The sequence below is a fragment of the Lagopus muta genome, chromosome 3, assembly GCF_023343835.1.
Source record: "Lagopus muta isolate bLagMut1 chromosome 3, bLagMut1 primary, whole genome shotgun sequence".
NCBI lineage: Eukaryota > Metazoa > Chordata > Aves > Galliformes > Phasianidae > Lagopus > Lagopus muta.
The window spans coordinates 93,350,359-94,503,791 of NC_064435.1; the positions used below are offsets into that span (position 1 = coordinate 93,350,359).

General features: G+C 39.1%; 6 protein-coding genes and 3 long non-coding RNA genes across 18 annotated transcripts; 7 read left to right on the forward strand and 2 right to left on the reverse strand.

Moving 5' to 3' along the window:
* The first annotated feature begins 37,871 nt into the window (after positions 1-37,871).
* On the forward strand, positions 37,872-40,395 carry LOC125690789 (uncharacterized). Its single transcript, XR_007375797.1, has 3 exons — positions 37,872-37,899; positions 38,762-38,862; positions 39,262-40,395. It is a non-coding gene; the product is annotated as an uncharacterized LOC125690789 (long non-coding RNA).
* Positions 40,396-63,233: 22,838 nt separating this feature from the next.
* Positions 63,234-67,945, forward strand: LOC125690790 (uncharacterized). Its single transcript, XR_007375798.1, has 3 exons — positions 63,234-63,343; positions 66,665-66,840; positions 67,517-67,945. It is a non-coding gene; the product is annotated as an uncharacterized LOC125690790 (long non-coding RNA).
* A 136,048-nt stretch (positions 67,946-203,993) lies between these two features.
* CNTNAP2 (contactin associated protein 2) lies at positions 203,994-858,838 on the forward strand. Of its 2 annotated transcripts, XM_048939492.1 has the most exons (24): positions 204,012-204,408; positions 446,297-446,407; positions 467,045-467,238; positions 516,735-516,882; positions 533,726-533,929; positions 537,409-537,593; positions 541,481-541,624; positions 546,376-546,640; positions 570,474-570,623; positions 601,343-601,514; positions 635,059-635,165; positions 650,874-650,993; positions 657,416-657,616; positions 712,296-712,452; positions 725,800-725,927; positions 759,461-759,631; positions 774,335-774,553; positions 776,972-777,208; positions 785,624-785,869; positions 787,639-787,772; positions 803,814-803,907; positions 835,410-835,640; positions 847,579-847,650; positions 849,142-858,838. In XM_048939492.1, exons 1-24 carry the CDS (start codon positions 204,315-204,317, stop codon positions 849,339-849,341), a joined length of 3,984 nt encoding a protein of 1,327 aa, XP_048795449.1. In that variant the 5' UTR covers positions 204,012-204,314; the 3' UTR covers positions 849,342-858,838. The 2 variants fall into 2 exon arrangements, with proteins under 2 accessions (XP_048795450.1, XP_048795449.1); XM_048939493.1 differs by lacking the exons at positions 835,410-835,640; positions 847,579-847,650; positions 849,142-858,838 and adding an exon at positions 804,690-805,123 and having other exon boundaries at positions 203,994-204,408.
* A 24,161-nt stretch (positions 858,839-882,999) lies between these two features.
* Positions 883,000-931,216, forward strand: CUL1 (cullin 1). Of its 3 annotated transcripts, none has more exons than XM_048939178.1 (22): positions 883,004-884,534; positions 895,432-895,727; positions 904,149-904,323; positions 905,350-905,517; positions 906,592-906,642; positions 907,640-907,730; positions 908,768-908,931; positions 911,805-911,967; positions 912,663-912,793; positions 916,174-916,281; positions 916,364-916,470; positions 917,503-917,551; positions 918,040-918,171; positions 918,713-918,830; positions 919,728-919,804; positions 920,550-920,681; positions 921,819-921,911; positions 923,131-923,178; positions 923,261-923,343; positions 924,715-924,820; positions 925,939-926,052; positions 930,596-931,216. In XM_048939178.1, exons 2-22 carry the CDS (start codon positions 895,588-895,590, stop codon positions 930,674-930,676), a joined length of 2,331 nt encoding a protein of 776 aa, XP_048795135.1. In that variant the 5' UTR covers positions 883,004-884,534; positions 895,432-895,587; the 3' UTR covers positions 930,677-931,216. The 3 variants fall into 3 exon arrangements, with proteins under 3 accessions (XP_048795138.1, XP_048795135.1, XP_048795137.1); XM_048939180.1 differs by lacking the exon at positions 883,004-884,534 and adding an exon at positions 885,044-885,067; XM_048939181.1 differs by lacking the exon at positions 921,819-921,911 and having other exon boundaries at positions 883,000-884,534.
* Positions 931,217-934,604: 3,388 nt separating this feature from the next.
* On the reverse strand, positions 934,605-979,668 carry EZH2 (enhancer of zeste 2 polycomb repressive complex 2 subunit). 4 transcript variants are annotated; one of them, XM_048938975.1, is made up of 20 exons: positions 979,516-979,668; positions 962,282-962,405; positions 961,681-961,782; positions 959,050-959,166; positions 957,706-957,826; positions 955,657-955,797; positions 954,991-955,093; positions 954,336-954,499; positions 948,407-948,498; positions 947,213-947,453; positions 946,651-946,820; positions 946,202-946,296; positions 941,041-941,081; positions 939,856-939,981; positions 938,103-938,281; positions 937,217-937,312; positions 936,643-936,724; positions 935,846-935,926; positions 935,659-935,743; positions 934,605-934,918 (listed from the first exon to the last, which is right to left on the reverse strand). In XM_048938975.1, exons 2-20 carry the CDS (start codon positions 962,396-962,398, stop codon positions 934,858-934,860), a joined length of 2,214 nt encoding a protein of 737 aa, XP_048794932.1. In that variant the 5' UTR covers positions 962,399-962,405; positions 979,516-979,668; the 3' UTR covers positions 934,605-934,857. The 4 variants fall into 4 exon arrangements, with proteins under 4 accessions (XP_048794932.1, XP_048794931.1, XP_048794930.1 ...); XM_048938974.1 differs by having other exon boundaries at positions 955,669-955,797; positions 961,654-961,782; XM_048938973.1 differs by having other exon boundaries at positions 961,654-961,782.
* A 59,505-nt stretch (positions 979,669-1,039,173) lies between these two features.
* On the reverse strand, positions 1,039,174-1,049,652 carry PDIA4 (protein disulfide isomerase family A member 4). Of its 2 annotated transcripts, none has more exons than XM_048938977.1 (10): positions 1,049,398-1,049,652; positions 1,046,055-1,046,217; positions 1,044,073-1,044,278; positions 1,043,436-1,043,574; positions 1,043,049-1,043,254; positions 1,042,274-1,042,432; positions 1,041,067-1,041,218; positions 1,040,775-1,040,934; positions 1,040,451-1,040,684; positions 1,039,174-1,039,829 (listed from the first exon to the last, which is right to left on the reverse strand). In XM_048938977.1, exons 1-10 carry the CDS (start codon positions 1,049,483-1,049,485, stop codon positions 1,039,414-1,039,416), a joined length of 1,923 nt encoding a protein of 640 aa, XP_048794934.1. In that variant the 5' UTR covers positions 1,049,486-1,049,652; the 3' UTR covers positions 1,039,174-1,039,413. The 2 variants fall into 2 exon arrangements, with proteins under 2 accessions (XP_048794934.1, XP_048794935.1); XM_048938978.1 differs by having other exon boundaries at positions 1,040,775-1,040,931; positions 1,049,398-1,049,651.
* Positions 1,049,653-1,087,802: 38,150 nt separating this feature from the next.
* On the forward strand, positions 1,087,803-1,129,967 carry RAMP3 (receptor activity modifying protein 3). Its single transcript, XM_048939412.1, has 4 exons — positions 1,087,803-1,088,031; positions 1,107,211-1,107,240; positions 1,109,362-1,109,494; positions 1,127,751-1,129,967. Exons 1-4 carry the CDS (start codon positions 1,087,980-1,087,982, stop codon positions 1,128,004-1,128,006), a joined length of 471 nt encoding a protein of 156 aa, XP_048795369.1. The 5' UTR covers positions 1,087,803-1,087,979; the 3' UTR covers positions 1,128,007-1,129,967.
* Positions 1,129,968-1,141,087: 11,120 nt separating this feature from the next.
* On the forward strand, positions 1,141,088-1,142,251 carry LOC125690998 (uncharacterized). The gene is made up of 3 exons (XR_007375869.1): positions 1,141,088-1,141,175; positions 1,141,264-1,141,395; positions 1,141,806-1,142,251. It is a non-coding gene; the product is annotated as an uncharacterized LOC125690998 (long non-coding RNA).
* Positions 1,142,252-1,146,575: 4,324 nt separating this feature from the next.
* On the forward strand, positions 1,146,576-1,152,732 carry LOC125691286 (ferroxidase HEPHL1-like). 3 transcript variants are annotated; one of them, XM_048940473.1, is made up of 6 exons: positions 1,146,578-1,146,717; positions 1,148,647-1,148,925; positions 1,149,025-1,149,114; positions 1,149,647-1,149,751; positions 1,150,820-1,151,064; positions 1,152,467-1,152,732. In XM_048940473.1, exons 3-6 carry the CDS (start codon positions 1,149,101-1,149,103, stop codon positions 1,152,730-1,152,732), a joined length of 630 nt encoding a protein of 209 aa, XP_048796430.1. In that variant the 5' UTR covers positions 1,146,578-1,146,717; positions 1,148,647-1,148,925; positions 1,149,025-1,149,100. The 3 variants fall into 3 exon arrangements, with proteins under 3 accessions (XP_048796429.1, XP_048796430.1, XP_048796431.1); XM_048940472.1 differs by having other exon boundaries at positions 1,146,576-1,146,717; positions 1,149,025-1,149,751; XM_048940474.1 differs by lacking the exon at positions 1,148,647-1,148,925 and having other exon boundaries at positions 1,148,982-1,149,114.
* The last annotated feature ends 701 nt before the right edge of the window (positions 1,152,733-1,153,433 follow it).

The window sequence follows — 1,153,433 nt, forward strand, 5'->3', positions numbered from 1 at the left end:
CCATCCATCTCTTGGATGGACGTGTGATAGTCCAAGTGGTATAGCAGGTGTTATGAAGGTTATTAACTGTTTCCTCCTGAATTCTGTGGGGTTTATTCTGCTCCCCATCTCTGTCTTCCAGCTCAGGGGGCTGAGTTCTCTGGAGAAATGCAGATAATCACTCTGTGTTTTCTTCCCAAGGCCAGATCTCCAGCAAACTTGAATTTCTTACATAAGAGCTTCCCACAGCATCCAAAAGGGCCTATTTTTCATTCTGTCTCTTTACCCTAAATTACACTTCTCCTTATCTCTCTCAGCAGGTGATACAAAGAGGCAGCATCTAGCAAAACAATATAATTCACTTGGAAAATCAATACCATGCATTCGGACTGGATGTGAAAACACATGGGATGGCATCGGGTGCTGAAGTGTAATGAATATTTTGCTGCTTCTTTGTCCCTAGATGTGTGCTACTGTATCCAGAGTGAGAGGAAGTAAGCTGCAGTAGTTTCTCATGATAATCTATTCAGTTCTCATTTCTCTCACAGGAATGAGGTGGTCTTCAAAAACTACAGAGAGAAAACATTTCCCTGCAGTCATCTGAGCACACACAGAGGTCAGGACGAATCTGTGTCTATCAGCTGATGAGTGAGAGCAAAGCTAGTGTCTGCTCACAGATAATTCATATTACTTCTGTCTTGGCTGGACTAAATTTGGGCAAAGCCCATGAGGGGGCTTTTGTGTCATCTGTGGGGATGACAGCCAAGACGATGAAAAGCAGGGCCAGCTGTGTTCACCTCTCCTGGCCACAGCTTTAAGTCATCCAAGTGAGGGAAACATTGAGTCCTGCAAAGTGCTGAGGAAGTCATGGTGAGGGGGAGTCACACTGAGGGGTTTCTGGGATGATAGGAATGGAAGGCACCCAGATGCATCAGGAGCTTTGTTGTGTTCCATAAGTGGATACAACGTGGTTATAAGTAGTTTAAAAGATACTAGTAGATAAAAGGTGATGGCTGCTATTCCATTCCATTCCATCAGTCTGAACAGAGCTGACTAAGCCTGCCCTCAACTCAGTGCTAAAGTTTTTCTGACTTGCCTGCTAATTCTAACCTTTTTCAGCTGGTGCATGCAAAGGCACTTGCAAGCTGTTAATGCTTCTTTAACTGAGAGAAAAAAGAATTCCTGGGAGACTGTGGAATAATGAAGTACTTACAACGAAGAGCATCATGTACATCTTTTGTTGTGTGCACTGGATGTTATTGCTTGTATTAGGACCTGAGGTCCAGGACAAACATACAAAATATGTGCATAGATAAATATGTTGCATCTTCTTTTATCTTAGTTGCTTAGGTTAGCTGCAGGCTGACAGATGATGAAGTTCCCGTTTAAATCTTCAGAGTAAAACACTTTGAAAGCAAACCTATTAAGGTCAATAGAATGAACTTACAATGCCCATGGTTAAGAAGAAGAGGGAGTAAGACAGTCAGTAAATTGTTCTCCAAATGGCCTGTCACCTCTAGGTCTGCAGCTGGAGGCCTGCTAATGGATCATTCTATTATCTTTAATGAGCTTATTTTTACAGTGGTATCCACATAACATTTAAAATAGCAGCCTCGGTTTTGTTGTCTGTGATTCTACATCTACCTTAAATACATTGATAAATATTTTGTGAAGTCTAAGAAATTGCAACAGCATTATACACAATGTTAACTTAAAAATACCTAAAATAAAACAAAAAAGTACAATACTTACAAATGTACAAAGTAATTTATAGAAAGTGCATTCAGAATCAAATATATTCCCCACGTTAGGGCTTTTTGTCTGTTTTTGCCTACTTCACGAGTGAACAATTAGTTATTTAGTTCAGACTTAAGATCAGTGCGTAAACATTTATTAGCATCCTGTGAGACTGTTGTTGTAATTAATTGCATTTATTCTTTGGCAAATCTTCACCTTAGAAAATCTGGTGCCTATATTATAAAACAGATCCCATGTTCAGCTGTGCTGCCCAGGAATACAGTGAAACATGGAGAGAATTCTTGCTCTTGCAGTGTCTCTGCATTTCCTTCCTCCTGTTTTAGAAATTGTGCTGGACATTTCACGATACCTGGAATTTTTGCTCGGTGCCATTTAGTCCTTCTGTAATTGCTGAGACTCACTGCATGACTTGGGAGTTTGTCCCTCCCCAGCACTGCCAAGACATGCCACTGTGAAAATATTCTATCTGTTGGGGCATTACTAAGAGCTTTCTCGCCGTGAAATCCAAATATGAGTGAGGAAAATTCAAACTGAGGTTCAATAGGCCCAGTCATGGTGTGTAATTACTCAAGATCACTAAAGTAACATTATTATTTGCAGTCCAAAATTATGATTAGCAGGTCAAGGGAGGTAATTATCCCTCTCTATTCTGCCTTTGTGGAGCCCCAGTTGGAATACTGTGTCCAAGTCTGGGGCCCGTAACACAGGAAAGATGTGGTGCTTTTGGAGTGGGTCCAGAGAAGGGCCATGAGGATGTTCAGAGGGCTGTAGCATCACTCCTACCAAGACAGACTGAGGGAGCTTGGCTTGTTCAGTGTGGAGAAGAGAATGCTCTGCGGAGATCTCAGTATGGACTTCCAATATTTAAATACAGATTACAAACATGAGGGAAATCAACTTTTACATGTATAAATAGTGATAAGACAAAGGAAAATGGTTTTAAACTAAAGGAGAGGAGATTTAGATTAGATGTATGAGAAATTTTTTACTGAGAGTGGTGAGGTGCTGGAACAAGTTACCTAGATAGATTGTGGATGCACTGTACCCGTGGGTGTTCAAGGGCAGGTTGGATGGGGCCCTGGGCAGGCTGGTCTAATGCTTGATCTAGCAGTTGGCAACCCTGCCTGAGACAGAGTGGTTGGAACTTAATGATCTTTGAGGTCCCTTCAAATTCAAGCCATTCTATGAATCTATGAATGATTCTGCTGGCTAACCCTAAGAACAGAAAAGAGACTGACAGCACAGCTGCAAAAAGGAAGAGTTGGATAAAGTTAGTAGCACAGAGTTTGAGGGAGTTTTCTCCTCCAGTATAGCTGAAATGGCAAGTGGGAACAGAAGCGGGTGGGGAAACCAAGCCTAATAGAAGTCTTTGACCACTGTAGAATGGCATATATACTACAGGATGATTAAATTCTGGTGAATTCTGGCAGTAGGTTGATGTTAACATATAGTTATGTTGTATGGAAACTGCTGAATCACAGCCTGAACCTCTGATTGATATCCTTAAGGCAAATACTGAGTCAGTCACAGGAGCACAGGTGAAGGCGATGGAGCCTGGCTGCACCTCTTCTAGACCCCATTTAAGGGCTGACTGCCACTAAGGGAGGATCTTTTTCTAGAGATTTTTCCCTTTGAAGTTTTCCTGCAAGCCCAGGACATGGGTGAGCATTTTCATTTATTTTCAATTATCCCTTTCCACTATGATGATCTTTCTAGCTATGTGATCTGTAGGTATTAGCCTAACTACTCTGTATTTTTGTTGATTATATATACGTGATAAACTAAAGTTTATCTCACCCGAAGCGCTCATGCTGCATGCTATGTACTTTGGCCTCGCTGTTACTGTGTTGTTAATTTTATGCATGATCTGCTCTGTAGAGTTGGATAAATTCACAAACGTAGCCAAGGTTTTAAAGTATTATGTGTTGACACACCATCTTCTACTCATTTATATCTGCTTAATTGATAGCTGTTATTTGCACAGTGTAATATTGTATTTAATTAATTCCTTTAGCTCAATGCTCTGAAATAGTTAAGTCTTAAAATGCATAAAATTATTTACCTGAATGCTGCAAGTGGCCAGGATTTCCTTGCTTTGTATGATTCTTTTACCATCACTTTATCTGGCTTAAACTTTTTTTTGCCTTCCTTTTGTTTTTCTCCTTACTGATTTTTCTCCCTACTGAATTCTTCTTCCCTTGTGTTGAGTTCTAACCATTTCTTCCTGTGAGCCATCCTACCCAAAACAATGGAGCAGAATAACTTCAAGCAAAGCTGATTAATATTATTTTCTGCCTAGGCAAGCAGTAGTAAAGGAAATAATCATGCAAATACCACCTACTTAAGATGCTAAGTCAATGAGATCTGTTACAGTTGACACTATACACTATGAATGGTTTATCTCTCAAAAACCTAAATTTCTTTGTGGGGAGAAATAAATTGTATACTTTGATGAAATTATTTCCCAAGGAGCTCTAAACTATGATATGAGTCCACTTCAGTATTACAGTAATAAACAGTAATACAGTTATAAAGGGTGTGGTGTTCTCCATTCTGTCTCTTTCCTCTCCTTTTTTATTATATAGTCAGACTTTTATTACAAACACATTGTTTCAGGGCATATCTGTCAGTGGAAAATGACCTTGAAAGTGCTTTAAAGAATATCTTGGTAAGATGATAAAAAAATTCTCATGTTTTCATAGACTGTAAATTATGTTTTTGTTTATGCTGTATGCATACACGATTTTATATTGTAGTAGATTCACTTCCTCCAAAAACAGAGGAATTGCTTACTTAAGAATATTTTGTGAGGAAAAAGCAGAAGGCTTTTAGGCTATTTTTAATTGGAGGTGAGTTTTACTTCCACAATGATGCTCCAGGGTTTAAGACCAAAACAGAAAAAGATCTCAGCTCTGTAAAAACTAGAGTAAAGAAGCAGTATTAGGTTATTTATTTCACTCTGACTATAGAATATATTTTACCACTGTACTACAGTGTAAAATATTTAGTTTGTTCATTAAGGCAATAAAAGCATGGCAGATGTGAAAAAGTAAGTACCATTAGTACAATAAATAACAGATATATTACCAAAGAGCAGATGACAGATGGCAAGAAGTCATTACATTCTTTGTGCCTGTAGTAATTTAGAAGCATACTGTATATGGAAATACAAGCTTTCCATCAGAGCATAATATGCTAAGTCTATAGCAAATCAAACAAAGAGAATGGTATGAAAACACTTCAGAAACCCTCTGTCCTTGCTCATGAAGAACCCTCATTTGTAGAATATACGAACAAGAAACAATCTCAGTGCTATTTCCTGGTAGCTTAAAACAGCTTCTTAGTCTACTTTGCAAGGCTAAATGAAGTAAATAGTGAGTGTATGTGAAATAATATGGAAAAGTGAGGAAGAAAGAGAATTGGGGTATCCTTAGTAATTGCTGATTTTTACAGCACTGTTTACACCCGTGCTGACAGAGAAGCAAACTTCTATCAATTCCTATCAGTTTTGTAAGAAAAGCTATGATGAAGGAAGGAAAACATAAGCTCTCATGTTCTGAGACACTTTGGACAACTCACTTTCTAAATTTCATAATACAGTGGAAAATATTTTTTAAGAATTTACAACAAGTTTTGTCACACAAGTTGCTTGTAAGTGAGGATTTTTGTGCTTCAATCAAATATGGGAGAATGGAATTTGGGTTCTACAGACAGAGGCCTAGTAAATTAAAGTTTTGACACAAAATATACAGGATGGTTAATTTAGCCTTTCCCTGTTGAAAAGGATGGTATCTAGCTTTCTCTAATTAGAGAGCAAGGCACTAAGCTTTGTGGTGAGCCAGCTTATTAGTATCAGAAAGCTCTTTAATTAACTTGAAAGAATTAAGATTTCTTTAGTACTTAAGCAGACAAGATACGTTGCAAAACTGATCTTTTTTTACTGTAATGTATTTGATGTATTTGTACAGTTCAACAGGGAAGCTGGTAGTTTTGATACTTGAAGTGCAAAGACAGCTAAACTAATTCACTAGAACATAGCACACCAAAATTACTTTTACTTTCTTACACTCAAAGTCTTATTATGGGGGAAAAAAGATAACACAATCTATGTATTGAGCCAAGAATTCATAGCTACTCTAGTTACTGTTTTAGCAGTACAGTAATCCAAAATAAATTCATCAATATCGAACAGCTCAGTTGGTAGTATAGTTGCATTGTTTTATACAGAAAGTCAGGTACTAATCCTGCTCTCTGGAATTATAGTCACTGCTTAGCTGTACCTCTTGATCCAAAGGTTGACTATTTCAGTCTTCCTTCAGCATCAAGGTGGTAGAGGGAGTTACAAGATGTTAACATCCCAAGGCCTCTGCTCTGAGAATATTAATGGAGGGATTTTCTTTGGTATTGAGTCTGTTCAGGATTCTATTATAAATTTCTCATCCCAATTTCATTCATCTCCAGAAGATCTTATTGAAAGCTACACACCAGCATCACCTAACCACAGGGCAGCTGTTGTGTACACAAGGACCAAGGAGTCTGTCTGTTCTTTTCTGTCCCAGGCACTTGCAAAGCTGAAGCTCAGCCAGGGCATCAGGCCTTGGTCAGGGAGCCAATTGCAAGCATTAACAAAACTACAGCCCGCTTAGGGCAATGCAAACCCAGATGTGTCTTGAGACTCTACTCTCAGGTTGACGCAAAGCATATAGCTTTTTACTAGTGATTGGGGAAAAAAAAAAAAAAAGTGTGCTCTGTCCTGAAATGGCTGAAACCATTTTTAATGGCTTGCAGTTTATGCCATATATTGCTAAGTAATGTACAAACCACATAGCGTGTAGGTAAGGTGGTTGTTAAAGAATGACTGTTTGGAGGTGTTTCCCAAGGTGATCCTACCACAGCTGTCATTCACATTATCTCTACAATGCAGCAGGTGTTATGCTCAGTAAGCTTGTCTCTTGTTACAACTAACTTTGATTGTTTTTAAAAAAAAAAATAAAAAAATAAAAAAAAAAGGGTCTCAATGTTTATTTTTTTTCTTTTCTGTTGGAAACACAGCTCCCTTCAGTAACCTAATCTGCAACTTATTAGAGATATGAACATAACAAATCTAAGAACTAACTTTAACAATGAACACTAGTAATAGGAATTCCACTGGACAGTAAGTTCAATGAAGTAGGAAATCAGGCTTTATTAGCTCCAAGGTTCACAAGGCTGTTTAATGTGTAGTGCCTCAGGTTGGATCAGAATTTCTCTTTCCTAAAATGGTAGCACAAACTGAAAGCCTCAGCAGGGCTCTGATGGTGGAAGGGCAGTCATAGAGATGTGATGTGTGAAATCCAAAGTTATTCAGGGGAAGATCTGGGGAGCTTATATTATGTCATCACAATACTATTTAAGCCAGTGGAAGGAACTGGAAGACTTCTCAATCTTCACAAAGAACTGTCAGAAGAAGGCATCAACAACTCTTGTACTAGCTTACCATGTAATAAATGTGATGATTATTTTGGTTAGCTAGAAAGAAACTGAACTTCCAAATGAGTCCACATTGACAAAAAACAGTGCAGTAGCTGTCAATCCAGTGGGACATAGCAAACATTCAAACTTCAGTGTGTCACTTCCAATTTCCAGCTGAGAGCACATAGACAGCATTACTTTTAGTTTTGTGTGCTTGGTGGTGAGAAGAATATTCAGCATGCCTGCAGGGCTTGTATAACGCTTACCAGAGCTTGCATAGCATCTATCAAGTGCCACTAGCACTGCAGGATCAGAAAACATTTATTTGTCTGTCCAGTGTGGAGCTTCAATACAAGTTCCAAGTATCAGACCCATTAGATAAAGTGAACAGGTTGGTTAGAAAAAAGGCAGCTAACTATAGCAATGCTGTAGGAAACCATTTCATGTGCTCAGAAAATGTTTCATTCTTTAACAACTACCTGGGAAAGGAGTTGATAGCAGGATATGATCAGTGGACAGATCTTCCATTCACAGTTGAGGAATTAGATTGTTTAGTTCATAGAGACAAAAAGGCTGCAAAGTGCTATGTGAACCCTCTAATTACAGAGAGGTCTCTCTTGTATGGGAAGATACTACTTTTTGTATTTTAAAGATATATGCATCCAGCAAGTCTGATCTCACAGCTATTTGTCTTGATTTTCCCTTTTTCCTCTCCACTCTCCATCCCATTCACTTCATTTTTGTTTTCATGGTCAGAAGCTATTCAAATATCTAAATCCATCAAAGACCATATGTTGCTCTTTACTGTGACATATAGCCAATATCCTGATTATTTTGGACATAGTCATTCATACCATTATTGCTTCTGACAAAATAAGTGATAATCACTGCTCATTTGCCTCCCACTACTGAAGCTGTGTAAATTGGATGATGGCACTGTTCAAGTGAAAAACAAATTTTGTCAGTTCCTGGTTGTTATTTGTTTACACAGTGACTTCTCATCAGAAAGTGGTAACCACATGTTGATGAAAAGTGAGCCTAAATTTGGATATTTTTTTTTAGTGTGTACATATGAATGTTCATATCGCTGCCAAGGCCTATTGGGAAGGTATTAATTCTCTAACAGTTATCTTTTAATACCTTTTATTTATAGCAAGCAGGTTTAGAACCAGATTCTATTCTCAGTGATAATTTGAAACTAGCTCAGTTTTGGCACACCTGAACTTTCAACAGTAATCAAACAGAAATTCGCACTTTAATTAAGCCTGCACTTCACAAAATGGCCTGGCTAGTGCAGTAACACTTAAGCTTCCTTGTAGGGTAGTCAGTCAGAGACCCAATTTCTTATCTGCATTGCAATAGATTGTAAAACTGGTAAATGTTTTAGACAAAATAAGTTGTTTTTTTTTTTTTTTTTAAAAAAAAAAAAAGGGGGAATCAAAAGAATCTACTGAAGGATTTTCTATAACTCAGTGAGAGGTTCTTGAAAAATGGAAGGAACCAAGTTTTAAGTCAAGAAGTCAATTCTCAGTCAAGAAGAGGGGCTTTTAATGGCCTTTTCCCATGTAATTTGAAATCCCTTCATAGCTTCTAGAGAGTAACCTTTGATTCAACAATCTGGTTAGTATAAGTAAAGAACATACATCAGTCCCACACTTTGTCCTTATTATCTTTTCCATTTGATCTCTACTCAACTTCTTCTGTCAACAAGCACCGCATCTCCCTTCTTTCCTTCAAGCAAAAGAATAAGCATATAAATACTGTTTTAAGAATAGGTTTGTCTATATATTTTCCTGGTCCATTAACATTTTTTGCCTTTCTTACAAAACAAACAAAACCCCCTGTGAAATTACTTATCTAATGCTTTCAAAACTAGATTTCCAAGGTTTTAAAACCCAGGACAATTCTGTTGGGGGAGAAGACAGGGCAAGTGACACTTAAAGGAAGATCTGCTTCCTCATGTTTCACTAATCCTGCAAATGTTGCATCTGCGCTGTTTTATGCAGCACTTAAAGCACTCACCTAAAATTATTTCAGAAATAATCACTCTTTGTGTTTAAAGTAATTGATGTGCCAGTGTCATGATCAGTATTGTGAGTCAGAATTCTCTGTTACTATCAGAATAGTGGGAGCATGAAGGCATAATGCAATTTGCCATTTGTTAGAACTGGCAAACATTCTCATCCAAATTGATTTAAACAGGTTACATCAAGCCCCTAACTGACCATCTCTCCAGTATGTATCTCTTTTTGCAGAAGTCAACAACAGAACACTAAAAATTTTGCTAGGCACCATTTGAACTTCAGCCAATCATGATTTCTCACACTTAATGAATGTTCCAGGTGGAGAAAAATCCAGGAAAATGTTGAAGCTGATAAATCACATGTGCATTATTGTGTTTAGTGCTAAAATTGGGCCATATCTGAAACAATATGCAGAGTTACTTTGCTCAGCATTAGATGCAAAGAAACAAATGAAACTAATAAAATAATCAGGTAAAAATCAGGTAAAATTTACTACATAGAATGAGTTTATATGACCTTGAGTCTCTAATCGAAGGGGATAATAAACTTGCATTTTTCTAAAGTGACGCTGGCTTTATAAGACACTTTGGGAGTCGCTTAACAGCAGTCAGAATCCTTCATGTACGTATTATCAAAGAGCTCTATTGCCTACAGCATCATGTTTCTCTGCTACTTTCTGCAACTCTCAAGCCTGTCTTGATGTGAGGAGCACTCTAATAGTTCTGCATCACCATAATTACCTAAATCCCAAGCATGCATTGATGAAGGATGTTAATTCTGTTGTAGAGAGTAAATGGAGATAGTTGCAAATGGTAAATTACAGATTACTAAATAAGCAATGCTTGAACGGTCTTTCAAATGAAGACTCTCCCATACTTCAAAAAATAATCTGTTTTTACTATTTTTATTGCTATATTAAACTAAAAAGCAATTAATGCAAAGCTACCACTTCAGGCAAAGAAAATCTGCTCTTTTGGATTTAGCTAGGTATAAACAATCAAAGCACTAGAGATCTTATCCATAGTTCTTGCGTAAAGCCACATAAAAATTGATGTCAAGTCTTACTTGTTTACTAATTTAAAAAAAATAAAAATAAAATTACAAAGCTTACTTAACGTCAAGAATTTCACAGCAGTTGCATTCTGTAAGGACTTGTCAATTTGTGATTAGTCTATAGATAACTAAGACCTTTAATTGGACTTGCCATGATATATAATGCTGTATAGATATGACCATAATTTTCATCAACATTGCTTTTTAAATCTACTTGATATTTTAAATCAGAATACTTGTCTGGCTGATCTTGGTTATAAGATGCAATCAAAAGATCTATGTTTTAATACGCTTTGAGACATTTCTCTTCCAAACTGTTCTCCACAAAATATCTCAGAAAATATATTGCAAATAAGTTCCTGTACTTTAACAATGTAGAAGGCACAGCACCACTGAACTTCACAGGCAGAAACTTCCAGCCATGCCAACAATCTCAACGCTCTCTGAATTTTGTATAGGAAAGGACATGAAGTTGCATTATGAGAGCTGTCCACCTCCTTTTTTAACTAAATAAAGGACAGGGGGAAAAGCATACACTGAATTTCTTGTCTTCTCTATTTTTGCTAATGTTATGCATCAGTGAAGAGCTTTTAAAGAAGGCTCTTTACTAGCCTTGTCTTTTAAAGAAGACAAAACATACATGCAGAGCACATTACAAGTGAGGGACACCATTACAGTGAGTAGCAGCCACACTCACTCATGTTGTCATCCTGCCTTCAGAAATAATTTTTTGTTCTTCAGAGCCTGGACAGACTTTGAGGAATCTTTGCCAAGCTACAAAAGCTGGACGATTAAAGTCTGTGTGGAAATATGAAGAAAGGAACAATTATCATAATGAGAGATAGATGTAATCTACCTAAAAGATTGCATTTTACTTCTTCGAGGGTAATTACAAAAGCTGTTGGAAAATTATCACACCTCTAAAGCCAGGCAGGGAGGTAGGATGCAGCTGAACAAACGTCAGTGTTCATTATGAAATGCAGTGGAAGATGAATTGGGGACACTGGAAGGAGCTCTGCAGGATGTAACTTTCTGTAATGCAATCTTTGTGATGTAACTGCTCAAAGATGAACAGACAGGTTGGTGGAAATGTGTAGTCATCACAGGGGCTGACTGCTGAAGAAACAATCAAGTGATACTACAGGGGCTTGTCCTGAACTTGGTTGGCATTTGGCTTTATTGTCCCCTGTTATATACTTAGGCACAGCACTAAGGAGTAGCATGGACACTTTACTTGCCAGCCATTCCTACTAATGTGAGTACCTCTTTATAACATCAGTGAATATTAACCTGCCAGTGTGCTTTTTTGGGGATCACTAAGTCATGCACAGAATCAGTAGCACTTTTGCATAACAAGAGCTATAAATAGACAGACATCTATAGCTACTGGATCACCAATATCTCAGATTGTACTGTGCCTTTCACCTGGAGATGTAAAGTCCCGCGCATACAATTAAATAAATTTTGCCATAGGTCAGCTTTAGAGTGATATTTATTTTCACAGGTGAATGCAAAATGCTTAACCAGCCTTGTTTGTTTGCCAGAGGTGTTGTAAGTCCTCACTTCAAAGAGTAGTGGTCAACTATTTTATATTTTATCCCTAAACTCATGGTGCTTGTGTCACCTCTATATTCACAGTAGTAGTAAGCAGATCTTTCCATGAATGGCAGAGTGAAATAATTTCAGAATGATTCCTGGTTTCATTTTTCATGATATGGTGGTACTAACCAGAGTTCTGACTTCTCTGCAGTTCTCTTTTTGTATTGAGACCACAATGTAACAGATCTCAGTTCTAACAAGTTAAGGCATTAAGTCCTTTTTTTGCCCTTTGTTTCTGGGAGGTGCTTACAATGTTTTGCTTATGCCTGCCTGTATTATAAATGAGGTTTTTTTTTAAAAGCCTTGGTATGGAACCTTGATTAATGTCTAGTGCTTGCAGCTTCTGGAAAGGCAGAAAACATGAGAGATTATTTCATGCTTGATACGAAGTCAAGCTTTTATGGCTTTCCAGCTAAAGGGAAAAAAGCTGCACATAAAAATTGCCAGAAGTTCACTTTAGTAGAAAAAAAAGTTGTAGGGGATTTTTGTATTGTTATTGTTGAAAAGTTGAGACTCTCAGATTTTTCATAGAAAACAACTGGGCAAATTCAATATTGATCTGGTAGATACAGTTCATGATATGCAGTGAAGAAATAAATACTATTGAAATCTCTTTTCCAACTGGAAGTGTTTCCACTGAGCTGTGTTAAATCCTTAAAAATAAGTATTAATAATAAGAGAGCAAGTGCTCTGTGGTTTCAGGCTGAACAGGGAAGGGGAAGGTGACTGGCTGAGGACTTTGAGGTATTCTTTCTCAACAATCACACAAAGGATTTAAAAAAAAAAAGCAGGGAGGATTTTAAAATGAAAGGAGGGGAGGGCAGAAGGAGAGTGTCGGGGTCTGTTTTGGTAAATAGTTACACTCTAAAACAGAGACGGGACAAAAAATGGAGAGGATGGCATTTATCTGCATGTCACTTTTCATTGGCAGTGTGATGCTAGTATGGTCCTGGCTTCAGCACTGACATGGAGGACTGGATATTCTCACAACCTGGCTATGACAATTGAACTCACCAGCTGCTTCCCCTGAACTCTCCCCTTAGTCAGTAGAAAGAAAATACTTCTCTGGAGAGCAGTGAGAAAAGGAGCCAAATTTGGTTCTGCAGAATTGGTTTCTGGAGAAGTCCCACTTCTCTCCATTGACTGTAGAGGATATTTGAATTTGGTCTTAATGATAAGCAGGGTGAGTACTTCCTTTTCTTTGCCAGCTTCCTGCTATGATTTTAAAGGCCTAGATCATACTGTGCTTCTTCACAAAATACACACAAGAGAATGTATTTTAGAGGCCAGACTTGAAATGCCTGGATGCTTTAACCTAATGGATTTACAAGACATAGGATCAAAAATTTCTATTAACCAGCAGGTAATGAACCACAAAGAGTATTTAAACAGGCTATAAAGAGAAGTAGAGGATTGCTCTTGGGGGCTGCTCTTCTATATGGAATAGAAAGTAGGGAAAAATGACACGCAACATCGTTGACAGGTAGTCAATATATGACCTGATTTTTGGAAGTAAAACTCCAGCTTTATTTGGGTTTATATAGAAGACAAATTATTTGTAGAACACAACAAAATGGTGCTTCCAAGGAAATGATGCTTCAACAAAAATGATGCCTCCGTTAACCAGTAGTCAGCCTCACATTTCTTGTCTTTTGCCCAGTTTTGTGGTATGAATAGGATTTTTATCTGGGCTGGTGTCAGTCTGGGCCAGCCAGACTGTCAATACAGTTAATATATTAATATCAATATATTAATATACATTACTATATATTTTCCTTAAACTTCCATTTAGGTTTGTGCACAGCACAAAACAGATACTACCCTGCACTCCAGACAGTACACCATATCAAGATAACTGGCATATGCACAAACTCCTTAAGAACTTGGCCACATTTTTGAATGTGGGTAGTGTTAGATCTGCCAGCTCTGTCTATGAAACAACTACAACAGCTTTCTTGTACTGTTTCCCCCACAGCCTGTCTCTCTGTTAGCTTTGGGGGAATAATCACCAGCAAATTCCATTCTAGCATTTGCTCTTTTCCTGAGGTTCACAGAAGCTGGAGAGTTGCATGTGTTTGTACTCTTTAATGCATACAGCAGGAACCATGTGCCAACCCTGAGAGGATTTGAAAGACAATGAATACAACTTGATAGCAACTGGAGCAGGAACAACCTCCAGTGAATGTATACAAACTGGGAATTTGATTTAGAGAAATTGTGCTCAGGTATGATGTGCTTGTTTCAGAATTTGGAAACTGTACAAATCACAACTTGAACAAGAAAGGAAAATACATCATTGGCCTTTCCTAAAATCCAGAGGTAGCAAGCCACTTGCTGGAAGAGCAGACTCCCCCTTTACACTTTTTTTTTAGCACACACATGACATTTATTAATATTGCAGCAGAGGAAAATACAAATGTAATAATGAGATTTCAATAATTGAGATCTATACACAGTTCATCAATTTGTTTCTACACTTGTAGAATGCTACAGCTGAGGGGGATGTACTGAAAATACAAATATTTCTAATGATTTACGTATTCCTCTCAATTGCCTGCAAGAACAAGGCAGCTACGAAATTCACTGATCCTGGTAATCCCTGAGATTGAAACTACTGCAGAATACATGACGAAACGTAGTTGACACAACAAGAAAAAATTAACCAGTGAATCTGAGTTTTGAAAACAGTGTGTAAACACTGAATTTTTAGCTCTTGATTATGCAAATGGGTTTTTATGTACCACAAAGACAGATCCATCTGAAGGAACTCATTTTCCCGTGTCTTCTGAACATCTAGTATGTATGTACATATTTTTGTTGGTTGTCCAAAATACTCAGCTATCTTTTTCTTTTATCAATTCAGTTTCTGTAGCAATATATATCAAAATGCCATATGATGTATAGTCAACCACAAAACCCTAGGTAGCAATTTTTGTATAATAGTACTTCAAAAATGGATGTGAAATGAGGCCTTCAGGTGTAGGAAAAGGGACCTTAACACTTCATGAATCTGAGTCTGATGCATACAATGGTTCTTGATGTTTTAGGGGATAGCAATGTTGGCAGCTTGAGGTACTTCTTCTGGTCTTAAATTCTCATGTTTCAAAATTTGTAATGCCGTGATGCATTCTAATGAAAGTAGACCATCAAATTTCCTGTGGTCTGGCAGCCCACTGATCTTTTCTTATTTCATTTATTGTAACAACAGTCAAGATGACAAGAGGGGGAATGAGAATCAAAACTGCACTGCTGAAGGCCTTTAATTTTGGCTGGAAAATTAGGGAAGTCGCATTGACTCAGGATGTGGGGAGAGGGCTGTGATGGCAATGTAGAGAGTGGACTTCTTTTTTTACACTTTTACCCACATTTAATTTTAAATAAATTACATTTTAAAATATAACTGCAATAAGTGCAACCATTTATACTTAGCAGTAATGACCTGTCTGATATTGGGGCCTCCATGGGGAAATCTACCCCCTGATTTTTCTTTAAGCTCTGTGCTATTTTGTGTCATCTCACAAAATCAGACCAAGCCAACTGTAGATCCAAGCACAATGTGCTTGCTGTTTGCACTCCCTCTTTACGTGGGTCCCCTTAGCAGCATGAAGCAAACCTTTCTACCTTCAGAATGAACCATATGTGAAACTTATTAAGCAGATGTTAACCAAGCATGTAGAAGACAAGAATCTCCTATGGGTTATGTGATCCAGTAGTAATATTTAAAATTTAGCAGTATGTGCTCTTTTATTAGATGGAATTTTGAAAAATGCTATCTTTACAAACCAAACTTGAAAAATTCTGGAATCAGTGGAAATTGAATGCCATCTGAGCAGAAGCAATTCTTGCCCTGTATCTGAAATTCAGCCATGTTCTCTAGGTGCTTGCCAAAATGCAGTACACAGTAAATCAGGAATATGGATTGAATGCCAAGCTGTGGTAACCACAAAACCACAATTCACTAAGTATTTTCCCTCTATTTTTTAATGATGAGTATGTGCTATAGCTTGCAAAGCTTCAAGCTTTTCCTTGAATACAGGCAGCTTTCTTGGTTTTGGGGGCTGCTATTTCCATCTTCAGTGCTGGAGCACTGCCTCAGTACTGGTTGCTGTTGGGGCTGCTGAAGAGACAACCTAGTGTTGCTAAAAGTTTTTGTAGTGCCTCTGCCCTTGCTTTGGTCTTATCAAGGTGGAACAGCTGCTGAAACCAGCAGCAGAATCCACAAATTAGAAGACTGAGTCTGATTCCGTGTTGCCAGTTCATGGAGCCACATCAGTTTGGCAAGGACTTAACCCTGTAGGAGAACAGGGTAGGATACTCTACTGGCAGGCCAGGTATATATGAAAAGGCTACAACATTTGTCATGCTCAGAGGCAAGAGAGGCTATTTCCTGGACATAAAATGTAACCACTGCCACAGGTAGGAATTTGGGCTTAGCTCTTCATTTATTTTGTAGAATAATAGAGTAATAGGTTGGAAAAGACCATTAAGATCAAGTAGCCTACCTGTTAACCCATCAGCATCATGCCCACTCAGAGCCCCATCTACCATTTTCTGGAACAACTCCAGGGATGGCGACTCCACCATTTTGCTGGACAGCCTGTTCCAATTCCTTACCACTTTCTGAGAATAAATTTTTCCTAACATCCAATCTGTTTACATTAATTTTCCATATTTCAATGACAAATAATGGAAGCAACTCCTTGAGAGTAGCCCTGCTTAGAAGGACTTAGGGGACATGGTTGATGAAAAAACACGAGCCAGCAATGTGTGCTTGCAGCCTGGAATGATGTCCTGAGTTCTATCAGAAGAAGGGTGTGTAATAGGGCATGGGAGGTGATTGTTCCATTCTATACTTTCTGAGGCCCCAGTTGGAGTACTGTGTTGAAGTCTGGGGCCCCCAGCACAGGAAGATGTGAAACTTTTGGAGAGAGCCCAGAGGAGAACCTTAAAGATGACCAGAGTGCTGGAGTACCTCTTCTATGAAAATAAGCTGAAGGAACTGGGCTTGTTCAACCTGGAAAAGAAAAGGCTGTGGAAGACATCGTAGTTGGCCTTCCAGTATTTAAAGGGAGTTTACAAACATGAGGGAAATCAACTTTTTACAAGGGTAGATACTGACAGGACAAGAGGAAATGGTTTTAAACTAAAGGAGGAGAGATTTAGTTAAATGTCTGGCAATCAATTAGATGATGGGCAAGTTTTTTTACTGAGAGAGTGGTGAGATGCTGGAATGGATTGCACAGGGATGCTGTGAATACTCTATCCCTGGATGTGTTTAAGGCCAAGTTGGATAGGGCCGTGGGCAATCTGATCTAGTACTTGACCTAGCGATTGGCAACCTTGCCTGTGGTAGGGGTTTGGAACTTGATGATCCTTGAGGTCCATTAAAACCTAAGCCATCCTATGGTTCTGTGAGAAACAGGGTAGGGAGACAAGAGTGGCTTAGGTTTTTTTTGAAGAGAGATCTGGTTATATGTTTTGAGTTTTTAAAATTATTGGTGGTTAAACTTGTGGTTCTTTTTCATTGACGATGTGAAAATTTTATGATTAAAAAATAACACTTTAAATGTGATTTTAATTAGAATTATTAAAATAAAACTTCAGAGCTCCTGTTAAAGTGAATAATTCCTGCCTCAATTTTTACTAGCATTGATGTACTTTTACTAGTATTCACATAGCCACTGTGAAGGGACAGAAAAGGCAAGGAATTCACAGCTGGAGGAGATTTCTCTAAATCTTTACTGTTAAAGTCAAAAGAAAAAAAAACAAACAAAAAAACCTCTTTAAGAACAGAAACAATATGATGAATACATCCCAAGTTCCCACTCTCCATTTTCCAGGTCACAAATTTTTGGTCTCTAACTTTTGTGTGTTGTTCTGGTAGCTGACATTTTCAGATGAGAAATACCAATACCATATGTGAGGAAGAAGGGAAGTAGGGAATGGAGATGGGGAAGGCAAAAATACAGCAGACCCCAGGAAATATGGAAGGTGAGCAGTGACAGAAGAAGAGCAAAGAATTGTGAAATGATCAAATTATTTTGATCAAAGTTACCAAGTTAGTTTGATTTCCAAACGTGAATATGCATAGGATACATGACGTGTGCATGTAAGTAGATAAAATCATATAAAATAGTCTGCCATATCCTGAGGCTGTATTAGTCATGCCTAAATATTTTCAGGGAAAGAACTTGTTCTTTAAAACACATGGTGATTAAGGACCTCTACTCTTGTTCAGCAGTATATTATATTTTTAACCATCATTGTTTGTTTTCCTAATAGTTAATATGAATCTCACTTGAGGCAGTTTAAATCCATTCTTTGTTCTATTCTGTGAGGAAAAAGAGAAGCAAGCTATGCTGCTTCTCTTTGCAGCAGCCTGCTACACATTTGAAGTTTCAATGCTAACACTTAACTGCTCCTTTCTCCAAAATTTATAACCATTGCTAATTCAGATATATTTACTAGTCTGCTGTGGTGCCCAACAGTATCTTAAATAACACACTCAAAACTGCCTACAAAACTCCACTTGAGAGCACTACAGTATCAGAATACTACAAAAATATAGAATCAAAGAATTGTGGAATGTCTTAAGTTGGAAGAGACCTTAAAGACCGGCTAGTTCCAAATCCACTGCAATTGGCAGGATGCCCAACCCAGGGTTCCATCCAACCTGGCCTGCAGGGATGGGGCACCCACAACTTTTCCAGTTCCAGTGCCTCAGCACCCTCTGAGTAAAGAATTCCTTCCTAACACCTAGCCTAAATTTCTCCTCTTTTAGTTTAAAGCCATTCCCCTTTGTCCTATCACTACTTGACCATGTAAAAAGTTGGTTCCCCTCCTGCTTATAACCTCCCTTCAAATACTGGAGAGCCTCAATGGAATTTCCCCAGAGACTTATCTTCCCCAGGATGAACAAGCTCAACTCCTTCAACCTTTCTTTACAGAAAGAAGTTCTCCAGCCCATAGATCATCTTTGTGGGCCTCCTCTGGACTTCCTCCAACAGCTCTGCATCCTTCCTATGCTGGGAGCCTCAGGAACGGTTTTAAGGGAAGTGACATTTGTGGCTGTATATAGCTGATTGCTGTAGCAAATACTGTTCTGTAGAGAGAGCTGACCTCAGTAGTTTATCTTGCTTTTGCAAGAAGTTGTTTTTAAAGCAGGTGTTCCACTTAGGTTTTGTATCATGCATTGGCCACAGTGCTACAGTGTGCAAGTGGAAAAATCCTTGCAGACCTGGGGAGAACAAAACCACAAAAAGAAGCTGTGGTGGGGAAGAGAGGAAAAGTGCACTTTGAAGCAAAGGGTGCCCTGCTGGCACTACCTACTGAATCCACCACTAGCATGTTTGTTCTTTCTCCTTTTCAGTGGTTTGTTGTCTCTCAAGGATCAGTAAGTAATGATGGAATTTGGAATTTTTGCTTGGTGCTTACAGAGGTTATCTACAGTGCATGCTAAATAAAACTCATAACCCTCTGTGCAGCTCTGAGTGCAATGTTTGCTTACCTGTGCTCTTGAGACATCCTGTCTCTCAGATCCAAACGTACCCTGAATCAACTGGTGAGCACCAGGTCCAATAATGCTTCACCTCTAGTTGGTCTGTTCAGTACCTGGACCAAGAAGTTATATCGTACTTCAGGAATCTCCTGGATTGGTTGCAACTGACCATGCTGCTTTCCCATGTGGAAATCAAATGTTGTTTCTGCATTAGAATTGGATAGTATATATTTTTTTTATTTCATGATCTCTGCTATCATAGTTCTTTTTGGGAGTCCTTCTACTTAACTTCTGGAAGATCTCTGATAGTTTACATCACATCCTCTAGATGAATCTTCCAGGAACGCACACACTGTATATAGGTGTATATCTGATATTATGTCATACACACTGCAAGAATATCGTGCACAAGAGCAAACCGGAGAACAAGTGATGGCCTGCCCCAAGAAGCGCCTGAAGAGACATCGGAAGGCCTGGCATCATCCCTCAGTGCTCTTTGTTTAACGATGATGACTTTAAAGAAAATCACCATATCAATAGGACAAGGAGAGCACCGAGACATCTTGGAAACAACAGGATGGCTGCTGACTGACACCGGGTAACAAATAAATTAACAAGTAAATAGCAAATGTAAACCTTCTGTAAGATTGTGAACCTGGAGTACCCAGCCAGTGGGGAAACAGGGGAGGGGGGGAGGCAAGGGGGAGAAAACAGGGTACAAAGGCTGTCATGTCCTTAGGCGCGCTCCTGCTTGCGGGACGCCGCCATTGCAATCGCGAATAAGTTCTGCTTTTATCAGAGATACCGTCCTGACAAAATTACTTGGATATCTCCAACATTGGGGAGTGAACTCTGTCTTAGTACGATATTTTGTATGTAGAATGACAAACATTCCTGCAGCTACAGCCTTAACAATGACCTTAATAACGACTTACTTTCATGTACAAAAACAACACTTTGGAGGAGGATGAACACAGAGTACGCTGTAAGTGTTAAATAAAGTTCAGAAATTAGAGTGCAGTCTTACAGAGAAAACCACAGGCCGTAGTTATGGGCAAAAACAGTTTCTCCTCCTTTTAGGAAGGAATTGGAAAAGATAACCAATGGCTAAGATGCTGTGCTCACGTAAGTGTTAGAGTACAAACCTTTCTCATGCATTCAACAAAGAAGCAGGCACTAAGCGTACTGTTGACTTGCTAATTGCTGCATTGCTAACAGGCCGGGAGGGGAAAGTGCTGATAGCAGCAGCTGGCCGGTGATCTGAAACAGGGACAGGGCTCCTGGCATCCTAGTAGGGAAGGGATAGGGGGGAAAAAAAAAAGAAAAAAAAAAGTAGGAAAGAGAGGTTAAAAAAAGAAAGAAGTCAAAGCCTTGACTTTTTTTTGTTTAGGTTGGCAATAGGCAGTTTTTCTTCATGAATGACATGGAAGGATCTGGTTAATGTGCCTTTTAGTTACCACTTAAAAGGAAAAGAAACAGATGTTAATGACATGAGAGTCCTGGAGAGATGTGGCAAATGAGAAGCAGTATTGATCAGGCACCCACGGTAGGAACAGCTGCTTGATGTGGCCCATGAAAGGAAATAGAAAGAAGGAAAGAAAATAAAACGAAACAGTACAAAAGAAACAACCAGACCTGAGGTAAGAGAAAGAAAAGAACAAGAGGAAAATTAAGTAGAAATCTGGAAATTAAGAAGCAAAGCCAAAGTCAGCTTTTATTGGCTGATGTTACAATCACCATTGGAACCATTAACAAAACCCACAGCACTAAGCATAACACCCTCTGCCATTTGTCAGGTTCGTGGGACATCTCTCTCCTCCTCTTCTCAGTGTTGCAGTACATACTGTAGTGTCGAGTTCCTGTTACAGTTCACATCCCTCCATCCTAGGGGAATTAGGAGCCTTGCTTCTTGCCTCCACCCACACAGGAGGCAGCATGTATGTCGTGTGTAGGAGTCTGGTTTTGAAATCCAAATTCAATTGCAAGAAATTTATGTCCTTACGGTTTCAGGCAACTGCTGCTCCCAACTAAAGTAATTGTGTCGCATAATTCATCTGAGAGTAACAGGCCCCCAAAACATTTTAGGTTCTTTGGAAAAAAATGAGAAATAATAATAACAAACAAGCAAACAAAAAACAAAAAACAAACAAACAAAAAAAAAACACAGCAAAAAAAAAACACAACCCAAATCAAAACAAAACAAAAAAATTCAACCCCCATGCTCCAAAACAAAAAAAAACAAAGAGAAACAAACAAAAAAAACCAGTCAAAATAAAAACCCAGACCTCACAATTTTTTCAGTGTCTGAAATATACAACTTGCATTGCAGTATGTCCTCCAATGACCACATCCTGTAGTGTTTGCTTGTGCAATGTGTAGTTTGCATTTATTTCTGTTATCATTAATGACAGCATAACTCAAAATTAATTTTCTCAAAGTATGTAAAATTACATGGCTATAAGGACAAAGTAGATAAAGAGACATAGGGATGAGTCTGAAAGCTTGATTTCACAGTTAGGCTAGTTTAAAACTAGCTGTGCTTTACTGTCTTCAATTCATATTCATGCACAATTCCCTCTTCAAAGAAAATCACCTCAGATACAAGCCTGTGTTTTAAGCTGTAAATAGTTCAAGTTGGGACTGTGAGATTTATACAGTTCCAGAATAACATATCTGCTGCTTTCATAAACTACCACCACAGAAATGAATCCTACAAGGAAAAAGAACTAAACAGAAAAGAAGAATTGACTACATATGGATGAGAGAGAAAATTTTTTTTAAAATTTACCAATTGCCTGTGATATCTGTGTAATGTGGAAGCTAGTGCAATATCTCTTAAGAGACTTGAGAGCTTTACAGTACTGCAGATAAGAACAGCTTCTAGTTAGAGGCTTCAGGCATTAAGGACAATTTCTCTTCAGGGCAAATAAACCTCTGACAGTGGGTGTGATGTTAAATCTTCACAGCAAAATTACAAAAAATAGTTTTTTTCAGATTAATGGAAGGATTTATTAGATGTGTAAAATGGAATTGGATTGTAAAATACAGGCCAGAGATATAGGAAGACAAAACAAAACATTTTGATTCTTCTTGAAAGTTAGCATATTGCATTATAAAATATTTGAACCGTGACTAAAACAAGATGCAACAACTGCCTAGCAACAAGTCACTATAGGAAATGGAACAGTTACTTGCCACCATGAATAACATTTTTCAAAAATTTGTTCCTCACTTGTCCAGAGCAGAGAACTCGTTTTATCAGGGCAGCAATGCTGAACATCCACCTCTCTTTTGGAGTGTGAGTGGGGATTCCACCATATGTTGTCAATAGAATGTTTCTGAGGTTGTTGCCTCAGGGAAAAATAGCACTTTCAGAAGAAAAAATCTACAAAGAGGAAAAATCTAGCATTCACTTGTTGAATGATGAGGATGAATTAAAACACCCACTCAAATGCTGTAGTTTAAAGAAAGTTCATTGAATGAGCAGTAATCATAAACAATGCAGTTGGAAGAGAATATGCTAGGTTATGAAAGAGGCTAACATATAGCAGAATCAGAAATGAACTGTCTGCTCTCCAGGGGACTAATGGCTACTGTTTTGCTTTGTTTCCACACAGACATCTGTTAAATGGATGTAATTATTCTTACACACTTCACAGTAATGCTTTGTGACTTAATTACTTGCTTGTAAAGTGACCACAGATTGTAGGGTACTTTGTCCTAGAAAGGCACATCCTATGACTGAAAATTTAACATACAGCTCTGTTCATCTCTGTTCTATCCATGTCTTGCACTTCTACAAAACACTGTATTATTATCACCACTATCTGAAAGCTGTAGCTCAAGTTTTTTCTTTCACCCACAGGCTAGATCTTCTACCCGGGGGTATTGCATCCATGCACCATGGTAGGTCAACAAGAGGTGACACTGTTGCTTTTGGCAGGAGACCCAGTTTGGAAGGGGAGCCTGTTTTAAAAAGAGGGCAGACCTGGGGAAGCATCCATTTACACTTCCAGATTTAGGGTAGGCAAAGGCTGTATTTATTCCTTCAAAAAAAAAGAAATCAACATATCCCCCATGTACCACACTTGTACTATAACACAAAAACGTGTGTGTGCATGCTGCATCTTATATATGTGTGCATGTAAACAGACAGATATATAAATGCAGAAAATTTTGACCAAGAATATAGTGAAGACAGTCATTATCATGATGTTAGATGTGGCAATGAGCAATACTTCTCATAAGCTGTAACAATGTCAGACAGTAGATTCTGCTTCTAGACTCATCTAGCAGTCTTCCACCCTAGAGCTTGGGCTAACTCCTTTACACCAGCTTCATTTAGATCATACAGAAGCCACCCTTACAGAGAAAAGTAGAAATCACTAATGAGTTACACAGAAAAAGTCTCATCCGTCCAGCTAGGGAATCCATTAAGACCTCTTCTCTTCTCTGATACTCCAGGAACATAACAGAATTCGAAATTATGCTAAAGCCAAGTTCTATGCAGGATTCAGTGCAGGCTGTCTTGCAGTAACTGAGTTGTGTGACTTCTGGTAGCACTTTCTCAGGAGCTCCCCTTGACTAAGGCAATGAAACAGCTTAAGGGGTGTGATTTCCATGGGTGGAATTGGTTAAATATGTGCCCAACAACTTATTCCATCTTACCTCAGGGGATAGCTTCCTTGGCGATCATAAAGCAGCTGAGTTGCATGTTTCTGAAACAGCAGGACAGTGTAAGAACAATAATTACACATAAATGGATTTTTCAAGTCCTTACCTTTACTGAGGATCTAATTCTCAATGCTCCAGCTGGTACCTGTAGGCTCTTTAGAGCCTAAATTCCACTTGCTAACAAAAACAATGCTTAAGTTGTAAACTTTGTATGTCTAAGGAATGATAAGATGTTAAGAGTAAACAAGTGCTCAGGAATCCTACTGATTTTAAACATACTGAGTTGTCGTGGTTTTATGATCTGTTATTGGCATTCCACATCATAACATCATGCAGGTAGTTAAAGATTTAATACTGCAGCTCTGGTCTCAGAAGAGAAGAGTCTACTACAGGTCACAGAAGACTTCAATATTATGTTTTCATTTTCTGTTTGGAGGGAAAGATAGAAAAATGCCTGGGAGTCATGAGACCAAGCTCTTTTTTTCTGCACATCTCCGAGGCATGTGCTCCCTGGCCATCTCACCTACAGCATTAGAGTAAGGCCTTTGATTTTGGACACTCTCTCTCATTTATTTGATTTATTAGCTTCAGTTCCAATTATACTGTATTATGTTGTGCTATCTCACATTCCACCACCATATTTAATAAATTAGTTTCCTTCCCTAGCTTGTTGCTGCTGTTATTTTTTTTTCCTGACTAGGCCTACTTCACTATCTTTTCCCTACCATGCACCCCTCCCTTTCCCCTTGCCCTGAGATGTGGGTCCTGGTTCTTTCTGCCCCATTAGTCACAAATGTAAGCCAAACCATGCCAGAACTGTGACATGAGTGAAAACAAAATTCAAGTGAAAGCTACTTGGTTAGCTCTTGATTAAAGTGATTTAAATGTCTAACACTGGACAATCAGATTGAGCCACAAACAGCCTCAGTCACATTAAGAGGAGCAGTCAAAATAGCAGAAGTGGAACTCCACTGTAGTGAGGGCAGGAACAAACCAATCATGTACTCATGATCCTTTGCTGGAGAAGAAGAGGCTGCTGTGGTATTGCAGGTTGGGGCTGCATCCAATGAAACACACGTGTAGTGCTTCATTGCACCATGGCTTAATCAAGGGACTTGAGTCTGTTAGTTCCAAATGAGCATGAAGTCTGAAGCCACTGCTGCAGAAGAAGCTGGTTGCTGTTTGGAAGTACATAAACAGTAGCATTACCAAGGAAGGAATCGAGGGAGTAATAACAGTGCTGTTTTATATCAGCACTGCAAGGCCAGATTTGCAGCTGATCACACCGCTCTAGTGCTGTTGGTGCCTCTCTTCTGTTAGGCTGAGATTTATTCTATACATGAGGTTGGTGCTGGTGGAAAAGTGCTAGCTGTTACCCAAAATATAACATAAATCAGAAAGGCTTTAATGAGGGCAACTACAGTGATAAAAGCCTGAGGAAATATATTTAATGCAAACAGGAGGACTGAGTGTCCAACAGGCCAATCTGATAGCATTTATGTGCCCACCCAGGATTAACTGTGGCAGCGCATTATTTTCAGTCTTAAATGTGAACACAAGAAAAGAAAAATCAAACTAGGTTTGAACACTAGAAACAGTAACATCTGTTTTCTATGGATAAGTTCCTATGTGTATTCTTTGTCAGTACGTAAGACACAATTACCTCAGTTTTCCTTACCCATCTCTTCTCAACACAAAATTTACAGGGACTTAATATTTTAAGGGGTCTACACATCTAAAAGAAAAAGAAAGAAAAAAGTAAATGAAATCAGCAAATAGTATCAAAAAAGTTAGCAGAGAAATAAAAATTAACAGAAAAACAGCCTACTGAACACAAGTTTAGCAATAGAAGTGTTTGACTACCTCATCTGGAGTACTGCGTCCAGTTCTGGGCTCCCCAGTACAAAAAAGACAGAGATCTCTTGGAAAGAGTCCAGCGGAGGGCCACGAAGATGGTGAAGGGCCTGGAGCATCTCCCCTATGAGGAAAGGCTGAGTGAACTGGGTCTGTTCAGCCTTGAGAAAAGGAGACTGAGAGGGGACCTGATCCAGGTCTATAAATATCTAAGGTGTGGGGGGCAGAATGGCGAGGCCGGACTCTTTTCAGTGGTGAGTGGAGACAGGACAAGGGGAAATGGCCAGAAACTGGAGCATAGGAAGTTCCGCACAAACATGCGCAAGAACTTCTTTACAGTGAGGTGACGGAGCACTGGAACAGGCTGCCCAGGGAGGTGGTGGAGTCTCCTTCTCTGGAGATGTTCAAGACCTGCCTGGATGCCTACCTGTGCTACCTGGTGTAGGGAACCTGCTTTGGCAGGGGGGTTGGACTCAATGATCTCTGGAGGTCCCTTCCAACCCCTACAATTCTGTGATTCTGTGATTCTGTGATTCTTCAGAAGTGAAACACTCTTGTATTATCTACCTAAAATATAGCAGGATAATAAATGGATAACAGATACTGACATCTCCTTGTGTCATCCTTGTATTGGAATGCAAACTTTAAGGGCTGCCAACCCGAAGTTACAAAACCCAGACTTTTTGACACATCTGACATTGAGTGGGAAGTCCAAAATATAAAGGCACGCTGCCTGAATTTTGAAAAAGATACTGGTGGCTTAAAACACAGAATCTTAATGATGCATCACAAGCCACATAGCAACACAGAATCACAGAATGGCCCAGGTTGGACCTCCTCCACAGCTCTGCATCCTTCCTGTGCTGGGAGCCTCAGGCTTCTAGATGAGTACTGGAGATGAGGCCTTCAAAGGACGGAGTAGAGAGGGACAATCACCTCCCTTGCCCTGGTAGCCTTGCCTTTTTTGATACAGCCTATGATACACTTGGCCTTCTGGACTGCAAGTGCACACTGCTGGCTCGTGTCCAGCCTTCATCCACCAGAGCCCTGAAGTTCCTCTCTGCAAAGCTTCTCTGAAGGAGTTCTCCCAAACTATAAACGTGTATCTTGTATTGCCCTGACCAAAGTGCAACATCCTTCACTTGTCCTTGCTGAACCTGACTGGGTTCTCATGCACCCACTTTTTGAGCCTGTCTGTGTCCCTCCAGCTGGCATCCTTCCTTCTATGGTGTCAACTGCACTTCTCCTCTTGGTATCTGTAGCAAACTTGTGGAGGGTGCACTCAATCCAACTGTTGATGTCATTGATAAAGATGTTGACGAGCACTGATCTCCAGACAGACCCCAGTGGGATGCCACTTTTGACCAGACTACACCTGGGCATAGAACTATTGACTACACTGTGGCTATGTCCATCCAGCTAATTCTTTATCCACTGAATAGTCCAGCCTTCAAATCCATATCTCTCCAATTTGGAAGTAAGGGGCACATTGCAGAACCATGTCAAAGGCCTTGCAGAAGTCCAGGTAGATGGCATCATTTGCCCTTCTTTGGTACGTCGATGCCACCTCCATCAAAGAAGGCCACCAAATTAGTCAGGAATGATCTGCCCTTGGTGAAGGTGTGGTGGCTGTCTTGGATCACCTTCTCATCTCACATCTGCCTTAACTTCTCTTCCAGGAGGAAGACTCACTGGCTTGAATTTTCCTTGGTCTTTCTTTCTCCCTTTCTTAAAAATGAGAATGATGTTTTCCAGGCACTGAGAAGTTAGTCTGATAGCCACAAGTTTTCAAATATGACAGAGATTATCTTAAGAATCACATTAGCAAGTTCCTTCAAAACCCTGGGATGTATGTTTCCTAGACCCATAGAAATTCAGCCTCATGAGGCTGTCTTGGACTAGCTCTACTCTTATAAAGAGGCGGATTTTGCTCCCCTAACTCCCACTTATAGGCTCAAGGGCATGAAAGGCATGGGAAGTATGACTGGCATTGAAGACTAAGGCAAAATACTCACTAAGTACCTCAGTCTTGTTCATGTTTCAGGAAGTCAATTTTCTCTTCTCGTTCATAAAAGGAGTACATTCTCTTTTTTCTGCCTGCTTCGACCAATGTGTCTGAAGGATCCCTTCTTGTTGTTTTTCATATTCTTCACCATGTTTAGTTCCATCTGTAACTTGGCTTTTCTGATCTAATCTCTGCACTTCTGAACAACATCCCTATATTCTTCCTAGTCCACCCATTCCTGCTTCCACTATTCATACTTCTTTCTCTCAGTTTGATCAATAGGTCCTTGCTCAACCATGCTGGTTTCTTGCCTCCTCTGCTTGGTTTGTTATGCTGGAGAACTCTTGTGCTCTCAGAAAGGTATTCTTAAAGCACTGCCATTCCTGTTCTGTTCTTTTGAAATTATCCATAAGGATAGTTTCCTAGAGGATCTCATCCAACAGTTCCTTAAAAAGCCTGATGCTTGCCCTCTTGAAGTCTGGAGTCCTGACTCTGCTTTATGAGGCCGATGTTCCTCAAGATCATTAACTCAACCATGGCATGGTCACTATAGCCCAGGCTGCCTCCAATCTTAATCTCTTCAGTGATTTCCTCTGCACTGGTGGGCACCAGGTCTGGTAGTGCTTCACACCTGGTTGGTCTGTCCAATACCTGGACCAGGAAGTTATCATCATTTCACTCCAGGAGTGTCCTGGGTTGATTGCAGCTCTCTGTATTATTTTCCTAGTGGATACTCATGATTGAAATCCTCCATCCAGTTGAGAGCCTGCAAGCATGAAGGCTCTTGTAGCTGAAGCAAGAAGGTCTTGTCACCAGCCTGTTCATGAATAATAAAAAATGAATGAATGTTCATATATATGAATGCATAATTTAGTGTTCCAGATCTTCACAAAAGCGAAGTGCAAATAGCTGTTTTCTCAGCCACTGTAATAGTTCTTTGTCCTCCTTAGAAACATGACCATAACTCATTCCATTATATGCATTACTCTATCTGTACTTTGACAACTTGGGGAGCTACTGTAGAAAAACAAAACTTTCAAGAAGTATTTTAGAAAAGCAAACAGTTTATTATACTTGGATGAAGGGTAATTACAGAATGGATTTTATTTTAATAAACACAAGCACAGCTTGGAAGAACTCTTAGTGGCTGACTACCATTTTCAAAAAAAGTTTTTGGTAACAGTGCAAGTGTTTGCCAGATGAATAAAACGTAGTACTATTGCAGAGATGCCATTGAGTAATTTCTCTGTGGTTTAGTGATGAGACTTACAAATATTTACAAGGAAGAGCTATTATTCCACAGAATTTCTCATGGCCTAATATCCACTTATCAAGCTTTTCATTAGAGACGCAAAGAAACCAGTACAAAAGATAGACTGCCATTTACCCACAGGCTTTACTTGCATGAACACAATGTTACTGGATTGTATTCAACTTCCATTTGGGAATTAGGAGGCACGGAGAAAGAGGAGAGAATCATCATTAATAAAAAAAATCATCAATAAAACATGTGTGTTTGAATGTAAGATACAATACAAAACACTAAGCATAGGGTTGTTCAATAACTTAAGATGAGTGAGTTATTTCTTTATTTATTTAAACTGAAAACTGCTGGGAAAATAATTGCATAACAGTATTCTGATTAAGTTAAGTTTAATCATGGTCATTCCTTTGTATCTGGGCAATTAGACGTTTTCTTAAATTCAGAGAAAGTCTTTGGAGATTGCAGGAATATCAGAGGGAACAAGAAACGACCAATAGTGATTTAGATGGAGACAAAAATGCAGTGACTGAAAGTTTAACAATGAAAATCACAAGCCTTGTCAAAGCAATTTTATTTTTTTCAAGTTGGACATACTGTCTTCTTTTGACAGTAGTAATATTGGCAAAAGCTGTGATATTCCAATGGTACAACAAAGCAAAGATTGAAGGAAGAAGGCAGAGATTTAGAAAAATGACTGTAAGACAGACAAAATTGCAGGCACAAAGTGCCTTTCTTTGGGTCTGAAGCGTAAGTAGCAAAGTTCAAAGTTAAATTCAAACTGAAAAAAGCTTCTTTAACTGGGCCATATCTGTCAGATTAGAGCACTGTGCCTATGGAGCAGAGAAATATAGACAAGCTTGTCTCTGTGGGACAGAGGCAGAAAGATAGTCCTTCTGGAATACAGAAGAGGCCTCAGAAATAGGTAAAACTAAGAAGTGCCAGAAAACCGGTATCACTAACATATCCACGTTCTTAATGCCTAACAGACCCCAGAGTTTTTTGTCTGTGCTCATCTTTAGGAGGTGTTTTGCATGCCATATTTTTGAGCACTTATTGTAGCAAACAATTAAAAGATTTGCAGTAAAAGAAATGCACTTCCAATCTAAGGAGAGGTTAATTTCTCCAGAAAAAGAAATAATTGTCTTCAACTCTATAATACTGTTTCCAGGTAATAACTTTTGTAGGCAAAGAAAGGACTTGCAGCAGAAAGGTGAATAACAGTGATATCAATGAAAATGCTGGCACTAGAGGCAGGTATTTGGTACCAAATTTAAGAAGTAGCTTCAGCTGCCCTAGAGAAGGTGAAGCAGCAACTTACCCAAATAGCTGTACTGTAGAACAACAAGTAGCCAAGAAAAGAACCTAGGAATAAATTACATGTCATGCATCTAAATTGCTAGGCAGTGCTGCCTCCTTTTGTGCCAGTAACAGGTTAATCTCACTCAATTCAAATGTTTGCAAGCAAACTTTTGACTGGAAGCTTTTACAAGTATCCTTTTTATAGATTACTAATCCAGTTTTTCAAGAACAGGAATCCATCAGTCAGATTTTACCCTTTCTGTCCTCTTGAAATTATAGCTGTCAATGACCATAAATTAGAAGAGTAGAGGAAACTGAAATTATTAAGTAGATAATCTCTTTCTCGTAATACTAAATGTGAATCACTATTGACACCGAGGACAGTCTACATAAAACAGGTATCATGGAAACATACCAACAAAATTTAGATAAAATTATAGTGTTTGATTAAGTATTCAAAGAGAAATGATTGAATATCTTCAAAGCTGGCACTGAGAGCTATAGGGATGATTTATCTGATAGATTTGAAACTTTTGATCAAATGAAGATTCAAAGGTTCACCAAACTCAGCTGTATTTATGGAATTACTACACTAAAGGATATATTGCTTTGGAGGTGGAGATCAATAGTAGTCTGTGAAAAGCCAAAGTTAGAACCATTTTAAGCTAAGACAAGCATTCAATATAGAGTTCATCATTGTAGATTTTATGTTGTCTGGTATAAAAAGACAGACTGACGCTTGACCTTCACCAATTCCTGTGTGAGGGAGAGAAAATATATGTTTTCAGAAAAAAAAGAAGAAAGAAAGAAAAGAAAGAAAAGATGACATAAAGCCCTAGAACTGAGGTGGGAAACAAGGCACATTAGTTAAAGGCAATTAATGGGCATTTCCAAGCAGGCTTTGACAAGGCAGCACAAAGGCTAGTGCTCATTTAGTAGTAATTTGCAAACATCCGACTGAATCAGCCTTTCTCCCAGCACCATGATCCTCTAGTCAGATAGTAAATATATGTTGCAGGTGTCATGTACTAACTAAATTACAAATCTATGTGTAAGTATAGATTTTTAATGAAATTACAGATTTAGGACTTCATCTGAGCAATGAAAAGGCTGACAAGGATTCTCAGCCACTGTCTATTTGTATGGGGTGAGACCTTAGCCTGACTTGTTCCCATCGCAGGGAAAATTTATTCATTAATTTCAGTGAGAAGAAGATTCCACCCACAGAGACTGACTTTTAATGATGGGCTCAGTCGTGTATGAAAAATTCTCCTTTAATATATCTTTAACTGTTCCCTTCTATGAAATGAGGCTGACACTGATTATTTTGCTCTCTTGTCTAATTTTAAACTATTAGCTTCTGGAAAAAGTACTGTAACTCCTACTAAAGAGAGTAAACCAGAGGACAGTTTTCAGAACACTGAAGTGATACAGGAATCTGAAATTTAGTGGGCTTCAGTGAGATTTGAAAATATAAATTAGCACTTTGGAAAAAAATTGTATACAGTGTTTGATCCACTGAATTCTCATCCTTACAAAAAAACAAACAAACAAACAAAAAAAACCCACCGTAAAGTATGGTATTACAAAAAGTAGTAAAACAAGAACTAGGTATAGAGCTGTCTGAAGCAAGCAGATAGGGAGACAAATGGCAGCACAGTCAGGGAAGGATATCATGCAAATTTCTGAACCAGCATCACCATGAACCAGTATTACCTGAAATGCTTCCATCAGAAAATGGGGAATAACTACAGTCCACTGAGAGAGAGGGGAAGGGAGAGAGAGAGAGAGAGAGAGAGAGGGTGAAAGATGGAGGGAACCAGGTGGTTTTCAGAGTGGGTAAAAAACTCAATCAGCAAGATGGAGGTGGTGGTTCATGGAAGATGCAGCACTGTTTTCTTTATTTCTTTGTTAAGAAATGCCAGGCTGCAGAGGTTCCTTGGGCAGATGCTGAGCAGTGTCACTGGCTCCTTGCTCCCTTCTTATGACAATTAATTAGAAGAATTGTAGTCCAGCCAGATTCTTGGGGGAAGGAGAACTACAGCCGGTGGGTTTGACTTGTAATATTCTGTCTGGTTTTCCTCCTTGTTATTTTGACTTTAATATCCTGCTACTTGAACAAGAGCACTTCTGTCTGATACGTGAAACAGATTCTGCTCTCCTTGAAGGATTAATCCAACCTACAAATTTATCATCCTACCCGCAGGGTTATCTTTGTTTTCACTCTGAAGGGTGCAAAATTGGCTTTCCAACTCTGGCTGGCAGAGCAGTAGAAAGAATTAATAGTGAATTGTTTCTATTTGCTTGCATTGCAGCTTTGGCAAGAGATTATGGCATCCATTGTTAGCTCTCATCCCAACATAGTGTGAGAAAGAACACCTCTTTGCAGTTCATCAAAAAATGTATGATCAAGAAACAAGTATTTCAAGAAAGGCTGAAGCATAGGGAACTTCAAAGAGATGTTTACAAATACAGTACAACACTGAGCACAGGTAGTCCAGCTTGAATGACTTCCCTTCTCAGTTATGGGTTTAATATTCTAGATTTTCAGATAAATAACAACCCTCTTCTTGGTTAACTTGGTTAACATTTCCAAAGCATTGCAAGATCTCTGGTAGTTAAATTTAAAAAGGTAAGGAAGGAAAGGCTGTCAGGAGGTTTTCAAGTAGACAAGTATTTTCACATAAAATATATTTTGGATATGCATTAAGACTAAGTGAATGGTCTTAGCTGATTTACTCCCTCAAGATAACCTAAATATATGCTTGGAAAGAGGGAAACAATGCTCCCATTTTCAAGAAAGGGAGAAAGGATGACTTGTGGAACTACAGGCTGGTGAGCCTCTCCTCTGTACCTGGGAAGATCATGGAGCAGATCCTCCTAGGTACCATGTTAGGGCACATATGAGATGACAAAATGATCTGAGACAGCCAGCATGACTTCACCAAGGGCAGATTGTGGCTGACCAATCTGGTGGCCTTCTATGATGGAGTGACTGCATCAACGGACAGGGGAAATGTGATAGATGTCATCTACCTGAACTTCTGCAAAGCCTCTGACATGATCAGAGGGCTGAAGCACCTCCCTACGGAGAAAGGTTAAGGGAACTGGGCTTGTTTAGCTTGGAGAAGAGAAGGCTCAGGGCAGACCTCATTGTGGCCTTCCAGTACTTGAAGGGAGCGTATAAACTGGAGGGGGAACGGCTGTTTGTGAGGGTGGATGGTGATAGGATAAGAGGGAATGTTTATAAACTAAGGCAGGGGAGGTTTAAGTTGGATACTAAGAGGAAGTTTTTCACCTAGAGGCTGGTGACATACTGGAACAGAATGCCCCATCCTTGGAGTCATTTAAGGTCAGGCTGGATGTGGCTCTGGGCATCCCGTTTAGTGGTTGGCAACTCTAATCACAGTAGGGGGGTTGAAACTAGTTGATCTTTAAGATGCTTTTCAATGCAGACCATTTTATGATTCTGTTATATGATTATTTAGTTTGCTATATAGTGCATAAGCCTTTTTATGCAAACTCTGATATCTGATCGTTTCAGTTGTCATATTTCAGGTCATACTGCTGAGTACATTCCTTGTTTCATATTGCCAACAGAGTGGTGGAGGAATGAGACACGCTGTCACCACGTATTTTCTAAAGCAATACAGAAGAATGGCTTCTGGAACTCAGAAGTTCTTGCTTCATCACAGAGTAGGGTTTTATTGCATTTTATACATTAACCAGCTTACTTTCTTCAAATATGTTTTATTATGTTCTAGTCTCTGAGTTGAAAATGTAAAAATAGATTTTATGCACTTTTTTTTTTTATTTTGCCAGTACTAATGGCTGTTTTAATAAGTTATATGAGAAAGTGAAAACGTTGTCTGGCACAGCTGTTTATGTAGAGAGAGAAAGAATAGTGCTTTTTGAAAAGAGAACTACATAAATGACTGTTCTTGGGAACTTTCTTTGCTGTATATGTATCTGCTTCTAGAACAGACAGTGTGAAGACTTCAGATTATTTTTATTATAAACATCATCACATCTGCTGACAGGACTTCAGGATTGATTTTCTTCTTCCTTTACTTTCACTAGCTCTTAACTCCATCATGAGATAGAGAGTAGCATTTCTGGAATAACAAACATCACTTTAAATATTGTATTCCATTACTTTCCAAAGTCATCTACATGTGGTCTGCCAGATTTTCCTCTCAGTAAATAATGTAGCTTATTAAGTTACGAGAATTCCCACTTTGACATTAGCTATTACCTTTGAGAGACTATGACTGCAATGGCTATTCTGGATTCTTAGATTCACCCAGTTATCCCAGAAGCCACAACAACTGCTCATGAGTTTGGGAAAATGAGAAGCAATGCCCACAAGAATACAACAACATAGAAGAAAATGGTCTTTATTTTGCTATTCATGATAACTGAATTATGTGCATATACCTTGCCCTATCCTTTCTGCACACTTTCTGCACATAAAAAGAAAAGTTAGAATCATCAGCAGGAAACTTGTGATGGATCTGCAGCTCTGAATTTACAGGCACTGACTTGTTTCTCAAAGGCCTGCCAACAATTGCCTAAAATAAAGAACTTGAGTAGAAGTGCTTCAAAATATTTTTACTGTTCTTACATTGCAGCAACACATTTGCCATTTGTTACCCTGTCTTATTTGTCAAGATACAATGGTTTTGTTTGCCAGCCTAACTTCCATAGTCTCTTTCAATAGGGAATGATTCACTTCAGAAGTTGGATTATTGAACAATGCAACCTTCAGATTAAGGCTTTGGGAAAGCTCTTTATAACTGTGACAGAAAGAGGCATTTTGCCTGTGTCAAGCAGCTTCTCTTGGCAAAGAAGTAAAACTTAACAGTGACAAAATTAAAAACAATAGATTGTAATTTCATCAACATATTATTCAATTTTCAACTAAATTAATAATGTTGTAATAAATTAGTTCAGTAATTGATCAGACTTTTAGCTCAAAAATCTTTTAACTTACATGAAATTGGTTTATTCTGCCAAATTATCAACAGGTCATGAACTCTGAAGGTATGTATAACTTCAGTTTAAGTATTCTGCAAGATACTTGGATCTGCTTTCAAAACAATATCCAAGTCTTCACACTAGGTAATTTCTCCATGAGATTAAGGGAATAAATAGTTGTATTTTCCACTGGTATTTATTAGCATCAATCAACCAAAAGGTTTGGTACAGAACGTGTATTTTCTGCTCATCCATGAAGAAAGAGATCATAAGCTCTGAGTTGCTTTTAGTCTGGGAGAATGGCAGAGAGCTGTCCTGAGAGCTAGATGTCCTCATCTTCCAATTCACTGTAGGGTGCCATAGTCTAAGTTAGAGATTTAAAAACCAACAAAAACAAACAAATCAGAATAGAATATAAAACCCTAAGCTCTCTCTCCATTATAATGCAACACAACACACATTTCGCAGGTGCATCCAAGCCATGTAGTAGCAGCAATTTTCAAGTAACTCCATTAGAGTTTAGAGCCCACAATGCTTTGGGCTTGCAGTACATACGTGTGACCTGTGCAGGCCGTGCTCTACATCACTGAGATCTGGAAGTAGGGCAGCAGCACGTAAAAGACAGGCATCTAATGACTACAACTTCTCTATGTTGCTCTCCTTATGGAAATAGATGGCCAAGCAGTAACATTGCATTTGATTCCACATGGTTTGTGACTCTGATGTAAATTCACATAAGTATACACATGTAAGGTGGATTGAAACCAATATAACTGAGATTCGGCCTGTTTATTAACACATGATTCATAGCACAACTAAGTGTTATATTCTGTTTGAAACTCCTTATTCTAGATAATTGAATCATGTCTGTTTACAAAATAAAAGTGGACAAGTTGTACAACAGCATCAACAGAAAACATCAGAACAAATCCAAAGCACAGAAGCATCTAAGCTTCTATGAAGAAAATGAACTCTGTCCCAGACAGAGCCATATGCTCAATACGCTCAATGTAGAAGAGAAAAGGGAAGAAAAGCAAGTTTTCTGATCAGATGTGAAAACAAAGGGGATCTATAAGGGAAAGAAAGAAAAGCAAGTAAAGAAAATCTAAAAAAGCTTCATGTACTTTTCATGAAAAGGTGGAACATGGTAGTTGGCTGCACATCCAGTGTTCTCTAATCTCTGACTATTGGATGCCTACTTATAATCTTTGCCTAGGGGCAGGGTGCACCATCGTGGTGGCCAATTTAAATATTTCTGGCCCATTAACCATGATGCCTTCTGCTCCTGAATCCTATGGTCTTAGTAACCAGGTTGGTACACTTTCTTTTGACTTCTGCTGGAATTGTTGCACTATGTCCATTAATTCCACTGGTGTGTATTGTCTAGCTGCTCTATGTAAATGTGTTTGGGCAGGGGGCCATTGATCAGGAGACAGTCCTGACAGTCTATCTTGTGTTTTCTTTGGGTTTTTTGGGGGTTATAATAGGACAGAGCTCTAGGCAATCCTTTACAAGTGGAGCCTCAAGATCTGATTTAGAATTTTTATTTCCCCGCTCAAACAGGTCCGTTTTTTCAGGAATATGGTCATTACCTATTGAAATATTGTGGACTTGGTGTACTGGAAGATGCAAAGTTTTTTTTTTTTTTCTATTAATATATTATGTTCCTGTTCTAATTTCTCAATACAATCTTTCAATAGCTGGTTTTTGCTTCCTAAAGTATTGGCTCTTCTTTCAGCTTGATTTAGAGCATTCAACAGTGGCTATAACAGTGTAGAGACAGCTAACTGCCTTTCTTTTTTAATTAGTATGCCTTTATCTAGACCTTGGAAATATTCCATTAGGCAGAATGGGGAAATACTCCCCATAACACACAGGGGACAACATTTTTCAATTATGCTTACCTACTCATAATAAGGGGAACTAAATATCCTGGAATCATTTACCTACCCAGGAATCATTTTACCTAGGGGGCTAATGTTCTCCCCCCTGACCCGTTTACAGATATTCCAAAGACAAGACATTATGCCTTTTTTAGTCTACTCGGCTTGCCTAGCTCATCAAGTTTAAGATCAGTAAGTATATAGATGTTGTAAAGTACTGGATGGTCAACAACTATACAGAGAAATTAGGCTAATAAGATAAATGGAAAGTGCTCACCAGTGTTGTAGGCTCACAAAAAACTCCACAAGGAGCAACCTCCAAAGAAAAATCCTTCCTCAGAGGCAGTCAGCTCGTAAATGGGGTCTAGGAGAGATGGAACCAGGCTCCACCCCTTCTAGTCACGTAGCTGATTCGCCTTCACCTGTGCTACCATGGCTGACTTAGTGCTCACCTCAGGTGGTCAATCAGAGGTTCAGGCTGTGATCCAATATTTCCCATACAGCTATATAAGCCAGTTCTTTACCCAATGAAGAGTGTACCTGTCTAATCCATGGATTATCAGCTTCTCTATGACAGTTCTGTGAGTAGATTACATCTACAGTCTCTTCTACATCCATTAAGTGGGCCACCTGCTCAGAGGAGGGGGTCGGGTTGATCAAGCAAGGCCTGTTTTTTACAAACCCATTCTGGATAAGCATGATTGTCTGGTTGTTCTGCACTTGCTGTGTGGTCGCATTCAAGGTGATGTGCTCCGTGACCTGAAGTCAGGCTGACAGGCCTGTACTTTCCCCAGATCCTCCTTCTAGCCCTTCCTGTGGATGATTATTGCAGTGTCAAATCTCCAGTTGCCTGGGACCTTCCTGGTTGACCTGGACCGCTTATAAAAAATGGAAAGTGGCTTGGCAATCATTTATGCCAACTCCTTCAACGCTCTTGAGTGTATTCTATCTGCTCCCATGGACTTGTGACAGTCCAGAGGGTGTAGCATGTCGTTATTTCCTCCTGAACTGTTGTCTTAGTTTCAGCTGGGATGGAATTGTTTTCTTCATAGTGTCTGGTATGATGCTATATTTTCAGTTCTAGGAGCAAAAGAGCATTGGTATCGCAAAGGTGTTTCTGCTGAACAGAATCAAGGCTGTTCTCAGCAAAGGGCTCAAGGAGCTCGGAGGGAACAGAATTAGGATAATAGATTTAAACTTGCCGAAAGGATATTCCATATTATATGACATCAAGTGGATGAAGGGGATGAGTTTCATTTTGTTCTTTTCTGCTGTTTGGGGAGCTAGCTGGGCAGTGATCAGGGGGTATTGAGCAATTGTTTATGCACCACTTGTTGTACAAATTTATATATATGTATATAACTATTATCCTTTTCATTTTCTCTGTATAAATAGAGAGTAAATAATTTTATCTCAACTCATGAGTTCTACCTTTTTCCCCAGTTATCTTCCCTGCTTCCTACTGGGATGGGGGAATGGGTGAATGACTGTGTGATGCTCACACAGTCACATAACATCTGCTAGATTAGAGCACAACAATTGTGGTAAGTTTATTCTGTTCCCCATACCTGTTTTCCAGCTCAGGGTGCTGGGTACCCTGAGGATAGCTGGTCTGACCGTTACAGACACAAGTGTAGAAAGCATTAAGAACATCAGCCTTTTCCTCATTCTTGGTGGCAATGTTCCCCACTCCGTTCAGTAAAGGGTGGAGATTTTTTTTTTTTGGCACTCCTCTTGTTATTAATATTTTTGTAAAAACATTTGTAATTATCTTTAACAATTGTGCTCAGATTAAGTTCTTGCTGGGCTTTCATCTTTCTGATTTCCCCTCTACATATCCTAGCAATATCCTTGTACTCTTCCCTACTTTCCTGCTCCTTCTTGCAAAGATGGCAACTCTCTTTTTTTTTTTTTTTTTTTTTTTTTTTTTTTTTTTTTTCCAGAGTCTCAGCAAAATCTTCCAGTTCAGCCATACTGGTCTTCTTCCCTGCTGACTCATTTTATAGCACACAGAGACAGCATGTCTCCTTCTTGAGAAGTGTCCAGCTTTCATGGACCCTTTGTCCTTCAGTACTGACTCCCAACGGATTCTCCCAACCAACATCCTAAATAATTCAAAATTTCTCCTTAAGGAATCTCTTGATTAGACTGGGATGATATTAGAAAAGCCAAAGCAAAGCTAGAATTAAAACCGGTGAGGAACATCAAAGAGAACAAGTGTTTCTACACATATATTAGTGGATTAATGGTAAACAAAGAAAAAAGGGGCCTGTTGTTCAGTGGGGCTTGTGATTTAATGAGAGTAGAAACATTTAAAGCTGAGGTACTCAAAGCTTCTTTGTACTAGTCTCCAACACGGTCTTTCAGAATTTTGTACCTAGAAACATTGTTCCAGAAAGGGAGTTACCATTAGTGGAGAGTGATCAAACTGGGAATCTCTTCTGGAAATTCTTGTTCTGCACATGATAAACTGTGATGAGTATTACATTTGAAGTCAGTCAGGGGGCTGAAGGACTTGCCTGCTGAGGAGAGTTTGAGAAACCGAGGCTTTTCTGGAAAGACTTGACATCACTCTCCTATTGCTGACATAGGGATTAAGAGATTATTAGGGATACTGGTAGAGCCAGTATCATTATAGAACTTTACTGTGAGACACTAGGAGATAATGATGCCAAATTGAAATGGGAGGGTTCAATCTGATATAAGGGGGCAAATATTGCTGTAGGATAGCTCAGCACTAAAGCAGGTTACCCAGAGAGGTTATAGGGTTTGTTGAAAGTTTCAACAAACAACTACACGAAGTCCTAAGGAAGATGGTCTGAAATATGCACTGACCATACTGTGAGTGGAATTTGGATGAAATGATCTCTCAGGGTCCCTTCCAAGCTTGATTATTTTGTGATTTTTAAGAGTTAGTCCCATATAGGCCAAATATTAGGGAATGTATACACTATCACTTAACTTACCACTTGTGTACACTGAGAACGAAGTGCAGTAATTAGACAGTTAATTAGTCTGTATAGAGCTAAAAATAAAATGAACTGATATTTAGCCCCATTAATACATAATTTGATGTTCAACAGTGCTGTTTTTAAAGCTCATAGTTTGTCAATATAAGTAATTAGATGTATGCATTTTACAATGAATATATTACATCTACATTGTGATTTTATTATACTCACACATAATGCTTTGTCTTCATATAAATATGTAAAAATTAACTCAATTTTTATTGTGTAATATTTAACCAATGCTCCTAATAATGGTATAAGAGTAATAAACTGCAAAGACAAAACAAATATTTCTCATTTTTAACTTTCCTTTCAATATTTCATTAAGCATACTAGCACTTGAATTTCGTAAGATGCCCAAGGCTTTGAGAGCTCACAGTTTCATTTTAAGCCCTTGTATGTAAAGACACTGATCTAAATTTATGGACATATCCAAACAGATCACTGCACCTCTCTTCCAAACAAACAATGAAGATAACTATGTAAGTAAGCATTAAAAAATCCTGCATACTTAAGCCAAGAAGAGAGCGTCCTCATTGTTGAGAAATGAAGGGAAAATGTGAATTGACTAACTGAATGAAAACCAAAAATATTTAGAAACAAATCGGAAGTGAACAAATATAAACACTGATGTTGAGTTTATTTAAATTACTTAAAGCCTTGCTAAAATTATAATTTGCTAACTATGACTACACCATGCTGTAAATCCAGATGGAAAGCACATTTGCAAAGTACAATGCACATTGACAAAAAATCTTTATACAAATAAATAAATAGTGGAATAGAGCATAAATCTAACCAAATTAGAATACTTGTAATTACAAATAATTTAGAGGAAGTCGTGGACTGAGAATTGTGTTCTTTATCATGTTATGTAACTAGTAGCCACAGAGACATCAGAGAAGATATCAGGCAGTGATATGATTTTAAATGGCAAGAGCACTCTGTGAAAAGACAGTATTAGACAGCAGGGAATAAGGAATGTTAAGCAAAGTACTTAAAGAAGATGCTACAAAGAAAATAAGATTAAACATTTTGTCTTGTCTTCATTTCTACTTTTGCCTTTGCATGGGTTAAGGGGATATTTATTTTTTTTTCTCACAAATCTGTCTGAGCCAGATAATTAGTCCCAGTTTGAGCCTGTGACCTTAACTTTGAAGCTGAAAGGATAGTTCAGACTTTGATATTCAGTTTGCCAGAGAGACTCAGTCCGGTGGTCAGATGAGGAAGAAGGCTTTTTCATGGAAGTTCTGTTTGTTTAGATTTTTGCAGTAGGTACAATGCATTGCTTTATATACTTCAGGGCTATTGAGAAGGACTTTTCCAAAAGAAAAAAGTGAAAAGGACTGCATTAAACAATGCCATTTTTACACAGCAACCTTGAATCATGGGGCATAATACAAATAGCATATGCAGTTTATGTATCAGCTCTTACTGCAAATCAGGCTTTAATCTAAAGAAAAGAGGAAGCTGTACATGTCTGAGTGATTGCTTTCAATATTTTAAAGAACAAATTAACTCTTGTAGTCTAATATAATTAATGCATTTTCTAGCCCCTCTGCCCCGGTCTGGCCACAGAAATCTGCACAGTCAGTTGAAGAATAGTAGAATGTACTCAGAAATACAAGAAGTTTCTTGATGGAACAAGAAATCAACAGGGTTGGGGGTTTTTTTGTTTTTGTTTTTGTTTTGCATTAATCTTCAAAACAATGAAAAAGAAATAATTTAATTAATAATATAAAGTTCACAGAAATGCTCTTATTTCATGGAAGTTTTAAAAATTATAATATTCTAAAAATATATTTAATTACACATGCAATTTCTAAACTGTAAGAATAAAAAACAAACAAACAGAAAACAGAGTGTGCAATTTTGAAAATTGCCTGGGTATCTAGGACCTTAAAGCTTGTTTTATGTGCAATAAATTTATTGTAAATTAGGATGTGAGCTCTCAGTGCACCAGCTCCCAACAAAAAGAGTTATGGCAGATGTTAAGAATGATAACTTGAAAGGTATCCCATTTCCATTTTTATTACAGTTTTACTTTAATAAAATCTTCTTTTTTGGAATGCCTTGGTACACACATGTGAAGGGAAGAAACATAATGGAAAGTATATTTTGAAAGTGGATACTGAGATTCAGAAGAAGGGGATTATGGAGAAGAGAATGAAGTGGAAGAGAAATAAATGAGCAAATGAGACAGCACAAGAGGCAGAAATTTTTGAAAGATACAGAGAATTTTAAAAGAGAAACGCTATTAATAACCAAGGAAGAATAAATGCAACAGCAAGCCCTAAAAATCAGATAAAACAATGTCTGCAAACTACTAAGCTCAAACGGATAAATCCAGGAAGTCCACCTATAATGTTGTGTATTTTTAAGGCATGTAGGCAATTTCCTACATTTTATTAATTAACAAGAGCTGATAAGCGTATACTTTTATGGAGCTCGAAATAGACCCAGAAGCCCAGATTGTATTTTCTCTGACACATGAAGGTCCTTTCACAAGGTGACCCACATGTAACATTGCAGGCCCCCTTTGGGACTTCAGTGTGTCAAATAGGGTGCAGAGCACATCCCTACTGCAGTTCTCACGAGATATTCAGCTCACCGTGGGTTAGTATCCAACTGTCCCTAATGCAAATATCTTGCTTCAACTTGAGATACTAGTGTTTTTAAATCATACCTTTTTGTGACTCTTCATGATGCTGAGAAGTTGTGATTACTTAAATTACCATCCCAACACATGAAAAAAACATAAACATCACATGCCTGAGACATTTAAATTCCCATTATCTCCTACAAGACTGACCCATTTTCTAACAATGCAAATACACTCTAGCCCACCTGCTCTACCAGCAGTGCGTATTCCCCAATTCTAATAGCACTTCTTGGATATATATTTTTTCATCTCCTCAGTGTGATACACAACCTGTTGTTTTTTCCAGTTCAGCAAAGACAGGGAACTTCTAGAAAGAGTCCAATGGATGGCCATGAAACTGATTAGGGGCCTGGAGTATCCCTTGTACAAGGAGAGGTTGAGAGACTTGGTACTGTTCATCCTGGAGAAGAGAAAATTGAAAGGTGATCTTAATGCCTATAAACACCTACAGGGTGGGAGCCAAGTGGATGGGGATGGGTTCTTTTCAGCTGAGCCCAGCAACAGGATAAGGGGCAGGGAGCACAAAAAAAAAAAAAAAATAGAATTCAGGACGTTCCACACAAACATGAGGAAAACCTTAGTTTGAGGATGACAGAGCACCGGAGCAAGTTGCTCTTCAGTCTCCCCAAGCTGTGTTTTTTTCTAGTTTTAACATTAGTTCCTTTCCACAGCATCCTTTGTCATCAAATCATCTTTCTCTATTCATGAAATGCTGCAGCTGACTTCCTCCATTATGCCTTATTGACCAAATGTCTGCAATTTTTTCAACTAAGTTGAATCCTATATGCCAACATATTTTGGCGCTCCTGGCTCATTTTTTCTGTTCCCTCATCCCACCATAGAAAGCTGACAAAGTTGTTCTTTGTCTTTACTCTCCTTTGTCTCTCTTTTCCATTTCTCTCCTGGACTTTAATTTCCCCAGAAAACGGCATTTTAACGGCTTTCTTCCCTTTCTATTACTTTGTTTTAGTTTTAAAGACATCTCATATGTGATCGTTTTCTTTGTTTTATCTGATTAATCTCTCATTCTTTTCTAGTTAATTTCCTCCCTCTTTTCCTCCCTTGCTCTGTTATACAGTGTTTTTTAATAATGCATTTTTTGTTACTCCCTACCATCTCTCATGGGGCTATGCCCATTCTCTTCCAATTTCTGTTATATAACCTGTTTCATTTTTATTAAACCCTCTTTATAATACTTACCCGTAGTTCCAGGTTAAGCTGTCTGAAATCAACCTTCTGTCTCTGCTACTCCACTGAAACAGTTTTTGGCAAGAATTTCTATCATACCATTATTTACCAGCATCTAGCACCATCAACTACATCTTATTTCTTTCCTTGTGCGTGTTTGTGATGTGTTTTCTTTTCTCATTGGCCTTTACATCAATAAGATTAATAAGTAACCGCTAGTAGAATATTTTCTTGGTAAAATGAATTAAAATCTAGCTAGGTTTCCTTGAAAAATTATCAGAGGTTATTTCTCCTTTTCCAGTTACATAATGAAATGCACTGAATTTGGTTATGCTCTTCTGAACCATGCCTCTACTGTGGCCGCAGACAGAATATTGCTTTAAAAGAAAAGAAACTGAGAATGATCTTTGCTTATACTTTTTTCTCTTAGTGAGCCAAGGGATTCATCCATAACATTTTCCCCTATATATGGATTCTCAAAGCAGGATGAAGAGGATTTTCCTATCTGTACTTCATTAAAAGAATTCTCAAATTACTTCAGTAGATAATTTTTATCTTGAAAGTATTTTCAGCTTTCCATATTAAAATCAAGTATATACACTGCAATATAAACTACAGCCTTCTGAATTAACTTGTACAACTAACTAGCACAACTTTTAAAACACAATGCAGAGATGATATGAGGGTGGATAGTGTAGGACAAGAGGGAATGGTTTTAAACTCAGACAGGGAAGGTTTTCATACAGCGGGTGAAAACGCACTGGAACAGGTTACCCAAGGAGGTTGTGGATGCCCCATTCCTGGAGGCATTCAAGGCCAGGCTGGATGTGGCTCTGGGCAGCCTGGTCTGGTGGCTGGAGACCCTGCACATAGCAGGGGATTGGAACCAGATGATCACTGTTGTCCCTTAGAACCCAGGCCATTCTATGATTCTATGTTGACTGTAATATGCACTACCGGTGACGTGAGTTGTATTAAGCGTTCAAGCAGGAACAAAATTAATTCAATTTCAAATACATAACCAAGAAAATGCAAGCCAATAAGTGCAGATTCAATCAAATATGCAGTTATTAATTTTTCTGTGAATATTCAAAGATTTAAAATGAATGCTAATTTTCATGAGCATACGCATGAGTAAGATTTTTTTGTTTTTGATAAATTATAGAGCAGATACTTATTCATTGTTCAAGTCACTTTTCAGGCCTATAAAAATCTTTTCTTTTTATTCTTTATGTTGTAGAATTCCAGATATCAATTGCGAGAAACTGAACATTCTACAGTGTAGGAAAACACAGTCTGTTGTGCAGAGTGTTTAGCCCAATGAAATTTCCATCTCTTTTACCCTGTAAGCACATGTAGAGAACATGATTAAAATTTCTGAGTTGGCAAAAACATGTTGTTACTCATTGTTTAGGATGCCACGAGTGAAATAGGAAAAAACACCTCTGCTATCATCACTGGTATAGAGCTATATTTACTGTAACTGAAATATATGTAGAAGTGTTAGACTTAAACTCATTTTAGAACTGATTCAGAAGCAACCTCACTGCAATTCCCTTCCACTTCCCCTTCCCCTTTTCCTTCCCCTTCCCTTTCCCCTTTCCCCTTTCCCCTTTCCCCTTTCCCCTTTCCCCTTTCCCCTTTCCCCTTTCCCCTTTCCCCTTTCCCCTTTCCCCTTTCCCCTTTTCTCCTTCCCCTTCCCCTTCCCCTTCCCTTTTTTTTTCACAGAATAGCTCAGATTGGAAAGGACCTCCAAGGACTGCTGTCTGAAGTAAAGACAACATCAAAGTCAGGGGATTTTGCTCATGACCCTGTCCAGTACAGCTCTGTTAAGCTCTACATCTTCAAGAAACTATTTCTAGTATTTGATCACTGTCTTTTTCAAAATTTTCCATCATAACTCATAATTCCCCTTGCTGCAATCTGTAATGAATGACACTTGTCCTGTCACTGTGCACCCCAGAGATACAACCACTACTGTATTTATATATATATATATATAGATATAGATATATATACATATATACTGTAGCAAAAAGTATTGGTTAGCTTAATTAAGGGAGAGGAGAAATATGTGAACAGTCTGCCTTCTCTCTTCTCTAGCAAACCTCTTCCAGGATTCCTCCAAATGCTTTCTCTTTTCCAGGTGTAGCAGTCCCAGTGCACTCAGTCTCTCCTGATGTACAGCATGCTTCAGCCTCTTCACCACCGTGGTGGTCTTCCACTGTTCTGACTCTGGTTTCTTCACCCCTTGTCTTGAGATTTGTTTCTGAGTGTCTACAAAAAGGGGTATGATATTAACTATGTTCAAATACTGAAGAGAGGGAAACAATTATTTCTTTCAAACCCATACCTACATTCTAGCCAATGCAGCCTCCTATATGATTAACCTTGATTGTACCAGGAACAGGCAGCTTACTCAGACTTAGCATGCTCCAGACACCGACAGAGGTACCCAAACTTGTACTGTTCTTATTCCCTCCAATTCAGGCGCAGGACTTCGCACCTGCTTTTGATGGACTTGCTGAAGTATTTGTCAAGCCAGTCCTCTAGCTTGCTAAGGTCCTTCTCTGTGGGAACTCTCCTCAAGTCTGATGAGGATATATTCTGCCCCACCACAGTCAATTATCATATAGAACACTTTTGTATTTAACATGATTACAATGCATTATAAATTTATGCAGAAATCATAACAACAGCTTTTTTTTTTCCGTATTTAAAAAAATTATTTATCATTAATCATCTTGACAAAGCTATTAAGGATGCTTTTAATATTACTGAAAATCATCATCCTAAATCATCATAAAGTTATTCCGATACAAAAAAAATCAGCTCTTCTTTGAGTTAAAATTTACAGTATGCATAGGGAATGTATCTTGGTTTGGACAAAGAGCAGTTACTTGTTGGCAGGATTTGAGAGTCTGAGACAAGCACTTGCCAGAAAAAGCATACATCTCAGAAGAGTAATTATGAAATATGAAGCTATTTGTATCAAAGCACCACTATTAGAAGACTTATGCTTACATCTCTATGAGATGCATAGTCCTCCAAATCCCTCAATCCTTAGAGCTGGGTTACAACTCCCATAAAAATTGTTGAAATATGATATAACAAACATGTTCTAAAGGGAACAAACCTTCACTGCTAAGTGCACGATAGCCTGTTCTGTGTTTCTTAAGATGCTTAAAGTGATCTTCTATCATAACTTTGTTCTACCATACACCAAAAAACACCAGAGAAAAACTGAACAAACTTGTGTTAGCTTGAGCAAACACTATCCATTTTTCATGTGGTCTGCAGATGAATTTAGGAGATATTTCTGATTTTCTTTTTTGAAAATATTAACTTATATAGGTATGACCTAGGCAAATTAAGCTTCCTTTCATAATAATTCAGTGGAATTTAACAACTGCTAGTTCAGAAATGTCATTACTTTCCAGTAAATGAGTTGCAACCAGAATTATGTCAAAATGGCTAAACTAGGGTCTATGCTGCTGTCACAGAAAGGGGAAAGAATCATGTTATTAAATGTAAATTGATTACCCCACTTAATGTGATAGCTGTGGACAAGAATTGGTATTCTCTCATTTTCTCTTGCTTCCATACTATGTCACTAGGGCGCTACCTGCTCTGAAACCACAAGTTCTCTAAAGCACTCAGTAACTGTATGGAAAAGGCAGAGAAGGAACTCCAGGGGAACATCTGTTTATATCAGTCTTGCATAGAAGGAAGGATTTTGATCAGAAGGATGGAATACGCAAGAGAACTTCAGTAGTAGAGCAAGGGTCTGCCTCAAGCCTTAGATGTGGATCTGAATTTCTCAAAACACAGAAGCATGAAGTGCTCTTTTTAAGGCATGTGGGCTGTACTCTAATTATAAATGAAGAACATCCATTCAATAAGCAATCAATAAAAAGTCTGATGAGATTTTAATTCTTTTGTAACTGTATCAGCGGACAAAGGAAGAGACACAGATGTCGTCTATCTGGACTTCAGTAAGGCCTTTGACATGGTATCCCACAACAGCCTTCTCTCCAAATTGGAAAGATACAGACTTAATGGGTGAACTCTTCAATGGATGAAGAACTGGCTGCAAGATCGAGTCCAGAGAGTTGTGGTCAATGGCTCAGCATCTGGGTGGGGATCAGTTACACTGACAGTGGAGTAGAGAGCATTTTCACCAATTTTATGGACAACACCAAGCTGTGGTGTAGTACACCAGAGGGATGGGGTATCATCCAACGTTGTACACCTGGATTGAGGCAACACCTCACTACCAATAGAAACTGTGGGAGGAAAGGATTGAGTGCAGCCCTGCTGAAAAGGACCTGAGGGTACTGGTGGATGGGAAGCTGAACATGAGCCAGAAATGTGCCCTCACAGCCCAGAAATACAACTGTATACTCGGCTGCATCAAAAGAAGCATGGCCAGCAGGCTGAGGGAGGTGATTCTGCCTCTAGTCTGCTCTGGTGAGGCTTCACCTGCAGTATTGCAACCAGATGTATAGATGTATTCTCAGTACAAGAGAGACATGGACCTGTTGGAATGTGTCCAGAGGAAGGCCACAGAAATTATCTGAGGAATGGAACACCTCTCCTATGAGGTGGGGCTCTTCAGCCTGGAGAAAAGGAGGTTCCAAGGTGATCTCATAGCAGTCTTTCAATATCTAAAGGAGTCTTACAGTGAAGAAGGGACAGGCTCTTTAGCAGGGTCTGTGGTGATAGAACAAGGGGAAATGGCTTCGAGCTAAAAGAGGGTAGTTTTACGTTAGAGATAAGGAAAAAGTCTTTCACAGTGAGGATAGTGAGGCACTGATATAGGTTGCCCAGAGATGTGGTGAACGCCCCATCCCTGGAGACTTTCAAGGTATGGGCAACCTGATCTAGCTGTGGATGCCTCTGTTCATTGCAGGGGAGGTGGACTAAATGACCTTTAAAGGTCTTTTCCCAGCCCCAAGGATTCTATGATTCCGTAATAGTTACTTTTGTTACCAGACTAAACAATCTTCATATTTCTTCCGTGTTTGAGGTGTAAGAAAACTAAACATCAAAATTGCAGGGAATGTTCAACTAGCAATGACAGACTCTTCATGTACATTCACAGTCAACAGACTATAAAAGAGAAAATTGGTACACTTGAACTGATAATAGGGAACTGATGACAAGGACGAAGATAGAAGATTTATAGTAATTTTGTTCCAAACCTTCAGAAGACAGAGAGGTAACTTTATTTTAAAGTCACAGGACATGCTCTAAAGGACTGGAAAACTGGAAACCTACAACCACTACTGAATAGAAAAAAGAAAAAAAAAGAAAAAGAAAGCCTACAAACAAATTTGGTTATATTAGTTAAGGGAGAAAGGGGACAGGTGAAGAAATGTTTTGAAGGATGTATTATGGAAGACATTGATGTGAATAATTAAATTCTAAATACCCAATGTGTAGTCATTCATAGACAGTCTTGCTTAGTCTAACGCACTTTCATTCTTCAGAGATATTACTGCTGCAGCAGGAGGAAGGGACTGGCAGGAATTTATAGTCTTTTCAAAGATAAAATGCCAATGCAGATAATTGAGTAAAGCATAGAATTATGACATATAGGTCAAAACAATAGTTTCAGGACCAAAAAATACCTCAAAAATAGGAAACAGTGTAGAGGCAATAAGTGGTGGGAAAGAAGAGAGTTTACTAGTGAGGTACCTCAGAGGTCAGGTAGCTTTTTACTAAAGCATACAAAAAATTAGTTTAGAGGAAATTTCATCTTTTCTGTGCCTGCTGCACAAAATACACAGTGGAAAACCAAAAGGTATCATTAAAAGTTGAAGGTTTGTCTGAGTTTATTAATGAAATAAAAACAGGAGATACCAAACTATCTGCATTATACATAGGTATGCAGGGATGCCATATGTTTCCAGAAAACCAGGAACACACACTAGCCAATAGCAGAGGCAGCATGCTCAGTAAACAGCAGCAAATAAAGCCCTGTGCTGATACATTCAAGGTAATTTATTACAGCTCTGATGCAAGAAAAATCTGCTGGTTTTCTCTTCAGTATGAGCAGCCATAATTTCAGGTCAAAGCCATGGTCCTCAGAGCTTAGGCTGAATTTAGAGGGAGAGAATAGACAGTGAGCTACAGATGGAATTCCCTGGGAAATGAAGTGGTGTTTACATAAGGTATACCCACAGCAATGATAGAAGTAAAATAAAGGTTGGATTACCCACCTCTCCCCAGCTTTATAATATCTTCAGAAGACTACTGATAGTTCTGTTCAGAAAACAAAACAAAACAAAAACCTCTTTACTTTCCTGTTTAAGCGAACTGAGAAACAGAAATCTTAGGAAAACAGAAAAAGTCCAGTAACCTGTTGAGGTAAAGTCTATTTCAAACTTTCTCCGTAGGCAGTATGGGACACAAGATGTGGAGAGTATGAGGAAGGAGACATTGCTGCTCTTTTGAAGTTTATAATAGAAGTTTCAGCTTTGTCAAACACTTGACATTATGTTGTTTCCTCCCTCTCCCCTCCCCTCCCCTCCCCTCCCTTCCCCTCCCCTCCCTTCCCCTCCCCTCCCCGCGATTTCACAGGCAGCTAACATTCTCCTCTGGAGGATTAAAGATTAAGTCACTCCTCTTTTAGTTTTGAAGCAACATCGGTTGCACATTCAGCTGTAACTCAAATGTAGAAGTGAATCAAGTAGCTTGCAGCCCAAAAAGCCACTCATTCATTACACTAACTTATTAGTTTAAAGAAGGAGCTTCAGGATTTCCTTAACCAGAGCACAGAAAAATCTGAAGTCCACTAAGCCTTTTTCCAAATGGAGAGCTCAGTGTGTCAGCAGCATGGATTTTGATGCTTGTACAAGGCAAGGCTTCTGACCTGCATCAGAATAAATAGAGGCAAGGAAAATGACTTCAATATATACATGAAACTGACAGATGTGTAAGCAAGTATTTTACTGCTGAAATTTGCTCTTCAGTACTAAAATGAGTGCCTTGTGATTTGCACAAGTAGGGACAATTAGAGAAGAGAGATGAAATACAGTGGTTCATTAGAGAAATATGTGTGCCATCACCAATATGTGTATCACCAATATCTGTTTGTTCCCTCACCAGTGTAGGCTTCAAAGCCAGCCCTTCTTCTAACTAGTGATACATAGGAAATATACTTACGTTCCATTTCAGAATATCTCAGTGTATATATTAAATCACTTATTCAACAAACAGACAAGACCAGTTTCTGTGGAATCTTGATCTTCATGAAATCAAGGAATTCCCTCTGTATTTGGATCTTTGTACGAGGTAGTTAAAAATATATGTTATTATTCATTCAACCTATGTCAAAATTCAGTAAATTAATGTAATCTTCTTTGCTAATAATGTTTTCTATTAAAATAAAATTATAAGCAGGTTCTATTTTCCAGTGTGACGAGTAAGATTTTTTTACATGTATATATATATATGTTTATATGTAGATATATGCATTAATGTAGCTTTGCTGAATAGCCACAAAATAGCATTTCTGATTTTCAAGCATTATGGATTCAAACTAATCTTCAAACTGATCAAAAAATGTTATGTTGCTTTATATTCAGAACTTGTTCTAACCAATTTTTAGAAGAGGATTTAAAAATAAATATTACAATTAGGCAAATTTGGAAAGGAATTATATGTCGAAGTGACAAAAACAGCAGCAGTTTCATAGCACTGTGGGATTAAACAAGGTGAATAAAAATATCATAATATTACCAATTCTGCTGTAACTTCTTATGTTAGCAACAGCTTAGTGGAGAGAAAACGTATTTTACAAATTAGACCGTAATTTGCAGGTATTGATTAGAATACTTTTCCTCTAGTCACGTTAAACTGACTTCCTCCAACAGAAGGAAAGATATTAGAATATTTTCTTTTCAGTGTTTTAAAGGCAGCTTCAAATGAGCAAGAGTGCCAATAAATGGTTGACAGTGCTGTCTTCTTCTATTGATGGACATGATTTGTAGTATATATGTGTATGAATCAAAGAATGGCAGGTGTGCTGTATACTCATTGGACAAATTAGGGTTGAGTTTGAATTATAGAGATCTGTAATGGAAACATTAAGATTGATGTGAATGAAATCTGAGTGGCAGTACATGTGTTTATATGCTCTAGAAAAAATATGACAAGAGTTAAAAGAATAGCTTGTTTTTATGAAAATATAATTCCCAAGACACTGCTCTCAGGAAGAAGCTAATTACCCCCAATCTAGAGATTTCATGGTCTTCTTTTATAGTTCTTCTTTTGTATAACTTATTTTGAATTTCACTACACAAATTTCTTAGTGTCTTTAGACTTTGTTTCAGCCAAAATCTCTATATATCATCTAGGATAAAATGACTGGAATTAGTTATAAGAATGAAATAACAAGGAGTTTTGGTTTGGAGTAGAAGTTTTTGTAAAGTATTGGATCCTGTTGAAGAATGTGTTTTTATTCTGGAGGATGTATAGGTTTATTGGAATAGCAAGGAAATATGTCAGTCTTCTGATTCTAATTCGTATGGGAATATTCTGATCCCACCTCACAAACTCAGCATACAGTGGACTCACATCTGGACACACAGAAAGGCCTTGCTGGCCTGGCTCTTCACTGGAACTATTCCCTTTAGTATATTTTATCCAGTATCATTTCTAAGCACTGAAAGATGAGTGGCAATACAGATGAGAAATAATCTGGATAGCAAAATATTCATATAAGAATATCAAAGTTATTGAAGCAGGAGTTAAAGACTCTGCAAGCTCAAAAATTCCTATGTGTTAAATGGAAATAGGCAGAGAAAGTAGTCAGTGTAAAACCACCATAATTCAAATGTAAATATGTAATAGTTTTATGATGTTTTGGTATTGGTATCCCACATCATAACACCATGTAATGCACTGGGAGTTAAAAAGTTAGCGCTCCAGTTCCAGGTACCTGGTTCTCAGAAGAGAAGAACTACATACTATGTACCCGAGAGGACTTTGTGTTGTGTTTGTTTTCCATTCAAAGGAAAAAGATAAAAAAATGGTCCACAAATCACTTTCCCTCCCCTTTTCCATTGTCTGACTCATATTTACTACCAGTTGTATCACATCAGCATTAGAGTAACGCCTTTGGTTTTTGGACACTGTCATTTTATTTGATTTATTAGCTCCAATTCTAATTATATTATAGTGTATTATAGTATGTTATCTTGCATTCTGATATCTTATTTAGTAAATTATTTTGTTTCTCCTCAGATTGCTGCTGCTGCTTTTGTTTTTTATGCCCATCTCTCTACCTTTTTTTCCCCTTTTTGCCTTTTTCCCTTTCCTGGAGTGTGGGTCCATGGGTTTCCCCTCCCTGCTAGTCATGGAACTGGGCCAAACCAGCCTGTAAACTGTTAACAAAAGAGATCTCTGTTATTTTCAGAAGTAAGTTTGTTTCTATTTATTTACCTTTCACCATCCTTTTTTTTATTACTGTCTAAATTTATTTTTATAAGATGCAACCAAATGAAGGACTCACAGGAATAGGAAGCATAGGTACAAAGCCTGCAAGTGCCAATTTTCACATGAATCCTACTTAAAAATGACTTCAGAAAACATTGCACGCTTCTCAATAGCAGTAACTATCAGTCCATGCTATATTCTAAATAGCACAAATGACATTATATGCAATTAGGTCTGCCAGAAAATTCTATGAAATTCCTCTTTATTAGACTCTCATATAGAAAGTGCAGAATCCTCACTGCAATTTGCAATGACCAATTCCTCACAGCATTAAGACCGTTTGCACTAGGAGGCTGTTAAAAACAGTCCTAGACCCAGCTAAGCTGATCAGTGCTGAAGAAAATATCCTTAAGTGGGGATGTTAAGATCTATCTGTGAACCTCCTTTACTGCAACTGTCAGGCAGCTTCTTACGCAATCTCTAGATCCTTAATCTCAATCTAAACTTAAAGAATAGCAACTGAGTTATTTATAGGGTATCATATGTGTTGCAGATAGTATCAGGTTCCTGATGGCCTGTGAGCACACATTACAGATGCCACTGCATGTATCACCAACATGCAGAGTATCTGCTTTTCTCACATTGAACTAAGGCTTCTATTTGAATGTACTTGCAGGAATAGTCTGGCTACACACAGGCATTTTTGCCTTCTGCTCCTTTGAACTTTAAAGATTAGTTTGTGCAGGAACAGAAAAAGAGGCATCAGAAAATTCACATGAAATGTGTTCAAAGCTGTGAATAGAAGTGTCAGCACAGCATAGAACTCTGTAAAAACGCTTGAACTAACTCTGAAGGACTGTCATGTCACTGCAGCTCTACTCTTACAGAGCAATACTTCCAACTTGCATTGCTTTCCAAGACTAGAAAGCTCTGTTAAAATATTCCAGGATTGTCTTCAGTCATTCTTATTTCGTACCCGTTGTACAGAAAACTAACTTCATTACTCTGGGCTTTAAAGTAAGATGCCACAATTAAATAAGGAATAAAAAAAAAGGATCAAAACTGCAAAACCTGAACATGACTAAAGCATACTGTAAGTATGTAAGTCACTCCAAAAGTAATGCCTTCAATTTATTTCCGTAGAAATTACAACAGATACAAAGAGAAAAATAGCATTATTTGATGGGGAAAATTCTCAGCTACAAAACACTTTTTCAACATAGTCACCATCATTCGCTATGCATTTTTGCCAGCAATGAACAGGAGCCTGCATGTCATGCTTTTAAAAAATCTGCATCAGCAAAAGTGATCCACTGTTTCACAGCTGCTTTGATGGTGTCATTTCTATGAAAATATTGCCCAGGCAGTCCATCAATCACTGGCCTGAACAGATGGAAGTCAGAAGGTGCCAAATCCAGATAATATGGTGCCTGTGGTAGGACAGTCCATCTAAGACTGGCAATGTGCTCCATGGTCTTCAGACTGGTATGGGGCCTAGTGATATTGTGATGCAAGAGGAAAGTTATCTTCTCTGATCTGACTCTGGAAGTTCAAGCCTAGGGCTTAGTCAGTGTTGCAGTATCATTTTCAGAGTGGATGATTTGTCTGAGTTTCAGGAAATCCTGCAGGATCAACTCTTTCCTATCCTAAAAGACAGTGAACAATGCTTTGTCTGCTGTGGGCTTCATCTTGAGATTTTTCTTCAATGAGGAAGTCATGTCACCAACCTATGGACAGTTTGGCTCTGGGTCATAGTGGTGACACATGTCTCATTACTGATAATGATGTGATTAACAAAATTGTTACCTTCAGCCTTGTATTGGTTTAATAGGTCCTGATATGCATGGTATTCTTTCTGCTCCTGTGCATCCATTTGTGGGACTGGTGTGGTGCAAACTTTGTGATATTGCAACATTGCTGCCATCATTTCCAGTGCACTGAAGCCAATACTTAGCTCTGAATATAGTTTCCTGGTCATAATTTGCTGGTTCACATGGATAAACTGGTTGAGATGCTTTTCGCATCTTTATAAATATAAAAACATAAATATTTATATAAATATAAATTATAATTTTTTTTTTCTCAGAAGTAGCACCATAGAAGTTGTCAATACTCTTGATACAAATTGATTAAGCAAGGCATTTCAGAACTGAGAATCTGTCACAACATAATATCTAGTTGTTTTTCCAATAACTATTCTTGCATACTAATTAACAATCCCTAGGTATTGTATTTGATTGGTAACATACAGCAATATAACGACTAAACTCCTTTATTTCCAATCAAATATATAAACTCTATGCATAAATATAAGCTCCCTTATCACCCTTTACTGTTTAACAAGAATTTGGTCTTAAATCTTGCTAGTTACCTGCTTTAGTTATTCAGTCTACTTTTGAAACTTGTTTTCAAAGATTTCATCTTAGATGAAATACCTAGACTCCAGAATATATAATATATACAATATTTAATTAGTGTAAGAATAAGTGTATTTCATTATAAAGCGTGTATAATGTGTGTTTTCATGAGTGCATTTCATTAGAACAAGTGTAGAGTTTTTTGCCTAGGGAGGAATAACTGCATGCACCAGTACAGGTTAGGGGGCTGACCTAATGGAAAGAACCTCTGGGTGTCCTGGTGAACAACATGTTAACCATGAGCCAGCGGTGTGCTCTAGTGGCCAAGAGGGCCAATGGTATCTTGGTTTGAATTAAAATGAAAGCAGCCAGCCGGTCAAGAGAGGCGATCCTCCCCCTTTACTCTGCCCTAGTGAGGCTTCACCTGCAGTATTGAGTCAGTTCTGGGTTCTCCAGCATAAAAAAAAGACAGGGAAATAGTCCAGCAGAGGGCCACAAAGATGATAAAGGGCCTGGAGTATTTACTGTACAAGGAAAAGCTCAGTGGCCTGGGTCTGTTCAGCCTTGGGAAAAGAAAGCTGAGAAGGGATCTGATCAATGTCTATAAATATCTAAGGTGTGGGAGGCAAAGTGATGAGGCCAGACTCTTTTCAGCAATGTGTGGAGACAGGACCAGGGGAAATGGCCACAAACTGAAGCGCAGGAAGATGTATATAAGAACTTCTTCACAGTAAGGGTGACGGAGCACTAGAACAGGCTGCCTAGGGGGGTTGTGGAGTCTCCTTCTTTGGAGATATTCAAAATCTGCCTGGACACCTACCTGTGTGACCTAGTCACAGGCAGTTGATGTAGTCTACCTAGACTTCAGCAAAGCCTTTGACATGGTCTCTCACAGTATCCTTCTGCGGAAACTGGCTGCCCATGGCTTGGACAGTTTTACCCTCCATTGGATGAGGAACTGGCTGGAGGGCCGTGCTCAACGGGTGGTGGTTAATGGAGTGAAGTCTAGCTGGAGACCTGTTACAAGTGGTGTCCCCCAGGGGTCGGTACTGGGGCCCATCCTGTTTAATATCTTCATTGATGACTTAGATGAAGGGACTGAGTGTACCCTGAGTAAGTTTGCAGATGACACCAAGTTGGGAGGTGGTGTCGATCTGCCTGAGGGCAGGGAGGCCCTGCAGAGGGATCTAGGTAAGCTGGATCGCTGGGCTGAGGTGGATGGGATGAGGTTCAACAAGGCCAAGTGTTGGGTTCTGCACTTTGGCCACAACAACCCCATGCTGAGCTACAGGCTTGGGGATGAGTGGTTGGATGACTGTGAAGAGGAAAGGGACCTGGGGGTGTTGGTTGATGCTCGGCTGAACACGAGCCGACAGTGTGCCCAGGTGGCCAAGAGGGCCAATGGCATCCTGGCCTGCATTAGAAATGGTGTGGCCAGCAGGAGCAGGGAGGTGATCATCCCCTGTACTCAGCACTGGTGAGGCCACACCTCGAGTACTGTGTTCAGTTTTGGGCCCCTCACTACAAGAAAGACATTGAGGCCCTGGAACGTGTCCAGAGAAGGGCAACAAAACTGGTGAGGGGTCTGGAGCACAAGTCTTATGAGGAGCGGCTGAGGGAGCTGGGATTGTTTAGTCTGGAGAAGAGGAGGCTCAGGGGAGACCTCATTGCACTCTACAACTTCCTGAAGGGAGGTTGTGGTGCAAAAGGGTCTGGCCTCTTCTCCCAGGCAAATAGTAGGACCTGAGGAAATGGCCAGAAGTTATACCAGAGGAGGTTTAGGTTGGATATTAGGAGAAACTTTTTCTCTCAAAGGGTGGTCAGGCACTGGAATGGCTGCCCAGGGAGGTGGTGGAGTCGCCGTCCCTGGTAGTGTTCAAGAGGCGCCTGGATGAGGAGCTACGAGAGATGGTTTAGTAGCTTGTGGTACTGATAGGAATGGGAGGGTGGTTGGACTAGATGATCTTGCAGGTCGTTTCCAACCTTGTGATTCTGTGATTCTGTAATAGTCTGGGGAGCCTGCTTTGGCAGGGAGGTTGAACCAGAGGTCCCTTCCAGCCCCTACAATTCTGTGACTCTGTGATTAGTTCTAAGTTCCACCATTGTTTTTTATCCATTTCTGCATTGGACAAGGACAAAATATCTGATTTATTTTGATGATAATAGAGTTGCTTTATTGTTTATTTGTGATGCCTGCACTCGGATTTGACTAGAGAATGGTTTTATTACAAAGCATTCTGTGTAATGTTTTCGAATACTTGGGAGGATTACAGTGAAAGTTTTAAATAGCTGATCTAGCTTTAATGAAGCACCCACAATTTGTGGATACCAGAAGGCTCAGAAATGAAAAAAGTGACTTGGGATATGGTTGTTCTGATCAGCAAAAATGTGAAAAAAGGACTAATGAGAACCAATGTCTGGAACCTGTGGTAGTCCCCACACTCCATAGAACTTTAACTCATTTTATAATTCTAACAGATGTTAGAGGTTTTATAGAAATTTTATCAGAAATATATCCTTCACATGGGAAGTTTGCAAGTTCTGCAAACTTCATGCTGAATTCATAAACTTTGCATAGACTCTTGTAGAGTTTCCTGCACATAAGCAAGGGATTATTGGAGATTTGTGGCCCAACTGTGTTGATACTGAGAATAACTGACAACTCAGAAATCTTGCTCATTGTCAAGATGAGGCTGTACAGAGGTTTATAATGTACTTATTTTCTGTAGTTTTAGAAAGTACATCCTTTTCAAAATCTGTGGTCAATTACTATATCACAAGAAAACAGGGGCCAATTTTTAATTTGTACTTTACACTAGGTTAGAAAAGTTCAGTGAATACTTATGGAAGTTACTAAGCTTGAGGCTGTAGGCTTGAAGAGTTCTCTTTTATTTTCACACTGCTGCAAATGTATAAATGAGTTTCCTGCAAGCTAATTATTTTTCTAACAATCCTCACATGGAGCTAGGTTAAGGTATTAATTTAAAAACAAGGAGAAAAAAAAAAAACCAAAACACTCATAGAAAGAATAAAAAACACAAAGGAAACAAATATGGTGTTGGAGGTTAACCCTTGTAGATGGCTAATCACCACATATAAACTTACTCACTACAGGTGAGGGATGAGAAAAAACACAAGAGCTAAAGCAAGAAAATATGAGAGTCAAGATAAAAAATAGTTAACAAAGCAAGAGAGAAATGGAAGAAAGAAAATAAAAGAGATGAAAACTCAATCACTTATCACCTCTCACAGTCAGAAAGATTTTAAGACAGTTTCCAAGCAAAAGATGGCTAAAAATCTTCTTCATCTTGCTGTAGAGCACAATATTGTATGGTATTGAACATCTTTGGTTAGTGTGGGTCATCTGTTTGTTGTATTTTCTTCTTGCCTACTTCCAGACTATTCACTGGAGAAGCAAGAAGAGAAGGCTTTGATGCTATGCCAAATACCTACACAATTGTAGAAGCTACTGGATTTCATTGGAGTATGCACCGCACCCTCTGTTAGCAATTTAGCATGATTACTACTCCGTTCAAGTGTAAAATGCCACAAGATGGCTAGGCATCCACTCAAATCCTTCCACATATGCAGCCATCTCAGAGCATGTTTCATTATCACCTCACCAATAAGTTTTATCTTACTCAGGGATGAAATCAGATTCTACAAACATGACAACAAGCCAACGGTGCTGATAGAATCAAACAGTTCACACAAGGGTGCGCAATGACTTCCAAGAGCCCGTGCAACAAAGTTGCCCACATCAATTGCAGAGGTTTCCTCTTCACAGAACAGCTCCTCTAGCACAACAAAGTTACTGTTATGTCAAAGCATATAGCTGGTGTTTGTATCAAAGTATCACTAGACAAAGGATAAGCTATGTAGCAAGAAAAATTCATAATCTACACAAGAGCCTGACAATTAGCAACTGCTTTAGCCATAGCACACAACTTTGATGATTATGGATTTATAGATCACTGAATCTTTAATGTGTTATGGTCCAAATTTACAAACTAGTGATTTTGCTAAGCAGTCTAATGCACCTTTAAGAACAAATAGATTTTTACAGGTTGCAGATTTATTATAATCCTAGGTTCATTTGTTGTTTGTTTTTTTTTTTTAAATAAATATATATATTCCAGGTGCTTTTGTGGGTATTGACACTGATGACATTGATGAACTATTCTTTAAGGAACTAAGAGAAATAGCTAGATCAACTGCCCTTGTCGTTATGGGGACAGATGTTACATGGGAACCAGAACTGTTAACCAGACATTAAGTGGAAACTCCAGAAAGCCGATACAAAGAGGTCTGGGAGATTCCTAAAATGCCTTGATCACAGCTTCTGGGACTAGATACTAAGGGAGCTGATGAAGAAAGGTGCCCTCCTAGATCTGTTGCTTATGAACAGAAAAGGTCTCATGAAATGGCACTTGGTGGCTATCTTGGCCGTGAGCAACCATGAATATGTCAAAATTAAAATCTTTGCTGATAGAAAGGAAAACTGCCACTGACACCTCAACTCTGGAAATTGGGAGAGCAGATTTTAGACTGCTCAAGAAGATAGTAAAGTCTCTTGGGAAACTATTTTTGAAGGTATTGGGTCCATCAGTACCGGTCACTTTTTACCACCTTGTAAGACCATAGGAACAGGTAATTCCAAAATGTTTGAACTCATGCAGGTGAGCAGAAGGCCACCTTAACTAGATAGGGATCTTCCATTACAGCTTAGGTGGAAAAAGAAAGTGTATAGCTACTGAAAGTGAGAGTAGTTAACATGGCATGCTCTTTGACTTTGTAGGGAGAAAATTCATGGTGATGAAAGCTCAGTTGGAATTGAAACTTATTGTAGGGGACAATAAAAAACATGCTTTTTAAAAATATGTTAACAACAGAAGAAGGATCAGATAGAATAGTAGTTCATTACTTAATGAGAATGGTTGTCTTACAAACAGAGACACAGACAAAGCATCTATTAAATGCTTTCTTTGCCTCTGTCTTCTATACTGCTGATGGGCTCTGGCACCCTAGGTGCACAGAGATGTAGGTCTGTGACCGTGGTAATAATCAATTCCCAGCCAACCCAAGCTTGTGTAGAATTTGCTTCTCCCAGACTGCTTGGAGAGCTAGCCAATGTCATTGTGAGACATCTCTCAAATCTTTAAATGATCTCGGGAACCTGGAGAGGTTCCAGTCAACTGTAAGCTGACAAACATTGTTCCAATTTTCAAGAAGGATAAGAAAGAAGACCCTGGTAATGACAGACCTATCACTCTCACTTTAGTGCATAGTAAATTTATAAAGAAAACTATGCTAAGATTTACTGAAAAACACCTGAAGGAAAATGTGGTCTCATTAATCATAGTCAACACAGGTTTGTGAGGAGAAGATCTTTTTTAACATTTTCCTTTTGTGGCAAGGTCACCCATTTATTTAACCAAGAAATGCCAGTTGATGTTACCTCTTAGGATTTTGGTAAAGATTTAATATTTTTCTCACAGTACCCTTCTAGACAAAATGTCCAGCGTACAGCTAGACAAAAACATAATGTGATGAGTGAACAATTGATTGATGAATCGGACCCAAAAGGTTATTGTAAGTTGCACTGAATCATTCTAACGCCAGTCACTAGCGGGGTTTCCCAGGACTCCATTCTAAGGCCAGTTCTCTTTAATGTTTTCAAAAATGACTTGAATGTAAGTCTAGACAGTGCTTTGAGAAAGTTTGCTGATGATACTAATTGGAAGGAGCTGTTGACTCTTGTCAATAGCAGAGAAATCTAGACAAATTAGAGAGACCAACAGTCTGAAGTTTAATAAAAGCAAGTGCTGGATTTTTTATCTGGGAAGAGTTAACCTTGGCTATACATACAGACTGGGGGATGAGACACTGGAGGGCAGCCCTGCTAAAAGAGATTTGGGGATATTGCTTGACAGCAACTTGAATATAAGTGAACAATGTGCCCAGGAAGTCAGGAAGGCCAACTGTATCCTGCGGTGCATCAGACGACACTGATATTTGTTCAAGGGAAATTATTACTTTTTATTCTTTCTGTATATACAGTGATATTTCCTAGATCAGAGATTTGTATTTATATATCATTATTTATTGTGATCATGATAAATACAAAATGGTCATTGAACAAAATTAATTTCTTTAAGGAACATTTCTAAAACTATATGAAAACTGCTTCAAGGTTTGGCTTTCAAATTATAAGCAGACTAAAATCTATAAAGTCATTGTTTACAGCAGTGACAGATTACAGTGAGAACAACAAATTCTGTGCAGATGAAATTAACCAACATGCATAATAAATCAAACTGAATGCTGCCTTATTTTGTGTTCTTTTTGAATGTTGTGTTCTTTTTGAAGTTTCCACTATGGTTTATAGAATCCCTTTTGGATATAGGCTTAAAGGATTATTGGTATTCTTATACAGATTATCTGAACTCTGCAGACAGGCCTGAGACACAAGATTAGTATCTGGAAGTGTATCTAATTTTGCCATATCTTAGGATATTGTTACCTGGGTTTTGTCCTCCCAGGTACACATTCCAAAACTATAAGGAAGCTTTTGCCATTCCACTGGGAATCATAGAATAGTTTGAGTTGGAAAGGACTCTTAAAGGCATTGTCCAGCCTGACCTTGAATATCTCCAGGGATGGGGCATCCGCCATATTTCTGGGCAACCTGTTCCAGTGCCTCATCACCTTATAGTAAAAAACTTTCTTTTATCCAATCTAAATCTCCTCTTTTTTTATTTGAAATCATTTCTCCTACCACAACAGATCCTGTTAAAAAGTTCGCCCCCTTCCTTCTTATAGTCCACCATTGAGAAAGGCTGTTATCAGATCTTCATGGAATCTTCTCTATTCTATGACAAACAGCCCAAAGTTTTCCAACTTGCCATCACAGGGGAGATGTTATTTCCCTTTTCTCATTTTTATGGCCCTTCTCCAGATGCATTCTAATAAGAACTCCTTTTAGAGCTTCAGCAAAACCTGATCAGCAACAGATGATAAGCTGTTGATAAACCGGATAAGCAACAGATATGAAGCTCTGGCAGTGGCTGAAGTCAGTGAGCAAAACTCATAGGAAGAAACTGCACAAGATGCACTTGCTAAGAGCCACAAAAAGGACAGGAATTTCAGTAGTCTCACAGAATCACAGCCTGAACCTCTGATTGATCACCTGCGGCGAGCAATGAGTCAGCTGCAAGAGCACAGGTGAAGGCAATTCATCTGCATGATCAGAAAGAACAGAGCCTGGCTCCACATCTGGAATGATTTAAGGGTGACTGCCACTAAGGAAGGATTTCTCTCTGGAGATTGTTCCTCTTGGAGTTTTTTCTGTGAGCTTACATGGGTAAGCTTTTCCATTCATTTCTGATTACCCCTTTCCAACATGATAATCTTCTTAAGCTATATGCTCTCTAAAGACTAGCCTAACTTCTCTGTATACTTGTCAATTATGCATCTGTATACTTGTTGATTTTGCACTAGACAAGCCACGGGCCAAATATACTAAAATATATAACGCCTTTTCTCTGGTATTTCTATAAATGGGTTGGGGGGAGAACATTACCACCCTAGACAAAATGGTTCTGGAACAAATCCTGGGATTTTTAAGATCTCCCTATTTTGAACTAGCAACCAACATTGAAAAATGGGGTCCCCTACGTGTTATGGGAAATATTGTATGGCAGACTATTTTCAATGGCTGAGCAAATATATACTAATTACAAAAGAATGGCAGTTAGCTGCCTCTACAGTGACATCGCCACTGTTAAATGCTTTAAACCAGGCTGAAATAAGGGCCAATACGTTAGAAAATGAAGACCAGTTGTTGAGAGTCCACATTGAAAGCTTAGAACAAGAACTTGGTATATTGACAGGAAAAAAACAACTTTGCATTTTCCAATAGGACAGGTTCATAATATTTCAATAGACAATGACCAGACTTCTGAATCAACGGAGCTGGTGGGTCAGGAAAATAAAAATTCTAAATTAGATCTTGAATCTCTACTTGTAACGGATCCCCTAGAGATCCATCCTTGATATCTGACTCACTAGAGATGGTAGGTCAAGCAGCAAATGTGCTAACTACTTATCTGCAGGAAAGAGGCCAGGCCTGTTGGTAAAATTCCTGGGGGTGGTTTGGTCAGGAAAGACCAAAGTACTACCCAGTGCTGTCATAGATAAGGTTCGGGTGTTCCCAGTCCCAACAGCACCAAGGCAGCTGCAGGAGTTTTTGGATATTTTGGGATACTGGTGCTCCTTTATACCTCATTCAGTGCCAGAGTTTCTGGGTAATTTTTACTGATCCTGAGGAAATTACTCAGAGGCAAGTTGATATTCATCAGTTTAATAGTCTTACCCTCCAGGCCCTTTACCCTCCTTTGAATGCTCTCAAATACTATTACTTAATACTCAAATACTGTCTTTACATTAAGGCTCCCAAAACTACACACAGTTATTGAGTTGACAAGGATATGCAAGCAACCTCACCTGAGTTCTCACACAACTGGGAGTCAGGCAATCTTGTGAGACAGAACCGAACAGAAGATACCATAACCCAGGCTAGTTCTCTTAGTCTCAGCAGCACACTGCCCACATTCAACCCAAATGGATGCTCTGAGCTCAAGCTGGACCTATGACAATATTGAAAACATTAAAACATGCATGTAGAAATGCACTCAAAGTGACTGTATGATAGAAACGTCACAATTGGTTCCAGGAGAATAATGCCCTGACGTGCCTTCCATGACACTATGCTAGATTACTGCATGATGAGTGTGTCTACATGGCTGCCTTTTGCATTATTGATAATTAGATTTATCCAGCAAGTGTAAAATTGATGGAATGCACAGAATAAATTGTTTCTGTGGTAGCAAAGAGGAAAACTCATTTCATATAAATATTGCAAAAAACTGTTAAAACCTCCATGAACATCTTTCATATATAAACTTTACCATGGAGTTTGAGGTATAGAGTTTCTTTTCATATGCAAGGTTTATAGCAGAGCTTCAAGTACGTATTAATATAGAAGTTATAATGTACTCTGAATTAAACTGTCAAAATCTAGGGCTTCTCATATCACTTTTGAAGGGTGTTTCTGAAAAAGAAGCATCTGTACTGGATCACCATGAAGATTTCTACTACATTGCAATAAATAAGGCAATGTATTTTGTTTTTATATATTTTTTATGAAGAAGCAAAAGTGCATTTTTTACAGTTGCCTTTCAAAAATCACTTATCTACATGGAGTACCTATAAATAATTGAAGCTAAACATTATTTATGGATACATTACTGTAATGATCAGAAAGGTCATCGCAGTGAATGGAAAATACAGGAGTGCAGTAGTGAAGGGACTAGTGAGAATGGAATGGTGTTACAAAACTCCTACCTCGTAGAAGGGTGTTCCATTCCTTGGATGATTTTTGTGGCCCTCCTATGGACACAATTACAACAGATCTATGTCTCTCTTGTACCGAGGATTCCACATCTGGACGCAGTACTGCAGGTGAGGCCAGAGCAGAGCAGGGGGGTAGGATCACCTCCCTTGACCTGATGACCACACTTCTTTTGATGCGGTCAAGAATACAATTGTATTTCCAGGCTGTGAGGGCACATTGCTGGCTCACGTCCAGCTTCCCATCCACCAATACCTCCAGGTCCTTTTCAGCAGGGCTGCACTCAATCCTTTCCTCCCACAGCTTGTGGGAGGAAATCCTTTCCTCCCCACACTCATTGGCAGTGAGGTGTTGCCTCAATCCAGGTACAAGGTCTTTGTATTTGCATTTGTATTTGTTGAACCTCATGAGGTCTCCTGGTCCCACTGCTCAAGCCCCCTCTGGATGGTGTCCTGTCCCTGTTGTGGTCAACCACACTCCCCAGCTTGGTGTCATCAGCTACTCATACCGCTGTCGATGTCACTGATGAAGATATTACAGACTATTGGTCCCAGGAGCACTGATTTTTCTGAGCATGAAGCTGTTGCATGTACATTCCAGGAAAATAAAAGGTTCACTATCCTATTTAGCTTTGCTTCCCAAGTTTATTTTTCTTCCTCTAAGTTAATTATGTTCATTTTGCTCCTTTTGTATTTTCCTTATCCTAGAGCCTCTAAGAAGAAATACAATTTTGCAGAATTCAGAAGTAATGTCTGCCCCTCACTGTGCAGCTATGAAACTGTTATTTAACTGTAAGAACTTTGGAGTACAGAAAACTGGAAAAGTCAAAGCATGAGCCTAAGAAATGGTTGTAGCTGCTTGCCTCTACTTGGGACCTCATTCAGGCTGGAAAGACATTGAAGAAACTAAGATCAATTTAAGAAATAATATGGGGAAGAGACCAGATTATAGCCTTCACATTAGATTTAGTTGCCACAGAACTTGCCAACATGCAATGCTTGATATCAGTGTCTTAGATACATGTTGGCACAGAGAAGTTCAGACAGCCACAGACACACCAGCACTGCACCTGAAGAAGTGAAGAGTAGGGAAGAAATATAGGCATGTTAGTGGAATATTCTGTCTGGGCAAACCTGGGCTGTCAAGAATTCTGACCCTGATTTTTATTTGCATCAGATTTTTTTTTTGTAGTTAAGCTGCAGGATTAGTTTTGGGATTGACTGAGGGCTTGACTGTCTCTGAAGCTCTCATCTGCTTAAATGATCTCTTCAGGTCAACATGAGGCACAGTGACAAAGGAGCAAGGAGGCTGTACTACAGCTACATCTTGTGACAGTTTTACATGGAGGAACTGAAGTCAATCTGATTGCTGACAGTGCAGATCCCAGACAGTCAGATCCCAGCGTAATAGAAACTCATTCTGTACTTTAGTATACCCAGCAGATGCAGGTAAGAAGACACTTAAAATTTTTCAACAGTTCATAAAAAGAAAAAGCACAAGGGAAGAAAAGACAGTAGTGACTTCCAGTTACGCATCTATCCCAGAGCCTCAGACTGCTTGGAGGCACCTTTTCAGGATGGCTTGAGGCACACCTTTGTAGAACTAATAAGGCTAGGAAAGTAACAAAGGTTTTTTTACAAGATATAATTCCGAGGTTCAGGGTGTCAGGAGCAATCTCATCAGATCAAGGCCCACATTTTATTGCTAAAGTGGTCCAGGAAATTAGCACATTACTGGGAATTAATTGGCAATTGCACACACCTTATAGGCCGCAGTCAAGTGGCCAGATGGAAAAGATGAATCATCTGATCAAGTTACAAATAATAAAACTCAGCCAAGAGGCTGGGATTCCATGGCTGCAGGCACTGCCTCTGGCAATTCTAGGAATTCAGACTAAACCAAGGAAGGGTTAAGCTCATATGAGATTCTTTATGGGTGACCTTATACTGTACAAAAGGGAATTACTGTGCAGGTGGGGGATGAAATGTTCAGTAAATATGTGATTAGCCTAACAAAGCAATAAAGGAAAATTGAAAGAATGGTATTGGGTACCAGAGCACAGGCCTTGGACTGACCAGTGCATGATATATTGCCTGGAGATTATCTATGTTAAATCCTTCTCAGATTCACCTTTGGAACCAAAGTGGGAAGGGCCCTATCAAGCGCTTTTGACCACTCATACAGCGGCTAAGGTGGAAGGACTGATCCCGTGGATACACCATACCTGCCTGAAGAAGATCACTCACCTAGATGAGTAACATCTGTCTGCCACAGTTAAAGAGATGCTGTGCCACGGGGATTTGCCCCAATTTGAGGCAAAGGTGCAATTGCCTGGCAGTCTGGGCACATTAAAATAATGTTGCAGGCTTGATCCGCTCTCAGTTGGAATTGCTTTTGTAAGGCTCTCCTATTCTGATGAAAAAATTGATGAGAGAGTTGAGCTTGCTGAAATAATTGAGAGGTAGCAAAGGTGACTGTGGCTTGATCAGCCTTATGTTTGCCCTCAGTTAAAGGATCAGGCAATGTAGTTTGTGATTGAATATGCATAATGAAATAAGGAAGAGTACGGTGAGAGACATAATATAAAACTCACTTGAGCTGTGCAAACAAAACAGGGTTGTTAACTTCCTTGAGAAAAGATCGTTCAATCCACTGAATGACACCTTCTGTCCTGCAGAACGATGTGCACATGTGCCAAACAATCTCTCCGTAGGGCTCGCTCAGCCTTGGCTTGATTTGCCCCACACAGTGGGCACCATTTGTAGTGTCTGATGCACAGACTCAGATGTGAATGATCCAAATCATTTATCACAAGTTCTCACATCACTTATATACCTTCACCAGTTTTCTTTTTCTAGCTTTCCCATCCACCCCTACAACTTTCCCATCCACCTTTACATGTCAACAGAGCATTCTACAAACACTCTTCAACCAGGAGCATGCAGGAGCTTATCCAGTCAGAGCCGTCAGACGTTCTTTCTTCTTCTAGAGGTGTCCTTGGTTCTCATGCTGTTTATCTTGCTCCACAGCTTCTGCTCTGAACAGTTTTTCTTGTATTCCCACAAGTATATAACTGCCAAAAATGACAAAGGTCTTTCCCAGTGACTTGTGCCATCCGTCTCGCTCTGTTGCCTTGCAAAGATTTTCAGAGTTGCCTATGGTCACTTTGCTCTGTTGGTGAGTCCATCCCCTCCTGCTGTGAGTCATCACCAAAGTTTTATTCAGAATATAAATGATCTCTGTAGGAGGACCTCTTTTTCACAGCAGCTACAAGCCTGAAAAAAAGAGAATTCATCTGCAACTGTTCTTTTCTTATAAGTAATGCAGTGCAAGTTGAGTTTTCCCCTATAAGAAATACTAGTTATCTTTTTCAGGGTGACTTTTTTATATCACTATGCATTCAATTCTGATAGACTAATCTATTAACTAAATAATATCAAAATATTCTTCAAATTCTAGGAGAAAATGCACTAATGATATAAAATAGTTACAATTCTATGAACTCACAATCCTTTTTGACAATTTACTCACAAATTTATTCAATTTACGTTTTAGGTGAATACTGGATTTTATGTCTGGATCTATGTTAGATTGAGGAAGTGAGAATATAAGCAAGGCAAGATCAGTGCAATACCATGATTGTTTTGGAAACATTTTGTATTATGATGTGACTGAAAAAGAAACACCTTCAAGCAACTAATCAACCAACCAATTAAAAGAAAAAAATCTCAATAGAACTTTGCACTCCTGATTTACCTTTTCATCATAACAAGGTTTACCAAAACCAAACAGTCCCATATTTTAAATCTATAGACAGTGACCATGATTTTCAAGTATCGCAAATTTTGGGTGCCTGTATCACAATTAGAACAATATAATAGGCCAAAAAAAAAAAAAAGGTTTTATGAAAAAATAATTCTAGATGTAAAAGTGAGGCTTTTAGATCCATTTCGTTCCATGAGCCAAGATGATCAATTGCAGGATGTAGTACTCCAGTTAGGTGGAGAAGAGTGGATTATTAGACAAAAAGGCTTTGTGATCCCAAGCATCCGTTTTACGACTAGAATAATATTTGTGATGAATAAAATCAAGGTTAAACCAATTTTGTATCTGGGCTTACTACACCCAAAGTTACATCAACTACCCAACTAATATTTTGCATTCTCTGGCTTTTCACCAAAACTTTGAATGATCCTGGCTTGATCCCATTTGAAAAATGAAATTGAAAAAAAATATCTATTTTAACTGTCAAAGAACAGAAAAAAAAGTTCACCTGCATATCTAGTTGTTTCTGGTTTTGGTGAAGAAAAACAGAAAGCACTTGAAGCCAAGGAAGAAAAAGAAAAAAAAGAAGAACAAACTCTCTTTGGATTTGGTCATGTATCCTAACAGAAAGAGCACCTGCATTATAATTCAATTATTAAAACTTAGCTGAGAGCACTTTTTTTTTCTGTTTTCATTTAAATCTTGTTTGAAATTACATTGAAAATATAGGCATAAGTTGAAACAATCAGCTGATAAATACTGAGAATATTTATTTGAAAGTCTGTCTTCTCCCATTGATGGCAGCAATAAAGTTTTCAGCAGTGTAAGAGTCTAGAAAAATATTCTGTGAAACTATGGCTAAATATGTCTATTTTTCAAACTGCGTGTTGTACAGGGGCCATAAACTGCTACAGGTGTTCATATGTAACAGAGGAACTGTGCTAAATAAAGCAAGAACAAAGCATGTAACTTAGTCTCCAACATTTTTTGTCCCACAGTACGAATCTAAGTGGTTTGAAAACATAGTTGATTTTGCTTTATACATAAATAAATCACTTGCTTTGACGTTTTGTGAATGTAGCTGGAGTCAAAATGGGATCTTATAAGACCTGCTTGCTCTTGTACTGCTTTTGAAAAAAGCTGAAACTCCAGCATAAATGGAATTTTAAAAAGACACTTTTTTTGTTTTTTTTTCCAGAGTTCTATAAAGAAGAAATAGATATTGTCACTTCCGAAATTCCCAGATAAATAGTACAGAAGGACCCAAAGAAAACAAATGAATCAAAAAAGGTTAGATTTGAGGTGGAAGCCTTCATCTGTTAATATTTATTGACAAATTCTCATTGCTGTTGCAGAGCATCTGGATGGACTTGGTACTTGTGTCACTAAGATGTGTATTATTTTTTTCCATACGCTTTCTGACCATGAATGACAAATGGCTTCTAGAAAACATTTCTTAGTGTTTGTGCTTATTTCTGCTGCTGCTTGTTTTCGGATAAAAGAAACAAAATACTCTCAGATTTTGTGTTCATTTTTATTGTTTCATTTGTCACAGACAGATTTACTATTAAAAATAAATTAAAAAAAAAGTTTATTTGTTCCAAGATGAAGAAAAAGACTTCCAAAGCATCTTAAAAGATTGCATTTTAAACATCATTTATCTAGTTTTACTGAATAGGTCTTTTCAAAGCCTATGGTACAAAGAGACATTTTAATGCAAATTTTAGAAAGCATAAAATTCTGGATACACAATTTTCTACATATTTACACATCTAACATGGCCATCACTATTTAATTAAACTGACCTTCAAAGGAACAAATTCTAGTACTGGCCAGTCTATTCTGAAATGTCTTTGACAAATTCTTGTTTTCTTACTGCTTTGATTTTTACACTCTTCACTAAAAATGATTAGTTGAAAAAATCAAGGACAATAAAAACCTTGTTCTTTCTTAGAAACCAAAATGACCCTGCCCCTTCACGATGCTCCTAAGATAACCCCAAAATCTTACAAAACATGGAAAGCTCATCAAACTTCATTGCCTAGTAATGGAGATTGCTGTTACCGCATCACGTTCTTTGCTTTCGGGAACATGAGGTTTAAAGGTTTATTGTAATCTTTACACAGTTCTAGTATCAGTGTCATCACAGCTTGAGTGCCAGTGTTCCTGTGCAGTCTGGTATTTAAGCAGACATTAAAAAGCACGAAGAGCAGTGCAAGAATTTGTCTATTTTTAAAATAGAATTCTCCAAAACCACTTTCTCATAATCTATAGATGAAGATCCCAATAAGGGATGTAATTTCCTTGCAGAAGAATTCAAGAACCACTTATATAAATAATTGCTGCTGTAATGTGGGTGAAGAACAGAAAAAAAGATCATAACATCTATACATTATGCTTTTTTTTGAGGCTATACTAGATTTTTGCAGGCAAAGAAAATACTTTAGTTCCAATCTTGGACTAGTCCTACTCCTACACCTATGACTGAACTAAATTAATTAGGGCATTTGGGGTAATTGTTACGGAAGTTGAGAGATAGAATGGTGATTGTAGGATGGGTTAGGAAGCAAAAGGAGGTGATAGACTGGGTTGATAGATGAGGAAGTTTCAAACTAGAGGCAAGCTGTTAGGAGAATATCCTGAGTTTTGGCTGTAGGACATGCTAAATTCAACTTTTCTTAATGATATTAATGTAAGAAAAAGACTTGTAACACTGCTAACAAAATATGGAGCTAAGGCAGGCCTGGAAGACACCACCAGAAACAAAAGCTGGATTATCATGTAGAGTTAATGACCTTAAGGAATGGATTGAGAAACGAAAAAAAATGTGGCAGTATTAACATTATATTTTAGCAGTAGTTTATAGTTTATAATATAACAATTAAACATTTAAACATTTAAATATAAACAAATGTTAATTATAAAGAATACTCATAATTTCTAATATAACATTATAATAGTAATTAACAAGTATTAAGCAATAATACTACACGGTGCTACCAGAGATAATCTTCTTATGTGGTAGACTAGGACAGGATATGATAGGACAGCTGGAATTTATGCAGAAGGAAGAAAATGTCCTTGCAGCTAGTCCACCTGGGAGAACAAGAGACTGCAATCTAATTGGTCATTAGAAAGACAGCTAATATTTATCAGGCAAAGTATGTCCAGAATAGAGACAGTTTATGTTTCTCCACAAAGCTCTACTAACTGTTTATTTAGAACTGAACACACAATTCTAATTGCAAAATTTCAAGAGAGACAAATTCTGAAAGAAGAGCTGCACAGCATGGCTAAGAGGATGGCTGAGGAAATGTAGTGCCTATCCTGTGGAGTGAAATAGACATGTCTGGCACAGAAATCTCACAAAATGTGTATTCAGAAAAAAATGGTTTACGTAACTGTGTTTTGAAAGTTTTGGATGCTCACTGTTTTGGTGAGCATCATTGCCTTTTTTCCTCTGATGAAATCCTTTTATACTTCTTTAAAAACCTGCCAACCCACCTCTATGATTTTGTGCAGCACAAACCAAAACACTGTCTTTCCTAGCCAGTGCTTCAATACTATTTCGATAAGATTGATCTGTAAAGCCTTATTTATGTGTTCACACAAATAAGTGCTCACAGTGAAGAATCTCATAATATAGACTGCTTATGAGTGTGTTAGAAAAATACTGAGAAATAAATATTTCATATGCTCCTTAAACAATGTTTTTCCTTCCTATTCAAATCCAAGCAATTGTCACTTTCTTTTCAAATTGCAGTCCAGTACTGTTGTGATACAAATTCTCATTAACTGATTCCTTTTACAGCAGGAATATCTTACGTCTTCATTCATTTAGTTCTTAAAGTTGAGAGAAGTGACATTTCTTTTAATGCTCATCAAAGCTTTCCTATTCCTAACATTTCTGAGTTCTGTTCAATGAAAATAGTTGTTTTCTGTTGTTAGAATCCAACCACTCTGACACTGTATAGTTAATAAAATTTAACTTCATTTTCTGCAATATTTAATCAATAATGCATCACAAAGCCAAAGCCAAAACCAAATGCTGTTTTAATTTCTCAATTTAGAAAAAGTTATATGTCTACAGGCGGAATCTGTACCAACTGGTGTTCTAATACAGCAGTATTTTTTCAAATAAATACTTCGTTCATCTCCTGTTCTATTTTCTCACCTTCGTTTCATTTCTTGTCTTTAACCTTGAAGACAAATTATACAAAATTGAGCCAAGAATTGTCTTCATAATAGCATTTATTAATTATGGATTAATGGAAATGGACGGAGAGAAGTAGAAGCCATAAAAAAAATCAAATTGAATAATCAAAAAATCAATTAAATAAATACACCTGCTTCCAAGACAACTCAACACATCATATTGCCTTCTGACAGCATGCAAAAAATTTTTCATGTCCCAGTCTTGAACTTCCTTAGTGAGTTAATGAGGAACATTGTTGAATGAGATTCTATTATACAAGCTAAAGACCTAAAATGATGTGGTTTTTAGACAGGGACTTGGGTTTACACAGGGACTGGCCCAATGTGGATTCCAGCATGATATATTCGGCCTCATTTCAAGACAGGAAATAGCATCCAACCGTTATAATGACTGGGATTGTGTTTTTTCTTATTTATTGGTATTGTTTTGTAATTTGTTGTATTGTAAATAACAACATGAGTAATGGTATGACAAAGTGGGTGACTTTCCTGAGTTACCAATGCAGTCTCAAGAATTAGAATTATTAGGCATTATCTAGGTTGTTGTGTGCTTCTTTTATTTTAGTAGTAGGTTCCACAGGGTTCCCTACCATGAGGTTCCACAGAGCAAAGGTGCATGATCTTGCACCTGGGTTGAGGCAACATCTCAGTACCAATACAAGCTGTGGGAGGAAAGGAATGAGCACCTGCTGAGACCTGCTGAAAAGGACCTAGTGGTATTAGTGGATGGGAAGCTGGACATGAGCTAGCGATGTGTGCTCACAGCCCAGAAATACAACTGTATACTCAGTTGTATCAAATGAAGCATGGCCAGCAGGTTGAGGGAGGTGATCCTGCCTCTCTTCTCTGCTCTCGTGAAGCCTCACCAGCAGTACTGCATCCAGATGTGAAGTCCTCTGTATGGGAGTAACATGGACCTGTTGGAATATGTCCAGAGGAGCGCCACAAAAATTATCCAAGGGATGGAACACCTCTCCTATGAGGACAGGCTGAAAGAGCTGAGGCTATTCTTCTCAGCCTGGAAAAGAGAAGGTCTTGAGGTGACGTAATAGTGACCTTTCAATATTTAAAGGGGAGCTACAGTAAAGGGGCAGACTCTTTAGCAGAATCTGTGGTGATAGAACAAGAGGAAATGTCTTCAAGCTTAAAGAGGGTAATTTTATGTTAATGATAAGGAAAAAGTCTTTCACAGTGAGGGTGGTGATGCACTGGAACAGGTTGCCTGGAGATGTGTTGGATGCCCTATCCCTGGAGACTTTCAAGCTGATGCTGGATCGGATCCCGGCCAACCTGATCTAGCTGTGGATGTCCCTGACCACTGCAGGAGAGTTGGAGTAGATGATCTTTAAAAGTCCCTTCCCACTGTAAGGTTTCTAAGATTCTAAGAATCTGAAGTTGGCCTAAGTACTAGATTACTTTTCCTGGACTCCTGATGCATGGGGAGTAAAGTGAGTTCTGTTAAGTGCATTAGCAGCACTCATGTTTTTATCTTGTTTGCTCCATTGCTTTATCCTACCAATCTGAAGTGCTGAACCTGTATAAATCTGTATAAATCAGATTTAGAATTTATACATGTATCTTTCCCTTTTCTCCTCATTCATCTCAACGCTTTTCTCCTTAGTACCACCATGGGACAGTGTTAACAAACTGAGGCACGAGGTGCTACAGGAATCTGAAACTTTTTGGCTCAAAACTTTTGTCAGTTTCATCCATTTGATACGTAACCTGGTTGGCAAGCTTTTGGGTTTAATGATTACCATGATTACAATGGTAAGAGAAACATATGCAGCTGGGCTACCAGGAGAAACTCTTTTTGGCTGTTGCTCCTTTTGGGAATTCGAGTTGATTTACTGGAGTTGTCTTGCAGAAGTGGATCACCATACAGTCAATATGCATACATACCAGCCCACCATCCAACAACTGTATGATGAACTGCTGATTACCCAATGGGAGGGACGTGTACTACAGACAAGATGTTGCACCTAACAAATAGAACACAAATGCTCCTGACAACTAAAGGAAGCCGTGATGAACCAAAGAGAAGTGCCCTTGACAACAAACTGCTACTACTGGCAACAAAAATGATTCTATGAAGAACATAAAAACCCAAGGAGATGCAAGATAGGATGAGTGCCCCTTCCACTGAATTGCAGCATTGCAGGTCAACAAGACATCGCTGAATGACTTGTAGCTCCCTATGGACCAACAAGTTGTCACTGGATCCATGGTGATAACTATCCCTGCTTTATAAACTGTTGTCTAGGATTTCTGTCTTTACTATCACTAACTTTCCCATCTTCCCCTCATTCCTTAGCTGCTTAGAGTTTGTAATAAATCAATTGGACAGCATTTGGCCTCATTTGCTGCCATACTCTCACTTTGGGTATACATAAATTGAACCATGTTCTCCAATAATAGGATCATGACATCAAATAATAATGAAACTCTACATGACCCTCTGTAAATTGTACTTGCACACCTGATGTCTGCAGCAGCTCCAAAACATTAGTATTACTAACAGCTATCTGAAATATTCAGTGCCATAGGCCACCAAAAAGGGATGAAACAATCAAGAAAAAAAGAAAGAAATAAATTTCCTTCCCAGACTGCACAGATTGTCTCAGGTTTTTTTGTTTTTTTTTTTGTTTTGTTTTAATGCTAACTCTATAAAATGCATGGTATTTTATTGACAAGTTACAGTAAACATTTTATCCATAGCCTGCTTACAAGCCTAATGTAACCCAAATAAAACAAAAATAAACCAAAAAAGAATATCTGTCCTTACCAGTGCCAGTTGTTGGAAATATCCAAATAATTTATCAGGACAGTATCTCTGATAAAGCAGATTTTATTCGCAATTGCAATGGCGGGCCTCCTGCAAGCAGGAGAGTAGACAGAAAACGGCATTACATCTTTCATGCACTATTACTCGATGCTGATCTCTTTTTCTCCTGGTTCCTCATAGGCTGAGTACTTCAGGTTCACAATCTTCCCAACGCTCAACTGAACATACGGATACTGGATAAACATCAATTGTTGCTAGCTAAGAATATATTACTAATTAGTTAACTTCTTACATTTTCTCATTCAACACCTGGTTGTTGTTTCTGGACATGTGCTCATCCTTGCATATAGATAAGCTTGGAACGAGGTCAGGGGGGAGTATCTTGTTGCTGCCTGTTGCATCCTGACCTACCCATAGAGCAAGGCAAGCCAGCCTTGTGCAGAGGCCGTGTCTGTTTTGATGTTTGTTAAGTCTGTTTTTCTTTTGCTGAGGGTCTCTTATCCAAACAGAATAGCCTTACTATCTTTCTATCCATAATGCTATATCTATACTATTTGGAAAATTAAAAACTATAGCAGTTTTGCAAGCAAGAATTAATCACATAATTAATCACATCATTCAGCAACCGTATTTCTAAAGTCTGTTACTAACAATATGGAATTTCTACTTTTTCACATCAGCTATTTCTAAGGTCAAGTTACAAAATACAAATACACTGTGCTCTACTTCTTCAGATCAATTCCCCATTTTCAATATCTAATGCAGAAACAACATTCCATTTCTACACAGTTCCAGTTGCTGAATGACTAAACATGAGGAATAGGCTCTGCTACAGAGATCAAGTTAAATGAAGAAAGAGAAGAACAGGTCCTTCTTAGTAGGGGAGGAAAAGTTTACAGGCATGTAGGAAGGTAATGTTAAATTTTGTTTCCAAAGAAAGAACATTTCCAGATGGTGAATGGCTCTTAACTGTAGTGAGATGCCTTGAGGAAATAAAAATGTTTTGGTTAAATTCTTTCCTGAAGAGAGTTGTTTACCCTCAGCAATTAAGAATCGGATAGACAGTTATTCCTGTAATAACTTTGGATGATTTTATAACACATGCTGATGAAGGGCTTCGATATATTGAAGTATTATAGAGGTGTTCAGTAACTGTGTTGTGGCATCACTATTATTGTAACTTCAGAATATGAGCTATAAAAGTCTTTCTATTTTAATTTTTAATTCTTGTAGCTAAATAAATTGCTTTATAATTGTGTGTGCTGAAAAACCAAAGGGAAGCTTTCTTCCTCATGTTGGAAATCACAGAATCACACAGAATCACAAAATCACCCGGGTTGGAAGGGACCCCAAGGATCATGTAGTTCCAACCCCCCTGCCTAGCAGGGCCACCAAACATACACATTCAGATCAGGTTGCCCAGGACCCCGTCCAACCTTGCCTTAAACACGTCCAAGGACGGGGCATCCACAACCTCCCTGGGCAGCCTGTTCCAGGGCCTAACCACTCTCCTAGTAAAGAACTTCCCCCTAACATTCAACCTAAATCTTCCCTCCTTCAACTTAAAACCATTTCCCCTAGTCCTGCTGTTGTCAGCCCTTTTGAAGAGTTTACTCCCCTCAAATGGTCATGCCATGACTTGTTCTCTGGTTTGCTCTCGTGCAGGATATTCTTGCAGTGTGTATGACAAAATATACATCTATACACCTATATACAGAGTGTGCGTTCCTGGGAAGGTTCGTCTAGAGGATAAGTGATGTAAACTATCAGAGATCTTCCCCAAGTTAAGTAGAAGGACTCCCAAAAAGAACTATGATAGCAGAGATCATATAATATAAAATAATATTATCCAATTCTAATGCAGAAACAACATTTGATTCCCACAATTCCCCCCTTTTTCTTTTTTATACATTGTTGATTTCTGCAATTCCCTTTTTTTTAAAGTTCACTTTTATAGACATCTCCCTCGTCTTCACTTTCTTTATCTCCCATCTCCTCTAATACCATCTTTTTATCCAAATGTAATGGCTCCATTGGTGTTTGCTTCAATAGTGCTGCCTCGATCAATCACTCTACTAGTCCCCTCACACAGGGGATAACACAGCAACCAGTGGCCATCAGGGCTCCTGCGCTATTATCAAATAAGTAAATTTGTAAAAGTAACCCCTTTCCATTTACCAAACCAGAACTCCAACCATCCAGTGACAGAAGTATCTATTCCTGATTTTTCTGCCACCTCATTGACAAGGGTGGTACCAAGCCCTTGCAATGCCTTTGTTATTATGTCGTCCAAGCTGTGTTATTGGCATGAAGGTGCAACAACGGGTACCCAGTGTTACATATACACTCTTTTATCATATCTTAGGAGATCCTATTTTCTCAGGCCCCCTACTTGTGGCATATAACTGTCCTGCAATTCTCTTTATTGCACTCTTTGTATAATTTGTAAAACTCCGTTGATTATAACAGATGTAGTTAATCCAATCTACATTCTTGCTGATCATCACCCACCAGGACAGTGACTCAAACCCTGCAACAGTTTTATTTCTTGCCTTAAAATCATCAGGGACAACAAGAAGAGAAAAGTTTAAATCCTTAGCTTGCCCACATACCAAATGATGCTGATATGCAATGATGTTTGTCACAAGAGATACATAAGCATTTACATCAAATGCTGCACTCATCAAATCAACATTTCTAACAATTACAAGAGCCCACATTTCTGTCTTTGGATTCACAATTTTAAAGCTGATTTCAGTTCTCATTGTGTTTGAGGGACCTTCTTAACTCTAGTATGATGTATCCACAATGCTTTTACTGTTGTGTGGGATGTTAGCAGCACCTGGTACAGACCTACCCAGCCTGGTTCCAGGGGCGAATCTTAAAGAGATTTATTATATACATCTTACTGAGCCATATCAAGGCCTTGGGCTCTAGTTCCTAGAACCAGTTTTTCTTATTCTCAAAGCTATTCCTGTAGACTTATCACATGCTCAGTTAGTATTTTGTTCCCTACTTGGGTAGAGATCCCCATTTGTACAACATAAGGCCTTTTGTATGGTATTTTGAAAGGACTTAACCCCTCTTTGGCTCTAGGTTTTGTACTGGTACTAAGGAGAGCCAAAGGCAACAACTGTGGTCAGGATAGTCCAGCTTCCTGTCCCAGTTTTACACCCTGTGATTTAATTAGATAGTTCATCTCTTCCCCCTGACCACTCGCCTGTGGTCTGTGTGCTGTGTGCAATTGCCAATTTATTCCCAATGCTTGCTGACCTGTTGGACAATCTCTGCAATAAAATGAGTTCCCTGGTTGAAGGGTATTGTTGCAGGACACCCAAACCTTGGAATAATCTCCTGCAAAAGCACCTTGGTTACTTCCTTGGCTGTATTGGTTCTTCAAGGGAATGCTTCTGGTCACCCTGAGAGGGTATTGGTTAGAACTAGCATATATCAAAACCCTCCTTTTTCCTGGCAGTTCAAAAAAAATCAATTTGCGATTGTTGCCTTGGAAGGTTCCCATTCCAACAAGCCCCACTTGTACCCTGTTCCTGGTGCTAGGATTGTACAGTTACTTTCTGGTGTCTGTACCCCTCATGTTCTATTATTTCCCTTAGAACCAAATCCTATAAAATACTAACGGGCACAACAATGCGTCCATCTGGGTATGCACCCATCTGTCAGCTTGCTCTCTTCCCTTCATTAATTAGATTCCTATCCTTTCTAGAGTACCTTATAGGTTCTGACTAAGGTTCAGATATTTCAAGTTTACCATCTGGAATTAAAGCCGTTCTCCAATTTCTTTTCCTTCAGCTGCCTGTTTTGCCACCTGATCCACCATCATATCCCAGTTTCCTGCACAGTGTCACTCTTCTGATGTCCTTTACAATGTATAACAGCCATGATGTTCTTTGGTAGATTTACATCATGCTGAATTTGTTTTCCTTGTGTGTAAGCAACCCTTGCTCTTTCCAGATGGAACCATGAGTGGGTACCACACCAAAAGCATATTTAGCATCTGTCCATATATTTAAGGTTCTTGTCAAGGCAATTATTTCAGCCTTCTGAGGGAAGTCCCCACAGGTAATGGTTGTGCTTCTATTACCTTGTCAGTAGCAGTTACTGCATGTCCTGCCTTACAGTTCCTTGTCTCACAAACCTGAAACTGCTTCCATCAATGAATCCAGGACTCCTCAGCGTCGTCCAACGGTTCCTCCCGTGGGTCTGACCAACCAGCACAGATAGTCTCCGTGCAGTCGCACACTGCTGGCTTGGAGGTAGCTCTGCACTGGTGTTCAGCAAGTTGCTTCCTTCTCTTTGATCAGTTGTGCTTTCTGTTGAGAAACTTGATAGCCATTTAAATCAAGAAATTCAGCAAGCTCACAGTCCATTGTACACTGCCCTTTGTGACTGTAGCATCCACGTACTGCAGTAAAGTTCCACTGTGAGATGGTGAACCCAAATCTCAGGCTCACGAGTTGACCAGTTCTCAAAAATCACTGGGCTGTTCTCACAACCCTGGGTAACACTGTGCAGGTTAACTGAATTATTATTATTATTATTTTTAATTTTTTTTTCTTCTTTCCATATTTGAGTTTTCCTATTCAAAGGCAAATAATTGTAGACTTCCTTTGGCAAAACCAGGCAGAAAAAGGTGTACTTCAAATCCAGAACGGTAAACCCCACCTGCTTATTCCTCAACTTGGTTATTAAAGATATACACCATGAGTTGTATATATTCAACTTTTCTATTAATTGCCCTCAAATCTTGTACCAAACTATGGCTCTTGCCATCCAATTTTTCATTTGCAAGATTGGGTGTTGTATTTGGATTTCTATCCAATTAGTAATCCAAAATCCAAAAAGTTATTTTTATTTCTTTTATCCTCCTACAATCTTGTATCCTCAGAGGGCATTGCTTTACCCTGGTTGGGCTGGCTACCATCTTTAACTTAATTTTCATTGGGCTGCATTTTTGGTTCTGCCAGGCATCCCTGATGCCTGCAATCCTGTGTAAACCCAATTTAGGATTTACGTAATTTCTGTCAGTACAACATTGCTTTTCCCAGTTTGTGTTAAAGCCAGACTTAAAATTTTCAGTCCATTGGTCTTGCTTGACAAGACCTTGAATTTAATCTCTACGTTCAGCTATTCTAACATGTCATGCCCAAATACTTGTTTTGGAGAACCTGGCATGTACAAGAATTTATATATTCCTACTTGTTCTCCTAGCCTGTATTTAATTGGTCCAAAAAAAAGTAAACTTCTCTTGCCAGTAGCTGCTACAACTATTACAAAAATCATCTACGCGTAATAGTTCTTGATGTAGCACAGATAAGAGGCACCCAGAGGTACCAGAAAATAAACCTCTTTACCCTGCTTCCCCAGCTGCTTTTGGTCCTGGCGGGGTGGAACTCTCCCTGAGCCCTTCCAGGCTTCCCCTTACCTCTTCTAGGTAAGGACATCTCTGTTACACCTTGCTCAACTTTGCCTTCCTCAGCTTGTTTTTCCCAAACCCTTCTCTCTTTCCAAAGTTTCATCATCACAGCCATTACTAACATTATATTTCAGTTTCACGCCCTCCTCTCCCCAGGCTTCCAGTGCTCACACTGGATATCGGGTTTCCCCAGCTCTGCAGATGCCGGCTATTCTCACTTCCAATGTCCCGTCCCATCCCCATTCACAAGCACTGCACCCTTCATATCACAGCGGGAGGCTCCGGCCCCCAGTTCTTTCTCCCATTCCAAGTTGTTCTTATAAGTCGCAGTGGGGCGAGGGGAGGGGGGGGACGGGGGGGGATGGGAGGGGTGCGGGGGATGTGATCTCGTGCCGGCCCAACTCTAATATCCCAAACTCACTGTTTTCCTTCACCTTTTTGCCATTTTTGTTTGTTTGTTTGTTTTTCCACATTCCACTATTTGTACCCTCAACTGCAATTCCACATACCATTAACAACTGCATTTCCACATACCATTAGAAGTTGCATTTCCACATAATTTCCGCATACCATTAACAATTGCATTTCCATATACCATTAACAACTACCATCAAGACAGTTTCTCCCAGTGCCTTCAAAATCCGCAAATCAAACAATACAATTCCTCAACTTCCACAAACACCCAGCACTTGGTCTCATGATTAGGATACTCAATTATAAAACTGGTCCCATTACTCCATTTACGTTCCTGGTTTCTTGTTCAATATTCCCCCTGGCTCACCAACAATGTTTCTCCAGTGAGCCAAAATACAACCCAGGGCTCTTCTCGTATCACTTTAGACACCCCTTGTTCCATAACAGCCTCGTACACGACATAACACAACACTTTCAGGACATAAACATTTAACAATCACGAAGACAGTGACAACAATCAATACAATTCATCCTCAGGATCCTTCCTCTCTCTGTTTCCCTCCACAGCCCAACCTTTCCTCTGTATTCATTTCCCACACTTGCGTAGCTGCCCACCTCCTTCTCCAATAATCAACATATCAATGATAAGCATCATTTCCATCCACGAGTACAAATTAGGCCCTAGAAATTGATCTAATTGTTCTGCTACACTTATAGGATCCTCAGATAAGGAATTCTTGAAACTCCTAACTTCTCTTCTAGTAAAAACAGCAGGCACTACCATACCCTATTTCCCTTTGACCTAAGACTGCCTTAAGAGGATAAAGTGAAGTAATAGTAAGGTTAGTATTAGAGAAAGGAAAACTCTCCAGGTCCCATTCGCATTACTCCGACTCCCTCAGCAATCGAGAGCACAGCCTCTCTCCAGGACCTGCACAGATCAGCAGCACCCACTCTCCTCCTCTGGAGAGGTCACCGCCGCTTTAGAAATTGCACTGCTTTAGAAATTGAAAAATGGGGGGGAAGTTACCTAAGGGATTCTATTTATGATCTTTCTGCTTCTCTTTCTTCTTTCCTTTGAACTTCGACTCCTCGCGAGGCAGATTTCTTTACTTCTTGCACTCATTAAACTACCTAAGCCAATTCTGTTTCAGAAAAAGGAGTCTTACTGTTTACATATAAATACAAAGTCTGATAGGCCCAATTTTCTTCAGACTCCTTTTTTGGTCAAAATAATGATTTTCCCTGTAGTGGCTCTCTACTGTATACAGTATTTAAACATCTTTTCCCTGTTCTTTTCCTAGTTTTGGGATCATTTTCCAATTTTGAAACACTTCTCCCAAGGGGCTGGTTATCTCTAGGCACCATTCCGGGGACCTTTTTCCCCTGCTCTCAGAACTCCTATTACCCATCCCTCCAGAATGCTACCGTGAACACCCCAGCTCACAGGTTACCACACTCTGGTTTCTCGGATTTTGGGCCAGTCCCTCAGCAGTACTACACTCCCATCTCTCGGATTAATAGGGGTGTACTGCTGGCACTTCAAGCGCACAGGGTGCCGCACACAGCAGGTCCTCCCGAGACTCTTCCTTCCACCAGCAGCCGCTCCGTCCGTCCCTGGCCGTTGCCCCTCGCGGCACAGCGGAGCCGCTGCTCGGCACTCAGCACTCGCTTCGCACAGACGGCGCGTCTCAGTCACACACACTCAAGAGTCTCAACAGACCCCAAGGAAAGAGTTAAATCCCCTTACCTTGGTCCGTGCACGAAGTTACCGGGTCGCCATGGCCAACACCCGTGCCTGCCTGCCCCTTGGCTTTCACAGAGCCCGTCCTTTATGTAACACTCTCGGTTTTTTATAGGCCGTCCCAAGGAGTCACCTCGCCACCCAGACAGGACCGCTGCAATCAGCGGGGTGCACCTATCCTGTGCAGGGCAGTAGGGAAACTCCCAAAGAGGCGATCATAATCCCGGGCGAGCCCCCAAATTGTTGGAAATATCCAAGTAATTTTGTCAGGACGGTATCTCTGATAAAAGCAGAATTTATTCGCGATTGCAATGGCGGGCTTCCCGCAAGCAGGAGCGCACCTATGGACACATCATGACAACCTTTAGACCCTGTTTGCTCCCCCTTGCCTCGCCCCTCCCCTGTTTCCCCACTGGCTGGGTACTCCAGGTTCACAATCTTACAGAAGGTTTACATTTGCTATTTACTTGTTAATTTATTTGTTATCTGGTGTCAGTCAGCAGCCATCCTGTTGTTTCCAAGATGTCTCTGTGCTCTCCTTGTATTGATATGGTGATTTTAAGTCATCGTTAAACAAAGAGCACTGGGGGATGATGCCAGGCCTTCCGATGTCTCTTCAGGCGCTTTCTCGGGCAGGCCATGACTTGTTCTCTGGTTTGCTCTGGTGCAGGATATTCTTGCAGTGTGTGTGACAAAATATACATATATACACCTCTATACAGTGTGCGTTCTTGGGAAGGTTTGCCTAGAGGATAAGTGATGTAAACTATCAGAGATCTTCCCCAAGTTAAATAGAAGGACTCCCAGAAAGAACTATGATAGCAGAGATCATATAATATAAAATAATATTATCCAATTCTATTGCAGAAACAACATTTGATTCCCACACTCAGAACACTCTGGGACAAAACGTTTTGAGATTTAAATAAGACTGGATAAAACTCACTCATTGTGTGAATCAGAACAACACAGACTAGTCTCAGCAATCTCTTCTGTGGTTGAAACAGTCTGCCAGTGAAGAAAAATGGATATAACATAATGTAAGAATGGTAACCACTTTATTATATTACTAGACACATATTTCTATCCAGTTTGTCCCATTCTGTAGCAGCAGATGCAAGAAGTGGCAGCACTGCTTGAAAACCATTTGCAGTACTCCCATGATTAAATGTTTGTTGATTTTGATTCACATTGCAAAATAATTTGGTGGCTTATTTAGACTAAAAGAGAGAAGATAAGGACTCTTAATTCATTCTCTGTGAGCCAATGTTTTGCACTGTTTAAGAAGTTACTTCCCTTGCTGTGAGGAATCACCTCACTGTCAGCAAGCAGAGCATGAGACTGCATAAGCTCTTTCTGTACATTGTCCTAGCACCTAACACATCTGCAAACTGCACTGCGACTTGCAGGGTCTGAGGCATGAACGTATTTCCACTTCGACTGCTGTTGAATGTTTGGAATAGGGAAGAACAAGAGTGGGGCAGGTGGGTAGATACTGTGGGACAAAGAAAGTCATTATGAACAAAAGACCTAGCAAATGAGTAAACAAGCTCAGCAGTTACTTGCCCCAGACATAAACACGAGGCGCCTGGCTCCTACATGTGACTAAGGAGTTGTTGTGCGGCTATAAAAGGTTGTAAGCATGTACAATAAATATCTTCGTTCTGCACCAACAAGGAAGCCCGTGCCTCTCTTGCCACAGTTGTTGCCCGAACAGGGACACAAAAAGCAGACTGGTCTGGAGAGTGCTGAAAGAAGCCCTATTGAGAGAGGGCTGAGAGAAGCCCTATCAAGAGAGCACTGAGAGAAGAGCAGGGCTGAGAGAAGCCTTACCAAGAGGACGTTGAGAAAAAGGCAAGACTCGGAAAAGCCATGGAGTGAGCATTGAGAGAAACGCGAGGCTTGACATAGAAGCCTATTCGGGGAGCTTTGCATCGCGCAGCCAGAAGAGCTTCTGCAGGACAGAGGTGAGCAACAAGGAACAATGGCAACAAGTACAACAAAGGTGCGGGAGGCGGTTTGCAAAATAATGAGAATGATTTTGCAAAAGCGCCACGCTAAAGTGGAAAGCTTCGATTTAAGCTCTCGTAATGTAGAAGTAGATGGGACTACGATCTATGACGTGCAAATGTGGGACAAAGCGGGAGCGAGGCTGTGGGACGCAGCTACGTGCTCTGACCCTGTGGCAAAAGACCTCTTGGGTCCCTGAAGATTGTTTTTTTTAAAAAAAAACATATGGAATTCACTGTCCCAGTAGAGCCCACCGCTCCTCCTGTGGTGGGGACTGCTGTAAACGACTGTGATGATAAGGACAATGGCCCTTTAGACCCCAGATTAATGAGTTTAGGGATGGACGGATCCTGACATGAAACGCCCCAGTCCATGTGAAGTTTGGCGAGTGATCAGCAAAGAAAGGGAGCGGGAGAGGGACTTTGATATCATTCAGACATTGCATTTGGCTCTCGCCTGCCCTGTGATTTCTGTTTTTGAACTGGGGCTCGGCTCCCCCTATACCAGTAATCGGTTGAGCTCTGTTATGAAAATATGTTATGTTACTCTCTTTGTCTTCGTTACTGCAAGACCTTGGCACAATTGGCAAATACTCAATATGGGCTTCTGGAGGAAGCTATCGGAGCTGCGGCAGAGCATGCAGACCCTGAGTCTGTGGCTCATTCACTCGGTGCTCATGGTCAGTGAGTGGGAGCAGGAGGTGTGGAAAGCTGCTGCTGAGACTTAATGCTGTGTTTGATCTCTCACTCATTCCAGCTGTTGGCGTTGTTGCTGTGTATTCTTCTGAATCTTTTAGCTGTTGCAGCAGTTGATTTTTCTTACAAGAAAGGGTATCTTTCTCTTATAAACAGATTCCTTTTTCTTTCTGTTAAAAAAAAAAAACAAAACCAAAAAACATTATGGGATACTTGTGGGAATCCAAAGATTCTCATCTTTACAAAAAGGATAAGAGATTGACTAGAAGCAGTCAAGGTGCAGCTAAATTAGAAAATACTATCTGCTATAAAATGACAAGTGTTCATATGCAGTAGACTGGCAATGTAGGAAGTTTTCTCATCTTTGGTTGTAAAATCCAACTTGACTGGATGAGTATCTTCAGGTATTTAAGAATGTAATGTGTATTTATAACTGTATATCTTACCTGCAACTGCCTGGCTTTCATAATTCTGGTTCTGAATATGTACTTTCAATGATTTAAAAAATATTAATAATAGATTTCCCTTAAAAAAAAAAAAAAAAAAAAAAAAAAAAAAAAAAGTGTTGATATGACCCCTCAGAAAAGAATAGCTAAAGCATGTTATGTTCTTAATTTTCTTAATCACTGGACAACAGAGAGCCCCCCAGTTTACAAGCACTTTGATCATAATGCTTAACTACTGCCAAGGAAAGTTATTATAAAAAATATCTGAGCTCGTGGGAAGGGGCCTATTCGTTGATAATGTGGGGTCAAGGCTATCTTGTGTTTCAACAGGAACAGGTCCAAGATGGGTATCAGCACAATGGTATGGCCATCTGTCTCATCATCTGTAACAAGATCACCGTGCTTTCATGGATTCTCAACTACAAGACAGGACACTCTTTGCTTGTAAACTGCATCACCAGGGAACCATAGGAAGTGGAATTATTGGGGTGGATTAAAATGGACTATTGTTTGTAGTTTAACTATAGTGGAAAGAGTTCAGTGTGTTAATTTTTGTTTAGCTGCTAAAAGGAAATATTTCTGAACCGTGCTTTTTTTTATTAATAGAGAAGGGGTAGATGTGGGACAGAGAAAGACATTACAAACAAAAGACCTAGCAAATGAGTAAACAAGCTCAGCAACTACTTGTACCAGACATAAATACACGCAAGGTGCCTGGCTCATACTTGTGACCAAGGGGTTGTTTCATGGGTATAAAAGGTTGTAAGCATATACAATAAACATCTTTGTTCTGCATCAGCAAGGGAGCCTGTGCCTCTCTTGCCACAGATACCCAGACACTTATTTTCTGCAACACGCAAAGAGACAACAAACAAACAAACAAACAAACAAACAAAACCACCAACCCTAATAACACAACTCCATGCTTCCTTTTTTATGGGTGGCTTTAGATCTATTATTATTATTATTATTATTACTTAGGATGAGAAAAGTTGAGAGGCCTTCCCTTGCTTGCAAGACATGATCAACCTTTCCCTAGCAGCTGCCCCTCTCAAGCAAAGGAAAACTGCTGCCTTTACACATGGTAAGTTCCAGCTCCATCATCTTAAAAGTTCCTGAAACTGACATGCAACACCACTGTGTCACATGCAGCAGAAAACCAAGGTGGCTAAATTTTAGATCCAACTTCCTAGTAATGTGCAGTGTAAGGAAAAAAAGAAAAAACCTTCCAAAACCTAAAACCTACAAGTTCTTCATCAGACAGGATGCATTCACTATTTTTGAACAACAGTCAAAATGCTGTCTGAGGAACATGAAGGGAATTTGCTACAAACAGATCCAATATCCTAGTAAATAAAAACCTGCCATTACAAAATTTGTCACTTGTTTCTTTTTTTTTTTTCTTTCCTTGCACAGATATCAGAAAACATTTGTTCTTTCTGATAAGCTTGGATTACTATGCCATGTGATTTATGTTGACTTGTCTCAATCCTTCTTTATTTCTATTCATGGTTGTTACTTTGGACTACAGCTTTACAGGGCATTTTTACATGGTCTATATTAATGGATCACCCAAGTCTGTGCATAGCACCTTGATTTGGAAAAAAAAAAGAAAGGAAAAGAAAAAGAAGACCATAATTATTTAGGAAATTAAAATGTACAGCCCTGGCATCAACAGTTGTGGTGCAACAACATGACACTAGCAAAATAGTAGAAGAGCGAGCACATTTTTCTTATAAAATTCCAAACCAAATTGTGGTTTGCAGCAAAGAATCAAACTCCTTTTTGCCTTTACAAATCTAACTCTGAAATGGATATCAAATTAAGTTACTATTTGCATTTCCAGCAAGAAATAGATGTCTTTAAGCACCTACAGATTATGTTCCACAACATTTATGTTCTCATTGTATTTTTCCTTTTCCCTTTGTAATCAAATGATTCCTTACAGCAGAGGATGCAACACCTTTGGCTGTTTCTAAATTTGTAAGTTTCCAAGCATGATGTATTCTGGAAGGGATGGTTTATTGCCCTTTTTTTCCTTATTAATAAAGGTGATTGTTTTCTGCATGAATTTTATCTGTCTGTAAAGGATAAAGCTCTGCTTTCTCATACTCTTACTTGTCTCCATGGACAAGTATGATTTGAAAATTATCTCATGTTTCTTTGCCATGTCTGTGGAAATATAAATATTCGTATGCAAGGGCATGGCAAAATCCTTTCTCGACATCAGAGCTTGCAGGTTTCTCTGTTCTCACTTCTGGCAGCACGAACATTATTATACATCGGGGCAGACAGACAGGTATCTGCCTTGATTCTGCTCACGATCAGGCCTCTGATGTTGGACTTCTGTAGGATGGAATTGCCCATGATTTCAGTGAACAAGCAAACGTGGAAACTAATCATCCTGCTGTTCAGATAACCATGTAATAAGAGAAAAGAAAAGGTTTTTCCATATGCTGATCTCGAGCTCTGAGCTGCTGTGAGGGTTATTGTTTCCAAGCTGTCTCAGGGGGCGGGATTCCCACACAACTATGCTCCAACAGGAACTTATATCTGTGCTCAGAGCAGCAGCATTTCAGTAGCTGGTGGAGACAAGTGTGTCCACTGACCAATGAGAGAGACTCGTCAGGGCAAAGATGCAAGTTTAGGTGAATGTAATCACACATTTGAAGCAGATTTCTAAGTTCTTCTCTCCTCACCTCCTCATCATAGACTTCACAAATGATTTGATCCCTACAGCAAGGAGACAATTCTAAGATCTGAAACAAAAAAATGAAGTGATAGATTTTCAGATCAGCTTTCTCATTTTCTCACAGCCATTGCTGTGTTGTCTGTAGTTTCTGAATTTTGAATGGTTTTTCTTCCCAGAGATGTGCCCAAAAATTAAAAGATAAATGCATGTCACTTTTATGTTTATTTTTTGTGATTTTTTACCCCGAGTAAATATCTCTTTGCTACCAAGCATTCTGTGATTCTGAGTATTCTGAGTATTCTGAGTAAAGTTTTGCTTCAGCCTCTCAGCTTTGGCTGCTGAAAATAAAAACTCATAGGAAACTGATTGAATGTGCAGATGCAGTAACAAAAAATGCAACTTCTTCTCCTAACAGCTTTTTATTTCTCCACAATTTTTGGATTATTTTCAACTTCTCTGTTGTGCAATATCCCTTGCATATCTACATAATTAGATGATTTCTTCCTGTAATTCCCAGGCTTCTAAGGATATTTATCTAATGCGGAACCCGACAGTATCAGCTCTGCTAGAGATGTGTGGGAACAAGTCCCTCATTCCTAAATTCATTACTTTCAGATGAAGTTTCCCCTCTCAGATTATTCTTTGCTTCTGTCAAAGCTCCATCAAGGGCACACACTGAGCCAGACTAATTTTAAACTCTTTCCAGCTGTAATGCAGAAAGATATTTCCCCAATTAAAAAAAGAACAACAACAAAAAAAAATCCCATAAAAATTACAAACATCATTACCACCATCAAACCTCTAGCTTGCCCTCCTTAATTTCCCTTAACAGGGAAAATAAAATGCTGAGAAGAGTAAGGTATTCTAAATGTAAAGTGTCCCTGATCCCAAAGCTTTTCTGCAAACTCCTCTCAGTCAGAAATGTCCGTGTGATCCTCTTCACCTTAGTCTATCAATTGCCACTCTTGAAGCAGTAACAGTGTTGAGTAAGTTTCTGGAAAGTTTTCAGAATGTCTGAAAATAATGTAGAAGTTTCATTGTCAAATTCTTGTTCTCCAAGCCTCTGAAAACTACACCTTCAACATTAATCTGTCAAGCTAAGGAAGGCTGAGTGCTAGCAGAAGGCACATCTGCTGATAAACAAATAAAGCCTTTGAACATCTGTGAGGTTAAAGGCATGTAAAGAATTTTTGCCATGAAAAGAATTTTAGCCTCATACAAAGTAATATGCTGAAGTGGTTGGAATATTATTCAAAACAAGGTGGAAGATGACCCATAGGGTCTGTCAGTTGCTGCAGATTGGTCTGCAGTGTAGCAGGGACACTTGAGGTTTGTCTGTCAGGAAGAAAGAAAAAAAAACGAAATTACTAGCAGAAAAAGCCAGGAACACAAGGAGAAAATTAAACATGCACTGGTACCACAGTGCTGAGAAGGAGACAGAAAAAAAGAGCCAGATTGGAACACTTGTACAGGAAATTGCCTCTTACTTACTTTATTTTTGTTTTTAGGAAAACAAAACTTTGCACACTTTGTCCTCAAATCAGAGGAATTACATGCAGGAGATGCTTGACTGCATAATGAGTTTCTCTTTTTAACAGAAAAAATCAGCAAGACCCTGAATATTGAGTAATCATTCATTACAACATGTCTGGGATAGATTAATGAAGAGAATACTTATTGTGCTACATTGTGTTTTCCAATTATTTTTTAAAAAAATTATAATTTTTTTTTTGTGAAAACATTGATAATGAAATGAAGATTACCGGTAATATGTCTATTTTGTGGAGTTTACAAATCCTTGGAGAGATCCATAAGACTTTCAAAACATGTGTGATTGAGAGATGAAAACAAACAAGCAGCTTGTGACCAGCTGCTGTCGAAAAACTTTCCTTTTGTGTTAAAGTAATAGGTTACTTCCTGATTCATAAGCAGAGTGACAAAGCCAGCCTTACCTGATATTTCCGTTACATATATATGTACGTTTGCATTTTAATGCAGCACTTCTTTTTACAGCGTTTCAGAAATTTCTTATGGCACTTTGTCCTGCACATCGAAAACAACAGGTCAGAAAATGTGTGAAGTTTATGTCACGTGGTTCAGAAAAGTTATCATCATCACATCCTTGCAAAAGTAAAGACAACAAATGTTAATGACATTTATCTCTGGCTTTGACCTAGAAATTTCTCAGAACATTGCAGAGACCACAGTCTGAAGGAGCATTTTGCTTTTCACTGAAACTCATTCACCTCTGTATCACCTCTATACATTGCAATGCTCCCATTATAATTATTAATGGACCATTAAATATTCCTTGGTATGTCTTGATACTGCAGAACATTTCTTCCTAAGTCAGTTCCCACTTGAGGGAAAAGATTAATCTTGCTTCTTCTTTTTTTTTTTTAAGATGTTTCAAGATTTTTAATTCTTTACACATTTCAGCATAACCTGCTTAGGGAGATGTCTCAGCCTGTGATACATGTTACTTTGTTTCTTTCATTCTACAAAATACTCAGGTGACTAACTGTGCAAGCTGTGCATCCCAATGATTACATAGCAAATGCTTTGTTATGAAGAATTTTTCTCTCAGCATACTTGAGAAATAACATTGCAATTACTCCATAATTTTTTTTTTTTTTTTTTTTTTAACATTGAATCAGTGCTCTCAGAAGGGAATGAATTAATGGTGATTTTGTCTTTTCCTACGATGTATGTATTTTAAGTTTAAGGAGATGGGCCATCTCCTAAGTCAAAGAGCCCATTTGTTTAATTTTCAGCACAGCATCTGCTGTTCAGGCTTTTCTGTCATTTTCCCTGTCATTTTTCCCCCTGCTGTAGTATTATAAAATAAGTGGAGAGTAGCTCTTTGTACTGAGGTTGATTCTGCTGCCCTTGCAGGCTTTGAAAAACACTTTTGATGGTGAGGAATTCACAGAACTCATTGAAGTCAAGTAGCAATCAACTCTGCAGTTCTAATAGTCATTTCCAAAGCTTTCAATTGGTGAAAAACATTAAATCTTGCTAACTTTCATAGGTACATGAACAAATCTTCCTGTGAGTGAGATTTTGTGTGACACACTATGGAAATATGAACATGACCTATTGGATTTACTATTTCTTAAGAATATGTACTGAACAAAAACTGAATGTGCAAAGAAAATCTAGAAGAAATCTCTTTACTTCCAATTTATGTCAATTCTTATGTGAGTCACAGATTTCCATGTTTCTTCATCTTCCTTGTTTGGCACAACCTGGATCTCCTTTACTGCTCCAGTGATTTTATTTTTCTCTTTTAAGTATGGTTGTCCCTTATTTCACTTCAGTTGTCTTTTCACAGAATATCAACTGATAATCAGCACAGATCTCTCGATCACAAAATGCTTTCACTAGGATACTGGTGTCTCATAAGAAGCTGTAGGCCATATATACTTATATATGTTTCCCTGGGAAAACAGTGCAGGATTCAGAGTTTGCTCATGATAATTTGGCTTGCTGAAGGCTCCCTGTAACCACTGTGAGTACAGTACAGTAGCTCTGACGCTGTCTTTCTGTACAGGAGATCCTGTACAGAAAGAGTACTATACTCCAACTAAAAAGGAGATATTAGCTGTGAATGAGGAGGGTGGGCTGCTTCTGAAGTAATCAGTATTGAAATGCAGCTCCATCAGCACATCTATCACTGCTAGTGATAAAGTGGATGTTTAAAGGAAGGGTTCCCTCCTCCCATCGTTGCTACTGATGCCACTTGGAGTAAATAAGTTGTATTGTAATCTGTACTGATGAGGCTACACCTTGAGTACTGTGTTCTGTCTTGGGCCCCTAACTACAAGAAAGACACTGGAGTGTGTCCAAGGAAGGGCATTCAAGTTGGTGAAGGTTCTGGAATGCAGGTCTTATGAGCTGCAACTGAGGGAACTGTGATTGCTTAGCCCATGGAAGAAGAAGCTTGGAGAAGATGTTATAGCTCTCTACAGCTACCTGAAAGAAGGTTGTAGTGAGATGGAGATCGGCCTCTTTTCCAAGATAGCTAGAGATGGAACAAGAGGTAATGGCTTTGATATGCCAGGGGATGTTCAGTCGAGTATTGGGAATGATTTATTCTCCAAAACAAAAATGAAGTATTGGAACAGTCTGTCTAGGGCAGTGGTGGAGTCACCATCCCTGGAGGTTTTCAAGAAAAGAGTAGATATGGAACACAGGGACACAATTTTGTGGTCATGACTGTGATGGGTTGATGACTGAACAAGATGACCTTAGTGGTTTTTTCCAAACCTTATAATTCTATGATGAGACAGGAACTGCTGAAACCATCTTAACTACTGCCAGAGAGAAACATCAAGGAAACTGAAGTATCAGACTAATGCTAAAAAACTGGTGTTATATATATAATATATATATATAATATATATATATATATTATATATTTTATATATATATATTTTAATATATATATATATACATGCATATATATATTTCATTTGAATTATGTCTTCTCATTCTGGAAAAATTTCCTTTCTTTAAAACTAGGAAGGATTTGTTCACAATCTAATTGGAAACGTCTTATGAACTAGCAAAAATTCAGTCAACAATCTAATTGGAAATATCTAGGCAATACATTTTCATGCTGTAACTATAAGCCAAAAATTTTCTCCTTCAGTTTTCTGTGTTGTTAATGAACTATTTTAATCTTACAGTGACTCTTACTCTTACTCATTTTATACTTCATGGGTCTATCATCTTCCTTTAGAGTCTTAGAAGATAGATGACTGCTGCAGAGTCTACCTTACAGTTCTAAGTTTTCTTATAATATGACTTGGTTGAATTTCTCAAAGCTAATAAAAAGAGTGAGGATGTGGGTTTTGGGAGTACTAACATGCTTCCTCTTCTCTTTCCAGCAGACGTTCTTTCCTAAATGGAAATAATAATGAAATAATAATGAAATAATAATGAAAACAAAATTGGCAGAATCACAAAATCACACAATGGCCCAGGTTGAAAGGGACCTCAAGGATCATGAATCTCCACCCCCCTGCCACAGACAGGGCCCCCATTTCATACTAGATCAGGGTGCACAGGGCCCCATCCAGTTTGGCCTTGAACACCTCCAGGTGTTCCTCCATAACTGTAGGAACAAAGAAAGTCATTAAATTGCTACAAGAACAGTAGTAACTTGAGCCAGATGTAAACACTCACAAGGCACCTGGCTCCTATATGTGACCTGTTGTTGCATGGATATAAACGGTTGTAAGCACCTACAATAAACTTTCTTTGTTCTGTACCAGCAAAGGAGTCCAAAGCCTCTTTTACCACACCCGCAAGGGAGCTTGGAGTCCTCTTACCACACATAATGTCCCCCACTTGTATAAGAATATTTCCAGCATTTTACAGGTTCTAATTTTCTGTTAATAAGTATATCCTCAAATACTAAAAATAGGAATATTTTAAACCAATAGTTAAAAACTTGTATCTTCATATTCCTTATGAGTCATTCATTATAGTTCAGCATTACAGTTAATCAAAATCTATGCAAGGGCATAATTCGCAGAATGCAAGTAGACTTAAATAAAGGCCAAAAGTAGCCTTAAATAAAGACTCTCTTTTTTTGTTTCTTTAAATTGAATAGAAAAAGCACAGAAATAATCACTTCAGTGAAGTTTAATTAAAGTTCACATGAAGCTAAGTGCAAATATAATCTCTGATACTAAAATTTCTGCATCTTTGCAGAGGATGGGTATCAAGTGCCTTCTTTTTTCAGGCTACTAAGTCTTTCATTAGGAATTCAATTTGGCATCCAATTTGAACTTCTGCAATTAACATTAACAAAGTGGATTTGCACCTTAGTTTTGTTGGTATAAGTGAAGTCAAATCTAAATCCTACCCTCCATATGTATCAAATGTTCTCCTTGGATGGGACCATTCTAGAAGTCTAATTATCAGTGCAACTGGGATATTTAACTTTCTTGTAAATGAGAGAGGTTTCTGAAGAGGGATAATATGTCTTGAATTCTGCTTCTGCAGTTACGTCAGAGGAGAATAATATTATTGGTGTTGGTGAAAATGAGGAGAAAGAAAGAAAATGGCTTACCATTCTGACTTACCAGGACCTGACTGTAGTTTTTAAGACTTTGAGCACAGAATTAATTAGAGCCCACCTATTCAGAGAACTACAGGAGGGAGACACATCTTCTGTGGAGATGCTGGGAATAGGCTGGGTGTGAGCCAGTCCTGGTGCTGGAGTCTATAGCAGTATGACTGTGTTGCTATCAGCAGAGCTGCTGGGACTGTCTAGTCCACAGCAAGGGCATGCCTCTGTGCAGATATTCCCTTTCTCCTCTTCAGAGGAAAGCTTGCAACTTGATCTGGCAGGTTCACCAGCTCCTTCTGAACTGCTGTTTGCAGCTGCGACTGGGAACAAGGCCAGTCTGAAGCCTTTCTGACGTCACACCAGTCAGAAAAAAAATATTGTGCAGTGTTCAGGGGCCTAGGGGCTATACAAAATCTCAACAAAGTAGGTTAAAGCCTACTTTTGAGATGTAGTACCTAATTGCAGACTATTAAAGATGGTGAAAACTGTGTGAAAGAATCTTGTTCCTATTGCTTATCAACCCAATGCACAAATCCTCTAATAGAGTTCTTATGCCCAACAAAATGAGGCTCTTGTTTCTATGGAAGATATATTTTTAATAGCAAAAGCGTTAATAATTAGCCAGTTGGCATGGAAGGCTTTACATGGAAACTACACAATGTTATGTGTGAAAGTGTTTCTAAATGGAGAGCTTTCTTTATTTACTGGAGTGTTGATTTACAGAATCAAACTCTATAACCCAAAGTTAGGTTATAAAGCAGGTATGCATTATTCAGCATTTGGCGCCAGGCTGGGTGCAAGGGGGATAGCTCCTCTAAACTTGCACCCCGTAGGACAAAAGCTTGATACAGATAGAGGCTGAACTAATACATTTGTATTTGTGTTTTTCCTCTAATTCGTATACATATTCATTACATTTCTGAGAATCCATCAGCATACAGCCCCTCCCTCGTGCACGTGTGCTGTGGGCAGTGGGGGTCTTCTTCTGGTGGTTGTGGAATGAAGGCTCATTGTCTTCAACCGAAGTAATCCGATCAGACCTGTTCCTTGTGTGATGTTCTCTTCAAGCTTACGATAGAGTTTCAAGATGTTCTTTTCTTATCTGGCCTCACATCCTGCTTACCCGCATTCCTATACAATGGTTAACCCTTATTTACTGCACATCCTGCTTGCTACATTCTTTTGTCTTGTCTTCCTTTACAGCCGGTCCTTCATCCCCTAACTTAGTGTTCAGAGCAAAAAGCTAGAGACTTTGCATTTTTTATCGCAGTTTGCATATTTACTGAAATGCTTCGGCTTTTTTTTTTTTTTTTTTTTTTTTTTTTTTCTGTTGCTTATCCTCCCTCACATCAGACAGACCTACATTCCTCTGAGACAGTTTCATCTGCTGACATCAATGCACTTACACCACAGATGAATGAGGCTGTTTTTGTCTTGTCTTGGTAATGACAGCAGCTGCTAGGCTTGACTGTGAGCTCAAGAGTCCCATCATCTGTCACCACCTTTATCTCCCCAATAAGATTTTTGTCAAAAGAATTGTGATCATGTAGACAGCAAACCTCAGCCTTCTGCTTGAATCCAGCGCAAAGGTGCAAAGCTTTGTATTTCATTTTCTTGCCACAGGTCCTACAGTTCAAGAAAAGGGAAGAAGCTGGGCAGAGAAACCAAATTTTTGATTTGGTTAGAGGAGGCAAAAGGTGGTGACTTCAGAGTAAAAATGAACACAGACCCTGGGCAGGATAAAGTATAGATTGAATAACAGTGTGCATGTGCATCTGTGCCTGTATATATGTCTAAACACACCAATGAAATAAATTGCTACAGTGTGCTTTTTTTTTTTTTTTTTTTTTTAAACTCCTTTGCAATATTTCTTTCTTCCTAATAATTCCTTCTCTCCTGTGTCATCTAGCACTGTAGGCTTTAGGCTAAGAAAAAGAGCCAAGAGGCAGCGTATTAAACATGCTGTGCATTTGCAGTGACGACACTGGATGCATGTAGAATAGTGAGGTAGTGAGGAACAGGAGAAATGCAATTTTGAATTACCACTTCTGTAGGTACATTGAGCATTCATTGCTCATTCTTTGTGCTGTATCAGGATTCTAAACACATTAAGTATATTGCTAAGGATGACACACACAACTTTCAATAAGAACTTTATCTTTGTTTCTACGTAATAATAATTTTCTCTTGCTCGGGTATAAATCAACTGAAAATATATCTGAAGGAAAATATTCTAACCTAATTTATAGGAAAATTTGGAGGTATTTTATGGGCAAAAAATTTTTTATGATAACCAGAATTTGAATCTTTAAATGCATTTATTTGTTTGAAACGATGAATGAGATGTGAGTCAAATGCTTCAAATACCATTGTTTTCCAATCAGGCCGTAAGTCTGCCACTTCTTATTGGGCGTTTACTTAGATATGATCAAACAACTAAGTTCTTGAAGTGTTTCAGTTGCACTTTTAACCCTAAGATTTAAAAAGCTATTGCTAACTGCTACAGTTGCACTGAAAGCAATGTCTCCAATTTATTTCCATGAAAACAACAGCAGATACAAAGAGCACAATAATATTATTTGACTGAGCAAATTTCCATCTACAAAACATTATTTTTCAGCATAGTCACCATCATTAACTGTGCATTTTTGCCAGTGATGAACAAAAGCCTGCATGGTAGGCTCATAAAAATCTGTACTTGTGAAGATGATCCACATTTTTACAGCTGCTATTACAGTTTCTGAAACATACCACACAGCATCACTGTGATAACATCCCCTGTTTTGACCTCCACAAATTTTCAGCAAGTTTCAATGAATGTCGATGGGTGCAATTTTTTTTTATGCGTGGAGGAATTCACTGACATGCTTTTACATCATACACAACTTCCATGTCAGACACTATTTTGTCTGCTCTGTCAATCTGTCGCATGGCAGCAAAATATAATGCAATATTGTTGGGAAGGCTCACCCCCTACTGTCATGCTTCCAAAATCCATGTCTGATGTCATGGGCCAACATAATAAAATAGGAAACATTACTTGCAGGTTTAGGTATTCAACTAATTTTGGCCTCACTCTTCACTGGCAACTACTCTTTGCACAGCCTTCAAATGGATGGTTCTGTACGTGAGGACTGGTGGAGCAATTCCCTCCCACTGTAGGCAAAGATCGGGTTCATGATCTTTGATGAATGTGAACATCCATAATTATATGGCTCTTAATGACATGCATCCCAGGGTCCCAAGGGAATTGATTGATGTAGTCATCAAGCTGCTTTGGTGGTATTTTAAAAGTCATGGTAATCAGCTGAAGTCTCCGGTGACTGGACAAGGCAACACTCCACCCATTTTTAAGAAGGCTAGAAGGGCAGATTCAGGGAAGTACTGATCTGTCAGCCTCATCTCTGTGCCAAGGAAGGTCATGAAACAGATCCTCCTGGAAGCTATTCCAAGGCAGGTAGAAGAGAGAGGTGATATGGGACAACAAGCATGGCTTCACCAAGGGCAGATCCTGCTTGACCAACCCAGTAACCTTCTATGATGATGTAACTGCATAAATGGACAAGGCAAGAGCCACTGCTGTCGTCTATGAACACTTGGCTTTGTGGCATCAGCCACTACCAATTTATTATTATTATTATTATTATTATTATTATTATTATTATTATTATTATTATTATTATTTAATACCTGAATGCCCAATGTGTTGCTGGGTTTGCAGGCATGAAATGAGTTTCCCCTCTCAAAACAGGAAGGGAGTCCTTGGAGCAAAGCTAATAAGGCTCATTAGCTGGGATTTAAACAAGGTTTGAAGTGAGAAGGAGTTACTAGTGAGATTGCTCTTGATAAGGTGTAGTGCAGCATAACTAGTATGGAGGAGTGAGGTACTAATGGGTGCCCTCAGCCTGCTATCCTGAGATGTGCTGACAATACTGCAGCACTGTTGGAATCTTACATCAATGAGCCAGAAAACACTGAGGCAACAGGAGAAGGCAACAGGGAAACTCAAGTGAACTACTTCAGAGGAATTAAGCAGTTATCCTCTAAGAAGGTAGCATGATTGTCTGTGCTACTTAAGTATCTGTGCACCAACACACGGCCTTGGAAACAGAGTGTTGGGAGCCACCACACTAGTAGAAAACCATTACATAGTTGCCATCACTGAAACATGGTAAGATGATAACTACAATTGGAGTGTACCTATAGACAGCTATGAGCTGTTCAGAAGAGATAGGCAAGGAAGGAGAAAGAGGTATTGCTCCCTACATCAAGAAAAGAAGAGAGAGTGATGAGCTGTCCCCGAAGAATGGGCAAAAGCAAGTAGAAAGCTTATGGGTGAGAGTTAGAGACTGAGGCAACAAAGGGAGCATTCTGGTTAGTGTCTTCTACAGGCTGTCTGATCAAGCAGAGCCTTTTAATAAAGCCTTCTTCCTCCAACTATAGTAGGTGTTGTGATGGCAGGCTCTCATCTCACTGAGGATTTCAACCACCCTGACACCTACTGGAAAAGTTGCACAGTGAAGCTGTAGGCAATTCAGGAGGCCCCTGGAATGCATCAACAATAACTTCCTGAGCCAAACAGTAGACAGTTCCAACAGGGAGGATGTAAAGCTGGAATTGTCATTCATCAATACAATTGAACTGATTGTTGAAATCAAGATTGGAGGCTTCCCTAGATGTATTGACCATGCAATTTGTGTCCTATATCCTCTGAGGGATATATAGGACAAACAAAAAGTAAAATTAGAATACTATATTTTAGGAAAGCCAAGTTCCAGCTCATCAGGGAGTTAGTCAACTAAAACACTGGGGAAATTGCCCTCAAGGACAAGGGAGAGGAGCAGAGCAGCAGGTCCTTAAGAAAGCTTTCCACAGGGCATGAGAGCTCTCTATCCTCAGGTATAGCAAGTCAGGAAAGGAAAACAAGAGACCAGCATGGCTGAACCAAGACCTGCTGGTCAAACTGTAGAAGAGGAAAATGTTTAGGCAGTGGAAACATGGATAGCTACCCTGGAAAGAGTACTGGGGATTTTGGTAGGCTGTGTAGGGTTGGTATCAGGAAGGCCTTTAGAAGGGGTGTAAAAAAGAACAAAAAGGGTTTCTACAGGTGTGTAAATCAGAAAAGGAAATATCCCCCATAGTGAGAAATATAGACTGATAACAACAGACAAGGAAAAGGCAGTATTTTTGACACAGTCTTTACTGACAACTACTCTTTGCACATTCCTTGAGTGGATCTCCAGTTCACAACCACCTTGGAAATTTCAACATCTGTACATCTACAGATCAAATGCCAGAGTCCTGAGGGAACTGGCAGATGTAGTTACCAAGTCTCTCTTTGATATTTGAAAAGTCATGGCAATCAGCAGAAGGTGCTGATGATTTAAAAAAAAGGCAACTTCACACCCATTTTTAAGAAGGATAGAAAGGATGACACAGGGAATTACCTACACGTCATCTCCGTACCAGGAAAGATCATAGAACATATCTTCCTGGAATTTATGCGAAGGGACATAGAATAGAGGGAGGTAGTATGGGATCCTACCAAAGGCAGATCCTGCTTGACCAATCTAGTGGCCTTCTATGATGATGTAACTGCATAAGTGGACAAGGGAAGAGCCACTGATGCTATTTATCTGGACTTCAGTAAGGCCTTTGACACAGTACACCATAACATCCTTTTTTCTAAATTGGAAACATGGATTTGATGGGTGAACTCTTTGATGGAGCTGTTTCCAAGATCATACTGAGGGTGGTGGTCAACGACTTGGTGAGATGGTGGAGATGAGTGACAAATGATGACCCTCAGAGGTCTGTATTGTGACTGCTCCTCATTAGTATCTTCATCAAGGACATTAACAGTGCATCTGAGTGGACCCTCAGTAAGGTTGTGGATGACACCAAACTATGTGGTGTGGTTGACATGTCTGAGGGACAGGATGCAGTGCAGAGAGACCTAAACAGGCTTGAGCATTGATCCTAGGAGACCTTCCTGAGGTCCCACAAATCCAATTACAAGGACTTATACCCAGGCCAAGGCAACCCCCACTATCAATACAAGATGAGGAACAAAAGGGTTGTGCACAACGCTGCTTAGAAGGACTTGGGGTACTGGTGGATGGCAAGCTGGGCATGAGCAAGCAGTGTGCCCTCACAGCCCAGAAAGCCAATTCTATCCTAGGCTTCATAAAAAACAAACAAACAAACAACAACAACAGAACAAAAAAAAACACATGGCCAGCATGTTGAGGGAGGTGACACTACCCTTCCACTCTGTTCTGGTGAGACCTCATCTGGAGTACCGCTTCCAGATGTGGAGTCCTCGGTACAGGAGAGACATGGACCTGTTAGAGTGCATCCAGAGGAGGGCTGCACAAATGGCCCAAAGGATGGAATATCTTCCCAAAGAAGACTGTCAGAGAGAGCTGAAGTTGTTCAATTTGAAGAAAAGAAGGTTCCAGGAAGACATGATAGCAGCCTTGCTGCATGTAAGGAATCATAGAATATTTAGGGTTGGAAAGTACCTTTAGGATCATCTAGTTCCAACACTCCTGCAGGGACACCTGTGTCTAGACCAGGTTGCTCAAAGTCCCATCCAGCCTGGCCTCGAATGCTTCCAAGGAGGGAGCATTCACAACCTCACTGGACAACTTATTCCAGTGTCTCACCATCCTCACAGTAAATAATTTCTTCCTAATATCTAGTCTAAATTGACACTCTTCCAGCTTAAAACCATTTCCACTTGTCCTGTTGCTACTGACGCTTCTAAAAAGTAACAGAATCACAGTATGGCCTTGGTTGGAAGGGACCTCAAGGATCATGAATCTTCAACCCTTCTGCCACAGGCAGGGCCACCAAACCTCCCCATTTAATACTAGATCAGGGTGTCCAGGCCCCCATCCAACCTGGCCTTAGCACCTCTAGGGATGGGGCATCCACAACCCTTCTGGGCAGCCTGTTTCAGAACCTCACCACTCTCATAGTAAAGAACTTCCCCCTGACATCCAAACTAAATCTTCCCTCCTTCAATTTCAAACCATTTCCCCTTGTCCTGCAGTTATCAACCCTTTCTAAGAGTTGACTCCCATCCTGTTTGTAGGCTCCCTTTAGTTACTGAAAGGTTGCAATTAGCTCATCTCACAGCCTTCTTTTCTCCAGGCTGAACAGGACCAACTCCCTCAGCCTGTTCTTGTAGGGAAGGTACTCCAGTCCCCTGATCATCTTTGTGGCCCTCCTCTGGACTCTCCAAATTTTCTGTAGGCCCCTTTCAAGTACTGGAAGGCTGTTACAAAATCTCCTCGGAGATCTTCTCCTCTCGAGGTTGTAGAATCTCAGCTCGCTCAGCCAGTCTTTGTAGGGAGTGCTATAAGAAAGAAGGGGACTGTCTTTAGCAGAGTCTGTTGTAATGGTACAAGGGGAAATGGTTTCAAACGTATAGAGGGGAGATACAGATTGGGTAAAAGAAAGAGGTTTTTTATTATCAGGGTGATGAGGCTCTGGAACAGGTTTCCCAAAGATGTGGTGGATGCTCTGTTCCCAGAGACATTTGAAGTGAGGATGGGCTAGGTTCTGAGCAACCTGATCTAGCTGTAGATGTCCCTGTTCATCACAGAGGAGCTGGATGAAATTATCTTTAAGGGTCCCTTTAAACTAAAAAAATTCAATGGTTTTGAAAAATATATTTTTCTGTTCATTATGTATTGCCTAGTATTGCCTAAATGATACAGTAATATTTGAATTGGTTCTATTCATATACTTTAGAGTTACAAAAGCTTTTCATATATATGAGGCGATGACACATGCTGTGTACTTCATCCGTGGAGGCAGCTATTAAGGAGAACAGATCTGTAGGAAAGTAGGATCCAGGAAGAAGAGCAAATAAACTTTCAGAAAATGGCAGGCATCAAGAATGATACTCATGAATAAGCAACAGGAACTGCATGGCAGAGTAGATGCTTATCCTGGATCAGCAGGCACAGAAAGCCAGCACTATGCCTACTTCATATTTCTTTAGAGAACTATAAAAAAAAACATGCTGTTTAGTCCTGTACTCCCCCCCCCAAAAATGAGTGCAAGGTGCTTGTCTTACCAGCTGCTTATAAAATATTGCTCCTATAAAGTCATGAACAGATTTAACACATGAAAAATTTGAGTGCTCTTACTGCTTTAAAGTGAGACTGCAGATCTCAAGTTCTGACTCTGATGACAGTGTAAAGCTGGTTAAAAAATAACAGCAATTCATCTTCTTTCTACCTCCCTTCTCCCTGACAAAAAAGAAAGGACAAAACTCTTAACCCCACCATTTCGTACCTTCTTCCTAATATCTTTGTGTGGCTTTCTTTTCGGAAAACTTTCTGCCCTCCTTCTATTTGTGCCACAGAAGAATTTCAAAACCCATTTTTTTTCGTGTCAGAGGTGAATGGATCTAGCCTGCAGGAACATATACCAGTACTTTGATGCTCTGAAGGTTAATGCAGAGTTTTGATGGGTGAATCTTGTGTATATCAATAAGGGAAAAGGGAAAGCAATCTCTGCTTTCATGTCACTGGCAATGGAAGACGCTCATCTGAAGGGAATAAAGTAATCTTCTGTTTTTAAAGTACATCTACATCACCCTAAAACTGCAATGATTACCCCTAACCCTATGAACATTCTACACAAGCTGCACCTGAAGGTTAAAGTCTACTCCTCTACAAAACTGTTAGCAGGAATGGGGACAATATTTGTGGGTTTTTGTTTTTTTTTTTAATGGCTCCTTTCAAAAGTAGGGATAGCATTTATATTTGAAACGTATTCTTTACACCTCATTTTTACTATGGTAAATTCTAACATTTTCAGGACAGCAAGGTCAAGCATATCTCAGCCTCTCTTTGACAATCCTAAAACTTCCAGTGTTTTGTAATGTGGCATTATGAAGTTAAACTGACATAATTTCAACAAAGGCATTTGGGTTTCAAATTTTAACAAGAGCCAATTTTCTGAACAGTAAAATGAAAAAGCTTGGTGAAGTGAAAAAGAACAACCCAGAGCATGCTGCTTTATCAGCATCTGTCATTTTCACATATCACCTGAAATTATCTAGAGGAGATCGGAAAAAAAAAAATACAGTTCAACATGCATTTGATGCACTTCATCATTCATGGTAGAGTAGGAAAGGCACGGTCCAGGACAATTTAAGGCAAATTAAAACAGTTTTGCTTGAGATTATCTGAGGATCTTCTTAGTCTACCTAGCAGCTATTTAGATGACATACAGCAAGTGAGAAAGAAAATCCTGACTTTATTTAGAAGAGCCTTATTTCCTATGGTCTTCTTCTTCAAGCACAAACAGAATTGGAATTGCACCATCAGCAACAGCAATAACTCTAAAGATAGGATGAGAAGTTTGCTGAAATTTTCACTATTAAATGGACTTTTTTTGTGTCATTAAAATAATGCCCAGAATATAAATTAATTTCAGTATTCTCCCAGTTATTTAACACTACTTGTAACAGGTAGTGACAAGAGAAGTCTGAATAAGAAGTGGTCCTTTTTTTCAACTCTTCAATTCAGAAAAGCAGTGAGTCAGCATCACAAGAAAAACGTTGCTGAAAATGCCTTCAACATTTGATTAAAAAAATTAAGGAAAAAACTTGTATTTTCTTTTAAGTATGTTCTTCCTGTCCGGCCAAAATTACAATGAGTATCTATATTCTGTCGTTCACAGTGGGATTACTCCTTGAGGAAGGTTCATGGGGCAAGGTAGCTCTAGTGTGGCTCTCCTAAGGTCTGCATAATTCTCGCCTTTGTTTTCTCTACATTTTGGTGATCCAGGTAGCCAAATATCTTTAAAGGTATTCAGTTATAAGCTCCTGAAATATTTACCATGGCATTTCTGAACAACGTCATGATATGAGGAAAGACTAGCCCTTTGAGTGAAGTTTTTCCAGGGCACATCCCAGGATTCTGAGGATCCCCATATAATTGGATTGCTTCTATTGTTGAATAATGGCCCCCCCTGGGGGATGGAGGAAATGTCCAGGAGTCCCCAGCCTGTCTGGCAGAGTATTTCAATAGTCTTAGCAAAAAAGTACTCACTACTTGAGAACAACAGTTAGCTGCCTCCATGGTGGCCTGGCCACTGCTGATGGCCTTGAACTGGCTAAACATAACTGAAGAGGCTCTCACTGATGAAAATCAACTATTATGTGATTGTGTTGAAGAACTGGAAAGGCAGGTCGCAATTTTGACAGGGAAAAAAACTAATTCCATTGTTCCCCTACAGAAGAACTGGAGTATCTCTCTAGAAATTACTGGTGGCCCTGTACAAGAGAATCCCATAAACTGCACTCTGTAAATGAAAGCACTAAGAGGTCAGATCTTGAGGCTCCACAAGAGCTAGAACTCTTTGCAATCTGACCACTTGTAACTCAAAAAATGAAAAGAACGCAGAATAGGCTAGCAGTTTTGCCCCCTGACAGTGACCCCTTGCCCAGACCGTGCTGCATGTAACAGCTCGCCCATACATGGCAGCTGAATTAATGAATCCAGGTTTAGACAAAAACCGAGAAAGAGTGGGCCAGCATGGCTGATCTGATTATATGGCACGGGGGCAGAAAGTGTTGTGGTGACTGGAAGTTTCAAAACTGGCATCCATTACTACTCTCCTGCCCTCAGGCAAAGACTATACACAACGGTTCACCAGGATGAAAAAAGTCATCCATTGATGAAATGTTTAATGGCTGCATGCCATATAACATGAACAAATAAGAGTGACATAATGTTAAATACCGGCCTGTGGTCCTCTATGGAGGACTTGCAAAACTGCATTTGAGAATTAGGCATGAAGGAGGCAATCTATGAGGAGGATTTTGAGAGCCCAGACTTGATGAAATTTTCAGTAGGAATGAGGGATCTCATCCTGCAGCAAGCTCCACCACATCAGTATTGTACTTTGGTAACCATACTGAATCCCCTGGTGACCTCAGAGGCCATAATACAACAGGCCTCCCAATTAGTGGCAGATCAAGGGAAGACGGAGTGCCTACAGGCCAGGCACAATGTTTGAATGGTGGTGGAAAAGTCAGAGTTCCATCCACCACCACAACCTAGAAGACTTGCCCCTAAGGTAATTCAATCTGGACCCATTAGGGTCCCAAGAAAGCAAATATTCAATGGCCTGATTAGAGAGGGACTTCAATTTCAAAAGATCAATGGACAGCCTAATCAGGTCTTATTAAGACTATGGAAACCACTACCAGACAGTCAGTGATTTCAACACACCCCTAAAAGGGAAGAAGTTAAACTCATAGAATGGATTCCACAAAACACATGGAATTTAGAAGACTTCATAGTCCCATCAAAAAAACATAAACTTCTCCAGGTGGTCTGGGCAGTCTCAGTCAAGCCATCAGAGGAAAAAGACTTAGGGACTGCTCATGGCATGACAGAGGAGCAAAATTCCCCAAGATCAGGGTCTCTAGAGGGGACCGGAGACCCTACATTGAAATGATGATTCCTGAAAAAATGTGCAATGTGTTACGGCACTAGTAGATACTGGGACAGAAGCATCAATCATATATGGTGACCCAATCCAGTTTTCAGTCAAAAAGGCAATGATAGGTGGATTTGGGGGGCAGATGATCCCTGTAACCCAAACGTGGTTGAAACTGGGGGTTAGGTGTCTACCACCCTGAGAATACAAGGTGTCTATCACTCCAATTCCAGAATACATTTTGGGCATAGACATCCTGTTGGGTCTGACTCTCCAAACCACTTTGGGAGTGTTTAGATTAAGGCAAAGATGTTTCAGTAACCAGGTGGTACAGGCAATTGTAAGGGGTCATGTGAAAATTGAGCCTTTTTTTTTGGCCATAACCACGCCAAATCACAAATACAAAGCAGCATAGACTCCCAGGTGGGCAAGAAGAAATTACCAAGACTGTGCAGGAGTTGGAGAGAGTAGGGATCGTTAGACCTGCACACATTAGACCAGCCCATACAACTCCCTCATATGGCCAGTCAGGAACTCAGGTGGTACATGGCAAATGACCATAGACTACAGAGAACTAAATTAAAATCACACCACCGATCTCTGTAGCCGTACCCAAAATCACTTCCCTCATGGATAAATAGAGAAATAGAAACATATCACTGCATTCTGGATCTAGCAAATGCACTTTTCAGCATTATATTTGCTAAGGAATCCCAAAACTAGTTCACATTCACATGGGAGAGCAGGCAGTGGACTTTTCAAGTCCTGCCTCGGGACACATGCATTCACCTACCTTTTGTCATAAGGTGGTGAGTGACTTGGCAAATTGAAACAAACTTCAAAATGTACCACTACATCAAGGAACTTATGTTAACTAAACGGAGGTGTTAGAGAAGACAGTAACTTCACTAACTGAGGGAAAAAGGGTGGGCTATAAATTCACACAGAGTATAAAGACCAGGGCAATCTCTTAAATTCCTGGATCTTGTCTGGTCAGGTAAGATGGGTAAGACCTTAGTCTTACCCAGTGCAATCATAGAGAAGATTCAAACGTTCCTGGTACCCATCAAACTGAAGCAGTTCCAGGTAATTCTTGGGTATATTAGGATACTGGCAATCCTGTAGCCCCACTTAGCACAACTGCTAAAACCTCTGTATCGATTGACAAAAAAAGGCTGAGTATGGGATTGGGGTAGAACAGAATAAGAAGCCTTGCAGCAAGCAAAAATAGCTGCTAAACAGGGCCAGGCACTGGGTATATTCAATCCATCTGAACTAGATGCGCATTTAGATCAAGAAAAGTTTGGCTGGGGTGTCTAGCAGCGCCAGAGTTCCATTCAAGTCCTAATTGGGTTCTGGCCACAGGTTTGGCATGGGGCAGAAAAGAGATATAGCGTGGTTGAAAAGCAGTTATGGGCTACCTATTCTGCATTGCAGGTGGTAGAACCAATAACTCAGGCTGCAGAGGTTATTGTTAAAACAATTTTGCTAATCTAGGGGTGGGTAAAAGACCTAAGCCACATTCCTTAGTTTGGGGTGGCCCAATCACAAACAGTAGCATGCTGGGTCACCTACCTTAGTCAGAGAAGCTGTCTGTCATCATCTCCACTGAAGGAAGAATTGCAAAAGATATTTGGGCTGGTAACATCACAGTGAGACACCTGAGGAAATACTGTTTACTTGCTCAGAGAAGAGTCCTGTACAGGAGGGGAAATACCTTATTCCAGAAGGTGCCTGGTACACTGATGGATCCAGCAAAGGGAATCCAAGTAGGTAGCGAGCTGTCACATACCATCCCTCAACCGAACGATATGGTTCGAAGAGGGGGATGGGCAAACTAGCCAGCGGGCTGAGCTACGAGCTGTATGGATGGTGATAACTCCAGAGCCTGGCAACAGCACACATCTGCACAGATAGCAAGGGCTCAAGCTCTGCATAGCACAGTGGGCCACTCAGGATTGGACAATCCATGCCCGACCTATCTGGGGCAAAGAAATTTGGGTGGATATATGGAACACGGTTAGGCACAGGACTGTATGAACATACCACGTCTCTGGACATCGACCCTTGCAGTTGCTGGACAGTGATGATGCTGACACACTGGCTCAAGTTAGATGGCTGGAAAATACATCAGCAGAAGACATAGCCCACTGGATGCATCAGAAACTATGCCAGGCAGGACATATGGGCAGTGGCCAAAGCATGTGGGCTGCCCATAGAGTATTGGATATCATCCAAGAACATCAGGACTGTGACACTTGCTCGCAAATGAGACCAAGACCTCTGCTGGAAACAACAGCCCATCTTAGTAGAGGGCATGACCCATTACAGTAAAGGCAGTTTGATTATATAGGTCTCCTTTCTTGATCTGAGGGGGCAAGATATGCCCTATCATATTTTGATACAATGAGTGGACTGATTCAAGCTGATCCTTGTACCAAAGAAAAACCAAATCTATGCCATTACAGCACTAATTAGGTTGATGTGATCATACAGGACTCCTCAGGTCATCAAGAGTAACCAAGGAATGCATTTCATGGACGCAACTGTGAAGAAGAGGGCCAAGACCACAGCATCAAATGGTGGTTCCACCTGCCCTCTAATCCAATGGGAGCAGGCCTAATAGATAAAATGGGATCCTGAAGGCCACTCTGAAGGCAGATTCATAGTCCTTGCAGGTGTGGACTTACAGGGGTGAAACCCTGTGGGACTTGAAGGAGAGACCAGGAGATGGCAGACCCAGTGCTTCAGGAACATTGCAGACCACTTGGGCCTCCCCACTTAGGGTACAAATTAAGGCAAGGACACCTTACTCAAGCCACAAGTTGGCACCATGAATCATCTTGTGCTCCCTTTCCTTGAGGACCTAGAGCCTCAGAAACACAAGGTAAAATGGCCTTGGAAGGTGCAAGCAGGACCAAAATGGTGTGGTTTCCTTGTATCTTGGGGGAGATTATTAGAAGCTCCAGTAATGAGTGCATTTCTAGAAAATGTAGTAGTTGATACCCCTCCTTTCATTGTAACGGGGACATTAATCATGTCCATGTGGCAAATCAGAACCCTCCTTTTGGTAATTTACATGGTGATTCAGCCACAGATATCAGGCCCAAGGGTGTGGTATTGTAGACCAGGACGTGTTCCGATACAGGCAGAGGTGTTGAATCAAAATACAGCCTCTATTTAATCGTGGAGGGCAGAGCTACCCCTCCCCCTCCTCGTACCTATTAAGCAGCTATTTTACACTCTTTGAGGTTATAAGTTCACAGGACAGCCAGCATGAGCAGCATCACTCCAGCACGCTCCGGCATCCATGAAGTAACATCGTGACATCCTGTGTCACACTGCTGAACTTTTGGGGACTGGCAAGCATGAATCAGAACTGCTACTGGTCCTTGAAGAAGATATGCCTTGAGAAAGAACATCAAGTACTGGCCCAACAGAACTGCAGAAAAGACTGCCAATAATTGCCTTTATTGTCTTAATATTCTGCATTGTGGCAGATATTGTTACATGCATGGCAATGTATTTTGAGTTCTGGAAAGCCAGCTGAAGCTTTGAAGAGTCCAAGATGGCAGAGTACTTTCAGCACTTTATTCAGGTGAAACTCATGTTCCAGCCACTCCAAATGTAGTATATTTCTTTGTGCTTGACAGCATATTTGTTATATCAGAATAGTCCCCAGGGAAATGGTGATAATACAGACATCCATGAAGAGTAAAAACTGAAATCTACCCCATCTATTTTACGAAGTCTGAATAGGCTTTGTTTTTCTATCTCATCCATACTGAATGCAGGATATTGGCTATTTACAAGCTCCGTATGAAACTTAGCAAAATTATTAAGAAATTATCATTTATACACATTGTACAAATGTTACAAGATGATAGCTTTTGACAGGCTGGCTAAACAGTGACATTCTAGGTCTCCATATTCAGTTCCTGGCATTATGTGTAATCACCTGCACCTGAAGGTTACCGGGCTATCAAGGCCCTCTTTGCACCAAGGAGAAAGCAATAGATAACTTAGTTTTACTTCTTTGGTTACCCTGAGTGTTTTCAGAAAAAAAGTGTAAGGCATAAAACATACAGCGATTACCTTCAGCTGGGATTTAGACATGCACAAATAAACAATATAGTCATATTGTTGAAGTGTAAAAATTCACAAAAAATAATCTGAAAATAAGCCCTCATTATCATTCATGGCTGTAAGCAGCCATGTTTATTATGTGTTCCATTGATAGTCTGTCACCTCCTTTTTAACTGCATGTCCTAGCAAGTATCAGTGCTTGCTATTTAGTAGCCCTTTATGTATTGCATTACTTTTACTGCTCAAACAAGACACATCTGTGATCAAAATTTGGTAATACGTGTTTTTTGCATAGCAGGAAGAGATAATTTATTGCTGACAAGAAAAAATATTTTCAGTGAGCTTGAATCATAAAAGAAAAAGAAGAAATCATAGCTTGCCTGCCTTTTTGCAAATTTTTATAAAGACTTTAATTTGCTTAATGGCATTTATTCCACTCTGATCAGTATTTTTATTTGATTATGTTTAAAAACAGTTGAATTGGGAAAACATCTGTCTTCCATGAGTTCTTTAGGAATACTTAGCAGTACAAATATTTCAGCGGCTTTCTTAATCATGCTATGCACTGTTATGGGGGACACAAAAAATTTCACAGCATTGTAATAAAGTATCTGTATTTTTTATTATCAGCAAGAGGGTCTAATCCACAGGTGTCCAACCTTTTGGCTTGCCACAGGCCACACTGAGTGAACAGGAATCATTTTTGGGCTGCATAAACAAAAATCACTCTGAAAGCAGTGCTTCTTATAGTTTCATGGATCTACAACTGATACAAAGAGCACAGTAATGCTATTTGATAGAGAAAATACTCCGCTACAAAACCCTCTTTTTCAACATATTAGCTACCATTAGTTATTCATTTTTACCACTGTTGAACAAGAGCCTGCCTGCCACTCATAAAAATCTGCACCAGTGTTCCACTGTGACTGTTGTCACTGCTGAATTTCACCACCCTCCACCTCACTGTGCTCACATCCACTGAATGGTCTCCATAAACTTTCACAGATGTCAATTAATGTCAATGGATGCCACTTTTTTTTTTTCTGCATGGGGGGATTCAATTACACACCTCTGTTTCATTTGCACTTCCACAACAGACAACATTCTGTCAGACTGCCCCTCTTTTGCTGTCTATAATATAGCAATAAAATGAAACAGAATATTGTCAGAAAGGTTCAACCTCTATTGCCATATCACCACCATATCACCTGGTGATTCATGGGCCACCATAATAAAATAAGAGGTGCTCCCTTCAGAGCAGTTGTCATAAAATGAAAAATGTAGTTCATGTTAATAAGTAGCAAAACTTATTTTAATCTTACTATTTTCTATTAAAACAAACAGATAACAACAAAAACAATTTATGGGATATTTGTCTTGTTTTTGTGAAGCCAATGTATCAGTCTGGTTCAGTTGCTGTAATTCTCAGTGAGTTTTCAAGGTGTTTGTCAGATATTTTTATGAAATTTTACTCCTGTATTTCATCCTTGCAAATAATTGTTCACAAACATTTGCCAAAAAGTGGTGACATGAATAAGGACTGATTACAAAGGGAGGAATGTTTTTCTCTGGTAAGATAGTGCATATAACAGTAAGGCAACATGGGCAGATTTTTGAGTTGAATTCTGATTCCAACTCTATACACTCCATTTGAAAATTCCCAGGTAATGTATTCATGTCTACTGAAGATGAAGTTACAAATATACTAAAAAAAATAAGAATTTTTTTTAGGCAATCTTAATACCTGTTCTCAAGTTCCTTTATCAAAATGGAAACCACAGCTGAATATTTTTACTGTTCACAGCGTGGTGTTTTGATAATGCATCAAAATGCATACCCTTATTTGCAATATCTAGATCTGGAACAACATTGTCCTCCCTGTGACCTGGTTTCAGCTCAGGCGGTGCTAATAGAGCACTGACATTTGGCTGTTGTTGAGCGATGAGTGCATTCTCAAGACAGGGTAAGGATATCTGGTGGGGCAGAACTACAGCTGCAGCAGGAGGAAGATGGTGTTGGGCAGGGGAAGGGCTACACTGTCAGTTGTGCTGGGCCACATGAGGCCCGCAGCCCATGTGTTACCATGACTTTTTAAATAGATGGAAGAGTTCAGGTAGGAGAAGACTGCAGGAGTTGAACTTATTCAAGCTGCTACTTGAGTACAGATTGTAACAGCTACCGTTGAATAAAACCAGGCTACTAAAGACTTGAAAAAGAATGCTGGCACACTCATTTTACCAAAACTTGGGCTAAATTTTGACCTGAATTCCTTTGTCACCTCAGATACCTAATTGGAATAAATTAGAACTTAAACAAGCCTAATTTGTTCTCCATTTCTCTGCTGAAATACTGATTCCTTTATGGAAATAGGCACTGTGGAAAGTAAGGATGTCTTTACGGTAAAGAAATGTATTTCAAGCTCTGCTGCAGCAATTTTTAAGCCAAGCTCCTCCTTGCACAGCATTCCTCTGGCTTAATATCATGCATGCTGTATGCTCTGGGAACTTCTCAAACGTTATGAGATAATACATAATATAAAATAATGCGAGAATATTTGCATTTCTCTTTACCTTGGTATGGCTGATCAAGCCTCAAGTATCCAGCTTCAGCAATGAAAGAACTGTCAACATACCTTTTCTGAGCTTTCCTTGTGCCTATTAGCAGTGAGACTAGAGTCACAGAAAAAACACCGTTCTTCCAAATTCGTAAATCTGGCTTAAACTGGAAGACTTATTCAGGGATTAATTCTACCTAAGTGCTAGCATAGGATCAAATACATCGGTGGCCAATATGAGGTGTTGGGCCTTATTGAAATAAGAGTAAGAGTAAATAAATAAAAAGGCTAGACTTGTCACTCTGCAAAGATTGTTATCAGTAAATAGTATGAATCCTGGTGGCTCTACTGTAATGTGCAATGTGAAAAAATGCAGTAATCAATGGCTGTGTGCTGTCAGGGAGGTGTAGACTTTTCTGTCTCTAGGTTTTGCTAAAGCTAAAATGAAATGTGAAATGCAGCCCTTTTGCTGAGCAGAATTAGTTACACAATTTTTCCAAGCCTTCAAATCAATGCTGCCTTCACATTACTTGATAAGAAGGTGAGTATGTCACCAATTGTATCACTGATACCAACAATTATTGTTTCTCATAAACAGCATCGGCCAGATGTGGACTGTAAGACTTATTTGGGACTCAGATTCAAAAAGCTTTTGACCTTCTTTTGATGCTGAAGACAGAAATTGAAGATACTGATTGCACGTCTTATAGCTTCAGCCTCTCCATATGAAGGAGATGCTTTGTGATTTCTAGAAGTATGATGCTTGAAGATGAAACATATTTTCTAACAGATTGACAAATAGGGCAGATTTTTCCATATTATATCTATTGGAATTGCAAACATTACCACTTAGAAGTGCCATAAATACCTACGTTTTTACATAATGGTATTCTTTCCAGAAATGCTTTGAAAGATCTTCACCATTAATATTTATCCTTCTTGTCTCACACAGGGAAGTTATTTTTTGATTATATATGGCATAGACAATGTCATTCTAGAAAACACTACAAAGATTGTATAATAAAAAAAGCTTAATTCTGCCATTGTACAGTATGGAGATAAAAGAAATTTTACTATTACTGTGGAGTCTGACAGGGACAATAGTGATCAAAATTGCAGACAGATGAATTTTTCTGCAAAAATTGTGCTTGAAGATAATGTCACTACTGTATTTTTGTTGTACACAAGTGATTTATGACAGAATCATATGTCATATGTTCATGCTAATTGTATAGTATTAATTTATATTAATATTTAATTGTATTAAATATAATTTGAGATAAAGTCTAAATCATACTAAATTTGTTATCTGAAAATCAGACTATCACTATAGATGATTTATTAATTTGATTATAATTTCATTAACAATTTATTTATTTTGAGACCATCAAAAGAATCTGAAGGTGCACAAGTCCATGGGACCCCGATGACATCGATCCACAAGTTGTGAGGGAAGTGGCAGATGAAGATGCCAAGCTGCTCTCCATAATATTTTTGAAAGGTCATGGAAGTCTAGTGAAGTTCCCACCAACTGGGAAAGGGGAAACATAGCCCCCATTTTCAAGAAGGGAAAAAAAAGAAGATCCAGAGAACTAGAGGCTGGTCAGTCTCACCTCTGTGCCTAGCAAGATCATAGAGCAGATCCTCCTAAAGGCTCTATTAGAGCACATGGAAAATAAAGACAAGGTGGCTGGTGGTAATCAACATGGCTTCACCAAGGATAAGTCATGCCTGACAAACCTGCTGGCCTTTTATGATGGAGTTACAGCATCAGTGGATAAAGGAAAAGTAAATGACATCATCTACCTGGACCTGTGCAAAGCACTTGACACTGTCCCACACAACATCCTGGTCATCAATTGGAAGAAAATAGATTTGATGGATGGACCACTCACTGAATAAGGAATTGACTGGATGGTCGCACTGAGAAAGTTGTGACCAATGGCTCAGTTTACAAGTGGAGATTGGCGATGAGTGGCGGTCCTCAGGGATTGGTGTTGGAACTGTGTTATTTAATATCTTTGTAGGCAACATGGACAGTGAGGTTGAGTGCAACCTCAGCAAGTTCTATAGGTGACACTGAGCTGAGTTGTGTAGTTGACATGCTAGAGGGAAGGGATGCTATCCAGAGGGACCTGGACAGGCTTTAGAGGTGGGCCCATTCCAACCTCATGAAGTTCAACAAGGTCAACATATGAAGTCCTACACCTGGGTCGGGGCAACCTCAAGCACAAATATGCCCCATCCTTGGAAACATTCAAGGTCAGGCTGAATGGGACTCTGAACAACCTGGTCCAGGCAGAGTTGTCCCTACCTGTAGCAGGCTTGTTGGAACTAGATGATACTAAAGATCCCTTCCATCCCAAATCATTCTATGATTCTGTGATTAAAGCCTCTGAATTTTAAACTGGAATTTGGAATCATCTTAAACAAGATGGTATGCTATTTGTTGAATCATTGGAGTTTTAATGTCAGTAACGTTCTTCTTGTAAACTATCTACACTATTGTGTAACTTCAGTTGCTCTGAGCAGAAGTCAGTTCAACCTGAAATTTTGATTTACTGTCAATTACCAGTAGCTTTACATAAATTAGTTTGTGAATCGTTATGCCAGTGCAAATGTCACAAAGATGAAAACCAGCAGATCATGCTTTTTGTGAAATAATTTGTGACCCTGAATCTCTCTTCCCAGAGTTGTGACCTATTTCTCTTGTCAAGGCAGAGATTGTCAGTGACATTTTTCTAGAGATAGAAGAGATTCCATGCACACTCAGTGTAAAGGGCAGTGGAAAGGATCCCTCATGTAACAGTGTAAACTTGTCAGGAAGAAAAGAAGTGGGTACTGGTAACTTAACACCTGAATTTTGAGCAATGACTTGTGTTTCCAAATTGTATTTGTGGTCCTTTCTATGCAATTTCAAGCTGTTTAAGGATGCCCTTTGTACTGTCAACATTTTCCTGTGGGAATGACTACAGGCTATGAAGCCTCATTTCAGGGTTTCTTTATAGTATTTTATTGATGCAGTGGGCTGAATTAAATTCCAGCATCCTTAAAGTAAATAGATAGAAAAAAATGTGTGGTTTGTAATGTAAAGGAAAGCAAGTACTTCTGCGATTTCCGAGATATAGCAGGTACATTTAAGCATTTTGATTTTAAACATTCAATCTTTCACTGGCTAGCTTGAAAAGAGGTTACAGAACTTATTATTTCTGTCAGTGAGTGAAGAAAAGCACTTGGGTACTGACCTAATCCAGGGAATAGGAAGGACCGTATATTATGGATCAGAAGATAAGATTCTCTTCATAGCTTTGCTATCTGCCTTTTATTTTTTCTGTCTTCACAGTGGAGATAATACTTAACTGCAGAAAGAAAATATTTTGTGATCTATAGCAGAAACCATGATGTAAGTGTAAGTATTATTTCAGTACCTTCTTTCTCCCCCCTCAAGAAAGTAAAACAGGAGAGCTATTGAAAGTAGTAAGATAGTTATTATACAGAGACTGAGTTTAGAAGTTGAAAGTATGTTAAAGCTTATTATATGTAATATGTCTCAAATACTATGCCAATAAGCTTGATTTGAAAACATAGTAGAAAATATTCTAAGCAGGATAAGGTAGCCACAAATGGAGTAGCACAGCTGCAGTTTTCTGGAATGAGCAACACTGCAATATACATAGATGTCACAATAGATGTCATAGCTGTTTGGTTGTGCAGCTTCACAGCATTCTTCACACTCTGATTACAGTGCAACAAAGGATGCTGTTACTCTCCAGACAAGACTGGGTGATACAGTGCATTTTAATGGGGGGAAGTGACAAAGTACAGTATATAAGGATTTTGGATCCTCTTACTGCTAAGTTATTAGGATGTCAACCAGTTAAATAACACTTTTTTCAGGCTTTAAAACCATCCTCTAATTTTATTTATTTATTTATATATTAAGATGCCCTATAATGCAATTAGAGAGCTCCTGGTGGCACTAATTGGATTGTAAAGCACCTTCTTCCTGTTCCAGATGAGAAGAGAGGAAAAAAGGATTACTTCATGTCCTATTTGTGCCTGCTAAGATGTTTGTTAGACACCCTACAATTAAATCATAAGAACCAAGAGGAGACTTTAAATTACATACTGTAGACCTAGATCCTTGGGTGCATATGGCAGAATTCACAAACTCAGATTACAGAAGCCTAATATTCACCTCTTGACACATTTTTATCTCCTGGAGTAGAAAAGGAAAAAAAAAAAAACAACTTTGTTTTTCTAGTACCCGGAGTTCTTCATATTATCTCTCAAAACTGTGGGCTAGATATATCCTAGGCTAAGTGCAATTTCTCACTGTACATGCAATGTTTTTTTGACACTGGCCCAGGAGGGAACCTAACTCCAGGTATAAAAAGTAAAGGTCTTATAAGTACTAACAACTCCTGGGCAATGATCTCTGAAATGGTGCAGCCCAGCAAACATAAGGAGGTGAGGACTGTGGAAGTTTTATCCCCTCTCCGGAATGTTATAAAGAAATGAGAAAATTATGGTTCTAAAAACAGAAATTGTATGAGAATAGTGTAGGCTACAGTAACCCCTACACTATCTGAGGCAGAGAAGAGTCAAGAATACAAAGAGATTTCCAGGAGATTGTTGTGCTGCACTCTCAAATATTCTGCTTACTGTAGAGCAGGTGTTGGTCTCCTCATGGGTTTACCAACGTTAAATAAGTTGCCCACAGTGTATAGTCTGGTAAAGAGGTTTTTGATCATATTTCTGACTCCTGTATTAACTAGCATCAAATCTGATACAAATGCACAGAAACGTTGCCCAGTCAAATAACATACTATACCAAAAAGTCCAAGGGTGTAGAGAGCAATGTATCATTTATTGACAAGTCAGTCTGTGAGAGGTTCAATAACTATAAATACATACATGAGTACTTTCTCCTACATTTAGAATTGATCTGGAACTTCTTCACACCTTGGGCTATTTTGAAATTTCTCTGCGTAGATTGCTCCTGATTAGAATGTAGCTTTGACTTTAGTTCATAAAGGCACTTATGACACATGCCTTTATGAATTAGAGTTCTATTGAAATCAACCATATGTAGGCTTCTAAGTGTACATGTGAACCCAGATATTTGCTTTTTTTGGATAATTCCTGAACTTCTCTGTAGAGACTTTCAACAGGTTTTTCTCCCTTCTACAATCATTCTGCCATGAAAATCTATATAGAATGAGAGTGTAGAGCCCACAGCGTTAAGAGGCAAGAATGATTCTGTGAGCTGCCTCACAGCTGTGAATCCTACTAAAATACCAAAGAAAATTACAAGCATTTAGTTTGACAGTATTCCGGTACCTCTCTTCATCAAAATTTAAATCAACATAAGCTAGTGAGCAGTAAAACATTTCATAATTCTATGCTTGAAGCACATTGTATCTGGTATGAATTGAGACATAATGCTCCAAAGTGTTGCTATGAAATTTTATCATTGTAAGAATGCCAACATTATTTAAGAAGAACACTTTGTAGCAGTTTTCAAAGCAATCAGAAGGAAAAAATAAAATCCTGATCCATTTTCATACCTTTTTTTCCTATACTACTGTTTATACAATAAAGATCTCTCTTTAGTTTCCACATTCAAGAGATTGCAAATGACCTGTGAAATAAAATGGAACAGTATGAGGCATATGGCAATAGCCATTAAATTTCCCCAGTATGCTGTAATGATAAAAACAGAAAGTACTGGGGAAACATAATCAGCAAGGTATTCAAATAGTTCCAGAGCTCTGCTAGGAGTAATTATTGCTCAACAGGGTTTTTAAATTTTTAGAAAAGCATTTATGGAAAAAGTCTTTGCCCACCATTTTTCAGCTTGTCAGTCAAAACATGTAAATGCTAGGACATTAATAAAGAAAATAGAATCTATATTTACACTTCATTTTGGATCAGCTTTAGAAGAAAAATGAATGAGTATTACTAATTAAATATTATGGAGCTGCTGACATTTTACAGAACTAACATTAGCTTGTGAAAAGGAAAGAGAAATAAGAGGCATGTTGATAATGTTAGTGTCTAAATCTCTAAAATGCTATGTGACTGTATTAGGAGTGTCTTGGTTCAGCCTGGTTCAGCCTACTTCTGAGATGGGGGTGAAGGGACCCACGCCTCAGGAAAGAGGGAAGGGCAGAAGGGAAAAAGGTGGGGAGATGGGCCTAGATGGGGAAAACAGCAGCAACGGGCTAAGGGAAAAGGCTCAACTACTAAATATAATAGTGGAATGTAGGATAATACAGTATAATACAGTATGATTGGAATTGAAGCTAATAAATAAAATGAGAGAGTTTCCAAACTGAAGTCCTTACTTTAATGCTATAGGCAAGATAGCCAGGGAGAGCAGAGAGCAAAGAGCAAAGAGGCAGTTTTGTGACTCCCAGTGAGTTTTATCTTTCCATCCGAAAAGAAAATATAAATGGAACAATAAAGTCTTCTGGGAGTTGTTCATTCTTCTCTTCTAAGACCAAGAGACAGGAAATATCTACAGAACTATAGCATTAACTTTTTAACTCCCAGTACACTACATGATGTTATGATGTGGAATGCTGATAAAAAATCATAAAATGATGACATTCCACCTATTATTCCACATCACTACCTCATGCTTAATATATCATAGAACATTATGTACAAACAAACAATAATTAACATGCTTTACATGGCCACACACACACATATATGTACATGGAATTACTGACTGTATTCTCTCAACATCAAATTCCCTCGTGGTACTGAACATCACCATTTTTCTGTGTTACCCAACAAGTGGACCCAGGTCCTCAGTAAAAACAGTTTCAGTGAGAGGTTTGCCCTTGTGTGAATCTGGGAAACCCTAAACTGCTTTTCCCAGTACACTCTTTACATATACTAATGACCTTCTCTCCCTCTCTAGGGAACTGAATAGGAGAGAACCATCTCAATTGATAAATCCTCAGGTACTGACCAACCACATCGTCACTACATGATGTTGCGATGTAGAATACCGATAAAAAATCATAAAGTCATGACAAAGAGGAAGATATGTAGTAGAAGAAAGTATCTAAGACTACTGTAACCTTTAATGCTGTATCAGACATGATGATATAAGTTTTGGCCCTAATATTCCTTACTAATGATCATAATTACCAGAAATTGTTATTTCTCACTGGAAACCAGCATCCATATCAATGATCATTAACCAGTTCTGCCTCAAACAGAAAATTTCTGTATAGGTTGTTTTGCCTAAGTGGAGAAGGCTACAGCATGATTAGGAGAGATCAAAAGAATATGTCTGCCAGGGGCAATGACACTGCACAACCTTTTGGCTTATGTCCCACTCATTCTTCCCTAGAGATATTTAGATAAACAAAGCAAAAAAAAAATTGATACAGAATAACCACTGCTTTATCTGCTTTACCTAAATAATTACTGCTTTTAGCTGCTTCAGCAACAGTTTATAGATAAATATATTCTTTGTGGTTTTTTTTTTTTCTTTTCTTTTCTTAAAGAATAATAAACCTCTGAATTGTTTGTCCTTTCCTAGAGTTGGAAGGAGTCTCTCTGGTGGATAAAGGCATGCCTTGTCACTCTATAAATTTTAGCTATTGTTTAGCTCAAGTATATTACTTTGATTTTGTATCACAGATAGAGAAGGCAAGAAACCAGTGATTGAAGGAGGCAGGTGAGATTAGAGAACAAAAATCAATAAAAGTATAAACAAAAAGAGACTTCAGACTTTCAGACTTCAATTTGGTGATTTATTACACACTTTGTATCTTTTTTGGAATTAAAGATGTTAATGTAATTCTACACAACTAACTTGGGCACACTTTGCTTTGTCTTCAGGAATATCTGGTGCAAGCACTGAATTATAAATGAGTAACACATGAATTGAAATAATATTAGTTAGGGGAAAAAAAGAGAAAAATAGAGAATAGAGGAACTTGATTACAAGAGATGAATGCAGTATCACAAAACCGATTGCATATTCACAGAACAATTCCTTACCTGCTGACGAGGGAGAGGTTTGAACTGTGGATAAAACTTGGAAAAGAACAGCATCAACCAAAACCAACCACTAAGCCAGATAAGAGAATCCACACCAGCATTTTGCTGCTTAAAATCTCCCACAGTCTGTTTGCAGAATTGTATGAATGAAAGGCAGTAGAAGAATCTACCCTTTGTCAAATCTCTGTTTTCTACTTAGCTAGGTATGGGAAAGTTTGTAAGCAGGCCTGTGCTGCTACTGAGTCTTTGCATGAGAAAACCTTAAAGCAGCAGAATGCATGCTGGGAATTCATCAATCCTGTCCTGATAGGACTTTTGAACGCTATTGGAGATATTATCTGTAGCCATGACTACTGAGATATTAACTGTGGAAAACAGCCACATGTTACAGCACTTTGGAATGGGGCAGGTCATAAGAAACGGTTTGGCCAGATGGACTGCTCTCCTGAGAAGTAAACCACAGCTTATTAAAAAAGTCATGGCAGTGTAGTAAACTTTGCAGTGACTGGTATGTGAAACATAACTTCAATTTTTTAAAAAGGAGAATAAAAGAATGACCCCAGGAATGACAGATCAGTCAGTTCCTCCTCTGTGAGTAACATGGAAACTATGCTAATGCACAGGAAAATAGAGCTATGATTGTGCTGCCAAAATGGCTTCAATAAAGGCAAATTGCGTCTGGCAAATTTGGTGGCCTTCTTTGATAGGGTTACAGCATTCCTGGTAAGGGAAGAGCAACTAACATCATCCACCTGTACTAGTGCAAATCTTTTGACATAGTCCTGCATGACATTCTTGTCTCTAAAATGGAGAGATGTGGATTGCACAAATGGACCACCTGATGCATAAAGGATTGGCTGGATAGCTGTATTTGAAGCATGTTGCTCTATGTCCAGAAGGATACCTGTGATGAGTGGTTCTTCTTTTAGGACTGTATTAGGATCAACATTATCTAAATCTTTGTCAGCCACATGGACAATGAGATCGAGTGCACCCTCAAGTAAGTTTGTGGATGACACCAACCTGTGTGGTGCGGTTGAAATGCTGAAGGGAACAAATGCCATCCATATGGACAGTGGCAGGTTTGAGATGTGGGTCCATTTGAACATAATGAAGTTCAACATGAGTAAATGCAATATTCTTCCCTGGGTCAATAATCCAGAGCTTCAAGATTTCTGCATAGCTATGTCACTAAAAATCTATGCAGCTTCTGACCTTCATGCTCTTTTACAACTCTAATAGAGAAACCTAAAAAGAGCAAAAAAGGTGATCTCATTCAAATTGGCTTTACAGATTACCTTTTGCTGAAGTTTGAATATGGATGGCGCTTCAAGAAAAACATTTTAGTCACAGAAAAGCTTGACTTTCTTTTGAAAGGAAAGTTATGTTAACGAGGTTTTTATGAAAGAAAGCAAACTTTGCCAATATATAATTAGCGATTTAATAGGATATATGGAAATTTCAGAAAGCAAAACAAAATAATGTAAGTTGAGGTTAATTCATTCCATTTTGTGTTTCAGTTAAAATAGATAAAGAAAATAACTGTCGATATTCATTGGCAGAGTTCTTGTAAAGGCTATCAAGATTGCTTGTCTTTGAACAGACCATCTCCCAACAGCAGAAAGTCTAGCATGTAGTATTACAGATCCTAGATCCAGAACTAGAATGTGCTGGAGAAGGTTATGAAACAGATAATCTCAGTAGTCATCATGGACCAGTTAAAGGTCAACCAGGGGATCAGGCCCAGTCAGCATGGGTTTATGAATGGTAGATCCTGTCCGACAAACCTGATTTCATTCTATGACAAGGTGACCCACTTAGTGGAAAGTAAGGCTGTTGTTGTGGTTTACCTGGACTCCAGTAAAGTCTTTGACACTGTCCCCCACAGAATCCTCATGGAGAAGCTGCCCATGATGTGGATAGGGGTACACTTCACTGGGTGAAACACTGGCTGGATGGCTGGGTCCAAGGCGTTATGTTCAATGGAGTTAAATCCTGTTGATGGCCAGTCACAAATGGTGTTCCCCAGGGCTCAGTTCTGGGGCCACTTCTATTTGATGAGGAGATTGAGTACATCCTCAGTAAGTTTGCAGGCAACACCAAGCTGGGAGAGTGTTGATCTGCCTGAGGGGAGAAAGGCATTACAGAGGGATCTACATTGACTGGATTGATGGGCGAAGGTTAACTTTATGAGTTTCAATAGGGCCAAGTGTCCTGCATTTTGTTCACAACAACCCCAGGCAGTCCTACAGGCTGGAAAGCAGCCGGACAGAAAGGGACCTTAGCGTACTGGTGGACAGTTGGCTGAATATGAGGCAGCAGTGTGCCCAGGTGGCCAAGAAGGCCAATGGCATCTTCACTTGGATCAGGAATGCTGTGGGGAGCGGGACCAGGGAAGTAATCCTGCCCTTGTACTCAGCACTGGTGAGGCCTCACTTCAAGTACTGTGTTCAGTTTTGGTTACCTCAATACAGAAAGGCCACTGAGATACTAGAACAGGTCCAAAGAGAGGCCACAAGGCTTGTGAAGGGCTTGGAGAATATGTCCTACAAGGAGTGACTGAAGGAATTGGGACTGTTTAGTCTGGGGATAAGGAGGCTGAATTGTTCTCTTCCAATAACTGAAAGGTGCTTACAGCGAGAACCGGGCTGGTCTCTTTTCGCTGGTGACAGGACAAGGGGAAATGGCCTCAGGGGTAAGTTTAGGTTGGATATCAGGAAAAACTTCCTTATGGAAAGGGTTGTTAAGCACTGGAATCGGCTCCCCAGGGAGGTGGTTGAGTCACCATCCCTGGATGTGTTTAAAAACCATTTGGATGTGGTGCTCAGGGATGAGATTTATTGGGTGGTTGTTAGAGTTAGGGTTATATGGTTAGGTAGTGGTTGAGCTCAATGACCTTTAAGGTCTTTTCCAGCCTGAGCAGTTCTATGATTCTATGATAAAAAGATCTTTCTAATGGAACAAAATATTTTGACTGTCTTCTACACCAGATCCAGATGACATCAGCAAACATTTTCCATGCAAAGATACAGAGTACAAGCAGACAACAATCAAACAAGACAAATAATAACAATAACAAACACCTTAAAAAAACAGTACTTTATTTCTCCTATAAAGAGTCTAAGGAATTGATTTAAAAGTGTTAGTATGCCTTTTTTTTGTGTGTGTGTGTGCTTCCAGCTACTATGACGGCATAAAGTGACACAAAGAACAACTCTAAAGACATTAAAGTTTAAGCCAAATAGTCTTTCAACTGAATTATTCTTATATTAAGATTTTTATTCTAGTTTTTCAGAGGCCAGAGTTAAGTACCAGAGAGCTTTTCTGAATCTATTCGACTTGACAACTCAATGTCATGGATTTCAGTACCTGGCAGAACTAGTTCCCAGCCTTTCAGACATTCTAAGATCTGTCACAGCCATGAGTCATCTTAAATCCTAAATCTGAAAGTCAGAGTTGGTAAGTCTGTTGACAACTGTTAAGATTATTTTCCGATCATTGCCCAGTGTGAGCTACAATAGATCACCATTTTTCTCAAGCCTTCTCTAGTTACTCATATGCTTTCCTGCATAATATCTTGAAATGATATTCTATTTTTTGGCTGAGATTTCCTTTTCCAAGGTCTTCTGGTTTTGAATATACATTGGCTTCTTACTTTATTTCCAAACCTGATATCGTATGTTTGAATAATGTACCATTATATGGCAGTTTAATCTGTCTGTTTGACTAGATGCATCAAGGTTTAATAGATAAAAAGGTGAAAAATAAACAATGAGTGTGATAAAAAAGAAGGAAAGAAATTTTACCTCCAGTGTGACAAGAATGTAACAATTATAAATAAAAGCTTTTCTTTTTTGTTATAAAGAAAAGCCGATGAATAAAATAAATCTTTCAAGCACAGAAAACAAACGAACAGTAAGGATGAAAAGAATTGAGGTAGCTTCTGGATCTATATGATGACAGATTAAAACTAAAGTTGATAGTTACCGTCTATTCATTCTTCTAGTCCTCTCCCCTCAAAAATAACCTCATGTCTTCACAGAGTTAGATAAAAGATTTTTTCCTGCTTGGGCAACTGATCTTTCACCTCTGATTGTCCTAGTAAGTTGTCACAAAGAAACATACTCATCATTGTGAAGTAAGGGGAAAAAAGCGCCTTTTCTGTAGAGTACCTTAACAAAATGAGATAGCTGCCAGTGACAAACCGACAGGGAAACTGTTCAATAAGATGAGGCTTTCAGTTCTGCTACTAGTTGAAGCTTTGCCTTTACATTTCCCATTCCTATTCATGGAAGTAAGAGTTCAATAAAGATACTAAATTCATCACAGATAAAGATAAAAAGAAAAAAAGGAAAAAAGTCTGAGAAAAGGTGAGTTGCCAGCAGAGATCTATGAATAATTTAATAGGTACCTTTCTCTTCTCATATGGGCAACTTCAAAGTGATCTTGCTTGGCAGATATATTTCAAGTGTCAGAGCAAAATGAAGTGCATCAAAATCCTGCAGAAATTTAAAGTTTAATATTCCTCAAAGATGCTTCAACAGAAACTTTATTGCTCTACAAAAGTGATTTAGAATACACTGTGCATGTATTTACTGATGGCAGTTATCTTGCAAGGAATGCATAAGTAGTAGAATCTTCATTTAGGCAGAGAATCTTTAACATCAAATTACGCATTTTCACTTAAAGTTTAGACAGTAGTTCAGCCACAGTTTAAGTTCACATAGTTGGAATTCAGGCAGTGATCCCAGAATGAATTCTATGACCTATGTTATGCAGGAAGCTGAGTGAGATGATTGTAATGATCCCTATTAGGTTAAAAATAAAAATATTTTGCCAAGATACTCTCTCTTACTATCAAAAAGAGTAAACACTGTGACCTGAGTCAAATTAAAGCATTTGTTTTAATATTATGATATTTTTCCTATTTGGTTGGAAAAAGAGAATACCCCAAATCCAAATCTTACAAAATAATCCTGTTAAGCAAGGAAGTTAGTGACGCAGTTGTGGTAAAGTAGTTGTAGCAGTATTCAGTGTGAGAACCTGCTTTTCTGCAGAATCATTCATTATATATTGTTTATTCTTCTTACGTGTTGTGAAAGGAAATTGTATCAACTTAGAAACTTCCTTCATGCAGCTGAACCATAGCAAAGAATAAGGTTATAACAGATGCATGAACACCTGGATAACTTCTTTTTAGAATTATATTATAAATGTGAGAGCTAATTTTTGTTACAGTATGAAATAATGTAGCAAGTATTATAGAACCACAGAATGAGTTGAATTGGAAGGGAATTAAAGATCATCTAGTTCCAGTCCCTTCCTGGAAGGTATCCCTACCCATAACAGATTTAATGGATAATAATGAAGAAACTAATTAAAATTGACATCTTGTAATTCTGCTATGCATTTCACCCTCCTCTTTATTTTTCATTTTGCAGCAGGAAGAAACTGTCGTAAGAAATTTTGATCTTAACAGGTAGGTGTATGTTTCTCAAAAACAGAAGAATCCACAGAACAGACTAGATTAATATAAAGAGGTTAAAACATTCATAACGAGAACTAAGTAGTAATTATTTTTTACTTATTTTTTAGAGCAAACATCATTACTGAACTTCCAATTTTTTCACACTAAAAAATGAGAATAAAGTAAAAATCAATTATGCTTCAGAAAACTGATACGCTGTGTACACAAATACAGAATTAGAGAAATAAAACTGTCCAAGTGTTGGCTGGGATAGAATTAATTTTCTTCATACTAGATGCTATCTGTTTTGGATTTTTATGAAATAGCAGCACACTTCTGTTTTAGATTTTGTTAGCAGTGCTTATAAAATTTGTTGTGCTGCTCTGCCAGAGAGGAGCTAGGGGTGTATCAGTAGCTGGAAGGGGACAGAAACAGAACAACTGATCCAAGCTGAGTAAAGGAATGTTCCAGTCTATACAATATGATGTCATGCTGAACAACAAAATTGGGTTTGGGGATCATTTTGAGTAAAGGCATTTGTTCTCCCAAGAAATAGCTCCATGTGATGAGCCGTGTTTTCCTGGAAATCTGCCAGTAAGAACTCGTGAATGAACTCCTTGTTTTGCTTTGCTTCCGTGTGCAGCTTCTGCTTTAACTATTAAAGTGCCTTTAACTCATCCTCAGACTTACATTTTTCCAATTCCCAATCTCACACCATTAAGGGTGAGCAAACATTACAGAGCTTCCTGCCAGATATAAACCATAACATCAGTCAAAAATCATAATCAGAATAAACTTTCTCAGAGAATTGGATTCTGCCAGGTTGTGCACATGTATCAAAATGCTTACACACTTTACACTTTCTTTTATATCATTTGAAATTGACAACTGTTGGTGCTGTGTCTTCACAAAGGTAATTTTCCTTAATATCTCTGTGAATTCTCAGGCATAATCAATAAACTCAGTTTTATGCCATTAATTATTTTAAAATGCTTGACACTATAAGAAAACTAGCAAGGTATTTAGTATACTCACCATAAATATTCCATTTTAGGAGATGCAGCTCATTTTACATTTTAATCAAAGTATATTTTTGCTTAGTAATAGACAGATACCATCTAAGAACTTCATAGAAAAAATGTAGAGACAAGGTAAAGTTTTTAAAAATATTGGTAGTATTTTATTACATTTCAAGATAAATAAAATTAGTAAAAGTTGCTATGTCTTAATTCTGCATTTATTTATGCAGAATGCATCTGTGGCTTGGATTATTAGGTTCAGTAGTCATATAATGAAAGATAATAATATCTTATAATAATATATAATAATATAATAATCTTCTGAATTGTAATATTATGAAGAAAAGCAAATCTCATGTAAAAAAACAAGCAACTGAAAATGAAAACAAATAATGAAAACTATTATTTTTCCAAATAATCTAACAGTGAAGTCAGAAATAATCTGATATTACTTTTGAATGAAACATATTACTGCTGAAAGTACCTGCATACAATCGAAGTACTTATTTACTGATTGCATCCATGTTTTCCAGAAATACTGGAAATCCCAGATTTTCTTTTTGAAAGTAAATGTATGTATATGTAGATGTATATGTAAATCTTGTACAATGCAGTAATAGAAAAAATGGAAGAGAAGCAGTATTTTTTCATTTCCTCCCCCCCCAACTTTCAATTTCTTTGATGTGGTCCTGATATGAACATCCAGACCAGTGGATCTTCTTTCAGTTTCCCTTTTTCTACTCCAGGTTAATATAATTACTTAATTAATTTATTATATATTTACTATATATATACTATAATTACTTAATATAATTGCACAAAATGGTTATTGCCTTATTCAATTGAAACCTAGGCTTTGCCTTCTGTTGCTGTCTTCAGAAGAACTGTCTTTAGTTGCAGTTACAAATGCTTGTCTGTGGTAATTAAAGCATTTAATTAAAACATTCTCACAAAGAAAATCATTCTGTTGATTTCTTTTGATTTAAGAAAAATCTTCTATTTCCAGAAGGAAAAAGAATAATATGCTGTACAAATATATGTAGTTGAAATATATGACATTCAGTAACTATGTCAATGCTAATATCATATTATGAAAATACTATTTTTTATGACTATGGCAATCTATCCATTTTGTTGGAAAAGAAAAACAGAACATTTAGTACCACACTGCAAGCCTTTGGACAGTGCATCTGCAGACATTCTTACTAGATACCTGGGAAACTACCAGACAGGCCAGGCATCTTGAATGAACCCACTTTCTATCTTTGTAGGCTGTCTGAAAGGTCTTTCCTGTCTTCTTCTCTCTGTCTATTTTTAATTTCAAAGCTGCCTCCAACAGAGTTTTCTGACACATGCAGACAAATCATTTCTTAGCACTAGAGTGTTACCTTATATTTCTCAATCTAATCCTGTGTTGTTTCAGTGCTCTGTGCAAGTACAACACATAGTTTACATGCGTTACTAGAAGATAATTAGATATTGCCATTGTCACTCTTGCTTTGTAATGTCTTTAGAAAGTAATACTTGATAGTTAACAACATTGTGGCAGTGGCCATCAGTTTCGTTTTGGTTTTTTTTTCCCCAGAAAGATCACTGAGAAAAGTGCAAAAATGTGTATTTGTTGTTTTATGTATTTATCTAACACAAGTAACAGCATAAGTTGCCACCAAGGTGACTACTGAAGGGAATTATAGAACCATTGACAGCACAGTTTTTGAAGTGATCATTTCCTGGACGCAATTCATTGGAGACAAACAGCTGAGTATGGATAATTTTTCAAGTAGGTGAATTTTAATTTTTGTAGATATTCTTTATTCTGTCTACAGATTTTAGGTACATGCTTTCCCCTAAGCTCTAGATCACTTACATTTTGAAGAAACAAATGTCTGTCTGATCATTTTTTTTAAAAATATATAGGCTTGATCGGAGACATATTTCACATGCTCAACTCCAATTGATTTTGAGAGTTGCTATATGCATGGAATGCAACAGAATTATGCCTTAGTCTTGCTCCTTAGAGCACAGCAGAAAATTTATGCATTGAAAAGATTATTAAAACACAGTTGTGTAAACATGACATTGTCTAATCATATTGAAATGCATCTTCCTGGAGAAACATTGTCTTTAAACTGTGCACTCTTTGCATAACCAAAACCTCTACTATACAATACTATACCAGACCATTTCAGGACTCAAAAAGCAGGTGCTAATTATCAAAATTAAAAGCCTTGGAAATTCCACTATTTTACTCTACAAGAATGATTTCTTGAGTTTGCATACCGCTTTCTTCTTTTTTTAGTTTTGTGATTAAGAATTATGGAGGAGTATTGTGTGGCATGTCGCTGTGGGAAAAATGAATGCAAGAGTCCACAAATAAACAGTGTAAAGTTAGAAAAGTTAGCAAAATATGCCACTTTCTACCATGTTTTCTTACTCTATTAAAATTTTGCTAAATAAAAAATGCATACTAAAAGAGAAATCTTTAAAAACACTTATTGTTTTTAAAGCCATTAAAATCTCACACTATTTCACTCATTCAAATCCCATGTACTTCCCTGAGAATTCTTATTTACTTTGTATCTTCAAATAAAGACCTGTGTCTTTTTTTACCAAGCGGACAGATTGTGTAAATAGTTAACAAGAACAACAGTAACAATAAAATATTCCTGCTTTTTCAAAACTCAGGGTGCTGTTACTGACTTGGAAGAGCGTACGGTTTTTAAGAAAATTTGATGACTGACGTGAAAACAGGTCTGAAATGCTTCAAGGTTTGCTAATAAAGAGCAACGTAAGTTAATAAAAATTGATAGAATTGGGCATAATCTTAATAATAACATATTAATAATTGATAATTATTATAAGATTATTAATTATTATAATATTATTAATTATTATAATAATATTATAATAATTAATAATCATAATAATTAATAACAGCTCTAATTAAAATAGGTAGTTCTACTTATTTGTAGTGGGAAAGTTTTAAATTTTTTTTCCCCCATAGAATTTATATTGGTAACATTCAGAAATCTGCTCATTTCTAACAGCTGAAATTGTTACGCCGGTCATGCATTCCCTAGCAGGTTTTGGATATCTCCAACTACTGGGGGAAGCACTCTGCATTCTTAATAATCATTGAATAGCTTGCCTATGGACTTGCTTCTCCATGTTATAGACTGGCAGTTTTGAAAAGAGATTCCTCATGGAAGGCCCATCATGATAATTATTATTCTTTTTTCCTCTAAGGAAGGTTGTCTTCTGCATAAGAAGAAAGTGAGCAAGTAAACAGACTTCACCAAAATTATCATCCAAAAAAGTATCAGAAAATACATGATGTTGTAAGGGGTGATATCAAAATCTGAAAACTCTAATTCCTTATAAAAGCAGCATACTGAAATGTTAGCAAATATTCTGAGATCTGAGGCTGAAGAGGGAGGATAAGGAACAGGGGAACAACTGCTTTGGCTTGTTCTGCTGCCAGTACTACTGGATTTTGCTGTGAGTGGGAAGGGCTTCTGTTTGTTTACAGGGTTCTCTCACCATCCTCAGGAGGAGTATAATGCCATAGCTGATACATCATCATGGATGGGTAAATTAGCCTGCCAGGATGGAAAAGGAAAAAAGGAGCTCTTTTTTTCCATAGGTGGGATGGGAAGAGGCAATGCAGACTTGGAGAGTTTGTATTTATTTTTTTTTACAGTAGGATGCACATAATCCTAATAAACAAAAGTTCTCACATGAACTTTCTTAGAGCAAACTTAAGTGTAAGTTTACAGATGCAATATTTCGTATAAATTAGTCCAACGGCATGTCATAAATGAATGAAAGTTTGTAGATTTTAGGTGAAATAGTTACCCCTCTCAATTTTGTTTATCTGAAAGGAGAAAATGTTTTGGCGTGCGGCATCCTGTAGGAATGCAAAAACAGTCTTTCAAGGGAAATGGTACCTCTTAGAGCCAAAGATACAGAGAATTACGACTTGATGAAAAACCATAATGTAATTTGAAACCATGTGATTTGTCTTACTGTGTTTTCTGCAAAATATGTAACTTAGTACATTACAGCAAAACTTAGAAAACTGTAAGTCATTCAGGACTTAAAGGAGTTATGTTTCTGATTTCTTTCTAAGCATTTCAGCAAAGTTACCTTAACACTTCTAATAGATGTGACAAATCTCTCTAGTTAATGCAGTGTATTTCCAAATGATATCATGGACAGTAAGGTTCAATCTAAAAGATATTAATTAATTTCCTATTTCTTGACAGTTTCTAGAGTATTTTTCAACTTATTTTTTCTATGTTGGCTATTTTCAGAAATACAGCAATAAAGGCACTAATTTTGCAGTTTAACTTCTCTTGAAACAGCTAATGTCTATCTACTGGCAGACCTGGTCAAGAAACAGCTCTAGTAATGTAATTTAAAACAGGGATAGCAAAACTATGCTTGTTTTGCTTCTGTATTTTGCAAATTATTACTATTCAATTTAATACTCTAAACAAATTCATATTATATCCCATTATTCAGGAAAATAACCACCTGCCTTCCCCATCTGTTGATTTTAGTTTTAAATACTTCCATTAGAAAATACTGAAACTCATTACAGTGAGTGTGCTTTCAGCACACATTCTGACACTCAGAACAAAAATAGGGGAAAGCACTGTTTAAATTAGTAAATTATTTCCAAACAAATTCTAATTTCACTATCCACTATCCACTTCTTTTTAGCTCCCATGTAGCTTTCCAACTTTTTTTGACGATGCTGCAAATACTATGTGTGGGTTTTCAAAAGTGCCTCGAGGGTTTTTATTATCTCTACAAGTTAGATTACATCATTCAAATCTGAGACATAATTTGGAGAGCTCCAGAGGCACCTTACGATAAAACTACAAAATATTCAGAACTCAAAATACAGTTTACAATACTATATCCAACACTAGATAGGAGATATATGCTTCCTTATTTTCACTGTTTTAGAAGCCATTATTAATGTATTCTCCACTCTAAGACAATATTCGACTCTTCCATTTTTATGACAGGACACACTCATTGAAACAAATATTTAAATGGTCTTGATACAAAAGGAGGCACAGCTGGGTTTTCCATACTGCAGGCTAAATCTCAGGAGGTGTGATGGGAGTTTGTTTCGAACATGATACATACCCTCACTTTAAGTACAGTTTGTACACTTCATTTGTAGACTTCTGTAGAATTTTCATTACTCTGGTTCAAGAACTTTGAGGCTTCTCAGAAAAATACTGTCACTTCCCCAGTTAACAAAGGTAGTTTTTTTACTTTGCAGGAAATTTATGAGGATAAGGATACCTGCCATTGCATAGAAAGAAGGAAATAATGCCTTGTTTCACAATTTCTCAAACACTCAGTAGAAAGGAATTTTTCAGTTTCAGTCTGATAGGAAATCAAGCTCTCTAGAATAAAAATTTGAGACTCCACAGATCAAAAAATAAATGTATGCTCATTTATTATGTCATGACCCAGGCTACCACTCACTGTGGAGAAGAAGAAATTAAATGGAAAAACCTATTAGGGCTGCATTATTCTGTGAGGAAGTCCAGAATCTTAGGGATCTCTACTTCAGGAATTGTACTTGATAACCAAGTACCCTCACAGAGGGACAGAGTCTTGTCTGTCAGTTGAGAGACTGTACCTCTAAGTAAGGAACTTTGGGAAAAACAAAGGGCTATTACTCTACCTAAAGAAAGCAGATCACCCTGCACCTGCTTTATATTTAGCCTGTATTAAAGGTATGGAAAACTTTTTTTTTGCCTACTGCTGGGAGAAATTTAAGCAGAGTTGTTCCTCCTGATAAAACCATCCCTTCTCATTTGCAGAAGCGGGAGATTAATGTCTGGCTCTGCAGAGATTTTCCCACAGGTCTCCATTCCAGTCATGAATTTTCTCCATTGTTTAACCCTATCTGTGGCAGGAGGAGCCAGCCCTTGTTCCTTTCTCTTTCTGACACTACAGAAAGTCTTGAAATAACTTTGACAATGGTTATGGCAAATAGACAGGAATCATGACAGGGGATGTTTTTAACAACTATGGAGCCTACAGGTTACAATAGATCTCTGGATGTTTTGTAGCTTCTGTATCTAAAAATGAAAACAAAGAAGCTGACAGAGATTGATACCAGTACATTGAAGCAATATTGCTTCTAGAAGCAGAATATTAAACATTGCCTGTCAAATCTTTGTGGTGCAGCTAGAACCCTTGCTGGTGAAGACTACGGAAAAGAAGTCATTGAGCACCTTAGCTTTCCATGCATCCCTTGTGACAAGGTCTGCAGTTTCCTCCCAGAGAAGGCCCACATCTTCCTTAGCTTTCCTTTTATCATTGATGTAACTGTAGAAATTCTTCTTGTTCCCCTTTAAGTCTCTGGCTAGATTTAATTCTATCTGGCTTAGCTTTCCTAACCTCATCCCTGGCTGCTTGTACAACTTGTTTGTAGTCCTCTCAGATAATCTATTCCTGCTTCTGCTCCCTATGGATTTTGTTATTGTGCTAATTGATCCAAGGAAGCCTCCTTGGCCTTCTTGCCCACCTCCCTCTTTCTTGGGATGCACTGCTTCAGAGCCTGGAGTCCTTGAGTACTTACCAGCTTTCTTGGCCCCCTCTTCCCTCCAGGGCTTTATCTTGATATCAGCCTGCCAAAGTATGTTCCTGAAGTCAAAGTCTGCCCTCCTGAAGATCAGAGTAGCAAACTTGCTGTGCACCTTCTCTGACACTCTAAGGATTTTGAACTACACCACTTCATGGTCACTGCAGCCAAGGCTGCCCTTGAGCTTCATGTTACTTCCCAGCCCCTCCTCATTGATGAGGACAAGGTTCAGCATAGCATCTTTTCTTGTGGATTCCTGTACCACTTGGAAGAGAAAGTCATCGTCAATGTATTCCAAGAAACTCTTCGATTGCTTGTGCCCAACACTGTTCTCCACCCAACAAATATCAGGATGGTTGAAGTCCCTCATGAGGACCATGTTTTTTGAATACAAAGCTGCTTTTATCTGTTCAGAGAGGGCCTCATCTACTCAGTCTTCTTGATCAGGTGGCCTGTAGCAGACCCCCACTACAATGTCTCCTTCCCCACCTTCTCAATTTCTGGCAGCCTCACTGTCACATCCTTGATGCGAGCCCCTGGCAAGTAGCAGACCTCTCTAATTAATGTATCAGGATATCAGTATGTAACAGGTGTCCCTGTACCCCTCAGAAGAGAATCACCCACCACTATCACCCATCATTTTTTCTTTGTTGCATTAGTTGTTAGTAACATGGAGCTTGTCTTGCTGCTTTAAGCAGTTCTGATGACTGTTACAGTTTGTTTTTCCTCCTCAGTCTTCAGAATCATAAAGTGATTTTGCAAAGGTAGAAGGGGAGGAAACATACTCCAACCATTTGCCATTGGTTTATCCAAACTGCATGGGAAAAGGGCATAGTGGGCTTCTGGAGAATGCACATTCCAAACTATAGCCTCATTGTTAGCTCCTGTCATCAAGTGATGTGGCAGGAGAATAACGTTTTGTGGGGCCCTGAGTAGCAACAGGCAACAAAATGTAATACTGGCAGAAAAGTACAGCCTCTACTGCCATACCAACAACATCCATTTTAAAAGTTACTAATACATATTACAATCATTAAATCAAAGGCTTTTTAAATAAAAAATTGAATAACACAGTGGAAGCTTAAGTGCAGTTATTCACTGATCTTTTTTTTCTTGTTACTTTAATAAAATACTTGCTCGCGTCAACTAGATCATCAGAATTACATTCTAAGCAAATAAAAGATTTGTTACTGTAGTTACTAGTTACTATGAACACGGAGTGAAATCTTTGTTGGCTTCAGCAGGATAAAGTTTTAACTACAGATTCCTATTAAGCTAAAAATGAAAAATTAAAAAACACTGCAATTCAGTTTTCACTGAATGTCATATGATCTTCATTTTATGCTTATTATTGTCCTGTTACAGTCATAGTACTTTTTTTCATTTAAAGTAGTCTAGTGTACTGAAAACTTTCCATCGTTATGTTTTAATACAATTTTGTTAGACTCCACAAAGCTAATCCAGATGTTGAAACACAAAGCACCTTAATTTCCTTTAATTTCAAATAAACTGCTCTTTGAGTAAAGTTTTGTACTAGTATAGTTCACCAAGGAGATTGTAATAAATAAATTCCATACTATAAATGCTGCAGCCTGTACTGTACTGTTGGAAATCAAAAAGCTCAGTGATACATGCTGTTTATGAGATGACTAGCTGTATAAGAGGAGCAATGTGAAAGTACTTGTAAATTGTGATCTACCCTCGAGTAAGCTGTTTCTTGTTTAAAGTGTTTGTTCACAAACATATTTTGCAGCAAAAGAGCTGCGTGAATGTTTTTCCTTGCAATATTCTGTTTCCCACCTTGGGATAAACTACTCAGCAGAACCATCTTATAGCCTCATAAAACAGAGCAGCAATGCTATTATCGCTTAACTGCACTTGAATTCAGGCAGAACTGCTTTGTTCAAAAAGTAGTAAACACTTTGACTATGCTGTCAAGTAAGGTCATCTAAGCTAAAGCATAAATAGTAGACACACAGGACACTTTCATGAAGTAGATTGAAGGATACAGTGACAAGAAAGGATGCAAGTAGGATGAACTGAGCTCAAGAAAGACATTTTTCAATGTTATTACTACAAATTACCCTTTTGTAGAGAGCAAGTACAAGGCCTCAGTGGCATTTTCACCTTATATGGCCCTATGTAAATTAAGCAGGATATGCGAGATAAACAGCAGCAAATTTTAGCCTTGATAAAGAAGACTTTGATTAATTTAATAACCAGCAGAAATGCAGTATTCAGTCCTGTGTACATATAGAACAAGTAGTTCCTTGAAAAATGAGTCTATTCTTAATCATTTTCTTAGCACAGTCTGTTTGCATGCTCTTTCATTTCACTGGTCTCAACTGGAATTTGAAAGCTATGTTTGAAATCTTCCCCACAGTCATGGTTAACAGTAGGAGACTTTTTGTTACATCGTGAGAGGTTGATTGTGTTTTTGCAGTGGGTATTTCCAGTATTTCTGTATGTAGCATAGGATAAGCTGTTTTTCACAAAGAAAGCTCCTGAACATAATAAAGTTGAGACCAGGACTTGCTGACCTTGGTAGAATTGGCACAGGCACTAGGTATGGTAATTATATAGGATAGTGGAGAGTCTGATACAGAACAGAATGAGTGTGCAATTTTTGAGAGTATCGTTCTCCTGTCACCATGAAAAGTACAGAACATAACTAAAAACAATGGATTGGTAACAGACATTGTATGGAAATGTAAGGCAGCAACAGTGTCCGAAGACTGAACCTGAGACGCTCAACCAATGAGTGTCAGAAGTATTACCTGTGTTGGACCCAGGGTATGTAACAGAAAGGATTTCTCTGATTAGGTGCACAGTTTTTTCCACATGGAGAAATTCAGTGACAGAGCTTTACCTCATACTTCCACATCAGGTGGCATTTTGTCAGACTGCTCCTCTGTGGCCATCTGTCATAAGGCAACAAAATGTAATGTAATACTCGCAGAAAGGTACAGTCTTTACTGCCATACCAACAACATCTACCTCTCAAGTCATAGAATCGTGGATTCATTTGAGTAGAAGGGACCACCCCTAAAGGTCATCTACTGTGGTTTTGTGATTTTCTGTTGTTGGTATTGCACATCATAACATCATGTAAAGCATGATGGGGAAAGGATAATAGAGTGTATTGGACTGTGTGGATTCAATGGTCTGGCACATCAGAACCACAGGAATATAAGGAACTGGTGGACACCAGTGCACTGTGCACTCTAATGCCCTCAAGTTATAAGGGGACAGAATCAATGCATATTTCTGGAGCGACTGGAGGCTCACAAGAATTGTCTGTGTTGGAGGCAGAAATAAGCCTCACCGGTAAAAACTGGCAGAAGCAGCATATAGTGACTGGCCCAGGAGCTCCATGCATATTCGGTATAGATTAACTCAGAAGGGGGCATTTCAAGGATCTCAAGGAGTATTCATGGGCTTTTGGAATAGCTGCTGTAGATACACACAACATTAAACAGCTGTCTGTTTTGCCTGGCCTGTCAGAAGAGCAGTTTATTCATTATTGCAATAATGGGCACACACCCCCTACTGACAAGGGAGAAACTGTACACCTAATCAGCGAAATCCATTCTGTTGTATATCCTGGGTCTGACACAGGTAATGCCTCTCCTGGCACTCATCAGTTGAGAGTCTCAGGCTCACAGTCTTCTGATGCTTACATTTCCATACAATGTCTGTTACTAACCCATTGGTTTTCGGTATGTTCTGTACTTTTCACGGTGACAGGAGGGCAAAATTTTCCAAAATAGGGCACTCGCTTTCTCTTGTATCAGACTCTCCCCTACCCTATATAATTACCATACCTCGTGCCTGCACCAATTCTACCCAGGTCAGAACTTTCTTTGTTAAAAGCAACTTATCCTACACTACATACAGAAATACTGGAAATTTCCACCGCAAAAAAAATTTCCACTGCATTTAATACATGAGGGAATTTGATGCTGGGGGAGTGCAGTCAGTAAGACCACGTATATATATGCATATGGATATGTATGTTAATTACCATTAGTTTGTATATAAATACATGTTAAGCATGATGTAGTGATGTAGAATAAGGGATGGAATGTCCTGGTTTTGTGATTTTTTTTGTCGCTGGTATTCCACATCATAACATCATGTAAAGCAGTGGGAGTTAAAGAGTTAATGTTCTGGTTCTGTGGACTGCCTTTTTTGAGCATTTTTGCTTTTCAGGGGGAAGGGGAAGATAAACATTCACCTAAGGACTTCTCACCCAGAGGAAGAAAGGTGGAGCTCCTGAAGGACACCAGCTCCTCTCCCTCCGGCTCATTCATTTGGTTCACCGTGGAGAAAAGCATGTGGTTCCCCTGCAGTCTACAAAATAAGACCTCAGCTTTGGATAGTCTCTCTCTCTAATTTTGTTTGATTTTGTTGGATTTAGCAATTTTGTTGGACTGGTGTAAATGGTTAACTCCTTTTCTTTTCTCTCCTCCCCTTTGTTTTTTTTTCCCATCTTCAGGCCTGTACCTCCCATCACAGACACAGACCTAGAGATAATTCTGTGATGTCATCTCATCCCACTACACTGCATTGAACAGGGGCACCTACAGCCAGATCATGCTGCTTAGGGCCCCATCCAGCCTCACTTGAATGTCTCCAGAGACAGAGCACCCACCACATCTGTGTGAAACCCGTTCTAGTTCCCCACCACTATTACTATAAAAGAATCTTTTCCTTTCATTCAACTTAAATCTCCCCTTTTTTAGTTTGAAATCATTTCCTCTTGTCCTTTCAGAACAAACCCTTCTAAGGATTCTGTTCCTTCTTTCATATAGCTCTCCTTCAGATACTGAAATTCTGCTATCAGGTTTCCCTGAAGTCTTCTCCAGGCTGAACAGAACTAGCTCTTTCAGCCCGTCCTCATACGAGAGGTATTCCATCCCTTCTATAATTTCTATGGCCCTTTTCTGAATGCACTCCAGCAAGTCTATGTCTCTCCTGTACTGAGATCTTCACATCTGGATGCAGTACTCCAAGTGAGGTCTTACCAATGTAGAGTAGAGGGACAATGTCACCTCTCTTGATCTGATGGCCATGCTTCTTTTAATACAGCCCAGGATAAAAATGGCTTTCCAGGCTTTGAGGACACATTGCTTGCTCAAGTCCAGCTTGCCATCCGCCATTATCTGCAAGTTTTTAAGTGATTTGGCAAGTGAATATGAATTCAGAAGAAGTACATACAGAAGGGTTAATGTCGTATCCACCGTAGATGCCGTTACCATATACTTAAGATATTGAAAAAGAATATATGTTGTGTTTGCCTTCTGTCTCTCACCTTTTTTTTTTTAATTATTATTATTATTTTTTACCTCATTCTAGGACACATTTGCGTGAGTATTATTAAGTTATAAAGTTATATTCACTAAACACTTGCAACATGTTTTTTCAGTAGTGTACTTTAACCACAATAACAATCATTATGTGTAGTATTGCTCAATACAGACATTCCCAGCTCACTGTAAGTAGAGGATCTGATGCTTCTGAAATAGGTCTCTTTTGCAGTAACTCATCCTTGTCTCAGCCGAGTGACTATCTTCCTTTCAGAGACAGAATTCTAGAATCCCAGAATGGCCTGGGTTGAAAGGATCAAGGGTCAAAGATCATCTAGTTTCAACCCCCTTGCTGTGGGCAGGGTCGCCAACCACTAGACCAGAATGCCCAGAGACACATCCAGCCTTGCATTTAATGCCTGCAGGGATGGGCCATCCATAGCCTCTCTGGGAAACCTATTCCAGTGCATCACTACCTTCTGAGTGAAAAACTTCCCCCTAATATCTAACCTAAATCTCCCCTGTCTTAGTTTAAAACCAATCCTCCTTGTCCTGTCACTATCTACCCATGTAGACAGTCATTCCCGCTCTGGTTTATGCGCTACCTTCAAGTACTGGAAGGCCACAATGAGATCTCCTTGGAGCGTTCCCTTCTCCAAGTTAAACAAGACCAGTTCATAGAATCAGATAGAATCAGATAGAATCAGATAGAATCACAAAGAATCACATAATGGCCCGGGTTGGAAGGGACCTCAAGGATCATGAATCTCCAACCCCCCTGCCACATGCAGGGCCACCTACCTCCACATTTAATTCTAGACTAGGCTGCCCAGGGCCCCATCCAACCTGGCCTTGAACACCTCTAGGGATGGGGCATCCACAACCTCTCTGGGCAGTCTGTTTCAGAACCTTACACTCTCATAGTAAAGAACTTCCCACTGACATCCAAACTCATTCTTCCCTCATTCAACTTAAATCCATTTCCCCTTGTCCTGCTGTAATCTATCCTTTCAAAGAGTTGATTCCCCTCCTGTCTGTAGGCTCCCTTTAGGTACAGAAAGGCTGCAATGAGGTCACCCCACAGCCTTCTTTACTCCAGGCTGAACAAGCCCAGCTCCCTCAGCCTGTTTTCATAGGGGAGGTGCTCCAGTCCCCTGACCATCTTCATGGCCCTCCTCTGGACCCTCTCCAACAGCTTTCTGTCTTTCTTGTACTGAGGGCTCCAAACCTGGACACAATACACCAGATGGAGCCTCACAAGAGCAGAGTAGAGGGGGACAATCACCGCCTTGTCCCTGCTGGCCACCCCTCTTCTGATGGAGCCCAGGATACCATTTGCTTTCTCATTGCTGGCTCATGTTAAGTTTTTCATTCACCAGGATCCCCAGCTCCTTCTCTGCAGGGCTGCTCTCAAGGACTGCTCCTTCCAGTCTGTATAAATGCCTGGGATTCCTCTGGCCCAAGTGCAAAACCTTGCACTTTGCTGTGTTGAACCTCATCAGGTTCACCCGGGCCTGCCCTTCAAGTCTGTTGAGGTCCCTCTGAATGGCATCCCTTCCTTTAATAGTGTCAATCACACCAGCTTGGTGTCATCAGCAAACTTGCTGAGGGTGCACTCGATTCCATCATCGATGTCATTTATAAAGATGTTACAGAGCACTGTTCCAAGAAAGACCCCTGGAGGACACCACTCATTGCCAGCCTCCACTTGGATATAGAACCATTGATCACCATCCTTCATCTGCGGCCTTTCAACCAATTCCTTATCCACTGAGTGGTCCACCCCCAAATCCACATCCCTCCAAGCAGGAGAGGGTGACAATTGTTGCCCTCTACTCTGTTCTTCTGAGGCCCCATCTGAAATACTGCTTCCAAGACTGGGGCCTCCAAGATGCAGAGCTCTTGGAACAGGTCCAGAGGAGGGCCACTAGGATGATCTAAGATGTTTTTTATTTTAACCTGTTTTGTTTTGTTTTGTTTTCTTGCTTTTTATTCCAAACTTTTAATAGGCCATCTATAAAAATATTGGTAACCTACCACTTTATCTGTTTCTCAGATCCATAACAGCACATGCTCTTCAGTGCATGCTTTATCACCACAGTTGCTCTCCTGTCGTGTTCCAATAATCTTTATAACACCCTCCATCATATTCTGGTTGGATAGTTCATGCCTTTCCATTTTGTTGCTCAGTTTTTATCAGATGAACCTAGCCACTGCCTAGCCCTGCAACATTCACATCTCTTAAACAGTAATCACAACAAGAAGGAAACAAAAAACAAAACAAAACAAAACAAAAAAACAACTGGAAAGTAGGCAACTTGTATGAAAAAAGTAAGAAATAAGGCATTACTCTTTCACACAAGGCCAAAATAAGATGGAAAACAATTTCAGTCCTCCATGATCTTCTGATACTATAGACACTAACATCTCAAAACTATAGAGATCTAAAGGTCTTTATCAACCTGTCTGAGGAATAACACAAAAAAAGAGAGCTTATTTGGGGAATTGCCAGAGCATGAAGACCAAGACCAGACAGTATTTCTCTGATTTAAGAAGAGGAATAAGCAGGATCTTTTCCTTGCAGGAGCTGATGATGTGGAACTTGGTCACAGGTTATTTCCTGTACCAAAGTCTCATAACTCTACCTGCTGATTCTAGCAGTTCAGTTATCTGTTCTTCCACAAACCACAGTGTAAGATAAAGAGATCTCTGAATGTATAGGACAAAGTAGGACTCTAAGCCATACAACACTGGGAAAACAGATAGAAAATATATGCACAATTGTATATGACCATACTAGAGGGGAAAGATATAAGGACTTAGGCTTATAAATAATATCGTTTAAAAGCTAACCTAGTGTACTATTCTCATCTTGCTGGCTAACTTGCTTGTACTTACGCAGAACTATCCAAAGTAAAGTGTACTTTTCTAGAAAGAATCAGTTTTGTTGAAGTGTGAATTGTATGTTTTAAGTAATATTTTATTAAAACTTTCCAGAGGAACATATATCTCACAATATGAAAGTGTATTTCCTTTGCATGAATAAGTTTAAATTTTTATTAAAAATCATAGTATCTCATAATATATAGTGCAATATTAATTTCAAATCTTGTGACTGAGCTTATGAATATTCCCTAAAAAACAATGCAAAATACAAAGAAAATACCACAGCTAAGTTTTAATAAAGTAGAGACTTAAGATAGCGTCACAATTTTATGATCTTTGTTACTGGTATTTCGCATCATAACATCATGTAGAGCACTGGGAGTAAAAAAGGTAATGTTCCAGTTCCATGGACTGCTGATTTTTTGGTTACCTGGTTCTCAGAAGAGGAGCTACATATCCCAGAAGTCTTTTTGTTTATGTCTTCTATTCAGATGGAAAGAAAAAGCTGCTCACAAGTCGCGGGACTGCTCTCTTTTACCGCTTGTCTCAGCAATGCATGTTCCCTAGCTGTTACACCTTCAGCTGTAAAGTAAGGTCTTTTTTTTTTTCCTTCTAATTTAATATTACTGTTTTTCCTCTTTGTTCTCTTCACTCCCAACCCCCTTAAGCCCTCTGCCCCTGTGGGCCTGCTGTCTCTCTGTCACAGACATAGATAGATCTAAAGATTACCCCGTGACAGATAGTAAAATAATTTTTTTCTTTTACAAAAGATAGCTTGAGGCAACTCTGACCACATGTCCCATGACTTATTTTACAATTCTGTTGGTCAATCCTTGATGTGTTTTCTTTCTTTTTCTACTGGATGAAATTTTTCACTGAACTTTTCAGAAGTCTCAGATCTTGATCTAGATGTATTTAGTCTTTCAGTTGTACATTTATTTGGCCTTTTGTTTAATAGTTGTTGTGGTTTTGTGATTTTTTTTGTTGTCAGTATTCTACATCAGTCTTCCACATCAGAACATCATGTGGACCAGTGGGAGTTAAAGAGTTAATGTTCTGGTCCCGTTTAGTACCTTTTTTGGGCTCTTTGAGTATTCTGATGGGAGGGGAGGGGCAGCATCCCCAGAGGACCTGGAGTGAAGGGAAAATAAGGTGAAGCTTGGGAGAACTCCAGCCTCTTCTTCTGTCCCCGTGCTCAGCCATCTCAGCTCGCCACAGAGAAAAGCACGTGCTTCCCTTGCACTACCATGGTTTGACTTGCACTTTGGGTACTCTTGTCTCTCGTTTTATTTGATTTGGTTAAATTCAGTAAATTACCATTCCTCCTCAGATCATTGCCATTGTGTTTTCACTTGGTTAAAACTGTCTGCTAGTTCTCTGCTCTTCCCCCTCTCCCATAGCAGGTGGCCCAGAGCCAGCCGGGTCGTGTGGCAAACCGCTAGTACCCCTTCCTTTATTTCATCATTTATTTTCTGTCTTTTTCCCGGGGTTGGTGCCCCCCTGTCATGGATTTGTATCTAGGGATAACTCTGTGACAATAGTTCTTCAAATGACTCTACACAGAATCCAAATGAAGTTCTCATGGAGGCCTTAGATATCTCGTATATTTGCAATTCAGTTCTTTATGTCCACTGGAATGCAGAATCTAGTTTTTCAACTACACCAACTGCTCAGAGGGATGGGAGTAACTAACACAGAAAGGTGATCTTAAAATCCACTTAATTCAGACAAAAGAAGCAGAAAGCAAATGTATAGGTCTGCTGTTATCCAGAGCATGAGCACTAAGTCTGTTTACTTTGCCATGTATATACCTCACTTCCCCCTTCAGCAAGGGGGGAACATTTCTTCAGACTACACGTCTATAAGCAAACATATAATAAACCCTGATCTTACCATTTTCTTTAAATTAAACCAGTAAAGACAGAAGAGTAGTAATGAAGAAAAGTATCTCACAGGGAGAAAGTAACTCATAGGTCACCAGGTTATAGGAGGGTGATAGTCATAGGTGACTTCCTTCTGAAAGGAACAGAGGGCCCGACCCCATCCAGAGGGAAGTGTGCTGCCTCCCTAGAGCACGGGTCAGAGATATTCTAGAAAGCTTCCTGGGCTTATTCGCCCATCTGACTACTATCCCTTATTGGTAGTTCAGGTCAGCAGTGATGATACTGCTGAGAGAAGCCTGAGGGCTATCAAAAATGACTTCAAGGGACTGGGGAGTGTACTTGATGGAGTGGGCATGCAGGTGGTTTTCTCATCTATCCCTTCAGTGGTGGGGAAGGACACTGAGAGGATCAAAAAAAGCCTCCTCATAAGTAAATGGCTTAGAGGTTGGTACAGGCACAAGAATTTTGGTCTTTTAACCATGGGGCAATTTACTCGACTCCTAGCATGATGGCTGCAGATGGAACTCACCTGTCTGCAAGAGGTAAAAGGACTAGCCCAGGAACTGGCGGGACTCATTGAAAGGTCTTTAAACTAGGACTGGACTTTAAACTGGTGTTCTGGCAATGGGGGATGCTGAGAAGGTGGAGATACTGAATGCTTATGTCTTCAGTGAAAAAGTTCTCCTTAGGGAATCCTGGACACTTGGTCTTGGAGGACAGGGGAGGTGCCTGAAGACTGGAGGATAGCCAATGTCACTCTGATCTTCAAAAAGGGCAAGAAGGATCCAGGTGATTACAGGCCAGTCAGCCTCACCTCTGTCCCTGGAAAGGTGATGGAACAGCTTGTGCTGGATGCCATCTCCAGACAACTGGGAGAAAAGGAGGTTATCAAGGAACAGTCAGCATGGGTTCACCAGGGGGAGGTCGTGCTTGATCAACCTGGTAGCCATCTATGATGTTGTCACTGGCTGGGTGGATGGGGGGAGAGCAGTGGATGTGATCTACCTTGATTTCAGCAAGGCCTTTGATACTGTCTCCCATGACATCCTTATAACAAAGCTGAGGAAGTGTGGGATAGATGAGTGGACAGTGAGGTGGGTTGAAAACTGGCTGACTGGCAGAGTGCAGAGGGTCGTCGTTGGCAGTGCAGAGTCCAGTTGGAGACCTGTAAGCAGCGGTGTTCCTCAGGGGTCGGTGCTGGGTCCGGTCTTGTTCAACATCTTCATCAGTGACCTTGATGAGGGTATAGTGGCCACCCTCAGCAAGTTTGCTGATGATGTGAAGTTGGGAGGATTGGCTGACACGCCTGAAGGCTGTGTTGCCATTCAGCAAGACTTGGACAGGCTGGAGAGCTGGGCAGTAAGAAACCAGATGAGGTTTAGCAACAGAAAGTGTAGAGTCTTACACCTAGAGAGGAATAATTGCATGCACCGGTACAGGCTGGGGGATGACCTGCTGGAGAGGAGCTCTGCAAAGAGGGACCTGGGTGTCCTGGTGGATGACAGGTCGGCCATGAGCCAGCAGTGTGCCCTTGTGGCCAAAGCCAGTGTCATTTCTCTTGTGAAGATACAGAACACCAAAAATCTGCATTTTTTTGCAGCTATCAGCAAAGAAGCACAAGGTAATATCCAGGAGTCAAAAAAAGCAGACAAGAAATGATAGTTCATGTTATAAGGTGAAAGGAATTACAGAAATCTGAAATAATCCTGACTCCCTCTACTAATTCCTCCAATCCAGATGATTTGATTTTCTTCCACTGTGTTTCCCATAGCACTCCAATCCTGTTACACACATGGATTATCAGTCATGCTGATGAGACACTTTCCCATGAAGTAGGTTTTGTCAAAGAGCACTTGCTCATCATCATGGGAAATTTTTTGGAGTGTAGTAGGAGACAACTATTTGTGTGGATGCTGTACTTGTTTACGTACCAGCAAAAGCCTAGTATGTTTTCCATGTAGAACTGATAGTTCTCACAAGACATTGAGATCTAAGGTAAGCAATAGATCACTTAATATTTCTGTTTGCACATTTTTTTTTCTCCAATAAATACCTGCACAAAAAGCTTAGGAGAATCTATAGCTCTGTTGAGACCATTGGGGTTTGTAGGAATCACTTTTTTTTTTTTTTTTTTTTTTTTTTAAATCTACAGCAACAACATATTTCTATCCGATTAATTGATATCTTTATCTAAAAGAAAGTGTGCTTACTTACCATTAAGTCCATTAAGCCTCTGCCTTCAAACATACTTTTCAAGGGGAAAAACGCTTAGCTGCTGAGGTACCTACTTTGTTCCCCATATCTACCCACTCATAGCTTACTAATAGTGATAGATGCTAAAAATGTCTCTGTGTGATATCTGAGAAGTGAAGAAAGAGAATGAATTTATCTTTAGGGAAGAAAAAAAAAAGAGGCATCATACATGAAATAAGGTATCAGGCTTGGTTCGCGTATTGCATTTTGAGACCATGGCTTTCTAATGAAGGATCCTAGCAGAGACTGCAGGAATACAAGAAAGACTACTCAGAGTAGCAGCTGTTTCATCTGCAGGAGATGGACTGGGTTCTTTCTCTGGGTCCACAGGCCTGGGATCTAGTGGGTTGTCTGACCCATCCTAGTGATTATTTAAGGTTGCACATAACAACAAATGTTCCACAGATCCTACTGAGACTGCCAAACCTTTATGTTTCTTAAAAGTCTCAAAGACAGCTCTCCATGGCCCAAGAAGACTTTGCGCTACAGTACCTGAGCAAGTACAGCATTGGTGGACAAGGGGAAGGTGACCGGTCATTTACCTGGACTTGAGCAAGGCTTTTGATGTGATCCCCTCCCACATCCTTATCTCCAAATTGGTGGGATGTGGATTTGATGGGCGGATCACACGATGGATAAGAAAATGGTTGAAAGGCCACAGACAGAGGGTGGTCATCAATGGCTCTGTGTCCAGGTGGATGCTGGTAGTGAGCAGCATCCTCCAGGGCTCTGTCTTGGGACCAGGGCTCTTTAACATCTTCATCAGTGACATTGATGATGGAATCAACTGCATCCTCAGCAAGTCTGCTGATGAAACCAAGCTGAGTGGTGTGGTTGACACAGTGGAAGGAAGGGATGCCATTCCTCAACACGCTAGAAAGGTGGGCCTGGGTGAACCTGATGAGGTTCAACACAGCAAAGTGCGGAGTTTTGCAGTTGGGCTGGAGGAATCCCAGGCATTTATACAGACTGAAAGGAGCGGTACTTGAGAGCAGCCCTGCAGAGAAGGACCTGGGGGTCTTGATAGATGATGAAAAGCTTAACATGAGCCAGCAGTGTGCCATTGCGGCTTGGAAGGCAAATGGTACCCTGGGCTCCATTCATTTTTTGTCCCCCCCTTCGTATCCTAAACTCTATAACCCACAAGCTTCCTTTCCCTTTTTGAAGTGCTACATTTAACTGTAGTACAAATGCAAATAATGTGTAGAACCAAGCAATGGTGACTATGAAGGTATTTTAAACAGATCAGCATGAGTTGCAACTTACGTAAAGGATAAGAAGATCTAGTACATAACTCTGTATCTGTAATTGATAATACAGCAAAGTCATATCAACAACTGATGGAATCGTCAATTGATTGGCATGCAAATGTGTAACAAAACCAGCATTTGTGATAAGAATGGGAGAATACACATGCCACAGGAATATTCAGAGCTGTGATAAATCCATTGTAAAACTAAAGAAAAAAATGCACTATGAAAAATGTATTAAATCAAATACAGATACCATACAGTGCAGAGGGTGTCACCATGGAAGCAGTCTCCCACATGACACTAACATCAATAACTGGTATTACAGAAAGGAGAGAACTCACCATGTTAAGCCTAAATATCACAGTGGTTTGTAAAATAATATACATAAGAGCTTAAGTTGACTGTATATAGGAGGAATGCAGAAAATTCTGTGTTGAATAAGTGTTAATAAAAAGTGTGAATGCTTTGTCTTAGACATGTTTTAGTAACTAGATTGAGAAGTGATTTGTAATCATCCTTGTTCCACTTCCACTGAATTTTCTAAGATGCAATCTATTAAATTAAAAAAAAAAATGTATTTTATAGCAAGAAGCAGCTTCTTAGGGGATCTAAGATTAAAGTGGGTTCCACTATCAATCTTGGTACACACAGTGCATAAAATAACTAATACAGGAAGAAAAATAAAAGAAAAAAGCTTTTAACCTGTAGTACATCAAATTATTCAGACTATGTACATATTAAGTGAAAGTCTAGAAATCATAATTTATGTGATTGACACTGCCTAGATCTAGACATAGGAGTAATGAAAAAACATTACTGAGAACATATGATGAGCCATCTGATGAACTAGCAAGACAATTAGATGACATTTCAGTTTTCAACAGTCTTGACCCCAGAACAGGACAGTTATGTGAGAAAGTCTCTGTGCTATGCAGATTAAAGGAAGATATTTGTGCAACCAAGGTGTTTCAAAGGTAGCATTAACCCATTTCAGGCTAATACAGTCCTTACAGGTGCTGTTCTGAGGTCTAGAAGAAATGCACACCTCAGTGCCAAGTTCTTATCTTTAGGAGAAAAGGGACTAAATCAATTTAAAAGGAAACATTTTGCTTATATTCTCTCATATGGAACCATGTAATAGTTTCAGCAGCTACCAGAAAGCTGTGCTGAACAAATTAAAGGATTAAAGGAAAAACAAATTAAGGATTAAAAATATCAAAATATCTCTTGTTAGTTGGTTATACTTCATGCAAAAGTTCTGTCAGAATTAAGAGGTTTCTGAAGACAAGCTTTCCAAGCTTTCATATGATAAACATTTTTCAGATTTCACCAAAATGAAGCAATTAATTACTGTGATAAGACACAGTATCACAAACTGATTTAACTCTTCATAGGACTGCACCCAAGCAAGGGTTACAATAAGAAGAAAAGCTTGTGGTTTTTAAATACCAGTCTCTCACATTCACAGAGATAAACCATAGGATGTGCACAACTGTTTGGATAAGAATATCATACATGTATGAAAGATCTTTCTGTCTGCTGTGACAAGCCATCACTCCCACAATAACAAAGTTTCCATAAAGAGTTCTTTGGCATTTTTTTTGTCTCCCCTCCCCCCCCCCCCCCTTTTATTTTTATTTACGCTGAAGAAAAAAAAGATAGGATTAGCTCTAGGTGTATATAATGTTCTTGCAGGCAAGGGTTGAGACAGGAAATTGGCATTGAATAACTGTGCAGTTGAAACTGTGTATAAAAGCAAAAAAAATCCTACTATTTCACTGACACTCCCAACAAATTGACCTCGACAGTGAGAGTTGTCACAACTGTGAGTCTAGACAAATCCAGACATTCAGATTTGTTAAAAATTTAGTACTTCCTTCCCACCACATCGTTTTTTGCAGGGATAATTATAAGTGGCTGTACTTAAAATTTACAGCACACATTGAGTAGATGCTCGACAGATTAGTAGTAAAGAATTTCAAGGTATTTTCTTACTTCCATATGGAATTTCTTTTTTTTAAAAAACTGATTGTGAAGACGAGATTTACATAATTTAAGGAGTTCAGATAAAATCACAGAACCTTCAGGGTTGGAAAAGACCTCCAAGGTCATCTAGTCCAAATGTGCACCTACCATCAATATTGCCTTCAGAACCACTTTCCTTAGTAGCACAGCTACATGTTTCTTGAACGCTTCCAGGGATGACTCCAGATGACTCTACCTCCTTCCTTGACAGCCTGCTCCAGTGCCTGACCACTCTTTTGGAGAAGTTTTTCCTAATATGCAGTCTGAACCTCCCCTGTCACTGTGGTCATTTCCTCTCATCCTATTGAGAGTTACCTGGGAGAGGAGGCCAGCACCTACCTCACCACAACCTCCTTTGTTGTATTGAGCTATAAGGACTCTCCTGAGCTTCATTTTCTCCAAATTAAAAAAAAAAGCCACAACAAAACTCCGTTCCCTCAGCAGCTCCTCATAAGAGAAACTTTCCTGAACTGTTAACCACTAGAATTCCTAACTCTGAAAAAGATTTTTCCAGTCTTTCTACAAAGATGACAATGTTTGCTTGGTCTGAAAAAGGAACTCTGAAGATTGCCATATGTATGTAGTGACCTACAAAAATAAAATTATCAGACTACATTGACCAGAACACAGCTTGGAGACTACTGTCAATACTCCTAAAGTAGGGCTTCAGAAGAATAATTTCAACATTATAACCAGGCAGCAATGTTGTACCAGCAAGGTACAACACAGGCCTTAACAGGACTTCTTGAATATTCGGATACTGCTATTAGCTAAGTTTTGTAGATATCACAGGAAGCTGAATCAATAAAGTTTAGAGTTGAAAAGTTTGTGCAAAGTTTTTCAATCACATAACGAATAATTAGGCTTGTATTTACTGAGAAGTAAGGCTAACGTGGCTTCAGGGCTTCCCTTCTCCTATGTAAAAATTGGAGAAGATGATGTCCTTCTCCTTGTTAAAACTCCTTAAAATAAAGCATTGGCTCAAACATCCAGGAGTGCATCTACATGCTGTTACCCACTCAAAAAACCTAATGTAACTTATGCACAAAATGCAGACAAGGCATCTGCTGCATACAGAACTTGTTGGACATATACTCTACATTTGTATACATATTTCCTTGTACACCTATTTATCAGGCAAAATAAAACATGTACTGTATTCTTTTAGAGATTGTTGTTTTAGTACTTTTACTTATTGTACTTTCTGCCTTTTTTTTTTTGTATGTAACACCAGATTAAAATTTATGTGAGTACTTACAGATCTTTCCTATTTCTGAATCTGGGAGGCTAATTCAGATTGGTGTTTAGCAAACATACATGTTAGGTGCCTATACTTATCAGTTGTTTATTAATAAATTCCCATCATGCTTGACATTGCTGCACCCAGAACACTGGAGGCTTGTAGGCTGCAGTTCATCACTTCACAGTTACAGATGTTATTCCACTTTGCCATCATGACCAAATTGATTAAGTGTTTACTCTAAAAAAACAACAAAAAAACCACAAAAAAATCAAAACACTAAGTAGCACTCAGGTATATTACCCTAAAGACACTGGAAGTTGAAGGGTTAAATGTCAAACTGTTCAGTCCTTACCTATCAAGGATTTTGAGAAGAATGACTCATACTTTAGTCTATATTGTATTGGAATAATAGATTATAACTTACCCACAAACTTACCATTTATATTTAATCTTTTGAAGCAAAACAATATCCATTGTGATCAACAAAATATGAACTTCTAAGAGAACTATTTTTTTTTAATTCTTTGTCCATTAGCTTCCAGAAATTTTCAAATACACAAATATCATCATAAATAATAATTAATATCAGAAGAATATTTATTTAGTGTATTTAGCTAACATTTTGACAGTTACCTGCTTTTTTTTTCCCCAAAACTATTTTTATGATTTTCAAGGATCAAATAACATCTATAACAATTAATTTTCCATAGATCATTTCTTCTTTTTTTCATAATTTTGCATTCCCTTACTTTCTGGCTCTGAACTTCACTTCTGCAATGCAAAGGATTCCAGCCACCACACGCACACAATCAAGACATTTTAGTGTGAATTAGATATTCAGGCATACACAACCTGTAACCCACATGCTACGTGTATCCCAACTCAACTTGCACCCCCTGCAGCTGTATCTCTCGTGGCAGCAGCTCAGGTGGGTCTGCCTTCAGTGGTAGGATACAGGCTGCGTTTCTGTCTTGAGTCAACACCTCCACTTGTGCTGGGGCATGTCCTGGCCTATGGTACAACATCCTTTGTTCTGATATCTGGGGCTGGATCAATATATCAGGTACTACAGGGGGGTGGGGGTTCTAATTTGCCATGTGGACATGTTTAATGTTCTCTTTGTGATGAAAATTGGAGTGTCAACTACTATCTATCTGGTTGACCCTATCTCGTTCGTACCATCGGGCTGCAGCAGAGAATGGCAGGGGGGCAGGGGGAGGCAGTGCAGACTCAGATGGGATGGGAAGTATTGTGGACACAGAGGAGTGGCTGTAAACCCCCCCTTGCTTGCTCCAGACACTCATGTACTTGTGAAACTCACCCATTGGTTCAGGCTGAGACCTTGAAATTCCACTACAAGAGTTAAATATGAAAACACTGGCAGTGTTCTTGAACAGAAAAATTACAAAGATTTCTTTATTTAATTTCAGTACAGCAACTGTTCTTATAGTTCAAAGGCATGATCCTTTGTCATTTGCTTGTGGGAGAACCAACTCAACAGTGAGAAGCAGATCAGATGAAGGAGAATCAATGGCAAGCACCACTGGTCCTGTAAATTCCATTTTATTAAGAGAAAGGAAAATTGGCTGTGGTAAAATAAAAACAACAAAATTTTTAAGGAAAAGAAAATTTGTAAAAATACAGATACAGATCTCTTTGATTGGAACTGGATGTCAGCGTACTGTAAACAATTATGAGACAAGTCATGCTGATTATCTCAAAATGTAAAGGGAGGTTGAATGAATATAGAATTATCCTCCATTGCTCAGTTCTAACAAGAAGTTAGAAGGGCTTTGAAAATATGGTGTGATTAAAGCCTACTTCCTGTCTCAGAATCCATACCAGTGCACCAGAAACTCCCAAGAGATACTACTGGAAGTCGCTACTCCTATCCAGCCTCCACCTGTTGACCACAACCTACAGGCTGTGACTTTTGAATCAATTCCTTATCCAGCAAATAGTTCACCCTTTGAATCCGTAACTCTCCAGTGTAGAGATAAGGTTGTGAAATGAGACCACATCAAAGGCCTTGCAAATGTTCAGATCAGACAACCCTTCACTGACTTGTTTGAACTCAATCATTTTATCACTTTATAATTACACTGTGTATTGCTACAGTTGTTGAAAAAAAGGATTACTAAGGAATATTCCAAAATATTCTAGCATTTAAAGTATGAGACTTCACCAAGCACTGCTGAAAGAATGGGGTTTGTAATTCTCTGGTTCATCCAATTTGCATGTGTAGGACAGATTTTGGTTTTGCTAAACTGCATGAGTTTAGCATGAGAATGAAGGAATGTTTTACTCCATACACGATTGTATGTTATCACAGAATCACAAAGACCTACAAGACTGTCCAGTCCAACTGTCCACCTATCACCAATAGTTCTCTCTAAAACACGTCCCTGAACACAACATCTAAATGTTCTTTGAACACCTTCAGGGTCAGTGACTCCACCACCTCTCTGAGCAGCCCATTCCAGTGCTTGACCACTATTTCAGAGAAGTAGCATTTCCTAACATTCTAACCTGAATCTCCCCTGGCACAGCTTGAAACCATTCCTTCTAGTTCTATCACCAGTTACACAAGAGAAGAGGCCGACCCCCAGCTCACTACAACCTCCATTCAGGAAGTTGTATAGAGCAATGAGGTCTCCCCTGAGCCTCCTCTTCTCCAGGCTGAACATTCCCAGCTCCTTCAGCCCCTCTTCATCAGACCTGTGCTCCAGACCCCTCACCAGCTTTGTCGCCCTTCTCTGGACATGCTCCAGGGCCTTGATGTCTTTCTTGCAATAAGGGACCTGAAACTGGACACAGCACTCAATTTAAATTTATTATTTAAATGAATTTAAAAGCATTATGAAATCATTAATAGTATGCCAGTGGAATCTCATATACAGAGAGATTTATATTTTAATGAAAGGAAGATATAAATCTAGATTCGCCTGCCTAGCTAACAATATCTGAATCTGGGAACACTAACTTCACTGTTTTTCTAAACACAGAGCCTAAATATCAATCTGTAGCTGTTGAGGTATATAGAGAGTGCTACAACACAACTAGAAGACAATAAATGCCTCAATCATGTATGAATGAAAGTCAGGGAAAGCTAATTCTTTAAGGATATTTGAGCTTTAACTAAGGTATCAGCTAAAGACAAAATGGAAAGGGAGAACAAAATTAATGCATTTTTGTTCTGTGCTGTAATGTCATACTGCTGGGGAAAAATAAACTGGACAGCAAAGTAAGAACAAGATGTAAAAAAGGAAATGAAACCTGGAAAGATGGATAGTTGTCAGGTAATTTAGGAAAAAGCAGTTACTGAATGTGAGAAAGTTAAATAGCCTGTGCTCAGGAGAAATGGGAGAGCTGAAAGAACAGCTCAGCTTTTTGCCAAGACATCAACTTATCAAAACATAGATTTATACTATGAGTCATAGTCAAAGAATCATCCAGGTTAGAAAAGACCTTCAAGATAATTGAGACCAAAAATTAACCCAACCTGCCATGTCCCACAGCTAAACCATGTCCTTCAGTAACACATTCACACATCCCTAGGGATGGGGATTCCACCACTGCTCTGGGAGCTCCTTTGTTTTATATCAAGCGTACCTGTAAAGCTCCCTTTGCAAACCCTTCCTACCTTCATACACATTAAGTCAGAGCTGAAATCTGAGCAGTACTGCAGAGGTATTCAAGGCAGGTCTAAAGTCTCAGATGGACGAAGCAGTAAGCATAGAAGACTGTAGAGAAATATGCATTGGCAAGTGAAATAATGAAACTAGAAATGGCTGATCTCCAACATACTGCTTGGGAACCCTGTATACTCTACACAGAGTGAGTGGAAGTATATATATTTATATGTGTTATTCTCCTAATCAGAATTATAGGTAGGTCTGAGGAGGTCTGAGCCCAAAGAGTACTGATGAATGGAGCTAAATACAGCTGATAACCAGTCATGAAGTGTTAATATTGAGGCCTGTCCTGCTTAATATCTTTATTGATGACTTAGATGAGGGGATAGAATGCACCCTTGGTAAGTTAGCGGATGACACCAAGTTGGGAGGAAGCATCAATCTTTGTGGAGGTAAGAATGCCCTTCAGAAGGATCTCGACTGGCTGGATCACTGGGCTGAGGCTGATGGGATGAAGTTCAGCAAGACAAGTGCTGGGTCCTGCACTTCGGCCACAACAATCCCAGACAATGCTATAGGCTTGAGGCAGTGTCTGGAAGACTAGGTAGTGGAAAAGGAACTGGGGTTGTTCCTTGACAATCAACTGAACATGAGCCACCAGTCTGCTCAGGTAACCAAGAAGGCCGATGACGTTCTGGCTTGTATCAGAAATAGTGTAGTCAGCAGGACTGGAAGAAGAGGGCAAACTCCTCCTTAACACAACTTCCCTTCAGGAAGTTATAGAGAGCAATGAGGTCTCCCCTGAGACTCTTCTTCTCCAGGCTAAACAATCCCAGCTCCCTCAGCCTTGTAAGACTCCCCATAAGACTTGTGTTCCAGATCCCTCACCAGCTTTGTCACCCTTCTTTGAACCCGCTCCAGGGCCTCAATGTCTTTCTTGTAGTGAGGGGCCCAAAACTGGACACAATACTTGAGTTGCGGCCTCACCAGTGCTGAGTACAGGGGATGATCACCTCCCTGCTCCTGCTGGCCACACCATTTCTAATGCAGGCCAGGATGCCATTGGCCCTCTTGGCCACCTGAGCACACTGTCAGCTCATGTTCAGCCGAGCATCAACCAACGCCCCCAGGTCCTTCTCTTCTTCACACTCATCCAGCCACTCATCCCCAAGCCTGTAACGCTGCATGGGGTTGTTGTGCCAAAAGTGCAGGACCCGACACTTGGCCTTGTTGAACCTCATCCCACTCACCTCAGCCCAGTGATCCAGCCTATCTAAATCCCTCTGAAGGGCCTCCCTACCCTCAGGCAGATCCACACCACCTCCCAACTTGGTGTCATCTGCAAACTTGCTGAGGGTGCACTCAATGCCCTCATCTAGGTCATCAATAAAGATTAAACAATGGGCCCCAGTACTGACCCAGGGGACACCACTTGAAACGGGGTGCTAGCTGGACTTAATTCCATTGACCACTACCTGTTGGGCATGGCCCTCAGCCAGTTCCTTACCCAAAGAAGTGTATAACTGCTCAGACCACGGGCAGCCAGTTTCCCCAGGAGAATACTGTGAGAGACTGTGTCAAAGGCTCTGCTGAAGTCTAGGTAGACTGCATCAACAGCCCTTCCCTCATCTACCAGTCTGGTCACCCAGCCGTAGAAGGAGATGAGGTTGGTCAAGCACGACCTGCCTTTCACAAACCCGTGCTGGATGGGCCTGATCCCCTGGACACTGTGCACATGCCGTGCAATCTCATCCAAGATGATTTACTCTATAACTTTCCCTGGTACCGAGGTCAGGCTGGCAGGCCTGTAGTTCCCCAGATCCTCCTTACAGCCCTTCTTGAAGATGGGAGTCAAATCAGCAAGCCTCCAATCCTCTGGGACCTCACCAGTTCTGTCACAGGATTTGTGTATTCTTGGTTCTTATCTAAATAAGCACTGAACATATTTTGGGTTTTTCTCAACTGAGGAATATAAGAACCAACAAGACCACCAAAAGATTCAGAATTTGAATTATTTTGTCTCATTCATTCTGTTTCACCACCAAAAAATCTCTGTGGTATCTAAGAAGTTGAAATACTGCTAGTAATTCTTAACTCTTATTTAAATACTTCTGGAATCAATTTAGAGTGAAAGTAAGATCAATTTTTTGACTGAAAAAAAAGTTTTTCCTGTTGATCTCTAGAAAGTGAGTAAATTTCTTGTTTGTTTGTTTGCTTGTTTTGTAACATACAGTATATTGTTCAGCAATATGTTCTTCAAAGTGCAGCTGAAACATAATTCATATTCTTCGTTTCAGCAAGTTTTCAAAAGAACGTTTTGAGTTCAAGATAAATGAGTGTTTGTACAGCAAGGTAAAGGTGATTTCATACTGCTTTCTCGTGCACATAGCTAATTTGGAAGTATGCAATATTGTTTTAGAGGCAGAATGTTCTTGTTTCACAGTATTGCATATATGCAATCCTGCATTCAAGATGGAGGAAACCTGCCTAGGTATTTTTATTACTTTAAGAACTGTAGGAAATAAACATTGTAAGTTCTGTCTCCATTCCAAATCCTGTTATTGTCGTTTGGAGAAACTGATAGATCCTAAGCCTTTTCACATGTACTGTTCTCATTAATTCTTACAATTTTGGAAAAAAATATATAGAAGCCTTGTAATGACAACATATTATCACGGCAACTGGGCTTATTAGCATCTTAGTGGATATTCTTTTTCATGTATTTTATTATTTTTTTTGCCTGAAGTATGCCAGCCATTTGGATCTCAGAGGCCATGCATTAACCTACAGCGAACATCTAAACTATCACAAACTGCTGTTCTGAATACTGATTGTTCAACAGTGTTAAGCTCAATGAGCAGATCAATGCAAAGAATAGATTACTTTGTATTATGTTTAGTTGTGTCTATATGGTATATCTAGCATTCACTGTGCACTGCTGTAACTTTCTGAAATATCTGTAACATTCCAGTTATTTACAGTGACTTTGGAGTCTTATTACATATAGTGAGTAAATATTATCATGAAAATTCCCCAAATATATCTTCTGCATTCATCTGTCATGCTTTTGCTTGCTATCAAAAAATCACATGGAATGTTTATAAAGGATGTTATGTGCTGAAGACGTATAAATTGTTTCCTTCCATGTAACAGACATGCACACTGACAATTGATTCCTGAGAAAACTATTGACAATAAAATAAGTATTTCACTGAAATAAAACCCAATGCATGTTCAAGGTTTATAGACATTCTATTAGATATAATTCCATATAAAAATGAATTCACACTGTTAAATTTTCAGATGCAGTAAAAATATAACTGAATGTTTGTGGAGATTTTAACTGGTAGCAAAATACAGGTAGAAGCCCCAAAATTACTTACTAAGCAATTCCACATTATCTTCAAATCCCTTACAATCTTTCACTCTTGTTCTTTAAAAGACAAGTAGTACATTTTTCAGTCAAATTGACTTAATTGGTTAGGTATTGTTAAACTCATACTCAGTGCATTGAAATGTTACAGTCTGCAATAACTTAGAATGCTATTTTAACTGTATATAAATGAGATTATTGTAAGAAAAAAAAAATTAGTCAAATTGTTGCTCCACCATCAGGGTTTAGGTAATAACACATGACTATTTATAATAACAATAACAATAATTTTTAAAAAATTCTACAATCTGCACTACTTCTGGGCTATGAAGGCAACCTCTGTATCCATTACAAGAATTTAGGATCAGCCTATTATTTTTATACCATGATTTATAGTACCATCATTCAAATCCTGAACAAAATGAAACTTAACTTCTTACTTTGGCCTCTACCATCTGAAGAAAATAATTTATCTTGCTCTCAGTCATGGTATATGCACTGACACCGATCACATTACTGCTGTTCTTTGCTCAGTTCATACACACAAACAGAAATAGCTTACAGTACATTTTAGACATAATGGCAGCGTAACACCAGCAGGGATTGAACTTGTGATACCTAACAAAATCATTCACTTAAATTAAAATATTTAGCTCTTTTATCCAAGACTGGAGCAGACCATACCATATGAATTATACAGTTACTATTAGTGCTGTAAAAATACTACACTGGGAATGATCTTTGCGTAGATATATTTCTATAGGACTTTGGTTTACAACCTCATTCATGCAGGAGACTAAGACACTATGCTGCTGTTAGAGAAAATAGATTTATTGTTCACAAAGAGCTACTGCTGAGGAATATTAAAGTTGCCTTTAAATCAGTAGTATTAGAGAAATGTAAATTAAAATCTTGTGGCAAAAGTTATTCCAGGTAATCATAATAAAATAAATTAGGTATCAATTCCAAATAATGTGCTCTATCTTTTCACTAGTAAAACATTTCTGATTGCTTACACTCTGGATAGAAATAAAATATTGTTCTTTAAAAAAAAACAAACAATCTTTCCAATAATGACCTAGTTCAAGGAAGAGGAAGAGGAAGAGGAAGTGGAAGAGGAAGAGGAAGAGGGAAAGGGAAAGGGAAACGGAAAGGGAAAGGGAAAGGGAAAGGGAAAGGGAAAGGGAAAGGGAAAGGGAAAGGGAAAGGGAAAGGGAAAAAGCTGGACACTGCTCTGAAATGTGGACACTCACAACTCCTTGGTGCCAGTTGGATTGCATCCTGGAGTGCTAAGGGAGTTGGTGGATGTGGTTGCCAAACCACACTCCATCATCCTTCAACAGTCCTGGCTAACTGGGAATTGACTGGCTAACCAGGTGGACTGGAGACTGGCAGATATGAAGACCATCTTCAAAAAAGGCCAGAAAGATTATTCTGGTAGCTACAGACCTATCAGTCTCACCTTGGTGCCATGGAAGGTTGTGAAACGGATAATCTTGGGAGCCACCATGGATCAATTAAGGGTCAGCCATGGGATCAGGCCCAGACAGTATGGGTCTATGAATGGAAGATCCTGTCTGAAAAACCTGACTTCATTCTATGACAGGGTGACCTGCTTAGTGGATGAAGGTAAGGCTGTTGATGTGGTCTTCAGTAAAGTCTTTGACGCTGCCCCCTGCAGCATCCTCGTGGAGAAGCTGGCTGCCCATGGTTTGGATGGGCATTTGCACTGCTGGATGAAACATTGGCTGGATGGCTGAACTCAAAGAGTTGAGGTCAGTGGAGTTAAATCCAGTTGGAGGCCAGTCACGAGCATTGTCCCCCAGGGCTCTGTTCTAGGGCCGCTTCTATTTAACATCCTTAATTAATGATCTTGATGAGGGGATGAGTGCACCTTCAGTAAGTTTGCAGACAACACCAAGTTGGTAGGGAGTGTTGTTCTGCCAGAGGGAGGAAAGGAATTTCAGAGGGACCTGAATCGATGAGCCAAGGTAAACTGTATGAGTTTCAATAGAATCAAGTGTCAGGTCTGGCATTATGGTCACAACAACCCCAGGCAACCCCAGGCCTAGAGAGGAGTGGCTGGAAAGCCGCCTGACAGAAAGGGACCTTGGTGTGCTGATGGACAGTTGGCTGAATATGAGCCAGCAGTGTGCCCAGGTAGCCAAGAGAGCCAATGGCTTGTATCAGGAATGGTGAGCATTTGAAATCTGTAAGTAAACCAGGAGATGATTAGACAAGCTGTCTGGAATTTTGAGGACAGTCAGTTACTGATAAACCATGATGACAGATAGCCAACAATGCTTTCAAAATATCAGTGTGCTTTTAGAATTGTTTTCAGGCACAATGTTTCTAAAGACCTATTCTTATGTTTCTTATCTGTCACACTGGTACTTGTAAAATGCTACTGAGATTGTGGTTTGCAGCCTTTAACACATCAGCTAACATAATTTCGTACTATATAACTAATATACATTTAATTTCTGGTTAATGCCTTTGAATTACAGTAATAGCACTGAGGACCATTACTGCTGATAGGCATAGAGGCCGGACACATGGGCAGCATGAAAGAAATATAATAGATGTATGGGCTTACTTAGCTACTGTCAAGTGCAGAGACACTACGATAAACATCAAACTTTACATGAGTACCAATCTAATTTTTTAGTCCATGTTATTGTAAATACTACAAAGTAGGTTATGTAGAAGATCTGTGCTTCAGCTTTTTCACATTTCTCTAGCTGCATGGATAATTAGACTTCATGCAGGTTGAACATTGGATGGTAGAATGATCTTGGTAGAACTTAAGTGGCCATTTGTCCCCTGAATAATGGAAATAGGCTTTTAAAACAGTTAAATGAAAGGTATGAACTCATATTTCTACATCCACTAATACAGCATGATAGACAATTTTTTTTATATTTATTTTTTTTAATTGCTGTGATACAAAATGTGCCTCAAAGTACAGTTAGTAAATCTTCAGGCAGGCTTGGAGAAATTTAATACATATATAATACATGATGCATACAAAACAACACGTCTTGTGAAGTGTTAAAACTGGACTTTAACTTCCATTCATTTTAATACTGTTCAAAGAAACATTAAAAAATAATTACAGAGTGTAAGTAAACATGAAAATGAGGGGATGACTTCAGGAATGTAAGCAAGTATTTTTCTAATTACAGCTAGATAATTCTGAAGACTTCTTCATGCTCTCTTTTTTCCTGTTATCTCAGTTCTGTTTAAGCTAGCTAAAAATCAAGTAATCATTGAATCTGAGCAAATTCTACTAATTCAAGTGAAGAGTTATACAACAACTGTTGTACCTGTTACACTGAGTAATGCATTCTTATATTTCAGAATATGGAAAGTTTCTGTGAAGAAGAAACCAAATTCAGCACTTTTATTAAGTAGCTCAAATTTTCAGCAAAGACTCAGTATAAGAACATTTGCATATACATTTACCATTCCTTCAAACAGAGAAAATTAATACGAATATTAGGAAAACGATGTTCTCAACCTCCCTTTATTTTTGTATTTGATCTTAAGAAAACTAACACTAACTCTTTCTGTTATCGTAACTCCAACTCACATATTTCACAGAGTCACAGAACTGCAGGGTCTGGAAGGAACCTCTAGAGATCATCTAGTCCAACTTCCCCACCAAAGCATGCTCCCTTGACCAGGTTGCACAGCTAGGCATCAAGGTGTGTCTTGACATTTCCAGAGAAGGAGACTCTACAGCCTCTCTGGGCAGCCTGTTCCAGTGCTCCGTTACCCTTACTGTAAAGAAGTTCTTATGCACATGTGTGTGGAACATCCTGTGCTTCAGTTTGTGGCCATCTCCCCTTGTTTTATCACCAAGCACTGTTGAAAAGAGCCTAGCCTTGTCCGTTTGCTTTCCTCACCTTAGATATTTATAGGCATTGACCAGATCCCCTCTGAGTCTTTTTTTCTCCAGGCTGAACAGCCCTAGGTTGCTCAGCCTTTTCCCATAAGAGAGGTGCTTCAGGCCTTTTATCATCTTTTTGGCCCTCTGCTGGACTCTTTCCAGGAGATCCCTGTCTTACTCACCGGTTTCACTTTATGTCTTTGCTAAAACAAGCAACCTAATAATAATAATAACAATAACAACAGCAGTAACAACAGTAATAATAATAACAATAATAAATCAACATAGCAAATGTTGCACTTACCATATATAAAGCTTGGATGCAGTTCTGCATATACTGGAAATCTCACTTGCATCTTGCCTTCACAAGATTTCCAGAATTTTAGAATAAATATGGCAGCATAAACTCAGTTGAAGAATTCAGGAGGAATTTCTGATGCTACAGTAATATTCCCACAAGACAGTCAGGATACCATCATCATTTTAATGAATATTCATATTGAACTTCCAACTCACAAAAGATGCTATCATTGTTTCTTGAAATGTGATGGGTTTTTAAATATATTATGACACTTTTTTCCTTTCAAAAGATGTACTTACAAAAAATCTGCATTATTCAGTTTTGATCAGATCCATATGAATACTATGTGCATAATTCCACTCTAAAATAGAAGTTTTCCAGTAGTATAAACATATCATTATGAAGAGTAATTAGATACAGAAAAAAAAATGCAATCAATGTTGAAGACTTATAGAAGTACAGATAAACAAGTGCTCATGATGTGTTTCAGTAGATGGTTAGAAAAAATCAGAATATCCTTCAAGTTAATGATTTAGTTCCATCTAGATTTCCTCTTCTGGGTTCAGAATATACTACTACAGTTTTTATAATTCAAACTGAGAAAAAAGTAGAATCAAGAAGGCTTCAGCAGATCAACAATCATCCTTTAAAATAATTTTGTAAACACATAAAAGCATTTTATTCAAACTTAGACACAGTTCCAAAAATTCTTTTTTTTTCATCTCTGTAATCATATATACTTGTTTATTTGCTAAAAATCTAACAGTGGATTTTTTTTTTTTTTTTTCCCAGCGAATGACATAATATTTTTGTTTCTTCTTTGGCTTTGAACTACTATTCAGAATTGTAGCCAGTGTCAGCAGCTCCTCTAACTTCAGGTCGGAGATTTCTTATTCTCTGGTCGTCACTTACAGCTGTCATTTGAAAATACTTCCCTGTCCTTCATTGAGTCCTTTTTAAGCACTTCAGGTAAGTGCAGTAAAGGAAGACAGAGTTAGTACAGCTCAACCATAAATAGTTTTTCATTCTTGTAATACACTTGGGATGAGAGAGCAGAAGATGATAGTGACCCAAGTAACAATCACTAACTAGCATTAATTTACAGAAGAAAAAAATAAAAAATAGTGATAATAATAATAAAAGAGAGAGATCAGTACAGGAGCTTAACCAGAAAGGTATCTTACGCAGACCTTGGAAGTTGGAAATCAATAAATAACAAGAAATCTAGTAAACTTGAGAGTAGGATGAGAGAGCAGAAGATGATAGTGACCCAAGTAACAATCACTAACTAGCATTAATTTACAGAAGAAAAAAATAAAAAATAGTGATAATAATAATAAAAGAGAGAGATCAGTACAGGAGCTTAACCAGAAAGGTATCTTACGCAGACCTTGGAAGTTGGAAATCAATAAATAACAAGAAATCTAGTAAACTTGAGAGTAGGAAGAGAGTTGCAAGGATGGTGGTGATACAACTGGATATCTTATATTGTGATGAAGGCTGAGCCTCGGGAAAATCTAAAATAATTCCTTCTTTTATCCATAGGACTTCAGGTTGATTCAGTGATATCAGAATGGATATAAAAGGCAGCAGGACTAAGATGCCATTGGGAACAATAAATCTTGTATGTACTGCTTTTCCAGTTCAACTTCAATTATCTTCAATTAATAGAGTGTAAGGAGAGGAGAGTCAGTTAATTCATTTTTATGTCATTAAATTCATTGTCCTGAAAAACAACTGAAAATAGTGTGTAAGCAGCCTTACCTTCATTGTGTCTTCAGATTATAGAAACCAGATTCAGTAACTAAGACAAGGAACATTTATATGACCTCTAATGCTTCTGCTTAGGTCAGTGTAGGATAGATTTGTACAGGCAGGTTCTGTCCTTCCATCTGCAATATAAAGGAGTTCATTCTTCTCTCAAACAAATTCCATTGTATGTACTTTGATGAAGCAGGTAAAATAAAATTTGTCTATTTTTTCTTCCAGCTCTGTGAGGTAGTGTGTTAAAAGGTGTTGCTTCTCCTCACAGACACTGAATCGATTACATGGATTTCTCTGTTTTGCTGCTGAGAGGTTACAGATCAGTAGCACTATGATGTTCACTGATGTCGGAGTATCAGACCCTCATTTCAGAAGACTTCTGACAACACAGCATTAGTATACAGCTCCCAGAAAGCTGAAATAACTCCGTACTCAGTGAAGTATCACACATGCTTGTCTTTCCAAGTCAAAGAAATAATGTGTGTGCATCTTACAGCTGAGCAGAAGCTTAGTTACATGTGTTTTCTTGGGACAAATCAAATTTCAATTATTTTAACATGCTTAATAGAATTGTTTCATGTATATATATGTTTCATGCATATTTCCATGTTTCCATAGAATAATCAGGCTATAATTGCTATGCCTGGAGTGTTTGCTGATTTTATCATGAAATATCTTGCATTTTACTCACGTTTTTACCTCTTACTCCTGTTAATATGCAACATCATCTAGTAACAACATTCATGTAGATAAGCGATTTCATTATGGGTTAAACAACCGTTGGATAAAAAGATATCAGACATTCCCATTACTATGTACTCCAAATACTTTGAGAATAACTGAAAATTCATGAAGAAAAAAAATGGCTGGTGGCTGAGAAAGGTTAAAGATACATGGTGCTGTATGCCCCTAATGACACTGCAAATTGAATACCAAGAAAGATACTGAGCAGGCTCCCACCTAGCATCTGCACTGTAAGCTACACAGTAAAAAGCCAATCAACATCTTCATGCCACTGTCTGGTAAGAAGAATAACCTCCAAAACAACTTCATTGAAAATCTTTTAACTTTCACTAAGATAAACCTTTTATTAAACTGTTTTGAGAGAAAGTGTGTGTGCTCATCCACTAGAAAAAGTGGCTTTTTGCATAAGGGGCTTCTCAAATAAAGCTTATGTACAGTTCGATGAATGTTTTGAAAATTTAGGCTGTTTAAAATGATTCTGATTTTGTAAGAATCAATTATTATAGAGTCGACACTTCCTGAACAATTGAACTAACATTGTACTCCTAATAAACTTAAATGTAATTTGAATCAATACACGTGTTGTATGTTTACACAATCCCAACTCAGCTTTCTGAAACATTCTTTTGACCTTTCAGATCACAAGAGTATTGCCCTGAGTGCAGGTGTCCAGTTGTGGAAAGGCCTGCCATAATGCTGATGTGTGGTATGAAACTGGGGTGCTAGACACAACTAGTTCCAGTCCACTGCTACTCACTCCTACTGCCCCACAGGACCCATTAGCCAATGAGCAGGCAGCTCAGAGGGAGTGGAGCTCAGAAGAAAGATCCCCCAAAAGAGTGGGAACACCTTGTAAGAAGGTCATGGAGAAGGTGCTACGTGCCCCCAGCAACGCTCACCCTGCAGCTCCTGAAGAGCGTATGCTGGATCGGGGAGAGGTGTGAGGAGGAAGGAAAGCGCAGAGGAGCTACTCTGCAACAGATGAAGGAGTCAGAAACGGAGGGGTGAGGAAGACCTTTCCATCATGATAATATTACAAAGCCTAACCTTTGTGCATCTATTGATTGTAGAAGCCCATAACCTGCAGTATTACCATAGTAGTATGAATGTTACAGTTTTCTGAGCAAGTAATAAAAAGGAATAAAGAAATTTCTCTTGTTTTGAGAAATATTGATTTCTCCAGCCTTTTTGAAGAAACATTAGAGAAGCTGCAATTATGTTGTAAAGTCATTCTTAATGCTTCTTATCTGCAACATCCTTTTTTTTTTTTTTTTTTTAACCTCTTTTTATAATGAATACATGGCAGAATACCTTACCCATGAGCAGATAACTCGTTTCTTAAAAGCATAACTTTTGACACTCTTGACAGCAATACCTGAAATGCAGTTTGTGAGTCTTGGAAAAGGAAGGCAGACAGAAAAAAGACACCTCTTAGTCTGGATTTGATTAACTTTACTCTGTTGCTCTCAATTTGTTGCAGAATTTAACTTCTACAATGACATACAGTACAGATCATATGAAGGCTTTGGCAGAAGTTTTTAATTGTTAAAGACTGGGATAATTTTTCTGCCTTTAAAATAATGTTCAGATCCAAGTGTATGAGAGATTTTGGCCACATGAACAGGCATGACCACTGTGGTGGAAATGCTAAGTCAGGGCTTGAAACAGTGATTGAGCACCTGGTAGTAAGGGGAGCTCAAGTGCATGCAGTGCACATGAATGACCAGCATGGGTATTGACAGGATCTTCCTCTTCCCAGACCTCATTTAAGTGTTGGCAGTGGAGGTGAAGGTATGTGGCTCATAATTTCAGGAAATTGATCAGTCTCATCCATGAAAACAATTCTGTGAAAATTCATTTATCATAAATACTGCATTTCAAAACAGTGTGCAAACAGTACAGTGGATATTATTTTTGTAGTGTTATAATACAGTTGTGTAGTCAAAAAATTAAGTTACAAAAAAAGTAGGCAAAATATCAAGAAGGAGAATTTATATATATATATATTTCAGTGTCTGCTGAAGTGAAACAGGGAATTTCTTTCAACTTCTATTGTTTTTGGATTAAGGTTCTGCAAAAAGAAGCTCGTTAGCCAAGCTGAATGTGTGATACTGATATACTGATTCAGGTAGGTGCTATAAAACTATTACAGAATTGCTGTTAATAGAACAGAGAGAAAGTCGTGATCCTGTTTTAACTTTGTTTAAGGACATGTGTACCTTGGAATCAGCTACCTATTAGTGTCTGCAAAGATGATAACATCTCTGTATGTTTATAAATAATATATAAATTAAACACTTTTTTTTTTTTTTTTTTAGAGAGAGAGAAAGTGTATGGCAACTGGAGAGAGGAAGATATTATCAGAAAAAAAACACCCAAACATTTATCTCTGATTCTAAGTATAGATATAGATCCTTAAATTTATACTTTAAGAACTGGGACCAATGATTCAAAGTGCCTAAACTCTAGAAATATTTCGGTGATCTTCGGTTGGCTCAGTGTTAACTGGCTCATACAAAAATTAAATGCAAAAAATAAATATCTTTGCTGGGTAACTTATATTACTTGAGTCTAGTATTATCATAAAATTACAGAATCTTCTGAGTTAGAAAGTCATCTAATCCAACTCCCTTGAAATGAATATGAACAAGTTGCTCAGAGCCTGGGCCAGCCTGATCTTGAATGTCTCCAAGGACAGGTGATCCATCCACCACCTCTCTGGGTGATTTCTTTCAGTGCCTCACCACCTTCATAGTAAAAAAAACCTTCTTTGTATCTAATGTGAATTTATCCTTTTATATTTTAAAACCATTTACATTTGTTCTATCGCAAAAGACCTTGCTGAAGAGTCTGTCCTCTTCCTCCTTATAGCTCTCCTTTAGATACTGAAAGGCTACTATCACATCTCCCCAGAGCCTTCTCTTTTCCAGGCTGAACAGTCCCAGCTCTTTCAGCCTGTCCTCACAGGGGAGGTATTCCATTTCTGCTCATGCTCTAACAGATCCATGCCTCTCCTGTACTCGAGAACTCCACATCAGGATGGAGTACTCCAGATGTGGTCTCACCAAGGCAGAGCAGAGGGGCAGGATCATCTACCTTGACCTGCTGACCACCATTCTTTTGGTGCAGTCCAGGACAGGAGTGGCTTTCTGGGCTGTGAGGGTACACACTGCTAGTTCATGTCCACTTGCTATTGACTAGTATCCCTATGCCCATTGTGGCAGGGCTGTTCTCTGTCCTTACATCCTTCAACTTGTACTGAGAGCAGGGGTTGGTTGCCATTACCCATGTGTAGTACCTTGCACTTGGATTTTTTGAACCTCATGAGGTTCTCCTTGTCCCACTGACAAAGGCTGTCTAAGTCTCTCTGAGTGGCATCCCATCCCTCAGTCATCTTGACCTTATCACATAGCTTGTTGTCATCCACAAACTTGATGAGAATGTACTTGATCCCACTGTCAATGTCACTGCTGAAGATATTAAAGAGCATTGGTCCCAGTACTGACCCCTGAGGAGCACCACTTGTTACTTTCTCTATCCAGACATTGAGCCAATGACCACCACTCTCAAGGTATGACTAGGCTAAACTTTGTTCATCAGTCCACCTTTCAAATCCACACATTTTGAATTTGAAAAGAAGGATATGATGGGGACTATGTCAAAGTCTCTACTGACATTAAGATAGATGACATCAAGCATTTTCCTCATCCGCTGATGTAGTTATGCCATCATGAAATCCACTAATTATCTTTTCAAAATTAGTTCTTATTTGTAACATTGAACATTATAAATTGTATTTTCTTTACATAGCAGTATCTAATAGCTTTAACCTGAAATGAGCTTGTTTCTGAAGAAACAAAAATTGGATTTGCTACTTTTGAACATTTTATATTTTTTCTTTGTCAAATCCTAACCATTTTAAATGCATAGGTTTTCTTCAGTTTTGTTTATTTTGGGAGATAATTTGATAAATTAATGCATATTTTGTAAAGCAAACAAGTGTCTGGCAGTTAGTATATAGCATGATAACAGAATTGCTCTTTGATTTGCATAGTAGTGTTCCTGTTAAAAATTCTGCTTGCCAGTCTTGAGATTAAATTCTTTTATATATAATGAGTGTGTTAAGTCAAATTATGTGAATCTGCCTAAACCACTTTCTTCTTGTATCAAGCAGTCTCAGAATTCTACAATAATCCTTCCTTCCTAAAACTTTGGAATTGTTTTTTAGACACAGTCTTTGTTTCTGTGTTTAATTGTTACAATATCAATATGTCTTATGTACTTTGATACATTCAATAAAGTGCACTATTCATAGCAAGCAAAAAAATATATTTCCAAGAATAAAAAAGAATTGTAATTTTTTTTTTTTCATTCTATATTGTTAATTATCTTCTAAAATTCAAGATTTGAAATGTAACAGTCCATGACTTTTTTCCAGGGAACAATTCTTCCAGAAATTTAGACAACAAAAGCTTATGGAGCCAAAACAATACATCTGAGATAAGGACGACAGCACTCAAAAATCTTGTTTCTGGTCAGTTCAAAAATCAGTTCAACATGATCTTCTTTGTATCTAAGTTCTGAAATGCTTTGGCTTATGACATGGTTGTTCAGCCTCTTGGCTTGCCTGGGCCATATATCTTCCCATGACAATTCCTGTTTGCTCATATAAAATATATAATAGTCCTAATGCATAGAAGTAACAAAATTTATTTTTATGTGTTTTTATAGAAACATAAAGAACATGAAGCAACAAAAGCATAAAATTAGTTTTGACCTTGTTTTGGTGAAACTAATGCATCAAGTTGATTTGATGACAGTGGTTGCTATTCCTAGTCAGTTCTCAAGGTGTTCATCAGATTTTCAATGAAGTATTACTTTTGATGAAGTATTACTTTTCCTGTGTTTGACCCTTGGTAATAATCAAGAAGTGATGACATGAATAAGACATGACTGTGAAGAGAGGGATATTTTTCTCTGGTAAGATAGGGCTTATGAAAGAACGGTAAAGAGACAGGACTGATTTTTTTCTTTGAGTTGAGTGTCTCTAGTATTCCATTTGAAAATTTTCAAGTAAAGTATTTATGTTGGTTGAAAATATATAAAATTTATAAATATATATAAAATATATAAAATATAAATATATATAAAATATATAAAAATTATGATATTTTTAGGAGTATTTAAGCCTATTTTCATATTTCTTTCTCAAAATGGAAAATGCAGCTGCTTATTTTTCACTGTTCACAGAACTGTGTTTAGCCACTGTATCAAAATGCATTAAGTTACTTGCCATAACTGGAGCTTGTTATTGCTTGAAATGCTACTATTGTCTGAGACATAACACAAATAAGATGATTTTTCATCTTGGGGATGCATGTTTATCTCAGTGAAATGAGTGGTCAAATCAAAGGGAAATGCCAAATCTGTGAATCATTTTTAATGTTCTCATTCTGGCACAAATTTTTCTTTTGATTGTAAAAAGGATCTGATTTGACATTGTAAAATCTTTTTAGTGTTATACCCCAACTTAGCCATCTTCCTTCTTCTGAAGGAAGTACAATCAGCATCCACACTTTTAAGGAACTCCTAGAATTGGCAGTGATTCAATCCCTTGAACTTTATGAAATTCTTAGCTTTGATGAAGTTTTGCATGACATTATTAATTTTTAAAGCTTTTGCACATACATTTCTTGATGTACAATGCAGTGAAATGAGTTACCAGATGTAATTGCATCATCTTCTATTAATTTTATGTCTCACTTTTTTTTTTTACCAACTGTCACTGGAGCACTGTCAGTAGATGTATCAGAAATATTGACAAGGGTTAAAGAAAATTGTTCTAATGTTGTTTTTTTTTGTTTTTTTTTCTGCTTCACATAAATCAGGAGAATTATTTGTTTTTCAATGCCACCAAAGGAGCCATTTCTTCACTGATATTGAAATTCATTATGAATGCCTCTAACAAAAATGATTAGTTGAGCCATGTATTTAACATGAGCGTTTTCACCCACAGCCAAAGCATAGGAATTGATATTAGCAGTTTAACTCTACAAATTTTTTTCAAAACTTTCATATTTCTTCAGTTCAGCTGGCTACAGTCTTGTGAAACAAACTCACAATCAGAAAATGGTTTTGATTTTTTTGCAATCAGATTTGCTGCCACATTATCAAGTTTTATTAAGGATTCTCTTGGAGTTTTAACTTGGTTCAAAATAATTTGTTAAGGTGACAGGCTATTTCTAGTTCTGCTATTTTGTTTTTACAAAGCATTTCTTGATGAGCAGCACATTTTGCAATGTGTTTCTGCCTATAATATTGTTTCAGGATATGTTTGCATCGGAGAGACAGGGTGTCTCAGGAGCAGAGGCAAGTGAACTACACAGTCAGAGCAGCACAGAGTTATGAGTTTTATTTGGCATATGCACACACAGGTATCCATTTTTGATAGCCCCAGAAGATGGCAAGTAGAAACTCCCTAAGCAAGTGCAATAGGAGCACTAGTAAGCTAAACCAGAATCTCTCTAAGTAAGCACAATATTACTTACTGACCTTGAGAGAGGGATGAAATTCTGGGAAGGAGTCTGCCTGCAGTGCTTTCAAAACATATCAGCAGGGCATTCCCTGCTTCAAAGTGCATCTTTCCTCCCTCCTCCACTGCAGCCTCCCTCCTGCTTTTACTCTCTTCACAGTCTGCAGCATTTTTTTCCACCTGCATGCTGTATCCGTGCAGCCAACACATGATACAGAGCCCAAGTGGAACACCTGCTTGCAAAACAAATCCTTGTAAAACAAGATAAGTTAGCAAGGTTTCTCCCTATTTAAAAATAAATAAGATGAAAGGAACATATATTTGCATCTACAGCCTTTAAAACTGTCAGAATACTTTGTTCCATCCCAGGATCATCCTTCTGTTGGGCCTCTAGACTCTTTCCAAATTCATATATATTCAAATTGTAATATTTGAAAGCTGACACTATTTTCTTGCAAAGCATTAAGCATGGGGCCATGCTATTTGTCTGCACTGCACTACACCCTCCCTGTGCCCCTTGGCCAGGCTGAGCTGCTCTAGGAGGCACAGGATGTGGCAGGGTGAGCAGGTGGAAGTGTGAGCTGAGCTGGGCTGTGTGTGTCCTGTGGGTTTCAGGTAGGACAAGCCTAGAATCTTAGTAGAATTGGTTTTTAGCCTTACCAAATAAAAACCAAACCAAAACAAAACAAACAAAAGAAAAAAACCAACTTGTTATATTATGTTTATGGTAGTTATAAAAAGTTAAAAGCCTTGAGATACAGAAATGCACAACATACTGTGAACAGGAAAAGAATGAGATACAGTTCAATCAGATAAGGACATTAAAATAGCAGAAATAGTGAAAGAAACCACCTCCTTCCCTACCTTCCTCTATAGAAAAATTAGACTGCTTTGAGGAAGGTACAAAACAGATAATCTTGCTCCTTACAACTTTTAGTAACAAATAGTGCAATTTGCAGTTGCCCTTTCATACTTCTCCAATTTACATGCAACCCTAGCATACTGCTGACTGTCATGCCCTGTTTTGTATGATCAGAAAAGTGTTACTATTGCCATGAGGCGACATATTACCTTTCATTAACCCTTACATTTACTAGATGATTGTGTTTTTTCTCCTTTTGTGACATCCATTCGTCACACTCTCAGTTGTAGGACTGCTAGGATTGAGATCTTACTTCTTCAGAAGTTTACAGCAACTATTTCTTCTTCCTGGTGATTATAGTGATAATGAATTTTTCAACTAAAATATAAAACTCAAGGGTGTTATAGAATAAATAGAGTAGATATGCTAAGCCATATGCTAAGTGACAACACTTTTCAGGAAGAGAGGATAAAGTTAAGGAATAAAGCAAGTCATTAATCTGAGCAAAAGTGAAAAAAAAAAAATCAGGGGAGCAGAAAAATGAATAGATAGGGCATGCACAAATCAATAGCAGGACTGTCATTAAACTCAAAAGGAGGCAAGTTTTGTTCCCTAAAGAAGGACAATTTTTGCAGTGACCCTCATTGTCCACTTTGCATCATATCTCTTTGAAATTCTAGGCCCCTTTCAGTCAAATTTGGCAGAGAGGAAAGAGTTTTTAAAATGTTTTTTTTTTTTTTTTTTTTTTTTTTTAATTGAAGATGATAATGATCCAGTTGTAGCAATAACATATTTCTATTTGAAAAGTGAGTAATAGTGGTATTCCCCAAGATCTTTTTTTCAGCGTTTTTCAGACTTCACATATAGGAACTTCCTACCAGGTCAGTGACAGGTGAACACAGCTCCAACAGATAGCTGATCTCTGTGAAGGATAAAATGCACACAAGGCATGCGATTCTGAAATTCAAAGGAGATTTCAAATGGTTGTATTTCAGTATGCTTAAATAATGTTCTACCTATTCTGCACTTACTTAGAAAAATCTAAAATCTGTTTTTCAGTAATTATCTTTTTTTCATTTAAGAAGACCTTCCAATAATTCATAAGCTTTACCTTCATTATCCCGTGTTCATTTTTATAGTTCCTCATTGCAGAAAACTGATGTGGCCCAATTTAACTAGCCATGACAACACTGAGCAGACTCATCCGTGCTAATAGACACGGCCACAAAGGGGTGCAGAGTTCAGTTGACAGCTACATCCTAGCACAATAATGGTTATCAGGATACTGTAGGAACAAAGTAGTTATCTCAGAATTGTACAAGGTATCAGCACTTTTTCCTAACTTCTAAAGCCTCCTCCTACTTCTGTTTACATTGCCTGACCTCTGTGAATTTGACAACTACTGCCAATACACACACACACAAAAGGGTAATCAGATGACTGTACTAGGCTTGTGAGATTTCTAATAATGTCTCTTACCCATTCTCCAGGGAAACCAAAGGCTTCCCTATGTGTTGAATCTGGTTTACATATCAGGCCGTCTTTTTGCCTCAGAAGGTTGTCACCTAGAGCAACAGCCCTTCTTTTTTGTCTTGATGGAGGAGCTCACAATATCAGAGACAGGTTGACTATCTAAGGTGACCCTCCAGCCTCTTTCTCTTCCTTTGATATCTCTGAAAAAATATGTAATTTATATTTGCATCAAAAGACAATTTTTCAGTTTTTGTATCATCAGTAGCACTGGGACTTAGCATTACCTTTTGGGCTTTTGATGACCTAGAGTATCAAGATATCTTTCCTTCAAGTATTTCTGATGTACAGTAAAATCAAATATTTTCCTTTTAGCTGTTTTAAAAGAGTTTGGCAGCATTGAATGTTTTTTGGTACTCAATCCAGTTCTTTGATCTTCCTCCAACATGACCTAATTCTGTTTAGAAGTTGTTGTGTTTAAGTGGAAAGAACGGACTTGTGGATAAGACAAAGCAGTACTCCCCTAGCATCTGATTCACCAACTGCTCTTGCATGCATGCAGTTTCTCCAAAGGCGATAAAGGATTACATATTTTCTATGGATATTTTCTATGAGAATTCTTTTTTTGCCTGTGAATATACAAAATCTGAACATCCATGCTGCTTGTGATTTCATGCTCCTTCTGAAAATTCTTGCTTTTTTCCAGGCAAGAAAACGTATATTTGTGTGATCCATGTTTTACTATTTTTAGATAAAGTGATGACCGTTAGTCTTCTCAGTAAGACTGACATTCACTACCTAATTTTTCCATAAGAGCGCAATCCTTATTCTTGAGATGTAGTTAATATAGCGAGGCTAGAAATGATGGAAGCCACACCGAGCTTGGTCACTACTTTAAAGGTATCATTTTAAATCATATCTATTGAAAGTGAAAATGCCTAGTCATTTTTGTAAGCTAGTTGAGCTTATTTTGATAGCATACATTTAAAGCGTTGATCTGAATGATCTTTTGTAAAATCTGGTGACATTCAGAAGGCAGACACCTTTGAAGTCTATAGAATAATATCACTTAGTTATACCAGTTATTAATCCACGTTTGCTCATGTTACTCATCCTTTTAACTGAAGATTGGGTTTCATTATATTATTGAACTTAAAGGAAATAAAATAAAATTGATTTTCAAATGGATTCTAAGATTTCATTTGTGTTTTTAATCCCTCTTTATAGGAAGACATCGTGTCAAGTTATGCAGTTTTACACAGTAGATTGAGGCCATGATCTTGGCTTTATAAACAAATACAGCAACAGTGGTAGTGAGAATCCATGATTTTATTTTCATGCAGCTTGAATGGTCTTTTCTTACTTTTATTTAATTATATCACGGAGTTGACCAGATCAATCTGTGTTCGTGACAGGGGTGACAGGCCTCTGCCCTCCCCCCCCCACCCCAGTCCCATAAAAAATGGGAAGGAAGGAAGGGAGGAAAAGAGCAGCGGCAACAATCTATGGAGGAAAACTTATTTTACTATAATATCAGAATACAAGATAACACAATATATACAATTTAATTGAAATTGAGATGAATAAATCAGACAAGGTGAGAGAGGGAGAGTTCCCGGGACCGAGTCAAACCTGAAAAGCTTGGAACGGCTAGGAAAGCACCTCCAGCACCCACTGCCAGGCAGCAAGAAAGCGCTCCCCCCACCCGGAAGGGCCAGATCCCGTGACTGCTGTCATGTGCAGGGTTTGGTACCTGGGATTGGGGCAGTGACACTTTAATATCCCCTACATTACATGATGTTTTGATGTGGAATACTGAAACCCAAAAACAAAAAAAAAAACAAAAACAAAAACATAGAACCATGACAAATTATTATTACTTATTATTATTAAATTATTATTTTTATCATTTTTATTTTTTTTTTAATTTATGCAAGTTATGAAAATAATCAACTGGTTTTCCTTGGCCAAAACAAAACACCATGAGGTTTCCATGAATGTGGCCATGACCTCTTAATTGTTTGTTACTACTAGTGGCTTCTGCTCTACTAATCAGTTTGTAGATGAACTGTTGAAGAATAATGAGGTTTTCTTAGCTGAGTGAAGTATCAGAATATCAGTGAAAAGGTGTCTGTAGTAAATATTTTTCATATTTGCATTAAAGATCATAATACAAACAGATTTCTGAGATGGACATATACTGAAGTCACTTGGAAGCAGACAGAAAAACAGAACAACCAAACTAAAACAACCAACTCACCCCTCCCAAACCCCCCTGCCCCAAAAAAAAACCCCAACAAACAAACAAAAACTAAAACAACAACTGTACAGATAGACAGACAGACAGACACACACATACACACAAACAAATAAAAAAAAAAAAAAAAAAAGAAAGAAAAAAGAAATGAAGAACAAGAAAAAAAACAGTGGAAAATATGAAAAAGACAGTGAGAGATACAGAGATGATGGGGAAGAAAACTGTCAGCAATACCTGTAGACAGTATCTTCTAGAACTAACAATGCAAAGGCAGGTATACATATGCAATAATAACACCAAGAACAAGATAATTAAACATCATTACTGTATTATAATTAATAAGTCATTCTCTTCTATGAGGCAGTTCTTTTGTTTAGTACACAATCCTGGAATGCAATGAAATAGCAAGTATCAACTAGTAACAGTGTTACACTATCTCCAGCTCTAAAATTAGACTCCTTATCTGGTTTGGACTAACGGGCTTACAGCAGGTCAGAAAAAGACTTGTGTGAATACTAAGCACAGAGAACTTTCTAAAAAGTAAGCAGCTAATCAGCAGTATTTAACCTGTAGGGAAAAAAAATTTACTGTGCTATGACTAATTATAGAAATATTTATAAGGCCCCATCCATACAGAATTCAGAGATTTACAGTACAAGGTAGTAAGAATCCCAGATGAATTTTTGTCCTTTTCTCAGAGCTGAAGTGAGAAAAGCACTGGACTGGGCTCCCCAGGGAGGTGGTTGAGTCACCATCCCTGGATGTTTTAAAATCCGTTTGGATGCGGTGCTCAGGAACATGATTTAGCAGAGGGTTGTTAGAGCAAAAGTAGTATGGTTAGGTCATGGTTGGATTCGATGATTTTTAAGGTCTTTTCCAACCTGAGTGATTCTATGAGTGTAAGTGAGAAAACGACCTGCCAGAAATCACCAAACATACATAGAAATTGTCTGTAGCTCTGTCAAGGGTTGAAGCCTAGCAAGAAACCTTTTTTAATGTCTTTGAACTATTTCTGAAAACTTTCTGAATTCTGCCTCTCCTCCATTCTTTACATAGCTACAATGTATTAGCCAGCTATAATTATCTCAAATTTCTTTTTTGTACTGTTTTTAATTGCTATAGTTTTCCAGAACACACTGTATATAAAATCTAACTTATAGTTTTTAGTATCCTCACTGTGAGGAGCCATTAGCCCTTTCCATTTTGATTGGGGAATGTAAAGCCATTTATTTGATTTATGATTATCAATTTATGATCAGATATGATACAAACTATGGAACACTTACGAAGCTTTGCTTTCTGTGCTTTGATTGTTTCTGCATTTGCCAAAACTCTCTGTCCTTATTACTCTAGTTGTTCAACTGTAAAATATCAAAAGGAACAGTTCTACTGTTCTACAGGAAAAGTTCTACTGTAGGAGTAGAAATTATCACACAAACAAAAACAAGCACACAAATTTTAAGTGCAATTTCTTGCTCAAACCAGAAAGGCCAATAGATTGGTAAAAGATTGGTAAAGAGCTTGACACTGTCAACACTTATAGAGAATGCAAGTAACAAAAAGGTTTTTTTTTTTTTTAAAAAAAAACAAAAACAGGAAAACAAAAATAAGAACAAAAAGGGAAAATGCTTAACCGATCTGGTGGCCTTCTGCAATGGAGTGATGGCATTGGTGGACAACGGGAAGGCAACTGATGTCATTTACCTGGACTTGAGCAAGGCCTTTGACACGGTCCCCCACCACATTCTCCAAATTGGAGGGATGTGGATTTCATGGGCAGGTCACCTGATGGATAAGGAATTGGTTGAAAGGACGCAGACAAAGGGTGGTGATTAATGGCTCTAGACTCAGAGGTCTGGAGCACCTCCCCTACAAAGACAGGCAGAAGAAGCTGTGCTTGTTCAGCCTGGAGAAAAAAAGGCTGCATTACAGCCTTTCAATGCCTAGAGAGAGCCTAAACAGAAGGGGAGTCAACTCTTTACAAGGGTAAATAATGACAGTACAAGGGAAAATAGATTTAAGTAGAGGGAGAGAAGATTGAGGTTGGATGTTAGGGGGAAGTTCTTTACAGAAAGAGTGGTTAGGTGCTGGAACAGCTGCCCAGAGAGGCTGTGGATGCCCTGTCCCTGGAGGTGTTCAAGGCCAGGTTGGATGGGGCCCTGAGCAGTCTGGTCTAGAACTAGATATAGAGGTTGTCAACTCTGCCTGTGGCAGGGGATTGGAGATTCGTGATCCTTGTGGTCCCTTCCAACCCGAGCCATTCTGTGATTCTATGGTTCTGTGAAAAACCTTGTGGATTACTCTGTATAATTATAGATGTTCATTTGACCCCAAACCAACAAGAAAGGTCAAGTGCCTTGCATAAGCAGAACTGTATGCGTTTACAGTATTGCTACCCTAATACTATGTCTTACATGCCACCTGGTGGACAATTTTTCTATTTTATTATCTTATAATACTCCTGGGAAATAATTGAAATGATTGCTCAGACCTGGGAGAAATGTCTCTGATTTTCTTTTTTTGGACTACATACATGAGTTCTCTCTTGTTTTAATAGCCTTAGAGAAAAAAGGTGCTATAAAGGGTTGAGAGCGTGTCAGACATTTTGATTCAGATACTGCCACAGTATCTTTGATATAGTGATGAGTTTCCTACGTAACTATAGCTGTATATGCCCACTTAATAAGTGCCAATGTTTATCCTGTCAGAACAGCTCTCATTACTACTGTGTGCAGAAATAGTGACAAACAAAGGGAGAATTTAATTTGAAAATCTGTACATTTCATTAGCAGCATATCTTTATCACCTTTTCAAAAAAACTTCTTAATAAATAAAGATTTTGGTTTTTTTCTTTTTTCTACGAGTAAAACTAATTGTGAGTCACATGCTATGATTGTTGAGATCCAGTGACAGTATTGTTATTGAAAGCCTGCCCCATCTCCAAGAACTAACCAAAGTGAGCAGTGCTACTTGAAGGTGGGCACTATGCATTACACATAGGACTGGGTAAAAATAGTCTGTTATCACTTTAATACTACTAAAGAAGAAAATGCTTTCCAGCAGTCTTGCGTTCAGAATACTCTGGGCTACAAAACAGTGGCAAGCAAAAGGAATGTCTGTGTTTTTAATATGCACAGTAAAAAGAACAGTAACATTTGAGTCTTCTTTTACTTGTATTATCAAAGAGAAAATTGACTGAGAGCAGTAGAATGTCACTAGGAATAAGCAAAATCAACATTTCACCAGAATTTACCAAAATCTGGTTTTATATGTATTTTTATTCACTTTTTTCCTGATTTGTGTCAATAAGTACTTACGTAATTACGAATGGCTAGAGCAGAATTAAGTGTGTTATAGAAGTCATCATTAGTGATCCACTCAGTTGAACTTTGCTTTTGTCAAATAAAGCAAATTTGAAGATAATGGTCATGTTTAATTTTGATATTATAATTTAGGACCAAAATAGGAAGCTTTTAATGTTCTCAGTCATTATGTACAGAGACTTGTTCACCCCTGTTCACAGATAGATAGCACGTCATTGTCTGATGAGATCTGTTGTTAGGCTATGAAAATAGATGCACTGGAAATGTTCACTGGTGTCTGAAGGATGCAATCTTTCTGGCAATTTTTTCACTTTCATTTAGGGAATCAGTAGGTTTTGATGAGTAGTAAATTAGGGGGAAATATGTATTTATTTAACACTGGAGAAAAGGAAAACTGTTGATAAGTTTCCAATTCCATTTTTAGAGCACACATAGGCTTTTAGGATAAATCCAGTCCAACTTCTCAGTTATCTCAGTTTCTTCTGTTTTTATCTTATGATGACTAAATCTTTAATCATGAGTATCTGTTGGAATAGGACACTTAATCTATTACCATTTCAATGGATATGTTTTTTGTTTTGTTTTGGTTGGTTAGTGGGCTAATATCACAGGAACAGGTGACAAGGAGAAGTGGTTTCTCCCTTGCTTCCAACACTATGTTACCTACATGGGCTAACAAATCTCTCAGAAGAAGGAAAGTTAAATCTCTTGTGGAGTTTTTTCAACTCTTCAGAAAAACAAAATTCTGGTTCCCAGAAATCTGATCCTACTGTGTGCTGATACAATTCTTCCTTTAAATAGTCACAGAAATGTAAATTGTATACCTTGACAGTTATCCAAAATGTTTATGAAAGCACGTGTTGGAATGTTGCTGAACAGGAAGCTTGCACAGTTCTCATGTGAAATACACCACTGAAACCTCATCCTTTTGAGGAAAATATTTTACACAAAAGGAAATGTTCCAGAAAGTGACAGTTTCTGATTAAAATGATTAAAGCTTGTAACTAATTAAACCAGCTTGTCTTAATTCCTAGAAGGATGAGAAGAGTTTTCTGTGCAGAAAAATTTTTCCAGAAAATTTCTGTGTTTTTCTAATGTTCCATATTTGGCCTTGTTTTTAATATGACTATAACTCAATCATAATTTCATGACAATGAAATTTCTATTATATATAAAAATATATTATATATTAATATTATATAATAAATATATTAATATTATATATTAATATATAAATCTATTTGCAATGTTGGCACATAGGCAAATAGACATAAGTCAACACCAAATACATTTTGTCTGGAAGTTTAAAAAAATTATTGACCAATAAAATATTCTTATTCTGGAATAGTCTTCCAGAAGAGGGAAAAGGAAAAGAAGTATAAAGTGAAAAATATAAGAATTTAGCACATTTTATGGTGGGATTCTTGAAATCATGAGTGTTAAAATTTGACAGATCTGTGAATCTATTCTGATTTTTATTCCACTCAACAAATATTTCTACTACACACCATTTTTTTTAGGATTTTTACATCATTCAAGCCATTTCCTTCTGTCTGTTGTGTCTCAGGAAGTGAGTAAGGTTTTTTTCAGTGCAAGTGAGAGACAGATCCATAGATTTCCTTCGTAGATTTTTGTCCAGCTCATCTGCCTTTTTGAGCACACTGTGCAATTATATTAAGAGTTTAGAGCTCAAAGACTGCTTGCTGACAGACTGGGATAGCAAACTGACTATTAGTGACTTTAGGCTCTGGATCAAATAAGTCAAGTTTAAAGTTCACAGTCTCAAGGAAAGGTCATCTCAAAATGTTATGATACATTTTACTCCCTCCAGTGTGGCTCTAAATCCCTTCACTAGAAGCCAGCATGTGAACTTGTCATGTCTTATCCTTCCAACCCTTGATATCTGCCTTTGCTCAGATAAATAAATCAGATATTTTGCCTCTGTCCAAGTAAAAAAAAAAGTGACGTCTTACCTGAAGGTTTTTCAAGATAAGGGCAACAGAAGCTTCTTCTATTGTAGACTATGAATCAAAACCTCCAGTTTCAGTAAGCCAGTTGTAGAGTCTTAGAATGGCTTAGGTTGAGAGGAACAAAAATGATTGTGTATTCTAACCCTGTAGCCATGGGCAGTGTTGTCAACCTCTGGATCAGACTGCCCCTGTTCAACCTAGCCTCCATAGATGCGGCATCTACAATATCTCTATGCAACCTGTTCTAGCACCTTACTACCCTTTGAGCAAGAAATTTCTTCCTAGTACCTAATGTAAATTTCCTCTCTTTTCGTTTAAAGCTGTTTCCTTTTGTCCTATTTCTATCAGATCATGTCAGTCAGTCCTCCTCCTGCTTGTAAGCTCCCTTCAAGCACTGGAATGCTGCAATAAGGTCTCCCCAGAGCCTCCTTCAAGATAAACAAGCCTGACTTCTTCAACCTTTTTTCATAAGAGAGGTGCTCCTGTTTCCTGAACATCTTCATGGCTTTCCTCTGAACCTGCTCCAACAGCTCTTCACCCTTCTTGTGCTGAGGGTCCCATGCTAGGACACATTACTCTAGATGGGTCCTCTCAGAGGCAGAGTAGAGAAAAATAATCATCTCCCTCTCCTTGCTGACTACCCCTCCTTTGAGGTAGCCCAGGATTATGCTGGCCTTCCAGGCTGCAAGTGCATACTCAAGTCCAGACTTTCATCCTTTGGTACCCCCAAGTTCTTCTCCATAGTGCTGTTGTCATGCGCTCTTCTCCCAGTCTGTCCTAATTCCCTTAAGCCAAATGCAACACCTTGCACTTGGCTTTGTTAAACTTCATTAGATTCTTGTGTGCCCACTTTTCAAGTATGTCCAGATCCCTCTGTATGGTGTCCCTCCCTTTTATTGTCAAATAAAACAGGTTAGTGTACTCAGTAAACTTGCTGAGGATTCATTCAATCTCATTATCTAAGTTGTTGACACAGATGTTGAATAGTACCATTACCAAGATGGATGCCAGGAGGACACCAACCATCACTGGCCTCCACCTGGACCTAGAGCCACTGACACCAACCCTCTGCCTATGACCATCCAGCCAATTCTTTATCCACCTAACAGTCCAGCCTTGAGATCAGTATCTCTCCAATTTAGAGATAAGGATGTGGTGTGGGACCATACTGAAGGCCTTGCAGAAGTCCAGGTAGATGACATCAGTTGCCCTTCCTTTGTTTACAAGTGCCATCACTGCAACAAAAAAGACCATCAGACTGGTGAGCCACAATCTGCCCTTGGTGAAGCTGTGCTGGCTGTACTGGATCACCTCCAGATCTCACATGTGCCTTAACATCACTTCCAGGAGGACCCACTCTGTGATCTTCCTAAGCACAGACATGAGGCTTACTGGTTTGTAATTCCCTGAGTCTTCCTTTTTCCATTTCTTGAATATGAGAGAGATGTTTTACTTTTTCCAATCACTGAGGACTTCACCTGACAGCTACAACTTTTCAAATATGATGGAGAGTGTCTTGACAATTGTATCAGCAAGTTCCTTCAGAAACCTGGGATGCCTGTCAGCTAGCTCCATAGACTTGTACACATTCATCATAGAATTGTAGAATGGTCTGAGTAGAAAAGGACGCCAAGGATCATCTAATGCTCCTGTCGTGGGCAAGGTCACCAACCAGCAGACCAGGCTGCCCTGAGCCACATCCACCCTGGCCTTGAATGCCTCCAGGGATGGGGCATCCACAGCCTCCTTGGGCAACCTGTTCCAGTGCATCACCACCCTCTGAGTGAAAAACTTCCTCCTAATATCCAACCTAAACCTCCCCTGCCTCAGTTTAAAACTGTTTCCCCTTGTCCTATCACTATCCCCCCATAAACAGCCATTCCCCCTCCTGTTTATACGCTCCCTTCAAGTACGGGAAGGCCACCCTTCCTGTTTTCCCTGGAGCCTTGTCTTCTCCAAGCTAAACAAGCCCAGTTTCCTCAAACTTTCTTTGCCAGAGAGATACTCTAGCCCTCTGATCAACTTAGTGGCTGTACTCTGGACCTGTTCTAAGAGCTTCATTTCTTTCCTGTGCTGGGGGCATCAGGTCTGGATGCAGCACTGCAGATGGGGCCTCACAAGAGCAGTGTAGAGGGAGAAGAGCCAAGCAGAGGGGGACATTCAATCCCATGAGATAGTCTTGGATTTGATCAGCTCTTGTACTAGGAGGGATTTTGCTCCCTGGACCCCCACTTAGAAGTTCAGGGTCACAGGAGGCATGAGAAGCCTGGCTGGAAGTGAAGACGGAGTCAAAGAACTCACTAAGTGCCTCAGCCTTCTCCACATGTGGGGAGATCAGTTTTTCCTTTTTATTTATCAGAGGGGGTTCTTTAAACATTTCAGGAACATAAAATAAATCCAAATGTTTTCTTTTGCAATTACTGATTTATCAAGAGTCAACATCTTTCTTTTTTGCATTCTCCTAGTGATGAGTATATAGACAGTATACAGTAATCAGATATGAAACTTTCTTAAAAAGTAGCTGTTCCTCTACCTTGTTTTTACTCTTTAGGAAGAGTACTTGGCTACCAGAGTCAGAATAGAGAGTGAATCTTTTTTTTTTTTTTTTTTTTTTTCCCCTAAAAAACTGTGTTTAATAAAATATATTATACTGTAGAATTATGAGTGTCTCACTCCAATTTATAGGAGGAAGATGAGGTTCTTTTAATATCTGTATACCCAACGTGAGATTAAGAAACAACGGTTCAAATGTTGGTCCAACCAGTTTATTACAAATCCTAATCAGGGGAAGGGAAGGAGGGCGATAGAAAAGACAGGAAAGAAGCAAGAGTTGCGTAAAGCGGGGATGGTCACCACCAGGATCCAGCAGCGTCCCGTTGCACGGCGTTTGAGGTCCGAGGCAGAAGCAGCGCGGGGGGAGCAGCAGCAGCGTGGCGGCGTTGGGCAGCAAGCAGGCAGCAGGAGGCGGTCATGGAGCCAACGCGGGAGGAAGCAGCAGCGCTCAGGCAGCAGCCCAGGAGAGTCCGTCAGCATGCGGGAATTCCGTAGTGAGGAATGTGATGGCAGACATCTTTTCTACTACTTCAGCATGCAGGCATCACTTCGTGAGGAATCTGTTGTCAGAAACCTATCCTCATGGTTTTCGATTCCTCTTTTATCCTCTTCCTCCTGCCTACGTGATATCCTTGGGCGCTTGAGCAAGAGACATGTGAGTACCCCCTGAGATGGCCTCACACAAAAGAGCACTTCACAGCCATTTAGCTGCAGCTCATCTCTCCTTGCCCCTGGCCTTGTCCATCTGTGTCCCCCAGACAAAGGATTTCACTACCCTTGCCCAGGACTTGTCCATCAAAGTTCTCAACCTTTCACAACCTTTGCCCAGGACTTGCCTGGACTTGAACAAGTCTGTCTGTGCCCCCAGCAAGCTTTGAGACCCTGATGTTAACAGAATAATATCTTACAGTGAGTTAAAGCCAGTGATAAACAGACTGATTTTTTTTTCTGGGACTGTATGACACAGAAGCCCTTCCAGAAGGCAGAACTTGTTCCTATATACATTTCTTATTCAGTAATCAAGACTCATGCTCAGCTGTAACTAACTAAGTAAGGAATTTGTGTGGTTTTGAGATAAACTGGGAAGAAGAGTTAGTCGGTAGTCAGTACTGTTTTCCTCAGTGCTATCAGAAAATAGTGAGATATTGGGAAAATATTATGAACCCTGAAGGATAATAAATGCAGTCTAGCTCACCATGAAGCTAGTGAGAGATTTGGTCATTGAGAATAAAAGAAAAGCACACAGATTCAAATGCTCCATCCTTTATGTAGTGAAGTGAGAAATAATGATTTTATTTTGGTATTTTATTTGGTGTAACAAAAAATGCAAATCAAGCACCTCTCACAGCCTTAAACTAGTTTGGAAATGCCATGAAAAGTACTAGCACATATCTGTAAGATTTTAATTGTTATTCTCCTCTTGCACAGGGTGGAGAGTTAGGAGTGATCGAGTGCATGTATCCAGTCACCAGAAATGAAAGTATTACTGTGCATCTGTCCTGTCACACTCAATGGATTTCATAGAATCATGGCATGGCCCAGGTTGAAAAGGGCCTCAAGGATCATCTAGTTTCAGCTCCCCTGCTACAAGCAGGGTCATCCGCCTGACTGCTCAGAGCCAAATCCGGCCTGGCCTTTAATACATCCAGGGCATCCACAACCTGCTTGGGCAACTTGTTCCAGTGGTTTCAAGGGAGGTGAATGTTTTTCTGTCTCCTGAGTTACATCTCCTGTTGTTTCTGCATTAGAATTGGATAATATTTTTTCATTTCATGGTCTCTGCTGTCATAGTTCTTTTTGGCAGTCTTTCTATTTTATTTGGGGGGGATCTCTTATAGTTTGCATCATTTATCCATTAGACGGACCTTCCTTAGCAATGCAAGCTCCGTATATAGATGCATAAATGTATATTTTATCATACACATTGCAAGAATATCCCGCACGAGATTGATCAAACCAGAGAACAAGCAATGGCATGCCCAAGGAAGAGCCTGAAGAGACATCAGGAAGGTCCGTCATTCCCCCCCCCCCCTCCCCCGCTCCCTCCGTGCACTTTGTTTAGCGAAGGCTTTAAAGAAAATCACCATATCAATACGACAAGAAGAGCACTGAGGCATCTTGGATACAGCAGGATGGCCGCTGGCTGACACCAGATAACACACCAATTAACAAATGTAAACCTTGATAAGATTGTGAACCTGGAGTACCCAGCCAATGGGGAAACAGGGAAGGGGGATAAGCAAAGGGGGAAACAAGGTACAAAAAGCTGTCATTGTGTCCTTAAGGGTACTTCTGTTTGCGGGACGCCCGCCATTGCAAAGGCGAATCAAACCTGCTTTTATCAGATACTGTCCTGACAAAATTACTTGGATATTTCCAACAATTTGGGGGCTCGTCCGGGATTATTATCGCCTCTCTGGGTGTCCCCCAACTGCCCTGCACAGGATAGGTGCACCCCGCTGATTGCAGCGGTCCTGTCTGGGTGGTGGGGTGACTCCTTGGGACGGCCGATAAGAAACCGAGAGTGTTACATAAAGGACGGGCTCTGTGAAAGCCAAGGGGCAGGCAAGCACGGGTGTTGACCCATGCAGACCGGTAACTTCGTGCACGGACCAAGGTAAGGGAATTTAATTCTTGCCTTGGTGGACGGTGTACACTCGGGTGAGTCTCGGGAGGGAGCTGTTGGTGCGCGGAACCCTGTGCACTTTACGAAGTGCCAGCAGTGCACCCCTATTAATCCGAGAATTGGAGCGAGGTACCCTTAGATAACTTCCCCCCCTTCAATTTCTAAAGCAATGTAAGCGGCAGTGATATCTCCAGAGAAGGAGAGTGGCTGCGCTGCTGATCCCACGCAGGGTCCTGGAAAGAGAATGCACTCTCGATTATTGAGGGAATTGGAGCAACGTGAATGGGACCTGGAGGGTTTTTCCTTTCTCTAACACTAACCTTACTAATACTTCACTTTGTCCACTTAGGGAAGGTCAAAGGGAAATAGGAGAGGAGTTAGGAGTTTCAAGAAGGAAATAAATTCCTTAATTGAGGATCCTGTAAGCGTAGCAGAACAAATAGATCAATTTCTAGGGCCTAATTTCTACTTACGGATGAAAATGATGTTTATCATTGATATGTTGTTTATTGGAGAAGGAGGAGGTGGGCAGCTACACAAGTGTAGGAAGGGAATACAGAAGGAGGGTTGGGCTCTGGAGGGAGGCAGAGAAAGGAAGGATCCTGAGGATAAATTGTACTGATTATTGTCACTGTCTTTGTGATTGTTAAGTGGTTATGTGAAAGCATCACTTGGCTGTTATGGAACAAGGGGTGTCTAAAATGATACCGACAAGAGCCCCAGGGTTGTATTTTGGCTCACTGGAGAAACGTTGCTGGTGATCCAGGGGGAAATATTGAATAAGAAATCTGGAACATAAATGGAGTAACGGGATCAGTTTTATAATTGAGTGCTCTAGTCATGAGACCAAGTGCTGAGTGTTTGTGGAAGTTGAAGTTCTTCATCTCTTGATTTGTGGAGTTTGAAGGGAGTAAGAGAAACTGTCTTGATGGTATGTGGAAGTTAATGTTAGTGGTACATGGAAACGTAATTGAGGGTACAAATAGTGGAACTGCAGAAAAAAAAACCAAACAAAAACAAACAAACGACCGGCAAAAAGGTTAAGGAAAAGAGTGAGTTTGGGCCGGCACGAGAACACATCCCCTGCACCACCCTCTCCCCCCTCCGCGGCTTGTAAGAGCAACTCGGACTGAAAGAAAGAGCTGGGGGCCGGAGCCTCCCGCTGTAACTGTAAAGGGTGCATTGCTTGTGAATGGGGATGGGACGGGACATCGAAAGGGAGAATAGCCGTCATCTGCCTCAGGAAACCCGATATCCCAGTGTAAGCACTGGAAACCTGGGGAGAGGGGTGAAACTGAAATATAATGTTAGTAATGCCTGTGATTATGAAAGTCTGGAGAGTGGAAAAAGGTTTGGGAAAAAAAACACAGGCTGAGGAAAGCAAAGTTGAGCAAGGTGTAATAGGGATATCCTTACTGAGAAGAGTGGTGAGGGATCTGGAACAATTGATTGTGAAACAGAGATTGAAGGGAAGTAAGAAAATTGGGAAGAACAATAGCAGCTGTTTCTATTACTGCACTAGAACAGGGCCTGAGGACCCAAAGATTCCCTCAGGGAGGAGGCAAGGGGAAGACTGGAAGGGCTCAGGGAGAGTTCCACCCCCACTGGACCAAAAGCAGCTTGGGAAGCAGGGTAAAGAGGTTTATTTTCTGATACAGGTGCCTCTTACTCTGTGCTACATCAAGAACTATTACCCGTAGATGATTTTTGTAATAGTTGTAGGAGCTACTAGCAAGAGAAGTTTACTTTTTGGGGACCAATTAAATACAGGCTAGGAGAACAAGTAGGAATATATAAGTTCTTGTACATGCCAGGTTCTCCAAAACTCTTACTCGAGCATAACATGTTAGAACAGTCGAATGCAGAGATAAAATTCAGTAGAGAAAATTAGAGCTAAATGTCAAGCAAGACCAATTAACTGAAAATTGTAAGTCTGGCTTTAACACAAACTGGGAAAAGCAAATGTTGTACGCCCAGAAGTTACATAAATCCTAAATAAGGTGTACACAGGATTGCAGGCATCAGAAATGCCTGGCACAGCCAAAAGTGCAGCCCAGTAGAAGTTAAGTTATAGATGGGAGTCAGCCCAGCCAGGGTAAATCAATACCCTTTGAGGATACAAGATTGTAGGAGGAATAAAAAAAACTTTTTGGATTACTAATTGGATAGAAATCCAAATACAACACCCCAATCTTGCCAGTGAAAAATTAGATGGCAAGAGCTATAATTTAATACAAGGTTTGAGGTCAATTAATACAAGTGTTGAAGATATACAACCCACGGTGGTAAAACCACACACTTTATTAACCAAGTTCAGGAATGAGTAGATGGCATTTACCCATTCTGGATTTGAAGTACACATCTTTCTGCCTGGTTTTGCCAAAGAAAGTCCAAAATTACTTGCCTTTGAATAGGAAAACCCTAATACAGGGAGAGAGAAAAATAAATGAATAAATAAAAATTCAGTTAATCTGGACAGTGTTACTGAGGGTTGTGAGAACAGCCCAATGATTTTTGAGAACCAGTCACCTCATGAGCCTGACTTGGGTTTCTCTGTCCCAAGGTGGAACTTTGCTGCAGTATGTGGATGCCACAGTAACAAAGGAAGACTGTGTACAATGGACTGTGAGCTTGCTGAATTTCTTGATTTAAATGGCTATCAAGTTTCTCAACAGAAAGCACAACTGATCAAAGAGAAGGAAGCAACTTGCTGAACACCAGTGCAGAGCTACCTCCAAGCCAGCAGTGTGCGACTGCACGGAGACTATCTGTGCTGGTTGGTCAGACCCACGGGAGGAACCGTTGGACGACGCTGAGGAGTCCTGGATTCATTGATGGAAGCAGTTTTAGGTTTGTGAGACAAGGAACTGTAAGGCAGGACATGCAGCAACTGCTACTGACAAGGTAAATGACACAAAACCATTACCTGTGGGGACTTCCACTCAGAAGGCTGAAATAATTGCCTTGACAAGAACCTTAAATATATGGACAGATGCTAAATGTGCTTTTGGTGTGGTACCCACTCATGGTTCCATCTGGAAAGAGCAAAGGTTGCTTACACACAAGAAAAACAAATTCAGCATGATGTAAATCTACCAAAGAACATCATGGCTGTTATACATTGTAAAGGACATCAGAAGAGCGACACTGTGCAGGAAACTGGGATATGATGGTGGATCAGGTGGCAAAATAGGCAGCTGAAGGAAAAGAAATTGGAGAACGGCTTTAATTCCAGGTGGTAAACTTCAAAAATCTGAACCTTACTCAGAACCTATAAGGCATTCTAGAGAGGATAGGAATCTAATTAATGATTTAGAAGGAAGTAGAGCAAGCTGACAGGTGGGTGCATACCCAGATGGACACATTGTTGTGCCCTTTAGTATTATATAGAATTTGGTTCTAAGGGAACATAAAATATATGGGGAGGTACAGCACCAGAAAGTAACTGTACAATTCTAGTACCAGGAACAGGTACAAGTGGGGCTTGTTGGGAAAGGGAACCTTCCAGGGCAACAATGGCAAATTAATTTTTTTCAGAACTGCCAGGTAAAAGGAGGGTTTTAGGTTATGCTAGTTCTAACCAATACTCTTTCATGTTGGCCAGAAGCATTCCCTTGCAGGACTAATAAAGCCAAAGAAATAACCAAGGTATTGTTGCAGGAAATTACTCCAAGGTTTGGGTGTCTTGCTATAATACCTTTCAACCAGGGAACCCATTTTATTGCAGAGACTGTCCAACAAGGGAGGAAGCACTGGGAATAGATTGGCAATTGCATACAGCACACAGACCACAGGCGAGTGGTCAGGTGAAAAAGATGAACTATCTAATTAAATCACAGGGTGTAAAACTGGGTCAGGAAGCTGAACTATCCTGGCCACAGTTGTTGCCTTTGGCCTTCCTTAGGACCAGAACGAAACCTAGAGCCAAAAGAGGAGTTAAGTCCTTTCAAAATACCGTACAAAAGGCCTTATGTTGTACAAACGGGGATCTCTACCCAGGTCCAAGTATGTGATAAGTCTACAGGAATAGCTTTGGGAAACAAAGAAACTGGTTCTAGGAACTAGAAACCAAGGCCTTGATGGTTTGATACATAATATTTTACCAGGAGATTATATGTATATACTGGAACTCATTCAGATTCACCCCTGGAACCAAGCTGGATAGGTCTGCTCCAGGTGCTGCTAACAACAGTAAAAATTAAAAGAACAAACATTGTGGATACATCATACTAGAGTTAAGAACATCCCTCGAACACAGTGGGAACTGAAGCCAGCTGGACCCTTAAAATTGTGAATCCAAAGACAGTAATATAGGCTCTTGCAATTGTTAGAAATGTTAATTTGATAAGTGCAGCATTAGATGTAAATGATTACGTATCTCTTGTGAAAAACATCATTGCAAAGTATACTAATATGAGTAATTGTTTGTTATCTGGGCAAGCTAAGGATTTAAACCTTTCACTTCTTGTTGTCCCTGATGATTTTAAGGTGAGAAATCGAATTGCTGCAGGGTTTGAGTCACTGTCCTGGTGGGTGATGATCAACGAGAATGTAGACCATATTAACTACACCTACTATAATCAATGAATATTTACCAATTATACAAAGAGTGCAATAAAGGGAATTGCAGAAAAATTAGATGCCACAAGTAGAATGGCCTGGGAAAATAGGATCTCCTAAGATATGACTCAAGCTTAAAAAAAAAAAGTGTATGTGTAATGCAGGGTACCCATTTTTGCATCTACACCCCAATAACACAGCTCCGGATGACATAAGTCTTACCACCCTTGCCAGTGAACTGGCAGAAAAATCAGGAATAGATACTTCTCTCACTAGATATTTCCAACAAACTCACGCTTGGAGGTAAAATTGGCTAATTTGCTAATTATGATTAATATGTGTTGTAGATAAGACAATAATAGGCAACAGCTACTACAAGGAGTGACAGAGTAAAAGAAGATGAAAAGAAAATATAGAAAATGAAGAAAAAGAGCAAACAGGCAGATATGCAGACACAGCAAAGCAAAGAGGTTCACCACTCCTCGATCCAGAAATGCCTGGATGTCAGGTGCCATTCGTTCTTTGGTAGTGGTGAGTCATCCAAGGCTGTGGTGGTCAGTTGATGACTAAGAGGACAGTACATACTTGTAGTCCAGAGTGATCTGGGATCTGTGAGTGGAACAGGCTGCCCAGGGAGGTGGTGGAGTCTCCTTCTCTGGAGATGTTCAAGACTTGCCTGGATGCCTACCTGTGCGACCTACTGTAGGGAACCTGCTTTGGCAGGGGGGTTGGACTCGATGATCTCTGGAGGTCCCTTCCAACCCCTACAATTCTGTGATTCTGTGATCAAGCCTGCTGTTTCAGAGTGACAGCTTTTGGCTTTGTGAATCTCAGTAGGAACTCTTTTATTCCTGTCTTCCAGGCCTTACAAATTTAAATTAACAGAGATAAGAGGAAGTAGGGAGATGCTAGCTTATATCTTTCTTGCCTTCACAGGATAAAATGGTTTCTTCTCCCAGCCTTCTGTAGAAAACTGGAATCACTTACTCCTAGGCCAAGTCTTCAGCCAGAAAACTTTGCCTCCCATTTGAAGGCAAACAATTCCAAAGGAAAGCTTTCAAATGTAAAACTGTCCATGAAGTGTTGATTGCCTTATGTTCATTTGAGACATTCCTTACCAGTCTCAGAGAGCATTCATGGAAAAAAAAAAATAAATTGCTCTGATTTGAAAGAGTCAGTACAACAGAAATAGGATGACTTTAGGATATCGTTAAGAAAGCAAAATGCTATATATCTTGCTCTTCAACAGTCACTCAAAGATCCAGTATGTCTTGTTCTTTTATATTTTACTTTGAGATTGATGATCTCTAAAATAAATGGAGAAGCTGGAAGATTCCACAGGGAAACATAAGCATATAGCTTAGTGTAGTATAAGTTCCAGATTTCTGAAAGGAATTGTGGAGACAAACGAATTTCCCTTTATTTCAGTTTCAGAAGGAAAATAGTAAAGTTAAACTTATCTCACAAAGTTACATCAGAGCTCTCAGAATCTCAACAAGATTTTTCTTAAAAAGACAGTGTTTTGTTTAATTAACTAATTAATTTGTTTAGATTAATTTGTTTAAAGCTATTTGTTATTAAATTTTGATAATTTGCAAGCTGTTAGCACAATGAAAAAATCTTCAAGTGCAGTTAAATGCTTTCTTTTCCATGAAGCATTTGCATTAATTTGAAGGGAACCACCATACTTCAGTGGTTTTATATTGCAGTTATTGTGAGTAGACTTCAAAAGTAATCCCACGTCTTTTATAAGAGGAAAAAAAGAGAGAAACAGAATAAAAAAATTAAACAAAAAACCAAAACAATGCAATTGCCTCCTATTTTTATTTTATGATCTGCAAAACTGTATATTGCTTACGTGTGCTGCTAAATCCAATCTTCTCCTTGATTTGATTCATGAACACGTTATTTCTTTTTGTTACTTTTTTATTGTTCTAATTGTTGTGGTTTCTTGTTAACAGCAAAAGTTTCAGCTTGCTGTTAGTTAGTGAATTTCAAATCCATACTATGCTTGCAAGAAAAAGGAACTTAAAGTATCTTGTACAGCAGTTCCACAGTTTCTAATGTATTATTCTTCTGCCTGCAGTGAGTGAACCAGCTCTGCCTGCATGTATAGTCATGAAATTGATGCACTGTGGGGAACAGCAGAATCTCTGTTCTGTGTCAGGTTTCATCTCACCCATGTTTATCTTTCCACAGCTGTGTTAGACACTTGAAGCTCTTCTCATAGTTAACGGAGAAGAAATACACCCTTTTGTGGTGCTTCACTTGTCTGATCATGGGTGAATGGATGAACTACATGAACTTAGTGACTATTTCCAGTGTTAATGATTTGACTCTATTTTGGTGTAACGTGAACCTTACCACAAGTGACATTGACAGTGCTGACCAGCGCTTTGTCAACTGTAAAGAGAGGATTATGTGACAAGTTCAAAGTTAGATGTCCATATTCAGATGGAGCCTTACCTGATTTGTTAGGGAGAAAGAAAGATGCAATTGTTTTGTTTTACCAGACATTTTTGCTGTAACTTATGGACTGCTGGCTGAGCAGCAAGGTTGATGTTACAGCAAAGTTTGAAATGAAGTCATTGTTAACTGAAGCTGAAAACTAATAAATAAGAGATAAACTTTTATCTGTGAAGAATATATTTTTTTCAATCTGAGTTGTCAAACCAACCCTGCGATTGTGTCTATAAAAGCCATAGGCGTTTATTCACATGCATCATCTGACCTGCTATCATTTCAAATAGCTGGTTTGTGAGGAGTGTGGCTGCCCTGGAACTAACAACATCTTTTATATCCATACATACCATCCTTGCATGGGTAAATATTTGTCCTGAAAGCTTCTAAGTAGGCAGTACACATGCTGGCAGAGAAGTTACCATGTGGACTGTGAGCACCTAGAAAGCAGGTTATGTTGTATGTTTTATTTACAGCCTCTCTAGAGGAGGCTTTTCAGAATTGTATCTCACATACTAAAATTCTTGTATGGAGTGGTCTTCCCTAGAGGTAGAAGTGGTGAATAAAGAATGTTCTTTCAGTCTTTCATTTGCATCTAATAATCTCCCACATTTTCAGGCATGTATGTGGGTAGAACAATGAAGGCTTACTTTATCACGAAGTTGGAAACAGAGTAGGACTCAGTGCTTTTGTCACAGCATGACTTAGAATTAGACTACATTCTTTCTGTTTCTCAAGGAGATAGCATACTTTTCTTACATACTTCTCTTTACATTTTTTTACTTTACTTCTTCTCTACATTTACCAGAAAGATTTAAGGTCTTTTAAAAGTGATAATAAAATAGCATGCTCTTTTTAATTTTGCATAGAAGCAAGTGAATAGAGCCATATGGACTACAACATATTTCAAGATGTTTGACTGAGGTACTGAACATCTGACACCATTCAAAAGTGATAGGTGATGATATTAAATACCTCTCTGCAGGCAACACTGTTCTAAGAAGTGCAGGAAGTTTTATGAGATTACAATGCATCACTTTTGAGTGATGTAAAAAAGAAAAGAGTGTACAGTCTGTAGATTATGAGTATTTTTCATACTAGTTTAATCTATTTCACCTATAGAACTATGATGTTTTATATGTTGCTATACTCTGCTAATATCTTCCCAGAGATATTATCAGACTGACTACAGCGGTACTACTCTGCACAAAGAATAAGTCAGTCAACCCTTTTACAGCATGTAACTATAACAGCATAGCATTTATATCAGTACAACAATAAAATATATTGTGGGTCTTCAGAGCACCATGCCAGAAAGTTTTCACCCTCTTCAGTTCACCAAAAGCTTACTGTCTACTTTTCAGTTTTAGGTAGTAGGAGTGTGAGTGGCTCTAATGAAAACCTCCAACTGGTGAATGGAAACATTCTTCCAGGCACCTGATACAGGAGCAACATTGTGAGCCTCAGGCACTGCTCAGAAACTCTCCAGAGCCCACTCAATTGCATTGCCTGCATATCTATGGTAAGTGACTTCTGGAAGTTATCAAAAAGCTCATCTAAGACTTTCACTTTTAAAAACCTTACCAAGCTTCTAAGTCTTTAAATAGTTGATATTCCTAAAGCCTGTTCATATTTGCCAGAACTCAGAGTCTTAGCAGAAACAGGACAAAACATGAAATACAAGAGATGAATAGAAAGTTATCTGACAGGTCAATACACAGACAGGAAAAAAAAACAAACAACTGTATTGCTCTTTTAAGTGTAACCATATTCAAGTAGTATGCAGACATATAATCAACAAATATACAGATGCTATAATTAAGAAATATACAAGAGGGTTTAGCTAAGCAGGTTATTAAACCAAAATGAATAGATAGAGAGCTTACCTTTGTTCTGGGCTTTCCAGAAAACTCAAAATAAGTAATCTCCTGAAGAGATTCTTCCTTACTGGTAGTCAGCTCTTTAATGGGTTCAAGAGAGGTGTAGCCAGGCTCCACCCCTTCCAGCAAGCAGCACAGGTGGATTGCCTTCACCTGTGCTCCCAGGGCTGACTCACTGCTCGCCTCAGGTGATCAATCAGAGGTTCAGGCCATGATTCAGCAGTTCCCATACAGCAGAAGACTCACTCATGTCTGACATCTACAGTGATTTGTACTAGGTGCATTGTAGGTGCTTAATAAAAGGCATTCCTGGAGTCATAATGTAAAATTACTGGATCTTCAGATCTAACTGTAACACAAAGTACCTAACCACAATCAATTTTATGAAAGAATTTATAGTGTGGCTCAAGAGGACTCTGGATGTTCCTAATATTATAAGACAGAGTAAATTGTAGTACACTGAAGTTCTTTTATTGTCATGTGTCTATACACTGTATGTGATAGGATATGAAGATAACTATGGTTTATTAATGTGGTAATTGGGATTGAATGATGCAGGCAGTATAACAGGGAAGCAAATATATATTTGCTCAGTATGCTTCAGTGCTTCAGTAACTTTAGTAAATTACCATGCTAACCTCATACAATCTGTTAAATATGTCTTGAGTAGATAATGAGGCTGTATCCTCAGTGCCACAATTTACTTAATGTAAAACTCTAGTTTACAGCTACAGGTTGGGAATTATTTCTATAATCTCTACTAAACAAGTTCCCAAAATATGGGCCAGAGTTCACTGTCAATTTAAAGACAGCAAGATTTTTGGAATATGCTGGGTTTTTTTCCTTGTATCCAGCTCATAATTAGAATTAAAGTATAGCTAAAAATTACATCAGTGCTTTCTTAATATTATTTTACCGTGGAATTATTTACTGCATTCACTAAATTGTGCCTATCTTGCAAAAGTCACCTGGCATCTCTTTATCCAGTCACAAATGATAGTATAAGAAGAGCTGATAGTCTTTTCTCCAGGATTTATCTTGCAGCCTATGTATTACTAAAAGAATAGGATTTCTTTTTTCTTCCCACATACTGCAGGAGGAAGTGCTCCAGATGTATTTAAATTTCTCCCTTAAAGATTACTAGAAGTATTTCCAACATAACTGTACTAGTTTTTTTCTGTTACTCTAATTCAGTGTCTATATAATATATATATATATTTTATTTAATGTATTTTCCTCTGCATCCATGAAATGCTTCCAGAAAATGTACTAAACTGAGCAAAAGACTATTTCAGTGCATAATTTTAAGTGTATATTTTAAATGTATGTTTTAGTTAAATTTCTCTAGTAAACTTCATTGGATGGTCTAATACTTCAACTCACTGCATGTCTAATGTTGATCTTGGAAAATGATTAACATCTTCAGTGTTATTTTATAGACTTAGGAAATGCATGCTCCCTATCTCTCTGTGGAGACAGGACTTCCTCAGATGTTATATATCTATAAGGGATAAAATCCCACTGTCATCTGATTTCATAACAAAACTCTCTTTGGTTTCAGTAGGACACTTTTTTGGTCCAATGTACACAAGATCCAAATAGGATGTAGAGAATATAATTTAATGTATATGTCATTTAGCAGAAATCTAAATGATGTATGAAATTATGAAGTCAAGTTGAAATATTATTGCTGTTGATAGTAGCAGTATATAACATTACTAAAAAAGAAAGCAGCTAGATAATCCACAAAAGCAAGAAAGAAATTGATAAAAAGGGAACTTTAAATATGAGTTATAACTCTGCTCTTTGTTCCAGAAAGAAAAAGAAATAGATTTTTCCAGCTGTCAGTTTTTCAATAACTTAATCTGTGTTATGAAAATTATCTAAATATACTTCAGTATAATATTTTCTGATGAATTTGCTGAAATGTTCCAAGAACCACTGCATTCAGATGGTTATTACTGACTCCATCCTGTACTTCTTACTCAAAGAAAATTGTAGGCCGCATGTGTTATGTATGTAACATACGTGATCTGACTGAGCTTCCCATTAGGCTGATTATGTGAATTCTGCCAAATAATTTCCTCAAACAATCAGTTTGTAAAAAAACGTATGCCCATGGAAGAACAGAATAACAAAATAGTCTGCATATTACAGTCAATTTCTAGAAAGTGATTCTCAAATATTATTTCCATTTTTCAGTAATAGACTTGTAGAAAGAATGCAAAATTATTTTCCAATATGAAAACCATAAAAAAATTTAGCAAATAGTGCTTAAATATGAGGATGGAAACACTTGATTCAGTTTTCTAAGACAAACTCAAAAGAAAAATAAGAAAAAGAAGATTAGAGTATAGATGAATACCATAACTTGGAGAAGACAATGATTTTGTATTGTTCAGGTGTATTTGTAAATAGATTCATCTGTTTCTTCAAAGACTCTTACACTGGAAATGACCTCAAAATAAGAGTGGTAATTAGTATAAAAGAGCTGAATTTCTGTTAGGTAACCACCACATCTTTTTACTTGTTTTGATCATAATGCAGAATATGAATGGAATCGGATAGGATAGTTTAATTGGAAGAGTCCTTAAAAGGTCATCTTATCCAACTGCCTGTCCTTTTCAAGGCTACCAAAAGTTAAAAGAATGTTATTGAAAACATTGTCTAAACGTCTCTTGAACACTGATAGGCATGTGCCAACAACAACTTCTCCTCTGATAATCATCAAAATAAATTGTTCTTGATATCCAGTCTTAACATCCCCTTGTGCAGCTTATTGTCATTCCCGCTCATCCTACCATCAATTACCAGGGAGAAGAGATCATTGGCTTCTTCAACACTTCCCCAGCTCAGGAAATCGTTGAGTCAGAATTTAGTTGTTTGCTTGTTTATTTTTCTGTATTTTAACTTTTATAAAATGCAAATTCTGTTGTATAGGACTGAGATATACTGTATGACTTTTTCACTCTGCAATATAGATTGATACTCATCAATATATTCCAAAATAAATTTATAAAGGTAGTTGTTGTCTTGAGCAAATGTTTAGACTACAGAAAATGTGGAATGAATCTGAAAACTTTTGTGCAAGACATATTTTGTCATTTCCATTTCTTTAATTTGCTTCTTCGTTTTAATTCAACTACACCAATGAAACAATGATGGACAATTAAAATATATGCATTGCAAATCATAATGCCATATTTTTAGCTTCATGAACCTGGAAGAAGCAAAAGGCTAATTTCTGCTAATGCATCCTCATCTTCATTTGCAGATATAGTAGGGAGGTTAAGAAAATTCCAAGCTTCTAGAAAACAAATATTGTTTTTAGGTCTTAGGAAATTCTCACAGTTGATTGCAGTATTCATACGCCCTCCTTCTCCCTCAGAGGAGTCCCAGTACACAAATCCAAGCTATTATTAATAAACCCATGTGGTCCCTCAGTGATAGAGCTGCCTATTTTATAGTTTTTAATTCAATAAATATTATAATTAAGTCTTGTTCGGTCATAATTTGAAAAACATTACATTTATCTTTCCTGTATGAAGACCTCATATCTGCCATCCTTGAGACTTAAACAAAAATTCCACTATGGATAATTTTTAGAGCTCTGACATGCAAGTGATCATTGGCAACTTAAAATATAAAATGGCAAAAATAAAAGCATATTAAAATGGTAATTTTTAGGAATAAATAAGCATGGCTGTTCCAAAATGAATTCAAAAGTTTCAGATTCAGTTTGGTTTACTTTCTTCTGTGGTCCCAGCTGATCACTTTATCGAATGTCATTTGATCCCCCTGAGTCTGAAATTCTTAATTATATTTTCAAGTTTTCTGACATTGTGTTTTTCTTCTTGACATTCACATACTATAAATTTAGCCCCTTAGCAGGATTAATTCCATTTAGCAGACAATTCCTGACAGCCCTAGTAAATTCAGAACGATCGATTCATTCATCAATATGTGTGTGTAATTTCCATTAAGCTTAATAAAATTTGAGTACAGATGTAGTAACTGTAAAAACTTTTAAAACTTCAGTGCCTTCCTGTTCGCCAGGAAGTGTTCAACTGTAGACTGGGATGTCTCTTGTGTGTTTGATCTAAAAAAAAAAGAAGGATTAAATTTTTGATGAAATAGCTTTGCTGAAGTCCCTCCTTCAGCAGGCCTTTTGTGTCTGTACCAGTCTTTGAGGACACTTCTATAACCTATGTTGTGCAGGGGGACAGAACATGTTCCTGTTCACAAAAATTGCAGGGAATTTGCCTGTTGCAGAACAGGTGTGCTGAATCTTGCCACTGCCCAGATCAACCTGGAGGGGAGGAGAGTCTCACAGCTTGCTTAGAAATATTCTCACATTTACTTTTTGCAAATCGAAGGTTAGGAGGAAGAATCACAGAATCACAGAATCACAGAATCACAGAATCACAGAACTGTAGGGGTTGGAAGGGACCTCCAGAGGTCATCGAGTCCAACCCCCTGCCACAGCAGGTTCCCTACACCAGGTCGCACAGGTCGGCATCCAGGCAAGTCTTGAACATCTCCGGAGAAGGAGACTCCACCACCTCCCTGGGCAGCCTGTTCCAGTGCTCCGTCACCTCACTGTAAAGAAGTTCTTGCGCACATTTGTGCAGAACTTACTGTGCTGCAGTTTCCAGCCATTTCCCCTTGTCCTGTCTCCACTCACCACTGAAAAGAGTTCGGCCTCGCCATTCTGCCCCCCACACCTTAGATATTTATAGACCTGGATCAGGTCCCCTCTCAGTCTTCTTTTCTCAAGGCTGAACAGACCCAGTTCACTCAGCCTTTCTTCATAGGAGAGGTGCTCCAGGCCCCTCACCATCTTTGTGGCCCTCTGCTGGACTCTTTCCAAGAGATCCCTGTCTGTTTTGTACTGGGGAGCCCAGAACTGGACGCAGTGCTCCAGATGAGGTCTTACCAGGGCAGAGCAGAGGGGGAGGATCACCTCCCTCGACCTGCTGGCCACGCTCTTTTTAATGCATCCCAGGATGCCATTGGCCTTCTTGGCCACAAGGGCACACTGCTGGCTCATGGCCAACCTGTCGTCCACCAGGACACCCAGGTCCCTTTCTGCAGAGCTCCTCTCCAGCAGCTCATCCCCCAGCCTGTACTGGTGCATGCAAGAATAGTTGAGAGAAGTATCTAGTATCTTCATATTTTCCCTAACAGAATTTGATAATGTTTTCGATTCAAAGGTTAATACGTTCAACTTGGAATTCTTGAATTAGGGAGAGTGAGGAGAAAAATATAAATAAAATGCATATGTACACTGGTTAACATATTTTATAGCAGTAAAAAATGCCTGAGGTATTTGTAATAATTTTTGTGTGACAGAGTCAAAGTTAATGATTTTGTAGACCCCAGCTCTGATTCCACTAAAAATAATTGCATGGAGCTTGTACAGCCCATTTCTGTTTCTACTGAATTTAAATATTTTTTGCAGTTTTTAAGAACTGATCTTATTCTGAGGTGGAGAAAAATGCAATAATCTGTGCCATTTCTTCTACTTCAAGCCACAAGGAATCTTTGCACCATTTTTCAATCTTTGACTTTTCAATCAGTCTTTTTACCACTTCCGACTTACCACTCATCAATAGACCTGCTGAATCTTCCAGTTTTATGTTAATTCTCTTATTCTTTATAACATCTTTCAAAACTGTGTTCCTTCTTAGGAATAATTTGAGAGTGGTTTTGAAACACCAAATTAACAAATGCAGAAGTGTAAAGTGTGAACAATTCAAATCAAACCAATTTTTTGTCCAGTGGAAGACTTAATTGAATGGGTGACGAGCAAATATTAAAAAAAAAAAATAATAATTTAAAAATGTTTTTTTGTGCTTGACAGATGTACATGGAAATAATAAGTATAGTTTGCAAATTGATCAGATGCTTACTCAGTGAATTTCTTAGTCATTTACTCAGGTGAATAATAAAGGCCAGTGAACACCAAAAGTATTTCAGAACCTCAGGATAAAAGTGGTTTGATGTTTTTCATGTCAGAGACAGAAGTTTTTCTTGTTTTCCATGAATATATTGTCCATTTCTGATAGTAAAATACCTCTATGAACAGAAAATACAGATGTACAAATATGGGAATTTGTAAGATACAAGGAAGGAGGATAATAGAAGAGAGGTAAAAAGTAGTTGTAAAAAGAGGTAAGTTTGAGCTAGTTCAATGGCATTAGTTAATATTTCACTCTTAGTTCCTCAAAAACTTGCCTATCCTAATGATTTCTGAACATCAGAAAGTGTCTTGACGTAAGGAATGGGAAAGAGAAGGTGAAGACTGAGGATGACAGAGAAAAGAGATAAATCTCTATGAGAATATTCATTCTTTCAAAAACAGAGCTAAAGATAAGGACACTTAGCATTCATTTTGAGCTTTTTTCATTCCATACTTGCTGCAGATGTTGCCATTACTGCTCTGAAAGCATTTAAAATACAGGTGTGTTAAAACTCCATATTGATGTGGATAAGGGAAGGGAAGATCCAAGGAGAAAATGTTACAGCATTTGGGCAGGATTACAGGGACAGTTTCCCCCAGGATAGAAACTATGTCCTATGCCTTAAATCTCTAGTCCACAGCTCTCCTGAGATATCATGTATTATGCATAGATAATTATTCAAAGTGGCCTAAAAGGTAGGCAGCGTACTCCCTCTCAAAGACTATGGTTTTGAGTGTCCTAATATCCTGAAGCATTTCTGAAAATCTCATCTTTTCAACAGTTTTAACCATCTCATCATACTCACTAAATAACTGCAGGTACTTGTTAATAGTGTGTGTATTTTTAACCAAAATAATTTGTGTTTGCTTTGGGGCACCTGTAAGGAAATTATGGCTCTCAGCTTCTCAGCTTTCTCTATATAACACCAGATAAATAATTGTTTTCATATTTCTCATTGATTGATTGTAATAATCCACTAATAGCTGCATGCCCTTATTATTCTACTGTATCTGGTGATAACTACTAGGTCAGTCTGTTTAAAGACAGTGGTGGGATGGATGTGGAGGGATGGAAAAGAGAAGTCAGTTTAGTAAAACCCCTAAACCATCAGGCTAGGATATGGCCACGTTGGCCCAGTTATGTCACGGTGAAAACCACAGTCATACTTTAATGTAGCGTGCTTCCTGGCTCGTTCTCAGAATGAGAATAAATTAAGAATGAACACATTTACATCAGAGGCTCTGCACCCCAACTCTCTGCAGTCAGGATGGTGCTCAGCCTCCAACACTAGGATTGCTCGGAGGACTCGCCTGCTCGCGCCTGCTTCGGATCCCCTAGGCTTGTGCTTAGGTAGTGCTTAGGGAGCTGCTACCACCTCAGTGCGCGAGGGAGCGGCAGCGAGGAAGGGAGCCGGAATCCGGTCGCGGCGGTGTCACCGCGCCCCGGGGCCGAGACGGGGGCCGCCCGTCTCTTTCAGCACTGCGGACAGCGTCACCGGAGCGCCGGCGGTTCCGGGCTTCCTGCTCTAAGGCACCGGCGGAAGACGGGGAGGAACCTGGAGGCCAGAGAGGCGCAGAGGAGGAGGGAGGAGCTGAAGGATGCAGAAAAAAAAGGGAGGGCAGCGCTAGGGAGAGGATTTTCCCTTCTGATCTGCTTTCGGGCTGGCGGGTGGAGGCTGCTGCGGCTGGTGGTTGCGTTTCCTCCTGATAGAAGATGGTGAATATGTGAGGAGAGGCTTTTGGCCTGCTTCGCTGCTGCGGGAGTGCCTTTCCTTCCTCTCTCTTCCTCTCCCTTTCCCTGTTCCTGCATCTGTGTGTTTGGCTCCCCGGCTGCCTGTGCATGCACATCTTGTACATATATCTGAGCAGGGATCTTCTCTCGGCAGCACAGCTCTGCACAGGAAGAAGGGCTCGGCTGCAGCAGCAGCATCAACAGCAGCATCAGCAGCGCCAGCAGCACCACCAGCTCCATAATTCTCTCTCCTTTCCCTACCTCTCCATCTCCCTTTCCCTCCTTCCCCTTCCCCCTCCCGCTCACCCTCCACCCCCCCATCTTCCCGCAGCTATTCAGAAATTCCATTTTCCCTTCTACGATATTCGTGGCTTCTCCCTCCACCCCCATCCCCTTGGTCGGAGAAGGCACACACACACACACAAACGCAGAGAAACAAGAGGAAGAAAAGTACTGCGACCTTCTCCCTCTGCTGCAAACAGTGAAAGCAAACGGAGACGGGATTTGGCTTCTACCTCAAGGTAAAGCCCTGCCTCTTTTACTTACTCACCACCTCCTCCAAGAAAGAGAAGCAAAGACAGGATCTAAAGTGGAGAAAAACAGGTATTCTACATCTGGCATTTGGAGCACAGGGAGCCAGGAAGTGAAAGATGGTTGTGGTTGCCCGCACTGGCTGCAGGGCAGCTGTCTTCCTCTGGATTTTCAGCAGCATCAGTTGCAGAGCCAGGACTTCTCTGCCTGCTCGTAAGTACTCTTCTCTAAGAAGCATTCAAAATTTCAGCTTCGCTATAAGGCAGGGGGGAATTCTCACAGTTCTGGGAGGTTGTTTACTTTGTCTCTGATGGCAAATCTTGTGTTTGATTTTCTGTGTATTTGCCTGTGTATGTGTACATCGTGGTCTGATACTGTTCTCAGTGGTCACATTAGATCTTCCTTACAGATGATATTAATGGTAGCTTGTGTGGAATGTTGGAAGACCTGCTCTTTGATACAGTCTTCATTCTGCAATGAAGTTGGAGGGGAAAAAGAATTGAATGCAATCTGTTCAAAGTTTGGGGCTGTTTTTGCTTGTTTGCTTTTGTTGTTGTTTGTTTTGTTTTGTTTGTTCAGTTGTTTTCCCACCTTCCTCAGAAAGTATGCAATTTGTATTTGGAAGTACTTCATTTCCACAGTTTTGTGAGGGAAAAGAGGAGACGTGAGCAGTTTTCATAACTAGCATTTTATGAAGGGCCAGTGAGAGAGAATTTATCTTATTTGAAGAGGAAAGAATGATGTTAAGTGGAAGAGAAGGAGCTGAGCCTGGGCCACTTTTTCTGTGAATGCAGTTTTGCTTTCCATGATAATATGAGCAGAGATATTTTAGAAGAGAGAAGAAACTGCCCTCCTAGGGAGGCAGAAGTAGAAGAAAAATGTTGCAATGTTTGCTGAAATGCTGAACTTTAGACTGGCAGGATGCAAAACATATAAACAGGATCCAACTCTGCTATCGGTATGAAAAATATCAGTGGATCCTTTGATTTCAATGCATATTAGATAAACCCTTTAGCACTGCACTGATGTGTAGTTTCCAGAAAGATATTTGCAGATAGATGTCAGTGCTTCTAGTTTTGTTTGTTTGTTTGTTTCTCTTCAAATCAGGTAAAACATTTGTCATTTGCGAAGTGTTTTTGAAATACGTACTGAAGTACTACATCTGTGTAGATTCATCAAAAATAGACAACACTCTTTGCTACCTTCACTGTTTATAGAGGAAATAAATGTACTGAAATGTTACCAGATGGATGTGTAGGGATTGTGTACGTGTGAATGTGGGCTGATTCTACTGTTCAATAAGGGGACTGTCTTAGAATGTAATGTATACTGCGTAGCTATATGGCACATACATCCATTTGCAGGATCACTTAATTTGTTTTCTTGGGGGACAGGAGGAGAAATGCAATAATTAGTAGCACTGCTACTTTCTCAATATGTTTCTATCTGTTATCGTCTGGTATATATTAAAAAAATAAAACACGATTATTGCTCCAGAATTTCCTATGCTTAAGTAATTACTTTCATGTCAACAGAAAATGTAGAGCACTGCCTGGATTGTTTCTTGGTCTGAGAGACTATGGGGGTGTTTATTTATTTATTTATTTACTTTTACCTTTACTTTAGGAAATATTTATTATCCCTAAGGTTTACTGCTTAGTCTTGACTAGCTATCTAATTTTTCTTCTGCATATTATTTCTTCACAATGTGAAGAAGGTCTGCATAATGGGATTGCACACATACACACAAAAATATGATTTATCTTGTCAAAATTCTGTTCCTGGTGACTAATTTTCTCCATACTGTTTTCCTGTAACAGGATTTTGATATTATTTATTTCTGTGTCTTTTTATATCATTCAGTAGCTAATTACTGTAGTTTAATTTGAAAATGACCTACAGGAGGTTATCTGATTATCCAACAAAAAATGTTTAACATTTCAAAGGAAGTAGCTGAGAATCTAATATTAATAGCTACATTACTGAAACAAAAATTCAATTAATAATATATATTATATATATATATATATGAAATGTTAATTAAAATGTACTTATATACTTTTCCATGCTTAAGATATTTTTGGCAGATGTCCAGAGAGTCCTTCATGTTAATTCATCTTCCAAAGCACATACAATAACCTCCTTATATAGTCCATAGCATTAATTTCTGGCTCCTGAAAGTGAAATGGAACTAGACTTTTTTAATGGAAACACAAACATACCTTGAAGTAAATGTCAATCTCAACATTTCAGAAAAGAGAATGCACATGAATGGAATTTTTTTTTTTAAAGATACAGCAATGCTAGGGAAGTGGTACTACAGTAGGAACTAATGTGCTATGTCACAGTGTTTTGGTGCACCACTTAACTGGTTATTCTGTTGCACACTTTGATATACAAACTGACTTTGTGACTTGCATGCAATTGATCATGAATGCCATTACTGTTTTCTTTTATTATTATTTTTTCCTTGATTAGACAATGCTCAAAGGTAGTTTTTTTTTATTATTATATCTTCTGTTTGTTTGTTTGTTCTTTTGTTTCCAGTTGATTTTGAACATCAAATTGATAATTCTTCTGAAAGATTTAAATATTGTGTATGATGTAACTGCTGTACAGCTTATTTCCTGTATTGCAATTTATTTTTTTTGAGTTTGTAGCAATTAACCAAAGCAAGTTCATTATTTACAGAATATATTAGAACATATATAAGATTCAAGGTGTACACTGAAATATTAATCTCTAGAAATAAGCTTACAACTCATGATTTTCTTACAGTCAATTTGTGCTGACAGAGAAAATACTGGTTTTCAGAAAGAATAGAATTTGACATAGCTTATGATAATGCATCTCAAATTTTTCTTGAATTTGCAATGTCAGTAAGTCTATAACTGTTGTTAAAATGATGTCTCTGAGTACTTTTCTCTCTTGGCTGAGAATGTGAAAATTTTGTAACCTCTGAATATAATATACTTTTTTTAAGAAAAAGTGGATGTTGGAAGTCCATTTTTAAGTACAATTGACATACAGTACAATATCACACATACTCAGATCTTTAGATTTCATCGTTATGATTTTCATGCTTCAGCAATAATTTCTGCTCTTTTGTTCTTCTTGTTTGCTTTTGGAATAATCATAGAGGAATCTCATGACTTCTGAAACAAAGGATAATGAACAGCTCAACCAGGAGAGGTCATCACAAGATAAAAAGGAGTACTGAAAATAAATTTTGTAGACTTTTACATGGCTTAAACCAGAAAGGATAAAAATAAGGCTATTAGTAGACTGACTTCCCTTCTATTCTTAAAGAACATCTCAAAGAGATTCAACACTGGATTCCCTGACTACCTATGAATTATAAAAAATATTTCTTTCACAGCTAAGGTTTTTTGTTGTTTCTTTTGTTTTCTTTTGTGTGTGTGTGTGTGTGCGCGTATGTGAGCATGTGTCTATGTTTAACATAGAACTAATCAACACAGAACAACTAAAACTTACTTACAGTTCTGATAATTCAGTGCATTTGCAGTAGGTCCCCAAATCAGCATTGAAGTTCAACCACACCTTACAATAATTGGTTTAGAAATTGAATGATGGACAAGTGTACTGAATCATTAAGATTCATGGAAAAGCAAAAATACGCATATTTTAGCTTTGAATTCGTGTCACTCAGATTTTCCTTATTTGGTAACTGCTTGGGTAATTAGGAAAAGTACTAAATATGATGTGATGTCCCTTCTGGAAGAGCAGCGTATAGACTGGAACAGTGGTTTAGAAATCCTAAAATATTTAGAATTAGTTCCATTTCATAGTATTCAAATGAATGGAGAAAGTGTGGGTAGCGGCCAAATATTTAGGTATAGTTTTTTTCTAGATAATTTTTTAGTCAGTATGTGAAATAATATGAAATCTAGTGAATTCCAGTTGAGTTTTTGTTACATCTTAATAACAGGTTTTAGTTTAGGTCCTTTTCTGTGGATATTACATCAAGGATGCCACAGACTTTAGTTTCAAATGCACGAAAACATTTTTATTTATGTTAAAGGCTTAATCATTTTTGTATCCCTGGGTCTTAAAATACAAATAAACTAAGCTTTCAGCTGAGGGCTTAAGTTTATTCTAAGACCATACAGCTTCTTAACATTAATGATGTGCTCACTTTTAGAACAATCTAGTTACAACCTTGATTACAATTTTCATGAATTATTATTTCATAGTAGTATTGATGTACTATACAATAAAGTAGACATTCAAAAGGGAAATGAGATTGTGTTTATTACTTATTAAATGACGTAGAACTGAGTTACAATGTTTAGGGTGACTTTTAAAATGAATATATTTTTACTAGAATTCTGAATGTGAATAAAATATTCACAAATATCCTCTTGTCATTTCCAAATGAGTGACAGAAGCTAGGACCAACACTGGGGTGAAAAGCCAAACTTTCAAAGAGTCCTCAGTTTACATCTGTGCAACTTGTACACAGCCTGATTGCACACATTCATCTATATGCAGAAAGTCAAATTCAAAGCTTGATCCATTCTTTGAGCACTGAATCAATTATAAATGTCATTGAAGTAATGTATTAAAAGTTGTTCCTTGCTTGGGTTCTTTTGTCTCTGCTTGTAGTCTTAATTCTTTTTTTTTTTTTTTTAACTCAGATGCATTAATATGGACCAGGATACAAAAAAGTGCTTCAGTAAGTGGTCTGGTCAGGAAGAAAGTTTGTAAGTGTAGTTAAAGACCAGGAATAGAAAACCTGTCTCTGTGAAAAATGGCTTTTTCTTATGCAGGGAGATAAATATTTTCTGATTCACTATCATATTTTTACAAAAGCAATTTTATCACATTTGAAAATTTTTACTTCACGCAGTTGTGATAATATATTCTTTACTTATTGCATATTAATCAGCTATTATAAGCTGTAGAACTACTTGGATAACTCACCTCACTATGGAGCTGTGATATGCCATAGATCTTCCTGTCAGAGTTCTTTAGTTATTATAACTAACTCCATCCTTAAATGCTACAAAGCAGCAGATGTCATATCCAATGTTGATTAATTATAACAATATTTAATGCCTTGTAAGAATCTTAATATAATGAAGAGCTATGCACAAACTATAGCTTTTTTCCTACTTTCTAATAAATATATATGTAGAAGTTGATTCATCTCAGCAACTTGACCAACAGATCATGCAAAAGATAACTGGTTAAGTCTTGAGGTGTGTCACTGCCCAGGCCTGTATTCCCTGAATGTTAAGCATGCTAAGTCTTATGAAAGTACACAGACTTGCAAGTGTATGCATGATTTCAGGCACTTCGCATAGAGAATGATGGAGAAGAAACAACAGTCTCCTCCATCAGATGAAACTAAGTAAATTTTTACTTTTGTAAATCTTCAAAATTTTAGAAAACCATACCAATACTTGTAAAGAGGTAATTTGATCAGGACACGATTTCCAGAATTTATTCTTTCCAGAATTTCATCTGTGGAACAAATAATGCAGTTTTTTATCTTCACTATTTTCTCACTGAAGTAAACAGAAACTGTGTCACAGATTTTAAGAAATGAGTGGTTATGACTTCTGTCAGCGAAAAATTCACCATTCAGTCCATAATACATTAAAAGTGTTTAAAAGATTCTTCTTTGAACAAGTATGGATTTTACTTTTATCACACTTCTTTTGTTCAGCTACTTTGTTGGCATTATGTCGGTAACTATTCTGAGGCCACCAACTAATTACAGAACACGTCGATTCTCTAAATGTGACAGGAGTTGGAAATTCTAGTAACCAGTAAACAATACTTTTGAGTCATTTTCTCAAGATTTGAATTTGTCATAGACTGGAAAGTATTCTCAAGACCATGATTGATATTTAGAAAAAACTTGTGCACATTCGTATTTTGACAGCTCTGTAATTTTACAGTTAGCTTTAAAAAGCTGAGGCCTTATCAGCTTGAGAAATTTTTTCAGTATTCATGTGCTGTTGTAGTAGCAAATATAATATTTGTTCCCTAAGCCCAAAGAATTGATAAGTCAGAGCAAAAAAGGATACTGACTTTCACTATTGTCTCCTTCTTCCCCAAAATTTGAGTGATATTTTGGGTTTACAATCCCCTGTGAAGTTTGTTCATTCAGACATTTAAGGTAGGTAATCATGCTAAGCCTGCTGAGGGACTGAAATATTTATTTAAATTTGATGTTAATATTTATTCATCAGCATTTAATTTTTGTATGTGTGTGTGTGTGTTTTAAATAAATAATAAAGTAAGATCCATTCAACATAGCTAGAATCTTTGTTACTTATTTTGCATTTATATCTCTAAAGGCCCAGGTTATGTTAAAACTTAAAATGAAAAAAGAAAAAAAAAAAAAAAAGCAGCTAAAATTGCTTTCTAGATGCCGTAGAGTATCTATACATATTTAGCCAAATTATTTTCTATGCCACAAATAAATGTGGTATATTAGGATGAACATCTATTATTTGTTTGTTTAGAATATTTGAACACTTATTTTAAAGGGAAAGTATTATTTTATTGTAGAAATATGACATCTGTCTAAATATAATATTAACATAACATTTTGTTTGATTTTGTAAAACTGCTGTGTTACTGAATATTTTGTAATCTCTGCTCACGGATATCAACTTGTATACATGTTACTTTTTACCTGTCTATAAACTTTTTTACTTCACGTCTAAAGGTGTGGCAATGTCCATTTTTTATCAATTAAATAATGATGAATCTTTGAATTGCCTTTTCTCAATAGTCTTATATACTTACACTGATATTTACTGTGGTGACAATCAAAACTTGAAATTTAGAGGGAAGAGATACAGCAAATGAGTAGCTGGACCTAAAATAAGTACACTGTAAGGGTCCAAATACTAATTTACACCACTCTAATCAAGCTTTCAAACACTTTCTGCCCTAACTGTCATTGAGATATAAAGAGGGCTTGTAAGCATTCTTTTCTTTTACCTGTATGCAGATAAAAGATCAAATATAGTTAAAAAGATGAGGAAAAATGAAAATTAAGAAAAATCAATGATTAGAAAGCAGAATTGACAATTAAAACTAATGATTTGTCTGAAAAATAACTGTTTTGGATCATGAAAATGTAGTTGCATCTTGAACAGTGGAAGTAAAATAATTTCTTTACACGGATGGATAGAGTGAGAGGGAGTAGTCCTGCCAGACAACAGCAGTTACAATGAATTAGAAGACAAATTTATTTCTTGAGAAGTTGAGTCAGAAGCATATCCTGCACAGTACAGTCTCTGCTGGCTACATGCTTCCAGAGTTCAGAAAGGTGTACACTAATATGCTTTCCTTCAGTTACACATCAAGAAATGTTATGCTACCCAACAATCTCAGTTGTATGATGAATGTCTTACCTTTCTCTTACTCAGTATGGCCAGGATGTTAGAAATGATAGGTGAGCTGCCTGTAAGCATGGGATGGTATCCAATTTTCAGTCTTCTGAAAACACATACCTTCACAAACTTTTGCTTGTGCTCGTAATCTCTTTGCCATTGATCACCTAACTTCTTTCTCATTTTATTAATCATCTTACTCTCTGTCCTTGCTCTACCCTTCTCTCCAGCAAGACAGTGACTCTACGTTCAGTAATACTTTTATTGATTCATCAACACATCAAGTAATTTGCTGAACTTGAAGCTAGGAGAGATCGTCGTAATTGATTTCTGATTAATTCATCCGTATTTGAAAGCTGGGTACACAAGTAATAATTCAATTGAAATTTCTTCACTGCTTAATTGCTCTGCCCTAAACCTGTTAAGCATGTTAAATCAGATAATCAGTGAGTGACATTAAGATATCTTTTTCTTCCCAAAAACCAGTTATATCATTATAAGGAATACTTTAATATTTATTTGTAATTATACAAACAAACAAACAAAAAATCCTTTCAAACTTTCAGCCAGTGTTGTGTATTGTACATATGGGAAGGTCTGCTTCAAAAGAATGCCATTAGAGAATCATGATCCCAAACTTGCATACTCATAGCTTAAAAGGACAACAAGAATAGCTGATCTCAGCTACAATTATGTGATTTTTTTTCTGTTTCACCTGCTTTACATGTGAAGCTTTTGCCCCATTTCATTCCACTGAATCTCTCTGAAATCTATTCTACCTTCATGATTATATTCATGGCCTCACTGAAATATGTAATGTTTCCTTACACCAGCTGACCTATGTCAAAAGCTTGAGACACATGAAAACTTAGTCATCCTTAGCTTCAAAGAGTGTGTATTTTACTGCAAGTCAGTTATAAAGATATTTAACAGTGAAGGGCTGAAAAATAGAATTCCAATGCTTTTCACTAGAAAACACTCATGTCCTTTGCTATATTTACTCTGAGACATTTTGCATGTCACATTCATAAGAATTAGCAATGTTAAACTTATGTACACTGCCATTCAAGCACCTTAAGAGTTAAAAATGCATACTCTTATAATACATGTGGGAATAGACATAGATGCTTATATACATTTGATGTCTTCTAAATTTGTCATCAGAAAAAGGAAAAAAGAAAAAAAATCCCTTCAAAATATTAAAGTGATTCAAAAAGATCTATTTTCTATAAATCAATGTTGATTTCTAATAAACTATATTTATTTCCTTTTGAATTCTTATTCATCGGGTTCTAGTAATTTCTCTAGGGTCAATGACAATTGATACAGCCTATAATTACACAATTCATTATTGATAACACATGCTTTCTTTCAGTCTTCTGAAACTACCTTTTCCAGGGTGACTGAAAATCAGCAATAGCAGTGCTCACAAGCCGTCTCTGTTACAAGTTGTCCTGCTGGTTTAAAACTGTCTGTCCTTGTTAGCTGCTATTTAACATCTTCCTCAGTTGCTATTGGAATGCAAATCAATTTGTTGTCACTCTGTGATCTGACTATGAAGTATTGTTTCTTTTCCTAACACTGTATGTTTTTTGGTGTTTTCCACAACTAACAATTTAGCCGCTTGAGTGTAGTCATATTTTGGTAGGGATATTTTTATTTCTTATTGCCTCTCTCACTTTTTACCATTTTTCTTTTTTTTTTTCTTTCAAAAAACTTGTTTTTGTTTTTGTTTTTCTCTATGATTATTGTTATGATTTCTGTGCATAGATAAATTAAGCCTGGTATCCTTTTGATTTTATTTGTTCTGTATTTCTTAGACTCTGATTTATAGAATCCAAAATCACAGAATGGTTGAGATCAGAAATGACGTCTGGAGGCCATTTGCTTCAACCTGTACTCAAGTAGGGCCACCTACAGCAGGTATCTCAGGACTGTATCCAAAAAGGTTTTGAATTATCTCTGAACACAGAGACTTCACCACCTCCCTTGACAGCCTGTTCCAGCCACCTTCAGAATAAAAAATTGTTGCCTGACAGTCAGATGGCACCTCCTGTGTTTCATTTTGAGTCCACAGCCAGACAGATTTCAGTGGGCCCATTTCTCCTGCTTGTTGAGTTCCTTTTGGATGGTGGCACAACACCCTGAAATATCAACCATACCTGTTGTTTTGTGTCATCAGCAAACTTGCTGAAAGTGCATTGTGCTCTATTATGCAGTCCATCAACAAAGATGTCAAATAAGGCTGGATCACACTCTTGGCCAGGCTCTGTAGCCAGTTTTCAGTTCATCTGTTGGACTGATGATCCAGGCCATAAGGATATTTATAACAGGATTTTATGACAGACAATTAATATTTACTGAAGTCTATGTAGTCAATATGTTCTGTTCTTATCTACCAGGCCAGTCACTTCATCATATAAATTTATCAAGTTGGTATGACTTTCCCTTGGTGAATCCATGCTGACTTCTTCTCATGACTTCCTTCTGCTCTATGCCTTGAAATGGTTTACAGCATTAGTTGTTCAGTCATCTGTCCAGTGACTGAAGTGAGGCTGACCAGCCTGTAGTTTCCTCAGTCTTCTTTCTTGCACTTCTCTGAAGACTGGTTTGACCATTTCTTTCTCCCAGCCATCAGCCAGCTCCTCTTATCTCCAAGCATATTTTTAATGATTTTGAAATTACTCTTAAAAAATCAGAAGTCTTAAATTCTGAAGAGGTCTAGCCAGTACTCATACTACTGGGTTTATATCACTATCAAAGAACAACCAAAATATATCATTAATATTTGAAACATATATGCAGAAAATATATGTATTTGAAGAAAGATCTACAAGACTAACAAGAGCCGCACTCAAGGAAACAATCAGTAGGTCATCTGTATTCAAACAAACATCTAAAAATATGTTTAAAGGAAGCTGAATCAGAAGTCCCTGAAGTCATCTAAATATTCCTGATTTCTTGATAATTATAGAGATTTTATGAAATACTTTGTTGAAATGAGGCAACTACATACATAAACACATGCTAGAATCAAAATAAGTGACTATTCAGATATTATAATTGAATAATAATGTGGGTATAGAAGTGTCTGATAGCTATACTGTTGATGATAATGACCCTATTTTATACTATAAATTTATCACTTGATTAAAATATTATATGTACATTATTAAGTGATAAAATATTTTCAAATAATTTTTTGCTATAGAATAGGAATAGTTGCATCCAATTAAAAAAAAGAAACTACTCTATTTGAAGTACACTTTCTGAAATGAGATTTTTTTTTTTCCATGTATAGCCACATATAGACAATAATGTTATCCGAGGGATCTAATATATTTTGTTGGTAGTATATAATGAAGTTGCTTTGAGGTTCCTTTTGAATAGAGAGCCGTGTCTTAAAGGAATTCAATCTAAGTTTAGCTAATTCTTGAGGCTGTCTGTGTGATTCCATCTGTGGCAGGGGAAATACCTCAGGCAGGTATTATTTAATAAGTTTTCTAAGATGTAATTAGGCAAAATGGAAATCAAAAAATGAATAAAAGGAATGCGACACGTTTCTCACCTAGCAATGAATCTGGAATGTAGTTTGATATTTATTATATTTTTAAAGACTCTATGTTAATTGAATACAGAGTATATGTTATTTCCCTGTGTTATAAAGGCAGATGTTCATGGGGGAATGCTGGTATCTTGCAAGTTCTTCCACTGAGTCTGGTCTCCTGGCTCATAATGCTACACTGCCAGACCTTCAGATCAAAGGTAATTCTGTCCATAGTGTACACTTGATAATGTTAAATTCAAGCACAGAGTCAGTCTGGCATATAGGAAACAAGATCTTCTGTCTTGGAATCTACTGATCTACTAAAGACAAAGAAAATAAACCTAAAATATATTTTCTCTAAGCAAAACATATTTGGTGACTTCGGAGTTACAAAAGAGCTACGTGAAGATGCAGCATCCTGGCAGTGGGATGGGAATGGTAATGGTAAGATTCGGGAATGGTAATGGTAAGATCTAAGGCAGTGATCCTTTACAGTTGAAAGGCATAAGGTACTCTTAAGCTCTTTCTAGGCAATCTTTCAATATTTAACCATACCAATGCATTGAACGACATTGCTTGGGACTTCACAAAGGACATATTGCAAATATTTTGAAATATTTTAGTACCTCAAGTGTATCAGTCACCTTCTATTTTAGAACTGACTTTGATCACAGTGTTACATTCTATTTATCTTGTGAAAATAAACAGATAAACATAGTTTTGCCATTTGCCACTGACACTTAAGTTCTGTACATTTCATTCTGTTTATCTTCAGTTTGTTGAGCAGGCTGAGAGTTTCACTTATATCTACCATATTTAACTGAAATTCAGATATGTAAATTATAGAAAATGGTAAGAAGAGCATGAAGGCACTGGACTGTGGTCCCTTCATGAATAGAATTTTCATGAAGCAGACCTTTTTTTTAATGAATGATAATCAAAATGGGATGGAAATGACAAGTTTTTGACAGTGCTAAGACTGTGATGAATAGACTTGTGTAGACAGTAAACCACAGTTCTTTTTAAAGTAGTTTATTTAAAAGCACAATGCATATTAGCAAAATATAAAGGCTTGCTTTTATTTCACAATGGAATATATTGACAAAGCCTGCCACTGGCCACTTTAAAATACATCCAAACAAATCAGAGTCTTAAATTATATAACTCCTTTATTCTACTCCTTTAAAAAACATCCTCAAAGGAAGCTGTTTCAGTAACCACCAACCAAACATTTGCTTTCTTGAGTGCCTCAGAGAAACTGGGTGTGGAAGGGAGATGTTAAATTATCAATTTAATCCATGAATTCCATCATCTTAGATATATAGAGAGTGGTTAACATGCCAGAAGTTGAGTATGAAGACCTTTTTTTTATTATCACCCTTGGTAACTCACTCTAACGTTCTTTCTTTTGCATGTTTTCTTTTGTTCTCGTTATCTGAATTTGGAGTTCAAGTGGGTCAGTGGCACATGGAAAGGAAAACTAATTACACCCTGTATTCTTACTAAAGAAAATACAGTTTTATTCTGCAAAGAACCTTCTGTCTATTCCAGAAGCAGACCATGGCTTATACTTTGTTGGTCAGAACAATGTTTTGGTATCACCTAGCTCCACTCATATAAGCTGTAGTTCGTCACTGTTCCACTCATAATACACTTTGTATTGTAATGCAAAAGGGATTCAGGTTTTGCCATCCTCATTCATATGTTATATACCATGACATTAGCTCCACTGCTCTGACAGGGTACTGTACTAGTCAGCAGAATTCATGATGACCAAATCGACCAGTACTTTCTACATATTCCTCCGCACTTAATCTGAGAACACAGCCCACTCATTGAGTTCATTATCAAATGATTAAAAAAAAAACAACAAAAACATTTAAAAACAAAATCTCATGTTTAGTTTTGTTGTATCAAGCACAATAAAAGTAAGAATTCCTGTTTGCCTTAAATGATTTGTTATTGGAGAAGAATCACAGAATCAAAATAGCTAGGGGTGGCAAGGACCATAAAGACCATCTAGTTTCAATTTCCCTGCTGTGGATCAGGTTGCCAACCACTAGATCAGGCCCCTCGGAGCCCCATTCAGCCTGGCTTTGAACGCTTCCAGGAATGAGGCATCTGTAATTTCTCTGGGTAACACCTTTCTGTGCCTCACCACAGAAAATAATTTCTTCCTAACATCTAATCTAAATTTCTCCTCTTTTCAATTTCATTTAAAGCCATTCCCCTTTGTCCAATTACTATAAGACTGTTTACAAAGTCAGTCTCCTTCCTGCTTATAAGCTTTCTTCAAGTACTGGAAGGCTTTTACGTCTGGATGTCTGGACGTCAATTATGTCTCTTTGGAGCCACCTCTTTCCCAAGGTTAACAAGCCCAGTACCCTCAAACTTTCTTCATAGGAGATGTGCTCCAGTCCTCTGATCATCTTTATGGCCCTCCTCTGAACATGCTCCAACAACGCCTCGTCATTCCTGTGCTGGAGCTCCAAGGCCTGGACACAGTATTCCAGATGAGGCCTCCTGAGGGCAGTGTAGAGGGAGACAATCTCCTCCCTACTGGCCAATTCTCTTTTGTTGCAGCCCAGGATACCATTGGTCTTCCAGGCTGCAAGTGCAACACTGGTGACTCATGCCCCAGTTTTCACAACCCAGGACTCCTGAGTTCTGCACAGGGCTGCTCTCAGTGAGCTCTTCTCCCAGTCTGTACACATATCTAGGATAAGTACAGAGAGATGTAGGGAAATGCCAAGTGTGCAGTGTTATGATAATCTGATGTAAACTGGGCAGTTCTTCAAGCTAACAAGAGCTCTAGGGAGACTTTTCTGCTCAAACTCCTATATTATCTATTCCAAAGCAAGCTCTTGAAGTTAAATGGAGACGTGCTCCTGTAATTTAGGTAATGCTTTTAAGATGCTACAGAGTTTTCCCATAGTCCATTATCAAGCCACAATCTTCAAAGGAGTGGATTGGAACAGTTTTTGTTGAGCACCTTGAATTTCACAAAATTTCACATTCACAAAAGCTCGGGTTGTGCAAAATAAATTAGTTACAGAATGAATGTTAAGATTATAGAAACAACTGAACAAAGTTGAAATTTATTTCATTTACATATGACTTTGAATGGAAAAAGAAGTAGGAATATATTTTATTTTTATTGTTATTTTCATAATGGGACACTTGTATCTTTTGCTAAACAAGAAAAAAAGGTCTTTCATTTGAAAAGTTTTATATTTATTTATTTTACATTTATTTTATAGGATTTCTGAATAAATATTTGAAATCCAAAATGAAAAAAAAAAAAAATCCAACTCAATTTTGTCCTTGTTTTGGGTATGTTTTTCTGTTTTGTTTGTTGCTATTTTCAAAGTGAAATATATCTCTTTCTTCTCTTCCAAAATAAAACCAGACCTTCCAGAATCTCCATTCCTGTACTGTTCTGACCGCAATTTTGTCTTTTCCCTTTTATATTCCCTATTACACAAAGTTATTCTAATTTCAAAATCTTATATTCTTGGAGGTGAACTGAACAGTCTTTCTGCATGTTGCCCTCCTCGTATCTGAAGGGGGAATTTTTCTGCTTTTTTCCAGCACGACAGATGTGGAGTTTTCCTTCAGTTTTTCTTTCTATTCTATTTCTATTATTTCTTATTCTATTTGTCGATGGGTCATTGAATAAACAGAAGATGAAACAACATCAAACATAAAAAAATCTGTGTTTTTTAAAAAAAGCTGTGCTCAGAAGAAGTCAATTAGCTATAGAATATAGATCTACTAATTGAAGCTGAGAAATAAGTAAAAATGAAATCTTATTTTCATTAGATATATCCTTAAGAAAGCTTCTTTTTTAAATGCTAAATTGCTCTTTTAATAATTTCTAAATTACAAAGGACTTCATGGTGAAAATATGCCAGTTGGAGAAAACATTTAGATGAACTTGTAGAAGTAAAATAATGCTATTAACTTTCTGTCAAACTTTTCACTCCTTTTCTGGGAATATTAGGTAGTAGTCATTGTTTCTTTAATGAGGGGCTCCTAGGGTTATGAGATATATTGTAAGAATATAAGGAATGAAAGTGGAGAGGTCACAGAGCTCCAAATCATTCCTTCACATCTGCAAGAATGTTCAGGGTTTTGTTGTTGCTGTTATTTGTTTGTTTGTTTCTGTGAACTTGCTGAAAGTTTTCATTATATAATAGAACAGTAATAGTTCAGTAATATAGTTCAGTACTTATTCTTTTTATAGAAAGGCAATATTGCTGCTGAAGCCAATGCAGAACTAGTAGGGTATGAGGCCAATAAGTAGGTTAAAGCAGCTGTTTGACTACAATAACGTAATCCTATTTACCTCAGCTTAAAATGCCATGCAATGCTGGGCAATGTGCTCTAGGTGATCCTGCTTGAAGGAGATCAGACTAGGTGATCCCAAGAGGTTCCTTCTAATCTAAACCATCCAATGATTCCATGATTCTGAGAAGAGCTGTGAACTTTAAAACATGACTAATAGATAGTATCCTGATTCTCTTCTTCCTTGTTCTCCTTTGCTCCCCATTCTGCCACTAAATCATGGAACATTTTACCTCTTCCTCTTTTAATCTGCTTGCTGTTAATGTTAATCCACCAACTAACTTCCTTTACTTCAGGTTCAAAAGGAATGTTAGACAGTAGCTGAAAACATGTCCTTGAGTAGAATAGAGGATTATGGTTGTTTTCAGTGCTTAAGAAAGTAATATCTTTTCCAGCTAGTTCTGACCTGATTACTTCTATTGCTTCAAACCAAAAGGGAAGATTAAGTTGGACTTCAGGGCTGATGGTCATATTCAATTTCTAAACATAATTATTTGTCATATCACACAAGTCCCATAGAAATGGTCTTTCCAGTCTTCACTCATTTCTTTCTGCTTCTAAAGTGCATTTACTTCAGAATTCTGTTAGTCATAGAGAATGTTTATAACTTGAATTCAAAATCTTTTGTTGCAAAACATTTGCCTTTCATGAAATACCAGCATTATTTCTATGGTAGACCATGATCAGTGATGGGAGTTGATTTGATCTTTCTTCCTAGTAGGGAAGGACATTCCTTTTGGCTTTTTATTAAATCTGGAATGTGGCAGCTTAAATGATATAGTTTCCATCACATTGTTCATTCATGACCATATTTTACTCTTAGAAAAGGCAGCAATTGTGTTTATCTTGAAAAATATTGTCAAATGAAAGACTGAAAACATTATGCATGAAAGTGATTAGGGAGCCCTTTTGCTAGATTTTTCAAGGGTGTAGATCTTGGATGTTAACTTAGAAATACTCCAAACTCCATGGGCAATGACGGCAGAGTGCATAGGGAAGGACTAGGGCAGGGGGATGCTGGGGATGCTGCTGTTCTAGGGAATCCTAGATCCCTTATAAAGGTGGCGAGACGTGTAGCCCGGCTGAAGTGCCTTTATACCAACGCACACAGCCTGAGTAACAAGCAGGAGGAACTGGAAACTGTGATGTACTCGGAAAGTTATGACCTTGTTGCTATCACAGAAACATGGTGGGATGACTCCCACAATTGGGATACTGCCATCGACAGCTATAGACTCTTTAGGAGAGATAGGCGAGGTAGGAGGGGTGGGGGAGTTGCTCTCTATGTCAGAGATTGGATAAACTGTGAGGAGCTCCCTACAAGAGGCAGTCAGGAACAGGTTGAGAGCCTGTGGTCTAGGATTAGAGATGGGACAAATATAGGTCAGCTGGTGTTAGGGGTATACTACAGACCACCAGATCAAGGGGAGGCTGTTGACGAGGCTTTCTTGCTCCAGATGCGTGAGATGTCTGGCTCACGGGCTCTTGTCCTGATGGGGGACTTCAACCATCCGGACATCTGCTGGGAAAACCACACGGCGAGCTGCAAGAGCTCCAGAAGGCTCTTGGAATCCATTGATGATAGCTTTCTGGTTCAGGTATTGGACAGACCGACCAGAGGTGAAGCGTTGCTGGACCTGCTGCTCACCAACACTGAGGAGATCATCAAAGGCGTCAAGGTTGGAGGCTGCCTGGGCTCCAGCGACCACGCCCTGGTTGAGTTTGTGATCTCAAGAATGTGGGCCTGGCGAAGAGCAGGACCAGGACACTGAACTTCAGAAGAGCAGACTTCAAGCTACTCAATGGATTGCTGGCCAAGATCCCCTGGCGCGCTGCCCTCAAAGACAAGGATGTTGAGGAGAGCTGGCTGCTCTTCAAGGATGCCCTCCTGGAAGCACAAGAGGTCTCCATTCCTCTGATTAAGAAAGTGGACAGGCGAGGTAGGAAACCGGCATGGCTCAGCAAGGACCTGCTGAGAGAACTGAGGGCGAAGAAAGGGGTGTACAAGCTCTGGAAACAAGGCTGTATCACCTGGGAAGAGTACAGGAATGCCGTCCGGACTAGCAGACGTGGGATCAGGGAAGCCAAGGCGCAGGCAGAACTGAACTTGGCAAGGGACGTGAAAAACAATAAGAAAACCTTCTACAGGTACATTGGCCAGAAGAGACAGGCCAAAACAGGCGTACCTACTTTGGTAAATTTAAAAGGAGAACTGGCTTCAACAGATGAAGAGAAAGCTGAGGTGCTGAATGAGTTCTTCACCTCGGTCTTCACTGGTGGCCAGGATTCTAGTCTTTTTCACGTCCCTGAACCCTGCATCACCAAACCTCTATGGACCAAGGATGTAAATCCCTCCCCACTGTAAGGGCAGAGCAAGTCCAAGAGTGCCTCCTTAGACTGAATGAATACAAGTCTATGGGGCCAGATGGCATGCATCCCAGGGTCCTGAAGGAGCTGGCTGAGGTGGTTGCCGAGCCGCTCTCCATCATATTTGAGAAGTCGTGGCTGTCAGGTGAGGGCCCGGATGACTGGAGGAAGGGTCACGTCACTCCCATATACAAGAAGGGGAGCAGGGAGGACCCGGGGAACTACAGGCCGGTGAGTCTCACCTCCGTGCCTGGGAAGATCATGGAACAGATCCTCCTGGACAACATGCTCGGTCACATAAAGAATGAGCATGTGATCCGAGACAGCCAGCACGGCTTCACCAAAGGAAGGTCATGCCTAACTAATCTTGTGGCCTTCTATGATGGAGTGACGGCATTGGTGGACGAAGGGAAGGCGACCGATGTCATTTACTGGGATCTGAGCAAGGCCTTTGACATGGTCCCCCACCACATCCTCATCTCCAAATTGGAGGGAAGTGGATTTGATGGGTGGACGACCCGATGGATAAGCAATTGGTTGAAAGGCCGCAGACAGAGGGTGGTGGTCAATGGCTCTATGTCCAGGTGGAGGCCGGTAACAAGTGGTGTCCCCCAAGGGTCTGTCTTGGGACCGGTGCTCTTTAACATCTTTATTAATGACATCGATGAGGGAATTGAGTGCACCCTCGGCAAGTTTGCTGACAACACCAAGCTGAGTGGCGCGGTTGATACGGTGGAAGGAAGGGATGCCATTCAGAGGGACCTCGACAGGCTGGAGGGCTGGGCTCGGGTGAACCTAATGAGGTTCAACATGGCAAAGTGCAAGGTTTTGCATTTGGGCCGGAAGAACCCCAGGCACCTGTACAGGCTGGGAGGAGTGGTCCTTGAGAGCAGCTCGGCAGAGAAGGACCTGGGGGTCCTGATGGACGAGAGACTGAACATGAGCCAGCAGGGCGCTCTGGCAGCTCGAAAGGCAAATGGGATCCTGGGCTCCATCAGGAGAGGGGTGGTCAGCAGGGACAGGGAGGTGATTGTCCCTCTCTACTCGGCTCTTGTGAGGCCCCATCTGGAGTACTGTGTCCAGGTGTGGAGCCCTCAGTACAAGAAAGACATTGAGATTTTGGAAAGGGTCCAGAGGAGGGCGACTAAGATGATCAGGGGGCTGGAGCACCTCCCCTATGAGGACAGGCTGAGGGAGTTGGGCTTGTTCAGCCTGGAGAAGAGAAGGCTGTGGGGTGACCTCATTGCAGCCTATCAATACCTGAAGGGAACCTACACCCAGGAGGGGAGTAAACTCTTCAAAAGGGCTGACAACAGCAGGACTAGGGGAAATGGATCCAAGTTGAAGGAGGGAAGATTTAGGTTGGATGTTAGGGGGAAGTTCTTTACTAGGAGAGTGGTTAGGCCCTGGAACGGGCTGCCCAGGGAGGTTGTGGATGCCCCGTCCTTGGACGTGTTTAAGGCCAGGTTGGACGGGGTCCTGGGCAACCTGATCTGAATGTGTATGTTTGGTGGCCCTGCTAGGCAGGGGGGTTGGAACTACATGATCCTTGAGGTCCCTTCCAACCCGGGTGATTCTGTGATTCTGTGATTCTGTGAAATACAGTAGATAATTCACTATACTATCTACTTCATTATTTGTAATTCTGTCTCGTAAATCAAGATCTAACCTAAAATCTCTGTGAAAACAAAATTTCAAATATAACAACTTACCTGAGAACTTGGCTTGAGATTATGTATCTGACTTTTATAGTTGTTGAGTCATGCAAAACAGGATTTTTGAGAACAGGGTATAGATAAGCCAATACTGAAATAGAGGCACAGAATTAAGTCATAAAAAAATGCAGATATATCTAGTAAAAAAAAAAGTGTACAGACTCTGTCCTCAACATCCCTTTTAATTCCTCTGACTAGAAAACCCTACAGATGAAAGTCAGCCTTGAAGTTTGGAACAGGATTCAGATTCAAGATTTAATGCAGTTAATCAGATTTTCTAATTCGGACATATCCCTGAATGTGTTTCTGAAAACCTTGCGACAGGATCAATTTGGACTTTTTTTTTCTATTATTGATTCAAACGCAGAGTCACTTCGAATTATTTTTGTAATTCAGTTCATACTTCTGTATGCTGTTGTTGTAGGAAGGCATCCAACAAAATGTTGTAAGATAACTGGTGTAAGCAACCTTAACCAAGGTTGAATTTTTAAACATACTTTTGGCAACAGTTTCAGAGAACTAAAGGTTCCCTGAACTACTGCACTTTCCTGTCTGACCACTAAATCATTAAGACTATGAATTTGCATGTTTAGGAATTTAGTGATTCCTGTGTAACTCTTCAGTATTTCAGATATATCATAAAAAACAACATTTTGGCTTTCCTTACCAATATTATCTCTGGACAGGTTGAACCTTTCAAAAGTTAGTATAAGGATTTTTGGTTCCAAAGGTTACATTCTATTCAGATAAAAGATACTGTAAGTTTTCTAGTTGGTGCTGAACAATGAATTTTGGAATACAAAAAACCTGTCAGTTTTAATTACTCAGAAAGGCTGAAAAAATTACAGGAATCTAAGCCCTGAAATGCATGTGATTTGAATAGCACATAGAAGGTAGACTTGTCAATTATGTTTAAGTTCTATCTGACTTTGTTAAATGTGACTTTCTGGCCAATATTACATAATTAAAAGAATCACAAATACAAAAAAACCAAATTTGTATCAAATGAAATTGATTGATTTGAAATTCAATGTCTAAAGTATACTGAAGACTGATAATCTAGAGTGTCATAATCTTGTACCAGAATGTTTTCAGAAATTTAAAAGCTAACTACTGTATACATTTAAATAATTTGAAAAACTAGACAGTATCTTCCAGACAAGCTGTTTATAAATTATTTACCATCTAGTATTCATGAAAATACCTGAACTTTCAAGTCTGAAAGTCATCGTAGAGCATTATGCACCTAAAATTATTTTTAATATTTATGAATTTATGTTCAGTTAAATTTCTGTCATTGATATGGAATCCAGTACTACTCAAGTTTCACAATATATTGTCTGTATCTTTGTAATATAATTAATGCTATACTTTATACAATCATAACAGATGATCTGATGATAATTAATAGCATTTCAAGCACTATTTCTAGGAGCTCAGATTTCCTGAAGCATTGAAACTTGAGAGAGGGTTGAATGGATGGTTTAGCCACAGTTTGTTCACACTGAAAAGTCAAGATTGTTTTTTAAAATCTGCAGTTAAAGTGATATTCTCAGCATTTGTTAATATATTAATAAATTTTAATTATATATATTAACAACATAAGACAATATAAAATATATTAACAAAAGTTAATTAATACTCAAAATTATTAGTATTATAGAAGATATTGCTACATTGAAAAAGTCTTGAACGTCCATGAGTTAAATATTTCTTACCATACTTAGGTTGTATAATATGGAAATTAAACAAGGAACTTGTCGTGAACATCTTTCTTGACTCAAACACATAGAATCATTCAGGTTGGATCTAAGATCATCTAGTCCAACCACCAATGAAAGTCTTTTTTGCTGACAAAATGTTACCAATTTAGAAAGAAATACATTTTATTATTTTGAATTTTGATAAATTTATCAATATATTAGGACACATCTTGATAATAATCTCACTGTCCTGTAGCTCAAATGCTGTACAGTAATGAGGAGGCAAATCTGGGCTACCATGAACGGAATAATAATCTGCAAATAAATAAAATATCACCTTAAAATTTTCATTAGTCAGTGGATGTCCATGTTGACTTCTGAGAAAGTAATTTTGAAGTCAAATAGTAAGAAAAATAATATAAGGACCAGCTTCACATTGAATGTACCTGGTGCCTTCATAGGGAGCTAGGAACTCAACATGAATAACTCAGATCATAATTAAATTATCTGTCTCATAAAATTGATGAGGACTTAAGAGATATAGCTAGTTGAATGTTGACGTTCAGAAATGCATAAAAGATACACGAATCTTCCACTCCCAATTGAAGGTCAGTGCCCACTGGATAGCTTTGCAGATTTCACTGTTAATTCATTTCAATGTCAATTCAAGGGAACTATTCATGAGAACATCACTTTGAATAATAGTAATATTAACTGAAGCCACAAAACGTTGTCCATTTCTCTTTCAAGTTCCTTGGCAGTATTCTGCCAGTAGTGGGGCATCTACCCTGAAAGAGCAGGGACTTGTTCTGTGTAAGAGCAAAGACTGACAAATTAAACACCTTCCTGCAAAGAAATAGGAATTGTTAAGCCAATTGATAAGAACTCTAAGCCAAACTTAGCACCTTTCTTCGCAAGTGAGTATAAAATAGTCTAAAATCTTTCCATGAAAGATTTGGCAGACCTGCCAACACAAATTGAAAAGGAAACTCTGAAAAAACAGGAGGAATTTTTAGATGTCATAAGTGTCAGAGTTTGTATCAAAGCTAAATAAAGGCATTGGTATATATTTATTTGGTCATAAGCTAGATGTGCACTAGGTGACAACAGTACAGGAGCTGTTAATTGTAAGGGATCTCAACAGGGATTTTGGGAAAGCAGGTCAGCTAATTTCAGCCACCTTTGGCAAGCATCCATAAAAGAGGATGTGCTAATAAGTTAGAATGACATTACAAGAAGTACTTAAAATGCTTTTGCCCAAGACAAGTAGAAGTTAATTTTCACCTGGACATCTGTTTTTAGAAAAAAAAAATACTCTCCTTTGATTAATAAGAGGAATATAGTGTTTCAGATCAGCTTTTGTACAAGAAATAAGTCAGGAAATGACTCAAATCCCCAGTTTGCATTCAACAGATTTTTCAATAAACAAGTATCAAAAACTATAACTCTATTGATATTATAGTGCTATTGATGAAATAGTACAGAAATTTAAAAGTTGCTTTCCAGATCACCAGCTTTCAATACTGTATTATCATACAAAATTTAAAAGTAATTTCTGTTAAGATTCATGTGCAGTCAAAACAGAAAATTGATCATAGCTGAATCATTCATTTTTTGTTAGTTTTCTGTTCTCCACACTACATCTTACATAAATTGCCTCTTCAGGTGAAGTGTGAAAAAAATCTGAGTAAGATCTTTTAAGTTTCCTTTCAGAATACTTTTCAGAGAAAAGAAATTGCAGTATATCCAAAGTGCACTTGGGTAGTATGTGCTATTTTCCTTTGCAGCTTAAGAGTGAGAAGTCACAGGTCCATCATCCACTGTCACAATACATTGCCTTCACATGTGATCCCAGGGCTGACTCATTGCTTGCCTCAGGTGCTCACCTGAGAGGTTCAGGCTGTGATTCAGCAGTTCCCATACAATGAGAAACAAAACGTTCGTATGCATATATAGATTTGATTAAAATATATATATATAAAGAAAAAAAAAGAGTAAAAAAACATGAAAGTAATTGGTTATTTGACCTTGCTTTGTGAAACCAGTCTCATTCAATGGATGTGGTTGCAATTCTTAGTGAGTTCTTAAAGGCATGATTATGAAGCAAGGCATGCTTTTATCTGATTAGATAAATCTTACAGAAGTATAGCAAAAAGCAATGATCAGAATTTTGAGTACCTGATTGTAGCTCTACATACTTTGTTTGAAAATTCACAGATAATCTAATTTTGTTGACTGAAAATTTAGTTGCATATATGCTGAAAAAAACAACAATTTTTTGTTAATCTTGAAAACTATTCTCGATTTCCTTATCAAAGCAGAAAACTAGACTGTTCTTAGCCATTGCATGAAAACACACAAAATTAACATTACAACACATAAAACAGGCCTCCTACAGCAGGCTACACAGGTAGGCGTTCAGGCAGGTCTTGAATATCTCCAAAGAAGTAGAATTGCTGGCCAACCTGTTCTAGTGATCTGTCACACTTACCTTGAAGAATTTCCTTTGCATATTAATGTGGAACTTCCTATGCTCCTATGTTTATGGCCATTTTCCTTTGTCCTGTCCCCACAGGGAGCTGTGGGTGAGGAAGATCACCTCTGAGTCTTCTCTTCCCAAGGCTGAACAGGTCCAGGTCACTCAGCCTTTCCTCGTAAAGAGGGACCTGGATAGGCTGGATTGATGGGCCAAGGAAAACTGCATGAGTTTCAATAGGGCCAAATGTCAGGTCCTGCATTTTGGTTGCAACAACCCCAGGCAACCCTACAGGCTTGTGGAGCCCTACAGGCTGGAAAGCTGCCTGATGGAAAGGGACCTTGATGTACTGATGGACAGTTGGGTGAATATGAGTCAGCAGTGTGCCCAGGTAGCCAAGAAGGCCAATGGCATCCTGGCTTGTATCAGGAATGGTGTGGTGAGCAGGATTAGGGAAGTCATCCTGCCCCTGTACTCAGTACTGGTGAGGCCTCACAAGTACTGTGTTCAGTTTGGGGCACCTCAGTACAGAAAGGACACTGCAGTGCTGGAGCAGGTCCAGAGAAGGGCTACAAGGCTTGTGAAGATCTTGGAGAATATTGGATCCTACTGGTTCTTGGAGAATATTGACGGTCTTGGAAAATAACACTGTTGATTAATGTCAAAATAACCTTAGTCCTACAACTAGCTAGCTGAAATAATTTCACTTCTTCAGATATACAAATTATACTTTAAATCCATAGAGAGTTTCCAATAATACAAAATGTCAACGTTTTACCTGCTTAATATGAATTTCTAATAAAACACTGGAATGGGCAATTAAAAGAAATATGATTCAGACCTATATTTATTGCAATGAAATTTTATTTTTGTTTTGTAGAATTAATCTTTTCTTATTCACTCTTATACATATAGTATTCATTTTCATATAGGGGTTCCCCTTAAGAAAATAATTTAGGAAATTGATTCAGTGCCTGTCAGAAGGCCAGCCTTTTTAAGTCTGTATGATTCACAGGAGAATTTATTCCTTTACACCACTGCCAGAATCAGTCTGATGGAATTGTCTGCTAAAGAACTTTCTGGGATGCTATTGCTGCTAAGTCAGTCCCTGAGTAGCCACCACCTGGAGCAAAACTGTTACCCCCCATGTTTAACAGTCTCAATGTAGTGGCTATTCAGTGACACGTTAGCAAACCTTTATGTGAGTTTATTGGGTTATTTAATAGTCTTTTTATCTGTTTGCACACCAAGTTCCACAGCTGAAGCTGAAGTTAGGACGTTTTTCTAAATACTCAGTAGCGCGTCTTTTCCCTGGAAAATTCTCACGAAGGAATTCTGCCAATGGATGGAGAGTCTGAGCCATCACTATTTGCAATCCTTTATTATGCTCCTCTTAACAACGTAATGTGAAGCATCTTGCACATTTGTGTATGATTTGTTGAGGAAGATGAAGAACTACATTCTTCATTAGAAATTAAATAGATGGGCATAATTACCATTTAAGAATTTATGTCATGTTGCAGTTCATTATAATTTTCAAGACAATGGTTGTATCTTGAGGAACTTTTATATCTCTATGCATCTTCCTTTCAAAACTGTTCAATGGTGCAATCTAAAAGAGCTGACTACAATGCAGATTTCAGCACAACATAGGGATATCTGAACTAGCTATAACAGAGAGAATTTAGATCCTGAAATATAGTAATTAAATACTCAATTGATACCTTTTTGATAATAAATGGGTCTATATCTTTATATCAGAAAGCAAAGTGAAGAATTAGTCTGTTCACCTTGGGACACCGTCATGGTTTCATGGCTTTTTATCGGCATTCCACACCATAACATCAAACAGTGCACTAGAGCTGAAAGAATTAATGCATGAATTCCAGTCTCTTCCTCCAGAAGTGAATGAACTAAAACTCCCAGAAGACTTCCTTTCTTCTTTTCCATTTTCCATTTGGATGGAGAGAGAAAATGAACTGGAAGTCAGGAGACTTCTCTTTTTTGCTCCCTGATTTCTTTGGTTAAAGCATTAGAGTAAGGACTTAGGTTTCAGAAACGCTTTCTCTTTTGCATTCTGTATGATTTATTATCTTCAATTTCAATCATATTGAATTGTATTGTATTATCTCACAATCAGCTACTATATTTAATAAACTGAGCTTTTGTCCCTTTGATTCGTTGTCGTTGTTTCCCTCATCCAGGCACATCTCCCTGCCTTTGCCCATCTTCTCCCCACCTTTCCTTTCCTGGAACATGGATATGTGTGTCCCTTCACTCTGTTGTCACAGAAACCTGACCAAAGAAAGATAATTCTGGTGCATTGGATGGGAAATGAAGTTTTAAAACAGAACTCTCTGAACTCTAAAACTATAGAGAGCTTTGTTACAGATCTTAGCTGTATCCTGCAGGCTTTGATTTCTGGGAGTCCTGCTAACTTTCTGGGTGCTGCACCAATTTTATTTTTTTTCTCTTCTTTCTGACATCATGCCAACTAGCAACTTCTTTAAAGGCAAAAGTTGTATATTCTGTGCTTAGAAGATTTTCTAACATTGTCTATAAAGTTGTTTACCAGACATTGTTCCTCAGAACTTTGTTTTGGGTTGTTTTTTTTTTTTTTTTTTTTGTTTGTTTATTTGCTTTGTTTTGTTTTTAAACCAGGAGACCATTGTGTGCTACAGGGCTGAAGGTATATTCGGACATTTATTGTCTCTAGGGAGTACTCTTAGGTGGTACTTGGTTGTTAATAATTCTACAGAATGTATGATGATACATGACAAACTTCTTGGGTGCTGTGCAAGTTTGTGGCACATTCAAACACTGCAGTTGCCCTGGATGTTCTTCTTTGCACTGGTATTTTTTTTTAATTTTTATTTATATAATCTGGAGAAAATCTTCCCCACTCCTAGAGCCAGAAAGTGCTGAGTGGCAAGGCGAATGGGGAGGCTTAGCAGGGGCCTTAGTGAATTGGATGCCCTTGATGTCGTAGAGTTTTACTCCTGAATAACTGCAAGTTCCTGAGACTCTAAGCAGTTATTTAAGACAGGGATGTTGCAGCTCAGGTAGATCTGAGAAGGCACAAATTATTTGGGGCCTGTCTTATTCCTGCTAAGCCCTGTGTAATACTGTTTTGTAAAAGGAATTTCTGAAACTGAACAAGACAGAATCACAGAATCACAGAATCACCCACATATGGGTGTCCAGTCTAAGATATCTTAAAAGAGATTGAGATAAAGAAAACACTGCCTTTTACATCTGAGCTACCCTTAGTGTACTTTGAGTTGGCCTTCAGAAATCAGTAGCCACTCTTGAAGACTTCAGTATCTACCAAAGTTGTTCTTTCTTCTCTTCCTCTCAATTTTTATGAAGCTGAGTTTAATTTGAGAGTAAAATTGCTAGATTAGTGTAATTTGTTCTTTCTTGCCGTATGAGATTATGTATTATGTAGGGGACTTTCTGATGACTTCAGTTTTATTAGTTTCACAGTTTGAGAGAAAAAAACTAATTACTGTAAATGCAAAAATATGTTAAGAACTTGAAATCATTGAAATCTACAGCAAGTGAAGAAAGATGGCAATTTATTTAATTTTCTTTAAAAATGAGGATGTTAAGATTCTGAAATGTAACACTGAGTGCTCAATAGTTGATGAGAATAATCATGAAGTTAACTTAATATTTATTCATTTATGAAAGTAGGAGTCCATTTCTTCTGCATATTTTTTCATATAATTCTTTAGTTCTTCATACATTTTTTATTTACAAAAGTTTAAACTTTTGACAGTGTTTGGATTAAAAAAAAACATTCAATTCCAGACACCTAAATATGTCTTTTAAAAACTGATACTGAGATTTCATTGAATTCATTTGAGTTGACATGATCAAAAGGGCAGCAAAAAACAAAGTCTTATAAATTATGATTTGAATTCTCTCTGGTAAGATCATTATAAATTATGCTGAGCTGCATCTCCTCATCATTTCTGTAGTCTATCATTTTCTGCTTTACACTTAAATACTTTATTTTTTTCCTTAGTTTTGATTTGAATCTATTTATCAGAAATATTTTTTTTCAGAGAGAATTCACAAACTAGCACTTGGAATTCTTGATTCAGATCCAATGTACAGTTAATCTGTGTGGATGTAATCAAGATATTTTATATAACTTCAATTACTCTTACTTTTCACCCTAATTTGGATTGCTATTTATACTGATGTTCTGTTAGGCTGCTTCTATGACATTTCTTTGCAATTCTATATAAAACTTATGCTTTGTTAAGCACATAAGAAAGTAAACACCCACCATTTGTTCATGACACTATTCTCTTCAAGTCATCCCTGTACTCAAATTAAAATGAAGATACTTTCAATGTTTCAAGTATCTTCTTTTGGACAGAAACAAGCTTTATTCTCTTTTCCTGAAATCTCAGCTAAACAAAAATAGTCAAACTTGCATGTGTTGGCAGGTTTATATTAAGTGTCTATCCCAGCAATGAAAGGATTGGTAACAGACAATCTGAGTATCATCTCATAAACTATCATATTACATTAAGTGCATACCAAAACATTCTAATAAAAAAAATCTCATATTATGAGATTGAAGGCCATTGTGGGGTTTGCAGATATGGAAGTTCCCTTTAGTCTGCAAAGAGAGTAAGGGCAGAAAAACCTGCATACAGTGTTCCGTCAAGTTCTCTGACACAGAATAGCACAGAACATTCCAGTTTAATTTGTCCCTTGTGTGTAGACCCTTAGGATGTAAGATATACTACTACTTTCCCAAGAGCAGTGAAATGGAGTTTTTTGACACTGAGAAATGTAACTGACAGCAAGAGATCAATAAAACATGCAGGAAAAAATATATTGTCCAACTAATTTCAGAATTTGAAAGAAGAATTTGCATGCTAAAATTGACGTGTGCATATGACCACAATCTCCAATGCATGTTTATGGATGCAATATAGATACATTAACTAGATAATTTTTAGGCCTCATAGGTCTATATAAACTTATTTACATATTTCAAGATTGTTTATATTTAATGAGGCTGTTTGCCTATATCAACTGAACTCAAGGACATATAAATGCCTAATGAAAACCAAACATCTACATCCCTTCTCATATTATGAGATTGAAAGTCATTGTGGGTTTGCAGATGTGGAAGTTCCCTTTAGTCTGCAAGGAGAGGAAGAGCAGAAATACCTGCATGCAGTGTTCTGTCAAGTTCTCCAGCCTGGTTTTTCAGCTCTGCAACACCGTTAAAGTTGGACTCAGAGAATGTGCTAGAACAAAGCCTATGATTCCCAATTGCTGTCATTAAACAGTAGCAACATTTGCCATGAAATCCACCTTGTATCTTGTTTGTTTGTTTGTTTTTAATTAGCACATAGGGTTATAACAGACTTAAGAGCATTACCCATGAAGAGGAACAAAACAGTTTTTTTTTTTCAGAACATTGGAGACAGTATTACAGCATGGAATGAACTGGTTAATGATCTACCTACCAGTATGGTGGAGTTATATTCCATTAAAAAGAAGGAGAACTTAGAGATACAAATCTATACATTGATAACTCTAGATGCCATAAAGTTGGCTGACTCGTATATTAGATTGGGACATACAGATATGAGTGGGACAACAGATACAAGTAACAAGGGAGGGGAAGTCTCCCTCCATTGAAACATGTAGAAATATGTAGAAATATGACATTCTTCATTCTGATTATCTAAACTTCATTCAGAAGCTGTATATTAGAGATCATATTTAAAAGTAGAACTTTGGATAAACCTTGGTTTTAAAATGTTAAAAGAGGAGAGAGGAAGTTTTTAAACTACAATATTTTTCTCCTGCATTATGCAATTGTGAATGATTTTCTTATGATTTTATTTCTAGATAAATACTAGTAATGAATTTCAAAGTACTTAGGTTATTCAAGATTCACATCAGAATTGTGACTGACCTTATAGTTAAAAGAAGCTACCATCGTCTTCTTTCCTAATTCAAATTAAAAGGATTAAAGCGTTCACTTCTTAGAACATTTTGGCGAGACTCTGCATGAAGAGGTCAGTGTTTCTATTTTCATAACACATATCCAAAAACAACTCTGGCAGACACTAGTTTCTTCTTAAATAGAGCTTTGCAGGAGACTACTTGGAGAAATTGTGAAAGGAGATTTAAATGCTTTGAGGAGATAGTTAAAAAAACAAAAACAAGACACTATTGTCTTCCAAATGCAAAGATCTCTGTCTGCAAAAATAAGTGCTCTCTTCAGTTATAAATAGATGTTATCACATGTTACCTAATATCTGAGCACAGGAAAATTTTTCTGTGCAGCCTGCAAGTCCATTTGAATTGATTGCTAAACTAGAAAACACACACTGGTCCATCTTTCAGCCACACATTTGATACAGGTGCAGGATTTGGTGCAGGGTATCTCTATTTTAACATCCTCATACTTGCCCTTTAAAGTAAAAACATACATATTTTTTCTTAATATTTATAGCAGAAAGAATACCTCATATTACACAGTTTGATGTATATATATTACTAGTTGGGTTGGAGCAAACATGTTTGAGCACACTCATTTTTATTGATTTATTTGTAATGAATGTATTACAGTGCATTACTTTGAAGTAGGTGTATCTCAGAGATCTACCTCAACAGTAAAGAAAAACACTGTCGATTTGAGTAGATTTCTTTTTGCTGTCATTACATAACATAAAATTTTACTTAAATGTTAACTTCATATCATCATACCTCAGCTGACTTGGATAGGTGACATTTGGCACTCAAAGTATCCGTGTCCTTCGTGTCCTTCTATTCGTGTCCTTCAGCCACATTGTCTTCTTCCCAAACTAGCCTCACTGTCACTTGAGGTTATGAAGTTTTTCCTCTATATGTATTAACTTTTTTCATAATTAGCTTTGTCTGACTGCCTAGTGTCTTGTGTTGTTTTAACTTACAGTCTCTTGTGTAAAAATTGTCACCTAAATGTATGGTATGAGATATGTTCATGGTGAAAAAGTTGAGAGAAAATCATGAGATGGTTCAAATAGTAATGATAATTCCATCATAATTGAGCAAAATTCCTTGAGAGATGCAGTTTTCTGAATATCTTAGCAGCTCAACATGACTGGCTCACTCAGTCCCATCTTTCTGTTCTTTTATCAATGGGAGCTGGAGGTGAAGGCATTGGCTCATATGGATACGCTTCTGTGTTGCTGAAAGCCTCTGTCAAGAGACTCAAAAAAAAAAAAGAAAAAAGAAAAAGAGAAGCATTCTCTAAGCTCTTTCTCACTCTTGAAGAATTCAGTGTAAACTAACTTAGGATCTTCTGCCCTCTCATCTGTCATCTGCATCTTGAAAGAAACAGAGCACATGCTAGCTCTGTACATGGAAGTAGTTACAGTGAATGCAAATAGCCTTTTCAGCATAAGTAACTGTTTTTAAAAATGACATAAAAATAAGTCTCCGTTAAAAAAAGTAAAATCTTTCACAATTACTTCAAGTTACTGCAAAAGCTGCAGTGTGAGAATAAAAGTGAGATTAAACTTGGTAGAATATACAGTCATAATCTAATCATAATCATTCCTACTGTAGATACTGTAAAGTATTTTCATTTTAAGAAGAAATCAAGCAATTTACTACTTATGTATTTTTACAGACGTATTTTAGGAAAATGGAAATGACATAAATATCCCTGAAAATATTAGTTCTAAATACAAAAAATCAACACATTTTCCTCTGTCAGTGAGCCAAGTTCCTTTGAGGAAAAACAAACAAACAAAAAACAAAAAAACACAACCATCATTTTTAAGCATAATATTGAGAGTTCTTGTGGAATATCATGTTTTATAGCCTTTTATATAAGAACTACTCTCATACAAGATGCTATCAGTGAACAAAATAACAAAAATATCTGAAACCAAATAACCACTTATTTACAACTTTACATTTTGCCTTTTACTCTGTTTTCAGAACATCAAGGAATCTGAGCTTTTATTTCTTAGAAATATACAATCTTAGATGATAAATTATACAAAAATGGCCAGTCATTTTTGCAGATTAACATAATATTTTGAATGCTTCCTATGAAAGCAAAACACAGCAAGATATATTATGAGGTTTATTTACATGCAATTTAGTTGTACTTTATAGTGTATTCTACTATAAATATGCAGATTTATTGTATTCATAAAATGTAATCTCTCTTCCAATGTACTTTTAGATCAGTTCTCTTTAGAGTAGGACTTAAACTATGTTAATGTGTAGCTAAAGTATATTTGAAAAACATACTTTAAAGCCTTTAAAATAGGGTTATCTTCACACTTTCATTAATTTTCGCATTAAGTTAACATTCAGTTTTCTACAACTAAGATCTGTATCTTTACAATGTCATACAGCTGTAAAATGACCAACATAGGTTTTCTTATCACACAAACGCTAAAACAAAAATAAGTTTCAGTCAACCTACTCAATGTTTCTTTTATTTATAATAATATAAAATAAAACTGCTAATATTTTTCGAATAGTAGTAGAACAAAACACTATGTGTCTCTGTAGAAGCCTATGTGGAAAAAAAAATCTCAGGCACGTTGTTAACTCTTGTGCTATTTGCCTTTTAGATGAAGCTGGTGAACCCTATTAGAGAATTAAAGGGCGAAGGTAGTTGTTTTTTACTGGTGAGGGAAGGGGGCAGGAAGTTGTATAGTCAGAAAAGCTGGAGGAAGTATTCTAAAAATGTGGGATAGTGTTGGCAAATAGAGTAAAATAAAGCTAAAAGCAGGGGCACAGCTGTGAGAACCCAGCAGGCAGAGAAGCAGTTGCTTATAACATCTTTATTTGTTTGAAAATTATCAGATAATTACAATGCTGTCAGTAGTCTATCTAAAATCCATTTCTTGCTTCTGGTATGCATATGGTTATAATATGTATTTTCTTCTTTGTGTAAATTGAGGAATGGTGGCCTTGAAAAGTCAGAATATTCTTAATCTCCCTGTTGCAGGTACTGATAAGTTTCGTATGGAAGTATGGGTGGGCTCATTTCTTAGAAATCATTTTACTTATCATTCATTCTAAACCTGCTGCTCAGCGTATTCTCAACAGAGGCAAAATAATATTATTTCAAGATTTTCTAAAATAACTACAGAAGGAACATATGAGCTAACTGTACCACTGTGAAAATGCATTGGAGCAAGTCAAGGTTAGATTGAATACAGCTAGCCTGAGAAGTCTTGTTTCATGTTCATATAGAGCTGGTGCTTTACATCCTACTATCACCAAAGGTACTTGATGTTCTTGTATCTTGACTTCAATTAGTTTGTAAGATTGTTAAAAAGTAGAATCTCATTGAAAATTAGGTGCTGCAATTGAATGGAATCTTTCTGTGCAGATACCTTGCAAAAATAAAACACAATTAGCAATGGCATGCAATTAATTTTGCGTGATACGCTGTTGATGAATAATGCAAGGATGATAAACATATACGAAATTCTCATTTTAGATTCTGTTCACTTAGTAAGTTAATAAGTCAGCTGTGCCAGCTAGACCACCGTATTCACCTTTGCATCTATTGTGCTTTATCACAAATTCCACTTATGGCACTAATGCTATTATGCTCTACACTTTTTCATTTTTCGTTGCCAGACTTTTAGCAGTGGTATCATCCAGAAAAAGAGTCAATTAAATAATGAAGAAAACGTTGGAATTAGTAACGGTAGAATTAATATACAGTAAATAACTTACTGGTATATCTATAATGTAGACACAATGACTTTTATGTTTTCAGTAATTTAATTATTCCCCTATGTATATTTTTTATATTTCTATTTTCTGGTGAAGTGGAAGTTGAATGGAAAAGGTGGATTATGAGGAAAAAGTGTTTTGGATTTCATTCTTGTCTTCAAGTAATATTCTCAACTCTTCCTTTTGTCATCTTAATCTCAGATGTTAGAAAGGAGGAAAAAAACCCAAAAAACTGTGTTTATTTCCAGCTTATATTAGTATTTTCACTGACATTGCCAAATATTGCTATATGAAGTTCTGTTGCTCATATTTAACTATATGCTTTTGAATTAGATAATCTATAAATGGGGAATTAACTGTCGGGAAGAGTAAATATTTTTCTAAGAGGGATAAATAATTAAGGCTTTTGATGACAGATTTTAATAAGATAAAGTTTTAGACTGTGAATAGCTCATTATAATCTTACATGGTCCAAGATTTATACTATTAGTCATTTTTTTTTTTAAATTCATCCTGCCAAAAAAAAACCCAAACTGATTTAATATTGATAGTAAGCATTCTATGTCATCAGTTATACAGCACTATAGAATCATAGAATGGTCTGGATTGAAAATGACCATAGTGCTCATCCAGTCCCAACCCCCTGCTGTGTGCAGGTCACCAACCAGCAGCCCAGGCTGCCCAGAGCCACATCCACCCTGGCCTTGAATGCCTGCAGGGATGGGGCATCCACAGCTTCCTTGGGCAACCTGTGCCAGTGCCTCACCACCCTCTGGGGGAAAAACTTCCTCCTAATATCCAACCCAAACCTCCCCTGCCTCACTTTAAAACCATTCCCCTTGTCCTGTCACCATCCACCCTCACAAACAGCTGTTCCCCCTCCTGTTTATACTTTCCCTTCAAGTACTGGAAGACTGCAATGAGGTCTCCCTGGAGCCTTCTCTTCTCCAAGCTAAACAATCCCAGTTTCCTCAATCTTTCCTCATAGCAGAGGTGTTCCAGTCCTCTGACCATCAAATAGCTGTTAATAATCCTTTATAAAGTATAGTAATAGACTAAGCGTAACTGCTCTCAGGGACTTATAAATTCTGTCACAATTATTAAAAAACTGCTGGTATGATAGGTCTTATTTGTGTATTGCTTTTACTCAGAATTAATCTGATGAAATTGTTACAAACTTTACACTGCTCTTGGAAAGCACTTGAGCCTAATTTCAAGCGTGTGAATAGTCCTAATGGTGCTCATGGAACTTAAGGGAACACAGGTAGACGTGCATCTGTGACTTTAGCTGGTAAAAGGCAAAACCATTCTCAGCTGCCCCAGAATTAGATATAAGTAGTGAATCCTATAGTGACTTAGCATGAATATTAAACAGATTTGGGGAGGGGCAGAAGTGAATGCAATTTTTCTGTGTGAGACCAACATTTAGATATTTTTCTTTTATGCATGTGACATATCATTTTCCTATTAGGAGCTAGGTATTCTTGAGTCTGGTGGGACTTCTGAAAGAAAGGACAAGCTGCTTGAAGAGATTATAAGGAAGTTGCTAAGGTATGCGGGGAGGAAGTTAAAAAGGCAAAAACCCAACTTGAACTCAGATTGGCCACTGCAGTAAAAGAGAACAAGATATGTATTTTACAAATATATTAACAGTAAGAGAAGAATCAAGGAGAATTTCCATCCTTTACCTGATGCAGCAGAGAATGTGACCACTGGGGATAAGGAGAAGGCTGAGGTCCTCAATGCATTCTTTATATCTGCCTTTAATAGTCAGATCAACTATCTTTGAGGTGCTTTATGCCCTGATCTGGAAGTCTGGGATGGTGTGCAGAACACACCCCTGGTGATTCAGGTGGAGACAGAGAGCTCCTCCTCCATCTGGACTGTCATAAGCCCATGGGACCAGATAGGCTGCACCCTAGGATGTTGAGGGAGCTGGCAGAGGTGATTGCTGACCCACTTTCTGCTACCTATCAGCACTCCTGGTTATCTGGAAAGGTCCCAGAGGATTAAAGGCTTGCTGATGTGAATCCCATCTACAAGAAGGGCTGTAAGGAAGATATGGGGAACTGCAGGCCTGTCAGCCTGACCTTGGTACCAAGGAAAGTTATGGAGCAAATCATCTTGGGTGAGATCACATGCCATGTACATGGCATCCGGGGGATCAGGCCCAGCTAGCATGAGTTCATGAAAGGCAGGCCATGCTTGACCAACCTCATTTCCTTTTATGACTCGGTGACCAGACTGGTAGATGAGGAAATGCTGCTGATGTAGTCTACCTTCAGCAAAGCCTTTGATTCTGTCTCCCATGATATTCTCCTGGGGACTCAGCACTGTTGAAGCCACACCTTGATTACTGGGCCCCTCACTACAGGAAAGACATTGAGGCCCTGGAATGTGTCCAGAGAAGGGCAATGAAACTGGTACCAACTCAGTTGGTATCTGTGTTTTATTCAAAGTATTTCTTTGAGATGTTTAACTGCAGTACCAGGAAGAAGTAGAAAATGGACCATATCTGGTAAGTCCAACCCATCAACCTCTTGCAGTACTGCAGGGCTTGTGCAGGCAGAGCTCATTCTGCAGCCTGCTCAGTATCCCACACAGTCGTGGCAGCAGCACTTCCTTGCTGAGTGTCCCATTCTAGTGCCTGACCAATCTTTTGGAGGATGAATTTTTCCTAATATCCAACCTGAACCTCCATTGGGAAGGTAATGCATCAGAACAGGCTGCCAAGCAAAGTGGTGGACTCGCCTTCGTCCTGGGAGGTTTTCAAGAGAAGGGTAGATGTGGCATTTATGGATAGGGTCTAATGGTCATGGTGATGATGGTCAATAGTTGGACTAGATGATCCTTAGTGGCCTTTTCCAACCTTAAAGATTTTAAGTTTCTATGAAGGGTTACACAGCACTTCTATTGTTTTTGTTTAACGGTTTCTAATTATTCCACAAAATGTTACTTGACATCTTTCACAGCAACTGATTTAAAGCTTGAGCCCATATTCAAACTTGTTTATTGGCAATACGTAATAACTCCCTCATTTAAATAGAACATTTTATTTTATTATGCTGTAGTGATAAGCTGTAACTTACTGAGTGCTTACTTAATTGCTATTAATTGCCCATCTGTGTCAAGAAGTAGAGCAGAACATGGAACAAGAAGGGTTCAAATGTAAGTGTAGATTTTTGTTTAGTTTTCTTTTTTTAAAGGCAACTTGTAAACAACACATCAATACTGCCTGCGATGAATGTAATTTATCTATAGTATCTGGATCACTAACCAACTCATGAAACTATACAACTGGAAACTTGAGTGGCTTGTAAGAACTAGAGCAACTTTTAGCACTAGATTTCAATTCATTTGATTTACAAGTTCTTTCGTAAATTATGTGGCAAGAGTTAATCACAACTTAGTACAATACTCTGATAAATATCACTTATTTTCCTAAGTATTATTACTCTTTTAGGAGGTGATTTTTGGGAAACTATTTTAGTACTTCTGTTTCTACATGATTCCTCATGAGGAGGGTGGAGGGGCATGAGCAGATCTCTCTGACGATAGTGACACAACCCAAGAGAATGGCGTGGAGCTGTGTCAGGAGAGTCAAACTGGGAGTTAGGAGAAGGTTTTTCACCATAGAATGGTGGGGCACTGCAATAAGCTTCCGAGGGTCAGGGCACCGAGACTTCTGGAGTTCAAGAAGCATTTGGACAATGCTCTCAGGCATAGTCTTGTGTAGAGCCAGGAGTTGGCCTTAATAATTCGTGTGAATCCCTCCCAGTTCAGGGTATTCTATGATTCCATGATTTTCATTATTGAATAACATGAAGAATCCGCATCTCCAGTCAGTCTTCTCATTTGAATAAGCTCTATAAAATTGGAATAGAATAAAAACTGTGCTGTGCAGCCAGCTGCAGTAATGTTGGAAGTTTTTTTTAGTTTGTCTAAGGAAGTGCTGTTTTTTATTGATTGTCAAAGCAGTTAAGTTCAAGATTCCTGCAGTTGCAGCTTTCCCAGAAAAGAATAAGACTTCACTAAGCAAAAGTGCCTCCAGGCCTCCCTTATGGAGGATGAAGTTTAATCCACTGGCATGCTCATAGAAGGAGGAAAGCTATCTATGACATTACTGTACATAGGAGAATGATTTTGGATAACTTCTGGTTTGTTTGTTTGTTTGTTTGTTTGTTTTACTTTGTTTCAAATATGGCTTTTTCTGTGTGGCCTTGGAGAATGCACGTTTAGCTTGCTCCTTCATCCCAGCCCTTGAATAATGCTTGAATAATGCTTCATTGCATTGTTTCATAGGATATGGAGGGCAGAAAAGGAGAGAAAGAAGGATGGTAAGCCAAGCTGACTGCAAATGAATAACAACAATTAAACCAATATATTTCTGGAGCCATCTGCTTAGCTCTAACACATCTATGATTAAGTTGGCTTCTAGTGATATCGAACTTTATTTTAACATCATACTCTATGTAACACAGAGAAGTTTATTCTGTAAAAGGCCTCATAAATATTTTCTTCTGCCTGATAAAAGTTGGGAGTGTCACGTAGCATATCTCTGCTCACCAAGAGTTAACTTGAGGGATATACTATCTCATGAAATTATAATACACACTGGATTCTGTTCTAGTAATGTTTCATTCTTTGCCAAAGAAGGGTGGTCTTATGTTTCTCACATTGAAAAATCATTTCTTAATCTTAAATTCCTCTGATAAAATGAGCATTCAGAATGAATATAAATGGTTTGTCAGAAAGCATGAATACCCTTATTGGTTTGGGAATAATAAATCTTATGGGCTCTTATCTTGCTTTAATACAACACAATGTATGTTAAATTCTTGCTATGGAAAAGTTCAGTGACATAGAAAGAAAGCTTCAGATTTTTTCAGTGAAATCATTCTTGCAGATTTATTAACATTTTACAATGACTTTCAACTTTCAAAACAAATGTCTCCCTGCATTCTTGTACTGTCTTGCACTGTGGTTCTGTTGCATGGTGGAGGGGGTGTGGCTCAAAGAACAGGTAATCATGAGTCTCCACCACCTCTTTTTAAAAAATGGGTCTGCTCCTAAAGCTAGCACAACACATGAAATGCATGCAATTCTGCATGGTTATGGGATGAATCATAGAATCATAGAATTGCTTAGGTTGGAAAAGACCTCAAAGATCAAGTCCAACCACAACCTAACCATACTACCCTAACTCTAACAACCCTCCGCTAAATCATGTCTCTGAGCACCACATCCAAACAGTTTCTAAACGCATGTAGGCATGGTGACTCAACCACATCCCTGGGAAACCTATTTCAGTGCTTAACCATTATTTCTGTAAAGAAGTGTTTCCTGATATACAACCGAATCCTCCCACAGCACAACTTGAGGCCATTTCCACTCAACCAGTCACCTGTCACCAGTGAAAAGAGACCAACCCCACTCTCGCTGCAATCACCTTTCTGGTATTTGAAGAGAGCAATAAGGTCTCCTCTCAGCCTACTCTTCCCCAGACTAAACAGCTCCAGTTCCTTCAGTCTCTCCACATAGGGCGTATTCTCCAAGATCTTCACAAGCCTCATTGCCCTTCTTTGGACCTGCTCCAGCACCCCCATATCCTTTCTGTATAGAGGTGCCCTAAACTGAACACAGTACTCAAGGTGAGGCCTCACCAGTGCTGAGTACAAGGACAGGATGACTTCCCTAGACATGCTCACCACACCATTCCTGATACAAGCCAGGATGTCATTGGCCTTCTTGGCTACCTGGGCCACTGGTGGCTCACATTCACCCAACTGTCCATCAGTACATCAAGGTCCCTTTCCATCAGGCAGCTTTCCAGCCTGTAGGGCTCCACAAGCCTGTAGGGTTGCCAGGGGTTGTTGCAACCAAAATGCAGGACCCGACATTTGGCCCTATTGAAACTCATACAGTTTACCTTGGCCCATCAATCCCATCTATTTAGGTCCCTCTGTAATGGCTTTCTCCCCTCTGGCAGATCAGCACTCCCTCCCAACTTGGTGTTGTCTGCAAACTTACTGAGGATGCACTCAATCCTCTCCTCAAGATTGTTAATAAAGATGTTAAATAGAAGCGGCCCCTGTACCGAGCCCTGGGAGGCACCGCTCGTGACCAGCCACTAACTGCATTTAACTCCTTTGACTACAACTCTTTGGGCCCAGCCATCCAACCAGTGTTTTATTCAGCAGAAAATGCACCCATCCAAACCATGGGCAGCCAGCTTCACCATGAGGATGTTGTGGGGGACAGCGCCAAAGACTTTACTGAAGTCCAGGTAGATCATGCTGACAGCCTTACCTTCATCCAATGAAGGGGTCACCTTGTCACAGAACAAAATCAGGTTTGTCAAACAGGTCTCTACCATTCATAAACCCATGCTGACTGGACCTGACCCGATCCCCTGATTGACCTTTACTTGATCCATAATGGCTCCCGAGATTATCTATTCCATCACCTTCCCTTGAATCGAGTTGAGAACGATTGGTGTGTAGCTTCCTGGATTATTTTTCTGGCCCTTTTTGAAGATGGTCATCACCATTTGCCAGTTTTCTGTCCACCCAGACATTCCCAGTTACCCAGGACTGTTGAAGGCTGACAGAGAGTGGCTTGGCAAGTACATTCGCCAACTCCCTCAGCACTGTAGGGCGCAATCCATCTGGGCCCATGAACATGTGAATTTCCAGCAGGGCAGCAAGGCTTACTGACGTAATCCACCAAAAAGTATTGAGTAATAATTAAGAATGTTTTAAGATCCTTTTGAAATTAAGCCCAATATATTGCTAGTAAAATGTTATCTGTAGATTTTCTACAAAATTGTATTTGGTTTCTACAACATTTTACAGTAATTTCCTTTTCTTTTTTTAAGATACATTAAATGGTCAGATGAATTATGTAAATTAATACATTTTTCACCCTGTAGGACTCTAAAAGCCATTCAAATGGAGACCTCAGAAAAATTATAGTGTATCAGTACTGTCTGCTTTAGGCCTTTTATGTAGAATCAGTGGTCCTCCAATACTAGTTACACAAAGTTATTTTCAGCAAGAGAACTCTGGTGGTTCAAGAGATGCAGTCATCTAAAAATAAATCAGTCTTTTCCAAAGTGCCCATAGCAGCACATCATAATCAAAGTTGATTGCATTCACACTCTACTTGAAATAGATGTATGAAAAGGACGTACATCAAATCATAGACACATCAAATCACAGTAAACATCTGGCAGATATCTATTTGACATTTCACACTAGTAGTATAAGTGTTCCTGAGGTATGAAATTCACTATACTAGGCTCTACCATTCTTTATTGCAGAGCCATCTCAGTTAGGGCACATGATCATGTTCATTGAATTCTTTTAACATAACAGAAATTTTTCAGCCTTAGTTCATCATAAAATTTTTGCCCCAATCTACTTTATGTAGAATGTTTTCCTTCATAACAAGATATTGGTATAACTTAGTATCTTTCAAATTTTATGTAGCTTCCTGACTGGAATGATGTATTTTCCTGTTGCTCAACTTCATAGACTGAGAAACAGCTCAAACTCAGTTTTTTCTGTCTATACATATGCACAGTATATGACTAGAACTTTTCTGTGTGGGTTTTTCTCTTTTTCTTTAATCTTTTGTGAAAAAATATGTATGACTTTCTGCAAGCAACTAGTAAGATCTGATTTTTTAACTTTTTCTGTATCAGTATTTCCTCCATTAGGTCTGTTGTCTTCTATCTCACATTTGTTATGCATATTGGCTTACCTGAAAAATCTCAGTCTTGTTTCACATCTTGTTATGATTCAGTTTTTCATCAACTTTTCTTTGTAATATTTCTTTGCAATACTTCAGGTTTTCCACAATTTGAACCATATCATGTCTGCTTAACTGCCAGCAGTGTGGCTCCTCCATGTCGTAGAGTGAACTCTTCTGATATGCTTAGCTTTACATAGCAGACAGTTGGGGAAATCTTGAAGATATTCAAATTCTATCAGAAAGCCTATTAATGTTTTCACTATTATTTGCAGGATCTGAGGCACAGACTCAGATATGAATGACCAAATCATTTATTTAATCAATTATTTAATTAATCAATATTTATTACAGTTTTTAACATCCCTTATATACATTCATTAGGTTTCTCTTTTAACTTTCCCACCCACTTTTACACATCATCAAAACATTCCACAAGCGCTCCGTGCATGCAGGCGCTTACCCGATCAGTCAGGAATCATTCCTAGCCACTTGCTCTTCCTCCAATCAGGGTTGTTATCATGCCACCATCATGCAGCCCACTTGACTCGCTTTTCCCTTCTTCTGGAGATGTCCTTGGTTCTCAGCCTTGCTTTCTCATACCATCTATTTGCTCTGCAGTTTCTGCTCTGAATAGTCTCTCTTGTGTTCCCAAAATCCTCTCTTTTTTGTTTATTAGCAAACTATTAACATACTACAAAATAACATTAATCATATTAATAACATATCATGCCTTGTACACTGCATCCTGACTACCTGAATTAGAACTTTCTCCTTCATTTTGTAACAGTATTGCTGGATGCATTAGGTTATCATGACTCGATCAAGGCTTCCACTGATAACATAAGAAGAACATAAGAAGAGACAAGGCAAACATAACATAATGACAAGAAATACTGTTGAACCCAGTAAGAAAAGAACAAACACATGTTTGGCCCATGGCCCAAGTTCCTGCAACTTAGAAAAGAATTCCTGAGAGTCTCATTTTGTATGTACCAGTAACTGAGTAGAGAGAATCTTGAACTTTTGTATACTCTGATATACTGATTTTGAATAATCACTATAATTCATACAACACATGCTCTTAAAATCCTCATAACCATGCCCTTGGGTTAGTAGTAGAAAATCAGCTGCATGATTTTATAAAGTTGCATATAGGATAGGATCAATATCTGTGGGAAAGCCTCCCAGAGCATCACTCGTGGTATTGCTTTCCTTAGCCAGCTAACATCCTAACTTGGTGAGTGTGGCTAAAGTTTGAGTGGTGCTGTTTCAGGATATGTTTTGATCTGAGGGACAGGATGTCTCAGGAGCAAGCAGACTATGCACTCAGAGCAGCACAGAGGCTTATGAGTTTTAGCCAACACACACACACACACAGGCATCCATTTTAGATAATCCCATAAGCGGGAAGCAGAAACTCCCTAAGCTGGTACATTATTACTTAGTGACTCCTGAGAGACAGCAAACCATCAGAAAGGAGAGAGAAGGAACATGCTGGCAGTGAATGCGATAAGTAGTGCCAGCAGCGCATTGCCTGCTACAAGGTGCACACTTCTTCTCACACCCATCACAGACTCTGTCCTGTTTTTATTCTTCTCAGGGTCTGCAGGGTTTTTCCATTTGCACACTGCATCTGCATGGCCAGTGCGTGATACAGAGCCCAAGTGGAACATCTGCTTGCAAAACAAGTATTTGCAAAAACGAGATAGAATACCAAGGTCAGCTCTCTCTAAGAAACAAAATGTTTGTAACTAGAGCCAAAAATATCAGTTCCCTTTAAACTATCAGGAAAGTAGTATTTCCTGAAATCCAGCCTGAATCTCACCTGGGGCAACTTATTCCATTCCCCCTAGTCCTATCCCTACTTATGCAAGAGAAGAGGCTACCCCCAGCTCACTTCAACCTCCCTTCAGATTGTTATAGAGAGCAATAAAGTCTTCCCTGAGCCTCCTCTTTTCCAGACTGAATAATCTGAATAATCTTTTCCAGACTGAATAATCCCAGCTCCTTCAGCCACTCCTCATAAGACCTGTGCTCCAGACCCCTCACTAACTTAGTTGCCCTTCTCTGGACATGCTCCAGGGCCTTGATGTCTTTCTTGGAGTGAAGGGCCCAAAGTTGAACACAGTACTCCAGGTACAGCCTCACCAGTGCTGAATACAGAGGGAAAATTACTTCCTTACTCCTGCTGGCAATACTATTCCTGATACAAGCCACGATGCCATTGGCCTTCTTGGCCACTTGGGCACACTGTTGGCTTATGTTCAGCTGAGCATTGACTAGTACCCCAGGTCCATTTCCTCTATGCAGCCTTCCACCCTCTCTGCCCCAAGCCTGCAGTGTTGCCTGGGGTTGTTGTGGCCAAAGTGCAGGACCTGGCACCTGATCTTGTTGAATCTCATCCTATTGGCTTTAGTTCAGTGTTCCAGCCTATCCAGATCCCTCTGTAGGGCAGTGCTACCCCCAGGCAGATTGACACTTCCTGCCAACTTGGTGTCAACTGCAAACTTACTGAGGGTGCACTAAGTGCCCTCATCCAAGTCATCAATAAAGAAATTTAAGAGGACAGACACCAGCATTGGCCTTGGGGAATAGTACTTGTGACCAATCACCAGCTGGATTTAACTCCATTCACCACCACTCTCTGGTCCAGGCCCTCCAGCCAGCTTCTTAGCTAGCAAAGAGTGTACCTGTCCATGGGCTGCCAGCTACTCCAGTAGAATATGTGGGAGACAGTGTCAAAGACTTTGCTGAAGTCTAGATAGACTGCATCAATAACCTTTTCCTCATCCACTAGGGAGATCACTAGGCTTGCCCTTCCTGAACTAGGCTAGGCCTGATCCCCCAGTTGGCATACCAATGGTTTTGTCATACCATTACCAGTGCTGTTATTGTGATGCCATACAGTGGGTAATCCAGTCATTTTTTGCCACTCACTATGGCACGCATAAGTTATCTGCAGTACAACAAATTGAAAAAAAATACCAGTGAGTAAAAAACACAATTTCAGTAATTATGAGGGCTGGATGTTTTCTTTGCCTTGAGATGAGGCAGAATGTATTGCACTGGAACCCACCTAGTCGCTGTGTAAACACAAGCATATACATGACCCCAAACTATCAATGATACAGGATCTTTCCAATGCCCTGTGGCCATATTCCAAACATTAGTCATTGGCCGTTCCGTGAGCATTAGGGAGGCCCAAAAATGAGTCTACTCAAGTTGTATCTATATGATCGTGTTAAAAAATTCAGCACAAGCAAAGCTTTACATAATCTTCCTTGTGGTGTGCCTCCAGTATTCTCCCTTTTTTATTTATTAAGAGTACATTTCAATGTTTGATGAGCACATTCAATGATAGCTTGTCCAGTGGGAGAATGAGGAATGCCATAGCATGTGTAACCCTCCATTCTTGGAGGAAAATTTGAGTGGGTCTTACAAATATATGCAGGTACATTATCTGTTTTTATATTGTGTGGGATCCCTATAGCAGCATAAGCAGATAATCAGTGTTTGCAGGCATTGTGACTGCGTTCACCCATATGTGCTGTGGCAAACGTGTAAGAAGAATAAGTATGTATTTTCACATGCACGTATTTTAAACGGCCAAATTCGCAAACATGAGTGGCATCTGTTTGCCAGTGTTGAAGAGGTGCTGTGCCATGGGGATTTGTCCCTATCTGAAACAAAGGGGCAATTTCTGACAGTCTTGGGATGTAAGCTTAATGTTATGGGCTTGATCCACTTTCATTTAGAAATGGTTTTGTAAGGCTCTTCTATTCAGATGGAAAAATTGATGGGAGAGTTGAGCTTATTGAAACAATTGAGGGGTAGCAAAGGCTTAATCAGCCTTACGGTTGCCCTCAGTTAAAGGACCAGGCAATGTAGTGCGTGATTGAATATGCACAATAAAATAAGGAAGAGTATGGTGAGAGACATAATGCAAAACTCGCTTGAGCTGAGCAAACAAAATAGTGTTGTTTCTCAATCCTTCCTTCAGTCTGCTGAATGATACCTGCAACATACAAGAGTCAATTGTTATATTAAGCTTTTGTTCTGCAAAAATTTGAAAAGCTCCAGCTACCACAGGAAGTTCTACAACTTGAGGTGACCCATCAATAATATGCACATCTGACTGCCATCGTGTAGCAGCCGCACACCAGAGAATCACCGTTTGATATGTCTTGGCAGAGCCATCTGTAAATACAGTATCAGCATTAGGTATTCAATAGGGCCAAGTGTTGGGTCCTGCATTTTGGTCACAACAACCCCAGGCAATCCTACAGGCTTGGGGAATTGTGACTGAAAAGCTGCCTGATGGAAAGGGACCTTGGTGCACTGATGGACAGTTGGGTGAATATGAGCCAGCAGCGTGCCCTGGTGGCCAAGAAGGCCAATGGCATCCTGGCTTGTATCAGGAATGGTGTGGTGGGCAGGATTAGGGAAGTCATCCTGTCCCTGTACTCAGCATTGGTGAGACCTCACCTCAAGTACTGTGTTCAGTTTGGGGCACCTCAGTACAGAAAGGACGTGGAGGTACTGGAGCAGGTCCAGAGAAGGGAAAGAAGGCTTGTGAAGGGCTTGGAAAATCAGCCCTATGTGGAGAGGCTGAGGGAGCTGGAGCTGTTTAGTCTGGGGAAGAGGCAAATGAGGGGAGACCTTGTTGCTCTCTTCCAGTACCTGAAAGGTGCTTACAGTGAGAGTGGGGTAGGTCTCTTCTCACTGGTGTCAGGTGACAAGAAATGGCCTCAAGTTGTGCCAAGGTAAGTTTAGGTTGGGCGTTAGGAAACACTTCTTTACAGAAAGGGTGGTTAAACACTGGAATAGGGTCCCAAGGGAGGTGGTTGAGTCACCGTCCCTGGATGTGTTTAAGAGCCGTTTGGATGTGGTGCTCGGAGATATGATTCAGCAGAGGGTTGTTAGAGTTGGGGTACTATGGTCAGACCACGGTTGGACTTCATCCTTGAGGTCCCTTCCAACCTGAGTAATTTTGTGATTGTATGATTCTATGATTGGAACATGTGAAAGTAAAACATCTGTAGTACTGGAAGGCCTTTAGAAGGTCTCTTCAGAGTCTTCTCCAAGCTGAAGAACCCCAGATCTATCAGCTTGTCCTTGTAAAGGAGGTTCTCCAACCTCTGGACAAGTTCCAGCAACTCCATGTCCTTCTTGTGCTGGGGATCCAGATGCTGCTTTTATTTTGCCTATTGATACCCAGAGATTGAAGAAAGTATGACATTTTTTCAGGGTAGGCTTTTTGAAGGTACATGATTTAAAATTGGCCTTGTTTCATTAAGTTTCTGTCATCACTGTTAAACATGTGATCCTCTACATGTTGGAATGAAGAATGATAAAAGGATGATACCAGAAAAAGAAATAAACAGAGGGAAATAGACATATGGAGCTTACTTTTAATTCTAATATTGTGTTGATAACATTTCTTAAGGACTACATGAATATTAAGCATATCTCTGCCTTTCTGGATTAACATATTTAATATTAGACATTGCTTGAGAATTTCTTTTCTGTTGAAAATTCCTCAAAGAATGTTCTTGAATAGACAAAATGTATCAAGATTACAGAATACAACCTCTCAGTAAATTCCAGCATTGAACTTAAATATTTATTCACTGAAGTGTGAAAAATATCTTTTGTTGAAAAATTAAATTTGGCTTGATTTCCAGAGGACTGTTTGTTCTGTCACAGTAGAACAAAGTGACATACTGTAAGAGAGTACTGGTGAAAAAATTTCAAACAAGCTAGCAATTTTTTCTATGACTGGAAACATGATAGATTTTGCTTTTCATAGTTAAATATTGTATATTTTTTAAAAGGAAAATTATACTTACTGAAAAAATTTATTAATGCTTTCTTTCACTGAACCAAAAAAAGTTCAAAAGCTCTATTGTATTTAATGAGCAACAAAGAATTTAGGGACTATTATTAGTATACAAGACTGGATTGAGAAACAAGATTTTAGAAATGAATGTGAAATAGAAATAGATGTGAGATGAAAAGCTGTACCCAGTCCCACACAAAATACAGACTTAATCTTCTCTCATCCTGTGTGACAGCACTGACCAGTACAATAAATATCAAGTTATACAGAAGAAAGGAAGGCCCAAATTTCCGTCTGAAAAACACTTTTTTTGTGTGTGTGGGGGGTGTTGTTATTTTTTAATTGCCAATGTAGTTAAATACTTAAATAGTTTTCACTTCTACAAGGAACTGAAAACTTGTGAGATTTGTCAGTGAATAGAGTTATTTGTCTTCAAGCATTGTTATTGGAAACAATAGCATGACACATTTTTTTCCATCAGAAATGACTATTAGAACTTGCAGCCCATCCTTGTGATGCTACAGGATGTTTGACCACAATGTTATAATGTATAAAATAGTATTATTAAAGATTAATTATGACATTGTTCATTGTCTGTAAAAGTATTACATCTTATTGCATTAGTGATAGTTGTATTACAGATCTTCAGTCATTGACATAATTTTATATTGTTCATGCATTTGGAGCTTTTTAGGCTAAATTTGGGAGTGGCTTTTACTCTCCAGCTTGATTCTGGTGCAATTGCTATAGGAAGTACAAAAACTTTTATATTGGCAGAGAGTAGCTGTGGCACAGAATCATAGCTACTCTGTGATTTATGATGGCATTGCAGCATAGTAATAGATGAAGTAAATTGAAGTTATTTAATATTGCCTACAGGAGAAACATATAGCCATATGGACCTCAGTATGGATTTCTTCAAACTTATGGATGAGACAAACTAAATTAAGTTTTCTTTTCAGTAAGTTACTGCATGCAATGTGATCATCCTAAACATGGAGACTAAATATTCCGTTTTCTGGACAATGTGTCATTGCACTGCTTTATGAATAAAAGCCTTGATTTGCTGAAGCTGAGAATTACATGCTTAATTTTCTAACAAACCAGTTTGCAAGGAGGAATTGTAAAGAAGTTCAGTGTTTACTAGTTTTGTATGAATTCATCCATGCTGCTCCATTAATAAAATAATTTTATTTAGCGGTAAATCACATAAGCTGCAGAAACAGAAACTGATATTTTGGTAAGAAATCCGAAATATAACAAAACAAAAAACTCCCAAAACAACGACAATAACAAAACTTCTTGGAGACTAGCAATTTATCCTATATGTTTATAATATTAATTTTTTTTGTTTGTTTGTTTGTTTTTTACAAAAGAAAAATTACATTCTTATTTCTTTTTTTTTTTCCCTCCATGTGCTTGGAACTCTCTCTTCGAAATAATCAACTGGAAAATGGAAAGAACACATTTCAAGTGTGGTATTAAAGAATCCTTGACTGACAGCAAACATCTTAAAAAGCTGCCTGCAATTTTCCTGGAATTATAGAAATAAACAGTAATTAATAGATCACAAGTATTTTTTAACATTTTTTTCTGAAGTTATGTTTAGTGTACACAAGAAGTTCGAAATACTGCAAAAATACTACCAGTGACAAGGAATCCTAGCAATTAAGATGACCAAATTTGGCACAGGGACTCAGTGAAGAAATCACACCATTCAGCATTTGGATGTTAGCCTAACCTAGTTACTCGTACAGTTGTAAAATTTTTGTTCCTTGAAGATGAAGGCTAAATAATTTCCTGTTTTGAGAGAAATAACTAACTTCCAGATAATGTTCATATTCACTACTTACACTTCAGATACATTCAGAAGCTTCTTGCTAGAGTCTAAGTCAAATTTCTCAGGTCATTGGAAAGATGACCTCCATTCTTTCTGATGGTAAAAAGATTGTTTTGACTACTAATGAAATACATCTACTACACACACCTTCACTGTATAAGGAAGTTAAATGATAAACAGAACTTCTGATTATTTACATACTTGGATTGATAAATGCAGTATGTCATCTTTATGCACTTTGCACATATTCTTTGTTTCTCACTACAAAGAATTTAGAGGCCTTAAATTTTCTGAACTAGAAACGACATCCATTCATGTGCAAATTGGCACCAATAAAGAGAAATAGCTAAAGAAATATTAATTGGAAAGGAAAACCTCAGATCTCTACTGCTAGTGGTGACAAGAGCATTCCTACTTCCGAAGGAATAACCTATGTTATATTTCCTGATTGTGTTCTCAGTTTAAACCTCAACAAAACAAAATTAATTTAGGGATCAACTGTCTGAAAAAAAGAATAATGCTTTATGTATTAGCAATGGATGGGAAGACTCTGCTGATAACATCTTTCAAAGTAGTTGACAGGTACTATGGGGCATTAAATCTTTCCAATTCTAGTTATTGAATGAGGGTGCTGAGCAAAGAAGCTGGGCAGAAAGCATATTTTCTCCCCTGTATCAAAGCTATGAAGCTATACAAAGGCGTATGGAAAAGAGAGAAGTGTTACGGGACAATCAGAATGGCTTCACTGAGGGCAGGTCCTGCCTGACCAACACTGGCTGGATGAGGCTGTGAGCAACCTGATTTGGCTGTAAATGTCCCTGTTTGTTGCAAGGGAGTTGGATTAAATGATCTTTAAGGGTCCCTTCCAGTTAAAAAATTCTATTATTCTATGAAGCTTAGATTACTTAATACTTCAAAAATTGCTGAGAATTTGAAACATTTTTATGAAATACTGACTTCCAATTTTGAAAAAAAAAAAATTACTTGATTTTTAGATAGATTAGAGAACAGAAAAGATGTATTATTTTTACAGAATTTGAGTAGACTTTCATTCTTATATTTTCTGAGAAGTTATGGAATCATAAAATTATTTGTATAGAAAGGGTCAAGGGTCATCTAATTCAGCTCCTCCACAACGAACTAGAATATCTACGCTCAGAATAACCTGACCTTGAATGTTTCCAGGAATGGGAGACTACCATCAAACTGATTTTCTGACTCCTACTGTATTCAACACTCGTACTCTAAAAAAAAATAAATTGCTTTTCGTGTTCTTTCCACATTTTACAGCAAGAAAACAAATGCTGTTTTTCAATATATCAGAAAAGCTGTACTTTGACCATCTCTCATTTTCAAAAGTATTAAGAGAATATAGTATTTAATGTTAGTATTGCAAAATATTAAACTCTGAAATAAACCAATATAAATGCACAATTGAGGAACAATCATATAGCAAAACAGAAAATAGCTCAGTATATTGATCAATTGAAAGCTGATTGGATTCAGAGAATTTAGGATCTGTAAAGACAGAACATTCATAAGGCTGAAATAGTGAAATAAAATACAGAAATGCATTTAAAATTTTGTAAAACTAAAAATATGAAGTGCATTGCTTTTATTTCCAATATATCTTGGATAACAAAAGAAAATAAATTACTCCATTTAAAATTACCTAGAAAGATTCTTTATGTGGATGAACTTCTTTGGTTATAGAGAAAGTCCTGTGAAGAATATCATCTTCAGAAAACAAGAAAGGAAGAAACTGAGATAGATATCACAACCCTCAATAAAATACAGACACATAGAAGAGCCTTGATTTGTGGATAGATAAGGGACTGTTTGGTCTTCATACTGTTCTTTAATGATGCAAACAAAAAAAAAATGCAACTTATTTCTGTGTTAGATATGACAGTCTTAGTACAAGAATGAAACATAGTCATTAATTCAGTGGAAAATCTTATGATTTCAGCGGATTGAGAATATTACTCAGGATGTATTTTCCCCAGAGTGTGATAATTTTCAAGAAAGTAAAGTGCGTCCCTATAGAAAATAATAATATTTTATTTTAGTAAATTCTTTGAAACCACAGAATCAGGAGAACAATATATTCACAAGGGATGTTAACTAGGGTGTTATAAAAATACAAGAAAATGAGCTTCATTATGCTGTACTAAAAGTGTCAAAGTGCTGTATAGGAAAAAATAACAGAATTAGATACAGCAGTGGATAATAGTATATATGAGTAGTAATGGACTAATATGTGAAGAAAACTAAAGTTCAGTGATTTAGAAGAACACAGTGATTCAAACTGAGTGAAAAACTCAGTGATTCAAACATTACTGCTATCTTGGCTATACAGTGAAAGATGAGCAGAGAAATAGTAATCATAGATGAATTAAAAACACTTTGAGTTGAGGTTTTTCTGCCTGGAGAAGAAACCCCTTTCTGCAGGAAAGGTAGGGAAGGATGTTTTAGAAGGGCATATAACAACAGGATGAGGGAAATGGCTTTAAACTGGAAGACAGTACATTTATTAGATACATTAGGAAGAGATTCCTTACTGTGAGGGTGGCGAGACACTGGAACAGATTGCCCAGCAGGGTTGTAGATGCCCCCTCCCTGGAAGTTTTCAAAACCAGGTTGGATGGGACTTCGAGAAACCTGGTCTACTGAGAAGTGCCCCTGTTCATAGCAGGGGGGTTGGAACTAGATAATATTAAATGTCTCTTCCAACCAAAATGATTTTCTATGATTTGTCTATCTGTTCAAAGAAGAATTTGTTCTTTAAAATGTGTACTTAATAACATTTGTTTTTAATCATGATTAGCTCAATAGACACTAAACCCGACCCTGGGAATTGTTGCTTGCATCTTCTGCTTTCACAGTACAATAAATGCACATGGGCCTGTGTTATCTTCTGTTTTTTGCAAAGCTAGAGATCACAGAAACAACTTTAGCATATGTATATTTTCCTGGAATGAGAGAATGCGAGTTATGGAGAATGGCAAGGAAAAATGTTTTAGATCTTTTATCTCATGCAGTTATTATAGCCTTGCTAATTTCTCTTTTATTTGATGGGAAAAGGGTGAGAGAAGAACAGGTGCAAATTAACTGCTCTCCAGTTAATTTTAATGCTCTTATCACAGTCTGCCTTTTATTACATACTAACAGGAAGCCATATACGACATGTTTCATATATGTGCCATATATTATCTAAGCTAGGTCTCAGTTATCAGTGTGCCGGTGTAGTTAAAACTGGAATGGAAAAGAGGGAGGAACTGAATGTAATATGCACAAACACAAAATAAATAAATAAATAAATAAAACCACCACAACTTACTTACTTTCAGCTGTTTCTAGACTATTTTGTAATTGTTCAGTAATCTCATAGGAGTGATGGCTCTGGACTGTAAGATTTTAATCACTTGACCAATATGGTCTTTGTGTTCACTGTCTCCACCTGTCTAATTAGCCTCAAATTAAAAGCAACGCAAAAGCAATAGTGACAGTTTTCCTTGGAGAAAGGCTTTCCTTTTTGCATTCTCCCATTCAGTTTAGTTTCTTCTTTTGTAAAAAGCAGTTAGCTTTCACTATTACTTGCACTCACCTGAACCAAGGGCATAAGAACTCCCAGCCACTGATGGAATGCATCTGCAAAAAACTCCAGAATCACAGGATTGTAGGCTTGGGATTAATTCTCCTTTGTCCAAAGACATGTGCCTGTCTTGACCAACAAAATAAAACAATAACACAAAATATGGATATAAGATATAGACTCACACAACTCCAACTGCTGCAAATGCTGTGTATTACCGAACTACAATTTGAATTCTTTTAAAACAACCCACACTATTGTATCCACAAGGTATGCCTTTGTCATATCAATTTTATTCTTACTAGTAAACTTACAATAGGTGGTGTTCATTTTTGTTTTCTCTTCCATGAAAGTCAGAAAGGAGTGATAAAATTGTTAATGTTTCTAATATTATTGTTAGCCACATGCACTTTAAGAAGAAAAAACTCACCTCTCTTGTCTTTAAGTCAGTAACAAGTTTAAGGTACAATTATACTGATCTCTTAAAATTACTCCATGTTTAATGCAACTGTATAAGAGCTGGACCTTTCTAGTACTTTAGAGCTTTAGGTTTTCAGAATTCATGTACAATTCCTTAGTTATGCTGGCTGATATCTGGATGCCTTCTTTAACTTTGCTTCTCTCCATTTTGCTAACACATCAAACAACTGCCCTACTCCCTCCAAGAAAAAAAGAGAGAAGTAGTTAAAATTATACATAATGTGTATATGTATATTCAGGAGATTATTTTCTTTCATTGAAAGTCTGAAAAATACAATTACAAAGGAAACTAAAAGGGATGACATTACAAATGAGACAATTGGAGCCCTCTAAGAAATTATTCCTAAAAGAAGCGTGATGCTACAATTGGGAAGTAAATGCATTTCAGAACACTTATTTTATATTTGCCCATTTAAACATAGACCAAGGTAACAGAACAGCACATTTTACACCCACAGTAATTGGTTAGTTGTGAAAATACCACAGCAGTGAAAGTAAGAGTTCATTGTAGAATGAAACAGCTTAACAGTCTGATTCTTTGAGAGACAGTCTGTAAACAGCACGTTCACTGATGGTAGATTTATACTTGAAATCAACAAGTTTCAAAGAGATTGTGTGGTACCATTATTAGTTGAATTAATTGCTGTCATCTTGGCTTTCTTTCATGTGTGATAGCCAGGACTACAAATAAGAAAAGTAATTTGAACATACCTTAATTTTCAGAATCTATATGGGAAGTTAATGCAAGTTACTGGTGTTACTCTCATGTTACTCTTAATGTCCTTTTGAGTGACGTTTATGATTAATTTGGAGGTCCAGATAATAAATAAAACATTGTGAAGAGTCTATTTTTAAATTTAAACATGTTATGTCATATACATTTCGTAGTAGACAGAACATAGTTCTGTGCTACTGTTAACTGGGGGAAAGAATCCTAGTGTTACTTCTGTTTTTCTTTTGTTCAGTTCTTATGGTTGGTTTTTTTTTTTTCTTTTTTTTTTCTTTTTTTTTTTTCCTCCAGCTAATTATTCATGAGTTGGGGTGCTGGATATTTTTGGATGCATAAGTTTTTTTTCTCGTTTCCTTTATGTGATCTATCTGATTATCTATTTGTGTAATATACCTGAGTAACTAGCAGAAACTGATGGTTTCTTAGTAGTATTGCAAAAATTTATGTGAGAATTTATAACCTTAGAAAGCACTAACAGTCCCAAGGATCCTAAACAGGTTTCTGTTGTAAACAATATTGTAAAAGGTACACATTCACTTCATTTTTCCAGGAGATGAGAGTAGTCCATTTGGTTTTACAGTATTTTTTACTTATACAGTCTTTCAGTCGGATCATCTATTACCTGCACCTTCTCAGAAGCATTTCTACTAAGGAGTTTGAGGCAAAGTGTCTCATCACTCTATTCTAGTGAAGATTTGTGCTTGGTATTCACTTGAGCATGTAGCTATACAAAATACAACGTAAATGCCTTTTTATTTATTTATTTTTTCTATTTCCACCCATGCATATCTGCAATTAAACAAGTATGCAGGAAGCTTAATACCAATTGTACCAAAATAGGTAGGAGGAAATGGTGAAAACATAGCATGTGTATGCAGGACACAACCACTATGTACACACAACGCTAAAACATTTTAATTTCATAATATTTAATAAGTTTTGGTGTTAGTTACTAATGCTTGTATCTGCTGCCTATATTGAAAAGTAATTTGGAAGTTTGATTTAGAATAGTCATCTTCTGAACTGATTTAGGATGTTCAGACTGTAGTTGATGAAAGGCAATATTCAGTTTCCAAATTGTGCTGTTGTTGAGATATTACTCGTTTAATGCTTTCTTTACTAATAACACATCTTAAGATCTAACAGATAAATTCTTTGACTATCTCTACCCGTCCCTGGTTATTTAAATTAAGGATTCCATAATCTTCTTAGTGTTTGAAAGTAGACAAAACTACTCATATTAGCATCCCACTCTACGAAGGTTGTTAGGTTATTAAGATATTCTCTTAAATTGTTACAAATGTCTTAGGTCTTTTTTAAGTCTTCAAGACTTAAAAAATAAAAGGAAATATCTTCTGAATACTACTAGGTTTTATTTACAATTTCTTGAGGAATTAACTATGGCTTTTATAAACAAACAGAAAATCACGAAGACTCTCTTTTCTGTGATTCAAATCCCCTGAGTCATGTATACCGTCTGCATTAGCGTAGCTGAATGTTTCACACTATTGATTATCCTCATTTTCCCGTGTCACAGTTTGGTTGATGTTATCAAGAGCAATGAGGGGCCCTCTGGCATCTTTTACCTTCTCTCTCCCTTTTCAAGAAGATAAAAAATGGAGATGGCCCTATTAAGATAAGGAAAGAGAACTAATTTGCTACAAATGGTAAAGGAATGTAAGGTAATGATATAAAATGGGAATTACAGGGAAAAAAAAAACACAAATGGGAGAGAAAGTATTTCTCCATTAACCATGCCTCTATCTGTGCCTCCCAGAAAGAAAGAGCTCTCTCTCACCACTTGTAAATCACATGAGATGTACTGGAAACTTCTGAAAACTGTAGTCCACATTTTCTCAGCCTGTCTTCCCTAGGAAAGTCAGAACCCATGTGAGAATAGCTGAGACTGCAAAGAGCTAGGACTCAGGAAATGCAAATCCCTGGCAACTGTGTTCCAGTACTAAACAGCTTTCCACATGATGGAATACTGATAAAACCAGGACATCTCAACACTTTTTTCCAGCAGAAAGAGTTTTTGAGGAACGTTACACAGAAATGCCATGGAGAGACTATCAAGCTTGCTTAGTTACTGGAAATATTAATCTCAGTCTTTAAAGAGAATGGGTGGATGTCTAGACTAAGGGGGTTTTATCACCCTTGTTTTTTTACCCTATCTTAGAGTCTAAATCTTTCCAGAAGCCTTGTGTTAGATCACATAGCAATTTTCAGACAAATAAAATTGATCAGACATATGGCATTCAGGGTACTCATTGTCTTCTATTTGATAGTTTGACTAAAATCTTTGTAAAATACATTGTCTGGTTGGCAGTTGTTGTCACTGTAATTAACACAGTGTAATTAACACAGTAGGATCCTTACTGGCATTTGCAGTTATTATTAAAAGTAGTAAAGCAACATGGGGTTATCTAGATCTATCTGTGTCCATGGCAGGGGGACATCAGGCCCACAGGCCCACCAGCCCAAAAAGGGGAGGGGAGGGAGTGTGTTTATGGACTTTTTTGACCTGGTTCTGTGACTAATGGGATAGGGGACCCACAGATCCACACCCTGGGAAAGGAGAAAGGGAAAGGGGGAAGGGTAGAGAGATGAGCCTAAAAACAGAACAACGGCAACGACCTGAGGAGGAAAGTTAATTTACTAAATATGATATTGGAATGCAAGATAGCACAATATAATACAATATATAACTGGAATTGAGGCTAGTAAATCAAATAAAATGAGAGAGAGAGTGTCCAAAACTGAAGGCATTACTGTGAACTGAAGGCAAAATGGCTGGGGAGCACACCCATACACTTCCAGGCAGTAAGAGAGAGAGTCCCGTGACTTGCCAGCACCTTTATCACAGAATCACAGAACTGTAGGGGTTGGAAGGGACCTCCAGAGATCATCGAGTCCAACCCCCCTGCCAAAGCAGGTTCCCTACAGTAGGTCGCACAGGTAGGCATCCAGGCAGGTCTTGAACATCTCCAGAGAAGGAGACTCCACCACCTCCCTGGGCAGCCTGTTCCAGTGCTCCGTCACTTCACCTAAAGAAGTTCTTGTGCACATTTGTGCGGAACTTCCTATGCTGCAGTTTCCAGCCGTTTCCCCTTGTCCTGTCTCCACTCACCATTGAAAAGAGTCCGGCCTCGCCATTCTGCCCCCCACACCTTAGATATTTATAGACCTGGATCAGGTCCCCTCTCAGTCTTCTTTTCTCAAGGCTGAACAGACCCAGTTCACTCAGCCTTTCTTCTTTATCTTCCCCTTTGAATGCAAAGTCCTCTGGGGTATGTAGTTCTCTTCTGAGAGCCAGGTATTTGGAAAATCTGTGGTTCACAGAAGTGGGGCATTAACTCTTCAATTTCCAGTGCTTTACATGGTGTTATGACGTGGAATACCAATAACAAAAATCATAAAACCATGACAGCAGCAAACAAAAATCTGAACTAGCATTTGTGAGGCTTACATATTAAGCACAATCTTTGCAGTTCCTTCTTGAAAGTATTTGTGTAATATTATGAAATCCGAAAGCTGCATCTTGCAGTACGTAATGAGGTTATTTGGCAGTTAACAGATTTGAGCTCATGCTCTTCCATATTGCACTACTGTCTTCAAGTGCAAATGATGGCTTCAGTCACGCACTTTTCTCAGCTATAAATTTTCATATTTCTTCCAGGTGATACTGGCAGGTAGGACTGCTCAGTATGTGTTAGAGTGTGCATAAAATTGATGCGAAATGTAAATAATTCCAATTAACAATTTACTAATGCTTTAAAAGATGGATTCTGCAGTTTCCTATTATTATATGAGTTCCAGTAAAATAAATAAATAAATAAATAAATAAATAAATAAATGAAAATTAGAAATTAGAAATTAAAAATGAGTTAACCCTTCAAGTTAAAATGTGACTTTAGATTATCCCAACTGTGTCTGTATGTTTATATGTGTATTCATACTATATTTAATATCACTTTCACAAAAGCAGTGTAAAGCACATTCAAACAGGTGAAATTCTATGGAGGTTTTATTAAAATCTTGACATTCCAAAGCTTTTTTTTGTCTTGATTTAGACTGAAAATTTCTAAATCAAAATATTATGAATTCTAAGTGTGATATAATGGCTAAGATTAACAGATTTATTGTGTCCAATTCTGTGAAGTGCTGGTAAATTACTGTAAAAAACTTTATATTCAAATTTTCTTCTTTCTTTGAGGAATGTAAATGCTTTTGGACCTCATTCTGGAATGTCAGCAGTACTAAAAGGATGATGTTCTTTGTGGCAGAGGTCAGCATAAATCTCTAGAACTTAATTAAGCTGACTGATTTCTATGTGGAGTTTGAGCTTTCTGCTGGCCCTCTACTCTGGGTAAATTTTATCTGAAAATATGCAACCAAACAAATCATTCTGAGATCACTGGAGTGATTTTCTACTGCAGAGAAGAATGGGAGTGAAGGCTGGTCATTTTTTCTTCTTAAAAAAATAGCAACATTATCAGCATTAGCATTTCCAAATCTTGTCTGTTACCTTTTTCAGAAAGCGATAGAAATGTTTTATCCTTTTACAATTTTTTAACAGAGGTCTGCATGCTATTAGAATGGGATTTCACAGGGATTTAGGAAATTATTAGGCTGTCAATTGTTTCCAAGAGAAATATTGAGTATAGCCACACAATAGCATACCCAGGAAAGGCAAATGATAGTGCAAGGAAGGCAAAGGAATAGACTTGACATGACTGAGGGTAGTGTTTATCTATTTCAGGTATCATTCTCATCTGAGTAGTCCTGATTAAGTGGAAAGCTTGTATTTCCACTTTTGGCTATTTCTTTAGATGGATTAAAGGCCAAAATTTGATTTCTTTAGATATATGCCTGTCTCTCTATGCTAGAATTTCCAGAGCAATCCACAATATAATTAGCAGAACAGGTTAATGCCTTTGAGGGTAAAGGGGAAGAGGAATTTGAATTAATCTGAGCAGATCAGTATCTATCCTTAAAACAGAAGTGCATGCATTGTAATATATTTTTTCCTGTGTATTAGTAAACAGAAATGAGTTTAAATTAAGGCAAGGAACAAATGCTCATCTAAAATTTTAAGTTAAAAGTAAAGTACATAAATAAAGTACAAGATCATCATTTCAGTACTCAGACATCAAAAAAAGTCAGGATGAGAAACTTTCTTCAGAAGAGTATGATTTTTTTTCTAGCTGAATTTTTTGAAAGAGAAAACAGAATTATAATGATAATGAATGCTTAATCTAATGAGCTGAAACAGCATGCCTTAAGAAACAGTTGGGTTACATGTTTCAGTAGTCAGTGTAATTAGTCTACAGAGTCAATAAAACCAACCCTCACTAGCTTTTTTTTTTTTTTTTTTAATGCAGTTAGTGTACTAACAAAGGCATTTTACCTCTGGTCCATTTCTGACAATCTGAAAAGAAGATCTTAAAGAGAATTAATTCCAGAGAACATGTGGCAGTTATTTTTTGTTGTTTCCTACAGAAAAGTTTTCTACTTGTGAATCTTTCTTTTTTTTTTTTTGACATCATAGGTTTTTTTTTTTTTTTGTTTTGATTTTGTTTTAAACATGTTCAATATTCATTTTCCTACAAATACATATACATATATAAATATATATGAAAGAAATAACAGCTTATTTGAAAGAAGAATTAAAATTCTTGTTTTCAGATAATGGAAGTTACTAATAACAAATTTTAAAAAGATAATTGCAATCTACATCTTAAGTAATCTATTTTATGCACTGAAAAGAGCAAGCTAGCAGTTTTCATTGTTTACCTTACTTCAAAATCTAACAGCAAAAGAATATTTCAGAGATGTAAACACAGGAGCTAGACATTAAAATGCACTGGCAGTTTGGGAAAGAATCCTTCCCTAATACATAATTTCTAATGGTGGTATGGGAGATAAAAAATACATGGATCTTTGATCTGACCTTGTCTAGATGTTATATGTGGATGAAGCTGTGTTTCTGAATCAGAATATACATTGCTAGTTCTTTTTTTCCTTGTAAAATCTTATGAATAACTGTAATCCTTTCTGTCGTACATCAGCTCAATTTTTTTTTCCATAATGTATATTCCATATGCGTATTTATTCTTTCAAAAATCTTTTCATTCATTTTTTTTTCTTTTTTGAAGATGATCTCTTAAAATTGATAATTTTTAAGGTTAATGGTCTTTATTCATTAAAAAAATAATAATAAAAGCTTTAAATTATTTTTCACATTAGTTGGCAGGAGACCAGAAGATACTATGCTGTCTTCTTAGTCTTTAGAAACCATTCTTGATTATAATATAAAGTGCTTCTTTTAATGTGTTATTAGCTTCATTATATTCATTAACTTTTCAATGCCTAAGTGTATTATAGATCAACATGAGCACTACAAGGTCTGTAATTTATTACACATCATTACTTAAAACAATATTTTATTAAAATTACATAACTATCTACTTCAAAAGAAAAAATATTCTTTTGTAACTCTATGAACATTTTCTTAAACAACATGTACTTGAGCAACATTCTATATCCACAAACACATATTTGAAAATATGCATGTTTGCAAAATAAGTTTCTTTTGTCTTTTTTTTTTTTTTGAAGTCACTAAGTAGGTCTACAAAATAGCTGTGAAACAATCAAACAAAAAAAACTGCTGAACAATTTTCTTTCTTTAAGAGTAGTTAGGGCACTAAAGAAAGCTTTAAAAATAGTACCCTTAATTATGTGGCCAGATTACCAAGTGTGACAGCTTTTTGTGTATTAGAACTCTTTTATTTCTTAATAGGTGTTTCTTTACTGCAACACAGAATCATAGAATCATAGAATGGCTTGCATTGGTGTCATGGTTTCATGATTTTTGGTTATCGGTATTCCGCATCATAACATCATGTAGTGCACTGGGAGTTAAAGAGCTAATGTTCCAGTTCCAGGCACCAGTCTGAAAGAGAAGAAGAACTACATATCCTGGAAGACTTTGCATTCAGAGAGGAGATATAACCCCTGGCAAGGTCATGAGATCTTTTCTTTTCCATCTCTCCTCCCTGCTGCTTGTCCCAACTGCACGCATCGCCTCAGCCCTAGTGTAAGGCCTACAGCTATCAGATACTCTCTCATTATATTTGATTTATTAGCTTCAATTCTAATTATTATGTATATCTATTATAGTGTGTTATCTTGCACTCCAATACCATATTTAGTAAATTAGTTTGTTTCTAGTCAGGTCGTTCCAGCTGTTTTTAATTATTCGGGGTCCTGGTTTCCCTTTTTCAGAGGTGCGGATTTGTGGATCACTCTGCCCCGCTAGTCATGGAAATGGGCCAAACCAGCCTGAAAACTGTGGACCTCAAGGATCATTAAGTTTCAACTCTCCTGCCACAGACAAGGCTGCCAGGTGCAAGATCAAATTCTAGATCAGATTGGCCAAGGCCCCACCAATCTGGCCTTGAACATCTCCAGGGACAGGGCATCCACAGCTTCTCTGGGCAACTTGTTCCAGCACCCAACTACTCTTTCAGTAAAAAAATCTTTCCCCAGACATGAAATGTAGATTTCCCTTCTTTTGTTTAAAATGATTCCCCCTTGTGCTATCACTACTTACCCTTATATAAAGTTTGTTTTCCTCATGTTTATAAATCTCTTTTTAATATTGGAAGGCCACAGTGAGATCTTCCTGCAGCCTCCTCTTTTCCAGGCTGAACAAGATTATTTCCTCCAGCCTGTCTTCACAGAAGAAGTGCTCCAGCCCTTCGGTCATCTTTATGGCCCTCCTCTGGACCCTCCCCACATCTTTCCTTTGTTAGGGCCCCAGACTTGGATGTAGTACTCCAGCTGGGGCCTCAGGAAAGCAGAATGGAGGGGAACAATCACCACCTTGTCCCTGCTGGCTACCTCTCTCCTGACAGAGTGCAGGATACCATTGACCTTCTGAGCTGCAAGCACGCACTGCTGGCTCATGTTGTTTTTCATCAACCAGAACCCCTAAATCCTTCTCAGCAGGGCTACTCTGAAAAAGTTCTTCTCCTAGTTTGTATGCATAACTGGATTACTTCAACTCAAGTGCAACGTTTTGAATGTTGTTTTGTTGAACCTCACCAGGATCACAAGGGCCAACCTATAAAGTTCACTGTGGATGGTATTCCTTCCTTCTGCTGTATCAACTGCATTGCTCAGCTTGGTGTCATCATCGAACTTTTTCAGGCTGCGCTCAATCGTATCATCTACGCCATTGATAAAGATGTTCAATGGAGTTAAATGCAGTTAGTGGCTGGTCACGAGCGGTGCCTTCCAGGGCTCGGTACAGGGGCCGCTTCTATTTAACATCTTTATTAACAATCTTGAGGAGAGGATTGAGTGCATCCTCAGTAAGTTTGCAGACAACACCAAGTTGGGAGGGAGTGCTGATCTGCCAGAGGGGAGAAAGCCATTACAGAGGAACCTAAATAGATGGGATTGATGGGCCAAGGTAAACTGTATGAGTTTCAGTAGGGCCAAATGTCGGGTCCTGCATTTTGGTCACAACAACCCCAGGCAACCCTACAGGCTTGTGGAGCCCTACAGGCTGGAAAGCTGCCTGATGGAAAGGGACCTTGATGTACTGATGGACAGTTGGGTGAATGTGAGCCACCAGTGGCCCAGGTAGCCAAGAAGGCCAATGACATCCTGGCTTGTATCAGGAATGGTGTGGTGAGCATGTCTAGGGAAGTCATCCTGTCCTTGTACTCAGCACTGGTGAGGCCTCACCTTGAGTACTGTGTTCAGTTTGGGGCACCTCAATACAGAAAGGATATGGGGGTGCTGGAGCAGGTCCAAAGAAGGGCAATGAGGCTTGTGAAGATCTTGGAGAATATGCTCTATGTGGAGAGACTGAAGGAACTGGAGCTGTTTAGTCTGGGGAAGAGTAGGCTGAGAGGAGACCTTATTGCTCTCTTCAAATACCAGAAAGGTGATTGCAGCGAGAGTGGGGTTGGTCTCTTCTCACTGGTGACAGGTGACTGGTTGAATGGAAATGGCCTCAAGTTGTGTCAGGGTAAGCTTAGGTTGGATATCAGGAAAATCTTCTTTACAGAAAGGGTTGCTAAGTACTGGAATAGGCTCCCCGAGGATGTGTTTGAGTCACCTTTCCTGAATGTGCTTAAAAACTGTTTGGATGCAGTGCTCAGAGACATGATTTAGCAGAGAGTTGTTAGGGTAGTATGGTTAGGTTGTGGTTGGACTTGATGATCTTGACAGTTTTTTCCAACCTGAGTGATTCTATGATTCTATGATTCTATGTTAAAGAGTACCAGACAAAAGATGAATCTGTGTGGGACATTGCTTGTTATGAGCCTCCAGCTGGACATAGAGCCTTGAACCACAACCCTCTGGCTTTGTTATACCAATCAGTTTCTTATCTTCCAAATATTCACCCTTGTAATCCATTTCGCTCAAATTTAAAGGTAAGGAGAACCATGTGAAAGGCCTTGCAAGAGTCCAGGTAGGTGACATCAGTTGCTTCCCCAGTTCAGTTCCCACCAGTTACCATTACAGAATAGAACAAGGAGCAAAGACAGCATGGGATAAAAGTTGTACTGAAGTACTTCAGAAGGTTTTGAAGGAAAAAGAGGATTTCCTATTTCTTCATTTTGCTTACATTGTCACTGGATTCTTCTACATCTTGCTCTCATTTTTCCTGTTTTTTGTCCTGTGTCATCTGTGTGTGTTACTATCTGAAAGAAAAAGATGGCCAAAAGAATGACCGGTATACGGCTCTGGCAGCATCTATAATTTAAAGTACTTGGAGTGCGAAGAACCATTTCCCTGGAAATGTTTAGTAGAGACCAAGATTGAAGATTCAGATTGGCTCTGTAGAGTGGATTGCACAGCTAATCTGAACTTCGTTCTTCTCACAGATTTTTGTTGGGATGTTATTTTTCTCATGTGAAGTACAGATGGGTTTTTCTTCCTCACCTTTCTCAGTAGGGCAGCTAAATGTTTAGTGAATAGAGACATGGACAGAATTCCTTCTTGCATACCAGTGATATCCAAGTCCATATCTCCACCTTCTTCTAACAGCAAAGTTAAACTCATGTATTTTGGAAAGCAGTGGGTCTGTATTATACAATGTTGTTAACACTATCCTCTGTGAGAAGTCTTGACCTTGTGGTTTTTAATGGCAAAACAGGTCAGCACTAATCAGTCAGCATGTACAATATCTTGCATGAAAATAGAATATTTAAAATTAGCATTCAGCTACTCAGCCACTTTCTTCCTATATTTTCCCTAACATGAAATAAAATAAATAAATTAATAAATTAATTTTTCATACTGACATATAATGACAGCTACACAGAAGCTATTATTTGTTTTGATAATATTCTAATATCTTATTAGACTAAATTTGTCTTCGCATAAGTATGTTAGCATAACTTTAATTATTTCTTTCTCTACTACTCAACAGGCAGCAAGTGGAAGATGCATCACTAAATATTTACAGAAAATATATTTCATTCTTCTTGGAAAAAGCAGGGATAGTGTTCAGGCAGTTTTCTTCTCCCTGTTCTTCATCAGTATTTTCTATTGTGAATTCTAATATGGCTGTCATCACAGCAGTTAGCAGGATGGTTCCAGGACTCTCAACAATGTAACTTTTATCATGCTAGATAGTAATATTGATTCCCTGTGCACCAGAGAAAAATACTGTATTTTACTTAAGCAAGACTTTTGTGCATTAACATCTTTGTTCCCAGAGGGAAGGGTCATGGAGCAAATCGCTTTGAATGTGATCACATGGTGTGTGACAACCAGGGGATCAGGCTTAGCTAGCACTGATCTGTGAAAGGCAAGTCCTGCTTGATCAACCTGATCTTCTCTGACTAGGTGACCCACCTAATGAATGAGGGAAAGTCTATGGACTTTAGTAAAGCCTTTGATTCTGCCTCCCACAGTAGAATGTATAAGCTGGCAGCCTATGGCTTGGATGGGTATGCTCTTTGCAGGGAAAAAAATGCCTGGACAGCTGGACCAGAGAGCAATGTTGAATGGAGTTAAATCTACCTGTCAACTGGTCCCAAGTGGTGCTTCTTAGGGGCAGTATTTGGGCCAGCCCTGTTTAACACTTTTATTGATGACCTTTAAGAGTTAATTGAGTGCACTTCCACTAAGTTTGCAGTTGACACCAAATTGTTGATCTGCCTGAGGGATGGAAGGACCTATAGAGGCGTCTGGACAGGCTGGATCAGTGGGTTGAGACCATCTGGATGAGCTTTAACAAGATTAAGTGCTGGGTCGTAAACTCTGTCCTAAACAACCTGATACGTGGTTGCAGGCTAGGGGCAGAATGGCTGGAAAGTTGTGTGGAAAAAAAAGAATCTGGGGATGTTAGTTGACAGAGAGCTCTTCTCCCAGGTAATCAGTGATAGGATGAGATGGAGTGGCTTTAAGTTATGCCAGAGAAGGCTCAGGTTGGGTATTACAAAAAATGAAAGCATGGTTAAATATTGGAATACGCTGTCAGGGGAAGTGATGCAATCACTGTCCCCAGAGGTGTTCAAGAAAAGAGATGTGGTACTAAAGGACATGGTTTAGTGGTTGTGGTGCTGTTGGCTTGACAGTTGGACTAGATGATCTTAGAGGGCTTTTCCAAGCTTAATGATTCTATGATTCTATGATGCTGAGACTGATACTGCAAGATCTTTTATCGTATTAAATCCAGTTGGCCTTGTTGACAGCATGTATGTATACAGTCATGTTATGTAGAGCATTCTCTTAGCATCATGTTTTCTTGACTGACTGTAGACATTTAAATAAGAAAAGCTGTGTGTAAATCCAGAGTTATTTTATAACGGAAGGTGTGAAATAGTCAAAACCTGATGATACCTCAATGACTAGGGAGACAATTCTACTAACTCAAAAAAGTGTGTAATATTATAAACAACAAATTATTTTTGCTATTAGTGCAATAAGCCATTAGTTTAGGATTTTTTACATTTTTCTTCATGGTCACTCTTCATTTAGATCCTCTAGAGAAGTCAAGTGATGAATGAACCTTCTGCTTGTTCTTGCACAATATGAATTGATAGAAAATTTTTTCAAACTGTTCTCAAGCCACCTAAAAATATCCATTAAAAAAAAAAAATGCAGTGTGCCTTCCAGTGCTTTTCTTTTTATTACTAATGGATAGCATTCAGTGTCTAAGAAACAATTCATAGTGTTTTGCATGTTCCCTTGACAGAACACATCTGATACAGGAATTTTTACAGAATCATATACTTACAAATCAAATTTTTGAAGCAGGGGCTGAATCTATACAAATAAAAATGATCAAGAATGAAATAGCAATGTTATTTGACCACACTCCATCTCACTGAACTGCCTAAGTCCAGAAAATAATCAGATAAATTTTTAACTTGCCAGCTGCAAAATTTATTCCTTTTTTTTTTTTTTCTTTTTCCCCCTTTGGAGAATTTACTACCACATGGTCTATTCTGGAGAGTGATGTAGAATCCAGAGGGAAATTTAAAACAGCATATGACATTTAATACATGAGCATGCATACAATAAAATGAAATACAGTATGCCAAATTCAAAGCACTTAATGTGATTTAGCTGCATATGACTGAGAATTTTTATTAGCCTTGAAGTCTCAAATGATGTACCCTCAGAGTATCTGCAGTTCAGTATGAATAAGGTGTTCTTGATTTTGCTTCAAAAAATCTTTCAATCCTGTTTTGTATTTGACAAATTGAGAATGAAATATTAAAATATTAGCTCTGTGTAGATATTTATTTATCTGCTAAAATTCAAAAGGATGATATCTGTTGCAAATTAGTTATCTCTGTTGTTGCAACATCTACCCATTAGAAAATGGTATAAGATGAATATAAGATGAATATTAGAATATGGTATAAGATGCTGGATAAACTAACAGTTGGCAAATAATAATTACTTGACATCTTCATTTTAGGATGAGTTTGTTGATAAGCTAATTGTAGAAAAGTATGGACCTTCTCATAAACTTCTTGAGCCATCTCTGCAGATTTAATATGTAACTTATTTGTATGCACAGTGGAAGTGCCTGGTTTTGTGAAGTGTAACTAGATTACATAAACATTTTTTTAACATACATTTAACTCTTAAGCAAAAAAGGAACACTGCTCTGAATGTAATGTCTTCATTTTTGTTATGGTGGCCCACAAGTTCAGTTAGTTGTATGGCAATGGAGATGAATTTTCCTGCCAACTTTCTGTTTAATTTTGTTGTTATGTGACAGATAGCAGTGGAGAGGCAGTCTGACAAAATGGTGTCTGACATGGAAGTACACATGAAACAAAGATATGTAATTGAATTCCTTCATGCAGAACAAATTGCACTTATGGACATTGCTTGACACTCGCTGAATGTCTACAGAGACCAAAGTGTGGAGGCTGTGAATTCCCTCTCCCTGGAAACATTCAAGGAAGGCTGGACGGGGCTTTGAGCAGCCTTGTGTAGATGGGTGTGTTCCTGACTATAGCAGAGGGGTTGGAACTACATGGCCTTAAGGGTCCCTTCCAACCCAAACCATTCTATGATTCTGTGATTCTCAGTGCATTGAGGCAGTAGGTGATACATTTCAGCAGTGGCAAAAGCAGTGTGAAAAACAAGCTGTGTTCTGGAAGGCCATGCAGACATTTATGAGCATAGCATACAGGCTCTCGTTCACTGCTGGCAAAAATGCATAGATAATGGTGGTGGCTATGTTTAAAAGTAATGTTTGTTAGCTGACAACTTGGTCTATGAAATAGTGTTCTTCTGTTCTTTGTATCTGTTATAGTCTCCATGGAAACAGATTGGATGAGTTACTTCCAGAGCAACCTGCATGATTAGAATAACACTACTTGTGGAAGTGGGAGCAAATATTTTTCCAGAGTCATAATAATGAGAATTATCTTGCTGTAAGTCCTTCCTTATAATATCTTTGTAATAATTTACTTATATGGTAAACTAAAACTTCAACTAAGAGAAGAAGAAAAAAAAAGCACCACAAAACACTCATATCTGTACATTATTTATAGTCCACCTAACATTTCAGCTATTCACATAGGTATATGATATTACTTACCAATTAGAACAGAAATAACTACTATGATCCTTCAACTTACTTGCCATTACTTGGCATTATTAACCAAACAATGAGGAGAGTGTAAGCAGACTTTGATACTAATGGTCAGTATTTATGCTTTCATGAACATTGACACCTACATGTCTCATGTCAGTTGTGGCATGGACAAGTCATTTCCCAGTTTGTTAGCTAGAGGTGAATGTCCATTTCCTTAGTTCTGAGTGAGCCTGTTGTAATCAATGATATAGTTGCATGTTTTTTGTGTTTTTTTTTTTTTTTTTTCTTATCTGCTCCATGCATCTCCCCCTGGAGAATCTTCCAAAACTTTGTAAGTCTTTTCTGTACTTGAAATTCTATTTTATTTTTTTTTCCTACAAGGTTACAAGATAAACTTCTTGGGCTTGTTTGTTTGTTGGTTTTTGTTGGATTTTTTTTTTTTTTTTTTTCACGGTATGATTATGTTATCTTAGTTAAAAAACTACTAGCAAAGATTTCATTTGTGTGTTCTACAAATCAGTGGTTGGTGGTACAGGATAAAATCCTAGAGAATTTTCAGGAAATGTTCTTTATTATGAATGAAGTAAAGCTTGGTGTTGCTCTTTTAAGTTCATAATAAAATAGCATTATTAAAGAAAAAAATAAAGCTATCTGCAAAACCAAATCATTTTATAATCTACTGTTATTATTATTAGTGGCTATACCAGCTACTTTTTATGTTGATTAAAAAAAAATGTCAAAATATAGATGGAATTGGATAACCTTTTGTTTTAACAAACTCTTTTACCCATGAATCCCCAAGAGTACAAAAGAATGATCTTTAAATAGAAATCTATATTTCTGGAAAGTAAACCAAAGGAAGAGATGGTGAGGAAGAATAATATCAGTGATTTTACTTGATGTGTATAATGTGAATAATATTTATTTATTTCCTGAAGGACAATTTGGCAATGTGAATGCAACTCAGGAAATAAAGTTAAGGAACACAAATATTAGCTATTGACTGAAACTGAAAAAAAAACAAGAAAAGTTAACTCACCACAAATCACTATTCCTGGTACAAGATTACAAAAAATTACAAGAAAATTACAACAGATATTTAGTTTGGAGAGATGCTTAAACAGTGATGGCTCTTAAGTTATGTGCCATTCTTTCCCTCAAGAAACTTCCTTCACTTGCTGTTTAGATCATTGTGATTTTCTTTAGCAGACTTGCTTTGTCACACAAGGAGTTGAGCAATTCTCAGTATCTCCTTGTGAGAGCTCTTATCAAGTGAATCTAAAAAAAAAATCCCTGAATGTTTGGACTTTTTTACTCCCAAAGAAAGCTGTCATGATGAAATATGATGGACATATTTGTATATTCTGTGAATGAATTTGAGGATTTTCCGTAAGTGTCACATGTTATTTCATCCGAGAAGATATTCATCTAAAAAGCAGTGATGAAGTGATCTTGTGCAAGAGATTTCAGCTAAAATGTAGGTACTACAGGCATCAGACTCCAGAGTCAGCAGAGTTTAAGGCAGGAACATAAACTGTACTTAAGCAAGAAAAATCCTTACAGTGTATGAAAGGTTTACATTTTATTGACAATGAAGTGCAAATGGGTTGGAGAATGTGTCAATACAGTACCAGAGCCTTCCCCCTTAAAAAAGAAATGTGGATCTTGATGTGCTTTTTATGCCTTTTAAATAAAATAGTGAAAAATTCTAGAAATTGCATGAAGTTTTATTTCAGCTGATTTTAAATCACAGTGCCATTGTAGTGTCCATTATAGAAAAGAAGCAGGTCCAGACTGATTTGAGAAGAGTACTGTGCTTTACCTTCTCTTCTCAGAAAACATAGAAAGTGAATGTTAACACTATAACTAAACTTTTTTTTTTAACACTTTTGTTATAAATTCTTTCAAAAGCCCATGAAGATTAAGTAACAAATAAATTTATAAGAAAAAAGCCTAAGTGTCTTGGAATTGTTTTTTTTTTTTTTTTAATATAGTCAAACTTTAACATATCGCTTATTTAACTAAGCAAATCAATTTAGCACGTGGGTTATGGGATGTCTCTTGTAGTTCTTTGTCTCCTTACCATGAAAAGCATGAATGGATCACACTGTTACTATAGCCAAAAAATATCAAATAAGACCTTATGAATCTGTCTCATTAATCTGAAACTTCTGCATATGCATTCACTTTGCTTGCAGAAATTTTTAATCAAAAATAAGAAAGACTGCTGATAACTTGTTTTTCATTGAAAAAAGACGTAATTCCAAATGAAATGTATTTCCTGTGTTAGTGATGATGGACAGATTAACCACTTTATATCTTTCTAAATGTAAACGTGACTGTGGCATAAAAGTACATAAGAACATCTGGAAATGCATGAATTTATATACCAGTCTACATGTTTGTAAGGAAGGCAAATATCAAGCAGGCTGAAGAAAACAAGGATCTTAGTGAAGAATGGATTCCCTTTATCTTTTGATATTTCTGAATTCAAGCATGCTGAATCATTTTTGTGTAAACTACGCTTGAAATAGGTAAAAGAGAACATATGTTGTCATGAAAGAATATGTATGAAACAGTTGGTAAGTAGATTCCTATGGATGTATGAAGTAATGGAAGAGAAAAAAAAAAATAGAGTGGTTCAGAGCTGGCTAAGGGATTTCTGCTTTGTTCATGTTTATTGATTTATTTCTCTGACATGGTTCTGCATTGGTATAAATCAGGTAGGGTTAATATAAAAAGAAGAGTAAAATGGAATTGTTATTTTCATTTGTATACACTAGTGTGGATACTTTCAAATTCAACAAAGCAGAATTTGAGCGTAGACCATTGCGTGATAAGTGCATGAAATACGGAAATGAAATTCATATTAAATTAGAAGTATATTCCCCAATTACACTGATGAAATTGAGAAATTAACACATTGATTTATATGCTCTATATTGAAAGACATTCCTCCTGAGCCAACAGTACAGTATCCAAAAGCAATTATGAGTAAGTTTTCTTACTGAAAATAAGTTGTATGTTATTTAAAAAAATTTTTACAGTGTAAAAAAAATAAAATATTTAAAGTTCTGTGCCAAAAAAACATTGTGCTTCAAAAACAGGCTGAACTCTGGGCTAATTTAACAAAGCTGTCTTGTTTTCCCACATAAATTGCAGATAGTAACTTTTCCCAATATATCATTCAAGTTTTTTGAAATGAATTGAGCAAATCATTTATAATTTTTCAGACTTAAATGAAATATGTCCTTGAAGTTCTGGGTCTAATTATTTACACTTGAAATGGTTATTTTTTTTCCCTGCCAAAAAGATGAATGAATAGAAAAAATGAAATAAAAGGGACTGTATGTGTTGGTCATGGTTCTTTTTGTCTGCAAAGTTTTCAATGATCATTAAAATGAACAAACAAACAAAAAACAACCAAAAAGCATATATATATTATACCAATAGCAAAATAAAAGCAAAAGCAAAAACAGTCATAATACAGAGATTTCTTCAATAACTAAGACCTTCTAGGATAGGAGAATGAATTTCATAATATTTTTGGAAAGAATGTTTTCTTTCCTCCAAGTCTGCCATTATATTTTAACTGACATTCACTTATGCTACTTCAGAATCACAGAATCACAGAATCACCCGGGTTGGAAGGGACCCCAAGGATCATGTAGTTCCAACCCCCCTGCCTAGCAGGGCCACCAAACATACACATTCAGATCAGGTTGCCCAGGACCCCGTCCAACCTGGCCTTAAACACGTCCAAGGACGGGGCATCCACAACCTCCCTGGGCAGCCCGTTCCAGGGCCTAACCACTCTCCTAGTAAAGAACTTCCCCCTAACATCCAACCTAAATCTTCCCTCCTTCAACTTGGATCCATTTCCCCTAGTCCTGCTGTTGTCAGCCCTTTTGAAGAGTTTACTCCCCTCCTGGGTGTAGGTTCCCTTCAGGTATTGATAGGCTGCAATGAGGTCACCCCGCAGATTTCTCTTCTCCAGGCTGAACAAGCCAAACTCCCTCAGCCTGTCCTGATAGGGGAGGTGCTCCAGCCCCCTGATCATCTTAGTCGCCCTCTACTTGTCTTTCTAAATTTTTTGTTTCATTAAGACAAATAACAGAATCACACAGAATCACAGAATCACAGAATTGTAGGGGTTGGAAGGGACCTCCAGAGATCATCGAGTCCAACCCCCCTGCCAAAGCAGGTTCCCTACAGTAGGTTGCACAGGTAGGCATCCAGGCAGGTCTTGAACATCTCCAGAGAAGGAGACTCCACCACCTCCCTGGGCAGCCTGTTCCAGTGCTCCGTCACCCTCACTGTAAAGAAGTTCTTGCGCATGTTTGTGCGGAACTTCCTATGCTGCAGTTTCCAGCCGTCTCCCCTTGTCCTGTCTCCACTCACCACTGAAAAGAGTCCGGCCTCGCCATTCTGCCCCCCACACCTTAGATATTTATAGACCTGGATCAGGTCCCCTCTCGGTCTCCTTTTCTCAAGGCTGAACAGACCCAGTTCACTCAGCCTTTCCTCATAGGGGAGATGCTCCAGGCCCTTCACCATCTTCGTGGCCCTCTGCCACGACATAACAACAAAGATGATTATTGAATGACCTGAAGAATGAGTTTTAGATGAATATTTCAGGAATAATATCTTTCTGAATTCTTGATTTCAATAGATTATTGTGAGAAAATAATAAAAATGTAAAAAACTTACAATGATAATAATAATGCAATATAATAAAACTAAAATATCCCCATGCAAATGTCAAAATAGTTGTTTCAGATTAAAAAATTATTAAGATTATATCTCTGAATATACCTCTGGTTGTATCTCTGGCTTCTTTAGAATGCCACTTAGGAGACCCAAACTGCAGTATGAATGACCAAGAAAATGAGGTTTCAATAATGTGTGGAATAAAGAAATAAATGAGGGGCTTTTTTGTTTGTTTGTTTATTTGTTTTTGTGATTGTTTTCTGTAGCTTTGAACAGCAGAAAAATGTAGGTATCACCAAGGTAAATGCTTCTGTACAGATAATTTTCTCATATTTTCCCTAATTCTTTAAATAACATTACATACCATGTTTTAAATTGGAGAATCACACTTGAGAGCCCTTTCTTGGTAGGAGCTTAATTAAGTTGGTGCAATAATTGGAGAGTGCTCCTACAACATTGTACTTCAAAGGGGATTAGCTTGTGGTTGCACTGTACTGTTTTACTACACGTTTCTAGCTTCTAGACTTCATTAAAAGATGCTGAAATCCAATTAAATCCAGCCTTTCACAAATTACCTAAGCACACAGTTGTAACAGCTCCCACAAATATATGACTTAATTGCATATAGGAGAATATGGGGCATCAACAGTAGTTTTTCAATTATATTAATTTGTAATGTATTAATTGAGCGAGCCAAACAGTGGATCACAACAGGCTGAAATTAGTCTGTACTGTTTGCATTTCTTTATGGGATGTTTTGAAGACTCTGAGAGTAACATGACATAAAAACATGTATAAATAATAAAAGAATCCCAAATTGACTTTTTTTTTTCTAATACTTTTTAATGTACTTTTTGCTGGACAATGCTAACCAACAGTTAATTCTAAAATCCAAGTTCTTGTGTGTGTGTAGCTCTGATCATTCTTTGTCAGCATCATGTTTTCCTCCTCAAGAGAAGAAGCAGGGAAACAAGGACTGACTGTTTCACGCATGCATATTCATCTGGAATAGCTCAATAGATACATTTTATCTGGAAATCTGAAACTGGAGTGAACATGTAGGAAAATCAAAATCAGGTCTACCATCCCCATTAGAGAGAAAAGCTAGAAACTAATGTTGCATGATCAACTAATTCGTGTTATTCTATATTTAGTTCAGCTTTTCCATACCTTTGAAAATAAGTGTCCTTTGCAAAACAGGACAGAAGATTACACTGCTGCCATGTCCTTAGCCTTAGACTTGTACATTTATTTGGGATGTAAAAAAGTATGGATTATAAAATCTACACTTGCCTGCTTTAGGAACACGCTCAAAACTCTGCTCCATTTTGTCTTAAGAGACGAATGAGTCATCTACAGGAAATTCACGCATGGAAAAATATTCTGCTGAAGTTGCATTTTTAATTTGCATGTATATTACTTCAAGGAAGAATAAAATTTTTCTCTCAATTTTTGTGATTGAAATTTTAAGTATGCAAAATAAATCTTTCATTTCTTTCTTCCCTCTTTCTTTTCCCCTAAAGAACTCTGATACATAAGCATTTTAAAAAGATGTAAGTTCATTTTCTGCTACAGGTTACCAGTGTAAGTCATCTTTGGAAAGATATGCACAATAGCATTTTATAAATATTGACTCAGACTGAAACCAAAATGTTGTGGAGTTTTAAATTTCTTTGTTTGGCAAAACTTTTTGCTCAACTGGTTATGAGTTTACTAGTAACTTTATCTGTCCAAATTTGTACAGTTTGAAAAGTGAAAATAAAAACAAATAAAAACCTCTATCTGCTCTGAGCAAAAAAAATTCATTAAAAATAGCTCAGTAAATCACAGGCCATTCCACAGGAAAACAAACAAACAAACAAAATGCTAATAAAGATAGTACCTAAGGATTACTGACTAAAACTGATACAGTAATTCTCAACAGCAAAATAAAATAGCTTAAAATCTTTGCTACCTGGAATGTCTAGATCATTCTTAACTATTAGAAAGTGCATATAGAATTTCCTTTTCTGTAATCACAGTTTGTAGGCAGAGATATTCCTCCTGATGAGAAATGCAGCATGGCATTTGTCTTCTAAATTAGATTGTCTCTTATTTTTATTGAGCCAGCAATCCAACTAGATATATTTTACTTAAGCTCTAGTAAAGTATCAGTAATTAAAACTGATGCAGTGATATCCTTGTGGCCAGAGGCTGAAGAGTCTGACATCCCAGAATTTGGCTTAATAGTGATTATCTGATTTTTATGTAAACACCTGCAGCTGAGAGTTCTACAGTATTACCTACATTCACTGGCAAGATATTCTGGACAGCAGTATTACTCCAGATTTAGTTCAACAGTAAATTATAGTCAGTTAAACAGTAGCTATTAGTACCTCACAAGTTTACCTAGTATTAGTGGGGAAAGTAAGTGATGTCTGTGCTTTTTTGGTTGCTTTGGCTTTTGGCAAATTCATTTTCCTTCCAATTTACTTATAAGAAATAAAAGATAAAAACAAACCTCTTCCCCAGATTACTTGGCTTTGACTTCTGGACCAGATTATTAATAAGGAAATCTATTTTGTTGGGAAATCTATTTTGAGGGGAAGAAAGGATCAAGGTTATTTATGGTCCTGAAGATTAGTAGACTAATATATCTAAACTTACATGTCTCTTATCTTCAAACTGCACAAAGTATTTTTTAATTTTCAAATGGTTTTGTAAGCATGCATAAACTGAACGTTGTTCAAAAAATTATGAAAGAAATAATTATTTCAAGATCACTTGAATCTTATAGTCTTGAAAGGTCCAGCGATCCAATTATTGGAGATGTTTCAACATATACATACAGGGAGGAAGAATCAGGCAGCAAGCAAGGCCAAATCCTGTCCAGTGTTTTATTACAAATTCTAAGCAAATAAGGAACGTGGGGAAGATGGGGAAGTTAGCAATAGTAAGCAGAGAAATCCCAGTGAATGGTTTACAAAATAGGGGTAGTCACCACCGGGGATCCAGCTACGTCTCATTGGTCAGTGGGGAGGCAGCAGGGAGTTAGTCAGTGATGTCTTGTTGAGCTGCATGGCTGTAGTTCACTGGGGGGGAGAGGGAAGTTGTACCTGTTCTTCCTCAGAACTCTTCAGATTTTTATTCTTTCCATAGTGTTCTCTTGGTTGACAGGGACTGCAGCTGGTTGTCACGAGCATTTATGTATTGTTTGTCAGGGGAAATGGAAGTTGCCAAAAGTACTTCTGTTTTGTCCGTTAGGGGCAGCAGCACATCCATAGTACATACCCCTTGAATTGGGAAATTAGCCATTGATCACATGATTGTCACATGGTGGCCTGCTAGGTGTGCACACCGACTGCATGGTGGTCCTCTCCTTCAAGACAACCCCCATAAGTCGGCTTGAATGCTCAAAAGAAGCAACAGCTAAAAAGGTTTTTCCTGGTCTTTCAGACGTGTATGTTTCTCTTTACTATTGTGCTCATGGTAACCATTAATCACAAAAGATTGTTGAGCAGGTTATGTCTTGGATGGGTGCTGCTGAAAAGTTTTAAGCCAAAAATTGTCCCAGCTTCGTACATGCAGTATCAAGAATTAACATTCTACTTTTTCTCTTTTACAGTAGGGATCAGGTTATGAAAAATCATAAAAATTTTGTCTGCATTCCTTTTGACTTTTCATCACCAATGAATTATTCATTTTCCATGAGATCTTGTATATGTTACCTAGATAGATCCCACTCTGATATACAAAGAGTGTGAACAGAAAAAAAAAAAGAAAAAGAAAAAAAATGTTGGGAAACTGTTGCGAACCTTGATGTAATTTTTTTAACCAATCAATCAAAACAACACTCACCTTCAGAAACTATTTTATGTGAAACCATTTTACCACAGTAGAAAAAGAAAAAATGCTGATTTTAGCTACTCTCTCTGCTTCCATACTGTGAGTCTTTTGTGCATCACATTGTGTGGCAGCGTATGAATGCTCTCAGTATCTGTGTGCAGTTGCAGGGAAAGAGCCCAGGGTCTAGATGATGAGGTATGAGAGTTGAGAACAAGCCCTGGAACAGCTCACTGATAGATGGACATTAACACATGCAGATGTGCATCTACTGAAGGCACAATTAGGACACTTATAGAATATGTACTTAGGTTTGTACTTGCTACAATTTTCTGAGCCTATGGGATTTAAAAACATCTTGCAGAAGCTGTTTGTAGGGCATTTATCTATTGCTTCAGTTCAGGCAAAGCCATCTGATAACCACAGATATGCTCAGCCTGCCACAGTAAATCGTATCATGTATAGCAAAAAAACTGACTAGTAAGTGAAAGCATTCATAGGATTCCTAGTGGGAAAAGATGTCTGCAGTAATAAAGATAGGCCTCAAAATTAAAAAAAAAAGAAAAGATAGCTGTGAATTTTGAAAAAAATAGAAGTCTTTTGATTTCTTGTAGAGGTATAGAATAAATATTACAAGCTGAAGAAGCTTATTCTTTGTTACACTGATCCTAATCCTTCCAAATTTAGACTTGGAATGGAATCAAGGTGTTGACTGAGCAAGTGTGTGCTTTTGTTTATTAAAGACAAGACAGCAAGAGAGGAAGGAGAGAAGAAAAGGGGGGAGAGAGAAAAGAAAAGGCAGAGAGAGAAAAGTAAGTCACCCTGTGGTTCCTGTGATGTCCTAAGGATCCATCCTCCTTCTTCTAGGGTGGTTGCGGATGTGGTGGGTGTGTGCAACTGGTTGTGGGGCTGGAAATGCCTTTTATGCCATATGATGGCCTCTTTCGATTGGAGTGGGAGTTGTTGCCAGGCAGAGATCATCCAGTATCATTACTGTCCATATGTCATAGCAATATGCTATAACATAGCATATCCCCTACTTGAGAGTAGGGGAGAGACAAGACTACTTTAAGCAAGACAGCTAACTCTTGGCTTCTCCATTGGGTTTGGCACAAGTGTTTATTCTGCAATTTTCAAGAGTGTTATGGTACAGGTTTGTTAGTTTGTTTGTTTTTTGTTGGTTTTTTTTTTTTCCTGCAGCCTTCACAAGATTGGCACAGTTTTGTTTTGCTAGTCACAAGTGACCAACAAGTCTATCTCTTAATCAATCAGAAAGAGAGCAAGAATTCACGGTGTTACAGTTCTATATAGTGCTGTCACACTCTGAGGCAGAAAGAAATGCCACTTTACTACCATATTCCACCATGTCTCAGACTTTCCTTGACTTTGTCCCCAACGTCGACACAGTCACTGGTGTCATCCACAGTGGTGATGCATACTTATTATACAGAATGAGCAAAGAAATAAGAGACAAGCCTATTTATCATACACTTCACTAGGCCAGTGCCTAGTATTAGGAAGATAAATCCACTCACTACTGTTATACGGATTTGTACCAAACAAGCTCCCCACCCTGTCAGTCTCAGTGACCAGCTGGGAAGCCAGCTATCATCATCTTGTTTGAATCCATTCATCAATGATTTAAGGTCTTAATTCTCCCTTCTAGTAGCTGGAATTTTCCAGAGATTTTGAAACATTTCCCCTTGAAATCCTCACATCCATGATGATGGCATAGCAGCAAATAATCAATTGTGTCATGATTCTACAGTATGGCAGCATGGACTCATTCTAATTTTTGGGTTGCAACTTGCAAAGTAGTGTTAACTGTTTTGGCAGGCACACAGGCCAAAGTGTTTAGCTGGTTGTGGTTATGGACAGTCATTACAGGTACAACTACTAGTGAGTCTATGTATTGCATGTTAGTGTTACTGAAGTTATGCTGAGATGCAGTGCAATTTACTACTTCAAAACATTCCTCTGCTGAAGTAATATTTGGCAGTCTAGAAGTGAAAATTGCTGGGGTTATCTGTCTATCCTTCTGTCTCTTTACAACTTCTCTCTCTCCCTCTTTTTTCTTTTTTTTTCTTTTTCTTTTTCTTTTTCTTTTTCTTTTTCTTTTTCTTTTTCTTTCTCTTTCTCTTTTTCTTTTTCTTTTTCTTTCTCTTTTTCTTTTTCTTTTTCTTTTTCTTTTTCTTTTTCTTTTTCTTTTTCTTTTTCTTTTTCTTTTTCTTTTTCTTTTTCTTTTTCTTTTTCTTTTTCTTTTTCTTTTTCTTTTTCCCTTTCTTTTTCCTTTTCTTTTTCCCTTTCTTTTTCCCTTTCTTTTTCCCTTTCTTTTTCTTTTTCGTATTGTCACTCACACCAGATGTATTCAGCTAAAAGTTTAAGATAATTTGATCTGCTTAAGTAATTAGGTGACCACATTATCCAAAGTAGAACTAATTATCTGCCAAAATGCAGTGTATCATTAACAATGATAAGTAGCCACCTGTCTTCGCTGTGTATAACTGGCTGGATGTGTATCACAGGAAACACCACCATCAACACGCTGATGGGAACTAGTTCAGAGCACAAGTACTGCCATTACCCATGTTGTTTAATCACCAGCATGGTCATAGGCAGTTTGGGTTAAGGCTGTCTAGTATTCCCAACAAGCTGATTGATTGCCATCAAAGTATGAGGGTGATGTGTGAAAGAGTAGTTCCTGGCCAATTTTCTTTGACAGTGTAAGCATGATCCAAACTCATTGTTAAGAGAAGGAGAAATACCCCTCCTACATACTAATGTTGATATTTTGAGTTACCTTTCAGTGCAAGAGAAGCAAATATTGTAAGAGCAAAAACATAGGCCCAACGATAAGAATGATGACAGAGTGAACTTGCAGGTGATACTGACATCTCAAGAGACCTAATAGTGGGCTTTCAGTATCTAAAGGGAGGCTATAAGAAAGAAGGAGACAGACTACTTAGCCGTGTGATTTGTGATAGAAAAAGGGGAAATGGTTTCAAACTGAAAGAGGGGAGATTTAGACTGAATATAACAAAAAAGGTTTTTGCAGTAAGTTTGGTGAAGCACTGGAACAGGTTACCCAGAGATGTGGTTGATGCCTTGCCCCTGGAATAATCTAGATTAGGCTGGACTGGGCTCTGAGCAACCTGATCTAGCTGCAGATGTCCCTGTTCATTGCAGGGACGTTGGATTAGTTGATCTTTAAAGATCCCTTACAGCTCAAACAATTTTATGATTCTATTATTCTATGGTTGTAAAAATACATCAGAGAATAGTTGAGCTCTCTTTTGAGGAAAAAAAAAAAAGAAAAAAAGGAAGAAGAAGAAGTGCTATTTGAAACTAAAAGAGAGAATGGATCAAGAGCAATCACTGCAGTGAGACTGCTCAACAGCATGAAAAGTAATACTTTAGCCTAACAATATTAGATTAAAGTACATTTATTCTTTTAAGAAACTCTTAAGTACAGATAAAATTGGAAGAACTTTGGGATCTGAATGGTCTAATAAGCCTCTGGAGAATTTCATATTTCCTAGAGACTAATTCTTTTCCTCTGCATTGTGGGCATATTGTATTCCTAGTCCAGTTAAAAAAGTTTAAAAACTAAAATTAATTAGTAGTATCTATAAACTATTTAACTAAAAATTTTATAGAGTGAATAAAACAATAGAGATCCATGCCTATGAAAGATCCCAACTTACATACACCTTGGGCAGATAATGAGGTTTTAAAAATTTAAATCTAAGTAAAAGTTGTAAAATATACTATGATATCTCACTTTTACATTTTTCATAAGAATATAAATTTTTCACTTACTGGTGCAAATACAAAGTAACACTACAATCTATCTGCCATCTTAAACAAGAAAGAATGAATTAACACTTAGATGTTACTGAGTATAAAGGATGCTCTGAAAGTGAATCCTCCTTTTTTATTATGTTGTTCTAAGACATCAGCGGTGGATGTTGGTGGTATGGAAGTAGAGGCTGAACCATCCAGCCAATATTCAATTTAATTTTGATGCCATGTGACACATGGCAGCAGAGGGGCAATTTGACAAAATGGCATCTAGCATAGAAGTGCATAACAAGCAAAGGTGTATAATTGAATTCCTCCATGCAGAAAAAATTGCACCCACCGACATTTATTGACACTTACTGAATGTTCATGGAGACTGAAGAACAGATGTTAGCTCAGTGAGGCATAAGGTGGTGAGTTTCAAGAGTGACAGCAGCAATAGCATGTTACCTCCGCTGGTGCAAATATTTACAAAGGCAGCATGCTTGTTCATCACTGGCAAAGATAATGGTGGTGACTATGTTGTAAAATAGTATTTTGTAGATGTGACCTTGCTCTTTCAAATAGTGTTATTTCTCTTTGTGCATGTTGTATTTTCCATTTGAATAAATAGGAAGCAATACTTTTGAAGCATCCTATATTATCATATAATCATATAAGCATAGAGTAATGGAATGTCCTGAGTTGGAAGGCACCTCGAAGATTATATCATTCCAATCCTCTTGCCATGGCAGAACCCCCAGTGAATATTGGGGCTACAACAGAACTAAGCATGCCTATGTTCACTTGCCATACCAGACTAAACTTTGAGGATGAGGATCCTAAGGTCTTCCTTGGAATAGAATAGAATCATAGAATCACTCAGGTTGGAAAAGACTGTCAAGATCATCAAGTCCAACCACAACCTAACCATACTACCCTAACAACTCTCTGCTAAATCATGTCTCTGAGCACTGCATCCAAACAGTTTTTAAGCACATTCAGGAAAGGTGACTCAAACACATCCTCGGGGAGCCTATTCCAGTACTTAGCAACCCTTTCTGTAAAGAAGATTTTCCTGATATCCAACCTAAGCTTACCCTGACACAACTTGAGGCCATTTCCATTCAACCAGTCACCTGTCACCAGTGAGAAGAGACCAACCCCACTCTCGCTGCAATCACCTTTCAGGTACTGGAAGAGAGCAATAAGGTCTCCTCTCAGCCTACACTTCCCCAGACTAGACAGCTCCAGTTCCTTCAGTCTCTCCACATAGAGCATATTCTCCAAGATCTTCACAAGCCTCATTGCCCTTCTTTGGACCTGCTCCAGCACCCCCATATCCTTTCTGTATAGAGGTGCCCCAAACTGAACACAGTACTCAAGGTGAGGCCTCACCAGTGCTGAGTACAAGGACAGGATGACTTCCCTAGACATGCTCACCACACCATTCCTGATACAAGCCAGAATGCCATTGGCCTTCTTGGCTACCTGGGCCACTGGTGGCTCACATTCACCCAACTGTCCATCAGTACATCAAGGTCCCTTTCTGTCAGGCAGCTTTCCAGACACTCCTCCACAAGCCTGTAGGATTGCCTGGGGTTGTTGTGACCAAAATGCAGGACCCGACATTTGGCCTACTGAAACTCATACAGTTTACCTTGGCCCATCAATCCCATCTATTTAGGTCCCTCTGTAATGCCTTTCTCCCCTCTGGCAGATCAGCACTCCCTCCCAACTTGGTGTTGTCTGCAAACTTACTGAGGGTGCACTCAGTTCCTTCATGAAGATCATTAATAAAGATGTTAAATAGAAACAGCCCCTGTACCGAGCCCTGGGGGACACCACTCATGACTGGCCACCAACTGGATTTAACTCCACTGACCCCAACTCTTTGGCAGCAGTCATCCAACCAGTGTTTCACCCAGCGGAGCTTATGCCCATCCAAACTGTGGGCTGCCAGCTTCTCCAGGAGGATGTTGTGGGCTTTACTGAAATCCAGGTAGATCACATCGACAACCTTACCTTCATCCACTAAGCGGGTCACTTTGTCATAGAATGAAATCAGGTTTGTCAAACGGGATTTACCATACATAAACCTGTGCTGACTGGGTCTGATCCTCTGGCTGACCTTAATTGGTCCATGATGCTCCCAAGTTTATCCATTCCATGACATTTCCTGGCACTGAAGTAAACCGATAGGTCTGGAGCTACCAGGATCATCTTTCCACCCCTTTTTGAAGATGGGCATCACATTTGCCAGTCATCTTGATACTTTGATTCTTGCATTGAACTGAACTGATTTGGCTGCTAGTAAAAGAGCATTTTAGTGGGACTATTAGATCAAGTTTTGAATCTCAAACAGCTTCTAAATAATCAAGACTGTGAACCTGTGAAGACTGTGAACATGACAGTGTTCTCTATAAAATGAGATGTTGATATTGCTGCTTACTGTCTGGGAGGGAGCACAAATGGTTTAGACCTTCTGGGAAGAAATCTCTGATTCACTGCAAGGTATATTTGAATTGATGACTGCCGTTCATTTTCTGTGATGAAGATCTCAGTAGATGATACTGAAGATAGAGGACTCTTTCCAAGCCAGATTGGAATATTTTATGAAAACTAGTAATTGTACTGAATGCACTAAGTATAATTACTTTGGAGAGTTTTGATTGCTTCTTAAAAATTGTAGAAAAAAGATAATTGTCCAGAAACTCTTTCATTATTTTTGTAAAATATGCTGTTTCTGTAGAATAGAACTTCCACCTGATTTCCAAATTGTGACCTTAGGAACATCCATGAAATTCATTCACATGAAACACAGAACATTGAAAATCCATAGAACAGACTTATTTCTCCAGGGACAAACTCTAAATAACGACCTTGTTTTCAAACTTAATCATAAGAAGACACTATCTGATGTGAGAATGCTTCTCAGAATTCAAAGCTTCTATGCCAACTAAATTTTGCTGTAGTCTCCTTGAGTTATGATGATAAAAGTTTGAGGGTGATGCAACTTTTTTTTTATATTTCTGAGCTTCTGAGCACTACTTAACGTAGTGTTTAGGAGCAGATTCACAACAATGTAAAAAAAGTGAAGCCAAACAAAATTGAAGGCTTTTCAATGGCCCTGTTAATTCAAGGCTAAGAAAGGAGGAGAAGTTGCAAGTTAGAACTGCTGTGTTAGGCCATGAGTCAAAACCGCAGATGCCTGAGCACAATGAATCACTTACTCACTTGCTGGAACTTGAATTATTCATGTTTCTTCTTCCTAATGAATTTCTGTGTGCAAAAAAAAATTGCGTCTCCAAAAGTGCAAATTAAGGTGCAGTGGCTTTAGCTGACTCTTGTAAAACAAGAGCTTTATTTTCAGGTACCTGGAGAAGTGCAAAAGGCAGACTTTTTTTCCTCATGGAGAAAACCTAACCCTCATGTGAACATTAATGAAAGTTAATACTGAGCACCATATATGAAGCTTTAAAAATGAATGTTCTGGGCATTATGCGAAATAACAAATATGTCTGTAGGCATGAGGAAAGTTAATTTGCATACTCAGGTGTTATAAGCAACCACAGCTGTTTGAGATATTTAATATATTACCAGCAGATAGCAGGTCTATATAAATTTGTTCTTTGTTCTCTGAAACAGCTGCCAGACTAATGCACTTTTTGCCTTCCAATATTTGAAAGGAGCGTATAAAACAGGAGGGGGAATGACTGTTTACAAGGGTGGATAGTGATAGGACAAGAGGAAATGGTTTTAAACTGAGACGGGAGGTTCAGGTTAGATATTAGAAGGAGGTTTTTCATGCAGAGGGTGGTGAAGCACTGGAACAGTTTGCCCAGGCAGGTTGTGGATGCTCCATCCCTGGAAGCATTCAAAGTGAGCCTGGATGTGTCTCTGTGCAGGCTGGTCTAGTGGCTGGTGACCCTGCACATAGCAGGGAGGTTGAAACTAGATGATTGTTACAGTCCTTTTCAATCCAGGCCATTCTATGATTCTATGATTCTGTGATTCTATGACTCTATGATTTTGGGGGGTGTTCATCCTAGGTTTAATCTCACAATAACTCAAGATGAAAATAGATCAAAATACTAAAATGCTATAATTTTCTTTAAGTTATGATTTGGTGAAATACATATCTGTAAGAGATCATCTAAGACATGGACGATAGCACTTTTTACTCAAGTCTGCGGGGAAATTTGTTTTTTCAACCAAGAATAAATTAAAGAGGAATGTCACAGAAATGGTGTGGATAGAGAATATAATTTATGACAGCATAAGAATTTAGTTAAACTATCTCTTCCTCTTTACATCTCCATCAATGTTAATTTACACATTCCTTTTACAACCATGGTTTCTTCTTTCTCGTTAAAATTCATGTTTTCAATAATTGTGGTCTTTCACAAAGTAGATATTTATTTTCTGTCTTTGGGATTTTGTGCCTAACTCCTATTTTTGACCAGTTCATGATAAGCTACTGAATTTGTCTCAGAGATTTTAATGGAAATTATTTCTCTCCACATATCCCTTGCTTAATCCCTCTTATCCCTTGATCTCCAAGAATGCTGAAAATGTGATTGTAATTTTGAGAGAACATCCTCAGACTTCTAAGATTTAAAGACGGGGAAAAAAGTGCTTCCCTTGGGAAATCTTGATTACATTTGTGTAAAGTACGTAAAGTACAGTAATTTAGATACAGGAAAGAAACTGAAAAACAATCAAGAGGGATGCAACAAATACATATAGAAGCATTAGAATGATGTCTGATCTTTTTATGGTTTTTACCAAATCTTTGTCTTCGAAGTAAGCAGAAGTGTGTGTAAATTGATCAAGGTCAGTGAAAGTTAGAATATGTCTTCTTATTTAGTTGTTGTTCTTCAAAGTTTTTGTTATCCCTTTTTTTTTTATTTTTTAAGCAACAGAAAAATGAATTTTTTGAAAGTTAAGAACTGATTGTTTTTCTGTTTTTTTTTTTCTTCATCAAAGCTCACTTGAAAATAACTCTGCTGATGTTAACCAAAGTTTAAAAATGATTTGATAGGATGTAATATTTACTATTTATTTTATATTAAAATCAGACTTATTAACATCAGAGTATTAATGCATAGTGCATTGTTCATTTGAAAGGCATACATGCAGCAGCTTAAAAATTTGAAATATACTGATGAGAAAAAGATATTCAAACATGGTCTATATATGCAAAATCTTAACATCTTTTAGTTTCTTCCCCAGCTCAAGGAAAAACACATCCAGAAAAAGTTTCTGTTTCTCTATTTTGCATTCATGATTTATCCCATAATAAATATATGGGTTTTTTTTTTTTGTATTTACATGCCATAAGATATATAAAGACTTGTGGAAATGTGTGATAACACACACCACACTTTGAAAGCATATGGGTTCACCTTCTTTCTGACATCACTCACAAAGCATATGCTATCTCTCAATAACAGTTGCCTAGTTGTCTCTCAAAGTTAAACATAATTGAACAAGCAGCAGCATATCACATGTGAGAGCCCCCTAGGATTCTGCCAGTGCTTTTTCAACAGTAGTCACTAGTGGTGAGGAAGCCCTCTATTGACTTAATAAAATGCTATAAAAACTAAATACTAAAAAAAAAAAAAAAAAAAAAAACTATATTAAAAGAATTATTCATGAATTAAATATCATTTTAAATTCAAATATATAATGTTTAATATTATTACTGAAACCAATGAAATCTGTAAAAGATGAAGCTAAGGTGAGGAATTAGTTTTTAACATGCTCTGTATGCAGGTAGAGTAGAGCTTACAGAAATGTGACATTACTATCTTCTGGGATAACAGAGAATTCCCAGTGCAGCAGGAAGATGTCTCCAGACTGCAGATGCAATTCTACTTTCTGTGAGGCTTCTGCCATACAGATATATTCTTTGCAGCAAGCCTGCAAACCCATTTCGGAGTTTTCCGTTCTTCTACTGAGTATCACCATAGGGAGGATAACTATAAGGATAACATTTTTTTATAGGTAGAAATATTGAAAGAACAGCGAAGAAAATGTAATGGATGAGGCTAGGTAGGTGTGAGGTAGGTTCAGGCAGTAGGCACTTTATTGCTCAGAGGGATGGACTAATTACATAGTTGGGGTCTCTATTAAAACCCTCTGTGTTATGAAAATTCGTAATGATTTTTCTTAAACACGTAGTGTTTATTCATACATGCTTCTTAAGCAACTGGGGAAATCTTTGAGCCTCCTCCCTCTCCTCAGAATAAGAGAACAGAAATTGAGAAGTTCATTTTCTGCTCCAGAAATGAAAAGCAACAGGTAGCATATTGATTTTATAAAGAAATTTCATATTTACAATTATTAAACATAATTAAAAATACACAAAAAAGAAAGCCAATACCTCTACAAGGTTGTATTAATTTAACAGCAAAACTCAGAGTAGAAATCCTCTAGTTTCAGATTACATTGTATTCAAACAAAAAACTTGATGTAAAAATTCATGCTTCCACTCACACTGGATAATTACAGTTCCCAAACAGAGCTGGAGTAACACAACAAATACGCTTTTTAATACTTACTGACATACACACAGAAAAATTACACTGAGTTATATTGAGTCTTACATAATGGAGCCACTTCTGAAACCTAAGTGCAACTGTTCAGTCTTAATCTTGTGGGGTTAATCTGGCTAGAATTCCTAACCAAGAATTCAGTTTCAAATTCCATATAGGATATGAAAGAAATAAAAAAATATAATGTTTTTTTTTTTAACTATCAGTTTCACAATTCTTGTAGTATAAAAAAGATGTCATTAATTCTCATAACCCTTTTGAAGTTCAGACTAAATTATTTTCATAGCTTATGCACAAACGGGGTTGTAAGCTTTAGTGGAATTCTTTTCTTCAGGTTAAAATAAATCCAAATTTTATTTTGTGCTACAAACCTGAGACCTGGGTTGTGTGCTTATATAGCAATGCGTTGCACTACATCACCAACTGCAGAAGGATTTCTGGTGCAGGCAGAACTAACAGGGTATATGACTTGTAGAAGATCCAGGTGGTTTGGGACAAGCAGCTGGAGATAAGATACCTGAGAAGGTAATAGGGCAACTGATTTCCCAAATTCAGTCTTAACAAAGATTGTTACATAAGCAGAATTACTTAAAACATGATGGCTACTTAGTCTTGTCCTTACTAAAATGTATATTCTTAGATTCTTATAAAGTGTTGAACTGTCACAAAGATTTTATGATTTATGAATGAGTGTATACCTTTTCAAATCAAGCTACTATTAATATAAACAGTCTTTAGACTTTAAATTTAGTAATTAAAAATCTACTTCCAGCTGTTTTTTATGCTAGATGACAATAATACATGGCAATTATTTGCCTGTTTCTTGTTAAATAACATCAAGACTGCATATAATTATTTAATATCATTGCTTTTTTTATTTCAGTTCAGTGCATATCTGAATAAATTTTTGTAAAACCAGGTTTTCATCTATACAGTATGAGAGTTATCCACATGTTAAACCCAAGGCAAATGTTCAAACCGAAATGTCAAGCATCAATTTTCAAAATGTAATTTTAAATATGGAAACAAAACTGTGTTCATAATAAAAAGCAAATTATATGAGCAGCGGTTGCAAGGCAGCCTGTTGTCTGTGAAATAGCTACTAGATCTATCACATATTTTTGAAGTATTACTATCATCTATAGATATATATAGATATCAGTAGTGCTTACTTTTCAGTCATATCAGTCATCTTAGCAACTGGGGTTGTTTGCCATGCTGTTACTTCTTTTCTAAGGGACTGTTGTGTAAATCTTGTTTTCCCAAGTATAACTACTACAGGCATTGAAATCATGCTGCTTAAAGGTATTCCCCAGAGACTAGCTCACCTTCAATATCTGAAGAATCAATGCATTTAGGCCAATCTGAAGGCTTTCCAGGATGATGAATTTTCTTGCCTAGACCACCTGAAAATGGAAGGAAGAATAATCTTACATAAGAACTTGCAAGCATAAAGTCTGCATCAGATTAAACGATCAGTATATAATTTAGTAATGAATCCCTTTTATAATGATAGCCTCCTTTACATAAGCCTTCAAGCGATAAGGAAAACAAATGAGCCTCTCAAATGAGCGTAATGTCCCTCAAAGAGAAGATTTTGAGTATAACTTGGGACGTTATACTTCTTTGCTCAGAGATGCTTGAATATCCTTTGGTCAGCCAGCTCTGAGATGGAAAGATATAGAGGCCTCATTAGCATTTATTTGATTCCTATTTTTATTTGTCCTACTGGAAATGGGGACTAATTGAGATGGACTGGTTAAAAGCTTAGAAAGCCTGTCATCTTTCTGCTTTTTACTTGAGAGAAAAAACTATGTCACAATGTTTCTCCTGTTTCTTGTGATGAGAGACCTATTGGATGGCTGAAGTTGCAAGTGGAAAAGGCAGGAGTGTGAGAGTTTGCAAGGGGAAGGATCTTCTTCCAAAGGCTTCTCACTGTTGCCTAGCTGAAAGGTGACTCAAGTTTCCCAACTTTTTTCTTGATCTGCCTTCCTCAACAGATTAAGCATTTGGCTAAGCATCTTGACTCCATCAGTTTCTTTGATTTCCGGATCTCTTTACTTATTTGTCATGTGCTAACAACATGTGGTGAACTTGAGGATCAAACAAGGTCTCTCTGGGTCTCTCTCTGGGATCCTGGTTTTATGGATTTGAAGACAAGTAATTGTGCTTGGATGGAGGATTGTAAAAAAATCATGTTTGTGGCTTAAGAAATAATTAGTCTGATCTAACATGTAGAAGTCTATCAGACATGCTTCTATAAGGAGCAGAATCTATGAAGTAGTAGACAATAGATTATTCTCAGAAGATAAATGCAGAATTTTAGAATAATAGAAAAATAAGTGTTGGTAGTGACCTTTGAAGGCCGAGTAGTCCAACCTCCCACTTGTCATAGGAATAAATTCAAAGTTAGAGTAGGTTGCCTGATTTGCTTGTCCAACTGAGGCTTGAAAATTGCGAAGGATGGAGTTTCTACTACATCTCTAATAAAATTATTTCAGTGTTGCACATTTGTCATTATTACTATTTCTTCTTATTTCCAAGGAGAATTGCCCTGCTATATCATGTGATTGCTATTTCTAATCCTCATATTGTATACCACTGAGAAAAATCTGTTTCTTTCTTCTCTGTAGCCACTCTTTAGGTAGCTAAGGCCACACTTACATTTCTTCCAGTCTTTTCTGTGCTGAAAGCAAGTCATTTTAAAGAACTTGAGGCATTATGATCCTGGTATTCATAGCAGTTGCACTTTTAACTCTGGGGTAGCAGGAATACAGAATATACTGAATAGTTTGAATAAGGACATACAACATCAAGACTGCCACCACATTCCCATGTTCAAGCAGCATTTAAAAATATTGAGTTTATTTAAATAAGATTCAACAAGGAGCTTTTCAAGTGTTCCTCATCAAAGTCAATATAGCACAGTTGAATAACAAAGGTTTTTTCCTGTGATTTTAAAATCCTTTAGAATGCAGAGAGAGACCTTGAAATTGAGACCTATTTTCTTGGCCATCACTGTCTTCTGGTTATTCAGCTTGTTCTTTCCTATTGACAGATATTTGTGTTACATAAAAATGCTTTGCATTAAAAAAAAATGCTCTGCATAAAAATGCTTTGGCTTGTGAAAAATATGTCAAATTGTTTAATGGAGTAAGAACTGTTCTGTCATTTTATAAATGCCATCATTATGCCATATTCTTCCAGTTACACAGTGGATCACAACAAAGAACAAAATCTATTTAACTGCTAATGCTTAGCATAAATAATATATTTTTCTTTTCCCTGATGTACTGTAAAGTTTAATGATAGCCCCTCGTATGTTATGTTTTGTGTAGAAAGTGTAATTCTTTTCTTTGTTGTGACACTAATGTATCAGTTCCTTTGGTCACTCAGTAGACTAGTAATCACTTGATTGGATCTCCCAAAAATACACAAGAAGACCAAATTTGGGGAACTCAATAAAAAATTTAATTGGCTGCAAGTTGTAGAGCTAATCAAGAGAAAGTGAAAGAGAGATTCCTGTATACAAGAGATTTAAGTACGGAAAATATCAGGTTTTAATTCCAAAATTATCCTGTCATTGTTTCCTTTTCATTTTAAACTCATGATTTGTAATATTTAAGTTTTGCATCTAAATCTGATTTTTAGTTATGTATCTACGTACTAAAGAACAAAGACAGAGTTAGCTTTTAATTTTAGTTATATTGAAATGTAATGATCAGTTCGTGCAATGGGCAGAGAAAAATAGTGATTAGAGTACTGCATATTTTATACTCCATTAATTTCTATTCCTACATAAAACTGAATGAATGCACTGCAGAGTCCAGGGATCCAAAGCACTGTATAAACAAATAAACATCTGAGAAGAAAAACTGGACTCCAGGCTGAAAAAAATATAAATTCCCACTCTGTGCCATGAAAAAAAACCCCACATGTTTTCTCATGCCACATGTTTGTTTGTTTGTTATTGTAGATTATTTGTCAGTCTCACTCATGGAACTGTCCCATGTAATATATTGCTGGTACCTCCCAGTTGTCCTGACAGGTCCTTAGAATTTTGAAGCCAGCAAACATATTTCTGAAAAGCACTGTGGTTCCTGCAACTGATTTGCATAATAGTGAAATTACAATAAGCATCCCAATATGTATTCCATATCTTAAAGTGTTCTTCATTTTTCCCTTTTTTTGCAAATAGGATCAATAAATATCCCGGTAAAGTAAATCTCCCTCATTATTCATTTGTCTCAGATCAACACTTTCAGTAGAAGGTTGATTGAGTATATTTATTGAAGCAAAACACATGGCCATATGCTTTACTTTGACTAGAGGTGAATAACTTGACTTCCCTATTAAAAAAAAAAAAAAAAAAAGTGTATTAATTAATTAACTTCCTTTAATAAACATTTGGAAAACAGTGCTTGTGCATCTGAGCTTGTTAATATAAGGAAAATTATATGTAGAGCAGTAACAGCAAATTATTTCAAAGGATGATCAAAATAACATGTTGACTACATAATTTCTTTAATACTGGCTATGAAGTTGTTCTTCAGTCAGCTACACTATAATGTCCTTAACCAAATATTCTCAGTATGGATGCTGGCAAAATGTAGCCAGGAAGGAGTTAGCCACATGAACACTACAACTCTTAGGGAAGAAACTACAGTTAGTTGACAAGAGAAAGAAGCAGTAAGAATCAAATATGCACTACCATTAACACTGTGATTGTCTTGATGTTTTGAGCAATTTACTGGTCCCACCACTGAAAGCATAACAAAAGTAGCAAATGCAGGAAACTCCTAATAATTTGTTCTTTAAAAAAAGAGGACTAGAAAAAGAATTAAAAACTCATCGATACATCAACAGCAAATCAGAATACATAACAGGATTCTCAAATCAGCATAAAAATGTGTCAAATAATCACGTAAGCTCAGTGACTGACAAGTAGAAGTCATAAGACTTTGGATGAAGCTGCTTTCTCTGTGAAGAAAATAAAAAGAGAAGCAGGAAATCCTGACTGTATCTATATAAACAGAAAGGAGAGAATATTTCAGTACAGAATGGTTCACAGCGTCTTTTTACTTCTTCAAATAAAACTAGTACAATTCACCATTGAATAATAAATTAAACTCTAGGCAAGATTATCTATGTAGCCATCTCATTACAAGGAATAAAATATATAAAAGAAAACAACAGAAATACTCAGAATCAGAAAAAAAACAAACAGTAAGGAACAAGTTTTCTGCTTGGAAAACCACAAGGGTGCTGATGTGAATGGGCTTTAGTGGACCTCTGTACACAATCTGTATATAAATGGAAGGTCAAAAATGCTTCTTAGATGCTACAGTATTAGAACTAATGGGCTGGCAAGGGTGTAAATGTGTGGAGGTTTTGTATAAATGTGGACCTAGTAGATGTAAGGTAATAATGGTTCACTGGATAGCCATAAAATACCCAGTTTCTTGTTGTTTATCACTTTGTTGCTATCTTCTGTGAAATAAACTTTGCATCTATATTTCCATAATGATTCTGGCCTCTGTAATATTCTAGGTTTTATTCACTTCATACAAAACTTTGTTCTCCCAGGTTTTTAGGTTCTTTTTTAGAAAAAGAATTCAAACCTGTACTTTTATATTTCTACCTTAGGTGAAAACTATAATGCGAAAGGAATTACTTTCTAAAAAAAAAAACAGTGCATACTTCCAAGAGCTAGGTTTCTCAATTTCTTCTTTAGACATACTTACTAAAAGATACCAGATCTGACAATCTCCTTGCCTACAAAGTTTTATATTATGTAAAAAATGTATGTATGTGGGCTATGGAGGCAAAATTCACCACTGTAGTTGCACATTACCTAAGATATGTACACAGAGCAGTTAGAAAATTTTCTTAGCAGCTTACTTTCATCATAGAATCACAGAAATACAGAATGATTTGGGTTGGAATGGACCTTAAAGATCATTTACTCCTCTGCCATGGATCTGTCAATAGATAAATCTGCCCAAAATCACATCCACCTTAACTTCTAACACTTCCAAAAATTGGGCATCCACAACTTCTCCAGGCAACATATCCCAGTGTCTCACCACCTCTGAGTCAAGAATTTCTTCTTAATATCTAATCTAAATGCATACTCTTTCAGTTTAAAACATCACCCATTGTTCTATCCCTATACTCACGTATTTAGAGTCCTTGTTTTTCTTCTTTTTTTTTTTTTAGGCCTCCTTATCATACTGGAAGGCTGCTGTAATACCTCTCCAGAACTTTTTTTTTCTCTAGTTTAAACACCTTAAGTTCTCTCCTCAGGAGAGGTGTTGCAGTCCTCTGATCATCCTCATGGCTCTCCCCTGGCCCCAAACTCCATGTCTTCCTTATGATGGGAACCCCAGAGATGAATGAAATAATTTGGGCTCACAAGAGCAAAGGGGTGGAATCACCTCCCTCCTTCTCTACACAGTCTCTCTTAATCAATTCATGACCAAGAGTGTACTGATATTTGGGATTGCCTCGGCCCATATACACAACTTTGCATCTGTCCCTGTTGAACTACATGGCATTCACGTAGTATCCCTTAGAACAGCATTCATCACTGATCTCCAGTTAGACATAAAATCATTGACCACAATATTTCAAATTTAAATTTTTTATCTACCCTCTGGTCCATCTAACAAATACATGTATCTCTTATTAGAGAGAACAGTGCTGTGTGGGGCAGTATGAAATGCGCAGCTCAAAGTAAATGATGTCCATTATCCACCCGGTTATTTTAATGCTGTTGTGGAAGGGCACCAAGTTTGTCAGGTATGATTTGTCCTTAATAAAGCTGTGTTGGCTGTCACACATCACCTCTGTTTTCCATGTATCTTAGTGTAGTTTTGAGTTCTGTGATCTTCTGGGCACAGATTCACTGGCCTGTAACTCCCCAGGTTATCCCTGTTTCCCTTTTTAAAATGAGGGTAATGTTACCTCTTTTGCAGTCAATAATCATGTTTCATTACAAGGGACTTTGAAAACTGTAAGCAATATGGAGTCTATACACTATAGTGAAAAGGTTTTTTTAATCAAGGAAAAGTAAAGAGTAATGAGAGCTACCAGCAAGTATGTTTTGGGGTTAAAGGATTATTCTGTTCAACTTTTACTGTGGATAGTTATTTATGATAGTTATGAGTTAATTGCAATTTTCAAGAATAGAATTTTTTTAGTACATATAACAATCAGCAGTGGTGACTTGATGTTGGGATAAGGACTGTGAGAATTCTCAGTTTTGGTTTTGGTCAGAGCTGGCATATTTACAGTCTACTTTTAATGCAATTCAGATGAGAATGTGTGCTATAGTAATCCAATCAGTTAAAAAAAACAAGTTTGTAAATGTAATCTAGAATTGTAAATTTCCAAATCTCTGAGAGGAAGAACTAAACCCTGAACTGCCTGGGTTCCTCACCTTTATTACAATTCTGTATCTCTCCCTCACACAACCTTTATTTTGTTTTGTTTATTGTGAGAGAATATGTGGAAAAAAAAATAATGTCAAAACATAAATATATGATGGAATACAGTATCAAATACAGGTTAATTGCAAAAGAGTTCTTTACTCTTTTTTGTATTACTCTGTTTTGTATCAGCGCTGCTTCTTTATTTTCTTGCATGTATCTTTACACTGTTGGCAAAAAGAATCAGTCACTCAAAAAGGATGACCTCTCAGATATATTATATTCAAACAAGATTTAGATGACTTGTTTTCCTTTCTCCACCTCAATCCTTCATTTCCATATTTTAGAGTCAGAGAAAGCATAGAAATATGTTCCAATAGATTATAATTAGATCAAGGTATCACTTCCTGTGGTAGAGCTTATTCCTTGTACTGTCTGGATTCAATTTGACAAGCACTGATCTACAGACACTGCTAAAATGATTGATGTGGCCATTTCAAAGCAATTAGAGATTCCGCTTCTCTTCACTGTGTCAAAATGGTACTTTCAAAAAATTGTGTTAAGTTCAAAATGTTCACAGTTATTTCTATGTTCTTATTGTTCCGAACATATGCAAATTTGAAAACAGAATAAAAGGCATGGGAGCGCATTCCTATTCTTGATGAAATGCCTGTTAATCTCTTAAATGTTACTGATCTTCTCTCTCAAGGGAGACTCCTAACAAACTGTCACCTACAGTTTTTCTTCCTTCTGGACTATGAGTCATTCCAGCTCTGCCATGCTGTACACTTTCCCCCCTTTTGGAAATACATGCACTGTTAGTTTTACTGCAAAGTAATTTATTCTGCCTAGAAAACCTCCAAGTTCTACTTTTGAAATAGCTTTGAAATATGTTCAATTTCAGAGTCTTACAGTTTATGAGTGCTTCCTGGCTGCAATCTGATACATGCAATTTTATGGTAGCACTCATTTCTTCATCATGGATTCATTATATAGTATGTGCACAACTTATTGTTAATGGCGTGGAAATATGTTTTCGCAACTTCCTCTTTTAAGTACATCTGCTTCTAAATTATTTTTCCAAAAGCATCTGTTAGGCCTCCTGTAAGTCACTCTCTATTAAATCCCACTTTAATTTAGACTACAGATTATGCAGTGAATAGAAATAATTCATATTGCTCAGTTTTTCCTTATCCTTTTCCAACTTTTGGGTGAGGAAAAACTCATGGTTGTCAGTTATATTACACAATTTAAATTGCAGCCAGGGAAAGATAATATGCAAATAGAGTAATTAAATTACATTGTAAGTAGACAACAAAGTATATTGAAATTTGGTAATAGATTGGCAAAGAATTGAAAGAAAGAGTATACTTCAACTGATGATAAAACAGCTTCTTTCTCTTTCAGCTGTGATTTTCTAGTGTGGTGGCAGACAGAGAAGCAGTATCTGCAGTACTATACCTTCAATTTCATCCCATTAAATGAAGCTCCATTCAAGGATCTTCAGAATATATTTCTCTTCATGCTACATCTTATCTCTTGCAGAAGATTTTTTATTGAAATCCTCCCAATCTCAAGATAGTTCTATATTTTCCCCCCTAACTGCTATATCCTTATTCCTTCTCTAAGAGGAAGGCTGACCTTAATTGCAAGTTTATTTGTTACATCATTTGGAGATGTAAACATCTCTTTCTTCAGCTGGATATCATTTCTCATATTTCCATGGTTGTGACCTTCTCATTTCACTAAAGGGTGAATTCCTCTGACGATTCACTGAACATTTGTGGGGGTACATCTTATTCTGGATGATTGATATGGGACAACCAGCATGACTTCAGCAAGGGCAAATCCTGCTGCACCAACCTGGTTGCCTTTTATGATGGTGTGCCACTCCACAAATGGACAAGTGAAGAGCCACTGATATTATCTATCTCGACTTCAGTAAGGCCTTTGACATGTTACCCTACTACATCCTTTCTCCAAATTGAAATGATAAGGATTTGATGGGTGGACTGTTCAGTGGACAAAGAACTGGCTGCAAAACTGAGTCCAGAAAGTGGTAACCAATGGCTCAGTGTCTGGATGCGAATTGTTGATGAGTTGTGTTTCCCAGGGCTCACTACTGGGGCCGATAGTCTTTAATATCTTCATCATTGACATCAACAGTGGAATCAGGTGAACCTCAACAAATATTCTGAAGACACCATCTGTGGGATGTTTTAGACACAGCAGAGGATGCCATTCAGGGGGAAACAGACAGGCTTGAGCAGTGGGCCCAGGTGTACATCATTAAGTTCAACAAATCTAAGTGCAAGGTCTTGCACCTTGGTTGAGGCAACCCCTGTTACCAATACAAACTGGGGGATGAAAGGATTGAGTGCAGCCTGCTGAAGAAAACCTGGGGGCACTGGTGAATAGGAAGCTGAATATTAGCCAGTATATTCAGCTGTGGCCTCACATCTCAGAAAGCCAATCATATCCCAGGCTTTATCAAAGGAAGTGTAGTCAACAGGTTGCGGGAGGTGATCTTGCCCCTCTGTTCTGTGCTGGTGAGGCCTCACCTGGAGTACTGCGTCCAGATGTGGAGTGTGTCCAGAGAAGGGTTGCAGAAATGGAATGGAAAACTTCTCCTACAAGAACAGGCTTAGAGAGCTGAGGCTCTTCAGCCTGGGAAAGAAAAGGATATGTGATGCCCTCATAGCGGCCTTTTGGTATCTAAAGGGGGGTATCTACAGGAAAGAAGGGGACAGACTCTTTAGGAGGGTCTGTGGTGACAGAATAAGGGGAAATGGCTTCATGCTCAGTGAGGATAGCTTTGGTTAGATATAAGGAAAAAACCTTTTACAGTGAGGGCAGTGAGGCACTGGAGCAGGTTGGCCATTGCTGTAGTTGATGCCCCATCCCTTGAGACTTTCAAGGTGAGGCAACCTGATCTAATCATGGTGTCCCTGTTCATTGCATGGGAGTTGGACAAGTTGGCCCTCAGTTGTTCCTTCCAACACTAAGGATCATATGATTATATGATTCTATGATCTAGTAAGTTGCATATCATTTAGCACATTAAAGTACTTCTACATATAGCCTCTAAATGGGTGGAACCTATTGGAGGTACTTGATCTCAATAGGAATGAGGGTTTTTGAAATGATGTATTCTATAAATTTGAAAAGTCAGGAGCTGAAGTACACCTCAGTCATACTGCTTTGTCTGTATTTAGTACTGATAACAATTAAGAACTGTACATTTGATTGACTGAAATTTGGAGTAAAATTTGATGTAAATGAAAAACAGGCAGGCTAACATCTATTTTACTAAATTGATCTTATATCACAGTATCATGTTTTATATTTTTACTTCATCATTCATTGTGAAAGTAGTTTGTGTTTCCTTACGTTGTGCAGATCTCTTGATAGAAATGAATTGAGGTAGTGGAATTTATGCTCTATTTTGAATTTTTCAGTGTTACATGAAATTATGATATTATTATTCTTTGATTTAAATGTTATTCTCAAGTTAAACTGCAATCTTGATAATACAGGAATATTAACTGTGTTTTGGAGGAAGCCACAAAGAAATTCCAAGTTAATCTATCTATCTTTTCTTATGTATTTTTTTTTTAATATTGATAGATAATACTTTGTCAGAATTTTTTTTATTGAAATTAATTTTTATTATATGAGCATTACTTTAAGACTTTATCCGGTCAAAGTGTTTAAGAGTTAAAATTTACCCCAGAAATGATAGTAACAGGTGGAACTTCTGTGTATGAGAAAATATCTTCAGTTTCAGTAAATCAGCATAACTACACTGCTTCTAGCAAAATTAAGCTAACTCTCACTAGCAGCAGGTATGGCAGGTTATGCAAATTTTCTTCTAATTTCAGTCTCTTTGTTATTATTTCCCCCCCAAATATTTCACTCTACCTCATCATTTATCCTTTGGTTTTGGTTCTCTTCCCTTTCTCCCTACCCAAATACAAGTTATCAGCTTCCCCAGTTCTGTCTCCTTTTTTCTACTTACCACTAAGCCAACTATATTCTTGTCTCTCCTGTGTACAGCTGCATTTGTGAGGAGTCTCTATCACAACACCTCATTTTCTTCCTTCAAATACCTTTCTCACATTTGCTTTCTGCTCTAGAACTTTGCAGTGTCAAAGCTGTTCTGCACTACTATGCTAACATATTTTGCCGTTCAGTTTTACATTGTTTGCTGTCTGTCTCTTGCTGAGTTCACAGTGAGTAGGGTCTTGAAGTAGAAAAGGTGTAACTATTTTTTTTGTTTTCAGTTTACAAAGCAAGTAGGATACTAGAGCTCTTGGATTCTAGGCCATATGTGCGATATAAATTAACTCATATTCTACTGGGTGTGTTCAGTGTTTCCTTATATATTCTTCTCTATCAATAAATTCATAACTTTTATGTCAGAACTGTAGAAAATGTTCATACACGGATGTCTGAATTTTCCCCAAGACTAGGTTAAGAAGAGAAGAGGAAAGGAAAAGTAACCAAAATAGAAATTTGTACAGATATATTCCTAGTTTCCTAGTATATATATAATATACATAATATATATAATATATATATATATTCCTAGTAATTCCTAGAATTACATTCTGCTTCACTTTTGTTTAGCACTTCTGCATTAATGCAGAAGGCCAGAGAGCATAATGCTTTCTTTTGCATTTTTTGCTTCTAATGTCAATAGCACAAATGTTTATTTTTATGTTGTAACTCGTTGCTTTTTTTTGTCCCCCCTGTATACATACCTCTGTACAGATCAGATCTGAGACAAGTAACACTGATTTCACTCCATATTATTTCTTTCTTCCTATGCTGCTGCGTTTCTTTAACTTATTCATTTCAACATTTTGTTCTCAAGACTCTGCTGATTTCAAAAGATTCATGATTCAGTCTATGCTAGCTGAATCTTTGCATGGATAAATATGATTTGTTTGTTATTTTAAAATCCATTCATAGAGAAATTGTTTGATTTTACCAAGGATTTCTGTAGCATCAGATTTATTTTATTTTTTTTTAATTCCAAAACATTTTATTCAGAAAATGATTGCAACTCTCAGTTATTTTAAGCCATTGGAAATTTAAATGTCAGAAAAATATGATTATTTCATGTCGTTAACCTCTTCCTTCTAGTAAAATATCCATTCATATTGTTTTCAGAGAAAGAATACATAAGCAGAAAACTGAAAAGTTGATGAAAGTGCAGTTTCTTGTTGGTACAGTATAAATATTCTACAAAGCAAATAGAAAACCCACAGCTTTTCAATTTCTTCCTTTTGAAGTTTACATTTTTAAATTATTTTTTATTAGAACTTTAAATTATTAATGTTTATCTAGATTTTTAAAGCTTTGTCAAAAGTCCTTGCAATATAATGCAATTAAGTTTCAATTAATTAGGCAATTATAAATGAATGAGATTTTTTTCCATGTGAACAATGCACTCAGATAAACTGGTTTGTGGAACTAATGTGATAAAAGGAAAGCAGCTGAAGGATTGTCATATTTATTATTCAAATTTAGAAAATCCTTTGAGTTTGGAACTTTTAACATTCTATTTTCAGATATTTTTTTAACATGGAAAAATAGATAATATGTAAATTATTGCCCCTTTATTTTCTTTAAGTCGATTATTCACATAAAATCATCACTACAATACATTTGTATGTATAATTCAAATTTATTTGTGGAAAAAAAAAGTTCTTTATGCATTTCAAATATTTTAATTAAACTAATGACACTGGTGTTTATGAAACAAGAAGTAAATACTTTTATTTGTTTTACTAGTGATTACCAATGAATGATAATTTTCTACTTTGGGACAGTTTTAAAGGTTTCTAAAATTCTTTTAAAGATTTTAATATTTAGAGTAGAACAATACTTTTCTAACATTTAAGTCACAGCACATTAAGCCACATAAGTTAACATTAAGTCACAGCAACAAATAATTGAATTCTTTTTACTCTTCGTAATATCGTATGTATTAGAGATGAATATGTATCTAGAACATGCAACCTAAATTAAGTGACAGATTGTATAGACTAGATGCTTTATCTTTTTCTTTATTTTGTTTTGTTGTAAGAGGTGTGTGTTTGTATGAAAATATTCTAGTCATTGAACTATTTCATTCCAAGAATGGTATATTCTGGAAAGAAATAATGATAATTCATATTAGTATTTGATAGAAGATATTATGGAACCAGGTTTTAATAATGAAGCTTTAAATGTTTTCCTGGTAGACATATAATTTTTAGAATTGCACAGATTCTTATTTTTGTACCATCTTGCTGTTCATACTACTTTTGTGACTTCAGTAGAATTACTGCTCATCGTGCTACATGCAAAATGAAGACCGCTTATATTTGACCACACATTTGAATATTTTTGTAACACTTCACTTGTAGTTATTTTTCTTCAAGAATCCAGCCCAACTGAAAACAAGTTACACATTGTCTAACTTACGGGTTAGATCCTTTTTTTGTGAAAATCTTATGCATGACTGAACTGGATTCTAAGTGGATCACGAGTTACTCATTTTGTTTTCTGATTTCTTGTTATCTGATTTCAACTCATTTTGATTTAACAAGGAATATATTTAAAATATTTAAATATTTACTTTTAATCTACTCTTTTAAGTGGAGCTAGAGTAGTCCAGCTCCTTGTCTCACTGCTGCCAATAATTTTGGGATCTGTTGATCTGTTTACACTTAATTTGAAAATTCAAAGAGAAATAGATCTCTGTGAGTTTTATTACGATCCCTGGCAAGGAAACCCATAGTTGAAAATATATCTCCCACAGAAAGGAAGACAGAGAAGTCATACGGTTGCTGATTTACAGCAGCAGTTAGAAGACCAGGATTTTTATAGATCTGCCTCATGGCAGAGTTTTTATTCTCAGATCCAGAGAAGGGCTGAATATTTCATGAGAAAAGCTGGGTTCAGTCAGCACCTTTGCGTGGAAAACACAAATTAAGAAGTAAAGGTAACAAATCAATAAAACATTAGTCCTATCTTCTCCATTTCAGTTCAACTAAAAGGTAACATATAGACTTGATCTAACATAAATATATACATACACACGAAAGGAGAAGAATGTATTCTTTATTTCACACTATTTATGAAGTGGAATGAAAAACATTTCTATGGAAATTATATTTTGGGGAAAAGGAGAGACAAATGAATATTTTTCGTCAAAATTAAGATATATATTAAAGCTTCAAAACTTTTGAGTCTGAAAGCATGTTTCAAAAATAACAAAAATGAAAATTAATAACATTTTTTCAACAAATATGGCACAATGATTAATCTTATGTAAACTAATTTTTATCTTTAAATCATAACTTTAGCAGCATTTTCCAACATACCACTTCTTGATGAATCGTTTTTCCTTAGAAAATGCATTAATTCACAAAGCTTCTGAGAAAGACTTTTGTCTTTTGTCTTCTTAAGGAAGAAAACACAAAGGAAAATAAAGAATCTATGCAGGAATATTGATATTTTACTTTTGATTATTTAATTGACTAATTTGAATGCACTCTGCATTCTTCATGACAAAATACATTCTTTTTCTTACTCCAGATTATAAAATTTTAATTTCCTAAATATTTTCATTGATTTAATTTTTATTTTCTTATTGGCAAATCATTGAGCAGTGCATTCCATCCATTTCATAATTCAGTTTTGGATGGGTCTGTGGCAAGATTTGTTTCCTCTTTTCAGCTGCAGAATTGATCTTGCAATCCAAAATGCATCTTAATGGTTATCTAAAATGCAGTTTGTTTATTTTTATATTTTTAAATGCTATTGTAATTGTATTGTAAGTTTTTCAAGGATAGGAAATACATTCTACCAAAAAAATTTGGACTTGATGAGTGGTCTGATGTTTTATCTGCCTTGCTAAGAGTAGATATGGGCAATATTTTTTCCCTTTATATATACTATTATTTGTGGGCTTATGAGATATATTTTTGGTTTCCAAGGAGTTTATGAATGGAATTTTGTAAATCTACTTTGAGAAATTCTTTCTTTGGAAAGAAATGTCTAGCAGTATGCCATCCTGTCAACCGAATGAACTTTATTTCATTTATTCTGCAAAGTAAACAAAGCTCAGACATCTTCAGTGTCAGCAAATTTATCTCTGCAATACTTCATGCATTTTTTTTTAAATTAACAGCTGCTGATGTTTTCACAGAAAGTAATAAAGGACACTTGGAAACAAAGTAATCATTTCATATATAGTATAAATAAAGTGAACGATGAAATAATTGCCCTGTAAATGCTAGTGACTTTGGAATATTTTTTGTTTATTTGTTTTGAAAACTGTTTAGATAGAGTTATTGGAGTAACTTTAAATATCTTACTCAAACTTCCAGTTGATTGGTACAAATAAAAAAAAAAAGAAAAAGATATATATATATATTTAATAGTACTTAAAATATTTGGTCACAGATAGAAGCTGAAAACTCCAGTAAGTGTGTCAAGGGTATTGTTTAAATGAGGCTTGCAATAACCATTTTAATTTTATAAACCTTGTACTTATGTGAAGCGATTGAATATTTTGAATCCTTACAATTCTGTCTTCTTGCAAGCCAGGAAATATGAACTGGAAGGTCTTATAGTAGTTTAAAATTTCTTGCTCATGTTATTATGGAAATCTGTTTTTAGCAGTGATATATTTTGGAGTAAGAAGAGAGGTAAAGAGGAAAAATATTTCATGATATTTTAACTTCATGTGATGTAATTTTTAAAAGGATTTAGATCAAAGGATTTAAGTCCAGAGATTTAATTATTTACACTGGATGAGTAGATATGTTAGCAGCATATAATGGTATAAAACCAATTTGGACTGGTTTATATAATGTCATCTTTTATATACAGTTCTAACAGCAGCAAAATGACCTTTGGTCATTACCATACTGCATTAGGATTAAAATCTATTTATTTAAAGACTAATACCAGTAAGTTCATTCAAAAATTCATGTTTTTTTTTTTTAGTTTAAAATTTGATTCATGACACAAAATCTCTGATATACTGCACATGCTCTTTAGCAGCATCTACATCAGCAAAATGTCTCTTTCACTAGTGGCAAAATCTGGAAGGAAAAAAAAGAAGTATGAACTAAAACACTCCTGCTTACTATAAGAGTTATAACGGATGGACTGAAAACATATCTGAAGTTCAGATGATGGGTGTCAGATAATATTCCTGCAACTTGCTATTTTCCTTCTGCAATTCTGAGTTTTCCTCAGGAAAACTGAATTTTGCCGATCACCATGAGCCAAGTGAGGGCAACAGGTGTTATTTATGTGCACTTATACATGGCCACTAACATTATTATCAGTAAATTGTAGAAATATGCTTGTGAAGGCAGGAATATTCAGTAGATAAACAGTTGGATCATCACAGACAGAGGGCTGTGATCTATGGTTCTATGTCCAAGTAGAGGATGGTCAAGAATGGCATCCCCACAGTCTATCTTGGAACCGCTGCACTTCCACATCTTTATCAACAGCAGATAGTGGGACTGAGTACACCCTCAGTAAGTTTACTGATGTCAGTAAGCTGAGCGGTGCAAATGGCATAATAGAAGGAAGGGATGCCATCCAGGATAGGTTTAAAAAGTGGGTCCATAAGAATTGAATATGGTTCAACAAGGCCAAGTTAAGGTGCTGCACTTGGGTTGGGGAAATCCCAGATTTGTGTAAAGGCTGGGAAAAGAGCTTATGGACATGAACATGTGTGTGCCTGCAGCCCAGAAGGCCATCTGTGTCTTGGGCTGCATTAAAAGAGGGATGGCCAGCAGGGTGAGGGAAGTGATTGCCATCCTCTATTCTGCCCTAGCAAGATCTCATCTGGAGTACTGTGTCCTTGGGTCTTGGGGACCACAGCACAAGAAGTATGTGGAGCTCTTGAAGTGGGTCTAGAGGAGAACCATGAAGATAATCAGATGGTTGGAGTATGTTTCCTTTGAAGAGAGGTTGAGGGAACTGGGCTTTAGCTTGGAGAGAAGACTTAAGGAGACCCCATTGTGACCTTCCAGTACTTGAAGGGAACTTATAACCAGGAGGAAGAGTGACTCTTTTCATTGTCTAGAAGTTACAGGAGAAGGGAGAATGATTTTAATCTAAATGAGGGGAAATTTAGATTAGATATTTGAAAGAATTTTTTTACTCAGTTGTTGGGCACTGGAACAGGTAAAACCCAAATTGATGGATGCCCTATTCTTGGAGACATTGAAGACCAGTTCAGATGGGGCCCAGTGCAACCAATGTATTGAGTAGCAAACCCAGCCATGGCAAGGGGGTTGGAACTAAATGGTCTTTAATGTCCCTTCCAACCTGGGTCATTCTATGATTATGGTTCTATGAAAATGGCAGAAATGGCAGATGTTATTTTGTCCAGAAGGTAAAGTGTTGTCTTTTTTTTTTTTTTTTTTTTTTTTTAATGCTTGTGTTTCTGGAATGGAGGTGATCTGGTGTCAGGGGAGGTCTACCCCATCTACCAGGCTACTGCCATCACAGGGAGGTAACAAGGTTGAGGGTGTCAACAGCCAAGCTGCAGGTGACTTTCATTGGGCTTTCTGAGATACACACAGTCATGTAGATACTTTGAAATGAGTCTGGAAGCAGCTCAGCCTGATGAATACTTGTTGAGGCTACAGGAGGAAAGTCCCACTTAGTTGCTACGTAAAACGTTTAGGAGATCGAAACTCTAGTCTTATTTGTGCAAAATTTGTCTTTCAGTTGCACTGTGGAACTCATTGTTCAGGAAAGCCTAGGAAGACACTTATTTGGGGCTCTGGAAAATTTAAGGTCATGTTCAGCTGCATTTAAGAGTCTGGCCTCCAGCAGCAGCATCCCCTCAGAGCATTCCCTTCAAAGTTCCCTCTGCAAGGTCTCTAGAAACCCTTGTTCAACCTGAGCCCCTCACAGAGCTCTGCAAAGTGTCATGGGCAGGAAATACCTTTTATTGGGGCAGAGATGTTAGCCTGGCTCCTGCTCCCTGATGTGTTGAGACTGAGAAGAAAAACCTCACTATTAATGAGAGTTTACCTCCTTTCTTCATCATTACTGAAATATTAGCTCAGTAGCAACCATCACTACCCTCCTAACATAGGAGTCTTCTTCAAAGAATTGGAAGAGAAAGGCCTTTGTAAGCATTATATTTTTTAAGGGGGGCAGCTGAGGCCTGAGGCTGGTTGCAGGGTGTGACACATGGAATTCAGAAACATTGTTAGAGCAAAGATAAATATTTAAATTATGCTCAATTTACAGCTGTAATTGATATCTAATTGCATTTTGCACAAACTCTAGACGTTTTTCAATAAAGTTGGTGAGGTTTAGTATATATCCATGTCATAGCAGCTGAATATGCCTTCAAGGAAAATGCAGACAGTGGAGAGCACACACTGGACCAGATTTTCTGGCAGAAGCAGTGTGGAAACACACACTGGAGAAGCTTGTTCCTGAAAGACTGCATCCCATGGAAAAGACCCACACTGGAGCAATTTGTGAAGGACAGTGTCCTTTGGGAGAGTCTCCATGATGAAGAAGGGGAAAAGGGGGAGGAGGAAGGAGACGACTGTGAATAGCAAAGACAATTATAGCACATCCCTTCACCAAACTAAGAGGAATATGAAGTAAAATTGAGACTGAGAAGAAGGGAGATGGTGTTTTTGTTTCTCACTGTCCTATCTGTTACTAATTTGCAACTAATTCATTTTCCATAGGTCAAGGCAGTTTTGCCCATGACCTTTTATCTTATTTACTCCCTTTGCTCTCGTGGGGAGGGAGAATGAAACACTGGTTTAATAAGCCCATGGCACTGAGAAAAGTTCAAACCAGTGTAATGGGATATGTAGATCAGGGTCAAAAATGTGTTTTACTCTGATAAATTTTTCATTAGAATTTTAATCAAAGGTTAAAACAATGAAAATATGATATGAATATATAACAAAATTAATGAACATATTTGAACAATCTCAACTAATTTCTGAAAAATAAATGGCTTGAAAACACTTACTGAAAATAATGAAGAGCAATTTTTTTTCCACTGAGGTCAGAACTGTTCTTTGTTAGGTGCTAAAGAAAAGCATTTTTATGTAGATTCATCAACTTCTTTTTAACGTTGCTTTTATGACTGTAATTATCCTCACTTTCTCTGATCTTTCAGCTGAGAAAAAGAAAGAGTGTATCTTCTTTTCAAGCCCTTCACTAATTTACTGTAATCATTCTGTAAACAGTAGCAAGATCCCATTGGGATATTGTGCCTAAGAGATACAAAGTGGTGCTGAACCTCATTGGCAATAATAATTAGGTTGACCAATTTTCAAAAACTAAACAAGAGAAACCTTAATCTTTCTTTTATTCAAGATTTTGCTTAATTCACTTTGGTACTGTTGTGACTGTGTGGTAGGATTCCTAGAAGGGACATGCAGAATATCCCTTTTTATTCTTTTTTCCTCCCTACCTTTAAGGACCCTTAAGGACAAGACCATTAGTGGATTTCTAGAGGTTATAGCTTGATTTTTTTGTTCTTTTTCTTTGTGCACAGTCTTTTACATACTACTTAGCCCACCAGATAAGAGAAGGACAGAAAAGATGTCTAGCAAGAAAGAATAAAGCGCAAAATGGAAAATAAACAGAAGAGAATATTTTGAAACACAACCCACTGTACATGAAGTATATCTGGATTGATTACTTACGTATTACAAACAAATGCAGAAAGCTTCTGTTAAAAGGAAGAAACAAACCCAACCCCAATAAAATTAACAGTCATAGAATCATGGAATCATTGAATGGTTTGGGTTGGAGGTGACTTGAAAGATCATCTAGTTCCAACCCCCCTGCTATGGACAGGGACACTTCCCACTAGACCAGGATGCTCAAAGCCCCATCCAGCCTGGCCTTGAATGCTTCCAGTGCTTCCAGGGAGGAGGAATCCACAACCTTGCTGGGCAATCTATTCCAATATCTCACCACCCCCAGGAAGGAAGAATTTCTTCCTAATATCCAGTCTAAACTCCTCCATTTTAAAACCATTTCCCCTTGTCCTGTCACTACATGCCCTTATAAGTAGTTCTTCTCCAGCTTCCCTGCAGACCCCCATCAGGTGCTGGAAAGCCTTTAGAAGGTTTTCCTTGGAGCCTTCTCTTCTCTAGGCTGAAAAGCCTCAGCTTTCTCAGCTCCTCCTCCTAGGGGAGGTGCTCCAAGCCTCTGATAATCTTCATGGCCCTCTACTGGACCTACTTGCTCCAAAACCTTGAAGTCATTTAAGCAGGAGAGCACTGGTCCCTAGAACTAGACAGAATACTCCAGGTGGAGGTGTCACAAGAGCAGAATCATTTCTCTCAATGTGCTGGTCACAATTCTCTTGATGCAAAGATTGACCTTCTGGGCTACAAGCACACACTGCCTGCTCTTGTTTAATCTTTCATCAACTCATACTCCCAGATCCTTCTCCTCAGGACTGCTCTCAAGCCATTCTCTGCTCAACCTGTATCTGTTCTTGGGATTGCCCCAACACAGGTACAGGACCTTGCACTTGGCCTTGCTGAAATTTGTGAAGATGGCATGGGCCCACTTCTCAACCCTGTCCAGGTCCCTCTGGATTGCATCCCTTCCCTCTAGCATGTCAACTGCACTGCACCACTCAGCTTGGTGTCTGAAAACTTGCTAAGGATGCACTTGATCTTACTGTCCATGTTACCTATAAAGACATTAAATAACACCAGTTCCAGCACCAATCCGTGAGGAATGCCACTCATCACAGATCTCCATTTGTACTTTGAATCATTAACCTCAACCCTCTGAGTGTGGCCATCCATCCAATTCCTGATAAGAAAGTGACCCATCCATAAAATCTACTTCTCTCCTATTTGGTGACAAGGATATCATGCAGGATAGTATCAAACACTAGGCACAAGTCCAGGTAGATGACATCAGTTGCTCTTCCATTATCCACTGATGTCATAACTCCATTGTAAAAGGCCAGCAAGTTTGTCAGGTATGACTTGCCCTTGGTGAAACGGTGTTGGTTACCACTAATCACCTTATCTTTCTTTTCCTTGTGCCTTAGTAGGGCACAAAGGCTTAAGAGGATCTGCTCCATAGTCTTGCCAGGCATAGAGGTGAGACACGCTTCCTCTATAGTAAGATCCAGGAGGCAACTTCTATACTTGCAAAAACATTAGTAGCGGACTGACTTTGGCTGGATACCAGACATGCATGAGGCCACACTCTCATTTTCTCTAACTCCAGGCTGAGCTCAGCCAGGAGCATCTCATCTTGGCTCCCTTCCACCTCACAGCTCTCTCTACCCTAGCACAGGATCACCAGGATCTGCCATTGGGCACCATGCAACATGCTTCTCACTTAATCATAAGGCAACTAAAACACAAAGAGCCTTTTGGCAAGCTGTAGGTTTTATCCACAAATCATCATTTCCTTTCTTTTTTAATTTAATTTGTGTAGGATTTTATCATACACACTGGGATAATAGATGCTGTTACAATCATACTGTATATTTCTTCTGCTCCATGCTAGACCTGAGACCAGAAACCAATGGGGGTCTGAACAGAACTTTGCCACAGGCCCCAATCGAAGCCATGTTGAGTAACATGAACGTCCAACTCGGCTGGGAGGGTAGGATCAAATATAGTCAATGCCTGGGCTTGTTTAACTGCAAGTTTTTCTTGTTGGAAAGCATCCTGTTCGGTTTTCCCCCAGTCCCATAGCTGCCCCTTTTTTGTGAGTCTGTATAGTGGCCTTAGCAGCTGTGCTAGGTGAGGTATAAAGGAATGCCAATAACCCAATATACCTAGAAACTCTTGCAGCTGCTTTGATGTTGTAAGGATAGGGAACACCTGAACCTTATCTATGACAGCACTGGGTAGCACTTTGGTCTTTCCTGACCAAACCACCCCCAGGAATTTTACGGACAGGCCTGGACCTTGCACCTTTTGGGGATTTATAGCCCATCCCCTCTGTTGTAAATAGGCAGTTAATGAATCTGCCGCCTGTCCTACTGCCTCCAGTGAGTCGAATGTCAACAGGAGATCATCAATATAATGATATAGGTTAACATCATCAGGTTTTCTCCAATCAGCCAGGTCACGTGCCACTAGATTGTGACAATACGTTGGTGAATGCACGTACCCCTGTGGCAGGACCTGAAAGGTCCACTGCCTGCCTCCCCGCGTAAACGCAAACTGATCTTGCGATTCCTCAGCAATTGGGATACTGAAGAATGCATTTGCTAGATCTAGGACACAATGATAGGTTTTTATCTCCCTACTCAATGTGTCCATTAGGGAGGCAATATTGGGTACGGCTGCATGAATAGGCGGCGTGACCTTATTTAATTCTCTGTAATCTACTGTCATCCTCCATGTGCCATCCGACTTTCGCACCGGCCATATGGGGGAGTTATATGGGCTGTGTGCAGGTCTTATAATGCCCACTTTTTCTAAACAAAGAAAGAAAGAAAGAAAGAAAGAAAGAAAGAAAGAAAGAAAGAAACAAACAAAAAAAACCCCTGAACTACAAAGTTGAAGGTCAGATTTTTATTAAAATGTCCACATGACCACGGCTTCTGAATTTTTTATTTTTATTTTTTAAATCATACTGGTTTTAATAACATAGGAAGCACAATTCCTTCCCTTATCCTCAAGTTGCTGTGGTGGCTGCTTTTCTCTGCCCATCCCAACTTCAGCTCTGTGGGCTTAGATCTCCCTGGTAATCAGCTGCAACTAATTAGGTAAAAAGTGAGGAAAATGGGAGGCAGCAATTGGAAAAAGGTACAATGTGATGAAAAAATTGGGATTTTGAGATACGAGATAATTCTCGAGTGTACTGGATGGGTTTCTAAATGTGTATGTTAGCATGACATGAAGCACAATCTTGCTAGTTATGTGTATGCTTCAAGACTGAAGCATCTCAAAAAATTTCCCATTTAAAAATAACCTGGCAGTATATGTCAGAATATATAGTCAAGTTAAAATCTTTCTGACAAAGGCACCCTTTAGCAGGGATACTCTTCCTTTAACAAATAGAAAGCATACTTGTAAAATTAACATTATCCAAATGAAGTGATTAAATATAAGACTGGATACTGTTTATCAGATATGACTGATACGTGCATTAAACGTCATGAACTTTAAAAGCGTCTGTAGCTTTGGCTACAAACCTGAGAGTAAAATAGCAATATCCAAGCAGACTGCAATTGCTAATATTTCCTCCCCCTAGTCCTCCAACTTCCAGTATAGAGGCTCAATCAGTATTTTAGAATAAGCATTTCATATTTGACTTAATATAAAAAGATCTAAAATCATCTGCTTTTTCACTTGTCATTTCTCTAACATTCAAATTTAAGCGCAAATGGAAGCATAAACACGCTTCTTTCAAGAGCTGCTTTTGCTGGTAAGGCACTTAACATGCAAATCTGTAGCATAAATTTAGCTCACAAATGACATTGCACAAAGATTGCTATTACATCTTCTGTAACCAGACAGAATGTGGAAAAGATTAGTTGTTTCCAAAAATAACCATAATTCAAGAGGAAACTGGCTCAAGTTATTACAGCTTGATCACCGAAGCTCATACCTTAAACTGGTGCATACCATTGCTAACTACCATGGGCATAATCTTTATTGCTTTGGAATCAGAAATGACAGAAGATGGATTGCAGCCTTTTAAGAAATGTGCGTGTCTCAACCCGATTATTGGAGATGTTTTGGCATATATGTATACCTGGAGAAAGTTTCAGGCAACAAACAAGGTCAAATGCTATCCAATGATTTATTACAAATTCTATGCAACTACAGAATGCAGGAAAGGTGAGGAAGTGAGTGATAGTAAGGAGAGAAATCCTAGAACATTGTTTACAAAGCAGGGATAGTCACCATCAGGAATCCAGCTATCTTGTTAATACTGTGCTTTTAACTCAGTAGTTTACTATTTTAGTCTACCAGTATGCTTAAAAGTAATGCACTTCATAAATTAAAAAAAAAAAAAAAAAAAAATCTTTGGAAAATAGTTTCCAAGTAGAAGGTGATTTCACAGGGAGTTTTTTGTGTGTGTGTTTTCTTGCTTAAACTTCTGAAGTTGCTTGAACTTGTGAAGTGAATATATACTTTTTTCAGATACCATGATTTTTCTCCTGAAGTGATTGATTTGTTAGGAGTTGATTTAAAAAACAAAAACAAAAACAAAACAGTATGCTATGCTTACCACAGTCCTGCTAAGGTTTTATACAGTTCTTGTAATAGCAGAGGGACCAGTGCAATGGAAGAACATTACAAAAGAAAGAAGTAACTCACCCATCTCCACTGATCTACACTTGCAGTAGAAACTTCACAGAGGAGGGATGTCTGACAAGAGATCCTTCCACAATGGCAGTCAGCCATCTCTTTAACGAGGTCTAAGAGAGGTGGAGACAAGCTCCATCCCTTCTGGTCACACAGTTGAATTGCCTTTACTTGTGTTCCCAGAGCTGACCATTCTTGTCTTCAGGTACTCAGTCAGTTCTTTGGGCCATGATTCAACAATTCTGGCCATGATTCAACAATTCCCATACAGTTCTGTATGTAATGAATTTTACATTTTTATTTCGTGTGATTCTTTGATATATTGGACTTCAATAGCAGTAGATGAAGTACATTGCCAGGGAAATTTCTGTGTCTTCACGTATAGCTAGCCTGCATGCCATATACTCACTTCTAATGCCTATTTCATTTCTTGTTGGCTGTAGAATTTTCTCCAAAGATACTATCACTTATGTAGCTCCAATGTTTGGTAACGTGTTAACATTTTTTATGTTCTTAAGAGCTCTTCAGATGAAATTTCCTGCAGTTGTTCTGTAACAACTCTTCCTTCATTCGTTTCAATTCCCTTCATGAATATAAGGAGTGAATAAAACCGTATTTTTGTTTTGTTTTGTTTTGTTTTTTAGCATGGTTGCTTTGATTGTAATCTCTTCTTAATGTTTCAAGTCTGAAATTGATTATATAGAATTAGGAAATTATGCATTGCTGAGAACCAAGAAGTACATGAATGGGACAAAAAAATTATTTTAAGAATAATGGCATTTCACATAGATATTTGTTGGCTGACCTGCAGGAAAAAAAATAAAAAAGAAGAAGAAAAACAAACATAAATGTGGAAATGGATGCAAGATTGGGGTGTGAGGATTTCTGTTTGCTTTGAAGAAATCAAATCTAAAATGAAATATGGAAATTATTTGAAATAAAATCTGTTGGGAATATCATTTATTTAATTACTATGTAATAGAATAGGAGTTCACTGAAAGTGAAGAGGACCACAAGTTCTAAGTCAGTTTGGCCTTTTGTCCTAACCTTTCTGTTCTCCATCTCAAATGCTAATACAAAGTGTCATTCAAAATTCTGAGCATGTAAAATAAGGTTCTTTTTTTCAGTGACTTATCTGGGCCTTTTTCGTGGTTTCTTTAGCCAGGCATATAGGCTAAGAAAGAGCTCTCTATTTTGTATTCTGTGTATTGCCTGATATCTGAGACATTAAGTGAATCAAGAGAAAAGGAATAGGATGTGTTAAGCAATTTCTCTGCCATCCAGACCAAATCTGAAAAGCAATTTTCAGACACTTTTTCTTGTCTGGTGTTGAAAAAAAATTGCCAGACTTTATATCAACATTATTCCACAGAAGCAAAAGGAAAGTTATCTGTACACCGTTTATCTTGCTTTCTCAAATACTTTGCATTTGTTTATATCAGGAATTTGGGAAATGCCCAAGACAATGCAGCTGTCAATTGGTCAAGCTGAATTAGAATATACTGTATTACACTGATACTCAAAGATCTTGGATATTATTTAATGTTTTTATTATCAAAATCTAAAAGCAAAATGATATATTTTTTTTCCTCTCTGTAACTCTGTAGTGTGATGAAAAGCACAGAAATAAGAGTTGGGTGGCAAAGTCCTACGCTGCAGCAAGATAAGATCAAGTGCAGCAACCATGGACATTGAAACAAAGAAAAAAAAAATGCTTACTCATGGAAGACCTCACATAGACAGGGATCTCCAGTAAGATATCCTTGCCTCTTCAGCCGACCGTTAAATGAGTTCTGGGAGGAGGTTGATCTACCCCTTCTGGTCAGTCAGGTGCACTGCATGCACTTGAACTCCTCTGGGTTAACCCTGCCTTCCCAGCAGGTTCTCAATTACTGTTTCAAGTCACAACTTAGCATTTCTTTGACACTATCTTGTTTTATACCCAAGTTTCATGTATCCTTACTTTAATACAGAAGTAAAGAGAAAGACAAAGTGATGTATAACCAAGACTTTCAGATAACAAGATTTAACACAAAGCACCTCTGTTTTTTGGTTAGCGAGAAGAATTTCATAGAATCACAGAATCAGAACCATTTGTGTTGGAAGGGACCATCAGAAGTTGTCTAGCTCAGCTTCCCTGCATTGAACAGGGACATCTACAGCAAAATCTGGTTGCTCAGAGCCATATCTAGCCTGATCCCAAATATCTCCAAGGATGAGGAATCCACTGCTGGGATTCAAGAAAGACTATTCCTAATCTCAGATGCTGAAGTTTAGAGAGCTATTTAAATATTTTACTGTTAAGTTAAATGTATCATTGCAAGAAAAAGAATTGAGTGAAAGAACTCTCAATCCTATGACCAAACTCAGAAATTTTGAGTGGGGAAAAGATGTCAAGTGAGACTGAGATGGACACAGGTCAAAAAGGGACTCTTGCATCAACACAGATTTAGAGACAAGATCGTTATAATTGCTTGTATGCACATAGCACTGTAGTGCAGACATGCAATGAAAGCATAACTTCTCAGCTGTGATTGTTCAGTGAAGTTTGCTTTAAAATGAATCTAGCATTTCAAAACTGAGAAATGCTAATAGAAGTAATAATCTACATCACAGCTGAGTGGAGTGGGGGAAGATAAAGACAAGTAATAGAGGATAATGTAGTAATGCTGCTATGTAAATGTGATTATTGCATATATTTGTGTAAAATCTCTGTTTCCATTTCAGTAGGAAAAAGGAGATAGCTGTGTTTTTATGTTCACCACATCAACATGTTTTACATCGATGGAGTGAAATTCAGAGTATACGTGATGACAGAGAAGTTGCTTTCTTTTGCATTAGTAATAGTAAACCTGACAAGCACTTTAGAGTGCTCTGCTATGGCTGCGTCTGGCACGACAAGCATTATCTACCTATAGTTTTATCAATGAACCTGACCCAAATAGTTTTGAAAACATTGGCAAGATTTGTCTGCAGAAGATGCAAGGAAATTCAAGATATAAGCAGGGGAAGACCACAAAGGAGAGAATTTGTATGGCTTACTGATGAGCGTTAAACCATATTTATACTGATTTAGGGCCAGGATTACAACTCGAAAATATTTTTAAATAACTGAAGTAACATTTATTTATTTATTTACTTATTTATTTACTTATTTATAAGTACTAAACAGCAAAGATGAAAGAGACCAGAGTGAGGTATGCAAACTTCCCAAGTTCACAGTAGGATTCATTGCATCTTCTTGTGGTCCCACTCCCCATCTATACAACTCACCCATACTTAGAACAGCAGCATAAAGGAATCCCTTCATTGGTTTCTGTAGCTTCAGTGAACTTCCTTGCTCTGGTGCAAGCCTGCCTGAATGTGAGCTATATACTTCAGTGTTAGCTTCTCAAGAAAGAGAAACTTCCTATGGTTAACTTTGGGTGCTATAGTCTAATCAATGATAATACAGCAGGCAGCCAACCATATCCTGGGCTTCATGAAAAGAAACGTGCAAAAGAAGCATGCAAGAAAGGTGATCCTTGAGGAAGGTGATCCTGCCCCTCTACTCTGTGCCGGTGAGACCTTGTCTGGAGCACTGCATCCAGATGTGGAGTTCTCAGTATGGAAGAGACACGGACCCGTTAGCATACATCCAGAGGAGGATCACAGAAATGATTCAAAGAACGGAACGCGTCCTCTGTGAGGACAAGCTGAAAGAATTAGGGCTCTTCGGCCTGGAGAAGAGAAGGCTCTGGGAAGACCTTCCAGTATTTAAGGGGAGCAACAAGAAAGAAGGGGTCAGACCCTTTGGCAGGATCCGTTATGATAGAAAAAGGGGAAATGATTTCAAACTAAAAGTGGGAAGATTTGGTTAGATAAAAGAAAAAGATTTTTTACAGTAAGAGTAGTGAGGCAGTGTTACAATTTGCCCAGGCATATGGTGGATGCCCATTCTTGCAGACATTCAATGTCAGGCTGGATGAAGCTCCGAGCAACCCGATTTTGCTGTAGATGTCGCTGCTCATTGTTGTAGTGGGTGGTCAGAGCTTGTCTTGTCCAGTTGATGGGACTAATAATGACAGGACAAACTTAGAAAGCAGTGGAGCCTGCTCTTTCAGAGTGTCAGCTTCTGGCTTGAGGATTGTAACAGGAACTCCTTTGTTCCCATCTTTCATGCCCCGCCAACTTCAGACGATAAAGAGGGAAGCAGGGAAATGCCAGCATGTATTTTGTCCTCCCAGGATACAGTAGTATCATCTCCTAATGTACTGTATCAAGATGGTTTCATTTGCTCCCAGGCAGAGTATTCAACCAAAAAGCATTCCTGAGCGCTCCTGTTCAAAGGCAAACAATTCCAAAGAGATGCTTTCAAATGTAAAACTATTCTTAAAGTGATGTTGATTGCCTCATGTTGATTTGAGACACTAATTACTAGTCTCAGACAAGTACTATCCCCTAACACCACAATCTGTGAGTGACGTGGAAAAAAAGAAATCAGTCCTGCTTCACAACTCACTAGACCTTAATCTTTTCTCTTTCTGATTACACAAGGAAAAATCTGTCAATTTCTTCACAGGAGTTTTAATTATTTTGATGTAGAGGAGAAAAATAGTTTTTAACAGTAAATGGAGGTGTTTTTTCAAAGATATTCTACACTGTTTCTTATTAAGCCAAAAACAAGGTTGTTGTAGATTAATTCGTAGAGATATGAATCAAAATTTTCTGCCCACATTTTTCCTTCTTGTTATCCTTGATAAATTTATACTGATGAAATCAGGGAACATAAAGTGTTTTAAAAGAAACTGTACATTATCTGGTAACATAGTTCCTTTTTCTTCCTTCCTCATAAATAATTTAAAAGTGTTGTTGTTGTTATCTGACTGAAAAACACAAGGCAAAAAGTCTATCAATGCAGTTTTGTTACAGAACTTCAAACATTTGAAAATCATTGCAATTACTGGAAAGTATTTGTCATTTTTAATAACACCATTATTAACATGTGTAACAGACGACATGTATTTATGATTTTAATTATTCCATAATATATAATAATATATATTGTACATATAGCACAATAATATGTATTCCAGTAGCAGTTGTTTACATTACAGAATGACTCCAAGTATTCATGTCATGGTTTTGGATGTTGTCATAGTCTGAGATGATGGCATGGAGACTCTGTCAGCTTTACTTAATCCTGTAAGTGTCTAACATAAGTGCAATTACAAAAAGAATTGGTATGTTGCCCATTCAATAATGCTTTTCTTTTTTGTGCTCCTCTGCATTTTAGTTTGCTGCCATTATTAAGATTTTTTTTTTCCTGGTGTACTTTGCTTTTATCTGTGAATATTACATCATTAGATAGTTCTAGGAGGAAACAAACTTGTTTAGTAGCAAAGTTCATTTGGACTTGCAGACATTAGGGAATGAGAATTCTTCAGTGACTGACTTAAACTTTTAACATCTTTACAACAGTAGTTAAGTGTCATCAATTATTTTACTTATTTGTGTTTGCAATTAATGGGATGGGCTCTTGCCTTTTAAAATTAGTACCTATTTTAATTTCAAATCATGTTTCAATGATTTTCAACGCAAGCAAGAGACCTGGAAATATAATTCTTCCATCTGCAATAATTTCCATGGCAATTTTCTCGCCACAGTGTTTAGTTTTTACTTTGCATAATGGAATCCCTGTTTCAGCTTTGAAGAAAACTAGCCAAAATGTTTTGAAAAATTAATTAAAATGTTTCTAATAGCCATTAAGGGACAATGCATGAAAGTAGAGTACCTTAATAAAAATACATGCTTATAAAAAACAGAGGAAAGATGTAAACAAAAAACATAAACAGGCAACTATAAAAATTATCAGCCCATAACTTCTTGCAGCTGCATCTATCAATGCATTCTTCTTGATAAGCAAAGGATGCATGGGGATGGATAAGACATCTAACTCCTTTTCTTGTATAAATAAAGCTTGCATACTTTTCCCCTCTATAAGATCATGGTATCAGAGAGTTGCACTTAATTACAATACTATGTAAAGGTTCAGGTTACACAAAACTGTGTAAAGATGAAAGATGCACCAGATAAAGCAACCCTTTTTCAAGATCTTTGAATTTGAGTCCTTTTAAGGAGTACATTTGAGATTTTTTTTACCCAGTTAGTGTAGACGTGTCTATTGGCTTGGGTTGGAAGAGACTTCAAGGTTCATGAAGCTCCAACCCCCCTGCCACAGGCAGGGCCACCAACCTCCCCGTTTAATACTAGACCAGGCTGCCCAGGGCTCCATCCAGCCTGGCCTTGGACACCTCCAGGGATGGACCTCCAGCCTCTCTGGGCAGTTGTTCCAGCACCTCACCACTCTCATAGAGCTTCCCCCGACATCCAACCAAAATCTTCCCTCCCTTAACTTCAAACCATTTCCCCTTCTCCTGCTGTTATCAACCCTTTCCAAGAGTTGATTCCCCTCCTGTCTGTAGGCTCCCTTTAGGTACAGAAAGGCTGCAATGAGGTCATCCTGCAGCCTTCTCTTCTCCAGGCTGAACAAGCCCAGCTCCCTCAGCCTGTCTTCATACGGGAGGTGCTCCAGTCCCCTGATCATCTTTGTGGCTCTCCTCTGGACCCTCTCCAACAGCTGTCTTTCTTGTACTGGGGGCTCCAGACCTGGATGCAGTATTCCAGATGGGGCCTCACAAGAGCAGAGTAGAGGGGGACAATCACCTCCCTGTCCCTGCTGCCCCCCCCCCTTTTTCTGATGGAGCCCAGGATTTGCTTTCCAAGCTGCAGAAGTACACTGCTGGCTCATGTTAAGTCTTCCATCCATTAGGACCCCCAGGTCCTTTTCTGCAGGGCTGCTCTCAAGTATTGCACCTCCCACTCTGCATACATATCCAGGATTTCTCTGACCCAAGTGCAAAACCTTGCACTTTGCTGTGTTGAACCTCATTAGGTTCATGCAGGCCCACCTTTCAAGCCTGCTGAGGTCCCTCTGAATGGCATCCCTTCCTTCCATTGTGTCAACTGCACTACTAAGCATGCTGTCATCAGCAAACTTGCTGAGGGTGCTCTGTATTCAATCATCTATATCACTGATGAGGAAGTTAAAGAGCACAGTTCCCAAGACGGTTGGAGTTGCTCTTGAAAATTCAGAGATGACAATTAGAATGGAAAGCAGAATATGAGTGTGGTGGAGGTTCAGTTGGGAAGAAGTATTCATTCTTGCAAACGCTTAGAGTCCAATTAAAAACAAGTAAAAAAATGAAAAAAAAACCCCAAAGCCACTAATATATTTGTATATCCTTGAAGATTTTACAGTTTTGTACAGTGGGGATATCAGAATAAAATTAGCTAATTTGATATATTCCAACTGGAAGTGGGAGATAGGGTATCAGACTAAAATTACCTTTAGGCATGAGGTTTTTTGTTCTGTAAAAATAAGACAACTTGACACTTCTAATCTAATAATTAGAATTTATCAGTGCCTGCAAACTTGGAGGTTGTATGTTTAGAGATACATGTATTTTGAAAATGGTTAATGAATAATAATGAATTGTTTCATTTTTATTCTAAGCCTTCAATATCTCTTGAAAAAATAAGATATTGAAAAATACAGAATTGAAACTGAAATTCAGTAGCAGGTTCTACGTAGTCTAATAAATTACATGAACACTATGCCAGTTCACAGTCTTTATTGCATTTGCTTAAAAACTTCTAAAATTCTGTTATAACAGGGTTCACTGGTAAAATTAGAACTACAAAATTGATTCTCTGCAGCTGAAATAGTATGGCTACCTTCCAGAGGGACCTGTTTTCTTCAGTCTGAAAAAAATCCTCAACAACTGTATGAAGAAAACTTCAGCAGTTACATCACAGCACGAATTGGATACTTACTGCAGGATGAGTGATTCTCTGTAGTGACAGAAGGTGCCTAAAATAAAATTCAGTCTGCCAAACTAAATCAGAGGTGATGTAGTTACACGTATAGATACCCATTAGTGACTGACTGTGCTGCAAAAACACTGCAGAATCAACTCTAACAATAACATATGCTGTCTGTTGTGATTATATTCAGTTGTCAAGCCTTGTGCTTTGAGTGATCACAAAGAGCATGTCTTGTTCAACATAACCCTTGGAAATAATTGTTTTTTGCTGCTCTATGATTTTTACCACCTTCTGAAAATCGTAAGAACTTCCCAAGAACAGGCTTCCTTATAAATCTGAAAAAAAAATAGAGAAGTGGGCTACAAAAATATGTATGTGCTTGAATTTTTGCATAAAAACCACACATTTTCAGACCCATGCTTAAGATCTGTCTGCTTTATTTCACATTACTTCCGTTAGGTTAGCTACAGACTCTAAAAACTAGTTCTTTCTAGGAAATGCTACTTGAAACAGATAGAAATGTGATAGTTTGTTTCATCTCAACTTATGTATTGCAAAAATTAACTATATAAATAGGCTGCATAGTAAAAGTGAAACACAAAAATTGTAAATTCCAAGATAAAGGAAGAAACTTTGATGTATACATGTGTATAATCAGTGAATATACGGATGCTATAATTATGAAATAAACAAGAGAGCTTGGCTAAGCAGGTTATTATACCAAAAAGAGAATAGATAGAGTGCTCACCCTTATCCTAGGCTTACTGTAAAACTCCAAAGGAGGCATCTCCAGAAAAAGATCCTTCCCCACTCGTAGTCAGCTGCTCTCATTTGAGAGCAGCTCTGTGGAGAATGACTTGGGGATCCTGGTGGACAAGAAGCTGTATGTGAGCCAGCAGTGTGTGCTTGCAGCCCGAAAGGACAACTGTGTTCTGGGCTGCATTAAAAAAGCGGTGGCCAGCAGGGACAGGGAGGTGATTGTCCCCCTCTACTCAGATCTTATGAGGCCCCATCTGGAATACTGCGTCCAGTCCTGGAGTCCCCAGTACAAGAGAGCTGTTGGAGAGGGTCCAGAGAAGGGCCACAAAGATGATCAGGGGACTGGAGCATCTCCCCTGCGAGGACAAGCTGAGGGAGCTGGGCTTGTTCAGTCTGGAGAAAAGAAGGCGGTGGAGTGACCTCACTGCAGCCTTTCTGTACCTAAAGGGAACCTACCAACAGGAGGGGAATCAACTCTTGGAAAGGGTTGATAACAGCAGGAGAAGGGGAAATGGTTTGAAGTTGAGGGAGGGGAGATTGAGGTTGGATGTCGGGGAGGTTCTTTACAGAGGGAGTGGTGAGGTGCTGGAACAGCTGCCCAGAGAAGTTGTGGATGCCCTGTCCTTGGAGGTGTTCAAGGCCAGGTTGGATGGGGCCCTGGGCAGCCTTGTCTAGTATTAAATGTGGAGGTTGGTGGCCCTGCATGTGGCAGGGGGGTTGGTGACTCATGAACCTTGAGGTCCCTTCCAACCCTGGCCATTCTGTGATTCTGTGAGCTCTTGGATCAGGTCTAGAGGAGGGCCACTAAGATGGTCAAAAGGCTGGAGCACCTCTCCTGTGAGGAAAGCTTGAGGGAACTGGGATTGTTTCGCTTGGAGATAGCTCCAGGGAGACCTCGTTGCAGCCTTCCTGTACTTGAAGGGAGCTTATAAGCATGAGGGGAAACGGCTGTTTACAGGGGTGGATAGTGATAGGACAAGGGGTAATGGTTTTAAACTGAGATGGGTAGGTTTATTTTAGATATTAGGAGGAAGTTTTTCACATAGAGGGTGGTGACACACTGGAACAGATTACCCAAGGAGGCTGTGGATGCTCCATCCCTGGAAGCATTCGAGGCCAGGCTGTATGTGACTCTGGGCAGCCTGGTCTGGTGGTTATACATAGCAGTGGAGTTGAAATTAGGTGATCATTGTGATCCTTTTCAACCCAGGCCATTCTATGATTCTATGACTTCATTTCCGCCTTCCAATATTTAAAGGGAGTGTATAAATGAGTGGGAAATCAACTTTTTAGAAGAGTAGATAGTGATAATACAAGGGGGAATTGTTTTAATGAAAGGAGGGAGATTTAGATTTGATATCAGAGGGAAGTATTTTACTTGGAGGAGGTTGGTAAGGTGCTGGAACAGGTTGCCCAGAGATGTTGTGGACATCTGATCCCTGGAGGTGTTTAAGGCTAGGTGCCATGAGGCCCTAGGAAATTCTATCTAGTGCTTGATCTCGCAGCTGGCAGCTCTGCCTGTGGCAGGAGAGTTGGAACTTGATGATCTTTCAGGTCCCTTCCAACCTAAGCTATTCTATGATTGTATGATTCTATGTTCCTAATTTTGATTTCCTAATAAAAGTCAGCACGTGATTATTACACATGATTATTATGTTGAACAAAACATTCAGTAGCAAAGATGAAGGTAAAGTAAGTTCTTTAACTATCTTTAAACTGTTGACTCCTGAAATTGAGGAAGAGGGAAGGCTGCATAGTACCCAACTTGTTTGTTCTTCTTTATATTTCACCTTCAGTTAGCTGTCGAAGACTAGGTATTTACTGGCTCTTTGGTCCCACTGGGAACAGTTCTTCCAAATGAAAAGCCATCACTTCCAAATTGTACAGTAGAAATTAAATTTTATGTAACTGAATTTAGTAGAAATATGTTTGTGAGGTCTTCCAGAGAAATCTGAAAGCATAGGCTTCGTTAAGTATTTTGAATACCTAATGTGGGTCTTTTGTAATGTAGGCTAGGGATAACTTAATTTCACTTGTTATGTGAACTGCAAATCTTGTGTAGGAAAAGCAAGCAAGTACACTACTAATGTGCATAATCATGTTTAATATATTGCACATGGTGTCTGAGGTTCTTTAGGTTATAATGAATCTTAAAATGAAATTATCCTATGTAAAAGCTCTACTGCATTTCAGTTTAGATAGCCTACAGAACTTTCAGTTCTTTTCCCTGACCTTTTGTTTCCTCTGAAGACTGTACATACTGCCAGGTCTGTTTTATGTCTGAGTATTGAATTCAAATAAACTCTAAAGCTCTTGTGTTTAATGGGAACTTAATTTGTATAGTAGATATCTTGGCAACTTTCATTGAAATGAAGCTTCAGGCAGGAATCTTGGTGTGAATTTCATCGTGCTCTGAAGCCTCTGTGCCAGGGAATATCTACAGTCAGAAACCATAGTTAATAAAGACTCGCTGCTTTTTAGAGGGGCTTCAGTTAGTTCTGTTCTGGATTTTTCAAGAAATCTGAGAGAAGCATCAAGTCTACAGTGTTTGAGAGAAGGAATTCTGTCTTGAGACTATTACTGTGCAATCACTGCCTTGAAATGAAAGGTAGCATTTTAGAAATATCAAGCATCTAATCTTTGCAGGCACTGTCAAATAACAGAATTAATCCAATAACACTGAGCTTCTTAACAAGAGAAGATGTAATAGATCTCTCTAGTTGAATTTTACATGTAATGATTTTACATGTAAATCCTTTCCTGAAGACAGATTTGCTTTTAGGAATGCAGTGTGAAGTAATCAGGTTGCCTAAATCTGATGGTTATTCTACCTCATGTCTGAAAGCTTCAGTGATGAAAGAGAAATTCATGATCTTTTTGTAGTTGAGTTTAAATAATTCATTTGCTTGCTTATTAATCAGAGCATACTGATAAAGAGAAGTGTCTATTGGAGTGAAGACTTTATAGTTGATGATAGTAAATGTAGCTAGAAAACATCCATTACTGAGCTCTTTTTTCTTTTTTTTTTAATCTTTCCTGTTAGATGTTACTGTTGGTGTTGTAGATATTTTGTTACTATATATTTTTTCAAAATAGTGATTTCTTATTGCTTGATTTTTTTTACTGTGCAAACGAATTAAGACATAAAATATTTCCACAGAAAGTAGTGCAATACAGGATAAATATATTTAAATCAAAATATGTATTCTTCTCTGTTTAATGATATCTTTTTGTTTTTGTCCTTCTCAATAAAGGTTTTCCTTTTTTTTTTTTATGTTAGGAGATCAAACATCTCTCCAAAAAGAAGTATTTGAAGGACTAGCACTGTAGAGATGTGTTAACTATTGTAGTCGCTGATGTGCTGAACCACCAGCAAGAAAAGGTGCTAGGATTATAATTTCATAAGCATAAAATATACTCAATGAAGCGTCATCACAATTTCGATTTTAATACTACCATAAGAAATTTCCTCCTATTTGATTACGGTTGTGGCACTTCAAAGCTGAATTATTTTAGTCAGAACGTGGGTGAAAATGGTGATAGAGTTTAATAGCTTCTTAGCCCTGAGGAAAATATAGTGGGAGAGTGATAATGAAAATGTTATGTCTGATTTGTTTGAAAGTGACACTGTGATTGGTAGTGGCACTGTGACTGGTTGCTTTGCTAGATGAGGTGTTAAAGGTGGCAGATCTTTGTCTGTTATGTACAATTTATATTTTAGATACTGTTTACTATTACGTGAACAGAATACTTTCACATTGAGCAGATGAGTTTGGTAAGTTAGACAAAAATGAAGAATGGTTGGTTTCCTGCATCATGATATGTAGACTACTCTTGTTTCAGGTGTTTGAACTAAACCATGGGAGAAAGTCTTGAACTAGAAACGTGAAACTAGAAAGCTGCACACCACTGAATATGTTCTTAAGCTTTTTATAGACTTGAATGCACAGCTGGTAAATTAGGAGGTGCGTGAATAGCTCTGAAATGCTTAAAGACTTAAAAATTAAACTCTTTTTCAAGGAAATTCATATCACACAGAGGGTTTTTTAAACTCTCTGTTTTTCCATAATGTTAGTATGAGAAAAATAGTTTTTATAAAAAATATTTTAAAATCTATTTTTTCTGGTAAAAAATGTTAGAACAGCACAAAGACACCTTATCAAAATGCTTGCATGTAGGTGAATTTGATGATTGAAAACCTTTTAGATGTTGATGTCAGTCATCCTCAAAGGGAAATAAAACCAATTAGACTGTGCCAGTCACTCACCAGTTTTTATCTCACATAATATAAATATGAAATGTGAATAAATTATACAGCCTTTGCCACAAATGAAAGGCTGTATAACTGAATAAAACTTCTGAAATATATAGAAAATTTGACTGGGAAAGCAATTTTGGAAGGCTATCAAAAGGAACTGTTGAAAATTGCAGCCAGTGCTTGGGCATTTGGTTCTACATAACAGCACTATACTGCATGGAAAAGTGAAACAAGCTTTTATCCTGATTGTAATTGTCTGTGTTCAGAATCTGCTGACTCCAATCAATAGATCAGACAAAGGGGCACAGCATGTATGGCTTACTCATTGGTCAGCACACGAAATTTACCTGAATAACAGAAACCCATGGCAGAAACATACAACTGCTGTTGATAGTTTAGCAGTGATGTGCATCCTGATCAAATAATACATTTTACTATCATGAGGATGCTGCAATGTGACACTCAGCATTTTTGTACAGCTAGTAATCATTTCTGTTCAGTATGCTTTATTGGTGCTACTCATGGCTGATGTACAAATCTATGGTGCTGTCTCAGTCAAGCTAACTAGAAAATGTAATTTATCTTAATGTATTTGCACAAGAATTGTTACCTCTAAAACATGGTAGTCCAACTTCCTGGCTTTCCTGGGCCACACAGAGCAAGCAGGAATTGCCACTGTTACAGTTTTATGATTTCTATTGTCGGTGCTCCACACTATGACATCATGTAGTGCACTGGGAGTTAAAGAGTTAATGCTCCAGTTCCATGGATTGTCAATAGTTCCATGGTACCTTCCACAGAAGAGAAGAAGAAATACTTCTCCCAGAAGACTTCACTGTTCCATTTTCCGTTCAGAGGAAAAGATAAAACTGTTGGAAGTCATGAGACTGGCCTTCTTTTTCTGTTGTTCATGTCTATGATGCGCGTTCCCTAGCTGTTTTGTTTTCAGCATTAGAATAAGGAGTGTTTTTGAACATTCTCATTTTATTTGATCAATTAGGTTAATTTCAATTATACTGTATTGTGTTAGTTCACATTCTGCCTCATAGTAAATAAGTTTTCTCCCTGTTTTCTCTGCTGTTTTGTTTTCAGGCCCATCTCAGAGCATGGGTCTGTGGGTCCCCCTGCCCCATTTAATCACAAAACCAGGCCAAGCAGGGCCAGGACTGTGACAGGGCTGCAAATAAAATGTATAATAAACTTTATAAAAGTAACATGATTTATTTTCTATGCATTTCTATTAAAACAAAAAAAACACGAAGCAACAAAAGCATAAAACTAGTGGGATGTTTGACCTTGTTTTTGTGATACTAATGCAATCAGGCCAGTTCAATGGCAGTGGGTGATGTGCCCAGTGAGTTCTCAAGGCATTCATCAGAGACTTTTGAAGAAATATTACTTTTCCTGTACTTCATTCTTGGCAAAAATTGTTCACAAACATAAGCGCTGACAAAAAGTGATGACATTTGGGAAGGAAGATATAGGGAACTACAGACCTGTTATACTGACCTCAGTGCCAGGGAAGGTAATGGAGCAAATCAACTTGAGCATGCAGAGGACAACCAGGGGATCAGGTCTACCCAGCAAGGGTTCATGAAAGGCAGGTCCTGCTTGACCAACCTGGTCTCATTCTATGGTCTACTAAGACTTCAGAAAAGCCTTCAGTACTGTCTCCCACAGTATTCTCCTGGAGAATCTGGCAGCCTGTGGTTTAGACAGAGGCACTCTTTGCTGGGTAAAGAATAGGCTGGATGGCTGGGCCAAGGGGGTGGCGGAGTTAAACCCAGCTGGCAAATGGTTGTGAGTGATGTTCCCCAGGGGTCAGTATTGGGGCCTGTCCTGTTCAATGTCTTTATTGATGACCTTGATGAGGGGACTTAATGCACCCTCAGTTAGTTTGTAGTTGACACCAAGTGACAGGAAGTGTCCATCTATCTTGAGGAAGAAAGGCCTTGCAAAGAGATCTGAACTGGCTGGGAAGCTGGGCTGAAGCCAATGGGATGAAGTTCATCAGGACAAAGTACTGGGTGTGTACAGTAACCCCAGGCGGTACAGTAACCCCAGGCAGTGCTGCAGGCGTGGGGAGGAGTGGATGGACAGTGGAGGAAATGAATCTGGGGTCATTGGTTGATGCTCAGCTGAATGTGAGCCAGCAATGTGCCCAGGTGGCCAAGAAGGCAAAAGCAACCTGGCTTGTATGAGCAAATGTGTTACCAGAAGGAGCAGGGAAGTGGTCATCATTCTGTACTCAGCTCTGTTGAGGCCACACCTTGAGTACTATGTTCAGTTTTTGGGCCTTCACTATATAAAAGACATTGAGGCCCTGGAGTGTAATAAGAGAAGAACAGCTGAGGGAGCTGGGATTGTTTAGCCTGGAGAGGAAGGGAGTGACCTTATCATTCCTTACAGCGACCTGAAGGGATCTTGAGGTGAGATGGGGGTTGGCCTCTTCTTCCATGTAACTAGCAATAGGACTGGAGAAAATGGCCTCAAATTGCACCAGTAGAGATTCAGGTTGGATGTCAGCAAATAACTCTTTCTCTCAGAGAGTGGTGAAATGCTGGACTAAGCTGCCTAGGGGGGTGGTGGAGTCACCATCCTTGGAGGTGTTCAAGAAATGTTTGAATGTTTTATTGAGGGATATGTTTCAGTGGGAAATATTGGTGATAGATAAATACAATGAACTGGATGATCCTGTAAGTCTTTTCCAACAATGGTAATTCTGTGAATCTATTTTCAAAGCTTTTGTACATAAATTTTCTTGATATCTGATGCAGTTATATTTCACCAAATGTGAGGTACTAGTGGTAACTGCTGCTTCTACTAATTTTATAAGTCCCTATTTTTTTTTTTAACCTTCCATCACTGGGACACCATCAGTAGCTATATGAGATATGTTGACAAAGTTTTAAGAAAAAATGTTTTAATGTATTTTATTACTGCTTCATGTAAATCAAGAGATTTAATTGTTTCTTTTGATGTTGGTAAGGAAGCCGTTTCTTCAATGACGTTATATTCATTGTGAATACCTGTAATAAAAATGGTAAGTTGAGCAGTATCTGTAACATCAGTATTTTTATCTATTGTCAAAGCACAAAATTTGAAACTAGCAGCTTTACTCTCCAATTTTATTTTTTTTTAATAGATTTTCCTGTTTCTTTACTTCACCTGACTATCGTCTGCTGAGGCAGACTGATTTTAGTAATATTTTTAAAATTCTTTTAAATCAGGACCTGTAATATCTGTCATGCTTCCTGTACATGATAAGCTCACTATCAGGAAACAGTTTTGATTTTTTTTTTTTTTTTTTTTTTTTTTTTTTTGCATTCAGATTTGCTACCATGTTACTAGCTTTCATAACAGTTCATTTGAATTTTAACGTTATTAAAATATTTTATTGAAGAGACAGGCTTCTTTCAGTTCTGCTGCTTTGTCTTTATGAAGTATTTCTTAATATGCATCAGATTTTGCAGCATATTATGTCTTTTCAAATTTTAATCTATGAAAACTGACACAATTTCCTTGCAAATTTAGCATAGTACTGTATTATTTGTCAACAGTGCCTTGCACCTTTCCTGTGATCTGGGGCCAGGCAGGGCTGCTCAATGAGGCAGAGCTGCTACTGTGATGATGTAGCAGCAGGGGATGAAGCCCATGGTGAGAGCTGAACTGGGCCACATATGGCCTATAGGTTGAACATGCCTGATCTAAAGTATACTAATCCTGGGTTAGACTGAAAAAACTTGATCTGTCTTTTGATTTTAGCTATATTTTAAGTTCCTAGTGCTATAGAATTTTTTATAACCTTTCTGAAGTCTTAAATTATGCTATTTTTTTAAATCTATCTATAGTTGTTATTCAGAAGTTCAAATCGTCCCATTAACATCAAGAAGATTACATTCAGTGTAGCATGGGATGATGGGATAACAATATAAAAATTTTTTTCTAAGAGATTAGTTCAAATGTTTTCATTGAGTGTGTTAACAATAAATGACTGTTGTCAGTTGTTTGAAAAGAAATAAGTAAAGATATTAAAATCAAGCAAATTGTCTATATTTCTGAAGCAGTAAGTCCTGAGAGTCTCTTTGATCATACTTACCTGAAATTAATTAAGGTAAATATTAGCTACTTATTTAGAGAACAGACTTTTATATTTATAAGTAAAACTTGTGATACAAAGGAATAGTTAGTGAAGCATTTACTGAAAGGGGAAAGAATACTTTGTAAATAATTTTTTAAACTCTTTTTCAAGATAAAGTTCATGCATATTTTCACTGAAGTTACATAACAGGTATGGGATAATACGTTTCTAAAATTAAACACGCATAGTTACGCGATTGTACTTTGCAAAAAGTCAAGCTAAAACATATCTCTGTGGCAACCAAAAAATAATGACTAATCCCTATTCTAAGTAATATGCTCTTTTTCTCGGTAAAATATTTTGCTGCAGAAAAATTGAATTAAATCAATGAAGAAGTGTTTTTACAGTATAGATGCTTTTAAGTTCTTTGGCTTCATGCTAACCAGGACTTTTACTACCAACTTCTCCTGATCATCCTGGGCTTCATTTGTGTGGCACTGAACCAATACCATTGAAACCAGTCTTTCCATGGTGTAGTATTCAGTTACTGTCTTTCCCACCACTTTCACTGTAAGGCAAATATGCATACCTCTGGTATAGATATTTCAGTATTATGATTTAAACATGGCTTTATTATTTTTTTCCTTATCTCTATGGTTAGTTGGAAAACAGAGAAGGATTATAGGTAGGGTATATTAATGATTAAACCTTCAATTTGCAACGTATATAAAACTGAGATATTGTTTAAGAATTGAATACATTTCAAAATCTACTGTTTGAGGCTGTGATATATAAAGATATAATTTGTCATTTAATAAAGGTACTCTTTAGACACTGTTATAGAGAATCATGTTAAAAACAGTTGTTTATATGAACAGATGGATATACTATTCAGGAAAGGTTTTATCTATTAAGTCATTGTTGTGCTCAGCAGTGAAAGTAATGAATATATTATGAAATTTAAAAAGTAATAGAATTCCTTTGAAGACAATGTGAAATATAATTACAGCTGTCAAGTTAAAGCATGAATAAAACTGGTGACTTTGGAAATCCATCAGTAATCAATTTTCTTTTTAATGTTTAAAGGGTTATACTAATATCCAGATGATTTCTTTTTTGCTTCTACAAATAAATAAAAATAACTTCAATGATATATTTTACTTGTTTTAAAATGAAAATATTAAGAATTAATTTGTTCAGCAACATAAAAGAGTTTAATTTGACAGTTTATTTTTTTCAAGTTACAGTTACTGAGAAAGTTAAAAAGATCTTTTGAAAATAAATGAAAAAAGAATACAGTACTTAGTGGGAGATTTTAATTTGGGATATTCCTTTCCTCCCACTGAATAGTGTTCACTATGCTCCTTTTAGAGAATTTTCCGGCTCAAAAGATTCAGCCTGTTGAAATCATACAAGTAAGGTGGTAATGGATAGCCAGCTCTATTTGTGACTGCCATTCTATACTCTATTCAACTCTATTGGAATTAGTATAGGAGAACTTCTACTGAAATGCTCATGTTTGCTCATTTTTCCCCAAAGCTATGATTTTCACATCTGTGGGAGGTCCTGCTGGTATTGTTTCAGGTTAAAGGAAGACACAGCAAGCAGACAGTGTTATCTATTACTTCCGTAATGCATACCTGTTTTTCTCTAATCAACTAAAGAGTCCTTATTTGTAGTGAGAAATGGGGAAAGTGAGAAAGTGAAAGTCTTTGGGTTTATTTTGCTTAACTATTGCTAGCTTCTGAAAAGAGTGGATGCTTCCTCTCTGTGGTGGTTTGGGTTAGGAAATTCATTTTGACCAAGATTCTGCTTTGTTAAGTCTGTTGATTCATACTTTTTTTTTTTTTTTTTTTTTTTTTTTTTTATTTGCCACATGAGATTTGCATTGTGTGTTAATACGTCCTGTGTCATTCTTTTTTTCTAGGAAAAATTCAGATACTCAAAATATTTGTAGTAGGATCACATCAAAGAAAGCAATTCTTTATAAGCCTGATGTAAGGAACATGAAAGTATGCTGTTTTAAGCCTTCATTTTACCAAACACAGAAAACAAAGAGCTCACATAATTTATTTGTAAAGGGAAATGCATGGGGTTGTGAAAGTAATGCCTACTATTTTATTATGGCGACTGCCTCGCTCCAATTATAGGAGAGAGAGGAGGTTCTTTTTGATACATGTATATCCAGCGGCAAGATCAAGACACAACATGTCAAATGTTTGCCCGACCAGTTTATTACACATCCTGGTAGGGATCTATTTGGGGAGACAGGGGTGATAGAAAAAGATAGGAAATAAAAGCAGGGAATCTTTGTAGAAAGCAAGAGAGAGAGAGTCACCACCAAGGCTCCTAGTTTTTCTGTTGATTTCAGAAACTTGTCCAGTCACCCGGAGGGATTCTTTCCTACGAGGCTTTTTTCTCCATCTAAGGTTTCTTGTCTTTGGGAGTTCTTCTCCAAAGTCCTTAGTTTAGTGGGGACATTTTATCCCCCACTTTTCAGTATCTTCCCTTTTTCTTCTTCTTTTCTCTGTTAGTGTGACACACCTGGCCCAACAGATAAGCCAGTGGGGAGTGGTGCCTTGGTTGCCATGCACAAGCACTATTGCCTTTTGCAGTGGTCAACTCCTTCAAGTCGCACCCCTGAAAAACACTGCTTGTCCCAGTTCTGCTTATCTTTACAATCATGAGCAGAAGTATTGTGGCACGGTGACAGTAACCATGATCCCCCGTTTCCCCCTAGATAATTTGTAGTTATCATTTAGAGTCTTATTAGCAAAAAGGCCTCACAAAGCAAGCTTTGAGCCAGAAAACAAAAAAAGAGGTGTTCACAAAACCATCTTTCTCAGTGGCCAACACCAGAGCAAGATGCTGTTGGTATGGCACTATATGTTGAATGTTCTCATCAATATTCCATTAAATTTTTTTGCAACATGTGGCAGCAGAGGGCCATAGTCAGACAGAATGGCATCTGACATGGAAGTGTAAATAATGCAAAGATGTGCAATTGAATTCCTCCATGCAAAAATAAATTGTACCCACTGACATCCATTAAAGCTTGCTGAGTGCTTATGGTGATCAGAAAGTGTGTGTTAGCACAGTGAGGTGGTGGCTGTTATGCTTCAGCAATGGTGATGGCAACAGTGGTCCTTTGCTGGCGTAGATTTTTACAAGCACGTCTGGAAGACTCGTTTATTTCTGGCAAAAAACGCACTGTTAGTGGTGATGACAACGTTGAAAAATACTGTTTTCTATCTACACGTGTGACCTACATACGGATCTGTTTCCTCATTGTTTTGAGAGTGGAGTAGAAGTTTTAACTGAAACCTTCTGTTCTTCTGTTGTTTGTGAGATGTGAAGACACTGATTGTGTGACTGAATACTCTGTTAAAAATAAAATAGTGTTAGTTAATATGCCATTAAAGGGTGTTGGTGTTGTGAAAATGAGTACTAAATCAAAGAGAAAGCCACTAGTATAATGTTGTTGGCAGTGAAACTTGACATTGCTTGCCCTTTCTGCAGCTGCATAGAGTCAGTGTCAATTACACATACTCATTCACTCTCATTGTAGAGTGCTTACCCTCTTGAAAGCTCTCTTGAAAGGTGACATTGAGGATGGAGAGTAGGAAAAAGACAAGAAATTGATTGTTTTTCTCTAAGCTAAGTTTAATGCTGAGAATGTGTATTCAAAATGACAGTGGGGGAAAATATGTACTTGCAATTCTAGCTGTAAGTTTCCTGACTGGTGCATGTCATCGCTTAGGGCTGGTAGCTGTCATTGTCTTCAAGTATCGTATTTATTGTATTATCTGGAACTAACTAATTTGGATTTCAAATTTTGACCTTAGTTCACACCAGTCTTACTTCACTGATTTTCTTCTCCACAGGAGTAGATAATAGGTGGCCTACAGCTTCCTCGCAAGGGAAGTGAAGAGGCAGGCTCTGTTCTCTCTCTGGTGACAGTGATAGACCCCCAAGGGAATGGCATGAAGCTGTGTCAGGCAAGGGTAAAGTCCAATGATAGGAAGTTATTTTCACCAGAGGGTGGCTGAGCTTCTCCCCAGTCCTGGTTGGAAACAGGAGTTGATCTCAGTGACCCTTGTGAACCCCTTCCAACTTGGTGTATAACCAAGCTGTTATAATCACAATATAATTGTGTATAATCAATAGATATCAAGATGTTATAATCGCAATATAATCAAGAGAGTAAGGCAAAGCAGACAACGATAACAAAAGGAGAATAAGTGGAAGAGCTTACCCTTCGGTTGAGCTCACCAGAAGACACCAAAAGAAGGGATCTCCAGAAGAGATCCTTCCCCTCCTAATAGGGGAAGGATCTTAAATAGGTTTATAGCCAGGCTCCACCCCTTCTGGCAGCACAGGTGAATTGCCTTCACCTGTGCTCCTCTGGCTGACTCATGGCTCACCTCAGGTGATTAATCAGAGGTTCAGGCCGTGACTCAGCAGTTCCCATACACTTGGGATATTCTATGATTCTGTGGAAGTGAAATGCCAAGTCCTACATCTTTGGAGGAATAATCCCATGCACCTGTACATGCTAGAGGATGACCGTCTGTAAGGAAGTTTGCAGGAGGCCCTGGGTGGACAAGCACCTGAGCAGCAGCGAGCCCCTTTTGTTACTACATGGGTGATAAAACTCTGGAAAGGATTTCCTAGGGTTGTTACGGGATCTGCATCCTTGGACATCTTCAAGACCTGACTAAGCTCTGTGGAACCTGCTCCACCTCATTCTGCTTTGGGCAGAAGCACTGGAACTTGCCAGAGGAAAGGTATTCTGTTATTCTTTGATTCAGTGAATATACATGATCTGGCACCTAAGAGCAAGGTCTGGGTAAAATCGAGCAAAAGGTGCTAGCTGAATCAGTAAGAATATTTGCTTTTTCCTCCATTGAAAAGTGATGAATTAACCACAGATGATTTTTAGAATTATATCAAGAGGATATTTGGGAGGAAGATCAAAAATGTGAAGTCCACTATTGAAGGCTCTTATTCCAATTAGATCAGTGCTTGTACAAAATCAGGAGGATTTGTTTTACAGTTTAAAACACTCTGCACTGACTGGCATCTTCTAACTCAACTATTAAGAGTGCTCACTAGACACTCCAATCTTTACATGACAGGAAGTTACTCTTCTAAATAAGATGGATTTTTTTTATTACAATTACTTTCAATTTCGAGCGGTATAATTTGTCAACATATGATCTCATATTTCATGATTTTGAGATCTGCCTAATTCTAATTTTTCCACTTTAAAGGACAAAAGATAAAGGTCCATGAAAATGAGTGGCCACAAAACAATGACGTGACAGATTTCAATATCTCTAAGTAATTAGTTAAGTTACGCTTGTCTCTTTCATTAAAAGCACTATTAGACAGACAGATGCAAAAGATGATTGTGGTAAATGATCTTTCAGGTAATTCTTGATAATGATAAATACGGTTGTCATTTCAATTGACCACTGTTCATCTTTTCTTAAATATCCATCCATCTATGTGAGCTGACTAGTCAATAAATTGTGTGTGGAAATCATTAGGATAATTTGAAGAAAAGAATTTCCACGATTTAACTAGCTGCAGAATGTTTTCTTTGTTTCAGTGTGGTGAGATTTTTTCATACGCTCCTGAGGAAAAAGGAAAACCTGAAGTACAGATTTTTTTTTCCTCCTTTGTTTCTTTGTGTATTTCTTCTTTTTTCAGGCTTCTTTGGGAAATAAAGTGTACAATCAATGTACTAAGCAGAAAGCTGTAAATGTGTGTAAAGGCCTATACACTGCCTGCAGTCTCTGCTCATGCTTGCCTTTCATTTTAGTGAAAAAAGTGAACTGAAAGATTGGCAGGGCCACTGATAATAATCATAGCATAAGACTGAATTATACACACCTTCCTTTCTGTAAATGCATACGTTTTGCCAAGATAAAGCCTGCAGTACTTGGGTTATTCTTCAGATCCTTTTTTTTTTTGTCATATTAATTTTACCCTGAACATAAGCCATAATTGGAAATGTTGGAGAGAAAAAAATCTGTGAATTATGGATTTTGTTTTCAAGAAAATATTTTGAAGAAATGTTGGATAGTCACTTGGCTTCTTTTCACTGTTTCTATTATATCAGAAGAGTAAACAGATGCAAAGAACACAGAGTGCAATGCTATGGCTTTTACTGAATGCCACCATTCAGTAAAATGGTGTAATACACCAATACTGGAGAGGTAGGATGGTAGTATGGCAAAATTCCCGGTCTGAGAGCAAATTCACTGAAAAGCATCCACTAAGTTTAATGTGTACAACGCTTATGTAGTGCTAATGGCATTACCATAATGGTGATTCATTTGCTGCCTGGTTGTGCAACTGAAGGAGAAGACAGAAACATTAAGAAGCATCTAAGAATGTGGAAGGGAGACCAACTTGTACAGTCGTTCCTTGAAATAGAATTATAGAATCACCAAGTTTGGAAAAGACTGGAAGATCATCCAACTGTTCACGTATCACCAAAATTTCTCATTTAAAGCATGTCCCTCAGTACATCATCCAAACATTTCTTGGATACCTCCAGGGACAGAGATTCCACCTCCTCCCTGGGCAGCCCATTCTAGCTCCTGACCAGTCTTTCAGAGAAAAAGCTTTTCCTAATGTGCTACCTGAATCTCCCCTGGTGTAACTTGAGGTCATTCCTTCTAGTCCTATCACATCAAGAGAGTCTTCTGGGGGACCCCCTGTTCTCTTGCAGAGAAGGGCACCTGAGATACAAGGTAAAATGGAGATATATTCCTGTTTGAGGTGGCAGGAGACACCTGTACCAGTCTATCTCACCTTCCCAGGTGCCCTTATATATCAGGTAGGAGGCTCTGGAACATGAAGAACAGGTAAGAAAAGAAATGGAAGAAATCCCATCCAGAGGGCTGTCTAGGATGAGGCAGTCACCCCACACACCAATGCAGCCTCTGTCAAGGAATATAGAAGGGTGATTGTCATATGAATTTCTCTTCTGAGAGGAGCTAATGGCCAGATAAGCTGATCAGACCCTATTCACAGGGAAGTGTACTGTCTCAACGGAACCCATGCCAGGGACATTACTAGAATGATTCCTAGTCTGGTTATTGTCTGCTCCAAGTATTCCAGGTAGGCAGCGATGAGGTTGTGAGGAGAAGCCTGAGGGCTGACTTTGGGGCATTAGAGCAGTAAGTTTATTGAGTGGGAGCTTGATGGTGTTTTCTCCTGCCTGTTCAGAAGCCGGCAAAGATATTGAGAGAAGCAGGAGACCCACCTGATCAAAACGTGGTTAAATGGAAGGAATTTTTGTTTTTGATCATGGGAGAGTTTATTTGGCATCAGGCCACCTAGAGGCAGATGAGATTCACCTAAATCAAAGGAGGAAGAGGATTCCAGACCAGGAGTTGTCTGGGCTCATTGACAGGGCTTTAAGATAGATTAGAGAAGGGAGGAAAGTGATAGTGAGATCTAAAATATCTATATCATCCCTGCACATGAGATACCGTGGGCTGATGTAGATAATTTAGAGGGGCAAGATGCTAGAAGGGGCCCCTAATCTGCTGCACTCTTGAAATCTTATAGTGATAAAAGCAACAGGAAGATTAAAGGTAAATACTTCATAGGAATTAAGGAATTCTCCTCCAATAAGATAAGACCAACTGCCCAGTTGAAGTGCCTCTACACCAATACACTCAGCTTGGAAAACAAACATGAGGAGCTGGAAGCCACCATGCTACTGGAAAACCATGATATAGTTAAAATAATAATAGGAGAATAATGTGAGGAGCTGTCCCTGAAAAATGACCATGAGCAAATTGAAAGCCTACGAGTTATATTTAGAGACTGGGGCAACAAAGGGAGCCTTATGATTGGTATCTACTACAGACTGCACGATCAAGTGGAGCCAAGTGATGAAGCCTTCTTCCCTCACTTACAGGTGTAATGAATACAGATTCTCATCCTCCTGGAGGGACTTCAACAACCCTGACGTCTGCTGGAAAAATAGCACAGTGAGCTAGAGGCAATCCAGAAGGCTCTTGGAACTTGTCAGAGATAACCTGGCTCAGGAAGCCAGGTAACAGCCCTACCAGAGAGATACAATACCAGACTCATCACTCACCAGAACTAGTGAACTGATTGGTGACATGAGTATTGGAGGCTGCCTGGCCTGTAGTGACCATGTGTAGCAACAGGACAGATCAGTACAAAGGGAAAGGTGTTACAACAAAGCTGTGACGACAAAAGGACTAGCACAATAGAGGGGTGCTATAAAGAAAGGGAAGAAGACTGCTCACCTGAATCAGAAGATTCCAGGTTCACAGGGAAAGCTTCACAAAGGAACAATCTCCCGGAAAAGGTCTTTCTTCAGTTGCAGTCAGCCTTTAAATGAGGTATAGCAGAGGTGGAGCCAGGATCCACTCCTTCCAGTCGCACAGGTGAATTTCCTGCACCTGTGTTCCCAGGGCTGAGTGGGTCCTTTCCCCAGGTGCTCACTCAGTGGTTCAGGATGTGACTCAACAGTTCTCATACACCATCCTATGGTGAAGCTTATACTCCCGTGGGATATCAGATGGGAAAAGACTAAAATCAGGAGACTCTACTTCTAAAATCCAATTTCCAATTTTTCAGGGAGTTATTCAACAAAATCCCCAGAGAATCTGTCCTCAAGGACAACAGAGTGGTGCAGAGCTGGCAGATCTTTTAAGGAATCTTTCTTTAGGGCATAAGGGCACTCCATTCCCTGGTGTAGGAAGTCAGGAAAGGAAGGCGAGAGACCAATGTGACTGAGCTGGAATCTGTTGGTAAAAGTGAAGAGCAAGAAAAAAATGAACAGGCATTGGAAGCAGGAACAGGTAACCTGGGAGGACTACATGGATGCTGCTAGACTGTGTAGGGTTGGGGTCAGGAAGGCCAAGGCTCAAATGGAACTAGACTGGCAAGAGGTACAAAGAAGTATAAGAAAGGCTTCTGTAGGTACATCAACTAGAAAAGGGAAGTCGAGGAGAGTGTATCCTCCCTGGTGAGTAATACAGGCAGGCCAGTAACAACAGACAAGGAGATGGATGAGGTACTCAACAACTTTTTTGCATCAGTCTTCATTAGTGACTGTTCTTCACCTAGCCCTTGAGAGGAGGGATTGTAAACTGGAAACTAGGGGAGCAACATCTCTCTCAGTGTAAGCGAAGAACAGATTTGCAACCACCTGGGGGATTTAAACTTCTATTAGTCTATGGATTCCAATGAGATACATCCCAGAGTCCTGAGGAATGTAGTTGCCAAGGCACTCTTGATGTTTTCTGAAAAATCCAGGCAGTCAGGTGAAGTCCCTGGTGACTGGAGAAAAGGCCCATTTCAAAAATTGGACCCATTTCAAAGAAGCGTAAAAAGGATGACCAAGGAAAAACACAGTCTGTCAGTCTCACCTCTGTGCTAGGGAAATCATGGAGCATATCATCCTGGAAGCTATGCTAAGGCACATGGAAGGCAGGGTGATATTGGATAAGCATCATGACTTCAAGAAAAGGTCCTGCCTGACTAACCTAATAGCTTTTTATAATGGTGTAACTGTGTCAGTGGACAAAGGAAAGAGACATTCATGTCATCTATCTGGACTTCAGTAAAGCGTTTAGCACAGTTTCCAATAACTTACTTCTCTTCAAATTGAAAATATATGGATTTGACAGGTGGACTATTCGATGAAGAAAGAACTGCTTGCAAGATTGTACCTAGAGAGTGGTGCACGATAGCTCAAAGTCCAGATAGAGATCAGTGACAAGTGGTGTCCCTCCAGTACTTGGAACTGTGCTCTCAAATATTGTCATCAATTACATCAGTGTAGGATCAAGTGCACCTTCAGCAAGTTTGCATATGATTCCAGGGTATGTAATACAGTCAACACACCTGAGGGACAGGATGCCATCCAGCAGGTCCTAGAAAAGCTCAAGTAGGGGGCCCAGGTGAATTTCATGAGGTTCAACAGATCCAATTGCAAGTTGTTGCACCTCAATTACTGTAACACCCACTAACAATACAAGCCAGGGGATGAAAAGACAGAGCACAGTCCTGGGGGTACTGGTGGATGGTAAACTGGACATAAGCAAACAATGTGCCCTTGCAGCTCAGAAAGCCAACCATATTTTGGGCTTCATCAAAAGAAGTGTAGTCAACAGGTTAAGGGAGGTGATCCTGCCCCTCTACTCTGTGCTGGTGTGACCTCAGCTGGAGAACTGGGTCTAGAAACAGAGTCCTCAGTACAGGAGAGATGTGGACCTGTGAGAGTGCATCTGCAGAAGCATCACAGAAATGATCCAAGGAATAGAGCATCTCCCCTATGAAAACAGGATGAAAGACTCAGGACTCTGTGGGAATACAAGAAAGAGTATTCAGAGCACTAGTTGTGGAGCAAGATGAACAGCATGAGAGCGATACTGAGAACAAAGGACATCTCAAGAACAAGAGTATAAAAGCAAAAAGTAAAAGCAAGTATAATAAGCTGCTTGATGGCTGCATGATAATTATTCTGATTGGAGGAAGAGATTGTCACTAGGAACGACTCATGGTTATGATTGGACAAGTGCCTATATGCACAGTTTGGGAGTGTTTGTGGAATGTTTTATTGATGTGTAAACGTGGGTGGGGAAATTATAAGAGAAAAATTGTGAATGCATATAAGTGGTGTTAGAACCTGTAATAAACAATTTGGATCATTCACAAACAGAATCACAGAATGACCAGGGTTGGAAGGGACCTCAAGGTTCATGAATCGCCAACCCCCCTTCCACATGCAGGGCCACCAACCTCCACATTTAATTCTAGACAAGGCTGCCCAGGGCCCCATCCAACCTGGCCTTGAACACCTCTAGAGATGGACGAGGCATCCACAACCTCTCTGGGCAGCTGTTCCAGCACCTCACCACTCTCTCTGTAAAGAACTTCCCCCTGACATCCAACCTCAATCTCCCCTCCCTCAACTTCAAACCATTTCCCCTTCTCCTGCTGTTTCAACCCTTTTCAAGAGTTGACTCCCCTCCTGTTTGTAGGCTCCCTTTAGGTACTGAAAGGCTGCAATGAGATCACCCCGCAGCCTTGTTTTCTCCAGACTGAACAAGCCCAGCTCCCCCAACTTATCTTCACAGGAGACGTGCTCCAGTCTCCTGATCATCTTTATGGCCCTTCTCTGGACTTTCTTCAACAGTTCCCTGTTTTTTGTACTGGGGGGCTCCACACTTGGATGCAGTATTCCAGACAGGGCCTCACAAGAGCAGAGTAGAGGGGGACAATCACCTACCTGTCCCTGCTGGCCACCCCTCTTCTGATGGAGCCCAAGATACCGTTTGCCTTCCAAGCCACAAGAGCACACTGCTAGCTCATGTTCCGTTTTTCGTCTATCAAGACCCCCAGGTCCTTCTCCACAGGGCTGCTCTCAAGCACTGCTCCTTCCAGACTGTATGGATGCCTGGGATTCCTCCAGCTCAGGTGCAAAACTCTGCACTTTGCTGTGTTGAACTTCATCTGCTTCACATCTGAGTCCATGCCTCATTGTCGCAGGGCTCCTCAGCCTGGATGAGGGAAAACTCCAGAGAGACTTTTCACAGCGTTTCACTATCTAAAGGAGAGTTGTAGAAAAGAAGGGGACAGACACTTTAGCAGGGTGTGTTGTAATGGGACAAGAAGAAATGGTTTCTAACTAGAAGAGTGGATATTTACATTAGATATAAGAAGTTCTTTAGTATAAGGGTGATGAAACACTGGAATAGTTTGCCCAGAGATGTGGTGGATGATCCATTCTTGGAGACATTCAAGATCAGCCTGGATGAGGATCTGAGCAATCCGATTTTGTTGTAGATGTCCCTGATCACTGTAGGGGAGTTGAGCTAGATAATGAAGGGAATGATCCCTTTCAACTCAAATGGTTCTTTTACACTATGATTCCATAATATCTTTCCTCTACCTTCTATCTTCTGGAAGTAAGTTGCTCAAAAAAAGTCTCTAGTAAATATATCACTGGACATGTTCTACACAGTGTGTCTACAACTTGTAGCATGATTTAATCTTTTTGCATGACAATCAAGACTTCACTAATTCTTTTACCCTTCGGAATTCATCCATGTATAATACTAGGCTTTACTCACTTTTTTTTTCTTTTCAGTTAAACCCAGTTGTGTAATGATGATAAAGTGATTGCAGCCCTCTCATTTCAAGCTGTATTAAAGACTCTTGCACAATACACTGTTGTTGATTTACTATCAGAATATGTTTATACCTATTTGAGTGCATTCTGAAATTTTTGACTTTTCTTGGTTTCATGCTTTGACACCAAATAAAAGATATTTCTTCTGATGAAAATGCCCTCAGGGTTCAGTAATTTTCTGGGTTCTATTCTTCCAAAATGTACTGCCTTCCTTTTTTTTTTTAATTTATTGTTGGCTTTACTATTGATAGATGTTTTGCTTTATCTAATTTGTTTAAGCAGGTAAATACAAGATTTTTGAATAGCATATTTCATTTAACAAAGCATCCTAATTAACACATTCTCCATTTACATGCTCCAGTAATCCTTTAATTCAGACTCCCTTCACAAACTGTGTTATTACAGGTAGGCAGAACTGTCATAAATTAGAAATTTCAGAAATTTTTAAAGAGGACTTTCTCTTCAAATTTGAAAGGAGCCAGTATTCTAAATGTCTGTTGTATGCTTATAAATTTTATCAAATCTCTTAGGTAGTTGTAATTAAATAAAGTCTTTAGAGTTTAGAGAAAGAATAAATAGCAAGTTGATGAAACTAATTTTTATAAAGTAAGCACTAGGATATTTGCCATTAACATATATTCATGATCAACTTAAGATCACTTAGATGATCTTAAATAATTATTAAAGCAAAGATGATGATAAAGCAAACTAGCTGATTAAATACAGAAGGGACAGAAAGCTGATTTTAGGGATAGAAAGGTGTCGTTTGGAATTGTAAGTCCAGAGCAGATGTAGTAGGAAACTGTGCGTGGTTAGAGAAGATAAACAAAAGAGAGCTAGACTACTTTAATGAAGAACAGGTAGAGAAGAGCAGGCAGTTTGGGACTAAAGCTAGTGATAAACATTTTGAGACTGAAGTTTGAGATCTTGGACAGGTATTGATCAGCCAGCTGGAAAAGTAGATAGGCGATGAAGAGCAGACTGCTGAGGATGCTTGATGGTAAAATAAGAAAAGAATGATTTAGAAATAGGAAGAGCAGGGTGGAATTGTGGTGAGCACATAGAAAAGTTGTGTTCACTATACTTCACTTACCTTCTGATCTATAAATGGAACAACAAATTTCAGACTTGGTATCCCTCTGCTGTCAGAATTCCATCATAAGCATTCTTTGATTCTGTGTTCCCTGTGTTATATTTTCAGTAGATACACTCGCTTTGAGGATGGAAAATTTTATAGCGGAGTTCAATACACGCTTTTGTCCAATTTTTTATTTGTCAAAAGAAAAGCATTCCCAGTCACTGTGTGTTTCAGTGACTGGCTGCATCACAGTACTAGATGTGTTTGTATGGGCTTTTTTTGTGGTGTTTTTTTTTTTTTTTTTTTTTAGTAAAGCTGTCATTTTGATGAAAATTCCTGCAAACTTAAGATGTGTGGTCATTTTTAAATAGTTATCTTTGTTATTGAAGATAGTTATTATATTAATAATCATGTTTTCATTTTGTTCTCAACTGTCCAAAGGAACTCTTCTACAAATTTGAACAACTGTCATTCTATGCAAGATTAAGAGGGGGCCGATATCATAGGATATAAGTCTTCTTTGAAAGTCATTAGGCAGTGAATGGGATGGGGGTTTTTTACTAGACCTACTGTCCCAAGACTTCTGTTCTTGCCTTTATTTTTGTTTGTAACACCAGGAAGTTAACGGTACTTCTCATAAGCGGCTGATAAATATTTTTCTCATTTTTCAGAGTAACAACCTGATATTTCTGTGGAAATATTGTGCAGAAAAGCTGAACAGTAATTACATAAGCCAATGGGAATGCTAGTTTGAATGGATAAAGTACCATACCATAATTACATTCTAAAAAACCTTTTGTTGGAGTTGTCAAGTTTCATCCCCAATTTTTTTTTCTTTAGTTGCCTGTGTCTCAGTCGACCTTTAAAAAATGGGACGATATCATATTTCATTTTACTGCCATTTTAAAGTTCTATGAAGCACCTCTTTTTTCCGAAAAGTGCCATAGAAAACTAAAAACAAATGAAGAAACGTAATAGGTTCACTATAGGTTTTAGCAGTTTGCAGCAAATGTTGACCTTCCGATCATTAATAAAATGTCATTTATTACATGTACTGAATGGACAAGGTTCTTAGGCAGGAAAAAAAAGACAGTTATTTAGGAAAGGCATTATATTTATACACACGGGAAGTGATTGTGTAGAATTTTTTACTTCTTACAACTTTGCATATAGAATTATAAGATCATGTTCTTTTAGCTTTGTAAATCTTTGTTTGTATTCATGAAGTTCTTATATGTATATTGGTAAACAACTGTAAAAGCAAATAATGGCTTAGATGTGAGTGAATCATGGCCAAAGTGATGGAAAAATTATCATTATCTGTGATCTTTTCCTCTATCTTTTCACTCATCTATCATGAATGAAATCATCTATGAATATGAACATTACTAGCTTGAATGCCAGCTAAAAATTTGAAAACTTTGCTACTATATTAGAATCATAAATTCCTTTTGGTTGGAAGGGACAGTTAAAGGTCATCTAGTTCAACTCCCCTGCAATAAACATGGACGTTTACAGCAGGATCAGGTTGCCCAGAGCCTGGTCCAGCATGGCCTTGAAAGTCTCCAAAGACTTGGGGTTATTTGGATCCACCATTTCTCTGTGCAACTTGTTCCAGTGCCTCAACACCCTCACTGTAAAAGACTTTTCCCTCATATCTTGCTATCTCCTAAAACCTTTTTAAGCTTGAAACTATTTCCCTTTGTGCTATCACAACAGGCTGTGCTACAGAGTCTGTCCCCTTCCTTCTCATAGTTCTCCTTTAGATAGTGAAAGGCCACCATCAGGTCACTTTGGAACCTTCTCTTCTCCAGGCTGAACAGCCCCAGCTCTTTCAGCCTGCTCTCGTAGGAGAGGTGTTCCATCATGTTTACCATTATTCTTCTAGTGAAACTTCAGGTACTGGCTCTTGTTATGTGGCACTCAGGTTGTAGCCATACTTTGAACTAAATCTCTGTGTATGATCATGGTGTCTATTCCTAATGCTACTCATTACTGCCTTCCTTAGAGATATGCTCAAGTGGAAGAGAGGTCTTCAAAAGTGCTCCTGTCAAAAAGACAGAAATGACAGTGCTAGCTTTGTAACTGTTACACTGCTTTTTTTCAGTGAGACATGTTACACTTACCATTACTGTAACAGTGGTAAGAATTATCTTGCTGGACGCTCAGATTGCTGTGATTGTCTATCAGTGATATGTCTGGCATATTATGATTACAAATCAGTTGCCTCCAACAGATTTCTTTTTCCAGCAAGTATGTTCAATTTTTTTTTTTTTTTTTAATATTGATATACAAAAGGAAATTAAAATATTGAAGTGAGCAGATGAGAAAAAGCTAATGAGAATTCTTCTCTTAGTTATTGACATTGGTGCATAATGTCCCTCTTGTGTGTTTCACAGATCTTGTGAAACAAGATCACAATGTGATGCTCAGCTGCCTGTCAGATTAATTCCCAACAATATTACTACTATTCTTTCTAATACTGAGGGAGAATCTGTTGAGCTGCTAAATAAATTGAAATAAAAAACCTCATGCATTTCTATCATATATGCTACAAAAACTGATGCTGAAAACAATTAAAAATTGAAAGTAAACATTTTCTGCTTGTTCAGAATAGTATTTGTTACCTGGTAAGTTTCCTATCTATCTGCAGAAAGTAAATTTAGCTTGGATCACTTCAGTTTAATCTACCAGGAAAGCAGTTTCATCAGTGTTGGTAGAACTGTGGCTTCTAAGAGAACTTTATCTGTGAAAATTGAAATACGTTATAAAAATATGTTTTCTGATACTTGGTATTGGCATTTTTCATTAGCAAAATACTGAGCAACAAAGTCATATTTTTCTTTATTTTACATAGTAGTCCTGTTATCACATTCAGTACTGACTGTGGGACTGCAGAGGTATAAGAGAAAGAAATTTCTGCCTTTCTAGGTGCTTTTGTCCCTGTTAGGGTTATTTTATATCTCCAATTTTTGTTACTTTTTAGTGATTGAAACATGCATTTGCTTATGAATATGAATACTTTCTGGGAAATACTTCCATCACTGGTGTTTTCATAGATAGCCTTATATTGTGCATAGGAGCATTTTGCCAGTTTTTCCTAGGCATCCAAAAGGATTGTGGTATTTTTTTTATGGTTCTTGGAGGTGGTGATTGATTAGACTTTGTGTATTCAGAAGCCAAATCTAAAATCATTTGCCACTCTTGAATGAGGAAATATAGAATCCCCGGTGCGCCTTCCCAGAGGGTTGATCTCCCATGGCCCCAGCCAGGATGAACACACTAGAGCACAGCTATCCTCTGGAATGCCAAGAGAAGCAAAAAGAAAAAATGCAAGAGTGAAGCTCACGTCTGAGTTTTACAAGTACTTGATCATGTGTGATAAAAGCTGTACTACTGTTCTTAAGGGTACCATTCATCTCCTCTTTATCATCCAGAAATAGTTGGAAGGGTAGAAGAGAAGAACAGTTCAGCAATCCATCCAGTACCTCCCAGTCAATACAGTAGTTTCTCTTGCCTCACGGCAAATTAGGAACAAATAAAAATGGACAAAAAATAGTTTCACGTAATTACCAAAAGGCTATTTTTGTCAGATAATTATTGCACTCACGCTCTTTGACTGACTGCAGATTGACTGACATAAGATGATGTACTGGAAGTCTGTGTGCTACATAGTACCAGAAATCCATTTCATTAGTCATTTATGCTGTAATGGTTTGGAGGATATGATTTCACACAGAATCACAGAATCACAAGGTTGGAAATGACCTGCAAAATCACCTAGTCCAACCACCCTCCCATTCCTATCAGTACCACAAGCTACTAAATCATATCTCGTAGCTCCTCATCCAGACGCCTCTTGAACACTACCAGGGATGGCGACTCCACCACCTCCCTGGGCAGCCATTCCAGTGCCTGACCACCCTTTGAGAGAAAAAGTTTCTCCTAATGTCCAACCTAAACCTCCTCTGGTACAACTTCTGGCCATTTCCCCAGCTCCTACTATTAGCCTGGGAGAAGAGGCCAGACCCTTTTGCACCACAACCTCCCTTCAGGAAGTTGTAGAGTGCAATGAGGTCTCTCCTGAGCCTCCTCTTCTCCAGACTGAACAATCCCAGCTCCCTCAGCCGCTCCTCATAAGACTTGTGCTCCAGACCCCTCACCAGTTTTGTTGCCCTTCTCTGGACACGTTCCAGGGCCTTTTCTTGTAGTGAGGGGCCCAAAACTGAACACAGTGCTCGAGGTGCGGCCTCACCAGTGCTGAGTAGAGGGGGATAATCACCTCCCTGCTCCTGCTGGCCACACTACTTCTAATGCAGGCCAGGATGCCGTTGGCCCTCTTGGCCACCTGGGCACACTGTCGGCTCATGTTCAGCCGAGCATCAACGAACACCCCCAAGTCCCTTTCCTCTTCACAGTCATCCAACCACTCATCCCCAAGCCTGTAGCACTGCATGGGGTTGTTGTGCCCAAAGTGCAGGACCCGACACTTGACCTTGTTAAACCTCATCCCATTCACCTCGGCCCAGCGATCCAGCTTATCTAGATCCCTCTACAGGGCCTCCCTGCCCTCAGGCAAATCCACACCACCTCCCAAATTGGTGTCATCTGCAAACTTACTCAGGGTACACTCAATCCCTTCATCTAAGTCATCAATGAAGATATTAAACAGGATGGGCCCCAGTACCGACCCCTGGGGGACACCACTTGTAACAGGTCTCCAGCTAGACTTCACTCCATTGACCACCACCCGTTGAGCACGGCCCTCCAGCCAGTTCCTTATCCAATGGAGGGTAAAACTGTCCAAGCCATGGGCAGCCAGTTTCCACAGAAGGATACTATGAGAGACCATGTCAAAGGCTTTGCTGAAGTCTAGGTAGACTACAACAACAACAGCCTTTCCGTCATCTACCAAGTCTGGTCACCCAGTCGTAGAAAGAGATGAGGTTGGTCAAACACGACCTGCCTTTCATGAACCCATGCTGGCTAGGCCTGATCCCATGGTTTTTCTCTTGCCACTGATATATTTGTAAAAGGATTTCTTATTCTGCTTTACTGCAGTGGCCAATCTAAGTTCAAGATGGCTTTCGCCTTCCGGACTTCCTCCCTGCATACCTTAGCAACTTCCTTGTAATCTCCCCTAGTAGCCTGTCCCTTCTTCCAGAGGACATAGACTTTCTTTTTCTTCCTGAGTCTTGACAGTAATTCCCGGCTCATCCACATCAGTCTTCTCCCCAAAATCTCTTAGTAGAATATCTAGACGTAGAAAGCTGAGACTGTGTTGTCTGTGCCCAAATCTTAGATTTTATTTAGAGGACTAGAAGATAACTGGGAAATAGGCAAATAGTTCTAGAAAATCAGGGTCTGTACACTGTAAGTCAACCTTACTTTGACCTTGCTTGTTTGAAGTACTTGCAAGAAGGATCTGTCCCTGAGGTACCACCAATTACACAGAACATACACAGGTCCTAAAGAGAACCTGAAAATCCTGCAATGTGAAGAAATGAAAAAGTGTACAAGACTTGGCCCTGAGTCATGTTTTCCCAGGCCACATATGGTCAAGAACATGAAACAGAAGGTGATATATCTGTTCCCATTGTACTTAAGTCTAAAAATATTATAACAGAATTGAAAAGCTATTCAGAAATCCTAAGCATTGATTTTTTTTTCCTTTGGTTTTTCAGCATGCTGACAATCTATTTGCTATTTGATAGATAGGAATGTTTCATAGAAGGTTATTCTACCCCCTCTCCAAGCTGATTCTTCTGTTCCTTGATTGTGTCAGATTTACATCTGTTTCTTTAGCAAGATAGTATAAAAAATGTCTTTGAAGTCATTTACAACATAACATCAATTTCAGAACACTGAGCAGAATGCAAAACGTATTATTTTGAATAAACAACTCAACAACCCTGTCTGGATTCACCATATTCTTTTTTCATTTCCTTTTGGACGATCTCTGACTTTGAATTATTCTGTTCTTGGCCTAAGTATAAGCTTGCATACTAAGAGCTTTGATTGGGTTAGATGAATAGCCCTGTGTGTTGGCATTTTCCCTCCATTTTATTACATAGAGCAGAAGAAAAAAGTTCAAGGAGATTCATAACTGAGTAATTTACCACATTTTTGCATGAAAATTTAGCTCTTCTGAAATGCAACTCAAGCAGATAGAAGCAAATGTGAACAGAAAACATGAGAACAAAAGGTGATCTCTTTTGCAGCTGTTCAGTAGTTAAGCTCAAATGACAAACAAACCTGAAGTGTACTCTAAAACAGAACTGTGAAGAAAATCTGCATATTAGCCATCTTTGTATAACAGTCCTAAATTTGTTGTTTGACCACTGGAAACTGTTTTCTTTTTCTTTCTGTTAACATTGTAATACTAAGGATTACATGGTACTAAGAACCACAGGTGCATGAAACCACCTAGTGACCTAAGGAAGTGCTTCTTATCGAACTTCATGCTCTTTTTACTGTTACAAATTTCTTCCACACCTCAAATCATTATTGAACTTGCATATGAAAATATGAATTTTGCTTATGGAGGAGTGTGATGATGGAGGAAAGTACTTCAAACATAGGTTAGAAAGACATTTCTTTTGGATATTTATCTTCTGTGAGTGATTTCTAATTGCATGTGGCATGACTTCAAAGGAATACTTGGAAACTTGATTTCCAAATATCTATGTGGAACAGAGAGTGACAGGTTTTCTTAAATCTGCAAAATTATTTTATATAAGTGCTTATTTATTGGTGGGTCGTTGTTTCCACCTTGAGATGCAGATGCTCATCTTTCATGTTTGAAAATGTTCATCTCATAAGAACAATTTTGAATCTAAAAGTCATTTGGAGGGTTAGTTGTTTGCTAAGTGAAGCACCAACTACAAGTACTAGAGGATGATAAATCTATGAGATTCTGCCAGTTCCGTAGAAATGTATGCAGATCTGAAATATATTTCACTTTTTTTTTTTTTTTTTTTTAAAGTTTATTTTAACTCCCACCCCCAAGAAAAAAAAAAAACAGCTAGGCTATCTCAATTTCTTTGTTCAGAAGATGTGGATATAGATTCCAGTTCAAGGTAATTTATCAACTAGGTTTATGACAGATGGTTCACACTCAGTTCTTCTTGCTTCATACTGAAGTATTGGGTACTAAAAATGCATTTAGGCTACTGTTTTCTAAAATGAAAATTGGTCTGTCAAATTATAAAGTAGAATTATCTGTTTATATAGCAAGAATTTTTAGTTTTTTAGTTTTAATCTTTTTAGTATTTTCAGACCTCCTTTCAAACACATCAACCAAGAATATAAATCAATCTTAACTTCTGCAGTAAAGTACACTGAATGCTGGTTTGGACACCTATTCTTCAGAATTTGTATCTAATAATTCTTCTTCTGAGTGGCAAAGTTTTGACGGCATTTGTTTAAGTGCACTTATATTCTCACTACTTCTATGAGAGTTATTTGAAAAGAACACAGATCTGCTGAAGTCTTCAGAATTTCTTTCTCATGTATTCTTATTCAGTAGAGTTCTCTTCACTGCAAAATATTTTATAACCCATGGTGTTCTCCCTGGTCTCATTCTACTTTATTTACAGTACCATTCTACTTACTTACTTTTTCTGCATTAGCAAAAAGCTTTGTCCAACAGGAGTAGATTTGTATAGCAAAGCAGTAGAATCTCAGGCTACAATATTTAGTTACAGTCTGGGAGTTGTACTTTGAGCTTGCTCTGGTCTAATCCTGATGAGCAATATCAGATGAATAGAATTAATTGGATGTATTCAGGGACTACATCTTCCAGTTTTGCTTAATTTAAGAGGCATCACATAGGCATTCCCTGAGAAGGTTCACAGACTTACTCTGGTAACTCTCAGAAAGCTGCTGAAGAGTACAGATATTTCTGTTTTAAAATTTTAACACATTTTTATAATGTTGCTTTGCAATTTATCAAGATTTAGAATCAGTTTGACTCTGTGTTTTATGTGGTTTACTATTTCTATGTCAGTTTTACCACCAGTTTATTGAGTTGGAATTAATAAAGGTTGAGAATACATCTAAAGCACATTTTGTAGCAAACTACTTGAATTACTGCTCAGTTAATTTTGTGGTCCAATATAGGATTTTACTGCATCAGCTATGTCGCATCTAGTGATTATAAATTCAGTCATTTTGGAAGAGTTTTCTGAGGAAAATCATGATAGTAGTCTGCAGTAAATGTACTTAATATTTCCTAGTTAATGCAAACCCATAACTTCTATGTTCAGCTGGTCAATTACTCATTTACCACTTACTACTGTCATGGTTTCCTTCCTTCCTTCCTTCCTTCCTTCCTTCCTTCCTTCCTTCCTTCCTTCCTTCCTTCCTTCCTTCCTTCCTTCCATTTGTTTGTAGGAGGCGTTTCTAGGAGGTGTATTTTTTGCAAATGCTCAGATCTATTAACATCACATAAGTGATAATAAATCCAATATGTAACACACATGGGCTTCTTTTCTAGCTTTTCCCTTCTGCTACCTTTACATAATTTTTTTCGGTGCTAACTGCTGTTTTTAAACTGATAATAGGGGTTGGAAATACCCAGTGATAACTTTAATCACATGTTTCATGCTCTTCTGCAGCTCTGTCAAATGCAAACTATGTTTTATCTGAGATAGGACTGTTAAATCAGATTGACATGAACAAAGTCAAGCTGAGAAATTTGATCAGCTGAATTTCTTTGAATGTGTTAGAAAATTCAAGCACAGGTTGCATATCATGTAATTGTAACTAGATAAATGATCTCTATATTTCTCCAGGGGTGGAATGATGAGTTTATCAGGTCTTCCTTAGCAAATTAGTAATGATTTTTTTATGGTTACTTTCGGTTAGTATCAATTTACCTTATGTGATTTTCCTTACTGATTTCCCTCTATTTGTCTCCCCATTCTTCAGCAGAGCACACTACTAAGTTTACTTTGTAGCTCTAACCAGTTTACCATGGACTTATTTAAAAACTGTTATTACGTACATCATTTTTGAAACAGCAGTAGTGAGATTTGATGATTAAGAATATTAATTAATTCTTCTCCCTGAAAAGATTTTGTAGTACTCAAATCCTATACATAAATTGTGATTTGGAGCAATAATGTTTCACATAATGATATGGCCTAGTAAGCCAACAAAAATTGAGAATCAATCACTACTCAGAATATTGCAGATATATAAGGGACTCTCAAACAACACTCCTACAACCTCTTACATTTATTTGTCAGTTTGCATCAAGAAATTAGTTGTGCTGCCCTCCTACTCTCCTTTGGAAATGTTCCCTGAGAGTCTTACATTACTGTTCATTTAAAAATGTCTTCTGGTTCTCAGCTTCAGTTTGCTTGTGCCCACCTCATAACCTTTGGTTCTTATTTCAGTATTTGTCTACTACTTTCCCTTCTTAAAGGATTCTCTATGTACTTCTAAAGAACAACAACACTTCTTTTGTGGGGAGGACAAAGTGAAGCAGTTTTATTCCCTTTTTCTTTTTTTTTTAATGATACTGGCAGGTTGTTTCTTTGCCCATCCTTGGAGATTGCCTTCACATTTATTTTGGAGCGAGTTTTGTTTTTCTTTTCTTATTTCATGTGGATAATAGGAATAAGATGATGTTTTGGATGAAGTCTCTTCCATGCAAAGTTTGCTAAAATTAGGCTTTAATGTCTGTCCATTTATAGTAAAACTCTTTTCCTGCTGTATCTTAAAATTTTCTTTCCCTTCTCCACAGTTGCATCATGCCAGTAAATAATAGTCAACCTGAAATAATAAATACAGTCAGGTATTGTTATCATTTTTAGCTGATGTACTCTCATTATATATCATGGATTCATGTTAATAGTCCCTTGGCCTTGTTCTTTTATGCCTCATTTCATTTAAATTATAAATCTCAGAGGAGGTAATTTTTCCTGGGTAATATTTGACACCTCTATGATACAGGCAACCCCCATCCCAACCTACCTCAGTTCCCCAGGTGCCCCTTTGTAGTAGGTTTGAAGCCCTGAAACTGGAGGGAGAAGTGGGTGAAGATGAGGTGGGAGGACTGTCTCCAAGCATGTCTAAAGTGAGGCAGTCAGCTTCTTGCTTGAAGACTGCCTCCTCCAGAAAACAAAAGAGGGTGATAGTCATAGGTGACTCCCTTTTGAGATGAACAGAGGGTCCAATATGTCAGCCTGACCGTACAGGTAGGGAGGTGTGCTGCCTCCTCAGGCCGCAGGTCAGGGATATCTCTAAAAAACTTCCCAGCCTGATCCACCCCTCTAATTACTATTCTTTATTAATAGTTCAGGCTGGCAGTGATGAGGTCACTGACAGAAGTCTGAAGACTATAAGAAATGATTTTAAAGAACTGGGGAGGTTAGTTGATGAAGCAGGCATACAAGTAGTATTTGCCTGTATTCCTACAGTGTCAGGGAAGGACACCAAGATGACCAGAAAACCCATCTTATAAACACATGGCTGAGAGACTGGTGCAAACACAAGAATTTGGGGTTCTTTGATCATGGGGCAGTCTACTTGGCACCTGGCCTGAGGTTTGCCAACGGATATCACCTTTCTCAAAGAGGGAAATGGATCCTTGCCCAGGAGCTGGCAGGACTTGTAGAGAGGACTTTAAACTAGATATGAAGGGGGAAAGGGATAAAACCAGTCCACTAGTGGTGAGCCTGGGGGAGCGGTAATGGGATTAGGGGTGAGAAGAGGGGCTTAGCTGAAGTGCACCTACACCAATGCATGCAGCATGGGCAACAAACAAGTAGAGTTGGAAGCCATTGTGCAGCAGGCCAGCTTTGACCTAGTTGCCACTACGGAAACATGGTGGGACTGCTCCCACAACTAAAGTGCTGCAATAGATGGCTACAAACTCTTCAGAAGGAATAGGCAAGGAAGGAAGGGTGGTGGTGTGGCTCTCTATGTTAAAGAGTGCTTTGATGTTACTGAGTTACTGTGGATGGAGATGATAAGGTTGAATGCCTATGGGTAAAGATCAAGGAAGGGCTGACAAGGCAGACATCCTGGTAGGCATCTGTTATAGACCACCAAACCAGGATGAAGAGACAGATGAGGTGTTTGAGAGCAGCTGGTGGAAGCTGCACGATTGCCAGCCCTTGTCCTCATGGGGGACTTCAACTTCCCCGACACATGCTGGGAATATAACATAGTGCAGAAGAAGAAGCCTAGGAGGTTTATGGAGTGTACGGAGGATAACTTCCTAATGCAGCTGGTGGGAGAGTTTACGAGAGGAGCTGCCCTGCTTGACCTGCTGTTCACAAACAGAGAAGGTCTGGTGGGAGATGTGGTCGGGGGCAGTCGTGGACAGAGTGACCATGAAATGGTAGAGTTGTTGATTCTCAGTGGAGGCAGGAGGGGGAGCAGCAAAACTGCTACTTGGACTTCCGGAGGGCGGACTTTGAATTGTTCAGGAGACTAGTAGAGGGAGTTCCCTGGGATTGAGTCTTAGAGAGTAAAGGGGTCCAAGATGTCTGGTTGCTCTTCAAGAAGGAAGTCTTAAAGGCACAGGAGCAGGCTCTCCCCTGAGCAGCAAAATGAGCTGGCGGGGAAGAAGTCTGGCATGGATGAATAGGGAGCTATTCTTGCGGCTCCAGGAGTAATAGAAAATCTACCTCCTATGGAAGAAGGGACGGACAACTCAGAAAGAACACAAAGAAGTTGTTAGGATGTGCAGAGAGAAAATCAGGAAGGGAAAAGCCCAACTTGAACTCAACCTGGCCACTGGGGTAAAGAGGAACAAGAAACTCTTTTACAAATACATCAACAATAAGAGGACCAAGGAGAATCTCCATTTTTTAATGGATGAGGCTGGGAATGTGACCAGTGAGGATAAGGAAAAGGCAGAGATTCTGAATACCTTCTTTACATCTGTCTTTGAAGGTCAGACCAGTTATCCTCAGGGTACTCCACTCTCTGACCTGGTAGTCTTGTCTGGGGAGCAGAATAAACCCCCCACGATTCAGGATGAAACAGTCAGAGACCTACTACTCCAACTGGACTGCCACAAGTCCACGGGGCCGGATGAAATTGCTCCTTGTTGACTGGTGAGGTCCCTGAAGGCTGGAGGCTTGCCAGTGTGACTCCCATCTACAAGAAGTGTCATAAGGAGGATCTGGGGAACTACAGGCCTGTTAGCCTGACCTCAGTGCCAGGGAAGGTTATGGAGCAGATTGTCTTGAGGGAGATCACATGGTATGTGCAGGACAACCAGGGGATCAGGCCTACCAGCATGGGTTCACAAGGGGCAGGTTCTGCTTGACCAACCTGATCTCTTTCTATGATCAGTGACCCATCTGGTGGATGAGGGAAAGGCTGTTGATGTGGTCTACCTAGACTTCAGCAAAGCCTTTGACACTGTCTCCCACAGTATTCTCCTGCAGAAGCTGGCAGCCCGAGGCTTGGATGGGTACACTCTTGGCTGGGTGAGGAGCTGGCTGGAGGGCCGGGCTCAGAGAGTGGTGGTGAATGGAGCTAAATCCAGCTGGTGACCGGTCATGAGTGGTGTTCCCCAGGGGTCGGTGCTGGGGCCTGTCCTCTTCAATATCTTGATTGATGACCTGGATGAGGGCATCGAGTGCACACTCAGTAAATTTGCAGATGACACCAAATTGGCTGGAAGTGTGGATCTGCCTGGGGGTAGCGAGGCCCTACAGAGGGATCTGGACAGGCTGGAGAGCTGGGCTGAAGCCAATGGGATGAGGTTCAACAAGACCAAATGCCAAGTCCTGCAGTTTGGCCACAACAGCCCCAGGCAATACCACAGGCTTGGGGTAGAGTGGCTGGAAGACTGTGTTAGAGGAACTGGACCTTGGGGTATTGACTGATGCTCAGCTGAACATGAGCTGACAGTGTGCCCAGGTGGCCAAGAAGGCCAAAGGCATCGTGGCTTGTAGTGCTAAAGTGTTGTCAGCAGGAGCAGGGCAGTGATTGTTCCCCTGTACTCAGCACTGGTGAGGCTGCACCTTGAGTGCTGTGTCCAGTTTTGGGCCCCTCACTGCAAGAAAGATGTTGAGGCCCCAGAGCAGGTTCAAAAAATGGCAACAAAGCTGTGAGGGGTCTGGAACACAGGCCTGATGAGGTGCGGCTGACGGAGCTGGGAATGTTCAGCCTGGAGAAGAGGAAGCACAGTGGAGACCTCATTGCTCTCTATGACTATCTGAAGGGAGGTTGCAGTGAGCTGGAGGTCAGCCTCTTCTTATGTAACTGGTGCTAGAACTAGAGGGAATGGCTTCAAGCTGCACCAGGGGAGATTTAGGCTGGATGTTAGGAAATACTACTTCTCTGAAAGAGTGGTCAGGCACTGGAATGGGCTGCTCAGAAAGGTGGTGGAGTCACCAAACCTGGAGGTGTTCAAGGAATGTTTGGACATTGTGTTGAGGGACATGGTTTGCTATGACTTAAACATCATCTAAATTTAATTCCACACTTCTTCATCTCTGAAATTGCACTAGAATTTGCATGGGTATTTGTTTAGAGACTCGGGATTTATAGACACAAAGATGGGAAAGTATTCCAAACTTGTAAGTCATCACAGATTACTTGATCATAAGTGAATCCTCAGGAGATCAGTGTAACTAAAATGCAAGACTTTTTCACAGATTCCAAGTGGTGGAAAAAGAATGCTTGCTTTGACATAGTAAAAGTTCTACCTGAAAGCCTACTGAGGTAATTGCCACTGCATCTTTTAACGTATTAAACTTCAGGTCAACCAAAATCAACCCCAAAATGGTAGAAGGATAGGATGGTATTCAGACTTTTTTATTCACTTATTGTCTGTGTAACAAAACTATACACACATACAGAGGATAAACCAGCTATACATTAAAGTTTTTTACATATCCAAAATGAATGTAAATTGAAATGTTACATTCTCGATTCTAGAAAGATGTAAACTAACTTTTAATAGTGAACAAAACAGTCATAGCAAAAAAACAGTTTTAACTGTTCTGATCTTTATCATGCATTTTCTGTTAATAGTAGGTAAGTGAAAGTGGCTCTTTTACTGGAGTCCTGAACTTCATATATTTTACAGTTTGCATGTGAAAATTCAATAAACATAAACATGAAATCTAATTTAAAGGTAGTAATTAATATATACAAGTTACTATTTACCTTAACGTGCTAAAAAGGATAAAATATTTGTAATTATTTATATAGCATATATAGTACTGTTATCAACCATTTATCAACCACGTTTCAGATTTTAATGTGCATGTCATCCTAAAGATGCACATTATGCATCATGATAACCAATGTATCATGACTTCAGTAGAAGGTATAAGATGTTAAACTACAGTCTTCCCTTAGGCAAGAATATTTGAAATGCCACAGAGAGAATTGGAGAAGTTTTGACCCTTATTATACAATTTGCAATCACCCTTTATTTGCACGTTCCTTGAAATTTTTGTGGTCCATATTGTTGAGTCTACCTTATTTTCCTGTTGAAGATCTGTGAGAAATAGCTCATGAATAAGCAGAAAGAGAATTTTGATCTAGTTAATGCTGTACATGTAAGTGGTTTGGGACTTTTACCATGTTCTTTTTAGTAGAGTCCAGTCTGAAACATTTAGAAGTAGCTCTTATTTCTCATCTCTAGATATGAATATTAGATCTGTGGTAGAGAACATCTCACCACACTTTCATTTGTGGGGAGTAAGAAGATTTAAGACACTTAAAAACCTACGTCACTCTGAAAGTAATGTAGCCCACTTATTTCCATGGAAACCACAAAAACTACAAACACAGTTTAATAGAGCAAATTCTCAGCAACTCTACACTATTTTTGCACATAGTCACCACCATTAGCTATGCATTTTCACCAGCACTGACCAAAAGACTGCATGTCACACTCATAAAAATATGCATGGTCATCTGGAACATGGCTTGTTTTCCATATCACTGTCTCCAATGTTAAACTACCTCACTGTGCTAACATCCACTCGTTTCCATACACATTCAGCAAGAGTATATGAATGTCAATAGGTGTAGTTTTTTTCTTCATGGAAGAATTTAATTACAGAACTTTGCTTCACACATGCTTTCCCTTCAGGCACCAACATGTCAGACTGCCATTTGTCACAAGGGAACTAAATGTAGCAGAATACTGAGAGAAAGGTTAGGCATCTACTGTCATAACAACGTCTCTGACATTTTGGGGCAACATAATAAAATGGCATTACTTTTGGAGTAGACCTCATATTAAAAAATGGACACTGTGAGAAGATGCCATCCAGAGGGATTGTGGTAAACTCGAAAGGTGGGTCTTTGTGAACTTAATGAGGTTCAACAAAGCAAAGCACAAGGAGTAATTCCATATACATATACAGACTGGGAGAAGAGATCCTCGAGAATAGCCCTGCTGAGAAGGACTTAGGAGTTCTGGCTGATGAAAAATGGAACATGAGCCAGAACCAAGCACTTGCAGCTCAGAAAGCCAGTGGTAGTCATCAGGAGAGGGGTTGCCAGTGGGGCAAAGGAGGTGATTATCCCCCTCTACTCTGCCCTCATGAGGCCCCAGCTGGAGTACTGCATCCAAGTTTGGGGCAAATAAAGTTTGGGGGGAAATACTTGGAACTTTTGGAGAGTGGCCACAAAGATGATCCAATGGCTGAAGCACCTATCCTGTGAAGATACACTGAAGGAACTAGGCTTGTTCAGCCTGAAGAAGAGGAGGCTATGGGGAGACTTCATTTCAGCCTTCCAATATTTAAAGTATAAATGTGAGGGAAATCAACTTTTTACAAAAGTAGATAGTGATAGGACAAGAGAGAATCATTTTAATGATAGGAGGGAAGATTAAGATTTGATGTCAGGTGAAAGTATTTTACTTGGAGAATGGTAAGGTGCTGGAACAGGTTACCCAGAGATGTTGTGGACATCTGATCCCTGGAGGTGTTTAAGAGTGGGTTGGAGGAGGCCCTGGCAGCTCTGCCTGTGGCAGGAGAGTTGGAACTTGATGATCCTTCAGGTCCCTTCCAATCCAAGCTATTCTATAATTCTGTGATTAAATATATCCAACACCTGAATTGAGACATTTCTTATTTTCTGGTGCTCCCTTGATAATGAAACATCATGTTAATTGAAGTATTCATTACGAAGGCTTAGATTCTCTCATTATGGAGGGAAATAACTAAATACAAAAGGCATTAGTGGTTTAGGAATAAGGGATATTTATAAGAGATATTTTCCTCCTCGGCATATAACACTTCTACACAAATTATTCTTGAATTCTCTCCAGCTGCATTCTGAAAGTCGAGCCTGAGAATCTGAACGGTTTCCCATTCCCAAATCACACTGTCAAAAAAGAGCAAAGTAATGAGTGCTTTGCTGCATCTTTCTCTTCACACATCTTAACTGTTCATTTTTAAATCAGAATTCTTCTGCTGGGGTTACTATTGACAGAGAGCACCAAGAAATTTAAAAAGCAGAAATAACTGCCACTGCTCTGGTTTGATACTCTGACTCAAACCTCATCACTTCCTTTTGCTTTTTCTCTCACACAGGCAGCAAAATCCTATTAGATCAGATTTAGTGAGTGGCAGAAGAGGTTCATAATTCTCAGCTTCATTCCCTTTTGCATCTTAAACAACATTTGGAAGCATACAATAAATTTTAATCTTTTCAAGAAAAGATGCTAATCTGAAGCTGACTTTTGGCTCAGTATTGGTTTCCTGAGACTTTGATATAGCTCGTGATTCATGGTGACTGAGCATGGATTGAGATGGAAGCTTGCAACTTACACTCCAGCTGTCCTTGACTAATGACAAGTAGACAGGAATTTATAGTTCATTGAAGTTCAGTACCATAAAATTTAACTAAGTAATTCATTAAGGTTTCCCCTTTTGCACGTGACTCCTCTTCACTGACCACCAGGCTTGTTGGAAAACAGGTGAATGTCCAGCAAGGTCTTAACCTCTCCAAGTATGCTTCTGTTATCCGTTTTTCCATCCCACATTCCTAATAAATACTTTGATTTCACACTTCCAAGCACTGCAAAGAAACTTAGCAATTTGATGTATAAACAACACTGGCATTTCAGTGTACGAGCACCGTAACTTTAATTTCAGTCCAAAGAGAACCAGTGTTAGAATGCTTGTTTAATTTTCATGAATAAATTAGTAAAAGCAAATTATGTTCACTACGTATTTCACATTGAATATTTAAGTATTTATTAAGTATTTAGATGAGGAAATTCTAAGAGTATAAACTTTTCTGACTTAGGCTGTAAAAATTCTTTTGTCATTTACAGGGATTTAGGAAAATCTACATATTTAAATTTTTATATTTGAGCCTTCAACTGTGTGTTCATTTGTTGCACAACACATATCAAGTAAGATTCTGTTGTCAGAGACATTGATGTAAGTCAACAATATTTTTATTATGGATACTAAAATTACTTCAGTTTCTTTTTTTCTTTTTTTTTTCTCAATGAGGTCAGAAATTTTGACACTGATTTGTAGTGATTGCAGATTTGAATAAAGTGAATAGCTTTCAGAATAAGTCTGGGAAGAAGTTGTCATCAAAACCAGCAATTCTGTGAATGTTGTTAAGATGCATGATTGACATCCCTATAATTTTGTTTGTTCTCATCTGCATTTCCTTAGAGCATAGCTGTTCAAGATGAAATGACTTGCTGTTCACAGTTCTCTTGGACTCAGTTTTCACTCATGAAATTTGAGGGGCTTGAAGACAAGAATCTAGACTCTGTTTAAGTCACTATATAAATTTATAATAATGAATATTGCTTATGAATTCAAACTTCTGTTTCCATGGAAAAAACATTTTTGCTTCTTTCAATAAACTACATTTTTGAGAGATTTTTAATGAAGGAGCAGGGCACTTCAAAATTCTCTTTCTTTTACTTTATTTTTTTTCTCTCTCATTTGCCATTCCTAATTTTCCTACTGAAAAAGGAAGAAAGAAGGTGAGGTAGGCACAAATTGTAGAAAAAAAATAAATAAAAAAATTAAAAAAAATCGTGGATCTTGGCTCTCACATATCTTCATGCTTCTACAGTGAGTTTATCAATTCACTGCAAAATCTGAGACTGTAAGATACACAATTCCTGAAGTGGCTACTGATGGACTATGTTCAAATCTTATGGCAAAAGAACATCTGAGATGCATGTTAAGTTCATTCATAGTTAACTAGTAGAATAGTCAGACTTTATAAAAATCACTATTTAACTTGCTGTACCTCAAACGGGGAAAAGACTCATGTAAGTTCTTCAATGGTTTGAGGAAATACAGTGAAAGAGGAAAAGATTGCCTTTCATTATCTTAAGTTACATGAACTAACCAGTTCAGGTGAAGCTGAACTCCAAGGTGCAGTGTCTGATGCATGGACTCAGATGTGAATGAAACGAATTGTTTATTATGAGTTCTCACATCATTTATATACCTTCACAAGTTTTCTTTTTCCAGCCTTCCCATCCACCCCTACAACTTTCCTATCCACCTTTACATGTCAGCAGTGCATTCTACAAACACTCTTCAACCATTCATGCAGGCACTTATCCAATCAGAGACATGAGCTCTTTCTTCTTCTAGTTCTTGGTTCTCATGCTGTTTATCTTGCTCCACAGCTGATGCCCTGTAGAGTCCTTGTATTCACACACCGAGGCACGCTCTGTTTTTAACCAGTGGCATTCCCACCCTGCCAGGAAGTAGACTCCGCATTTCCCGTGAGCAGTCTTGTGACAAGATGCAGTCTACAAAGTATAGAGCCTCTTGAGACAGACACTCTGATTCAAGCCTCATCACATCCTTTTGCTTTTTCTTTCTCATGTCTGCCTGCAGCATTGGAGTCATAAAAGCATATAGAAGAATATGTAAAGATCTAGCTGAAATTTTAAAATACGTTGTATGATAAATTTTTTTGGGTATGACATTTTTTAACCGCCTTCCTCTCTCCAGTTCCTTTTCAATTCTCTTCTTTCATGCTTCAGTGATGAAGCATTTCCTTAGCCTTTTTTTCCAGACTAAGCAGCCCCTAGTCCCTCAGTCATTTCTTATGATCCTTATTTTCTAGTCTCTTCAACCAGCTTCATTCTTGTCTGCACATGCTTGAGAACCTCAATGTCCTTCCTGCAGCTAGGGGCCCCAAACTGGATACAGTATTCAAGATGCAACCTCACCAGCTCTATGGACAAGAGGATAATCACTTTCCTTGTTCAGCTGGCCACATTATTTCTGATTCAGATCAAGGTACTTTTCTTCTTCTTGACCACCTGGGCACACTACTGGCTTGTGTTCAGTTGGCAGACAATGAGCACTCTCAGATCTTTTTCTGTTTCATATCTTGTTCTGTCTGACAACTTTCCAGATGCTTTCCCTCAAGCCCGTATGGCTGCATGGGGTTGTTGTCAATAGTTGGACCTGGCATTTAGTCTTATTATTATTGGACTCTGCCCACCAATGCAGCCTACCTTGATCCCTCTGCAGCGCCCTTTTACCCTTAGGCAGATCAACAGTCCCACCTATCCTTGTGCCTGAAAACTTATCAAGGGGGCACTTGATGCCCTCATTCTCTGATAAAAGTGTTAAACAAAGCTGGCCTTAGTACTGAACCGTGGGAAATGCCAGTGGTAAACAGCCATCAGAAAGATTGAACTCTATCCACTGTGACACTTAGTACTTGGCCACCCAGGCAATGCTTCACTGACTGAACTGTACACTGAACTGTCTAAGCCACAAGCAGCCATTTTCTCCAGGAAAATGTGGGAAACAGTGTAAAATTCTTAACTAAAATCATGGTAGACAACATCCACTGCCTTTCCCTCATCTACCAAGGAAGTAGTCTTGTCAAGAAAGGAAATCAGGTTAGCCTGACAGGCTTTCACATACTCAAATAAAGGTAGCAGTGTATGAGACTCTCAGGACACTGGATGAATACTAAGTGTATATTCAGCAGTTGAGTGAGTTCCTATCTAAGTAAAGTCTGTGAGGACCTTCAAAGTACCACTTGGTTTTCAATTTATTTATCAAGTATCTAGGAGCTAACCTTCACTTTTTTTGTTCAATTATAAATCCTTGGAAGATAATTTGTATGGTAATTTTTGTGAAAGAAGTATCCTGGGAGATAAATGAATATCATTTCACAAATGTGAAAAACTTATTCTACCCTCTTAATTTTTTAACAGATTTGTTTGTTTGTTTGTTTTATGACCACCGGTGTACAATGCATCTCAAGGTCAATGGATATATTTTCATTCTGACTCCTAGAAAATACACAATTATATTAATATGGAAGTGATTGCAGTAAAGAATATTTAAAATGATTAGTATATCTAGAAAAAAACAAACACCTCAGAATTAATATTTCTAGCAGACGACTGATTTTCTTTCAATCTTGAAGGATATTCATGAATTTTAAGTTTCTGCCATGGTCTACTGTGTTCACAGAATCATAGAATGGTTTGAGTTTGGAAGGGACTTTTAAGATCATCTAGTTCCAAGCCAAGGCAGGGACATCTCCCACTGGATCACGTAATCACGGAATCAGATATTTGCAGGGATTGGAAGGGACTTCAAGAGATCATCGAGTCTAACCCTGTTGCTAACACAGGCAGGTATCCAGATGCATCTTGAATATCACCGTTGATGGAGACTCCGCAATCTCTCTGGGCAAAGTGCCTGTTCCAGTGCTCCGTCAATCTTGCTGTAAAGATGTTCTCTCACATGTTTATAGGGAACATCCTGTGCTATTAATTCTTGTCCTATTGCTACACATCACCAAGAAGAGCTGGGCCTCCAACCTCTCTTTAGTTATTTATAAACATTAATCACAATCCCCTTCTTGTCTTCACTTCCCTAGGCTGAGCAGACCAAGGTTATTCAGCCTTTCCTTGTAGGGGAGATACCTCAGGACCTTTATCATCATTTTGGTCCTCTGCTGGACTCTTTCTAGGCGATCCTTGTCTTTTTTTGCTCAAAACCCCATCCAGCCTGGCCTTAAATGCTTCCAGGGAGGGAGCATTCCACAACCTCACTGGACAACCTGTTTCAATGTCTCACTACCCTCACAGTAAATTATTTCTTCCTAATATCTAGTCTAAATATATACTCTTCCAATTTAAAATCATTTCCCCTTGTCCTGTCACTACATGCTTTCATAAAAAGGTCCTTCCTAATTTTCCTGTAGGCCATTTTCAGGTACTGGAAGACTGCTATAAGGTCCCTCCAGAACTTTCTCTTCTCCAGGATGAAAAGCTCCAACACTCTCAGCTTCCTAGGGGAGGTGCCCTAGGGGGAGGCCCTCTGATCATCTTCATGGCCCTTCTCTGGACCGGCTCCAACAGCTCATTGTCCTACTTGTGTTGAGGCCCTTAGAACTGAACACAAATTGATGCAATCTCCTGGGTTCTCACAAGAGCAGAGTAGAGGAGAATCACCTCCCTTGACCTGCAGGTCACACTTCTCTTGATGCAACTCAGGATATACTTGGCTTTCTGAGCTGCAAGTGCACATTGCTGACTCATGCTGAGTCTTTCATCAATGGATATCCAAAAATTCTTCTCCTCGGAGCCACTCTCAGCTATTCTCCAGACAGCATGTATTTGTGCTTGGGATAGCCCCAACCCAGATGCAGGGCCTTGAGCTTGGCCTTGTGGAACTTCCTGAGGTTTGCATGGGCCCACCCCCACTCAAGCCTGTACAGGTCCCTCTGGATGGCACCCCTTCCCTCTAACATGTTAACTGCACCACTCAACTTGGTGTCATCTGCAAACTCGCTGAGGGTGCATTGGATCCCACTGTCCATGCCACCTTCAAAGATGATAAATAACACATTCCATCACTGATCCCTGAGGAATGCTCCTCATCATCGGTCTCTACTTGGATATTGATCCATTGACCTCAACTCTCTGACTGTGACCATCCACTCAATTATTTATTCAGTGAATTGTCCATCCATCAAATCTATTTTTCTCCATTTTGATGATCAGGCTGTCATAGAACCATGGAATGGCTTGGGTTGGAAGGGACCCCAAGGATCATCAAGCTCCAGTCCCCCTGTGTCAGGTAGGGCCACCAACCTCCATGTTTAATACTACTCCAGGCTGCCCAAGGCCCCATCCAACCTGGCCTTGAACACCTCCAGGGACGGGGCATCCACAGCCTCTCTGGGCAGCTGTTCCAGCACCTCACCACTCTCTTTCTAAAGAACTTCCCCCAGCATCCAACCTAATTCTTCCCTCCCTTAACTTAAGACCATTTCCCCTTGTCCTGCTATTATTTACCCTTTCAAAGAGTTGACTCCCCTTCTGTTTATACGGTCCCTTTAGGTACTGGAATGCTGTAATGAGGTCACCCCGCAGCCTTCTCTTCTCCAGGTGAACACACCCATCTCCCTCATGTCATGTGGGACAGTGTAAAACGCTTTGCACAGTTCCAGATAGATGATGTCAGTTGCTCTTGCTTTATCCACTGATGCTGTAACTCCATCATAAAAGTTTGTCTGGCACTACTTGCCCTTCATGAAGCTATATTGGTTACGACCAGTCACCTCATTTTTTTTTTCATGGGCCACAGTAGTGCCTTCAGGAGGATCTGCTCCATGATCTTGCCAAGTACATAGATGAGGCTGACTGGACTATAGTTCCCCCGATCTTTTTTCCCCTCTTGAAAATGTGAGTTATGTTTCCCCTTTTCTCATCCATGGAAACTTCACCAGTCTGCCATGACCTTTCAAATATGACAGTGGCTTGGCAATATAATCCACCAGTTCTCTCAGAAGCTATGGATGGATCTCATCAGGTCCTATGGACTTGTGCACCTTCAGATTCTTTAGATATTCTCAAACTTGATCTTCACTTAGAGCAGGCAGTTCTTCCTTCTTCCAGTTCTTATCTTTGCCAATGAAAACTGAAGCAAATAATTCATTGAGCACTTCAGATTTCTCTATCTAATGAGAGCATTGCTCATTAGATCACCATCATCATCTGGCATTGAGCATAATTGTCTTGCTATCTTCTGTTCTTTGGCTGAACTGCCAGTGGTCAAGATCTAGCTTTGAATCTATTTACCACTAGTTTATTTCTGACTCAAGGAGATTAAGTTTCTTCTTGTTTATAACATTACATTTTCATTCATGAGCAAGTAACTGTGGCAGCAGATACGTTTCCACTACAAATTTCATCTCCAGGTTTCATTAATCATATTACATATCCAATTAAGCTTTGTTTATCAATCTGTTTCAGTGTTGTTCTTAAGGATATCAGCAAATGTGTTTTATGATTATGTGCTCAAATATTAGAATTTAACGATTTGTAAATAGAGGGTTTTTAAATTAGAAATCTGCCTTCCTCTATTATTTTAGAAGCTAAAATCTAATTTACATCTTCACGTTAAGGAAAATTCATAAAATGGACAGCACTAAAGCATTGAAATACATTTTTAATTAAAGGAAGAAAGCTGATAACCAAGGACGACTTAGAAACATATAACCTAGTAGCAAAGGTACTGCACATGATCATATAGTTTCTTTATGGTAGAGGACAAAATAGAATGATGTAAAAAATTAAATGAAACTTAACTTAAAATGGTGAAGTTTCAATTTGCCATATCGTAGAACCATAGAACCATAGAATCATAGAACGGCCAGGTTGAAAGGGATCTTAAAAATCATCTAGTTCCAACTCTCTGGCCATGGACAGGGTTAGCACCCACTAGATCATGCTGCCCAGGGCCCATCCTACTTGGCCTTGAATACCTCCAGGGATGTAGCATCCACAGCTTCTCTGGGAAATCTATTTTTGCGCCTCACCAAGCTCTGGGTAAAAAATGTCCTCCTAACATTTAATCTAAATTTCCTCTTTTTTAGTTTAAAGCCATTTTCTCTTGTCCTATCACTATTTGCTCATGTAAAAAATTGGTCTTCCTCCTCATTATAATCTCCCTTAAGTACTGGAAGGCTGCAGTGAAGTATTCCTGAAGTCTTCTTCATATGAAGTGTCCCATGGCAGAAATATCCCCAGTAATATCCCAGAGCTGAGTAATTTTCTGTTTCAGCTTAAAAAAAAAAAACAGTTCTAGACAGAACAGAGTAACAGGATTGATTGAAGATGTGAGCAAAGCAGACAATTGCCTGCAATGGCATATTGATGAAATTGGCCCTTATGGAGATTCTCATGACAAAATTTTCATGTCTGAACTCTGCTTTCCTCTGCAGAAAGAGCACTACGCAGTAGTTGTACTACTTGGCACAGAAGCTTTCTCCAGTTCATGAACCTGGGTAGATTCCCAGGGCTTATCTGAGCAGGATCTACATCCTTATCTATGCAAAAATTAACTAAATGTACAGGACCAGGTGGAGACACAGGTATTATCTGTCAGTCTGCCTATGGAACCAGGATGTTGTATGATGACATCACGTTTTCCAGTACACTCCTACTCATAAGTCTAGACAATATCTGAAGCATCTTTTCCAAATTACTGGTATCCTTGAAGGCAAACAAGTGTTAGAAACAATCTCCTTGATTATCTGCCCAAGTAAGAGGTAGCCCTTACCCCTGACTGTATATCTTGCTCTGGGTAGCCTGCTTTCACTTCTCCCACAGTTGTTTTGAGGAAGGTGTACAGCAACCTGTCATAGAAGGGAGAATGGGAGCACCAAAGACTTGCTCTTCAGTTCTGCCTTGCATTCCCTTCACCAGGACAGCAGTTCAACACTGCCTTATGATCAGGACTGTGATGAGGACATGAAGAGTGCTCTGTAGCAAACTGTATTTGTAGAGTCATATGCAGTTATGTAGGCAGTATTTGTCTATTTGAGCCATTGGGGTCCCATTGTGCCATTCTGCACTCCATAGGGAGAAATGGGGCCCTCAGGCATTGTTTATTTAGGTGATATTTGTTTCTGTTAGTCCAAGGTGCAGAGAGAGAGAGTGTGCTGAGGGAGCACACAGCCACAAGTTCAGTGAAAGCTGAGGAACTTAGAAAGGTTGAACCAGTCCAGAGATTAAATTCACGTATCCTAGGAATCTGGCACAGGAGAGACATAGAAGACATCTTGACAAGTGAGTATGGCTTAAGGTGGATTTTGCAAATTGACATACATCAGTTGTTTTAGGGCTGTAAGCCGTAAGCTGACTCTTTAAATGGGTGAACTTTCTCTGCTATGACTTAATTGCCAGGAATGCTATTGTATTTATTATTTTAGCATAGCCAATGGATTGCGCAGTAAATACTTTCATGTTTGACTCATAAATCTGTGGACACTGTTCATCTTAATTTTCTTGACTACTAATGACTTTCCTGATATATTTCTACTTTTCATCAGCTTAGTTATGTTTAGCTTCCCATTGATACCCCGTGCAGAAAGGACTCACAAGCACCAACACCTTCAGAACAGTCACTTCTATGAAAATGGAATTCATTCAGACATACTGTTTGTCCTCTTGCTTATGACATGTGGACATGCTGAAGATAACTCACTCAGCTCTTGCTAAGCACTTTGATGACTCAAGGAAACTTTCAATTTTGCCACTTACATATTACACAAAATATGTCTACAACTACATGTAGATAAAATTCCATCTCATTTTTAGCTGTGTTTTGTTGCCAAAGAAGTGAGAAACCATCTAAATGTAAACAGGAAAGTGGAATACACAATCTGCTAGAATAGGTCTTGATTAATTAGTCAACTGTTTTGAGTTTTTGTTGTTTTTGATGTGATCTGGGAGCACTAGAAATGACATTACTGTGTGCTTCCATTCTCAGGGCGTGGAGGAGGGAAATTAGCAAGACTGTTACATAAAATTCTACTTAGGCTTTTTGAATAAATGAAATCTTTTTCCTCCTCCCTCCCTTCCTCCCTTCCTCCCTTCCTCCCTTCCTCCCTTCCTCCCTTCCTCCCTCCCTCCCTCCCTCCCTCCCTCCCTCCCTCCCTCCCTCCCTCCCTCCCTCCCTCCCTTCCTTCCTTCCTTCCTTCCTTCCTTCCTTCCTTCCTTCCTTCCTTCCTTCCTTCCTTCCTTCCTTCCTTCCTTCCTTCCTTCCTTCCTTCCTTCCTTCCTTCCTTCCTTCCTTCCTTCCTTCCTTCCTTCCTTCCTTCCTTCCTTCCTTCCTTCCTTTCTTTTTTTGCACTGAAATACAGACAGAAAAATTCAGTCATTAGTGGTATTATTTGCAAGGATGATCAGAAGATACACATCCCACAGTGGTACAGATCTTAAACTATAATAAAAAATAACATATATTATATCCTTCATTAATATTTCAGTATTGAGGGAGTAAAGAGAGCAATTCATCTCAGTGCAAGTTAGAATACTATTTAGTAAGATATCCTGTGAGACAAAGTTAATGCTAATAGTGGTTTTTTTATTCACAATAGAATAGTATTAACATCAGTAACTCACTCTTTCTGTTAAAAGTGGAACTTCTGTTTTACAGTATCCACAACAGTAAGGTTAAGCTGAAAAAAAAAACAAACCATGGGCTATAAACAGAGACAAGCTTAAAAATAATGAAAAAATATATGTTTTTCTGAACTGAAATCTTGTTAGAATGACTACTCTTGTAGATGAGAATGAAGGTGCTGAAAGCTATAAAGCTATTCAAACAGAATAATTCAACTCTATTTTCTCTCCATTTCATTAAGTTCATATTTCCATTTTTTTATACTCTCTGTGAATTTGAGACTCAGCTATTTATGATTCAAATTTGTTGAGTTTTTTTTTTTTCTTTTTGTCTTGATTCTTACAACAATACATTTAACCTAATTCTATTTCTCATGTTTTAAGGCATAAATGAGCTTTGTACAGGGATTCTTGAAGTTATATTGAGCAAAGCCTATATCCAAGAAAATGAATTCAATAAATTTTTCCAAGTATATAAAAGAATAGTTCACAAAATCAAAGAAACAGAACAATTAAGGGAAAGGATCCATCTGGTCCAACTCCTGCTTAAGCAGGGACATCCAGAGAGGGTTGCCTTGGCAGCTTTTGAAGATCTCTAAGGAGGAGACTCCACAACATCTCTGAGTAATTTACGCCAGTGCTCCATCACCTGTACAGTAAATAAGTTCTTCTTGATGTTTAGACAGAACCTCTTGTGTTCTAGTTTGTTCTCACTGCCTTTTGTCTTGTATCTGGGTACCACTGGAAAGGGACTCCATCTTCATTGCACTTTCCTTTCAGGTGTTCATATGCATTGATAAGATTCCTCTGAACCTCTTCTCTGAACTGAGCTGTACCAATTCTCCCAGTCTCTCCTCACAAAAGAGGTGCTCCTGTCCTTTGATCATCTTGGTAACCCTCCACTGGACATCTTTCATTGGTACGGCAGAGTCCAGGACACAGTAATCCATGTGTATTCTCATCAATGCTGAGTAGAGTGGAAGTCTCTCAGCCTCCTGGCAATACTTTGCCTAATATAGCCAAGCCATTAGTCTTCTTATGAGCAAAGGCACACTGTTGGCTCATGTTCTACTTGCCCATCAGGACTCCCAGATGCTTTTCTGCACAGCTGCTATCCAACTAAGTGGGACCCAGCACGTCCTGAAGTTGTTCCTTCTCAGATGCAAGGCTTTGACTTCCCCTTGTAAAACTGCATGACTTTCTTATCAGCCTGTAGTCTGTGGAAGTCCCTGTGGATGGCAGATCTGGTGAGTCAGCCACTACCCCCCAATTTCAGATCATCTGCAAATTTTCTGAGGATGCATTCTTCCCCATTGTCCTCTGTACATATTCAACTCTCACTGAACTTTCTCTTGAGTTTATAAAGAAACTGCTTGTAGCCAACATGTACACCTTTGAATGTAATTATTTAGCAGAAATTATTTGTGCAGTGTTTCATGCAACTCTGTCTACAAAGGATTGATCTGATCTGCTTGGTAGCTTTTCACCCAAAATGGAAAGTATTTGCAGCTGCACAGATGAAATGTGCAGATTTAAAATACTTTGGAATCTTATTTCTATGCTTATCTGAGAATTTTGGTTTGCTTGCATGAGTATTCTAGTTCTGAACTATAGCTAAAATTCTGTCTTCATTATCAATAAACGTAGTGGAATATGTTTGCACAAAGATTTCTATGGATATCAATCAAGTTGATCACCTAAGCATGGTCTACAAAGTCTAATGTAGAGAAATATATTTTTGTTAGTAATAGTTCCATACTTGGTGATGAAACAGTCAACTGTTAAATAATTTAGAATATTCAAAATTCCTTCTGTTTTGATAATAGGCGCTGGTTCTTTTTATGCATTCAGATATGCAACTGTCCTGTGGAAATATCACACATGAAAATTGTATGTACATGTAAATACTCATGAACAGTTTATTTTTGAATAAACTCCTATTTTTTAATAAATTCCTTATGCTCTCTAGAAAATCTGAAGAGGGTTAGGAAATGTGCAAGGCTTTCTGTTGTAGGAAGACTATCCAACACTTTTGTATGCTCACAGAGTTTTGAGAAGTTCAACTTCAGCTCAGCGAAGATGGAACCAAAGTTTCCCAAAAAATCTAATAATGGCTGTAAGATCAATGTTTGATTGAAACAAACACCAGTGATAATCATGGCCTGCAAGATTTATTCAGGGAATAAAGTATAACATTTTCACAAGGAGAAGGCAGCATTACAATGAAAAGAGATGGTTGCCATGTTTTACTTAGCCTTTCCTGAGGCTCCATGAGAAAAAGAAAATCTACCTCCTGTGGAAGAAGGGAAGGGAAACTCAAGGAGACTACAAAGAATTTGTTAGGATATGCAGAGAGAAAATTCGAAAGGGAAAAGACCAGCTTGAACTCAACCCAGCCACTGTAGTAAAAGAGAACAAAAAATTTTTCCAAATGTACAACAAGCAATGTTTTGTACTCTGCCATCATTTAAAGCTGTTGGGCATCTAGCAACAATGAGAGATAGCATACAATAGGGCAATAGGGCAATAGCATACAAATGAATCTCTATATACTATATAGAGTATATTGTATTACTTGAATAGGTCCACAGTTATATTTGAATCTTCCAGGAATCCATTACAAAACAAAAGCAATATATTCAGAATTCATATTCTAAATTAAAGAATCATAGCAAAGGATGTAATGAGAAATACTTTTCTGGATGGAAGAGGAAAGTTTGTAGGTAGTGATTTCCAATGACAGTATATTGCTTTGAATACCACCAAATTAATAATCAATTAAGACATTGAGATTTTGGAAAGGGTCCAGAGGAGGGCGACTAAGATGATCAGGGGGCTGGAGCACCTCCCCTATGAGGACAGGCTGAGGGAGTTGGGCTTGTTCAGCCTGGAGAAGAGAAGGCTGCGGGGTGACCTCATTGCAGCCTATCAATACCTGAAGGGAACCTACACCCAGGAGGGGAGTAAACTCTTCAAAAGGGCTGACAACAGCAGGACTAGGGGAAATGGATCCAAGTTGAAGGAGGGAAGATTTAGGTTGGATGTTAGGGGGAAGTTCTTTACTAGGAGAGTGGTTAGGCCCTGGAACGGGCTGCCCAGGGAGGTTGTGGATGCCCCGTCCTTGGACGTGTTTAAGGCCAGGTTGGACGGGGTCCTGGGCAACCTGATCTGAATGTGTATGTTTGGTGGCCCTGCTAGTCAGGGGGGTTGGAACTACATGATCCTTGGGGTCCCTTCCAACCCGGGTGATTCTGTGATTCTGTGATTCTGTGAATTGCATCAGTAGTTTTCAGTAAATGAATACTCTCCTTGTAGTTTTAACATTGCAACTTTACATTACAACTATGTAACCTCGATTATAAAAATAAGATTTATTTTTGAAGCAGAACAATAAAAATAAATCTGAAATCACTTTGAGGGCACAGATAGATCTTCTTATGAAGGAAAACAGTTCAGTTTGGTCAGTGGAGCAGACCTAAGTAGGGAAATGGAGACAGATCAAAAAAGGCACATTTCTCACATCTACACAACAGATTGGTGAGTAACAGTCACAGTTGTGCAGTGCTCTGTCCATTAGACTATGCAAAATACTCCCAGTTCCTGAATTGACAATGAACAGTTTAATTTAAAACTGACATATGCACTCAATGTGCTGCACAGCTGAAAAGTAGAATTGAAACAGTAACAGGACAGTGGATACATTTTTATGAAGCTATATTTTCATCTACAGATTTTGCAGCCCCAGTGGTGTGTTTGCAGCCCCAGATTCAGTGGTGTGACGTTTCTGCATATCAAAAAGCAGATGGTTAAGTGAAACTTCTCCTTGATGGTCATTTGCTATGTTAAAAGAATAAATTTTTATTTCTCCCATGGTTTATAATAAATGCCTTCCTCTTCACATTCTCCCTCTCAATTTCCCATGTAATTATTTTGGTAGTCTAACAAAACATCTTGGTTCTACAGTTTATTCCAGTACAAATTTGGCTTGTGTTTTCATCTGCTGTTGACAATTAGCAGCCTTGGATTGAAAGGTAAATTGATTATCCTGTAGGTCTCTTACTAGCCTCCACTGAATCCAGATAAATGAAAGGAGTCAACAGTAGGACTGTGCTTGATAGACTGTTATGGTAAAGCTCCAAAAAAATGTCTCAAAGGTATTTCTTGAAAGAAGTCCAAATAGTTTTGTTTGCTTGCTTTTGATTTCTCCTTCAAAAAATTTTTTATCTGAAATGCAGCTAAAACAATGACAAGTATAGTTTAGTTCACAGTTGATGTACGTAATAGATAGTAAGATTTCTGTATTTGTGGAAATAGAAATTGATTGCTGAAATCAAAACTGAGTGGGTTTCTTTCTTTGTTTGTTTGTTCGCTTGGGTTTTTTTGTTTTGTTTTGTTTTGTTTGTTTTTTGGCTAGTGTAAGATCACCAGAACTATAAGATAGTTATTGCAAATTCTTATGCAATGCAGCAAACTTCATAAATGATGTGAGACAAAGTTACAGGCTCGTTTGAAACTGATTTGTAGGTTGTAGTGGGGAGACTGATGGAGTATAGTATTCAGCTATTTTTTTCTTACTATTCTTGCCATTGTTTTGATAAACATGGAGGGAATGAATGTGCATCATGTACACAGATCAAAATTTGTGCAGTAAGAACCTGCCATCTCTGCAAGTCAGTTTTCTAACCAGAAGTGTTTTAAATGAATCATTTCTAGCAATTGTTATTTGAAACAATACAAGTTCAAAAATTTCATTTTTCTGAAGTTCAAAATGATCTAAATGAATACAGACTTTCTAGTATGAAAGATTTCAAGAAGGTTTCATTGCTGAAATTAGGTTAGGTGTTGAGTCATCTTAGTTAAAAGTATTTAAAACTCTTGCAGAATTTATTCTGAAGACAAGAGTTTAGAATGAGGAAAAACTATCTCTTAAAGGCTTACAATTAATCTTCCAATTCTTCACCTTTCTGCCCAACAGTTGCTCCTTTAGATTCCTTTAGATTACATTATTAAATAATAAACCAGTGCATTCTGTGTTCTTATGCAGTAACAGTCCTACTTTCACTGTTTTGCTATCTTTTCTTTTAGTTTTGTGGATGTTTTGAGGTCTTTTTTTCAGGATGTCCTTGATGTCTGTTTTCAGTCAAAGATATTAATTATTGGACATTTTTCTTTTTTTCTTCATTAAATTCCTGCAGCTCCTTGACATTTTAGCCAGTTCTTTCTTAACTGCTAGGTGCAAAAAATGAAGCAAGTACTATACCAAAAAATCAATAAATATCTCTTAGCAGAAATATTTTTTGAGATATTTTGAAGCATTGGAGAAATTAATATAGGATTATAATATTGGAGAAATTAAGCATTTCTACTACTGCTGTTTTTATTTTAAAAATGTGTAATATTCTCATGTCTATATATATATAAAGGTTATGGCAAAAAAATATATCGAATTATGATGGGAAAGAAATTTTTTTCCATCAGATTAATACCGTATTTGTTCTTAAAAATTGTAATGAAATAAATAGAAAAAAAATAAATAGGAGAGGCTTTTTTAGCCCCATTCACTTGCAACACATATTTCAGCTGATTATGTTAAAAATCTTACATTTTTAGATGCATAAACTATTTATTTAAATTATTCTGTTGTTACAAGACATTAAATTTGTAGTTTTCCACGTATACGAGGTATTCATAGAATCAGAGAATATACTGACAGGGAAAGGAATCCACAGTAATCAAGTCCAACTCCAGGCTTGTCTCACTCCAATTTTTTGGAGGGAGAAGGGGTTCTTTGATATATGCATACCCAGCATGAGATTAAGAAAAAATGGTTCAAACATTGGTCTGACCAGTTTATTACAAATCTTAATCAGGGAGAGGGGGAAGGGGAGGCCGGAGACTATTACAAATTAGGATGATGGGTGTATGGGAACTACTGAGTCACAGCCTGAACCTCTGATTGATCACCCGAGGCGAGCCATGAGTCAGCCAGAGGAGCACAGGTGAAGGCAATTCACCTGTGCTGCCAGAAGGGATGGAGCCAGGCTGCACCCCTCCTAGACCTATTTAAGAGCTGACTACCAGTGGGGAAGGATCTCATCTGGAGATTCCTCCTTCTGGTGTTTTGTGGTGAGCTCAACTAAGGGTAAGCCTTCCATTTATTCTCTTTTGTTATCATAATGTACTTTGCCTAACTCTTGATTATTTTGTGATTGTTAATATCTTAATATCCATTCGTTATACAATGGGGAAGGGAAGGCAGGGGATAGAAAAGATAGGAAAGAAGCAAGAATTGCATAAAGCGGGGATGGTGACCACCAGGATCCAGCAGCGTCCCGTTGCACGCTGTCCCAAAGTTCCCAGGCAAAAGCACAGGGGGGAGCAGCAGCAGCAGCATGGCCAGCCTTCAGCAGCAAGCAATTACCGGGAAGAAGCAGCAGGGTAAGTCCAGGAGGAAGCAGCAGGTCTCAGGTAGCAGGCTCAGGAGGGAGTCCGTCAGCATGCAGGGATCAGTTTGTGAGGCTTCTGATATCAGATACCTTTTTGTTCTTCAGCATACAGGTCTCAGGTCATGAAGGATCTGTTGTCAGAAACCTATTCTCATGGTTGTTGATCCCTCTTTTATCCTTTTTTTTCCTGCCTACTTGACACCCCTGGGTGCATGGGTGTCATGTCAGTACCCCCTGAGATGTCTATCTCCTTCGAAGTAAGTCCACACAAAGACTGTTCCCTGGCTATTAAGCTGTGGCTCATCCCTTTCTCATGGTCCCTGACCTTGTCCATCTGTGTCCCTCGGATGAAGGATTTCACAACCCCTGTCCAGGATTTGTCTACCTAAGTTCTCCAGACAAAGGATTTCTCAACCTTTGGCCAGGGCTTGCTTGGACTTGTTCCTCAGCAAGTTTTGAGGCAATGGCATAAAAGAATAATCTCTTACAGGGTTGTGCAAGATTATCTAAAACATAGGCATTATGTCTAAGAACATTGTCGATATGCTTCTTGTTCTTCAGCAGTCTTGGAGAATTCTGAGGAGAATTCCCATCCTTTTACTGAATGTGGAGGGGAATGTGACCACTTAGGATAAGGAAAAGACTGAAGTTGTCAATACCGTTGTTACTTATGTCTTTAAATTCAGATCAGTTATCCTCAAGGTACTCTACCCGCTGACATGCAAGTCCAAAATGTGGAGAAGAATAAACCCCCACAATTCAGGTGAAAACAGAGACCACTGCCCACATTTAAAATAAAATTACCAAGGGGTCGGAGTCCCCCTTGACCCACTGCGCTATCAGTCCATAGGATTGAAAAGGAGAGTTGATAACAAAAAGTCTGATACAATGATCAGGTTTTCTTCAGTGTGCTGTTTGCTGGGTCATCTTTGAGATGGCAGTGTTCAGAGCTGTTGATGCTTCCAGTGTCAAATGCCATGGTGTTGATAAGTCTGAATCTCCTTCCAGTAATCTGAAGAGGGGGGTGGAGATCCTCTGTAGAAATCCTCACTAGGGGCTTCACCAAATTGATGGCACCTAATAACTTTTGCAGATCATTTAAGGTGCTAACTTTGGTACCCAAAGTTAGAGTCTGTGGATGGATTTGGGTCTGTGAAATCCTCCAGCCCAGATATAGCCAAGGTGGTGTCTTTTGGTCTTTGTTCTGTGTGATCTGCAATCCTGCCTGAGTCGCTGCTGTTATGATCATTGACACAACTTTAGTCATCGTCACCTCTCTTGGCACGATGACTAGGATATCATCCATGTAGTGGTAAACATCGGGAAACCTTCTCCATCACTCTTTTCTCAATCTATTCATCACCCAGTCTATGCTGATGTTTGGGATTGCCTCGATCCAGGTGCTGTCAAAGGAAGAATTATAAGGAAGTAAATGTCTCTGTGAAGAAATTATTCATCCAGATAATACTCTTCTGGTACAACTTGAGACAACTGCCTCATGTCTTATCACTTGTTAAATGGAAAAGGTGACTGTCATCCCCCTCACTGCAACCTCCTTTTAGGTACTCATGGAAAGTGATGAAGTCTCTCTTTCTGCTCCTCTTCCCAATCCCATTTCCCTCAGTTGCTGCTTATAACCCATGTTTTTCAGTCTCTCAATTGCTATTTTCTACATATGCTCAAGAAAATCAATATCCTTCTTGAAGAGAAGTGCCACAAAATTGGGCATAATGCGCAAGGTGTAGTCTTATCTGCGCTGAGCATTAGGTGACAGTCATTTCCTTAGTCCTGCTGGCCACACTATTTTTGATACAGGCCAGGTTACCATTGGCATTCTTAGCCACAAAGACACACCACTGGCTCACTGGTTCAGCTGACTGTCACCAAATGCTCCCAGGTCTTCTTCAGGACAGCAATTATCAATACTTTCCCAAGCCTGTAACACAGCATGGGGATGTCGTGACCCAAGTGCAGTAAGGCAGTATTTTTCCAAATTGACTAATTTTCTTCCCTTAGCAGTATTCTGACTAGCCATAAAAGAGAGTAAAATTGTTCCCAGTCATCCAATAAGCAAATATGTTTGATGAACCTTTCAATATTTTTTTTTTCCATATATAAAAAGGCGTATGATTTTTACTTTTTTATTCATATAAGTTAAGAATCCGAGGACAGAAAAATGGTCCGGGTATAGGACTGTTTCTTTCCTTGTCCAGTACAAATTGTTTTATCCTGTTAGTATTTGAGTATATGCTCAGAAACCTGCTTGTAGAAATAGCAGGTTAAAGCATCATTAGCACTGTTGTCTTTTTGGCTATAAAACTGCGATTCAGAAATTGTTGAAAGTTAGTTATTCAATGAATTAATGTGATTTGATCTGTAGATTCTATCAGGAGTTTCTTGTGAACAGTTTGCTTTTTGGCAATACATAATCTTTGTTGCTTTTCTTCTGCTCATTAGATATTTATATGCATTTCTAATTTACTTTCTCCCACTAGATTTTTGCCAAACAATACATATTCTTTCATTGACAGAGAGTTTATAAAAATGCATCTTTTTATTGAGAGCTACACTATCTACTGTATTTAATCTAAGATGCTTGAACACCAACAGAAATAAGACAAATTGGCTTAACTATTTGTAAATAATGTATTATTAAATATTGAATGATCTTATTAAAGATTATATTTTGAATGATTACTGCAATAGCAGGCAGTAACAGTTCATCAAAATACAAGTTTCAAATTCATCACAAATCATGCTGTTTTATTTATAAGTAAAACATTTTTTATAAGTAAAACATACAAACCCCTTAGGATATCATTAAGTTTATTTACTTGGTCTGATCTTATATGAAATAAAGCTAAAATAGGAGGGAAGATAGTGATCCTTTCCATAAGTTTGGAAAGCATATTTTTTCCTGACTTCTTCATCTTCTGTTTCAACCACAGACTGTTTTCCCTGTTTTAGGTGGGGAATACAAGTACAAAGACTTTTTTTTTTTTTTTTTTTTTTTTTTTTTTTTTTTCCATTAGTGCTTACACAGCTCAGTTTTTATCCCATTTTCAAACTGTCTCAGACATTCAGGAACTTACTTCTGCAGAACATCAATTTCTAAGCAGCATATTGCTTTTGAAAAGGGAACTTGGGATCCTCAGGCATATACATCATAAAGAATAATGTTAAAAATTCCAGCATTGATTCCAAATGATCTGGTATGAGGTTGTTGCCAAGCATAGTGTTGTCCAGAAATACTAGTTGAGGATGATGCCTAGCTCAGACAGTCTAAAAGTATCACCCTGGTCTCAGGACTGCTTCAGCTTCTGAGATTAACTTGTTGATAGTCAATTCAGTTACCCGGGCAGTGGCATAAAATGAAACAAGCATAACAACAAAGCATGCCTGAAACAGTTTCCTTTACTCTCTTGTTAATAGTCTCAGCAAGGTGTTTGTATAAGAGCAGGACATTCACAATACAAGTGTCCAGTAAAATTGAAAGTGAAATACAAGAGGAAAATAGGTGGGAATATGTTTAAAACAAAACTTTGAAATGGATAGAATGCAAATAAATGCTGATAGCAAAACCATAATCTGGTATTATTTAAATTATAGCCAAGTAATGTCTTACAGTTTCACTGCTGACTGGACAGCCTTGTGGATGTGTTTGAATGATATTTCTAATCTTTTCCATTCAAAATAGTTTTATTTTTCCTTAGGAAGATGGAAGAGAAACACTGTATGCTTTTATTTAGTTAATTAAATGCAGATTTAAATGAAGGAATTTCTCTTTGTTTGTTGAAGGAATCTGTTAAAATGTTAAACAATTAGAAAAAAAAAAAAAACACATCAAAAGTTTAGAATAACAGAAGAAATGTTTCTATTCAAAGAAAGGAAAGAAAATGACGGCATTTGATCATAATCCTTCTTCTCAGAACATATTCCATATTTCCCAGTTCAATATGGTTTAGTCCAGAAAAAACCTTGTTCACATTTTAATTCCAGCATGAAAACTGTGCTTTTGCATGTTAAAATTCATATACTAGAGTAATTCAGAACTGTTTTATTTTCCAAGTTAAAAATTTAATTATATATTTCACTGTTACAGAACACCTTTTCATATTGGAAAAAGGCATGAGGTGCAATTGAGTTTTTTTTTTTTTTTTTTTTTTACAGTAGATATATGTGTACTGTGAGGTTTTTTAATACTAATTTCTACAAATATTATATTGCATTGTTATTTATATTTATTTGGTGAGCCGGGAAGGGTGATGGATGTCATCTACCTGGACTTCTGCAAAGCCTTTGGCGTGGTCCCTTACCACATCCTCCTTTCTAAATTGAAGAGGTATCAATTTGAAGGATGGACTGTTCAATGGATTAGGAATTGGTTGTCTGGACACAGCCAAATGGCTGTGATCAATGGTTCTGTGTCAGGGTGGAGGCCAGTCATAAGCGGTGTCCCACAGGAATTGGTCTTGGGACCAGTGCACTTCAACATCTTTATCAATGACAGACAATGGCATCAAGTGCAAGTTCACAGATGACACCAAGCTGAGCAGTGCAGTTGATAAATTGGAGTGAAGGGAAGCCATCCAGAGGGACCTGCACAGGCTGGAGAAGTGGGCCCAAGAAAACCTAATGAGGTTCAATAAGGCCAAGTGCAGGGTGTGAGCACAATTCCAGGTTTTTATACAAGCTGGGGGAAGATCTCTTTGAGAGCAGCCCTTCGGAGAAGGACTTGGGCATCCTGGTGGATGAGAAATCGGACATTAAGCAGCAGTGTGTGCTTGTAGCCGACTTTGTTCTGGTCTGCATTAAAAAGGGGGTGGCCAGCAGGGACAGGGAGGTGATTGTCCCCCTCTGCTCAGCTCTTGTGAGGCCCCATCTGCAGCACTGCATCCAGCCCTGGGACCCCCAGCACGTAAAAGATGCAGAGCTCTTGGAGCGGGTCCAGAGGAGGGCCACTAAGTTGATCAGAAGGCTGGAGCATCTCTCTGTGAGGAAAGGTTGAGGGAACAGGGCTTGTTTAGCTTGGAGAAGAGAAGGCTCTGGGGAGACCTTGTTGCAGACTTCCAGTGCTTGAAGCGAGCATATAAACAGGAGGGGAAACGGCTGTTTGTGAGGGTGGATGGTGATAGGACAAGGGGGTTGGTTTAAACTGAGACAGGGGAGGTTTAGGTTGGATATGAGGAGGAAGTTTTTCACACAGAGAGTGGTGAGGCACTGGAACAGGTTGCCCAAGGAGGTTAGTGTGGATGCCCCATCCCTGCAGGCATTCAAGGCCAGGCTGGATGTGGCTCTGGGCAGCCTGGGCTGCTGGTTGGTGACCTGCACATAGCAGGAGGGTTGAAACGAAACAATTATTGTGGCCCTTTTCAACCCAGGCCATTTTATTCTATGATTTTTTTTTTTTTTAATCTCTAATTAGAAATTTCATTATCTTTCTTAATACATCCATTTGCTATGTAGTCCTTTTTACCTAGGGACTGATACTGTCACTTTTGCCAAGGTTTGGATACCCTGACTGCTGTAGAGTCAGGAGATAACACAGTTAAAACTTACAATAAGAACCTCACTGGATTATAGAATTTCAAGATCTGTTCCAAAATGTGTTTATTTGAAAGTTCAACTCAGCTTTCAGACTTTATAATGTGGTTTTACAGGAGAATTTAAAATCAAAACGATAGATATTGCAATAATTATGCTCTCCAAAGTTAAACCAGATTTTATTGTTTCCCTATAAAAGTAACTCCCATTGCATGTATATAATCAGAAATTTTTTTATAGCAAAAAAATGTGAGGATGTTAGGCAAAAGAAAAAAAGTACATTTGTGGCTGTATATTTTTTTTTCTTTTTACTTTAACATATTTATATAGCTGTGACTCAAAAATAATGAAGTGTTGCAATTATGTTCACATACACACTCCATCCCTTTTACTCAAATATTAACGACATATATATTAACTATATATGTGTTTGTATGTAATTTATACATGAACAGAAAAAAAGCAACATAGTCATTGGCAGCAATTCCAGGCATACCATTTTTTACTCCCACAGATTATTGGAGTTTTTGGAACAGGTTAATTGTGTACTTGTTACTATGATATTTCTTGATTTACTCTGAAGTTTTCTGAGAACAGTTCATGTTTTTTTATTTTTATCTCGTTTGCAAAACTAACATACACTGTATATTTGGAGCCTAAACATAAGTCTTGGGTGCTCTCTTTTGTATCATACAAAATTTTTAAACATCTTCATAAAAGCACAGTCTGTGAAATGTTTGAAGTTTTTTTTCTCACATATGTGAGTAGGATATAGGGATACACTCCTACAGGCTCTGCTGTTACAGTTGGGGACATCTTTCACTTATTTGCTATAATTTAAAGCTGACAAGGTTGCTACTTTCCTCAAAATCCTATGCTTAGACAAGGTCCAGTAACTTCAACTCTGAAATCATAAACGATGAGTACTTAAGGTACAAATCCAAAAGGATAATGAGAAGACCACCACAGTACCAGAGATATTTCTCTGTATCTCTGAGTTTTCTCTCCACTGCTGCTGACTTTTCTCTAACTTCTGAAGTTAATTAGTAGCACAAGTCAGAATCTTAACTTCTGTTCATTCACTCGTTTATAAATTAGAGAATATTACATGTACAATACTGCTTTTATGTTGAATACATTCGTATCTAAAAAGCTTTTTTAAGAATGTAAAACACTTTGTAAATATGTGCTATTAGCATACCTTTCTGCTTAACTAGAACATTAGCACCAGATGCTACAAGAGTTCATATAGAGCTCCTGAAGCAGTCCAGTGCAGACTGAAGGATGTATCCTCAGAGCATCTCTGAAATAGCAAAAAAAATCTCACACTTGCCCTGACCTCAACACTGTTTTTTTTCTTCCTGATTCCTGTTGGAGCTGGTTTTTTTGTTTTTTTTTTTTTTTTTTTTTTTTTTAGGAGCTGAACATTAGCCTGAAGGAAGCTTGTATCATTTACATTGCATAGACCTTAGAAATATAAGCCATGATAAAAACAAAACATCCCAAACTGCATCACTATGCATCATTGCATTACTAAGATCATTATCTGATCTTACCTACCCCTAACCAAATCAATCTTCTGCTTTAGTAGAAATCTATCATTCGCTGGAGAGAGGGAACAGGAACTCTCAACCGTTTTGCTCACCTTAAGTATTAGTATCATAAAAATATATTTGCAGTATATCAGGGCAGGAGGTAAAAGTAATCAGTCTAGTATTTGATCTAATACAAAAGAGAAAGTTTTGAGACTTTGTACAACAAAATGAACAAGGCTTTTTCATTACTTCCATTCATAGACTGTCTTCTGGAGAGCACCGTTAGGCCTCAAACATAAGGCAGTATAGTGCTTATGCATTTTCATGACACATACTTCTTTTAAGAAGGGTATTTAAGATTAACAATATGATGTCCTCTTAGAATCTCACATATTTCTATTAGTATTTTATTTAAAAGAATAAAAGTCAGGAAAGATTCTTATATTTCTTAGATGATAGCATAAAGAGAAAAGTGATTTTAGTACAGGGTAAATAAGGCTCTTCCTTTTTTCCCTTTCCCTTTCTTTTTCCCTTTTCCTTTCTCTAAATGAATACTGGAAACTTTTCATTGTTGGAAGCCACTGTACAATCAGGAAATTTGCTGTGGTAAAAAAAAAAAAGGGCACTGAAAAACCATTCAGATATGTACGAGCCGAACTACAAGTTTCATGCCTCTACACACCTGTGATACTGTCTATTAAGGTTCTTTAAAGTGGTTCATATTGTGGGAAAAGAAGTTATACTTCTTGCAGTATTTAATCTAGATGTGGTATATATTTCTAATTTTTTTGGAACAGCAACTGGAAATTAAAAAGATAGCACTGCCACTGACAATATCCCATTTTAAGTTATTATAAATAGTTAAATAGTCAAACAATTGAGGAAGCTCTGTATAAATGATGTGCTTTGCCTGTGATATTCCTTAATGAGACACTCTTGTACTGTATACTGAAGATGTATAACCAGTGGTAGTGATTATATTAAAAAATAGTACTCAGTAGCTAAGAATTTTCTCTATCAAATAGTGTGCTCATTGTTGTAGTTTCCATGGAAATAAATTGGAGACATTACTTTTGGAGAGGACCTCCATAATAATATCTCTCATCTCGCCCTTAAGATACTAGTCACAATGTTTTTTTTTTTGTTTTTTTTTTTTTTGTACGTATCTTAGCTGGGTCTTTTACGCTTACTGCTGGTAGGCTTTCAGTATAGAAAAGTTCAAGGTACCTGAAAGAAATTATCAACTAACACTTGTACTTATCCTCAGTTACTCTGACAGGGAATATGGAGCACATTAGCTATATATGCACACATTTGTACAGTCAATGAATGTACAGATGTTATAGTTATGAGACGTACCAGAGATCTTGGCTACACAGTTATTACACCAAAGCAGAAAGTTGCTGAAGTTACACAGAAACATTGAATAGATTGATGACTTTTTCTTTCATGTTAAAGACATCTTATTCTATTTTTTTTCTAATAAAAAAAAAAGGAAGAAAATATTTTCAGCTCCTGTCTTCCCAAGTAAATAAATGAATTCAAAAAAGAAATTTTTTTCCTCCAAATATTATTGATTTTCTTCTTAAAAAAAATTTTTTTTACAATGTAATTATTGAAGTTTTACTTTAGGTAGGTCTATTTATACTTCAAAAGAAAGATTGTTTCTATGTAACATAAAGCGATATTTCCAGATAAAATGAAATAGATTTTTTTAAAGAAGCACAATCTTATCTTGCTGTTACTCCTGAAAATCATAGCAAAACTTATATTTTAAATTTCAGAAAATCATTGCATTTCAGAAATTTTTGAGTATTGAACTTGTATTAATTTTTAACTATCTATACCTACAATGACATTACTGAGTATTTTTCTACCAATACTCCAAAACTACTCTTCCTTGAGTATAGCAGATACATGGGACTCCACAGTTATCACAGAACTTTAAGGATTAGAATGGACCTCCAGAGATCATCAAGTCCAATCCCCAATCATATCTCTAACATTGTAAACCTTTCTATTAAAGATGTTTTGTTTGTTTTGTGGTTTTTTTTTCCTCAGTCTTGCAGTAAAATTTAAAAGCATGTGTCTGAAAATGTTACAGATAATTATTGTGATTTTTTTTTTTTTGCCATTTTTTTCCTTTTATCCAAGATGTGTTCTATTTCTTGACCCTTTTAACTTCACACTATCATTCCTTCTGGCAAAGCTGCCTTGATGTGCCTTCCTTGAGATGCTGATGACACTTAATTCATCCTCTATGATACACAGTCTTTCTTTTACCCATCAGCAAGCAGGACACCTGCCTGCATAGCATCTTATTCTATATTATGCTAACTGTCCCTCAGAGTGGAGCAGTGAATGAGCATCAAACAGATTTCGTATAAGCGAGGCCAGAGCTTTGAGAGACTGTCACTGCCTCATGCAAACACTTCATAATTGAGTGTTCTACACCAGTTAACCCATTTGCAAAATTTTACTTGTTACATTTTACAAAGTATGTTAAGTTCCATGTGAGAGGTGAGGCAAAGTTGCAAACAGAGCAAAATGGGCTGCTCTGTATATTACTTTGTTCACAATATCTAGAGATTTTGTATTATACATACTTCTTCAGGAAGGTCAGGAAGACTTAATTAAAAAAATATGTACTTTTCTGGAGGCAAAACGTAGCAAGGTCATTGAGCATGATGTATCCAGAGTTCCACTGCACTAAGGATTAGAACAAACTGTATGGAGTTGTCGTTCACTGTAGAGGCAAAAATGGAGATATCAAGTGAGCACTTGAGAACTAAATTCTATGGAATAAAGTAAATAGTGATCTTTAGGGTAAGAATTATACAAACATGATTTCAAATGTTTATAATGGAAGGTTAAGGTAATTAGAAGTATCTGCGTTTGATATGTTTCCCACCTTTGGTTAGATGTGATTATAGCCATGGATTAGTGTTACTGTGCCTCAAATCAGAACAAATGATGAGAACTAACTACAAAAGCAGGCACTGGCGATCTAGAAAGAAACTATGGTTCTTTGTGGCAGCTATAGCTTGTATAGGTTGACAAGACCAAAGCCAAATCATAGAAGGGTGAGAGATGGTGTCAGCAGGATGTATGTCAGAACTCCACCACTTGGCTTTCTTTGTCCTTTGGTCATTGTATTGAGCCTGCAGAGTTGACCTGTATGAGAGGTCTGCACAGAGGAAACTTCTTCATCTCCATTTCACTTTACAGTTCTCTTATATCATATGTTGTGTCTGGAACATAAAAGAAACAAGAAACATATAAAGCCTAGGTAGATCACGTATGAGAAAAAACATCTTAACACACACTATTGAATCCTTACAGTATAACATAATAATGTAATATAATTATCCTTTTAAGTGACTTGGGCTGATTTACTTTCCAATGTGACAGCTGGCAAATACTCATCTCCTCTTCATGTAACCATGTAACTTTGTTAAAAAAAAAAAAAAAGAGAAAAAAAAAGAAAAAGTCATATTTTCGGATGAAGTCTTTGGAGCATATAGATTACCTCATTCTAACAAGGTCAGTGGAAGTATTATTCAGGTACAAAAGTTAGAATAAATAATTGCCTAAGACAAACATCTATCCTTGCTGTACTTTATATCTGTGACGGTTGTGCTGCAGTGGGTATAATGAGATAACTGTACATGTATGCGACTTAGCAATAATGTATAAGAAATGTGGTTTTACCTCTCTTTACACCTTTAAAAACTTTGAAATTCATGCTGATTTCAGCATCACTGCTCCATTCAAGGCCTCAAGAAATTACATTTTAATCATTATTTGAAGAACTCCTTTTTCACCTTAAGAAACATTTCTGTGATTGTGGAAATGTCCATGGTTTCTGCAGGCAATGAAAAGTCATTAGAACCAGGGAAGGGGGAAGATGGGAACTAGGATAAAACTTTTGGCAGCTTTGAGGAAACCTAATTTCTGGGAACTTAATTTATACAGGTTAATAGGAACTCCTACAGCAATCCTTTAAAATGAGAAACTTAGCTGAAATTCCACAGCAAAGAAAACTGTTGATCAGCTTAGCATTGAAGATAAGATCCTATTTAGTCCTGTGAATACTTCTATTCCCACTTGGGATCCCAGTTCAGATTAGTATAATGCATATCCTTGTAGTGCATCTCTTATAGAGTTAATTCTGTATTTGACAGAAGTCTGCTATGATAGATTGATATAATTCAAGATTAAGCTCTAAATAATCACATTTTGTTTTTCAGTGAGAAGGATTCACATGACTTCACCTATATTGGTCGTACAAATAAGGATTTTTCTCTGGTGAATGCAAAACGTAAAACGTTATATCCAAAGATAAGACGTGCAGAGTATAAGCATGAACAATTTCAGTTGCTCAGTAGGATACAGAATTTCCCCATTTAATATAAGAGAAAATCATATTAACATAAAACATCAATAAACATCTCGTTAACCTCAGGAGTTCAAGGGAAAAATCATGAGATAGAGAAAATATGCAATGTGATTTGAAACCAAGCATAGTCCTAGTATGTTGGATGAAGATTTGAAAAGATGGGAGAAAAAAAATCATCCTCTGTGACTAATATTTTTTAATATTTTTGTTATAGTCTATATTTTAATAGAAATTATGATAAATATCCTCCGAAATAATAAATATTTAAACTCCATTATCCTGATATATTAAGTTATCAGAGTTCTTAGATGTTAAACATGAGGCCATATATTTCAGAGAGTTATTTCATTATGCTTTCTCATTGTATTACATCATACTTTGTATGTAATTTTTTGCAGATTCATGTAATTATTATCATTGTAATTTTTAACCATAGTGATATTTTTCTCCAAGGAAAAGAATGTCATCTTTTCAAATTCAAATTAAGCTTAGGATAGCTTAATTTAAGATATAAAATTTTTATATAATACCTAACATTTTTATATAATACCTAACATATAAAATACAAGAAACTATAAGATATATAATGATTATATAAAGTTATTATAACCATCTATTTTCATTAACACTCGTGAGATTTAAAATTACAGTTCTTAAATTATGCTTATATATTTTAGTAGGATAGATAAGCAATCTTATTTTGTGTTACGGAAGGGATCCTATTTCCTATTAAGAAGATGAACATTTGTAGTCACTTATGACTAAAGTGATACAACCTGTAGACACTGTAGAGATCTTTATCAAATATTAGGAAGAGCAATCATTAGAACAGCAAAAAAAGCCTGTAAACATCCTCATTTGACACCTAAGATTAGAATAGCACCGATAGAATAAATTTAACTTCAACAATTCTAAGACTTTGAACTAGGAGATGTCTTTTTAAAGCTGTCCACAGTTACATAGTTAATCTTTTTCTAACTTGTAACCCTAGAACTCCTCCTTGTGAAATAAAGAATAATCATTCAGATCACCATTATAAAGTATTTTCAAAGAAAACCCATAGAGAAAAGAATAAAGAGTAAGGTTCTTTTTGAGGACTAATGTTATTTAATAATGTTAGCTTAATTCCATTTTATATTAATGCTAATAGAACTAAACAAGAGGAGTCAGATAAAAGATCTTGTAGGTGAGAATTGAACAATTTAGGAAAAGACACTTGACTTGAATCTGTCTATCATCAGTTTCAACATTGAGACATTGTTTTCCTACAGTTTTGAACGAAGATTGAGATACTATATCAATGAAGAGGAATTAGGAGTTGACTAGGATTTTTTTAATATCTAATTGGTTATAATGCTAGACTATTTTTTCCTTTTTTTTTTTTTTTACCTGTTGAGTTTTTAATTTGTATGTGGATGTTTTTCAATTTAATAATGTGTTGTTTTAAATAGAAATAAAATACAGCAAGAAAAGTTGAACAATTTCTTCAAAAAAAAAAAAATCAATGATTAAAATTTTTGGAATATTAAAACGATTTTTTAATGAAAAAATTCGAACATGAATTTCCCACATTAAAAAAAACGTGACTTCTACAAAAAAAAAATTATTTTATTTTAGTGAGTATTAAGTTTTCCAGAAGGAGTAGAGGGGTGGCTGTCTGAATTCACTTAAATTGTTTAGTGTTTCATTCAGCAAAGTAAGTATCAGATTAAGTCTCTTATTACATCAATGTCTTCTGGGCATAGTAGTCAGCCTTTCATTTTCTCCTATGGTCTGAACTCCATGGAGACTTCATAATGAATAAGTATTATATATAAAGTAGTCCAGTTAGTAGTCTGACATGAAAAAGATCTGGGGATGTGGATCTTAAGACATTTCTTTGCAAAATGATGTAGAGATATATGTTGTTCCCCCCCCCAATAGGGACAATTTGATAACTTCTGTGAAGTAAAACAAAACATTTCAACTCAACAACTATCATTTCAGTTAACATGTTTTGATTAGTACTGTCCAAGAATACTTTGTTTTGTAATTTTTTTTTAAGTTTTACAGTTTTTCACTGTCATTTTTACTTTTTGATACTTTCATCTCACTCCACTCTTAGGTATAAATAAGGAGGCTGTGAGTTATTTTTCCACCAAATGCTTTCAGTCAATTTTCAAATTCTTTTTACAGTATCAACACTGTGGCTTTGCCTGCCAGTTCTACAATTAATAGCATCTGTCAGAGTAGAACAGAAATCTGCCCTTACCAAATATTTCCATTAGCAAATATCTCTGGAAACATACATTCTTCAAGACCAGTTTTTTTTTTTTGTTTGTTTGTTTTCTTTGATCTGTTGCTTTTCAAAGCTTTTCAACATAAAGTGGATAGTTGTGTATTCCTGAATCTTGCTTTCTCAAGCTTCTCTTTGCTGCACTTGTTAAAGCAGTAGTTAAAAATATGTTTAGAACTACTTAAGAGTGAATTCTGCCTGCAAGTGCCTTCATTTTAAATATTCAACATGCTGAGATACTACCAGGGTCTAAAAGCTTGAAAATAATTCTATTTTATGAACTGTAGCAATGCACTTGCATCTCATGTATTACATATTAAGTGATGAGTGCCATTTTCTCTGTCCTAATGTGAGGAGAATACAGCAAAATTATTTCTCATTTTCTTCAGAAGATAGCTTTCTCATAGTGCAGTGGAATTGCCAGGTCTCAAACTGAACCAGTGGTTGAGCACCAGTTGAGATGTGGCTAATCGAGGTGCAAGTTACACATCTAAGTGAGCAGAAGGGGGGGAGTTTGTATGCCCCCCTCCTCACCTTCATTTAAGGGTTAACAGCTAAGGGAGTAAAATCTCTCTGGATAGATGTTGTAATCCTTTTGAGCTGTCACTGATTGTTGGGAAAGAATATTCCCTTTGTTCATCTTGATTACCCGTTATTGCTTTGTAGTGCCTGTATCCCACTTGAAGGCACTATTATTGCATTCTTTTACTATATACATGTGCACAGTTATAGAACTTATCCTCACACTTCCATCCACAAAGATCACCATCAACAGAGAATGCCTTATTACAGTAATAAATCCATTACAGATTTCAAACTGTGTACTGAAAAGCACCTGATTTGGGCAGGTGAAGAGTGGTGAATAATGGAAAAAAGTAAAATGTTATATCTTTGGCTTAAGATGGGAGATATCACTCAAGAAAGGAATTCTTATTGATGTTTGTCTTGTGTTTCTTTTTTAACCTGTGAATAAAAGTTGTAAGTAGTGTTCTCAGGTGCAAATGGTGTCATTTTAAGGTGGCATATTCTATTTATTTACTTTCACTTCCAGTTATCTGAAGCAGTTAATAAGAAATACAAAATACTTTTATCTAAATGAATACAAAAATCTCAGTTGACTAAGAAAATGCCACACAATTCCTTAGAAAATTAAGAGCAGTATGCTTTCTTCCCAGTGTTTTCATGGCCATGCCTGTACTTGCTTCACCAATAGTATGGTAAACAAGAAAAGTTGAGAAAAGTTAAGCAGTTAGCAGTCCTTTATGAATGAACATGAAATGAAATCCTCTTCTTAAAAAAAATAAAAATAAAAAGCTTTTCTTCTTTCAAAGGTTTGCAAGGGATGGGAATACAGTACTTGCAGAATTTTTTTTATCTTAAAATCAGATGCAATCTGCTGTAATATACAGCATGACAATGCATCAGGGAAAGGTCACGCTGAGAATTAGGGAAAGGTTTTCACCAAGAAGGTGATCAGGCACTGGAAAAAGCTCCCTGGGGCACCAGTTCAAGAAAAGTTTGGCCAATGCTTTTATACTGTACAATTAATGAATATACAGATGTTACGGTATAGCACAGAGCTTGGCTATGCAGTTGTTATACCAAAGCAGGAAACAGAAATGATAGATAACACTCACCTGTATCCTGGGCTCCTGTAGAAAACTCTGGTGGAGTGGATCTCCAAAACAGATCCTTCCTCCTGGCAGTCAGCCCTTAAATGGGTCTAGGAGCATGGAGTCAGGCTTCACCTGTGCTCCCAGGGCTGACTCCTTGCTCGCTTCAGGTGATTAATCAGAGGTTCAGGCTGTGATCAGCAGTTCCCATACACATACATAGGATTTGATTTTTGGGTAGTCCTGGGAGGAGCCTGGAATTGAACTCAGTGATCCTTGTGAGTCACCTATATGGATGTTTTACGATTTTATGATTTGAATTTATATCATGACAGGATGCATTACTAATAGGCTCAGTCTTCACTGAACGAGACATTAAAAAAAGACTTATCTAAAACAGTTATTTTTTGCCAAAGAATGATTAAATTTGTAGCTGTCTTTACGTTTTGCTTGTGGTATAATTTGATATTTAGTGGAGTAAGAAAAACAATGTATACAACAACAACAATTAGAAAACAAACGAACAAAAACAAAACCTCCACCAATAAAAAAGCAGAAAACCACAAGTCTTCATAAGAACTGGTTAGATCTGTTTAATTTTTCATTTGTGAAGAAGTAGTAATTTCTTTCATGGAACTCAATTTACCAAAACAAGTGATCTATCTTTGTTTAAAAATCTCTCAATGCTTAATACATAGTAAATAAATACAGATGGAAATTAAAACTGAGGGTGATTCAAAACATTCTTTACTCCTATGTACCTTTGCGTAAATATAGAAATAGGATTTTTTTTTCTAATGAAGAAATTGGTAAAAATATTTAAAGAACTGGTTTTCCTGAACATAAAGCCATTTTTTTCCTGCCTGTTCCTACTGATGGATTTACCAGACTCTATTATCTGTAATGAACCACATTTCAAAACTTAGTCTCTCTTGTCCCTTTGATAACTGTCTTGTCACCAACACTATAGCTAACCTTCCAGATATTTGACTGTTGATGTTTATTTTTGCCCACAAATTGTGTATGTTGAGGAAAGCTTGAACAGAGCCTCTTTTTAGTAGTGTTTTGTAAGCAAAACATTCTTAAAAATTTGATAAATATCTATATTTGGGAATGGGCTATGGTACTACTACAAAACGGTGGTGATATATATTTCATAGTATTACTGATGTGATTCCTTTTTCCTCTTTTCCTCTGTTCTCTTTCTTCCTTCTGGAACTCGGATGTTTTACCTTGGACAATGCTATGGACTGTGCTCTGTTTCTTAAGTGATAATTAATTTTGTGTTTAAAGTTTAACACTTGTCCAAATTGTCTTCAGAATCTTATTTAATTTACATCCATATGCCTATTGGTAAGATTGCAGTAGCACTGCAGTGTTTTCAGTTCTTTCGCTGCATTCTTCTCCCTTAATGTTTGAATATTTATACAAAACTAGTGGAGACTGTACTCATATATTTTGAAAATGAATTGAATTGAAATATCTATTTGCCAAGCAAACTATTAGAAAAGAAAAAAGAAAAAATTCTTCTGGAGAGTGATCCTGCCTCCTCTTTCATGGTTGTGAGTGAAATTTCGTTGCGTAGTTTCTCTTTGTCAGCTTGGGACCTGAATATATATCAGGAAATACATAATTTTTTTTCACAAGCATGCATTTCTTTCCTACTTAAACTATACTATGTGAAAGGTCAGATAGAATTTACAATATAATTTAAGAAAAATAAGTGTTGCACTGTACACAGATCTAACAGACTGCTGAGAGAGAAGCAGGGAATTTTGTCATGCTGTGACACCCAAAGCAAGTGGGTTATCAGTCAAATACTGGAAGTTTATAATTTGATTTTTTAGATAGATAGATGCCTATCAAAAATGTTCAAAAGAGGGTCAGAAAACTATATTGTTTAAAATTCAGAATTGTACATAGTTTATCTTTCTATTTATCTTGACTGTTCTACCAGGAATACAATTGTCATCCTATAACACAGAAATGAGCAGAAAATGTGTGGTTTTTTTTCACACTTATTTTCATTTTGGTTTATCGTCTGTTTTAGCTGTTTGTTAAATTACTACATGTAGCTGGCTTTTTCTGAGAAAAAGTTTAAGAATATTAAATCCAAACAATAATGTCAGAAAGCTCCAGATATTGTAACTTGTAACATGATTATATTCAGACTTCTTTCAGATACAAGATGAAATTTTTTAAGGGTATGTTTTGGTAATTGAGTATATATATAAAATAAATGTATATACTAATGTATGTACAAATGAGCTAAAATACAGTGTACTAATAACACACTTTTCAAGCCTTCTGGGTAGCTACTTCTGATTAACTTCAGGATACTTTTGGGTTTGCAGTTTCATAATGTCAATCCATAGGCTAAAGAGAGAGGATTTTCCTCTTATTTTCTTGGGACTTGCCTGGGAAAAAAATGTGATGAACAATTCAATATACATAGTGCTCTAAAAAGTATTCATGATACATTGTATGTGAAAAGTGCATGTAGGAAGAATGGAAATGTATTTGAAGATGGGCAAGTAAGCCACTTTTTTTGTGAAGCATTTCATTATATGCAAACAAATAAGGATTTCCTTGCTTCTCTTTCTGTGGGATAATAAATATATTGGGCTCTGAGTTCCATGTTAAGGAAAGTAATTTCTAGATGTAGTGATGTCTAAGAATACCTACATGTAGATATAAATATAAACTAACATAGATATAAATATGGGATATAACTTCAATATTACTACTCCCCATATAAATATTGCTGTGATGGAGAATCCAACATGTTTTTACACTTTGTAATGCTTTGAATATAAGAATTCTACTGCATTTCCTCTTAAGAAAAAAATAATGACTAATAGAAGCATGTTCTGCTCATTTTTAGAAGGATAAGTTTTCAATACCTTATTGCCTGATTTTTGATTTACAGCTTTGTTTTCATTTCTGCTCAAAACTAGCAGACTGGAAGAAGATAAAAAGAACTTGATTACTTTTGCGTTTAAACTTTATCTGGAATAAATACATTTGCAATTAGATACTTCAAGAATGATGTGCATTTTAAATACATAACACTCATTATATAAGTGAATTTCTATGGGACATGCTGGCTGTCACGGATCATCTCTTCACTTTTCATGTGCCTTAACACAGCTTCCACGAGGATATATTCCACCATCTTCTTAGGCAGAGATGTCTCACCAGCCTGTTGTTTCCCTCATCTTCCTTTCTATCTTTCTTAAAAGTGGGAGTAATGTTTATCTTTTGCCAGTCACTGTGAGCTTCCCCTGACAGCCATGACTTTTCAAATATTCTTTCTGAAGGATCTTGGCTTTCAGTGACTCCTATAGTCAGAAACTCTTACTCCAGGAGCTAATTCCATTATCATTTGGTGACACATGCATGACCGTATGTGGTGTCCACATTTCTCCAGTGATTATTTTGGAGAGGTCTTTATTTGGTGTAAGTACTTTTAAAAAAATTAAAATATTTATTGACATTAATACCAAGGCCGTGGATTCTGGAAAAGAAAGGACTGCCTCTGCAAACTGGCATCCCAAACAAAAATTTATTACAGTTAATTCTACTAGCCTTGTGGAAGTTTTATCAGTATTTCTCTTGCTGGAGATAACATCAAGTCATATAGAAGACAAGATAGTAAAAATTGAATGGAAGAAAACCCAGTACAGTAAAATGCTTAGCTGTTTTCATTTTTTGTTGGTTTTTTTTTGTTTTTTTTTTGTTTTTTTTTTTTTTTGTTTTTTTGTTTTTGTATAGGAAGTCTTCAGGAAAAAAGAAAGAATCATAGAATTGTTTGGGTTGGAAAGGACCTTTATGATCATCTAGTTCCAACCGCCGTGCTACAGGCAGGTACACCTCCCCTTAGACCAGGTTGTTCGAAGCCCCATCCAGCCTGGCCTTGACTGCTTCCAGGGTGGGGGCACCCACAACTTCATTGGCCAACCTGTTCCAGTATCTCACCACTCTCACAGTTAAGAATTTCTTCTTAATATCTAGTCTAGATCTACACTCCTCCAGTTTAAAACTGTTTCCCCTTGTCCTGTCACTACATATCCTTTCTTGTAGGCCCTCTTCAGGTACTGAAAGGCTGCTGTATGTTCCCCCTGGAGCCTTCTCTTCTCCAGGATAAAGAGCTCTAGCTCTCTCCTCCTAGGGGAGGTGCTCCAACCCAATGATCATTTTCATTGGCCTTCTCTGGACCTACTACAACAACTTCATGTCCCTCTTGTCTTGTCTTGGGTCCCCCAGAACTGCACACTCCAGTTGGAATCTCATGAGAGCACAAGAGCAGAGCAGAGGAGCAGGATCACCTCCCTCGACCTGCTGGTGATGCTTCTTTTGATGCACCCCATAACTCAGTTATGGCTGGGCTGCATGCGCACATTGCTGGCTCATGTTGAATTTTTCATCAACCAACAAGAAATTTTTAGAAATTCCCATTGATTTTGATTCTGTTTTTTGTTGTTGTTTGTTTGTTTGTTTTCTACCCTTGTTTGCCTTGCTTCTCTTATTCCAGATCATAGATAAAGTCATGAGAATACATCCATGTACTGCTGGCTTAGAAAACTAAGCTTATAACTTTGAGGTAGCTGATTTTCAGATTTTTTACCCTCTTTTAAATCACAAACTGTTTTCCATCCCTCTTTTATTCAGAACCACATCTTAGTTAAAGGACAATGGCAAAACTTTGTCTAAAGTTAATTTCCATGGGGAAAAAAAAAAAAGACAATGAATGTATGTAATGGTGAAAGAAAGAACAGACAAACGAAAAATCACTGGGATGGTTTCTGCCATGTTTCTTTTATCTTTATTTTGAAGTATTTAAAATTTGACCCAGCTGAAATCTATGTATGCTTTTATTGTTATCCTACATTAATTTACTTACTCTGTTATGTGTGTGGAATTACTTTATTATGTGTGTGGAATAGAAATTGAAAAAGAAAAAGCACATTTAAATGAAGAAAAGTACATAGTTAAAAAGTTTTGTACAAGTCCGAATAACAATTTTCCTAAAGTTCCTACCATAAATTTGTAAATAAAGTTTGTGTCAGATAAACAACAACAAAAAAAGTTATATTAAATTCGGTATCATGTGTGAAGGCTCATCACTATTTTGTCCCTTGGGAAAGAACTTCCTCCTCTTGGGTTTCCTTTTCTTTTCTTTACTTTGTTTTCCTCTCTGTCAATCTCCAGAAGAAAAGAAGAACTATCCTCCACCAAACCTTTAATAGCACTGATCTACTGATAGCTTTTGTTAATATATTCCTTGAGTTGTTCATAAAATCGAACTTGAGTTGTGATAGATATGACAAAGCAGCTTAAATTATTTTGAGGCAATCAGAATATGTAAGTTTAAAAATGCTATCCTAAATTCCTTATCTTTATATCCTTATTACATAAACTCAAGGAGTTTTCATTCACAATGCACAAATGCTGCTTCATTAGCACTGAGGGAATTCTGTACTTATGCGCTCCATCAGATAGACAACCTGGAAATGAAGTCTTCTCTTTTCTGGAAAAGAAACAAGGAGTTGTAAAGATACTTTAATTCAAAGGACTCTCAAAATACTTTGATGTGGTATGTAATTGCTTAGTATTGCTGTAGTAGATGTTCAAACATTTGTATGTTAGCCGATCCATTTGTCTCTAGGGGAAAGAAAACAGTTCATTTTCTATGGCCTATTTATTTGTAGCTGAGATTGCTAGCAAAAGTAATAGTTTTGATTCTAAGGACAGCTGTACATTAAGACTTGACCTGAAATCATCAGTTTTTCAAATAAAGCCACTGAACAGCTGGTGAATAGTAGTTCTGAATTTATCTGACTTGGTGCTTGGCAGGGGATCAAAATGTGCATGTGGAATTATTGATGCTCTAAATCATTCAGTTGTCAGGAAATGGATTTTGGGAGCTTTTGTAACTATTTGGAGAGGGAGAAAGAATAACAATCTGAGCAGTCAGACATTTCATCTGCTGCTGTTGTATGTATAGACAAGAAATCCTAGAAAAAGCTTTTTTAATCATATCCTGTAAGTTGAAATGTAGCACATTTTTACTACCTATTCTTATGGGAAAACACATACAGTACTGTAGCACACCATCACAAAATACCAGTCAGAAAAACCTGCAGAAATCTGTCGCCATGGTCTAGGTTTTGAGAAAATTACCTAGCAAGACACTTCCATTTTCAAGACAAAACTGACGTTATGTTCATGAATTGTTTAGATTTTTCTTTTTCCTCTTTGTGTGCATCTCTATCTAGAGTTTAGAAGGAAAATAAGACCTGCTGTGATGTGAGACCCAAAGGACAGATATGCTGCCTCAGTAATGTAATGAAATGTCAGGAAGTCATTTATTGAGCTACTTGTGACTTTAGTGGCTGGTTATAATTTGCTCTGCTGTCTGATAGTGTGCGTTTGTAGATCAATTACCTCAAGTGGTCTTAGGAACCATAAGGTCATTTTTTGTATTTGTCAGATACTTTTCTGCAGAGATGCCAATTTATAAGCTTTTCTTCCAGAACTTAATAGACATCTCAGAACATAAAGAAAAGGACTTTATGGTGATAGTGAGTCTCTCCAAGATTTAGCTTTCCTAAAATATATTCACATAGATACATAAAATCATTAAATTGTAGAAAAGAGTTCTGTGGGGGGAAAAATAAAAAAAAAAAACAACTAGCCTTTAGCTTCTTTCAGGTTGACCACTGGTAATTCTTATGAATACTTTTATTCAAATATCAGTCTTTTAATTTTGATTGCATCCAAGAGGGCAGGACAGCTTCAGAACTTAAGCATCTTTTATCTCAGCATCCAGGAATTAACAGTTCTTCTGGGAGGAGTTCAGTTTTCAGTGCTGGAAACAGGACTTATGAACATCAGCATGGATTGATTTCTTCTCAAGAATGTAATGCTACAACATGTTTTTACTATGAACTGAGTAGCTGGAAGGGAGAAAAAGAGTTGAAATCAGAAATGTTAAGCAGATGAAATTATTTTATACATAAGATAATTATTATTTATCACCTTTAGTAGAAAGAATTAAGGCACTTTGTAAACATTAGTTGTGAAATGAAATGTAAAGGGATAATAAAATTATATATGGTTAAATTATATATAGCAAGATAAAAATATAAAATAATTTCCACTTCATAGGAGAATTTCTACTTAGAACTGCTCTAGAATCACCTCTAGTCAGTAGCAGTTTTACACAAATACGCTCAGGGGTTGCTCCAAAGTAACATCACTACTGCTGAAGCACACCACCCACAACATCTATCTGCTTACTCTATTCTATATCTTACTCTATTCAGTCTCCATAAAAGTTCAGCAAGCATCCACAAATGACATTGGGTACATGTCACAAAAGGAAACCTACCACACTATATTGCACCGGTAACAGAGAAGCTAGAATGTATTTACTGACATAATACAGATATAATGTAGAGCTTTAATAGTGACTTAACAAGGTTCAAGATGGCTTGATACACTTAGTTATCGAGTTTACTGCATAGACTGTAGGGTAAACACACTTATACAACACCGTCCTGTTGAGTCATGAGGTTCAGAGTGGAACCCTGTTGCTTCTTTTATCACAGAGGTAAGGAGAAAAGGTACAGCTGAATCTACTCCTAATCATAGGTTTGATAAATGTTTTGTGTGTAAGAGATTACACGTGAAAGGCTGGGGAGGCCCTTCCATTGAGTCATGAAGTTCAAAGTGGATCCCCTTGCTTTACCAGAAAGGTAAGGAGCAGAGATGCAGCTGAATCCACTCCTGGTCCCAGACTCAGTCAATGGTTTACATATCAGAGATTATATCTGCACAATCAGATATAATCTTAGCAAAGTTAACAAAGATTACAATCAATCTAAGATACTATCTTAGTGAAGCTAACAAAGTTTACAAAAAATCTAAGATGCTAACAAATTCTAAAACTTATAAGTCACTTACCTGTATCAGCAAGGCATCTTGACATCAATTAGTAATGGATCTCTGAGCAAGTGTAGCCTCTAGAGGCATTCCTGTTCAAAGAGATGTTGTGAAGCTATCTCCCATTGGGAGATGCAGGGGCTCTTGGTCTTCTCACTACTTATGGGGTAAGCTGTTTGACCCACAGTCATAAGTTTCTTTTTAAATGCATGTTCAGTTGATCTTCAGCTGTTGAATCAGCTATCTGCTATAAGTTCTTTCAACCCCCAAATCCGAGACAGATTTGTGATTCTTAAATGTTTGAGTGCTATCATTACTGTTTGCTCATAGTCCAACTGTACAAGGTATTGTCTTCAAGGTCAAGTCAAAGAAAGGATCTGGAGAAAGGAAGGTGATGGTGGGGAGCAGGGGGAGCGCATAGTTGCAGTAAAATGCTGTCCACATGGAAGAATTCAATTACAGTTTATGGGTGCTTTATTTGTACTTCCATGTAAGATGGTATTTTGTCAGACTGCCACTTTGCTGCCATCTGTCACATGGCAACAAAATGTAAAAGGAACTGGTGAGGTGGTTCAGAGTTTACTGCAATACGTCAACATAAAGGGCATACCTGAGCTGTACCTTAGCAAGTAGGATTGGCCAAGATGGATGGGCCCAGAACTGCTGTTGAGAAGTCAGTAGTCTTTGTGTTTTCAGGATTTTTATTTTATTTTGGACTGGCTCACAATTGACGTAATGGACCAAGTAATCATTATTAGGGGGCAGCTTTCATTGTGGATCAATCTGAAAGCGAACTAATTTGTGTATCATGCCACAATGTAAGTGGGACTGTTCTTGAAAAGCGACTGATCTGAACTGAAATTCAAATGTAGACCTTCCCTCAAAGAAGGACAAGTGGAAATGCTGAAGGAAGAGGCATATCTGAAAGTTGCTTCTCTCCTTTATTACTGTGCACTGTGTCTGATAACTGCATGCCAGTTTAAATCCTTCCTTTAAGGTAAATACAGGTTTCAGTTTTTCTTTCACTGCTGCAAGGAAAGGAGTAGATAAGTGTCAGTAATATGAGATACTGCCAAATAGATTTATTTACAAAATTGAAAAACATTTTCTTTTCTTTTCTTTTCTTTTCTTTTCTTTTCTTTTCTTTTCTTTTCTTTTCTTTTCTTTTCTTTTCTTTTCTTTTCTTTTCTTTTCTTTTCTTTTCTTTTCTTTTCTTTTCTTTTCTTTTCTTTTCTTTTCTGTTTATTTATTTATTTATTTATTTATTTATTAAGCTTTCCCTTTTGAATCTGATTTTTTTTTTGGTAGATTTGCTTTTTCTGAGTATTTTTAAACGTTGTTTGTACTTACACAAAATCTATTGTCCTGATAGTTTACTCTCATAAACTATCATGCTCGTAAAAATAGGTGCAGTCATTCTCTGAACAACAATTCTTCTAGAACACTCTCCTTTCTCCTGTCATGATAAAATGATGCTCTGAAGTTTTGATAAGAACACTTAGGCATATTTCTGGGAACACAAACCCTACTCAAAGAGATAGCCTCCTTTTGGAGATAAGTCCAATCATAAATTTCAAACGATTTGAAGGCTAAATCCTCAAAGAACAATATTTCTGTTCAGCTGATCAAATAATCAATTGTTAAGTTCATAGATAATTTCTGAATTTAATCTCCTGAACTGAGAAAAAATCCTGCAATTTGCACAAGGCTTGAAAGATAGATTAAAACCTCATAAGTATTAATAACTTCCTTAACATTGAAGTCTTCCCCAAAATTTCTTTCATGGCTAGAAATACCTTTGCTACTAAAGTAAGGAGATTTTGATTTATGACAACTGGAAGTTTTAGTTCAAGTGTTTAATGCTTATTTTCCTTAATATCATCTGAAATTTGCTTCAGAGACAATTTGTAGCAATAATAGGATATAAAAAATTTCCTCTTCAGAATGTGAACAAATGCACAAAAATGGTGGCTTTCCAAAAGAAGATGACAGAATTTCAAAGTGGAGCATTGTGCAGAAATTACACATTAAGTTTCTTTTGGATCTTATGCAAAGTGATCAGAAAGATGAGCAACCAGGACGTTAGAAAGAATGGCCTCTGTGAGGACAGTTAAGCAACAATCAGAAAAGTTCAAGTATGAGGAAATATAGTTATTTTTGTTCCTCATTTTTTATTTTGTTATTACTGAATCCTTGCTTTCTCCAGTGTAGGTTGATAGTGCTTATATGTACTAAAAAGGCTCAGATTTCAAGAGAAACTAAAGGCCAAACAAACGAAACATTTCTAATAAGTGAATAAAAACTTCTAATAAGTTTTTCATTCATTTCTACTTTCTTTGGTGTATTTTTTTTTAATTTATATTTTATGCTTCAATGTATTCTTCTCATAGAGATGATTAACTTGATCCAAACATTGCTTGCAAATTTACAGAACATTCTGTATGTTAATAAAACAGAAGCAAGTTGTCTTCAATTTAAATATTGGAATAGTATTACAATGACTCAGAGTTCAATTATACAATTTTTTGTGCAATTAACCATCAGCTCTGCCTTTATGTTCTTTGTAGCTTGTATAACATCCACTTCAAAGCTCAAACCAGTATATTACCATTTTATTTTAAAAATAAAGAATACGTTAAATATTATATAAAGTTTTAATATTATCTACATTTTTATCAGAATTTATAACTTTGCCCTATGTATCTTTCCTGGTGGAGACTTTTTTTTTTGGCATAATACAAAAAATACTGCTTGTAACTTCTGCTCATGCTGAGTATAAGGTCAGTATGGACTGGCTACTGCCAGGAAAGGCTGCATATTTTTGCTATTGATTTATGAAAGAAGAAAGCTGAGGGCTATTTCTATTGTGCTTTGAAGCTAATAAATAATGACTTATTAGGACAGCATCCTGAAGCTCACTGCTGAGCAATCTTTTGATACAAGGGTTGTATTGCTTTTCTAAATGTACCTGCTATCTAATAACTGGGAAAACTACTGTTGTGATATGTATAAGAGCAGTGCTTAACTCTGCCTTCTGGAATTTGTCCTCTGCTGAGGTGGGGAGGTGGAGAAACAGGAAGCAAGCAGCATTTCCTCTCTGCCATCTCTGTCTAGGAACACTTCTCCATTTCTTTACCAAAATGATGAGAAGCTCTATGAACGAGGTGCATATCCTTACATGTGAGCCATCATTGTCTGAGGACAGGATATCCTGCCATTTTCATTGGCTAAGATCAGAGGGAGAGAGTGCAAGATCATCTTCTTAATACGACTTTTGTCACATGTAAAATTAACTGGAGATCACCCATCTCATTCATTTGGAAAGTGAAGTTAGAAAAAAAAAAAAAAGCACATAACTATTTTCAGCTTCCATATGAAAATAAATAAATAAATATTTTAGTAATGTTTGTCTTTTTCATAATACTGGTTGTACTCATCCTTAATAAAACCATGATTCAGTATTTCATTAATCAGAATTTTATTTGAGAAAGATTTAAAAACCTCCAAGGTCATAACTTGGAAGTACTTAACAAGCAGTACATAAAATGTTTAAGTTGGAAGAAATTTGATTATTTTAGAGCTATATATTGTAACTCATTTTTGAATCATCAGAGAATCTGTCAATACTGCCAGCCAATGTAGTCTTACAGACTACTGCTCCATAGATTCATTAATTTCAGCAGTTACTATCTCCTTAAAATTCCTGAACTGCAAACACATTGGAACATTTGAGTGATGGAAAATAAATATAAAATCTTGATATTCCCAGGATAATTTCTATTACTGAAGGTTTGTTTCTTCACACTTCTGTCAGATATACATATTGCAATGTGGTGGGACAGCACAGAGACCTGTAGGTAGAGGACAACACCATCTATGGACTTAACCAGTGTTTTATTTCATAGAATCATAGAAACTCTGAAGTTGAAAGGGGCCTTTAAAGGCCATCTATTCCAAATCCCCTGCAATGAGCAGGGACATTCACAGCTAGATCAGGTTGCCCAGGACCTGATCTTGCCTTATTCTCCAGGGTCTTTCTGCTGCAGTGAGACCTCTGTCCTCTCCTTCCCCTAGCAACAATAGTGAAGAACTGGGGGATGTGTGGCAGTGGCAAAAGCAGTGTAACTCTCTCCCAGAAAGGCACAGATTGATGTTCACCAGACAGTGGTGGACCCCCTGCCCTGCCTTTGCTGTGCAGAACAAGGCAATTTGAGAGAAGAGGAGGAGTGGAATTGGATACGGGCTCAGCAAAGTGGGCATCCTGCATCCTGACCATCCTCAGTTCCCCAGGTGTCTCTGCGCAATAGGTTTGAAGCCCTGGAACTCGCTAGAGAGGTGAGTGAGGGTGTGGAGGGAGGTTCACCTGTGAGGTTGCCTCTGGTGAAGTGGTCGACCCCACACCTCAAGACTGCTTCCATCCAGAAAGACAGAATGGTGGTTGTGATAGGCGACTCCCCTCTGAGAGGAATGGAAGGCCCTATATATCAGCCTGACCCTACGCGTAGGGAGGTGTGCTGCCTCCCTGGGGCACGGGTCAGGGACATGTCTAGGAAACTTCCTGGACTGATTTGCCCTTCTGATTATTACGATTCACCCTTCAGATTATTACTCCTTATTGATAGTTCAGGCTGGCAGTGACAAAGTTGCTGAGAAAAGCCTGAGGACTATCGATTAAGACTGAGAACTGGGGCAAGTAGTTGAAGGAACAGGTGTGCAGGTGGTTTTTTCTTCTATACTTTCTTTCTTTTTCTTCGATACTTTTGGTGGCAGGGAAGGATACTGAGAGGATCCAAAAAACCCACCTCATAAACAAATGGCTTAGAAGTTAGTGCAAACACAGGAATTTATTTTTTTTTACCACAGGGGGATTTACTTGGCACCTGGCATGATGGCTGCAGATGGATGTAGCCTGTCTCCAAGGGGTAAGAGGATCCTAGCTGAGGAACTGGTGGGACTTATTTTAGTCTTTAGTCATCATAGATTTTAAACTAGGTTTGAAGGGGAAAGGGGACAAAATGAGGGCCGCTGGGGTTGAGCAGGTTGTTCGAGGGCTCATACCAAACTTCATGGGCAAAGAGGGTGGGGTACAGAGGGATGGATTAGGGCAGAGGGATGCTGGGGATGATGCTGTTTTAGGGGATCCTAGATCCTCTATAAAGTCGGTGAGACAGAAAGCCCAGCTGAAGCACCTTTATACCAATGCACACATCCTGGAAAATAAGCAGGACAATCTGAAAACCGTGATGCACGTAGAAATTTATGACCTTGCTTCTATCATGGAAACATGGTGGGATAACAGCCATAACTGGAATACCACCACTGAGGGGTATCGGTTCTTTAGAAGGGGTAGACAAGGTAGGAAGGGTGGAGGAGTTGCCCTTTATGTCAGAGAGTGGATAGACAGAAGGGGTCAAATGTTAGCCTGACCAGTTTATTACAAATCCTAATCATTTCAGTAGATAAAGGAAGGGAAGGCAGGCAATAGAAAAGAGATAGGAAATAAAAGGAAGCAGTCTTTGCAGAAAGCAAGAGAGAGATAGTCACCACCATGAGACCAGCATAGTCTGTAGTTCAGGTGTGATGGGCCATCAGGCGTTGTTCAGTTTACGGTAACTATGACAACAGCAATACGAACTTATTTATAAGTCCAAAGCGGTTGACTCAGCTCCCTTTGGAGTGTCAGTTTCTGGCTTCAGGATTTCAGCAGAAACTCCTTGTTCCCATCTTCCACACGTTGTCAGCAGATAAGAGGGAACAGGGAAGTGCCCACCTGCATCCTATTTTTCACAGGATACAATGGTATTCCCCAGTTCTCCCATATCAAGCTGGACTTTTATATTACAGGCCAGCTCTTCCACCAGTAAACACTCCTGAGCACTCTCTTCTGAAGGCAAATAGCTCCAAAGAAATGCTGTCAAGTGTAAAATTGTCCACAAATTGATGTCGTTTGCCACAAGGCAGCACCAACCTCTCATCTCCTAGATAAGTCAGAGTCAAACCAAAAGAAATGATTCAGAAAGCAGATTTTGAGGCAAAAGAAAAGAAAGGGTTTACACAACAAGATAACACAATAGAATACAGTGTAATTATGATTATAAAAATAAATCAAATAAATGATAGAAAGAGCACCCAAAACCAAAGGCCTTACTCTAATGCAAGGGCAAGACAGCTAAGGAAGCACATGCAGCAGAGACGAGCAGGAGAGCTAGTCTTGTGACTCCCAGTCAGTTTTATCTTTACCTCTGAATGGAAAATGGAAATGGAAAAATGAAGTCTTCCGGGAGCTGTAACTGAGGTACACAGAACTACTGGCAATCTATGGAACCAGAGCACTAGCTCTTTAACTCATGCACTACATGATGCTATGAGGTGGAATACCGATAACAAAAATAATAAAATGGCAACAATAAATCATAAAAAGAAAGGTATCAAATTGGCTCCATATAAGTGTATTTCATATTTCTTCCCTTTCAAACTATTATCTTCTAGCTGCACAATATCCTGCATTACACTACTGCTTTTATTCTTCTATGGAGCTTTTTGTTAATTTCTGCAAGGTGTTTCTGTTTGTTTGTTTGATTTTGTTTTGCATTTTTACTTTTTGACCAATGGGTTTTTAGCTTGGTCTTTTGTAAAGAGTTTTGTGAACTGTCTGGAATCACCCTTAGGATAGTAAGTAGAGAACTTTCTATATTTTCTACTTCAATTCATAGTTTCCCTTGAGAATAGCACTGATAATGTTCAAACCATTACTGAAATCTATACCAGAAATCCAAGATAAAATTCAAAGCTCATAAGAGCCATCAGCTTTACTTACTCTAAGCAGAGGAAGTAAGAATGCATTCAAGACATGGTGTGCACTGCAAGAAATCTCACAAATCAGAAAGAAATTTTGCTCACATTTGCCTAAATAAATTGATTTTATGACTCATATTCACAATCTGGTAGAAAAAGTCTTGACTTCTATTTGGTTGGTTGGTTGGTTGCTTTGCCTTCTTTGTTTTAGAAATAAAAACTTGCCAGCCTTTTATGTAAGCATCATTATCTTTGAAGAGCTGAACAAGAAAAAAGAACTTCTCTCCCCATTCACTCAGTCTTCAATGTTTTGCTTTACCTATGTAATGGAGTTGGAAATCTAGTAGCAATGATACAGGACTGTGTATTCTTGCACAAACGTCTAGCTATTCTAAGCAGGACTTATTCTCAGTCTTGTCAATACTGGGAATAAATAATGTGCTAAAGATTTACAGACAAGTGACCGTTTTGACACAGCAGGGTAGACACTTGCAGCAGGCAGATGGCCTTACATACTTAGGTCACCCTTATTTACTTTGATGAATATGTATTATTGCACTGAATTGAGAGAGTGCTGTAGAATATGATAAATGCAGAAAAAAAATGCGCTGTTTTGTTTTTTTTCTTCTTTTTATGCCACTAGAAAGGAAAGTAACACTCAAATGATTTGACATAGGAGAAATCAGTATTGTTATATTCATTTTTTTTCTGAAGCACATTGTATTGAACAGAGTCATTCTGGTAGTGGTGTTTGCAACACAGAAATGTGATTGAATGGAGTGCTTCTCCCATGGTTGTTATGCTTTTATATTTATGTTCAATTTCTGTTTAGTAATTAAAATGTATGTCATTAATTTTGGGTTTCTGTAGCTTTTTTTTTTTTTTGAGATTTTTTTTCTTATGTCATAGTTGTGGACAATTTCTTAAAGAATTTGTAGAAAACATACTTGTCTACTTTAGCAATTCATTAGTGTTTTTTTAAGATGTTCCTACTCTTGTACCGGTTTGTCTGATATTTCCTGTACTAACAGAGGCTACATGTTGGCAGCAGGCAGTGAGAATTCAATTCTGAGTGTTCTAAGTATTGTGTGTGTGAAAATATTAATTACTTTCACAGAATGAATTTTTATGCATATCTTCCTGCATTTTAAGATCTCAAGAATTCTAGAAACATGGAAGACTTTGACAACCCCAAAGCTTGTTTTGAGGGCATGAAAATATTTCCTCATACTTTCATCGAGAATGAAAATAAAATCACAGAATCACAAAACTACTTATGCTGGAAGGCACCAACTGAGATCATTTACTCCAACCCTCCCTGCTCATTCAGGGTCATCTAAAGCACGTTTTCCACGACCATGGCTAGTCCAAGTTTGAGTATCTCTAGAGAGTGTGACACCACAATCTCTTTGGGCAGTCTGTTCTCATGACTGACCACACTCACTGTAATTTTTATTTATTTTTATTTCTTATTTTTTTGTTCAGATGGTATTTCATGGGGACTTTTTTTTGTGCATCCATTTCCTCATCTCCTGTCAGTGAGATTTACTGAGAAGAGTCTGTCTCCTTCATAATATCTGTCCCGCAAAGGCTTTCTCCAGGAAAAATCATCCCAGATCTCTCAGTATCTTTCATCTTTAATCTTCATCATTAGTTATCTCTTTATCCCTGCTCAGTTCTTGCCCCTGTAAGGCCATATCACATACCAATAGAGCTGCACACAACATTCCAGTCATGGCTCACTGGTACTGAATAAGGAAGAAAGAAAAAGTCTCCTTTTAACTTTTGTCAATGTTTTTCTTCAACCCAGAATGCCGTTTTCTGTTTTTGATGCAAGGATGCATTGCTGGCTCATGGTCAATTTGATGTCAAAAAGGACCACAGGGCCCTCTGTGTAAAGTGCCTCCTAACAGTCAGTGTACATTGGTGCTGGAATTATTCTTCCCCATGCAATAGGGCTTTGCATTTTCCCTTGTTTCAACATGAAGTTCCAGTCAGCCCATTTCTTCAGCCTGTCAAGGTCTGTTTGTGTGTTAGCACATCTTTCCAGTATATCAACCATTCCTCCCAATTTTGCATTATCTGCAATCTTTCTGTGTCTGCCTTTGTCTCAGTGCCCAGGTCACTAATGGTGATGTTAAACTGCTGGCTTCAGTATCAACTGTTTGGGCATATCACTAGTGACTGGAATCCAGAGGACTTTGTGCCTCTGATCACCACTCTGTAAGCCTACTAATTTGCCTTGTTTTCAAACCACTTTACTACTCCTTTATCAAGCTTGTATTTGTCAACTTGTCTAAGAGGATAGACAAAGGTGATGCTGACCAGCCAACACTTTCCTGTATCTTCCTTTTTTCATTAACATGCTTAGGTGCATGAGCCACAGCCAACGAAACACGTGTCAGATGTTATATATGTTGTCCCCAAAAATAATTCCTAGAATTTGATACTGTCAACATCAACTTTTCTATTAAATGAAAAATAAGTGTTTTTAACAATTGGTATTCTGTCATTCAGAGTATTGTGTGTAAACTCTTCACTACACTCAGAAAAGTCTCAAAACAAAAGTTAATATATTTATATCATCATGCTCTTTCCCTTTACATTACAGTGTTTTTAACCATTTGAACAGCTGCCCTAAGAGAGAATTACCTAGGCACTTATTTTAGCATCCTGTGTTGCAAAAAGCCTTCAAGCTGCTCCAGGCAGCAGCAAATATTTCTGAAAGCCCTAAAGCAATGCAGTGCAGCAATTTTAACAATCCCTTCTAATTGAACTATTGTTAAGTGAGCTCCAGGGTCTTCCTAAATAACTATACCTCCTCTGTATCTGTGACCTAGATCTGTCACTATTTTAATAATGAACTCCATGTCAGTGGTTGCTCCTGGGCAAAAAGTGAACGTAAAGAAATTCCTGTATCCAAATTAACTTATTTTCACATTTTAATCATATATGCAGCTAACAGAACACATCTATAAGCCTAGTATTTTCTTAAATTGGAGGAATTCTTTGAATTTCAGACTAACTTTGTGAAATTGAGACAAAAATCAGTCAGTTAATCTATTTTTTAAATGATTTTACAAGTTAATGACTAAGATATTATGAACATTTTAAAGAAATGAATAGCCTTAATGTCTTTAGGACAAAGTTTCATTATACTTCAAAGTATGCAATCTTCAGTACCTTCTCTGTATTAGATTCTTTGATTTGTCACCTAGGGGTTGACCTGACCTTGATTTGCCAGACTCCTGAACATCAAAAATTTCCTGAAGTAATAAAAGAGCATCCTCACCTACACAGATGGAAAAATATGGTTTCAGAACTGTGAAATTAATCTTCAAATATATATATTATTTTTCCTGAGAGCATTTAAACAGATATTTCAAAAAATATCTTTCCAATTTTGGAAACGAATGAACAAGTGAAAGAGACTTGCTTTTTAGTAAACATCAAAGGGCACCTACCAGATTTCCTTTTTGTCAACATGAGGCAAAACACAGACCACTATTTTTGACCATTCTGTATTCCCATATATAAGTCATGCTATTATCTGCACAGCATGTTGCAAGACAGCTACATTTTGGATTTGGTACTTACAGTCTTGGTAACATATGTGCTGGGAGTAGGCTGTCACATCACTCTTCACTAAAATGTGACACAAGATCTAGAATTTAACTTGGAGAATTTTTATTATTTTTCTGAGAAAACAAAATGTTTCCTTGTCCTTTTTTTTTTCTCATATGATCTTTTAAAATAAAATATGTTTCAGACATATTACACATACAGCTATCAATGGAATACAAAACACTAATAATCCTGATTGCATTTTTTGTTGTGTGGAAAAATTCCACAGAGCCTGCCATTCTATGTTTTTCTGTTGAGATTGCTAAAGTATTTGAAAAATTGACTGCATTCATCTGTGAAAAAAGAGAAATTCTCTTCCCTTTAGCCTTCTTGCAAAGACAAAAGCATTAATAGCAGCAATAAATAATTAAATGAAGTACATAGCAAAGTATTGCATTAAAAATTAAAACTTTTGCCAGCCTTTCCGATTCATACTCAAAGGAGTTAAGTCAGAGAAGATGAGAGAAGATGTCTTCCTTCCTATTTTTTAAGTGTAAGATAATATTCATGTATTCCAGGAGGAACTTTAAGGAAAGATTTATTTTATACATTCCTTATTATGTGATGCAGAAAAGTAAAATTGATGCCTTTGTTTCAGAGCTTTTTTTTTTTTTTTTTTTCAAGAAACATGGGGAAAAAAAGTGAATTAAGCTTAAAGTCCTTCGTTTCTGAACATTGCAATGACTGTAATTTGTCACAGCAGAGGGGGTTTAGTCTCTGATAAACCAGACAATGCTCTGAGGGAAATAGCCACTGAAAAAAATCATAGAATCATAGAATCACAAAGTTGGAAAGGATCTACCAGATCATCTGGTAGTCTAACCATCCTCCTGTCACTATTGCTACCCACTAAGCTACTGAACCATATATAGCACCTCATCCAGACTCCCCTTGAACTGATGGGAAGAAATAAACTGGAGCAGGTATCTCTATTTCATTGTGATGTGTACAAATCCTCAACTTCTGATTTCCATATTCCCCTCATTTCATGTAGTCCTCAGTATAATTTAAACTATTTTAGACTACCAACACCTAAAGGGGTAGAGATGTAAACTTCTTCAATGAGTTCACAAAGCTAATGTGCAAAACTGGCTTTCATCATTGTTCCTGTTAGTACAGTGATTGGCAATAGACACACCTGGAGAGGACATATCCCTTGTGTAACCAGGAAAAAATAAGGAGGAAGCTTAGGAGAGGAAAGGACGTGCTCTTGATTTTCTTTCTGGAGATAGAGCATGGATTAAATCTGTTGTTGGTAGCCTGTGTTTCAGGCAGAAGATATGAGAGCAGGTTTAACAATTACTTGGAGCTTGAAACAAGGATGGCTGAAGGTTACTAACTTTTTCCTGGCACAGAGCTGGGAGTGTATATTCCTGTGTATCCTGAGAAGGATCTCTGCATTCTTTCACTCTTAAAGGGGAAATTAACAGAAAATCTTGGTCAGTATTTTTGTGGAAATTTTACTAATTTACTGAGAAGTAGAGAAATTATTAATGTACTTGTTACAACTCACTCTGGGGCATGAATTCAGACCCAAATCTAATGTGAATCTTTAAATATGTCAGTCCCAAATCCATGCCTATTGAAGTATGTTATGTGTTTGAAATCCCTCAGTTGTCTATTCTTCCTGCATCCTAATGCAGAGAGATGTTTGGGTAGTAGAGGTAACCTGAGGCTATCTGTGCAAGGAGTAGGCTGACTGCTCTCCCACATACACAAAAAGTAAAGATGCATTGCTGAAGTCCATTGGCTTTATAGCTGGTCTGGCAGCAACCAATTATTGTTAGAAAAAGATTATTAGGAAAAGGCTAGGAGAAATAAAGGAAGAGGAAATCATTTTGCTTAGTTAGCCAAGATTTGAGGAAAGCGGGTGAACTAGTTCCAAACCTATACTTTATTAAACTCCAGTTACTGATTTAATTTAGTTTTCAATTACAACTAATGTGCAATAGTAATTACCCCTCCTTCCAGCTTCCATCTCTGGGAGAAAGTATCCAATGAAAAAAATTCTAGGCCAATATCTAATGTGGTTATTGATGGTCTTTATCACATTCAAGATCTGCTTTATTGATTTCATAAAATCTTATGTTCATTACTATAGTTACTATAGCTAAACAGGTTGCTGTTGTCGGCAACTGTGAGACCCCCCACAGGATGTGACGTGATAGGCCCTCTCCCTGCTCTATGATTGATGTGTGGCACGTGCCCTTAGGGGCATAGACGAAGCACATAGGTTATATAAGTTAGAGTTCACATGTAATAAACGCCATTTTGCTGTTCATCATATTGGTGTGCACGTGCAGTCATTTGGTCCTGGCCTGGTTTTAGGTCAGTACCTAAGGGAGGCAATACAACAGGTTGCAAACATAGAGAAGAAAGCAATACTTGAAGTAGGGAAAAAGAAACCAGGTTCTCACATTTGGCTTAGTATCAGCATTTTCCTTAAACCCAGTGTCATATTTTTGTTAGCTCTTCTTTCTAGCTTTTGCTGATGTGAACCTAGCTCTATGTGTTTTAAGTTTGCTCAAATTCATTTTCTATCTTTTTCCATCCAACTAAAAAAGGAAAAAAAAAAAAAAAAAGCATAAAAATGAAAGTCTTCTAAACCTTTAAACAGCATTCTGGATGAAATCAAATTGTTTCCTGGGATAATATCAGGTTGCATAGACTGTCGCTGTGATGGCTTCACTCTGATGGCTAGCTAAGTTCCACCACACTGTTCCCTCACCGCATCTCTTTGAAAGAACAGGAAAAGAAGACATGATGGAAGAGACACTGGCTGAGATATGGAACAGTTTAATTAAAGCAAAAAGAGGAGGGAGGATAAAATAATAATAATTTTGAAAAGGGCAGAGAAGCAAAAGGCGAAAACAATTGTTGTCTACTTCCCATCAGTAATGCTTGGCCACACCTTTGAAAGAAGTGCCTCAGCATGTACAGCAGTTATGCAGGTGGGCAGACATTTTCATAAGAGCTTCCCCTTCACTAGCTTTTATTGCTGAGTGTGATGCCATTCCATATGGAACATCCCTTGGGTGGATTTAGGCCAGCTGTCCCAGCTGTGCTCCCCCTCACTTATTGCCCAGTCTCAGCCACTGAAGGTTTGGAGGCCTTGCTCCTCTGCCAGCATTGCTTGCCAACAGCCAAACATCAGCATGGTATCAGTGCTGCTGTGGCTGTAAGTGCAGAGCACACTGCTGCCAGGAGAGTAAACTGTGTTCCAGCCAGGCCCAGTACTCAAATGAAAAGGCAACAGAGGAGCTCAAACTGTAAACTTGTGACTTTATCACCTGTTGTAGAGAGACATATCAAACTGTCTTTCAGTGGGAGCATCAGAGGGTCTAGAGAGCTTGTAACTTAGATCTGGGAAAATTCTTTCTGTTTTATGAGCTCAGAGAGACTTTTGAAGGAGATATGAGGTAACTGAGTAGTGATGCTTATGAAAGCTATGACTGCATGCTGCGCTTGTATTGATCTTAGAAATGAGAAAATCTCTCAGCTGTTAATGGTGGAAAATTCTATATCAGCTTTCCAACAATAGGATTGTGTATCGAAATAAACTAAACAGGATTGTGGTTTGGGTTTAGGCAGGTTTGTTTTGTTTTGTTTCAGGGGAACATATGAATATGAGCCAGTAGTGTGCCCAGGTGGCCAATAGTATCCTGGCTTGTAACAGGAATGCTGTGGTGAACAAAACTAAGGAAGTAATCCTGCCCCTGTACTCAGCACTTGTGAGGCCCCACCTTGAGTACTGCGTTCAGTTTTGGGCACCTCAACTCAGAAAGGACACTGAGGTGCTGAAGCAGGTCCAAAGAAGGGCAACAAGGCTAGTGAAGGGCTTGGAGAATTTGTCCCAACATTTTTAACAGTAGAAAATAAAAACACCAAGAAACAGCATTCTTAGAATATATATATATAGCCTTCCTCAGAAAACAGTATTTTTATTCTCAGTTTCAGAAAATATTGAAGTGGAGGAGGAAAAAATAGGATGATGGAGAAGGAAGATGGACATTTACCTTATTTTTCTGAGGAAAGCTTTTAGGCACTGATAGTATTTTGAATCTTTTCCAGCCTCCAAGTAAAAGGAGGAATTACTGAGATTCTTTCATTGAGTTCAGTATTGTTTTTATGTAGAAACAAGAATGCTTCACAGTGGTGTTTATTTTGACAGAATGAGTTCTGCAGTGATTTTTCTCACTTTGTATGTCTGCTACAGTCAATCAAAATCTTAACATTCTTAACTTGAATTAAAGACTAAATCTTCCTTTCTGATCTGAAGAATACCTTTTTATTTTTTTTTGTTTGTTTTTCACACAACTCAGTTCATGGCTTTAATAGAGCACTATGCAATGAGATGTATTTGTTTTGTTATTCCATATTTTGTCATCTTTCCCCTCTTTTCCTGATAAGAATTACATTATGACATATCAACTTAATAGTGTTTTGTTCACAAGCATAACACGTATCAGTTATATGTGACACAACACTATCTTGCAGCATTTTCCTTTTCTAGGCATGGTACTTCTCATTCCTTGGATGATATAGAAGTCTTAATGTTTCTTCTCGGGTGTAAACCAATTCTGAACTCATATCACAGTACTTTCTTCCAAATTAAACATTAATAAACATGAGGAACAATGCTTCAAGCTTTCTGAACTTTTCACGGTTTACATAATGTCCATTATGCTGTTGTTTTTCTTTCTCTTCTCCTTTAATTAAATAAAATAATGAGCTTATTACAACGTACTTCTCATAAACATTGATGCTGTCTGTTGTCCTGATTTAACATTTGCTCTTTTTTTTTTTTTTTTATTTCCTTGTTTGCACTCTTAATCTTCATCCTTCAGCTTCTACACAGTCGGCTTTGTGCTGGAGTTCCACAACTAACAGAAAACTTATCCACAGATTTACAGATATTCTAAAGACATCTAAAAGCACAGTTATCAATCTGGCTTTAAGTAAAGACTATCATAAGAAAGCCTGTCTGAATGAAAATATAATAGGAGAATTTTTCTGTCAGAGTAGGATTGAATTATAAGGATAATTTTGGTAGAAAGTCCGGGAATGTAAATGTGTATTGTATTTGTCAGTCTTTCTTGAGGACAGGAAGGTCACTTGGAATATTATACTAAGGTCACTTGGAATATTATACTAGCAATCTTTGTGTTCTTCTGAGCAGTATGCATGAGATCTTTCTGCCTGGTCGTAGTAAATAGAATACAATATGTGGGGGTAGAAATATTCTGAATGTATTTTACAAAGTCCAATGTCTTCTTTGCAATATGATTGCCATTAGAAACCATAATTATGGTCTTCTATCATTCTTCAATTTTTCATCCTATATAAAAGAAGAATATATTTATAGATTTTCTTCCTTATCATTCAAGATTAATCAAATCTGGCACTGCAGCCATATTGTGCCTTTTACTCTTAATTTTCTAGTGTTTATTTACAGCTGTCTGAAAAGTTCTTGATGTAATTATCTCATATGTCTTAAAACTTGATATTCTATATTTGTTCAAAAAAATTTCTACCCTGATGTACAATGTACAATTCTGAATGTTATAGAGTACTAAATCACTCCCTAAAGAGAGGTGAACCCCAATGTTTATTTCCTGCAACTGTCTAAATGGAGTAGACTATTTCCCTTCTAACCTATGAAATCAAATTTTCATACCACAAAAAATTTTTTAAGAGATCTGTGCACAATTGTCTCCAAACTTGAAGATACAGTAAGAATACACACAGAGAGCTCTAAAGTATAATTTATTTTTTATTTTTTATTTTTTTTTTACCTTCTGTTCCTATTACGGAAACATGGTGGGACTGCTCCCACAACTAAAGTGCTGCAATAGATGGCTTCAAACTCTTTGGGAAGGATAGGCAAGAAAGGAGGGGTGGTGGAGTGGCTGTCTATGTTAAAGAGTGCTTTGATGTTACTGAGCTTGTGGATGGAGATGATAAGGTTGAATGCCTATGGGTAAAGATCAAGGAAGGGCTGACAAGGCAGACATCCTGGTAGGCATCTGTTATAGACCACCAAACCAGGATGAAGTGACAGATGTGGTGTTTGAGAGTAGCTGGCAGAAGCTGCACAATCACCAGCCCTTGTCCTCATGGGGGACTTCAACTTCCCCGACACATGCTGGGAATATAACATAGTGCAGAAGAAGAAGCCTAGATGGTTTCTGGAGTGTATGGAAGATAGCTTTCTAATGCAGCTGGTGAGAGAGTTTACGAGAGGAGCTGCCCCGCTTGACCTGCTGTTCACAAACAGAGAAGGTCTGGTGGGAGATGTGGCTGGGGGCAGTCGTGGACAGAGTGACCATGAAATGGTAGAGTTGTTGATTCTCAGTGGAGGCAGGAGGGGGAGCAGCAAAACTGCTACTTGGACTTCCGGAGGGTGGACTTTGAATTGTTCAGGAGACTAGTAGAGGGAGTTCCCTGGGATTGAGTCTTAGAGAGTAAAGGGGTCCAAGATGGCTGGTTGCTCTTCAAGAAGGAAGTCTTAAAGGTGCAGGAGCAGGCTCTCCCCCTAAGCCACAAAATTGAGCTGACTGAGAAGAAGACTGGGTGGATGAATAGGGAGCTATTCTTGAGGCTCCAGGAGTAAAAGGGAATCTACCTCCTATGGAAGAAGGGACGGGCAACTCAGAAAGAACACAAAGAAGTTGTTAGGATGTGCAGAGAGAAAATCAGGAAGGGAAAAGCCCAAGTTAAAACTTCATTGAAGACCAAATATAAACCTTTGACATAAGTAGATCTAGGAATGGCAAGACTGGATAGAAAACTTCTCTGGTAACAATGGCTTTTTGGAGGAAAAGTGAGAAGACAAACAAAAAAATCAATTAGAAATTACAGAAAGAATCAATGAAAGGGAAATCTTTCACTCTCCACAATCCATGGGAAAGAAAAGAACCTCACTTAACTAATTTTACAGGTAGAAATGGTAATTAACTTAGTTATCTAACATTCCCACCTAGTGTTAAGTTACAGTGCCTCGCAAAATGAGTGTCAGCTTACCAAGAAGTGTTTCAATTTCTAAGAAAAGGAAAGAAATAATGCAAAATAGAGGACATCGGTTTTTTGTTCGCATGAAGTGACAAAGATAGCATATAAACATGCTAGAGGCTGTAATCCATAAAAGTAAATAAAGCACCTATTGAAGACTTCAGAACAAAAAGAATCTTAAACACTTAACCAAGGAAAGTTGAATTGGATTAATTACTGAACAGATTTCAAATCTAAACGTCTTGCTTAAAAAAAAAAAAGTCTGAAAATTTCATTTGCAACATAAGAATTTAAATACAATGACATAATAACATAATATTTTACCCATATTTGTGTTTGAATAAGAACTGTTTGTACGTGTTCTTGACTGATGAATGAGTAATATACTTGTCTGTAGTTAGCAGTAAATTCCTTGGGGTTTAATTTGAGGGATTTTAGTCTCTGAGAATAGTTTCAAAATCTTAAAATATATATATATATATAAAAAAAGCATTCTCTGTGATTGTGTGATTGTTGCCTGTTGCCAGAAAGACAGTGAACAGGTCTTTGTAGCAGGAAATTGAAAAATATTGATTTGAATCTGAGCTTCAGAAAGCCAATCTATGCATGTTATTGATCTTAAATTCTCACTCATCCACCTGGAAGGAAGGCACTATTTGCTTGATTACAACTGAAGATTTCTTTCTCAGGGATGAATATTTCCTCTATTACAATGAATGTATTTGCTATGTAATTAGCAGTGGAGAGTGCAGGCAATCTGGGCTGTGGAGAGTCTAACGGCAATGGAAGAATGTTTGTGCAGGCTGTTGTCATGTGGAGAACTGGAAATGCACCAGTATTACCTCTAAATGAAATTTCAGACACTGTTCTTCAACATTTGAAGTGTCAGAAAAAAATGTTTATTTTAACACTGCATTTGAAAGTATTATTCTCCACGTAGCAGTTACAAACATATCTTTTGAGAGAAAAAGATGCAATTTCTTTACCTAAATAAAAGAATACAGTTTGTGAGCACAGTCTAATGAACAACTTAAAAGATATATCACCTTGCATGTGCAGTTTCACCCCTCATACATTTGCAGTGAACAACTGAATCAAGTTTATCTGCTTGAGAAATCTACTGTTATTTTTTACCTTTTTTGTTCAAATCCAGAACAGAGAAACTTGGGCACTTATGCTGTCTGACTTGAACATGAGCCAAAGCATGCAAAGAACAATTTTTCAGAACTTCCTGAAATATGAAATGTATGGTAAGAGAAAGCAAAAATGCAGTGTGATATTTAATCAGTGCTGTTTGACAGTTATATGCAGCCAAACTAGAACTCACCTGGTCTGCTCTTTCATGAAGATGAGAGTTAAAGCTGCAAGAGACTCATAAAACTGAAATCAGAAACCATTTCTACCTACAGGAACTTTGAAAACATGTTTACAGTCCAGTAGAACTGAAAAGTATAGATTCCTGGAATTAAAACAGTACAGAAGATAAGAGAGAACAATTTAGTAAATCAATTAATACTGTTTACAATTGGATACTGCTTCTCTTCTGATAGTCCAGTGGAACGTTGTGCTGTTTTTTAAATATAACTCAGTTAACTTCACTAAATAAAGCCTTTAATGTGTATGACTCCTTAGCTTCTAGAATGGAACTTCAATCAAGGCTTTAATGACAGTGATATATGAATCAATTTGGAGCAGATAGGGTGCAGTATACATTTAACTTCAGGAAGTTCAACAAAGAAAAATTTGAAAGTCCTGCATATGAGGAGAAATAACCCCAGGCACTAAGATGTGCTAGGGGCCACCCAGCATAGAGTCACATCAAGCAAGAGTCAGCAATGTGCCTTTGCTGCAAAGAAGGCTAATGGCATGCTGGGCTGCATTAGGCAAAGTATCACTAGTAGGTCAAAGAAGATTACCTTTATCTCCTACTCAGACTTGGTGAAGCTGCAATTTCATGTCCAGTTTCAGGTACCCTAGCAGAAAAGAAACTTGGTCATACTGGAAAGAGTCCTACAAAGGGCCACCAAGACGATCAAGGTATTGATCTGCCTCCAAAGCTGAGAGAATTGGGTCTGTTCACACTTGAGAAGGTCAGGAAAGATCTTATCAATATCTATAAATACCTGAAAGGAGAATCAAAAGAAGACAGGCTCTTTCCAGGGGTGATCAGTGATAAAACAAGCACTAGGCGCAAACGAAGTAGGTACTGCCTGAAGATCGGGAAATGTTTATTTGCTATGAGTGGCTGATTAGTCAGATTACCCAGGGAGGTTGTGGAGTGTTCCCCCCTTGAAGATACTCAAACAACAACTGGACAACTGTCTTGCTCCAATTTATCCATTTTAATGCAAAAACAAAAAATAAAACAGGGCAATAAAACACCTGGAGAGATCGAAATAGGTGGTGAGGAAAAGAGAAGAGGAAAAGGGGGGAAAAAAAAAAAAGTACAAGGGAAAAGGAGGAGAGGGGGTGAAGGGGGGGGAGAGGAAGTTAATGGTTACATAATGGCTACAAAAGATTTCTTGGGCTTGGTTACAATTGTTACCCTGATCTGTTGGACTTGTCCATCGTTAGAAGTGGTTACAAAGTACAATACATTGTATAAGCTGAGTAAAACTTCGAATCATACAAAGTAAGAGCTGCAACAGCACACAATAAATACACTATGATAAGTTTTACCCACGGGCAATTTGTTTAACAACGTCATCATTATCATTCAGTTTTTAGACAACAGAGTCATTCAATTTGCCAAAGACAGCACCCTATGACTCTTCAGGAGTGGTGACATGAGCGTTACATAATGAATAAAGGGCAGAAAGTGAAAAGAGACAACCATACATTTGACAATAACCCTACATTTAACAATAACCAATAGTAATAAATAAATAGATAAAACAAATAGAGGCATTCGTGTCAGCTGCTTTCCCCACCCAGGAAGTCCCAGTGTTTGTGAGAGGACGCTAAACAAGAATCCAGATGGGAATTCTTCAATGGACGTTGTGGTGTTTATGAATAACCATATAATATTACATTTCAATTAATTCACCAGAAGCGTATCTAGTCCATTTTGACAACATGTGGACTTGCCCTGTAGTGTTTTCTAAGATGATTTAGTGTCTTGAGAACTTTCCACTTGAGCATTTCCAAAGCAATTCAAATGCTGAGAGATATAAATACTAGTTTGACAAGTTCAAGTATTTGTTATAGTCTACAGAACTTTCACAGGATAGCATGTGCAGGATATCCCATGGTATTAACCATAAGAGATGTAATCCCAGAAACATGTACATCTCTTATCGAAACTTAGACACTTTCCAACAACCATGTTTTGGTTGTTGTTGTTACAGTGTCACTGGTATGCTTATGCGTTAGCAGTTCCTTAAAAGCCATTTGCAACAAAAGTAAATTACATTTCCCTCTTTCTAATTGTTCCTCAAGGTTCACTGTTTGATTCCGCAGAGTTTTTACCAATTTTTATGTTACTTTAACTGATTCCTGCAATGCATGTATAGTTTGGGTTTCTGCCGAATGCTTTTCATTTCAGAACTCCACGGCAGCTTTTAAAGCATCCCTGAATACTGCACAAATAAACGGTTTTCCTTTTATGGCTTGGGTACGAGCCTCATTTTGTAGGACATTAATACTGTCCAAAACACTCTGCAAGTTGTGCAAGTTTAGTCGTGCCCAACCCACCCGTGATAAAGAGGGCCAAGCACCATGCTTATCTAAAAGGTCAAATAACACACCTTCACTTTTCATAGTGACTATACTGTTACTAATTTCTCAATAGATCTACACTGAGGGAGGAGGAGGTGCACGTATTCAAAAGCTCTAGTGACTCCTTATCTCCTCAGGGAAACAGATAATTTTCAAATGCAAATGCTCAAAGTACTCTTCCCTTTCTCTGAGGGGAGCACACAAAAATGTTCAAATTTCACACTTAAGTTAAACAAGATACTTAAATCACAAAATGCAGAGTGGTCTTCCGGAGGAGGCACACACGTAGTCAGAATTAATTCATACATCCTCGAGAGGTATACACAGAAACAGTAAACTTTCAGAATATGGAGCAGTCTTCCTGGAGAGGTGCTGATGTCTAAGTTTTCCAAAATATCACTCCTTGCAGCTCCAGGAAGTACACACAAAAAGGTTTCAGGCTATATGTGGAAGGACAGCACTGTCACAGCAAGTTTTCTCCTTCAACTATGCCATTAAATAAATGTCATGCTCCATTTTATAGGAGGGAGAGGAGGTTCTTTGATATCTGTATACCTGGCATGAGATTAAGAAACAACAGTTCAAATGTTGGTCTGACCAGTCTATTACAAATTTTAGGAAATGGGAAAGGGAGGACGGACACTATTAAGAATTAGGGTGATGGGGAAGGGAAGAAGGGCGATAGAAAAGATAGAAAAGAAGAAGCAAGGAGCCTCTGTAGGAAGCAAGAAAGAGATAGTCACCACCATGGATCCAGCGTGGCTCATAGTTCAGTCATTGATCTTCAGTAGTGGTGGGTCGTGGGGCACTGTTTTTCCATTGGTGATGATGGTGACCACAGTGATGATGGCCACATTTCATTGGTAGTACCAACTTATTTACAAGTCCAGTGTGGTTGAGATAGCTCTCCTTGGAGTTGCAGCTTCTGGTTCTGGGATATCAGCAGAAAGTCCTTTGTTCCCATCTTCCTGGCCTTGCCAGGAGACAAGAGGGAGCAGGGAGGAGCCAACTTCTATTTTGCCTTCACAGGATACAATGGTATTATCCCCCAGTCTCCTAAAGCAAACAGGAGTTCTTTGATCACAGGTTAGATCTTCCGCCAGTAAACAGTACTGAGAACTCTTTTCTGAAGGCAAACAGCTCCAAAGAAATGCTTTCAAATGTGAAATTGTCCACACAGTGATGCTGATTTCCACACAGCAACACCCATCACCCATCTCCTAGACAAGTCAGTCTTATCACAAGAAATACCTCAGGAAGTAAGCTTTGAGCCAAAAACAAGAAAACATTCATACAACCTCAAAGCCTTCTCTTCTCCAGGTTGAACAGCCCCAGCTCTCTCAGCCAGCCCTCATAGGAGAGGTGTTCCAATCCTTGGATCATTTTTGTGACCCTCCTCTGGACATATCAATGTCTCTCCTGTACTGTAATAAACACAAGCAATATTTCTTTGGAAAATGAATTGAAAATTAAGAATATTGGATGCTTTAGTTTATGAAACTGGTTCTACTGCTGAAGATAAATTAAAGGAATTATACAACTGTTTTCTTCAGAGAATTTTGAGAAACTAAGTACTAGTCATCAGAAAAAAAAAAAAAAGAAAAAAAAACAGTAAAAAAAAAAAAAAAAAAACCTGCCATAAATAAGAATCAGGCTTTCCCAGTGTCTAAAACTGGTATTGACAGAGACTGGAGACATCTGGTATCTGTGGATAAAGGATCAAGGGAAGCACTCTACTACTGAATTGTTTGGAAAATTAGGTCATAGTTATGATCTTTAAGAATTTTAAAAGTCTTGTGACAGATCTTCAAATATGGAAACAGTTCTAGTGACTGCAGTCAGCTGGCATAGAATCATAGAATCATAAAATGTGTTGGGATGGAAGGGACCCCAGGGACCATCAAGTTCCAACACCCTGCCATAGGCATGGCCACCAGCCATAGATCTGATACTAGACCAGGTTGCCCAGGGCCCAACCAAACTGCTCTTGAATACATCCTAGGATGAAACATCCACAGCCTCCCTGGGCAGCCTGTTCCAGCACCTCACTACCCTCTCTGTAAAGAACTTCCCCCTGGCATCTGATCTAAATAATTCCTCCTTGAGCTTAAAACCATTCCCCTTTGTCCTATCACTGTCCACCCTTGTAAAAAGTTGATTCCCTTCCTGTTCATAATCCCTTTTTAAATACTGGAAGACTGCAATGAGGTCTCCCAGCCTCCTCTTCTCCAGCTGAACAAGCCCAGCTCCCTTAGCCTGTCTTTGTAGAGGAGGTGCTCCGACCCTCTGATCCTCTTTGTAGCCCTCCTCTGGACCCTTCTCCAATAACTCCTGTGGAGCTCTTTCTTGTACTGGGCGCACCAGACCTGGTTGCAGTACTCCAAATGAGGCCTCACAAGGGCAGACTAGAGAGGGACGATCACCTCCCTGTCCCTCCTGGCCACCCCTTTTCTGATGGAGAACAGGATACCATGGGTTTTCCAAGCTGCAAGAGCACACACTGCTGGCTCATGTTCGGTTTTTCATCCACCAGAATACTGTATACATATCTGTGCTTTCTCCAACCCAAATGCAAAAACTTTCACTTTGGTATGTTGAACCTCATTACTTTCACACCTTTCACGCCCTCCTTTCAAGTTTTTCATGATGCCTCTCGTTGGCATCCCTTCCACTTAAGGTGTCAACTGCACCACTCGGCTTGGTGTCATCCACAAACTTGCTGAAAGTGCATTCGAGGCTGTCATCAATGTCATTGATGAAGATAATGTAAAGCACCAGTACCAAAACAGACCCTGGAAGACACTCCTCATCACTGGCCTCCACCTGAGCATATTACCATTCACCAATGTTCTACAGCCATCCAACCAATTCCTTATCACTGAACAGTCCACCCCTGAAATCCGCATTTCCCCATTTTAGAGATATGGATGTGGTCAAAGACCATGTCAAAGGCTTTGCTCAAGTCTGGGTAGCCTTCTGTTTGCCCTCCAGTGTTATCATTCCATCAGAGAAGACCACCAGATAGGTCATACATGACCTTCCATTGGTGAAGCCATTCTGGCTGTCTCAGATCACCTGCTGATCAGTCATGTGCCTTAACATATCTTCTAGGAAGACCTGTTCTGCAATCTTCCCAGACACAGAGGTGAGGACCATCAGCCTGTAGTTCACTGGGTCCTCCTTCCTCCCTTTCCTACAAATGAGAGTGAGATTACCTTTTTTCCAGACCCTGGATACTTTGCTGAACAGTCACAATTTTTAAAATATGCTGGAGAGTGGCTTAATGCAGTGTCTGAGGCATGGGCTCAGATGTGAATGATCCAAATCATGTGCTGCAGGTTCTAAAATCCCTTATACACATTCACAAGTTTTCTCTTGTTTTCAAGTTTTTCTCTTTCTAATCTCCCTTTTCATTTCAACAAAACATTCCACAAACACTCCTTGCATGCAGGTGCTTATCCAATCAGAGAAGTGAGTTGTTCCTAGACACACGCTCTTCTTCCTGTCAGGGTTGTTATCATGCAGACATCACACAGTTATCCTGGGAGCCTCTCTACAGCAGGTATGGAATCATGGAATACTTGGAAGTTGGAAGGGACCACCGAAGGCCATCTAGTTTAACTCCAAAGCAATGAACAGGAATACTACAGTAGATCAGGTTTCCCAGGGCCTTAACCAGACTTGACATGAAAGTCTCCAAGGACAGGGCATCAACCACAACATTAGGTAACCTGTTTCAGTGCCTCACTGTAAAAGACTTTTCCTTGTATCTAAATGTATAAGGGCCTGAATGTGGAAGGTCTATTTATGGGTGATAATTGCCCACTCAGTCTAGACAAACTAACAAAACCAAACCAGGAAAAGCCTTCCCTCAACATCAAGACTACATCAGTGAAGAAGAGAGGGCTATAAGTTGTAGGTGATTCCTCCTTACAGGGAACTGCATGTCAAATATGCCCATAATTTCACTATATATGAAGGCACAGAGATGTTGTGGTTGTTCCATTCTTAAAGCGTTCAAAGCCAAGGTAGATGGAGCTTTGAACAAATTGGTCTACTGGAAGGAGTTTCTACTCACATTTTGGTGTGGTCAGACTAGATGATCATTGAAGTTCCTTTCTAACACAAACCATTCTGCATTTACCACTACCTACTGTGTTGTGAATGATTACATGGGCTGCACAGTGTTTTACCTAGAAAAAAAAAAACAAACAGAGCTGGAGATTTCAATTTCCATCAAGATAATTCAGTCACCACTAATCAATTTCGTTTTGTGCCTGAATGTGATCATGTATTGACTGAGACAGACATTTGCACTGAGATTTCAAGTTACATTTAAACAATATAAGAGAGAGTCTAACTTATGCTCCCATTTAATAAAATATTTACTCTCAACAGATGCCTCAGAAAATGAATCTTTCACTAAGTGGCCACACAAGGAAAATACTCTGATATTTCCTTGTTGCAAAAAGTCCAGTTTGAGTACTGTCATCTTTCAGACTAACTTTATGAATGGATGTGTTGCACATTCAGAAATTCAGAAAAAGTTCTCTCCCTACAGTTGTTTTGGATTTTCTGAAAGGCATACAAAGGAGAACATCAGTTCTGCTGTGATACCAAAGCATCATAATTGACTTCAAGAAGAGGCAGCATTTTTTTTAATTAAAAAAAAAAAACTTTTTTTTTTATCTAAAAAAGTGCATGGAGAGCAGAATTGAGCATTGTTGACATTACAGTTTTCAGTTGTAAATTCATAGCAGTTAGCTCAGAAGACTAATTTTCCATTCTAATCAGTCTTATGGTAGTATGACACATTTGCATGTAGAAGAAAAATGATTTCCAAATGAGGAAAAATGGAAGACAGAAAAAAAAAAAAAAGGTAAGCAGAAAATGAAAAAAAAAAACAAAAAAAAACTAATAAATGAACAAATACACTCCGAATACCACTAATATGAATATAGCCTGATATTTACTAAATTTTGTGAGATCAGTCCATCATTTCCAAATTACAAACATGTGGCTTCATCACAGCTAGTAGCCTTCCAAGCAGTGCAAAATAGACAAACACTGAATAACTGGAATAAGTTACCAATATGCAGTTCATTCTGGGCATCCCTGGAAGTGTCTGCTGGTCTCACTTGTGCTCAAGAACAATAAAATAAAATAATGCAGTACAAAAACATGCATACAAAAATTTACATACACTGTGGACTGGGCCAGAGACCAGCAAGTTAAAATTATAAAGCAGATAACAAATTTCTTGGTCAGGATTCCCAAATTAATATTTATTCCTCAAAGAGAAAATAGAATTAAGCTCTGAGTTTATTCAATTGAACTAAGATGATCTTGGAGGCTCATAAGACTGCTATGTGCTCTCTCATGTGATGATTTTCTGAATAGGTGTGAACTAAGCACAGTTTTTCAGAATCCTTTGATTTTATCATCTCCAATATTTGGAAAAATTATGATTATGAGTGAAGTATTCTCTACTAGAAATCTGCCAGCAAGAATTGGAAGAGTATCATAATGGGTAGGAGGCACAAGATTAGGACTTCAAGAGGAAAGAAAAAGACTTAAGAAAGAACAAATAAATAAAACAATTTGTTATATTGTCTGAAACCAGGGCCAGCTTTTCCACACATAAGAAATAAAAAATCCATAAAAATATGGGCCATTGATAGTATACTGGTGTTATACACTTACGATTCATTATCAAGAGCTGTAAGGAGAAATAGTTTCCACTCATTTTGCTCTTGACTGCATGCACCATTCGTGTAAAACACTCTACTGACACTGTTCAAGCCAAGGAAAGATGAAAGTCATCTTTTCTTGGAGACTTTAACTCAGCTTGGCTTTTGTAGATGCCAGCTAAGCATTCAGTATTTAGTAGCAAGGAATTTACTCAATGTAAATTGAGTATATTGAGTATATAATATTGAAGTTATTCTAAATTATTCATATTTTAATATATACTCTGTTCTGGGGTATCACCAGGAAACTATCTAGCCTTGTATGGCCTACAGACCACAACCCCTTACTTCTTTTCCATTTAGGGAGAGGTGAGGCAGCTACATGTGGGTCAAGGGCTATCAAAAGAGACTTGAGGGCCTTGGGACAACGGCTGAAGGAATTGAATGCACAGATCATCTTTCCTTCAGTACTCTAGATGGGGCTTCACAAGAGCACAGTGGAGGGGGACAATCACTTCCCTGTCCCTGCTGCCCCCCCTCTTCTGATGGAGCCCAGGATACCATTTGTTTTCCGAGCTGCAAGAGCACACTGCTGGCTCATGTAAAGTTGGCCTGAGAGTGGTCTTTTGGTATCTAAAAGGAAACTATAGGAGGAAAAGGGGACAGACTCCTGAGCAGGGTCTGTAGTGATAGAACAAGGGGAAATATCTTTGAGCTGAAAGAGGGTATATTTGGGTTAGATATAAGGAAAAAGTCCTTTACAGTGAGGACAGTGAGGTACTCAAACTGGTTGCCTAGAGATGAGTGGAAGTGCTGTCCCTGGAGACCTTCAAAGTGAGGCTGGATCAGGACCTGGGCAATCTGATGTAGCTGTGGATGCCCGTTTGCTGCAGGGGAGTTGAACGAGGTGATCTTTGAAGATTCTTTCCAAATCAAAAGATTTTATGATTCTAAATTAGGGAGAGGCTTCCCAGATATTTTAGCATTCTCTAGAAGAACTGCTTTTCAGAAAATTTAAGAGGTGCTCAAGTGGTGTACTAGCTCAGTTATTAAAACTGTGCTATGAGTAACTTAGGACTCATTCTCCTAACTCTTTACACAGAAAATTCTTGGTACTCTGGCAGCATTCAATAACATGAAGATTCACTGAAAGACTTTTCTCAGTAGTCATGTGAGACAGGCTTTGCATCACCTTATAGCCCCAGAGACAGATAGGCCCCTATCTTCTGCTGTGGGAACCCACACACTGCACGTTTGGTGTGATAGTCTTCTGGGATGCAACTCTGAAATGTACCTTAATCTGTCTCCTAATCAGATGACCTACAATCCCACAGGTTGCAAAGCTCTGACAACCTTTGTTTGCTGATGCAAGAAAAAAAACCGTCTCTTGTGTTAACTGAGGTTGATGGGGGTAGCTGTGCAACTTTTAACCTTTATCAGGGAAGTAAGGAGACAGAACCAGATTGCAGCCTGAAAATGTATTTAAAAACAAACAGCCCTGGGAGGATCCACAAATGTGGAGGACAGGAGACCCATTAGCAACATAAAACTTTTCCCAGCAAGGAGATCGAGATAAATTCTAACCTTGACCTTTCTGTGCTTTTTGATGGTTGGCATTATTGAACTTAGGATCTAGCTGGGCACTGTTAGGGTGAGCTTACACCAGGAAAGGGGGGCACATAGAAAGAAACTAGTATTACAAGTGTTCTGTGGGGGATGCTCACTTCCCTAGTTCTGCAGGATATACTATTTCTGGTACGAGCCAGGATGCCACCGATCTTTTTGGCGACCTGGGCACGCTTCTGGCATATGTTCAGACAGCTATTGATTAAAATCTTAAGATCATTTTCTGCTACACAGCTTTCCAGCCACTCTGACCCAAGCCAGTAATGTTGCATGGGGTTATTATGACCAAAATGCATGACCCAACTCTTAGTCTTCTTGAAGTTCATAGAGTTAGCCTCATCCCAGCTATTCAGACCCCGCTGTAGGGCCTTCCAACCCTCACAGGTATTGACACTTCCTCCCACCTTGTTGTCATCTGCAGACTTAATGAAGGTGCACTGAATCTCCTTGTCGGTATCATCAACAGTAACCTCAACCATGAATGGCTTCAAAACTTATCCCTGGAGAAAGCCTCTAGTCACCAGTTGGATTTCACTCAGTTTCTGTAGGAATTTGCACATGCTCCCCTGGAAATTTCAGTGTAGAAATGCATACATGCTGCTGCATATTTATAAAAAAATACATCACTGTTTTAGGATGTAAATACATTTCTTCACTGTTTCTTTCTAATAATTTTCATTTTGTATTGTTTGTATTTAGCAGATAGTTTCAGCAAAAGCATTATAAAACATCAAATATTGTTAATATTTTAGTGATCATTATTTTAATGGGCCACTAAATATTTAAATCATAAAATATATGGCCAAAAAAGGTGATCTGATATCCATATCTAACATTTCATCCACCATTTATTCCCAATAATGTAGTGGAAACAACCTATCTTTAAAGAATGCAGCCTATTTTGGTATTTGACTTACTCAGAATTCATTCAGTAGTTCACTACAGTAGCAAATCATAGCCAATACAAAAAACCATGCTTTTTCTCACTGGAATTCTTGGGCTTTTTTTTTTGCTTTTCTTCAGTGTTAATCAGTAGTTATGTCTAAAATCTTAATTTAAAATATACTATACCTACACATCTGCCTGCTCAGATTACAGTATCAAGGGACTGTGGTAGCTTTTAACTTCCACTACTGAATGCTAATGCTGAACTTGCTTTTTGGATAATACTTCCTCCTATAGGAACATTGTGGTAGAGGAAAAGGCTTTGGGATGCTTTAATATATGCTGTATAACATGCTGCAGATATCGTGTTTCATTTGGCTACGAAAATCCTTTTTTTTTCTCCTTGAAAACCATTTTTTAGTACAATACATGTTGTTTTCTTTCATTTGCAAGTTTTATCAGAAGCGATTTTAAAAATTGTCTGATTTATGCATAGATAAGATCACCAGAAACATCCATTAGATTTTCAGTGTAACCCATTACATTCCCAGTCTAACTGGAAATACACCTACTTCCCCCTCTTAATTCAGTGATTATTGTCTTCTGAAAAGCATACTGTATATCATTAATTATTCACACTTTAAAACACAGAATAAATATTTCATTAATGCCACATTAAGCTTTTTATGTTGCTGCTGTATAGAGCTTAATATGATTGCAATTCTACCTTTCTGGTTAGACCACCTTAATCCTTTTGAGACAACGATCCATTCTTAGATTTTGATGTAATGAAAATGCTGTACTATGATGATGATAAATAATGCTATATAAAATGTGCTATTTGAATGAAGCAATGATAGAGAAACTGTACAAAGAGCATAACTATGTCTGATGCAATCAAATCAAGTGATGTGCGTGTTTTATGCCCAAATGAAATTAACTTTTTTTCTAGGAAAGGAAAAACACCTGTATTATCATTTAAATTTCCTATTCACAGGAAGAGCTCAGAAAGCCCCAGTCAATATCAATCAATCAAACAAACAAAGCAGAACGTTCTTCTCTTGCTACGTATGAACAAACCTAATTCTTGAAGGAGACCACTAACAGCTAGTGCAGACTGGAATACAGTGAAAACTACTTCTATCCACAGGGACTGATAATCCTGCAATAAAATGATTATTAAATTGCAATTAATAGGTCTTCTGTGGCTTTCTACTGACTCTAGTTGCTTCTTATTCATAGATCTCAGCTTGAAACAAGGAGAAAATGCAAATATTAAGTGCCATATAGGATTCCAGAAGTTCAGTTCAACACCTTAATACCTGGTTTCTGAAAAGTCCTTATTTAAAGAAGTCAAGTAGTATCTAGTTAAGAGGAAAAATATACTCTCAGTATAATCCTAAGCAGTAGGTAGGAGTCTTAGAGAAGAATGCAAGAGATTTTTAAATTACTTGATATTCTGACTGATGAAACACTAGAGATGTTGAAAATTACATTTCAGAAGTTGTTAGCAGAGATCTTGAAAAAGGCCAAAATGGTACTTCTACATAGAAGAGGAAAAAAGGAGAGAGAAGATCATGTTATCCGAGTTAATTTACCATCAGCTCATAGAAAAATACTGTGGCAAGTATTAAAATAATTTTAAAGCACCCAGCAAGCAAGATTATATCAACCAAACTATTTGTCAAGAAAAAATTATAAAAATAAAATTGTTCCATTTATGGCAGTATTTCTTTCGTCTTCCTGTAAATAAGTAGTAATATATTCTTTAAGTGAAGATTTTAGTACAGCTTTAAGGACTCATGAAGTATTCTTATAGGTAGCCTAGGAAAGCAGCTAGAAGAAAGGAAAGAAACAGTAAAATACTTTGGAGTTGTGTAAATGCACTTCCCCATAAATAGTTATTATGACAGATATCCTAAAATTGAGTTGAAGGATGTCCCGTGTAACACATGTTATGGAATATACATCATTATGACTGTCAACAAGGACAACATAAGGAAAAATATTGCTTTAAGATCCAAAAGTGACATAAAATTGGATTTTGCATATATGTTAGAGGAACAGAATTCACTGCTACTCAACTGCAAATACATCTAAGAAAAAACAGATGTAAGAATTCTACAGATGGGCAGCAACAATCACAACAATAATACAAGATGGAGAATGACTGGCTAATGACAGTTGGGCAGAAGACAGCTGAGTAGAAATCAGCTTCATCATCCTATCAGGGATTTTTTTGCTCCTAGCAACATTTTTTAACACTGCCACTAATGTCTTTATTTATTTTTCCAATAGTTTTATTTTGAGATGCTCTTTACTATTAGTATAACTTAACTGAGTTTTCAGTTCAGTGGTAATTATTTGTAGCAGTAGCTGGATCTCTACTGGTTTTACCAGTCACACAGTATATTCAGTGACAGCCAACAAGATGGCTCTCTATTGTAAGTGCAAGAACATTATATAATATGGTCTGATAGATAATATGGTCTGATAGCAGTCAAACCATAGTCCCTTTGAGACACTTGCTCTGCAAGTTATAGTCGTGCATTTTTGATGTGATTTTTCTAATGGACTAGTAGAAGATATACAAGAGAGTGCTATACTAAGTCTCCTATGAACCATAAGCATGTACATATTATGTGTGTCCTTTCAGACCTTAGAAATCATGGTATCATAGAATCATTATGGTTGGAAAAGACCTCTTAAGACTATCTAGACCTATCAACATCCCATCTCCATCAGGCCCACTAAATCATGTCCATAAGTGCTGCATCTACATGTTTCTTGAACATCTCCAAGAATGATGACTCCATCAGCTCCTAGTTAGACTGTTCCAATGCTTAATCACTCTTTCTGAGAATAAATTCTTTCTAAAAACCTAACTGAACCAACCCTGCTTCAACTTGAGGTTGTTACTTGTCATCCAAGCACTAGTTACCTGCTAAAAGAGGCCAACCTCACCACAGATACTTTCAGGTAGCTGTACAGGGTGATAAGGTCTCCCCTGAGCCTCATCTTCAGACTAGACAATCCCAGTTCCTTCAGCCACTCCTAATAGGACTTGTGCTCCAGATACATCACCAGCTTCATTGCTTTTCTTTGGATAAGTGCTAGAGCCCCAGTGCCTCTCCTGTAGTGAGGGGCCCAAAATTGAACACTGTGCTTGAGATGTAGTCTCATCAGTGCCACGTACAGGCTGATGCTCACTTCCCTAGTCCTGCAGGGTACACTCTTTCTGATACAAGTAGCATGCCATTGACCTTCTGGCCACCTGGGCACACTTCTGGCTTATGTTCAGACAGCTGTTGATTAAAACCTTGAGATCATTTTCTGCTACACAGCTTTCCAGCCACTCTGAGCTGCGGTGAAAATATTTAATGAGTGAGTTGTTTCTTTTGTACATATTGGTGTACATTTTCTGAAGTTATTACTTGTTCCATACAGCTAATAGAGACTTTTATCCTTCAACAATTTTATTATTTTTTTTACAAAAAAAAAAGTGAAGAAAGGATGACTTCATAAAAAGAATTTGTGAAAAGACTATTAAGACCACTTTGGACAAAAAAATAAAAAATAATCAAGTACTATTGAAATTATATATAATAAATTTCTATAGAGAATTTCTTAGCTTTGATAACACATTTCATAGTAAGAAATGAAAAAATGCTCTCTAAGGTAAATTACTTGGAAAAGATATTAACAAAAGAGGAATAATATTAAAATTAAACTTAAGAAAAGATAATTCAATCTATCAGGTTATATAAAGCCTCATTAGATGAAGGAGGCATACAAATGCATTTATAGTCCTTGCTTGCTGGTCCATGCTGACAGCTGGTAGCACAGACAGATTATTTGGATTGCATTTGCACCTGTAACTTTGGTGTATTGTACTTGTTTACCTTTCCTTGATGACAGATGAGTTTGTAATAAAAATAAAATTGCAATTTTCATACCTAGTAATAGTACCTTAGTACTCACCTTTCATACCTTAGTAATATACTTGCATCAAAATAGAAGCTCAGAGCACATATATGAAAAGAAGATTTAAAAAAGAGCAAGTTTCTGACAGTAGAAGCATATAGTAGAAAATGAGATAACAGAAGTTAGTGAGATATGGATTATGTCACTGAGTGTTACCTGGTAACTTCTCTTTCCCAGATATAAATCTTCCTTTCCACAATGAAGAACTGATGTGACAGCAATTGCGCAGAGAAAGTGAGAGGATATCATTCTTCGTCCTGAACAGGATGTGTGTTTGGAACTTGGTTTCCCATAAAAATAGCAGTGCTCTGGGGTGGATGCCCAGTGCCTGTGGTCTGCTAGGTTGGTGCTGCTCTTGGTTGATTTGAGTCTCAATATTTGACTTAGAAATAAAGAAATCTTTTCTTAGGAAAATATAAAACACATTTTCAATTCTTAAGGAGATTTATTATTTAGAAATTAAGACAATTATGAGGGCAGTATTATTTGACATTTTCTGATTTTGTGACGCAGGTTCTACTTATAAGTAACACTGAAGGCAAAAGCCTGGTGTCTTCTGCTTGGTTATCATTGTGTGTTAAAGGGAATTCACACTTTGCTATAAATCCTGTTCCTGGGGCTGCTCTCTAGTCCTGTGGTGACTGATTTGAAAGTACTCTTACAGTAACTCTGCCTGGTTTTCTTCTTTTCACTCTGAATGCTGGGACAGCTTTACTTATCTGCCTATGCTAGGTGAGACAACAATGCTGCACAGAAAGATCACGTTTAACAGATATCTAGTCATAGAATTTATGAAAGAAACTTGGAGACGTGTTGAAAATATTGTTATAAATGTAATTTTATGGAGAATCTGTGTCCGTATGTCTTCAATGAAATACCAAGTGATTATTACCTTGAGAAATTCTCCTTTCTTTTTTTTTATTTTTTGAAAAAATGCTGTAACAATTTTAAAGCTATTTACTGTTTAAATATAGCATCCATACGTTTCATTTCTGTTTGTGTGCTCTATTAATAGCATACAATGTAGGGTTGTAGGTTTAGATTTTGTTTTGTTTTGATTTGTCTTGTTTACCTACAAGCTCACATTTAATTATGAGAACAACTTCTTTGAAAGAAGAATTGAAACATGAACTGTTTGATACATTTTTTTTTTTTAATTTTTATTTTTACTTTTGCAAACACAAGACACTGTAAAGGCCTGAACCTGTAGGTCTGCGAGCATCTGATTAAAGCCTAGTATTCTCTAATATAAGAAAACAGGCTTCCCTGGCCTTTGAGGATGTAGGGAAGAGTTAAATTAAACGAAGCATAAAACCAAAGTAAATGAAGATGGAAGGAGTAAACCTATATGGAAAGGTAATGTAATGTATTTACTGGCAGGTGTACTAATTAATTAGTATTCTAGCATTTGTGCTAAATTTCTATCAATAGACTTGCCTCTTTGACATTTCATTTACTCTTTAACTTTCTAATTAATGTGATGTGATCCATCAGGTTTGTGATTGCCTTCTGTGTGTCAGATTACCCATGTAGTGCGGGTTGCAGAGTGAGTTGTTACTTCAAAAGTAAGATAAAATTGGCAGGAATCTTCAGGTGCATTTAGCATTTCATATGATGACAACAATAACAATGAATGTATAGAATACTAAATACTGAGCAGCAGCTTTGGTAGGAAAAGCTGCTAGTAACATGTAGTAACAGGGCAAAGTTAATTCCTTTAGTTAATATGAATGCATCGTGTCATTAACACCTTTCTGTATTACAGTATTTAATTAAAGCTAGCTGAAACTGTTCAAAATAAACAGGGTACAAAATAAACATGGTAAATGTGAAATTTAATTAACTGTAATTTAATTACTGTAATTAATTATAATTCCTTTGCTACTTAGTGAGGAGAATGGTTGTATTTTCCCACTCTTGTTTGGAAATATCAGACAAATAAGAATTAAAAATAAAAAAAAAGTTTCCTAATATCTGTAGAGCTAATTTCCTTGAAAGAGTAAAGATTTCTTACATTTCTTCATAGGATATTTTTTTTCCCAAACCCACTGCTTCTTTTCATCACAAGAATACTTTGTTTAAAAATCTAAAATTTACAGTGACAGAAATCAAACAAATTCTTCACAACCTGTTCCAACGTCTCACCACCAACACAGTAAAGAATTTCTTAATACCTGGTCTAAATCTACCCTCTTCCAGTTTAAAGACATTTCCCCTTGTCCTGTCATTGCATGCCCATATAAAATGTCCCTCCCCAGCTTTTCTGAAGGCCCCCTTCTGGTACTACAAGGCAATATAAGGTATGTCTGTAGACTTTTCCAAGCTGGAGAGACCCAACTCACTGAGCCTGTGCCTGTAGGTAAGGTGCTCCAGCCTTCGGTCCATGGCGCCCATCTGGACCTGCAACAACTCCATGCCCTTGTTTTGTGGGCCCCAGAATGGGACACAGTCATTCTTCATAAGGGAATAAAGCTGACCATTCTGGTTTAATGAGATCACCTAATCATATATTTTATTTTCTTGTAGTCTTGTTCATTCAATTATAAGAGAAAATTAATTCTTTACACATCCTGGTAAACTACACTGAACATAAGAGTTAACTTAGTGAAATTAAGAGTGACTTAATGAAATTCATACAGAGAATGACATGAACAAAAGTGAGAAGTTTTTTTTTTTTTTTTGTAGAGATATTAATACAAATTTACTGAGGAAAATCAAAGGGTCATGACACATCAGTTTCTTTTTTTTTCTTCCCATTTTGTATTTACTTATTTGTTTTCACAACCTTCTGACTTCAATTTTCTGGAAAAAAAATCTTAATTAAACTTTTTAAATTAGATTTGTCTACATTAATCATTTAAAAATTTGTGAGTGGGTTGGAAAAAAAAGTTTGAAAGGTGCTCTTTTACATGAAGTATCATCTTAGAAGTGTAAGAAGTTTTCCTCAATCTGTCTGGATGCAATTCATTCATTTGTAATTGAATTTTTTAAAAAATTAAATAATTTTCACTTTAACATTTCTGTGGAGCTTTATCCAGACCAATTATGGTTAGGTACTAGTAATGCAATTAATTCATTTGTTAAAGGGCAGGACTTCAGGGTATTTTGCAGGTTATCTGAGGTCGGATGAAAATGCATAAACTGTGCTAGAAGTCTGAGACTCTTATTGCAAAGTATCGTTCTTGCTGTGTTAATGGTGATTGAGAATACAGTGTGTTTAATGTTCCCAGCACACTATTGAATAAGCATATTTAAATATACTTAATAGTACTTTGATGCAAGCAAATTACGGGTTATAATGCATATATCTCAGTGAGAACAATCTAAGCTACTGCTCGAAATGTAGAATAGAGTGTGAACTCAGCATAGTGCCCATTCTCACCTTCATACCTCTGGGTCATGTTCTTGAGGCAAATATCACTCTGAAGACAGCATTAAAACTTGGTGTAGCAATTTAATTACAGCAAATTCATTTTATGAATAAATTTAGTGTTCTGTAGATGCCCTTGAATAGACTTGAAAAGTCATTTAATATTTTTACATTGCATTCAGTCAGCATTATTGGTGCAAACCTGTGTGTTTCCTCAGAGAAGCAATGAAAGTCTGCTTGTTCACATCTGGCTGCTAGGTGCTTGTGGTGGGCTGGTGTTACCTGGTTGCTAGATGCCCACACTTTCTTACTGAAGGGGCATCCTCAACAGAGCATGTGTCATGCTAATGGCTCAGAATAAACTCCTTGCCTGCAAGGTCCTGCCTCCATATGAGCATTTGCACTTATAACGGCTGCCAAGTCCTATAGATGCATATTTTTATATTTACTACTGTCATCCATCACTTAAAACATTATAGGAACTCATTAATCCAGAAAGGCTAGTAAAGTGTAGTTTTTGAAACTATTTTAGATATCCTTAAAATTGGAAGGAATGGGCTGTGATCGTCTTATTTTTCAAGATATGCTATTCTGTTTAATGAGCTTTTCTGAACAAGATTTTCTAACCACACAAAAAGAAAATATGAGAACTTGAGTATTATAGACGTATCTGTTGCTATTTAAGAAAAATTGGTTGGGGTTGTTTAACCAAAAGGTAAAGTTTCAATCTCCAAAGAGAAGACAAGGGATCAATGGTATTCTAGCCCAATATGTGGTTAAGCTCTTATAAAATCAGTTTTGATCACCATTAAGTTCAGAACTCAGTTTCCTGCTTCATGTTTTTATCTGCGTTGTTTTTGTGAGCAGCTTTCCTTTCTTTGCTACGCTAGTGCACCAATCACAGACAAAGCATACTACATTTCACTGGGGATGGGGTTAGTCCATTCCTTTCAAAATCAGGTGCATTATTTGTGAGGCAATGCAAGGACTGAATGAAGAGTTCTGGAGCATCTTTCTGTAGGCACTGTTCAGTCTCTGCCTGTATGGCACTACAGTTAAGATCTGCATTCATAGTACTGTTCATCACAAGCAGATTCTGCAGATCTTACAACTCACTTAGAAATGTTTTCCCAGTTAAGTAGCTCATTTTGAAATGTTTACTTATTTTGCTTTGTACAGGAAAATACAAATACATGGCTTTGCTTTTGGAGAACAAAAAATAATCCACAATATTTTAGTTACAATGCATTTTATATAAATAATAGATACTTGGTCTCTGGTGCATCTCCTTTGACATCCTTTTGTCAGAAAGGCATTGTTTCTCACAATAGGAGAAGTACTCTAAGGAAAGAAATCCAACCAAGAATTCAGAACTAAGATGAGGCTGTAGCACTCTTTGAAACGAGATATTGGGGCCTTCTATGACTGAATAATGTGTTTTCCTGACTCTTTATTTATCACCATGACTTGCTCAGGTATTCTGTGGAATATCAATTGCTATTGTGACTTTTGGACTGTATGAATCCCTATTAAAAAAATAAATTAAAACTACAACCCAAAAAAACAGATACCCCTACAGAATGCTTATTTGCCATCTTTTTTTTACTTAACACCCCTTCAAAAAAAATTGTATACATATATAAGACCTCTTTAACTTATTTTTCTTCCTTAAAAATTTAGACTGAGTACCAATAAGAAGCAAAATATACATATTTTCCCCAGATAATACTGTATAGTATCAAGTATATGTAGAACTAAAAGCTAGACTCTGAATGCATCTAAACTAAATGTTGTGTCCTTCCTGCATTTCATGGAATTAGAAATTAGCTGGCAATACAAAACATGCATTCAGATTTTGGCTGTTGGTTCTGAATTTAACTATCCTTGGTTAGAAAAAAATAAGTGACATGGATATTTAAAAAGATTTACTATTTTCTTCTGACGGGTTTAAATCTCTCACTTTAATCTCACTTGTAGGTTTTAATGATGATAGAAAATGGAGGGAATACCAACAACAAAAATCACAGAACCACAGCAGTGTTTCAGACCTCTGATTATCTTTGTGGCCCTCCTTGGACCCTCACCAACAGCTCCACATCTTTTCTGTACTGAGGGCCCCAAACCAGACCAGATGAGGCCCCTTGAGGGCAGAGTGGAGGGGAACAGCCACTTCCCTGTCCCTGGCTGGCTATCCCTCTTCTGATGGAGTCCAGAATATCATTGGTTTCCAAGCTGCAAGAGCAGACTGGCTCATGTTCAGTTTTTTATCCACCAGAACCCCAAGATCCTTCTCCACAGGGCTATTTACAAGTTCTTCTTCTCCCAGTCTGTATGTGTATCTGGGATAACTTTGACTTGCACTTTGTTATGTTGAACCTCATTAGGTTCACTTGGGCCCACCTTTTGACTCTGCTGAGGTCCAATTCTTCACTTTACTGAAGTCTGTTCAAAAGTTTAGCATCCTGATCAATAAATGGATCACCTGTAAAGTTGTTGATATATATCTTATCAAAGTGGTCTGTTTGAGAAAATGAAAAGGGCAACCTGCAGTTCATCTGAATGTTTTTGACATCAGTATCTAGCGGTGGGTTAGAATGCCTAAGAACAATATGTTCATAAATGTTTACAAATGTAAACTGCTCCCATTTCTTATCACAGGTACTTTTTATTAATAGTTTAAAGCTGCATCCGAAGATCTAGCAAAGAATAAGATACGTACAATTTTTTCAAAAGCAAAAAACATTTGGATTTGTGAATTGAATCCATGAAAAACAACAAATGGCAACATATCAAGAATGCTTCTGATAAAACATCGTAGGCTTTCCTATTGCTATGGTCCACAGTGCACTGAGGAACTGCCCTTTAAAAAAAACTAAACTCCACAAATTCACCCCTCTTTTAAAATCTTCAGTCTCGATTCCCTATCAAATAACAATTAGTTATCATAATGTTCCTCTAGGATGCTATCCTTAAAACATTATTATGATGCCATATATGACTTTCTTAAAAACAAAAAAAAATCAAAATTTTTGAAGCTGATCAACTTTATTGCAAAAAGGTGAGTAAACACAGCAATATTGTGCTGAGCCCAAAATAGCTATATTCAATTGCTAGTTGAGTGTGAAACAGGTGAGTCAGTTTGAAGCAATGTTAAAAAATGTCCCAGTCAAGAAATACACAAAGCCACAGCTTTCTGACTGAGAAAAGTCTTAACCATTTCTCCTTTACATAACACATTCAGTTACAAACACACATACACACACATCTTAACTGTTATTAGTAAAGACAACTCATTAATTACATGAAAATTCCTGTCAAGTGCAAGGGAAAATAGATGTTTAAAGGAACTTCTAATCCTTACTCGTAATGCATGAGACTCCTGTTTTAAAACATGTATCCCTAACATGTCAATGTTAGGGAACAAAGGAGATAATCAGATCTTCTGAGTTTAATTTGTGCTAATGTTTGTTACCCTAAACACATCTGACTTCTCCAGTTGGAATACAAAGAGTGATCTGCCCATAACATGCTCGGGAAAAAGAATAGACTCAGCCTGGAGAAGAGAAGGCTGCGGGGTGACCTCATTGCAGCCTATCAATACCTGAAGGGAACCTACACCCAGGAGGGGAGTAAACTCTTCAAAAGGGCTGACAACAGCAGGACTAGGGGAAATGGTTTTAAGTTGAAGGAGGGAAGATTTAGGTTGGATGTTAGGGGGAAGTTCTTTACTAGGAGAGTGGTTAGGCCCTGGAACGGGCTGCCCAGGGAGGTTGTGGATGCCCCGTCCTTGGACGTGTTTAAGGCCAGGTTGGACGGGGTCCTGGGCAACCTGATCTGAATGTGTATGTTTGGTGGCCCTGCTAGGCAGGGGGGTTGGAACTACATGATCCTTGGGGTCCCTTCCAACCCGGGTGATTCTGTGATTCTGTGATTCTGTAATAGACTACCAAGCACTTGTGAAAAGCAGTCATGGGGTAGCACATCTCTGGAAACTGAACAAATGCATAGGGGAATTAGCATGTCTCTAATAACAACCAACAGAAATATCAATGCACCTAGAAGCTGCAGGGTTTAATTCACTAGACTATATCTCAAACAAGAGCAGGAATCACAGAATTTTAAAGGCTAGAAAAGACCTCTAGTGATCTGTTAGTCCAATCCACTAGAGTAGGCCTTGCAGAAATGCATTTTTAATATCTCTGGAGAAGGAAAACCTACTACCACTCTGGGCAGCTTGTCCCTGTGCTCTGTCATCCTCAAAGCAAAGAACAGTTTTTCTCACATTCAGATGAAGAAGCATCCTGTGTTCCAATTTGGGCTGGTTACCCCTTGTTCTGGGCACCAGTGAAAAAAGCCTGGTCCCAATCTCTTGACACTTAATTACAATTAAATATTTGATAAGATTCCCCTCTTGATCTTCTCTTTTCCAGGCTGAACAATCCCAAGTCCCAGGAATACATAAGCAGAAGTTGCCAGAACATTATCCCAACTAGGATAAGGGAAGAGCCACTGATGTCATCTAATTAGACTTCAGTAAGGTCTTTGACACGGTTCCTCATAACATTCTTCTCTCCAAATTGGAAGGATACACACTTAATGGGTATTGACTCTTTGATGGATGAGGAACTGGTTGCAAGATTGTACTCAGAGTACTGATCAATGGCTCAATGTGCAGAGGGAGATAATTCAGTACTGGAGTGTATGCTCTTTAACATCTTCATCAATTACATCAGCAGTGGGCTTGAATGCAAGTTTGTAGATGATACCAACCTATGTGGTGTAGTCAACAAACCCAAGGGACGGGATGCTACTCAAAGAGATCGAGACAAACTTCAGCATTTGGTCCATGTGAATCTCATGAGGTTCAACAAATTCAAGTACAAGATGTTGCACCTGGGCCATGACAACCCCCACTATCAATACAAATGAAAGGATAGAGAACAGCCCTGCAAAAAAAATACTTAAGGATACTGGTGAATGGCAAGATGAACACAAGCCAGCAGTGTGCTCTCGCAGCCCAGAAAGCCAACTGCATCCTGGGCTGCATCTTAAAAAGCATGGTCAGCAGGTCAAGGGAGGTGATTCTGTCCATCTACTCTGCCCTAGTGAGACCTCACCTGGGGTATTGTGTACTGATGTGGAGTTCTCAGTACAGAAGAGATGCAGACCTGTTAGAGCATGTCCAGAATAGGTCCACAAAAACAATACAAGGGATAGAGGATCTTCCCTGTAAGGACAGGCTGAGAGATCTGGGGCTGTTCGTGTGAAGAAGAAAAGGCTCTGGGAGACCTGATAGCAACCTTTCAGTATCCAAAGGGAGGCTTCTAGAAAGAAGGGAACAGACTCTTTAGCAGAGTCTGTGGTGATAGGACAATAGGAAATGGTTTAAAACTGAGAGAGGAGAGATTTAGATTGGATATTAAGGAAGAAGGTTTTTTTACAACAAGGGCGGTGAGGCAATGGAGCAGGCTGCCCAGAGATGCGGTGGATGCCCTTGGATGGTATTTTAAACATTGACAAGTCAGGTATTTTTATTTGATTTTTTTAGTTTATTAGTTGGTCTTCAATGGGTGTCATAGGATGCAAATGTAGCTCTGGATAATGATGAAGGAAAGTATCAACTCTTTTTACCCCCATTGTTGGCCATTTTGATTAAACTAAGACAGAAACAGGAGACATCCACATTCAATACTTCTAAAGCCGACATGCAATGATGAAACACATGCATGGCTGTAACAATTGTGACAACACTGACGACTGACAAATGCAATTATAGTCCTCACGGAGTTTCATTTTTATTTTTTGTCTGTATCAAGCTTATTTATACCATTATTTTGAATCTAGTGGGATAGATTAATGAATCAAAGAGACAAGGTAGAATTTACAGTGAATGATGATTTAAAAGCTATTTCTATTTCCATACAAGTTTACATATTTCCTTTTTTGTGGCCTCATCAACAGTAGTAACAATCACTATCAAAATAAAAAAGATTTTATTTATGGTTTCTGAGATCAGTAAAAGAAGTTCTGATAAGTTCTGATTAGTTCTACTGTTTTGAGAGTTGTTTCTTTTTTGTTTGTTTTTTCAGCTGCTGTGTTGTTTCTTAATACATAATTTTATTTTTCTTGCAGAAGTTAAGACTTCTTACATTTTTTTCATTTTTTTTTTTTTTCATAATTGTATAATTGCACCAAAATCACATGCTGTTGAGTATTAATTATACTGCCTATCAGGAAAGAGTAGTGTTTTCTGGATGCATAAGTTGAGGATGTTTCCATTTGTAGCAGAGCCTGTATTGCATTCTGCATATTTAAAAAGATTAATGAAGATGATGAAGATGACTGGTGTAAGCTATGTTTTTTCTTGTGTAATGTCTCATATTAGAAATGTAAATGAGTAAATTAACCTTGGAATTTCACATGTTTGTTGAAGTAACTCATGACTGAACTAGAATAAAGGGAAGTACTTAATTTATCTGACCTAAATATTTGAAAAATCAAAAGCCAGTTCTATCCATTCTAATTTGCATAATTTCAAACAACACAGGAAGAGATTTGGTTTAATTTTTTTTCTTTATAAGAAAAACAAGCATTCCGATTTTGGGTTTTTATCATCTTAGATGCAAATAATACATTAATCTTCTTTATATTAAGTAAAATATTAATGAAGTTCTCAAGTGAGTTATAGAGATTACATTAAGAAAAAGATTATTTTCCTTTTTTTAGTAAATCTGTAATGTGCAATAATTCATAGTCATTTATTCACATGCCCTAATTTATTTTCGCTATTAAGGTAAGCGGTTATCAGCACTTTTATTTCAGAACTGAAAGTATCCTATCTACTTCTCACAAAGATTTCACGGTAATTTTCTTAAGCATTATGTTTGCATATCATCAAAAGCATTCTAGATATATAAAGACAGGAATTATTATGGTTTTTTTTGTTGTTGTTTATAGTACATATCCTTACAAACAGTGGTTGTCCATGGCAGGCATCACCATTAGATAATTTTGTCATAACTTTCTTGAACTCTTTATTTTTAGTTCTTTGTTCTTGTGCTTTTTCTTAATTTCAGCTGGGATTAATTGTTTTCTTCAGAGTGTCTGAAATGATCTTATGTTTTGGTTCTAGGAGAAAAACAGTGCTTATAACTGCCTTCAAAGCTGTGTCGTATAGGTTCAAGGCCATTCGCAGCAAAGGGCCTAAGGAGTTGGGAAGAAACAGAATTAAGATAGCTGACTTAAACTGGTCAAAGGCAAATTCCGTATCACATGGTATAAAGCAGAAGGGATTTTGAAAGGAGTGGGAGTTCATCTTGCTCTCTTTTGCTTCTCAGAGGGCTAGCTGGGCACCACTTGGGGGGGAGAGGATGTTGTGTGATAAGCAATTATTTCTGCATCACTTGTTACATACATTTATGTACATATATATATATATAGAGAGAGAGAGAGAGGGAGAGAGGGAGAGAGCTAGAAAACTACTTCCGTTTTCCCTTTCTCTATCTTAGTAAATCGTTTTATCACAATCCACGGGGTCTACTTTTTTTTTTCATTTATTTTATTCCCTCCTCTGTCCCACTAGAAAGAGGTGGAGTGAGTGAACAACTATGTGGTTCTGAGCCACCTGCCTGGTTAAGCAAGTTTTTACTGAAATGGTGGGATGTCCCCACATGTGTTCTGCACATACACAGGTGACACAGTTGTGTTACTACACAAAATAAAAATAAAGGGTGCATTGCCCCTTAACGTGTATGAATATGTATTAGCATAAAAAAAAAAAAAAATTTCCTGTGTTTCAGAAAAGTGTGATGAACCCCTGGTCTCAGCATTACCCCACTCCTCCTTCAGCAGTTCATCATCAATGACAAGCAGCTATGTGCCCGGGTATGCCAAGTTAAACAAGAGAGGAGGTAAGGTGCACTCTCAACTTTACGTTCACATCTTTGAGAAAAAGCAACGCATGATTTTTTTAATATGAAAATACTTTTCTGTAAAGCATTAATAGTACTGTTTGTTTCAACAAAATTTTAGCTGTCTTGTTTTCATAAACAGAATGAATTTCTTTTTCATTGCATGTTACAGTAATTACACCACAGAGAGAGAAAAAAAAAAACACTAAAAAACTTGTTGCTTGGGTCTAATTTATAAAGTTAATGAAGTGACATAGTACAGTTGCATAATTGACTTCAGCTGAAAGGACAAACAAATGTTCATAAGGTAAAGAAACATTTGCGAAGTCATGATGTCTCACTCCAATTAATAGGAGTGAGTGGAGGTTCTTTGATATATGTATAGCCGATGTAAGATTAAGAAACAACAGTTCAAATGTTGGTCTGACCATTTATTACAAATCTTAATCAATCAGGGAAATGGGGAAGGGGAGATCAGCGACTATGACGAGTTAGAGTGATGGGGAAGGGAAAGCGGGCAATAGGAAAGTGAGGAAAGAATCAAGAATTGCATAAAGCAGGGATAGTCACCACCAAGACCTAGCAGTGTCTCATTGCATACCATTCCGATGGTCTGAAGCAAGAGCGCAGGGGGGCAGCAGCAGAGTGGCAAGCAGGTAGAGCATAGAGCAAGTCCAGGTGGAAGAGGCAGGTCTCAAGTAGCAGGCCCCTGGAGAGTACATCAGCATGCAGGCATCACCTCGAGAGGCTTCTGATGTCAGGCACCTAACGTTCATGGTTGTTGGTCCTTTTTTTATCCTTCTTTTTCTGTATTGTGGCATTCCTGGGCACTTTGGTCAGTGATGCGCAGTACACCCCGAGATGATGCTATCTCCCTCAAGATAAGCCCACACAAAAAGACTTCTTCGCGGCCATTAAGCGGCAGTTTATCTATCTCTCGTTGCCTTTGTCCTGCAAATCTTCAGACAAAAGATTTTGCCAACTTTCACCAGGACTTGCCTTGACTGGTCCACCTGTGTCCCTCAGGCAAAGGATTTCTCAACCTTTGCCCAGGATGTTTCCATCAGTGTTCCTCAGCAAGTTTTGAGACAGCGTGGAAAAAATGATCACTTACACACGGAGCTCTATGGAGCAAAACTACAAGAGTTCTGGTTTGCTTTTCTAATTTAACTTATTTCCCACGTTTGCAATATCTTCGGATGTTCAGATTTTTCCAGTACTACAGGAACTTCACATTTTTTGGCAAAGAGGCAAAAAGAGAATAAAAAGTTACTGTTACATGCTTCCACATATGAGTCCCTTTCCCCAGTTGCTATTACAACAAGGTAACTTAAACAGAAGCCAAAGACAAAGTTAGGGAAAATAGTTCTAGTCCTGTTCCTTCTCTGAATTCATGCAAAGCACGTGGCCTGTGAGTAGCATCAGCAGCTTCTTCAATTTTAGGTCTGCAGGCTAGTGCATGACATCTTTTATTGCTTTGGAAATTTAGATGTCTTATGAGTGAAAATAGATTAACATTATATGATGTCTCAAGAAAAGGGCAAGAGTTAGTTTACTTCAGAAGACTTCATTATGTGTCTTTTAACAAATCTAATTCTTTCTCTTACAATATGTCTGAACAGAATTTTTAATAGCTATTGCATCATTTAATTTTTGTTTTCACTTTCTTACTGTTGAAGGAAGCCAGGGAGAAGTTTAATCTTAAAACAATGCTTATCATTTATGTTTAGTCCTGCTGTATCATGATCATAGCTAAGCTCGTCTAGTTTCTATTACTTCTCCTAAAATAGAAAAAAAAGGCTACTGGAAAAACTTATATATATATATATATATATATATATATATATATATATATATATACACACACACACACACACACATATGTACATATAATGCCATGTGGGCAAGAGTATCATTGATTTTATGATTATTTCTCCTTTTAGTTTACTAGACTTTTGTTTTTATTTACTTTTCTTGCATCTCTTTCTTTAAATACTCACTGAATTAGACTGTTGCTATCCATCTTTTAATATGATGAAGTTTGGCATATGTACTTCTCAAAACTGAAGTTTCTATATGAACATTTTACTTTCCTTATGCTAGTACCAGTAAAATTACTACAATACTCATTACTATGTCTAACAAGGGAACTGTACCTTCAGTGTGTTTATACTTCTGCTTCTATAAATGATGGAAAATAGCTCAGATTGAATATTGAATTATTTTCTTGCATCATGGAATTACAGACAATACTAATGAAACTATCTTTTTTTCTCCCAAGAGTCATTATCAGCTAATAAGTTCCCCAATTGAATATGCTGTTTAAACCACACTATGCTCAAGTCATTAAAAGGAAAATGCTCTCCTCTCTTCGAGCCTCAAACTCTTATTCTGAGTAAATGTACTTCTGAAAATTCTACTCTCCAATTTTAAATTTCTTTGCTATTTTCATGACATTTTACTCTAGACTGGAAAAATACTTCAGTAGATTGGATAGTACATTTTATTCTATTCACTGAGACATTGATTGACTGCACAGTCACATCATGTTATTAAGAGGATTGTAGTTTCTGCCATAAGTATTGCAAATGGAAAGATGCACACCAAAGAGCTTAATATTTTCATCAGCTCTTAGGAGTTTCAGAAACAGAAACATCCTCTTAATATTTGTTATCACTTTCTACGCAAATCCTATAACTAGTGATCTAGGCAAACGATACTGAAATTTCATGGAATAGTAAACACGGATCTGAAAACTTAAGGACATACGTTTAAGGTATTCTGTGTTTTGTTTTAGTATGTGAGGATGTTTCTCATATTTTCACAGCATTCTAGTTTCCACTGTAAGCCTCCACTGATGTAATAATTATTACACGCACTTCATAAAGAGGAAGTCCAGAATTGACTAACTAAATATAAATTGCTTACAAAAGGTAACTGTTCTCTTAATCTGTTCAGCTTCCTATCCTCTATGTTGCCCATTGTTCCTACTCTAATCCTCATTTCTCATTAGTGTAAGCAAAAAGAGCTTGATTTAATTAAATGGGCTTGATTTAAAACAAGTAAACAGACAAAAGAACAGTTAGCTTTTATTAAAGAAATTGTCAATTTGATAAATAAGTTTTCAGTGATTACTTGCAGGTTTGTCAATTTCTTGCAAACTCGTATTTAAAATGTATATGATTTTGAAGCCCTAGAGTCTATGTTAGTGAATCTTTGATATATGTAATTGCTACATCTCCACAATCAGAAAGTTAGAAGCCTGAGATTACAGAGTAGGTGTGCAAACATGTGACTCCCAACATCCCAACTGTTCCTTCCATGGGTGACCTTGCTTATTCTACCTTCTCAATGCTTTGAATTATGGTAGCTGTGAAAAATTTTATTATTGTGTAAAGAAATAAAAGACAAGAAGGCCAAAGAGACTGTAGACTCTTCTGCTTTCTTCTCTTTGTAAGCAAAGGACGTAAGTTTCTCTGCAATACAATTTCCTATGAACACATAACACTGAAATTATTGCAGGGTTGATTAATTCCTGCTATCCCTGCTATGTCTGCAGAAAAGGGAGAAAAAAAACCTTTGAAAATTGAGAGGTTGCAAAACATAGGAGAAAACTAGAAAGGTGAGACGAATTGTATAGTGTAAGTAGGTTTAGGAAAGAAAGAGCACTGTGATTTTTGACTTGTTAGAGGCTTACAAGCAAAAGCCTGAAATATTAGATAAAATTATTATTATTTTTTTTTTATTATTTTGCACATACTTAATAGAATGATTTTTTCAGTTACTATTTCCTGTATCTATGCAAACCGAACTTAGAATTCCCAGTGCATTAAAAGATGCAATGTAATATTAGGAGTAACTTGAAATATGTTACCTTTGCAAAATACATTTTCCTTTTCAAAATGACTAACAGAAGTCATTTGCATTTATATATGCCATTAAGTTACTGATTGCACTGTAACACATTTTAATTGAAATCTAGTTAATAAATTAGAATGGGTTTCTGTGTTCCTTTCATTTTTGTCCTACCTATTCTGCAAAACTATTCTGTATTGCTACCACCTTCTCAACTAAAATGGAAACAAAGGAGAGTTTTCAATTAGCTCATTCTAGAGCTTATGAAAAAGCTATTTAAAACTTGTACATGTGTAATGTCAAGCTTATAAGGTCTACCATCTTACAGCCTGCCACCAGTAGAATCAGTGGACTGTATCACATCATGAGGATGCTTAGCACAAGTTTGATATAATGCATTATCAATCTTCCTTCTAACAATACCCAAACTATTGGACCTTGAAATTCTCACTGGTACAGGAATTAATGCTGCCCGTAGTCTACCTCATATCATTTTAACTTAGGGAAGAATTTCTACATTATGGCAGTATAACGTAGTATTATAAAATATATTTGGAAGCTCTGGAACTGAGCAATCTCAACAAGAACTTCAACAATAATCCCAGAAGACAGTGAAAATATGAAGGTCATAGTGAATCTTGAAATATATGGAAATTACAGAATCACAGAATCATAGAATCGTAGGGGTTGGAAGGGACCTCCAGAGGTCATCGAGTCCAACCCCCTGCCAAAGCAGGTTCCCTACACCAGGTCACACAAGTAGGTGTCCAGGCAGGTCTTGAATATCTCCAGAGAAGGAGACTCCACCACCTCCCTGGGCAGCCTGTTCCAGTGCTCCGTCACCTCACTGTAAAGAAGTTCTTGCGCACATTTGTGCAGAACTTCCTGTGCTGCAGTTTCCAGCCGTTTCCCCTTGTCCTGTCTCCACTCACCACTGAAAAGAGTCCGGCCTCGCCATTCTGCCCCCCACACCTCAGATATTTATAGACCTGGATCAGGTCCCCTCTCAGTCAAGGCTGAACAGACCCAGTTCACTCAGCCTTTCCTCATATGGGAGATGCTCCAGGCCCCTCATCATCTTTGTGGCCCTCCGCTGGACTCTTTCCAAGAGATCCCTGTCTGTTTTGTACTGGGGAGCCCAGAACTGGACGCAGTACTCCAGATGAGGCCTTACCAGGGCAGAGCAGAGGGGGAAGATCACCTCCCTCGACCTGCTGGCCACGCTCTTTTTAATGCATCCCAGGATGCCATTGGCCCTCTTGGCCACAAGGGCACACTGCTGGCTCATGGCCGACCTGTTATCCACCAGGACACCCAGGTCCCTCTCTGCAGAGCTCCCCTCCAGCAGCTCATCCCCCATCCTGTACCAATGCATGCAATTATTCCTCCCCAAATGCAAGACTCTACACTTGCTTTTGTTAAACCTCATCTGGTTTCTTACTGCCCAACTCTCAGCCTGTCCAGGTCTCGCTGAATGGCAGCACAACCTTCAGGCATGTCAGCCAATCCTCCCAACTTTGTATCATCAGCAAACTTGCTGAGGGTGGCCACTATACCCTCATCAAGGTCATTGATGAAGATGTTGAACAAGACCGGACCCAGCACCGACCCCTGAGGAACACCGCTGGTTACAGGTCTCCAACTGGACTCTGCACCACCAACGATGACCCTCTGTGCTCTGCCAGTCAGCCAGTTTTCAACCCACCTCACTGTCCACTCATCTATCCCACACTTCCTCAGCTTTGTAATAAGGATGTTATCGGAGGCAGTATCAAAGGCCTTGCTGAAATCAAGGTAGACTACATCCACTGCTCTCCCCCCATCCACCCAGCCAGTGACAACATCATAGAAGGCTACCAGGTTGGTCAAGCATGACCTCCCCCTGGTGAACCCGTGCTGACTGTTCCTTGATAACCTCCTTTTCTCCCAGTTGTCTGGAGATGGCATCCAGCACAAGCTGTTCCATCACCTTTCCTCAGACAGAGGTAAGACTGACTGGCCTGTAATCACCTGGATCTTCCTTCTTCCCTTTTTGGAGATCGGAGTGACATTGGCTATCCTCCAGTCTTCAGACACCTTCCCCATTCTCCAAGACCTCTCTAAGATGACAGAAAGCGGTTCAGCAATCACCTCTGCCAGCTCCCTCAGCACCCGTGGATGCATCCCATCGGGTCCCATGGATTTATGAACACTGGTGTTGCCTGGGCACTCTCAGACTGCCTCTTCCCTTCTCCAGACCCTCTTCCCCCTAAAGGGAGGTCTTCCCTTCCCCAGGCCCTCTCACTAACATCCGGGGTCTGGGATTCCCAAGGGAGAGCTTTTTCACTGAAGACAGAAGCAAAGAAGGCATTCAGTATCTCTGCCTTCTCAGCATCCCCCGTTACCAGAACACCCCCGTCACTTAGCAGGGGAGTCACATTCAAAGCTGTCTCTCCTAAAGTCCAGGGTAGCAGCCCTACTTTTTGCTTTGCTTCTTCCACTCACAATCTTGAACTCCATCATCTCGTAGTCACTACAACCCAAGCTGCCCCCAACCTTTATTTCCTTGACAAGCCCTTCCTTATTAGTGAGAATAAGGTCCAGCAACACTCCTCCCCTCGTTGGTTCCTCCACCACCTGCATCAGAAAGTTGTCTTCAACGCACTGCAGGAACCATCTGGACCGCAGGTGCCTGGCCATGTTGCTTACCCAGCAAATATCTGGATTACCTTTTGCCTTTTGCACAGTGAAATACAGAATAAATTTGGCTTCTTGGATTCTCTTTCAAGTCCAGTATTAGTCAGAAATCCAAAGCTGCTAACAAAATTGATAATATAATGTGGGGGAAACTTCTGTAAAACAGCTGGTGTTCAGAAAGGACTTTTATCACCACTATGTAACTCCAGTCAGTGCTTTCATTTTGCTTCTTAATCATGGCTCTGACCTTGACCTTTTATCCGAATTCTTGATGTGTCTATAAAACAAGCTTCAGGAATTTTAAGCGTTGACATAGGTGTAAACGAGACAGTTTGTTATTCTTAGTAGAGTGTTAAATTTTGGTTTCTGTACAGAAAATGCAAGATGTCATCCATAATGGCATATGATTCTTCTATTTCCCAAATCCTCCCTAGCAAGTCAAGGAGATCAATTCTGCATCAGCTCTGACTACGAGCATTCCTCCTTTTTAAGGCAGAAATCCCTAAGTACCTGGCCTAGGCTCTTTCTAGTATTGATATTAAAACCTTCAAGACAGTATTGCTCACTGTCTTAACATCACACAGAGAAGAACAGTAGGGAGCTAGTGTGCATTAACTTGCACGCTGTAAATCCTCACATTAAATATTGCAACCTCCTCATGGAGACAGGTTGTTATATCACATTATGATCAATGTTATTCAATATAACTCAAATTTTGTTTTAAAATTTGGTGTAGTGGTTTGTAAATGCACTGTCCATGTTACTGAACAATATCTTTCTATGTAGGTAAGCACTTAGGAGTAATGTAACAACCATGAGAAAAAACCAGTATTGTCATCCACCTAGCATTTGTTCGTCTATAATAAAGCTCTTGCTAAGAGTCTATAAATAAATGAAAATTCTAATTTTCAATTTGAAAAAGATCTTTTCTGTAAATGCATGCTTTAGATACACATACATTATACAAGGCAACAATTTATTTGACAAAAGTATTTCATATGATACGTAGTAGGCCAAATTAGTTGATCAGAATTCAAGGCAAGTTAACTGTTAGGACTTATTAAAAAACATCAGCATTTTTAAAAATGTGGAAAACTAGTTAATCATGACTGTAAAAAGTCCTCTAGCAGTTTATATGAATCATTAAAACAGCAGACATAGAATTCGTCATGTTTCACACATAAATGGAAGCATTTCTGTAACAATTTGGAAACACTACAAGTAACAGCTGTGTTCTATTTTTATTTAGTTTTAGGACACTGAGGGGGAAAAACTTTCACATTTATTAGCAAAATTGCCTTTTGATAAATTTCCTATTTTTTCCTATAAATTCAATTTCTACCTCTGTTTTTGTTCCTTTATCAATAATTCAGGCTCAGCTTATTATTAGAGTTGTTTTGTAATGTTTTAAGAAAGGCATTTTTTCCCTAATGACTATTGTTTAGTTATCAGACATTATTGTTGGATTCATATATTTTCCTGTATGTGTTCATCTGCCTCATATCTAAATATATAACCTACTGTGCTTATTCCTCACCTTCAAATTAATTGCCTCAACTTCAAAATGTACATCCACCCTACCTGCATTTGTAATGCAACTCGGTGAAGCTCCATGAATATTTTGTCTTTGGAAGACAGTTTTGATTGCTGCTCAGTTGACCTTAAAATCGTACTTCAACAGTCTGGCCCTAATTAAACATTATTCATAAATACTCACATTTTTTAAAAGGTATTCTTATAAGTACAGATAAAAATGCTTGTTATAGCTCACTCTTCTGGAACTACAAGTCCTTTCTGCACCTGAAGCAATATATAGAATGATAGGAAAAATATGCACTGCAAGAAGACACCGAAATGGACTCCGAATGGGAAGGAAAAATCATGCTTCGAAAATGAAAAAACAATAATAATAAAATGAATTAATGGAGATGCAGAACAGACAGGTTCACTGAAAAAGGAAGTTTTTTAAAAGGAAAGCATCATCTTTTTCTTTAAAAAAAAAACAATCAAAGTAAATTCTGTGGAATGTTAAGCTCAAATAATTGGATAAAAATAAAGCAACAATGTCTTAAGTTAATTTGCCATAACCTGATGAAAACAGAAAGAATGGAAATTATTTCCAATATGTTAATTGAAGAGTTCAAAATACATTGTCAGTTTATTAGATACATGTCTAAATGGGGGAGGAGGGGGAAGGAAAAAATAATAGTAATACTGAGCTCTGTCTTCATCTTTGTGTGAAAATCTTATTTCCCAACAAGTATTTGAAGAGGCAGCATTTCTAAGACAACCTGGAGCCATAAGCCACAGACAGTTAGAGTTAGCAAATCAGCCTGAGATATCTGAGCAGCTAGATTATTTCCAGCAAAACTCAATTTAGTTCATTAGTAGCTTCTGAAGTGAATAAACAGCCGACTCCAGCAGAAAATCATCCACGCTGCTGGCAGCCTTGCAGACAGCCACACTGCATGTGTTTATTACAGATACACTTTTTCCATATTTTCCAAGGACCATTACAGCAGTAACTGCTTATCCCATCAGTAACTAAGTGCACTACCAGCTATCCTAAAAACCCAGAGTTGAACATTAAATATTCTGAAGCAGCACCGGGATATTAATCTGTAAATAGTTAATAAATACATTTGTGTTTTATCAGCATCATTTCAAAAGGCAGACCTAATTAGCTCTCTAATTGAACTCAGAATCTGTATACCCTGTTTGCACTCAAGCAGGAGTGAATGGCCACAAACAGTGGATGATTTAGAAGTTTGTACTTGACTTTTACAGACAGTATAGTATCAGTCTTTCTTCCTCTTTGCAGTTTCTTCCAATTTCACATACATGAAAATCATACCCATACGATATGATAGAAGTTCTCACACTTTTTCTAAATGGTGGTATTTCTTCTATTGAGTACTTAATTCAAGTTTGCATTCACAGAAGTATTACCCGTACATGGAGATGATGTATATAGCTGGTAACACAAGAATAGTATTCCACATGGCAGACTTTTGCCTACATTAAGGAAGCTTTATACAGAAAGAGGCCAGTCCTTGCAAATCAGGTACTAAAATAAAGTCAATCAGTTTCAAGACTGAAGACATAACCTCTGCTGCCTAACTTCAGTTCTTAGGCATTGGAGTTTTATCCTGAGGCATCTAGCATACTTCATAATTGGTTTTAGAGGTACTATAACACTTTTTGGTGAGATACTTGGCTCTGGAGCAGAAGCATTCCAAGCCAAAGCAGGGAATTGCCTCAGCTGGTTGAGAGGCAGCCCTGCCACGGAGCAGCTGCTGGGCACCACAGCCTTCTGGTGGCAGCGTTGCTCTGAAGTGGTCGGAATGGAGCCGGGAGCAGCGGTGGGATCACCCCCTGCTTTCGGAAAACCAGGCACTAGGGAGCGCACTGAGCAAGACTATCAAACGGCACGGCACAGCAGTTTGCATAAGAAGTTCGTGAAGGGCAAGGAAGGCATAGTATCTCTGTCTACTCAGGAGACTGGCTCACAAGCAGACCCAGCCATGGTCTCTGCTAGGCAGAAAGCTCTTGCAAAAAAAGATTGCAGTGGCTCAGATGGAGTGTGTGCCTAAAAATTAGATGGTTCAGGTCTCTGGCTGCAGGGAGTTCCTGATCCTGTTGTTGTCGGTGAAGGGCAGCAGGAATTCCACCTGTGTGAGGTGTGAGCAGGTAGATGATCTGTTCAGTATGGTGACAAAGCTCAGTGGGGAGGTGAAGACATCAAGGAATGTAAGAGAGTGAGAGCAGGAGATAGATTGGCGGAGTAATTTCCTGCCAAACTTGCAAGAAAGGAAAAAAAAAAGAAAAAAAAAAAGAAAGTTTTGATGTTGTTGAGCTTGGGGCTAGGAAAGAAAAGGTTGAATCTTTATGGGTAAGGATCAAGGGAAAGGTTAACAAGGCAGACATCACATTGGGGGTCTGTAGTAGACAACCTAACTAGGATGAAGAGACAGATAAAGCATTTTACAAGCAGAAGGCAGATGTTCCATAATCCCTAGCTCTTGTTTTCATGGGAGATTTCAACTTCCCTGATATATGCTGGAAATACAATACAGTGCAGAAGAAGCAGTCTAAGACATTTCTAGAGTATGTGGAAGACTTCCTGATGCAGCTGGTAAGAGAGCCTTGCCTACCAGGTGAGATACCCCACTAGATGTGCTGTTCACAGAAAAGGGCTGATAGGAGCTGTGGAGGTCAGGAGCTGTCTTAGGCATAGTAAACACAAAACAGCAGAGTTCTCAGTTCTTGGTGAACTCTGGAGTGGGGAGGGTGGGTCAAGGAAACTGCTACCTTGGACTTCTGAACTGTTTCTTTGAACTGTTCAGGACACTGGTAGGGACAATCACTTGGGAATCAGTCCTGTAGGGTAAAGGGATCCAGGAAGGCTGGTCAGTCTTCATGGAGGCAGTCTTAAAGGCACAGGAGCAGACTGCCCCCCTGAGCCATAAGATGATCTGGCAGGGAAGAAGATAGGTGTGGATGAATAGGAAGCTTTCCCTGAGGCTCCAGCTGAAAAAGAGATTCTCTCTTGTGGAAGAAATGAAAGGCAACTCTGAATTGTTCAGGAAACTAGTAGGGGGAGTCCCCTGGGATTCAGTCTTAGAGAGTAAAGGGGTCCAAGATGGCTGATTGCTCCCAAAGAAGGAAGTCTTAAAGGTGCAGGAGCAGGCTCTCCCCCTGAGCCACAAAATGAGCTGGCAGGGAAGAAGACTGGGTGGATGAATAGGGAGCTATTCTTGAGGCTCCAGGAGAAAAAGAGTATCTACCTCCTGTTGAAGAAGGGACGGGCAACTCAGAAAGAATACAAAGAAGCTGTAAAGGTGTGCAGAGAGAAAATCAGAAAGGCAAAAGCCAAGCTTGAACTCAACCTGGCCACTGTAAGAGAACAAAAAACTTTTTTGCAAATATATTAACAGTAAGAGGAGAGCCAAGGAGAATCTCCATCATTTAGTGGATGCAACAGGGAACATGACCACTGAGGATAAGGAAAAGGCTGAGGTTCATAATGTCTTCTTTACATCTGTCTTTAAAAGTCAAACCAGTTATCTTCAGGGCACTCTACTCCCTGACCTGGAAATCTCAGGTGGGGAGCAGAATAAATCTTCCATGATTGAGGGGGAAGCATTGACCTACTACTCTACTTTGACTGTCACTAGTCCATGGGGCCAGATGGCATCCACCCAACGGTGCTGAGGGAGTTGGTGGAGGTGATAGCCAAGCTGCTTTTCATCATCTGTCATCATTCCTAATCAACTGGAGAGGTCCCAGTAGATTGGAGGCTTGCCAACATTACTCCCATCTACTAGAAGGTCAGCAAGGAGGATCCAGAGAACTACAGGCCTGCCAGTCTGACACCAGTACCAGGAAAGTTTATGGAGCGAATCATCTTGAACATGATTATACGGTATATGCAGGATAACCAGGGAATCAGGCCCAGCTAGCACAGATTCATGAAAGGCAGGTCCTGCTTGACCAACCTGATCTCCTTCTATGATCAAGTGACCTGCTGGGTGAACAAGGGAAAAGTTGCTGATGCAGCCCACCTAGACCTTAGTAAGGCCTTTAACACCGTCTCCTGCACTTAGACAGGTACACACTTTGCTGGGTAAAGAACTAGATGAATGGTCATGCTCAGAGTGTGATTATGAATGAGGTAAAATCCAGTTTGGTGACTGGTCACAAGTAGTATTTCCCAGGGGTACTGGGGCTCACCCCATTCATTATCTTCATTTATGACCTGGATGAGGTCATTGACTGCACCCTCAGCATGTTTGCAGATGATGCCAAATTGGGAAAAAGTATTGATCTGCCAAGGAGTAAGAAGGCCAAACAGAAGGTGCTGGATTGGCTAGATCAAAAGGCAGAGGCTAATGGGATGACGTTTAATAAGATTAAGTGCCAAGTCTTGCACTTTGGTTTACAACAATTCCAGGCAATGCTATAGGCTTAGGGCAGAGTAGCTGGAAGAACATGAGAAAGAAGTGGACCTGGGGTGGCTAGTCAGTGCTCAATTGAATGTGAGATTCTGGCTGTCATCTGTACTACAATTATAAGGAAATATCAGTGATGTAGTAATCATCTTGTATCTGGATTTCAAAGTGCTGTAAATGCTATTCAGTCGCAGTTGGTAGAACTTTATTATTACAGCAGCTCCTTATCTGGCTATCAGTAAAGTTTTGGGTAAGAATCTGCTAATCAGGACTTGATTACTCAGCAGGGGCACTGCCGAGGGAATGTCTACTGTTTGTTATGCATTAGCTCTACCCTTGCTAGATATTGCCAGGAATATGACCAGACTTGCTTGAAAAACTGCAGGGCTGCAATGTATAAACATGCAATGAAAGATTTGTGTCCTCTTGATTGAAATGAGGTTATGAGTAAAGGGAGATCTTTATAATCTCTTCCTTGTCTCTTGAATGCCACTGTGGCTTTTTTGTATGCTAGGGGTTTGTATGCCAGGTGCAGAGAACCACTGGCATGCCTCAATTTTCAGTCTGCAAAACAAGAAAACATCTCATGGAGAAGAAGCTGCTTGATGTTTTGAATATAGATGATGCACACTGTGTATTTAAATCTCATCCAAGTTCTAAGATTCCATTAGGATGGAACTGTGAATGAGCTTCTTTTTTGCCTATGTAATCAGAATGCAGAACAGATGGGAAAAGCACAGTTTAAAGTGATGTGTTCATTAAAATGAAAGCTGCTCAGTGTTTGTTCCTGAACAGCTCAAGACACGAGACTCCTCAGGCTTATGATTTTTACGCTGTTTTGAGTTTGACAACTGTGAATGACAGCTATGAGATCTCTTTCACTTTTTCACTGTTAGACATCAACGCTGTTCCTTATCAACAGACTGATCACTCATATGATTTGTGCTCAGTTAAGATATCCTAGGAAGCAGTGTGTATTAAGAAGCTGACACTATATCAATTGCATTTACTGCAAGAAAGATCTGTTGAGATTTAAAAAATAATATAGCAATTATAACATTCTTTCAAAAAAAAGATCCATGTGGACTGTATCCAGATAACTACTGTTATCTCTTGGGTAATTTTTACTCTTAATTTTTGAGTTTTTAAATTAAAATTAAACTATTTTGAGAAATATAATTAGGAATATTTTTCCCCTTGCCTACTTTTCAGTGGAGGGAAAGACTTAATATCAGTGTAAGAAAGTCTAGAAGTAGTTGCAAAAGTGAATTAGGGCTTCTGCTGCCCACAGATTTTGTCAGTTGTATTTTATGTTTTATAAGTAATTTATGTCCTTACTTGAGAGTGAAAGCTTACTTGAGAACAATTCTTAGTGCATCTCTGTAAAGTTTCTATTGAAACTCATGGGGTTAGGATTAGGATTAGGATTAGGGTTAGGGTTAGGGTAGGCTAGAGTTTGGGTCTAATTTGCCATTTTATAGTAAATGTGTTCTTAGTTGGGGTAAATTCTAATAATGAACTCTGGAGACGAAGAAATATTATTGTCAATTTTGTAGTTTTTCTTTTTTTTTTTTTTGTTTGCTTGTTTGTTTTTTACAGATTCGATATAAGTAAAGTAGAGGTTGATTATAATCATGCTGCTATTTTCTCAATAATTATTGCCTTCTATTGGCAATAGAATATTGGCATATAATCAATATTGGCATTTTCCAGAACATGGTGTTCATTATTTCCCTGTTATGAGGGTTCATGTTGTGGTCTGTAATTTCATTGCTGTTCTCTTCTGGAAAGAACTTTAAAAACATTCTAAAAAAATCTCTACTATGAAAAGAGAAAAGAGATTACAAATCCAAACATATGAATATGTTTGTATGTGCAGGTGGAGGCCAATAACGAGCGCTGTCCCTCAAGGCTCTGTCTTGGGACCAGTGCTCTTTAACGTCTTTATCAGTGACATCAACAATGGAATCGAGTGCACCCTCAGCAATTTGCTGACAACACCAAGCTGAGTGGTGTGGTCGACACAGTGGAAGGGATGCCATTCAGAGGGACCTCAAGAGGCTGGAAAGGTGGGCCTGGGTGAACCTGATGAGGTTCAACACAGCAAAGTGCAGAGTTTTGCACTGGGGCTGGAGGAATCCCAGGCATCCGTACAGACCGGAAGGAGCGGTGCTTGAGAGCAGCCCTGCAGAGAAGGACCTGAGAGTTTTGATGGATGGAAAACTTAACATGAGCCAGCAGTGTGCTCTTGCAGCTCAGAAGGCAAATGGAATCCTGGGCTGCATCAGGAGAGGGGTGGCCAGCAGGGACAGGGAGGTGATTGTCCCCCTCTGCTCTGCTCTTGTGAGGCCCCATCTGCAGTACTGCGTCCAGGTCTGGAGCCTCCAGAACAAGAAGGACAGAGAGCTGTTGGAGAGGGTCCAGAGAACGGCCACAAAGATGGTCAAGGGCTGGAGCACCTCCCCTATGAAAACAGGCTGAGGGAGCTGGGCTTGTTCAGCCTGGAGAAAAGAAGGCTGCAGGGTGACCTCACTGCAGCCTTTCAGTACCTAAAGGGAGCCTACAGACAGGAGGGGAATCAACTCTTGGAAAGGGTTGATAACTGCAGGACAAGGGGAAATGTTTTTAAGTGGAGGGAGGGGAGATTGAGGTGTCAGGGGGAAGTTCTTCTCTATGAGAGTGGTGAGGTGCTGGAACAGCTGCCCAGAGAGGCTGTGGATGCCCTGTCCCTAGAGGTGTTTGAGGCCAGGTTGGATGGGGCCCTGGGCAGCCTGGTCTAGTATTAAATGTGGAGGGTGGTGGCCCTGCATGTGGCAGGGGGGTTGGCGATTCATGATCTTTGAGGTTCCTTCCAACCCTGGCCCTTCTGTGATTCTGTGATAAGAAACTTAACAATGCATTTTATTTATAATAAAGAAATAAAAAATACTTATCCATGTTAATGTTAGAAACATATTAAGTGATAGTGGTTTCCTACATAAGGATTGCTGTTTAGAGGGCTCCGCCTAATAGAGGTTAAAAGTGCAACCCTTGCAACCATGCAAGTCTTTTGTATTTGCCTTTATCAATATTACTAGACCCACTCAATGTTGTAATTCAGTTTTCTATGTGTAAAGTTAAACATTTTATTGTCTGTATACACACATTCAGTATCTACAGTGACAAAAAATAAACAATCAAAAAATGGAAACTGCTACTGATATCCTGCTTAAACAGTTGACTAACAGTGTGGGTAGATTCATGCAATTTCGATGTTTGTTATATTGTTTTCTAAGGTACCGTAGAAAATGGCTCTCCATATTTTCTCTATAGTGCAGTAGATGAATGATCTCAGTATTTCAAAGTCTTCCTTTTTCTCTTGATTTATCTTTTATATAAAGGAATGACAAGTAGTAAGGAAAGTTGCAAGGAAAATAGCAAAGTATCAAAAAGTATTGTTTTGACAATATTAGAGTGACCTAGAAGTGTGATTTGTCATTGAAAATTTGGTTTGTGTTTTTCCCATACGAGTATGCAGATTCAAACTCTGAATTAGGCTATTATTACAGGCTATTATTACGTAGTTATTAAAGAAAAGAGATTTTATGTTTCCTTGCTGAAAGGCTGTTAGAAGTTTTCTAAAGTTACACAAAGTTAACCTTTGAATAATAACTACCACCAATCCTAGATCTTAAATTTATAGCTTTTAATAGTTCATTTCCTAGTTATGTTTCACATCTTTCTTTCATTTATACCATTGAAACCTTTGGTTTCAAAAGTGCAGGAAACTAGACTTACCACAGTACTGTTATTATATTATTATTTGAGACAGGGGATGGTGAATAACTGTGACTAAAACAGAAATAAATTCTAGGACAAGGGACTCAGAGGAACAATCTAAGAGAATTCATTGAGCTTTCCAACCAATTACCTTGAGGAAAATTAGACCACTTTCTAGCGCCAATAAGTGTTGTGGATGAAAGGAACTTTGGCACAGACATTATATGCTAGTCAGCTAATTCAAGGCATGTTTAGGCAATGGCTACTAAAAAAGACAAGTGAAAAGAGACAGAAAGGAAAAAGAAGAGAATAAAGAAGAGATTTTTCACCACATCCTCAGATCCTGTGTTGTTTTTAGCTGGGATCTTGATCTATGTGTGGTAGGTCAACCAAAAATACCAGAACATGAGTATCCAGCTTCATATAGTCCAGTTGGTCAGAGCCCAAGCTTGGGGTGGAACACATTTCCATCTGCACAGCTGAGGGTTCCAGAAGATTTGGAAGTTTTTGGTGAGGGTCCTAGTGACCATGTGCCTCCCCCCTCAGTAAGCTGCCATAAAATGAAGTAGGTAAACAAGCTTGCTGTCCCTCCTCTTCAGGGCCTTGTCTGCCTCTCCCACCTCCTGTTTTAAACTTGAGTTATTGAGTCAAGTTCTTCATTGTTCCCTTACACCACATTCTACAAGTTCTTCTAATTTTGAATATAGTTTTGTGCATCTTCTGCATCACTGTATATCTTTTTCAGTAGTAAACTCGTTAGATGTTGCTTGATCTGTCTGCAGTAGGAGCAGATCAAACAAAGTTCTGTAGCTGTTTTGAAAATAAAAGTTAAAAAAAGTCTTTCACAGCCTTCTTTATCAACAGACATTCTCTAGCTGGCTTTTCTGTTTAAGATTCTTAGGCTTTTCTGTGCATGAAGGTTGCTTGAATGCATAAATATCTGTGTACCACATATGTTGAACATATAGTTCTCTGTTATCTGCTATCAAAGTCATGTACAATCATTCTTGCACAAGTTGAAATTAGTTGTCTTTTTTGTGCAGTGGAGTGCTATCCAGTATAAATGGTACTAACCAATAGCTAACTTCACTGAGTCAATTATTTATTGAGTGTGATTAATCCCAATAAATTCTGGAATAGTGTAAAAATAGGAAGCAGATATGGTCTGCATTTTTATTTGTTGCAGCTCTACTATCAATATGTGCTCCTTGCCAGATTAGTGAAAGTAAACTATATTGTATGCATGTTTAATATATTTTAAATATTTTGTAGTCGTATATTTCCAATTATTCATAAGTCACATTGATTTCATAGTTCTTAGTGTGTTTGCATTAAAGGCAGTACATGAAGTAAAATATCATACCATTACAGATGTATCCAATGTCTCTTTTTCCCACCATATTAAAAAATACAAACAATGCAATAATATAATTCAGAATGTAACCAGTGATAATTAAAACCAAAAGTTTGCATTAGATTATTTTGCTCATTCCTAAAGATAATTTGTTATTCTATAAAAACAAATGTATTTCTAAAAAATGTCATATTTATTGTGAAAAACAGTTATGAATTTCTACTTCAGTTCTCCTTTTAAAAGGCAAAAAAATTGTTAAATATTTTATCATTATCTCCTCTTTTCTGTGTCCAGTGTCAGATAGATTCTTTTCATTCTAATGAGGAAGGTATTTTTATTCAACACAATATTTAATTATTATGCTTAGCTGCAAGCACATGCACATTTCCGGGGATGTGAGATTTTTAGAATGAATGCTTCTTGAGTGAAGACACAAAGTACTTGAGTACTTTGATTTGTGGGGGAATTGTATTTAATCCAGGTTTCTTCCAAATTAATTTGAAAAACAAACAAACAAATTTAAAAAACCAACCTTTATCAATCCTTGATTCAATGCAGGTTACAGACAGATCACAAACAAATAAACAAATAAATCAGCTCCCACTTTACACAGCTTGATGAATCAAACTGGAAGAGGAATTCCCAGATCATTCCCTTCACATGCTGATCCACTATAACTGAATGAACCCTACTTCTCTAGGAACCCTACTTCATACTCCTTCATCCTTTTGACTATATTTTTTTTACTTATTTGGAAAATCTGAAAAGGAAATGCAAAACTGAGATACAAAATTTGATCAGGCAACCAACAGAATGATTGCTGCTCTTTGTAATATTGGCTAAAAGTCTTGTTTCACTTAGTAGCAACTGTTAGGTGACTGTCTCATATATTGCACAGTACTCATGTTTCCATCTGCTTTCACATCAGAAACTTAAATGTAGTGTCACGTATCTTTAAATTTTGTCAAACATAATGTGAAGAAAATGTTATGACTCTCCTAAAATGTAAGTGAAATGAAGAGAAATTTAAGCGCCCAAATTTTCCCAAATGGATATTTTCTGAACCTAACTTTTCAATGGATTTGTAGGTAAATGCTTTCACAAACTTAGTTTTAATTTACAAGGCATGAACGTTTGTCAGTTGCAAAATTTGACTCAGCATTATGAATCCGCTAAAATAAAATTGTATTGCATTATAAATTTAATAATCTAATTATAGCTAAGCTTTTTCCTTATAAGAGGGTTAAGTTGAAAAGGGGATGGTCAGTGTAGCCAATGGGCAGAACTGTGAGCCATGTAGATGGTCATAACCAAGGAACCCGGTGATGGTATCCTGGACATCTGCAAAGTTGGGCTGTGGGCCGGGGGCTCAGTCTTTGGATTGAGCAGTGAGCCACCCAGGAATGGACTATCCATGCCCAACCAATCTAGGGCAAAGACATGTGGTTAGACATACGGAATGCGTTTTAAACACAGGACTGTACATGTCTACCACGTTTCTGGTCACTGACCCCTACAGTCACTGGGAAGGGATGAAGCCAACATTGGCTCGAGTTTGATGGATTGAGAATTCACCATCTGAGTACATTGCCTGCAGCTGGACAAAAGACAATGTGGGCAGCTGCTAAAGCATGGGGACTGCCCATACAACTATCTGACATTGCCCAGACATACCAAGACTGTGAGACTTGCTCTAAGATGAGACTGACATCGTTGTCTGAAACAACAGCCCATCTTACTAGAAGACACAATCATCTCCAGCGATGTCAAGTTGATTACATTGGGCCCCTCCCTTGGTGAGAGGTGGAAAATATGCCCGGATTTGTGTCGACATGGCAAGTGGGCTAATGCAGGCCTATCCAGTGCCGAGAGTGAACCAGGCCTGTACCACCAAGGCACTTACCAAGTTGATGGCTGCCTATAGAACACCTCAAGTCATTGAGAATGTCCAAGGGACACATTTTACTGATGCTCTAATAAAGTGTGGGCAGAGGAAAACAACAATGAATGGCAATTCCACCTGCCATATAATCCAATGGGGGCAGGCCTTATTGAACGCTACCGTGATATTCTTAAGGCCCCCCTGAAACTGTCTCTGCAGAGGTGGACAAAGAGATGCCATGAAACCCTGCAGGACCTGAATGGAAGGCCTAGAGACAGCAGACCCAGTGCCCTGAAAATACTACAGACAACATGGGCCTCCCTGCTTAGGATCCATACTATGGGCACTGATAATTGGATCAGACCCCAAATTGGTGATGAAACTAATCTTCTGCTCCCTGCCCCTGAGAATCTAGAACTGGGTATAGAATAGAATGGCCTTGGAAGGTGCAGGTAGGACCGCAGTGGTGTGGCCTACTTGCAATGTGGGGGAGATTATTGGAGTAGGAGGCTCAGTAGTCCTTCCAATAATCAGTACATGGCCTACTGACCTTGTGGTCAACGCTCCAGTCTTCATTGCTAAGGGGACCCTCATCATGACCTATTGACAGATCAAGACCCTTTCCCCTTCCCCCTTGGTGCCCAATGTCAGCTGGGTCATACCCCAGTGCTAGCTGCAGTTGACCCAGGGTAGGAATGCAGCCTGTATCTTGCCCTGGAGGGCAGACCCTTGATCAGTATTATCTCTTTAATGTGAAATGCTGTTTCAAGTGCCTATGAAATCCAGAGATTGTTACTGATTTGTGCCAACTGACTAACAAAGAATTTCATGGCAAATTAGTCAGCCTTTGAAAAATTATAATGTGGCAAAAACTAATAAAGTGTAATTACGGCATAATAAAGATACTGAGTCTTTAGCAAGCAGCCCATTAAATCATTATAACTACATCATAAAATGATTAAGTCAAGTTAATGCATTTGAATTTATACTAAAGACGCTTTTTTTTTAAAAAAGCAATCATATTTCTTTTATATGTGTATGCTTTTTTCTATTATACTTCTCACAGCTGGTCTGCCTTCCAGCAATCAACATCTTCACAATGTGTTCCCTCCAAAGTAAGTGTCTGAGGTCTACGTCTCTCTTCTGTTTCAACCCAACAGGTGCAGGAGGCTGGTCTCCATCAGACAGTGATCATTATCAGTGGCTGCAGGTGGATTTTGGTAATAGGAAGCAGATCAGTGCTATCGCAACTCAAGGCAGGTATAGCAGTTCTGACTGGGTTACTCAGTATCGGATGCTCTGTAGTGATACAGGGAGAAACTGGAAGCCTTACCATCAGGATGGAAATATCTGGGTAAGTCATTGGTATGCAATGAAAATGTATGCTGTAATCATGTTGATTGATTGCATTTTTAGGGTCTATACGCTTCTATAATTCATTGATATGGCATTTGTGAGGACAGAACAGCTCAAAATGTGGTAATTCAAGTTGTAGCTGTTGCTAGGAGTCCTATCTAGGCCTTAGCAATATTTTATTTGGGATGATAGCAGTTATTAAAGATGCATAGCAACTTAATGTTGTTGTTGTTATTCCCCTGTTTCAATTTACATAGAATAAAAGTGAGGCACAGAAATAGTTCTGAAAATTCTTCTCTAATATTTTATTTTGAAAAGTGGCTTGTTCTTTGTGTGTGTGTTTTTAATGTATGTGATGTTTTCCATATTGAAGTTACAGAAATCTGTATGCTGTAATAATTTTAGAGAGAAGCATATATAACTTGGTCCTGTTGTTTTGTTTTGTTTTGTTTTTATGCTTTCGAAGATAAGCTGCTAATTTCCTTCTTTTTGAAAACAGTTGCTTCTATTCTGCTGGAAAAAAAAATGACAGCTATTATTTGATATGTCTGTTCTCATAGTAGTTCATTTAGATTGATGGTCTTTTGAAAAAGTGTACTTTGAGAACAACAGAATTCTTTCTGAAACCAAATTGAATTGATTAACTACTACATTTCATTGGAGGAGTACTGTCAAATAAGACAAGCTTTAGTTTTGTTATGCTTTAGATTTGCTTTTGTCAGATCTGTCTTTTATGGTCTATTAAAAATGAACATCAAAGATGCAGCATGAGGTCTGTGGTTTGGTTTGTGTTACAGGAACTTTCTTAATATGTGGAGTATATACAGGCAGACTTGTTTTTTATTAGAGCATTGAAACTTACTGAAAAAGCATTCTCTATGTGGCACACTGGATTCTGAAAATGAAAAGCTGGGGATGGGTGGAAGCAGGAGTGAAGAGGAAAATATCGGGTACTGCTTTAGATTTTTTTAGGAATGGGTTGTGAGGATCTTGTTTATCTTGGGAGGAAATAAAGCTCATGTTTAAACTTTAAATATAAAAGGTTTTACTTTCAAGGGCTCTTATGTATATAAAAATACTTGTAGCCTTTAGTGTTTGTATTATTTTAGAGGTAGAAAAATCTTAAGGAACTACTATTGAAATTATCAATTTCTCTCAAGGGAATGATAAAGAAAACTGAAGCTGAGAGGTATATAAAGCTTAATAAAACAGGAATAATCTATTCTTAATACCCTGGAAGGAAAAGTCTTTCAGCAGTATGTAGTTTGGTGATTTTTGTCCAAGCTGTAACTGTTTCCAAAACAGTCAGTATTTCTGAGGGCTTTATAGAAAGATTTATTCTTATATTGTATCTTAATGCAGAAATATTGACAGCTTTTCTGTAAGGATATATTTCATTTATCTATTTATTAGCAATTAGAAATGTTTAGTGAATTCAGCAAAAATTATTTTTGTTGCAGAACATGATTATAATCTATAGTAGTATGTGATGAGTTGTGCAGAAATCTGCACTTTGTGTTTGTACTTGCTTCACAAGCTGTTAGATGCAGCACAGCTGCTGTGAATGTCCTGCATTTTTAGAATAGTATAAAAATTGCAAGCTATTGGGATTGTCCAAAACCAAACAAAAAAAAAGACAACAAAACACAAAAAAAACCCTAGATCACTAGAGTATTGACTTTAACTTTCCTAAACAGGAAAATTTCATTTTATGAAGTGAATTTTATTTTATGAAGTGATATACTCACCTGTTTAATCTTGAATGTACTGTGTTTATTAACTGTCAGTATGTTGCAAAGACAGGGAAGGTGCCTGAGCATGAAGAAAGGTTTCTGGACAATTGTAGTAGAATTATGAGACAGACTTGCCAGTGTGGAAATGGGTTGGTGAAGAGTTTCCCAGTGTGTGTGTGTGTGTGTGTGTGTGTGTGTTTGTTTGTTAAATTTCTTGTACACAGTGACTCTGTAAGGCAGATCCTACAAGCATGAGGGCCAAGTCAGACTCCATGAGACAAGCATAGCCAGCATAGGAAATTTAAATTCAAATTCATATTTTTCCTAGCTGTAGTGACTGCAGTAATCCTGAAAATAGAGAATATGCTTAGAAATCCTATTGCACAGTACTTTGTCTTTCCCCTTTGGATTTGTATATTTCAATTCTTTTTTATCTGTGAGAGAAAGGTATAGATCCTGCTATATAGTTCCTGTGTTCCATCAGTTCCATACCTGAGTATAGTTGTTTACAGACAAAAGTAAATTTAAGGGAGAAACCAAGGGAGACAAAATGAAAACAGAAATGCACATTAGAGCAATTCTTAATACTGAAGCACGTGTGATATTGAATAACTCAGTAAATAGTGAAAATATAAGAAATAAAAGCAAGGCTTCTTTATAGAAAGCAAGAGATAGTCATTTCTGTGGATACCAGTGGCATTCCATTGGTATGAGGATATCCTCATGTCAGTGGGAAGGATTCTTTCTGTGTCTCTCAAGCCCTTTATTCGAAGAGTCATTTATACTGTCCTTTAGCATTGTTGGCAATCTTGGATTCCTAGGCAACAGCACATGTCTGTATGTGCAGCATATGTTTTCCCTCTCAGCTGGTCCATCTCGCAGAATCACATAATGGCCTGGTTTGGAAGGGACCTCAAGAATCATGAATCGCCAACCCCCCTGCCACATGCAGGGCCACCACCCTCCACATTTAGTACTAGACCAGGCTGCTCAGGGCTCCATCCAACCTGGCCTCAAACACCTCTAGGGACAGGGCATCCACAGCCTCTCTGGGCAGCTGTTCCAGCACCTCACCACTCTCATAGAGAAGAACTTCCCCCTGACACCTCAATCTCCCCTCCCTCCACTTAAAAACATTTCCCCTTGTCCTGCAGTTATCAACCCTTTCCAAGAGTTGATTCCCCTCCTGTCTGTAGGCTCCCTTTAGGTATTGAAAGGCTGCAGTGAGGTCACCCTGCAGCCTTCTTTTCTCCAGGCTGAACAAGCTCAGCTCCCTCAGCCTGTCTTCGTAGGGGAGGTGCTGCAGCCCCCTGATCATCTTTGTGGCCGTCCTCTGGACTTTCCTTAACAGCTCTGTGTTTCTAGTATTGGGGGCTCCAAACCTGGACACAGCACTCCTCGGAGACCCACACCTACAAGGCTTCTTGGCCATACCCTGGACCCTGTCAGAACCAGTTTTTCTTTCTGGTCTTTTCTTCTTTGCCCCTGGCAATCATGCATAGGCAGGACTGGCAAGACAGGAAATGACTGTGGGCTTTCATGTAAGCCTTGAGACAAAGTGCCAGATGGCTCAGACATCTTTGAGATAAGGGATCGCACATAGTCTCTCATAGCAAGCTTTGAGAAGGAGTCCTAAACAGTATCTCTCATGTAGCCCGAGAATACAAAGAACGTGTGTATTGTAACTGAAAGTGAAGAAGGAATGAATTCTAGTATATACCCATTCTACTAGGATATACAAGAATTATTTGCTTTGCAAAAACTATCACTGTTGTTTTTCCTCAAAATCCATCTTTTTCTTTTTTATGACTTTAAGCAATATTTTTGAAATACGTCAGAAAAGATTTTTTTTTTTCTTTTCAGTTTGATAGTTGCTGCTTCTGTCCTCTTGGGTACACAGTAAGATCTTGAGTGAAAGCTTACATCACAGAAGCGTTTGCTAGATGAGTGGCTTCTTCTCTTTTTAAGTACTTATATTGAATTAAATTATATTAAGCCAATTTAAATTATATTTAAAATATATTTTCAATGTACAGTTATGGGAACACTTTAGGAATATGAAATGTGATTAGAATAGTATGTGTACTGCTGTTTGTTGCTGGGTTGCTACTAGAATATCATATACTGTGCAGCCCTAGGCAGAGGAGCTTTGATACATTAATGGGAATGTTTTGACTAGTGTTTATTGCAAGGCCCTGAGGTTTTTTGGAGATAATGTGAATTTATTGCTGTTCTGTATTTAAGGATACACTGATGTATTGTGTCTTGCAGGATTTTTATGTCTAGTATCTCTTTATCTCCATAGCAAAACCTGCAAAGTGACCAGAATAACTTTTACTGGCTCTTAATTCTCTGGATATTTTATTACTAGAAAAACTTTCTTTTCAAATTCAAGCATCTCTTCCACATGGAAAAATATTTCTTTTTCCACATGAAATAACCTGTGTTGCATTAATTTCATCAGAAAATGGTTTATCTGGCTACTATGTCTCTGAATCCTTATCTACCACACCTTGACTTTATAAGGATTGCTCTATTCACTTGTAACTGCCAGTATGTCTTATATATCATCTTATAGCTGTACTGAATGAACGAGTTGTAATTCTCACTGAACTCAGTAAGGCTTAGCACTTGGTGCATGCTGCTAACCTATACATTGAGTACCAATAAGTGAAATTATGTGGATGCAGGAAAATGTTTATTTTGATGAGGTGGAGCTTAAATCTCTTCGAACTAATGTAACATTCACTGCCATTCTATTTAGAAAAAAAAAAAAAAACAAAACATTAATGAGAAACCTTCTGAAATTCAGACTGACACTGACGAGTAGTTTTTCAAAACCCTAAGGAAAAGGACTTGATAGATAAACATCTGTGCTATAATAAAAAAGCTTATTTTCTAAAATTTCTCTGTGTGGAATCTGTGAAGGGAAATAGTATAACTTCTTTTTTGAATATATTTGAGTACATTTAGTGTTACCTATTTATGGTAACACCATAAGCGTTACCATAATCAGAATCATAGAATCCTTGGAGTCAGGAAGGGACTTCTAAAGTTCATCTGGTCAAGGTCCCCTACAGTGAACCGGGACATCCACAGCTGGATCAGATTGCCCAGAGCCAGATCCAACTTCACTTTGAAAGTCTCCAGGGATGGAGCATCCACCACATTTCTGAACAATTTGTTCCAGTGCTTCACTGCCTTCACAGTAAAAGAAAACATAAATCTCCCTTCTTTTAAGCTTAAAATCATTTCCCCACTGGGTGGTACTCCAGTGGTACTCCATCCCTCAGCTGTGTCAACTGCTTGGTGCCATCAGCAAGCTTGCTGAGGGTTCACTCAACTCCATTGTCAATGAAATTCATGAAGATATTGAAGAGTATCAGTCCCAGTAATGACTCCTTGGAGACAACATTCATCACTTATCTCCATCCACACAGTGAGCCATTGGCCACCACTCTCTGGACTCAATCCTGCAGCCAGTTCTTTGTCCATCAAACAGTCCACACATCATAGGATCATAGGAACATAAGATTGGAAATGACCTATAAGATCATCTAGTCCAACCGTCTTCTCGTTACCATTGCTGCCACAAGCACTAAAACAGATCTTGCAGCTCCTCATCCAGACGCCTCTTGAACACTGCCAGGGATGATGATTCTGCCACCTCCCTGGGCAGCCATTACAGTGCCTGACCACTCTCTGAGACAAAAAGTTCTTCCTTATGTCTAATGTAAACCTCCTCTGGTACAACTTGCGGCCATTTCCCCAGGTTATATTTGTTGCCTGGGAGAAGAGGCCAAAGCCCTCTTCACCACAACCTCCCTTCAGGAAGTTGTAGAGGTCTCCCCTGAGCCTCCTCTTCTCCAGACTGAACAATCCCAGCTCCTTCAACTGCTCCTCATAAGACTTGTGCTCCAGACCCCTCACCAGTTTTGTTGCCCTTCTCTGGACACGTTCCAGGACCTCAATGTCTTTCCTGTAGTGAGGAGCCCAAAACTGGACACAGTACTCAAGGTGCGGCCTCACCAGTGCTGAGTACAGGGGATGATCACCTCCCTGCTTCTGCTGGCCACACCATTTCTAATGCAGGCCAGGATGCCATTGGCCCTCTTGGCCACCTGAGCACACTGTCAGCTCATGTTCAGCCAAGCATCAACGAACACCCCCAGGTCCCTTTCCTCTTCACAGTCATCCAACCACTCATCCCCAAGCCTGTAGCACTGCATGGGGTTGTTGTGCCCAAAATGCAGGACCTGACACTTGGCCTTGCTGAACCTCATCCCATTCTCCTCAGCCCAGTGATCCAGCCTGTCTAAATCCCTCTGCAGGGCCTCCCTACCCTCAGGCAGATCAACACCACCTCCCAGCTTGGTGTCATCTGCGAAATTACTGAGGGTGCACTCAATGCCCTCATCTAAGTCATCAATAAAGATATTAAACAAGATGGGCTGCAGTACCAACCCCTGGGGAACACCACTTGAAATGGGTTGTCAGCTGGACTTAACTTCATTAACCACTACCTGTTGGGCACAGCCCTCTCTCTCCTACCTGACTACTTCAGTTAAGGCTCCTTTAACAAGGATTACAACATAAATTTCTAGAAGTTGCTTTTCAGGCTGAGTATTCTTTGCTAGTGAAATGGGACTTGTGAGTATTATCACATTTGATAAATTCTGACGGTAATTTCTTAGCTCGTTTGCTCCTATAAAAAGGTCTGTGTAAAGGACATCAACGTAACACTGCGTAGCAAGTCCCCAAATGGTACAAGTTTTCAGATTAAGAGGACTAAGTAGCAGCATTTCCACAAACTACTTTTTAGCAAGATATGACTCTGTTTTTACATTGCTAGCACCCAACTAAACAGATGCAACAGGTTTATACTTGGAGCAAGGACTGCTAACAGACTCCTAGTATGGAAGAATTTTTTTCCATATTGTTGCTACTACATGTACCTTGTTAAGCAGAGATGCATGAATTTATCAATACAAACAGAGAAACCATATAATGATGATAGTAACATTCAGCAGTGCACAGATGATTTTTAAAAAGCAGAGACAAGTAGAACGATACATGAAATCTGTAATTTCATAATTTCATTGCAAGTGATAAAATGTGAAACCTGACTCTTAATACAGGAGATTTGTTACTGCTATACTTGTTTTGTTTTCCTGAAGGCTTACACTGCAATTCAACAACAGCTTTTTCATTTGTGTCTAAACTATCTAGCTGTATCTATCTGTTATGTTTTCAGTAAATCTTGGCACAGATAAATAAAGCAGAAAGGTTCAACAAAATCACATATGAAAACCAACAGACAAACCCAACCACCATCAGCCAGGCTCATGCATGACCAACTGAATCTTCTATGATTAGGTGACCTACCTGGTAGACAAGGTAAAATCTGCAGATATAATTTACCTAGACTTCAGTAAAACATTTGACTCTATCTTCCAAAGTATTCTCTGAGCAAAAACTGTCAGCTCATGTCTTGGAGAAGTTTACACTTCAGTCATTAAAATACTGAATGGATGTCCAGGCCCCGAGAGTGGTGGTGAACAGAGCTAAATCTAGCTGGTGACTAATCACTAGCGATGTTTCTCAGTGGTCAGTGTTGGGAACTACTTTGTTTAACACCATTGTTGATGATCTGAATGAAGGAGTTGAGTGAACCCTCAGTAAGTTTGCAGATGACATCAAGTTGGGAGGAGGTATTAACTTCCCTAAGTGTAGTATGACCCTATAGAGATATCAGGATAAACAGAATTGATGGATTGATTGTAAGAGCTTTAATAAGATGAAATACTGAGTTTTGCATTTTGGCTGCAACAACTCTACAAGATACAGGCTTGGAGCAGTGTGGCTAGAAAGCTGTACTGAGGAAAAGGACCCAGGGGTGTTAGTTGACAGCCATCTGAGCATGAATGTACTCAGGTAACAAGAAGGTCAAAGGCATCCTGCCTGGTATAATGAATACACAGCCAGCAGAAACAAGGTGATCGCAGAACCAAGAAGGACATTCTGAATGTCCATCTAGGGCAAGGCAGTCAATTCTACTTCTCAAGACTACATCTGCCAAGAAGAGAAAAGGTCATAATCGTAGTAATTGTGACAATTATAGATATCCCTCAAATTCTGAGGGATATTGAGGGCACAATATGTTGGCTAGACCCTACTCATAGGAAAGTGTGCTGACTCCCTGGGGCATGGGTCAGGGATATTACTAGGAAATTTCCTGACCTTTTTTGCCCTTTTGATTATTATTCTTTACTGATAGCTCAGGCTGGCAGTGATGAAGTCACTGAGAGAAGCCTGATGGCTATCCAAAGGGACATCAGGGAATTGGGGCGGTTATCAGAGGGGCCGGAATACAGGTTCTTGTTTTCCTGTCTCTTCAGTGGCAGAGAGGGATACTGAGAAGAACAGGAAAACCTGTCTGATAAATACATGGCTAAGCGTCTGGTGCCATCATGGGATTTTTTAGAAGTGCATCTACACCAGTGTACACAGCATGGCCAACAAATGGAAGGCGTTGCAAGCCATTATGGGAGGGAGGACTAGAATTTTTTTTGCCTTCACTGAAACATTGAGGGGAGAAATGATGGGAGGTGGGCTCATTCCCACAATGGGAGTTCTGCAATGAATGGTTATAAGCACTTCAGAATGGACAAACACCTAAGCAAGGATGGTGGTGTGACTCTCTAAGTTAATGTTTTGATGTTGCAGAGCTCAGGGTTGGAATGATAAGGTCAAGTGGATAAGGATCAGGTGAAAGACAAGGCTGACATCTTGTTGGGATTCTGTTATAGACTGCCTAACCAGGATGAAGAGATGGATAAGGCATTCTATGAGCTACCTGCAGAAGTTCTGCCATCAACAGTTCTTCACTTTCCCTCATATATGATAGAAATACAATACAGCACAGAGGAGGGAATCCGGGGGGTGTTTCCTGGAGTGTAGGGAAGATAACCTCCTGACATAGCTGGTAAGAGAGCCTACCAATGAAGATGCTGTTCACAAAGTAGAAATGGTGGGAGATATGGTGGTCAGGATCTGTCTTGGGCAGTGTGACCGTGAGATAGAAGAGATTTTATTACTGGTGAAGACAAGAGTAAGGTCAGCAAAACTGTTACTTTGGACTTCCAGAAGATGGATTCTGAACTATACGGGATGTTGATAGGGAGGGTCCATTGCGATTCAGTCTTGAAAGGCAAAGGGGTCTTGGAAAGCTGGATGTTTCTCATGAAGGAAGCCTTACAGGCACAGGAGCAGACTATCTTCTTGTAGGATGTGCTGGAAGGGAAGAAGACCGCTGTGGATGAATGGGGAACTTCTTATGAGATTCCAGGAGAAAAAAAGCTGTACACCTCATATTGAAGAAGGGACAAGCAACTCTGGAAAGCACAAGGAAATTGATAGGAAATGCAGGGAAAAAATTAGAAAGGTAAAAGCCCAGCATGAGCTCAACCTGGCCACTGTAGCAAAAGACAACAAAAATGTTTTTATGAATACATTAACAGTAAGAGGAGAACCAAGGAGAATCTCCATCCCTTATTGGAAGTAACAGGGTACATGATCACTGAGGAATAAAGAAAAGGATGAGATTTTCAATACTTTCTTGTCTTCTGTCTATAGTAGTCAGACCAGTTATCCTCAGGGTACTCAGCCACCCAACCTAGGAGCCTGGGTTAAGGAGCAAAATAAACCTCCCACAGTTCAGGTGGAAAGAGACATGCTGCTCCACCATGGACTGTCGCTAGTCCATGGGGCCAGATGGGATCCACCTGGGATCCACCTGAGGGTGCCAAGGGAAGTGGCACTGGGGATTGCCAAGCTGCTTTCCACCACCTATGAGAAGTTCTGGTGAAACAGAGAGGTGGGGTTTGGTGATTTGGGAACTGTTTATTTATTTAGTAGTCCAAACAGTTTTTTGATGGTCTCCCTAATGTTTATTATGAATCAGGTCATTTTCTCAGATCACTGTTTGGTTTTATCCTAGAGTTTATGTAATGATTTTTCTGAAAAATTGCCAAACAACTTTTTACTTTCTTTCTGTTCGTCAGAATAGATTTGATAATTGCTATCACTTGTTTAAGTAGCACTAATCACCCATTTAATATTTACTGTAATGATAAAGTAGGTTTTTGCCTGCAGATGAGATTTTTACTTAAATGTTGTTTCATATTAGTCATCCTCTTTTTTTGCAGTCATTCTTTTTCCTGAGACTACACTGTCGTCTAAGTAAATTGAGATTATGTAACATATAGATGCTAAAATCTATTTTCTGTAATTGGCTTTTTGTCATAATCATGCAGTAAAAAGGGACAGAAGGAAGTGGGTCACAAGTAATGATGGGATTATACAATAATAATGTCTAAGTTATGTAAACAGAAAGTGTACAGTTGAAACAGTAGTCCCTCTGTTTTCACAGAATTAAGTTTATATCATTTGAGCTAAAGAAATTCCTATAACTCCACCTCTACTACTTGTAATGCATAGTACAATAAAATGATTTACTTTCCAAAGTAATTTTATCACTGTTCACTAAATTTTAGAAACAAGTGACAACCATCGGCAGGCATTAGACCAGGTGCTGAGTAAATTGCCCCATGGTCAGAAAAACCCCAAGTTCCTGTGGCAGCACCAACTTCTCCTCCACTTATTAATTACTTGGGTCTTCCAAGCTCACTCTGCATCCCTTGCTGCCTGGGAAGGGATAGATGAAAATATTAATTGTTGTTCTGGTCCCTCAAACAACGGCCCTAAAGCCCTGAAGTCTTTTTGGTAGTTTGCAGGCTTCTCTGAACTACATCACTACCTGCCTGAACTATCGGTAATGGGTAGTAATCAGAGTGGTGAACCAGATCTGGAATCACCAGATCTGGAATCTTTATAATTATGTCCTTGACCTAGGCCCCAGGGAGGCAGCATTCCTCCATATGAGATGGTCCTGCCCAATCCATCTCCCTACATACTGTAGAGAGAGATAAGGTCCCTTACTACATGTAAAGAGCATGCTGGAAAAAGCAGTTTGAGTTTTCTCAGCTTCAGGCAGGGGCAAATCTCTCTGTGGAACTGGTTTTGTTCAAGGACCTGGATCCGCTTATTGGGTAACACAGAAAGATGGGGATGTTCAACGTGTACCACAACGGAATTTGATATTAGGAGAGTGCAGTAATTCTATGTATGCTTATACATGTGTACATACGTGAGTGTTTGTGTGTTTAATGCATGTTAATCATTGTTTGTATATACATTAAGCATAACACAGTGGTATGGAATAAGGAATGTAACATCGTAGCTTTGAGGTTTGTTACTAGTATTCCATATCATAATGCTATAATGTGATGGAAAACACAGTAAAGACAGTAGGGTAGCTGAGTCTCAGGCTGCAACAAGAGAGGATAAGCCCAAAAGCAACAGCTAGGGATACAAAAACAAAGGAACAAAGCTGCTTACCTTCAGAAGGACTCAGAAAGCCAGGGACCTCCAGTGAGACACCTTTGCCTCCACTGCCAACATTTATATAAGATCTGGGAGAGGGTGGATCCTGGCTCCACCCCTTCCACTCAGTCAGATTCATTGCTTGCCACCTGAGCTCCCCTGGGTTGGCCCTGCCTTCCGGTAGGTGCTCAGTCATTGTTTCAGGCTGTGACTTAGCATTTCTGCTACAGATATCAAAGTATTATATAGCATACTGGGAGTTAATGCTGCAGTTCTGTGGACTGTTGATAGTCCCGAGTATGTGATTCTCAGAACAGAATAATGAACTACAGTTCCCAAAGAGTTGTTATTCCATTTCCCATTCAGAGAGCAATGTAAAACTGCTTGGAAGTCAAAAGGCTATCTATTTGCTCCCTAGAGGATCAGAGTAAGAACTACAGTTTTCAGGAACTCTCATTTATTTGATTTATTAGCTTCAATCCCAATTAACTTGTGTTTTGCTGCTATAATTAGTAATATAAATTTGTTTTCCTTCTCAGATTATTTCTACTTTTTAAAAACAAAGTATGTGGAATCTAAGAAAAATGTCCTTGCACACTTCAAGGCAAAAGATGAAAGTATTCTATTGTGACTCCAGTACTTCTTGTGAGGCAAAATCACTGAGGAAGAGTTTTTTTAATATGCAAAATTGGATGGTTATACTTTGACTCAGTAAATTAGTATTATTCCCTTAGTAAATTATGTGTTAACTTGTCTGAATTTCTATATGCCAACCCCATCTTAGCTTATAATTTTATAGAATATTGTTTCAGCGTTACCTGTACTAATCCTGGCTTTAGGTCCATCCTTACCAACTCAGCTCTCTTTGATCTTCCAGGCACCTCCCTGCCAAGACAAAGGGCAACACTGCAACTTCCTCTTTGGGTGAAATTCCTTTTTTTAGTGGCCTAGATTCTTGTAACAGTAATACCGTGGCTTGGACAAATTTAGACTCTGGTATCAAAACTTTTATCTTTCCATCTTCAAATTTTATTTCTGCCTCCAATTTTTACCAATTAAAGACTTTGGTGCTCCTGGTAAATACAGTAACTGGTGTGCCACCCATTGTTTCTGAATTTTAGACTACAAAATCTCAAAGAATGGTCTAGCTTCTAACTTTCCTATCTAACCAGCAGTTCTCAAGTGTCATAGTTTAATTCAAGTCTCTTTGTTTTAAAGACTGAATAAGTAGCTCCTGCAGCAACCAAACTCTATTTCAGTTTCATCCTCCCCCAGCATGATTTTAACCAGAAATTCCACTGGGGAAAATACTTCCAGTTCCCTTCACTCTGTAGCTTCCACAGGCTTCCTACACCTCTGTAGATACAGAAAATCTCATTTTCCAGTGTCCCTGCTCTTTGTAATTAGCATGCTGTTTTGTTTTGTTTTCTTAGCCAAGATCTCCAGCTCCAGCCACACTTAGTGTTCTGTCTGTGGACTGACTGGGGTGAGTGTGGGGGTAGGGATGCCCTGTACAGTGAAGGAAGACTGTCCCATGCCACTGCCACGTGATCCTCCACTTGGGTCTTCATGGTCTTGTGAATAATTCATTTTTCTAAACAGCACCTGCACAGTAACTTCTATAACTTTCCAATCCAATTGTCAATGGTTTCTGGGCAGGTTTGGTCCAGTTCCATGACTAAATGGGGCAGAGGGACCCAGGGACCCATGCCCAGGGAGAAGGTAAAAGGGGAAAGGATTGCGAGATGGGCCTGAAAACAAAAGAGTGGAAACAAGTTAAGGGAGAAAACTAACTTACAAAACATGATGTCAGAATGTGAGATAAAATGTAATACAATGTAATCGGAATTGAAAGTAATAAATCAACTACAATGAGAGAGTGTCTAAAACCAAAGGTTTTACTCTAACACTGAAGGTGAGATGTCTAGGGAGCGCATATTGCAGAGACAAGCAATAAAAGAAGAAACTGTCTTGTGACTTGTGAGCAGTTTTATCTTTCCCTCTAAACAGAAAATGAAAATGGAACAGTAAAGTCTTCTCGGATATGTAGTTGTTCTTCTCTTCTGAGAATGAGATAGCCAGAAATATTGACTACCCATGGAACTGGAGCACTAACTCTTTAACTCCCTGTGCTCTACATGATGTTATGATGTGGAACACCAATAACAAAAAATCATAAACCCATGAATTGGATTTTGAGTTCTAATAATCATTTCCAAAGCATTACCTACCTGTTCAAGGTCATTCCAACAGCTACTAGCAGCCGCTTTTCAATTGTTTAAATTTGCAATTGAAAAAAGTATCTTAACTGCAACACAATTTCTACAAATGATCATCATTTCCAGCTGCTTGCCTCAGCAGTACAGCCCTATGCCTGCTGCGAGTCCTACCTGCCATGAGCATTCTTTGTATATACACATATTCAGATCAAACTGATCCCATGCTTCCGCCATTCAGGATGTTGACTAATAATAAAGAGCATTTCAGCATAAAACAGCTCAATACATTTGTTTTTCTTCTGCCATTAATCTGATACCACCTACAGTTCAAGATCTTAGCTACTGACTGTATCTGGCTCCTAGCATCATGTGCTCCCAGAAATTCTTTCTACTGCTCACCTCAATCATTTTTCTGAATAACCTCACCAGGAGATCCAGCTTTCTCTTTCCAGTGATTTAAAACACAGCCCAAAGGTGACTGTTTCAAAATTTCCTCACTCCTAGATGATCCAGTGCCTGTTTTAATGTTGCACGGGTGAGTTCTTTGTTAACTAACAACACAAACTGACAATTAACTATCAAATAAGTGCACCTGATGACAATTGCCATGGTTATGGGTCCTCTAACCACCTTACCAGGATCCTTAGCCCTACCCTGCGCAACTTTCATTGTATCTGACAGGCAGATAACAAAATACAGGTCCTCCCAAGAATATCTTGGTTCTGGCTGAGGTTCTGTGATCCCAGGAAGAATTGAGGTGCAAGAGCATTGTCCCATATGGGTTGCAAAATGATACTGTAAGACAGTTAATCAGAAAACTCTCTAAGTCTCAAGTTGGAGTGTTGGAAAGCAGATGTTCTGTAATAGCAGTGTTGGATGCCTGGGGGTAATCCTCTTATCATGCACAGCTTACACAAAAGACCTTCAGTTCCTATGTACATTATTTGTGTTACATATGCAGAAGTTTTCCAAGATGTATGTTACATATGCGAGTGTCACAGATGTATGCTGCATATTCACAGACCGACCCTAAGGACCTCCTATTTCCTCAGCACAAAGACTCAACAGAGCTTCCTTATCTTCATGGTTCAGAGACACAGCTCTTTCTTTAATCTAAACGAATTGCAGGGCAGGGTTATTCATCAACAAGCACTAGCAAGCTTAATAATATTGTTAAAACTTGTATTAGCAGTAAAGAGAAACTTCTCAAGAACAAGATTAGGCTCCCTCTGTACAAATGAAGAACTAGCTGCTAGTCTCTTAGGTAACAGTACATTTTGAGAGAATCTGACCTTTTGATTTTGATGATAGAACTTTTTTTAGAAAAAAATTATAAAATGGATGTTAACTTTCATCTGCCTGTTGCTACTGATTTTTCTTTTTTTTTTTCTTTTAATTTTGTTTTGAAAAATTGAAATAAAATCTCAGTGAGTAGAAACTATGTATAAAGGAAGGGACATTCTGTTATTTCTTTAGTTTACTATGTTCAGATAAAAAAAATCTTAAGATAAAATAATAATTAAAAAGTAACTGTTAGTATTACTCTTTGTCTAATATTTGTGTAACTTAGTTCAAGCCTATTGTTCATTTCCACTGAATGCTAAATATCAAAAAAGGCAGAATGATAACTTTCAGTGCTGTATAAAGTCACTGCAAAATTCTGGCATGTTTACTAAAACCAAGATTGCCATCAGCAACCAGCCCTGGGCAGTGCTGAAAAAGAAAATAGTAAGCTGAGATTTCTGTTAAAGTACAAATTATCGATAGGATATTAGTCAACAGTAGGATCTCTTGTCTTAAAAAGAATTCTGAAATGTCTAGCTTACTTAAAAGCAGATTATTTTCTCTTCTATTTTCCATAGAGAGAATCAGGTTGTCCTTTGGGGCTTCAGAATTTTGTTGTTAGAAGAAAGAAGGGATTAAAAATTGCAGTGAAAACTATTTCCTCCTCTCCCTCTTGGATACTGTCTATCCTGAATTTCTGAATATTTATTATTTCCTGTCCTAACTAACAGAGAAACATAGTTTCCCTCCACTTCCAGGTGATACACTGTGATAACAAGATCATTAAATCTCCTCCTTACTGAGCTGGAGAGGCAGCATAAGAAAACAAAAATGAAATAAAACAAAAGTAGAAGTATCTACTGATATAAGAAAATACTGCAAGAATTTTCAGTAAAATATAAACATATTTTTCCAGTTTTTTCCAAACTTGACACTGATTTTTCTAAGCATGGTTCACATAAAGTTGAAACAATTCAGAATAAATTTTGCTGTGTAGCTACACCCATTTACAAATCAGTCATACAGATGTAATTGCTGGTTGAATAAATTATCACATCTTTTTTTCTTCATCTACTTATAAATCTAACACATAATTTCAACATTCATTTACTTCAGTATTAATTACCTAACACCCAAACCATTTTTTGTAATAAAATATTTAAAGTAATATCTTATTTAAACTAGTAATAGAGTATTTAAACTCAAAGAATTTCACTTTGAAACACTGATTTATATTAATAAATATTTTATTAAAATACTGCATCTGTAAAATACTAAACTGTGTGTACTTAAACTGAATGGAAATGAAGTGGAATGAATAATATCAGTATGATTTGGATTCCTATTATCTCTATGTATTTTTATAATGGAGAAAAAGCGTTAACGTATCTTGTATAGATAAACTTCAGGTGCCTCATGTTTAACTATTCTGTCCACTCTAAATCCCCAAAGATAAAACTCAGTATTTTCAAAGTTCTGAATACTTTCAAAATAGTTGCCTCTCTAGGCAACTGGACAGATCTGATTTTTCATTGTTTTGGGCAACAAATGAAAAATTCACAAGGATATAATTAATTTAATAAGAAATTTAACTCTGTAAAACATAATGGTTTATAAAGGCACCCAAGGCACTCTGTTAATCAGTATATCATAAATGGTTTATTATTTTTTTTTACAAAGTACTAAAGAGTATTCTTTGAACAACTTCATCAAGTTCAGAGTGAAATTTGTTAGGTAAGCAAATATTCAGATGTTGGTTTCTTTATTAACAGTATGTAATAAGAGATCCTTTATTACATTTGCTGTACCATAGGAGTTGAATTTTTTTTATCATCTATTAGCAGTACTAAAATGCATCAAAATGTATGTCCTGTTCTGTGAGCCTCACTTTCAATGTATTCTTAAATGTTTTATGGAATTCATTTTTCATTTGTGAATTTAGTATCTTCTCTCCCCAAGTTGTTTCCGTGTCTCCATGCACTTAAACTAGCTTTCCACATACTGCTGTTTCCTTTCACTTGCAGTTATTGAGTTATTAGGATAGAAAAGTTCATTTATGAATATGATTCATTTTAAGATCAGATGATGTTTTAAGTGACATCTAGGAATTCCTGTTGATCAGCCTAGATGTCTTTAAAACAAACAACAACAACAAAAGGAAAAGGAAAAGGAAAAGGAAAAGGAAAGGGAAAAGGAAAAGAAAAAAGAAAAGAAAAAGTAAAAGATAAAAAGAAAAAGAAGAAGAAGAAGAAGAAGAAGAAGAAGAAGAAGAAGAAGAAGAAGAAGAAGAAGAAGAAGAAGAAGAAGAAGAAAGAGACAGTGAATATTTTGTTGTCCTTGGCAATTACTTTGCACTATATTCTAAATTCTACTGTAGGGATTCTGGTTTTGTCTGTTTTGAAGTTGTGGTTCTCTCTATTTCTGAATCAAATCAGAACTGTAGACCACCGGAGGGAACTTTCAAAGTCTCTATGCCTCAATTTCTTCTTAGCCAAGGGGTGTATATGGTGAGGGTTTAGGTTAGAATATTTTTATTTTTTTACTTCTCTATCACACTTGTGAGTCAAAAAGCATTTACTTCTCAGACCATACAAGTCTAAAGCAAAATCTCACATTTGCAAATGAATTAATACTGAAAGTAGAAAAAGAGTATTCTATTTATGTCTTCAGGATTAAAATAACATCTTTGGAAATGTCTTTCTTCTGGGGAAAACATAATGTGAACTCCACAGGTAGCAAATTTTCTAAAAGCGCTCGTGCTTCAAGAGATGACTGTATTTATCTAAACTGCTAGTATTCTATTTTCAACGTTCTGTTCATAAGATCTGTATCTCACTCCTAGTCATCAACAAGAATTTGGCTATGTTTTGAGTCTGCTGCTCAGTTGCCATCAGTCTGTGTTGTTGTTTGCAGATGTGTCGATTAAAGCCACTTAGAACTTAGTTTACTTGTCATGGCACTGAAATTTCTGTAAGAGTTTTGCTTTTTGTTGGACATAATGAAGACCTTTCTTTGGTAGTTATATCTCACACAGCTTATGAGTCTTAGAACGAATTCAAGTTTCCATTTATTTACTATTCCATTTGAATTGTTTCTGTAATAAAAGCAACTGAATGTTAGTTTGTGGCTGATTATTCAGGGAGAACAGTTGTATGATAACTATAAAACAAGTTAAAAGCAGTTCTATGAGTCGAGGACTCACATATTCATTTCAAACACTGGAAGACCCTCTTGGAAAACCCTCATTACTGGCCACAAGTACAAAAAAAATTGCTTCATCTCCAGTCAAGACAAGAGAACATGGAATTTGATAGCAGCGGGCACATTTGAAACCTAAAAATACAATGTGTGTGCTTGAATGTATCTCACAGGTGACTGCCCATTTTGGACATTAATTAGTCTTTCATCTCCTTTGCAGCAGGGTGTCTCTTCTTCTAAGTCCTCATAGGAAGAAGTTACTTCCTTTGCAAGTCAAATGAACAGAAATGGAAGAAATAAAGCAAATTGTAAAAACTAACTAAAATGTCCAAACATTTTAATGTGTCAGAACCTGACAAACATGAATAAAAATCAGCATTCCAGGGAATTCCCATTTTAATCCCAGACCCCTTAGAATGAAGGCACATCCTCAGTGAATGTAAATATCTGAGTTAAAAAATAGACACAGCTGGAGAGAGAAGTGTTCAGATTCTAAGATTCATCTAAGAAAGGTGATAAGACAGTTGTCCTATTCTTATAAATGTCCATTCTCTGATTTCTGAAGGAACATCTAGCTTTCCAAATATTGCTCTAAGAAAATCTTTGATCTATATATTATGCTTGGGGTTTTTAAATCGTTTTTCTTTTTTTTTTTTTAATGTGGAGGATAGGGGTAGAAAAATGGCTGCACAGAAATTGCTATGTATTTCATAGCAAAAACAAAAATAAAAGTAAATAAATAGAATACCACAAGCCTTATGTCCTTTCTTCATTCTGAATCCATTTTTAGCAAACTGAACTTTTGCTTGTTTTAACTAAACAATATAGTAGATAAAGTGAATGAAAAATAATCTGCATGATGAGGGAAGCATAGATCGTTCCTCCTTTTTGCCAAGAAGTTAATTACTACTTTGGTGCAGTTGATTTAAAAGCTGTGCTCTCTTTAAAGTAGTCTGCTGCAAAATACAAGTTTTCAGCTGTGAGGATTTTAAGTTCTGTGGAAAAGATGAAGAAAATATATAACTAGAAGATTCTGAAATTTTTCCTTTCAGCATATGCTATTAGATGTATTTGCTTTAATTGGCCTTTGAAGAAAAGTAAATCAAAGCATCATAAATATTCAAGAGCGAAAATATCCTCATCTGCATCCTATCATATCATCCTGCATCTTGAGAGCAGTTATTCTGCTAGATGGGTGTTCCAAAATCTTGTTTTCAATTAAGATGTCATATGTTAGAGTGTTGTTGGAACTGCAACTCTGAGTATCCATTGAATGTCCTAAAATCTTTCACTTTTCACAGTTTGCAAGTGAACAAAATGCCATAGAAATAGAAAGTCATTAATGTTCAGATTTGATAATTATGATATATTTTTAATGCTGCACCCATATTCTTAGTTTATATACTCTGTAACACAGCTCAGTTATTTTCAGCATGGTTATATACAGTCTTATATATCTCCATAGTACTTTAAATCATCTTTTCTGCACCTTTTTTCCCCCCTTGTTTAAGGACTTATTTGTTTTTAATTTGACGTATTTCATTTCCTACAAAATTACTTAGAAACAAAACAAAGTTAAAAATTGCCAGGCATTTATAATTATTTATAATTATGAAGCACAGACTTCTATAACGTATCAGGCCAATAAGATAACTGACAAGGATCATGGGAAGTTTAACAGAGAGTAAGTTTGAAGGCAGAATGTCATACTCAAATTTGAGTACTATTCTCAAGAGTAGAAGGTACTGATGAAGAATCCCTGCTTTATTTATCCACTGAGTGTTCTTTTGCTGAGTTTTTAGGGATGTGGGAAACCTACTGCTTTTTTGTGAGGTATTGGAAGCCACTGGAATGTTTCTAATTTAGGGATCTTTAATGTAAGGCACCAAACATTGTAGAATATTTGTGAAAAAGATTTGTTTTTGTCAACCTTTAACTTCCTGTCAACATAAAACAGCTGTATGCAAACATGATACTTAGATCATATTATCCATTTTCTGTAGGAATTGTAAAATTTATATTATGTGAAAATATAATAAGGTAATCTGATATTATAGAAATATTGGTTATAACATCAGTCAATTCTTGCTTCTGCTAAGTCAAAGGTGAAATATTTTGTTCTGTTTAGATCAAGATTACTTGTTCCAATATCACCATTTCTTGACAGTTGAGCCTATACCATTTTTCAGCATTCTTTCAACTTTCTTCATGCTGAAAAAAAGGCAACTTTTTTCTTTTTTTTTCTTTTTCTTTAAGCCTAATGAAGATTCTATGGTTCTTGCAAGTCACTTTACAGCTTTGACTGTCACACTTAAAACCACATGCATTCTTCCGCTGCACAAAACTCAATTTTCTCCCATCCTGTACTGCTTCAGTATTATTTTTTCTTGAAAAAAGAAAAAAACTCTTCTGAAATATTACCTGAGCACATACATTCTTTTGTCACCTGATGTGGCAACTGAGCAGGGAAATACATTCCTATAGGTCACTCCACCTCGTTCCAACCTGTTTAAACAGAGAGTGATTTAGTGTTATTATACTGGTGTAAAACTGCATTCAATGCAGGTTCTATTAGCAAGCAGTAATTATTTCCTTTCTATACATAATCACTTCTTTTCTTTAGAAAGAACATTAATCTATAAAATGAATGTTAAAAATTATCTAACGAAAAAATTTTAAATAGTAACACTATTATAAAGTGGGAATCATGTTTTCAATGAAAAATGCTTGAATAAAATGAAAAATAGAATTGTAGAATATCCTGATTTGGAAAGGAGTCACAGGGTCATTGAGTCCAAATCATGGCTCTATAGAAATTTCAAACCATATTTCGGATAGCTAATAGTTTTATGTCCTCAGAACAGAGTGAAGCAAACCCTTCCAGTGACTAGCTGGCAGTGTTAGTCCTGCTGCACCTCTGGGTACATTGGTTCTTATTTTGCTGGAGCACACTGCTGACTCATGGAGCTGCTCTCCAGCCTCTGTCCCAGGTTCTTTACATATAACTAGGCCTGCTCTGTCCCAGCTTCAGAATCCAGCAATTGCTGTTGTTGAATTCATGCAGTTGGTGATTGCCCAGATAAAAATCATAGCAATACCTCTTGTAGTTGGTCTTTGAAAATGAAACCAATGACTTTCCAGTGCTAGGCACTTTACTAACTTCCATCTTACAAATTAATGTATATTTGATTAGTATTTATTTATTTATTTATTTATTTTAACTAGCTTTTAAGATTCACCAAGATCTCTAAAAAGCTTCTCTACCCTGCGGGGAATCAGCAGATCTTCCCACTCAAGTATCAACCACAAACCTACTTATTATACCTTAAAGTTTTGAAAACATTACAGAGAACAGTTCTTAAAATGGAGACGTGTGTAACTCAGTTACACCAGCCCACTCACCAGCTCACACTCCTTCTGCACTGACCTTGGTGTCTGCAGATCTGTTTCTCTCACACTTTTTTACTCTACTTTTGCAGATGCAGTTGTGTAACTCTTTTCCCTTTCTTAAACCTGACCTCTCAGAGGCACAGCCAGCATTGCTGATGGGCTCAGCTTTGGCCACAGGTCGTTTTTGGAACTTACTGGAATCAGCTCTGTCTCCTAACAGAGGTTTCCACAGAAGCTCTCTGCTCTCTAGGAAGTTGCTATTGAAACTGAATTCAGTTCTTTAATTTCTTAGAGAAAAGAAATACTCATTTTTAAACAATTGCGTTTAATACTAGATAGCTGAGATTGAATCATAGAATGAGAGAATGGCTTGGGTTGGAAGGGACCCCAAAGATCATTAAGTTCCAACCCCCTGCCACAGGAAGGGCAACCAACCTACAGAACTTGTACTAGACCTGGTTGCCCAGGGCCCTGAAGCCGAGAAAACCAACGAAGTAACTTGACACAGCAAGGAGTTATGTTAAGCAGGTATTCCCTTTATTACAGTGCTTGGTGCATGGGGAATTACTCCCATCAAATATGCACACTGAGAGAAGCAGTGACTACGTATTTAAAGGCATAGCATATATGTATTCATTGCATTTCAGGGGCATGGGCAGAAATAACAACTCTGGTTTTTGTGTGATGAAAGATGAAGTCATTTTCGATGTAAATTTCCAAAATATTAAGGGGGGCTGCCCAAACCAGTTCCCACTGATGTTACGTTGAGCTGAGTTTTGCCATCTTATCTTCTACAACAGGATATCTATTCTTTCTTATCTTCACTTGACAACAAATCTACACACTCCTCTACACTCTGTTCTTGAGCTTATATTTACGCAAGCCTCTGTCCTTCAGTTTATATCTGCTCAATTTATGTGAGAGGCAGTTCTTACAATATAGAAAAGCTGTTCTCATGATTCAGCCACATCCAACCTGGTCTTGAACACCTCCAGGGGGTATTCTATTGATATAGAACTTGGGCAACTTAGAAGATATCTAACATACAGTTTCTATTTTCTTTATAGAATTAATGGAATTTTTACAGCCAATGTTTATCCGTTTTTTTTTTTTTTAAAAAAAAAGATAAAATAGTATAAAAATCATAGCAATACCTCTTACAAATTAATGTGTATTTGATGAGTATTTTTGTTTTTGTTTTTGTTTTTGTTTTACTAGCTTTTAAAATATCTGGGTATTTGTTACCTTATGGTAAATACAATATAATTTGTGAGAAACATGCTCAAAATCAAAAATTTCTAATCAGGCAAAGATCTTTGTGAAGAGCAGTTTATTCAATATTGCAATAATGTGTGCATACCTCCTACTGATAAGGGAAAAATTGCACACCTCAACAGTGAAATCCATTCTGTTACATGTTCTGGGTCCGACACAGGTAAAGCCTCTCCTGGCACTCATTGATTGAGTGTCTCAGGTTCACAGTCTTCCCAATGCTGTTGCTATGATATATTTCCATAAAATGTTTGTTACCAACCTAATGTTTTTAGGTATGTTCTATACTTTTTTTTATGATGATAGTGTCTTGCTCCAATTTCTAGGAGGGAGAGGAGGTTCTTTTATTATCTATATACCCGGCGTGAGATTAAGAAGCAACGGTTCAAATGTTGGTCCAACCAGTTTATTACAAATCTTAATCAGGGGAAATGGGGAAGGGGAGAACGGACACTATTATGAATTAGGGTAATGGGGGAAGGGAAGGAGGGCGATAGAAAAGATAGAAAAGAAGAAGCAAGGAGTCTCTATAGGCAGCAAGAGGGACATAGTCACCACCATGGATCCAGCGTGGTTCGTAGTTCAGTCTTTGATCTTCAGTAGCGGTGGGTCGTCAGGCAGAGTTGTCCTGTTGCCAACGACGACAACAACCATGGTGATGATGGCCCTTTTTCAATGCTTCAAAGTGGTTGAGTCAGCTGTTTTTGGAGTGACAGCTCAAATCCAAAGTGGTCGAATCAGCTCTCCTTTGAGTGACAGCTCAAACCCAAGGTGGTTGAGTCAGTTCTCCTTGCGGTGGCAGCTTCTGGCTCTGGGATCTCAGCAGGAACGTGCTTAGTTCTTATCTTTCTGGCCTTGCCAGCAGATAAGAGGAAGCAGGGAGGCACCAACTTGCATCTTGCCTTCGCAAGATACAATGGTATCATTCCCCAGCCTTCCATACTTAGCTGGAGTGGTTTGGCCACAGGCCAGATCTTCCGCCAGTGAACACTGATGAGCACTCTCTTTCGCTCTTCTACTTTCGCTGCTTGCTCTGGGGGAAGGGGCTTGCAAATGTTCCCAAAGCGATATCGATTGTCACACAGTTAGCACCCATCAGTTGCCTCCTTGACAAGTCACTCAGAGTCTTATCACAAGAAAAACCTCAGGAAGCAAGCTTTGAGCCAAAAAAAACTAAGAAGGATTCTCACAGATAGGAAGACAGTGTTTCCAAAAACTAGCACACTCATTCTGTCCTGTACTAGGCGATCCCCTACCCTGCATAATTAATTTACCTAGTGCCTGTGCTTATTCTACCTAGATCAGAATGCTCCAGTCTCAATTTTACTTTATTCAGGAGCTTTCTTTGTGGAAAACAGCTGATCCTACTGTGCATAGAGAAATACTGGAAATTTCCACTGCAAAAACACAATCTACTTCTCACAATTTGTAGTTATTAAAGGTTGTGATTGAACACTAAGGATTATGATAAAACTTATGGAAATATACTTTTCCTGGGATAATTATGAAGTGATACAGCCTGGTCATGTCTTGGCTGTTCCATGGTAAAATAAATGTAAAGGTACACAAGTGCAGCTTTCTCATCAAGTGACTTGCACAGGTTTTGTTGATTATTATGCAGTATGAATCCTGAAGATTAGCATCAAGAGTTAAGACCTGCTGTTTTAATAAAGTTTCAAAATCCTGGTATATAAAAAAGTTTCCATAAATGTGCTGATCAATATGTTCAGAAAATTCTTTGCACACAAGCAAATGAATATCACCTAGAAGTACAAAAACAAACAAACAAAAAAAAAACAAAAACCAAAAGATGTGGTCTGTAACAAAAATAAAAACAAATGATATGCATTCTAATTCTATTCAGTTTTGGATATACAACACAGTAAGATCCTGCCCTGTTCCCTTTGTCTAACAAATAGTTTTCTTTCCTGGACAGAACAGTAATGAGATTTTATTAAAAATACAGTTATTTTAATATTACTTGCATATTTTAATATGTTTGCGTGTTAGTAATATTTCTAAGTATCATCCCAATATCTGTTGGAGGGACAACACATCAGTGCAGCAGAAAGTAAAGAAGTTTCTGGAATGTGTTGATGATAAATTCCTCTTTTAGGTAGTACACGAACGCATGAAGAAAGGTGCTATGCTGGAACTTGTCCTCACCAGTGATGAGAGGCTGGTGAATAATGTGTAGCTCAGGGGCAGCCGTGGCTGTAATGACCATGAACTGTTGGATTTCAAAATCCTCAGGCTGTCAAAGAGGGTGTGCAGCAAGCTTGCTTCCCTAGACTTCAGGAGAGAAGACTTTGAACTCTTCAGGGAACTGTTTGGCAAGGTTACATGGGAGAAAGCCACGGAGGGAAGAAGGCCCAAGAAAGCTCAGTGGTATTCAAAGATCACCTCATCCAAGACCCAAAGCAGTGCATCATGAGGAAGAGGAATGCAGGCAAGAATGCCAGGAAAATTCCATGGATCAGCAACAAGCTTCTGGACCTACTGAAGTGCAAAAAGAAAGTTGATAGGGAGTGGAAGCAGGAACAGGTAACCTGGGAGGACAACAAAGTTGTCTGACCAACCAGGGATCAGCCTAGGAAAGCTAAAAGTCAGATATAATTCTAACTAGCCAGGGACATAAAGGGGAACAAGAAGAAATTCTGCAGGTATATTAGTTATTAAAAATAAGGTTAGGAAGGATGTGGGCCCTTTCTGGAAGGAAACTGGAGACCTGGTCATGAGGGTATGGAGAAAGCTGAGGTGTTCAATGACATCTTTGCCTCAATCTTCACTGGCAAAGGCTGTAGCCACATCACCAAAGTTGCAGGTAGCAATGGCAAGAACTTGGAGAAGCTAGTTCTACCTGCTGTAAGTGAAGATGAGGTTTCAGACCATCTGAAGAACCTGACGGTGCACAAGACTATGGGACCCAATGAGATCCATCTCTGTGTTTTGGGTGAACTGGCAGATCATAGAATCATCAAATCATAGAATCACAGAACAGCCTTGGTTGAAAAGGACTACAGTGATCATCTAGTTCAAACCTCCTGCTATATGCAGGGTCACCAACCACTAGACCAGTTTGCTCAGAGCCACATGCAGCCTGGCCTTGAATGCCCGCAGGGATGGGGCATCCACACCAACCTCCTTGGGCAACCTGTTCCAGTGCCTCACCACCCTCTGAGTGAAAAACTTCCTCCTAATCTCCAACCTAAACCTCCCCTGTCTCAGTTTAAGACTATTCCCATTTGTCCTATCACCATCCACTCTCGTAAGTAGTTGTTCCCCCTCTTGTTTGTATGCTTCATTCAAGTATTGGAAGGCTGCAACAAGGTCTCCCCACTGCCTTCTCTTCTCTAAGCTAAACAGTCCCAGTTCCCACAACCTTTAAGATGTAGTTGCCAAACTGATATCCATCATATCTGTGCGATAATGGTAGTCTTGGGAAGTTCTCACCAACTGGAAAAGGGAAAATATAGACCCCATTTTCAATAAGGGAAAAAAAGAAGATCCAGGGAATTACAGGCCAGTTGGTCTCATCTCTGTACCTGGCAAGATCGTGGAGCAGATCCTCATGCATACTTATCAAAAAATAAAAATAATAATTAAAAAAAAAACCTAACATCATTAACTTCTTTGAGAACTTCTTGACAAGAGATCAAGTCCAGCTTCAGAGATCTCAAGTGGTTTTTTTTTCCTGAGCTGTGCAATTTTGGAAGATTATTTTAGCTAAGCTGCTGATACTTGAAGCAATAAGGCAAAACAGGAAGGGCAGTTTAAAAAGTTTGCACTCAAAAGCAGCCACAAGTTGTGTTATTCTGCTGTTATGATGGATATCTGCTTGGCACTCGAGGCAGACAGCAAAGCAAAGAAGTCTGCATTCTACTTTTTTGTGCCAGCACTCATTTTTGACAGGAAGTTACAATAGTGGAGAGTATTCACTCTATTACTGCTGCAGATTAGATCTGCATGCTGTTTGATCTCATTGGTCTCATCAGTTTCCTTCTAGATGCAGGGCTGTGGGAAATGTTTTGCATCAGTAAATGTAATGCTGGTGACAGTGCAAATCTCATATGTTCACACACAGGTTGACAGAGGTTGAAGCACAAAATTTCTTTTATATTCTTCTACAAAGATAATAATATTGAATCTAACTTTCAGATATCTCTGATTTTTAGAGATTTTCATGGATATAAACAAAAAATTAATTTGATTTATAATACTGTAAACAAGCTTTTCATGCAATTAATAAATCACATCCTCTATTTAACCTGAATAAATGACATTGAAATGACTAACATACAGTTCAAGTGCTTATTTTTTTCATTTCCTTTTTAGTAGGGCACACAGTTTGAAAATTTTTGTGCAAACAAATTACTTTTTCAAGTGACTTATACAGACAGTAGTTTGCTATGGATGTGAAATGTCGCTACTGGTTAAAAAGAAAATGAAGCCATCCCTACGTATTAGTACATGCTTTCCTCATCTGTAGTCAGAAATTGTTATCTGATCGTTGTGTATATTATGTAAAATTAATTTATGTGCTTTGATCTTACTGTATTCACTCATGCAACTTCAGAGATGTAGCTTGTTAAAGACAAATACACTGGTTGTCTTGCCTGTCTCTTTAATGAACAATTGAGTTATGATGATGTTTATCATGTCTGAGTGCCTCACCAATACTGAGCGCATTAGTATTTCTTTTAATCCTGAAAAAAATTTCCAGCATTTATTATTTATAAGATGCATCATACTTTGCTGTATAAAGTTCTCATTCAACATTTTGAATGCAATTTCTTCAAATCTAATACCACTGAATCTAGTAAAAGAGTCGTGAATCAGCTTCACAGTCTAACATTTCAAACTCCCTGGGTCAATCCTGTGTGAAAATACTCTCCTTTTTTTTTAGCAGTCTTCTTTAGTAGTATTTCCTCTCCTGATGGTTTAGTATCTTTTACCCAGAAATTGCTTGGATACAGCTTATCATAGCTTTCGGTGTTATTGTTCCGTATCTGGTAACCAATCACAATTTTACTTTTTTTTTTTTTTACACTGTAAGAACTATTTTGTGTTAGTTTTAGGGGCTTTCCAAATCTATTAAGTCATTTTCATTTTCATTCTCTTCAATTAGACTTGCAGGTACTAAAGAAATTCATAGGATCATTGAATGGTTTGGGTTGGAAGGGACCTTTAAGATCATCAAGTTCCAACCCCCCTGCTATAGGCAGGGATACCTCTGACTAGACCAGGCTGCTCAAAGCCCCATCCAGCCTGGCCTTAAATTCTTCCAGGGTGGAAGCATCTTAAGCATCTCAGGGCAATATGTTCCAGAGTCCCACCGTGCTCACAGTAAGGAATTTCTTCTAATATCTAGTCAAAATCTACCCTCTTCCAGTTTAAAACCATTTTCACTTGTCCTGTTGTTATATGTCCTTATAAAAAGTCCCTCCCCCTTCTGTAGGCCTCCTTCAGGTATTGGAAAGCCCTATAAGGTCTCCTCAGAACTTTCTCTTCTCCAGGCTGAAGAGCCCTAACTCCATCAGCCTGTTTTTGCAGGGTAAGTGCTCCAGTCCTCTTATTATCTTTAAAGTGTCTCTCCTCTGGACTTGCTCCAACAACTCTATATTCTTCTGGTGTTAGGGTCTCCAGGACTGGATACAGTACTCCGAGTAGAGCAGAGTAGACAGGCAGATTCACCTCCCTCATCCTACTGGTCACACATCTCTTGATGTAACCCAAGATACTGTTGGCCTTCTGGGCTGCAAGCACACACTGCTGGCTCATGTTGAATCTCTCATCAATCAACACTAAAAAATCCCTCTTCTCAGGGCTGCTCTCAAGCCATTCTCTGCCCTAACTGTACCTGCGCTTAAGACTGCCCTGACCCAGGTGCAGGGCCTTGCACTTGGCCTTGTTGAACTTCATGAGGTTGGCATGGGCTTACCTCTCAAGCTTGTCCAGGTCTCTCTGGATGGCATCCCTTCCCTCTAGCATGTCAGCTGCACCACTCCATCCCACTGTCCATGTTGCTTACAAATGTTGAATAGCTCTGGTCCTGGCCCCATCCCTGAGGAAAGCCAGTCATCACTGATGCCCACTTGAACACTGAGCCATTAACCAGAACTCACCAAAAGTGACCATCCAGCTCAATTCCTTATCCAGCAAGTGGTCTATCCATCAAATCCACTTTTGTCCAATTCAGTGACCAGGATGTCACGCAGACAGTATCAGACACTTTGCACAAGTGTAGGTATATGATTGAATTCAGCTTTTTAGTTTAGAGGGAATAAAAATAGCTTCAATAACTTTTTTTTTTTTCATATAAATGCACACAGGTAATTCAGAAGAATGAAGTATTAGTCATTTAATATAAATAAACTCTATTTCAAGACACCTTATACTGTTTACATTCACTTGATGAGTGCACTTAGCATATACGTGCATTTAGAATTAGGAAAGAAGACTAGTTCAAATTGGTGGAGAATTTTTTCTTTCATATTCCTTCAAATATGGGAAGAAACTAAAAGGAATGATTTGCAACAATTTAATTTTACAGCTTATTTAGCTGATCTGCTGCATAAGAAGCAATGGTTAGCAGTAGATGATAGGTAAAATCAACCAGCCATACTCACAGTAGAAAGCATGCAGCAACAAAGAAATGCTAGCATTACTGCAGAAGGAAAATGAATGGGGACCTAGTAAATCTAGAGCTATAAAAAGTCTTTTTTCCTGCAAAGTAGATTATTTTCTCCAAGACAGGGCAGAATGATTTTAAAACTCCAACATCCCCTCTGATGAAAGGTTAAGGGATGCTGGCTTCCTCAGACATCGAAACAGCTGAGGTGCACAATGAGTGCTTTGCCTCAGTCTTCATGGGTGGTCACGCTTCCCATGTCTGCCAGGACCCTGAGATTCTAGGTGAGGTTGTGGGGAGTGGTGCCTGTCCCACTGCAACAGTGGAAGGAACAAGTCTGAATTCTGCTCATGAAACTGAACATACATAAGTCCCTGGAGCCTGGTGATATGCATCCTAGGGTTCTGAAAGACATGGCTGATGTGGTTGCCTAGCTAGTCCCTGTCATATTTGAAAAATCTGTCTGGTGAAGTCCCTGGTGGCTGGAAAAAGGGAAATATTACTCCTGTTTTTAAGAAAAGGAGAAAGGAAGTCCTAGGGAACTACACACTGATGATCCTCACCTCTGTACCAGGGAAGATCACTGTATAACCAAGATGTTATAATTGCAATATAATCAAAAGAGTAAGGCAAAGCAAACAAGGATCGCAAAAGAGAATAAGTAGAAGAGCTTACCCTTGGGTTGAGCTCACTAGAAGATACCAAAAGAGGAGGATCTCCAGAAGAGATCCTTCCCCTCTGGTAGCCAGCTCTTAAATAGGTCCAGGAGGGGTGGAGCCTGGCTCCATCCCTTCTGGCAGCACAGGTGAATTGCCTTCACCTGTGCTCCTCTGGCTGACTCATGGCTCACGTCAGGTGGTTAATCAGAGGTTCAGGCCGTGACTCAGCAGTTCCCATACAATCACGGAGCAGATTCTCCAGGGAACCATATTAAGGCACATACACAATAAAGAGGTGATCAAAAACAGCCAGTATGGCTTCACCAAGGACACGTATTGCCTGACCAATCTGTTGGCTTCAGGGGATGGTGGAAGGGCAATGGATGTCATCTACCTGGACTTCTGCAAAGCCTTTGACATGGTCCCTCACCACATCCTCTCTAAATTGGAGAAGTGTGGGTTTGAAGGATGGACTGTTCAATGGGTTAGAAATTGGCTGCCTGGACGCAGACAAAGGGTGTGATTAATGGTTCTGCGACAGGGTGGAGGCCAGTCACAAGTGGTGTCCCCCAGGGGTCAGTCTTGGGACCATGGCTTTTCAACATCTTTATCAATGACGCAGACAATGGCATCGAGTGCACCCTCAGCAACTTTGCCAATGGCACCAAGCTGAGCGGTGCAGTGGATACACTGGAAGGAAGAAAAGCCATCCAGAGGGACCTGGACAGGCTGGAGAAGTGGGCCCATGAAAACCTAATGATGTTCAGCAAGGCCAAGTGCAGGGTGCTGCACTGGGGTTGGGACAATCCCAGGTATTGATACAAACTGGGGGAAGATCTCCTCGGAACTTAATCACTTTCTTCCCTTAGCTCTTTAACTCCTGGCTTTCACTGGACAGGAACTGCATAGCATTGGTAACATTAAACTTACCATCTGTATTTGTTCTTAATAATTTTCCTCTGTGTTTTTAATTATATGCAAGCTTTTCAAAACAAGATTATGCAAAGTAACTGATGGAAAAAATAAAGATTAAGAAAGACCAAGTTAGTGAAATCTTGGCACCACTGAAAAAGCACATTAGCTTCAATAAGAGTATATAATCCTGCCTGGTGACTGGAAAAATCAGCCCTGCAATAGTTATAAATGATGTTTACATGAAGAGATGACCTTAAATATGCATGACTGAAATTTCAGATGCACGCTTTTATGGCAGTTAAAGTCATGAGCTCGCAATAGCAACTATTGTTCCACATCTTTTGCAGTTAGGTCTTGCAATGTGAAGTCCTGATCTTTATTTTTGTTATTTTGTCATACAGGACTGAAAGCTTTTATGTTTTACAAAATATGAAGTGCTACAGAATTTCTGAATACCCAATTCCTCTGCAAATTGCATTTTTTTTTTTTTTAATCATATCTGAGTTGCTGAAACCTATAAATGGATGATAATTACTTATCTGCTACAGAAAAATTGCCACCAGGATGATTCGTGGGTGCTTAGAACATTAAGAGTGCACAGCACCCTCTCTTCTCCTCTTCCTTCCTCCTGCAAAATTTCCTAATGAATATCAGCTGAACAAAGCCACATTTGGGATGAATTAGTATGAGAAAATAATGCACCTTCTGCAGAATGCATCACTTAAAATTTATTGAGAAAACAAATCCAAGTATTTATTTTAAGTTAGAAAAATGATGATAGTCATATAAAATGAGAAATATTCAGCACAATGATAACTTCTTAGGCAGAGTTAGTGACTTGCATGTTTAGACTCAGTGAAAACTCATGGAATATAAATGATCATGCATTGCATGAATGCCTTCTATAAATGTTCACTGGCAAGAAATTACTGCCTTAGCATAAATCTATTGCTATAATATGAACAATTGTAATGGCATACCAGATGGATGTTATATCAAAGAAAATATTTAAATTAAGAACTGCTAGTGTACTTCTCATTCCAGCTGCAGCTGACATGTTGCTTCAATGATGAGTTGAAATTTTTGATGAAAGGAACACAAATTCATTAATTATCAACACTGAATTATGTGGGCTGGAATCATAAATTTCAGCACTGCAACACCTGAGGGGAAAAAAAACAAACCAACATTGAATAAATTTAATTTAAATTATTCGTATGAATGCTATACAAAAAATCTATCAGAACTGAAGAGAACAGAAATCAGATAAATAGATTTGTTTGTACTTCATTGTGCAAAGAGGACCAGAAAACACTGAATCTAATGGTAACTACTGAGTCATTAAAATGTAGTCAAGAGGTCATTTCCCCATAAATAATTTTCTGCATTTTGCTTTTCCAGTAAAAAAAAAAAAGAAGGAACACAAAGCAGCAAGGCATATGCTTGATGGCTTTTTGGCATTGTGAACTAAGTTATTATCAAGATAGTAATGTCAATTGTACTAGAAAAACTTGCTGATTTGTTCATCAGTGACTGAATTTGAAAGCAGATATAAATTCAGTGAAAGGCACATGGTCAGTATGACTGAACGTGATGTTTCCCATGGAATTTTGAAGTCTTCTGACAAGCCTTCACTGCTCATTATAAAGTTTCAGATAAAATAAAATTATCATAGGACAATAGGGATCTTAGAAGCAAAGAAATGAAAATGAATTTTCAGATGATTTTGTTTAGTTTCGTGAACATGAAAGCAGAAAAACTGGAAGAAAAACAGTATTAAATTACAAACGTGAAGCTGAAGGTTTGTTTCACGACATATTAACCTTATTCCACTGTAGAAATAGGGGTGTGAGCGTGTGTGATAAAATGTGGTTATCAGAGTCTTACAAGTGTAGAGGCTGTTGCTAGTGACCACAGTTGAAATTAACTTAAAACAAATTGGAGAATTTTAAATTTGCAGCCAGAGGGAGAAAGGTAATGAAGGTAAACAGAATAGAAATTCAAACGAAACACAACAGAAACAAACCAAGCAACAAGAATAAAATCATATGGAAAATAAACTAAATTTTTTCAAGGACCACCAAGTAGAAGGCAGACAAAAATTTTCTGGGACAAATTTTAAAATACTGGAGTTCTGGTAGAAATTATTAAAATAACAAAGTCTTACATCTGTCTCCAACTTGATGAATGAGTTTTGAGTGAATGGAAAGCGTCCATTTGGAACTTCACAATAGACACTGTGACTTGTTAGAGAGCTTTTGCCTACAATATTTTGACAATGATTAGTGATAAAACCTGTAATGGCTGTCATCTTTTAACATCCCATCAGATTACACATTTTTCCTTGTGTATCTACATATGCTAATTAAAAAAAATTAGGTTTTATTATGGGGAACTTATTTGGGAAGTTCATATCTATCCAACAATTGAGTTTCACTGGAGTTTTAATTAAAGACTTGTTTTCTTTAATGTTAGAAGAAAAAAATACTTGATTAATTGTACCTGTTGACATGTTTCCCTTCTTACCAAGTTTTTTCTTTTTTTTTTTTTTTTTTTTTTTTAATTAGGTTACATTTATTTTGGAAAAAGGAGAAGCTATCCATTACCACTCTTAAAACCCTAAGTTCTTCAAAAATTTTCTTTTTGAAATATGCATCTCTGGCACTAAGTACCCTAATTCAGCTTTTCTAATTCAACATAGTTTTTACCTCAGCTCAGAAACGCATCTCATCTCTGAAATGAAGTGCATGCCATTTGCATTTTAGTTGTATCTAACTAAAATATGTATCATGTTGAATATGTGTTCAGAAACATATGTAATGAATTCAGACTTCTGTGTCTCCTTTCTCTTTATCTGCTGTGTTTAGGATTGAACCTCTAATGGTAGATGCAGTATGTCAACAGTTTACAGACAAGTTCAGTATGGTTCCATGACTAATGGGGGAGGGGGACTCACAGACCCATACCCTGGGAAAGGGGGAAGGGGAAAAGGGGAAAGGGTGGAGATATGGGCCTAAAAATGAAACAGCAGCAATGATCTGAGGGGAAAAGTTAATTTGCTAAATGAGATACCGAAATGCAAGATAGCGCGATATAATACAATATAATCGGAATTGAAGCTAAGAAATCAAATAAAATGAGAGAGAGAGTGTCCAAAAAACAAAGGCCTTACTCTAAAGCTGAAGGTGAGATGGCTCGGGAGCACACACGCTGCTGAGATGAGCAGAAAGGAAAAAGGAGATTTCTCATGATTTGCAAACAGTTTTATCTTCCCCTTGGAACAGAAAATGGAAACGAGAAGTCCTCTGGGGTATACAGTTCTCTTCTGAGACAGCTATTCCTAGATCTATCAACAATCCACAGAACTGGAGCATTAACTCTTCAACTCCCAGTGCACTACTTGGTGTTATGATGTGGAATGCCAATTACAGAAATCATGAAACTATGATACAGTGGAAACGCCCCATCCCTTGCAGCGATGCGATGTGGCAGCCTGTACCAGAATGTTACTTCAATTTTGCAAGCTACAGCATCTGACTTACAGGGAGAGATTTCTCCTACCTCTGATGGCTCAGAACAAATCTGTCAGGGAGAGATACATTAATCTTCTGTGATGCAGACCCTAACATGAAAAGTTAGCTAGCCTAGTTGCTGTCATTAAGGAAATAAATAGGACTGACTGCCCCATTGCATCCACAGGAGGGGACTTCAGCTCTTCTGTGAGATGCTCAGTAGTGCTCCTTCTCAATGTTTAGCACCATTTGCCTCTCCAGTGTGGCATAAAACACAAATCATATCAGGACTACAGCAAGCTGCTGGGAGAAAGGCTCTACTGGGATTCTTGTTCTGCCTATAGCCCTCCTGGATGCCACAGGAGTGGCTGTTGCCCTTTGCATTGCATCAAGTGTTCTAATTTCAGTAACAACAGTAACACTTGAGATAGACAAAGTAAACCTCTTAAAAAGCCCAGAGAAGTCATCTGTTGCTTGAGATAGCTTGTGAACAAAATTCAGTAGCGTCTATAAGCATGTTCTTTTTCACTCTCTACATTTCTTGGACATGGGGGTTGTTAATGATTTTGCATACATCAATGCAAGTGCAATTTAACTTAGTTTTGACATACAGTCTAATCGGCTTTAAAATACGATTTTGTTTTTTGAATGCTAACTTTTAGATAGTGACTTTCTAATTGATTTTTTCATTATGAAGGACCATTCATTCATTCCCTTCAGTGAAACTCAGTTAACTTTCTAAAAGAATTTATGAAAAGAAGGATGTGCTACTGCTACTTTCATTCTACCTTTCTTTCTCTCTTCTCTAAAATGTGTTAATTATATTCTTAAGCAAGCTTCTGCAAAGACAAACAAGGCTAAACAACTGTGTTGTATATGTATGAGTATGAAATAGGTTCCTTGTAAAAAACGTGTCTATTTAAAGATGGATTGAGCTCTTGTGGCACTCTTCCTAAAAACTACATATTCATCATGTTTTATGATATATTAACATGGCAGCTATTTAACATTTGTAACAAGTTATTCTAAGCCATCAAACTGAATTGCACACAGATTATCTGATGTTATTTTACAAAAATAAAAATGATAATTTTTGAATGGAAGCGTAAGCTGGGGTGTTATCACACTGTTTATGTCATTGTGAATTAAGTAACAGCTGAGTTTATATGAAGTACAAAGACTGTGAGGAAGTTTTCTGTTGCGGTACAATATACAATCCCAGCTAGATAATAAAGAGTAATGAGACATAATTGGAAACAAACAAACAAAAAAGTAGAAACCCACACTGTTGTCTGATTTTTTACACCAGTGAAAGAGGAAGAAGAACTAATTAAAAAATATGCCAGTACATTTGAAACCAAACCTATACAGATCTTGCAAACCAGATCACATTGTCATCTTGCAAGCTGCTCCAGACAAACCACCAGTTTGGATTAATTATCTGGTTACTTTGATGTTTTGCATGTGTATCAGTTTCATCATAATTTGCCATGAAATACCTCATGCTGTGTAAATTAACAAAAGACTTGCAAATAACTAGTTACCAATTGACTAAATGGTAAATACTCTAAGATTTATAGCACAGCGTAAAATCAAATTTAGGAAAATTCTGTTGCAAATAAATAAACTTGAATCTTTTAGGAATCTTTTAGGAATTGTTTTCCATCTACTGGTTAAAAAATAAAAAATAAAAAAAATAGCAGAGCTGGAGTGGGAGAAGCTAGCAACAACATAATACACTTATTTCTTAGATTTCAGGTGAAGGAATAATGTTCACCCTAGAAAAGCAAATATACTTTTGAGTGAATGTACCAAGTTCATGTGCTGAGGTAGCAGCACAGACTGCCACAATGCTGTGAGAGGTGAGGCGTAGCTGCTTTGTGCCAGACACAGCTGTTCCAGCAGGCTCCAATTACCCCACCACAGGGTGCAGTCAGGCCACCCAACCATGGGCAAGTGCCTTGGGATGAAAAGAGCTTGGAAATCCAAAATACTGCCTGGTATTAAGAGGATAAGAGTGAGAAACAGTCCTGTGAGTAGCCCGGGCAGGAGGTGCACTGAGCAGAGCTCACTGTGCTGCCTCTGGAGAGCCTGTGCTGAAGCAGGGAAAGGTGTGAGGAGGAAAGGTCAGCAGAGACGATCACCTCTGGGACAGTTGGAAGGGTCAGAAATGGAGGGGTGGAGTAGGCCTGAAAAGCAAGCAGTGACATAGGCTCTATTGCTTTTTGTGTTTGTTTCTCCCCATCTGATGCTATTCATTTGGAAACAAATTACTTTTCCCCAAGCTGAGTCTGTTTTGTCTGTGTTCACAATCTGTATGTAATCTCTCTTTATGCTATCAGCTTTTCACTTAATTTGGAAATCTGGGAAACTATGAGCTACAGTGCTACAACAGAATATATTTCTCACATAACTTGCAGTGCTTTAAATAAACTAGCCTAAAAATTCTGCAAATTAAGTGAACAGTTTACTTACAACATTTTATAATGCTGTTTTGTAATATCTTTTTTTTCCTCAATTCTGTTTCTGTGCATCTAGATAGCCAAGTTATCATTCTATGTATTTCCAAAACCTGAGAGAAAGTCCTATTTGACTTTTATTGATTGAAATCAACTTTTAGAGATTAGATCCGTCATATAAACTATATTTTAAATATTATTTTAACATTTGAAATGCAAAGCAAGAAAATGTAAAGGTTGAGGAGGCAAAAGAGAGATATTCTGTGGCTAAGACAAGGTCAGAAGTGAGGATGTTCAGACTCCATGCCCAGTGCTGAGGTTTTTTATTAACTAAATGGATTACACTGGCAAAACTTTGAACTCTAAAATTTTAAAGTGCCTAGTCTCACATCTCTTGAGTGTGCCTCCCTGCTTTAATCAGACTGCTTCCTCACCTACAAGTGGTATTGCTGATTAGTTCTCTCAAATTTAACATGTACATGTAAGAGGTTCTTCTTCATTTGAGAAGAAAGTACAATTCTCAGATTGTTTGGCTTTACATGAAATCATTGGATGGCCTTGCTAAATCTGATAAATGCCATGGAGCAATACATTTAATAGGACACAGGAGGCAAGATGGTAACAACAGATAAGGACAAGGCTGAGGTACTCAACACGTTTTTACCTCAGCCTTTTCTGATGAGCGCTTAGCATAGAGCCCTCAAAATATTGGTTCACAACAAAGGGATTGGAGAAGAAACATCCTTCCCACTGTAAACAAAGATCAGGTTCATGATCCCCTGAGGAATTTCAACATCCACAAGACTGTGAGTCCTGATGAGATGCATGCCAGAGTCCTGACAGAATTGGCTGATGTAGTTGCCAAGCCACTCTCAAATGTATTTGAAAAGCCATGACTGAATGCCCTGGTGACTTGAAAGGTTTCTAAAAATCTATATAAATTCATTTTGTGACTGCTGCTTTTCTTCTTTATTTTATTTTATTCACTTTTTTTTTTATGGTGCTGAGTAGTGATATTTAGAGAAGGAAATAAATATATTATTAAGCAAGTCAGGAATTAGTAGGTAATGCTTAGCAAAAAAGTAGGAAAATTACTACTGTTGCTATTTAGCAGTAATAAATGCCTAACTTTCCAGCTGTAGCTGCAGTACTCTCTGAACATGTCACAAGGGAAGAGAACAAATATAACTATTCCAGACTATTTTAGAGTCACTGAAATCAGCAGTTCATAAGATTGATGAAGTTATCAGTGATGGTTTTGATGTAGGAAATCTCTAGTGAATTTGCCTTTCTTTACTCCTAGTTGTCCTAGGAAAAGTCCATACTTCAAAAATAACTTCCTTAAGAACTTCTCAATAGAAGATCATGGGTTAGGAATCTTCTACTGTGTGGTTCAGGATATGAGCAAAACTATCTAAACGTAGCATAGCAATGGGAAACATCAATGAAATGTATGTGAATCCTTTCTAGAACTCAGAGATTAAAAGAGCTCTGAATGCAAAAAGTCATATTAAAACCCACAAGCAGATGGAAAATTCATATCTCAGAAATAGTGCCTTGAATATACTTATTTAGAATATTCCTTTTATATTCATCAAAAAAGTACTACTGATTGATCCCCAGAATTACAATCTGTGACTGTTTTCAAACATGCCTAGATGTCCTTCTACTTGAATGTGAGGGCTGTTCTCCTTCCTAGGGAATTGAAAACAGTTCTAAACACCTGGTCTTTTGAAATAGTAACAAAAAGCCACAAGAATATTTTATAAATGAGTGTCCAAAGGAATGTGGAAATTGTTACATTACATTATGTCTCTCTTACTGGTTTTCTTTCTCATTCTTTTTGTTTGTTTGTTTGTTTTCTGCTAATATGAAAAATACAGAGATTTTGGAGGGGCAGCAGAATACTTGTGTCTCTTTTAGTCCATCTTGACAGTGAAATTGCAACTCAACCTTCACACAGAATGTGTCTGATACCCCTATTAGAAGTTTAAAATAAAATATTATCTATCACTGGAAATCTTGGTAATATAACAAACTGTTAAGTAGCTTAAGAAAAAGAAAGAAAAATAATATAATGAACATAAGATAATAAAGAATATAATAATAAAAAATGTAGTTTTTTGTTCGTTTGTTTTCAAGTAAATAATCTGATTTCATGCTTCTGTTTCATTTGAAGCTTTATTATTTCAATAGTTTTTCCTTCCTTGGAGAGAGATATTCCTCTGTGATTTCCCTACAGTTCTATTCATGTTTATATGAGACAAAGTACTCCAAAATTGTGAAAGTCTTTTAGGCCAAATGCTCCTGAATAGCTATTAGCATCTGAAATAGAAGAACTTCTGTATTATAAAAATATCATCTGATTATTAAATCAGAAAAAAGAGCAATAGAGAAGAATGTCAAGATTTTGATAGAGTGATTTAAATACATCTTTTCCTTAAAAAGAAAATGATTTAATCATTTACTGTTATATCATTGAAGCAAAGTGAAAGATTTCTAAAGACTGTTAGATGTTCTGGAACTAGAATCAGAATGAGCTACTTTCATTCCAGTAAAGATAATCTCTTCTTTGATATGTATTGTGTGGATGTTTCAAAGCGTTCCTCTTTTCCTGTTCATAATGAAGTTGTTGTCCATGAAGTGCCTTCCTTTCATAAGCAGTTCACTCTTCTTTTTTGATGTTCCTGTTCAATAAGAACTTGCTTTCTTTCAAAATGCTCTTATTCCATCCTTTCCCTCTAGATTTTACCTTTCTATTTCTAATTGTTCCCTTTCTCTTTGCAAGCATTCTTCTTGCTCATACATTATTTGTACACATTCTCCCTCATGACACTTCCTTTCAGCAATTTCTGCATTCTTTCAGAGTTCAAGAGCTCATTGTATTCTCTCCAGCAGAACCATGTGTTCTTGCAATCTCTTTTCCTTCATCTTTCCAAAAGACAAGATATCTTTTTACTCATGTATTCTCTGAATTACACTTTTTTCTTGAATAATACACTCTTTGTTCCTCTACGTATGTGGTTTATCAAACCTTCTCCTTCTAACTGTTCTAGTGGGCCTTGATTTCCTTTTGTTTAATCTAAAACTACAACTCAATCTTTTACCACTTATGCTTTTCTTTTCTTCAGGGTTTCTTTTTTAGTTGATTCATGATTAGGACCATTACCGCTCTTCTCATCTTTACCCTGTTTTGTTGGGTTCTTAAGTTTTTGTTTTGTTTTGTTTTTGTTTTTTTGTTGTTTTTCCAGATGTCCTAGATTTCTTCTATTTTGCTTGATGAAGTTTTTCTGGCTTTACCACTTGGTGCAGTTCGTTTATCCCCTGTGCTTCTACCTGAACCAGATTTCTCATCATTTTTCATCAGCTTCTTTTTGGAGGGGTCACCTTTGACTTTCTGAAAAGAAATTTACAATGATTTGGCTTTTTTTCATAAGAACTGGATTAGCTGTGAGAATAATTTCATTTCATGTATTCATAGGTAAGGAACTGTAAATTAGTATGCAATATTGGTGATATTGCTGCTAAAATAATTCTGCAGTGTAGTTACCATACATGAGTTTAAAATCACTGATGTGTCCCTTAAAGAGAGTTCATACTTCTTGCTATTCTCCTGTGCAAAGAGATTATCCAAGTGAACATGAACTATGAAAAAGTTGCAGAAGTGTTTTCAGCTCTTTGTTGAATATTGTCTTCTCAAAAGAAACCAGACTGGCTTTCTCTAGTAGAAAACTAGCACTGGCCTCTGAGGGACACCACTCATCACTGATCTCCATCCAGATATTGAGCCATTGGCCATCACTCTTTGGACTTGATCCTGCAGCCAGTTCTTCATCGATCAAACAGTCCGCCCATCAAATCCATATTTTTTCAATTCAGAGAGAAGGATGCTGTGAGGTACCATGTCAAAAGCCTTACTGAAGTCTGCATAGACATCAATGACCCTTCCCTTATCCACTGACACAGTGACACCATCATAGAAGGCCAGTAGGTTGGTCAAGAGGGATTTGGCCCTGGTGAAGCCATGCTGGTTCTCCCGTATCACCTCTCTGTCTTCCATGTGCCTTAGCATAACTTCCGTAAGGATCTCTTCCATGATCTTCCCTGGCACATGAGTGATACTAAGAGGTTGCTAGTTTCTGGGGTCATCCTTTTTACTTTCTCAAAAATTGCGTGGTGTTGCCTTTTTCCAAGTCACCAGGGAATTCAGTTGACTGTCATGGCTTTTCAAATATGTTTGAGATTGGCTTGGCAACTACATCAGCCAATTCTGTCAGGGCTCTGGCATGCATCTCATCAGGACTCATAGTCCTGTGGATGTTCAGATTCCTCAAGTGATCATGAACCAGACTTTTGTTTACAGTGGGAATGATGTTTCTTCTCCAATCCCCTTGTTGTGAACAAATATTTTGAGGGCTCTATGCTAAGCGCTCATCAGAAAAGGCTGAGGCAAAAAAGTCATTAATTACCTGAGCAGCTACTCTTGTCACTTCTTTAAAGGATAACTCCTTCATTCCTTTTAGGTATTTCAGCTGAATTTCCCCAATGCCTTCTCCTGTTGCTTCAGCAGTTACTGCCTCATTATCATAGAATTTTGTATGTGCTGCAGAGTTGCCAGCACCTCTCAAGGCAGGAGGTCCTTCAAAGCCCCTGCCAGCTCCCTGTCCCTCTAATATAATTATGCCTTCCACATCTTATCATGGGAAGGCTCACTTTCTTCTTTGTCCCCCTTCACACCTAGTTTAAAGCCATCCCAGTGAGCACAGCTAACTTTCCCCAGAGCTCTTCTTCATCTTTGAGAAAGTTGTACCCCATCTGGTGCCCACAAACCCAGTACCATGTGAGTTAATTGGCTGTCAGAAACCCAAAGTTTTGACAACAGCACCAGCCACAAAGCCAGGTATTTAAGAATATGACTTTGGTTTGTTTATGTGTCCTTACCCAATGCAGGAGGCAGAGAAGAAAAGACTATCTGTGCATTCAATTTCTTTAGGCATTGTCCCAAGGCCCTGAAATCTTCTTTGATCACCCTTCACCCACATTTAGCTTGTCATTTCTCCCTATACTGAAAAGCAGAAAGCAGTTGTGGTCTCTTGGCTGTCCTAGGCTAGGTAGTGTCCTGGTGACATCCCTTGCCCAAGCCCCAGGAAGAAAAGCAGATTTCTCTAAAAGGAGGGTCTTCTCAGCATATCAGACCTTCAGTTCCCTGTAGGGAGGAATCACAACTGATATTTGTATCTTCTTCTTCAATTCAGTAGTTTTCGTGTTGGTGGAAGGCTTTTCCTTGATTGGTTTAGTTAGCATGTCTAGACTAAGCAGGCTGTTCCCACCCTCAGACTGTACTCTTAAATTATAATAGGAAAATACCTTATTATTTTATATTTTATTCATATATTTATATTTTATTTTATTTAAGATCTATTGTCTTATCAGTATGCAATGCTAACTTTCAGCTTCAAGCATTTAATATACAGTAACCATCATTTATTCTCCATTATTTTTTTCTTCAGTTTGACTTACAGCTCTATTTCTGAAACAAACTGTTTCATGTATGGCGCATTTTTCATTTAAGGATTATTTCTTGCACTCAGTCTAGTCAGAATTGCAATAATCTGAAAAGTAGTCTTTGGAAATTTCACATACAAATGAAAATCAATTGTAACTGAGGATAGTTGATCCTAAAAACTTACTATCAGTATTTCCCCATCAGAAAGGAAAGAATATGAAAAGAGCAAGGACTGCAGTTTTGATTTATTGAATATTTTTTTTTCAATTATTATATAATTGAAGATTTTCTATCAAGGACATAAAATTCTTTAAGTTAATATATACCCAAATAAAATCTCAAATGTGTCCTTTTTTATTTCTTATGTCCCTACTGACCATTGCATAATCTCAACAATCTCAAAATCAGAGAATTAGATGAACTAAATTGAAGATCTCAATTGCAGTGCTCAGTTTCCATTCAGCTCTCACTAGAGTGCTTGCTAGTAACATCATCAAATTCTTGGGTTTCATGAGAGTAAACCAATAGAGTAGTGGAGTCAGCTGGAAGACACTAGACTCTGAGAGCAGACTTGTGTACAAAGAATACATGCTGTTCTGAAAAATTTTTAATGGCTATTTAAAAGTGAGTAAAAATAGCTAAGTATATCAGTTCCAGAGAGGAAAGGAAACCATGGCTCTTACTGTGCTTGGTCTTCTCGAGGCTGGAGTTCCTAATACTGTTGAGCTCTGTAGCCCAGCAGCCAGTGATAGGAGAGCTGCTGATGTGATGACTTCAGTGATTGCTAGTTTTCTTCCAATCTCTTTCATTTGAGATCTAGCATTTTTTGTGTATTAATGAATAAAACCCTAAAACTCCTTGAGAGACAAGCAATTTTTATTCTCATATAACCATTTTCAGGCTTTCTTTATTCTTGTTTAATTTAATGTGGGTAATCCATTTGGTAACTCTCAGAACTAGGGAGATTTTATTCTCCCTTTTCTAATTCAGTTACATTTCAATCTGGAAAAAAATTATATTCTACTGCATAACAAGTAAAGTGTTTTAGTTTAGTTTGTGTCTCCCACTTTGCTTCACTGACAATAAAAGCTTAGATTTCTAATTTACCAATTTGAATACATGAGTAAGTGCTTAAGAAGTATTTTTTTTAATTAATTTTATTTTTGCAACCCTATAAAACGAATAGATTCTTACTCCCTATTTCATATGTTTATCTGGGGCACTGAAAGATTGAGTCAAAACTACCTAATCATTTTCAGTACCCAAGATAAAGGAACCTAAATTAAATGCCAATGAATATGTATTTGTAACTTATATGTCAAACATCAAATGGGAAATGTGAAGCAGTTGCAAAGAGAATTCAGTAGTTGTGCTGTGTGGCATATCCTAATGTTGCCATTTGGCAGCACGCAGGGTTGGGTAATATACATGTTTCAGATTGTCGTGCAAATGAAAGCTATTTTAATGTTATCAGTCTTACTCATTTTGAAGCTCCAAATTATCTCTGGATCTGCCTCTGAGCTGAATTGTCTGAGTTAAAATTTTCTTAGTTAAAGAGCACATTAATGACTACTCCCAAATATGTTAATAAAAATGTTACTAATTATGCTATTGTTTTGTCATGGCAGCAAAGAAGTAACTTTATTCAAGGGCTGCAAAGGCTGAAAGGCTGTATTTTCACAAATTCAGAGCTAGTGTGAATGCTGGTTCTTTAATCCCAAAAAAAATTACAAAAGACAAGGATAGTTTCTCATCAACAAATACTTTCAAATCAATCTTACCCATTTTTATTATTGAATGTGTTTCAAAATGGAAAGCAGACAAACAAACAAAAAGCATCTCAAGGTACTGCAGCCTCAGTTGTTTAGGATACCAAGACAAATAGTTATCTTTTCAGTATTGTATGAATCTCTAGGGAATAAACAGCGTGTGCTTATGGAAGTAAATCAGTGCCATAATGTTATTTAGGAATTCATAAAGACTCTACAGGAAACATTATTTCTAACCTTTCAGTGTTGACTTCACAATCTAATGTTATTTTAATATACTTGGTGTATATTTTATGTTTTAAAAATCTGACATTTTTCCTAATTTGGTGTCATCTTGACAAAATCTGCATGATTCAGCACAGAGGTTGAAATCTATTCATTATTCAGTTCTGTAGAAGTGTCTGCTATCTTTGTGAATAGTAGAAAGTTTCTACATTTGGTGTGTACACCAGAAAGGAATGGGATATTTGCTTGTGAGATATTTTGAACATTTATGGAATAGTATATTGAGTTTCAAAACCTGGAGCAACAAGTTCTTTGCTACCTTTTCTGAGCTTCCATCTTTAGGAAGCTGTGATAACCCTCTGAAATAAAACTTTAAAATATCCAGCTCTATGTCCTCTTAATGAGCATGAGGTTTAGGGATAGAGAGAGGTTTGTGGTGGAACGAATTAACAGCTTATACACATGTGCATTCTCGGATGTCCTACTTCAAATAGTTGTTTTGTAAATTTAACCAAGGATTAACTGACTGGAAGTAGTTAATTTCCCTGGCAAGTGTACAAAAAAATTGGTAACATTTCTGTGCATAAAATGATATGAAAAATAATTTTGTAGAAGGATGACAAAAGCAATTCATTCTTGGACTTGAAATGTGTAAGGAGGGGGAGCGGATGTTAACTTAATGCTTCATTACTGCAACTACATTAAACAAGGATAATTGACTGTGATACTCCTAGAGGAGAAAAACAAAACAAAAAAGAAAAAAGTGCTTTTTTTTTTTTTAACTTGCATTCAGTTAAATTTAATCTTTTACTAGAAACAGTGGTCATGTTTGTGTTGTTGCTTTTCTTTTTTCGTGTCTTAAGAAACATCAGTACACAAGGTTGAAACGCTGTTTGAACATGGAATCATGATATCAGGATATCATTTTGTGCAGCTCTTCAAATTCTGTCTTTGAACTGAATTTTTTTTTCTGTGAATCAGTGTAAAGAACCAAGATATATAGGAGCCATTTTTGAGCAGAAGTCAGACTTATCTCTTTAAAGTTATTGAGACTATTATTAAACTAACAAAAACTTGATCTCCTGCAAATGAGATCCTTTGAAGTGTACCATAGGTTACACACATTATAAAGTGTTTGCATATTATGTTCTAAAAGTAAAAAGTGTTACAGTGGTGAATCATGGTTTTGATTTAAAATGTTTTAGGGTGAAAGGCTACAAGTACAGCTTTCAACATTATTGTTTGAATGTAGTGGATGAAATAGATGAAATAGATCTAATTATGTACACATGGTTACAGTACGTTCTAAGTAGACAAAAACAGATGTGGGGCCTAAAGAAAACCCGCAGGGAATCAATAGAGAATGTAAAGGAACAGTGTGACCCAAGTTTCGCTTCTATTTCAAAATGCTTGGAAATATTTTAGCATAGAAAAGAGCTGTATTTAGTCGTATCAGAAGCCTGTTAGTAGAATGTAGTAGGATGTATATTTCTTCCCAATCATGATTTTTTCCTTTCTGAAACTTTACAAAAATATGGAATATTTATACCTCCTTTTACATCAAATGCAGTTGAAATCGGCCCAGTAAGCTCCAAAGATTTGAGAAGACTGACATGCAGAAAGATACGAAGATATCCAATCATATTTTCCACACCAGACTGCCTAGGAGACTTGTTGCTAATAAACCATTTTTAAGAAGAAAATAGAATAATTATTTGTTGATGGAAATTGAAATAGAAAATTGATGTAAATGCAGTGATCATTGTTTGCATATTGGATTTAAATGTTTTTGAGCTGATGCAACGAGAGCAGAAGTGTCTCAGAAGCTTTTCTTAACTTATTAAACTACTTTTCTTCTTTCTCTCTGGTGTAGTCAGTTCTGTGTTTAACTCACCTTGGAATCCCCAAAGAATTGTGTTTTCCACAGACATATTCTATTTATGGTCATTTCCATATTTCATAATAATGCACTTTTATTTTAATGTGTTTGTACATGCAAGCTCTGTTTGAAATAACAGGAGTCATTTATAGAGCTGTAAAGCCATAGAACATAGAATCTTTGTAGTGTTTTCACTATTACTGTATCAAAATAAAGGTAGAAGCCTAGATTTCTTTTCATAACATTAGACTCATAAACTATCCCCATCTTGTACCTACAGTGTCAGTGGCAAAATGTTGCATTCAAGAAACATAAGTGTATAAGTAATGAAAAAAGCAGTCCTTCTTTGTTTAACTGGACAGTAAATGTCATGCTGCTAGTCTCTGCATTGCACCAGGTTTATATCACCGTAGAAAAAGCATACATCAAAGCAATCTTTACAATTGTGCATGAATAAACTCTTAATTTATACAGAGACTAATCTAACTGAATAAGTTAGTTTTTGGTTGAAGAGGATTTTTCTTCACTTCATAACATTACTTTTCAGTTTTGAAATGTCTTATTCCAAAGGTAATTTTGCAATTATGACAATTTCTTTTTATTTTTTTGTTGTAAAAGATTATCAAAGCCCCAAAATAAATTTTATGATGTATTTGTTTTATTCATAGGATGGTATCACAAATCTGTTCTTCTACAGAAAACCAAAGCTGTTTTTGTCAGCTTTACTTAATTAATATTCTCTAGCTGAATGTTAATGACATTCAGTTTTGAATTTATAATTCAGTTTTGCATTTGTTTTTGATGATTAGAATTACATTATATTATAAATATAGATTTTAAAACTGAATTTGAATCTTAAGTTTCCCTAACTTTGCCTCCAAATTTAAAAACAACTTCAATTCTCACTTCGTCTTTTGCTTTTTTTCTCTTCTTAATGCAAATAAAATTGTACTGGATATATTTAAAGTATTTATGTATATAGTAATGTGGCTGAAGAATATTGGTAAAAACAAAGTCACTTTCAAAGACCATTCAGCTTCAATTGCTGATGCTTTTGCTGAAGAAAGATCCTGTGCCACAAGCTTGTCTATTTTTGTGGTGTAATTAGTTGGCCCATTAAAATACATATTATCTGTTCCATAAATCTCCTCTCCTGTAACTTCTGAAAAATATATGATGCTAATCCAGTTACAAACCTCTTACAGAGTGCTTTTGTAAATTCCACTGAACATTGTTCAAAACAAGTATTTAGAAAGGAATTGCAGGTGTATTTTCTTACCTTTCCTCATTTTACTTTATACATTACTGTCCTGTGGAGTACTTTATTTGAGAGAAGTTATTGTGACTCACAACATTCCCAAATTTTTTCTTCTGACATGAGATTAAAACATAAAGCATCTTAAAGAACTTACTATATAAAAGGAAGCGGCCTGTAAAAAGGCAGTTTACTGAACTGATGAGGCAGTGGTATCTGTTTTACAGACTGGTGAGCTGTCTTGGTCTTATTCTCAGTTTGACTTAAAGAAAAGCCAGATTACCCACAGAAAGAACCTTTCTGTCAATAATAATAATAAGGAGTTAATGAGATCAGTAAGCTGGCTGTCTTGCTTAGTTTAAACAAATATTTCCAGCTTTTCCTGAAAAGTAGATTTGCATGAAGGGTGTTGAGGGAGGAGGGGGAGAAGAGAGGTTCTTATTGTGTATTTCTGTGATTTTGTTTGTTTGTTTTATTTAGAAATCACTGTGTAAAATAAAAATTTAAAAATTATATAATAAATTTTTTATTCATTACATAATGTCCTGCGAGTCCTTGAACAGGACTCGGAAAATAGGCATTCAGTAGGTTGATTAGCTCTTCTTCAGCCTGTGCTTTTTGTTGTTGTTTGTCTGCTATTCAGCTCAGAGCCCAGAACTACTATATTTCTCAGAAATGCTTACCCCTGAAATATGGAAGTGCTTCACAGGCATTAACTGTTGTATCTAACAAGTTTTACTATGAAGCCATGAGTGTCATCATCATTATTTAGCACATTAATTGCGGCAGTACCAAGTAACAACCTTATAAAAAACTATTACATGCGTTAATTTTTTGAGCTCATCAAAGAAGGGATTCTGTGAATCTTTACATTTACCAATACCCAGATCTACTGTGCAGTATACAAGACAGATGCCTATCTGAAATTTCTATTGCTGTATTCATATGCGAAGCGTCAACCTAAATTTTTGGCTTTACAAATTTTTGATGACTATATTTTGCAGTGGATATCTCTACATCCTAGTTGCTTTTTTTTTTTTTTTTCCATTTCTTTTTATTTCCAGTACTTGAATGTATTACGGGATTCTATTTGGATTTATCTGTGTGGGAAAGATCACCTTTCTTTGTTTACTGCTCCAAGATACTCGTTTTATTGAAAATTAGTTAGGAAGACTTATGATATTTCTCTGAAATTGCTGAAAATAACTAAATGGCAATCTTTAACATCTACCATTAGAAAACAAATGGTTTGTGCGTGCGATGAAAACACAATACAATCTGTTATGTTAACTGATAGATATCATTTACTTTTAAGCAGAATACCATGAAATCTTTTACCAAGAGGTACAAAATTACAAAAGAAACACTGAATTTACTTCACTCATTTTTAAATTTTACTTGAGAGTCAGTCATGGAGTTATCTAGATCAACCCGTGCCCTCGACAGAAATTTGTCAGTGCATGGAACTGGTATTAACTCTTTAATTACCCATTCTTTACATGATGTTCACTGTGGAATACCAATAACAAAATTATAAAACCATGACAAAGTTCTGTGTTTTGTACTCTTTTGACTTCCAAAGTTTCAATAACTAGAGCTGTGGGAGGTAGCTATGGTTAGGAGAGGAACTGTGTTCTCATTTTCCAGAATGTAGTACATAAAAATTAAAGAAAGATCTTTGTATTCTTGGAAATTTGAGGAATTGTAGGGTCTGCTGTAGGAAATAGGATATATCAGGATTTCTGTTTACGAGACAGTGATTGCTGTTTGTAATCTGTTAGAGGATGGGTATCTTACCACAGAATAACCCTTTTGGACACCTTTATAAATGTTTTAGTAACTGAGCAATGGATCAGTGATGCAAAATACTTTCTTACTGAGAACCAGCTTTTATCTGAATTCACTGTATCTACTGTGGAGAAAGATGATATGAGGTTCTAGTGCTACAGTTTTTGTGTTGTGAACACTATAAAACTTTTCAAACTCACTGTTCATTTGCTCATTATCAAAGAAAACATTTTAACCAAACTTAAGTGCTAAATGCTACTCAGAGGACTTCACTACCTAAAATTTTCCTTCATAACAGAATCTTTGCAGTGTATGAGATAGAAATAATAAAATAATTTTCTTCTTCTTTCCCTTAGGCATTTCCTGGAAACACAAACTCTGATAGTGTGGTCCGACATGATTTGCAACACCCAGTTATTGCTCGCTATGTACGTATAGTTCCTTTAGATTGGAATGGAGAAGGCCAAATTGGGTTAAGAATTGAGGTCTACGGCTGCTCCTACTGTAAGTTTTTTTTTTTTTTTTTTTTTTTTTTTTTTAATTCTAAATAGAAACTGTCTTTGAAGTTCAGATTAAATCTGAATCTCAAGTACTTTTTGTTAAAATGGATGAAGATATTCCAGGATTACTAATTGTAATGCCTGGAGCTTCATTTAATATTTACTGTACCCTTTATTTCTGAGTTGCTAGTTAGCTCTTCTATAGGGAATACAGCGCTGGAATTAGTAACAGTGCTTTGAAATCACTACTTTTGATCTTCAAGATTGTTTTTGCAGAAGACTTGAATAGACCAGTTGAGGAAAAGATAGCATTCGGATACATTTCATGCTGGGTCTTGAGGGTAATAGCTGGGAAACAAGACATAATTCATTGCCCGATGATAAAGATAAAAATAAAACAAGTAAAAATTCAGCTGAAGAAGCTCATCTTGTCTAAATATGACATGTTTTTCAGAGATTTTTCCTTTGGTGTTTGAGTATAACTTTAGAAAAAACCGGATGAGCAATGGTGCAAATTGTTAAGAGCACAACAGATCATGTTTTAAGAAAAGCAAGTGCAGTTTCTGAATACCATTCCTTGAATTTGATCCTGTGGGTGCCTACAGAAAGTCTACATGCCTGCAAACTATAAGTGTCTGCTGTCCTATTTCTATGCAAATTTAGTACAGTATCCCTGTGGGTGTTTTAGGGGAAATAAATACTTGAGATTTATCTTTTTTTTTTAAAAAAAAAAAAAAAAAAGAGAAGAAGTGTTAAAATAAGTTAAGAAGCACTTATCTTGAAGTCTCTTCCATTGACATCAAGTGATTTAAGGCCTATTGAAACTCTTTGCCATGCTAACTAGCAATTGTGATAATTAACTAGCAAAAATATCTTGTGATTTACGTTGTTTTGATTTGGTTATGTGCTTTCATTAAACACTATTGAGAATCACATTCTGGTATTATTTTTCCTATTTCCATGTAATGAATGAAAGCCTCATTGTAAAATTTATATTGAGCTTAAATAATTTTTTAACAGCTGAAATAACTTAGCTGAAAAACCAGATCAAACTTGCTGTGGTGCTGGTAGGGCTGTGCTGGGGGAATTCATGGGTGTTGGATACATTTGTAAGAAAAAACACTGCATTTGTTATCTGAGGAACTGTGAGTTATTCTGAACTTGGTTCTTGTTCAGAAAGAATTATCACAGAATGCTTTTCCAGTAGAGTATATACCTCTACCAGATTTACTAGATTGCCCAAGTCTACCTCAAACAAAACTCTGAGACAGTCAAACGCTCATGGAAAATTCAGTGCTTCCAGGCTCCTTGTACTTATGATTATGAACAGCTCTGCAAAGTGCAAAGCCAATGATAGTCCAGTTTTTGCTCTCCAGATTATCACAGAATTTAGGCAAGTGAAATGCACATTAAAAAAAAAAAAAAAAAAAAAAAAGAGAGAGAGAGTGAAACTTTCCTAAAACCTTGAAATTCTTTTCACAAAGTAGAAATTAAAATTTAAGTAACTTTTAACAGCTTTATGTATTGCATGGTGGAGTGCAGCATTTATTTTCATGAAATGCCAAAGCAGAAGGGAATTTTGCCAGAAGAAACGCCTAGATCTAATAAAATCTCCTACATAGGAATATTACCAAATGTCCAAAATAACTCTCCATGATTTATAGAACAGCTTAGAAGAAGACTCAAATTACATGTTTTCTTTCCCTATCAAAAAATAGTAAAAATTATTTTGTTTCAGTTTAGTAGGATAATTTCATTTTCAATATTTAAAAATGCAAAGCAAAATATCTGATTCAGTGTATTCTTTGAATGCTCTACAGCACAGATTCTGCTGTTTTACATTACTGGATGGTAATGCAGTTCAATGTAATCACTATTGCTTCCAGAGAAACTTCATGCCAAGTGAATTTTGAATGATATGAATAGTTCAGATTAGTGGGATATTATTTCATATGACCACAAGTCTCTCAGCTGCCCCCTCCACTGGGAGGCAACTGAAAAAAATAAAAATAGAATAAAATAAAATAAAATAAATAGCCAACAAAATGGTTAAATTCTGAAGAAGACTTTGTTTTGATCAACATCTTCCATGTTTCTCATGCATACTCATAGTTGCGTGGCCCTTTTGAAGTGATCTTTGCAGGTCCTCATTGAACTCGTAAACTTTAAGGTACAAAATGAACTTTGAAATACTTGCAAAATGCCAATGTAAAAAGAGAGAGCTTTGGTATTAAAACTGAGGAAGAAAATTTTACAAAACGTTGCATGGTAGAGAAGAGCTCACAAGCAGGAATAAAATTTGTTCATTGGAAATGAACTGCGCCCTTTTTGTGAAAACCCTGAAAAGGCAGAAGTTCTCTGCATGAAGTTGAAAACACAAGTAACATAACATAATATAAAGGGTAAAAGGCCTCATTTTTTTCTGGTAGACAGTGAAGAAAATAAGAGAGAAAAAAGAAAAACTTACAACACCACTTACACTCAGCTTACCCTCAGTGATCTGTAAATGCCTCGTGAATTGCACTAAAGATTGTAATACTTATTTTATTATATTTGATCAATTCTAGTGTCATCCTGTTCAATTTTCTTGTGAAAAATATCTTGGAGCAATGAGATTTCAAGAGAAGGGATAAAAAGTTAACTTTGTGTTGCTCAGTTGGAATAAGAGCTATGCAATTACTTATTTAAGCAATTCAGCAAAATGTTTCTGCTCATTCTCTTAGCTGAGATGGGCTTGGAAGACCATTAAGTTTCTTTTCATTTCAAAGTACAAACCAGTTTTTCTTTCACGCTGTGTATTCTATATTGCTTTACTCTTTCATTTTTTCTGTTTTACTGCTTGAAGTGCAATGAAAAAGGCTTGAGTTCTTATATACAATAAAGACAGACACTAGCCAAGAAATTCCTTTGAGTTCACAGATATTTTTACCATTAGTACTTTAGGCAATGCAAAATTAGTATTACAGTATTAAGTAAAAAGCGAGATACCATACTTTCACACATCCCTTGAGCCAAAGTAGACTACAAACCAGGCCTGTACATCATGCTGTAAAGATGTGTGGCACATCTAAAAGAAGCAAAAAAGATGTCTGCTTTCCCTTGCTGAAGTTAACGTGGACCTTGAAAATATCAACTTCAATTTAAAATATAATTTTTCTTACAGCTCTTACTGTATTAGCCAAGCATAAATCTGATACTGAGCTGGTGTATATAAGGCCTGTAAAAGAAAAAATAGAAAATTCTGGATAACATTCTCATTTGCCAATGAGGTAGTATATTCTTTGTCTTATGGTAAATAGTTAAAATACTGGTATTGTTAAACAGTTTATTCCGTTTGTTTAGAAGAAATGCACAAAGTTTGTGGAGAGGATGTGGAGTCTCCTTTGGAGATATGCAAAACCCACCTGGATACTTTCCTGCCCAACCCACTTTAGAGAACCTGCTTTAGCAGGGCAGTTGGACAAGATGATCTCTAAGGGTCCCTTCTAATTCTTACAGATCTATGACTATTTTGGTGGTTCCCAATGACAGAACTGCTCCTTAAAAGATGAATTAAAGATTAGTAAGATTTAGTTTATTAGTAAGAATTGTTTTGGGTTTTTTTTTTTTGCTAAATGGTTCTTTATACTATATGAGCACATACACTTGAAAGTTAAGGCTATTACAGAACAATCTATTCTAAAATTCAAAACAGTACTGATGTTACTGTAGAAGTAGCAGCTTTGATGTTGAAAGAAACCAGTCCGAAGGAGTCAGAAACTTACCACAAGTACCTACAATGATGAAAACAAATAAGTGGTGGTTCTTGTTTTGTTCTTTTTTTATTGTTGTTTTCTTACACTTTTTCTTTAAAAATAAAAAGATGGAACAATAGGTTATCACATTAAATTCTGAATATTAGAAAATAATTAGAAAATTCAGGAAGTAAAACCAAAGAGAGTTCTTTAAAAAAAAAAAAAGGATTGAAGACAGTAGGTACTGGTAGTGTCAGACTTCATAAAGTTATAATATTCATTGTCACAATAGATTATTATTTTTTTTTTTTTTAGGTTTTAGCCCATTAGTGAATGGAGAAGTACTCAGTTGTTGCAACACAAAGTTAACAGAAGAGTTCTTATAGCCCTGCATATTTCAGCACTGCATCTTTTTCTGCTTTTTGCAGTGAATAACAATTCTCTCTATATACCTCCTTGAAGTAGGATTACTTCTCTGTCCTAAAAGTGGTTTGGTAGCTCTCAAGCTTTGCTCAATTATTTTTTTGTTCAGTTCCCAACAATGTGAAATCTCAGACTGAGCAGAACTTTAGTAGCAACAGCAGTAACTTGTAGTATCTTTGATTATTTGTGACTGATGTGGCCCTTTCTTTGAACAGCCTGAATTTTTTATGTGCAAAATTCTGCTTCCCTCCCTGACATCTTCCAAATTTTTCATAGTATCTTGAATAAAAAACATCCTTTTGTTCACATTGCATTTATTCTTTCTTGCAAGTAAACACGATAGAAAACTTTCCAGTGAACCTATATTCTGTGGGGAAATTATGGTCTTTTGGTGCAATAAGTGTTATGTCTGATTTCTTTGTGAATTTGCAACAGTTCATCACAAAGAAGGGACAGACAAAAGCAATCAAAAGAATAATTTAAAATATGCATATATTTATTCCATGCATGTATTTATACTATCCTCCCCAAGATAAGAGAAAGAAAATCATAATTCCTTTTTAAGCAATTTTGGGAGATGTAATTTAGGTGTTCTCTTTCCTTCGGCTCTGATTTCTAGTCAGACACATCTAAGGTACTGTGGTCAATCAATCTGTTATGCAGTAGCTCAGATAAGCAGAGGAGCATAACAAGAAACATGATGTTGGCGAAGAACCCCACAAGAAGAAATTACGACATATGAAGTGCATCTACCTTAAGGCACAGAAATGAAAATTTTCAAATTTAACAATTACAAAATAGTGATTTTCTTGCTTAAAAAATCAGCCTCCTATCAGCTTGAAATTTCAGTTTTAAAACTCTTTTTTGAAAAGCAGGAGTGTCAGAGCAGAATGTATAAAATAGAAGGTCTTGCAACTATGCAACGTCAGCTCTGCAACTGTCAAAATACTTGTTATTTATAATGTTTAATCACAGATCCAAAATACAAGATCAGATAAGCTGTCATGAAGAAAATAACATGTTCAGAGTAGGTTTTTGGGGGCAAAGTTTCATATTTAGTGTCTTTTACATTTAATTACTTTTTACTTTTTAATTCCATTATCTCTTTTTCCATTAAATAGTGATCAATGAAGTTTTCAAGTGTAGGATTTAAAAAGGTAAAAAAAGCAGTAGAGATAATCAAATGTGGGGAGGAGATTCCTATTTTGAAATATATATGAGGCCTTAATTGACTCCAGCTGATGCTTTTGTTAGGAACTGTAATATGTTTGTTATGAAATATCTACTTGTACAGCAGTGCTTTATTATATTGAAGTCTGTCAGCAGTTTTCAACTTGATGTTGAGATATGAAGGATACGTACTTATATTTTCAAACAATGTCATAAAATGATTTGTTTTTCACATGTTAATTTATGAAAGACATTATGCTTAATGCTTTTGAAAATCAAGCATATGCTTGTATAAATATCTGCACACTGACACTCGCCACTATTTCAGAATTCAGAGTGAAAAATATCAAATATGTGTTAATTTTTAACATTATTATTTTGGGCCTTAAAAGACTACTAACATGTGGAATAAGATCAGCGAATTGTCCTGACTAAATACTTGGAAACCTAATTCTTCAATAGTATATGTCATTTTTAAATGATTAGACAAGTATTTGCTAAGTATTTCCCCTAAGGGAAATCATTTTCCTTTAAAAACCAAATCCATTATGTGTGTTTAAGCTGTGAATGGCTGTCATCTTGCATCTGATTTTATTTCAGTGTAGCAAATTAAGCAAAAATTATTTGTTACATGGCTTACTTATTTGGTTTATTCTAAGCAGTGGTGATAGGATAAATGGAAAAAAATATTCAAGCACTGTAACCATCCCACATAATTCCCACAGAAAAATTTCTCTGACAGCATTGAAATTTTAAAAAAATTCTCTTTTTTTTCACACATAGCATGAAAACTCAAAACGTTATTTTGAGTTTCAATAGCAGCACCTTATAAATTTGGAGTTATGTCTTACATACATTTCTTAGATACTTCAATCTTGAATATTACTGCCCCTTTGCTTATTAAATATAATAGTTCATACCTTATGTAGTAGTGTAGTGAAAAGTTCACCCATGTGTCAACACAAAGATCTGGTGTCGTGAAACTAGCTAATACACAGAGCTGGTTGCATTGATTTTAAGAAGTACACATACTCTTTAGTGGGTTTTTGGAAATAACTATTGATATGTGTATTTTTTTATCATCTGAAAAAAATCTTGCATAATTTGGTGACAGAGAAAGTATTCTGTTAAAGCTTTTGCTTTTGTTTGTCAGTGTTTAATGAGGTTAATACAAGAAAAAATCTCTTATCTAAAAGTAAACACATACTGTTTGCAGCCTCTAAGTTTGAAAAAAGTAAAATCTAATGAATCTTGGAGTCCTTTATTTTCTTGGATATATATTCTTACTATATTTTGAATCTTGTATACATTTCTAACTGATAAAACTGCCATTCCCCTCTGTAGCTTAATCTGATTTGTTTATGAGCAAAAGATAATCAATATTTCCCCAACTTCTAAGTGAGCATATTCCTGTCAGTCAAGACATTTCCTATCAGAAACTGTTGCAACTTGGCTCTCTGAATCTGCACTCAACAACCTTCTTGCTTCAGTCTTCACTGGTGACTGGTCTTCACAAAGCCCTTGAGTGAATGGTTGGGAAGATAGGGACTGGTGGACCACTGTTGTTCCTGCTGTAAACCGCCTGAGGAACCTGAATATCCTTAATTCTATGAGTCCCAGTGAGATGCATCCCAGGGAATTGGCTGATGTAGTTGCTAAGCCACTCTCAGTGATATTTGAAAAGTCATGGCAGTCAGCTGAAGTCCCAGGCAAATGGTAAAAAAGGGCAATGTCACATCCATTTTTAAGAAGGGTTGAAAGGATGATCCAGGGACCTACCAAGGAAAAGTCCTGCCAGACCAAATTAATGGCTTCCTATGATTCCATAACTGCAGCATTGGAGAGGGGAAGAGCCACTGATGTTACCTATGTGGACTTCAGTAAGGCCTTTGACCCACAACATCCTTCTCTCCAAATTAGAAACACATGGATTTGATGGCTGGACTGTTTGATGGACAGGAAACTGGTTGTGAGATTGTAGTCAGAGAGTAGTAGCCAGTGTCCAGGTGGAGATCAGTGAAAAATGGTGTCCCCCAGAGGTGAGTACTGGAATCTTTATCAGTGGCATGAACAGTGTGGTCCGGTACACCTTCAGCAAGTAAGAGGATGACACCAAGCTATGTGATGCGGTCGAGATGCCTGAGGGATGGGATGCCATCCAGGAGAGCCCTAAACAGACTTGAGCAGTGGACCAGTAGAACCTAATAAGGTTCAACAAAGTGAGATGCAAGGTCTTGCACCTGGGTCATGGCAACTGGATACAAGTTGGAGGATGAAAGATAGAGCACAACCCTGCCAAAAGGGATTTGTGAGTACTGGTGGACATTCACTGTTTGGTCTCCGCAAACATTTAGTAAGTGCTGATGAATGTCAGTGGGTGCAGTTTTTTCTAGATGGAGGAAATCAATTGTTCACCATGTCAGATGCCATTCTGTTGGGCTGTGCCTCTGCTGCCATCTGCTGCATGGCAACAAAATTGAACAGAATACTGATGGTGGGAAGATTTAGCTTCTACTGTCATAACACCAGCTCTGCTTCCAACTCTGTGGGCCAACATAATAGAATAAATGGCATTTCTTTCAGAACTTCCCTCTTATGTATGTATGTTAATCCTTGTCTACTGGATATGAAGGTGTTCCTCATACTCTCCCTGAAAACAATTTTTTTTTTTTCCGGCTTTCTTCAGCTTTTAGAGATGGAAAGCAATTGAGAAGCCAGGAGACTGGGCTGATGGTACTGACTGCTCCTGAAGCCTGAAACAAATGTTACAGTTCATAGGCGTGGAAAAGCTAATCAGTGCAGTTGAGATGCCATGTAAACAATTTTACTAAAGAAAGGCTTTCCAGAACTGCTCTGGCAACTACGGAATATGAAAGTCTTAAACTTTGCAACAGCAGCAAACCTTAAATTGTTATAGCTTGCTAAAAATAATGAATAGGTTTGCCAGGGAGGCAGGGGACAAAATGCAACTGACCATCCAAATTACAGACTGATGAACAGAACAAGGAAAATCATTTGAAAGTCAAAACCTTTTTTTCTTGTCTCAGGTCAGGAAAAAAAAAAAAACAACAAAAACTGAGTTTACTTACATTCACTGTAAACAGAGTGGCAAGTGATACCAGTGTAGTATCAGATCCTTACATTTGACAATGAAAGCAAAGATCATACATGCATTAAGGGTGGTCTTTAATGAAACATGTTTTTGCATCTTAGACAACAGTGAGGTTATTCACCAGAATAAATGTGAGTTTTCCCCAGTCAGAACTAGATTCAGCCTTGCATTTCTTTTTAGAGTCAACTACATAAATTTGAATGATAACATCAAGATTTTTACTGTGTGAGATTTAGTACAGCACTTTAAAATTACTTCTGCTGCATATTTCCTTTCGGTGTGTATGCGACTCCTTTTGAATGTTCAATTTAAATATGAGCTCACCAGGTGTAAGAAGTGACAAATAGGCATTTAAGAATGATTATATAAAGAAAGAATAAAGAATGTGAATTAGCAAGAAAAAATTGGCCTTTAGTAATGACTTTTCTTGGGGCATTAAAGCATTAAAAGATATTTTTTGAAAGATTACACAGCATCAGATTAAATTTAGTGATATCAGCTCAAAAACAGAAATACTGAATATTTCATAGGTCAACTGTGCATTTTCCTGTCTTCATTCGGATATAAATATTTAATCAAGGGCTCCATCTAGTCAGACGTACACTTTAAGTATTTATAGATAGATTTGCCCATTACATGGCTCATTTATTCACGGCGTAAATAAAAAGTTTTATGGGATGGTGCAACTCTTTTCTTTGCTGTTTTTTCATAGAAGTAAGTTCAGAAATTTAATAAGAATTGAGATCTGTTTGTCTGTTTACTATGTGAGAGTCAGTTTTGTCCTTTTTTATTGACCTGAGGCTCTTGCAATTTACTTTTTTAATAAATAGTAAAAACAAAGACTATCTGTTTTCAAGTAAATTCAGTTCCTTACTGTACCTGGATCAGAGCATAATTATATACTTCCCATTGAGAGGCAAAATCAGATGCTGGGTTTCACAATGAAGAATAAATACATACACAGCTGCAGGGAAGTCTTCTGGCCACTAGTTGATAGATCAAGTTGGTCAAGCATGACCTGCCTTTCATGAACCTATGCTGGCTGAGCCTGATCCTCTGGGTGTTCCACACGAGCTATGTGATCCCCTTCACAATGGTCTGCTCCATAAACTTTCCTGGTACCAAGGTAAGGCTGAGAGGCCTGAAGTTCCCTGAATCCTCCTTATGACCGTTATTGTAGATGGGAGTCATGCTGGCTAGCCTCCAGTCCTCTGGGAACCTGTCCAGTTGACCAGGACCAGTGATAGATGGTGGAAAGCAGCTTGGCTATCACCTCCACCAGCTCCCTCAGCACCTCTGAGTGGATCCTATCTGACCTCAAGGACTAGTCACTGTGGAGCAGTAGGTCTCTGTTTCCACCTAAATCATGGGGGATTTATTCTCCGTCTCTGAGACTTCCATGTCAGGGAGGGAGTGCCCTGAGTATAACTGGTCAGGCTTTCAAAGACAGATGTGAAGAAGGTATTGAGAACATCAGCCTTTCCTTATCCTCAGTTGTCACATTCCCCAGCATATCCAATAAAGCATGGAGATTCTCCTCAGTCCTCTTCTGTTTTTCGTTTCCTTTTACCCCAAAGGCCACACTGAGCTCAAGCTGGGCTTTTGCCTTCTAATTTTCTCCCTGCATATCCTAACAACTTCTTTGTATTCTCCTCATGTTGCCCATCCCTTTCTCAGGAATATAATTTTCATGATAATGTAACTTCAAGAAAATGAAAACTAAGCAGTTTGAATTGCATCCTGAAGATATTTTTAGCTGTCTTTGAACTGCACGTTCAGTCTCAAGATATAACAAGCCTTCAGCACCACCTCCTTCTCGTTTTCTCTAATTTAGCCATTTGAATAAACTTACTTCAAAGAGAAGAAAGCATGCACCATGTACTAGGTTCTTAGGAAAAAATACTCCTGTTTTTATAAAGTATTAATACAATAAACAGATAATCTCGGAGATTTTATGAAAAAAAAATGAAAAATTAACTGTTCAGGAAAATAAATTACTGGATCATGGAAAAAAACATTGATGGATTTATGGTTTTTTGCTAACTCCCTAACAAGTAGTGGTTTTTCAGACCAAGTGCATCTCACATCATTCATCTCAAATGATCGTCTGGTGCCAATTTTAGAGACAAATTTGAACAAAAGCTAGAAAAAATAAGGATCTTAATAATATACCATCATTATAGTAACAACAGTGAAACAGGAATCAGTATGAAAAAAAATAAGGAAAAGTCTGCTCTTTAAGATTCATAGAAACATTGGAATGTGCCAATTGGAGTGCTTTTGAAGGATAGATTCATGGTTAATGTTTATAGTCATACAGAATTAATATATATGTTAGTGCCCATACAGTAGGCATAAGGCTCCCATAATATGTTAAGGAAAGAATGTTGCTAGTGAAGATCCTCACTCTAAAAATGTTTTAATCTAAGAAGTATGTCAGATGAAATAGAGTTAATGTAAATGAAAAAAGTGAGAAAAATTTCACCTAAGATTGCCAGCGATCATTAGTACAGAACCTTTATATTTTTAATCACAGTGAAATGTTTTGTATGAAGTGTGCAGACTTGATCATGTAGAGGCCATTAGCAATTTCGAAATTTGTGTGAATGGTAAATTTCCTATGAATACTGTTGGTTTGATTTCAGATATATTCACAAGCGTTTCTCTGGAAAGTACACGGCTATTCTGTCCAACGTAATTTCACTGCCACCTGCTCTTAGCAGGAATTTTTTAGTATTTCAAGGCAGTACCTTTATCAAAGTAGCTAAATTAGCTGTTATGAAATCACTGTTGAGTTTTTGTGAATGAGCACTTCTATGTTCTTCAGACGGTAACAGGGGTAATAGACTAGTGGGGCAGGGGGACCTGTGGATCCAAGCCCTGGGAAAGGGGGAAAAGGTAGGCAGATGGGCCTAAAAACAAAACAGTGGCAATGAGCTGAGGAGAAACAAACTAATTTACTAAATAAGATATCAGAATGCAAGATAACACACTATAATACAATATAATTAGAATTGAAGCTAATAAATAAAATGAGAGTGTCTTATACTAAGCTGAGGTGATATTGTTGGGAGCAGAGATGAGCCAGAAAATCAAAAACGGGAGGTCAAAAGATCTATAAATGGTTTTTATCTTTCCCTCTGAGCAGAAATGGTAACAGATCAGTGAGCAGTCTTCTGGGGGATGTTGTTCTTCTTCTCTTCTGGGAGAGGTACCCGAAAGTATCTATTATCCATGGAACTGAAGCATTAACGCTTTACTCCCAGTGTACTACCTGGTGTTAGGATGTGGAATACCAGGAATAAAAATCATAAAACCATGATATACAGTTACATTTCTGTCACCAGAAAAAGGAGGAAATAGGGAAATTTTGGAGTCTGAGTCTAATTCAAAGTTGTTTATAATTAATTAAATGAATTATTTTGAAATACAAAAAGGAATCTCTTTTACAGATTTGGTTCACTGACCAAAACTTACCAAATTCTTCAAGTAGACACAAGTATAGGGCAAAAAATATCTGCACAAGCCTACTGGAGTCTATTACTCCAGATAGTAAGATTTGTGGGTGGTGACTTATTTTTCTTTGAGATTTGGAATTGGGGTCTCTTTTGTCACCAGATTTCCTAACATGTTCTTAAAGATTTTCTGATTTATTGTTCTTCAGAGGAAAACTGCTTAAATGTGGCATCTCAGAAACATGTTGGATTAAGGGCTAATACATTTTCCTAGCCAGATGAAAGTGGTTTTGTATTTTTAACATGTCAGTAGTGCTTGTCCATATCTCAGGAAATCCAATAGTGGAGAATTCAGGTTGAAAGTAATCATACTTATATTTCCTCTTTAAATGTGTATATTTATTTTCAATACTGCCAATTACTTTTCTCCTATCTTACCACATCTTTGTCTCTCTTCCTCTTTTCCTGTCTTTGTCGTGCACTAAATAAATATATAAATATGTATGTATACACTTATACACCCTTTCCTATTAATGGTAGTTACTTTAGTGACTAAGGATGAAAAATACCATATATTTACACTTCAATTATAGGAACGATATGTTTTACTGTCTAAGTACCATGTCTTGTCGTGGTTATTATCATGATATTAAATAGCTGAGGGTCATTGTAGAAGGAACATAAGTCATTACCACATTTCCACACATAATGACTCTTAAACATAATTGCTATGTAATCTTTAGGTGAATTATTATATTGAATTATTATACAGGCCAATGCTCATGCTGGCAGCTTAGCTAGGAATAAAGAAAGCTACTCAATCAAAGATTAGTTCTGTTTCTTTTTTAACTGAATGATTTTCAAAACATAATATTCAGGTTCCAGGCTTTAGAAGTACGTGATACTTTTACTCAACTCTGTTAAAGCGTGTGATATGAATTTATATAATTTGATAATGAAAAGAACAGAACTGCATGACTGCATGACTGATCCAGGTATGAAAAGGATACTTGTATTTCATGAGCTACATGCTGAGAACCCACAAACCCACAAAAATCTAGTCAATGTCTTGATCACATGCTCGACAGTCAAGGTAACTTAGACAGATGTTACAAAGAGATACCACCTGATCTCAGGGGAAAGGTGATATGTTCTAAATAGGGGATTTTACAAAACAGCAGAAAATTAAATTCTTCCCTTTGACCTCCTTTACAGGATGTAAAGTCAATGCTGTGGAAGTCATCATAGGTTGTGGTGATCCATGAAAACATCTACTTATTAATATATATCTGTCCATATATATAGGCAATTGGAAAGAGCCTGAAAACCTTTCAGTGATGTAAACATGTCTATTTTTGTGATACTAAGCTGCTATTATGTCAGTTGTGTTCAAAAATAACATGAAATAAAAATGCTCTGTAGGTGCCTTTTACTTCAGCAGAATGTAGAGTAACAGTGTCGTAAAGAGACATGAGGAAACTTGCACTATAGAATCTATGCCCTCAGTCTTCTTAATCTCTCTTACTTCTGCAGGAAGAATTTTGTGAAGCCTGTGACTGTTTCAAGTAGACAAAGAAAGTTTGCCTGGGCTGTACTGAGTAAAGAGGAATTGTCTAGGGCTGTATATACACAGGTTACTGAAAGTAATGCTTCCATGGAAACTACAACAGATACGAAGAGCATAATAACACTATTTGATAGAGCAAATTCGCAGTTTCATAACACTATTTTCCAACAAAATCACCACCATTAGCTCTGTATTTTCACCAAAGATGAACAAGTGACATCAGGCCATTCTTGTAAAAATCTGCACCAACAGAGATGACCAGCTGTCACTGTTGCTGAAATCTACCACCCACCAGCTCGTGTTCACATCCACTGTTTGGTGTCCCTCAGTGTTGAGTAATTGCCAGTTAATGTCAATGAGTGCCAATTTTCCACCTGGAGGAACTGAGTTATCCACCTTTGCTTCGTATGCATTTCCATGTTAGAGGCTATTTTGTCAGACCACCATCCTGTTTCCATCTGTCACACACAAAAATGGAATATGGTCAGGAAGTTTCAGCCTCTACTACCACACTACCAATATCTGTCTCTGTCGCCATAGGCCAACATAATAAATCAGGAGGCATTATTTTTGGAGCATCTCTTGTCAAATATAGTCTTGTCAAATATAGAATATAGTGTGTGTATGCATGTAAGTAACAAAACTTATTTTAATTTTTAATTTTTAAAAAGGGACGGGGGGAGGAAGGTAAAACATAAAACTAGTAAGATATTTGGCTTCATTTTTGTGAAACCAATGCATCTATCTGGTTTTATAGTAATGGTTGCAATTCCTAGTGAGTTCTCGAAGTGTTAGTGAGAGACTTGATGAAATTTTATTCATCCTGTGCTTCATCCTTGATTATTCACAATTTTATGTACTGTCAGAGAGCAATGACATGAATAAGGTTGGGTAGTGAAGCAAGAGAGGTCTCACAAAAGTCTCATGAAGGGACAGGATCAAGGCTCTGAGTTAAATATCTGATTGTAACTCTACACATTATGCTTAAAAATCTGCAGGTAATTTATTCATGTGAACTGAAAATAGGGTCATGAGTACAAAAAAAAAAAAAATTCTTTTTGGCAGTCTTGAAACATATTCTCAAATTCCTTTATCAAAACAGAAAGCATGGCTGCATGTTTTTCACTGTTCGCAGCTCTGTTTTTGGCTAAAGTATTAAAACGCATACAATTATTTGCCATAACCCGAGGTAGCTGTACACTGAGCACTCCCCATGTCCTGCTTTCAGTCAACACAATGTTAATAGCAGATCTATGTGTGGTTGTTGCTAGGTAAGCACCTAGGGTCAGACCAGGCAGGTAGGTTAGGAAGACTAATCCCCATGGTGGTGAGGGGCAGAGGCTGGGCCTCTTGACAGGCTGCACTGGGTTGCATGTGGCCTGTGGTCCATGGGTTGGACATGCATGGTCTAGCTGGAAAGATCCTGAAGAACATAATGTGTTGGTCTGTATATCTGAAAACTCACTTTGCTTAATGATGAAAGTATGTATGGACAGGCACTTCATGAACATAACTGCAAGACTTGGTCTGAACCAACTGTTGCTTAGTTAATGAATAGAAGATGGGTTGTGAATTTTGTGACTGAACAATGAAATAGGAATCATTTATGAAATATCACTTTTGTTTGTACATACTTTCAGTAGAAAATAAGCATCATGAAGCTTGATGCAGTGCTTTTCTCTGACAGTCAGATAACTTTTTTATCGCTGTAAAAGTGTTTCAGGAAATTATAGAATGTGAAAAGGCTACGTTGATGCTGTACATAAGCAGTCTCTTGATAGCAATGGAGGATTGAGAACTAGTAAAAATTGACTCAGCAGATTGTTTTGGTATTCCCTAAATTTCCAGACATTTAGGCGTGGTTGTAGGCATTTCTTTAGGCACTTCTCTGAATCTGGATGAAAAATAATATTTCAAGAATTACTTCTAAGTGAGCATTTTTTAAAACACATGACATATGTTGCCACAAACAAAGGCAACTTTTTTAACATATTAGCGGATAATGTTGACTACCTAAATTTGAACTGAAATATATACAGTTTATTAATCATTTATGTTTATATTTAATATTAATCATGTACAAAATGCTTTAATGGATTTTTTGTAAGATTCTGCTGCACTAACTGCACGATGGAATGTTTTTCTGTGTTTTTGAGAACATCTGAAAGATTTAAGTTATTTTCCATCATGATAACAAAAACTGGTTAGGATTTTTAGAAAGTTACAGTCACACAAGAGACGTCCATAGAAGCAGGCAAAAAGAGAAAGATGTTATTGAAGAATTCATGATCAAATTTTATTTTTTATTTAACTCAGAACATGAAATGAATTATACTAATATGTTGAGCCAATAAAAGTGGACGCTTCTGTAGAATATAAGTGTGGAAGACTCTTTTCTTGAAAAAGCTCAACATTTTAAAGAATTATTTTTAAAGAATTTAAATTATTAGTTGTGAATAATGAGGAGGAAATACTGATAGAAACAATATCAAGGGCACTTGTGTCTGGTCACGGGTTAAGTCGTTTATAAAAGGGTTTTACTAAACAAATCTCTGTAAATTTTTAGAGATCTATGTGTTTATAGTCTTTTGCTAAACTATTTTTAAAAGAGAAGATTCAAAACTCAGTAGAAGTGTGCCTGTTCATTGAAATGAAATTCTGTGGCTATTACTTCTGGACCTTGCATCCAAAAAAGTTGTGAAAAATTGTGTCTCATTCTTAAAAAGTGAAAATAAGAGTATGTCAAATTTTGTAGTATCATTTTTTTACATGAATATTGGATTAACTTTAAAAGACAATCATTGCATCCCTCACTTTTCCTCCCTGATTTTGAATAAAACCAAACCTAGATAAAATCTTGGTCCAAATTATAGAGTTTTTCTTCCCAAGATCAGCTGAAGCTAAATTTTATCAAACCTTTCTATATACAACTGAACAAGGCAAGGAAAAATATTTTAAAACCCCTAAACAATTTCTTTAGTTTCTTGACTTAGTGTTTACAGTCTTCACAGATGCATATAGTTGATTTTAAGAGGTATAATATGAGTAATTAATGACAACTCAGAAGTTGTCAACACTAGTTAAGAAAATGCATAGGAAAGCAACTACATTTAAGAGAAGCCAAAATAAATTTAGTACTGTGGCAGAATTTGTTCCTCTGATGCTGCTTTTTTACATCCTGTGAATTACACTTATGCCCTTCCTGGTTCCTACTTTTTATAGAAATAATCCTTGTCAATAGAAAATGTACTTGCAACGCATACTGCACTTGCACAAGTTTTTATTCTGTTCAGATACAATCCACATATAGCATATCTGTTTTTCCAATAGCTACTGGAATATATAACCACTCATAAACAATGTTATATATATTCTTTTTTCATTAGGGGCTGATGTTATCAATTTTGATGGTCACGTAGTGTTACCATACAGATTCAGGAACAAGAAAATGAAAACATTGAAAGATGTCATCTCTCTGAAATTTAAGACCTCTGAAAGTGAAGGTGTAATCTTCCACGGAGAAGGACAACAAGGAGACTATATCACCTTGGAACTCAAGAAAGCCAAGCTTTTTCTAAATTTAAATTTAGGTAATTTTTTTTTTCTTTGGTCTGCTTTTGTGTCCTTTTTAACACTTGTTCTGGTTTCAGCTGAAACAGAGATGTCTTGGCTTTTGCTTAGCAATGGGAGCATTTGCACGGCCAAGCCAGGACAGACCACTTAGTGGGAAAAAGAAGTCACCACTATAAGTGGTGCAAGGGGGGGGTGGAGCTAGAATTAGGCCAAGGGTTTTTCTATACAGTATGACATGCTACTATGCTAGTAGGTCATGACTACTACCTTCTGCTGACCTTCCACAGATGGGGAGGAAGCTGCATCCCATAGTCTGAGGGGAATGAAGAAAGTCTTCAAGGCCTTGGGATGGTTGGTGAAAGGGTCTGGGGCACAAGTTACTTTCTCTTCCCTCCTTTCATTTTCAGGTGATGACATGAGATGGAATAGAAGGATCCAGTCCATAAATGCCTGGCTACAAGACTGATGCTATAGGCAGGGCTTTGGGTTCTTTGATAATGGCTGGTTTTATAGGACACCAGTCTTGACAGTAATACATGGAAAAGGTTTATCTCACAGTGGTAAAAGGGTTCTGGGACAGGAATTAGCAAGGCTCATTCAAAGACCTGTAAACTAACTTTGAAGGGGGATGGGAATGTAGATTGACTTTCACTGGTGGAGAAGTGCTCTAGTGTTGATGAAGACTAGGACATGGGACAGACACCACTTGAGGGTTGCTGGGCATTGGTTGGTATGGAGTAAGAACTTGCATTGCTGGCAGGCCACGGGTCAGCAGGCAGTTGTATTTATTGCTGTGGATTGGTCAGTAGGTAGAGAGTAATTGCATTGTAGTTGTATAAAGTATGCATATATATATTTATAATCACATTTTTTTCCCATTTTCCTCTTCTTTTTTAGTGTATAGTTTTTATCTTAACCCTCAAGTCCTGTCTTTTTTTTTCCCAATTCTTTCCCTCATCCCATCTGGGATGGAAAGGGGGAGTGTGGAGTGAGTTGGAGTGAGTGAATGGCTGTGTGATGTTTAGCTACATGCCAAGTTAAACCACGACAATTCTCAAAAGAACTTATATCCTTCTTTTTCTTCAGATATGGCAGGCCACAAAATTTGATTTTGCGAAAATATTCATCATTCCCTTTACGCTGTTCTTTTTACTTCCTGTCCTATGTCTTCCCACTTAGTTTGTGTGAGATAACACAAAAGTAAAATCAAAATAAAATAAGATCAACAATATATTATTATTATAATCTTGTTGGAATGGAAAGAGGATTGGTAGAACTACATTTGCCTCGGCTATAGTTCCGTTTTCAGAAACTTGCAAGATTTTTGAGATTGGAAGGAATTCTGGAGCTCATCTTGTCCATCTCCCAGATCAACCAGAATCAGCTAGAGCAGGTTGCCCAGGAGTACATCCAGAGCTTCAAGTATCCAGAGCTTCAAACATCTTCAAGAGTTGAAATTGTTATTATCTCATTTTTAAGAAGTGGCTGTGCGAAAGAAAGACGCTGTCTTTAATGCTAGGGGAATAAGGATCACTCTTAAAAATCAGCAGCAAAAAATGATTACTGTCTGGAAAGCCACAGGCAACATGATGTTCAGTAACCTTCCTACAAAGAAGCTGAGCATAAAGGTAGGCAGGGAGAATGTCCTTTTTTTTTTTTAAGCTATTACTATGAAACACTGGACCCACTGAATCTGGTGAAAATTCTGAGAAGGATCAATAACCTTCAGCAAAAACACAGGAAGATCATTTGTGGGAAAACACTGTATTAAGCCATGGCAGTGTGATTGGCCAGAATGTGTTATCAACTTGCACATCTTTACTGATTTTCAGGCATGCTCCAGAAATGCATTATCTCCTCGTGTATTTAAAACACAGAGCAATACACTGAGTTATTGGGCAGCGCAGCAATTTTTTACACTTCTTTTTGAATTTGCCATTTGCTGCTTCATTTGAGATATATACTATCCATTTTTTCTGGCTTAGTTGTGTCAGCCAGACTGAAATGAAATAGGATCTCTGATGAGCACAGCTACACAGGCAAAAGTTTCCAGAAAGCACAGCAGTAAGCTACAAAACTGTGTTTATGTTAAGTTTAATTGCCTTCCAGAAAAATCACAGAATCACAGAATGGCCTGGTTTGGAAGGGACCTCAAGGATCATGAATCTCCAATTCCCTGCCACATACAGGGCCACAAACGTCCACGTTTAATACTAGACCAGGTTGCCCAGGGCCCCATCCAACCTGGCCTTGAACACCTCCAGGGATGGACGGGGCATCCACAGCCTCTCTGGGCAGCTGTTCCAGCACCTCACCACTCTCTCTCTAAAGAACTTCCCCCTGACATCTAACCTCAATCTCCACTCCCTCAACTTCAAACCATTTCCCCTTGCCCTGCAGTTATCAACCCTTTCCAAGAGTTGACTCCCCTCCTGTTTGTAGACTCCCTTTAGGTACTGAAAGGCTGCAATGAGGTCACCCCACAGCCTTCTTTTCTCCAGGCTGAACAAGCCCAGCTCCCTCAGCCTGTCTTCGTAAGGGAGGCGCTCCATCACTCTGATCATCTTTGTGGCCTCTCCTCTGGACCCTCTCCAACAGCTCTCTGTCCTTCTTGTCCTGGAGGCTCCAGACCTGGACACAGTGCTGCAGATGGGGCCTCACAAAAGCAGAGCAGAGGGGGACAATCACTTCCCGTCCCTGCTGGACACCCCTCTCCTGATGCAGCCCAGGATACCATTTGCCTTCTGAGCTGCAACAGCACACTGCTGGCTCATGTTCAGTTTTTCATCCATCAAGACCCTCAGGTCCTTCTGTGCAGGGCTGCTCTCAAGGACTGCTCCTTCCAGTCTGTTAAAATGCTTTGGATTCCTCCAGCCCAAGTGCAAAAAAAGGAAGGATAACACAGGAAGACTAAAGTAAGTTGTATTAGCAGAAGACATTTTTTGCTGCTATTGGTTCATTCTGCACTGAGACTCTTACACACTAACTAGTCTAGCTATACTGGCAGTCTACAGAGGATTAAACTTATAAAGGTGTTATCAGACTGAAAAGACTTTTAATCAGCTTATTATCAAATGCTATGTCCTCACCAGCAGAGTTTCACTGTTCAGAATCTAATACAAAGGCTATTCTAAAAAGAGTGACAGCTTTTTATTTCAGTACTGTAGGAATTAAAACACAGAGAAGTCTTAGTTGAATACAACTTTGCAACTGAAAGTAGCTATTGCTTCCCCGGTATACCTTCATACACCTACTATGACAAATATTTATAGAGTTCATTAATGTGATTATTGATCTATTTGATCTAAGTATTTGTATTTTTGTGGCATCAAATCTCCATATGGTATATCTTATCTTCATAGTGAATTGAATTCCTCCATTGTGAGGCTGTGTGACTGTGTGACATGATTCAGGTGAAGTATCGACAGAATGAGAGGAAAATGTTTGCCTAACTAACATGAAATGAAAATTGCTTTTGTTTCTATTCTTATTTTAGGTAGCAACCAGCTTGGCTCTATTTATGGCCACACATCCGTGATGACTGGCAGTCTCTTAGATGACCACCATTGGCACTCCATCGTTATAGAACGCCATGGGAGAAACATCAATCTCACCCTGGATAGACACATTCAGCATTTCAGAACTAATGGAGAATTTGACTATCTGGACCTGGATTATGAGGTAGATTGTGAAATCTATATATTTTCACTCAATTTTTTTTTATAAAGAAAAGTCCAATGGGAAGATAAACTTGAAATAATTAAAAATGTTTTTTTTTTTTTTAATGTTTTTTTAAATAGCATTTTTTTCCTTACATTTCTTTCAAATAATCTATTCCTTTAGGTATAAATTCCCTTATTCCCTTTCTATCAGATCTTGTCAACATTCATGGGCTGATTTGTCCTGGTTTCATGACAACCAGGCAGAGGGACCTTCAGATTCGTGCCCTGAAAAGGGATAAAGGAAAAGGATAGAGAAATGGGCCTATAACAGAACAGCGGCAATGATCTGAGGAGAAACAAATTGATTTACTAAATAAGATATTGAAATGCAAGATAACACACTATGATACAATATAATACACTATATTAGAACTGAAGCTAATAAATAAAAAATAATGAGTGTCTGAAAACTGAAGGCCCTACTCTAATGCTGAGGCAAGACATAAACAGAAGGGAAGAGAATGAGATCCCGTGACTTTGCCAGGGGTTTTATCTCTTCACTGAATGCAAAGTCATCTGGGGTATGTAGTTCTTCTTCTCTTCTTGGACAGATACCTGGAACTGGAGCATTAACTCTAACTCCAAGTGCACTACATGATGTTACGATATGGAATACTGATAACCAAAAATCATAAAACCATGACAGATCTCATCTGTTATAAGGCTCATCTTAATCTTTTGTTTTAAAATGGGAAATATATGTAATTCAGTAAGGTTAGGGTACACTATAGCTAAGCAGCTACTGTAAGCACAAAATTGATTAAAAAAAAAATCATACCATCTGCTATTACTTTCAGGTGCACATTTTGCACTTGAATCAGGCAAAATTCTTTTTCAGTGACAGCTAATATAAATTTGTAGCAAAGGAAACAGATTAGAACTTTTTTACTTACCAATGATGTTGCTCTCCCTAGGCAAGTAAGTACTTCCTTATATTATCACAAATATATCATCACTAACTTACTTCTATAAAGAAGCAGTAAATTAGAAAAAAAAACCCTTTTGTTTGATCAGTCAGTTAATGCCCACAAGTGTTGATGAGAAACGACACTACACTACACTTGCTCTTAGCCTGAAAAGCTGTCATAAAAAGCTGAAGGAAGAAACTGGAGAAAGGAGCGTGTACTCCTGGTAGAAGAAGATCAGATTATGGAATATTTGAGAATACCATACACTCATAAGTCCACAGGCCCAGATGTGACACACTCATGAATGCTATCATTGTGATTTCCTTGATAATCTTTGTTCAAGAAGTTCCTGAAAATCGAAATAGAGGTTATTCCTGCCTTCAGGTAGGATGGAGTAGGGTCAGAAAATTATAGGCCAGTGGGTAGCTCTTGATCCCTGGGAAGGTGAATCAACAGGTAATTCTGGAAACTGCTTCCAGGCACACAAACGACAAGAAAATAAACAGTTGCTGTCAGCACTGCTTTCACCCAGGTGGAGTTATGTTTAACCAACATGATGAGCTTCTATGATGAAATGGTGAACCTAATGGATGAGGGGAGATCAAACCATATTGCCTATGTGGACTTCAGTAAAGCTTTTGACTCCATCTCCCATAATATCCTCACAGAGGAGCTGTCGAAGTACATGGACTGGATGAGCAGATTGTAAGGTGGTTCCAAAACTGGCTGAATGATCAGACACAGGGGGCAGTGGGCAGCAAATTGTAATTGGAGACCAAGAGTAATCAGAATACCTCAGGGATGGTTAGCATCTTCATTCATTCACCTGGATGATGGGATAGAATACACCCTCAGTTAATTCATGGATGATACATAACTACAGGGAGTGACTGACTCATCAGAGTGTTGGGCCACTAGTTCGTCATAGAAGACCTGAACCATGCTACCAGAAAGTCATATAAGTCGATTTTATTAAAGATTTTCAATTGATTGAACAACAGAAAATGTTAGACAGAGTGCCATAAGCCAATTTACATACATGTGTAACATATGTAAATAATGTATTAGAAGCAGTAAGAATGGAATCCAGGAGATACAGCTTCCTCTCTTCTTTGGCATTAGAGACCTCATTGGCAGTTTCTTTCCAAAGGTACATTTCAATCTCCATCTACATAGATTTACTCATGTTTAATGAAAGTTGTTTTAATGTGTATGAAAACATGTTCTATGGTTTATATAAAAGGCAGAGCCTTGAGTTCTCTATCCTTTACTCTCAATTAATTCACTGACTTTGGATGTTAGACTACATTTAAATACATTGCCCTTATGATAAGTTAATCTATAGGTGGTAAATCTCAATGAATCAAAACAATTTTTCATACAAAACACTGTAATTCCAAACACCCCTACTTTCCTCCTACCTTCACTCAGCTTGCAACTGAACATAATGTCAAGTGGTATGGGATATCTCTTTGGTCAAGTGGGGTCAGTTGTCCCGGCTGTGTCCCATCCCAAATTTTTATGCACCTTCATTCTATTTGCTGGTAAAAGAACATGAGAAACTTAAAAATCTTCGATGCTGTGTAAGCACAGGTCAGCAAAAGCTAGAACACCAGTGTGTTACCAATGCTGTTTTGGTCAAAATCCCAAAAAGACCATTTGACAACAATAAAACACTACAGTAATATTCTCCAGTTGTGGGGTTTTTTTTGCTTTTGTTTTTTGTTTTGTTTTTTTCTCAATGTAAAGTCAAATTAGCATAGAACATCTGAGGATGTGCATGCAAGTATTCTTACATAGCTGGTGTGTACTATTTATAAAAACCTTAGTTTTCAGTGGAGTAGTTGAACTGATATAATTCTTGTATGCAAAGACAATGTTTCTTACTTTTAAAATAGAAAATAGTTCCTTTGAGCTGCATTTTCATGCTCTCAGTAACAACCAATTGAGCTAGCAATGAATAATATTTGGAGGCTTGGCTTTACCAAATCTCAGCTGGAGATGCAAGTAGAAATTTTTGTGAGCTTTCTTGGGCTAGGAATTCCAGTTGTAATAACTGTTTATGCCTCAATATATTTGATATAAATACTTAACATAGATTGCAAAGACAAATCTCATGAATTCTTTATCCTTCATATTTGGGCTGCAAAATATTTATGAAAGAATGTAGCTTTTATTCACTTCCAAATATTTCAGAAAGGCACTGATAGTGTAGAAGTCTGTGTAGCCCCTATAGAGTAACAGGAATTAATGAGCAATTCTAGTTTGTAAAATATTTATTTTTTCTTAGTGTTTCAGCACTATGGTCTCTGGGTAACCCAGGGTAATTAAATTGGTCATAAATAAATAAACATTTATTTTTCGGTCTACTAAATAATTTCTTATTGACCATAGCTACATAATAAAATCATGTTCTCAGTACTAGAAAGTGAACCTGCTTAACAGGAGATAGTTTTTTGGACTATGCAATTCTGTAAAATTCTGCTAGATGAAGTAAATATGTAAGTATTATAAGAAGCAAATACATTGTATTGAAGCCCACAATTACAACTGCTACGTTGTATTCTAACTTCTGGCATAGATTTGGAGCTGAGTGAATGATTCAAATCAGGCTATCTATCTGACTGATCTCTAATCTACTTTTGTTGAAAAAGTACTGAAATGGATATTTATTTCAAGTTGTTAGTAATTTGAAACAGGTACTGAACAGTAGTGATCAGAAGATCAGACCATATGTAACTGTGATACATGTTTTCTCTTTATTTGGGAAAATCTAATAACAGATAGAGTTTACCACCAAAAATATTTGCAGTCATGACTTCATCATAGACTTTTTCCTGCTTTTCCACTTGTTTGATACTTTTTTTTTCTAGTAAGCAAAAAGCTCAAAGCCCTTGTTCTCCAGTTAACTGTCTTTCATTTTCTGATACATTCAAAGATAACCTTTGGAGGTATGCCTTTTTCTGGGAAGCCAAGTTCAAACAGCAGAAAAAATTTCAAAGGCTGCATGGAGAGCATCAACTACAATGGCAATAATATCACTGACCTTGCTAGAAGGAAGAAACTGGAACCCTCTAATGTGGTAAGAACATAACTTTGTCATCATCTAAACTTCTAAACTTCTGCTTCTCTTTCTAAGGAAAGTTTCTGAGTGTGTGAAATCATATAATATACAAAACAAAGTTTGTATCATGCCTAAAGATTTCATTGTACATACTTTTATGATATTGTTTTGTTTGTTTGTTTGTTTGTTTTTAATATCTGGGAACCTGTTTCTGCTGGGATTTAAGTTTCAGCTTTCCAGAATTAGCCGTCAGCATCAGATGAATGTTTTTTAAAGGAAAACCAGTAGATCAATATATTCATTTTTGCTTTCCTTTCATATTATAGTAACCTAGAACCAGGATAGACAATATTGATTGTTAAATCAATTGCAGTGTGTCAAGGCTCTAAATCCTGATATCTTCCATCCCCATGGAGCAAGTAGCATGGGTGTGCAAAATCATTTGAGAGGGATTGCTCAGAGCCATTTTGTGGGAGCTCTGTAAAGCATCAAGATACTGAACTTTGAAACTGTTATTTAGGTTATTAACATTACAGAGGTTACTAACATTATATTCTGGTTTTTTTTCTTTCCAAAGCATTCATAGTTACTTTCACGTTTAAACTTGTGTCTTTCTGTAAGGGCTGATTAGGAAATTACTGTAATTTCTATATTTTTTAAGGATCTAGGCTTTCCTAAAATACTTGCCGGATTACATGAGCAATGTGCGTAGGAAATAAATGTATAATTACCCTGAATTTCAGATAGATTTGTTCAAGGCTTTCTTCTGTACAACCTTCATAAAGCCCTGTTCACAGTATGTATAGTTCCATTACTGCTTTTTTCTTTATGTATTTACATAATTCATAGCAGTAAGCAAGAATAAGACATAAGATAAACATATACAGTAGAAATAAAGCGCAGTGACTTTTCTTGGATGGACGTGCAACTTAAGAGATTTCTGTAGGACAAACTCCAGCCTTGCAAAAGCATAGCACAGTTAACAGTTCTGTAGAGTGTCTATAAAATGGTTTCTGGTTTATTTGGATGTGAATTTTCCGTTTGTTTGGTTTGTTTGTTTGTTGATTAAATTCTGTTGCCTGTAACATTAAAGCAAAATCTGCGTATGCAGATTTGGTAGTATTAGTGGTTCACCACAAAGCTGTGGCATGCTAGTTTAATCTGATGATTCACTTGATTTCCACTTCTGACAATATAAAAACAGAAGTGACCTTTGCTTTCAGATGAATTATTTAAATTGTTTCTGCTGTTCAAAAACAAAATTAGTTTCACTTATGAAATCAACATGGATTTTTATGTTTCCTACAAAAACTTTTATTCTTCTAGTTTTGAGCCTGATTTAGTATGAAAAATACGAAGTTGAAACTAGTATTTTTGTTAATCATGTTCATGTTATTAGCACTTAAGCAACCCAACCAGGATCAAAGCTCCGTTGTAGGAACTGTGCAGATGCATAGCAGTAGATATATCCTGCCCTAAACAAAAAGCAAAAATAAATAACATAGTGAAATGGAACACAGACTAATTGGTAAATTTATAAGAAGCATCATAGGGGAGAAAAAAAAAACAAAAAGAGTTGGGCAAAGAATAAAAAAAGAGGTTTGAGACAAAAAGGAAAACGTCCTTACTGTCGGATTTCAGAAGTTGACAATGAAAAGGAGTGAAAAAATTAAATTTATGCCACAAGGATGTCCAGAAAATCTAAGAAGTTAATCTTGATTTTACACTGAGCAAAAACATAATTAATAAAAATCCTTAGGTCTCACAAACATAGATGTTATGATCATAAATGCAAGAGTCTTTCAACATCTTCTTAAGCAATTTATTAATCTTTAGAGGGTAACAACGTGGAACAAAAAAGTTCTGCAGTCCTCTGTGATAGAATAAGTGGCAGCAAACTTTTAAGGAGAATGAGTAAGATGGATGGCCTTAAACAGTTTTTGCTCTTATTAATAGAGCCTGATTTGTTTTCACAGAAATGAGGCAAATAATAAAAATACACAAAAAGGAGAGTAGGAGAGAGAAGGACAACAAGAAAAAAATTGGAGTGTCAAATTTTCTCCCAAATGGAGAAGCAAGAGTTGGCAGTGACTTACTAGAGCATTAATTTCTATCTTGTTTACAGCTTTATTCAGGTCTAAGACAGAAAAAAAGAACATGCACACGAGTCTTCCATATTTTCTATGTTATTGAAAATAATAAGGTTATGTATGGTAGTTTATATTTGTTTCACTTACATTTACAATTACTAAAATCTAACAAGTTTCTCAAAACCTGTAATAGGAAAATGCTGAGGGAAATCAAACCTGTTGCTCCTTCTTTACATACATCATGCTTCTCCCACTTCAGTGTCTGCTCTTCCATGGATTAGTGAGTGCAATCATGTATAAACATAAGATAAACATTTTCTTTAAAGCATGTTACACTCAAATAAATATTTGAGAAAAATAAAGAGATAACCTGACAGATATTAACCAGAGTTTAACCGGACCCTTTACTATATGATGTATAAATACATGCTAAATGTTTTATTTGCATGTCTCACTGCTCACAGAGCAATTCAGCAAATTATTCTGAATCTATGCAAAAGAATCTCTTACTGTTTGAAAAATGGATTCTTTTACAGAAACAAGCTGCAGATTAGTTCTAACTTTTAGCTAGATCTAGTGACCAATCTGTATCCAATGTCTTTGTTTAAAAGAGGGATTCTCTTGTGAAGTACAGTCATAGTGGGAACTGATAATTCAGTTCAGATTAATCTAAATGGTTCAGCAGGGAAAATACAATTTTGGATAGCAGAGAAATTGGAATTATGTGTTACTTCCTCAAGAAAACTTTTATGCAGTTAGAGTGTTCACGGTAAATGAGCTCAGTGATTAAAAAAAAATAATAAATTGAATGCATTTGGCACCAGTAGCCTAAGGAAGTGCTTTAAGTGCGAGTGTCTTATGCATCAGTATGCTTTGAGAGTGTCAATTTGATGTGAAAGAGTTCTCCTAATGTGTAAATTGTTAGAACCTCTTATTAACAATGCTTCCAGAAAAATTTATAAATGTTTAACAAAGTGCTTTCTGGGTGCTACTTAAATGACATCTGTGGCTGCTGTCTGTAACTGAATCAGAAGGTGCCAGCTCTTACAAAATGCTGTTGTCCTCTGAATCTATGCAGGTCTTCTCCAACACAGAAACAGAATAAATTTTCTTACTCCTAAAGTGAATATTATGCTGAGAATGTTAACAAAGGATTACAAATGACATTTCAGTTGATCTCTAGTGTTTTGTTGTTGGTTTGTTTGTTTGTTTGTTTTCTGTATGTTAAATCTAGGATTGAATAAAAAAAAATGACACATTTGGAAAAGCTCAGATTAACAGTATCTAATATGTTGGCTATGTGGACTTACTGCTTAGTAAGCTGGAAAAAAAAAAAAAAAAGAAAATCTCTGGGGCTACTTTTAGACTGAAAAGAAATAAATTCAATATTAATTCAAAATCAATATAAACAAATTCTGACTATGTGACTCCTACTCGAATTCTGAACAGCATTCAGATGAATGTTATATCTAAACATCTAAATACCTCTGACAATATTGTTCAGTCCTTAATAATTTTTAATGTGGAAATATAAAGCAAAAAAACTGCTTCCCTGATCATCATTATCATTTCTGTATCTGCATCAGATAAAATCTTACCTTCCAAAATTAAATGGAAATTACCATATTGGTGAATATTGGTTTGGCACAGTACGTCAGAAAACCCAACCATAAAACACAGTCCACTTTGCCACATAGTAGAGCTGTTCTTCAATAGAACATATGCATAGAATCTTTGCATTCTATGCACTGATTAATTAAAAAGTCAGTTCTGCAGAGAGATTGCCTTAGGTAAATGCATGATGTTATAAAGTAATAAAGTAAGAACTACAGATTGATTATTACTTCAAAAGAAAAAAAATAATGTCTATAATACAGCTTGGTGTTGTCCTCTCTCACAAGAAAAGACATTAGAACCTGAGTGAATATTTCATGTCTACAGCTCTGGTCTTATTACAGATATATTTTAAAGCTTTTAAATTCAGGATAGTTTACTAGATTTTTGTCAGTTTCCCTAGGAATGAAATTTCACAGAGTGCAAACTCCATATTCTTTTACAAAGGAAATGACTGAGTGATCACAATTATTAGATTTTGTTCATGATCCACTAATCCAAATTGTTCAGCTTCATGAATTATTGCATTTGCTTTTTTAATATTATCCAGAAGAAAACATAACAGAGAAGATAGTTGCTCGCAAGTCATATGGCTAGACTTGTTTATTTAAAGATGTTTTGGAAACTTGACTTCATTTTCATGAAAAGATGAGCTATTACCCTCTTACGGATATCTTTGCTGACCATGAATAGGTTCAAGTTTCTCTCTGATTTATTTCTTCCTCTTTGAAATGGGAATATTAATGTTTTCATGCAAGGTTTATCTTAGATGACAATTTAAAGGGCACAGTGTGCATCTTACTATACATACGTACAGTGCAAAATATAATTAACCCATTCTTTGGCACAAGCCTCTTGGAAAAACAGAAATATCAACAAATACATCAAAATAATAACAGTAATGATGTTTAATAATACATTTTTTATGTGGAACTGACACTAACTACAGCAAACTTTGAATTAAATAAAACCTAGAATACTTTTCTAGAGCTGTCTATGAATTTAGTGGAATCTTATGATTTTACTTATGCTTTTGTTTTTTGTGTGTGTGTGTGTTTTACTCAGGGAAATTTAAGTTTTTCTTGTGTGGAGCCACATACAGTGCCTGTCTTTTTCAATGCCACCAGTTACCTTGAAGTTCCTGGACGTCCAAGCCAGGATTTGTTTTCACTCAGTTTTCTTTTCCGAACCTGGAACCCCAATGGACTTCTTGTCTTCAGCAACTTTGCAGATGGCCTGGGGAATGTTGAGATTGACATTAATGAAGGCAAGGTCAGCGTTCATATAAATGTCACCCAAGTAAAGAAGAATCAAATAGATATCTCATCAGGTAAGAGTTTTCAATTGATAACAATTACGTTGGTATTGTTTAAAAGCATAATCGAGTTGAAAACTGGAAAAACTCTTCTTCAAATTTAAGAATTGAATTTGCAACTGCATATTTATTCATACCGAATCAAATCCTTTATTGTGTGTTTCACTGAGCAAGGCTTAAAGGAATAATAAAAGTTATTAAAATAACAAAATAAGAAAGAACCCACAAATATTTTTATTCTGAGCAAAACGAGAAGACGTTTCACTCTTTACCTGCAAGGCATCTTATTTTCTTTTTTTCCATAACTCTTTCAGTCTTCTTTGCAAAAATATTTGGTTTCAACAAGAGAGAGTAATGTAAACCCTTGCTGAGAATAGTCTAGTAATAAAGAAACTCTGCAAGCTGTTATAAACACAAGGCCAGTATGAAAAAACTATGGCATTTTTCAAGCATACTGCATAACCGTATTGGAGAAGTAAAAGCTTTCATTACTTATCTAAGGAGTGTTTGGGAAATGCTGTGTGAAAGAATTACTGAGCATTAGGTCTGCTTCTGGAAGGTAGGATGCATGTTCATTTCAGTTCATACACTTCATAAAATTGCTTGATGAATCCTAGGGTCAAGAGGGAACCGGCTGATATAGCTGCTGAATCACTCACTATTATATTTGAAAAGTTATGACAGCAAAGTGAAGTCTCCAGTAGCTGGAAAACATCACAGGTGGAAAGCAAGACCTAGGTAACTACACACCAGTCAATCTCAGAGCTGTGCCCGGGAAGACTGTGGAACAAATCCTCCTTAATTCTATGTTAAGGCATATGGAAGATAAGGAACGGATTAGAGACAGACAAAATGACTTCAGTCATGTTTCCTGACCAATTTGATGGCCTTTCATAACACTGACAGCACCAGTGGACAAGGGAAAAGTAACTGGTGTCATCCATCTGGACTTCTGGAAGGCCTTTGACACAACCCCATATCAAAAGCCTTGCCTCTGAATTGGAGAGTTGAGGATTTGAAGGGTAGACCATGAATTAGAAAGGAATTGGCTGGGTGGCCTCATCCTGAAAATTCTGGTTAATGGCTCAGTATCCGAGTGGAAACCAATGATGAGTGCATGTATACCTCAAGGGTCTAAATAGGGACTAGAGATTTTTAATAGCCAGTGAGACCGAGTACACCCTCAGCAAGGTTGGTTCCAAGCTGACACAATAGAAGGAAAGGATGGCACACAAAGAAACCCAGACAGGCTTAAGGAGTGAGCACATGTGAGCAACAAAACCAAGTTAAAAGTCCTGTACCTGGGTTGATACAATCTCAAATATCTGCACAGACTTGGTGATCAAGTCTGACTTAGACCAGCTTTGCAGAAGAAGACCATATGGATTCTAGTAGATAAAATACTGAACATGACCTGAGCACGTCAGATCAGAAAGAAAAATTTCACCTCAGGCTGAATCAAAAGGATTTCTTTTGATCAGGGCTATCAGGGTGAGGGATGTATCTGTCCCTCTCTGCTCTACCCTTATAAGGCCCCATCTGGAATACTGCATCCAAGTCTGGGGTCCAGAGCACAAGAAGGCATGGAGCTCTTGGAGCAGGTCCAGAGGAGGACCACTAGGATGGTCAGAGGTCTGGAGCATTTCTTCTACAAAGAAAAGTTGATGGAACTGGGCTTGTTTGATTTGGAGAAGAGAAGGCTCTGAAGAGACATTATTGAGGACTTTTGATACTTAAAGCAAATTTACAAGAAGGATTGAAAGAGATTTTTACAAGGTCATTGACAAAGAGTAAAATTTTTACATGCAAATGGAATAAAATTAAATTTTATATAAGAAATAAATTATTAGTAAGGAATGTACTGAGGTACTGGGATAATCCAGAGAAGCCATAGAAGCGTTCTACACTTCCACTCCTTGGAAGTGTTCAAGACCAGATTGGACAGGTCTTCAAGTCACATCAACAAGCAAGAGGTATGCCTGTCCATAGCAGGTAACTGGAACTGGATGATCTTTTAAGCTCCCTTTCGACTCAAACCATTCTATGATTATATGATTTTTCTAGATTGTACTTTCATTTCAGATACTTTCAGGCATTTCTGGATCAGCTGTGATATTTAGTATTCTCTACATTGTGTAAATTTACACATGTTGTTAGCAAATTCATGACCTAAGTATGAGGTAAGAAAATAGAGATTGCTTGCAAATAGATCTTGACACGTACACGAGTGTATATGCACACACACATTACTTAAGAAGGTTGTATAGAATTTTAGTTATCTAGCAAAAAAAGGGCAATTTTCCTTTCCTTTCCTTTCCTTTCCTTTCCTTTCCTTTCCTTTCCTTTCCTTTCCTTTCCTTTCCTTTCCTTTCCTTTCCTTTCCTTTCCTTTCCTTTCCTTTCCTTTCCTTTCCTTTCCTTTCCTTTCCTTTCCTTTCCTTTCCTTTCCTTTCCTTTCCTTTCCTTTCCTTTCCTTTCCTTTCCTTTCCTTTCCTTTCCTTTCCTTTCCTTTCCTTTCCTTTCCTTTCCTTTCCTTTCCTTTTTTGCCTAAAGTTATGTGTTATTATTTGCTTAATCTTAATTCCATGGTGAAGATATTCCAGTTTTCATCAATAACACTGACTCGAATTAATTACAGTTGGGTTTTTTTTGTTTGTTTTTTTCTTATGTCCATTATTCAACTTGGCATGTGAAAATATGTTTTAAACATAGTAATATCAACAGGAACTCAATCTGTTTAATTAGTGCACTTTAAATGAGAGTAATGTTTCATTTGGGAAGTGGACATTTTTGTCCACAATTGCAGGTTGGCCTGCAACTACACAATATTCATTGTTTCAGAAAGGAGATTTAACAGATGCAAAATATTTGGCAAGAAAACAGTTGTTTTTAAAGAAAGAAAGAGAAAGTGCTGGGGGCCTAGACTCCATTTAGGACATAATACTTGTCTCTACACATGAAAATAATTTAAATTACTAGCTGAGAGATCGGGGTCCTGAACCACGATATGTATATTATTGTTGATTATGTATAGAGTGTCATATCATTAAAAAAAATAAAAATGTTAATGGCACTGAAATTTCAAATTGGGTACCACTGTGCATAACAACTGACAAGCTATTATCTACGTTGATTAAAACTTCTAGTTCTAGTGTTTTACCTTCTCCAAAAGCAAAGAAAACGCAATTTGAATGTAGGCATTATCAGTATTTGTACTTGTAATAAAACCAGGAACAATCATAGAATCATAGAATAACTTTTTTGAGTTGTGAGGGACTCTTACAGACCATTGGGTCCATTTCCCCAGTGATGAACAGAGACTCTCACAGAGGTCAGAGACCTCAGACACCTGTCCAGCCTGGCCATGAACATCTCCCCACGGGCATAGTGTTGTCTTGCCCCAGATTTGTACAAGACTACAAACTGAGCCACCAGCTCTGGATTCCTACTTAGGAGGGGTCTGCTATCAGGATAGACAGCCAAGTCTCCATGTAGCCCACTCCTCTAGGCATCAGCCCTGGGAAACATGAAGCCAAACATTCTTCAGAAAAACATCTCAGAGAGATTTCTGTGAGCAATGGGGGACATTTGTTGAAGCAAATGGATGCTGGGTGAGCAATAATTCTCACTCAACAACCAGCCTGGGGACTCTGTTCTTTCTTCATTTCCATTCTTTCTGATGGAAATGTCCTTGAAACTTAATTGAGTTTGAATGGAATTTTACACTTTTTGAATTTCCAATCTTATTCATCATTAATCCTTAAATATGTATTCCACAGTACCATTAACAATTAATTAATTTAAAATAATCACGTATCAAACTTTTTTAAAATTCTATTTGGAAGGTAGGAGACCCAATTACAGGCATGGAACTTTATGTGCTGAAAACTGAAACTCAATTTTTCATTGCTCTTCAGCAACATGAGCAAATAGATTACCTCCTGCGATAAGTTTCTGACAGTCCCTCTTAGTTTGACAGTTATTTTAGAGAGAGTCACTTTTGTATATAATGAAAGGAAAAGTTGCCAAGCATATGTGCATATTTTATGCTTCTTAAAACTTAAAAGCTAGATGAAAGATTCCATCTTTAGTCATGCCATTCTAAATTCAGAGTATTTGTACTGTCCTCCAGGTTTACATCAATGACACAGAATGGCATCTAGCCCAAGGGCTGAATTATATTTCTTACACAGGAAAGGCAGCTTTTATCTTACACAGGAAAGGTAGCTTTTTATGAGTGTATCAGTTACTAGTTTGAACTTTTTCTGTTACTACATTCATGTGAAAATATGATGTGCATTTTCTCATATTGGCATCTTCTATGTATGCCAAAAGAGTTAAAAGCAATCTCTATGCAAGTGTTTCCTTGAAACTGCAACATCTATAGTCTTCATTGACTAAATGTGGAGATTTTTTCATGTTAGTTCACTTGAGCTGCAAAAATACATTAAAAAAGTAAAATATAACAATGAATACAAATTTCTAGTTTTAAGTTGATAGCTCTGCATTTACTATGTTTACATCTTCAAAAGATGGTGAGTCCCTTCAGGTGTTTTTGCAAATTGCTTCTTCTCATTTTTAAATGCTGCTGAAGTAGCAGCACATAATCACTGAAGTGAGATAGAGCAACCAAAGTCCTTTTGATCCTGTAAGCTGTCTTTGGACAGCACTGTCTTTGGAAAGCTTGCTCATTAAATTTATGTATTTGAGTTCAGAAAAATAAAGATAAACAACAACAGGAAAAAAACGCCTTTAATTGCCCTGCTGTGAAGCAGCCACTAAGAAATACATTGTTCACTTCAACGTGAAGCAGGATTTTATCAAAGGTTTTCACTGAGCACAAATACTGAAGACTCTATACTTCGTAGAATGCTTCCTTACTAAAGAGAAAAGTTTGGAGGCATGGTATCCCGTATCTTTTCCCCTGGAATATATGCATATGCAACATTTAAGTTTCCATTCATTTAAAAAGCAAAAATGAGTTTTGTTTTATTTTGGTAGATTTAAAATAGTGGAATGACACAATCTAAGCTCTCATAATGGAGGATTTCATTTATTAAAATGTTCAGGCTCTTCTAAGACCTCTTTTTATGCATACAGTTTTGCATATAATTTAGGTACGTGCATGTAAACCAGCTGCCAAGTGGAAACAGCTTTACCACAGAAGGAGCACACAGAAATAAAACAACAAATTTAATACTCTGATGTTGGTACTTGGACAATTACTTCTTCAAAGAGTGATACCAGATCACATGCCTCTGGGATCTGGAACTTGCAACTCTAAGCTGATGTTACCGATAGCACTGAGCCTGGGACAGCATAATGTGGTTCTGATGCATGTTAAGGAGAATAAGCCTGGCTTTTGTTCTGTTAGAAAGAAGTGATATGTCTGCTGAATGATAAAGCTTTGTAGTGTGTCATGTCAAGCCTTTCATTTACCAGGACCTCTGGCCCTTCTCCACAGGTCCTGTAAGGTTATCTATATGATTAAAAACAAGACTAGAAACAATTTCTATCAAGTATTCTTATACTTCAGGCTAATTTAGATTGATAGTGAATTTCAAAAATCTAATTAATTATTTCAAGCCTTTGGGACGAAATCCTGAATCAAATATATATTGTCCTGACTTCGGTGGAGATAATGTTTTACACAGAACTTGAACAGTGTTTCTACACAGAGTTTGGGTTATATTTTTTTTTCCTAGAGAGAAATTTAGCCTGCTGCTTGTATGCACTCATACATCAAAGTATTGTTAAACATGCACTATAAATTCTGCAAGCAAAAATAGTTACAAAAAGAAAAGGCTTTGTTGTTTTAGTTGAAGGTGCCTGGGATATTGAAAGATAAACCTAAAATGCATGTTTAAGACATGCTCCCTTATATTCATTATGACTAGAATGACATAAAAGACTATGAAACAACAAATACTCACTATTTCTCTTTCTTAGTGTGGAGATAGAAGAGTACTGAACTTTTTTTTACCTGGTACAGTTCAAAAAGAACTACCAAATCCATCAATGGCCTAGCCAGTCACAGCTCCCTAGCTCCTCTTATCTCCCTAGCTCCCTCTTGGGATACAGACATTTCTTCCCTTTCTTCAAAAACAACAGGGCATATTCTGAAGGCAATAATAAGGATCTGTGTATGTAACATAAGACAATACATCTAATCAAATTTTCAAGTAATCTTGCAAGGCTGCTCAGTTCCCAAAATTCTGAAAGCTAGAAAATTATGTTTTATTGAAAGACTTATTGAAGAAGCTTGAAAATAATGTGTTAGTTTATTACTTCCTGACTTTATTCTTTGCTTTATAGAGACTTTTATTCTGCTCTGGTTTGTTAACTGAGTCATACTCATCTATTAAACAATTACTTCAACTTCCTTGAATGTTTTCTCACTTGTATGGTATTAAATTCTGGTTGCCAAATTTTCAAAGAAAATAAGCTTTGTTATTTATATACAGTTAATTGCCATGTACAAACAGCTGAACAAATTAGCTATTTTAACCTTTTAAAATATGCTTTATTTTTAACGATATGGTCTGAGGCTCAATAAAATACGCTTTACAATATGTCATCAGAATCATTTCAACACCAACACTGAATATAAAATTACAAGAGGACAAAGGAGTTACAGATATTAGCAAAAGACTAGTAATTTTTTGTCAGTATTATTATTATTATTATTATTTTCTAAATGGTAAATTAAACATATAACTCTAATTTGTTTCTTAAAGTAGATCCAGTTTTCCAAATGAAGTCTGTCCATAAGGCAGATTATTTTTCAATTCCACTACATCAAGTAATTACAAAACTTCTAAACCCATGTTTCTGCAAAAATGAAGCCTAGATTAAAAAGCAAACAAAGTAGGTTCTTTGTGGCTCATGGAGTAGTGTATACAGACATTTCCTCATCTACGAAATTGATTTTTATATAGAGAATTTTTGTGTTTCACTGACTATAGACATATCAAAAAGCAACTTCAGAGTTATAAGCGTACACATCATCCACTTCTTAGAACAAATTATTTCTTTTAGCTGGCTATCGTCACTCAGGACTCTGACATTTTACTAAGGAGTTAAGTGTTGTGTCTTCAGTTAAGGAATTTATGTACCTGCCTGGTAACCATACCCAGTCCAACTGATTAATTGCTGCTCAGCCCTTCAAATGAATTTGCAATTGGTTGGATAACAGATACTCCCCAACTCTCCCTGAATGTGCTTACTGCTCTCTCATTGATGAGACATCCTTCATGGGATGAAGAGGACAGTGGGGAGTGCACAGGGCCCAGGTGTAGGGGGGGTCAGAGCACCTGGTGTCTCAGGGAAGCCTGAGGGAGCTACATTCAGTCAGAGTTAAGGAAAAGAAAGCATTGTTGGGGGGTCTGAACGTTGCCTACTCATTGGTAGGCCTGTTGGAAGCAAGAAGACAAGGCCTGGCTTGTCACCAGTGCTCAGTGATGGAAGGAAGAGAGGCTCATGCTGGATAATGAACAACTATGAATTAGGCAAAAGAAAATGACTGTTACCAAGAGGGTGCTCAGGCATGGAACTGGAGCCCAGAGAGGCTGAGGAGCTCTGTCCTCCCCAGGGTATTCATAATTGATGGTGTTTGACTGAACAGACTCCTATGAAGACCGTGAGATTTTAGCCTGGAGAAAGCTCTGGGGAAAACTTATTGGAGTCTTTTGATACATAAATTTACATATTTTTTTAAATCTTCAGACACTATAATGTCTGGAATATGCTTTGTTTGGCACATGCTCTGTAACCATTCACACTTTCTGGAATTTTTACTGTAGAATGTCTCTTGTATGGATACAAGACTTGGGAGCACAGCATCCATCTTTGCTCTGATCAGTGCATTCTAAAATGATACCAATATATCACCCATTAGAGTGGGTAAATTTGCAAAATCTTCCATTTTCATGCCATAAATAACTTAAATAACCATTTTAAAGGACATTCCTAGGGTGTTAATGGTGTTTTTTTTATTATTACTAACAGTCTATTGTAATAACATTACTATTTACCCCTTCTTCCATATTTAATTTACTTATTTGAATGGGACTGCAAATGCAACTGAAACTAAATCCAGCCCAAGTCTAACATCCAGTTTTCTGTATGTTATTTAATTTATATGATTTTTATTTTAACATACTTCATTTTACATACATGACGAGAGAAACAACAAAAATACTTACTGTGGGAGCAAAGGCAGAAAAGGGCCTATAAAGTATAAATGCACATACTAATTACACCTAAATCATGCTATTTCACAAGCATAATTCATTTTAGAAGAAAATATGAATGTTTTCTGAAAAAGACTTCAGTAGCTCTCATCAGGAAGAACAAGTTTTTAAGCAAAAGGATCATTGATGGCATATTAAAAGGAGGATATTTACTGTCCATGGATTACTCCAGGCAATAATTTGGAGACAGGCATTTAAGAAGTAGAACAATAATATTCTGGTGCTTCCAGACTGTAACAGGAAGAACCCAGCCCTGAAAAGTTAAGGATGTGCATTCCAGATGAATAACTTTATAGCTGCAGTATGAAGAAAATCATTTTAGTTCTTAGCATCCTTTCTCTTCTTAGCAATTCCATCTTGCAGCATAGCTGTTTTGTTTGAATGATTTTATTTCTGCAATTTAACACAGTTAGATTTTGATGAGTTTGTCAATTGCTTCAAATACAACACAGTCTCCGATGATTTCACCACCGATATTTTCATATGGGGAAAAAATTCTGCTAGTCTACTACAATTACTTAAGCACATCTTCCCAGTGATAATGCTATTGCTATTGCTAGCTCAGTAAGCAGTAAACAACTACACACTTCTCAGAGTCCTTTTCACTAGCCTCCATATCTCATCAGCTTGGACAGCCTATCATTTGGTCCAGATTTATCATCCTTTATATACATTATCTTATGCAATGTCTGAGGCATGGGCTCAGATGTGAATGATCCAAATCATTTATTCCAGGTTCTAATATCCCTTATATAAGTCAAGTTTTCTCTTGTAACTTTCCTACCTGCCTTTACATGTCAACAAAACGTTCCACAAACACTCCTTAACTGTGCATGCAGGTGCTTTTCAATCAAGAGCATGAGTTGTCACAAGCCATGCCCTCTTCCTCCAATCAGGGCCATCACACAGCTTATTCAACTTTGTTTTTCTCTATTGTAGGTGTCCTTGGTTCTCAGCATTGCTTTCTCATGCCGTTTATTTTGCTCCACACCTTCTGCTCTGAACAGTCTATCCTATTCCCGCAGTCTTATAAGTACTACTGAATGCAGTAAAATTCTTAAAATATAAAATTCCATTGAAATTTTGTCATATATTGTATATTTTTGCCTCTACAGGCAGTTGGGATTTTAAATCCAAACATTTTTCTGCTCTTTTTTTTTCTTTGCACTTTTATGAGTGAGCAAGGCCAGGCCAAAGAAGGGAGTTGAGGAAAGAAATCGGCGGGCCAAGACAGTGGATAAGCAGGGAAATGAGCAGAGGGTGCACAAGATCACAGTGTCCCTATGCAAAACTACTTATCTCATGGCTTGCATTTCTAATTATCTCTTTTTCTGACTTTCTGTTTTGCCACCTTTACACATCCCTTAACTGCTCCACACTGAAACATGCTGATTTTTAGGAAACAATACTTTGACAGAACACGTAATTTACATTTCTCAATGAAATCTTAGATTTACTACTGAATGTATCTATTTTCCATAGGGTATACAAAAATACAGCCAGTACATCCCAGGCCTTTGTGTAGAATATTCTAGGATGAAGGTAAATTAAAAAAAAAAAAAAAAAAAAGTGGTTTCTCTGATTTGGATCACTATGCTTGCCTTCCTAATGAGAATAAATAACCAAAATAGAGATTTCATGACTTGTCATCCCTACTAAGACTAGGGAAACATTTAAAATTCTCTTTTTCCTCCATTCTTTTTGGTTTTGTGTATTAATTTGAGAACTTTATTTAGATACATGTATATATTAAAAAAAAAGGCAAGCTATGCTATGAACATATTTCTTAGTGGAAGTAAGAATGTAGATGTATGAAAATCATATAATCATCTGCAGTTTGACAGATTCATAATCTCAGTCTGAAATTTACATAGTTCTTCATGTAGAAATAATAATTAACTATATTTTTCTTAATACAACGGGGAAAGAGAATCACAGAACCACAGAATCACAGAATGGCCAGGATTGGAAGGGACCTCAAGGATCATGAATCTCCAACCCCCCACCACAGGCAGGGCCACCAACCTCCACATTTCATAGCAGCCCAGGCTGCCCAGGGCCCCATCCAACGTGGCCTTGAACACCTCCAGGGATGGACGGGGCATCCACAGCCTCTCTGGGCAGCTGTTCCAGCACCTCATCACTCTCTCTATAAAGAACTTCCCCCTGACATCCAACCCCAATCTTCCCCTCCTCAACTTCAAACCATTTCCCCTTCTCCTGCTGTTAAGACTTGATTCCCCTCCTGTTTGTAGGCTCCCTTTAGGTACTGAAAGGCTGCAGTGAGGTCACCCCACAGCCTTCTTTTTCTCCAGGCTGAACAAGCCCAGCTCCCTCAGCCTGTCTTCGTAGGAGAGGTGCTCCATCACTCTGATGATCTTTGTGGCTCCTCTGGACCCTCATTAACAGCTCTCTGTCTTTCTTGTACTGGAGGCTCCAGACCTGGACGCAGTACTCCAGATGGGGCCTCACAAGAGCAGAGTAGAGGGGGACAATCACTTCCCTGTCCCTGCTGGCCACCCCTCTGCTGATGGACCATCCCAATTCTGATGGAAAATACAACAATACAACAATGTCTATATTTCAAAATTTTATCCCACGTTCACGCAGTAGATTTTATATTCTTGAGTGTGCCTCTGGGATTTTGTGCAAAAACTCCAAGCCTATTGAACTCCAAACTTGCAGTTTTGCATAGAAAAGTTATTTTCATTCCCTCCCTTTTATAACACATACAGTAGGCTGAAAATGAATTATCTTTACATCTGACACTAATTTCCAGCTATTATCTCAGATATAGTACTTTATTAAAAATAACAAAAGAACAATACTGTAAAACAAACAAACAAACAAACAGAAGAAAACAGAAAAGCTTTGCTAGTAATCTTCCATACTTTTTTTTTAATAAGAAAATAATAAACATCCAAACACTGCATTTTAAGCCATGTGGGTATTAAGGTAACTCATTTTCTCTCTCTCTTTTTTTGAAATCTTCTAAATATTGTAGCAACTTGTTCCCAAAAGAGGGATTTATATGTTATATAGATGCAGGGATATGTGAAACAGCCTCTAATCCAACATCTGAAGATCAAAATTATTTTATCAGTTAATGAGGCAGCAGAAGTGAATATATAACATCCAAAATCACCAAGAGTCTGAATATAAGCATGAAGAAGTAACTGGACGTATTTGACTGTACTTTAAAAATTTGGTATTTGATTATCCTGACTGATAAATGAGTCACTAAAAATCGATGTATGAGATGTCTGTCTTAGACTAAATCTTAGTAAGAATCTTCAGAATACTTCAATATTCTTCAAATATGAGTTTTTAATTGTTATGTTAATATTTGTTAGTATGCCAGACTGTCATGATTTTAGGATTTTTGGTTGTCAGTATAGTACATTATAAGGTCATGTAGTGAACTGGGAGTTAGAGAGTCCATGCTCCAGTTCCATGGATAGTTCTGAGTACCTGGTTCTCAGCAGAGAAGAACTGCATGCTACATATCCCAGAGGACTTTGTGCTGTGTTTCAGTTTTCTGTTGAGAAGGAAAAGATAAAAACCGACCACAAATCACTGGCCCTCCCCTTTTTGGATCGTCTGGCTCTTCTCTGTTGCGGATGCCATCTCCTCAGAGCCTTAGAGCAAGGGCTTTGGCTTTCAGACACTCTCATTTTATTTAATTTAGTATTTCCAATTGCAACTATATTGTATTATATCGTATTATAGCGTGTTATCTTGCATGACAATATCTTATTTAGTAAATTAGCTTGTTTCTCCTCTGATCGTTGCCACTGTTTTGTTTTTAGGCCCATGTCTCTACCCTTTTGTCCTTTTTCCCTTTTCTGGGGCATGGGACTATGGGTGCCCCTGCCCCATTGGTTGCTGAACTAGGCCAAATTGACCCATAAACTGTTGACAAAAGTATACAGCATACTCTTATTATTAACTTTTTTTTTTTTTTTTGTATAAAACATAGAATAAAAAAAATAATAATAATTTGAATGTAAGGTCTTATGCTAGCAAAAAGAGAATTTTTTGTGTAATTACCTAACATGACTATTTTTATTTAGTTCGATTTCTTTGTAACAATTACCCTGAAATTATGAAGAATGACAGGAAAAAAAACTTTAGAGGTCAAAGCCAGAGACATTAAAACAAACTGTAAACTGCACTAGGCAAGCTCCCCAGTGAGGTTTATAAATAAAGACGAGGGCTTTGGGGCTTCTTACTATGCTTAATTACTTCTTCAGAGATACATTTGAAAATTCCTAAAAACAACCAGATTGCCCTTGTTATTATCATTCTGCTATTCCACATCCCTGTGAAATACAGAGAAAGTTTTAAAGTAACTTAGGCAAATATAGATTTTGATTTTAAGACTCCAGTCATTGCTGTGGCGATATATCTAGACATTTCAGCATATCTACTATGTTTGTCAGGTGACTCACATAGAAAGTTAGAATGCAGTTCACTCTCATAATTCATAAGTTAAATGATTATCATACAGCCATTCAAAAGATTTTATTGCGATGTAGCAAATATTAAAGAAGCAGAAATAGCATAATTCATCTAAGTGACTAGCAGTAAATAAATTGGGCATTGTTACAAATACAGTAACTAAGATTCCAGAAATGAAATGATGTATTAAAATTCTTGTTTGCCCTTGATGTCTCTGGAAAATTCTGCTGAATGGGATTTGATAAGCATGTGTGGAAATTATGATCTCTAGTGTTGTATACTGGACAAGGCCATTATTTTGGGGCATGTATGTAAAAAAAACATATTAATATGCTGGTTCTATACATGCCTGTATGAAATAAAAAGTTCCTCAAACTGTGATTCAGGCATGACTTCTGTCAGTTTCCTAAAATTCAAATATCTGAAGGCTTCAACTAGCAAATACGTAAATGTAATGTGGAAGAAAACTGAAAGGAGAAAAGATTTTTTTCCTCACACTGCTAATATTTAATAGTCTTAGTTGCTTAATTTATTTTATTTTTTAATACACAATAGGTTTCTACATACAGCTATACTTCTAAAATTACCATTTGAGGTAAGATTCAATCTCCCTCAGGAGTGCGTTGCACAAATAAGGATCTCGAATTTGTTTCTAAGAGATTAACTCTTTGTGTGTATTCAGTTGCATAGTTGTGCCCAGTCATCTGGAACGTATGTAAATCGAACGAACACAGTAAATTAAAAGTTGCACTAGCTAAGAGCAGAATTTCAAACTCAGGAGTAAACAAAAGCCCATGGAGACCACAGAGCACATGAGCATGTCTTTTGCTCTTAATCCAATTTACAGGTTCCAATACCTGAAACTAAAATTTTATTGTCAGCCTATTGGAATGGGATATATGCCATAATATCCTAAGGTAACCATACTGCCCAGGGCCCCATCCAACCTGGCCTTGAACACCTCCAGGGATAGGGCATCCACAAACTCTCTGGGCAACCTGTTCCATCATCTCACCATTCTCTAGGTAAAACTTCCCCCTCCCCAACAGCTCTCTGTCTTTCTTGTTCTGGAGGCTCCAGACCTGGATGCAGTACCCCACATGGGGCTTCATGAGGGCAAAGTAGAGAGGGACAATCACCTCCCTGTCCCTGCTGGCCATCCCTTTTTTTGGTGAAGCCCAGGATACCATTTGCTTCCCGAGCTGCAAGAGCACACTGCTGGCTCATGTTCAGTTTTTCATCCACCAGGACCCTCAGGTCCTTCTCTGCAGGGAATCTTTTCTCTCAAAGATTGCCTGGGATTCCTCCAGCCCAAGTGCAAAACCTTGCATTTTGCTTTATTAGGTTTCATTTGATTCACCCAGGCCCACCTTTCGAGCCTCTCAAGGTCCCTCTGACTGGCATCCCTTCCTTCCATTATGTCAACAGAACCACTCAGCTTGGTGTGACTTGTAAACTGGATGAGGGTACACTCAATTCCATCATTGACAAAGGTGTTAAACAGCACCAGTCCCAAGACTGACTGATACTTGTAGAAGTAGCTAATAAGCAGTTACTAAGGCAGGGGCAGGGTATGCTTTTTTCTCCAAAGGAGATGAATTGTGTTGTGTTATGCACTAACACATCCAAGAGCACTGACAAGAGATTCTTCTCTGACAAAATAGACTTATGTGGTTGATGATTTCCCACGTCTGTAAGATAGTAGCATCAGAGATCACTGCCAAATCTTATTAGCATGGCTATTCCTCAGAAGCATTTTTGCTTTCGTTCAGTGACAGGGATAAGGGCTGGTTTTGTTCATTGTTTTATTTTGAAACCAAGTGAGTTTCAGTGCCGAGTGGAAATATTGTTTTTTCAGTTTTTAAGCAATCAGTTTATGAAATGCTTGGCTCACAATCTCGTACATACAAGAAATACCTTCCGTAGAAGATAGTGGGGTAATAATCTATAAAGAGCGGACTGCCAGTCATTCAGTTTGATTGCTGTACTGCAATTGAATCTATGTAATCCAATTTTACAATTGCATTGTGACACTGAAGTTTGTCTTCTAAATTTCAATATTCTTCTGCTAGAAAAATCATTAAGATTTAAATTGTTAATTTGTTAATGAAAGCATGTATGACATATGCACAGTCATATATATTCCTTTTAGGGGAATTTTGGAGATATTTTCTGTACTCTATTATGATTTTCAAAAGCAGAAGATTAGACATCTGTAATTTTGCCATGTTAAAATTTCTATTGGAAAATGTGTGTACCATTTTTCTTAGGTGCTTCTCTGGATTAAAAATGAGTCATAAAAAGTTTTTAAAAAAAAACAAAACAAAACACTTCTTGCACACGATAGAACTTGCAAGCATGCAGTGACTTTAGTCTGTACAATATTTAACTGATTGATTGCAACAATCAGTTTCTCTATTAGAAGATGCACTTTTTAATGGAGTATAATTAAATGTTATGTTTTGAGATGTACAAGGTTAGTCAAGACTCTGGATTTACTGGATACTGGAGTATTGTTTGTAATATTGGAGTTCAAACTTAGAATATTCACAAATATATTATACTAGAACTCATAAATTAGTATACATATGACCAGAGAAGAGTGGGTTAAAAGAAGAAATAAAGTACTGGAAAGGAATTTGGAATCACCTTTGTTTATCAAAATTCTACTTGAATGTTGCAGTAGCAATCTTGTTTCACTTCCCATTTTTCTGTTACCCTTCATGAGTACAATGACATAGTGGACTCTTTTATATGATAGCATGTCATCACTGAACTTTCATATCCTGAAAAGAGTGGCATAGATGAAGATATGAATAGTGTAAATAATGCATGAATGCCAGGTGGTGCTCACTGCTGTGCATTATCTGGCTTAGAACTACCACTGACCATTTTGACAAAGGCAAAAGAAACCTAACTGTGCATATTTTTAGTATGTTTATTTAAATTGCTAAACATTAAAAAAAAATCCAATAAATTGAAATCCAAATTGGTAGAGGCTCTGTTAGTCTCAATAGAGTTGATTTACATCAGTATAAAACCAAGGAATTAAGAAGAAAACTATGATATGAACTAGAAGTAACAGCAGTTATTCATCAGATCCATGCAAGTAATGTTCATATCAAGTGCTAAATAAACACTCTTTTATAAAAATAACAAGTCCTGAACAGCTCGAGTTGGTAATAATCTTGATTTATTTTCTGTCTAAATTGGTTAATTTAATCAGCATGTCCAAAAATAGTTTAAGAGTAGTTTTGTCACAAATATGCTCAAATGATTTTCAGCTTGATTCTGTGATGATTCTAGCTGTACTAGGCCCTTTGCATTAGCCACTGTTTGAAGAAAGCTACAAAAGAAATAACTCATATTTCAATTCTTAATTATAATTCATGTAAATTCTATGTATATCCTTAGCTAAAATATACATACGAAGGTCTCACTACTTATATATTGCATTGAGTAGAGGGAGCCAGCCTCTAAATTAATAGTGAAACTTATTTAGAATGTATGGACAGCATGGTCTTAAGTTTCAAAGACTCACTGAAAATTACTGTGCCTGAAACAGTGCCTGAAACAGAGTTGCAAAAGAAACTCAGTTACCCTGATGCCAATTAAAAGTTTGAAGAGGCTGAAGACAGAAGGAAAAGAGGTGTGCTGTGCTGTACTGAGATTGGAAACTATATCACAGACATTACAAGAGAAATTACAGTTAGGTGAAATGTCAACTGTTTTACTCTGCTAAACGATGTACCTGCTTTGTTTTATTTTTATTTTATTAAATTGCCTGAAGAAACTAACTTCTGCCAGGGTTACCAAGTAATGGTGCAGTCACCTAAAAGACTACTTATAACATTCCATTCTTAGGAAATATCAGCAATTCTTTGATTGTTATAGGTCTATGTTTTATGATCATGAACAAAAATTTCATTCATGTTTATTCACTGAAAGACCACCTCAAAAAAGCTCTCCTCTTTCTTCTGCCTGCTAACATTCTCCATTTCATATGCACTTAAAATAGACATTTCATTGCAAAATGATGGAAGAATCCTTTAAATTGCTGGCTTTTCTTGGCTACTCCTTGTAGTTAGAAAGATAAACCAGAAGTTAAGTGGCAGTAATAATGATTTTTAAAAATATTTGAGTATTAGCATAATCAAATTTCTTCTACTATAGCATTAAAATAGGAAATACAATAATTAGAAATACAAATTGTCTTGTATAGTGACACGCACTTGACTGTTTTGTTTCAGTGTAACTATAGGTAAATTATTTAATTGTGCTCTATAATCCTCACCTGTAATCAAGGCACAACAGTTTAATTGTTCCACATTTGTCTTGCCTATTTGTTTTACAAAATCATTTATCTTTTACTCTATACACATGCAATAGGAAGAGAAGAATAAAAATGTTAGTAGTAAGTCCTACATTAATATTTATAAGCAAAGGTAAAATCATTACTGTGAAGAATAAGCTTTGTTTCTAATATTTTGCGTGTACAAGGAAAACTTTCATGTAACTCACACAGGAATTTTAAATAAGCATTTCTCATTCTACTCTTTTCATTGATTTCAGTATTAAATGTTATCTTTGAAAGGCTTATTTTACTACACTGATTTCTGTGTACACTTAAAATAATTTTTCTTTTGTTTTATTGATGTCAACAGTCTGTGGATTGGTTCAGCCCAGTTCCATGACTACGGGGTGGGGGAACCCATGGACCCAAGCCCTGAGAAAGGGGGAAGGGGAAAATGGGGAAAGGGTAGAGCACGGGCCATAAAAACAAAACAGCAGCAACAATCTGAGGAGGAAAGGTAATTTACTAAACGTGATATCGTAATGCAAAATCACACGATATAATGCAGTATAATTGGAACTGAGACTAATAAATCAAATAAAATGAGTGCTCAAAAAACGAAGGCCTTACACTATTGCTGAAGGTGAGACAGCTAGGGAGCACACACAGAGAAACGTGCAGTAAGAGGAAGAAGGGACATCGCATGATGGGCAAACAGTTTTATCTTTCTCTTGGAATGGAAAAAGAAAACAGAACAGTGAAGTCTTCTGGGAGATGTAGCTCTCCTCCTCTTCTGAAAACCAGGTACCTGAAACTGTCATCAATTCAGAGAACTGGAGCATTAACTCTTGAACTCCCAGTGCCATGTACGGTGTTATGATGTGGAATACTGGTAACAAAAATCATAAAAACATGACAATTGAGTATAATTTCATTATATAATACCTCACGTTCAAATACCTGCTTTTGTGCTTCAGAGCTGTCAAAAATACTGCCTTAGTTTTAGAATTAACCTGACTTGTCTATGATATATCATGGTGGTATTCTAAAGGATCCAATAGGAAAGTTGCATCTGTTCATGCTGGAAATTGTATTTTTTCATTCTGTTCTCCCTGGAGGAGAATTTGGAATTTTATTTATTATTATTATTATTATTATTCAATGTAGGACTATATAGGAATATTTCAAATGCATCTAATACTTTATTAGACAACTATGATTTAGTCTGACAGCTTTGCTTTCTCATTTGTGCTTTACACACATACACTGCTCTGCATTCTCTTTGATTTATGGTGCCCGTTTCATTAAAAAGTTCTTCACAGTTTAGTGTAGATGTTTTTGTAACCCATTGTATGGCTAATATGATCATATTCGGACTAGTGAGAAAAAGAAATTTCCTTATAATTGTGATTCATTCACAACATAAATAGTGGGAATTCTATTCACAGAGCAGAAGAACAACCTGCTAGTGTTGAGAGATAGATAAGTCTCTCTCGCAGCCAGGTCCTATTTGTCAACTGTTAATTACTTTAATATGGAATATTGTTCTGCATTTAAAATTTCTTAATTTAATCCTGAATAGAAGAACTCTCTCTGAAGCTAATTTATATTTATGTTTTACACAGGGAAACAAATTTTGATAAAAAAAAGAGGAGACTTCAAAAATATAAAGAATGTAATAATTGAAATTCTTGAGGAATCCCATTTCCTTGATCCCAGTAGAGGAGAAAAAGCAGTAGTTTTAAAAAATGAAAATTTCTGTCATAACTTGACAGCAGATATAAACAAAAGAGACTTGAAATAGATGAAGACAGTAAAATTGAGAGCACAGGTGTGAGAGCTAGCAAATGCAGAAAGAGATAATACACGTTGAAGCAATGTGACCTTGCTTAGTTTCTATAAATGCCACAGCTAAAGGACCATAAGATATGTAATATTGGCAGGCAGAATTGTCTCTGTTTTGGTTCTCATAATAATAAGTGATAAAAAAAAAAATCATTTTCTCCATGTAGCAAGACAACTATTATTATCCTTAAACTAAATATACACTTTTTTACAACCACTCATTACAGAATCAGCTCAGAGAGAAGGAGACACAACCATTTGAAGAAGAAAGGATGCTATGGCCAATTGAAACAATAAATTTACTAAACTTCTAAACTTAGGATTCTCTGTATTCTACTTAAGGTATAAGTATGGACTAGGATGGCGTTCTACAGCAGATGTGTAGATACAAATCCACACATTTGTGTATCCCTGCATTCTACAATTCCTAATAAAGTTAGAATCAAAAACAAAACAAAAAAAAGTAGTTCTTAATGAAAATGACTTCTAAACCCTGTTACACGTGTATGAGCAAAAGGAAGCAGAGGAAGTTGATTGATTTTGATTGTTACAGTGGCTAACTGTTATTATTTCGCAGCAAAAAGGTGGGGGAAGCTGTAGTTGTAACTGACATGGTTTATAAAAATACTTGTCATAAACTAGTTACTTCTTCCATCCTTAGGTCCCGATTTAAATTGAGCTAATGTTTCCTTACAAGAAACAAATTCTCATTTTAAGATGGTCTATAACGAAGACTGTATTTTTCTTCCATTGGAAATATAGATATTAATATTTAAACAAATTACTATGAGAGCTATACCTACAGAACACTCAATGCATTAACTGTAATTATTCATTTTAATATGCTGTGTTTAGTCCCTTGTATTTGCATGCTTTGTATAATTCATACATAAACCCAAATAATCCTGATGATATTTGCCCATTTCTGCAAATTCCCATTGCAAAATTCCTCTGGGATCATGATAGGAAGTGATACTAAACAAAACAAATACCAGTAGCATGAAAGCTAGTTCATGAGCATAAGACAATTGGAAATTTCTGAAGGAATGCCACTGTAAGTGTATGAAACACTTTGCTTACAGATAGAGGAATATCTAATTAGAAATTTGGGTTCAGATAAAGTAAAGCATAGACCATCAGTGTGTTTTATGGTTCATAAAAGTTTAAAAGAAGTTGGCATATATAGAGCACAAAGGTAATAAAATCATATTTTTTTTTGTGCTGTTTAACACAATTTTAAGCAAAGTAGAAGGGAAAATTGTTTTATAAACAGATGACCAAGTTATTCTACTTTGAATGACTTAAAAAGCAACGAAAGAAAAAAAATTCTTCTAGTAAATGTTTCACTTGATTTTTTTCAAGCTGTTCAACCTGTTTTCCTGACAGCAAGACACAAGACATAATGAAGTGTGGTTTTCATTCAACATGCTATGAAATTTCAGATGCGATTTGATTATGTTTTAACAACAGTAAAATTAAACCAACAAATTTATAGCACCTTTATTTGAAAATCCTTTTACATAACATCCCTGTTATGTGAGGGCAAATCATGCATGAAACAACAGATTTACTGTGATAAATATATTTATTTGCCAAGGATTCATTATTGAATATGAATTTTACAGGACGTTTGCAAATCTGTTGCTGTTTTGCACCATACTTCACTGTTGAAGTTGCTTTGTGTCGGTATTCATAACCAATGAATATACATGTTATAATTAAGAAATATACAGGACAGTTTGGCTAAGCAGGTTGCTACACCAAAAAGAATAGATAAAGAGCTTACCCTTGTTCTGGGTTCACTTGAAAACTCCAAAAGGAAGATCTCCAGAAAGAAATCCTTCCCCACTGGGGGGGGGGGGAGGGATCAATCAGAGGTTCAGGCCATGATTCAGCAGTTCCCATACAGTGACAAAGTGGCTAATAAATTTATAGTAAGGCAAGCAGGTATGTTTTTGAGTGTGCAGTATCTTCTATAGTCATCTATTTAAGCAAGAAAATAATGTTCAGGTTTTCAGTGGATCAGAACATAAGAGTGTTTATCGTCACTTTTTTTTATTAGTATCAATGTTGTCATTGTGCATTTTATAAGGACATTTGAGGAAATTTTTAAAAACACAGTAGAATCTCAACATGATTAATTTGACATTCGGATTCCTTTGACATGGTAGTTATATTAAAAATTAGGTGCATTTTAGCCTATGTGTTGGTGTTTGTTTTTCCTCATTTGTCATTACAACAAATGACAACTGTAAAACTTAAGTTACAGGAATTTCTTGCTATGCTGGCATTTCAAGGGTGACAGCAAAGTAAACAGCCATATTAGTTTTTCTGTTATGTGCATATGTATTATGTAAGGACTCAGATGTGAAAAGTCTGCTTGCTTTTTTGGGGGGGAAGTGGGTTGTTTGCCTGCAGATTCCCAGGTAGCTAAATGAACTCACAGATGCTGTGAATGAGAATATGCTTTTTGGTATAACTTGGTCCCAACAGGTATGACAGGTCCCAAGGTCTCCAAGACAAAGCATTGGTTTTCAGTAGCAGTCATGTATTCCTGTTACAGTGAAAAAGTTGTGCTCAGCCAAGTTTAGCTGGTAGTGTCATGAGAATTTTAGCAACAGTGAACTCAGTGATTTATCACAATTCTGCTTATGAACTATGCACATCAGTGATTTATTTTCATAAAATGCTGGTGACAGCCTACACTATGCATCACAATGTTGTTAACTTCAGTGAACATACAAGGATAATATGTTCTCATCATTTATTGACAGTGGGTCTTATAATTACTAATTATGCATATGACTGTTTAATAGAACGCAACAGTCTGTATGCAATGAAGAATGATTATGGAAGTATAATTCAAATTCCTATCAAGAAAAATCTTAGTGAGGAGAGAGATGAAATTTCCTGACACTAAGAAATCTAAACTTGCATTAATAATTTTTCATAAAAGCCACAGAAAGAAAATTAAAAATTATCTAGATCTATAGTTTCAACCTTTCTGTTGTGTTCTGGAGACACCTGGCATTTGTCTTCAGTGCCATAGGTACCATCCTGTATATATGTACATAGAAAGACATACTCAAGTACATACTCTGTACACTTTTCTGCAGTGTAAAAGGTAATGTTAGTATGTTGCCTTATTTTGTTTATTTTTACATTGATTATCTTGAAATAATCATTAGAAATTAATGGCTAAAGGATAATTTTTAAAATCAGGATTGTAATCACCACAAGGGATAAAATCATAGAAGCACAGAATCATAGAATCCTTAGAGTTGGAAGGAACCTTTGAAGGTCACCTAGTCCATCTCCCCTACAATGAACAAGGAAACCCACAGCCCAGGGCCTGATCCAGCCTTCAAAGCTTTGCTTCAAAGTCTCCAGGGACGGGGCATCCACCAAATCACAAGACAACCTGTTCCAGTACCTCACTAACTACACTGTAAAAAATGTTTTCCTCATATTTAACCTCTTTATACCTCTTTATTTCATTATATTTAAAGAAATTGTTCCTCTCTGAGTTTATATGTAAAATATAACTTTGTGAGTTGGAATTCAGTGTTTTTCTTATTGGTTTGTAAAATATAGTGAAAAAGGAGCTCATAAACAAAAGAAATCTTACTTGAAATTCATTTATTCTTACACTAGATTGACCAAGCCATGTCAGAAATATTCCTTACTGACGCGATTTTGAAATGTATCTGCCATTTATATTTGCATTAATGTATCTTTCAAGAGTATTCCAATACATAAAGCTGTTATATGAGAACTTGATCTTGAATCTTAAACATGTAGAAACATCTGGAAAAAATTGTTCATTAAATGTCTAGGTTTATCTGTTTGCCATGACATTTATTCCTTTTTCATAAGAGATGTCATATGAACATTCTGAAATTTTGTTTTTCTTTTTTATTTCTGATGATATTACATGTTCTATTTAATTTTAGACACTGTTTTGCATCACACTGCAGCTTATTTTGGCAAAGTACATTTGCTAAGGTGATAGCACCTTTTTCTAGGTGAAGATCTGTTACTTTGAACAGGTGCTATAATCTGGAATTTTCTTTTACGAGAATATTTGCCACTTGCTTGTTGATACCATGTAAGCTACCTCCAAAAAAATGACCAGAACACTCCTCTCTTTTACTGTTCATAAATGCCAACTAAACATGGTAAGCAAGATGCCTTTCTACTAGCTCCTAGAGACAACTGAAACGTATTTCAGTTCTTCTGTTTGTTTGTTTGCTTGCTTTTTTCTTGGTTATAGTTTGTTGTTGTGGTTTGAAAAAAGAAAGAGAATGAAGGGATCCCTGTGCTTCATTTCTGGTACACACACACACACATATATATACACACTGTCAGAGTAGGGAGCATAGTGATTCTCTAAAGTTCAGAATTTTGGTAGACATTTGCTGGATTTACAATGGATTTGTGATAATGTCTTCATTTTCCCCTGACTAAACTCACATCTCAGTTACAAGATTATCTGCATATTCAGCTTCCACAAAAGTTTTCTTCTCTTTTTTTTCTTTCCTTTTTCTTGCAAATATGTAGCTTTAGATAAAAGCAATTATTATAATCATAAATAGCTGCAGCGGTCGCTAGCATGTGTGGATCTGTTGACTATAATTAAATTTATTAATCAAAATATTTTCCTTTTGAGCTTGGTCACATAAATGATTAAAATATATTTCTCATTAGAGAAATGTAGAACATGGCTTTTTGGTGGGTATGGTAAGAGATAACGTATATTTAAAAATACTTATACTTGACAGAATGGTCAGTTCAGTAGTTTCAAGATTTGCATTTATCATGATAATGCCATTTTTATTTTAATAGCTACTTCAATAATGCTTCCTGGTTTTCACACTGAAGTTATTTCATTTCTGAAATAGACCTCATTAGACTTTGCATACAGAGACTGGAAGAGGCACACTAGCCACTTATAAATAATAAATGTAAAATGTTTCTGTGTTTTCTGTTCTTTCTAGGCTCTGGTCTCAATGATGGGCAATGGCATGAAGTTCGATTTCTAGCTAAAGAAAATTTTGCAGTTCTCACCATTGATGGAGATGAAGCTTCTGCTGTTCGAACGAACAGCCCTCTACAAGTTAAAACTGGAGAGAAATATTTATTTGGAGGTAAAAATAATCATAAAAAACATCTGCTTAAAATGCTGTTGATCTGTGTGAGATGGAGCTCAGACTGTAGTTCAGTCAGTTAATATTTGGATGTTCTGAAATGACTGAGTGTTGTTTGTCAGAAATGTGTGGTAGAATTTTACTTCGAAGGATCTACCTACACCTTGTTCTTGAAAAAGAAAAAGAAAAAAAAAATATTGTAGAAGGGATGATCCAACTTTGAATCTCTGAATCTCCGTATCTTCCCAGGATATTTCATCCTCTGAATGGGAACCTTTCTAATATTAGTAGCCTAATTAAAGAGAAAGAGGATTCTCTTTCTCACTAAGAGAAAGAAGATTCTTTCTTTTCAGTTTTGGAAACCTGAAGACAGAAAATATCACTGATTTTAGCCTTTTGTTGTTCTGTTTTTGGTTGTTTTTTTTTTAAGAGCTGTAATTATTATGAGTAATCGAGAGCTTTCATAAATTAAAACCATATCTTGTTCAGTATTTTGGGCTCCATATACCACATATATTGCTGATTATGGTCAGAATGTTTTTCAAAGTGAGATAGTTAGGAACTTCAAACCTTTGCAAAACCTGACTGTCATAAAATGAAGTGTTTTTATTAGTCTCATTAGGAGTAAGTTGAGATAGATAATATGCCAACTGTTTTTTTGTTTTTTGGGTTTTTTTTTTTTGTCCTGCAAATGTGCATAAGTGATTACAGAAGAGGTATCTCTTGAATTCAAAGGATGATATATTTTGTTTTCAGAAACTGCAAAATCACCATTTCTATAAATCTTTGAAAACATATTCACTTCTCATCTAAATTTTCCTATTTTTTTCTTGCGTGCAAATACCACGTTCTCCAAGCTTTCCTTTTCAGTGACCTCAAATTAAGTATTTTTAGTTATATTTTGGTTTCCTGGTATTAAAATATCTAGTACAAAGTATACACAGTATTGTTGTCTTTGCTGAACAATAGTTTAGAGTCTCAGCACTGCATTACAATACAGTTACAAGTGTGTGACAGAGAATTTAAAGAGAAGAGTAATTACAATGAAATGAGTATTGCCTTAAAGTGTAAGGCAGACACTACATGTACCTCTTTCTGTGAAAAGAAACATGGCTTTCTCTACAAGAGAAATACCACGGATATAAATGTGAATTCTGCAGACAATAATTGTTTTTATAAAAAGCTATCATTTTCATACTTTCTTGTCAAAACTTTTCACTGGCAGTATTCCATAATATTAGCTTTATAATAAAACAGTCCATTTATCAAAATTTGTTCCTAAATCTGTTCTGGTTTTTCTTCAGTTTGCTTTCAACAGAGACACTTGTTGTAAAAGTCCTACCTTGGTAGTCAACAATATGTACCATAATTAATGTTTGAAAAAAGAAAAAAAAAGAAATCAGAATCTTGTGATTTCTGCCCACAAAACTAATTTTGGAACTTTTGTAGTTTTAAGACAGACTAATAAATTATACAAGGGTTTCTTCATTTCCTATTAGAATCATTTTCTGTACTTATGCAGTTCTTTTTCACCTCCTTTGTGCCTTTTCTGTACTCTTCCAAATTACTGAGAATCTACCAAGGGATAGACAGCAAGACTCATAGTGAGCCTGTTTTTATTCAAGTTAGGGGAAGGTATGCTAAGGACCGTATATTTCTCTAAATTTAATTTGAGAGAGTTAGTGTTGATAGCTTACTTCCCTTCTGTATAAATTTCTCCTCGCTGTTTTTATTTACCTTCTCTTTCTTGACTTGGATTTGGATTTTTGGGAAGAAGTGAGCTACCTACTAACCTCCAGAGAATGATGCTTCTTTGTTGTTTCCAATTGTATGCATAAACCAAAAAGGATGAGCAGAGAAAGTGAAACACAGAGAGAAAATGAGTTGATTAACCTAATTTACATTGCTGGAGATTAGTGCTAGAGATAAGGGTTGTGAGACATCTTAAGCTTGCACCCAACCACCAAATAGCCTAGTGCCCAGAGGAAATACCTGATTAGTGACATAAATCAAAATTATGTCTATTTTATAGCATTTAACTGTGTCTCCTTTCTCTCACCTTTTTACTGTCTTAAAGATGAGAAAGTTTTTTCATATAAGTGGTAAAACTTCAGCAAGAACAAAGGTATGCAGTGAGCATTTGCCAATCCATTATGCTGCTTTTTCTGACAAGCAAAGATGAATGGACTATGTAGTAAGTTTCCTATGAGATGGCAGCCTGTGGCATGTAGTAAATCCTTTCTGTACAGCTGTACAAAATGTATTCAGTATATGCTTTTTTTCCTGGAGTGGAGGTTTTTTTTTGTTGTTTTTTTTTTTGAAAGTTGGTTTGGTCTAAAATCTTACCAAGGAGCTGGAATGAAGAGAGAGAAAAGGGAAGTAAAGTAAAGAGGAAAAAGAACCTTCTTCTGTTTCATGTAATTCTGTTTCTTATGTGCGTATCTAGCTTTCTTTAAATCTGTTATCTTCAACCAGAGTATATGAATGTGTGTTTAATTTTGTCATGGAAAGGGAGAAAAAAAAAGAGCATTAGCTATTTTGTGGCCTGGCCAGCCCTGGTTCTCTGACTAATGAAGCAAGGCACTTGTGGGCCATGCAGTGTGGGAGAGGAGGAAGGGTAGGGAGATAGCAGATGGGTCTGAAAAACAAACAAACAAAAAAACAACAACGGTAATGATCTGAGGAGGAACAGTAATTTACTAAATCCAACAAAATGAGAGAGTGCATGGTCAATAAGTATACAGATGTTAGGCTAGTAAGATTATCACATTAGAAAAGATAATCAGAGATAAATGGAAGGTGCTCACTGGTGCTGTAGGCAAACGAGAAACTTTATGAGGAGCAATCACCAGAGAGAGATCCTTCCTCAGTGGCAGCCAGCCCTTAAATGAGGTCTAAGAGATGTGGAGCCTGGCTCCACCCCTTCTGGTCACACAGGCGAATTGCCTTCACCTGTGCTCCCAAGGCTGACTCAGTACTCGCCTCAGGTGATTAATCAGAGGTTCAGGCCATGATTCAACAGTTCCAATACAGAAGCGTTCAAAGCTAAGATCTTGCTCTAGACTTGAGGGGAACCATGTGCTTTCCCCACAGCAAACTGAGAGTCAGTGAGAGGCAGAGCAGCTGGTGTCCTGCCCGGAGCTACACCTTGCTTCCTCTACATGTGAAGTCCTCTGGGAATGTTGCTTCTCCCTTCCCCTCCGAGAACCTAAAATGCCCAGAAAAGGCAGTCCATGGAACCAGAACATTAACTCTTTAACTCCCACTGTTTTACATGATGTCATGATGTGGAATACTGACAAAAATCACAAAACCACAACAAATTTTTATCAAGTTGTCCATTTTTTATCATTATGAGCATCCAACAATAATAGCTGTTATAGTTATGGTCAAATTACCTAGATAGTGTACTTGGGATTCCAGAAGCACTTGTACTATCTCTATAAAAAGTATTCAGACAACAAGGATTGGAATGGGCTGTATTTTTTAACAACCCTCTTGCTTTGGATTGTTAAATCCAGTATATTTATGAGTCAGTTAATCAGCAAAGAACATAAATACGCAGAATTTATAAACCTGAGTGAAACAAGCAAGTGATTTTGTTTACTAGTTCTTTCTCTTTTCTGTTTGAATCTTCATTTGTCTTCACTGTTTGGTTTAGGTAAATAAATAAAAAAATAAGCACAGGTTTGTGTAGACATTTAAGCTTCTCTCTGCTACAATTCTTTATCATCTCATCTTCTTTCTCCCCCAGTCAACACTGAAACACAAAATCATACTCCTTTTGTGCACTGAAGAGAGGCTAATCAACATTGCCACCTAATTCTTAGTTTCCTGTCTTACATCATTCATAGTTTTGTTTCTTTCATTGAGATCATTTTAATGCTATACAGATGACAACAAATAAAATACTGCTGACATTCAGTAATTAAGTACTGTCAATAACTTTGTTGGTGATGTTCTAATATGTCAGTCCATCAACATATTGCTTGCAACAATGCAAGTAGAAATGCTGGAAGTAAATCAATCTCCCAGAGAAAGATAGGTGCATGCAGGAAACTGATACTTCATGAAAACAAATTAAAAAAATCGAATGTATGATAATATGAGTTTAGGAATGGATATATGGAAGCACAAGTCCTGCTGGAATAACTTCAGCATTTGAGCCCTTAGAGATGGGAAATGTCTGCCCACTTAAAAATGGGTGAATGCAATTTTCAGTTCTCTCCTTATTTTATATAGTATAATTCTCCTTCTAAGCTGAAGTACATCTCTGGAAGTTTCTCAGAAAAATAAAATGAAGGAACTGCATTCTTTTTGCTATATTTTACTCTTCCCCCTCTGTCCCGATTTCAGCTGAGACAGTTTTAACAGCACACAGATTTTTTGGTTATTGCTGACTGATGGGAGTGTATTGCTGACTGATGGGAAGAGCCACTGCCTTTATGGTGCAGCAGCAGGGGGCAGGGCAGAGCGAGGAGAGCAGGCCTGAATTAGGTAAGCAGTTATTCCACACCATGTGACATAATGAGAAGGCCACAGGTTAACTGGCATCTGCTTAAGGATTCGCGGGCATCGGTCAGTGAGACCTTGTGTTGGTAGTGGAGCATTGGACAGCAGGCAGTTGTGTCGTTAGCAAGGCATCGATTGGTGGGTGGTGAGTGATTGCATTGTGGAAATATGTATTTTTATCATCATCATGGCATTAGAAATCACAAATATGTTTGTCCAAATTGAATTTTGATCTGAACCATATGTGCATATTCTTTCCCAGTGTTTGAAAATAATCATGCTCCTAAATAATAGTGAATATTAGTAATGTAATAGCACATCTATGATTTAATCTGTTTTCTAGGATATCAGGGTTCTGTCTCCAGATGTATAAAATGGGTTTATTGTCCATAGCCACAATTCAGCATATCCAAGATATCTGCACACACACACAAAAAAAAAAAAACAAACAAAATACCTAAATTCCTAGTATCATCAATAGGGCATATACTTTTCAAAGCCTTTTCGTATTTTGGAAAGTGACTTACTGATCTTGTTATTGGGTTTTCCATACATAGATTTACCTGATTTTCATCTTTAAAATGATAGAACCTATGTCATATTCTCCTTTTCCTTCCTCTAAACTGGAACCAAATTTTCAATTGCATTTCAGATTTTAAGGGCATTAAAACAAAAACAAAAACAAAAAGCCCTGCTATTGTTATGAATAACACTAAGAAAAAGTTGCCTCCCTTCCTACACAGACCCCTTCCAACTCAAGATATTCTACAATTCATTGATTCCGGTATCAGATAATTGACTTGCGTCTTTCAGAAAATCTACCCTTCTATATAATTGTGAGCATGAATATCTTTGGGAATCTGCTTTAATGTGTCATAAAATCATAACAGGAGGAAAATATCAGGATATGTTCCAGAACTTGCAAATACGATGTTTGTGAAAATGGGAGACACAGAGCAAAAATATAGTTATTTGGGTAAGGGACTTGTTTCTGTTTGATATGGTCTGGGATGAGAATGATTCTCAGTGCTGATTGTAAATATTGATTCACATGAAAGTTGCAGTAATTATAAATTCTATTGACACAAGAAAGGCTGAGAAAAATCGAGGCTCTTTAGCCTAGAGAAGACTCCAGGAAGACCTCTTTTGTATTCCAGTTCTTTATGGGAGCCAACAGGAAAGAAGGGGAGGGACTTTCTAATAGCATGTATTGATAGGTTAAGAGTTACAGTTAAGTTACATTCTTTAACTATTTAGATTTAGATTAATTGTATGGAATAAATTATTCACAGTGAGTCTGATAAGACATTGGATTGGATTTCCCAGAGAATGTTGCTCCTCTTTGGACTTTTTCAAGGCCAGGTCAGGTAGGGCTTTGGGAATCTTGACCCAGTAGGAAGCGAGCCTTCAGTGAGAGGAGAGGATGGACTAGCTGATTTTTAAGGTCCCTTCTCACCCAAAGTACTCTGTGAATCTATGATGTTTGAGTTATTGAGTCCTACCTAAGGTACTATCATTCTGAATACTCAGTGGATGGCCAGAATACGTATTTTTTAATTAATTGTTTTTATACTAAGCCATAGGAATTTATTTGGAATTGGATAGTTACAAGAAATACCAAAAGTGTAGCCTTATGTGTTAATGAAAAGAAGAAATAGGATGTTTTTGAGGAGTGATAATCATGTTCTGGTTTGAAGTTTAAACTGGAGAGAAGTGCAACTTGATCTGTTGCTATGGCAATAAGACAGGGTCAGGCACTCTGAGCACAATGCCTGCCATCCTGAGAAGTGATCTTCTAGACTTTCTGCTTCTAGTCCAAGACTTGCATGCTTATCTTTTGATCTTGCCTAACAAATCAAAGCAAGACTAGTCACTGTGGCTAGAAATGTATAATATCTGAAAATCCTCAGTAAAAAAAACATTCTGTTTAGCTGTAAGAACACACCATACAGTGCTATAGAATGTTATTGTGTGTTTTAGTGTGTTTGTATATGAAGAAAAAATCTTGCTTTAAGCTCTAATGAGTATGGCATTAAGAATATTTCCTTGTGGATCTGTTTTTCCAAGAGAGTTAAAAATTTGTGAACTTGAAAATTCTTTGCTTACTTTGCTTCTTGCATTTATTTAATTATGCATACTTTCTTTTTTGCTTGCCCTTTTAACCTTTTTTTTATTCTAAAAGATTAGCTTTAATTTTTGAAATCTAGTTACTCAGAAATAGAAAATATCACTGTGTTATGTCAAGGTATCATTTGGTAAGTGAAGTTTGTGTCAATGCCTACATTGTACTGCATAAAAATAGTGATTTATGTGCCTGCTTTTAAGATGCTACACAAACCACTGGGATAGGCCTGCAGTATCACACATTCATGAGCGCATACATGGATGCAGATTGAAAATGCAGTCAGCAAAACTAGACTAATTTTATAGATGTTGTAGTCTTTTTTTTTCCCTAGTGCTTTAACATCCTGGTAGTCAAATGAAGAAGCAAACTCCATAGGCAGGGCTATCTAACAGCAGAAACAATTCCTTAGTGACACACAGGTATGTGAAGTCTGAAGCTTCCTGTTGCTTTGTTCCATGCTTGAACCAGTAACAATAAAGTACGTAGAACTAGGTTATACCCTTTGTCTTTATAGTTTTTCTATAATCAGAAATATTAATATATTAATATTAATATATCAGAGTTGCATTCGAACATCATAGGTAATACCTGTCCCCCCCAGAAATGATCTGGATTACATCTTTTAAACATACTTTGTAAAATTAATATTCTAATACTTGAAATGACCTTCTGTTTAGCCTGGCAGGCAGCTTAACACCACATACTTGTTTGCTCTCTTCTCTTCAGTGGGTTGGGGAACAGAACTGAAAAGTGTAGAAGTGTGAGAACTCATTGGTTAAGATAAGGACAGTTCATAAGAACTAGGGAAAAAAGAAAAACACAGATGAGCAAATAGAAAACAAATGAACAAGAATAATTAAAACAAAACAAAACAAAACAAAAAAACAGTGATCACAGCGCAATTGCTTACCACCAGCCCCAAGAAGCAGCATCCCCCCCTGCCTTGGCCAACTCCCCTGTTTTATAGTTCAGCATGATGCCATACGTTTATGAGACATCCCTTTGGTCATTTTATATCAGTTAACCTGATGAGAAAGCTAGGTGAGAATGCATAATAGGCCACTGAACCTTTGAAAACTTCCTGAATAACTTCTCTCATCCTTTCTTCTGTGTTGCTTTAAAAAAATATATAATAATAATAATAATAATAATAACTGTTTCCTTTAGCATGATTTTTTGTTGTTGTTTGATTTTGGCTCTCTCTTCACTTCCCTACAAGTATTTCTCAGTGCAGGCTGATTTTTTATTCCTCTTGAAAATGTGCTGTATATCAATTTACGAAAAAGCCCTATAAGGCTATGCCAGTGACAAAGTGGTCTGCTGTAGCAATGTTTATGCTAACTTCACACTAGTGGTAAATCTTTTGGAAAATTGTATTGGAAAACACAGGTACTATTTAGAAACATAATGGATTTGTTCATCCCCCAGTCCACAGTTATTGCATTTCAAAAAATAAACCATCACTGATGAATCATAAAAGGCTAATTACACCATTTAAGGGCTCTATCACACCTACAGTACAGGCTAATTCTCCAGTAGATTCAAAACAGTTCTGACCAGCTCCAAAATTATTTTTGTTCTGCAGCATTGTTCTACAGAAGTCATTTAACATTAAGGCAGAAGTAAACTGAACAGCTAGAATAAGATGACCTAGGAATAACGCTTTTCATGCAGAAAACGATCTACTGTTGAAAGTTAATCTTAATAATGTTAGATTATTTAATCTTAATTTCCTTTGTTTTTTTCTCTGATTAAAATATAGCCTGTTTTTCTGTCTCATATTTATCTCTCAGTGATCTGGTGAAAAGGGATGAAGATGACAGAAGGCTGAATGGATGACACATTTCAAAGTTGATACAAAAAACTCCATCACATCAATAGTTTTTGGTTTACTGTAGTGCCATAGAACAAGGAATTGAGCACTCTGTACAGTGCTTATACTTTATACATATAAATTTATACTTTACCAGTGAAGAATGTTTCTGCGCTTCAGTTTTGATTACTTTCCACTTCTTTTTAGGAATATTCCTTAGGTCATATTTTCTGTAAAATGAACTAGCCAATAGATCACTATTGAAATGAAGATGTCCCTTCATCTATAAATAGCCTGTAAGACAACTGCTGAAAATTTCTTATTTAAAATCTTCTTAGAACAATATTAAAATGTCAGCTGAACAGTGCAATTTCTGAGATTTTCATACCTTTATTTTATTGCAGAGGAGAGATGAACTGTGAGCTTTCTATTTCCAAGATTGGCTACAACATACTCTGTTGTAGATCTAATTTAATGTGGGTACCTGCAGCTTTCTCCTTCAAGTGAAAGACTACACTTTGCTCTTCCAGTAAAAATGAAAGACCATAGAAAACAACCAGACAAGATACATGATTGTCCCTTTACTAATGCCATACCTATACTCCCATCCCCGCAGAGATGTGACTTTTCTTCGTAAATCAAAGTCACAGAGATCTGCCTCCATTTTCAGAGGTCTCTCACATTTCTTCCTATCAGTAGTTTTTTTTTTCTTTGTCTACATTCATGAGGAAATCATGACCTGTGGAAGTTATTTTGAGAGTCAACCGCAGACAAATTAAAATCAAGCAATAATTCTGATGTTGTTCTTTAAAAAAATCTCAAATATTTGGTGAGGAAAGGCTTTTGCCATTCCTTTATATCTTGTCTTTTCCCAGACAGACTTCTTTTACATTCTTTTTTACACTTCAAGGCTCATACAATCCCTAGAAGTTACACACTTAGCACTGTTTTCATAAATTACTCTAGAGATGCTATAACAGCACTATTCTCCTGTAGTAAACATGAGATATGTAAGCAAAAGTCCATTGAAATCCCTAGATCATTGAATTCAGCTGTTTAATTAGGCACACAATTAACTATGCTTACATGGCCTGATACTCATGTCTTCAGAAGATTAGGAATAGCTACATGATGGGAAATACATGTGAAACAAAGAACTGTGTAAGTAAGAGATTGCCTTGGGAAGATGAATTGGCTATCATTTAAGCTTTCTGAAGATGTTAAATAATGGTAACTAATTTCAATCTTAGAAGGCTTCTTATTCAGTTATCCTTTGAGTAGAAATGCATTAACTATTGATTTCCTGCTGAATCACTACGTGAGACAACTGGTCTATGGCCCTTAGTAAACTCAATCGGGGGAAATTTTTCTGGCCCTGAAAAAAAACAGGTGACATAATAAAAGATGTTATAGCAGTGATGTTTAATCTTATAGTACTAAATAGTTCAGAGATTATGGATGAAATAGAGCTTTAAAACAAAAATAAGAGACAAACTCTGGCATACTTTCCAACAAATTAAAAACAAGAGGAGAGTCAAGATCCCGAAGAAACTAGTTTAAAGTGATCATCTTCTGGTAAACTTTTAAAGCTTGTATTTTTCTCTCTTTTTATTGAATGGATTCTGCAGTTCTGCAGACTTCATACCCATAGGGTAGTCTCAGACAATAGAACTTTTTCACAGCAGTGGACCTCAGTTGTTTCACATTTCTTCTGTCATATACACCTTTGAGAATATGGGGCTACAAAAGGAAGTGAGAAATGTCAGCCATCCTACTTACACCAAATAACTGTAAGACTCAAGAGGCTTAGAACATTTTTATTAAAAAAAATAAACAATTCCTCAAAATACTACTTCCTTGATTTGGATTTGATTTAAATATTCATTTGTTATTATGTTTAATTTTTTTTAACTTCTGTGTCAGGGACACAGTCAGACCCCTGACTGAAGAATGATCCTGGGATGGAACAAAGTATTCTGACAGTTTTAAGGGAACTGATATTTGTGGCTGTAGCTGCAAATATCTTGTCCTGTAGAGAGAACTGATCCTGGTAGTTTATCATGTTTTTGCAAATGGTTTTTGCAAGCAGGTGTTCCTCCTGGGCTCTGTATCAAGCACTGGCCATGAGGGTACAGCATGCAAGTGGAAAAAAACCTTGCAGACCCTGGGAAGAATAAACGCAGGAGAGAGGCTGTAGCAAGAGAGAGAGGAAAAGGTCAGCAAGTAACAGTGCGCTGGCTTAGGGAGTATCTGCTTCCTGCTTATGGGGATTATTTCAAAAAAAGGATGTCTGTGCTTGTATGAGTGTGTGTTATGTTGTCTAAAACTCACAACCATTTGTGTTGCTCTGAATGCCTAGATTGCTTGCCTCTGCTCCTGAGACATCCCGTCTCTCAGATCTAAACGTACCCTGAAACAACTTCCCATTTCCAAACAAAAGATTTTGTGTTCTGAAACTAGAACATTTCAACACCTTAGAATTTCCCTTCTTTGAAAAAGCAGAAGATATTATAACTCCTGTTAACAATCAGATTGCCTGAGCCAGGACTGTGTGTGAGAAAGATTCTCCTCTGGAAGAAACTGAACTTCAGGCACGTATCAGTCTGTTCTAGCTTATTTGCTTTGTTTGAAGGCATTGCAAATGTGTTGTCAGTTTAGGTGCATATCATATCTCTCCTGTCTTATCAAAGTTTAGAAATACAAAACACTATTTTTAGACATAGTTATTAAAAGGTTTTGTTAATAGATTATTGCATAGCTGTCTTTCACTTAGAGCTCTGCTGGGACGTTGGTCTAATATTTCCACACTCCTTGAATATTAGTCATTATTTTGAATAGAACTAAGACTTGTGGAAAATAATCTCAACTACTCATCTCTTGTGAGGAAAAGTGTAAATGTCAAATGATAGCATCTAAATCCTTTACAAATGGGTTGCAAATTGATTTCTGCAAATAAACATATTTATGAGCACAACGATATTCATATTTGAAAAGTCATTACAGCCTTCTTTCACAGTCTGTTCTAAATGGATACAGCTACCAAGAATCCATGAATTGTTTCTTGTATCCCAGCTATTATAATAGAGAACATTTGGCTTCACTATTTGAACTTACATCAGCTGCACAACTGTATGTAGGTGGTTTAATATTCTCAACTCCCAGTTCATTATTTACCTTATACTACAAGCAGGTTTGTACAAGAACCACTCAAAGGTCTTCCTCACAAGAGATGAGCAGTAGGTACATGTAGGTACAAACATGGTGGCAAAAGTATCAAACCTCTTCAACCTCTGCCCCTTGAGAGATGTAGTAAACATGGTGGAGCCTTGTTACACTGCATTTATCAAACATGCATGGCAGGAATTCAAATGTGTAGAAATTGCCTCCAAGAATTTATGTTTAACTTCTCTGAAATCCTGGTTTCATTATAATTTGCTTCATATGTTAGTAAGTATCCATATGTTAAAAGAAAGCAGTAGTAGATAACTAAATTCATCAGAATGTGGATCACTGCACTAGAAAAATCTCTAAACCACCACGAGCATAGCACATTTGTGTTGAGTTATTCAGGCAGGAAAAAAAAAAACACACAGTGAAATCCCTCTTTTTTTTGGGGGGGGGGGGGGGGAGGGTGGCGGGAGTGGATAATTGAGTCTTTAAATCATTTTAAGCATTGAATGTAAAGAGAAATCAAGGTTGTTTGGAAATCGTAGGAAAAATGAAAGCTCTCAGGTTACATTACCCTCATCTCAGCATAAATCAGTTTGTTGTTGTTGCTTTCTCATTACTACTCTGGATAAGATGGCTCCTGAGCTATGGCTTGCTTTTTGCCAAATTAGTCTGTGGAAATGTCCTGTGAACAGTGGAAAATATAGAATATTGCTTTCTGTTTTGATAAAGTAATTTGAAAATAGGTTTCATGGATGTCTTTTCAAAATATCTTTTTTGTGTGTGATTTTATTTTCAGTTCACATACATAAATTGCAAATTTTTACATGTAACATATAGTGCTGCAACCAGATATTGTGTATATGTATCTGAGTTTCAGAAGCATATACTGTCCTTCAATGTACACCTGTACAGCTGTCCTACAAATGCAGTTCCCTTTTTTTCCTCAATGGCTATCCTTCTTTTGTACATTTTAGAATTCTGCAAGCAGTATTCAGTGTTTACTGGAAGCTTGTGGGTGAGCATTTTGGTGTACATCAAAAGTGATTTTGTATCATCTGTAAAATTAATCAAAGTTCTACTTGTTTATCTTTACATTCACTCAGGTATATATTTAAAGAAAAGTCTTAAAATTTGCATTCTGCTTCATACTACTAAAAATATGGGTTCAAATCAGTGTTCATCTCCACTGAAGGCAATAAGGTTAATTGTATCAGGAATAACCTCAAGTAATGTCTGGAAGGTGACATGAACGATAGTTAATCTTTTAGATTTATTCAGGAGAAAATACGATGTTATATTAAAAAATTAACTGCAAGAACTTGTACATGCATGAAGTTTAGACTCAGCACTCAGCATTTTCATAAAGGAAATAAGTGAACAGTTTTGTTTGCTGCATGCACTCTTTTTTATGAGAAGCTACATAAACTATTCTCAGTACAGGAGAAAAAGAAAAATCCCCACCTGCCGCTATTCGTGTTACAGGCATTATGTAAATGCACTGATTTTTTTAAAACAACGTGCACCACTGCTGGAGAAACAGTACTTAAAGTTATATATTTTGCAAAGGCATCAAGTTATTCATTTTTCCTTATTTATCCAATGAATATAAAGTATCATATTTTAAAACCTTGTGTTTTAAAGAATGAGAACAACATAAAGCATGAGCAGAAAAGAAAGAAAATAAGTCTATTATTATTATTATTATTTTTACTTTGAATGTCTTTTAATAATGAAGATCAGACTGCAAAACACGTTTGGCATATTCAGCTATGTGAATTGTTTGCACTGAACTCAAACCATGTTTAACTAGCTTTATTCCGCTGGAACATTTCATTAAAGGCTTAACACTCAGTTTTGTTTCACTTCAAGGCTTGTGGATCTTCTCTTCACACAAATCATTTTTGCAGGAAAAAGGATCATGAGGATACAGCTTTTTTCTCCAGTGTTTTTTGGGAAGATGAGTCTAAACTGAACAGTCTGTGAGTTTCATGTTGTGACAATAATTTTCCTCAGAGAAATTTTGCGTTTCAATATACACAAAGAGAAGCTCATTTGGAAATATCCAGTATAAATTAACCTGTTAAAATTTATATATAAGCTTCTTGCCCCTTAAATGCTTGGATGAACCTCAAATATAGTGTGAGTAGAAGTGGGTGTAAACTGAACATCAGTGATAATGTAGTTGATCTTAGAAACAGTATCGTTTTTAGGAACTACAGGAGAAACTGAGCAAAAAATGCACTTCTAGTCTGTTAAACTTTGAAAACATCAGATGCAGTGTTGCCTAAATTTTGGTGGTTTGCATGGCTTTAGTTTCGTTAAAGTCTATTACCTTCATTGCCAAGTGTATTATCTTCTCTACAAGAAGTACAAGAATAGAAAAGATGTTGCTTGTAGCAAGGAGTGACAGTTCATACATCTAGGAATAGAAAAGCTCAAAAACTCAAAGGCAAAGTATATGCTGCCTGCAGAAATTTTCTATTCTGTGCTAAGTGAAATATTTTCACATAAAGTAGCAGAAGGGAAATCCACAGCTGGCTTTCTTTATCTCTGCTGATCCCAAGTGGCAGGCTAAACAGAGGAAAAAAGGATTTGTGTTCTCTAGTCTCCTTCCTCTACTCCACACCCACTACTGAACATAAAATTTTAATTGTCACATTACAAAATGCAGGAAAAGAATCCAAATTCTGTCTCTCACTTATTCAATGTATGTACCTTGATATATGATACTCGGTGAGTTAACCTGGATGTCCCTTGTCTCCCACTGTGCTCTATGTGGGTAGCTGGCCATTATCACATGAACACTGAACTATTTTTAACTCTGTGGATACTGATTTATGAGACTAGGTGTCCCAGCTCATTGTTTTTAAGGTCTTAATAAGCAGATATTTTTCATTTGTTAGCTATGTTGTAATATCCTTGCCAAGACATTTTCTGTCTCTGACATCTCTACTGATGTGAATTATGCTTAAATTAGTTTAAAATATAGTTTGAAACAAAATGGCCTTTATCAGAATATGTTAGTCTGAGTTCTCTACATGATACTTAAAGCATTTTTATTCAATGTGAATTCAGTGTCAGTAAAGTCTAATTTATTCCTGTTAGTAGCACTATTTACTATTAAACAGAATACTCCCTGTGTCTAGTTTATTCTGAAGGACACGGTACTTGTTAAAATGCATGCCATGACTGGCTGTTATAGATGCTACCAACATTTCTTGCATGGGAATGAATGTTAGCACATCTGCTTTGCACAGCTATTGGATGGGAGAGAGACAGGAGCAGTATGCTGCCATTGTCAATAATGAGATTGCAAATTCATTTTCAGTATTGTCACATGCTGGGTAAAAAAGTCATTCAAGAGCTAACAATTGAGCGTTTCAGAAGGATATTTAAAGACTGGTGAATTTAACCCAAGTAAAATCTGATGTATGGTGAACAATTCATAAAAAAAAACCCGAACATCTGAACTGACTTCCCATTTAAATATATTTTCTCGAGATTACAATTGATGTGACTAATTAGGAAAGGAAAAGGCAACAAATTAACAAACACTGCGTAAAGATGTAGCATGCCAATATCTTGAAAACAGAAGCTCACAAATGTGATCAAAGTCATGAGACACCTGTACAAAGAGAAAAAAAGTGGACTAAAAATGGAAAACATAGCTGATATAAATCCTTTTAAAATCAGAAAAGTCATAGAGGATTAAGAGAAATCAGTTGGTTTTGATTTCTTTTTATGCAAGAAATTGGAAACAGAAAAATCAAATAAGTTTTCACTCCAAGACATGGGAAATGATGTGATCATTGCGTGCTGTGATGTCAATTATGACACTCTATAAGATGTCATGGATGATAAAATGTGACTAAAAACACTTATTATTAGTTGATGTTGATAAGATTTAAAAATGTTTTTAGGCCATTTTTTGTAAGATTCCAGGGAACAATTGTAACTTTCTCCTACAGGATGAGTCAAATATATAAGCTCTTTCATGTCTCACTTCTGGTTCAAGGAAAATTGCATTTTCAGAACTTCTGTATGACTAAGAAAAAAAAGTCTGATAAAAACAAACATACCCCTCTGGTTTACATTTTTTTCTATATAGCTAACACTGTCACTATTGTGAATGTTTTCAAAGATATTAAATATTTCATAACCTTGATTGCTTCCATAGATCTTACTTAAAACATATGAATGAAATAAAAGATTTCAATGAAGGTTAAGGTGCCTATAGACAAAATTTTACACTGGATTGTGTATTGGCAATCCAACATTTCTGTAGTTTCTGAAAAAAATGTATTATCTATATGCTTGTATAATTCTCCTGAACAACTGACCAACAGTCAACAGAGTTTGAAAAGTAAAGTGGGCACACAGTTTTGGTATTTATGTAATCAAATGCAACCACATAGCACCCTGCACAAAGACTTTGACAGTCTTTCTATATATTTGTCTCACCCCAATTTGTAGGAGGGATAGGAGGTTCTTTTAATATACATATACCCAATGGCAAGATTAAGATACAACAGGCCAAATGTTAGCCCAACAAGTTTATTACAAATCCTAGTTGCTTAGGGATATGGGGAATGGAAGATGGACAATAGAAAAGAGATAGGAAATAAAAACCAAGGAGTCTTTGTAGAAAGCAAGGGAGATTGCCACTACTGTGGGTCCAGCATGGTTCATAGTAGGTCCCCTGATCTCAGGAACTCATCAAATCACCACGGGGGGTGGGAGAAAGCCAGGAAGCTTCACAGCAAGCAGGTCCTGGGGGGCTTCTTCCAAGTCCTTCCAAGTCCTTCCAAGTGGTGCCTTCATTGCCATGCACAAGCATTGTGCCTTTTGCAGTGGTCAGCTCCTTCAAAGCACACTCCTGAAAAAGACTGTCCTGTTTCTGCTTATCTTTATAAGCAGACGTACTGTTGCATGGCGACACCCATCACTCATCCCACTAGATAATTTGCAGTTGTCAGTCAGAGTCTTATAACCAGAACACCTCAGGAAGCAAGCTTTGATACAAAAAACAAACAGACAAAAAAAACAGCTTTGTCTTTCACAATATTGTGTACAAAAACTCAACTGTTTACTTTTAATCTTGCCGTCTTACTTTCAGCTCATAGTGTTTGCCTTAACATCTGAATATCAGCTCTACATCCTTTATTTTAGAACAGCAGTGCCTCTGGAGAGTCATAATAGAACAGTAAGAAGACTGTTTTCATGTTATCCAGAAAGGCATTAACTGTCAGCGGCATGGAGCATGGATTATAACCTCATTTCTCAGTGTTCTCACATTTCCACCTTTTCATGATTTACTTCATTTCATCTTGCAAACTAGGCTAAGAAGCCGTTTTAAGCTATCAAGAAACAGCACCAAACTTGTTCCTTGTTTACTTGTTCTACAAATAAGTTTTCTTCATTGTCTGAGACTGGTAAGGAATGTCTCAAATCATAATGAGGCAATCGATATCACTTTTTGTGTTTTATATCTTAAAGCATTTCTTTGGAGTTATTTGCCTTTGAATGGGTGTGCCTAGGAGTGTTTATTGGAGCAGGCTTGACCACTCTGGACTATAAGTAAAAGTCTGTACTGTTGTCTTTAGTCATCATCAACTGACCAAAACAACCTTGGACAACCCAACACTATTGAAGATCTGCACTTGACACCATGACATTGCTGGAAAGAGGAGTGGTGAACCACCTTGCATGTCTGTTTCTCTTTCCTCATTTTCTATTTTGCTCTTAATCTTCTATTCTTTTACTCTTTGTAGTAGCTGTTGCCTAACATTGTATTACCTGTAATGTTTATTTATTGTAATTAGCAAATTACCAAATTTTACCTCCAAATTGGTTGTTTTTAAGAAAGTTCTCCATAAATTGATTCCTCTGAGTCTCAAATGACTCCATTGTGGTAGTGACCTCTGCTGAGTAGGGGAGGCGCAGCTCAGAAAGATTCACATCCCCCAAAATCTACTTTCCTTCCTCCAAATCCACTGAGTGGGACGAGACACCTCATGAATAAGGGCAGGGGGTTTCTAAAGTCTTTTCATACCATTCTCTTCATTTGATTTGCTGTTGAGTCAATATACTATGTTCTGATGGCAAGCTTGTATTCCCAAATGCATTATGTTTTTACATTATTATAGGCACTATAGAGTGCAATGACTTATCTTGATCTTAAATCTCATCTATTCACCTCCATTAAAAAAAATGGCCTAAAAGCCTTCTCCATTTACTTATAAAATATTTTTTCTGCAATCAGCTCCTCTATTAGAGGGATATAAAATCTGCTACGTTATGAAATCTGTTTGTCCAATGATGCAGCTGGTATAAATAAAAAAAAAAATTCACAGCACGCAACAATATGACAATTTTTTTAACAGCATTTCCTTCTTTAAAGCAGTTTCAAGGTCATTGTTCCAATGACAAATTTGCTCTAAAACAACATGTTTGTAGTAGAAGCCTGAGTACAACTATGTGACAAAAATGGATTTCAAAGGGAGAGAAGGGAGAGCACCACATACTTTATAACTGCATTAAAATTATATTGAACTGGGACAGAACTCATATCTCAGATTAGAACTCTTTAGTAAAGATTTTCACCAAAAGTGAGCAGTTTATTTCTCCCTACAGAGAAGTTTAGATTTTTGAAGGATAAATATTTTGTAATGTATTATGTCAACTATAGCACAGACTTCTTTGGCTTACCATCCAAAGTAGGTGAGATTTACACAAATATTCCCTTTTCTACTTCTTGCCAAGGCAGAAAATGACACTAAACAACTTTGCTAAACCTAATCTTCTCCATTATTTTGAGTTGGAGGGCTAATGGGAAAACAAGCTTAGAACTCAACAGAAGGGAAGTACAGGTATCAGTAAGGAGGAAATAAAAAGGAAAGAGGGAACAAATATTAAAACAAGATAAAGTGAGGATAAAGGAATCATAAGAAGTACAGAGATCCTGACCAGTAGTACTTATGCAATTCAAGGCTTAAATACTTTAGAGAATTGAGCTAAAGGAATTACTTTAATACAGTACTGAAGTAAATAAATAAGAGCCGTGACTTAGCATGAGACAACTGCAATTAAACTAGTAGAATTTGGTGTGTCGAATCATGATGTTTATAAATCTCAGCTATGTTTGTGACTTTATCTGACTCTACAGAACAGATTTCACACATAAAATTAATAAGACCGTACCAGCTAGGCCAAAATACATGCCATGTACATGAAGTGCTTCAGGTGTGATTAACTTTGGTGAATTAATGTGTGCTAACATCGATCTATAACTAGGTCCACCAGAATTTAACCATCATGTGGTGGTTTTACCATTCCATTGCTGTCAAACCTTGTTATTAGACTTGGTTTCCCCTTCTGCTTCTGTCTCACTTGCCATTTCAGCTATACTGAGAGAGAGAATTCCCTCAAGCTCTGTTTTACTGGCTTTATCCAACTCTTTCCTTTAGCAGCTAGGCTGTCGGGCTCCTCTTTGTCCTTAGTGTATCATGCAGAATCTTGGACTGCAAATAATAATATTACTTTAGTGATCTTGAGTATTTATACACCATGATTGAGCTGATACCCACTGAACCTCAGTTTGAATTTTTGTCATTGATATTGGATATCATGGTTAGAAAGCTCTTAGCAATGCTCCAACAGATAGAACATGCCTGCAGTGGAAGCCCATGTCTTGGAAGTCTTGGGGAGGGAGTAAATTAAACCACATGAAACCATGTGGTGAGCTATGGCTGAAGGATTAAAACATCCAAAATGTCACTGAGCAAATGTTACAGTTATTGTGAAACACCCAGCACCCTTCCTGGAAAGGAAGGAAGGAAAGGCAGAGACTCTACAAGAGCAGGAATTTATGTCTCATCTCATTCATGGACAGTCCTTCTGTATGGGGGAGTCTGTCTTTAAACATAGGAGCCATAGGATTTTCTGAGGTGAAGATCTGTCAAAGGATGAATGCAATCAACTACAACAACAATCTCATAGGGTACTAATTCACATTTAAGCACTTTAAAAGTCCGAGTCTTAAGTCTAGACTAAATAACTACCTGTTCATTCATTAAGTAGGTATAAACAGACAAGAAGCTCAAACTTGGTGATTCTGAATTCACTCTCTCTAGAGAATACTTTGTACATTTGTACATTTGTATATACCATACCATTACTTATTTATTTATTGTATGGAATAGTTTAATAAACAGAAGTACTTTGCTTTAAATATTACGTATTTTTTAGGTTAATGATGTGCGTGTAATGCTGTTGCATTTTCTTAGATTGCACAACACATTTATTAATGTACTTAGAGATGATACATAATCATAGACAACAAAACTGATACTGCTATATTAAATTTGATGTGGATATCACTTTAAAATTAAGTTCATTACAGGTAATAGAATGATCCATTTGCAGGCCTCCAGCCGCAGACTTAGAGGTGACAGGTCATTTGGAAAGCAATTTGCTGGCAGTCTTACTCCCCCTCCTTTTTAACCATGAGTATTATAAGTTCATTATTGACCCTAATAGGTTTGCTTTCAAAATGTTTTACTCTGAAGACTTAAAGGTGTGCTCTAACATATGTCAGCCTGCAGCTAACCTAAGCAAGTGAACTGAAAGAAGATGTAACATATTTATCTGTGCAGATATTTTGTGTATTTGTCCTGGGCCTGCAGATCTTAATACAAGCAATAACATCCAGTGCACACTATGAAAGGATTTACATGATGCTCTTCCCTGTAGGTGCTTCGCTGTTCCAAAGGATCTCTCAGAAACTTTTATCTCAATTAAAGAAGCATTATCAGCAGGCATTCCACTCCAGCTTGCAAATGGCATTGCATGTTCTAGCTGAAAAAGTTTGTGTAAGTGACAGAAGCTTGTTTTCTTCACACAACAACCCCAGCAGATGTATCTGAGGGCTGTTTCACCCAGTCTCAGCAGAATGTTCTTCTCTGCTTTGTTGGACCCCTAAAGCAGAACTATTAGGCAAGTCACAACAGCTTTTGCACTGAGTTGAGGGAAGGCTGAGTCAGCCCTATCCAGCCTGATGGAATGGAATAACAGCCATTATCTTTTATCTGTTTCTTAAACTGCTCATCACAGTGTTGTATCCACTTGCAACAAAGCCCCTGAAGCAGCTGGGTACCTTACATCTATTCCATCCCATTTATCTTCAGCATGGCTCTCCACCGTAGTGCTATCCCTGACCACTTCACCTCCTTGCAGGTCTCAAGACTTCTTCCTTCACGTGGATGGCTTAAAGCAGTGGCTAAGAGAAGTGAATGCAGTTGGCCCCACTCTTCATCATCTTGGCAGTCATCCCCACATGGGACTTGGCTAGACTTAATCCAGCCAAGACAGAAATGACACGAATGATCTACGAGCTCTTGACCTGCTTTCATTCACATTATGACTGCCGCAGCACTATGTTCACTTTTATTTCTCTGCATGCTCAGATGATTGCAAAGAGATGTTTTATCTCTACAGTTTTTGAACACCACTTCAGTTCTGGGAGAAGAATGAGAACTGAATAGACCACCATCAGTAGACCATAGAGAAACTACTGCAGCTTGCTTTTTCTCATTCTCAATGCAGTGACACATGTCTAGAGCCAGAGAAGCAGCAAAGTATTCATCACATTTCATCACTCTGAACCATCCCTTTTGTTCTCCCATGCAGTTCAAATGCATTGTATGCATAGTAGTGGTAAAATGGACAGTCTTTTTTTGAAGTGCAGTCCATGTATTGTGTGACCTGAGAACAAAGATGAGCTATATGTGCATTTCCTCTTACCTGGTACAGTCCACCAGACACTGTGGTCTGTATGAGACTTGCAGAAGATGAGTTTAAAAATAGCAAAGATAGCAAAGATACAATAATTTTATGTTCAGCCTTTGTTTTTAGAAACGAAACAATGAAGACACAAGTAAAGTTGATTTTCTTAGGAAAATTGAAGACTTAAGAAGTCAGTGATTGTATTTTGAAATGCACAGATGACTTATCATTCCTGCTCTAGTGTGCCTTCCTGTGCCACACCAAGTGGGGAGACTTTAAAGTTGTGATCATGTTCAGGACAGTTCATGCAGTTACTAGACATGGATCCCAATGTCTTGGCAGACCTAATCCTTAGTCCTTGTATTCCCTAATACAGAACTATGACTTCAATTAAACAGGTGAAACTGTTGGAACTTACATTTTAATCATGCGTTCCTTCAAATACTTCCTTGTTTACTTCCTTGTTTTGAGCATTTCCACAGCTTTACAAATTTGCAATGCAATGAAAATAAAAATATGTTTTAACTCCAGCCATTCATAACTCTGGAAGGACATGTTCCTATTCTGCAGCACCTGAACAGACCAGAGGGCTGGGCAGAGAGGAGGCTGGTGAGGTACAAAAAGAGCAAGTGTAGACTTCTAGTGTCTGGGGAGGAATAACTGCATGCATCAATACAAGTTAGGACAGATCTGTCCAACCCACTGCCCACAGGCGGCTCAGCGCAGCCTGACATGCAGTGTAGCCCCTGCCCCTCACCACCGTGATGGGAGCTCTGCCTTGGCTACTGGCCCAGTCTGGCCACAGGTGCACATTCATCACTCAGCAACAACCACACATCAGTATGCTGTAACACTGTGTCAACTGAAATCAGGACATGGGGAGGGCTCAGAGCAGCACTAACTCAAATTATGGCAAATAATTTTATATATTTTGATATTTTGGCTAAACATAATACTGTAAACAGTATTAAAAAAAAAGTAGCCATGCTTTCAGTTTTGATAAGGGAGCTTGAGACTAGGTTTCAAGCTTGCTGGAAAAAAAAAAAAGTTAATTCCCTGGTATACCTGTGATTCTGTCTTCAGTTCGTATTTTAAAAATTGCAGTTAGTTTATGTAATGTAAATAGTGTCTAGCATTCAACTCAATGATTTGACCATGTTTCTTCACCAGACTTTCATAAGACCTAACTTAAGAGGAAAAACATCCCTTACTTCACCATCCCACCTTATTCACTGCTCTCTGGCAGTATATATATTTGCAAACTACTTTCAAGGGTGAAGCACAGGAAGAATAAATTTTCATCTCTGAACACCTCAAGAACACAAAAAGAATTGCAACCACTTTGATCAAATCAGGCTGACATACTGTTCTCACAAAACTGAGGTCAAATAACCCATCAGTTTTTGTTGCCCTCTTTTTTGTTTTAATAAAATATATTAAAAATTAATAGTAGGTATGAAAACTATTATATAGTTTACAAGAGCTGCCCCAAAAGTAATGCCTCCTACTTTATTATAGTAGGCCATGACATCAGATGCTGATAGTGTCATAGTAGAGGCTGAACCTCCCTGACATCATCCCATTACATTGTGTTGCCTTGTGACAGATGGCAACAGAGGGGCAGTCTGACAAAATGGCCTCTGACACAGAAGTGTGTATGAAGCCAAGTGGTTGATTGAATTCCTCCATTGAGGAAAAACTCACTGCTATTCATTCACTGCTGAACTTTTTTTTTTTTTTTTTTTTTTTGGAGACCAAACAGTAGATGTGAACACAGCGAGGTGATGGGTGGTACACTTCTACAGTGGTGATAGTGGGTCACCTCCACTGCTGCAGATTTTTGTAAGTATAGCATGCCAGGCTCTTGTTCATTGCTGCTGAAAATGAATAGCTAACAGTGGTTGTAAGACATAAAATAGAGGCATATAGCTGCCTCTGACCAGCTTTTGGATAGCCAAAGGCTTTAGTTATAATCTGATAATAAAAAACAAAGAATTTACCCTACTCTAAAAACTGGGGCTCACTGGAACTTTCCCCAGAGGACAAAATCTTCAAGTAGAGGTACTTCCCTTTTGGCTGACAGCCCTTAAATGAGTAAGGCTCCTGTCGTGCAGGTCAATTGCCTGAACCTGTGCTCCCAGGGCTGGCCACATATATCCAGATGCTCAATCACAGGTTTGGGCTGTGACCTAATAGTTCCCAAATAGTGGTGATTATGTTGAAATATAGAATTTTGTAGTTGTGAATTTGTTCTATCAGGTGCTGTTATGCTCTTTGTATATGTTGTAATTTCCATGGAAATAAATAGGAGATAATACTTCTGATACAGCCTCGAGTATGTGGCTCAAGACAATTCTTCATTCAGTGTGGCCTAGCAAGTCAAAAGATTCAAAACCCTTGTGTTAGGGGCTGATCTACTTGAGAGGAGCTCTACAGAGAAGGACCTGAATGTCCTGGAGGACAACAGGTAGGCCATGAGCCAGCACTGTACCTTGTGGCCAAGAAGGCTAGTGGCATTCTGGGATGCATAATATATTAAAAAAGGTGTGGCCAGCAGGTCAAGGGAGATGATCCTTTGTCTTAAATCTGCCGTGGTGAGGCCATATCTGGAATGGTGTGCTCAATTCTGGACTACCAATTTAAAAAAAAAAAACAACAAAAAGACAGGTATCTCCTAGAAAGGGTTCAGTGGAAGTCAACAAAGATTATTAAGGGTCTGGAGAATATTCCATATGAGAAAAGCGTGAGACATGGGACTCTTCCTTCTGGAGAAGAGAAGGCTGAGAGGGGATCTCATGTTTTTATTTTTAAATAACTTAAGAGTGAGATTAAAGTTAACGGTGCCGGACTTCTTTTTTCAGTGACGCGTGTCAATGGAACAAGGGACAATGGAGAGAAATTGGGACCCAGGAAGTTCCATACTAAGATGAAGAACTGCTTTACTTTCTGAGGGACCCAGCACTGGAGCAGGCTGCCTGGAGATGTTGTAGATTCTCCTTCCTTAGGCATATTCAAGATTCATCTGGACATCTACCTACATGACCTGCTCTAGGGAACCTAATTTAGTAGGAACATTGGACTCCATGATATCTAGATATACTTTCCAACCCCTACAATTCTTTGATCACTTGTACAGTTTATTTAGCTTATTTCACGCTTCTTGAGCAGTAAGCTTCTACTATTGCAAAGTTATTGCCTGTGTTCTACTTCATACTATAGACACTGTTCTAGTTCAGTTGAAGTAAGTGTGAAAACATTAGGTGAATGTAGGTGGGTAGCTGCATTTAGCTTGCCTTTTACTATTGTTTCCTGTTTCACAACACATGAAACACCAGTTGCATCTTCAAAATAGGATAATCAATACGCAAAGGATTTGTGGTGTTTTTTTTTTTTTTTTTTTTTTTGTGGGTAAAAAAGAAAAACATCTTCTGTATATTATGTATATTATGTATAGAAACTTAAGGATCACTTGGCTCTTCAGTGGTGTTGCACTGCTGCTTTCTAGAGGAATAATTTTTCCTTCTCTTCATTCTGGATAGCAAAGACCTAGGGTGTATAACTGAAACACAGATCTGAGATTAGATACATGCCAGATAATGCCTCACAAATTATCACTGCTAAGCAGTTAAAAATTGAACCTCCCTTTAAAAAATCCAGTACAAGACACTACTCTTAGGCCACATCTCAGAAACAGCTGGTGCATTAGATGCTTATTCTATTTTGACTTTATTTATTATTATATCACTGAGTACATTCTTACTTACACTTCTGTTCTTATAGTTTTCTTCCTATAATCTTACTCAGGCAATTAGAAGAGAAGCATAATAAATCTTGACACTGGCAAAGAAACACTTCTTTCTCTTTTTGGGTATCTTATTAAATATATCGCGATTTTTATTGTATTTAATATATTAAAATTGCATAGAACATTGCATGGGTCCAACAGCATGAAAAAGTAGAATGATTGTTCTAATGGAAAACAGCATGAGTGAAAATAGTAGATCTTAAAGTTTTTGGATGTTTGAACTTAGACTTTTAGCTGTTTTTGAGTTTGGAATGACAGACTGACATCCTGGGAAAAAAATTTCCTTGTACTCTGGCTAAAATTCAGATTCAATCCATATCTGACTTTTGCAGGATAATCCATCTTTTTGTGGGCTTCAAATATGGAAAAAAAACTGGTAATTTTCAGATTTAGTAGAGGAAAAAATGCAGAAGGATGTCAGAATTTCAAGATAAGGCAGTTGAAGGTGTATTTAGCAGTTTGATTTGTCTACATTACACTGCATTAGTAGTTCAAAAATGTACATTTTTCTTGTCTGCAAGCAAGTCTTTCCCAGTGACAGCATTGCTATCAGGTTCTTTATAGGATTTCATTTAAAATTTGACTAAATGTAGGAAGAATCAGCAAGCAAATCATCCCTCTGTAACGGAAGGCTCGAAGGGAAAAGCATTATTGTGCATTGAAATAACAATTACAATCTATGGGATCTCTTACAGATCTAAAAACAATCTTGCCCTCACTGACTTGTGCTGGAGTTACCTGAAGTGTCTGTATCTGTCCAGGCTCCACCAAAATAAGTAGGTACACCTAATAGATTGAAAACATCATATCTATTCTATATACAGTTAAACTTGTTGCTTACATAAGTTAGCATGCCATTGTTAACTTACAAATTAAGCTAAAGGTAAAAATAAAAACTCAATGAGGAGTTTTCTTTTTATAACACCATACTTATTAACTGCAATTTGTGAAAGCTATGGCAGCAATATTAAAGAATAGAAAAAATAATTATTAGGGAAGGCTGTTCGTGAGAGCAAAGGAAGTATATGGTTGAAAATAAACATGTGTTTCCTTATCCCACGGATAGGGAAATATTTCCTAAATTATCTCCTTGCAGTATTTCTAAAATGGTCTCATTTTTATTATCTATAATAGAATACTAAAATGCCTTGATTCACAGTCAGCCTCACCATTTATGTAAGGAGTTATACTGCTACTTAAAAATTAAAATAACCCTTTTCCAATTCCTTAAAACTGGAAACAACCATGGGAGATGGGCAAATAAAGAGATACGAGTAAATAAATTATATTCTTCATCCATCGGTACTGCATGGGAACTGTTGAATCACAGCCTGAACCTCTGATTGATCACTGGAGGCAAGCAAGGAGTCAGCCATGGGAGTGCAAGTGAAGGCAGTTCAGCTGTGTGACTGGAAGGGTGGAGCCTGGCTGCACCTCTCCTAGACCCCATTTTAGGGCTTTGGGGAAGGATCTCTGTCTGGACGTTTCTCCTCTTGGAGTTTTTCTGTAAGCCCAGGACATGGGATAGGTAAGCTTTTCCATTCATTTCTGATTATCCCTCTCCAACACAGTAGTCTTTCCAGATACACGCTCTCTGAAGACCGGCCTAAATTCTCTGTATGTTTGCCGATCATACATCTGTATACTCATTGATTATACAGGAATATGTAGCAGAACTCAGAATCCTGAGCTGATCAGTCTTCAGGTAGAAGCAGCAGCACTTCCAGCTTCTCTGGCCTACAACAATCAGTCATACAGATAAACTGGCAAACTTACTTGGTCAATATGTATCTTAATCGTGTTTTGGTGTAGACTTCAGGTGTGATTTTTTTTAATTTTAGTAATATTTGCCACATTATGCATCATCTATTCTCAACTCGCAGTTGCTCCTTTCTGCCCTCCATTCATTGCTCTCTCTGTGAAGCCAGTCCAATTCTTTGTATCGCACTCTGTAAAATGTATTCAGGAGCAGAATTTAAATGGTGTTCATTCCTTCTTCCTGCTGATGTTGTTACCAGGTTGTTTTTGGCCTTATGTTCCACTATCTGTTATTGACCTGTTTTCACAAACAGCAGTTTCCATGCTATTGAAGAGAGTAGTAAAACATTGGGTTGAATATGAAAGTGAAAGAATGAATAGTAGCTATACAATTTGTCTTAGCTACTCAGAGTTCTGTGAAGTGTTTCCATAGTCAAGAACTGCATGGCTTGTTATCATCATAACAAAAGTCTGCAAAATCATTATGTCACTTTTCATTTCATCATTTTTCAGATTTTTTTACCATCTCTTTGAATAAACATATGACAGCCCATAGTTTTGCCTTTTTTGGCTTGCCTGGGCTATATTGAGTGAACAGGAATTGACATAGATCACATAAAATTTATAATAAAAATGCTAACTATATATATTCGTGTGTATTAAAACCTAAAAAACAAGACAGGCTGAGGGAGCTGGGTTTGTTCAGCCTGGAGAAAAGAAGGCTGTGGGGTGACCTCACTGCAGCCTTTCAGTACCTAAAGGGAGCCTACAAACAGGAGGGGAGTCAACTCTTGGAAAGGGTTGATAACTGCGGGACAAGGGGAAATGGTTTGAAGTTGAGAGAGGGGAGATTGAGGTTGGATGTCAGGGGGAAGTTCTTTAGAGAGAGAGTGGTGAGGTGCTGGAACAGCTGCCCAGAGAGTCTGTGGATGCCCCGTCCATCCCTGGAGGTGTTCAAGGCCACGTTGGATGGGGCCCTGGGCAGCCTGGGCTGGTAGTAAATGAGGAGGTTGGTGGCCCTGTGTGTGGCAGGGGGTTAGAGATTCATGATCCTTGAGGTCCCTTCCAACCCTGGCAATTTTGTGATTTTATGACCTCATAATCAATATCTGTAATTCTAATGAACTCCTAGAATTGGTGATGATTCAGACCCTTCTACTTCGTGAAATGCACAGATTTGATGACAATTTATATGACATATCTATTTTTATGTCTTTTGCATATAAGTTTTCTTGATGCCAGTTGCCATGATATTTCATCAAACATAAGTTACATCATCTTTTACTGATTTTATAAGTCCCCCTTCCAGTCATCATTGGGGCACCATCAGTAGCTAGACCAGATAGATTGGCAAAGGCTAAATTGCTTTAATATAGTTTTTACTGCTTCATACAAATTTAGTTGTAACTTTCATGGCACCAAAGAAGCCATTTCCTCAGTGTCAATGTATGTTATCAGGACCTCTAATGAAAACTCAAGATGAGCTATATCTGTAGCATCAGTATTTTTATATATTGCCAGAGCATAAAATTTGAAATTATCAGCTTTACTCTCCAAGTCTACTGAAAAAAAATGTTTCCTGTTTCTTTATCAGAACACACTTTATCTGTCATGCTTTCCATACATTGCTTAACAAACTCACAGTGAGGGAATGGTTTTGATTTTTTTGCAGTAGGACTTGCTGTCATGTAACTTGTTTTTAAAATGGAGTCTGTTTGAGTTTTAACTTTCTAAAAATATTTTGTTGAGGAGACTGACTTTCATCAGTTCTGCTGTTTTGTGTTTACGAAGAATTTCTACTATGCACTGAGTTTGGCAGCATGTTTCTGCACATAATGTAATCTTTGAAAACTGCAATCTTCGAAAACTAACATAATTTCCTTGCAAACTAATCACTGTGCAATATTACTTGCCTTCAGTGCACTGTGCCCCCCAGTGCCTAGGGCCAGGCCATATTGCTCAGCAAAGCAGAGCTGCCAGTGTGATGACACAGCAGTAGAGAGCATGGGCTGCAGTTCAAGCTGAGCTGGGTTGCATGAAGCCCATGGGCCTTGGAGTGAATATGCCTGTCAGCCCATCTCTCTTCTTTCCTACTCTTTATGTAAATATTCTGCTTAGATGAATATGTTGAGGCCATCTACTGTTAAAAAATTGTGAGTAGTGGATAAGGCACTGCACTGCCTTTTCCAGGATATTTTTCTCAGGTAAATTGATACATTCTACTATAAGGGATATTCAGCTAAGCAGCGGCATACATTGTAAGATATTATTCTGTTAACATCAGGGTCTCAAAGCTTGCTGGGGGCACAGACGGACTTGTTCAAGTCCAGGCAAGTCCTGGGCAAAGGTTGTGAAAGGTTGAGAACTTTGATGGACAAGTCCTGGGCAAGGGTTGTGAAATCCTTTGTCTGGGGGACACAGATGGACAAGGCCAGGGGCAAGGAGAGATGAGCTGCAGCTAAATGGCTGTGAAGTGCTCTTTTGTGTGGATTTATCTCAGGATGATGGCCATCTCTGGGGGTCCTCGCAAGTCTCTTGCTCAAGCGCCCAAGGATATCACGTAGACAGGAGGAAAAGGAGGATAAAAGAGGAATCAAAAACCATGAGGATAGGTTTCTGACAACAGATTCCTCACGAAGTGATGCCTGCATGCTGAAGTAGTAGAAAAGATGTCTGCCATCACATTCCTCACTACGGAATTCCCGCATGCTGACGGACTCTCCTGGGCTGCTGCCTGAGCGCTGCTGCTTCCTCCCGCATTGGCTCCATGACCGCCTCCTGCTGCCTGCTTGCTGCCCAACGCCGCCACGCTGCTGCTGCTCCCCCCGTGCTGCTTCTGCCTCGGACCTCAAACGCCGTGCAACGGGACGCTGCTGGATCCTGGTGGTGACCATCCCCGCTTTACGCAACTCTTGCTTCTTTCCTGTCTTTTCTATCGCCCTCCTTCCCTTCCCCGTCTCCCTGATTAGGATTTGTAATAAACTGGTTGGACCAACGTTTGAACCGTTGTTTCTTAATCTCACGTTGGGTATACAGATATTAAAAGAATCTCCTCTCCCTCCTATAAATTGGAGCAAGACATACATGCATTCTTCATTTCCCTATGCTTTCACCTGAATCAAGAATCTAACTCATTCTCATCTTTCTTAAGCAACCTTCATGAAGATTGGCATATAAGTGAATATGTTCAGAGCAAAAATGAAAATTCTGCAAATTGTTCTCAGATTTTTTTCAGAAGCAGACATGGAATTTAGGGCTAGTTCTAGGTTTGTAGAAAGTTTTGAGCACAAGTATTGTATAGGAAGATTTCTTCTGCAGAAATCTGAACTGGGATGTTGTTTCATAAAATACATGTCAAAAATATGAAGAGAAATTGCAATGTGATCCTTACAATATGCTAAAAAGATTAATCTTTTCTCAATTTCCTTAAACTGATTTTTAAAATGAGGATTAACAAGAAACAATGACGTGAGAATGGGAGACACAAGAAAAGTACCAGAAGACTTCCACTCAATATTTAAAAAAAAAAAAAAAAAAAAAAAAAAAAAAAAAAAAAAGGAAGAATCATCAGCTATATTGTATAAATTCTTGCAGGTAATTCCAGTGACTTAACAGCATACAATGAAATCTAATAACTGTACCCCATTTTGCCTTTTCTCTCGTCTAGAAAACATATCTTTTTCTAGTCCAAAAAAATTCTGCCTTGATTATCAGTATGTGAAGTTAATGCTATTCCTTCTGCTGCATTCCAGGGTTTCCTCTACAGATGAATGACTCGGATCACTCTCTATTTCACCATTCGTTTCAAGGATGCATGCAGTTTATTCATGTGGATGATCAGCTGGTGGATTTGCAAGCAGTAGAGCAAGGTCAGCTGGGAAGCTTTGCCAATGTCAGCATTGACATGTGTGCCATTATTGACAGGTAAGTCACAGAATTACTAATATTTTAATACTGATACACATCCTACATATTCTGAAAGTATACAGTGATACAGAGAGATGTTTAGATGATAAGGATGATGTCTTTAGTTTTCTAGCCAGCATGGGTTCATGAAGGGCAAGTCCAACCTGATATCCTTCTATGATCTAGTGACTTGTCTGGTGGATGAGGGAAAGGCTGTTGATGTGCTCTACCTAGACTTCAGCAAAGCCTTTGACAGTGTCCACACAACATTCTCCTGCAGAAGCTGGCAGCCCGTGGCTTGGACAGGTATGCTCTTGGCTGGATATGGATAAGGAACTGGCTGGAAGGCCGGGCCCAGAGAGTGGTGGTGAATGGAGCTAAATGCAGCTGGCGACCTGTCACAAGTGGTGTTCCCCAGGGGTCAGTGCTGGGGCCTGTCCTCTTCAATATCTTGATTGATGACCTGGATGAGGGCATCGAGTGCACCCTCAGTAAATTTGCGGATGACACCAAATTGGCTGGAAGTGTGGATCTGCCTGGGGGTAGCGAGGCCCTACAGAGGGATCTGGAAAGCTGGGCTGCAGCCAATGAGATGAGGTTCAGCAAGGCCAAATGCTGGGTCCTGCACTTTGACCACAACAACCCCAGGCAACGCTACAGGCTTTGGGCAGAGTGGCTGGAAGATGTAGAGGAAATGGATCTGGGGGTGTTGATTGATGCTTGGCTGAACATGAGCCAACAGTGTGCCCGGCTGGCCAAGAAGGCCAATGGCATCCTGGCTTGCATCAGAAATGGTGTTGCCAGCAGGAACAGGGGAGTGATTTTCCCCCTGTACTAACTGTGGTGAGGCTGCACATTGAGTACTGTGTCCAGTTTTGGGCCCCTCACTGCAAGAAAGGCATTGAGGCTCTGGAGCGGGTTCAAAGAAGGGCAACAAAGCTGGTGAGGGGTCTGGAGCACAGGGCTGATGAGGAGCAGCTGAAGGAGCTGGGAATGTTCAGCCTGGAGGAGGCTCAGGGGAGACCTCATTGCTCTCTATAACTTCCTGAAGGGAGGTTGCAGTGAGCTGCGGGTCGGCCTCTTCTCATGTAACTGGTGATAGAACTAGAGGGAATGGCTTCACGCTGCGCCAGAGGAGATTTAGGCTGGATGTTAGGAAATGCTACTTCTCTGAAAGAGTGGTCAGGCACTGGAATGGGCTGCTCAGGGAGCTGGTGGAGTCACCGACCCTGGAGGTGTTTGAGGAACGTTTGGATTTTGTGTTGAGGGACATGGTTTAGTGAGAACTACTGGTGATAGGTGGATGGTTGGACTGGATGATCCTGTAGGTCTTTTCCAACCTTGGTGTTTTTGTGATTCTGTGGATTTTGTAGTTCTTGGGGGGAAATTGCATCTCTAGTTTCTACTTTCTCAGGCGGAGGGAGTGAAAAGTGATTGTAAGCCAAATTCAATTCACATGTCAATAATATGACTGTCTTGAATAAAGAAAACTATTCAGAAAGTCACACGTTTTATAAGTTTCTTAAATAGATGTTGTAGTGATCGTTTTGCAGCCAGAAGTTATTTCCTGGCTCCATTGCCTTCTGGCATCCATGAATTCCTCAGAGAACTAAAATAACTGTGCACACTTGCATTTATTACCTCGAAACTTGTGCATAAACTTGATTAAAATAATGCTTAGTTGTTCTGGTTTGTTTGTGTTTTCCTGTTTTATTTTCTGCCAGACTGAGAAGAGTAATTAAGGAGTAACTCATTAATTCCAAAATCTTAATACAGGAGCAGGCTTTTGCTTTGAGATTTACTTATTAAACTTGTGTTGACTTCTGCTTCTTCTAATTTACAAGGTCTTGTTGTTTAGCAAATCTAAAACTATTAAATGAAATGTATTAGGACAGACAGGGAAGGAGTAAGTGCCTTAGCTTGGCTTCTCATGATAATTACCTAAGTTTTAAATAATTGCAAGTCTGCTGGAAAGTTGAACATAGGTTTTTTTTTCCTTTTTTATTTTAGTTTGAAAAAAAGCAAGGATCACAAGACTGAAGAATTCTAGAATAATTTAGGTTACAAGAAGCATCAGGAGTTCATGTGGTCCAAATTTTGCTCAAAGTGAGGCCAATTTCAAAACTGCAACATTTTGCTCGGGGTATTTCCAGTCAAATTATAAGTATCTCTGGTGGTCGGAATTCCACAAATTATCTGACTCTGGATATCCTCAGCAAATGCCATAAACATGAATATTCTTCCTTTCTCCTCTTTTTCTTGAGGTTTTAATTGCTGAGTATGGTGTCATATGAGATAGAATATCCCTTTGGTCAGTCCTCTCCCTGTATTTTGCCCATCCCCAATTTACACTGGGAGACAGGATTCTGTGGAGGGAGAACCTCATTTCTGTGCAAGTTCTATTCAACAGTGGCCAAAATAGTGGTGTATTCCAAAGTGCTTTAGCCACAGCGTCAACTGTACCGGCTGCCATTGAAGGATTTTAACTACATAATGTCATCCCAGTCAGAATGGTACAACAGTTTAAGGTTGAAGAGTGTGCTTTGTGGAGTGGCAGTGACTTGGTTTTGGCATGTCAAGGACTCTTTGGGTTGTTGCTTCTCGTGGCTGTGTTAAGAGTTGAAAATCAGCGAAAAGGGGAAATAGATGAAGTGAAAGAAGAAGAAGATGTTGTGTCCTACATTTCTAATGTTAGAAAGCTTTCATGTTGTTAGTATTTGATAATTTGAATTGATGATTCTTATTTTGAATCTTCGATTTTTTTACTGGAAATAGACTTGGAAGCAATTGTGTGAAGGTACATCTAACTTAGTCTCTGCTTTTTCCCCAGCTGAATAAACTTAAGCTCAAGGAGTAGTTTGTAGTGATCCTACTTAGTCTGACAGACATTGGCAGTAACTCCATCGTCAAATTGGAGCTAGTCAGAATTACCCTTTTCAATGTATTACACTGTTACTAAAATGCCTGACATAGTGGTTTTATTACAATCAGAAATGCATTGTAAATTTGAATAACAGAAGCTCCCTATATGTCAAGCACTTTACTTTCAAAGTGAAGTTCGTGTACATATTTCCTGATACAATATATTCTGTATTCAAGTAGTTCGTGTATTGTAATACAAAGATATGAGGAATACTAAATACATGAGGAATACATTGCGGTACATTGAACTATTAATTTAATTTACACATTTAACATGCATTTTATAATTTTACATAACAAAAATAGACGTGTTTATAATACAGTGTTATAAGCAATACTTTTCAGATATTTATGTATATATTTATATTAAGAGGTACTCCATGTTTCTTCTGCCACCTTCAACTTTGCTGTCCCCTTTTATATACACTAAGTATATATAAATGCATAATTGATATAAAAGTACATGTAAACAATAAATACAACCACTATAAAAATTTGTGTATATATAACTAAAATTCAAAGCATGTCTTCTGTGCTTTCTATACACAAGCAGATTATGTGGCAAGCAGAGTAACAATTCTGTGACCACTGGAAATTAGAAGTGTGTGCATATAAACTTACAGTTCTTTTTTTGTAAGAATTGAGATGCCACCTAGTTCGTTGCTTTCCCATGATCTAATTTATTTCTTTGTAGCTTGCACTTCAAGAGCAGCTCTTACTGAGAAGTAGTAGTGTCAGGCTTTAAAATATAACTGGATTTTATAGTCTGCCTTATTTCAAGTAAGATTTTTACAATTATTCTTTTAACATGATGCCATTACATATAACTGTATTTATTGTATATTTAGCTAAGTGTCACGTCTGTTATATCTTATCTTAACTTCATTACCTTTGAAAGAGGAGGATATTTATGCCTGTGATACTGGGATCCTTCTGCTTTTTGGAAAGAAGAACAGTTATTTCACTCTGTACCAGGAATAATTCATTCTTCATCAATATGGAAATGGCTTTCATAGCCACGCTTCTATGAAGGCACCCACTGGGCAAAAAGATAAGCTGTCACACTCAATTATTCTTGTTGCAGACCCTCCCCCATTTGCTTGGAGGAAAAAAAAACCAAAAACTTGAAGTTGGGAATGATGGAATTTTTCATGATTAACCAGAATGGGTAGGGGACAATTTTATCTAATATATGATGAAAGTTACTCAGCATGATGAGTTCTTGAGCTGCATCAGTGTGGAGGTAACTGATCCTGAAGACACGAGTTCTGCCAGCTGAATGCCCACTCAGTATGGAAAAGATTTCTGCATTTCAGTTTTCTTTTTTATTTTTAAGATGCAGGAAGAATGGTTACATTAGTGTTATGCTTATGCTTGGGAATCAGAGATGCTGATCAAAGGGTTTTTTAAAATTATTATTTTTATTTTTAGTCCTCTCCTCTCAGATGCTTTGCTATTACATCTAGACTTACAGATTGAGATCTTACTAACAGGGAACACTGATGCTAAAGGGCATCTTTTTACCACTGGCCAAACAGTACAAGTGCTTTATGTGTGTGTGTATGTGTATATATATAGTTAAAATGCTACAGAGGGGGGAAAAAAGAAGTCCCTCCATCTGTACCTTGACTTTAATTGTATCAGCATTGGAAGTTGTATTGTTGTCACAGTGGTGAACATGCTATACTTCTTGTGGCAGAACAGGTCCTTGTACATCTCCTTTACGTTAACAGAGTTGTTACAGTGCAGATGGTACAGTTGTACTTAAGGATTTTTAACAGAGGACATTAAAAGAGAATTGTTCATTACCAACTTATCAGAGCTTCAGAGAACTCTTAAAGTCACCGGTCCTGATTATGGATAAAATAGAGTTCTCAGGATCACAAGGAGAAGACACTAAAATGATTTCAAAATAGTGTCCAGTGCGTTACTGTAAGTTATGTAGGATATATGCAACTCTAAAGAAAATCTGTTGGTGTACAATGCATGGGTCATACTGTATCACAGTGAAATGAATTAGATGCTAAGTTTGTGATTTCATGCTAAAGTTAATGCAAGTAGCCAGATGTGGCAGTGCATTTATGGGTGGTGATTACTGATCACCTCTGTATGACAAAATGTCAGTGCTCTGCTCTAATCCTGTACAGATATGTTGTCTATAATGTGTGATTGCCAATCAAAATCTGAAATAATTCCTTAAATTAACCAAGTGCTTCAAGCATGCTAACATATAAAAACAGCCACAGTATAAGTGGAGACAAAACAGGGAGGTTTTTTTGAAATTAAAAATCATTTCAGTCTTAAAATTTTTCACTTTTAGGTATTTACTTAAAGTTCAAGGTTCTGATCTTCCTCTCTGTTCACAAACTCTGCCAGTTCAGTGGTGATGCACTCAGTGAGGAGCAAGAAATTTTCCTGCAGTAATCTGCCTGAGAACCAGATGATATATGAATATTCAGACTTGTAACTGAACCTGCTTTACAGTTGATGTGTTCCCAAGACTTCCACAAAACTAAAACGAAATAGGACAAGAGAAGGGTTGAATCCATATCATGATTTCAGCCTCCCTTCCCATCAGAAGGGATGTGCCTATGCACTTCCCACAAACCCTCTCTGTCTCCCTTCTTCTCTTTGGAACTGTATGTACCTCTGTATGTGCAAATTCTTTCTGATGTGGAAATGATGTGAAAACACTAAGGCTTTTAATAGGACCACTTCAAATGCATTTAATTCATGATCCATTTCCAGAAAAGTAACTCTACAGCCGTAGGTGATGGCTCAAGTAACAGTGATGATGCTTTCATTACCCATGTACCACAGTAAGACAACTGCCATATTTAACACAGTTCAGTATGCAGCTGGAAGGTTACTCACTCTACAGAAATGGCCAGAAAAAGAGATGTTAATTGCCTTCCCTCTTGACGTTTTATCTTAGTTTTCCTCAGTACTTTTTAACTGTGAAAAAAAATGTCCATTCTAACACATCAAATATGCGAAATGCCAGTGAAGTGAATGAACTGAGTTTTCCTGTATGTTCACAAACTTCCTCCCTTTCACGAAGTTGGAGAAATTTGGATAAGTGTAGGTAATTAGCCTTCATCCTACTTAACTGATAATTTTTAGTTTGCAAAATCGGATGAAGACTGAGGTAAATGAGAATTAAAATTCATTATCTTATAGAGATAAAATGCAGATATACATTGCTTGATTTAAGATGCTCATGCAGCACTTTGGCATCCTCAAGAGATTGGCCGTGCCTTCCAGTTGTTCTTAATTAGAAGGGAGTTTTGAAGTTAGTGAAATATATGCAGATATATTAAATAATATTTTGGACCTACAGGCTGGTCAAGTGAATTGCTATGAGCTGGTTTTAGCACTTCAAATAAATTATACTTAGCAATTGCATGTGTTTTGGAGATCGTAATAGTCTTTATGGTAAATCTGTCTCAGAAAGGTATTTTGTATTTGATTTCTTTTTTTTTTTTTTTTTTTTTTTTTTTGTCTAAGATAATACTATTCCCTTGTTATAAGGCACATGTAAGGGCATGACTTATGCAGAAAGCATAGGAATGATTTTTACTAAGTGCTTATTTCATTACTTGACCTACTTAGTAAAGTTAGGAAATGTCTTGTGGAGTAAATTTTTTTCAGAGATGTAGGATTCATCACTATTTGTCTGAAGATAGGTCAGTGGAATACACTGAAGTAGTACTGATTAAATGTTAAGAGATGTTAACATAGAATTTGAAACAGAAAGAAACAGAATTGAGTTACTGTCGCTAGTTCTAAAAAATCAGACTGGTAGCCATTATGGATTACTTGTTTGAGTGAACGTTGAATGTATAGTAACTCTGTGGAATAAGGTATGAGAAGAGGAATGATTTCAGAATGTTTCCTCACTCAATTTGATTTTTCCCACTTTTTCCTGAGCTTGCCAAACAAGTTAATTATGGTTATATCAACCAGGACAGTGCCGTGTCTATTTGTAACAGTTGCCTGTTAAGAGTGTGGAGATGAAACTGGCACTTGCCAGTGCTTGAAAGAGGAATGAAGGCAAAAAATGAACATTGAGGTAGAGTAGTAACACAGGCTGTATTGAGAACAACTTCCTCTTCATAAAAATTTGAGTTTTTTTTTTTTAAAGTTCATTAGAAGTAATCCATGATGTTTTCATTTATATTTTTTCTTAACAAATGTGGTAAGAGATAAAACAAATTGAACAACACATTCTAGAATAGCTGAGGACACCTTGGACGTAGAAGATGTGCATAAAGATGGAAGCTGGGGACCTGGAAAGGATATATTCAGGAGTAGAGGGGATAGAGATTAAAAGCAAACAAAGAAATAAAGTATGTTCAGAAAGGCAACATGAAGTGGATAGATGTGCACTACTATAGAATAGAAAGGAGAGAGAAATAAGCTCTTTCTTTTCTCTAGTTCTTAGTGAGGGCTACAATCACTTTAAAACATGAGATGTTTCCCTATTTGGAACAGTATGATTAATGGCCCTGCCTGTTAAATAGCTTAATAATGTAATTAGTTGCTCTTAAACAAATTAGAATAGTTTGAAATGAGGATGATTTGAACACTTTTATACATATGTCGTTTTTAATGTGTTGTTTTTTTCTATGTTCATTTATATTTCACAAGTTACTGTAGTCAGTAGCATTCAGATCTGAACTTTTCAAGCAACTCTGGGGAGCTTATACTTTTAGTCTGTCTAATCAATTAGAAATTCCCCAAATCCTCAGTTTTTCTTTGTCTTATATTTCATTCTTGATTAAAATCTCCAGAGAGAGAGAGGAAAACAAACACTATAAATCCCCATTTATATTATGAAAAGAGTGCCACTGAAATTGTTATCTAGAGCAGGTAGATCATTTGTTCATGATAAATACTTGTTCTGGCTAAAACGAAAACTAAGGCTTTAGCCTGAAGTAAGCATCTCATTAACACTGAAGTATATTATTGAGAAGAAGTTGTGAAGCAGATTTATGGACAATGTGATATGCTACATAATTTTGTGTAGTGATCGAAGGTCATTTCAGAAAATGATATATGGTGAGCCTGATAAGAAAGTACAAATCATGGGCAGAATATTTGTTAAGGTCACATGGAAATGAAATCTGTACAGGGATAAATACTTAAACTTTCCCTCCCCTCCCCAAAGCATTTGATTTCACAGACTTTTTTTTTCAGAGACATTTCTCTTAAAAACTTAATGTAAGTATATATATATTGCTTTCTCTCTCCTTCACCATGTACAGACTGTATACCCATATGATAAGTTTACACTGTTACAAGGGACTTTTAGTCTCTATACTGTGTTAACACAAAAGAGCTCAGTTTGAAGCTCTAGCTGGTGCAGTACAGAATAGATACAGGCAGAGAATAGAAAACTGATGTTAATCTCGAGGTGAGTGAGGGGAGTGGTAGATGTTGTTGTCTTAGTTTTGGGAAAAATAATAGATCCCAGAGAGCCCTTAATTTGAAAATCCTACCCAAAGCAGGATCGTCAATATACAACAGTTCTTCATAGCTGTTTCCATTTAAGAGAGTGAATTATCATTATCATTCCTGGAAGGGGGAGTGATGATATTGCATCCTCATTCCATGCCTGTCAGAGATAATCAGAATACCTGAGTTGACATGGGAGACAATCCAGTTGACTCATTTAAAGTTGGCTGCTAATCAAACTCACTCACTCTTTTATTTTTGTCAACTCCTATCTTATCCTTAAGCGTGTCTGAGCAAACTTTGCTGTTCAATTCTAGCAGCTTCAAATCCTGAAACAAGCTGTTTCAACCAGCAAGGTTGTGAGTCGGTGTGCTTCCCAGGAACACACTGGATGTTCTGCACTGAAGATGTTATTTATACATGAGAAATAAGTTGTTGCTCTCACACAGGTGCATACCTATCTTCTCTTAGTAATCTGGTAAGAACATTAGGGCAAGGATTTGAAAAAAACTCAACAGTAGCACTTTTTAAAATCTTTGTTTTGGCAGAAGCTCTGGTTTTCTTTTGTCCTGTGCTGGTATGTCACCATAGGGGACATGAATGAAATGAAGTAATCTGTAACTTTTACAAGGGTCATAACTGAAAGCTCAGTCTGGAAAGTCATTTATTGTTTTCCCTTAAATAACTTTCTGCAGGGGTTTGCTTGTATACACAATTTGTTACATTCATGCTTAATGATTCCATCCTGTTAGAAAGAAGTAAACATTGAGCAAACCTCTACAAAGCTCTCCCTTTGACATGAAACTTGTATTCTCATGAGACTAAACAGCAAATATTGAACGGATTCCATAATAATACCTTTGAAAAAGTAACAGTTGAAGGCAGATTGCTTAGATGACCCTCTCAAGTTTTTCATTCAGAAAAATGTAGCAGCCCTACAGAAGTAGGGTTTCTGCCCACGAGCTTGTGTTGGGCTCCATTGAAAGTAAATTACATTATATTAATTGCTTATTAATTTTGCTGTTTGTGGCATATCTATTCAGGAAACAGTATCAGTGGCAATTCTTTAAAGAGGAAAAGCCAGTGAAGTTTACATAGGTTGCTGCCAGCTTTAGGTGCAGGCAATGTCCAACCCATGGACTGCATGCAGCCCAGCACGGCTTGCAGTATAGCCATCCCCCTACCCTGCACTTTACAGGGAGCAGGCAGCAAGCAGCTCTTCACCATGGAGTGACCCAGGACGTGCAACCATCACTCAGCAACAGCCAAACCATCAGTGTGCTAGTAACACTGTCAGCTGGAAAAAGGGCACAAGGAGCACAGTGCTGAGAAGTGCTGACTCAAGTGAGGGCAAATAATTGTGTGCATTTTTGGTACGCTGGCTAAACGCTGGGCTCTGAACAGCAAGGAATACACTTTTCGTTTTCATAAAGGAGTTTAAGTATAGGTTTCAAAATTGGCAGTTAGGTTTGTGACACCATCTTCAGTTCAGTTTTCACCTGCAAATTTCCAAATGGAATGTATAGAGCTGCAATAATATATTCAACTCAAAAATCTGATCACATGTCTTTATCCAACTTTCATTAGGCCTCCCTTACCAGAGAGAAATGCCCTTTGCTTCTGTCCTGGCTTTATCAGTATTTCATGTCATAACATCACACAACGGGGTTTTGAGTGCAGAAATACAGTGTACTGCAGAGCTGGGTTTCCTGTTTTTCTCTAGCAGTCTCACATGAGTTCTGATCTCCATGGGAGACATTAGAACCTACTGCATTTCCCAGGAGCCTCCTCATGATTTCCAATTCCAGAGGATGGGGAAAGAGCTCTCTTGCCTTTTCCCAGAGGTGAGAGTGGAGAGCCAGCAGATAAAGACTTGGATTGACTCTCTCTCTTCTAGGTTTATTTTTGGATTTTTTTTATTTATTACTCTTAATTATTCTGTATCATTTCACATTTCTTCTGATAATAATGCCTTCTGTTGGCCCATAATATCAGAGACAGGTGTTGATGGCAGTAAATGTTGAACCTTCCTACCAATATCGTGTTTTGTTTTGTTGCCATGTAAAGGACAGTCTGACAAAATAGTACAAGCCAGAGCCTAGACATGAATAATGTTGCATGCTAAGATTTGAAAGCACTTAGAGCTGCATGCAAGGGCGCTGAAATAAAAAAATTAATCCAAACTGACATGGTATAACAAAATTGGATATTTTCTCTAAGGTATTTTAGACTTCAGACCTACAGAGACATTTTCTTAAAAAAACATTTGATTCTTATTTCTTGAAAAGCTAATCATTGTACATTTGTTGCATTTATCTTGTTTCTCTCTTGTTATGACATTTCATCACTCAGTCAGACTTGAAGCAATTAATTGACTTCAAATTTTTATTTTGGCACTTCAGGCTGGAACTTCAGAATTGAACCAACCTAGGAGAAATAATACAAATTTTCATTGGTCCTTTTTAGCATTTTTCATGTCACTGTCTCATGATTGTTGTGACTAATCTATATGACAATGTATGGATTTAATTTAATCGATATTAAGTACCATTTTAGATCACTGTTAAAAGACTGAGTCAAACAAGTTGGTAGAAATATCTATTTGATTGATTTATCTGATTTTTTTTTTTTTTATGGATGTATATAGTAGTCATTTCTAAGATAGCATAGTGAAATGACATCCAGAAAGATTGATTTGACAGTGATAAACTGTATCTGACTGTCCTATGACTGTGCTACTGAAAGATTTTGGATTCCAGAATTTAATTTATCTTTTAATTTATCTATTTATATGAAATATCTCCCACTGAATTTTGTGGAAAACTTTTATCTAGAGAGATTTTTCACTTCCATGATGAAATACTGTGAAAATTTTTCTTTAATCATTTTCAGAAATTAATGAACAAATAAGTTTTATAAACAGATCAAATCATAAGTATTAATCTAATACTGTATAGTGGTTGTAAGGAAAGATCTTTACTGTCATAGGTTATGATGCTAGGTAAATTCTAATTTTCACTCAGTCTCATAGCTTTCAAGGGTTTCTAGTTTTTCACTTAAAATACTTACTTTCTGTTTGGAAATATTACTGGTGCACCCTCCCGGATTTTTACTGACTGCTGGGTACTTTTCTCATCAAAAGCTGTCTCAGCGTTTTACAGTTGATTGTGCACATGGACAAGACAGTTTTTTCATATGGTATATCCATTAACTTCCTCTTTCGTGAACCAAGGCTGCAAATCCACTGTCAGTTATACAGAGGGTACCTATTATTTTCACTTTCCTTTTCACTTTTCTAATAAAGGCAAAATATCAAACTGCGGTAGTTTCTTGGGGGGGGGGGGGGGGGGGGGGGGAGTGAGGAAATCCAACTAAAATCCAGTTTCTTTCTATTGGTAGAAGAGAGAAATATCTGCTGTTTTTCTCTACTGTAACAGGACCTAATGATCTGCCTTTTCAATTTTTGCACATTTTAATTGTACAATAAACCTCAGCTCTGCCATTTCCTTTGCAGTTTCTTGACAAAAGTCTAGCAATGGACTCAGTTCCATTTCACAAACTGACATCAAAATCATTAACTCAGTAAATAAGCTTCTTTCCTAAACTAGATTCAGTGCCGTTAATTCTAGAGTGTACTGATGTTTCTATCTCTTACCCTCTCTTCATTTATTTACGTTTTTAAATTATAGTTCGTACTAATACTAATTTCCTGTATTATATTGTACCCTTTATATTAAATTTACTCATCTAAAGCATTGCTGAATGGATAATCAGTAGCTGTTTCTGATCTTTTATTACTTTATGATTGATTCAGGACCTATGAAAACAGTAACAAAGAATAATTACTGTCCCCTTATGGCTTCTTGCTATTGCTCAAGATTAGTAGTCACATGGAAATGTAACTAGTCCAATGTTTGGTCAATTAGTGACCAAATAAAAAAAAAAAAAAAAAAAAAAAGACATATTTTTGTGTGTTTTTAGTATTGACAGTATTAATTTGGACTTGCCGTCCTAATTTTTCATACTTTGTATTAAATTTGTGCATTTCAGCCTATTCCAAGCAATTAATGCTTCACTAGCCATGTGACAGTTATTCAGATGAGAGCAGAAAATGAATTATGTCTCTTTCATCAGAGTAGCAACCTTGTGTATCTTATTTATGCAGCCTTATTTTAGCTGTTCTAAAAGCCTTAATGCTTTTCTCTCTGTTACTGTTATTTGACTGTGTAAGTATTGCTTATCCCAGTAGTACATTTCATAACTCAGTTTGTATGAAGTGTGCTCTGCAAAGTATAGTTGCATTATAACATATCATAAAAGCATACAGCAGCTGTCTTAGAGCAATGCACTTAATATTTTGAAATGAGTGAAGTTCCTAATTTGATATAAGTATATATCACTTTCTTCATACCTTCTCCATGCTCATGTAAGTAACTCTACCAGGCAGCATGCGACATAGATTTATTACTGTCATTTGCTTGAGCAGGAAGAGGCTTGCCTCTGATAGCTGAGTTTTTAATCAGTTTGATAAGCTTCTTCAGCAGAACTCTTTTAATCTTCCTGATCTTCATCAGGTGTTTCTGATACTACTGTGGGTTCATCACCAATAATCAATAGAGACAGTTCCTTCAGTATACTGTCCTGCTGCTTCTCCGTTTTATCTAGTCTTTCTGTTACTTTTGAGATGGCTGAAATGGAAGGGTGAGATGGAGGTAGCTTTTGTTCAAAGTTTTGAAGCATAATAATCAGTTCGAACATTTCTCTGTTGGTCCTCATACCTTACAAAGGTTGCTGCTATTGTACTTGTGTACATTTCTGGTGCTGTTCTTCTGAGTTTCTGTCATATATCAGGTGTATTCCTTACTCTTGCAGGATCACAGTCTTGATGTGGATTGTTAGGAACAAACATGGGGTCATAAAACATTCCCATCACAGCTGTATCTCTCAAATGCTGGACACCTTTTTCGCCAGTAGCCCAATTTTTCACCTCAGGCTCCACATCATCTTTGAAGTGATATCTTTCCTTCATGGCTAATAGCACTCATTCTCAGAGGATGGTGACTCTGTCCAAACATCTACTAATCCCTCTGTCAACATCTGAGTTTCTGGCAATGTCTCCTAGTTGAAGAGCTTCATTACCATCTAGAAACTGGTCCCATTGTCCCAACAGCAAAGCAACCAAGAGACTATAGTCTTGTTCATGCACTGTGTAAACTCCTTTCTTGAGCCTTGGATTTAGTCATTTTCAGAGGTAGATAAGCAGTGGTTACAGTGACTTCCTACTCCTCACTCTCCTCTCCGTGTCTCTTAGTTTTTTTCTGTTGCCTTTTTCAGTGATGGTGGATTTGGGGAGAGCCCTTCACCTGGATCTCTCTCTGCCTCCTCCACTGCTGCTGCTTCTTTCCATTCTAGACACAAGAAGGCCATTTCTGGCCTTTCACAGGGGCAACTGATATTGATACTGGTGTCTTGTGTGATCCATCAGGTTTGACTTAGAGACTTCACCTCTTGGCTTCAATCTCAGCTCAGAAACTCTCTCTCTCCAAAATAGTGTTGTATAGTGCTTGGTAAGCATGAGCCAATCCCCAGATAAGCCATATTGCCTCAGATCTACCAAAGCTGCAACATCCCTAAGTCAAATACTTGCTTAGTTTCTTGGGATCCCACAGGTGTTCAAGAGTGAAATCCCATGACACTGGGGGTCCCCACGCTTCTAAGATTTTTCCTAAACCTTTCCATATTCCTTGCCACTCAGCATATTCTGATTTTGGGGAAGGCTTCCTCCAGATATTGTAAATGAAGAGGAACACATTCAGAGGAAAAAAACAACATGACCATTAATCTGGCATTCCAAAAGCATTTAAGGAACTGAGAAGAGAACCTTGAAAACCAGTCTAAGCATGGAGTTGTTTGTAAAATTATTTACTCACTCTGAGGAGTAACTGTATTCAACTAATACAACAGCGTATAGGGACCAGGCATGTGTCTCCATCAGTGCCCTTACTTGGTTATATACATATACAACTCTAAAACAGAACATGATGAACTAATAAGAAACAATACATCCCAAAAACATAATGGCCTTTAATTAATATAGGAGTGCTGCAGCACTCCTAAAATAAAGAACAGATTCATGGCAGGCAGTTGCTAAAAAGAGAGGGGGAAAAAAAACAACAACTAAAACAGAGCTCAGAACATTGGCCAGAATCTGGCAGACCACCCAGCCTATCTAATCTATGAAAGTCAAAGCTAGCTACAATGCTCTGCCACTCTGACTTTAAGAAATCCCTTTTTTTTTCTTTCCTACTGACGTTGAAAGGTTCAGATTTGGTTCAGTTTGCCCACATTCTCCACCAATAACTGTCACAGGGTTATCTAGATCTATCTGTGGCCATGACAGGGGAGCAGCAGGCCCACAGGCCCACCAGCCCAACACAGGAGGGGGTGTGGGGAAGGATGGTTTATGGGCCATTTTGACCTGATTTTGTAACTAATGGGGCAGGGGACCCCTTTACCCTGGGAAAGGGGGAAGGGTAAGGAGATGGGAGATGGACCTACGAACAGAACAGAGGCAACAATCTGAGAAGGAAAGTAAATTTACTGGATATGATATCGGAATGCAAGGTAGCAAAATATAATACAATATCTAATTGGAACTGAGGCTAATAAATAAAATGAGAGGGCCTTTCCCTGAATTGAAGGGGAAATGGCTGGGGAGCACACCCACACAGTGTCAGGGAGTGAGAGGAAGTGAGTCCAGTGACTTGCAGGTCTTATCTTCCCCTCTGAATGCAAAGTCCTCTGGGGTATGTAGCTCTCTTCTGAGAACCAGGTATCCAGAAAGTGTTCAGTCCATGGAACTGGAGTATTAACTCTTTAATTCCCCAAGCTTTAAGTGATGTTATGATGTGGAATACTGACAGCAAAAATCATAAAGCCATGACATCATAATACAAAACAATAAAACTGACTGATATTTACTAGATGGGGCATTACTCTCCTCTTTCATAAAGTCACATAGAATGCTGTATACTGGAATGCACTGGTGATACTATTTCACTGAAAAAAAAAAAAGATGGTAGTCTGTCATAGGAACATACGCCAATATATTTGTGTAAGTTTGAATAGAATAGGATAACTTTTACAACAAAGTAACCTGTCCTCTATCAGAAGATTTTAGTGAATGTCACTTTTGCAATTTGGACAATTCTTCATTTATCTTGCAGAACCGTGAAAGACTTGTTTCCAGAATACGGACTTTGATATCCAACAGCACACTAAGATGTATGTGCTAATGCTATAGACCCTCCTCAGTTGGCTTCTAAGATTTTAAATCTTGCCCTTACAGAACCCAGAGATTGAATGAAGATTTTGTTTTTGCTGAGTCTTCCAAGACATAGAACCATCCTTAGAATTATAGGAAAATTAGATCACCCTGTGGGAAATTAACAGAGTAGATTACCAAAAACTATGATCAGAACAAAATCACTAAGATCCCTCAGCCTAAGCCCTTTGAATTATAAAAGATAAAGTTTTACTGTATGAATAGTTCATCAATTATTCTTTCTCCTGTTTTCCTTTTCTATTATTTTAAAGACAGTTTTCACATAATTATTTCCAGACATAGAAAGCCTTTTATATCATAAGGTAATTGTTCCCCAGTGTTGCTTTTGTTTTTGATTTTGGGTTTTTTTTTCAGTTAAAAGGATATATTTAATTTCAAGTTGGAATTCCTCTAAGTTCAACTTGGAGCTTTTTCAGATCTCATTACCAGAAAAAAAAAAGTCCTCCTTGAAAGTTTCTTCATCATATTCAATACAAGATTTTGTAGATCAGACAGTGACAATCAGTGATCTTCCAAAATACTGCTCATCCTCAAACTCTTGGTTATTGCTTTTATATTTAGTGTAAAGTTTTAGTTGAAACATACAGCTCAGATTTTTCTGTAAGTAGTAGAAGCCCACAGACTTGGTGTCAAACTGATAGCAGGCTCTTGGGCCCAGCTGGCTGTAGCTTGGTTAACATTTGCAATCTGCCATCTGACCTTCCTTGGTTTCAGCTCAGTAAATTCCCTGGACAGCAAAGAGCTGACAGATCCCATGCTCTCTGTGTTCTAACAAAGAGCAGCTCTATGTTTGAACTGGGAGTAAGGGAAGCTGTCATTCAATTTTCAACCCTTTGCTTGGACAAAAAGGACTGCTATGGAAAATATTGGAACTGGCCCCAAGATGGAAAAGTGAGCTCCAATGCTGTGAACATTGAACTTCTAATAAGGACCTCATAATAGTCTTTCTCCTCACTATCCGTCCTCATTCTTCTTAGGGAAAACTGAAAGATAAACAGACAGACCCAAAGGGATTATTGAAGAGTGAGCAGTAAGAATTACAAGTACTAAGAATGTTTGGATAACAATTTTAGCTGTATTATTCATGGAGTTTCTCTGTACTAATTTGATTTATTAGAATATTAAATATTAGCTAAACTGACAAGAAGTTCTTATCTTCACTTGTAGAGTATGTTCTTTACTTGCTCATGAAAAGATTATTAATGTAGCAGACAGAACTCAGTACTCTCTTTTTTTTTTTTTCCTCCCCTCACTCTTTAGTTTATATACTTAGGGCTCATATTCCTGTTCTTACACGTAATTTTCGTTTTGGAGCTTTATTTTTAACTGGTTGTCTAGACTTCAGCACTGAGAGATTCCACATTACTGCCCTTTTAACTAAAGGTCGTATTCGAAGAGCTTGTGTTTAAGAGTTAATTGTTCAGCTGAGCTCATTTTACCAAATTTGAGTGATGTTTTATAGCATCCCTTACCAGCTGTTAAAACATTAATGTAGCCATAAAAGCTTACCAATAGCACTTTTGTCTGGATAGCTGATCCTGCAAGGAACTTTGTACATTTTGACTGTGAGTGGTTGCTGTTACATCACTTGATATCAGACTGGCACAAACTCAGTTCTTACTCCATAAGCCCTTTAATCACTCGCTAGTTTATGTATTTGCTTTGTTAAAAACCTGAGTCACAATAACCAAACAGAAAGTTTGTCTTTCCCAACAGAAGAGCATCATGGATTAGAGTTTCTTAATGATGGTCATCTCCAGAATATTGAATAAACTCTATCCAGGTCTCACTCTCTCATATAAGTATCTAAGTGGTAAGCTCATATCTCTCACCTCTCACATTGCTCATCATTTCTCTTCAACCAGTCTTCACTTGTACACATCTACTGCCTACCACTTTTCTTCTTTATCCTGTGATAAGATTTCTATCAAGCTGCCTCTGGTTTCTGCATTCACGTCAATTCCTCTTTTCAAATACTGGTATAATTCTGGCTTTTTTTTTTCTTCCGAACCTCCACTGCAGTCTTAAGATTTTCTTGACAGTTTATGAAATTTTTAGCTGATTCTTTTAATGTTCTTGGATGCAATTTACCAAATCTTAAAAAGTCTGAAAGATCACTGTAATAATTGTTATTTCATATTATTAAAGCTGTTAATCAATAGAAGATCTTTATTGTTGTAACACAACTGATTTTCTTGTGGGAAAATACTGAAGAAATTGGCAATTCAATAATTCTTTTTTTTTTTTTCTGTATTATAACTTAATTTCATCTTTTTGAACTACTGTTAGATGCTCAAATATTATTAAGATTTCATTTACCTTGGTATATCTTTGCTAACCTTAAGGATAGTTGGTTTTTGTGTTGTTGTTTTTTTGGGTTTTTTTTTGTGTGTGTGTGTGTGTTTTGTTTTTGTTTTTCTAATCATTACTGATGCAATTATTATGCTGCTTATGCTTAGCAGCCCACTTTTCTGCATTCCTTGGGAGGTAACTAGTACAATCTCTTGTACTTAGGAAAAAAATATCAGTTTCAGTCATGGGTTGCATTTATTTTTCAAACTGATGTATTTTGTAGAACTGCCTCAAGTCATCTGTTTCTGCTGAAGAGTAATTGCATAGAATTCATGGGAATAGTAAGACTATTTTACTAGTGGAAAAATGAGACTCCCCAGCATAAGTCTCGGAAATTGAAATACCTCAAAATGACAGATTTATTTCTATATACACATTAGAGGTTTTTCCAGCTCTATATTGTACTACTTTCCTTCAGAAGTTCAAACTGTAGTTAAGAAAGATGCCTGTGGGTATTTTTAAACTGTTTATGGGTAGATAATAATTTTTTAATACCCACAGCACTGGAAACAGTAGGAAAAAAAAAATAAAAAGAACAATGGGATTTTTCTGTATGAGTTACAATCCTAGATGATCATGCGTACTTGGCATTCCTTAGCAAGTAATCTGTTGCAATACCAGTAACATATTTATGCAGTAAATGAAGAACTGAGGAATAACTGGTTGTTAAATGGGCTTCTATAAACTAAAATGAAAAATGAAAAAAAATTTGGGATATGCTTAATGTCCTTGACAACTCCTCTGAGCTGGGAATTTTATCATGGTCTTCATGTTGTACATTTCCTCTTTTAAGGTGTAGATGTAATTTTTTTTAGTTTTGTGTGAACTAAATCCTGTTATTTGAAGGCAAAATTGGATCTGTAGCATATGTTATGTATAGGTAATTGCAATAATCTCATTTCTTAAAATATTTCAAAATTTATCCATCTGAAGAAAACATCCTTCAGAGGTTAGTTAATAGAAACTACAGTTGTCAGCATAAGTTCTGAGGTGGGTTTATTTTTTTTTTTCATTCTGCTTGAGGCCACTTTTTTTTCCATCTGTTTGCAGTGATCGTCAGTGGTGTGATTTCTAACATGGAAACATTTATCAAAGGCTGGCAGTTCTCTGGTTGCATATTTTCTGTACACAAGTAATTAGAAGAGGTAATCCAATTTAGCAGATAGTGATGATACAGAGTGATACCACTGTAGTAGATTCCCAGTTATTGGTGCCATATATTGGTTAGGAAATTTTGGCATAATATTCCCACTGTGATTCCAGCCAATCCTTAGAACTCACAATAGTTCTGTGGAGTCTAGCCCTTCTTTGGATTGCTCGCTCTCATGTTATCACTTCTCTCTTTGCCCCCAGATACTTTCTCCTTTTCTACAGATATCTTTCTACAGATAACCCTGTCTGATTGTGGTGCTTCCCAGCAAAATACCAGAGAAGAGAAAAGCACACAGAAATGCAGTCAGGTTCAGGAGTAAACTGGTGAAGTCTAATGGTGAACTCCTTTCAGTCGGCTGAACTCCTGTGCAGCCCAAGATGTTACAAGCACTTTGCACAGACTGTATTTAAAGTATTCAGTTTGGTTAAAACTCCCTTGTCTTGTCATCCAGTTTCCATTAGCTAGTGGCTCAACCACCAAGCCATCCTGTATGCAGAGCTCTTGACAAAAGTAGTCTGCTTTTTCTTTTTGAGATGAAGGTTTTATGGATCTTTCTTTAAAGGCAATACCCTCATCTCCAATTTGCATTTATCTCTGTGTAGTGAAGTCCCACAGGGTAAGGTCATAATCTCCAGAGCAGGGTTACAGTAAGGTGAAAGACGTGCCTGAAATCCTACAGATCTCAGAAGTTTTAGTAGTGTTTCAATTGGACACTTGCTGGTATAGAATCATAGAACTGTTTGTGACATAAGGGACGTTTGAAGGTCATCTAGTCCAAATCCCCTGCAATAAGCAGGGACATCTTCAGCTAGATCAATTTACTTAGAGCCTGGTCCAGTCTGATCTTGAATGACTCCAGGAATGGGTTGTCCACCACATCTCTGGGTAAACTGTTCCAGAGCTTCACCAACTTCACTGTAGTTTTTTTTTTTCTTTCCTTTATAATTCAGTCTAAATTTCCCCTCTTTTAGTTAGAAGCAATTTCCCCTTGTCCTATCACAACAGAGCCTGCTAAGAGTCTGTCCTCTTTTTTTTCTTATGGCCACTCTTGGATTCTCTCTAGAACCTTCTCCAGGCTGAACAGCCCCAGCTCATTAACTGTTCCATCCCTTGGATCTTTGTGGACCTCCTCTGGCCAAGCTCTGATGGGTAGTATCCTCTCTGAATGAAAAACTCTAGGTGACATCTCAGCAGTGCAGAGTAGAGGGGCAGAATCACTTCCCTTGAACTGCTAGGCACACTACTTTTGATGCAGCTCAGGATATGTTTGGCTTTCTGGGAAGTGAGGACACCTGCTGGCTCATGTCCAGATTACCATCCACCTGTACACCCAGGTCCGCTTCTGCAGGGCTCTGCTCCATCCTTTCATTTCTTAGGTTGTATTGACAGTGAAGGTTGCCAAGACCCAAACACAAGACCTTACACTTGGCTTTGCGGAATCCCGTGAGGTTCTCTCCAGGGCCCATTCCTCAACTCTGTCTAGGTCTCTCTGAACGGTAGTCTGTCCCTCAGGTATGTCAATAGTACCAAAAAAAATTTCAGGAACCACCAGCAGTTATACTGCCTTAGGGATGGCCACCCACTGAAACAATAATACACACTACAGCTTGCCCATATAGGGCAGCTGAATTAATGGACCTAGCCCAAAGATCTAAACAGTAAGGTGTCCCCACAGGAATATTAAGACTATGGGAAATGAGAGCAGAAGGTATTATGGTTAATGAGCCTGAGATGTCAAAACAAGGTTCCACCACATTCTGGCTGGCTATGTGGCAAAGATTGCTGTTAGACGCGGCGATGAGAGCAGCTCACTAATGGCTGGTAGCTGTGAGAGCTTACAAGGCCAAATGAAAGTGATGTGCTAGGTCACAGTGAAACATGGGATAATATGGAAGATTTACAAACGCAATGGAACTAGGAATGAAAGTGGCCATTTATGAGAAGGACTCTGAAAGTCCTAACCTAGTTAAATTTGCAGCTGGGATGAGATACATAATCCTACAGCAAGCCCTGCTTCATCAATATGGAACCAGAGTAGCATTGTGAGCCCTGGGGTATCTGGAAAGGCAACTGTCCAACAAACAGCACAGATAGTAGCGGACTATGGGAAAAAGAACACCTGAAATCCAGGAGAAATCTGTGCCCTATAGAAATTAGAGAGATTCAGCCTCAAAAAGCAATTTGAAGGGCTCCACAGTCCGGGTTGCTGAAATATGTCACTGGCAAATGTGGAATGATGTCATAAAAGTGAGGGTCCAGCCTCAGAAGTCAAATAGACAACTGAATCTTACTAAATTTACGGTGGTAACTTGATGTCAGTCAGTGTTTTAAATCCCCAGTGAGAAGGGAAGATGTAAGAAGGATAGCATAAGTAAGGGCTGCTCCGAATCCTTTCATCCTCCAGTTTGTATTGGTAATGGGAGTTGCCTCAACCTAGGTGCAAGATCTTGCATTTGGATTTGTTGAACCTCATGAGGTTCACCTGGGCTGACTGCTCAGGTTTGTCTGGGACCCTCTGGATGGCATCCCATCCCTCTGGTGTGTCAACCGCACCCCACAGCTCGGTGTCACATAAGGTGATGACGTCCAGGTTGTTAATATCAGAATGCAAAAGGTCTCTGTTAAAGTCTGTAACACAAAGTGGTGGACATTAGAGAGAGAGAAAGGATGTGAATTTCTAGGATCTAATTAGTCCATTTTATCCTGGTATGTGCCTTATTGTGCAAACATATCTAATTTCTCCCTGAGTGGCTGAGATTTCTCTCCTTTATGTTTTCTAGTGCATAGTTTTTGCACATATCCTTATTTGTATTTCAACAAAATAGATCTGAATAAAAGCTTCTATGACTTAACTTCTGCTTTAAGCCTAGGTTAAATTTGCTTTCAACAAATTTGTAGATTCAGAATAATTTCCTATAATTGGAAGATACTCTTACAGTGGCTGTGATAAAGTTCAAGCTCTCTATCAGGTGCATACACTCCTTCATTTGTCTGCTTTTTTTTTTTTTTTTTAAACCCTAAACACTTAGATCTTGGAATACTATAAATATAGTTAGCTTTTAATGGGAATATATAGATCTCATTTATAGGGGCATAGAATCACAGAACTGTAGGGGTTGGAAGGGGACCAAGGAGGTAAAATTGTGGGGACCAAGGAGGTAAATCCCTCCCCACTGTAAGGGCAGAGCAAGTCCGAGAGCGCCTCCTTAGACTGAATGAATACAAGTCTATGGGGCCGGATGGCGTGCATCCCAGGGTCTTGAAGGAGCTGGCTGAGGTGGTTGCCGAGCCGCTCTCCATCATATTTGAGAAGTCGTGGCTGTCAGGTGAGGTCCCGGATGACTGGAGGAAGGGTCACGTCACTCCCATATACAAGAAGGGGAGCAGGGAGGACCCGGGGAACTACAGGCCGGTGAGTCTCACCTCCGTGCCTGGGAAGATCATGGAACAGATCCTCCTGGACAACATGCTCGATCACATAAAGAATGAGCATGTGATCCGAGAGAGCCAGCATGGCTTCACCAAAGGAAGGTCATGCCTAACTAATCTTGTGGCCTTCTATGTTGGAGTGACGGCATTGGTGGACGAAGGGAAGGCGACCGATGTCATTTACCTGGGCCTGAGCAAGGCCTTTGACATGGTCCCCCATCACATCCTCATCTCCAAATTGGAGGGAAGTGGATTTGATGGGTGGACGACCCGATGGATAAGCAATTGGTTGAAAGGCCGCAGACAGAGGGTGGTGGTCAATGGCTCTATGTCCAGGTGGAGGCCGGTAACAAGTGGTGTCCCCCAAGGGTCTGTCTTGGGACCGGTGCTCTTTAACATCTTTATTAATGACATCGATGAGGGAATTGAGTGCACCCTCAGCAAGTTTGCTGACGACACCAAGCTGAGTGGTGCGGTTGATACGCTGGAAGGAATGTCCAGGCTGGACATGAGGAAGTATTACTTTTCAGAAAGGGTGGTCAGGCACTGGAATGGACTGCCCAGGGAGGTGGTGGAATCACCGAGCCTGGGGGTGTTCAAGGAAAGACTGGATGTTGCGTTGAGGGACATGGTTTAGTAGGAGCTATTGGGAATAGGTGAACGGTTGGACTGGGTGATCTTTTAGGTCTTTTCCAACCTTAGTGATTCTATGATTCTATGATTCTAAGGAAGGGATGCCATTCAGAGGGACCTCGACAGGCTGGAGGGCTGGGCTCAGGTGAACCTAATGAGGTTCAACACGGCAAAGTGCAGGGTTTTGCATTTGGGCCGGAAGAACCCCAGGCACCTGTACAGGCTGGGAGGAGCGGTCCTTGAGAGCAGCTCGGCAGAGAAGGACCTGGGGGTCCTGATGGATGAGAGACTGAACATGAGCCAGCAGTGCGCTCTGGCAGCTCGAAAGGCAAATGGGATCCTGGGCTCCATCAGGAGAGGGGTGGCCAGCAGGGACAGGGAGGTGATTGTCCCTCTCTACTCGGCTCTTGTGAGGCCCCACCTGGAGTACTGTGTCCAGGTGTGGAGCCCTCAGTACAAGAAAGACATAGAGATTTTGGAAAGGGTCCAGAGGAGGGCGACTAAGATGATCAGGGGGCTGGAGCACCTCCCCTATGAGGACAGGCTGAGGGAGTTGGGCTTGTTCAGCCTGGAGAAGAGAAGGCTGCGGGGTGACCTCATTGCAGCCTATCAATACCTGAAGGGAACCTACACCCAGGAGGGGAGTAAACTCTTCAAAAGGGCTGACAACAGCAGGACTAGGGGAAATGGATCCAAGTTGAAGGAGGGAAGATTTAGGTTGGATGTTAGGGGGAAGTTCTTTACTAGGAGAGTGGTTAGGCCCTGGAACGGGCTGCCCAGGGAGGTTGTGGATGCCCCGTCCTTGGACGTGTTTAAGGCCAGGTTGGACAGGGTCCTGGGCAACCTGATCTAAGTGTGTATGTTTGGTGGCCCTGCCAGGCAGGGGGGTTGGAACTACATGATCCTTGAGGTCCCTTCCAACCCGGGTGATTCTGTGATTCTGTGATTCTGTGATTCTGTGAAGGGAACTCCAGAGATCGAGTCCAACCCCCCTGCCAAAGCAGGTTCCCTACAGCAGGTCGCACAGGTAGGTGTCCAGGCAGGTCTTAAACATCTCCAGAGAAGGAGACTCCACCACCTCCCTGGGCAGCCTGTTCCAGTGCTCCGTCACCTCACTGTAAAGAAGTTCTTGCACACATTGGTGCAGAACTTCCTATGCTGCAGTTTCCAGCCGTCTCCCCTCGTCCTGTCTCCACTCACCACTGAAAACAGTCTGGCCTCACCATTCTGCCCCCTACACCTTAGATATTTATAGACATGGATCAGGTCCCCTCTCAGTCTTCTTTTCTCAAGGCTGAACAGACCCAGTTCACTCAGCCTTTCCTCATAGCAGATGCTCCAGGCTCCTCACCATCTTTGTAGCCCTCTGCTGGACTCTTTCCAAGAGATCCCTGTCTGTTTTGTACTGGGGAGCCCAGAACTGGATGCAGTGCTCCAGATGAGGCCTTACCAGGGCAGAGCAGAGGGGGAGGATCACCTCCCTCGACCTGCTGGCCACACTCTCTTTAATGCACCCCAGGATGCCATTGGCCTTTTTGGCCACAAGGGCACACTGCTGGCTCGTGGCCAACCTGTCATCCACCAGGACACCCAGGTCCCTCTCTGCAGGGCTCCTCTCCAGCAGCTCATCCCCCAATCTGTACCCGTGCATGCAATTATTCCTCCCTAAGTGATATTCCTCCCTAGTGATAAGAATAGCTCGGCACAAAAAAAAAAAATCAGGTCTCTTCTTTCCATCTTTCTGTGAGAAGATACTGAGCTCACCTGGTTACTATCTGCTGTGAAAAACATTGAGACCATTATACTTGAGCATGCTGCATAGAGTATAATGAACATAAATAGATGAGTATCCTAAGACAATATCACTTTAACTACAAACACTTCCACTTCTCATAGCCCATCTGCAACATTTGCTAGATTTAGGATAAGAGAGTAAAAGTAGGTTTGGGAATTTGATGGGGATCTCATGCAAAACTTTTTCGTGTAACTGCATTCCATTTCTATTTTTACATTGATTTCTAGACTTCAAAAGAAATTCAATGCTTAATATGCACCATGCAAATATAATTATATTAAGATAACATCTTGTTGTTGTTGTTGTAGAAGAAGTTATAATGCAGTGGGACTACAATAGGAAATTAGAATTTACAGGCTTTGGTACCATTTGCAGCTCTGCACGTGGAAGAGATACTGATTCTCAGGTTCAGGTGGGGTAAAAAACCACCTTCCTACCTACAAGTGATTTTATGTGAGTGAAGCTGGATGAGGAAGCTATCAGCATTCATGCCTACACAAACAATCATCCACCCAGCTCCACCTCTAAATAACAGGTTGCCAGAGGACTACTTAGCATAGGTCTTCTGGATGCCTAGTTTCCATCATTATGAAGGATTCTCTTTTCTTTTGATGGAAGGATACTTTTCAGGTACAATTTGATTTGATTTGATCAGGTACAATTTTGATTTGATTATGGACGAGAGACTGAACATGAGCCAGCAGTGCGCTCTGGCAGCTCGAAAGGCAAATGGGATCCTGGGCTCCATCAGGAGAGGGGTGGCCAGCAGGGACAGGGAGGTGATTGTCCCTCTCTACTCGGCTCTTGTGAGGCCCCACCTGGAGTACTGTGTCCAGGTGTGGAGCCCTCAGTACAAGAAAGACATTGAGATTTTGGAAAGGGTCCAGAGGAGGGCGACTAAGATGATCAGGGGGCTGGAGCACCTCCCCTATGAGGACAGGCTGAGGGAGTTGGGCTTGTTCAGCCTGGAGAAGAGAAGGCTGCGGGGTGACCTCATTGCAGCCTATCAATACCTGAAGGGAACCTACACCCAGGAGGGGAGTAAACTCTTCAAAAGGGCTGACAACAGCAGGACTAGGGGAAATGGATCCAAGTTGAAGGAGGGAAGATTTAGGTTAGATGTTAGGGGGAAGTTCTTTACTAGGAGAGTGGTTAGGCCCTGGAACGGGCTGCCCAGGGAGGTTGTGGATGCCCCGTCCTTGGACGTGTTTAAGGCCAGGTTGGACAGGGTCCTGGGCAACCTGATCTAAGTGTGTATGTTTGGTGGCCCTGCTAGGCAGGGGGGTTGGAACTACATGATCCTTGAGGTCCCTTCCAACCCGGGTGATTCTGTGATTCTGTGATTCTGTGTGATTTGGATGGTATTATGGGAAGTAATATCAGGATAACAGACAGCATCTAGTTAGATTCCACAGTCTTTGATTTAGATCTGCAGAGTGTTTCTGGGGTATTTTCTTACCACTATGTATTAACTAGAGCATGGCCTCTTCAGCTAGAAATTGGTTGGGAAATTTTGAGAACACTAATGTTTGTAAGTATCTTCCATTTTAGAGGACAGCACCGTTCCTTCTGAACCAAAAGAATTTCCAAGTGATCTCATGTCATCCTTCTGTTTAACGAATGAGAAAAATAACAGAATGTTACACAGTTACCATTGTATTTTCCTTGAAAATTGCAGTTCCTTGCCAGAATTGGCGGAAGTATAGAAATTAACAGATCAAACAGCCATAGAAGCGAGCAAACACAGATGTCCTTTGAAAAGAAAACAAAACAAAAACAGCAACAACAAAAACCCCAGTGAAAATATTTAAATGAATACAGTGGGATCCTGGGGTACCTTCTGGTGCTCAAATAGCAGACCTCTTTGTCAGCTGAGTTTATGTTCTCAATGCAATGGCTGAACTACTGTTGTCTTGAATTTCCAAATAACCAAGATCAAGCGATAGCTGTTATCTTCTATCTATGGCTGGACAGCCCACTTCTCCTTTAATATGAAACTGCAAAGTGATTTGTGATTTCTCTGCAACAGATCTAATTTCAAGATGTTGTCAAGAGGGCCTCCTGGAAAACTGTCTGTAAAAATTGCTTGATTTAGACTGTGGGAGCATATTTTGTAAGAGAGGGAAGTTATTTGAATGACTCCTGAATTTAAAAAAAAAAAAAACAACAAAAACTCAACAGCTCTATGTCAATAGAACAAAATTAACAAGCTAGCTATTCTCTCACTGAAACATTCTTTGGAAGAATCCCAGCTCTGTATTAAGAAGAGCCAAAAAGGCAAGCAGGATACTAAACACTGTAATAGAACGAAAACAGAAGAAATGCTTTTACAAGCAATATTTTGCTGGTATGGATATCCCTAGCACCCTGTCTTTTGAATTTGAAATGCATTTCTTTGTATCTCATATCAAAGAATAAGGAGAGGATAATAGGATATTGGAAAAAGACAACTAAAGGATAATAATACAATACAACTCCATAAAAAGAGTGCAGTAAACTGGAACTAGGAATGATTTCACATCAGTCTCATAGTAGAAGAGCTAATGAGAATTCACTGAAGTTACCAAGAAGCAAAAAAGGCGTCTCACTCTTGAGCCTTCCCTTGCTCAACACTAGCAGTAAGCTAGGAACTGACCTTCTAATGGTCTCCTGAAAAGGAAGAAAGGTGTTCCTGGAAGGTGTAGAAGGATGGAGGAAATCTGTCCACCAGAAAAAGAGCTATTCAAAAACACCCTGGGATTCCTAGGCTCTCTGTGGCATAGGCTAGCCTCTATTGTGGAAAAATGGGGCCCAGTGGGAGATAAGGGAAACACTGCTAGCTCTTCAACCCATTTGGCTGATTGATTTGAGGGCCTGGGAAAGTGTATTATGAATAACAGGGCGAGACAGCTCACTGCCTCTACTGTGGCATGGAATCTGTTAATGGCATTAAACCATCTAAATATATCAGAACAAAATCAAGGAAGAAACTATTTACTGCATAACTGAATCAAAGAGCCTGAGTAGAAGCTTGCTGTGCTTACAGATAAAACCATCCAAACTGGCCCAATACTTCAAGTCAGGGTCTTGCCTATTGCAAGCAAAGGGGACCCGAAGACATTAGATCCTCATATCCCTAACTATTTTGAAGAAGAGTTTTAACAAGTCTGGACTAGGAGCTCCTATAGAACTGGGCCCTCTGAAAATCCGCCCTATAGTCATGCAAAAATTTGAGAAAGTACAAGAAAGACCAGTGGGAAGGGTATCACTGGAAGATCAACTTCCTCCTCAAACCACTTTCCGTTTTACATCTTGCTCCAATAGAGGAGCTGAACTAATGGATCTAGGCCAGTGCTTCTGACAGAAGCCAAGGAAAAATTCCCCACACTTTAGCTGCTCTAACTATGGGATATGGAAGCCAAAAGTATAACAATAAGTGGACCAGTATCTAGCAAAAGAAAGCAATGACAGCATTTTCTAACGGGATACAAGAACTACAAAACAATAGCAGATAACAAAGAAGGAAAATTAGCTCACCCCTTTCAGAAACCACCAACTCAAAGAAAACAAAACAAACAAAAAAAAACAACAAAGACAACAAACAAACAAACAAAAAACAAACCACTTCTTAACCAGAGAGATGCTGCTAATTCTTAAATGAGAGTGAGAAATGGATCCAGGCTCCACACCTTCAGGTCACTCAGATGCATTGCTTGCATCTGAGCTCCCCACTTCAGCAATGCCTTTTCACCTAGTGCTCAACCAATGGTTTCAGATTGTGACCTGGCAATTCTACTGCAGCTACAAATTTCAAAACTCATAGCTAACATTACGCACCCAGCCCTCAAACAAAAGTTATATGCTACAGTTCAGCATAATGAGGAAAATCATTCTTTAATTCAATGATTAATGTCTGCATGCAGTGTAATGCGGCCAGATAAAAGTGATATACTCTTAAATATGAGCCTATGAATCATCCATGGAAGATTCACAAAATTGCATTGGGGAACTGGGCATGAAGGAAGCAATTTATGATTATTCCTTTGAAAGCTCAGACCTTGTAAAATTTTCATCAGGAATGAGGGGCCTCATATTGCAACAGGTACCACCCCATCAGTACGGCATCATGTCATCTCTAATGAACTCCCCAGTGGCCTCGGAGGCCATAGCATAACAGACCACCCAGTTAGTGGCAGACTTAGGGGAACCTTTCCTCATAATAGCCATATTGTCATATTATAAACAGATTTAATTATCATTTGTATTGTGTTGCTATCTTAGTAATACACAAAGTTAGATACTTCACGTTACACCACTGTTCAGTTTTGTATCCATATTTAAATGGAAATAGCCATGATTTATTTCATTCTGCTCGTATTGTTGCATACTGAAAAAAATCTCTAAAGAAATTAAGACTGTAGTTTTATAATACCTGTGCAAGTGATGACCGATACCTATGAATTAGGTATTTCATCTCACAAATACTGAACTCAAATCACAGATTTCTTCTAATAAGGATTACTGTTTAAATTATAGCCATTACTGTAAATAGTTAAGCAATGAAAAGACTAACCATTTCTGTAGCAGTTACCATGGCTTGTTCTTTTTATTTATTTACGGCACAATGTCTGTAAGTAAGAGGTTAAGAGAAGACCTTAGTAAATATCCATTGAAATGATCAAAATTCCCTCATTTAAATAAAATCAAATAACACAGACAAAAAGATCCTCTGTGCCAGAATGCAAGTGCAAGTACCCTGACATGGGTAATACTCGGTTCTACTATGTCATGCTAGTCAACACAATGATTTCATACATCCAGATGTTATGTCTCTTAAATGACTGGTGTTAATAGTATTAGAACACTTGATACTTTTACAGGAATTGCTGTTCTAAGAGCTGATGGCCTTTACCAGGATGTCTTGTTCACATATTCTTTTTTTCAGATCGATCACCTCTGCTTTGAACAATGTTGCAGAAGTACAACTCATCCTAAATGTTAGTTCAATCTGATATGACCCAAAATTCTCTTTATACCCCATCTGCCTTTGCGGAGTGAGAGTTCTATGTTACTGTGCAGATCTCTCCTCTTATAATTCCTCTTGAAAAGAACCCCAGGCTTCAGTAAATACTGAATAGAATGATTAAATCTATTCTTGAGGAGCAGCCCCCTGAATGACTTGAGAAATCATCTTATTTACATTAGTGCATTGACCATATGTTTTAATTATGCACAAAGATGCAAGCAATATATGAAGAATGGCTGTTTATATTGCAGTTTATTTTTATTGTACTACTTTGAGCAGGTTTCAACTATTAACTATCAGTGCAGCTATCAAAGCTACATAGCTTCAAACTTTTTCTTCAGTGCTGTACCACTCAACCACAACAGCCCAGTGCACCTGCTGAAAATGCTTTCATTTTGAAACAGAAAGTTGGAAGACATCATTACTTGGTTTGGTAGAGCATCAAGCACACAGTGTATTTTAACATATATATCAAAATAAAAAATTGTTTTGAATTGAAAAAAGTTGGTATGCATTCAGAACATTTCAAATGGCATATTTCAAGGATTTCAATATGTTTTCCAACATCTTCTCAAGCTGAGGTGTTAAACACAACTGGCACTTTCCACTGAGCACTGTTTCAAGGAAGTGTAAAATATTTCATGCCAAACTGTCTGGCAAAAGCAAAATATTTTGTAGGGACCTTTTTTCCTTTTACATCTTATTCTTTGTGTGCAGATTTCTGGATTTTTATGAATTTTTATAATTTCATTTTTATAAATGAAATCTAAAACCTTGAAAAATCAAAGTCAATAAACTGAATATATAATCGTATATATGATATATATATGATATATATATTATATATGATTATATATTTTATATATATAATATTATATATATTATATATATTATATGATTATATATATTATATATAATCATATATATATATTATAATAATATAATATCAATAAACTGAATTACTGATTATTGTTCTGAAAGTGGACTGCTTGAAAAATAGAATAAAGACCTATTAAATTACACTCAAATAATAGTCAATAATCAATGTTTCTATTGGGCAATCACAAGGGTATTAAGTAGAATTGTAGGTTCCCAGCAATGCTCTATTTGTGAATTAAGCATACCAGGATCATGTTATTATAATTTTAAAGTCAAATGCGTATTATTAAAACTGTTTTATCCTCGTTGTTAATTGTCCTTAAAAACAGTTTTGCAGTTCATATGAATGTTTTGTGGTTTTTGTGAAAGCACTCTCCATTTTCAAAAGCCTGAAATTGTCATCATTCTTGCTGGGAAAAAAAATATGTTTATGCACACTCTCACACATACATATATTTGCACCTATTTACTGCTTGAACAGTAAGCCTTCTGACATCAAAGCAGTTCATTGCACAAGTTCTAGGTAATGAATGAGTTATTACTCTATGCATCTGTTTTTAGCAAATTTAAAATTGATTAAATAATAGAGTGTGAGTTAAGCACTGTGTTTCTATTTGTATGACAGAGCTGTGACCATAGTAGCACACAGCACATGATTTGTTGGGGTGTACTTCCTTTGTTGTCTTAAAAACGTCTTGAACATCTAAAACATTCATTATACTGTAATTTATAAAAATGTTGTAGGGCTTCTATAGAAGAATAAAATACAGGTATACACTAAGGACACACAGAAAGGACAGGGAACTAAGTCAGTTGAAACCATGCTTCATACTTTCTATAAAATTTTAACTAGGCATGCTGCTGCTTAGAGATGGGAGAATCATTGCAGTAAAAGAAAAAAAAAAGATAACCAACCAATATAAATATGCTCAATGATGATTTAGAGGAGAATAGTGAAGTGCAAAAAGGTCATTCATTTCTTTGTTACTGTTCATTACTGCTCTTGATCCAGTTGACTGCAATGAGGAGAGTGAGGAAATTCCACCGTGATAAACCCTTGGCAAATATAAACTAAAATCTTCTTTCTTATCCCAAAAATGTCACAAGTTAAGAATATAGGAGATGTGCATAGATAAAAGGAAGAGGATTTTAAATGAATATGTATTTTACATTGCTACTAACGAACAATACGCATGCATCATTAAGATTTGTGAGCATATTTTTCAGCTCAGGGAGAACACTGCAAAATAAATAAATCATTGTTAAATACTATCTCATTGAATTGTGGTTGGTCTGAGTCAAATTCCAGTTTATGACTCAGGAAACTTGGTCTATATGTCCTTGTCAAAGGAATGAAGAGTCTAAACCATTTAAACCTATTTAAAAACATTTATCCTCACCCTGTTGTTACAGGCTGTTACACAAAGTCCCTCCCCAGCCTTTGGGAGCTGAACACTGCTGTTAAGGTCTCAGAGCTTTCTCTTCTTCAGGCTGAAGAGCACCCAGCGTGCCCTTCTGTAGGGAATGTACTGTAGCCTTCTTGTCATCTCTGTGGCCCTTTCTGGGCCTGCTCCAACTTGCATTGGGGACTCTAGAACTGGATGCAGTATTCCAGGTTGTCTCGTGAGAGCAGAGTACAGGGGCAGAATCATCTCCCTCAACCTGCTGGTCACACTTCTCTTGATGCAGCCCATGATACGGTTGGCCTTCTGGATTGTAAGTGCACGTTGATGGCTCACATTGACTCTTGTCAGTCAACACTCCCAAATCCTTCTCCTCTGGGCTGCTATCAAGCCATTCTCTGCCCAGCCTTTATCTGTGCTTGGGATTGTCCTGACCCAGGTGCAGGTCCTTGTGCTTCTGGCCTTCATGAGGTCGGCATGGGCCCACTTCTCAAGCCTGTCCAGGTCCCTCTGGATAGCATCCCTTCCCTCTAGCATTTCAGCAGCACCACTCTGCTTGGTGTTGTCTGCAAACTTGTTGAGGGTGCACTCGATCCCACTATCCATGTCCAAATGGATAGGATAAAGGAGAATGAATCTCTGCCATGAATCCCTGTGAAGAAAATACAGTTGTACCATTAATACTGAAGACTATATCACCTTGCTTTAGTAATGCAGCATTAGTAAGTTCCTTACTAACCAGCAGGCAGCCTTCCTCACTTTATCCCATTTCTGGCAATAGGATGTTCAATAGAAAATCATTGGCATCCTTTACTTAACTTTCAGTCACTCCATGAAACATGACACTACCAGTACAGCTGAAGGAAATGCACCTTGTGATGTTCTTTTTGTTTTGACAGCTAAGCATCAGAAATGCTTAGCTTAGAACCTTAATTCATGATGAGCAATTGCATTCCACCTTTATTACCTCCTTTTTCTTTTTTTTTTTTTTTGTTGTGCAGGGGCTGCAGATTAATCACCAGTTGTACACTTGTGTGTTTGGATACAATTCTGTTGTTATGCATAAAATAACAAAGATTAATTATCAGGCAAGGACGTGATATAATGTTTGTGCAGCTCCTAGCTTAGCCATGTGTAAATCTTGATGCTCATTTAATTGTTTTTCTCTCTTTCTTTCTTATTCTGCCAGGTGTGTGCCCAATCACTGTGAACACGATGGCAAATGCACCCAGACGTGGGACAGTTTCAAGTGTAGTTGTGATGGAACTGGGTACAGCGGGACGACTTGTCACAACTGTAAGCCATCCTGCCATTTCAAAACTGTAACTGAGTACAGAAGGCACTGATTAGTTGAGATTAAAAACTCAGCTTTCCTCTCTGCTTGCTAAACATCCTGTAACCTGATTTGTTTTATTTTTTTCCTAATGAAAAGTTCAATTCAACAAATGTTCCACCTTGTGTCCCTAGGGCTGCATTTATATAGCACTATTCTGTACCATGCATGGGATAAAAGCAGCACACCTGTCTTAGCTGAGTATCCCGAAGAAAAGCATGCTCAATTTCATATGAACTCAGTGGTTATTACCTCAACTATTGCAAGAAACTGCTGACCACTGCGAGAGACAGTTTCTGGTTGTTAATCACGAGTCACATTTAAGTACTTGTTTTCAGCTGTTCTAGAATCATGCTATCCACTCTGTTGTGATGTTTTACAAGTAAGAATATTTATTATGAGCTCTACTTGCGTTATAGGATATGAAAGCACAGAAAGAAAAGAAAAACCTGCATTTGCTCTTGATACAGGTCCCGAAGCATATGCAGATTCACTTATATGTGTCTTCTGTTCCTTCATTATATACTAAAAACAGAATTATTCATCTGCCAAGTAAAGTGTTAGAAAATGTCTAGAAGATGCAGGAAATATATCCAGTCCTTACTTTTTCTCTTTTCTTTCCTTAGCAAGTTGCCTCTCAATATTCAAGAGACAATAAAGATGCCTCTGAACAGTTGAAAATTGGAATTTCTACTTTATCATATAGTTAAAGATATAAATGAATATAATCTTCTTTAGCTACAACAGTGTAGCATGTTAGAAAGATAGAACAAGATTATTTCATTCTTAACAAAAAAAAAAGTAATGAGAATAATGGTGATATTTCACAGGTGTCTGAGTTTCAACAAAAAACTATTCTGTTTTGAAATATTGTATTAGCATGGCAGATAATGTATTTTATATATTAACTATGAATGCATATCTATTAAGTGTCACAGTCCTTCATGATCTGGCAAATGAACTAGTGAAATTGAAAGAGTTAAATGGCAAATAAACGTTTACTGAGGGGAGATTCTTGAAGTACTAGTGCTTGAGGACAAATTTCATGGGCAACACTTTTCCTACCAAGAGTAAACATTCATAGTGATGGCACGTTTAGTCTTGGGAAAGAATTTAGAATGAGGTAGTATTTTGATTAAACAAATCAAAAAGTTCTTATGTTTCTTTCTGGAAGTATTATCTTTATAGAGTTTGTACTGTTCTAGTATGGACATCTGGAAAAATGTGCTTCCTAAGCAAATGATAGGCTGTTAAGTTGTTTAACTGGAGAAACGTAGGGATGGAAGCTTATTTAGTTAATTATATTTTATCTAGCAAGTGTCTGCAAACAAGTGTAATCTGTTAGAGGAAAATGTGTCAAACAGCCAGACAGAGGCAAGATTCCTGCAGCTGCATACATTCCCAGCAGGGACATGCACACAGCACAGGTGCACCACATACACGTGTATGCGACAAGCTGCACGACTCATACAGCACTCATTTTTGTACGGCAGCAGTACCTGTGTAGGATGGAGATTCACTGGGGAAAATGTGTGAGGAAGATTGGAAAAATTTACACACAGATGGTGGATTTCTCCAGTGATTGGGCTTAGGCAGTCCACTCTGTATCTGGCCTTAGATCCTTGTCATCTCGGTTGCTGGTGCCTGGACCTTGGACAGCCTTGCAGGCTATCATTTATCCTCTCCTTCCTGCTAATGACTTGTTTTGCTCCTTTTTGGGAGGGTAGATGACTTCTTAACTTGTAACCTAACAGGTCTAACTTCCCTTCTTGAATCACAAAGGAAAAAATGAATGGATGATGTAACTTCTAAAATCACAGTCATTAAAAAAGAAAGAACTAAAGGAGCTTAATAGGATTTTCACCTGCATTTTATGGATAAGCTGTAATAATGCAAGTAAAGGGCACTGTTGGACTACAATAACAGAAGGGGAATTTGAAGTCCTTTGTCCTGTATTTAATTATGGGATGGATAAAGCATAGATCATCATTGTCATTCAGAGATGCATTTGTCAACATTTACTTTTTAATTCAGCTCAAGTTTCTAACTTCGATGGATAAGTTTTTGTTTTGTTGATATTCCAAGAACCTCATTTTAGTTTTTAACTTGTATTGCTAGAGTTTCAGAAGTCTTCTTTCCTATAAAAATGGAGTGAGCAGTGAGTTTTTCAGTGGAGCTCCTATCAGAGTATGTGAAGTCTTGTGACTTTTTGAAGTTTCAATTCAAGGGCATCAGAATCAGTGAAAAACAAAAAATGTAATGTTTAAGTATAGACCTACAGAACCTTTACTCTGCACTTACAGAGCAAACAATAGTTATCAGTAAATAAAAGAGCATATTCCATCTGTGTTTTAAGTAGAACAGAACTGCAAATAATAAGGGGATTAGTTGAAGTTTGCTAAAGGTTGTAGTTAGCTTATCCTGAGATGTGGGGCCTCATCTCTGCTACAGTGATACTGACTCAGTATGTCCTTTCCTACTTGCACAGTGTGTATCTGTACCTGAATCTGTATGGTGTTACCTTTCATTTTCTTGTGAGATTTCTGATGTTTGTGGTAATACAAGTCAAGCAGTATAGAAGAGATGCTGGAGGAGAAAGGAAGTTGGAATGACAACTGTTGTAGAGTATAAAAATAACTGAAAGTAATTTTGAACAGGATTACAAGTTCGGTGAAAAAGCTGCAAAATCCAGCAGATGTCATGACTCTATGGAGTAGGAAATTGTTCAAGTAGGTGTAGCACTACCAGTGTCAGTTCAGTACTATTTTACTTAAAACCATTTGTTTAATAGCATAATCTTATATTTATACTCGGCAGAAAAAGATTTATTTTCTCAGTGACTCCAGTGTTTGTGCTGTGTATATAACAGGGTATCAAAGATGTTGGATTCAAGATTATATTAGTGGATATTTTAATTCTGTACCTTATGATTTTCTAGACCTTGAGTTTTGCTGAACTTAAAGGAACAGTGTAATTCTGTGGTATTGAAGGCTTTTGTCAGTGAATTGCTTTTGCTTTGGTCAGGGAATTTAACATTATCCTGAGTTTTTGAAACCAAAACAAGGCAAGCCTTGACTGAATTTCAGATTAGTTTTTTAGGTTCCTTTGAAGTTGAAATTCAAAAATAAACTCCCTGAAGTGAAACAGAAAAATGTTTGCTTGAAAACCTTGTGAATCAAAATGGCTTTTTTTGATGCGTATCTACATAATCTACATAGGCTGATCCAAAAGTAGCACCTCTTATTTATTTCCTTGGAAAATGCAAAAGATACACAGAGTGTAATAATACTATCTGGTAGAGGAAATTCTCAGCTACAGAACACTTTTTTGAAGTAGACACCACCATTAGCTGTGCATTTTTTCAGTGATGAAGAAGAGCCGTCGTGCTACAAAATCTCTTCCTTTTACAAAGACATGCTAAGATCTCAAGCTCTGTATCCACCCTCTCATTATTTGTCAGAGGCTTAAGCTACCGTTTGCAGTAATTTCTAATCCATAAGAATTCAGTGTTTTTACAGTTACTTCTGGGTCCCTTAAGTTCAAGTTGTATCTCTCATTGCATAGTAAACACCATGGAAATCTGCCAGATTGCTCTGGCTAACACACAGTGCCCTAAGGAACACTGTGGCCTGGCAAATATCAGGCTATAGCATCATCTTTATCATTAGTCAAGACTCAAAGTTAAATTAATACATTTATTTAAAAATCATGACTTACAGAAATGAAACTGTTACATAATTATTTTTAAAATTAATTAAGGTTATAATTAAGAGTAGGCATAATCTGTTTAACTTTATTGTATCAATTACATTTTAATATCTGCCTAACCTTTACAGCCTACCCAAGGGTGCCCTAACATGAAGAGTTCTTAGACAAACATTTCTCTGGTATATATTGGAAAATGTTTCCTGGAGCCATTAAGAACTGCAGCTCATTTTCCTTGTTATTTCTCCCCATTTTCTTGATGTTCTTCAGATAAGACTGCACTGCTGCATTTTGTGCAAGCAATACATCTGGGTTTAGGCTGTAAGAGTCTTCCTGTTATTTACAACTTCCTTAAAACAAAACAACATAAATTTTACAATTTCTATGCAGGTTTAGGTGGTAATTATTCAAGCATCTTAAATTTTTAATATATACCTTAATGCATACTTTCTCTTGCATCTACATGTGAAAGAAACACAATAAAAGACTTACTGATAGTTTTCACTGACTGTTACAAATCTACATACCACCCCCTGTGCTAACTTTCTCAGGTTCTAGGCAAACATTTAATAATAACAACTACATTGATGGTCTTCTAATTATTGCCAAGAGTAAAAAGTCCAATTTGCTGTAAGGTTAATCTTAATTATATTTTTATGTACTCATGATGGACAAGCTGTGTGTGTTTAAAATTCAGCCTTCTGTCTTGCTCCAATTTATAGGAGGGAGAGGAGGTTCTTGTAATATAAGTATACCTGACTGTGAAATTAAGACACAATGGATCAAATGTTAGCCCAACCAGTTTATTACAAGTTCTTGTCGTTTTGGGAGATGGGGAAGGGAAGACGGGAGATAGAAAAGATAGGAAATGAAAGCTTTGTAGGAACCAAGAGGAAGATTGTCACCACCATGGGTCAACTGGTTTGCAGTTCAGTTGTTGAACTTCACTAGTTGGCTGCTGTGCACTGTTGCTTGGTTGATGACGACGATGACTGTGACTTAGTTTCCAATGGCAGTGCAAACTTATTTATAAGTCCAAAGTGTCTGAGTCAGCTCTCTTTTGAGGGACAGCTCAAATCCAAAGTTGTTGAGTCAGCTTTCTTTGAAGTGGCAGTTTCTGGCTTTGGGATCTCAGCAGAAACTCCTTTGTTCCCATCTTCTGAGCCTTGCCAGCAGAGGGAGTAGGGAGGTGCCAATCTGCATCCTGTTTTTCATAGGACACAATGACATCATTCCCCGATTTTCCCATACCAAGCTGGAGTTATTTGATCATAGGCCAGATCTTCCACCAGAAGCATTCTTGTGCACTCTCTTCTGGAGGCAAACAGTTTCAAAGAAGAATGCTTTCACATGTAAAATTGTCCACACAGTGATGGTGACTGCCACATGGCAACACCCAACTCTCATCTCCTAGATAAGTCAGAATCTTATCAGAAGAAATGCCTTGGAAAGCAAACTTTGAGCCAAAAACAAAGAAAGGTGCAGACACCTTCAAATAAACACTGCCTTTATTTTTATCAGTGTTCTACCTCCTTTCCTTCTAGAATATTGGAAAGGAAGTGGTTTGCTTATAAATCTTTAATTATTCAACAGGAGAGAATAAATTCCATTTTACAGGAGAAATACAAATTTAGAATCATATATAGATTGTATAGAATAATCAAGGTTGGAAAGGACTACTAGTCCAACTGTCAATCTATCAACATTTTACCCACCTAGACCTTGTCTCTCAGTTTCACATTTATCCTTTTCTTGAAAACCACCAGAGACAGTGTACATCACCTCCCTGGGCAGCCTTTTCCAATAACTCACCAATCTTTCAGAGAATTAAATTTTCCAAATATCCAACTTGAATCTCCTCTAGCATAACTTGAGGCCATTCCCTCTTGTCCTATTGCTAGTTACCTTGTCTGGCCCCTACCTCACCACAATCTCTTTCAGGTTTTGTAGAGAGTATTAAGGTCACTTCTGAGCCTACCCTTCTCCAGAATAAACAATCCCAGCTCCCTTTGCTGCTCTTCGTAAGATCTCTTCCTAATACTTCACTTTGTCCTTCTTTGTACATACTCCAGGGCCTTAATAACTTTCTTGGAGTAAGGAGCCCAAAAGTGAACGCAGTACTCGAGGTGCAGCCTCACATGGACTGAGTTCAGAGGGACAATCACCCTATAGTCCTGCTGATTACACTATTTCTGATACAAGCCAGGATGCCATTGGCCTTCTTGGCCACCTTGGCTCATGTTCAGCCAGCTGTCAACTAACACTCCTTTTTCTCTACACAGTCATCCAGCCACTCTGCCCTAAATAGCAATGCATGAGGTTGTTGTGACACAAGCGCAGGACCCAGCACTTACTCTTGTTAAAGCACGTGCAATTGAGCTCAGCCCAGCAATTCAGCCCATCCTGAGCCCTCTGTAGGGTCCTCCTACCCTCAGCTAGATAAACACTTCCTCCCAACATGGTGTCCTTCCAGCTTACTGAGAGTTCACTCAATCTCTTCACCCAGATCATCAATAAAGATCTTAAAAAGGGCTGGTCCCAGTACTGATCCCTGAGGTGTACCACTAGCAACTGTTTGCCAGCTGGATTTAACTCTGTTCACTGCTATTCACTGGGCCCAGATATCCTGGACTACATCCACAGCTTTAAATAGTCTTGTCTGCAGAAGACACATTCAGGAATTGCATCAGAATATAGAGCTGAACATCTGAAACATTTTATTTTCTACATTCAGAGTCCAAATGAGAAAAGATAGTGTTACAGTATTTGTCTTGTCACCGCTGTAGTTTCATAGCAAAAGAATAATTATCAAAATATGCTTACAACTTTATTTAAAATTTTACAAATTTACAAATACCTGGTCATAAGAAACAGGTTGGGTATGGCTTTCCACTTCACTAGTGGAAAAGACTGGGGGAGTTCTGAAAACAACATAGTTACTCTTTTGTAATTCAAACAGATTTATTAAAAAAACCTAGAAAAGGCAGTGGCTTACAGATCCACAGATGTATTAATGCATTATGAGATCAATACAATTCCTAATAATTCACTAGCTGTGGAAACGTTTTTATCTTGCAGTTTAATAGAAAGAAGAGGGGAATTTGCAGAAACAATTGAAAACAAACTTTCAAAAATGCAACTGCTGCAAATGATAATAATACTGCAGATTGTTTTACTTGTTTACCTTGGTCTGAGTGAAATAGATGAGACCGTCCACTAATAGTAGTGTTAGTTAGGTTCTCATGTGTTAGGTTGTATAATGATGAACACATAGGTGCTCTAATTAGCGTAAGAGAATGTACAGGCAGAATGTACAGAGTGCCTCCAGGAAGCATTAGAATAGCCCACTAATCCAAATGTTAAACATCATTTTTGACAAAACTGAGGAAAAGAGTAAAGCTGCTAACGCCTTCCAAGATGAAAGCAGTTTGCACTTTTCCCTAGTAAGTTTTTAAAAAATGTCTAATATATCAGAATTGACTCTGCTTAAAAAAACTTAAAGACACTGGAGTATTTTCCTCAGTTTATTACACTTTAATATTTAACTGTCATCTGAATGTTACATTATAATTTGATAGTTTATAACATCTATCAGCGGTATGCTAGAGCTTTCTCATCTGTGCTCAGAAAGAGACTTTGGTTTGATATCAATAAGAATTTTGTGTTAATAGAAACTAGTTATGTATTTCAAGGATAATATGCTGCCTTCAGCATTAAAACCAGAATTGAGTTCCCAGGGCCTGCACTGTGAAATCTAACTGTACGTTCATATAGCTCTGCCTTAAGAAAGAAGAATCAAACAAAAACATATCCAAGAGGCCAAAACTGAAATTATCTATTTTTCATGGGCCTAGTAGATTAAAATGGTGTTTCTATCCTGATCCTTAAAAACTCCCATAACAACTGGAAGAATAAATCTTTTTTTTTTTCTTGTTTTTTTTTCTTTTTAATTTTTTTTTTTTTTTTAAACTATCTCCCTGAAAAAGATACTGAAGGGAAGATTGAACTGTACATCAAAAATAGTTAAGTTTCTCAGGAAAGTCATTAGGGACATTCTGACAAACTGGAAACAGAAAGCTGCATTATTGAGTCTCTTTGCTAGCGTGTTGAAGAGAGAGTGACTGAAGAAAGGAGCTAATGCCTCTTACTTTCCTCATGTTTGTTTTTACTCAGTCTCTCAAACAAGTCTTCCACTGATTAATTTTCTTTCACATCCTTTGCTCGCAAGTAACATGCTTCAGGTATGCATTATCATGCATGTATTCTTTACTAGAACTTTCATTTAGTCTTCTCCTATGAGATTAAGGAATCAAACGCAGTTTCTAATTTATTTTTTTTCCCAAATGCAGTGGTAACAAAAAAAATACCACTTTCAGTCTGGATTTTTAATAAGCCTATGAGCGACTCTCTGGTAAACATCTTTGATGTCTGGTAATTAAAGAAGTAGTTATGTACAGAGGAAGCCATGTATCCTGAAAGTTGCCCGATATCCTTGCTGAGTCCATCTGCTATGTACCCCATCTGCTCATAGGCCTGGGTGGTCAAATTGTGGCTGGTGCTAGGATCCACCAGTCTGCCCTGAGCTCTCCTGGTTTAGGTTTGTGCCCAGCACTCCTATTGTGCTTGGGCTTCCTGGGCCTAACTCATTTCCTCACATGAATGGATTTTCCTTGGACTACCAACACTGTCCCTAAAATCCTGGGGACTGTGCCCTTCAGTGGCCTGGCCCCTTAACAACCCTGCTTGTATGGCTTTTTCTAAAAAGCCATAATAGTTGTGCAAGTGTCCAAAGGATGTGAAGAATTTTCAAGAAGGAAGAAGAGGTGGATTTTTCTCTCCTTTTTTTTTTCTCTTTATTTTGTTTTGTTGTTTTTGTTTGTTTGTTTGTTTGTTTTGTTGTGTTGGGCTTTTTTTTAGTTTTAGCTCAGCATCCTGTACGGATTCCAGTTAAGTGGAAGAAGCAAGATAGTACACATACAGCTTTTAAAAAGTGCAGATATTCTAGCTTTAAAGCACAGTGTTTCTGCATACTTCAGTGAGTTATGCTGTACCAGACAGATATTACGTTCTTCTAAAAATGTAAAGATAAATGGTGTTGCTTCCTACTCGGTTTTCTATGCGTCTATACCACTTGCCACTTTTAATTCTGAGTATGAAACAAGTGCTGGATCTCGTTTGCACAGCTTTTTCTGAACAATTTAAATGTACTGATCTAGCTATCACATGAGACCACAGAATAGATCTTCAGACATCATTACAGAACACAAGATCACTAAGAACACTAAGTTCTAGGAGGATTCTGTTGCCATCAGTAGGGTGAGCAACACTTCAGTTTCATCTCATTATTGGTCTGAAGACACACGGCTCAAGTACAGATGACCCTCCATAAGAATGCAATTTGCAACTTCTCTACAGTTTATTTAAAACCAGCCATTTTAACAGCTGACTTCACTTGTGAGAAGAAGTTTATAATCTGTTTAGAGTGAAGACCGAAATTCTTCATGCGTTTTGCATAGCTTGCTGAAGAGTCAGTTTGAGGTGGGAAATAGCTTTTGTTCTCTACCAGATGCAACTAGTGTTGGAACAAATAATCTGGTGAAAAATGAAACACTGCAGCCCACCACAAAACCTCACATTCAGCTCTATTTCTGTTATTTCCTGAGAACTCTTTTTAATATCTGTGTTGTTTTTACTGCAGCCAGTAAAACAAGAATTAGTCTCATCATTACTGAGCCTTGTTAGTTTCATAAAGTACAGCAGATTTTTATTAAAAACAACAAAATCAATCTTGAAACAGCAAATTAAAGTCTTTTGCTTCCCTCTTTTTTTAGTTCTCTGTTCTTGTTACTTAGATAATTGTAAGATAACGAGTGAGCCTGATTAATCTACAGTTCAAGTTCAAACTCTTTAGGATGTCCATGTATGAAAAAGGCTCCATCTGGGACTGACGGGGGTTGCAGGTATTGTACCTTAGAGATTTCTAAACAGATGAGTATATGTCTGTGACTTGTGCATCTCTGTTAACGACTCTTACTGCTCTTTCTGCAGATTGCTTTCACCATTTACATGCTCAAAGACTTCCTTAGAAGTTTTTAAAAATTGTTATTACATCCAAGTTTTGATTTACAGTGTAAAATCTATGCTAAGATATTTTGGAAAGATCTATGATTTGTGTTGTATCAATCTATTGGAGATACGATGGGGACATTTAACGTGATTAATTAATGGCAGTGATTTAAAACACATAGAAGGAAAAAAAAATGTCTTGTGTGGTAAGGTTATGCTACCAGTAGTAATAGTATAATGACGCTTCTGATGTTTGAAATTTAATTCTCAACCGTTAATAAGCAGGGGAAAAAAGATACAATATATTTTTCAAATAGGTTATCAATTTGTCTTAATTACAACCTTGATAATTTGAATTAATGATGTGCACTTTATATCTGAATGGAGTTAGAATTGTGTTCCCAGCCTATTCAATCTGTAAGACCAATATAAATTACACTTTTAACATTTAAAAATTATGTTGCCTTTGTTTGTGTGAGGCTTTATGGAATCCCTTCTCCATAATCCTTCTGAGCTGTCCTGATTTCAGCCAAGACAGTGTTACTAGCACACCAGTGTTTTGGTTGTTGTTTTGGCTAAGTGATGGGAGCACACCTGGGACTGGGAGTTGAAGAGCCACTACCATGACAACAGAGCAGCAGGGAATGAAGTAGAGACAGAACAGCAAGCCTGATTTGGGCTAGGGATTATTCCATAATATATGATATCACAAGGAAGGTCGTAAGGTTGTGGGGAGTTAGCTGCTAACTCTAAATACTGCTAGCTATTTACTTCATGTACCAGGAGGTTTTTTTCCCCAGTATTAGCTGCTACATCACCTTCCCAAGGATCAAGACTGACTGGCTTGTGGTTCTCTGATTCCTCCTTCTTATCCTTCTTGAAGATGAGAGTGATGTTTGCTTTTCCCCAGTCTTTGGACGCTTCCCTCACTTGCCAGAATTCAGTAAAGACTGTATAGAGTAGCCTTACAATCACGTCTGCCAGATCCCTTAACACTTATGATTGCATTTCATCAGGGTTCATGGAGTTAGGAATGCCCAGTTTGCTCAAGTAGTTTCTGCCTGATTCTCCCATTTCCTTCAGGAGAGGGACCACATTTTCCCTAGTCTTTCTTTTTGTCACTGATGTATCTGTAGAAGATTTTCTTGTTCCCTTGAATGTCCATGGACAGATTCATTTCTGTCTGGGCTTTTGTTTTCCTAACTTGGTCCCAGGCTTCTTGGACAGTTTCTGTGTATTCCTCCCATCCTATATGTCCTCTCTTCCACCCTCAGTATGTTTTCTTCTTGTGTTTGGTTCTGTCCAGGAACTTTTTGTTCATCCATACAGGCCTCCTGGTGCTTTTACCTGACCTCCTCTTGGTTGGGATTAATTGCTCCTGAGATTAGAGGATGTAATCTTTTAATACCAACCAACTTCCTCAAACCTTTCTTCCCCCCAGGGCTCTATCCCGTTTTACTATATGAAGCAGACCACGTATGAGGCCAAAGTGCTCTCCTGAAGTCCAGGGTGGTAGGCTTGCCATGCACTCACCTCACTGCCCTAAAGATCTTGAGTTCTACTGTTTTGTGATAACTGCAGACAAGACTTTATAGGTGAGAACAAAGTGTAGCACAGAACCTCTCCTTCTTGGCTTCTTTGTTACTTGAGGAAGAAAGTTGTCATCATCAATGCATTCCATGAATCTCTTAGAGAGCTCATACGCTCCGGTGTTGATATTCCAGCAGATATGTTTTGAGCAACCCATGTATTTATGAAGTAAATTTGTTGTGTTCCTCTTTCTCATCTTTCTGTTTATGCTTATAGCCCCTTTAAAGGGGTTTATGAGCTGAAACCCACTTGATATGAACTCCAGCACCTTGCAGAGCATTTATTTTTCAGAATTTTCCTAGGAAATTGAGAGTGATGGAGAGGTATAGCTGGGCTTCATGGATCTGATGCACCTTTACTTCTGTCAGTTTTATGATCTTTTAATTTTATTGATTCCGGTGAACCTACACTTATCTTCCTTCATTAGCAACAACTCAGAGGAGTTTATCCCTTGCAGCAAGCATGTTCACTGACAGAAAAAAAGAAAAAAAGAAAGAAAAAGAAAGACACCATGTAGTAACATCTTCATTTTGCCATACTGTCAAGATAGGTCTCACATTTATTAGTTTTACACATATTAAAGTAGGCTATTTCATAGTCTTAAAAGGGAAATTGCCTTTATACAGTGATGAAGAAACTTTATTTCATTGAATTGCTACTGGAACTCTATGGTAAAAGCATGTACTTAGAGTTATAGCAACCTGGAGTTGCTAAGTCCTTTTCATCTTTCAGTTACACTGCTTTTTTAGAGATAGCCAGCAGCTGTGTGTATTTGGGATAACTTAATCTTTGTATCAGTCAGAAAGTAAAACTGGTTTAAGAACATTTGTTTGCCTCCATGAGGAAAAACATCAACAACCTAAGGGCAGTTGTCTTTTTCCATCTTTTGGCTAACAATCTGGAGCTGGAAAGAATATTCTGTAAACTCTGTTTCTGAACCATATATTTTTCTACAACTGTTAAAATTCTAACACTAGGAAAGAAATACCTCCCCTTAGCTGTTCAGTTAAGCAGTTCTTCTGAGGAGAAATAGAACTCATGAGGAAATTCATCAAAGAATATGCTGTAGAATTCTACATGGTTGGAAAGTGTTTAACTTTTGTATTACTCCTAACTTTTTCTCCCTTACTCTGCTTCCCTCATCTAATTTTTGTTGAGAGAGGCTTATCCCGTCAAGTCATGCTCAAGCCCACTGTCATGGCACAGTAAATGGTGAACTTCAAAATACATTAATAGTTACTTTATCAGATGTTTAGATTACTAGATTTTTCTGCCAATGCTGCTACTGTTAAAGAAGTTTGTGTTCTGTACTAAAACTTCAAATGACATTTTTCTTTTTTCTTCTTTTGGTACTTCTTTATACTTTGTTTTAGAACTCAGCAACTTTCAGATTTTAGCATGATGTGGATTTGGTCATCTCAGTTTGATCTGTATTATTCAGGTGATTAAACTTTTAAAAGACTATACCATTTTTTTGCTACTCTTTCTGTTTTTTCATTCTTCTGTACTTTTCCCATGATCATTAAAGCTCAGATCACTGTTCTGTTCTGCTGTGTCTGCTCTGTTTCTTACTGCTTAAAGTTTTTGATATGACGTGAGAGAATGTCAAGATGAGTGAGAAAGTAATCTGTTGAGGTTTTTCTCCTCCTATTCCTTCCATTAAGAATATAACTGATTTTTTTTTTTCTTTTAATACTTGAATGCATTGTGCTTGAAATTGCGTATCTGGCCATCAAGGCAGCTGTAGTGAGTTTTACCTTTAGCTTGAAATATTTTGATGTTTTGATTTATTCTGAATATCCTTAAAAGTGCATTGTGGTTTTTGACCAACTACCAACTACCAAGAAAGCAAATGCATTATTTTCTGCATGTTAGTTTTACTGGCTTGAAGAACAGAAATCTGTTTCCCCCGTGTGTTTCAGTTTTTTGGTTCTTTTTTTCCTATCTTTCAAAACAAATCACGAGTGTAAGACCTGTCCCTCTCCTTGTTTTTTTCTCTCTAGCCATTTTTCCTCACTTACACCTATACTCTATAGAATCATAGAATTACTCATGTTGGAAAAGACCTCAAAGATCATCAAGTCCAATCGCAGCCTGACCATTCTACCGTAACAACCCTCCGCTAAATCATGTCCCTGAGCACCACATCCAAATGGTTTTTAAACACACCCAGGGATGGTGACCCAACCACCTCCCTGAGGAGTCTATTCCAGTGCTTAACAACCCTTTCTGTAAAGAAGTTTTTCCTGATATCCAACGCAAGCCTTCCCTGGTGCAACTTGAGGACATTTCTCTTCATCCTGTCACCTGCGAGATCATCCCCGCTGTCACTGCAATCACCTGTCAGATATTTGAAGAGAGCAATAAGATCTCCCCTCACTGAAGTCTTGTGTTTTGCTGACTTGTCCTTTACTAGATGTATTGATTGGTTTTGCTTCCTTACAGTAACCTTTACCAATTGTCTGATTTAAGTTTTCGTTTGTTGGTTTTGGTTTTTATTTATTTATTTATTATTATTCTGTCAAGATCTTTTCCTTGCTATATTCTACTTGCATTTTCTTACAGGACTTAATGAACTTGAATGACTGCTAAATCTATGACTTGTCAAATCTTTATCTTTTTAAACACTATAGGTATTCCTTGGTTTGATAGATCTTCTATTTTTACCTGTTACATATTTCATTGATCTTTTTTCTTCTCAGCATTTGAAAAGCTCATTTGAAGGAAACATTGAATCACAATGTGTTCCTGTGTCACCTTTTCTTCTGCATCATCTTCTCCTTTGGCATCTTACTATCGTGTCTTACTCCGTTCCCCTGCAAAGCTGCCTAGTCTACCTGAGCTTTCCAATTATTTGCTGTTACATTACTGGCTGAAATTAGCCATCTGAATTCAACATGGTCTCTTACTTTGATCAAGTGTCTCCATATATCATCCATTAAAATTTGTTATGCAGTGTCACAATTATTAAAAATGATGCTGTTTTGTGTTTACACTCAGGTAATATGTAGAGAGCTAGAGATATATTTCTGTTGGGGAAAAAAAATGGAAATGGGAGATGGCTTGGAATAGTTCATAATTTAATGAGTGTCTACTTCTACTAAATTGACTTTAGACCCTGTAATGAACAAGTAACATCTTACAAATTTATTTATTCATTTATTTATTAGCAATAACAAAGATTCTCTTCATTCATATATAACAACCCTTTGCATTGAAGTCACATTAAAATTTGAGGATTTTTTTTCAGCTCTGCTTTCCCTCCTGCATCTGAGACCAACAAAACATCTCACCCTTATGGACATCTGAAATAAGATCAGTCTTAGTAGCAGATCACTTGCAAGAATTGCTAAAAAATTTGATGAAATTTTAGAGTGAATATAAAATCAGGTTAAGCAAACATTTCCTTTATTTTAAGAGCTAATTGATTGATTTCAAACAATCAAACAAATAAAAAAAGTTGTCCAACGTTAGACGTGGTAGAAGAATTACAAACAAACAAATAAATAAAAAGTAATGTTGCATAAAAAAAGAATTGTATACCATAATATATGTAACATTTTCTGTACATAAAATGATTTGTGTTCAATTATCATTCACATCAAAACAATCCTAAATTCCAAAGAAAATGGGGTCAGTATTAAAAAAGCTTATCAACAGTACTCATTATAATATTACATCTGAGCTGTTCACATGGCAGAATCTGACAAGAAGATTTATGAATTGAATTAAAAAGCAGTAGACAGAGTTCAAGGTAAAACAAGTACAAAAGAAACATGCTATGTCAGTTAAATTTCCTCAGGAATACAGAGGCATTTTAGACATTCCTGGAACAGAGTATACGTATGTAGATATATATTAACATAGTTGCAGAACTATATAGGGGCAGGTATTACTTGTATTGACAAAGTTCACAATGTCAAGACTTGAATTTATTCTGAAAAAATCTGAAAGTCACTTCAAGAAAAAAATAAATGAACACTCATATATCTCTAGAAACAAAACTAAATGGAAAAGTTACTTCTGAAAATGCTTGGTTTTCCCTTTTCTCCAAATTATTGGAATTCTCTTCCCATTCTGCCTTTGTCTCATGTGAAAATAAAAGAAAAGAAAATTGTACGCATCAGGAGTTTAACCACTTCTGTATTTACTAGAAAGATACTTTGTTTTCTGTGCAAGTCAACCATATTTTAATGACAAAGGCATGGCTCTTGAAATAAATAAATAAAGACAAGTTATTGTCCTTGTAGACTTTTTTTTTTCTCTCCAGGATATGAAGATCCTTACTGCTGTATTTTATTTTATTCCAGCTATTTATGAGCTCTCTTGTGAAGCATACAAACACTTGGGCAAAACTTCAAATTACTACTGGATAGATCCAGACGGAAGTGGAGCACTGGGACCTTTGAAAGTTTACTGCAACATGACAGGTAACTGTGTTGTACTCGTTAATTCACATTTATTTACTTATTTATTTATTTATTAGCATCAAGAAAAGTAGGATTTTTCATGATTCTTGTTACTAGTCAAAAGAAAAATAATTGCTAAGAAATTTTTGTGGGAGAGGTTAGGGTCATCAAAAATGTAGACATCATGCATTATAGTCTCATAAAGGCAGTAACTTCCTCATTTCATAAGCTTTTTGAACCAAAGCTATTAATTTTAATATCTTCAGTGCTGCACCATTTAAAATATGCGTAGATATATGTAACCATTTATCAATGCTACTGTTTTTGTAAACTGTATGTTTTTGTATTTTTTTTACATTTTATTTTAGCAAAGTTTTTGATACTGTTTCTCACAGTACCCTACTGGATAAAAATGTCCAGCATGTGGCTAGATAAATACATAATATGGTGGGTGAACTGTTGGCTGACTGTAAAGGTCAGCCTATAAAGGCAGTACAGTTAATGGAGTTCCACCAGGATGGCAGCCAGTCATTAATGGGTTTCCACAGGGCTTCATTTTAGCCCCAGCCTTTTTAATGTTTTCTGTAATGACTTGGATAGAGGACTTGAAGGTACACTTAGTAAGTTTATGGATGACAGTGAATTGAGAGGAACTGCTGACCCCCACCAGGCTGGAGAGGCTTTGCAGAGATGTCTTGTCAAATTGGAGAGCTGAACAATTCCAAAGTACATGAAGTTTGAAAAGAGCAAGTGCAGAATTCTGCACATGGGATGAGGGAACTCTAAGTATATGTACAGGCGGAGGGATGAGCTCCATGGAAACTACATGGAGTCCTGGTTGATGGAAGTTGAAGATGAATCAGCAGTGGACCATGGCAGCCAAAAGGGCCAATCATACTCCATGTTGCATCAGGCCCATCACTACCAGCCAACTGAGGGAACGGATTTTTCCACTATGCTCTGCATGAGTGCAGTCTTACCTCAAGCACTGCATGCAGGTTTGGACAACTCGATATACACACCTAAAACTGTTACAGAACACCTAAAGGAGAACTATGAAGATGGTGAAAGATTTAGAATACAATGTAAATATCTTGGTTTGTTCATTCTAGAGAAGAGGAGACTGATAGCCTCATGGCAGCTTACAGCTTTCTCATGAGGGAAGCAGAGGAGCAGGAACTGAGCTCTTCTCTCTGATGGCATGAGAGAATGACACGGAGCTGCATCAAGGGAGGGTCAGACTGGGTGTTAGGAAAAGGTTCCCCCCCAGGAGTATGGTCCAGCACTAGAACGGGCTGCCTGGGGCAGCAATCATTGCACCAAACCTGCTGGAGTTCAAGAATTTGGATAATGCTATGAGACACAGAGTTTTATCTTGTGTGGTCCTGTGTGAAGCAAGGGTTTGGACTCAGTAATTCTTGTAGATCTCTTCCAGCTTGGTATATTATATGATTCTATGATCCTATGATGCTATGTTTGTTGAAAACCAGTTCAGTAATATCTGTGGTTCATCCAAAGTTAACTTTCTCAGAATGTCATATTACTTTTATTTTCTGTCATACTTTTTCACATTACTTTTCTTTTTCTATTAATGATTTTCCACACCTACAGGAGAAACAAAATATGAGTTTTCTTGTATGTCTCTTTTTCATGTATTTACCTTGTGTTAGAATGATTTATCTTGCGTCATTTCCGAGACTGTAGTATAAAACATCACCAAATTATTTAAGTTTCTGTTTTGTTGTGTGAGTCTTGGATTTTGTTTTGTTTGTCAGTTTGTTTTTGATTGTTTTTGTTAGTTTGGTGTGTGTTTTTGTTTTGTTTTTTGTTGGTTTTTTGTTGGTTTTTTTTTTTCTGCTTTTAATACTGGTTTTGTGTGGAGGATTTCTCATTTGGGCATTCTCATTTGAGCTCAGTTGACATCTCAGTTGACATGCTGAGGCAGAAAGTTGTGATAATGAAAAATGAAAATGGGGTAATTTTTTTGCTCTGGGAGTATATTATTTATTTGTTCTGTTAATGCATGGCAATCATCTCAGCACTTCCACTGATTTCAAATTTAGGGCTGCTGATAAAACAGATCTGTCCCCTGACTTTCCCCAAATGTCAGCACAATAAGCTTGAATTTTAATCTATTTGCATTGGAAATCTGTCATACCTGTGAGACTTGGACTTCAATATATGCAGCTTGAATATGAAGGTGCTATTAGAGGTTGAAACAGTAACTTTGCCTTTCTAGGGGTCACATCTTATATGCATCTCTTTTCAGAAACCTGTATCACTTTGGGTTTGTGGGTGTTTTATTCTTAATCCAGTTTGACCAGGGGAGAGAGATTGTCACCGGCAGGGGGAGATACTTGAAGAGGGATGCAAGGCATGTACAAAAGACTCCAGAGCAAGTGCCTTTTGGAGACCAGATATTACCATTGTTTCATATTACCATTAATTCATATGTTCGAATAATAAATGTGTATGTAAGAAAGGAATCTGACCTAAGCTCTGAGACTGGCATAAATTGTTCTGTGTCTGGAGAAATAGGTCAGACAATTTGTACTGAGACAGATGTGTAAAGGCAGTCTTTCAGATAAGTAGATCCCGACCCTCTTAGAGCTTTTAAAATCACAACTAGCACTTTGAACTGTATTGGTAACTAATCAGACAGGCACTGGAAGGAACAACACCAAGAACTGCTGATATATTATAGTGATTTCTATCTAAAATATACTATAAATATATATATAAAAAATATTCTATAAATTCTGTGTTAAGCACTAGCTGTGGCTTTTGAGTACTCTTCAAGAATAATTTACTAAAGTGAAGATAAACTGTGGTTGTGCCATCAGGCACAAAAAAAAGTGTACATATCCAGTACTGTGTTGTTGCTTATATATTTTAAATGTAAGCAAACGGTAAAATATATAAATAGCTTCTGCAAAACTGAGGGGAAAAAGAAAATAGAAACAAATAAGAAATTAAAAGTAATAATTTTCATTTTCCTAAAGTATCTGACGTAGAATCATAGAATCATAGAATTGCTCAGGTTGGAAAAGACCTCAAAGATCCAGTCCACGCAACCTAACCTAACAACCCTCCACTACGTCATGTCACTGAGCACCACATCCAAATGGTTTTTAAACACATCCAGGGATGGTGACTCAACCACCTCCCTGGGGAGCCCATTGCAGTGTTAAACAACCCTTTCTGGAAAGAAGTGTTTCCTGATATCCAATCTAAACTCACTCTGGTACAACTTGAGGCCATTTCCCCTCGTCCTGTCACCTGTCATAGTGAGAAGAGACCCACCCTCACTGCAATCACTTGTCAGATATTTGAAGAGAGCAGAACAGAACATTTATCAGTTATTTATTATACTGGTCTTGAAGATATTATGCCTCTGTGGTGTGGCTTTAATCTCACTTCATTATCCAAATAGCTGCAAGCATAGTGACTCCAGTTGAGTGGTACTTGCCCTATTTCCTTTCTAATACAGACAATTTCCTAAAGCTGTATATCTTCAAATACTTCAGCACAAGGATATGAACCTGTCGGAGCAGATACAGAGGAGAACCACAGAAATAATCAGAGGGATGGAGCATGTCTCCTATGAAAAAGGCTGAAGGACTGGGCATTTTAACTTGGAGAAGATAAGTTTCCAGGGAGGACTTCATGTAACTTTTAAGAAAAACAGAAAGAGACTTTTTTCAAGGGCTTAAAGCAATAGGACAATCATTGCAAATGATTCATTAGGTTCAGGTGGACATTTCTGATATAAAGAATATTTTCCTGTTTTCTTTCCCCTTAAGATTTTGTCCTTAAACAACACTTCAAATAGTGTCTTTTCAGTGTGACAATATTCAGAGCTGGTTGTCTCTAACTACTTGTACTTTCTTTTCTGACAGTGGGACTAGGAAGTGAACAACCTACCCTCTGCTGATATTTCTTCTTCTATCATTTTGTTCAACACTGAAATCAATGTAACTAAAGTAACACAGAGCTGATTAAACGAAACAATTCTAAAAATCCTAGCCAGTGTTAGGGTGCAGTGCTGCACACTGATGCATAATTCTCTAAATTATTATACCTGACAGGGCAGGTTAACTGTGCTTTCAATATTGCTGTTAAAATTTTTGCAATTCTTTCTTCTTTTTGTTTTCTCTGGTAGATGCTTCTTAAGAAGAAATGATTCAGTAATGAATAAGCTGCAGCAGACATCCATCTTGATCTCTATTTACATAGAGAGGGAAAGTACTTGTTGTGGAGATCTCCTGCACAGGCAAGAGTTGTGCAGAATGGCTCTCTGTTCCAAGGACTAACAAGTCAAGTTAATGCAGATTACAGAAGAGTGTGAATTTACAGTGTTACAGAAAGTTTATGTGAACACTGTCTTTAAACACTCCTAATAAATTTCAGGATTATATATGTGCTTACAATTTATCACTTAGAATCACTCTTGGTGCTTGTCTACAAAAGAAAACAAGCATGTAGTGATTATAATGGGAATTTACAGTAGATATGATATTTTTCCCCTGGTTCCAGATTGGAGACTTAAGTACAGTTCTTAGGGCTAGTATGCTGTAAATTCACCTCTATCGCTGTTGCTCATGGCAGGAGACAGGGGGAACTGAACGTTTTTTTCATTTGTTTCTTCTGAATGTTGGATTTTTCTTATCTTAAAACCATTTGCTATATTAGTGAGATGAGAGAAATTGAATTTGTATCAACAGTAACTTTAATGCAAAAATGGATACTTCAAAATCTCAAGTGAGATTGTCAAAATACTCAATGGAATGATCATTTTTCATTTTTATAAAACAACTTTAACTCCTTTTAACTCTATAGCTGAAATAGTTTAAAACTACTACATGTATTTTGAAAGTTATATATGTGTGTCTATGTGTAAAAATATATATTGTACATACACATACAAATGGCGAAATATCTATTAAAAAATATTAGGGAGGAGGGAGAAAAAGGTATTTTGTGCTCTAATTTTTTTTCCACATCATCTGTGTAATTCAGATCTTCTGTCTACAACAGTGTTGCAAAGAATGTTTAGTTTAATGACACAGCTAGTGACTGTTGTAGTACCAAACCACACAATTCAAAAGAAATTGAAACACCAAGTATGTTCCTATCAAAAAATAAAATTGGAGATTTCACTTTTTTATGGGTTGTCTTGTACAGTTTTTGTGTGATTTGTGGTGTAGCGTATTGTACAGCACATTGGAGTATTCTAATTGAAGTGACAAATGAAAGGATGATGTTAAAAATCATGATGTCTAGTAAAGAGACAGCTTTCTCCAGGCTGACAAGTGGGAAGAAAAGACACTGAATGCAGTTGTCAAGCAGTAGTTACTAATCCAAAAGGGCCTGCAGGCATAAATTCTTAATGAATATGAAGCACCCAAAAGTAGAGAAGATGGAAATAATTTTTATTGCATCTTCAAATAATTTCACCTTGACAGAAATGCTTGTGTTTAATAGTCCAGTCTCAAGCAGAATTTGCTATGAATCACAGTTTCTCAAGCTTTTTCAAGAGCAGGCCATCTTAAGAACAAGGTGCACAAGACCAGAGAGACACAACAGTTTATATTTCCTACACCCTGGCATGAATTCTCCCCCATTTCCTCATTAGTTGAGTACTCCAGGGTTCACAGTCTACCCAACAATTCTAATTCCCTTAGCAGATGTTCCACTCCTGTTTACTGCATGGTTAACCCCATTGTATTCTCCAGTTCTTGCTAGTCTTTACCTACTGTGGTATGCTGGGATAACTTTTCATATTCAACCTTTCCCTCTATTTATCATTCAAACCATGAAACTGGTTTGTACCAGTACATGTCCTCATGTTACTCAAAAATGCAGTTCTTCTATTTGCAAGTAGGAATTCATCTTGTGTCTGAATTCCATGGCACCTGTTTGGATCTCTTTGGAGTCATAACATCTTATTGTTATGCAAAAATAACATTTCTTTCCCCACAACCTTGCCTTTGTCATAAATATTGTTTTACACTTATAAGTAGTTTCTGGCTACTCATCTTTTTGTTCATTCTGAAAGCTAAACATGTACCACTAGTTTAAAAGAGTTACAGATGTGAGAATTACCAGCAATTTAGTACTGTTCATCATCATAGATCACTTATCCTAACTCCTCTTCCTTGCAAGTTCATGCAAAATGCACGTATCAGAGAGGAAGAGACTTGGACATAATTATAGTCAACCAGAAACATTTTGGGTAAGGAGCAAATAGCCAAAACTGTGTTAGTGATCAAGACAGTCATCTAGAAGTAATGCAGTCAGCTTGAGGATTGGATCTTCTAGAGTGACAATTCTAGAGGCAGAACATATTAATATTTTGTCAAAGACCAAGACTAATTTTAATTCAGCTACATTGTATGTCCTTTACTAATTCTTGTCTATTCTTTTTCCATTCTAAATTTCAGAGGATAAAGTATGGACAACTGTGTATCATGATCTGCAAATGCAGACATCTGTTGGAGGCAACAGTCTAGAAAAAGTATCTGTGCTGCAGCTAAATTACAGTGCAACGATGGACCAGATTTCTGCCATTACCAGTAGTGCTGAATACTGTGAGCAGTTTATCTCATATTCTTGCAAGATGTCCCGGCTGCTGAACACACCAGGTAGGCTGAGAATGGGTTAAATGAAGTCTTAAACACCTTTATCTGAACAGAATATCAAGTTCTGCATTTAGACCTCTCCACTCAGTGAAAATATTTCTTTGTTCTCCTTCACTGAGCTAAATAATTGAAAATCCACATGGAATTATTTTCTTAGGAAAGTCTTCCTTCATACTTGCTACTAAAATGAATTTGGTTGCATTACAGATCTGTGTGTTTTTCAGTCACATTTGTTGCTCCATAAACAGGTTTTGGTAAATGGAGTAGCTATGGAAGTTAAACCATTAAAGGCACTGAAAAAATTATTTGAATTTTATCCCAGTTATTCACATGTCAGTCTTCATATGCTACAGTTTCCAAAGGCATTTCTGTATAACTGTTGGAATTTCCCACTGATATATCTGTAATGGTTTCTTAAACCAAGGGTATATGGGGGTGATCTGATGTCTTACACAACATAGAAGTACTGGCATGGTCAGTAATATGGTTGTATGAGAAACGCTATGTGCTATTAACTTTGAGTAAATTAACTGTAAGTTCCTCATTTTAGTTTGTAGCTTTACTGATAGAGGTCTTGCAATAACGTATGTGCCTGCTTACAAAATCTTACCTGTAACTGATAGAGGCAAAAGTACTAGTTGCAGAATCAGTAAGAGCATATAAAGAAGGAATTAATTTTTAGGAACTCTTTCAATTTGTACCTAGTACTGTATCTATGTTCTAATTATGCATGATGGCATTTGACGTTAAATAATTCTGTAATGGAATTTAATGAAGACACTGCCTTATACGTGGAAATATGGTGCATTTCTGTGATTGTGAAATGAATTCATTTTGATAGAATGAGTTAAATATGTTTCAGATTAAACTAATGGCTGGGTGCTTACAGTGTTGTACTTCACTTCATGACACTTCCCCTCATGAATTTATTTTGGTATTTTTTCTATTGGTGGCACAGATTAGGATTCATTTGGCACGCGTTTGCATGTTATCACTATTTCCTAAGTGTTGTGTTAGTTAATAGGTAACTAATGCTTGCTACTGTCTCCTTCTTCCATTCTGTTTCTGAACTAGAAATACTTCTGCTACTTTGTTGCTATTATTTTCCTTAATTTAGCATAGTGAAAAGTTTATGCAAAGTAAGAAGTTTTTTTTTCTTTCTTGACCTTTAATTTAAAAGGGATTCTGAGTTTTGTGTATAGCTAGAGGTAACATGATTAGATTCTGCTGATGGATATAAGCTCACTGTTTGCACATGCTTCAGAAGTGTAGCATATGCATATTTATCTGAGTAAGTCCTTTCAAATTGAATGTACTTAGGGACTTGACCTGGATATAATGTACACAGAGTTTACACAGAGTACAGTGTTAGATTCTACTTACATGAATGTGTACGACTATTATTTCAGTACTAAATTGTACTTGTTAGCATATGCTTATATAGCGGTAAAATAAATACATATTGTAATTGCATGTTTGCTTCTGCTTCCAGATTTAAAGTAATTAAGAAATACACAGTTCCATAGGAACTGAAAAGGAAAAAAATAATAAAAAAAAAAAAAAAAGGATTTTTCAGTTCTAAATATTTACACTTTTAACCTCAGGATGTCTCACCATGTAATTACCTTATAAAATCTTTCTAAGCTAGCTTCTCTGACTGAAAACTGAGCTTCTGGAGATATTCTTCAAAGTGTTTCTTTTCTCTGTTTATTTTTTCTTTTTTAACCTGTGAGTGGGAGAAAGAAGCAGGAAATGAAAGTAATTCTAACTTAGGTAGTAACAAGGAATCACATTACAGTGTTTGCTTAACATCTGTAACTGTACGCATCGCACAGCAGTGGTTTGCATGTTAGCAGAGGAGGACAATTCATTTTATTTCTTACCTATGCAGTGTTGGCCACTGTCTATGATGTCTAGGGTAAGGAGAAAAAAACTTCACAACTTTCTCTGCTTCTTCTCTCTGTCTTTCTTTATAAATATATATATATATATATATGGTGTTGTTTTGTTTTGTTTTGTTTTGTTTTTTTCCTGGAGTGTTACCTTATTTTGCTAGAGATATTATGGCAGTCTGTTCATCTCTGAGCACAATTCCAAGTACTTATGTAGCTTCTTCCACCACAGATCTTTCTATATAAATCATTCCAGTATCATACCCACAGAAATAAATGAAAATAAAAAGAAATGTCATATTCCTCAGAAAGTGGAAAGTCCTGATTGTGTTAAGGCCAGTGATGAAACCTCTACAAACTTCATGGGATCAGGACACCATATGTGGCCCTTATCAAAAAACTTTTTTCAGTTCAGAACACTTCCTATATATGTTTCATACATTTCGATAGCCAATTAGAATAGACTTGTCTTTTTGTTTTAAATTTCTTCAAGGAGAACAGAGAAAATTGAGGAAACAGAAGAGCAGCTCAGTATTTTCACATTTTATCATCATCACTTCACAAGTTGATTCCTTCTCAGGAAGAAACTGCTCAGCTAACGTAATTCAAACACAGTCAAGATTTAAGTAGCTTATGATCTATTCATGACAAGTCATTAAGTAGCCATTAGTGAACTGTATCTTCTCCTGCCACAGTTGTGTGTTTTCTTACAAGGTTGTTGAGGTATATACATGCAGCGTCTGACGCACGGACTCAGATGTAAATGATCCAAACTGTTTATTACAACCCCAAGTTTTCAGTGGTAAGGGACCTTCCCAATGCCCTGTGGCCATATTCCAGACATTGACCACTGGCTGCTCCTTGAGCACTGGGGAGGCCCCAAAGTGAAGATCCACACGAGTTGTATCCGTATGATCACAGTTCAAAAAATTCAGCACAAGCAAAGCCTTACATGATCTTCCTTGTAGTGAGGAGACATCCTGTATTCCCCCTTCTTTTTCTTTATTAAGAATGGATTTCAATGTTAGATGAGTATGCTCAATGATACCTTGTCCACTGGGAGAGTGAGGAATGCCTGTAATATGTCTAACCCCCCATTCTTGGAGGAAAGTTCGAGTGGCCTTAGAAGTAGATGAAGGTCTGTTATCTGTTTTTGTAGTATGTGGGATCCCCACAGCAACGTAAGCAGATAACCAGTGTTTACAGGCTTCACGACTGCGTTCACCTGTATGTGCAGTGGCAAATATGTAGGAAGAATGAATATCTATTGTTACACGTACAAATCTTAGATGCCCAAATTCAGGAACATGAGTGACATCTGTCAGCCTCAGTTCAAGAGGTGCTGTGCCATGGGCATTTGTTCCAGTTTGAGGCAAAGAGCCAATTGCTTTTGTAAGGCTCTCCTATTCTGATGAAAAAATTGATGGGAGAGTTGTCCTTGCTGAAATAATTGAGGGGTAGCAAAGGCTTGATCAGCCTTACGGTTGCCCTCAGTTAAAGGACCAGGCAACATAATGTGTGATCGAATATGCATAATGAAATAAGGAAGAGTATGGTGAGAGACATAATGTAAAACTCAGTTGAGCTGTGCAAACAAAGCAGGGTTGTTAACTTCCTTGAGAAAAGATCCTTCAATCCTCTGAATGATACCTGTAGCATACAAAGAGTCAGTTATTATATTAAGCTTTTGTTCTGAAAAAATTTGAAAAGCTTGAGCTACCGCAGCGAGTTCTACAATTTGAGGTGATCCACTGACAACACGTGCGTCTGACTGCAGCAGTCGCACGCCAGAGAACCACTGCTCAGTGTGTCTCGCTGGAGCCATCTGTAAAGACAGTTACAGCATTAGATATTGCAACATGTGAAAGTAGAATATTAGTAGTAAGGGACAGATCACTCAAATTATGCAGTAATTGATGGTTAGGGAGATGGGTGGAGATTTGCCCAGTATAGTCTGCCATAGCAGTTTGTAAAGCGAGCAACTATGCAAGCATCCAATCTGCATCTTTTTTAGTAGCAGGTACGTAGATGCAAGCAGGGTCAAGAGCTCGTAAAATTTGCAGATGATGTCGACCTCGCTGTATTAGCATCGCAAACATTTCCACTCGTGGTGTAACCATTTTTGAAAGTGTATGCGGTAAGAACACCCATTCAAGGATAATAAGAGGATCTTTTCTTGAGGATCCCACTGACATAACAAACTGTATTCCTGATGTGAATTTGATATTATTATAACATATACAGGAAGTGATAAAGAAACACGATGGCTATATCGATGTTGCAATGATGTTATTACAGAGTCCAAGCACTGTAGCACTTCTGGTGTGAATTGTCTTTTAGAGGTTAGATCTGGGTCTCCTTTGAGTAGCTGGAAGAGAGGGTGCAGCTCTTGAGTAGTAATACCCAAAAACGGTCACAGCCAATTGATGGTCCCTAATAATTTTTGCAGATCATTTAATGTCTGTACGTGAGGTACTATTTTGAGGATTTGCAGTTGAATGGTGTGAGATGTGATTTTCCATCCTAAATATTTCTGTGGAGAACTAAGCTGTGCCTTTTCTTCTGCTATTTGTAATCAGAACCACAAGATATTGTTTCTTCTTCTAGAGTTATCCTTGGTTCTCATGCTGTTTATCTTGCTCCACAGCTGCTGCTTTGAACAATTTTTCTTGTATTCCTACATATACAATTGCACTAAAATAAGTTTAGCTGCTAATTGTAGCTTAAGTAGTTTGGTGTTTTGGGTTTTTTTTTCTTATAGTGGAAACAGCAGCAAAAAGTCTGCATTTGAGGAAAGCCTTCACATGAATTAATATGCATGTTCTGTTGGAGAGGGGTGTTGGCTGCAGGCACAGAGGTCAAAGAATTCTCATTACCAGGTGTTTGAGAGTAATGTGTGGAAAGCAGTCTGTACAAACTAAAACTTGATTCTTTTATTGTTTATTCTTCTATTCTATTTGATTTTGAGTCTCCATTACTTCCAATTTATGTATTTTTTTCTTAATCATGCTCTTTCATACAAGCAAAATGACACATATGTGCTACAGAAAAAATCATTAACAGTCGTAGGGACTGGGAGTGATTTTAGAAGCCATTGCTTTTCCATTTATGCTGAGGGAAGTCACTGTCAAAATATTCCATGTAAATTAAATCACAAGAGACTTCTGAATGCTTAAAGTGAGAATCCCATAAGACCACAAGATAATTTAGGTTGAAAGGGACTGAATGGAGCCATGAAGTGAAATTTTCTGCAGGTTGAACAAAAATTGTCTAGCAGTGAGTAAAGACAAATGAAAAATTCAATTTTCCTTCCTTAACTTTTTGTTTGGTTGGTTTGTCTCTTCATTCTAGTTGCACAGTCTAAGAGTCCCACAAGGATGTAAGCTTCACTGGCCTTCCCCATGATCTTCATCTATAACTCATAGTTATTCTCTATATTGAGCTCTACATCAGTACATTCCCTAACACAGAAAGGTACACCACTACCCTTCCTTCTCTGCTCATCTCTTGAAGAGCTCACAGCCCTTCATTTTAGCACTGCAGTCATAAGAATGATTCACCATGTTTTTGTGATGGCAATTAATTCATAATTCTCATGTCACACCACAGCTTCGAGCTCATCCTGTTTGTTGTCCATGTGGAATGCATTAGTACATGTGCACTTCAGCTGTGCTATTGGTCTCGCCTCTAATCCTGGAATGCCTGATTTTATTCTCCTTCCCCCTTCAAACCTAATTTAAGGCCCTGTCAATGAACCTTAACAATTCCTGGGCTAGAAACCTTTTCTCCCTTTGACCCAGATGAACCCAATCTGTTGCCAGCAGTTCTGGTGCTGAATAAACCGTCCCATAATTAAAATAATAACAATTGCAGTGTCTGATGCATGGACTCAGATGTGAATAATCCAAATCCTCTATTACAAGTTCTCACATCACCTGTATACATTCACAAGTTTCTTTTTTTAGCTTCCCCATCCACTCTTACAACTTTCCCATCCACCTTTACATGTCAACGGAGTATTCCACAAACACTGCTTAACCATGCATGCAGGCACTTATCCAGTCAGAGCCATGAGCCGTTCCTTCTGCTTTTTCTCTTCTTCTAGAGTTGTCCTTGGTTCTGATGCTCTTTATCTTGCTTTACAGCTGCTGCTCTGGATAGTTTTTCTTGTATTCCCACAAATAATAATATATCTTCCAATGGCACCAGCCTCTTATCCACCTGTTGATCAGATGGATTTTCCTGTTCCTCTCTGTATCTTTCCCTGCTACTGAAGTTATCAAGGAAAATAACACCTGAGCTCCTGCTTCAACTGCCCCAAAGTCTCTCTTGACAGCCCTCAGACTTTGCTCTGCAACCTCATTTTTATCTCCCTGAAAGACCAGAATTGAGTATTGTAGTTTCATTCTCAGACAGAGACTGACTTAAGAAAATCAGTTAGCAATTTATTTGTGCAACCTCATCCTATGATGAGTCCTTCCATAGGTATTGGAAGGCAGCTATAAGGTCCCTCTGGAACCTTCTCTTCTCTAGGCTGAAGAACCCCAACTCTCTCAGCTAAAAGCAAGCAAGAGGAAGAGGAAAAATATAGAAGTGAATCAATTTAAAAGGGCATAACAATTAGAATAATTAAAAACACTTGTTTCTTTAGAATTTAAGCTATATATTTCTGCTGTTGTGCTTTTTTTTTTTTTTTTTTTTTTTTTCCCCCCCACAAAGTTGCCATTTAAATTCTCAACTACTACTGAATATTTACAGTCTATGTAGTAAGTACTTTGAATCCTCTTACCTTCAAAATATTTTCTTTCTTTTCATGCTGAATTCTTAGAGTTATCTAATACAGAAATCTTAGTTCCATTGTTAGTTTTGACCAGATATTTACTGACTACATTCTTGGGTAAATTTGGATACTAATTCACAAAATTTTGTTCACTAATTTAAAATCAAAATATGGCAGGAAATTAGGCTGATTCTCATTATTAACTTTCTGAGTCATAGGGAAATGAATTTTTTTTTTTGTTTGTCACCAATGACAATTCACGAATTTTTATCTTCAGCTAAACTACACTGAAACAAAAGATAGCATCCTTAAAGAAAAAAAACAACACACTTCTGTATTGCTGACTACTTATAATATAAATCAAGTGGGAAATAAAAGAATTAATAGAAGAAGTTCTTATGATGTAGCACATATATATTTGGTTAGTTACCATGTCTGGCTCAGATGAGAATTTTGCTTTTGCACCATGATTTAGGTTTTATATAAAAATACTCACAAATGAAAAAGAAATATACTTAAATGAACATGTATTACCCTGAAACTTTAATAACAGAATTCACTTACTTTCATTATACAGAAATACATTTTTACCAAAAAAAAATAACAGAATAATTATACTAGGAAACTCAAATGATAACTAATCTGTAAGAGGAAATGCAATAACATTTAAAGAAGCTTTTATTGGGGGAATGAGATAGTTCCTGGGAATATTTAAACAAATTTTACTATAGATTATATGTTGAAAAAGAAATATTCTGATCTGTTTGAAATTTCTCATGAGAGAGAAGACATTATAAAAATACTATAGAAATATATGAGAATGAAAAAAAATATGATAAGGTTAAATTTGGGGTTATAAAAAGAACATCTCTCAGTGAAAAAAACAGAGAAAATATTTCCCTTAAATGCTAAAATAACCTATTTGTCAAAATACATACCTCCTAGTAAAACTCAATAGTCAGAAAAAAATATTTTTTTGTATTGATAATCCAGTGATTATAATCATTTTTTGTATTTCATAGCAGTTTCTTGTACATTAAGATTTTAGTTATAGATTAATAATGTGGTGAGACAATGGAATAAGTAAAGCTAAAGATAATGAGTCTTTTGATTAATACGAGGAGCATGGTGAAGTTCCTGTAAGGAGTTTTTAATGAAATTAGTGTATACTCTGGCCTAATGTGTCCTATTACTATAACTCCACTCATGCCCATGTGTATGTTTATGTGCCCCTTTGAAAATCACCAGCAATACCAGTTTTCTTACATTTTTTCAGAGTTTTGACACATTGTTTTTAAATATGCAAGGAACAGAATATAATCCTACATGTTCCAGAATGATAGTAATCCTGGTAATTACCATTTTGTGTCTTAAATTCCCCTTCCAGCAGATTATTTATGAAACAGAAAGAGATAGAGAATTTTGTTAGCTCAATTTTGAATATATTAAAAAAAAAAGTTATTTCGTATTATTTACAGTTTCAACCCTCTCATACAGACCTAAGCAATCTATTGCTTACTGTATTTTGATAAATTTTTAATACCAGATACAAACTACCAAGATGTCTTGTGATTAGCAGACATGCTACTCCTTTAGTTTGCGGGATCATGAGTGGTGTACTAAGGGCTTCTTCACAGTGAAATATATCCTTCCTACATCAATTCAGCCTATCCAGACCCCTCTGTCGGGTCTTCAAACCCTCAGGCAGATCAACATTTCATCCTGATTTTGTGTCATCTGCAACGTTACTGATGGTGCCTCACTCCTCCTCTACAGACCATCAATGCAGTTGTTAATCAGGGCTTGCCCTAATACTGACCCATAAGGAACATCACCAATGACCAGTCATCAACTGGATTCAACTCCATTCTCCGCCACTCACTGGGTCCAGCCATCCAGCCAGGTTTTCACCCAGAAGAAAATAAACCTGCCCAAGACATAAGCTGCTGTCTTTTCTTGGAGAATACTGTGGGAGACAGTGTCAAAGGCTTTACTAAAGTCTAGGTAAACAACAACCACAGCCTTTCCTTCATCCAGTGCAAGAACTAAATTAAGAATTCTTATAACAAAGAATTAGTGCATTTTATGTAATGTGAAAATAGATGGAAGATCAGCTATAAGTATTAGCATAGCAGGGCTGAAGTGATTTGCTCATTCGATAAAAGGTTTCAGCTAAATCAGGAAACGTGGCAGAAGATGGAATCTGAAAATTAGGCAGAAGTGTGAAATATTTAAGCCACATTCTACTTCTCAGTGTGGTATAGACTTCCAAACCAAGAGGAACCAAAGAACCCAAACATTCATTTCCAGGTTTCTTCACAGAGTATGATAAAAATTTAAAAAGCAAATCTTGAGAGACTTAACACAAGAATATAAACTGAGAACCCAGACAAATAAGTTAATCGAGTTGCATAAATTTTAAAGGGTGATTGTGGGAGAGTTTCTGGACTCCCGGGACACGCTAGAGACATAACAGCACACCAACGTGATTAAAAGCTATTAGTCTGCTTTATTGTTAAGCACTACTCTATACATGTTAGCGGAACATTCTGCAAAAACACTCTTCAATCATTCACACAGAAGCTTATCCAGTCAGAGCCATGAGACATTCTTTGTTCTTCCAAAGGTGTCCTTCATACTGCTTATCTTGCTCCGCAGCTGCTGCTCTGAACAGTTTTTTCTTACGTTCCCACAGGTGATGATATTCTAAGACCAAGATGTAATGGGATGATTGATACAATATGTAAGTCATATGTAAGTCGTGATCCTGTTTTATCTGACTGTTGGACAATTCACCCAGAATTATGCTGTGAGAAGTGCTATTAAAAGCCTTGCTGAAATTCAGAAAAATTACATCCACTGCCTTCCATTCATCTATCAACTGTATGACCTTATTGTAGCAGATCAAGTTAATTAAAACTTTCTGCTTCTTATCATATCAGACCTAATGTACTAGGTAGGAGGTTCAATGCAAATTTAAAAAATGCATTTTCCTATCCAGCAGGACTTTATTCTATTTACTATTGCAAGTTGTTGAGGATTACAAGAGCTGTGATATATTCAGTATGCACTTATCACAAATTGTAGGAGAAAAAACCATCAAGGGCAATTAAAGCCCTATCTAATTAGCTGAAACCTCCATCTAACTCATTCATTTTCTCTAAGACAATTTGTTTAAAAAACAAGTGGTGGAGATACCGGCAATGATTGACATTCCAGAGGTACTGAACCTGTCCACAGCCATTGCAACCATTCTGTTGCTATGGCATAATACCTTGCCATATGAATTTACCTTAAGCTTAATCAAAGATGCAGTATTTCATAACATATTGCAAGCCGTGAACATACATTTTAGACTTAGAGTAGGCATGTCTACAGATATGCCATGTGTCAGCTACTTTCTTAAAAATGTAATGGTTAGAAGTTTATGTGACATATTTCTTTTCATTTTAACGATCAAATAAATATTTTAGACTGCTGTGTTCTCTGTTTTCACAGAATTGCTGTAGTTTATGACAATTAGAAGAAATGCACCAGCTTTCTTACAACAGGATTCCATAAGCAATCAAAAGAATAAAGTTCTTTTTAAGGGCATGCCTCTACCTATGTGAAAAGCACCTGGCACTGGCGTCATCTGAGGTTTAACATCTTCTGAGTTGCTGTCAAGTGTGTTAGGACTTGTTTGAAGTGCAATCTGAAATGGTCTAGATGATAGCATTATAGTACCAAGAAATGCTCTTGAGAAATGCTTGAAGTTACTAATATGGATGAATTTTCACTGTCTTTAAGCAGTAAAGATTTTTCTTTCTATTTCTCTTATGTGTGATTGCTCAAGTCCTTTGTACAGTTTGATCAGGTTCAACAGTGCTTCTCTATTTATGTAATTAAGAAATATCCCATCTCATGGAGTAGACTACAAGTGAAAATCTGTAACATTTGTTAAATAATCTCATCTTGGAAAATGTTTTTGTTAACAGACCCCCAGTGCCACATCTTTGAGTAACAATTCTCTTAATTTGGGAACAATGAATCAGGGAATAAAATCTTCAAATAATTACTTTTATTCACCTGAGAAACGCTTCATTTTATAAGAGATATATTGTTTTATAAGGAGATGGAGATACGAAGATAGAGAGGGAAGTGAAAGAACCCAAAGGATCTGAAGTAAAAAACAGTGAGCATGATGGAGATTGAGATTATGCAAGCATGTTTTTAAACACGTTTGATAACCAGCCTGAATACAGACTGGTTTTCCTTGAGCTGCTGAACTCTCTATAAACTCTAAAGGCTTCAGAATGACAGAGATGAAGTATTTTTGCCAATAATTATGACATTGGAGCTTGTAAAATTGCAACAACCAACCCACAATCCCTTTCCCATTTCCTTTATAGAAATGAAGCAATCAATCAGGTAAGAGCTGGGTCTAATCTGGTCCTTCAGTGGTATGTGATCTGTACAGTGAAGACCTCTAGATAATTGCAGTAGGCAACCAATTCATCTTGAAACATTGAGAATAGGAGAAAAAATAAGTTTTGAATGTTCCATCTGTTTTTAGAAAGTAAACATTTCAAGACGTGGCAGACCACTGTGTAATTAAATAGGCCATCGGTGTCAACCCCTGTAGCAGTTTAATTCCAGATATGATCACCACAGTATAATGGAAAGCTTTTGAAAAATATCATGAATGTCCAACAATGGATAAATTGTCAAATTCTTTTCAGTAGTGCTCTCTTTATTTTTCTTTTGTTGTTTGACAGTTGTTTCTGTGAGGTGGCCCCCAGAAGGAGGAAAGGAAAGGAAGACAATTAGGAGGTTGTCTCTCCATAACTAGTGTATCTTTATGTTAGTGTTCCAGTTGTGATATTAGATTTTTCAATAATACTTTATGTTCATATTTTTAAATTTGAACTCTGGAAAATGTATTTCCCATACAACTTGTCTAGCTCTCTGTAAGTACATGCAGATCATACAGACATTTTGACAAGTCACTTTCAGGAACAATTAGGTGAGTTTTGAAGAACAAAACCAATTCAGTGGGTTGTATACTTTGAAGAAGTTTTTATCTCTGCTAATTTATCTCTACAGTAGCGCTTTTTTTTCTTTCAGTCCATTTTCTCTTCTTGACCTGAGTTCTTCTGAGAATGAGAGCAATGGCAATGATTTTAAACTGCAGATACTTCTTGCCAAAGTGGAGTACTCAGACTTTGGTAAAAAGGAGTAAAACATCAATTCTGAGAAAGTTAAAACTCACCACCAATTTCCCATATAGGTTGATTTCTGACTGTTGTTCATATTGACTATGGAACTGTAGTAGCCAACCTTTGGCACTGACCACAGAAGGAAAAGGAAAACTAATACTGTTTTCCTTGGTTGCTTTCCTTTCCTTCACAAATAAAAATAGCTCCAGCAATGAGTAGTTTTACAAAACTGCTTAAATATGCTAGGAAGTATTAATAATGAAATTAAAATGTTTAATCTCCATTACAGAAAATCAGCATGAATATTTAACAACCATGTTTGTGATATAGGATCTGCAGGTGCAATTTCAGTAACTGATGAATTCAGTCATAACCTGGACATTTAGGTAATTTAAATGTTAAAATAACTGGGTAATTGCTTTTTTGAGTAAATTAATATTGACAAGAAATTCTTGTGGAGAATAAAATGTGGCTCAGAAACTTTTGATGTTCTTGCAAGTGACAGCTCTCATGTAGTTAAAAACTACATGAAAACATCACGGATTTTGCTTTTGATCATTTATGTTTTCATATAAATGCAGTCCTACTTGTACTGAAGATGAGAGAGAGAGAGAGAGAAAGAGGTGCTGAGACTGGAACTCAACAGTCCAACAGCTTGATGTCCAGTCCAAATCCATAGAATGGCTTGGATTGGAAGGGAACTCAAAGATATCTAGCTCCAACCCCTTGCCACAGTGGCCGACTCACTAGATAAGTCAGCCAGTGCCCCATCTATCTTGGCCTTGAATACCTCCAGGGGCAAGGTATCCATAACCTCTCTAGGCAGCCTGTTCCAGCACCTCAGCACCCTCTCAGTGAAAAACTTCCTCCTGGCATCTTATATCTCCCCTCCTTTAGTTTAAATACATTCTGTCTTGTCCCTCATAGTGTAAACATGCAAAAATTGTATTTATCTACTTCTTATAATCTCTTTAAATATTATATGGCTGTAATAAGGTCTTTGTGGAGCCTTCCCTTCTCCAAAGTTAAAAAGCCAAGCTCCCTCAGCCTGTCTTTAAAGGAGAGGATAGCTCTTTGGTAGTCTTCATGGTCCTCCGCTGGACCCTTTCTAAAAGCTCCACATCTCTCCTGTGCTGGGGACCCCAGATATAGACACAGAATTTCAGATGGGGCCTCTTGAAGGCCAAGTAGAGAGGAATAATCCCTTGGTTACCAGCACCTTTCTTTTGGTTCAGCCTAGGGTCCTGCTGACCTTCTAGGCTGCAAGTGCACACTGTCAGCTCATGTTTTTCATCTACCAGGACTCCTAAGTCTTTCTCAGCAGAGCTGCTCTCAAGGAGTTCTTCTCTACTTCTTTTCCAGTTCTGCTGTTTCTTAAAATAGGGTCTGTTTGAGAGGTTTAGAGGGATTTTTTTTCTTTTCTTTTTTTTTTTTTTTTGCACCTACCAACTCAGTGCAACATTCTAATAGTACAACAATCATTTCTTTCAGATCTTGGAAAAAAAAATATATATATATTAAGTAGAGACAGGGTTTGACTTCGTTCTTGCAAACAACATCAGTTTTGGGTTGTCTTAAAATGCCTAGCTCCATCTGTGCAACTGGCTTCATCATTTTTAGTCCTAGTATGAAAAAGATGTGTGATCATGACAAAAATACTCCATGAAGCAAGTTTTCCTACATTTCAGTTTAGAAGTGTTGTTTTCTTTGTTTTCGAATCTCCAGTACATCTGCATTGGTAGAATGAGGGACTGGCAAACCATCTCTCACAGCTCATCCTCCTTGATAATAGGAAATAAAAAAAACTTGGAAACTGTCAAATATATGAAACAAATCTTAAGAAATGCAATTTCTTCTATCGTCAAATTTTCCACTGAAGTACATAAAAGTTATATTAATACTGTTACCAAGTTCTGCATTTGCCAATAAAAACTTGATTTAATTGATTATTGTATTCTATTGAATATAATTTGATAATTTGAGATCCACTGAAAAATCCCCTTCCCATTTGTGAATCTTTAGTTCTCAAGAAGTTTTGCATGGAAGAAAAAAATGATAGATGACAGGTGACAGCTGGACTGTTGAGGCTTCTGGGAATAGAGTGTACAATTTGTTCTATATGTGTAAAACACTACGTAGGAATTGTTACATAGAAATTTTCACTGACACTACTGGATGAACACAACAGGAATATTTTTCTGTATTCACAGTCCATCACAAAATCAGTTTTTATTCAAAACTGATTACTCCCTCAAATATTAAATAGGAGAAGTCTTACATCACGTCTTACTTATTGTTTGGATGTGATTTCACAAGGGCCTGATTTTGGTTTTTTTTTTGCTTTACATGGGCAACTTTTAATTGAGTGCATTCAGACACTCCCATACTGTGGTATTAATTGCAAATCTAAAGAAACCTGGGACCATCCTGAGACAAAGTGCATTGACGTGTGTTTCACAATATGTTTCCAAGACGTGTCTCACACAAAAAGCAATCTGAGTTAGTAGGAGTTGGAAGGTTCCAGTGAAATGCCACTGAATTTTCCACTCATCAGGAAGCTCACATTGCTGTCTACCTGAGCAAAGACTATCAGTCAAAACTCCATGAAAGCTAAAGGACACAAGACAGTCAGTAGTTCTAGGAAGGACTGCCTCCCTTGCATAGGTCTTACAGCAGTTTATAGATCTTATGGATCAAATGACTGAGTAGAATGAGTCAGTAGAATGTCTAGTTTTCCTAAGTGACAGAGCATTTACTGCATGATCCATAGTTAACTGGCAGAACAAAAAGGCAGAGTTGAGAAGGCTGTGTGCATTGGTGTAGAAGCACTTCAGCCAAGATTTTGGCCTCACTCTGGCACTGTTGGCCCAGCCTCACATCAAGCAAGGCTCATTTTATCCCCATTCTCCTTCATACCTAGTTTAAAGTTCTCCCAAAAAGTCCTGATAAGTCCTGGGTAAGAATCTATTTCCCTCTTTGAGACAGATGTGACCCATCTACAGCCATAAGGACAGATGCTCAGTAAACTGCCCCATACCCCACAACAAAAAGAAAAAGAATTCCTACAGTGGTACCAGTGTAGGAATTGTGGAGTAGCCCTTCAGTGGTAGCCCCTCAGTCGTGTATGTTGGCTATTGCAATCCAGCTTTCCTCCAGGTCCATTGATAAGACCTATGTTTTATGCATCCTATTGTTACTTTCAACTAACTATTCCACAAGCAATAGTTCAGAAACGTAACTTTGTTTTTCTATTCATAGTTTTTAAGGCACAAGGTGACAAAAAGCATTTGCATGTTCAATTAAAAGAGTACTGCCTACTATGACATCTTCCTGACCTGTTACCACAGATGGAGCCATGACTTTTCTGTGCAAGTTTTTCAGATGTGTACTATAGGTTAACCACACTTAGGAGTGAGTAACTGCGATAATAAGATCCTAAGAATGACCAGTTTCTAGATTTCATTTTATTAATTAAAAACTTACATGTTATTACCAACAATATAAAACCTACTAAGTCTATTTTCCATGTTTTCAGAGTCTGACTTAGTGTCCAGGCTTTGCAGGGGTTTTAGATGCCATTTATTCCAAGCAATGGTTTCTTACAGCTCGTAGCTGTCATACAGGTATTTTGACTTTATGGGGTCAAGTGACACTGCATCCATTACAAACCATTTTGTTAATAACATTAAGACTGAAGTCTGTTTTACACATTATAGTAAAACCATATTTTATCTAATTTTAGGGAATGAAAGTGATGCTAATTAAATTCCTTTTAATTCTGAATTTCAAACATTAAAACAAAGCTGAAGAACTCACTACAGATAGAAAAAACTTAAATCTGCAGTGACTTTATGATCAAATCATATTTTCTTAGCTTTGTCTCAGATGTGGTTTTCAGCAATTTAGAGATGTCTCATTTCACATGAGAAGGACTGATTTATTATAACATATGGAGGGCACCCCAAAAGTAATGCCTTATGTTCATGGAAACTACAACAGATACAAAGAGCTCAATAACACTGTTTGATAAATCAAATTCTCGGCTACACAACACTATTTTTCAGTCATCACCCTTAGTTCTGTTTTCCCCAGCAATGAACAAGAGCCTACATATTATCCTCATAAAAATTTGCACCAGCAGAGCTGAACCACTGTTTCACAGTGTCTCATCACTCACCCCACATTGTGTCAGTATTCACTGTGCAACTTCCATAAATGTACAGCAAGCATCCATGAGTGTCAGTGGGTGCCATTTTATTTGCATGAAGGAATTCAATTACACTGCTTTGCTTCACACATACTTCCATGTCAGATTTCATTTTGTCACACTGCCCCTCTGCTGTGATCTGTTGCATGGAAGCAATATTGAACAGAATATTGGTGGCAGGGTTCAGTCTCTACTACCATATCACCAGCACCTGCCTCTGATAACTTAGGCCAACAGAATAAAAAAGTAAAAAAAAAAAGAGGCATTGCTTTTGGAGCAGTCCTAATATTTTTAAAAATAGACAAAGGAGAAGGAACACTGGACAGTTCATGAGAAGCTGAACAACGATGCAAACAGTTAAACACAGTTAAGGCTTGATAAGTAGGAAAATGTCAATTTTAGAAAAATTTAGTTCTCAGCTTGAAAGCCTGAGCTGGTATCCAAAACTGAAGAGATTGTCAGTGGAAAGAGATTGAGTGTATTAGCCTCAGCTGCTATGTTACAAGCACATTCATTCCTATTAACATCACTTAGTTTTACATTAATCAGGCAATCTGAAATTCCATTCACAGGCTTTTTGTTTGTTTTTCAATTGAACAAGTAGTTTCACTGCTCTCAGATATCCGAGACAAATTATTCATGGCTCCAAAACATTCCTGCTTATTTTTGAAGGGCAGGGTACTGCTGTTTAAAAGGGCTGCTTCAAAGAAAAATAGGGTCGTTGTAGTCATAGCTAAGGTTATTAGGATCCTCATATTCTGAATCAGCATGCAAATCTAATATTCCAAATAGCTGGGCAGTAATCCTGAAATGCCCACTCGATTATTCTGTTTCTTAAAAATCCTATAATACAATCAGCATGTCTAAATATATATTTGAGAGCTTACCATCAGGCTCTTCCTTTACAGGGAAAAATCATTAGTGGTGTTTTTAACACCACATGTATTATTATTATTTTTTTTTTTTTTTGAAAGAGCATTGGTGAACCTAGCCAAATGTCAAAGAGCAGAAGTGTTATTGTATGACATTACCTGTTTAAGATGTAAGAATGGAAGTTAGTGCATTTGGTGCTCATCTCAGTCAAGTTCCTTCAGTTAGGTAAGTTGCAAAAATATTCATCGTTTCATCAATGAATGAAAATTTGCACTATTCTTTGGCAATTCCTGTATGACAAAAAAAAAAAAAAAAAAAAAAAAAAAAAAAAGCAGCAATTTATAAAAGGTAAGGAGACAAAGGAAAAAAATACTGTATCAAATTTACTCTGTGAAACCTGTGAACAGTGATGGAATTTACTATTCACTTACTGTTTTAACTTACATAAGACAGATCTAAAGAAAAAATCAGGCTACGCCATTTGAAGGAGACAAGGGACAGTGTAGTTGATCCTTCAAAATCCTCTTTGTTTATCCAAGTGTGATTTTATTTCATTTTCCAAAAGAGCATAAGGAACCTGATAGCAGGTGAGACCTGCTGAACAGAAGGTTTTGTCCATCTCCTTTCCTAAATCCACAGTCTGAAATCAGATTCATTTTGACCCACAGAGGTGTCAGTGGTTAATTCCCCTCAGCAGCTTTCCCTGCAGTAAAACTGTTGCAGAGCTTGCAGGAGCTGGCATGAAATAGAGCTGAACTGAACTTAGCGACTGCTGGTAACTGTTTCACTAAAATACAGCGTACATTGTTTCTGAGAAATAACTTCACTTCTTAACTTTTTCTCTCTGGAATCTGTTATGGGAAGTTGCCTACATGTAGACTATAAAAGTGCATATAAATTGAAGAGACTGGCAGGTTTACTTTGAGGCCACATCAGCATAATATTTTTTCTTGAAAACATTTAACTATGGATCAAGGCTATGCAATAATTTGCAAGGGCATTTGGATTGTAGTTATAGCTAAGCACATAAACATAGATTTATCCCCAAAAGCAGAAGCAAGAGTGCTGGCAGTTAGCACAATAATCACAATAGTGATTGCACTTCTAGTCTAAAAAAGAAGTAATTAGCCAAGGATTTTAGACAATAATGAGAGCCAGTAATCATTTTTTTTTTTTTATCAGCAAAATTGGACTAGACTCATTTTAAAACAACATTAATACAAACAGCTTAATGAATATGTAAAAGGTAAAAGTTATGCACAAAACAAGATGTATTCTTTAGCCAAAGATAATTACTCTATCTTGCCTGTTATGTATGAAGTTATACGGAGTAATTCTTTCCTCACTTCTTGTGCATGCATAAACAGACAGCATTCTGCGAGTGTCTCCCAAAAACTCAGTTTTATATGTGGGTTGAAGTAAAATCCTGTTTGTTTTTGATTAAGCTCAAGATTTTTTAATCTGGCTTTGATGCACAATCTTTGAGAGGATACATTTAAACAATAATAAATCATAAAAATCATTTTCACAAGAGTGTAAGAGCAAAGTAAGTATCTTCTTTTCTACCTAGAATTGAATTAAACATGATGGAAGAAGACAAATTTATGTAGATATTACAGATATCCTGACCACATAATGCCTAAAGGTAATCTTTAAGCATGCTTTTTTGTTTGTTTTTTTTTTGTTTTGTTTTCTTCTTTTTTTATTGGAATAGTTCTCTTCCTTGAAACTCAAGATGAAATGCCATCAAAACTGGTTATAATGGCTCTATAATATTCACTAACATTCACATTTATTTAAGCAGAATCATAAGTGGGACTGAGTTATTGAAATGATTGGGCTCAGTACACAGAAATACAAGCACACAGAACAGAATGTGTGAAGGAGTTGAAATATTTACGTGTCACATATTGATCAGTAATCTCTCATCTGAAAGGATCTCATCTCTTTATTTGTAAATAGATATTCAGATCTATGGAATCATTGTTGTGGTGAGAAATGTGAAAACTTAGCAGATCAAAACTGCACACCCAGAAGTTAGCAGAGGGAAATGAACCTGTGAGCAAAACATTATTTTAAGAGTATAATTCCCTGAGCAGATTAGGGTTGTTTTTGGCTCTGTGCAGAAACATTCTCCTGATAGGAGCCACTAATCACAATTGGAGTATAACCATTCAGTACACATTAGGAGCAGTGCCTCTCTGACTGACATTGTCAGTTCTATTTTTATGTTGTTCAGAACAATATTTCCAATAAGCTCTTTCTAAAAATATGCTGTTTATATGCAGTGTATAAGGAACAGTATCTTGAGCAAAGAAGCTGGACCAAAATCTTTCCATTTCTCTAATCTTATCTACCTTGGAACTCTAGTGAACTTGGATCCAGTGGCAGAGTTCTTGCATTCTTAATCGGTGATCTGGGTTGCAACATCTCAAGCTTGTACAAATGAGACCAGGAAAATTCTGTTCAGCCCTTTGAAAAGATGCCATGAGTAATGATTAGCTTTCTTAACAGATATGGGGAAAAAAGTTTTGAACAAAAACAAAGCAATACTCCAAGCCTCTACCTGTATATTCCAATGCAGGCCTTCCAGTTGGGGCAGGTTTCTTCAACAGGTATAAATTCAGAATCCACTTGTCTCTTCCCTCATATTTACTCCTCAAATCCATCTGTTGAGATTGTTCTGAAGTTTCATTACAGGTATATTGTTCTCCTGTGACGTGATCAATTCTAGGGACAATCAAATTTACCAGATATTTGGAAGGAAGACCAGAATACTGATTCCAGAAGATCTGTTGCTCTATAGCAACACTCTAGAAAATTACAAATGTTCAGTGCAAACTGGAATAATCCTGCAGAGTGCAGGTCCTGTAACACACCAAGGAGACATCAAACTGTATAGTCTTGTTCTGTGCTGATACTTTACTGCAACGCTTCATCTTACGTGGTCTGAGAAAAAGGCCTATTTTAAGTAGTTAATGCCATGGTATATTTGAAAGTATAGTTACCAGAGTTTTAACTGATTCAATTTTAATTTTACTTTTATACTTCTGGCTGTGTGTGAAGGCTTGTGGGAGTTTAGCACTGCTTAATATAAGATCTGCAATCTCTTCTTAGTTTCATTTGCCATTTTCCTGTTGCCCTGCCTCATTATTTATAAGAGAGAGGCCTGTAGGCAGTTTTTAAGCCTAGAGCTAAAGTGAAACGTGGGGAACAGAACTTTGAGTACTTCAATCAGGCAAAAGAACAAGGTTCCACTTGTTCAAAGGATGTGCTCAGGAAAAGTTAGCTGGAATATTGACTACTAAGTACACTCCTGCATCAGCTCCAGGTTGTAGATATGTGATTTTAAATATGCTCATAGTAGACTGGGAGCTGTACTTACTGACAGAAGGAGAAATTACATACAGTCTTGTTGTTTACCAAGGATAAATGTGTCAACATAAAGACTTGTACTGTGATGAATGTGAGATAGAATTATGTCACGGAGTTGACCAGATCAATCTATGTCCGTGACAGGGGCGACAGGCCTCTGCCCTCCCCCCCCACCCCAGTCCCACAAAAATGGGAAGGAAGGAAGGGAGGAAAAGAACAGCGGCAACAATCTATGGAGGAAAACTTATTTTACTATAATATCGGAATACAAAATAACACAATATACAATTTAATTGAAATTGAGATTAATAAGTCAGACAAGATAAGAGAGAGAGAGAGTTCCCGGGACCGATTCAAACCTGAAAAGCTTGGAACGGCTAGGAAAGCACCCTCCAGCACCCACTGCAAGGCAGCAAGAGAGCGCCCCCCCCACCCGGAAGGGCCAGATCCCGTGACTTCTGTAATGTACAGGGATAGGTACTTGGAATTGGGGCAGTGACACTTTAATGCCCCGTACACTACATGATGTTTTGATGTGGAATACTGAAACCCAAAAACAAGAAACAAAAACAAAAACATAGAACCATGACAAATTATTTTCATAACAAGGAATCTTTTAAGCCTTTGAGAAAAAATAAACACTAAAAGGTCAGCTCTTCAGTTTCATGGTTTTTAACTTTTATTTTTACAAGCTCTCTAGAAGATACTGTGTAAAATTTGAATGGTAAAGTACATATCCCAGTGTTGGTCATGGCCTAATACATGTTTACATGTTTCAGACTGTATTATCTCATTTCTTAGCAATGAATTTGGGAGCTATGCAATCTGATATGATTACACATCAAGCGTTCTTGTAATTACATATTTTGCAGTCCCTTAAACTTCAGCTGATCATGTGAGGCTTGCCATTCCTCAGTTGATATTATCTTCTTGCACAAGCATATATTGCACAGATGAAAGTAATTTTGATCAGTTTAATATAATGGACTAATTACATACTGGATGGCCAATGAATATACAGGTGTTATAATTAAGAAATACATGAGAGAGTCTGGCTAAGCAGGTTATCACACCAAAAGGAAAAGATAAAGGTCCTGGGCTCACAGTAAAGCTCCAAAAAGAGAGATCTCCAGAAGAGATCCTTCCCCTCTGGTAGCCAGCTATTAAATGGGTCTAGGAGAGGTGCAGCCAGGCTCCACCGCTTCCAGCAGCACAGCTGAATCGCCTTCACCTGTGCTCCCAGGGCTGACTGATTGCTCACCTCAGGTGATCAATCAGAGGTTCAGCAGTTCTCATATACATATTAAGTTTAAGAAGTGAGTCAGGTTTGGATTGAGGACAAAATCCTTCTAATAGTCATCATGAAGATGTTAAAAGCAAAATAAGGGTTCTTATCTGTAAGAGTCTTCATTTAATTTTAAGATTTGTGTCCTGCTCCCATCTCCCTAATCCTTTAGTTAAGTAATTCTATAAAAAATAAAATAAATTACTGGCATATTGTCTTTCTTTTGTACCCTGTTTGGTCTTTTGTCTTATGTGCTTTTCTGATAATAAGACTTGTAAGTGAAGAATACTGGGAGAAGGCAATTTTCCTTATTGCTGTTACGCAAAATACAGGCTGTGTGGGCAAAGATATCTGAAAGATACTTGGATCTCTACATTTCCTCTGATCTTTTCTACTCTTCCCTGGGTATATATGCTTATACTGGCATGCAAGGGAGTAGTTTTCAGGCATGCTGCAGGTGAACTTTAAGAAGAGAGAACGGTTCTTTATCACAGTCATAAAAGAAAAAAATGAAGTCTGCACATTCTAACTAAGTGTCCTTTGCTGAGATCACTGGATATATCAAATCCCTTATACTGAATATTTAGGCCTGTACTGCTTTTGCTTCCTGTTGGAATTTTGAGAAATACAGTTCAAGATAAACTTTCAGATAAACTGAAATAAATTTTCAGAAGGTGTAGACAGTGTGAAAGATGGAAAAAAATCAGATAATGTGGATTCCATCTGCACCTTGTGCTGCATTAAAAGTCATGAACAGCAGGGAGAGGGAGGTGATTCTCCCCTTCTGCTCTGCCCTAGTGAGGCCCCATCTGGATTATGGCACCTGGTCCTGGGCCCCCTAGCACAGGAAAGATGCAGCGCTGTTTTATTGGATCAGAGGAGGGCCACAAAGATGATCAAAGGGCTGGAGAACCTCTCCTTTGAGAAGGATTGAGGGAGTTGAGCTTGTTTAACTTGGAAACTAAGGGGAGACTTCAGTGCATCTTTCTGATGCTTAAAGGGAGCTTACAGATAGAAGCAAGACTGTCTTCTTACGGGGTTTAATAGTGATGGGACAAGGGGGAATGATTTTAAACTAAGAGAGAGTAGAGATAGGTGAGATTTCAGTGGGTGAAGAGGCACTGAAACAGGCTGTTCAGAGAAGCTGTGGATCCCCAATCTGCTTCTTTCAAAGGCTGCACTCTAAATGATATTCCAAATCATGAGTGTGAAATCAATAGAAAATAGTCTGTTATAGTTATTATATGCAAAGTTTGAAAGGCTCAATGTATAGTATTTAGCCAGGGATAAGAATAACTTCAGAGGATTTCATACATCTCTCTCAAATGAGTCTGAATTATTTTTTTCTAGAAGTGAAGATACAAATCATCTTTCTTTTCAGTGAGGCTTCAAGTGTTGCTCATATCAAGGTGATCATTATATTATGCAGAACACTTGGAAAGTGACTTGGAAAACATCTGTTCGTGGCATAGCTATATGAAAGATACCTCTGGATGTATACACACACACACATGTATACACACACTTTATACAGAATATATCATAGCCTGATCATAGTTTATGATTGAAAGCCCAGAGTTGCGCTGGTAAACCTGAACCATTGTTTCTCTTATTCCAGACAGTTTGTAATACTAGCCTCTATGTTGGTGGAAGCCCTGGAAATATATCTGCAAATCTTGTTTATTTTTTTCTTCCTTTTCTCAATACAATAGGGCATGAGAGAGTATGAAGGGCATGAAATCATAAGAATGGAGCTCTGAGTCAAATCAAGCAGCCAAATTTTCATTCTCTGTCTGGCAAAAGAGTATCTGCCTGTATGAGAAGATTGAAGTGTAGCAAATATTTTGTTATTCCCGGCTTTCCTGAGTCTGTGACTCAAGGGTTTATTGAACTGGAGAAGATATCTTTACACTACTACAATTTTAAGGACTCATTTCTTCCCTTATTTTTTTTTTCAAATGTATCATCATAGTATCATCGCACAAAAAAATGTGTGTGCTACATTTAAAAGATATATTCTTTTGTTTCCTGACTCTCACCTGATAATTTCATTTGTTGACCCAGCATGTAAGTGTTATTTTTTAGAAACGGGTCCGTATTAATATCTCCCATGGCATTTATCATAATATAGCATTCTATCTGTATTTATATCACTTCCACTGTGGGGAAATGCAGCTTCAACAACATTATGTATTCAATTTCTTCTTCAAAAGGTACCATTACATTCCCTGGATCTTCCTTCAACTTTGCTCAATGCCTTTTCTAACATATCCGTAACATTTGAGAGTTGATTTGAACACTATTAGTGCAGATAATGTTAAAAAATGTAAGTTCATTTATATAATAGTAGAATTATGTCTTCTGTTTTGGCCTTCAGTTATTTATCAATATTTCCTAGTACTCAAAATTATTTACTGAATTATTCATAAGACTAGTACAACACCAATATCTCTTACCTGAGTGTTTAATCTCATTCAGAGCATGTTATTGCACATTAAGATTCTTTTCCTCTTCAACATTGCTTTACATTTATCAACATTTAATTTTATTCTGTTTCTCAACTGCTCAGTTTCATAAGGTACCTTTACAGTGTGCCTGAATCATTTTTGATTTTTACTAACCCGAACAACTGTGTCACAGTACGGAAGTTTCATTTTGTTCAAGGGAACGGATGATTATTGCACAATTCCTCTGAAAAACTGTGAGCTGACTGACTGTTCCTAGTGGCTGTCTTCTGTTTAATTTCAGTGTACCTACAGAATACTTTTTCCAATGCACTCTTTTGGGTGATGTTTCCAGTATGATAGGAACATACATGATCCTTGAGGTCCCTTCCAACCCGAGTGATTCTGTGATTCTGTACTGTAGAAAGCCAATGGATTAGGCCCCAAAAAATGCCACTGGAAAATTGTATACAACTTCTTATTTCAGTTTTACCATGGCTGATCACCAGCTAATTTCCCAGTGGCTTCTGCCTTAAAATGGTCAGTTATATTCAAACTGCTGAGAAAAAGTACATTTTCCTTTCCATTTCTACATAGTTCTGTGCTTGAGATGCAGTTCATTTGGAAGAAAAGCTTAACTTTAGTTCAAAACCTGCCACTTTTTCAGGCCCATAAACTTTATCTTCTTACTCTCAAAAACTTTTATTACTCCCATTTCCCCCATCAGTGCAAATTCCAGTACTTATTCCTTCTTTCTACAGTAATGATTGCAGGAATCCTAACTGGCATACGCATGCCTCCATGTTGCCAGAGGTTATTAGTGCCAATGTTGTTAACTACCAACCTGGCTGGATATGCTCACTTACAGGTAGAGGACTACTCTCTTCTTCTAAGGACTATTTCTTAAAAATGCTGCCAGCTTTCTTTTATCTTTTTATGATTTTATTTATTATTATTTTCTGTTCTGTCCTGTGGCACAAGCGGATTTGGAAATTAAGTACTTCCGTTCCTAGTGTCATCCATTATGTGTGAATAACAGGTTTATAGGCTAGATTTTCAGCTAAAAAGTGAAACAAGAACTGTATTTTTCTTTCCCATTCTTCCCCGGAGACCTAATTCCTAGAGCTCATTGCTTGGATAATGGTGTATTTGATATGAAAAGCTTTCAGTTCCATGGACTGAAGGCCTGATGCCACTTGTATTGCTTTCAGTGACAATAAATTGAGATGAGAACTATGCCTCAAGTGTGCAGGAGATGGAGAACTTGAGAGTAGCAGGACTTCAGGTGAAAGAAAGAGCCATTACCAGGCAAAGCTAGTCAGGGGTTTTAAATACAAGAATTCACATGCAATTTAAAACTATAAGAAATCTCCCAAAATAGCTTCCACCTTTTTCAGGGATTTAAATAATAATAATAATAAAAATCACTAATTTTTTATGACATCCTGCAACAATAGATAAATGCAATCAGAAAACTGTAAAAGACTAAACACTGTCTTTGAATAAAGGATGTAGCTTTCAAACATGCAGATCCAATGGATGAATAAGATACTTTTTGTCTCCCTATTAAATAAGGAGGTATTTGGTTGCTTTACACTCAATCTTACCTACATAAAACAGCATACCCTTCTGTTCAGTGGCTATTCTTCCAAGAAATAATTTGTTTTTGGTATCTCAGTTCCCCGGTCATAAAAATTTCCCCCCATCTCCACTCCCAGTGTTTGCTGTGGAATTTTCACAGGTCACAGTTTGCAAAGATTGATCCATTTTAAGGTGACAAAGTCACATAAAACTTCCCTGCTTATATTCACAAATGCTTCGTCTTGAACTATCATATTCAGGATAGGCAGCTGTATTTCCTTTTGTCATGGCTTTGTAACTTTTCGCTGTTGGTATTCCACATCAGAACACCATGTAAAGCACAGGTAGTTAAAGAGTTAATACTCCAGTTCCATGGTCTGAAAACTTTCTGGATCCCTGGCTATCGGAAGAGAAGAAGGACTACATATCCCAGGGGACCTCAGGGTCAGAGAGGAAGATAAGTCACGGGAGGAAGGAAGTCATGGGACATGGGATCTTGCTCTCTCTCGCTCACTGCCTGGCAGAAGGTGTGTGTGTGCTTCAAGCTTTGTGCCATCAGTTCAAAGCAGGCTTTTCGATTTCAGAAGGCTCTCTGATTTGATTTGATTTGATTTATTAGCCTCAATTTCAATTAGATTGTATTATATTGTGTTATCTTGTATTCCAATATCATAGTTAGTAAAATAAGTTTTTCTCCTTAGATCATTGCTGCTGTTGGTTTTTTTTTTGAGCCCATCTCCCATCTCCCTGCCCTTCTCCTTTTCCCTGTCCACTTTTTGGGGACAGGGGGCCACGAGCCTACTGTCCCCCTGCCACAGGCATACATTGATCTAGATAACTCCATGACACCTTTCTTCTTGGACACAAAGACCACTAGTTCAGTATTTTGAACTCAATCCACGGACTGAAAACAGAGGTGCAATCCCACTGAGATCTCTTTGGTTGTTGAGGAGGAAGGAGCAGACCAAGTTATTGTGTGCCTTTCTATACAGCCTGCTTTTCTTGCAGGACAGTAGCTAAAGGATGGGAGTAAAGAGTCTTGTGAACCACTGCACGATCTCCCTGAGACTCTCTGCTTGGAATTCTCTCAGCAGTGTGTTACTGGTCTACAGTAAGAGCTCTCCCCATGAACAACCTACTCTCCAGAAAAGCAAAAGCCCTGTAAAAAATATATACCTTGAGAGTTTACATCCATTGCACGCAACAGTCTACTCTCAGGGAGGGCACTGGTTGTGTGTGGGGTGGGGGATAAGACTTAAGCATTTTCAGAATGAAAATATGCTAAGTGTTCTGTAGCTACAGTTTTTCCTGCAATTTGAGTAAATGTAAAAATGGACCATGCTGAAGTATAGTTGACACCGTGTGTATGGTGGGAAAACTTCATATATTAGTAATGAAAACTGCAGTGCAGTTGTCATGGCTCGTGCTGTGATATAGGTCTGCATCCTGCTTTTTAGGTGACCGTAATTAAAATGACAGTTCTGACAACAGGAGTTATGTTTGAAGATCAGAAATTACAAAGAATCACATTCTGATAGCCTCTATTTCTGCCATTTTCTGGGAAGGATAAACTAGTATTTTCCTTAATAGGATTTCCTTATTATGTCTTTGAAGATTCAAGAATGGATCAAAGTAATTACTCTTTCACAGGAGCTAGAGCAGCGGAAATCACCTTCCTCTGCAGTGAGAGCTGCACAGCATCAAGCAACAAAATGGAAAAATGTTGCACCCACCCCACAGCTGAATGCTGATACTGCTCCAGCAAAGCATAACCTGAAGGAAGCTGGGAGGCTACAGACTCCAGTATTTTTGAGTCACCAGTGTGTTGGCACAGAACTGGTTGCCAGGAAAATGGTCTTGATGTGTGTCCATTTTGCTCTCTGTAAAGGCAAGGTTAGATGTGAAGCAGAAAGCACAACTTTTATTTTTCCTTTCTTCTGCTCTTATGTCAATTGCAGTAATGACTGAGTTTCCATAGCTACTATTTGTGTAATTTTGCAGATGTCTTACAATATCTTCATGCTACCAATACAGAAAAATGAAATGGTGGCATAGCAAGTATTCTCATTCCTGTACCATGTAAATTTATTGAACGTGTCAATTTATTGAACACTTATTTATCTCATACAATTGTTGGTTTTCCTGACCGTGTGAAATCTCACCCCCACTGCAGTTGGCTAATTGACCTGTCGTGTGCCTGGTGGAGGACTGCATGGGTGAGAAGTTCATCTCCCAGCCAGCACTGATTGTTCCTCCCCATGGGTCCTGGACTTTCCAGGCTACCAGCGAAAGCTACATTGCATCTTACCTTCCTGTAGCTGAACACGGTATGCGAGAGTCAGTCTGATTCTTATGGAAACAGAGTGCTAAAAGAGAATTAGGGAGATTTAATCCATAACCCTTAATCCACCCATAAAGGTGAGAGGGGCCCCATAAGTGAAAGTAAAAAGGCAAGAAGGCTTCACAGTGACTTGGAATAAAGGGAGTGAAGAGGAATAATTGGAGATAGTTTATAGAAGCAAGAAAGTAGAGCTTGTTAGAAAATAAGGGATGGAAGACACTGTGTCTGGGATAGTGAGGGGGATGAAGGCCATAAAGATAAGGGCTTGAGAACAGCCCAAGGACATTTGGCAGAGAGATTATTAGATGTCCATAGGGCTGGAAGAAACCAGTCTGGGGGGATGCCCCCTCTTTAGGTCAGAAGTTTACAAGAAAGTTCAGAAGCCTTCACGAGGATCCTGCTAAGGAACTCTTGGGGGTATAATGAGTATGTATCCAAATTCCAGGAAAGCTACTGATCATATATTAGTTTGGCCTGTATCTGTAGCACAATTTTTCCAGACGGTGTGTAAGCATGGAGGAATTATCCCTCTTGCACCAGGGCTTTTGTGCAGTTGCCAATAAAACATACCTCTCTATATCCTTACAGACTATAGGGTTTGATTTCCACACGTCACCCCCTATCAAAGCAGGCCAACTGTGCCTGACTGAAATCTACTCGTCAGCTTTTTTTAAATAAAAATGTCCTCTAACCGTCGGGACTTCTAGAATCAAGATATTTCAGCACTACACCATCTGTAGTGGTAGATTTTATCCTGATCTGAACCTTCCTTCTTGAAGTTTGAGTCCCAGCCAAGAGTTCTTCTCTTTTTCCAGTAGCTTCTAAATGCTTCTTAAGATAAATGACCCAGTTCTTTCAATCTTTTTTTTTATACCCAATACTTTCTAGATTTTTCATCTTTATCATTGATTCACACTTCACTTGCTCTAAGACCCATTCTGAAATGCAGAGCCCCAAACTGATCCCAGGATTTCACAGGACCCTGTGTGTAGTAGCATGCCTGAAGCTTTTGACAAGAAGAAAACGCTGTTTGTTTGTGACTGCAAACCTTAACCTGGATGCTAGCACCTGAATACTTCAATTCATGAAGTGGTTGCAGGGGATGCAGACAGTTATCCCTTTTTCCTTTGCACTTTGCACAGTCTTTCTAGCGCAGAGAAAGCCACAGCTTATTGTTACCTGTGTGCAGTAGCTATGTAAAATAAGCTTCAAAGTTTTTTAAATTTTAGAATGAGAAAAGCTACAAACTGACCTATTTCTCCAGGGCAAAGAAAGAATTTCATCTGAATTGAACAGTAACTCTTCAGATGTGTATTTCCTAAAATCCCGACAATTAAAAAATATTAACAAAAAGTACTTAAAAATCACTTCTGAATACTTCCACATCAGGTTGATGTTAATACTTTTTTTCTGAAAGTCATTCAAATCCCATTGCATCAGATTCTGTATTTCTGGTTTGAAACTAATGAATCATTTGAGTCATTATTATCAAGCAATCAGAGCAGATTATTTTTCTGTAAGATTTTAGAATATTGCCTTTTTACCTATCATGGTAGAGTTATTGTAAAAACAATTTCACAGATGTCATATCTTCTTTAAAAGCTATTGTTAGTAATAAATAGATAACAGAGCTTCCTGTGTTCTATCACACTTTCTCACATGCAGGCTTGCTTTATGAAGCACTTTTATACAATTATTTGCAAAAAAAAATTCCTAACCCATCAAAATTACTCATCAAAATTACAAAAGCTCTTTGTGAAATGTCTCAGTCTAAGTTTGAAACATATTTAAAGTTGAGTTTCTGCTACTATGCCTGAAACAATTTTGCTAGTCAGTCACACTTAAAAGAAAAAAATTCTTGTTGACTCATGGTGAAAGAGGTTTTAGCTGAAACTACTGCAACTGCTTGAGAGAAAACTTAATTCTTTCTTAACAATTCATAACTAATTTTACATGAGGAAAAGATTGTTGTGACTGATAAATTGTCTCTTTGTAAGACGTTATGAACCTCTTGTGTGACTGTTGTGTGACTGTTCACTGATTCCACCTGCCAGGCCCAAAGTCTGAAATGATGCTGTTTTTCAGTAACACTGTTTGTTGGAGCAGTGTTTTCACCCTAAATTCATCCACAAACTGCATAGTTTAGAAATTAAGGGGTAAAAATCACCAATCTGATAATCAGACATATAGCTAAATTCAATAATGAAGTTCACAGTGGTAGGAATATAATCTGAAATACTACATAATCCAGTTATATCTCCATTGCCACCAGACGTGTTTATCTGGTTATTCCTTGCATTTATTTTTGCTCTGCTAGACAAGCTTATCTTCTACAGTGTTTCTATAAATGCATAATAACATGCTTTGAGATCTGTAAGTCCTGAGTTATACATATGCATTTACTGATAGCAAACTTTTTTATATGGCAGGCATTTTTATTAGACCGTGTTATTCAATAAAATGATGCTGTCTCTGGTTTTCATTATTACTGACTTGTAATGTTACATGTCTGGCTTTGAATCTAATAGAACCTTGAAAGGATCTCAATTTTCTGCAGTGTTGCTTTGCGTGATAGTAGTAGATACAGCACTTTTTGTATTGTGTGAATTAATACATTCCAGATCCAACAGGAAGTGGGTGAAAAATATAAAACATTCTGTTCCTAGCTTACAGATAAAAAAAAATAATAATAAAAAAGGAGATTGGGTTTAATTTGCAAAGTAATTTGCAAAGTATTAAAAATCCCAACCCTCAGATATTCTGGGGCTGTGTGTAAGGAGTATGAGGATCTGTAAAATATTTTTTAATAAATCTGCTCAGCAGCTTTTGAACTTTTGCACTTCTAAATTCCCAACAGTAGAAAATCTATTTTTGAAATTAAAAAAATACACTTTTGCAAGAATGTGATTATCCGCAATGAAGGAAATTTATGAAGTAATTAGTTCATTTTAATGGTAATAATAATTACTGTGGAGCCCACTAACATGGGCAAAGGCCAAAAAGGGACACTGTAGAATGTTCAAGTAATTTTTATATTACACTGAATCATAAATATTTAAAGATCGTGTTCACACATCTTATTTTTCCATTTTCTTATTTTCAGGTTTTTTTCTTCCTTATACTGTTTTTAGTTCACATCAGAATAAAGAAATTGCTCAAATCCAGTTAGAAAGATGCATGACATTTCCGTTTAATTTATTATTTTTTTGCATTTATAGCAGATGCACTTCTTTTCCTTTTGTTCTTCAAAGAAGGGTAGAGGAATAATTAGTTGAAAACAGACAGATTTGCACTAATGTTTGCTGTATTTAATCAATGGCACGTTTTCAGATTTTTTTTCCTTTCTTCATAGATTTTTTTCTCTAGTTTTCTCTGACACTGAGGAAGATACTTTGTGAAGTATTCCTGATACCTTCAGCCGTTAAATTTTTTGGGAACTGTCATCTTATTTTCATAGTCTTGTCATCAGTTTCCAAATCCCACCAGTCATTATTTGAGATTATGTTGCCAGAACACACACACTAGTTGCTTTTTCTTCCAAGAATATAGAGGGGGAAATACATTCTTTGAGTCTTCTTTTATCAAAATCTCAATTCCTTTAGTAAATGATCTGATTATAGGTAAACACTCTTGTTGTCCATATTGGCAGGCTGTAAAATGTAGCTATATAATACATACAGAATCTCACAAATAAGCTGCAGTTTCAGCTCATCTTGGGAAGTTATAATTATGTGAAAAGAAAACTATTTGATATAACTCACGTTGTATTCAGACAGTTCTGAGGATATCTTATTATTAAGCTATTCATAACATCAATTTTTATTCTATTTATCTAATACACTAATATTTTTTTATTAGTTGTATGTAGTAAAAAAATGTATTGCGCTCCTTTTTTTATTAAATGCAGTAACTCTCTAGCTTGTTTGACATCAGTTTTAATTAAGCTTGGAGAATACTCATTAACTTCATCTGGAAAGCAAATACAGAAATGTATATGCTTGCATGCCAGCCAAGTTGAGAATCTAAAATTACAGCATTGAATGATCTCTGGAAGACCAAACTGGAGAGCTTTAACTGTTGCTGAAATATTTTGCAGTGATTTTATTAGCATGAATTGTGATGGTTGTAAGGAGTTAGTATGAAATTGGTAGACTGGAATACCAAGTTCAGAGGTAAAGCAAACCTAAGGTTATTAATAAGTGTAATATTGAACAACCGTAAATTTTCAGCCAATAATGAGGTTTACCAGTGGCATTTATCAAGCTGTTCTACCCATAATTTGTATGTAATTAGTAAATGTCTCAGACATCTTTTTTGCAATTTTCATCCTTATATTGTAAGTGCTCCATGATTCCTTTAAACGATGTGCTACCCTGAAAATGGTAGCACGTGAAGTTTGAAAATTAATAGTGTGCAGCTTTGTAACAATTAGCCACCTTCCTTTAATGCCATTAGGCACTGACAACATCTCTCTTGAAGCAGAGAAATATTATAATAATGTATCTATAGAGACTTAGCCATGAGTTATCTTATACAGTAATTTGTAGTCTCACGAGAGCAGTAAGAGGCAAAACATCGAAGGTGCACACTGAATTCCACCTATGTATTTATGTTAACATATTAATAGTGTATTAATCAGCTGTAGATCAGACTAAGAACACAAGCAGAAAAAGACAAGCTGATAAAGAGTAAAAATTTCTCAAGCCTTGACCAAGTTACTAATTTGGCTGTAGTTTCCTCTGGATGTGAGCACATGGCAAAGGATAACTGCTCAGCATCTCTTTTAAGCACAATCCCTTTTTCCATTCCTGCATGGGTATTTATGCAACAGTTTTAAAAAAATCTGAGATGTTTTGACATGTTTATTTTTTATACAGGCTTTATATTGTTACAAAATAATACTACTGTATGTGTGCAAAAAGAGAGCTTAAAAATTCCTGCTTTGGCTCTTCTTCATGCCCCTTTCAGGATCTCTGTATTTTCAGAAGCCAAGCTTGCATTTCTGGGATCAGTATCAAATGAGGGACAGTGTGATCCCACTGTCTTTCCAAGCCATGTTTGAACTTGCCACAGCATGACCATGGGTGTTTAGATCTGTTAAAGCTTAGCATATGATGAAAACCTTGGAATTTTCCTGGTACATTACAGCAGAAAGTAATATTTGATTCTAAATTGATTTTCATGAGCCTGCCTGGATAAAAATGCACAGGAGGAAGAATAATCAAATATTCATTTATCTTTCCTTTCTACCTGGACAAAAAAATTGACCCTTTTGTTAAACTGAAATACCCTGTGGGCTTTGTGTGAGACTGCAGAAGAAAAGCTTATAAGAAAACAATGCATAGGTTGAAATCCTACTGCTTTGTAACCCCAGGACGTGCCACTGTGAAATGTGGGAGGAAAACAAAATAACACCAGAAAAAGTTATTTGGAATCTAGGTGTTATTTGAATCTAGGTAGAGGTCAGATTTTGGCATCATCTAATTTCAGATTTAAAAGACCTCATGTTGAAATAGCTTAATAGTTTAATTACAGGATCTGAAATATAATGTCAAGAAGGAGGTGGAGACTCCGTCCTTGCTTTTGCTCTAATACTTATTTCCTTGGTCACTTATAATATGCCTTAATTTCTGAGGAGTTAGCAAACCTGTACAACTAATAAGAAATCGGTTAGCTGCCCAAGAATTAGTTCCTTATTAACAGCTCTGTTTAGTGTGAGGCAGTAAGTGTGCCTTCCTGAACCAATGTAAAACAAAGTACTATCATATCATCTTGTGCAACATAGAAACTCCATATCACAAAATAAAATAATTACGATTCCCAGTAGCATTTTCATTGCTTCAGAATATTGGAAGTTAGGCTTCTTTGTCAGTTATACCTGTAGCAATATAAAAGTTACTATGAGTCATTTTTAATTCTTCATTATTTCTTCTATTAATTTGGTCTGTGCAATCTAGTTTCACCCCTTGCCTATTATTGGCTGAAATTCTACTGATTCTTGACAGAATATGAGGTGATTAAATTTGCTGTACCTGCACAGAGGATTTAGTGATTTGAGTTTTTGTCAACAGCATGCATACTAAACATCTTTTTTTTTTAATTTAAATAAAATGTTATTGAAGCTCTAATCATTCATATCTCAAATACATGATCTGATAGTATAGCAGTGAAAATACTGTAGACGCTACCTTTGAGTAACAAAGAAAATATTTCAAATAAAGGGCTAATTTGGTATATTGTTAAAGTAGTTTATTGTTTATTAGTAGTTTATTAAAGCATAGTGTTAAGTAGTTGAGCATGAGCAATGGAAAAGGTATGGGTACAATGGGAAAGACATGGGGTACCTCAACCGTAACTGAAGGAGCATGCTGTTTGGTACAAGGTGCCACATCCTTGAAACCATCCTGGAAACGGAACCAGTTGAAGCTGGAGTACTTCTTCAAACTACACTGGGGTCAGAAGTACACTGCGAGGGTGACATATGGCCTTCGTCTCCATGACCACCGGGATAACCACCAGGAGTCACAGCACATGTGCAGAAACATTAATTAGGGGTGAAGTTCAGGGCGTAGAATGGGCAGAGAATACTGTAATGAATTCCTAGAAGTAACTGTTATAACCACTCCTTGTCTTAGAAATACTATGAATGTGCATGTATTCCTTCTAAAAATAAGGATGTTTACCTGCTTTTGGCATGCAGGTTAGGAAGGGGCTATCCCCCCTCCCCACCTGCACCTGGCATGCGTGCAATGCTGAATAACATACCTGCTTTATAACTACTTTGTGGTTATAGAGTTTGATTCCGCAGGTCAATTTCTTGTAAATTATGTTTAATTTGATAAAATTATTTCATGCTGAGAAAATCTTCCACAATTTGTTAATCTTGTTGCTCTTGTGGGTCTCATCAAATGTGCAGAAGAATAAATAGATTGCACAGAAAATAAGAAAAACTTTTAATAATCATTCTTAAAAAAATGACCCAATGGAAATTTAACACATGTGCAGTATATTGGAAGATAATTTCTATGGTAGCATGTAGGTTCCAAAACAGGGTTATTAAACAGTACATCAGAAATAGGTGAAAAGTTATAGTTTGACCACAGAGTCTTCCTTGAAAAGAAAGATACAAATGGATGAAGGTTAGATGGGGAAAATAGGTAAGTGGAAAGAGAAAGGTTAAATCAAAACAGGGCATGTTAGAACTAATTTAGTATTTAAAAATAAGATGGCAAAAGGGCCCAACATGCATACACAGGAAGAAAAATGAAAGGGTATACAGTAAAAATAAAAAAATAAAAACTCATATGTAGATGATATCCCAGGAATCCAACTGTTAAAATAAAGGTGGTAATTTTATCCAGAAAGGTAACAATAACAGCTTTAATTAAAGAAGAAAGGTGAAAAATGAAAAAGAATGACATTAGATTCAGCAATGGTGGAAAATCTTTGTAAGTAACAATTTTAGTTTCAGATGCATGAATGTGGTCTCCTTTTCAGAGAGCGCACAAAGAAGTTAGCTAGCTAGAGGAAAACGACTACAGCTAAGGAACACTGTCTTAATTAGTTCTACGTGTCATACAAGGGAATAAGAAGCTTTATCTTTTCTCCTACAATATAAATACCCTTTTGCAGCTAACACACGCAGGGGTGTAAAATGGGCAGCAACTTCGCACCCAAACTCAGCTTATCTTGCAGAGTGAGTGAGCTAGTACTGTGATAATGACAATAAATTACTAACGAAGAGCTAGATGTTACACAAAAAACATTCCTTGTACTTCTGTTGGAAGTAAAAAGGTACCAAACATGGAGGCAAGGATTTATTTTCAGTGCAAGTACATTTTAACAGTCTAACAAGCAAAATTAACTACTAGAGAAAAGCTTTGATAATAAAATAATCTAAATTATTACCTAAAAAAAAAATGTTGTTCTTTCTACTCTTTTCTCCCCTTGGAATTCTTTGTGCTGCTCTGGTTCCTAAGGTTAACCCTGCAGTCTTCCTCAAATAGAATGTGAGGAGACAATCATGATAAGCATCTGCATCTCACACCCCCTTGAAAAAGTACGATGCTCATGGTGGGGATTTCTTCCTCCTCAGTCTTGGGCTCACTGAGGGTTTCAATTATTTATTTCCTTGCCATATTCTGATTATGCCTCACCACTTTGCAGCCAAAGGCTGAAAATTGCACAGCTGCTTCCCCCACTTCCAATAAACCCAAGGGGCTACTGCTTATTTTGCAGACCATATGTACATCATCTCTTCACTGTCTGTGAAAAGCTGAAAACCAGCCAAATCAGGAACCTATCAGGGGGCCACTGTTACCTATATGAAGGTACAGCCAGTGCAGACAAGGGCAAACACATGCAGGTCGTGTGACTTTGTACAGTCAGGTTGAGACAAAGCTTCTTTCTGGACTAAATGAGAGGAAGAAAGTGAGAAAGACATTGCTTTGGAGTGTATCTCTGTGTTTGTAATGCTTCAGGCAGAAGTACCTACCTTTGAATAACACTGTTGCATCAGCAGAAGTCTGAGATATGGTTTTAGATGCCAAAATGAAATAGATTTTTTCAGCGAAGGGAGTCAGCTTTTGTGTTTTAATTCCCAGAAGAGAGTTACAAGTGGTACTATGCAGATTAGTCTTGCAAGACTAAAAGTACACTATGCATGTGCACTGGAATTCTGTGCCACGAGCTTTCTTTCTAATATTTATTTTTAGTACTTATAATGAACCAGATAATAACTATGCTGAGGAATGTTTGGTGATTTTTTCCTTAAGGATACACTTTTTATTTCCACAAATAAGAAAGTATGTGCCTATTAATGTAAGCGAAAACATTTTCAGAATACATCCTATTTCTTGTATCTCTTGTATGTTTGATTCTGCTACATCCAAGCTTAGTGCCAAGCTGTCCAAGTATACCTATGTCCTTGGTAGTCACATTAGAGGAAATGTTATTTAGGATTTTGTGGACTGATTTCAAAAAAATGATGGATAAATGAATAGATAAATAGTAATTAACATATGGTTTTGTAAACAGTGAAATTAATAGATGGAATTGTGTCATGTATTATTACTCCATCTTGCTAGCACTGTACGTGTATTTTCTCACCACATTTCCTTTGAAGCATGATACTATTAACACAGATCCCTCATATCCCCCAACATACTTTTGTTTCTATCCTTCTTCTTCTGCTAAGGTTTCACAAAAATTGTAGTACTTCAGCTGTCTTGGAGATTTGACACCTCTTCAACACTGGATGACAAAAAGTTGCAAAGTTTTAATGTGTTAGCCATATATAAAGAACAATCAAACAAACAACAGAGAGAAAATAAGACTGATGTGATCATGAAAATTTCCTTATTAAGCCATATTGGACAAAAGAAAGAAAAAACAGTTAATAAAGGGTCAACTGTGCTTATGAAATAGAAGATAATATTTTGCATCTCACCGGAATCTCAGTAGTAGAATCATAGAATCATAGAATCATAGAATCACCAAGGTTGGAAAAGACCTACAGGATCATCCAGTCCAACCTTCACCTATTCCCAATAGCTCCCACTAAACCATGTCCCTCAACACAAAATCCAAATGTTCCTCAAACACCTCCAGGGTCGGTGACTCCACCACCTCCCTATGCTATACTATCCCTATACTATGACTACTATTGGGCCCCTCACTGCAAGAAAGACATTGAGGCCCTTGAACGTGTTCAAAGGAGGGCGACAAAGCTGGTGAGGAGTCTGGAGCACAGGCCATATGAGGAGAGGCTGAAGGAGCTGGGAATGTTCAGCCTGGAGAAGAGGAGGCTCAGGGGAGACCTCACTGTTCTCTATAGCTACCTGAAGGGAGGTTGCAGTGAGCTGGGGGTCAGCCTCTTCTCTCGTGCAACTGTTGATAGAACTGGAGGGAATGGCTTCAAGCTGCGCCAGGGGAGATTTAGACTGGATGTTAGGAAATGCTACTTGTCTGAAAGAGAGGTCAGGCACTGGAATGGGCTGCCCAGGGAGGTGGTGGAGTCACCGACCCTGGAGGTGTTTGAGGAACATTTGGATTTTGTGTTGAGGGACATGGTTTAGTGGGAGCTATTGTTGATAGGTGGATGGTTGGACTGGATGATCCTGTAGGTCTTTTCCAACCTTGGTGATTCTGTGATTCTGTGATCTAATGCAATGTCCAGGGAAGTAATTGCAGTGCATCCAGAATAGGGTTTGCCTAGGACTGGTAGCAAGGTATAAAGCTCATGCTAATCCTTATCAGTAATAAGTGCCAATTTCATTCAGAGTGGTTTAGGGACAAAGCATGTGCCAAAACACATATTTGAGAACCATCTAGACTAAGATCCTAAACACCACCTCTTCTTTTAAGTAGGGTTTAAGTGATGGAATCATTTGCATTCTCCCAGTGCACATAATACTGTAGGAAAATACATTCTCCACCACACATAAATACTAACTGCAAACTAGTATTTTCCTTCATGAATATAAATTGCAGAATTGGGAATATTAGACTTGGTTAGATTTTTGTTTTTAACATTGTTAGGTGACATATTTTACGGCTAGAACCTATGATCCATTTCTGCCATTGCTTCATTGTTTCTTCATCTCCAGCTTTTCATATTTCAACTTGTAACCTAAGATCATTTATTTCTGTCTTTGACTTTATCTTGGATTTTGTCTAATTGCTTTGTTTCAATCCTTAATATAACTGTATTAATTTTAGTTCAAGGCAATGTGAATTTTATTCTTTTCCCTAGGTCCCTGTGTAATCTCTAGTTGTCATGATCACTGATTATTTGGAGAATTTTTAGTATCCTAAGGGTATAGGAAACTGCGTGCTGCTGTGATTCTGAACCCATATGGTACAAAAACTAAAGTGTAGATTTGTTCTGATAGGATTTAAACACTCTGACGTCCGTTATCGAGATTAATGTGCAAGTATTCACAAGAAAGACTTTAGGGATGAGGTAATCTTAAACTGTGCCATCTTCACAACTGCAAAAATTAAATTAGATAATTAAACAAAAAGAGAAGAATGTGGTGTAGGAATTTCTGAATAAAAGAAAAATATAGGTGATTTATCTTTGGTGAAGTAAAATACAATATTTTAGACATACCAATAATACAGACAGAAAATTGTATTTGTCTATGGTTTGCAGTTCAGGAATTACAAAATATTATGGACAAACAGCAAACAATACATAGGGAAGATTTTGCTGCAAAAAGTATTACAAATTACAAAAACAACTGTAAGGTCAATTCTGCTGTTATCATGGGATTGCAGGATATTTTAAATTGGTCATCTGGTCTGTTTTGATAAGTAATGAATTATAGCTTATTGTGATATAATACTGGACATCAGTTGTTCTGTATGCTGTCAGAGCATTTTACTGAGGACTCTGTGTCTTGACTGTCTTGTCCTTACAGAAAATAAACAGATCCCGTAAGAAAAAAGAAGGAATTATATAAAGTAAACCAATGAAACTAATTAAATCCACCAATCGGCCCATCAGAGAACTAGAAATACAGGAAGGATCATTTCAGTCACTTCTCGCCAGACAAATTCCTTGCTTTGTACAGACACTGGATCTGATGCAAAGCTCATCAAAACCAGTGAGAGCTCTTCTGTAGACTAACTTCCTGCCAGACATCTGTTCATCAAAGCTTACAGCACAGCTGTGGGCTTTCGGTTTACTGCAATTTCCATAGAGCTATAAATGCTCTATTCTGAAGCACCAGAAATAGTGTATATATAAATATGTATGTAAGTTTGTGATCACTTTACCTTTTCTAGAAGGGTTTTTTAAACGGGTTTAATACTTACCTGAACTAGACATCAGAAATGTACAATTTCCATTTACTGTTTAACAAATACTTAAATCTTACCAACTGAAAATCATCAACTAGAAATGAGTTTTCTTCTGAAAAGGAATAACTGGACTCTTAGAAATTCTATGACAGATTTAATGGGAGTGAGAAAGAGAGTGGAAGGTATATTTTGTTTGGATGGTTTGTTTTTCTTTTTTTTTTTTCAGGAAACCCATTACAAAATTGTTTCTCATTGATGTTGGGATTGTTGGCCAAGAATAGCTATACCCAATAAAAGAGGATGCTGTCTCAAATGAGCAGTGACAGATATGAGACTCAAAAAATTGCTCACATGACTCCAATTTGCTCAGATATTTTGCAAGAAATTAAAGATTTTCTTTTGTTCTGTTCAGATTTTCAACTAAGTTACTGAGGGATGAGAAGGAAAGGGCTTAGAACATGACATAGGTGCTCTTAATCCTTAATTTACATTAAGGTGGGAAGGAGCTTTTTTGTTAAAGACTGACTTGCTGTGAATGAGAAGAGCTTCGCACAACATTAAGCAGTACAAAGACCAGGTGTCTTTATAAGCGCAGTTCTATTGCAGCAGACTGTGCTTTGTCAAAGGTCACCCATTCATCCATCATCAGCAAATAATGGATAAATAGCAAATTAGTAGTACCAGATGCCATAAGACAGGGAAAGGAGAACTCTTTCCAAAAAAGAAAGTACTGATGCATCGTACTCAGTGATAAGTACTGATCCAATTTCTCACTAATTAAAGTTCATTTTTTGATAAAAATTGTAGAAAAATTAATTTCTATGTTGAAAGATCAAAGTAAAGAATAAACACATTGGCTGCTTTCTACAACTATGTAAGAAATAACTGCTTCACAACAGTTCAAGAACTTCTTTCAAAAAATTAGCTCATAAAACCAAAATATAAAGATTTAATACTATAACGCATACTTACTCTTTGGCATCTCCTATGGTATAATGACTTGGATTGGAAGGGACTTCAAATATCATCTGCCTGCCATGGGCAGCATTGCTAACCTATAGATCAGGCACTAGATCAGGTTGCCCACGGTCCCAACAAAGCCACTTCTGAACACCTTCACGGACAGGACATCTACAACCTCTCTGGGCAGCCTGTTCCAGCACCTCAACACCCCTCTTCGTGAAAAACTTCCGTCAGCTTGTTTTTGTAAGAGAGGTGCTGCAGCCCTCTAATCATCATTGTGTCCTCCTCCAGATCTTCTCCAAAGCTCCACATCTCTCCTGTGTTTGGGGCCTCAGTCCTGAGCGCATTACTCCAGATGGGAGCTCACGTGGGCAGAGTAGAGAGAGACAATCACCTCGTTTGCCTTGTTGGCCACATCTCTTTTCATGCATACTAGTATACAGCTGACCTTCCAGGCTGCAAGTGCACACTGCTGGCTCATGTTAACTTTTTCATCTACCAGGATCCCTCAGCACTGCTCTCAAGTTCTTCTCCCAGTCTGTATGCACATCTGGGATTGCCCAGACCCAAGTACAATTTCTCCATCATAGAAGACCATCAGATTTGTCAGGCACAATCTGTACTTATTGAAGCCTTGCTTGCTTTCTTGGAGCACCTGCTAAAACCTCATGTACCCTAGCATGTTTTCTAGGAGGATCTGAGTACAGCTTAGTGTATTCCTAGAAAAGTGTTGGTCTAAATTTTCTTCTCATTCTTTTCACTGTATTGTCGTTCAAAAGTTTCAATAAACATCTAGTATTTTTCTAAAACTATAGACATGAGCTTAATGCATCTTTTCTGTTTGATTATGAAGCATTCTAGTTTGCCATAATCAGTGCTGTCCTCTGTTTTTAATCAAGGAATATAGTTTTGGAAACTTAGCAAAGAATAGATCTGTAGCTGTTTCACAGTTGTGAACATCAGATCTGTGCAGTACATGGTACATGCAGTACCAACCAAGGTAGAATCACTGAATCTCTTCAGATTTTTTGGAGAAGTTAAGAGTTTCATGCACTTGTGCTCACTTATAGTCAACTTTAGGAGAACTGATATCAATGATACCTGAGCTAGCATGAAGCTGGTGCTGCATTGACAGACAACATCATGCATACATAATATCTCACCTTACAAAGTAGATTCATCATAGTCTTTCAACAAATTTGAACTGCCAGAGTGAGTTCACATCAATGCATCACCTTTTCCATCATTTGTCTGCAGTGTTTCTGATTTGATAGTTAAAGTCCTACTATATCATAGATCTGAGCAGTTTTAATGGATTATTTTATTAGTATTGTGGCTAGATGTCACGGGTCGCCTTTAATCCTTGACAGGGAGCTAGGCCTTCTCCATCCTTTTCCCACAGGAAGCCAGTGGTGAAATGAGAAAAAGGAAATATTTGACTGAGATAAAGAGAAACTATTTTATTAAAAATGATGAAGGTATGTTATAAGGAATCAAGAGTAATAAATCAAACAAATTGGAAAGACAGATATCTCCTCATCAAGCTTGGGAAGGAGAAAAGGGAGGAAGTCCTAAATTCACTGCTTCTCTTCCTTCCCCAGAACCATGTGGGAAGGACTGGAGAATGCTAGGAATTGTAGTTCCCAGTAGTACTGGGAAATGTTGTTACTTAGCAGCTGTCCCAGTTCTGTCAGTTCATTGCATGATGTCATGATATGGAATAACTATGGAAAACCATGACACTAGGTTTTGGTATTGGGCTGCAAAAAAGCGCCTCTATGAGAATAGCTGAAAAACTGCTCTTTGTAGGGGAGGTGCTCCGACCCTTGACCATCTTTGTGGCCTCATCTGGACCCCCTCCAACAGCTCTCCATCTTTCTTGCACTGGGAGCCCCAGATCTGGACGCAGTACTGCAGATGGGGCCTCACAAAAACAGAGCAGAGGGGGACAATCACCTCCCTGTCCCTGCTGGACACTCCTCTTCTGATGCAGCCCAGGATACCATTTGCCTTCTGAGCTGCAAGAGCACACTGCTGGCTCGTGTTAAGATTTTTATCCATCAGGACCCCCAGGTCCTTCTCTGCAGAACTGGTCTCAAGGACCGCTCCTTCCAGTCTGTATGGATGCCTGGGATTCCTCTGGCCTAAGTGCAAAACTCTGCACTTTGCTGTGCTCATTAGATTCACCTGGGCCCACCTTTCAAGCCTGTTGAGGTCCCACTGAATGGCATCCCTTCCTTCCACCATGTTAACTGCACCACTCAGCTTGGTGTCATCAGCAAATTGCTGAGGCTGCACTCGATTCCGTCATCGCTGTCATTGATGAAGATGTTACAGAGCACCGCTCCCAAGACAGAGCCCTGGGGGACGCCGCTCGTTACCGGCCTCCACCTGGACACAGAGCCATCAATGACCACCCTCTGCTTGCAGTCTTTCAACAAATTCCTTATCCATTGAGTGGCCTAACCATCAAATCCACATCCCTCCAATTTGGACATAAGGATGTGGTGGGGGATCACGTCAAAGGCCTTGCTCAAGTCCAGCTAAATGACATCAGTCTCCTTTCCTTTGTCCACCGATGCCGTCACTCCAATCACAGAAGGCCACCAGATTGGTCAAGCATGACCTTCCCCTGGTGAAGCCGGGCTGGCTGTCTCGGATCACACGCTCATTCCTCATGTGATCAAGCATGTCATCCAGAAGGATCTGTTGCATGATCTTCCCAGGCACAGAGGTCTATTTTCTTCTCTAGTCCTTTAGAGGAAAGAACACTGTGGTGGAATTCAAACAGCCACCAGTGGTGAAACCAATATAACTGCATACAAAATTGATGAGTTTAGCTCCCAACTCATTCACAATCACTGCTTCCTCATACGTTATCATAGAACAGCTCACAGATCAGAGTACATTCTGCTTCATACACAGCTCCAAACATCTCAAGTAAAGTGTATGATTCAAAGCTGAAGAGTATTAGGAAAAACTGAAACATTCTGAATTGTGTTACAAACTGCTCTTTACTAACTCATTCAGTCCTTGAATATGTTTCTCCTTCTGAAATAAATATGTCCAGTTCAAAAACAGATTTCCCTGTTAATAGGTTGTTCAGATAGCAGTCTGTTCTATTGGTCCATCAGTTAAGCAGACTCACAGCTACTGGTTTTATTAGGTCAGACTGCATAATACTTCTACTCTTCCAGAGACTGGCAGAGTTTAAGACATGAAGAAGAGACAGCATCTGGGGCATGACACATGATCTGAGGCTGATAAGACACAAATGACCACAGTAAGATTTTTTTTTAATTTACATTTGTTATAGAAAATGTAGTCAATTTTAAAAGTTGCTCATTAACAGAAATGCTAGCTTGCAGATCTTGCTGGACCTCACTCGCTAAGTATAGAACTAAGCGTTTCATTCTGGCCATCAGTATCTTTTTCCAGTTTCTCTGGAAAGAGATCAGTGTCTAAAAGCTAGCAGTGAATTGTGAAATCAGTCCAAAAATACTAAAACTGTCAAATTGCATTATTGTTTGTTATAAAATTAGATATTTTGTAGCCTAGTTGGAGTAATCAACCGTTTTTTGGAAACAACTGCACCTAATTCAAAGATCACTATATGTGACTTAGAAAAGAAACATCGAGGTTTTATATTATTTAGCACAAATTAAGTATGTCTAAATGTATTTCAAGTAGTATCAAGGCAAAATAGTTTAGAAGTGAGGAGTAAATGTCTTTATTTGTATTGCATAAATATCTGAAAAAGCACCATTGCTGTGTATGTTGGAAAAGCTTCTAAAAATAATCTGTATAGCTCCTCTCAGACTTTCAGTGCAGACAGAACATTAAAAACTAAAAATCGATGTGTCTGCTCTTGAGCATCTGTTATCAGAGCTAATACAATTTAACATACAGGGGCTGCTCTGAAAGTAATGTCTCCTATTTTATTATGTTATCCCACAACACAGAGGTGGGTGTTTGTGATGTGGCAGTAGAGGCTGAATCTTCTCGCCAGTACCTCATCACATTTTGTTGCTGTGTGACAGATGGCAGCAGAGGGGCAGTCTGACAAAATGGCTTCTGACATAGAAGTGCATATGAAGAAAAAATGGACAATTGAATTCCTCCAAGAAGAAAAAATTGCACCCACTGACATTCATTGATGCTTCTGAATGTTTATGGAGACCAAACAGTGGATGTGCACACAGTGAGGCTGTGGCTGATGTATTTCTGCAATGGTGACAGCAACAGTGTGTCGCCTTTGCTGGTGCAGATTTTTATGTGTGAGGCACTCAGGCTCTTGTTCATCATTGGTGAAAATGCATAGCTAATGGTGGCAGCTATGCTGAGAAATAGTGTTCTATCAAATGGTGACACTGTGCTCTTCGTCTTTGTTGGAGTTTCCATGGAAATAAACAGGATTCATTACAGTGCAATGTACACGTCAAGGACTATGGTTTACAGTGGGCACTCAGCTATTTCACAGATAGTACCAGAATAGCCATTATGCTGAAGACTGGTTATCACTCAGAGGAAGCTTTATATGTTGGAGTTTAACAATTTGATTTGGAACTATTAAACATGAGAAAGATACTTAAAAGCTGGAGCAAGTCCAATAGGAAAGGATGCTGGAGTGGATAATGTCAAAGTAGCAGCAGAAAAAGCTGAATATATTCAGGCTGAAGAAGAGACAGCTAGAGGAAATATCTAATTGCTGTCTTCTATTTCATAAGTTGTGGTTTTAGAGTGTGAAGAAATTAACTTAACAGTGAATGTCTAGGGCACAATGAGCATAAATTACAACAAATAATTATAATAAATTACAGCAGAGGAAATTCCAGCTTGTCAAAAGAAAAAAACAAAATTTCACTGAGCAAATGTAACCACTGTAACAAGTTGCTCAGAAAGGTTGTGGAATCTGTCTGTGGAGATTTTCAAGCTGTGGAGTATTCTGATCTTAATTTGATGTTAGTACTGTTTGGAGAAGCTGTTTGGAATGATCTCCAAACATCCCTTTGATTCTAAATCACTCTGTATTTCTATGGGAGTAATGGAGGAAGCAAATTCTCACTAGGAATTGATGGACAGATGCAAGCAAAGCATGCTAAGAACAGAGCTTGACAATGGCACATGTCATTGCTGGAGAGTTTATATCCACTGACCAGTCATAAAATAATAGCAGTTAAACATAAGAAGAGATCTATAAGATTCAGAACTCATTTAATGACACAAAAAATGACAGCCCTAAAATACACTTCTAAAAGCAAACAGAAATCTAATGCTGTTTTCAGAGAAATAATGAAGTATTCACCTCATAAATTACATAGCAAGTACAAGTGGAAAATCAGTCGCGTTGTGCACTAAAGCTTCCAAGTAATGTTCAAGAGTAGCCACTATCTTTTATTTGCAAAGTAGACTATAAAGCCAGAAGGGATTTTTACAGTCATTTAGTCTGTCCTCCTGTTCTCCTAGAAAGTCTGTCACTTTCTATTTACATAGATCACGTGTATTAGAAAAGATCTCATTTTTAACTATATAAATGTGTAGTGGTAAAAAAATCCAAGATATTTCTAGTTGAATTATGCCAAAGGTTAAAGAAATTAACTGAACTTTATTTCTAGATTCAAGTTTCCTGGTTTCATCTTTACTGGCAGGATGATTTTGTATTTAGCTAACTGCAGTGAGAAACTTTGTAATAGCTTTTGAAATTGCTGTTTTTCCACTAGATATTTAGAGTGAAATCAAGTTTGCTTTTTACCATTTTATCCCAGGGCTTTCAGCTCTATTGTCAATTGTCAGAACTGACAGTGCCCTGGGCCTTGTGGAGCCTGGGCACTGTGGGATAGCCCTCAGATTGTAACTACAATGCAGCAGGACGTTTGCAAAATTCTTGTGATGCACAAGTTGAGGAAAGTTCTATAAGATAAACTAGGGGTTCAGGCCTACTTATTCAAAAAACTGCTTTTTCAATCCATCACTGAAATGAGATTCAGATCCCTCCATTTGTCAACATTCATTTTGGCAAGAATCTATGGACATGCTCTTTCAATGGCAGTCACCTAACAGACCGTGTAAATAAAACATACATTATACAATGTATTTTCTATGTTTGTTGTAGTCTGTTTTGTTGAGGGTGTATACAGAAATACTTTGAAATGCCATTTGTTGATAGCTGTTTTCTTTAAACACGCTTAAAATAAATGCTTAGGAGGCAACAGTTTTCCTTGTGTGAACTGACCACATTTGTCATAGAAGATAAAGAAAAGATGTAGAGGACTAAGTAAAAATGACAAAAAAAAAGTACAGGAGTATGATAGAATTATGGATTTACTGCATAAAGTTATTGCCTGTACCTGAATCTGAACACTTGAAACACTTCTCTCAAAGCGCATTACTTTCATATATTGTTATCAGGGGTCCTACAATTTATTTTCATTAATATTAATATTGAAGAAGGCATTTGCAAAGCAAGTCAGGGTGAGACCCAGAGACGACTGCCAGGCTCATACAAAGAAAGCCTATCAAATCATCATGCAAGTCTATGGTGAAAAGTCAGGTTCAGCCAGGGTGCCAGTCCATTCGGCCTGAGTCCTAAGTCTGCAGCTGTTCCATCAGGTGGAAACACACCTGAAAGCATCATCATTAAAGGAACTCTCAAGGAAACAAAAAAAAACTCTAAGTGAGCCTTCCTTGCAGAAATCTTTAGGGGAGACACTTTGCTGAGTCTTCCTCCGACTTTTTCTGGAGGAGCTCTGAAGTCAGCTGAGGTCGTAGCAATGGCTGTGAAGACAGGGAGATAAACTGCTGGTCCTGACAAAAGAAACCTGTTTAGGAGCATTTTTCTGTCACACTTTCTATTTTGGTCTCAAATACGCCTTTCTTAACAGATGTCTTGCTTTTGGATCTCCAGTTTTATTGAAGAAAATTATTGCTATTTGTGTTGTGTAGCTTCCTTTATTTCAATTTGAATATACTCAGTAGTCAGCCTGCTGTAAGCCTCAGTGCTGAGAATCATCACTGTGGCTGCCATGCATATAGCCAATATCTATTTATGTACAACATGTAATTTGAGGGAAAAAAAAATGGGGAAATTGTTTTGGTTGTGATCTGATGTGTTCTGACATAGAAATATCACTGCTATTACTCTTAATACTTCAGTGGAGACGAAATGAAGAAGTTTTTTCATTTGAAGTTCCTCAAGAGTCAGTGGAGAAAGAAAATGGACAGCAGTAGCAGATGCAGGTTTATTCTTACCTGGAGCAAGTTACATGCTGTTTGATTCACCAGTTTTTTAATCTGCATTGTAGATACTGATAGTATAAGCAGTATCAAAAAGGAATTAGGCAAATTCATGGACTATAAAAAGACACTGACAAGAGACATGCAAAAAAATACCCTCTGGCATCTTGAATCCAGTGTTTGGATGCTGAGGAAGTGCACAGATAATGAACCACAAGTATCTATATTCAGATCTATTGCCTCTCATTACCTCTATTAGGTACAGAATATGGGATGAGATGGACCATGTTCTTAGCAAGGCTCCCGAAATTATTATCTGTTTCTATTCTTCTCAAGATAAAGTGGTAGAAATGAGAAAAATCTGAAGCAGGAAACCAAAGGAAGAGTCTTGGATAGTCAGCACTGTTTCTCCTTTGATTCCACAAGCTGAAAAGGGTGCAATTGATGGAGAAGAAAATAGCTTAGTCCCTCTCAGCAAAAGCAGTACGCTTCTACTCTTCCTCAGGTCACTGTGGTTGTCAGGCTGGATTTGTAGATCATTATTGCAAAAAGTGATATTTTCTAGTGAAGGAAGAATGATGAGACTGGGAAGAAATGCTGAAAAAAGAAACATTTAACTTCTCCAAGTTGTTTACAAATTAGAAATCACATCTTTCTGTGGATTGTGTTGCAAATGGAATTTTTGAATAGCATGGAGTATCTGTCCTCTTTACTCAGTTGCCTAATCTGAACTGTCTCGGTGTGGTTGCAATTGTTACTGGAACTGAAAATCTTTGAAACAATAGCTTTGAAGTACTGAAATTAATGCCTTTTAAATTAACCAATTGCATTCAAAAATAATAATCTCTGTCGATTTTATTAAACACTCAGTCAAGGATAAAGTGTGCAAGTAAAAGTCATACATGTTGAGAATGATCTGCTACGTTAGAAATAAATGTATTATGAAATGTCAAGAGTTCTGCTAGTACTACATTAACCGTGTCTGGGTATATTTTTGTATAAAATGAAATGTTTCATATGAAAGTACATTTATGGAAAGGACTGGAAAAGGAATCTCCTTCTCATGATACTCAAAGACCTGTGACAAGGGAGTTATATTAGTTCTTTTTTTTCTTGAACTTTCTCTAAAGGGAACACTTAAAAAAAAATAATAAGTAATGATCAGGTTCTTTGCCTATCTTGACTTAATAATTGCAGGACTCAGCTATCATTATACATAGATTGAAATAAAAGGACATTAATGTTAACCGTTAGTCCAGTACTACAAAGCCATTGCAACTACTGATGACTACATTACATGTAAATCTTACAGCGTTTTTTTGGAAAGAATTCTGAATCACTAAAAACGAAAATTGAATCTGATATTCTGGCCAAACTTCTATGTCCATTTATGCAATTTAAATGAAATCAGCCATTTTTGCCCTTAGACGTCTATTCTTACAACACAGGTATTATCTTTGGCTTTAGGTTTGGGAAGGGAAATGAAAATGCATCCTGGTCATTACTTGGTGTGCATCAAATTAAACATTTCTTTCAGCAGTCCTCAAAGGAGAGTTGTTTCATGTCCATGGAGCAGAGTTTTGCCAAGACTTTATTCAAACCTATTCAGACTTTATTCAAGAGCTCCACGGTAGGCAGTGAGTTTCTCTCCTAGTCCTTCACGTAATGCTGTTTCTCCACAAAGCCTGAATGGAGAAAAAAAAAAAATATGTCAGGCAACAGCAACAAGAAAGCTCTGTCACAGCTTAAAACTTGTTACTAGATTAAGCAAAGGTAATTTCAATAATATAAAAAATAGCTTCTGGTATTCTTGTGATCACAATACGCTTGGCAACTTTCATGTGTAACTTTTTTCTCCAATGTTTTTCCTCCACTGAATATTCCTTCCTTGAATTTATATGCTTTTATTTCAATAAGACCAGTAGTATTGATATTATAGCCAAATAATTGTGAGTGATTAAATAATCTGGTGTTTAGAATGATATCCATTAGTTGTCAGTCTTCATGTTAAAGTATATCATAGCCCTTTCCAACAGCTTTCAAAATGGATAAAGAACGTAAAGCCCACATTCTCAGAAAGAAACTGTAGAGGTATAAACAGTACAAAATGGGAGAAGTAAAATGTGGTCGTACATGCTTATTTTTTACCTGTGTGGTACGTCCTTTTCCTTTCCAATCTTTCCCTTCTATTGTTCTTTCAATCTATCCATTACAAAGTTTTACTGTTTGTTACAGTTTGTCATATTGGCATCTGCAATACATCTGCATAGCATTCCTGATCGTGAGCCAGATCCCTACATAATGAACACTGAAAAAAATAGATATTAAAAATATGCCCATCTAAGCTGTCACACAGTTTGGATATAAAACTGTATCTCGTTTACAATATAGTGAATTAGAACAAGGCCTATTTTATCTGTCATTCTGGTCTGTAATACTCAGTACTATAGTCTGTAATCCTGCTATCACTTCTATCCAGTTTACCTGTTTCTACCTCTAAATAATATAATTTCATTTTCGTGTTTTAACTGGAAGTTTCACTTCTGGATGAAGAGCTTACTGATTGAGTAATGTAGTCCTTTGCTTGATAACAAGGATGTGAAAAGAATTTTAAATGGAGAAACTTTAGCATTTCCATGATAGTATAGAAATTAACTTCAAGAATGAGAAGAAAAAAAAAAAAAGAAAATAAAAAATGAAAACAATAGCAACAACAAAAACAGGAGCTTTGAATATCAGTGATGCTGTGCTTGAGCCCTAGATCAGTGAAAGCAATTCTGTGTATTGGTTTTGGTATCAAGGGGCTGCAGCGGTGGCCCCTGTGAGCAGAGCTCAGAAGCTGTCCCATGTCAGACCAGAGGCAGCTCCAGCTGTTCTAAAAGGGACCTATTGTTGGCCAGAGTTGAGCCATCAGCAATAGTTGTTGTGCCTCTGTGAGAGCAGGAAAGAAAAGTTGTTGCACAACAGTGGCTGGGAGAAAAGAATAATATATGTGAGAGAAATAGTCCTGTAGTCACCAAGGTCAGTACAGAAAGAGAGCAGAAGGTGTTCCAGATACAGAGTAGAAGTTCCCTACAGGCTGTGGAGGGGCCCGTGGTGGAGCTGGCAGTCCACCTGCAGTGCATGGACACTATACAGAACAGATTTCCATGTGCAGCCCATGGAGGTGCCCAGAGTGCAGCTGGTAGATGTGGCCCAAAACAGGCTGCAGCCCATGGGGAGACCTTGGAGATGCAGGACCCAGGCTGGAGCTGCAGCCTGTGAAGAGGAGCCTGTGGTAGAGTAGATGGCCTGGGAGAGCTGCTGTCCATGGCGACCATCACTGGAGAAATCTACTCTTGAAGGATGACCCCTTGGAGAGCTGCAGCCTATGGAAAGCCCATTCAGGATCAGTTTAGGAAGGACGGCATCCTGTGGGAGGGACCCCATGCCGGAGTTGGATCAGAGGACAACCATGTAGGAGTGGCAGAGATTAAGTGCTAGGGACTGACCTCAGGCACCATTCCACTGTGCCACTCAGGGAAAGATAGAAAAAGTTGGTTCTTTCTGTTCGAGTCTGCTATCAACAGGCAATAAATAACGTTAATCTCCATCTACAGAATCTGTTTAACCCATGATGGTAACTGCTTCCTGTTCTTATCTCAACCCATGAACGTTTTTTTTATTCAGATTTATTCCCTGTCATTTTGAGAAGGGAGAACAGCATGTTGGATCTTATCTACCCATAGAATCATAGAATGGCTTGGGTTGTAAGGGACCTCCAGGACCTTCCAGACTGCAAGCGCACACTGCTGACTCATATTAAGATTTTCATCAACAAGAACTTCTAAATCCTTTTCAGGACTCTTAAGGAGTTCAGAATCTTAAGGAGTCCTTCTTCCAGTTTGTATACATATCTGGGATTATCTCAACCTGAGTGAAAAACCCTTTGCTTTGCTTTGTTAAACTTTATTAGGTTTACAAGGGCCCACCTTTTGAGTTTATCAAGGTTCCTCTGAATGTCATCCCTTCCTTCTGCTGTATCAACCACACTGCTCAGCTTGGTGTCATCGACAAACTTTCTGAAGATGTACACAATACCATTGTCTATGTCATTGATAAAGATGCTAAAGAGTACTAGATCTAAGACAGAACCATAGGGGACACCACTCATCTCTTCCACTTGGACATAGAGCCATAGGCCACAATCATCTGGCTGCGACCTTGAAACCAATTCCTTATCCACCCAATAGTTCACCCTTCAAATCCATATCTCTCCAATTTAGAGATTAGGATGTGGTGGGGGACTGCTTCAAAGGCCTTGCAGAAATCCAGGTACATGACATCGGTTACCTTCCCTTTGACCGATGCTGTCACTCCATTATATAAGGCCACCAGATTGGTCAGAGATGAACTTCCCTTGATGAGCCACGCTGGCTATCTCAGATCACCCTCTCATCTCTCAAGTGCCTTAACATGTTTTCCAGGAGGATCTGTTCCATGATCTTCCCAGGCACAGAGGTCCAATCACATTGGACAGTTCACTTAGGGCCCTGGAACGGATACCATCTGGCCCCATGGACTTGTTTGTATACATTCTGTCTCATGAGCTGGTCTTCGACTTGCTCCACTTTTACAGTGGGGAGGAGTTTGCTCCCCCAGTTCCCACCTAGAGCTTTGGGTTCAGGGATGTGAGGTTCAGGGATGTGAGAATCCTGGCTTCTAGTGAAGACTGACACAAAGCATTTATTGAGTACCTCAGCCTTTTCTGTATCTGTTGTAACGATTCTCTTTTCTCATTTAGCAGGGGAGATACACACTCTTTGGCCTGTCTCTTCTGATCTATGTAGGTGATATGTCCTTGCTTTCACTGCCTGTACTTGTCCTTCTTTTCCCTCAGTTTGTCCAGCAGCACCTTGAAAAGCCATTCTAGTTTCGTGTCTCCCCTTCCTGTTTTCTTATTCTGAGGGAATAAGAATATCTCTAAGAATACCCATCAGGAAGCTACCACATTCCATTATTAGCTGTTGGAAAGACATTTATCGTTACATAATTTGTATTAAGCAATCTTTTGAAGGACAGGACAGCATATTTTCACATATGATAGATCATACTGCAACGTGAAAATGCTGTTGCATCATTTACATGCCATGTTCTTTTAGCTCAGAACAATTAGTTCCATGATAGTCAACTCACAGAAACCAAAATGACCTATTCTATTACCATACCCTTTGTATTAGTGGTAGACTGAATGGTCATACTGTGTGGCATGTTAGCAACAAATAAAAACCTTCAGCAATCATGAATTTTTCTCATTACTGTATTTTCAAAGGTTGTATTTTATATGATCTCTAACAATCAAAATCACTTAACAAAGTACAAGTTTTAGAGATTTTTAGGGTTCTTTTCATTTGTTCTTATCTACTTAACACATCTGATCATATTTGTTTACTCTCTCCATCTCTGGAATTTTCTTTAAAGGTATGTCTGAATCTCTCACCACACACGTCTGGAATAAGTAAATCTGTGGTCTAGATGATCAAATTTAATTATAAGGTTCTATTTTTGCAATTATGGATGTCAGTTTTGTGAGATGCATAAGAGATGCACAGACAGAAAATTATCTAAGAATAGAATTTATTTTGTAGAATTTCATCTATAAAATTTATTAATAAGTGAATTTCAGGCTAATGGCTTCATTTGATTTAATGAGAAATAGGTTGCTCAGCAGTACAGGTGGGGGGAAAAATATTGTAAAAAGATTATAGGCTGATTTCCATCATATTTTCTAAATGTCAGAAAGCACCAAGTTAACTGTATTGCAATTGATTGAGTTACTCTCTTGAGTTTGAAGCTAAGCTCATGTATTCTCATATGCTGAACTGGAGGCATAAAGAGTGACTTCTAAATAAGGATGGGATTTATTTACTTTTTTAAATTACATCTAAGAGTCTTGATTTGTCTAAAAACATTAGAAATCGACTTAGAGATGTATATAAAAATGTGAAGTTACAGACTCAATGCCAAGAAATACTGAAGGTCTGATTACCATTGCTCTAGTGTTGAATCAAAACTTTTACATGGATTCTTTAAAAATGGCTAAGATGCTTAGGGATTTTCTGGTTTCCTTTGGGCCAGATGGAGAGACCACGATGAGCGTGCTTGTTTTCAAGTGAAAACAGATGAATTTCCAAATGAAAGCTGTTTTGTACATGTGTAAAAAGAATGTATGTTTCAATCAAGCAATTTGCATAAATATTGAATAATCCATAGCTAAATATATGAATTTGAAATTAATTGAAGATAATTATGGAACCTACCCACATGCTTTGACTATATAAACTGAGAACAAAGAACATACAAGATAGAATCATAGAATCACTCAGGTTGGAAAAGACCTTAAATATCATCGAGTCCAACCATGACCTAACCATACGTCTCTAACAGCCCTCTGCTAAATCATGTCTCTGAGCACCACAGAAACATTTAATTCTTCTCAGTCATTATAAATCATGTGAATACATAAAAGAAAATGTGCTCTGTTTACCTAGCAAGGTCCTTTGAACTGTCCATTGGTAACTGAGTGCATTTGTTTGCACGAAATGCAAGGTGGCAGTCCAGTGATGTGTTGCGAATGTCAGCATATTAAATATCTGAGCCCAGTTACTGTATAATGGAGATCTATTTCTGTGATGTACCATAACCTTTCATTTTCATTCCTTTCAGAAGGGAATCCGTATACGTGGTGGGTTGGAAAAGCCAATGAGAAGCATTACTATTGGGGTGGATCAGGACCTGGTATTCAGAAATGTGCCTGTGGAATTGAACGCAACTGTACTGATCCCAAGTACTACTGCAACTGTGATGCTGATTATAAACAATGGTGAGGATGACCAGAATCTCCTAACTTTTGCAACTACTGCAATTATTCTGAATGTCTTTTATTAAAATATTTCCTTCCCTACTATAGAATGCAGGAAAAATAGTATGTTTCTGAATTCTCTTACTCAAGGAATCTGCCCATATTTTCATTTTCATTTTACTCACAGTACTTGTGACTGTCAAATGTAAGGAATGTGTTTAGGTTTTCAAGTGCATTTAACTATAGAGAAGGTAGCTAAAGTTGAGAAGTCAGGTCCTAATAGGAAAGACTATCATTTTCATTGCCCGTGCAACTTTGCCTACATGATGTTCAATTGTATTACAATATAGTATTTAATTTTGCCTCTGCAACTTCATTTTTTTCTAGCATTTCTCACATATGGAGTAGTAATGCTGCACTTGCCTGAATAATGTGAGAGACGTGAGTTCAAGTCACTCACCCAGTGACTCTAACCCTCTTTATCCATTTTTCATAAAAAAAAAAAAACCAAGAACAAGGCTTTTTATTTCAGAAGACGCTTCTGCACTCTGCATGAGATAGCTAAATATTTTTTCATCTGATGATTGAGAGTACGTACTTATAATATAGATGGTATTTTTTAAATGGTATGCGATGTTCAGTGACTGACTAGACTCATGCTTCTATGAGCACTTTTCTCATTAATAGCAGCTTAAAGTCATAGAAAAATAGAATAGTAGAATGGCTTGGATTGGAAAGAACTTTAAAGATCATTCATTCAGTTCCAAACCCTCTGCCATGGGTAGGGGCATCTTCTAAAAGACCAGATCTCTCAAAGCCCCGTCCAGTCTGGCTTTCAACCTCCCAGGGATGGATCATCCACAACTTCTCTGGCCAAAATTTCTAGTATCTAATCACCTTCATAGTAAAAAAATTCTTCCTTATCATAGAATCATAGAATCATTAAGGTTAAAAAAGACCACAAAAATCACCCAGTCCAACTGTCACTCCACATGTCCACTAAACTATGACTTTAAGTGCACACCTATCCTTTACTTGCAAACCTCTAGGGACAGGGATTCCATCACCTCACTGGGCAACTTATTCTAATGACTCACCACTCTTTCTGAGAAGAAAGTTCTCCAGTTGTCTAACCTGAACTTTACGCGGCACAACTTAAGGCCATTATTACTAGTTAACTGGGAAAAGAGGGCAATGCCCTCCTCACTCTATCCTCCTTTCAGATGATTGTAGAGAGTGATAAGGTCTTCCCTGAGCCTCATCTTCTCCAGTCTAAACAATCCAAGTTCCCTCAGCTTTTCCAGATTTGTGTTCCATACTTATCATCAGGTTTGTTGCCTTTCTTTGGGCATGCTTGAGGTCATAAATATCTTTCTTGTAGTGATGGGCTCAAAACTGAATACAGTACTCAAGGTAGAGTAAAAGGTAAAGTTTTGGGGGACAAACCATTCCTGTCACCCAAACATCTTTGAAATTGGGGGTTGGGCATCTCCCACTCCAGGAGTATAAAATATCTATTGCCCCAGTCCCAGAGCACATGTTGGGCATAGACATTTTATGAGGTCTGGGTTCTCCAGACAACCATAGAAGAGTTCAGACTCCACAGAGGTGTTTTAGTGTCTGGGTGACTGAGGCAATATTGAGCAGCCATGTGAAGCATGAGCCTATTAGCCTGCTAGAACTGTGCTGGATTACTAATTTGAGACAGTATAGACTCCTGGGGGTTTAAGATGAAATATTAAGGATGGTGCAGGAATTAGAAAAAGTTGCTATTATAAGACCTGCACACAGCCCATATAATTCCCCCATACAGCCAGTGCGAGAATCAGATGTCACTTGGGGAATGACAGTAGATTATAGAGAATTAATTAAGGACATGCTGTCTGTTCAGGCAGCCATACCCCATATTGCCTCCTTAATGGACATACTGAGTAGGGAAATAAAAACCTATCACTGTGTCCTAGACCTGGCAAATGCATTCTTCAGTGTTCCAATTGCTGAAGAATCTTGAGACAGCTTGCAATTACATGGAGAGGCAGGCAGTGGACCTTTCAGTTCCTGCCACAAGGGTATGTACTTTTGCCAGCATACTGCCATAACCTAGTGATGCATGACCTAGCAAATTGGGAAAAATCTAATAATGTTAGCTTGTATCATTATATTGATGATCTCCTGTTGACATCTGACTCACTGGAGGCTGTAGGACAGGTGGCAGATTCATTCACTACCTACTGCAAGAAAGAGGATGGGCTATAAATCCTCAGAAGGTGCAAGGTCCAGGCCTGTCCATGAAATTCATGTGGTTAGTTTGGTCAGAAAAGGCCAAAGTACTACCCAGTGCTGTAATAGATAAGGTTCAGGCATTCCCAGTCCCTACAACACCAAAGCAGCTGCAGGAAATCTTAGGTATATTGGGATACTGGCAATCTTTTATATCCGATTTAGTGCAGCTGCTGGGACCATTATACAAACTCATGAAAAAGGGGCAACTATGGGACTGGGAAATAATAGAACATGAGACTTTCCAACAGGCAAAACTGGCTGTTAAACAAACCCAGGCATTGGATATATTTGACCCAACCCTCCCTGTCAAAGTTGACGTTCATGTCATTCAAGATGGCTTTGGCTGGGGCCTGTGGCAACACCAAAATCTCCATTGGGTTCAGGTATGGCATGGAGCAGAAGAAAGATACAGTATGATTGAAAAAGTTATTGGCTGCCTACTTTACATTACAGGTGGTAGCACCAATAACCCAAATAGCTGAGATCATAGTTAAGACCACCCTGCTGACTCAGGGGTGGGTGAAAAATTTGACCCACCTTTCTGAGATGGGGTGGTGCACACACAGGTGGTGGCACAATGGGTCACCTGTCTCAGCCAGAACAGTAGTCTGTCTTAATCACCACTGAAAGAAGAACTTCAAAAGATCTTAGCCCAGTGATGTATCATAGTGATGTGCCAAAAGAAACATTGGTTGCTCCATCAGAAAGGAGTCCCATTCAGGAAGGGAAATATCCCATTCCTGGAGATGCCTGGTGGATGATCCAGCAAGGGCAACCCAAGCAGATGGAGAGCAGTAGCATAGTATTCCTCCAGTGAAACAATTTGGTTTGAAGAAGGGGGCAGTCAGAGTGGCCAATGGGCGAGCCGTTTGGATGGTTGTAACCAAAGAATCCAGTGATGGTATCCAGAATATCTGCACAAGAATTAAATTCATGTTTCTATTTGGCACAACACACTTCAAATAATGCTCTTAAAACCGTGATTGTCTTCTGGTGCCATTTTATTTAATAAGTAACCCAGAACGAAAACAATTTTATTGCTGTCATGAAAAGCAGAAGAATTATTTATTCCTTTCTGAATGGAGAGGCTGAGGGGGAGGAAAGAAAAAGCCAGCAAAATAAATATCAAATGATGTAAATCCTCTGAATCAAGACAGCAGACTGTGAGAAAACACGAACAGGCAGCTCAAATCTCATTTAACTTATTTTATTAATATGACTTTTTAAATTATTAAATTATCATATGTAATGATTGTGAAGCAGATCAGACCAAAAGGATATCTTCAGCTTCTGTCCTGAAAACTGGAGAACAGCTAAATGGAGTTCAGAATAGTGATAAATACTGGAATTTATTAATTCAGGCAAATAAGTGAGAGATCACGAAAGAGACTGAGCTGAAGAACAGAGATTTAAGTTTACTAAATGCTAAAGACAGATTGATTTGGAGTCATTGACAATTGCTAGGTTTTGCACTATACCCATGCATAGGTGCCTACTTTCATTGGAGCTCAGAGTAATTCAGTAGCATCTGGGACCCCTAATCCAATCTTGCTATTCAGTGCAGACCTAACCAGACTGGTTGGTTGAGGTCTGTATCTACTTGGCTTCTGAAAACCTCCAAGAAAGGAAATTCCAGAATCTCTTTGGACAACCTGTACTAGTATTTGACCACCCTTATATGTAATTGCAATTTCCCATGCTCCAACTTGAGACAGTTACCTCTTCGTGTAGAATCATGGAATAGAATATCTCAAGTTGGAAGGCACCCATAAGGATCATCGAGTCCAACTCCTGGCTCCACACAGTACCACCCAAAAAATCAGACTATGTCTGAGAATGTTACACAAACATTCCGACAGCATGGGGCCAGGACCCATTTGTATGTATACTTATATGCATACACGTATATCTTGTTCTTCTAATTTAGAGCTTCTCTAAATACAACTGAGGCCTTCTCAAATACTGGAAATTTTTGTTTGTTTTAATCAGCTATGTCTGACTTAATCAGCTGTTTTTAACAATATTTTGTAGAATCACTTCTATCTTGTCATCAAAGAACACTACTAAACGCTACACTAATCACAAGACATTGATAAGTACTCACCTGTACATGTGATTCAGACTTTAATTTCCTTTGCATTTATAGAAGAGGGTATGAATTAACTATCAAACTCCCACATGACCCAGCTATTAAAGCTAGATATCAGAGTATCGAGCTGCAGACTTTACAGGCATTAGTCTTCACATTACTGGGATCTTCCAATTATTTTCTACCCATTTATGTGAAATGGACTACTGGCTTTTTGATGTAGCCCAGAATACCATTGTCCTTTCATGCTGCAAGCACACACTACTGGTTCATGTCCAGTTTTTTGTCCAGAACCTCTAAGTTGCATTCAAGAAGTTCTCCTAGTCTGTACACAAATCTGGGATTGTCTCAAGTACAACACATTAGGCTTGACTTTGTTGAACCTCATCAGGATCTTGTGAGCCCACTTTTCAAACCTGTCTAGCTCCTTCTGGATGGTGTACCTTCTTTTTACTGTCAGCTGCACTACTCAGCTTGGTAACATCAGCAGATTTGCTGAAGATACACTTGATCTTCTCTTCTATGTTGTTGATAGAGATGATAAAGAGAATCAGTCCCAAAACAGACCCCTGGGGAACATAATTCATGACCACCTCCAGCTGAACATAGAGATGTTGACCATAATCCTCTGGCTGTGACTGTCCAACCAACTCTTTATCCACCAAATAGTCCAGTGTTCAAATCCATATATCTTCTATTTAGAGGTAAAGATTTGGTGTACAACAGTGTAAAAGGTCTTGCACAACTCCCATTAGATTATTTCTAATGGCCTTCCTTTGACAACTGGAGCCATTACTTCTTCATAGAGGGCCATCAAATTGTTCAGGAATGATCTGCCTTTGGTGAAGGTGTTCTGACTGTTTCAGATCACGTTTTCATCTTGCATGTGCCTTAACATCTATTCCAGGACGATCCATTCCATGATCTTCCCAAAAACACGTGTGAGGCTCACTGACCTCCAGTTCACTGAGTATTCTTCTCTTCCTTTCTTAAAAATAGATTGATGTTTCCCTTCTTTCAGTCACCAGAGACTTCACTTGACGACCATGGCTTTTTCAATACGATGGAGAGTGGCTTGGTGACTACATCAAACAGTTTCTTCAGGATCCTGTGATGCATGTTCCCTGGTTCCATAGACTTCTGCACATTCAGTCTCATTAGGTGGTCGTGGACTTGCTCTTCTCTTAAGGAGGGAGAGATCTTGCAACCCTTAGCTCTGCCTAGATGTTCAGGGTCATGAGAGGTATGGGAAGCCTGACTGCTAGTGAAGACCGAGGCAGAGAACTCACTGAGTACATCAACATTCAGAATATCTGTTGAAGCCACTTTTCCCTTCTCATTTATCAGAGGGGATAACACTCTTTTGTCTTCTCACCGATGTTCTTACTCACCAATGAATTCCTTCTTGTTATTTTTCATATCCCTGGCCAGGTTTACCTCCATCTGAACCTTGGCTTTCCTGATCCCATATCTGCTTTTCTGGATTGCATTTTTGTATTGTTACCAGGCTTAAACCTGCTTCTACTGCTGGTACTTTTCCTTCTTTTCCCTCAGTTTGATCATCAGATCCTTGCTCAGCCATACTTGTTTTCTTTTTATGACATAAAATCGATGAAAACTGAAGGCTTTCTGTGTAAACAAATGAGAAATTATTTTGAAATTACATCCAATTTTCTTCCTTTGTAGGAAACTACAGCAAAAAAAAAAAATCCCACCTGAAAGTTGTTTTTCAAAATACTCATCAGTTCACCAATAGATGCTCACTCCTCTTGTTAACCTGGAATGAATGTATGCTCAGAATTCAAGAACTATTCAACTGTTTTTTCTTTTAACAATTCAAAAAAAGTTGTTTTTTTTTTACAAATTTATCTAAGGAAGGATTAATGAGGTAGTCATTCAGCTTCATTGCTCCACAAATCATCTGAATTTTAATACTTGCCTTTACATAAACCTTTCCCAAAAACTTTCTAGTGATGTGCTTGTGGATTTTATAGAATCTATCTCCTCATGATTCATATATTATATGTTTTCACTTCTGATATATGAATGCTTGCAAATCACTTACAGCCAAGTATAAATTCTTTTATCAGTATAATATATTGTACTGATAAAGCTGATGAATGCATCTGCAAAAATTACTTCTGTTGCATTTACTGACAGTGTGACCTCACTATTATTTGTATTATTATTTGCAAGCTTTTTTTTTTTTTTTTTTTTTTGGTAGGACTTTGAAAGATATTAGAGAACAGTTAATCCGTACATTTTCATTTCTGAAGTTCCCTTCCTTAGCAATATACAAGCATAGCTTCCTCGCTTTATGTGTTTATTTTCTGTTCCTAGGATGTTTCTTCAAGCCATGTAATACATTACTCAGAAAGAATTGGGTAATTTCAACCGGTATTATTGCGTATAGGGTTGTTTTTGTTTGTCTGTTTGTTTTGTAATTTGACAAAGGAGAAAAAAAAAGAGATGCTAATATATAACAGAACACTACTAACATGCTTAAGTAGTGCACTGAAGCATAAGACAGTGACAGTCAAATGTAGCTACAGCCATGTTTGTAATACTTGGTATTAAAAAAAAATAATTGGTATGAGAAGACTTTAACATAGATAGGGAAAAGAACTACTTCCTTAGAAAGCTGATAATAAACTCCTAGAATGCACTGCCACAGAACGTTGTGCAAATACAGTCAGAAAAGTATTTAGCAGATTCATAAGTAACAGGGAAATAAAAGGATACTGTAAGCACCATGTACACTGTAACATTTTTAATTTTTAATATGATTATGGTAACTGTTGAGGAAGAAGAAGGTCAGCAGATAACAGAAAGGACCAGGCTTATGGTTTTTCCTGAGCAGCGTCTTATTGCCTCTGTCTGTAGCAGCATGATGGAGCAGGTTGATCCCACAGTACACTTCTACACATAAGTTCTTCAGAAAGACTTTGGAAAGTCTTGCTGCTCAACTGTAGTCCTTGTCAGCACAGCCTAACTCCTTCTCAGGGCAAAACTAATCTTTGCACAGCATTATGTGCACTAGATGAGGCTGGCAATAGTTTATTTGTGTCTGAATTCTCTTCAGTATTCCAAGTGCTAAACAGCTGTGGCATATTGTTCCCCAAAAAAATATATTGTGGTAAACATAAACAAGGAAGAAGTGTTTACTGTAACACACTTGTGAGCACAAAAAGGGATGTCCTGTGAATCAAATATTTAAACATGGAAATCAGGGTTTCCAGCTAGTATGAAAGCTCTGAAACAGCTTTTAAGGGAAAGTATTGGAGTAGAGCAGCAAAATTCTTCCTCTCTGGAGTATGATCAGATTCTGAAGATTAAGTCGTGTGTTTGGTTGCAATAGCAGAAAGGTGTCCTCAGTGATTGCAGCCTCTGCACTGTTACTCGCATAGCCTTGGCTTACAGGCAGAAGTGATAAATTTCTAGGTATCTCATACACCCGTGAGATCTCTCATAGATTTTAATTTTAAGGCAATAATTGTTTGCAGTAAACTACATTTGAGCCATCGGGAAAGAAAAAAATACATCAACATTTGGCACGCTAATGTATTCATTGCATTAAAGTTAGCACATCATTGTCAAAGCTCTGAATGCAGCAGGTTCCAAAACTATCGGCCTTAGGCCTTTGCACTCAAGCTACTACATTTTAATTTCTGTCTTCACCTAATGCTGATAAAAATGCTGCTGAACCTCTGCTTGAAAGATTAAAGAAGCACAGCCTGGTTGCTTCAGGGTTGGCTTTTAAGCACTGCTTTTATAAGTAAAGAGAGAATCAGAACTTCTCAGATATTTCACCATCAGCCTCCTTTGGCCATGATCATGTTGTCATGGGTTGTTAGAAACTCATGATGTCTTGAGATTTTTTTGAAGTGCAGAAATCCTTAGAAAATTAAGCATTTAATTACCAAGGTTTTGAATTGCATACTGTATGTCCTATCAAATAATCATTTTCTAATCAACAATAAAGCATACAGTCCTCATAACAATGTTTATAATAGCTCAAAAGAACTTGGATTCTGTTAAAAATGTTGGTGTTACAAGATAGAAAAATTCAAGAGGTATTCAAAGTGGGAAATTTATTTTCTAATACTCTTTAAAAAGATTTTCTGCCTAAAGGCCAGGGGAGGGATAAGCAATCTGCAAAACGAGGAGATCTAATCTCAAATCCAGGAAAAATGTATGAATTAAACCTACCTTTTCATTGTTAATTCAAACTGGTTGGTTTTGGGGAGAGGGGGGTTTAGGGGAGGGAAGAGTGGGGAGGAAATGTTCCTCAAAGTTACTTAAGTGACTAGTGCTAAATGCGCATCTGATTGTCATTGTAGGTATATAAACTTAGTGTGGGTCATTTAAACCATTATATCTTTTCTATTTTCTTTACATGGATTACTTGTGCTTGATGTACAACCAATATTATGTCCTCACTATAATTTAGTTTTAGTAAATAGTGTTAAAGGATGGACTTGTTTATGCTTGCAATTTGGGTCCTAGGAAGAGGGGAGTCCTTGATTATATTATTTAGATTTTCAGGAGACAAGCTTTCTCAAAAAAAATAAAAGAAATCTTAATAACTTCCTTATTTTTGCTCTGCAGTTTCCATGGAAACAACCCCTTGTAAAACTTTGTTTTGCCTATACCTTACTGCAGCTGCACCTGCTTTTCCTTACTCAACAAAAAGATCTCTTTTTAATCATCTGTGTTTTTTACACAGACGGTGGTGACGCATTGGAACAGGTTGCCCAAGGAGTTTGTGGATGCCCCATCCCTGGAGGCATTCAAGGTCAGGTTGAATGTGGCTCTGGGAAGCCTGGTCTAGCAGCTGGAGACCCTGCCCACAGCAGGAGGGTTGAAAAAAGATGATGATGTGGCCCTTTTCAACCCAGGCCAGTCTGATTCTATGAATGATGGAATGAGTGGGCAGCATCTTCCTCGCAAGAACATCGTAGCAGCTATGGAATAGTGGGTCACTTCCTCCAGTGCAGATTTTTACAACTGCAACATGCAGGCTCTCATTTGTCACTGGCAGAAGTGCATACCTAATGGTGCTGTTGAAAAGTAGTATTTTGTAGCCGAGAACTTAGAATCAACAAGGTTGGAAAACACCACTAAGATCATCTAGTTATGGTTAGTTATGGTTATCCCTTATGATCAGTATTTCCCACCAAACCATGCCCCTCAGTACAACCTCTAAATGCTTCTTGAACACCTCTAGGGATGGTGACTCCACCACCTCTCTGTTCCAGTGCCTGACTTCTCTTGGAGAAGTATTTCCTAATGTCCAACCTGAATGTCCCCTGGTGCAACTTGAGGCCATTCCCTCTAGTTCTATTGCTAGTTACATGGGAGAAGAGGCCAGCCCCCACCTTACCACAACCTCCTTTCAGGTTGCTGTAGTCAGGTACTTGCTCTATCAAAGGGTGCTGTTGTTCTCTTTGTAGTTTTTAGCTGTTGACGTTTCCATGGAAATAAATAGGAGGCATTACTTTCAGAGCAGCCTAAGTGTGTTATAGAATTTCAGGAATTACAATATGGTTGCTTGTGAGAGTTGGACAAGCATGCACCTTTTAACAGGGAATTCTAGGGAGATAATATTCTTATTATTAGTAGTATTAATTATGCAATTTATTTAACTTTCCACCCACTTCCCATTCAAAAAGCGTTAGTTTTTTTTTCATATTCAAACAGTTCCAGTTCTTCAGATCATAAAAACCTTTCTTTGTAACTGAGTACATTTGTACCTGTAGCATTGTCTTTGTGTTTCCCTGAATAGGACTACATTGATAACTGAAATGTCTAACAAAACAGGAGAAAGTTAATGACACTGTTATCCTAAGTCTGTATAAAATTACTGTATAAGTAAACTGATCTAATATAGAACATTACTGTTACTTTAGATGTTGGTTGTTTTGTTGGTTTTTTTTTTGCTGAAATCTTTCCTTTTTACATACTATGTAATGCTTATAAAAAGCAAGAAGGTGTTCACAGTCAAAAGAATGATAAATCTTACACTAATATCTGCTGCCTTCATTCAAAGGCATTCTGAAGGACTTTGCAGACTGTTTTATAAAGGGGCAAAAATTAGAAATAGAAAATAGAAAGATTTAATTATCATAGTAATAATTAAAGGATTTGATCAGATTCAGTCATCTTCCACTTGGCTGTTAATAAGAATATGAAACACTCTGATTTCAATTTTTACTCTTTTCAGGGGATTTTCTTCAGTGAGGAAAAACTTCAGGGACTCTTTCACCCTCTTAATGTGCAAAATCTTTAGATAATGGCAGAGGTATTAACATTTTTTGGAATTGAGTGTTCCAGATGTGATTATTTCTAAATATATAATACAAAGTCTATCATTATAGTCAGTCTTTAGTTTATAACTCTTATGTCTTTATCAGCACTGATTTCTCTGTCCTCAGGATCTGCAAGTACCTCAGAAAAGCATAGAAGAGCATTCTAGTACAAGTACTATTCCTCATAGTACTTGTCTTTTTAGTGTGTAGATGCTGCAAAAGCAATCATCCCCGCCCCTTTTTCTTATTTTTAAGAGCAACCAAACTACACAGGATCTGTTGGAGAAGAGACGTGTCAGTTCTCCCAACCTTTAGTCTTGTACCTCTCAGTAATGGTTCTTTTGCACGGGAGACTGCATTTTCCACAGTGATGAGACAATTAACAAATTGTCAGAAAATATTCCTGAAAACAGATGTAATATTTATCTTCCTTTTCATGACAGCACCTGACCACATCATTAAATACATACATAAAACAATAAAATGAATAGAAACATGATCAGTAGAGGATGACTTTTTATTTCCTTCAAAAGAGAAAAACTCTAATGGTGACAATTAAATGACTACCTTTTGACATCCTTTTTTGCAGCAGAGATACTAGATCCATCTGTGAGAGAGGAAATAAAGAAGAGGAATGCCAATAGTTTTCTTTTACCACTCTGAAGAATCGTTTGTTTCATATGATTGCATTCATTTTTAGGCATTCTCTCAAAGTTCTCTGAAATTCTCTGAAAGCAAGCAGCAGAGAAAGTCAATCTCAAAGGAAAATATCACGAAGAGTAAAGTCATGACCTACAAATATCCTCCATTAGAAAGGGAGTGGGTTCTATGTCTCTCTGCTGTTAGCAGAGATAGAAGATCAGGACAGCATACTTTGTTATTCTCTTTTCCTTCGTACAAAAGAAACTATTTTAATCTCCCTCTTTTTACATCTCTGGTCTCCAAATTAATGATAAAGAAACCTTTGTAAAGGGTATTGAAACCTAGAAGGAAAACCAAACCAAACCAAACAAACAAACAAAACAGTAAGCTTCAGTCTATCATAATCTACACAAGAAGCTGTGAGGGTTATTCCATTCTGTTCCTTCCTTTTTAACAGACGTTGGTTCCTTGCCAACCTGTCTTCATAACACTTAGTATTTGCGTTCAACCACAGCCAGTTAGTGATCTCTCCAATATAAAGAGCCAAGGAAGAAAGGCAAATGACCTGAAGAGGAAGAACATACAGTTAAAGAAAGCAGACAACCAAGTGTACGAAAAGTTCTAGTAATTAAATCTAATTATACTCTTCATCATAGAGAAGAGATGCCCGTTCTAATGATTTGTTACTTAAAATTGTGATAATTATTTTCTCACTTTTTAAATTGTATTTTGTTTTTAAAACATGAGAGAATCATGCTTTTCATCTGTTCAGAAGGACATAGTGAAGATGGTGACTGGACACTACTGAAAAGTACTGAGCATTACTGCAGATCATGAAATGCCTGCTCTACTTCCCAGTTACAAATGAGTCAGATCATGAAGTTATTTAACTTAGAGATAAGAAAGACTTTCAGGTTCCTGTTCCACTGTTTTATTCACACTGTGCACTTTAGCATCTTTTCCAGATTCTGAATTCATCCTTCATCCTATGTTATTGTTGTGCAAAGGAGCATCACATAAAAAAGTTAGTTACTTCATCTACTCAATAACGTGGCAAGGTATAGCGAGAAACAAAGTAGGAAAAAGAAATCAGAATAGATGGATTTGTTATGGTTCCTCCTACTCCATTTTATGTAAATTCTGTAGTCTTGTTAAAAAGAAAAAGCGCTGCGCTTACTATGTGTATACTTTTGTTTTCAATATGTTCATACAAAAACGAAGAGGATTGAGAGTTGAAGTATCTTATTAAATTTGGTTTATTTCATTTTTCAGTATTTGGAGGAAATAGTCCTTAACATACCAGCAGAATCCATCTCCTGAAATGGTAAATGATGAGTGTTATATGAGTGCATAGTGATCTGTTCTAGAGTTGTTCACAGCAATTGGAATGAGGAATTTCTGCACATGACTGCATTGAATTTTAGATATCTTACTAACTGAAATAGTACTTGTGGAGTGGCTGCATACCCACAATTTTTAGATTTATATTTTTGGACTTACGCCTTTAGTGTTAGAAATAACAGAACTAACATGACAAGTCTTTTCAGATAATTAGACTTTAACTGCTCCCTTTCAGTTTACTGTTAAAAATGTTCAATGCAAAAGAGACACTCTTTCTTAAGCATGTGGAGGTCATATCATTATGATGGTAAATGGCAACATCTAGAGCTAACAAGACATCCAAGGAAGTCTTACTTTCATTTCTATTCACAAGACATTGGCAAAGAAATCAGCAGTAAATTGTTAAACAGAGCTGATCAGTCCAGAAAGCAGAAAAACCCAAAGAATTCCAGCTAAGCCCAGGAATCATCATAATAGAAACAAAACAAAATGAAACAAAAAATACTACTCTTACTGAATTCCTGCTATTCATCCATCAATTTTTTAACAAATTTATGCTTTTCTTTGTATTTTCATCAAACTGATGACATTCTAGTCTAATTTTTCAGAATAAAATTGTACCGGTGTAGTTATTTCATTAGTTCATTGGATGATAATAATGAGGAAGCAAATCATGCATTTCACCATTGCTTTCTTGTGATTCAGGAGAAAAGACACTGGGATGCTGTCATACAAAGAGCACCTACCAGTGAGTCAAGTAGTGGTTGGAGACATTGACCGGCCTGGGTCTGAAGCAAAGATATCTGTGGGTCCTGTGCGTTGCCAAGGAGATCGTAAGTTGTCTATTTTTCTTCTGCTTAATACTGCGTAGAAAGAATACAATATTGCTAAATTATGCATGAGGAGTCAACTAAATTATATTTAGGCAAGTGGCTGCCTAGTCAAAGCATGAAAGGATGATGTGACTTGAGAAACTGCCTGTGAAACAGCATGTTCATCTTTGCATTTGTCTTTATGGTAGATGTGGCAACTTTGATTATTCAGGTAAGTTTATGTAGGTTTATGTACTCACATCACTATTTGGTCTCAATAGCAATTATGAAAAAGTTGATAAACGCCAATGGGTGCAATTTTTTCCACATGGCGGAATTCAATGACTCACCTTTATTTCATACACATTTAGATGTCAGGCACCATTTCGTCAGACTTCCTCTGCTGCCATCTACCACACAGCAACAAAATGTAATGGATATTTCCCAGGGAGGCTGTGGAAGCCCCCTCCCTGGAGGCATTCAAGGCTCAGCTGGGTGGGGCTTTGAGCAACTGATCTAGTGGGAGATGTCCCTGCTCAGAGCAGAAGTTTAGAACTATATGATCTTATAGGTCCCTTCCAACTCAAATCATTTTTTGCTTCTTTTTCTATTATTCATTTTTCTCTGCTAAAATAAGGGTTATGAAAATCCAGTAAGGAGACACGATGAGACTTTTTAGTTGAGTATCTGATTGCTACTCTATATATTCCATTTGAAATTTTGTACATCATGTATTTATATCAACTGAAAAGGGTCTTATAAATGTGAATTGAAATTTTTTTTTCTTTTTTGCCATCTTGCAACCCTGAAGTGTGGGCTGTGGTTGACACTCTCAAGAAATGGGATTTCTTGAGAAAAAGAGAGAGACCTAGACAGGCTTGAGCAGTGGGCCCAGGAGAGCCCAGTGAGGTTCAATAAATCCAAGTGGAATGTCTTGCATCTGGCTTAAGGCAACCTCCACTATCAATACAAGCTGGAAGAGGAAATAATTAATCACAGCCCTGTCAAAATGGACTTGGGGGTATTGGTGGATGGTAAGCTGGACGTGGCTAGCGTGCGCCTTCACAGTCTAGTAAGCCAGCCATATCCTGGGCAGCATTCAAAGGAGCAAGGCTAGCAGGGTGAGGAAAGTGATCCTTAAGATATTTTAAACATCAATAAAATCCCTACAGAGACAGGATGTGGGAGCTGGGCTTGTTCAGCCTGGAGAATAGAAGGCTGCACATTGAAGCCTTCCAGTATTTAGAAGGGGATTATAAACAGGGGGGGAACTTTTCACTCTTTTAGACAGCAGTAGAACAAGGGGGAATGATTTTAAGCTCAAGGAGGGGAGGTTTACGTTAGGTGTCAGGGAGTTTTTCACAGAGAGTGAGGAGGTGCTGGAACAGGCTGCCTAGAGAGGTTGTGGATACCCCATCCCTGGATGTTCAAGATCAGGTGGGATGGAGCCCTGGGCAATCTGGTCTAGTACCAGATCTGCAGGTTGGTGGCCCTGCCTGTGGCAGGGGAGTTGGAACTTGATGATCCTTAGGGTCCCTTCCAACCCAAGCCGTTCTATGATTCGATGATCCTGTCGGTGTACTCTGTGCTTGTGAGACATCACCTGAGGTACTGTGTTGAGATGCGGAGTCCTCAGTGCAGGAGAAACATCGACCTGTTAAAGCATGTCCAGAGGAGGGACATGAGGAAAAAATTTTTCTCTCAGAGAGTGGTCAGGCACTGGAATGGCTGCCCAGGGAGGTGGTGGAGTCGCCATCCCTGGCAGTGTTCAAGAGGTGCAGATGAGTGCACTTAGCTTCTTTTTTTTTTTTCTTTTTTTTTTTTTTTGGTTGTTTGTAGTCTTTCTGGGGGTAATTAATCAATCAAATGGCTAACGAGTGGGAAAATGAGGTGTCTGCAAACTTTCATATTGCCTATAATGGTGCTTGTTATTTATATTTTACTAATTACAGGCCATTATGTGTTTGTTTCTCAGCTGTTTGACATTTTCATATTAAGCTCTTGCAACTGATGATTAATAATGAATACGACTTTTCTTGAACCTGTTACTTTTGTTCCTTACATCCTGAATCAATGTGATGCTATTACTCATATTAGCAGTCTCTGAAGTCTGAGTCATTTCTAAACATTAGTACAAATGAAACCTCATTTGAGCAGACAGTAGGTTTTATTATTTAGGGAACTGAATGGGTGTACTCCTAACATCCTGATTAATGGATTTTTTTTTGCAGCAACTTTACAGATGTAATTTGTGGAGATATAATTTGGCCTATGAATTAATTTGAATTCCCTTACCAAGTATTACTGTCAGGAAGTTGGTATAAGCTTTTTCACAGCCAATAACACAAACTCCGGTCCCTTGCCAGGTTCCATTTCACATTCTCTGCATTTATGCTGCATTCTCCTTAATGTCCTTTCTTGACCATATACAGCACCTGCCATACCCAAGGCCTCTACTGTCTCACCATATATTGCTGCAAAAAGTGTTCTTTGCCCTGGGGAAAGTTCCAAAATATGCCGTTGCTCTTCAAGGAAGAGAAATCAAAATTGTTGAATTTATGGAAAGGATTTCTAGAAAACTGAATTAATCCATATTTTAATGCATTATATGCATCAAAACCAACATTATAAATACTAACAGTCTTGACGTTTTTGTCAACACAAGAAGTTCTGTTGCATATATTTTGTATGTAGTTATCACTGTACAATTAAGGTAGAAAACACGATCCAGCTAGCGGTATGAAATTTAAGTAAGAAATACAGCTTTTGGTCTGTTTAGAAGAAAGGTGTTAAAAGTAAAAATGCCCTACAAGTTAAGCAAAAATGTATTTATTTGGAAAGATTTCTGTGCTGGTGCTGCACATGTCATGTTTCTGTAATGGTTGTCAGCTGCACGTGATAGAGCATTCCATAGCCTGGTGATATTGCTTTGCTGCACACAAGAGACTCTATTCTCACATCAGAATTGCAATATCATTTGCTATGTATTTCATAGCTGCTTCTCTATTAGGTGTAGAAACACTGACATGTCACATGAGCCCAGTTGCAACTGTAAGGGTACAGCAGAGATGGTGGCCTTTGCTATCTGTAAGTGCAGGCAGCTGAGACCTTGCTATTTCAGCACAATATGTAATAAATAAAGAAAAATTCTGTATTGTATCATTCAGTTTCCTTCCTTCTAACTGACCTTTCATCAGCAATGTGCTCCATAAAGTACTTCTTTTCTATCGCATCTGCAAGTTGGTGATGCAAAATTCTTGTGAACATGAAAAATAAATTTACTCTTTCTTGTGTATGCAAGCCCATTTTCATTACATTTCAAACTGATTATATGTTTCCTAGAAAAAAAAAAAAAAAGTGGTAAACTAAGCTTAGATTGTGCTACAAACAGGAAATTCATTACTCAGCTGAAATGAAGATGATGAAAAACTTCAGTAATAAAAAATACTGAAAAAAATGATTAGTGAGCTTATTAGTCCATGCTTTATTTGGGCTCTTTGACATAGAATACCTTGAAAGCTAACACTAAACAGAAATATACATTCCTAGCAGAAGGAATCTATTTTACAAGCATGACTTAATGATTTGTTTTCTGTTCTTCCTTACAGTTCTGTTCTTTCAACACTTTGGACTAGTTTTTTAATAGTACCCTGAGTTTCAAGAGAAAATAACACTGGCATATAATTAGCTTGCAGATCTTGGTAACACACTAAAGCTATGTAGAAAGAAAGTTCTCTAATTGTACATCTAGGGAATGCGTTGACAGTCAGAAGAAAAGTGAAGTTATTTTTACAAAAATAAGATAAGTTGGAGAGTACACCAGCAATAAATAAATAGATAAAAATTATAATAGGTTAAAGAAATTTCAGTAGAAGATGGTTAGTTCTACCTTTACAATATTCCAGTATTGTAGTGACTTGCATTGATGATTTCTAAAAGTAAAAATACTATCAAAAATAGTATTTTTGATAGAAAATTTTTAATAGAAAATTAAGGTCAGTGATTAAAAAAAAAAAAAAATCTAGTCTGGGTGCTTGTAGATGATGTCTTAGACATAATTAAGGATGAAAATATTTTGTTTCTTAATTTTTGAATTAATAGTTAAAATGAAAGCATAATGGGATTAAATAGCTGAAGTACCCATTTAAGGTGTTAGTTACTTCTTTGTTATTTGAGTGAGAAAACTAATCAAAATATCTGTGTTTTCCCAAATCTTGCTTTCAGTGCTGAGTTTGTGTATATACATTTATTTTCACTAACCTTTATGAAATGGTTGGAAATTGTACTGTAAACATAGGTCAACACTTGATACATTCAAGAGCTTTATTATTTTTCATAGTATCTGCCTTTAGTAATCATTAAAAAATGTTCTGCTTAATTTCCACAGCTATTTACCACATCATGTATATGTTTATGTGTTGCCTTGGATAATATGTATTGCATGTACAATACAGATACATTCAAAGACTATTGTAATATTCTTCTCACCCTTTGACACACTCTACTGATTCTGCCAGCAAAGCAGAAGAAATAGAACTTCCTTTTCCATTAAAGAATCCAAGAAATAGTATTTCAAATTATTTGATTTTTCACCGGAATTTGTTGAAGGTGATAAAGTAAGTACTATTGGCCACCCATGCTTTGGGATAGGATCGTCCAGTTGAACTAATGATATTGCTGTGATTATTCCTCATATGTGATTTCGTGTCATTAATGATAGGACCAGAGGGAATGGCTTCAAGCTACGGCAGGGGAGATTCAGGCTGGACATTAGGAAGTATTACTTTTCAGAAAGGGTGGCCAGGCACTGGAATGGACTGCCCAGGGAGGTGGTGGAGTCACCGACCCTGGGGGTGTTCAAGGAAAGGCTGGATGTTGTGTTGAGGGACGTGGTTTAGTGAGAGCTATTGGGAATAGGTGAATGGTTGGACTGGATGATCTTGAAGGTCTTTTCCAACCTTGGTGATTCTATGATTCTATGATTCTTTCCTCAGTGATCCAGAGTCAGAGTAAAATGAGCTACTTTTTCTAAGTAAACAAATCCACTCTTTTATAGTTGTTTAATATCTAGATATACCTAGATAAAATTACTTCATGGCTATCTCTTTCTGTTCACATTTATACTTTTTATACTGTAAAACACACTTTTATTATGTATTTTAACTAGGATTTATTTTACTAGTGATGAGGAAATGTTTTCACTTAAGCAGTGATAGAAAGTCTTCAAAAAAAATCATGCTATGTCTCAAAGAGAACTCTTCTTTTTCTTACCTCACAGATGATCTTTGTCTATGACTGGTTGTATCACACAGGCCAGGTCCGATGGGTAAAACTTTGCCCACCTGAAAATATGAGCTGCAAAAACTTCCACTGTTCAGGCAGAGTATTTCTCTTTTACACTACAATCCAATCATGTAGATTTATAGGTAGCCATAGGAAAGAGCATTTCCTGCTATGGTTTCCCTTATACATACATATGTCTCAACAAGCAAAGTGCTCCAAATGCTGGTATTTGGGCTGGTAGTTTTTTCATCCTTTTTTTTTTTTTTTTTTTTTTTTTAAATCATGGAATTGTAGAATTGCTAATGTTGGAAAAGATCACGTAGGAAACTGTCCACCTACCACCAATATTGCCAATCAAACCATGTCCCTATGTCCTACATCTAAAGTTTCCTTAAAAACATTCCTTAAACACCTCTAGGGGTGATTACTCCACCACTTCCTTTGGCAAACTGTTCCAATGCCTCACCACACTTTCTGAAATAAATTATTCCTAATATCCAATGTGAAATTCCTCTGGCACAGCCTGAGGCTGTTTCTTCTTGTCCTAGTTACCTGGGAAAACAGGCCAACACTGACCTCTTTTCAACCTCCCCCAAGCCTCCTCCAAACTAAACAATCTCAGTTCCCGCAGGCTCTCTTCATAAGGCTTGTGTTCCAGACCGTACACCAACTTGCTGCCTTTCTCAGAACCACTCCAGGTCCTTGATGCCTTTCTTGTAGTGAGAAGCCCAAAACTGAACACAGTACTCAAGTACCCAGTACTCACAGTACTGGTTTGAGCTGGAAGGAGCTGTTAAAATCACCTAGTTTCAACCCCACCCCCATTATAGGCAGGGACACCTCCCACTAGACCAGGTTGCTCAAAGCCCCACTGAGCTAAGATTTGAATGCTTCCAAGGAGTGGGCCTCCACATCTCTCTAGCAACCTGTTCCAGTGTCTCACCACCCTCACAGTAAAGAATTTCTTCCTGATATCTAGTCTAAATCTACCCTCTTCTGGTTTAAAACCATTTTCCCTCAACTTGTCAGTATCTACTCCCATAAAAGTCCCTTCCTAGCTTCCCTATAGGCCCCCCTTCCGGTACTGGAAGGCTGCTATAAAGTCTCTTCTGAGCCTTCTCTTCTCCAGGCTGAATAGCTCCAGCTCTTTCAGCCTCTCCTGTGGAGGTGGTGCTATATCCCTCTGTTCATCTCTGTGGCCCTCCTCTGGACCTCCTTCAACAGCTCCATTTCCTTCCTGTGTTGAGGGCTCTTGAGCTGGATGCAGTACTCCAGCTGGGGTCTCAGTGATGTTGAGTAGGGGAGCAGAATCACCTTCCTCAATCTGCTGGTTATGCTTCTTTTGATGCAACCCAGAATATTCATCTTCCAGGCTGCATTACTGGTTTACATTAATCTTCCATCAATCAACACTCCCAAATCCTCCTTAGGACTATTTTCAAACCATTCTCCACCCAGCCTGTAACTGTGCTTGGGATTGCCCCCATCCAACTGCAGTACTTTCACCTGGTCTTGTTGAACTTCATGAAATTGGCAAGGGTCTACCTCTCAAGTCTGTCCAGGCTTCTCTATATAGCATCTTTTTCATCTAGTGTGTCTGCAAGCTTGCTGAGGGTTCACTCGATCTCACTGTCACCTACAAAACTGTGAAATAACACCAATCACATCACTGATACATGAGGAGATCCTCATCAGCTGTCTCCAATTGGATAATGAGCCACAACTCTCCAAGTGCGACCATCCAACTAATCCCTTTTCCAGCAAGTAGCCCATCCATCAAATCCATTTTCCTCTAATATGGCAACCAGGATGTCATGTAGGACAGTGTCAAACGCTTTGTATATGCCAATGCAAATCACATCAGTTGCTCTTCATTCATCTTCTGATGCTGTAACTCCATCTTGGAAAGCCACCAAGTTTGTCAGGCATGATTTGCATTTTGTAAAGTCATGTTGGTTACCACCAATCATCTCATCTTTATTTTCCATGTGCTTATTTGGGCCTTTGGGAGGATTTGCTCCATAATCTTGCCAGCTACAGAAGTAAGAATGACTAGTTTGTAGTTCCCTGAATCTTTTTTATTCTTCTTGAAAACGGGGGTTATGTTTCCCCTTTTTTAGTCAGAGGGAACTTCACCAGACACCAGCCATTATCCCTCAAGTGTGATGGATAGCTGTTTGGCAGCTTCATCCACCGATTCCCTCAGAACCTATGGTTGGATCTTGCCAGGACCCATGGACTTGTGCACCTTCAGGTTCTTTGGATCTCAAATCTGATCTTCACTTACAGCAGGCAGAACTTCCTTCTCCCTGTTCTTACCTTTACTTTCTGAAGATTGGGTGGTATGGCTAGAGCCCTTGCCAGTCAAGACTAAGGCAAAGAAGTCCTTGAGAACCAACTTTCTCCACATTCCTCATGAACAAGTCTCCAGTTTACTTCCAGAGAGGGCCCACATCTTCTGTGACCTTCCTTTAATTACTGGTATGCCTGTAGATTTTCTTCTTGTTCCCCTGTAAGTCTCTGGCTAGATTTAATTATGCCTGGCTTTTAGCTTTCCTAACCTGATGTCTGGCTGCTCAGACAACATTTCTGTAGTCCTCCCACGTAACCCATTCCTGCTTCCACTCTCTATAAACTCTGTTTCTGAACTGACTAAGTGTAGGAGTTCCTTGTTGATCCACAGACTCTTCCTGGCATTCTTGCCTGCCTTCCTTTTTCTTGGCATGAACTGCTTCTGAGCTTGGAGAAAATTGTCCTTGATTACTGACTTCCTTTCTTGGGCATCTCTTCCAGCCAGAACTTTCTCCCATGTCACTCTGCCAAGCAGTTCCCTGAAGAGGTCAAACTCTGCTCTCCTGAAGTCCAGAGTAGCAAGCTTGCTGTGCACACTCTTTGATGCCCTAACGATCTTAAACTCCACCATTCCATGGTCATTGCAGCCAAGGCTGCCCTTGAGCTTCATGTTATTCACCAGTCCTTTCTTGTTGGTAAGGACAAGGTCTGTGTTCATGCATTCATTACAAGCTCTCAACAGGACCATCTTACTTGGTATGTAGAAAGATGTCTTGATGATCCTTCTAGGATCAACTGTAGTACTTATTATCACAGAGTTAAAAGTTGTGCATTTTGGGAAAGTTCTTAGAAGTCTGAATAACTTTTGCTCTATTCATTTTTTCTCTGACCTTTGTCTTCTGTGGTCAAACTTACAAAAGTGGGGAAAATACTGATTACAAAACTGTATGAGAAATATGAAGAAATATAAAAACTTGCTCCCTTTACCATTGCTGAGGCCAAGGAGAACTTCCACTACTAAAGTTTTGTGTTCCAACATGCTCACTTCCAAACTAAAGTAGCAACATGTGAAATGCCATAAATTGGAGCAAGTTTGAGAAGCAATCTTACAGTTTCTCTTTGTGCTTCCTCTTCTCCACACTAAAAGTACGTCTTCTGTGAGATGTATACTATGAGGGAAAAAAAAAAAGTAGAAATTGGAAAACATAATTTCATCAAGGTTTTAGCTTTCATCAGTTCAGATGGGTTGAAAAATAGTGAAAAGACTAAGGAAATGATATGCGTTAATGTTAGTCACAGAAGTCATGCTACAGTAGATTTTATTACAGTACAGTAGTACAGTAATACAGTAGTATTACTCTTTTCTCTGTTGTTAAGAAAATTTGTTTTAGTTTATTCAATAATTCTTCCACCTTGGAAGAGGATTTAAGAATAGGACCATTGGGATTATGACCATTAATCTTCAATTGGTCATTAATCTTCAATAACCCACACAGCACTCAGTCCTGAGGAACACAGGAATCCTATATTTTCTCCGAGGAGCTCACCTTTTGGGGTATTAGGTGTCCCAATACCAGCCAGTATGTTATCTTTTTAAGATAATCCATTCTATGTATGTACACTGCTGTCACTCCTTGCTGGCTCACCAAGGATAACATGATAAAAAGCACAACAGTGACAGCAGACAGCAGCTATAGAAAGTGAGGATTCAATCAAACACAACAGCAGACCTAGAAATGAAAGAAAAAGTATACTTACCTTCAGAAGGCCTCAGGTTCACAGGAATCTCCAGAGAAGTACCTTTGCCTCCCCTGCCAACCCACACATGAGATGTGTGAAGAGGTAGATCCTGGCTCCACCCCTTCTGGTCATTCAGCTGCATTGTGCCTGAGCTCCCCTGGGTTCATCTTGTCTTCCTACCAGGTACTCAATCACTATTTCCAGTCAGGATTTATCATTTTCTCTACACTCAGGGACAAAACAAGATGCAACAGTCACAAACTGGAACATAGAAAGCGCCATATGATAGGAGGAAAAGTACTCTACTTTGAGGGTGACTTATAACTGGAACAAGCTGTCTAGAGAGGTTGTGGAGTCTCCTTCTCTAGAAATATTCAAAATCCACCTGGACTCTTTCCTGTGCAACTTACTGTAGGGAACCTGCCTTAGCAGGAGGAGTTGGACAAGGCAATCTCCAGAGGTACCTTCCAATACCTACCATAAAATAAAATACAGTCCTTGCTTTATGTACCCATAACTTTTCTTTCCCTCATTCCATCATTACCCTAATGATATTCTTAACGGATATAAAAGTAGGAACTTTGTCAATTAAATATATATATTTTATTCGGTTCCAGTTGAAACAATAAATTTAGTTCCTTATAATTCTGCAACATGAGTTAGGTGTTAATGACCACTATTATTTTAATGTGGAAAATGAAAAAAAACAGTTAATCTATTTTTCTATTTCTAATGAACAATCAGAAAGACATTTCTTTTTTTCGTGCAGTAGCTTTAAATAAACTGCGAATATTTGATCTAAATTAATCACCAGGCTACATTTTCTACCATCACTCCTATCAATGGTGGTTTCCTTTTTCAGTTCAAACACGATGACAGAAAGTTGCATTATTCCTGAAGAATCTTAAGCACCCTATTTCTTAATTTGGTTTAAAAGGTTTATATTTTTGGCACCCTACAGTAATGTGCCATTATTTATAATCAGACATACATTGCATTTAACTTTTCACTTATGATGGATAGAAATTAGTAACATTAAACAAAATCAATGTATTTAAAACATATCACTTATGCTTAACTCACTTAAGGATGTCAATTGATTGGGGAGCTTTGTTCTTATGCAGACAATGACTTCACTGATATTCTTGATTTGCAAATGGGGGAGCTAAGAACTTTTTCTTCAAGGAGTGAGGCAAAGCTCTTTTTTAAATCATGAGTTGGTTGAGTCTTGTAAGGACCAGAAATCCTGTGTTACTGGAACATTTTTCCTAATGCTAAGGATAATAACTGGAATTCTACATTGTGAATTGATTACATTCCCTACCACTCTTTGGAAGCTTTGTAAGCATTAGTATCCCCTGAGAGAATATAGTGCTGGTGTTGCAGGGCACTGTGGTATTTCAGAGAACAGGAGATAGATTGCAAAATTTCCTGCCTACACAGCACGACCACTCCACAAGACTCTTCCAAAGACAAAAATCAGTTACAACTAGAGCTAGGTCTATAGCCAGCAAAGCATCCAGAACTTTCCATTCTGAATAAGGTAAAAAGACCAGAGTTCAATTATAGACACACAAAAACAACAACTGGGGACCCAGGATCACTATCACAAAGAGACAAAGCACATGCAAGGGGTCAGAATCCTCTGTTAATGATTTTGGGAGAAGAATTGACTACGTATGTAATGTACAGGAAAACTTTAAAGTAATGTAACAGTTAATAATTATAAGCTGAAGTTCTTTTGTGCTAGGTATGCACATTTAGAAGTTATAAGCAAATCTGTAGAAATGCTTTCTGATCTCATCAGATTTCCTTTAATTTTTTTAATTTTAATCAGTTCATGCGTAGACATTTCAAAATAACAATGTAAAGTCTTTGTAGTGAAAAGCTTAAGAAACCCTGACTTAATTTACATGTAGGAATAGTAGATGATATGGGAGGAGGAAAATCACTGTTTAATTCAGGGCTGGTATAAAAAGCCTCAGCCAGGGGCTTAATTCTCAGCTGTAATGTGGCTATGCAAAACAAAAAAAGAAAAAAAAACAGTTAGAAAATGAGGGGAGGGAAAGAATCCTAGGCAGATTACATGTGTCCTCATTCCAACATTACTATTACATGTGTGATTTCAGGCCCTTCCTCTAAAATGTACTGAAGGAGTGTTAGATGTTAGTTTATCAAGCACGAAACCATATGCTGGGCCTTTCCTTATCCAGTATTAAGTAGTCTTAATTACAGGCTTGCATGGTGATCAATTCTTTTCTGAAGGTTTGATAATTGCAGTGCATTAGTGCCTTTATATTGAGGCTCATTTAAAAGGCATACCTTCCCATATTGCCCTATGTTGTAAGACTACAACAATGCTAAATACCAAATGAATACAAATCCACAGCTTCTAAAGACCGATATAAAAATTCCATACCCTTTCTGAATGATGGGATAGCTTTTCTTTGCTGAGCCCTCTCAGAATAGTATCAATGTACCACATCACTGCCAACGTACTCCATTGTTTTACTGTGGCTCTGATTTACGATATGGAGGACATCACTTTTTTCAGTATGCAGCAAGAGATTAGAATAACGTTTTAAGAGCTAAAGATATTCTGCTTATTCTGGAGGTTATTTAAATCACATAACTATTAATATTATTGTAGCAGGAGTGCTAAGTTATGGTTTGAAACAGTGATTACGCCACGTGGTGGGAAGGTATGGCCAACCTAGGGGAGCTCAGACCTGAATGACTAGAAGCGGTGGAGTCAGGATCCATCCCTTCCCACATCTCATTTAAGGGTTGGTGTCGGAGGTAAGAGTGTTTTGCTGGCGCTTCCTGTCTACTGGAGACCTTCAAAAGGTAAGCAGTTTTTCTTCCCATGTTTCTGTATCTAAGGCTGCTGCGTTTGGGTTTGTTCTCATTTGCTTTAGCCTAGGATTCTGCTACTTGGCCGGTATTGCTGTCTTTTAAATCACATTGCAGCATAACAGCTACTAAAAAATAATAATTCAGTTAGCCTTTATAGTCAACTGATTTGGAATATGTTATTGACCTGAAAATTGATGGTCATTCATCATATTCAGAATGCATTGCATTTAATTTTATTGGCAATTTTTTTTTTTTTTTAATCTCTAGAAAAGTTGAAGGGGTTTTTGAACTGAAAAGGGCAACAGGGAAAGGCAGATCACTTGTTTCTCCTATGGAGCAATCTAATGGGTAGTTCACTGCTACCTCCAATGTTCTTAGTAACTTTTCCTCTGTGGGGGTATAATCAGTGGCACTGTATCTCAGAGTTGCTCCTATTAATTAAAATATACTTACTGAACTATTTTTATCTCTAAGCACTATTCCCTGTAGGGGTATTTTCTCAAAATATTAGAGGGTGTATCATGTTTTTATCTATGTCCTGACTGTGTGGCCCCTACTCTTCTCTGAAGTTCTTGGAGGTTTCAGGTTTTCCAGTCCTAATATGAGTTCTCCCTTGTATGGGACTCCCCTTCATATAAGGGGAGGCACATGTAATTAACTCCAACTTTCCTCCACTTAGGAAGGAGAAATTAATATTAAGTAGTCTAGTAAGCCTGCACAGTAAGTTTAAAATTCATAAGTCCAAGTTGTCTATGGACCTCTGTAAATAAAATCTTATTTGATGAGAGTGTGCAGACTGTGAATTGAAAATGATTTGCAACTTTCTGCACAGCAGCTTGTGAGCTAAATTTGATTTTATTTGCAAGGGCATCTTGTTCACAAGCTTTTTGTTGTCTCAACCTCTAAAATATTCTTGGATATATATGTGGAAAATTTTGGAGTAGAATTGTGCTACTGAAAACTCTTTGAAAAATTAAAATGTTTTAGGGTTATCTCTTCCAAGAGAAGAGGTTAAAAGGTTTGCTCTGGTGAGAAAGAACAGGTGACACTGTTCTTTCTTTCTGATATATTTAAACATAATTAACCTCCTAGAACAATATGCCTAATAAATTTTTCTTTTTTTCTACCATTTCCATTGTATATCTTTTGTGTCACGTTAAAGGTGTCTTACCTTCATCATCTTCATTTTTCTTAATGGTAGTAGCAGTTTTTGCTTCTAAATCATGTTTGTGCTTGCACATACCAAAGTGTTTGTGTCCTAATAAAGCACTAAAGCATGGATGCAATTGCAAACTCAGTTAAAACCTTGGATGCAATTGTAAACTCAGTTAAAACCTTGGCAACTCAAGTGAAGTAAAAAAAAAAAAAAAAAAAACACAAAAAAACACCTGTAGACATGCAAAGGTGTTAAGTATGAATTTCTGAATTTCTGTTTTCTTTCTTAATCCTTTATTGAGAAGAAGGAAATAGATTTTACATTGTAAGGCTGGATTTGAGCTGTTTGGAAAAGAAACTCCTATAAACTTCAGTTGAATATATCTTATGTGGAAACTCTCAAGAACGCAGACTCCATATTACTATTACATGAAGTCATTTTTTCAGGGCATCAGAGGGGGAAGTACTTAGCATTTTTTATTCAAATGTTAATAAAATAGGGCAAGTTTAAATCATATTCTAATGAAATTTGTGGATGACATGTCCTGCTGCATTTATGTGAAGAGTCTGTGAATGCTTTGCAACTGAAGTCTGGCAAGAGTGAAAATAATATTATGCATATAATCCCAAACATCTTGCATTTCATATGATATTTCTGTGGAGTGGAATTCATGTGAGTTTTGATGCTTACTTGTCTATAACTTTAAGTAAATACTTGAGCAATATAAAACTGGACTAGCTCCTCATTTCAGGACTAGTTCACATAAATCCTAGCCTTCTTCAGAATTATTTTTTTTTTTTAAATTTCCTGACATGGGGATCTTGAATTTTTTGCTCATAATAGGATCTTAATTCTGGGTCAGTCTTGGAGGGAAAGTCCATATGAGAGAGGTATAAGAGGGATGATCTTAGCTTCCTTGCTGCTCTCTCTAAAGCCTGAACATGACCCTAGCAGGAGCAGAAATGGTGGAAATTTAGCTGCAGAACTGAAACATCTTCAAAGGAAGGTGTGAGCAGCCATCTCTGGAGCTGTTTTAATTTGCACTGCTGTATGCACACACCCACATGCCAGTGTAGTGTTCAGAAGCAATGACAGGATATTCAGATCTGTTTTCCATATTTCTTGCTCTTCATGGGGCACATCTCAGAATCAGAGGAAAAAAATTCTTTGCTGACATGAAGACAAAAATACTTCTAAATGCTTATAGATTGGAGATATTAAATGATAACCAAGTACTGAAGGATGTTTGTTTTACAGGCTTAGTTTAAAAAAAAAAAAAAAACCTGCTAGTCATAGTTCCTTGCATTACATTTCATTAAAAAGTTTATTATTTTATCATATATTATTTTGAAAGGTCTTGGCAGCAAAGTTAGAGGATAAGAAATGTGAACTTAGTGAATTCTACATCCTCTATGAGTTTCCTTTTCGATTATTATTCTTGGTTAGTAATGGTAAACTCTGAGCACAGCAATTATCTTGCAGGTTCCAAATTTGTGACTATAAATTTAATTCTGATTACTGGTTTATCCTACGTAGAAAAAGTAGCAGCTGCAATAATTGCAGTCTATCTTCATGACATTTAGCTGCATGCTAGATACATATATCAGAATTTTGTGAACATTATAGTTTCACAACAGCAAGTAAAAATGTGCTTCATTGCAGTTTCAGTATTCAGGATTTAGATTCCATTTGGGATAGACTTGAGCTTTAGGAAAGGTTTGGACAGGACAAACATCTGATGTTGCATAATATAGTACATACAGCTGTTTCAATGCAAGTGTGCTCTGTATGTTTGTTTCAGTACACACGGATGAACACTTTTAATGTGGCATTCAAATTAACGTATTACAGTGCTGCAAATAAAAGTAGCATGAGATTGAGTCTCTTTAAATATATGTTTCTTTCTCTGAGTTCTGGTTTCTGACTATGCATCTGTTTACAAAAAATTTCCAATGCAATCATTAAATGTAGGACCATTTTCTTTCTATTTTTCTTCTTCTCCTTTTCTTGGTTGCTGGTATAGTTTTTCTGTGTGTGTGTGTGTATATGTTTGGGTTTTGTTTTTTGGTTGTTTTTTTGTTTGTTTGTTTTTTGGTTTTTGTTTTTTTTTTTGAAAGTAGTTAAATTTCCTATATATCTCTCCCTTCAGGAGCTGAATCTTTTACAAAGAAATTTCAGGAGTAGTAAGGTCTAAGAGTGGAAACAGCAAAATTTTATTCTATTTGCATGAGGAACTTAAACTGATAGTGAAAGTTAGTCAAGGTCTCATTCAAATCAGGTAGAAATAGACACACATTTGTCCAAAGTTCTCTTCCCCAGGTATTGTCTAGCAGGACTACATGCACTTTGTTTTAGACAACAAAGGGTTCCCACCTGAACTGAAAAGACTCACTGTTACAATTTCATACCAACAGAAGGGCAAGAGATTGACAGCTGTCAATGGTAATGATCTGAGGGGAAAACTTAATTTACTAAATATGATATTGTAGTGCAAGATAAACAATATAATTGGAGTTGAGTCTAATATCTCAGAATGAGTGTGTCCAAAACCAAAGACCTTACTCTAATGCTGAAGAAGAGACAGCTAGGGATCATGCAACCACAGTGATGAACAGTAAAATAAAGACAGGATCTCTCATGACTTGTGAGCAGTTTTATCTTTCCCTCTAAATGGAAAATGGAAATGCAACAGTGAAAGCCTTCTGGGAATCAGGTACCTGGAAATACCAACAATCCACAGAACTGGAGCATTAACTCTTTAACTCCCTGCGCACTGCACAATGTCATGATGTGAAATAAAACCATAAAATCATGACCACAGCAAAAGACATACGTATTTTAATTCAACCTCTTGCTTAGCACTGTATGGTAACTGTTGAGTCATGGCCTGAAACACTGCTTGAGCACCTGGGGAAAGGATTCAGTCAGCCCTGGGAGCACAGGTGAAGGCAATTCAGCTGTGTGACCAGACGAGGTGGAGCCTGGCTGCCCCTCTCTTAGACATCATTTAAGGGCTGACTGCTACTGTGCAAGGATCTCTGGTTGGAGGTCCCTCCCTTGTGGATTTTCTATTGCAAGCCTAGCTCTCCAGAGATGGGTAAACACTTTTCCTTTTCCTTTGTTACACCTTCCTATCATGCTAGTCCCTTTGTCATTACACCTTTTGTCATTATCACCATTTACCACTATCACCGCTCCATCACATTGATTGTTACAAGCACATGCATTGCTTTTCTTATTGTTGATCTCAGCACAGGTTCATTAATACGCTTGTCCTGGTATCCCAGGAGATGTGTCATAGTCCACCCTTGTCATGCTGATGTACAGTGCATGCATGCTTGCCTCCTCACTCCAGAACAGCCTTTGTCAATTTGGTGTGTCTCACACTTGCATTGCCTTCTTTCCCTTTCGTACTTGTCTAAGCAGTAACACCAAGCCCCTTGCAGCAGAGTCAAAAAGAAAGAAATTGAAAATTAGATTTTGAGATTTTAGAAGACATAAAGCTTGCCTTGTATTAATCATAGGGCATGATAAGCCTTTCTCACTGTGTGCAATCAAAATAGAATTTGGCTGTTTTCTTGGAGAACTAACAGCGGTTTCAAAACCAAGTACAAAGTATGATCAGGAACAATTAATGTGGCCAGGCCCTGGGTTCAAATAATGTTAGGTAATGTGAGAGAAGTAAACACAAGACTCATTTTTCCAGAGTTCATGTGTGTTACTGAAACAAGAAAGGAAAAAAACGAGCGCTGAAAGCAGCACTTAGTGTTTCTTGCCAGATCTTTTTCTGAGAGAATTTCTGCTTAAATACAATTCTGGTTTGAAAGTTGATTACATAGGGATGTTATCTTACAGTCATGAGATTATCTTTCACTGGGCCACCTGCTAATACAATTACCAGGAAAACCTGTTCTGTTTTCTGTGGGATTGGTCCAAGAGAATCTACACTCCAGCAAGTACGTGGGCTCAGCTTTTCCTTGACTCATCATCAATCATGGACAAGCTGCCGATTAATTTTCATTATAGTGTCCATCTGTGTGTCCCTTTCTGCAGGGATAAAGAGATACTCTGTAATTACAGATTGGTCATACAGAATCACAGAATGGCCTGGGTTGGAAGGGACCTCAAGAATCATGAATCTCCGCGTCCCCCCACCCCCCCCCCCACCACAGGAAGGACCACCAACTTCTACATTTAATAGTAGACCAGCTGCCCAGGACCCCATCCAACTTGCTCTTGAACACCTCCAGGGATGTGGGGATGGGGGGCAAACAGCTCAGACTCTGAGTGCATGTGTGCTCCTGTAAGCGCTCTGGAAGGACCGCTGAGGTGAGCAGAGAGAAAGGATGGATCTAGGCTCCCCCTGCTCTTGGCACCTACTAGTTCAGGCCATGAGTTCCAATGCAACACAGGTGAAACTTCGTTTCTAGCCTGGCATAGGCTTTATGACCATCTATAGCATTTGAGCTAGAGATAGACTACGTTGCCTGTTTTTTCCTGGTCAGTGCGTGTAGGAAGAAACAGTAAAGATTTTGTCTTTTTCACTACACAGAATAAAATGCCTAATTTTGAAAGTCAGTTTCAAGAATGAAAGAGTACTTCAAAGAAAACTGTGGAAAAAAAAGAGCAGAAGTGTAGTTGCAGCTTAAAAAATAAATAATGAATCATTTAGAAATACTGTGTGAAAAAGTTTTGAAAATTTAAAGGCCAGAACAATACCTAGGGTTTCTATTTTATTTTGTCTCCTCGTGCATATTTTTTATTAAATACCATGGGCAACTGAAGGCCTTGAACCAGATATAGTTGTTATCTAGAGTCTCCATTGTAATTTAAGTGACAACAAATTCAGCATACACAGCATTGCCTCTCTCAGAGGATTTGTAACAGATACTTTCTCTTGGGTTTAAAACTCTTGTAGGATAATAAAAAGCCAACCTGCACCTAACTAAATCATACTTAATCTGGAGGAATCACACAGTGTATTTCAGTAGTGCCACTCAAGCTAAGTTTATCAGAGGAAGGTTAAAGTCAGACCCTGAGGAATAAAGGCTTCAAAAAGCTAAGACACTGAAACGATTGCATTTGGAAGGATCTGTCTTCTAAAAGAATGCCTTAAATGTCTGTATTTGTAATACAGCATTTAGGGGCTTTTGGATTCTGTAACAGTGAGCTAGAATTATTGGAAAAGAAGGTTATGCAATATTACTTGGAAAATTACTGTTGTAAGGTTAGTAAGACAGGCAGACACAGGCCAAGAGTTGCAATATAAACGTGGTTTGAAGTTATTTAGTAGCAGCAGTTTTTGATGTTGCAGAAGCTCTCAAAGATTTCAGCAGGGATTGCGACCGTGCAGTGAAAAAAATGATATAAACTTACTAGAACCCAAAGGCACAAACAAAACATATTTAAAGTGTGCTGATGGGGAACTGTCACAGCTTGAACTGAGCGCTATTGATAACTATTGTATCAGTCCTGCCATCAAATTTGCCCTGAAAAATCTATACGGTAGTATTCTTCCATCTGAGTATACGCTCGTGCTAGTAAGAACAAGTCTTCAGATATTTGTCTCTTCTACCAATACCACTTACTTTTACAATATCAGCTTAAAAATAGAATCTCTTTTCCACTGTTCAACGCTTATTTATTTTTTGATTTCATTCATCATGAATAAGAGGCATAGAAAACAGGCTTTCTGATTAAGACTTCTACTTTTGATTTCAAGTGCTTCTACAGCACTTTTTTAAATCTATATTTACTATAATTACAATGTAATGAAAATACATTGTGCTCTTAATGTTCTTACATAGTTTGAAATGAAAAGCAATAACCAGTTTCTTATTTTAATTTTAATTTAATTCACGTTTCAACTCTCCACTTCTTTTTGCAGTTTCTGTAGACAGGACTATTGAGGATGACCTCTGTTTTACTTACTAACATTTCCATTAAAAACTGCTTGGATGAAAGCTGAGAATTCGAACTGCAGGACTAATATGTCAGCATGGCTTTACTTAGTGGTTTCTGCTTCCATATGGAGAGAATAGCAAAGATTATATTTCGTGAAATAATTTCATTGATTTTTCACTAGCTATTATTATGCCAGTTGGAAGGAAGACATTGCCAGAAAGATTGGTGGTAACGTTCTACTCTCAGCTTTGTCACAGACTTAGATTATGCCAAAGCAAATAATTCTAATTTTCTGTGTCAGTTGCCTCATATGTGCAACATGGAATCCTGATGACAACATCTTAGCAACTTAGATGGAAATCATTGGACTTACAATCTCTGTTAAGACTCTGTATGGTGACCATCAGGAAGTGCAGTGAGAAAGAAAGACAAATCCGTGGATGGAGAACTAAGCAGAGTGTTTCCTAGTTACTGAGGTGGAGGAAGGTTAAAAAAAATAAATATCCCAGGAGCCCTACTACCTTATGAACACCTCTTGCAAAGACCATGACTTGCTCCAACCTGAAAAGATCTCTTCCAGACTGGTTAATTTGGTAATACTGTGGTAACTTTAAACCCCTTCAAATAGATAGAATGACTTTGAGGAGATACTTCAGGCCCTTGAAACTTAAGAAATGCTGAATACAATAAATTCTTAATAGCAGTATTTTTGGTTCTATATTAATTTATTCTTTGACTTGAAATATCATATCCCATAGTTCTGTACCACACTTGAACAAAGATGTTGGGCACCACTGTCATGTAAACATGAATATGACCCAGAAAAAATAGTCAGTTCCATGTCTGAGAGGGGTAAACACTGGGAGGAGTAAACACCTGCAGTGTACTAAATATAATTTAAAGCAAGAAGCTATCATGGTTTTGGTGCAGGTGGGTTATATAATCAGGCTTGAAAGGCCTTGTTATAGTACAGCTTTACCTTTTCCTATGCAAAGCTGTTTAAGTTTCTTCAACAAAGCTTCTTGGAAACAATGAAAAAAAACCATGATCTATGGATACTATAGATAGTCTATTATCTGCACATTTTAATGTGTCTCCAGACAGTTCAGCACCCTTGTGATACTGAAAGCATCTATTTATATTTCATACTTCATCGTTTCAGCTTCTTGATAAGTGGCATGCTCCATCATTTTGACACAATGAAACAGAGCTCAGTGGAATAATGAGTGTTAGATGCTGAGACTGAAGTTTCTGCTAAAACATCACCTATCCATCTATTTAAAACTAAATGTATAAAGGCAGTTTGCTAATTGCCTGAATTAAATGGATTATCTGAATACTTCTCATTTATTATGATCAAACAGAAACTCATTATATCATCTAATATGTTCTCGTCTGTTCAGAGTTCCCCAGGAATTATTCAAGTTGACCTGAATTAACAATTTTGAATTACCAACACTTCCATTAAACTCTCTGAGAAACTTGCTGTGCAAGGCCATTCTATCTGCACCACAGTACATAAGTACTGCTGAACCAGACGCAGTGTCACATTTATTTATAACTGCCATTAAAAGAATGTCAGTAAAATTACTAGGTGTCACAATGGAGAAATGAAGTCAGTGTAGGCTTGTATGTATACATGTGATTGTATATTTATGTGTTTTTTATGTATTTCTGTGAGCCACTGGCTATTGGAAATTGAATGTCTATTCACTAATCTCCCAGGTAATCGTCACAGTAGTGACACTGCCAGTGCTCAAACTATTGCTGGCACCTATCCCAGCAAGGAGACAGTAGACAAAAGTGCATGGTATTGCTTTAGCTTGTCCAGTTCCTTTCTCCAGAGGCAGCTGGCATTGTTCTGAGGGGTGAGAAGCTCGCTACTTCTTCAGCTATGTCCTGTATGATTTAGAGAGGAAGGGAAATCCTTGCATAAATTCTTTCTTTTTGTCTTCACCATAATTAGAAATGCTACATACTCATCCTGAATATATTCATTCTGACTACTTGCACTGCACTGTTTCTCATATTCTCCGTCCTCTTTAAAAAAAGAAAACAAAACAAAACAAAAAAAAAAAAAAAAAAAAAAAAAAAAAAAAAAAAACCAAAACATGCAAATAGATATCTTAAAGGAAAAAAAAATGCATCATAAATTGCAGAAGTACAAACTAGTCTTATTAGGGGCAAGAAGATAATGCAGTCACATTTTATCATGCATATATTATTAGAATAATAGTCTTTTGCAATTGCAAGGCATTCTGTTTGTGTGCTGGGTATATTCATGGAGACACAGTGAATAACAAACTGTCTCAGCTAAAGAAAATAGGCTGAAGCCATTGCTACCATATTAAATCTGACAATAAAGAAGTAATTAAATATCTTTAACTGGCTCCCTTTTAACACCCCCTCAATCAAATTTCTTTTCCTCTACTATTCATTTTTACCCTTATCATAAATGTATGAATCTTGTGAATGTTCACATTTGATTTGCCCATTTTCATTAACAGGGATTGTCCCTAGTCAGCCAGTTGAAAGTGTGAGACTGTATTCCTTTACTCTGTGAAAAGGCTAGACAAGTAAGTAGACTGCAAGTGTAATGCTGAGAGGAGGTGGAAATGGAGAAGTGAGAACAGACTTAGAATTCAATATAGTCTGGAAAATTGTATTAAGAAAATAGGTGGTCAGGGAAAAATCAGCAATGTGAGCTGGAAATGGCTCAGTATAGTGTGGTGAAAACAGTTATTAAGCTGCTGTATTATTAAAAAAAAAAAAATCCTCACCCTGTATCTTCGAAGTCCTTACCTAAGCTGTTCCTTCTTCCTTTCTCCTTCCTTCCAGATCAGAAACCAGTTTCCTCATCTTCCCAACACATATATCAGAGACAAGAGGAAGGAGCATTTCCTGCAAATCCAATACTCATTGTCCCACTAGCAGTTCCCTGGCCACGCTCCCAGAACAGGCTAATAACTGCAGGCAGCTCTTGCTCTTGTTTTCAGAAACAAAAATCAAATATTGGAAATGAGAGCTTGAAAGTGATGCCTAAGTGACTGGAAACCAAGGGAAGACATGATATGGAGGTGGTGAGGAAGGCAAGCCAAGAAAGGTTTTGATGGAAAGTAACAAGCTAAGGGAAAAAAAATCTAGTTTACTAAATGTGAGATAATACGACTATAATACAGTGTGATTGGGATTAAAGCTAATAATAAAATGAAGGAGAGTTTCCAAAACTGCAGTTCTTACTCTAGTTCTGTAGGCAAAATGGACCAAGGAGAGAGAATCACAGGACTCACAGTCAGTTTTATCTTCCCTTCCAAATGAAAGATGAAAATGGAAAAATGAAGTCTTCTGGAAGTTGTAGTTCATTCTCTTCTGAGTTCGGGGGCTGGAAATAGCAACAATCCGTGGAACTGCAACACTGACTCTTCAACTTCCAGTGCTCTGCATGATATTATGATGGAATACTAATGAAAAACTGTTAAACCAATACACCAGTTTTACTTTTTGTCTGTCCTATATTCCTTGGGAGTGTGAACTCCACCATTGCATGGTCACTACAGCTCAGACAGCTTCCAGTCCTGGTGTCACCGAGCAGTTAATTTGCACTGGTGAGGAACCAGTCCCATATCGCATTCCCCTCGGTGAGGTTTTTTATCAGTTGGCTAGGAAAGTTATCCTCTATGCATTCCAGGAGCCTCCCATTTTCCTGCAGCACCTTGTGCTACTTTTCCAGTAGGCATTAGGGTGCTTCAAGCCCCCTGCAGGGCAAGAACCTGTAGCTGTGATGCCTCCTTTAGCAGGAGGAAGAAGACTTCATCAACAGGCTCAACACCTTAATTCCTTTGAAGTATTTACTTTGAGTCTCCCTGTTGCCCTAATTGTCATAGGATTTCAAGTGTGCAGGAGGTTGAGGGCACCTGCTGGCACCCCATCCCTCTAACCTAGCTGTGCAGTCCCGCTGTTTACCATGAGCAAGCCTCCCACTTCAAACCCAGCTTAAAGCCCTGCTAATGATCCCTGATAGCTTTTCCACAGGGATCCTCTTCACTCTTCGATAAAGGTGAAATCCATCTGGTGCCTGGAAGCCTGGTACTGTATAGGCCACTCAGCTGTCTAGAAAAAAAAAAGTTTTGGTGATGGAACCAGCCATGATGCCAGGTATTTATCAGTAGGATCATTCCAATTCTTTCAGTGTACTAATCCAGTACAGGGAGCAGGGAAGAAAAGATGATCTGTGCCCTCAAACCTTTTGGCTGATTTCCCATGAACCTGAAGCCCCTTGTAATGGCTTCTGAACTGTGTGTAGCTGCTTCACCACTCCCTACATAGAAAATTAGTACCAGGATAGGCAGTTTCCCTTGTGATATCTGTTACTTGAGCCCCAGGGAGGTAGCAGTCTTCTCTAAGAAGAGGGTCTGCTCAGCATATTGGGTGTTCAGTTCCACGCAGGGAATAGCCACCTACAGCTGATACCTTAGAAATCTCTTCTTCTTTAAGGATGTAGATTTGATAATGGTGGAAAACTTCTTGTCTAGGCTTTGTTGATTTCTCTAGTGTAAGTGGTTATTATCACCTAGAGAGTGCACTCCACATCCAGAGCCTTGCACCTGTTGTACAGCGGTACCTAGAGGGGTGGAGTGGACAAGGAAGAATTTCACTTGCACTCCTGGCCATGGACTTACCTCCATTCGTTCCTTTCCTTTGAGTTCTTGCCTTCAACCTGGCAGTGAGGGGAGCCAGGCTGCCTTGGATCTTGTGCTTTCTTCTGTGGTAGAACCTACCTCTGTGAGGACAGAATGTAGTTCCCTTGCTCCATCCTTTTGGTGTCTGTGACATTTTTTAAGCTGCCTGTTTCAACTTGTAGCCTTGTCACTAGCCTGGGCAGATCATCCACTAGCTCACACTGCGTGCAGCTGTTCTCACCACTGACACAGGATGCCTGTGAAAAGCTCAGGCACTCTGTGCAGGCAGTGGTCTGGGTGGCTGCAGGTTTGCTTCAAGGATCAGTCTAGTTTCATCATCCTTCCCCATGGGTAGATGTTCTGGCTCTCTGTTGATACCATGACTAGTGTCTCTGTTCTCAGAGGGTGCAAATCCTATAATGAGAGGATTATGGCTCTGTGCTTAGAGGGCAATAATCACCTATTGAATTTACCTCTCTAGCCAACACAGTGATAGCTCTCCATGCTCGCCCTGCCTGCATGAACTGAGGCCTTGGATGCTGGTGGTTGCTCACAGATGCTGCTTTTGTAAATGCTGGGAGATTCCGTTGTTCCTGCTGGCTCTGCCCATGTTGCATTGCAGATCCATACTTCCGAGTTTGCAGTTCTAGCTGCAGTATTGCCTTACTGGGAAATGCTTCCCAGCACTCTGCTCTGGAGCTGGTCCCTTGAGTCTTCACTGAGGTGGAGGTTACAGTGGATTACAGTGAGTTCACGGTTTTAGACACAGAAAGAACTTACAGAAGGATCTCATCTCAACATTAGCCAGACTTTGGCAACGGGGATAGTGAGACAGATATACATTCTGACATGCCTGGTAGGCCTTAACTCTGCCTTGGTACACATGTACAAGAGCTATCAGACAGTTCCATATTCCCTTGTGCTGTGAATGCCCTCACTGTACTTCCACTGATGTAAGGTGAGGAAGAAATTTCCATTCAAGTACTTATCACAATATTGGGACTGGACACAGTTGAATACACCAGAAAAATTCCTCTGAATCTAGCAAGACAGGCTCTACTTGTTTGTCCAATAGGTACAATGCTGAATACTACAAACATGAGAAAAAGTATGGATGTGTAAAAGAGCTCTTCTCTTTCTGAGTCTTACTGAACAGTTTTATGGTGCAGAAATAAAAGAATCTTATTACAAGAGTCCTCAAGTTTTTAAACTATCTCAGCTTATGCCCAGAAAGGGAAAAACTTTGTAAAGATTGCTACTTCAGCATCTGTCCCTGCAGCACCTGCAGGCAAAGGTGACAGGCTGATTTATTTTGGCATTTACCAACTCCATCATGCACAAAAAGGATGTAGAAATGGTTAATTTATGAGCCAGTCCCCTCAAAGTCTGTTGTGTATGTACTTATTTCAGGAGATATGAATGCAGTTCTTAAAGGCATTCAGGAGCATCAGTAGAAGTGGCACAGGTTGCCTTTCTTCATGTCCTCTAGCTTCTTTGAAATCAAAGGAGTCTTTTGCACAACACAATTTAAAAAACGTGCAGATTGGTTATTTCCAAAGACCGATGCTTTTCTCCTGCCAGTGATTGCTATATGGTATTTTTGCCTCCTGTAGAATGTTGAACAAGAAATACATGGGAATGAACACTACTGAAGAAATATGAAAGTTAACGGAAGTACTGCAGAAATGTCGTGTTGATAATTGTTGGGATAAAAATGTAAGGATTAATTCTTATTCCATTTGGCATTAAGAATTCAAGATAAAATGAAACTGCTCTCACACAGCTATAAGACTGTGTTTTATCTTCAGCTTCTTTGCACACTCTGAACAGATTTCTCAAGCATCACTCTTTCTATTCATATTACCTGAGGAATATGTCCATTATAATTTATCAATGTATCAGATACCCCATGCCAGACTTGTGCACATATTCCTGTGGCAGAATTCCCTGCCACACTTTGTCTGATACTGTGAGGAGATCATTCTGACAGGACATCTCCAAGCTACCAATGGAGAAGCCCAGGAAGCAGATTATGAATCAGAGAATCGAGGTCTGCCCTGAGCTTTTCCTTCTGCTCTGGGAATGAAGCAGGCTTTCAAGGAATGCTGCCTGCTGCTCTAGCCACCCTTGAGAAGAACTCTTATCTCTCTAGATGTCTCCTGTCTGCCCACCATATACTGGCTTTCTCTTTATACTGGCAAAGGAGCATGAAGTCACATAGCCACATAGACTGTCTTCAGAGAAGACAGCAAGGCCAATGTCAGACCTCCTCAGGAGTTTGCCCAGCAGTTCCTTGATGCTCTCCTGTACAGGACAAACAAGAGGGCAGCAAACCAATTGGGCTATCTACAGTCCCAAGGATTGGAGTCACAGAATGCCTGGAACACATTCTCTGGGGATGGCATACACTGGCTGGAGATCTGATGTAATGGAAAAATGCGTTGTGCTTTCTTTTTCAACACGAGCAGGCAAGGAAAAAGAAACTGATCTAAAAAGATCTAAAAGGCTAAACTGTTCGTTGACTGCTCCTTAGAAGTAAAGGCAAAACTCCCTCCTGATCTGTCTTGGTCAAAAAGTTGTACTCTGCTGTCACCTGGTGGACAACTTTTAAAGACGAGGAATAAATCGGGTTTCTGGGCGGCGTCAGAACAAAGAAACGTGAGCGCTACAAGGTGTTGAAGTTCAGCAAACATGTAAGAAAATAATTCAACATTCCAATATTTCTGGGGTCACGTATTTCTCCTGTAAGACTTCTGAAAATCTGATGGATTAGTATCAGCATCAATTTCAGCATTTGCTGAATAGAGAATTATATTGCAACAATATTGTGTATTGTATTCATTCTTCCTCCTTCTCAAATATAATACAGTAGATGCAGGATTTATGCTTGAACCTGCTACAGTGCTGGGTGAACTCCAGGAGGAGTGAATAGCAGCCATAAAAGAGAAAGCATTGCTATTCCTGCATGTGCTCCCTTTGATGTTAAGAGATTGTTGCAACTGAATTTACAAAGGGTATTATCCGTCCCATGTCTGACTAGCAAAGCTAGCACAAAGCAGAAGTGATAAAAACCCAGGAGGTGATGTATATAAATAATGGTTTTGTTTACTATTTCTAGCCACCAGTGACAGCAGTGAATATGGTTATTCCTTTACCATTTGGCTATGAGGTTAAAAAAAAATCTGAAAAACAATACTGTAAACAATCAGCAGCCCATCTTTTCTTTTGTCTGCTTTCATGTAAAACAAAACATGTTTCATTTGTTTGAGCTCTGTTTAAGGTGCATCAGCTGGGTCTGCCATTAAATATGGTTTGCAAAACAAGCCAGCCTGACAATCAGCGATGTGTTTTAGTTAAGTAATAACTCAGTGTTTAATTTAAAAGCATTATGAGTTACCCATGGTCATAAGTCATTTAGAGGCATAGTGATAAAGCTAGGAGTAATGGAATCAAAACTGCCACTTCTGATGGTTTGTATCAGATAGTACTACAAATTTAAGTTCCTTAACATGCATTTGGTTTAGATTTAGTAAGAGTTATTCTATTGCACAATAATTAGGAGCAGACTATTTATTGTGAACACTTACGAAGAACTATCTACAGAACTGTGGCTATACATAACAAATTTGGCCTCAGAAGTGCCAAGCAATGTCTCTGTATGTCTCTTGTGAAACCAACAGAAGATGAAATTTTAGCCTGTCTTCTTCATCACTTTGGCCACTATAGCAATATTTGTTCATGTTCACGGTGATATTGACATGCCTGTGGCACAAGAAGGAGTTGCATTATGAGGGAACACTTCTGAAAACTCCAGGCAGACTTTTGAGGTCATGCAGCCAGGATACCCAACGTAGCAGAGCACGGAATAAAAGCCTTATAACTTATTAAAGTGTAGCGCAGATGAGCTGATACCATGATTGAATCTCCTCTCACACCACTTTCCTTCCATTACTGTAAGAATCAGAGAGATCACTGTTAGCTTGAATAATTGTTTCCCTCACCTCAGGTAGCATGTTTAGGACCACGGCAGGCCTAACACACGACTCATCTACACTAAGCTACCTCTGCAAACGTGCCAGGCACTGCAGTGCATAAGTTCACAGATCCAGTAAGCATGGTAACTTGTATGTTTTATTCTATTCAGAGAAGTAACGTTTGGTCAAAATGACATCTCTCCGGATGTGCTGTGATCCAGCAGGGACATGAGAAATAATAGCAAGGCTGTTAAGAAACATAGAAACAAACAAGAAAACTCACCTCCCCTGTGATTTCAGCCTTCAGAATTCTGGCATGATGATCATAGAGATGAGCATAAACTCAGCAATTAAGATAACATGGAGAGAAACACCCTAATCTGAAGTTGCATCTAGAGCCTGGCTTGGTCAGGCGGAAATTGAAGATTGCAGGCTAGTGACAGAAATACTGCAGAAAATGTAACAACTGGATAAATACCACAACAAAGCATTGGTTTGTACAGTATGTTGTTCGTCTAACTACTGTTTTGCAGCCTCCAACAACTTGGAGGACTTGACAACTCCTGAAGCAGGAAGTGAATGTTATTAAGGCTAAAAATAAGATTGACCAAGAGGGCACAGCTCTCTTGGTTAAAAATAAAAATAAATTTAAAAAGAAAAAACAGTAATTCCAGTTTTCATTTCAACAATTGTAGAGGAAAAGCTATTAGCACATTCTCTGATATGTCCATACCAAATAAACTGATGCAATATTACATGAATATTACAAGACGTGGAGTTGAATCATGCAATGAAGGAGGTTTGCTGAGAGAAAGCTTCATTATGGGATAGACCTTGAAACAGGAAAGACAGCAGAAAAAGCATGGAGACACGTAGTCATCAGTTTTGTTTCGCAACACGTGTTTATTGATGTGAATTATTTTCATTCCAAAAGCTTGTGATTTCTGCCTAGATTTTTGTTTGTCTGTGTTTTTACGATTCTGGGCTAAATATTGACCTTAAAAGCTGAGTAACTGACAGATACTGTTTGAAGCTCAAATGGACAGTGTCAATTAAGGGAGATACCAGATTCTCTTCCCCTGCCTTTTTGCAGGAGGAACAACTTACCACCCTACTTCTACCTTTTATTAGTAGTGTTTACTTTCAGACAGTTTAAGCCTTTTGCGGAGTGCTTCTGTTCAGTAAGATAAAATCCAGGATTTGGAGTGGGCACCTCCAACATACATGTTCACATGCCAAGATTATTAGAAGGACATGTACTTCTCTTGTATGCCATTTTTCTGATAGCAACACTCAGTTGTAAGGTTTGATGGCAGAAAGCCCAGGAAATTTGTTCAAAGCCTGGATTCTTTTTGTGCAGAAACCTCTGATTCGGCCATATTCAAACAAAAGTAGTGTCAGTTCATGTCAATGTCTCGAGTTTTCTATGGTTATTGTTTGGTTATTGCCCTCCAAAGCTAGATGTGATTCCTCATGTTGTCATTTCAATCATTTTAACTTCTCTTCCCACAAGATTAAAACTGATGGAATCAGGAGGAAGGCTTTAATCTTTTCCTCTGAGAGTCTGGTTGGCTAAAGCTGCTCAGCAGAAATACTTGCAAGAGTTAAACAGAAAACTGAACATTAGGCTTTGTATCCAGGTATAATGGCCACATATGCCACATTATTATAAAACATAAGAAGGCGTTCTGCACACATTTTAGAACACCTTCAAAGCTTCGTGTGCACATAGGGTTTTTTTGTTTTTTGTTTTTTGCTGGATTTTTAATTCCAATCATGTCTCTTCAGCTATAGCAGTGTTGGAGAAAATTCTTTGTAATGCTAAAAGATTGGATAAGCTGAAGAGATTTTAAAGCAGTGACGTATTCAAGTTCTATAAGAACATAAAAGATGTTAAGGTCAGTATGCCACTTCCTGATTTACATCTGTAGTAGTGGAATACATCCTACCCATTCTGAAGAGTAGTTTTTCCCATACATTGAAATTCTACCTCAAGTCACTAAAGGAAACATCCCATTCTGTCCTATAGTAAGCTTCAGCAAACTGTTATCCTATTGTTAATTCTCCTGTATTATCCTATTTCAGTGTTAGCACACCTAAGTTGGGAACAAGGTGAGTCTACTTATCAGATTGCAGCAGTCTGCAGATAAATAATCTGATTTCTTTGTAAGCCAGATGTTATAGTTATGTGAGTGGGACAAGGTATGGAGCTGGGGAAAAGAAAAAATTCCTCTGACATTAATTTTGAAATCTAAATATTGGTCACAAAAGGAGAAAATGGAAAGCTGGAAGCTTGCAAAAATGGAGAATTTGTCTTGCCATGTTCCTTTCATTAGGGCAAAAAATAAATGAACCTGAAAATAAACATCTTTTAACTTGTAAGATGGTGTTTGCTCCTTCAATTGTTTGAACATCTGATTTAGATGTTGCTGGACATAGAGGAAGAGGAGAGCAGAATAGGATAGGATAGGTTAGGATAGAAAATAGAATAATAATTTGGTAATGTTCTTCCCTGAAAGAGGCTGCTAATACTGTTTCATAGTCAGTGAAAACTTAAGTGATGGCTGTCCAGCCTTCTGCCTTTCCTGGGCTGCACTGAGTGAAGAGGAATTGTCTTGGATTCCGCATATGTAGATTGCACCAAAAGTAGTGCCTCCTATTTATTTCTGTGGAAACTACAACATAGACAAAAAAAATAACAAATGCTACTTTTGTTGAAAATCAGTTGACATAGCCTAACTGGGTAGTTCAGAAAATATATATGTGTATCTACTGTACGAAGCCTATTTGGTCCCCTTTTATTTGCTCATACATACATGTTCCACACACACTCACACAAAATCTCTGTTGCAACTTTCTTCCTGGAATTGACTGAAGTAAAATGGAAAGCTGCTTCTTTTTTCAAAACCACCCATTCTGCCCTCTTAAGGGAGGTAGAATTAAATTAAGGAAATGGGATGGAAATGTGAAAAGGAAGAGTACACAAGTATTTAAACCTACAGCCTTCTTCTGATAATTCAGATCTTCAATTTAAATTTGAATAGAGATTTTCAAATTACACAAATTGTGAAACGTCTGAGATGGGTGAGGGCCAGTGGTATTATACAAACAGTGTTAAGTTTCTGGAACTGCAGTATGCTCCTTTACATACATCCAGTGCTAGCAAGAGAAATAAAAGAACAGAGAATCGATCTCTGAGGGCTCCAACTGCAATAGAAAGTGGTTTGCTGTGTATTTTAGCCAGAATAGCGAGCGCTGAAATGTTGCGAATTAGTGACTTTATATTAATAATTTTAATTTGAAATGAATGAATCTGAATTGCATATGTATAATTATATGCATTATTATATAATATATATATACATACTATATGTTTCAGTCTATCACTGATTACATGCTGTAGTGGAAATGCTAAGTCATGGCTCAAAACAGTAATTGAGAACCCAATAGGAAGGCAGGGCCAGCCCAGGGGAACTCAGATGCATGTAATGCACATGAGTAAACAGAAGGGGTGGAGGCATGATCCAGCCCTTCCTTCCCAGACCTCATTTAAGGGTTGGCAATGAAGATGAGAGCATCTCACCTGGAGATCTTTCTGTACCTGACGGCCTTGTAGGCCTTCTGAATGTAAGCAGTGTCTTTTCCCTTATTTCTGTGCTTACTACTGTTATGTCTGAGTGGATCCTCCCTTGCTGTGGCCAGCAACCAAAACTAGCTGTTAAACAAAATCAAAGAATAACAGAATCACAGAAACAAAACACCAAGGTTGGAAAAGACCTACAAGATCATCCAGTCCAACCATCCACCTGTCACCAATAGTTCTCACTAAACCATATCCCTGAACACAAAATCCAAACGTTCCTCAAACACCTCTGGGGCCGGTGACTCCACCAGCTCCCTGGGCAGCCCATTCCAGTGCCTGACCTCTCTTTCAGACACGTAGTATTTCCTAACATCCAGCCTAAATTTCCCCTGGCGCATCTTGGAGCCATAACAGGGACAGTCATTGAGTATATTTGATCCTACTCTTTCTAGCCAAAATAAATATCTATATCATTCAGGATAGATTGGCTGGGGCACATGGAAGAGACAGAATTCCATTCAAGCCCCGTAAGGGTTCTGGTCTCAGATCTGGCACAGAGCAGAAGGGAGGTATAGTGTGACTGAAGAATCAGTTATTGGCTGCCTACTCCGATTTACAGGCAGTAGACCCAATAAACTGAACAAAAGTTATAGTTAAGACAATTTTGACAGTTCAAAGGGTTGGAAGACCTGACCGACCTTTCTAAGACAGGCAGCCAAGCACGTTCAGTGGTACAGTAAGTTGCCTACCTCATCCAGAGGAGTCGTCTGTCACAGTTGAAAAAAGAGCTTCAGAAGATCCTAAGCCCAGTGACATATCACAGTGATGTGCCAGAAGAGACAGTGGTTGCTACACTGGAGAACAGTCCTTTTCAGGAAGGGAAATATCCCATTCCTGAAGGTGCCTGGTATATGGATGGGTCCAGGAAGAATAACTTGAGCAAGTGGAGAGCAATGGCATACCATCTCTCTACTGAAATAATCTGTTTTGGAGAGGGGGATGGTCAGAGTAAACAATAGGCAGAGTTGCAAGCCATGTCGGTAGTTAAAACCAAGGACGTCAGTGACAGCGTACTGAACATCTGCACATCCTGAACAACAGCACACATTCCCCCAGCTGTGTGCTGGGGGCTCACTCTTCAAGCCAGGGGAGCTCGGGTGCATGAAATGTACTTGAGAGTCCAGAAAGGATGGAGCCAGGATCCACCCTTCCCAGGCCTTGTTTAAGGGTTGGCAACAGAGATGAGGGTATCTCTTTTGGAGGTCCTTGTCTACCTGAGGACCCTACAGGCTTTCTGAAGATAAGCAGTTTCTTTTTCTTATTTTTACTCCCACTGCTACTGTGCTTGGACTGATCCTCACTTGCTGCAGCCTGGGATCTTGCTGCTCTGCTGTCATTGTGCTTTCCATTGCATTACACCAATATATTGTGAATATTTTTTTGTGTTTATGATGTGATGCTATTTTGCATAAATATTGACTGTCTTCCTAGTTAAGTACTAGTACTTACTAGCTAAGTACTGTTATAGTGCTTGGATATCATTAATGACAATCTTTTTTCCAGGGGAAACATTTTAGAGGGTTCTTAGGGGCTTGTGTTAATTGTGCTATACTGTGTAGCTTCATATACAGGATTCTTCCTGTGGTACATATTAACAGACTTCTAATAGATCTGGCAACATTTTCAGAAATGTGTAATGCTGTGTAGAGTAATTCTGGATTAGCTCTGAGTGAGGCAATATATGAATACAAGACCTGTGCCTGAGGTGAGTCAGCCACCAAATCAGCGTTTTGCCCTTATGGAGTATCACCTGTAAACTCAGTGTTACTATTACATGGTTAGAACTCTATTGAGGGCTTCTCTTAAAAGCACATTAATGTTCTACTCAAAATCATAAATCAAGAATTCGGGAATACAGGTATCAGAAACTAGACATGAAGCAACCAGAAGAGGGGAAAGAAAGTAATAGAAGGAAGATGTCTTGGTTCTTTTAGTACAGACACTGCTGTAGCATATATTACTGTTAACATTTTCAAATTTCCAGAGAGCACTCAAATGTTTGTTTCTTGTCTGTCTCATCCCTTCAGGGAACTACTGGAATGCAGCCTCCTTCATCACATCATCATCCTACCTTCACTTCTCCACCTTCCAAGGGGAAACCAGTGCGGATATCTCTTTCTATTTCAAAACATCAGCCTCAGATGGAGTATTTCTTGAGAATCTGGGAAATACTGACTTCATCAAACTAGAGCTGAAATGTAAGTATTTGCTTTTCCCTAACTTTGCTTGGAATCTGAAGCAGGTTTATACCAGATAACTGATGTTAAGAGAAGTGTATTGTTTAGCAAAACATGTAAGTTCAATTAAGTCAGGAAATGAACATCCAAATCAAACTATTTGACTTGTTTTCAGGTTGCCAGGAGGAACAGCTGAAGTCTATTTGGTTTATTTATAAAGGAAAGAAATTGACAGAACTGGAAACACAGTTATAAAAAGGACTTAATATTTTTTCAAAATCGTATGCCAGATGTATTAATTTAAAGTATGTGTCTTCAGCTCTGTGTTCAGAGACCAGTCTAATCAGCACTGTAAGGATCCAGAGCTGAAAACTGGCATGTGATATTTAAAATCCCTTTAAAAAATCTAATATAATTAACATTTTGCCAGCATTATCTGATAATGAAGTTGTTGATCCGAAAAAGAGTGCTTAATATATCAGGAGGCAAATTGACTTTATTATTTAAGCTTCTGATGTCCCAGGGGCAAGCATTCCAAGCAAGACTTTGAAATGTTTAGCTGTACTCTACAGAGTGAAACTGAAGTGGTTGAATTAGGGGGAAAATAATGTTTTATTTCTCCTTTCTTCTCCTTCAACTCTTTTTAGCCTGCCATAAACTGGAGTAGTGTCAGGCCTGCAGTGCTACATGCATTTGTTATTGCAGATTCTAGAGATGTGTTACAGTGCTATGGCTCTGTGAGTGTAACTAGTTCTTTGCACTCTAGTATAGAGGAGAGTGTCTGCTTCGGTTTGCTGTGGAAGCTGATGTCAGAGGTCAAGAACTCAGTTCTAAACGTACATGTGCAAATTCAATGGCAAAAGTTGCTAATGCTGAATGGGGAAAGCATCTGCCTCTGCTCAACTCCAACCTCCAGTCCCTGAAGATAAGCCATAGATTACAAATATTTTACGGCAGAAACATCATCTATAGAAACAGCCTGTAAAGCCACATGTACCGCTGCTGTTTAACAAAACTGTCCTGGGTGCATTTGCCGAAATGTGCAGAGCAGGCCACGTGGACATCATTGCATTCACTCTAGCTTTTCTTTCCTGGAAACTCAGTTTTGAAATTTTCAGAGTCCTGGAGAATACTCTTTTCTGTAGCTTGACGTTTATGCCAGTCACAGCTCAAAAGGGTTAAACGCTGTGGTTTTAGCAACAAAGACAAATTCATTCTCTTTTCTAAATTACGCATTTATATAATTAATACTGGTTTCATCTAGTTTTCATTACAGTTTGTTTCATTCTAATCTGCAGTTAGTTTTGTTGGAATTCACTGAATTGAAAAGCAGAGTTTCAGGTTTTCAAATGGTCCTTGCATGGCTTACACACCATCAACTTCTTCAAGAGTTTACTTCAACTTCATAGAACTCTGATAAAATTGATATGCGGCTTTGTTTCTTAATAGGAACACAAAATGAAGTCAGTAAGATAACTAGAGTTACCTTTAAACCCTAGAGAAGGCTGCCCTTGGCAACGTACTTTCTAGTTAACCCATCAAGTTCTGCAGCAGAACTGTTATTTTGCACTAAAGCTTTTCATGTAATAATAATTTGAGATATATTTGCTGCAAGGTGCTGCACTTCAAACAGTGGGTATACTTTCTTTTTCTTTGCCTTGTACAGGTGCAATTCTCACTGAAGAATTACTCGCTTAAAAAAAAATTGATTTATTTCCATTTTCCATTTGGAACTGTAGAAAGTAGAAATCAGTTTTCTTCCAGCAAGAAGTGCAAGTTCTTTCTTCTTCGTCCCCTAGATGTTAAATGTCTGTATCTACTCGTAGTATGTGAAGCATAGGTTCAGTTGTACAGATGAGGAGCTGTGAGGTTCTGATTTTTGTAATCACTTTGTTGCACTTGGTAAATATATTAGGGAAACAAATAATTTGGTTTGATGATTTTTAGATTCCTGTCTTTGGAAAGGAGTTTGGTATTTTGTACTGTATTCAGAGCAAAAGAGGTGCCACTAGTAATACACATGAAATTGTTTTATTGATATGCTATCTTAAGTTCTAATAACTACACAGCTTATTTTATAACTCTCAAGATTTGTAAGAAAAAAAGGTGCATTCTTGCAGTATGTAGAATATCTTCATGTATCTTCAGCAAAGCTTCATGTTGTAATCTCTGAAAATGGGGAAAAAGGAAGAGAAGAACGTGTTTATATAATCTAAGAAACTGATTTTTTTCAAACAACTGACAGGGATGACTGTCATGAAAAATGCAGTGATAAAACGCTGCTATGAATGTGACTAAAATTTTTGGCTGTTCCTATTATCAAGCCGCTCCTCTGACAGCTTCTTACTTATTACCATTCAAGGAACAGTAGGAAGAGATGTAGGACTATCTTAAGCCTCAGTTTTTACATAAACCAGTAAATCTACAGACAGTCATTACTTTGACAGCTGGCTTGTCAGCTGACAACTCTTACAAAAGAGGTAGCTGGATAGTGCGTAAATTTTTCTGTAAATAAGTGCTTCTAGAAATCATACCTCATTGGTCACATTTTCTAATTTGTTTTTACATTAAATGTTGTTAGGGAGGGAAAGTAGATTTTCTTTCTCTCTCTCTTACAGCTTTCCTACACAGTTTTTGGAAGGTTTGACTTAAAATACTGTTTTCCTATAAGAACTCTTCTGAGACAACTTTTTTCCTTTATACTAGTCTCGCCCCTGTGGTCATTTTATTTCCTTATCCTGACTTGTACAGAAATAGCATTGCCAATAGGAGGAGAGAAGTGTCCATCCCTCTGCACCCAACCCTGGTGAGGCTGCACCTCAAGTACTGTGTCCAGTTTTGGTCTCTTCACGACAAGAAAGACATTGAGGCTCTGAGTGTGTTCAGAGAAGGGTGACAAAGCTGGTGAAGGGTCTGGCGCACAGGCCTGATGAGGAGTAGCTGAGGGAGCTGGGATTGTTCAGTCTGGAGAAGAGGATGCCCAGAGGTGTCCTTACTGCTCTCTACAACTATCAGAAGGGAGGGGTCGGCCTCTTGTCGCATGTAGTTAGTGATAGGATTGGAGGGAATGGCCTGAAGTTGAGCCAGGGGAGATTCAGGTTGGATGTTTGGAAGTACTGCTTCTCCAGCAGAGTGGTCAGGCACTGAAATGGGCTGCCCAGGGATGCAGTGGAGTCACTGTCCCTGGAGGTGTTTGAGAAATATTTAGACATTGTACCGAGGAACTTGGTTTTAGTGGGAAATACTGGGGATATGTGGATGGTTGGACTGAACGACCTTAGAGGTCAGTTGATGGTTTCAGGGCTGGTTCGGCTTCGTTGCATGACAAATGAGGCAGGAGAACCCACAGACCCACACTCTGGGAGAGGAGGATGGAGGAAAAGGGGAAAAGGCAGAGAGGTAGTTCTAAAAACATAACTGCAGCAATGAGCTGTGGGAGAAAACTGACTTACTAAGTATGATATAGAATAAGAAAAGACGAGACAATATATTACAATGTAATTGGAATTGAAGCTAATAAATCAAGAAGAGTAAGAGAGTGTTCAAAACCAAAGGCCTTACTCTAATGGTGAAAGTGAGATGGCTGGGGAGCACAGGACAAAATCAAGCAATAAAAGGGCAGTCTTATGATTTGCAAGGAGCTTTATCTTTCCCTCTAAACAGAAAATAGAACAGTGAAAATCTTCTGGGATATATAGTTCTCTTCCGAGCCAGGAATCCAGAAAAATTGACAAACCACAAAAATGGAGCATTAACTCTTTAAATCCAACCATACTACATAATGTTATGATGTGGAATAGTGATAACAATCATAAAATTATGTCATTATACCCCTTATTCCACATCACTATATCATGCTTAATGCACATACAAACAGTAATTTACATCGTTAAACACACACAGATATGGAATTATTGACAGCACTCCCTGTAAGATATTATTCTGTTACATCATTGTCTCAAAGCTTGCTGGGGATACAGATGAACAAGTCCTGGGCAAGGGTTGTGAAATCCTTTGTCTGAGGGACACAGATGGACAAGGCCAGGGGCAATGAGAGAGAGAGAAACTGCAGCTTAATGGCCATGAAGTGCTCTTTTGTGTGGACTTATCTCAGGATGATGGCCATCTCAGGGGGTCCTCACATGTGTCTTGCTCAAGCACCCAGGGATGTCATGTAGGCAGGGAAAGAAGAAGAATAAAATGGGGACCTACAATCATGAGGTTTAGGTTTTCTGGCAACAGATTCCTCATGAAGAAGAACGGAGGTTTCTGCCATGAGAAGCCTCACAACCTGCCTTTCTCCCTCCTGGACTTGCTCTGTGCTCTACCACAATGCTGAAGAAGAACAGAGGTGTCTGCCATCACATTCCTCACTACGGAATTCCCGCATGCTGACGGACTCTCCTGGGCTGCTGCCTGAGCGCTGCTGCTTCCTTCCGCATTGGCTCCATGACCGCCTCCTGCTGCCTGCTTGCTGCCCAACGCCGCCACGCTGCTGCTGCTCCCCCCGCGCTGCTTCTGCCTCGGACCTCAAACGCCGTGCAACGGGACGCTGCTGGATCCTGGTGGTGACCATCCCCACTTTACGCAACTCTTGCTTCTTTCCTGTCTTTTCTATCACCCTCCTTCCCTTCCCCGTCTCCCTGATTAGGATTTGTAATAAACTGGTTGGACCAACGTTTGAACCGTTGTTTCTTAATCTCATGCCAGGTATGCAGATATTAAAAGAACCTCCTCTCCCTCCTATAAATTGGAGCAAGACACTCCCCCAGCATTCAAGCAAATTTCCTTGTGGTACACAATGAACATCCCCGTCTTTCTGCATTATCTGCCAAGTAGACCCAGGTCCCTGAGTGAAAACAATTCCACAGAGTTTTGCCCTTTCCAGAAGTTGGAAAGACTCAAGCTTCTTTTCCCAACATTCTCTTTGCATGTACTAGAGAGACCTTATCTCCCTCTACAGCGCATGGGGAGCTGGATTAGGCAGGACCATGTCAACTGATAGATCCTCAGCTATTGACCAAACAGATGGTTTTTGCTGAATGCTTCTCCCAGTGCTTAAATTTTCTGCCACCCATTGCTTTCAACATAGTTTTTAACAACACACTGTATTGTTCAAATTTACCAGAAGCTGGCACACGATAAAGGATATGATAAATCCACTCAATCTTTGCCCCAAGTATTTACAAGGGAATTTTACAAAGGAATTTTTGAAATGAGATCCATTATCTGACTCAATTCTTTCTGGAGAATGTCCCATGTTTCCATAGGACTTGTTTCTCGAGACCTAATATGGTGTTTTGGGCAGTAGCATCAGGTGAAAGATATGTTTCAAGCCACCCAGGTTTGCCTCTAACATGGTAAGCACATAATACTTACCATCGTGAGATCGTGACAAGGTGACATAATCAACCTGCCATACCTCCCCATATTTACACTTTTGCTATCAACTTTTCCCCTCAGAGAGGTTTCCTTCTCTTGGCTTGTTTAATTGTGGTGCATGTTTCACAATAGTATGTGCAATAGCATCCAATAGTTAAGACCACCCCTCGTTCTCTAGCCCATTTATATGTCGCATCTGTTCCTTGATAGCCAGAGGTCTCATGGGCCTACTAAGCTAGAAATCATTCAACCTTGATTTGCCAGTCCAAGTCTATTTGAGCCACCTCAGTTTTGGCAACTTGATCTATCTGTTGGTTATTTTGTTCTTCTCCAGTAGCCCAATTCTTGGGCTCATGAGCATCTGCATGGCACACCTTTACAATCATATTCTTTATTTGGGCAGCAATGTATTTCCACAGTTCAGCAACCCCTCTGTTGCAAGTTTTTTGTTTTCACTGCTGTAACCACCCGCATAAGGCATTTACCACCATTAACAAGTCAGTATAAAGAAAAATCTTTGGCCACTTCTCCCATTCAGCAACATCTAAGGCTACTTAAACAGCCTTCACCTCAGCAAATTGTCTTAACTTTTGCTTCAGTGGCCTCTGCCACTTGTCATGTAGGGCTCCCCATAGCAGCTTTCCACCTGTGATGTTTCCCCTCTGTGTGACAGTCCCTGTTCCCTGATCATATTTCTTTCAGTTTTCTGGTAATTCAATCTGGGCATCTTCAGCATGCAGTACCTCTTCTGCTGGTGATGTTCCAAACTTCTTACCTTCAAGCCAGTCCATGATCACTTCTAAGATTTCTGGATGACTGAGGTTCCCCATTCAAGCTTGCTGAGTAATCAACGAAGTCTGCTTACACCAAGTGGAATCTTTAGCATGTTGGGTGGAGGGAACCTTTCCTTTAAACATCCAGTTGAGTTTCAGCAGTCAAGATGCTACAAGGAGCTCCGCTTCAGTACAAATTACTTTGGAATCAGCTCAAACCCTCTTACATGTGGCAAATATCTCCTTCTCAATTGGAGTGCAGTACTCTTTGGACCCCTGCATGCTTGACTCCAGAATCCTAGGGGTCAGGTGTTGAGTCTCTCCTGAGCTCTTTGCCACAAGCTTCAAGTGGGACCTTTCTCTCCAGCAGCAGCGTAAAGGATGTTCTTTCTATCCTGTCACATCCATTCTGGCTCCAGGGCCACGGCACGGGCTATATCCTGTTTAATTTGCTCAAAAACCTACTGCTGCTCTGGACCCCACTTAAAATTAAACTTCTTCCATGTCACCTGATAAAGGGAACTAACAGTGAGGCTATAGTTTAGAGCATGCATTCTCCAGAAGCCCACTCTGCGCAGAAAAGACTGTGCATTTTTCTTACTACCGGGTGGAGATATGGGTGTAATTTTGTTGATCACTTCTATTGGGATGTGATGATGTCCTTCTTGCTGCTTAATACCAAGGAACTGAATTTCCTGTGAAGATCCTTCCACTTTCTTTTGCTTAATAGTGAAACCAGCTCACAGAAGGATCTGGATTATCCCGTCTCCTTTTGTGAAAACTTCCCTTGCTGTATCGCCTCACGCAAAAATGTCATCAATCTACAGTGTGTGCTCAGGAGCACTGCATTGTTCTAGTGCAGTAGGGATCAACCCATGGCAAATTTTTGGACTGTATTTCCATCCTGGGGGCAGACGATTCCAAGTATACTGAGCCCCCCTCCAGGTGAAAGCAAACCATGGCCTACATTCTGCGGCCAGAAGAATGGAGAAAAAGACATTAGCAATGTCAATTGTAGAATACTACTTGGCTGCTTTTTATTCCAATTCATACCGGAGTTCTAGCATATCTGGTACAGCAATACTCAGTAGGGGTATGACTTCATTCAGACCACAGTAGTCTGGTGTCAGTCTCCACCGGATTTATACCTTGGTCATGTGGGGCTGTTAAAAGGTGAGTGAGTTTTGCTTATCACTCTCTGAATCTCCAATTGATGAATCAACTCACAAAAGGGGAGCAAGGAATCCCTGTTGGTGTGGTCGTGCCATCTGTGCACCATTTTTGTAGCAATCAGTGCCTGTTGCTCTTCTACTTGTAGCAACCCCACAATAGATGGATCGTCAGATAGGCCAGGCAAAACAGACAGCTGCTTAACACCGTCTGTGTCAACAGCAGCTATTCCAAGGTCTCATTGATACCCCTTGGGATCCTTAAAATATCCCTTTCTAAGGTAATCGATACCAAGTACACATGGAGCCCCCAGTCTCAGATGATCATGAAACTGATCTTGGCTTACAGTGGGAGCAACACTGTTTCACCCATCCTCTTCTACTGATCCAAAGATTTGAAACTGCATGATGAGCAGTTATCAGAAAAGACCGAGGCAAAAAGTTGTTGAGTATCTCAAACTTCTTTTGTTGTTACCAGGTTGTCTTTGTCACTCACTGGTGAGGGTACACCCTCCTGGACTTCCCTTTTCTGGTTGAGGTATCTGTAGAAGCCTTTCTTGCTCTTGGCACCCCATGCCAAGTTTGGTTCATGTTGGACCTTGGCTTTTGTGACCCCATCCCTACACAGCCCAGCTTCCTTATATTCTTCCCAAAGTACGTGTCCCTTTTTCCACTGCTTGTGCATCTTCTTATTACTCTCCAGTTTGACCAGCATGTCCTGGTTCAGCCACACATATCTTTTGCCTTCCTTTCCTGCCTTGCTACACCTGGGGATGGAGAGCTCTTGCACACTGAAGATAGCTTCCTTAAAGATCTGACACTCTGCTCTGCACCCTTGTCTATTTGGACAGATTCCCAGGGTATTTTGTTGACTAACTCCCTGAAGAGCTGAAATTTAGCTTTCCTGAAATTTGATATCCTAATTTTACTCCTTGCCTGTCTCATAACCCTCTAAAGCATGAACTCAACCATAGCATGGTCTCTACAGCCCAGAAGGCCTCTACTCCTGATGTCACCAATCAGTTCATTTGCACTGATGAGCATCAGGTCCAGTACTGCATCACCCTGTTGGGGCTGTCTATTACTTGACTCAGGAAGTTATCCTTACTGCGTTCCAGTAGCCTCCTGGATTGTCTACAGCTCACCACGCTTCTTTTCCAACAGATGTCTGGGGTGGTTGAAGTCCCCCAGCAGGACAAACACTTGCAATTGCGACACCTCCTGGAGCTGGAGGTGGAAGGCCTCGTCAGAAGCCTCCACTTGATCAGGTGGCCTAAGTAGATGCTGATTACAAGGCTCCCTTTGCTGCCTTGCCTCTAACTTAGTCACCCATAAGCACTTTAGTAGCTAATATTTATACTTGAAGAGAAAAGTCCCATGTTGCTTCTTGTGTTTGGTTGCTTCTAGGCTACTTAACTGAGACATGCGTAATTTCTCCAAAATCAGCCAAGGAACAGTGATGACCATGAGCCACGATTCCCATTGCTTTTTGCCTCCTCCTTAACAGCATTCATTCCCCCAGACTGAATGCTCTAACAGATGATCAGTTCATATATTTTCTTACAGATTTTAATAATTTTATAACTCTTTTCTTCAGGGGTATCCAGAAATGGAATTCTATGAAATCAATGAGTTTTCTACATCGTTCTCTTTACATTATGACATGTTCATGTAAATGCAGCTTACATCTTCCACTGCTTTATCTTTGTAGCTGAGCAGGGAGACTGTTGTGACCTTCATTGTTGTTTTTTTTTGTTTGTTTTTTTGTTCTTTTGTTTTTTTTTCAATTCAGTTGTTATTTTGCTCTCCTAGCAGAAGGTCACCTTTTTTGAAGAACAATCCCCTGGGAAAGCACTTTGCATAAGCCACATGTCAAAGACTGCATAGGAAACTAAGAAATATCTCCATCCCAGGGGCCAGTAGGATGCTGACAAACTAAATGGAAAAGCATTAAAATTCTTCAGGGAAATCTTTGACCCAGATGTTTTTTCAAACTATTATCCTATTCCGGGACAATATGAAAGTTGGAAGCAAACAAAACAAAAACAAAAGCAAACAAAAAATCCCACCATATCTGAAAAACTGCAAGTATAAATCTTCTACAGGTAAGATTTATTATCAGCAGTGGTATGTGAACAGAAAAGCCTGATATTCAAACATGGCAACTGATGGCCCATGAGAGAAATCTGTTATCTCTTTATTCTTGTGCCTAATCAGCAAAGGCCATAGGTGCTGAGGCTTCTGTGTGGGATCAAGTCAAAAGCAGCAAAAAAAAATCTGAATGGAGAACTTGCTAACACTGACCAATAGATAATTTTAAGCATAGGGATGTGGGAAAATTAAGACGATCAGTAGCTCTACTGTAATTAACTTAGTCTCAGAGTATGAGCTGTTGAGTACAGGTTGGTATTTCCCCAGTGACAACATGTCCAGCACTGCACAGAGCTGTATAGCATCCCTGAAGCATTACCTCTCTCCTTTCAAGGGTGTTGGGGTGCTTTTCTCATTGCCACAAATGCCATTTTGGTAGAAATTTTATGGCACAGTTTATCAGGTACAAATTGTGTAAAATTCAAGGTGGGAAATGGTTGGCTGTAGAAAACACAGTTGTCCTCAACTTCAGTTTGTATTGCGCTAAAAACACATAACAAATCATTCCTAGTCCAACCATTCATCCAAGGAAATTTTCTTCGTGTCCAGTCAGCTTTGTGTTAAATGCTAAAACTGCACGTGCTCTGTTAGTTTCTTCATTTATGGTCATCTTTTTCAGGCAAAATACAAATATTTACTGAACAAAAATACTGAGCATCTTAGGCATGTAACAGAAACAGTCTTTCTATGTCCTTGAATTTATATCCTCACTGTCACAGGTAACCACAGTTCATAACCTGTATTTGTCTTCTCAAATATGTCAAACTCTATTGAAAACAGAATTGATTTTTGCCTGCTGGAATAACCATTTTGGTCTTTTACGAGATAAAAGAGGTGATTCAAGACAGCCAGCAGGCAGATTGTGCCTGACCGATCTGGTTGCCTTCTGTGATGGAGTGACAGCTTCAGTGGGCGGCAGAAGAGCAGTGGGTGTCATCTACCTGGACTTCTGCAAGGCCTTTGACATGGTCCCTCACCACATCAATTGGAGAGGTGTGGATTTGAAGGATGAAATGTTCAATGGATCAGGAATTGGCTGGCTGGATGCAGCCAGTGTTGTGATCAATGGTTCTCTGTCACAAGAGAGAGGGGGTGGTCACAAGCGTGTCCCTCAGGGGTCGCTCCTGGGACCAGTGCTCTTCAGCATCTCCATCAGTGACACAGACAATGGCATTGAGTGCACCCTCAGCAAGTTTGTAGATGACACCAAGCTGAGCAGTGTGGTTGATACACTGGAAGGAAGGGAAGCCTTGCTTTGTCTTCTTTGCACCTTCGTTTCAGGTGTTTACAGACAGTGATGAGATCCCTCTGAGCTTCTCTTCACAGAATAAGGACTCCCGTCCTTTGTTCATCTTCATCTTCATTGCCTTTCATTGAACTCTCTCTAGTATATCCATGTCTGTCTGGTACTGGGAGATCTGTATTGGACACAGGACTTCAGATGTGGCTTCACTAGGGCTGAATATAGAGGAAAAGTATAACTTCTCTCAGTGCTGATAGCACTTTGCCTAATGTAGCCCAGGATGCCATTCACCTTCTTCTGCTGCAAGGGCACACTGCTGGCTTGTGTTCAAATTGGTGTCCACCAGGGTGCTGAGTTACATGAACAGCTGCTTTCCAGTAGCACAGCCTCCAGCAAGTTCTGGTGGCATCCTCAGATGCAGGACGTTGCACTTCCCTATGTTGAACTGTATAATGTTCCTAATCAGTCCATTTCACCAGCTTGCTGAGATTCCTCTGGATGGCTGCACAAACTTCCAGTATATCAGCCATTCCTCCTAGTTTTAAATCATCAGCAAATCATCTGACAGTGCACCCTGCCCCATCATCCCAGGGCAGAATGCTGGATTAGATACTGGGTAAGTTTGAAACCAGTATTGACTCCAGGGGTACCCCAAGAGCCTAGTTTCTGTGTTTATTTACCAGTTAACCTGGGCTAGTTACTGGTACACTGTCACTGTATTTCCTACCTTCCAACTTTCATCTTCCTTGCCTACACTGGCAGTATAAGATCCAAGATCATGTAATACTGCATGGTCTTTTTTGTTTGCCTTCTTAACCCACAGACAAATACAGAATGTGTCTGATCTGTACGGTGAACTCCCATGTTGGAGAAAATAAGGTTCTTCTGCACAGTAAGAACAATGAGAAGGGCATTGTGTTCGCCAAAGATGCAGTTCTACATGATGAACGGATTGCTGGCTACGACCTTTGAAAATGGAATTGATGAAAGAAACATCTTCAGATTTAATTACACATAATTGCACAAGGCACAGAAATTGTAAATCTAAGTGTAGCCACAAGCCCACAAACCTCAATTTACTGAGGTGGTATATGTGCCAGAAGCACATAAAAAAATTCACCTTGTTCAGTTTTATGGAATTTCCATCTTGTATTGACCAAATACACTAAGAATATAAGAATATTCTTATTACACTAAGACACTTACATACACTAATGCACTTATGTACATTAAGAATAAACATATATATTTTTTTCTTTTTTAGTTCCTCAGTTAAGCAGCTTCAGTTGTTTTTTCAAAGTTTGATCCACATTCACATCTTTTAAAAGAATCACCTTGAGTTTTAGTGTATTTAGTAAGACAGAAAATAAAATGGTCATAATGAAAGCTCACTTCCTGAGCTACAAAGTGACTGGCCTTTGTAGAAATCTCAGGTATCTGTGCTGCTTGCTCATTGTGCACGTATTTCTGAAAAATACAGCTGACCACTGAACAGCTGATCAGCTTGCATGTTAAATGATTTATAATCTTTCCCTTCAAAAGTTTGTCCGAATAGTGCCATTTCTGTGTCAAATCAGGATGTATTTGAGTCCAAAATGCCACATTATGCAAGGCTGTATGTATAGACATAGAGAGACTGAAAACTGTACTTTTAGAGAAAAAAAAAGACCTGAACAGTTGCTATTTTCCACATAAATAAATAATAAACTGAACTTCTGAATAAATCTGATGTTATACTGGGTCTGGGTGGGTGCAGAGAGAAGAAGGGCTGCAAAGGTGGTCTTTTGGAAACAAGCTAGGCATGGTTTTGCTAGTGGGAGGTAGTGAGACCATTTTTGTTTGTTTGTTTTGCTTGTTAATTTACTTTTTTCTAACCTCTCTATCTGAACTATTACATTATCTTAGCACGTGAGTATTCTCACTTTTTGCTCTTCCTGCTCTCTGGATAGAGTTGGAGTAAGAGGGTGCACAGGTGAGCTGTTCAACTGCTGAGCTGCTGGCCAGAGTCAACCCACCACAGATGCTCATCCTCTCCTAGTAAAAAGCCAGAACAAATCATTTTATCTAGACACTACCCTGGTTGAAGAATACTATTACACTGTAGACTGAAATTTTCATTCAAATAGAAGCTGAGAATTAAGAATCAGAACTACCAACAGACCTTGCGTGTAAGATGCTGCCATGCAGCCTGTGATTATCTGGATTGATCTTTGCGTTGATGTCCTTCATGGTTTGTTTTTTTTTTTTATCTAGCCAATGATTTCCTCTCCTTTGGTTTTTAAGACTTGTGTGTTCATGTTGCCCAGGGATGAATCAGTACAACCCACCGATTCTGTGCTGCCCTTGCACTTCTCTAACTTTCAGCAAGTCAGTAGGTACCTGCGCTGAAAACAAAACTTTGATGAGAAGATTGTTCTGGGATGCTCCTCCTTCCCCAAAAACAAGAAGATTCATTATAAGAATATAATATGAATTTGTATGTCTAGTGCACTTACTTTTACATTAGAGCAAATCATTCTCTTCACTAAGCACGAATTTCATTATAAAATAAGTCTTCAGACTGACACAGTCAATATAACATGCATATAGCTGGACTGTACAAGCATGAAGACTTCTACATGAAGTATCTCTGCACTTCACTTTCTCTTAAAAAAAAAATAATTTCCCTTATTAAAAAAAAAAAAAAAAAGTACTTCCTACCAGAAGATCAAAAGCTTGCAAACCAAGAAGTATTCTTGCTGAAGTTTCCAAAGTCCAGGGTGGTTTTACACTCAGGGAACCCGTAAAAATATCAACAATGCTGTCTGTTGCCTCAGAATAAGAGGAATGTGCTACAAAGGCATTCTCATTTTACAGTACTGTAGAAAGATAGTGTTTCGGAAGTAAGACAAGCCTGGCAGTGAAGAGATCTGAGGTGTTTCTTCAAAGCAAAATGTAAGGGACAAATACACACTTCTCCTTGAAAACAAACATGGATATAACATACTGCAGAAGTACTGACTTTACTGACTGATTTTACTCTACTGCTTACTTAGCCTGAGTTTATTGTCAGAATCCCTGAAATTATAAGGTGTGATAGCACTAAAATGAAGCATCTTTATTTCTTTAATGGCAAGCTTTGACCAGAGATTTTTCAGGAAAATAAAATGGCATTGTAGCTTTGTTTGTTTTAGAAAAACAAATCAAATGGAAGTCTCGGGTTTCTATATTTTTCCTCCTTTGTGAATGCTGTCAATAATAACCCATCCTGTGGTAACTCTTTCATCTAGTGTTTTGCCACTGTAAAATAATTTTTAAAATACATTTAGTATAAACTAAATCTCAGTAGGAAATTTAAATTTAAATTTCTTCAGTCAAAATCATCTACGTACATTCCCTGTACAACCACCAGTATATTGATATATCATGATGGATATAACCTCGTGGAATGCCTAGTAGAGCTTATTGGGCATTTGTAGAATATCTAAACATTCTTTGAATTTTTTACTATAAAAAGAATGCTACAGTGTTTGCTAAGAGTCTATTCCTTTTTCAGTCGGAAAATTTCACATCACTTATTTACCACCATTTCATATATTTATTAGTTTGTTGTAGAAATTAACTGCCTCCCAGAGGAAGAAGAAAAAAGAAAAAACTCTGAAAATTAAAAAAAAAAAAAAAAGAGGAATTTATTTCAAGATCTGCTGATGTTTTAAAAGTTTACGAGCATATTTCTCTGATATTATTAAAAATATAAGTGGAAATAAAAATTCTTCTTTCAGGATATATTTCACTCTGAGTTAATTTTAACTGATTTAATTTCTGTCACATGCTGTAGAACGTTTTCAGAATGGCTTCTTGGAAAGCCGTTTCTCTAATTCCTCCTCATTAGAAGGAGCTAAACGTGCTTACAAATTCTGAATGGTGTCTGAGCAGTATGTATTTCTACTTAAATATTTTCTATTTAAGAAGTGTGGATGTGTATGTTCACAGCATAGTATGGGTTTGATTTCGCTCAATGTTTCAGCTGCTACAGAGGTTTCATTTTCATTTGATGTTGGAAATGGACCTGTGGAAATAATCGTCCGGTCTCCCAGCCAGCTGAATGATGACCAGTGGCATCGGGTCAGGGCAGAGAGGAACGTCAAACAGGCCAGCCTGCAGGTAGATCAGTTGCCTCCAGAAGTCCGGAAAGCACCGACGGAAGGACACACACGACTGGAATTGTACAGCCAGCTCTATGTAGGTAAGGCGCAGAGGAGATAACCAGGCTTCAGGTACTGGATGAATGCTCTGCCCCAGTTAAGCATCAGTTAATTTAACACAGGAAGATGCCTTCCCAAATATTAAAAAATAATAATAATAAAGAAGGAGAAATAGCAAGCACCTGTGAAACTGCAGAGATAAGAGGATTAGCTAAGAGAAAATATTCAGTACCGGCAACATGTAATTTTTCGGCAGTAGTGCCAAGCTCCTGTTTTTGGCCAGTTTCTCTCTCACATGTACTTATTTACAATTGAATTTAAAATTTCTGCATAGATCATGCCAGGACTGTGTGAGCCTGCTGTGTCCATCCTAGTCACACAGGTTTGGTCACTGTCCATGCTTTTGCTCTTACTGCAATAGTTTCTCTTTAGTCATATGGGCAGTTTTCCCATTTGCTATAGAATAGAATCACATGGTGTCACAAAAATTCATTCACCAGAACCAAATGAATACAGCTGCTTTCTGGAGATGCTGTTTTCCAGTGCGTTTTTTGCGTGTTATTCCAGCAGTACTTGTATTTCTCTGACTGTTAGACCTAGGAATCCAAAAGCCAGACACGGCAAGTGCCACTAGTTGGAATCAAAAGTACATGAAAAAGTGAGCAAAGAAGCAGCACCTTCCTACCTCTTTATATATCTATTAAGTGAGGAAAGGAAGGAAGAAGAAAAAACAGACATTACCTCACTTTTTTCCATGTTAGTCCAGATACAAAAGCAGAAATTAATCAAAATGCTGTTTAAAGCCTTTCCCTCCTTGGTAAGCAGCACATGTTGCTGTAAACCACTTTAAAAGTGTCATCACCAGAGAGACAGCCATTGTTTACACAATGAGTTTCTCCTTTACTGCTGGCTGTGATCCCAATAAAAGCCTGTTTCCAAGTAAATTGAAATATTAATTCTTTTTAGAAGACAAAGCCTTAGACTTTCAAAAGAAATACCAAGACTTTTTATGAAAAGAGAGCTGGAAATATTCAAGCCTGAGTTCTCGGGGAATTGCTAATAACTGTTGATTTTTATAAATTGTTTTGAATTAACACTTGTACCATCCATCTTTTGAAATGCTTGGTACTTGTACTGCCAAACGCTGAATGTCCAAACCTGCAGCTGACTTTCTTTCTTTCTGAATCAGATACATTTCCTATAGTTTGCAAAGAATAGTGTCTCTGATTCAAATTCTAGCTGAGTCTGACAGAGAATTGATGTGAGTTCAAGTGTCCTCAGTGAACATTCTGAGTATCACAGCCTGCAGAGTGACACGGAATAAGAATAATTTCAGTACTCCATTTTCTGTGATAAATATTCCTTGGGACAATGAGGGAACCTGAAGCACTACTTAAAATCCTAAGGGCTAGAATATCCATCAGGACAGGAAAGATGTGAGAATTATAAGCATTAGAATTCTTTCATCACCATGATGTATATTATTTTGCATCAAGTGGAACCACACCTGAATGGCCTCTGCCCTGTGCACTTCAGAAGAGACCAGAATAGACTGTTTTTTTTTTTTTTAAGAGGATTAATCCAAATTACCCAGTGACCAGACACAGATTTGAAGCAGCCTCTTTGATTTCTGTGGCTGATTTGAAGCAGCAGATGGTCTATATTTAGTCCTCTGCCCTACCCAGGTATTCTGTGCTCTGCAGACATGAGTGTTCAGATCTCTTCAGGCGTATGTGGGACTCTTCATCCTACTGTGGGACTGCAGTAATCAAAGGGATGAGAGCGCTGTGTGGCAACTTCTCACTGCTTTTTGCTTGCAATTTCAGGTTTTTTGGTTTTTTTTTTGTTGTTGTTGTTTGTTTGTTTTTAATCCAGCTCTGAGTAAGACTTCCTGAGATAAAATCATGTTTTACAGCAAGTATTTACTGGGGAAAAAAAAATAGTTCTTAGTGACTGCTAAGAAAAACATTCCAATCCAGATTTTCAAATACAGCTCTTCAGTGCTGTGTCCTTCTCCCTGTGTTTAGGCAATTTAGCATCATACCTGATGTTGCTTGGATATGAGCATCTGTATTTCCTATTCCTTCTTTCTCCATTTCCCATATTAAGTGTTTCAAATATGTAACATATTATGATATTGCAGTTAGCATCCATCAGCAATAATTACATACCGAACACAGTTATATCTTAGCAATGTAGCCAAGCCCAATTCTTCCATGGTCATCTCTAAAAATCTTAAAGCTTAATAAGTGTAAAGCAAAGGCACTTACTCTTTAGGTATATTTTTGGCACAGTCTGAAAACTGAGGTTTCACTTTCCACTGATTTCGATTTCACTAGGATGTTGTAGCGCCTCACTTGTATAAATTAGTTACTTAAGTTACTTACCTGTTGTCAGAAGCCTAGCAGGATATTTCCTATAAAACTGTTCACTGTTGTCTTTTTAACATTTCTGTGCAGGTGCCGCGGGCGGCCAGCAGGGTTTCCTAGGTTGCATTCGCTCATTAAGGATGAATGGGGTAACACTGGACTTGGAAGAGAGAGCAAAAGTCACTCTAGGGGTGAAGCCTGGCTGCTCTGGCCACTGCACAAGCTATGGAATGTACTGCGCCAACGGAGGAAAGTGTGTTGAGAAATACAATGGCTACTCCTGTGACTGCTCCAAAACAGCGTATGATGGACCATTTTGCATTAAAGGTAAGTGAAATACGCAGAAGGCAGAGTGTGGGTGAATAATTAAATCAATTTTTGAGATGTTATTAATTTAAAAACTAAATCCTTTCCAATACTTTTTACTAGAAAGCCAAATTATGCATCCATGATTTAAATTTGATATTTTGTAAAAATGTCAATGCTGCTACTCATAGCAGGTCATAGAATCATAGAATGGTTTGGGTTGGAAGGGACCTTTAAGATTGTCTACTTCCAATCCCCCTGCCATGGGAAGGGATATCTCCCACTAGACCGGGTTGCTCAAAGCCCCATCCAGCCTGGCCTTGAATGCTTCCAAGGAGGGGGCATCCACATCATCTCTGGGCAACCTGCTACAGTGCCTCACCGCTCTCATAGTAAAGAATTTCCATCTAATATCTAGTCTAAATCTACCCTATTCTAGTTTAAAACCACTTCCCCTCATCCTGTCACTACCTGGCCCTATAAAAAGTTCTTCCCCAGCTTTCCTGTAGGCCCCTTTCAGGTACTGGAAGGCTGCTACAAGGTCTCCTCAGAGCCTTCTCTTCTCCATTCTGAACAAACCCAGCTCTCTCAGCCTGTCCTCGTAGGGGAGGTGCTCTAACTCTCTGATCATCTTCATGACCCCTCTCTGGAACCACTCCAACAACTCAAAGTCATTCTTGCGTTGGGGGACCCAGAACTGGATACAGTGTTCCAGATGGGGCCTCACAGGAGCAGAGTAGAGGGGCAGCATCATTTCTTTTGACCTGCTCCTTTCGTGCTCCCTTTGATGCAATCCAGGATACAGTTGCCTTTCTGGGCTGCAAGTATACATTGCTGGAGCATGTTGAATCTTTCATCAACACTCACCACCCAGCCCATAATTGTGCTTGGGATTACCCCAGCACAGGTGCAGGACTTTGCACGTGGCCTTGTTGAAGTTCATGACGTTTTCATGGACTCAACTCTCAAGTCTCATCAGATCCCTCTGGTTGGCATCCCTTCCCTTTAATATGTCGACTGCACCACTCAGCTTGGTGTCATCGGCAAACTTGGTGAGGGTGCACTCAATCTCACTGTCCATGTTGCCTACAGAGATGTCAAATAGCACCGGTCCCACCACCGGTCCCACTTGCCACCAGACTCAACTTGAACTTTGAGCCATTGATCACAACTCACTGAGTGCAACCATTCAGCCAATTCCTTATCCAGAAGTGGTCCATCCATCAAATATACTTTTCTCCAATTCAGCAACCAGGATGTCATGTGGGACAGGGTCAAACACTCCTGGGTATGATCAAGGCCAGATTGAATGGGGCCCTGGAGAACCTGACTGAGCACCTGATTTAGTGGTTGACAGTCCTGCCTCTGGAGGTTGGAACTAGATGATCTTTAAGGTCATTTCCAACTCAAGCCTTTCCATGACCATTGTATGATGATTCTATTATTATTAAACTGAAGAGCCCAGAACTGGGCACAGTGCTCCAGATGAGATCTCACCAGGACACAGGAGGAGGAAAACCACCCTCTGGCCACCCTCCTTTTAATGCACCCAGGGTAGCATTGGCCTTCTTGGCCACAAGGGAATATTGCTGGCTCTTTGTTTTCAAGTCTAGATTGTTCAGCAACTTTTACAATGTGTTCAACTGTTTTTCTTGATTTAAAAGTCTTAATGCCAGTTAAATTTACAATGTAAAATTTAATGGGCTGGAAATGACTTGTTTTTAATATTATCAGCACCATTTGTTACAGAGATTTTGTAATTATTTTGATCACACAATGGTCCCAAACCAATCTATTTGTGCTTAATTTATGCTTTAACTCTTATCCCAGTACTTCATGGTTGGATTTACAGAGCAGCCCCATGAAGTCATCTGCAGTAAATAGTGCCTGGGGATATTCTGGATGAGTACATTGGTTTACAGCACTGAAAGAATGGAAATGGACAATCTGAATTTTTTTATAAAGTCTTATGGATATAAAGAAATGTTTCTAGCACCTCTACACTAATGCAGCAGAATTACTAGGTACTTCATAGCTACATAAACTTTATTGTTGATAAAGAAAACGTAGACAGTGAAAGGGAAAATGGCAAAAATTAGAAGTCTTTCCAAAAATTTGATCTCTATTTCCAGTTTCCTGCTCCAGGATACAGAGTTTGCAATGTGTTCCAAATTTCATTAGCATGGTGAAGAGAAAAAATTAATGAAAATTAATGAAGAGAGAAAAAATACCTAAAATATCACTGTCTATGCTGCAGGCCTCTGGCTGGACTGGAAGTCTGATACGAAGAACTGAAACTTACAGTTTTACTACTGTTGATACAGCAGCGCTTACAAATCAACCAAACCAGAGTTTGTCTGTGCTAAACACTAAATTATTCCTCTAGTTATGTTTTTTTATTCTGTTAGATTCACATCCAGGAAAAATACAACATTTACTTAGAGTTGTTTTTGGCAGAAGCTTGGCATTTTTCTATCCATATTAAAAAAAAATAGGTAAACATAAATGAAAACCACTTTGAAAAGTTATGACAAAAGAAAAAAGTATTAAAATTAAATTATCTAAAAACAACATGGCAACAATTCTTTTTTTGAGTCAATAAAATTGAAGTGTAAAAGACTACTCTGGTTCTGACCTGAACAGTTTTTTTCTGGGTATAACTTACTTGCAAACATATACGCTAAATACACACTACCATTCTTCTACAGCGCATGACAAATTAATTAATTAGTTGAGATCATTGTATTCACATTCCCAGGCACTGCTTTGTATGGTTTTAGTTGTGATGGACACATTTTATTATTTGTCTTTGAAAGCCATACAGTGAATCCTGATGAAATTCCTGTATGCAGGAAGAGTGAAAGCCATTACTTAGGTCAGCAGTCATACACTTTGCTTGTGACTATGCACAAGAAATATGTTATATTTACAGGGATTTATAAAATAGTGCTAGAGACTCATTAGAATCTGGTTATCTGAAGAACACCGCTTAGGTTTTGATGAAGCGCTTTGATGCATGAGCATCTTCAACAAAGGACAAAGCTCTATTATGACAGAAGGAAATGAAGGTAGAAATATATGGGCAGACATAAAAGAAGGTGGCTGAAGCATGTCTCTTTAATGGACTTTCATAATCCCCATCTTAGCAGAGAAAAATAGCATTCACTTCACAATCACAACTTAAGTGTCAGGGAGTTATCTCTAGATCTGTTTGTGTCTGTGATGGGGACAGCAGGACCACAGGCTCACCAGCCCAAAAAGAGGAGGAAAGGGGAGGGGGGTGTTGGTGGTTCACAGGCAGGTTCAGCCCAGTACTGTGAGTAATAGGGCTGGGGACCCCCTGGGAAAGGGGGAAGGGTGGGGAAATGGGAGATGGGTCTGAAAATACAACAGCGGAAAGAATCTGAGGAGGAAAGTTAATTTACTAAATATGATATTGGAATGCAAGATAACACACTGTAATACAAGATATAATTGGAATTGAGGCTAATAAATTAAATAAAATGAGAAACAGTGTGTCCAAAACCAAAGGCCTTCGGAGGTGAAGCAGCTGGGAAGCACACCCACACAGTGCCAGGCAGCAAGAGAGTCCTGTGACTTGCAGGTCTTACCTTCCTCTCTGAACGCGAAGTCCCCTGGGTTCTTCTTCTCTTATGAGGACCACATATCCAGAAAGTTGTCAGCCCACAGAACTGGAGTGTTAACTCTTTAATTCCCTGAGCTTCACATGATGTTCTGATGTGTAATATTGATAGCAAAAGTCATAAAACTGTGGCATTCCATCCCTTACTCCACATCAGTATATCATGCTTCAGCATAGTATTTAACAGCCCATTGTATTGTTCAAGTTTACCAGAAGCTGGCACACGATAAAGGATACGATAAATCCACTCAGTGCCGTGATCTTTGCCCCAAGTATTTACAAAGGAATTTTTGAAGTGAGACCCATTATCTGACTCAATTCTTTCTGGAGTGCCACGTTTCCATAGGACTTGTTTCTCGAGACCTAATATGGTGTTTTGGGCAGTAGCATGGAGTGCAAGATATGTTTCAAACCACCCATTGGTTGCCTCCACCATGATGAGCACATAACGATTACCATCGTGAGATCGTGACAAGTGTCATGATCAAGGTGATATAGTCAACCTGCCACGCCTCCCCATATTTATACTTCTGCTATCAATCTTTCCCCCGGGAGGTTTCATCCTCTTGGCTTGTTTGATTGTGGCGCATGTGTCACAGTCATGAATAACCTGTGCAATGGCATCCATAGTTCAGTCCACCCGTCGGTCTCTAGCCCACTTATATGTTGCATCTCTTCCTTGATGTCCAGAGGTCTCATGGGCCCACTGAACTAAAAATAACTCACCCTTGTTTTGCCAGACCAAGCCTATTTGAACCACTTCAATTATGGCAGCTTGACCTATCTGTTGGTTATTTTGTTGCTCCTCATTAGCCCAATTCTTGGGCTCATGAGCATCTACCTGGCACGCCTTTACAACCATACTCTTTATTCAGGCAGCAATGTCTTTCCACAGTTCAGCAGCCCAAATAATTTTACCCCTCTGTTGCCAGTTGTTTTGTTTTCGCTGCTGTAACCACCCCATAAGGCATTTGCCACCATCCATGAGTCAGTGTAAAGATAGAGCATTGGCCACTTCTCCCGTTCAGCAGCACCTAAGGCCAGCTGGGCAGCCTTTACCTCTGCAAATTGGCTTGATTCTCCTTTTCCTTCAGTGGCCTCTGCAGCTTGTGTGGGGCTCCACACAGCAGCTTTCTATCTGTGATTCTTCTCCATAATACGACACGATCCATCAGGGCAAATTAAATTCTCTGGTAACCACAGGTAACCCACGACACTGGGGGTCCCCGCGCTTCTAATATTTTTCCTAAACTTTTCCATATTCCCTGCAACCATTCTGTGGTTGTGGGGAAGGCTTCTTCCAGGTAATGTAAATGAAGAGGAATACAAGGAATACATGCAGGTGAATTGATAACATTAAGCCAGAATTCCAAAACTGCATATGGAACAGAGAGGAGAACTTGGATACTGGTATAAACATGGAATTGTTTGTAAAATTATTTGCTCCCTCTGGGATGTAACTGTCAATGTTCAAATCATACAACATTGTATATGGGTACCAGGCGTGTGTCTTCATCAGTGCCCTTACTTGGATATTTACATATACAGCTCCAAAACAGAACATGGTGAACTTCATAAGGAACAGTACATCCCAAAAAACATAATGGCCTTTAACCCTTTATACAGCACTCCTAAAATAAAGAACAGATCCATGGCTGGCAGTTGCTAGAGGAGAAAAAAAAAAAAAGAAAAAACTCGGAACAGTGTCCAGAGTATGGCAGACTGCCCAGACTAAAATCTAACCTACAAAGGTCAAAGCTAGCTACAGCACTCTGCAAATCTCTGACTTTAAGAAACCTTTTTTTTTTTTTTCCTGCTAATGTTAAAAGGTTGAGATTTGGTTCAGATTGCCTGTATTCTCCACCAATAACTGTCATGGAGTTATCTCTAGATCTATCTGTGTCCATGACAAGGGGGGGAAAAAATGATAAAACCATGACATCATGTCATCACTTTTTGGCAGTATGCACATTTTGAGCAATTATTGTCAAGAATGAAGTACAGGAAGAGTAAAATTTCATCAAAAATCTCTGACAAACACCTTGAGACCTCACAATAATTGCAACCACTGCCATCAAACCAGATTGGAGTGTTAGTTTCATAAAAACAAGGTCAAATATCCCACTAGTTTTATGTTCTTGTTCCTCTTTCTCTTTTATTTTTCAATGTTTTAAAAAATATATTTAAAATGTTATGTTATTAATATAGTAATGATATTGTTTATTTTGTGAGGGATGCTCCAAAACTAATGCCTCCTGTTTTATGTTGACCCATAATATCAGAGGTGGATATCGGTGTTATGGCAGTAGAAGTTAAGCCTTCCCAACAGTATTCCATTACATTTTGTTGCTGTGTGGCAGATGGCAGCAGAGAGGCAGTCTGACAAAATGATGTCTGCCATGGAGGCATGTATGAAGCAAAGGCGTGAGAATTCCTCCAGATGGAAAAAATTGCACCCATTGACATTTATCAACATTTTCTTAATTGTTATTGAGATGAAATAGTGAATGTGAGTACAGTAGGGTGGTGGGTGGTGTGTTTCAGCAGTGGTGACAGTTGGTCACATTGTTATGAGTGCACCATGCAGACTCTTGATCTTTTCTGGTGAAAATACACAGATAATGGTGGTGACTTACGTTGAAAAAATATTGTTTTGTAGCTAAGAATTTGCTCTATCAAATAGTGCTCCTTGTGTCAGTTGTTGTTTCCATGGAAATAATTCAGAGGAATGACCTTTTAATTAGGAGGAATTACTTTTGGAATGACCTACATATATGTAGCCCAATAAAGTTTCTATTCACAAAATGGGGCCCAGACAAGCCAAAAGATTGGACACCCATGGCTTACAGCTTTCTTTGCAGTAATGAACAGTTAAATTTCATTGACAACAGTTACAGCTGTGAAATACGTGTTGCACAGCCTCCAGTTCAGCCCCATGTCAGCACTCGTAATCCAGGAGTACTTAAGCTGACCCCTAGTGTAAAATATAGCTGTTAAACTGAATGGCATGCCTTATGACTATTTCAAGGTTATTTGAGATTTCTGCCGTCAAATGACAGTTTTAAATCTATCAGAATGATCAGGTTACTTATAGTGCCTTGGGAACACAACTTGACTCCATATTCTATGTAGCCACACAGTGAGATAGACTACGATATTCCGAGGTTTGGAGAACTTTCATGTGGGAACAGGTAAGCATAGAGCTTTTCCAGAACCAGATTCAGCAAAATTCTGGAAAGGATCATCAACAAAATCTACAACAGTTTCACCTACCTTCTTATCTGTACTGTGCTCAGATACTCAGAATAAAGACAGCAGACTTATTCCTGAGTTAGTCTATATCACAACATAGCATGTAAAATCAACATCTTGCTTCATATGTTTTTAGATAACCCTTTTGCTTTGAATTGTGTGAAGGATATGATGATTCCAAGTACTAAAAGAGGATAAAAGAATATTTCCTTTTAAATAAAGATAGTGTACTGATTTTCTAGAAGTTATATGAGTAATAGGCACCAATCTGTGGCAATTTTTGGTATATCAGAAGACATTAAGTGATGAAGGATTTTTTTTTAACGAGTGGTGACATTTTTGAGCATCGCTTCCAACTATTCTTCAATTACAGTACTTATTTGCTATATTTACAGTATTTATCCACCTTTCTTTAATCCCTTCCAAATGTTCACAAAGGTGTCTCCTTAAGAAAGATCACAAAGAGTTTGTATTTTCCATTAATGATACTGTTCCAGATAGCAAAGCCTATCCAGTATTACAATATCAGAGAATGAATGATTGCTGTAGGAAGCTAGTCTAGTGATTCCCAATAGGCCAAGAAGACTATACTCTACAAATTATAGGAAACTGTGCAGTGATTCCCATAGGGGCCTGTCAAAATCAGCCTCCACTATGAGAATGTCAACCTTGAATTATGTTTTCAATGTTAAAAGATAGGCAGAATTCATCATAATGCAAAATAATAGCAATGTTTTTTCTAGTTAAAGTATTAACTCTGGTAAAGGTAATTTTATTTTCTCTCCAGAGTATTTTAAAATGAGATTTTGTCACAGATAGCTTTGAAAACTTTGTGGAGCAGCACCTCCTGGAAGCTATAGGTCAGGTGACTTATGCCTTGTTTCCCACCATAAGTCAAGTCCCCCAGTTAATTTTTTTCCCATAAGGCATCCTGATTTGGCAACTCTCATGGAGGACTGTGGTTGAAGAAGGTTGTATTATACTGTTTTGTCCAGTGATATTTCAAATATTTCATGTTGGGAAATCATCTTCATTCCTTGCGAGGTTATTCCAGATCCACTGGAATTTGCTGGTCAGAACTTCTGCATTTCCTTTTCATTGACAGTGTTTGCTAATGGTGCCTCCTAAATCTCTCGTCCTTGCATCTCCTTCTGTGGAATGTTATCTACTGCAAGACCTCTATGTGATTAAATCTGAAGTGCGGTTCTTCTGATCTGTGGCATTGGTATGGAACGTAGACATACATATTCTTTGTGACCTGAAGGAAATCTTTCCTTAACTGTGTGAATCCAGGCATCCAGGATTCATACCAAAGTGTGATCTCCGTTATCCTTTTCATTATCATTGGAAAACAGTGTGGCTTTTAACTTAAATACTGGGAAAGCTTGTAAGTAATGCAGCAGTAGTAATGTGTGCATATTAGTACTGCTCAGGTCAACAGTAGTATTTTTCATACAAGTGTCAGCACATTCAATTTGACTTTCCCTTTGTTCTTCTTTTTTGCTGTTTCTTTCTTTCTTTCTTTTATTCTAATTTTCAAGATGTGGGAGCATTTTTTGAAGAAGGAATGTGGCTTCGTTACAACTTCCATTCCCCAGGGACTAGCATGAAGGATTTAGTTAGCCGAACACTGTTGAGTTCTACAGATCCTGAGATTACAGCGACCAGCCATAACTTGAATAAAGAAGAACTCAGCTTCAGCTTCAGTACCACCAAGTCCCCTTGTGTCCTTTTGTATATCAGTTCCTATACCCAGGACTTCATGGCAGTGCTTGTCAAGCCATCCGGTAAGCATCTGCTTTGGACTCTTTCCCCTGAAGGAACAATTGATAATAACATCAGTTTGACATTCAGCTGAACTCTGAACTAATGAGAAATTATTTTCACCCTTGTCATTTGAAAGTAAAATACACAAGACCTGAATACTGATTCTGCTTTACTAGATTTTGTCTGATGTAACTCTTCAATTTTGAGGGGTTTCACTAGCCGAAGCTTACAACAGTTCTCAAAGCAAACAAACAGACAAAAACAATAAATCATTTCTTAAAATAAATTGTTATAACAGCTAGATCCATGCCTTAAAATAGCATTATGAAGGTGATAATTAGGCAACCACATGTAGGCACTGAAATAAATGGTTCGTAATCAATGGCAACATCCCCTGTAGTGAATGGTAAGCGTTGTTACCATACAACAGTGAATCAGGAAACTATAAGACTCAAGTTGGAGTGTTAGACATTAATAGCAGCATTGGATTCGTGGGGGTAATCCTTCTATCATGCACACCTTATACAAAAGGTCTTCAGCATATATACGTAACTTGTGTTACATGTGCAGAAGTTTTCCAAGAGTTTTATTATGTATGCAGAAGTTACTCAGAATTATATTACATATGCAAATTTCCCAGAAGTATGTTACATATTCAGTGACCAATCCCAAGGAGGATCTCCTATTTCCTCGGTAAAAAGATTCAGCAGAGCTTCCTTATCTCCTTGCTTCAGAGACAGCTTTTTCTGCTACCTAAATGAACTGCAGGGCAGGGGTATCCATCAACGAACACTAGCAAGCTTAATAATATCATTACAACTTGTATCAGTGTAATGCACTATTTTTCTGAAAATCCAACTGTGCATGAGGTGACTAAATGTGAATGTGGCATAAAATACACTATAAAAAGTTTGATAGTTATGGATGTTGGAGATAGACCATTTTCTGGTGGAATATAAAAGATAATATATTTCAATTACGAATGGTGCCTTTCTTACCCCTGAAAATTATGTAGTTTTAAAGTTCTTGAGCTACTTTCCGAGCCCGGAACATTTCAGGTTTCTATCAATAATGAGGTCTACATTTCCATTTTCAAAAATCCTTCCTTGTAACGGAATGTTAAAATCTGCTATGAAGAGTAGACACTTGTTTAGAAAATAAAAAAACTAGCAGCATATCGGTTTAGTACTTCTGATTACTCTTTTCTAACAATATAACCTGAAGTTTTCATTCTACTACATACCATTAAATTTCCATAAAATTCAGATGGTCATGTGTCAACCACAGCAAAACATGAGAGCAAGGAAATCCCCTGTGTTGATTGGATGCCAGTGTAAATTTGTTGCAATTTCACTTTATTCAAGGCACATCATTTCATTCCTTAGAGAAACTCATATTTTATATAACTTCAAATAATTTTGCTACGGCAGGGATAATAATCTCAACAACAATGTGCTACTTGATGTGCTCAAATTTGAAATAGTTACCTGCATAGTTCAAGGCATAGCTGTGATTTGTTCAGTTTGCAATCCAGAGAATGTACAAACATTGGTTTTGAGGTGCTGATCATTGTCACGCTTCTGGGTTGTAAAATGAAAGCTGTTTTCAGTCCAATAGCTGAACAATCTGAAATACTAGCCTTTCTTAAAATCCTCCTGCAGCAGATACCAGCTATGAGAACACTTTAAATGTTAAGTGGCAATAGCTGTATGAGGAAATAAAGAGGGGAAAATAGCTGGTGAATAAATATCAGCATACTTGAGGGTACTTTTCACGTTCCTCTCATTAGGGAATCTGCAAATTCGGTACAGCCTAGGAGGTACCAAGGAGCCATATAACATTGACGTTGACCACAGAAACATGGCGAACGGACAGCCCCACACTGTTAACATCACGCGGGATGAACGGGACATCGTTCTGCAGGTAAGCAGACAATAAACTCGTTTCGGCTCCATCCAGTATTGCTTGTGGCTTGTAACATTCTGTAATCTGAGGACATCCTTTCCCCTGACGATATCTGTGCAATTTGGGAAATAATAATGCAGTAGATGGTATTCTGCTTGGGGATCTCAGTCCTAGGACTTAACGGAAGCTATTCTCTCTATTGCTTTGAGTCATAATTGTTCAAATCCTTGCTCTAGTGTGATGACAGCTGGGATAATACATATGTCATTGTAGATGCTCAAGGACATCAGAAACATCTGAGTGGGAAATAGCCTGAGACTTAGGATAAACCTGCACTATTCTGGAACAGTAGCTGAAAACCACGAGGGATAACCTACAGCATCTTAAATGGCAGTAGATGCTGACATACAAATAAATATCATGCCTTAAGACCTGCGTCTGCAAATAAGAATGTCTTAAAATTTAAGTTCACCCTGCTGTTCAGTGAAACAGAAGAGCTATTCACACAAGGAAAGATGAGCAGATTATTCAGTTTATGTGGCAGGAGTCTGAGATGGGAGAGGATTATTGATGGCACATGTTCTTCTGGCCTACTTAGTTTTCACTATCACACCGACAGGAACTTTTTCTCTTTGTGTCTTAGTTCACAAATCTTAGAGATAATATCACAGTATTTAAATAACTGAGGAGAGCTCTGCAAGAAGAAATCAATATTTCTAGACAGCATTTTCTATGTAGTCATTACAGAACTCTGTTTTCATTCCCTGGATGTCCCATTTACAAATATGGAGACTGCAGCAGGGTATGAGAACAGTTTTATTGGCAGGAGAATCAGATAGATTGGATGGATTAATATGGATTTGATAGCTCATAAGAATGAAATAAAAAAACAGTAACAAATGAAATATAAATAGGGGAAGTCTCCTTGGGAACCAAGCCAAAAGTGCAGCTGTCACAGTATAATCTACCTACAGATTAAAATAGATCCCTGAAAGTTACTTTTTCCAGCCACTGAAATGAAACCTTTTCAGTGGATTACAATGTCATTTGACTGAAGCTGTCAACTAAAATTTACACTAACAAAATGACATATGTAATGAAAAATATATTGGTGATATTTATAACAGCTTCTCAGATTTTAGGAGGCCAGGGGCTGTACTTTTGTGTATGCATCTTTCTTGCATGTGGAAGCATTTCGAAGTTATTCTTCTCTCTCTCACTGCTAAATGGAAGAGCAATAAGGTTTCTGTTATTAAAGGCTTAAATTTGGGAGATATATGGCATGTATAGTATGGAATCATATGTGGCTGATTCAGATGGTTGCAAGACTAAACAAATTATTGATGGCTGATGGTTGGACCAGATGATCGTAGAGGTCTTTTTCAGCTTTGAAACTGATGATCATAAAATCAATGATTTTATGATTTGCTGAAGAAATCAGATGAAATCAGTCAGAAAATACATACTCCGTTAAGTATACTGGTCCTGCATCATCCCACCTACATTTAAATTCTAATGATTTTTCTTCTCAGTTCATTATGAGGCAGGAAAGCACCTAGGGCTTTCAAGAGCAAGAAGTGTTTTATTTAGTTTCTCACATTCTCTGCTAAATATCTCTCAATCAGTCTGCTTAGCACACAGCTGTTCTATATAATTGGGAAGAAGATCCATTTGAATCTTATTTAAACTAGGCTCCATTTGATGCACATACAAGAATAGGGAAAGTAGGGAACCCATATGAAAATTATCCAGAAATAACACTCTTGTTGTATCCTGGAAAATCTTTCTATCCAATTCTGTTTGTTTTCCATAATATGTTGATTTTGTTACTTATCTGATTACATAAATGAGATAGAAACAAAGATGGATCTGTTAAGTAGACTGTTCACTTGAAAATGAGTACCGCTATCAAATACAATATATATATGATAGCAGTATAATTTTTCTCAGCATCCAGAGGACAGATTATGAAGAGTGGCTTTTCTCTCACAGATCTAAGCAATGAACATTTAAGTAGACTTCTATTTCCTGCTAAAGTCTTCTCCAAACTGAAGAGCAGCTGCTTTTCTTACATTAAAAGAAGACAGCTTGCTTGCCTGGTGCTGTTACTCACACTTCCACGTTGTATAAAAATGTCACAAGAATGATTTATTTCTCATCAAATCTTCAAACCAAGAGCACTCAGTATTTTTGAAGTCGCAATAGCAAGTTCGTGCTTAAAATATGTCTTTCTAACTTGCTGTAATAACCTCATAGTGACAGAGAGATTTAAAAAATCTGCAGTGAGGCAATAAATTGCTACGATATGAACTGTGTGAACCAGCGTTTTTTCATGATTCTCATTGTAAAAAACTTGTTATTAAACAATACAAGGCTTCATCCAGCACTGGAAGCCAGGAGATAGTATTATTATGATTGTTATTTAAAGTCAGAGTTACTCTCTGGTCAGTTGGACTTTGAGTTTGTCATCTGACATCTGGGAAGAAAATTCTCTAACTGCAATCTGATGTTAGAATGTGGCATTCCTTTATTTCTCACAGTGCACACCAAGCAACTCAATAAATCAAGCATGCGTGCGCTCTTACAGTTCAGGTTCTACATTTAAACAGTTAAGACATACATACGCAATACATTGGTATACATATTCATTTTTTGTCAAAGAACTCATGAATATTTGCTAATGTCCTTCTGAACATGTGAGGTTCATCTCAGGTGGTTATACAACCACCCACTTCCTCCTTTTTATTTCTCCTTCAGCTTCATCACAGTGACTTTTGGCCAATCTTTAGCTGTTTCTTCACAGTTTGTCAAATTTCCATTGCTTGTTATGCGACTTTCTTTCTTGGTGCACTATAACTCAAAACAATTTATGTGGAACTCAAGAAAAAAGCCCTTGCACCTGGTGGATGTAAGGATAAAAGTCTTATTGCAAGTTCAGTGCTTCTGTGAAGCAGGATAATTGAGAAAAACAAGTCTGTTCACATAACAAGTAAAGCTGAACTGGAAAGTTTTAGAACTAGCATACATTGATTCCTTTTACTAAATTAATGTATTGCTCCTTAAATACATTGGTCCTTATTGCTAAGCCAACCTATATCAAGTTGTGCTTCAAAATAAATGCATTCACAATATCGTATATCCATAACATAAGCACAAGAACAAATATTTCTATTGTGAATTATTTTCATTAGACTTATATCCCTATTCCTAATGTGCCAAAACAGTCAAGATGAAAGGTGGCAGCAAGCACTTCTCAAATGGGTTTTCCATTTCAATTTTCTAATTCAATGACTGCAGACAAATCAATATTTAGTTATACATTAAATAACAAGCTCTTGTTTGTGATGCCAGAGGTTTCTCAAGGATAAGATTAAATATATGTGGTTGATTTAGGTGTCAGGAAAGAAAAATGACATAAATTCCAAGACAAATATCTGCATATTCTCTATTGTTGAAATGAAGGGTACAAAACTGAGATTGGCTAGCAATTCCTCTCTCTCACTTCAACTATAATACCAAATACTTGTAACCACAAAACCTCATTAATTTACCTATGAACAAGAAAACGCCCAGACTGACAGATGTAGAATGCATTATCCCAGTAAACGACATTTCAAGAGCTGAGCTTTAGTTTTTGGAAGGCAAGCTTTATTTGGTTTGTCTTCATTAGAAAGCTTCATGGTTCTACAGAGATCTCCTGAGCCGTGCCTCCCCTAGTCATCAGGGGTCGCTTCCGCAATGGAATCATCCAAGACTCAGAGGAATAACATAAATCAATTTATTGAGAGCTTTCTAACAACAACTAGTACTCTACTTGGAGGTAAAACTGGCTAATTTGCTATTAACTATTAGTAAGCATTGCAGATAAGAGTATTTTAGCACAAGAGTTATATATATGCTAAAAGTTCTAAGACAATACCTAAGCAGTGGATACTACAAAGAGTGAATGAATAAAAGAATGAATATAAGAAAAAAGATAGAAAACGGGGAGAGACAGACAGACAGACAGATATGCAAACACAACACAGTGAAGTGTTTCACCTCTCCTCAATCCAGTGATACCTTACTGTCAAAGGGTACTTTGGTAGTGACAGGTCATGCAAAGATGTGACGGTCAGTTGATGACAATGACAAACGTACACATTCTCTTACTTACAGTCCAGAGTGGTCAAGACTGCTCCTTGGAGTCAGAGCTTCCAGCTTCAGGGATCTTCTGTTTCCATCTTCCAGGCCTTACAAATTTAAATCAGCAGAGACGAGGAAGTAGGGAGACACCAGATTGTACCTTGCCTTCACAGGATACAGTGGTATCATCTCCCTGCTTTCCTATATTAAGCTGAAAATATTTGCTCCCAGACCAAGTCTTCGGCCAAAAAACACTCCTGAGTCTTCCCATTCAAGAGCAAACAGCTTTTGGCTCTGTCCAAAGAAATGCTTTTGAATGTAAAACAGTCCACGAAGTGTTGCTGATAGTCTCACATATATTTGAGACAATGCATTCCTTACCAGTCTCAGACAACAAGTTCTGATCCAAAGCTCCCTGCCTACAAAAGAACTTCCATTGACTTCAGTAGGCTTCAAAGCCTACTTATTGTTCCCTTGAACAAAAACCATATCAGTATGTTATAAAACAAACAAAAAAAAGTATGATGTGCTTTACTTTTTAATGGAATAAAGTTGATGCTCAACACAATTAGATTGAGCCTCTTTATTTCCATACTAAAATACTCTAACACTTTTTAAACAGATCTCCAATTCTTCATGTATTCTTTAAAGCCATTTCTTGTTATGAGTCATATCTCCTAATGTCCTCTTTGCTCCAGAAAAATATTAGACCTGAGCAATTTTCACATGATCAACTTTCCCAAGCCCAGCCATATACTTCCAGGACTGGCAGCAGCCTGCACACATATGCTCAGAAGACCTTATCCAAGAACACCTGACAGTTCCCACTTTCATGCTAGAACAATCTGGAGAACTGTAGTAGAGAGAATTTACACAACAACAAAAGATGATCAAAATACAACATGATTTACTGAGGAAATATAGGTGGTAGGAGGACATTTAGGCTAGATGATCTTGGAGGTTTTTTCCAACCTTGGTGATTCTATGATTCCAATACCAGTTGTTGACCATGCAAAGCGAACATAATCCAGAGGCTTCACTGAAATCCTGGTCTAATCTACAGTGTTCATAAGATTCAGAATAATCCTAAAAATGTATTCTGGTCTCAGCTACTCATGACACTCAGAATAGCCTTGAAAATACGTTTGTACAGATCTCCATTTTCCGAGTTTCACCAGAGGAAGTAGAAATATCTGGATTCCATGAAAAATGATTACTGAACGATTTGCCCAGCTGAAACCCAGAAGCAGCACAATTTTTGCAAGTCTGTACTCTTATTTCCATTTTGACCTCTTCTACATTGCACTACAGAAGTAAAGATAACATAACAAACACTGAAATGCTTAAAAATAAATTAAATATAGTTAATTCAAAAATAACCTGAAGTATAAAATAAGTGGTAAGCATAATAGCAATAGCATAAACAGGTAAAGTAGAAGGACACAGTCTGCATGTAGTCTTGAGCATAATGCAATGAATATATCCATGTAATTAAAGATTAAGTTTTGATCTCATTACAGTGAACAGAAATTTCTCACAGACTTAGATAAGTTGTGATTTCACCTACTATCACTACTGTAGTGTAGAATCATACTAACAATCATGTTTCTTGTGTTTTGAAGCTTGATAAGAATGTGACTGTTTGATATCTTGCTTTAACACAAGCCATAAAATTTCAACAAATGATATTCTGTAGCTAACACAAAAAGTAATGATAGCAGTGTAGCACTTTTCTAGAAAAATGCTTTAAGGACTTTAGATAACAGAAAATTTACCATATCCTTTGGCTGTATCCTCCAATGGTTAAGTGCAAATCCTATAGAGTATTTCCAACTAATTTATATTTTAATTCAGCAGACATCAGCATTTAACTCTGGGACCTTTATATCTATGCCTGATGGAGATAGAGTTGTTTGGTGTCAGATGTCATTCCGGTCCACATATCCTTAGGGATGCTAGTTAAAACATCTTTTCATCTTGTCTGTAAGAAGCCAAATAAATTGAACTATTTTTTCTAATCATGATAAGTCTAATATTTTTGAGCTATAAAATTAATTTTTAAGTCTTCTGTGAAAATTGTCCCATTCTTCTCATTTTGAAAATGTTTGTCCCAGGACTGGATGTGGTGATGGTAGTTATCAAAACATCTTTGTTTATCAATTTTCTTCATTTTCTAAGCAAAAGTATGTCTACAACATACTTCAGAGCAATGCAGTGATTCATTTAATGAGTGACTTATCTAGCATTTAACAAGCTTAAGTGAGATGGGGCATAATGTGAAATAAGCCAGCCAGAGAGTGAACAGCAGATCTGAACATGTTTTAAGTGCCCGGGACTTCAACCACAGGAAACATGTAAACCATAGCTAATACCTGACTGTAATCAGAAAAAGAAGCAGTGTATGCAGAAAAAGAAAAATCACTTTTTCCATTAATAGCAGAGACTTTCCTTCTATCATGAATTATTTAAAATCCCTACAGAGACATTATTTATTTCTATAAAGTATTGCCGTGCTGCAGTATATTATTCAAAAGGAGAGCAACAGAAAGGCAGACTCACACCATTTTCTAGAGCAGAGCTATGAAATACATCTGCTTGTTTAATGCATTAGTAGTCAGTTTAGCCATAGCAACTAAGCTCTTGTACTCAATCAGAAGTCACAAGAAAATTTTCTTAGCTCAGAGCTGAAAAAATATGACGATGTAATATAAAAAGCTATTGATAGGAGAGATTTTGAAAATAAATCAGAGCTTATATTGATCAAGTAGATAATTCCTTTAACCCTAAATGACCCTTCCAAATGTAAAGAATAGAAATTCTGATTTTCCTGAGCCAAGTGATAAAGAGCCCCATCAAGAGGGAAGGCAAGGAGAAAAGAAGGCAAGACACTGGCAAGGCTGAATCAAGACTTATTGTAAGTAAGTACTTGTAAGTGAAGAGCAAGAAGAAAATGCACAGGTAGTGAAAGTGGGGATAGATAGCCTGGGAAGATTATAGGAATGCTGCTAAGGATGTGGATCAGGATGCTGTGAAGGGACAAGGCCCAACTGGAACTGGATTCGGCAAGGGGTGCAAAGAAGAAAAATAAAGGCTTTCACAGATACATCAACCAGAAAAAGTCCACATCAACATGAGCAAGATAGTAGAAAAAGAGGGAGAAGGCTGAGGTACTCAACAATTTCTTGCCCCAGTCTTCACTAATCATAGAATCATAGAATCATAGAATCACTAAGGTTGGAAAAGACCTACAGGATCATCCAGTCCAACCTTCACCTATTCCCAATAGCTCCCACTAAACCATGTCCCTCAACACAAAATCCAAATGTTCCTCAAACACCTCCAGGGTCGGTGACTCCACCACCTCCCTGGGCAGCCCATTCCAGTGCCTGACCTCTCTTTCAGACAAGTAGCATTTCCTAACATCCAGTCTAAATCTCCCCTGGTGCAGCTTGAAGCCATTCCCTCCAGTTCTATCAACAGTTGCACGAGAAGAGACTGACCCTCAGCTCACTACAACCTCCCTTCAGGAAGTTATAGAGAGCAATAAGGTCTCCCCTGAGCCTCCTCTTCTCCAGGCTGAACATTCCCAGCTCCCTCAGCCTCTCCTCATATGGCCTGTGTTCCAGACCCCTCACCAGCTTCGTTGCCCTTCTTTGAACACGTTCCAGGGCCTCAATATCTTTCTTGCAGTGAGAGGCCCAAAACTGGACACAGTACTCGAGGTGCGGCCTGACGAGTGCTGAATATAGGGGAATGACTGCTCTTCACACAGCCTTCCAGTGAATGGTTCAGAAGGTGGGGACTGGGGGAGCAACGTCCCTCCCTCTGTAAGCATAGATCAGACTCGTGACCATCTGAGAAACCTGAGCATTAAGTGTATGGGTCCTGATGAGATGCATCCTAGAGTTCTGAGGGAGCTGGCTAACGCACCAAGACACTCTCAGTGGCATTTTAGAAGTCATGGCAGTCAGGTGAAGTTCCTGGTGACTGGAAAAAAAGACAATATCATGCTCATTTTTAAGAACAGAAAAGATGACCCAGGGAAATACCAACCTTTTAGCCTCACCTCAGTGACAGCAAAGATCAGGGAGCAGATCCTCTTGGCAGCTAAGATACTAAGGATACTAAGACGTATGGAAGCCAGGGATGCGATACGGGATAACTAGCATGGCTTCACCAAGGACAATTTCTGCCTGAACTACCTTGTGGTGTACTACCCATAATGCCATAACTGCATTAGCAGACAAAAGGAACCACTGATGTCATCTGTCTGGACTTCAGTAAGCTCTTCGACATGGTCCCCTACAACATCCTTCTCTCTTTTAATGGTGTAGATTTGACAAGGGGACTGCTCAATGAACAAGGAACTGGTTGCAAGTTCGTACTCAGAGATAGGTCGTCAATGGCTCAATGTCCAGACAGAGACCAGTGACAAATGGGTTCCTCAGGGGTCAGTGCTTTTTCACATACTCATCAATGACATCACTAGTGGGACAGGGGTACCCTCGGCAACTTAGCAGATGACACCAAGCTGTACAGTGCACTCAACACACCTGAGGGACAGAGTGCCATCCAGAGAGACCTACATAGGCTCCAGCACTGGGTGCAAGAGAACTATGAGGTTCCACAACGGCAAGTGCAAGGTCTTGCACCTGGGTTGAGGCAACACCCAGTATCAATACAAGCTGGGGGATGAAAGGATAGAGAACAACTGTGCCAAAGGGGACTTGAGGGTACTGGTGGATGATAAGCTGGCCTAGAAAGCCAACTGTATTCTAGGCTGCATCAAAAGAAGCATGGCCAGCAGGCTGAGGGAGGTGATCCTACCTCTCTACTCTGTGCTGGTGCAGCCTCACCCAGGGTACTGTGACCAGAGGTGGAGTCCTCAGCACAGGATAAACTTGTTGCAGCACATTCAGAGCAAGGCCACAAAAATGATCCAAAGACTGGAATACCTGCCCTATGAGAACAGGCTGAAAGAGCTGGGGCCGTTCAGCCTGGAGAAGAGAAGGCTCTTGGGAGACCCAATGGCAGTCTTTCAGTATCTGAAGGAGGTCTATAAGAAAGAAATGGACAGACTCTAGCAGGATCTGTTATGATAGGACAAGGGAAAGTGGTTTGAAATTAGAATAGGGGAGATTTAGATAAGGAAGAAGTTTCTACAATAAGAGTGGTGAGACACTGGAACAGGTTGCTCAGAGATGTGGTACGTGCCCCATCCTCGGAGACATTCAAGATCAGGCTGGATGGAATTCTGAGAACTTGATCTATATGTAACTATTTCTGTTCATTGCAGGACTGTTAGACTAGATGACCTTTAAGGGTCCTTTCCAACTCAAATGACTCTCTGATTCTATAATTTATTTCCAATGTGAATGTGTGTATATTCTCCTTATCCTGTACAATTGCTGTTTTGGCATCAATTTTTATTCATGTTAAAGAAACAAGAACAAAATAATCTTTATTTATTTCATTCTAACATTAAACCTAAAAACATCAAAACTCAACATGAAATAGGTTCTTTCCATTATATGGCAGCACGTTAGGCAAATTAATGACCTGTGAAAGTCATAGAATCATAGGATCATAGAATCACAAGGTTGGAAATGACCTGTAAGATCATCTAGTCCAACCATCTTCTCATTACCATTGCCACCACAAACTAAACCAGATCTCGTGGCTCCTCATCCAGATGCCTCTTGAACACTGCCAGGGACGGCGACTCCACCACCTCCCTGGGCAGCCATTCCAGTGCCTGACCACCCTCTGAGAGAAAAAGTTCTTCCTTATGTCCAACCTAAACCTCCTCTGATACAACTTGCGGCCATTCCCCCAGGTTCTGTTCGTTGCTGGGAGAAGAGGCCAAAGCCCTCCTCATCACAGCCTCCCTTCAGGAGGTTGCAGAGTGCAGTGAGGTCTCCTCTGAGCCTCCTCTTCTCCACACTGAACAATCCCAGCTCCCTCAGCCGCTCCTCATAAGGTTTGTGCTCCAGACCCCTCACCAGTCATCTTTAGGTAGACCTCTAATTTTAATAACGTGAAATTGTATTGATTCCATTAGTATTTGATACAACTCATCTACTAAAAAAAAACAACCAACCAAACAAAAAAAAACCAAAGAATAAAAGGTCTGCAGATATCTGAAAGAAGCATCAGAATTTCAAATGAAAGTAGTCAGAGTAAATAGTGTCCCTTTCACCAGCCTCTGACGCGTCTCAATTTCCATTCAATATTTATCCAAATGTTTAATGTTTAGTTTTTTGATTGTTTTTGTTCGCTTTTTACATTGAGGCAAATTACACTGAGTTACTAGAGTAACACTGACCAGAAAAATATAGAAATTTACTGCAAAGAAGGTACTTGAGTATTTAGGCAGATACACATATTTTCTTCAGTACATCTACTTTTTTTCCTGTATTCCTTATTAAACACATTTCTTATTTAAATCCCTGGGGAAAAAAAATTACATAATGACTTCAGCTGACTTATACATTTAAAAACCTGCAATAGGTAAGGCAATGCATTAAACAGTCAAAACAGATTTGAAGTGGCTTGAGTGGCATCTAAAACAGTATTACCTATGCCTCTCCAGAAACTGAGAAGCTCAAAACTCAGTGAAAACCTTAAGTTTGCCTTGCACTGTGCCAGTGAGGTACACATCTCCTTGTGTTCCAAATGAGCAGTGTGGCTGAAGGTCTAAGCCAGTAAAAAAGGCTGAGTTTGTGGTCCTCACTTCTTATCTGCTTTACTATTTATTTACAGCCTCTGGCTTATAAGAGTTCTCACTCTGATTTGATCTGCAATAACCTCTGTCAAGGACCCTGTCTGGCAGGAAAAGATCAGTGAAACACCATTGCCACGCTAAGGAAGGAGCATGCAGTGAGAATGACTTTGATCATTCTAAGGCATTGCCATAACTGCCAACCAAATTTACTCATTTCTTGTTGTATTAAAAAGGACAAAGCATTAAAGGCACCCTGCTCCTGCTTTGTCCTACACTACTGTCATGCTCAGGAGGAGCTATGTTTAAACACCTACATTCTGTATTTTTTTAGCTTGCGCTCTCATGATTGGTCTATTGCAAATTTGTAAGTATTGTTCTGAGTAGAAACCGTCTTACTGTTCTGCAGTGTTACAGCATTTAGCACAAAAGGCCATTGTCCAACACTGGACAAGGTTTTTAATACAGTTGACACATCACTGCAGTAATACAAAAGATAAATATTATGTAGGTTGCTTCAAAAGTAATGCCTCATTAATTTCCATGGAAACTAAAACACACTGAGAGCTCAATAATACTACTTGACAGAGCACAGAACATTATTTTTCAACACAGCCACCACCATTAGCTACGCATTTTCATCAGTAATGAACTGCATGTCCCACCTGTAAAAACCTGCAACAGAAGAGGTGACTCACTGTTTCTGCCACTGCTCCTGAAATGCACCACCCACCAACTCACTGTGCTAACATTCACTGTTGGATCTCCACAGACACTCAGCAAGAGCCCACGAATGTCAGCAGGTGCCATTTTTTCCACATGGAGGAATTTTATTGCACACCTTTTCCTCGTACACACGCCCATGTCAGACTCAATTTTATCCAACTGCCCTTCTGCTCTCATCTGTTGCATGGCAACAAAATTTAATGGAATATTGACAGGAAGGTTCAACCTCTACTGCCGTACCACCAACATCCACCTCTGACATTGCTGGCCAATATAATAAAATGGGAGACATCACTTTAAAGCAATGCACAAGAATTGCTTATGAGGACAGCACATCCCCTTCATTATTCTGCTCTTAGTAAACACAACAGTAAAGATCTGTTGACTTCAGATGTTGCAAGGCTAAGCCTTACAGCATTGCTATCGCTTACCATTTTGAAAATCTTTCTTATAAAATGACTCGAGCATAAAGAAAAACCTTAGCTTAGTAGTGTATACAAACAGAATGGTTTGATAACAACACAGATGTAGATACACCTGCACTGAATAAAATGTGTCTGTATGCATACTGTATACATTATTATATAATTACATATCATTTTTCTGAGAATTCTAAGACATGGTACACAGTGTATTTGCTTTTAGATTGATATGCCTGCTAATCTCAGCACTACTGTCAAGATTGGTAGCATTATTCAAGTGAACAATAATTTAAAAGAAATAGCATTTTATTGAACTTCTACTTAAATCCCAGCAATTTCAGATAAAGACTGTGTGGTTGGTGTGATGTGACTTGAGAGCGGTAGCTGCAGGTTCCTCAGAAATTGCCATGTACTTTCATCTGTGTGGTGTTCAAAGCCACACTGCGTGTTTATATTAAGATCAAAAGAAGTTAATGATTTTTCTAATGAAAAATAGCTGCAATGAAAAATCTTACATGTCACTTAATAACTGTATTTTAATATAAATTCATGACATTAAACTTTGTGTATGCAAAGGTTCTATATAATTCTCATTAAATAATGTAATATCTTTTTTCAAATATCATTTGACACCAGTAATTCCTTTTTTACTCTGTGTCTTATATTAAAATGACAGCCAAGTATTTCATATTAAGATTGCAGGTAGCTCAGTTCCAGCTGCCTGATTGAGCACCCCACTGGATGGCAGTAAAACACAACTTTGAAAAGAATACAGTGTGGTTCTTTAACTTACTGATCTAAAAAAAAAAAACTCTTTTAAATTCTCTTTTAAATTCTTAAAAATAATAATAATAAAAGTTAACAAAAAGTAATAATGCTAGTTGAGAACAAAGACAAGCAACTAAAGCAAGAGGATTGAAACCTCACCATTCACTCATTGCTGTGTTCTGGTGCATTCTTTCATGCCTGGTCCTTGGAGGGAAGGGTGCATCCTACATTCCATAGACGTGGAAAGAAACGCAGGCTTCCCCCTCACTATAGGAGAAGCTAGAGCTGTCAGTGGAGCAGTAGCTAGATCTATTGCTAATCACAAATACTTGCCCTCTACTGGTGACAAGGACAGGAAATAAGTATCAACAACTTTAAAGTATTTCTTTGTGGGTATTTATTTTAACCCATAACCAAAACAAACCAAAACTTAACAAATAGTGTTGTTAAACCCTTAAAACATTTACTGACTGAACCCATTCTGAAATGCCTGCTGTAGCCTATCACTTCAGGCTCTGCCACAGAAATCTCAGTGCAGGACGTGTGTGCATAGGCATGCATGTGGATATTCCTGTGCTTGGGAGTTGTGCTCATGCAGACAGATTTCTCACTAAGTCAGAGAAACAGAAGAGAGAGGAGAGAGGGCAGCACAGCCCTAGAACCCTGTTTTTTCCTCCTCCACCACACTCTGACGCCATCCCTGTTTCCAAAGTCACAGAACTGGTGACTGTATGCATAGGTAGCTCTGAAAGTAATGCCTCCTATTTGCTCCCACGGAAACCTAATGTCTGTCATTAATTTCCATGGAAACTAAAACACACTGAGAGCTCAATAATACTACTTGACAGAGCACAGAACATTATTTTTCAACACAGCCACCACCATTAGCAACGCATTTTCATCAGTAATGAACTGCATGTCCCACCTGTAAAAACCTGCAACAGAAGAGGTGACTCACTGTTTCTGCCACTGCTCCTGAAATGCACCACCCACCAACTCACTGTGCTAACATTCACTGTTGGAACTCCACAGACACTCAGCAAGAGCCCACGAATGTCAGCAGGTGCCATTTTTTCCACATGGAGGAATTTTATTGCACACCTTTTCCTCGTACACACGCCCATGTCAGACTCAATTTTATCCAACTGCCCTTCTGCTCTCATCTGTTGCATGGCAACAAAATTTAATGGAATATTGACAGGAAGGTTCAACCTCTACTGCCGTACCACCAACATCCACCTCTGACATTGCTGGCCAATATAATAAAATGGAAGATATCACTTTCAAAGCCAACATAATATAACGGAAAGCATTACATTCAGACCAACCCTCTTATAGTGTCATAATTTTGCTATCAGTCATAGCACAATGGTATCTTTTCCCTTGTTTAAAATGCAAATAAAAAGCTAGAGAATTGTGTCTGATAGAACAAAGTAAGGGTTGCAGTACTCTTTTACTCCTGAAGTATTTTTGACGTTCCCTCATAAGAGCTTCTTAGCAAACATAGTATGTTTCTTTATTACCTAAAATAACTAAGCTTTAGGTTTTATACTAGGTAATCTGAACCCAAATTGTAGATGATTGTAAAGTTAGACCTCAAAGCTGTTTTTGTATTGCATGGATAGAAGGCAGCCTGGTATTCTTCCAGCAACTAGTATTGCAAAGAAATAAGCTGGAACTTTATGTATCTAACATACCAATTTTATTTTAATTCCAGAATTCCCACATCCTTAACACTGTATTTATGCATGTAAAAGCTCACAGTGCTTTTTCATTTAAATTAACTTTTCATTTTAATGTAAATCTTGTGGACACAATTAGTATTCTTAGGCAGGGATGACTGCTTTATTACGTATCCCTATAGCTTTTGAATGGAAATCTGGACCATTGCTATGACTCGAGGACACCCACAGAGCATTGACAGATAAACTGACAGACTGGTAATAGTCATTATGACTTACTAGTGTCTAATCAAACCCACCAGTCTGTTTACATGTCATGATAAAAATAAATATTTAACACTTCCTGATTGACATTGGAAATGTTGTCAATGTTGACAAGTACCAGAGTACCTGGTAATATGCAGTTTAGTTTGTCATACACATGAAAGGAGAATCTAGAAGACAAATTCTGTGCATTAAAATGTATGAGGAAGAGTACTACTGCAGGTAAAGTGTTAAAATCATACGTGCAGTTAAAATCTTGGCATTTGAGAGACTGGAGGATCAGGCTTTTTACATCCTTTCATCCATCTTTCCCTAATGTGACCCTCCAAACTCTATGCTATACAGTTTGATATCCCTTCTGTTAAGTACCATGGCACCTCTGAGAACTGAGTCATTGTTATTTGTATTCTGAAATAAGAATGTTTCCCACCTAAGTAACCCAGAGAAAAAAATAATAATAATAATAATTAAAAAATTGATGTTCTGCTTGTGCTATAAGCAATTAAAGGAAAAAAAAAAAAGAAAAAAAAAAGTAAAAACTCATCCTTATCACCTTCATAAATTACAAGCATCAAAACTCTACTGGGCTGTACTGAACTAGCTTAGTAGCACTATTATTAGTGTAGGCCATTTGTTATTTTTCTTCTCTCCACATGTTTCTGTTACATAAAAAAACTCAATAAACAGAAAAAAATGTTACAGGATAAAATGATTGCTGTGCTATACCAGGTAGTTTCCTATAGGATAAATTATTTAGCTACGTTGATTGCTTTAGAATGTGTTTGTTAGATTTCTCTAGGTATCATCACAATTAAGTTGAACAGCATTTTTAAAAAGAAAATAATAAACATGAAGTACGAAAGTGTATGTCTTATTAATTTATGAATTTTCAGAGAGAAGTGGTGAATGGACAATGCCTGCATTAGTCTCAAATTCCCAGTTATTCTCTTATGGGCAAAGCATGTAAATCTAGATTTAGCAGTACACAGGTCCCAAATTAAAATTATACATTTACTTACCATGCTGTTTTGTTGTTGATTTTGATGTTATTTCTGTTGTTTTAAATTATTATATGGAAGTAAGCAAGCAAAAGCTGAAATGATTCTGCAACAACCAGAAAGCACTCATATCCAATGTTGTACCTCCCAGCTTTCTGTATCTTACAGATGGCAGATGTGGAAGGGCATCAGTGTTAACTGATATTTCCCCTTTATCGAAATGAAGCAGAACATATCAGCATATATCATATATATCGTGTTGGCATAAACTCTGAAAAGGGGCTCTCATTTGGCATCACTGTAAGCAGGAGGATCGGTTCGAAATATTCATGGCTTCATTTCTGTGTTCGCAGATTGATCACTATCCTCCAGCAACTTACAGCCTGCCAGCAGCATCTGACATTCAGTTCAATTCCCCAAAAGCACTCTTCCTAGGAAAAGTCATAGGTAAGGTTTCACTGTATAATTGGTTAATTCATCAGGTATTTTCGGAGAATGGTAAGCACTGTAAGCACCTGGACAATGATGTGTGCAACTTCTGCAGCAGGACGCTGGCTGGACGTCACTGAGGTAACCCTCTGTACATTTCCTCCCCTTTATGAAACTCACCACCATTCCTCAATGCAGCGTTTTCCAGACCAGCTCCCCAGATGAACTTGAGAGGCAATGCAGATTCATCTCAGACTGCACTCATCTTCTGTTTAGGCCATCCTAGTTTCTCCGCTACTGACCTTTTAAATAAATTTCCAGGATTACCCACTTCAGGATTCAATGATTCCCCCAGCATTCACAGCAATCGAGGTGCATTTTTTCAGTTTTCAGACAGAGAGGGTATTGATATTATTTCCTCTAAGTGCTTTGTAGGGTAATGTGGTTGTCTGAACAAAGTGAAGTGCTTAATTCAGAAAATTGCAGACTTTTAAGTTGTGTAAGACAGCGATCTGTGAACCCCATGCACTATTTTTTGATGTGGAAAAGCAATTGACCTTGTAGCTAATGTGACTTTTCAAAGATGACACTTTTCCATTTGTTCTGCTTTTAAAATTTAATGTGTTACATTCCTGTGAAATAGGAAATCAAAGGTCTTTAAAATGGTTGTATAGCAAGAGAGTTGTGAAGTATTCTCTGATGCTCTCAAGAGAGGTCAGCTGTGTAGAAAATAGAAAAAACTCTGTGGTATGATTTTGTGGAGTAACTGGAAATTATCTGCATTTTCATCTCTGGATCAGGGCAGTCAGACCAGAGCTGTCTTCATCTTCAGCCAGGCTGCTCTTCCATTAATTCAAGCAAGTAGATGAAGGACTTCAGGTGAAGCATTCAGCAACTGGAATAACACTGCTGGCAAAAAAAAATTTCTCACAGATAATCGTTAGCAAAAATATCAAGATAAAAATCTATTAATTTGCTTAATGTAGCAGTTGTGGCCATCTCATATAATGGAATCATTGTCAAACAGGTTCTGTTTGCTTTAAGATGCTCTTCGGAATGATCTGTGTGTCTAAGAAACTACCACAGTATGGAGTACTGCCTCCACAATTCAGTCTTCTAAATAACAATGGTGAATTATTGTTTGAATCCAGCTAAAACTGGCTCTTTCCCTATTATCCTGATGAGTTTTAGAAGAAGCAAGATGCATGGAGACAGGCATACAAGAGGGAAAATACTTCTGTGAAAAATCTACATTGAAAGAGTGAAGGGAAAGTAAAGGACAACTCCTAAAAAAGAAGAAAACAACACACTGTGTACTGTGAAGTGAAAAGAAAGAATGGGAGAAACACAAAAGAGAAAGTAAGAAACACTGTGTGCTGAACTTAAGATATGCTGATGCAGAGTGAGTAGACAGAACTCCACAAGGAAAATCACCTTTCTTGCTTGTGAATTGCTGAACCAGTAACACAGGCAGGCAACAACACAGATGCAACAGTGACACAGATTGCAGGACTATTCTTTTTAAGCTGAATTTTTAACCCGTTCACAGCACAACACAGCACCTCCAAGCTGCCTCCAACATCACCCCATGTCCAAGTGCTGATTTCTTTGTTACATTTAAGCACTCTGATTGGAATTTTTCTCTAGACATTCTTGGAAAATAAAAGGGCTGCAAGAGCTCAGATGGGTCATGGCTCAACCTTTCTTATTCAGGCTACTTATTTTAGTTACTGAAAGGTCTGATATCTACCTCAAATCCAAACAAAATGAATGATTGAGTCAGTTCTGTTTCTACAGATGTAGACCCAAGACAACTCACATTATTTATTCGTTTGCAAAAAGTTAATTATATGGTTGAAAACAGAGTTTCAAGAATCCTATCCTATTTTCAGTTGGATCCTACCAAAGATGAAGTTTGGTATCAAAATAACACTTGTATTCACCCTGCTAGTATCCAGAGCCTGACTGTAGGATTCACAGGGCTTTTTCAGAATAGGGAAATAAGGAAAAATAATAGTTAAGGCAAGTAAATATAATTTTATTTTAATTAAGGAAGTTTTAAATACGTTGAAACTCACAATTTATTTTCCTCTGGCTCTTCATAAATATAGTACATTGAAATTTGAAATTGAAAGCAAGTTCCAAATCTAACATTTGAAGGAGTAACCACTGTTCTGATAGTATCTGTCCTATAAATGCATGGAATCATAGAATGGCTTGGAATGGAATACACATGGTGCAGCTGAAGGTTGTCATTACGAAACATTGCCACAGCAAATGCATCACCTTCAGCTCCCCTGCTAACTACGGGTCAGGAACAGGCAAAGGTCTTGCAATGTCCTAATGGAGTAACTTATAAACAGATTATATTCCTGTTTTCCTCTGCTTCTTTATGATCTTAAGCCCCACAAAACTGCATCTCTGTTTCATGTTTTCATCCACTTCCATTGTTATGAACTGTTCTATTTGTTATATATTGTGTATCCTACTATCCCCAGGATTTATTCCTTCATTTTTTAAATGCTTGTTTTTCAAATTTGGATATGGGGAATTAAGATTCTTCTGGTTAATTTCTCTTCTTAATTCATTGTCTTCTGCAGAATAGGGTATTTTAAGTAAGAGCAAGTCTGTAGTGAAGAAACAAACCACCAACGAAAAATATATTCCTTTTAACATAGAATATTCATATTTATCCTCAAAAACGTGAATTTTCTCGTGTAAAATTATCGTGCAGCTGACCACCACTATTCATCAGCTTCACTATGCAACTTTCAGTTGAATGAGGGAAGAGCACAGCTAACACTGTTAATACTGTTTCAGCAGTTTGAAGGACAAAGAAGATGCAGAATCTTTAAAGCTTGTAGTCATCACATCGTATGGGCTAGATGTATTCCAGTGGCTCAGAGCACCAATGGGATTTCTAGATGCATACACCGAGTTACAATTTGTGCCCATCTGCATTCTCTAAACGTGCAATATGGCAGGAGCCTCATATTTCACCGCCACTTGGCACTGACAGCATTCAGTTTCTGTTACTCCCATAGTGTGCAATTCTTCCTTGGTGGCAAGGCTCTGTTTTTAGGAACATGAGTTCTGGAATAATATTATTAAGGAACTGATCTGTCTGACTTAATTTCCATCTTTTGTTAGGGTTATTTGCATAGGAGCAGCAGCTTCTGCTGCAGCCTCGATTGCTGTGACAGCTCACCTGCTGCCAATCAGTGGTGGTCACTTGTATGGTACCTATGACAACGTAACACCATTCTGCGTTAGGAGTTACAACATCATGGCTGATACAGAAATCATCATGAAATATTTCTGTGCCTCATAACTACTGATAATATTATCTGTAAATCAGGAAGTCAGGCAAGAAACAAAAATAAATGATTGAATTGCAGAAGTAGTTAACGAGTATTTCTTCTTCTAGAAATTGAAGTACTTTCTGCTTTCCTGAAATAATTTTCAGAAAATGCAGTTGCTCACTAACTTTAAAAACAGTGATAGAAAACATATCCGGTCTTCTGGAAACCGTAAAGGTTTTCTGTGTGTCTAGCATTCTTACACGGCAAAACGAATTTCTGATTTGAGGTATGAAATAAAGATGAAGGAGATAAATAATCAACAATCTTGTATAACATGAATATGTAGTAAAAGCACTAGAGAAACACAAGATTTTGTAAATTAAACAGAAGGGAATTGTTAATGTTTCAAGGAAGGTGATTAATCTGCTATTTAAACATGCTTAGGCTCTGATGGCTGACACAGACATGGTAAAAGGGAGAAGCTAGCTATCAGGATGACCAGCGTTAAAGAGAAGAAAAGTTAACTATGTGGCATGATGCACTGTGTGTCACAGTTCAGATATGAACCTGAATTCCTGCTTGTGCTGCAACTTGAGACTCAGTACTGAGTCAGCTCAGAGCAGAGGTTCATTTTTCCTTCTAAATGCTGTGGTTTTGGATGCAATGCTAAGGTTTGTCTTTGTATCCTTTTTTGAAGACCTACAGCAATTTCTGTTACTTCTGTTTTAATATGCATTACTAAAGAGTTAACTACACAATTCAACATAATTCTGTAAAAGTACCATTCTGCTGAACAGAAATAGTTTGAGGGTTTCTTAACAGCACGTCTTATTGAGCTTAGAAATGCTGATATCAGACTGGATTTGCTGTTGAGGTTGAGGAAGCAAAGGTAATACGTACCTTGTTTGCGGTCCAACTCCACCAACCACTCCAAACCAAATGATACCATTTCAGAAACACATATTTACAAGGAAGCATTAACACAGTATGTCTTCTATAGTACGTACAGATTATCATTTCAGAACTTCAACTAGCAGTGTAGACTCCATTAAACACCTCTGTCTCACCCTATTGTTTCTCAGGTTCTTCCAGAAAGAATAATAGAAAGAGAAAAAACTTTAGAGCCTGTAGTCCTGCTTCAAAGAGCAGCTGGCAGTGCTCTTCAGTAGAAGAGAAATTCAGGAAATCAACTCAGGACTTTCTCTGAGTAGGGATTGCTCAAAAAAGAAGAGGTAGAAGGCCTGCTTACAGATTTGCTATTTCCTCGGTGTTCTCACTGTTTAGACATTTGCACTATGTCTATTTCTATTCAAGAACATTTACCATCTCCAAAAAGAGCATTTCAATAGCCTTGGAAAAAAATATCTGTACAAGACCTGGACATTGTCATCATTGACAGTTTGAGTATGCTGCTTGATGTTGCCATACTCTGATATGAAGTTAACATCAAACAAAGGAATAATTTACCCCAGTTCCAGTTTAGGGTTAGGTCTCTGATGCTGCAAGGTGCTGTGCTCAGCACTTAGAATATAATTCAGAAATGTAAGTAGATTATGAATGTAGTATAAAATTATGAATGTAACGTAAAGGTATTCTTTTGCTATACATCTTTGACATGTATCTGTTTCTACCTCACGATCATAATGAGGTTATCAGTCATTATATGTACCAACAATGTGGCAGCAAGGGCTCCACAGCTTGAGTTGGCCCTGTGGTTCTCCTTTATTCTGACAGATAATCTGAGTGCAAGGTAGTTTATCAGACTTTCACAGATAACAAGCAGAAAACAGCTAGCATGCAGTAAATGCATCCACTAACTTACTTCAAAGTAACTCTGCCTACAACTTTATTTCTCGTCGTCGGCATTAATGTTCAGCACTGTAAACTCAGAGGGAGCAAGTATGAATATTGTCATATTAGGAAACTTTCTGATACAGTAGCAGCTGAATGTTGAAAATATGCTTTCCCCTACATGAGTCACGCGTTAATTATCACACAAATGTGCAATATCTGGACACCTTCCCTTCTTTTTCTATCAAGTGCTTTCACACCGACCCTGCATTAGCCTGGTTGGTGTGAACCCTACCCAAACTCCTCTGGGATTTAATATTACCTACCACTCCGGCCTCAGATCCATCTGTCTGTCCGCACTGTATTCTTTGAAGTGTTTCTGGTAGTGACAGAAACGTTTCACAACTCTTCTGGTTAAAAAAAAACCAAAATAAAATTTACCCATTTCTTTCTTTCAGACCCTCATTTCTGATTTAAGTGATTTTGCCAAGAAATTAGATCTGTAAGTTGTATGCAGAAAGGAACACCTCCACCTACAAGCCTCTCATCAGAGAGGAGGCCATAAAAGCACCTAGAAATGCCAGTGCCTCTTCAGTAATAGCTGTGGAAGAAATCAGGGCAGCTTCAGTGGATTTTGCCTTTTGTTTAAGAACTGGAATGAAGTGGAGTAAAACCAAGTTTTTTGTTGGTGTTGTTCACCTCTGTTCACTTGCTCTGCAACTTCTCTCTATTTTTCAGTCTCCTGTAGTATTCAGCTGCTGCTCCTTCTCCAGATGGCTGCTCCAAAGAAGTAGAAAGGCAGACCACAAAAAAGCTGAACTCAATTGGGTGCTACAGTAATTGCTGTGGTCATGATTATAGCCAGCTCTGCTCTTCAAAATGTAAAGTAAAGCTCAGTGCATCACCTCAAGTTGCCTCCTTCCACTAATTCCTCAGTCATTTCGTCTCTCAACCTGTCCTGTACTTTGTAGCTGGTGGCTGCCCTTGCACTTCCTTATTGCAGTATTCTCTGTAGAATGACTTCACTGATTATTGGTCCTCAGATCTTCTGTGGAGATCCCACAGCTCCAAAGGTTCATCTGCCTTTTTATTTCATGACATTCTAGCATGCACACCAGTGTGAATGGATGTCAGAGTCTCACTGTTCTTATGATTTGCTTTTTTTTTCTCCTTTAAGCTTTAAGATGTCTCTGAAAATTGTTCCTTATAAGTCACTCCAAAAAAAATTTGTAGACAATATTCCCATTGCTCTTCCATTCTATGCAAATTATGCATATGTTGATCCTGAAAAAAGTAAAATAGATGAGGAGACTGTAAATATACAGTTTACGCCATTTTGAAGAGGCATAAGTCTTATCTGACATTCAAAACCATGTGATAACAACATTGAAAAGTAATTTAATTTTTAAAAAATCATAATAAACTTCAGTAATTAAAATGATCTTTTCCTAACTTCTGCATTTCATTCTGGTGGCATGTCTTTGCCATAGAAGTTTTCCTTATTATAGGAAGAGAGAAATCTTTTCACCTCTACTGGGTTGTTTATAGTTCTATTCTATTTCAAATACAGCTGTTGCAAAAGGTCAGAGAGGGAAAATGAGCAAACTGAGATCTCCTAGGACATCAATGAAATCTGCTGCTGGTCCTATAAAATTACAATAGCATAGACAGTGAAAATAGAGATGTGAGAGCACCTTGGTTTGTGTATCATAAACAGTGTTAGGCAGCCTGAAAATAGACTGAAATAGAAATAGAAAGTATACCTGAATGGAAAGAAACCACATTACGATTTTTCTCCGTATGTGTTTCAAGGAAAAAATAAAAATCAAAATAGATCTCTCCTAAGATGATAGGAAGACAGAATTAGCCAAAATGAAAAGAAATAATAAAAATTAAAATTAAAAAAAAAAAAGAAGAGAAAGAAAAAAAAATCATCACCATGTCAAGGCATAATTCTTTAGATTTTACATCATTTCAACTAACATGGCCAATCTCTGCCTCTGTTTTCTGTATCAGAAATATTCCCTGTGTTCAAGATTTAGTAAAATAAAGTAAACATGTTCTCAAACAGCATTAAGTAATGGATAAATGTGAAGAGACAATCTTCTTATAGGTACTTTTTATTGAAGTAGCAATTCATGGGCTAAATTATTCATCGTGAATAATTTGCTCAAATCCCATCATCACAAATAAAATGGAAAGAAACACAATATTGGAAATAATTTCACATTTTCCCATTAAGATCTTTGACTGTAGGTTATTTTGTATTTCTTGTAAAAGAGATGCTCTCATTAGCTGAATTACAGAACCACCAGCCTAATTATAGCCTTTAGATATTACCGCCCATAAAATTTTCAAGCTACACGCTTGCTATTTACATAAACACTTTCTGATAGGTGAGGTAACATATTCCTCATCTGCATATTTCAGGGAACAGCTAAAACACAGTTAAATGCCACCGAGAAGGAATTAATTCAAAAGGCTGCTTGTTCCATTCTGAATGGCTTTTGTCACGTCTGTGCTGTGGATAACAACGTCCATCACGGTCACAAAAGTGATCTAGCTTAAAACTTGCCAGAGCACAATAGTCCTGGCAATAATCAGCACGGGTTGGCTGACCCTTTTTATTTGCCCGGTGTAATGGAATTCCAAGGTCACAGCCTGGACCAGTACGTGACTGCCTGGAGCAGGGGGGGTTGAGCTGAGAGCTTTTTGTCTCAGTGATGCTTCAGGGAGCGTGTGTGCAATCTGAGTCTGCGCAGGTCTCCCTTCTCCCCCGCCTTCTCCTCCAGCAGCATGGGTATGCAGGCTGCATTCCTCAGCTCGCCCCTTTCTGCAAACTGTCACTGGGAGGGGTGAGTTAATTTCTCTTTGATATCTTTTCCTATAGCACCTGTTTCTCAAATAAAGGCTCTGTCATCACCTTTGTTTGCTCTACATCTGGTATTAAGATACGCCTCACAGGAAAACACTGGGAATCAGTCAACCCAAAACCATCACTGAGGTTTGCTGTATCTCAGCCACCAGTAATGTATTAGTATAAGGCCATACTGTTGACCATAACAGTTAGCGATCCTCGGGTTTAGATGCCATTATAAAATTGTAGTAAATTTGCAGTCAAGTGGCTAGTTCATAAACACCTCATTTAAATACAATAGGAATAAATTAACATTTTCTTTTTAGAAAGGGCTATTTTCTCTCCCATAAATGTACACCGCTTTTCAGAAAGATCTCCTTTATGACTACACAAACTTGCAAATCTCTCTCGGTGATTTTCAGCTACCAAAATGTCAGGCTGTAGCACTCCACTGAAAGAAAGCAATGTGAAAGTATACAGTTATTCAAAAATGCCCAGGAATAGAAATGTTTGTCATGAGCAGTGTTAAAAAAAAGTGAATCACAGAATCACCAAGGTTGGCAAAGACTTCTAAGGTCATCCAGCCCAACCATGCACCTATCTCTATACCTAGTTTAAAGCCCTCTCAACAAGCCCTGCCAGCTCCTGGGCTAGGATCCAGTTCCCCCTTTCAGACAGGTGAGACCCATCAGCAGCCATCAGGCCAAGCACTGAGTAAACCACCCCACGGTCAAAATAATTCTTGCAATTGTGCCAGCCTCTCAGTCACATTTCAGTGTTTATGAGACGGGTTTTCCTGCTTCTCTCAGTATCCTTCCCTGCCACTGAAGGAATAGAGGAAAATACGAACTATATACTCACTCTATCCCCTCAAGTCCTTTTTGATAATCCTCAGGCATCCCACCAACTTCACCACTGCCAACCGGAACTATCAATAAAGGATAATAATCAGAGGGCCGAATCAGACTAGGAAATTTTCCTAGAAATATTCCTGACCTGGGTCTCCTGGCCCCATGGAGGCAGCACACGTACCTGCAGGTAGGGTCGGGCCAACCAATACAGCCCCTCAGAAGGGAGTCACCTAGGTGTGGAGCCAACCGCCTCACCGACCATCCTCATGGGTGGACCTCCTACTGCATCCCCATTCGCCTCCCCCTCAAGTGCTTCAGGCCTATCTTCTGAGCAGTCTTTGTGCGTATCAAATGGAATCATTTTAAACAATTGAACTAGAATGACCCCTGAAAAAACCCTTTCAGTACTATTTCTGAAAGATTATTGATCTGTAGATGATGAGGCACCTCCAAAACACTGATGTCCTAAGACATTTTCAGGCACGAAGCCGTTACAGAGTAACAGCACCATCAAGCTGTCTCATCGTTATCCTTTAGCCAGATTTGAGGTTTGCAAATTTTTCAGTTTAGCACCTCGAAAACATGTACTTTCTTCACTCAGTAAGTACTTGCAAACATAAAATCATTAACAGGTCACACATCCTTTGGCTAGTGGCAATCTCTGTTTGCTTTCGTGCTTGCTTCTATAATCTTGTGGGATCTTTTTTCAAGACAATAATGTAACAAATAAAGATGGGAATAGTCTGCTACGTGTGCCCTGATTAGACTAGGAATTACAGAATCTGTTTCCATTTTACATAGGCAACATAAGAATCAGAGATTATAAAAGACATGCAAAAAGTTAATGGACTCTCTGGTAATTTCTCTCTTTTGTTATGAGAAGAGAATACAGAGCTCACAGGAAAGAGCAGCACCCAATCATAAGACCTAAAATTCTATTAGCAGCTGGAGCTGATCTGAGTCTAGAAGTACAGAAGCTGAGTGATTGTAAAAGCTCTGCAAGAAGCAGAGGGACAGGAACTTCAAATACCACTTTTTTTTTTCTTTTCTCAATTCATTTTACTTTCTCTTAAGCAAATCCAAATTTTACTTGCATGTTACCTCTTAGAAAGATTACTTCAACAGTCAAGCACCCTCCTTTTCCATTCCCCAGCATAATAAAAATGGAAATAAACTCCAAAAATTTAATGCCATAACACATATCGAAACAGTAGAGCAGAATAAAGAACTGGCAATGTTCTAAAAAGATTGTAATTAATTATTTTAAGATTAAATTATTGTCTAATCTTCTCTTAATCATTTCTCCCATTAAACCTTTTGAAAAAGGTGCTTGAGAGTACATAAATGGCAAGATAAATAAAATTTGCCTCCCTTTGTTCTTGTTGAAATGTGCACCCTGTTCTCCAGTTATGAACTAAACAATGAAGAAAACTCAAACTTAGTTGTTAATAATGAAAGTAATGTGCAGATACTGTTATGTAAATATACTTCAGTGTCTGTACTGTTAGGTATGTAACAGCGCTAGAAGTCTGAGTATTTTTTAAGATTTTTTTTTTCATTAAAGAAATGCACTTTTCCTAGTGGTATAATTTTTTTCTGAACCAAGAACGTTTTTTCTGCTTGTTCATAGAGATGTTCCTTTTCCTCCTTCCTGATTCAGTGCAGCCCAAATGCCCATCTGTGATTCATCTTTGTGGATTATAGAAAACCAGATTACTGTATTTTGCTGAAAGTTTCTGAGTCATCATTGATATTACTCACTCAAAACATCAGCATTATTTTTTTCTGCTCTTGCACTATAAATATGGACAAACAGGACACTAATAAAAATGTGGTAAAGTCTGTGATTTATCATGCTTAAAAATAATTTAAATTACCTCTGCAAACTGTTCTATTTTGAGTGACTTCTGCAGTAGACACACTACTCACCATCACACTCGATTTCTGAACAGAACACTTCAGGGAGGTTAATAATGCCAATAATACCCTTTTCACAGCACTCAGGAAGATACTCTCCACTGCTCTCAAATACAACTGCAGCCTCTTGTTTCAGATAATAAAGTCTTAGATCTCTGAATGTAATTAAAGACTTGCAAGGCGTGTTTGAACTTTTTTTTTTCCTGGAAGTGTCTGGAAAGCAATACAATGAAAAAGCAGGTGAAGGGAGAGAGCGGAATATGAGTTTGGATAGTATTAAGATTATCCAATTTAATTTGAAAGTTTAAAAGATGAGCTGTGGACATTCTAGCCACTAGTTAGAGGATTTAAAACTAATCCTCATGCAGTCATCCACACTGCCCTAGAATTCATGATAAGGTCTGTTCAGTTTATGTTAGTATTCACCCACCTCCCATTGAAGTAGTACATAAAGAAACTGACAGCTGAAAGGTCTGTTTCTTGAATAACAGCTTTAATAAATTATATGTAGGTAACTAATTCAATTCTTTATCAGTTGTTTCACCCCCTAACATGGACATATTGTTTCTCAGAAGTGCTTCTAATGCTCATTAACTTGCAGAAATAACATAATTGGTAAAATAACAAATAGGTTAAATTTAAGTGCAATTTTTCTTATGCTGTTTTCATATTAAAAGATTCTACTAAGACTTAAATTCAGTAACTTATAAAGGAGTTATAACTTATAAAGGAGTTAAGTAGAAAGTTTTGTACACACTGAACAAGAAAACTAAAAAATTTTCAGCAGCCAGCAACTTTGCTGATGACACCAAGCTGAGTGGTGCAGTTGACACAGCTGTAGGAGCCCACTCTGCCTTAATGGCCATGCAGAAAGATGGCCCACAGATACAGGGCCACCTACTGTGGGGAGAGGTGACATGATACAAGCAGCAAACACTTCGTCCGTCGGATATGCTTGGATGAGACAGCAGGAAAGTAGGATGGAAAGCAGTTCAGCATCTGTGCTGAGTCGTATGGGTATGTCTGGGTGTCAGTCTGCCAGTGCCTTCATACCTGGCTACCGTGTCACTGACACTGTGCTCCTCTGGAGACCAACTTCTATCGTGAAGGAAACCCGAAAGTCTCTGTTTTCCCACCAGAGATGCAGAGCTGGGAAAAGAAACTGTGATTGTTCACATAACGAACTGCAGCAGAGGTAATGGCACTGGGCAAGATGCCTTGAGAAGGATGTCAGTGTCACCATTAACAGAGCTGGGAGACTCTGCTGACCTTGCTTCCCATATATGAGCCAGCTCAAGTTCTTCTGCTTGATGCTGCTCTGTGCCATGTGGCCTACACTCAAGATTTAATTGACTTACCTGCTTTCCTCTCTGGATCATTTTTTATAGAACATTTGTTTCCCGGTTGTTACATTTCAGCTCTTGATTGCACTTCTAAGTAGAAAAATTGAAGGCAGACATTTTTTTTGTACTTATTTAAGAGGATAGCTCATTAATAATTTCTCCTTTTTTCTTGTTGCAATATTATTACCTGGCGATAATGCTGTCTTAGTCTTTATGTTCAGCAACAAAATGCAAGTACTACAGTCCTCCCCGTTGCAGCACACCTATAAAGTAACCCACTTTCACTAATCCATAAGGGTCAGATTTCATGCGTTGTAACTGCAGCTTATCTGTGGTAATCTTTTTTATTTGTTATTGTTTTTTGAGAAACTCGTGTCTAATACCCCTCCTTGCTTCCATGCTCCATAGGTTTCCTTTTTGTAGTTTGTCCAGGAGCCCTGTGTTCATCCACACTGGCCTGCCTGCGTTTTGGGTTACTGGGTTTCATTGCTCATGATTTCAGGGGAGGTGATTCTTGAGTATCAACCAGATTTATTTGGCCTCTATTCTCTGCAGTCCTTTGTCCCATGTTACTCTCTACCTAGCAGATCACTGAAAAGGCTAAATATTTGGAGATATCAAATGCCTTCAAAATAGTTCTCAAATTATTTCCTACATATATTCAACTAGAAGAGACATTAGATCCTTGCAACTCAGTAAATTGTAGCCAGTCCACTTGGAGGATGACTCTTAATGTTTATAGAATTTTCACTTTTCACTAGGACACTGAGCTCTGCTCCATCAAGGCTGCTCTTCAGCTTCACCACATGACACACCAGACCCTGGGCACATCACTGGGCAGCCTCTTCTGTCCCTGCATCACCCTGCACAGACAGTCACAGACAGCATTTCCACTAACAACAAGGAACCAAAATGGTTGTTTCACAGTGCACAAGGACCTGCAGACTTCCTGAATCAAAATAAAAAAGCAGTAATTTTAAGTGATGCTTTAGGTTTTTTTTTCAGTTGAAGCAAATGGCATTTTGCACTGGCAGGTGCTCTTTGAAGAAGAATACCAGTCAGCAGCTCTGATAAATGCCTGCAAGCCTGCAGAAGCCTGCAGATTTCTCCCCATTAATGCATAGAGTATTTCTTAATTGCTAAGGCTGTTATCCTAATGTTGTCACAGTGGTCCCCCTAGAAATGAATGGCTGCCTGGCTGGCAGCTAAGCTTGCCAAGACCTTTCTACTGAGAAATGCACTGAAACCAGTGCATCAATTTTATAACTTCTGGAATCAGGATGATATGCTGGACCCTGTACTAGTACAGCAAAATAAATACATTAGAATTGCACTGCATTCTTGCTTTGCTCTTAGGGGAGCAAGTAGAGAGAGGGGGTCATGGAAGGAGAGAGGGAATTGAAATCTTGAGAGATAAACCTTGAGAGAGTTTGTGTTTAAATCAGGATATGTCCTCCTTGTTTTCCCTATCAGAAATTAGTGGCAGAGACTCAGATTCAGATTCACACCTTTTGCAGCACTACTAATTACACAGCTGTTTCTTGCATTGGGTTTGTGCCTGTCTGAAGGTGTGCATGGACCACACCAACTCCATTTCTACTACTTCTGTGGTAACTTTTTCCATTCCTTACTTATTTATGACTGTTAGGTTGTTCTCGGTTTTCAATTTACCATCTACATAATTCTCACACTAAAGCATTCACTCAAATTAAAATTTCTATGTAATATAGAAAGATATTCAAAGCCTTGTGCATACAAGTTCTTCCACATTTTTCTCCCAGTCCCCAGCCTGTCATCTTTGAGATTCCCCACAGCTCCTGGTATCTCAACTCCCGCTCCTACCTAATTACAACAGCTTTTGTGCTGGCACATTTCCACCCCCTTGCATTTCCAATACAGTACTTCAGTATTATGGATAAAGTTACTAGCACACTGTTATACCCTCTGTATGTAAGGGAAAGTCGTTGTATGGGTTTATGTGATTTTTTTTTCCAGTACTACCTTTCCAATGGCATTCAGGGTTTGAGCAATTGACAGAAAGTTTCCTGCTCTTACCTCCAACCTCACTGTTTTGCTTTTTAACTGCTCAACAAACGTCTCAGCCAGACTTCTAAGCCAAACGTACCAAGTTGTCATGAATTTTCTATCTATTGAGAAAAATGGACTACTACAACTTAAAATTCTACAGTCTAACTCCAGTTTAACGATTATTCTCCAGTCTGGTGCCTGAATCAGACTTCTGTTAGCAATGAACTGGAGATAGAGAAGAAAGTAAAAAAATATTTTAATTGTTTTTAGCTTTCAGATGGATTCATCCACAAATATCCTAAGTATAATAATTATTTTTTAATGCACACTGGGAAACTAAGCATCACTCTGTACTGACAGTGAATTGGAAGATGTTGTGGATATATCAGCAGGTGCATGGATAAATGTTACACTCAGTAAACTCATTATATCCGGAATATTTCAGCACCACTGTACATCATCAATGTGTCAGATAGCTTTCCTTGTGCAGTTCAATGTTGTCATATGTGTGAGTGTGGCAAAGCTGGAACTACCAGCACGCTGTATTTAAAGTATTATTTTTATTTATTTTATTATTATATAATAATAAATATAATATAATATATAATATATAAATAATAATATATATTATATAATTATTTTATTAAGTTATTTTTATCAGTATAGAAAAGTATAGATGGAAAGAGCAAATCTTCTATTCTTTGAGGTGAAAGAATATTTAATGGCTTATTCTGTCCTCAAATTACATTAAAATGTTCTGATCAGTAGGTAATAGTTTGTGTGCTGTGGAGTGATGGAAACAAGTAGCATTCCAGAAGTTTTAATAATTCAGTAAATGTCAGCATGGAGATCATGATGAAAAAAGCTAAGATTTCCTAGCTTAGAAATCTTCACATACACATACATATGGTGTTCCTGTGTATGTGCAAGCTTTCCAGATTTCTGTGAAGAGCTCTTCCAGTGTTGAACAACTGTCTTCTCCCCACCTCAGTCATCAAATTAACACTACACCACCTAGAAGCCTGAGCCAATCATGTTTTCTCAAAGAAAAGCTTTTGTTCTAACTGCCTGAGCAACACGGCATGAAAACATTTAAAAATAGTTGCTTTAATTCCATACAAGCCAAGGCAAAATAAAAAATCAGCATCAACAGAATAAAAGATTTAAGTTCTGGTAATACTTACAAGAGAACAAGAAAGAATAAAACAGCTGAAATGCAAAATAAAGGAGCATGTGAAGAAAATGGTGGTTAATAAGATGGGCAGCAAACACTGAATGGGAAACCTCAATAGGCAGGTGTAATCTGTGTTTCATAAACAACATCGCTTACTGGAACAGAGACCTCCTGAGATATTCTGATTTTTACATAGATATTTTTATGTTTTTCTGTAGAAATGTCAAAGAAAATGTTCCAAGCAGATTGCTGAGGGAAACTGATTTCTTCCTAGCTTGTGTGCATGTGTTGGCATGCTAAAGACTGGGGCTTTTTTATCTATTCAAATAGCAATTCCCTTATTACAGTGAAATCTCATCTGAATGTTCTTCCATTCTGGTGATATTACAGTTCATGCATTTCTATACATGTTAATTAAATATCTAATTTTCTTTTTGAGTCTCTGATTTAGATCTGATGTTTTTCCAGCTTATTCATTATTATCCTTTTGATTGGAGATAGTAAGTTCATTCCTTGAAGAACAAAATCATGTCTAATATATTCATTTTTAAAAAAGAAAATCTTTTAATTATCTTACCTTCTTGTCTTTGTTATCTTGTCATATTAATTCTTTATCTCTTTTTATCCTTGGTACATCATTTTAGAAACTGAAAAGGCATTCAGACAAGAAAAAATAAAATCTCAAATCAGCAATAAATCTCTTCATCACAAGGAACTGCATTTCTTATCAAGAGACTTCAAACAGTCCAAATAAAGTGCCTAATTAATTTTAGATTATGTTCAATCTTTATGCTGCAATATACCACCAAGTGACGTTTCCATTAATGAATCGTATCCAGACAGTTAGGAAGCGATTGGGAAAACACTTGTGCTTCCAAAGCTGTCGTTTTATTACCTCTCTCTTGTTTCTACTGCTGGAAAAGTTTCATGTTTTCCTCATCTACGACATGACATTTTTTCTGAAGTATCTATAGTGAAAGCTTCTTGTATTTGTGGTAGAACACCAATCACAGGCCTGATTTTGAGCCCTGGTAAATGCCACTGTTGTATTATGCTCTGAGACCGCTATCACTGCTATTTTTGGGTCATCCACAGCTTGATCCACAACTGACATAGAGACTGTTTTTCACTTTTATGCCCTCTAAAATTTCTCTCACTTTTCTACTTCCCTGTTACTCTGTTGAGGTATGTCTCATACAACAATCTCATCAAAGCCTCACTGAGCTCAGAGCTTTATTTTGCAGAGGCAAAACATAGAACCATAGAACCATAAAATCGTTTGAGTTGGAAGGGATCCTAAAAGGTCATCTAGTCCAACTCCCTTGAAATGAACAGCAACATGCACAGTTTGATTTGGTGCTCAGAACTCCATCCACCCTGACCTTGGAATGCCCAGCATTCCAGAGGAGATATCTAGTGGGAAAAACAAAAATAATGATAACAGAGGAGTAGGACAACCAGCCTTCTCTTCAGACTATTGCTGAGCTTTCCAAAGCTTGTTGAGCTATCCACAGGACCAGCTAGCCCTTTACCCTGGTAACCTTGTGACAGAGGCGGCTGGTATTAAAGAGCTGGAGACAGACGGTGCTTGAAACTGTGCTGGCAGTATTTCAAGATGGTTTTGCAGGGTATTCATTGTGTCATCTGGAATGATGTAGTAAACTGGTCTGCTAGTTTGGGATCTCTGAAATGGTTTAAAATAGCACAATGCCATCTGTTGTTGCACGACTGCAAACCTGATAGCGTCCTGAAGCATGTGGCCCTTCTGAAATGAGCTGCAGAAGCACCACGTCTCCTTGGGAGCATCCTGCAGGCCCGAGTGTGTTTTACACCATCAGCATTCATCAAAGTAGGATATGAAATAGGGATTTTTATTGAGTTCTTCCATTTTATTTATTCTCTTTCAACAACCCTTATAAAGAGGGACCCTGGAATCCAGTTTTTCTGATTCAAGACAAGGAAGGCATAAAGCAAACTTCTGTCTTACCTCCAGATATCTATTTATGAGCTATACATACACACTACAGATAGTCTTCTATTGTCTTCTTTCTCTTCCTTTTTTTTTTTTTTAATCTTCTTTTATTCTTTACTTTCATAGTACTCTGGGGAATGTCAGACTTACAATAGGTCTTGGTTGCAGGAGCAAACCACATACTGGTGGTTCAGACTAGTGTGGTAAAGGAGGTGGATTTTTTGTTTGAATAGTTCTTTTCCAAGTGGGGGGGGGGGAGAGGGGGGGGGAAGGGCAGGAAGCTTTAGATGGGTCTAAAAAAAACCAGAGCAGTGGCAATGATCTGAGGAGGAACATTAATTCACAAAGGATGATCTCAGAGTGCAAGGTAATACAATACAACACAAGACAAATGGAATTGAGGCCAGCAAACCAAACAAAATGAGAGAGAACGTCCAAAGCCGAGGTCTTACTCTGTAGACTGCAGGGGACCACGTGCTTCTCCACCACGGAATGGGAAAGAGGAAGAGTGGCTGGAGTCCTGCCAGGAGCTCCACCTCTCTTCCCCTGGGCAGGAAGTCCTCTGGGGAATGCCGCTCCTCCCCTCCCCTCCAAGAACCAAAATGCCCAACAAGGCAGCCCACAGAACCAGAACGTTAACTCGTTAACTCCCACTGCTTTACATGATGTTATGATGTGGAATACCAACAATAAGAATCACAAAACCAGGACAAGTAGAAAACCTGTGCATGTTTTCTTGAGCTCCAACCAAGGGAGCCATACAGTTGCTGTAATGAGCTAGCTAGAGACAGGTCTTGATGTTCCAGTAGCACGCAAGAGGTGCCAAAAGTAACATTGAAAGCAAAGCTGTATTGTTTTCCGTTGAGTAGTAGATGGAAAAGCTGAGCGTGCCTCTGGACCTCAAACAAAGCATCATTTGGTGAAAAGGTACTTCTCACTCAGTAATGACAGGAGCATTTAATAAAATGAATAAGCTCTTGTGCTTTCTCCCAAAAATAATTCCGACCTTTTGAATTCGAGCAGCCTTTACCTTAAATATAGGTCTCAGAGGATGTGAAAATGTACCTGGATAGATAGCTTCACAAAACCATCACGCTTGTACTGAAGCATGATTTAACAGGACCACATAAAACAGAGCAATAAGCAGAAAATCATAGCCAAATCCTGGGAGTGAAATTTATATAATATTTTTTTTGGTTCACTTTAGTGGAATCAGTCTTAACTATCAGTGTGGGAAAAGAAAAAAGAAAGAAAATGCTGGAAAGGACTGATGAAAGTAGAATGTCCCCCCTCAAACTTAATTCTGCAGGACAATTTTTTTTAATAACCAAGAGAGCAAATTCAATTCCTTTTCTTCACTGCAGCATGAATTCTCTCTCAGTAGACTGCAATGGTTACTGTTGGAAGGGTCTTTCGGACCAGAATGCTGAACCTTTCATCAGTCTGACCAATGATGGACAACGACTACATGAGATTAGTTCCTAAGGCCCTCACCTCACACTGTAACTTCAAGAGGACAGTTCCAATGCAATTGCAAAAATAAAGAATATTTAATTAAGGAATAATTGTGATTATAGCCAGAAGCTGTGTTCAACTTTCCTGTATTCCTCAGCCTGCCTTTCATTCAGTTTATACTCTTCAGACTCTATTATTTTCTGAGCAGAAATAGTAGCTAAATGTAAGTCCCGCCTTCTGGATGCACTGAACAGAATGCATCCATTTTTTGTAGACATATTATTTAACATTAGAAGACATTATTCATGCTGACCAAGTCTCTACTTGGAGTCTGAAATCTGAAATTTATTTCAGAAATCTTTTTTGATGTATTAATAATGGAATTCTAAGTTATTTCCTCCGCTGTTTGGAAAAATAGTATTGGGCCAATTATTAAACGATTAATCATCCATTTGTTTTTTTAATATACATATATATATATATATTTAACACAACCTATAGAATCTTCCAGTCTTCTCTTGTGCTTAAAGGTACAGTCAGAGACAGTAATCTTTTCGATTTACATCCAATTTTTAAAGAACACTAAGGAATCGATTCAAATGAAGTTACACATTTTAGATTTTGCTTGGAGTTTTCCTTTAAGAGAAACATTCACATTTTCATATGTCTTGAGGCTGCGGAGCCTTGCTATCTGAGATACTTATTCTGCAATATCCACTTCCACCCATGGTTTTCATCCTGCCTCTCTTTCCTCTGCAGTTCAGTATTTGCCTTGGACAGTTAGGCTCTTTAAAGCACAGACATCACACACTGAATGTAATCAGGTTATGACTGTTGGTCCCTAAGCAACCACCGTCTTCCAGTCCATCATTATCCATCATAATGGAATCCAAATTAATTACCTTATGTCACAGCCAGTAAAATATTTCGGAGAGGAAAAAAAAAGTATTTTTCACAAATCTAATGATGCTTTACTACTGGCTGTATGGGAACACGGAATAAGCATGCCAATTGAAGTCTACAGGAAATGAGGAAATATGAGAGTTTTTTCAACACAATGGAAGACATGACTGCCATCCTTTTTTCATAGATGTTATTAGCACGTATGTTGGGAAATTCACATTTAAGATCATGTTATTTTGAGTTGTTCTCAAACATAGGCTCACCAGTGATGTATTTTCAAACAGTGTTCCTTTCCTACTTTATATCTCAAGCTGTTCTCAGCACCATGTAGCCAGAAATTAATAATCCCGTCAAGCAAATTGTCTCCCAAGAGTGTAATTATAAGTGAGAATTTTCCATTCCCTTTGCATCTCAGATTCAGAGTTTACAAATACAGGCATTTAAAAATTTATACTGGCAGTGTCTTTTTCTAACAAATTATTATTTTACAATTCCAAGAGGTGGAATAAATATCCTGCTTAGAGCTCTGTTGCTCTGCAGCTGAGCTCCTTCCAGACCCTAACTCATTTAAATTTATTCCGAGTATCTCTAAATTACAGACTGCCTTGCCGACACAACAGACATTTCAGCTTTCTGTTCATTTCTTGGTGACTTCAATATCTATAGCTGAACTGCTGCTTGAACACGTTGCCTATTGCCTCTGCCAGAATTATTTAAAATAACCCCTCAACAGATTCCTTACTTCCTGTTTTTTGTTGTTCGTCTGTTTTAAGCATTAATATGAGCAGTGCCATGCATTGCTTGTGGACATTGAGGAAACTCACTTTGAGTCTAAGGATACATGATTTTTTTGTCAAATACTCAGTAAGACCAGGACGTGGAGTGCCTGTGCAGAGTAGTTATCCATTTTATTACATTAAACCTCACTTCCTTCAGAACAGTGAAAGATAATAGACCTCAGTCACATTATGAAGCAGTAATATAAAGAAATCATTGCTCTACAAAAACAAAGAAAAGGAATTACTGCTTTTCTTCTGGAATTCGTCTAAAACATTCTGTCTAAACCGTCACAGAGAAGGTAACAGTGGCTATTCCTATAGCAGTAATAGCTGGCTGATTCAGCAGGGACCACAGGAAATCTTTGCTGTTCTATGCAATATAGAACTCTACAGGATGCAGATGGGGAAGTGAAACTGTGCACAGAAGTGCTCTAGATATTGCACCACATTAGGTGGATGGAAGTGTTACATAAGGTCCTGCTGATCTATTACTTGACCTCTCGAAACGCAGCTGGTAGGCCTTCCAGTCTGAAAGTCTGGCCCCATGTTACCTCCATCTGAGTTCCTCCAACAGCAATTATTCCCATTACAGTAATTAGGTCCCAGCACGTTTCTGGTAAAGTGCTAAATTTGTTGGCATTACTTGTTCATGTCTGGCTCCTTCTTGCTGGAGGACAAGCCAGACAGGCCCATAAAATTTTCTGTCCTCTGGCCAGTAGATTCCTTTGGCTTAGCAGTACTTTTGGTGTGTGAAAGCGCTGGCAGCCTCTTTCTTTCCCCCAGAGCTGCAAGCACAAGCAGCAATGAAATGGGGGTTGATGTCAACAGTCAAGGCAAGTCACCCCATAGAATGCAGCCCGCTCCTCTGGCTTATGCCAGTCCCCAAACTGTCTGTCTGCCCTCTGCCCTATCAGCCTCCTGTCCAGCACAGCAAACCTCTCCCATTTGTCAGCACACCTGATGGTGTGAAATCAAGGCAAGGAAGGCCGCAGTGCAGTCAGAGGAGCGAGAAACAAGGTAGTTTTCAGTCTGAGGTGGAAGAAGAGGGGACCCCACAGTCTCTGTGCAAACAGATGGGTTCTGTGTTGGTAACTGGTGGCTATAATCCTTCCTTTAGGTCCTTTACCATTTTCCAGTGCTCTGAAGCTTGTGGATTTCCATTCTGTCATCCTCAAATGGAGGACAAAATTCCTCAAATGGAGGAAGTATCGTCAGTAGTTTCAACCTTTTAAAGCCATTCTATTCAAGTTCTTATTTGGTTTTCCCCATCGTTTTGTTAATGAAGTATTTGATCTATGCCTTTCAAAACCCATCAAACACCAGAACAATTCTAGCACTGAACAGGTCACTTTATCCCTGAGAACGGCTGCTCACCAGTTCCAGCCCTGGATGTTGAGAGGCACGTCCTACAAAGATAATTTATAAGCTTTAATGTTCTTTAGTGCTAGAATGGTTCTGCTGATAGAAATACAAATGCCACTGGGCTGGCCCACGTCATTACCCGTCTCTGGGAGCTTCGGGCTGCCTGACAGCTACTCAGAAAGGCTGGCGGTTTCTGCCTACGAGCCCCGCAGCTCCCAAGCCGCTCTCACACCTTCTGAACAGCAGGCATTCCGAGGCCCCGGCAGCCAGTCACCCATCGCGGAGCATCGACGCGGGAGCCGCAGCCCGCCAAGCCGCGGCCGCACGCCAACCTCCGGCGCCACCCCCGGCCTCCGCCCGGCTCCTTCGCGGAATCCAGTCCACGTATTCCCTCCTCCGTCCCTTGCGCTGCGCTCCGCGTTTTCTGCCCGCCCTTCACCTGCCGCCCGGCGCCGCGCGGTGCCGCAGGGCTGCGTGTAAGACGCGGACCGGCTCGGAGGCGCGGCGCGGAGCTGCACGGCGCGGCGGGGCGGCTGCAGGTAACCTACACGGGGCAGCGCTGGGTACGGCCGGGTTCCTGTGTGATGAATTGGTGCCGGGCCTCTGCCTGGAGGCTCAGCAGGGCAGGGGCCAGGAATCCGCCCACGACAGTCGGCTCGATGCGAGAAGCGCCAGCGTGCGTCTGCCGCCCGAACAAAGCTGCCGTGCGTGCATCCAAATTCCAGCTTGAGGTTATTTCTCTTTAGTTTTCCTCCTTCACGTGCTCAGTCTCTGCATGGGGTTCAATTTCAGTGGGGCTGAGGGTAAAGAGAGGCATTTCGAGGGGAAGGACGAATCTGATGGAGATCACCTTCGGAGGCTGATGCTTTGACCCACCTGTAAGTTGTTTATTGTTTGGGGTTTTCTTCCAAGCTGGTTATTAAAGAGGCACGTTAATAAGCGGTCTGTTGGACACGTCTGTTTCCTGACGCAACTGACGTGAAGCTGAATGTTTGAAGCCTAATTCAATGTAAGACTTAAGAAAGAAGCAAATTGTTCTATCTGTTGTCAGCATAGCATCTTAAACTAACTTAATGCATTGTTTTAATATATCTCTGTAGCAAAGCAAGCATTATGAGAGGCTATAATCCTAATCTTACTTATTATTATTATCTTTAATACAGTTCAATCAAAGGTTTCACTTTTCCTCTAAATAAACCCTTTAGGTTTGAGATTAAAAAATACCTGAAGATCAGTTTCAGTGTTTGGGTGGGAGCACTTGCAGCAGCTTGTTAGCAAAGCCATGGTACTGCAAATAACACTGTGCCAGCACAGTTCCTGATGAGACGCTTGTCTGGATGTAATAATAACAATAAAGTATGTTGGCTGAAGCACAGATTGCCTTAGGCCAGCTGGAAGTGTAGAGTTTACTCCATCGTATGAGGTAGAAACGTGTTTGCAAAGTTAATGCTTGTGTGTTATCGGCGCCTGTTCTTCCATCATCCTACCATACAGTCTTTTTTGTCAAAATGTCTATGCCACCTATTGTCATTAACTCTCAAGTGAGGCTGCTGATGAGTATATATCATAGAAAGTCCAAAATATGCATACTGAGGGTGCCTAACGTAATATTCTACATCAGATCTAAAAAGCAATAACATTAAACCATACATGTTATATCTGAGATTGGCAGGACTGGGACAGGAAGTGTTCTTCCTTACTTTCATGGAGAGGAATTTGTTGGCTGGCAATTTTCCACCGACACTATCAAAGCACATATATTTCTCTCATCCCTGATGTATTTTATAGAACTGGGGAAAAACACAAGCGTGGTGCAAGACTTTTGACATTTCATTCTCTACGGACTCGTGGGTCCCCCTGCCCAGAGTAAGGGAGGATCTTCTGCCCAGCTCTGACGCTGTAACTGGAATGCCTGAAGGCTGAAATCTCACCTGACCTTCTGAGCTACCAAACGCAGTGGTGATCTTGAGGGGTGGAGGTCTGCTATGCTTTCTGCAATGCAAGAAGTTGAGATGTCCAGTAAACTGAGTCGCAGCCTTATAATGAACTGAAAGAGGTCATTTGTCACAGAGTGAGTATTGCAACGGTGGAACCAAGTGCCATGAGATGTCATGGAGACCAAAACGTTAATGGCTTCCAAAAGCACTGGGTGCATTCATGGAAGATGATTTTGCCAGTAACTGGAAATAAAATGCCAGGTGCAGCCTTCATCTCTGCACTGTTTGAGGCATATGTTTATGGAAATCCAGAAGGTTGTGCTGGGCGGATCATCATACCTGTTCCATCCTGTTGTACGGCTCCTGGATCATCCAATGTCAATGACATTTTATTACAAGACAATTAATTAGGTATCTCACTGGTCTGATTTAACGTGGCTGTGACATTTTTGTGATAATTTGACATTGCACACTGAACAGCAACAGTTTTCAGGAGTGAATTTATTGCATAAAAGTGTGCTTCAGCAGAGGAAACACATTTCATGTGTGGATAAATATAACAAAGAAAAGAAGCAAGAGCTTTTCTTACATAAACCCCATCACTCACTTTGAGACATAATAGAGGCTGTTCAAATCAGCTCAGCTTCAAATTGTGTGGCATACAGTTCTAGAAAAAATGCATATAAGAAATTGTTGCTAAAAAAAAAAAACGTTCATTTTTTTCTACACTGTCTTAAAGTGTGTTTCCAATTGTTAAAATAAATGGTGCCTTTCAGTAGTATGCACAGATTTTTACTGTTTGTACAAAAGAAGGATGTTTTGGTCCAAGAAAAAGAATAGATTCGAAATGAGAAAGTAAAACAAACAGAATCAAACTTGGGAAGAAAAAGGATCTGCTAGGGTCCAGTATTCATGTCCTTGATGGCATCTTGCTTTTCATTTTCTTGCCAGTCCGTGCTTTGATTACTAAAACAAATTTCCACAACTGAGAAAGATCGTTGCTTGTCCATGATGTACAAGTGTGGTTACCCCCTGAAAAATATATCATCGCTGAAAAAACTTTATTTGTGTCCTACACTGCATCGAAATCCAACATTGTAGGTGCAATAGCCACAGATTTCTATTAAATAAATAAGAAAAAATTGTGTGGGACAGATGAAGAGGTTTTCACTTGGCGATACTGGAGTCCACTACTAATAGAGTTTATGTGATTTCTTGACAAAAAGATTGCAGAGCTTTATATTTTTTTGATGCTTTTATTTTTGTTTTGTTTTTTTAAATCTTAAAGAAAACAGCATGTTAATATAAGGCATACATGGTAAAGGAATGCAAACCATCTTATTTAAAGGTCTCGTTTGAGTTTTAGATGCACACCATGAATCTTCTCCAGATGGTTATTCTTGTTTTCTCTCCATCTACAAACAGAATAATGAGATAAAAAAGGGAGGCAGAAGGTGAGAGGAGAAATTTCAGCCTGCCTACACTTCGATGACGCTGCATTTTTATAAAGACATTTGGAGCTGGTTACACAGAAGACTAAGTGTAGTCTGAGGACATTTATGAAAGTCATACAAGGGTACCACTGAAACTACATAGTAACAATCAGATTGAAATTGTAGTGTTTTATTACAATTTTAGCAAACACACAAGATTTTTTGTAGATGCACGTTACTTTTGACTCCACATTGCAAGAATCTAATTCGATTATTTGTTTATTTTCTGCCTTGAGAGGAATTTGCTGAGTTATGATACATCTTGCCTCCATAAGACATAAAAGCACGCTTAGAGAAACTATGTGAATGAAATTTCATATTTCTTTTGCATTCTAATGCCACCTCAATGTATTTATGTTACATTCTCCTCTAATGTTGTGAGAGATGCTGTCTGTATAATTCATTTTGAGCTTTGATTGGAATGAATTTTTAAATGTGCTGAAATACTTTGTCCTGGTCAGTTTTGAGGATCGTTTTTTTTCTCAAATCAAACATATTTTTGATATTGATATAAAAAATGATGAAGATTACTCACTTTTTCAGGGATTTTTTTGTTTTGGTTTGGTTTTATTGCTTTTATTAAGAAACTTCTCAGCTATGTAATTACTTCTTCCCTATCATCCACTTCCACATGCTATTTAGAGCCTGTCTGCTGAGAAATGTAGATGTTATTGTTGAGAATGAAAAACACCTAGTCTGGTCCTCTCTGCTGCTTTCCACTCGTGATCCCACTGCTCCTGCATCACGTGGAGAGCATAGAGGATGAGGTAGGAAAAAAACAAGAAACAGTCATTGATCTTGAAGCTAACCATGAGATCCTTCGTCAGCAGTTTTACCTTGGGAACTGCTGATTTCTGCATCTTGGGTTAAATGTATTCTGAGCACTTCGCTTGTCAGTCAAATGATTTCCATTATCCCTCAGCAGGGTTTGCAGTTGAAGTGTTCAGCCTGGCTGAACGATGTCTGTGTTCCATTCTGTCATTTCAGGCTATAGTCTAGGTAATACGTGTCCAACCTTTTGGCTTGACTGGACCGCATTTTAATGAATAGGAATTGTCTTGGGCCCTATATATGTAAGTCATTCCAGAAGTAATGCCTCCTATTTATTTCCAAGGAAACGACCACAGATACAAAGAGCACAATATCACTATTTGATAGAGCAAATTCTTAGCTACAAAACACTATTTTTTGACACAGTCATCACCATTAGCTATGCATTTTCAACAGCAGTGAGCAAGAGCCTGCATGCCACACTCATAAAAATCTGGCCTACTGTCTCCACTGCTGAAAAATACCACGTAGCAGTTTACAGTGCTCACAGTTACTATTTGGTCTCAGTAACAATTAAGAAAGCATCGGTGAATGTCAGTGGGTGCAATTTTTTCCACATGGAGGAATTCAATGACACAACTTGGTCATGACAGACAAGGTCAGATTTTTTAGTTAAGTAGCTGATTGCAACTCTATATTTGAAACTTTTTAGGTCGTGTACTTATATCAACTGAAAATGATCTCATGGATATAAATTGATGGGGTACTTATTGATTGATTGATTGATTTTTTCAGTCCAAGGTGTGGAGTGTGGTTGACACACCCAAGTGATGGGATGCTATCTGGAGAGACCGAGACAGGCTTGATCAATGAGCCCAGGAGACCCTCATGGGGTTCAACAAATCAAAGTGCCAGGTCTTGCACCTGGATTGAGACAACCCTCACTACCAGTACAAGCTGGGGGATGAAAGGGTTGAGAACAGCCCTGCCAAAAAGGACTTGGGGGTACTGGTGGATGGGAAGCTGGACATGAGCCAGCAAAGTGCCCTCATAGCCCAGAAAGCCAACCATATCCTGAGCTTCTTCAAAAGAAGCAAGGCCAGAAGGTCAAGGGAGGTGATCCTGCTCCTCTATTCTGTGCTGGTGAGGCCTCACCTGGAGCACTGTGTCTGGATGAGGAGTCCTCATTTCAGGAGAGGCAATAGGCCTATAGGAGTGCATCCAGAGGAGGGCCACAAAAATGATCTGAGGGATGGGACACGTTCCCTGTGAGGACGGGCTGAGAGAGCTGGGGCTGTTCAGCTTGGAGAAGAGAAGGCTCCAGGGGAACCTGTGAGCGGCCTTTCTGTATTTGGAGGGGACATACTCTCTAGCAGAGTCTATGGTGATAGGCAAAAGGGTTTCAGACTTAAAGGGGAAAGATTTAGGTTGGGTATAAGGAAAACTGATAAGGAAAGCTGAGCAGTCGGCGCGTGGCCGGGGCTGCTCTGCGGGGAAGAGCTGCCTTTAAATCACAGACAGCGGGTGGGATGCATTGCGAGCTCGGACATGTTTGGTCTAGGTGAATGCCTATTGCTTTTAGCTGTCCATACAAACAAAACTCCTGCTTTAAACAACGGTCTAAGCTTTTTGCCTCCCGTACCAGAGGAAAATAATTAGATATCCAAATGAGAAATAAAATGTTGCACAAATGCATGCAGTGACTGTATGTGGCATTGGTTGTGAAGTGTAATGTATGGAGAGGTCCCTTTTCCCCTGGAACCTCTATGGGCTTTGGTCTCACTGATACAGAGAGCCCTCTGACCTCCCGTTGGGGTTGTGACCCCAGATGAACACTTCTCAGATCTCTCTGGAGAGTAAACATTTGACAGTGTCATTCTTCGGCTTCGCAGTGGCCTCTAGAAATGTGAAATATCTTCTCTTTTGCCATGATTTTCCATTGTTCCATTGCCCTTGGGAGGGTTTTATGTTTTAATAATAGAAATGTACAATACAAACTGTACCTCTGTCAGTGACATTTTGGAAGCCATGAGAAGTTTGTGGGATGTTTTAAAAAAAATGTATTTTCACATTTAAAAGCATTGCTTTCTTTACTTAGATTTCAAAGTGTCTTAAGGGACACATACTGCCATCCCAATTAGAGGGTTGGGGGCATGCTCTATGCCCTGCTAAGAGAGGAGGAGAATCTGAGGTGAGTATCTGAAGTGGCTGAGTTAAGGTTACACAGTAGGTCAGCAGCAGTTCTTCCCTTGAAAGTGATGCTCTGGGCTGGCCTTAATGTTGTGGGATTTTTGACAATGCAAATACAAAGACCTTGCAGGATCAGTTCGTTCTTTATTTTTGTTTATTTATTTGTTTCACTAAAAGGCAGCGAACATAGCAGCTGTTGGCTCCACAGGGAATTATAAAATGGAAAACTGCAGGAAATCAAAGTACGCAATCTTGGAACGTTCAATAACTAATATAGGTACAGAATAGCAGGGAAAAGTGCAACTTGTTCTCAAAACATCTTTCTTAGGGGCGATACAAAATCGTTCTTCTGTCAAATAATGTCTTGGTTATCTTGGTTTTATTAGGAGTGCTTTTTTTTTTTTTTTTTTTTTTTTAATTGAAGAACTGCAGGCCAGTGTCAGTCTTAATTATTTCTGTAATAATTAAACTTTGGTTGGCATATGTTTCAAATTAGTGATTTACAGTGCAGTTTCATTGTGCAGTGACCTTAAAGGCATGGCTCTGTTTTGGAGCTGCTCCAGAGTCGTCCAGCAGCACAGCTCCCCACCCTGCTTTCCCCCTTCTGATGTTATGTGTTTTTTTGCTTGGTTCAATCATTTTAAGCGCATGCTCAAAGCATCAGAAACATTTTTGAAGGAAATGGCTTTAGTTTCACCACTAACAGTGGAGCTGCTATTGCAACTGTAGCTCACTCTGAGCTGTTACAGTCTTCAAAAGTAGTTTTTCTCTTGCTTGAGCCATGGATAAGACCATTTCTTAAGTGTCAGGACAGCAAATGAATACACTGAATATGCTTATATATATTATATATTATATTGTAATATATAATATAATATAATATAATATATAATGTAATATATTGTATATTATATATTATATAATATTACATTACATTACATTATATTATATTGTATTATATTATTATATTTATTATTATATTATTATATTTCAAGTATGGTGTCTTGTCAGGTGCTTTTTGTTTTTTTTTTCTTCTTTAACTCTTTTACCCTTTTCTTCTTTTTCTTTAACCCTGGAGAAAACAAGGCTGCGGGGTGACCTCATTGCAGCCTTTCAGTACCTAAAGGAAGCCTACAGAGGGGAGGGGAAATTCTTTACCCAGAAAGTGGTGAGGTGCTGGAACAGCTGCCCAGAGAGGCTGTGGATGCCCCGTCCATCCCTGGAGGTGTTCAAGGCCAGGTTGGATGGGGCCCTGGGCAGCCTGGTCTAGCATTGAACGTGGAGGTTGGTGGCCCTGCATGTGGCAGGGGGTTGGAGATTCATGATCCTTGAGGTCCCTTCCAACCCTGGCCATTCTGTGATTTTAGCATCTAGTGTCCATTGGTTATTATTCACAGAGTATAGAGAAGAATGGTCCTGAAGCCACTAAATTAGATCAGTCGTAGGTATGGATTTTTGCTCTTGTCATTCAAGATTGTACATGGGAGGCAAATGCTACACAAAGTTCCACTGACTATAAAAATATGAATAAAAGATAACCAATAAACAGCTATTGAGAGGTTACCATGTTTACCAAGAATGTTATCTTTTAACTGTTATATTGTAAAGATTATTCAACGTTACAGCCATTCACTGAAAATATCATCAATATTATTCTGAAGTAGGAGATGGTAAATATTGTCATCAGGTGTGAGTCTTTTCTGATAGATGTGGAATGAATTAGGGTGCATGAATTCTGATTTTTGTACAGGTTTTCTCCTAAGTACGGAAAATTTTCTTAACGCCACATTTTTGAAGAAGGTGATGTTAATTGTTCAGTCAAGTTACTTTCTTAAGGGATGGTTGGATATGAAACTGACGTGACATACAATTATGTTAATGGATTTCAGCTAGTTTCTAGCCAAGCCTGAGCATGTTTCTGCTTTCCCACATGTGACAGCCAGTGCTCACTGACAATTTGTGAAACATGGCTGTAATATTGATACAAGCTAGATAAGCACCAGCAGAGAGGAGGATGTTCCCAAGTGAGAAGGGAAAAGGAAAATGGAAGAGATAGAACGAATCAATTCTTGTAGTAAGGACCACATAAGGAGCTAATGCATCTATTAATTATCAGATTTTGTGACTCAGTTTTTGTTACTTCTTTTACCAATGTTAGTTGTGGCATTAAATGTTTCGTGTTTGTCATTCTAAATTGGTTGCCAAGACTGAAAAGGTACAATTTAAGTCTGTGTGAAAATCAGTAAGTTGCTTTAAATGTGCATAAGATTTGTCTAGTTTCCACCAGCTGTCCAATAATTCATGTGCAATGTGTGAACCACCCCAAAAATTCCAGCTTGAAAATACTCTGGTTTATAGCTTTGGAACTCCTTGTACATATCTATGATGCAAAACCCCTAGTACTTGTAGAAATAGCACTGTTACATATTGCATGGTAGTTTTTAGCATGCATAGTGAGCAGACCTTGTGTCATGTAGGTTATAATTGGGCCTAGTTTGGTTAGAGCTGAGCACAAACTAATCCAAAAGGTTTGAAATGCATTTTCTACTCCCTTTGTCTGGTTTTTGTTTTGTTTTATGTTTAGTAGCACAAAAACCTAGATGTGCTTTACTTCCTAGCTCTTCCCCTGGCTTTTATACTAAAAAAAATCTTTTGCACTTTTTCTCACTCCTCTCTCAGTAGAACCATCTGTCTCAGGTCTTTTTTTTTCTTTTTTTTTTATAACATAATCTTGCATTATATGTTGTTTGGTTTTGTTTTGTTTTGTTTTCTAGTAACATCACTCTTTAAACACTTAGCATGACTCCTATCTGAAGAAGTGGCCTTTGAGCAACGTCGGGCTGCTTCATGTTTTCTGTCCTGGTGTACCATGCTATGTTGCTCAACTTGTCATCTGAAATCTGATCTCTGAGATGAAATGGGAGGGAAAAGGAGTGAATTGCAACGGAGTGTGAATGCTAATGGCACAAGTGTGTGCAGTGGTTCTGTTGACAAGGTTCTCACCAACCAAGGCAGACTGGGGGGCAAGGACCTGGAGTGAATGACGAAGATTTGAGGAGGCATTCCAGCCACAATTATCCCTGTAACTTCTCTTTCATCACCCCTTAGAGAAGAGGGTTTTTTCCTGGTCTTTTGTTTGCTGATGACTCCTTCTCCCCAGCCTTTCATTTTAATAATAGCATACCAAAACCATGTCTCAACAAGGTTTGAGGATTTCTTGCTTTATTCTGTAACAAAATGGAAAGAAATCTGACAGGATCTTAAACATTCTTAGTCTCCTGAAACAGAGACTTTGGAACTGAGCTAACTGAGCTCTGGAAACTGAGAGCTACAATCGTGCTTTGCAAAGCAGTGAATTGTTTTGTTATATCTTTTCGTTTCTTTATTTCCTATAGAAATTGGGAAGATCGACCAAGATATCTATAAATACAACACACCAGGATTCACTGGTTGCCTATCAAGAGTACAGTTCAACCAGATTGCTCCCCTCAAAGCAGCTTTGAGATCTACCAATACCTCCTCTCACGTTCACATTCAAGGAGAACTGGTGGAATCCAACTGTGGAGCATCGCCACTGACGATCCCACCAATGTCGGCTGCAACTGACCCGTGGCACTTAGATTCAGGTAAACTGGGCCTCATTCCGTGTTGACTCAGCTGAGCAGTTGAGAGAAAAAAATTATCTTTTTTCTTTTTTCTTTTTTCTTTCTTCCTTTTTTTTTTCTTTTTTCCTTTTGTTGTTGCTTATGTTTTGTTGGCTTTTCTTCACATTTGTGAAGGAACATAATGCTACTGTGGTAGTACTTTGTAGTGTTGGATATGTAATAAGCAAGACATTGGTAGTATGTGTGGATAAAGCATGGTAGTATTTATTCTGTTGAATTGGTAATAAGTATATTGTAGTCAGCTTCATACAAAAAAAAATGTAATTATAGACATAAATGTATTTAAAAAGTGCTGATTTGTATTCTGAAATGTCTGCTTTTCTTAGGCCATGTTTAATGGGAAATCCTATCAGTCATTACTGCGTTCTCTTATGCAAAAAATGCTAGAAAGCCAAAACAATTTTTTGATCTCAGCAATCTTATTCTGCTTTGTGTTTGATGGTCTTTGGAAGAATATACTGTGCCTGACTTAAGAGGATTGGATTTTTTCTTCTTGCTGCCTAGGTGTTAGATATATAGCTTAGGAAAAAAAAAAAAATCAGCTCCTTTTAAATTTGCATTCATGTTTACATTGATATGTGTCATATTTTGGCCTCATTCTGATTTCATTTTTTTCTAGTTTCGCTGATTTCATTTATTAACATAAATTAGAAACTGTCCTGGCAAGTTGATGGCTTCACAGTGCTATCAAATTGTGAGAGGAAAAACGGGGACTATAATGGTTTTGGCACTGAATAGTCCTGTTATGTTTGAGAATTCATTTGTCAGTTTTGGTATGCAAGAGAAGCGTGTGCCAAGGTCATACCTTTATCATTGTTTTACAAAACCTCAAACAATTCTTTCCAGCCCTTCCTTTTAGCTCTTCTTAAGTAGAAAGGTAGGGCAGAGGTTAGTAAGAAGCAGAAGAGCTTCTTCTGGAGCTGAAGCTCCCAAATACAGATACTTCTTGATCTAAATTCCCTTCATGCCATCAAGCCTTTTTTACCAAGATTTTATTGCATCTCTTCACTGTTCATGACATGCAGTCTCCTATCACAGGATCACAGAATCACAGAATGGCCAGGGTTGGAAGGGACCTCAAGGATCATGAATCTCCAACCCCTCTGCCACATGCAGAGCCACCAACCTCCCCATTTAATACCAGCCCAGCTGCCCAGGGCCCCATCCAACCTGGCCTTGAACACCTCCAGGGATGGACGGGGCATCCACAGCCTCTCTGGGCAGCTGTTCCAGCACCTCACCACTCTCTCTGTAAAGAACTTCCCCCCGACATCCAACCATCCAGGCCCCATCTTTGCAGCCCTCGTTTGGGCACTGATAGCTTTGTGTCCTTTTTACACTGTGACACCCAAAGCTGCACCCAGTGCTCAAGGTAAGGCTGCACCAGTGTAGAACACAGCAGGGCATAATCACTTCCTTTGATGGCTAGCAATGTTGCACTTGATGCACCCCAGTATATGGTTAGCCTTCCTGGCTGCCTGGGCACACTGTTCAACTTGCTGTCAACCAAGACCCTCTTCAGCAGGGCACCTTGTCACTCTCATAGTAAAGAACTTCCCCCTGACATCCAACCTCAATCTCCCCTCCCTCAACTTCAAACCATTTCCCCTTGTCCTGCAGTTATCAACCCTTTCCAAGAGTTGATTCCCCTCCTGTTTGCAGGCTCCCTTTAGGTATTTAAAGGCTGCAATGAGGACACCCCACAGCCTTCATTTCTCCAGGCTGAACAAGCCCAGCTCCCTCAGCCTGTCTATGTAGGGGAGATGCTCCAGCCCTTGACCATCTCTGTGGCCATCCTCTCCAACAGCTCTCTGTCTTGTCCTGGAGGCTCCAGACCTGGACGCAGTGCTGCAGATGGGGCCTCACAAAAAAAGAGCAGAGGGGGACAATCACCTCCCTGTTCCTGCTGGACACCCCTCTCCTGATGCAGCCCAGGATTCCATTTGCTTTCCAAGCTGCAAGAGCACACTGCTGGCTCATGTTAAGTTTTTCATCCATCCAAGACTCTCCATCCATCCATCCAAGACTCTCAGGTCCTTCTCTGCAGGGCTGCTCTCAAGCACCGCTCCTTCCAGTCTGTATGGATGTCTGGGATTCCTCCAGCCCAAGTGCCAAACTCTGCACTTTGCTGTGCTCAACCTCATCAGGTTCACCCAGGCCCACCTTTCCAGCCTCTCGAGGTCCCTCTAAATGGCATCCCTTCCTTCCACTGTGTCGACCGCACCGCTCAGCTTGGTGTTGTCAGCAAATTGCTGAGGCTGCACTCGATTCTGTCATTGCTGTTATTGATGAAGATGTTACAGAGCACCGCTCCCAAGACAGAGTCCTGGGGGACGCCGCTCGTTACCAGCCTCCTCCTGGACATTGAAGCATCGATGACCACCTTCTGTCTGCAGCCTGTTAACCAATTCCTTATCCATCGAGTGGTCCGCCCATCAAATCCACATAACGTGTATTGGTTGTTAATTTTTCTTTTATTTTTTAATCTTTTTCCAATAGATAATTTGACTGCAAGCTGACAAAAGACTGGCTGGATTTATGCAACATAGTTGAATGTTTCCTGATAGCTCATTGGTGTTAAAAGAGGAGGTTCTATTTGTCCTTGCCCTGTGCTACTGTGCTTGGTCTTCTGTTGATTCAGTCTTGCGTAGGAAAGCTTTACTGAATCAATTCTGCTTTGACCAGATAGATTAAAAAATTATAAATTTAATCCTGATTAGTTGCATTACTGAGTCATGAAGGGTATCAGGGAACATGCAGCATATGTTTGGGGTGCTTCAACTGGTCTGTTAGCTTTTGCCCAGTAAAAAAATAAAATCTTATTGTAACAGCAGAGCTTTACTTGGCTGTTAAAGTCTTGGGCAACCAGAACATGATGGCTTACATTCACTTCTGGTGATGAGAAGCTTTAGTAAGAACTAAAGCTAGGCATTCCTCCTCCTGTCCTCACCAGTGTTCAGCAACAGTAGAGGGAAAATATTATATTGCTTTAAAGACTCCTAATAAGGAAATACTAGGGAGTGCAACAGTTATGGTATAATGTGTGAACGGTATTTCACAGGCATAGTAGAAAGGATGTTGAGCCATGTGTGAACAATTCCAGATTTCCACTCTGAGTTAAATTTCCTTGATACAAAGAAGAGGTATCACAAGAGCTGATTTAGCAATGTCAAATAAGAACTACTCAGTCTCTGTAAAAGTACCTCTGGTGATCTGACATGGTGGGCTCTGTTTCAGTTTCAGGAAAAATATGTACTGTAAATTGCATTAACTTAGAAATAGATGATGGTGAGTGATAAATGAAAACATTTGCTAATAGTGTCACAATGCATTAGCAAATTGGCAGTTTGCACTGATTATTTTGTTTGTTGCCCATTCCCCACGAGGAAACTTTTTAACACAAAACACGTGGAAGGAGAAAATCTAAAAATCGATGGTGTGAGTAATAGTTTCTGTTGACTGCGGAGCTGAAATGCTCTTGGTACTCTTATTGTGAATTTATTCCTTCGTTAAACTGAATGAAAGGGCAGAGGCAAAGGTCTCTTTTGAAGCTCACAGGAACACTTCTGGTGTTGAAGCAAAAGATACAGGATGTTCACACTCAGTTGCAAAGAAATGGTTACAAGGAGCATGTGTTTGAAAGCAGCATGTACAGTTTGTCATTTCATGCATATTTTTATCCGTAATTTGTATTATTGTGCCATCGGTTTCACTTTAAAATGAACTTAAGTGTTGAGAACAGGTGATTATCAGTGAAAATGAAAAAGGTATGTGTCTAAATAGGACAGGTAGCTGTGGAAGTAAAGGAATGATTCCTTCACTCTAAACTGCAATACTGGATCATACCTTGTGCATAGTTAACAAGATGCTAAGCAGGTTCTTCCTGGTGGCTGGCCCACATAGGATGTTTGCCTTAAACTCTTCTGTATAGTTACCATTGTGGGCACCTCCTGTTACTTGCAAAACACCATGGATGCTGGGACAAAAGGGGGCAAGCCATAACAACACGTATCAGTCATTTGTAACTGATCCTTAAAGTCAAGTTCAGAATTTTTGTCAATAAGAAAGCTTTTTGATTTGCTCTCTAGACAAATAGGCCATTCAGCCTCTAGATTAGTTGTCTTGCATTTCTGTTAGCCTTGGATTAACATATTTCTAATTTCTAATATTAGTTCTTCTAAAAAAAATTATCACTGCAAAAATATAATTTCCATCCCTCCCCATCCACTGCTGGCTTTTTGCCATGCTATCAGAACATTATCTTGTTCAGCTTGGGAATACTTCTTTTCCTGTTGCTATGGTGATCCTTTCTTGGTGGTGATGAAGCACAGGAATTCAGCAAGTCATTTGTTTCTAGAATGTGACTGTGGTGGCTTAAAAAAAAAAAGACACTAATCAAAACTAAGCAGATCATCAATATTGTTCCCCTCCTGTGTTTTCCTCTCATCTCAATTATATCAGCTCTTGTGAGACAATCCAATTTCTCTTGCTTACTTGAAGAGTAGAAGGGAAACAAAGAGATGACCAGGTTATTTTAAAATGTCCACCTTTGCATATTGTCTAAAGCCAGTGAATTACCTGCCTGGCATACATGTGAAAACAAATGCCAGTATGAAGCTGCAAGTTGCATTCATTCTAAGTGTGTAAATGCAGTGCAGTATTTAATATGGGATTTAGTTAAACCCATGCTAGGTTCATCATCACATTGAGAATTAAATAGACTGGATTAAATCCGCAGTGATTTTTTTCAAGTGTGTGATTTGATTTTTTTTTCTGACTTAATGGCTTTCTTCTCTATTCTTGTTGAAGGTGAAAGGCCTTGTGTTTTAAGAATGAACAGCTTGCTTTGAAATGTGTATTGAGCACGTCTGGCAAACCCATTGCATGAAGATATGCACCACTGTCATCAAGATTAATATGTCTGTACGATTTACTCTCTTTTTGTTGGTGATGGTGTCAGGAGCAGAGTGTCAAAGGGCTGAATGTAGGTCATATGATCCATGCTCACCTAATTGCTAACTGGTTGCCTTTGCTAATATATGATAATTGATGATAACAGGCAATTTCTGGGCTACGTGTTACAAGTGACAGTGCTGAAGGCCACCTTCCTGACTCAGATTCTCATTAGATAGGTTCCCATGCTGTACCACTAGGTACCATATCCCAGTTCTTGAGGAGAAGCTGTGTGAGAAGTGCACTGGCACGGATGTGGCTGCCAGGATGGGAAACTCTTGCCTTTGTCAGTGAGTTCACAGTGGGAAGAAAGAATCAGAAGCATTACTTGCTAGAGCAACCATCATAGGTTATGGACACATGAACAAAAGGATCTTTTCCTGACTGTGGACACTGAAAGAGTGTTGATAGCACATCCTGAGCTTAATGTCCTGTATGCATCTGTGAATTCACATGGCAAACAATGGTGATGTGTGAATCGGCACTCGCTCACTGTAAGGCTGTACTGATTGGGAACAAAAATCATCTACTTACTTCATACAATTATGTACAGCTTTCTCTGATCATTAGAAATACATAATTTCACTGTAAAATCTGTGACATTCTGTCCAATGTATCAGACAGCTGACAAGCTGCCACACTGGCATTCACTGAGAGACCAGCGTTGTAGTGATTTCATGAGTAGTGATTTGAGCACTAATACTGCTACCTAACATCAGGACAAGAAGGTGGCAATATTAAAAAGATCCTCTGCGAAGGCTGAATGCTTTCCAACAGCAGTAATTCTAACTTGGAAAATAGGAATGGCACGAATGAGTAAAAAATTGGAGTAAGAAGCATATGGATGCCCAAGTATTTCATGTAACTGCCTTCTTTTTCCTTTCCCTAAGCTGAAAAAAACTTCACTTCCTGGGTTACAGTTAAATTTGGATTGAAACAGTTTCCTCTGACCCGTCCCTTATCCCTTGTCCAGTCCTTTTTTTGTTCAGAAGTGGAGATCTTTTTTTCAAAAGCGCAGAAGCTGATCTTGTTTCTATTATGTCTGTGAGAACTCTTCTCCTCCAAGGACGTCAACATCTCTTTTTTTCCCTCTTTTTTTTTTCTTTTTTCCCAGCTGTTATAAACTTACAGACACACGGAACTGAGTGAGAGAATAAAAATACGTAGCAAAAATTCTCTTCCTCTCCTCCCCACCTCTACCACTGAGAACGGTACCAAAAACAGTCTTTTTTGTTGCAGAGAAACACGTAACAAATTTTTAATGCCACAATACACAGTATCTGAGTTAGCAAATGGTAACGTGGAGATTATAGGCATATAATGCACCAAGTTTAGTGTGAAGTGCTACATGTATTTTTCATAGGTGCTGCAGAAGAACAAATCTGTCTGTTACTTTCTCCTTCCGAAAAGGCAAATCTTTCTTTACTTAAGGTTTGCTCTTTGATTTTCTTGCTCATTTGGCTGGATTTTTAGTTTGGTATTTTGTTCCACTCAAATATTCCTTGTGGGTCTGTTATCAGCAATTATCTGAATACAGCAAGGCTTTGGTCAGCACTTTACTTGCTGTGAGAGCACCAAAGCATTTCATGTTCTATGTTAATTATAAATGGAAGCATTTGCTTGTCTTCCTTAGCAGGTGAAATGTAAGCCCTGCTCATAAAATGTTCATGAAAGTGATAACTTAGGTCAGCAGTTCTTATCTGGAGACCCAGTGTCAAACAAGTGCTACTACCGGGAATTAGACAGATGAATTTAGATCTTTGATGACTGAATGTGTTCTTACATGCTGCAAATCAACTGAAAATTTGGAATGGAAAGTGATCGAAATAATGCATCTGAAGCAGGATTTGTTCGTAACTATCTGGTCTAATATTTTAAAATAAGGAAGAAAAGTCTTTTGTATACAGATATTGGTTTCTAAATGCAGAAAGTATTTTGATTGTGCCATCCAACTACTTTGTACAAGTATTTGCTTGTGGGCAGGAGAAATTGCAAATGTTATTACTGTGAAATGAACATTCAAAGAGGAAAATGAGGGAATTGTCTAAGCCATTCCATTGAAGGGAACATGTTCCCTGTTTGATATTTCATCCAGGCTTGCTCTGAAGGAGTGTAAGCTGCAAGGCCGAGTCTTTTTACAAGGTACAAGCTTTTCTGTCCCTTTGCCAGGAAGATTACATTTTAAGAGCAAAACACAGAACATTGTACTGTATAAAACTCCCATTTCCTCCTCTGCTTAGGGGTGTGGACAGCAAAACTTTTCTGCAGTACAAAACGAAAGGGTTGATGAAGCTCCCAGTGGAGAAACAATGACCTCGACTGTTTGGGTAGCTGATTCTGAAATCTAATGGTGGGAATTTACATTGTACCAGTTTGCTGACCAGAGAGTGTTTGCTGAACTTTCCCTAAATGGTGTAATTATTCATTCTTAGCACTCCTATTTTTCATTTCAAATTTCATGCATTTTTACATAATCTTCCAACTATTCTTTCCTCTGTAATCTTCAATTACTTTCCCACAGAGTCACAGATGTTTTTGTACAGAAGTACTCAAAGGACAATATTTCTATTAAGCCATCATTTCAGAGAATTTTTTAATTTATAATCATTTGACATTGGCATAACGGCATGGATTGAGAGATTCACCAAAAAAATGTTAAATTAGATTTTTTAGTGGAAAAGCTTATATTTTCCATAATCTCTATGCATAGCTTTCTGTCAAGGCCCTGCATGGCAGGGGAATTAGACAAGATGACTTCCAGAGGTCCCTTCCAACCTCAGCCATTTTGTGTTTCTGTAATTCATCAGAACTGATCCATGTAAAAACACTTGAGATTCAGTATCTCCTATAAAAATTAAACCTTTCAAAATGTTTTTGACCTAATAGAATGTATCTAACATAATTTACTTTAAATAATTAATCAAAATGGCATTACCATGTTAAAGACTTTATTATCACCCTCTACAACTACCCAAAAGGAGGCTGTGATGAGGTGGGGATCAGCTTCTCCCATGTAACTAGCCATAGATCTAGAGGGAAAGGCCTCAGGTTGCACCAGGAAAGATTCAGGTTGGACATTAGGAAATACTTCTCCTAGAGAGTGATCAGGCATTGGAACAGGCTGCCCAGGGAGGTGATGGAATCACCATCTCTGGACGTATTAAGAAACATCTGGATGTTGTACTGAGGGACCTCTAAACAATGTTTAGAGGGAAATATTGGGGGTAGGTGAACGGTTGGACTGCATGGTCTTAGAGGTCTTTTCCAAACTGTCCATATCTCTCTGCAAGGCCTTCCTACCCCCAGGCAGATGAACAATTCCTGCCAACTTGGCATCATCTGCAAACTTACTGAGGGTGCACTCAATGCCCTCATCCAGGTCATCAATAAAGATATTGAACAGAAGAGGCCCCAGTACCAACCCCTGGGGAACGTCCAGTGACCAGTCACCACCTAGATTTAACTGCATTCACAACTACTGTCTGATCCTGGCTCTCCATCCAGTTCTTTACCTAGTGAAGAGTGTAACCATCCAAGCCATAGACTTGCCAGCTTCCCAAGGAGAATCTTGTGGGATTAGACTTTACTGAAGTCTAAGATGGATGACGTCAACAGATTTCCCTCCAGGCAGGTCACTTGATCATAGGAGATCAGGTGTGTCAACCAGGACCTGCCTTTCATGAACCTGTGCTGGATGGGCCTGATCCCCTGGCTGTCCAGAACATGCTGATTTCTCTACCCACACCCACTTTCTGGACCACTTTTCTACTCTCACAGTCATTTTACATTTCAGTTTTGTGAATTTGCAAGAGGCTTTTATGTGGAAAGCATCATGAAAAAACCTACCTCTGAAAATGATAGATGCAAAATCACACCTACCATAGTGAAGCAAAATTATTCACTCAGCAGGAAGCAGTAGGACTTGTGACTGGCTGCAGTGTTGCCATGATGGATAGGAACCTTCTTTCAAGTTAGAGAGCTATTTGGCAAACTCAATAGTTTTCTTAATGGAGACATTTAGATTTCAGATTTTATCTGAGGGTCTAAGAGCATAAGTTTAAAATTCAGATTTATTTTCCTGCTGTTAGTCCTTCCTTTTCATTGCTGTAAGGATAGTAGTATGGATAGTGCTCCAAGATGTCTCTGAGGAAAACTAGTATGGAGTTGTGAATTTATTTATCTGCCATTCAGAACAGCTTTTGTTTTAGAAAGGCACAGAAATGCATTTTTTTAGAAGACAGAGTGCCAACGAATGTCAGAGACAAGTGCCACTGACAAAACCTGCTGGCCAGTCCCCCTTCATTGAGTCCTGAGAAACGTTCTCTTGTATGTTCCATAGACAACCATACACAGCTGGCTCAACATTCCCCAAGAGTATACACACAAACCTCTTTTCAGGCCACATGGCAAGCTGAAGCAATTCATTCCATTGTACGGCTTCTTCACAATACAAAAGGAACTTTATTGTGCTTTTTGCTTCATGCTAACAGAAAGCCAGTCGAATTCCCTTTGACAGTTTTTTGGCATAGTGAATACATCACTGGCCTGTAAAATCAACTTATTTAAATATCACCTAATCCATCAGACAAGAAAAATACAGCTGGGATTTAAGTACTGACATAATTAGGAATTAGAGTCCTTGATTATTTGAACTGTTTCCAGTTAAATGAAAATGTCAGTCTCACCTCTGTGCCAGGGAGGATCATGGAACAGATCCTCCTGTATGCTATGCTACGGCACATGGAATGCATGGAAGTGATACAGGAGAACCAGCAGGGATTCACCAAGGGGAAATCCTGCTTGACCAACCTAGTGGCCCTCTATGATGATGTCACTGCATCAATGGACAAGGGTAGAGCCACTGATGTCATCTATCTGGACTTCAGTAAGGTCTTTGAGGTGGCATCCCACAGCATCCTTCTCTTCAAATTGGAAAGATACGGATTTGATGGGTGGTCTGTTCGATGCATGAAGAATCAACTGCAGGATGGGTCCAAAGAGTGGTGGTCAGTGATTCAATGTCTGGGTGGAGATGGGTGATGAGTGGTGTTGGTGCTGGACCAGGGGTTGGTGCTGGGGCCATTATTCTTTAATATCTTAATCAGTGACATCAACAGATGCAAGTTTGCTGATGACACCAAAGTGTGGAGTGAGGTCAGCACACTGGAGGGGTGAGATACCATCCAGAGAGACCTGGCCATGCTTGAGCAGTGGGCCCAGGTTCACCTAATGAGTTTCAACAAATCCAAGTGCAAGGCCTTGCACCTGGGTCTAGTCAACTCTCATTACCAATATAAACTATGGGCATGAAGGGATTGTGCCCAGCACTTCTGAAAAAGACCTGAGGGTACTGGTGGATGGGAAGCTGGACATGAGCCAGCAGAGCGCCCTCAAAGCTCAGAAAGCCAGCCGTATCCTGGGCTGCATCAAAAGAAATGTGGCCAGCAGGTCAAGGGAGAAGATCCTGTCCTCTGCTCTCCACTGGTGAGACCTCACCTGGAGTACTGCATCCAGATGTGGAGTCCTCAGTACCGGAGGGATGGAGACCTGTTGGTGCACATCCAGAAAAGGGCCACGAAAATGATCCCAAGGATGGAACACCTCTCCTGTACCGGCTGAGAGATCTGGGGCTGTTCAGCGTGGAGAGGAGAAGGCTCTCAGGTGACCTGATAGTGGCCTTTCAGTATCTGTAGGGGAGCTACAGGAAAGAAGGGGACAGACCCTTTAGCAGGGTCTGTGGTGACAGAACAAGGGGAAATGGCTTCAAGCTTAAAGGGGGTGGATTTAGGCTAGATATAAGAAGTCTTTTACAGTGAGGGTGGTGAGGCACTGGAACAGGTTACTTAGTGATGTGATTTATGTCCCTGTCCCTGGAGACTTTCAAGCGAGGCTGGATAATGCCTTGGATAACCTTATCTAGCTACAAACATCCCTGTTCCTTGCAGGGGAGTTAGACTAGATGGCCTTCAGAGGTCCCTTCCAACTCCAAGGATTCTATGATTCTGTGAAAGGCTTTTAAAAACATTTTCCCTATCTCAAAATCAATACCGCTGACCAAACAGCAAATTATTGCAGCCCCTCACCTAGCTCCCTAGGGTTGTACAGTTACTGCAGCATCTAGTTGCTGTGTCTGACTATAAAGAAAAGTTTCGATGACAGGTTGAATTGATGAAATTGTTTTGTGGTTTAACCTGACAAGCAGCTAAAGGACACACAGTCTTTCACTCCCCTGCCTCCCACTAGGACAGGGGGAGAACTGGAAAAATAAAGTAGATTGAGATTAAGACAGAGGAGGAAAAGAGAAATAACAGTGATGATAATTTCATGTATGTGTAATTACTGTCTATATACACGCACAAAACAAGCAGTGCACTGAACAATTACCATTTGCTGACCAACATCCACCCAATCCTTGAGCAGTGTCAGATTCCCCCGGCCAATTCCCCTCAGTTTTATAGCTTTTCTCACATGATGTCACATAGTATGGGATATCCCTTCGGTCAGTTTAGGTCAGCTGCTTCTGTTCCCTCCCAGCTCCTTATTCCCCCACGGCCCCCTCACTGGAAGGGCAGTACAAGAGGTGGAAAAACTGAAACCACCTCTGTACAGCACTGCTGTGCAACACAGTTTTTCTCCTACAGCCAAAACCTAGCACTGTATGTGTTCTCATGCTTTTGACAGAAAGATGTATTTATGGTTTTGTGCTAATGAAACTTATTATATTTAGGTTAGTAAAGTAATGAAATTACATTGTGTTAACAGCAATGCTTATTGAAGGTACCTCCTTTGTTTTGTTTATCCCTGTGTCATAAGGGGTCAGATGATAGTGAAAGATAATTTTCTTTCATATTTATTTAGATAAATCTAAGTATGTCAGATGTATTTCTGAACTAGTTCGGTAAGTTTTGCTGATATTATAACGTGATCTGTAATTCTCTATTTACAGCCAGTGCTGATTTCCCATACAACGGTCAAGCCATAGGAGATGGAGTTAACAGAAACTCTGCTATTATTGGAGGTGAGAAAAATGTCTACTTTCCTAAGAGATTTTGCAGCACAACTGTGAGGCTTAGTTGCAGTTGGTGACATATTCAATCTATTTGCTAAGAACTGACTTTGGGAAAATCACACCAAAAGGTTTGTGTAATTCTGTTCAGGTAATTTGTTCTAGTGAAATGGCTTGTTTTTACTTAGTTTATTCCCTTATATTCAGTTTTAACCACATCAAAATATTCATATTTTTAATCTACATAAACATGCTTATGAGGATCTGTTCTTGAATACTTACGGTAAAAGAGTCATTCATTTATGTTAAATGACAAGGATGCTTTTCCAATTACATCAGATTCAACATGAATCTAAACCCATTAGTCGCACTCTTGACAGAAATAACTCACAATCTTGCCTTGTTTTTTAAGGGCCAGGCTCTGCTTATATGCCTGGGAGTGCCATTCTGTGTGATAGGGTCTCAGGTGATAGGAAGTAATGCCAGAACTTGGATCTTAAATTAGCATTAAATTGAAGACTTTCAGCCAAGCTGTCTCCAGCTTGGATCCTGAATAAATTTATACATACCTACAGTTTGCTCTACCCATCCCTCTGTACTGAATTGTTACACCAGAACTTTCTGGAGACAACTTTGATAGTGCAACAAATTCTGAAGGCATATAAAAATGTTTTAAGGATTATTCTAATATATTTTAGTCAGTTCTAAATGCATATAAAATGACGTATTGGTGGTGAGAAATATTTTGTCTTGTGAAGCAACACTAAGTAGGAGCTATTGGGAATAGGTGAATGGTTGGACTGGGTGATCTTTTAGGTCTTTTCCAACCTTGGTGATTCTATGATTCTATGATTCTAAGTATAGTAACGTGTAGTCGAATGGAATTTCTTTTTTCTTTTCCGTGTCCCCAACAAAGGACTGTGATTCCATAGCCAGGTTTAGGTCAGTTGCTTTAGTTTTGATTTGTTATTTTTCATTTTTATTTTATTATTACTAATTATGACTTTTAATTTATTACTTTTACTTTGGTACCCAACTGTACCAGTTGAGAATAGTATTGCATTCCTCAGAAAATTTAGACCATGTGTGAACAATCTGGCTGCCCAACATGTTTGACATAAGTGACATAAAATAATTCTGTCTGATTACGAGATATTTTTTAAATGGCAAATGTAATTTCTCCATCCTGGATGATGCTCTATCTCTGAGTAACTGCCCAGCCAACAACATATCCCCATTTCATCCCCTCATTTTAGGAACACAGCATGCTCTGCCTAGAGGTCAATGAAGCTCACCTCTGTAACTAGGTATTAATGTAAAAGGTAAACTATGGAACGAAAGTCACCAGCAGCTTCCCCTCATTTATTATAACATAAATTTTAGGGAAGTGGAAGCCAAGAAACTGCGGTGATACTCAGCTGCCCACGTAGCTGTGAGCCTCTGTCTTTGTATCAGAATCTGTTCTTCTCCTTAGTGGCATCTTTTCTTTCCTCCTCTGCTCAGGCGTCATCGCTGTGGTGATCTTCACCATCCTCTGCACGTTGGTGTTCCTGATCCGCTACATGTTTCGCCACAAGGGAACCTACCACACCAATGAGGCCAAGGGGGCAGAGTCAGCTGAAAGTGCCGATGCTGCCATCATGAACAATGACCCCAACTTCACAGAGACCATCGACGAGAGCAAGAAGGAATGGCTTATCTAAGCCCATAGAGAGGGAGCTTGGGAAGGGATACAAGCTGGGCCAGGTTGGGACTGGAATGACTCTTGCAGTGGGGAGAGAACATTCTGCATTGGAAACTTGAGCACACATATGGTAAAAAGATCAGCACAACTAGAGGAGCAAGTGACAGGAAAAATCACTGAGACTGGAGGAGAAAAATATCACAAGCATTTAAGAAAAATACTTTTAAACATTAATTACAGTGAATCAGTGAATTGCCCTTCTGTATTCGAACAACTGTAACAAAGAACAGTTTCGCAGCTTCAGCATTGGTTAAAATTTTCAGTAATAACTATCTTTTTGTGTATGTGTTTAGAGGTATTCTAAAGAACAAGAAATGGGGCCTTTTTCTTTTTTTTTTTCTTTACTTTTTTTTTGAAAGCTGTTTAAAATGGAGGTGGTTCTGTCCTGAAACAAGTGGCGGAACTTTGTTCTGATGTTGTGTTTCTTCTTATCTGGCCACTTCCCCACAGGCTGCTATCAGCCCTGCACCTTCACTGTATCATGCTTCATTTTGGTGGTGTTTAAACAGATGATCAGAGCTGGGGGCAGACCTGAGGGGTGAGGAAGGATACTTAATGCAGCTAAACCTTGCCAGTTTTTCAAAATGTCACCGGCTCTTCTCAATACTGGCAGGATTCATCTTTTTTTGACACACGTACTTCATTGATTCTGTACAGTTCTCATCAGCAGTGTAAAAATGTTATTATGACTTCTACTACTACTACAACTGCTTGTACTGGAGAGGATGATCATAAAGCACAGCACTCTTATTTTTTATTACTTTTGTGAACTCTGAGGGCGGATGGTGCTGTGCGAGTCTGTAGACCTGTTCTTGTGTCTTTGGCTAGGGCTCTGCTGACCCCAGGCACATGCCAGTCTAAATTCAGCTCTGCCTGTGCTGGTGTGTATATCCTGGACTTAGGCATAAGCATTGTAGTAGGAAATAATAGCCAAATTTCATTTGCTTCTGTTTCTTTTTTATAGGCTGTCACAGAAATATTAACTAGTACAGCTCTAGTCAATGTATTTAAACTCATGGACTTCACATGATACTTTTTACAGCTTTGGCATAACAATTTACACTTTAATTTTATTTTTTTTTTAATTGCCTCCTGAAGAAAGCCTCTGCTGACAGCATTTGCACAGGCAGAAAAATGAAGCAACAAAGATGTGAAAGCTCTGCCTCGAGAGCACGTGAAAAACACACGGTGCTAGAAAAGACATATTTTTCAATACGCAGATTTACCTGAACTATTACTTATCTAAAGCCTTTTTAAGAATGTCAAGGAGAGTGCCAAGTGCATCATTTTACCCCATGTCCCCTCTTAGACCACGGAAGTTGCAGATCCTACCTGAGAAGCAGGACAGTAGTTGTAGAAAGGCAAGGGGGCTGCCTGAAGACCTTGAATCCTTTGATGGCAGCAAAGAAGCTGTAGCTTGCCCTGTGCATGTATGCATGGTCCTCCAGGTCTGATTTCAGAAATGTAGGGCCTTGCTGGGCAGTTTTTGCTGGAACAAGGGAGTGAATGTATTGCAATACATTTCCTGAGTGCTAAAAGAACAGATGCAACACCAAGAATTCCCTTTTAAATGTATTTATGCTTGTGACAGTCTCAGATTTGCTTTATCTTTTAATATCGATGGGTTTAGTATGCGAAGATTTAATCCATTTTTCTTTGTAAGAAGGATTTATTTTTCAAATCCAAATCTGAAATCTACTACACTGATCAGTGCTGGCACCACTAATTTCCTTATCTTTTTGATTGTATTTTTATTATAATAGGTAATGATTTAAAATTTAATTCAAAAAAATCACAGAGAGGGAGGAAAATATTTGACTCTTACCTGACAAGAAGTTTGTAAGCACAATTTGAGAGCTAGACAGGGATAGATAGTTTGATTTAAGGATGGTAGTATAAAGTCATCCGGTGGATTCATTGAACGTGTATCAGACCAAATCAAATCCATTGATTTCTTCCTGCTCATGGATTTGGAATTAGCATACAAAAAGGTTCAAATGAGATTTACTGTTTCTCAGGTAATTTTATGTGACAGAGGTATTCAGGTAAACATGAAAGCTACCTCTGTCATTCTTGTGCTCTACAGTCTTTTGCCTTGCCTCCAGTATCAGCATCTCCCTCTCTCGTGCTTAATTAAATAGATGAGTCCCTGATCATGTTTACTTGTGGGTGTAAGATTAATCTCTAACCCTTTGGAGAATATCAGCCTGGGATGACTCCAGCCTGCACCACTGACTATTCAGCAAAATACTTTGGTTGTTCCATGTTGCAATTGCAGATGAATTACAATTTCTGTAATTGAAGTGGTGTTCACTTTTCTATACAATATTCTGTATTTGATTTTAATTGTACTTTAGTCCACTCTGAGAAACATCCTTGCCTACAACTTCAAGTTATCAAGAGCAGTGAATACAGCACATTTGCATAGACTGGAATTTAGTTTGCAGAAAGAAGTACTAATCTGAACTTAATGTCTGTGATGGGGATCGGACTCATGTATACTGAGAACATGGAATCCTCTGATGCTAGAGGACAAAGTAGCCAAATGACTTAGCATGGTACTGGAAGGGAAAGATGGCTTGGTCTGTGTGCCTAGCCAAGTCCTTGGCCAAGCTAGAAACACTTGCTGAATTATGGCAAAGGGGTCTGAGGCATCTATTCACTGACTTTCCAAAAGATTCCCAGTTTAGCTCTCACAACCCTGCAAGCAAGATTTCTGGAAAACAACCTTTGACTATTGCACATGCAATACTTGTAAATGCATGTCTTAAATTTCGAAGACAGGATTTACATTTCCTAAATTAAGTTGAATGCATCTTCATCTCTCCATTGGACACCATGTTTCTCATAAGTGAAGTTCATTAATGCTATATTAAAATGTTGATCGTCTATTTTCCAGATACAACTGCTTTCATAACTTTAGAAGCTTTCTGAATTAATCCTGCCTCTTGTAGCGGATCTTAGTCATATTTAGGCTATCATATGTTCCCTGTGTAGACTGTGTTCATAACATGCAGTCATGTGTTTCATGACTAGGTGAATTCCTTTCTGTCTGTCTTGCATTTAATTTCTGAAGATGTAATAAGCTTAGGATAGGCGCTGGCCTACTTTCTGAGCAGGCTCAGAAGTGTAGCTTGCACATTTTTGCTAACACCATACTATTTTGAGAATTTCTTCCCCTGTGGGCCTATTATTGGAAGTTGCAACAACACCCGTAGTTTAATTTAACCGTTTCTACTTGTGCTGAGGTTGTCTGACAGGTGCTATCCAAACGCTTGTAGTGGGAAAACCTGGTGGAGAGTAGAATGGAGCCTGCTTGTATAAGAACCTGTGCTTTCCCCCAGAGGACACTAAACTAAGCAGTCTTGTATCACCTGCTTTTACCTGCTTCGTCTATTCGAATGTCTTAGGAAAATGTTGCTTCTTGCACTGATTGAGCCACCAAAGTGTCCCAGCTGTGTTTCTGAAAGGCTTGTACTGATTCCCTTGAAATCAATGGCAAAACTGCCAGCAGCTGTGGGGTGTGCAAGACTGGGCTGAAGACCAGAATCCTCTGCGTTAGCAGCTTTTGAGTACTTGTTCACAACACATGCAGACCACAGGGAAATGAGCTGTGGGGCTCCAAAGAGCCAAAGTGGTAAAAAACGTATCAACTCAGCTTTGAGGGGAAATCCAGAGTCTTATCTGTCGGTTCTGAACTAAGTCTTTCAGATATTGCTTATTCCATGTTTACTAATCGGAGATTCAAGTGTGTTACATAAGAATATGCATCTTTAATTGGTACTGGAACAATTCTACATTGTATTTTTCTTGTCTCAAACCTTACCTTTACCTTTTATATTTCCTGTAGCAATTAAGACTTCAAACATGATAGTATTTTAGTATCGTGCTCTAGCTAGCATGATGTATGTCAAAGGATGGTTACCATAAATATTTTACTAAGATTGCCAGAGTGGTGGTGTATATGTACAAGTTTATTGTAGTGATAAGAATTTGTTTAAAATAGTCTAGTAAATAATTATGTTTTAATTGAAACTATGTCCTTTAATGGCAGATGCATCTAATTTCCAGGGTATCTGTTGAAATGGGAAGCTATCTCATTTTGATAAGCAATAGCTTTTAGCATGGTTTCTCCCTTGAACCATGGCACCTAGCAAACATGGTAACTCTGAAAGGTTATCATCTTTGAACAGCAGAACCTGTATTTTGTTGATCAGATTTTATTGCCAATCCTAGAGAAATTAAACAAATCTAAAAGCAACAGCATGTGAATTAGAATGAAAGAACAACATGTATGTACGCCTCATATCTTAATATCTTCTGTGAATGTCTTTCCTTTTAACTGAAGTTCTACTAGAAATCAGATTGCTAAATAAAAAAGGAAAAAAAAAAAAGAAAAAAAAAGAAGAAAAGAAAGAAAGAAAGCAATTCTAAGTAGTTTTAATTAACCTTAAATCTTTTTCATTGTTATCATTGTCTGTAATTCTTTCATTCTCTAGTACAAGGAAATCAATTTGAAAAAGGATACAAGTTGGAGAGGCCTCAAAAAAAAGACTCAAAGTACATGGGAAAAAAAGATAAAATAGCAAAGAACTTCACAGAGCAGATATCTATAAAGAGAGAGGGTACTGAAGCCAGGGATGAATTGTTAAAATGTGTGCACATATTCCTTGTGTATCGGGCTGCTGTGACTGTGTTACAGATGAGAACCCTGAACACTGAAAATCTGAATCTGTTGAAGTGAGCTGAGTCTGAACACAGAGTTTTGATGGAATCAAAATGACTGAGCTTTTTCTGACTCCTCTTACAGCAGCAAGCAGTCTAGTGCCACTTCTGCTAATGTCTGTTATTGCAAATTCAGAGGCATTGCCAGCTTCACAAGAGCTATGTACTAAAAATGACTGGGAGTGGTTTGCCTCCCTGTCCTACCATAACTGTCCTTTCCTTTATGAATGTGAGCCTTTTATTGAAGTCATCAAGAAAATGTGCTAGTTCAACAAACTTGCATGTTTTTTTAATAAACTACCTTATCAGACTTTAATTTTTTTATGTGAAGCATTTTATAAAAGTGCTACATTTAGTGGGTTCGAATAAGAATGTTCTAGGCAAAGAAACAGAGGGTGCAACAGCCTCCAGAATGAAGGAGGCTGGGACTGTCCTAACCTGTTTCTTTTTTCTGCAGTGTGAATTGCCTTAACCCCACTGCAAGGCCCTGCTTTGCTGAATGTATAATTGTGGCAAGGTCCAGTAATGCCTTGTGCCCATGACTCCACTGTTCATTTGTACTGCTGTTGTAACCTCTAGAAGGGGATAAAGGAGCGTTTGTCATTTGTACAGGAAAGTCCTAGAGGAAACAAGAAGGGAGCAAAGGTTTAAGCTTAAAGCTATTCTAATACTTGTGCACTGTGACACTGAGCAAATTTGTTTCTTCTTGCTGTCACCATGTAAGTTTCAATGAGGCCAAAGCTGTATGGGCCTGAAAAAAGAATATTTTGGATGTGAGGTCCACAGCTCTGGAGTAATCGTTGCCTGTGGGGCATCAACATATGATGTATTAAAAAGTTGAATACTGAATTTATTCAAATCCCTAAGCCTGCAGTACTAGCAGAATCCTTCATTCTTGAAATTAAATGCAATTTTGGAGACAAACTTGTACTTCACACTACGGTATTTCACATGCTACTTCAAGTGATAGCTGACTTGGACCTAGTTACCAAAAAGCAATTAGCAATCTCTAATATTTTTAAATTAAGTTCTGACTTTCACACAGAAGCAGAATTCCTGAAGCACTATGCTCAAAATCCTGATTAGGGCCACTAGTTAAGAACCAGGAAAAGAAATAGCAGATAGAAGTTTTTTTTTTTTTTTTTTTTAATTACTTTATGTTAAAGAGAAAATTGTCTCAGTAGATTCCTGCACAGTTAACTGTTTCTTTTGAATACTTTTCCATTTTTCAACCATCATCTAGGAAAAGTGAAGTAATTTTTACATATGGTATAACAAAGCACAACCAGAACTGCCTCTGTGAGAAAGAAGTTCAGATTAAGGTACTCTGCAAATATTCTAAAGTAACGAAGTAGTGTTCTTTCTGTGATGCAGCAGCATTTAATAATGTCATGTATGCTTCCACTGTTTTCTTGGGTTGTTTTTTGTTTGTTTGTGCTTTTTCTGGAAGAAATATCTAGATATGAAACCCTTGAGTCAGCACAAAAGCTGACTTTAGGTAAAACAAGTCAGGCTGAAGCAGGCTATACAGAGAAGATTCCCAGCAGAACAGCCCTAACCCATTTAGCCTTGGCTTAGGCTAGCAACTAGTCAAGTTCATGCACTTCTTTTTCAAGCTATGTCCATGTACGTAAGCTAAATAAAGTTCATGTAGTAAAGAAAAGGGAGTCAAACCCTTTATGCTAATGTTCTTTACCTAAACTGTATGTCTTACAGTTAATGTGTTACCCCAACAAACTGACCTTGGCACAGCTGTTCACAAGCTGGCCCTAAACCCATTACTGTTCTTTCTTAAAGGTCTGTTCTAGTTACATGTTTAAAAATACATTTATGGCATGGACTTAATTGGGAGGACTGAACACTGTGTCATCATGTAGCTGTAGATTACTTTTGTTAGAGCATAAGGGACACCTGCAGAGCTTGTTGTGTAACTTGCACCAACATCTTTAGTCCTGAAACTGCATAAACTGCTAAAGGGCCGTGGAAGAAAGAGAAATCCCCTGTGGTGCACATCCTGAAACACAAGTGTGATGCTTTTGTTGCTGATAGTATGTAGGAGTAAGATCTCAGTATGCATCCGGCACTCCCTGTTTGCTGAGTTCTTACCCACCACTATAAGGGTAGCATGGAAAGAGCATGGCAACAGCTCTGGTCTGCTTCCATCTCTTCCTCTCCTTCAGAAATGCTTCTTCTCACTGATAAATTCATCTCCTTTTCCTGTCAGAATGCGCAGCTCCTTCACAGCAGCACTCGCCTCCCGGAACATGGCTGTTTCATTGGGAAAGTTGTATGACACTGAATTCCTGCCCTGTGCTATATTTGCAGCTGGTTTTATCTGCTTACAGTACCTAGTGATTGAAAGCAGCTCTTTTTGCCAGCTGCAGTACTGTTCATAACTTGTTTGTGTGTGTTCCAGAATGGTGGCACCATCTGGCAAAGAGTGTCTAAAAGCAGTGGGCCTGCAGCTCATTCCATTGAGACACCCTTCTTGTTGTTTGTCATCTTTTTCCCAAGGTATACAAATGCTAAAGTAAACGTGTAGCCAAATACATTTTAAGGTAAATACAAAAGTGCTTATGGAGTCACAAGACGTCAGAATGAACTCTCAGCTTTCTCTTTCCCTGCTGCTTTTGCTACGTCTTGCACATATACAAAGCCACTGTATCCTCCACAGGAGAATACACAGTAGCATTAAGAAACCATTGCTTCTGCTGCTTTCAGTTACTTGGGGTTCCAAAAGTCCATCTCAAAAGGGGCAACAAACTAGCATCCTTAAAAATGTTTATTGTTCCCACCAGTAAGAAAATTGTCAACGCCTGTGATTAAAGAATCTTATTTACATTGGACCAGCATATCATGGGAGGAAAAAAAAATCACCTGCTTTATGCATTTGGAGTTTCTGAGGTACTGTACTTAAATCCACTGCAGCTCCTACGTTGTGTCACATCTGCTGAAACCCCACCTAATTAAGATAAGGGATCAAAGCAATTTTTGAATGCAGTTTGTGCTATCCCTTGATTCCCACCAAGTTACTGAAGCGCAGAGAAGTGGCTTTCCACAAATCCACTTTAAGGAGCATCATTCATTCTGCTCTACTCCTCAGTGGATCAAGGCCCATCTGCAGGCAGTGCAGGTGTGATACAAACACCTTCAGTCCTAGCGACCTGCTCTGTGCGTTGAGCAGCCAAAGCCCACGCAGTTCCTCTGGTACAAAGCTGTGGTTTGGCATGATACTCCTGAAAGGCTTCAGCTCCTTGACAGATCAGTCAGATGGGGTGCTTCTACGCCATCTGACTAATTAGCAGAAGCCTGCTGGCACTTATCTGTACTGATCCACGTGTGGAATTTAGCCCTAACTAACAGTGCTTAATTTCATGGGGATTGAACAGATTCTCACCACTACAGAGTGGTTGGGATGTGCTCAGTGTGAACCTTCTTACTGATATATATATAAATAAAGACATAGAAATAAATAGATATTTTTATGGAGATGTTTTATAAGTGGCCTTTACTTTGTGCATGGTAATTACTGCCAAATTCTTATTGTTTAGGAGCTACAAAACGGCTGGTTCTGCAGCAAGTGGCTGAGGATTTGGTTTTAATTTTTATTACTCAGCTACAAATTGCGTGGTTTGATCTGGGTTTTGTCTCAGTGTCTTTTTTATTTTCTTTTTTATTTTTGTTGATTTTCTGGCAGGGTCACGTTGGGCTCAAGCAGGAACTTTTCTGTAAGTCTTCGAGAGGCAGATCGAAACCGTCATTGCCATGTGACATGACAGAAGCACCTGCTTTGCACAGCCCATGTCGTTTATCAGCCCGAGGACCTTAGCAAAATGTCTTTAAGCAATCTATTCAGCTTTTCACACTCTGTTGAGGTACTGCTATTTCTCTAGCTTTGCTCGACAAGTAAGCTCCTAATCACTGGCCTACAGATACAGCCTCTCAGGCAGGAAAGGGGCCCAGCAAGGACAAGGACATGAATAAGGATTCTGAATTGCATTCATAAACAAAACAGTAATGAAACATTGCCAAAACTGCTACTGAGGCAGGCTACCTTACTTCCTCTTTTCTCTTACTCTTTTTTTTTTTTAAATGTGCTCAGTATGTCATGTTCACAAGCCTGATCTCAGTAACCTGAGCTCCTGTTTAGAGATAGAAATGTGGTTGTGCTTTCCTATCTCACCCCTACTGCTGTAAAGCAGTCTGTAGCCAGGACAGGACCAGGGTCATCAGCCACCAGGAAAGCTAAGCCAGCCTCCCACACAGTTCCTTCCAAATCAGCAGGCTGAGAGTTTGGTCCTAAGTTTGTGTGCTTACAAAGCTGGCCCAGGTTTCTGGTGGGTGAACAAAGATGGTGTCCGTCTACAGTTATTCTAGTCCACAGCTTTCTTTCTTGAGCACAACTTTTCTATGGGAAAAGAAAGCATAATCAGGATATGACTCTTACCCTATTTAAAGGAAAACATATATATTAAAATAAATCCTAATCTGAAAGTATACTGTATCTGGGATTCCTCTGTTATAGACATTTAGTCTACAGATTTATGGCTACATTTGCTATGTTATGCTTGAATAAAGATATAATTCATTGAAATACACAAGATTTACAAAAATAATATGATCTCTTTACAGAGAATAAACTGTTTGTAAATTTATCAAGAGTATAATCTGTTAGGCCTTATTTGAAGTATGTACTGTGGTTTGGTAAAATTACAAAATTAAAAGAGCCTTGCTGGATGAGGACTGCTTTTTTGAGTGTGTGCATGTATAGATGCTTTTGAGTATTTAAATCTTGATTTTTTTATTTTTCTTTTTTTTTTTAAAGTTTCACTATGCAGAGTGCTCTTCAGATTTCTGTGGTCCAGAGGTGGGACTGGTCTGTCTGCTTTTATTAATCACCTGGATAATCTCCCAGGTGTTGAACATTTGCAGACCACCAGGGGATCAGCCATGCCCTGACCAACCAAAAGACAAATCCCCCAACTCCAGATCCAATCCCTGAGGAAGGAATTTTTCTCTATGAAAAATCCGTGTCCCCCTGAGCAATAGGTTTGTGGTGCTGGAAACTGAAGGGGTGCTGAGTGGGGAGGTGGGGGAGAAACCACGTAGGAAGAGGCCGAGGGTGAGGCGGTCATCCCCATACCTGGAGACAGCCTGCCTCTGCCAGGAAAGGCAGTAGGATAATTGTGGCAGGTGATTCCCTTCTCATTGGAAGGGAGGGCCCCATATGCAGACCCAACCCGACTCATAAGGAGGAGTGCTTCCTCCCAGGGGCCTGGGGCAAGGACATCACCAAATAACTCCTGGATCTGGTTCGCTCCTCTGATTGCTACCCATTTGTGGTAGTTGTCATGGTTTTATGGGTTTTGTTATTGGTACTCCACATCACAACATCACGTCGTGCACAAGGAGTTAAGGATTTAATGCTCCCTTTCCATGGATTTTGGATAGTTCCAGCTAACTGTCTCAGAAGAGAGAACTACATCTCCCTGAGGGCTGTTCGCACTTCTGTCTCCGTTCCCATTCAGAGGGAAAGGTAAAAAAAGATCACTTGGCCTCCCCTTTTTGATCTTCTGACAAATCTCTGCTCCCAGCCATATCTCCTCAGCTTACTTAGTAAGGACTTAGGTTTTTGGACAGTCTCATTTTATTTAATAGTTCTGCTTCTAATTATGTTTTATATTGTATGATACTGTGTTATCTTGCATTCCAATATCTTATTTAATTTGTTCTCCTGAGATCACAGCCGCTGTTTTTCTTTAGGCCCATCTCCATAGCCTTTCCCCCTTTCCCCTTCCTGGGCATGGGTCCATGGGTCCCCCTGCCCCGCTAGTCACGGAACCAGGCTGTACCAGCCTAGAAAGCATTGAAATTCTCGGAGGAGAATGCAGGCATTGGCCACTTTTTTGGCCTTCAGAACAAATCTCTCTCTGCTCTCAGAGAGCTTTGTTAGAAAGTTAATCAGTACTGCACGTTGCTGAGAACAAGACCTTGACGTCCAAGCAGACTGCTAATATTCTGGGATATTTGTAAACTTTTCAGCACTGCCAGCTTGCTACCATAAAGAGGAAAAGAAAAAAGGAATCCGCTTTCTCTTTTAATGCTGATTCCAGAGGGAGCTGCTAATGACGCAGAACTTGCGATTTTGAGCAGTCTCCCAGTCCCTACATTTACCTACGTAGTTTTTGAATGTACATCTGACGATCATGATGACCATTAATTCTCCCTGAACACACTCCTCATCATCTCACTCCACATCTGTATTTATAATAATCTGAGGAAGCCTTCCCCAAAGCCAGAGAATACTGAGTGGCAGGGAGTCTGGAGGCTTTTTGGAGAGACATGAGAGAGATGGGCATCCCCGGTGTCAGGAACACCTGCAAGATCCTGAGAGAATAAGAAGATATTTGATACATGTATAGATATATGTATTTAGTAAATTAGTTTATTTCTCCTCTGATCAGTAAACAGTGTTTTCTTTTTAGGCCTGTTTCCCTACCTTTTCTCCTTTTCCCTTCACCTGGGCATGGGTGCGTGGGTCCCCCTACACCACTAGTCACAGAACTGGGCAGAAGCCTCCCATAAACCACTGACAATACTTCAGGAAGGCAGTGATGAAATTGCTCAGGAAAGCCTGCAGACCCTCATAAGAGATTTCAGAGTTTTAGGGCAGTTGATTAAGGGAGAGGGAATACAAGTGATGTTTTTCTCTCTCCCCTCTGGGGTGGTGAGGGATATGGAGCAGTCTAGTTCCCCTCCTGTTTGCAGGCTCCCTTTAGGTACTGCAGGCTGCAATGAGGTCACCCTACAGCCTTCTTTTCTCCAGGCTGAACAAGCCCAGCTCCCTCAGCCTGTCTATGTAGGGGAGATGCTCCGGCCCTTGACCATCTTTGTGGCCGTTCTCTGGACCCTCTCCAACAGCTCTCTGTCTTGTCCTGGAGGCTCCACACCTGGACGCAGTGCTGCAGATGGGGCCTCACAAAAAAAGAGCAGAGGGGGACAATCACCTGCCTGTCCCTGCTGGCCTCCCCTCTTCTGATGCAGCCCAGGATTCCATTTGCCTTCTGAGCTGCAAGAGCACACTGCTGGCTCATGTTAAGATTTTTATCCATCAAGACTCTCAGGTCCTTCTCTGCAGGGCTGCTCTCAAGCACCGCTCCTTCCAGTCTGTATGGATGCCTGGGATTCCTCCAGCCCAAGTGCCAAACTCTGCACTTTGCTGTGCTGAACCTCATCAGGTTCACCCAGGCCCACCTTTCCAGCCTCTTGAGGTCCCTCTGAATGGCATCCCTTCCTTCCACTGTGTCAACCGCACCGCTCAGCTTGGTGTTGTCAGCAAATTGCTGAGGCTGCACTCGATTCCGTCATCGCTGTCATTGATGAAGATGTTACAGAGCACCGCTCCCAAGACAGAGCCCTGGGGGACGCTGCTCGTTACCGGCCTCCACCTGGACACAGAGCCATCAATGACCACCCTCTGCTTGCGGCCTTTTAACCAATTCCTTATCCATCGAGTGGCCTAACCATCAAATCCACATCCCTCCAATTTGGAGATAAGGATGTGGTGGGGGATCACGTCAAAGGCCTTGCTCAAGTCCAGCTAAATGACATCAGTCGCCTTTCCTTTGTCCACCAATGCCGTCACTCCATCACAGAAGGCCACCAGATTGGTCAAGCATGACCTTCCCTTGGTGAAGCCGGGCTGGCTGTCTCGGATCACATGCTCATTCCTCATGTGATCAAGCATGTCATCCAGGAGGATCTGTTCCACGATCTTCCCAGGCACAGAGGTGAGACTCACCTGTCTGTAGCTCCCCAGGTTCTCCTTGCTCCCTTTCTTGTCAGCGGCAGTGACCTGACCCTTCCTCCAGTCACCCAAGACCTCACCTGACAGCCATGAAACACTGATAATCAAAAATCATAAAACCATGATACCTTTGACTTGATACCCTCACCACATCCTTCTTTCTAAACTGGGGACATACATATTTGAGGGGTGGACTATTCGGTGGCTAAGGGTTTGCAGGATCTGTCTTGGGACCAGTGCTCTTCAATATCTTCATCAGTGACATTGATGATTGGCTCAAGTGCAACCTTATCCAGTTTGCCAATGGCAGCATCCTACGTTGGTGTGTATGTATGTGTTAATGTACACATTAAAAGGAAGTGTAGCCCTCCAGAAAGCCCTCTGTGCTCTGCTCTGTAGAGGCCCCATCTGGAGTACTGCATTTAAGTCTAGGGCCCCCCAGTACATCAAAGATGTGGAGCTCTTGGAGAGGGTTTAGAGGAGGGCCACAAAGATGATCAGAGGACTGGAGCACCTCCCCTAGAAAAACAGGCTGAAGCAGCTGGGCTTGTTCAGCTTGGAAAAGAAGAGGTTGTGAGGAGATCTCATTGCAGCCTTCCAGTATTTAAAAGGGGATTATAAAACTGACAGGAACCAACTTTTTCCTTGGGTAGATAATGATAGGAAAAAGGGGATTTGTTTTAAACCCAAGGAGGTGAGGTGAGGTTTCGATTGGATATCTGAGGACATTCATCACAGAGTGATAGTTGCAATGTTGTAACAGACTGCCCAGAAAGATTTTGGATGCCCCATCCCTGGAGGTGTTCAATACCAGGTTGGAAAAGGCCCTGGGCAACCTGGTCTAGTACCAGATCTGGTGGCTGGTGGCTCTGCCTGTGGCAGGCATGCTGGAACTAGATGACTTTTCTTATATATAATTGCTGTAAATCATGTTCTTAGAATATTTCCTGCTGTACAACAAACCACCTGATTTTGAACTTCTATGGTTATAAGCCCTGCTAGAGATATAAATGAGAAGCGGAATTAGTTACTCCATTTCCACACAGTGGCATTTCCGAGATTATCTAGCACTGAATATTAACTGCAAATGACTGATGCATCTATTAAAGCACAAAGGCATCTCCTCCTCCCCCAGCACAGGCACAGTGTGGCTGGCGTCTCAATATCACGGTGACGATCTGCTTGCAGAAAGGATTTGCTGTGGTACTGGGTGTGTCAGAACATGCACCAACATACAGCTTTCCTTAACATCATGATAGTGTTTGATCGCTGTATGAATAAGCAGCATCACAACAGAGATAAGCATCACAACTTCAGACACAGAAAGTACAGGGAAGACAGAGAGCTGTTGGAGAGGGTCCAGAGAATGGCCACAGTGATGATTAAGGGCTGGAGCACCTCCCCTACAAAGACAGGCTGAGGGAGCTGGGCTTGTTCAGCCTGGAGAAAAGAAGGCTGCGGGGTGACCTCACTGCAGCCTTCAGTATCTAAAGCCTACAAACAGGAGGGGAATCAACTCTTGGAAAGGGTTGATAACTGCAGGACAAGGGGAAATGGTTTGAAGTTGAGGGAGGGGAGATTTAGGTTGGATGTCAGGGGGAAGTTCTTCACAGAGAGTGGTGAGGTGCTGGAACGGGCTTACAAGAGAGTTTGTGGATGCCCAATACATGAGGAATTCGAGGCCAGGTTGGATGGGGCCCTGGGCAGCCTGGACTCGTAACATACCTGCAGGCTGGTGGCCCTGCATGTGGCAGGGGAGTTGGAGATTCATGAGCCTTGAGGTCCCTTCCAACCTGGGCCATTGTGTGTGCATTCTGTCTGTGTAACAGGAGAGGAAGAGGATATTCAAATCACCAACTTCACTAAAATCACACAATCGGAGAACAGCAGGAGTTGGAAAAGACCCCGAGAATTGCAGTGCTCTGTCATACTGAAAGGAAATAAGTTCTTCATTGCATTAGCATGGAGCTTCCTGTCTTCCAGTTTCTGCCCATTTCCCCTTGTTCTACAGTTGCTCACCACCAGAAAGAGCTCACCAAAACCCGTATCAGAAAATATCCAAAGGATAGTAAGCCCCAATTCCTGTTTTGTGATACCTACTATGCTGTACTAGCAAGCAGAAATTTAATTGTATATTTACATTTATTTAGATTTCTTTACAAAAGCTCATATTGTTCATGTTCCATTATGGCGTCTCTTGCTCAAAGCTTTGTGGATAAATTTCTTACCCTGCTCATGGTGTCCTAGGCTCTGCTCTGTTTTCCTGCTCAGCATCTTCCATGAATCAGCCATTTTGTAAGAAAGTTATAAGACCAGTAAGGACCTATACCTTGGTACTGGAAGTTTCTGGTGCAAACACTCTCACACCTTCTATTCTGCACACACATGCTGATCAAGCTTCTGGATTGTTATCACAAAATGCAACTTTTATTGCTTTTTAGAGCACTAAAGCTTCAATTGCCCAACTTGGCTGTGAAAGACACTCTTCCTGTTGGATCTGATTTCATTAGACTAGTCACCCTGGGCAAATCAAAGGTGTAGCTGACTCCTCACTTTCCTAATGAGCTGTGTGGAATAATGTACAGATTAGGTGTCTTTAAACATGCTTCACTCTTCTGAAAATAATGCCACTGAACTTAAACCATTATATGCTGTCTTACAAACAAAACATGCATCATCACAATCACAATCACTGGTGGAACATAAGGTTTTCCCTAACCCAGCTGGGAGCCAGTGTTGCAAGGCAGCTAGGGCATCAGGGCCGGATCTCCTCCTGCTGGTCAAAGCTTCTCTGCTTCCTGACTGTTCACTGGACTGAAGTATTCTGAATATTTAAAACACTAAAAAGTACAGCCTTCTGACAAAGTTCGGAACCATTATGTATAGAAATCCAATTCTTCTTCCGCTGCATTTCCCTCCTTCTTACTATCTCAATTTGTGTCTCTGCAAATGAAATGTTTCTCTTAGTAAGTGACACTAGAAGCAAATAAAGTTCCCTGTCCTAGCCCTTATTTCAGTGAATGCTTTTGCACTATACTACAACAAAAAATTACATTGTGACCCAAATTAGCAAGGAGTGGAAGTATTAGCATTAAGAGAAGGCCTGGATAAAAGAACGATTGAGGGAATGAGAGGTATTAACTCTCATTTTTGCTAGGAGGTGAGCAGGAGCAAACAGAGATGGAAAGGTTACAAATTCTGTCAGCAGTTTGGTGGGAAATTTTCTCTCTCTCACATGAACATTTTTAACCAAGGTTTCAGAAACCATTAATCTATTAAAAATTTTTCTTGTCAGCTGATTTTTTGCTCCTTCCAGCCCTCCTTTCCTCCTTCTACACCTATTGTTCCTATTCTGCTTTCTGTCCCCAGGATTTTATGCAGTACTGTAGGCTAACTGATCGAGCTGTGGCATATGCCCATGTAGCATTCTCTTGGTAGCTCTCCCTCCCTGGTCACACAGCCTATGTTCTTGTTCAGCCATAAGAGCTCTGAAGGCTGTATACTGCTGCCTAGCTTACCAGAGCCTTCCGTTCTGTTGAGTTTTGAGTCTTTAAATTTGACCTGCAGGATTTTATGAGCATGAAATATGCACCATTGGGACTGCACTGATGAATGGATTAATAGTAGGTGTCTATCTCATGAGCATAGCGGTACTGAAGGTAGGGGCTTGGTTGGGTTCTTTTTGAGGTACCTATATGAACAGCCCCGAGTCCGCAGTCCCACAACCCGTTTTGTTCTGAGAGAGACATCAGTAATTTCATGAGTAAGATACACCTTTGTCATCCTAAATCTGGGAAGAAAACTCTCAAATCCCAGTGCGGTGACAGAAAGCAGCGTTTCTTTATTCCTCACAATGCACACTGCATGGCTTGACAAGCAAGTCCGCCCTCTCAGAGCTAAGGTTCCATATTTGAACACTTAATTCGTATATACATGTTACATTGGCATATGTGTTCACTCTTTTACAAGGAGTCACTGATACTTGCTAATGTCCCTTTGGACACGCTAGTGGTATCTGGGGTGGTTGAGTGCCCACTTCTTTACTATTCTCCACCATAACTGAGACCTTTCCACTAACTTTCAGACACTTTTCCACAATTTGGAAAATTTCTCTTGCTTATTAGGCCACAGCGAGAAGCTTAAAAAAATATATGCATGGAATCAGAGGATGTGCTTTGCACATTTGAGGCAAAAAATAAAAGTATTCTATTATGTCCCCAGTGCAAAATTATTGCTTGTCAGTGAGATTGCCAGTGGTGAGAGAGTCGACATTGCATCTCCACACTGCCTTTGCTAAGAAAAACAGAAGGGTGCATGTTGCAGGTGACAGCGGGCTCGACTGGGGCCCATGTCAAGAACATAATTAGAAAACTCCCAGGTCTGGTTTTCCTCTCTGATTTCTATCCATCACCGATTGTTCAGGCAGGCAGCAATGAAGTAGTTCAGAGAAGCCTGCAAGCTATCAAAAAAGACTTGAGGGCTTTAGGGCAGCTGAAGCTTTATACTAGATCCAATGGAGGAAGAATGTCATGTGCAACAAGACAGAGAAAGCAGCATTCTTAGGGTTGCTGTCACACCAGGAGATTTTGGGGAAAAAACTGACCTTTCTGAACTGATCCTACAGGATCTTGCAGGGAATCCTCAGAGGAGGTAAAATTGCCAACTCCCCATCTGAAACATCCTTGTTTCTCTCTAGGAAGCAGTGGGGAAAAACTTCAGATTTCTCTGGAAGCTTGAGGGAGGGCCCCTCTAGAAAGGTGTATGTGCCAGAATAGCCAGCTGAAGTGCCTTTATACAACGCATATAGCATGGGAAATAAGCAGAAGTAGTTGGAAACTGTGATGTGCTTGGAAAATTGTGATCTGGCCGCTATCATGTGGTGGAATGACTCCCATGACTGAAATACCACTGTAGAGGGGTATCACATTTTTAAAAGGGATAGGCTAGCTAGTAAGGGTGGTGGAGTTGTCCTCTATGTTAAAGATTCGATGCACTGTGAGGAACTCCCCCCGAGAAATGGCAAGGAGCAGGTTGGGAGCCTGTGTGTTCGAATTAAAGATAGCACTAATACAGAGCTCCTGGTGGTAGGGGTAGACTACAGGCTACCTGATCAAGGGCAGCCTGCTGATGAGACCTTCTTCCTTGACACGTTGGATGTGTTCCACTCACAGGCTCTTGTCTTGATGGGGCATTTCAACCACCTGGATATCTGTTGGGTAAGCCACACGGTGAGCTGCAAGAGATCCAGGAATCTCCTGGAGTGCATGGATGATATCTTTCAAGTATTGGATAGACCAAACAGATGTAACGCGCCGCTGCGTCTTGTGCTCACCAGTGCAGAAGAGATAATTAAAGGCATTAAGATTGGAGGCAGCCTAGGCTGCAGTGAGCATGCCCTGGTTGAGTCTGTGGTCTTGAGGATTGTGGCCTTTCAAGGAGCGCAGTCAGAACTCTGAACTTCGTGAGAGCGAACTTCAGGCTGTCTACAGAATTATTGGATGAGATCTTCTGGGAAGCTGTACTTAGAGAAAAAGGAGTGCAAGTACACTTGGTACTCTTTAAGGATGCCTTTCTGAGAGCAGAAGAGCTCTCTGCCCCTCAGAATAAGCAAGTGAGAAAGGGAAGTCCACTTTTGTAGTTGATGCGCTATATAAACCATGGGTTATATATAGGAAAATATATAAATATTTGTATCTCATATAAACAGGTTTGTACTGGCTGTGGAAACAGGTGCATGTCACCTGAGGAGAATATAGGGATACTGGCTGGACTTGCAGACAGGTGATTAGGAAAGCCAAAGCACAGATGGAACTCAACATGGTGAGGGATGTTTAAAAACAACAAATAGGGATTCTATAGGCAGTGGCCAGAAGAGGCAGGCCTAAGAGAGGATAACTTTTTTAGTAAATGAGAAAGGAGAACTGGCTATGATAGATATGAAGAAGGTCGAAGTGCTGAATGAGTTTTTTGCCTCATACCACTGAAGCCTGCGTCCCTTGGCCTCTAGATGTGAACTGGGGAAGTAAATTCCTCCCTGCACTCTAAAGGCAGAGCACGTCTGTGATCACCTCATGAGGCTGAATATGTACATGTCTATTGGTCCAGATGACATGCATCCCAGTGTCCTAAAGGAGCTGGTTGATGCGGTTGCTGTGGTTGCATCATATCTGAAAAGTTGTGGCTGTTCCTGGGGGCAGGAAAAAAGGAAACATCACTGCCATTGACAAGGGAGGAAGGACGTACCTAGTCCTGCCAGCAGCAGGCACAGCCCTTTGACTTCCAGCTTCATTGCTAAACAGCTCTGTGCTGCTATCTGTACAACTAACTCCTGTGCACACAGACCAACCCCGAATGGGGGTACCAGGAAGACCACGGCCTTGGGAAGGGAAAACAGAGAGAGAACATTTATGTTTTTGTTTTCTGCTTTCCTATAAATAAAGTACAGTCATCAAATCACAATGTATTTGAGAGCACATGTTATTGACAGCCTGTTCTTGGAGGGGAAAAAATGTGGATTTTTTGGCAAAGTTTCTCTATTTGCTAAAGATTACATTGTTCATTGTACAGGACACCATCTGCCCTTGGAGAGGGATTTAGTTGATGGCAGCTGCAACCAAAGTGTGGAAGATAGAGCCGAATTTCTGGTTTCTTTTCAACTAGCAACTGTCATTACAGGTCACATGCAAACTGTCATTTTCTGTGACGAACAGGTTCTGCAGACTAGGGTGCTCGCTACATTTTAAAATGCCACCTGTATGGATCCCAGAAGAGAAATAGCTTTTGTAATGCACCTTGAGAAAGGCGAATTTACAGCAATGAGACAAAGCAGGTACGGCTCTGCCGGCCATGTGCCTGCCCTGGGATGCACAGCAGCACTGCCCAGGGCTGCATGGGGCTGGCCGGTGTCAGGCTGTGCTGATGGGTGATGGGGACTCACTGTCCATCCCAGACTGCCCCAGCTGGTCTGGGATGGACAGATGCTCAGCTGTCTCTTCAGCTCTGAAGAGAATTTCTCAATGATCAAACTGGGGGCAACTGTGTTTGGCCCCAATCATTGAGCTGAGCCATTCCTATTTCTAGGCACGTTGGGCTTGCCTAGACAAATCAAACCCCAACAGCACTGTGAAACAGAGAGCCATTGCGTGTTACGTATACTGCCAGAATGTGCAGCACATGAAAGATCCTAGAGCTCTCCAAGAAAAAGTCAACAGTGGTTTGTAACGTGATCACAGCAAAGTATTTCTTCCTATACTTTTTCTGTAAAATGACTTCATTCTGTTTGCTAAAACTAAAGCAATCTCTTTCTGTAACTGCTTTTGTATGTGTACATACTATGTGCTTGCCTATGTTTCTGTGCAAATGCATATGTAAAAATAAACATGGACACAGAGCCGACAATTTCATCCAGTCAGCAGCTGGTCTTCTAGCCAGAAGTAATATGCAGTCCTTATCAGCAAGGAAATAATCAGCACTTTGTGGGACACTGTTCTGAGACTGTAACGGTCATGCTGCAGATCTACAAAGCCAGCTTTTACTCCGACAGAAACTACGACCTGGGAAGTCTTGCCCACTTCCAGAGATCAGAGAGACTTTATTTATTTATTACACAGTCGAGTTCTACTTTTAAACTTGTCAGAAGCAAGTTCTTTGCCTCAGCCCGATTGCTGCATTTCGATTTTTCAGCTGCCGCTTACCTCATTTGCCGTTTTGCAGCCAGAGGTGTCTGAAACATCCTGTGCTGAGTAATAGCCGAGAGAAGGAAACTCGGTTCTACCATTTGTCGCTCCGTATGACACTGCAAACTGACCATGAAACATAATGTGGGAAGCTGAAGGGACAGGAGCGAGTCAGCCGAGGCACAGATTCTGTCTTGACATTTTGTCGGCGCTAAAAAACCCGTTTTCTTCACTCAACGCCCAAAACGCGCTCCCGCTGGTTCCCCGGCGGCCGCAGTGCCAGATGCCGCCACCAGGGGGCAGCCTCCGGCGGCTGCTTCGTTTGCAAGGCGCCCGTTTGCTGCGCGGAGCAGCGCTGGCGAGCAGAGCCGCCCGCCGGCTGCCGCAAAACCCATCGATCGCTCACAGGAGAGGAAAGGCGTTGCTGCTCCTTTTATTCCAGAACACGAAATTTAACAACACGCTTCCAGCACAACACCCTGCAATTAACAACCCCACATCTCTTTTGGCATCTTCTTGTGTACTTTGTGCACTAAGGACGGGATTTACCAAGCTTGTATAATAGAGTGGATGAATAAGGTACATAATTTGCTAGGCAAACACATTGCAAATTATTTGGTAAAAATTTATTTCTCAGTGGAAAGCTTGAGGACTGCAAATATTTTTTTCCTTCTTTTTGAATTTTTTTACTAGCATGAAACGACATGGTTACACCCCAAAATTTCAATGTCATAGCAATGGAATTAGTTGGTGAGATAACATGGTTTAATTCAACTCTTAAAAAAAAAAACAAAACATGGCAGTGGTAACTGATATTGTTTTTTTTTAACATCTCATTTCATTTTTTAGTATTCATTTGCAGTCAATCTAGTAACATTTTAATAATCATTTTTCAAAAAGAAAAAGAAAAAATCTTACCGCCTCCCTAAGCTTCTTCCCTTGAAGACCTTCCTATATCTAATAAAAATAGATGTAAATCCACATAGAATCACAGAATGGCCTGGGCTGCAAAGGAGCACAGTGCTCATCCAGTTCCAACCCCTGCTGTGTGCAGGTCACCAACCAGCAGACCAGGCTGCCCAGAGCCACATCCAGCCTGGCCTTGAATGCCTGCAGGGATGGGGCATCCACAGCCTCCTTAGGCAACCTGTTCCAGTGCATCATCACCCTCTGATGAAAAACTTCCTCCTGATATCCAACCTAAACCTCCCCTGTCTCAGTTTAAAGCCATTCCCCTTGTCCTATCACTACCTACCCTCACGAACAGCTGTTTCCCCTCCTGTTTATACACTCTCTTCAAGCACTGGAAGGCCACAATGAGGTCTCCCTGCAGCCTTCACTTCTCCAAGCTAAACAAGCCCAGTTCCCTCAACCTTTCTTCATAGGAGAGGTGCAGCAGCCCTCTGATCACCTTAGTTTCTCTCCTCCAGACCCACTCCAAGAGCTCCACGTCCTTCCTGTACTGGGGGGGCCCAAATACCCTATGGTAAATACTATATTGCTGCCTGTAACTGGTTGCCACTCACTACAGATGTCAGTGCAATCTCTTCTGCTCAGCCAGATTTGAACAGATTTGTATCTGTAAAATCAGGCATATAGTGGGGCTGCAGGAACTGCTAGTGTCTCAGGTACTGCTTTTGGACCTAGAAGTTTGGAGACAGACTGATTTAAAGTTTGAAGGTTGCTTCACACAGTAAATAGTTGTTTGTCAACTTCTCCTTAGCAATGGGTACCTAACTGCTATGGGCTGCAGGCAATTAGGCTGAAGGGAGCTGAAACAACTGAATGAATTTGTACTTAATGTTTTCATCAATGCAGACTGTTTTCATAGCTCACGCATCAGAAATGGACAGAGTCAAAAGTAGCACAGTAGCAGAGGAATGCTAGTCAGCGAATCTGAAAGCAATCCCCTGTATCTGTTTGCTCCATATGCAGTGGCTTGCTTCTACCGAAGGAAAAACGCTTCCACCCAGCCAGTGGTACATAGATTGAAGTTATTACTGAAAGTCTTTTTTAATACAACGTAGCTAACAAAAATGTTGTCTGCAAACCTTCCAAAACATGGGCTTGCTGATACGTTAACATCTATGAGGAAACAGTCAAGAACGGATCAGTCTGGGCTGTGCCTCCAGGAAGCCAGTAATTCACTGCAGCTGCAGCCTGCAGAGTACACCGTGGTAGGTCTCTGTGGGGACAAAAGTACTAGCTAAAAATTGCATGAAACACACACACATAACACATCTTTAGAACCTTGGTAATTGTGTTTTCTGCCAGAAAAAAAAGAAAAAGAAAAAAGAAAAAAAAAAGCCAGGCACCCACTGCAGGTGTTGTGCTGTATTTGCCCTCAGAGGAAGGGTGAGAAGAACTGGCCCTGCCTCTTACCTGATGCTTCTGGACAGCCTTCATATTGGCTGCTGAGTCCTGCTGCGGTGACGCCTCTGTTCCTGCAGCTGAGACATCACAGGAGGAAACGTCCTCAGCACCCTACTCTGCTATCATGCCTGTGCCTCCTCACTAGGACTCCTACACCTGAACTGCCTAAGGAACTTCCCCACAGTAGAACAAATGGGTCCAAGAACTTGGGTTACAGCCTAAGCCTATCATCCTGCTCTTTTGGGCCACCGTTCTTCCACTCATAGACACTATCATTTCACTACATGTTTGATATCTGGGAAGGGATTTGAAGGAGTTATTGGTCCAGGTAGGCAACGTAATTGTGGTCATAATATATGCATAGCTCTCAGATGATACAGCATTAAACTGAAAACAGGTCCAGCCACATCATCAGCCTTTGCCATACTCCTTTAGAGTCCGCAGTGATATTTCTGTGTGCTGAAACAGAACTTAGAACAGAGACACCACGTGAAAATGTGAACATACTCATTCAGAATTATTTGCCATGCAATTAAAAACCCATATAGAATCACAGAATGGCCTGGGTTGAAAAGGAGCACAATGCTCACCCAGTCCCAACCCCCTGCTGTGTGCAGGTCGCCAACCAGCAGCCCAGGCTTCCCAGAGCCACATCCAGCCTGGCCTTGAATGCCTGCAGGGATGGGGCATCCACAGCCTCACTGAGCAACCTGTGAACAGTGCTTCACCACCCTCGGGGTGAAAAACCTCCTCCTCATATCCAACCTAAACCTCCCCTGTCTCAGTTTAAAACCATTCCCCTTGTCCTGTCACCATCCACCCTCACACGCAGCCATTCCCCCTCCTGTTTATACGCTCTCTTCAAGCACTGGAAGGCCACACTGAGGTCTCCCTGCAGGCTGGAGCACATTCTGTACTGTAATTGAAGGTTGGAAAATCCCTGATCTGAATGACTGCTCTCCCAGGTTTTCTATGTAATTTGTAGTTCACTCTTTCAGATTAAGATTTGAAAACCAATGGCCTAACTTAAGCTACTCTAATAACAGTCCTTCTGTTTTCCAGAAGCTGCTCAGTCTGTTTGCTGTATTTGAGTTGTGGAGGGCCGGGGGTCCTCAGTATCCCGGAAGATCAGCCAGCTTTTCTCTTTCCTTCTTTCCTTCAAAATGAGAAACAGCAGAGCACTATCAGTGATTCAGCTTTGTAACACTTGTTATCCGTTTGTTTGGGTGTAATTTTCTGTAAGACAGAGCAGCCTTACTTAAGCCTATTGCGTCTAAGTGAATACCAAGAACAGGAATAGAGTTTTCTTGTAAAAACCATAACTGTAAAAAGGCAGCTACAGGTATTAAACTGATTCACCAAACGCACCAGTAAGTACATCCATTACACTTTGTGTAATAATATGGGAAATACACCCCGACCTTCTTCACGTCAGTGATATTTTCTTTTGTGTGTGTGTGTTCCAATTTGCTTTTCAGTCTTTGATGTTAAGCTGAACATTTTCTGCCACGTTTTGTGTGGCGTCACTCATGATTCTCAAAAGTAAAGCTCATGGGATAAACCAGACAGAAAATAGAAGTAAGGAAATTTCAGAAGAAAACATGGAACAAAAATGCACAGGGAAAGAGAAATACAAGTGAACAAATCAGAAAAAAAAAAATCCATGAGAAGTGAAATATCTAAGAAGCAAAGCTCAGGAATGAAAGTGCCTAGAAAAATCAATGAGAAAAATCCAGCAAGAAGTTTTTTGTAAGGTTGTTTTTTGTTCTTTTTTAAGTAGGAAATGTTATTTGGCCTTTAGAAAGTTTAGGATTAAAAACTGGGGGGTGGGGTAGGGCTGCAGGGGGACACACAAACAGATGACATGAAAAATGGTTTAATAAATGAATTAGTTTTAATAAATTAATTAAATTTAATAAATTGATTAGAATGAATTAGAATTAAATGAAATGAATTAGAATTCATCTATTTCAACTTGCAAACAGAAGTTTGTATGCTACTTGTAATGGCATGTATAAACCTAACTTCTGCTAAAAGCAAGACAAATGTTTAGGAAATCTCACTGCATATATATCTTCAACTGCAGACATGCAAAAATATAGGCAACTGAAGACTTTCAGGGCACCTATTTCCACTTCCAAAATATAATGATTCCCTATGGAGGTATTGTGAAGAGAACTGATTTCAGTTCCACAAGACTACTGCTAAATTGTTCTTAGTTTCTTGTGAGAGTGCTATGAAATAACATATCCAGCTAGAAGTAACTGGCTACTTGTTTTTCTTGCTGCTAGTCTATTTTGATGCATTGCTTGCTTTATTCCGAGTAGAAGATTGCTATCTGCAGAAAACATTTTTGTAAATATTTCTGCTGCTTTGTTCTTCATAGCAAACGAGGCTAGGCATGCTACAGACACCGTGCATTCCGTTTCTGTGTTTGATTTCTTCATATACCCTAAACAGGGGTTAAAGTCTTCTCAATTGCTTATGGACTGCTTTAAAAACTTGCTTCATAAAGTTTGCATTCTCCATTAGTGACTCTCAGAAGAGAAAGACAACTAAACGCAATGAGCGCACCTCATGTACTTTGATGAGCACACACACGTGCTTCTGTAAAGTGACAGGAGAATAACCTCACCTTACAAAGATTCTCTGCTTCTATTCAAAGGATCAAATTTTAACACCTGAAGATATAACTACTTAGATAAAGCACTTTCACTGATGAACACCAAGAGCACACAAGGAAACTCACATTTGCTCAGCACCGCTGGAGTTCAATCCACCCATGCATCAGCTGCACAGAAATGAAGCAATAAGCCTAACTCAGTTTTGGAAAGCTGTGGTACGCAGTTTCCAGTTTAAAAGCAGGACATTTCAAAAACCTAAACTAAGCCAAACCAAAGCAGAAGCTATGCTTGTTAGGATCCTGTTACTGGAAGATTTATTAAGAAAACCTTTCTTTCCCTCTCCCCAACAAATTCCTTATCTTTGGAAGCAGAGAAGCAATTTGTTCTTGGTGCCACTGAACACCAATGGAATGACATCAGTAATTAACAAACACTTCAATGACAAGAAAAAATTCCACCTTGTAAGGCAGCAGCCTCAGCACTCCCCCACACCAAGTGTGCATACACGCTGATGCTCACGTGGATGATGCCACCTAGTGCAGTCAGAGTTTAGCACAGCTGCTTTGGTCCTACTACTTAGTAGTATCAGCTGTTTTCAAGGGCAGAAATGTCACAGACGACAAACAAAACCAAAAACTATCCCGTGTCCTCAAAGCAGATCATACAAGCTCTCTTACCTGTCAGGCCAGCTTCCTTATATAAAGTAGTTGGGCACTAGCATATTATCCAGTTTATTTGCATGATTTGTGAAAATTACATTCCCAGCTCAGAGGAAACATAAAAGGAGGCATTAAAGACACCTTACAATTAAGAAGAAGAAATGATGTTAAGATGGAAAAGTTGCAGTAATCATAGAATTGCAGGAGTTGGGAGGGAGATCATGGAGCACAACCTCCTTGCTAAAGCAGGTTCCCTACAACTGGTCACAGAGGTGGCTGTCCACGGGGGTCTTGACAATCTCACAGAATCACAGAATCACAGAATCACAGAATTGTAGGGGTTGGAAGGGACCTCCTGAGATCATCGAGTCCAACCCCCCTGCCAAAGCAGGTTCCCTACACCAGGTAGCACAGGTAGGCATCCAGGCAGGTCTTGAACGTCTCCAGAGAAGGAGACTCCACCACCTCCCTGGGCAGCCTGTTCCAGTGCTCCGTCACCCTCACTGTAAAGAAGTTCTTGCGCATGTTTGTGCGGAACTTCCTATGCTCCAGTTTCTGGCCATTTCCCCTTGTCCTGTCTCCACTCACCACTGAAAAGAGTCCGGCCACGCCATTCTGCCCCCCACACCTTAGATATTTATAGACCTGGATCAGGTCCCCTCTCAGTCTCCTTTTCTCAAGGCTGAACAGACCCAGTTCATTCAGCCTTTCCTCATAGGGGAGATGCTCCAGGCCCTTCACCATCTTCGTGGCCCTCCGCTGGACTCTTTCCAAGAGATCCCTGTCTTTTTTGTACTGGGGAGCCCAGAACTGGACGCAGTACTCCAGATGAGGTCTTACCAGGGCAGAGTAGAGGGGGAGGATCACCTCCTTTGACCTGCTGGCCACGCTCTTTTTAATGCACCCCAGTAAGCCATTGGCCTTTTTGGCCACAAGGGCACACTGCTGGCTCATGGCCAACCTGTCGTCCACCAGGACACCCAGGTCCCTTTCCGCAGAGCTCCCCTCCAGCAGCTCATCCCCCAACCTGTACTGGTGCATGCAATTATTCCTCCCCAGATGCAAGACTCTACACTTGCTTTTGTTAAACCTCATCCAATTTTTTTTGCCCAGCTCTCCAGCCTGTCCAGGTCTCGCTGAATGGCAGCACAGCCTTCAGGAGTGTCAGCCAATCCTCCCAACTTCGTATCATCGGCAAACTTGCTGAGGGTGGCCATTATCCCCTCATCAAGGTCATTGATGAAGATGTTGAAAATCTCCCGGGAAGGAGACTCCGTAAGCTGTCTGGGCAGTCTGTTCCAGTGCTCCATCACTCTAACAGGAAATAAGTTCTTCATTGCATTAGCATGGAACTTCCTGTCTTCCAGTTTCTGCCCATTTCCCCTTGTTCTACTGTTGCTCACCACCAAAAAGAGTCTCATCAACTTGACTCCCACACTTTTATAAGCAGTTACATGATTCCCTTTCAGGTGTCTCTTCTTCAGACTGAGGAGTTCCAGGTCTCAGCCCTTCCTCATAAGGGAGATGCTTCAGGCCCTTAATAATCTTTGTTACCCTCCACAGGACTCATTCTAGGAGATTCCTTGTCTTTTTTGAACCAGGGAGCCCCAAACTGGAGTCAGTATTCCAGATCTGGACTCAGCAGGGCAGAGGAGCAGGGGAAGATCACCTTCCTCAACCTGTTGGCCACGTTCTTTTTAAGGTATCCCAGGACAGCCTTCTTGTCCACAAAGGCACACTGCTGGCCCACAGACAACTTGTTGCCAATCAGAACAGCCAGGTCCTTCTCTGCAAAGATTTCTCCAGCAGGTCTTTGGATCGATACATGCGGTCACTCCTCCCCAGGTGCAAGGCTCTTCTCTTGCTCTTGTTGAGAATGGTATCCACCATTCTCTCCCATCTACTCAGCCAGTGATGACATCACAGAAAGCTACAGTTTGATCAAGCATGACTTCCCCTTGCTGAATCCATGTTGACTTCTACCGATAACAATCTTCTCTTCCTTGCTTGGAGAGGGAGTTTTCTTCCATTCCTCAGGTGGTCTTCCAATACGAAGTGGCATATTCACAGTGTTTTAAATAAAATATTAAGTTTTTCACATCTATGATTAAAAGCAGTAGTATCTGGCATCTTGAGCAAGTGTGTTTGTACTAGACATTTGGCTAGAGTATATGGAGGTCTTGTTTGGATTGTCTGGAGGGATGCATCAGCTACCATCAGGAGCTTACCAACTGTATTTATAGTAAATATTGGATATAATCAAAGCAGCTCACCTGGAAAATGACATTGTATTTAGCATTTTATTCACTTGTGTTCTAATGTGCCATAAACCTTCCAGTTCAATGAATTCATTACACACAGGCATTCACCTGCTTTATTTCAAATGCTTTCTTGAACATAGAGAGGTCTAGAAAAGCTAAGTAAGTCCAAAACAGCGTCTAGGCCATCTTAGTCAAAATGGGTCCCGTTTTATGTCATCTTACACAGCATGGAAAGAAGGAATAATCAACATCATAGTGCCAATACATAGATAAGAAATGTTTTCAGCCTACAGCTTCACAGGATGTGAATTATCCAGTTACAGTAAAGGTGCACAGCGCAGCTGCATTATCTACCAACCTCAATGTCACCAGAATTACTTCCAGATGTTTTCATATGCTGTTCTTTGGGGATTAGTTGCCTAGGGACCGACTTGCACTATTTAATGTTATTTTCCTCCCTGGCAAAGCGCTGTCCTCAAAGATAGCCTTAAATGGTGCAGAAGTGGGGCAAGTTTTTGATACTCTGATTTAACAAAATTGCCATGATCCTAAACAAAAGTAATCCTTTCCAAACTTGAGTCAAAGGATCAAAGTTCACATTATTTTATTTTTCCAGATGAAAAAATACACCCAGTAGGAACTGAGAATTCATGTGCATGGAGCTGAGGGGCACACACAGTACAGCACTTCGCTTTTGATACGACTCCTGGACTTGAACAATTCGTGTTAGCTCCAGACGTAGGTCTTCCCATGTCATGTAACTGCAGTTCATACAGATAGATGTATAAATGCTAAGTATACACTGTGCCCAGAAAAACTTGTGGTATTTGAAATGTGGAAATCAGAGTAAAATAAACAGATTCTCAGTTTCTGCAGGTACTTTTGTTTACTTGTAAAAGGGGGCAGTTGTGGTTTGGCAACATCTTTAAGGCATTGTTTCCTGTAATTATCATCCAGAGTAGTTACAATGGATTTTGGGTTTTTTTCCCACACATTAATATTGTCATTATTCATATTACTCATTCTTTTATTTAGTGAAGAGACAAAATATCCATCAAACTATGTGAATTTTCAAAAGTATGTGGGAGACCTACCATATATTACTGAACAATAAAAGCAAATTGTAATTGCAAATAACTAAAAGCGTAAGTCTCAAGTGACACAATGTTCTTGGTTTATTTTAACATCAGTAATTTTAATTCCTTCGTAATTTACTTGCAAATTAGCTTTCTTTTCAAGAAAAAGAAAAGTACATCTTCCACTGGTATCTGGGTTTGCAAAAAGCTTGTACTTGACTGTGAAAAAAATACACCAGAATTAGAGTAAAAATGATTGCTTGCTCAACTCAGTGTAAGCCAGTTCTTCATGATGGTGTGAAGGTGGTTTTGATTAATCAACAAAATGTGTCTTCTGCCTGTAAAAATTCATTAGGTTTTCTCAGTCTTCTGAAATAGAAACATTAAAGCATTCTGGCAACTACCTCATTATGAAAATTACTGAAACTCATCTGATCTAGACAGAAATCACACGAAATACGTACCTGGATATTTGCTAAGTCTTCTTCATAGTAACTCAAGGTCTTAGTTGTGCTAGACCTTAAGAATCTAGAGACCAAGTATCATATTTTTAACTATTGGGTTCCAGCTGTAATACTTTTAAACGCTTCCTGGTTTCTGTTGATGCCAAAGAACCACTTCTGTTACAATACTGTTTATGCTCTGTTCTGCTCACAAAGAGACAAAATTGCTTCTGAGAGGTTCTTAGTTACACCAGAACTTACAGTTAGGCCAATAGTCATACACAGGAAGAAGAGATGAACGCACCCAGCTGGTGAAGGGCGTTTCTGGCCATGCAGCACTCCTTCTCAGGAGCCAGCCTACGTCCCCTGTCCAGGTGCTCAATCCCCAGTTCAAGTTGTGACCTAACAGTTCCCCCACATATACCAGTTCAGATCATTCACTGTTCAGACCATCACTCAAGTACTGATTTCCCAGGCTCCTGAACAGTTAAAGAATTAACAGAAGCTGTGATCACTGACCTAAAAATGTTTGCCAACCTCTGCAGAAAAGAAAAAAAAACCACAAACCTAAGATGCCAAAAGAATTGATGTTCTTACCAACGTATATCTGATATCATGATGCTCTTTTCTGATAGTCCCTCAAGTAGCCACCAGTGCTCTAGCAAACCTATTCCCATTTCTGCCTACAGACTGAAATATCATAGCGATCAGCTATCTACCTACAGCTCCCAGGTGGAGAGATAGCAAGATTATGAGATTTAGAATCAAACATCTGTCTTCAGCAGCAAGAATTAGAAATCCTCTGTCAGTCCACTTACTGTTGTGGTCAGGGCATTCATTACAATGCTGAAATTCAATTTGTTGCAGACTTCCAATACAATAGTTCAGGTGAAAAGCACTTGGTAGAGAAAAGCAAAATCAGAAGTTTGGAGCACAAGTACAATCCTGTGCTTTTCCTGGTGACACAGACAGCAAGAGGGCTCGCCAATGTTAACACCGGCCTACAGCTACCTGTGAATGAAAGAGCAGCAGACTAACTAAATTACCTTATTGGTGCAGCTGTTCTTAAGACTGCTTTCTTATTCAATCTGTGAATACGGCGCTACCTACCTTCCATATGCAGAGGTTTGTCTCTGTGAAAAACAATGTGACTTCTGCAAAATCAAAAGGCAAATGGTGACAACGCAGGAAGAGGTAGAATCTTCCAGGTACCTCTGAGTTTGGAAGGACAGATGGTGTCCTATTTCAATTAGCTTATTCAAACATTCGTGATAGATAGTGGCACTGATTTATGAGCAATGATGATAATCCTGACGCTCAAACTTTCCACTTGTGTGGGAACTGTTGAGACACAGCCTGAATTGAGCACCTGGGGAAAGGACTGGGCCAGCCCTGGGAGCACAGGGAAAGGCAATTCAGCTGTGTGGCAGGAAGGGGTGGAGCCTGGCTGCACCTCTCTTACACCCCACTGGGGAAGGATCTCTCTTTGGCCATCTCTCCTTGGCGAAGCTTTCCTCGGTGGATGTGAAATCTTCTGATACAGGTAAGTAATCCCTTTCCTTTATAGCATCTTTCTATTGTGCTGATCCTTCTGTCATTGCACCTCTGATGAAATGCCTTTTCCCATCATACTGGTCTGTCCAATCGCTACACCGCTCAGCAGAAAAGCTGCAAAATCTATCACTTCTTCCCAGTATGTTTAAATACTGCAGTCAACCATTCATCCCTTCCTTTCAGGTCAAATAATATGCCTTATGTCAAACAGTGTGAAGGCCTAGGAGGGGAAGGGGGACAAAAAAAGGGAAGAAAAGGATATAGTCTTTTTAGCCAGAAAAAGAAAATCCTGAAAATGTACATCTGTTGTGATATGCAATAACTTATAAAATTATCCACAAACAACTTTCTCCTGCAAAAGAAAATGACTGTTAAGTATCTCATAAAAAAAGAGGTTATCAAAACATTTTTCCTTTAAATTGTTAATGTTAGATTTGAATACAAAGCTCTCATAGTATCGGGAGGTAATAAGACTTCTGAGAAAGCTGTTTGTTTAGATAAGGGGTGAAACTTCGTGTCTTTACCTTGGGAACAGAGAATACTTTCTATAGATTTCTGATGGCATTTTTTTAAGAACAAAAAGAGTAGGAGCATATTTTAAGCCACTTCCTGGAGGTAAAAACATATAATCATCATAATACAGTTCACAAGAATGCGTGAGATACACGGAGAAACTGTTCTGGTACAAACTCTTGATACACAAGACTGCTGAAGGTTGCTCTGAACAGACTCCAGATATCTGGAAATTGTAACTCCTGTCAGGGCTTGAGGATGCACAAAGGAGTACCAAGCATTCTGGTTATGAAGAAAGATGGGAAAAATATGCATTAAGGCATCCTTATCCACTATGTACATGACAAGTATCCAGACAACTCTGCAACTTTACCAGGTTGCCAGATGAATTCCAAAAATGTCACTCTGACTCGTAGCAAGAAAAATCTCAAGCAAAAACCCCAATCTAGTGCAGAACCTGCCTTCCTCCCACACTTTTTGCCCACTTCTTTTCCACTTGCCTTGTTTATCTGTGGCCCTACTCTTCACTGGGTAAAAAACTGATTGGATGGCTGGGCCCAGAGAGTGGTGATGAACAGAGTTAATCCCAGCTGGTGACCAAGCATGAGCGACGTTCCTCAGGGATCAGTATTGGGGCCAGCCCTATTTACTATCTTCAGTGATGATCTGCACAAAGGGACGAGAGCATCCTCAGTAAGTATGCAGATGACACCAAGCTGGGAGGAGGGTGGATGTGCTTAAGGGTAGGAAGGCCCTTCAGAGGGATACGGACAGGCTGGATCAATGGACCGAGGCCAATTTTTTTGTGTCAGCTTTAACAGACCAAGTGCTGAGTCCTGCATTTTGGTTACAACAACCCCATGCATTCCTACAGGTTTGGGGCAGAGTGGCAAGCTGGAAAGCTGCACAGAGAAGAAGAATCTGGAGGTGTTAGTTGACAGCCAGCTGAACATGAGTCAGCAGTGTGCCAGGTAGGTGAATGGCATCCTGGCTTGTAACAGAAATAGTGTAACAGGACTAGAGACTATATCCCTCTGTACTCAGCACTGGCAAGGATGCAATTCAAGCACTATGTTCAGATTTGAGCCCCTTGCTATAAGAGAGACATTGAGTCCCAGGAAGAGTAACAAAGCTGGTGAAGGGTCTGGAACACAAGTCGTATGAGGAGCAGCTGAGGGAACAGGGAATTTTGTAGTCTGGATAAGAGGAGGCTCAGGAGAGACCTTATAGCTCTCTACTCCTACCTGAGAAAGAGGTTGTAGTGATGTGAGGGTTAGCCTTTTTTTCCCAGGTGACAGGAAAATATGTAATGACTTCAAGTTGTGCTGGGGGAGATTTAGGTTGGATATTAGGAAAAACATCTCGGGAAGAGTGAGGTGTTAGGACAGGCTGCCCAGGAAGGTGGTGGAGTTCCTCTATAAATGCAACTATTTGAAAATGCATGACTAAAACTTACTTTCTAAGACTGAAAAATAAGTCATTATCTTTTATTAGTCCATTGGATTTGGTTCCATCTCCCCCAGACTATTTTGTTTGCTCTCACCCGTCGTCATCTTTACTGTACCGTGCAGAGCTGGCCACAGCGATGCAACACAGGGGATGACTAACACTGACTCTGCTCTAGTGCAGTCCATACTGGCAAACTGGAAACTTAGTCATGCCTAAGAATGATACTTGCAAAGTATGCCTGCATTGGACAAAATAAAGCACTGTGATGCCATCTGACTGATGCGTCCCTGCTCTATATACTACACCAGTTTCTCAGACTGTGCTTCTCAAGTTCAACCAGAGCTGTTTCATTAGAAGAGCTATATCAGTGGTTTTGCTTGTGTCCGCTTCAGCAGGCTGTGCTGAAGGCATTATTAGAGGGAAATATATTTGCAGGCACTTAAGTGACTAAGGGCTTTGAGTTTAAGCTTTAAGAAGGCTGGTTTTTGAAAATCATGTAAAGCTGATGGAGCCAGCTGAACATTTTGGAGAGCAAAGAAATCTTTTGTTTCTCTTTGTTGCTTTCCCATTTCTCTCCTCGTAAGAAACATTACATTTTCTGGGCAGAATTCTTCATATAAAGAACAAAACTTTTTTATGATTGTGGAAATTGCTTTAAGTATCTTCAGGTATAAATCAGACCAGCATTTGACTTCATTTTGGCAGGGAAAGTCTGCATAGTTTGGGAGGATACGGTGCAGAGAGCCTTGACTAAGCAAAATACAGAGGATCCATTAATCCCCCTCTCCTCCTTTGCAGCACAGTTCCTTGAGTATTTATTCCTGAGGACAGCAGAATTGTAAGGCAGGAGAGAGTCCAAAACATTACTTTTCCAAAACCTTAATTGTAATTACCTAGCTTAATTTTGGTCTGATTTTGCATAATCCATTCCATGCTGTTAAAAATTAACTGCCCCTCTTGCAATCCACATGACAATGATGCGAAAGCCAGCAGTTGGTATTTTATCATCTTGCATTAAAGCTACATAATTTGTTCATAGACCACAAACACAATTATTTAGTTCATGATCCATTTTTCTATCAGTCAGGCCTTCAAAAGCAAGTCTCCCAGCTTGCTTGCAAACCAAATGATTAAACTTTTCTTCTGAAGAATTTCTATCCTATTCTCTTCCCAATGCTGTTATCTGAGAGGTTTTTTTTTTGTAATTCACAATTACATTAAGATTTCTAATTATGTTTAGGCCATTATGACAATCTCTGTCATTTCTCAACTCAGCGTTTACTTGAAGCTAACAACTCTTGCTGCCATTCGGAGGAGAGCCATGTAGTTTAGTAACGCCAGGCGGGGATCTTCTTTAGCACTCACTGGAACTTTGAGACTGGACGACTTGGGACAAGCTAAGAATCCGTACCTAATAATTACAAAAGCATCCGCGATTTCATCGTGGACGGACATAATTCTCAGCGTTTTAGATCGGAAGCGAGCACGCCCGACGTCTCTGGAACCGGGGTAACGCTGGGGGTCCGGCACGGTGACCCCCGGGCAGCAGAACACGAGGCCCAGCGCCGGCGGCCGCCGCACCACCTCCGCCACTTCCGGCGGCGCGCACCTGCCCTTGTCATTTCCGCCGGGGCAGCCGGCGCAGGGAAGCTGGCGGATCCGAGCGCAGCCGAAGGGCAAACCCCTCCCCGCCGCGGCTGCCGGTGATTTTTAGTTCCGGCCGCGAGGCTCGCGCTACGCCGATCTCTTCCGGTGGCTCAGGCGGGGAGAGGTTCTGCCGCGCCGTCTTTGCCGGCCTCTCGCCCGCCTTCAGGGCCGACCCACGGCTCGGGTCTCCTCCGCGCCGCGGGCCGGGCCGCGCTGGGCCGCGCTGGGGGGCGGCGCCTTTGCGCTCTCTGAGCCGTGCCGAGGGGAGGCGGCGGCGGATCTGGGCTCGGCGGAGGCGGAAGGGGCGGGCGGACGCGGCCTGACTCTGCGGGACGTGCGGTGCTGGTGAGTGCGGGAGGCCGCGGTGCCGTGTCGCAGCTGAGCCGGGTCAGGCGGGGAGGCCCGGCTGGGCCGAGGCGACGAGGGCTTAACGGAGCGCGGCTCGGCCCTGAGGAGCGCGGCGAGGAGCGGGAGCGGCTGAGCCTGGCCGACCCGCCCGCCTTTCTTCTCCCGGGCGTACGCCGCGTTCCGGAGGCGGCGGGAGCCGTTGTGCGACGGGTTCGGACCTCCGGCATCGAACCTCCGGCCTCGAACCTCCGGGCTCTCGCCGCGCGCTAGAATTACATCGCCCCGCTGGGCCGCGGGGGCCCCCGCTGCCGGCAGCCCTGCCCTCGCAGGTCCGCCTGTTGTGCCCTCTCCCGTCCCGAGGCCGACCCGGCCTCCCTCCCTCCCGCCGCCCAGCCCTTCCCTTCCCGGCACGTGGCCTGGACCCGGTCGTTGCTCCAGCTTTACGTCTCTCTCAGATCCTGGCCCTTCTTCTCGGAGCCCCGCACCTCCCCTGCCCTCCCGTCGGCCCAAGGACTGCACGCCCAGGCCATGTTCGTCCTAGGCCTCTTCTATTATATCCTGAGGCTCCTGGAGCTTTTCCAGTAGCCTGTCTCATCGCCAGTGTTAGTTTGTTGCCTGTCTTCGCTTCTCCTTTGCCTGCTCCGTGTGGCTTTCACCCTGTTGTCACCATCGCAAAGCTCTAGTGGCTCTCAGGTTTGAATGGGACCTACGTGGTTGTAGCTAAATTTCTGTGTGTCTCCCAACACCTTACCATCGTCTCTTAAAGTATTTATTTTTGTTTTTCTCATCTTCCCCAGCTTTCTCTCTATCAAAAAGTGTGCTCAGGCTTTCCCTTGCAGCTCCCTTCTGCCGTGTTCCCAGGGAGAGGTTCCCCCTCAGATAACCTCTTACCTGCTTGTTTGTGCATTGCCTCCATTCAGAGGTGGCTAGTCCTGTATCTTTTTTTGTCATTGCAGCTAATCACCTTGTTTGTCTTCTGGTAACTTCGTCTGCTGCTGAAAGCTGTGTCCTTACTGGGATTCTTTCTCAATCCTTCTTGTTTTTTTTTGTTTGTTTGTTGTTTTTGTTTCTTGCTCTTCTGATTTTACTTTCTTGTCTTAAAAATCTTCTTTGTTATCTCACCTCTTTTCCCTTGACATATTCCTTTCCTCTGTAGGCTCACCTGCTGTCTCCTGCTGTGTTCAAGTTCTCCAGCTGTGCCTTTGACAAGAAAGGAATGTGAGCTTAGTTTATCTTTAAGCATTAGGAGATTACAGATTATTTACTTGTTTCGCCTTATTTTGTTTTCATTTGTTTGTTACTGACTTCCTTAATAACCTTTTGTCAATAAATGCTTTCATATATGATCAATTTAATATATGCTTAACCCGATGCTAGTCTAGGAAAAGAAATTCCAGCTCAGACCATCCTCTTAGTCCTGCCAAAAGGTTTTAGTGGGGAGCAGGAATACCTAGTGGCTGTGTGACTTAAATTACGCTGAACACTCATAATACTATATTGTTGTAATACTTCAAGTTGGTACTTAGAAGATACAGAGTGTGTTTAGGATGCATTAGCTTTGAGGAAGTAGTAAGAAACTTCTTTGGTGCATGGTGTTTACTCCAGATATGCAGATTGCAGAGCTGCTGCAGTTCTGTCATTTGATGGTTAGGAGTGTGTTGCGCTGGCACTTGGTGTCTGCTGGTGACTGCTGTAGTCTTTTCCCTCTGCTTTGTGGCTTCTCTTGTTTCTCAGGAGTTGCTGCCAAATCTCTTGCGTCTGTCTTACTTTGGTTCTTAAGGTTATGAGATATAACTGATCTTACTGTGATGTATTTGAGTATGATTTAAACACTAAATACTGCTGTCCTGTGGCAGTGTGGGGAATACATTGAATCTGGAGAGTAATTTCTGCACTGAAATTCAGAATCCGAGTTTGGTGTCTAATTTTGACAACTCGATCTTTCTCAACTTTCTCAACTGAGCGACAACTCCTCAGTGCAACTGAACAGGGCTTCTGAGCTGACGAACCCCTGTGGAGGAAACCTTTTCATTTGTCTGTTCTATACTGAGAATAGTTTACAGTTTGGGCACCTGAATTAGGCATACACGTTTCACTGCTGGACTGACAAAATGATTGTGCTGGCTTAACTAAATTACCCTCCTTTCACTACAGTCCTTTTTCCACTGCGTGAGAAAATTTCATTGCATTTCTATAAAACACTGAAATTAATTTAAGCTATGTTGATGCATACCCTCATTCGGATACTGATCTGAGGTGGCTTTTTTGAATTTGACTTATTCTCCATCGTGGTGTAATGTAGGGTATTCTAGCTGTACTGTTAGGGAGATAATAGCGGGTACTTTGAAAAAGTTATCTCAGGAATTCTGCTTAAAAAAGTGTTTCCTTACAGTTTGTACATTAAGATCTGTGAGTAGTGTTAACTTCCTCAAGCAGTGTGTGGTTCTGCGTAGTTACACGTATTTCAGTAAGCCCAATTTGATGATGAGCCGCATACCGGGAGCCAGTCGTTATGTAGTTGGTTATACCTGAAGTTTCTCTGGCATTCAAACTTAATATTTTTTACAGATTTTCCTAGTGGGTGAAGTCTTTTCAAAGATGTCTCACTTACACTTGTTTTAACGTCACAAATGTGCGTTACTGCTGTGAAGATTTGGAACTGTCAGTATAGGATAGATGAGTGCTGATGCACGTTGAGCTATATTGTGCTTTTTAACCAGCATTTTCCAATTTGCTGAGGGCAGGAGTGGGTTAGGTAGGGTAGCTGGGTGGTGGTTCTGCCTTTGTACTCACTGTGCAGCCTTAACTTGGTGTGTGTGAGGAAGCAAGCAAGTTACACCCTGTATAGGGTGTAAACTTAAATCTTTATTATTAGTGCTGACACCATTGAGTCGCCCTTACTCGTTGAAGTGGGATTTTCCTTAAGGAAAAGACAAACGTAAGAAAATTCAGTGCTTGGAAAGCTACAGAGAATCATTGAGCTTGTTTTTTTTTTTTTTCTGTTTTTTGTATGTATATATATTTTAAAGTAAGTATTTGTTGTGAGAAATGGAGGTTTTTCAATGGAGGAACTACCACAGATTGGCTACTGATTGCTTTACAGCACAGTTGGGACCTCTTACAGACTGAATTAAGTAATGAAGTAGCAAAGTCGTCCAGCTCTGATACGCAATTATGTAGTGCTGTAACTTAGAACCTTACTGTAGTGTAACTGAGGCATTGGAACGTAGTTAGATTTCAGAACTTTTTGCGTTGTGAGTAATTAGCTGTATGAGGTTCACCCTGCTTTTCTCTGTAATTTAAGCTTAATTCCATATGTAAGTTTTTCATTTCATCCAGTGTCACAGCATTGTAGACTTTGGAATTTTGTCTAAAAATAAAAAATCTGGAAAGTTTGTCTAAGGTTTGGAGGACTTAACTGGGGAGGACAGAGGTGGAGGGGCGAAGAAGGATTATAGAAAACCGTTTTTGTTGGGTGCTTTTCTTTCTGTCTTGCTTTTCGTGATAGTAATACCATGAGCAAGTGTTACGGGGAGTCAAGGGAGAAACTTCATATACAATTTAAGATGCTTATTGAAAATTTGCAATTTCTTAAGAAAGCAGACTGTTCTTTTACTATCTAGGCTTTCAGAGATAACAGAATTTTGATAATAAGCATGGGTGTGCCATCACTAGTAGGAGAAGTGAAATGCAAAGACAAACATGCTTAAGTAAATTGATTAAAATGGATTTTGTTAGGTGCAGGCTTAGCTTTAAGACCTAATGGTGTGGGATAATAAGGGCTTAGGTGTGGCTGTTAGAGATGTACATCAGTTTCAACTTCTACTTCGCTTAAGATGTTAAGATGTTTCACTTTTGTACCAGTCTTGCCACTTGCAGCCATTGGAGATTAAAAGTGATTAAAAACTAGCTGAAATGTAGCTGAAATGATACGAATCTCTTTTTGTGCAGTATAAATTCCTTGCTGTAAGATTGTGCTTTCATAGTTTAGACATCTTAGTTGGTCCAGAAAAAATCACGCGTGAATCCTGATTTAGACTTCAATGAGGCTGCTCTCTTACGGAAGTACCAAGATGGAAGATGCTGTGAAATTAGTATGCTGCTGGGAGGAGATTCTAGTCAGGGCTGACTGACACTTGTAAACATCAGTACTGTTTAGAGATAGGAATCACCAGTCTCCAAGAGCAGTGTAGAAAGTTTCAGTGGAAACGTTATTACAAGTGAAAATTGCTTTTTATGTTTAGCAGGTCAGTATGAATTTGTATGTGTTGGTGCACTGAATGGTGCTGTGATGCAAAGTGATTTGTGCTGACGCTTAGAGAATTGAATGTTCAAACACAGCCAGCAGGAGCAGGGAGGAGATTGTCTTCCTGTGTGCAGCTCTGGTGAGGCCATATCTTGTGTTCTGGGTTCATTCTTGGGCCCCTCACTACAAGAAAGACATTGAGGCCCTGGAGTATGCTCAGAGAAGGGCAGCAAAGCTGGTGAAGGGTCTGGAACATAAGCCTTATGAGGGAGGAGCTGAAGGAACTGGGATTGTCTAGTCTGGAGAAAAAGAGGCTCGGGGGAGATCTTAGTTGTAGAGAGCGCTACCTGAAAGGAGGTTGTAGTGAAATGAGCATCTTTTCCCAGGTAACTGGCAGCACTACAACATGTAATGACTTGAAGTTGTGCCAGGGGAGGTTCTGGTTGGATATTAGGAAAAACATCATCTCTAAAGATGGTCAGGCCTTGGAATGGGCTACCCAGGGAAGAGGTTGAGTAACTGTCCCCGGAGCTCTTCAGGACACGTGCATGTCCTGAAGTACTAAGGAACGTGGTACTAAGGAACACAGTTTATTGGGCAGCATTGCTGGTAGGTGGACAGTTGGACTAGATGATCTTAGAGGTCTTTTCCAGCCTTATGATTCTGTGATACTGTGACTGAAGTGAACTGTAAAACAAGACCAAAATTTTCTTGGTGTAGACCTGTAGGATCAGTGTTCTAACCCACTAAATTGGTAAGTGGGTAAACTGGTAAGGGCTTTTAGAAATTTTTTTCTCTGTAAGAATTGATCTTTCAGGATAAGTAGGGTCCCTAAGCCATTAGGGAAAATTTTAGGCAAATTTTGGTTTCCAGAGCCTTCTGTGTTCATTCTTGCTAAATCAAATGCAGTATGATTCCCTGCTTTTACTACTGCTGAACTTGCTTTTTAAGAAAAGCAAGGTTCATTGTTCTGCCTTCTGCTTGGCCTATCATGTATCTGCCGTTGTGCTTTCACAACTGGCTCTCCCTCGTTTTCATCAGCTCCACCTTTCTTGCTAATTCAGTAAATGCACCTTGGTCAGTGTTGTTCACCCAGCCATGAGTTGTTTTTGTTTTAAATTCAGGTTGTATCCATTTGTATTTTAAGTCACAGAGCAGGAGTGCAGATAAACTGTTTCTGAGGGTCATCTTTTTTGTCAAAGGCTTCTCACTTCTCTTCAGCGTGCTCATATCTTGACTTGATTCTCTGCACTCAGTATTTTCTTCATGTCAGCTGCCTTCATTTTTCCATGGGCAAGAGCTGAAAAGAAACTATAAGACTTATCACTGCACACTCAGTTTAAAACAAATGAAAAAACAATGATAAGTCACAGAATCACAGAATTGTAGGGGTTGGAAGGGACCTCCAGAGATCATCGAGTCCAACCCCCCTGCCAAAGCAGGTTCCCTATAGCAGGTCACACAGGTCGGCATCCAGGCAGGTCTTGAACATCTCCAGAGAAGGAGACTCCACCACCTCCCTGGGCAGCCTGTTCCAGTGCTCCGTCACCCTCACTGTAAAGAAGTTCTTGCGCATGTTTGTGCGGAACTTCCTATGCTCCAGTTTCTGGCCATTTCCCCTTGTCCTGTCTCCACTCACCACTGAAAAGAGTCCGGCCTCGCCATTCTGCCCCCCACACCTTAGATATTTATAGACCTGGATCAGGTCCTCTCTCAGTCTCCTTTTCTCAAGGCTGAACAGACCCAGTTCACTCAGCCTTTCTTCATAGGAGAGATGCTCCAGGCCCTTCACCATCTTTGTGCCCCTCCGCTGGACTCTTTCCAAGAGATCCCTGTCTTTTTTGTACTGGGGAGCCCAGAACTGGACCCTGTGTCTTGTTTGCAACGCAAAAAGATGTGAGATTTCAAATTAGAGAAAGCATTCACTTCAGAAATATACTTGTGTTAGGGGTGTGGTCTCTTATTTACAAAGTTGATGTCAATACAGTAAGACTACTATGAAACTTTTCTTAGTAGATCATTAGTGTTTACAAAAGTTTACTTCAGCTTCCAGTGGAGAAGACTGTGTAGATGTACCAGGAAAATTTACCTTGTCTAGACTTAGCCTTTGTTTATGAGGCAGCACTTGTTCATTTTGCACTAGCTGTTGCATTGCTGTACTGAGATTCTTGTCATTAGCTGCAGGAACTGTTTGCTCTAGCAAGATATGGGTAAAGCTGAAAACAAGAAGCCGTGGAACAGTGTTGAGAATCGGTAAAAGAATAAGCAGAGAGAGGTAAAAAAGCAGCACACTGAAACTTTATGCTCTCAGGTACTGTCATCTTTTGGAAAAATCCTTGAAATTAGGCGTGCAAGTTAAAACCATGTCAGTTAAAAAAAAAGGCTTTTAGTGAGCACAGTTATGCATAACTTAAGAACATGTGAAAACTGCAATTTCCTTCCTTGTTTTGCTTAAGTGTTTAAATTCATCTGTATTTTTATATCTTTCTATCTGTGAGGAATAACTTTTGTTTTTCCAGTTGGCAGCTTAGTCATTAATTAGTGCATGAATGAAGGTAGAAGGGTGTTCTGGTAGAGCTGCAGGTACTGCCCATCGGAGTGGTACCTCGCCGAAAGAAGGCAGGAGTCAGCTCAAGTTTTAGAGCTCGTTAAGGTAAACTAGGAACTGTTCAAACTGTACACCACTGAGCATAGCTGGGTATTGAAAGTACTGTCAAATTAAGCATCTTCGCTTGCGCTCTTTCTTTTTTTTTAATGAGATGGGCCGAATTTAACTCCTGAAAAAAAGATGAACTGAAGATTTCCACACTATGTGTAGCTCATTAGTGTGTAATAATAATACAGAAAAACTGAACATTGTAACTTGCATAATTTGTTTATTAAATATCTTTGCTTGAGTTGAAAAGGGAAAAGGAATATTTCTCTTCTGGTTTGATATAATTTGTTGCGATTTTTGAATAACTTTTTTTTATAAAACAGTAGTTGTGGATTCATTCTGATGGAATGTGGTGGAAATAAATGCCTACTATAGGCAGATTCTCTAGGTTTTGATTAGTTACATGTTTGTGCTGTGTGAAGTGTACGCTTGCTTGTTTGCTTCTAGTCTTGCTGTAAGGACGAGGTCATTTTACATGAGTAAACTGGCTATACAGTTTAGTGACCTAGAACACTTCTGGACAGAAATCTCAGTGCTATAAAATGTTGTGTAATGGACCGTGGCTCAACTAAGCTATGTTCAGTTGGAGTTTTGAATTCATAATGATAACCTCACTTAAACTTAGGTGGTAATAATTAATTTGGAGGCATGTGATTATAGAAAGTGTCTTAGAAATCATAAATGACTAGTGCAAGTGATTACAGGGGCAAAATAGAATTCTTTCTTCTGCCTCTTTCCACCCCTTCAGAAATAAATGTGCTAGAGTGGAGGCTGTATCCTTTAGGATTTGTGAGATTTGAGAACTTGAACAAAAAACCTTAACAACAACAAAAAAACCCACAGAAGTAAAGACACGGAAGTAAAAAGTGAAAGAGAATTTTTAAGTTGTCCTCCATCCTGCCCAAGCTAATACTTGTAGCTCTGTAATGTTGTAAATTGCATCTTGTGGATTAGCTGGCAGTGGAAGAAGGTGTGTTGTTCTTGGCTCTCTTCATTTACGTGCCTTTCCTAAAGATGTTTCTGCATGACTTGAGAAATCTTAGACTGTTTTATATCTATAGAGCTGCCTGTAATTGGTAAGTGGGGATATGCGAAGAGTAAATAGACTTACTAGGTTATGAGACTCTGGGAGCCAAATGCTGATAGCCTCTTTAAGAGTTGCTGATTGCCGAGTACAAGAGATCTGTTGAAATTCTTGATCAGTCTTGCTGAAATACAGGAGAGTGGGAGGAAATAAGATCAAGAACAATAACAACAATAGAAAAAAATCTCCCACATCCATCCCAACAAAAACAAGGCTCCCTGGGATCTTGATCAGTTGGGAAAAGCCTGCAAGTTTTTAGTGGGTCAAGAAACGAGCAGCTTCAAATTCCATCTGTAATTATTTATACAGATACAGAAGTAAACTGTCTTAAAAACTATAGTCTGGAAATAAGTGGTTATGAGAGAACAGTGCATGGGCTGTATAGCTGTGAAGGCAGAAGTTGTATTGGGACGTCAAAATAAAGTAGTAGTTCTACTATATGACTGGAGACACTGTAAATCAGGCAGATTTCGGTGTGCTTGTCATATGATTCCTGAAAATTTACTCTCTATAGAACCTATCCAACGTGCATGTTATTTTCCTCGTAAGGGATAGCTAAAAGAAATACAGCTTGTTATTAAAAGGTCAGTAGAACTCAAGCGACTGTTTTCAAGTGAGATCTGATGCCTTGCATGTGAGCTGTGTTCCACCCTGGGTAATGGAAAGGGAGTAGCACATCTCTCTGTTCTGAAGTTTTGGGAGAAGTATAAGAACTGCTCTGAAAGCAGTGCCTCCTGTTTTATTATGTTGGCCCACAACATCTAGCAGCTTATTTTGCTGTATGGCAGTAGAGGATGAAACTTCCTGACAATGTTCCATTGTATTTTGGCAGCAGCGGGGCAGTGTGACAGAATGGCATCCTTGAGAGGGTTGTTGTAATGGTTTTAGCACCTTCTCTTAGCTAATTAAGGGATTAGTCTTCTGTTGTGAACTTTTATGCATTGACCAAGTATTTTGTAGGAGTTGGGACAAATGTTTATGTATTTGTTTATTTTTCTTCACATATGTAGTATTTATTTTTACTAAACTACGTCATATTCGAGGCTGTTTACTTCTTACAGATAAGTAGGAGTAATGGTCAGTCACTTTTTATGGGTGCTGACAGAGTAATATATAGGTTCATGACTGTCATTTTTTGCTTACGTGGAGAGTTGAAGTAGTACCAGAATTTAAAAGTTGATTATCTTGGATTCTAGAGATGAAATTAGTTAGCTTGCTTCCTCTTACAGCGCAATAGGATTGTAGGACTACTAGGACTTAGTGCAAGCTTGTGGGTGTGTAAATGCCCTTCAAACTGTGCCTCAAGAAGACCGAATAGCCGCTCTTGTACCTTTGAACTTGCTGGCTTTCATTGCAAAGCTGTGAAATTCCTTCATCTTTACTTCTGTAGCACCCTTGTTTAGGACATTAAATATGAATAAGATATGATTTGTTTTACGCTTCAGCATGGTGCATTGTTCCATTGTGTCTTTGTTATTAGTTTGAAATAATTGTAGAAACGCAAAGCAGAGTGTTATATGCCCTTTATAGGTTATATATTGCTTTTGTTCCTGTTTTTTCTCCCCCTAATCTTCCCAGTAATCGTTGCTCATGTAAAAGAAAAATTAGCTTTAGAAACAGATTGAAATGAGACAGTACTTGTTGCACAGATTGATGTAATGGAAATACTTCTAAATGTTGTCTTTTTTTACTTTGAAATGAGGTTTGAATGCTTAGAGATGATGGATAGTAAAGGCCTATGAGGTTTGTTAACTTCTGTGTTACTGTGGAAAGGCTGATTCTTTGATTGAAAAACCTAAATGTTGTCATCCCTTCCCAGCCCTCCCCCACCTGTAATTTGCAAGGGGTCGTGCAGGGAGGGTATAAGGTAATATCGACCCTTGAAAACTGTGAAATCTCAAGTGGAGTGTGCATACTCTAGAAGTGGCTGTGACAAAGAACAGACGTCAAATTTTAGATGCTGGAAGAACATCTTCACATTGCGCTGCGAAGAGATGAAAACAAATAGTAAGGTTTATCAGGCCTCAGTGTGCCTTGTCTTTGAAGTTACGAAACACTGCACATGATCCTGGCAGGTGCCAGCTCCATTATCGTAAGGCACTATTTCTTTCCCTTTATCGTAGTAATGTTTCACAGCAGATAGTCTGTAATGTCAGTTGATCCTTATTTATTACAAGTTGGTTACTTGTTAATTTTTTTTTACCACGTTAACTGCTTTGACACCTAGGGGAATCTCCTAATTCTGCATTGCTAATTCTAATTGCTGCAGAGGAGGACTTCTATAAAAGCAAATCTTTATTTTATGCACTCAATTAGTTTTCTTTGTATGTTCTCTTGCTCATACAAGCACGTCAGGAAAGTGATGTTCATTTACTTAACATAGAAATTCATATAGGCATGCATTTGCCAGATAAAAGTTCTTCCTAAAATACCTTGGATTTTAAGATTACCTGTGATAGAACCTCAAATCTGGAAAGGTTTAGTGATAAAAGAAGAAAAATAACGATACTTAATATCTTCTGGTTGTCTTAGATAACCACCGTGATGTTTGTTAAAGCCATGAGTTATAACTAAACATTGAGCTGAGTGAAGCACTAGGGTTTCCTTGTTGTATAGAAAGGAAACACTTGTTAGTAGGATACTATCTGCTACTTGGAACAGTTGCTTCTATTGTCTTAGTAGCATTAGGTTTTTATGTCAGCAGCAGCGATAGAGCTATGTTCAGACTTTGGGCAGATCTGGACACTAATAGTCATATTTTATAGCACACTGATAAACTGCAGAATTGTTTCTTCTACTTCAGATCTCGTAATGGATTTCTTATCTGTGTGAATTATACCATTGATTTTCTCCTTTCCTCTAGCAGAATGTTTTATAATATAAACGTTTTTCTTTTTTTCTCATGCAGATTATCTTCGTGGGAAACATCGCTGTTTGCATATAAAGAATCTCTTGCTGAGTTACTGCAACTGAGTGTAGAATGTTACTTTACTTGTGATTCTGATGGAGGAGGAATAACCAGATCTCAGGCTGCTGCACTGGAAGACCTTACAGGAAATAAAAAATGTCATCTAATAGGAGTCAGAACCCACACGGACTTAAACAAATTGGTCTTGACCAGATATGGGACGACCTAAGAGCTGGAATTCAACAGGTTTACACCAGACAAAGCATGGCAAAATCCAGATATATGGAACTCTACACGTATCCTACTGTCTAAGTCAATTAATACTTTCATTGTTAGTATAAGATAGGGTTTTTTTTATATATTTAAACTCAAAATTGCTTTGTATTTGACTTAGTCACTTCTAGGAATATATTTTTATTTTGAAAATTAGCCTGTTCTGTTTAATTTGTCTGGCAAATAATCCGAAACAATCTGTTGTCTGAAAAACTGTAATGTTGTATACGTCTGAGTTTCAGATCTGATTATGATCATCTTTGACAGAACAGATATTTAAAGTGATTCTATTAATAAGTCTAATTTTGAGTCAATGATACAGTGAAAGAAACAGAAAAAAATTTCTCCCTTTTTATGTTAGTTTTTGTCATTATGCTATGGATCTTATTTGCAGTCATGTCCAGTTACCTTGAAAATTTCTCCTTCCTTAACCTCAGAATAGTACTTTATTCTGAGTTGGTTTTATAACGTTCCAGCTACTTTGGGGATGTGCAATGGATTTATCTTGAATTTCTAGCTTGACTCTAAGAACTGTTGAAATTTTCCATCATCTCTTATGCTGGGAACTGTTGCTATCTGTGTTTACTAAGCTACTATTTGGAAGATTTCGAGCAACTTGTTTCTGTCAGGTAATGTGTAAAGGCCTTTAATCACTAATTTTAAGGAGAATTGTGCCTCTCTTTGTTTTACAGCTTCAGTGTTTGACTTCCAAACTTTGTTTGGAAACTGAGTAATCCTACTTTTTTGCCCTGTTGAGGAAGACATATATAAATGGATTCGATGAGGAACCACAGTAAGATAAAACTTCTCACCAGACCTGTTTTGCATCTGTTGGTCAGTGTTTGCTTTACAAACCTATAATATAGCAGAGTAAGTGCTCCTTAAAGAGATTATAGTACAGCCAAGCATGTAGACAACTACGATTAAAGAAACAATAATTGAGTAGATTTCCTCTCTTGCTTCAAGCAACTCTGATATTTTTCTTACTTTTTGAGGTATTTTGTATAGATTATTATTCTGATACATAAAACCATGTTCAAAGCTTTTTTGGTACATATTTGGAATTGCACATCAAGTTTTAGTCACTGTTAATTTATTCAAAAACACAAGCTTTGAGGCTATAAGGTAATTGGATCTGTGATTCTGTGAGCTTTGTAAGAAGACAGAAGTTGGTTTTCTGTACATGTGATTACATGATCAGAATGGTTACGGAGTCCTATCTGTACCTGCCAACACTGTGCTCCTAAGGAGGAAAAAAACCTTGAACACTGAGCGTCCAGATTACTTCTTTAGTAGAGATGAGAAGATGGAATATCATTTGGTTTAGGATCAGCACTTTTCTAAGACTTGAGGTGACGGATTCCTTGTGGTGCTAGTAGTGGTATTGTTCTTGACCAAGGGAAAGAAATCTACAAAGTCTGAAAAGCTTCATACATAATGCAACGTTGGAACGCCTCCTATTTTATTGTATTGGTCTGCAGGATCAGTGGCATGTGTTAGTATGGCAGTAGAGGCTGAAACTTCCTGACAGTATTCCATTGTATTTTGTTGCTCTGTGGCAAATGGCAGTTGGAGGGGCAGTCTGACAGAAGGCATCTGATTGGAAACTGTGTATGAAGTAAAGGTGTCATAGAATTCTTCCACATAGAAAAACTGGCATCCACTGACATTCGTGGACTCTTGCTGAACAGCAGTGCAGTCTATGCAGTGGATGTTGGTATGGTGAGTTGGTGGCTGGTACGTTTCAGCAGTGCTGACGGGGAATTTTTAGGAGCCTGCCATGCAGACTGTTGTTCATAGCTGGTGAAAGTGCATCGTTAATGGTGATGATTATGTTGAAAAGTAGTGTTTTGTAGCTGAGAATGTGCTCTATCAAGTAGTGTTATTATGCTCTTGTAGTTTCCATGGAAGCAAATGAGCATTACTTTCGAGGTGACCTACATACTTAGTATTCTGTTATTCTTACAACATTTGCCTTTTTCTTCTCTACCTGATATTCCCAAATGTTCGTGGGATGAAAAAGAGGTATGTTGCACATTAACTTCTCATTTCCTTCTTGCTGCTGCTTCAAGAGAAGCAGCAGGAAAGGCTGGGCCTGAAAAGTTTAAAGTAAGTTTTGTTTCTTTCATAAGTGAATTTGTTTAGTGTGTAATTCTGGTGGTTGACTTCTATTTGTGGATTAATTTAGTAATATGGTACTTCAGAATATTTGGCACTGATTAGGCTGAGTGTTGAAACAGCTGTGGTGATAAGAATGGAGTTTGCATTCTGTATCAACTGCATACGTCCAAAATGGTGCTTTAAAGGTTTCTGCCCTTTTGAATGCCGTGTATGAAACATTTGCTCAGCAGCTCCAGTAGATTGATAGACTTATTTTCAGGAGACTCTGACTATGAAAAAACTTGGATTGGAAAGCAAAGCAGATTTGTTTCAGCTGCAGCTGTACTGTCTGAAGATCAACCCTATTCTTTTTTTAAAAGTGTTGGATCATGCAGCACCAACTTTAGAAATTTTGTGGACAGTGTGGTCGTTTCTTCATCCTTCTTTTTTTATCTGCCTATGCTTTCCCACTGTGTTGTGTTTTCTTCTATTTACTTGTTTTATTTTTATTTATTTATTTGGACAAGATATTGCTTCTGAAATAACGTGTGTGATCTCTTTAATTCACAACAGGAGGGTAACCATTCATGTAAGCACAGCTGCCCTTACTTCTGTCTGGCCAGAACTGAAATGAGGTGTGCAAGTTTTGTAGTGGTTTTTTTTTTTTTTTTTTTTTATTCCCCAAATGAATCTTAGAAGGAGTTGAGTAGCTCAGACTGTTAGGATGCACGTCCAATTTCTTGTCTATTCTCTATATTTAAAGAGTCTCCTGTGTGAAACACTGGATTCAATCTCTGAGTATGGGTCAGAGCTTGTATTCAAGATGGTATTTTTCTCTTTTTTTTTTCTTGTGGAAATAATACAGGGATTATTCCAAAGGTTTTCTCGATTTGAGAATGCTGGAGAGATGAACCAAGAAATCTTGTTTCTGAATGGTAGTTCGGAAGATCCTTATCCCTAATCTTACTAATCTAGATTAATTTATGCTTCTGATTTCAAGGTGATTTTTTTTTTTTTTGTCAGATCAGACCATTACCAAATGTTTCTTAGTACTGTACATATTCATGTGGTTCTCTTTTGCTGTGCCGGAGCACCTCAGCAGTCCTATCTGTTCACCATTGCTTACAAACTTCTGATGAACTGTACTATAATTACATTCTTGTGCATGTTCTTTATTTCCTGTTGAGAATGTACAGTTTCCATTTAGAAAGAAAATTCTTTTAAAATGCTGCTTGCTCTCAAAGATGACTGTTTTCCCCCTGGCCCTCCGCAGTTGAAATGAAGTACGTTATTTGGGTGCTTTTCTGTCTCTTACCCAGATAATTAGACTGTTCCTGGTACCACAGAGCCCAGTAACTCCTGCAGCAATAATGTCTGAAGCTGTGTTATAAGTAAGAGTAGAATTACGTGGCAAGCATCAACTTCATCCAGGAAAGGTAAATAGTACCTTAATAGGTAAATAGGTAAATAGAAGATTAACTATATAGCATGTAGCATGGGTTATTGATTATCCATTGCATTAAATGTAAGTAATTGTAAGTAAGTATATAAGATGTAAGTAAGCATATCAAAAAAGGTTATTGTGATGTGTCTTTTGAAGTAGTTATTTCATCTCAGATGTTAGCAAAAAGAAAAACCTTAAATGATGGTATAGTGTATTAACATTTTAAATATGCCAGATAACTTAGGGTAATCTCCCCGTTCATAAAATAGAATACTAAATACATTCAACGTGTTCTTACCTGTGGATAGTCAGTACCAGTTCAACATTCTGCCCAAGCAGCATCAAGTTATTCCCTTGGCAGCTATTTGCCAAGGTCTCTGTACGAATCTTTGTCCTAGGTCTTTCACTAGCAATCCTGTCTTTAGTAAGGTTTTTAATAAGCAGAAGTACTGATCACATGGACCTGATATTACTAGGCAGTACAGCATGGGTTTTTTCCTCTGAGCAGGCTGTTAGTCTTTCTGCATAGAAAAAGATACCAGCTTGTTAGGACATGCAGTTCTTAAACCTCAGGAAGTGTTCCTTTTGAGATGCCTTCATTCAAAGCCATTCTTTCATTTCGGTGTTAAATTGTTTGAGGTTACTCTGGATATATCAAAGCAACCTCAGCTGTCTACTACTGATCCTATTTAAATCCAATGCAACGTTTGTTAGCATTTCTACCGGTTAATGCTTATGTGGAATGTGAAGATAGAAGTAATGGTATGTATGTATGCTTTTTGAAGGATCTACTACTACTTGTGCAGAAGTGCAGATATAACCGCATGGTCTTAGGTATTCTTGTGAAAACTGCTGCTTTGGATTGAAAGAAGTGCAGAGTATATTTATACTAGTGTGATCAGTTCCTTTAATTTTCTTCTCTGTGCTGATTGCTTCCTATTCTACTTGCTTCTATAGTAACCAAGAATATTCTGTAGAAAACAGACTTCTGCCAATTCAAGAACTTTAAGCCTAAAAACAGCCTCAGTTATGTTGGTTCTTGCGTGTTCAAATAAAGACTGTAGACTTTATATACGTATTTATGTTTGCAAATGCCTTTTTTTCCCTTGCATTTCAGTATTTCTCTGCAGTTCTCTTGAGCTTATACCATGTGGAGTGAAACAAAATGTTACCTGCTAGTCTTCAAATAGTTTTTGCTGGAAGTTTCTCAGATCTCAGACATACATTAACGTATCAGAGTTGTGCCTGAATTCCCATAGTATTCATTTTTATATATCATTCATTTATGCCTGAATTCTCATAGTAAATGCATGACTGATTCTGTAGCAGGTCCTGTCATTCTCTGCCTCAGTCCTTCCTTGACTAAAGTGGGAATGGCTTAACAAAGCAGTAGTACGTCGTACAAAGACTGAAATGTAGGATTCTTTTTCTTCCTCCTTTTGCTTTGCTTAAGCTCTGTAGGGTATCTGCAAATTTCTGTTACTGAACTTAACACACGTAGAAGAGACTTGCTGATACCTCCCTGAAAAGAATTAACTCTTCTGGTTTTCTGTTTATTTTTGTGAGTTTTTTCTTTGGTTATTTTGTGGTACTTTGTTTTGTTTTTCCATTGCAACTCCTCAGAAGGTTGAAATTCAACTTGAAAGCACTTATTTTGAAAAGTGATGTGATCTTGACAACCTCATGATTTCAGGAAGTTGCACAGAATTTGATTAATGTGGTTAATAAGCAGTTTAAGTCATGTGGATGTGTCTACTTCTCTCGGAAACTTTAGGTACGCATGAGGTTGTGGTATAAAATTGGGTGCATCTGTGTTGAAATCAGTCTTTCTGAAGAAAATACGTGAAATAATTCTCTTTTTCAATAATAACTTGTATGCTTCCATTAGAGGTGGTTTTACGCTTATAGAAAACAATATTTTGTCAAAATTTTCAATTACTTCCTATATATACGTTATTCTTGCATAGCTTTGGAATAATTCACCAAAATGCAAATTTTTGACAAGCGTAGCCAAATCTGAAACTGTTCTACCCTGACTTACCCTTGAAATGACAGAGTACTCAGCGTGTAGCCAGCTGCTGCTGTTGGTTATAATCGAAATAACAAATTTATGCCTAAAACTGATTTTTATGTGAAAGGGATTAGAAGCGGCGGTGGAAACCGATTAGGAAGTTGTTTGGCTTTGTTGTTGTTGCGTACCTCCTCCTTTTCAAAAGCCTTAACGTAACTCTGCTCTGCTGTATAGCTTTGTACTATACTATTTCTACTTTCTCTTCAGTTCCTTTTTTATTTTTCTGTTCCCCAAGCAGACATTGCAGCTATGCTGATTTTTCACAGCAATATGGAAAAGCTGTTGGGACCCAGCTGCCCCACTTAGGGGAATCCATTTAAAAGAAAATAGGAGTTCTGTGTTTACTTACATTTAAGGACTCTACTTAAAATTAGGGAGTTCTCTGTACCATCTACACAAAATCCAAGTGTTTTCCTGTTGTATTACAGAACTGATGCTTGTCTCCTGTAATTTTTCTTTGCACCTGCTTCTTCAGGAAGAAACTCCTGCATGGAGTATTTTAGCATTTTTCTGAGGCAGAAGTTAGTTTAGAGGTGGCATGGCACTCTCAAGCTTCTGTTTTGGTGGTGTATTTGCAGTGCTGCTGAGCGTGTTTCACTTTCCATGCTGACGAAAGTTCAGAACTGCTCAGCAAATGATGTGGGAAGAGGAAGATGGCCAATGTAACGGCAGTCACTTGGCCAGCCCAAACCGATGGTGGTGTGTGTGAGCTCCTGTACTACTGAAAAACCAGGTGGCAAAGATGAGGTGAAGCACTCAGGTGCGTTGTTATGTCAGGATGTTTTCCTTCGATGCAAACGATGATGTGCAGCGCCATGGATTCGTTATGGAACAGTGCTGTGGGGAACACTTCTTCTGACCTGTTCTTTTTAAAGTAAAGATTCCCAAAAGCAGTGTATGTTGTACTGAAAGTGGTAAAACTAGTTTTCGTATCTGGATGCTTCTTGTGTCACATTTTAAAGAGCTTTAAGGAAAAATAAAGCTATGAAAGATTTTTCATCATAATTCACACAGTGGTGTATAAATTTTTAAGCTTCGTTTTGATCTCCCACCTCAAATTCTAATTTAGATAAGTAGATCTAATCTCCTTTTGCCATAAGAATGAGGTGGAAGTTAGAGATCAGTCTGTTCATCCTGTAGGTGGTTTGCTTGTTTGCTAGTGTAAGCTTGAAGATAGCAGCCAGAAGCCTGAGGAGTGCGATTTCACTGTAGTGCAGGCCATTGGTAAATTAACTTCTCTCCTTGTTATAGTGTGAGAATCACTATGTGAAAATATCCACAGAAGTATTTCCTAGCAGGTACTTTGCTGCAAGCAGAACTTAGAATCATAGAATCCTTAAGGTTGGAAGGACCAGTGAGATCATCTGGTCCAACCACCAGGCAGTATTTACCAAACCTGTAAGAATTACCCACTGTCATTTTATTCTTAGGCTTGCTCAAAGCCACTCGGTTTAGGAGAGCTAGGGGAAGGAGGATGGAAGATTCCAGCTGAGTGCTTATGAATCAAAGCCCTAAATTCCTTGTGCCGCTGTGAAGGGTCTTCCCATATGCAATTCAGAGCATGCTACGTATTTTGAAGTTAAGCAGTGAGATAAGCCCTGCTTTTCTTCTTTGTGAGAAGAGTGAGTTTTATATCCAGAGAAAAAATTGTGCTGTATAACATTACTCTCTTCAGTGGGGAATTCTGAAACAGGAGTGTAGATGGTGAAAGTAGTGGCAGTGCCAGGGAAGTTGAACAAACAAGTAGCTAGGAGCTGAAATGAATCACTTGTTTAGAAGGTTTAGCAGACTGCTCCTTTCAAGTTTATCAAAAAAGACTACAAGCCTCTTTCCCTGGAATGCAGAGTGCACTTGTAAGTGGGAAACTCAGTTTAAAATTCTCTTTTCTATTTTTTTTTTTTTATAGAAATTGCAAAGAAGTGGATGGTTTCTGAGATTTTTCTGCTTAAGTTTTACTGTTTAAAAATTAGAAGCAAGTCTGCTGCTTACAATGACTGTGATGCATCTTATATTGTAGGTTTCTCATTTCTGTGTTTTTAATTGTGCAGATGTCTTTCGTTTTCCTGTCCTGGTCTTTCAGAAGGGAAAGATACAAGTCAAAGCTCAGCAATACTATAATACTATACTGTACTATAGTACTGTACTAATTTCCTAATGTGTGGCATACCGCAGGCAAAGCCTGTCTAGTGGTTAAAGCTTGGCTTGCTAGTTAGAATGGAAGTGAAAACCGTATTAGACCTTGCAGATTACTTACTGCAGTGTTATTCTAACAAGGGGGGTCACAGAGACAGCTGCCCTCAGACTCGCAACAGAAGTGTAACTGCTTAGCACCTTAGTTCTTGTTGGCTAATAATTTATTGAGTGAATCATCAGAGTAACTTCTTGTAGCATCCAAGTTCATATCCAGTTGAATTTCAGTGTTAGTCTCCTTTTTTGTGGAATGCAGCTTCTTCCACTTCGCTTACTTGCATGAAGTGTTTCAAACAATGTGATTTCCACTTACTACTTTGGGATAACGTCGACAAACTGTACAGCTTTGTTTTCCTGGTGGTCTTGTTAAGTGGAGCATTATGTAAATTCAGGGTTTGTTTCAGTATTTGCTGTAAACTCTGCAGTGTTCTGCGCATTCTGCTACAGGTAATTCTGCTTAAAATTATTTTTCCTAGCTTTGTTTTTATTTTCCATTGGTTAGCGTGTCTTGTAATGTATTATGGTTAGGTCATTTATGACCATATGAAAACAGCTTCTTGAAATTAACATGTTATTGGTTTTTCTTTTTAATTCTTAATAGCTTATGCTCACACAGATATTCCTTAACTTCCTTGTTAGTCATGTTTATAACTACTGTACTAGTGTACACCAGTCCAATCAAGCACGAGGAGCTGGAGTACCTCCTTCTAAATCAAAAAAAGGTCAAACACCTGGAGGTGCTCAGTTTGTGGGTTTGGAATTGTACAAACGACTAAAAGAATTCCTGAAGAACTACTTGACGAATCTCCTTAAGGTAAGATATGGAGTGGTATTTGTAGGAAGTTGGGCCGAGTTGAGGAGAAAACTCATACCTGCAGAATTAGAACTGTACGCGGTCATCGCGAGTAAATTGAATTAACTTAAACTTGTTTTATCTCAGTTATTCTGTTTACCATTAGAAGGTATTGTAGGATCTACCTTGGAGTGAGCTTTTGTTCCCTAATCCTGCAAAGGAGCTGTGTATGTGGGTTGTTAAAGCAGAAGCAAACACCCACTGGAGCTGTCCTGTAACAAGTATAGCCAGACTTCCTGATCACTTAACTAGCTGTTAGTAATCCTGAGGGGATGGCTGCCTGTAATGTTGAAATTGTCTGATGTTAGACACTAACTTGCTAACTACTAATAAGGCTGCTTTTACAAAGCAGAGAGCAATTTCTAATTATTTTTGAGAAGGTGTTCAATATTAAGGTTTTAGCTTCTAGGATTTTTATTTTGAGCAACAATAAAAGAATGCTTGGAGTCTCCTGTAAGTATGCAGCTGTGTAAACTAATTACAAGACAGAAAGTCGGCTCCCAGTTCTATCCTGGATGCATTCCTATTTTACTGCCATGATCATTCAAACTGTTTTCATTTATTACCTGACAAATTTCTGTAGGAGACCTTATACGTGTATGCTCATTTGTTTCAGCCACCCAAGTAGTAGCATAGGAGTGGGTGAAGAGGTTATTTTTCTGAATATTTTGTCCTGGTACATTTTACGGATCACACTCATCAGTCTAGCTGTCTGTTTCCAGATCTGTCTTGTAGGAAGTAGAGTCTCCTGGAGTTTTGTCTATGCTTTTCTTTTGTGGGTGGTTTTCTGTGTGCTTTTTTTATTTATCTATTTTTTTCTTTGGTTAGGAAGTGCCTTTTTTTTTTTTGTTCTTTATTATTGCAAGAATAAATTCATTATCCCTTGTTGTTCCTTATAAATTATTGCTTAGTGTAGATATATTGTACACCTGTACATGTCTCTTTTGCACTTTACCTACAGTACTGGCGAACTTACTGTTTTTTTAGGATGGTGAGGATTTGATGGATGAAAGTGTGCTGAAATTCTACACTCAACAGTGGGAAGATTATAGGTTTTCAAGCAAAGTACTCAATGGGATATGTGCCTACCTCAATCGACACTGGGTTCGTCGTGAGTGCGATGAAGGTCGTAAAGGAATATATGAAATTTATTCGGTAGGTCACTTTCTGAAGCGAGTGATTTGCTCGTTCTGTCTGCTGGCATTTGTTGTATTGGTATTACCATTGCTCCTGGAAGTTCAGTGTTTGTAGGAAGTTCACAGAAGTTTTAAAGTGGGCATCATTGGCCAGTTTGACGAAAGAAGTTTGACTCCTTCCAGTGTCCTCTTAGGACACCCTTCCCTTCCCCCCACCAACTCAGTATATATGCAGATATTCCACCCCCTTTGTACCCACTGAGACTACCAATATTAGATTGTCACAAGCTGACTTGAACACTTGCTGTATGTGCTGTTATCTGTGTGTGTGTCTGTGGACTCATTTTTCCACTTGGAGTTCAGTCAAGTGCTTCAAATAGAGAACAAGGAACAAACTGCAGTTCTTTTCTGTTTGCTTCAGAACACACTTCAGATCTCTAGCATCCAAGCTGCTAAGACACAAGCCCAGTGTTGACTGCAGTAACAGGCTGGAAAATTGATTTGATATTGATAATTTTTTTTTCCCCATATGTAAAGTAATTAAAAAAAGAAAGAAAAAAAAAAAAAGGGAAAGAACATAATTATCAAAGGTGTGGAACCCCTTGTGAGAGTAAATGGTAAGGATTGTCCTTGCTGATGATGTGCTAGGAAAGAGATGTTATTTTACTGCTTCACTAAAGTAACTTTGTGTTGGACAGAATATCAGTTTTTATCCTTATTTAACTTCCTGTCAATTGTTCTCCCTTTCACTAGCCCCGTGCTAAGGGATTGTGCCAGCCTGAATATCCTCAATAGAAAAAGCTGTCTATTGTCAAAGTTGCAAAGTTTATTATTTTTCAGAGCTGGTGGGAGATCACTCTCAGTCAGAAAAAAGAACCCCATAGGAGGAATTAGTAACAAAATAAATGGTGATTTTGTGGTAAATCTGTTTTATTGAATGAGAAATATGTGCACCACAACTTAATCATGAAACTTTGAGGTGTTTTGCATACTGTGTCAGCTTCCCTTAAAAAGTTATTGTGTGTACGTGTGTATGCATGTGTGTATAAGTACTTTTTTATTCCATTTTTCATCTCCCTTCCCTTACTTTCAGCTTGCCTTGGTGACCTGGAGAGACTGCTTATTCAGGCCGTTAAATAAGCAGGTATACGTAGATTATAAAATTGTAGCATTATTTTAGAGGATTGATTTTGTAACTGTTCCAGGGAGAATTTGGGGTGCAAAAAAAGGCCTAGAAAATAAAACAGATCTTTTTGCTCCTTTTTTGTGATATTAAAAATATAATTATTTTGATGGAATTGAAAAAACAAGTCTTAAATGAAGCAGGATGTCAAGTTGCATGCTTTTTGTGTCATATGTAAGATTAGCAGATATATTCTTTGTGTGGATGAGAGCTAGGCAGGTAATTTTCCTTTTGTATTGTTATTTTTTAACTAATATAAACTTCTAAAGCATTTATGAAGCCTGAAATTTCAGTACTTAAATATTTCCAGGGCAGGCAGATAGGTGTACATACTGACAGTGTTGTATTAAAATTGGAGAAAGTCAAGATTCAGTGAGAAGAACAGATAAGTGACAGGCCTGGATTTTTTCTCTTTTTGTAAACCTTTTAATTTATACCGATACCTGGAAAACTCGCATCAACCAAATATTTTGAATTAGTTTATCAGATCAATATAAAGCAACAAGTTACATCACAATGAAATATTGTATTTATTTGTTTTTCACTCTTATTTACCAATACTTCATGCTTAAAAGACAGTATTTTATTCAGTAGAAAGTAGATTTCAGTTGAAGAAAAGTAGTTGCACCACTTCACTCATCAGCATGGTCAGTAGCTTTCTTTGCATAAAGGTATAGGTGTTGAAATTCTGCTCTTGCAATGTTTTCTTTTTTTTCAGGTATAAAACACTCAGAAGTTTCGTTTAGGTACTTAAAGCTTTTTTAAGGATGAAAAAAACGAAATAAAGGGAACAAACACAAAAATCTTAAGCATATTCATACTCTTTTGTGACTCATGACTAATTGTAGTATAGTCTTAATTTGTCTTGAATATAGGGATACATTCCTGATTAAATCTTGCTCATGACCTATCAGACTTTTCTCTGTTCTTGACTTGGTTTTATTCTCTGTTCCCCAAGGTAACGAATGCTGTATTGAAATTGATTGAAAAGGAAAGAAATGGTGAAACTATCAATACAAGGCTGATCAGTGGAGTCGTACAATCTTATGGTAAGTGAGATTCCTTTAAAGTTTTATTATTTTCTTTTTTAAAAAGTTAGAATAATAATCTTATCAGAACTCAGAAGTAGGCTGCCATTTCCTTGGATGTCCAGTATAGATACTTTTGATATAACTATGTTTATTTTACTATAAGTTTCTTTTTATCTATGTAGAGATGCTATACACACAATTACAGTTAATAATAAAATATTTGTCAAGATTGAAAAGAGAATTGATAGATGAGCACTGATTGCTTACTGATCAGTTTTGTAGGAGAAGAAACTAGAAAGGTACAAACATGATAGCTGATGAAATGGAGTGTTCATTTTTTTCCATCTGCATAAAGTTGAGAGCTTTGCCATGCAGATTAATTATCAGTTTAATTGCTAAAAATATATGTGCTTATAACCTGTAAGCCTAAGAGGGGAAATATGGAAGGGTAGTTTTAACCAGATTTTGGGAATGTGAAGTTTGTCATTTCCTGTAATCTGTTGTATCAGGAAGTACAGTTTCTATGGGTAACGATTTACACTGCTTACTTTTTAAGTACAAAATAAATGCCAACTTAAAAAAAAAAAAAAAAAAAAAAGTGGTGCTGATTTTGTAACAGTTGATTACCTTCATTTAAGCTGGGGGGGGCTGACCTGTTTACTTCATGGAATCGTAGAATGGTTTGGGTTGGAAGGAACGTTTAATATCACCTGGTTCCAACCCCCTGCTACAGGCAGGGACACCTGACTGGACCAGGTTGCCCAAAGCCCCGTCCAGCCTGGCCTTGAATGCTTCCAGGGAGGGGGGCACCCACATCATCTCTGGGCGACCTGTTGCAGTGTCTCACCACCCACACAGTAAAGAATTTCTTCCTAATATCTAGTCTAAATCTGCCCTCTTTCAGTTTAAAGTCATTTCCCCTTTTTCTGTTGCTACATGCCCTGGTAAAAAATCTGTCCCCAGCTTTCCTGTAAACCCCCTTCAGGTACTGGAAGGTATTTGCAAGAGACTACTTCGTAAAAGATAGGCTTATCATTGTTTGCTCATTTTTGTAGTGGAACTGGGGCTGAATGAAGATGACGCATTTGCGAAAGGGCCTACACTAACTGTCTATAAAGAGTCCTTTGAATCTCAGTTTCTTGCTGACACAGAGAGATTTTATACACGAGAAAGTACTGAATTCTTACAACAGAACCCAGTCACAGAGTACATGAAGAAGGTAGGTTATTTTCTGCATAGAGGTAAAGTAATAAAAATTCTTGACTTTTATTATCGGTTTCTTAAAATGACAGTTATTCTACAGAAGCAAAACCAATCAGCTCTTGTTCCATGAGGTGGTTTGCATCTGTGTTTTCCTTTTAACCTGTTCTGAAGTTTGTCTCCTGAGTGAGTTTCAGCGAGCACAATGAATGTTTGAAAATTTCTTAGTGGGCAAACCAGAAGAGGGTGTTAGAGACAAATTTTTGTTAAGATTCAGAATTTGATACCAGACTAACCATTTGCTTTACACCTGCAAACTTGCTGTTCTTGTACAAGGAACTTGTGTGCCAGCATATTATTGAAATCTCTTCCTGAGTAAGCTGGCCTCCGCAGAGGAATTAGATTATTAATTACATTCGTTCTTTTAGAATATTTCCATGTACTGAACCTTAAGTGTTAATTCTGATCATCGGAGGCAGGATTTGTAAGTTGTTATTGTCTCTGGTTTGGGGGATCCCAGACAAGGTGATTAGAAGTAAGCTGGATAGACAGTACTATTTCTTGCCTGGTTATTGGCTGAATTTAAAATAAATAGATTGTGTTCCATATTTCTTGCCTGGTTATTGGCTGAATTTAAAATAAATAGATTGTGTTCCATATTACACAAATGATATAGATATATATATATATATATATATATATATATATATATATACACACACATATATATAAAGGCTGCTCTGAAAGTAATGCCTCTTATTTTATGTTGGCCTGTGATATCAGAGGCAGATGTTGGTGGAAATTGACCCTTCCTGCCAGTATTCCATTACATTTTGTTGCCCAGCAGCAGTGGGGCAGTGGGACAAAATGGCATCTGACATGGAAGTGTGTGGCATTGAATTCCTCCATGTGGAAGAGCTTGTACCCATGGCATTCACTGAGTGGTGTTCTAACACCAAAGGGTGGTGTTAGTACAGCGAGGTGGTGCGTGGTGCGTTTCAGCAGAGGCTGCAGTGATGGTGGGTCACTTCCTCTTCATCGCAGGCGAAAAGGCACAACTCATGGTGGTGACTACGTGGAAATGTGTTTTGTTGCTGAGAAAATGCTCTGTCAGGTAGTGTTGTTACGCTTCACGTAGCTGTTCCAGTTTCCAGGGAAATAGGAGCCATTGCTTTCAGGGCGATCCACGCAGATGTCTTTTTTTCTTGGTACATCTCAGTTAATGATTTACTGAAGGAAAATAAAAAAGAGTTTTTGAGGAAAAGTACTAGAAATACTGCTGTGAAATGAATCCAGATATTCAGAATCAGTTTTTCCCTGGCGTATCTGTATTTACATTCTTGTTAAATTCATTTGTGTTTTCCCCTTCACTTTTTTTACTTTCATCCTCTGCTGTCTATCTTACGTAGTTGCATACACAGATATAACAGAATAAGGGAATTTCAGCTATTCGTAATGCAAATGAATGGCTTGTGCAGGATTCCTCAGCACAGTGAAAAGCTGTCTGAAGGTCATTGCTATTTCGAGAACTAGGGATTAGTGACAAGTGGAATGAATTTAGTAGTAACTGAACCTGAAAAACTCCAAAACCTCACAGAGAAGCAACCTGCTTTACTTGAAGCTCAGAATGTATAGAAAGCTGTTAGAAGGCAGGAAACACATTCAGCAAGGAAGTGTGTAGTCTCTGACTGTATAGTATGCGTGTCTGTGTGTGTGTATATACAGCCATAGTGTGTGTGTGTGTGTGTATATATATATAAAAGTATATATATATAGCCATTTTTGCTGTCTTAGCATCTCCTTCTAACTGATCTGAGATTTGAAACTGGGATTTAATTAGTTAAACTGAACAAGGTAAGTATTAGACTCCGCAGTAAATGCAATCAGAGCTTTTTAAATCTTCCTAAATGGTACAATCTAAGGGATGTACCTTAGGGAAAGGGGAATTATTTAGGCTAAAAGTCTTGACTGATTTCTCTGGTCTGTGTTTTCTACTGGAGAGGTTAAGAGAGTTTATGCAAGTTATCAGAACTATTGACTTAAAATTCAGATGGGCTTGTCCCTCAGCTTTATTTACACCAGCAATTCCTAACGTATTTTTTACTTTCACAAAAGTGTCTTATAATGGTTCTCTTTTTTGTTGTATTATTTGGGTATTTTAATAATGCATGCTGTCAGTATGCCTTACTTTCTAACTGAAGGTCTGTGTATTGAATTCTAACTGGAGATAGCATCTTGTTGGAGTTATTGGTTTCAAATATTTATGATATTGTTGTATAACAATTGTTACATAAACAATTTCAGTTTTACATTTTAGAATAAAGTAATTCCCCAAGTGGTTTTTAGAATTTTGGTTCGCTAGGAAGATAAGCTAAATTAAAGATAGGTAGAATTTAAGTGACTCGAGGTTATTGGGAAGCTTTGCTGTGTGGAAATGTATGTGAGAACTTTCAATTAAGTTTGTAATGGTTATACTGTTAAACTGCAGTTTTGTGCAAGCACAGAACTTTTTCATGTTTGTTTTGAACACTGCTAGCTCTGCAGCTGGAGAGCTTTCTGATGCCAGAACTGCAAGCATACTATGTAACCAGCTTTCTTTTTCTGAGAACAGGTCTTCATTTGAAAACTTTTTGTTCAAAAAAACCAACTTTTCTCTAGTTCTCCGCCTGCTTCAGCAGTATAAGATGTTAATCATCAACATTGACATTGATTCCATATGTGTATGGCAGGAGTCACATTATGAATCCCAGAGAAATGACTGTTAAGGTGGACCATAAGAATTAGTTGAGATGTTTGGGTTTTGTTTGTTTTCTGGATGAGTTTACTTAATATACAGGTTTTCTGCTACTAGATTTTTCATACAGGTTTCATGTTTATCTTTCTCTCCTGTAGGCTGAGGCTCGCCTTCTTGAGGAGCAACGTAGGGTTCAAGTGTATCTTCATGAGAGCACACAAGATGAATTAGCACGAAAGTGTGAGCAAGTACTTATTGAAAAACACCTGGAGATATTTCATACAGAGTTTCAGAATTTATTGGATGCTGATAAAAATGAAGGTACGCCAATCCAGACATTGCTTTTAGGCTTAAAGTTCCTCTCTGTTTGTGAATAACACAAATCCTGTTGATGGCTAAATGAGATTTTTTTTTTGGCAGATTAACAAGTGTATCTGCCAAACATGTCCCAGTTTGCCTTGCATTTCCTATCATTTCCACCATTGCTGCCACAAGTTGAAGTACCACCACTTGTTGCCTTCTCTATATTAACATATCTCCTAAAAGCTGTCCTGTTCATGATAAATTTTGCAGGATGGTGGTCAGCTGGAGAATCCTGTATTTCTGGCACAGCCAGCAGTAACGCTTATTAGCCTTAATTCACGATTCTAATTCAAAACTTCATATAAATAAGAGGATTTTAATTCTGTCTTTAAATCATACATGTATGAAAGCTAGAATAATCAGAAGTAGCCGTGTTTCTGTCAATGAAGTATTTTTTTCCTTGGTAAGTAGCAGTGTAAAGGCAAAACATTTTAATATTTAACAGATTGTTTTCTATTGAATTTATCTTAGCTTTCAAGGTCAGTGGAAAGATTTGGTATACTAGATAATATTTGAACTTTTCTTACTTTTTACCATAGAAATTGAATGTATATTTTCACTAGTATTGATTGTTTAACTCATTGGCAATTTTTTAATGACAAATTGGAGTCATAGGTGATACAGATAAGATACTGGCTTCCCTTATTTTTCAGACTTGGGACGTATGTATAACCTTGTATCTCGAATCCAGGATGGCCTTGGAGAGCTGAAAAAGCTGTTGGAAACTCACATTCATAATCAGGGTCTAGCTGCAATTGAGAAATGTGGCGAAGCAGCTCTAAATGCAAGTATCCCCATAAAATTATGTCTATACGTGATTGCTTCCAGTTTATATCAAGAATCCTCCTCAAATTCAGATTTCCAGTCCTCATGTGTTTTCCTTCTTGGTCATTCAGTTTGTGAGGACAATTCTCACACATCTGTAGTAGGCTCAAAACAACAGCCACATTGTTGTTGCTGTTTTCTTATTTCTGAGGTTTCTTTTCCTTACGAGTTTTGGCTGCCTGTCAGGACTTGATGCTGCTCATAAAGCTGGCTGTGCAATAGGACGTCCTACACTACGATTATAATTTGAAGTCCATGCTATAAGAAGCGTTCTGTGTTTTATTTTGTTTCTATCTTATCTCAGTATTGTGGTTTGAATGAGACTGTTTGAAGTTCTGTTTTTAGTATTTTGATGAATTGCTTTATTCTGTTTGCATTCTATTTGCAAAAACGTTATGAATGGTAAGGAGAAGAAGGAGGGCTTGGGGTTGAATCTCAGCAGAATTAAAAAGTTGTTTAAAACTATTGTTAGCCTTTTTGAATGTAGACAATGCAACACTTCTTATAGAAAATAAGCAATAAAAACAGAATAAGACAAAGCAAGATTAAGATTAAAATTTACCAAAGGTTTATATTCAGTTTAAAGCGGTATGGAATTTTGCTTCTGATACATTTCATTTCAATCAGTAATTGGCCTCAGATACTGCTGAAATAGCACTAGTAGTTGTGCTTAGCATAGTGCTACTAAGCATTGAAGCAATAGCTTCATGGACAGCATTGTCCGTGATGGCTTCATGGACAGCAGTAAAAATAATGCTTTCAGATGAACATGTTTTATATGTCTGAAGTTCATCTGTTAACTCCTGTAAGTACATAGCCTTTTAACGATACTGGGATTTTCTGAACCATGAAGTAACTTTAGGAATCTTCTGTTTCATTCAAAGATGTCACCTTGAATTTAGAAATCAACCATGTTCTGTAGTTATGCATCCATCCCTGGGTTGTCATTCTCAAGTGTCCTTATACCTGGACCTCGAAGTTCATAGAAAAGTGAAAGCTCCTTTTTGTTGGAAGTAGCACATCTTTGAGGGAAAGGAAGCCTGAGATCTATACTTATTCCTTCAACTCCACCCACTTAAACTCTTCCTGATCACAGCGCTTTCTTGTTTGTTATGTTCTTTATCTCTTTCTTGTTCCTTTTTTGTGTGTGTTATTCTTGTGTATTTTCACAACTCTCTCTGACTGATTTTCCTGGAGAAGCATCTTGCCACTTCTTTCAGTATCCTTTACTCTGCTGTGTCTCTTTTTTCATCATTGCTTTGTAAGTCCTCTACCACATTTAGATAGGATTGATTCTAACTTCAGTTTCTGCACTGTGTCCGAACAGTCAGCTGAGCAAACATCTCTCAGCTTTTCTGTAGTCAGTGGAGATGAAATAGTCATACCAGCTCAACTCATGTGACCTGTTTTAGATTTTTACTGCAGAATGAGCTGTGTTCTAAACTCAACTATCTGTATTGATTAGACCACTCTTCAGTAGAAAACTACTGCCTCTAGTGCCTTGGCTTATCTTCTCTGGTGTCATAATCAGGAGACTGCTCTTCAAATGTACTCTAGTTCTCTTCAATTTCTTGCCCACAAGTTATTCAGTAATCTCTCAGTTTTTAGCTTGGCGGACTGCATAATCTGTATTTGAATTCAGTGGCAACGGAAATGTTCTTCAGGATCCTGATAAAACCTTGCCCATCTTTTGCCATTTGTTCATAGCCTCTGGAATTTTATGGTAGAGATTTAACAGAAGCACTTAATGCGCAATCATTTTGTTCATGGACCTGCTGTCCATGAGTTTATCTATTTTTGGTCCTGGTTATATTATGTGTTTCCAGAGGTCTACTGAGTCAGCAGGTTACAGAAGTTCTCTACTTTACATGTATTAATACATATGTTATCTGTTTTAAACCTGTCTGCTATTACTTTCAAGTGCCCTTTAGTTTTAAAAATGTGTTTTGTGGACTCTCATCTTTTCACTCATCCTTCTGATATTTTAACATTGATCGTACCTGTTTTTAAAGTTCAAATCTACCAACTGAAGATTTCTAGCCTTTTTAGACTCCTGCAAAGTAGCAACTGTTTGGTGTTCTAGTTGCCTTTCACAGTTTCTGCTGACCACTATATCTTTATGCAGATGCAGAAGTTAATAGTTGCGTGCAGGACTTGCACTATGAGTGCCATGAGTTTTGTGCTTACTGATATTTGGCTACCATTATGTGTTGAGTTGGTAATTTTTAGGTCAGTGGTGATTGAGATCTCAGTACTAAGTTGTATGTATTGGCAGTACATTGTTACATTCTTAGCACTGAGATGTTTTTCAGTCACTTCTTATAACAGTTGCCAATTTATAATTGCCTGGATCTCTCAGGTCTGATCAAAATAAAGCTCATTTTTGGCCATGTCTGACTGAATAGGTGATTCTGGTTTTATTACTAGTTGCTGTTAATGAGAGCTTCCACTAACGTCAGTCTGGCAGGAGAGTGTAGACTAGTCTGGATAGATACTGGTACCAAAAGGATGTAATGCTTACTCGTGCAAGTCGGACATGGAATCATGGAACCTTCTGAATTGGAGGATACCCTTAGAGCTCATCTAGTCCAACTCCCCTGCAATGAACAGAGAGATCTACAGCTAGATCAGGTTGCTCAGAGTCTCATCTAGCCTTAAATGTCCTCAAGTTCAGGGCTTCCGCAGCCTCTGTGGGGAAGCCTGTTCAGTGCTTCACCACTCTTATTGTAAAAATGTTTTTCCTTATATCCAATCTAAATCTTCTCTGTTCTAGCCTGAAACCATTGCCCCTTGTCTTATCACTGCAGACCTTGCTAAAGAATGTCCCCTTCATTCTTATAGCCCCTCTATAGATACTGAAAGGCTGCTATCTGTTCTCCCCAGAGCCTTCTGTTCTCCAGGCTGACCAGTTCCAATTCTCTCAGCCTGTCCTTGTAGGGGAGGTATTCCATCCTTTGACTCGTATTTGTGGCCCTCCTCTGGACACAGTCTGTTTGCTGAGGGTGCACTCAGTCCCACTGTCAGTGTCATTGATGAAGATACTAAACAGCAGCAATCACAGTACTGACTGCTGAGGGACATCATGTGTCACTGATCTCTGCCCAGAGATAAAGCCATTGACCACTGCTGTCTGGGGGTGGTCTTGCACCTGGTTCCTCATCCATCAAACAGTCTAGCCATCCAATTCCATGTCTTTCCAGTCTGTCAAGTTATGGGGAGACCATGTCTGACATATTATTTGTGACATTAGTAAACACGCTGTACATCTTCACTGTGAAGGTTTTGCCAGGGAATAACTCCATTCTGGAGGAAGGGTAAAATAATCTCTCTTTATTGCAGGATCCAAAAATGTATGTACAGACCGTGCTGGATGTCCATAAGAAATACAATGCTTTAGTCATGTCAGCCTTCAACAACGATGCTGGTTTTGTGGCTGCGCTAGACAAAGTAAGTGTATGTCTTGAAGTAACCATTTTATATTCCTAGAGTTTCGTTTCCCAAAAATTTCACTGTCTTTTGTGATTTATAGGCTTGTGGTCGATTTATAAATAATAATGCAGTGACAAAAATGGCTCAATCATCCAGTAAATCCCCAGAGCTACTGGCACGGTACTGCGATTCTTTACTGAAGAAAAGGTATGTTTTTGAAGACAAATCATTATTCCAGATTGGCTTTTGTTTTAAAAGGATTTAGAAGTTTTATTCTGTGCCTTCGAAAGCATTTCAAGAAAACTTAATTATACCAAATTCTGATTTAAAAATGAAAAGTAAAAATCAGTGGGAAACATCCTACAAATAATTTTACTTCTTCAAGAAGTAGAGGGGGAATAGCAGAAGTAGTAGTACTTTTTTTTTCTTGTAGTAATATAAGCTCAATTTTTTTTTTTTAAGTTGTAGGGGGTTTTTTGTTCGTTTTTTGTTCTAGATGTTATTTTCTTTGTGTTTCTGAAATTTCAGTTATAGCGTGTGTGTGTGTGTGTGTGTGTGATGAGGAAAAGATGGACATCCCCATTTTCTATTAAAGCTCTTGCTTTCCTCCTGTCATTTTCTTTGTATCTCCTTCCACCTGGGCAGAAATTGAAGACAAAAACTTCCCTGATTTATTGTCAATTCATAATTTAATTATGTCTGGCTTCAAATGATTAAGCAGCTTATAAAGTGAGTTGAGGTCAGTCCAGTTCATGCTGGGTTTACATCAGTTTTGCCACTGACATGTTTGCTACATGTATTTTGGTAGGGAGGTTGGGAAATTAAACCAGGAAAAACCCTTTGTATCTCCTATCTCTTTTTTCCTCCTGAAAAGGATTGAGTTTTCCCTTCTGTAGTGTATAGATACACCTGACACAATAGGTATGCCTGATGTGTAAGCACGATGTGGAGGAAAACTGTGTGATGCCAAATTAGCTGTCACCAGTCAAGACCCAGCTCTCTGAGCAGTTTTCTCTGTGTTACCTTTCATAAGTGAAGGTAGCGTTTAGCAGCAGGTAAGAAAGCAGAAAGAAAAAGAAATCTAAGACCAGAAATCCTGAAAAGTATCAGACTATCAGGAAGTCCCCAAACGATTCAATTTGTATTCATTTATGAAATAATTTCCACGTACTTCCTTCAAGTTGGTTTAATGTAGCAATTTGGAGAATCATGGGAAAAAAATGCACTTTTTCATTGCAGCTCAAAGAATCCAGAAGAAGCAGAATTGGAAGATACACTCAATCAAGTGGTAAGATATCTGTAAATATCTGTTCAGCTTAAGTTCTGACAAGTCAGTAATAGTTGTCAGTCATAAGTCAGATGGGATCAAACCTTTTCCTTCTATGCTTGATTTCAGTAGCTTTTCAGTAATAATCTTCATGTCTGTGAGACTAGTTGTGTTTTATTTTAATACAAATTACTTAGTGTGTTTAAAGCAAGTAGGGGGAATTTCTGCTAACTTCAGTTTTTTATATATGTGTGTATAGGTAGTTTCTGCAATATATTCTTATATAATAATATTTGTGGCTATGTAGATTTTTGAATAAATTAGACTGTTGACTTGGAATATACAGTTAATGTGTTTTAAACTTTATTGATTTTTTTTTTTTAAAGTCACACAAAAAAAAAGCCTTAAGCTGTGTCCAGATTTGGCCTGCTAAAGAAGCAGATACTCTTACAGTTTTTCAATACAAATATATACTTTTATTTGTTACAACTTACCTTTTATTTTTCCAGATGGTTGTCTTCAAGTACATTGAAGATAAAGATGTGTTTCAAAAATTCTATGCTAAAATGCTCGCAAAAAGACTTGTACATCAGAACAGTGCTAGTGATGATGCAGAGGCAAGCATGATCTCTAAACTTAAAGTGAGTATTGGTGATTGTCCCGTGATTTACCATGTTGCAGGTCTTCACACTGCCATGGAATGCACTGGTGTATGTACTTTCATTTCATGCTTTTTCTCGTGTCATGCACAACCAAATAAGTACACATCTAGTTCTCTTCCATTTCTGATTTTATTTTTTTTTTTTTTTTTTAATTTAAACTCCTGTGAACTTGGAATGCAGATCTGTCAGATTGGGATTAGATATATGCTTATCCAATCGATGACTTAGATATTGTTATCCAAATGAATAACTTGATTTAATTAACCCTTGTTTGTACAAAGTCAAACAAAATAAGATGTAGTGATCTTTTAGTGGTCTGTTTCATTATGTGCTTTTCCCATTTTTAAAACAGTTTTCAGCTTCTGATGAAGAGCATATAGTTGGGATTTGAGTAAGAGAAACACTGAGCTTTGTACATTTCTTTAAGAAGACGGGCTCCTTTCGGAAGGCTTTGTTTTCATTCTTTGTTGTCAAATTGCATCTTGCTGACATATGTTCTTTTATTCTTTCTTAAATCCAGCAAGCTTGTGGTTTTGAATATACGTCCAAGCTGCAGCGGATGTTCCAAGATATTGGTGTAAGCAAGGACTTGAATGAGCAATTTAAAAAGCACCTGACCAATTCAGAACCACTGGATTGTAAGATATATGTTTGCTTATGTTACTTTTGAGTACTTCTAGTTTTGTCTTCCTTCTACACATAAAAGCTAATGTGAGGGTAATACTTAATTGGCACATCACAATCCCCAAAGTTTAGAGTTATTATTTTGACCAAGATAGATTTTGTATTAGACTTTTTAGGTCTGTATTTTATTGTCTGGTAACTCTTCATAGCTTTTGCAGCTAACGATTAGGTGCATAAAATCAAGTTGAATCCTGTCTTTTTTTAATGGTTTTAATGGTTTTGCTTTTGAGCACAACATAGCTTAAGCTATCTTCAATAAAAGCATTAAAAAAAAAAAGGTGCTGTGTTTTAGGTTGTTAGAAAGCTTTATTGCTTTGTTTTGGAAGAAAGTCTGTTAATTGAAGTATACTGAAACAAACTCTTTCAGAAACCAGTAACTATTTGTTGGATTACATTACAGTATTTTCAGGCTTAAATTTTATTTAGTTTTCTTGCATTATACTTGCTAACATATCCAAAATGTCTCACAAATTTAACTGTGTGATTTTTTTTTTTTTGCTCTTGCCAACATATATTGTGATGCATTTTCAATACACATAAATTTGTATGTTAGGTGAGCAGTCTGTTGTTGGGATAGAAACAGGCTAAAAATTTCTGCAAAGGAGAAAATTGAATGACTGTCATAGAAAACCTACGCTTACTTAGCTTTCTCCATCATCTTGTATGAATTCCTATGTTCCATGGTCTGAATAAAGAAAAAAAGATACGTTGTTGAATGATTTTTCACTATGGTAGTTTGAGCAGGACAGAGCCATTTCCTGTCCTTGCGTTAGAACTCAAATTTGAGCAGCAAGTGGAAGCAAGGACGATAAGGCAGTTTTCCTACTAATGTGCATTCCTCTCCCTTCCAGTGGATTTCAGCATACAGGTGCTGAGTTCTGGATCATGGCCATTTCAGCAGTCTTGCACGTTTGCTCTGCCCTCTGAGGTAAGGTTCTGAACTTTATTCAACTGAGGAATGGAATTAATAAACAAGAAAGGAAGTTACCAGGCTAAACATGTCCATCTGGTTTTTTTGTGGGTTTTTTTGGTGCATCAGAGAGGATTAGAAGGTTCTTTTTTGTCTGGAAGCTTTGTATGCGTATTTTGTATTTGTCTCTTGGCTGAAGGATGTTTGGAGCAAGACAAATGAATAAAGGTAGCAGGAGGAATTTTTGTGAAACACCTAGCTTCCTTCTCCTGTAGAAAGGTTGTGATTAGTGATATTTCAAAGCATTATGTAGCAATTGAAAACTTTGTTAGCGTAATTTAATATACTTCTGTGTGAGAAACTTCCTTGGTAGTTGCTCCTGCTCTGTCCAACAAACTGTTTGGATACTGTAACCATTGGTTTTCTATGGAGCGCTATTGAAAATAGATAAGACATGAACGTTTAATACATGAATTTCACTGCTATCAGTGCAGTATCATGGTAGTTAAATCACCTCATCTTGCCTCTCGTTCCATAAGGAAACAATGAAATTTAGATTCATATTTAGATTTTTATTGTTAGTGATGCTTTTAAAAAGGGAAGTTACCATCCAGTCTGAAGAACGTGAATGTTTTTAATTTCAAACAATATGGCAGTATGGAGTGATCAGATTTAATTCCTGTTCCTGTGTTGTTCTGCAGCATGTTCTAGTAGTGGGTGAAGGAAAATAGCATTCTTGGTTTTCTTGTTCTTTTTTATACAGTTAGAACGGAGCTATCAGAGATTTACTGCATTTTATGCCAGTCGTCATAGTGGAAGAAAATTAACGTGGTTGTATCAGCTTTCCAAAGGGGAACTGGTTACCAACTGTTTCAAAAATAGGTACACGTTACAGGTAAGAATAGGGTTGTGTCAGTAGCAACACTTGGTGATGTTCGCAGTCTTAGAGCTGATTGCAGTGATTGCTTAGGAGACTTGCATTCGCACTCTGCTGCTTTCATGTGCTGGGAATGAGCTGCTCAGTCTCTTTAATCCTCATTTGGAGATAACTGGTTTTCTTCACAGTAAGGAATGATGGCGTAGATAAATTTTTAAATGTTTACAACAGTGAAGTATGTAGTTAGTTAAGTAGCAGAGTTCATGTGGAATACCTGCGCCCCCACACAAGTGAATTGTAGATGATGATACAGTGAGTTGAGCAGTCTTATATTTGTATGTCAAAATATTCATTTCCCTAATTGTTGCATTAATGTGTGTGTGTATGTATACACGTTTAACTACCAGGCATTCATTTGCTTTACTCACGTGAATAATGCTACTGGCTTTGTAAAAAAACAAAGTTCTTGGTGTTACGATAAATAGAACCTTTATATCTCTGATGTATGTACTATGATATTACTTAAGATCCGTTTAACATAAATTTGACTTAGAAATCTGACGTATTACTTTTGGCTTAAATGGTTTTCAGGCTGCGCTGTGTGAGGCAACTGTGACCTCTTTGTGAAAGACATCTTGTATGTCATGCTTCTGTGTGCGTTCTCTCAAAAAGCAGGAGAGCTCACAACTGTGAGAAGAAACAAGATATTCTTAGTCTCTGAACTTTTATAATCAGCATATGTTAAGTCAGTGGTGATAGGTTTGATAAGCTACTGATAGCTGCTCGCTTATAAATTTGGTTTTGTTATTCTTCTAGATCTAGTAGGGTTGTGAAGATTAATTCAGTAGTCTGTGTAGGTATTTAATGAATATTAAATGAGTAAGAGTGAGGGAGTGGTAGAGGAAAAGATATTATGAAGTGTCTGCAGCTAGTTAAATGCTCAGAATATTAGTCTTTATGTTTAGATGATGCTGGAAGATGGAGTTCTGGTTGTATAAATAGTATCTGTATTGTGTGTGCAATGATCAGCACTAGCTGGTTATTTTCCTTTGTCCAGTTATTTCAGTGTGTACTTTTACACTGGTGCATTTCAAACTGCTCGAGTTCAGTAAGTATGTGTGTACTTTCTCATATTCTGATTTTTGTATCTGGTAGGCATCCACATTCCAGATGGCAATTTTACTGCAGTACAACACAGAAGATGCCTACACCGTGCAGCAGTTGACAGACAGTACTCAAATAAAAATGGTAGTGCCTTTGCACATTTAACTGCACTTTTGGTCATCAGGGCTCTTCCTGCTATTGTAAGAAATTGTGTTTAGATATGCTTGGAGCCAGAATTGGTTTCTGTCCTAAAGGTGCAGATGTGCTTCCCTGGTTTACTTTCGTGTAATTACTAACTGCTTAGCCTTTTGATAAATCTTAGTCTGCCTTGTCACTAGAATGAATTGTGTAGCTTCATGCTGACCCCTGGTGTTTAATAAGATGTCACTATAGGAGGAACAGCATTTTTTCTAAAAATTTTAGACTGTGTTTTGCGTTTCTGTTTTCTGCATTTCAAGGGTTATGTACGTGGTCATACCAAGATCTGTATGTCATAAGTTCACTGTCTCCTGTAGAAAAGGTTCACCTCTTCTTCCCAAGTAGCTTTTGTGGCCCAACGTTTATTTGGCATTTGTGTCTTTTCTTAGTAGTACTGAATCAAGTCTGCTGGGACTCCTGGAAAGCTTGGCAATCCCTAGTCAGGTGGATTTTTAATTTTTAATTTCAGAAATGCACATCTAGCGAGTCACTGCAGTTAGTTTATAGTGAATACATGAGTCTTCCACAGGATTGCCATTTATTACAGATGCCTTTTTGCAGATTTCTGTAGATAGATGCAAACATATTATTATATATAGAATAAGCGTTTGGTGCAGATTGTAGTTGGAGCAGAATAAAACTCCATGCAGATGAAACCTAGCAACATGAAGCCCAGAAGACTTGGACTGGTGTAGCCGTCTGGGTGACTGACCAGTGAAAGTAAGCAGGACCAACCTCCTACTGTACTGAAGAAAAGAAAAATATATTAATCAGAAAACAGAAGGTGCTTACTTCTTGAGTCTTAAGTTTGGCATGGTGCTTACATTTACATGGCTTGGAGAAAAATGATTTCTTAAGCTTAGGCGTGATTTGCAAGCAGATTTATAGCACAACAACTGGGAGGATCTGTTGTTTGGAATTAGTCTTCATAAAGAATTTAATGGTAGTTGCCAGTTGAAGGGTCCTATGTCCTAACACCCAAGATGGCTCACTACATTTTATTTCTGTGAAGTATGTTTTTTATTGCTTTCCAGGCTCATTTTATGGTGTTCTGCCCTCAGTAGTTCTTAGTGTAAATCTGTGTATTCTTATTAAAGGATTTTAATTTATGGAAAGGAAAGGAGATGACTGGCTGGCTGTGCTGATGTTTTCTGTAATTTTGTAGGATATCTTGGCACAAGTTCTACAGATACTGTTGAAATCAAAATTACTTGTAAGTACCTCCTGCTTTTTTTATGGTTTGCTTAACAGTCGGCAAAATGTACTGATTAACACGTTTGTTTATTTTGTTCCAGGTTTTGGAAGATGAAAATGCAAATGTTGATGAGGTGGAGCTAAAACCAGATACCTTAATAAAGCTGTATCTTGGTTATAAAAAGTAAGGGAAAAACTTCAGCTACGTACTGTTGGATAGTATGGGTAGCACCTTGTTTGCTTTTGAAACGTTAGTAGAATTTGATATTCCTGAAGTGAAAGCTCCTGAGTTCAAGTACCTATTCAGATATGGATCCCCATTTCAGCTCCAGAGGAGACAGATGGCTAATAGGGAAATAGGGAAGATCTGAGCTATCTGACTTTGATTTTGTCACAAGGGCTGTCACGACCTGAATGTTTTCCTTGCACCTTGTGTATTTTTTGCATAATTTATCAGGTGCGTGACTTAAATGCAGTCAGCAGAATACTTCATATTCCGAGGTCGTCCAAGGCCAAGCACTTGGATATTCATGCAGTAGAGGTAACGTAAGAACATCAGCAGGCTCATTTCAGAACTTCAGAGAGCAAAGTCTGTGATAACTTCGACATGATTCTCAGTAGATTTTCTTACCTCTTAACGTGTGTGTATTCTAAGCTGCTCTCAACGCTCTGGTGACTTTTTTACCATGCTAACCAGAGCACAGACATGCATTCAGTGAGAAATTCAGTTCTCCAGGAAGATGAAATCTCAAGTAAGAGAAGCATTTTAAACCTGCCCTTGTTGCATCCTTCATCCACTTCTACCCTTTGACCAGTAACTGAGGGTTTGAGCGTATGTGCTGTCAGTTACAGGAGTGTAATAAAGGAAGCGCTCAAGTATTGCTGCACCATGTGTGTTGGAGGCTTCAGTTACAGCTCACGAGATGATGCTGAATGAGTATTGGTTCCTCTCCCCTCTGCAGCACTTTGAAGTGTGGCTGACTGGCCACACTCCTGTGTGCCATGGTCCCGTGGCTTATTCCCCACTTCTGATGTGGGGTGGTGTGTGATACATACAGTGATGGCACAGCTCTGGGCACTGCAGAGCGTGCAAAAGGCATGACTCAGTTCTATAGAATACATTATTTTCTTCACGTCGCAGTTAGTTATCTTCTCTGCTGTCGTAATCCAAACATGAATTAAAATGGTGGTTTTATTTCCACCGACTTCCTTTTCTGTGTTCACTGATTGGAAGCTTCTCACTAGACATAGAAATCATTCACATCAGTGTAACTGTGCAGTTGTGATTCGACCTGACAGATGAGTGCGTTGTATTCAGTAAGCCATGGAATACATGGCCAACAACCAAATAGATATTTGGGGTTTCTGGGTTTGTTTGTTTGTTCTTTTATTTAACTTGAATGATACTGTCTAAAACTTTTGGGAGTGTCAAAGTCCACTTTCCTTGTAAAATTCTGATAGTGTGGTGTGTAAGTTGTTTAGGTGAGATCTTTGTGGGTTTTTTTAGTTTGGAAATAGGCTGATTTATTTGATTAACTTCTGTTTTTCTTTGCAGCAAAAAGTTAAGGGTGAACATCAATGTGCCAATGAAAACTGAGCAGAAGCAGGAGCAGGAAACTACACACAAAAATATAGAGGAAGATAGGAAACTACTGATTCAGGTGACTTACATTGCAGGATTCTGCTGCACAATGCGCACAGAATTTCAACTTTATAATTCCCTAATGAAGCAGACTGCAGAGAACTAAAAGCAGTATAGCATTCCAATGTAATAGGCTGAAGTTTAAAAATATATTACAGTTTTAAAGTTTCTTCCAGTCTGTAACAGAAAGTGTAGAAAGACATACTGTGATACTGCTCTCCACATTGTTTTAACATGCTGGTATTTGGGTTCCGTGGATGCATTTGCTCATGAGACTTCTGTTCTAACTGAAAATTGGAAATACTGGGTTAGATGAACTTGAAGGTATTTTTTGTCACTTCATTTAGAAGTACTTAAGAAGTAGAGGGGGCACTGAAAGCAGATTGAATAGGGTAGTTCAATTGGAAGGGGCATTCACAGACCAAGTTCTAGCTGCCTTTCCTCCTCAGGGCTAACCAAATGCACATCAATGGGGATGTTGTCCAATTGCCCTGAGATTACAAACGTTCTACTAAAAGAATGTCACAGTAAGGTTAAATATATCAGTGATATTTCACGTTATACAGGTTTTTTTGTTAGTGGTGGTACCGTTATTCTTACTGATCTTAAGTAACTTAGTTCTTAAAATTCCTATGTGAGAAACAGTGTAGACTGTATTCTGTGTAAAATCTGAGTTCTCAAAATCAATGTGAATAGTTGGCGCTCTGTAGTGTATGGGAGTTGCTAAATCAAGGCCTGAACCAGTGATTGAGCCCCAAGTGAAAAGTCACAGCCAGCCCTGGGAGCACAGGCAAAAGCAATTCAGGTTCCACCCCACCCTAAGCCTCATTTAAGGGCTGGCTGCCACAAGGGACTGCTGTCTACCTGGAGATCCCTCCTTTTGGAGTATTTGGTGAGCCCTGATCCTTGGGGTGGGTAAGCAAATCTTTTTCTGTAACTGGATTGTCACCCTTTTTTGGGAAGGTTAGAGCTGGTTGTCTGCCACTGCCTTTCCCTGCAGCAGATAAGTTTATCCCCGCCTCCTGCTGAAGTTGTTTTTACAATGCTGCTGTGGTCGTAGATGTGATCCGCTGAAGAAATAAAATAGCTTTATGCAGGACAAGCTCCCAAGCATCTCTTTCTGACTTTGCTGTGCAGGCTGCTATTGTAAGAATCATGAAAATGAGGAAGGTTCTAAAACACCAGCAACTACTTGGAGAAGTGTTAACACAGCTGTCCTCGAGGTTCAAGCCACGCGTTCCAGTAATTAAGGTATGTGAGAGTTATTGCTCTACCCTGTGTTCCTTGTGGTGAGGAATCTTTCTGAATTAGAAAAGGAAACTAAAAAGAGCATCTTCAAAGTCGTGGCAGTTGGCTTGGCACTTCATGTGGGAGGGTGCTGTCGCTGTGGTTTCCAGCTGTGGCTGTAATCTGCTTGAGCAGAGTTCCACCGTGGCATCCATCCAGAAGAGAGTCGTCCTCTGTGCCTCGTGGCCTCTCAAGCCAGAGGGAGCAATGAAGCCACTCAGAGCTCCCAAGGGAACATGTGGCCATCCAGGTCTCAGGCACAGGGTGTGAGTCTTCAGCCAGTGGCTGTTGGTGGCAGTGAGTACACCTGTGGGAAAAGTACCCAGGTTAAAGAGATGCTTATCCTGTTGGTAGAGCTCTGGGAGGATGTGGGCAGGCTGAGGAGCGTTAGGAAGTCAGAAAAGGAGATACAACAGAGTGGTACTCTGTCACTCCTGAGACAGATTCATCAGCCACTCAAGAAATAAGGGTTTCTCTGCTCTCCCCACAGCAGAAAAAAAAGAGGTCTAAGAGGTGGGGGAATGGAAGCAAGTTTCTGCTTAGGGCAGCAGACGAACCCTCCTTCGTGTCTACCTCGCTTTCCCAGATGCCCTTACACCATAGGGATAAGCAAATGACTGTGTGGATGAAGGTGCATCTGAGTTGGAGGGGTCTCCTAGGGCAAATCAACCTGCTCCCCATATCACAACAAATCCATTAAAAAAAACAAAAAGGGCTTTTTCTGCAAATGATTCTCTTCTGCGTGAAAAGAAGGCCTGTTGTGCTGCCCAGGCCCAAACCATAGAGAAGTCTGCTGCTTCCCTTGGGCCTGGGTAAGAATCATCACTGGAAAAGTCACTCAGGTAGTACAGCTGCCCCATTACCTATTATTTGTTTTTCACCTTGGCAGTGATGAAGTAGCTAAGACAGGTCCAACGGCAGTCAAAAGGGACTTGAGGGCTTTGAGACAATTGGTTAAAGGATTGGGTGTGCAGGTAGTTCTTCTCTGTCCTTCCAGTAGCAGGGATAAATACTGAAAGGAGCAGGCAGACCCAGAATGTCAGTATGTGGTTCTTAGGCTGGTGCTACCAAAAACATTTTTGGTTTCTTAATCACAAGGAGGTCTACATAACACAGGGCTTGCTAGTGCCTGATGGGATGCGCCTCACTCAGAGGGGAGAAGGGGATTTTTGTGTAGGTGTTAGCAGGGCTGATAGATTTGAAGGGTGAAAGGGTTAAAACCAAGCCTGCTGATGATATACTATGGAACGTCATGCCACTGCCACTCAGAGGAACTGCATGCCAGTGAGATCCTTCGTTCTGCTTCATGAGGTGCCAGGTACAATGAAGCACATCTGAAATACATCTGCACTAATGGCATGCAGCATGAGCAACAAGCAGAAAAGGCTGGAAGTCTTGGCTCTGCCCAGAGCTACGACGTCATCAGCATAAGTGAAATCTGGTGGGAAGAGTCTAGTGAGTGATATTCTCTGGACAGTTAGAGGCTCTTCAGAAGAGACAGGCAGGGCGAGTGAGGTGACGAGGCGCTGCTTTTTGTAGTGATGCGGATGGGCTGTGCAGATCTGTCATTGGGAATGGTGTGGTGAGAGCCTGTGGGTCAGGATTAAAGGATAAGCACAGAATCACCCGGGTTGGAAGGGACCTCAAGGATCATGTAGTTCCAACCCCCCTGCCTGGCAGGGCCACCAAACATACACATTCAGATCAGGTTGCCCAGGACCCCGTCCAACCTGGCCTTGAACACGTCCAAGGACGGGGCATCCACAGCCTCCCTGGGCAGCCCGTTCCAGGGCCTAACCACTCTTCTTGTGAAGAAAGATAAGCAAATAAAGGAGGTGTTATTGTGGGATTTTGCTGTAGACCAGTATGACAACACCAATGAATTATTCTTTACGAAACTAAGGGAAGCCTCTAGATCAACTGTCCTCATCCCTTATGGGGCACCTGTTTCTCAGGCATTAACTGAGAACACCACACAGCTGGTCCAGGTGGTTCCTAAAACACTTGGACAGCAATTACCTGATGTGGAAGCTGATGAATAAAGGTGCCCTCCTAGATCTGTTGTTTGTGAACAGAGATCTCGTGAGTCAAGAGGTGTTTGGTGCTATCGTCGTCATAGTGACCGTGAAGCAGTTGAATTTTAAATCCTTGCTGACTGGAGGAAAACTGCCACCAAAACTTCAACCCGGGATGTGGGGAGAGCAGATTTCAGGCAGCGCAGGTAAATAGTTAGTAAAGTCCTCTGGGAAACTGCTTTTGAAGGCATTTGGGTTCATTAGTGCTGGTCACTTTCAGCTTGGCTGAACAGGGTTGGTTCTTCTAGAGAACCTTAGGCAGGAAAAGAAGTGTATGATCATTAAAAGCAAGGGGAAGTAATGTGGGAATATTACAGGGACAGCGCATGCCTTTGTAGAGAGAAAATTCTTGGCTGAATCTTGGTTACAAGTTGAGGCTGGCCAATACTAACTAAATACGTTACCAGCAAAAGGGGAGAGCCAGAGAGAACATTATTTTGTTGGGAATGGTCATCTTACAGATGGGGCATAGTCTAATGCAGTCTTGGCCTTTGTCTTCATCACTAATGATGAGCTCCCGCACTCCAGGTGCCCCAGTTGGGCTGGAGGTCTGACTGTGGGAGCGATCAGAGTTTGCTGGAAGTTGAACTTGTGTGAGGTCTTCTGCTCCACGTGGATGCAGATAAGCTTACTGGACCTGATGGAATTCATCCCAGGGTACTCAGAGTGCTGGCTGATGCCATCATGAGACCTGTCTCAATTATTTTCCAACAGCCTCAGGAATCTGGAGAGGTCTCAGTTGACTGGAAGCTGGCAAACGTTCCAGTTTTCAGGAACAGCGAGAAAGAAGATTCTGGCAGTCATAGGCCGGACAGCCTCACTGCAGTGCTGGAGGGCAGCCCTGCTGAGAGGGATTTGAGGGTCTTGGTTGACAGCAAGTTGAACAGTGTGCCCAGGCAGCCAGGAAGGCTAACCATATACCGGGGTGCATCAAGTGCAACATTGCTAGCCATCAAAGGAAGTGATTTGCCCTGCTCCGTTCTGCACTGGTGCAGCCTTACCTTGAGCACTGGGTGCAGCTTTGGGTGTCACAGTGTAAAAAGGACACAAAGCTATCAGTGCCCAAATGAGGGCTGCAAAGATGGGGCCTGGATGGTTGGATGTCAGGGGGAAGTTCTTTACAGAGAGAGTGGTGAGGTGCTGGAACAGCTGCCCAGAGAGGCTGTGGATGCCCCGTCCATCCCTGGAGGTGTTCAAGGCCAGGTTGGATGGGGCCCTGGGCAGCTGGGCTGGTATGGAATAGGGAGGTTGGTGGCCCTGTGTGTGGCGGGGGGGGTTGGAGTTGAGGTCCCTTCCCACCCTGGCCATTCTGTGAGGGGCTGAAGGTTTAAGTGTGGATAAGAAGAGACTGTGGGGAGACCTCATCATGACCTGCAGCTTCCTCACAAAGGGGCAGCAGCAGAAAAGGCACTGATTTCTCTGGTGACCAGCAATAGAACCTGAGGGGAGCAGCATGAAGCTGTGATGGGGAATTCAGGTTGGGTATCAGGTGAAGTTTCTTCACCAAAGGGGTGGTTGGGCACTGGAACAGCCTCACCAGGGAAGTGGTTGCAGCACTGAGCTTCCCAGAGTGCAAGAAGTGTCTGGGCAGTGCTCTCAGACACACGGTCTGATTTTTTGGGGGTTGTCCTGTGTGGAGCCTGGAGTTGACATGATGGTCCTTAAGGGTCTCTTCCAACATGGGAAGTTGTATAATTCTAAAAAGATGAAATGGGTAGAAACAGATTTCAAAGTTGTAGCTAAGCAGTAAATATTTTTAGCAGAAAAATGCAGATTTCTTTTACGATTCCTCAAACTGTAGCTTTGAAGCTGTAGTTTTGAATCAGCGCCAGCATGCAGTAGCCTCTACTCCATGCTTTCTCACTTGCTCTCACAGTTGTGCAAGTTCCACCACTTTGCAGGCCTGGTTAATATATTAGTTTCCTAATCTCATCAAGAATAAAAATGTTGGGGGGGGTTATGGTTTAATTATGGCTTCATGATTGTTTGGTTTAGCATTGTCAAGGATGCTTTTTTCCATCTCAGAGGGACAGGTGGAGCAAGGAACAGACAGTGGAGAGCCATTACCAAACCAGGCACCGATGCTGAAAGAGATGCATGCAGACAAGTTATTCTAGGCAACTAGTTACTAAAGCAGCAATCCTTAGTGAACACTCAGCAAATAAAAAGTTAAACAGATGCAGTCGTACTACCAAGTTCATAGTACATAGTGAATTGATCTCCAAGTCAGTGCCATGGAATGGCATAATGCAGTGTAGTGGAGAGTCCCCTTTTCGGCTGTGGCCAGAAGCAGGAGAGTGACTTTCTTTGTGCCTGTAGCCCGCTGCCATCCTCTGCTTGGCATGCGTTTCAGTGCCAGCATTGTTCAAAGCTTGTAGCAACCAGAAGCGTTCTGCCAGCGTCTCTCCACTTACCTTTGTTTCTCCCCATAGAAATGCATTGATATCTTGATTGAGAAGGAGTACTTGGAGCGCGTCGATGGTGAGAAGGACACCTACAGTTACTTGGCTTAATGTTTTTATTAGCGTTTTCTGACTGTGTGGCACTCGGCAGATAGGTATGTGATGGAAAGAATGAAAGCAACGGAACTTCATAGCAGCCACCTGCTGCCATTTGGACCTCCCTTTTTAATCCCTGAGACCAGGACTCCCCATCAGCCAGTCTCAGATTTACATCAGAACTGCTCAGGATTGATACATTTCAAGTATGTAAATATGGACACCAATGCCATTTAACCTAATTTAAGAACAGAGAGGAATCAGACCCTTCTCATTTAAGGGTTGCATGCTACTGCATTTAAATCAATACATTGGCTATATGATAAACAGCTGCCATCACTGGCAGCACTTACAAATGTTGGCAGCACTTTGAGAGCAAGTCTGAATGGACCCATGTGTAATCTGCTATGGAAAAACCATTTGTATAGTGTGTTTCATTTTTTAATGTGTGATAAATAAAAAAAAAGTTAAAAGATTTCTGTACAAGTTGCATTTGGTTTTATTAAGTTTCATGATTTCTAAATGTAAATAAAAGGTATAATAATGGTTATGAAAGCTACAGAAATTTGTTTTGCTTTTCCTCCTTTCCTGGTGATTTGAAGTGTGCTGCTTTCTGAAGGAATTAACTTTTATCTGTAATCAAACGTGTTGTTTCTTTTTGAGAGGAGACGTGTTTTGAAGAAGAAAACTGCTCCTTCCACCAGAGAGCAGAACAGGAGCTAGGTGAAATGTCTGCAGACAGCCCCAGTCATTTGAAGTTTGACCTTAATACATCATTTCACTCTTCCCACAGTCCTGTGGACAAGCTGGCAGCCCGGGGCACGGTCACGGAGATGTGCTGCAGGATCAAGAGGGGGCTGGAGGGCTGGGAACAAAGAGCTGTGGTGAATGGAGTTGCTTCCACGAGCGGCGTCCCTCAGGCGTTGGGTCCCGTTTAGTATCTCTGGTGGGGGTCAGGATGAGGGCACTCGTACACCTCTGTGAGAGCAAGGTGGGGTGAAGCGGTCCTCTGCCTTGGGTAGGAAAACCCTGCAGGGGCTCTGGACTGATGAGCTGAGGCCAAGGGGGTGAAGTTCAACAAGCGGGCGTGCTGCGTCCTGTGCTTCAGCCCCAGCAGTGCCTGCAGGCTTTGCCTAGGGGCAGAGTGGCTGGAAGGTAAGGAAAGTGATCTGGGGCAGGGGGTCAGTGCTGGGGTGAGTCGAGCAAGCGTTGTGCCCAGAGGGCTGAGAAGGCCAGCAGCACCCTGACTTCTATCAGGGATGGTGGAGCTGGCAGGGCAGGGCGGTGAGCGCTGTGCTGGACTCAGCTCCAGCGTGGGTCCGCTTTGGGGCCCTCTGTACAAGGAGGGCGACGACGTCGGTGAAGGCACCGAAATGCGAGTGGTGAGGGGAGCTGTGAGGGAAGTGGGGTCATTTCTTCAGAACTGTTGCTCTCTGCAGCTGACAGCTGTGTGTGGTGGGGGGGTTGGCCTCGTGTAACTAGTGATAGCACTAGAGAAGGGCCGCGGGTCAGGGTGGATGTTAGGGAACCTTCTCTAAAGGAGCGGTCAGGCACTGGAACAGGCTGCCAGTGAGGCAGCTGAGCTGCTGTCCCTGCAGCTGTGTGAAGGAGGTGCAGCTGTGCTATGTAGGGACGTGCTTTAGTGGGCAGTATTGGCATGGGGGGACAGTTGAACTGGATGATATTGGGAATCCTTTCCAGCCTTTATGATTCTGTGATCCCCTAACTACTGCCTTGAATAAGGTTGAGGCTGCCCAATTCATTGAACAGAAAATGTGTGCTCCTAAAGACTAACTCTTAATAAATACTACTTGTGACGAGAATAAAATATGTGTTGCTATACATATATATACATGATTGACCAAGTTTTACTCTGTCTTATCACAATGTTGTGTGCTCAACATATGCAAGTGAGATAAATACTTGTTTCTACATGTAACAAAAAGCTACCCTTCCAGTTCTCTTTTTTGTCCTTGAGGGTGAAAGGACTTCTGCTTCTGCATCCAAACCATTTTTTCACCCTTGGACATGGTGGCTTCCCATCCTTCTGAGAGAGAAGCTATTTTTTATGGTTACAGTTGGGCTTTGATCTACAGAAATGTTTGATTTTTCACAAAGTTCCAGCTTGAACTGGGGAGTATTAGATCCTAACATCAAAAATTGAGAGAATACCTTGTTGCACTTGAGCTTCTGCAAGCTTGCTGCTCCTGTACTGGAAGAACTTAAATTGTACCAAGACTGCCTGCGTGGTTAATAGAAACACTTTGTTGTTCATTTTTTGAAATGCCTTTTGAAGATTTTAAGATGTGCTTTGCGGAAGAAAGTAGGAGAGCATGGTGCTAGAGAGGCATGCAAAATGACAATCACCTGTGGAAGCCCAGAACTGCAGCGCTGCAAGCTGCCTCTCAAAGCCATCACTGGTTAAAGCAGGACTGCTTTGTACAGTTTATATACTGTATTAAATCACAATTGCTGCCAACTCAGCTCCAGGGAACAGACATCTTTATCTGAGCAGGCAGAAGTTAACCGGACTTTGGTGAAAGGAGGTAAGTTGGCTCGCTGGGTCACTTTGTCACAAACAACCAGAGAAAGAAAAGCCACCCCCTCACAACTTAACACTCCTCAACAAGTCCAGGGAGTGCCAGAGAGTGGCTCAGTGTTGATGAAGGTCAATGACAAGTGGTGTCCCCCAGGGGTCAGCGCAGGTGCCGATACTCTACACTCATCAATGACTCTGACAGTGGGGTCAGCACAGCAGGACAGGATCCCGTCCAGGGGGACGGAGACAAACTTGAGCTGTGGGCCCAGGTGAACCACAGGAGGTTCGGTAAATCCAAATGCAAGGTCTTGCACCTGGGTCGAGGTGAGCCTCACTACCACTGGGGGATGAAAGGGTTGAGCACAGCCCTGCTGAAAAGGACCTGGAGATAATGGTGGATGGGAGGCTGGACAGGAGCCAACAGCGCACCCCCTCAGGCCAAAAACCAACCCTACCCTGGGCTGTATCAGAAGGAGGTGATCCTGCCCCTCTTCTCTGCGCTGGTGAGCCTCAGCTGGAGTACTGCATCCAGGTGTGGAGGCCTCAGTACAGGAGAGACAGGGAGCTGTGGCCATGCGTATAGAGAACGGGCACAGAAATGAGTCCAGGAATGGAACACCTCTCCTGCAAGGACAGGCTGACAGAGCTGAGGCTCTTGAGCCTGGAGAAAAGAAGGCTGCAAGGTGACCTGATAGCAGCCCTTCAATATCTAAATGGCAGCTACAGGAAAGAAGGGGACAGGGCTCTAGCAGTGCAGTCACCGCATTCTAAACAAGGTTAGATTGACATTTCATAATAGAAGGGAGGAATCTGTACCACTAAAAGCAAAGCAGTTGTTGCTTACAGCTAAACAGTACAAAGGATACGACATAAATGGCCTCAGCCCAGTTTGATTCAAGTGAGGTATACAATTAGTCATGTTCTTCTGTTTGCAGCTGGAGAGATGCCCCATGCAGGGCAGCAGTTACTGGAGCCACCGCTGCCTGTTCCCTTACCAAGTGGTACAAGTGGAATCTCCTCTGTGTTATTTCTACAGTCAACCGAGTAGAGAAAATCACGGCACCACGTGGGGAGCTGCACTAGTGTTAAGCTGGTGCACAGGGGGCAGGAAAGCTTGTAAGACTGTTACTCACCTTAAACTTGGCATTAACACCTGTTAGCGTCATCTACCATTACAGCTACCTACCTCCAGCCTCCCTTCCACTTCTTTTTTGGAGTACACTCCCTCCATTTTTAAATCCATCTGCTATCAACTGACTCCACATTAGGACTGATAGGGCAGAGCAGAAGAATAACAATTACAGTTGAACAGAGAACTAGGCAAGTATGTACTGCCTTTATTTAGAAATTAAGTTTTGTGAACCGGGTAAATCAGAATTTCAACTCCATTCCCATAAAAATGAAGAAGTTCAAGTATCATTTATTCAAGATTGAAAAATGCACCACACCACATTATTGCAAAAGGTCATAGGTACAAAACACTGCAGCTGGTGAGAAGGCAATAAAAAGTTTTTTTTAAATTGGTTGCTATAAATTACTGTTACAGTACTTTGCAAACACAGAATTTCAAATAGCTTTTTTTTTTTTAAATTGCCCACAGTACTAGATTTTCCTGAAGATAAGGCAGCTGTATGCTTATAAGAAGAGGTAGCTGGTGTCAAGGGATTTCCATTTCTCTTTCTATACCCACATACTTAAGGGCATCAGCTTGGCTGTATCTGAAATAAAAATGAGCAAGAATAAGAACTGGTATCACTGGAGCATTTCAGCTTCATTGTTCTGACATAACACATCACAGTCTGGAATGCTCTCTGCTTTCCCCTAGTTTCCTCACCACTGAAATTTACTTCCTGTGTAAATTTGCAAGTGCAGAACAATACTGAACATTTAAGAAATGCTATTAGAGGAGCTTGAGCCAAAAGGAAGTAAGTGGTCCATAAAGCTTCACGCTTTCCTCACAGTACTCAGTGCTGAAGTTCAACCAATTGCATTTCTCAAAATTGACTTAGGCAGCTCTGTTTTCACTAGACAGGTAAGTTCTCCTCTAGCACGATTATCTTAGCAAGCACTTCTCTGTAAGTGAAGCAAGAAGCAAGCTCTCCTTACCCATTTTTGAATAATAGTGGAAACAACCTGTACTGCTTATCTAAGGAAGTACCAGAGTGCCAGAGAAAGTTTTATGCTTATCTGCACAGAAACATTGTGCAAGTCCTTCTCCCTTCTTAAGTCACATTTCTCTTATTGATGCAAGCCACCTTTCCAAGTTCACAAGGCTCTTGGCCAAATGTTTGCCCAATTAAAAAGAAAGAAAATAGCCAGGACTGCCTCTCACTGCTCTCAGGTGCTGAGACCTGAAGTTAGCAGGAAGCAGGTACAGGAACTCGTTTGGATCTGCTTAGAAATACAGGTAACTAATTGAGCATGTCATAAAAATAAGATAGAGGAAACATCTACCAACCTGTAGTCAAAGAAAAGTTCTTCTCCAGTCTGAATGGCTCTTTTAGCAAAAATTCCTATTCTGTGATCGCCGTTAACCATCATAACTGTGGAAAAGAAAAACTCAAGGTAAATACTGATAAAACGCATACTTACACACCCCACAACATTTTATATATTGTTAAATGAGAGCTAAATGTAAAACATACCTTTTGCATAGCAGTTGGGATTCACTGAATGGTTTGCAAATCTAATCTTGTTTCCCTTGCGTGTTGCATCAACCACAAAATCTAGGAGTAAAAACCATAAGCGACAGGAAGGTCATCTCCAAACAGTTTCTTTGTTTAATGATTACTATGCTTAGATTTTAGCAGCTGGAAAAGACACCCGCGCAACTTCCTACACTGAAGAGGTGGCACATCTTCATGCAGCAGCTTTATCACTGCAGCTCAGTGACCCTACTGCCCCACCTCTGCAGTGCATTCATCTCCCGCCACAGTGGCTCCCACTGGAAGCTTCTCTGCCCTTGCTCCACAAGGGCAAGCTCCATAAACAAATTAAGGCAATGTTTACGTAAGGCAGAGCTTTTCTTTCAAATGATTCATTGTATTCTATAACTGACACAGAATAGTCTTATTTCCAGCAAGCAGCAGCAGCTGCCCATCTGCACATCTTCCTCCCCACACAAGATTACCTTCACAACTCACTGCTATTTAAGTCACAGTGAAATTATTTGAAACGATACCTAGCAAAGCAGACTATTCAGGCTAGTTTACTAATGCTTGTAAGAATTTCACAGAGTAAAATTACAGTTTTTCAACTCATCATCTGTAGCTGCCTCGTCTAATAGGCTCTTTCACTGCTATCTCCTTGCATATCATTTACATAAATCCCCTCTGCTCTCAGAACTAGGAATCAGCAGATGGCTAGAAAAAGATGTGGAACAGAAAGAGCTGCAAGCCAACATTTCATTACGCTGCACGGATTGTGACTGGTAAACACATACCATTATTCAAGTTAAACAGAAAGCTGCACATGTACTTGTCGTACACTTTTCCTCTTCTGTCTGCCTCATCCTGAGAGATAATCTGAAAGAAATAGTTATTGTAAACCACCTCTCCCTGTTTGCAACTGTAACAGCTTAAGGCTAAGAACACAAGATGTTCTGAAGAATACTCTAGGTTTATCAAACAATCACAGCTTGCTTTTAGCACGAATAAGTTCCTTTAGAGTAGGAAGAAAGAAGTGCTTCTCATCTTAAAAAGTAAGACTGTGCAAGTCTTCGATTTCTTGTTATTACCATCGAATAACATTTAATGGCTCACTGAATGTTAGTGAAAGTCACACTGAGGATTAAAAATGGCACTCCGTTGCTCATTCTCCCAAGAGCCTCACACTTTTGGTGACATTTCAACCACGTAACTCCCAGATTTGGAGCCTGTAACAGCAGTAGCTGCATACTTAGCCAGTCACATCTCTCCCTCTCTGGAGAACAACATCAGCTTGGTTCGGAACCAGGAGATCATCTCCAATACACAACTTTACCCATTAAGTCCACAGTAACCAGAGGCGTCCTTTACCTCACCACAGTATTCAGAGATGAATTCATTCTTTTGTACAGGATCCTTGATGAAAATTCCCCAGCCTGCCACATCTGAAGGTGCCAACAGTAAGTGCTGTGGGAGGCAAACAGAAAGAAATAAAACAGACGTGGTTGGCTTAGATTGACCCTCCCTCCCCTCCTTGACACAAGGATTTTTCTAACTGATGACACAAATAGACATTAAGAACTGCAGACTAAAAAGGCCTGCTGATGGGAGCATAATGCTGATTCACTCGCTGTTTGACTGACCAACTCGTGAGAAGATGCTGCAGAGCAGAATTAAGAATTTATTTGCTTTTAAAATATCAAGCAGAGCTGAACAGGCTTCACAATGATACTCGGTAGACTTCGTGCAAGTGAAGTGCATTACAATCAACAAGTGAACAAAGAAATAGCCAGCACTAATGTCTAGGTGAAGTTTTCTCATCGTGAGCCAGCAGCTACTTGTCCTTCAAACCTGCAGCCTATCTGCAAATGACAAGTGAAGCAGAATGGCAGAAAGAAGAGATCCTTCTGCAGTATTTTTCAGAAAACACAAGAAATGCTTCCTTGGTGCTGGAAAATGCTAAAATGTACACAGTGCTTAAAAGTGACACATAAGCAAGGTAACAGATGACAGCTATCTCCCCTTTTGATTTTACTTTTGATTGTCTTTCATGTTTGTTTTTTGTATGTTTGGAGGGTTTTCTTGTCATCACCACCTCCCCCCTCCCTTTTTTCTTTTCTTCTTGATTTATTTGATTTGTTTCTTCCTGTTTGAAACCATGAAGCTGAAGAAATTCTGTTCTCTGGTATGAAAATACGAAAATGCTTCAAAAAAGACAAAAGGCAATAGGCACATAGTTCTGTAACTATCTGCATACTTTTTTGGATCCTCTCTGAATGCTGCAGTTCTTGCAAGAAACATTTTTGCTGTCCCAGTGGTCAGCTGCTCCACAAGTTAAACAGAGATCAGGATCACATTCACGAACAGCCAGGTAACATGGGCACTGCTTAGTGTTGCACTGTGCTTTACAACGACATCCAGGAAATCTGTTTTGGCCTGCAAAGGAATAGATGAAAAAAAGGCAAGTATGAAAAAATACAAAGTAAAACAGCATAGCTTTCAGTATATCAATATTAAAAAATAAACAATAATAATAATTAAAAACAAGCATAGCCATTGGTTTCTTTATAGGACATTAAGAAAAACAAGGGGAAATGGTTTTAGCTTGAAGGAGAGCAGACTGGGGTTGGATGTCAGGGGAAGTTCTTTGCTATGAGAGTGGTGAGGTGCTGGAACAGCTGCCCAGAGAGGCTGTGATGCCCCGTCCATCCCTGGAGGTGTTCAAGGCAAGGTTGGATGGGGCCCTGGGCAGCCTGGGCTGGTATGAAATGGGGAGGTTGGTGGCCCTGCACTGGTGGGGGGTTGGAGCTTCGTGATCCTTGGGGTCCCTTCCAACCCGGGCCATTCTGTGGTTCTGTCAATTACTGTAAATTCACAGAATCATTAAGGTTGGAAGATCATCCACTCCAAACATCCACCTGCCCTCAGTATTTCCCCACTAAGCCTTTAGTGGCATATCTCCACATTTCTTGGGCCGCTGGCAGGAACGGTGGCTCAATCACCTGTCTGGGCAGCCCATTACAGTGCCTGACCACAATTTCAGGGGACATTTTCCCTAATGGACCTGCATGGACCCTGCAGAATTACTGTCAATGTCCACTGCAAGGACTGACCTGCATTTGTGGTCAGGGATGGCTGGAAAAATACCAACAGGAAAGACTTGCATCAGGAAATGCCGATTCACAGAATGCAGTTTGTCAAGCACTGACATTTTACAAGGATATGTTATTAGGCTCAGCACAGCAGAGAGGGAGTAGAAGACCTCCAAGCAATCTGCCCACTGTAGTTCTGAACTGAGAAATGCTGAGCTAGTTTTGGAGCAAGAAAAGAACTACGCTCCAAATACCTCTAGCAGCAGTCCAGCCAGGAGAGATGCACAGGTGGGGTGTAAGCAGGAGCTCAAACTCAAACCATAAAAAGGTGATGGGTCTTAAACAGAACCATCTTACACGATAAATCATCGTATGATCATCGTATGGATACATATTTGACAGCCACTGATTAGCGGAACTCAGGGAGAACTGTTAGAGATCTCTCTTCAGTAAAAGCTATTCTATGTCTGCTTGGAAAAGCATTCCTTCTGTTGCAGACCACAGAAAGCCAAGATTGTGTTTTTATTCAGTGGCAAAAATGGTGAATGAGGACAGTTCATTCTCTCCTTTCCTGAATTCAATCACAAGCAAAAGAAAAAAAGACAGAGATGTTCTCCAAACTGTCTAGCAAAGAGAGGGAAATTAAAACAACATCCACTAGTAGAGACAGAGGAGTCCCAAAACTTCTTAACATCTCCAATTTTACTTCACTTTTCCTCAAGTCCAATCATTACAACTGCTTTTGACTTTGTTCAATGACTAATTAAGAGGGCCAATTTAAATTGAACACGTGCTTCCTTGTCAACTGCTTGACACTTTACAGCTCTCACAAACACTGCCTGCAGAGGGGACAGGGTGCCAGCAAAGACACTGAAACAGTGAGGAAAGTTTATAGGTAAGCACTCTACTTTTACTTACATTCTGAGCTGCACTGACAAAACTTCTCACAGAAGTTTTGAGCAATAACACAAGGGCATGAGCTGTCACAAGGCTGACGTGGATGATCACATGGCTGATAGTTGTAAACATGATTTGATGAACCATCTGAATAAAAATTGCAACATCTTTAATAGTGAAAGATGCAAACAACGTGCAGTTCCCCTCATTGTTTAAAGCAGAAATTCCCTTGAAGTCCCCTTAACTGAGAAAGCCCAAAACCAAACAGACCCAGTTCTACCATCAGTGGTGGGAGGGGAAAGAAGGGAGGTGTGTGTTTAGAAAAACAATGTAGTATTAGTTAGGTGCTTGATACCACTAGCTGCTTGCCTCTTCGTGCATCTTATTCTTCCCATTACTCAGCTGCTTAAGTGTATTCAGAGCTGAACACTCTCTACTGTGGAAAACCGAAAAATGAAGCTACAGTAGCATAATTTCCTGTGTAAATATGTGCTAGAGTAACACTGTTTTAGCTAGCAAAATGAATTGCTCAAGTGCTCCAAGTCATTAAGTCATTTTTACACTTGAGGAACAAACAATCAGTTTTAAAACAGACACGTGGGCAGAATAACACCCATCCATTACAATACCAAGCTTTCAAAGCCAATTTTCTAATCCAGACAAAGCCAACATCTTACAGGCCAGAAGGGACGACTGGAGCAAAGTCTAGTTTTATCTGTACAGCGGTGAAGAGAATTTGGTGCTATATAGATTGTGCTTCCTGTTAATTGCACTGAGCGTTTGTTGTGTCTGCAAAAATGATCCATCAGCAACGAGAAAGGGGAAAGAATCAATTTGTAATGTTGTTACAAGCCCCAAACTGTTCTCAACACATTTTTAAGCTTTTTTCTTTTTAAGGCAAATGCTGCTTTTTAGCGCAGCTCCCAGTCCTGCTTTCCATACTTTATGAGCACATGCTGAAAGAAGTTGTTAATTCAGCCTCCTTCTGAGTTATACAGACTATTTCCAAACAGTTATATAAATCAATTAACACCTTTTACCCCTGCTATCTCTAAGGAGAGCTTGCTTTATCTCTAGCTCCCTACAGGAAGTACATAATGGCCTAAAATTGAAAACGGGAAAAAAAACAACAAAACCCAAACCGAAAAAAAAACAGCAGTAGGATCTTAAAAGTTCAGGACATAAATTGAATGGAAAGATGCTAACCCTTTTTCAGCTGTATCTTTCTGCAATGAGCAGCCCACAACCTGCAAAAAACACAAAACAAACACAAGAAAGTTGACAGGAACTCCACTCCACCTGCAGTGGGCTGGGAAAGTCCTCTGCATCTTGTACCCATGTTTGATTTAAAATGGGCAAGTTTGGGTAACATAAACGTCTGCCAGACCCACAGAATTGGTTGCAGCAGAAGCACCCTGTTCCAGTTCCTTGGAGCTGACTGTATCAACACTGCAGACTAATGGTTCCCCCCACCCCCCTCAGCATTGCACTAGTCCCAAGATGGTACAGACAAGCAGCATCTACCAGCCCTAGGCTGAAATTCGTCTGGCTTTTAAGGAAAACCTGCAAATAGGAAAGCACTGAAGCAGGCAGCAGCAGAAGGAAGTACACTGAATTGCAAACACGCAGGGGCACGTCCACATAGAGGAGTGAAATTCTCACAGCCGTTTTCTTCACGGGACTGGAGACTCAACACCCCACCAGCGGTCTCCTCAAGATCACAGCCAGGTACCACCCTTTATCTGCTCATCTCCAACAGGATCACAGCGCTGAGCCACTTCCCTTCTGCTTCAAACTCTGTATGCCTTACATACCTCTCTTCAATCCTTAAAACTGTCCTTCAGCATTCTCTTTCTTTGTTATATTGCCTAAGCAGCGCTTTTGCCAGTTTGCTTTGGGGCAGAGGCTAGGAGAAGGTGGAATGCACGTTTGTTGAAATATAGCATGCTTTTGCTTACCACAACATAGCTCACTGTACTTGTAAGTCATGACTACTCCTTTATCATGTAGATTGCAAGTTTCAGGAGCAAGGAATCAAGAAAAAGTATCTGTCCGGCCTTAGGTGACAAACAGGTGCTAGACAGAAAATTTCACTAGCTTTAAAGTAGAAATTGATGTTTCTTAAGGTTTGTTCAATTATACGCATTCTCGTTAGCACTTGTATTTCAGTAATACAAAAAAAAAAATCTGTAAAATAAGTAATATTTAAAAAGCCCATCTTCTGAATGTCCCACCGTACCACCTCAGCTTGAAGTTTCTACATAGTGCTTTATTTTGTAAACCCATTATCTCAAATTCTACTTTAATTCAGTGGTGTGCTGCACCTTCCTGCCATACACAGCAGCAGACTTATCCAGGCTACTGAAGCTGTGGACAGGGCACAGAACCAAAGACTACCCACCAGAGATACAAAACACTACAAAAAAAGGTGCCAGCATATTTGTTAACACCAATTCTTTTGAAGAAGACACTGATATGAGTGCAATTTCGACTTAAATTACTCTAATGTGCAAACTTTTTTTTTTTTTTTTTTTTTGCTGGCTGGCTTTTGGCAAATGTAGGAAACACAAAGCTTTTAAACAAATCCTTCCCAAAAAGCGTGATAAACCCTTTAAAGATTTCTGTGAATGCACTCCTTAAAGCATTATTTCATTAGCAATTAATATGAATATTTATTTCAAGTTAAGCACTATCTGTAACAATCAGCAAGATCAACACGATGGAAAGTTGATACAAGAGGTGTAATGACAGAGGGACTAACACAACAGGAAGCTGTTATAAGGGAAGGAAAAGGGACTGCTCACCTGTCTCCAAAGATCTGGGCTCACAGGGGAGAAGTCCACAGAGGGGAAGGATCTCTTTCTGGAGATGCCTCCCGTGGCAGCCAGCCCCTATCGGCTCTGGGAGGTGCAGCCAGGCTCCACCGCTCCAGGCTGCACAGCTGAACGCCTCCAGCTGCGCTCCCAGGGCACACTGTCCTTTCCCCAGGCAATCACTGCACGACCCAACAGTTCCCATACAACAATCCTAATGCCTCAGTGTAAAATGCCACCTGCTGACCAGCTGCCAGCGAGGACTTCTTGGTTTTATGGGAAAGTGGATTGAATCAACGTGGCCACCTGAATATGGCAGAGGTCGTCGTCAACCACAAGTTCAGAATACTAACAACCAGGATCAGTGCAGAAATCAGTATGGCAGTCACAGTGACGAAGGCATCAGATCTGCTGCTCTCCTAACAGCAACCGGTGTCAGAGAGCCTGGCAAGAACCGAGCAAGGCCTGCCTGCAGCGCCATCGCAGCGTGAGGGAAGCGGCAGATGGCAGCACGAAGCTGCCCACACTCACCAGTTAGACAAGTCTGACTGGCAAAGTCAAACACCACAGCCTTTTCTCTTAAGGACTGTCAGGAAGGGCTGCAAGTTCCCCTTACTAGTCAACGAAGCTGAAGTCTAAGTACATATCAGAAATGGACTGACGTCTTGCATCGCCCTCTAATTTGCTCTCTCTATCAGAAGAGAAGATCTGAGCTCACAAACTAGGAAGTGAAGGTGAGAAGACGGTCGAGAAAGAGCTTGCAACGAGACGTTACAGAAAAAAATGAACTGTAAACTCGGTGGCAGATTTCCAAGCAAATAGGTGGGTTTGTGTACATCTGGTAGCTGATCTCTGCTTGACAGCCAGTTTTGAAAGCAAGCATTTCCATAAGCACTGTGACAGCAGTTGTCAAAAATATTCACGTTCTTCTCTGCTGCCATACATCTTCGTACCGTAAACACGGTGCAGAATTGTACAAAGCTTCTTAGGCACATGCAGCAGTTTGGGGGAAGGTAGGGAAAGCAGAATGAAAAAGGGGAAAAGTGGAGAAAAAGTACTTTCAAGTAAAGCTTATGAAGTAAACTCACATCTGAATAGAGGATGAGAAAGAGGAAGGGGAGAAAAAAAAAAAAAAAAAAAATCAAGCAGCAGCGTTATAGGACACTACAATCAGATTCTTATCAATCCACGGGAAAAGGGCCCATTAGTTAAAGCCAGCACGCAAGTCAGCTCCTAGCCAAGGAAGAGCAAATATATAAGAGAATGAACTAAGTAACCTTCTTTCAGCATATAACCATGCTTTCTGCATTTTTTCTTCTCTCGGGTTTTCCTATTGCCTGCTTCCTATGCAAAATACTTTTTAGTCCAGCCAAAGAAAGTTGACACAGTCTATTTCCAGAAACCACTGTATAAAAAGATGTTTTCTGGTTCTTGATCAGTCTCACTGCAGCTATCTAACTAAAGAGACACCGGATGGAGGCAGAGAGCACTATTTGCTATCCACGATGGGGCAGTCATACCAACTAGTTATTCAGTGTACCTATATGGGTAGAAGATGGCACAGAAGACGTGTCATTCAGCTAACAGTAGCAGTTCCACTTGCAAGGTTAGAATTTTCTTTTTAATGATACTATACGCATGCCGAAGCAAAGTCTTAAGAGAATCAGCAATCAAACCAGAGAGAAAAGGCCATTAACAAAGCCATCTGCAACTGCTTTTCTCTTCAGTGAATGCTGCCTTTCCTCAAAGGCTTTGCACCCCATGAGCACAGTGCAACGCTGAAGAGCAGAAGACAGGGCACTGGTCCTTTCAGAACTGGATTTACTCCAGGACTGGATAAACTCAAACAGAACAAGAAACAAAGACTCGCAGGTGGTTTTCCCAGCCATCCCAGTTGCGTGACATCTTTACACAGTGCTCGGATTACACTCGTATGTATATGGACTGAACGGTTTTCCTTTCTGAAAGGCACTGAACAGACACTGCTTGATCGCCATATTCTATGAAATTAAAGGAAAAAAGTTATTTTACCTTTCAGTGAAGGAAGAGGAAAAAAAATTGAAAGGCGTTCCAATATCAAATTACTGGCCCACAAGACCTGTTTGTTGCAGCTAGTAGGAATAAAATATCAAGAAACTCCATATGCTGGCACATGACCATTTATTTTATACAAAAGACTCGAAACTCCTCCAAAAACAATGTCATTGTGCTACCTCTACAATCAATTTCAGCTTCAAAGGGCACTTGAGCCTTTTAGTTGCACTTCAGAAACTGGCATAGTGGCATTATACTTATAGCAATTTGCAAGAACCTGAAAGTAAGCTAATTCCCAACTGCATATTCTAAACTTGCACTGTAGCTATTAACTCCAGATTTAAAAAAACCAAGCCCAGCAAATGCCCCCAAACTTGAAAAATGTGCCAAAAACATTAAATCAATAAGTTTTGCTCAGAACAGATGATTTCTTCCAGATGCTCGCTAGATTTTTTTCTTGGCTTACATCAGCTGTTTCTGCACTACAAAACAGAAACATCCTACTCCACCATCAGTTTTTAAATCAACATTAGGAATTTCACTAAGGCTGGAAATAATAAAGATACCTAGAATTACTGGAAGAACAGGAAGAATGAACAAGGAGAAGGTAAGGAAAGACGAAGGGGAAAATAAGAAACATTGAAAAAAGCATACTTATTCCTTGTAGAAATAAAAGTTCTTGCTAACTTTCAGTCAGTTATTTATCTATCTCCCATTTTCTCATCCCTAGGAATAAAAGCCATCAGAACACTGAGTTATGTTGTTTGAACCTCAGCATTCCCAAAGGAGGTTATATTTCACCAACGGTAGATAGTAAGCTTAAAGTTTCAACAGGAATTGTTTTAGAAGGTCTATCTGGCTCAACATGCAGCTTTATTTTGTACTTAATTAAAGCTGATTATTAAAAGTTATTTAAAAATTGAAGCTGCACTTAAGAGTCTACTAACCTATTTCTTCAATTGAAGCTGCAGTTGATAATGCAGCTGGGTGCAACAAGGGAATTCCTGCCACGTCCCTTAAAAAGCCATCCTACAGTTCATTTCTTTTTCTTAATGATCATCTGAATGTTTTGATTCAATACATTTCAACACAAAAAGCATAGGTTTACTTTGAAAAATAATGTCATTATTTAATACCAGTATAATGCTTGTAAATTTAATATTTACTGCTTCAAAATTCCACTGACATTTCTTGAATGTTGTAACCAGCCATACAGAAGAGTATTTCCAAACTACACTTTGATTATTTGCAGCAATAAACCTTCAAGAACCTGTCTGTTTAGGAAGCTAGAGAAAAGGAGGGAAGGGAAGGCAAGTGTAACACTTCCCGTCCCCACGTGGCAGTGCTTTTGTCTGGGAAAACAAAAAAAACAACAACAAAAAAGTGTTTTATTGCAGCAAATTTCATTTTTGAGAAGAAAAGGAAGGATATGGATGACTATTTCTTGAAAATAGCTTCTGTTCAGATCCCCTCTATCTTCAATTTTCCGTTATGCAAAGGGCATTTAGTAACAGATTTACCTGTGTTTCCTTTTCTTCTTCCTGGGAGGAGTATCAACATCTTCAGCGGGCACCGGAGCAATAATACTAGATTCTTTTACTCTAAACTCATACACCTAACAAGAGATACCATAATACATCCATGATAAATCTCTCACTAGTAGAAAGTTGCTAATTTTCTATAGTATTACTATTTCCTCCAATCAACATCTTAAATATACTGAAAAGATGGATCTATAAGGTTGATCGTTTTTGTCACTGTAGAATAAATACTCTACCTAAAGTCTCTTGTAAGTTTTAAATCTGTTTTTAAATTAAATTAACTTCTGTATACTTGTAGCATGAATTCTGGATCATCACATTCTTGGGAAAACCGAAGAAATTACTTGTCTATTTCACTAATACTAGTTCTGTATTTCAGGCTTCAAAAGTAGAACGCTGTCATCCTCAGTCATCACTCCCCTCCTTACCTGTCTGCATGTTTTGGTCCCAATTAGTCTGGCGATTGCACAGAAGTTGTCATAGTAAGTGCCAATAAGAACTCTAAACATTGAGGCTTCTGCACCACTCCATTCCACGTTCTCTGGAGGCTCAATATTTGGCTTCATCTTTATTGGTGTTTGACACCTAGAATTTGCTTCTGTAATAAATAAGCATTTAAAGTACGAAACAACATAAGGTTATATTTCAGGAAGTTTCTATAGCCTTTAAAAACATCAAATAACCTGCTCAACTGCAGTAAAAAGTAGCCCAGAGTTCTGCTGGTTTCACTTATTTAAGCACTACAACAGAACAGCAACTTTCACCCAGCTCCTGAAGCGCAGAACTAGGTAACACTGGCCGTTGAAGTTACAGATCTCATTTCTAAACGAAGCTGAGAGGACCTGGACATTTTGTTACAGAGATCTATTAAACTCATGGTTCCTCTGCTTTTTCACCCATTTCGAATGTTTCAAATACATTGTTTCTAAGACTGCATTGCAGGAGGTGGGTTCATGCTGCCAAGCCAAGCACCATTTTGACTAGCCTTACCAGAGGAACTGGATGTTTCATCTTTCTTCTCTTCTTCCTCCTTATCATTGTTTTCTCCTCCAGTTTCCATCCCAGCTTCTCTGTCGCTGTCTGTGTCTTTTGATTCCAGCACATTTATTGTTGGTGTGCTGGGTCTGCTGGTGTTGTTTGGAAGCCTTCCTCTCCGGCGGCCCCCGGGGCGCTTTGGTGGCGTCTTTATACGCTCAGCAGTCAGGGCAGCTGCAAACTCCTTTGCACCTTCCTAAAAACAAATCACTGACCTTCACTAGAAGCTTAGGAGCGCTGCCACCTGCTGCCCGGGGTGTGGGATACCTGCGTATTACCCCATAAATTTAATCATGGACACAAATGCCAGTTAATTCACCCGCAACATTGATGCAGTTAAGGTCTCTCCACATTCAAGTTCACTATCGTGAACACGAACGCTTCTGATGATAGGATAAATCTACATTTACCGAATATTAATTTCGGTCCCGTTTCCACTTTTGCTGCCAAGTAAAAAATTAATTTGTTCAGTAATTAGCTTTCAACTTCCTATGTGACAGAAGTAGTGAGAATGTTCCAGAGTGCCTCCAACACACAAGAACTCTTTTTGCACATGGCATCTACACAATAAGCCTCTGCATTTTCAAAAGACCATCAGTATGGGAATTTGTTTTGTAGTGGAAAGAGTATGATAGGAAGCTTTTACGTTAGAAGATTAGACATGTAGTTTCATTTAGGGGAAGTATGAGTTTTCTCATTTGTTTGTTTTTTAAACTGTTTCCTCTTGTCAGTTCAAATCACGTGCTCCTGAAAAAAACAAAGATTCTGGCAATAACCCTTCTTCAGCAAACTAAATCTGTCCAATTTTCAGTTGATAGGCAACTCATGAGAGAGTTAAGTCTGTAAAACCCAGTTCTTTGACTAGATTGGACACAAGGGCAGCAACACACAGTTAGCAGGCAATGATCGTACCTCCTTACAAGTATGTCAGGCTACATCTAGCAGAGTTGAAAGCTATTCCTACTCAAACGTCCATTTTGCGACTAACACTTCTTTCACAAAGCTGAAGATGACACGCCTGATCGCAAGCAGCCTACAGGTACAAGCACGTTCATATACACAGCACATCCTAACAGTAAGCGCAGCTCGGTGTACTTACAAGAAATTGTGCTTTAGTAGATGCTTACAGCTCATTTGAAATTATCTTACCAGATGCTGATAACAGTGCGGTCCACAGGGCTTATTATCTAATGCTGTTTCTGTATTCTTTCTTTTGTAAGTATTTGGAGTTGCATGGAACGCTGTTGAATCAAGAAAATAACATTTGCAAGTCTTAAAAGTAAAAAATATACATTAGATATCTAACCTCAAACAGTATTAAAAACACAAGATTTACCAAGACTTTACCAAGAACAGCATAAAAACTAGAAAAATGGAAAAAGCCTCAAGATACATGCCACCTACTGACGTTTGAGTTACAAACAGAACAAACTTGATTACCATCACCAAGTTAAACAGAACTACTCATATTTCTCCTATGAATGAACATCTCTCAAGCTGTAAGCATCCTACGTTCAATTTTTACCGTTTTTACATAAAAGTTAACAACTCCACACAAAGCAAAGAACCCAGTTTTCATTTTAGTCACTGGGAAGGAATTATGATCATTTTTACTCCATTAGTTATCAGCACCAGAACTAATTTCTCTCCAAGCTGCAGACTTAAATGCTCACACATACTGATGGAATCTGTACAGCACCCAAGCTGCAGAACAGTGACTTAGAATGATGCAGATCTGGGTACATTACAAATGCAACGTTAATATTTTTACAGAGTGACTAAGCTCCACAGCCATATTTTTGCCAGAGCTTGTCTTTACCAGATCTTCCATCATATGACACTGGCCTCTCAACAGAGCGTTTTCACTGGAAGCTTTAGGAACTCCCTGGAATCCCCCACTGAACTCAAACCCAGGAAATCTGCAGCTAGAGTCGCATAGGACCTGGCACACTCAAGTTCCCAATTATGAGATTTCAAAAATATTAGTTAGCTTTCCACAATTCTATACATATGTTTAAGTCCTCCAATAAATACTTTTCCCCTATAAATGTAGTAACAGTAGCACATACAACTACAAGAAAAAGTAAGTGGCCATTGTACTGAAGCTTAATAAAAAAGACCAACAAAACACCAGACTCAGCACTAGCTGTCTGTTCTCTAACACTCCATGAAGGCCTAAGAGACTCCTGTCAGAAAATGTTTTAATCCCAGACACTTGTTAGTTTTTAACACTGCTACAGTTGAGCAACAGTAAGTTATAGTTATGCTTTCATCACTCAGTGAAGCACCATTTTTTGAACTGAAAGAACAAATCTCTTCCCTCTCAACCCATACAAATCCGTCCTCTCCCGTATTAACAGAACTCACCTCTTTCTCCTTCAGAACCACCACCATAGCTTTTCCTACTTATTTCTAGATTCTACATGAGGTTTCTTGCTATAACAATCCACCACTGTGCCTTCAAGACTGAACTTTCTCAGTAGTTATTCCCTTTTCAAGCAATACCTGCCAGGCAATTGATTTACAACATAGCTCTTCTAGCACTTCATTTGGGACCAACGGGGAAAGTGAGTCAGTGCTAGTGTGCACATCTTAAGGGGGCTTCTGACTTCTTAAAACCATCATTACATGCTTCCTCCCATAAGGGAAGATGTTGTAGAAATCTCACACATAGGGATCTTGGGGGAGCAATGCATTCTTCCAAGGCTGATATAAAAAACAATTTTTAAAAAAGGCATAAAAGGATATAAAATATATAACTAAATATTTCATAACTAAATATTGCATCTTTTTCTCCACAGATAAGTTTTGTAAATCAGGAAATACAAAAAGACTTCAGTTTACCATACTGACATAGATATGTAAAAACTGCAGTATAGGAAATGCAATTTATGCATGTTGCTGCTGTTAGCCTTTCTTTAAAAATTTCCTCAAATTTATTCTGAAACTGCTCCACTGAGTACGTTTTCCATCTGCATGATTTACTTGTCTCATCCCCAATGGGCTCAATTCTCTTATTTTCAGATAAGATAATCATATGCAGATAACTGCAGCCCACCACATCTCCAGGACAGCTAATTCAAAATATCATCCACAGAAGCGAGGACATTATCCTGAGGTGCTCGCCAATTGCAAGCGTAGAGAACACGTGCTAGTAGAAATGCTATCAACTTTGTTTAAAAGTTAGTCAAATTGTTGCAGATGTGCTGTAATCTATTACTGTAGCCCTCTGATAACGAGTGTTGAAGAGTTTCTTACTCCTCAGCAGTGAACCCAGCACACTTGGACTACAAGTCTTACAGATTCACAGAAAGTGAAAAGCCACACAGCCGAATTTTCTTGGTTCTTAACAGATCAACTTCCACCTCTAGACACACACACAAAAACTTCTTCTTTGGTGTTAGCACAGGGGAAAAAAAAAAAAGAAAGCAGAGGAATCTAACTTACAGAAAGCAGAAGAAATCTACTAATCATTGTGGAGGTACGATTTGGGTATGTCTTCAGGAAACGGGGACTGAAGTGTCAGTTTACTACACTCAGTACCTGTTCTGAAAGTTACATGATGAATGCAGAAACAAAGCTTCAAGAGATCTCTTTGCAATGATCAATTCCTTTATTTTTTAAATTGGCAACAATGACTGTGCCACAAATTCTGATGAAGGGCATAATCATTGCAGATAACTTCACACTGCCTTGACACAGTGCTCCACAGTGAATGGAAGAACTCACTGGGGAGTACCATCCTACTGAAAACACCACTTATCCTTTTTTCAGCTAAAGCCTGAGAGTACCTGAAGCGATTAAAGTTTAGTCCTTTTTGAGCTCAAGGCAGAGTTTAAAACATTGCATTGGACATACAACACTTTGGAAAGAATACTGACTTGTTTACAGGATTTAAAAATGACCAGCAACAAGAATGTAGGCAGTCTTTTATCATAAGCAGTTTGCCATCTGAATGTTTTGAATAACAGAAAAGGAAAACACAATGCTTTCCATTTAAACGATGCTGCTAGTGTACGAACTGATGTCCTAACGTTGACTACAGACATTAGTCCAGATTTACTGTTGGCTGGTTCTAGCATTTAAGAATGTCAAAAGGAAAAATGCTACGAACACATCCTTAGACATTCTAGAAGATGTCTCAGCATTGGTGCCTATAAAACCATGAACTGGTAACACCAGACTCCCCATAGTAACTGGTACTGCAATGTGACCCATGAATCACAAAGGGCCTCCAGATGTCTCTTCCAGCTATCTGGTCTAAACCAGACCAAACAGCAGCCCGCCCATAACCACGTCAAGGTGACCTTTTGAAGCTCTCCAAAGGGAGAAACTAAAATCTCTCTGTGGCAGTGCTCAGTCACTCAGACAGTACAGGAGTGCTTTCCAAAGTTCAGGAGAAACCTGAAACTTGTTTCTCCTTACCCCATCACTGGGAAACAAGAGAAAGAGCCTGGCTTCATCTTTTCTGCATTCCATACTTCAGTTCCTCTCTTGACCTTCTGTTCCAAAAAAATACTCCCAGCTCTCTTAGCATTTTCTTAAAAGAGAGATACTCCAGTTCCTTCATCACCTTAATGGCTCTTAACTAATCTCTCTCAAGTATTTCCATTCATCTCTTGTACCAGGAGCCCAGAACTGCATTTCAAGGCAGAGGGAGAGAAGGACCACTTGTCTCCATCTACCAGCAATATTTTGCCTAAAGCAGCCCAGGACACCATGGGCTTTCCTTGTAGCAAAGGCACATTGCTGACTCATGCTTAACTTAATGTCCACCATACCTCCCAGGGCCTTTTCTGTGAAGCTGTTGTGTGACTATCAGCATGTCCTAGTGCCTAGGGTTACTTCACTTCCCACATTTAAGACTTCTTGCTTCTTGCTGAACTGCATGAGACCCCTGTTGGCACACCTCTCCAGCTCACAATTATCCTCTGGCCAGCTGCATGGTTCAGCCACTTCCCCTGCCATCGACCATGAAGGTGCATTCTTCTCCATCATCCAGATCATCAACAAAGGTGCCCCACAGGACAGGACCCAGCATTCACTCCAATGTATTCTGCTCATTACTGGCCTCCAACGAGACTTCGCACCACTGACTTCCAGATCCACTTACTCACCATTTTCAAGCCACCTCACAATCTGCTCATCCAGCCAACACTTCAACAGCTTCTCTGTGGGAATCTTATAGGGGACATTGCTAAAGACATTGCTGAAGTCCAGATGGACAACACCTACTGCTCCTCCTTAATCCACCAGGCCGGTCATTTTACTAAAGAAACTCATCAGGCTGGTTAAGCACGACTTTCCCTTGATGAATCCACGTGGAGAACTCCTGACTTTGTGAGCCTCAAAAATGCCTACCAGGGTAGCTGTTCTGTCTTCCCAGACATCAAGGTAAGGGTGGCCCAGGTTAGTTTTCTACATCCTCCTTCCTGCCCTTCTTGAGGATATTAGTCACATTTGCTTTTCTGTACTCTCCAGGCATTTCTACAGATTGCCACAATTGATCAAATATGAAGTGGCATCACAGCCGTATTTGCCAACTCCCTCAGCACTTGTAGATGCATCCCTGCAGGGCCAATGGACTTATGGATGTATATTTGTTCATCTCTTCTTCTGAAAAGGTTAAAAAATAATTAGAAAAGGTAAATCTGTTTGAAGATATATCTACATAAAGAGTATAAAACTATTCCAAGTTATAAAAAAGTGAGAAAAATGACCATGTGTTTGAAATAGATAAACTAGACTGACGTTTAAACTCCCTGTTAAACTACTGACACTAGCAAAAGCTCCAGATTAACGGATAGGCCAAGAGGTAGCACACAGCTTCACCTCCCTGTCCTACAGACCAAGCTACCCAAAAAGCACTTCTTAAAATGAGTCACCCAGGTAACTAAGACACTCTTAAACAATACCTACAGCTTAACACAACACACAATGTTGAAGATGGCTGGACAAAGCTTCTCAGCATGTAGTTTCAAGAAAGACCTGCCAATGGAATACAGGGAGAAAGTGAAACTAACTGAGCCAACTCCAAAAGCCACAAACCCTGATGAAACTAGAAATTTCCCCCTCCCTCCCATCTGAGAATAAGTCCAGTTCCTCTTTAACCCAAAAAGCAAACAAGGGATACCACAAAGAAGCAGCTCTGTGCAATGCCTTCAGCAGGAAGTACAAATACAGGCAGAATGCACGTGTGCTGGACGAGGAGCTGCTGACAAAGCACAAAGACTTCCAGATATACATACTCAGTCTAATATACACAGGGGCAGTTAAATCAATTGAGAAAATTAATTTTGAATAGAGGGTATTGCAGTATTCAACTAGAAATCCAACCACTTCATCTTTGACTGTGATGTTTCCCTTCACACTTGACTCCATTTTCAGAGAAAGAACAGTCTCACATAGCAGTACAGAATCTTATTCTTAACTGTTTGCAAAAGAAAACCTGTGTAATTGCTGAAGTTCTCATTAAATTCCCCAGAAGAATGGGGCAACGTGGAAGGAATACAGTGGAAAGGATATCCCAGTTGCTAAAATGCAAATGTCTGAAACTATTCTTCAAATCATCAGGTAGATGCAACATGGCTAGAAAGTAGCCTAAGAGAATTGAACATAAAACTTCACGGATATTCATTCTCCCGTATGGAAGATGAAGTAAGTCTGCTAAACAACAGATATCTTTATGGAGAAATGCATTCAGTTCTCAGTTTCTCCACAAAAGCAGCAAAAGTGTAACTACAGTGGGGAAAAAAAAAAAAAAAAAAAAAAAGGCCGTTTTCTTGAAGATCACACAAAGAGAAATAACATCTGCAAGAACTGCTGAATGCAAAAATATCCTTTAAAACCACCTTAACAGGTACATTCAACATTCTAAAGAGATAGTTTCCCATAGTAACATAGTTTAGTTGATAGTTTACCATAAAGTAACATCAACCTGGACAGAACTCTTTTGTAAACTTCAGGGATACTACTGTTACTACTTTTCCTCTTTCTTTCTGTACTGCATCTCACAGCTCTTTTAAGTTCTCCAACTTGCAAAAGGAAAGCTATAGAAGCACAATACAACAGTACTTACGATGTAAAAAGCAATCGTATTTAAAACAGCGCCTACAGAAGAGTGTATGAAAAGAATGTAGGCTTTGCTCCCTCTGAACAGACTTAGCGTTTGGTCCATCTATGTTTGGTGTGCATTCAGGAGGAAGAGCTCCTGGAAGCTGCTGTTCAGTGAGTTCTTTGTATCTTAAGAGAAAGAAATACAAGGTTTCTATTCAGTATAATAAAAACCATAGCAACTTTCAACTGCAGTAACACTATGTGTTTTTAGGAACAAATTTTTAAATATTGTAGGAAAGGTAACTGCCTGCTCATCAGCAAATAGTGTGACAAGTACTCAATGCTATACTCATTAATATAAAATCGTTAGGAAGGCATGCATTTACTTTCTTGAACGTCACCGTCTCACACATATTACTAACAAATGACATCATTAATCACATGCAAGCTCTCGCTTTCCATTAGTCTGAAAGACCAATAAACCTGTCTCCGTTGCTTCGCTCAACTAGAGAGAACATCTGCAGTGGTATTCAAAGGGAGTGGGAAGTTATACAACCGCTACAGAAGCCAGACGCTTCTGGAGAGGATGGGAGAAGATTCCTTATCAACAAGTATTTAATGAAGTCATGGAATCTTTGTTTCGTGTTGCGAACTAGTAATATTTGAAATACCCTTACTTCTCTTTCAATTCTTCTGCTGTACCCTTATCTGGAAACATTGAGGAAATGGCTTCAAATATCTTGTCAGATGGAAACCTCCGAGGTGGGTGGCTTTCTTTCTCTGTCAAAGCGGGAAAACGTGTGGAAAACAAAACAAAAGAAATTATTTTTCTGCTCCTTTGCTACCTCAAAGAGGCATTCAGTAAAAGAGGGACTGCGCCAAAATCCTAATAAAAGAAACAAAGTTTATTTCTAAGTTACCAAGAATTTAAAGTAATTTCCTTAAAATGATCTTCTCTGCTGACAGAACTGCACTAACAAAATTTGGAGAAACCATTATTTCACCAGCAGATGGAGATGGCAATTCAGAACTCTGCCTGCTTAAGAATAGTATTAGTCAATTTTCTGAGGAGTACTAAATTATTTATTAGGACTTTGATATATATATTTAGATCCCCAACTGATTTGTGATTTGTGTCTCAGGTCACAGAGAAAGAAAACTGGCAAAAGCATTTTTGTAGCATTCTCTGTACAATTCTTGAACTAAATGGCAAAGGACACGATGAAGAAAATAGTGTTACTTCAGAGCTGAAATTATCAAGTAGAATGATTTGAACAAAAGTATCAAGTGATTAAAGAAAAGAGCTTTTTGGTCTTATTTTTGAAGTCTGCAGACAGACATACCCATCCTGTTACCTTCCCGATCTTTTTGCTTGTCATCTCTTTCATCAGGATTGTCATCTCCATCATCATCTTCATCATCACTATATTGACCAAGTGCATTGACCAGCTCAACAAATATTTCATCATTGATAAATCCACATTCTGAAATTCAGCAAAATTGGGAGTGAACAAAAAAATCACATTGTGCACATGAAGTATTTTTAATCCTCTCTACGCTTGGATTATGGTAAAACCTTTAATTTATGAAAAACAATTTTGTGTTTGTCCTACTTTGCCTCACTGTATGAACGAAGAAGAGTTAAAAGCACTCGGCTTTGTTTTTTGAAGTGACAACTAGGAAGAAGAGAAGAAAAATTTGTAAAGTTTTCTTAAAGAAAAGAGTAGGCTTACTAACTAGGTTAGGTTAAGACAGTCGGGCAATGAATGCACACAGACTATGAAGCTATCCTAAGCTAGAGAACCCCCAAAGATATTTTTGGTTGGTAGTTTCACGGCATCTACTTCCCCCATTAAAGATCCCACTGGCAAGGTGTTAAAAACAAACAAAAGCCAACTTCAGACAGAAACAAAATAAAATCATGAGAAAAGTGAAGGATACAACACTGTGTATCTGCTTATTAGCTCAGAAAATCACAGGACAGTGCAGACGGACAGAAGCGTAATTCTGAAGAGAGGGAAAAACTGTACTTAGTGATGTTACTTCTCAAAAAGCAACTGAGCCACATGGGAACTGTACTGTTTATCACTGTGCTTTAGAACTTGAACAGAAGGCATACGTATGTAGGAAGCTGATGGATTTATTCCTACGTGAACAATGGAAACAGCTGCAACCTGGATGTTTTAAACAGAACTCTCAATGTATACACACAGGCTAATATGAATCAGAAGTACAATGACAGAAATATTTTATAATTCTGGCTCCTATATGAGAGTGTCTCTGGATTACAGATTTCCATGACATTTAAGTTCTTTGTGTGTGGCTATAATGAAAAAAAACAAAACAAAAAAAAAAAAAAAACACAACACTGTCAGGAAAATGAAAAGCGTTCTTTCAACTTTTGAGATAGTTACAAAGTACCCCTAATAACAGTAAGTTCTAATTTCATGATGGCAAATAAGACACTGAAAAAAGATTAATTTTAAAGATAGACTCATTTGATGAAATGGTGACATTAGTAACAGGATACATTTACTAGTAATTTCAACACGCTGACCTAATCAGTTCTCTGACAAGGCAACCAACCATCAGCAAACTCATAAAAATATCCAGAGGAAACAACTCATTATGTTCTTCAAGAACTATAAAGACACCAGCTATCCAAATGCCCGATGTAAACCAACAAGACTGGTATATCATCAAATATTTTCTACTGAGTTGCAAGCTTAACTTTCATAAGCAATGAAAAATGTTTAGCCTTGTGGTGGGTATAGAGTTGGATAGATACACAGATTCGAGGAAAAACACCTACGAATACATATGCATACCACCAGGACAGTTGTGTTCAATCTGATTTACAGAACTGATGTTTTTAAAGCAGCAGGTAATTTGTGATAACCAATGAAAGTAGTAGTACATAGTAGTACACATGAAAGAACGAGAGAAGAAAACCAAAATGGTTTTTCTACTGAATTGCATGTGTAAATGTCGTCATAATCAGTTTTGCAAGCTTCTCCTGCCACTTTCTGAAAGGTAGGGCATACATCAGAACATTACACTATTGCATTTCAAAGCTTTGAACACTGAAGACCAGAAAATTCTCCATGTTAAACCTAGAAATTATGAAGAAATATTTTAAGGCCCTGGGGAAAAAAAAAAATATATATATATATATGCATTCATTTTCTCCATACTATTACTTAAATCCTCTATAGCCTTACGAAAACCAATAGATTTAAACAGACTCTGTTATACCCAGTACTTACACAGAGAAGGAATTCTAGAAATACTGCTGCAACAGGCAAGCATCAGGCCTTAATAAACAAAACTGACAGCAACTGCAACAGCAATGTAGGAAGTAGTGATAAATACACCCAAGTGCTTGGGCTCACCTCTATCTCCATGCACTTTCCCATCATAGTTCTTTATCAGCTCTTCAATAAAGGTACCATCCTGGTCAAGGACTTCATCTCCCATATATGGAATGTTATGTAGAACAGTTTCATCCTCTACCTAGTAACAACAGATATGATCAAACAATTTTAAGTTGCATGTCCAATCGGCAGTGTCAGCACTGATGTTTTCACCAGAGATGTCGCAGTTAAACTGGCTTAACCGTCTCAGCATGTTGAGCATATAAACCATATTCACAGTTAACTAAATAAACCAAACTTCCCCATCTGTAATCAACATTATTTTGTCCCAGCTGTGACTAGCCCGAGGTACTGACAATAACTCCTGCATTTAGGTGAGCACTGTGCTACAACAAAGCTTCTGCTGAAGAAGCACAATAAGCTACCTAGCTTTTGGAAAGCTTACAGTGGTAAATTAATTGTCTCTTCCTTGCTTCCCATCCATGTGAATATATGATAGAAACAATCCTTTCATTTCCTTATTAGAGGTAAGGAAATATGATACAGAAACACTCAAATTCAAGTTCTCTAAACAGATACCACAGAAATATGCCTTACAATTTAACGCAAATGCCACTGTCAGTTTTGTTTTCTCTATAAAGAATTTACAGACCTTGATACTCAGCAGCATCTTCCAGTATTTCAGAAGAACCTTATTGTTAGGAAAATAAACTCAATCTTTCCTGCTGATCATGATTCTTCAGCAGTGCAAAATACTCAGATAATGACAAAATGAAAGCAAGTAGAAACAAAAGAAAAAAGTGGAGGAACTCTGAACATACTGATAAAACTAGATATTTAGATCACTTTGCTATGATTGCTGTAATAACCATAAGCCACTGTGCACAAAGCAGTGACAAAGATTTTAATAAGCTAACCTTTTCAAATAAGTCAGATATTTATATAAGAAAATTAACATGAAGGCTGTATGTACACACAACAAAGCTCATTGTAAGAAAAGGCATCTGGTTGCTACGATCACCATTACATGAGAAGACTAATTAAGGGTTAAATTCTTTCTATTCCATTGAAATTACCATTTCACTACAGGTATGTTCTTCAACTGTCTTAAATGAGAATACTGATATCTCTCAGAAAATGCTTATTGTTATACAAACGCTCACAGCTGCATCCGTAAAATGCAGTGCAATATGAGTGGTCACCTGCCATTAAGGCTCTCTTTAAAGCAGTGTTTTAGAGATACTGAGGAGCATTGAACATATAGACTTAGTTCGCAACTAATGATAGCTTTAGAACTAAGAGTGAAAGTAAGTTCCTCCCTTTTCACCCATATTTCTTCCCACACCACTTTTTTAAACTTACCATAAAATTTTGTTGAAGGGGCGACCAAGAATACATTATAGGCACAGAAGCAACAGCATTGAGAGTCTTCAGGGGGATTACTTGTTTTGGAAAATCTATGTCACTGGTAACAGAGCACTGAAATCAGAGGTTGAAGTTACACTTACAATAGCAACTTCAGAAAAAAATAAAAATACAAACAAAGGAAGTATACAACAAACAGAGCAAGTGTTTATCGAAACTAGCTAGATCCATTTTTGAAAAATGAATCAGACTTTCAGGGCATAATAAGAACGAGTTTAGAAGGAAAAAAGATGCAGAAATTACTTCTGGTTTGGTACCTTTATTAACAGATCACGGTGGTGGTTTTTTTTCCCCTCCACATGATAGCAAAATGGCTGTTCTAAGGTATTTAGTATTTCACTCAAAACTATTCAGCTACAAAATAAGCTATTTCAGGCATTTCAGAAGAGATTTAATACTTGTTGCTGGTCTTAGACAATTTACTCAAGCCATCAGGGTGGCGGTTGGATTCAGATCAATTCACTGCAGAAATCATGTATAATATATGTTAAAAAAGTATTATAATACCATCAAGACACCTTATGGAAAAAGATGCTCTTGTCAATTCCTGCTCCGCTTCCCTGATATCAACTTCTTATCTTTATCCTATCCTCAACTCTTTGATTATGCCTACTGTTTACAAAGAATAGAGGGGAAAAAAAGATTCAATATTCAGCTCAGAACACATCTTTTTCAGCTGTGGGACTCCTTTCTTTTTGGAGACTTACGCAGCCTCCAAAGACCAGACACGTCACAGAATACAAATAACTTCTGGGTTACTCTCCAATCTAGTCAATAGATCAGCTCTTCTCAAATTTGAGGAACAATATGGAAAATCCCCAAAAAAATTTACGAAAAAAGGCAGATAGGAAAATACAATAGCAGGGAAAGTACAAAGAAGACTTGGAGTTAAGTACAATTACATTTAGAATAGCTCTCATGGCTACCTGAAATGAAAAATGGAAGTGGAGACAAGAGATTTTTCTCCTTTCCAGAAGGGAAAGATGAACAGAGCTTCACATTTCTAAAGAAATATACAAAGTAATATAACAAACAGCATACAGAGACAGTACCCAGTAGAATGACAAAAGTTAGATTTTTTTTTTAATCTTTTTTCTTGGTTTGTTTGGTTTTTGTTTCAGATTTAAGATCTGTAGGCAATGAAGTTAGATTTCTGCCATGTATACAAATACTCAAAATACCACATTATGATACTGCTTTACAACATCGCCCTGAAAGAAGGTATATTTTCTATCTACCAGTCTTCCAGCAAATTTTTAATCTTAGAGAAAAATACAAAAGCAAAAAATAATTACTTTCAGCTTACTGTTCACATGAGACTTCCAACTCCAAAGATAAGTTAAAATGGCTGAATGCATTTAGGACTGTTTCCCTTGTTTAGGTACAGAACTCAGCTTGATATTTATTAGCCTAACACAGAACATATTAAGGTTTCTGGCTGACACTCACTGGGCTAACCACTGGAGAAAACCTGTATTACCACAGTCTTAATCAAAACCATAGTTTCTCAAGAAGTTTCAGTCAGGTAACAAAACCAGCCAGTGTTCTATACAACTATGAAGAAATTAGGCATATTAAGAAAGAAAAAAGTTTACATTTGCCATAATTTATAGTGGAGTGGTTTAAATGAAATCTTAGATCAAGCATTAGAGTTCTTCCAATTCACAAGACAGACTGCATTTTAATACAGTACTTAGTGTGCTCCATCGATTCACATAGGGTGTTAACATAAAATAGTGAGCCAGGCTACAAAAAAGTTTTAAAAAGACGAAGAAAATAGTGAAGCACACAAATGCACCTTCCTGATATACACAACACCAGCTTCCCTCTAAAAAGTTATGAAAGCGTAAGTCTGGCTGATTTCCTTCCATAGAAAGATGTTGTGGTTTTGTCTGATTTTTTTTCTTAACCTGTTCACAGTAAAATCTTCATTCTCATCCTACTAAAAAAGAACTAGCTTTTCAGATTATTACACATGATCAAACTGTCTTAATTTGAAGAAGTGCAAATAACATAAATTGAACCTTCACTTAAAACTGGAAGTTGGAGAGGAGCTACTAACTTGCCAATTTGAACTCCCAAGCAGGCTGTCATCAGAATTCGCTTCTTACAGAACATACTCGTTTAAATGACTTTACTTAGTATAAAGCAGATTTATTCAAATAGCTGCATTGATGGCTTCCATGTGCTTTAACTCAGTAAGAACCAAAGTATCTACTCATTTGTACCACTGGTCCATCAAGGACCAATAAGAGACTTCCAATGTCAGAGAGACAAAAGGATAAAAGGATGTTGAAGTACAATCCAAATAAGTTTCAGACTTGTGTGTTGCTCAAAGCTATGCAACCCGCCATTTATTTACTGCTTTTCAGATAGAAGTCACCTAAGGGACATCAATTATTCCTTTACTTCTAAGAAAAAAAAAATAGCTGAGAAGTCATGTAAAACTAGAAAAGAAAGAAGAGCCAACTTTCCGGTTAATCAAACAAAAACACGCTAACAACCTTGTAAGTGGAATTACCACAACACATGTTAACCAACCTCCCTGGTCCCGCGCAAAGAGCTCACAGAAGTCATGATGTGTACAGGCTGTATCCTACGCTGTTTCCATTCTTGGTTTAAGATTTCAGTTCTTTCCAGTATCTTCTGACGATTAGAATTAAACATACTCTAAAAATTAACCACAATTGTGAATATTACAAATAAGATGAAGACACCTACTAAAATCTTAAGGAATCACAACATTCACTAAAAATGCAAATAGATTTTAAAAAGTTCTCAACATCAAATTCTTCCAGTTTTGTTTAAATGTCAGTCAGGCTCAATAGATTTCATTATCACTTTCTTGGACTGAAAAGAAGATCTCATGTTTAGAGATCTAAACGTTCAGCACCGAATTAAATTCTAAATGGAATTAGGAAAGTGGCTAAACAAATTGCCATACTTTCTCTCTTCAGTCTCTTCTGATGCTTAGCACGCTCGATTCAATCACATACAAATGTAACACACCTGCTTATAAGATTAAAGACAAGTTTTCAGTATTAACAAAGACATTCACGAAGTTGTTATTGCAGGTGCTAAAGGCAGGACAACTTACAGAGTCACTCAGTACTTAAGAAAATCAATTCTGAGAACAGACACTAGACAAGAGAATCAAAACATCCTATACCTTCACTTCATCTGCGCGTCGGAATCTCTTGAGCTGCCTCAGTCTCATATATTCTGATTTTACACGTTTTCGCCAACAAATTGGTCCTTTCTCAGATTTTTTTCCTGTCTGACCCATGATTAACCTGTAAGAAACAGTGTCGTATTAGTACTACCAAACCAGTCTGCTTTCAAAGGAAGTTAGAAGAGTGATGGAAAGGGCAGGACAGAGACAATTCTTCAGTATCTATTATATCCTTTTTTTGCCCAACTAGGCATTTTGAATACCATCCCAACCCAAACAACAACCCCCTCATACTTAAGTGATAGACACTGAAAAAAGTAATTTTAGTTACAAATCAACAGGCCATTCAACATTTGGTTTAAGCACCACTAACTGCTACTTACTGTTTTCTCAAAGAAAATTAAACTGTCACGAAAGGCCTACCCATCAAACACAGATCTATATGGAAACCACATATAGTTATACTAACAACAAGAAAAATAACCAGAATTCTCATCATTCCCTCACATAGCTGAAACAGTCTCAGAAAATCCCAAAACTATGGTCTAAAACCCAAGAGAAAAAACAAATCCAGCATAATCAGTTTCTCAGTAATAAACACAACTGCTAAATGATATGATAAAATAGGAAGGAAAATAATACTCTGTACTTGACAAGATGATACACACACTGCACACTCTGGCCACTTCGAAAGCAACGAGACTTACAAGACATTCTTCTTGTAGTAGTTTCAAGATGCTGTCTGGGGTACAACATGGATAACTAACTTGATTGGAAGGTGGCAAATAAATGACAGAAAATAAAAAATACAATATTGCTTCTGCTAAGTTGCTTATGAAAAAGTTCTTCTAGAAAAAGTAATAATGTTAATCTGCAAAGATAACTGGGATACACAGAGTGCGTTAAGACAAATAAGTGTTAAAAAAGCCTAGGAATGTCCTTGTAAATGCTAAGTCCATAGTAAGAGAAAGCATTTGAGTGAAAAGGAAGTGTACACAGACACAAGTTGCACAGAAATTACTTGCAATGTAATGCAATGAGTTAAAGATCCAAGCTTGTATAATATTAATCTTGAAAAACCATGAGAAAATTTTTTCCAATACTGGCCTTTGGAAGTCTTTCAAAAGAAGTGTCAATGGTTTATGGGCCAGTTCGGCTCAATTCTGGGACTGGCCCCTACCAGCCCATAAATCCATGGCAGCAAGTGAACTACATTTGTATATTTCTGGGCAGCTGAAACATCTCCAAGGTAGAACTACAGTATTTCAACACGTAAGAAATAATTGGCTGTTGGTTTGCTTTCTTTGTTTGTTGGGTTTGTTTGTCTGTTTGTTTTTGTCTTCAATCTCAGGAGAATATGAAAACAGAATGGGGGAGGGCAGGCCATAAGAAAAAAGCATTTTCATACAGGACAGAGTTAATTCTAATAGAGCAGCTGGTCTGACGCGTTTATATGAGGACTATAGGAATTGTCAGTGGTATTTTATTAACACCAACTAAAAGGTTGGTCAAAAAAAAAACCCAACATGCATTTAAGAAACTAAGCTTCAGAAACTGGGATGAGTTGCATAGAGAAGCATAGCCTATGCAGGATCATGAGTAAGAAATGAAAAAAAAAAAAAAGAGATAGGTTTCCTTCTGTAAGAATTCACCTATCTTAAGACAGTATAATGTTAAACATTTTCCATTTTAACAAACTACAAAATATTAGATAGTTTTTGTGTAATGGTCTGATTCAGACAGCCCCCAGGCCATCTCCTCCTTCGGACTGATTATCCTTTCTGGATTCTGCTAGCTATTTCTATTGTCTCAAATTTTTCTTTCTTATTTCTTCATCTTCTTTACACAGAGAGTCCACAGAAATAATTTAACAGTTTAAGTCCTGAAAATTTTATCCATAACAAATGTAAGAAAGGAAGCATAACTCCAGAACAGTAATACCATCTCTAGAGAAAGCTCACCTCCTGAAGTAATCTTGATCTTATTTGGCCTCATTCTCAGGAGGAAAACCTTGCCAGAACTTCACATGCCCTCCACAAAACAGGGAAGGCTGAGAAATGCAGCAAGTCACCTCCAAGAACTTCTAGCTTCTACCTGGCCAGTCAAGGACAGATGAGTTCTCTCGTTCCAGGCCATACAATCCTCATTACATGAAAAGCAAGCACCTGCCCAAATGCAAAGCCTTAAGTCCTTGGGTCCAATGCTCCTCATACCCAGCCAGCCCTTCCAAGAGCGCAACGCTGCAGAGCTCAAGCGACCCCATGCTGCCTGCTCTTGTGCTCCCACACTCTTCTCTCCAGCTCCCCTGCCACTTCATCTATTCCATTTCTTGCAACATTACAAATGCCTCCACGCCACAGGCATAATGATTTTACAGTATAACTAAGTGTGTGGATAGGATTAGCCATTACAGATTCATTCTAAAGAGAAGAAGGATGTTATTTGAAGCAGAGCACCATCAAAACAAAGAAATGCATTGCTGTTTTTTTTTTTTCCCCATTCATGCTTGCATAGCTAGAAATGAAAGGCAACAAGAAACTAGTGTGCTAGAATACACATGCTTGTGTTTTAAATAAACTCTGTTAAGTGTTTCATAATTAATTTATGTGCAAGGTCCTTTTACAGAAAGTTTTTTAAAAACTTGCATTAGCTTAAGTCAGACAACTACTAAGCATCAGCAGCTACAGTGTTTACAATATATCAGGAATTCACAACAAGAGACTATAAAGTATAGAAAAAATATTATTTCAAATTGCTACTGTTTTACCCTCAGAAAACAAAAAAAAGTTATTTAAAACAGCATCCTATTTTTCTTTAGTCACTTTGATAATATCCATCAGTGCAAGACAAGAACATAGAACATATTACTGTCAAGAACTATACTTAAGCTCCTCTGGCTACCCTGTCAAATTTCAGAAAAATAAAAATTTCCAAATTGAAAAGAATGGGGAATAAATGCAAGGGTCTGCACTTTTAAAAGGCTGTTATTAATTCTACAACTGGGCTTTATATTACACTATATTTCAAAATGTAACAAATTACATCATCTTCTGACTGCTCAGAAATTGAGATCCTTAAGAATCAAACATACTGTGCATAGCACAACTCCTCAGATCTTTGCAGCGAGTCGATCTAAACTGAAAAAATCATTCATCTACTTTAAACCTACACATAAAGTGATAAAATACTGCACTTCAGATCACTCTTAACCAACAGCTTCAGCGCTGAAAGTATGAGGGGAAAAAGAATATAAAATGCAACAGAGAAAGGGCATGTTCAAGCTGATGCAAACCAATGAACAATCAAGTAATAGTTTTCTGGGGCCTGAAGCAATGAAAGAATAAAATAATTCTGTCTGGGGAACTCAGGACTTTAAGAACCTCACATAAAGCCAGTTGTGCATGCATCCACATTTGCTTTAAGTACAAGTTCTAGGGGAGCTTACAGAACTGCACAGCCCAACTCAGAAAATTGCATCACACTTCCAGATCTCCTCTACCTCAGTGATGACATGAATCCTGTGACATACTTCCATCAAGTTCTCTGGACTGGATGCACTAGTAAGCTCAAACCATACATCTGAGCTGGCTTCATGTACAATGTATGGCATCCCGAGCGATGGCTCATTTAGATTCAGTACTACACAGTGAAGATACTCATCCAAGTGATTTCCTCAGCAGCAACAGCAGGTCACAATCAGCCCACCTTTCCCAACAGTGCCTGCTGAGCTGTAGCCACTCTTCACAAAGGCACGCATGGTAATCTGGATGAAATTGACCAAGAGTAAGTGAAAGCCTCACTTTTGCAATTGTGGTGTTTGTTGTTTTTTTGGTTTTTTATTTCCCTAAAACAATCTGTTGGATGATGGGGACTATCTTCAAGGTCTCTTCCAACTCCAGCCATGCTATGATTCTACCCACAATGGTAACGTAAGCAATTTGTGCGTGATTATAAATCAGGAAGGAGTTGTTAGGAGCTCTGATGAACATTGGGAAGAAGAATAGTGCACACAATTATACCACAAGGAATTGCTGCTTTCACATGCTGGTTTGCTCTGGAATAGCAGACTAGCTCTTTAACTGTAAACTGTTAGCAGATCCAGACAGCATTTATGTCCCTCAGTGTAAGCATGCTTCATATGCTTTTCCTCAGCTTAAGACAAAAATGAAACAAAGCTCAGGCAGCACAGTTAATGGCAATTTTCACATTCAGCTCAAAAAGCGGAATTTTAGCAACAGAAGAGAAAAAAAGATGGAGAGGACCTCTCCATAAACCTGAAAATAAATTAATAAATAAAGCCTATCCTACTAGAAAATTAACAAAAAACCCAAATGTGAAGTACCAAAATCAATGTATTCAGAGTGCAGCTAAATGTCTATTTTCCAGAACATTCAACTTCCAAAAATCATCCGATAAAAAAACTTCAAATCACTTTTCAATTGCAAAATTTAATACAGCACTAAGTAACAACGTTTAAGTACTTCTAAATGATTGCTTAACTGCAGCTATGCATTTATCAATTATATTAGCCAAACTTTATTACTTGAAAATCTTGGAAATGTACTCCTTAGTATTTTATTTCATACACCCAAAACAAAGAACAAGCAAATACTTTCTAACGAATCTATTCTAAAGTTAGCAGCTTCCAGTAGACTCTTCCTGCAATTCTCAAGCACATGAAAATAAACCATCAGTAAAACACACGCATAATGCCAGGCTTCAAAAAAATTGTATCAAATTTAATTATAAATTACTGCTATAATCTGCAGGGCAAGTATTTGTCTCCTTCAATTATTCCAATATTTCATTAATAGTGTGCAGATTGGTGAAAAAACTATGGTCAAGAAACAGTTTTACTCGTGGGCAAAGCAAGAAAATGTGTTTGTTGCTGCCATTTCAGAGTTGCTAACATGTTAAGCAAGAGAAGCGGGTGAGGGGACAAATCGCTCCTAGCGCACGAACAGCCTTTGCAGCTGCGCTATGAACAGAACTTCTGCAGTTGCTCATTGCTCTACTTTCTAGGTTTTCTGAAGAAAAAAAAAATCTCTTTCAAATTTATCTAAGTAAATTTGCAATCCTATTTCCATGTAAAGAAAAATACTCCCCAGGCTGCTGCCACCTTGTGTACTTCAGATGCTAATCCACACCAACAAAAGACTCTTAGGCAGGTACAAAAGAAAAACTAGCACAGTTTATTAACGGTATCCAAACCCAGCATGCTCACTCTTCACAGAATTAGTCACAGTATACTGAGAATACACTGCAGCGTTTTTTTTCTATACTATAGAAACACAGGATTTTACAGTGCAGTTCAACTTTCTAAAATTTTAACCAAGTCTGTGCTTTAAAACATACTTCGTGCTATTTTCTGCGCTGAAGTTCTGCAGTGCTGAGAATACTTCATTTAAGACGTATCTAACATTATCTGTTATTCTGAAGTTAAACCATCTTCAGACATTGTTTGGCATCAGTTTCGCCTAGAAAAACATACATCCTCTGTATCAGAGGCCCTACATCACTCATCCCCACCTCTGTTCAACCTCCTTTCTTGTGAGAGCTTAAGTACTTAAGATTCTATTAATCAAACTAGGTCAGGGGAAAAAAAAAAAATCTGTCTGAACAGCCCATCAGATTTCATTTTTAAATAGAAATTTTCAACAAAATCAATTCTGCAAACAGGCTTGTTCAGCAGCCACAGAAATACTTGAATCAACACAAAGGGAAGAGAGCAACACTGAAGCAGAAACGAGAGGCAAAGAACTGAAACTGCAGAGGGCAGAAGTTCAGACCAGCCCCGCTTCCAACAGGAATGTCCATCGAGACACATCATCTCTCCTTCACCGAGATGTACCAGTACATTAAAATTATTCTTACCAGCTAGAAACAGGAAACATTAATGAAGCCACCCATCCAGCTGCAGCATTCTTCGGCCAAACAAATGCCAGCAGAATGATAAGGCTTAACCTCTTACATATCATGAAAAAGAGTGCAGCAAAGAAGTAGATTAATCCATGGATCTAGGCTACGTACCCAACTCTCAACAGCTCACTTGTTCTTCCTCGTTCTTTGGAACGTCAGTGGCTGTGAGTGATGTGGGGTGCTAACATTCATGACCAACTCTAACAGGATTCCACATTCTGCAAGAATGCACTCCATTTTTCAAGAGATGGAAACTGATACACAAGCTATCACCAACAGAAAAAAAATGATTAAGTTTAATAAACTTAATGTAAGGACAAGAGCAATCAACAGTTTCAGATATACCAGCACCACAGCCTTAATCTGAGAAGAAAATGTCTGCCTGTAAGTATCCAATTCTCAGCATGTTTGCTCTCACTCTCCCTTTATGTCAAAATACCCCAGCTTACAAGAATTAACAGCCTGCATTTCAGTTGCAGTGCGGGTAGCAAAACATTTTAGCATCAGCCCTAGAGCAAGACAGACCAATGAAAGTCAGACAGATCTTCCAGGTAGAACAGCATCACTGAAAGCAGGAAGTCTGCACCTAGAAATAGCCATAAATTTATTATGACCATTCTCACTGCAGTTAAGTTACTTGCAATTAGTACTTGCAACACTAAAGTTTAAGCAGTGAAATCCCTTTAAAAATCAGCAGTCTGTCATCATAGTATTATGTTTTGGTGTAACAATAGCTTGAAAGTCGTCATATTTGAGGCCAGTGCCCTCCCTCCTCCCTGACACATGCACGATTTAATTATGAATGTATTAACAGTTGCCTAACATGATTTAACTTTGAAAAGTATTTCAGCTTAACCTAAGCTAAGCACACTTACTTACCCATTTGCTTTTAGAAGCTGATGACAAATACATCCTAATGTATTTCTTGGCTAAGACTGGGAAGATGAATAGGACCTTAAAACACCATACACCTTTTCATCATCTGTGTAAATACTTCAGCATTTCAGACAGAGTTTACATGGCAAATACGGTAAATTTGAGCGCAGTGATCACTTCAGCTATATCAGACTTGTCCTACCCCCAAAATACAGTTCCCTAATTGGACCAAACAGTCAAAGTTACTCATGCTGGCCTGATTAGCACCCAAACTGGAAGAAGTGCCACGCAACCAGGGCTAAGGGAACAAAGTAAAGCTGCTCTTGTCAGCATCAGCAATCTGCTAGAGCATCTTCTCTTCCTGCATTAGAACACTGCTCTTCCATACCACATATAGCATACGCATTCACACCATGTAATCTTGTTTTTCCCCTCAAGTTTTTGCACAATCAAATGAGTAAATATGGTGATCTACCTCTATGTGACTACTTTTCAAGATGCACATTTTGTCTTGTATAAGGCAGAGGATATAGCTGCCACTGACCCATTCCCAAATCACTCAAGAAAGGTAGTGGGCATAATTAGGTAATAAAGAAGGAAGAACTTACCCCTTACCAAGGATAAGGTCTCACTGAAAAACTCCCAAAGGAGGCCAGCTCCAAGTAGAGATGCTTTTCCTTTGACTGTCAGCACTTTAAGTGAGATGAAGGAATGTACTCTGGGTCTTATAGTTCAGTCCCTGCCTCACACACAGAAATATACACATATATGTATGCCTATTTTTTTCCAAATCAACAGTAATTTTTTTTTAAGAGTTGACAGAACCATCATCTTGAAGTCTTAGATTTGTATTAGTAATAGGAAGTGAAAAATTATTTAAGAAAACCACATACAGGAACGCGACCTCCTAAACAGAATCTTTCAAATGCATAATGCTTTTGCCTTTTTTTATCAAAATTGGAAGAGTCATTTTGAGAATTTCAACAAATGCATAAAAGATTCAGTTCCATGAGCAGTGTGCTTTCTGACACAAGTCAGAGCTAAAGCCAGATGATCACAGAAGTAGTGTTCCAGCCTTATATTACATGCTCATCTATGCTAAATGGGAGTACAAGAGGAAACAAGCAAGTCTCAGCAAGGATTTCACTTCAATACAGAGATAAAATTATTCACTTTGAGTACAGTCCAGCAGAGCAACGTACTTAGAGAGATCCTGGAATCTCCATTCTTGAAAACATCTAAAAAGTGGAGCGAAAAAGACACTGAATAGCCTGATGCAATTTCAGGGTTGGCCTTGTCTGAGAGGGAGACGGGATCAGATAATCTCCTTATTTCCCTGCCAATCTAAAATATTATGCAAGACAATTCTGTGCTGGGCCTGCTGTCTCAAAACCGAGGATCACATTGATTTACAGCTGATGCTATAGAGCTTGATTGCCTTTTAAATTGTGATCTAGCATTTCAGAAGATAAAAACAATCATCACTACTCAAATTCTTGATATTTCAACTACAAGTATCAACTACAAGCATAATTTGGAAAACACAAGTACTATAAAGGGAACAATAATTTCTAAATTAAAATGCTTGAGAGCTTAATCAAACTGAACTCTACTTCAGTGCACAGTACTGGTTGTTCCAATTAGCACCAACACCCCTATGCCACAGTCTCCTTTAAGAACTCCACAGCTAGCTATTTCACACACTTCCTCCCGCTGCAATCCTGCTGTGCTTCTACATTTGAATGAGGCCTTCTCCACTTCAGAGCACAACCTTCAGTTTCCCTCTTGAAAATATTAATAAAGAAGACAAACCAGAAAAGCGCTTTGCTAATTAAGAATGTAGCCTAACGATAATATTAAGTATTCTCCATAACCTTACCAAGATTAAAATAAAGAACTGCAGAGGCAGAGCTCCTCTCAAAGCCAAGCTGAAGACCGCTTTTCCTTACATCAGTAACTTTGTAAGTTCTTCAAGAAACACTTGCTCACTGTCTGAATTAACGTATCAACAGGCTCCCTCTTGTTACCATCTCAGTGGCCCCTTGGGGTTGAGAGATCCCAACTGATACTTTGGAATATTCAAGACACCTCACATTTTTTTCTACGTTCTTTAAGCAACTATTTTAAGTCCTAATCATATTTTTCCTTGCTACTTCAAAATTTTTCCACCCCCTTATAATTACCTATAAGGAATTACTCATCCAGGAGCTTATTCTCACCTTGTCAGCAACTGATTTTTCTGCTTTTACTTCCAGAATCTTCTGGTCCTATTGTATTCAGCCTCAAGCTAGAGTCAGTAGCTTCTTTCTGCTGCATCTATCAGTTCTGATATCTTTAGAAACATTCTGTGGTTTTGAGAACACAGCTGCAAGTTTTTCAAAAATCATCAGTTTTACATTTAATTTTGAATTTTAAAGTTAATTACTCTTCCTTGCTAAACCAGATCCTCACTTTTTCAGATTTCTGTGTTAGAAACAATCCTCTACATCTCATCCTTCTTTTAATATGCTTAAAAAAATAAATAAAATCCCCACATTGTGGCAGATCCACTCTTTTGGCAACCATCACATGCTATCTTGATCCAGATAGTCATCATATAGAAGAAAATTGCACACAACCCTTTTTCTTACAATTACATGAACGGCTACCATTGAGCTAGGAGTTTCATAATACACTTAATCCAATCCACAGAATTCACACAGAATCACAAGGTTGGAAACGACCTGCAAGATCATCCAGTCCAACCCCCCTCCCATTCCTATCAGTGCCACAAGCACTAACCCACATCTCATAGCTCCTCATCCAGGCACCTTTTGAACACTGCCAGGGACGGCGACTCCACCACCTCCCTGGGCAGCCATTCGAGCGCCTGACCACCCTTTGAGAGAAAAAGTTTCTCCTAATATCCAACCTAAACCTCCTCTGGTATAACTTCTGGCCATTTCCTCGGGTCCTACTATTTGCCTGGGAGAAGAGGCCAGACCCTCTTGCACCACAACCTCCCTTCAGGAAGTTGTAGAGTGCAGTGAGGTCTCCCCTGAGCCTCCTCTTCTCCAGACTGAACAATCCCAGCTCCCTCCTGTAAGAAACAAAGCCCACTGCTCACTCATTTCTTCACGCTGTGAAATTTTGTGTCCTAGTCCATGCATCTCATAACCATATGGTGAACTAGATAAATAGCATTAAGGACTTTATTTATTCACAGTATCTTCAAACTAAAATTAGTTGGAATGTTTATTAACTAGCAATAGCATAGGCAAGACCTTGTAAATGAGCTCATCGTGAGTGTGATCATTTTCTTTGAATGGCTGATTTTAGCCCTCCTATGGCTGACAGCATCATTCTGTATACACTCTTTACAGTCATTCCTGACACAAATAGCAAACACAAACCAAATGTGAGATCGCTTAGATATAACTGAGTCATTTATGCTTCCTGCAATGGATTCAAAGATCAGCAAGTGCCCCAGAATTATGAAGCATTACAGAATGAATTCACATCCATGGAAAATTAAACAAAACAAGTCATGAAAAACACGCAAACGTATCAAACACAGTAGTATACTAATCACAGTGCCACTGCCATTAGCTGCAGTTCAGAAGACTCACTGACACACTTGCTCTCTGTTCCAGCTCCGTAACGTAATGACATACAGTGCTTTACACTGCACCCCTAGATCTTGCTGGGATCCAGTGTTCACATTTGGAAGCAATCCCTGTTCTCCATTCACATGCTTACTTGGAGCACATCTATCTTTTATTAATCTTCCTTTCAAACCTGTTTTTAAAATTAGACGGGTCTCTTCAAACACTGTTTCTCACTGACCAAACATTATCCCAGATAAAAGCTGTATGCAGAAGTACGGCCACGAACTTCAATATCACCATGACGTTCTGCCAGCACTGCTAGCTCCAATAAGGAACACCTGCCACTTGTAACTGTATCTGTGCTATCCTTTCTTTCCTGGTGGCACCAGCAGTTTTGCACCAGAGGGAGGGAGAGAGTCCTCCGCGCTGAAGAACAGTGAGGCATCCACAGCCACTGTCACCATCCAACCACACCGTGGAACTAAGGCCCTATAGACCCAATTCCCACTCCCAGAGTGCTGAGCAACTAAGACTGCAGGTAGCCCTCTGGCTGTACTCAAATCATACTGAAACTCATATCATTTATAACGCTCGCCTCACGGAGTAAATCAAGACAGGAAGGAAACAAGACACTCCTAGCAATCACATCTTCATTTTCTCCACCTTTTTCGTGTGTGTGTGTGTTAATTTCACTCCCACAGAATTTCATTTTTTGTTTTCTCCTCAAATAGTTCACAAAGTTCAAAGCCATATTGCTTGAATATTCTTTTCAGGAGTTTCTACCATCATTGTAAACTGACCAGGAAGAGATACAGAACTCTCCTCTCTCTCACTTAACCACAGAGTGAGAAAACTTGCTTCAGTTTGGGCAACATCAGCAACATACCATGTAGCAGGTAATCCAACTATTTATTTATTTATTTGGATATTTGCATGAAGAATGCTTTTAAATACTCTCATTCATGCCTACAGATCTCTGGATCAAAAAACATTTTAAACATTTTTAAACTCCAAACAGCAGGACAGCAAAAAGTTTTGGGCCCGATTTTGATGATGTTCTTTACAAGCCACCATTAAAACATCCACACCTCTTGCACGAGACCAAGTTTTGTCTAACACCTCATCTCTTACACTGTAAATCTTTTTTATATCCTGGATAAACCTGGCAGAAGAAATAGTACTTGCACCACTTAGGGCATGTCTACAAAGGCAAAATAATTTAGGGCACGAATGAAGCGCAGTGACTATTCCACTCTAACTTGTTTTGCTGACCCGCCTTTTTTTGTTACTCTAAAGAATCTAAAATACCTAAGAGTCCTTCTGTTCAATCCACACACATAAACAATACTCCGTACTGAAAAACCCTGCCACACAGCAGTGAAGTGCTTCAACAGCTACAACATATTCCTTTTTCTGCATAAGCAAAGAGCTGAAAATTTCAAAACAACTTTTTACATCTCCATGTATGCAGTAAATTCATACAGAATTTATTGTAGGGAAGTATGTAAATGCTGTAGCTGAATTTTTTTAGTACATTTAGAAAATTGTCTAAAAATGTCCCTAAACAAGCTTCAAGCAATGAAAGCAAGCGAGTCATTTAATCACCTCTCGTTTTGAAATCCTCAAAATAACTGGGTGTAGCATACAGCATCCCCATGAAGTATATAGATGATGATTAACCCATCAGATTAAGTTTTGTTAAAATTTACCACCCACTGCCTCACTGTGCTAACATCCACTCTTTGGTCTCCATAAATGTTCAGTGGGTGCAATCTTTCTGCATGGAGGAATTCAATCACACACTTTTGCTTCATACACACTTCCATGTCAGATGCCATTTTGTCAGACTGCCCCTCTGCTGTCATCTGTCACAGCAACAAAATGTAATGGAATACTGGCAGGAAGGTTCAGCTTCTACTGCCATGCTTCTACTACCACCAACATCTGCCTTGGACATTGTGAGCCAGCACAGTGAAATAGGAGGTATTACTGTCAGAGCTTCCCTTGTATATATACATATATGTATATGTATGTATATACATATATATATGTATATGTATAAATACCTGCGCATGTATACATTTATATATAATTACATTTTTTTTTTACTATTAAGACCTGAGTTTCCTTCCTTTCAACTACTTTCTCTCTTTAAATCATGTTTGATGGCTTTGAGATCTAAACTGATCACATAGGCTGTGAAAAGCTGAATGCAAGGTAAAGAAACCAACCGTACAAAAGGCTGAATGAGAGAAAAAAATGGATGCAACATAAAATGACAAAGGCAACAGAGCTGGCTCTAGATTAACAAAGTATAAATCTATCAGGCCCTCCAGTGAAGAATTTTTTTTCCCTATTAATTTACAACACATCCTAGAAAGCCCGTGACATGGACTGCTATGTTTGCACACAAGATCATTTAAGCAGGTACCATATACATAAAAACAAAACAATTCTGAAATGTTCCTTACAGTAGCATACTAAAGAAGTTTTACTTGCACACAGAATTATGACAGTATATTCTGCTGGCTTTACCTCATTCATTAATATAAATTTATATATCAAAATCAGAAGTTTTAGAAATACTATGCCACATTTCCAAGCAATTGCCAGTATTGCACTGATCCACTCACATCATTACACTGTTACCTTTATCCACATTTAGGACACACATAGTATATAACTAGATTTCCAGATGGTCATCTCACCTTTTAAGTACTATTGATTTTACCATTAAATGGAGCAGAGTAAGCATTGTAAATCTTTCCAAGAAGAAAGTGTTCTTCACCTATTGAGCTGAGAGCCTAAGTAAGGGCTTAACACACAACAATCTAATTGTTTGGGTTGGTTTCTTTTCATATTTTTGTTTTACACAGAAAGAATATAAAGATGTGTTTTAGACATCTCCCATTGTTTGGGTTTTTTTAAGTGCTAATAAACTTAAAAGCCTGTAGTTACATAACAAGCTATATATTTAAACATTCCTTTGTTTTAAATTTAGTTTTTTTAAAAGTGAAAAATGTAAGATTATCATTTGCATTAGGACTGAATTTTCACTCCTATTTTTTAGAGTTGCCTCTACCTAAGTTTACTTAATTATTCAAGCTATCTACTCCAGATTTGGAAGTAGCTTTTTCACTTTCATTGAAGACCCAGAACACGTCCACAGTTAACAGAAATCTAGATGCGCAGATAAAACAAGCCTGTATCAACCAAATTGTCTGCTATTATCAGTTACAGAAAATTGCACTCATGTCTCTAGAAAATGTCACTGCTTTTTGTTTGGGCCTCATCAGAATCTGCTTGCTCCTCCAACAAAGCTCACTCTTCAGTTCTGCCTCACACTTGTAATAAATCTCAAAGCCCTTAGCTGATATCTGTTAGAACATGTCAAATACCCAATTCTTTTTTGTTTTCCTTTACGTCTTTAACTCAACAAAAAGACATGGCATATACTTCAGAACAAATCAAAGTAACCAGCTAAGTTGAATGAACATCTTCATTGTTCCCCAAAAAGGCCTCTCCCTTTTTTGCATCGATTTTGTACAACGCTTTTCTGTCTCGTCATCCTTTCCCCAGACATACAGGCTTAACTGAAGTTACCACCTGAACTACGACTCCACTGAGTTCATCCTCTTAAAGACTGAATTTAGCCATAGCAGCATGCTTGCTCAAGTCATATACATAGATGCTAAACGTACAGATACATACATAAATACATTTGGAGACAAGACAACATAGCTGCTGTCTTCAGATGCCATTTCAGTGAGTTTGGCAGCACTCTCCACCTTCCTTCTATGATCCAACTCCAAGGGATCCATGATCCAACAATGCAGTAGCATTGTTAAGAATTAAAAATAATCCTCTCATTACTATCTGACAGCTTTTCTTAAGGGCAGTCTTAGTTTTTTTCAAGTAAGCAAACATCACACAAAATTCTTAAGAATTATATTCATAGTACATGTTCCACTTTCTCAACTTTTTTTTTTTTTTATAAACTCTGGTCAGCTGAATTTTCCTTGGACACAGAATTCTGAAAAGATCCACTTGTTTCAGTGAACTTTTGAATTTTTCTTGTTCAGCAAAAACTGACAGGTCTTGATCCTGAGATTCTCCCCTAAAATTTCAGATGCTGCAAGTCAGCTAGAGTGAATCATAGCTAACTGGAGAACAGAAGATGCAGATTATAGCCATCACTAGAGTGTTCTACAATACTTCTGCTCAAGCACAACACAGAGCAAGCATTGGTTAAATTTGCCTTCTGTCAGTATTGCAGCTATTTGAAAAGCAACCTTCCCTGTTTCATCACATGAAGCTAACGCCATCTTTTAAAATTGTTCTTCAACTTCAACGATATAGATGTGAAATCAATAAAATGTATATACGATGCCTACAGCTAAAGAAGCAGAACGTTCTTGTGAATGAATGTTGACAAGGAGAGGTTTTTGTTTTTTAAACTAATTTCCAGAGGATGTTTGAAACGCACCAGCTTTTCTGTGAGCACTGTTGGAGTGCACAAGATGCTACACGTACTTATTCTGACATATGTTACTTTGCAGAAAGCAGCAGTTAGCTTTCACTGTCCATGTATGCAATTAGTACACTCACTAACACACTACAAGAACTCCCTGCTTGCTAAGCTAAAGTTTCTTTGCAGATAAACTGAAGTACACTTACATTTCACCTATGAATGTCATAATATCACAGAACAAACATAAATCCATTAGAAGGCATATTTTCAACCAAGCCACCCACCATACTCCAACTGGTTGGAAATTCTAGGTAGAAAGGAAAAAAATAACGCATGGAAAGAAAAAAAGTTTGAATTTCAGGTCTCCAGCCTAAGCTTATAGACTACTGCTTCATCTGATTTTAAACTGAGCAAAGACATTTAATGTTTTTTTGACAATGGGGATTTTCAGTGTCTGTCACATTCAGAGCAACATTATATATTTAAAAACGTCTAAAAAAATATTTTTCCTTTTTTTCTCCTGTATTACAAACTTGAATTCTTACGAAGTTCCAGAAGATAGTGGCTGTTGACATCTCATAAACATTTTACTGACAGAGTTCTCTCAAAAGAGGAAAGAAAAAAAAAAGGTACTTTCCCTCAATTTTTTTTTAATGAATACTCTGTAACAAGAAACTACATTTTGAAGTAATAAACATACAGTACACAAGTGATAAAGCACCAGCTCTCAAAGTTAAAAAAACATTTGACGCATTGCATAAAACTTTTGAATGATATCTCCTAAAGTACTGGAAGCATGTTTTCTGAAAGACACTGTAAATCTTATTTATATTATAATGATCTAGTCTAAAGCAAGAGTAGCTATCATACACTGTGGACAAGTAATACTCACCCTTCTGAAGATGCATTATTGCTATCACAAATAAACATTCCCCGGACTCTCAATTTGATACAGACACTGGGGACAAACAAAGAATGACCTTTAATTTTTACAAATCACAAAGAACCTGAATGTGCCAACCCCTAAAAAAAAAAAAAAAAAAAAAAAAAAAAAAAAAAAAAAAGAAATGGGGGAGGGGGAGTGGGAAGGGGTGAAAGAGAAGAAGAGAGGAAGGGCTTATATAGGAGAAAATCTCAATTTAGAAGTTAATCTTGTACTAAAAATACCAGTAAAGTCTTTCGTTGAAATACAGAACAGTTGGATCTGCAATTGCTAGACTTGCACAAAGACAAACCTATCCTGCAACAAACAGACTGACTTTGTTACATGCTTTTACTTAGAGACAAAGAATCCGAACTTCCAGCTCGATAGTTAAAAAACAAACACGTTCCGAGTAGTACCAGTGAAATACTGCGTTTCACAATTTCGAAGACGTATCTTGAGCCAGGAGCAGGTTGGTTATACCGTTCTCACTACATTATGCTGAGACCGCTTTTCCTTTTGCCCATTCCTAACAATGGATCACAACGATAACAAACGATCGCACTTGTTAACACCAGATACACACGCGCTGTGCTACAGCACATGGATTTCATCACCTCTGTCCCACCGCACACACGCCTGTTGCTTCAGCACAGCTCCGTCCCTTTCCCGTCTCAGACATCGCCCTACACACCCGCGCTCGGCGACACGAGGTCTCCAACTCAGCAGTCCCAGCTCTCCCCGAACTCAGGAGCGCCGGTGCCGACGAGGGAGCCGGTCGGACAGGTCGACCCCCTCTCCCCGCTCGCTCTCCCGCTCTCGCTGCCCGCGAAAGCAGCCCGGGACAGGAGCGCTCGGTCGCAGGCTGGCCGGCGGGACGGCAACGTGCGAGTGGGAACGCCGCGCTTCCGGGACACGGCGGGCACACGGGGCTGCCGCCGAGCCGCCCGCGGCGCTGGGCGGGGGCTGCCGCCGCGCAAGGAGAACTTCTGCACCCCGCTCCTCTTTCGGGGGCCGAGGCGGACGAGACGCACTCGCGCTCGCGTTTCGGACCTCACCGACCGTACGTTAAAGGCGCAGATCCCCCCGCCGTCGGGGAGGAGCAGCGAGGAGGAGTGGAACCGGCCGGCTCTTTCCCCCGTACGGCGCCAATCGTCCCCCCCCCGCCCGAGGCTCCGCTCCGTCGAGCGCGGCGCGGCCGGGAGGGACAGAGCCAACTCAGACAAAAGGCACCGCCGGCCCCGCGCCGCTCCCTCGGCCGTCAGCGGCCGCAGAGCGGGCACGAAGCTCCCTGCCGCCCCATCGGCGCTCCCGCTCGGGACCGAGGCGGTCGCGCCCTGCCTGCCTGCCCCCCCCGCCCGCCCATGACAAAGGAAGGCGGTTATAAATCACCGCTCCCGGCCCGCAGCCCGCACGGTGGTTGCGCCTGACGGCCGCGGTGCCGCAGTCCGCTCACCCGTCCCCTCGCTCCGATCTCGTGCCGCCGCCGCTCGGCGCCGCTTACTCCTCCCGGCTCTTCCTCCCCTGTTGCCTCCGGCTGCCGGATTCACCCTCCCGGACCGAGCGCCAAATACAGCGGCCCAATCGCTATCGCGTTCATTGGCGAGGGCCGAGCGCCGCCCCGATTGGACGGACGCGGACGGAGCGCCCCGCGCCAATCGCGGACGGCGGTGGGCGGGGCGAGGGGCGGGGCCCGCGCCCCACGTGCTGGCGGGAAGGAGGGGTGGGGGAGCTCTTTGTTCTCGCGCCGCTCGTACGGGCGGCGGTTTTGCGCTCTCTTCGCCCGTCCGTCTGGCTGAGCGCGCAGCGGGGCCGGAGCCCGAGGTGCTCCGACCGCCGCCTCGCGGGAATCGGGGAGACGAAGGAGGCGAGGGGCCCGACGGGAGCGGGGAGGGGCGTCGCGTCTCAGCGCTGCCGAGTTTGAATCAGTTCGAAAGTGGGAGCTGTAACGGTTTTAACAGTCGCGCTGCTGCTTCCGCGCGCGGCAGAGAGGAGAGGGGCGGGACGGGACGGGGCGGGCGAGCGTGGGAGCGGCGCGGCGGCGGGCAGGCGGGCGGGAAGAGCCAGGCGGGGTCGGGGGCAGTGCTGGCAGGAGCCGCTTCCCTCAGCGGGGCCCGCTCCCTCCCTGCCGGTCGTTTCCGCGGCAGGCTTCTCTCCTTGCCGAGTCGCTGAGCGCAGTTGGTGCTGCACCGCCCTGCCGTGCCGGCTGACCTCTGTGCGCCCGAACCTGGCGCGCGTCTGCCTTGTTTCCTGCTGTTCCTCGCGAGCGTTGGTGCCCTGCTGCTCTGCGCCCAGCGTGGATTCTTCACTGTCAGAATCCCATTGTGTCCCATCTCAGACACAGCGCTGTGGTAAATCACAGCAGCAGCAAGGTGTCCGTTTTGTGTGAGGCCGGGATGCTGATGCTGCCTCCAGCTTGAGGGTGCTACCATTTCCCCTCGCTTCTATTCTGCGGCCCGTGCTCAGTCACGCTGACAGGGATACACTTTAAACCTCGAGGATTCATTCCGCTTTAGCCTTCTGCTGTCTCGCTGTTCAGCTGCTTCTTTGTTGATGAAAAATAAAATTGCCAAGATAAGTTTCCCACTGTGATCTTTCATCTGCACTTGTAACCATCTCCCCTTCTTGTGCCTCCTGTGTTCAGCGCTGCTTCTGAAGTAGAACAGATTGTGAGCCTCGTCCCATCGCTGTCTGCTCCCAATGTTTCTCATTAATGAGCATCACCTTCCTTTCGAGTCACTTGTGACACCTTCAGTTGCCTTGTCCCATCTTTGCGTGAAGCCCAAAAATGAGCACTGTTCAGCACAATGAGGTTCTGAATGATAAAAATCCTATGAAAGATCGCTAACACAGCTTCATGCCCAAAAATTTCAGCTGCCTTAAAGGCCAAATGAGGCTCAGAGTTCTTTTAATGTGGAACAGAAATGATTTTGTCTGATGTTTATATGTCACAGAATGACATACTGTCATACTCTGATTCTACTAGAGTAGATGACCTTTTCCAAGATTACGTTAAACTGCCAACTTTGCAAAATATCAGTCATTTCTTGAAATTCAGCTATTTAAATCTCTTCTGCCCCAAGATGGCTGCCACCACCAAAATGGCTACCCAGCCTCCTCACAGCTTGGAACTTGTAGTTTTTTTGATTGTTAGAATTGCACTTCATGAGATCTGATCTTAGTCAAGAAGTGTGTAACTTATATACTTATAAGTATGTAACTTATATAACTTATAAATAAGCATACCGTAACTTAAAGTAACTATAGTCAGTCACAAGGTGAAAAAAAATGTGTTGCACAGCCAACACTGAACTAGATCGTAATACAGAGTTCATTTTTCTGTCTTGCACAGAAAATCATTCACCTGCTATATGTAAAGCTAATGCTTACTAGGAAATAACACACATTTTGAATGGAACTATTCTTTCCATTGTGCACTGTGTGAAAACAGTCTTTCCACAGAGTTTCAGTTCTAGACTCTTAAAGTGATGAATCCTCAGCAAGGATATCCATTAAGTGCCAATTTTCTGATCGCTCAGGCTATTAAAAACAACCTGGAGAATTCTGGCAGCTGGTTTCTTTTTTTCTGCACATGGATGTTTAATGTTGTAATGAGCTGCTTATAGACTTTCTGTTCTCGTGGAGTAAACCACTCAAATGTCGTTCTGTTTCTACTGCATTTTCATGATTAAAGAATGTCTGAACACTGATCTGCTTTATGAAGAGGCATTTGGATCAGATATGCGAGCAAAAAATATTACAAAGGTTTCTGAAATAATTACGAAATTTGATTTTCTGATGAGTTATTCTGAAAGGAGTCAACTCTGGTGGCAGAATGTAATAGTTCTGAAAAAAGTAACTGATGTTGAAGACGTACGTATTTTACCTAACAATCAAAATAGAATTAGACTCTGGAAAAAAGTATCTTATTTAGCTTGGGTCCTTCCGGAATTGTTGAAATCTTTTGCCTCTCTTTTACAAAAAACTCTCCTGAAGAGATTTTTCTGTGTTCTCAATACATGAATGAAAAATGACTGTTCAGGTATTTCATGTATGACTAAGAAGGTAGAATGAGGATTTGTTAGTTCTGGTTCACTAATACTGATCTGACTCATTAGTTGAGTAACGATGTTATAGGATATTCCTAATTATGATTGCTTACTTTGAGATTTACTTATGTGTCACTTTAAAAAAAAGGCAGCGTGTGCATATTACAGAATCACAGAATGGCCAGGGTGGGAAGGGACCTCAAGGATCATGAATCTCCAACCCCCTGCCACATGCAGGGCCACCAACCTCCACGTTTAATGGTAGACCAGGCTGTCCAGGGCCCCATCCAACCTGGCCTTGAACACCTCCAGGGATGGACGGGGCATCCACAGCCTCTCTGGGCAGCTGTTCCAGCACCTCACCACTCTCTCTCTAAAGAACTTCCCCCTGACATCCAAACTCAGTCTCCCCTCCCTCAACTTCAAACCATTTCCCCTTGTCCTGCAGTTATCAACCCTTTCCAAGAGTTGACTCCCCTCCTGTTTGTAGGCTCCATTTAGGTACTGCAGGCTGCAATGAGGTCACCCTACAGCCTTCTTTTCTCCAGGCTGAACAAGCCCAGCTCCCTCAGCCTATGTAGGGGAGATGCTCCGGCCCTTGACCATCTCTGTGGCCGTTCTCTGGACCCTCTCCAACGGCTCGCTGTCTTGTTCTGGAGGCTCCAGACCTGGATGCAGTACTGCAGATGGGGCCTCACAAAAGCAGAGCAGAGGGGGACAATCACCTCCCTGTCCCTGCTGGCCTCCCCTCTTCTGATGCAGCCCAGGATTCCATTTGCCTTCTGAGCTGCAAGAGCACACTGCTGGCTCATGTTAAGATTTTTATCCATCAAGACTCTCAGGTCCTTCTCTGCAGGGCTGCTCTCAAGCACCGCTCCTTCCAGTCTGTATGGATGCCTGGGATTCCTCTGGCCCAAGTGCCAAACTCTGCACTTTGCTGTGCTGAACCTCATTAGATTCACCCAGGCCCACCTTTCCAGCCTCTCAAGGTCCTTCTGAATGGCATCCCTTCCTTCCACTGTGTCAACCGCACCGCTCAGCTTGGTGTTGTCAGCAAATTGCTGAGGCTGCACTCGATTCCGTCATCGCTGTCATTGATGAAGATGTTACAGAGCACCGCTCCCAAGACAGAGCCCTGGGGGACGCTGCTCGTTACCGGCCTCCACCTGGACACAGAGCCATCAATGACCACCCTCTGTTTGTGGCCTTTTAACCAATTCCTTATCCATCGAGTGGCCTAACCATCAAATCCACATCCCTCCAATTTGAAGATAAGGATGTGGTGGGAGACCATGTCAAAGGCCTTGCTCAAGTCCAGGTATAGTAATACAGAGAAAGGAAAAAAAGAGGTACACTGCTACAAGGCAAACTCAATAGCTGACTGATTTATTGCAGACATTTTGATGTCTCAGATAAGGTGGTATTTCCAAGCCAAAGATTATTCCTTAAGCATTGTTTTCTTAATTATTGTCCTGATAATCTGCTGACTCCTGCAGTCAGAATTGCATGGTGTTTCTTCCATCTGTCAGGGGAAAACAGTTGGGGAACTGCCTTAGCTTGAAATACGCACAAGTGTTGGCTAGTATTTCCATTGCATGCTCTGCTTGTTTAAGACAGGCACATCTGGGTTACCCCACTGTTGGCCACTCAGAGAGGCATCTGGGTGGCTGGGTTCATTATTCTCATAAATACCTTCTGACTTGCTGATCACAATGTTGTTTCCCTTATACTTGGGGATCTAGCTGTAACAAAGCTGCACTTGGCTTTTGGATGGGTCCATTCTGCAGTGCAGTCTGATGGACTTAATGTTTAGTTGCTGTATAATCAGTGAATATACAGGTGTAATAATTAAGAAATATCCAGGAAAGTTAGGCTAAGTAAGATTATTGCAACAGGAAGGTAATAACTGGAAAACATTTACCAATGTTGTAGGCTCACAATACTCTCCATGAGAGCTGGTCTCCAGGAAGAGATCCTTTGTCAGCAGCAGTCAGCTCTTAAATGGGTCTAGGAGGGGTGCAGCACAGCTGAATTACCTTCGCCTGTGCTCCTGTGGCTGACTCAGTGCTTGCTTCAGGTGGTCAATCAGAGGTTCGGGCAGTTTCAGCAGTTCCCATACAGTCACATAGCTTCAAAAGTTTTGTTGTAGCTGGTTTTGAACTCATTTGCTCTTTGCTGGAGTGAGAAAGAGGATGCACACCCTGCCTTTTTTACACCTACCAATGCACTGCCCTACAAGCAAAGCCTTTTGCACTGAAAATAATATCCAGTAGGCTGTTCAGAAATAAGATCCTTCTTTCTTTCTTTTAATTTATTTAGTTTTGTAATGCTGTTCCAAGCATCGGAAGATATGCCTCACATTGAATAGAATCACAGAGAATCACAGAATCACCCGGGTTGGAAGGGACCTCAAGGATCATGTAGTTCCAACCCCCCTGCCTAGCAGGGCCACCAAACATACACACTTAGATCAGGTTGCCCAGGACCCCGTCCAACCTGGCCTTGAACACGTCCAAGGACGGGGCATCCACAACCTCCCTGGGCAGCCCGTTCCAGGGCCTAACCACTCTCCTAGTAAAGAACTTCCCCCTAACATCCAACCTAAATCTTCCCTCCTTCAACTTAAAACCATTTCCCCTAGTCCTGCTGTTGTCAGCCCTTTTGAAGAGTTTACTCCCCTCCTGGGTGTAGGTTCCCTTCAGGTATTGATAGGCTGCAATGAGGTCACCCCGCAGCCTTCTCTTCTCCAGGCTGAACAAGCCCAACTCCCTCAGCCTGTCCTCATAGGGGAGGTGCTCCAGCCCCCTGATCATCTTAGTCACCCTCCTCTGGACCCTTTCCAAAATCTCAATGTCTTTCTTGTACTGAGGGCTCCACACCTGGACACAGTACTCCAGGTGGGGCCTCACAAGAGCCGTGTAGAGAGGGACAATCACCTCCCTGTCCCTGCTGGCCACCCCTCTCCTGATGGAGCCCAGGATCCCATTTGCCTTTTGAGCTGCCAGAGCGCACTGCTGGCTCATGTTCAGTCTCTCGTCCATCAGGACCCCCAGGTCCTTCTCTGCCGAGCTGCTCTCAAGGACCACTCCTCCCAGCCTGTACAGGTGCCTGGGGTTCTTCCGGCCCAAATGCAAAACCCTGCACTTTGCCGTGTTGAACCTCACTAGGTTCACCTGAGCCCAGCCCTCCAGCCTGTCGAGGTCCCTCTGAATGGCATCCCTTCCTTCCACCGTATCAACCGCACCACTCAGCTTGGTGTCGTCAGCAAACTTGCTGAGGGTGCACTCAATTCCCTCATCGATGTCATTAATAAAGATGTTAAAGAGCACCGGTCCCAAGACAGACCCTTGGGGGACACCACTTGTTACCGGCCTCCACCTGGACATAGAGCCATTGACCACCACCCTCTGTCTGCGGCCTTTCAACCAATTGCTTATCCATCGGGTCGTCCACCCATCAAATCCACTTCCCTCCAATTTGGAGATGAGGATGTGATGGGGGACCATGTCAAAGGCCTTGCTCAGGTCCAGGTAAATGACATCGGTCGCCTTCCCTTCGTCCACCAATGCCGTCACTCCATCATAGAAGGCCACAAGATTAGTTAGGCATGACCTTCCTTTGGTGAAGCCGTGCTGGCTGTCTCGGATCACATGCTCAATCTTTATGTGACCGAGCATGTTGTCCAGGAGGATCTGTTCCATGATCTTCCCAGGCACGGAGGTGAGACTCACCGGCCTGTAGTTCCCCGGGTCCTCCCGGCTCCCCTTCTTGTATATGGGAGTGACGTGACCCTTCCTCCAGTCGTCCGGGACCTCACCTGACAGCCACGACTTCTCAAATATGATGGAGAGCGGCTCGGCAACCACCTCAGCCAGCTCCTTCAGGACCCTGGGATGCACGCCATCCGGCCCCATAGACTTGTATTCATTCAGTCTAAGGAGGCACTCTCGGACTTGCTCTGCCCTTACAGTGGGGAGGGATTTACCTCCTTGGTCCCCACGTAGAGGTTTGGTGATGCAGGGTTCAATAGTCAATATTCAATTAGTCAATAGTCAATATTCATTCAATTCCTAACTCTAACCTGTACTTTTGCAGGTATCTTGGCTTATTTTGAGGACTAAAGTTCAAATCCTGAATTTTAGTCCATGTGAATTTGACAAGGTTTTACAGATGTGGAAATGTATGTGGAGAACTAAAAGGGGAGCCTAAAATGGTGTATTTGTAAAGGCACAGAATTGTAATGCCCTGCAATAATTACATAGTGTAAGTCAGCAGCTACCCAGCTGGAGCTGACCGCTTGTTACGTTATTATGAAAAAAAAAAAAAAAAAAATTTTAAAAGCAGTTCTTTTATTGTGTTGTTTTTTAGCAATACTTAATTATTTAATGACAATGTAGCTATTTTGAGATCAAGTATGTTTTACAGTGTTTTCCTGTAGATTCCTGATGGTCCTTAGGATCTAATTTCCCTGAAAGAAATGCAGCCATGTGTCCCGTTTCAGGATCGGTTTCATAGAATCACAGAACTGTGGGGGTTGGAAGTGACTTCTGGAGGTGGTTGAGTCCAACCCCTTGCACGTTCCCTATCACAGGTTGCACAGGTGAGTGTCTGCCTGTACACTGAATATCTTTGGAGAAGGAAACTCCACAGCCTCTCTGGGCAGCCTGTTGCAGTGCTGCATCACTCTGACAGTAAACAAGCTCTTCCTTGCATTAGCATGGAACTGCCTGCGTTTCAGTTTCTGCCCATTGCCCTTTGTTCTATTATTGCACTCCATTGGAAAGAGTCTGCCCCGTCACTCGATTCCTACACTTAAGATGTTTATAGTTATCAGATCCCCTCTCAGCCTTCTGCAAACAGAAGAGTCCCAGGTCTCTCAGCTTTTCCTCATAAAAGAGATGCTCCAGGCCCTTAATCGTTTTGTTGCCCTCCACTGGACTCTTTCTAGGAGATCTCTGTCTATTTTAAACTGGAGAGCTTGGAAGTGAACACAAGGAGCCCAGAACTGGACGCAGTTTCTGACTTGTGCTTTTCTATTGACTATTTCTATTGTTTATCCATAGAATTGAATTTAATGTACAGCTGAAGTAACTTTGAACACAAGGCTGTTAGGCCAGATGAATAAATCTAGGAGCCCGGTCACAGCAAGACACGGTCTCCTTGTGCCTAGCCAGCGCTTTTCAGGCTTGCCAAGTTTCAAACACTGTGTCTCCTGTGTCATGCTACACTACCATACAGGTGTATAGTACATTTCACACTAAGTGTAAGTGGTTTCAGCATGCTGGACCGCTGCAGATCTATCATCAGTAGATCTGGGGCGGTCCGTGATGATGAGCTCAAGGAGATTTTTCATTTCCCTTTGAGGGAAGGTGATGCAAGTCAAATAAAGGCATAGGTGCATCACACAGTTAACTCAAGCTATGGCACTGTGTTAAATACACTGTAGTATCTTTTGCTTAAGAAGGAATGTTGCCAAAAGGAAAAGTCCAATGTTGTTTTCATGCAATAACAGAAGCAGCATACGTGACTTTTTATTAACTCTTTCTTAACATGTGGAGATAACATTTATTGCATGTAATCATTCATTTCAAACTGTGAAAAAAAGATTAAATGCCTCAATTCAAAATTAACTTGATTTTTAAAATTACCTGTAGGTAATTATTTCACTTTAAAGGAAAGTGAAATCTTGTTGTCCCAGAAGGTATTTTAGCTGTGTAGGAAAAATACGTTTCTTTGTCTGCTTATTTTTCACTTTTCTCTTTATTTTTTTCCTGACCTGTATTTACTGATATATTCAAACCTTTGAGTTTAATGGAGCTTATATTCCAAAGCCTATTTCCAGCTGTATTTGTCACTGTGGTTGTATGATATTGTTGCATACCATTCATAGGCAAAGATTTTCCTAGGAGAAAAAGCTGTAAATACAAAGCTTCAAGTGGGCATTCAATGGGAGTTACCAGATGGCCTCCCTTTGACCCACATCCAGGATTAAAAGCCTGAGTTTTCAGTCTTCCTGTTCTATAAGGGCTACTCTGAAAGTAGCACCTCCTGCTTCCTTATGCTGGCCCAAGGCGTCAGGGGTGGATATTGGTGGTACGGCAGCAGAAGCTGAATCTTCCCGCAAAATGTCCGTCACATTTTGTTGCTGTGCTGCAGACTGAGGGGCAGTCTGACAAAAGGTGTCCGACATGGAAATGTGTACGAGGCAAAGCTGTGTCACTGACTTCCTCCATGCAGGAAAAAATGTTCCCACTGACATTTATGGGTACTTGCTGAACGCTTGTGGAGAACAAACAGTGAGGCAGTGAGCGGTGTGCTTCAGCAGTGATGGAGCAACGTGACAGACCAAGCATTCTCGCAGATTTTTACAGGCGTAGCATACTGGCTCTTGTTCAACACTGGCAGAAATGCACAATTAGTGATGGGGATTGTGTTGAAAAATAGGGGTTTTTTAGCTGAGAATTTGCTCTGTTAAATAGTGTTGTTGTGCTCTTCGTCATAGTTTCCATGGAAATAAGTAAGAGGCATTACTTTCAGAGTAACCTACATCTTTGAGAGTTTTCTATATGTATACTGCTACATTATGCCTTATTTGCACCTTCTTTTTCTCATATACCCGCCTTCAGTTCTCTTTTTGTAAAGGTGTGGTCCTAGGACATAATTGCCTAATTGTGACATGTGGAATGGTAGAAGGTGTTGGCCCCAGCTACTTTTTTTATTAAGGTGATTGTATGTATGTGTACATACACATGAACTCGTATACCCCACATTAGTCATCTCATAAAAGTTGAAAATGAAAGTAATGTTTAGTAACACCACATGTCAGTTTAAGATGTGTGATAAAAAGTTTACACTGGAAGTTAAAAACTGAAATTCACAAACAGATTTAAAATAAGTCATTAAAATAAGGGGTTGTGCTAGTGTTTATATGCTGTGTTTCTTGTGATTCAGGAGGATTTTTAGATGGTAGCACATTCCAAATTTCATCTCTTGGGCCCTGGTTGCAGAACAATTCTGTGGAGTAGGGGACTGTATTAAGCTGTTCTTTGTCTGTCCTGTGTGAAGAGAGCGTGGCGAGTCAAGATGCCCATCCCTTCCCTTCCAACAGAGAGCAAGCATTACAGCATCCCTGGCTTTTTTTCAGTCTTAGCATTGGGTGAGGGCTTTATTCAAAAATAAATCAAATTTCAAAAGTTATTATGCGGAAACATTCGCTGCTCTGACTTTGTATCGAAGAATTTACTTTCTAGCCTTAAGGATTTGTAGTTAGTTAGCAGTCTTTTTTGCCAAATTTGTAGTTCTTTATCATACACACATTTTTGAAGATCAAAATGATAAAAACAGAAATAACTCTCCTGCTGTTCTGAGAAAGCTGCTGCTGTAGAATGGTGTTCTGTTTCTAAAAGCAGAAGGTGATACAGGTTTTTTTGTTTGTTTTATGACCGGAAGAATCACCGTTGCAGAGATCCATGCGTGTATATACAAATACAAACATACCCGTACATCAAAGTCTGTCGTCACTAATGCATCATTTGGTCATCAGATGAGTTGGTGAAGTTATATTTGACCAGGTGAGTGTGCTGGTCAGATATCTAATAGGAAAATCACGGGTTTGAATTAGTATAAAACCTGTACCATAGAATAAAAAAGGCCACTGGTGTAACTTACTGAGAAATATTATATCAGACTTTCATCTCTGAAGACTTTTCCTGCGTGTGAAACATAGAATGAAGAGAAATAAATGGAACTTAAAGTGACTAATTACACGTACTGGACTGTAGCCAGTAACATTTTAAATAAATGAGTGTCTGCACAGACTGATGCAGAGAAATGCTTTATGGAAGTCTTATGGCTGATGAATATAGAGGTGTTAAAACTTCAATTTACGTGCAGCTGGCCATATTTTGTTCTCCATGATGCTTGGTTAGATACATAACACCAAAGGCAGAAACTCATTTTTGCTTTCAAAGCAAGTAAAGTAAAAAGCGAATGTCAGAAAAGACTTGTGCAGCACTGAATATTTACATGAGATTTTAATTTGTGTACAGGATACACCGAGGGATTGTTTCATGAGGTTTAGGACCAATCGGATTGGGAGTGTAATTTAGATATTCTCAATCTGTGAGTCTTGAGTGATTTTCAATTGGCGCTACTCCTGTGTCTTACTGCAAAGTGAGACGGCGTTCTGAAGCTTTAGGTATGAAAGACTGAGTCAACCACGTGGATGAAGCAGTGATGAATTGATAAAGTGAGTGAACATGCCATCGTTTGCTTTGGTGATCATCGTTATGCCTGGGCGCAGGGCAGGGCCATTACATGCGTGAGAGTGGAGGGGGTCAGGGTTGCTGAACAAGTCATATACCTGCGTGGTCTTTCCATTTGCTGATTAGACTGATGAGTCAAGTGTTTGGAATCTTAATATATGTAAAATAGTGCTAAACTTGTTATGTCGTTTGGAGACAATTAAAAAAAATTAAGCAGTAACATGTCAAAGCCTGATTTCGTTTGCATGAATGCAGCTCTATATTGGGTGATCAGCTGTTCCAGAGTAGGTTGCTTTGAGCACACTGCTGTTGATATGCATGGGAGGCACATTATGACCTCTTTCGGGATTCTTGCTACCAGTGACACTATCCAAACTTTAGGTAGCTGATTGTAAATCTAACTGTAAAATATAAACTGAAGAATTATTAGCACAGATCCCTCAGCTTTTCCTTATGGGAGAGGTACTTCAGCCCTTCTACCATCTTTGCAGCCCCTCTCTGGACGTCCTCCAAGAGCTCCATACCCTTCCTGTGCTGGGGCCCTAGGCTTAGCCACAGTACTCCAGGGGCCTCACAAGGCAGAGCAGAAGGGGACAATCGCCTCCCTCATCTTGCTCTCCACTCCTCTTTTGATGCAGCCCAGGATGTAGTTTGCTTTCTGGACTGCAAGCACGTGCTGTGGGCTCATGTTGAGCTTTTCACTGACAGCACCCCCAAGCCCTCTTTTGAGGGCTGCTCTCAATGAGTTGTTCTTGCAGTCTGTACACGTATCTGGGATTGCCCCCGACCCAAGTGCAACACCTTGCACTTGGCCTTGCTGAACCTCCTTAGGTTCTTGTGGCCCCACTTGTCATGCTTGTCCAGATCCCTTTGGATGGCATCCCTTCCTTCTATTGTGTCATCTGCACAATTGCTGAGGCTATGCTTTTCAAACTTGGGTCCAATTCATCATCAACTGATGAAGTTTAGCCTTTGAAACGTAGGTTATTCAAATAACAGGATCCCTTCTGTTGTTCTGTGAGTAGTGCATATATAGGCTCCATTTTCATTACTTGTTTTACTTCAGGTAAATGTGAATTCTAGATGTTTTTCCTCAGGAAAGACAGGATCAGAAAAAGGTCAGCTGTTTGAAATAAAACATAATCAATTTCATGATAGCTGGTTAATCGGCATATTCTAGACTCTACATGCATTACCCAAAAAAGCCTCGAATCCTTTACACTCTCATCCCTCGTTGTGTCTTGAAACAGAGTTGACTAAAATTCAAGAGACTAAATGATGCATAAATGGAAAATAAAATGCTTTTGTACAGATTCTTACATTTGGTAATCATAAGGAAAAGGTGCAAATACATAAACATTTTTACTGCCACTGATTATAAGCAATGAATACCGAATGAGCAAATAACAGCTACTCAAGGTCTGCACTTGTTTTTGCAGGCTGCTTTTTTTCTTTACTCACTACAAACTGCAGACATGCACAAAAAGTTTACAACTAACTGTTTATTTGAAACATCAATTTTCAAGGCATGTTTACATGCAAGCTCAGTTGCAAATCGAGCTTTAAAATGTCAGATTGTTGCTACTAAATCACATAATTGCTCAGGTTGGAAAAGGCCTTAAAGATCATCGAGTTCAACCACAACCTAACCATCCTACCCTAACTCTAACAGCCCTCCACTAAGTCACGGCCCTGAGCACCGCATCCAAATGGTTTTCTAACACATCCAGGGATGGTGACTCAACCACCTCCCTGGGCAGCCCATTGCAGTGCTTAACAACCCTTTCTGGAAAGAAGTTTGTCCTGATATCCAACCTAAACCTCCCCTGGCACAACTTGAGGCCATTTCCCCTCGTCCTGTCACCTGTCATAGTGAGAAGAGACCAGCCCCACTCTCACTGCAGCCACCTTTCAGATATTGGAAGAGAGCAGTAAGGTCGCCCCTCAGCCTCCTTCTCCCCAGACCGACAGCCCCAGTTCCTTCAGTCTCTCCCCATAGGCCATATTCTCCAAGCCCTTCCCCAGCCTTGCTGCCCTTCTTGGACCTGCTCCAGCACCTCCATGTCCTTTCTGTACAGAGGTGCCCAAAACTGAACACAGCACTTGAGGTGAGGCCTCACCAGTGCTGAGTACAGGGGCAGCATCGCTCTCTTGGCAGATTACTTCAACTAGAAAACATAACTGGAAGTAGGTTTTTGGGGCAGTAGCACAGTGTTTGTCCTCCTAACATAACTGAGGATTTTCTGTCCAGGTGGTTTCTATTGGTCTTTTCAGGCAAATTTAATATCCAGCACTGAGCTCAGAAGTAATAGTAAGGGTTCAGATGTTTATTCCTTTAGAAAATTAATCAAAAAGAGTCAACTTCCATGAAAAATTTTATTAATGTACATCAAGTGAAATAAGCCCAACTTTTCATGTATTCAGCAGCATTCACTAATGCAAGATGTTAGCAATCACAAAATGCAAATGCTAAGCTTCTACTGAAACATTAACTTGGTCACAGTGTATGTCCAGTGATGTATTTCACAGTACACTCTAAACAGTAAAATACAGCAAGCAATGCATTCAGTTATTTTTGTTATTCTTACCGTTGTGGTATTTCTAAGTTGCATTTTATTATTAAAAAAAGTTCTGATTTTATTTTTCAAACGACTGTGGATGTTTCAGTGTATTTGTTCCAGATCTTAAAATCTTATTCTCAAAAATCAAAGTATCTGGAGACTGAGCTAGGTTCGGTATTTAGGTCTGATACTCTTGAATAGGAAATGGGGAAAAGAGGAAGAGGAAGACTCACTCCATTCAGTGATGGCAGAGTTGCCAAAAGAACATTAATTTACTTAATTTCTGCTTTCTTACATGTTAATGTAGGGTTTCATTTATTTATTTTCCGAAGAGATTTTATTTTCAGAAGAGAGTGGGAGAGAAAATGAAAACAAAAAAGCCTTCTGTTCATGCAGCCTAATGAAGCTAACTTGTGCTTTTGATACGGTGCTGGCTGTGTTGGACAAAACACACAAGCATGAGGCATTTCCCAATTGTGCACTTCAACAGAGCTCCCTGAACTCTGGATCCGTCTTTCAGACACAACCTTAATTTCTACCTTAATGAGGTTTCTGTTTGTCTGCCTTCTCAGAGTTTCCCAGTGTATACAATACATAACTGAGCTACAGCTCTGAGGATGTGCTGAATTTACTCAAAGCACGGATCTGCAGATATTCGTGCTGCATCATTGTACAAACATGTGTGGTCTTAAAATGCAGTCCCTGAAATGATGGTTTTCAGGGGCCCAAGACCCTATCCAGCAGTAGCAGCAAAGGTGTCTCAGATGCAGAAATACTCAGGTTGTTCCAAAAGTAATGCCTCCTATTTATTTTCATGAAATTACAACAGATGGGAAGGGCACGATAATACTGTTTGATGGAACACTTCCTCAGCTGCAAAACACTATTCTTCAGCATAGTCACCACCATCGCCTACGCACTGTTGCCAGCGATGAAGTAGATCCTGCATGACAGACTTGTAAAGTTCTGCATGTCTGTCTGGAAAATGGCTTGCATTTCACATTGCTGTCACTACTGCTGACACACAGCACCCACCACTTCTGCTGTTTGTTCTCTGTGAATGTTCAGCAAGTGTTGGTGAGTGTCAGCGGGTGCCATTGACTACGTCTGATACCATACCACCAACATCTGCCTCTCACGTTGCGGGTTATACAATGAATAATATATTTCATATAGTGAAATAGGAGGCGTTACTTTAGGAGAAGCACTCATGTATGTGGATAGTCACAGTGCATGCTTGGAGAGCTGTTAAGTGGAAGCTCTGCATTCACACTATGTAAACATTTCGGTTTGTAAAAAAGAACCTACAAAAGAGCACGTGAGCTGCAGTGGTAAGTGTATGTGACTTCCATGCAGTGAGGAAGCACGAGGAACTTCAACACTCCTCGCCAACTTGGTGTCATCTGCAAACTTACTGAAGGTGCACTCACTGCCCTTATCCAAGTTATCAGTAAAGATACTGAACAAGACAGGCCCCAGTCCTGAATCCTGGAGAACAGCACTCGCGAGCAGTCACCAGTTGGATTTAACTCCATTCACAACCACTCTCTGGGCCCTGCCAACCAGCCAAGGGGCAAATCAGACTAGCAAATGTCCTAGAAGTATTCCTGACTCAGGCCCCAGGACGGCAGCACACTTCTCTTACAGGTGGCGTCCGACATTTAGGGCCCCCTGTTCCTCTCAGAAGGGAGTCACCTATGACAATAACCTTTCTGTCCTTCCTGGTGGAGGCAGAATAGAGGTGTGGAGTCCATCACCTCACCTTCGACAACTTCACAGGTGGGTCTCCCACCACATCCTCACTTCTCCCTCAGGTTCCAGAGCCTCACACCTATTATGGAGGGGCACTTAGGGAACAGAGGTAGGTCAGGATGGGGGTTGCCTATGACTCTTGTCTGGGACCTGTTTCCACTCTTTCTCTTCCCTTAAATCAGCTTCCTCTGCTCAATGATGGCAGGGCAGGGGTCCACCACTGTCTGGGGGTATGACCCTGGCGTTTCTTGCTGGTTTGTCAGAGAGTTACTCCACTAACCTGTCTCCTGCTCACACTCTCTGATATTCCTTAATCTCTTCACCTCCTCCTTGAGCTTTGTCACCACGCTGAGCAGATGATCCACCTGCTGACACCTCACACAAGTGGAATCCCTCGCTGCCCTTCACCAGCAGCAACAGTCAGGCATTCTGGCTGAGCAGCCACTTTCTTACCAGAGCTTTCTGCCTAGCAGAGACCTCGGCTAGATTTCTCGCCTCGGAGGCAATGAATAGGTGAACCACTCTCGAGAGCACAGAGGTGCTTTACCTCCTCGTGTGCCCTCGTGAGCTGCCCTTAGAAACTGCTGTGCGGTGCCGCGCCGAGCCCTTTTTGCTCTTCCTTCTCGCCCTGCCCCTGGGCCAGGGGCTCCGGAGCGGCAGATTTTACATACGTGAGGAGCGGTCCTGCTGTTGCTCCTGGCTCCCCCCCGCTGTATCAGAATGCTGCTGCAACACGGAGGACGATGGCACCCATCAGCTGCTCCCTGATAGGGCTCCCCGTAAAAAGCTGAGGCAATTCCCTGCTTTGGCGCAGAATGTATCTGCTCCAGGTCTGAATATCTCACAAAAAACGCAGCACTTCCAGCGGACAGCCCGATATCCTTAACAATCCTGTGCTTAGAAGCGTGCCTGAGGTTCTCTTGTGCATCACTGTAAGGCTAAAGACAAACACAAGACAATTTAATTTACTTTCATCTATTAACCTACTTAAAGAAACAGGCTGCAGTCCCTCACACTGAGGATGCACTTCAGCTGAGCACCATGATCCATGGTAGATGGATGCCGCAGCCAGACTGTGACCCTCTGAAGGTCTACAGGGATCAAATGCAGACAAGCATTTGCTTGCTTGTGGTGTTACTGACACGGCACCCTGCCCTTTCTTATCTGATAAGCTGATCAAGGCGTGGGCAATTTTTCTACCTCCACATATTTGACTAACAAAAACAAACATAACATGTTTTAATTCCTGCTTTTCTTGTGATACTGTATTTTGTTGTTGCATTAAAATCTTCCAGTACAGAATAGCTAATAATTAAAAAAAATAAATTGAGTATCAGGGACAATTTAATATGGTAAGTTTCTGCTCTAATCATGACATACTTAGCTGTTCATAGTCTCCTTTTCACTTGGTGCATCATAAATATTTATTGATCTCATCTTCGTATTGAAAATGTGAGAGTTACCTGTATGGGATCCCACCTTAGTTTTATCAATGTGTGTATAACTAAAATATAACTTCAGTCAGAGCAAAAGTCACATCACTGGATCTTTGCCATTGGTCTTATGCATTCATCAATGATTAATTTTGCTTATAATGTCAGGTAGCCCTTTTGGTTACATAAGCCCACAAAAATAAAAAATAAATTTACTCTCTTTAAAGCTAATTACATCCAAAACCAAACACACTTGGAAAGATGGAAGCATATGCAGAATCATTTTTCTAAGTCATATTCTGTTTGCCAAATCGTGTCTTTCTCTAGAGGACTGCCATCCCATCTGATGCTTGGAATACACTACAGGCAACTTGATCAAGAGGAGCCTGTTGATGAAGCCTCATTGCTTCAGCTACAAGAAGCACTGGGCTCACAGTCTCTCCGGGATCTCAACCACCCGTATGTATGCAGGAAAAGAAAGGTGGCTAACTAAAAGCAATCCAGGAGACTCCTGGACTGCACTGAGCAGTTCTTGGTCCAAGAATTCTATCTGGAGGAAAACAGTTACTGGACGTTTTGCAAATGAACTCAGTAAGATGTTAAGAAGGGAGGCAGTCTAGATGATAGTGGACACGGACTGGTTGAGTTAATGATCTCAAGGAATATGGTCCTGACAAAGACCACAGACGGTCTTCACAACTTCAGAAGAGTGAACTGTTCGTTTAAAAAATGGTTTGCTTAGATCCCCTGAGAAGCTGTCTTAGGCACAAAGGAAAAGAACAGAACTGGCAGCTCTTCAAGGACTTCTTTCTGAATGCACAAGAGGTCTCTGTCTAGAGCCTAAGAAATCAAGGCAGGAAACCTGCGTGACTGAAAAAGGATCTGCTGGTTAAACTGAAGGAAAAAGGGGGAACTGTACGCACAGTGAAAGTAGGGATGTGTGGCCTGGGAATAATACAGGGGTGCCATCCATACATGCAGAAATGGGACCAGGACAGTCAAGGCACAGATGGAACTGAACTTGGCAAGGGATAACAAGAGGTGAACAATAACAAGAGATTCCAAGATGTTGGAGAGGGTCCAGAGGAGGACCACGAAGATGATCAGAGGGCTGGAACACCTCTCCTACGAGGACAGTCTGAGAGTTGGGGCCTTCAGCCTGGAGAAGAGACTCTGGAGGAGCTTCATAGTGGCCTTCCAGTACCTGACAATGGCCTACAGGAAAGCTGGGGACAAAATTGTATAAGGGCATGTAGTGACAGGTCAAGGGGAAATGGCTTTAAACAGGAAGAGGGTAGATTTAGACTAGATATTATAAATAAATTCCTTACTGTGAGGAATGGTGAGACACTGGAACAGGTTGCCCAGAGAGGTTTTAGATGCACCCTCCCTGGAGGCACTCAAGACCAGGTTGCAAAGGGTTTTGAGTAACCTGGTCTAGTGTGAGGTGTCCCTGCCTATAGCAGGGGGGTTGGAACCAGATGGTCTTAAATGTCCCTTCAAATCCACATCATTCTATGACTCTAAATGTACACTGTTCAGAAGAAAAAGGCCATGGAGAGTATACTGCCTCTGATAAATGAGAAGGGAGAAATGGCTATGACTTTTTTTTGTTAGTCAGAGCATATGACTGATATGCTCAAGAAGATATTTGCACTAGTCTTCACTGGCAGTCGGTCAGGCTGTCCATGTCTCTCGTATCCTTAAATCTCTTGGCAAGAATCAGGGGAGAAAACTCCCTCTCACTGTAAGCAACAAGCAAGTTTGAAGCCACCTGATGAGACTGAACATGTACAAATCTATTGGGCCTGATGACACAACAAACTGGCTGGTGTGGTTACCAAGCCACTGCCCATTGTATTTAAGAAGTCATAGCTGTCAGTTGAAGTCCCCAGTGACTGGAGAAAGGGAAACATCAATCCTGATTTTAAGAACGTGAAAAAGAAAAATTCAGGAAACTACAGGCTGATCATGTAGCAGATCCTCCTGGAAGCCACTTTAAGGTACATGCAAGATGAGGCAGTGATACAAGAAAGCCTGTGCGGCTTCACCAGGTGCATGTTGTGCCTAACCAATCTGGTGGCCTTCAACCACGGAGTGGCAGCATCAGGAAACAAAGGAAGTGCTACTGCTGTCATCTACCTGGATTTCAGGATAGGTGACAAGATGACGAGATGACAATTTGCAAGGATTTTGGTACAGTTGCACAACATATTATTATCTCTACATTGAAAAGACACAGATTTGAAGGATATATTCGATGGATAAGGAATTGGTTGGATGGTCACAGCAAGGGGGTTGTGGTCAACGACTGTGTCCAGGCTGATGATGAGTAGTGTCCTCCAGTGGTCCATCTTGGGGTCATCTCTATAAACAGCATAGATAGGGGGACTGAGTGCACCCTCAGCAATTGTACAGATGACACTGATCTGAGTGGTGCAGATGACACAATAGAAGGAAGAGATGCCATCCAAAGGGATCTGGGCAAGCATGACAAGTGGGCCCACAAGAACCTAAGGAGGTTCAGCAAGGTCAAGTGCAAGGTGCTGTACTTGGGTCAGGGGCAATCCCAGATATGTGTACAGACTGCAAGAACAACTCATTGAGAGCAGCCCTCAAAAGAGGGCTTGGGGGTGCTGTCAGTGAAAAGCTCGACAGAGCTCATTTTACGTGTCTAAGAGCTAAAGAAAAGAGGGAATGGCTTTAAACTAAAAGAGGATAAATTTATATTCAATGTTAAGAAGAAATTATTTACTCAGAGAGTAAAGACTGAGACATGGGAACAGATCACCTGAAGAAGTTGTGGATGCCCCATCCTTGAAAGTGCTCAGGGCCAGGTCAGATGGAGCCATAGACAGCCTGATCTAGTAGCTGGCAACGGTGGCCACGGAAGAGGGTTTTGAATGGAATGATCATCAAGGTCCCTTTCAACCCAAGACACTTTATGATAACAGAAAAGGATATTATATACATATATAAATATTGGTACAAATGTTAACAGGTATATTTGAAAAAATATAGGGGGCCTGTTTTTACCTTCTTTGTGAATATCTGTAAGGCCACATTATATGTGTCGTATTGTGATACTGTAAGCCTGTAGAAATAAGTTTGCAGTTTTTCAGGATAATTCCACTTTTAAAATTATATTAGACATAACCAGTGAAAGCAAGGTTGGGTGCAGATAAACATCTGTTTTATAAAATCTGTCTCAAGTCAAATTACGTCTAGTTGGCCTTATTTTTTTTCATGTATAAAATAAGCACATGTATATATGAGGGCTGCTCTGAAAGCAGTACCTCCCGCCAAAATTCCATTACGTTTTATTGTCATGCGACAGATGGCAGCAGAGGGGCAGTCTGACAAAATGGTGCCTGACATGCACAGAGACCTGTAACGTGTTTTGTTTCTCAGATATTACTATGCTATATGGGCACTACAAAATCCCCAGATCAGTCCAGATGGGTGAGCTGTGACTGCAAGGTGCGAATCACTGCACACGCTTAACTTGGCTGTAACTCCTATCCAGGCTGTGCATCACCTATGGTGAGCAGGGGATCCATAGGAGGCAACCAGGTTAGAGCAACTCAGGCAGCATGCAGTCTGTCATGAGAGCCTGCCAGCTCTAAATCTTTGGAGGCTGTAAAAGCATTCAAATGTATTGAGAGTTAAGAGTTTTTGTGCTGACTGTGTCAGTGTTTCTAATTCAATCACTGTATTTTGTCCAGTGCTAGAGTAAATAAAGTAAATAATTCAAATATTATGAAAGCATGAAATCACAGTCTGACTTTAAACTCATTTCATATCGCATGCAGTGGTTATTTGTGATCATACCTCATAAGCTGCCAGTAGCCTAATATAGGAAATAATGTCTGCCAGAGATCTAAAATAGAGTAGATCAAAATGTTAAAACAGTGAGGAACCAACAATATGCACCTTTCTTTAACATTAAGAACATTTTCTGTAAGCATACATATCTTGTGTCTTCCTGCAAGTGGAAATGATTTTCAGGAATTCCCAGAGACAGCAAGGGATGGAAACAAGTCCCTGTTCGGGGCAGCAAGCAGACTGTCTCTCAGCCTGTCCTACCTTCCCAGGTCCCTTACATAACAGGCATGAGGCTCTGGAGCTGGAGGAACAGGGGTATGTGGATGTAGGTGAGGGTTATCCGTGCAGGAGAGGTTGCCCGGACTGCTCCCTGTATCACAGCAACATCAACCAGGAAGAAAAGAAGGGCTGCCATCATAGGGGAGTCCCTTCTGAGGGGAACCAAGGGCCCGATACGCCGCTGGACCTGTCCCACAAGGAAATGTGTTGCCTGCCTGCAGCCTGGCTGAGCGATGTTGCTAGGAACATCACTTGTCAAGTCAAGCCCTCTCATTATTCTTTCACTAGTTTTCACACTGGAAATGAAGATGTACGCAAAGGAAGCTCTTTGGAGCTCAAAAGGGACTTCAGGGCTCCGGGAAGACTGCTGAAGGGATCGGGAGAGCAAGCTGTGTTCTTCTCTGTCCTCTCACTTAGTGACTGGGATCCTGACAAAAGGAGGAGGGTGGACATGCTGAATGAATGGCTTTGCCAGTGGTGTCATACACAGGGCTTTGGGTACTATGGCTTGGGACACAGCCTTGAGAAAGAAGGAATGCTGACCGCAGAGGGGAGCTGACTGACTAGACTGACCGACTAGAAGGGCCACAAATATTTTAGAGAGCAATCTGGCTGAGGGGGTTAGCAGGGCTTTAAACTAAATGTGGTGGAGGAAGGGGCTGCTCTGGATGACAGAGAAGAGCGTGGGAATGCTGTCACCTCGAGAGGCAGTAGGGGAAAATCCCAGACTCGTCCTGGGGAAATTAGGGAGGGCTCCTCCATGAAGGCAACAAGGCCAACAGCTAAGCTGAAGCGCCTCTGTACCAACGTGTGCAGCATGGGAAATAAACAGGAGGAGTTCGAAACACGGCCCAGCTGGGAAAGTGTGACCTTATTGCTATCACAGAAACATGGTGAGATGAATCCCATGATTGGAATACTATGATTAATGGCTACAGGCTTTTCAGAAGGACTAGACAGGGTAGGGGGGTGGGGGAGTTGCCCTCTATGTTAGGAAGTGGATAGATTGCAAAGAGCTGTGTCTGAGGAACAGCCATGATCAGGTCAAGAACTTGTGGGTTAAAATTAAGGATTAGTCCAGTAAAGGACATCTAGTGGTTGGTGTCTGCTACAGGCCGTCTGATCAGGAGGAAGCTGTTGGCAAGGCTTTCTAGCTTCATCTGGTATCACACTCACAGGCTCTTGTCCATATGGGAGATTTCAATCAACTGGATACTACTAAGATAGTGGCACAGTGGGGGCAGATAATCTAGGAGATTACTGGAGTCAGTCGAGAATATCTTTCGAGTCCAGGTATTAGATGGACCGAGGTAAAGCCTTACTGAACTTGATGCTCAGCAATGCAGAGGAGAGCATCAGAGAGGTTAAGATTGGAGGCAGCCTGGGCTGTAGTGAGCATGCCTTGGTGGAATTTGTGATCTGGAGGAATGCGGGCCTGGCGAAAAGCAGAGTCAGGACCCTGTGCTTCAGGAGAATAAAATTCCAGCTGCTCAAGGAACTGCTGGATGGGATGACCTGGGAAACTGTCCTTAAGGGTATGGTTACAGAAGAGAGCTGGCAACTCTTTAAGGACACCCTCCTGAGAGCATAATGGTTCTCCATCCCCCAGCAGAAGTTGTTGAGCATGGGAGGCAGGCGATCAGCATGGCTGAGCAAAGACCTGCAGCTTAAACTGAGAGAAAAGAGGGAAATGTACAGGAAGTGGAAGCAGGGTTGTGTATCCTGGGAGGAATACAGGGTTGTTGTCTGTATGTGTAGATATAGGATTAGGAAAGCCAAGGCGCAGATGGAGCTGAACTTGGCAAGGAATGTGAAAGATAACAAGAAGGGATTCTACAGGTGTATATGGAGGAAGAGACGAATCAAGGAGAGCGTTCCCCCTCTGATTGAAGGCAGTGGAGAGCTGGCTTCCTCAGACATGGAAAAAGCTGATTAAATTACTCAGTGAGTGCTTTGCCTCAATCTTCATGGGTGGTCAGGCTTCCCATGTCTGCCTGAACCTCTAGGTGAGTGTGGGAAGTGGATTCTGCCCCACTGTAACAGTGGAACAAGTCCAAGACCTCTTCATGCAATTGAATGTATGTAAGCCCATAGGGCTGGATGATATCCATCCTAGGGTTCTGAAGGAGATGGCTGATGTGGTTGCTGAACTGCTTTCCATCTTATCTGAAAGATCATGACTGTCTGGTGCAGTCCCCAGTGATTGGGAAAAGGGAAACATTACTCCCATTTTTAAGAAAGGAATAAAGGATGACCCAGGGAACTAGGGCCGGTGGGCATCACCTCCACGCTTGGGAAGATCATGGAACAGACCCCCAGGAAGCTGTATTAAGGCACATACAAGACAAAGGAGATCTGAGACAGCCAGTGTGGCTTCGCCAAGGGCAGATCTTGCCTGACCAATGTGGTGGCCTTTATGATGGAGTGAAGGCATCAGAGGACAAGGGTGACGAATGTCATCTACCTGGACTTCTGCAAAGCCTTTGACGTGGTCCCTCATCACTCCCTTCTCTCTACACTGAAGAGGTGCAGATTTGAAAGATGATCAGTTCAACGGATTAAGAACTGGTTGGTGGGTTGCAGTCTTGCAGTCAAAGGGTTGGCTTAATGGTTCTGTGTCAGGGTGGAGGCCAGTCACAAGCTGTGTCCCTCAGCTGTGTCGGTCTTGGGACCGGTGCTGTTCAGCATCTTCATCAGTGACACAGATGATGGCATCGAGAGTACCCTCAGCAAGTTTGCAGATGGCACCAAGCTGAGCGGTGCAGTTTCATTGAAAGGAAGCTATCCAGGGGGATCTGGACAGGCTGGAGAGCTGGGCCCATGTGAACCCAATGAGGTCCAACAAGGCCAAGTGCAGGGTGCTGCCCTTGGGCCTGGGCAATCCCAGGTATTGATACAGACAGGGGGAAGATCTCCTGGAGAGCAGCCCTGTGGAAAAGGACTTGGGGTCCTGGTGGGCGACAGGCTGGACATGAGGCAGCAGTGTGCGCCTGCAGCCCTGGGCTGCATGAAAAAGGGGGCGGCCAGCAGGGACAGGGAGGTGATCGTCCCCCTCTGCTCGGCTCTTGTGAGGCCCCATCTGCTGCGCTGCGTCCAGGCCTGGGGCCCCAGCACAGGAAGGACATGGAGCTCTTGGAGACGGTCAACCAAGATGATCAGAGGGCTGGAGCATCCCTTCCCACGAAGAAAGGTTGAGGGAACTGGGCTTGTTTAGCTTGCAGAAGAGGAGGCTGCAGGGAGACCTCATGGTGGCCTTCCAGTAAGCAAGGGAGTGTATAAACAGGAGGGGATACAATGGTTTTCATGGCTGGATAGTGATAGGACAAGGAGGAATGGTTCTGGATTGAGACAGGGGAGATTTAAATTAGATCTTAGGAGGAAGCTTTTCAGCCAGAGGGTGGTGAGGCACTGGAACAAGTTGCCCAAGGAGGCTGTGGATGCCCCATCCCTGGAGGCATTCAAGGCCAGGCTGGATGTGGCTCTGGGCAGCCTGGTCTGGTATCACACTCGCAGGCTCTTGTCCTGATGGGAGATTTCAACCACCTGGATACTGCTAATTGAAAGTGGATGATCCTTGAGCTCCTTTTCAACCCAGACCATTCTATGGTTCTATGAAAAAGCAAAAGGAGCAGCTTTGTTTGAATTATAGAATTTTCATTATTAAAAAAATATGACCAAAAGTTGTATATTTGTATGTCAAAGATACAAAAAAAAAAAAAAACTATTGTACCTGCCTTATTTCTGGCAAACAGTAATAGCGTAGCAAGTTCAATACACTTCGAAATTCAGTATACTATTCTTGTTTGTTGATTTTAATATAACCTTACTGTTTTTCAGTAGAACAGCTCTAATCGTTTGCTTAACTGTTTTCATATGCTTCAATTGTTTGTTTGTTTTTTTAAATCCGTTGAAAAGTTAAAGTAGAAACTTGATATATCCACTATAAAATATTTGCCTTCCGTCAAATTTCACTGGAAATTCCGTATCGTAAGAATATGACATTTCAACCAGGAACTTCAGAGATTTACTGCCTGCATAACTTTCAATAGTACAGACACCTCTTTTATAAGTACTCATTTGAGATTTCTGAATGGCTCACAATAATGTCTATCAAGTTGTGAGGAAAAGTATTTTAATAACATTTACCTATTGGCAAAATGGCCTTTTATTATAATAATTGCATGTGCATTTGGACAGATTGATTTCCTAATAAATGATCACACTGGTGCAAACCCGTGTACAGAGTGGTTCATACAGGGAAAAGCAGAGAGAAATAGCATGTCATTAAACATAGATATCAGTTACAAACTCTAGTCCAGTCTAAAGCTTTGAAATCTGTGGTTTTGACATATTACACAACCCTCTTGTGAAGTACTTAGTTCTGCAATTTAATGATTGATACTTCTAGAATTACTGATATTTTTCAACGGATTCTTGTTTTATTCAATTTTCCTTCCTAATCCTATTTAAAACCTAATTGGTTTTCAGTTGCTTCCCCTTGATTGTGCTTTGTTTTTTTTTTACTCAGGCTTTTCACCCATGCATAGACAAATCCACGTGTTATCCTTTGTCTTGTGTGAGCAATTGGGTTTTAAAAACTGAAGCTCAATTCTAACAAGTTCATAAGATGATCCAAGACTATGAGTACATCATTACGTAATTGTCTGACACCAGCCCTGTTATCTTGTTTCCACACATACCCAAAGTACCTGACAAAATGTGTAATAGATTAGAAAGCCTTGAAGACGTCTGAAATATAGCTGGTCCACTGTTCTGATACTTTGTAATCGTAAATTACAAATGCTGTAATGAAAACTACAGCAAAATTTTCTGAGTGCCTGATAGAAAACAATTGTAAACTGTCATATTTCACTGAAAGATGAAATAGATAAATATTTCAATTCACCTTTTAAGTTATGGAATCAAGTTTGCACTCCAAAGAGCCAGCCAGCAGCTCGTTCATATGACCAAATTCTGGCCTCCACCTCCTGAGATCTGCTGTAGGTCTCTGCTAGCCTCACATTGATCAGGAGACAAGAGAAAGATGCTTAATTGCAAGGGATCAGATAACAGTGTTCAAATTTGAATCTTAATTTCACGGATAGGATACTTTTAGTAAATGTTATGACGGTGTACACTTGTATGCATTAATGAAGGTGTCTGCAATCACATTATGATGTCCTGAAATCAGAGTTCCTCATGCAGCAAACCCTGAGAAGTGTAGGTTTAAGAATCCTGTTGAATCGGTGCCACGTTTGCTTCAGCTTTCAAGCTAATGTGGATTGCAGCTGACTCAACAGATCAAGAAAGGTATTTTATAGGGAAGGCCACACATGATTTCTTTGGATCGCAGACTGATTTCTGTCTTTGCACAGGGGAAGAAAAAAACAACCAGTTGTTAGAGTTCCTTGCTGCTTTCTACTAGTATCTACTTCTACCATTTTTTTAAATGTTGAAATAAAAATGGATATTATATCAGAATAAAAATGTTTTTATTGACTTCATTTAAGTTGCATATTACTGTTTCATGCAGGAAAAAATATCAAACCATATGTACCTTCCAGGTGATGTAGAGTTTTCCTAATGTATCCAACGCATTATTGGAAGTTATGCAACTGTGCTAGGTTAAATAACAGTATGATTTTCTAATTTTAGTTCTGGTAGAGCAGGCAAAAGTAATATAAAAATATTAATTTGTTGTTTAATTGCAAAAACTACTCTCATGAAAGAGCTGCAGTTGAAATGTTTGTATTTACAATTGGAGTATTATTTCTAGACTATACATCATAGTCAAATATTTAGAAAACATGAAGGATTTTAAGACTTTGCCTTCAATGTTATTAAAATGGTTACTTTACTGTGTGGTATATATCTTCCCTGACTTAGTGCTTGCAGTGCTGACAGAACTAGATCCTTACCTACTGTTAGTCTTGCAGAGCTAGAGAGTCAGCTGGTTTTATTCAGCCTTGTGAATCCCAAATGGAATCACAACCAAGCTCTAATTCCTGTGCCTTCCTACCAGGCAGCACGAAGCAGGCAGAGCGCTCAGATCACTGCGGATGAGCAGTGCCGTGTTTTGACAGGAGCAGGGGTGGCGCGAGGCTCCCTGTGGGCGCTCACCTTGCCACCTCCGCAGCGCGCAGCACAACGCTGCTGAGGCAGTTGGATGTCACCTGGCACAGCTTCTCACTGAGCAGTTCCAGAAGTGACCACAAGGTCAGGGAGCTCCTGGCCAGTTTCCTATTTGACTGAGGGAAAAAAAATCCGACGCCACAAAAAGCAGACCAGCAGTCACTGTCTTTGCAGAAATTAAGAAAAATCTACTTGCAATGGATTACAGAGAACTGGGAGTCTGCATGTTTGTCCAGATGCCTCTGATGATTAAATGCAGCCATACAGAGCCAGCAATGTATCAAAACTACAGATTTTTCTGTAGTTCTTTGGTTAGCTTGCAATTAATATTTACTAGTACAATAAAACGCTAATTGTAAGGATGCACCGAGATTATTCTTTGAACACCTTGATTTATGTTCAGGCTTAACTGTCCCTACTAATATTCGATTCAAATTATAATAATTAGCATGTAGCATAACTATGTTGTTAAAATGGTAACTAAAAAGCAGCTAGATTTCTGTGTTGCACATCTTCAGTTGTTCTGCAAGTGTAAATGTAATACAGTGAGCTTCCTATTCTTCATTATCTTCTCCTACTTCCTACAAAGCAGGAATAGAAACATCCACAAGGAGTTCTCACTTGGTGTTTTTGTTTATGTTTTGCTTATGACATTTTCCCCTTTTATAACACTTCTTTCTGAATTATATTCGTAGTCCCTTTGAAATTTCATTGGCACTTTCTTATTTAAAAACAAAATATTTTCTTTCCCTTGGGGGGAGTGTTCCTTGTAATTATCCCTTTCAATATCTCATCTGCAGAAGAAACTGAGCAGTATCTCATTACTTACGTGCACATAATGACCCAAAAAACAACTGTAGCGCGGCCGATCACTGTCAGAACTTCCACTGATCAGAATCTCCACTTCACCACATCCAAGGAAAACTTACACTTAAAATTGCTTACAAAAATTGGGAGCATTAAGATCATGAATTTCATTTAAATACCTGTAACTGAGAAAAAAACATGTGATATGCCTAATAAAAATAGACCATTAAAAGATACTAAAGTAGAGCAACGGGCACAGTATGAAACTAAAATCCATAAAATAGAAGAACCATTTTTGCCTCAACTCACAGGCACCTGAGCATTCAGCCAACAGAAACAAGTCCTAATCTACATGACTCCTTGGCTGGGAAATATTGGCTCACGTTAAAGACATATCCATGATAACTGAGGTTACATTTCATAGTCTTCATATCACCTCTGTTTTTTTGGTTCACACTGTGTATGAACATCTTCCTTTTGAAGGCTAAAGAGCTGCTACACAGATCACTATGAACTCCACGGATACTTTGACATAAATGCTTAAACATACAAACTGAGCATCACTCAGAACACAGCAGGTTTTCTCATAATTTTACTAGTTTATTTACAGCAAACAGCATTCATTTCTATCCATCACAACACTGATAGGGAACAGTTTTGTTCTCTCTCAGTGTGTGCAAGGACAGGTCACAGCAGACGCAGTCACCCTAAACTCATGAAAGGCAGCAGTCGTGACTCAGTAACAAAGAAGGAATTGCTCACCCCTTTCCGAGGATCAGGGTTGCTGAACGCTCTAAAGGAGGCAGTCTCCAAGAAGAGGTGCTTCCCTTGAGGCTGCACAGCCTCAAACACGCTTAGAGTGAAGCCCAGCTCCCCCCACTCCAGTCACACAGGTGAGTTGCTTCCACTTGTGCTCTCAGGGCTGGCTGCATGCCCTTCACCACACACTCAGTCACTGCTTCAGGCCATGGTCTGACATTTCCCATACTCACCAGCCCTTTACCACACAAAACTAAAACTGAGCACGTCACAAGCAAGCTATCCTTTACAGCCCAGTCTACACTGCATTTTTGACAGAGAGACAGTTTGCTGCAATGCTGGTATTATTTCATCTTATGACACAGATACAGGTTTTCCCATTGTGACACAAGTAGTCTGAGAATTTTCAATTATTTGTCTCTCCAGATTCTTTTGTGAAAGATATCCAAAAAGTCCACTGTCACTGAATGATGTCACTGAAGAACAAGATATCATAGCAATTCCTCAGAGACACCAGAACTCCTGCCTGACTCAGCACACATAAGAGCAGGCAGCAGGAAATATAGCTGTTCTAGACCCAAGAAAGGTAACAGTCACAATGCAGTAATAAAGAAGGAACTGCTTGCTTTTTTCTGATGACTGGGGCAGGCCAAACACTCCCAAGGAAGCAGTCTCCAAGTAGCCATTCTTCCCATGCGTCTTCCAGCCCTTAAATGAAGTTAGGGAGGGATAAAGTCAGGATCCAACTGCACAGGTGAAGTGATTCCACCTGTGCTCCCTGGGCTGGCTACATCCCTTCCCCAGATGCTTAATCACTGGTTCAGGCCATGACCTAACGGTTCCCATACACCATGAAATAATTAATTTCATTTTCATTGACTAGTTTATTCCAAAAATTGCTTCTAATGAGAGGAAGTAGTACCACATCAGCCAAGAACTATTAATTTGACAGAAAGGAGTGTGAGAGAGGCTGGGAGTAGAATGGATTTGCAGACCTCCCTCATAACGCTCTTCTGAGCTGCGTGAAACAACAAATAACTTATGTTTTGTATTATTTTTGGATAGATGTTCCTAGGATGCTACAGTGCTTTGAGACACTTAGATAATACTTGAGGTTTCTCCTTAATACATGCTTTATTTTAGCTGAAAGTTTTTATAATTTTTGCAGGAAATACATGATGAAATTCATACCCCAGCAATGTTCAGGATAGTCATTGATCTGTCTTTTCTCAATAGATACGGATCAATGAAAGACTGCTCTTTAAAAGCCATTAAATGGGATTTATCTGATTCACTCTTTTAATAACAGTTGCAAATGCACTAAAAATATATCTGAAATGAAGTCAGGATGACATTCTGAGTAGTTTGTCCTCATATCAACAGTTATTTCTTCTCTGGTTATTTATTCACACTGACAGCATCTTCATGATGTTCTTTTGATCTTGTAGAGGCATTCAGCTTTGAATCTTCCTGTCTGGATCTTGATTTAAGACACTTGCTGACAAACATACTAAAGCAAGTTGAAATCCAGACAAGTCAGCGGAGTCATCTGGCAGCTTTAGGCTGGCCACTCAGTGTGGAGAGCAGCGAAGTCTGCATGCTCAGAGTAATCCTGAGATAAGCACAGCGCAGGATCACATTTCCTTTGTACATTACTGCCATCTGCTGCATTTTGTCATATTTTTTCTTCCTAATTACAGTCCAAAGACATCAGAAAAAAAAATAATAATAATAATCTGAATTTCTGAAGCAGTTACAAAGTGCCCCATATTAATTTTTAATTCAGTAACTAAACACACCTTTGTCTCAGTATCCAAATAACTAAAATGATGTTTTAACACCACAGAGAGTTTACAGTTTGGTCATTTACATATATTTCCCATCACATCGACTTGTTTCAATCCAAGAACACCTCTGCCTTCCAAAGAAATACAGAGAGGGCGCAGAGTCCTCATGCAGTAGTGCTTACAAAACAAATTCATAGTGAAGATTAATCATTGTATTCTCTTATATTAGTTAAGAAAGCCATCCTAAGTAGGGTGGAACAGTCATTCAAGAGATTTGTATAAAAGCTGAAAGGCAAACTTAGCTGGTCCAACAGTAGTAAGTCAACATAAATTAGTACTGTAAGTTAAACTAACCTTGCTACATTCCATCCCTCTGCTAACTTTGACTGTTCTTTTTACTGCTTTTTAGGCACCTGGTTTTTTTTCAACCAATTGACAGCTGCTGGTCATCAATTCTATTGATCTGTAGCTAAGCAGACCCAGTATCTTACTTGAACTCAGTGCTGTGGATGTTAATACTCACTATGTAACAGAACTTTCATGGGAGATAGTTCAGTCCTGAAACAAAAAAAACGTGCTACTTAAGATGTAAAGAGCATTGAATTTCCTTGTTTTCCTTTCTGTTTTCCCTCTATTTTATTTAGCAAAAGTTCTGCACTCCAGTGATGGGGGAAATGAAGCTTCTCCCACTGTCTGTTCTGGACACACGGCTGCGTGCTTCACTGCGTGCAGACAAATCCCAGTGAAATGAATGTTAGTTTTTCTGTGAGTATTATAACATTTCACAATGACTTGACTTTTGCCATCCTCTGCCATTTGTTACACATAACCACCACTTTTTACTAAAATGCAGATATTTATTAAGATTCACATGCAGGTGTCTGATAAACTGTTACTTCAACAATATTTTATGATCTCCTTTGATATACACTTCTCATGTTTCACACTTTTGAATATAAAAAGGTACTGGTGATGGTTTTAAATAGAAAGCAAGAGGAGAAGAAAACACTGACACCTGTGTAAGATTCAGGTGTTGTTACCTAATCTGAGGAGAACAAAATGGAACCAGGGAAACAGAAACCTTTGCTTCTAAGAGGTTGAGGAGAATTGGAAAGGAAACGCTCCTGTAGAAAAATTCAAGTTATACCCAGATGGGAAATGGTGGAAAGTGGGAGAAGATGTAGAGTGTGAAGAAGTTTCTAATAAGACTCAGTAGCTTTCAAGAAAGGTATTTTGTAGGAAAGGCCACACACGTATGATTTCTCAGGACCACAGACTGATTTCTCTATCTTTGCACAGGGGAAAAAAAAACAATTGCTGATTTTAATAACAACAAAAAGTAATTCCAGAAAAAAAAAATGCAATTCCTGTCCTTGAAAACTGAATGGCAGCTTAAAACCCAATCTTGAAGTGAATAGAGTCCAGGGAGATTGCTGAAGATATCCAGGATCACCAATTTAAACATTTTGTCTAATGTCTGTATGGCTGTATCATGTGTGTGCAAAAAAATCCTATTCCTTTTACTTGCAGATCTCCTTGACATTGAAGGTTCTGAGACGTTATATTGAGGAAGAGGGGCACTATAAGTTCTATCACCTATTTCACAAAAAAATATGAGGGTTATATTCACCATGACAAGACATAATTATTAAACCTCAATCATGATCAGTGGTAAATAATGTAAATTCTATCCACACAGAGCAATTAGCAAAAGCATTCTTGTCTAAGAGAAACACAGTGTGTGCTTTTCATGATTATACATTACATGATCACCTGCCACATTTTCTATGGACTTACATCTCTGTTGCTGTGCAGAGGTCTGCTTAGAAATGAAAACTGAGTTTTGTTTACCTTTTCCCACCACAGAAGAATTCCTAGTACCTGTCCCAAAAAGCAAGTTTTAGATTTGTTTATAATGTTTTTCATACCTTTATCTGGGTTGTAAGGTAGAAAGATGTTTCTAAGACAAAATGATCAGGGCCACTTTATAGCAATGCTAAGATAAATTTAGAAGATGCTGTTCCTTCTACATCTGTCTACTTTTCTGTAAGACCCAGGACTCGAGTCTGTCATTCTGGCTACATTTCAGTCACGTTGACATGTTACTGTACTTGTTGGACTTACAATTCTGCCTTTCTCATACTCAGTGTAGAGTCATAGAATCACAGAATATTGTGCACTAGAAGGGACTCATAAGGATCACTGCGTCCACCTACTGGCTTCACACAGGATCACCCAAATCTAAATTATATGTCTGAGAGTTTTGTCCAAATACTCCTTGAATTCTAACAGGCTTGGTGCCACGACCAGCGTCCTGAGCAGCCTGTTCCAATGCCCAACCGCTTTCTGCTGAAGAACCTTCTCCTAATCAACAGCCATGTCCTCGCCTGGAACATCCGCATTCCATTCCCTCAGATCCTGTCACTGTCATCAAAAGCACAACTCAGCACCTTGTGAGTGAGGTGAGTTAAGCTGAGTTCATTCACTTTCTTTTTTTTTCTTTTTTTTTACCTCACTGAGATTTTGGAGCAACAGCTGAGGAACAGGGACCTGGAGTAAACATCCTTACTGATACGCAGGTGGACTGAGTGAGCAATCCATTTCCTGGGGTCGCAGCCAGAGCGTGACTGAGCAAAAGCCAAGAAAGTGCTTCGTGCCACGTGCAGCTGTGTCAAAAGTTCAGATCATACTAAAATCCAGATGAAGTTTCTTCAGTGAGCTGTTTGATTGTTGCCCTATGAATGGCCTATGAAACACCAATGGAGATACGGAACATTTTGCCTTCCAGCAGGTCATCCTACATGTACTATTGATATTAAAAAATGCCTGTTACAAAATAGGAAACAATGCTGTGGAAACGTCTGCTCCTTTGACAGAAAGAATCTAAGCAGACAAAGAATCTTCAGAAAGAAGGGAAGATGTAGATGTTTCATGGCAAACTGTAAGTTAAGACAGTTTCCTCAAAAGGAACATGGAATTAATCTATGGTGTCTTAACTGGGGGAAGAAAACATTACACACACATAAAACTATATAAATAACCATCCCTGTTCCTCCCCACTCTCCCCCCTAAAAAAAGCTCACACAGAAAAGCTATGAAATGTTATGAAAAAGCTATGAAATGTGAAAGATTTGTGGAAAAGTTGGACCTGTTCAAAGAAAAGAAATGAGTGGTTCTTGTGTGCTTTTATAGAATCTGATCTCTTGAGAATTGACCTTGGTTATGACCTATCATACCAGACAAATGTTCTGTATTCTTAGCAGTCTCTGAGAAAATTCTGCTCATTTCCAAAAATCTTTCATTCCACAGACACATTTAGAGGATTCTACTGTTCATCGATTTTTCCAGTAATTTCATTTAAGATAGCTCTCCAGAAGTCAGAACTTTTTTGCTGTTCTCCAGCAGTCAGAATGATTCAGGGCCAACTGTGTAAACATCATTAAAAAAACCCCTCAAATTCAGCAGGACAAACTGTCAGTAAAATGGACTTTGTGTATTTATTTCATTAATATGACTCTCCCCGCAGTGGTTGAGTGTCAAGTGGCATTTACTGGGGGAAAATGGAGTAGGAACACATGAAAGAAAATTCTCTGCAGTTAGTAGTTTGAAACAAATCCGGTATCTCAAAATGCTATTGTGGTTTTTGAATAATTATACAAGAAAGCAGAAAGAGGTTCTGAAATGCTGGTGAAACAAACTTTCAATCTGAGATATGCTTCAGAAGAGACATCTCACCTACACATAATACACTGAGAGGTTACAGGGCTGTCCACTATAGCAAGCTTTGCCTATGCCATAAAATAAAGGAAGCCTACAAGAAAGATGGGGAAAAATGCTTTATCAGGGAGTTTAAAATAGAATGGATAACCATTACAGATTAAAATGGGAGATCTAGATGAGATGTTAGGCTGAAAGTCTTTATTCAGAGAGTGGCGAGGCACTGGAACAAGTTGCCCAGAGAAACTGTGGGTAATCCTTCCCTGGTAGTGCACCATCAGCAGTCTGGGCAAGGGAGTGGCAATCCTGCCCGTTGCAAAAGTGCTATAACTACATGATCTATCAGGTCCTGTCCAACCCAAACCATTCTATCATTCTAGAATTCTATAAATAATCCCTTATCACAGCAGAGACCCATAATATTTGTAAATGCTGCTGATAGAAACTGCACCATCCTGTAGAAAGTCGTCAAGATTGGTCCCATGCTCCTTACTCTGAACTTCATCCTTGATCTTGTTCCATCAATATCTCCATGGGCCTCAAATTCAGTATTTTTTTGTCACACTAGTTAGATACCTTGCAGCATGAACTGGGGTTCAGAGCTAAAGTGGGGGATATATGTCATTTTCTGTGCGAACTTTTTCAATATAAATCTAATAATACAGTGAAGAGCCACTTGGAATGTAACAGGACAGGTTCTGGTAGAAGCTCAGAGGGATTTCTACACATAGCTAGTGCTAGTATGTTTATTTTAACCCACTGCTCTTCCAAGTAGCTTAGTTGATTTTAATGCTGACTTCCTCTCCACTGTCTGTGTTTTCAGCTGTATCTTTAAAGACTTAATTTACCAACAAAATAATTGACATGTAAAGTGAGACAGTTAATGTTTCTACAGAATCCTTCATTATTGTTTACGTATTGTTACTTTTAATGATCACAGATTAATGAAAAGGTGACAGTATTTCAAATAGCATGCTACTCAACATTTCTACATCTAATATCAGCTGGAGTTTATAGGTATTCACTAAAAACAACAAATGACCTCACTTGACATTTCAGTACTCACTGCAAACTATATTCCTAAGTGCACTGAGTACAAGGCAGCATGCAAACCCATGAGGGTTTTCACACTGTTAGTTCTGATGATACAGAGACTAGGAGATGGCTCCTCCTATTGCAACAGAAGGGAAAAGCAACTCATTTTAGTCAAAGCTCTTTCCTTAAGAATAGCAACTTTTCCTTAACAGGCAATATTTTATCAGTACTGTTAATCTTAACAAACAGCAGCATAGCTCATACCTCAGAAGAGATCCTTTTTTTTTTTTTTTTTTCTCTTTTTTTCCCCCAGGATACTAATTCAAAGCACTGAGAAGTAAAACTTACTTGATTTTCATACAATTTTAAACTAGCTAAGGAAAATACAGGAGTATGGAGACAAAAAATGATTTTTCCAAGTGATTCAATCTCTCAGTAGGGTTTCAGTGGGTGGAGATAAGGTCCCAAAGACATTTGTTTTCCCCTTTACTTTGTATTTTCTAATAGCAACTGTGGCAGAAATTCTAAGTCATGGCCTGAAACTGTGATTGTGTACCTGGTGGGAAGGCAGGGCCAACCCAGGGAATCTCAAGTGTAAGGAAGGCATCTGACACCACTCCTTCCCAGACCTCATCTAGGGGTTGGCAGTGAAAATGAGGGCATCTTCTGTTGGAGGACCCTGCCTTCTAAATGTAAGCCACTCTTTTTACTTCATTTTTGTTTGTGGTTGCTGATTTGGGGTCATTCTCATTTGCTGAAGCCAAAGACTTTGCAACCCCATTGCTGTTGTGATACTTCCCATCCCATTACAGCAATACATTGTTTATTCTTTATAATGTTCTGAAGTTCCCTGGACTCCTGCAGTTTTAAAAACCATCACAGCTTTTGCCAACTTGTAGTAATAAAGGTAGTGTTTCATGATCCAAATTTCCTGTGGGTGACCAGGTTTCCTGGTGAGAATTAATCAGTGAAATACAATAGGATCATAGAATCATAAGACGGTTTGGGTTGGTAGGGATCCTTAAGATCATCCAATTCCTACTCCCTGCAGGGAGGGCAGGGACATCTCCTATTAGACTAGGTTGCTCAACACCCCATCCACCTTGGCCTTGAATGCTTCTAGAGAAGGGGCATCCACAACCTTGCTGGGCAACCTATTCCAGAGTCCCACTATCCTCACAGTAAAGAATTTCTTTCTAATATCTAGTCCAAACCTACTCTCTTCCTGTTCAAAGCTACTTCCCCTTGTCCTGTTGTTATATGCCCTTATGAAGTCTATTCCCAGCTTTCCTGTGGGCTCCCTTCAGGTACTAGAAGGCTGCTATTAGGTGCCCCTGGAGCTTTCTCTTCTCCAGGCTGAAAAGTCCCAACTCATATTCTGTTCCTGTAGAGGAGGCATTCCAGCTCTCTGATAATATTCATGGCCATCCTCTGGACCCACCCCAACAAGCTCAATGTTCTTCTTGTGTTGAGGACCCCAGAACTAGACACAGTACTCCAGATCGGGTCTCACAAGAGTAGAGTGGAGTGGCTGAGCCACCTCCCTTGGCCTGCTGATCATGCTTCTCTTGATGCAGCCCAAGTGACTGCTGGCCTTCTGAGTTGCAAGTGCACATTGCCAGCTTGTGTTGAATTCATGCTCAATCTTTCAATGACCAGCACCCTCAAATCCTTCTCAGGGCTGTGTTCAAGCCATTATTCTGTACTGCCCAACCTGTATCTGCACTTGGGATTGCTCCAACTCAAGTGCAGGACTGCGTATGACAGTATGAGATTCATTTTTTTAATAATTTCTTTTTGTTCTCTGTACCTTGCTGATGAGCTCTCTAATTCATTACAGACTTAAAAGCATTCACTCAATACAAAATGGAATTATGAGTCTAACTAAATTTCTTTCAAGCATATGCTCCTTGTTCTTTCTTCCCAGAGTCTTAATACATCTGCAATATTTCAAGATTATCACAAACTATCAGGAAAATAGTTATCCTGCTGTACAAACACAGCCCTAAAACAAGATCTTGCTCTACGTCTATAATTGCAGTAATTAACAACAGGATATTTGAGGCAGTGAGAAATGATCTGACAGGAACACCATAATTTTGGGCACAGCGCACAGTTGTTTCATCTGAGGAAAAATCTTCAAATTGTAATTTCTAAAACTGCAAATCAGAACAGGATTTCTGTCTTTCAAGAATTTCCAGAGATGGGAGAAAATGTTTCTCTAACATGTCCACTTTTAGTTTAGTAATGTATTAATGTTATTGAATCAGAGTAGGAAGCTTTCCTCCTCTAACGGCAAGAGATTTTGATCAAAATATTCATAGACTTTTCATGTTGTTATTAGCTTAAAATAAGCTATTCAGAGACTAAACTTTATTTGCTCCTGTTTATACAGCTATAGAAGAGATTGCTTAAAATGTATTTCTATCAGTTTCAAAAAAGAAAACTGTTTTGCTGCTTATTGTGTGTACATAGCTCTAACCATCTCCTCTCGGAAACTTTAATTTCAGTCGATGTTGCCTGTCAGAAGGTCTCTTGGCTGTTCCTGTACTTCATTGGAGGTAGCCCAGCCTACCTCTAGCCCTGACCTCTCCAGTAAGTTTTTGCACACTGGTGAATAACTTGGTGAGTAACGCATCCACTTTGGTTGCAGAATAAGCAACAACTCACCTTCAGCGCTGATCAGACAGCCTGCATTACACACGTGCCGTGAGGTGTGCTTCGTCTTTAAATCTCACCCATAAGCTCTCAGCCTGATCAGTGCTATTCTTCAGTGACGGTTCTCAGCAGCCAGTCCATTCCTTCACATACAGCTCTACCACCTATCCATCTCTGCCTATATCTTCTGAGCATTTATAGCTACTCTAACACTCCAGCTGTGCAAACAATCTCGTATTTCCATGATAATTATACCACAGATTTTCAGCTGCATGGAGCTGCATGGAGCTGCAGTTCCTTCTCTTTGTTTGTTTCTTGTTCCCAGTCTAATCCTACAAACTCTTGAAGACCTCTGCAGTAGGCAGAAGATGTGCCTGTTATGTTAATTAGGGCCCTGCTGAGAAAAGTGGAGAATATACATGAACACGGAGGTACAAAAACTCAAAGCAGAAGACAATATATTTTAATGGTAAGAACAGGGATTAATTCATACACAGCTGATAACAATTCTAAAATAGGATGAGAAGAGCAGTGATGGAGCCTGCCATAACAGTGGCTTTATGACAAAGCACAAAAGACAGCTGTGAATCACTTGATTTTGCAACTTCATGGTGGGAAATAAATTTCACAGCAAAACAGATACCAAAATGGTAGGAAGTAAAATGAGTGCTAGCTGTGATTGAGAAAAAAAAAAAAATTAAAAAATTTAGCCAACTTTCTGCTGCGAATCTGACAAATCCTTTATAAACTTCTGCAGCAGAGTCCTGCTCACCTGTGGAGCCTGCAAGTAGCTTTGTGTTACACCCTGTGTACATTCAGCCAGTGAGCAGCAAGAACATGGCTGGATTTCATTTATGTTTCCAACCACCTCCCGAGTGGGGTTCAGGCACAGCCACATGCGTACAGTGGCTCTTAGGAGGGTGCAAGGGGAGTTACTTCATCTTCACAATGTTGTTGCCTGGAAATGGATGGGAATATGCAGTCACTGCATAGTGGAGAAAAGAAGATCTCAGGAGCTCAGACTTAAATCAGATGCGTTCTGAAAGTCTCTCCTGCGAGGCAGCCAGAAAGGAGATAACAAAAAGAGCTTCAGTAAAACTAAATGGCAGTGAATAAAACGCTGACTTTGGGGGGCAGAACAACTCCTGACCCTGTGTAGTAATTAATCATCCTCATGATTGTCCTATACATGCAATTGCACTGTTAACTATGTCAGTGAACTGACCCACACCAACCAGAACCCTTCTCATGCTTCACGCCTTTTGGTTTTCAAAACTGAGGTTATTTTCTCCTTGTAGTTTGGAGCACTGCTGCTGAAGTTTTCTCTGCATTGACCAGGAGGGGTGGGTGGTGGGGATGTGTCAGTCAGTTGGGCAAGAGGGTGATATTTTTTAAAACTAGCCTTGCTTGCAAGCAGAGTATTTCACAGAAATTGTACCTTTTGGATGCATTTTTTACCCAATACACTTTAAGATCACCCAGGAAAAATAATGTATTTTTGAGGCGTTTACTTTACTCCTGGATGGGAATTTCTGTCATTCTGTTTTTCAAGAATAGCTTTAGTAGCTACTGCGACCCAGATCTCGTTCATTCTCATTTGCTGCTGTCCCCTCTGACTCCTATTTTGAAGCTCTGACGTGCTGCATAACAGAGTTGCCAGTAGTAAAACGGCTTCAGCAGCCCTTCTTGAATAAAAAAGCTGTTTGTTGTAATAAGTGACAGCAGACAGAATTGAAGGAGTATGTGTGTGTAAGTGCGTGATCCTGCTTGCCTGCCTCTGGAGAGCTGTGAACACGGACGTGCAGGCGTGCAGCGCGTGCAACACGGGGCTGCCAGCACAAACCCCACTTGTTTGATCTGCTAACGAATAACTGCGAACAGCATTTACATCTTTCACATCAGAGATCATCTGGCAATGCTTGTTGACGCAGGCACCAGGCTGCTGCTTTGGAAGCCGCTCGTCACCAATGCGCTATTTGTACCGTCAGGCTGCTTATTTGCATACTGCTTACCCATCATGCAACAGTGCCTGTCGATAACAACAGCAAAATGTCCAAATAAAACAAATTACATTCTGAGTTTTTGACATAAATACAACTGTACAGTTTTTAAAAGCGCAGCATAATTATTTTGTTTTGTAAACCTAAAAGGCACCATTGTCATAACAACAAAGTTGTAGCATTCTTGGGCTATAAATATTTTGTTACAGGAGTGGTAGTTCGGCTGGTCCGATGGCAATGGCGATTATAATAATTGATCACAGTCCGTTACAGATTCCTTTGTTCTTTCTCCACTCCACTGCTGCATTTGACTGGTCTTTTGGTGCGGAAGATACGCTTTTTCATGTGTTATTGCAGCGGAACGGTGTTGAAATGTTTCTGATGTCAGCCTACAAGGTGCACAAGGAAGCAGTGGTTCAGGATGAGTTCAAATATTATCTCCAGCATTGCACACGTACTTTACCTTTTCTTATCCTTCCTCCACTTTTTCAAATGATTTTGCCACTTCAGCAGCTCTCCTTTATCTCCTTTAATCTGCAAGCTGACACTCCTTTTCGTTAGCTTCTGATTTTCTGCAATAAATGACATTTAAAGTATTTCCTTTTCCTAATCTCAGTCTCTCTTGTACCATGCTTTCTTTGGTTAATTTGAGAAGCCAGTGTCTGACAATTGATTTTTTTACCACTGTTAGTAAGACAGACACTGTGCTTCAAAGGCGTTTGTAATACAGCAGCTGAAAGAGTTACTCACTTCTGGGGTAGAGGAGTAAGGTAAGCAAATGTTGCTTAGGTTATATTTTTTTCTATTCTATTACATTATACTTAAAATTGCAAGTGTGGTTTTAACAGAATGAGAAACTCAAATAGCAGTCAAAAATATAAATAGTAAAAGTTAAGTGATGATTGACTGCCTAAACATTCTACACAGTAGATATAAGAACCGCTTCCTCTAGGTGCATTATGCAAAAATACCATTTGATTAGTAGAGAATGCAAGAGCTGTGCAAGGAGGAGGCCCCCACAGAAAGGCATTTCGTTTGGGGCAGTAATGATCTTCAAATATTTCTCTGATCACTTCCTTGTAGCCACTTGAAGCTCCTTTCCTCCATCAGTCTCAGCCCCCTCACTATAGACTAGGCAATTATGTTTTCATTTCTTAAAGCCAGACGTGACATTAATTAAGCTGACAGGCACCATCCTTACAGCCACAACAGATTCGTTTTTCAGTGGGTTCATTACACCAACACTTCTCATCTATTTGAAACGTGCAGTTACTGTTAAATTATTGAAGTCTACTGACTGAAATGCTATTGTTTCTGTTGACTCATCTTCCTTCAGCATTTTCTTTCACGTTTCTTTGTTTCTCTCTTACAGCATTTTACCGCTCTGCCTTCTCAAATGTTGTGGAAGTTTTTCCTTAATGAGGATGAAAGACGGCCTTTCGGTAACTCGCTTAGATCCCATATAAACGAAGAATTTGGTATTGTTAATCAGCGTGACGACTGTGACCCCTATTCTGGCACTGCGGTGTGTTGTGGTTGGAAACATCCTGGGTCCTGGAAAACTTCCCCCCTTACGATCCTTCTCCTGACCTCCCTGTCTTAAAAATATCTCCTCAGGCTGTGAATGGAAACCTCATCGCCCTGTCCCAGGAGACTTTCTCCCATTTTCTGAACGAATTTGTCAGGGCAGAAAACAGCACAATATTCACATACGTGACCTTCCACCGTCTGCCTCCTCTTGGCTTGTCCATTTGCCTCACAGGAGAGCAGGACAGACAGCACAGAGTTCTGAACAGGAGAGTATTCATACCTCCCAGAAGTTGGGGTGATCCTCATTACAAAACTACGAATTTCATAGTGAGAGAATTCAGCTTTCTGACAGATGCAGGACCTATGAAATCCATCTTCTGCTTTTGGGACTTTGGTACTTCTGCATTTCTGGGAGAAAACAAAACTAAGCATATTTAAATTGTTAGTATAGTATAGACTACAAAGTTACGGAACTGCTTCAGTAAAGAGGACAAAACACTGAGGAGGAGTCCCAAGTCAGTTACCATTTAAGCAGCCATGCAGTACCACTGTGAAGAGTATATCTATAAAGAGTATTTCAAGAGGGTCTGCTTCTGTACCATGGTGGATAAAATTGTGTTTGTATTAGAAATATTTTCTTTTGAGGTTTGCAGTCTTTCTTATTCCATAACAAAATTGATTGAGGACAAACCAGGAGCAATTTTTGTTTGTTTGTTTGTTTGTTTGTTTGTTTTTTTGTTATACGCCTACAAGCTAGGAGATCTTAATTCCCCCTTGAAGCAGCTCAGTGATGCTGATTAAGGAAGGAGGAACAGCTTGTGATGAGCAGAAGAAGAACTGCAGAAGCAGACAAGACTTGAAGGATCAGCCTGTGTAAATGTTATTCTTCAGGGATAATACTGAAATTCTAGTGTCAGTAATCAAAGTTAATCCTGTTAGACTTCTTACTGCGTGGATGAATTCATGATCCTGGTTGAAAACAGCTTCTCACAAGTTCTGTGCCAAGAGGGGGTTGCAAACATGTCAGGGAAAACCATTGCCCTCGCCCCAGGCCCCAGCTGAAGCTGAGGAGCACAGAGCCTCAGTGCAGCGCACAGCCCTGGGCTGGACTCCATCTAGGGCTCAAGGGGGCAGACAGAAGTGGAGCTGCCACCTCTGTAAGGAGCAGGAATCTGTTTCTTGTTTCTGACTCCGGCTTTCTCCAAGCACTGCCTGCGGGGAGAATGCCTTTTGCTCAGACAAGGCTTCTATGGATGATGGATGGATGCACCGGAGCTGGCAGAGCAAGGTGGCAAAGGAAATTTTTACATCCCTTTTCCCTGCCCTGCCACCTTCACTCCATTGCGGAGGTGCCACCAATACAACTTTTGTGCTGCTTCTTGCCTCCTTGCCTGTGCCAGCAGCCTTCCTTCCTGCCCTGCCAGCAGAAAGGCCTCTGCCAGCTTCTCTTGCCATCCCAGCCGTCCCGCTGGTGCCTGCTGGAGCCTTTCCTTCCCCAGACGCTGCCCGCCTCCCCACAGGGCACGTGGCCCCTCTGGGCCTCCCGGTGAGGATGCCTTCAGGTGGTGCTGGGGATGGGCTGCAGGTTTGGCCCATGCTGCATCTGATGCTACCACGTCCGTGGTGAGAGAGGCCTCCTTCGTGTCTGTCTGCAAAGTGCTGTGCACAGTCAGCATCACTGCAAAGACATTTAATAAACCCTAGGCAGTCTCCAGAGCCTGAGAAAAGATGCCTGCATTATTCCCCAACACATTCAGGTGACTCAATTATTCCTGCTATTACAACACACAGTTCTCTTTTGCTCTCCCTTCACAGAGAATTTTTTTCCTCTCTTTGCTGCTTGAGAAACTTGATCTTGATTTTTTTTTCCTAACCACTTCTCCCTCCTACCTGCTGAATCCTCCAAGCAATCCATTGCACGCACATTTTTGAATGAAGCCCCTTAAAACAGTACAGCCCCCTCTAGGGCTCCAGCAGAACTAATACACTGGCCAAATCTTTTATTTCAGTGTTTTACATCCTGCCCTATACATTTCTGTGGGATATAGTAAGCCCAATGCACTTGCCCCAGCTACTGGGGTTGAATAGGGATCTCTCAGCATAAGCAACATACCCATTATTTTGTTTTTGTAATTGACAATAAATCTTTTTCTTGCATTCACTTTAATGACTGACACACAGCCTCACACAGATTCAACCATGAAGGTTACATACCATCTCATTTCTTAGTGCTCACTTACTATGCAAGTCCAAGTTCCTAATGTTGCTTAGCCTACTGGGGGCAAGTGAAATAAAAACCATCTGTCTAATGTGTATATTCCTTCTTTTGCTTCTTTCAGTCACAGAGGCCTTTTTTAAATTCAGACACCAGAGGGATGATGTTCTGCCAATCCTGATAACAAACCACTCTTTCCAGCTACGACTCAGTTTACCAAAACTTTGAAGATAAAACAATGGCAAGATTATGTTAAAAAAAGCCTTAGCAGTTTGCCCAATGGCAAAATTTAATCCCAATCTATGAAATCTATGCAAAAGTCTGGAGTAATAAGTACACTCAAAATGCACAGTTCGCATCATGGTTTCCCAAAAATATCCCAGAGGTCACCAGTTTTGGGAGAAAGAAGAGGTGAACCCCTGCATACAGAAAAGGCTGTATGTACACTGATCACAAGAAATGTAGGAAAAAGTTTGCCTCAAAACATTTTCTTCAAAAAATAAACAGTTGTGAATTTGGCAGAGTGGAAAATCTATACATTTATTTTTTAACATTACGACTTTCTGACTTCAAATATCTGTGAGACAACTAAAAACATACCAGTCGTCTCTGATGATTACATCTCATGTCTGGCTTCACATTCACTAGGTCAGTCGATAAGTTCTTATCACAACTGTCAGCTCACCTATACTCCAAACAGCAAATCTTTTCCCTGTACTTTATCTCTGAAGGTAAGAATGACATACAGTGTCTTTTACATCTTGATGATTATGTCATCTAGAAAATTTCTTACCTTGGTAACGTTGTGAAACTTGGAAATTTGTACTCATCTGCTAAGTTTCAAATGAAATTTTATGAGGCTTGAAAAAACACAGCCACTTTTTCATCATTTCAGATCACCGGAGTTCAGTGAACCGAGAAAAAATGGTACCTTAATTGAGACCCCTGCAATTTGCATCACGTAGACAGCGTCCTGTCATCAGACACCAGTTCGACTCCTGGAGGCAGATGCTGGAGCCTGCCTTCCTCCCCCGACTCCTTCAGGGATGGGCAGTTGCACCGCACTGTGGCACAGTCCGTACTGCTTGCTTTGGCAGTAACTCAGGGAAGTTCTGCTATAGAAGTTCACCTGTAAACAGCTGATGCTTTTCTGCATCCCTGTCATTGTACACAGCTGTGGTACCTATTGCATCAGGCACAGCACCGTCCATCTTCTACAGGACAGCCTGTCTTTGTGACAAAGAAACATTTATATTTTCTGCCAGAGGGCCAGTGCACGTACACAAGAGGAAGACAAAGAAGTTCACATGGAAAAATTGTTGCCTCCCTAGCCTTCACATCAGTTTTTAAATACTAGTCACAGATTCTTCCGGTCACAACATTTGTGCTATAAACTTGTCAAATGCAGTAACAAAAATTGGTATGAATAATCTTCCTCATGATGTGACCAAGTGACTTGTGAAATTTACTCAGCTGAGTGATGGTGGTGTAAGTGTAAGGCTAACAGATTACAAACTTCTCTCATTAAGATTAACAAGAATTTTGAACAGCTGATGGTCCAGTTAAATGTAGCACCTTCTCTCTAGGTCAGATTATCCTTTTAGTAGAAGTTTGTTCTGCTGCTTCAACAAAATTCTGGAAGAATTAGTTTAGATGCTTAGTATAGGAAATAATAACTGTAGACATTCTACATCACTAAGTCCACCAAAAAACTGAGCAAAGACAGCATCCCCTGGGGAGAGGTGCTAAAAGACTCTGAACATACAAATAACCATAGCCTGCAGAAATTAAATAAAGTCGTTTTAATTAATTTCCAGAGGGGAAAATCAAAGTTGCATTGGAGTTATACAAGGAGAAAAGACATGTTGCATAATTCCAAATACTTCACAGTTCCCCTCCTGTCGTCAAGAAAACACAAAATGTTTTCACAGGGGTACAGGTTCTCCCTCTGAGGACCAAAACCCTGAGAAGAGGAAAACCATCCTCCTGGGCCTTCGAAGGAAGTGCTGCTAACGGTGTCACATGAAGTATTTTGTCTGTTGTCTTGAAATTACAGGCCTGTAATTCATTTCCCACCAATTCAAGGCAATGCAGTGTTGCAGTTCTGAAGGAGACACGTTTTAAAAGCGCGCTGTGGTAGGTGTATATCGTTCTGCATGTCTGTCCTGGCCCTGTGAATGTAAATCAGAAAGCACAAAATCTCTGTGTCAATGAACTTGCACACTCTCTCTCTTCCTTGTTTGTTGTACAGCTGTCTGCCAGAAGGGGTGTGGATATTGTTGAGATAAAGGTTTATTCTCAATGCAAGTAATACCTAACAGTAACTGGTGTTAATAAAGTGATTTACACACACTGAAGTTATGAACCCAATTACCGCTAAGTATAAAAATAGAAAGCACGTGCTTGCTAGCTGGAATAAAACAGTCCTGGCGCAGTGAAAAATCCCCACTAAAACAAACAAACAAAACAAAACAAGACAAAACAAAACAATCCCCCCCAAAAAACAAACAAACAAACAAACAAACCCCACAAGGAACACAAAACAAACATCTGAAAAACAACCCAGGCTTCAGAGAAGCCAAATATGCATAAATCAATTTGCAAACAATTCATTTTGAAATCATTTTTTTAATGAAAATATCTCCACCAACAATGAATGGCACCACGGACTCTGAATAGTTTCCAATACTTTCTACTCCAGTGGAGATTTCTCACAGCACACGGGAAGACTAGGCAACATATCAGAACTGACTTGTGTTCCTACAGTTGGTTTCAGAAGAAAAAGATGCTCAAGATAAAGGTCTGAGTCTATGACCTAATGAGCAAATAAAAAGAAACCCAGACTAAGTCAAACAGAATAGATGTTACTCTGTAGTAGCGACACATACAGATAACAAAATTTTCATGGGAGAAAAGCAGAAAGAATAAGCTGATACCAAAGTACAGGAGATCAGTATCTCAGTGATTACCTGTGACTACGTTTAATTGTAGCCCACGTTCTGAAAACAGTTACCAAGGTTTTAGTTTGGGGTAGTTAATAACACTGCAGCTTTTATTTCAAAACAAAAAGTCAAAGCATTGCTACTAATAATCCATTCAAACAACGAAGAACTTCCCCCTCTTAGTACATATCTTCTAACAGACGAGTATTTTTAGTATTAAAGAAAAGAAGGAACATTTATCATATGATTCCAGACCAACTACAGAGAAGGTAGCCTCTCTTCTTTTCCTCCTTCTGTGTTTCAGGTTTTGCTCCTGCTGAGAAAACACAGCCCCTCAAAACAAGTTAAGCTGTATTACAGCTACTGCTCAGCTACCTTTCTGCTTAGGAGCTGAGGAGGGTTTCCTCTCCTGCCATAGTCAGTTCTGCCTGTCTCATACTTCTGCCCATAATCACATGCCACTCTAAGGCAGCCCAAAAATTTTTCAGCTATTTTGTTACTGTCACATGGACTGCTCTCAACTGGTCCTGTAACAGCAGTCGCAGATGCAATTTACAGGGCTGCAGTTGGAAATGAAAAGGTAGATGGTTCTGGGAAGGGATTGGTAGGATCCAATCTGAAAACACAGCAGTGGGTGAGGGAGAGGTGGTCAGTCTCCAGCGCATGCACTGGAAGCTTGAAGGACCAAACGCATCTATTCAGTAGTGAGCACCAAAACAACGCGCAGCTTGGGCACATAGCACAGAACAGTTCAGAAGGAAGGGACCGGCTTTGGCTGGCAAGTCAGCCCTGAGGAGAAAACAGCCTTGCATCTTCTCACAAGTGATGCAGAAAAACAGCCTGTTTTACACACTGAGTTTGTTTTGGAATTTCTTTTGACAACTGCAGGGCTCACTACAACAGGGTGCTCAGGAATTCCCTTTCTCCAAGCTGCTAGAAACCAAATTGGTTTTGAGATTCCACTTGTCTCCTAGAGGGATTCAAGGGCATAAAAGAGAAAACAGAATGGGAAACCTATCTTGTCTTTGACAAGATTACATCAGGTACAACAGGAAATAAAGTGCAGGCTGCAGGTATCCAAGACCTTAATGAACATCTTTGCAGCCTGTCAATGGGAACATTAATCTAGTATTATACAGATCACAGTACTTCTGGCCGAGCAACCTAATCAAGCTGCAGATACCCCTCTCTGCTGCAGAGGAGCTGGACCAGATGACCTTTAATGGCCCCTTCCAACTCAAATGATTACCTGATTCTAAGAGCCGTGAAATCTGCTGGTGGAAGGAGATGCGTGCTGCTAGCAGCCATACGTGCTCACAGGTGCAGTCCCAAAGGTTGACTTCTTTAGGAAAACACAGCGAAGGCGAGCGGCTGCTGTCGACAATTGATCTACTTTTATTTCTTTTAATGAGCTTTTCTGGACTTACACTGCACTCATTTTCAAGTTATTTTCCATTCCACTGGAGGATTTTTAACAAGAGAAACAACATTTACTGACAGAAGGAAACACATGAACAACATTGTGTTTACATGATCCAGGCAGCCATTTCTGTGGAAGAGCTGCCCGCTGGGGATAAAACTCGCCAGAGCTGATGCTGCGGAAAAAAAGGCAGAGGAACGAACGGGAAACAGCACCGAGGGACCGCGGGGCTGCGGCTGCACGCCGCCAATCCCAGCGAGAAGCGAGCTGCGAGCGCTCCGAGGAGCCTCTAGATTTGCATACTGGCTTCCCAGAGTGCAGTGCGGCTGCGGACAGCTCGGAATGGAAGAGTTTTTCTCCTGTACGTACAAGAAATCCAGGCTTTTATCCGAACTCAAGAATCAGAAACATGAGTGTGTTGCTAGTGGAAGAGGATGGAAGATGGGATGTATAGACATCGGTAGCCTGGTAGCATCACCATCACATCAAAGCAGTAGAACGTGAGCGCTATAAATACTGTGGGAACGGCAACGCTTGCTGGCTGGTCCGATGGTAGTGGGGTGTCTCAATTGATTGTTCACAGTCAGTTACAGATTGATCTCCTCGTTCTCTCTTTCCCCCCTTCCCACTACTGCACTTGACTGGTCTTTTTCGCTCAGATTTTCGTTCGATTTTTTTGCGCTTTGCAGCCGCGGGGGTTGACGTGGTGCTAGAAGTACTCGGAACGGAAAGCAGAGCCTTTAAATCTGTGTTTCGAGAAGCCAGCGCCTCCTACCTGTTTTCACCGCTTCGTGCGCTGGAAGCGCGTATGTAGCACAGCCCGTCAATTTGCCCCGTCTTGCAGGCAGGTTCTCCGTGGCTCAGCTCATCCAGCATTTCCTGCACGCTCCGTAGCGTGCGAGTCTGGCTCTGCAGCGAGCACAGGTGCCGGTAGCTGGCACGGCCTCTGGAGGGGGTCGTGAGTTTGAAAGCACGGGGGTGTAAGGAAATCCCACCTCGCAAGCATGATAGGTCTGCACATGTCAGGACTTTTGTGGCGAGATGAAAAAAGAAATTTCGTGTCCTTGCAAACTAAAACCAGGAAAAAATGCTTAAACAAACTCATCTTGTAGATATATGGCGGGAGATGCTGGCTTGCCAATTGTTTGTAAGTTCTGCTTTATTGACAGGACAAAGAGGCTTTATCAACTGCTTGTAAATCTTGCTAGCTTGACAGGACAGAGGGTGATGACCAGTTGGAAAAGCAACAAACTGAATCTAGATTACAAAGTGTGTGTGTACAAAGGAAACAAATGTGGGAACCTACTGGGAGGAACGAGTGCATGATAAGCAACCGAGAAGAATGAACCCTGAGTACCTCTGATACCATAAGATGGTCGATCAGGATCTCTAAGACTTGAGCTGGAGTGCTAGAAAGCAGACATTCTTTGCTAGAACTGGATGCATGGGGGCAATCCTCCTGTCACACATAGCTTACACAAAAGATCTTCAGTTCATATACCTGTGTTACATGTGCAGAAGTTTCCCAAGAGGTCTGTTACATACGCAGAAGTTTCCCAGAAGATTAAGTGACCGATTCCAAACACAACCTCCTATGTCCCTGGTACAAAGACTCAGCAGAGCTTCCTTATCTCCTTCTATCTCTTTCTGTTATCTAAATGCAAATTGCAGGACAGGGGAATCCATCAACAAACACTAGCAAGCTTAACATATTATTGTAACTCATTCCCTTAACCAACAGGAAAGAGGGAAGAGCTGGCTAGCTTGGGGTACAGGGATAAAAGAGGGGCTCTGTCACTCAGCACTTAGAGAGAACCCAGGGCCATGTCCCAGCGGATTCTTCCTTTCTTCAAATAAAGCCCCATACTCCTTTGTTTGATCATTTGAGTAAAATTTTCCCAACAACTTGGGTGCTCATCTGGGATCTGTCCATTCTGGAGTCAGTGGGTGTCTGAGTGAGCTGATGGGCTCTCTCACTGGTTTTTGGAGTTCATCAACACCAGGGGACTGAGCTTTCAGGACCATCCCAGATACAGACAGGATGACAGACTAGGAAGACTGTAAAGAAAGATGAAGGAAGTGTTGGAAATATCCAAGTAATTTTGTCAGGACGGTATCTCTGATAAAAGCAGAATTTATTCGCGATTGCAATGGCGGGCGTCCTGCAAGCAGGAGCGCACCTATGGACACAACATGGCAGCCTTTGTACCCTGTTTTCTCCCCCTTGCCTTCCCCCTCCCCTGTTTCCCCAATGGCTGGGTACTCCAGGTTCACAATCTTACAGAAGGTTTACATTTGCTATTTACTTGTTAATTTATTTGTTACCCGGTGTCAGTCAGCAGTCATCCTGTTGTCTCCAAGATGTCTCGGTGCTCTCCTTGTCCTATTGATATGGTGATTTTCTTTAAAGTCATCATCGTTAAACAAAGAGCACTGGGGGATGATGGCAGGCCTTCCGATGTCTCTTCAGGCGCTTCCTCGGGCTGCCATGGCTTGTCCTCTGGTTTGCTCTCGTGCAGGATATTCTTGCAGTGTGTAATGACAAAATATACATATATACACATATATACAGAGTGTGTTCCTGGGAACTATGATAGCGGAGATCATAAAATAAAAATAATATTATACAATTCTAATGCAGAAACAACACTTGATTCCCACAGAAGGTAATGGAGGAGCTGGACACTCTGTGAAGAAATCTCATCGGTGAGTAGAAATAGTGGCCGGGGAGAGTAAAAAGGGAAGGGCACTCGAGGGTGTGCAGCAGTAAGTCGAGGAAAGGAATCTCAGCAAGGAGGGTGATGACTCTTTGATACCCTCAGATAACCTTTTAATGTTGACTAAGTTCTGGAACAGCCAGAAACAAGAGAAAGGATGAGGAAAAATGTAAAAACAAGGGCTAGAGTGATGGCTCACTTCAGCCTCCTTGGGGAGGGGTGCAGGGACCTGTAAGACCTTGAGGAAAGGAGGGAAGGGTTGGAAAGGGTTCAGGCGATCCCTGAGTGGAGGCGGAGCTGCATATCCTGTAACGAGACAGGAATCTCCCTGCCCTAAGCCAGGAAGGGATCAATGCTGGGATGCAGAGAAAGGGGGCACTGTTTGTGAAGCTGTCCGCAGAGACAAGCCAGTCTCGAGGGAGCCCCTGGTCAGGACAAAGTCCAGTGAAGAGAAGGACGGCATCTTCAGTAATTCAAGGAGTCACTGGGAAAGATGAAAGGCTACACCTCCTTCAACCACTGCTAATCGATGTGGGAGATAAATTTAAGATGCACAAGTTTTGGTACGTACCAAATTGTGATTGTAATTTATTGGGAGAAGATTTACTGACTAAATTGGGAACGCAAATTAGTATAACCAAGAGATAAAGCAAATCTGGTACTATAGTAACCCTGCACAAATTATCAGAAAAAGCAGATGCAGAAGTTGACCCCATGGTTTGGGCTACCCCAGGAAATTTTGGGAAACTGAAAATTGGAAATCTAACCCCCTCCAGATAAGGTAGCTGAGGTGATGAATTGTAGGTGGTGTCAAATAATGGAAGAAGAAATAAGGGGAAATTAGGGGGCTGTTGGGGGCAGGAGGGGGGAATTTTCGGAGCTGAATTACCTCTTTCAAGTAAGTGACTTGAAGGTAATGAAAGTGATTTGGAGAAGTAATTACACAAAACATCTCTTACTGCTTGCTTAAAACAACGCAGTAGTCTTTAGATGTGGTGGATTGCGATTTTAGTTGGGGAGATATACTGTAAGGCTGTTCTGATTTAACAAGGCCAAAGAAACAACAAGGGAACGCCTAAAATGTGGCAGACAGCATCAAGATGTTCCCCTTTGTCTTCCTTATCTGTGTGCAGAGACTTCACCGATTGTCCTTGCATTCCACAGATGTCCCTGGGACAAGAGCGGCAGTAAAGCACCCCAGGGACTAACGATGGACCATCGCGGCATCGGAGTTTGCCGAATAAGGCTGTCTGTTAGGCAGTCATGGGGGGTGGATAGGATAATGAATTTGGGAATGCAAAGAATATGTAATACATGTGAAAATACAACCTGTTTACGAGCGATCAACTGGTGGAGCATTCTTGGAGAGTTATCTCAATCCTACCCCACTGCTGCCATTGAAGGATACCTTGCTTAATGCTAACAAAGCTTTGCTGTTAAGTTTCTGTGCATCGATTTTTTCCATTCAGAAGAGGTTTCAGGTGTCCCCAGAGGACGAGCAGGAGAAAACGCAGAGTAATGAGGCAGAATTCCTAGTTCATGCAGGGGAAATGCATTGCACGTTAAATAGTTGAAAAGACCTGTGAACAAATTTCCTGTCAGCAGTTTGTGCCAAAGGAAAACAAAAGGTTGAGCCTTTCTTTCAAATGATTGTGAAAATGGAAATAGAAAATTGCTTTCGTGTTTTGTGACACCATTTTGTTATTCTACGCCGGGTAATAACACCTTTGTTGGAAGGGGGGATTTTTGATTAAATCTCCTTCAGGATGTGCGTTGAAACGCTGGAGAAAGGGACAGTAGGATGGGGAGAAGAGGCAGAGGACCCTCCCGTGGAAGTCTGTGTTTGGTGGAAGATCACCGTGCCGGATGTAAAGACGTGGGCATTAACCAGAGGAATGCTCACGGGCTAAGGCTGCGGCTCCAGACGCAGCGAACGTCGTGCCTCTCAGCGACCAGGTGTGGGAATCAAGTGTTGTTTCTGCATTAGAATTGTATAATATTATTTTATGATCTCCGCTATCATAGTTCTTTTTGGGAGTCCTTCTACTTAACTTGGGGAAGATCTCTGATAAGTTTACATCACTTATCCTCTAGACGAACCTTCCCAGGAACGCACACTCTGTATATATGTATATTTTGTCATTACACACTGCAAGAATATCCTGCACGAGAGCAAACCAGAGGACAAGCCATGGCATGCCCGAGGAAGCGCCTGACACTGGGAAGGCCTGCCATCATCCCCCAGAGCTCTTTGTTTAACGATGATGACTTCAAAGAAAATCACCATATCAATAGGACAAGGAGAACACCGAGACATCTTGGAAACAACAGGATGGCTGCTGACTGACACCGGGTAACAAATAAATTAACAAGTAAATAGCAAATGTAAACCTTCTGTAAGATTGTGAACCTGGAGTACCCAGCCAGTGGGGAAACAGGGGAGGAGGGGAGGCAAGGGGGAGAAAACAGGGTACAAAGGCTGCCATGTTGTGTCCATAGGTGCGCTCCTGCTTGCGGGACGCCGCCATTGCAATCGCGAATAAATTCTGCTTTTATCAGAGATACCGTCCTGACAAAATTACTTGGATATTTCCAACAGGGCCATAATTAATTAAGCTTAGAGGAAGAAGAACAAGGTACTCAAGTGTGGTGATCCCTTGGAATTGCAGGAAAATGGGCCTGGTCTGCTTTATAACAGTTAAACTAAAACTTGTCTGTGAAGAGAGCAGGCTTATCTGGCCATTTGTTTGATCATAAATTTTCTGTATTCAGCTCAGATTTAGGAGTGTCTTAGTTTCAGCAGGGATGGAATAATTTTCTTCAGCCTGTCTGGTATGATGATATGTTTTGTTTCTAGGAGATAAGCAATGTTGGTAACGCACTGATGTTTGTAGGCAGTGTCACACGGAGCCCAGGCCACTCACACCAAGGAGCTGAGAGAGAACAGAATTAAAACAACTGACTAAGACTGGCAAAAGGGGTATTTCACACTCTATGACATCATGGGGAAGCAGTTCTTGAGGAGGTGGGACTTCATCTCTCCACTGTTAGGGGCCTAGCTGGGCATCAGTCATTTTTTCTGCCTAATTTTGTCTCAACACACAAATTCTCAGTTTTTTCCTCCGATGATCTTTCCCACCACACCAGGAAAGAGGAGGAGTGGGCAGATGACTGTGTGGTGCTGGGCCACCTGCTAAATTAAACCACAACAGTCAAATTGTTTTATTCGTTTTTAAGGAGTGGAAGCCAAATGGCACCTAAAGATAAGGGGGTTGTTAATGTGCAAAGGAAAGCAATAGCCAATGAGTACTTAATTACTTGCCTATTGAAGACCGTGAATCTACCACTATAATACTTGTCAGGGGACATCAGGCAGGATTTTCAGAAGACATTAGGAGTAATCTGGGTGATTATTGACAGATGAAGAAGTGGTGGGGCACTTCTGCCTGAAGTATCTAAGATCTTCCCTTTGCTCCTAATAGCTCAGCTGCTGCTAGATAAAATGTGTTTCCTGCCAGAGGAGTCAGAAATAATTAAAAGTAGTGGGGATGGAGAAAAAGGAGCACTGGAACAGGCTGCCCAGGGAGGTGGTGGAGTCTCCTTCTCTGGAGATGTTCAAGACCTGCCTGGATGCCTACCTGTGCGACCTACTGTAGGGAACCTGCTTTGGCAGGGGGGTTGGACTCGATGATCTCTGGAGGTCCCTTCCAACCCCTACAATTCTGTGATTCTATGAAAAGAATAACTGATTTACAGACGACAGCAAACAGTGGCTACAAGGTCATCGGCCTACCCTACAAGTTTTGAAGCCACGAGGGAAGCTGCTGAGACTCCAGGGGATTAAAGGGAGCCTTTAGGAAAACCTTTGCTACCATAAGGCTAATTGCCCCAGCAAAACAAGACACTGAAGGATGTGCTAAAGTAAGTAATAAACAAAGCAAATAGCAAAAGGAGGCCAACCCTGGGCAGTGTGACCTTTCCAGCTATGTCAGACAGATTTTAGCGAGGTGCCCAAGGCTGGATGACTTAAATACCTACTGGTGACAGCATACCAGCCTCTAGGATGGCTGGAAGCATTTCCTGTGGCCTCGGTGACTTTCAGGTACGTCATAAAGATATTCCTGGAACAAATCATTCTCAGGTATGAGATGAAAAAGGCAACAGATTCAGACAGAGGAGCTCACTTCACGGGGAAGGCACTGTGGGGAACCAGAACTGCTCTAGGGCTTGTACACCACCCTCTGCACCCTCCAAGTTCGGGAAAGGAGTGGTGAATGAATGGGGAAACAAGGAAACGTTCTCTGAAACTAGTAACAGAAACTTGCTTCCCTTGGGTCAGAGCGCTACCTTTAGCTTTGACCCTGGCCAAATCAGTGCAAAACGTAGGGAGGCATAGGGTTATTTCCCTATGAGTTGCTGTTCAGAATGCCTTATCCAAGTATACTCCGACCAGGAGGAGAGTAGGAAATAAGTGATATTTAAGTACATATAGTATATATATAATATATTAAGTATATAAGATATGTAAGTGGGCAATTCATTGTCTGTCATCAAATCTCTTTGGCAGGAGGCCGGTTGGCACAAACCTTAACCTCAGGCTTTGCGGGGCACAGCATTCAGCTGGGGATCGGATCCCGGCAAAGACAGGAACGGATCACTGCTCCTAGAAGGAACGGACATTTCCACTACGGAGACTGCATGAAAACGGCAGAGCGAGGAGGGGCAGACCATAACCACATCCTTGTCAGCTCATTTTCGTTTAAACAGTGACTTCTGTATGTGAAGATTTAACAGCAGCTTTGTGTGAATTGGGTGCTGAGATGATCCCTCAGAACAACGGGAGGTGGATCAGCACAGCTACTGCACTCCAGTGGTCTGCCTAGAACAACAATAAATACTGCCTGAGTTTGCATCTGCCGTAGTTACAGGCTTTGTTATTTCTCCTTCAGAGTTGTTGGAAGGATCTTGAACGCTACTGAAGGCCGACTGCTTCTAGGCCTCCCATGAAGACCATTTTTTAGGTAGAGGCAGAAGTGTCACCCCACAGGTGGACACAGAGTTGCCTTCCTTATTCATAACAGCGCCACTTTCACAACATGATCCAGATTTTATATTTAATTTAGTGTAGCACAAGCACTTAACCAAAGCTCTATGATTCTGTCACTTTAAAACAAACAAACAAACAAACAACCAGATGCAGAGCTTAATTGCAAATTATTAGGCTCGATTAGCTGGGAATTTGGCCTGCTATATAAAGTAACTAAAATAAATAGTAAATGATCCCATCTAGTCTTGATTTCTCTGCCCTTATGGAAATCTGGGTTACCATTTTTCTTTTTCTTTGAGTGCATCTTCTGCTGCATTTTCTTTTCCACTGCTTCTAGCACTTTCAGCAGCAGTTTGCTAGGCTGTACTGCAGAATAACTCCCCTCTAATGTCAGGCAAAACACACTGAATTTCAGGAAGGTTATGTAGCTTAGATAAAGCAAACAGCACATCAATGAAGAGCAGGTCGACAGGAATCAGCTTTCACGCATGAAGGCTGCATAAGGAAATCCATCAGAAGACAGTTATAGATAATGATAAGAGTTTTTGCATGTTTGTGTTAAATGAAGCTGCATGTCCTCCACCTTTTTTTTTTTTTTTATTATATCAAGGACATACAGGTTAGGATTTGAATGAACAGCATTTTTCTGAAAGGGAACCTTCCATCTTGCTGATGTGCAGATTTGTGGTAATTCATAAACTCTTCTTCTCCCTACATGCAGGGTAGAAACTGGGATGGCTGCATCCTTCCCAATGCAAGTACGTCCCAACACGGGCGGTCCCACCCGAGCTCCCACCAATAAATTTGCCCCAGAAGCTACCATACAAAGCCCAGGGCGGTCACACAGACCAGCTCACGTGCTCCCGGCCCACTTGAGTATCGATGTTGAAGTGACAGCAGTCTGTGGCTCTGGTCTCTGAAAGTAGTCACAGCAGTGTCTTAAAGCAGTTGCTTCAGAGCCAAGTGACTGTTGCTGTTGAAAGAGCTGCCTTGTATGCTGTGAGATTCTGGACACTCACAAGGTTGTGTGTGCCCAGTTTTCTTCTGCTTGTGGCTTCCTGCAGCCTCCTACAGGTTCAGAAAGCACCAGGAAAAGTCCCTGATGGCACTGAGATGTGCAGTGATCCATGCAACAGCCCACACCTCATACTTCATGTCCCAGAAATACCTGGCAACAGGGGCAAGGCACTATAGTATTGCAGTGCCTTCAGCTAGGGTTGCTCACAGATCACCACTCTGCACCAAAAAGGGAGATAAACAATTTGAGTACATCAAGCTAAAGCCTTAACAACCACATGGCCTTGTATCAGTTTAATAAAGTGGGTTGCATACCTGCTTACATGAAACTTGATGCAATCACTCCCCAGGCTGCAGAACACAGTCCTCTAATCCGTGACCAAAAAGCATTCTGGAGCACGGGTAGCTCACAATGGCTTCTGTCCTTTCCTGACTGCTTGGGCAGAAATCTGACTGCTAGGCTAATGCTACTTTCTGAGGAGCATTTAGCCCTTTATCATACACACCAACTCACATTTCACTTTCCAGGAGCCTGATGCCTTGTAAGAGCAAAGATAGTCTTTGCAGACCAGTTTTCTGCTCTGCAGTGCCTTGCTTGCTACCAGTCAGATCTTGGTCCATCCCCACATCACCATAATGAGCAGTTTATAATAACAGAATTATTTGAAATAGAAACCATATAATAACATTGCAGAGACATATCCCACTGTAGTCCTTAGTACGAAAAAAAGCTAGCATTTAACACAATATCAATACCCCAGGCCAGTACTTACTGCTTTAGTTGGCATAGATACTAAAACATTATAAAGCACTGGCTATGCTGATGTTGCTGCACACCCTTGTCCTTGTTCTTGCCCTGAACACTCAGCTCTGAACTGTACTAGGTTACAGGTGAATTTCTGTTCTCTCTAAGCTGTACGCATGAGCACACCGGAAGAAATTTACACAAGGCCAAGCTCCTTGGAGCCTGAGAACTGTTACTACTACAAAAACCAGTGATGAAGCCTGGAGTTGTTGTAGCTTCACTTGTAACTACAACCCAGGATGGCGCCATATGTTCACATTGTCATGGATAAGAGCAGATGAGCCCTGTGACAGTCCCTCTTCCTTTTCTACACTGCATGTGCTTTTTCCCCCCTTCTATAAAAGGGGTAGCATCAAAAATGATCACTGGTATGCAGGTAATACCTTACCGTAGATAAGGAAAGCATCCTAATGCACTAGAAAATGAGAAGCGGACAAGCATAACACCTTTGATAGAAACTCCAAGAGATGGTATGACTCATACTCCTTAAAAGACATGGAACACATAGAAATAAAAATAATTTAAAAAAAAAAATCACCCTTCACATAGTTTTATACAGCAGGGGCCTAATAATGAAGCCATCCCAGTAGGACCACTGGCACAGGACTGAGTATCACAAAGTCTGTTATTGACAGCAGGGGATCCCATACAGGAAATCAGTTTGCTTTCCAGTGTGGCTATTCTCAAAGTGAAGGGACAACACTATTCTCGATTGTACTGAAAAGCAGTCAAGATAAATACAAGGCAGCACAAACACTTGTAGTAAATACAGCCAAGTGACACAAACGTAAGGAAAAGAATTCCTCATCCTCCCTGATACTTAGAACCCCAAAACAGTGATAACAGCGCCTGCTCTTTCAGCTCACAGCCACGTAGAAATTAAATTAGTAATACTACAGCTAGGTTTATTCCTCTGAGACGCAGCTCTGGCTTAAGCTTTGCCATCCCAGAAAAAAGTTTAGGCCTTGAAATAACTGTGACCCTGAATGCCTCCAGATGCAGAAGTCAGGAAAAGCGAGGAGCATTGTGCCAGCACACCTTGCTTTGCTGCAAAGACTTTCTACAGTCTGGGGAGCTTCGTTTCAAACTGTGGTGGCTTCTGCCCACACCACCTCCTGTGGGATGCAAAGATACACAGCAGCAGCACAGCACCAGCAGTAAGTTTGCAGCTAAAGAAAGAGGTGGGAATCTGTCAGCTTTGACACAGTCCCAAGAAATCGGTCCTAGCTAGCTAACTCATCACCAGAAAGGGACTTTTTCCCCTCCCTTCTAAACATTCTATATTTATCCCTGCTCTCTTGGTCAGGCATCTGCTGTGGAATAAATCTCTGCACTGTAACTAGCCTGTAACTAATGTATTGCAAGAACAAGTGCAATCTAGCTTCCTAAAGGCAAGGTATCTGCTTCAGGACAGAAACAGAACTATGCTTGAAAACAGATGTAGGAAGTCTGTTTTTTACTTCTTTGCAATACTGATAACAACTGGCAGACGCAGGACAGACTGCGTTATTACACTTACATACATTCTTCAAAGCTGAAAACATTGTCCCTAACATCAGCGAATGCTCAGCTGAATCTGACCTGTTGCCAATGCAGAGACACTCAGCAAAGACCATGGCTTTTGAAGGCTTAAATAGAAACAGCAAATGATATGAAGACAACACATTCGGCCTGAGTCTTAAAGATGAAGCACTGCCTAAGCTTACTATTAACCTGTATGTTTTGGGATAGTAGAGGAAAGCCTTTGCCACAGTGAAAAAGATGACAAGTGGTGTTTTCCAGGGGTCGGTGAGAAGGTCTCAGCCTGTTTTCCTTAAGAATCACCAGCAAACATTTCCCCTCTGAAAAAGAAGACATCAATGCATAGATCTGGCAAAATCCAAGCACTAGCTCCGTAGACATAATTTTTGAGAAGACTACATATATAAATTAGTTAATGTGAACTTGGAACTGGAATTCAATTAGAAAAAAATGGTATTATAGTATCACCCTTTCCTCAGAGATGCACAAAGCAAAAGCAGACAAGGCCTAGAATGTATTTAATTAGCAATTCACTTTGTCTTATCTAAGTAGGATTTAATAGTTTATCCACACTGAAAACAAAACAAACAAAAAAAACCCACCACCCTTTCTTACTCTCAGCACTGAATACAGTAATAGTCACTGGGATAGATACACAGAAACATAGCAAGAGAAAGCTTGGCTAGCCCACCAAGCCCGCCAAAATAACCTGACCAACAAATAAGACAAATCTATTTGGCAGAAGGATTTGGTTCTCTTTTTGGCAGTTTCTTTTAACTTATTAAAAAAAAAAAAACAAAAAACCACAGATGTATAGGAATCAAGAAGAATCAAGCTCAAGATAGTCACAAAAAATAAATGATGTATTTTATCTCCATAGATCAAAACTATAACAAACAAGACAATTGTATCAAAGTTCAGTGTCCAGAATTTTTTCCGTAATACAAAAAAAGATATTGCAATTACTTTACTGCTCAAGAATTTCCTTGTTCAAGCTGCTGAATTCTTCTCTCACTGAAGTTTTGTCAGTAATTTTCTTTAAACTACAACGTACAAAGAATTCTTTATCGCCCTCATCTTTTCTAAAGCTCTTCTTTTGTTCTAGAGAGTTTTGTAGCATGCTCCTCTATAAATTTACTCAGATGCTCTAGATCTCTGTCACCGCCTTCAAATTTAATAGGATTGTTCTTCTTGTCCCTTGGAGCAAAGTAGATGGTAGGGAATCCTTCCACTTTGTAGTGATCATTTGTCACATCGTTGGCAGTCGCGTCCATCTTGGCTATGACTAGATTTTTCTCATGCTTGTATTTTTTGCCTAGCTCAGCATACACCGGTTCTAGTTTCTTGCAGTGTCCACACCACGGGGCATAGAACTCTATGAGAACATCACTCTTTGGATCCATTACTATGGCATCAAAAGTTTTACCCACTACTACTTTCACAGGCCCTTTGTTATTTTTTGGCACCGGCTGCGACTTCACAATAGGCTTCAGTTTTCCTAGGAGAAAGGATAACACACACCATTGTTAATCACAGTAAGAGCAACTGTTGTACTTCCACTAAGAAAAACAGGGTAAGAATACATCTTCACACCAAAGAAAAGCACTGCACTAGTCATCAATTTCACTTCTGCAGGAAACACTGCCTAGCTTGCTGATGACATTTAGCACAGCGATCTCGTGAAGCAGGGACAAGTTGTTTCACAGCACCCTCGAAGCTTTCTCCCTCTGCTCACAAGTATCCAGCCATAATGTGCTTGAAAGGGATTTATATATATTACATTTGCCACGAATGCCAACAATCACCTGGCACCTCAAAGCTGCAAGAACATTTTAGGCTTGCCAAACACATCGGCTGTTAAAATATTGCTAGATGCCACAGCACAGCTTAAACAGCAAAGTTCGTGAAGTTAACAATAAAAAGGGAGGAGGGGGAAGGCAATGAGCACCCAGTAAGATTTAAGCCATAAAGCATTATAAGACTTCACATATGACTGCAGTGCAGCCATGAATTTCATGTGAATATAACTCAGAAGAATATCCACTGAAGGAAAAAGCGAAGCAAATGGCTCTTTAGAAAAAAAAGAAAGAGAAAAAGTAAAAGGAAAACAATCCTTTACCTTTTTTGAATGCCAGCACAAACTGTCTGAGGGCATCAGAGTCAAACTCTTCTGGCTCCATGGCATATTTCTTACCACCTTCATCCAGAATGGCAACATTTACATCCTCTCCACTCTCAAGCAGACCTAGATCTTTTATTTCAGAAGAATAATCCTCCTCATCAGAAACAGCAAACACATATTCAGGGAAGTCCTTGGCTACCTCTAGGACTTTGCCTCTCCAGTACTGGGTAGCTGAAGAACCAGAATGCAGCAGGGTTAGTAATTTCTACTTACTTATTACACATTTCCTTTCAAAACAGATGAACAGGGAATTTGACTTACCAACACGATAGTCAAAACTGAAGTCAACAGTGTAATAGACAACCACTAGGGGACGCTTCGCATATCTTTTAGCATCATTGGAAGGCTTGCGATGGCCAACTAGAGGCAAAGCATGTTTCACTACGTGCTCTTTGATCTCTGATCCATCTGTAGAATACTGCTTCAAAAAAACGGGGACAAGACATCATGTAAGTGCTGATTCTGTTACACAGTACTGGAAACCAGCATCGGTGCACACATGAATAAGGAAGGGACATGTTATAAGCAGTGCCTGCATCATATTCTCACTCACTTTAAGATCCAAAACATACATCTTGGATTCATGCTTTGATTGAAACTTTTCCGGCTGCATGACAACCAGCTTTCCAGGAGATACTTTCAATAGCTTTGCAATCTCGTTGCTGAAGGTGTGATGGAACTTGTAATCTTCTCTTAAACTGTTAGCTAAAAGATTAAAATTAAGGAGAATGAAAAGTCACCAAGAACCGAATTGATGGCTTTCAACCTAAATCTTGTTACTGCAAGGACAGTCACTCACGCAGGCATGGAACAACTCAGGGCCTCAGAGAACACCTCTCGCCACCAAACAGAGTGAGAAAACACACTTTGAGAAGCACTAGTTGAATGCTATTCAACTGCTTATCTACTTGATGACTTAGAATAAGTATTTAAAAGTACTGAACAGCTTCCAAAACACACAGTGAAGCAGCTGCTTTTTTCAGTCACCTACTCTAGGCTTCCCTCCAAATAAGAGTAGAGCTGGAAAGGAACTCTGGAAGGCACCCAATCAATCCATTTCTTTCGGGGCTACCTGGGAGACAGTTTTGTATCTTTCCATGCTGGAGCATCCAGATGAAAACAATGTCAGAAGCAAGCGACCACAAAAAGAGAATTTGCCCTTACTACTCTGAATGATCAAACAGAAAGCAAGGCTGCCTGTAGTTCAATCACATGAGACACAGACACTGATTAGAGGGCAGTTCCAGTGCTTTTCACTGGAAGCACACACCAGTGACACATGAAAGAGCGCTTTACCTGACCAACAATTTTTAAGAATAAGCACTGCCAAGCTAAAGTCATTCAGAGACAGATAATGATCCTTCCTTCAAGTTCCCCCAACCTGAACAAGCTCAGCAGAGTCCAGCCTTTGGAATGGTCAAGTATAAAACTAGCAAAATCACATGGTATACCTAGCAAGACATTTTGATCTGCTCTTCAGCAGAGTGTTCCCATCTCTCTAGGTCACATATTTTTGGAGACTCCACATCAAGAGTATATTATTCCCTGTGACTTACTTACTGTGACTTCAGATACATGCACAAGATCTAGTGCGAGGGCTTTTCCCCCTTCAGTAGAAGTGGAAGATCACCCTAGAGTCTCTCTCTTCCCTTTTTAAACTCCCTGAATTCAGAGAATAAAGAAAGGAACTTCCCCTGCCCAAAGCCTTGAGCAACAAGGCTCAACAAATCACACTTCTAGTATTTTAAACCATGCATTACCTGCTTCCTGATAGAGCTGATAGGCTTCATCAGTTTCTCCACTAAAAACACCAATGATAATGACATCATCTCCATCCTTCAGAAATTCCTGTACCTGCTTTGTAGCCTGAATCTGCTTAGATGGAGGACCAGCCTGTTCAATCATGTAGTCAACAATACCTGTTAGACAAACCCACACCCAAGAAGTTGCATAAATATTTATTGAACTGAAAGGTTCAGGCACTTCCTCTATAGAAAAGCATAATAGTATATTTCACATTGACACCTGCATTTCTGTGCAATCTTTGCAAAATAACCAACAAAGTGATCAAGAAAATGGTCATGGTCTTCAAGTGCTCCAGTTCCGAGTATTCTCTTTTAGGTTGGTTTCAGGAATTCCAGGTATGTCAGCTGACCTCTCAAGTAACCCACCTTTCTGAAATTTTAGACCCTTCACCATCTCATGACCCTGCTATGAGGCAGTATTCCACTTGGTTATTCCTAATTTTTCTGCAAGCTAGTATGAGCACTTCACCAGCCCTTATAGGGCACTCAAGTGCAACTAATGGCTGCCCATTTACTCCTACCGCTTGCTTGCATATTTAAATTATTTTTATATTAAAGGAGCTTGTTAAGGAGCATGGGGTGATGTTACAAAGATGACACAGCTTTATACTGATGGGATATGTGGGTACAAGACCATGTTTTTTCCACCTTCACCATGCTACTCTCATGGACACGTGTGTATGCTCTACATGTGTAGTCAAGCCCTTAAGAAGACAAAGAGTCACAGTACCGTATTTCTCTCGCGGACCGCTGTAGTCATAAGGTTTGCCTTTGCGAAAGATTTTCAGAGTTGGATAGCCAGTAACATCAAACTTCTTTGCAAGCTCAGTCTCAGCAGTGGCATCGACCTTAGCCAGAGGAATGGGAGGTGTGCGCTTGCTGAGCTCTTGGGCGGCCTTCTCATATTCTGGAGCAAGCCTTTTGCAGTGCCCACACCTGGGGAAGTTGGAGAGCAGTTTTAATAAGCCAGGTCCTGCTAGCTACCTTCTACCTCTGCACTGGATAAGCTGCAAGCCTTTTCAGAAGATTCAGAAGAGGCATAATAGCAAAACAGCTTCACCAAGTGTATTCAGAACAGGTGTGCTAGGAAAGCAGAAGCAACTGCCTTCTTGCTTACCATGGAGCATAGAATTCCACCAGAATTATGTCAGCATCTTTCACAACATCGTCAAAATTATCCTGGGTCAATACAAGAGTAGCTTCTGGTGGAGGGGTCCAACTGGGGTCAGAAATCTCCTTGACTTTGGCTACAATTGCTGAAAAACAGTTCAATAGCTCAGTTACAAAGTTTGCACTATCATTTCTGTAGTATATCAAATGCAACAATAGATATCATATTATTACATTAATTATTTAGAAATTATGACACGAATTTCATTCTCAGCAGACAGAAAAGGCAATTTTTCCTTCTGACTGTAATGAAGCTGGACACATTCATTAAGTGAAAAATACCTGGTTTTATAATTTACAGACTTACTGTTTCCTACAGGTCGATTCCTCAAAAAGCACAATACCTCCTACTGTAATCAAGCCGTTATTCAGGAAGTCTTTCACAACTAAGAGAACCATCCACTACCAACACTGTCCCCGAACACAAAGGCTTTAGAAGATTGGGCAAAATTTCAGCCTTCATAATATTATTCTACTTCACATAATGGAACTTGAAATCGAAGTCCCTCATAATAATTCCTTCAAGCAGCAAGATCATACACTTCCTTGCTTTGTTACTAAGAACTGCAAGGACCAGTTCTTACCATCTTCTGTTCGAGAACCATCGTAGTCAACAGGCTGGCCTTTTTTCAGGATTTTAATGGTTGGGTAACCACTGACATCAAAACGACTTGCTAGCGCAGTGGCTGCAGTAGCATCAATTTTGGCAACTGGAATAGGAGGGTCATTTTCCTTCAGGGTTTTGGCTATCTTTTCATACTCAGGAGCAAACTGCTTGCAGTGCCCGCACCTGTTAAAGGAATACATATGTAGATATACAAATGCAAGACAGACACAGAGGAGTTTTTTGCTACTCTGCATTTCCAGAAGGCCTTCTGACAGATGTTCACATCATCAACTTAACATTATTTGTCTTGCTATATTTTCAGATCTGGGAAGGGGGGAGGAGGGTGGGAAGAGGGATAGGGAGGAATGATGGTGGTGTGAGGGTGAGAAAAACTATAGCCAGGTACTGTTTGTACAAACCCCAACCTTTTATTTTTCCACTCTCCATTCTAAGTTTCAAAGCCCTATAAAAAAAATTTAGTAATTACTTTCACAAAGTTGCAAACCTTGTACTGTGCTTCTCCTCCCTGCCCCCAGATACCATCTCACTCAAGACTTCAGCTTCTCCCTAGTTTGGGTTCATCTTCTCTACATGGTATCCTAAATTCAAACTAAAGAGAAAAATGAACCAGAAGTTAATTGTGCCTTAATGAATCCTCACCTCACATACACCCCAGTATCAGAGCACCTGGTCTACTCAGAACTCCCTGGGAAGAGAAGCTACTGCTGAAGAAGCTGGCACAACAGGGCCAGTATACAAAGCATACAGAGAAGTGAACAGACTTTGATAAACTGGAGACAAAGGAAAATAAAGATAGAAACTAGTATGTAACAGCCTGTATTCTTTAGTCTCTCAATTGGCAGGAGGAACGTAGAGGAAAAAAAAGAAAATACACTAGTTTGTGGTTGTTACACGTCCTTATGCTATGCTTCACGTTCAGTTTTCATGCTAGCAAACTACAACTACCAAACAGGGGTGGAGTTCTGCATGATGAGACTGGTATTAATTAAAAGCCAAGTCTACTTCAAGCAAGAAATATTCCCCCCTCTTCCACTGAAACACTAGCACAAAATAATCACCTTGACTGCAAACATTTACTCTTGCTTCTCCCTTTAATAATCCTATTACTTTTGCCCATGAGAATGCAAGAGGAGATGCATCCTGCCTAAAGATCTTTGTATCCATGACAGTGCCCCATAGTACTCTGTTGTTACTCAGCGCACACCAGTACAACAGCAGTGCATAAGGCACTATTAAAACTAGTAATACGAGGCAGCAATGTCCTCACATCATAACATCCTTCCAACAAAGACACAGATTCCAACTGCTGAAGGACAACTTCCTAACTAGGGAAGCTTTCTCCATTTATATGAGTGCACAAGTTCTTGGTACGCCAATGGGACAAGAGAGCAAGCTGTCAAGTCACATCACATGGCCTTTCTGGGGCTCTCTGAGATAATCTCTGCTCTCCAACAGGTACAGAGCAGAGCCAGAGCCAGGACAGTGCTGCCCCTGGCGCAGGAGCCCTCAGCACAAACGATGCTAGTCTTTTCCAACCTTGGTGATTCTATGACTGAATGACCTCTATGACACTTGAGGTGACAGACAAGTGCCCTTATGGTACAGGAGCAATGAGACCTCCAGAACCATTTCCTGCCCTGGACAACATCACAGTACAGCACTACTCCTATACAAGTCTTTAAAACTAGTCATGATCCAAATATCTGCTTTTTCACATTATCCCACTGCTGTGTTAAAAATGCCATCAAAAATTTTTCACTCCTTAAAACCACTCCAATAAAGGCAAGTGGGAAAAAAAGTAGAAACAAGCAACTATTTCTACCTCAAAATCAACAACCTCCCAAGCACGCTTTCTAGGATTGCACATTGCCAAAGAAGCTCGCTCCTGGCACCCATCTCATACTGCACTTAAGGAGGTATCACAGGCTGCAAACCCACCATGGTGCGTAGAACTCCAGGAGCACAGTGTCCTTGTCTGCAGTAAAGCTGTCAAAGTTAGCATCATTCAAAACTAACACACCATTTTCTTCTTTAACTTCAGAATCATCATCATCATCATCACCTTCTTCTTCTTCATCATCAACTTCTTGCATAACAGATTCTAGAAAAGTAAAAATGTAAAAAACAAACAAACAAAAAAAAAAACAAAAAAAAACAATAACCGGTACAGATTAGGTTGTGTGAAGTTTAATGTTAAAATAAGTCTACCAACTTAGCGACAGATTAAGTATACCCCATAGTTAGAAAAAGAAAGCATCAAAACAGGTTAATTCCTCCTTCACATTTGACAGCTGCCCAGGTTTGCAAAGTAACTGGACTCAGGTGTTTGACCTGCCCCATTTCATTTCCACACATGCTCCCTCCGTTAGCGTCACCGAAGTCTCAGTACATATTTTGCTCTTCAAAGCAAGTTAAAAGAGACACAGTGAGAATTAATGTATTCCAACCTATGCAGCACTTGCTACTAAAGTATGTTGGTATCTTCCTGAATCATGGGAAAGCAGGGCACCAGATACGCTTCCTTGGGCAAGACGGGCACAGCTGATATCCAATTTCAGACTTGTTGAGCGAGTGCAGGATCACAGCAACATCACACAGCACCCCAAAACTCCTACTCAACATATGTGGAGATGTGAGGCGCTCTTCGGAAACAAACGGAGTCAGAACTGCCCTCAGGAACTTCAGGGGAAGCCTCTGGCTTAAGACCACCAATCCAAAACAGGCCTTTGGAGAAGACACTTGCTAAATTAGAGAAGCAGGGGTTACACACGAAATCTGGTGCCAAGACATATCAACCAGCCCTGACTTGGAAGTTGGGACTGTTTCTCTAACATTTGATTATCCACGTCTTCTAAAGATTTTTGTCAAAACTTCTATAATTCTAGCCAAATCTTACTGAATGGTTCTAAGGCAATTTCTGTCAGAGGACAAGTGATGAGAATACCTTATCCCTAATATAAACCATACATCATTGAAACTAAGGACCTTTTAACCACTGTAAGCTCCAGGATTAAAAGAAGTACAATGAAAGTTGAAGTTTCATTGTTTAAAACAGTATATTATATACATTTTAGTTGGCTTTTGACTAAGTTGACACGACTGACAGCAGTAGGCAGTAGACAGTGTATATGCAGTTTACTTGTCCAGGACAAGAATGCTGAAAATACTTCTGACTTCACCTGAAATTTGAAATGCAAGCGTTAGAAGCATGTAATATCCACTGGGAAGGCACAAGCAATAAAAAAGAATTCTCAGGCCAAGAGCAAACCATAGCAACAAGCTCACCACAGGCACCATAGACACCAAACATCACACATTGTTAGACAGCAGCAACCATTTTTCCATGAAAAAAAAAAAAGATAATAAGTGTGTAAGCTCTCATAAGCTCTCACACAACGATGCACTCGTGCAGAAGATGTGCTTATTTTAATTTGAGTGCAACTCTGCACGATACTAAAATATTCATGTCTGATGAGGTGAGAGATCACAGGGGATCATTTCTCACACAACAGAAGTCGCTTGGATCAAGTTTCTCAGCAACTACTATTGCTTTATCTGATTGAAGCTAAACTTTACAACTGGACAACAGCTTCTCTGTTGCTGCATCAGAACAGTTGCAGGAAAGGATTAAGCTTCCAGGGAGAACTACCAGGGCATTCATTTACCATGGTGAAAAAGCCAGTTTTTCAGGGGGTTCAGCAGTCACAACTTCTACTAACAGTGCTCCATGGTTCTGAGGGATGTTTCACAACAGGATGTTCAAGGTTGGTCTGTGCCTGAACTCCCTTCCAGAGAGCTGTACCATGCCCGTTGCTTGAAAACATGTCAGACTTGATTTTCACTGACAAAAAAAAGTCTGAGCAAAATTTGTCAGTCAATTTTGCTCGTGCAGCTCTGATTCTAACTATCAGGCTGCTACTCTTGCTTCTGCTCACAATGCTAACCGTCCTTCCCTGATGAGAAGGCACACCGCCATAGCGGCACCATATGCTCAGAGTATGGAAAAGCAACAAAGATTCTGCACAGCTGAAGGGCTAAACCTCAAGACCCAATATATACCACTGAAGTAATTTTGTATCTTTCACTGGAAGTAGCTGTGTGTCTGCCAACACCAGGTTTTTTTTGACAGGGATGTATTTAGATCGCTGCACAAACATACCCAAGCACTTGCTCCACCCAAAGGAAGGAGGTATGGAAAAGCAGGACTCCAGTCTGCCCCTTGCTGAAGCAGAGCACCTCTATCTGGGATGCCCACGAACTCTGGAATCCACAACTTCACCAACTCCTACAGCCACTTGAGCTACCTCTAATACATCAGGGCTGAAGCTTTTCATGAACTACCTGAGAGATAAGGGGAGCTGGGGCACCCTTCATTTATTCAGCATTACTGATTTATATTTTTTAGGAGACCTGTCACAGAATGGGCAACTGACACCTGATACGGCAGAAGTAGTGTGATAATATTTGTATAACAGAGCTCACGAAAACAAAGCAGCTGCATGCAATGAAGTATTTTTGTTTCTTGAAGCTATATGCAAAGGAAATGGTCAAAGCAATGAAGCAACAGCTTTGCTAGAACCTGTCTTCCAGTAAAATTCCAACAAAATACTCTCAGAAATTTCTACACAAGTACGTCATTTAAAAATAAATATAGTAAAGCTGACCCTTGTTCTAAAACTTCACATACGTGGTGCTGACTGGCAGGCCTCTCAGGATGATGGGTTACTCTGAAACTAGCCCATAAGCTTGGCTTCACCGAGCTTTTCAACACTTACTGGAAATCTGGCCTAGTCAATTTTTCCTCGAGAGAAATGGATCCTGTACGAAAGCCAGTGAAGTTTAGATGCAGCTCGTTCAGATTCCGCCCGCGTTTCCTTTAAGAAGGGCATTACCGCATCTCTCAGCCTGAGCACAGCGAGGTGGCCTCCACCTCCAGAAGACACGAGTGAAGATAAGGCACACGTCGCCAGGTGCTTCAAATGGCCATTTCACAAACGCATCCTCCATCTTTCCTGCGGCACACCGACCGCACGCTCCCTTCCTCCTCCTCCACGTGCGGAGGACTAGCGGACGCGACCTGCCCCCCACCAGCACCAGCCTCGCCTTTTTCTCAGCATATTCACCGCCCCAGCCCACGTTCCGCCCCAACATCACCGCACAACAAGCTCGGCTTCACGTCAGTTTCGGATCGATCGCCGCACCGACTGACCCCGCACCCACTGATCGCGGCCCCAACTCGCCCGGCGGCCTCCGCCCTTCCCAGCTCCCGCCGCCAGCTCACCTTCGCCGTCCTCCTGCGCCATCAGCACGGCCAGCTGCGCCGTCCCCAGCAGCAGCAGCAGCAGCACCCACAGTCCGCGCCGCCTCATCTCGCCGCCGCACAGCGAAACAACGCAACCCCGCTCCGACCCCCCGCGACTCGGACTCGACCGCAGCCTCCCCGTCCGGCCGAGCGCCTGCTCTGAGTTGCCGCCTCCTCATTGGCCGCCCGCGGGCCGCCAACCGCCGGCCGCCACGAGCAGCGGGCGCGGCCGCGCTCCGAGCGGCGACGGGGGAGGGCGGGGCTTCGCGGCGCCGGGACGCAACACCGACGGTCGGGATTGGCGGGAACCGCAGGGGGCGGAAGCGAGGGAGGGGAGGGGAGGAGAGGAGAGCGGAGTCGGCCTGTGAGGGCGCGCCGCGTGCTGCGTGCGGCGTGAGCCCCCGCCCCGCCTGAGGGGAGAAGGGCGGCGGCGGAGCTGGCCGGTCGGCCTGTCGATCGGAGCTGTTTGGAGTTATTTAGCAATTGTTTTTTCACGCTCTGAGTTTCTGATCCTTGGGCAGGTGGCGTATAAGGCAGGCTAGGTTCGGTATGTTGTACAACGGTATGTTGTAAAACATTAAAGTACGATGTGATGAAAAATTGTCTTCAACAACTCGGAGCGCGAGCTTGTAATGTGGAAAGCGCGGTGTTAGGGACCGAGGAGGTGTTGTGTCACTGAAGGACTGCGGGTGCATCTGAGTCGTCATTCAGCACTGTCTGAGAAAGGAAGTTAACAGTTGCTTTGTGCTTCATCCATCACTTACAGCGCAGGGCTCTGCTGACCTCCATCCGGCAGCCAGACGGGTCTCAGAAATGCTGCAGGCTGATGCAGAAGCAACTTTTCAAATTATCGGTGAATTGCCACAGTCAGAGGGGATCTGCTGTGAGACCTGCTCCGAAAAGGTGTTTGGGTCCCGCTGATTGTGGTGTTCATAAAAGTAAGCGACTTGCTGAAATTTTGTGTTCTTAACATAGGTATGCGGTAATATGATAGATTGGGCAGTATTTTGTAGGAATAACTTGGATAATAGGAAGTCATTATCTAGAGGATGCTTAGTGTTTGGTTAACACAGCGTTGGACTGAATGCTGTGTTTCTGTGTCAGATATCCACTGCCTTCCTCATCTGAGTTTGTTGGAAAAAGAGCGGCTGTTGTAACCTGTTCATCCTGGCACAGAGGCTGCTATCCGCTGGACAGCTGACCTGTCAGCAGAGAGGCATTCTGTCAGGGCTGACACTGTTTGCACGGTCAGGAGCTGAGTAAAAAAAGCCTGCAGAAAGAAAGAAACGTGTAAATTGGAGAAGAGGCGGGACTACGGCTTTGGTCTGTTAGAACACGAAATACAGGAGTATTAAATATTTTAATTAGTTAAATAGTTAAAAATAATTAGTTTAAATAGTCAATAGTTACATTTCTTTTGTGATGGCTGAGTTTTGTGCTGACTGCGTTTTATGTCTATGCTTGTTAACCAAAGAGAAACTTAACTCTTCGGAGACCATCTGTGGTGTAGCTTGGTGAAACTGTAAACTTAGTGTAAGTGTGCAACACTTGTGCTCCATACATCACTAGTGAGCAAACAAGCACTAAAAGCGTATGACCTCAGAGCACCTATGGAGCGGTTCTGGATAAAATATACATATCTTTTCTGATATAGTTGCTGTGCTACAGGAAATTCCACATTGGCACACTTTGGCTATTTGAAAATTTAATTACATTTTGTGCTTTTTGTGTTTTCAGTTCTTTATAACTTGTTAATTTCTACCATTGCCAGACCAAGGTGATTCAGGATGAGGCTGGATATTTCTAATCAATAATCTAAATGGTGTTAGCCTTCTTTCAGCCAGTGGGGTTCAGAACAATCTGTGTATCTGCCTCCAACGAATAGCATTCTAGATAGTGTTTACAGAAGTGACATACTATTTTAAAAATACTTCTATTCTCCATTTCTTTACATTATATATACAAAGTCAGCTGTGAAATTAAGAAAGGAGTTAATAGTTAAATAGGAACTTAAAAAAAGATGTGATATCCAAAGCAAAGCTAGACATTTTCTTAATGCAAAACAGAAAAATATTATCTTGCAAGTTCATTGCAAAGCAATGTTGAAAATCATAACCATATGCTATGAAGTTCCACAGAAATATGAGTAAAGTTATTACTGGATGTTTAGATATTTTTCTCTTTCGTTAATTGGAATAAATCAGTCTGCATAGATTTGTATCCTCAGAAACAAGCAGTCAGTCATACTCCTTAAACATGTTTTCTTTAGGAATGTCTAGTGAGTGCCATTCCTGTTTTTTAAGTTGTCAATGGCTACCTTAAGATCTTCACAGAAGGTATCTGTGTTTTCCAGCACTGGTCAGTGGTGCACTGGGTTTATGCTATACTGAAATTTTCCCTTTCAAATGTGGTCGTGGAGCTAATCACTGTACGTACGTAGTACTGCAAATTCTATGGGATGCTGTCTTTGATATTTGTGGAAGGGACATGCAGCAGGAAATGACAAAGAAGAAAATGCCAGTATTCTTCTCCAGAAGTCCTGAAAATTGACAAACTAATCTACATCAATCTAGCTTTTGCTGTTCAGCTCTACTACAATCTCAAAAAAGGATCTGAACCTACTTGGCTTTTCACAGCCTAATAAGAGTGGCGACTTACAAGGATACTGAGTAATTACAGCAGTCTCATTTATGTGGTAGCTGCTTTAAGTCGTTACAATTCTTAATATCACAGGGTGGCACTGATACTGGCTTGAATGGAGGTGCAAGAAATTATGTTACTGCTTCTGAATGTGAAGGCTGCTCTGAAGGTAATGCCTCCTGTGTTGTTATGTTGGGCTGCTACATCAGGGTGGATATTAGGGCAGTAGAGCTTGAACCTTCCCTCCGATGTTCTGTTACATTTTGTTGCTGTGTGATAGAGGGCAGTAGAGAAGCATTGTAACAAAACGATGTCTGGTATGGAAGCATGTATGAAGCAAAGATGTGTAATTGTGTTTCTCCATGCAGAAAAATGTCACCCATTGATATTTGTGGATGGTAGCTGAACATTTATGGAGGCCAGACAGTGAATATTAGCACAGTGAGGCAGTAGGTGATGCTCTTCAGCAGTAGCAAGAGCGGGTCACCTTTGCTGGTTCAGATTTTTACGAGCGCAGCATGCAGGCTTTTGTTCACTGCTGCTGAAAATGCATAGCTAGTGGTGGTGACTATGCTGAAAACTACTGTTTTGTAACTGAAAGTTTGCTCTATCAAATATTGTTATCATGCTCTTTCTATCTGTAGGAGTTTCCATGGAAATAAATAGGAGGCATTACTTTTGCAGTGGCCTATGTACAGATTTTGTACTTGGGTGCTGTAGCAAATAGCTGATTGTTCTCAAAGGATTGGAAAAATCCTTGTAATACCATGCATGCAACTGAAGTACAGGGCCAGTGAACTACTGTGTTGGACCGTGAGGCACAGCATTTTCAGTAGGACTGTGAAGGACCAGTTTCTCTTCCTGTGCTTTTTCTGAATAAAGTATTTGTTCCTACGGTGTGAGTTGAAGGTGCTGTTAATGCTACTCACTGGCAGTCTGAACCATCATTCAAAATGCTGCAGATACACACCTGACATTGCAATATGTGCATAATTCTGAATCACTTTGGGGGAATGCTCTCAAAACTTGTTTAAAAAAAAAAACAAACAACCACACACACACAAAACAACTGGTTGAGCTGTAAAACCTCACTTATTTGATCATAAAATGGCTTGAGTTGGAAGGGTCCTCAGAGACCGTCTAGTTCCAAACTGTGAGCAGGGTTGCCAGCCACCAGATCAGGTTGCCCTGGGCCTCATCCAACCTGGCCTGGAATGCTTCTAGGAATGGGGCATCACATCCTCTCTGCACAGCCTGTTCCAGCAATTCACTGCACTCCTAATGAAAAATTTCCCCTGACATCTAATCTAAATCTCCTCTCCTTTAGTTTAAAGCCATTCCCCCCTGTTCTATTGCTATCTTCCTGAGTAACAAGTCAATTTCCTTCCTGTTTATAGGCTCCCAGCTTGTCTTCATAGGAGAGGTGCTCCAGTCCTGTGATCATCTTTGTAGCCCTACTCTGGACCCATTCTAAAAGCTCTACATCTTTCTTGTGCTGGGACCCGCTGACCTGGACACGGTACTCCAGAGGGGGGTCTCACGAGGGCAGAATAGAGAGGGGTAATTGTCTCCCCTTCTCTGCTGGCCTTCCTTCTTTTAATGCAGCCTAGCAATACTGTTAGCCTTCAGGGCTGCAAGGTGCACTGGTGGCTCGTATCACGTTTTTCATCTATTGGGACCCCTACCAGAAAAGGGAAGTCCAGGAGGCCATACACCCCTTAGTGAATGACACAGGTAGGCTGGTGACAACGGATCAGGAGAAGGCTGAAGTACCTAACAACTCTTTCGCCTCTGTCTTCCCTGATCACTGCTTTCCACGCAGCCCTCAAACATTTGGCTAAGTAGGAGAGGACTGTGGAAGCAGTGTTCTTCCCATGGTGATTGAAGATCAGATTCATGACCACCTGAGGAGCCTGAACATCCCCAAGTCTATGGGTCCCAATGAGATGCATCCTGGAGTCCTAAGGGTCAGGCCTTGGGAAACCTGATCTAGCTGTGATGTCCCTGTTCATTGCAGGGGAGTTGGACTAACTGACCTTTAAAAGTCTCTTCCAATTTTAAGGATTCTATGATTCTGTGATTCTGTGATTAGCTAATGTAGTCGCCACGCCACTCTCTATGGTACTTGAAAAGTTGTGGTGACTCTACCAGCTGGAGTTTCTGGTGACTGGATAAAAGGCAACAACACACTCATTTTTAACAAGGGTAAAATTGACAGTGTAGGGAACTACCATCCTATCAGTCTCACATCTGTGCCAGGAAAGATCTTGGCACAGATCTTCCTGGGTCGAGGCAACCCCCTTTACTGATACAAACTGAGGGACGAAAGGATTGAGAGCAGCCCTGCTGTGAAAGACCTGAGGGTAACGGTGGATGGAAAGTTGAACATAAGCCAACACTGTGCCCTCAGAGCCCCAGAAGCCTACTGTATCCCGGGCTGTATCAGAATTTTGGGGAAGGGGATCCCACTCTTCTACTCTGTGCTGGTGAGGCCTCACCTGGAGTACTGCATCCAGGTGTGGAGTCCTCAGTACCGGAGAGACAGGGACCTGTTGGAATGCATTCAGAGAAGAGCTACAAAAATGATCCACAGTGTGGAACACCTCTCCTGTAAGGACAGGCTGAGAGATCTGGGGCTGTTCAGCGTGGAGAGGAGAAGGCTCTCAGGTGACCTGATAGTGGCCTTTCAGTATCTGTAGGGGAGCTACAGGAAAGAAGGGGAAAGACCCTTTAGCAGGGTCTGTGGTGACAGAACAAGGGGAAATGGCTTCAAGCTCAAAGGGGTAGATTTATGTTGATATAAGGAAGAAGTCTTTTACAGTGAGGGTGGTGAGGCACTGGAACAGGTTACCTAGTGCTGCGGTGGGTGCAGGATCCATTCCTGAAGATTCTCAAGGTGAGGCTGGGTCAGGCCTTGGGAAACCTGATCTAGCTGTGATGTCCCTGTTCATTGCAGGGGAGTTGGACTAACTGACCTTTAAAAGTCTCTTCCAATTTTAAGGATTCTATGATTCTGTGATTCTGTGATTCTATGATTGCAATCCAATCTGGAAAGCAGGAATACCTGTCTGTAGACAGAGAAAACATTGTTACTTCTTCTGTGACCTGCCAAAAAGGACCCTTTATTATGGCAGGATTTGGTATGTGCTTCCCAAACAGGGATCAGAAAATACTGTAAGAGGTGAGTACTGAAGCATGCATCTTAAATAAGCAGGAGGGAACAATAGAAGCTATACTCTTTTGCAGCAAAGGTGTTGGAGATGGACCTGTATGGAGGAGCAGTTGTGCTGACGGTGCCGTACAGTCACTGGAAGCACTGGCTTCATTTTAGGATGATGTCTGAGATCAGAAAGGCTGGTGAAAATGCAGTTTTGCCATGCACCTGCATGGATTTTGGCACCAGTCTCAATTTTGTTCCAGCAACAACCCACCTGGCCTGCAGAAGGATTCACCAAATCCATAGAGAAAAAAAGGGATATAGAATGGAATAAGCACCCCTTGAAATTCAGATCCCATCTTTCTCAGAGTAGGAGTTTTGTCACATGCATGTTTGGCCACAAGGTGCCGTTGTCAGAGAGAAAGTTGATTCGGGAGTTTGTAGATGAAATCAGAATCTCCCAGCTCCTTGTTCTGGGAACACTGCAAGGAACTGTTGCTGCACTGTCAAGCGGAAGCTGTGTAGCATTGGACTTGAAGCCACAACACAGTCCAGGAATTTTCCCAGATGCATGCATGCTGGTTTTTGTTTGCTTTTGCACATCAGACTCAACAGAGAAGCTGAGATCTCTCTGAGGCAGGTGGGAGCAGGTAGTAACAGGCCAGGAACAGTTTCGGAGAGGGAGGCTGTTGTTCTTAGAGCAGTTATCCTGTGGGGGTCACTCTTCCCTTGTAATTAGTTAATTGTTCTTCGATCATCTGAATGATATATCTTCACTAACTGGCAACCAGTCTATCTTATGGCTTCCATTTTTGCTCTGCCTCAGCTATGTCCTCTAGTCAGTGAGATGAGGATCAGCTTATTAGAGCTTTTTCTGTCCTTGAGCTACAAACAGTACACAGGACCCCGGTGTTGTGCATAATACTATTCTGCATAATGTCTGGTTTTCGGATCGTTAAAAATGCACATCCATCTTGTCAAGGTGATTTCTTTATCAGCCGGGAAACTGGGATTCATGTACACAGATTAGTAATACATCAGTTGGTTATCATTCAGACATAGATACAGCTGTTGCTGCTGGATAGAATCATAGAATCACCAAGGTTGGAAAAGACCTCTAAGATCACCCATTTCAACAGTCCACCTATCACCAATATTTCCCACTAAACCATGTCCTTCAGTACAGCATCTAAATGTTTCTTGAGTGCCTTCAGAGACAATGATTCCACCACCTCCCTGCGAGGCCCGTTCCAGCAACTGACCACTCTCTCAGAGAAGGACTATTTCCTAACGTCCAACCTCAATCTCCCCTGGCACAACTTGAGTCCATTGCCTCTACTCCTATCACTAGTTACATGGGAGAAGAAGCTGACACCCACCTCACCACAATCTTCCTTCAGATAGTTGTAAAGAGTGATAAGATCACTCCTGAGCCTCCTCTTCTCCAGACTAAACAATCCCAGCTTTCTCAGTCACTCCTCCTAAGATCTGTGGTCCAGATCCCTTACCACTTTTGTTGCCCTTCTCTTGCCATGCTCCAGGGCATCAGTGTCTTTCTTGTAGTGAGGAGCCCAGAAAGAGCACAGTACTCGAGGTGCGAGTAGCAGGGCTGAGTACAGAGGAATGATCACTTCCCTGCTCCTGCTGGCAACACTATTTATGATACAAGCTAGGATGCCGTTGGCCTTGGCCACCTAGGCACACTGCTGGCTCATGTTCAGTTGACCATCAACCAATATCTCCAGTTGTGTTTCCTTTACACAGTCTTCCAGTCACTTTGCCCCAAGACTGCAGCACTGCTTGGGGTTGTTGTGAACAAAGTGCAGGGCCTACCACTTGGTCTTGTTGAACTTCATCCCATTGGCTTAAACCCAGCTATCCAGCCTGCCCATATCTGTCTGTAGGGCGTTCCTACCCCCACACAAATTGACACTTCCTGCCAAATTGATGTCACCCGCAAACTTACTGAGGGTGCATTCAGTGCCCTGGATTCTGGCGCTGGGAGGGTCTAGGCAACATGCTGCTGGTGAATGGTGTGGGACTTTTCTCTGAAATCCTACCCTCATAGATTTGGTAACTTGAAAATGACTTTAGAGGACCTTAGTGTCTCTAGGTAGAGAACTCTGCATATTCAACATTCGTGCTTACCCAGAGTTTCACAGGTTTATAGAAGCTCTGCTGAGTTCCCAACAAGCTTGAAAAAGCACCTTCTTGAGCCTAAGATATTGAAATCCAGAAAAAGCTGCTGGTACAGCATTGGACAGCTGTTCTGTGTTCCTCTCAGAAGGAGCAATTGAACAAAAGGAAATGCTGTGTAAACGCTGCTATTAACTTCATTAGTTAATGGATTGTGCTATTTTCTCATTAATAATTTTCAGAATCCATGCAGATACTGCACAAAAACCTGCTTGTTTGTGACTTCTGCCTTGTTGGGAAACTATTCAGGCTTGGTATTTCTTGTAATGTCCTCAAGACAGCGTTTGGTCTCAGTCTCCTGAGGGAAAATGGGAGATCATCAGCCCAGTGCAGTGCAGGTGCAACAGTGTGAGAAAGGCTGGACAGAGCAGAAAGGAGGTCATTGCTTCACCACTGACCCAGCTGTGATGGGACTTGTGGTTTGATCAGGAGGTTCCCTGAGTAACCAGGACAGGTAGTGACACAGAAGTGCCACTGTTCCTTTGACACTGACATGGCCCCTCACCACATCCTTCTCTCTAAATTGGAGAGGTACGGATTTGAATTGAAAGACGAACTGTTTGATGGATTAAGAACTGGTTTGCTGTTTGCAGTCAAAGGATTCTGATCGACGATTCTACGTCAGAGTGGAGGCCGGTCACCAGTAGTGTCCTGCAAGGGTTGATCCTGGGACCAGTGCTCTCCAGCATCTTTATCAGTGACATAGATGATGGAATCGAGTGCACCCTCAGCAAGTTTTAAAATAATGCCAAGGTGAGCAGCAAAGTTGATACATCGGAGAGAAGGGAAGCAACTCAGAGGAGCCTGGACAGGCTGGAGAGGTGGGCCCATGTGAACCTAATGAGGTTCAATAAGGCCAAGTGCAAGGTGTTGCACTTGGGCTGGGGCAATTGCAGGTATTGATACAAACAGGGGGAAGAACTCCTTGAGAGCAGCCCTGTGGAGAAGAACTTGAGGGTCCTGGTGGATGAGGAGTGCGATTGCAACCAAAAGACGATATGTAAAGGCAGACTGAATTCCACGATCTCTCACTGACTTCCTTAGCTCCTTTACTGCCTCATAAGGCAGGGATTCCCACTCGGGGAGGGGGGGGGGGCAGCTGATTTGCATGACACTACACAGGAAAGGCTTGCAGCATATCAGCATCACCCTGTAATATTGCTTCTTTTCTGCACTGCTCTAAAACACTGTAGTACACTGTAGAAAAACATTTCTTCCCCGCTCCCTTCAAATTTTCACCAGGAGGGAGAAGATTCAGTTCGTCCTCCGGATCTACTGGACTGGGATCAAAAATATCCCCTGGTCCAGTCCATCCTGGTCTTTAACCAATTGACAGGGCGGCTGCAGAGACGCAGCAGCAGGCTTCAGCTAATGCTGAAGTAGATTCAGGCTGATTCTGAAACTTTAAAACTGACTGTAATACTTGGAGATTTACTTGTTGCTCCTTTGTTGGTGAACTCCCCATAGTTCTGACTGCTCACCTTCTGTCCTGCAGAACAGTGTGGGCATGCACAAAACAATCTCTCTGTAGTTCAGTCAGGCTGATTTCACTCAGCCTTGCCTTGATTTGCCCCACACAGTGGGCGCCATTTGTAGCGTCTGATGCACGGACTCAGATGTGAACGATCCAAATCATTTATTACAAGTCCTCACCATCACTTATATGCATTCATGAGTTTCCTTTTTCAGCTTTCCCATCCACCCCTACAACTTTCCCATCCACCTTTACATGTCAACAGAGTATTCCACAAACACTCCGTAACTGTGGATGCAGTTGCTTATCCAGTCAGAGCCATGAGCCGTTCCTTTTGCTTTTTCTCTTTTTCTAGGGGGGTCCTTGGTTCTCAGTGTTGCTTATCTTGTCTCACAGCTGCTGCTCTGAACAGTCTTTCTTGTATTCCCACATATGTGAACACCCCTCCAGGTGAAAGCAAACTGTGGCCTTGTCTGTGGTTCTGATGTGCCAGTCCATCTAATCCACTCAATCCAAAATACTCTATTGTCCCATCCCCCTCCCTTTCCGGCTGGGGGCAGGGCTCCTCTATTTCTTACCTCTATCGTTCCTCTTCCATGAGTCATGATCAGGGTCCTTACAGCTCATGCTGTGTCCCACGGCAACTGGAGCAATCACCTTTTTGGAGGAATTCGCCTTGGTGGTTGATCTGTTTTGCAGTTCTCTTACCCATGCTTGTAGGGCATGAACGGGTTTTTTATGCCACTTCTTCATATCTTCTCTGTGTTCATCAGCATACTTTTCTGGTGTGGTTCTTGTGAATTTCTGACACATAGTGTGTACCTGCCTCTCTCAGGATCATGCTCTTTTTGTGGGTCACCAGGAATGAACATTGGGTCATGTAACATTTCCACCATGCTGAATTCCCTCAAATAACGGATGCCTTTTTCCATAGTAGTCCATTTCTTTATCTCAACCATCAAATCATCTTTGAAGGGGTATTGTTCCTTTATATGGCTAATAGCACTCACTTGCAGAAGGTGAAGGCCCCATCTGGACACCTACTAATACCTCTGTCAAAGCTGAGTCCTTAGCAATACTACCCAGTTGACAAGCTTCTCTACTGTCTAGTGACACACTGTTGGCCCCATGTTGTCCCAACACTGAAGTAACCAGGTGACAGTAAATTCGTTTGGGTGCTACACAAAATCTTTTCTCAAACGTTGAATTTCAGTCATTTTCAGAGGCCGAGTAATGGTGGTGCCAATGTCTTCCTCACCTTCACCTTCTTCTCTTTTAGTTTTTGCTGTTGCTTTCCTTGATGTCAGTGACAGTGGTCTTGGTGAGGGTCCCTTCCTTGGATCTTCTCCCTCTTCTTCCTCCTCTTCCTTTCCTTCCATTCTAAGTGATGTAACATCCTTACAGGGGCAACTGACGTTGACACTGGTGCCTCCTGTGATTGGTCAGGTTGCACAGTTTCAATGCTCTTTTTCTTTGGTTTGACTCAGAGTCTGTGTCATTCAGACCGGGGTCTGTCCCATCCGTGGGTCCCTCTGCCCCATTAGTCATGGAATCAGGACAAAGCAGGCCTGAACTGCTGACAATCTGTGGTGCGTTGGCCGGGAAAGAGCATACTTTTTAAAAATGAACCCCTCTGTATTCTCAGAGAGCTTTGTTAGAAAGCTTATCAGTACTGCAGAACTTGTACTGCAAACAAGACCTTGAAATCTTGGTTGGCTTACTGCCAACCTTCTGGGACCTCCGCACCAACTTGCTTTTGTAAAGAGAAAAAAAAATGGATTTGCTTTCTCTTTTGAAACACTTTTGCAAGAGATTACATTCCATCAGGTTTCCTCTTTTAATTCTTACAACATACTGGGTCTCCAGTCTGCCACTCTGCTTTTTGGAGTTGTATGTATATACAAGAAATTAACAACACTGATGGAAACACCTATATGGTGTCTGCATTCAGTGCGGTATGCTTTTAACATTAAAGATACATCCCAGAGGGAGTTAGTGATTTTACAGACACGTGATTTGTAAACAGGCTTCCAGCCTCTCCCTTGAATCCCTCATACGTTTTTTGAATGCTCATTCAATGATCACGTTGTCAATCTTCCTTGAACGTACTTCTCATCGTTTCACTCCGTGTCTGTATTTGTAATATTTTGAGGAAACCTTCCCCAAAGCCAGAGAATACTGAGTGACAGGGAGTGTGGAGGGACTTGGGAGAGACTTTAGAGAGATGAGCATGGCTGGTTTCATGGAACAAACTTTATGCCTGAACACCTGCAAGATCCTAAAAACATAGGCAGGTACTGACACAAAGATGTTGCAGCTCAGGCAGATCTGGGGTGGCACAAATTATTTGGGGCCTGCCTTATGCCAACTGGGCCTTGCTCAGTACTAACACAGAGAGGGTAGAGAGAGCCTCCGAGCCAAAAGGGAGAGTCTCCAGGTGAAGGTATAAACTGGGAGAGAAAGTCTCCAAGCTGAGAGGGAGAGTCTGGGAGAGAGCAGAACCAGATCAGGAGGACCATACGCTGCTCTGCATCCACGGCCACCTCAGATCAACCGATAAACGTTGGTAACCCTGCAGCTTCTTGCTGGGCTCCCTGAGTTCAGAAGCAACCACGGCACTGTCGTACATTCCAGCGCCAATTACTTCAACTCGCAGTAGGGTTACAAAAATTAGAGCAGTGACTGCAGAGAGAGAGACTACTGTACTTGTTAAGTGCAGCCGTCCTGCTACGCGTTTAGACTGAATAAAGCTTCACTGTGTTTGCTTAAAAGGTTGTTAGAATTGTTAAAAAAAAATGGAATGAATAAGACAGCTATAAACTTTATCAGCTGTTTGTTCTTGTGCTTTTACGTGTTGGAGACTATGATTTGCAGAATATTTACTTTTTTATAAAAGCAGAAAATTATATGTAAGTCTTCGCCATGCTATGTGTTCCAAACTCAAATAGAATTCATTGCAATCTTGAAATGCTGATTGTTTTTTCAGAGAATGTGAAATGTATGGCATTGCTTTCTATCATATGTTGAATTTCTATGAAAAAGGCATATAATAAGCCAATGCAGTATTATATTTGAGAATATTTTCATTGTGTGGATAACAGTAAAAAATAATGTCTTAGTAACAACAGTTAAGAAAATAGGTGATTTCTTCAATAAAATATGCACAAGGTTTTTTCATTTGAAAATTATGTAATCAGAATAAGGAATGGAATATATTTTTCCTTGTTAAATTAAAGGTAGGCTAGGAAACGTGAATTTCTTGAGTGCTCTCCCTGGTGCAGGAGAGGGTCAGTGCAGGCAGGACTGGAGAATCCCCTGGGCAAATTATTTCAGTGTTTCTTTGAATAATTGGCTAGAAGGCCTACCTTTGGCTAAGGCTGAGCCTTACAGAGTTATTTTACTTAGATAAGCAGGTGTCTAATCTTCTCCTGAGTTTTGTATGCTCTGGGCTTCTGTTTCTGTTTTTACTGTTTTGAACCACTTTTTCTTTCTCTTTTTCCCCCATGTGTATCCTTATTCTATCAAAATTCGTAGTGTCTTTTACTTTGGAACCTGGGGTTGTTGGATGATAGTGTATGTGTGATGACTTGAAAGCAGAAGGCCGTGCCAGGAGTGCTCAGTTCGACTGACTGTATGTTGGCAGTTCCTGCTTTGGTTTGGCATGAAGGTTTCCATTAAGTGAATAAGCAGATGTACTAAGATGTTGGTTCATAGAGATAATAAGCAGAATGATGGAAGATGTAGGGTTTTGACAAGCATTCTGCTCTGGATATGGGTCTATGCCAACTGACTGGTTAGCTTAAACAGCTGAAATAATAAGAATTTGCTATCTCAATTGCTTTTGGTTGCATCTATAGTAGGTTTGGTTTGTTTTTTTTTTCTTTTTTTAATCTAGAGTTTTGATGTGAACCTCCTGATTTTTTCTTCTTACTGGACTTCAGTTTCCTCTTCAAAGCAATCTCCATGTGTGGGTTGGATTGCACTGGGAAGAAACAAAACTGTTGCAAGTGAATACCTCGTGAATTCAGGATGCCAGTCGACATTCTGTCCGTGGGATCAGGCTGCCGCTAAGTGAAACTTCTGAAATGTGCATAGCCTGAGACATTACCAGCTAACTGCTTCATCCATTGGGCTGCATTGCCTAGTAATGCAGGCTTAATTTTGGAAGTATATGTATTTGGGAGGGCTTCAGCCTGTGGAGGTATTTGAGCAGTTGTTAATATCTACTGGGAAAAGAGAAGAACAGTTTATTTATGTCTATCTAAGGGGGAGTTTGGGGATAAAGTACTTGCCTAAGTGTTAAACTTTTAAGTTTATAAGCAAAGGAATAATCTGCTTCATATGCTTGGAGAGGCACGATTTTATGTACAAAACAACAGTATGATTTCAAATTCACTTGTTTTCACATAAATTGTTGTGAATATTGGCTAGCTGTTCCACAACTGCAATGCCAGTCCTTCACTGGTGTGATGCATTTCCAATGACCCAAAAGCTCACCAGCATGGGGCTGCTTTGTCCACTGCCAGGCAGCAACATGGGTGAGCTCCCCATTTGGCTGCTCCTCCACGCAGGATCCAGGAGAAACCCCAGCAGCTGTCTGAGTAGCTTACTTTTCAGAAGCACCATTGTACTCAGATGTGGACAGAGAAAAAAATTAGGTCTTGTATGCCCTTCCCAGATAACACTTTCTCTAGTTCACTTGAAGGATAATATTGAAATTTTAGACTTGTCTAAAAACTATTAGTTATCTCTTAGCAAATTACGATTTGCTGCATTTAGATTTCACTATTCCTAAGAAACTGTTTCTTTAAAAGGGTGGAAATGAATGCAAATATGACCTTAGAGTTGCTTATGTATGTGTATATATATACATATGTGTATACAGTTTAATTATCTTTGCATTTAAGTCTGCTTGTTCTTCAGTATGAAAAATTTATTTTTCTTTTTCAGACTTCTGGGTGGGGCGAGCAGGGACAACCATTGTTTATTAAGTGCGGTCCAGTGTTTGTTTTCATTCCATGTTCTTAACTTCCTCTGGCAAAGTCTATGACAAAAGTCATGAGAGAGGTCATGTACATGCCTCCTTGGCCTCAGAAAGTCTGTCTGTGAATGCCAAAGGGGACTACGTGTCAATGGGTGCTTTTTGCAGCCAGCACTACACTTAAAATCTGAATGCTTGTATTCTTTCCCACTCACGGCAAGCTGCTTCTGTAGCTCTGCTCTTCCTTACATGAGAATTACTCCAGACACGTCAGCCAAGCTAATTGGAGTCACTTATTGTTCATCACTGTGTGTGTGTGCCTTCTCGTTACTGTCACTTGATAAATTTGTAGTATTATGCTGTATTACTATGTGTGTAAACCTAATGCTGATTAGTCATAACTGAATATACTGTGATGTTGGGTTTAGTTGTAAGTAGGTGCACATTAGGCTACTGTTAAAAAATCACGTAACTGAATATATAATGACTATGGCAGCCTACTCTGAGTTCACTCTTCTCATCCAACTGAAGCTAAAACCTGAGCTAGAAGCTACTATTACTTTGGTGGGTTAAAATTAAGAATGTGTACGAGGACATTTTTCAGTCTTTCCCGCTGAGGTGTAACACATTTCTCTGAGGATTTCCATGCTGTGTACAGATGAGCAAAGTAGCTTACTGCATTGCTTGGCTGAAATGACAGCATTCATCCATCCGTCAAATTTGGAAACATTTGAGAGTATCAGAATGTTTGAGAACAAAGCCTGTAGCCCATTAAAGCCTGTTGCTTTAAATAAAATCTGAAGAATACCTAGCTTAATACATCAAGGATGACTTGGAGAGTTTTCCCTTTGACGTGAGGAGTTGAACAAAATTATTGGGTGTTGTAGGTAAACAAGGGATTAAGACTAAAATCTGGATGTAACAGCTTGGAAATGTTAAGTACATTCGTGGCCTAGTGAAAATGAAGTGCCACCTCCTGAACCCCAGGCAGTGCAGAGGACAGATCTTTTGGTTCTTTGTTCCATAATCAGTTAGGTCCATTTGTGAATCGGAGCCTCTCTCCAGGAGGGGAAGCTGAGACGGCCTGTTCAGCCTGGGAAAGAGGGGGCTCAGGTGGATGTTATTAAAATCCATAAATACCTGAAGGTATTTACAGCATGCCCAACCCATGGCCCGCAGGCCACGTGCGTCCCAACATGCCTTACACTGCAGCCCATTCACTGCCCCACACCATCACGGCGTCACCCACACCAGGGATCTCCTCCCCTCTGAGCAACTTGCCCCAGACCCAGCATGCAGTCATCATTCAGCAACAACCAAACCATTAATGTGCTCTTAACACTGTCTCAGCTGAAACCAGGACACAGGGAGGGCACAGTGTGGTGCTAACTCAAGGTATGGCAAATAATTTTGTGCATTTTGATACACTGACTGTGCACGTTCCTCTGAACAGCAAAAAGTAGACAGCTTTGCTGTCTTTTTTGATACTGGAAATTGTGAATGGGTTCCAAGATTGATGAAAGAATCCTCAATTCTTTTTCTGTAGATGCAGCACTACATTCATCAACATTATGCATTATCTGCAAATTTTCAAATGGAATGTGTAGTGTTACAATTAGATATCCAACCAAAATTTTTGATCGTGTTTCTTTACCAGACTTTTATAAGACCTATCTCACGGGATAAAAATGTCCCTTTCTTCACAATCGTGCCTTTTTCATGTCGTCACTTTTTGGCAGTACCTACATTTGTGAGCAAGTATTTCCAAGTATGAAGTATAGGAACAGTAAAATTTCATTAAAAATCTCTGATGAGCACCTTGAGAACCCAGTAGGAATTGCAACCACTTCCATTGAACCAGACATTGATGCCTTAGTTTGACAAAAACAAGGTCAAATATCCCACTAGTTTAATGCAGTTCTCTCCTTTTTCATGTTTTAATAAAAATATTTTAAAATGTTTTGTTGTTTACATATATTAACTGTATTACATACGAGGGCTGCTCTGAAAGTAAAGCCTCCTGTTTTATGATACTGCCCCATTGCCCAGAGGCAGATGTTGCTGGTATGGTAGTAGAGGTTGAACCTTTCCACCAATGTTCTGTTTGTTCAATGTTCAAAGTTTTGTTGCCATGCAACACATGGCAGCAGAGAGGCAGTGTGGTAAAGCAGTATCTGTCATGGCAGTGTATATGAAGCTAAGGATTTGGAATTTAATTTTTCCATGTGGAAAAGATTACTCATTGACATTCGTGGACACATGCTGAATGTTTATGGAGATCAAACAGTGGACGTTAGCACTGGAGGTGGTGATGTGTTTCAGCAGTGGCAACAGCAGGTCACCTCTGCTGGTTCCGATTTTTATGAGTGTGGCATGCAGGCTTTGTTCATTGCTGGTGAAAGCGTAGCTAATGGTGGTGACTATGCTCAGAAATAGTGTTTGTAGTTCAGAATATGCTCTATCAAATGGTGTTATTGTGCTCTTTGTAGCTGCTGAATTTTCCGTGGAAGAAAAAAGGAAGCACTACTTTTGCAGTGATCTACATATTTTATATGCGTCCAAAGATAATTCCTCATTGCAGCCCAGGCAAGCCAAAGTGTTGGATGCCCATGACATGAAGGGAGGGTGTGAAGAGGATGGTGCTGGACTCTATTCAGTTGTATCCAATGCCAAGACAAGAGGCAAAGTGCACAAATTAGAATACAAGAGGTTCTTAATCACCAGGAAGCGCTTCTGTGCAATACAGGTTGCCCAGAAAGGCTGCGGATTCTCTTCCTTAGAGATCACCAGGACATGGGCCTGGGCACTGTGATCTGGCTGTCTGCCCTGAGCAGGGCTTGAGCCAGATGAACCCAGAGATTTTTGCCAACCTCAGCCATGCTGTGATTCTGTGAAATAAAACCTGCTCTCAAGGCCTCTTTTTGGAACCAAATGTCCTTCGCTAAGGCTGTGTCTTTTTACCATCTGCCTCCTCTTCAATGCTATTTTCTTCCTCTGCTTGCTTAAACCAAAATGACACAAAGCAGTAACTGTGGCATAACATTATGAAAAAACTGTTGGATCTTTCAGCTTCTCCTGCTATGTAAAATAATTTTCTTTTAGCACCGTAAAAGGCAGGAAATAGTTATCTCCACTGATCTCTGCACTGATGAACCTGGATTATAAATTTTTGTTGTGTACTGTTTATATTTTACAGCATAATTTTTATGTCTAGAAAGTCCAGTGTCCAGATAAAGAGATTTCACCACTCCTTAAGAAACCTGAAAACCTTTCTTTGATTTCAAGTTGATTTCAGGAGTTTTTTCAAGGTTAAGAGCAGTTTTTTATATGCATCAGCTGAAAAGTAATTGGAAGCTCCATGGCTTTTCTAATACAGTTTCCACTCCTCTGTAGTGGTAGTAGATTACAGCAAATTGTCCTACACTCTGATTTCCCACAGGAAATTTTTTGCTATATCTGAACCCGGAAACATTTAATGAGCATTTTTAATTTACAGCGTCCCAAGAGCTAGGGATGTTGACATATTCCATGGAGAATGTTTACAATCTCAGCTAGAGTGGCTTTATCTTTCTCTACACACCTTTTTCTAATCACTAACATTTTCAGTTACTTTTTTTTTTTTTTTTTTTTTTTTTTTTTGCAGTTACATTTCAGTCTTTTGCCAGATTTGTCCCTCTTTACAGTAAATGAGTACAACTGTTTCAAACCAGCAGGAAAACAAAACCTGTCTTGAGCAATAAGAGGATCACCCTCTGGCACCAGGAAGTTGAACAGCTTTAGGAATATCTCCTACAGGTTTTCACTTGTAGAATGTGCTTTCTAGTGAAAATAAGGATAAAAGGCAGAATACTGTAAGAGAATGATGACCAGAAAAAGGGAAAGGAAAAAACAGTGAGGGTAAAACCTGGGGACGGGTTAAAAGATGCATAGAGATTGGGAACCTTAGCAGGGAGGAGGAATGCGATGTCAACAAGGGTCTACAGGAGGGGAGCTAGTCACAGGCTTTAAAACCAAAGAGGATGTAATGGGCTTTCCAACGAGATATGTGCCTAAGCAGGGTGCAGTGTTTAATACATCACTCTATTAAATCCAAAGATATTCCTCTGCCAGCTATACGTTGTTTTCTTGTTTGCTGGATTTAAACCCCTTTCTTTTGTCTTTCCATCTTCTATTCTAGTGAAAATCTGGTTTCTATAAATTAAATTGCTTTTAAGTATACTCATGCCTATAGTATATTCTTCAGCTGTACTATTCATATATAGCCTGACATTTTCATTTTTAAAAGAATTCCTTATCATCTCACAAAGGTATAAAAATATACTATATTTAACAATGCAATTCACAGATGATTACAGTCTATTGCTTAGATTGCCTGGCTGTTACCTAATAACTTGTGCTGCACTGTAACAATCCAATGACTGCTTTCTTTCTTCTGTTTACAGTACTTTTTTTCCTATCTTGTTGTAACAAACCCGTATTTTACCACAGCTAATGGCATGTAGATGGATGTAACCATGCTACTTTTCTATTAAAAACAGAAATAGTATAGAAAAAAATAATTATGCTGATAGACGAGCAGCTGAGCAACAGTTTTCTGCTATATTTCCCTGAGTTCATAGGCTGTTTATTTTTCTGTCACAAGACGAACTCTACTGCAAAATGTCAAGCATGTATAATTTCCACATTCTCATCACAATTTTTCCAGTAACTTCAGTACTTCTTAAGCCAGCACTTCTGAAATACTTCATCCATATGTCTTGTGTTCTGAAGCCATTTATGAAAGGGGGCCAAAGGACTGTAGCTTCCTTAAGCAAGTCCATTGCCCTTGACTCTTTGATTAAATGTTATAGTTCTAGGCAGATTTCCTTGGAGCACAGGCAGGGCAAACTCATGTCAGCCTGTAAGAAACTGCACAGGCTTGGAGGCTGACATTGGATCAAGCCTCCCACAAAACAAAACAATTTTTTTTCCCAGAATTTTTGTGAGTACCAGCTTTCAACACAGACTCAAGTGCCCAACTCAATTTCTGGAAAAGTACTTTATAAAATAACATATTACAGTTATGCCTTGGTGTCTCTTCTCCTACTCTCTTTCTTCCCATGCTTACGGTGTTATCTCCTCCATCTCTTGAAAAGTTGGTCATTTCCAGGACTCCAAAACGTGCAACAGTGCTGTCGAGTTCAATATATATGACATAAACAATGGGTTAAATGTAGTTTTCAGAGCTGACATTGACCCACTAGCATGTAGCTTCACATAAACAGTCAGATCTTTGTAAGGTCTTTTAATATCCTGTTAGTAATGCAAAGGACTGGATGCAGCTCCAGCCTCTAACTGTTTTGTTTTTTTTATCAACAATGGACAGCCTAGAAAGTGATGAACTTGGATTGCAACAAAGTAAAATTCAGGTTAGATTTTGGGTAATTAACATTGTGAAGAATTGAAACGGATTGAGAAAGTTTTGCAGCTTTCAGTTTAGGAGGGCTTCTAAGATATTTTAGGAAGAAAAACAGCCCTCCTTACTTTTCTTTCCCTTTTCTTTCTTTTTCCTCATCAGTTACTGTTTTTGCAGAAGAGGAAAGGAGGGTGATAAGACAGTGTTTATTGGAAGCAGGTTAGTGAGTGGTGTAGAAGAGTCTGGTAACTGTCCTGCTCCTACTGGAATGCAGACTGTGTTTAAGAAAGTCACTTTCAAGAAATAGCTTGGGAAGAGGTGTGAGATAAGGCTGCCATACTGGTCATTGTTGGCATACCACAGCATTTTAAAGCAACCTCCGTGACTGCTTTGGGATGCAGAATTACTTGTCCTCTGATCAGAGATTAGTTCTTCCGTGTTTTTTTCAGTGGGCATATCTGTCATAAAATGCTACAGCAGTTTTTACCTCAGGTGGAAAGTCTGAATTCTTGGCAGGTGACCTAGAAATGCAGTGCTCCACTTGGTTTTCTGTACAACAGTAGAACTAATAATTCCGAAAGGAAAATAATGATAACTTTCTTTTATCTTATACCAGAGTTTACTTTACACATTATTGCTAGAGACTCTGAAATATATTATAAAACATTTGATACGTAGGATGAGGATAAAACCCAAGAAAAAGAGAAGGGTAAGTTCTCTCTGAAAAAAAATCAGCAGAGAGATAATTTGAATCCGATTCTACATATAAGCGTAATATTTATGTATGTTGTCAATAAATGCATCACTTTCTAATGAACGCTTGTATTTCTATATGGAGTTATGTCTTGACCTGTTCGTTCATAATGCTGTGATCAAATCTTTGCTGGACTTGCAACTTCCAAGCCCATTTTACCTTGTGCTTTCCACGGTCCAGGTTCTCAGGGCAGGGAGCAGATGATGATTCGCAGTGCCAATTTGCAGCTTGAGCGAGCTGTCCTTGCCTGTAATTTGTATCCTAAGCAGAAAGGCCCAAGTTTTTTGCAACATTCTTAAAGCACTGGGTTTGTCATCCCTTGGTCTCTTGTTCAAGTCCCACAGGGTTTCATGGAGTCTCTTGGTCCTCCCCTGCAAGGACTCTGAGCCCACCTTCAGGATCCCGTTATATCTTTCTATTAAGCCTGCTCACCTTGATTGTACAGCAGATGAAACCACCATTCAGTATTGTCTTTCGCCCACTTCTGCAAAGTTGCACCCATAAAATGTGTACTTTGGTCACTCCTGATGTCCTGAGGAGTCCTGGATGATGCCATCAGCCTAGTTGGCACTTTAATGGTATAGGCTTGGTTCATCTTTGGTACACAATAGGCTTGCCTCAGTCCACTCTCTGTATTGACATGTGAGGGCATATCTCACCCATATGTGGCATTTTTTTTGTTAGCTAAAATAGAGGTTTTAGCATTTGCACTAACTGAGGTATAAAAGAATGCTAGTTATCCTAATATAACCCTAAGCTCCTGCAAAATATACCCCAGAACTCCCACAGTTTCATCAGTGTTGTGAGAACCAGGAATGCCTGGACCTTATCTATGATCACGCAGGGTAAGACCTTGGTCTTACTCAAACAGACAACACCTCAGAATTTAACCCGTAGCCCCAGTCCTAGTGCTTTCTGTGGGCTTATAGCCCACCCCTTCTCCTGTAAGTAGGCAGTTAGTGAAGTTACTGCCTTCTCCAATGACTCCGTTAAGTCGGAGAGTTAATACAGTGCTACATTTGGCAGTAGACAGTTTGTTCCAAGTCACATGCCACCAGATTATGACAAAAGGATGCATGTACCCTGATGCTGACTTGAGAAGTCCACTGCCTGCCCTCCCGTGGAAATGCAAGCTTGTCTTGGGATTCATAAGCAATTGGAATGCTGAAGAATGCATTTGCTAGGTACAGAATGCAGTGATAAGTTTCTTTTTCTCTACTTAATGTATCCATGAGCGAGGCGACATTGGGTATGTCTGCATGGATTGGTGGTGTGACTTTATGCAGTTCTCTGTAGCCCACCACCATTTGCCACATACCATCCAACTTCCTGACTGGCCATATGGGGGAGTTTTATGGGCTGTGATCTTGTAATCCTTGCTCTCTCCAGCTCCTGCACAGTCTTGGTGGTTTCTTTTTGCCCACCCAGGTGTCAATACTGTTTTGTATTTGTGATCCAGCACAGTCACATAAAAATATTTTACATTTCAATGTAAAACATAAAAGTCTTGTTGCTGTTGTATTGATTATGTAGGTTTGAAGGTTTCTTTGATGTTGTTGCAAACAGTGGCAATGCTTTCTTATACCTTCTACTGCACATTAGAAAGGTAGAATTTGAGACAGTGTCAGGGGAACTCTTGGAAGGAGAGAGCTGAGAGTGATTAACACTTTTGAAATAGATGGATCTGATAGCATTCGAGAGTCTGGAGAACATTTCTGGAGTTCAAGGCAAAATATCAAATGCAGAACTAGAGCAGGATATAAGCTGTCACTCACTGGGAGATGTGGGAGTGCCACAGCACTGGTGGTGTAGGCATGCTGTACTGATGGGGAGGTAAATCTAAGTCAGGTTACAGAAGATTTTTTTTCACCAAACCTCTGTAACCACTGACAAGTAGAAATGAAGGGAAGAAGAGATCTCAGAGTTTCTGAGAACACGTCTGGGTATTTAGATTTTTCATCATTAATGTTGTCCCTATCATTTATAATGATTTACTGAGCCTTAAACAGCTTTAAATTTCCCTGTTTCATGTTATATACAGATGGCAATTTTTGACTGTTGTCTATTTCTATCTTTCTACGTTGCCCCATTTCTCTGAGTAGTTTCATCATAGGTATGAAAAAATTCACCTTTGAAAAAGGGAAGCAATGGATTTTCAGCAACTCTTGATTTCTTTACTAGGCAAATAATTAGCTTTCCCACCCTTTAAATGCCTTCTGGCTCGTCCCTATGCTTTAATCAGTCAAACAACAGAACACAGATATTTTAGCTTTTCACCTCTAAAGCAATGATAGTCTTTAGCAAACAGGGATCCTGAAATGCTTGTATCTCCGTAGTACTATCTCAGTTTGGAAAGGTAATTTGCTACAGTAGTAAGCTAATTCTGCTTCTCTCCTCTACCTTATTTTTTGTAATTGTTTCGCAGTACAGTACAATTTTAAAAGAAAAACACAGAGAAGTACGTTAAAGATAGTTTGTCGTCTGAGATACAGCTGCATTGATACCAATTAGTTTTATCCAAGGAAAAGTATGCCTTGGAAATTTTACAAAAAAACTTACTAAAAATAATTGTCATCTCCAAACAAGATGTGAAGCCTTTACACAGTAGTGTCGCGGGACTGTAAGCGGAGCACCATTGCTTATCCAGAACAAAAAATAATTACGTCTCTTTGGATTGAAAACGAGCAAATCTCCACCTCATTCCCAACTTTAAAATATTCTGCAACAGACTATATTTGTTTGCACCTCTAAAACTGCGCACATCTTCCTAGATAATAACGAGAAGAAGGTGGTGGTAATTTTGTTTTTGATGATTCTGAATCATTCTTAGATTAAATGCTTTAAATTGCTTCTTTCTCCTAATGCTTCTGCTGTGGACTGTGGTGAATCACACATTGAGATACTGTCTTTTTCTCGTGTCTTCTACATTGGACTTTTGGGGCCTAAGACTGAGACTCCAGATGTAACCCTTAGGAGCTCTTTGTTGGAATTTTTTACAGACCTAACCTATGCTTCTGGCTTTTGTTTTGTTTTAATATCAGCTAACATGCTCTTCCTGAAGCAGTGTTTCATTGATGTTTGGTAAATGGATGCCTTCCGTTTTTTTCCTGCAGAGGTTTGTACTTCATGATAATGTCTGTAGATGTATCTGTTCAATGATCAACATGCATACTGAAGCAAACTGATAATGATTTGCCTGAATGTTTTTCATATTGCAACTTTTTTTTTATGCCTGAATTCAGAAGTTGTTTCTCACAGACTTTCTACTTGAATGGAAAAGAACAACAAAGAGAAGACTCATGAGAATACACTTATCATGAAAGCCATGCTTCAGCTTTTCATACTCAGCACCCTTAGGATAAAGGGTGTTTTCTACTTTATGCATGTTTACTCAAAATGAAACTTCACATCTCTCAGGGCATGTTTTCCTTGGTTTGATCTATTTTAGGTTGTTCCCCAGAAACATTATTTTTTAGGCAAATGATTTTTTTTGTCTTATCAGTATCAAATTTAGCTATAGTGTACAAAATTCATCCAAAAGGAAAGGTACTATAAAGAACATTTTAGGAATTTGGTGATAATTTATACATACACTGAAAAGCTTGTGTTTTTCTTTCCTTACCATAAAATTTCAAGATCTGTATGCTTAAAGCTCATGTTTTAGTTCTTGCTGTATAGCTTTTTGCAGAAGAATAATGGCAAATGAAATACTGGTATCCCAACATCTCGTCAGTGTGATAGGCAAAAGCAGCAAATTATAACAAAAACATGACAATTTCTTATAATTTAATCATAACAATTAAATTAGTCTGTCAGATTTAAATTTGGTCTGTCAGATAAAAATTTCTCTGTGCTGCCCTTTCCTGGTCTTGCAATGCATTTCTCTAACACAGAAAGTGAAGTGCATTCCATCTCCTCTTTTGCTGTGTGGCCCAGCTCTTCTCCTAGCCAGGCAAGTCACCAGTTCTTACTCTTTTACTTTCGGAATCCACACTTCCCTTCTGATACCAATATGGGACACTGCATTGATCAGCTATTAACCTTTATTGCACAGCGCATTTTGTTTCCTGTCTTTGCTTATTAACATATCTTACGACAATATTGCTTCTGCAGCCTCTTCCAGTTTGTCTCCCTTTGTCCTGTCTGCAGGTGTGCTGTTCTTAAGAGATGTCTGTGTTTGCTTTGTACTGTGAGTAGGCAGAAGTAATGGCTCTTCTTAATGTGAATAATAACGTTTTCCCTTAAAGTACAGTTTGTTCAGACAAACACCAAAGAATTCTTGCTTCAGATAGCAACCCATCTGAGGCTGTCTTCTCTAGCCTGCATAGCGCCACAATAAAAAACTCAGTAACTTTCCTTTTTCCCCTTCTACACCACTCAACAAATAAGGCTTATGGAAGAAAGACCAGCAGTCATTCTGCATTTCAAGGCTGTGAACAAACTTGCTGGGGTGTCTTATTGCTAAGTATATATTCGGCCTCTGTTGGTTAATTAAATCTCCACCTTTTCCTTCAGTGACATTTAGCCAAGCTTTTAAAACTATTCTACACTACTGAGTCAGTTACTTGTTTTTCTCCAAGGGTTGCAGGGAAATGTTCTCAAATCAGGATCAAAGCACTTCAGTGGTCTGTCAGCAACATTAAAAAAAAAACAACCAAACAACCAGCAATCAGTGAACTATTGCACTTCTTTTCAATATTAGTAATACAACAGATAAATCCCCAAGCTAGACACTGATCAGTGTTAATAACACCGATGAATTTCTAAACATCGCCCATGACAAACGCAAAATAGGTTTTGTAAAAGCTACAGGCCTTCCTAATCCCATACTGGGGGAGATCTAATGCCTGCTGCCCTTCATTCTGCTATGCTGGGACCTTTAAAGTGCCCAGCGACCGTTTGCATTCTCAGTGTGCTTTGCTGTGTGAGATAGATTGCTCCTTTCCTCACTGTTTGTCAGTAGCAGATATTGCTGCTCAAGGTGGCAAACTGATGACAGAGCTTTTCAAGACCGGTTGTCTTCTGGTGGTGATTACATCCTGCATTTGTCTTCATGATAACTGTGTGTATATCTTTCTCCACTGTGAACTTGCAACCATTAGTAGTATTTTTTTTCTGAATGACTGTCTCTTGCCTTGAAGTCTTTTCAGTGAGGAAAAAAAGCTGCACTGACATTTTTTTTTTTTGCACTGGATGCCTCACACTGTGCTAAGTATTGTAGGAGCAAAGCGTATTAATTTAAAACACTACAGATGTTCCATCTAGTTCACTTTGCTTTTTTTTTTTTTTCTTTTTCTTTTGGTAAATTCTGTAAGTGTTTAAAAAGTGGCTAATATCTTGCTTATGAGCTGCTTATGTCCTACAAGAATTTCCCATGATGTGGGTTTTGTTTTTTGAGAACCTTTCTGTTAATGTCATATAAATGCCACCATGTTATCTGTTAGTATTTTTATATAAACTCAGTGTATGTGAAATTATGCTCTTCCTTTGCACTTATTTGAAGAACACTCCTACTCAGAATTTATCACCTACAATGAGGAGTGCTCCAGAAGTAATGCATTCTATTTCATTATACTGCTCCATGACGTCAGAGGCAGATCTTGTTACACGGCATTAGAGGATGAACCTACCCACCACTGTTCCATTACACTGTGCTGCTGCGTGGCAGATGGCAGAGAAGCAGTCCTACAAATTCTGTGAGATTGGCATCTGACGTGGAATTGCGTATGAAGCAGTGGTGCGGAACTGAATACCTCCACGCTGAAACAATTGTACCCACTGACATTCATGGACGCTTGACGAATGTTTCTGGAGATTGAACTGGATGTCAGCATAGTGAAGCAGTGGGTGGTGCATTTCAGCAGTGGTGACAGCGACAGCAGGTTACCTCACTGGAGTGCAGATTTTTCTGAGCGCAGCATGCAGGCTTTTGTTCATTGCTTGTGGAAATGCATAGCTCACAATAGTGACTGTGTTGAAAAACAGTGTCTTGTAGCTGAGAATTTGCTCTATCAAACTGTATTATTGTATTCTTTGTATCTGTTGTAGTTTCCATGGAAATAAATAGAAGGCACTACTTTCAGAGTGAAATACACCTGTTAAGAAAATGCGTATCTTTGTCTTTACTGGCTTGTTGGCCCGGCTCATAGAGGTGACTCCATCACAGTGTGATATCTGCATCCAGTTTCTATGTTCTGATATGCACTACACATGACTGTGCTACTTAAGGAATATTCAGAGGCCATTGTGAGGCTGGAGCAGTTCATTTATTGAGATGTCATGCTCTGGGGTGGTTCAGGATTAGGTGTATAATCCCCAATTCCTGGATATCAGAGCAGAACAAGTTACGAGCTTACTTGTTGAACTCAAGGGAAAATGAGAAAGAAAGTAACTGGGTATTTTCATACATTATTTTTTTAATCTGAATTTCTGACAGCTCTGACTTCAGTGTCACTCCTACGTCATTTTAAAACAACTGAACTGTAAGCTTCAGTATGAAAGCAGAAATATATTCAGTATGATGTTGCCTGTGAAGACAAGGGTGAAATAATGCATGAGGTTTTAACATCGCAGCTCAGGAAGTTGATGGACATTTACTCCAAGCCATTAAGTGAAGTGAGCCAGAGAATGTTAAGTCAGTGTTGTTAATGGTCTTAATGGCAGCACTACCATGCAAATACAGCAGCATAGAGGCAACATGCTGCTCAACCATATGATTTGCTGCTGATTTTACTAAGCTGCAGCTTGCCTTCATACTGCTGATCTTCACATATTTATTTAAAGAATCAAGATGATCCTTTAAATAAACGAGAGATTGCACGCATATGGTAAGATTTTCAATTTCTTTCTCACGATTTGAAAATTAAATAACCTTTTTAGTTTCTTTACATTGTTCTTCATCTCTGTATTTTAATTGCTGTTAGGCTGGTTTCAGTACAACTCAAGATTTGTACTTGCTCCTCAGTCTGCTTCTGTGAAAATCTTCAAGACTAACCCATCATTCTCCTGCAATTGTAGGATTAAACTGTTTATTCTAAGCCTGTTTTGATAAAACCAGCCAGGAGAGAAGCTGATGTTTAGCTCTACTGCTAGATCCGAAAGAAAGTATAAACAACCCTTATCTCTTATCTTCCCAGAGCTACAGACACCACGTATGTTCTAATAAAAAGTTCTTTGAGCAATGTTTATTTACAGCACGTGCAGGAATGATCAGGAAGCTGTCTAAAGAATGAAAACCTAATTTTCTTCATTGTTTCTGAGGTGTCTCTAAACACGCAGGGGAGTGCAAGGAGACATCCCTGCTCTGCTGAGGACAGAACTTCCTTCAATTAGCTTGGCTGGATTTCTGCTTCTTTCCTAACTGCAGTGAAAGGCCAGCTTAATCTGATGCTTTTTGGGGGTGTGGGATGGGGTGGCAGAGCAAGTAGAGGACAGAGTCTTTGCAACACAGCTTAGGCACACTGTACTGCATCTGACAAAAGCCACAGTGACCTCCGTAGTTATGAGGGCTTGTGGCACTCTCAGTTGGATGAATATTGCTTTCCTTTGTGTCTTCTCTTTGTCGACTGCATAGGTGTATGGGAATCGTAAGTGTATAAAAGTGCTATCAAAAGATGGGGGGGGGGGGGGCACTTTGAAGAAGTTTTTAAATGAAAACAAGTTTGTTAAATCAATTTAAGGAGCAGGATTTTCTTAATGTAATGAGCTGGTGACAGTGTTTGAACTCGTGGTTGAAGTTATTTTACACTGAACTAATAGGAGTTGTGATAGAACAAGAACCAAAACTTTGATCTCTTAAATTGGAAAAACTTAAATCAGAGCATGAAATCAAATGTATCAATAGCTGGAGTATATGAAAGATGGGAAGGATGACAGCGCTCACCCACGTGCCTTGGGGGACAAATGCCATGCTGGAGTGGCACTGAGGAGATGAGCCTCTTGATGAAGTCTGCTCGGGGCTGGCAGAGAAATGTCTCAAAGGAGACTTCAGGGTGATAGTGGAAGAGCAGCCCTGGACGGGGAGAGAGGGGGGGGCTAAGAGTGAAGCTGAAGACTGTAGATGGAATTATCCTAAGACCGCGGGAAACAAATGGAGCCATGAGAAATGAGGACAGAGAAAAGGACACCTAGAAGATAACAAAGTGACATCCGAGAAAAAGAAAAAACACCTGACAACAGTCACAGAGCTGTCAGGATCCCAGTCTCACCAACAGGCCTTAGTGACCCTGAGCAACCTACCCAAACAGTGCCTCTGGGACTGTGGGCACCCCAGGCTCAACCGGGTGCCTCGTCCTGCCCTATGCTTGCAGGTGTGGGTCCAGGCCAGCTTGACTTCAACCAGACTCTGGCCTGGGTCTTTTGGCAGAGTCGTGTGGGGGGAGACATGATATTTGGACAGTGAGGTGTGGCAGGGATAGCAGTGACAGAATGAGAAGTAACCCTGGCAAAATAGTGGCAGCAACATTTTGCAAACGTAAATGCTTGCCTTGCTATCAGATCCTTGTTTTTTGTTGCACACAGTGTTAGAACAGATTGCTGAATCATCTATAGTGAACATGCTAAGTCATGGCAGTGACTGAGCACCTGGTGGGAAGGCAGGGCCCACCCAGGGAAGCTCAGGTGCAAGCAATGCACCTGAGAGACTGGGAGGGGTGGAGTCAGGATCCACACCTTCCCAGACGTGATTTTTAAGGGTTTGCAGTGGAAGCAAGAGCATCTTATCTGGAAATTCCTGCCTATGTGTGGGCCTTACAGGCCTTCCAAAGGCAAGCAGCTTCTTTTCCTTATTTCTGTGCTTACTGCTGTTCTGAGTTCTTGTTTGCTGCAGCCTGGGCTCTTGCTACCTTGTTGTGCTTTCTGTTGCGTTAGCAATCTGTTATATAATCGTCACAAGTCATTTTCCTGCTGTTTCTTTGCAAGCAACTGTAAGAGTGGTGACAGTTTGCACTGTTAGCACAGGTCTCTTAGGGATGGTTTTTGATATCCTGTCCTGTACAATCCATATTATCTTTGGTCTGATAATTACTTTCTCTTATTTAGTCAAGGTAATTCCCTCTGAAGGATTATTCTGGTTAAGCAAATCCATTAATATTATCTCTGTAGAAGTAAATGCGCTTCTTTGCATAAGTCTTCTCAGTTACTGTTTGGACTACACAATTTTCTGTAGCCTACTAAGGAAGGTAAGCAACGTTAGAGCACTGAGGAGAGGCCTTTCTATCTGTTAGTATTTAATGGATGAAAGAAAAAATTAATTGAGAAAAAAGGAGTAAACCTGTGGTATTACTGCTCGAAACATCTGTGCCTATCTCTTACTCAGGCTGGCTTAATATCAATGCAAGGAACTGCTCACCTGAGGAACATCTCAATTCTGGGCTTTTCTAACCCATCTCACAATCTATACCCAAAATGCTGATTTTGTACTTAACAAGGTATGTGAGATAATTAAGACTTCCTGAAAATTATTTGTTTTGAGAATGTTAATCAGTTCTTCCAGGAAAGGAAAAAGTGTAAAATGAAGTTCCATCCCTGAAGAGATGGAACGGTTCTTGCAATCTGTGAAAACAACTTATAAGGTCAGTTGTAGATGTTTATTAGTAGTTTGATTACTAGTGTTATGAAGAGTAGATGATAAAGAGGGGTGGTCTCAATAGAGAAGAATTTAGAGTGTGTGCAGAAGACAGAGTGAGTTTAAAATATTTAAGAGTAATGCTACCTTAAAAAGGTGTTGGCTAACTTATGGCGAGCACTGGCATATGTCATCTTCATCAGTGGTGTATTTGGTGAGATTAAGTGAACCCTCAGCAAGTTTGCAGGTGACACTGAGCTGAGTGGTGCAGTTGATATGACAGATAGGATGCTATCCAAAGGAACCTGGGCAAGTTTGAGAAGTAGGCCAGAGTGGACCTAATGAGGTTCAGCAAGGCCAAGTACATGGTGTTGCATTTGGGTCAGGGCAATCCTAGATATGGGGTATAGTTCAGATCTGGGGCCCGTGACACAAGTAAAGACACGTTACCGTTGGAGCAGGTCCAGATGAAGGCTGCAAAGATGATCAGAGGGCTGAAGTATCTCTCCTATGCAAAAAGGGCTAAGGCAGCTGTGTCTGTTCAGCCTGAAGAAGAGAAGGCATGGGAGATGTCTCCTTATGGCCTTCTAGTACTTGAGAGGAGCTTACAAAAAGAAGGAAGACTGAGGTTTTTATGCAGCCTGATGATGATAGGATAAAGGTAACTGGTTTTAAGCTGAAAGAGGGAAATTAACTTAAATGTTAGGAAAAAAATTCTTTTTCCGAGGGTGGTGGGGTGCTGGAATAGGTTGCTCGAAGACCATATGGATGCCCCTGGAGGCATTCAAAGCCAGGTTGAATGGGGCCCTGGGCAGCCTGATTTAATGGGTGGCAATCCTGCCCCTGGGAGAGGATTGAAACCAGATGATCTTTAAGATTATCAGACAATAAAAGGAAGGGAACAGTATGGGTTCCCTGCTGAAGGAGGAAGGTGTCCTGGTAATGTGGCATGCTGAGAAGGTGGAGATGCTGAGAGAATCTCCTTGGGACTCCAGGGCACTGGAGGGAGAAGCGTGAGTCTGGGAAATCAAGAGGTTGAGGAGGGGCTGGTCTGAAAATATCTGGGTGGGATCAGTGTGCACAAATCCACAGGACCTTATGGGATGCATCTGCATGTGCTGAGGGAGCTGTCAGAGGTGACTCCTAAACTGTTATCTTTGGCAGGTCTGGGAGAACAGGAGAGATGCCTGAAGATTTGAGAATCAACCAGTGTCACTCAGTGGTCTTTGAGAAGGGCAAGAAGGAGTATCTGGGGAACTACAGGCCAGTCGGTCTCACATATGTCCCTGGAAAGGTGATGGAACAACTTGTTGTGGATGCCATCTCCAAGCAGTTGGAAAAGAAGGAGGTTATCAGGAATAGTCAGCATGGATTCACCAAGGAGAAATTGTGCTTGACCAACCTCATAGCTCTCTCAGCATCACTGGTGGGATAGATGTCATCTACCTTGACGTCAGGAAGGCTTCTGATACTGTCTCCCACAACATCTTCATAATGAAGCTGAGAAAATATGGGATAGAACAGTGGATGGTGATGTCAGTTGAGAATGGGCTGACTGATCTCAGAGGGTGGTGATCAGCAGTGCAGAGTCTGGTTGAAGACCTGTAACTCGTGTTGTTCCCCAGGGGTTGGTACTGGGTCTGGTCTTGTTCAATATCTTCATCGACAACCTTGATGAAGATATGGTGTCCACATTCGGCAAGTACGCTGACAAGAAAAGCTGGGAGGAGTGGCTTACACACCAGAAAGCTGTGCTGCTATTCATTAGGGCCTGGACAGGCTGGAGAGTTTGGTGGAGAAGAACCTGATGAGATTTAACAAAAGCAAGTGGAGAGTCTTGCACCTTGGGAGGAATAACCGTACGCACTAGTATGGGTTGGAGGTATGACCTACTGGAGAGGAACTCTGCAGAGAGGGGGGTCCTGGTGGATGATGGGTTGGCCATGAGCCAGCAGTGTGCCCTGGTGGCCAAGAAAGCCAATGAAATCCTGGGGTACGCTAACAGAAATGTGGCCATCAGGTCAAGGGAGGTGATCTTTCCCTGCTACTCTGCCCTGGTCAGGCCTTAGCTGGAGTGCTGTATCCATTTCTGGGCTCTCTGGCATGAAAAAGACAGGAGTCTCCTAGAAAGAGTCCAGTGGAGGGCCACGAAGAAGATAAAAGGCTTGGAGCATCTCCTCTATGAGGAAAGGCTGGGTGATCTCACTAGTGACAAGATGTGGGGCAGTGGCCTCGAGTTGTGCCAGGGTAAGCTTAGGTTGGATATCAGGAAAAACTTCTTTACTGGAAGGGTTGTTAAGCACTGCAATGGGCTCCCCAGGGTGGTTGAGTCACCATGCCAGAATGTGTTAGAAAACCGTCTGGATGTGGTGCTCAGGGACATGGTTTAGTGGTAGAGTTAGGGTAGGATGGTCAGGTTGTGGTTGGACTTGGTGGTCTTTAAGGTTTTGTCCAACCTGAGCAATTCTATGATTCTATGACCTGGGTCTGTTCAGCCTTGAGAAAAGAAGACTGAGTGGGGGTCTTATTAATGTTTATAGATATCTGAAGTGTAGGAGACAAAGGAACATGATCAACCTCTTTTCAGTGGTCTGTGAGGACAGGACAAGGGGAAATGGCCATAAACTGGAGCATAGGAAGTTCCACACAAATATATGAAGGAGTTTCTTCATTGTGAGGGTGACAGAGCACTGGAATGGGCTGTCCAGGGAGGTTGTGGATTCTCTCTGCAGGTGTTCAAGACCTGTCTGCATACCTACCTGTGCATCCTGCTGTAGGGAGCCTGCTTTGACAGGGGTTGGACTCGATGATCTCTGGAGGTCCCTTCCAATCCTTGCAATTCTGTGATCTCTTCCAAGCCAAGTAATTCTATGTTTTTTGGTTAGATTATTAGGGTAGACCTAGCCAAATTACACTGGTGAGAGCAGTTAAAAAACAGCCCCAAAGAAACAAAAAACCCCACTTTGGATGTGTTCAACATTGTCTTCACTGTGAACTTGAAGTCTTGGTTTGGCTTTTGGCTCTTCCCTCTCCTAGCACAGGGCTGTGCTTTCCCCTTGTGGCTCTTCTGCACTGGGCATTCCTTCAAGTGTTCCAGTTACCCAAGCCAACATCAGGCAGTCAATTCCACCTGAAGTCGTCAGGCTGCGGCTAATTATTCAGCCAGCTGATACAGTGTTGCATGAGCGCTGCTGGTACCACACCTGCTGAGCCTTTCACATTGTACCTTCCATGAAGACTGGGAAGTTTAAAGGAGAATCTTCCTTCTGCTATATCTGGTACTTCTATTTTATGACAGACATTTAGTGTTAACTAATCAATAAAGACATGCTTCCGTTTTCTTAATAGTATCTGAAACTTCTTTAAAAGTGGGCTCACTCTTGGTGAGGCACTGACTAGGCGCGCGCGTCGTAGCAGCGTACGCTGCTGTTTGATGCAGAGTGAAGACTGGAAGTGATACCAAGAAAATTTTCAATTCATTGTCCCCGCCCATGTCCTAATCTTATTTCTGTACAGCTTCAGATGTTTGAAATCGATTATTTTCTTTCTTTTGATTAATTCTAACCTTTATCTAGTTCACTGGACAGCAACATAAATGTCTATGCTGGCAGCACAGCAAAATGATGAAAATCACCCCAAATCTTTTTCTTCTCTTAATCTTACTTTAGGAGGAAAACAGCATGTAGTCCTATTAAGCGTTAGGAATGGGGAAAAAAAGTTATGTCTTGCACCTATTTGTGCTGCCAAATAATCTTTTATTCACTATAGCAATACTTTCCACTTCTTACAGTACTGCATTTTTTGTGTACTCGCTTATGGAACTCACCCACCTAAGATGTGCCCTAGGATCTTATCTTGCTCAGCCCTGAAACCAGTCTTTCATTTGTCTGAGAAAGATAACTGGGCTGTTTTCATGTTAAGGAGATGCTGTCCAGTTCGTAATTGCAGTGATTAGAGTCCATGTGTGGAATCAAACTCAGGGCTCTCCCTGAGCTAAAATAAGTTTAATTGCTTTCCATTGCATTATGTTCTCACCATCTGCTGTTTCACCAGTCTCTGAATTTCAAGAGTTACAAGAGGATTCTTGAATATTCCTTCAGATTACTGTAAAATTGTTGATAATCTAAATCTTGTAATCTCTTTTGTGTAAAGAGAAACAATATTGTTATCTCTTTAAAAAAAAAAAAAAGGGGGGGGGGGGGGGGGGGTAGGAGGTTCAAATGTGAAGGGATTTCCATCTCTCTTATACCTTTCTCTTTGATCTTCCAAGCTGCAATCAAAGTGTTCCTCACTAGCATTTCCCAAGATGCTTTGTCAATATGGAAGAAAAATTAATGTGTTTCTGAGTAAAAATTCAGGGCATCTAGAACATATTTGGTGGAGTGTTTCAAAAACCACAGATTGTTTTTTGGCTTTTAGTTTGTATGGAGTAGAACATTGCGTGTATTTATTAATGTTTACATTAAAAATGAAGGCATTATTTTTTTTCCTGTGCGTGAGTCAAATTGCAGAGTCTTGTGCTGAATCTCCTCCCTGCTCTGCAAGAAAGAATGGTAGTGCGCAACAGGAAGGAAAGATCGCAACGTGCAAGGCATGAACTTGAAAACAGACTTGATGGTCCTTTTGATAGGGTAAGTGTGACTGGAAATCAGTTCCACATCTCAGTTCTTGCAGACCAGGTCTCCTTGAAGAAATCCTTTTATACTGCTGACAGAACAGGCACACTTAGTTGGGATATCAGAGAATGTTTACCAGGTGATCTGTGCCCGCTGTAGCTGCTGTTTATCCTATTTACTGTGTTGGGGACAGTGCAGCAACTCCCTGGCGCAGTGTAGACTATGGAAGGGGCAGGCATGTTGACTGAGGTTTTTGCTTGGGTGTTCTGCCCTCCAGCAGCAGTAGAGGTGATGTTGGCTGCCTGAGAAAAGCATGCTGCCTGCCTGTGTTACAGTCTGGCATGCCAAGTGCTTGCTCTTCCATGGAAGGGCTGCTCCTGGAGTCCTGGTGTCACCTCCACCTGGTACCGTCTGTAATTGTATTCACATAAAGCACTTTGAAGGTGTCTTTCTCGTTTCCCAAGAGAGCTGTTTGGACCTGGGGAGGTGAGAGGACAGGGAAATAAAGGCCACTTTCCTTCACAGTAAATATTGCACAAAACATGTAAAAGCTACTTCAGTTATTTTTTTCTCCGTGGAAATATTTGATTTCCCCCATCTTCATTGCAATATTAGTGTTATTAGTTGTAGGCATTGGTGTTAATGATGCTAGTAACCAATTATCTTGAAAACTTTTTGCAAGAAGACAGTTTATCATACTAGAAACTTAATAAATGAATAACGTGATGGCCATTGTTTCAGAAATAATAGATTAATTCTGGTTTCTTCAGACCTGGCTCATGTTTTGTGCCAGTGGGAAGGCTGTCGTGTAGCAGCTGGGCATATAAAATGGTCTTAAATACAGCTCAGCACCTCTGAAATTGAGTGCCCGTTGGATATGTACTGACTGGTTCATTACTTAACTGTGAACACAGGAGCCCTGCTCGGGTCACAGAATGCATTCACGTGCATCTTAAAAACTGTGACGTTTTAGAATGCTGGCAAAATATGCATTTTCCTAATCCGGGTCTGCCCTTATGTGTTAAAAAAAAATAAGATAAAATAAAAAATCCTTACATCAGAAAATGGCCGTTTTTCCCCCTTCAGTTCAGATCATATAGACATGAGGATTTTCAGCATCAAATGTGACTAACCTAAAATCAGCTTAGTTTTTCTGTGCAGTGTGGTGTTCATTTCATATGAAGAAGCCTTCTTTTACTGTGTCTGTTAATGTGTTTGTACATTTTCTATACTGGTGGTAAAGAAGAAAACATAGGTATGGAATTATGGAAGCAAAATACGAGAAGGAATGATTTTAATTATCTGGTGCCTTTTATCTCTACTTTTTAATTGCTGGAATAGGGAAGGCTGAATGAGAGAGCATGGTGACCTACTTTAGCTGAAAAACAGATGAAGTGAAGCTACTCCTTCAGGCCTCACAGGAGTGAGCAAGTCTTTTCAAATATGGTTTTAAAATCTTAATGTAAAAATGTTGCATTAGGAAGAGGAGGAGAAAACTTTCCAGCCCATATCCAATGAGGCCTCTTTCTACATAAGCATGCAGGCAGTCTATCTGGGCCATGACTGCAGGCCACAAGGAAAGGTGATGTTGGTGCTACTGCAGCTGAAGGGAAAAGTCTTAATGAAAACCTTAAAACACCAGAAGTTGCTCTGATTGTTCTAGCCCTATGATAGCTTTGTTTGTGGGTTCATTTTAGTTTATGTTGCTGAAGAAATCACCTAGTGCACTGGCCAGTAGTTTACTACAATGGGGCTGTCTCTAAATTAGTTAACTTACCTATGTATTTTAGGTATTTCTCTACCTTGAAGATAATAACTGCACCTTGGTACTGTTTGCTGCAAGCATGAAATGGTACTGTAATCACTGAACCTTGCTAGTTGAAAGCAGTGACTTTCTCACCCGAAACAGGTGAGGGTAATGATTTAGGTGAGAACTGCTGGCATTATCTGTGTTCTATGTAACAGAAATGTTGATTGTAAACCGTGTGTTGTGAAATGCATTGCTTACTGTGCATGTTAAGCATGCGTTCGAGTGCTCCTGAACATCAGTTTAAATTCTTGAAAAAACTAATGGTAACCTTGATATTGCCTGATTTTGTCAGAGAGATCAAGCTGACGTTGATAGGAAGGACGCTACGTTAAGTATGCAGCATACAGAGCTTCCTGCATGTCACTGTTCTGTGTTCTGCAGATCCCTCTGGCAGAAGTGGCTTGCAAATGCTCTTGGAAAAGCAGAAGCAGCAGTCCCTGTGCTGAACGATGACCTTCCTCAGCTATGGGTTATTTATGGCTTACAGTATTGTACAAGATTTCCTCTCAGCTGAGAGGAAATGTAGACAAATAATAGAAAAAATTCATTATAACTCACCCATCTGCAGAACTACTTCGACACTCGGGATTCACAGCCTTCTCAGTGGCTTCCCAAGTTCTGTCGGCCCAGAGAAGTGCATGTTGGAGAGTTGCTCTTGACGTTCTGAGTAACTTGTGTTTGAATGCATGCGTTAGGCCTAGTTTTGCTGCACAAGGGTCACACTATCCAAATGAGTTTGAAAACACCTTTCTAGGCATTTGAAGTCCATGGGAGCAAAACAACTGAAATAAAAGCAGCTGCAGTCTTGTTTATGGCACAAAAATATTTCTGCAAGTTTTATGGCACGCTTGACCTTTAACAGCGATGACTGTGATATAATGTTTTACTGAGAGGCAGTTACTGAGGTGAATTGTGGCTTTTTGTTCTAGAGCAGTACTGATACTTTCAGCTTAGAAAAGGCTTCCTTAGTAGTTTCTCTGCTGTTTTCTTTAGCAGATGCTTATATCCTGGAGAGAGAAAGAACTTAAGTTCACAGCTTTTAAGTATTTATAAACATGAGGGCCTTACCCTTCTCCCTATGGAGGGGGCCAGGCAGAGATGAAAGAAAGCAAATAAATCAAGCATCTTTGCAGGGCTTGTGGCTGCCCTACTCTGAGTACGAAGTTAGCTTTCTGCACATTCAACTTTAGGAGCTAACACACGTGGCTCTCCAGCCCCTCATGCCTTCAACCTACTGCTGGATTGCAGAGGCAGGAGGTGGAGGCTGCTTAGCTCCTGGAGCAGGTGGAGAGTTCCATACTCCCCCCTCCTTGGATGCTGGTGGCACATACGTTTCCTGCGGGTGTGAGAGAGTGGAACCCTCCTTTAGTTCAGCTTGCTGGGTGTGGTATCCTGCTGCTTGCTTGCAGTGACTTTTGGGGACTGGGGGAAGGGCTGGAGGCATGGTTGCACATGCACATATGCTGCATATTGATGTCATGCATGGGTGCACGCACGAATCACACAGCTGTGCACCTGAACGCATGGATGTACAAATGGGAGCACGCGCGCACGCACACGGGTGCCCGCTCGGTCATTAGGGAACATGCTGTGGCAGGGGGTTGGACTCGACGATCTCTGGAGGCCCCTTCCAACCCCTATGGCTCTGCGGGTGCAGATGGGTGCAGGCACGTGCACACACGGGTGCACGCACACACGCGCACTTAGACCCGCGGCCGCAGGCACGGTCCCGCGCACCTGGCTGCGCTGCGCCGCACACAACCGCACACCCGTGCGCGCTCCCGGCTCACCCGCATCCCCCGCGCGGCTCCTCGCCACCCGCCCTGCTCCGCCCCGGGAGCGTCCCGAGGGCGGAGACGCTGCGTTCTCCCGGACCGCCCGCCGGGCAGAGAAGCGGAGCCCGCCCTCTGGAAGCGAGTGAGACGGCCGCGGCGCGGCGCGGCTGCAGACCGGCTCCGCATGTGGGCTCGGGGATGGAGGCGTCCGAGCGCTGCCGGCGGCGCCTTCCCGTTCTGCTTCTGTGGGGTAAGCGGGACGCCGGGCCGGGGAGAGGCGTGGCGGTGGGGGCTGCTTGCCGTCCCGAGGCTTCCCGCCCTCGCGGGCGCGGGGCTGAGCTGCTGAGCTGCGGGCGCGGCGCGGCTTCTCCCCCCGAGCGGCACCTCGCAAGGAGAGCCGCCGGCTGCAGCGCGGTGCGCGCGTTCCCCCGAACCCGAGCCGAGCGGCGCTGCTTGCCGCTGCAGCTGGGAGCCTCGGTCCGGTGCCGCTGAAGCAGTTCCGAGCGCGGGAGCGGGGAACGTTTTCAGTGGCAAAAGAAGGGCTGTTTCGCGTTAGAGAGGCTGGGTTGCATGCGGGCAGTGGTAGAGGTGCAGACACCCTTCAGACCTTCCCCTTAAGGTGAGATCAAGTCTATTGCCAGAAATACTCGTGTGGCTCATTTATTTATTTATTCATCATCAGGTAGGTTGTCGTAGGACTCGGGGAATGTAGTATGTTGTGGTCAGGTCAGAAGCCTGTGGCACATGTCAGCTCTCAACTTCACACCACACTAACCCCCAAGATACAGCTGATGTGTCGTGGATAGGAGAAAAGAAAATCGGCCTTGTAGATTTACACTGAGTACTTCATAAACTTTGTTTGCTAACTTCTTACTCTTTTCAAAATGCAAAGCTGGTAATCGCTGGAAATACCAATAACTATATTGGTAGTTACACTGACAGTGTTCAGTAACGTTGTCTTGATCTGTCTGTCTCGAGAATGTAATGTCAAATAAATGCAGTTTGTGATTCTCCATGTTTTGAGTGCTGCTAAAGCCTCACCTTGATCACTCAGATTTTTTTTTGTTTTCCAGCTGTAAAGGAATAATAATAACAATAAAAGGCTAATACTTGCCTCGGCACATGATAATTTGTGCAACCTTGAGCTTAGTGAACTAACCAGTAACTTTTCTGAGTGGGAAGACCTGATGTTACTGTGACTCTTGCAATGTGAAATTACTGAAGATTTTGGAGAATGTGTAATGAGGGCAATGTTGCTGTGGTTCTGAAAACTAGCGGTTATTTTTCATCAGGAAGGAGCAGGTAAATCAATTGTGCCAGACAGTTTTTGACTGTGCTGGTTGCTTTCTTAATAACGCTGCCTAAATGGTTTTAAGGATATCTGATAATGTGTTACTTTTGCTGTTAGAAAGGATAGATATAATCAAAAATTAAACTAAATCATGCAAATTTCTTGGTAGGAAAGCCATTTGGGAGCCCTGGAAATTTTATGACATGAAATTGAGATTTTTGATTTAAAAAAAAAAAAAAGTCTTAACAGGTAGAAAAAAAAAGTTCTACAAGTAATGCAAACATGTTGTCAATTACTTAAGAGAAATTTTACTTGTGTGTGCATTTCCAATTGAAAATTGGAATAGTTTTCCTTTGAACGTGGAGGCCCAGCAGTGTCTGTTGGCTGAAGACTTGTCCTGGGAGCAAAGGGTTCCAGCTCGGTACAGGAGACTGGGAGATGATACCCTTGTATCCTTTGAAGACGATACAAGCTGGCCTCTCCCTACTTCCTCTTATCTCCTGATTTAAATTTGTGAGGCACAGGATACAGGAGCAAAGGATTTCCTACAGAGATCCTGAAGCAGAAGCTGTTGCCCTCTCGAGCAGACTTGACCACTGGTGGACTATGAGAGTTTGTATGTCGTCCTACTTACCAGCTGAACACAACCTCCAACGAACCTCCGCAGAACCCGACACCAAGACATCGCTGGTTTGAAGGTGGTGAACCTCTTTGCTTTGCAGTTCGTACCTCTGCCTGTCTGCCTCTTTCCCTATTTTCTATCTTTTCTCTTGACCTTCATTTATTCTTTTTGTAGTAGCTGTTGCCTAATGTTTTCTTATCTGTAATGCTCCTTAACTGTAATTGTAATTAGAGAATTAGCCTTTTTTTCTTTTTCTTTTCTTTTTGTTTTCTGCTTTTTTTCCCTCTGAGTATTAGTCGTTGTCAGGAAAGCTCTCAGTAAATCGGTGCGTACGATTCCTCTGAGTCTCGGGTGACTCCATCCCGGCAGCGACCCCTGCTGACAGGGGAGGCTCGATACGTGGAATGGATTTATCTCCCTCGAAACCGACAGCGTGGGACAGAAATGCTCGGTGTCTGCGCTCACTGGATGCTGTAAGAAGCTTGTCTTGGTAGGGACTGGGACCTCGCTTCTCCATACTCACACCACTGCTTTCTGCCTGTCTTTCTGTTTATGGCTTTTAAAACGCTATCGTTACGTACAACCACTGTTGTGTTGTCTTTCCTTGCAAAGATGGTAAAAAGGCAGCATTTGTTTCCTAGAAGCCCAGAAATTGCAGAAGTTGGATTTGCTGTGACGTATATTCATGTCTGCTGGGATGAAGGAGTCTGTGAGCTGAGGTAGCTGTCGCGTAGGCACGTAGCTGGCACTGTTCCTACATGAAGTGTGGGTGCTTGGAAGTTATCTACTGTAAGCTGTAGGGTAGGATCTAAGCAACTCAGAAGTAATGGTGCATTTACTGTAACATTCTACTGGGTTCTTTTGTTCCACTTCTGGTATGGAAACTCATACAAGGGCTTGACCAAGATATTTTACAGACTAACCAGGCTTTTTAAACAAGTACTTGTTGTCTAACTTTTGCTCCTTCATTGTTTGCAAGATGTCTGCGTTTCAGTGATATTACTTGTATATCAGCTGAGTGACTCTCAGTAAAGCTGGATTCTAGAGAAGTCTTGGGCAGTATATGTATGAATACCCATACTGAGAGGGATTACGTGATGTTATCTGGAATAGTTACTCTGAAGGCTTCAAGGGTTGGATATAGTTGTTCGTGTTTTGTAATTCCATTTCACAGAAGAATCTTCACTTTATGGCTGGAGGTGAAAAGCCAGTCAGTTGGAAAACTAGGAACAAAGCCTGGCTCCAGGCTCCCATTCCTACAAGAAACCATGTCACATCAAGAAAAAAATGTGTACTGAAATCTGAATTCTGTAAGGTCCTGAGTTCCCCTAGCATTGAATACAGGGTCTGTATCTCCTAGGAAATTTGGACTCAACTGAGAGGGAAAAAAAAACTGCAAATGGGAAACAAGATTGTTAACCAAATCAATATTTTGTGTGTGTTATGTCCCTGTATATCTAATAGGCTGTCCTGCAGCTGCAAGGGGTACAATGAAAAAAGAAAAAAGAATTTAAGAAATCCAGGTGGGTCTGTGAATAAAACAAATGAACCTTTGCAAGTCAGAACACCTGATTTTGAAACAGAATGGAAAGCGATAGTAAAGATGCTTCTCTACCAGAATGAATGTTTCACATTCTAAGTGTATGATTTTCAACACCAAATGAATGGGAAAATAGCAGACCTCATAAACACAGATTCTGAAATCAAAGCATCGAGTGTGTATAACCAAGATGTTATAATCACAATATAATTGTGTATAATCAATAGATATCAAGATGTTATAATTGCAATATAATCAAAGAGTAAGGCAAAGCAAACAAGGATCACAAAAGAGAATAAGTGGAAGAGCTTACCCTTGGGTTGAGCTCGCTAGAAGATACCAAGAGAGAGGATCTCCAGAAGAGATCCTTCCCCTCTGGTAGCCAGCTCTTAAATAGGTTTATAGCCAGGCTCCACCCCTTCCGGCAGCACAGCTGAATTGCCTTCACCTGTGCTCCTCTGGCTGACTCAAGGCTCACCTCAGGTGATTAATCAGAGGTTCAGGCCGTGACTCAGCAGTTCCCATACAAGTGTAAATGCAACCTGTGTTCCAACTTGATGCAATATCCAAATGTGCTTCCCACTCTCCTTTGCCCTCTCTGTATTTCCTGATTCCTTTTTTGGAGGAAGGTGTTTCTCTCTCACCGAGGTCTGCAGAGGCCATGGGAAACGAGTTCATGCTGTGTGCAGAGGACAAGGTGACCAGCAGTATTTTACTGTGGGGGTTCAGGTAATCTGAAATGGCTACAGGTGCTCTGTAGGTCGTAGCACAGATCATCAAATGCCATCTCCAGCTTGTCTAGGCCCCAGAAGCTGGCAGGGATGACATCATCTGGGCTTGAAGGTCACTCCAGACTGAAGGTGGAAAGCAAAGTGGGCTTCCTGTACCTGATTTATGCTAATGTAGGTGAGATCCAATCCTGAAAGCTATCTGGACAGAGAACTCTTCCTCTTGAATTACTAAGATTCCATTAGCTGAACAGTAGCTGGTTTTCTAAATGTCCCCGAGGTCTGGGGTCCTGGCTTTTGGGTTTCGCTTAGCCATATCTGCAAGGCAAAATATGGGAGCCTGTGGATGTCTGTTAGAAGTCTTTGCTGAGGTAGCCAGGTAGTGCTGTAGGTATGCACGTTCACAAGCAGTGAGATTTTTAACAGAAGGCTCTCAAGCAAGACTGTATCAGGAGAAACTGGGGGAGGTTTTGCCTCAGGAGATTTTTTCATTTAACCATTGCAGCAATGCCTGCTGTTTTGTATAGCTTAAGTTTTTTTCTGTTTCTCCTACCTCTCTACTGGTAACAGAGATTATTTGTGGATTAGGTTAGAAGCAAATGAATCAAATCTCAGATTTTCTACTTCAAGAAGAAAATGTAGTGAGGAGATTGTTTATAAAATATTTACTACCAACCGTGCCTTGCTGTTGAGCTTAACGCTTGAGAGAGAGATGGGAAGAAAGCAAACTTTTAAGCCTCAGTAAGAATTTGTGACAAAGCTTATTTTAATTCACACCTTTTTATTTTAGCAGAAGTTGTATCATGGGCCACCTTATTTCAGAATAGAGGTGCACTATTTTGTGCTTTGTGAAAACATCCTCTGCTTTTTCCCTTAAAATAAGAGTCCCTTCACAGCTGTTTACATTTTCCATATTATCTCAAGACAGGCCTGACAGAAAAAAAGAAAGTTTTTACTGTGACTGTATACGTAGAGCAACGTAAAAAGCTGCTTGAAGAACTTTTGGGTCATTTGGGAGGAAGATGTGTGGGTATGAGGAAAGAAAGGAGCAGAAAGCAGAATGGTATTAAACCTTCATTTCTAGAAATTTTCAGGCTTGATCTCTGTTCATATTTAAGCTTCCCTGGAACCACACCGAAGAGAGGAGACAGTTTTGATTCTCTCTAAGGACTTTAAAAGGCAGTGGAATAGCGCTGTTAAAAATGATGTGAAAGTTAGAGAGGATACCTGACTTCATCATTAGAGCATCTTGACATGAACTGCTGTACTGGCTTGAGCAAGGAGTCTGTCTGCGTAGGAGCTACAGGCCTCTGTTTAGCCCTGGAATAGGGAATTTCGTTGTGTGAAACACACAGCCAGATTCATGGCCTTTTGCAGAAAAGATTCTGCTTGGTTCAACCTATGCTCCAAGTGGGACTTTGATCTGCAGATGATAATGTGGTGGGCTCTGCTGTGGCTGTAACACAACGCTGAACTGACAAAGGCACATCTTGTTTGCATCTAGCAAGATTAGGCTGAGTAAGCAAAAGACTCTGCAGAAGCACCACACCCTACCATAAAGCATCTGTTTTGTTTCTTTCACAATCTAATAAATGCAACTAATTTGCCTTTATTTTGGAGAGCATGATTTGCGGAAAAAATTCTGCAGGCAATGTGAGAGGAAATACTGTAATTCACACTGGCTAAAGTTGTGTTTCTAGACGTTTTAAGTCATCAATTTGTTTTCATCCCTTGGCTTGCAGAGAGATTATAGTCCCTAGCATCAATGTTTAAAATACTCTTGTGCTTCAATGTCTCAAAAATTCAGAGTTCTAGATGCAACAGGATATGCTGTCCTACTGCCTCATTTAAAAAAGAGCTCACAGCCATCAGTTGTTGTGAACAGGTAGGGAGGTACTACGATAAAAATAACACTTTGTGAAGTCATTCAGTCCTCAACAGGGCATAAAATCCAGGTTTCTTCCAAGACTTTAGCTCAGAGAATACTGAGACTGAAGAGGCTTAGAAACTGTTGGATTTGATTCACAGTCCTCCGTTCTGTTCTCTCCCTGTTTCTGCCACTTCATGCACTGAAGAATGTTATCAAACCTGTGTGAAGATGTCCTCATAGATGTGGATGCTCACGAAGGCCACGCGGGTGCTCACAGGCAATTGAAAATGCTCAGCTGTCAGGCACTCTACAGTTTAGAAGTGAAAGGGATCTTTTTTTTTGGAGGGTATCTCAGCATCTCAGTGTCTCAATATGGGCTTTTCCACCTGGCAGCCGCGCAGGGCTGTGGTACAAATTTCTTCTTTGTGTTTGCTTCTGGGGAGTTGCTGCAGATGTTGAACAGACCTTTTAGATCTCGTGAGTTTGTGAGCTACTCCAATGGAGAACCACATATCAGGAGCATAACTGGTCCGATTTAATATTCAGAGGTTTCTTTAGCTGTTGAGCAGTGTGTCATCCGTGTTTACTGTGCACATCATTAAGTTTGTATCTTCAAGTGAAATATGAAAAAAGACTTTTGAATTGCTGTCAGCTCTGGGTATTTCCATGGAATCATTGATTTTAATGCAGCATGTATGGAATCTCTTATATTCCTGTTTCATTTTTGTAAAAACACATCAATATATAGTTTTTTTTAATAAGCTAAGTTCTTACCGTAAAGTAACTCAAACTTAGCACTTACTGTATCATATTTAAGAAGTCATTGAAATCTCCTTTCTTGTTTTTAATCAGTGGACCTTGACTGGATTTGCATTCAGGCAAGACGGACTTTGCGATTGGATTAATGTTAATGTTGCTGCTGAATGTATTTCCAGGAATACGTTTGGGGTGGGAAGCATTATACAGTAAAATACTTAGTAATGCACAATGAAATAGGGCTGGTGTTGCTGGAGTAACTGTGGGTCCAGTTTCTTTCTAATTAGCTCTCTCATAAACCAGAAATAGCAAGGAAGTCAGAGCAGTGTGAACAAAAGTTTAAAAAAAAAAATGCAGCTGACAGTGTTTGTGTTTTCTTCATATTTCAAGATTTTGGAAAGAAATACCAATGCTCTCCTAGAAATAAATTATATTTTTATAATGGGAAAATACCTGTATGCGTTGATGTCATGTTTTGAGTCTGGGATCATTCAGCGAGTTTTAATTAAAATAGGTTCCAGCTCTGCCTTTTTATTCCTTTTCTGTCAGGACACTACAGGCCAGGAAGACTGTATTTTTTTGGTACACTGATCTGCTGAAGATTTCAGCACTGTATGCTTAGACACACTTTGGTTTTCTTTTTCTTCCAGCTACTTCATAATTTGTCATGTAATGAATTACAAAATACCTTCCTACTGAAATACTGTTTTGGCAGAAACAGTAAAAAAAAATAAATTACCTTTTGAAGGAAGTATGAGATTCTCTATCAGTTGCAACCTTGAAATCTATGCTGGGAATATTTGTAAATAATATACTGTCATTTGAGTAGAAGTTAATGGCTTGGTGCAGAAATTATTGAAACTATTTCTTTCCTACTACATTTTCTACTGCTCTCTTACATGCCCCAAAAATCTTGAGGAGCATTTTCCTCAGGCTTGGGCGAAAAAGCAAAACAAACAATGGTTCACCCCCAAATGATGTCAAAGCTATGGAAAATTTCAGCCTGAGAGGAGCTGAGAGCAGACAGATTTAGACAAGCTGTTTTGCAGCTTCACTGATGGTGTTTGTGCTAAACAACAGGGAATAACGAGGAATAACAAAGATTGTTCAGGATAATCCTTTTTTTTTTTTTTTGTAAGAAAAGTCTGAGTATGAAGCAAAATGACTGGATGTGTGTGAAGCACTCTTTTCTCTAAGCTAGGGAGAATTAAAGCACTTCACTTACTCCCCTACGCATAAACAGAGAGCTGTACAGAATCTTCTATAGCAATGCAGGGAGTCTTGTTTTATGCAAAACTAAGTCAGCTCCAGTGTCACTTATAAAGTCCAAATTATGAAACTGAAGTCTGAATTGAGAAGGCAGTCACACAATCTCTCATGCTTTTTTTGAATAGCAAGACAATTTTTTTGTGTGTGACCTCCCAAGAGGAGCTTTTATTTTATTCTTAAGTTACTGAAGAAGTTTATAGTATTTATAGTGTGTAAGTTTGAGAAAAATATATATATATGTGTGAAGAAGGTTTGGATAGTGTAACAATGGGAATGCTGTGCAGTAGGAAACTGTGATGATGAATCAGTCATCACAGAGCTCAAAAAACGTATGGATCTGACAGTCTTCTCAGGAGCTTGCTGCTGGGGTCAGTTTTGTTGAGTGCTTCAACCTGACTTCACAGATGGCAAGGAATCTGTACTCCCTCACCATTCTTTTGCTTCAGGGGATCCAGGGGATGCACTGTAGCATTTTTCCATACAGTGTTTACTTTCCATTTGTTGTTTCCTAGAGATAGCACCCTAGGGCATGGATGAGCCGTGTCAGGGGAGGGTCAGTTTGGGTATTAGGAGAGTGTATCCAGGAGGGTTGTCAGTATTGGAACAGGTCAGTCACAGCACCAAGCTGCTGGAGCTCACGGAGCTTTTGGACAGTGCTCTTAGACGTAGGGTTTGAATTAGGGTGGTCCTGTGTGGAGTCAGGAGTTGGAATCAATGATCCCTGTGGGTCCTTTCGAGCTCAGGGTATTCTATGATTCTAGGATTCTAATAACTCTGGAGCGCTCACAGACGACTTTGGCTACTTAAGAAAAGCAACCTTATGCTGGAATAGTCAACCCAACTTACTCTTCCATGATAGGCATAGAGATCACTGAAAGAAAAACAACTCAATTGAAATTACATTGATAAAATGATGCAACGTGGTAAGTAACAACATTAGAAGGGGAGTACTACATGTAGCATCAAAAAAGTGGATATACTGGGAAGGGATGTCTTCAAGTGTTCCATGGTTTTAAAGACTTCCTCAGGAGGGAGTGTGCTGTGCGACCCTTGATTGTGAAACTTTTGTGGGTCATTTCTCTTTCTCACAGTTATTAGAAGGGAAATAAAGCATCACTTAAACTCAGGCTACTCTTCAGAAGTTGATCAGAGGTGTTATTTGCCTTGAAGGAATGGTCATTCACAGGTGGATAGGCATAAAGTCAGTACTGTGCTGACCGTATGTTTCCTTATTGCAGGGAATCCTCTTGTCCCATCGTGTTTTCTTTTGTCTTTTCCTGCCTCTTCAACTAATGTCTGGTGGCTGAAGTTACAATAATAAGCACCCATTACATCATATAAATGCTTCCAGGTGAGCAGATGCTAGAGTGCCAGACAGGTCCTGGGTACGAATACTGCATTTGGTAAATAACTCTGTTCTCAAGTAGACTGGGAGAATCTCTCCACTACTATTGCAAGCCGTAAGGCTCTTTTGAATAGATTTGAACTGTGTTGCCTCATTTATTGATGTCTCCTCTGCAATTAGGAGACACATTCCACATCAGTGTTTTAGGCAGAGAGAGGTTGTCGTGTAATACATTTCCTCTGGCAACTTTATTTGAGGAAAGGGAGAAGGTGTGTGTCAGAAGTCCTTGTACAGGACTACTGTACTCCCTGTGAGGTTGATTTCCATTAGTGGCTTTGGACAAATTTCTTTCTAGCTGCATCATTATTTCCAAAGTTGATGTGAAATCGCAAGGCTGCAATGAACCTGAAATAGAGCAGATGTTTAGGAGAAAGAAAAAATAAGCTTTTCACCTCCTCTTGCTAGAAGCATATTTATCTGTAGTCATTAATGATTAAGAGCTATGATCTGGTTGGTGTAGAGATTACAAATCCGTGTGACTCCTGAGAGCTCAAAGACAAGGTCTCAGGGTGGAATTTTAGATGAAAACGAGCACAACTTTGCAAGACCTGTAGATACATCCTAAATAACAACCCTTCCTTAATTCCCTGGGAACAGGGACAGAAATAATTTCAACCAGTGACAGCTTGGATTTGTTTGGGAAGCTGTTCTTACATTTCTGCCTGGCTATAGGCTACAGCACTTCCTGAGGAGCAATGTCCTCTGGAATTCAATTCTCTTTCAGAAGCCACCTTAAATTAGGTTCTGGCCCCTATATTTCGCTGAGTGTAATCTCTAAACAGCTTCTAGTACCATGAGTTAAGTATTCTTTTTCAGTTTTCTTCTATGGAAAGGTCTTGAGTTGGGATATTCATTAAGGAACATATTCATCTATACCACACTTTCTAAAATAGTGTGAAGAGTTTACTTCAAGCAAATGGTTCTGCTCCTGGAATATTTATTTCATCCACTGTCTGAAAATAAGCGGTTGTAAAAATACTGTTTTATATTTCAGTTACGGTGTGCTTCAACAAAAACATAGTAGAACAGAAGAGAGTTGAAGAAGGTATTATTTGATATTTCAGATTGAGCCACATGACTTCCATGTAATACAGGTCTAAATATTTGATTGCTAAGTAGTTACCTTCCTAAGTCTGTTGTTGAACTAGTATGCTTTACATTTAAATACAACTTGTTGATTAGATACTTCTTTAAATAAAGCATTCTGGTTTCAAGCAAAGTAGTACAAAACCCATCCAGTAATTCTGGAAGTATGCAGAGGCTGTTCAGGCAATGTCAAGTATTATGCTGGCAGCACTGCTTTAAGCACTTTATAAAGGAACACATAAAAGAAAATTACTTGTATTCTTGCACCGAAGAAGTCACTATTGAAGTATGAATTCACAATAATTGGCATATTTCTTTCTAGTCAGTGGAAAACTCTTCATCAACATGAGTCTGAACAGTTGATGCCCTCACTAATGCTTCCCTTGATTTGCACTGATGGAATGAAAAAGCTTAAATTGCTTCCTTTCAAGCTTTTCTTGCTCTGAAGAGTGAAGACTTTCATGTCCAAATTTTTAATTGTCTGGAATTATCTTACCAGTTCAAAAGCAGTAACATTTTATTTCCTACTGTGATGACACACAGTTCAGTGCTGTACTTCTACTTTTAAATTTTACCTTTCCTTGACTAATACATCTTCCACATAGTTGACACAGGAAAATAAATGTGAGGTGTTAAAAAGGTTTCAGCATCAGAACAAGAAATAATGCAAAGATGACTTCTGTGTTAGGCTTCGTCTTCAGATAATCTCTTGGTCATAAAGAAACCACTTTAAATTTCCAGGTTATACTCTTGCCAAAATCAGATGTATCAGTTACCTGCATGTATTCTGCCTACGTTCCTTTAATGGAACCCATGAACTGTTAGTCTTGATTAAGAAAACTAGCAACAACAACAAATAAACGGCCACTAACAAGAACTATTTTTCCTACATGAGATCTCCCACCTGCTGTCAGCAGTGAGAAAATCCCTGAGCCTTCCCTTTGAGGTCAGTCCAGGAAAAATCATTTTACAAGTGCCACATTGTATGCTCACATCTCCTGGGTAGACCAATGCTCCTTTCCAAACCCAGACTGCTTTTTAGTATATTGCTGATATTCAACAGGAGTTGTGGAGAACTGGGCGGGTACTATACTTTACTGATGCACCAATACATAAATCCATCCTATTGTTCACCTTGCTGTGTGACACAGGCATGATTCCTTTTGGGGCAATTTTTAATGCAAGTTTAGTGTGTTTTCTTCAAGTACTAAATTTATGCAAGATTCTGTTTGTTCCTAGCATCCTTTCTGTATTAGATTCTTGTCGTTGCTTGGCCCTATGAACTTCATTTCCTCTGCTGCTTTCTCACTATATGGTGCAAAGTATATATATATATCCATCTACCCCCCTTGTTCTACTCTTCTTATAAACAGAAGTGTCAAAGGGACAGTTAGTAACTGAGAACAAAAGGTGATCTTTTAAGCCATATGTACTGTAGTGAATATTATTTAAGAATTGGCAGGTCAGACTTTACTTTCTGTATCAAGAGTGTTATTTTTATTTTTTGCAATTTGCAACAGTTTCTAGACTTGAAACAATGCAAGTACTGATGTTAGCTTTCTCTTTGAGCGTAGGCTGCCTGAGAAGATATGCGGTTTTTTTAATTATATTTGTTATTATTATATTATTACTCATGGCATTTACGCCATGAGTATATGCTAACATTTCATTGCATAGCAGGTAGAGAGCATGCAGCTGGACCAGTTTTTGATGGTGGTAGAAAAACAAGTGAGCAGGTTTGCTTGCAGTGCTTTGTATGGGCAGACTAGACATAGCAAAAAGTTGTGGTGGGGTGAAGGATGAGAGAAATTCCAAGTGGATCTGAGGTTATCCCAGATGTGAACTGATTCTCTGTCAGCCAGAGAGTGCCAAGAGGGCTCAGGTGAGGCTCAGGATCATCTTGGGCTTTCCCATCAAGTTTCAGGATTGCTCAGCTTTGTCATCATTCTTCAGTGAAAAAGCTCTCCCTTGAGAATCCCGGACCCTGGAGGTTAGTGAGAGGGCCTGGGGAATGGAAGACCTCCCTTTAGCCAGGTAAGAGGCGGTCCGAGAACGCCTGGGCAACACCAATGTTCATAAATCCATGGGACCCGATGGGATGCATCCACGGGTGCTGAGGGAGCTGGCAGAGGAGATTACTGAACCGCTTCGGTCATTTTTGAGAGGTCTTGGAGAATGGGAGTGGTGCCTGAAGACTGGAGGATAGCCAATGTCACTCTGGTCTTCAAAAAGGGCAAGAAGGAAGATCCAGGTGATTACAGGCCAGTCAGCCTCACCTCTGTCCCTGGAAAGGTGATGGAACAGCTTGTACTGGATGCCATCTCCAGACAACTGGAAGAAAAAGAGGTTATCAGGACTAGTCAGCACGGGTTCACCAGGGGGAGGTTGTTCTTGACAACCTGTTAGCCTTCTATGATGTTGTCACTGGCTGGGTGGATGGGGGGAGAGCAGTGGATGTAGTCTACCTTGATTTCAGCAAGGCATTTGATACTGTCCCCCACGACATCCTTATAACAAAACTGAGGAAGTGTGGGATAGATGAGTGGACAGTGAGGTGGGTTGAGAACTGGCTGACTGGCAGAGCGCAGAGGGTTGGTGGTGGTGGTGCAGAGTCTGGCTGGAGGCCTGTAACCAATGGTGTCCCCCAGGGGTCTGTGCTGGGTCCGGTCTTGTTCAACATCTTCATCAATGACCTTGATGAGGGGATGGTGGCCACCCTCAGCAAGTTTGCTGATGATACAAAGTTAGGAGGATTGGCTGACGCTCCTGAAGGCTGTGTTGCCATTCAGCGAGACCTGGACAGGCTGGAGAGCTGGGCAGAAAAAAACCGGATGAGGTTTAACAAAAGCAAGTGTAGAGTCTTGCATCTGGGGAGGAATAATTGCATGCACCGGTACAGGTTGGGGGATGACCTGCTGGAGAGGAGCTCTGCAGAGAGGGACCTGGGTGTCCTGGTGGACGACAGGTCGGCCATGAGCCAGCAGTGTGCCCTTGTGGCCAAAAAGGCCAATAGCATCCTGGGGTGCATTAAAAAGAGCGTGGCCAGCAGGTCAAGGAAGGTGATCCTCCCCCTCTACTCTGCCCTGGTGAGGCCTCATCTGGAGTACTGCGTCCAGTTCTGTGCTCCCCAGTACAAAACAGACAGGGATCTCTTGGAAAGAGTCCAGCGGAGGGCCACAAAGATGGTGAAGGGCCTGGAGCATCTCTGCTATGAGGAAAGGCTGGGTGAACTGGGTCTGTTCAGCCTTGAGAAAAGGAGACTGAGAGGGGACCTGATCCAGGTCTATAAATATCTAAGGTGTGGGGGGCAGAGTAGCGAGGCCAGACTGTTTTCAGCAGTGTGTGGAGACAGGACAAGGGGAGATGGCCAGAAACTGCAGCAGAGGAAGTTCTGCACAAATGTGCGCAAGAACTTCTGTAGGTGAGGTGACGGAGCACTGGAACAGGCTGCCCAGGGAGGTGGTGGAGTCTCCTTCTCTGGAGATGTTCAAGACCTGCCTGGATGCCTACTTGTGTCACCTGGTGTAGGGATCCTGCTTTGGCAGGGGGTTGGACTCGATGATCTCTGGAGGGTCCCTTCCAACCCCTACAATTCTGAGGGGTTCTTGGCCACATACATTTGAAATCTCCCATGTGGGGCTTTTAGAGAAGTCTTTGGAAGAGGCACGCACATGACACTGATGTTCACTCATTTTTTCTTCTATATTTATACAGACTCTACTGCAGTGGGTTCTTGAGCTTATAAAAGCCCAGGGCAAAGGATAATAAAGAAATCCTACCTCAGCTGTAACCAAGTGCACTAGGGTGTCTGTTCACTTGTCAGAACATAGGCGAAGATCTTTCCATGGAGATTTCTTAGTAGATTAGATACTCACAGCACATATTTCTGCCAGAAAACTTGTAATGGTATGACTTTGGGCTTAAATAAAAGATCGATGAATTTCCTGACTAAGCAACAGGTAATTTTATGTAACATCTTCTTAGTTTCATATGACATCAACTGGAAGGATTTTTTAAGGGAGTGGGAGGTCATCTCATTTTCTTCTGCAGGCTGGGGCTAGCTGAGCATCTGCTGGGGGGTGGTAAACAATTGCTTGTGCATCACTTGTTGTCTGCATATAATCATATCTATTTTCCTTCTCTCTTATCTTAGTAAATAGTTTTAGGTAAACCCATAAGTTCTAGTTTGCTTTTTTTATTCTTCTTCTTCTCTCTTCCATCCCACTGGGAAGAGTGGGAACGAGCAAATGTCTATGTAGTGCTAAGCCACCTGCCAAGTTAAACCACAACAGTCAATTTGGCACCCAGCTTGGGGCTTGAAGGGTTGAGATAACAGCAGATTCTGTTAACACAGGGTGTCGCGGTAGTTTGATAATTGTTGGTCATGATACTGAGGTTGATTTTTCTCCGCCTTCCCCCTCTTTATGGAGTTCTTTGAGAGTTTTTGCATCGAACTATACTGTATAGCACCTTGCTTGCTGTTTGTTTTTCCTCCTGCGTTGTTTGTCATCTCTGGGAGTTGGATTAAAGCTTTTATATTGCTGTGCTGTGTGACTTTGACTTACTTTATGACAAAATTGGCAGCCAAGAAATACACGTTTTGTGCGTAATCTGACATTGCAATCATCTTTGAGTTTTGGAAGCTATACTGTTGATGATATTAGTAATTATACTCTGCTTCATGTCCCTGGGGAGCCTGACTATGGAGGAGATAGGGGAGAACAGTTTCCAGCTGTTCTTCATCCTCTCTTTCACTTTTCTTTTTTATTCCCTAGAGCTTGAGTGTTAGTTACAACACTCTTGAGAATTTTGAATATCTTTGGGATGTTCAAACCAGCGTGCTCCTACAGCTGTGTGTCATTAATGTATTTCAGGTTATGTTTAAGATTAAACAATTATCTAAGAGTAGCATCCAGTGATCTGCCCTGAGGCAGGAATAGAGTGGCAGGGAGTGTGGGAAGCTATGGGCAGGCGTGCAGGCCAGTGAGCACCCCCAATGTTTGGAACTTCACCTCTGAACAACTGCAGAATCCTGAAAAACTAATAGAATATTTGGAAAGGTCTGCTGTCACCCTGGCAATCCTAAAGAGGCACAGATCATTGCACAGTGCTGGGGCCTGGCCTATGCCTATCAAGCTCTGATCAACACTATTCAGCATCCTCAAGGGGAAGAGAATATTTCAGGACTTAATGACAATATGTCAGGCTGTATGGATGCTCCAATTCCCACAATGGGCCCCATGGCTGCTTAAACACTTCTCACGTGCCTGGGAGGTGCCACGACCCTCACAACCACTCCTGTGGTCACTCCAATCTCTCTGACAAGTCCCAGACGGAGTGCCAAATTGATGGTTGTGGTTTAATCTGGCAGATGGCTCAGCTCCATGCGGTCATTTTTTCACTCCCCATTTCCAGTGGGATGGGAGAGAAAATAATAATTTAACAGGAAAAAAAAAAAAAAAAAAAAAGAAACTTGTATGTTGAGATAAAATCATTTACTAAGATAGAGAAAAGGAAAATAGTTGACTATATACATACATACATACATACATACATATATACATACACATAAATGTGTGTAACAAGTAATGTACAAGCAATTGCTCATTACCTCCCAGCATGTGCCTCTAGAGAAACTGAAGAGGGCAAGATGAACTCTCACTCCTTCTGCATGATGTCATATGATATGGAACAGCCCTTTGTTCAGTTTAAGTAAGCTGTCCTAATCTTGTTCCCTCCCAGCTCCTTGGGCCTTTTGCTGTGAGTGGCCTTGGCTTTACACAGTACTGCTTAGGAGACAACTAAGGCAACATCAGTGTGTTATCAGCATTGTTTTCTCCTCGAACCAAAACATAGCAGCATATCAGACATTCTGAAGAAAACAATTCTGTCCCAGTTGAAACTAAGATTGTCTGGAGCACAAGTTTTATGAGAAGCAACTGAGGAAATTGGGATTGTTCAGTCTGGAGAAGAGGAGGCTCAGGAGAGACCTCATTGCTGTCTATAACTACCTGAAGGGAGGTTGTAGTGATGTGTGGGGTCTGCCTGTTTTCCCAGGTGAGGAAACTAGTGGCAGGATGAGAAGCGATGGCTTTAATCTGCACCATGATCTTTTGAGGCTCACTGCAGCAGTAACTATGGAGGATTTAGAAATCAGTGATAGGAAATGATGGAGGAAAAATTGTAGGAACAGTCTGTGGTCTTCAAGGGGACTAGTTATGTCTGTGCTTCTGGGTTGTTTCCTCAAAATGGGAGAGTTTGGCTTATAAAGTGAGAGTTTTTAGTTTGATCTTCAGTTTTCTGCAGTTGATACAAGTACATTTTCAAGGACAGATTAAAGAAGAACGTGTTCAGGGACTCAAGTATATTTACTAGTACAAAAACTTACAGTTTTGGAAAAACGGGGCTTTATGAAAGAGACACAGTCATCAGAGTGTATAATGATACTTCTGTTCTGTGTGTTCGGATCCAAAAAAATTTCTAGTGCTTTGATCCCGCTCTCCCATTTCAGCATGTACTGGTTCGTTAGTAACTAGCATAAATGTTATTTCTTGTCTAGAAGATAAATATATTCCTTAGAACAGCGGTGTCCAGGCTTTTGGCTTCTCTGGTCTGCGCTGGGTGAAGAATTGTCTTGGGCCACATTTAAAATACATAGATTACACCAAAACTAGCGTCTCCTTTTACATCCATGGAAATGACAACAGCTACAAAGAGCACAATTACCCTGTTTGGTAGGGCACATTATCAGCTACTTGTCAACACAGTCACTGCTATTACCTATGCATTTTTGCAGCAGTGAACAAGAGCCCGAGTGCCTCACTCATAAAAATCTGCACTAGTGGATGTCACCTGCTGTTGCTACTGCTGAAACACATCACCCACTGACTCACTGTGTTTACATCCACTGTTTGGTCTCCAGAAATGTTCAGCAAGTGTCAACAAATGTCAATGGTCACATTTTTTCTGCATGGAGTAATTTAATTACACATCGTTGCTTTATATGCACTTCCATGTCGGACTCCATTCTGTCAGACTGTCTCTTTGTTGCTATCTGTCACATGGCAATAAAGCTTAACAGAATACTGGTGAAAATGGTCAGTCTCTACTTTCATGCCACCAATATCTGCCTCTGACTTAGTGGGCCAACATATTACAATGGGAGGCATTACTTTCAGAGCAGCCCTTGTATATAATATAGTTAATGTAGATAAGCAACAAAACTTACTTTTTATTTTTATTAAAACATAAAAAGAGAGCAACAAAGGCATGAAACTAGTGGGCTACTTGATCTTGTTTTTGTCAACCTAACGTGTCAATGTCTGGTTCAGTAGAAGTAGATGCAATTCTGAGTGAGTTCTCAAGGTGCTCCTCAAAGAGTTTTGATGAAATTTTCCTCTTCCTGTACTTCACCCTTGAAAATGGTTGTTCATAAATGTAGGTAGTGCCAAAAGCAATGAGATTAATAAGATGCGACTCTGAATTAAGGGATGTTTTTCTCTGGTAAGATAGGTTTTATGAAAATCTGGTAAAGAGACACGATCCAATTTTTTGGTTGAATATCCGATTGTAACTATACGTTTCATTTCAGAATTTGCACAAAATGTATTTATATTAACTGAAAAGGAGTTGCAAATACACAAAAAGCCAAGATGTTTTCATCAATCCTGAAAGCTATTCTCAGATTCCCGTATCAAAATGCACAAGGCTGCATATTTTTCTTTGTTCACTGGTCTGTGTTTAGTCAGCGTATCAAAATGCATAAAGTTATTTGGCATAACGCTGCACCGCACTCTCCCCACGTCCTGGTTTCAGCCCAAGGCAGTGCCAATCTCACCCTGATGTTTGGTTGTGACTGAGTCATTAATCTGCACCCAGGTCCTGGCTGGTCCACTCAGTGGGGAAAAGCCGCCCCTGTAAATGGTGTGGAGCAGGAGGTGGCCACAGTGAGGGTGTGAGAACCACCTCTGAAATTGCTGAACTTCATTTTGAAGTTCATTTTCATTTTCACATGAAGTGAAATTGCTCACTTCATTTCTGATGCAAAGTTAACGCTATAAAGATTTGCCAACATTTTTTTTTTCCAGGAGAGCAAAAATTATCAATGCCACATCCCTCTTAGTAAAATCCAAAATGTGACTGGAGTTGTGCTAATACACTGGATACATTGGGTTCTTGTTTATTTCATCAACCTGCTTGTACTGCAAATTGCTGATTAGAACACTCCTCCTGTGGGCATATTTCTATTTGGACGCTCATCTGTATAAGACAATTATGGATTTTCAACTTGTGTTTTTAAAAATGTATGGCAAACAGTGGAAACTGAAACACAGGATTGCATTTCCAAATGAATAGAGAGTTTGTTATTTATGATTCTGTGCTTGCTTAATTTTACTTGCAAAAAGGTTTGGGTTTTTTTTGTTTTTTTTTTTTTTTTTTTTTTCACTTCAGAATGTGTAGTTGACCTACATTTCAAGTGGATGTGTTAACTTCTTTCATGTCAGCACTTTACATCCACATTAAAGAAGCTATGGAGAAAAAAGTTGCTACCCTCCCTCCTTCCTGTAGTTTCCAGCTTTAAGGAGGGGCATAGGCAGACCTGTGATAAATCTCTATGGCTCACCCATTTAAAGGATAGATAAAAAGCAATTTAAAACATAACATTCTCCAGATTTTCCTTTCCAAAGTTTTCGTTTCAGATGTATTCTTTAATAAAACTGAAACTTGTGTTCAGATGAACATTTTGGATACTCTGTTTGTGGAGTCAAAAATTAGGTTTAAGTCTGCTTGTATCTGCATTATATCTCTTATATGATGGAATGAAGATACCTAACTCATCTTTCTCTTTTTTCGTCCCACTAGTTAACGGTCTAATGATGCTTGGATTAGCAGGTGAGCTTTACTTCTAAAATCCAGACTTACAAATCTCTGTTTTAATGCCAGCCATTTGAGAAGCGCTTTCAGTCTGTCTCATTTCAAAACTATCCAACTTTCCTGCTGTTTTTTTTTTAGAATTGATTTTTTCCACTGTGTGAACATAGAGTGTTTTAGTATTTTGTAAATGTCAATTGCAATAGAAATGGTAAAATTGTAGAGCTGTGCATGATTTTGAACTCCCTTAATTTAGATTTAGGTAGTAACATGATTACACACTAGTTTCTATCAGATGTCTCTATTGGAGTTTCTTTTACAACACTGTAAAATACTGAAGTTCTAAAAGGAAACAACAAAATAAACCAAGGCCACAGAAAATCCATTTTAAGCACCTCACTGGGAAACAGCTGGAACAAATTTTCAGTGCAAATTACATAACGGGAAAGAAATTCGTATTCTGTTGGACTATAAATCAAGTGATAGTTGGTAGTTTAGATTACCCTGCCTGAGAAGTCCACTTTGCCTAACTTTTGTCTAAACATCAGTGTGAAATTTAAATTGACAGATCTACAACTTGTATATCCGGTTTTGGATTCTGCCCAGCTTTAATATTCATCTACACATCTAGTTTTGGAAAGTATAACTTGTAACTGCTGCAGAATTACACTGCCCTTATTTAATAATTTTCACCATTTTTGTCAATGGTGATTAATTCTAGGTCTGATTTATTTTCATTTTTTCCCCTGACCTTGGCAAGGGTTTAGTGTCACCCATCAGAGCACTGCCTTTGAGTATAATGGTCAGATGTAAGGGGTTTATTCGGTGGTCTCAATTAGTTGCACACACGGAGAAGTTTGTGGCCAGTATGAGATAATGGGGCTAGAAGTAGCATGGACTATACAGTTATGGGCCTGCTGCTGTTTGAAAGCATGTTTTCATGCTTCCAATAGATGCGATAGCTGTCTCACTTGATATATGGCATTAGTGAGTTGGTGACGGCCCTAGCTGAAGTCATTGGCCTGAACAGATGGAAGTCAGAAGGTGACAAATCCAGAATATACAAAGAGTGTGGTGGGACAAACCAGCCAAGACTGACAATGTGCTCCACAGTCTTCAAACTGTAGAAAGGTTATCTTCTTCACTGGCCTGATGCTGGTACTGCAAATCTCTAGCTTAGTCAGCATTGTGATGCAGCAGCCAGAGCTCACCTGGTTTGTCCGGGTTCCAGGATATGCAGAAGGATCATCCCCTTCCTATGCCACATGACAGCACACATCATTTTACCACCTGGGAGCCGTGTCTTGAACTTTTTGTTCGATGAGGAGTTCACATTGTCACTCCATGTACTGCTGTTTTGACTCTGGCTTGTAGTGGCTTATCTTTCACTGTGCTGTCGTCACTGTGGAAGTGTAGCACTCACCACCTCACTGTGCTGGTATTACTGATTGGTCAGCATAAATGTTCAGCAAGTGTCAAAGAATGTCAGTGGGTGCAATTTTTTCTGCATGGAGGAATTCTATTCCACTCCTTTGCTTCAGACATCAGCTTGTCAGACTGCTGCTCTGCTTCTGTCTGTTACGTGGCAACAAAATGTAATGGAATATTGGCCAGAAGCTCAACCTCTGCTGCCGTAACACCAATATCTGCCTCTGATGTTATAGGCCAGCAGAATAAAACAGGAAACTTTCAGCATAGCCCTTGTGTTTCATTTGATGGCTATACTAACGAAAAATCTTATTAGCAACTATGAGATTCCAATCAGAGCTAATCAGATGCTTCTTGCAAATGTTTCTAGCTCAGTGGGACACATCTGTATAAGCTTAGAAAGTACTTTCTACACTATGAATAAACTCCAGTTAGCTTTAAATTATAAGTGCGGATGGGTTGCAGTAAGTTAGTAAAAGGAGAAGTTAAGATTTCAAAAGTATCTAGGCGGATTTCTCTGTATTAGATCTAATGGATAACAAGTTAGATAGTCATGTGCTGAGTGACGTTCTATATAAATTTATGTAAATGCATATTTTATCTAAAATTGTTTAGAAATTTGAATGTTATGTCTCCAACATTAATTGTCAAGCAGGAGGAGTTTGCAAATCATGCATTCATGGATCTTCTATTTCAATACTTGATTTTATCTAGGTGTGCATCAACAGATTAATCTCTGCAATGAGTCTCTCATGTTAGAAAAGTTGCCTGTCTGTGGAAAGTTCTTTGAAGGGATGATGAAGAAAGTGGACTCCAAAAAATGGTGCAACCTGACAGAATTTATCATGTAAGTGTTAGTTTTGGTTTTGATACCTGTCACTGTAAAATGGTGTTTGTTCTGAAAAAAAAAACACCTGACAACTTCAAATATCTTGAAAACACCGACTAAAAATGTGTGTGTTCTTTAGAACAGAATAGGTTGAACATCTCTATTTTATGTCTCAAATATCACTGGCTAGGTTTGCTAACATAGGAACATAGGAATTTCCTTATGATCACGAGGAAATACTTATTTACTTTGAGGGTGACAGAAGGCTGAAACAAACTGCTCAGAGAGTCTGTAGAGCCTCCTCCTCCAGAGATATTCAAAACCCACCTGGACACCTTCCTGTGTAACTTACTCTAGAAAAATTCTTCAGCGGGGAGTTGGGACTGGATGATCTCCAAAGGTCCTTTCCAACCTCTGAGTCTGTGATATGGTGACATTTTGGCAATCCTGAGGAAAAAGTTCTTATTTATTTTACTTAAAATATCTTAAAATCAGTGAAAGAAGATTTTGCTTTAGCCTTTCACCTGCCTTTGTATTATCATTCAGTTATGACACCAGTGAAAATTCATGATAGTACTTCATGAAAGAATAATTCCACTAACACTTCTTTTTTTTCCCATTTCACAACACTTTTTTTAGTGCTGGATGTCTTTTTCACAATATGGAAGACAGGATTTACTATTGTCCCTAATGAATATAAAGCATTTGTGTTCCAGATAAATTGCAATCTTTCTGTATTTGTTTTGAAGTTGCAAAGTGCAAAGCTGTGGCTCTTAAGTCTCCTCAGTCACGTGCACACAGACCAAGCAATTTTATAAACGTGCATAATAGAGCACACTAATGAATACTAACCAGAGTATTAACAAGTATTAATCAACAATGGTATTGCTTTTTCCTCAGACTGTTTTTTATATTATAATCTGTAAAAAATATATATAATAGAACGTAATAATAATAAGTAATAATAAGATTAACTTGGAAGGAAAAAAAATGGATTTTCTTGCTTTAAGCTACATGTAGTATTAGTTATGTGGTAATCTGCTGATGGCATGGGAAATATGAATTATTAGTACCTGTTTTTTGTTCTGTATTTAGGATCTTCATTCAGCAACAGAACTTTATTATATAATGATACTTTAAAAAAAGTACTAAGCACAGTTAATTGATGAGGCTCTGGCATTTCTGTTTACCCTTGTTGGAAAGTAGTACTTGTACAAGAAATGTGGTGTTCATAGAATCATGGGATGGTCAGGGTTGGAAGGCATCTTTAAGGTCATCCAGTTCCAGCCCCCCGCTACAGGCGGGGATATCTCACTGGACCAGATCACTAACAGCCGCATCAAACTTGGCCTTGAATGCTTTCAGGGCATCCACAGCCACACTGGGCAACATGTTCCAGTGTCTCACCACCCTGACGGTAAGAATTTCTTCCTGATATCTAGTCAAAATCTACTCTATTATAGTTTATAGCCATTTCCCATTGTCCTGTCACTACATGTCCTTATCAAAAGTCTGTCCCCAGCTTTCCTGCAGGCCATTTTCTGGTACTGGAAGGCTGCTATGAGGTCCCACCGGAGCCTTCTATTCCCTGGGCTGAAGAGGCCCAAATCTCTCATTCTGTCCCTGTAGATGAGGTGCTCAAGCCCTCAGGAGCCCTTAGGAGAAACCCTCCTAAAATATACAGTATCATTAATATGTAAATATAAAAGCATTTTAATTTAAAATATTTTTCTTAAAATATTTTTTTAGAAAAAAGAGAGAGGAACAAAAAACATAAATCTAGTGGGAAATTTCATCTTGTTTTTGTGAAACTAACACATCAGTCTGGTTTGACAGCAATAGCTGCAATTCTTAGTGAGCTTTCAAGGTGTTCATTAGAGAATTTTGATGACATTTTACTCCTTATACTTTATCCTTGACAATAATGGTATAAAATATACATACTGCCAAAAAATGATGACATGAGTAAGGTGTGACTGTGAAGAGAGGATATTTTTCTCTGTAAAGACGGGGATTATGGAAGTCCAGATTTTTTATTTGAATTGCAACTCTATATATTCCATTTGCAAATTTGCAGGTCATGTATTTATATCAGGTGAAAATGGTCTTGAAAGTGTAAATTGTGATAAGTGATAATTTTTTTAAGGCAGTCTTGAAACTCCAAGTTGTGGGGTGCACTTTATATGCCCAATGGACAGGATGTCATCCAGAGAGACCTAGACAGGCTCGAGCAGTGACCCCAAGAGAACCTGAAATTCAGCAGATCTGAGTGCAAGGTCTTGCACCTGGGTTGAGGCAACCTCCACAACCGACACAAGCTGGAGGATGAAATGATTGAGCATAGCCCTGCCGAAAAGGACTTGGGAGTACTGGTGGATTGCAAACTGGACATGAGCCAGTAAGGTGACCTTGCAGCCCAGAAAGCAAACCGCACCCTGAGCTTCATCATAAAAAGCATGGCCAGCAGGTCAAGGAAGGTGATCCTGCCCCTCTATTCTGCACTGCTGAGACCTCACCTGAAGTTCTGCATACAGATGTGGAGTCCTTAGAATAGGAGAAACATGGATCTTTTGGAGCACATCCAGATGAGGGACGTGCACACAAATGATCCCAGGGATGGAACACCTCCCCTTTGAGGACAGGCTGAGAAAGCTGGGGCTGTTCAGCCTGAAGAAGAAAAGGCTCTGGGGAGATCTGATAGCAGCCTTCCAGTATCTAAAGAGGAGCTGTAAGAAAGAAGGGGACAGACTCTTTATCAAGGTCTTGGTGATAGGACAGTGGGAAATGGTTTCAAACTTAGCAGAGATTTAGTTTGGGTATAAGGAATTCTTTTACAGTGAGGGTGGTGAGGTGCAGGAACAGGTTGTCCAGAGATGTGGTGGAAGCCCTGTCCCTGGAGACATTCAAGGTCAGTTGGGCCAGGCTCCGAGCACCCTGCTCCGGCAGTGGATGTCCCTGTTCTTTGCCGGGAGTTGGACCAGATAGACTGCCAAAAGTCCCTTCCACCTCTAAGAATTCTATGGTTCTATTTTCAAGTTCTTCCATGAAATCGGAAATCATGGCTGCATATTCTTCGCTGTTCAGTGCCTTGTCTTCAGCCAATATATCAAAATGTACATGATTATTTGCCACCACTTGAGTCAGCACTGCACAGTACTGCCCTCATGCTCGGGTTTCTGTTAACACAGTGTTAATAATGCACCAATGATCTGGCTGTTGCTGAGAGATGGATTTGTGCCCTGGGCTGCTCCGTGGGGAAGAACTGCCACCTTTAAATCCAGGGAAGGAGGTTGGCCACATTGCAAGTCGTGCTGGACTGATTGTGGCCTGAGGGCCATGGGTTGGACACGCCTGACGTAGGCCATTTTCCATGAAGGCTTTTTTATTTGCATTCCCACTACAATACCATCTCCTTTATTTGTTTTTGGAGTTAACTGTTTAGTTAGCAATGAGGAATCCTGTTCTAGGTCTGTGGCTTAGATATCACGTGGTTTTTCCTGCTTTTGAATTGGAGGGTTAGGATTTTTCAGTGTGTTTAGTGTTTTGGCTAGAAGAAGAACTCTGTTCCTACGGAACACAACATTTAATTAGACCAAAGTTTAGCAGAACATTACTGTGGCTTAATAGTGACCACTCTCACATTACTTTACTAGTAAAGCAGCTAATGGCCACACTTATCCAGATACGAAGAAGATGACTCGATTCAGGGCTCCTGGCAAGCTGTAAAATGCTGCTGCTCATACAGGTTTCTGTCTTCCGAGCTGCAACCATGCATCATTCTATAACTTAAAACTGACAGCATGGTATGTTTTTCTAAAAGAAAAACTTCTTCTGCATTGCGGAGATAAAAATAAAAAAAACAAATAAACAAACAGACAAGCAGAAAAAAAAGAAAACACCCAATAGCACTTGAGAGTAGAAAACAGTACCAATTAGTAACGCCCACCTCAACAGTACTTTGTATAAAATTAGGACGGACAGGCTTGTGAGACATACCTTGTAAGAAGTCTGACATGTTTTGAAAATACAGATAAATCCTCCTATCCATGAGCAGAATGTGCTTTGATGTACAAAACCTGCTTTTCGTTTGTCAGGAACCATGTTCAGTTTTTTCAGTACATGGAGAGGTGGCCAGTGGTCACAGATGGATTGGTGGAGACAAGACTCTATAGGTGACTGCAAGCCTGGTGCCAAAAAAATTGTATTTAAATCTGAAATTTGTATCCTGAGTTTACTCCAAAAGATGAGCTTCCTTAGGACACGAAAATACTACTGGCCTCTTAAGAACATTCCCAATTCCATTTAACAAACACTTGAGATTTCTTCTTTTTTGTTTTTTGTGACTGAGATGGACTTAAATATCTGGCCTATAGATAAATGGAATTATTTATTTTCTGAGTCATTCTTACCTGCTATCAAAGGTCTTTTATTTGATCATCATTTTAATGAGAAATCGCAGATGGGAGAAACAGTAAGCATAAAAATCAAGTTTAAAGTAGTTGCAAAAGCATTATGAATCCTCAAATCTGTCTTAACTCCTCACCTTTATGACTTATTTAAGCATATCTCAAAAAGTATGATTTCAAGTTGACAGGATAAGCAAGTTCTTGTGACATAAATTTCATATAATGAGCTCTGCTGGAACTGTGTAAAAATTAAAATTGGCAGAATCACCTGTAGAATCTAAGCAGGGTTTTGATCTCTGGATAAAAATTACAAGCTTGATATGTTTTCAGGAAAATGAAGATCAAGAGTCTCACATCTGTCTTTTGTCTGATTTCTGGCACTGTGGTACTTGCTATGAAGTGTTCCTGAAGCTTCCTGTGTTGATAACCCATGATCAGGGCTCTGCTGAAGCTTTTCAGGGAGGGTTCATAAGGCCTGTGTTCTGAGATCTGCATTCGTGGAAACAGTGAGAGAGGAGGTGCGCGTCTATGCAGGATTAGCTTGTAATTAAGTTCCCTTTAACCTGGGAACTGCTGTGCAGTCTTCAGCAAAATAAATGCAATTGGAATTTACATCCAAGAGCTGTCTAGGAACAAAGCCTGTTGCATGTACTCAGAGTTGGGGTACGGGTTATCTTGTATACCGGCTAAATATTTTGAGTTAATGACGGCAGTTAATATATCACTCATTTGCAAATGAGCAGCTTCAGGTCTCAGTAACTGACAAATCTCCTTCAGGCCACTACACTTTTGTGTATGTCCTGAGATAACTGACCAGGTGTAACTTCATACTTTGCATTCTGTCCATGAGTTTGCCATGGACAACATTTTCCCTTCCTGGGTCCGTCAGTCGGGCAGAGAGGAAGAAGTAGAAAGAAGTTCAGTGTATACTTACTTTCTTACCGATCCTAGTGGACTTCGTGTTCTGTAGTCTGAGTAATCCCTGAAGGCTGAGCTTTTCTAGAGCTCTGTTTTCTCTGAAAAACATGCCAGTTTATGGCAACTGCCTGGTTTCCTAAGTCATACATAAGCATAGTCAGTGTGTGCATGTGAGTGTCAGTGTGCCAGTACCTCTTACTAGCAGTTGAACCCCTTAGCTGACTTAAACAACATTTGGAAGAGAAAAGTGATAAGCTTAAGACATAAGTTCATACAATTTTCACAAAAAACATGTAAAATATACTGTTTTTACTGAGGGAAAGGTTGTGAGAGAAGCTTAATTAATGGGGATTTCACAAAGAAAGAGTTGTTTTCAGTACTGCAGTTACTGTTACCAGAGAGTAACAAGTTCAGTTTTCATTAAACAGACTCCAGAAATCTTGATCCTTTGAGGCTTCACATTCTCCTTGTACACCTTTTAAAAGTGTTAGTAAATAAGTAATAGTAAATAACAGTGTCCTCATGAGTGTTGTCTCTTGTATCAGTATCATCAGACAGCTTGAGGTAGGCTGAATGTCATGCTATCTGGGGTTACTTCTGAGAATGCTCTGCAATTATTGTCTGTGCTTTGCTGTAGCTTTGAAGTCTTTAATGCTTGCTCTTCTGCAGTCTTAACTACTTCCATATATTTTGTGCATGTAGAAAACCTATCCTGATGTTGAAATCTTAGAATGGGCTTCAAAACTGAGTGAAAGATGAAGATTCTATATTCCTCATTTTCTTCCTCCTCATGGAAGTAGACATGGATTTGTCTGAGAGAATAGAGTCCTTAGTCTCTCAAACATGCATTCTGTATGGTTTGTGTTCTTGCACCTGGAAGAAATGCTTGTGTTCAATAATCCAGGCTCAGGCAGAATTTGTGATGAATCACAATTTATTTTACATTTCTGTAAAAGTGGATGTCCTGGTTGTAGACACCAGCACGCTGGAAAGATACAGCAGTTTGTATTCGCTACGGCCTGACTGCAAGTGAGCCCTTTCCCCATTGGCTATGGTATTTGGGGTTCACATTCTTATCGGTACATCTATCATGTGCTCATCCCCCCTAGGACCTTCCCCCTTGGTTTCCTTTGTTCATTACATACTTTGTAATCTGGATTCAGATTTTGTTGCTTTGACCAACTGGAGTTATCTTTGTGTCATGTTTGACAAAGTCCATCCCCCTCTGTCCTGTCAAGTGTGCAATATGTACAAGTAGTTGATAAAGCCTGTCAATGTCTGTCTTGCCAAGGAAGGAAGATTTAAAAACAGTTGCCAAGCTAGCATCTCCTGCCATATATCCACACATTAAGTTCGTTTAACCAATTCTCAGGTTTTATTTTGCAAGAACATCTTATCCTTTCTTCTTCAATCTCAATTTCCCATTTTTCTTTTTGTCATCTAACTGTTAGCACACATAATCTTTGGGCCTAACCACAAGCAGAAACTTATCTTGTATCCCTTTGGTTTCACAACACACTACTGCTATGTAAAAACATTTCTTCCCCCACATACCATGTGGGAAGTCCTTGCTTCATCCTTGTCTGTCTCAGACTGAGATTCCCTGTGAAGAGTTAACCAGTGACAGGAGCAGCCTCAGTAGAGATATGGCCTCTGTTAATTACACGGTTCCTGACTTGTGTTTGTGCACTTTTCAGATTTTTGGAGTCCTAATAAGTTTCATGGGTTGTATCTAGACAAGACCCGTCCATCCTGTGGCCTGCAAGCTGCACAAAGCCCTAAATAACTAGTAATGTGTCCCCAAGAGGTTGTAGAATGTTTAACGCTATTAAGTGATTTTTCAGTGATATTTTTCATTAACTGATTGTGCATGGCACAAGCACGGACTGTGTAAGTGGCAATGGAACACTGTGGAGGGAAGGGCATTGCTAACACCACCTTCTGTAACTGCCACATACAGTCAAATCAAACCCGTGTGTGTTACATTTCACATGCACTTGCACCACTTGGCAAGTAAAACACAGTGATTAATGTAACATTTCAACCTACCTATATGTGTGCATGCCTGTGGCACCCAGCTATGGTTGGTAAAAAAAGCATACCCAAATGGGACTTAGAAAATTCATAGAAGATTATGCAATAGCCACCTGCAGCTCATGTTATATGAAATGCCACTGCATCATACTGTCATTGGAAAATCTGGGAACAAAACTCTCTAACTCCAGTATTGTGTTAGAGAGCAGGCATTGTTTTTAATGCACGATTTGTACTGGGTGACTTGGCAAATCAAGTGCGCTTTCTTGGAGTTCGGGTGCTACATTTATTCAGTTAAAACACACATATGCAATATATTTCCTGGAAATAACATATATATTCATTCTTTTTCCAAGGACTAATTAATATATGCTAATGTCCTCTGAGCATGCGCTGTACAGTTCTTTGGTGGTCTTAAGACCCAGTACTTCATCCCCTTTATTCCATCTTGAGCTTCTTCACTATGACCTTTGGCTGATTTTCAGTGTTTTTTTCCTAATTTGGCGAATTTTCATTGATTGTTACACCATAATGAACGAGTTCTTATCTTGGTACGTTATAACTCAAAACAATCTATATGAAAACCAAAAAGGATCCTTGAACCTGGTGGATACAAAGATCCCAGTACATAACACATAGATAAGAACTGGATATTGTGGCTTCAGTGAAGCAAGGACTTGTTCATACAAATGAGTCTCTTAGGCCTTCACATACCAAGCAAAGGTAAACTGGAAAATCTTGTTGAAATAGCACACATCAATTCCTTTTGCTAAACTAATGTCTTGGTCCTTAAGCTAGTATGTATTGATCCCCATTGCTAAACCAGCCTATATCAATCCCTCCTTTTCTTTTGAGGATTATGATGTTTATATCTTAATCCTCACCAGCTTTAGCTCTTCACATTTAGGGATACATCCCCAACACTGAATCATACAACAAGCAAGAATGCATATAGTTACTACATATGCTGTCCTTATGAATACCTTATTTAACTTATCCAACCCAGAAACCAGGAAATCATTTTGGTCAAAAGGTTGGTTAAGCTCTAACTTGCCTCACCTTGTGTTATCCTGTGCAGTACTTTGTATGAGATCTTGCCAGGGCACATTCTGGGATTCTTAGGATCGCTATGTCACAGGATTGCTTCCATAATTGAAAAATAGGGCCCCTTGTAGGACGAAGGAAATAGCTGTGTGGGCCAGAGACTTTTGGATGAATATTTTTGTGGCCTTAGCAAAGATATACTGATTACTAAAGAACCACAGTTGTCCATATCCATCATGTCACGGCCACTGTTGATGGCTTTAAATCAATTGAACGTGTCTGAAGAGGCTCTGCCTGATGAAAATCAACTTCTACATGACTGAGTTGAAAAATTTGAAAGATGGGTCACAGTACTGATGGGAAACAAACTGAATCATGTTATTCCCCTACAAAAGGTCTAAAACATCTTTTCAGAATGTACCAAGGACCCTGAACAAGGAAATGCGCATAAAATAGGCTCTATAAATGAGGGAACTAAAAAGTTGGATCTTGAGACTCTCTGTGAGCTGGATCCCTTTGAGATTCATCCTGTCATGATGCAAAAAAAACAAAAAAACTCACAAAACCAACCAAAAAAGATGCAAGATGGATCAGTAGAAGTGTCCCTTGACCAGTGTCCCCCCACCCAGATTGCACTGCATGCAGTGGCACACCCACACGCAGCAGCCGAACTAGCGGACCTGGTGCAGAGGTTTAGACAAAAGCTGAGAGAAGGCATAGCAGCATGGCTGCTCCGGTTGAGGGACATGGGGGCCGAGTGCATGGCAGTAAATGGACCAGAAATTTCAAAACTGGCATCCATTGCTCACCCTGCCCTCGGGAAAAGTCTATATGCAACAGTCCCACATAATGAAGAAAATCGTTCATTAATTCAATGGCTAATTGGCTGCATGCTGAGTAAAATGCCCAAATAAAAATGATGTATCTTTAAGCACAGGTTTATCTTTGGAAGACTTACAAAACTATATTACAGAATTAGGTTTGAAAGAGGCAGTCTATGAGGATGCCTTTGAAAGTCTGGATCTGATGACATTTTCATCAGGAATGAGAGATCTCATCCTGCAACAAAGCCCATATCCCAGTATGGTACTTTGGTACCCATAGTAAACCCCCTGGTGGCCTTGGAGGCTGTAATACAACAGGCTGCCCAATTAACTGGGGATCTGTGGGAGACAGGGCGCTTACAGGGTCCGAATTGCGGTGGAGAGGTTGGAGGTCTGTCTGCAATCATAACTTTGGAGACTGGCCTCTGAAAGATTCCAATCTGGACCCATTAGGTTCTCAAGAAAGCAAATGTTTAATGACCTGATTAGAGCAAGAGTTCAATTTAAAAGGATTGACAGATTGCCTAATCAGGTCCGACTATAATATGGAGGCTATTACCTGACAAATAAAGATTTCAATCCTCCCCTAAAGGGAAAGCAGTTAGAATCATAGGATGGATTCCATGAGAAATACGGAATCTAGAGGATTTCATAGTCCCATCAAAAAAGCTTAAACCTCCACATGCAGCCTGGGTAGGCGTGGCTGAGCCAGCAGTGGAAAAGGATTTGGGTATTGCAGAGCTAATGATGTGATGGGAAAAGAAATCCCTTTGGATAGGACCTGCAGAGGGGACCAGAGGGCCTATGTTAAATTAATGATTCATTGGTACCAAAATAATATTCAGCGGGTTATGGCACTAGTGGATACCAGAGCAAAAATACTGATTGCATATGGCAACCCAAATCAATTTTCAGGCACGAAGAAAATGATAGGTGGATTCGGAGGACATGTAATCCAAACATGGTTGAAGCTGGGGTTGGGCGTCTCCCACCCTGGCAGTATAGGGTGTCTATCATCCCAATTCCAGAGTATACATTGGGAACAGACATTCTGTGGAGTATGACTCCACACTAGTGTGGAAGAGTTCAGACTAAGTGAAAGATGGATTAGCATCCAGGTGGTGCAGGCAATTTTAAGAGGCCACACAAAACCTGACCTCATTCGTTTGCTGCGACCACACCAGATCACAAATACAAAACAGTATTGACACCTGGATGGGCAAAAAGAAACCACCAAGACTGTGCAGGAGCTGGAGAGAGCAAGGATTACAAGATCACAGCCCATAAAACTCCCCCATATGGCCAGTCAGGAAGTTGGATGGTATGTGGCAAATGGTGGTGGGCTACAGAGAACTGCATAAAGTCACACCACCAATCCATGCAGACATACCCAATGTCGCCTCGCTCATGGATACATTAAGTAGAGAAAAAGAAACTTATCACTGCATTCTGTACCTAGCAAATGCATTCTTCAGCATTCCAATTGCTTATGAATCCCAGGACAAGCTTGCATTTCCACGGGAGGGCAGGCAGTGGACTTCTCAAGTCAGCATCAGGGTACATGCATCCTTTTGTCATAATCTGGTGGCATGTGACTTGGAACAAACTGTCTACTGCCAAATGTAGCACTGTATTAACTCTCCGACTTAACGGAGTCATTGGAGAAGGCAGTAACTTCACTAACTGCCTACTTACAGGAGAAGGGGTGGGCTATAAGCCCACAGAAAGCACTAGGACTGGGGCTACGGGTTAAATTCTGAGGTGTTGTCTGTTTGAGTAAGACCAAGGTCTTACCCTGCGTGATCATAGATAAGGTCCAGGCATTCCTGGTTCTCACAACACTGAAGCAGTTGAAGGAGCTTTTGAGTATATTAGGATACTGGTAATCCTTTTTTCCTCAGCGCAACTGCTGAAACCTCTATATTGACTAATAAAAAGAAGGCCAAGTATGGGATTGGGGTAGAACAGAACAAGAAGCCTTCCAACAGGCAAAAATAGTTGTTAAACAGTCGCAAGCACTGGGTGTATTTGATCCAAGCCTTCAGCTGAATTAGATGTGCACGTGACTCAAGAAGGGTTTGGCTGGGTGTGGTAGCAGAGCCAGAGTTCCATTTGAACTGTGGGTGCCCCACCCCTGGAGGCATTCAAGGCCAGGGTGGATGTGATTCTGGGCAGCCCGTTCTCTTGGTAGGCAGTACTGGAAGGCCACCATGAGGTCTCCCCGGAGCCTCCTCTTCTCCACACTAAACAAGCCCAGTTCCCTCAACCTTTCCTCATAGGAGAGGTGCTCCAGCCCTCTGAACATCTTAGTGCCTTCCACTGGACTCGTTCCAAGAGCTCTGTGTCTGTCTTGTTCTGGGGTCTCCAGGCCTGGATGCAGTACTGCAGATGGGGCCTCACAAGAGCTGAGCAGAGGGGGACGATCACCTCCCTCTTCCACATTTGCAGTCACTCGAGGCTAATCCTTACAGACATCATTTACATTTCTGAAGTAAGGTGGTTAAGCTGGGTAAAATGGTAAAAACATTTTATAATATATGAAATGAAGTCAAGTTGTTTATGGAATAAAAAAAAAAATTGACCAGAACTTGAGGATAAAAATTGGCTGACAGGTTTAGCAATTTTTTTCTTCTGGATTTGGCCACTTATTTAAATGAGTTAAACCACCATCTTCAGAGTGAAAATCAACTTATCTGTACAATGTTTCAAACAATAACAGCATTCAAAATGAAACTTAAATTATGGCAAGTTCAAGTTATGGTGAATAATTTTGTGCATTTTGATGTGTTGGCTAAACACAGACCTGTGAACAGCAAAAAACAAGCCTTAAGATTTCTAAAAAAATCGTTTTTTTAGTATTTTTGAGACTCCATTTTCAGTTGGTACAAATAAACTACCTGTGAAATGTACAGAGTTGCAATCGGATTCATCTGAAAAAAGAAGATTGATCTTATCTCTTTACTAGACTTCTGTAAGATCAGTCTTACCAGAGGAAGATATCCCTTGCTTCACTGCCATTTGGCAGTATGTCCATGTAGGAACAACTGTTGTTAAGGATGAAGCACAGGAAGAACAACATTTCATCAAAAATCTCTAATGGACACCTTGAGAATTTAAGAAGTGCAACCACTGCCATCAAACCATCCTCTCGTATTAATTTCACAAAACCAAGGTAAAACATCCCATTAGTTCTGTTTTCTACCTTTGGTAGATATCACTATTCTCATGTAAACTGTGAGAATTCTCTCTTTGTCTGATTTCAAGATGAAAGGCTTTTTTGGGGGGAGTAGATCTGAACTACATTGCCTCACTGATTGGTGTATCTTTTGCAATTAATTACACAGGTGACACATTTCACAGCTGTGTTTTAGGCACAGAAGGGTAATCACGTACTTCCTCTGGCAAATTATCTGAGAGAAAGGGACAAGGTTGTGTGTTAGAGATCCTCATACGAGACAGCTGTTGGGCTCACACTGCATTCAGTGTAATGCTTATTTCCCTTTCTGGCTTTGGACAACTTTCTAGTTGTATAATTATTTCCATAATTTATGTGAAGTGGAGACTGCAGTGGCAGTACTTTACAAGGCTATAGTAACTTGAAGAAGAGTAGATGTTTAGGCAGAAAAAAACAAGCTTTTCACCTCCTCTTGCTAGAAGCATATTTATCTGTAGTCATTAATGATTAACAGCTGGTTGGTGGAGAGATTATATTTTGTTGATCACATCCATAGGGATCTGATGATGTCCATCTTGCTATTTTATTCCTAAGAACTGTATTTCCTGTGCAGGTCCCTTGACCTTACTTGTTTTATGGCTAAGCTGGTCTTCAGAAGGATTTTGATTATTTTCTTCCCTTTCTCAAAAACTTCCTCTGCTGTGTTGCCTCACAGGATGATATCATCAAGGAATTCCAGGTGTTCCTGCAGTTCTCTATTCTGGTACAGTCTGGATCAGCCCATGGCAAACTGTAGGCCTAGGTTTCAACCCTGGGAAGCAGATGATTCCAGGTGTACTGGATGCTCCTCCAAATGAAAGCCAGCCGTGGTCTGCACTCAGATAACAAAGGGATGGGAAAAAAAAAAAAGGCATCAGTGTAGCGTACCATTTAGCTGCCTTTGATTCCAGTTCAGATGGAAAGATGAGCGTGACTCAGTGGCACAATTCAGTGATGTGACTTCATTCAGGCCATGGTGGCCCATTGTTAGCCTCCACTCTCAGATAGTATCTTTCACACTGGCCATATGGGACTACTAAAGGATGAATGAGTCCTGCAGATTATTTCTTGGTTCTCCATTTGCATAATAAGTTTATGGATGGGAATCAAGGAGTCTCAGTTTGTGAGATATTGCCACTGGTGTGCATTGTTCTGGTAGTGATCAGCACCTGCAGTTCTTCTGCAGCAACTCTCCAACAGAAGGATCCTCTGAGAGACCGAGCAAAGCAATCAGCTGCTTTGTGTCTTATGTCTCCAAGGCAGTGTTACCAAAAGCCCTCCAGTTTCATTTTGGGTCACTGAAATACTCTCTGCTGAAGTAGTCTATGCCAAGGATGCAGGGAACCTCTGTGCCAGTCACAATGATTTTGCCCTTCATTCCCAGTTAAACTCACTTCAGCTCCCAATACCTTTAGTTCTTGGGATCCCACTGACACTCCAGAACAACAGATGGATTTTCCACTTCATAGACTGATGGATTTAAAGCACACTGTGCACCAGTATCCACTAGAGCTGTATACTTCTGTGGTTCTGATGTGCCAGGCTATTAAATCCACACAGTTCAATAAACTTTGTTATCCTTGTCTTCCATGTGGCTGGAGGCAGTGACCCTCTCATCTGCACCCACTGAGTTCAGGTTATTAGCCCCACTATCCCAGCATCGAGGTAACAATGTGTTGACCTGGATGATGACTCAAGTCTTTGCACATATCTCACAGGTCACCCATGGTTAGGGGTCAGACAGCTGTTGCCTCTGTGAGTTCTTCCTTTTCCTCCTCACGTTCTTGTTATGGCCCTCTTTCATCTGCTTCATCTTAATTTCCTTCTTATATCTTAGCAGGAGTAGTTTCTTCCCTTACTCAACGATCTGACTTTTGCAACCATTTTTCCCTGTTGTGTCTAGGGGTGAATGACACTGGCTGGTTTGTTCTCTGGCTGAACTGCAAGGCCTTGTCGCAAGGGTCGGGGTGGCCACAAGGTCTGTCACATTAAAATATGTTTTAAAAATTATTCTGCTTTCTTTCAAATTTCAGTGAATAACAAATGGACCTTCTTATCTCCCTGGCTGTTATCTGTTTTCTGTCAAATGTCAGTGTTACTGCAGTATCTGCTAGTGTTGGACCAGAGCAGAGAGCAGGCATTAGACTTTATTCAGTAGTGATGTACCAAGTCCTTAGTCCTATTTGCAATATTGCATGTTAAGCTCATTCTGAACTGAGATAACAAGGTTGTTACTGCAAATTTGAGGAAGTTTTTTACTGAGGAACTTGTTAAGCAACTTTGCTGTGTCTCAGGATCTTAGGCAGAAATGAGCTGTGGTTGTAAGTGTGGTCTCTATCAGCTGCTCTAGCACTGAAGTTTTAATTCTGTTTTTAAAATCAAGCAGTGGTTTAAAAGCAGTGAGCCACAAATGTCCTTATCTTTACAGTGAAGAAATGTCCAATCATAAGACTGAAGTGCAGTGTCCAATGTGCATGTTAATTAATTCAGCAGAGTAGTATAATATGTTGTGTCAAACTTGCAAAAAGATTTGCCTCAACTTGGCAAATTCTAATTCAATCCATGTTCACTACAGTGATCACTGCCATTAATATTTACAAAAGTCAAGAAGTACTTTTCCTGGAAGATGTGGTGGAATATTGTTTAGTTTTCTATGATCCCTGAAGGTCAACTATATATACATGAATGCATTCATACAGAAAAACTCATTGCCAGCAGTATTTTATTGTGATGGACATCAAAATAATAGACTTTTTGTTCCTTCTGAACATGTATTTTTCCTCCAAAAGCTAGATAGTAGTTCAGCCTTCTTCATTTTGGGTCTCATCCTTGAAGAACTAACGTGCCCTGCCATAACTTGTTCACGTAACAGCACAGGAAATAAAGGTTTAGACAGATTATATTGAGACTCTAGTTCAGGCACGTACAACCTGCTGCTCGTGGGCTGCATGCAACCCAGAGCAACTTGCAATACGGCCCATCCCTGTGACTTGAAGATGGCAGCTCTTCCTGTGGACTGGCCCTGGGCACGTGCTCATTACTCAGCAAGAACCAAATTGTCAGTATACTATTAACAGTGTCAGCTGATACCAGGGCATGGTGAAGGCAGTTGTGGCAAATAATTGTATGTGTTTTGATACATTCACTAAACACAGGGCTCTGAACAGCAAAGAATGCGCAGCAGTGCTTTCCGTTTTGATGAAGGAATTTGAAAATGGAATCAAAGAATCATAGAATCCTTAGAGTTGGAAGAGACCTGTAACAGTCACCTAGTCCAACTCCCCTGCAGTGAGCAGGGACATCCATTGCTGAGCAGGTGCTCAGAGCTGCCTCCAGACAGGCCCTGAATGTCTCGAGGGATAGAGCACCCATCACATCTCAGCACAACCTGTTCCTGTGCCTCACCACCCACACTGTAAAAGGCTTTTTCCTTACATCCAGCCTAAACTGCCACTCTTTAAGTAAGTTGGCAGGAAATATTTTGGTTATACCTTCCAACATTACATAAAAAGCTAACATCTCTTGAAGGCGTAGTGAGCTTTCTGTAGCACCTTATAATTTGTACTCCACACAAGCAGATAGGTATACTGAAGTGGCAGCAAAGAGCTGAAGTAACATTAGTGGGACAGCTTGCTCACCAGAGTATGGCACAGAGCAGGGCTGGAGCAGAGCTTGATTCACTCTGGAGCCCGATCTGGCGTCCGTTCTAGACAGAACACTGACCTCTGGGCAGTTCAGTGCTACCTCTGGCACCTCAGCTCTGCAGTCTGTTATCTGGTAGACATGCCCTCAGATGTATTTTTCTTCAGGTCCCCTGGGGCTGTCTCTTCCACACTCACTAGACAGCTTTAGATTCTAATTTAGTCCAAGGACAAAGAGAATGAATGTAGTGGGGTTGCAGAGAAGAACGGCACTGTGACAACAGCAAACAGCTAGTATTCATGTTTTATTTTAAGCTTGTTTCCTGTTTTTGACTGTGGCCGCTGACCTTGTCACAAAAACTTCCTTCCTCATTGCTTTGCTTAAAATATACATACATTGTTTATGTATGCATCTGTGTGACAGAGCATCAAAGATTGGACTTGTGAGATCATTCTGGTATCAACTCGAGCTCACCAAGAATGAGAACTGCAATAATGTCGCAGAAGGAGCTTCCTGCGAAGCCTTTTAACCTGGGAACACAGCTCTAAGAATATTACACTGCAGCCTGTATTCCCAACCCATTCTCTTGTAGCATGGGCAAGCAGATATTTCTCCTGATAGACAGGCTTGAGACAGTCTTCAGACTTGACCCAGACACTGAATCTCTCTCTACTACTTCACAGGAAAGAATTGAATCTGCATTTGTCCTCTGCGGTATGTAGTGAAAGAAAGAGTCACTAATCAGAAGTTTATTTAAATTGGAAGTGAGTTTCAATCACATAGAACTGAAAGATATACATAAAAATACAAGAGAATAATTCATCTTCCTATATCTTCCCCCATTCGTGAACTGACCAGAAATTTTGCCATCTAAATTTCCAATCTCCTCCCCGGTAATTCATTCACTTCCTGACTTTCTTTGGCTTGTGATAACACCACAAAACCCATCTGATTACTCATTAAGGCTTATTGTTCCTTATAATTATTATTTTTCTCTCATTTTTTTCAGAGAGTTTGACTTTCTAATCCACAGCCAAATGAATTTCAGCACTGGCTGTGTTGAAATAAGGTTTTCATCATTATGAGGGACTCCCAGTCTTCAATGACTATTGAGAACATTCATAAATAGGGAAGACTTCCTTTTCTGCATTTACTGGAATTGAGAAGGTTGTCGAAGACTAAGGTTGTTAAAAGTGGACTTCCTTGTGTTTATTCTCCCATAATCTTCTTGCTGCCTAGGAGTGCAACAGAACTGAAGTTTTTACACAGTAATGCATGCTGTGTCTCAGTTCTAGTATTGCATCATCACTGTTGCCAAAGCCTCATGCCCAGTGGTGGATGAGGTGTTGATTATAAATATTTTGCTCAAAATTTTTGGTTCATTTGTGTTCACATCTTTATATGATACTCAGTTGCAATCAGCCCTTAAATGGGGTCTGGGAGGTGCGCCCAGGCTCAACCCCCCTTCCAGTCACACAGCCAAATTGCCTTCACCTGTGGTCGCAGGGCTGACCCTGTTCTTTTCCCCAGGTGATCAATCAGTGGTTCAGGCTCTGATTCAGCAGTTCCCATACATCACGGTTTTATGATTTTTGTTATCAGTACTCCACATCATAACACCATGTAGTGTACTGGGAGTTAAAGAGTCAGTGCTCCAGTTCTGTCAGGATTTCCGAGTACCTGCTTCTGAGGAGAGAAGAACCACATGCTCCAGGGGACTTTGCAATTCTGTTTCCCATTCAGAGGGAAAGATAAAAACTTTGCAGCTCATGAGACATCTCTTTTTCCCTTTCTGTTCATTCCAGCAGTGCATGTGCTCATCTCACTTTCGGCAGTAGAGTAAGATCTTTGGTTTTTGGACAGTTTCATTTTATTTGATTTTTTAGCTTCAATTCCAATTGAATTGCATTATATTGTATCATATCGTGCTATCTTTCATGTGGATATATTTTCTAGTAAATTAGCTATCCTCCTCAGATCACTGACACTGTTTTGTTTTTAGGCTCATCTCCCTACCCTTTCCCCTTTTTCCCTTTCCCAGGGCATGGGTTCATGGGTCCCCCTGCCCCATTAGTCACAGAAGCAGGCTGAACCAGCCTGTAAACCACTGACTACACAGCACTCATTTTTTGTTTCTGTGTGCGTAACATACCTATGTGTTCAATTGAAACTTCATTTTCTTCTTTTCCTAGGTATTATAATAACTTTACCCAGTGCACAGAACGTGAAGCCAACAATGCAAGTTGCTTCTGGCCAAACCCCCTTGCAGAGAGCTTTATCACTGGAATTCATAAACAGTACTTTTCAAACTGTACTTTGGACAACATTCACTGGGAAGATCCGCCAGATGAAATTCTCGTAACTCTGATCTTGATTCCAGTCATATTGACATGTGCCATGATAATGCTGGTAGTATGGTGCAGTAAGAGAAGTGATATTCTAGTGTAAGTTGTTCCCAGTGGCTTTATTTTTAGCATTTCCTTCTTCAAGGAAAAAAACCAACAAACTAAGAAAGAAGGATGAAAAAAGAAACCACGTGAAAATTTCAGATCTGCATAAATGGAACCTGTGAGATGCTGGGACAGAGATTATGCTTCTGTGAACAAACAACTGCTTTCTTCTGTCAAAAGTCAGTGCTTCTGAGGTTGGTCATCAGTGTTCCTGGTGCAAAGACTTCACTGTTGTCGGGTATCATAACCATAGAATTCACAGGCATTTCTCAGGATTAAGGTAGTCCACAGGTAAGTGGGCCCCTTGGCTGCAAGAGAGGTAAAGTTACTTTCCCATAGGTAAAGCTAGTTGGTAAACCAGGTTTTGCAAAACTGTATGTAAATGTACATATACACGGTGTAGCATTATCCGTGAGTAAGGTGTTATCTGTTGAGTTTCTGTGCAGAACTCTTGTGGTTTTCATCTGTGAACCTTGTAACGCAGATGTAAGACCATTGGCAAAGAAACGGAACGTGGATGTGTAACCAAGCGACAAGCTCTTCTGGAAGTCAGTGCAAAACAACGTTATCAAGAACTGGAAATACTGTCTCGGCAAAGAACAATTAATGTGTCCAGTGCAACATGGGAAAAAGTAATGCTGTGTTATAAAATAGCTTAGGAAATGTATTTGAGCATAGCTGAGATTGTATGGCTTACAAACAAACTCTGGAAGGATACAGATCTTACTTTACAGAAAGTCTGTGAGAGGAAAATGATTGAGTATAAGGGAAGAAACTTTCATATACCAGACTATTTATTTTTCTCTTTCATTATTATTATAGCTGATGACTTGAATTCACTATATACTCCCTGCTCTCACTTTGATCTGTGCAAGTGACATCCTTCAAATAAATATTAAGGTGTGATGTTGATTGAGGTGCCTTTTAGAGGGTAATTTTGTACGATTTGTTTTTTGTCCTGTGAAGAGTGTGGGAATTGAAGTATGGATATCAAAGAGGTCTGAACATAACTTGGAACAGACATAGGAGGAAAGAGAAGAAAAATCTACTCAGAAGTCTTATTCTATAAAGCTATCCCAATTAACAATTTGAATAAATGTCATATGCCCAAAATAAAACAAATTTCTTGTTTGTATTATAATTTCTTTTTCATTTCACAAAATACCTTCCAGTCAAAAGCCCTTCCATTATAAGCAAATAAAGTCTGTTACAAGTAATTGCTCATTTTATTATGCAGTAAGCAGGCAAATAGCTGGAATGTCAAAGGAATGATATTCCATATCCTAGTTAGATTCTCTCTTTTAAGATTCTGGTCTGCTGTTTAATGACCAGGTATGAATCAAAGCACTCCCTATATTAAAAATGTTTATATGTAAGTACATAAATAACAAGTGTAGATACACTGTTTTGTGTTCACACCCTTTCACAATGGGTAAAAACACTGGCTTTTAAAAAAAATTACCTTATATGGTATAATTACGATTAATGTCGTAAGTTCGTATGTATTTTTCCAAATATATTCGTTCAATCTCTTGATGCTAATGGAAAATCACTCTTTGTAAAAGAAGTGTGAAATGTGTTCTAAGGATTTCTGTATTAAAATGTTTTGGTCCACAAAAACCTGTAATAAACAAAAATGATCATTCATTTGAACCAAAAGATTCATCAGATTCATCAACTCATTTTGTGTGGCTAAAATCAAATAATTTTCCAATTACTGATATTTTGCATAAAGTTTTCTTCTCATTTTACTTTAAATGTAATAGCAAAATATTTATTTGGAAACTGCATTAAAATAAATTCATGCTTTTTTTGCAAACCTATTCCTTTAACAGCTATTGCTGTGTTTCCTATGAGTTCTTGACGTCTGTTTCAAACTAAGTTCAACTGATCAACTAGTCATCTTAAAGGCATGAGCCCTCCAAAGATTGGCCTAGGAAATAGATGGAGAAGAAACTTTCAAGCTGATACATCATGCTAGTAGGTGTGCATTTTGAGTTCTTTAAAAAAAGGTCATACTTACATGGATTCTGTTCACATTTAAAATAAAATCTAGTGTGTACTTTTCAAAGAGCATAAGAAATGTAAGATTCAAAGATTAGGGGATTTTCTTGCATGAACTGGGGGGTAGGGTGTTGTTTAATCTTTTTGTGTGTTTGTGTGTCTTCTCTGAAGTAGGATATTGCACTGTTTTTTTATATAGTTGATAGGAGGGCAGATGGTTTGAAACTGCGTGTGCAAAAAGATTTCAATAATTTGGTGCATTTATCTCTAAGTCTTCAGAAGCAATTCTAGTGTTTATAATGGAAAAAGCAGCCACAGTGCCCAGTTTTTAACTGCTCTGTGCATTAATAGGGAGCCAGAATGGTAACTGTTGGATCCTTGACATCACCTATACTTTATGTTAGTGGGATTTAGTAGTTTTTTAATACTGTGTGAATCTACCTTTTCCCAATAGTCTGCTTTTCCAAGAAAATCATACCTAGGACTAAGAATCCGGCTCATTTTGTAGTTGGAATTTAATTTTCTGTTACGATTTAGTCTCAGAGGAAAATAAGCAGAGATTAAGCTAGAAAGAAAATAACTGGTGCATTTCCTTCCTAGAATTAGTATACTGGTTGAAACCAAGTGATGCGTAGGTTGGAAGAGAATTGATGACCTTCCAAGCAGCCAGCAAAGTCAGCCAGCTTTACTTCAGTAGCATGTGGGATTTTTTTGCATTCACGAAGATATGCAAAAACGTGTAGTTCCATGGGACACCAGAGTCTGAGCAAGGAGTTTCACCAGGCTGTATCAGACAGCCACATTCTTGGAGACACAAGACTGGGGTTAGAATCTGTGATCTTCTAAGACTAAAAGGAGATTTGAAAATAAGCTTTACTTAACCTTTATGTAGCATTCCCATTTGAATTGAGAAGACTCTCTATGTTTCAGTCTGGCCTGGAATTTCGATATGTTGATCACAGAAATCTTCTGCCTCACGAAATGAAACTTAGAATAATCCCTCTCTTTCTCTGGTGTAGGTGGTAGTGTCTCTGCACATCTAAATGTCACCTGTGGATCCTGGTGGCAGGTATGTACTCAGTCTAATAAATTGCTTGGATTTTGAAGCTGACGTGAAGTACAAATTTTGCTAAGCAGCAGGACTCAAAGATAATGATGCAGTAAGTGATGGACATTATTTTTTGTAAGCTGTCATCACTTAAGATATGAGGGTTCCTCATTCAGAGACTGAGAGATCCTGATCTGAGTTTGCAGTGTCTTAGTTTCGATGGGAAAGCAAAAATTCTTCTTTGCTTCTCAGATGACTTGAGAGGATGAGGGACATTATAGCCTTCCATTACTTCTGAATTCAAGAAGAACTAAGCTCTTGAGGTGTTCTGACTGAAATATGTAAGAGTGTGTGATGTTTAATTCTGAGATGTACTGTAGGATATGGCATAAGCTATTTAATGTGAATTAAAGAATCTGCATTTCCAGTTATCTGACAGAATTTTGCAAGAATGAGTTGAGATCCCAAAACAGCTCTGTGATATGATAAAAAAGCAAATTTTCTGTACAGGAGGAATGGTGTACTAAGTGTATCAGAGGCTCTGGAGCATAGTAGCTACTACTTTAGGTAAAATCTCAGCAGAGAATTTGAAAAGAGCACAGATAGTAATGATGCATGATGAGCATGTTGGTCAACACCAACTGTGCCAAATATACTTGGGAAATAGAGATGGGAAAAGACCCTTTTTCCAGATCCTAGGTAGTCATAGCATAGGCACGAACCTCTTAGAGCTAGCTAGGTAAGAGCTAACTCTGCTCTAAATTGTTGGGAGTCACATTAGGGTGATACTGTGCTCCACTTGGCTTTGAGAGGTTAGACTTAGTACCTTTTGCAAAGTCTTCCTAATGCAATAACCAGACTGCTGAGCTGGAGACTGACACGTGAGGCTGAAGATGATGTGTCTTTGTAGGATTTCCCAAGAATATAAATATACAGGCAAGACTATTGGGCACATGACTAGTTTGTTTGGGAAGCTCCAAGTCTGGCAGGGTTATAACTGGAATTATTCTTTGAGATCTGCCATTCAGAGATATCTGAATTCTTAACAAATCCTTCTGAGTGGAATATTATTTTCTTTCTAAATTTAGATATCTGAATTGTAGATTGAATTGTATCTACACAACAACAGGTTCTCTTACCTGATTTTCACAGATCGGCCTGGGTTGAAAAGGAGCACAATGCTCATGTAGTTCCAATCCCCTGCTATGTGCAGGGGCCACCGCAGCCCAGGCTGCCCAGAGCCACGTCCAGCCTGGCCTTGAATGCCTGCAGGGATGGGGCATCCACAGCCTCCTTGAGCAACCTGTTCCAGTGCATCACCACCCTCGGGGTGAAAAACCTCCTCCTAATATCCAACCTAAACCTCCCCTGTCTCAGTTTAAAACCATTCCCCTTGTCCTATCACCATCCACCCTCACAAACAGCCGTTCCCCCTCCTGTTTATACGCTCCCTTCAAGTACTGGGGACCAGTACTTGAGGTCTCCCCACAGCCTTCTGTTCTCCAGGCTAAACAAGCCCAGTTCCCTTAACCTCTCCTCACAGGAGAGCTGCTCCAGCTCTCTGCTCATCTCAGTGCCTCCTCTAAACCGGCTCCAAGAGCTCCGCGTCCTTCCTGTGCTGGAGCCCCAGGTCTGGATGCAGCACTGCAGATGGGGCCTCACAAGAGCCGAGCAGAGGGGGACGATCACCTCCCTCTTATTGCAGGCCACTCCTCTTTTAATGCAGCCCAGAACATAGTTGGCTTCCAGGCTGCAAATGCACACTGCTGGCACTGCTCTCATCCACCAAGTCTTTTTCCTCAGGGCTTCTCTCAAGGACGTCTTCCCTCAATCTGTGTGAATACCTGGGATTGCCATTTTCTCTAATGAGAATAGGAGATACCTCATTAGATTAAATTAATAGACATTCTCTCTAGACTCCTTCAATTGGATCTTAGTAGTAGTCACACTGTAGCCTCAGATACAAAGTAGAGGAAATTAATGCTCACAAGTGAACTGAACTGTTTATTGGAAAGCTCACCAAAGAGACTGAATACTGCATGTAAATACAGGTAGCGAGTAGGATTACACAGATCCACTGGCACAATTTCTAAATGTTGTGAAGTTGCAGTACATTAATTGCTCACCTCATACAAATGAGTTGGCTTAATCATTCAAAAACAAGCAAAGACAGGCTAACAGTCTCCATCATGAGCTTAAGAGACTCTTGTTTCTTCCTTCCATTTAACAAGACTATAACAGAGCTGCATACTGATATTTCCCAGCTGGGCCAACAGTTGATGCTTATTCTATGGAGACTCAACTGTGCAATCATTTGTATACGATTGTGTGTGAACGGTACATCTACTCAGTATTTGATGCACAAACACACCTTTTTATCCAGACCATAAATGCATTGGAGGCTCATATCTTCAGCATGTTTCAGCTATCTTCAAGAACACAGCATCTGAACCAAAACACTGTTGGGAGATGAACTAATGAAAGTGATTAAGCATGTCTGTCTGGTCATGCTTCTGTAACAACATTGCATACAGATCTAGTCAGAGAGAGGCGAAGAGGGCTTTCACAGGGGTATTTTATATTTGGTTAACTGCTGTGAGAACAAATATACACACTACATCAGAATTGAACAAACCAGGTCTTTTTGTTTGTTTGTTTGTTTGCTTGTTTGTTTGTTTTTTTTTGCATGGGAATTTGTATGTGAACTAGTTTTGACAATAACAATGACAGACAATGACAATGACAGATGAAATTATTCTTATTCCAAATGAATAGAAACAGGCTTAGATTGGGGTCAGCTGTAGCCATTTAGTTCAAGTAAATATCCACTTTTGACTGAAATGATACATGTTACACAATAATTTTAAAATGAATCATTCACTATCTGAGTAAATTTTAACCTCAATAAAGAGAGAAAAAAAGAACGAGAAAAATAAAACTATTTATGTATTTGTTTATGCAGGCTTTGGCTAGCTCCATAATGTAGACTTAGTATGAAATGAAACTACACCACTTTCTGCAGTACCAAGCACTTGTTCTTTCTGTAGGGCATGAAGCTGTTAACCCAGCCAACTTTACATGTATGTAGATGCCCTGCTTTCTCTTTACTTAAACAGAGATATCACTGTCTGTTGATTATTAGTTGTTTAGGACATATCTAGAGCAAAATGTTGGAGATGAGTTTGATGGGGTCACAGCCTCTGAGCCAGCAGAACTGAAGAAACTGCTGGGACAGATTTCAAAGGGAGTTATCATTCCTAACGGGGCTCTGAAATGGGAGTGTAGCTTAGGGCTACCTGGAGTCAGCCTGCAGATTTTCAGGACTCACTTGGGAAGACTTGAGTTTGATTTTGACAGTCATTTCTAAAGATAACTATTAATAATAAGAGTCACAGTTTACTGAGATCTTACAGAATGTGCATCAAACAGAACCTGTGTTACTTTGTCAGGACTGAGAGTAATGGCTTTCCATTAATTTCCGCTTAAGAAGAGAGATTTGTCTTGAGTACAGTATTTATGAGGTGATTGCAATTAATTTTCCTGTCAGCAGTGAGTGAATCTCAGCTTTTCTGGACTCTCTGTTTCCCAAATTATTTTAAAGTGCAAAACTTTGCCAGCAATTTTTATTATTTTTAGGAACTGATCTGAGCACTAAAGCTACTTTATAAAGCCCTTGGCTAAATACCAGAACTTTACAGTCATGTTGGCAGTGTATTTGCTGAGTTTCTTCTCATTTTTTTTCTATCTTTAAACAATTTATTTATTTATTTATTTATTTATTTATTTATTGCTAGCAAAAATAGATTACTTTAGGAATAATTACTCTTCTTCAGCAGAGTAGAAGTACTGGAAGTAAAATTTTGAAAATACATTGAAATAACTAAACTATAATACTCTGAGCAAAATGCTCTTATAAATCTATTTTGTAAATATTTATTTTCACTAACTGAACATAAGAATGTCAAAATTATTAGCGTAATTTTTCATGCTTCTGTTATGGTGATTAATTAGTGTATCTTCTCCATCTGCATGGAGTGTAGGACCTGAAATAACGAATAATTTTTATTTAATTACACGAGGAAGGAAAATGTCTCTGGATATACACGGTGTATTCAGTAGATGATAAGACTAAACAATACATATATTATATAGCACACATATTATTAAATAATATATATATTATATAATAATTATATATAAATATATATAAAATAATATATTAAATATTAAATATTAAATAATATTATATATTATATAATTTTAATATTATATAGCACACAATATTGTCAGTTTATGCAGCAGGACTGAGACCATCACCCGCTGATTACATCAGAGGCTGTAGCGTGCAGGACAAAAGACAATATGGACAGCTGCTAAAGCATGGGAGCTGCCCATACAACTGCCTGATACCATCCAGGCATGACAAGACTGCAGTGCTTGCTTCAGGATGAGACCGAGACTGCTGTCTGAAACAGCAGCCCGTCTTGCTAGAGGACACAATCCTCTCCAGCGATGGCAGGTTGATTACATTGCGCCCTTCCCTTAGTCTAGAAGGAGAGATATATCTGTACCTGTGTTGACACACCAATTGGGCTGATGCAGACCTATCTAGTGCCAAGAGCAAACCAGGCAAATATTGACAAGGGACTCACCAAGCTGATGGCCACCTATGGAGCACCTCAAGTCATCGAGAGTGATCAATGGTCTCATTTCACTGGTACAATGACACAACACCGGGCAGAAGAAAACAGCTTGAGCGGTGATTCCGCCTGCCAGATAGTCCAACAGTGGCAGGCCTTAGTGAATGCTCTAATAATAGTCCTAAGGCTGCTCTGAAGGCAGACTCTCAGACCATGCAGGGGTGGAGAAAGAGACTGTGAAACCCTGTGAGACCTGAATGAAAGCTCAGAGATAGCAGACCCAGTGCCCTGAAGATGCTACTGACATGGCCTCCTTGATTAGGATCCAAATTATGGGCACTGATAATTGGGTAGGACCCCAACTTGGCAATGAAATAATCTTCTGCTCCCTGCCCCTGAAAACCTAGAACACAGTACCCATATGTTACAGTTGGTGTTACAGCTGGAAAGATTATTGTGGAGAAAATGGGAAGATTCTTTCCCTTATTTCTACACCTTCTGCTGTCAGGTTTGAGTGGATCCTGCCTTGTTACATTTTATAGCAGTGGACTGCTATAACATTGGTATGTTATTAATTTTGTTCTTCTCCCAGAACCGTAACTTAACTAGATGTATGGGAACTATTGAATACGCCCGAACCTCTGACTGATCACCTGAGGCGAGCGCTGAGTAAGGTGAGGAAGCACAGATGAAGGCAATTCACCTGTGACCAGAAGGGGTGGAGCCTGGCTTATGCAGAGCCTTAAACACCTCTTTTTGACCAATGCTCTGTCTCAGTGTGCTCAGCTGTCTGGAATAGGCATTAGAACTAATGGCTTTCTCTATTAGTGATAACAGTCTGTCTTAAATTTATTTACCTTGCTGGTATGGGAAACTGAAAAATACTTAGAAGAATATTTTTATCAAGAGGAGGTGTAAGAAATTACAGACCTAACGAGAGATGGACCAAACTGGAGATCATCTTCAGGGTACATTGGAATTCTGTAATTACATTTACAATTTTACATAATTTGAAACACATGCAACCACACTAGAGTGGTTTTCAGTAATTCATAGAACATTGTAATAAAAGCTGAAAGACTTCAAGCCTAGCAAATCTCAAAGCAAAGCATGACATTCTACTTCACATCTACTGTAAGCTTAGACTTCAGAATGGCCCCTATTCCCCAGAGGAGCAGCAGGGTGGGAGGCAAAGCACGGGATGGGGAAACTTCAGCACATGCACAGAGGAGTGGCAGGAGCCACCTTTTTTTAAGGTTTCCTCATTTATCCCCAGCACCCACCCAGGCACTTTGTTCTTGACGGCTCCAATTTGCCAAAAATCAGTGTGTGTTTGAGGCTTTGAGCTGTTTTCCTCTCTGGTAGCGAAAACCACAAAGCACATCCATCTCTGTGAGCAAGGAGTTGCAGCACACTTCCCTCCTAAGGTTTAAATCAAGACTCAGAATTTAAGATTAAATGTTCAGCCCCTGGCTAATTATGTTTTTAAGGTTCAATTTGCCTCACAAACCTCTGAGTTGAAAAAAAACAAGGCTCAAATTGTCTTTACATGATGGGGAATATGGCCGAACGAACCCATGCAGAGCTCCAGTGTGCTTTTGGGCAGCTGCCCTTCAATCTAAAGAACTTGGTTTAACCTGTGTTTACCCCCTACTCAGGTCTTTTGCTACAGAATGTGAAGAGCTACCATTTCTCTCTCTTTTTTTTTTTTTTTTTTTTTTTAGTAATGCACAAAAAATTGTAATGAACAGTTTAGTCTGAACCACAGGGAGAAACGAGAGGCTGTTCAGATGTAGTCTGGATTATCAAGAGCGACTGCGGCTGCAACGACCTTGAATTACCAATATAACTTTTCCCTCTTTTTTTTTCTTAATAGTACCTTTGTAGAGCTGCTATTAACAATGAAGTTTCCTTCTTTTCCAACAGACAGAAAGATTTATGTGGTTTGGAGAAATACAACTGAACTGATGGGAGCCTCAACACCACTTGAGTCTACCACACGCAGGCTTTACCTGCATGAGCTGCAGACATCTGTCTGCCTGTCTGAATTCCTGCAATGTACCTGCTAGTTTTCCCCCTTCTGTGGATCCACCGATCAATTTCTCCCCTTCATTATTAAAAAAACTTCCTACAGAAATGAAACACGAGGCTCAAACATCTCTGAGAACCTCTGCTGCTGCTGTGTGTAAAACAGATGTGAACATAAAGGTTGTCTGCTGTGTGACATTAAGTGGATGACACCTCCCACTATGCAGAAAAGCACGAGCACCAACATTATACCCACTTGCTAAGAGTCAGATAGAATTTTTACTATGTTTTTAAACATTTCACTTTTTTTTAAAAGTATCTGTAGTCAAACACAAGGCAAAAAGCTGCCAAGAAGCGTTCTCCCCCTGCTGGTGGCACCTCAGTCGTTTCTCTCTCAGCATCCCTGTAGGTATGCAAAAACATAACCAGGACTGACAACACAGGAGGTTTAAATAAAGGAATAATGAGCTGTGGGACACAAAAGGAGATTGTGTGCTTTGTTGTTGCTTGACAAGCAGGTGAGAAATCTTGTCCTGTTGTTGCAGACCCCCATGCAATTACAGCCCAGTCCACAACACCTTATCAGCGCCCGTCTGTCTGCACCCCCACCCGGCACAGGGACATGAGAGACGCACGCCATAGGATGTGGCTCAAGTGCTGAATTTAGTGCTGTGCAACAACTGCCTGTATACCGTGACACGCGACTGCCCCGTGAGCCCGTGACCTGTTAAGCACCACCCAGAACCCCCCCTGTAACTGCCACCCACCTTAGCCCATGTACCACCCATACTGAGCACCGCCCACATCTCCCCCCTCTCTATGCCAAGCTATCGTGTCCCCTACTTTCTACTGTTATTTCTCATAGTCATTAGTACAAGAATAGTGCGTTGAGGTGCAGATATGCTGGATCCGTTGAAAAAGGTTAGTCCTTGTCTACAGCTGTCGTTGTGCAGAATCGTAACACTAATTATATTAATAACATAATCATTATAGCTCAATCAAGGCCTTGGTTGACAATACTCGAAATGTTAGAAAGACAAACATAGCATAATGACAAGAAGTACTGTTAAACTAATAAAAAGAACAAACACATGGTGGTGGTGAATGTGATAGGCAGTGCCAGCAGGGCGTCCCCTGCTTCAAGGTGCACTTTCCTCTCTCACCCATCACAGATTCTCTCCCGCTTTATTCTTCTCAGGGTCCAAAAGGTATTTTCCATTTGTACGCTGCATCTGCATGGCCAGTGCGTGATACAGAGCCCAAGCAGAACACCTGCTTGCAAAACATAATGAACTATCAAGGTTAGCTCTCTTAGCGTGCGCCTTTGCCTAGGTCTTCTTTCCAGTTTTGTCTTTGCAAATCTAGAAAAACTAATTGATAGGTTGACAGCATCATAACTGGAGCGTTACTAATACATCAAAAGAGCTATTCCCATACAATACAGCACTGGTAACATTAAATCCTGTTTAATTCACATTCTATCTACTACTAAAATAAAAGAAGAACACAACAAACTAGCTAACGCCTAATAACTCTAATTCTTGAGACTATATTGATAACACAGGAAAATCACCCACTATACCATACCACTACTACTGTTACTTATTTGCAATATAACAAGTTACAAAGCAATACCAATAAATAAGAAGCACACAATCCCAGTCATTATAAAGGTTGGATGCTATTTTCTGTCTTGAGATGAGGCTGAACGTATCGTGCTGGAATCCACGTAGGGCCAGCCCATAATCTTTCTCGTGGGGTGTCTCCCGTATTCCCCTTTTTGTTTATTAAGAATAGATTTCAATGTTAGATGAGTATGCTCAATGATAGCTTGTCCAGTGGGAGAATGAGGAATGCCTGTAAGATGTCTAACCCCCCATTCTTGGAGGAAAGTTAATGTAGCCTTAGAAGTACCTGCAGGTCCATTATTGTTTTCAACCAAGTGACATGCGGGCTGCTGAGATGCAACAGCAGGAGACATGAACAGGGCGGAGGGCGGAACGGCACAGCGAGCTTTGGGGGTGGAGTGGAGGGAGAGAGAACGGTGAGCGACGTGGACGGAGCTGAAGGCAGGAGCAGGATGAGCGTCAGGGCAGGGCCAAGGGCAGCAGCGATGGTGAAGGTTGCAATTTCTCCTCTTTGTGGTCAGGGGTGGGGTCAGAGCTGCAGATTGAATCCGGACCAGGGCTGCTTTCTGCAGCGGGGGGCAGAGGCGGGGGTGGGAGGGAGGGCGAAGGGGAATAGTCTGAAGAAATTCTTCTTTGTCGAATTTGTTTAAGTCCCTCCATTTTTTGGTGCCATACAGGCAAAGGCTTAGCAGCCATTCTGTCTTTAGCAATAGCCATCTGTGCTTGTATAATAATCGTCCGCCTGAGTCCTCACCTGTTGCTCCCACACTGTACACTGTGCCAGCGTTAAGACTATCCTGGCCGTCTGCTGCCAGTCAAACATTAGCAGTCCTGATGTCACAATGGTATCTAACAGCAGCTGCAACCCTGATCCCGATATCCCTTCTGACTGAATGGCTGATCTCAACTGCAACAGAACTTTATAATTTACAGGATTCCATTGACAGGCCCCATCTGGACCCATGTCTGTCCTGCACTGTGGACATCCACATCCAGACACAGCACTGCAGGTGAGGTCTCACCAGCATAGAGCACAGGGGCAGGATCACCTCTCTTCACCTGCTGACCACGCATCTTTTGATGCAGCCCAGGATGCGGCTGGTTTTCTGGGCTAGGAGGGCACTTTGCTGCTCACGTCCAGCTTGCTGTCCCAGGTGTTTTGGGACAGGCCTATGCTCAGTCCTTTAATCCCCCAGCACATATTGGTAGCAGGGGTTCTCTTGTCCCAGGTGCAAGACGCTGCACCTGGATTTGTTGAGCCTGGTGAGGTTTGTCTGTGCCTATTGCTCGTGCCCATCTGGGTCCCTCTGGCTGGCAGCCCGTCCCTCTGCAGTGTCGCTGCTCCCCACAGCTTGGTGTCGTCAGCAAATTTTCTGAGGGTGGCTCGAGCCCGCCGCTGATGTCACTGATGAAGATATGGAAGAGTCCCAGCCCCAGCACAGACCCCTTTGGGACACCGCTCGTCACCCATCGCCGTTCGGACATGGAGCCACTGACCGCCGCTCTCTGGACTCGATCCTGCATATGGTTCTCTGTCCACAGAACAGCCCACCCATTGGATCCGTATCTTTCCAATTTGGAGAGAAGGATGTTGTGGGATGTTGTGTCAAAGGCCTTACTGAAGTCCTGGTAGATGACATCAGTGGCTCTTCGCTTGTCTGCTGATGCTGTGACACCATTGTAGGCAGCCGCTGGGTTGGTCAAGCAGGATTTGCCCTTGGTGAAGCCATGCTGCTCTCCTGTATCACCTCCCTGTCATCGGTGTGCCTTTAGCGCGACTTCCACGAGGATCTGCTCGGTGCTCTTTCCCAGCACAGAGGTGAGACTGCTATGTTGGTAGTTCCCAGGATCATTCTTTCTTCCCTTCTTAACAATGGGTGTGATGCTGCCTTTTTTCCATTCACCAGGGGCTTCACCTGAGTGCCGTGACTTTTCAAATGTCACTGAGAGTGGCTTGGCAACTACATCACCAAACTCCCTTAGGACTCTGCGATGCGTCTCATCGGGTCCAACGGACTCCTGCATTTCCGGTTCTGCAGGTGGGCTGGAACCTGGTCTTTGCTCACAGTGTGGGATGGTGAGGGCGGTGTCCGGGCTGGCCTTGCTTCCTCAATTCCCACCTACCAAATCTAATATTTGAGGGGCATGTGCTGAGCAGTTAGAGAAGATGGAGGCAACATGTCCAGTACCTCAGCCTTCTCCTTGTCTGTTACCAGCTACAGTGCTGCTGGTAAGCAGCATCATGCACTTGCTGAGTTTCCCCAGAGCTGCTGAACAGGCAGACTTCCCCAGCTGTACCGACTGCGCCCTGATCACCAAGAGCCTTTGTGTCATTGTGTCTCACAGCCCCTGGTGTCTCGCTACGGAGCCACTCGTGAGAGCAATGTGCACAGGGTGCAGCCCCCGCACGTGTGGGGCAGCGCCTTCATTATTGTGTTGTGTTTAACAGGTGGCAACGGAAGAAGGTCTGCTGTTTCTCCAAACAACGTTGTTAGCTATCCTGTCTCTGGAATGCAGGGTAGCATGCTGGACAATAAAGCCACAAATTAACAAAGCAGCAGCAGATTGGTGGATGGAATTCTGGAGTTGTAGCTGGTAAGACGACTGGCTGGAGTGAGTCAAGCATCCTTCAGCTTGATCCCGGTCAAAGAGTGCACAGCGAGAAAAGGAATCTGGCCTTCATCAGAAGACCACCAGGTGACCTGTGAGAGATACCATGCATGTGTAAAAGAACTGAGACTTGGGGCGAGGAAAAGTCAGTCCTTTTGGGAATTCACTGTAATAACCCAACCTTTTCTTGGGCTTCCATCAGACTGCGAGCTTGGGCTTTACGGGCTAGAGGTGGAGCTTACACAGACACCTCTGTATTTTCAGAAAGGAACAAGAAGGCTGAGAATCGGGTGCTTTGTTTGACATTTTTACTGGCTGTCCTTCTTAAGGATGCTGCCTGTCCATAGGCGCGTTTGGTTGGTTTGGCTGAAGCTTAGGAGCTTGGTGCTCATGACTTCAGTTCTTTGTGATGCAGAGCTGTGTCATTTGCTGCCCAGACCAAATGCAAATACTTTTGGAGGATATTACTCTGTGCATTTTTTTTTCTTTAATGCTTTTAATGCGAGAGTAGTACATGCCTTCAAACAGGTAGCATATAAAATACATTTATATTTCTCTCTCTTTTTTTTTTCCTTTGTTCCCTGGAGCAGTGGTTCGGGGAAATATGGATTCTTTCTTCTCTGCCACTGCGTTTCCCACAGTGGTGTTCTGGGAATGGCTTCTGTCATTGATTTTCAATATCGAATACTAGCTGTTATTAAAGCAGTTCAGCTGTGGTGCCCGTGGTCAGAATGCCCTGCAGCAGACCCTGGCCTCAGTTGTGAATGGAAGAACGGACAGCAGATCGCTCGATATCAAAATTGATATTGCAGTGGATATTTACAAGCCTTGGGAAACCTGGATGGGATCTCAGAGTGGTGAGGCCAGGTACGGAAGTTGTTACTGCTATGTTTTTATTCTTGAAGTGGGATGCCTGTTTTGCACTGCAATTGTTTTACAACGTTAATGATTGTTAATCATTCCTAGCCATTCTTGGCTTCACTGCGCACACCTGTCCAATTGATACCAGCTTTTTCATCACCTCAGAGGCTTGGAAAAAAAAAAAAAGCATGACGAAATCAACTTGATGATTATTTATGTATTGATTTACAGATATTCTTACGCGCTTAGCAGAGGTTTACTGGGTGTAGGGAAGTTTTCCTTGGTTTTCGTCGTCTTTTTCCAATTGACGCAATTTTCTCCTACCTCAACCCCCATCTAACTGCGTTTTTCCTCTGCCCTCACGACAAAGAAAGAAGGAAGCGTGAGAAGCCGTGGCGCGGCTCCGCGTCGATCCAGTCCTCGTTGTTTCCGCGGTCTCCGGTGCCCCCTCGTGGCCAATCGGTGGAACTGCGGCAGTGTTTTGGTGCTACAGTCACCAGGGCGCATGCGCGCAGACACGCATTTCCCGAGACTTCCGGTTCCGGGTTGCTGCCGTGTCGGTGCTGCTGCACGCCGGTACCGCGACAGCGAATGTCGGAACTGCTCGCGTTCCACTGCCGCTGAGAGGGCTTTTACACAGCTGAGGGACGGTGCTGGGCTGGGGGTAGAAGGGGACGTTTGCTGGTTCATCGGGGCGGCGAGGAAATTGGATGGCACGAGGCGCTATGGAGCGGCTGTGAGCCGAACCGGTCCGTTCCCGGGTGGGCTCGGGCATAAAACAGCGGAAATAGACGACGGGCATCCCGGATTAGATGGGGAAGAATATTGCTAAGCTGGCGGTCCAAGAATCGACTGCTTGCCTGTACGGGCGCACGTACGCTATTACCTGGAGGACTGATCACCATAGAGAGCGGCGGATTAGCTGCGCAGAGCGGTTAAAACGCCAGTTCCGGATTTGTAGGCGCATGCGTTATGCTGCTGGCGGGACTCGGTGGAAAACAGCAGCAGTTCCGCGCATTGGCCACGAGGTGGCAGCAGAGACCGCGGAAAGAGCTCTGGCGGCATTGACGGGGACCCGCGACGCTGTCCTCGGCGATCCGTTCTGTCTTGTGATGACGGGGGAAGAACACGAAGTTAGAAGCAGGGGGAAAAGACAAAGAAAACAGAGGGAAATTACTCCAGACCCTGGAAAGCCGTGCTAAGTGGTTATGAATATCTGTTTAAAAAAAAAAGCAAAAAAATTTGTTTTTGTCAGTATGTGTTGCATTGTTTTTAAATATTCACATACCAAAACGTAACTGCCCAGCAAATTTAATGATAACGAAATAAAGCACATTGGCAGAAGGCACAGGGCCGTATTAATGCTTGCTCAGCCTCTGTCTTGTTCATATTTTAATGTATTTGTTTCCATGGGCCTTTCTTCAACTCCAGGTTTCATTTTCGGCTTTTTATTCTTTTCAATGCCATAAAATGGGTAGTTTTAGGCCCTAGCAGGTCTATGCAGGCAGAGACAAAGTTGCAGTTTTGATATTCGTGGGGATCTTTACATCCTTTCCACAAAGATTGACAAAACCTAAGTTTCCGCAGTTCTCCACCTATGTTTACAGATGGAAAAAATTAATTCCCCTGCAGAGAAAGAATTGATGTCACAGCTGCCATTGTCACAGCTGCAAGATGGCCTGAGAGTTGTGCAGGTCCATCAGGCTCAGCTGCAGCTTTCCATTTACCCTTCTCTGGTCCTCCTGCAGCTGGACGGATCGCCCACAAGGGCATGGGGTACGCAGACCCTCCCCGGCCAGCTGCAGCAGTCACTCCTGCCAGCACTCCCTTTCCCGCCGACCATTCCCATTTCGCAGGCTGGAGCCCTGTGTGGCAGAGGAGAGGAGAGGTGCAGGCAGAAGGAAAACAGAGTGCTGGGATTCCTCCAGCTCGCTGCCAGCTGTCTTCTCTGACATTTTTGGGGTGGGCAGGGGACTGTGGGAGCACCCTCGAAGTGCTGGGCAGGAGGGAAGGAATTAAAGATGCAGCTGCAGGCAGCGGGCTCTGAGCTGGAGCAGTGCGGCCGGGCACTGTACAGCTCACAGTCTGGGCACACAGAGGAAATTTGTCCAGCTGAGGGCTGCAGGGCTGTCCTTACCAAGCCCCATCCTACAGGTCTGCAGCGACTGCACCAGTTGCTCGAGCTCTTCCCACTGCAGGAGCTCAGAAGCAACAGCAACCCTGGCCCAAGTAGGTAATGACAACACGCACACACAAATACACCCGATACAGAATCTGGCATACTACAGTCCTCCCAGAGCTTGTTGCTGCTTTTTAGGCTGCTCTACAGCTATTCTGTCCATTCCCCTTCATTCCCCTATGTCTTGCCCCCTTTCTTCGCCCATTCCTTTTTCAGGTTTCTCCTTTCTTTCCTCACTTCCTTCCCCACGCCTTCTGCCTGCAGTGGCCCCATGTTCTGCTGCTCTTCTCAGCTGACGATCCTTAAACCACACTTTTCAAAGACATGGGATCAGACTGCATACTATCACTGATTTTAAAACAGCCAAAGAAGTACAGTATTACGTATGGATAACAAACTCCTACCTGCTGGAAGACCAATATCAGCTCCTCATCCTGGAGCATCACCATCGCCCCCAGGTTAGGCTGGCACTGCTCATCTGCCCCGCAGTGCTGCTTGAATGGCACTGGCACCTCCTGGCACAGCCTGCCACCTCCCTCTGTCACATCTACATGTCACCTCCTCTCACCGCTGTAGTTCTGACCCCACACATCAAACCCATGTCCCCCCATGTCCTCACGTGTCCCTGTGTCCCCATATGCCCTCTCATGTCCCCTCAAGTCCCCCCATGTCCCCTGCCCCGCTTTGCTCCTTGCTGATGTCACTGTGGGGTTGAGGATGGGGACAGGGATGCCTGTGGGATGCGTGGAGCCCTGGGACGAGTTGATGGCCATGCACAGTGGGGTGATGGTGCCCTCGGCGCACAGTTGTGACATTGAGGGGGGGGGGTATTGCCCTGCAAGTGGGGATCATTGCCCCCAACATGGGGCTCGTGCCCCACGCACATGGGCAAGTTGTATGGGCAGTGCTTTCTGGAGATGATCTGTCTTTTCTCCAAATCTGCAGTGACTTCAGCAATCCCGCGTTGAGCCACAGCAGCAATGGGGCACTGCAGCACGTCAGCGATCTCTGACTGGAGGAGCGCAGGGCTGCACGAAGGACGCACTGCAGCCTCCCTGTTTCTGTGGGGTTTGCACTGCTGTTGGAGCCCAAAGGCCACATGCTGCCATACAGGCAGGTGCCAGGTTCACCCACTGAGGACACCAAACCCTAAATGTCACAGTGGCCTTTAATTGCTGTGTGAGGAGATGACGCGCATTTCTCCCTGGGGAGCCGTAAGCTGAGCCCGGCAGCTGGGCAGCCAGCACTCGCTCCATTGACGCCGCTCATCTCAGCCCTTGTGCTGCACGTGCAGCTTCTCAGCACCTCGCTGTATCAGTATTGAAGCCTGTGCTCCCCTATCTATTAGAAATGTCACCAATGGCCATTGGGGACAGACTGGAATCAAAATACGTGGGCCATCCTAGCTCGCCCATCAGTAAAGCTCCCCTTGCCAGACAGGCAGACCCAATTGGCTGCTGGTGTTGGTTTTTTTTTCTTCATGCCTTTATGGGAACTTTGATATCACAGCCTGAAGCAGTGATGGAGCACCTGGCGAGGGGTGCAGCCCTGCAAGCACAGGTGGAAGCAACGCAGCTGTGGGAGCAGATGGGGCTGAGCCTGGCTCCAGCCCTCCCTCACCTCATCTGAAAGCTGGCAGCCCCACAGGCAGTGTCTCTTCCCAATGACCCCCTCCCAGGGGTTGTTGGGGGGCTCTGGTTCTTGGAAAGAGGTAAGCAATTCTTCCTTTATTGTAGGGTTTTGATCTTTTCCTTTCTGTGGGGATCCTAAGCTGGTTTAGAGTAGCTCTATCTGCTTTGCCTGTCTTTATGGTGCCCTTCAATTGTTTTCTGGGGGAAGTGAAGGGGGTATCTCCCTTTCTCTGAACTGGTAATGCAGGGACTGATGTTCGTTCCTTTCTTTTGCTCTTATCTCATTTCTGGAATGCACCAATCAGCCCTGAGGTAACGCTGGTTGGCTGTGCATTGCAACTCTGGAAATGTCTGGAGCTGATGCTCTTTTCCATAAAGGGATTCTGTGTTCTCCAGATCTTCTTTGCAGCTCTTTTTGAACTCAATACTTCTCAGGAAGTCTCTGTTCCCTCTTTGGTGATTCTTATTGCATAATCTCCAACCTGAGGCTCCAAACTTGGTTTGTCTGCTACCACATTGTCCCAACCCATTTAATGACATGTACCCTCTGTGTCCCCTTCCACTGTGTCCTTGCATCCACCTGTGTCTTTGTGTCCTCCCTGTGTCCTCTCCCCATGTCCCCTCTTGTCAGCTCGATGGGATTTAAGGGTTTCTGGGGCTCCTCCAGTTAGTGGTTTAAGCTCTGTGAAATCTTTGGAGCAGGCAATGGAGCCCCTCATGAGCCCCCTGTTCATGCATCACTTGTATGCAGGTGGGTTTTGTGATGGCTGTTGGAAGCTCTCTTACAGATGGAGTGGGGGTCACAAGGGGCTCCCTGGGCTTTGTTCTTCCAGCGCAATAAGCGATGTGACTGGTGATAGAGTGTGGTGCATCCATCAGGCTGGGACCTGAGCTTAAGAAAATCTCTGGGCCCCAGAGGCCCTTTTCTTTGTCCTCACTTAGTGCAATGCAGTCTCCACTACTCGAGCACACTGAACACAAGTGTTCTGTTCCTGTTTTGTCTGCTTCTCTCCTTGATCTCCCTTATGAATTTGTAACAGATGCCGGGGCATGGAACTCAGAGCATGCTGTGGCTGACCACCCTGGGGTCCTATGTTTTTTTCTGTTTCTTGCAGATCTTGCTTTGTATTTATAGGAAATGTATTTAGAGGAAAGATTTCCCTCTTCTGGACCACTTTGTCAGGATCAGCCCAGATCTCCATCCCAACTGTCAGGGGATGCTCTTAGTTTCCTAATCTGTATGATACCCAGTGCCCCCCTTCCTTCCACCCCCTGACTCCCGTTAAATAGCTAGCTCTGCAGCTACGGGACCCAGCAGTGTGATGAAGCAAGTCCTCTGGTCTGCTGAATACTGGGACTGCCATGGACAGGCTCTGTGCTGATGTGGATCTTCCTGGTTGGACTGCTTGCTGAGTGTCTCCAGAGCTGTTGAGCACTCAGGCTTCCCTGCCTGCCCTGACTGCTCACCAGGCCATCGACGTCCTTTGTGTCGCTGTTCCTCATGGCATCAGCTGTCACACCATAGACTCCTTGGAGTCGGAAGGAACCATTTGTGATGATCTAGTCCGACTCCCCACAAGGAACAGGGATGTTCACAGCTAGATCAGAGCCTGATCCAACCTCACCTTGGAAGGGACAGGGCATCCAGCACATCTCTGGGCAACCTGTTCCACTGCTTCACCACCCCTACTGTAAAAGATATTTTCCTTACATCTAACCCAAATTTTCCCTTGTTCTTTCCTTTTGCTCCCCTTTAGGTATTGAACAGCTGTTACCAGGCCACCTTGGAGCCCTCACTTCTCCGTGCTGAACAGCCCCAGCTCTCTCAGCCTGTCCTTGGAGGAGAGCCCTTTGATCCCTTGGTTCTTTTTTTTTTGTGGCCATCCTCTGATGTGATCCAACAGGTCCATGTCTCTTCTGCACTGAGGACTCTACATTCTGACACAATCTCTAGATGTGGGATTGTGTGGAATATAGACTCAGATAAGGGAAGTCTCTTTACTTCACAGGTCCTACAGGAGCTGATGAGAACTTCAGAAATAAAGTGGGAGCTCCATACTCCGTGGCACCCTCCTTCTTCAGGGAAAGTAGAATGAATCAATCAGATGCTGAAGAAGCACTTGTCAAAATTGGTTTCAGAGACCAAACTACCATGGACAAAGTGTTTGCCTGTAGCCCTTGTCAGAACACGAACCACTCACAGAAAAGGCTTAGGAGTATCGCCCTATGAAGTGCTGTTTGGGTGGCCGTACTTGGGAATGGTGAGATGCCCGCTCTTGAAACCAAGGGTAAGTTTCTCCAGAACTGTGTACTCAGGTTGTCTGCTGCTCTGTTACCCCTTAAGGAATGTGGGCTGTTGGCTCAAACTCCACCTCTGGAATTTCCAGTGCACTCATCCCGTGTTGGAGGCTGGTCCTAATATGCACCTGGAAGGAATAAAGGCTTTAGCCTGAGTGGGATGGAATGGACTATTTCAGGTACTGCAGTGGATGTTGTCTACCTTGACTTCAGCAATGTTTTGTTACAGTCTCCTGTGACATCCTGGTAATGAAGCTGAGAAAGTGTGGGATAGATGAGTGGATGATGAGGTGGGCTGAGAACTGGTTTACTGGCTGAGCTCAGTGGTGGTGATGGGCGGCACAGAGTGCGGCTGGAGAGCTGTGAGTGGCGGTGCTCCCGGGGGTTGGTGCTGGGTCTGGTTGTGAAGGGGAGATTGTGTTTGTGCTGTAGAAGCTTTGAGTATTTTCTGTATGTAGTACTGGCTTTACTGAACTTACAGCCCTCTTGTGAAAGAGCCGTTTGCCTTCCACTAAGAAAGTTGCTGAGCAGAGTTAAAAAGTTAAAGATTCGGGGTGTTCTGATTGGGGTGGAATTGAGGTGGGAAAGAAAGACCATATAAAGGGAAATTGCATGTACCCGCTCTCTGTTTCACGCTTTCCACGAGGTTCGTGAATGCAGAATGAAGCTGTACTTGCTAAACGTTGTGCTGTTTTTTTGCTGTTGCCGAAGTGGGGCAGTGACCAGGGAGTACTACATTGGGATTATAGAGACAGCATGGGACTATGCTCCTGGTAGTACTGATATCATATCTGGACAACGTTTTGCAGAAGAAGAGTAAGTAATGTAGTTCGTACTGATGGAGTTTTATTTAATAGCATTGTCTGCTTTAGATGCTAGGACCAGGACCTGGTGAAGTTGGTGAAATGAATTGTGCTAGTGTCAGTGAACCTGGTGGCTGACATATAAGGGAGTATTTACTTTTTCCTGACTTGCTTAAGAACTAAATTGCGACTCTCTGCTGATGGAAAATGTTGTACAATGTAATGTTCTTTTTGTGACTTTATCGTAATGAAACGTTTATTAACTAGAGGTAGGGAAATGATCATGTGAATGCCTACTGTTATTTTGAATTAGCCAAGTGGCAGTGATGAAGGGAAGGCTTCTGCTTTTACATTTTTAAACTCAGAAGTTTAACATGTTTTTTCTGTTCTGATTTTTCTGTTGGGCACAATTTTCCTTTTTAAATGTTTGTTGTTGGCAGTGGTCTCTTTCTTGTGGAGATGCAGCAGCTGGAGTGTTTCATGCAAGAAAGGCTCTGTGCAGTATGAGAAATAGAGGATAAGTGTGGTGAGGAGAAAGGTGATACCCAGAAGACATAATAAATAAAGAAAACTCAGATATCGGAGGCACCAAAGAAAGTATTGGGCAGGAAAAAAAAATAGTCATCCTCTCTATTTTTTCAGTGCTTTTAAAATGAAGTAGAACTATACTAAATGAAGAGTGAAGAAGTATATCACTAGTAAGAAGAGTCTTCTCCTTGCTGACTGTGAAGTCAACATAACATGATACTTGTTGGTTTTAACTGGCTTTGGAAGATTATGCAGAACTTGAAGCACGTACAAAAATGTTGAGCAGGAAGACCTGTTGTTTGACTTATAAGCAGCAGAAAATTGTGTCAAGTATCCTTATCTTCAGTCTACAAAATAGATAGAAAAAATTCATAGTTGGTGTGTAGCATTTAGTCTCTATCTGAGTGCCTGTACTCTTCAGAAATGTGAATGTATTTGCTTCTAAAGGCAGACTGTGCACAGTGCTACGGAGGCTTGGCTTTTGTTTGAGATCTGCTAATTAGCACTGTTCAAGTATAAAGTGAATATCTGATATTGTGTATTTTCTTTACAGGCAAGCTGAAGTCTTCCTTAAAAGAGGACCGCAAAGGATAGGAAGCATTTATAAGAAGGCTGTCTACACTCAGTACACTGATGTTTTATATGATGTGGTAGTTGAGAAACCTTCCTGGCTGGGTTTTTTAGGCCCTATCATTAAAGGAGAAGTTGGTGATTCCATTGTTGTTCACTTGAAAAACTTTGCTTCCAGAAACTACACACTGCATCCACATGGTGTAAAATATACAAAGGAAAACGAAGGTAAGCTTGAGTCCATTTTGTGTCAGAATTGAACAAAAGCTTTGTCATCAAAGATACAACTGCCTAAGCGAATTGTCTTCTGAAACAAGACACATCAGTTTAAAATAGGAGCTGATTAAGAACTTCTGGTATTTGTTCAAGAGTGAAATACTGAGCCAAAAGTGGGGTTCGTGTAGAAGGCAATTTTAGATCAACGTTCCATCTGAAATAAGGGTAATGTAGGGATGTCTGAAGGAAAAAAAACCGATGCTGTTGTAAAGAAAATACTGTTTGTATAAGTTATAACTCTTAACGGTATTAAGAATTCTGAATTATACACAAGATATAAGATACACAAGTTCCTTAAAACAGGCAAATGCCTTCAGCTTAGATAAATTAGCCATCACTCTTTCAGATGTACTGTAACCATGCTACTGGTATTAGTGAAGACAATAGTTGTTGGCAATAGGGGAGACTTTCAAGCTGTGAAACACTGCTGCAGTTTCACTGAAATTAGTGGAGTCCTTGCATATTGACAGGCAGAAGAGTCGTGTTCTCTTCTGGACAATCTATGGAGTGTTTTTGTAGCATCTTTTATGCATACAGCAACCCATGAGTGTGCCATCTGTCAGAAAGAGCAGCGTGTCCCTCCTGAGGAAATACTGTGATTCCAGTTTCCTCCTTGAAAACTACTGAATGTAGTATGATGACATCTAAACCTGAGGCTGTAGCCTGACAATTCACTCTGCCAGATGCACCTCACTGGGTAGTTTTCCATACTATTATCTGCAAGAAAGACTGCACTGGAATATAGCCACTGAAAGTTTTATTAAGATGCCTTAAAAACTGTGAGAATTATTGAGTAGATACTGTCAAAAGTAGTCTTTGAAAATTTTTCAGTGGGGAAAAAAATTGTGAAATATTAGTTTAACATCTAATATTTTTAAAGGGTTTTCATTACATCAAATATGTGACTTGGCATTGACGCACTATGGGAGCAGAACAGCATGTTGTATGGTAATATATAGAACAATATTTGCAATTTTACCACTGTTGCTCTTATTTGAGGCACACCTGTGTTCCTTGGAGAGGAATGCAATGTTTTAGAATAGATTCCAAGATCAATATTTAACAAATGTTTTACAAATATTTTAGCTGTTGTCTCTTTAGCAGAAGTACACTGTGCCCTCTTAATAAAGAACTCAATTTAAAGTTATTTGTCAAAGCGCACCTGCAGAACTCAAAGTCGAGTAAAGGAATTCTAGCAGAAGGGAGAGCTCTATCCATCTGAGTTAAAATTTGTTTTACCTCTATTCGAGTATTCAATCCCTGTTATTGCAGCATGTAGTCAACTTGAAAGCACTGTTCTGACACCGTATTGTGAAATGCGTTATGTTAATGTTGGCCGTGTGCCATTCCTCAGGTGCTTTTTATCCAGACTATACCAAAGGTTTTGAAAAAAGAGATGATGCTGTGAAGCCTGGAGGCCAGTACACTTATACGTGGGATGTGACAGAAGATCAAGGTCCTGCTGAAGGAGATGCAGACTGCATTACCAGGGTTTACCACTCTCACATAGATGCTCCAAGAGATGTTGCCTCAGGGCTTGTTGGGCCTTTAATCATTTGCAGGAAAGGTAAAACGTGGATTAACTACTACATATGCAAGTTGATTGATAATGGCACTTGATAAATATAAATGAACTAATTTTCTGGAAGAGGAAATTAAGAGTTCATTTTGAAATAGTGGATTTTGTCTTGTCAGTTATCTGCCATGTAATAATAGGATGGGATTTGATTTTTGTGTGCTAGGCAAATGAGTGAAATGTGTTCATGCTAGTAATGCAAAAGTGTGACATTCATATGTAGAACAAATGTTTTACATTATCATCACATACAATATTTATTCTTAGCAAAGTTATTTTACAGCGTCTGTTAAAACCAACCTTTGTTTTCCCAATATGGCTGTAAGTTTATACATACAGTCACACTCAAGATAAACAACAAAATGTCAAGTAAACAGCCAGCATCCTTACCAATACTGTGCTTAAAACTGAACAGTTTTTTTCCCCAGTTTTAATTATTTACTAACTATACTTGTTACTACTAGTATACTATCTAAGGTGGAACTGAGTGTAAGGGGGCACGCTGGTTGGAAAATTTTACCTTTGGTCTGCTGAGTCTCCCCATTTTTTTTTTTTAATTTTATTTTTTTAAGTAGCAAGTTTGGTGCTTTTAGCAAATATTCTAGTTCAGACCAAAAGTGTAATGGCACTTACCCTTACTACAGTTAGATCAATTGATAAATAGATAAATAGATAAATACAGCGTTACAGACACGTACACAAGTTTGTAATTTAATCTTTACGTTGTGCAAGACTAGATGCTACC

Excerpts from the sequence above, each read along its gene's own strand:
- CNTNAP2 (XM_048939492.1), top strand. The coding sequence starts at position 204,315 with ATGGTTGTGGTTGCCCGCACTGGCTGCAGGGCAGCTGTCTTCCTCTGG. Across the intron at positions 725,928-759,460 it reads TGTGCGTTGCCAAGGAGATC|GGAACTACTGGAATGCAGCC; the intron begins GTAAGTTGTCTA and ends TCATCCCTTCAG. Across the intron at positions 835,641-847,578 it reads CCCGTGGCACTTAGATTCAG|CCAGTGCTGATTTCCCATAC; the intron begins GTAAACTGGGCC and ends CTCTATTTACAG.
- CUL1 (XM_048939178.1), top strand. The coding sequence starts at position 895,588 with ATGTCATCTAATAGGAGTCAGAACCCACACGGACTTAAACAAATTGGT. Across the intron at positions 916,471-917,502 it reads GATTCTTTACTGAAGAAAAG|CTCAAAGAATCCAGAAGAAG; the intron begins GTATGTTTTTGA and ends TTTTCATTGCAG. Across the intron at positions 919,805-920,549 it reads CGTTTGCTCTGCCCTCTGAG|TTAGAACGGAGCTATCAGAG; the intron begins GTAAGGTTCTGA and ends TTTTTTATACAG.
- EZH2 (XM_048938973.1), bottom strand. The coding sequence starts at position 962,398 with ATGGGTCAGACAGGAAAAAAATCTGAGAAAGGACCAATTTGTTGGCGA. Across the intron at positions 937,313-938,102 it reads TTCAGAGAGGATCCAAAAAA|CACTTACTGTTGGCACCTTC; the intron begins GTATGCAGATAG and ends TGCCTCCCACAG. Across the intron at positions 934,919-935,658 it reads GAACTTTTCTTTGACTACAG|ATACAGCCAAGCTGATGCCC; the intron begins GTTGGTAGATGT and ends TTTTTATTTCAG.
- PDIA4 (XM_048938977.1), bottom strand. The coding sequence starts at position 1,049,485 with ATGAGGCGGCGCGGACTGTGGGTGCTGCTGCTGCTGCTGCTGGGGACG. Across the intron at positions 1,046,218-1,049,397 it reads GGCGCAGGAGGACGGCGAAG|AATCTGTTATGCAAGAAGTT; the intron begins GTGAGCTGGCGG and ends TTACTTTTCTAG. Across the intron at positions 1,042,433-1,043,048 it reads CGGTCCGCGAGAGAAATACG|GTATTGTTGACTACATGATT; the intron begins GTACTGTGACTC and ends TTTGTCTAACAG.
- RAMP3 (XM_048939412.1), top strand. The coding sequence starts at position 1,087,980 with ATGGAGGCGTCCGAGCGCTGCCGGCGGCGCCTTCCCGTTCTGCTTCTG. Across the intron at positions 1,088,032-1,107,210 it reads TCCCGTTCTGCTTCTGTGGG|TTAACGGTCTAATGATGCTT; the intron begins GTAAGCGGGACG and ends TCGTCCCACTAG. Across the intron at positions 1,109,495-1,127,750 it reads AACCTGACAGAATTTATCAT|GTATTATAATAACTTTACCC; the intron begins GTAAGTGTTAGT and ends TTCTTTTCCTAG.
- LOC125691286 (XM_048940472.1), top strand. The coding sequence starts at position 1,149,597 with ATGAAGCTGTACTTGCTAAACGTTGTGCTGTTTTTTTGCTGTTGCCGA. Across the intron at positions 1,149,752-1,150,819 it reads CAACGTTTTGCAGAAGAAGA|GCAAGCTGAAGTCTTCCTTA; the intron begins GTAAGTAATGTA and ends TTTTCTTTACAG. Across the intron at positions 1,151,065-1,152,466 it reads ATATACAAAGGAAAACGAAG|GTGCTTTTTATCCAGACTAT; the intron begins GTAAGCTTGAGT and ends GCCATTCCTCAG.